The 1122849-nt window shown below is 39.6% G+C and overlaps 30 protein-coding genes, 3 long non-coding RNA genes and 1 pseudogene across 41 annotated transcripts; 20 read left to right on the top strand and 14 right to left on the bottom strand.

The window, feature by feature from the left end:
- Nucleotides 1-128: 128 nt before the first annotated feature.
- LOC124214334 (uncharacterized) lies at nt 129-2150 on the bottom strand. Its single transcript, XM_046616597.1, has one exon. It carries the CDS (start codon nt 2148-2150, stop codon nt 129-131), a length of 2022 nt encoding a protein of 673 aa, XP_046472553.1.
- A 24878-nt stretch (nt 2151-27028) lies between these two features.
- LOC138190594 (piggyBac transposable element-derived protein 3-like) lies at nt 27029-28022 on the top strand. Its single transcript, XM_069134341.1, has 2 exons — nt 27029-27332; nt 27529-28022. Exons 1-2 carry the CDS (start codon nt 27029-27031, stop codon nt 28020-28022), a joined length of 798 nt encoding a protein of 265 aa, XP_068990442.1.
- A 111-nt stretch (nt 28023-28133) lies between these two features.
- Nucleotides 28134-29993, top strand: LOC124214689 (uncharacterized). The gene is made up of 3 exons (XM_046617238.1): nt 28134-28511; nt 28587-28799; nt 28954-29993. Exons 1-3 carry the CDS (start codon nt 28204-28206, stop codon nt 29822-29824), a joined length of 1392 nt encoding a protein of 463 aa, XP_046473194.1. The 5' UTR covers nt 28134-28203; the 3' UTR covers nt 29825-29993.
- On the bottom strand, nt 29886-31733 carry LOC124214690 (uncharacterized). The gene is made up of 2 exons (XM_046617239.2): nt 31373-31733; nt 29886-31220 (listed from the first exon to the last, which is right to left on the bottom strand). Exon 2 carries the CDS (start codon nt 31021-31023, stop codon nt 29986-29988), a length of 1038 nt encoding a protein of 345 aa, XP_046473195.1. The 5' UTR covers nt 31024-31220; nt 31373-31733; the 3' UTR covers nt 29886-29985.
- Nucleotides 31734-44676: 12943 nt separating this feature from the next.
- LOC124214335 (uncharacterized) lies at nt 44677-46698 on the top strand. Its single transcript, XM_046616598.1, has one exon. It carries the CDS (start codon nt 44677-44679, stop codon nt 46696-46698), a length of 2022 nt encoding a protein of 673 aa, XP_046472554.1.
- Nucleotides 46699-49753: 3055 nt separating this feature from the next.
- LOC124214545 (transcription factor Adf-1-like) lies at nt 49754-52169 on the top strand. Of its 2 annotated transcripts, none has more exons than XM_046616911.2 (4): nt 49754-49989; nt 50230-50496; nt 50839-51001; nt 51100-52169. In XM_046616911.2, exons 2-4 carry the CDS (start codon nt 50247-50249, stop codon nt 51746-51748), a joined length of 1062 nt encoding a protein of 353 aa, XP_046472867.1. In that variant the 5' UTR covers nt 49754-49989; nt 50230-50246; the 3' UTR covers nt 51749-52169. The 2 variants fall into 2 exon arrangements, with proteins under 2 accessions (XP_046472867.1, XP_046472866.1); XM_046616910.2 differs by having other exon boundaries at nt 49755-49989; nt 50245-50496.
- LOC124214544 (uncharacterized) lies at nt 52152-54140 on the bottom strand. Of its 4 annotated transcripts, none has more exons than XM_046616907.2 (4): nt 53907-54140; nt 53790-53826; nt 53269-53578; nt 52152-53168 (listed from the first exon to the last, which is right to left on the bottom strand). In XM_046616907.2, exons 3-4 carry the CDS (start codon nt 53574-53576, stop codon nt 52286-52288), a joined length of 1191 nt encoding a protein of 396 aa, XP_046472863.1. In that variant the 5' UTR covers nt 53577-53578; nt 53790-53826; nt 53907-54140; the 3' UTR covers nt 52152-52285. The 4 variants fall into 4 exon arrangements, with proteins under 4 accessions (XP_046472863.1, XP_046472864.1, XP_046472862.1 ...); XM_046616908.2 differs by having other exon boundaries at nt 53269-53613; XM_046616906.2 differs by lacking the exon at nt 53790-53826.
- Nucleotides 54141-134166: 80026 nt separating this feature from the next.
- Nucleotides 134167-135298, top strand: LOC138190595 (uncharacterized). The gene is made up of 3 exons (XM_069134342.1): nt 134167-134239; nt 134467-134666; nt 134870-135298. Exons 1-3 carry the CDS (start codon nt 134167-134169, stop codon nt 135296-135298), a joined length of 702 nt encoding a protein of 233 aa, XP_068990443.1.
- A 46351-nt stretch (nt 135299-181649) lies between these two features.
- On the top strand, nt 181650-182956 carry LOC138190596 (uncharacterized; annotated as a pseudogene).
- A 63481-nt stretch (nt 182957-246437) lies between these two features.
- Nucleotides 246438-246863, bottom strand: LOC138190597 (uncharacterized). The gene has a single exon (XM_069134343.1). It carries the CDS (start codon nt 246861-246863, stop codon nt 246438-246440), a length of 426 nt encoding a protein of 141 aa, XP_068990444.1.
- Nucleotides 246864-249834: 2971 nt separating this feature from the next.
- On the top strand, nt 249835-250926 carry LOC124214337 (zinc finger MYM-type protein 5-like). The gene has a single exon (XM_046616601.1). It carries the CDS (start codon nt 249835-249837, stop codon nt 250924-250926), a length of 1092 nt encoding a protein of 363 aa, XP_046472557.1.
- On the top strand, nt 250927-251640 carry LOC138190598 (zinc finger MYM-type protein 1-like). Its single transcript, XM_069134344.1, has one exon. It carries the CDS (start codon nt 250927-250929, stop codon nt 251638-251640), a length of 714 nt encoding a protein of 237 aa, XP_068990445.1.
- Nucleotides 251641-251694: 54 nt separating this feature from the next.
- On the top strand, nt 251695-252378 carry LOC124214338 (uncharacterized). The gene has a single exon (XM_046616602.1). It carries the CDS (start codon nt 251695-251697, stop codon nt 252376-252378), a length of 684 nt encoding a protein of 227 aa, XP_046472558.1.
- Nucleotides 252379-274024: 21646 nt separating this feature from the next.
- LOC124214978 (L-threonine ammonia-lyase-like) lies at nt 274025-277340 on the bottom strand. The gene is made up of 6 exons (XM_046617805.2): nt 277210-277340; nt 276304-276423; nt 275840-276198; nt 275598-275760; nt 274981-275273; nt 274025-274433 (listed from the first exon to the last, which is right to left on the bottom strand). Exons 1-6 carry the CDS (start codon nt 277318-277320, stop codon nt 274067-274069), a joined length of 1413 nt encoding a protein of 470 aa, XP_046473761.1. The 5' UTR covers nt 277321-277340; the 3' UTR covers nt 274025-274066.
- Nucleotides 277341-290430: 13090 nt separating this feature from the next.
- LOC138190599 (uncharacterized) lies at nt 290431-294501 on the top strand. The gene is made up of 2 exons (XM_069134346.1): nt 290431-291069; nt 291781-294501. The coding sequence occupies exons 1-2, from the start codon at nt 290431-290433 to the stop codon at nt 294499-294501; spliced, it is 3360 nt and encodes a 1119-aa protein (XP_068990447.1).
- Nucleotides 294502-296209: 1708 nt separating this feature from the next.
- Nucleotides 296210-298417, top strand: LOC124214339 (jerky protein homolog-like). Its single transcript, XM_046616604.1, has 3 exons — nt 296210-296714; nt 297171-298121; nt 298248-298417. Exons 1-3 carry the CDS (start codon nt 296210-296212, stop codon nt 298415-298417), a joined length of 1626 nt encoding a protein of 541 aa, XP_046472560.1.
- Nucleotides 298418-335281: 36864 nt separating this feature from the next.
- Nucleotides 335282-336148, top strand: LOC124214340 (uncharacterized). Its single transcript, XM_046616605.1, has one exon. It carries the CDS (start codon nt 335282-335284, stop codon nt 336146-336148), a length of 867 nt encoding a protein of 288 aa, XP_046472561.1.
- Nucleotides 336149-383842: 47694 nt separating this feature from the next.
- Nucleotides 383843-403398, bottom strand: LOC124214975 (myosin heavy chain, clone 203-like). Of its 3 annotated transcripts, none has more exons than XM_046617796.2 (9): nt 403312-403398; nt 395784-395885; nt 395169-395391; nt 392374-392685; nt 391940-392136; nt 390093-390248; nt 386082-386370; nt 385843-385971; nt 383843-384184 (listed from the first exon to the last, which is right to left on the bottom strand). In XM_046617796.2, the coding sequence occupies exons 2-9, from the start codon at nt 395858-395860 to the stop codon at nt 383891-383893; spliced, it is 1677 nt and encodes a 558-aa protein (XP_046473752.1). In that variant the 5' UTR covers nt 395861-395885; nt 403312-403398; the 3' UTR covers nt 383843-383890. The 3 variants fall into 3 exon arrangements, with proteins under 3 accessions (XP_046473752.1, XP_046473754.1, XP_046473753.1); XM_046617798.2 differs by lacking the exon at nt 403312-403398 and adding an exon at nt 396523-396730; XM_046617797.2 differs by lacking the exon at nt 403312-403398 and adding an exon at nt 396367-396385.
- A 9639-nt stretch (nt 403399-413037) lies between these two features.
- LOC124214341 (uncharacterized) lies at nt 413038-413742 on the bottom strand. Its single transcript, XM_046616606.1, has one exon. It carries the CDS (start codon nt 413740-413742, stop codon nt 413038-413040), a length of 705 nt encoding a protein of 234 aa, XP_046472562.1.
- A 17823-nt stretch (nt 413743-431565) lies between these two features.
- Nucleotides 431566-906288, top strand: LOC124214342 (uncharacterized). Its single transcript, XM_069134347.1, has 9 exons — nt 431566-431758; nt 431871-431919; nt 434092-434308; nt 436029-436357; nt 437839-437982; nt 470271-470354; nt 501790-501854; nt 786148-786509; nt 905981-906288. Exons 4-9 carry the CDS (start codon nt 436034-436036, stop codon nt 906286-906288), a joined length of 1287 nt encoding a protein of 428 aa, XP_068990448.1. The 5' UTR covers nt 431566-431758; nt 431871-431919; nt 434092-434308; nt 436029-436033.
- On the bottom strand, nt 610018-617010 carry LOC124214982 (uncharacterized). Of its 2 annotated transcripts, none has more exons than XM_069134206.1 (8): nt 616644-617010; nt 615316-615489; nt 614269-614883; nt 613956-614209; nt 612748-612907; nt 612544-612652; nt 612298-612405; nt 610018-611549 (listed from the first exon to the last, which is right to left on the bottom strand). In XM_069134206.1, coding segments are annotated over exons 3-8 (1101 nt in total). In that variant the 5' UTR covers nt 614738-614883; nt 615316-615489; nt 616644-617010; the 3' UTR covers nt 610018-611548. The 2 variants fall into 2 exon arrangements, with proteins under 2 accessions (XP_068990307.1, XP_046473766.2); XM_046617810.2 differs by having other exon boundaries at nt 615316-615538.
- LOC124214983 (uncharacterized) lies at nt 632588-639319 on the bottom strand. Its single transcript, XM_046617811.2, has 3 exons — nt 639227-639319; nt 635579-635827; nt 632588-633773 (listed from the first exon to the last, which is right to left on the bottom strand). The coding sequence occupies exons 1-3, from the start codon at nt 639317-639319 to the stop codon at nt 632769-632771; spliced, it is 1347 nt and encodes a 448-aa protein (XP_046473767.2). The 3' UTR covers nt 632588-632768.
- LOC124214979 (uncharacterized) lies at nt 672351-673905 on the top strand. The gene is made up of 2 exons (XM_046617807.2): nt 672351-672659; nt 672762-673905. The coding sequence occupies exons 1-2, from the start codon at nt 672463-672465 to the stop codon at nt 673867-673869; spliced, it is 1305 nt and encodes a 434-aa protein (XP_046473763.1). The 5' UTR covers nt 672351-672462; the 3' UTR covers nt 673870-673905.
- LOC124214981 (uncharacterized) lies at nt 675141-676451 on the bottom strand. The gene is made up of 3 exons (XM_046617809.2): nt 676172-676451; nt 675958-676080; nt 675141-675888 (listed from the first exon to the last, which is right to left on the bottom strand). Exons 1-3 carry the CDS (start codon nt 676439-676441, stop codon nt 675295-675297), a joined length of 987 nt encoding a protein of 328 aa, XP_046473765.2. The 5' UTR covers nt 676442-676451; the 3' UTR covers nt 675141-675294.
- Nucleotides 716784-719529, top strand: LOC124214984 (putative nuclease HARBI1). Its single transcript, XM_069134211.1, has 6 exons — nt 716784-716883; nt 717840-718076; nt 718198-718527; nt 718747-718891; nt 718983-719145; nt 719235-719529. The coding sequence occupies exons 2-5, from the start codon at nt 717840-717842 to the stop codon at nt 719096-719098; spliced, it is 828 nt and encodes a 275-aa protein (XP_068990312.1). The 5' UTR covers nt 716784-716883; the 3' UTR covers nt 719099-719145; nt 719235-719529.
- On the bottom strand, nt 741399-741928 carry LOC138190728 (uncharacterized). Its single transcript, XR_011176811.1, has 3 exons — nt 741799-741928; nt 741529-741673; nt 741399-741455 (listed from the first exon to the last, which is right to left on the bottom strand). It is a non-coding gene; the product is annotated as an uncharacterized lncRNA (long non-coding RNA).
- Nucleotides 906289-912572: 6284 nt separating the features above from the next.
- On the top strand, nt 912573-914790 carry LOC124214986 (myb/SANT-like DNA-binding domain-containing protein 3). Of its 2 annotated transcripts, none has more exons than XM_069134266.1 (6): nt 912573-912898; nt 913026-913248; nt 913349-913462; nt 913550-913912; nt 913970-914390; nt 914478-914790. In XM_069134266.1, the coding sequence occupies exons 1-4, from the start codon at nt 912710-912712 to the stop codon at nt 913888-913890; spliced, it is 867 nt and encodes a 288-aa protein (XP_068990367.1). In that variant the 5' UTR covers nt 912573-912709; the 3' UTR covers nt 913891-913912; nt 913970-914390; nt 914478-914790. The 2 variants fall into 2 exon arrangements, with proteins under 2 accessions (XP_068990367.1, XP_068990366.1); XM_069134265.1 differs by having other exon boundaries at nt 912574-912898; nt 913991-914390.
- On the bottom strand, nt 914728-916745 carry LOC124214980 (putative nuclease HARBI1). The gene is made up of 4 exons (XM_046617808.2): nt 915995-916745; nt 915586-915882; nt 915256-915464; nt 914728-915157 (listed from the first exon to the last, which is right to left on the bottom strand). Exons 1-4 carry the CDS (start codon nt 916334-916336, stop codon nt 914863-914865), a joined length of 1143 nt encoding a protein of 380 aa, XP_046473764.1. The 5' UTR covers nt 916337-916745; the 3' UTR covers nt 914728-914862.
- A 79629-nt stretch (nt 916746-996374) lies between these two features.
- LOC138190683 (uncharacterized) lies at nt 996375-1005546 on the bottom strand. The gene is made up of 2 exons (XM_069134626.1): nt 1005055-1005546; nt 996375-998685 (listed from the first exon to the last, which is right to left on the bottom strand). The coding sequence occupies exons 1-2, from the start codon at nt 1005084-1005086 to the stop codon at nt 997293-997295; spliced, it is 1425 nt and encodes a 474-aa protein (XP_068990727.1). The 5' UTR covers nt 1005087-1005546; the 3' UTR covers nt 996375-997292.
- Nucleotides 1005547-1058262: 52716 nt separating this feature from the next.
- Nucleotides 1058263-1060515, top strand: LOC124214344 (piggyBac transposable element-derived protein 3-like). Its single transcript, XM_046616609.1, has 3 exons — nt 1058263-1058566; nt 1058762-1059057; nt 1060501-1060515. Exons 1-3 carry the CDS (start codon nt 1058263-1058265, stop codon nt 1060513-1060515), a joined length of 615 nt encoding a protein of 204 aa, XP_046472565.1.
- Nucleotides 1060516-1067224: 6709 nt separating this feature from the next.
- Nucleotides 1067225-1069235, top strand: LOC138190600 (titin-like). Its single transcript, XM_069134348.1, has 4 exons — nt 1067225-1067228; nt 1067656-1068612; nt 1068751-1068995; nt 1069170-1069235. Exons 1-4 carry the CDS (start codon nt 1067225-1067227, stop codon nt 1069233-1069235), a joined length of 1272 nt encoding a protein of 423 aa, XP_068990449.1.
- Nucleotides 1069236-1089833: 20598 nt separating this feature from the next.
- On the top strand, nt 1089834-1090396 carry LOC124214147 (uncharacterized). Its single transcript, XR_006882088.2, has 2 exons — nt 1089834-1089943; nt 1090301-1090396. It is a non-coding gene; the product is annotated as an uncharacterized lncRNA (long non-coding RNA).
- Nucleotides 1090397-1092142: 1746 nt separating this feature from the next.
- On the top strand, nt 1092143-1092886 carry LOC138190601 (arginine/serine-rich coiled-coil protein 2-like). Its single transcript, XM_069134349.1, has one exon. It carries the CDS (start codon nt 1092143-1092145, stop codon nt 1092884-1092886), a length of 744 nt encoding a protein of 247 aa, XP_068990450.1.
- Nucleotides 1092887-1096549: 3663 nt separating this feature from the next.
- On the bottom strand, nt 1096550-1099768 carry LOC124213824 (uncharacterized). The gene is made up of 3 exons (XR_011176608.1): nt 1097039-1099768; nt 1096735-1096899; nt 1096550-1096643 (listed from the first exon to the last, which is right to left on the bottom strand). It is a non-coding gene; the product is annotated as an uncharacterized lncRNA (long non-coding RNA).
- Between the last annotated feature and the right edge of the window lie 23081 nt (nt 1099769-1122849).

Consider the following 1122849-nt stretch of genomic DNA (forward strand, 5'->3'; position numbering starts at 1 on the left):
CGAGGTTAACTTCAAAATAACAAACGTATATTCAACATAAAATATTTTTCTCTTTGATAAAACATAACGTTAAATATTATATATATTAATAATAACGCGTTTTTTCGACAGTATTTTTCTTTTTTTCACTAGACTGAGCTTTGGTTGGTTTCTAGAAATACGAGAATCTTTTCCAAGATTTTTTTGTCTTTCGTGACACGAGGTTTTTTGTCTGTGTGGTTGGTTGACAATAATCGTACTATACCGTCTCTTCCACTTTCTGCATATACTTTTTGTATTTCACTATTGTCAATTCCAGCACTTGCTATTTTTTTAATCATTCCTGGAGAAATAACACCCTTAAAAACATTCAGAGATCGTTCGAGTACCGCTGCTTTTTTCAAACGAGCTTCGTGAACAAAACATTGCGTGAAAGATTTGCTATTCGCAATTAATTTTTCTTTCGGAATAGTGGAAGCAATTTTTTCGAGAATATCGACGTCGTATGATGCTTCGTGAAATTTTTCGTTTGGTTCAACGTGAAGTAGATCTTCAGCGAGCCTGGAAAGTTTGAACATCCCGGGACCTTTTCTTTCAGGATGAAGCTTCTTTAGAATGACGAGAGTGTCGGCGAATGCAACGATGACTTTTTTTAGATCGACTATCATAGAATTTTTTTTGAAAGCTTGCAGTAACCGCGGAGTGTCAAATTTAGCATTGTGCGCCACAAGAATGCATGGTTGAAAAAAGACTAACCATTCTTGGAATTTCCGTAGCACTTCGTGAATGGGAATCGACGGTAGTCTTTTATCATAGAGAAATAATTCTCCAGCGACATTTCTCAAGCCCGTGATTGCCGTTGCGCTGGGTGTAATTGGTTGAGAAGGATTGGCATATTCCGAAAAAGTAGACTCACCGCACTTAGCAGCAATTTGGAGAATGTCTGCTGATTTGTGAAGGCCCGAAGTTTCCAAGTCGAAGAATATGAAGTTTGAATCCACTGGCAATGCGTTCTCCATATTGTTGTTGTCCATGTCTTCAGCAATATTATTCCACAGATCGTCGGTTTCCATGTCAAAGCCACAGTTTGATTGATACTGAATTCCTTCCACCTGCTCTGCCTTCTTTCGCAAAGCCTGTCTTTGATCAGCCAGTACATTTCTGCGGCTTTTTGTGCTGGGCAACTTTGCTTTTGACGCTCTTTCCGAACGTTTCACTTGGTTTTTCTCTACAAATGTTGCAGTATTTTTCCCGGGTGAAACTCGAACTTTTTCCGAAACAGCAAGTAAATAACTATCACCCTCATTTTTATTACAGACAGCACTTGAAAATCGAAAATCAGCCGATTCGCTAAGGCTATAGCACCGATTTTTCGGAGCTTTATGGGACATTATATTGTTCAGGCTTTCGTTGGCTTGGCTTGACGCTGCGACCGAGAATTTCGCAGCGTTATTGGCGTATTTGGTGAAAATTCCGTTCAGTTTCTCGTACAGCCCTGGATCTTGAAACACAACTTTTTGAACGCCTGAACTATCACAGCGACGAAGGCACCAATGTCCACAGTTGTCGTGTCGATTGAAAAAATGGTCAGGTATGCTACGAAGGCAGTTGGCTAGTTCCACAGATTTTCCTTTGTTTTGCGCTACTGCGTATCCGAAGCACTTTTTGAGATGAGGGATAGCTTCTTTTTTTTTCATCTCTTTGTAAGTTTTTTGTAGTTCATACAATTCACTGACGAAGTGTTTTCGGAGGTGATTCGTGTCGGCTAACTTAAAAATTTGTTGCGAATTTCCTCGACGTACTGCCGCGATGGTAGAACTATCTTCATCTCCGATTAAAACTCGAACATTGAGTCCTGCATCTTTCAGAACAGTGCTTCGATTCACCAACTCAGCCCCAACATCAGGTTCCATGGCTTTAGCGCTTCCTTGGAAGTTCAACCGACAATCGTGATCTTCTTTGGATCGACCCGCATCACAGAATTTACATTTCCTATTCCGAGTTGCAAAATCGAGAACCTTGCCACTGAAAAATCCTATTATCGCACCGTAACCATTGAGGCTGTCGTAACTCCTTCCGTTGCCTCGCTTACTCCATCCCATATCGTAAGAAACGATAATATTGACGATGTTACCCAATGCTTCATCAAATTTTTCCGTCGCTTTCAGCATTGAAGGGTTTTCGTTGAGGATTTCATGGTTATCGGAGTTCGTTGCAGGTTCAAGGTCATGCAGATGAGGATAGATCGCGTCGACTATTTCAGATGGCCTGATACAAACAAACAGTCGTAGAAAATGAAATAATCAAACTCACAGAATATTTTACCGTTTTATTAATATTTTATTTAAGAAAAAAATGATCGATTCTCTCAATATAATACAGATTGGGTTTGTACGAAATGAGTAAACGTTAGGGTGGTCCTTATTTGGGGTGTTGATGAATTTCGACAAGTGCGCCCCCTAGACACGTTTGAAATAAATGAACAAAAAATGTGTGCGAAAACGGAGCGCTGTAGTCCAATTAGAAGACGTGCCTCTAAGCTCGTTTTGTTTTTCATTTGAATAACATGGGATTTTTAGACTACTTCAATCATTATGTTTTAAAAAATTCTTTTTTCACATAAATCTGTTGTTCATGGGTACAACTACGCGTATATTTTTCCACAAGTCGTTATCACAACCTTTACGCCCCCCATCCCCCTGATATTATACACGACGGCAAATTGATCAACGTGAGAATACCTCTTTTTAGCCGCTTGGTGCTTGACAGTATTTCACCAATTAAAAGGCAGTCTTATTCACGTCATAAGTTTGTAAAAAAAAATAATTGTACATGTGGGTAAAAATATGTATTTCAATAGTGTATTTAAAAACACATCGTTTATACTTTATACTTTTTTAAAAAGTAATAATTAAAATTAAAATGTTTTGATCGCCGTCTGTTTTTCTGGATCGGAAAAGATTTTACGATATTCCGAGATCCATGAACAACAGATTTATGTGAAAAAAGAATTTTTTGCGTTCATGGGGACAACTCAAAAACATAATGACTGAAGTAGTCTGAAAATCCCATGTTATTCAAATGAAAAACAAAACGAGCTTATAGGCACGTCTTCTAATTGGACTACAGCGCTCCGTTTTCGCACACATTTTTTTAAATTTATTTCAAACGTGTCTAGGGGGCGCACTTATCGGAATTCGTCAACACCCCAAATAAGGACCACCCTAGTAAACGTAGAAAAAAATCTTCATCGTATTCCAGTTTAGTATTTCTTCATTTTTCTACCGGCGCTTAGTCTTCACTATAAACAATTTTTTTATTGATCCTTCACATGATCGTTGTGAACAATCCATGATGTACAAATTATGACGGACTGTAATAACTATCCCTAGAAATATATTCCCATACAAAATTACAGAAAAGTTTGCATCCACACACATAATATATATATATAAAGTCTGAAAAATGATTCTTGAAAAAACTGCATTTTATCAATTTACCCGATTCAACCCGACTGGTGTGAGATTTGGGTTATATTTTGGAATTATTCCCAATTTGTTTTGTTCAATTTGATTTTTTTAACAGCAACGAAGTGACATAATTACATCTGTTGAGGAATGACTCTGAAGTTTGCAACGTTGAGATTCAACGAAAAACATTGTTTCCATTAATTATTTATTGAATTTTGAAAATCGTGGCCATTTTGTGTCTTGATTGAGTTTTTGGGACTCGAGAGACGATCGTTTTATTATCCGGGCCAAATATTGATTAATAATTATGAGCTCTGCTGAAGAAAAAACAGAATTTTGTTGCATTCCAACGATGCAAACTTTCAACATCATGTCGAACAATCATTTTGCAACTGAAGTGATTGAAGTAACAATTTTTCTGAGTCTACGTAGCCTCACATTTCATCACACAACTTCTGGACATTCTCAATTACTAGTTTGCGCTCCTCCTCGGCAGCTCTCTGACAACTTTCTTTCGCATATTCTTCAATCGCTGGTCCAAGTTCTCGTTCGTACCGCTTGAACAAATTGTCAGTTATGGGAGGTACGTTCAAACAAGCTAAGAGCTTGGTCAAAGCGGTGGAACCAATGCCAGCGTGAACAGCTCCTGTTTATGACAATAAGAAAGTTTTATTAAAAATAAAAAATCTAAAAAAAATATATGGAATTCAATTATGAAATTAATACACTTACCGAGGACAATTTTCGTGTTCACGTCTGACAATTTGCTATTATTTTTCGAAGTGTGCATTTTCCCCGTTAAAACGGATGTATTCACACAACAAATTTCGCAAGAGACCGTCAAACAAGAGTTGAGCCCGAGACGTGTTTCCTTCACTATATTTTCCAATGAAAGAACTTTGGAACATTTGCAGCACCAAAGATTCTTGCCGAGTTCTATCAGCTCGACAATACGTCTCCCATGACACGGGATAACCTCCAAATTTTCCCGATCGGTTCGTGGTTGTGGTGTTCGCGCTTGTAACGAAGCCGCTAGGGCTTTCATTTTTTTTGCCAGCACTTTTTTTTTAATGAACCTCCCCCTTTGTCGCGTCCGATCTGACATTTTTCTTATAATCTCCTCGTTTATCTCTCGAAAGATTCAACTTCGGCACGTGAATATCCGTAGGTGTATATGAATATGACAGCTGACGCGCAACGTTGCCACGATCGTCGTTCTAACACGCACACATAAGAATGCGTCGTCCGTATAGGCGACCTTTTCTGTGTGTTGGGGCATAGCTCGGATAGTTCCGTCAAAAAGTTTACTCGCAATGTCAGATCGAAAATACTTTTAGAATAAATTTTACGAAAGCAAATGATATCTGTACTATGTATACTGGCACCGAGTACGTATATATGAGCTTTGCAAAGTTGTTGATTACGATCCGAACGAATTATCAACCTTTTTAATATGCAAACGGTCGGTAACTTTTGGTTGGGGCTGTCGCAGGGGATCGACCTTAACACTTGTAACGCGGCATTTCGGTTAGGCATGCCCGTTACAAAGTACTCCCGAAACCTTGGGCGGAGTACAGGGATAAGGGTTTCGGAAATCGGGTCACGAAATAATAATGGAGAGCGCCAGAACTGGAGTCACCCATCCGAGCTTCGAAAGGGACGCAATAGCGAATTACGACTAAGATATTGCAGGCTTTTGTTTTTTATTTTTTTTTCGAGTACACCGGCCACAAGCCAGCGACCAATTCCGACGCCGAAGATATTTCGAGGCGAGGCGAAACCGCGGAGATCTCGAGTGAAGGATGCCGAGGCTGCGGAGGGGGAGACAACGCAGATCTATGCAGCGCGGGAATCCAAGGCGGACGCGATTCCCGCTGGCGGCTGGCGCACCGCGGCCTCCCCGATCATCCCGCCTACACCTGACCAAGGCAACCGCGAGAGACCAGCTAGCGACGAGGAAGCATCACCCCACCCAACCCCAGGACACCGTAGAGCTGCGCGGAAACCAACATCGCGATCTAGCGTTAAGTTCTGCGCCGCGTAGCGACGACAGATGCGCGGCAAGTTGCGCAATCTCCGACATCGATGACAGATCGATTTTTGCGCATTCGTAGGGTGATGACGTCACGAAGGATTAGCGTGACGAGTCGGCTTTGCGACCGGTCGGCCATCTGAGATCACTCTAGTTCTGGCGAGTGACTAAGGCGGTGTTACATTTTGAAATTAGCGCTCAAGTTGAGCTTCGTGTTCTATTTTTTTTGTTGCCGAGAGAAATTTCGAGTGCCGTGGCGAGAAGCTACTCAATGTTACGTTTTCTTCCTTTTGCGTTGCGTGGAGGAAGTTCATTGTATTGCGAAGAACTATGATTAGCAACCGTCACGAGGGAGTCGGGAGCTTCGTGAACTGGATGTGGAGCGGTAAGGGTTGCTGACGTTCTTGCAATCGGATTTCGAGGATAATTGAGCGAGGGCTGGTCAGAAAGAGGACAGCCATTTTGTAATTTGCGTGTCGAAAAATACCCGAAATCCGTTTGCCGATTATTTCGTTTGGTGACCGTAGCCTGAGTTGCGCAGACTAACGTAGAGCCAATTTTGAGTGACCGTGGAGGTCGAGTCGAATCTCGGGTTGGAGCTGCTGCAAGACGACTGCGAATTAAGAGTAACCAAATTCCGTTACCCTGGGTCACGTCGAATTAGGTACGATAAAGTGCAACTTCGCGTGTAGGTCGCAAATCGTCAAAGGGGGAGCGTTCGCACTCGCGACCTGCGTTCAGACGTCGCTAAGAAAGTCGAGTTTGGATGCGTTTAGATAACAGCCAGGCGATCCCCGTGGTGACCGGCTCCATTAAAAATAACGGCTGGAGGTGCGAATAGCGCGTTGAGTCCCATTCTCTATTGTTTAAGTATTGAATTATTGTTTATTAGTAAAGTGGCTATTAGCGCCCGTAGGCTTAACGAATTTTCTAGATTTAGTACCGATCGCGGTTAGCGCGTCGATTACGATTTCAATTTAGTTTGACCTAGTGGTTTATTGTTAAGTGGCAATTAGCGCCGTAGTTAGTAGAGGCCGGTCGCGACTAGCGCGTCGAGTCAAATTTTGTCTTTAGCTTTGAGTTATTGTTTATTTTTCAGACAGTGACTAGCGCGAGTAGGCATAAGAAGTCGTTTAGATTTAGTCACATTTTCTTTCTTCCTTTCTATTATATAATTTTTTTCTGGTCAGCTGAACCAAGTACTTGAGTACGACTTGTGAATCGCGCGTTTTCAATTATTATTTTTTGTTTTATAAATTTTGAGTCGCAATGAGCGACGTTTAAATAGTTATTTTTTTTTTGTATATTTTTTTGTATTATCGTATAGCTCTGACAGCAGGTATACAGCTTATTGACTTCTATCGTTCCGGTTCATTATTCTGTTTCGAGAATATTTTATTTAATAAAGATAGGTAAGTAAAGCCACAAAGACACATTTTATACATGTATGTATACTGTACACTGTACAATATTTTGAAACGAGAGACGAGCGTCAGTTTGTCGTTGTACGTTCGATCGTGCGCTCATGATTTCTTCTCAAAACTACTTTTTCAAAGTCCGTGTTCACTGGCATTCGAAAACTACTTGACAGATTCATTTCAAACTTGCTACACATTTTCTACATATAAAATACCACCCCCCACACCGAGTAGAAAAATTTTTTTTTACATCAAGGGGGTTTCCCACCCACAAAATGCCGGAATTTTTCGTGGAAAATAGCAGTTTACACTTTAGATGGCCACCAAAAATTTTTAAATGAAAAAAAAATAATCAAAGAACGTTGGAGGCAGGATTTGATGATACTTTCACTAAATTCCAATGGTTTTTGATATCAGATAATATTCGACTGAGACATAGTCAACACCGCAAATTGTTTTTTTTTCTGAGACGTTCTGGGGCAAGCTCTGTCACCGGCTTGTTTTTCAATATTTTCGCATGAAAAAATTACAAAATACTATTAAAAGTATGCTTAATAATGTACAAAAGGTTTGATTAAATTTGCTCAATCCATAGATTTAAAAAAAATCACAAAAAAAGTGTCTTTTTTACGCTAACCCCCCCCCTTGATAAGGAGCGAACAATCCAAGAAACGCAGATACAATTGAATGTTCTAAGACATTTAAAGTACAGCCAGAGCAAAGTTGAGCGCGAGAAATGACAAATAAATAGGGCGTAGATATGATAAGCGAGAGGCACGCTTATGTTCGCGATACTATTAACCGAGGTACCAATCAATAAGGTTTTACAACAATCAATCAGAATAGAGTAGCATGCAATCCACAATCTCAGATACTTGAATTAAGCATTAGTAATGCAAGCCGTAAAATATGAGAAGCGAGACGACAAGTGAAAAGCACCAAAGTGATGTGAAATTATACGAACGGCGAGAATCATAAGAAATGTACGAAGTATAGAAATTGTAAAAGGTATCACATTACCAGAATTATCAGAAATATAACAAGTGTAAGAACTGTACGAATTACGAGAAATTCGAGGAAAAAGGCCAGGAAAATTATTATTTAAACTACAGCGGAAAGAGATCTGCCAATATACCTAATCAAGTAATCAGGTAGAGAATCATTGTGGTAGAAATTATAAGGAATACGCAGTCTCTAGTTTGCGGTATGTGCGATACGAAGAGTGATAATAAACAGAGCAGCGAGACATATTCTTATTATTGAGAGAAGAAATATTCAAGACAATTCATACGCAGTATACTACAAACCAGGGAGACTACGGACAACTACGATCACCGGTATGAGCTAAGAAAATAATGAAAAAGGTGTTATTCAATACAGCGCAATACTCCAAAGTCAAAAGAATGACGGGTGATGCCGCGCAGCGATATAACATCGCGCACGCGGTACACTCACTAAAATTAATTAATCAGAAAGAATCGATAAAAAAACAGTCTTTAGCTAGCCGGAAGAATTGCAAAGAAATGGTAATCTCAGTAACTACCGTGAGAATCTATAAATTAGCAGATATTGGTTACTACACCAAATAAGAAATAATTAAACCCAAAATAAGCTAAGCGGTATCAAGCGGTCAAATATTTATTTTTTCAATCAAGTGTAAGCCAAACGATAGTACGATGCTGTTATACAGCGGTATTAAATATTCAGAGCATTCAAGAAAACAGAGATAATTAAATAAAGCAATAGTCACTACAAGCGGCGTAAGTAAGAGCTAACCAGTCGCGAAGTGACTTGCAATATGAAATATAAGAGAATAAGATACGAGCCCTCGTGCGAGACAAAGCAACTGCGACAGAGAGAGAGACAGAAAAGATATATTGCAAGTAATTTCGTGACTTCATAGGATAGGAAAATAAACCTCACGTGAAAGAAAGATAGAAATTGGCGCAGCCTACTAAGTGATGCGATAAGGTTGAAGGAAAACTTGGATAGCGGAAACCGTCTGCGTAGCTCGAAAACTGAACGTAGAGTGTCGAGACGGGCGGTGATCCTGGCGACTTTCGTCGTGCTGCTGTCGTGTCATTCTTCCTCGAATTTTCCTTATTCTAATTGGGCTAGCAGGTCGCGTAGGTCGGGTCAACACGTAAGGCGGCGATAATCCCTTGTCGCTTGCCTTTTTCTCCTTCGCTGATAGGTATCGAGGTATAGATACGTCGGGCGGTAGCCGGAGGGGTTTCCATCAGCTACGTCGTGTTGCTGGCGAAAGGGAAGTCGTACCCCTCGTGTGTCGCGCTTTCGATGCGTGTGGGAAGATTGCCTTACCGATGTTTTTGACTTGCGGTAGATTACGCTTTACTTCTTACTTCTCTAGTACTCTCCGTTGTGACTATTTCGTTGACGCTGCATTGCGGCACTCGCTCATCGGAGCCCTCATGCCGGAACGGTCTGGTGGTGATGGTCCTCATCCGGGATCTCCACACTGCATCCACCAGATTCACGTGGTCCGCGTAGTCGAGCGTGACACCCGCCAGAGCCCTTCGATAAGACGGTTCCTCACGATACAACCGTCCTTGTTTTATAGACAACGGATAAGTAGGTGTTGTGGTCGGTTCAGCTCCGGGCTGATAAGAATCGTCGACGGGAGGCTTCCTTGTGTTGTTGACGCACAGCCCTGTACGGCTTCGGCGATGCATCCGAGTGGTAGTAGCGTTATTACATGGTTCGGCTCCTGGCCGATAAGTCTAGGTAGTTGTAGATCCTGGTTGTGTATCACGCACGACCCTTTTCGCAAAATAGGTAGGCATCCATCTGGAGTTATTTCAGCGATATTTGGTAGTCAATAGTTGGTGGTGGCCTGCTGTTGACCCGTTACGTGACCCCTGCCTTGCAGTGTCCAGGTACCTCGAAGCGAAAGTTCTATAGTCGGTTCTCGTAATGTTACAAAATTAGAAAATATACCAGAATTAGCTTAGCAAGTAAATTTCACTTAAATCTAATTTGTCGTTCTTTTTGGAGTAATAGTCTCAGACGGGTTTTCGTTGTTTTGAGTGATATTCTGTAAGCAAGGAAGTGCGATATTCAAACCATTTGACGGGCTAGGAAATACCACGTCACAGCGCCAAGCTACGCTCGTCCGCATTCACTCACGACCGAACATTGGTGTAGCTAGGAGGGGGCAGGGGTGGGCACGACCCCCCCCCCAGAATGCTAATATTACTTATTCGTAAGTTCATTACAAGAAATAAACATTCAACATATTTTAATTATAAAAAAACAAAAATAAACAGAAGCGTTGGTTGGGAATCGAACCGCGGACTCGGTCCGTGCAGCAAAAAATAGCGTATGCTTTTACCAGAGAGAAACCTGCGAGGACCCACGGAGCGAAAAACCTGGGACCACGGTCTTACATACAGGTCTGGTAACTCCGGCACTTTTGAGTGGTAGGGGGTGTCACCGTTAGTGAGTCACACGGTCTTGTTTCCTATCTATCCGCTAGAGGCGCCATTGGCCCGGGGTATGATAGATATAGATATTGTAACGTGGCGTTTCAGAGTCGCCCGTCACAAGGGCACACAACCGCTATTATTTTTAGTTTACGCGTCCTCAGCAGGGTACTCCAACCGAACTCGATACAAAATAGGCGATAACTACTTTTAACTAATTCTTTTTTGTAAATTTTTTATTTCGCGCTTCGGCGCAAGCTAACAAGGTACTTGGACGACAACGATCCCGACCAATAAGGGACCACTAGCTACCGTTTGCAGCTCTCGACGACTTCGCCTACTGACGGTCTCATCAGACTACACTGGCTACCTTGGTGCACCTTTATATACACCTGGGGTAGCATCCACCCGAACCTTCCGTATCGCCTCGACTGCCGGTGAACAGGGAGATAAAAATCCTCCCGGCGGCCGAGGGCACCGTTTCTTGAAGAGAAACCAGCCGCCAGCTCTATCGGATGCCGTAAGGATGGCGTGAAGGGCAGACCGTAGCCTGCCATCCTCCGACTTACCGGCCTGGTGCCGGACCGACCCCAAACCACTACGTTCAGGTTGATAATGCCATCGTTCTGAGGATCAACGCTGCCTTCCTATCGGCAGGGACCAATTGTGTGGGTCGTGGTCCACGGTTTGGCCAACCGTCTGACTGCACGACCTCAGGTACAGGCAGCTAGCTACTGCCTGTACAAAAACCGGTGAAGGTGAACAATGAGGCGTCACTCTCCACCCGGTAACTTTGACCGAGAGGCATCCTGTGTATGCCTCTGTCAAAGAAGTCCCCGATGATAGGCAGCCTGGACTGTAACCGAAGCAGCTACAAAATCGTACGAGTTGGTGTCAACGACGAAATCGCGAGCAGCACATTACGCCACATCTAGCGGTAATTTTGAAAAACGGATGACCACGCAGTAACCAATATTCGCCACAGGGGGATGGCCTATTTGCGGTGGGGGTCAACCGACCAATCAAAGAAGAAGAATCACCTCACGACAACCGCGAGATCGGCGAGCTGAACTACGACCTGCTATTCTAAGCTTGACCTGCTGAGGGACAGCTTCGCTTTCGCATTCTTCCGATTACTCTCCCGATTTAAGCTACCGATACCTTTCCTTCTACCGCTATCGTTCTATCGTTTATCCTACCGAAAACTTTATCCTTCTAAACTCTTTTCATTCTTTTTCCCTTTCTTCTCAGTTTTGCTAATATAACGTATAATTTAAATTAGAGTCAGTTTGTGTGCCTGAAGTCAACCGCCAAGGTAAGGCTTCTGCCTTTGAATAGTATCGTTACGAAGTTGCTCATAATTTCTATTCTTTCTTATGGTATCTATCGACTTTGTGTGAATCATGGTCCACGGTTTAAAGTTGCAGTAAGCCGCCGTGTGGCTGCATGATTTCGGTCATTAATATTATATTTACTGTTTCTTGATTGCATCGTGTGATGCCAATTTTGTGTGAATCATGGTCCACGGCCTAGAGTTGCAGTAAGCCGCCGTGTGACTGCATGATTTCAGTAACTTATTATTTTCGTATCTGAGCGACCTCGTAACTGCCAAATAATTATTTCTCTGTATTTATGATCTTTCTGATCATTTGTGAATCTCTATTAGCCTGCTTCTGTACCTTCTATCGTATTTTGAGCCCTATTGGCTCTATATTCCATTCCATACTCTTTTTGTAATAGTAGTGTACTTTATATTTTATTTCTGTTATTGCTTATTATATTTTTATTTATTTTTGTGCCTATTGTATCATATATCGAGTTCCTTGGAGTACAAGCGAGCGTAGAATCACCCCTAGATATTACCGCACTTTTCTTTATTGCCATTGGCAATTTTATATTATTTCTGCCTGTTATTTATTTCTCTGTATTTTGTTAAATTAAGTTCTGTGAATTATTCTTTTGTATTGCGGTGTATTTTAGTATATTTCTCTATTTTGTAAACTCTCCGAAATTCTCACTTTCTCATAATTTTGTATTTTGGTATTCTCTCAAAAGTTATGTTTAGGAATTCACTATTTAATTCCTCAAGTATGTAATAATTATAAATTATCGAATCTACCGTTTAGGAATAATTCTACCGAAGGCTATCTAGTCGATCGTTTGCCGACTTGGTAAATTGTTACTGAATGTCAATCTCTCATACTGGTTATCATTTATGGTAAATTTGTCGTATCATCTACCGAACTATCGTTACGTTGTTTTCTACCGATCGCAGTAAAGTTCTCTCGTTCCAATTAACAGAATAATAATTTTCGTAGCGTCATTTGCAAATTGGGTAAGATCACGTCGCCCAGTGACGTGTAGTTTTAAGTCAACTCTTGCATTATATCGCATCTCTCGACCTACGTTCATTTTTCTCTGTTAACTACCGTCTCTCGTTCTAAAGCTACCGTTTACTGCTATTCTACCGAACTTTTTGTGAACAACGATTATTTATTTTATTAACTACCGCTGTCGATACCATCTTATTTGCCTGTCTCACTCATGTAACCTTCTCGACAATATATGATCGATTGACCTGTTCATTTTCCCTTTTGACTGGAGTTTATTCTTTATTTTGTTATTTTCTTTAATTCTGGAATTACTGTTAGCTGCCTTGAATTCCGCCACTCTACCGGGATGTACGCGATCGTACCTGTGCCTAGCCAGCCATACAACGGGTTCTCTATTCATCTCTTTTGTACGGTTTTGTATTGACTTTATTGATTTGCATTATTGTTTGAAAATCGACGCTAACGCGTCTGGCGCCCAACGTAATTATTTTGTTATAGTTTGATATTGCGGATAAGTAGAGAATCGCGCCAAAGTGTCAACGGTAAGTCCTCATCCGAGGGTAACAGAATTTAGCGTTATAATATATACCGATAAGATAACCTGTTCATCGAAGTTTTTGACAGTTCATAACTCAGTGTAAAGTGTGTAAACGGTGGATCATCTACACAAGATCTCAAACTGTCTCAAAAGTTGTGAGCCCTCGCTTGATGTTTATGGATTTTATTGACTTAAACATTTGAGGATTACGTTGAAATAAAACAATTATCACGCCCGCCATGGAATGCTAGTAAACATCTCAATCATTTTTTATTCGCATCTTTCTTCATTTTTGAGTGTTATTCAGGATTGTTGATTCCGAAAAATCAGCTGTTCGGATCTGATTTATGATTGGCTCACCCCGAGGGGGCAGCGCTGCAGACGGCGAAGACGAGAACCACGGTTTTGCCTCATTATCTGAGTCATTCTCCACCTTACTAGTTTCCGGACCTGTATGTAAGACCATGCCTGGGACAGACTGGTAAAGCTCGGTTCCGTCGAATCTGTGTGTCCGTTCCGTGAACTAAATTCTCGGCGGGTAAGCGATGAACGCAGATAACGAAGTATGCTCTGTATTATCTACTCCATCGCTGAGCTCTGTTTTGCTAACCCATACATGTAACATCACACGTACGCGTATTACGAGTGAAACCGCGGTATCCCTCGGCCACTCTGCCGCTTTTTTCAAAGATTTAGTTGCCTAATATTACAGAAATGCAATTTCGGATCTTGCTTCGTAAACGGATCCAATACTCTACATGTGATACTTATTCAATTAATTATTATAGTACTACAAACAAATCCAGTATTATAAAAATAAATAAATATCAGTATTATAAATAAATAATGAACATATCATTAATTACTCTCTTTCTCCCCTCTCCCTTTCCCTTACAAATGAAACAAAAATTTCCTCATTTATATTTTTATAGAAAATTAATTTAGCGAGCAGGTCAGCAATTATGTACGATGAAACATGTTGAGCGTGGCAAACGTATCAAACGAGTCGAACCGAATTAAAAGAATTTTTTTCTTTTTATCACTCACGATAATCTTATTTCTTGACCACCTGCTTTTATACAATTATAAGTTACGGATATACACATCTTCAATTATTGCTAGAATAAATGTAGTTATAAATAAAAGTTGGCCAATTCATTCGTCCATTCGTTGAAATTGTGTGTGTGGAAATCTGTTTAATATATTCGACTTTTTTTCAATTATTTTTCAAGCAACACAATGTTTGTTAACCATACAGTTAAAGAACGCATTTATGTAGCTATTATTCGCGCTCGATCTTTGGAGTTTTTTCACAAATTCTTGACAACAGACAGACAATGCTGTTTCACTCGCTCTCATTCATTATCACACCCGCTTTTTCGTCTCTACACGCCCTCCCAATGTTTCATTTGGCATATGCAGCTCTCTTTCATCTATCATTGAATCACCATTTTTTTCTCTGCACCTCTATTTTTTGGTATTATGGTATTTAACATAATCCATGGCAACTCACCATCATATTTCAAAGAGTTATTTTCTCCCCAAAATCAAACGAACCATACTTCCCGACAACAAAAAACTCACTATTTCCACTTACCTCTACACCGCACGTCTACCTATCGCGATTCATTTCTTCTTTCTGCCACGTATTGTTGGCACTCCCTCCCTGCTGAATTAGCAACTTCTCCCTCACTTCCAATTCTAAGGGTTCGACTGCGCAAGTACCTCTTTGCTATAGATAGGGTTACGGTTTAGCTATTTTTAATCAAAATTTTAACGTTTTGGCTATTTTAATTTTAATTTTAATTTTAATTTTAACTATCATCAGATTGTATCTATCCACAATCCTTTGATCTTGATTTATCTTTATTTTAATTGCAACCTTATTTTTATTTTTATTTTTATCTTTATTTTTATTTTTATTTTCGGCACATTATTTCATACTCTTTATTTCGTGTCCTCTTGTAGATGTCTATTACTATCAAGGGGAGGTTCTGTTAGAATTAATATCAAAATAATGTATTTACTGTACACGTTCTATTAGGTTATGGGCCCAGACCCATTTTTGCTAAATTTAAAGTTTTTTTCTCGTGCAAAAGTAACTATGTCGACGTCGGGGTACTTAGTGAATGTGCCGAAACTCAAGGGACGCGAAAATTACGACGATTGGGCGTTTGCAACAAGTAATTTCTTGTTACTTGAAGGCATTGACATTGAAAATATGCCAGCAACTATCAGTGAATCTGAGAATAAAAAAGCTAAAGCAAAACTCGTTATGACTATTGACTGTTCATTATATGTGCATATAAAAAGTGAAACTACAGTGGACGGTGTGTGGAAGAAATTAAAACAGTTATTTGATGACACGGGGTATCAACGAAAAATAAGTTTGCTTCGTACATTGATTTCAATACGCCTCGATAACTGCGAATCCATGACATCCTATGTATCTCAAGTGGTTGAGACAGCACATAAATTGAAAGGGACAGGTTTCGAAATCACAGACGAGTGGATTGGGTCATTACTTTTGGCGGGACTTCCAGATAAGTATTCACCGATGATAATGGCAATAGAGCACTCTGGAATAGCCGTTAGCGCTGACGTCATTAAAACAAAGTTACTTGACATGTGTTCGGAGGTTGGCACTACTGGAATCGATTCTGCTTTTTGGTCAAAACAGCGAAATAAAAATGGCAGCACTGACAAGCAAATGTCAAAGTCAACCAGCAGTAAACAAATAAAGTGTTATAATTGCAAGAAGATCGGCCACTACAAAAATAAGTGTCCTGAATTAAAAGCAAATAAACAATTGAATGCTTTTAGCGCAGCGTTTTTCAATGGTTATTATAACACAGAAGACTGGTACATCGACTCAGGCGCAAGCGCGCATATGACGTCAAACCAAAAATGTTTACTCCGAACTCGACCAGTACACGAAACTAAAGAGATCGTAGTGGCAAATCAAATGACGGTGCCTGTAGTTAGTGTTGGTGAAACACAGATAACGACATGCGTGAACAGTTCTCAGTATGAAGTGATTGTGAAGGACGTATTGTATATACCGAATCTCACGGCAAACTTACTATCCGTAAGCCAATTTATAGCTAAAGGAAATAAAGTTGTATTCAAAAAGGATACCTGTTTTATATAGAACCAAGTGAATGAGCTTATTGGTACAGCTAATTTGATAAATGGAGTGTACAAGTTAAACACAAAAAAATTCGAGAACTCGTTATCGGCAATGTCAACATGGCATAGAAGGTTAGGACATATAAATAGTAAGTCCTTACAAAAAATGAAAGAAGGAGCAGTAGAAGGAGTTTCCTTTCACGAGAAAGCTGACATACAGATACAGAATTGTGAAGTGTGCTGTGAGGGAAAACAATCACGTTTACCCTTCCCATCAGCAAACCATAGAAGCGGAAAACTACTGGATGTAGTACACTCAGATTTATGCGGGCAGATGGAGACCAAGTCAATTGGTCAGGCGAAGTACTTTCTTCTGTTTGTGGATGATGCCAGCAGAATGACTTTTGTCTACTTCTTGAAGGAAAAGAACCAGGTGTTCTAGCAGTTCAAAGAATTTCGAAGTTTAGTTGAGAATCAAACTGGAAACAAAATAAAAATACTGAGAACCGACAATGGAGGTGAATTTTGTTCACGTGAAATGGAAAATTACTTAAAACAAGTAGGTATTGTCCATCAGAAGACCAATCCTAACACTCCAGAGCAGAATGGACTCTCAGAGAGGTTCAACAGAACTGTAGTTGAACGGGCAAGATGTTTATTGTTTGAAGCAGGTCTCGACAAAAGTTTTTGGGCTGAAGCAGTTAATACTGCAGTTTACCTAAAGAACAGAACACCAGCCGCCAGTTTAGGCATGATGACACCATTTGAGAGGTGGACAGGTGAGAAACCAGACCTCAGCCACGTTAGAATTTTTGGCAGTAAAGTAATGGTGCATGTTCCCAAAGTACAACGACAAAAATGGGATAAGAAGGCTGACAGATTAATTTTAGTAGGGTATCCAGATAATGTGAAAGGATACAGATTATATAACCCAAGAACTAAAAAAATTACTACGAGCAGAGATGTCATCATTATGGAAAAAATGGAGTTGGACGAAGCTCAGATTGTAGTAAACGATTGTGAAAATAAGTCAAAGAAAGATAAAAACTTAGAAGAAGATGAAAACTTAATAGAAAATCCAGGTTCAGATCCAAATGATTCAACATATATTTGTGAATCATCGTCTTCCCAAGATGACTCATATCAATCTGTTACTAAAGAAGAGTCTTTTGCAGAGAATCAAGTTCAAATTGAAGCCAAGCGTAAGAGAAAGCCAGTAGAAAGATATGGGATGACCAATCTCTGTCTTCTGGATAATCTGGAGTCATGTGATGAAGAACTCAGTTATGAAGCTGCAATAAATGGACCAGACAAGGAACAGTGGAGAAAAGCGATGGAAGATGAACTGAAAGCTTTCGACGATAATCAAGCATGGACGTTTGTAGATAGGAAAGAAGCTGATAGAGTGGTACAGTGCAAGTGGGTATTCAAGAAAAAGTACGAAAGTGACAATAGTGTGCGATATAGAGCAAGACTGGTGGCAAAAGGTTTTACCCAAAAAGAGGGCGTGGATTACGCTGACACATACTCACCAGTGCTTCGTTACTCTACACTAAGGTTTCTATTTGCTTTAAGTGTCAAACTTAACTTTGAAATTACTCACTTAGATGTAACTACTGCATTCCTAAATGGTTACTTAAATGAAAATGTGTATATGCAAGTTCCCCCTAATTTAGATTGTAAAGAAAATAGTGTTCTTAAATTAAATCGTGCAATTTATGGTCTAAAACAATCAGCCAGGGCTTGGAACGAAAGAGTAAATGATTCTTTATTAAAATTAAATTTTGTTAAGTCAAAGTTAGAACCATGTCTGTATATAAAAAATTGTGAAAAGGAACAGATCATAATAGCAATCTTTGTTGATGATTTTTTCATTTTTTCAAACAGTAGTAATATGGTTAATGAGTGAAAAACAAATTTAATGTCAAAATTTAAAATTAAGGATTTGGGCCAATTAAAACAATGTTTGGGTATGAGAGTTAAAATGTATCAGAATGGCAATATTTCCTTAGATCAAGAAAAGTTTGTAGATCATATTTTAAGTAAATTTAATATGACAAACTGTAAAGTTGTTGGTACTCCTATTGAGAAAAATTTAAAACTAGAGAAAAGTGTAGATGTTTATAAACAATATCCATTCCAACAACTAATAGGAAGCCTAATGTACTTAAGTGTTTTGACTCGCCCAGATATTTCCTATAGTGTGAGTTATTTGAGCCAATTTAATAATTCATATTCCTATACTCATTGGAAGCATGCGAAACGCATCCTAAGATACTTATGTAAAACTAAATCTTATGGCCTAATGTTTATCAAAGATAATTGTAAATTAGAGGGTTTCGTTGATGCAGATTGGGCTTCAAATACACTAGATAGGAGATCCTATACAGGTTTCTATTTTAAACTTTCTGGAACTGTTATTTCATATGAATGTAAAAAACAACGTACTATAGCCTTATCAAGTACAGAGGCAGAATATATGGCGATTGCTGAAGCCTGTAAAGAGGCTATTTATTTAAAAAACTTGTTTTCTGAAATTATAAACAGTTGTGATTACGTAATTATATTGTATAATGACAATCAAGGTGCTCAGAAGCTGTCTGAAAATCCTTTATTTCATAAAAGAACGAAGCACATAGATGTGCGTCATCATTTTGTTAGAGAAGCAGTTGCTAACAATCTTATAAAGATAGTCTACATGCCAACATCTGAAATGCCAGCAGACTTGCTGACCAAGGGCTTAGATAGTTAAACATGACTATTTTGTAAAAAAGTTAGGTATTCAAAACATTGTTTAATAGGTGACTATCTGTAAATTAATAGCATTTTTTTTTGTTTGTCAAAAATAGTTTATATGTTACAAAGTTCAGATTATTTTGATAAGTGGAGATGTTAGAATTAATATCAAAATAATGTATTGACTGTACACGTTCTATTAGGTTCTAGTCAAAATCGACCAAAAAAACTTATTTTTTTGTATTGCTTTATTTTCATCCTTAAGGTCTTAAGGGCAAAAGGATATTTCCCTATCTAATTGATTTTACGAGTTATAGCGTATAGACGAGAGAGCGCGTTTTTCGTTTCGGATCACTTGGCAGGGCTGTAGAGTGCCCCGCGCACACTGTCCACCGCCGCGCACGACCGTCGTCAGTGAGGGCTGGAGCTGCCATTTTGTATTATTTTTACTCGAAAAAATTTTGTAAACTTTTTAAAATATAGACAAATAATACCACAAAATTTTTTTAAAAAAAATACGTATGTACTCTCAAAAAAAATCATGAAATTACGCACATTTTCAGGCCTCTGGACTAGAACCTCCCCTTAAGAAATTCTGTTACCATTATATCAACTTTATTACTATTATTAAATATTTTTTATATTTCTTTTTTATACTTATACCAACTATTGTTATTTCAATATGCTTGAAAAACTTATTTATGATTTACATTGAATAATTTTATGTAATTTCATAATTCGCTTCATGGTACTACCAAGGCATAATAAAGGTTCAATCAATCAATCAATCAATCTCTCTCTCTCTCTCTCTCTTTCTCTCTTTCTCTCTTATGCTTTTTCCTTCATAGATCAAAAAAGCTGATGAATACGGTACAATAATTGTATTTAACGAACAAATGCGTAAGAAAATTCGTACGTAACATGCCGAACAGATCATGATTTTGTTGCCGCAGAACGGAATGACCTGTTGGCAGAGAAACAAAATAAGGAAGAAAATAATGAAAACGGGTTATTCATTTTCCGTTACTCGTAATTTAATATTCCAATTCGTTTGATAATAGCGATACGGGTAACGCGCGGTATGCGACGACAGAGAGACGGGCCAAGCCTCGAGCGCGAGAGCTGCGATTGGACTCGTGCATATATTCGGTGACTCGTTACAGCGCCGTATTCGGTCGTTACACAAGTTTTCTCACAAGCTTTTCAAATTTTTCAGCTTTTGGCTGAGGTTGTGTCGTTTATCGTCGAGGGCTTGTTGATTCCTGAGTCTGGCGAGTGCGTACATTCTCACTTTCAGAAGATATTTCAGTGCATAAATGTGATGTTCCCGACACAGGTGCTCGGAATCAAACCATTAAGGCAGTTTTTGATCCGTCATAAGCACGCAACCGTGCATCGTTTTTTTGAGAACATCCTCTTGTGTCCAGTAGTTTCCAATCGTATTATGAAAATACTGGAGTTGCACGAAGACGACTTTTTTCAGAATATCTTGTGGTCGCGTCAGTTTTGTAATTAATGGTTCATCTTCGTTCGGATTCTCATACTCTCTCGCTGCCAGATAGAATTCGTCATCGGTGATTTGCTCAATAGGCGTCTTTGCAAGAACATCGCGACACTGAGTGCAATTGAACTTAGTGATTGTGCGGAACGCTACAAAGCCACTCAAATTTGCTAAAGCGTTCTGGTCGTAGCCCTTGAACACGTTGAAGTCGAATTGAGCATCCTGGGTAATGCTTCGAATATCTTCTTCCATCTGCTCGATATATGTTGCAATTTCAGAATCTTGTTCCGGCGTTATAAAATCGACAATATCGACCTCAGACTCTTGTGTCTCAATCAACGGAGCATGGAGAAGTTGAGGAGCTTCAGGATATTGCGAATTACCTTTCTCCAGAGCATAGATGTCTTTGCTGGATATTATATGCTTCAGCGAGATGCGTGCCGTCCAAGCTGTTGGATTTGCATTAAGGGGTAAGGCCACTGTAAATTTTTTGAAAAATCCATTTTTTTTTATTGGCTTCAAAAATAGTTTAAACCCTCTAGAATAAGGAAAAAAAGGTCCCGTGCGAGAAAAATTTTTGTTTGGCCCCCAAATCATCTTCAAGCGGAAAAACTGTCCTAGATATCGCGACGGATATCGCTGTTTGCACATTCAAAGGCGGCCTTACCAACGTCTTGCAAATATTCAAGATGTTGGAGGTGGAAATTGGTGTACAGTTATATAATTTCTGCATCGAAGCCGACGCCAAACGCATTACGCACGCGGAGACATCTCTGAGCGACGCGGCAAAAAATGCGCGCGCGCTCCAAAAATCCACCAGGAAAGACGAAGAAGACGAAAATTTGGCCATCGAAGGACAAATGTATGGTGCTGGGATTGCAGACTAACGGTAAAATTTTTTTTTACCTTCTTTTTTTTATTTTTTCCAATAAAAAACTATTCGCAAAACTTTAAACGCGTTTTTCTCGAAACACGGTTTTTCAAAATGGCACGCAGCATCACTTGAACAATTTTCATTTTTTTTTCTTGAAATTTTGACTAGATATGAACATTAACATTATCTTGAGAATGTCGATCGGGATTTTCAACAACTTTATTTATTGATTTTTTATTAACAAAAAACCAGCCATTTTTTTCGTCAAAAATCAATTTTTTTTTTCAAACGCACGCCAAATCCACAAAAAGTGATACTTTTTAAAATCCGATCGACATTCTCTAGTTATAATCCTCTAGGTTGATGGTTTTTTTTTTTTTTTTGTTCTAGATTCAAAAGTGCACCAGTGGTGCTGCGTGCCGCGGAGCCCTGCAAGCAGAACATGCCCCGGGAAGATACCTGTGGAACCGCCATTTTGTTTTTTTTTTGCTGTAAAAAAATGTTATAATAAAGTTTAATGTATGCGCGATAACACCCTTAAAAGTTTTTTTTCAATTACCTTCAATTTTGGAGGCAAAAAATTCGTGAAAAAACCTTTTTTTTGGACCGTTACAGTGGCCTTACCCCTTAAATCCCCCACGTTGCCGCAACTTAGAAAAAATTTGTTCATCCGAGTATTGATTGCATAATCCCGTTGCAAGTTCGAATCCGCGAAATTCGTCTTTGAGATAATTGCAGAGTGAGAGTAAGGCTGTCACTGTTTGCCGAAGGCCTCGTATCAATTGCAGTTGCTTGCTTTTTGCAATTCGGGATAGTACTTCACGATTCACACTCATTGATGAATTCTTGGAACAACTTTGCAGTATCGGGATTCATATCCGATAAAACTCGTTTTTTCCCCACAGTGATTTTCAAGCTGTACGAGTTGCACGTATCAATGGCATCATTTATCTTCTTCGCAAAATTTGATGAAGCTTTCCACATGTCACTTTTCAGTTGGCCGCTCGTTCCCGCTGTTTTTATTGCGCACGAGAAACGGTTGCTGAACAACTGAAATGCTCGTTCCACATTCATCGATTCGAAAGTCTTCGGTTTTATGTGTCTGTCAGTGATGTGAGACAACAGGTTTGACCCAGCTTCCGTGGCACAATCGATTCTCCACGTGTTGACGAAATAACTCCAAGCTACGATAACTTCAACATTTTGATAAAGTTTCTTGGAGTCATCTTTGCCCTCTCTGAAGAACGCCGCAAGCCTTTTAATCAAATGTGGAAAGTCGCTTACTGCATAATACAGCCTGCCCTTGTGCGTGAAATATGGCTGCTCAGGTGTCATCTTAAGCTCGGTACTGTACAGCTTCTGGTTTGGCCCACCTTGATCGCAGCAGCATGTCATGCGGACATCAGGTCCAACGGCAGTGACTTTTTCCAAACACATCGTGACCAACTCACGCAGATGTGTTGCAGATACCGCCGAGTGCGACAACACGTAGGCTATCGGTTGGCGGTACGGTTTTTGAGCGTTCATACTTTCAATTGAAAATACCAAAATATCTGTCGCTCGCTGATCTCGTCGTCAAAGAGGGCCAAAAGATCGACTAATCCTTCGACTTGGTCAATTGTTTCAGAGTACTCCTCCATACTCTTTATTTTCGTTTCGTCGAAAATCAAAGAAAGAAGTCGTTGCTTGGGAGGTAAATTCAACAGTTTCTCCCCCAGGGCCTTGAAAATCAACTCAGTAAACCCAGGTTTTATGTCGTAATCCATAGCCCAACGTTTCATTGTAGATGAGCTAGGAAAATTGCATCCTGCTTGTCGAAGTCGACTCATGCCAACTAGAGAGTAATAGTGCAATAGTTTTGCCAAATTTTTCTTTTCCTCCGAGAAGGGTGCATTTTCAGTATGCAGTTGCAAACATACCATCGCTTTTGCACCTGCCGATAAGTCTGAGAGTGACAAAACTATTTCACGTGTACTTTTCCCGGTGAACGTGTGAGCTTTTGTTTTTACTCAATTCTCGCGTTCGTTGATATTTATGAACTTCTTTTTTAAGGCGCGCAATTCTTTCCGAAGGTCATGATTTTCTTTTTCCAGTAACTTCACCCTCTTCAGGAGATTATCCATCGGAGCTTCAGTTATGCGAGGTTGATCGTGTTCCATGGGTTCTTCGGCAAATGAATGCAATTCAACCGCGAAATCCTCCAAGACTGATCGTGCTCCATGATTTCCGGAGAGTTATTCAGGGCCGATGTGTTATGATCGACAGGAACAGCGGTGCTTTTTAAACGATCAGGCGTCACTAAATCATCCTTCGCAAAATGTGATACACAAACGCCAGACTTGACGAGCGATGTTAAACTTCTTTTTACTAAATCAGAGTTGCCTGTAAAAACATAGAAAAGTAAGCACTGCTGATCTTAATGAAAGTTGTACAGAAACTTCAGAAATAAACAAATCATAATTTATAGATGTACAGAATAAAAGTTAGGGCCTTACGTATACCGTGGGCGCCTCGATTTTCGAACATTTTTTTTTTATGAAGGAAGGGGAAATCTTTTTTTTTATTTTCCTGGATTGTTTATCAACTATTTAATTCTATTAAAAAAAAATTTTATTTTCATTTTTCATTTTTCAATGGACAAAAATTTTATTAGATCAGAATTATTGTACTTCGTGATTCAATAAAAATCTGAAAAACTTTAGCAACAATTGGCATACTATGAACTACAGTAACCAACATTAATATCACTCGAAAGATATTAACTAATTGTTTAAACAATTAATTATTTAAAAACATAATGGTGACCCCTTGTTTTTTTTTTTTTACGCATCAAATTTTTAATCGTGCTGATCGCTTACGAATTTTTTCAAAATTTTGTACAGATTTTGAAATTTCTTTTTAAAATATATAGAATGGCCCTATACATGCCTAGTGCCTTTGAAACTTTGCAAGTCTAATGTTAAACCTGTCCTCAAAAACATATCCAAAATTCACATTTCTTAGTTTATATTTTGTTATTTTTTTTCAAAATATTTCAAAAATGAAAAAAATTGGAAAAATAATTATATTTGTTTACATCTATTTCGATCGTCGTTTTGTTTACATTTGGTCCGAACGAACCAATTATGGGGTAGATCTGAGATGGTCGAAAAAAATGTGGCCGAGTTGACGGAGAATCTTTCTTTTTCGGGTTAAATTCCGAAAATATCGATTTTTGGAAAAAAAGGTAGAAACCGAAGTTGTTCAGAATTTGATTCTCAACAAGTTTGTTGCTTTCACTTATGCTATTAAGTTGAAAATAAACGAGATAATGGAAATATTTCGAATTTGTTGCTGTTTTCAGGTTTTATTCCAAAAATCTTGATCCTAGAAGAAAAACTGTAAGACTAAACTTGTAGAGAATCAAAATTGATACAACTTTTGTTCCCACGGTTTTTCTATAAAATCAAAACCGGCCGACTTAGTCAAGAAAAACCATTTTTCGAATATACGCATAAGCATGATTTGGTCGCCATTTTGAATTTACACTCCCAGTGACCCCCCCCCCCGAGACAGCTGTGAAAAAAAATTCACTAAATAATTATTCGTGGGTTCGATCGGTTTTTTGCCTATAATGACTGGACCAATATGAAAATACAAATTTTTTCAGATTTTTCTTCTACACAGTTATCGAGTAATTGAACATTGAAGTTCACGTGTATAAGCATAGCGTTTCCATACGTTTATTCAAAACAGAGAATTACGTTATAATTTATAACAACAATAGTGAGTGCGGGCGTTAACGCTATATTATACTTATGTATAAGCAAAATTGGGCGTGAATTACGCCGGGAAGCAGTATTGAGGCTGATTAGGTACCCGGCCTCTCGCCGGGCTCAGCGACATTGCATATAAAGTGCATATAATCGCGTAATTTGAGCACTGCTGCCGATAAGGAAGCCAAGGCGGGCTATGCTGCACGATGAATTTCGCACTCATTTAACCCATTAACGCCTGAAATACAGGTTTCCTATATTGCAAGTTCAATTATGTGCCACTTAACAGGAATGAAAAATAAACTTATTCGAGATGCATATTGGGGTATTTTTGAGGTCCCTCTTTCGTTTGGCACCAATAGAAATACATAATAACCTTAAAAATTCATTGATTTTGTTGTTTTAATTTAAAAAATCGCATTTTTTTGGACTGTTTTTTTCTTTTTACGGTGATTTTCACTGTGGAATACCTTTTCTTTTCATGTAAAACCTATTTAAATGGTGTAATTGAAACTTGAACTAAAAAGATACATACATAGAAAAATTAATTTCAACATGGCGGATCCAATATGGCGCCTGAAATAATCTATGGCCAAGCTCAAGTTTCATGATTTTTTTACACCGAAATGGTCAACTTTAAGAAAAAATTTTATGGAAGCAAAAGTGCTGGAAATAACTCAAGCAATACCCCTGATTTTTTTGAGAATTTTTAGAGACATTTTTGGATTTTTTCAAAAATGACTTCATGCAAAAAAATGAAAAAAATCTCCGAATAATCTGAAAAAATTCACAAGTACTGTTTGAGTGATTCGAAACACTTTTTTTCTTTCAAATTTTTTAAGTTTAAGCATAGAAGTATATTCCTGCGGTTCCAAAATATTGCTCAGGATAATCGGTCCCTGCAAAGTTGATTTTGAAATAGCCGCGAAATATAATCCATAGAATCTTCTGATCACCAATAGGTGGCGACAGATCTCACAAAAGAAGTGGAGCGCGTAACTCATAAGTTCCAAACAACTTTACTGGGCGTATGATAAGTACTCTGTTCTGACCTGCTGAATAGTTTGACTACTTTTATTATATATTATTTCACCTCAACATCTATCATGTCAAAAAAGCGTATGAAAACTTTCTCGACCGAGATCTCAAGTTTGGATACTCCAAAAAAATCACGCAGGAATCGTTATACAGAGGTAGAAGAGAGAGATGATTATTTTTCGGTTTCTCTTATTCCGAATGCTGATAATTCGGGAGAATCTGATTCTTGTAATTCGGATGATAGTATATCTGAGAATGAAAGCAGCACTGAAAATAGCGACAATGATTCTGATTTGACAGAAATAACTTTTCCCACGCATTCATATACCACAGTTTTAGAAAATTATAACTCAAATCAGAAAAAACTAGAACCAGAACATATATACAACTGGGTCGAAGGAGAAAAAGTATATGATGATAGATTAGATAATGAAATATTACTATCGCTTGTAGCAAAGAAAAAAATTCTTTCTAGCTCCTTCATCGAATTATTTGAATTATTTTTTTCAGATGAATTGAAAAGTTATATAATTGAAGCAACCGCTGCAAATAATTGTACCATATCAAAGGAAGAATTCGAAACATTTGTTGGCATAATAATTTTTTCATCATACAATAAGAGGCATTCTCAAAGAGATTACTGGTCCAAAAATGTGCATTTGTCTGCTAAACCGGTGACCTCTGCAATGTCCCGAGATAAATTCGAAACAATAAAAAAAAATATTAAGTACAGCAAACAAGAAGATCGAGATGATAATGATAAGATTTGGAGAGTCCGAAAAATGTTGGACATATTCAGGAAAAATGCAATGCAATTTGGAATGTTCACTTCAGCACTTTCAATAGATGAGATGATGATAAAATATTTTGGGAGATTGTCGATAAAACAATTCATAAAAACGAAACCAATCAGATTTGGCGTAAAAATGTGGGGCATTTGCAGTCCTGAAGGATTTTTATATGATTTGGATGTATATTGTGGTAAGACTGCTGATAGAGGAGTTTTAAGCAATGTGGCTCAGGGCAGTCAAGTGGTGTTGCAGATGCTGAAGGGATTACTTCTGTCTACGTCTCCTAGAAATCTGGGTAAGTACCACATATATTTTGACAATCTATTTTGTAGTCCAGATTTATTAGTACACTTAAAAAAAAATAGGTGTCCGAGCTACTGGTACCGTAAGAAAAGATAGGATAAAAGAAACTAACGAAATTGATTCCAAAGCTCCGAGAGGTACTTTCCGCTCAAAATATGATAAATCAAGTGGAACAAATTTTATAACAGTACGGGATTCAAAGAATGTTTCGATTCTCTCAACCGCTGTGGGAGTGTATCCACTTCAGCCAGTCAAGAGGTACAGTAAAATTGAGAAGAAGAAAGCTGAAGTGCAGTTTCCTAATGCATTTCGTGCTTATAACAGGTTTATGGGTGGTGTGGACCTTCACGACCAACATTGCAACAAACTTCTACCCTCAATAAGATCCAAGAAATGGACTTGGGTTATCCTGATGAGAGTAATTCAAGCCTCTATCACAAATGCAACTGTCCTCTATAACTTGGCTAAAGGAGATGGAAAGAAGGTTGGCACTAAGGAATTTGCGTTGAAAATAAGTGAAGATTACCTGCAGAAATTGAATGAAAACGCGGAGAAAAGAAAACATTTTATAAAAGTAGGATTAAACAAAGCCTGTGGTGGAAAATGTGGAAAGAGGACAACACGATTCTGTCCAATTTGCAATTTGAACTTCTGTTGTGAATGTACTACAAGATTTCACTGAATTTATTATAACTAGAATATAAAATGAATGATGGCCATGTATATGGACGTATTGGGATCTGACATGGAGGCGTGGCCTAATTCAATATGGCGCATACCGGGGTGCAGTCGCCTGTCAAAACCGTGTAGTAGTAGGCTTACCGTGTAAATATAATATAAGTTACAAATATGAATGGCCGGCAATGGTAGTTATAACTATTCAGGATATTTGTCAATGGTCTGGTTCAACTCCTAGTCATCGAAACTTTCGAGAGGGTGAACGCTTAGTGGCTGCGAAACATTTACTAAATTGCGGTATCGTAAAAGAGGATAGTGACGTTTTCGAGATATCGGCGTCGTGTATTCAAACGTCAAATGTGCGTGGATCTCCTCATGAAATACACGGAATTTTGGGGAAAAATGGAGAAGTTAAGTCAATTACGTGTTCGTGTAAAGCTGGACTTGGCGAAAAATGTAAACATATTATGGCTGCACTACTGTTCTGTTCCAGGTACGTTCATAACCTCAAATTGTGCTCAAAAACAAAGCTTCCTTCGAAATTACCCTGTTGTGTTTTTTTTTCTAGAAATGAAATTTCAGTACTTTCTTGCACTGATATTAAATGTCAGTGGAAGCAAAAGTATAAAGACACGCTACAGAATTACGTGGCTCGCCCTTTGGAGGAACACGAATGTCTGAAATCCACGAACAACAATAATCCCCTGAGCGAAGATGTGGAAATGGCAATAAAATCGATACTGTTGCAAAATTTGCCAAATTCTGCTTTTTCGAAACATGTGTAAGTAAATATGTTGTCGATTCAAGTTGTTATTTGAATTTTGGTATGCTCTCAATATTATTCACTGTCACTTTGATTTTCATTTATATTTTTTTGTCTTTCTGTATATAATATTCGTATTAATAATATATCCGATTTCTTTTCGATCTTGCAGGTCTGGAAGACACAATCCTGTAATATTAAAGTCAGTTGAGGATAACGCAGGCGGTACAAGTATCGGTGAAACTTTGGACGAGGCAATCGAAGTCTTGTTTGCGCTTCAAAGGAGTGAATTCATGGATGCTATCAAGAATGTTTCCGTAACAGTCAAGCGAAGCTGTTGCGAGGAAACAATTCAAAAAATGAAGGACGATTTCGCAACGATATGCAAAAGAAGCAAGGAATCATATTCCGAATGGCAAAAGCAGCGACGGTATCGGGTTACAGGTTCCAGATGCTACGCATTGTACGCTACGAGAAGGACTAATGCGGACTGGAACAAAAAATGCGACCAGTATTTCAATCCGAAAAGTTTCGCAAGTATGTACACGGAGTACGGGAAAAAAACAGAAAGTGAGGCTCTCGAAGTATTCAAGACTACCTTTAATTTAACAATAATTCAAGTTGGCCTAGTCATATCGAGTCAAAATCCGTGGCTCGCTTATTCACCCGATGGAATAATTTATGAAAAAAACGTTCCTACGAAACTAGTTGAAATCAAATGTCCTTTTAAAGGCAAGTCGAAGACTGTAATGGAAGCTATACAATTTGAGTTCAAAAAAGGGCTGGCGATTGAAAATGAAAATATTAGTTTAAAGGAAAAGCACGCCCACTATGCTCAAATTCAACTGGGAATGGCAGTTTTGAATTTAAAAAGTGCTTTCTTCGTCATATATGCTTCTTTTGATAAGAGCATACTAGTGATTGATGTTCCGTTTAATGAAATGTATACCTTTAATATGTTGAGTGTCTTGAAGAAAACGTATTACGATAAAATGGTACATTTCATATGTCCCAACGATGAAAACAGTAATAAAGAGCGTTAGGCTATTACCTAAACGTAGAAAAGATAATGACAATAAGAAGGTTGTGATTAAATAACAAGTCTGTGATTGTACTGCAATTATTATTTATAATTATGTCACAATATGATATAAGAAAGATAAATGTCACGATAAACAGAAGATACGTTACAATAAAGAGAAATTTAAACAACTTGAACATTCATGAATTTATCGTCTTTTATGGTAGGTGAGGATAAATTCACTGTGGCACATATAACTATAAAAATATCTTCTACTCGTGGGATAAGATTCACTGGCATCGTAGCACCGACAATTTTGAATATTTTGATACGTTGATTAGAGCGTTCAATATGTACCCTTGCTTTCGCGATTTTAGCAGTGCGTAAGGCCTCGTCTCTCGAAAATTGTGTTTTTTCTTTCAAATATGGTGGTCTTATACATTTAAAATGATTCCGTTCGCAAAGCTCATCAATTTTACGGAATCCTCGATCCACCATTACACCATCACCCGGTTCCAATAAACTTAAAATATTGCTTTGTTCAAATATATCATCGTCCGTTGCTCGACCACCATACGCTTTGCTGACAAAAGAAATATTTCCAGCCGGTGTTACACCAGTCATTATCTTGCACGTATTAGAACCTTTGTAGCGAGAATACGTCAAAACTTGACAACAAAGCTTTGTAGGATGCTGGATAAAAATTTCAGTGCAATCGAGGACCACCCGAACATTTTCAAAATCTTCAAAGCATTTTGGCAAATTTCTCGAGATTTCTTCTTTAGTTGGCCAACCAATCGCAAATTTTAAACACTGACTCAACAACGATATCATTTCATCGAATATTCGCTGGCAGTGCTTCGCGGTGTAGCAATTGAACATTAACGCCAAAAAAGTATATGAGATATTTTGTTTCAACTTTATGTATGTCATGATAATTCGCTCGCGTAGACTCATTCTCGCATTCGAATATGTGGAATTATTTTCAGTGACTTTTCTAGCAATTTCAACAATAGTGTCCAGAATTTTTATTGATTCGATCCCCGTAGCAGTACTTAACGCTTCGTCGGTCTGAACAAACATTTCGAAACTGAGTCTCACGTCGTCACATTTCACTTGCACTCCGATATCTGCAAATGATTTTATCTCCACTTGAATTTCAGGCTCATTCTCTGTCATTACATCTTCGATGCAGCAATGATTCCCTTCGGCGTGCTCCATATTTTCCAAAATTGTGTCAGTCTTCAGATGCTAAAGCTCCATTCCCTTTGAACTTTCTTTCTGATCATTCCTGTTTATTAATCTTCTTTCACGTTCGCTCTCTCCTTTTTTTTTTCTCCTTGGTTCTACTGAACTGCGAGGCAGGTTGCGTGATGGGATCGCAGTCTTCTTTAAATATTTTACGTGGGATGGAATATCTGTAAAATATCAATTCGTTTCATAAATAATCATAAGAAAACTTGTTTATTTTGGTATTTATCCAGTTTTATTTTTTCTTAGTGTAACATTCATATCTTGTAGAAGATGCTACTTGACTCATGCATAACCTCAAAAAAAGAATTTTACTCACCCGGTAAAATGTAGTCTTCTTGTTGAAAATGCAATGAACACACTTTCATGTGAGCATTTATTTTACAGTCAATCCTCAAAGCGTTCTTCCATGCTTTTAGTTGCTCCACTTTTTCCATTTTACCGAAAAAAATTTTCTGGTATACCCAACGTGCATTTTTTTGAGGGAACTTATGAAATGTCAATTCACGGTTTTTTTGGAAAGAACTTCCACAACCATGTACGGAACATGCAATTCTTCTTTTAGATGGTTTGCGAGACGTAAACACACCTTCTTCGTTCATTATTTCTTTAATTTATCAAAACCTCCTATGTTAAACATTACGTTGCGACGAGCGATACACCCCGGTTTTAGTTTTGAAATGTACCACCAGATGTCTCATTGATTTTGTCAGTTCCCAATACATTTTTGTAACTCATAAAGAAAATACAAAAAAAATGGGCAATAGGAAGAAAAATTAGAAGAAAAAAAGCAAAATCGAAAAAAAAATAAAAAAATATAACAAAACATTACAAAAATTATAAAAAATTTTTAAAAAATACAAAAAAACAAAAAACACAAAGATTCTCTTCATGTCAACCTCCACGCGGTGAGAATCGGGAAACAGAGTATTTCTCTTATTCTGGCTAAGGACATGACTTGCTCCTGGAAGTCAAAATCTCATATTCATACTGCTCATTTTTGTGGAATTGTACCAGGATAATTTCACACACACACAAACAATCGCGCGCGCGCGCATACACACATACACACACACTACGCACATATACACAAAACAAACTCACGTAGACTTACACATACACAGACACTACGCACACACACACAAAACAAACTCACATAGGCCTACACACACGCATACACATACACCAAGTATAGCCGTATGCATACAAACTCATACACTAGTCTGTATGTACTGTAACGTGGCAGTTCGGTTAGGCCTGCCCGTTACAAGAGACTCCCTGAACCCTGGGCGAGATCCCGGGATAAGGGTCTAGAAAATCGAGTCGCGGAATAATATCAGAGAGCGCCAGAACTGGAGTCACGCACCCGAGCTTCGACAGGGACGAAATAGAGCATTGCGAACAAGATATTTCGGGTTTTTGTTTTTTTTTATTTTTTTTGAGTGCACCGGCTACCCTCCAGTGACCAACTCCGACACCGAACATCTTCCGAGGCAAGGCGAAATCACGACGATCTCGCGGGAAGGATACCGAGGCTGCGGAGGGGGAGGCAACGCAGATCCCTGCAGCGCGGGAATCCAAGGCGGACGCGATTCCCGCTGGCGGCCGGCGCGCCGCAGCCTCCCCGCTCACCCCGCTTACGCCCAACCAAGGCACCCACGAGGTACCAGCTGGCGACGAGGGAGCACCACCCCGCCCAACCCCAGGACTACGTAGAGCTGCGCAGGAGACGACATCGCGATCTAGCCTGAAGTTCTGCGCCGCGTAGAGACGAGAGGTGCGCGGCAAGTTGCGCGATCGACGAAATCGATGACGGATCGATTATTGCGTATTCTTGGGGTGATGACGTTACGAAAAATTAGCGCGACGAGATCGGCGTTGCGACCATCCGAGATCACTCTAGTTCTGGCGAGTGGACCAGGTGGTCGATTTGTTTTCGAGATAGCGGTTGCGGTGGTTTTGCGCTGGGAAAAACTGGTTTCGTTGCGAGGACGAGGGAGATGAATCGTCACGAGGGTGTAGGGGAGTTCGTCCACTGGATGTGGAGCGGTAAGCGTTGTTAACATTCTCGCGATCGAATTTCGAGGGTAATTGAGTAAAGGCTGATCAGATAAAGGATAGCCGTTTTGTAGTTTGCGTGTCGAAAGGTACTCGAAATTCGTTTGCCGATTCTTCTGCTTGGTGACCGTAGCCTGAGTTGCGCGCAAGGGAGTAGCGTTAATTTCGGGGGATCCAGAAAATCGAGTCGAGCCACGGGTTGAGCCGAGACGTTATTGTCTCGAGTTTGAGTGTGACCGAAGTCCGTTACACGGGGTCATTTCACGTCATCCGGCACATCCTCCATTCTCGTGTAGGTCGCGAGCAGTCACGGGGAGCATTCGAATTCGCGACTGCGTCCCGCCGTCGCCGAGGAAGTGAAGCTCGGGTGCGTGCTGATAAGAGTATGCGTTTTTAGAGGAGGATCGCGGGCGTCGCGACGAGCCTCGCCTCAATTTAGTTATTATTTTTTTTTCTTTTTTTTGTCTGCATTATCAGTTAGTATTAAGTTGGCGATCCGCGCCATTTTGTAAAGGACGTTCGCGGGCAGCGCATCGAGTCCGATTTTGCTTTTGGTTTTTATGAAGTAGGGTATTGTTAAGACGGCGACTAGCGCACGTAGGCCGTAGAGTTCTCCTAGAATTATTCACCTTTTTTATTGTTATTTTTTTTATTATTATTTGGTGTGTTTCTCCCTTTCTGATTTCGTTTAGATTAAATTTAACCTTGTATTTGGAACCGCGAAGGACGACTTGCGTAGTCGTATTATTATTATTATTTTTATTTTTATTTTTATTTCTTTTGTTTTGTAATATCGCTGATGAGAAATATACCATGGTAATTTTATAGTAATTTAGCCACATCACGCGTTGGCTTACTTGTGTTGCTATTCTCTCTACCCAAAAATTACCCCTCCCCTCTCCGCGGTACTGAGCTACCGAGCATATGGTCGCGGTGTGTCGTATTATCGATTTCGAGGCGTGTTGATCACGCCAGGCGCCCAACAAACTTCGCGATATTGTTTCAGATCCAGGATACTTCGCCGGACGCCAAATTATTGTGCACGCGGTAAGTTCCCGGTTATTTGCTCCGAGTAACCGAGGTGCAGAAAAATCCACGTCACAATATATATATATATATATATATATATATATATATATATATATATATATATATATATCGCGTGACTAATGCCAAAAGGGCGTATAAAAATTGTACGCCCTTTTGGCTTTTCAAAACCAAAAGGGCGTATAATTTTTTTTTTTGTGCCAATCGTTTTGTCAATATATTCTAAGCCTAAAAATGAAGAAAAAATTTTCCAAGCCAAAAGGGCGTATATCTCAAGTTATAAAGCCAAAAGGGCGTATTATTTTTTTTACACTAATTGTCTTTTAATTACATTCTAAGTTGAAAAATAAAATTCAAGAGTTCACATTGAAAGTATTTTTATTATTGAATTACACAAACTAGAAACAAATGACATGTAATTTAACTTTTTATTATTTAAAACATATTATAAGAAAATTTATTTATTGTTATAAAAAACAAATTTTAAAATTAGGGTGGTTAATTAAGGTACAATTCCCATACCTTCTATATCTTCATCTTCTACATTTTATTCTGAAAAGAAAAGAACAAATTTATAGATTCCATTAACTCTTCAGTATACGAAAAAAATTTCAATTCAATACCATAATCTAAGTTTTCGTAAAACCGGTGATATTTATTTGGGATCGCTCCTGTAGAACAAAAGTATTGCAAATCGTCGTATTTTTTCCTTGAAATTGGCAACTTAGTATCATAAAGATTATCCAAAATTTGATTTTTTTTAAAGGAATGTTTCAAAATCACGGTTTTAAAAAAACTCCAATACTCATTTTTGATTAATAAACATCTAAAATAAAATTCATAGAGATGAGAATGGAATTAAAAATGAAAAGTTTAGCAATATACAAAAAATACGATACCGAGGACTTTTTCGAGTAACTTGAAACCATTTACCAGACTTCCATGTGACTTTAGTACCGTCGGTAAACCGCAAATTCGAAGGAAATAACTAAAAGAAAATCATCGGATTATTACAAAAATTGCATTGAAATACACAGCACAAAAATCGCAAAACAAATAACGATAAGTTAATCGTAATTTAGGATCAAACTTCACCCTTTACATGCATAATTTTTCATTAAAAAATTTCCAATATTTACACAAACTTACCCTGTTTTTGAGTTCTTTGTAATTGTTAAATGCGTCTGAATGCATTCCATGAACATAATATTGTTTACCGGTTTTTTTGGCCTGTCTAATGATTCTCACCCAATCACAAGGCGCATATATGGGTGTGTTTCGTGCTGCACGTTCAATTACTGAATGCATTGTATCACACTCCATATATGTGTGTCCAGACTCTAAAAATTTCAAATTAATCTCTTTAAGAGTTGGATGTTCATGAATAGAAACACCCAACATCGCCAGCACAATTGAATTTTTATTTTGACCTAAAAAATATGATGATAAAGATTTAAAATTAATTAGTGATTGACGTCAGATTTTTAGAGTTTTTTGGCTACTAACGTATGAAAGTATAATAATAAGTATTGAATAATTAATAACTGGATTATATATTCATTGATTAAAATAGCAAATAAAAATTTTCAATTCAATTACCTGCACAGTTGTCAGCGAAAAAATTCAATGTTTCTACTCCATTTGGAACCTCTTCATTAATGAATTTTGCGAGGCATGTAGAAATTTCTTGAGACCCTTTTTTTCCTTCACGCTCAGACCAAATGTAGCAATATCCTTTATGAAAAAATAATGAATAATTTTCGATTATTAAAATATACACAGAGAATAAAAATTCTATTAAGAAAATTTTTTTACTTCAAGATTTTACAAATTGAATAAAACTTAGTTAACGTACCATCATTTGTTCCTAAATTAAAAATAGTGAAATTGTGGGTGGCTAATTTTCGGCGATAAAACAATTCTTTTGATTTGAAAAATGGAGAATATAAGACAGCCTCAAGGTCAAAAACAGCTGTCGTGACAATATTTGAATTGCGACAAGCTGCTGTGTCGAGATTTTTTTGTTCTCGAGCAGCATCTTTTCGCCGAATATGGAGGTCATATTCTGCTTGTTTCTCAGCTTTTTCTTCGTCCGGCAACTTGGAGAAACGAGCACACCAGCACTGATCCTTTCTTGGTTTATGGAAACCAATATTCAGTTCTTCCAATTCAGCAAAATATCGAGTATCGCTAATCTGCCGAAAATTATTGTCAGTTGCATAATCCACATACAACTTGTAAACTTCCTGCTTGGTCCTAATGCCTTCCAAATAAACTTTGGAGCTGTCTCGTCGACACCAATGAGCCGGAACTTTAGGCAATAAAGACAAATGATGTCGAATCTGATTCATATCTTCCTCAGATAGCTTATTTACTGGTTCATGATGCCCACGCTGATCAGGAGATAACGATCCAGAAGTGCTCCGTTTTTCTTTAGACAGCATGGTTCTGACTTTTTTTTCAGAAATATTCAACGTCTTTAAGAAAAATTTTTGACAAACTCGGACGTAAGCATCATTCACTTTGAATCGGTACGTTAATTTGTTCCTGAAAAAAAAAGCGAAAATTAATTTTTAAAATAAACCTGATTCAAAATTTTAGGCTTTTTTGAACTTGAAAACTTTAACAACTTGGTTTAGATTTTTTTTAAACTTATTTAACTTTTTGAGACTTCCAAGAATTGAATTAGACTTACTTAGGCTTAAAATCCTAGTTAATAATTCTAGTTCAATGTTCAATCCTTAAAAGTCTTAAAAAGTTCAATAAGTTTAAAAAAAAACTAAACCAAGTTGTCAAATTCACAATAGAAGAAATCATTTTTATCATGTTTTGTTTAATTAGATGAAATATGTACTTACTTGCGTCGTCTATTATTATTTATATCAACTTCTACAACAATAAGTTTGCTGATTAATTCTCGCTGTCGATTTATGTCTCCTAATTTCCAAAATTCATTAAAAATAACTTCTCTGTCAGCTTCAGTGACACTAAATTCGCAATTCATGCGACACCCGCAGGAAGATCTCATTTTTTTTGCCGGTTGTATCTCACCTTTAACTTTGGTGTACTCGAGTCCTAGATTGCGGTTACATTTTCGTTTATTTTTCACCCATTGATGAGGTTGAGGCCTTTTATTTCGAGTACGACGTTGAGTCTCAATGTCTTCGTCGTTGGTGTTCGATGAATGATGATTTTCTGGCTGCTCAGGGTCTGGTATTTCGGAGTCAACATCTTCAATTTCGTCGAGTTCTTGCTGATCTAGTCCAGTAGAATTAGGAAAAAGGGTGGTTGTGATTGGTGGGAAGCCAATTTTTTGTGGAATGGGTTCCTTTTACATATAGAAACATATTCTGAAGTTGCGCCATCTCAAGCTTTTCCGCACAATTATTTAGAGACGTTTAAATATTCCAATTTCGGGATTTTCTCCCTTTTTAGACCATTTTTCCTCTATTACTCGTAAAGTATCGACCCTACGAGAAAAATGTATAGAAGCAAACTTGTTCAAAATCAAATTTTACACACGGATACGTTGTTTAAAAAAATTTAAAAAAATTTTTTCATCGCCAAATTAACGATTTTCGATGATTTTTTATCGAAAAAAGTACTTTTTTCACACGTATTTTGCAAACAATTGAAATCGAACAATCTTTCTCTGGAGGGTCAGAAAGAGTACATCAAACCTTCATGAAAAAGCATGCGCAGCCCGATCGCTGTGCGCTTGATAGTTTTTTCCGAATATCATTGTTAATTAAGCCCGATTCGAGAGTTGCGTTATCGTAATTGTTAACGTGAGCCAAAATGAGGCCTTCTGAGTTGCTGCCGATTTTTTTACAGATACCTGGGACCTCCCCCTAACGTGTCCAACAAGTTTTACCATCCTATTGCAATTATTATGAACTAGGGAATTTTCCGAAAAATGACTCAAATTTGACCTTAGCAACAAATGCTAATAAGTTCGTCAATTATTGTCGGAATCGAATTCGGGAAAGTGGAACAGTTAGAGCAAAAGAAGACGCAACTTTTGAAACAAGACTCACGGTAGTCGGACAGTTTGTTTGTTAACTAGAACACTTCAAAGTCGAAGTGACTTTGTTAATTAACAAATTACGATTTCGACATTTTACGAACGCTATTGTCTTCTTTAATATCAGTACTTGATATGCCAAACAATGTTTTTCAAGCTTCTAACTGATTTCATATCGAAAATCAAGTGAACAACTTAGCTTGTTGAGGCAAAAAGTGCGCGGCAGACCGTCGGGCGCCGTGGTGGGGGGAGAGACTCGCCGCAGCCGGCAGGCGCAAAAATCGAATTCACTGTTTCAATAACGTGCGCGCGTTTTTTTTCGACAATATCTTGGGTTCTAATTGACGTATTTTGATGATTTTTTTTTTAAATCGATATGCCGAGTCGTGAGTAACACGAATATCGAATCACATTCAACAAATTCTTTTATTTAAACACTCAAAATCGGACGGAAGTATAAATCTCGATTTTTTTCGTTGCTAATCATTAGTTTATTCATGAAAATTTAGATTTCCATGCTGAGTATTCGTTCACTTTATTATTCATCATTATGATAAAATGAACAAAATACTCCCAAATTTAAAAAATTTAATAATATTATTGTTGAGTTTGTAATATGTTGCAAAAATCAGTATTATAATAAGTGAATTATTATTAATTAATCAAATACAATATTATTCATTATTTCGGCCGAAATAATGAACAATATTGTATTTGATTAATTAATAATAATTCACTTATTATAATACTGATTTCGGCCGAAATAATGAACAATATTGTATTTGATTAATTAATAATAATTCACTTATTATAATACTGATTTCGGCCGAAATAATGAACAATATTGTATTTGATTAATTAATAATAATTCACTTATTATAATACTGATTTCGGCCGAAATAATGAACAATATTGTATTTGATTAATTAATAATAATTCACTTATTATAATACTGATTTCGGCCGAAATAATGAACAATGTTGTATTTGATTAATTAATAATAATTCACTTATTATAATACTGATTTCGGCCGAAATAATGAACAATATTGTATTTGATTAATTAATAATAATTCACTTATTATAATACTGATTTTTGCAACATATTACAAACTCAACAATAATATTATTAAATTTTTTAAATTTGGGAGTATTTTGTTCATTTTATCATAATGATGAATAATAAAGTGAACGAATACTCAGCATGGAAATCTAAATTTTCATGAATAAACTAATGATTAGCAACGAAAAAAATCGAGATTTATACTTCCGTCCGATTTTGAGTGTTTAAATAAAAGAATTTGTTGAATGTGATTCGATATTCGTGTTACTCACGACTCGGCATATCGATTTAAAAAAAAATCATCAAAATACGTCAATTAGAACCCAAGATATTGTCGAAAAAAAACGCGCGCACGTTATTGAAACAGTGAATTCGATTTTTGCGCCTGCCGGCTGCGGCGAGTCTCTCCCCCCACCACGGCGCCCGACGGTCTGCCGCGCACTTTTTGCCTCAACAAGCTAAGTTGTTCACTTGATTTTCGATATGAAATCAGTTAGAAGCTTGAAAAACATTGTTTGGCATATCAAGTACTGATATTAAAGAAGACAATAGCGTTCGTAAAATGTCGAAATCGTAATTTGTTAATTAACAAAGTCACTTCGACTTTGAAGTGTTCTAGTTAACAAACAAACTGTCCGACTACCGTGAGTCTTGTTTCAAAAGTTGCGTCTTCTTTTGCTCTAACTGTTCCACTTTCCCGAATTCGATTCCGACAATAATTGACGAACTTATTAGCATTTGTTGCTAAGGTCAAATTTGAGTCATTTTTCGGAAAATTCCCTAGTTCATAATAATTGCAATAGGATGGTAAAACTTGTTGGACACGTTAGGGGGAGGTCCCAGGTATCTGTAAAAAAATCGGCAGCAACTCAGAAGGCCTCATTTTGGCTCACGTTAACAATTACGATAACGCAACTCTCGAATCGGGCTTAATTAACAATGATATTCGGAAAAAACTATCAAGCGCACAGCGATCGGGCTGCGCATGCTTTTTCATGAAGGTTTGATGTACTCTTTCTGACCCTCCAGAGAAAGATTGTTCGATTTCAATTGTTTGCAAAATACGTGTGAAAAAAGTACTTTTTTCGATAAAAAATCATCGAAAATCGTTAATTTGGCGATGAAAAAATTTTTTTTAATTCTTTTAAACAACGTATCCGTGTGTAAAATTTGATTTTGAACAAGTTTGCTTCTATACATTTTTCTCGTAGGGTCGATACTTTACGAGTAATAGAGGAAAAATGGTCTAAAAAAGGAGAAAATCCCGAAATTGGAATATTTAAGCGTCTCTAAATAATTGTGCGGAAAAGCTTGAGATGGCGCAACTTCAGAATATGTTTCTATATGTAAAAGGAACCCATTCCACAAAAAATTGGCTTCCCACCAATCACAACCACGATCTGCCACTTTTTGACCTAATTCTACTGGACTAATCATGCTGGTCACTTGATGGAGTAAGCACGTGTCCCCGACGTTCAGTAGAGGTAGCAAGAGAACTATCATCCTCGATCTCAAAGTCTTCTGTTTCACTGTCTTCTGTTTCACTGTCTGAGAGTATGCGGTTAAATTGAGTCTTCCTCGATCTGGATGTAGAAGGAAGAGATATATCTTCTAGATCTGATTCCTCTTCATCAGTTTCAGGAATGATGTGGTCGAATTGATTTTGTATCTGCTCAGGATCAAAAGTTAATGATGTTCGATCTTCCTGCTCACCGGGTCCACGTAAGCTTAACCTTGATGCCTGACGACTCAACTCCTCACAACCTTCAAATATGTCTGGACTTTCTTGCTCATTGTTATCATCACTTACACAAGACTTATCCATTGTAATATGTATCATGTAAATAATAATATTTTAAATTTTATCAAGTCACAGTATTCAATGACAACAAGTATTAAGTATAATTTAAAAAACTCTAACACAATTGTCTAGCAGAGCACTTTCACTGTTGTAGGGGGCGCCAGCGATAAAGTTTCGATTATCATATGGTAGCTAAGGCGCGAGATTGAGAAATATTCAAAAGCAGATCAGTTTAACTGTTGTAGGGGGCGCCAGTGGTAAGGCCTAGCTCAACATATGGTAGCTGAGACGCGAGATTGGGGAATATTTAAATATTGCCTGTTACTGTCTTATTCAATAACTTTTTTTTTCCGATAAACTGAAATTGAAGTGCGCGCGTAATTTTCTTTTTGATAATAATTTCTAATTTATTCCTTACTCAATAATATGCAATTTTTATTCAAAATTTTGAAAAATCTTGATTTTTTTTATACGCCCTTTTGGCTTTAGGCCGGCAATTTCCTAAAGCCAAAAGGGCGTATATCTTGAGATACGCCCTTTTGGCGTTAGTACATCGAAAAATTTTTTTTTGCAGATCTTTACGTTTCGAGTGATTTCAAGTCGAATGGCAAAAAAAAATTTTTTTATACGCCCTTTTGGCATGGATCCCTATCTAACTGCTGTAGTACGCCCTTTTGGCATTAGTCACGCGATATATGCAGGGGGTATACTTCGGGGACAAAATTTCAAGCGAATGCATTTATTGAGGACTTTTGTATATTTTGGGGACTGGTCTCAAAGTATTATATATGTAAAGCATGATTTGGGAACTTTTGCGATATATGTGTTAAGGTCGATCCCCTGCGACAGCCCCAACCAAAAGTTACCGACCGTTTGCATATTAAAAAGGTTGATAATTCGTTCGGATCGTAATCAACAACTTTGCAAAGCTCATATATACGTACTCGGTGCCAGTATACATAGTACAGATATCATTTGCTTTCGTAAAATTTATTCTAAAAGTATTTTCGATCTGACATTGCGAGTAAACTTTTTGACGGAACTATCCGAGCTATGCCCCAACACACAGAAAAGGTCGCCTATACGGACGACGCATTCTTATGTGTGCGTGTTAGAACGACGATCGTGGCAACGTTGCGCGTCAGCTGTCATATTCATATACACCTACGGATATTCACGTGCCGAAGTTGAATCTTTCGAGAGATAAACGAGGAGATTATAAGAAAAATGTCAGATCGGACGCGACAAAGGGGGAGGTTCATTAAAAAAAAAGTGCTGGCAAAAAAAATGAAAGCCCTAGCGGCTTCGTTACAAGCGCGAACACCACAACCACGAACCGATCGGGAAAATTTGGAGGTTATCCCGTGTCATGGGAGACGTATTGTCGAGCTGATAGAACTCGGCAAGAATCTTTGGTGCTGCAAATGTTCCAAAGTTCTTTCATTGGAAAATATAGTGAAGGAAACACGTCTCGGGCTCAACTCTTGTTTGACGGTCTCTTGCGAAATTTGTTGTGTGAATACATCCGTTTTAACGGGGAAAATGCACACTTCGAAAAATAATAGCAAATTGTCAGACGTGAACACGAAAATTGTCCTCGGTAAGTGTATTAATTTCATAATTGAATTCCATATATTTTTTTTAGATTTTTTATTTTTAATAAAACTTTCTCATTGTCATAAACAGGAGCTGTTCACGCTGGCATTGGTTCCACCGCTTTGACCAAGCTCTTAGCTTGTTTGAACGTACCTCCCATAACTGACAATTTGTTCAAGCGGTACGAACGAGAACTTGGACCAGCGATTGAAGAATATGCGAAAGAAAGTTGTCAGAGAGCTGCCGAGGAGGAGCGCAAACTAGTAATTGAGAATGTCCAGAAGTTGTGTGATGAAATGTGAGGCTACGTAGACTCAGAAAAATTGTTACTTCGATCACTTCAGTTGCAAAATGATTGTTCGACATGATGTTGAAAGTTTGCATCGTTGGAATGCAACAAAATTCTGTTTTTTCTTCAGCAGAGCTCATAATTATTAATCAATATTTGGCCCGGATAATAAAACGATCGTCTCTCGAGTCCCAAAAACTCAATCAAGACACAAAATGGCCACGATTTTCAAAATTCAATAAATAATTAATGGAAACAATGTTTTTCGTTGAATCTCAACGTTGCAAACTTCAGAGTCATTCCTCAACAGATGTAATTATGTCACTTCGTTGCTGTTAAAAAAATCAAATTGAACAAAACAAATTGGGAATAATTCCAAAATATAACCCAAATCTCACACCAGTCGGGTTGAATCGGGTAAATTGATAAAATGCAGTTTTTTCAAGAATCATTTTTCAGACTTTATATATATATATTATGTGTGTGGATGCAAACTTTTCTGTAATTTTGTATGGGAATATATTTCTAGGGATAGTTATTACAGTCCGTCATAATTTGTACATCATGGATTGTTCACAACGATCATGTGAAGGATCAATAAAAAAATTGTTTATAGTGAAGACTAAGCGCCGGTAGAAAAATGAAGAAATACTAAACTGGAATACGATGAAGATTTTTTTCTACGTTTACTAGGGTGGTCCTTATTTGGGGTGTTGACGAATTCCGATAAGTGCGCCCCCTAGACACGTTTGAAATAAATTTAAAAAAATGTGTGCGAAAACGGAGCGCTGTAGTCCAATTAGAAGACGTGCCTATAAGCTCGTTTTGTTTTTCATTTGAATAACATGGGATTTTCAGACTACTTCAGTCATTATGTTTTTGAGTTGTCCCCATGAACGCAAAAAATTCTTTTTTCACATAAATCTGTTGTTCATGGATCTCGGAATATCGTAAAATCTTTTCCGATCCAGAAAAACAGACGGCGATCAAAACATTTTAATTTTAATTATTACTTTTTAAAAAAGTATAAAGTATAAACGATGTGTTTTTAAATACACTATTGAAATACATATTTTTACCCACATGTACAATTATTTTTTTTTACAAACTTATGACGTGAATAAGACTGCCTTTTAATTGGTGAAATACTGTCAAGCACCAAGCGGCTAAAAAGAGGTATTCTCACGTTGATCAATTTGCCGTCGTGTATAATATCAGGGGGATGGGGGGCGTAAAGGTTGTGATAACGACTTGTGGAAAAATATACGCGTAGTTGTACCCATGAACAACAGATTTATGTGAAAAAAGAATTTTTTAAAACATAATGATTGAAGTAGTCTAAAAATCCCATGTTATTCAAATGAAAAACAAAACGAGCTTAGAGGCACGTCTTCTAATTGGACTACAGCGCTCCGTTTTCGCACACATTTTTTGTTCATTTATTTCAAACGTGTCTAGGGGGCGCACTTGTCGAAATTCATCAACACCCCAAATAAGGACCACCCTAACGTTTACTCATTTCGTACAAACCCAATCTGTATTATATTGAGAGAATCGATCATTTTTTTCTTAAATAAAATATTAATAAAACGGTAAAATATTCTGTGAGTTTGATTATTTCATTTTCTACGACTGTTTGTTTGTATCAGGCCATCTGAAATAGTCGACGCGATCTATCCTCATCTGCATGACCTTGAACCTGCAACGAACTCCGATAACCATGAAATCCTCAACGAAAACCCTTCAATGCTGAAAGCGACGGAAAAATTTGATGAAGCATTGGGTAACATCGTCAATATTATCGTTTCTTACGATATGGGATGGAGTAAGCGAGGCAACGGAAGGAGTTACGACAGCCTCAATGGTTACGGTGCGATAATAGGATTTTTCAGTGGCAAGGTTCTCGATTTTGCAACTCGGAATAGGAAATGTAAATTCTGTGATGCGGGTCGATCCAAAGAAGATCACGATTGTCGGTTGAACTTCCAAGGAAGCGCTAAAGCCATGGAACCTGATGTTGGGGCTGAGTTGGTGAATCGAAGCACTGTTCTGAAAGATGCAGGACTCAATGTTCGAGTTTTAATCGGAGATGAAGATAGTTCTACCATCGCGGCAGTACGTCGAGGAAATTCGCAACAAATTTTTAAGTTAGCCGACACGAATCACCTCCGAAAACACTTCGTCAGTGAATTGTATGAACTACAAAAAACTTACAAAGAGATGAAAAAAAAAGAAGCTATCCCTCATCTCAAAAAGTGCTTCGGATACGCAGTAGCGCAAAACAAAGGAAAATCTGTGGAACTAGCCAACTGCCTTCGTAGCATACCTGACCATTTTTTCAATCGACACGACAACTGTGGACATTGGTGCCTTCGTCGCTGTGATAGTTCAGGCGTTCAAAAAGTTGTGTTTCAAGATCCAGGGCTGTACGAGAAACTGAACGGAATTTTCACCAAATACGCCAATAACGCTGCGAAATTCTCGGTCGCAGCGTCAAGCCAAGCCAACGAAAGCCTGAACAATATAATGTCCCATAAAGCTCCGAAAAATCGGTGCTATAGCCTTAGCGAATCGGCTGATTTTCGATTTTCAAGTGCTGTCTGTAATAAAAATGAGGGTGATAGTTATTTACTTGCTGTTTCGGAAAAAGTTCGAGTTTCACCCGGGAAAAATACTGCAACATTTGTAGAGAAAAACCAAGTGAAACGTTCGGAAAGAGCGTCAAAAGCAAAGTTGCCCAGCACAAAAAGCCGCAGAAATGTACTGGCTGATCAAAGACAGGCTTTGCGAAAGAAGGCAGAGCAGGTGGAAGGAATTCAGTATCAATCAAACTGTGGCTTTGACATGGAAACCGACGATCTGTGGAATAATATTGCTGAAGACATGGACAACAACAATATGGAGAACGCATTGCCAGTGGATTCAAACTTCATATTCTTCGACTTGGAAACTTCGGGCCTTCACAAATCAGCAGACATTCTCCAAATTGCTGCTAAGTGCGGTGAGTCTACTTTTTCGGAATATGCCAATCCTTCTCAACCAATTACACCCAGCGCAACGGCAATCACGGGCTTGAGAAATGTCGCTGGAGAATTATTTCTCTATGATAAAAGACTACCGTCGATTCCCATTCACGAAGTGCTACGGAAATTCCAAGAATGGTTAGTCTTTTTTCAACCATGCATTCTTGTGGCGCACAATGCTAAATTTGACACTCCGCGGTTACTGCAAGCTTTCAAAAAAAATTCTATGATAGTCGATCTAAAAAAAGTCATCGTTGCATTCGCCGACACTCTCGTCATTCTAAAGAAGCTTCATCCTGAAAGAAAAGGTCCCGGGATGTTCAAACTTTCCAGGCTCGCTGAAGATCTACTTCACGTTGAACCAAACGAAAAATTTCACGAAGCATCATACGACGTCGATATTCTCGAAAAAATTGCTTCCACTATTCCGAAAGAAAAATTAATTGCGAATAGCAAATCTTTCACGCAATGTTTTGTTCACGAAGCTCGTTTGAAAAAAGCAGCGGTACTCGAACGATCTCTGAATGTTTTTAAGGGTGTTATTTCTCCAGGAATGATTAAAAAAATAGCAAGTGCTGGAATTGACAATAGTGAAATACAAAAAGTATATGCAGAAAGTGGAAGAGACGGTATAGTACGATTATTGTCAACCAACCACACAGACAAAAAACCTCGTGTCACGAAAGACAAAAAAATCTTGGAAAAGATTCTCGTATTTCTAGAAACCAACCAAAGCTCAGTCTAGTGAAAAAAAGAAAAATACTGTCGAAAAAACGCGTTATTATTAATATATATAATATTTAACGTTATGTTTTATCAAAGAGAAAAATATTTTATGTTGAATATACGTTTGTTATTTTGAAGTTAACCTCGAATTTATGTATCCTCGAATACAACACATTGTTAATATTAAGAGATTTATTTATAATAAAAATGCTCTGAAGTGTTTCGTCAATTTTTCCAAATACCATGTTTTCACTAGGAGACCGATATGTGAGCTGTTCAAACTGAGCGCCTGGCCGTGCGTACACTGTTGCCGTCTCTCCGTTCCGTTCCCCACCATTCGCTCGTTCGCTTGCAAAATATATAGTATGCAGCCTAAACCTTAGTACTTCTCGAGATTATATCTGTCAAACTAGATGGTCAAACACCTTGATTTTTTTTCACAATATCTGTGATATCCTGCTCTAGCTCCTCCTTGTTTTTCACAAACTTCTTAATTTTAGTACGAATGGTAGAATTAATAATGTGCCGTTTGCCTATCATGGTCCGCATGTTACGTGTTAATTGAGTGAACTTCAATTACAAATATCTCGGGTTCGGGATAGTGAAACTTGTTAAAATTTTGTAGAGTTGTTGTTCATATATTAAACAATACGTATGCCAAATTTGAACAATTTCCTAATTCAACTGTCTTGTGGGGGAACCACCTTAAGCATGTTTTCAGACTTCACTTAGTTCCTGCTCTGCCGCCAATAGATGGCGCCACGATTGAGTTATCAGACTAATGGACCACCTAAACAAAATTCCCAAGTATATCATCTCTAAAGTGGCAGTGTCACGTCAAAAACGATAAGTTATCACGTTCTTCAGAATTTGCAAGGAAATGATGAAATGAAAATTTGTAAAATATAAATATGATGTTTCGAGTAATCATACACCTTCAAAGCATGCACACCGTACATGACATGAAAATAATATATCGGTCTGCCCGTGAATCCGACCACTTTTCTGAGCTTGCCACTTCCGGTTTTTTCCATTGCTGGTAGCTATTGTATCAAGTGGAGAAACTTTTTTTTCAATATTTCACAAAGCAACTGATTTCTAAATGCATCGAGTTGGAAATTAGTCGTTTTTGTTCACATTCAATTTCGGAATGTCGAACCACCGATCAACTAGTGTTGAATATCAAGCTATACCAAGAAATCAACCGTATTTCCTCTGATCACAAGAGATCATCATTCCCGATGTATAGTTGTTACACGGGTTTCAAAGTATGCGTTGGACTGTCGTGAGTCACCTAGTTCGTACATACATTGGGAACTTTGCTATGTGCAAAATAGTACACGGTAGAATTACCTCGTTGCGCTGATCTTTAGACATAGGTTGAGAGCCAGTGACTGCAGGACGAAAATTACAGTATGAAGCTTTGGATTTTTTATTACGTGTGTACTAGAGTAGTTCAAAGAAGCACCTTTTTTATATTTCGCTTTTCTCCAAGATTCTCGTACTTTTTTAAGAGAAAATAATTTACCCGAAAAGACTGGGACAAAAAAAAATTTTCTTATTAGCTCAACGATGTTGAAATTTTGAAAAAAGGCTATTTTCGGCAATTTCAAAATCGACATGTCAAAAAGTTTTTCGGTGGGTATCTTTTGAATAACGACACAAACCTTCGATTGAAACCTGACAGCTGTGTCGTTTTTTCTACGACTAACAAGGGGAATCCACCAACTTCCCCTCACCGATTCATATCATATTTGTCAGGCGCGGAGGTCATGGCTAGCAATCTAACAGGTGCAAGTAGTAGGACGCGCTTCTCACTTATTTCGAAAAATCAGATTTCTAAATATTTCAGTACCTTCATACGAGTATACCTCCTAGGTTTCCGATATTCCGAAGAAAGCGTAGCGCAGCGGGTAAGCGCTCTGCTTCACAACCGCGAAATTGCTGGATCAAATCGCGCTACATGCTACACTTTTTTTTTGTTTTTTTTTTCATCCTTTACATTGTCATGAAATTAGATGTATTACAATTGTGCCAATTATCTATATTCAATTATTGAATTTTTGTTGACAGAAAAATTAGTTTATTTTTATCACGTCTCATGTGGAAAATTGAACTTCCTACGAAAATATACAATACTTTATTCTTGTACAATGTCAATAATTTTTAATATTTTATTCACAGTTGATTATCATCATTCTAAACATAACAGAGAATAACGCGGAATTGGGAATATTATGTTTTTTTTTTTCTCAGGAAATTGGGAATGAAGAAAGTATACACGAAAATTTGTGCGAAATCAATATTTCTATTTATTTTATACTATTATTGAAAAAACATCATAATATTTCCAATTCTGCGTTATTCTCTGTTATGTGTAGAATAATGATAATCAACTGTGAACAAAATATCAAATTATTGACATTGTACAAGAAGAAAGTATTGTATATTTTCGTGGGAAGTTCGATTTTCCACATGAAACGTGACAAAAATAAACTAAATTTTTGTCGATAAAAATTGAATAATTATGAATTGATGATTATAATTGGCACAATCGTGATCCGTCTGATTGTAGAATGACGCTAAGCATAGAGAAATAAACAAAAAGACAAAAAAAAATTACATGTGGTAGTTCTGGAGTTTTTATCAAATCTTAGGAATCGCCTGAAATTTTAGTATAGTGTCGACACAACCTTCGTGAACCGATTCCTAAAGTTTTTATTCGATCCACTACTTAGTTTGTGAGATAAATGCAATTAAAAATCGGTCTCTTTGTACGCGATGCCTATACCTAACACGTGAACGGATAGGACTTTGCTCACGTTTTTCATTACAGACGCTAAACGGATCTCAGGATTTTCAAATAAAACCACTCGTGTATGCAGTACTATTCTGTGATTATCATTTAAAAAAATGGCAATTTTCGACTACTTAGTTTCGGAGATATCGACTTGCGAAGAATATTAATTCTATTCGACACGGAACGAAAACACAATCAGCTGTGGCGAAATGGCAACAGTGTACGCTGCGGCGAACTGATGGACGCGCGGTAAACACTGACACTTAAGGTCGAAGCACATAAAATTACAGAGGCCATGGGCAGAATGCAGAAGCCGTAGCGCATGCGCAATTGCGAAAGTCCAGTAGAGCCATATGGCTTCTGCATTCTGCCCATGGCTTATGGATTTTCAATCTACATAAAAATCCATAAGCCATATTCCATGGCATAACAAACACAGAAGCGTGCGTGATTGTACCACTGTTGATTACCTGCAACTCAAAAGAATAGGATATACATTTTAACAGACAGGTAGGCACTTTTATTGTTCAATAATTAATGTAGGTAAAATTACATACTGGACATGGGTGTCAATATTTCGTCTTTTGTAAATACAACTTTGAATCCTGGGCAGTGTAACATTTTGAGGTTAGGCGGATTTACGTGCATGATTTCTCCAACTCAAATTTACCACATGAATAATTTATTATCTAATTATTACAATACATCGGTTGTATGATGATTTTCTTTATATTCCATATGAATATTCAGATCTTGCCGTTATAGACATGGACAACGATCATACGGATTACTGTCGACGAAGCAATAATTCAAGGAATTTCGAAGACTGTGGAATGCAAGAAAATTTGGATCCTCAAGTGGTACTGCAAAATCAAGAAGAGCGAGGTTTTGATGAAATCTTGATAGATGCGGTTAAAAGCTATCCGCATCTGTACGATACAAGCTGCAAAGACTACCGCGATGCCATTAAAAAAGAGAACTCCTGGGTGGAGATAGCCGGAGTTTTGAATGCGACTCGTCAGTATTATTTTTGTTTGCCAATGAAGTATTCTTATATGAGCAACCTTGCTCACTCTAAATTAAGGTCGATGATTGAATTCGAATGACAGATTTCTCTTGCAGACATTTGCAATGTGATTTGCATCTCTATCACTTTCTTTGTAATATATAATTCTTATCAATGTGTACTACACTCACATCACTTCATGAACTTCCACAAAAGCACACAATTCATCATTTTTAAGTTGATCCTTTATCAAAAATAACTCGATGTGTAAAAAATAGATCAAATACTGAAAAACTGCTATGCTATTGTGCAATAAATGTTTTTAAACAAATTTCTCATAAATTCAATTACAGCTCAAATTTGCTCCACTCGTTGGACTCGATTAAGGGAATCTTACTCGAAAGAAAAAAAAAAAAAAAATACTGAGAATAAGAGCGGAAGTGGAGCGGCTCAACGGCGAGGATTCGTACACTTCGAAGCCATGCGATTTATAGATAAATTCGTAAAAACTCGATCGTGAGATTTCTCATTTTTATATTTTGCAGACTCTTACATCATATTAGTAAAAAATTGTACTCTTGTGGATCTACAAATTGAATTAAATATCTCCTCAGATCGGTCAGCAATGTCAAGATGACACAACCATTCAGTTCAACTCATCAGCAAAGCGAGAGTCGAAATCAGGCAATCTCAAAATGGGTGCAGCAGCAAGGCGATTTCACTTCGGAAATCCACAGCAGTTCATCGCAACAAGATATCATCAATGTATCGGAATCAACAAATCGACCGACTCCATGCACGACACCCGAAGTGATGAATTTTGAGGAAGCGTCATCATCATCGTCTTTTTCAACAGATTTCACTGTGAACGAGTTTGAAAATCGATCAGCGTCCACGTCGAATGAATCATCATATCAGTCTCCACTAGCGTCACCCACAATACATGAAACTCCCAACACTTTCAAGAAACCACCATCATATACGAAGGGCAGATTTAATCCATATATAACGATAAAAAAAGACTTTAAAAAAAAAGAAGCAGAGAATAATGAATTTGAAGCATCTTTCATTAATTTTAATAAGGTAGTTACAGCGCATTTGGTAAATAAGAAAAAACCTGAACAAACATGTAACGATCACGACCATTCTTTCGGCAATTTAATTGTGACAGAATTGAATAGAATGAAGGAGGATGAAAAAATCAATAAAAAACGAGAAATCCTGAAAATTTTATGGCAGAATAGTAGCCCCAAAAAAGATTAGATAGTTTTTCTCCAATATATTTTTTTGCTATGGAGAAAGAACTTTTGGATGAGTTTGTCTACAAAGTGGTCAGGTGGAATTAAACGTTGTTTAATTGGCTGTGTGAGTGACTATTAGATTATAAAAACATTAAAAACTGAAAATTATCATGTCTAGTCAAAGGCATTATCATGTTAAGTCATATCATATAAATATAATATTTTTCTTCATTAATTCATTATCATATAAAGGCGAGACCTGTTGAAAATTTCTCATTACGGTAATTTCTACATATGTATAAGAGATTCTATTCTTAATTTTATATTTTTATTTAAGTCAGTTAACCACCAAACTTACCTGCAGTGTTCAAACTTAAAAAAAAACAGTGATTTTATGAATAGTGGAAATAACTTACAAACTGATGTAAGAATAATCCTTTTAATAAGATTAAGTATCGCATAATATGTTATTGTTGATGGTATATATTATTAGTGAAACGGGACCAGCAATAAATATTACAATATAATATACAAGTGAGTCGTACGTCGATTAATTTTTTTAGTCTAGATTTTGCCCCCTAGTCACATAATCGTACTGCCAATTTACCATTCCCGGTGGTGTTAAGAAATAATTGCTCAAAGTTTCTCTTACGTTTACTGCATATGCAATCCCATTTTCGATATTCTCGATAACTTCATCGTTGTTTTGAAACTGAATATTGTCACCTTCTTGGTGGCGGATGTAATTGTGTAAACACACAGTTGTTAAAATATATTTATTTATATTTTCTGGGATCGCAACAATGGGTCGATTGTAAATTGCCCATTTTTTAGCTAAAATCCCAAACGAATTTTCTATTATACGCCGTGCTCGAGACAGTCGATAATTGAAGATATTTTTACGTTCGCCAAGATAATTTCCTGTGAAAGGCCTCATCAAATGTTTACCGATAGGAAATGCTTCGTCTCCGATGAAAAAATAAGGCATTTGAATGTCGCTTCCGCTCAATTTGCTGGCTCCTTCAGGGATATTTAGCTGCCGGTTTTCAGGATTCAAGTCGCTAATTGCGAAAATTCCACCATCACTGTTCTTACCAGCGGAGCCGATATCAACTAGTGTGAATTTGTAATTATGATCACATACAGCCATCAGTACTACGCTGTATCTCTTATGATAATTGAAGTACAGAGTGCCAGAGTTGGGCGGACATTGTGCATCGACATGTTTACCATCGATCGCCCCCAAGCAATGTGGAAAATTCCATAGTTGCCAAAAGCCTTCAGCAATTTGTAAATATTCTTCTTTCGAAGGCGCTTGAAGATATCTGTGGCCAAGAACTCTCCCCAATGCGTCGCTGGTCTCTTTGATTATCTTATGCACTGTTGACAGACCAACACGATAAGCAAACGCTATGGCAGGAACTTTGTCTCTACTTAAAAATCTGAAAGGTAAAAATACATATGACGATATTGAATGGATACGTATTGTATTATACTTATTTATCTACGTAGAATTACATCTTGACTTATACAAATTAATACCGTAGCGTCAAAGCGAGTCGTTGTTCAGGATTAATAGCACGTGGACTTCTTTTTAACAAACTTGGATTTGCAATATCCAATAAGTTCTGGAATGATGGAAGTGTCATACGAGCATGTTTCCAGAACATCTGCGGATCAGTTTTCAACTCTTGAAAGAGATTGTGGAAAGCACCCTGCTGCCGTCTGCGCATGTTAATTGGTCGGACCCACAAACGTCTGCGCCGCCGACGTATTCTCTCTCTTCGGCGATTTACCAAAATTGCTCCCAGATAAACCGAGGAAATTAACAATAAATCAGAGTCATCCATTCCTATAATAAAAATTCATTATGATTCGAAATTCAATCTAAACAAAAAATATAATTATATTAAAAATTTGAATTGTAAAAATCACTTAAACTGTAGAATGTCCAAGATAAAATACTGAGATTAATATATCGAACAAAACATTAACGAAGATATTGTTCTTAATAATTGACCAAAAAATGAATTGGAGAAATCATGTGCGTAAATCCGCCTAACCTTAAAATGTTACACTGCCCAGGATTCAAAGTTGTATCTACAAAAGACGAAATATTGACACCCATGTCCAGTATGTAATTTTACCTACATTAATTATTGAACAATAAAAGAGCCTACCTGTCTGTTAAAATGTATATCCTATTCTTTTGAGTTGCAGGTAATCAACAGTGGTACAATCACGCACGCTTCTGTGTTTGTTATGCCATGGAATATGGCTTATGGATTTTTATGTAGATTAAAAATCCATAAGCCATGGGCAGAATGCAGAAGCCATATGGCTCTACTGGACTTTCGCAATTGCGCATGCGCTACGGCTTCTGCATTCTGCCCATGGCCTCTGTAATTTTATGTGCTTCGACCTTTACACTCGTACTTGCGACACAGGAGATTTGCGCTGTTGCCACGATTACTGCTCGTCGTGATCTAAATCATCTACTCCGTAACAGTGCGGTGTGTAAGAAATTTTTTGTTTTTCGTTTTGAAATAATTTCAAATTTTTTGTGGTATCAAAATATCTATTTGGAAATTCTTAAAATCTAATTTTTTTTCATTCTCAGCTGTACTTTCAAATTTTTTCAATCAATCTTCAATTAACATAGATTTTTTAAGACCAAACGTGATATGAAAATATTTGAATGTTGAAAAAATTACTTCCTACAAATTTCAGAATAGATTCTTCGATATTACAAGAAATAAAAATATTCAGAGTGAAAACAATTGTTTTTACGGATTTCAACATATATTATTTGGTTGTAAAAGAAATCGCACGTTTCTGAGGTTAGAATGGAAGGTTTGTATCGTCATCCACAACATACCCACTCAAAGATTTTTTCATGTATCAATTTTGAAATTCCCGAAAATAGCCTTTTTCAAAATTTCAACGACGTTGAGGTAGCAGCAAAAAAATTTTTTTCCGCCCAGTACGTTTGCCCGAGCTATTTTTCAGTAATAAGGTACAGAAAGTTCAGAGAACAACGACATTCTAGAAAGCAAGAATCCTATTTTCTCGACGGTGGTGCTGAAGATACGTCAAGGTCAACTCCACTTTTTCAAATAAAACCATGTATTTTGTTTTCTATGACATTTTAACTGATTGAGACGAATTCAGTGACCTGGAATAATAACTTTCAAAAGATTCACTAGTTTAGGCCCTTGCTCGGATTTGTGGCTCACTTCAAGTAATGAAATTTTGTCAAAATTTGTGGTATTTTTAAATAATATGTGATAAAATTGAAACAATTGAGTGATTTTATTGATGTAATATTAAAGGGACAGATTCACGGAAGATTCCTTAAAAATATTCCGCAAAATTATTTAACTTCTGGATTTTTTTCTATCAAGAAATCATCAAAAAAGTTTGACCCCCAATTTTTGCAGGTAGACCCAAAGTATAAGTTGAGTGAATCCCTTAGAAGTGATTATTATTATTATTTGATTGCATTTTTTAACTCTTTTTACACTTGACGTGACTAGAATGACTTCGTATTGTAAGTCACTGACAATGAATTCGTCGCAGTGAAAAATAATGTTGAAAAAAATACATGGTTCTGTTTGAAAAAGTGAAGTCCCTTGACGTAGTTTCAGCGCCTCCACCCGAGGAAAACAATCGTGTGCGGTGGGAGGACCCCTGTCAGGAACGCAGTTCCCTATGCTTCTTCTTTAACTCCGAATGTGATTGGATATGGAGATTTAGACTATTTATATTAGTATATTTTCGTCACGTCAAGAAAAAGCAGAATACTCCCTTCATCCGACTTTCTCTCTCTCTATACTTATATATTTATAAAATTATAAATTATAAAATTTCGAAATTGTACTCTTCAGCTAGCAAATTTTTCTCGCTATAAATATGATATGTTGTATTTCATATCAGCAAAAATGAACGGCCCGCCGTTCAAAATGGCTAAATTAATGTAATTCACATTAATAGCCACATACAGACGTCACATGTGTGCACATGTCAACAAGCTTCACACACAAAGTCAAAATATGTGCTATCGCGACGAACTTTAAAGAAAGGTATACTTATATACTGTAACGTGTACGATTTTCGCCAAGAGCTCATCCATCTCGTAGACAGAATCGAAGCGTTATTGTGAGTATCTTTACCACTTGAACAAGTTGAAAAGATGAAATTTAATTAAGTTGTGGCTTCCCTTTATTGTAGGAGAAAAGTATGGATCGATCTCGTCGACCTGAAACACCCTATTCTGATTTCTGATCTATAGATCAACTTAGATTTTTGACGTCAAAGCGATTCCAGTTTACTTAATCGGAGATATGGTGGTATTGACCGGATCCTGACAACCCACTGTGAATCTCAAAAAGGTCCAAAGCGGCCGTCGTTATCCCTAGTCTCAACAACCGTCCTCGCCGATCGAAGCAGCAGGTGTTTTACGCCAGCTCTTCTCTGAAGTTATGCTATGCTAAAATCAACAGCTACCGACAAACCAGGATTTTTTACGTCGTGGTTGTTCATCAGATTTGGGATCCCCAAAAGTGTTCGCGGCCTCACATTTGTTACGTCAGAGCCGATCTCTCTTTGGGTCCACTCAGTGGTGTTTTATCCTGATCGAAGCAAGAAAACCTGACCTTGGCGGTTAAAAAAAAAAACAGAACCCTGTGTGATTTTGAACATCAGGTTTAATCAATGAAAACAATAGCTCAAGCGAAAGCACAGAAATAATTCGAGGAATCAATACAATGGAAAACAAAAATCATGCAAAGAACTTAAAATAAAAAATAGAAAATAAGTAAAATAATGCATGTATTCTTAGGTACGGCTCCTGAATTATTTGTCGTAAGCGCTATGCTTATACAACTTCTAACATTTGAATCTGCTTTCGCAAGATCTGGTCGCTATGTCAAAATTTTACTGTAAGTTTAAATTATAATATCCCTGAAGTGGCGTTATGCCATCCTACAAGTTAGTTGAAATGAAATGATTCCAAATTAGAGAACAGCCTCAAGACGAGACTGCCTCTTTACAATAACGTGTATGACTGCAGCGAGTGCTATGCTACATCTGAGTGCCGAGGGCACGTGAGACACCTGTATTTATACAATTCGTACTGTTCGAGGGCGGCGATATCTCAGTCGTCGGTCAGGTTGAAGCCTGAGTTTCACGTCGAAATCGTCCGTCCTCGTCTCGTCGTGTCTCGCGCTCGGATTTCCGCTCGCTAATCTTTGTTGATATTTTGTTCTGCTGCGCTGCCCGTCATGTATACCGCTCAGCTGACCGTGTGTGCGTGTGAGTGCAGCTGGTCGTTATAATTTTGTCATTGAATATTAGGTTATTTCGTTTATAAGCATGGACGATTGGAGCATTCCAAGTGAAATCTAGGAGTCATTGGCCTCATGTCATCGGATTTTTGCATAACTTTTTTTTCGCATTGATTCGACTTCAAAAGAAGCCTCATTTTTTGAGGATTTTCTCGCTATTCCTTCAAGTGGCATGACGATCGTTTTTGTGTAAAAAAGGGATAACTAAAAAAACGCTATTTTTTAAATTCTGAAATTTTTTCCGTAGATTCTGAGTCAAAAATAAGTAATATCTATTATAATACGAAAGTGGGCTGCAACTGATTTATATTTTTTTTTCTACATTTTTTTCAAGTTGCGAAAATAGAAAAAAAAATTAAATAAATCAAATTCTAATGGTTTTTATCGGAGTGGAAAATAAAAAATTAAAAATGTCTTAGAAAATGTTGATATTTTGCATATTTTCCAAAACAAATGAGAAAAATCTTTTTATACCTTACCAAACGTTAAAGGTTTTTCTCATTTATTTTGGAAAATTCGCAAAATATAAAAATTTTTGTTATTTATATATATGTTCTATTCTTCTTCTTTCTTTTCCATTCCTGTAAGGACCATTAGGATTTGACTTTTATATTTTTTTTTTATTTTCGAAACTTGAAGAAAATGTAAAAAAAAAATGTAAGGCAGCCGCAGCCCACTTTTATATTATGACAGAGATTACTTATTTTTTACATAGATCCTGTGGCGAAAATTTCAGAATTTTAAAAATGGTTCTTTCAGTTATCCCTTTTTTTTACACAAAAACGATCTTCGCGGCACCTGAAGGAGTAGCAAAAAATTCTTTTAAAAAATTAGGCTTTCTTAGGAGTGGAATCAATGCAAGATAAATAGTTATGGAAGGATCTGATGACATGAGGCAAATGACTCCTCGATCTCACTTGAAATGCCCCATATATATATGTCAAATAAAGGTCAACGCGCTCTAGACGGAAGCGAAGCGCGGCAAAGCAAAGAAAACAGTGGCTATCACCCAAAGCATCAACAAAGTATTGTTGTAATTATGTTTCCTGAAAAAACAATTGATGACAGCCACTACTTTGTTCGCTTCGCCGTGCTTCGCTTCCGTCTAGTGCGCGTTGACCTTAATTTTATTTCTCTCAACCCCAATGATGCGAGAATAGCTGCGATGACAGGACGGATTTACAACAGAACCACGTTGCAGCGACCAAATTTTGCTAAATGCTGCAAACGAATATATTAGGGACAACTACGAATTAATTGCCTGCAATCACTTGGGCTTGCAAAAAATGGGATTATTTCACATATATATCTGCTCGCTTATAAACCAGCTAAAATTATGTTCAATGACAAAATCCTACCGTCACTGAAATACCCTAAGTAAATTTGTTTTCATTTATATAAATGAACGTTTGACCAACAAACGTCGGATACGCACTATCAAACACCTACAATCGACCTACAAACGATTACGCATTGAAAAAAAATGAAAATTTGAGATACATAAAAATGCACTAAAATCAGTCATGGAGAAATTCCCTACTAATTCACTGCCGACTGTGACGTCATGCAGTCGATAGCCAACCGCGTGCCGTTTTACACTATCTCCGAACGCGGTTGCCAGTACTGCAAGTATATTTCGGAACACATCCTACATTACTGTGGGTCAGTGGTGAAAAATTCAAATCTGCACACGTGACTATGCAGCGTGGTGAGCGCCTCGCCGAGGAACAACGCTTAGAAAATTCAATTTTTACCAGCACTATTTAATATAAGTTCCAGAATCCTTTTCAGTATGTTTTCGCTCGTCCAATTTGATAACCTCGAGTACTACGTCACGCCGTCGAAGAAAGTCAAAGTTGTACAAGACGATATATGTCTTGTGAAATACAAACGTGGATCAAAATATGAAGCACATCTCATAGCTGTGGACGGTAAGAAATTTCTGAAAATATGAACATCATAAACAACATTTTCTTTCATTCTGAGTCAGAAATGTTCGATTTCGATTGTTAATTAAGGTCAGTTAACAGACAATCGAGTCGTAAGATATTCACGCCAGTTCATAGCACAGGTTAATTTTTAGACTATCTACTAACGAAAATACACGTACTGATCGAATATAGTATGTATGTATGAATACATATATGAAGCATTACACCTCAAATTGAACCGTGTGTAACTTCTAACAATTTATAGATTTGGTCCACAATTTTTCATGTTGTTCCAACTCTTAAGGACACTCAAAGTTTTGTAAATGATAGTATTCACTAATATAAAGATGTTAACAAATTCTAGACAATATTGTATCAGATATGAAAATTATGAAGCCTAAATCCAGGGTGCGCCAACCGTTACTTTTATTTTTTTTTTTGTTTTTTAGTTTTTTTTTCCAGAAGTAAAAATTAGAAATAATCGGCCACAGCAGTTGAGTCTAGTGTAGGCTGCTGCTTAAACAATTTTATATACAACCCAGCATCTATAATGAGAATTTTTCGGGGTTTGTCAACAGCATTTTTATTTTCATTATGTGTCTAAAAATCATGTTCTAGTTGTGAGTAATAAAATGCCTGATTTCTTTTTTTGCAGTGCATTTTTAAAAAGCTGGTTTATAAAAGATTCTATTCGAAAGAAATAAAATAAAATTAGGGCTTTTAGTTACTTACAAGTCAAAGTTGATTCTTTATCTAAGGCAAAAGTGGTTTCGTAGAATCGTAAGAAATTCATAAATATCCTGTGTTAAAAAATATTCGAACAATAGAATACAATAGACTGCAGACAGCTGCTATTAATTTCTTCAATTCTTGCTCCTCGCATTTTGCTCAGTAATAAATAGACGCCAACGTCCAGCTCTTTCTAGGTCTAGACTTCAAAATTCAGATATCTGACACAAAATTTTTGAGATCCTTCAACTACAGTGAATGATGTATTCATTTGCGAAAACGATAAGTAAAAGAAATGAACTCAAGAGAATCTTTGAAATTATCTTACTGCCATTGAAAGTTGAAACAACAATATGTTACATCGTAGACCAAATTTAAGAGGTTGTGGATTAGACTCAAGTCGATTTGACGTGAATTGATCTCAACGTGGAATTGTATTGTCATGAAATTTTTCTGAAGTTAAATATTCCATATGTGTAATAAGGTGTCCCATATTTAGGGTGTTCACAAATTTCTTAATGGGTACCCCTTAAATCTTTTGCACACTCTCGGAATAAAAAAAAAGTCGGAATTTCAAGGTGTGCGATTCGTTGAGATAGCACGGTGTGATGATGTGAATTTTTTCTCAGATAGTAGCAGTAATGAACATTGAAATATCGCAGAATTTTTCTTGGCCCAAGTGGTAATATAAAATAAATAAAGCTTGGTGGGTTTAGACGGTCATGACAGTTTATTTGGTGCTGACGTTTCGGTCGATGCAAAAAGGTCGACTTTCATCAAAGCCTAGTTAACAAAGTAAACAATAAAGATAAAAAATACACATGCTATCATCTACGTGAGAGTGATATTCTAATTTTAAACGGAGATCACATTTTGTAAGCTAATATTCACATGATTAATTCCCATATTTTATGAATAAGTGATAAATTGAATAACATTCAAATTATGCATAGTTTACATGTTGGATTTTCATTTTCAATATATAAAAATGTTCACCTTGGTTAATACAGAACCTGGTAACTTCAACATGTTGGTCTATTTATCAAATTTGAACATTCTTATCATAATTAACTAAGATTGTATATTACGTTAAGTAGCTTGGTGTACCTCATTAACAAATTACTTTCTAATCAATGTTATAAAGTTTAAACCAGAGAAAATTGTTTTGAGCTCAAGAATCAACTCGCACGTAGATGATACCATGTGTATTGTCTATTTTTATTGTTTATTTGGTGAACTAGGCTTTGAAGAAGGTCGACCTTTTTGCATCGATCCCCAAGCGTCAGCACCAAATAAACTATCATGACCGTTTACACCTACAAAGCTTTATTTATTTTGAAATATCGCAGTTGGAGATTTTTTTCAACATTATCACTTTAATAGTAAAATATTTACTGGGAACATGTCTGTAACACATGTATTTCAATTTAGGAAACCCACTCTGTGTTCGGCACAGGTTAGAGTTGGGATAAAAATATGAAATATTAAGCAATTGTTCTTGAATTATCTGAAGAATATTTGGGGGGTATGTGTTGAAAAATTTGTCAACACCCCAACTGTGGGACACCATAATGTATAATGCTAATTGTATAAAATTTGTTTTCGAAATACTAGAAAAAAAAAATTCTTATTTTTTGACGGCAAGAGATTCATACTGGCAAACACAGAATTCATCAGGATTTTTTCAAAAAGATCAAAATGGGTTGTGATTTTACTGTCATAAAATTTCGAGCTCAGAAGGACTGAATACATGTATTTCGTTGTGGAATGATATGTTAATACACAAGTCTGCGAAGAAATATTTTATTTCAGGCGCATGGCATGTTTTTGGTAAATATTGTATTTTTGAGTTTGCTGAATCCAAAAATGACTTCTATTTTTCTCCATCACGTAAAGTATTTTTGCAAAAAAAAGGTGTGTGCATGAGAAAAGCATAACAATGATGAAAAACTACCATTTAATCACAATGAATTGAACATTTTGTATGAAATTAAACAAACAATTTTCTCATGGAATGTACTGAGTATTCCGTGTTGATTCTTTTTGTCTATAAATATTTTCTTCTCCCCTTTCATACTTTTCCGAACACGCTTCTGCTTTCGACTTTGAATTTCCCTGTTCTTATCTATTCTTGAGTCACTCCTCATACATATTTGATGTCATCAGAAATTATTTTTGCATGGAATTTTTAGAATCAAGAATATTTGATCAGATTTTGAGTCTAATGATAAATTTGATGTTATTGAAGTTTTATTTTAATAAAACCAAAAACACGAGTTCAAGAACATACCTGACGTGATGGAATTTTTAGAGTATTTCTTCCGCTTTCAATGAGTAAAAATTTATAAGAATTACTATGAAAAACCTGTGCAATTTTCAATTTACAAACCTGTGTCATTGACTTAACATTTGAACTCATAATGCAAGATGATGTGTAGTGCAAAATTGTACATAGTTTATTTTGAAAAAGCGCTCTCATTTCTTTCTTTCAGACACAGAACATGAATTAAAAAAATTACAGAAAGAGCTCGAACACGCAGGTAGCTCAACTGTCGATACAGCTCTGTCTGAAGCATGTGAAGACCACATTCTGCCCCCGATGAACAATTGTACTTCCCAAGAGACATCAGACAAATCTGCTGTATTAGTTGACATTCAGCAAGGCGTCGGTCGCACTAACAACTGTCAGTCGCAATCGCTGCAAATGACTTCTGGGTGTTCAACAGCAAGCAACAAAAAAATATTACCAAATTCAGATGTAGCAACTGTCTACAAAGTAAGTAGTGTGAATATTGAGGTAAATGAGAATCACATTCCGCCTCCAACGAATAAGGAGAATCTCGAACAGGCCCCGGATGAATCTGCCATGTTGATGGAAAATCAGAGAAGCGTCACACGGGCTGTCACACGCGATCAGTCACGATTAATGAAAGGAACTTCTGGATGTTCAACACCTAGCGATAAAATAATTCCACCACCTTTTGGACATGACATTTCGCTTCCAGTGCTTGGCAGAGATATGTCATGCACTACTACGGATTTCAATAACTCAGCAGAAAGTAGTGAACCACCCAGTGGTGCCACGGATGTAATGAACCTTCTGGGTAATGACTGGATGAACGATTCTGACAAAAACGAAAACAACGGAAATAATATTGAAGACCCTGATGTATTGAAAGGCAATTATAATTACGAGAGTGATGATGCTGCTGACTTTGATTATAATAACAATATTGAAGAGTCGAGCAGCGATGAGGAAGACAATGCTGATGATGAAGAAGAAATGATCGACAAGGAAGATAATATTAACGACGACAATGAAGAAGCAGATTCAGATTACGTACAAGATTCCAGTTTGGTTACCAAGGCTTCACAAAGCACTAAAAATAATACGTCAATAGGTTCTTCTGTCGACGCAAGCTTCGACATTTCATTGTTCAAAAACGTGCCACCTGTTGATGATCGCAACCTGACCTTACCTCCATCTAAGGAAAATGACAACAGGACAGTAAAAAAATATTTTTGTCCGTACTGCAAAAAGCTGCAAACTAAATTTGCCAGACACATCGAAACAAAACACAAATTGGAACCTGAAGTCAAGAAATTCATACATCTGCCAAAGGGTAATCGTGAGCGCGCCAAGATTATCGAAACAATTAGAAAACAAGGAAATTATCTGCATAACACGCAACGTGAGTTAAACACAGGCACGTTGATACTTTGCAGACAACGTCAACCGAAATTTCAAAAATATTCCAATGATTATTCGTGCTGTGATTCATGCAAAGGATTTTTTTCAAAACAAACACTGCGACTACACTACCCTAAATGTAAGCCTAAACATGAAAAAGGAGTACGTGAGATGACTGTCATGAGTAGACGCATCACAGGATATATCCATGAGTGCGCAAATGATGTTCTTCGTCGCATTATCTTCCCTGTATTAAGAGATGACGAGGTGACAAGATCGATCAAGTATGACAAGCTAATAATTCTTTATGGTAATAAGCTATGTAATAAATACACACATCCTCATCAACATGACATGATACGTGCTCAGTTGAGACTTCTCGGCCGCTTTAAGTGCGCTGTCAAAAAGATTGACAATAAGATTGACGATTTTGCCTCGATTTTTGACCCTCAATTTTATGATGCTGCACTAAAAGCAGTGCAAGACTGTGCCGGCTATAATCCAGACAACATGCTCTTCAAGGCCCCAGCTGTTGCTACCTCACTTGGTACATTACTAAAAAAGTGCGGACGGCAGTGCACTGCAGAATGCATCAAAAGTAAAAATATTGATGGAATAAAGTCTGCTCAAGATTTTCTAACATTATTTGACGATGACTTTCCGACTACAATAAATAAGAAAGTCATAGAGGAACAGACTCAAGCGAGACGAGAGAAGAGGGTGATTCTACCATCAAAGCAAGACATTCAACGATTACACAACTACTTAAAAACAAATTGCGAAGACGCCATGAAAATTTTAGAAAAAGGCTTCAAACTTTCAGCATGGGACACTTTGATCAAGTCAACCCTGATTCTTGTACAAATGTTCAATCAGAAATTGAGAGACTTTTAATCACAGACTACCAAAACCAGGAGACAATTGATACAAACATTAATCGTGATATGTACGAAAGACTGTCTGAGGCGTCTCGTGAGTTTGCCAAAAAATATGTCAGGCTTACAATTCGTGGAAAACTAGGTAGAACTGTGCCTGTCCTTCTCCATACAACCCTTCTCAGGTGGATTAATACAATCCTTAAATATCGAAGTCACGCTGGAGTAAAATCTAGCAATGAGTATGTCTTTGGTATACCACGTGCAAGCTCTTTGAGGAAAAAGTACCTTAGAGCTTGTCCATTGATGCGAAAATTCGCAGAAGAGAGCAATGCATTGGTTCCTTCTACCTTAAGAGGGACAACTCTTCGTAAGCATATCGCAACGTTTACTGCGATGCTTGGTATAGATGAAAACCAAGTGTCAGACCTCGCTGCTAATTTCATGGGCCATGACAAACAAATCCATAAGGATGTATATAGAGTACCTATTCCCATGAGAGACGTGACAGATGTCTCTCGTTTGCTACAGGCTGCAATGGGTGATGAAGACGATTCAGACGAGAGCAGAGAAGAGAGTAGCAATGAAGAGAATGATAACGACGAGCACAACCCCAACAATATTGTTGAAGAGAGACCTCATAGACAAACTCATCTGCAATGCTCCAGCACTACCAATGACGATAGTATTTGTGAAAGCTCTGCTGTTAATTCCTCTACTAAACGTCGCAGCAATAAGTTATACGAGAATTTTTTATTATTCCACACGTGGTTTCATAATAAATAAATACTCTGATCGCTCAAATAGTGCAAAACGTTGGTACTACAAAATGGAATGATATATTCTCATTTCAAGGAACTTGATAACTCAATAACAGAAACAAATTTAGTAATTCATATGAACGAAAGTGGTTAAGGGTACTGAATTGACTGTAAAAAAAATGATAGATTATTGGCTGAATGGCTAAACGTACGACATTTCTTTGAGTACATAATGCATTGCATCATTCAATTCAATATATGATTGTTGTATTTCTTTTTACTTCAGCGTCACCATATGGAAAAACGAAACGCATAAGGTGGAGCGAAGAAGAGAAGCAAGCAGTCAGAAAATGTTTTGGGGACCTTTCGAAATTAACCCATCTACCAACTCTCAAAGAATGTCAAGATGCAATCAATAAGTGCCAAGGTTTGACTAAAAGACGACCAGAGCAACTAAAAACGTGGATTGACAATCAACGTAAAGCCAAGTTTCGTCAAATGACATACGCACGGCGGTGTTCCTAAAGTAACGTAAGAACTGATACTAGAGATCCAAAGTCTTGTGTTCGTAATCAATCAGCTTTTATGCATTATTTTCTCACTCCTTGGAAAAAATATAGTACTAAATTTTATTCAACTTGAAACAGCAATGTACGTGTTAAGGCTTGATCTTTCATATTCATTGAACCGAAAATATAATTTTGGATTCAATTTCACATTACTCAACATAAAGATATCTGCTCAGATCTTTACGAATAGTTTGAAAACAGAATTTGAAATGAGATTTGCTATCTGATAATTTTAGGATACCCAACTAATGATCTCGAAAACTTTATTCAATGTATTCGGTTCATGTATCGATGAAAAATTCAGGAATCTCTCATATAATAACGAATACTTTTTGAAAAAAGCTCCCATTTCATACACGTATTTAATGTCATGAATGGATCACGGATTTGAGAAAAACTTAGAGCCCCCTCCCCCCTGAGTTTTCCTAAATTCCTTGATTCATTCATCTCATAAAATAAGTGTATCCTGTAAACACATAAGAAATTGTGATAAACGGATGCTTACTAAACTTTCTCGAGGTTCTCAAGTTTAACAATTACTATATTGATTTAGATTAGATTTAGAACAGAATTTTTATGGAAGGGCGCAGAGGTGCTCAGTACCTGTCGATTAGAGTCAAACTTGTGGACATTCGTGTCAAAATTGAACTGCAATTCTTGGAGAATCTAACTTGTCTGAGATCAAATATGTTTAACATAATTTTACGCATCGCACTTTCTATTATTCTAAACAAAACGCTTTAACGGGCAGACTGATTATGATGATAATTTATGTTTAATATGAAAAACGATTTCGTTTCACCGAAGTGATATATTTATACATAATAGGGTGTTTCGAATGAAAAAAAATTTTTTTTTCATCCACGTTCCTGCTGAAAAGTATCTTTAAATATTGAAATAATAATTACTCTGGAAGAATTAGCTAAAAAAAATCCTACGTAGTGCCGCATTGAACTTAAATTTTGAATTTGTAGAAAAAATCAGGGTAAGACTTCAGATCAAGGTTGACAATTGAAAATATTCAATTCTCATATAATTTGATGCCCTGACCATGAATTTCATATTTATAAACGTCGCTCGTGATTTCTTGACCTTTATTTCAAGGTCAAATACCTAAAAAATCCGTTTTTAAGAAGAAAAAATGTTTTTCAAATGTTTATTTTGATGTTGTTATTTTCCAATTCTTATCCAACTAATTAATTAACGTTGTAAACATTTTTTCTTCTTGAAAACGCATTGTTTAGGTATTTGCCCTTGGAATAAAGGTCAAGGAATCGCGAGCGACGTTTACAAATATGAAATTCGTGATCAGGGCATCAGAATATATAAGAATTGGGTATTTTTAATTGTTAACCTTGATCTGAAGTTTTACCTTGATTTATTCCATAAATTTAAAATTCAAGTTCAATGCGGCACTATATAGGTTTTCTTTCAGCCAATTCTTCCTGGGTGATTATTATTTGGATATAACGTCACTTTTGAGCAGGAATGCGGATGAAAAAAAATGACTTCATTTGAAAGCCCTCATACATACATATATGATTTTTTGTGGTAGTACTAAGAATTAGTCATGTACAGGTGTATATTTTATAAAAAGTTGAATAAGGATTAAAATTGTTTGTATGTAAGTAATCTTGATGAAAAAAAAGATACTTGGTGGAATGCTGTCACAGCACAGGAAATCAGTGTTATCAATTTCTAAAACGATAACGGCGCTTTCACTTATGTAGTACTTGGATCATTCACTTTGTTTGACATTACGGATTGAGAAAATTTTTATATCATTTTGTATTATTAATTTCATAGTTGTAAGGGCATGCTATCTCATTTGATGCTCTTGATATATATTTTTTATTTCCACGTAGAACTTGAGCATGTACTCATTTTTACCTTTACTGTCTTCGTACCAAAGTAAATAATTTTGGCATGATATGTTTGTAACATCTAGAAATCGTTTTAGGTTCTTGACATTACTTGTACGGATATTTGCGGGTTACTGTATACTTTATCATAGCTTTTACTATTGTCAAACAGGACAAATTATTCAGACGTGCATTACGTTTAGAAATTTATGTTACTTGTTTGTGATATTAGTCGTTCATATATCTTATATCCTTGTAATTAGTACAAAAAAAAAAATGTATATTTTTGATTCCATAGTGTATTCAAAATAGTTTAACGTGTTTATAATTCTTGAAGAGTTTATTATATACCGGTAAAGTACAAATAGTAATTATTATAGGATTTGAATGCTGGACATCTTAAGAGTTTGTAGACACTTTGTACTTTTATTACAGAAACATGTTTCGGAAAATGGCAGAACTTGGAATTATTCAATAAAATAAGGATTTAATCATTTTTTCTCATCAAAGTATCACTTTTAATGCTCATATTCCTTACTCGCCGTCCGAGCTTTCAACAACAACAGCTGACTGAACTACAATGAGCAGTAAGTCACTCAATCAATCGATACGTGCGTGTGTTGATTTGAACATTGGAATAGCAGAATATTGTTCAAATTATATTCATCTTTCGAGTCACTAGATATTATAAATTTGATTTGTAAAATATTATAAATTCACTACACGTCTCTGGGTTTTAAAAAAAGTTAAATTCAGGCTGAGATAGTACATCTTCGTAAAAAATGTGGGCCTCATTATGTGGACTCATTATTCACCTGCAATGAGTAATCTCCATTTGAGCACAAAACAAATTACTTGATAATTTTATAAGGTTGTGTTCATAATAAAACCAGTCGAATCCGTTTCAGCCTTTTCCATATTTTTGTTTCTACCCCAGATCACTTCTTATAAAATCGTCAATCCATTTGACTGCCCTTCTAGGCTGATTCCATTTCAAATAATAGCTTTTCGCGAGGAATTCAAGATGTCTCGAACTATCTATTACACATAACGAAGTCCTCAATGTATGCTCGCAGCACGTGGCACACGACACTCCAACGCATACTTTGGAGCCACACATCATGCGTATGGGTTATTTCATAGCATCTCGACCAAGGTCCACCCCCGTCGTCACAGATTCGATTCACAGTCTTCGGTATTATTGTTCGTAACCTTCATAAACATTCAGATTTGAGGTGAGAAATAATAATTGAAGTGCTGCAACACGTTTTTTTTTTATAAATTGAAAAACATTTTGAAAAAAATTGCAAAATTAAATGTCCGTGATCTTCCACACAACTCAAAACGCCAATTTTTTTTTTTACAGAATCTAATTTTTAATCCGGACAAACTCATCAGAAGTTGCCACTTTGGAAAATCGAAAATTAATTTTCTCTGAAACAACCATATATATGGAGCTTTGCACGCGAAACCGGCCACTGCTGAACCTTTGCATTTTCAAATTTGATAATTTTTTTTTCTCATGTTAACCCCATAATAAGAAACTCGCCCGATTTTTTAAAAATTTTTATCTCAAAAAATGCACCCAGTAGGATTTTTCGACAAATTTTCCATTGTTTTTTTCGTTCATCTTTATAAATAACTTCCTGAAAATTCGACTAATTCAAAAAAATGAGTGGTCAAAATTTTTTTTTGAAATACTCTTTTGTTTAAGATTATTTTGAAAGTCATTCACGTTTTAATTCAATAATTTATTTCAGAAGAAGTCATTTACCGACCACTCTAATGTGGGGGGGGGGGGCACGAAACGGGGTAGGCGGGTAAAATGGGATACCTCCAAAATTTTACATTTTTTTTTTTCTTAAATCTTTTTCAAAAATTCAAAAATCACTTCTATAAATATAATTGAGCATCATTTAAGAAAATTGTCACTGTTGTTGAAAAATTTTGATTTTATAAAAAAAAATTTGAAATCCACTTGACTTTATTTTATTAATGTACAATCAAAGAACTCTCAGTATCACATCACTTTACATATTTCAATAATCGGTTTAAAAATAATTACAATTTTCTAATCTTGACATTTAATTAACTTTTAATCATTTTTATTTTATTACTCTGAACAACATATAACATTTCTTTTTATGGCAGCTGAAAATTTTTTATTCAATTTTTTTGAATTTATAGAATAAAAACGTGTTGCAGCACTCTAATTATCATTTCTCATCGGAAATCTAAATGGTTGTGAAGGTTACAAATAATGGCATCTTTATAATATCTTGTGACTCAAGTTTAATCACTTTGAACAATTCTGCTATTCGAATGTGCAATTCAACACACGCATGCATCGATAAGTCAAGTGACTGACCCGTCATTGTAGTTAAATGGGCTGTTGTTATTAAAAGCTAAAACTGTATGTCAGAAATGGGAACATCAAAAGTAATGCTGTGATAAAAAAAAAAATATTAAATCCTTCTTTCATTGAATATTCCAAGTTTCGCTATTTTACGAAACATGGTTCAACAAAAAGAGTAGAAGTGTCTAGGAACTTTTGAAGTGCCCAGCATCAAATCCTATGAAATTACTATTTGTACTCTACCGGTATACAATAGACCATTCAAGTATAAAAAAAGAACAAACTTTTTTGAATACACCATGAGAAACGAGCGTTTTTTTTTTTTTTTTGTACCTTTCGAATGAATATAAATATAAACTATGTAGTGACACAACATACGTGTTTGACTAATATCACAAAAATCAGATAGGGTAAACTTCTCAATGTAATGTACGTCTGGATAATTCGCGTTCGACTGAAGATCGTAGAAGCTATGGTAAGAAATACGGTCACCCGCGAATATCCGTGTGAGTGATGTCAAGAACATAAAATAATTTCTAGATGTTCGAAATATGTCACATGCCAAAATTGTTGACATAAGTACGAACGTACGACGGAAGCAAAGGTAAAAACGTGAACATGCTTAATATCTATGTCTAAATGAAACAACAAGAACATAAGATGTGGTAACATGCTCTTATAAGTATGAAATTAATAATATGTAATAAAATAACTTCCTTAATACGTAATGTGAAACAAAGTGAATGTTCCAAGTACTACATACGTGGAAACACCGTTATTTTTTCATAAAATACTGATTTTCTGTGCCATAACAGCATTCCAACAAGTACTTTTTTTTATTTTTTTTTATCAAGTTTAATGAGTATACAAACACTTCTAAACCTCATTTGATTTTGTGTAAAATATACACTTGTACATGACTTATACTTAGTACTACTACAAAAAAATTATATATGACGCATTCCACCCCAAACCGACCTACGTCTGACCCTGAACTCTTCCGATCAGAGTCATGATTTTTGATGTTGGTCGACCTTAAAAAAACACTCTGGACTTTAAAAAATTTTTTTTAAACTCATCTCATATACCTACGATTTTTGAAAATGACCAAATCGATAGCCCCAATTGGAAAATCTGAAAAAATTCTGAAGAATCTCGCTTCATTTACCAAAATTTTTAAGTCCTCATCCAAAATGGACAGACGTTTGAATCTCATATTATTCAATGTTGTTCTTGAAGAAAACTCGAAAATACTAGAGACGAATGTCTGCTCACTCTGGGCCAAAGCTTAAAAACTTTGGTAAATAAGGCAGGATTTTTCAGAATTTTCTCAGATTTTTCGATTGTAATATTCCAAAGATTTTAAAGGTTCCAAAATTCAAAAATTTTTTTTCGGAAAATCTGAAAAACATCCAGATGGTTTTTTCTCTTAAGGTGGAACATGAAAAATCATTACTCTAATCGGAACAGGTCAAGGTCAGCCGTAGGTGGGTTTGGGGTGGAATGCCTCACATGTATGTAGAATATATGACTTTGGTAGAACGAAATCATTTTCCGTATTAAATGTAAATACTCATAATAATTACTCTGCCCATGAAGGCGTTTTGTGTTTATTATTAGAAAATGCGATGCGTACAATTATGGTGAACGCCGAGGTGAACGCATTTGACCAAAGACAAGGTAGATTTTCCTATACTATTACTTCAGTTTGGATACGAATGTACACAAGTAACTCGGAATGACAGGTATTGAACACATCCCCAGCCTTCCAAAAAATTCTGTTCTCAATTCGAATTTAAATCAATATAGTAATTTTCGAATTGGACCTATTCGTATGCATGTGTCACCCACGAATATTCCATTTCGACGTGAGTATCCGTATAAAGAAAGTAAATTCGTTAAGTTCAAACACCTTTTCTTTGAAGTACTATGCCGAGTATACCAATGTGACATTCTTTCTAAATTGTATCTGGAGGGTAAAATTTTATAAATTGTCCCTTCAGCATGTATGAAATTTTTAGAATGGGTGCCGAAAATTGGAACAGCAAATCCTAATTCTGTGAAAATAAGGACTCCTTCAACAAGTTCGTTAGTCTTTCAACTGCTCCAAATATTTAACTTCTCTGCTAGATTCTGGGAAAGTTTCGTGATTCGAATTTTACTGCATCACTGTATGAGGTGCAAGAGAAATCTAAACAATCAAATTGTTTTTCCCACCATGTTTTATCAAAGCTTGATGACACCTCGTTCGACAACTGCGCAAGACGTCAAAAAAACAATAAATAAAATCCATTGCGAGCAAAAGGCAAGGTTGAGATTCAACAAACCTTTTTTGTAATGCGTTCAATTCCCTACAAGAATATGTTTCAGTCATTCGGATTCGGTCATTGGTTCTGAAAATATGAAATTCTGAATTTGAAAAATAATTTTTCCCGTGTTATTCTTATGGAAAATATTCAAATGCAATGCGCCGTTCGAAATAATTTACAATTAGTGTTGACCTTTCCTTTTAGGATTCTTCTTTTTTTACCTTAATTCACCTTTTTTTGGTGGATGCAACCGAAAAAAAAATATCGATTTTTTTCCGCACACCCTAATATATATTCACGAAAATGACAACATAATATCCAAAAAAATTACTGATCATTTTTGAATAAACAAGAATATTTGGAAGGAATAGTGAGCATTCGTTTAACAAAATTTTATGTGTGTTTCAAATTGGATCCAATTTAGTAGAGTTTTTCCCTTGAGGAGTGTAAAAATATTGTGTAAAAGCTAGATGATTACATACACAAGATTTTGGATCTCGGGTCTCACATGACTTTAGGGAAATCGCCGTGAGTATGTCATCTGAGGGGACTTGGCTTTGCGTTGATCATCAATTCACGTTTTAGTTACCTTGGTCGTTTTTTAGTTGAAGTTTCGTACTCATTGATTGCGTCTTGAAATTCTTTGAGACTTGGTAGACGGGTTATTTTCGAAAAGTCCCTAAAGTACTTTTCGACTGCCTGTTTTTCTTCTTTGCTCCACCTTACGCCTTTCTGTTGGGCTCATGTTCATCGTGATTTTTCTCTTCCCTGGTAGTAAACGGAGACATCTGTCACATCTCTTATGGGAATGGGTACTCTGTATACTAGGGTGGTTCACTTTGAAATTTTTCTTTCTTTATTTACTCTCACCTGAAAACTTTGTGCCAAATTCAGAAGAAAAAAAATCTCCTTGAAGCGCAGAGCAAAAAAAAAATATTTCGAGGTCGCTACCGAATTTAAAGCAGAATGTAAAAAAATATTTTTAAATCTACTAATTTTTAATTTTTCTTATGTTTTCTTTCAAGAAAATTGTATTGTTTTCCTCGAACCACCGGAAAAACTTCAGGATATTCTCAATTGAATGTTCCCCGAAAACAGCAGTCTATGAAAAACATAAAACGGCCGCTACCAATATTTAAATGACTTAAAAATACATATTTTCAATTTCTTTAAATATTGTTACCGACCGTTTTATATGTTTTTAATCGAAAATACATATTTTAAGTTTATTTAAATATTAGTAGCGGCCGTTGTATATGTTTTTCATAGACTGCTGTTTCGATGTAACATTTAATTGATAATATCCCGAAGTTTTTCCGGTAGTGCGAGCAAAAATACAATTTTCTCGAAAGAAAACAGAAGGAAAATTAGAAATTAGTAGATTTAAAAATATTTTTCTACATTCTGCTATTAAATTCGGTAGCGACCTCTAAATATTTTTTTTTTTTTGCTCTGCGCTTCAGGGTGAATTTTTTTTCTGAATTTGGCACAAGGTTTTCAGGTGCGAGTGAAAAACAATAAAAAAAAAATTTCGAAGTGAACTACCCTACTGTATGCATTAGGGTGTCGGGATTTTTTTTTCACTTGCCATTGACTAAAAACATTAGTTTCGATGGAATAAAAGATTCCTTATTTTAGCTCGATGCGATAATATTTAGAACTGCCTCAATCGACATATATGTAGGCTGGAGGCGGAGGGTGGTCCTCATTTGGAGTGTTGACGATGTTTTTGCAGGCTGCCTCTCAAATCAACTTTAAATCATTCAAAACTAATTCCCTAATTTTTTTCAGATACTTATCAAAATTCTAACCGCGTTTTCCCTCCATGGGCAAGTAAGTATCGAAACTTAGAAGTGTACCTAATGTCTACGCTCGAAATGAGCAATATGTCGTTAAATTTACACAGCAGAAAAATGGCCTACTTGATACAGCCATTTAAAAAAAAAACACGTGTTACTTCAGAGGAACTGAGGATGCATTCGTAACGTCTTCTCCTTCTAGCGATAAGAGCGTACGTAAGCTCGTGAATGATGACGTCATGAACGAAGCTCGTAAAGTTTTGTCTGTGGCCGATAAGGGGAGATGGACTTAAAAAAAAAATCGAAACTTAGCAATTTTTAGGTGTGAATCCGAAAACTTGATCGAACAAGGAGACCGCCAAACACGCGGGACAAAAGTGACAATTTCTTAACCTCTGGGAAAAAAACTGGCAAATGAACTTTCCAGCCGGAAAAAAACCTCTGTCGACAGGGAAAAAAAACGCTGTCGACGGGGAAAAAACTCTCGTACAGTAAAATAAACTTAAATCGTAATTCGTAATTTCAAACTTGCGTTGTCACTCGTTTTTAATGCATGTGTGGTAAAAAACTCGTCTTCAGTCTCGGGCGCCTTCAGCGCCCTCGAATTACGACTCGTTCTGTAAACATCGGCGCTCGACCAAAAATATGTAGTTCCTTCTCTAGCTGCATAATATACTATTTTAACAACATGAAAATAATTCTTATTCAAACAATATGTAACGAAAAACCGCGACACATGAACAAATTTTAAATGGTTATCTTATTATTTGTAACTTTGAGATTTTCACCCCCTCCCTCTTCCCCCCATCATGTAAATAGTTTGATGTTTCTACCTTCTTTTTTAAGATACGAATATGAACGTAGGATACCTTTTGACCTTATTTCTCTCGTCCCCGTCAACTTTTGTTTGAAACGACATTTGGTGAAGTTATAAGGTTCCGAATTTAATCGTTTAACCCTTTTCTTTTAATGATCTCTGGGGTTGATGACAAAATTACCAGCATCATTTCATGCAGCAATATCAAATTATTCTCAGATTAAGTTTCGGGATTCTTCCATAAAAAGTACGATCTCTTATGCTTATCAACTAGACCAATTCGAGTCGTTATCCCTATCCAAAGAGTCGCACGTTAAGGTGTCTCGAACTATCTGTTACACCTAGCAAAGTCTCCAATGTATGCACAAAGTACGTGGCACAAGACGATCTATTGCATACTTTCGGGTCTGCGGAAGAATTGTCAGGCGTTTGTGGGATATTCATGGCATCTCGACAAAGGTCTGAACCTGATTATGCCAGATTTGATTAATTTTTTCCTAAATTCAGAACATTAATTAATTCATAGGAAATAGTTATGACAGCTGGCCTAAGAATCGCGATTTGGCAGTTTAAAATAATAGCAATAAATGAGGAATCGGTTGCATGAAACACCGTTGCAAAGGAACAGTTTTACCATACTCACACGTGAAAAATATATTTTATGAATCATTAATGAAATGTTCGCGATGCTATCCTCATGCAATCATTCGCACATGTACAGATGTCTCGAACTATCTATTACACATAACAAAGTCCCCAATGTATGCCCGCAGTACGTGGCACAAGTCATCCCAACGCATAGTTTAAAGCCCTGGGAAGACGTCGTGCTTACAGGTTATTTTATAGCATTTCAACCAAGGTCGACCCACGTCGTCACATATTCGATTTATGGTCTTTGGTGTCAATTGTTCGTAACCTTTGAAACCACTCAGACTAACGGTGGATTACTTTCTCAATTCGTTTCATTCCATAAAGTTAAAGAGCTTTATTGTTGGTTGAATTCCCTCACGTTTTACTTCTGATGTGACAAATACCAATATTCTTAGCGAAACGGGACATCATTTTACATCACATCCGAAAAGTTTTGGAATCTGAAAACTAATCTTAAGTGTGACTGTTTTATTTGATGCTTTGTGCACCGAGTGGTCTGAAACTATCTATTATATATCCGGTATCTGATTCCAATGCATACAGCACGTATATAAAGAACCTAAAAATTTAACGCATGCTTTCGGAACAGTAAGCAGAATTGCCGTTAACCGTGTTTAATAGTGAATTCGAGGTCATGTCCCGAAAACATCCCTTGCACATGAGCCAGTCTTAAAGAATGCGATGCATACCAAAATTAATATATTTCTATAAATAGTCACGTATAAAAAAAATCCTTGAAGTTGTTTATTCTAAAGCTCCTTCTGCATCTTTTTACACTGTCAAATAACAGTGGCTCAAAGTATGCCCCCTACATATATATATATATATATATATATATATATATATATGTATATATTAGGGTGGCATATATATATTGTGACGTGGTATTTTGTACCCCGTCACTTTGTTTAATTATCGCATTTCCCTAGGTGCAGATATCGCTAAAAATAACGAAAGCACGTCTGAGGCCAATACTCTAAAAATGAACGACTAATTATCTTTAAGTTGAATTCTCTTTACTAAGCTAATTGTATGCTATTTTCTAATTCTGTAATGCTCTACGAGAACCATCTGCGAGACCTTCGCGTCAAGATACCAGGACACTGCCTGACAGGGGTCACGTACCAGCTCAACATCGACCACCACCGACTACAGACGAACGAATACCGCTGAAACCACTCCCGATGGATGCCTTCTAGTTGTCGAACAGGGTCGTGCGTGATGCACAAACAGCACCTCCAACTATTCGAGACTTATCGGCCAGGAGCCGAACCACGAATGAATGCTTCTACCGCTCGGATGCATCGTTAGGCGGCGTACAGGGCTGTGCGTCAAAAACACAACGAAGCCTCCCGTCGACGATACTTATCAGCCTGGAGCTGAACCGACCCTAACATCTACCAAGTCGTTGACTATCCAATAGAAGACGGTTTTCTCTTCACGAACCGTCTTATCGAAGGACTGCGGCGTGGAATAGGCTGATGATATGCTGACCACGTGGATCTGGTGGATCTAGTGTGGGGATCCGGGTTGAGGGCCATCACCACCAGATCGTTCTGGCATGAGGGCTTCAATGAGCGAGGGCCGGGATGCAGCGCCGACGAAATAGCTACAACGGGGAGTACCAGTAAAGCAAGGAGTGAGTTACAGCCGGTCGCAAGTCCAAAGGACCGGTGACGTAATATTGCCGCACACCTCAATATCGCAACACATGAGCAGTACGACCCCCCCCTCTCACCAACGATACCGCATAGCTGAAGGAAAACATCTCTAACCACCTTCCGACGTCCCGATACCTCGATACCTGTCGTCGAGGGAAAAGAAAAACAAGCGGCGAGGGATTATCGCCGCCTACCCGTGGACCAGGCCACGCGACCTGCTGGTCCAATTAAAATACCGCAAATTTGAGGAAGAATCACGTGACAGCAGCTCGACGAAAATCAGGATCATCGCTCATCTCGTCACTCTACGTTCAGTTTTCGCAGTAAACAGACGTGTTCTCGTTAGAAAGTTTCTCGTATCATTATCGCATCTATATCGTATTTTATACCAGTTTCTATCTTCTTTCACGTAAGTGAGGTTCCTTTTCTATTTTGTGAAGCCACGAGATTACTTGCAATATATCGTACCTTTACCTTTATCTCTTTCTCTCTTTACCTTGCAGTTGGTCTGCTTGAGCCAATTGGGCTCGTATCTTTTCTCTTTATCTTGCAGTTGGTCTGCTTGAGCCACCTGGGCTCGTACCTTATTCTCTCTTATCTCTTATCTTGTCCCTTTCTCTGTCTTATTGCAAGTAACTTCGCGACTAGTTGACTATTACTTACGCATTGTAGTGACTATTGCTTTATTTTATTATCTTTCTCTTATGGAAAATTTGAATGTCTAATATCGCTGTCTAGCAGCGCGTTCCGTTGAAGGATCAATTTTTATCTTAGCTACTGAGCATTGCTATTTTGTTGTATTTTCTCTGATTAGTTTCTATCTGTCTCTTTACCTATTACCGCTGATTATCGTATCTTAGTGAGTGTACCGCGGGAGCGATCTTACATCGCTGCGCGGTCCCGCTCGTCGTTCATTTGACATTGGAGTATTGTGCCGTATCGCATAACATCTTTTTCACTATTTTCTTCGCTGATATCGCTGATCGTAGTTGTCCGTAGTCTATTTGGTTTGCCGTACGTTGCATATTAATTATCTTGAATATTGTTTGCCTTATCTTGAATTACCTTTTATCGTACCGAATATTATCTCTCTTTCTCTCGCACTTACCGCAAACTAGAGACTACGTATTATCTGTTATTCTCTATATCTTATAATAATTTTCTATTTGACCTGTCGCTTGAATTTACCTTGTAATTCATAATTCCCTGTCTGCCTATTTCTGATCATTCTGGTAATGTGATAACTATCACAATTGTTGTATTTCGCATGTGTTTATAATCGCTTCTCATATTTTATGATTTATTTGCTTACCGCTTAATTTAAGTACAGTATATCTTTTTCTGTTCTGCCTATCTATCATAAAACCGTGTTAATCGTTACCTTTAGTATCGCGAGCTTGCGCATATTTCCCGCTTATTCGGAAAACGTTCCGTTATTTGTTAACTCTCTCGCTTAACCTTTCTCTGGCTGTAAATATTGTTAATTATCGCACTTATCGTAATTGTATCTCAATCTCTTCAGCTGCTTGCTTGTCATTAAACTTATCGCTTCTTGCTTAATATATTTGACATTATTCCTGCTTCACCTGTTTCTTATTTTATCTATTGGATTCGACTCCGCCCCTCTACCATCATCTTGTCTCTCTGAGCGAACTGTGCAAAACCGTCGTAGAACCTGACCTTACCTTTATCTATTACCTTTACCTTTACCTTTGTCTTTTTCTCTAATTATCTATTTTTGACGCATGTGCGTCTGGCGCCCAACAATCGTATCTTTCTCCCTTAGTATCTCTCTCTCTATCTAATTATTCAGGTTAGTGACTGCGCCGTAGGGTAACCAATTATTGTTCTATCGTTTTACCCTCAACTTTATATAAGAAAATATTGGTTACAATATATATATATATTAGGGTGGCATATATATATATATACATTCTCTTCTAAGAGCACGCGAGGATTGATCAGCCGACACATGATTGCGAGAGAGATAGCTGAAATTTTTTTCATCCGGGTTGCCAAATAACGAAACGGAAAAAAAAAATAGAAAAAAATCTACACACTCTTGGAATTGTTTTTTTTTCATTCTTTTTTCTCTTCTCGGTTATCAAAAACACAAAAAAGAAAGCGGGATTAAGTAAGAATATCAAATAAAAAAAAATGCAAGGAAAAAAAAAGTCGGTCCACTCTCACTTTCATTTATTTTCTCTCTTCTGAGTTACCCGTAATAAAAAAGGGGCGGGTATCAAGTAAAAAAAAGAGGCGCCAAAAACGGGGAACAAATCGATTCACTCTCGGTATCTTATTGTTTCAATTATTTGTTCTCTTCTGAAAGAAAAAAATAAATAAATAAAAAACAAAATAAAAAAATGAAAAGCGACCCGGGATCGAACCCGTGTCCCGCAATACTCCATCCTCATGTGGTATCCACTCAGCTGCGCTACAGCTACGTCCGTGTACGCGCGTTTGCTCGATATGTTTACGGAGCTTGGTCGGAATTCGCTGATGATTCATTGGAAGATTCAGTTCGAGAAAAAAATAATTTCCCCCAACCACTTGCCCATTGCACATTTTGCATAAATGTTATCGAGCTGGCTTCGTATATTTTTCCATAGACTGCGTGTACAAATATTCGAGAACACCAGGCGTCACATATTTTCATATCAATAAAAAAATAATATTTATTGAAAAAAAAAATAAGTATTCGGGCTGGGAATGGTTAATTATTTTGGTTCAGCGTCCGCTAATTGAATCCAAAATTTGTCAAATCTGGAGATACTTTTATTCACTGACATTCATAATTGAAACAAGAAAAATCCCAATTCTTGCATTCCTGGAAACATCTGTGTGAGCGGGGCCATGGATGCGATTGGCAACCACTTGCTCGAGCGACCGAGTATATCTATATATGCACGATTGTGGGCCACCTTCGGTGCATGGCCGCCTAGGTGTCAGGTAGGAAATGGGCCACCTTCGGTGCGTGGCCGCCTAGGTGTCACGTCGACGCTCCAATCTAGCTGGTATCACGAAAAGCCGAGCGTTGGAGATCTCCCTACTCATCTCTGGCTCAACCGCCGCGTTTCAATAACAACACCCCAAATACGCTCGCCTCATACGAGGTTATGCGAAAATGGAATTTAAAATTTGCAGGAACGCGTAATGAAGATTCGAAGGCCTTCTTAACGCAAATAGAGGAGGGTAGAACCTTATTTAATTTACGCGATACTGACATCCTTAACAGTCTCCCATTTTTTCTTTCTGGAGTAGCTTTGTACTGGTTCCGAAGCAAACGACCTCAATGGCACAGTTTCTCCGATTTCGAACACGCTTGGCGTTATAGGTTCGGTGATCCAAATTCACAGTTCACATTGCGTGAAGAGATCCGTAAACGTACGCAGGGCGAAAACGAGCCAGTCGCCGATTACCTCACATATATGCGTGCGTATTTTGATCGATTAAGTCCCCGATTCTCCCACGACGAGGAGATGGACTATGCCTATCGAAACCTGCTACCGCGTTTTTAAGTGTTAATAAGACGGAGAGATCTTGAAGATCTCGATGATTTAGAGGATACCGCCCGACAATTGGAGATGGGTTTTGCGGCAAATAATAAATATCAATTACCACCGACTCCCGACAACTCACTGCTACTGGAACTAGCATATCGCGGAACTCGCGCTAACTCCCGTCGATCGCGATCCGCGTTGGCCAATCTAAATCTAGAGGATGAACCAACGGATAACGTTGATGCTGCGTATCAAACGTCTAATAGAGAACCCTCGAATCCTAGACCTGACACCCGTAATAACCAACGACCACCTAGGAATAATGTCAGCAACCGGAATAACTACCGCCAGAATGAAAACCCGAGTAACGTTAACTCGCCCGTAACTTCTACTGCTTCATCTACCGTCCCGTCTACCGATTCCAATCCATTTCTACCGACCACGGGACAAACAACTGCACACGCACGTCCCGGATTTGCATGTTACAATTGCCAGCAATCTGGACATCATCAGCGACAGTGCACCGCGCCGCGCACGGAATTTTGCTTCACGTGCGGATCGACCGGATACACCCGAGCTACATGTACCCGGTGTGCGGAAAACTATCACGGGAACCGCGTGCAAGGGCAACCTCGAAACCCAGACCCACAATAGAGCCCGAAACCTAGCTCGAACAAATTATCAGACCTTGTTCTTTAACTAACGAAATTATTAAAACTACCGAACTTATTGGTATTTCCGAAATTAATACTACCACCGGTCCACCTACTGAGCAAATTGACTTCTGCAGTCCAGTCTACCCACTTCACCGGAAACCACTGCTATTTCTGATTCTTAAAATATGCGACTTACGTGTAACGGCTTTATTTGACTGCGGTTCATCACGAACCTTTGTAAACTTGGGGGTATTCAAGTCTAGAAACATGAAATTTAGGTAATTTTTGAAGTCTCGTAAAAAAAAGGCAATTAATATTTTTACTGCCCATTTTTTTTATCAGTTATTTATTAACATTATAAGAATACAGAAAAAAATAAAAAAATAAAAAAAGTTAAAAATTACAAAAATCAGGAGTTGATGAAGTGGGGGGTCGGAAAAAATTGGCTCGTCACCATGGCCAAGATTTCAACCCTCCTAATAATCTGAAATCAAAAAACAAAAAAGATTATCAATCTAGAATGATGTCGCAATCTCCGGAACTACGGAAAAGTTGAAAAAAATTTTTTTCACAAAATGGCAACTGCCTGAATAAAAAGACAATTTTTTTCCCGTTTTTTTTTACAATTTCGAATTTTTTAAAAATAGTAAAAATTGAAATTCGGGGATGGGGGTAGTTCCAGATATAAATAAGACTGTAAAGAAGACTCTGTAAAAATTTCAGGTAAATCGGTCGAGTAGAACCTGAAAAATCTTGGCCATCGTTTTGAAAAAGACAGATTCGAGAAAAACGCGTTTAAAGTTTCGCGTAAAGTTTTTCATAGTCTAAGGCATGAAATGATATTTTAGACTTACATTCATTCAATCTGCTATTCCTGCTTCATACATTGGACCTTCCTCTACTTCAAAAAAACTATTTTGCGCGTTTCTCTCTTCATATCGAGTAGTTCTGGCCTCTTTTGATGCAACGGATGCTCGTATGTCGGAGCGGTCAATCCGGGCGTTGTCTCGTTTCACAGCAAATGAATGAGCTTCCGGGCCAATCTTCATTCCCATAAGCTCCATCATTTTTAAAATAGGAATAAAGTCTTCATTAAAAATACAAACAGCAATAAATGTCGCTATCTCAATTATCTGAGGTCCGGAATAAATATGTTTTGGAGCGAAAGTCCAAATCAAAGAATTCAGAGACTCATTATTATTTTGAGTTTCTGATCCTAAACATCGAGTCAATAATTCCTCGGATGATAAACTCTCGTAAATTGGCTTCAAAACTTTCAAAACTTCATCACGCAGAGGAGGATTTTCGTGGTCAAACTCCTGTAATGTACCTTCAGATGCAGCTTTTTGCCACTTACACCAACTCTCCGCACCAGGTGGACAATACATATGTTGCGGATTTTCATTCGTAGAACTGTTATGGAAGTAAGAAGCCCAAACTGTATTTTTCATGTCCTCAACAGAATCAGGGTGCCGGCGAATCGCTAAGCCATAATATAAAGACAATTTATTAATGACTTTATCAGTTAATTTGCCTTTACCTTTTCCACCAATCCTTTTATTTTCTCTTTTCGCTTTTCGTAGCCTTGCACCCATTCTTTTTTGGACGTGTCCCACGCACTCTTTTTTTTGGACCAATGGGTCACCATCGTAAGGATCTATATCGAGTATACCCTTGAATGTCTTCGTGTCACCATCTACAATATATTTTACATATTTCACTCCGTGTTTTTCACCCGATCTACAAAACATTTCGACAACAACATCAACTTCCATCTTGCCAGCACTTCCTTTATGGTTAATTGTACACACTTCTTCATGATCTTCATACCAATCGTTATACGCAGAAATATCAGAATTTTTTGTATTTTTCCAAACATTACAGCCTTGACAAAAACTGGATTTGACAACAGTATCAACAACCTTCTTGCAATTTTTTGCTACAAGTGTAGTTACTCCAAATAGAGAATTAAAACCTCTTTTTTTCCATGTCCCATCGCCAGAAACAGTAAAATCGGTTGGACAAGCATCAGGATCACTACCTGAAATTAAATCTTTTTCTTCTTTTACAGCTTTGGAAATAATGAGATCATAAACTGTAGATGCGGCTAAATATATGTTTCTGACACAAGCGTAGTAAGTACCGATTGATAATCCTTGACAAATATCCAACATACTGCAGAAGATATTTATTCCTTCCCTGCCAACTCCCAACAGCCGCATAGCAAATATAATTCTCCGGTTTACTTCAAACGATTTGTTGACGAATGGACATGATGGTATATATTGTACACTATCGCAACCGCATTGTAATGCAATTTTAAAACCTAGTCCGCGATGAGACGTTCGTGAAAATGTAATCTCTTTCTTGCATGTAGTACACAAAACTAAAGAAGAAATCACTGAAAAAACCGTGAAAAACTCCAAAACACAGTAGCCGTAATTATTTTCAATGATCACCTCTTCATCACCGGATTTACTTAATTTCGCTGCTGATGCACTCGTAAAACCGGTGTCTTCCTCTACCGTGAATCTATTGCCGTGGAAACGCCTTTTTTTTGTCGATCTGGACGCGTAGTCTTTAGCGCTGAGGATTTTTTATCCATTTTATTTAAAAAATGATTGTTCCACAATATTATTATTTCGCTCACAGAAATGCGTCCACGTGGTTTATAGTTTAGAATCCAACTGTAAGCAGCTGGATATGAACACTAAACATAAAAGACACAAGTCAACTTGGGTTCTCGTATTACAATACACGGAGATATATATATTAAAGAATATACACATACACACCTATATATATATATATTGTAACGTTCTTGACGTTACGTTAATAAAATATGGATCCGCGAGTTCAATTATCAAGCCAAAATCAAAGGCGGAAATAAAATGTTGTGAAAATGCTTCAATGCAAGATATGTGTTTCTCGTTTAAAGTCTGAAACAAGACTGTTTTTTACAATAATGTTGGTTGACGCAGCAACCTTATTCTTTTTAAAGACATAAGAGGTTTATAAACGTCTTTTATCTATGATGACTGCTAGATCATTAAAAAGGGAGCAAAATGGGTGATTTCACCCTTTGTAACACTACTCCCCCCCGAGGAAAAGAGTCGTCCCGACTCGGGAAAGATAAAACAATTATAAAAGTGATCTAGCAGTCAGTGCTCAAAGGTGAGTTGGAGCTGTGGCCCTAAAAATTTGAAGACTCCCTTTTTTTACTATCTGGCATTTGCCCACAGTCTCAAGGTAAACCACAGAAAACCTTGAGCAGATAGTTGAGCGTTAAATAATTTCAAAAATTTATGTGCCTTGTTTTATAAAGGTAAGTGTTATTGAGTGTTATGTAGATTCATGAATTCGAAGTTATCAGCAACGGCCCAGATTGATGTCGGAAAGAAATTCAATCTTCTTCATGAAGGATCCCTCCGAAACAGGTTCGGATGAAAACATCGAAGCGGGAACCGACAATTCCAGGACCAAATAAAATAAAAACAGACTTCTCTTCATAGGAAATAAGGAAATAGTGGGGTGACTGATCCTAATCTTCTTTAGAAATAGTTCACCCTAGAGTTTTGGAAGGACAAATGTGAGTGATGGTATAACAATTCAAATTCACTAAGTGAATTTGGGAGAATACTCGAATAAAATAAATTGAATATGTATTCAAAAGAAAAGAAACGATCTTATCTGATTCATTTCTGCGTCCTTCTTCAAAATTAGGCCATCAGTCATCCTCAGGAATCGGGAAGGTCGGAAGGAAAAGGCTGTTTGGCTAATAACCTGAAATAGTGCTCACAAAAACTGACACTTAAGGTTAATAAAATGTGAAAATCAAGCAATCGCTCAACGACCTTGAAAAATAATCGTGGCTCTATTCACATTGACAAACCAAAGCCTATCCGACACAAAATCCGATTCAAAAGAAGAAGTTTCTAGAAAGAAACAATCGAAGAAAACAAATTTCAAATTGATTAGCAACTCAGAAATAACAACCCATTATCAAGCTTCCGTAGTAAGAAGAACCATGTCGAAAATTCACAACTTAATAAACGCGGGGATATTAGCCCAAACCTTTGACTTTGCTAATTTTAAAAACTTGTCAGAAGAACAATTAGAAAGCAAATTCCAGAATTCATGGAAAAAGTTTTCTTGTGGGTTTTTCGATTTTTGAATCGAAGAAGGAAAAATTGGTCCTCTCTGCACGTCATGCTGCACCCGCAGGTAAATGAAAAACAAACACAAGAAACATCCCCTTATTTGAATAGAAATTGAAATTGAATTTTTTTAAAAAAATTCCAGTCCTGAACATCTGCGAGGTAAAGTTGACCTCCACGCAACTCTTCTGAAGGACAATACTTCCTGCACAGTTTGCAAAGATAGCCTTATCCTTATTGAAAAACCGACGAAAGGCTGCTCCGAATGTGAGGCCGTAAAGATTGAATTGAAAACCATCATTAAAACCGCATACCACTTCCAAATTATTTGGTTTTTTTTTACTGTTCAAATATTCTTGAAAATGCAAATAAAATAAAATTAAATTGAAAGGTTTAACTTTATCTGTGTGTCATTGCAAAACAGAAGCTAGAATAAACTTGATCGGCTGTAGATTCTGCATTAATAACCAAAACAGGAGCCGATAAAGAAGAAAAGGTTTGTTTTACTAGCCAATCTTCATGAACTTCATGAATAGTTCTGAGTAGCTCTAAAGAAATGCTCGATTCCTCCTCACGAGAACGGGAACTAACTCGAGCAAAAGAGGTTTCTGGGGAAACTCGCAAATAAACAATCAAATCTACTCTGAGTTCAGACGAGCGAATGAGAAGATCGAAATTTTCCATCAATAAATGAGATTTGACGTCGCGAAAATTACTAAACCTTCGACGAGCTTCTACAAAACAATTGCTACTGAATATCGATCTTTCCATCACCTTGACAGGCAATGAAGTCGTCTGAAGATGTCTATCTAACATAACCATTTGAGCGAAATGCTGAAAATAATAGCAATAACGATCTGGGTCCTGATACATCAGATCTAAAAGATTAATTCCAGCTACGTCTCGATATTCCTCAAGAGGTTCCAAAAGTGTACAGACCTGACGATCTGCTAAAAACCTCTTGGTGAAAGTTGTTTTTCCGCATCCGATATTCCCTTCTATAATGATCGTAAGCGGTCGAATTTTATTTAAACAAATTCCAAAAGGCAGATTCTTCTCCCAATCGATGACCGACTGTAAAGAAGGTCAAGTCGATCACAGTCGTCAAGGGTGTTCGTTTGAAGATCTAACCTTGAAGGATGTTCCTGGTCTTGAAGACACTGTTCCAGGTTGATCTTCTTCAAATGGAGCAAGACGATCCAAGTGTACCACTTTCTGACGTGAATGAGGAGATCTTCGGATTCTATAAACAACATCATTTATCCGGTTAACCACTAAGTAAGGGCCTTCCCAATTTCTTTGAAGTTTTGGACATCGTCCTTTCTGCCTTCGGGGTTGAAAGAGCCAGACGGAATCTCCAGGATTAAATTTTAAATCTCTGGCTCGAATATCATAGCGAGTTTTTAACTTATCTGAAGCCATAGAAATTCTACTCCTAGCAAAGTGATGAATTTCTTCTAAACGTTGTTGTAATAAAAAGGCATAATCTGTTTGATGCTGTCTTTGCACAGGAACAGGGCCTTTCTCTAAATCTGACGGAAGTCGAAGATTTCTTCCTGTAAACATGAGGGCCGGCGTCTGCTTCGTCGTCTCATGAATCGCAGATCTATAGGATAAGAGGAAGAAAGGGATCCAGGAGTCCCAATCTCTCTGATTCTGCTCTACGAAGGACGACAAATATTGCAGCAAAGTTCGATTCGGACGCTCTATCATGCTGTCAGATTGAGGATGCAGAGGAGTCGTTCGAGTTTTTCTAACCACTAAAATCTGAGTAACTTCTTTCATTAAGGTTGACTCAAAATTTCGGCCTTGATCAGTATGAAGTTCTAGAGGAACTCCGTGTCTGCAGATAAACTCTTCAACGAATGCCTGTGCTACAGTGGAGGCTTCTTGATTGGCGAGAGGGATCACTTCAGGCCACTTAGTAAAATAATCAGCAATAACCAGAGCATATTTATTTCCAGAATGGGTTAACGGGAGAGGTCCGAGAATATCCATCGCTATCCTTTCAAATGGAGCTCCCACGTTGTAAATTTGAAGAGAGCTTTGTCCTTTCGCTCGAGGTCCTTTTTTTGCCGTGCAGATTCGGCATCTTCGGCACCATTCCTCAACGTCCGTCCGGCAACGGGGCCAAAAGTAGAAGTTGCGAATTCTGCCCAGAGTTTTATTTGAGGCGAAGTGTCCGCCTGCAGGAGAATCATGATGAAGAGCAAGAATCTCCGGAACTCGTGTCCTGGGAACCAAAAGTTGCCACCTGATTTCTTTCAAGTCTGCAGATTCCCATTTTCGATATAAAATTCCATCAATTAAAAGGATAGAGTCCCATTGTGCCCAATAATCTTTCAAATCTGGCTCGGCTAAAGATATATCCTGCCAGTCCGGGCGGGTTTCTGCTTCCTTCCAAGACTTCACTTGAGTCAAAGTGTCGTCCTCTTGTTGTGATTTTCTCCATTCTTCCAGATTATTTTCGAGAGAAATCTTCCGTATTAAAAGCGAGGGGTCACGGTTTTTCTCTAATCGTGCACACTGCTTACACTCTGGCATTTCTTTACAGGGTCTTAGAGAGAGAGCATCGGCGTTTCCATGATGAATTCCTGCTCGATGACGAATGTCAAAATCGTACTGACCGAGCCTTTCTAACCATCTAGCTACCTGACCTTCGGGAGATTTGAACGAAAGTAGCCACCTGAGAGAAGCATGATCTGTACGTATCAAAAATCTCCTACCGTACAGATAATGGTGAAAATGTACTACGGTTTTAACAACAGCTCAAAGTTTTCGACGAGTGACACAATAATTCCTCTCAGTTTTGGTCAAAACTCTGCTGAAATAGCTTATCACTCTCTCTTGACCTCCCTGAATTTGTGACAGAACCCCGCCTATTCCTGAAATAGAGGCATCAGTATCTAAAATAAAAGGAAGTTCGACCTCTGGATAAGCTAAAATCGGCGAAGAAATAAGATTTTCTTTTAATTTCTTGAAAGCCTCTTCGCATTCCGGGGTCCAGTCAAAAGGAATCTTGATTCCGGTCAAATGATGGAGAGGTTTAGCTATACTAGCGAAACCTTTTACAAATCTTCGGTCATACGTACAAAGGCCTGAAAAGCTCTGAATTTGTTCTTTATTCTTAGGTGTCGGCCAAGAAGAAACCTTTTCGATCTTGGATGGGTCAGTCTTCACACCTTGTGCTGAGACGATATGTCCGAGGAAGCCAACTTCTTTCTGGAACAAATGGCATTTTTTCGGGCTCATTTTTAGGCCTGCTTGCTTCAGCCTGGCGAAAACTTGTTTAAGATTTTGAACTTCTTCTTCAAAATTTTTGCCAAAGACGATTATATCGTCTAAATAAACCAGGCATATTTTGCCAGTGAGCCCATGGAGAACAGCCTCCATCATTCGTTCAAAGGTAGCCGGGGCATTACTTAAACCAAACGGCATAACCTTGAACTGCCATAATCCTCCTAAACCCGTAACGAAAGCTGTTTTTTCTTCATCTAAAGGATCCATTTCGACCTGCCAGTATTCGCTCTGAAGATCTATAGTGCTGAACCAAGTTGCACCAGCTATCAGGTCGAGTGTCTCGTCGATTCTGGGTAGAGGGTAAGAATCCTTCTTCGTTATATCGTTCAGCTTCCTGTAATCGATACAAAATCGTTTGGATCCGTCCTTTTTGTTGACAAGGACGATTGGTGAAGCCCAGGGACTAGACGATGGCTCAATCACATCGTTCGCTAACATGTCTTCCACAAGCTTCTTCACCTCTTCTCGGGCGTTGAGGGCGAGTCTTCGAAGAGCTTGTTTAATTGGTGAACTCTCTCCGACGTCGATTTTGTGCTTCACAGAAGTACATCGGCCCTTATCACCACTATCTTTGGCGAAAGAATCTATAAATTCTAGCAAAAGAGATTTAAACAATTCTACCTGAGCTGGATTCAACGAAATCGAAGATTTCTCAAAAAGGCTCTGTAAATGTGCAGGAAAATATCGTTGAGAATCATCCTCTGAAAGTTCTATTTCACGAATTCTAGGAGGAGTCCAATAAATTCCATTTCTATTCGTACAAAGAGCTATTTCGCGATTGTTTGAAGCTAGTGAATTTCTCTTGGTCGAGATAACACAGTTATGAGCTGTAAGAAAGTCTATCCCCAAAATTCCTTCATCCTCTATATGTGCTATAAAAACCTTATGTGGAGAGTCGATACACCCAAAAAGGTTAATTTGGACAGTAACCTGTCTCAAAACCGGGGTCGTCTCTCCAGTGGCTGTTCGCAGGGATAAAGAGGGAACAATCTGGTCATCGGATTTAAAGAGATCCGATCGAACTACGGTTACTTCCGCACCGGTATCTATCACCCAAAGACAATCGATGCCATTTACAGTACCGCGCGCGTAAAGACCGGACTGTCGTAGACTTCTAATTAAAAACTGTTCTCTAAGAGGGCTTTCACTCTTAACAATCCGCGATGATTTTCGCCCCGACAAATCATCCGAAATTAGTTTTTTGGACGAGTCCCTGCTGAAGAGCTCGTCTGAGGACTTGCTTCCCCAATCTCTTTATCTTTCTTACGCCAGTTATAAGAGTTTGGATTCGAACTTTGCATCGGCTGCCCGTTAATCTTATTAATCAGGAAACAATGGTTGGCGTCATGTCCTATTTTTTTACAAAATATACAAGTCAAGCTGGTTTGATTTGACATGGCCGCGTTTTTAATTTCACGTTTGTTTTTCTGGTCTTGAAAAGAACCACGATTTCTTTGTTTAAAATTATTATTGTTATATTTATTTCTAAAATTTTGAGGTTTTGGCTCCTCCGAGTATTCAAAACCTCGTCTTTCCGAGGTGTTTTCGGACACCTCAATCCGACGAAGCTTGCTCGTCCCAAAATATTGTTTCCGCATTGCCTCCACCTCAAGGGCTTTGGCCGTTGCCTCTCGCAGAGAAGTGAGACCCGATGTCCCAACGGCCATTTTGATTTCTGGATCACTAATTGCGTTTAAAAAGGCTTGAGTCGCTAATAAATAACGAGACGGCTCGTGATCTGGCAATGCTACACGTGAAAGCCGTTCTATATCCTGGCCAAGTGACGCGAGGTCTTCGTCTCGTCCTTGTCTTCTAGTCTGTAATTGAGCTGTGTACAATGTTGTCAGATGGTCATTTCCGTATCTCAATTTGAGCGCGGAGCTAAGTTTTTCGTAATCGGAAATTTCTTCTTCAGACAATGCCGTTAAAACATTCAGAGCCGGCGTCCGAAGACAAGAGGCAAGGCTGTGGGCCCTCATGGCGGAGTCCCGATTATGATTATGCTTTGCAATAGTGTTAAATTGACGTTCATACTCTGCCCATGGAATCTTTCCATCAAAAATTGGCGGTTTCAAAGGACAAAAGGGTTTCTCATAAATCTGAGAAGTAACCCCAGGAAGTCTCGAATTATTCAATTGACTCGAATGAGAGTATTGAGGCTGAACCTGAGACAGAGGCTCGGAAAAATCAACCTCATTATTTACTCAGTTTTTACAAACTGGGGATTCAACTACTCCCCTAATAAAAGGCACAGACCTTGAGTCTCGAACATGCTGGATTCGTCCTGGATGTCGGATCTCTTGAACAACGGGAACAGGAACAGGCGAGGGAACAGGAGAGGGAACAGGAGTAGCGACTCTAGAACCTCGTGGTGTAACAGCCGGTCCTCCAGTGCCACTCATTTGATGAACGGATTGAAGGGCCGCCACAGTCGTCCGAAGAAGGTCTTGAAGATTAGTTCCTGAACGCTCTCGAGCCTCCCCTTCTCGCCTCCGTTGTTCCTGTTGCTCTTGAAGCAGCTGGATTAGTTGTTGCTGTTGTCGAGCAGCAGCTTCTTGTTGTTGTCTTGCCGCTTCTTGTTGTTGTCTTGCCGCTTCTTGTTGTTGTGACAAGATCTTCAGCAGATCAAGCTGAGAGACCGCCGAAGGAGTTAAAAGAGGGTCCACTGAAGGTGATGAAATTTCTTCTGGAACCCTCGGATTTTCCATGAGAAAAGATTCTTCTCCGCCACTTTCCCTTCGACGTGAGCGTGTCATACGACTATTGCTCATGGTTAAAGTTCGCGCACTGAATTGACTCGATTAATAAGAACTCAAGATCCCACTTCTGACACCAGTGTAACGTTCTTGACGTGACGTTAATAAAATATGGATCCGCGAGTTCAATTATCAAGCCAAAATCAAAGGCGGAAATAAAATGTTGTGAAAATGCTTTAATGCAAGATATGTGTTTCTCGTTTAAAGTCTGAAACAAGACTGTTTTTTACAATAATGTTGGTTGACGCAGCAACCTTATTCTTTTTAAAGACATAAGAGGTTTATAAACGTCTTTTATCTATGATGACTACTAGATCATTAAAAACGGAGCAAAACGGGTGATTTCACCTTTTGTAACAATATATATATATATATATATATATATATATATATATATATATATATATATATATATATATATATATATATGTCGGAGAAGAATAAAGAGGATGCATCATCAAGTGAATTGGAAACTTGAACTTTGAATGAGTCCGCCGTATCAAGCGTCAAGCGTTATTCAACATGCTTTGAATATAGAACAAACAAATGAATTGTTTATAACAACGCTTGGATGAAATCGACAGTCACGGAAAAGCAAGCGAATTGACCGGACGTGTTGAGATCATCGCGCTTTCTATAATGAACAATCCACAAATTGGAAATCCTACATCCTCTCCGCCTTTCCGAGGCTTCACCCCGACATCAGAAGTGGGATCAGAATCTGCTTCTCACCGACCAGAATCTGCTTCTCGCTGATCAGAATCTGCTTCTCACCGAGAAGAGAGACGTGACGACGCAAAATGGCAAATGCTTTTGCAACAGCAGCAAAATAATTTCATGCAGATTATTGAGGCAATGAAGAAACCTTCTCAGACGAAAATCGAGTTACCTGACTTTGACCCAGAAAAAGTGAGCGATACTCGAGCTTGGATTCGTACGGCAGACATGTGTATGTCGGAGCATCCGTTAGAAGGAGCGTCGCTCATGAACGCTTTGAGCCGTGCGATGAAAGGAGAGGCATTATTCTGGCTGACCCAAAACGTATTTGCCGGAATAAATTGGAATGAATTTAAAGAAATATTTTCTCTACGATTTGAATGTCCGGAAACCCTCGCTGCTTTCTTAATGAATATCAATCAAGGAAGGCCAAAGGAAGGAGAATGTATCGCCGCTTATTCAGCCACTGTGATAACCTCGTTGATGAACCGATGGAAGAATCTCTATGGAACAGATTGCTGTGTCCTTCGTCCTCAGTCACATTTCTCAATTTGAACCACGACTTCAACGCCTTGCTTTCACGGAAGAAATTGAGACACGGAATAAATTACAAAAAGAATTGAAGGCGGTATATTACTTGAAGAGGAAAAACTCGGAACTTCACACTGAACAACGTCACAGCGAAGCAAAAAGATTTAAAGAAAAATCGTCTACCAGCCTTCTGAAATGTTTCTCCTGTGGAAAGATCGGGCATAAATCGTCTGTGTGCTATCAAAGAAAAGAGAAAAATGCAGCATCAAATGTGTGGCAGAGAGATGCATCTACAAGCAGTGACACGAGGAAGCCTATAACCTGTTTCAAGTGCAAGGAACCTGGGCATTATTTTTCGCAATGTCCTGGAATGAATAAGAAGCCATCGTCAGGACGCTTCAACGGATCCAATATCGAACGACGAGTGGATATTTGTGAAGTGAATTCGCCTTCTGGCATTTTGAGGCATGCAGGTGAGCAGTTTTCATTTAATTTTGATTCTGGAGCCGAATGTTCTTTAATAAAAGAATCAGTGTCGTCAAGGTTCTCCGGGAAAAGACTTGATAATATCGTCACTATGACTGGAATTGGACAAACAAGTGTCCATAGTACTTTGCAAATTCTTACCAAAGTAAACATTGACGACATTGCCCTAGAAATTCTTTTTCATGTTCTGCCAAGTCATTATTTGAGGAGTGATATTTCGATTGGTCGTGAAATTTTGAGTCAGGGTTTGACTGTGCTTGTATCTTCTAACGAATTGAAATTAATGCGTGAAATCCGTGTCGATGCTTGCAAAATTGGAGAATCAATCGAAGTAAATTTTGACAAAATTGAGACTGACATTTCTTTTGAGTCAAAAGAACGGTTGCTCTCAATTTTACAAGAATTTAGAGAGCATTTTATAACCGGTACACCAAAGCAACCTGCTAAAACGGACCCAATGCAAATTCGCCTGAAAGATCCAAATAAGACGGTATATAGACGTCCATATAGATTGAGCCACGATGAACAAAAAATAGTTCAAAATAAAATCAAAGAGTTACTTGCTGCAAACGTAATTCGCCCAAGCTCATCTCCATTCGCTAGCCCTATCCTTCTCGTGAAGAAAAAGGACGGGTCAGACAGAATGTGTGTAGATTATCGAGAACTAAACGATAATACTGTACCTGACAGATTCCCATTGCCACTAATTTCTGACCAAGTAAATAGGTTACATGGGGCGAAATACTTTTCTAGCTTAGATATGGCATCTGGATTCCATCAGATCCCTATCCATGAAAATTCAATCGAATATACAGCTTTCATTACTCACAATGGACAGTATGAATATCTGTCCATGCCATTCGGGCTTCGAAATGCACCATCTGTTTTCCAGAGGGCCGTTTACAAGGCTTTGGGAGAATTGGCGAATAGTTTTGTCATTATTTATATGGATGATATTCTTATTGTTGCATCCAATGAGGACGAAGCCCTGGAGAGGTTGAAGCTTGTATTAAAAGTTTTGATAGATTTCGGCTTTACTTTCAACATCAAAAAATGCTCTTTCTTAAAACAAAAAGTAGAGTATCTCGGTTATGAAGTTTGCAACGGAGAAATCCGACCGAATAAGAAGAAAATTTTAGCTTTAATATCTTTACCCTCTCCTAAAACGGTAACACAATTACGGCAATTCATTGGTTTGGCATCTTACTTCCGTCAATTCATTCCAGGGTTCTCTCAAATTGCGGCTCCTTTATACGCGCTAACTTCCGCAACAAAAGGAAACATTGAATGGAAAGAATTACATGAGAATATTAGAACACAAATAATTTCAGTACTTACCAATGAGCCAGTACTGACAATATTTGACCCGAATTGTCTTACTGAATTACATACTGATGCAAGTTCGATGGGCTATGGGGCAATTCTAATGCAAAAAAAAGAAAATATATTGCGCGTGATTGCTTATTTTAGTAAACGTACTTCACCAGCTGAATCGAAATATCATTCGTACGAGTTGGAAACACTTGCTGTTGTTAACGCGGTTAAACATTTTCGACACTTTTTATACGGACGCAAATTTCTTGTCGTCACAGATTGCAACTCTCTGCAATCTTCGAGAAAAAAAAAAGATCTTACTCCGAGAGTGCATAGATGGTGGGCTTTTCTTCAAGCTTTCGATTTCGATATAGTATACCGAAATGGAAAGAAAATGAGTCATGCGGACTTCTTTTCGAGAAATCCGTTACCAGATTCAATAAAAGAAAATTATAATAAACCCGAGCACAAAGAGGTCAATTTAACTAATCTCTCAAATACATGGCTTTTTGCTGAACAGCAACGTGATGAAGAAATTTCAAAATTAATTAAAAATTTAACTGAAAAAAAGTTGAATGACGAATTAGCAAATACTTACGAATTACGCTCTGGAATCCTTTTTCGTAAAATACAAAGACACGGGAAAACGCGATCTCTACCTATTTTGCCACGAGCGTACAGATGGTCAGTTATTAACGCTACCCATGAAGCATTGGTACATTTAGGATGGGAAAAGACCCTTGAGAAAATTTATGATTCATTCTGGTTTGACGGAATGTCAAGATATGTTCGAAAATTCGTTGAAAATTGTTTGACATGTAAAATTTCCAAAACAAATTCGGGAAAAATTCAGGCTGAATTGCATCCCATTCCTAAAGTCGCAATTCCTTGGAATACCATTCACATTGACGCTACTGGCAAATTAAGTGGTAAAAATGATAAGAAAGAGTACGTTTTCGTTTTAATTGATTCTTTCACCAAATTTGTTCTTCTTCGTCATACATTGCATATTGATACTAGCAATAGCGTTAAAGCATTGAAATCTGGTATTTCTCTATTTGGCTCTCCCACTCGCGTAATTGCGGACCAGGGTCGTTGTTTCGCAAATAGTGATTTTCGAGAATTTTGTTTGGCTCACAATATTAAGTTGCACTTGATTGCAACTGGAAGCTCGCGCGCAAATGGTCAGGTGGAGCGAGTAATGAGCACTCTAAAGAACATGCTAACTACCGTAGAAATAACCGGCGACCGGTCTTGGCAGGATGCATTGCCTGATGTACAATTAGCACTAAATTGCACGATCAACCGAGTCACAAAATCTAGTCCTCTCGAATTAATGTTAGGAAAAGTCGCCAGACCTCTTGAGCTCATGTTTGTTTCTGAGGAGGAGTATGTGGAGGACTTATCTGAAATTAGAACACTTGCAATCGAGAATATTAACAAAAATGCAGAATATGAGAAGGAAAGGTTTGACCGAACAAAGGCAAAAGTAATCAAATTTTCTTTAAACGAATTTGTTCTTTTAAAGAATGAAGAGAGAAATCGAACAAAATTAGATGCAAAATACAAAGGCCCGTATAAAATTATTGAAGTGTTAGAGTGCAACAGATATCTTTTGAAAGCTTTGAATTCCAATCGTACATTTAAATACGCACATGACCGGATGCGAAAAATGCCAGAGGGTAACATTCCGAAAGAATTGGAAATGAGTAAAGAAAATTTTGAATAATGAAATATTTAAGTGTGTGAATATTTGAAGTGTAAACTAAATACATGATTACTTTTGGAAAAATTGTTTACATGAAAGTTTGTAGCCGTAGCTCGGTCGAAATCGGAATTTCTTCAATGAAACCGTGAGTGTGCGGTGGGCAGCTTCATGTAACAGTTGTGTCAGAAAAATCACTCAAGGGAAGTGATTAGACATTGACCACTCAAGGGAAGTGGTCAAGAACATTTGTCACTCAAGGGAAGTGATAGAAAAGTTGGTCACTCAAGGGAAGTGAACTAAATGTAAAAAAATGTATTTAGTCTTTAAAATTATCCATATGTATCGAAATTAATTGCTTTGTCAATAAATGTGGGATTGGAACTGAAATTTAAGTTTTCTGTTCAATATAAATGATTAAAGTAAGATTGAATTCATTTAAAACGAACTTTTACTGCTGGAGAATTGAATTTCTTGCAGATCACTTCACATGGGGACATGTGATTTGTAAGGATGGCCGTGTCGGAGAAGAATAAAGAGGATGCATCATCAAGTGAATTGGAAACTTGAACTTTGAATGAGTCCGCCGTATCAAGCGTCAAGCGTTATTCAACATGCTTTGAATATAGAACAAACAAATGAATTGTTTATAACAACGCTTGGATGAAATCGACAGTCACGGAAAAGCAAGCGAATTGACCGGACGTGTTGAGATCATCGCGCTTTCTATAATGAACAATCCACAAATTGGAAATCCTACATCCTCTCCGCCTTTCCGAGGCTTCACCCCGACATATATATATATATATATATATATATACACAAAGGAACAAAAGGTTTTACTGAGAAATATGAATTCAGGTAGACGGAGAATCCCTAATGTCTTTTGTTCGATTAGATCCGGCCGAACCAGTTTGGACGCTGGGTCAGCAAAATAGCTATATCTCCGAAAATAATTCGAATTTTGAAAAATCCTCTCGTAGACATATTCTTGGATAGTTAAACTTTGAAAATATAAAAAAAAAAAAATCGATTTTTTCAAATTTCTAGACTAGAATACCCCCTTAAAAACTTCGGTAGTGATCGAATCGAGAGGTTTCCTAATTCAAAAATCTCATAGCGGAGCAGTCGTAACGGCCGCCGGCCGAAAAGACTGAAGTCACGGGTGAAGTAATCGTGCCGATAGAATTGGAAGGGACTATCTGCGATATTCACGTTTGCGTTATACCTTCCCTTGGCTTTGATTGTATAATAGGTTTAGACTTTATTCACACATTTGATATAATAGTAGATTTTACAGAACCTAACTGGTCATTCAAATATAATTCTCCCATAACTTATAAATTTCAAACGCACTCCCGATTTACTCCCGATACACAATGTAACGGAATTGTAGCTCTGAACGACGAGCAAACCGTCAAATTACGGTACTTACTAAAAGCAGAGGTAGCCCCAGCGTCCGACAAAATAGGTACGACTAATTTGGCTACCCACCACATAGACGTGTAGGTGACCGTCCCGCGATTAGGCAACGAGCGTATCGAGTATCGCCGAAAATACAAGAAGCTATCGATGAGGAGGTTGATGAAATGCTCGCTAACGGAGTTATCGAACCCTCACACAGCGAATGGGCAAGCCCGATTGTAATGGTTAAAAAACCAAATGGCTCCTACCGTTTTTGTATTGACTTCCGGCAAATAAATCAGGCATCCAAAAAGGACGCGTATCCGCTACCGCGTATGGACAGCATTCTGGACAAACTCCGATCCGCCCAATATATTTCAATTATCGACCTTAGTCAGGCGTATTTCCAGATTCCTTTAACTCAAGCGAGTCGCGAAGTGACCGCTTTTATTGTTCCCGGTAAAGGACTTTTTCATTTCACGCGAATGCCGTACGGATTAACCGGAGCACCGGCTACGTTTCAACGGTTGTTAGATCGCTTAATTGGACCAGTATGGACCCATACGCTTTTGCCTATTTGGATGATATTATCATCGCCACAAAAACATTTGACGAACACCTCGAGTGGTTACGACGCGTTTTACGAACTATCCGACACGCGAACCTCACGGTCAACCCTGATAAATGCGAATTTTGTTGCTCTGAAGTTGAACATCTCGGCTTTCTAGTTAACGAATATGGATTACAAATAGATCCAGACAAAATAGCTCCTGTTGTAAATTATCCGGTTCCATGTACACTGAAACAACTACGTCGATTTTTAGGAATGGCTTCTTGGTACCGAAGGTTTATTCCAAATCTCGCCTTGATAACCGAACCACTGACGCGGCTCTTGCGAAAAACTTGGGCTGAATCGCAATCTTTCGCTTGCGCTAAAGTGACCCAAACTGCCCCCGCGGGTTTAATGGGAAGGCGCGTCGTAGAACAACCTTGGATCGTCGTATTAGCCGACATAATGGAACCATTTCCCCCGAGTAAATATGGCTTTGCGTACGTACTGGTAATGCAAGATCTCTTTGCAAAATGGATTGAATGCGCTCCCCTTAGAAAAGCTACCGGACAAAAGATTAGCGAAACTTTCAGACTTATTACTATCGAGGTGGGAAACTCCCCAAATATTACTCACAGATAATGGGACCGAATTTAATAACCGTAAAATCAAGGAACTTACGGAGGCCCATGGCATAAAACATACCACGACACCACCGTATCATCCACAAGCCAACCCGGTCGAAAGGGTTAACCGCGTTCTAAAGACCATGATAGTTACCTTTTTGAACGACGATCACCGAGAATGGGACCGACACCTCTCAGACTTCCGATTCGCGTATAACACCGCGCACCGTACCTCACTCAATACGAGTCCCGCTTTCCTAAACCTCGGCCGCGTACCCGAACCGATCAATTCCTACAGACGATCGGCTACCGATAAAATCGAAATAGAACCCACACCTCCGAAATTATAAGCAGAGCGAATGACACATATCCAACTACTTCGGGACTGGGTCACGGAACACCTTGACGACGCCTTCGCTAAGCAAGCGCGATACTATGACCTCCAACGGCGAGACCAAGCTTTCACTGTGAACGACCTTGTGTTGAAACGACAGCACACGCTGTCATCTGCTACTCAACATGTTGCTACCAAACTGGCACCAAAATTTAGTGGACCCTACCGAATCTCCCGTTTTCTCTCTCCGGTGGTGGTTGAACTACAACAGGTAGATGGGAATTATGTAGTGGGAAAAGTGCATGTAAAAGACTTAAAGACCTATAGAATTTAGCCTTCGTAACTTGACATACTAGATCATGCATGGGAGACGAGGTTCTACCGCCTGCTTATGTCCTGCGCGGCTGGCGCCGACTGGAACGGTTCGCCGAGTTCATTGAGCTCCTGCCGATGTGGTACCCCGACCTCGCTCGCGAGATCCGTCTCGCCTACATCGAGGCCGATGAAGATTACCGGGCGTTCCAATCGGCCCAAGCGGCCCGGGGAACCGTGCGGGAGATGCCGGAGGGCGTGGACCAGGCCGTCCAAACAACACCACCGGCTGAGACGGTTGCCTGTCCGCCGTGCTGCTGCCGCCGTCGCGATCCCGCTACCGAACCGGCCGTCACCATACCGCTTGTCTCACCTCTGTCCACCTTCTCTCCCATTCCTACTTCCTCTACCGAGTCTAACTCTTCTACCGTTTCTACCGCCTACCCCGACTCCACCCGTTCTACCGATCTTTTCAACTCTACCGTCCCCCTTCACTCCTCATCCTCCTTCCGAGGCCTCCTCTATCGAAGTGATCGACGAGCTGGAAAGTCTATCGGACGAGACGCTACGGGGATCACCCTCTCCTGAAGCGACCGCGCCTATCGTGAAACCTAGACGAACGGTGACGTTCGGTAAAGCTACCACCGTGGACGAGCCCACGTCCAGCTCAGCGCCACCCCGCTCACTGTCACCGGACTTTGGGTTTGTACCTAGAGTTCCCCCGTCGGACCGAAGAGCGGCTGCTCCGCAACGGCCCGGATCATTAACACCGGCACCAGCACTAGTCCCGGCAGTACGCGACCCCCGGGCGTGCTGTAACTGCGATGAGGTGGGGCACCTGGCCAGGCAGTGCACGAAGCCGAGGCGAAAATTTCGCGACAGCTGCAAACAGCCCGGCTTCACCAAGGCCGAATGTCCTCGATGCCGCGCCGGTTGGGCGCTTGATTTTATGGAACGCCAATAGGTTCGGCCCCGCAAGGCGGACAACAAACACCTAACCGGCCCATATCAGCGCCGTGACCTTAAGGACCCGCCACCCTAAGCGTCCCCATGGTTAAAGATTTTTCTAAATTCTATTTCGGCCTATCTAATTCAAAATTCTATTTCGACCGTCCAGTTTTTGCTAAATCCATTTAAATTCATTTTTCACTACCGATTTTTCTTATCTACCGTTTGTTAACATTTCCTACCGTTTTTAGCTATCGTTTATCTACCGTTCATGTAACTTCTCTACCGTCTTCAGCTACCGTCAACCTACCGTAAAGATCTAACTTCATTTTCCGCAACACTAAGCTACCGGAAAACTTGACTCTACCTTCGCCGTTCGAGTCATGGTCTGAATTCTACCTTACCTCTACCGTCTTCAGCTACCGTCAACCTACCGTACAGGTCTAACTTCATTTCCGCAAAGCTAAGCTATCGGAAAATTTGACTCTACCTTCACCGTTCGAGTCGTTGTCTAAACTCCACCTTATTTCTACCGTCTGATTTATCCTCAAATACGTAACTTCATTTCTACCGTTTTAAGCTATCGTCAAAACTTAACTCCAGTTCTACCGTTCCGAGCTGTCGTGGAAACTTAACGTCCTTCCTACCGATTTGAGCTACCGTGAAAAAACTCCGATTCCGACTTATTCTGTCAACGTTACCTGTCTCGTGATCACTCTAAACAACCCTCTATATCAACTGATTTTTCGCAAAAACCGTCACTGACTAAGGTAAGGGTAAAAACTCCTGAACCAAAAACAAAAACTTACAATCAACGCTCGGATGTGCAAGCCTAAATTACCTGACTCGCCTTTTGTGTGATCTTTTACCATACTTTTCATATTTTATTAACTAGCGCACACTATCACACGTCAGAAACTACCGAAGCTTACGCGTTTTCCGTTTCTACCGTTTCTTACGTAATTTCCGTTAATTTTTTTTTGGCTAGTGTTGTCAATGGACAACGAAACCACTTATTCGTCAGTTTACGGGTCAGCCTCCATAATTCTGATAAGAGCCTTCGTGACATTACCTAGGTAGAAGACCTGCCCGGTCTCCCCCTTGGGGGACGGAGTTGTAACGTGGCGTTTCAGAGTCGCCCGTTACAAGAGCACACAACCCTTATTATTTCTAGTCTACGCGTCCTCAGCAGGGTACTCCAACCGAACTCGATACAAAATAGGCAATAACTACTTGCAACTAATTTTTTTTTTCAATTCTTTATTTCGCGCTTCGGCGCAAGCTAATAAGGTACTTGGACGACAACGATCCCGACCAACGAGGGACCAATAGCTACCGTTTCCAGCTCTCGACGATTTCGCCTACCGACGGTCTAATCAGACTATACTGGCTACCTTGGTGCACCTTTATATACACCTGGGGTAGCATCCAGCTGAACCTTCCGTATCGCCTCGACTGCCGGTGAACAGAAAAATAAAAATCCTCCCGGCGGCCGAGGGCACCGTTTCTCGAAGAGGAACCAGCCGCCAGCTCTATCGGATGCCGTAAGGATGGCGTGAAGGGCAGACCGTAGCCTGCCATCTTCCGACTTACCGGCCTGGTGCCGGACCGACCCCAAATCACTACGTCCAGGTTGATAAAGCCATCGTTCCGAGGATCGACGCTGCCTTCCCATCGGCAAGGACTAATTGTGTGGGTCGTGGTCCACGGTTTGGCCAACCGTCTGACTGCACGACCTCAAGTACAGGCAGCTAGCTACTGTCTGTGCAAAAGCCGGTGGAGGTGAACAATGAGGCGTCACTCTCCACTTGGTAACTTTGGCCGAGAGGCACCCTGTGTATGCCTCTGTCAAAGAAGTCCCCGATGATAGGCAACTTGGACCGTAAACCGAAGCAGCTACAAAATCTTACGAGTTGGTGTCAATGACGAAATCGCGAGCAGCACATTACGCATGACCTAGCGGTAATTTTGGAAAACGTATGACCACGCCGTAATCAATATTCGCCACAGGGGGAGGGCCTATTTGCGGTGGGGGTCAACCCAACCAATCAAAGGGAAGAAGAATCACCTCGCGACAACCGCGAGATCGGCGAGCCGAACTCCGACCTCCTTCTATTCTACGCTTGACCTGCTCGGTGACAGCATTATATTTCTTCATCCTCCCGATCTAAGCTACCGATACCTTTCCTTCTACCGCTATCGTTTTCTACCGTTGATCGTCCCGCTACCGTTCTATCGTTTATTCTACCGTAAAATTTACCCTATAAACTCGTTTCATTCTTTTTCCCTTCCTTCTCAGTTTTGCTAATATTTAGTATAATCAAAAGTACAGTCAGTATGTGTGCCTGAAGTCACCAACCGAGGTAAGGCTTCTGCCTCTGTATTGTATCGTTACGAAGTTGCTCATAATTTCTATTCTTTCTGATGGTATTTATCGACTTTGTGTAAATCATGGTCCACGGCCTCAAGTTGCAGTAAGCCGCCGTGTGGCTGCATGATTTCGGTCATTAATATTATATTTATTGTTTCTTGGTTGCATCGTGTGATGCCAGTTTTGTGTGAATCATGGTCCACGGCTTAGAGTTGCAGTAAGCCGCCGTGACTGCATGATTTCAGTAATTTATCATTTCATTGTCTGAGCGACCTCGTAACTGCCGAATAATTATTTCTTCTGTATTTATGATTTTCCTGATTATTTGTGAATTACTATTAGCCTGCTTCTGTACTTCCTACGTATTTTGAGCCCGATTGGCTTTTACATTTCATTTCGTACTCTTTTGTAATAGTAGTGTGCTTTATATTTTATTTCTGTTATTGTTTATTATATTTTTATTTATTTTTGTGCCTATTGTATCATATATCGAATTCCTTGGAGTACAACCGAGCGTAGAATCAGCCCCTAAATATTACCGCACGTTTTCTTTATTGCTATTGACAATTTTATATTATTTTTTCCTGTTATTCTTTTCTCTGTATCTTGTTAAATTAAGTTCTGCGAATTATTCTTTTGTACTGCGGTGTATTTAGTGTATTTCTTCATTTTGTAAACTCTTCGAAATTCTCACTCTCTCATAATTTTGTATTCAGTATCTCTCAAAATTTATATTTAGGAATTCATTGTTCAATTCCTAAGGTGCGTAATAATTATAATTCATTGATTCTATCGTTTGTGAATAATTCTACCGAAAGCTATCTAGTCGATCGTTTGCCGACTTTGTAAATTGTTGATGAATGTCAATCTCTCGTACTGGTTATACTTTATGGTAAATTCGTCGTATTATCTACCGAACTATCGTTACGTTGTTTCCTACCGATTGCAGTGAAGTTCTCTCGTTCCTAATTGACAGAATAATAATTTTCGTAGCGTCATTTGCATCTTGGGTAAGATCACGTCGCCCAGTGACGTGTAGTTTCAAGTAATTTCTTGCATTATATCGCATCTTCCGACCTACGTTCATTTTTCTCTATTATTATAACTACCGTCTCTCGTTTTAAAGCTACCGTTTACTGCTGTTCTACCGGAATTATTGTGAATGACGATCGCTTATTTTATTAACTACCGCTGACGATACCATTTTATTTGCCTGTCTCAACCATGTAAACTTCTCGACAATATATGATCGATTGACCTGTTCATTATCCTTTTGACTTGAGTTTATCCTTTATTTTGTTATTTCCTTTAATTCTGTAATTACTGTTAGCTGCCTTGAATACCGCCACTCTACCGGGATGTACGTGTACGTACCTGAGCCTAGCCAGCCATACAACGGGTTTTCTATTTATTTCTTGTACGGTTTTGTGTTATTTTTATTGATTTGTATTATTGTTTGAAAATCGACGCTAACGCGTCTGGCGCCCAACGTAATTGATTTTGTTATAGTTTGATATTTTGAATAAGTAGAGAATCGCTCCAAAGTGTCAACGGTAAGTCCTCATCCGAGGGGAACAGAATTTAGCGTTACAATGCATACTGTACACTGTACAATATTTTGAAACGAGAGACGAGCTTCAGTTTGTCGTTTTACGTTCGATCGTGCGCTCATGATTTCTTCTCAAAACTACTTTTTCAAAGTCCGTGTTCACTGCCATTCGAAAACTACTTGACAGATTCATTTCAAACTTGCTTCACATTTTCTACATATAAAATACCACCCCCAACATCGAGTTGAAAAATTTTTTTTTACATCAGGGGGTTTCCCACCCATAAAATGGCGGAATTTTTCGTGGAAAATAGCAGTTTACACTTTAGATGGCCACCAAAAATTTTTAAATTAAAAAAAAATAATCAAAGAACGTTGGAGGCAGGATTTGATGAAACTTCCACTAAATTTCAATGGTTTTTGATATCACATAATATTCGACTGGGATACAGTCAACACAGCAAATTGTTTTTTTTCTGAGACGTTCTGGGTCAAGCTCTGTCACCGGCTTGTTTTTCAATATTTTCGCACGAAAAAATTACAGAATACTATTAAAAGTATGCTTAATAATGTACAAAAGGTTTGATTAAATTTGCTCAATCCATAGATTCGAAAAAAATCACAAAAAAAGTGTCTATTTTACGCTGAACCACCCTCCCCCCCCCCCCCCCCCCCCCCCCAATAACGAGCGAACAATCCAAGAAACGCAGATACGATTGAAAGTCTAAGACATATAAAGTACAGCCAGAGCAAAGTTGAGCGCGAGAAATGACAAATAAATAGGGCGTAGATATGATAAGCGGGAGGCACGCTTATGTTCGCGATACTATTAACCGAGGTACCAATCAATAAGGTTCTACAACAATCAATCAGAATAGAGTAGCATGCAATCCACAACCTCAGATTCTTGAATTAAGCATTAGTAATGCAAGCCGTAAAATATGAGAAGCGAGACGACAAGTGAAAAGCACCAAAGTGATGTGAAATTATACGAACGGCGAGAATCATAAGAAATGTACGAAGTATAGAAAGTGTAAAAGGTATCACATTACCAGAATCATTAGTAATATAACAAGTGTAAGAACTGTACAAATTATGAGAAATTCGAGGAAAAAGGCCAGGAAAATTTTTATTCAAACTACAGCGGAAAGAGATCTGCCAATATACCTAATCAAGTAATCAGGTAGAGAATCATTGTGGTAGAAATTATAAGGAATACGCAGTCTCTAATTTGCGGTATGTGCGATACGAAGAGTGATGATAAACAGAGCAGCGAGAGATATTCTTATTATTGAGAAAAGAAATATTCAAGAAAATTCATACGCAGTATACTACAGTAGTGTATATATGACAGTTTTAAATCAAAGATGGCGGCGCTCCCCAGTAGCTCCCCCCCCCCCCCCACGACGCGCGGCGCTCGCTCTCTCACGCACCACCCCCCTTCCCCCCCGGTCATTTTCGGTGGCTATTTTCACAGGATTTGACACACGCACGCGCGCACACACACACAAAATAATTCCTGTCGAGACTTGTCCAATGGAAAAATTGTAGTGGGGGTGGGTGCTATATAAAGCGTACGTCTATCGTGATCGTCATTCTGTTCTCATCGTATTCTCATTGTGAACTGTTCTCGCTCGTGAAATAACCTCGAAACGCGATTGGTCTAGCAAAAGTTAATCATGTCAGCCGCCTGGAGAATCTGCCAACCAAGAAGATGTCGGAACTCGAAATTGGGGGAGTGTATGACGTCATCGGGTTACAACTGGTCAAAACAAAATTCGGGGTACGTGTTCTGGCGACGATCGATGGAGAATACAACGTCTTCTTACCACTGAATAGAATCTCAAGAGTAGAATCGCAAGAGTTCTACAAGAAGATTCCAGTCAGCTGACTGAAATGTGTAGCATGGCCGGGGAAAATCGTCTGCAAATGAAATACCTTGGTGGAGAATTCAACAAGTTCGAATTTTCATGCAGTTATGCGCCTTAAATGAAATATGCGATCCCCCTCTACTTCCACAAAATTCATCCACGAGGGGGTAAAAGCGGGTGTGCTGGAGATGGAATAGTCAGTCTTCCACATACCATCCGTCAGTATATAATCGAGCGTAACATTATCACTCCTCAACATGGCGATGATCCTAGACGTGCAATGTTTTATCGGTCATAACATGAAGTTTGTACCCAAGGAAGTCGCAGTCGTGAATGTAAACGGGTCGGGTCTGGATTACATCATTTTCAAGCCGCCCTATGATTTGGCAAGCTTACCACTTGAATGTGGAGCTACCAATGTATGGTTGACGCACAATCACCACGGAATATCATGGAACGCGGGCAACAAATCTCACGACGATGTGACGAAGATTGTGAGAAAAATGGTTGAAAATGCGTGTTACGTATACGTCAAAGAGGCGGGGAAGCATGGCTGACGGAGATCGTCGATGGTACAACGAGGGTTATTAATATGGAAGATTTGCATATCATACCCCCTGAAATGGAAAAATTGAGGTATATGGAAGCGGCATCGTGGCACGACGCGAACCATGGATACCCTCCAGCGAATAACCTCCAGCAAGCAGCAGCGCCAGGCTCAATTTGGTATGATGACAACTCTGAATACATCCCGGCATACAATCGCGCCTTTGATAATGTGCAGCGATTAAGGATTTGGTATTCGAAGGAGTGTACCAGCTCCCTCGAGAAATCCTTCCGTCTGTACAAAAAATTGGACGGTTTAAGGGGAATGATGTCCGAGGATATAGCTTTTTTACCAAAAGAATTTATCTGCACGTTCGCATCAAACTCCATCAATGATGCGTGGGATAAACTACCAGAGAATATGAAAATGGACTACGTCATCGCAAGGTTCCGCAGATGTAGCATACATTACACACCAGGACCCGATGGCGATATCGTGAATGGGCCGAATCTTCTAATTAAAGACTGTTTAGCTTGCAATCGCGTGTATAGATAATATGGACAATATTTACCAAAATAACAATAGAATTTATTACGATATATACAATTATATTCGCGTTTATATGTAGAATATTCGATAGAATTATTCTCAATTATATCATAGCTTATACATGGAATTAAAAAAATTTACTATTCGATAAAATTATAATCTAGAAATAGGATACATTACAAATATATATCTTTATAACTTTTACCCATTCTTGTCATACAAAATGTAAATGTTATGAATTTTTACTTGTGAAAAATATATAATCAATAATTATGAATTTAGCGTGGTTTATTCCCCGAAATAATCCATAAGATCATTATCGCTATCCTGTTCGTTAACATTATCATCATCATCGCTATTTTCGACATCTATAATTATTACGATAGTTGCATTCGCCCATTTTTCTACAATTATTTGCATACATATATCACCGTTATTTATATAATATTGGCTGTTTGGTCTCACTCGAGCAGCTCGCGCATCCTCAACGAGATCCCGAAGCTCCTCCAACGAGAACTCGCGTGTTGCTTCGGAAAAGCCTACGATTATCTCTTCCTCAGCCTCCTCATCCTCGCCCCAATCAACGCTCGACCACTCATCGTCGTCATCACTCGAATGAGATGGCATTTTTTTTCTTTCCAAAATTGATTCGCGATGAAAAATCTGTAAAAAGAGCAAGCCGAAATAGAAAAGTTGATGCTGCTGCACTCATCATTTATATGCATGATAAATCTCCAATTCAAAAAAGTTTCCACCTATTCAAAATGAGTGATACGGAGAAGGTGTGGAAGATACTAGAATTTTATTTTAATGTAGTGCTACACACCAATCCTCGTCCGAATAATAACTATAATCGTCAGCTCTATCTATGTCTCCCAGCATTTGACGGATTTGATCAATCTGATCCAGAAGTAAACCGAATTCGATGCGTACGTCATTACCATCACCGCCATTCCAAACACCCTTCACCTCCGATTCCTCCTCCTCCTCCTCCTCCTCCTCCTCCTCCTCCTCCTCCTCCTCCTCCTCCTCCTCCCCCTCCTCCTTCTCCTCCTCCTCCTCCTCCTCCTCATCCTCCACATCACTCGATGATGATGATGATTCGAGATGATGCTCGCGAGCCAAATTATGTTCAAACTCGCGATGATCATCACCAACACTATCGTCAATACATCGCTCGGGGTCGATAATGAGCGTATCAGCATCACTATCAGTCAATTCATCCTCATCATCCTCCTCATAATAAGCCGCCCCTCTGCACACCCGCTAATATGTCGGCGATCGTGGTGATGAATGGGGTGGGGAGTTTGATGGCCCCCTTTTCTGTCCGTTCATATTTTTTTCGATATGATTCTAAAATTTTCCCAGAATTTGTATGGATACGATGATAAGGAATACAGAAAAGTTAAAACAAATCGAAAAAAACTTTTGTTAACATACTAATCAAATGCGATGATCATTACGGAATTCAAATCAACATTCACAGTATCGTAAGAAGATTGGCGTAGCACCATATACATATACATGTGTATTCTATAAAGTACTCACAAAAAATATAAAATCGTTGAAGTCTTGAGATTTTTCAAATAAGCACCGATTTTTTTTTCTTTCTCGCAGCTCACTTTACCAAAAACGCCTGTTTTGACACGAAGGATTTTCCAAAATTACCAGAGAAGTTTTCAAACCGCTGTTCGAAATAATACTAAAGGACTCGCACCCACCCCCCACCGAGCAAAACCCAGCTGGCCAATCATTCGTAGAGCACGCACCACGTGACATACAGACAAAAGAGTGACGCGGGGGAGGCGGTATAAGCTAGGAGAAAATTTTCTTAAGAGCTCGCCAGCTTTCCGTTGCATACCCCACGCTAATATGGTTGGGGATGTGCAGGCTCGGACTTGTTCTAGTCTAGTCGAGAAGTGAGTTTTCTGCGAAAATTAGTTACAGGTCTCGTAAAAATATGAGCGATAGCTCATTCGATCCGGAATCACAACCCGAAAAAGGAGTTTTTTGGATTTTTTCTGCCGATCAAAATTACGATTGTTATTAACAAAAAACTAAAAAAAAAAAACGCCCTTTCGTTTTTTGGCTATAACTCAAAAATTATAAGTGATGGCGAAATTTAAAAAAAAGATCCTAAAAGAGGAGGAAATTTCCGATGAAAAACTCCGTACTCCCGGAATTCTAGCTCCATTATTTATAATTTTAATTTAACGCTGAAAGTAGGCTTCCGCGCGGCAGTTTCAGCATGCGCGCGCCGCCACTATAGAGAGTACTGCACATATAATAATTTTTTTATGTCATTTAATGTTTTTTTAAAAATTTGAACAAATTCAGGGGTCATCTAGAGACTTCAAAGAATACGGTCCCGTTGGAATTTTATGTCTATCTCAATTTCTCAAAAAGTTATGCAATTGTTAAGTAACTAACTTTTTCCGGGTTTCCGTTATTAAAGAACCCGGTATAAAAGTTTAAATAATAAACCTAAAAATATTTTGCTTCTTGGAGCCTTTTTTTATAAGCATGCTGAATAAGATGACGTCATAAAACTTTTATAAAATTTTTTATTTTGTTAATTATGAATTTTCACAGTAACGAAAAATGGAAAATTCAAAATATTGTTGTTGAAAAAATTTTTTTTTCAATATGTTAAGCTATCACTGATTTCAACTCTACTTTAGACATCAATCAATACCAGTTTTAATTTTTTTATGTCATTTGTTTATAAATTTTTTATAAACAAACTTATAAATTTACAATTTTTCAAAATTTTTTTTTACCATATGGTTGTAATGTAGAAATAATGATTTTTAAAAAAAAAATTTTTTCTTAAAAACATTATCTTATTGTTGTTAATCGTTTGTCTCATTTTTTCATTACTTTAATAAGTTATTAAGAAATCGTTTTTTTTCTAAAAATCATCATTAACATTTCTCAATAGAATAGCAAAAAAAATTTTTTTTTTAATCAACAATTTGTTCATTTATTTATTCAACAATTTATTATAAACTATTTTTTTTATTTGTTATAATTTTTTTCTAGAAGATCAAAAAATCACAAAAACAGCTACCTGCAACAATATGGCAAAAAAAATTTTTTTCTATTTTTAAAAAATTATCTTGTTTTTTTAACACGGCTAAGTCCAACGCTGACTCGATTTGTCAACTAACAACTTGCTGTAACTTTGCAACTATTGCAGATACAGTTTTCGACCTTCAAGTCATTTTTGTGCAGCATGAGTTGAGCTTCCTAATAAAATTTTAAACTAACGTTTATCAATTATAGTTTACTAATTACACGCTTTTATTTACAAAAGTTTACATTGTCTATTCCTTACAACCCTTATATCTCATAAACAATTAATGTTACGACAAATATGCTTTAAGGCATTCTTATCACCCGATTATTAAACTATTCGAATATATTTTTTTTATATTTTTAATCTTATTTGTTTATGAGATTTTGGAATTTTTCTTCAATTATAACATATTTTATGGTCTTCTTTAAGATTTCGAAAGTATATAGTAATTGAAATTACACATTTTTTTTGTTTATTGTATCGTTAAATTCAATCTTACCATTTCTATAATTATTATTTATATTGAGAATATGTAAATTTGAACAACTGGTGAATTTGAAAAATTAACGACGGAGCCAGGAATCGAACCTGGAATCTAGCGATGCTTTACCGGAGACTTACTCCACTAGACCACCTAGCCGCCCTGACTCTGTTGTCTTTAATTTCTCTCATAACCAGTGAGTTCAAATTTGTTTTCATGTGCCCGATTTGTCCTTTGCTTCCGATGAGAAGCCCGTAAGACGGCAATGCCGTCTAATAAATGAGATTGGGTGAAACAAAACAAAACTTTCAACAAAATTCTCTCGTAGATTAATGATTTGCACACCCGCATCTCATTTATTAGACGGCATTGCCGTCTTACGGGCTTCCCATCGGAAGCAAAGGATTGAAAGGGTAAACATAACATCTACACACTACAGTCTCCTTACATCGTGCATACAGAGAAGAAATTCTTACTCATACAAATCGGGCACATGAAAACAAATTTGAACTCACTGGTTATGAGAGAAATTAAAGACAACAGAGTCAGGGCGGCTAGGTGGTCTAGTGGAGTAAGTCTCCGGTAAAGCATCGCTAGATTCCAGGTTCGATTCCTGGCTCCGTCGTTAATTTTTCAAATTCACCAGTTGTTCAAATTTACATATTCTCAATATAAATAATAATTAAAGAAATGGTAAGATTGAATTTAACGATACAATAAACAAAAAAAATGTGTAATTTCAATTACTATATACTTTCGAAATCTTAAAGAAGACCATAAAATATGTTATAATTGAAGAAAAATTCCAAAATCTCATAAACAAATAAGATTAAAAATATAAAAAAAATATATTCGAATAGTTTAATAATCGGGTGATAAGAATGCCTTAAAGCATATTTGTCGTAACATTAATTGTTTATGAGATATAAGGGTTGTAAGGAATAGACAATGTAAACTTTTGTAAATAAAAGCGTGTAATTAGTAAACTATAATTGATAAACGTTAGTTTAAAATTTTATTAGGAAGCTCAACTCATGCTGCACAAAAATGACTTGAAGGTCGAAAACTGTATCTGCAATAGTTGCAAAGTTACAGCAAGTTGTTAGTTGACAAATCGAGTCAGCGTTGGACTTAGCCGTGTTAAAAAAACAAGATAATTTTTTAAAAATAGAAAAAAATTTTTTTTGCCATATTGTTGCAGGTAGCTGTTTTTGTGATTTTTTGATCTTCTAGAAAAAAATTATAACAAATAAAAAAAATAGTTTATAATAAATTGTTGAATAAATAAATGAACAAATTGTTGATTAAAAAAAAAATTTTTTTTGCTATTCTATTGAGAAATGTTAATGATGATTTTTAGAAAAAAAACGATTTCTTAATAACTTATTAAAGTAATGAAAAAATGAGACAAACGATTAACAACAATAAGATAATGTTTTTAAGAAAAAATTTTTTTTTTAAAAATCATTATTTCTACATTACAACCATATGGTAAAAAAAAAATTTTGAAAAATTGTAAATTTATAAGTTTGTTTATAAAAAATTTATAAACAAATGACATAAAAAAATTAAAACTGGTATTGATTGATGTCTAAAGTAGAGTTGAAATCAGTGATAGCTTAACATATTGAAAAAAAAATTTTTTCAACAACAATATTTTGAATTTTCCATTTTTCGTTACTGTGAAAATTCATAATTAACAAAATAAAAAATTTTATAAAAGTTTTATGACGTCATCTTATTCAGCATGCTTATAAAAAAAGGCTCCAAGAAGCAAAATATTTTTAGGTTTATTATTTAAACTTTTATACCGGGTTCTTTAATAACGGAAACCCGGAAAAAGTTAGTTACTTAACAATTGCATAACTTTTTGAGAAATTGAGATAGACATAAAATTCCAACGGGACCGTATTCTTTGAAGTCTCTAGATGACCCCTGAATTTGTTCAAATTTTTAAAAAAACATTAAATGACATAAAAAAATTATTATATGTGCAGTACTCTCTATAGTGGCGGCGCGCGCATGCTGAAACTGCCGCGCGGAAGCCTACTTTCAGCGTTAAATTAAAATTATAAATAATGGAGCTAGAATTCCGGGAGTACGGAGTTTTTCATCGGAAATTTCCTCCTCTTTTAGGATCTTTTTTTTAAATTTCGCCATCACTTATAATTTTTGAGTTATAGCCAAAAAACGAAAGGGCGTTTTTTTTTTTTAGTTTTTTGTTAATAACAATCGTAATTTTGATCGGCAGAAAAAATCCAAAAAACTCCTTTTTCGGGTTGTGATTCCGGATCGAATGAGCTATCGCTCATATTTTTACGAGACCTGTAACTAATTTTCGCAGAAAACTCACTTCTCGACTAGACTATTCGCTATGAAGAGTCGTAAAACCCAAAACTGTGTGTACACTGTAACGTGGCAGTTCGGTTAGGCCTGCCCGTTACAAGAGACTCCCTGAACCCTGGGCGAGATCCCGGAATAAGGGTCTAGAAAATCGAGTCGCGGAATAATCTTAGAGAGCGCCAGAACTGGAGTCACGCACCCGAGCTTCGACAAGGACGAAATAGAGCATTGCGACCCAGATATTTCAGGTTTTTGTTTTTATTTTTTCTTCGAGTGCACCGGCTACCCTACAGCGACCGACTCCGACGCTGAACATCTTTCGAGGCAGGGCGAAACCACGGAGATCTCGCGGAAAGGACACCGAGGCTGCGGAGGGGGAGGCAACGCAGATCGCTGCAGCGCGGGAATCCAAGGCGGACGCGATTCCCGCTGGCGGCCGGCGCGCCGCAGCCTCCCCGCTCGCCCCGCTTACGCCCAACCAAGGCACCCGCGAGGTACCAGCTAGCGACGAGGGAGCACCACCCCGCCCAACCCCAGGACTACGTAGAGCTGCGCGGAAACGACATCGCGATCTAGCCTTAAGTTCTGCGCCGCGTAGAGACGACAGGTGCGCGGCAAGTTGCGCAATCCCCTAAATCGATGACCGATCGATTGTTGCGCATTCTTAGGGTGATGACGTCACGAAAAATTAGCGCAAAGAGATCGGCGTTGCGACCATCCGAGATCACTCGAGTTTTGGCGTTCCTAGCGAGTGGGTAATAGCGGGCGCATCAGTGCGTTTTTTTTTTGGTGTTCATCGCGACGGCTTTGCGAGAGATGTCAGGGCCCAATCACGAGGGTGTGGGTGCCTTCGTACACTGGATGTGGAGCGGTAAGCGCTGCTGATATTCTTGCGATTGAATTTCGAGAGTAATTGAGTAAAGGCTTATCAGATAAAGGATAGCCGTTTTGGAGGTTGCGTGTCGAAAAGTACTCGAAATTCGTTTGCCGATTCTTTTGCAGGGTGACCGTAGCCTGAGTTGCGCGCAAGGGAGTAGCGTTAATTTCGGGGGATCCGGGAAATCGAGTCGAGCCACGGGTTGAGCCGAGACGTTATTGTCTCGAGTTTGAGTGTGACCGAAGTCCGTTACACGGGGTCATTTCACTTCGTCCGGTACATCCTCCATTCTCGTGTAGGTCGCGAGCAGTCACGGGGAGCATTCGAATTCGCGACTGCGTCCCGCCGTCGCCGAGAAAGTGAAGCTCGGGTGCGCGCTGATAAAAATATGCGGTTTTAGAGGAGGATCGCGGGTGTCGCGACGAGCCTCGCCTCAGTTTAGTTTTTTTGTTTGCATTATCAGTTAGTATTAAGTTGGCGATCAGCGCCATTTTGTAAAGGACGTTCGCGAGCAGCGCATCGAGTCCGATTTTGTTTTTGGTTTTTAGGAATTAGGGTATCATTAAGACGGCGACTAGCGCACGTAGGCCGTAGAGGTCTCCTAGATTTATTCACCTTTTTTTTCATTTTTTTTATTTGGTGTGTTTCTCCCTTTCTTATTTAGTTTAGATAAAATTTAAAATTGTATTTGGAATCGCGAAGGACGACTTGCGTAGTCGTATTATCATTATTTTTATTTTTATTTTTATTTTTATTTCTTTTGGTTTTTGTAATATCGCTGATGAGAAATATATCATTGTAATTTTATAGTGAATTGGCCACCTCACGCGTTGGCTTACTTGTGTTACATCTCTCTCTACCCAAAAATTACCCCTCCCCTCTCCGCGGTACTGAGCTATCGAGTATATGGTTGCGGTATTTCGCATTACCGATTTCGAGGCGTGTTAATCACGCCAGGCGCCCAACACATTCGCGATATTGTTCTAGGTCCAGGATACCTCACGGACGCCAAATTATTGTGCACGCGGTAAGTTCCCGGTCATTTTCTCCGAGTGACCGAGGTGCGGAAAAATCCACGTCACAAATTGGCGCCCAACGTGGGGCCTTCGCGAAATTTCCGCTGTAAATTTCCGAGAGAGAAAGTAGCGTTGCGCGCTTCGGAAATTTTGACTTAGTAACGGATAGCGCTCGCGTAACCAAAACAACAGCGGTCGGAGAATTGGGGCGAGAGAGGTCGCGGGACGCTTCGGTCAAGCGTGTTGACGTTTGGAGTACAGCGAGACAATTTGGAGTACATAGCGAGAAAAGAAAATTGTATACAAAGGGTGGCGAATAACACCGAACCTTGCGATTTACGACTCAGGCTACGAGTGGACGAATATACCGGGTGACGAAAAAGTACACCACGTATATCCGCTCCCGTTATTACGAATAATAGGAATAAGATTGCCGGCTCTTCTCGCTAATCTCGTGCTTGTGTCATTTCTATTTTTTTTTCTTTTCTCTCTTTTGTTTGCTGCTATTGATTTCTGACTTCTTTTTGTTTTTCTTGTGTTTTCCGCGGTTTCGAAAATTTTTTTTTTGTGTTGTCTTGTTGCTGGTGCGACAACAATTTTTTTTTCTCTTTCAGCCCGTCTCTTGTTTTTTTTTGTGTTCTCTTTGTTTTGTTTTATTTTGTTTACGGTATTTCTTTTGTTGGCGCTTTTATTCGCAATCTTGATATCGCTAAGGTAATAGAGGTGATTACACCAATACGAGGAAACATCTCTCTCACGTTCTGTTGGTGCTGGTGGAAAATAGCGAATTAATTTAACAAGTTACGCGGGAGTATCCATACTGGGTACCATTGCTTGCGCTCAGACTCTGCCTACGGCTTTTGTCTTTCAGTGCGAATAGTGGGGTTTTGCGTGCTCTTGCTTTCATCACTTCTTTTTTTTTTAACGTGCTTTTACTTTAATCACGGTTCTTCGTTTTTGCGGGCAAACCCAACATGGCGGAGGTAACCGTTGGCGCGTGGTTGTACGACATGACGAGCGATGAGCTCGAGTTGGCATGAGCGACCGCGAGGGTAAATCCACCGGTAACCTACTGGTGCGTCGTGACCGGTACGTACGACACCTCTTGCGTGAGCGCGAAGATTTGACGGTCACCTGGGAACCAGAGGACGAGGATGTCTTCGCGGGGTTGGCCGAATTAGCGACCATTACGGAACCGGTGCGGGAACAGCCCCGAAGGGCTAGCGATTCGCGGCTATTAGAACCCGTGAATATTACCATCGCGACCCGGCTAACCACGGTGGCGATGACGAGTACGGTGGTGAGCGTAGCCGTCGCCTCGGCGGCTATCACCACCTCGGCGGTGTATGGTAGCGCCTCGCGACCGACCGCGTACCAGGTTCCGACGCAAATACCCTTCCACGCGATTCCGTTCTCAATGGCGAGCGGAGCCCAGGGGCACTGGGGAGAGGCCTCCCCAATCCAGGGGCACCGACACGGGCTCGAGGAACCCATCGTGGATTCTACCCGGCTAGTGGCGGGGGCACCAGCTTCGCGGGTCGAGTTCCGGTCGCTACCGGTCGATCCCGCCACAATTCCTCGCGATATGGCGACCGCTGCCCGGCCGACCTGGGCTCGGGATTCAAATATCGAATCGCGTACCCGGGAAACAATTCGTGACATCCCGAGGGCTCTGCGAGGGTGGAACCTCAAGTTCTCTGGGATTGGCGAGCCGAGTGTCGAGGATTTCTTGACGCGATTGGAGGAGTGGCGCAGTTTGTCGGAATTGAGCGAGAACGAGGTGTTGAGTTCGCTCACCATGATCTTCTCGGGCGTGGCCTTGGAATGGTTGCGTTGCGAACGAGATAGCTGGGTCGCGTACGACGAGTTTCGCGCGGCATTACGTTTGTGGTTCGGGGACGGGACAGTCGGAAGTCGCGTGGAGAATCAGGCTAGGTCGCGAACTCAGGGGCCAGTAGAGTCAGTGACGGAATATCTTTCCTGCGTTCGAGGGTTGTTGAGACGGATGCCGCGTCCGTACACTATGGAACAGCAACTAGACCTGGCCTTTAAGAACCTGCGTCCCGAAATTCGCGAAGTCCTCCGTCGGAGGGAAATTCGTACGTGGAGCGAATTGATCTATCTCGCCACGGAGCGGGAACGAAACCTCGCGTTATCTTGCGAATACCGCCCCCCGCCCACGCCGAAAGAGTCCTTTATTAGTGAGTTAGCGTGCCGAACCAAAACCGCGGCGGCTCGAGGCGAACCTGGATTAGCCGCAATTACCGAAGCAGGGATCGAGCCAACAGTAGCGCAGACCATGGAGAAGCTGCTCGCGGCCCAGGTGAAAGGGCTCAAGGAGAAATTGTTGAAGGCGATGGCAGTGGCGACCCAGAGGGGTAAATCGAGCGGCGCACAGCCAGGTGGCGGAAGCCCGGCTCCAACGAGGCCGACCTCGCCGAAGCTACCCGCGCGAGGACCAAGGAGGGGAGCGGCCCCCTCGGTTAACCAGCCGGCCACGCGCGTGTCCCGGTCTGCACAATTTCGTGGCGACAAGGTGTGGGACGAGAAGTTATGTATGAATTGTCATCGTCCCGGTTACCGATTCAGCCGCTGTCCGGACCCCTTGCGAATCTTTTGCTACCATTGCGGGTACGACGACGTCTATTCGACGGATTGTCCGCGGTGTTCGGGAAACCAGGGAGGGCAGCCTCGCTAAGTGTCGGCGCGGCGCCCCGAGTGGAAGACACCACGGCATTGCGTGGCGTCGAGGGGGAAATCGCGACGTGCTTTCCAATGCAGACCATGGAGTTCGGTCAACGCTGGTTTTTGCGGGTGTGTATCGGGGGCACATGGGTCAGTGCGTTGTTAGACACCGGCTCATCGCGAACATTTCTCGGTACGATCGGACACCAGATCGCGTTAGAGTACGGGCGACCGGTAAGATCACCCAGCTGTTCGAGTGTCGTATTGGCGAATGGATCGGTAGAGTCGATAACCGGAGAGGTAGAGCTGCCGATAACGTTGCTGGGTGTCACGCATAAGTTTTCGTTGCGGATTATCCCCACCTTAGTTGGAGATTGCGTCCTGGGCATGGATTTCGTGCGAAAGTTTGGCCTTTCGATTGACGGCGCGCGCGAACCATGGAGAATCGCGAATATTCCGGAATACGAGGGAAAATTTGAGGAGGGTCGCCCGATCCCCATTACCGAGGTGTCAAGTTGTAGCGGTATCGTAGAGCTAGGGGATACCGAGAATCGCGAATTACAAGAATTCTTAGCGAAGGAATTACCGAAAGTCTCGGGAGACTTGGGTCTCACTCATCTCGCGGAGCACGAAATAGACGTGCAGGGAAGCGCCCCAATCAAGCAGCGGTACTATCTCGTATCCCCGAAAGTGCAGGAGGCTATTAACGAGGAGGTAGACCGAATGCTCGCGGATGGAGTGATCGAACCCTCCCAAAGTTCGTGGTCGACGCCAATCGTGATGGTCAAGAGGCCAAACGGGAAATATCGGTTCTGTTTGGATTTTAGAAAAGTAAATAGCGTTTCGAAAAAGGATGCGTACCCGATCCCGTTTATGAACGGTATATCGGATAAATTGCGGTCGGCCAAGTACATCTCGACTATAGACTTGAGTCAAGCTTACCACCAGATTCCCTTGACACGCGAGAGTCGCGAAATAACGGCGTTTACGGTCCCAGGTCGCGGATTATTCCAGTTTGTGCGGATGCCATACGGGCTTACCGGAGCCCCGGCCACCTTTCAGCGGTTAATCGACAAATTAATTACTTCCGAGATGGAGCCGCATGCCTTCGCGTATCTCGACGACATTATTGTAGTGACCACTGATATTCGTTCGCACTTAAAATGGCTATCTCGCGTTATCGAGCGGATAGTGTTGGCCGGGCTTACTATCAACCCGGAAAAGTGTGAGTTTTGTGGTAGCGAAGTCCGGTACCTCGGGTTCGAAGTGAACCAGGACGGCCTACAAGTCGATGCCGACAAGGTGGAACCTATCCTAGCGTATCCCGCACCGAAAAACCTACGGCAATTGAGGCGATTTTTGGGTATGGCGTCGTGGTATCGAAAATTCATCCCCGAGTTCGCGAGTGTGGCGGAACCCCTTACCCGGCTATTGCGTAAGGATAAGAGATGGGACTGGGGTAGCGAACAGGAAGCGGCGTTCAAACGCATAAAAGCCGCGTTAACGTCGGCTCCGGTTCTAACGTGTCCCGATTTTGAGCACGAGTTCGTAGTGCAGACCGATGCGAGTAGCTTTGGCATTGGCGCAGTCTTAACACAGACTATTGGCGGAATTGAGCGTGTGATCGCGTACGCGAGTCGGACCATGTCGGACGCGGAACGGAAGTATTCCACAACCGAACAGGAATGTCTCGCGGTGATTTGGGCCGTTAAAAAGTTTGAAGCATACCTAGAATGATATCACTTCACGGTGATAACCGACCACGCGAGTTTAACGTGGTTGCGGGAATTGCGGAATCCGACGGGTCGGTTAGCTAGGTGGGCGCTCGACTTACTCGAGTATGATTGCGAGATTAAACATCGAAAGGGGGCGATCCACCATGTGCCCGATGCACTATCGCGGATGTACGAGGGCGAAAACGAGGGGACGGAGCAGCTAGCCGCCCTCGACGTGGCTGGGGACGGTAGACCAGGGGCGGAGCGTAAGGCCGTCTGGGAAGTCGTCGTCGATCCCTGGTACCAGCATCGCGTAAAGGACGTCCTGGACTACCCACACAAGTTCCGAACTTGGTCGGTAGTCGATGGGCGTCTATACCATTTCCGGGCGGACCCCTTAGTCGAGCCAATACTAGCGGACTTGGCGCCGTGGAAATTGGTGCTCCCGAGGGAGCAGCGATCGCGGATTTTTGCGGAAGTCCACGAGGACTTCCAGGCAGGGCATCTTGGCGTCGAAAAGACCTACGCGCGAGCGAGGGCCGACTACTACTGGCCCGGAATGTATCGCGATATAGTTTTGATGGTCCGAGCGTGCGAGCGTTGCCAGGAGTGCAAGGTACAGCAGGTGCCACCAGCGGGCCTTATGGGTCGACGGGTCGTCGACACGCCCTGGACTGTGGTTGCGGCGGACGTCATGGGTCCCTTTCCCCGAAGTCGCGCCGGGTTCGAATATTTGTTGGTTTTTGAAGATTTATTTACCCGGTGGGTGGAGGTAGCGCCGTTGCGGAAGTCAAACGCGAAAAACATTCTTGCCGCGCTGGAAGATCTCGTGCTGTCCCGATGGGGTACCCCGGAGGTGCTCCTGACGGATAACGGCACGGAATTCGCGAATAAGGCCGTCGACGAACTGTGCGCTGCGTACCATATTACCCACGCGAAAGTACCGCCGTACCACGCGCAAGCTAACCCCGTGGAGAGGGTGAATCGCGTATTAAAAACCATGATCGTGGCCTACATCGAGGCAGATCACCGGGATTGGGATGTGCACCGTCACGAATTTCGATTCGCGTATAATACCGCTGTGCATAGCTCACTAAGAGTCAGTCCCGCGTTTTTAAACTTGGGTCGCGATCCCAAACCACGGATGCAGTTGCGACGACTCGTGGAAGGTCCCGCGGAAATCCCCGTTCCCCGTCCCGAAGTATGGGAGGACCGAATGGCGAAATTAGGTGAGCTGCGTGACTTAGTGACTAAACATCTCGAGGAAGCCCACGAGCGACAGGCACGCTATTATAACCAAGGGCACCGGGATATCCGTTTCGAAGTAGGGGAGTGGGTATGGAAGCGAAACCGAGTTCTGTCCTCGGCTACCCAACAGGTCGCTGCGAAGCTAGCCCCCAAGTTTGCCGGTCCATCTCGCGTTGCACAGGTAGTCTCGCCCGTCGTCTACGAATTGGAGGATAGCGCAGGAGGGGGTCGCGGTAGGCACCACATAAAGGATTTGAAGCGGTACGTGGAGTCTGAGGCAAGTGCGCATAGAAACGGGGAGGAACCGTGAGGGGGAAATAGGCTTCTCGGGGAGAGGAAAGGAGTAACCGCCGATAACTACGATCCTGACTGACTCTTCCCCTTAGTTGGCGGAGGGATCGCGAGGGAGGAAGACGACGTCCGGGCGATTCGGGACCTTCTGGTCCTAGCGAAGGTCCCTCTCCCCCCGGCGACCATCAGCTGGGGGAAAGCAGCCCCAGCGGGCCCCGAGTGGCGAGAGCAGCTGCCAGCGGGCGGCTGCTGGAACTGTTGGTGGTGGTACCATTTGTACCACGACTGCCCTCGGGTACTCGGGCTATTCTGCCGACGGTGCGGATGGCCCGGGTACCCGAAGACGAAGTGCCCCGCCTGCCACGACCAGGCGAGCCGAACCAGTAGGGGGGGCGTTCGCGAGGGGACCGGGCCAGCGGCCAACGTTCCCCCCTTAATGGCGAGGGAGATTTCCATCTTCCCGGGGTATTCACCAACGACAGCCCCTACTCCCCAGATGGCGAGGGAAGCCGCCCCAAATATCCCCGTTGCGAGGTAAGTCGTCCCCAACCCCCCAGCCGCGAGAGGAGCCCTCCAGGACCCCCCCGTTGCGAGGGGCGAAGAAAACGTAAACAGGGAGGTCAAGATGCTCCGCCGGCGGATCGTGGCGTCCGCGACCGGCCGGGGCCGGGATCGAGGCCGGCCGGGGCGGCGCGGCTAGGCCGACAACAACCAGAATATATTTTTTTTTTTCTTTCTTTTCGTCTTTCTTTCTTTTTTCATGATATTATAATAAATTCTTAACCTCGACCATAAATGGCGTCCGCTTTCTTTCGTAGATCCCAGGTGGCGGGTTTTGAGAAAAATTTCAGGTCCAGTGGCGAAGTAGAAAGCTCCCCTGGACAACCATGGCGTGAGGAAGGGGATCAGTTGAGCTCGCGAAGAATCCCAGAGGACACGGGAGTGGGCATCTGGCCACACGGGAGGAAATTTTTTTTGTTGTTTTTTTTGTTGTTTTATCGTCCTCTTGGGAGGGGAATCTCGGTGAGTACCGCGCAATAGCGTGTGAGTACTTCGAGCTTGCGGTCACCTCGCGAAGTTCGGCTCGCGGGATGCAGCGCTGGCGCTCTGGCACCCCACGATCCGTCTAGGGGGGGGGGGGTTGTAACGTGGCAGTTCGGTTAGGCCTGCCCGTTACAAGAGACTCCCTGAACCCTGGGCGAGATCCCGGAATCAGGGTCTAGAAAATCGAGTCGCGGAATAATCTTAGAGAGCGCCAGAACCTGAAGTCACGCACCCGAGCTTCGACAGGGACGAAATAGAGCATTGCGACCCAGATATTTCAGGTTTTTGTTTTCATTTTTTTTTCGAGTGCACCGGCTACCCTACAGCGACCGACTCCGACGCTGAACATCTTTCGAGGCAAGGCGAAACCACGGACATCTCGCGGGAAGGACACCGAGGCTGCGGAGGGGGAGGCAGCGCAGATCCCTGCAGCGCGGGAATCCAAGGCGGACGCGATTCCCACTGGCGGCCGGCGCGCCGCAGCCTCCCCGCTCGCCCCGCTTACGCCCAACCAAGGCGCCCGCGAGGTACCAGCTAGCGACGAGGGAGCACCACCCCGCCCAACCCTAGGACTACGTAGAGCTGCGCGGGAGACGACATCGCGATCTAGCCTCAAGTTCTGCGCCGCGTAGAGACGACAGGTGCGCGGCAAGTTGCGCAATCCCCTAAATCGATGACCGATCGATTGTTGCGCATTCTTAGGGTGATGAAGTCACGAAAATTTAGTGCGACGAGATCGGCGTTGCGACCATCCAAGATCACTCGAGTTTTGGCGTTCCTAGCGAGTGGGTAATAGCGGGCGCATCGGTGCGTTTTTTTTTGGTGTTCATTGCGACGGCTTTGCGAGAGATGTCAGGGACCAATCACGAGGGTGTGGGTGCCTTCGTACACTGGATGTGGAGCGGTAAGCGCTGCTGATATTCTTGCGATTGAATTTCGAGAGTTATTGAGTAAAGGCTCATCAGATAAAGGATAGCCGTTTTGGAGGTTGCGTGTCGAAAAGTACTCGAAATTCGTTTGCCGATTCTTTCGCTGGGTGACCGTAGCCTGAGTTGCGCGCAAGGGAGTAGCGTTAATTTCAGGGGATCCGGGAAATCGAGTCGAGCCACGGGTTGAGCCGAGACGTTATTGTCTCGAGTTTGAGTGTGACCGAAGTCCGTTACACGGGGTCATTTCACTTCGTCCGGTACATCCTCCATTCTCGTGTAGGTCGCGAGCAGTCACGGGGAGCATTCGAATTCGCGACTGCGTCCCGCCGTCGCCGAGAAAGTGAAGCTCGGGTGCGCGCTGATAAAAATATGCGGTTTCAGAGGAGGATCGCGGGTGTCGCGACGAGCCTTGCCTCAGTTTAGTTTTTTTGTTTGCATCATCAGTTAGTATTAAGTTGGCGATTAGCGCCATTTTGTAAAGGACGTTCGCGAGCAGCGCATCGAGTCCGATTTTGTTTTTGGTTTTTAGGAATTAGGGTATCATTAAGACGGCGACTAGCGCACGTAGGCCGTAGAGGTCTCCTAGATTTATTCACCTTTTTTTTCATTTTTTTTATTTGGTGTGTTTCTCCCTTTCTTATTTAGTTTAGATAAAATTTAACATTGTATTTGGAATCGCGAAGGACGACTTGCGTAGTCGTATTATCATTATTTTTATTTTTGAATTTATTTCTTTTGGTTTTTGTAATATCGCTGATGAGAAATATATCATTGTAATTTTATAGTGAATTGGCCACCTCACGCGTTGGCTTACTTGTGTTACATCTCTCTCTACCCAAAAATTACCCCTCCTCTCTCCGCGGTACTGAGCTATCGAGTATATGGTTGCGGTATTTCGCATTACCGATTTCGAGGCGTGTTAATCACGCCAGGCGCCCAACACATTCGCGATATTGTTTTAGGTCCAGGATACCTCACGGACGCCAAATTATTGTGCACGCGGTAAGTTCCCGGTCATTTTCTCCGAGTGACCGAGGTGCAGAAAAATCCACGTCACAACACATACCAGCCGGTCAGGAGCGGGCAAGACAAGATTTTTCTTACACCAAACACTGTTCGCTACCTGCTTTTCGTTGACCGATTTTTCCCACCACATGGCCCACGCTGCTTAACGACTCATAAAACCCAAAAACTACATTAGGCTGTGGTGGGTTCGAGGAGAGTGGGAGGGGGAGGGGGTGAAAACCTGTTCCAACACGCTTTTAGGCAAGATGCAGCTACGGAACCGGGTGACTTCAAACGAGCAATAAACTGCAAAAATTTAGGGATGGTGGGGGCGGGGGCTGCGGACCTCAGCCGTCTTTAGCGTCATTCTTTACATGAATTTCATCATCTCTGCAGAGCCGGGAGAGCAATAAAACCCAAAAATTTAGGGATGGCGGGTCGGATGAAGGGCGGACCCAGTCGTCTCTGACGTCATTTTTCCCTCCGAGATGCGCAGAACGCAGTGCGCACCACATCTCTAACGTCATTTTTCCCTCCGATATGCGCAGAACGCAGTGCGCACCGTTTCCAAATTCTTAAGATCTATCGGCCTACATACATATAAGCTCAACGGATCCGATGCAGACTCGTCAGTCTTACACGATACGTGCAAGTCAAAAAAGTTATACAAAGTTCAGCTTATATCAACGTCGAAGTCATGGCAGTCGAAGCGTATATGGGACTTGCGGAGCAGATGGAGAGGACGTACAATTTGCTGAGAGAGCAACCACCCGGAGAAGAGAATGACGCCGTCATCAATCATTGGGTTGATATTGGAATTGCGAATATCCAAGTTCTGCGCGATATTTCCATGCAACGAGGAACAACCGTTGGTGCGAAAATACGGATTCAACATACGATCGCACTCCTGCAATCTTGGGTGACGAAGATCAAGCAGTTGCAGGAGCGCACAGTGGTGACGGGTGGAAATATCGGTACTCCTGCGGGTGTACAATGGGACGACGTGGATAGCGCTTTCGCCAGCCAAATCAGAACGGGGGTTGTCACAAATCTCCGTCATAAAAATTTGGACGCCTTTCTGGACGATGTGCAGCGCGTCGTCACCAAGAAGTTGGAGCTGATACTGCGCGAGGAGGGAAATGTGAAGGTTAACCTCATATTATCGTGCAAATTCGAAAATGCCAAGCACGAAGAGATCTCCGCCGAAGTCAAGAGTTTCAACACCTCCAACGTGACGATTCTTCTTCCATCGAGCGATATAAATGGTTGGTTTACACGTGCACGGGGTGATCTGCTATCAGAGGTGGAAGATTTCGAGCAACGTGATTTCGGCTGGAGTATGATTGAGATCCTCAACATCGCTGTAAATATCAATCGCTACCAGCTTCTCGCCGCGGGGGCTCCAACATTCATCGACATTCAACGGAAAAAGGCTGTGGTGAACGTGAGGAACGAGGACGAAAGAAGCCTTCTCTGGTCCGTCATAGCAGCCCTCCATCCCGTCAAGATCAACACTAATAGGACTCACAACTATCGTTGCTATATTTCCGAGTTGGACTGTACAGGTATCAAATTCCCTGCTACTCTACATGATGTGCAAAAGCTTCAGAGATTGAATAATTTGCGCATCAATGTATACGGTATAGAATCTCAAACTTTTCCGCATCTTGTAAAATCAAATAAAAGCGTCATCGTGCCAATTTATTTGAGTAAAACTTTGCATAGCGTAAACATTGACACGATTCATCTTCTAATGGTTGAGAGTAATCCGGAAGACGATATGACAGGTGAGTTTGCACCGAGATTCCACTTTGCTTGGATTAAAGATCTTTCCCGATTGGTGAGCAAACAATTGTCTGATCATGATGGTCGACTGTTTTTGTGTGACTATTGTTTGTGCCACTTTAGCGTGAAACACGCCTACGACAATCATCGGCAAGATTGTATTATGCTAAATAAAGTACGCATGGAATTTCCTAAGTGTAAAGATTTAGTATTTTCCAATTTTCACAACAAAGGCACTGTTCCATTTGTCGTATACGCCGATCTGGAATGTATATTAATCCCTGAACCTGCGGATGAATTTTAAACTCGTAAGACTTGTGAAATTCAAAAGCATATCCCGAACAGTGTAGCGTACTATGTACATTGCGCGTACGATGAGACTTTACCGGGGTTCCACGGTAAACGCGGTGTCGATTGCATAGATTGGTTTATGCAACAGCTTAAAGATTTATCAATTCAAGTAGAGTCACGCATCAAAAACATAATTCCGATGAGGTCTTGTACCCAAGTGCAACGCGATCGTCACATGCGCGCAAAGAATTGTTATATTTGCGAAAAGCCGTTTACCCCTGAGGAGAAAAAGTGTTACGATCACTGTCACTTCACGGGTAAATATCGTGGTCCTGCTCATAATCGGTGTAATTTGAATTTCAGAGAGTCGAACACAATTCCAATAGTTTTCCACAATTTGTCCGGTTACGATTCTCACTTTTTAATAAAATCCCTCGCGTCAACTTCTCCCGGTAAAATTACACTGCTACCCATAAAAAAGGAAAAATATATATCCTTCACAAAACGCGTCGATGGAACAATGATGCACTTGAGATTCACCGATTCGTTTCGATTTATGGCTAGCAGCATCGATAAACTTTCCAAATATTTGACCGATACGGATAAACGCATAACACGTAAATTGTATAATAACCCGACTCAGTTCAGTTTGATGACCCGCAAAGGCGTTTTTCCCTATGAATACGTCGATTGTTGGGGGAAACTCGATGAACCGCGATTACCTGCAAAGACGCATTTCTACTCGCACCTCGGCGATGCAAATATTTCAGACACCGATTACGAGCACGCGAAAACTGTTTGGGAGGAATTCCATTGAGAGTCATTGGGAGGCTATTCAGATTTATATTTAAAGACCGATGTTCTTTTGCTTGCCGACATTTTCAAAAATTTCCGCGCTAGCTGCTTCACAACATACGATTTAGATCCGTTGCACTACTACACTGCACCGTGACTTGCTTTTGACGCGATGCTCAAGCATACTAATGTAAATTTGCAACTTTTAGACAACCCTGAAATGCTGTTATTTATTGAAAGAGCCATTCGAGGCGGCGTAGCGCAATATCCTAATTGACACGCTCGGGCCGATAATAGATTCATGGAAAAAGATTTTGATCCAAAGAAAGCGGAATCGTATCTCATGTATTTTGACGTGAATAACCTGTACGGTGCAGCCATGAGCGTGCATTTACCAATCGGTTCGTTCGAGTGGGAGTAGCAGCACATCGATATAACGAACCATCCGGACGATTCGCCGTTCGGCTACTTTCTGGAGGTAGATTTGGACTACCCTGTGGAACTCCACGAGGATCACGAAGACTTACCTCTTTGTCCCGAACATTCTACTCCTCCAGGCAGTAAAAATGCCAAACTCGCGACCACCCTTCACCCCAAAACAAAGTATATATTGCACTATAGAAATTTGAAACAGTGTTTGAGTTTAGAATCAAAAATAACGGAAGTGCAGAGTTTTGAAGTTTGCACAATCTCTATGGCTCGAGCCGTACATCACGCTCAATACAGACATGCGTGAGCAATCTAGGAATGAATTTGAGAAAAACTTTTACAAACTCATGAATAACGCCGTGTTCGGCAAGACTATGGAGAATGTGCAAAATCATAAAGATGTCAAATTGGTCACAAAATGGGAGGAAAGAGGTGGTGCGAGAACGCTTATTGCCCGAGCAAACTTTCACAGCTGCACCATATTTGGCACTGATGTGGTTATCATTGAAATGAATCGTGTCAAAGTTCACTTCGCCAAACCTATTCACGTCAGCACATTAATTCTAGATCTGTTAAAAATCTTTCTCTACAAATTTCACTATAGTTATATTAAAACCAACTTTTCGAATAAACAGGCTAAATTGATGTATATTGACACAGACAGCCTTATTTATCAATTCAATGTGCCTTATATCTACGATATCATCAAACGTGATGTAGATACCATGTTTGATACCTTTGACTATCCGCCCGACAATGTGTATGGTATTCTCCTTAGAAACAAAAAACAACTAGGGCTAATGAAGGATGAAAATAATGGTAAAATTATGACAGAGTTTGTGGGACTGCGAGCAAAGCTGTACACATTTACTGCGATGGGTGAGGATGGGGAAAAATATGACAGTGGCGTAAAAGTAAGTAAGCGCGCCAAGGGTGTAAGAAATTCATCGATAAATAGCATCACGTTTGATGATTATAAGCGCTGTCTGACGGCTTACCGAGAGTTGACTCTTCCACGGTGTTTAATACGCAGCAAAAAAACACGAAGTAAGCACGATCGTACGAAGAAAATTTGGCTCTGAGTTGGCAGGATGACAAGCGGCAATTGATACCTGGACAGACCGACACCGTACCTTGGGGGTTCGTCCCAGCCCCCCAATAGCTATAGGATAAACTATAGACATAGAATTGATGTAAATATTTGATGTTTGACGCCTCGAACGATCCACCATCGGGCGGAAACGTTTCATGATCAATGCGATATTTAATGGATTTGAAGTTTCAAAATGCGAATTCATATACTCAACAATTGTTTATTCATTTATTATTAATATATCAAGCAATTATTTATATTGATTTGTTTACCACGAGAAAAGTTATCAGAAAATGAAAAAAAGTTTTCCAAAAAATAAAATGTGTAATAATCGTATGGCAAAATTGCATATTATCATTATTATTATCACTATTATTATTATTATTATTATTATTATTATTATTATTATTATTATTATTATTATTATTATTATTATTATTATTATTATTATTATTATTATTATTATTATTATTATTATTATTATTATTATTATTATTATTATTATTATTATTATTATTATTGAATTCGTAGTACAGAGTATGGCACATGTGCGTACAAAGGAGATAAAATGTGGAAATATTTGTATATTCAAAATCTTTTACTGTCATCCGGAAAATACATGCAAATTATGTTACATGTCTGTTTTATTTATCCAACTATTGTGCGAACTATCAAAACCCAACCACTCCACATAGAACAGATTCCCCCGTTTGCGTAATACTTTCTCCACAAGGTAGCCGTCGGGATATTTCACTTTGGCGAGCTCTTTCTCGTAGAAGCCCCCCTCGATGGGATGATCTTGATAATCGGTAAGTTTGTAGGTGGGTGGATTGGTATTTTTCACCTCACCCACGGTGAATATTTCAGTCGTCCAATTGGGTGTATAGCCTTTTTCGAATACATTCTTGTACTTGCTGATTCGAACTCGATCGCCTACACTGAATTTCCGCGCTCGATCACTTCGTTTGATTTGCCGAGGCTTGTACACGCTACGATACAGCTGTTTTTCATTCTCCGTGCTAACATTCACCGGTTTCATCCGAATCGTGCGATGTTTGGTGTTGTTGTAGGACTTCATTAAATCGTCCAAAATATTAATCCACTCGTACGATCCTTAGAGAGTAAACCGCTTCCACATTTCATTCTTTAATGTTCGATTGAAACGTTCGCATATCCGACGCCTTTAAGTTGCTAAATGTCGAATACATGTTGATATTGTGATGCTTCACGAGGGCTTTGAATTCGCTGTTGTAAAATTCTTCGCCTCGATCAACGTGCAGATGTGTAGGTATACGACTCTGGATCAGTACAGATTTCATGGCAGCGGCAACATCTTTCCCACTCTTGGACTTTATCGGCGCCGCCCACGCGTACTTGGAAAATATATCGATGATTGTTAGTAGGTATTTGTATCCCTTGTTGCACGAGCTGTATGCGGTCATATCGACGAGATCAGCTTGCCAGGTCTCATCCAGTCCGCGTACATCTACGAATCGGCGCGGATAGTTGCGTCGAGCCTATCTGTGAAGTTCGGCAGTCATTGCAGTCTTCATTGTTCCCAACTCTTCACCTATCAATTCTTCGAATTGCTGTCCAACCACTCTGGTTTCTCAATCGATACTAATTTCCTGCCGGTCTGTCCCAACGTTGGTGTTGCCTGCTCCCCAATATGTTTGATGCGATTCAACGTATTTTCAATGATTTTGTTATTTATGCGTAGCTGTTTCAACCGCTCGTTGTGATTATGCGCGAAACTCTCAAAATTTGATTGAAAAGTATCCACAAAATCCACAGCCATAGACTGTGAAGCGGTATTGAGAACTTCTAAGGAAACGGCGTCGGTGGAGTGCTGCGGATCAGCTATGTTACACAATCGTTTACCGTCCAAATCATACTGATTGTCGCTGGTGGTTTTGAATCCAACACCCGGAGGCCCTCGAATAAATTCTTTACCCCCACCACGCTCCGAGTGTCGCCCGAATGTGTCTCTGCTTATCACTGGACGGTCACTGAACCAATGATGATTTTATGTTTACACGCCGCTAATGAACGATTCCAGTCTCGCGCAACTCCTCAATAATAGAGACTATTTCGTTGGAATGGCTGGTATTGCCTGCAGCCTGTGACGCCATAAGCAGCCGGAGACGATCTACAATTTCATTTGGATCATCCCAGTAGACGTAATCGACATCTTGCCCCTCCTTTCGCGCAATCTTATAGTCGAGTAAGCCTTCACCTGATTTTTTCGGCAAGCCGACGTGTTGTGCAATAAAATTTCTATACTTTGCGCTTTTTAAATCATCTCGAAGGCTTCCATCGGCTTGGTAACGTTTTCGATGCGCATTTTTCGTCGTTACAATTTTTATATAATTATTCTTGTCCGCGTCATTTACAACCGATGCATCGGGTGATTTTTTAAACAGTAATCCGAGTAATCCAGGTGTTCTCTCATAACTTTTATCCCCCAGATTGACCAGATTATCAGTGAAATTGATCGGTGTATCGCCAATCATCATACCGCTTGTCAACTTTCGAACACCGTATGTAGTATCCAAATCCCTCTTTTTACTTGAGCTGAACATTTTCAAATATTGTGCTGTAGAATCCGTTGTTTTCTTCACCGGTGTACTTGTAGTAGAAATTTCACCAAACTTCAGTGTTTTATCATTTGGATCCATAAAATTCCCCTCATCCTCCTCATCATCATCATCCCCGGCACTCTCGTCATCTTTTTCTTCTTCTTTTTTCATTGTCACATCCGGTAGTTCCGTTTTAATTTCACGTTTAATATGCTGCTGCTGCTGTTTTGAGGTGTCAACCAATTTTTGCAACGGTGTTACTAAAGGCTTGAATACCTATCCCACAACCTGTTCGGTCGTGTCCTTGTCCAACTTAAGCATCTTATGCTTCCGCCGTATGACATCGGATGCTTTTGATATTTTACTCAATGTATCGCTATGCTTGCGAATCTTGGCACTCTCCATGTTGCCGGCTCGATTGTTGCAACGAAACTGTGCAAGTTTATGTATGTTTATGCTTATAAAGCAGTCAAACCCCTCCCTAATATCGCCCCCCATTGATTTCGCTATCCGTGTCAATTACGGTAAAGCTGTAATTGTCATCATTCCAGCATGCCGAGCACAAGTCTTTAAATTGCTGATACGTCATGTCCGTGTTCACAAGATCGTTGTAGATATGTTTCAGATTCATATCATCCTGCCGAAATAGCACCAATAAGTTGGCATTGTCACGCACTAGGTGTTTTGGAATGCGCGCGTACGTTTGACTTAGATAAAAGCTATCGATATCGCAATGCCTGCCCATGCTGAAGTATGCTCTGATATTATCCTGCTTTTCACAAGCCACATCGTCGAAAATCATAATAGAGTTGGGGCGAGCATCTTCCGGTTTTACAACCTCATCGTTCTCGTGAAACGGGAAATAACCCACTCCCTGCACAGGTTTTAGTAACTTTTGCAAAAATTGATACTTTGGTTGGATGAGAGATTTCGAATAGACGTAGACATTTTCGAATCGCAATCCATTGCCGTGGGTGATGAGTGCGAGTAGAGCGTTAGTTTTACCGCAATTGGATGGCCCGAACAAAATTGCTCTCACGGTATTCGGCAGCAATTTTGCATGTCGTTTTCCTATCTTCCTCTTACCACGTCGAACCATTTTATCGAAATTTGCGATAGGTAGTTTATCGGGCTGATCTTGAAATCTCATGATGCTTCGTTAGCATGACAACGAAAACTGAGATGACGGTATATAAATTCCGCCTTTTATAGAAGTCGCGTTAGTTGTTGCCCGACTATGAGGATGTGCACACGGAAGAAACGTGGTGGTGGTTTGTTAAATAAAATCATCAATCATCTCCCAGTTGAATTGCATGTGCCAGGGTATCAGTACTGCGGACCTGGAACGAAATTGGCCAAGAGGTTGTCTCGTGGAGATTTGGGGATCAATCCGCTGGATGCCGCGTGTAAAGACCACGACATTGCATACGCAAGGAATCGCGATGTCGCAGCGAGAAATCTTGCCGACAAAGCGCTCGCTGAGAAGGCGTGGAATTGCGTCTTGGTCAAGGACGCTAGTGTGGGTGAAAAGGCTGTAGCCTGGGGAGTCATCAACACCATGAAAGCTAAATCTAAACTCGGAATGGGCTTAGCTGCAAAACGGTCGAAACTTGGAGTGGCTGCGAAAAAGAAATCTGGAACTGACGGGAAGAGTAAACAGCGGAAGAGAACTGTGAATCTTAAATCCATCATCACAGCAGCAAAGGACGAAATGCGACCGGGTTATAAAGCCGTCGAGTCGGCGTTGACGGGTGCTCGTGCGGCCGCGCGTGGGACTGGGAAAAATTTTCGTATGCCCCGCGTTATACCTGTGCCTGATAAAATTGGCGGCATCCTGCCGTTTCTCATTCCAATTCTGGCCGGTCGAAGCGCTACTGAGGCTCTTGCGGGTGGTGCTGCGGGTAAAGCTAAAGCTGTCAACGAAGCTAGTGTCAACAAACATCAGTTGAAAGAGGCCAAACGGCACAATGCAACAATGGAGGCGATTGCTTTGGGCAAGGGATTATACCTGCGACCCTACCGCAGCGGAATGGGCCTGTACTTACGTCCGGCAAAAAACTAGTAAAGCTGTCACACCGAGCTCTCACTAACATTGATTTACGCAACTATGCTAAAAATATGAAAATTTCACATTTTCGTGGCGTTTTCATGTGGAATAACCGGCCGAAATCAGGACCAAAAATGCGAAAATCCGCAATTATTAATCTTGACGATAAAAACGGTCCAGGGACACAATGGGTTGCATACAAGAAAAATGGTGACCATGTTGTGTATTTCAATAGTTTCGGTGATTTGAAACCGCCTAAGGACTTGATGAGGTATCTCGGTGTTGGTAGCGTTGAATACAATCATAAGAGGTATCAAGAATATAATACTGTGATTTGCGGCCACTTGTGTCTCAAATTTCTCAGCGAACAACTATAAAAAGACAGGTGTTACATGAGCAAGCTTAAGTCATGCCGGAATCGTTGACGTTAACACTGTCAGGCACATCCTCCGTGCTCGAGGCTCAATATTTCCCCCCAATCGAGTTATCACCAGAGAAGAACTACGTTCTCGGACTCGTCGAGTTCCTGACATTCAATTCAATACCCATTATTCATGAGAGGTGTAATAAATTATACCTGAAACGAGCGGACAACAGCAGAGAGAGCATCGCGATACCCACGGGATGCTATGAAATTGAGGATATTGAAAATTTTCTACATAAGGAGTTACCCTCCGACATCACCCTCAGTCTGACAGCTAACAACAACGAGCTGAACAGTGAAGTCACATGCAATCATGTGGTAGACTTTAAGCCCAAAGATTCGATCGGCCGATTATTGGGATTTAAGGCGGTTGAGCTATCACGAAACGTTACTCATAAATCTGAATTACCCGTAGCTATACTGAAGGTTAATACTTTACGCGTTGAGTGTAGCATAACCACAGGGGCGTACATAAACGGGCGTCGAGCTCACACGATTCACGAATTTTTCCCAACCGTTCCATCCGGATACAAGATTGTCGAAGTGCCTACCAACGTCATTTACCTGCCAATCGCCGTACAGTCGGTACATCATTTACAGCTCAGAATAGTCGATCAAGACGACGAGCTGATTAATTTTCGCGGCGAAACGATTACTGTACGTTTACACTTGAAATCACTCAAATAATGGGAATCGTGTTTGAGACGAGAAAGTTGGGCCAAAGTTATAAAAGTCAAACGTCATGGACAAAAATCATCAGTCGCCCGACACCTCTGACAACGTTTACACCGCCTACGAGACTGACACCTCTGAACGTTCGGTTTCTCCAGAGCCTAGGTCTTCGATTACGTGGAAATTTTGGAAAATAAAAATTCGTGTTCGCTGCATCCTGTGTGTGTTACCATGGAAGAAATAATAAGAATACAGAAACTTGTGGTATTCGACGAATCGATCGCGCACTCTGAGATTCATGCTCATCAACCGTTTGCATCATCCACCTTCCAGAACAACGATGAAATCCATATTGTTGTTCAACATCAAGACTTGTGTCTACTGCCCAGTAAAAGCTCTCTACACATTCACGAAAAAATCACAAAGGATGATGTTGTGGCTGTGGTGACGGTTACGAAATTGATCAATATGGCCGTTTGTCATTTGTTTGAGGAAGTTCGCTACGAGTTGAACGGTGTAGAGATTGATCGGAATAAAAATGTTGGCATCACCAGCACTATGAAGGGTTACGTATCCTTGACTCCAGGCCAGCAATATAGTCTGGAGAATACCGGGTAATTGAGTGGGGATGAGGAACTAACCGATGCAGCTGAAAATTTCAATGTTGTTTTGCCGTTAAATTATGTGCTAAGCTTCGCCGAAGATTATCGTCGAGTCATCGTCAACGCTAAACACGAGTTAATTCTCACACTGATTTGAATGCCGTGATTCAGACCTCGGCGACGGAAAACTTTAAAATCACCCTGAATAAAATCGAGTGGTTGTTGCCCTACATCAAACTGGCAGATAAACCGAAAATCCAGCTACTCAACTACATCGTCAGGGATCCGGCCATATCCATGAGTTTTCGTTCTCGGGAAACGTACGTGTATCCGATGCTCCCATCAACAACGCGACATATATGGTCAGTCAAGACATCGACGCAGCTTGAGAAGCCGAGATATGTCGTTCTAGGATTTCAAACTGCAAAGAGAAACGAGCCGCCGAAAAATGCTGGCGTATTTGATCATTGTCGGATCAGAGATGTAAAACTCTTCCTCAACTCACAGTGCTATCCCTACGGAAATATAAATATTGATATTGTAGCGTGGCATTTTTACTGCGCGTTCCACACGGCTCCTCGAACTCTAGACAAACCATAAACTTAGGGAGCACGCGAAGCAGACCGCGGCTCATTTCGAAAAAGAGCGCCAGGACATCAGTCACGCATCCGAGACTCTCAGAGGGGACCATCGTCGGTCTAGCGAATAAGACGTTTGAGGATTTCTGTTTATTTTTTTTTTGGGTGACGAGTAAATGCGGCCTCAGACAGGGGATCGACAGCAAATTCAAACGACGTTACTGAATGGCAATCGCGGCGGATCGCGACAAAAGGAGGGCCTCACACGAGGCTACGAAGAGAGCGTCAACGAAGAGCTCTGCCGCGAGGGAATGCAAGGCGGACGAGATTCCCGTTGGTGGCCAGCGAGCCGTAGCCCCCCCCGCCGTCGACCAACTGACAACAGGTACCCTCGCGAAGTCGTCACCACGCCACTGCCAAGCTACGGGGTACCAGAGACTGGCCAGCCAATCAACACCCCGCGACAGCGGAATTCAACGATAGCGATACGCTAGATTGTAAGAATTTCGTAACGAGAACCCCAATTAGATCGTTGGAATTTTGACTACGGATAGCGCCTATGTTCGGGGCATGTTCGAATTGCGGCTCCGATTTGCAGGACTCGTCACTTGAGTCCTGGCGACATCGCGTAGTGGGTGGATCGAGCGTAGTGAGCAAAGTAAAAGAAAAGAGAAAAATCGCGTGCCATTGCTGCAACGGGAGTCGGGGAATTCCTCGGGTGGCTACGAAGTGGTAAGCGCTGGTAATTCTTTGCGGGCATATTTCGAGCGCAAGTTAGATTGGCTCACTGATACACGGTAGGCCCACTTAATCTTGGAGTTAGAGTAGCGCTCGAAATCTGTTCGCCGATCTCCTTGATGATGACCGTAGCCCGAGTTTTCGCGATAGGGCGTACAGTCAAGTGGGTTCCTGTGAAGTCTCGCGTAGAGTCACGGTTTCGAGTGGGTAACAATTTCGGTTCGAAATTGAGTGCGTCCAAATTCCGCTGCACGGGGTCTCGTCGAGTCTGCGTACGTAAAAAGGGTCACCTCTCGGGGGGAGCCGCGTGTTACTGTGCGTAGATGCTCGGTTTAGCGGGAAGGGTTGCGAACTTTGTGGAATTGGTGACTACGACTGGAGCTCGGATGCGTCATAATACGCTGCACACCCGCACGATCAGTAAGCTTCCTAGAGTTATTGATTCGGTCGCGATTAGCGCGTCGAGTCACGTCTTTTTGGTTTAGTTTACGAGTTCTTGTGCATCAGTGAGGTGGCGGCTAGCGCCCGTAGAAATAAGACATCGCCTAGAGTTAATCACGATTGCGATCAGCGCGTCGATTATGACCTAGATCACGTTTTTGTTCAACGGTTTATAATTAAGTGACGAATAGCGTCGTAGTCAAGGACGATCGCGGGCAGCGCATCGAGTCCAAATCTGGTTTTTGGTTTTTGGCGAGTTAGGGTATTATTAAGTTGGCAACTAGCGCCCGTAGGCATAAGAAATTTCATCTCTTTTACGTTTGATCAATTTATTGCCGATCGCGGACCGCGTCGGCCAGTCGCGGGTGACGCGACGAGCCTCGTTTCCGTTTAGTTTTTTTTTTGCATAATCCGTCAGTATTAAGTTGGCGATTAGCGCCATTCTGGAGAGGACGATCGCGAGCAGAGCGTCGGCTCCTATTTTGCTTTTGGTTTTCGTATTGACTGTTTTGGTCATTATTATTATTATTATTATTGTTATTATTTTTTTGTGAAATTTCGACTTTGGCGATAATTATTCGACGGTTTGGAAGTGAAAAAAGAACTTTTTAGGTTTGGCAAGTAAGAAAAAACATTTCAGAAATACGGTTTCAAACGAAATTCAGTTAGGGCGGGATGTAGGTACTTTGTTGTTGTCTCGGTTGAACTGGAATACCGCATATACATTCACTCAAAAAAATATTGAAACAAACAGTTATTGAACCGACCTGTACAATAAGGTTGATTGAAATTCCCCGCTGAAGTCTATTTTGAACTGAAAATACTTTATCGGAAAAAATATTTTACCGGACCGATTAGATTCAGAATTTAATCATTTATGACTTATAAAAAAGTGCGTGTTATATGAATTACTCAAAGACTACTCAACTGAACAAATCCGGAACCTGATCACTTCTAAGTTGAAGCGAGAGGAAAAGCTCTGAAAACTGAATTTTCATTTTTCAGACTAAATAGATTTATTCCGAATTACGCTACGAGCTCCTAATTTGGAGTTTCAAAAATTTTATAGGAGTCGACGTAGACAGGTTTGAACGGCATTTTTTTTCCGAACTGTGCGATTCGACTAATTCCGGAAGTTTTGGCGCCTGACAAACTTGAAAATCAGCATCAAACAATCGGTTAATTTGGATGACTTTAACGATAGAATAGTTGGATAAAATATTATCTAGTGATGAGAAAATTTTGGTCTACAATCAAATGGTAAATGATGTGTTGAAGATAATCATTTCTCGGTCTGGATTTCTCTTACCATTTATCGATCCAGTTTCAATCGGAAGTGATCTCAAAAGCAGTCTAATGTTAGTGAATAATGTTTCAATAGTTTTCATTTCATTCTTGTTTTTTGATTAAATTCGTTATTTTATCGGCTTTGTTTGTCTATCTATCGTTTCATTTTCGCGAGTTTATTTTTTGGGGGGCTTATTTTTTATCGATATCTGAATCAATCGTCGGATTCGTCTCCGAGTCAGTGCGTGGATTTGTTTGCTCGGGAGTTATTTCGCGTGTTTTTTCACAGTGGTAGAACACATAACGTGGGATGTATTGAACGTCCGCTGTTGTCTTTGCACGGTCAATGCGAAATGGGGTGTAATATCACCCCGCTGAAAAATTAACTACGTCTAGGGTTCTGTGACGTTGTCCGAGGCTTGGATGTAGCATCTGGTCTACGTTCCGTTACACGGCTTTATTTTATTAGGCTGGAGATATCGAATCGCGCGATGAAAATAAATATCTGCGTATATTGATGCGCGAAATGGCAATTAAAAGATTGGTATATGTATATATTATTAATGGCTGCAGTGCGTTCCGAATTTGTTACAAAATACGGGCAATTGATTTCTACGATTGTACAATTTCAAGGTATCATGTATACGTCGCTAAAATTTCATGGAAAGATACCGAGTTCATATTTTAGATCGTCGATAAAATACAATTTACACTACTGCGGTTTTGAATAATTGCCAATACAGTTTTAATTTGAGTCTGCAGCAGTAAGTAAGCGCGAAAAATATTTAGGTGAACTTAATGTGTCGAATAAATCTACTGTGAGTTATACTTACACTTGTATGATCTTTATTGTTAGTCATAAGACTCGGTAACCGAGTTCTCTATTTGAGGTTTTTTTTTTTATAAGAAAATGTAATATTTCTAAAATCGAATATTTTAATCTCGACCCGAAGTTCACTGACAACAAAGTGAAAGAGAAAACGTTATTGCATGCTTGTTCAGTATAATTACTGATATAATATTCGGGGAAGAGTTTTTTTCAAATATTTCAAGTGAGAAATTCACTTGCATTTTGATGACTTACTGGTAAAATTTTACAATTTAGATTATAGATTTAGTCTGCAAGGATAATTTTATAAAATCAACGAAAATATCCTGATTTGCAATTTCTAATCTGGCCGTTTTCAAAACGATTAATAAAGTGAAATAATAGTATCGGAAATACAGATTTTAGTATTAGACATTTATTTGTCAATTCAATCATTTACAATGACAACAGAGCGTTACAAATTAAATATGCGAGTTCTTATCATTACATACATACATCATTGTATGAATTACGTTATAATCGGTTCAAAATTATCATCACATTCTAATGAATGCATGATAAATTTCATAGAAATATAACATTACATTTTTTAAACCTATATGTTACACCTATTCTTGTAACAGAAATACTTGGAATAAATTTTTTTTTTTTCTTTTCATATTTGAAATTTTTTTTTTTTCTATTCTACTATATCGCTAGTATTATTATCAAATCGTTCACGTTACTTTGACGGCCTTCAAAATTTATTGTCAATCGAAAGAATTGCTAGTTGCCGTCAAAGAAAAATGAAAAAACTTTGAAATATGTCTAAGGATTAAGAAATTTACAAAAATTGAGAAACTGAAAAATGCTCAAGAATTAAGATATCGATACAAGCATAAGTCTTAGTCAATAACTGGCGTACCATTTGTCGTAAGATGAGATAAGCTCCTTTGAAAGAGACGCTTAAGTCATGTCAAAAACTTACACAAGTGTCGTGCGCTGCATGTGGCGATCGGATGTGTCCGGTGCGTCATTCAGATTTCCTCCGTTTCCTAATATGTTGTAAGTCCTGTTTTCGGTGCACGTGGTATCTTTGTTATGCAAGGATAACCCGTTCAGTAATGAACTCACACAGGGAACGGCTCGCGAACCTTCACAGAATCCTGAATCGACCACCAGTGGGTCGTGGAACCTGACCTTCTTGGGACTGGCTTTCCTGTTTCGATCGAAGGTCCTTCCCCAGCCGTCTTACCCGTCAGCCTGCGGCGAACGGATGCAACTTCCGCCTCGCTTTTGACCATTCTTCTTCTTGTCTTTTGGTACCGATATCCAGATCGCACCGTCTTCCACGGTGCAGGTCGTAAACGTTATCTCTCCGTTTCTGTCCCTCCCTTGCACTACGTAGCTGTAGGATGAACGTTTGGTTCTCGAACCCGACGCCTTGTGGAAGCTACAAGAGGGACGTGGTTTGCTCGAACACAGAGCCTTTGAACAGAAACTGCTGCCCGAACTCTTGGCGGGGATCGAGATGGGCCGATTCTCTATTTCGTCGTCCTCCTTGCGTTCCAGTGCCTCCACCAGCTTCTTCACGAAGTTCGCAGAAGTCGAAGATAAGTAGCTTGACATTGCCTTCTCCGGATCACGACATTTCGCGTTCAGTTCCTCGATTATTTCTTCTACGAAACTTCTGGTCGGCGATCGTTGCTTGTGTCTTTGTATAATCTTTTCCATCACAGTCGACTTCCTTGACTACACGAAGAAGCGGTTGTGGTCCTCCGCGTCCAATTCGTCTTCGCGAAAATTGTCCCTCTTTTCTGTCTCTTAGGATTTCATTTCGGTATCGGTCAGGATCTCCTCAATATCACTCAGCCACCTTTCGCCCTGCGTTTTCACCGGGCAATTAAATTTTTTCGGAGTCGATGTGGCGAATGGTAGTATTTGCTTAATGTTTTCGAGGCTCGAAATTTCCGACGACGAGACTTAGTTACAGTCCATGTTATCCTCGGGCGGTTCCTGGTCTTCCGAACTCGACTTCTTCGCCGGAGCGAATTCCTCGACGCGAATTACGCTGTCGGTGCTAACGACCATCTCGTCTTCCTCCAGGTTGTCCAGTTTCTCCGTAGGAACAGGCGGAAGGACCAGGTTCAAGTTCTCTACCTTCGGTGACCCTGACATTTTCGGCAATGTCTTACTCACGTGCATCTTCGAGTAAGCCGCTGACAGTTTCATGATCTCCCCACGCATGTCTAATTCCGGACGTGAAGACCATTGTGCGGTCCTTGTCAAAATCGACATCTCACCGGCTGTAAAAACAACATGATACAATTTTAAATAAGACACCGTTTGTCAGCCGCCAAGAAATTGATTTTTCTAAAGAAACGAGACGTTAAATTCAATTTATTTCCCGAATTTGAGAATCAAGTTTTTCGAAAATCATGAGGTTAAAATTTCTAATTTTTCTTTTACCTTTATTTTTCAGACAAAGGTACGTTCGTTGCAAATATTTCAATACCCGGAACATAGATCCTTGAGACGATGAGTATGGAGCATTCAATTGAAGATTTGAACCGCGTATCTAACTGTCGTTTAACTTGGTTCGTTTACACCGCTTTTTTGTAATGACACATCGATTCTTACCTTCCATTGCCGCCATGTGCTTTTTGCAGAGTTCGATCAAGTGTGCCTTAGTCGATTGAAAGCTCTTCCTAGTGGATGGGCGGCTCAGGATCGGTCGTGGGGCAGTCATCCTACCTCTACGCCTATTCTTAAAGCAATCGGGCATCGTCAGCCGCTCGAATGATTTCTTCGCCCTCATTTCGATTTCGCTCGGTCGACGTGGCTTCTGAAAAAAGTAGGAAAGAAACATGGTTATAATCGTGTCATTTATTCGGAAAAAGACGAACACTCGAAAGTTCTCAAAACAACCATTACGTCTATCAATATCGTTGAAACATCAACGTCTCTGTCAAATTAGCAAAAGACTAAATAAAAAAAGTTCAAAACTTTTCAACTTACGTCTTCTTCGTCGTTTTGGCAAGTTGTGTTGCTGGAACAGCAGGGAACAGACATCGAATCCATCGTAGTCGATTTTTTTTTTCCTACTCAACAACTAGACAAATCAAACTTTAAATCCAACTGGACTTGAACAGATTCCGTTCGAAACTTTAACTCGGGATACCTTGCAACGTCAAGGACTAGCTCAGACTCTACAGGTGTTACTACCTCTGCGATTGACTGAGGAATAATGCTCATCGGGTCAAGACGTGCGATATTTATACTCTACGCTAGAAATACCGTTATCACCGCCAGTTTCAGGCTGGCCAATCAGGTGCCGCCCTGATGAGCAAAGGGACTACCTGGCCGGCCGAAGGGTGTTTGTGATTCGACGGTCCGCCCGAACCTCTGCTGCACTTGCCTTGCAGCAGACTTTTCGAAAATGTCGGGAGGGGGGCGGTGCGGTATTCGATTTTAACATTTTTCGATCTGGGTAAAAAATTAGAAATATCGAAAAATTGAAGGGTCGCAATATCAAATATCCAAAAACGTGAAAGCGTAACTCTTACATTTAAATAATGTAAAAAGTCGAAGTGTGGAATAAGTCGAAGTGTGGAATAAGGCGAAGCACAAGATATGGATTTGAATCATGACGATTGTATGTTCCGGTCTTAATCATTACGAGGACTTTATATTTTGGCATTTCTACATTTTTAAATTCTATGAAATAGATTTCCGCGGTTTAGAAAATTCTATGCTGTGAAGCTTCACCATTTTTATCCTTCAACCGAAAAATTTGCGTACATCTTCTATCCAGGGAAAAGAAGAGATTTTGTGCCATTCTTATCATGGTTATCGGACGAAAATATTTCTCAAGTCTGTCGGAAATGAATTCCGACGAATCCCGTTCTCGTACGTATTGAGCGGTAATGCTTTTTTATTCATTTAACTTATTGTGTTTGTTATTGTTCAGGCTTCTAATTATTGACTGGAGCATTTTCTTTCACACGATTGTCCCAAGTTTAAAACAAGTTTATCATTTTTCTTGGATTTGTTTTTCTACAACGATTATACTTGTTTATGTATCGTTGTACGAAGCTAAAAAAATGCCGATTTTGAACACGTTGAAGAGATTTTCCACATTCTTTGTCGGCAAACGATCATTTCGAGCAATCGTCCAATCGCGAATTATTTTTATTTCTATTTACACGCTTCTGATTCCGAAAAATGTTCTTCTATTCGTTTTTTGAAATACGGACGAATTGAAAATGAATAATACTCTTGAAAAAAGGTACACTGAGAAAAAAATGTTATCGGATTTAATAAATAATAATTGATCCGAATAATCCATGCGTTTGTAAAGTCGTGAGACCACATTTATTCAAAGCGACAATTTATGTAGTTTTTAAATTACGTCCGAACACGTAATGTACTACTCTAGGGCATATAAATGTTGTGTAAATTTGCTGGGCTACATAATTTAAGATTTTTTTTTCAATACGTTATGCTATTGTTATTGATTGCCACCGAACAAGTGTAGCAGCGTCACTCCAAAATAGTTTTTGGAAAACATGGCTGGATCAAAACTATAACCCAACATATCGCTTCGGATACCCTCACGAAAAAAAACCCTCAATATGGGGGTGAATTCGTACCCTCAATTCTTTACTTATGGGAATTCAGCAATACCTATAAATTAGGGGTACGAATTGACACCCAAGTTGAGGGTTTTTTCCGTGAAGGTATCGTTGGTAGATTCGTATGAATCTAGATTAATTTAATGCGAAGGATTCGGGTACACAAGCATTTTTGAAGCTTCTTTTCAATCGAGGAAGCTTGCCGTCTACAAGTGATTGAAATTGGTACTACTTCAAATCAATCATTATTTCGATTGAAAAATGTGAAACATGCACGTCAACGTCGTGGTGACCACTAGTCAGGGAATTCTGGAAAACCTGGAAAACCTGGAAATGTCATGGAATTCTGCAATTCCCGCATAGTCAGGGAACCGTTTACTATATACTTTTTTCATACAAATACGTCCCGAAGTTTTTTTAAGCTTTAGATAAATTAGATCGAATACCAATTTTCTTACCATCACCGCAAGGTTCGCTTCAAACTTTGATTATTCCTGAATATTACATTACAAACGACTGCGCATCGGCTAGCTGTGACAGTGTAACTGAGTTACAGTTCGTACTTTTGTTTTATAAGAAGAAGAAATTGTATGGAAAATACGTATATGTTTTGACGAACATATTCAAATGTTTCAAGGAAAATGATGAGATTTTTGTCTGGAAAACCTGGAAAAGTTGAGGAATATCGTGATGGATATTCACTGGCTACGCTGCAGCTTAGTCAGACCGAGTGAAGTACGATCGTACTTTCGAAATTGGTTTCATAAGAGATATCTTTTAGTGAGGATTCCTTCCGGCTGTATGTGAAAAGAGTTTTACAAGTGAAAGCCCAAGAAAAATTTCGCTCCGAAACCTGGAAACACACCAGTGTGAGTCATCGGTATAGGTATACCTAAGCGTCGGTCGTTCAATAAACCGAATATCAACCCCCCGATGTTTAATGGGCTCGCGTTTTGGATTTGGCATTAGTCAGTTTTCAGTCATTTGGAGTTGTTCACAGTCAAAGGGCTCGATACAAGGGTATAAATGACTTACCTGAGCCGTACGAGAGACAAAATGCATTCCCGAATCAGTGGGAGGTGTAAGCTTGAGCAAACGTTCGAGGAAGGAAGGGTAAAGATATCGGTTCAAAATCGGTTTTATTTCTCCACACTGCCATGCGAAGTCCTCGAGCCGTCCCAGATTTCGGGGCGACATTTTCGCAACGGCTTAAATACGCGCTAAAAATTCGTGAATAAAGTTTTGAAACTTGTTTGACTGTTATACAACCGTTTTGATTAAATAAAGTAAAGGCGTTTATATCGATCAATTGTTTATTCGATCAGCGAGAATATGAAGTAAAATTTTCTACGTGGAAACGCAGCTTATAGATATTTTACGCTGGTTCAATCCACTTATGCCAATTGCCGAATAAGCGCGATAGCTGGCTTCAAACTTTGCACAAGCCGTAGAGCGGCTCGTGAAAAAGCGACACCGCGCATACGAGACTTGTGTGAAACCGAATGTCGAAATTTATCGCGAACGAAAAAATCTGAGGCCGATTATCTCGTTCTTCGTCAAGGTATACGAACTTTATGTAATAATTGTGATAGCATTTCAGTTAAAAAAAAAGGCTGAAACCGTCGTAAGCGCTGTGTTCAAAAATTCGACTTTCAAAAATTTTGTTTTCTCAGTTGTAGCCGGTGATCTGGTCCAACATTCAACGAAGAGACTCACTTCGTTCCTTTCAACAAGCAAAATCCTTTCTGGTCTCAATTACAGCTAAGGATTATGGATTGACCAAAAAGCCATCATGACTCCATTTTCCCAGAAGTGTGCAGCGGTGGCCTTTATTTGACAACCTTACAGCAATATTTGACTGGAATTTAGTGCCCTCGCAGCTAATTATTTTGATACTCCGCCAATTTGTCCTTCTTCAAATAGACGAGCCCGGGCAAAGTCCATAATCCAAATCCGACAATCAAGGATGCAGGTATAAGTCTCGAATGTCAACGGAAATGCGGTTATTAACCCGACAATATCGAGCGGCTTACAATTCCCCAACATGATTTTCGCTTTTCCTGACCGGGGTAGGTGGTGGATTTTTAATTGCACTAGGCAGGAATCGCACTCAAGAAAGAGTCACCCCGGGGGTACGAGTCACGCTGCCAGACGTCCAGTTTACCTGACCCCCAATAAAGCGACGCCGATGAACTTCGGAACATTATTTGCGAACGGAGTCGACCACACAAGTTCCAGGAACAATGTTAAAGCGAGAATAATCGAAAGACCCAAATAAGTTCCGGCAATGTATTGACTCGACGAGTCATACTTGGAATTCATGTAAACCATTTTACCACTATATCCAAGAGTGTACGATCATACTTTACTCGGTCTGACTAAGCTGCAGCGTAGCCAGTGAATATCCATCACGATATTCCTCAACTTTTCCAGGTTTTCCAGACAAAAATCTCATCATTTTCCTTGAAACATTTGAATATGTTCGTCAAAACATATACGTATTTTCCATACAATTTCTTCTTCTTATAAAACAAAAGTACGAACTGTAACTCAGTTACACTGTCACAGCTAGCCGATGCGCAGTCGTTTGTAATGTAATATTCAGGAATAATCAAAGTTTGAAGCGAACCTTGCGGTGATGGTAAGAAAATTGGTATTCGATCTAATTTATCTAAAGCTTAAAAAAACTTCGGGACGTATTTGTATGAAAAAAGTATATAGTAAACGGTTCCCTGACTATGCGGGAATTGCAGAATTCCATGACATTTCCAGGTTTTCCAGGTTTTCCAGAATTCCCTGACTAGTGGTCACCACGACGTTGACGTGCATGTTTCACATTTTTCAATCGAAATAATGATTGATTTGAAGTAGTACCAATTTCAATCACTTGTAGACGGCAAGCTTCCTCGATTGAAAAGAAGCTTCAAAAATGCTTGTGTACCCGAATCCTTCGCATTAAATTATTCTAGATTCATACGAATCTACCAACGATACCTTCACGGAAAAAACCCTCAACTTGGGTGTCAATTCGTACCCCTAATTTATAGGTATTGCTGAATTCCCATAAGTAAAGAATTGAGGGTACGAATTCACCCCCATATTGAGGGTTTTTTTTCGTGAGGGTATCCGAAGCGATATGTTGGGTTATAGTTTTGATCCAGCCATGTTTTCCAAAAACTATTTTGGAGTGACGCTGCTACACTTGTTCGGTGGCAATCAATAACAATAGCATAACGTATTGAAAAAAAAATCTTAAATTATGTAGCCCAGCAAATTTACACAACATTTATATGCCCTAGAGTAGTACATTACGTGTTCGGACGTAATTTAAAAACTTTATAAATTGTCGCTTTGAATAAATGTGGTCTCACGACTTTACAAACGCATGGATTATTCGGATCAATTAATATTTATTAAATCCGATAACATTTTTTTCTCAGAGTACCTTTTTTCAAGAGTATTATTTATTTTCAATTCGTCCGTATTTCGAAAAACTAATAGAAGAACATTTTTTGGAATCAGAAGCGTGTAAATAGAAATAAAAATAATTCGCGATTGGACGATTGCTCGAAATGATCGTTTGCCGACAAAGAATGTGGAAAATCTCTTCAACGTGTTCAAAATCGGCATCTTTTTAGCTTCGTACAACGATACATAAACGAGTATAATCGTTGTAGAAAAACAAATCCAAGAAAAATGATAAACTTGTTTTAAACTTGGGACAATCGTGTGAAAGAAAATGCTCCAGTCAATAATTAGAAGCCTGAACAATAACAAACACAATAAGTTAAATGAATAAAAAAGCATCACCGCTCAATACGTACGAGAACGGGATTCGTCGGAATTCATTTCCGATAGACTTGAGAAATATTTTCGTCCGATAACCATGATAAGAATGGCACAAAATCTCTTCTTTTCCCTGGATAGAAGATGTACGCAAATTTTTCGGTTGAAGGATAAAAATGGTGAAGCTTCACAGCATAGAATTTTCTAAACCGCGAAAATCTATTTCATAGAATTTAAAAATGTAGAAATGCCAAAATATAAAGTCCTCGGAATGATTAAGACCGGAACATACAATCGTCATGATTCAAATCCATATCTTGTGCTTCGCCTTATTCCACACTTCGACTTATTCCACACTTCGACTTTTTACATTATTTAAATGTAAGAGTTACGCTTTCACGTTTTTGGATATTTGATATTGCGACCCTTCAATTTTTCGATATTTCTAATTTTTTACCCAGATCGAAAAATGTTAAAATCGAATACCGCACCGCCCCCCTCCCGACATTTTCGAAAAGTCTGCTGCAAGGCAAGTGCAGCAGAGGTTCGGGCGGACCGTCGAATCACAAACACCCTTCGGCCGGCCAGGTAGTCCCTTTGCTCATCAGGGCGGCACCTGATTGGCCAGCCTGAAACTGGCGGTGATAACGGTATTTCTAGCGTAGAGTATAAATATCGCACGTCTTGACCCGATGAGCATTATTCCTCAGTCAATCGCAGAGGTAGTAACACCTGTAGAGTCTGAGCTAGTCCTTGACGTTGCAAGGTATCCCGAGTTAAAGTTTCGAACGGAATCTGTTCAAGTCCAGTTGGATTTAAAGTTTGATTTGTCTAGTTGTTGAGTAGGAAAAAAAAAATCGACTACGATGGATTCGATGTCTGTTCCCTGCTGTTCCAGCAACACAACTTGCCAAAACGACGAAGAAGACGTAAGTTGAAAAGTTTTGAACTTTTTTTATTTAGTCTTTTGCTAATTTGACAGAGACGTTGATGTTTCAACGATATTGATAGACGTAATGGTTGTTTTGAGAACTTTCGAGTGTTCGTCTTTTTCCGAATAAATGACACGATTATAACCATGTTTCTTTCCTACTTTTTTCAGAAGCCACGTCGACCGAGCGAAATCGAAATGAGGGCGAAGAAATCATTCGAGCGGCTGACGATGCCCGATTGCTTTAAGAATAGGCGTAGAGGTAGGATGACTGCCCCACGACCGATCCTGAGCCGCCCATCCACTAGGAAGAGCTTTCAATCGACTAAGGCACACTTGATCGAACTCTGCAAAAAGCACATGGCGGCAATGGAAGGTAAGAATCGATGTGTCATTACAAAAAAGCGGTGTAAACGAACCAAGTTAAACGACAGTTAGATACGCGGTTCAAATCTTCAATTGAATGCTCCATACTCATCGTCTCAAGGATCTATGTTCCGGGTATTGAAATATTTGCAACGAACGTACCTTTGTATGAGAAATAAAGGTAAAAGAAAAATTAGAAATTTTAACCTCATGATTTTCGAAAAACTTGATTCTCAAATTCGGGAAATAAATTGAATTTAACGTCTCGTTTCTTTAGAAAAATCAATTTCTTGGCGGCTGACAAACGGTGTCTTATTTAAAATTGTATCATGTTGTTTTTACAGCCGGTGAGATGTCGATTTTGACAAGGACCGCACAATGGTCTTCACGTCCGGAATTAGACATGCGTGGGGAGATCATGAAACTGTCAGCGGCTTACTCGAAGATGCACGTGAGTAAGACATTGCCGAAAATGTCAGGGTCACCGAAGGTAGAGAACTTGAACCTGGTCCTTCCGCCTGTTCCTACGGAGAAACTGGACAACCTGGAGGAAGACGAGATGGTCGTTAGCACCGACAGCGTAATTCGCGTCGAGGAATTCGCTCCGGCGAAGAAGTCGAGTTCGGAAGACCAGGAACCGCCCGAGGATAACATGGACTGTAACTAAGTCTCGTCGTCGGAAATTTCGAGCCTCGAAAACATTAAGCAAATACTACCATTCGCCACATCGACTCCGAAAAAATTTAATTGCCCGGTGAAAACGCAGGGCGAAAGGTGGCTGAGTGATATTGAGGAGATCCTGACCGATACCGAAATGAAATCCTAAGAGACAGAAAAGAGGGACAATTTTCGCGAAGACGAATTGGACGCGGAGGACCACAACCGCTTCTTCGTGTAGTCAAGGAAGTCGACTGTGATGGAAAAGATTATACAAAGACACAAGCAACGATCGCCGACCAGAAGTTTCGTAGAAGAAATAATCGAGGAACTGAACGCGAAATGTCGTGATCCGGAGAAGGCAATGTCAAGCTACTTATCTTCGACTTCTGCGAACTTCGTGAAGAAGCTGGTGGAGGCACTGGAACGCAAGGAGGACGACGAAATAGAGAATCGGCCCATCTCGATCCCCGCCAAGAGTTCGGGCAGCAGTTTCTGTTCAAAGGCTCTGTGTTCGAGCAAACCACGTCCCTCTTGTAGCTTCCACAAGGCGTCGGGTTCGAGAACCAAACGTTCATCCTACAGCTACGTAGTGCAAGGGAGGGACAGAAACGGAGAGATAACGTTTACGACCTGCACCGTGGAAGACGGTGCGATCTGGATATCGGTACCAAAAGACAAGAAGAAGAATGGTCAAAAGCGAGGCGAAAGTTGCATCCGTTCGCCGCAGGCTGACGGGCAAGACGGCTGGGGAAGGACCTTCGATCGAAACAGGAAAGCCAGTCCCAAGAAGGTCAGGTTCCACGACCCACTGGTGGTCGATTCAGGATTCTGTGAAGGTTCGCGAGCCGTTCCCTGTGTGAGTTCATTACTGAACGGGTTATCCTTGCATAACAAAGATACCACGTGCACCGAAAACAGGACTTACAACATATTAGGAAACGGAGGAAATTTGAATGACGCACCGGACACATCCGATCGCCACATGCAGCGCACGACACTTGTGTAAGTTCTTGACATGACTTAAGCGTCTCTTTCAAAGGAGCTTATCTCATCTTACGACAAATGGTACGCCAGTTATTGACTAAGACTTATGCTTGTATCGATATCTTAATTCTTGAGCATTTTTCAGTTTCTCAATTTTTGTAAATTTCTTAATCCTTAGACATATTTCAAAGTTTTTTCATTTTTCTTTGACGGCAACTAGCAATTCTCTCGATTGACAATGAATTTTGAAGGCCGTCAAAGTAACGTGAACGATTTGATAATAATACTAGCGATATAGTAGGATAGAAAAAAAAAAAATTTCAAATATGAAAAGAAAAAAAAAAAATTTCTTCCAAGTATTTCTGTTACAAGAATAGGTGTAACATATAGGTTTAAAAAATGTAATGTTATATTTCTATGAAATTTATCATGCATTCATTAGAATGTGATGATAATTTTGAACCGATTATAACGTAATTCATACAATGATGTATGTATGTAATGATAAGAACTCGCATATTTAATTTGTAACGCTCTGTTGTCATTGTAAATGATTGAATTGACAAATAAATGTCTAATACTAAAATCTGTATTTCCGATACTATTATTTCACTTTATTAATCGTTTTGAAAACGGCCAGATTAGAAATTGCAAATCAGGATATTTTCGTTGATTTTATAAAATTATCCTTGCAGACTAAATCTATAATCTAAATTGTAAAATTTTACCAGTAAGTCATCAAAATGCAAGTGAATTTCTCACTTGAAATATTTGAAAAAAACTCTTCCCCGAATATTATATCAGTAATTATACTGAACAAGCATGCAATAACGTTTTCTCTTTCACTTTGTTGTCAGTGAACTTCGGGTCGAGATTAAAATATTCGATTTTAGAAATATTACATTTTCTTATAAAAAAAAAAACCTCAAATAGAGAACTCGGTTACCGAGTCTTATGACTAACAATAAAGATCATACAAGTGTAAGTATAACTCACAGTAGATTTATTCGACACATTAAGTTCACCTAAATATTTTTCGCGCTTACTTACTGCTGCAGACTCAAATTAAAACTGTATTGGCAATTATTCAAAACCGCAGTAGTGTAAATTGTATTTTATCGACGATCTAAAATATGAACTCGGTATCTTTCCATGAAATTTTAGCGACGTATACATGATACCTTGAAATTGTACAATCGTAGAAATCAATTGCCCGTATTTTGTAACAAATTCGGAACGCACTGCAGCCATTAATAATATATACATATACCAATCTTTTAATTGCCATTTCGCGCATCAATATACGCAGATATTTATTTTCATCGCGCGATTCGATATCTCCAGCCTAATAAAATAAAGCCGTGTAACGGAACGTAGACCAGATGCTACATCCAAGCCTCGGACAACGTCACAGAACCCTAGACGTAGTTAATTTTTCAGCGGGGTGATATTACACCCCATTTCGCATTGACCGTGCAAAGACAACAGCGGACGTTCAATACATCCCACGTTATGTGTTCTACCACTGTGAAAAAACACGCGAAATAACTCCCGAGCAAACAAATCCACGCACTGACTCGGAGACGAATCCGACGATTGATTCAGATATCGATAAAAAATAAGCCCCCCAAAAAATAAACTCGCGAAAATGAAACGATAGATAGACAAACAAAGCCGATAAAATAACGAATTTAATCAAAAAACAAGAATGAAATGAAAACTATTGAAACATTATTCACTAACATTAGACTGCTTTTGAGATCACTTCCGATTGAAACTGGATCGATAAATGGTAAGAGAAATCCAGACCGAGAAATGATTATCTTCAACACATCATTTACCATTTGATTGTAGACCAAAATTTTCTCATCACTAGATAATATTTTATCCAACTATTCTATCGTTAAAGTCATCCAAATTAACCGATTGTTTGATGCTGATTTTCAAGTTTGTCAGGCGCCAAAACTTCCGGAATTAGTCGAATCGCACAGTTCGGAAAAAAAATGCCGTTCAAACCTGTCTACGTCGACTCCTATAAAATTTTTGAAACTCCAAATTAGGAGCTCGTAGCGTAATTCGGAATAAATCTATTTAGTCTGAAAAATGAAAATTCAGTTTTCAGAGCTTTTCCTCTCGCTTCAACTTAGAAGTGATCAGGTTCCGGATTTGTTCAGTTGAGTAGTCTTTGAGTAATTCATATAACACGCACTTTTTTATAAGTCATAAATGATTAAATTCTGAATCTAATCGGTCCGGTAAAATATTTTTTCCGATAAAGTATTTTCAGTTCAAAATAGACTTCAGCGGGGAATTTCAATCAACCTTATTGTACAGGTCGGTTCAATAACTGTTTGTTTCAATATTTTTTTGAGTGAATGTATATGCGGTATTCCAGTTCAACCGAGACAACAACAAAGTACCTACATCCCGCCCTAACTGAATTTCGTTTGAAACCGTATTTCTGAAATGTTTTTTCTTACTTGCCAAACCTAAAAAGTTCTTTTTTCACTTCCAAACCGTCGAATAATTATCGCCAAAGTCGAAATTTCACAAAAAAATAATAACAATAATAATAATGATGATGATGATGATGATGATGATGATGATAATAATAATAATAATAATAATAATAATAATGATAATGATGATAATGAACAAAACAGTAAATACGGAAAGCCCGAGTTGAGCTTTGGTAAAAAATGCAAAAAAGAAGTTCGAGAACAGCCCAAGTGGTCTTTGAATTTTTGCAATCTCAGATTCGCAAGGGGTAGAGGAAAAATTTAAAAAAATTAGGTCTTTCGTTAACACGAGGAGTCAGGTTTTCCACTATGGAAATCCATAATCAGCGACAGCGAGGGAAACAGTTGTCTCAGTTGAGCTGGAATATTCCATATTATTCGAAAATCGATTTGTTTCTAAATTTCGTGCATTGATGCCCATTCCGACGATTCAAAACGACTCGCCTCGTCTGATGTACAGGTTATATGTATAGGCAAAAGCAGACGACATCGGTGGCCTTGAGACGGTTACTATCCACAGCGGGAGGTGCGCACAAAAATTCCAGCCTCACGATAGTCTCGGTCTAGATACATAGTAGAACCAAGTTTCGCAGTAGGGGGTATCAATGCTTGGGCAGCCAAGTATACGGCTTGCTCTTCTTAGCGGTTTTCACACCGTCGCCGCGTCAACATTGTCAGACATATTCTCACATTCCCTACAGACTTCTTTTGGCAGCCTTATCCAGACGAGCATTTTTTTTCAATTTTTCTTAATTTCAATTTAATTTTAAAAAAAATTAATTCGTCTTGACTAACAGCTGGAACTGAACTATCAAAATAATTCACCCTAGATTCGAAAGCTCATTCTTACGAAACTTTAGCTAATCGAACATATGACACGGTGATTTTTCAACGCGATAGTGAACTTCTGAGCAGAAACGTAAGTGAGATATTCGTTACGCACGGACTTTACCGTAATTCGGCTTTTTAACCTTATCCCCTATAGAACGATCACCCTCGTTGCCGGTTTTGGACTTCGAGTCAAAGTGCCTCTCTTACTTTGAATACCCAATTTAGTATAGCGATCGCGTGAACAGAAAATACGGGACACTTTTCTTTCAGGCGAAATTTCATTGGCGCCTGGTAGCCCTTTCAACATTCCACCCTTACGACGCAAAAGTATCCGCACATGGTATAGATTTTCAATGCATACCACTAAAGCATTCTCACATGTAGTTGTGTAGCAGGATTTCCCTGAATTTCGTTAACTTTTTGCTTTTGGTAATCGCCGAGACGTATTTTAAAGGGAAACAAGACCATGCAGTGGCGAATAATTCATGTTTTGATTTGGAGGTGGGTTCGAAACAATTGGATTTCACGCGCGATAAGCGGCTCTGAAGAACTTGACTCATCCTTTTCACCGAGTATATGTATATAGACATCGTGCAAGGCTCGGAGCAACGAATAAAACAATTTAGGGCAAACCGGGAGCTCAACGAGAGTTTTAGTGCTTTTTCTCAGAAATGAAGGCATCAAGCATTCTCTGGTAGAAACCCGAACGCGCGATTTCACTAAAACGAGGGGTAGCCAGCCTGTAGGGCAAATCTTGACGCAGAGTGTGCTGGAAACTCAAAGAGCAGGATTCGAGCCGGTCTCCTTAGCGCCGTCGCATTGATTCTTCTCCCAGCCCTCCGTATCCTTGCCCAAGGACGTCGTAGATACCGCAAGAGGGAAGCAAATCTGCGTCATAGACGAAGCGTAGGTTGTCGGGTCGTGCGATACGCGAAACGAAACGGTCAATGGGAAGCCGGAGAAGCGAAAAAACGGCTATATGACCGAACATTTCGTGCGGGTGCAATACGCGAAATTCCCATATCGGGTGTTCGTCCGATTGATTTGCCATGCAGAAAAAATTGGCTACCAGATTCTATAGGACGGGAATATTGAACTCGGACGGAAAGCTCAAACCGAAATGAAGCTTGAACCGAAGCATTTAAAAATGAGAGACGCCCAAGTGTGAAACATTTTTATCTGTCAATGTGGCTGAACCAACTTCAAATGCGTATTTCTTGTACGAGGATGATCTTGTTGTCCAAATTTTAAGCACTTTAAAACCAGTAACTGCGTAGATGCAACAAATAATGCTACTAAAAATGGGATAATTGAAAATCCTCCTTGTAGGTTACAAACAATTTTCAGGGATCATGTTGAAACTGCAGAATACTTTTTCTCGCGCAAAAGTGCGTTACTTTATTTATGCAAGTCAGTTCAAATGTGATTATGAATGAATGTAATTTCTCAATTTTCGGTTTCTGGTATTCTCAAACGAAAGAATATCACCTGTGCAACAAAGTGTGTTATCGCGGCAAAAATGGGTCGTTACAGAAGTCTCGAAAGATAAATCATGAGTACAAAATGAAAACTGAAACGGAACGCAATGAAATGAGAAATTAATATTTACCGATATTTTCCGATTACTCCATCGTTTTGTCGTAATTCAGCGCCCGTGATTATCGTGGCATTTAGAAGGCGTGCGAAACGCCTGCTTAGTCCGCAAAGGTCGTAAGTTTCCGAATCAGCTCCGCGAGCTTAACAGAATCCCGTTTATAATGAATCTTTTTCCTGAAGTACGAAAAATTACTCACTAGCAGCGCTAGTGGTTCGGTAGGGACAAACACTGTCTAACCCCCATATAAACACACAGTAAAGTGCACTAAAAAAAAATGTTTTCAACAGAAGACGACGTTCCTGGAGCAAAACTAAAATTTGCAACCGTAAAAGACAACAATTTAATAACACTAAAACGTTGGCTTGCGTGCCGTAATTTAAAAGTTACCGGAAAAAAAACGAATTAATTGACAGGTTTGTATACAGACTCTAGTGAAAAAATAGCGGGAGATTCAAACTGTAATAAGAGAAATTGAAACTAATAATAAATTTCGGATTTATTTCAGATTTATTTCAGAGTGAAATATGAATCAAATATAGATGGTAATGAAAAAAAATTAAATAAATGAATATGATTCAGTAACAGATAGAGGTTATACGTCATTCTAGTCAATGGTTATTAATAATGAAAAAATTAACTATTCATTTTTTATTCATTCAATTTATTTTTCTAATAATTCCGAAATCATATATAAATGATGACTCTCAGTGATGAGTTCATCAGTTAGTTAGAATTTAATAATTTAATAATCTTTTATTGGTACGCATTAGGGTCAACGATTGTATAAATAACGGAAGAGAAGGAGTTATTTTTGAAGGTGTCGACAAAGGAATATGGTTAGTGAAGAAGAAACAACGCTTGCAAGCATCTCTAATAGTCTCATTGGCATCTACATCTGGATCAACAGTGACATCAGATTCTTCTACAACATTACCCATCCATACTACTTTCTATCCTAATGATAATTGGCAAACATTTCCATCTAAACAGGTTCCTCGTTCATTTTGTTACGGTATTATACATGAGTACATTACACAAGGTAAAAATTCACAGGAAAGCGATGACGATGATCAAGAAATGGACGACGATTTAATGCCTGTCTCTGGTAATTCTAAAGCTATTCAAAGAGGTAGATTGTACTGTATTAGTGATCGTATAAAAGATTTACAAGATAATAGTTGTAACAATATTTATTATCTAAGGGCAAAAATCCAATCATCCTTCAAAACTACGATTTACGATGTGGTAATAGGTCTTGATGACGATGGAAACGTAATAAATGCTGCATGTCAATGTCCAGCGTCTGAATCTTTAAATTGCTCACATATTGTAGCATTACTTTTTAAACTAGAAGAATATACGCTTCAACATGGTTTTGAACCGCTAACTTGTACTTCTAAAATAAAAGAATGGAATCAAGGTCGCAAAACTGGAAACGATACATCAAGTATCATCACTGCTGAGTATAAAAAAGTTGAATCAACGAAAAATTCAAGTGAAAAGCCTAAAAAAAAAAATTGGTATGAAGCTAATACAAGAAAAGTAATTGATTTTAGTGCGCAGTCGAACCTAAGCAGTTCTGTGAGTGCTGATATAATGACAACTGATTTTATTTAACGCTTACAACACAAAAATGAAAAATCAATGTGGATCGACTTACTGCAAATACACTATGATGATTATGATTTGGACTGTGATCAAAAGTTAATATTAAAATTAAAAATTGCAGAGTTTCAAACTAATTAAGGCTCATCAACGCTTGGTCCATTTGAGCTTCAGGTTGAACAAAATAGTCCGGCATGGCTCAGTGCACGAAGATACCGAATTACTGCATCAGATTGTAAGTCATTTTATACAAGCAAAGATTCAACAAATTTAATAAATACAAAGTTATGGCAAGAAACAAAAGATATTAGTCACTTACCTGCGATTGCTTACGGTCGAGAAAATGAATCAACTGCAATCCAAGATTACCTTACGTCTATTAATAGGACTCAGATTAAAAAACCAGGATTGATTGTTAATAATCGGTTCCCAGGACTTGGTTGCAGCCCAGATGGCTTAATTGTGGAAACCAATGAACTGCTCTACTGTATTGAAGTAAAGTGTCCTTACAAATTAAAAAATTGCTCACCTCTTAATTTAGCTGAAATCAAAGATCAAAGTAATCTGTGCTATACAGTTAAAAATGATCAGATTACTTTGAAAAGAAATCATGCTTATTACTACCAAATTCAGCTGACATTAGCTATTTTGGAATTACAATATTGTGACTTTATAGTGTGGTCGCCTAAGAATGGTTTTGTAGTCGAGAAGATTTCTCGAGAAGATTTCTCGAGATGAAAATTTTATAAACGCTCTAACAACTAAATTATGCAAAGTCCATAATGTCTTAGCTATGGAATTTTTTGAGATGAGACTACCCCGAAAGTTACCACTACTTGTGATGGACATATGAGTGCAATAAAAACTACAGTTAACTTATTTTTAATAATAGCATGAGATATGTGTATGTTATTACTATAGATGTTTTATGATTGTTTTTTGTTAAAAAATATTTTAAATCTTATGACTAATAATACTCTACTTACTGAACTAATCAGATACAACAAAATAGTAATAGTGTTATAATTATTTTCATAAATTTTATTGAAATATTTAAGTAACAAGTGGCTCTTGAAAATTTACTAACATTGCAATTACAAACACAATTTGTGATACAATAGGCAATAAAGTTTTGGGTATAATTCTTTGCATTATTCTAAACTGTTTCATTTGACCAATGAATCGTTCCACGTGTATTCGAGCCGAAGCAATTTCTCTTGCTCTTTTAACTTCATTTTCTGTAAATTTTTTTCTTGATTTCAGAAACGATGGCATTAATACTGTGCATTTATACTTATTACATAAATCTTCTATGTTAAAACCACGATCTGCTAATATTAAGTCACCTTTCTCCAAATATTTAAGAAATCCACTTTTCTCGGTGATACTTCTATCAGTTATGCGTCCTTCGAAACCTTCTGAAAGAAAGCAACACCCTCCAGTAGGTATAATTCCAATCAAAAACTTCACTGTGTTATGAGATTTGTAAGTCGAATACGTATTTCCTTGTTGACTAAAATTTTTTGGATTTTCCATGTTCCATTCAAAACAATCAATAATTACTCGTACATTTTTAAATTTCTTAAAGGCTTGAGGTAAGTTTTTATTGATATCTTTAGCTGATGGAAAATTATTTAGTTGTTTAAATTTACAATGCATTAGTTGTATCCAGGTTGTTGTTAGTTTAAAAATATATCCCATACTGACACCAAACCGGCAACTCAAATCATACAATAAAAAACCACATCGTAATCTCACAAGAGTTAAAAATAATTGATTTTTTAACGATAATGCTTTAAATTGTTTTATCGTTATGCGTTTATTAGTATCAGATCGTGAATGCCAGATCATCAGTGATGATTCAGTTGGCGGACCTAAGAAATTCCACAGAATATCAAAATCTTCTGGCATTAAGCCTGTATAAAACTTAAACCTTTTACGATCATTCATGCATGATTCATAATTAACAGTAGATGTACTTAACTTTTTCGTAAGTTTTTGAATCTCGTTTTGTAATTTTATTACAAAAATACTTTCAACTTCCATACAAGTTTGACTTTCTGCATGAGCTACAGATTCATTGATGTGCTCTTCGTTACTTAGTGATAATTCAGTGAATTGAGGAGTTGAATAGTTATCTAATGGAATATCTTGAGTATCGTTTTGCTGAATTCGATTTGAAAACTCTGAGTTAACATCTTTCCCTTTTTTCGATTTTTGGAGCGGACTGCACAAAGAGTCGATCGTTGATGTTGAAGGACGTTTGCTTCGTGCTTTTGGGATCTATAAAAATTATAAGTTTATGACTAAGAAAAATTTTTTAAACAGGTAATAAAATTATTCATTTACCCATAACTTTAGTAATAAATTTGTCAATTAGTTATGACTTTGACGCTAGCAGACATTAATTAATTTTCTCCAGTAGCAAATCAGTCTATAAAATGGCTAAAACTTTAAAATAAAAAAATTCACATGTAGAAAATTACTAGATCAGTATGTGTACTTTTTATAAATAGTATTTTTCAGCTTTTTTTTACTCAAGGTCAATTTCTTCACGTCTACTACGTCTATAATAATTAATATTTCAATACCAATTTTTTTTAATCCAATCGCTAACATAATTAGTTTAAAAAAAATGTATTATTGCTTACTTTACTAATCGTTGCAGAAACAGGATCTGGATTTTCCTCAGTAGGACTTTTTCCACCAGTAAAATGTTTAGAGCACACATATGAATATTTATTTATTTTTTCTACTGTTAAATCCACTCTCCTTGATGCATGTATCCATTTATTACATGTAACCCCATCAATATGAGGTTTTATGAATGGTATAAAAAACACGTTTTCCTCCGGATAGCGGTTATCCGACGAACACTTCGCAAAACTGCAACGCTTTGTTGGCATTGTAATTGTTAAAAAAAAATGTTTGTGTTCGATTTATATTTTCAAATCATAAATTTATATCACGTAAATAACACTGCGTTAAATGTAAATATTTCATGTTTGTCCCTACTACTAGTGCTGCCTCTCGTGACACGTTCGCTGTACTATTCTCAGGAAAAAGGCTAATTCATACGGAATGTTTAGACATCGCTGTGGGTATACAAGTTCAATCACGAAGTGCTCGCGCTTGGTTAAAGCCTTCAACTTGAAGGGTTCCCCGACTTGCTCAAATTACGGGAATATACCAAGTCACAACGTTAATCCAGCCCACCCCGTATCCTTACTGGGGGGTAATAAATTTTCACGATCGATAAAATTCAACCCCAGAACTAATTAACTTCCGATTCTATCGCCATTTTAGCGAACTAGTCAAATTTCAACCTGCAGCCGACGCTCTGCCGGGCGGATTGTTTATTTAACGATCATTATTCCCTGATTAGCGACCCCTAGCACTGAAATTCACGCCTCGATGATCAGCGGAGGAAAAATGTTTTTCAACTCCAGCATTCCAGAATTTGATATTTTTTCAAAGTCGCTCTGGGATCGAGAAAATTTCCGACTGTATAAACGGACCGGACAGTTTTGCGCAGACGATTAATTACAGATTACCCTTCTCCGACCCTGCTGCAGAAACTGCGAACTGCAGACTCGTCGTTTTTGCGTGTCATATAATATTCCGTGGGCGGATATCACAATTTAAACCCAGAATTTATCACGTAAGCCAAGTATTCGTACGGCTAGCATCTCGCGTGGATCGAAGAACGCGGATGTGACGAGTGCTGATGATTTCTTATTTCTATTATAAACCTATCGTTTGTAGAAATTCATCAAGATGAAAGACGCAGGTATTTTTGTAACGATATTGCTCGATGTCGAACAAGCGGTTTCTTATTGAGGCGTTGAATGAAATTTTTCACACTGTGCGCGAACCCTTATTGCCTTCTTGTTTCAGCATCCAGTAAACCATTAGCGAATTCCGATCTTCGAACATGTACAAGCGTGCAGCGCAGTCTACTCAATTCACACCATTTCACAAGGCTGCATCATCGAGGCACCGCTTCAATACCTGGACACCTGGTACGAAGGGTTAACAATGTCAGCAACCAAAGGAGCGACAAGTAGTTGGTGTCAATATTTTCATGTTGACAATAAATCTGGCAATGCTAAATGTAAATATTGCCCTAAAATTTTAAAAACGTGTGGTAATACAACCAATTCAAAGCAACACATGGAAAGGCAACACATGGAAAGGCAACACTCTGGTATCATGAGAGTAGTATTGAAAATAAAGAGGTAAGTACCTACTATTTTCTGCTTTGAACCATCCAAATGATGAATCAGGGCACTATTTAAGATGCCCGGGCAATATGAATACACATTTTTATATGAATAAACAATTGGCAGGAAGAATCGATTGCAGCTTTGTCTGCTAATTGTAAGCCATCGACATCTACATATTCTGAAGACTCTATGATTATGATGCCGACCACTTCCGCATCTCAAATTGAAGATCCGGTAGGGCCTTCATCTCCTAATCGACATAAAATGGGCACAGAAGCATCATTCTCAATACTATTAGAATTTGGATCAGAGGGTTCAAAAAAACAAACAGATCCAGACGCTACAGCGCTATTGACGTATTGCGATAATTATTCCTTTCAGCGTGGTCGAAGGACGAGGGTTTGCAAGATGGATTGACTTGCTTGCACCATCAACAATTTGATTCATACCGAACAATTATATTCATACCGAACAATTATATTCATACCATGCATAAATTATACGACGGAGTCTCTTGGATGGACAGAGTCGATTATCATTTTCACACAGTATAGATACTCATCAGTCTACGAAGATCACAGTCCCAAACTTACCCGCGGATCGGTGTGCGGAATGACCTTCCGCAGCTCGCCCGGTTCCGCCACTGGGTGCAGTGGCAAATATACCTGGCCGGCGTCGCTGGAGTTGCGAGAGACGCGCGCCCCTAGCGCGCGCGTGCGGTACTTGGACAGTGCTCGGGGTACCGCGCGGCGACAACATAGCGGCAGCGAAGGTCTGACCCTGAGACGTGAGGTGTTTTGGAGTGAGTTCCGAGTCGCTTCGATCTTTCTCTCGATAGTTCCGGGATAATCAAACACAGCACAGGCCAGAAATATACTGAGAGAATACGCCTCTTGGATAACTCTAGTGGCGCGGCTCGGTGGCAGATTCAAACAACACATGGACTTGCGAGTGCGGTCAGCTGTGCGATTTATGTATTAATTCAATTAAAACGTACTCTCCGGAATAAACAAAAAATCGGTGATACGAGGCACCATTGTGTTGTGGATTGCAAAAATACCCAATCAAAAAATCCAGAGTTAACTTTTCATTCGTTTCCGAGACGAAATTGGGAAATCAGCAAGAGAAATGAGTTGATCAAGACTGTCAGAAGAATGTCAATAATATTATAACAATTTGATACAAGGAATTAACGTATTGAAAATATGCAAACGTCAGATTTTCTGTAATCTTTTATTTTTATAGTACACCAGTAGTCCGGTCAAATTAGACCAAAAAATAGGGGAGAGGTTACAAAAATTCACACTCGGCTGAAAATTGATAGGATTGTTCGAAACACTATTATACATGAAATATGAAAAGTCCTCATCGATCCGACGCCTGGAAAAGAATTTACTCGGGTTCAAAGGTCACAAAATCGGGTTTTTCGCGATTTTCAGCAAAAGGGTAAGTTTCATCATAAAATTAGCCCAGACAAAAATTGTAGGTCAGATAATTATCTGTAAAGAATGTCAAAATACTTGTTTCCTAAGAGCCACTGTTTTAGAGATATAACGATTCAAAAAGTTGGGGGAGTTGCATCGTTATAATATGTATAAGTACACCACGTATATACATCACTGAAACTGTAATGCAAGTAAAAATATCGTTCTATCGGTCAGTGTAACTTACACATAAAATATTATAAATATGAGAATTTCGGGCAAAAAGAATCCCAGTCCCTCATTTTATACGCCAGTGTAACCTTGAGCAACATCTGTCTCCCATTCAACTTGTGAGGGATTTTTTATGGTCAACATCAGTTATGAAAATATTAGTGAGAGAACATTTTTATTTATTGGCGTTTTGACACAGAAACCGGCAAAATGGGTTCACAAGGTGACTAAAAAATAAGAAACAAGAAACCATTCAGACATCAATCACACCAAAAAACTGAAAATACGCCTATCAGCCTGTGGTTTTCCAAATTAGAAAGGCAAAAATAAGTTTAAACTTGTGACTAAATACAAAAGGCAAATGATTCTAAGTTAAATGAAATATGGGTACAGGAAAAGATACTGAAAGGCTAGAAAAAGGAAAGTAGAAAATGACGTTATGTGTGACTCGATATAATGTTAAAAACTTATCTTGTTGGTGGTCTAATGGCCTGAGTAACGAACTGTGACACAAGACGACTACTAATTCGTTACTATCGACGTTGGCTCTCGCTTCGTTCCACGTGGCGACGATCGGAGAATGATAACGAATATTATGGTGTTCTGGTCAGATAACATTCCATCAGGATTCGACGTGCTCACTGGACAGTGTGCTAGCAGTTACATTTATACGATTTGATTTGACGAAGGAATTTAAATTAAAAAACAAAGAAAAATGAAGGCGGTCTACGAGGTATTAGGTGTGCGACTCATTGCCGTGGCGTCTTCTCGCAGAGTCTCTTTGCCGCGAACGGATATCCCGTGAGTTTGACTAGTATTGCTATATTTGGGAAGTATTAGTGACCAGGAGGTAGATTGAAGAATAAGGAAGGTTCAGTCGAAATCCGGTCAGGTAAATAGATATATTTAATTGTTGAGCAAACAAACATGTTTGCGTTTGCGACGTTTCAGCCGGGCCCTGCCGACCGTCGTCAGCCTATAATAATTATAAAATGTTCCAGAAGACAATTCTAATTAAAACAGAAATTCTATTTTTTAAATGTTGTGACGTCTGTCCAATATAACTTTTGCTACAGTCTCCACATGGTATTTTATACACACAATTGATTTTATCTAAATTAGGAGTTACAGATCGTAAGTGAAAAAAAAGAGGATATTTAGTAGTATTATTAATTCTAAACGTAATTTCGATGCCTTCAATTTTCAAAACTTTTTTAATTTGGCTAGATACATCTTCAATATAGGGTATAGAGATGGTGTTCTTAAATTTTTCATGATCATTAGGTTGATTGTTATAGTCTATATTTCAATCAATAGAATTGTACATTTTTTCAACTCTATACTTTTTAATATCATTGATGAAATGTAAAGGATAGCCATTTGAAATGAGAGTTGTTTCCACGAGTTTTAAGTTTTTTTTTTCTTTGAGAAATTGAGGGTTTGAAATTTTAAGACAACGATCGAACAAAGCTATGGCGACAGATTTTTTATGTTTCATAGAATGATTTGAACGATAATGAATGTATCTACCATATATCCATAAAAATCCACTTGAATCTTACTGTCAAATAACTTCCAAAGTAAGTCAAACAAAAGAATTTTTAAAACATCATAATCACTTAATCGTCACTGATGCTGACAAAGGCAATATAACAGTCGTCATGGACAAGATGGATTTTAAACAAAAATGCCAACATATTCTTAATGATTCCAACACATACACTCTTATCTCTCGTGATCCCACCAATAAGATACAAAAACAAGTCAATGATATGATGAACCTGTGGCACCAGAAAAAATTTATAGATTTAAACTCGGCAAAAAATCTCAAAACCTACAACTCTCTGCCTCCTAAGACATATTTTCTACCAAAAATACACAATATCAATGTACCTCTCAGACCAATTGTATGCAACATCAATTCACCTACGTACAAAATCTCCAGATTCTGCTCTAGTGTACTCTCTAACATCACAGGTAAATCCAACTATCACATCAAGGACACTTGGTCCTTTGTAAATAAAATCAGAAATACACCAATCACTAGAGAACACCTATTGATCTGCTTAGATGTCAAATCACTGTTTACTAATATTCCAACAAATTTAGCAATTTCTTTAATCAGTAAAAATTGGCCCAAATTAAAAGCACACACTAACATCAACAAAAAAGAATTTCTTGCAGCTACAAAACTTTGTTTTAACTATTGCTACTTCGCCTACCAAGAAAAATTTTACCAACAAATTTTTGGTGTAGCCATAGGCTCACCAATTAGCCCAGTGGTAGCAAATTTAGTACGTGAACATTTTGAACAAACAATTATCTCACAGCTCCCCTTTAGTCTCCCTTTCTACTACCGTTATGTAGACGATATTATAACTTGTGTAAAAAAAGAAAACTTACAATTCCGTCTGAATAAATTTATCAATTTTCACTCTCACATACAGTTTACAATTGAGTTGGAAAAAGATGGTGAAATCAGTTTTCTTGACACCTTGGTGATTAATCAAAATGATACTGTAATCCAAGATTGGCATCACAAACAAACTTGGTCTGGTAGATACATTTATTATCATTCAGATCATCCTGTGGAATATAAAGAATCTGTCGCCATAGCTTTGTTCGATCGTTGTCTTAAAATTTAAAACCCTCAATTTCTCAAAAAAAAACTTGAAACTCGTGGAAACAACTCTTATTTCGAATAGCTCACCTTTAAAATTCATCAATGATATTAAAAAGTATAGAGTTGAAAAAATGTACAATTCTATTGATTGAAATATAGACTCTAACAATCAACCTAATGATAATGACAAATTTAAGAACACCATCTCTATACCCTATATTGAAAATCTATCTAGCCAAATTAAAAAAGTTTTGAAAATTGAAGGCATCGAAATTACGTTTAGAATTAATAATACTACTAAATATCCTCTTTTTTCTCACTTAAGATCTGCAACTCCTAATTTAGATAAAATCAATTGCGTGTATAAAATACTATGTCGGGACTGTAGCGAAAGTTATATTGGACAGACGTCACAACATTTAAAAAATAGAATTTCTGGCCATCGCTCAAATATTAAATGCCATGAAACTGACAGATGCGCTCTAGCAGAACACACCTTGAGTCTTGGACATCATTTCGATTTTAATAACTCCATAACCTTAGCTACAGAACCTACTTGGTATAAACGTAATATTAAGAAAATGATCCATATCTTTAAGAACAAAAGTAACTCTGTCAACAAGCGCACAGATATCCAACATCTCAGCCATCTATACTCTAACATTCTCTAGTTTTCAAAATTGGCGCCCTTATTACGTTGTATCAGTCTCAAATCCATTTTGCTCCAACATAGATCAATATCACACCTCATTACCATAGATTTTTAATCGATATCCGCTAATTTCCACTTCCGTCCAAAATGCTGAACTAAAAACACCCAAGCAGGCACAGGTCGTCAAATTTTGTGAGTAATCCGTCCGTATCTTGTTTGATCTCTTTTTATTTCAATTCTTACACAATTATTAACCTCTTTAATCGTCAAACTTCATTCATGTAACCTATATTTTATACTATCGTTGCTAACCGCAATTTTCACACTTGACCTAAAAAATCGTCACTTAAACATGTGACAATATATATTATGTAATTAAGTTGAAATAACAGCAACTATTTTGTTTTTGAACAATGGTTCCATCAGAGCGGAGTTGGTGCAGACCAATTGACGAATTCTCAAAAGGCTGAAAATGTACTGGAAGGAAAAATTAAACACCTGATACGCTATGTTTCAACACGGTGGAATTCTTAATTGCACATGCTTGAAAGGTTTTTAGCTGTAAGAGGGACAGTGGGTGGCATTTTGTTGAATCACCCTAATACTCCGCCTATGATTCAAGCTAGTGAAATAGCTGATCTTCAATATGGAGCCATCCAGAGCTCCATATAAAGAACAAATGAAGAAACTTAGCGACGAAACGATTGAAGGTAAATCAACTCGCAATAAACTCAAAGATGCATACGTGGTAACGCCCAATAACAGGCAACCAACAAACATAAGAAAAACGTTCTAGAAGCTTACAAGCCGATTTACATTAATATGAGAATTAATAATTACAAAAGAGAATTATATACGAAAGCACACATGTAAATCTGCTCTAAAACTGCTAATGATCAAATTTTCAAATACCCTAAATCTGTTAAAATAGTTATAACACACACACCCAAGAATATTCGCAGCAGCGCGATCCTAATAATGTTAGGCAAATAGCAACTTATGTCTCACAAACAATCGCTATTGTACTTCAGGTGAATAACGACAGTAATCAATTATAATACATATGCAATTTTACATATTTAGACGCTATAAAACTAACAAACGACGAGTAACCGATATGACAATCTTAATATATATACTTTGTAACGAACAGGATAGTAAGAATATTTAAGAAGTAAACTACGACTAGAATTCAGCGCATCGTGACACCGAAAATGCACACGGCACTAACATACACCACGAAAGATGGGTCACCTCTAGCGCATACGCACTGCGATTACCATATTAGGAAATAGCTGCTAAAATCGGCCCGGGTCCTAACGCCCACAGGGGGCAAGAAGCACGGTAGCCGGGGGGCCAAGGTGGGCTTGCTGCCCCAACACCAAAGCCCACGCCAGATGGAAAATTACAGAGCAACGACCCCACACCTACACCACCGCACCAACACAGCGTCATACCATGTGTGAAAGCTTGCAATATAGTAATAGCTAAAGAACTAAAATCACAGGCGTGCATGCGGCAAAGATGTCGTGCCCTAATTCTAATTCCTAGGAAAAGGGGGAAGGTTCGCAAAAGTTGACAAAATCTAAAGAAGGGGATCGTTCTGCGCAACGATCGACACCTATAAAAACGGCGACCGATCATCTGATCGTCCTCTTGGTTTCTACCACCAGATTCGTCAATCTTGTTCCGGTGCAGTCTCACGGTAAAATCCTTTTGCCTTTTGCATTTAAACGTTTCGTACGACGTTACTCTGCCCAAAAGTCTGGCGAGCTTTCAGCTCCATTTTGTCATATTGATTTAAGATTTTACACTAAGTAACTCCGTTGTTTGTGACTCGAAATATTGAACTTATAAAATAAATCCAAGTTAATCAAAGTATCCAAATACATTAAAATCACTCATTCCGTTAAATTCTCTCACCAATCTACGCTGTAAGTCATCATATCCAGATTATTCTCAAAAGGTAAGCCAATTAATTAAATCTTTTATCCAACAATTACTCCTTCCTCGGTTCGTTCGATTAGAGCGACAGAATGCCCGTTGTCCGGTGTATTTCAATACTTTATCGGTAATTGGTGACCCAAACTACTGATGTGAGTCTAACTGTAGCTGTGTGAACGATTCCGGTGTCTAACATCTGGAAATTTCCACCAGGTACCGTTCCGACGTCACACCGGTTTCACGTTACTAGTTCTATGGCTCACATAGGGTATGTTCCGATATGCACTGCGAGCACTGCACAGTGCTCTCACTGTAGAAAAATTCGTTCCGATATGGACTGCAGTATACGGCCGCAGTACCCTAGGGAAATATATGTACGTCATGAATAACCACCATATTTCTACTGCGAACACTGGAGGTTTCGAGGTAAGGTACTCGCAGTGCTTTGATCACGTGATTAGTCAAAACCACGTGCCCAACGGTTAATAAACAGTGCTACAGTTTGATACCAAAATATAGTTTGAAAATATAGAAGTGTTAATAATTTTTCAAGTTTTTATAAATTTGTTGGAACAATTAAAAAAAAATGGAGAAGTTAGTACGATTAGAATTATTAGATTGCATACACAATCTTTTGTACGTGGTTAAAGTTACAAAAGAAATTTTTGATCTTGCGACAGAAGGTAAATTTATCATTGTATTTATTTATTTCCATATTCCAAAAGTAGATACATAACCTTATTTTGCTTTTACAATAATTTATCGTTATTTTTCAGATACGACGTTCGCGACTAAGCTTTTGAATCGGTGTATTAAGGAAGGTAAAAATATAATAATGATCATTATATGATAAATTTTTAATATTTCAATTAATTCTTACATATAGAATGTTATGTCTTTGATGGTCCTCTGGAGACTTATGATTCGTCAGAAATTGAGGATGAAAATCAATTTCCGCCAGATACCGGCGAGTCAGAAGCTGACCCAAGTTTTGCGAAACCCTCAACATCTTTTGAAGAAAATTCGGCTGGAACATCCTTTAAACCATCGAAGGCGAAGAAATTACTGGGCAAAAGTAAAACCAGTAAAGATCATAACAAAAGTACTGGTAAGTCATGGTGGAAGCCAAAAAATTCATATAATTCTTACTTATCACTTTATTATGTATTTGCATTAAATCAATTTTAACAATGTGATCATCAAATTAAAGATGTCAAAAACTGGAGCAGAAATGAGACTTTACTTCTGATTGCGGCGTATAAGGAACATCAACTTGACTTTCTGGACTCAAATGTCTCAAAGGATGACACTTGGACCAAAATTGCCAACGAAGTCAACGAATCCCTAGCTCTCCAGGATTTGCCGCCTATCGGTGAGGACAAGTGCCGAACAAAATGGGACACTCTCAAACGTCATTACGAACGTTTGAAAGATACTAGTAAAAAATCGGGAAGTGCACCAATAACCTGGGCTTACTATGACGTAATAATCTAAATCAAATAACTTTCTCATACTCAAAAATTACCCATCAAAATTTTAATTAAATTAATGAATAGGAAATGGAGGAAGTATTTGGTGAGCAACCATGAGTTAAACCTGTCTGTACTGCCGGCTCAAATACTGCCAACAAAATGGGTACTTATATTGTTAACTAGTTTTTACTGTTATGTGAAATTTAGAAAAAATTAAATTCAATCTTCGTATATTTCATAAATTCGCAACAGAATCGATAAATATGAATTTTTTTGGTATTTTTTAGATCCTGAAATGATCGAGCCACCGCGAAAGCGTCAAAAAAATTTGTCGAACTACTGTGAAGAATTACTTGCAGCTAAAAAAGAAAATTGTGAAACTCGCAAACAGCATCATCGCGAGAAAATTGAATCTATAGCTCAATTATCTGGTACTCTTAGCAAGCTTGTGGATTTCATAACAGAAGGACATGGAAATGTATGATTTTTAGTAGTGTAGTTTTGGTTTTTTTATATTCTTAATTTAATATGCTATACAAAACGCTGAAAACAGTACTTATTTCTTTTATATTTCAAAGTATATATGCTATTAGTAAGAATTTCTTCTCTGCATGCACGATGTAAGGAGACTGTAGTGTGTAGATGTTTATGTTTACCCTTTTCAATCCTTTGCTTCCGATGAGAATCCCGTAAAACGGCAATGCCGTCTAATAAATGAGATGCGGGTGTGCAAATCATTAATCTACGAGAGAATTTTGTTGAGAATATGTAAATTTGAACAACTGGTGAATTTGAAAAATTAACGACGGAGCCAGGAATCGAACCTGGAATCTAGCGATGCTTTACCGGAGACTTACTCCACTAGACCACCTAGCCGCCCTGACTCTGTTGTCATTAATTTCTCTCATAACCAGTGAGTTCAAATTTGTTTTCATGTGCCCGATTTGTATGAGTAAGAATTTCTTCTCTGCATGCACGATGTAAGGAGACTGTAGTGTGTAGATGTTTATGTTTACCCTTTTCATATATATATATGCTATTACTTATGTTAAAAAAAAAAATTAGAGAGTATTTTATCGAATTTTTTTTCTATTAAAGTTTCAATTATTAATATTTTAAAATTAGGTATGTCTTCATATTGTTTTTCATAAAGTTATATCTATGTCGATGTTATAGTTAACCAAAGGAAAAGTGCAAACATAATGAAGAGGCTTACTTTTTTATTTTCAAAGATTTATTTTAAAAATAACATAAGGTATTTTGTTATAAAAAATGATACATCAAAATAAATTATAAGCTAAAATATATGAATATAATAAATTTTACAAAAATTTTATCATTTTTTCCTATTGATTTTTTTCCTAAAACTAACAGAATAGGCTTTTTTGTAACGTAATTTTGGAAAAACACTGATTCACAAAAAAATTTACAATTTTCATTCAATATACAATTTTCTTTTTTACAAATAAGTAGATTAAAAAATCTATTGCTTCTGTATATTTTCTTAGATTCTAATTTTCAGATAATTAGTATGCATGAATAAATAACAAAAGTTTGCATGTTACAAATTATTATTAATAAAATCTTTCAACCTTTCTCTTTTCTCCACTCCAGCTACTTTCACGGCATTGTTAATTTCAATATCTACATCAATTTCTGGAATTTGATGATTCACAAGAATTGGAATATCGATCAAATCATCTCTCATAATGCAAATGTTGTGCAAAATACAACAAGCAATAACGTAATATGGTATTAAGTCCGTTCTTTTGAATGGCAATTTGTCCAACAAGCTACGAAATCTTCCTTTTAATGAAGCATTTGCTCGTTCTATCATCATACGAGCGCTCGAATGTATCTTGTTGTATCGCAACGATTCTCGATTAAAGTTACCATTATTTCGAAACGGTACCATGATACAAGGTTGAATACCGTAAGCCTTGTCTCCTAACAAATGGGTAGCATCAGGAAAAAATTCAGGTGTACAATAATTTTGTAAATTTGACAGCCGGAAAACACGAGCATCATGAACAGAGCCTGCTTGACCACAGTAAGCATGAATAAATTCTGACTTGTGATCACACACTAGCTGAAATCGTAAAATTAAGTTTATTTCAACATGCTGGGTGAACATATATAGCTTATCAATATAAATTTAATTTCTTTAAATACCTGAGTTTGGATAGAATGAAATCCCTTGCGATTTATATAGCTGACATGGTGTTCTTTGGGCTGAGCAATTCTTATGTGTGTTCCATCGACCGCTCCCAATACATTCGGAAATCCGTACTTTCGATATATATGATTTGATGTTATCCTCGCTTCTTCATGAGTAGGCCATTTTATGTAAACCGGTAAATAATTATAAATTGATTTGACAACTTTCCGAACAGTTCTCCAAGCTGTTGCTTTTCCGACATCAAAACGATCACACACTGACCTGCAAAATTAGAAAAATTGTAAGCTATTTCATTCAACATCGTTTTAATTTTCAGTTACTGAAGATCTTAATAAGATAAAAGGAATGTGAATAATCTACCTGTAAGAATCTGGTGTTGCCATGGTCCAAATACTCAGAAGAAGCTGTTTTGAGATAGAAATCGGGTGTCTACCGAAGTGAACAGATTGCTTTTGCAAGTCGGGTCCGAGTAAATTAATGAGAAATTCAAAAGTATCTCGTCGCATACTACAATTGATTTACAAAAAGTATACAATGAATGGAAATTAATAATAATTTAAGTAATTGTTGTTGGTAATGTGAAAAGAATGATTATCACTTCATTGGGTAAAACGCATGCCTTACCGGAAATGACTTTTGAAAGTCGTATCGGTCATTCGAAAAACCGTAGTTTCCACATAATTTTGAGTTCTTGGAATGATATCCTGTTCGGCTCGATTTCCAAAACAATAGATGAGATCTTCATCATCACTAGAACCATCTTCGTCTGAAGAGTCCAATAAATTTTGAACAGCACCAACAAGTACTATTCCAATTACTACGTAATCCATTAGCTGTAAATTTTTTTTTGATTTATAGTAATCAATAATTATTTTTTGTATAAAAAATTCCAACTCTTACTTTACATAACCTCTATACAATAACTGATATATATAGTTAATATATGTTTAGTAATAAAAAAAAAAATTTTTTTAATGAAAAACTACTTACTTTTATTATAGTAGAAATTCAATTGACAATTGATATCAATATCAATTTTTTTAATTTAACAATATTCCAACAATAGTTCTCCTCATTGATTATTAAACTATAATAATACACTCATTTATAAGCTGCGTCAAAAATGGGGCCGACAGTATACTGGACTGCGTTCCGTTTTGAATAGTAACCAGTGTAAGTCCAGTATAACTGACTGTAAAGGAACGATTTCCCAGTATACTAAATTCACGTTACACTGTACAGTGGTCGCAGTGTATATCGGAACATACCCATAGGCGTGATAGCGCGCAGCGCGGTCGAGCGGTAACCAATCAAAATGCCGGAAATATAGTGTACACTAGATTTCAAGGGTTTGTGACGTCGTACGGTACCTCGTGGAAATTTCCAGATGCTAGACACTGGAATCGATCACACAGTTACAGTTAGACTCACATCAGTAAAGAGATATTTATCGATTATCCGATGACCGCCATTTGTCTCAGTTGTCATGGGCACACAATAAATAATCATGCATATTTGCCACTACTTCTTGGTTCGTCATTATAGATAGCTCAGATGAAGAAGTGTTCGAATACAATAGAGATTCGTTGAAATTAAGAAGTCATTCTCCGATCTAAACTAACGTTTTTCTTATAATTTGTTGGCTCTCTAGTATCAGACAAGCATGCTTTTATAAAAATATCAATTTCCCCACAACCCTTAATAGACACCCTCAAAATCTTGTTTTTCATCAGACACCTTGAGGTCCTTCTGCGTCCGATGCGGATTTGAAAGTGTTATTGTTTGTTCATGGATTTAAAAAAAAAAATAGATTATACATATGGGTAACTCCACCAATTAACGACAAATGAATGGGACGTCAGAAATTCGATCAAAAATTTCGGTCTTTCATAACTCGTACTCAGATTCGATAGTCCACCGAGTTTCAGCCCTTTGCAACTCACCGGTGGCGATGGATCAGACATAGTCCGTATGCTAGGGGTCGAAAGGTATACAATATATTCGGTGCGCGAATTTAAACCGGGAACTGGTCGGGTACCGGTCAGTTCTCCAGGTTTCAAACCGGGCGCTGAGCAGCTTTTCCGGCCAGCTCCCGGACAGTAATGTTGTAACAGTTTGAATACGCCCGCCAAAAACAAAGACAACTTGACTCATTAATAGGTAAGCCCGTAGGAGAAGCCTTGACCAGGGCGGTTATTGGGATGATAGATTCTCCAGATCTCAAGGGATTCCTTGGACGACGATTGAACGATCGAGATTTATTCGAGCGCGCTCTTCAAGAACGAAAATCCAGAAATAGATAAAAATTTAACAAAATAAAGTTCACGCGTATTGATTAAACTTGTGGTTACAAAGAAAGGAAACTATCAGCGACCAAATTTTGAAGGATCAGCAAAAATAAATCGCACCAGAACATGACGGACGATGGGAGTTCTATTGGCCAGGCCAAGAATTAGTGAGTTCAACAGAGGAAATGGAAGCCGGAACATGGAAAAATATCCAAAAAGAAACGATTATGATAAGTTATAATTTGACATGTTATTTCAGTAATTTTATTGGTATACATTTTATTGAACTATTATCGTGATAGATGTTCGTCGTACCAATTTTAGTTGTACAATTTCTTTACATCGTCTTTTTAAATATTTATTCGTCTCTTTCATTCGGTTTTCGGTTTAATAGTCATGTAATTGGTTTTTACCGAATGCCCTAAATTCCGTTCCAATCATTTGAAACATTAAGTAAGTCTCGTTTTAATCTGTGTCCTGTAAGGCAAATAGATAACAAAAAAATGATAACGCATAATTTTGTTATTTGCGAGAGGCTCCTCAATTACCTTTAAATCTTTGTCGGAACAAACCGTGATAAGAAAAGTCCGTTACAATGTTAAGCTCGGCTAGACAGCCTAAGCCCAGTTGCGCTGTACGGTAACTATCCAGGATTTGCCGTTATAAAAAAGAATATTAAAAAAATTGTTGATGTTAATATTTTTTGTGAGCACAAATAGCATTTAAACAACTTATTAGCAAATAACATTCATCATAACGCATTTTACATTTATTAGAAAACGTAACGCAGTATTTTGTGCTAATCGGGGCTCGAACCCCGTCGATTGCAGTGTTCAAGTTTACTATTCGGGTATCCCACCTACTACGCCAAACTACTTTGTAGGATTCATGACTTTATGTTATTGCTAATACAATGCACGGTCTACAGACAGGTATGACAGATAATGCAGTCACTGAAAACTCATCAATAAGATTATAATTTCAGAATTCGTACTCACAATACAATTTTCTATGAATTTACAAAAGCATTCTCTTTTCAAATTTAGTGAATTGTTAGATAGTCCGTAAATTTACAGTGTGATTATCTGAAATTGAAAAATTACTCACACCAAAATTAACGTGGTAATTCTTTGGGCTTTGCTGAGATCTGATACTGTTAAGTATTTTGTGTAAAGTTTATACGCGCACAACTTGACTAGATTCACAAGAAAATTCCGTGAGTTTCCAAAATCTATTGAGAAACCATCGGAGAAAACTTGTGATACATTACGCGTGACATACTGTCGACTAAAACTAAAATTCTCCAGGGTGATTTCAGAATTAAGATTTGGGAAATTCGAAATCTGACTAAGGAACTTAACTCCTTCTGCTGCGATACATTTTTCATTTCAACAGACTGTAATCAAATTTATTTGTACATTTATTGCGTGAATTCTAGCAGAATGTTTAGTAAATTCCAAATGCTGTATAGCAAATGTACAGTAAATGTACAAGTATAATATATTGAGTTACATTTTTGCACAGTACATGTGTAGTAAATTGACCGTTTTGAACAGTGTCAATATATTTATATATGATATATGTGTGGTAAAAATGAAATAAATTTTATTTCAAAATATACTCTTTCATTTCCAATTCATAAGTATTCAAAATCAAAAATAGTCTTCACGAAATCGGCATTATACCCAGACAATAAAAAAAAATATTTTCACATAAAATAATCCGTTGTTTATGACTTGTCGTTCTAAAACTCACATTTCCGTACATTTCCATAAAAATGAAGTAATTACTTACGTAACATTTATTATTCGCAAGAATAGCGGAAAGAGAAGAATCCTTATAAACCATAACCACTTACACCAAAGTAACGCGGGTTGCCCTATTTTCATACTTGTGAATTTCCGCATCGGTTGTGTGTTCACACTAGATGGCGGCGATACGCGGTGACGCGCGGCGCACAGCCGAAATATTCCCAACCTGGAACTCACAAAAAATCGCCGCGGTGCGCCGCCGTCTAATATGAACATCTGTCTGGATAACTGTATGAGCGAAAATTTCGGCGTCGTCCACCGCCGTCCGCCGCGGTCCAGTCGGCGTCAGCCTTGACTGTTAACCTTACAAGCCACAAGCATTGAACATTTGCCGTAAGAAATAAAATATAATTATGTGGTCGTATTTTTCATGCCAAATCGAAATAATAGATTATTGAGAATTCGACGAAGATTGCGGAATGCCTCAAATTCATTCATGATCCCAGAAAATGAACTTCGAAGTCTTTACAGGCGAACAAAAGAACTAAATACTTCTAGCTTCTAGGTTTATAGATGTATTCATTTATTGTCAATATTCACAATAAGAACCAAAAATAATGATTAATTAAACAATGGAAGTGTATGTATTGTACATACGTCCCAAGCCACTCCAGACACGTGAAAATGTGGCATCAGTCACACGAATGTATACAAATTAATTGATATGGCGTTTCCACGATGTCGGCATCGTTCAATACCTAATTCGGAAAGCGCCTGAGGTTGCATCGAATTATTATCGACAGATATATATTATTATTGAGAATCAATTTTTCCATTTGCTTACCAATACCATACACCTAATTCACTTTGACGACTCCGGCTGCTGCATGGAAATCGCTTTCATCCTAAGGGTTAGAAGCAATCAAAACGGGTCTTATTGTGCGTCATGCACTATGAAAAACACTAGACAGACATGGTTAATCTCTCCGCTTTTACAATTTCTGCGAAGTTGCATTCATTGTACTTTTATGGTCACTAGACTAAGGAGGTCACTGAGGCGGAAAGTCCTACGGGTGTAATAAAATGGCAGATTCTTGCAGCTTTCCGTCCCGATTAACTCCGGATTAGAGATATTTAATGGTACTCTTTGTGTATTCCATACCTGCGACGCCTTGCAGTTGAAATAAACTGAGGTTTGAATTTGATTTGATTGCTTTTCTATTTTAATTGCATCAAGCATACATTTTACAATATTTTCGAATTTTTTCCACCAGTCGTCACGGCTGAAGATTTCAGTTTCTTGCCCCTCTGCCATTCTGTCCTACCAAGAGGATTACAGTATATGCAATTGGCAATTTTTTCCACAAGTCGTCATACGTGGAATATTATACAAGATTTGAAAAATGATATCATATGCTGCAATTTAATGGGAAAACATTCCAGAGTACATAACCTACAAAAGATGTACATTTCCGCATGTACATCGAAATGATTAATTGGATAATTAACAAATATATTATACTTATTCGAAAAAATATTATATAACGATAATAATTTCACAATATCTGCACAATGCTTTAAAGACTTGAGTACATAACCATACGCGCGCCTGTTTTTTTTTTAAATTATCGCTCACAAATATGTGTATCAAGCGTCACTAAACACTGTCAAGACCTCCGAGATCCCTCGATAAATAAAACTTGCGATACTTTTTGCGAAGTAGCGCTACACTTCAGCGATAAACATCGCTATCTTCTACCTACAGAATCGTTCGCAGCAACGCTCGTCGATAATTGCGGTTAACGATATCGTTAGCTACCGAATCTCGTCTACAGAATATCGCTACGGAGGAATAGTTCAAAAGTTACGAAATCGGCCCCAACGCGACATTGAGGTCACGAAGGCAGGTGAAGACACCACTGATATATATATACACTGGATTGGATATTACCGTATACTCTGCGTGTAAGCTCGTGCGTCCAATTGAACAATTGAATTTCCGCCATCTTGTACAGAAAGTTGTCACAAAATGCTCGCTAGATTTGAACTGCGTAATATATGCTATTTAGATCTAACGATATATTCGTCACACAAAAAAGTTTTTGACGAGTAAAATAATGTTTGATACATTAAATGAAGAACAAATCATTTTTTCGAAAGTATATTACTATTTATCATTATATGATGTAAGAGGTCATCTGCTGATATGACGAAAAACTTTTATTAAAGCATGATTTTTTTTGATGCTCGGAAGAAGTCTTCAATTCTGAGAAGTCGCCGTCCATTATCCTTTACCTAATAGTGTGCTGAGTTTCATATGGATTATTCAGAAATTTGTATAACACCAAGCCAACCGTTATGGAATCAGCATCCATTGACCATCAAAGTGGAGCTCAAGACATGTGTATAACGTTTTGAATCGAATCATATCAAATTATAATTTAATAACTGTATCAGTGATACCTCAGTTTTCAATTTCAACTATAATAAGATTGGGTTATAATTCAAATATTGTGATTTTTTACTCACACGATTCGTACGCTATAATACTCGTAAAATATAATTAGTGAATACTTTGTATGCTGAGATGACCTCTACAAGTTATCATTTGCAGAACGCTTCAGCGTTGTATACACACTTGTGAAATGATCGCCCACAATATTTTGATTGCTTTGTTTTGCAAAAAACGCAGGTACTCATTGTTACCTCAATAATTGTTACTGTAATTTTCCATCGCAATCGATTATATACACATACATATATCACGTACATATATATATATATATATATATATATATGTATAAATATATATATACATATCTGAAGTGACAAGAATCTGTACAAAATGGCTACCGTTCAATTGGCGTGACGGGACCACGCTTAATCCAATCCAGTGTATATATATATCAGTGGAAGACACTACTAGCTAGGGACGGGCGACATCAGTTCGATATTACATATATCGATATCGTTAATTCGATATACCGAAATATCGAATCGAATTATAGGTCATGGTCTATCAGCGTATATCGATATTTTTTCTTCGATATTTGCTTCGATATCAGTTTTTTTTTTTTTATAGTACGCAAAACGGATGGAGAGATAATACAGGAGAAAAAGGAGAACGGTGTGCCTCGTGGTCGGTTCGTCGGTCGGAGTCGCCATTGCGTGAGAGACACTTCACTCTCTCCGCAACGCAACAAAACTCATTTCACGAAAAGCTTCCCTCCGTAATGATTTTATAGTAAGATCATTTTAAATATAAAAAAATATACTTAGATATATAAATCGCTGGAGAGAACCAAGACGAAGGATAAGGACAACATAACCTCAAAAAATTAGAGCACGTTATACTGTTTTGCGCCGAATGCGCGCATAAGCGAGATTCGGTACACGGTCTTAATTTTATTCCACCAAGGCGTTTTCGAGAAAAATACGTGAAAATTTCTTCGGAGTTTTGTTCACCCGGCTAAACCCTCTGTATCGGTCTTGTACGAACCGCATTGCATCAGCTCTCCCGCACTCTAGCTTTTTATCGTCCGTAGTGAGCCTCGCCTTGATGAAAAAATGTTTTGTTTTGATCTCAAGGAGAAGTGATCCAGGATGGCCCTTTTGAAATTTAAAGTTCGGCGTCATTTCACAAAAGATGGCAAAGTGGCACAGCGTCAACACTGTCTGCAAGTCATTGTTTCGAACAGTTGCACAACAAGTATGTGGAGAAATTATGTGGAAAAAATATACGGTCGAGAGAAATCTCGCCAATGAATAGACTGAGCAATTATTCGATAAAAAAAATTACGATCTATTCATATTTTAAACTATAGCAGTATAAATTGCAAACCAATTTGATTGACATTGTGAGAATATGTCTTAAGGCAGTTCTATCGGTATACATATGAGCCAAAAGTTTTGTCCGTTCCGTACAGTTACATCCTATTTCTAGAATCAGCTGTAGGGCAAAAATTTTTAACAGAGACTGTACGTCGATACACAGAACAGTCATATACAAATGGCCACTCACACATAGACGCATAGCGACGCTGAACGCGGCAACAGCGCGATTCCCAACTTTTATAAACAGTTCAACAGTTTTATAAAATTTGAAAGAAATGTCATATAGAGTACGGCTAAAGGGTCGTTTCATTAGGCAAAAAGTGCGTGACAAACAAGTGAAAGCCGTGGCGGCTATGCGTCAAGTGCATCTGTCTAAAAACGCACCAGGTTCCCCGCCTAAGGGGGCGTCCATAAATTACGAGAGGTGATTAAGGGGGTGAGGGGGTCGAGTCAAATCTCATCTAATCTTACGTCGGAGAGAGGTGGGGTCCCGGCAAATATCACGCAATTTTTATTCTGATTGAAACAAAAAAAAATTATACTATTTTGGTCCATTTAATCCAGATTGTACATGCTTAAGATTCATTCTTAAGCGTAATCGTAATACGATTAAGATCATTCACTAATTCGTTCGAAAGAAAATAATTTCATTCATACTTCGACGCTATACATCTACTAACTGTCAAACCACCATATTTGTTTTATACCAAATAGCTCAATTTAATCCGAATTTACGGTACAGTGTAGCCCGTCCTTTGTTTTCGCGCCACTGTCAGCCGAACGCGCGACTCGATGAACGAGAGCGTACGAGCTGAGTGGCAGTGACACACGGACAGGTTCCAACCTGCCTTGTTTATTCCTGTAAATGTTTTGCTCGACTCAGTGCATGCTATTACTTATTTAAAATGTGTTATCAAGATTTTTATAACGCATACGTCAAAAGATACGTCTATAAGACCAAGAAGTCCTGTCAAGACGATGTGATAAAATTATGGAATACAGCGAAGCAAAAATTCCCGAAGAAAGAAGAGTTAATACATCACATTCAACATGAGATTGAACGGCTTCTCAGGGAAGCCACTGAGTGAAAAGTTCGGTCTACCTTAGCATTCCTTCAAAAGGTAGGTTAAATATATTTTTTTTAACAAAATACTTTTTTTATATAAACTTTATTGTTACAATTAATAGCATAAAAAAAAACTGAAGCAGTGAAATTCTTTTGATGAAATATGCTAAAATCATAACTACAAAATATTAGCGCGGTCACTTCCTTTACTGTTTTCACACAATTCAATACTTCTTAATTTTGTGTTAATCTATCTTTTTATTTTATTAGATTCATTTTTCTATTATGATGCTTTGATTTCAGACTAACACTAAGATCTCTAACAGTTCTTTGATTCAGGCTGGGACAAGCACTGCGAGTGTTCCAAACATGGAATGTGCAGGTCAGGTTCAGATCAACGATCATAATATTCAACACGCGGAATCTGCGATTAAGGATGAGATTAATGACCAGCAGTCAAGAGATCAAAATTTGGACGTTGGTCTTCAACCGGCAGGTTAGTATTCGTCTTTCTTTCTATAGGTGACGTTTTCTTCATTTTGTCCTATTTTAAAAAAAAGTTTGCTGCATTTCACAGGCGCTTCGAAACGGAAAAATCAGCCTCTTGTGATCAGCGATGATGAGGATGAAGCTATGTCGAACACTACACCATCCAACGTACGTCCCACTCCAGCACAAGATACTATGAAGCAAAATATTGCTAAGCTGCATATGGAGCTTGACTTAACGGAAAGGCGCAAAAGGTCTCTTGTAGCTGACGGCACTGAATTCGATAAAGCATGTAATTTGCGGCGAGAAATTGACATTTGTGAGAAGAAGCTCAAGCTTAAAGAAAAACAGAGTGTACTCTATAACGCACAGACAAAATCAAAAACAAAAAATAATTGAATTATGTTCAAAGAATCCCAATGCAGCTAAGTCGTTGACGCCTCGTGCTGGCCCTGGGCGCCCACGTTTAGAAGAAGAACAGTCTGAATTGCTAAAAACAATAAGTGATTTAGCCCTGTTTGGTGCTTCTGCTGAAGAGCGACGTCGTCGTGAGATAGTTCGAACGGTCCATACGCTTTCAGAACTTACAAATAAACTAAGCGAGTTGGGATTTAATATTTCACGAAGTGCTACTTATATTCGACTATTGCCTAGACGAGTAAATACACGAGGAGCTAAGCGCCATGTAGTGACTGTGCCGGTGAAGCTGAGTCGTCCTGAAGCTGACCATCATAACGCACACCAAGACCAATGCTTTTCTGTGGCCTCCATAAGGTCGCTGGAAACGATAGCCTCAGTTCTTGGTCCTGACTCCGTAATTTTTTTATCTCAGGATGACAAAGCCCGCGTCCCCATCGGCCTGACAGCGGCGAACAAGCAGGCGCCATTATTAATGCACGTTGATTATAAAGTGTCGTTACCAGATCACGACTTTGTGATTGCTTCGAGGCCGAAGGCACAAATTAATTCCAAGCGTATATGCTTCATGTGAAGTGAAACCCAATGAGATGGGACGACCAGAAGCTATTTCATATAGTGGACAAACTTACATAGCAATACGAAGTGGCAAGCACTCTTCGTCAACTGCAACTAGTCACGCTCAAGATTTGGACACTCTTTTAACAATTGAGACTTTTTCCAAATTTATAAAGAATATAGACAGCAAAGTTAAACCTGTTCTTATAATTTCAAGTGACGGTGGGCCTGACGAGAATCCGCGATATCGCAAAGTGATCGCACACGCCATAGAGCATTTTAAACAATATGATTTAGACGCAGTATTTATTGTGACTAATGCCCCTGGCAGGAGCGCATTCAACAGAGTAGAGAGACGCATTGCTCCATTCAGTCGAGAACTAACAGGCGTTGTTCTTCCCCATAATTTTTTTGGGACACATCTTGACTCCAGCGGCAGAACATTAGACGAAAGTCTCGAAAAGGATAATTTCAAGAAGGCAGGGGATATTTTGGCTGAAATATGGTCTGCAGTGTGCATTGACGGACACGAAGTAGTCGCTAAATATATAGACCCGAATAATGACACTTCTAGCGTTCCAGACCTGCCAGCCGAAGAATGGTACACCGAGCACGTTAGAGAGAGCCAATATTTACTCCAGGTACATTGCAGTTGGTTCATATCAAATTTTTATGCGTGCCTATTTTATTTTTTTTTCAATTTTTTAACGAGCACGAATATCAACAAATTTTTATTAAGATTTACTGAGGGAAATTGTTTTTAATTTTTTCTCAGGTTGTGAAATGCGATGACCAAAAGTGCTGCAACCCACGCCGGAGTGATCTGCATATGATTCTTCACGACCGTTTTCTGCCACCTCCATACCCTATCACTCAAGTTGATGGACATTTGACAATTCCGGACTTTAAAGAGTATGACGGAAAGTCATTTGCTCCATTTCTGATACACCACTGCCTACCGATTCAACCGCTGAATGCCGTCATCAGCACGCCTTATGATCTCTATCGCCCAAGTGTCCGAGATGATTTAGAGAAAAGATGCTGCAGTACATGCGGTATTTACTTTGCATCTAGCACAAGAGCTGCAGAGCACAGGCGAGCAGCCCACATTGCACCAGCTAAGCAAGCGCGTATGTTCCGAAAAGTACGACCCTCACGGATTGTCACAAGACGAGCTAATGAGTTACTGTGCGCAAGCGCCAACGGCTTAGAGTGGTGAGATTATAACGAAGTTGAAGGAGCAGATGATTTTACTGAAAATCATACGAGTATAGACATGTTGGTTCCAATAGTCTCTCTTGAGACCGCGCATGATTCTCCATGGACTGAATTAGAGTAGATATTCCTTTTTTAATCACAGTAGTTACGATTTAAGTATTCTATTGTTAAATTTTTATTACACTTATGATTAAACGCTCAGCAATATTGATTACTAGTCTTAACTAGTCGTAAATAGAAGCACAAGGCAAATTTTGTTTTCTTTTTACAATAACAATCTAACGTGTTTACGTAAGAAACCCACATTTTGAAAAATCTCACGTGAGATTGGGGGAAGGGGGAGGGGATTAAGTCAAATCTCACGACATCTCACCAGGGGGGGAGGGAGGGAAAAAAAATAAAAAAAAAACACCTTACGTAATTTCTGGATGCCCCCTAACCTCAAATTTACGTTTGACGGTAGGCGTATTGTTGACCTACAATATCTTACGGACCATCTGAAATGCATCAAATGCAAAAAAGATATTTTCTTGAGGAATACGGTAGAGGAATCGCGAATGGGTCTGAACGGTATATTAAATATTTGCTGCGAAGAGTGTTCAACGGTGACACAAGTGCACACCGGAAAAGTGCATGGTACAGGAGAAAATAAAAATCGAGCCGACGTCAATACGAAAGCTGTGTTGGGTAAGTAAATTATTCTTATAAATTATAGGATGCTATTTGATAATCCAAAATGAGTTAAGTAGAACCGGTAGAACCTAAATATCTCAAATATTTTTTTAGGCGCTGTTCACTCCGGCATTGGGGAAACCGCTTTGAACAAGCTATTGGCCTGTTCGAATGTTCCTCCGATATCAGCAAACCTGTACAAGAGATATGAACGGGAAATCGGGCCAGCTATAGAAGCTGCTGCAAAAGACTCATGTCGGAAAGCTGCGGAGGAAGAAAAACAATTAGTGATAGCTAATGTCGACAAGTTATGTCAGGAGATGTAAGTTTCATATTTTTTTCCTCAGCGTAGTAAAGCTTTTTAACAAAAGCATTGGCTACGGTGAGTAAAAAATATTGAGAAGACATTCTTCGCAGAATGAGTGATAATCATGAGACTAGATACTGGGGGAGATAAGAAATTACAAAATTTTCTGCTGCGGTTAGATGGCCGTAGATAGTTTACTCTGTATTCACAACAATTTTTTTAAAAAAATTCTGAAATAGGAAATGTTTGTATTCAAAAAGAAACTCGACGGTGGATCAAAGTTAATTATCTCCCACAACGCTATAGTACATTTTTTAATTTCCCTCGCAGTGCAAAATTTCGCTATCATTACTCTTGACTATGATTTCTTCTAATTTGGGGAACTATAGAGTACTTTGACACCAATTATTGGAAAGCCAGAGCTGCAACAATAGGATTTATTGTATAAATTAATTATTAGATTTTTATAGCATTTTACAGCTATTTTTATGGGAATTTTGTATGTGAATAATTGTATAATACGATTTTTCTCTGGTTTTTCACCTACAGACGTTTTTCACCAAATACTTGTATTTTTATCAATTGTAGTGGATGTTGACAAATAAACGGGAACATTTGACAATTTTTGAGTTTTATAGTTTTTCAAGCATCCTACAGATTTTCTCTTTTTTTTTTTTTCTCTACCGTAATCAGGCCAAAAGACGTAGTCCAAGAGATCTTCCCTTTCATGGAGTCTCTGAGAGCTTCAACTAGTGTTGACGTTCAGCACCCTGAAGGTACAGAGGACGCCTTGGAGAAAAGAAAAACATTTCATGCAGGCGTTGGGAATATCGTCAACATCATCGTGTCATATGATATGGGTAGGAGCAAACGCGGCAACGGACGGAGCTATAATAGCTTAAATGGTTATGGTACCATAATCGGATTCCTAAGTGGCAAAGTTCTAGATGTTGCAGCGCGTAATAGGAAATGCAGACGTTGCACCGCTGGTCATGATAAATCCGACCATGATTGCCGACAAAACTTTTCTGGTAGTGCTAAGGCGATGGAGCCTGATGTAGGAGCAACTCTGGTCAATGACAGTACGATCCTCAAAGAAACTGGATTAAACGTCAGAGTGCTTATCGGTGAAGAAGACAGTTCAACAATCGCTGCAGTACGACAAGGCAATCCTCAGTCAGTTCATAAATTAACAGATGCAAATCATCTGAGGAAAAATTTTATGAGCACATTATACGATTTGAGAAAAAATTTCAAAGAAATGAGGGATAAGGAAGTTATCCCCCATTTGAAGAAATGTTTCTCTTACGCTTTGGTTCAGAATAAAGGGGACAGCGCCAACTTAGCCAAAAGTCTTTGCAATATTCCCGAGCATTTCTTCGGTCGCCATGAAAATTGTGGAACGTGGTGCAAAGAGCCGCACAAAACAGTGCTACGAAACGTACAACTGTACGCAAAATTATCGGAAATATTCGAGAAATATGCGGGCAACGCTGCTAAATTTTCGGTTGTCGCTTCAAGTCAGCCGAACGAAAGTTTTAACAACACGATGGCTCACAAAACGCCGAAATACTGTTGTTATAGTCTGAGCGAAGCAGCGGATTATAGATTAGCCAGTACCGTGTGCACGAAAAACGAAGGAGAAATGTATATTTTGAACGTCAATTCAAAATATTTGAATCTTTCTCCTGGAAAATACACCAAATCTTTCAGTAAGAAGTTGGACCAAAAGAAAAAAAAGAGGGCGGTAAAGGCAAAATTGGCTCCAAGTAAAGCACGTCGAAATGTACTCGCTCAAAAGACAGAAACTTGTAGAAAATCAATGGAGAAGTCTGAAGGGACACGATACGAGAGAAATTGTGGTATGGATATCGACGTTCAAAATTCTACAAGTATTAATGTACCACTGAGAAAAACTGCTGAAAATTTACCCGATGTTTTTTTATCTAAGAATGACTGCAACATCATCTATTTCGATCTCGAAACATCTGGGTTGTCGAAAAATTCAGAAATTTTACAAATTGCAGCACAATTTAAGGATCGAAAGTTCAGTGTGTATGTCAATCCATCAAAAGCTATTGATTCTACTGCGTCCAGAATTACAGGACTGAAGTTCATAAAGGGACATCTGTTTTTTAACGGAAAACGAGTCCCGTCGATGTCACCGCGGGATGCTTTAGAATCATTTCAAGAATTTATCGACTTCTCGTCCAAACCTTGCATTTTTGTAGCCCATAATTTTTCGTTCGATTCCGGTCATTTGCTTCGGTATATTATCGAAAATGGAATGATTGCTAATTTTCAAAAGATCGCGGGATTTTCAGACAGCTTGGCGATTTTGCGAAAAGTTTAACCTGAAAGAAAAAAAGAAAATAGAATGTTTAAGCTGGAGACGTTGGCGCGTGATTTATTAAAATTAAAAATAAGTGACGAATTTCACGAAGCATTATTTGATGTTGAAATATAAGAGCAGTTGTGCCATCTGCTTATCAAGAAAGAAAATTTTTGTTTGCACTGTAAACCATATAAAAACTCAGTGTTGATGAAAATTTGTGCACCATCATTGCAAAATTTGAAAGGCGTAGTTTCGGACGAAATAATAAAAAAAATAGCAAGCGCTGGGTTCGATTTCGGAATTCTGACAAAAGTTCACTCTACAGGCGGAGAAGCTGCAATTCGAAAATTATTGGCCAAAGAAACGACTGCAAAAAAACCACGCGTCACCAAAATGAAAAAAATTATTGATAAGATCATAGCGCGCCTGCGACGCAGGTCTTAACTCAAAACTGTTAAGTATATCGAAAAATATTGAGTTTTCGTTATTTAATGTATAATCTTCGTTAATACTTTGTTCTTCTATAATAAAAGTTTATGTCTCATTATTTCATTACAATCTCAATAAATCTTTGTCAATCGTTTAGGAACAAACGAACATTCTTTCCCTCATCTTGCCTAAAACAGAAAACTTGGGCTCTATCGATTTAAATTTCGCGCGCATCTTGCCCGCTGCCGCCTTACATCGTTGCCACATCGTCACAATCACTCTCCTCCACGTTCAGTGTCGGTTGCAAATTATTACTTGCGAAAGACGACTAATCCGAAACAAGATAATCAAACATTTTCATTTTTTGTTTTAAATGATCTTTATATATTTGAGAACATCGTGTTCACTTTTCGAACAAATGGTAATATCCGTTCTCTAGTTATAATTACTTATGTAAATGAAGTCAGAGTCTCTCACGGATTGAGTATAGAAAACGTGCCCCAGAAAAATGATTTTTGATAGCGTTTATTTAACAAACTAGACGGTGAATCAAATTTAGAGAAAAAGAAATCTAATATCTTCCCCATGTTATTTTAAACAGGGAAAACTTTGAATTCTCAGAGCGACATTTCGAAATTGGTTGTATAAGAGATATCTTTTAGTGAGGATTCCTTACGGCTGTATGTGAAAAGAGTTTTACAAGTGAAAGCCCAAGAAAAATTTCTGTGAGTTATACTTAGACTTGTATGTTCTTTATTTTTAGTTACAAGACTCGGTAACCGAGTTCTCTATTTGAGGTGTTTTTTTTTTTTTTAAAAAATGTAATATTTCTAAAATCGAATATTTTAATCCCGACCCGAAGTTCACTGACAACAAAGTGAAGAAGAATACGTTATTGCATGCTTGTTCAATATAATTACTGATGTAATATTCGGGAAAAAGATTTTTTCAAATATTTCAAGTGAGAAATTCACTTGCATTTTGATGACTTACTGATGAAATTTTACAATTTAGATTATAGATTCAGTCTGCAAGAATAATTTTATGAAATCAACGAAAATATCCTGATTTGCAATTTCTAATCTGGCCGTCTTTAAAACGATTAACGAAGTGAAATAATAGTATCGGAAATACAGATTTTAGTATTAGACATTTATTTGTCAATTCAATCATTTACAATGACAACAGAGCGTTACAAATTAAATATGCGAGTTCTTATCATTACATACATACATCATTATATGAATTACGTTATAATCGGTTCAAAATTATCATCACATTCTAATGAATGCATGATAAATTTCATAGAAATATAACATTACATGTTTTAAACCTATATGTTACACCTATCCTTGTAACATAAACACTTGGAAGAAATTTTTTTTTTTCTTTTCATAATTAAAATTTTTTTTTTTCTATTCTACTATATCGCTAGTATTATTATCAAATCGTTCACGTGACTTTGACGGCCTTCAAAATTTATTGTCAATCGAAAGAATTGCTAGTTGCCGTCAAAGAAAAATGAAAGAACTTTGAAATATGTCTAAGGATTAAGAAATTTACAAAAATGGAGAAACTGAAAAATGCTTAAGAATTAAGATATCGATACAAGCATAAGTCTTAGTCAATAACTGGCGTACCATTTGTCGTAAGATGAAATAAGCTCCTTCGAAAGAGACGCTTAAGTCATGTCAAAAACTTACACAAGTGTCGTGCGCTGCATGTGGCGATCGGATGTGTCCGGTGCGTCATTCAAATTTCCTCCGTTTCCTGATATGTTGTCAGTCTCGTTTTCGGTGCACGGGGTATCTTTTTTATACAAGGATAACCCGTTCAGTAATGAACTCACACAGGGAACGGCTCGCGAACCTTCACAGAATCCTGAATCGACCACCAGTGGGTCGCGGAACCTGACCTTCTTGGGACTGGCTTTCCTGTTTCGATCGAAGGTCCTTCCCCAGCCGTCTTGCCCGTCAGCCTGCGGTGAACGGATGCAACTTCCGCCTCGCTTTTGACCATTCTTCTTCTTGTCTTTTGGTACCGATATCCAGATCGCACCGTCTTCCACGGTGCAGGTCGTAAACGTTATCTCTCCGTTTCTGTCCCTCCCTTGCACTACGTAGCTGTAGGATGAACGTTTGGTTCTCGAACCCGACGCCTTGTGGAAGCTACAAGAGGGACGTGGTTTGCTCGAACACAGAGCCTTTGAACAGAAACTGCTGCCCGAACTCTTGGCGGGGATCGAGATGGGCCGATTCTCTATTTCGTCGTCCTCCTTGCGTTCCAGTGCCTCCACCAGCTTCTTCACGAAGTTCGCAGAAGTCGAAGATAAGTAGCTTGACATTGCCTTCTCCGGATCACGACATTTCGCGTTCAGTTCCTCGATTATTTCTTCTACGAAACTTCTGGTCGGCGATCGTTGCTTGTGTCTTTGTATAATCTTTTCCATCACAGTCGACTTCCTTGACTACACGAAGAAGCGGTTGTGGTCCTCCGCGTCCAATTCGTCTTCGCGAAAATTGTCCCTCTTTTCTGTCTCTTAGGATTTCATTTCGGTATCGGTCAGGATCTCCTCAATATCACTCAGCCACCTTTCGCCCTGCGTTTTCACCGGGCAATTAAATTTTTTCGGGGTCGATGTGGCGAATGGTAGTATTTGCTTAATGTTTTCGAGGCTCGAAATTTCCGACGACGAGACTTAGTTACAGTCCATGTTATCCTCGGGCGGTTCCTGGTCTTCCGAACTCGACTTCTTCGCCGGAGCGAATTCCTCGACGCGAATTACGCTGTCGGTGCTAACGACCATCTCGTCTTCCTCCAGGTTGTCCAGTTTCTCCGTAGGAACAGGCGGAAGGACCAGGTTCAAGTTCTCTACCTTCGGTGACCCTGACATTTTCGGCAATGTCTTACTCACGTGCATCTTCGAGTAAGCCGCTGACAGTTTCATGATCTCCCCACGCATGTCTAATTCCGGACGTGAAGACCATTGTGCGGTCCTTGTCAAAATCGACATCTCACCGGCTGTAAAAACAACATGATACAATTTCAAATAAGACACCGTTTGTCAGCCGCCAAGAAATTGATTTTTCTAAAGAAACGAGACGTTAAATTCAATTTATTTCCCGAATTTGAGAATCAAGTTTTTCGAAAATCATGAGGTTAAAATTTCTAATTTTTCTTTTACCTTTATTTTTCATACAAAGGTACGTTCGTTGCAATTATTTCAATACCCGGAACATAGATCCTTGAGACGATTAGTATGGAGCATTCAATTGAAGATTTGAACCGCGTATCTAACTGTCGTTTAACTTGGTTCGTTTACACCGCTTTTTTGTAATGACACATCGATTCTTACCTTCCATTGCCGCCATGTGCTTTTTGCAGAGTTCGATCAAGTGTGCCTTAGTCGATTGAAAGCTCTTCCTAGTGGATGGGCGGCTCAGGATCGGTCGTGGGGCAGTCATCCTACCTCTACGCCTATTCTTAAAGCAATCGGGCATCGTCAGCCGCTCGAATGATTTCTTCGCCCTCATTTCGATTTCGCTCGGTCGACGTGGCTTCTGAAAAAAGTAGGAAAGAAACATGGTTATAATCGTGTCATTTATTCGGAAAAAGACGAACACTCGAAAGTTCTCAAAACAACCATTACGTCTATCAATATCGTTGAAACATCAACGTCTCTGTCAAATTAGCAAAAGAATAAATAAAAAAAGTTCAAAACTTTTCAACTTACGTCTTCTTCGTCGTTTTGGCAAGTTGTGTTGCTGGAACAGCAGGGAACAGACATCGAATCCATCGTAGTCGATTTTTTTTTTCCTACTCAACAACTAGACAAATCAAACTTTAAATCCAACTGGACTTGAACAGATTCCGTTCGAAACTTTAACTCGGGATACCTTGCAACGTCAAGGACTAGCTCAGACTCTACAGGTGTTACTACCTCTGCGATTGACTGAGGAATAATGCTCATCGGGTCAAGACGTGCGATATTTATACTCTACGCTAGAAATACCGTTATCACCGCCAGTTTCAGGCTGGCCAATCAGGTGCCGCCCTGATGAGCAAAGGGACTACCTGGCCGGCCGAAGGGTGTTTGTGATTCGACGGTCCGCCCGAACCTCTGCTGCACTTGCCTTGCAGCAGACTTTTCGAAAATGTCGGGAGGGGGGCGGTGCGGTATTCGATTTTAACATTTTTCGATCTGGGTAAAAAATTAGAAATATCGAAAAATTGAAGGGTCGCAATATCAAATATCCAAAAACGTGAAAGCGTAACTCTTACATTTAAATAATGTAAAAAGTCGAAGTGTGGAATAAGGCGAAGCACAAGATATGGATTTGAATCATGACGATTGTATGTTCCGGTCTTAATCATTACGAGGACTTTATATTTTGGCATTTCTACATTTTTAAATTCTATGAAATAGATTTCCGCGGTTTAGAAAATTCTATGCTGTGAAGCTTCACCATTTTTATCCTTCAACCGAAAAATTTGCGTACATCTTCTATCCAGGGAAAAGAAGAGATTTTGTGCCATTCTTATCATGGTTATCGGACGAAAATATTTCTCAAGTCTATCGGAAATGAATTCCGACGAATCCCGTTCTCGTACGTATTGAGCGGTGATGCTTTTTTATTCATTTAACTTATTGTGTTTGTTATTGTTCAGGCTTCTAATTATTGACTGGAGCATTTTCTTTCACACGATTGTCCCAAGTTTAAAACAAGTTTATCATTTTTCTTGGATTTGTTTTTCTACAACGATTATACTCGTTTATGTATCGTTGTACGAAGCTAAAAAAATGCCGATTTTGAACACGTTGAAGAGATTTTCCACATTCTTTGTCGGCAAACGATCATTTCGAGCAATCGTCCAATCGCGAATTATTTTTATTCCTATTTACACGCTTCTGATTCCGAAAAATGTTCTTCTATTCGTTTTTCGAAATACGGACGAATTGAAAATGAATAATACTCTTGAAAAAAGGTACACTGAGAAAAAAATGTTATCGGATTTAATAAATATTAATTGATCCGAATAATCCATGCGTTTGTAAAGTCGTGAGACCACATTTATTCAAAGCGACAATTTATAAAGTTTTTAAATTACGTCCGAACACGTAATGTACTACTCTAGGGCATATAAATGTTGTGTAAATTTGTTGGGCTACATAATTTAAGATTTTTTTTTCAATACGTTTTGCTATTGTTATTGATTGCCACCGAACAAGTGTAGCAGCGTCACTCCAAAATAGTTTTTGGAAAACATGGCTGGATCAAAACTATAACCCAACATATCGCTTCGGATACCCTCACGAAAAAAAACCCTCAATATGGGGGTGAATTCGTACCCTCAATTCTTTACTTATGGGAATTCAGCAATACCTATAAATTAGGGGTACGAATTGACACCCAAGTTGAGGGTTTTTTCCGTGAAGGTATCGTTGGTAGATTCGTATGAATCTAGATTATTTTAATGCGAAGGATTCGGGTACACAAGCATTTTTGAAGCTACTTTTCAATCGAGGAAGCTTGCCGTCTACAAGTGATTGAAATTGGTACTACTTCAAATCAATCATTATTTCGATTGAAAAATGTGAAACATGCACGTCAACGTCGTGGTGACCACTAGTCAGGGAATTCTGGAAAACCTGGAAAACCTGGAAATGTCATGGAATTCTGCAATTCCCGCATAGTCAGGGAACCGTTTACTATATACTTTTTTCATACAAATACGTCCCGAAGTTTTTTTAAGCTTTAGATAAATTAGATCGAATACCAATTTTCTTACCATCACCGCAAGGTTCGCTTCAAACTTTGATTATTCCTGAATATTACATTACAAACGACTGCGCATCGGCTAGCTGTGACAGTGTAACTGAGTTACAGTTCGTACTTTCGTTTAAAATAAGAAGAAGAAATTGTATGGAAAATACGTATATGTTTTGACGAACATATTCAAATGTTTCGAGGAAAATGATGAGATTTTTGTCTGGAAAACCTGGAAAAGTTGAGGAATATCGTGATGGATATTCACTGGCTACGCTGCAGCTTAGTCAGACCGAGTAAAGTATAATCGTACACTCTTGGATATAGTGGTAAAATGGTTTACATGAATTCCAAGTATGACTCGTCGAGTCAATACATTGCCGGAACTTATTCGGGTCTTTCGATTATTCTCGCTTTAACATTGTTCCTGGAACTTGTGTGGTCGACTCCGTTCGCAAATAATGTTCCGAAGTTCATCGGCGTCGCTTTATTGGGGGTCAGGTAAACTGGACGTCTGGCAGCGTGACTCGTACCCCCGGGGTGACTCTTTCTTGAGTGCGATTCCTGCCCAGTGCAATTAATAATTCACCACCTACCCCGGTCAGGAAAAGCGAAAATCATGTTGGGGAATTGTAAGCCGCTCGATATTGTCGGGTTAATAACCGCATTTCCGTTGACATTCGAGACTTATACCTGCATCCTTGATTGTCGGATTTGGATTATGGACTTTGCCCGGGCTCGTCTATTTGAAGAAGGACAAACTGGCGGAGTATCGAAATAATTAGCTGCGAGGGCACTAAATTCCAGTCAAATATTGCTGTAAGGTTGTCAAATAAAGGCCACCGCTGCACACTTCTGGGAAAATGGAGTCATGATGGCTTTTTGGTCAATCCATAATCCTTAGCTGTAATTGAGACCAGAAAGGATTTTGCTTGTTGAAAGGAACGAAGTGAGTCTCTTCGTTGAATGTCGGACCAGATCACCGGCTACAACTGAGAAAACAAAATTTTTGAAAGTCGAATTTTTGAACACAGCGCTCACGACGGTTTCAGCCTTTTTTTTTTACTGAAATGCTATCACAATTATTACATAAAATTCGTATACCTTGACGAAGAACGAGATAATCGGCCTCAGTTTTTTTCGTTCGCGATAAATTTCGACATTTGGTTTCACACAAGTCTCGTATTCGCGGTGTCGCTTTTTCACGAGCCGCTCTACGGCTTGTGCAAAGTTTGAAGCCAGCTATCGCGCTTATTCGGCAATTGGCATAAGTGGATTGAACCAGCGTAAAATATCTATAAGCTGCGTTTCCACGTAGAAAATTTTACTTCATATTCTCGCTGATCGAATAAACAATTGATCGATATAAACGCCTTTACTTTATTTAATCAAAACGGTTGTATAACAGTCAAACAAGTTACAAAACTTCATTCACGAATTTTTAGCGCGTATTTAAGCCGTTGCGAAAATGTCGCCCCGAAATCTGGGACGGCTCGAGGACTTCGCATGGCAGTGTGGAGAAATAAAACCGATTTTGAACCGATATCTTTACCCTTCCTTCCTCGAACGTTTGCTCAAGCTTACACCTCCCACTGATTCGGGAATGCATTTTGTCTCTCGTACGGCTCAGGTAAGTCATTTATACCCTTGTATCGAGCCCTTTGACTGTGAACAACTCCAAATGACTGAAAACTGACTAATGCCAAATCCAAAACGCGGGCCCATTAAACATCGGGGGGTTGATATTCGGTTTATTGAACGACCGACGCTTAGGTATACCTATACCGATGACTCACACTGGTGTGTTTCCAGGTTTCGGAGCGAAATTTTTCTTGGGCTTTCACTTGTAAAACTCTTTTCACATACAGCCGGAAGGAATCCTCACTAAAAAATATCTTTTATGAAACCAATTTCGAAAGTACGATCGTACTTTACTCGGTCTGACTAAGCTGCAGCGTAGCCAGTGAATATCCATCACGATATTCCTCAACTTCTCCAGGTTTTCCAGACAAAAATCTCATCATTTTCCTTGAAACATTTGAATATGTTCGTCAAAACATATACGTATTTTCCATACAATTTCTTCTTCTTATTTTAAACGAAAGTACGAACTGTAACTCAGTTACACTGTCACAGCTAGCCGATGCGCAGTCGTTTGTAATGTAATATTCAGGAATAATCAAAGTTTGAAGCGAACCTTGCGGTGATGGTAAGAAAATTGGTATTCGATCTAATTTATCTAAAGCTTAAAAAAACTTCGGGACGTATTTGTATGAAAAAAGTATATAGTAAACGGTTCCCTGACTATGCGGGAATTGCAGAATTCCATGACATTTCCAGGTTTTCCAGGTTTTCCAGAATTCCCTGACTAGTGGTCACCACGACGTTGACGTGCATGTTTCACATTTTTCAATCGAAATAATGATTGATTTGAAGTAGTACCAATTTCAATCACTTGTAGACGGCAAGCTTCCTCGATTGAAAAGTAGCTTCAAAAATGCTTGTGTACCCGAATCCTTCGCATTAAAATAATCTAGATTCATACGAATCTACCAACGATACCTTCACGGAAAAAACCCTCAACTTGGGTGTCAATTCGTACCCCTAATTTATAGGTATTGCTGAATTCCCATAAGTAAAGAATTGAGGGTACGAATTCACCCCCATATTGAGGGTTTTTTTTCGTGAGGGTATCCGAAGCGATATGTTGGGTTATAGTTTTGATCCAGCCATGTTTTCCAAAAACTATTTTGGAGTGACGCTGCTACACTTGTTCGGTGGCAATCAATAACAATAGCAAAACGTATTGAAAAAAAAATCTTAAATTATGTAGCCCAACAAATTTACACAACATTTATATGCCCTAGAGTAGTACATTACGTGTTCGGACGTAATTTAAAAACTTTATAAATTGTCGCTTTGAATAAATGTGGTCTCACGACTTTACAAACGCATGGATTATTCGGATCAATTAATATTTATTAAATCCGATAACATTTTTTTCTCAGTGTACCTTTTTTCAAGAGTATTATTCATTTTCAATTCGTCCGTATTTCGAAAAACGAATAGAAGAACATTTTTCGGAATCAGAAGCGTGTAAATAGGAATAAAAATAATTCGCGATTGGACGATTGCTCGAAATGATCGTTTGCCGACAAAGAATGTGGAAAATCTCTTCAACGTGTTCAAAATCGGCATTTTTTTAGCTTCGTACAACGATACATAAACGAGTATAATCGTTGTAGAAAAACAAATCCAAGAAAAATGATAAACTTGTTTTAAACTTGGGACAATCGTGTGAAAGAAAATGCTCCAGTCAATAATTAGAAGCCTGAACAATAACAAACACAATAAGTTAAATGAATAAAAAAGCATCACCGCTCAATACGTACGAGAACGGGATTCGTCGGAATTCATTTCCGATAGACTTGAGAAATATTTTCGTCCGATAACCATGATAAGAATGGCACAAAATCTCTTCTTTTCCCTGGATAGAAGATGTACGCAAATTTTTCGGTTGAAGGATAAAAATGGTGAAGCTTCACAGCATAGAATTTTCTAAACCGCGGAAATCTATTTCATAGAATTTAAAAATGTAGAAATGCCAAAATATAAAGTCCTCGTAATGATTAAGACCGGAACATACAATCGTCATGATTCAAATCCATATCTTGTGCTTCGCCTTATTCCACACTTCGACTTTTTACATTATTTAAATGTAAGAGTTACGCTTTCACGTTTTTGGATATTTGATATTGCGACCCTTCAATTTTTCGATATTTCTAATTTTTTACCCAGATCGAAAAATGTTAAAATCGAATACCGCACCGCCCCCCTCCCGACATTTTCGAAAAGTCTGCTGCAAGGCAAGTGCAGCAGAGGTTCGGGCGGACCGTCGAATCACAAACACCCTTCGGCCGGCCAGGTAGTCCCTTTGCTCATCAGGGCGGCACCTGATTGGCCAGCCTGAAACTGGCGGTGATAACGGTATTTCTAGCGTAGAGTATAAATATCGCACGTCTTGACCCGATGAGCATTATTCCTCAGTCAATCGCAGAGGTAGTAACACCTGTAGAGTCTGAGCTAGTCCTTGACGTTGCAAGGTATCCCGAGTTAAAGTTTCGAACGGAATCTGTTCAAGTCCAGTTGGATTTAAAGTTTGATTTGTCTAGTTGTTGAGTAGGAAAAAAAAAATCGACTACGATGGATTCGATGTCTGTTCCCTGCTGTTCCAGCAACACAACTTGCCAAAACGACGAAGAAGACGTAAGTTGAAAAGTTTTGAACTTTTTTTATTTATTCTTTTGCTAATTTGACAGAGACGTTGATGTTTCAACGATATTGATAGACGTAATGGTTGTTTTGAGAACTTTCGAGTGTTCGTCTTTTTCCGAATAAATGACACGATTATAACCATGTTTCTTTCCTACTTTTTTCAGAAGCCACGTCGACCGAGCGAAATCGAAATGAGGGCGAAGAAATCATTCGAGCGGCTGACGATGCCCGATTGCTTTAAGAATAGGCGTAGAGGTAGGATGACTGCCCCACGACCGATCCTGAGCCGCCCATCCACTAGGAAGAGCTTTCAATCGACTAAGGCACACTTGATCGAACTCTGCAAAAAGCACATGGCGGCAATGGAAGGTAAGAATCGATGTGTCATTACAAAAAAGCGGTGTAAACGAACCAAGTTAAACGACAGTTAGATACGCGGTTCAAATCTTCAATTGAATGCTCCATACTAATCGTCTCAAGGATCTATGTTCCGGGTATTGAAATAATTGCAACGAACGTACCTTTGTATGAAAAATAAAGGTAAAAGAAAAATTAGAAATTTTAACCTCATGATTTTCGAAAAACTTGATTCTCAAATTCGGGAAATAAATTGAATTTAACGTCTCGTTTCTTTAGAAAAATCAATTTCTTGGCGGCTGACAAACGGTGTCTTATTTAAAATTGTATCATGTTGTTTTTACAGCCGGTGAGATGTCGATTTTGACAAGGACCGCACAATGGTCTTCACGTCCGGAATTAGACATGCGTGGGGAGATCATGAAACTGTCAGCGGCTTACTCGAAGATGCACGTGAGTAAGACATTGCCGAAAATGTCAGGGTCACCGAAGGTAGAGAACTTGAACCTGGTCCTTCCGCCTGTTCCTACGGAGAAACTGGACAACCTGGAGGAAGACGAGATGGTCGTTAGCACCGACAGCGTAATTCGCGTCGAGGAATTCGCTCCGGCGAAGAAGTCGAGTTCGGAAGACCAGGAACCGCCCGAGGATAACATGGACTGTAACTAAGTCTCGTCGTCGGAAATTTCGAGCCTCGAAAACATTAAGCAAATACTACCATTCGCCACATCGACTCCGAAAAAATTTAATTGCCCGGTGAAAACGCAGGGCGAAAGGTGGCTGAGTGATATTGAGGAGATCCTGACCGATACCGAAATGAAATCCTAAGAGACAGAAAAGAGGGACAATTTTCGCGAAGACGAATTGGACGCGGAGGACCACAACCGCTTCTTCGTGTAGTCAAGGAAGTCGACTGTGATGGAAAAGATTATACAAAGACACAAGCAACGATCGCCGACCAGAAGTTTCGTAGAAGAAATAATCGAGGAACTGAACGCGAAATGTCGTGATCCGGAGAAGGCAATGTCAAGCTACTTATCTTCGACTTCTGCGAACTTCGTGAAGAAGCTGGTGGAGGCACTGGAACGCAAGGAGGACGACGAAATAGAGAATCGGCCCATCTCGATCCCCGCCAAGAGTTCGGGCAGCAGTTTCTGTTCAAAGGCTCTGTGTTCGAGCAAACCACGTCCCTCTTGTAGCTTCCACAAGGCGTCGGGTTCGAGAACCAAACGTTCATCCTACAGCTACGTAGTGCAAGGGAGGGACAGAAACGGAGAGATAACGTTTACGACCTGCACCGTGGAAGACGGTGCGATCTGGATATCGGTACCAAAAGACAAGAAGAAGAATGGTCAAAAGCGAGGCGGAAGTTGCATCCGTTCGCCGCAGGCTGACGGGCAAGACGGCTGGGGAAGGACCTTCGATCGAAACAGGAAAGCCAGTCCCAAGAAGGTCAGGTTCCGCGACCCACTGGTGGTCGATTCAGGATTCTGTGAAGGTTCGCGAGCCGTTCCCTGTGTGAGTTCATTACTGAACGGGTTATCCTTGTATAAAAAAGATACCACGTGCACCGAAAACGAGACTGACAACATATCAGGAAACGGAGGAAATTTGAATGACGCACCGGACACATCCGATCGCCACATGCAGCGCACGACACTTGTGTAAGTTTTTGACATGACTTAAGCGTCTCTTTCGAAGGAGCTTATTTCATCTTACGACAAATGGTACGCCAGTTATTGACTAAGACTTATGCTTGTATCGATATCTTAATTCTTAAGCATTTTTCAGTTTCTCCATTTTTGTAAATTTCTTAATCCTTAGACATATTTCAAAGTTTTTTCATTTTTCTTTGACGGCAACTAGCAATTCTTTCGATTGACAATAAATTTTGAAGGCCGTCAAAGTAACGTGAACGATTTGATAATAATACTAGCGATATAGTAGAATAGAAAAAAAAAACTTTTAAATATGAAAAGAAAAAAAAAAATTTCTTCCAAGTGTTTATGTTACAAGGATAGGTGTAACATATAGGTTTAAAACATGTAATGTTATATTTCTATGAAATTCATCATGCATTCATTAGAATGTGATGATAATTTTGAACCGATTATAACGTAATTCATATAATGATGTATGTATGTAATGATAAGAACTCGCATATTTAATTTGTAACGCTCTGTTGTCATTGTAAATGATTGAACTGAAAAATAAATGTCTAATACTAAAATCTGTATTTCCGATACTATTATTTCACTTCGTTCATCGTTTTAAAGACGGCCGGATTAGAAATTGCAAATTAGGATATTTTCGTTGATTTTATAAAATTATCCTTGCAGACTAAATCTATAATCTAAATTGTAAAATTTTACCAGTAAGTCATCAAAATGCAAGTGAATTTCTCACTTGAAATATTTGAAAAAAACTCTTCCCCGAATATTATATCAGTAATTATACTGAACAATAGGGTGTCCGGTATTTCCCAAATCGATTTTTTTGTAGCTATCGCCCACTGAAGTTTTAGTTTCTGACCAAAAAAAAATTATCCACCCGAAATCAGCTCTTAATTTTCAAATTAAACCGTGCCGAAATCATGTTACTTTTCCCATTTAAATAACATGGGATTTTTAGAATTTTTGTTTGTAATTTTTTTTCTCAGAAACAACTGAGAATAAAAATCTAACCAAAGCATATTCTGGTGTAAAATTAAACGCTCTACAAAAAGTATCTCCTATGAATTTTTGATTAAATCCCTCCTTCAACAGTTATTTATGGTTAAACGTGTGTTTAATTACAATTTTTTAATAATTTCCATTTTATTCTCATTTTTACCTTTATTGACTGCGAAATCTTTAAAATAAAAAATTAAAATTGTGCTAAATAGAGCGCCGATGTTTATTCATGTCGATTTTATGGCCTAAACTGAAAATTAAACAAAAAAAATCGTTTTTTGAGAAATAAATGAAACAACATAACTCTAAATTTGCAATAAATGTGAAATTCAATTTATACACGATGGATTTTAGTATTTAAATTTGTATCTTGTATTCAATTAGTGAATTTCATGCCAGTCAATTGAAGAAAATAAAAGAAATTGCAATTTCAATTCAAATTTTCACTATTTCGCCTAATGCCATCTATGAGAAATTTATAAAAACGTAAAGAAGTTATTTTCATTGAGTTGATTTATCGATCGATCCATCAGTAGAAGTCAAGAGAAAGAAAGAAGAGTAGAAAATAAACTCGTGCAGTGTTTTTCGTTTGTTGTTTACAAATTCTAATGTAAGTTGAGATTGAAACAAAAAAAAACCTTATTCATTTAATCCATGAACAAAGTTAATGAATTTAGTTGAAGATTTATTTTCTTCATTGATGATCAAAATCTAACCTCTTAGAGTACACAAACTATTTACTTCATCAAATTCCTAATTGTCATTGCTGTCATAATGAATATATCTATGAATTTACGAAATCCCATGGTTTTTTTGGGTGAAATAACTGACTCAATCAGTGGTAATAAACTACCGACAAATAAACAAGTGCTGAAGTTATTATTTCATTATACTAGAGAATCTAAAAAAGCACTCGAAGAAAGTTTAAAAATAGTCATAGATGAGGTGTCAAAATTTTGGAACAGGGCTGGAATTCCACAGCAATATAATGCAAGATGTGTAGCAAAATTAGATGAACTTTACAAAACTTACAGAAGTGCACAAAAAAGTTTGAATGCGGAGCTCAAGCAAGAGTTTTCAGAATATTTAGACGAGCTATTTGATATTGCACATGGTGATGTTAAAAATAAAGTCGACAGTGACGTTTTGAAATTTTTAGATGACCAAAGAACAGTAAGAAAATATCATTTGCACATTTATGAACGAGACAAAGATTCTAGCAAGTCAGTTGGTAAGTTGCAATTAAATTATAAATTGTAGTTAACAAACAATGAATAGGACTTAATAAAAAATATTGTAATTGATCAGTGAGAGATTTCTTGATTCATTTGTCATGTAATTAATTCTAGAAAACTCAATTTTTAAAGAAGACGACGATATCACGGTGGTCCAATCTGTCAATCAAGACGAAATTAGTGTCGACGGTGTTGATTCAAAAGAAAACGATGATCGCTCAATGTCAGGTAATTTATCAAAATATTTGTTTAAACAAAATTTATCTACCAAATATGAGTAATGTAGTAATAACTTTTTTTTATTTACATCTTAGATCTGACGTGACCATCTAGTTCAAAAAGTATAAGCGAGCAGATTATGAGTGGCGAAACAACATCTACGTCTCAGCAAAGCACATCGTCAACATTCGAATCACAAGGGCGAAATTATGAACCAAAACATGAGAGAGGAACAATAAATATTCTCACTGAAGATGTCGTTGCGACGTTAGATAGTTGCGGAATTTCTTACAGGAATTCTGTACGAGTGGTATCATCAATTGCGACAGCTCTAGGGTTTGATACCAATGATTTAATTCTTAATAAGACTTCCTTTAATGAATATAGATCAAAAGTCCGAAAGACTGCTGCTGAAAAAATTAAAATGATATTTGGTGACATTGATGTTGGTGCAGTGGTTATCCATTGGGATGGAAAATTAATACCTGATAGCTTAACGTGTAAAAAGGTTGACCGAGTTCCGATAATAATGAGAAGTAACACAATTGAAAAAATTTTAGATGTGCCAGCATTACCAGATGGAAAAGGATTGACTCAGGCAGAAGCAATTTTTACAGCGGTCCAAGATTGGGGAATTACTGAAAACATTAAAGCGATCTGTTGTGACACTACGGCTTCAAATCTTGGTTGTCGGAATGGAGCGGCGATACACATCGAACAAATGCTCCAAACTGAGCTTTTATATTTACCATGCAGGCACCACATCTACGAGTTGGTATTATCTTGTGTTTTTACAACTAAAATACCAGGCACAGAGGGACCAAATGTTAAACTATTTAAGAGCTTTCAAGAAAGTTGGAGTACAGCTGATCAAACAAAGTACAAAAATGGATTAGTAGGTAATAAAATTCCTCGAAAATTATTAGGCAAGGTAGTAGAAATAAATCGTAAAATTGAACATTTTCTGGGTACGATTTTGCCTCGTGATGACTATAAGGAACTCTTAGAGTTATGTAAAATATTCCTTGGAACCATGGATACCGAAAAAGTAAAATTTTACAAGCCAGGAGCGTTTCACCACGCCCGCTGGATGTCTAAAGCGATTTATTCACTCAAAATATATATTTTTCGAGATATTTTTGAATTAGATGATGAGACGAAAAGAAATCTTTTGGATATTTGCTTATTTGTCGTCTTTATTTATGTGCCGTTTTGGTTTGAAGCACCTCTTGCAGCATTAGCTCCGAATCAAGATTTGAAGTTCTTGAAAGCTGTGTATCAATATAAGACAATTGACAAAGACATATCCGAAGCTGTCTTACATAAATTTAAAAACCACCTATGGTATTTGAATAGTGAAACAGCTGCTCTTTCATTTTTTGATCATAACATATCTATTTTGATCAAACGGAACATGGTAAAGGCTTTAAAAAAAATGAAAGTGAGGATTTTGATTCTCCCAAACGCTATGGGATAAATACGATTAGTGAAATTGCAAGCTTACAAAAAAAAATATTGATTTTTTTATTGATTCAAATTCCTTGAAATTTTTTGATAGATTTAACATTGATAAAAATTTTTTGGAATTGGATGTTAATGAGTGGGCTAGCAATCATGACTATTTGGAGGGCTTACAAATTGTTAAAAATATCCAAGTTGTTAACGATGTCGCCGAAAGAGCAGTTAAATTAACCCAAGAGTATATTAACATTTTAACAACACGAGAAGACCAAAAACAGTATTTGATACAAGTTGTGAGTGGGTATAAATCAAAATATCCTAATGCGACCAAAGCTTGCTGAACGAAAAAATTGTAAAAACAGCAAAAACTATAATAAACCTCATTATCACATGATTAACAAAGAAATTTTCGACGTTTTTATCTCACCAATGTCCATTTATCCATTTTAAAGTCCGTCTGTGGAAGGAAAAGTATGTTGTTTCATTCATTTCTCAAAAAACAATTTTTTTTGTTTCAAATTTTCAGTTTAAGCCATAAAATCGACATGAATAAACATCAGCGCTCTACTTAGCACAATTTTTATTTTCTATTTTAAAGATTTCGGAGTCAAAAAAGGAAAAAATGAAAACAAAATTGAAAAAAATTAAAAATTAAAATTAAACACCAGTTTAACCTTAAATAACTTCTGAAGGAGTGATTTAATCAAAAATTCATAAGAGATACTTTTTGTAGAGCGTTCAATTTTACACCGGAATATGCTTTGGTTAGGTTTTTATTCTCAGTTGTTTCTGAGAAAAAAAATTAAAAATAAAAAGTCTAAAAATCCCATGTTATTTAAATGGGAAAAGTAACATGATTTCGGCACGGTTTAATTTGAAAATTAAGAGCTGATTTCGGGTGGATAATTTTTTTTAGGTCTGAAACTAAAACTTCAGTGGGCGATAGCTACAAAAAAATCGATTTGGGAAATAACGGACACCCTACTGAACAAGCATGCAATAACGTATTCTCTTTCACTTTGTTGTCAGTGAACTTCGGGTCGAGATTAAAATATTCGATTTTAGATATATTACATTTTCTTATAAAAAAACAAAACCTCAAATAGAGAACTCGGTTACCGAGTCTTATAACTAACAATAAAGATCATACTAGTGTAAGTATAACTCACAGTAGATTTATTCGACACATTAAGTTCACCTAAATATTTTTCGCGCTTACTTACTGCTGCAGACTTAAATTAAAACTGTATTGGCAATTATTTAAAACCGCAGTAGTGTAAATTGTATTTTATCGACGATCTAAAATATGAACTCGGTATCTTTCCATGAAATTTTAGCGACGTATACATGATACCTTGAAATTGTACAATCGTAGAAATCAATTGCCCGTATTTTGTAACGAATTCGGAACGCACTGCAGCCATTAATAATATATTGTTACAACGGGGGGGAAATTACGAAAGATCTAAGAGAATCAAAGAGTTCTCTGTGCGATTTAAGCGAACGCCGAGCCAAAGAAGTCTCACGAACAAGGAATATTAGACAGAAAATGGATGTATTTTAACACAAGCTCTCTTTTTAAAGTCTAGAGACTGACTGTTTTTACAATAATATCGGTTGACGCAGCAACCTTATTCTTTTTAAAGACATAAGAGGTTTATAAACGTCTTTTATCTATGATGACTACTAGATCATTTAATAGGGGACAAAACGGGTGATTTCACCCTTTGTAACATTACTCCCCCTCGAGGAAAAGAGTCGACCCGACTCGGAAAAGATAAACAATTACAAAAAAAATGTGATCTAGCAGTCAGTGCTCGAAGGTGAGTTGGAGCTGTATCTCTAAAAATTTAAGAACTCCCTTTTTTACTATCTGGCATTTGCCCACAGTCTCAAGGTAAACCACAGAAAACCTTGAGCAGATAGTTGAGCATTAAATAATCTCAAAAATTTATGTGCCATGTTTTATAAAGGTTAGTGTTATTGAGTGTTATGTGGCTTCATGAATTCGAAGTTAACAGCAACGGTCGAGATCGATGTCGAAAAGAAATCCAATCCTCTTCATGAAGGATTGTCCAAACGAAACAGGTTCGGGTGAAAACATCGAGGCGAGAACCAAAAATTCCAGGACCAAACAGGATAGAAACAGACTCCTTTTCACAGGAAATAGGGGAATAGATGGGTGACTGATCCTAATCTTCTTAAGAAACAGCTCACCCTAGAGTTTTGGAAGGACAAATGTGAGTGATGGTATGACAATTCAAATTCACTAAGTGAATTCGGGAGAATACACGAATAAAATAAATGAAATATGTATTCAAAAGAAAAGAAACGATCTTATCTGAATCATTTCTGCATCCTTCTTCAAAATAAGACCACCAGTCATCTTCAGGAATCGGGAAAAGATTGGATGGGAAAAGGCTGTGTCAAGTAACCTGAAAAGTACTCACAAAAACTGACATATGGATTAGAAAAAATAAGAGAGGATCGACCAAACGTTCACTACTTCATTCAAGCGCAGAACCGAAACACTCTTCAAGCCAAAGAAATCGATGTATCAAAATTTCTCGAATCGAACAACATCGAACTAACCTTAACCTGTCAACGAACTTTCTAACCTTCAGAGAGCTACTGAAACGATGCTCTTGACTGATAAGGAGCTAAACGATCCAGATGAACGACTTTAGATTTCGAACGAGGGGAACGTCTAATTCTAAAAACAACGTCGTTAATCCGGTCAACAATAAAATAAGGACCTTCCCAATTGCTTTGGAGTTTGGGACAACGCCCTTGTTGCCGACGAGGTTGAAATAACCAAACTGAATCTCCCTTCTCAAATTTTAAATTTCTAGCTCTAATATCATAACGATCCTTAGTCTTATCGGAGACCATACGAATTCTTTCCCTAGCAAATTCATGAACCTCGTCCAATTTTTGACGGAAAACGGAATTAAAATACACCTGGGACGAAGCCACGGAAGGATTGACACCCTTTTCTAAATCTGACGGAAGTCGAAGATCCCGACCTGTCAACATCATAGCTGGAGAAAAACCGGTAGTGTCGTGAATTGCAGAGCGATACGATAAAAGAAATAAGGGAATCCACTCATCCCAATCTTTCTGATCCCGATCAACGAAAGAAGAAAGATAACGAAGAAGCGTCCTATTCAATCTTTCTACCATTCCATTAGACTGCGGATGCAAAGCGGTGGTACGAGTTTTTCTAATCCCTAAAATTTGAAGGAACTCCTTCATCAAATTCGACTCAAAATTTCGACCCTGATCTGTGTGTAATTCAAGAGGAGCTCCGTAACGACAGACGAATTCTCGAACGAAAGCTCGAGCAACGGTGCTAGCTTCTTGATTCGGAATTGGGACTACTTCTAACCACTTTGTAAAATAATCTGCTATCACCAGGGCATACCGATTTCCTGACCTAGAAAGAGGAAGAGGGCCTAGGATATCGATTGCGACTCTTTCAAATGGAGCTCCTACGTTATATATTTGAAGAGAGCTCTTTCCTTTTTCACGAGGTCCCTTCTTGGCTAAACAAACCGTGCAAGTTCTACACCAATTTTCAACGTCAGCTCGGCAGTGAGCCCAAAAATACCTTTCTCTGATCCTACCTAAAGTCTTATTAGAAGCGAAATGGCCACCGACAGGTGAATCATGAAAGCTTGACAAAATCTCGGTTATCTTTTCTCTAGGAACCAGAAGCTGCCAACGAACCGACCTGGAGTCAGGTGATTCCCATTTCCTATAAAGCAACTGATCAAGGAGAAACAAGGAGTCCCACTGCGCCCAGTAAATTTTCAAAGACTGACTCATAGAAGATATTTCTTCCCACTGAGGCCTGACTCCTGTGGATTTCCAATTCCGAACTAGGAGGAGATCTGAATCTTTCCCCTGGGCGATGATCCAGTCTTCTTTATTTTCAACGAGAAAAATTTGACGAACGTTAAGCGAGGAATCTAGCTGTTTATTTAAACGAGAGCACTGTTTGCAATCGTCCCCGCACGGACGACGAGAAAGTGCATCAGCATTACCATGCAGAACTCCGGGACGGTGTTTAATTTCGAAGTCATATTGACCTAACCTCTCCAACCATCGAGCTACTTGGCCTTCAGGTGATTTGAACGAAAGAAGCTAAGTTGAGGAAGCATTATCTGTTCGAATCAAAAATTTCCTTCCATAAAGATAATGATGGAAATGGCAAATAGATTTTACCATCGCCAATAATTCTCTACGGGTAACACAATAATTGCGTTCCGGTTTAGACAAGACCCGACTGAAATAACTAATAACGCGCTCTTGGTTATCCTGAATTTGAGATAAAACCCCACCTATACCACAGAGAGAAGCGTCAGAATCTACGATGAATTGAGAATCGGTGATGGGATAAGCTAATATCGGTGACGAAGTTAATAATTTTTTAAGAAGAACAAAGGCTCCTTCGCATTCGGGAGTCCAATCGAAAACAACTTTAATTCCTGTAAGAGCATGGAGAGGTCTCGCTATAGAAGCAAAATCCTTAACGAAACGTCTGTAATAAGTACAAAGTCCTAAGAAACTTTGAACCTTTGCTTTTGAATCGGGACGAGGCCAATTCAAGACCTTTTCTATTTTAGAAGGATCTGTCTTAACACCTTCCGCTGAAACGACGTGTCCGAGAAAAGATACTTCCTTTTTGAAAAAATGACATTTTTTGGGACTCATTTTTAGACCAGCTTGGAATAAACGACTAAAAACCTGCTTAAGATTTTCCAATTCCTCATCAAAAGTCTTACCAAACACAATGATGTCATCGAGATAAACTAAACAAATCTTGCCAGTCAGACCTTGAAGGGCGAATTCCATCGCTCTTTCGAAGGTAGCTGGTGCATTACAAAGGCCAAAAGGCATAACTTTAAATTGCCAAAGTCCACCTAACCCTGTGACAAAAGCTGTTTTCGCTTTGTCTAACGGATTCATTTCGACTTGCCAATAACCACTCTGTAAATCAATCGTAGAGAACCAACGGGCACCAGAAATTAAATCAAGGGTATCTCCTATCTGAGGAAGCGGATATGCATCTTTCTTGGTGATCTCGTTCAACTTCCTATAATCTATACAAAACCTCTTGGAACCATCTTTTTTATTGACTAAGACAATGGGAGAAGCCCACGGACTAGAAGACGGCTCAATAACATCTGCTGTTCTCATATCCTCTACTAATTTTTCAACTTCCCTGCGACCATTTAAAGGAAGCCGTCTAGCTGCCTGTTTAATCGGAGCGTTATTCCCTACATCTATCGAATGCTTAGCTATGGTACATCTCCCGATGTCGGCAGAGTCTTTAGCAAAAGTCTCTTTAAAATCGTTAAAAAGGCAAACGAGACTGTTAGTCTGAGCGATATCTAAATCTTTAGAAGACCTAGTAAAGAGTTCCGTGAGATAAGAAGGAACGACTAAAGAGTCCGACACATGTTCTAAAACGCGCAAAGACGAGAGGGTTTCTTTCTGTTCAGAAGAGTTAATAAACCTAGACGTTTCGAGGTTGATTTTACGGTAACCAGAACAGAGAGTCGAATCCCCGGTAGAAATGACGCAGTTGTGAGCGGAAAGAAAATCTACGCCTAAAATGCCTTCATCTTCTATATCAGCTACTAGAACTTCATGTGGGGATTGAACACAATCTGCTACTGTTACCTGCACGACCATCTTACCTACTACAGGGGTAGTTGCTCCGGTAGCAGTGCGAATAGACACAGAAGGAATAATTGAAGCAAGAGACGAAATCATATCAGGACGAACAACGGAAATTTCGGCTCCAGTATCTATCACCCACAAACAACTTAGTCCGTTAACGGAACCTTTAGCATATAGGCCGGTACGACGCAGGCCTCTAACCACGAACTGTGAAGCGATAGGGCTAAGGAACTTGGAAGAAACCGATGATATCCGCCCTTTCGAAACATCGGTAGCTAGTTTCCCGAATTCTGAGGAACAGAAGGTTGTGCTGCCCAAACCGGATTAGAGGGAGCCCTCTTGGAGACATTTTTGCGCCACGAATCTTCCGCAGTCTTCAACTGACGGTCGAGTTTAAAACAATTCTTCGCGATATGTCCTCTTGCGCCGCAAAACTGGCACTCTGAGACAGGCCGATTGGAGTTTGATCTATTGTAACGAGAGAAACCACTATTTTTCCTTCCTGGAAGAGAATCTGAGCTAGGCTGATTGACTGAAGGACTGGACGAAGAATTTTCTGAAGGTTCAGCTTGGCTCAAACGATGAAGTTGACGCGAACCTAAATCCGCCTCGTTTATGGCTTCTAATTCTAAGCCTTTAATAATTGCTTCATGTAGAGAAGTTGGAGCTGCGAGCCTCAGATGATACCGAAGCTCCGGATTCCGAATCGCATTAATGAATTTCGCCCGAGCTATCTGATCTCTAGCTTTTTCTGCACAATCAGTAAGAGAATGTCGAGCGAGACGTTCGATGTCATTTCCGAGAGAGGCTAAATCTTCCTTGGGCCCTTGACGTCTATTTTCAAACTGAGTAAAATAAAGTTTGGAAAGATGTTCTTCGCCAAACCGGAGCTTAAGAGCCGCACAAATGCTGTCGAAATTTTCAGAATCCGAATCTGAAAGCGATCCAAGAACTACCAAAGCCGGACCGGACAAAGAGGCTGTCAAATTAGCTGCTTTCTGGGACGGATTCCAACCATTAACCTTACTAATCATGTTAAACTGACGTTCGTATAGACTCCAAGCAGACGAACCGTCATACGAACCGGGCTTCAAATTCGATTGTTTCGAGGGCAACTCTACAATACTCGCGGGAGGAACAGAGACCTGATTGAGTCCGAACGAGCTCTGAGTCTGCGGAGGGAGAACATTGACAGTTCCGCGCGATTTTAAAAAGGCCAGGAACTCTGCCTGAATATCTACGCTAGGATGAGACGACGCGACAGGAGGCTCAACTACTTCCGAAATATCACGTGACGGAACATCGTGGCATCGCGGAAAAGAGCTAACCTGAGCTTGTCGCGAGACATGAACAGGTGGAAAATTTTTAGCAACAGGGGGAATTTCGCCTCCCCCATAAATAGCGTCAGACCTTGATTGATCCGGAATTGAATGAATGGAGGTCCTCCCTGCCGGGACCGGGACTGAAGGAAGAGAAGTCCTTCTACCTGGGGATGGAACTGGGCGTATCGGGAATTCCTGCGGCCGCTCCTGAAGCTTCTGCAAACCTTGCAGGATCCCGATCAGCGCCTGAGACACGATTTCTTGTTGTTGACGCTGTTGCGAGAGGAGTTCGTGCAGAAGATTCTGCTGTTCTTGTTGCTGCTGTTGTAGCAGTTGTTGATGTTGTTGTTGCTGTTGTTGATGTTGTTGTTGCTGTTGTTGATGTTGTTCTTGCTGCTGAATCTGACGCATCAGCAAATCTTGGTTTCCCTGGATGAGCTCTGCCAAGAGAGCTAATTGGGGCTGGGGCTGAACCTCAGCTTCCGAACGACGAGAAATGGGTGGAAACGCTGGTTCAGGAGAACGCTGGCACGATGAAACGCGTCCGGCAGCTCGTCGCTCCGCGCGTGATGCTCTCGACGTAGGAGTTTGTTGCATTATTGTTTTGTATACTTCTTTACACTCAAAATCCACTCAAATGGCACAGAAGAGATCCCGCTTCTGACACCAATGTTACAACGGGGGGAAAATTACGAAAGATCTAAGAGAATCAAAGAGTTCTCTGTGCGATTTAAGCGAACGCCGAGCCAAAGAAGTCTCACGAACAAGGAATATTAGACAGAAAATGGATGTATTTTAACACAAGCTCTCTTTTTAAAGTCTAGAGACTGACTGTTTTTACAATAATATCGGTTGACGCAGCAACCTTATTCTTTTTAAAGACATAAGAGGTTTATAAACGTCTTTTATCTATGATGACTACTAGATCATTTAATAGGGGACAAAACGGGTGATTTCACCCTTTGTAACAATATACATATACCAATCTTTTAATTGCCATTTCGCGCATCAATATACGCAGATATTTATTTTCATCGCGCGATTCGATATCTCCAGCCTAATAAAATAAAGCCGTGTAACGGAACGTAGACCAGATGCTACATCCAAGCCTCGGACAACGTCACAGAACCCTAGACGTAGTTAATTTTTTAGCGGGGTGATATTACACCCCATTTCGCATTGACCGTGCAAAGACAACAGCGGACGTTCAATACATCCCACGTTATGTGTTCTACCACTGTGAAAAAACACGCGAAATAACTCCCGAGCAAACAAATCCACGCACTGACTCGGAGACGAATCAGACGATTGATTCAGATATCGATAAAAAATAAGCCCCCCAAAAAATAAACTCGCGAAAATGAAACGATAGATAGACAAACAAAGCCGATAAAATAACGAATTTAATCAAAAAACAAGAATGAAATGAAAACTATTGAAACATTAGTTACTAACATGAGACTGCTTTTTAGATCACTTCCGATTGAAACTGGATCGATAAATGGTAAGAGAAATCCAGACCGAGAAATGATTATCTTCAACACATCATCTACCATTTGATTGTAGACCAAAATTTTCTCATCACTAGATAATATTTTATTCAACTATTCTATCGTTGAAGTCATCCAAATTAACCGATTGTTTGATGCTGATTTTCAAGTTCGTCAGGCGCCAAAACTTCCGGAATTAGTCGAATCGCACAGTTCGGAAAAAAAATGCCGTTCAAACCTGTCTACGTCGACTCCTATAAAATTTTTGAAACTCCAAATTAGGAGCTCGTAGCGTAATTCGGAATAAATCTATTTAGTCTGAAAAATGAAAATTCAGTTTTCAGAGCTTTTCCTCTCGCTTTAACTTAGAAGTGATCAGGTTCCGGATTTGTTCAGTTGAGTAGTCTTTGAGTAATTCATATAACACGCACTTTTTTATAAGTCATAAATGATTAAATTCTGAATCTAATCGGTCCGGTAAAATATTTTTTCCGATAAAGTATTTTCAGTTCAAAATAGACTTCAGCGGGGAATTTCAATCAACCTTATTGTACAGGTCGGTTCAATAACTGTTTGTTTCAATATTTTTTTGAGTGAATGTATATGCGGTATTCCAGTTCAACCGAGACAACAACAAAGTACCTACATCCCGCCCTAACTGAATTTCGTTTGAAACCGTATTTCTGAAATGTTTTTTCGTACTTGCCAAACCTAAAAAGTTCTCTTTTCACTTCCAAACCGTCGAATAATTATCGCCAAAGTCGAAATTTCACAAAAAAAAAAAAAAAAAAAAAAATAATAATAATAATAATAATAATGAACAAAACAGTAAATACGGAAAGCCCGAGTTGAGCTTTGGTAAAAAATGCAAAAAAGAAGTTTAAAAACAGCCCAAGTGGTCTTTGAATTTTTGCAATCTCAGATTCGCAAGGGGAAGAGGAAAAATTTGAAAAAATTAGGTCTTTTGTTAACACGAGGAGTCAGGTTTTCCACTATGGAAATCTATAATCAGCGACAGTGAGGGAAACAGTTGTCTCAGTTGAGCTGGAATATTCCATATTATTCGAAAATCGATTTGTTTCTAAATTTTGTGCATTGATGCCCATTCCGACGATTCAAAACGACTCGCCTCGTCTGATGTACAGGTTATATGTATGGGCAAAAGCAGACGACATCGGTGGCCTTGAGACGGTTACTATCCACAGCGGGAGGTGCGCACAAAAATTCCAGCCACACGATAATCTCGGTCTAGATACATAGTAGAACCAAGTTTCGCAGTAGGGGGTATCAATGCTTGGGCAGCCAAGTATACGGCTTGCTCTTCTTAGCGGTTTTCACACCGTCGCCGCGTCAACATTGTCAGACATATTCTCACATTCCCTACAGACTTCTTTTGGCAGCCTTATCCAGACGAGCATTTTTTTTCAATTTTTCTAAATTTCAATTTAATTTAAAAAAAAATTAATTCGTCTTGACCAACAGCTGGAACTGAACTATCAAAATAATTCATCCTAGATTCGAAAGCTCATTCTTACGAAACTTTAGCTAACCGAACATATGACACGGTGATTTTTCAACGCGATAGTGAACTTCTAAGCAGAAACGTAAGTGAGATATTCGTTACGCATGGACTTCACCGTAATTCGGCTTCTTAACCTTATCCCCTATAGAACGATCACCCTCGTTCCCGGTTTTGGACTTTGAGTCAAAGTGCCTCTCTTACTTTGAATACCCAATTCAGTATAGCGATCGCGTGAACAGAAAATACGGGACACTTTTCTTTCAGGCGGAATTTCATTGGCACCTGGTAGCCCTTTCAACATTCCACCCTTACGACGCAAAAGTATCCGCACATGGCATGGATTTTCAATGCATACCACTAAAGCATTTTTACATGTAGTTGTGTAGCAGGATTTCCCTGAATTTGGTTAACTTTTTGCTTTTGGTAATCGCCGAGACGTATTTTAAAAGGAAACAAGACCATGCAGTGGCGAATAATTCATGTTTTGATTTGGAAGTGGGTTCGAAACAATTGAATTTCACGCGCGATAAGTGGCTCTGAAGATCTTGACTCATCCTTTTCACCGAGTATATGTATTGGAACGTGGCATTTTTACTGCGCGTTCCACACGGCTCCCCGAACTCTGGACGGACCATAGACTTAGGGAGCACGCGGAGCAGACCGCGGCTCATTTCGAAAAAGAGCGCCAGGACAACAGTCACGCATCCGAGACTCTAAGAGGGGACCATCGCCGGTTTAGCGAATAAGACTTTTCAAGATTTTTGTTTATTTTTTTGGGTGGCGAGTAAATGCGGCTTCAGACAAGGGATCGGCAGCAAATCCGAACGACGTTACTGGATGGCAATCGCGGCGGATCGCGACGAAAGGAGGGCCTCGCACGAGGCTACGGAGAGAGCGTCAACGGAGAGCTCTGCCGCGAGGGAATCCAAGGCGGACGAGATTCCCGTTGGTGGCCGGCGAGCCGTAGCCCCCCCCCTTCGTCGCCCAACTGACGACAGGTACCCTCGCGAAGTCATCACCACGCCACTGCCAAGCTACGGGGTACCCGAGACTGGCCAGCCAATCAACACCCCGCGACAGCGGAATTCAACGATAGCGATACGCTAGATTGTACGAATTGCGTAACGAGAACCCCAATTCGATCGGGAAAATATTGACTATGGATGGCGCCTATGTTCGGGGCATGTTCGAATTGCGGCTCCGATTTGCAGGACTCGTCACTTGAGTCCTGGCGACAGTTCGCGACAGTTGAGTAGAGTAAAAATTCAAAAACAAAAAAAAACCCTATCTGAAGTGTGTGTGCCATGGCCGAGACAGGAGTTGGCGCGTTCTTGGTGTGGTTGCGAAGCGGTAAGCGCTATTAATTCTTTGCGAACGCATTTCGAGTGCACGTAGATCGGCGCACCGGCACCCGGTTGGCCTAGCCCTTGTTGAGTTAGAGTAGTACTCGAAATTCGTTTACCGATCTCCTTGATGATGACCGTAGCCTGAGTTTTCGCGATAACGCGTAGAGTCAAGAGGATCCCGGTCAAGTCTCGCGTCGAGTCACGGTTTCGAGTGGAGAACAATTTCGGAGTGAAATTAAGTGTGGCCAAATTCCGCTGCACGGGGTCTCGTCGAGTCTGCGTACGTAAAAAGGGTTGTGAACTTTGGGGAAATAGGGACTACGACTGGAGCTCGGATGCGTCATAATACGCTATACACTCGCACGATCAGAAAAGCTTCCTAGAGTGATTAATTTGGTCGCGATTAGCGCGTCGAGGCACGTCTTTTTGATTTAGTTTATGAATTCTTGTGCATCAGTAGGGTGGCGACTAGCGCCCGTAGAAATAAGATATCAGCTAGATTTAATCACGATTGCGATTAGCGCGTCGAGTATGATCTAGATTACGTTTTTGTTTAGCGGTTTATAATTAAGTGACGAGTAGCGTCGTAGTTGAGGCCGATCGCGGGCAGCGCATCGAGTCCGATTTTGTTTTTGGTTTTTGCGAGTTAGGGTATTATTAGGACGGCGACTAGCGCACGTAGGCCGTAGAGGTCTCCTAGATTTATTCACTTTTTGTTATTATTTGGTTTGTTTCTCCCTTTTTTATTTCTTTTGGATTAAATTTAAACCTTTGTATTTGGAATCGCGAAGGACGACTTGCGCAGTCGTATGGTTATTTTTATTTTTTTTGTAATATCGCTGACGAGAAATATATTATTGGAATTTTATAGTGATTTGGCCAAACCACGCGTTGGCTTACTTGTGTTACCTCTCTCTCTACCCAAAAATTACCCCTCCCCTCTCCGCGGTACTGAGCTATCGAGTATATGGTCGCGGTATTTCGCATTACCGATTTCGAGGCGTGTTAATCACGCCAGGCGCCCAACAAATTTCGCGATATTGTTTTAGGTCCAGGGTACATCGTGGACGCCGATTTATTGTGTACGAAGTAAGTTCTCGGTCATTTTCTCCGAGTGACCGAAGAGCGGTAAAAATCCACGTCACAGTATATTGGCATCGTGCAAGGCTCGGAGCAACGAATAAAACAATTTAGGGCAAACCGGGAGCTCAACGAGAGTTTTAGTGCTTTTTCTCAGAAATGAAGGCATCAAGCATTCTCTGGTAGAAACCCGAACGCGCGATTTCACTAAAACGAGGGGTAGCCAGCCTGTAGGGCAAATCTTGACGCAGAATGTGCTGGAAACTCAAAGAGCAGGATTCGAGCCAGTCACCTTGGCGCCGTCCCATTGATTCTTCTCCCAGCCCTCCGTATCCTTGCCCAAGGACGTCGTAGATACCGCAAGAGGGAAGCAAATCTGCGTCATAGACGAAGCGTAGGTTGTCGGGTCGTGCGATACGCGAAACGAAACGGTCAATGGGAAGCCGGAGAAGCGAAAAAACGGCTATATGACCGAACATTTCGTGCGGGTGCAATACGCGGAATTCCCATATCGGGTGTTCGTCCGATTGATTTGCCATGCAGAAAAAATTGGCTACCAGATTCTATAGGACGGGAATATTGATCTCGGACGGAAAGCTCAAACCAAAATGAAGCTTGAACCGAAGTATTTAAAAATGGGAGACGCCCAAGTGTGAAACATTTTTATCTGTCAATGTGGCTGAACCAACTTCAAATGCGTATTTCTTGTACGAGGATGATCTTGTTGTCCAAATTTTAAGCACTTTAAAACCAGTAACTGCGTAGATGCAACAAATAATGCTACTAAAAATGGGATAATTGAAAATCCTCCTTGTAGGTTACAAACAATTTTCAGAGATTATGTTGAAACTGCAGAATACTTTTTCTCGCGCAAAAGTGCGTTACTTTATTTATGCAAGTCAGTTCAAATGTGATTATGAATGAATGTAATTTCTCAATTTTCGGTTCCTGGTATTCTCAAACGAAAGAATATCACCTGTGCAACAAAGTGTGTTATCGCGGCAAAAATGGGTCGTTACAGAAGTCTCGAAAGATAAATCATGAGTACAAAATGAAAACTGAAACGGAACGCAATGAAATGAGAAATTAATATTCACCGATATTTTCCAATTACTCCATCGTTTTGTCGTAATTCAGCGCCCATGATTATCGTGGCATTTAGAAGGCGTGCGAAACGCCTGCTTCGTCCGCAAAGGTCGTAGGTTTCCGAATCAGCTCCGCGAGCTTACCGGAATCCCGTTTATAATTCATACGGAATGTTTAGACATCGCTGTGGGTATACAAGTTTAATCACGAAGTGCTCGCACTTGGTTAAAGCCTTTAACTTGAAGGGTTCCCCGACTTGCTCAAATTACGGGAATATACCAAGTCACAACGTTAATCCAGCCCACCCCGTATCCTTACTGGGGGGTGATAAATTTTTACGATCGATAAAATTCAACCCCAAAACTAATTAACTTCCGATTCTATCGCCATTTTTGCGACCTAGTCAAATTTCAACCTGCAGCCGACGCTCTGCCGGGCGGATTGTTCATTTAACGATCATTATTCCCTGATTAGCGACCCCTAGCACTGAAATTCACGCCTCGATGATCAGCGGAGGAAAAATGTTTTTCAACTCCAGCATTCCAGGATTTTATATTTTTTTAAAGTCGCTCTGGGATCGAGAAAATTTCCGACTGTATAAACGAACCGGACAGTTTTGCGCAGGCGATTAATTACAGATTACCCTTCTCCGACCCTGCTGCAGGAACTGTGAACTGCAGACTCGTCGTTTTTGCGTGTCATATAATATTCCGTGGGCGGATATCAGAATTCAAACCCAGGATTTATCACGTAAGCCAAGTATTCCTACGGCTAGCATCTCGCGTGGATCGAAGAACGCGGATGTGACGAGTGCTGATGATTTCTTATCTATACCAAACTGATATTTTCACGACGATTTTTATGAATTCTGATACCGATTCGAGGCATCTACGTGACTTGAGATTCCGTTGGAAGAGAGAGCGAGACTCGATACGAAATTCAAAAGCTACGCCCGCACATTACTCTGAAATTTGTGTTTTGCTCGACTGGTTTGAATAAGAATTAGTTTTGGATAATTGGGGAATGGGTGAAGCATGCAACAAGGGCGACGTTAGTGGGCGTCAAAGCCGTGGCTTCCACCTCGCAATTTCGGGCGCGCTTTGAATAAACCGAAGCAAGGCAGCTAAGAGAGAGAGAGAGAGAGAGAGAGATAAATATCTGCTGAGAGAGAAAATCCGCGAGGACGTTGGGACTTAGGCTGCATGGACAAGACACGAAGGAGAGAGGAAAAAGGGGTGAAAAAAATTCACAGCAGCGCGCACTTTGAGCACGCGATGAGGTTAAATTAATGAACCCCGTTGTTCTTGTACGTTACCAACCGGCAACCGCAATCACAATGAACGTATAAATCGGTACAATGTTGGTGATTTCTCCTTCACGCGCAAAGGCTGTGTAGGCATATTTTGTTTTGTTATTGTTTGTTTTTTTTCTACCGTTCCTTGAAAGAGCTGAAAATCTTTACTAAGGACAGTTAACAGAACACTGAAAAACACATGATTTCTTGATTGAGATTTGATTAAATTTCTAAATCGCATCTGATAGAAAATATGTAGAAATTTTGAAAAATCGAAACCTGTAAGTTTACAAAACCAGTAATATGAAGGATGGAAAGTGGGTGTGAAACAGAAAAAAGTTACGCTCGTTGATCACGCTTTTACAAATATTTTAACGCGACGATTGTCACTATATATTAGGATAGAACAAAGAATAGCTTGTGAAATAGTAAGTGAGTATAAGTTTCCGGTGAAATGGTGAGGAAAATGAACAATTGCTGTGTGACAAAGTGTATCGGCAGCGAAGATCAAATTTAAGGGATAAACAGCCAAGAGAAAATTTTCTTAACCGAAAAGTTCATCGTGTTTTCGTCGGCGAATCGCGGGCTACGTTAATGAGTTTGTTGCATGTCGAGTCTCCGTTTTCCGCTCGGCCGAGTCACCGGATTACAGCTTTTAATTATCGCTCAATTAGACACGAAATAAAGACGAGGTACGAACAAGAAGAATAAGTGGGAAGAGATAGGACGAGGAAAACACAATTTTCGACACTAATCCATCAGCAGCGTCTCGCTTATACGGCACCCATGGACCATTCCATTTGTATCCGCCATAAACAAGAAAAGCAAACGACCTACAAGAAAAGCAAACGATCTTTCCCGAAATTGACGAGCCTCGAGAATAAATCCTTCGAAATCTCGACGCCCATTATATCAATTTTCCGTGCCCCGCACTTTTCTCGAATACACCTTATGTGAAAAGAAAAAAATAAACCATGATCTGTGAACCTGACGACATGATCCTATAAAGAGGTTCTTCCGGAAATCTAGTTTCAGGATTTCTTGATACAACATCTCATCGCACATGGAAAACTGGGTTCTAAAATCATCTTATTTTTTCTTTTTTTTTTTTTTCTTCTTCACTAATGTGCAGGGTTCGCAATCTGACTCAAAATTTGTAATGTCGACAAGCCGCCGCACTTCGGACGATATATGTATATATTGTATATAAATATACCGCATAGCGTAGAGCACCTAAGAAAAGTCGGATGAGGGTGTTGACAAACGAGAGATTTGCACTCGGGGGGAAATCAGATTTTCCTACCGGGTCACGCGCTTTGCGAAATCGCATTCGTACCTTGCAGTCTGATATTTCATACCGTCTGATATTTCATACCTCATCCCAACCGGATTCTCCCTCAGCTGTCGCTCTCCAGCTGCGGTAAGATCTGATTTTTCCCCCCCTTTTTTTCGCAGGAGATTTATTGATAAGATTCGCTGGGCTCTTCGCAAACCGGCTAACCACGGTAGCAACGACGAGTACGGTGGTGAGCGTAGCCGTCGCCTCGGCGGCTATCACCACCTCGGCGGTGTATGGTAGGGCTTCGCGGCCGACAGCGTATCAAGTTCCGACACGGATACCCTTCCATTCGATACCGTTTTCAATGGCGAGCGGAGCCCAGGAGCACTGGGGAGAGGCCTCCCCAATCCAAGGGCAGCGACAGGGGCATGAACAGCCCATAGTGGATTCCACCCAACTGATAGCAGGGACGTCAGCTCCGCGGGTCGAGTTCCGGTCGCTACCGGCCGACCCCGCAACAATTCCTCGCGACATGGCGACCGCTGCCCTGCCGGCTTGGGCCCGGGATCGAATTGTGGAATCGCGTACCCGGAAAACGATTCGTGACATCCCGAGGGCCTTGCGAGGTTGGAACCTCAAGTTCTCGGGAATTGGCGAGCCGAGTGTCGAGGATTTCCTGACGCGATTGGAGGAATGGCGAAGTCTGTCGGAATTAAGCGAAAATGAAGTGTTGAGTTCGCTTACGATAATCTTCTCGGGCGTAGCCTTGGAATGGTTGCGTTGCGAGAGAGATAGCTGGGTCACGTACGACGAGTTTCGCGCGGCGTTGCGTTTGTGGTTCGGGGACGGGACAGTAGGAAGCCGCGTGGAGGATTAGGCTAGGTCGTGAACTCAGGGACCGGTCGAGTCGGGGACGGAATATTTATCCTGCGTTCGGGGGTTGTTGAGGCGGATGCCGCGTCCGCATACGATGGAGCAGCAATTGGATTTGGCCTTCAAGAACTTGCGTCCCGAAATTCGCGAAGTCCTCCGTAGAAGGAAAATTCGGACGTGGAGCGAATTGATTTATCTCGCCGCGGAGCGGGAAAGAAATCTGGCGCTATCTCGCGAATACCGCCCCCCGTCCCCGCCGAAGGAATCGTTCATTAGCGAGTTAGCGTGCCGGACCAAGACCGCGGCGACTCGGGGCGAGTCCGGGTTAGCCGCGATCGCGGAGCCGGGGGTCGAGGTAACCGTAGCGCGGACAATAGAGAAGCTGCTAGCGGCCCAGGTGAAGGGGCTCGTGGAGAAATTGTTGAAGGCACTGGCAATAGCGACCCAGAGGAACAGATCGAGCGGCGCACAGCTAAGTGGCGGAAGCCCGGCTTCGACGAGGCCGACCTCGCCGAAGCGACCCGCGCGAAGAACGAGCAGGGGAGCGGCCCCCTCGGCCAACCAGCCAGCCACGCGCATGCCCCGGGCCGTACAATTTCGTAGCGACAAGGTGTGGGACGCTAACTTGCGCATGAATAGCCATCGTCCCGGTCACCGGTTTAATTGCTGTCCGGACCCTTTGCGGATCTTTTGCTATCATTGCGGATACGACGACGTGTATTCGACCGATTGTCCGCGGTGTTCGGGAAACCAGGACGGGCAGCCTCGTTCAGTGTCGACGCGGCGCCCCGAGTGGAAGGCACCACGGCATTGCGTGGCGTCGAGAGGGAAATCGCGACGTGCTTTCCGATGCAGACCATGGAGTTCGGCCAACGCTGGTTTTTGCGGATATGTATCGGGGGTAGATGGGTCTGTGCGTTGTTAGACACCGGCTCATCGCGAATATTTCTCGGAACGGTCGGACACCAGATCGCGTTAGAGTACGGACGACAAGTAAAATCACCGGGCGGTCCTAGTGTCGTATTGGCGAATGGATCGGTAGAGGCAATAACCGGAGAGGTAGAGCTTCCGATAACGTTGCTGGGTGTCGCGCTTGAGTTTTCGTTGCGGATTATCCCCACCTTAGTTGGAGATTGCGTCCTCGGCATGGATTTTGTACAAAAATTTGGCTTTCTGATTGACGGTGCGCGCGAATCATGGAGGATTGCGAATGTTCCGGAACACGAGGGAAAATTTGAGGAGGGTCGATGCGTCAGGTTGTATCGGCATCGTAGAGCTAGCGGATAGCGAGAATCGAGAATTACAAGAATTCTTAGCGAAGGAATTACCGAAAGTCTCGGGAGACTTGGGCCTCACCCATCTCGCGAAGCACGAAATAGACGTGCAGGGAAGCGCACCTATCAAGCAGCGGTACTATCTCGTATCTCCGAAAGTGCAGGAGGCTATTAACGAGGAGGTAGATCGCATGCTCGCGGATGGAGTAATCGAACCCTCCCAAAGTTCGTGGTCGACGCCAATCGTGATGGTCAAGAAGCCAAACGGGAAATATCGGTTCTGCTTGGACTTCAGAAAAGTAAATAGCGTTTCAAAGAAGGATGCGTACCCGATACTGTTCATGAACGGCATATTGGATAAATTGCGGTCAGCCCAATACATCTCGACTATAGACTTGAGTCAAGCTTACCACCAGATTTCCTTGACACGCGAGAGTCGCGAAATAACGGCGTTCACGGTCCCAGGTCGCGGATTATTCCAGTTCGTGCGAATGCCATACGGACTTACCGGAGCCCCAGCCACCTTCCAGCGGTTAATTGACGAATTATTTACTCCAGAGATGGAGCCACATGCCTTCGCGTATCTCGACGATATTATTGTAGTGACCACCGATTTTCGTTCGCACTTAAAATGGCTATCTCGCGTTATCGAACGGATAGTGTTGGCTGGGCTTACCGTCAACCCGGAAAAGTGCGAGTTTTGTCGTAGCGAAGTCCGGTATCTAGGGTTCAAGGTGAACCAGAACGGCCTACAGGTCGATGCCGACAAGGTGGAACCTATTCTAGAGTATACCGCGCCGAAAAATCTACGGCAATTGAGGCGATTTTTGGGTATGGCTTCGTGGTATCGGAACTTCATCCCCGAGTTCGCGAGTGTGGCGGAGCCCCTTACCCGGTTGTTGCGGAAAGATAAAAAATGGGGCTGGGGTAGCGAGCAGGAAACGGCGTTCAAACGCATAAAAGCCGCGTTGACGTCGGCTCCGGTTCTAACGTGTCCCGACTTTGTGCATGAGTTCGTCGTGCAGACCGACGCGAGTAGTTTTGGTATTGGCACCGTCTTGACACAGACTATTGGCAGAATTGAGCGTGTGATCGCGTACGCGAGTCGGACCATGTCGGACGCGGAACGTAAGTATTCCACAACCGAACAGGAGTGCCTCGCGGTGATTTGGGCCGTCAAGAAGTTTCGAGCGTACTTGGAAGGGTATCACTTCACCGTGATAACCGACCACGCGAGTCTAAAGTGGTTGCGGGAAATACGGAATCCGACGGGTCGGCTGGCTAGGTGGGCGCTCGACTTGCTCGAATATGATTGCCAAATTAAACATCGAAAAGGAGCGATGCACCATGTGACAGATGCCTTATCGCGGATGTACGAGGGCGAAGACGGGGGGACGGAGACGCTGGCCGCCCTCGATGTCGCTGGGAACGACAGGCCAGGGACGGAGCGTAAGGCCGCCTGAGAAGCCGTCGTCGATCCCTGGTACCAACATCGAGTCAAGGACGTCCTGGACTACCCACGCAAGTTCCGGACTTGGTCGGTGGTCGAGGGGCGGATATACTATCTGCGGGCGGACCCCTTAGTCGAACCAATACTAGCGGACTTGGCGCCGTGGAAATTAGTGCTCCCGAGGGAGCAGCGGTCGCGAATTTTCACAAAAGTCCACGAAGACCCCCAGGCAGGGCATTTTGGCGTCGAAAAAACCTACGCGCGAGCGAAAGCCGACTACTTCTGGCCCGGAATGTATCGCGATATCGTTTTGATGGTCCGGGCTTGCGAGCGCTGCCAAGAGTGCAAGGTGCAACAGGCGCCACCGGCGGGCCTTATGGGTCGACGGGTCGGCGACACGCCCTGGACCGTAGTTGCGGCGGACGTCATGGGTCCATTCTCCAGAAGTCGTGCCGGTTTCGAATACCTTTTAGTTTTCGAAGATCAGTATACCCGATGGGTGGAGTTAGCGCCTTTGCGAAAATCAAACGCGAAGAATATTCTTGCCGCACTGGAAGATCTCGTGCTGTTCCGATGGGGTACTCCGGAGGTGCTCCTGACGGACAACGGCACGGAATTCGCGAATAAGGCTGTCGACGAGCTATGCGTCGCGTACAATATTACTCACGCCAAGGTACCACCGTATCACGCGCAAGCCAATCTCGTGGAAAGGGTGAATCGCGTCATAATGACGATGATCGTAGCATATATCAAGGCCGATCATCGAGACTGGGAGGCACACCTTCACGAGTTCCGATTTGCGGACAATACCGCCGTGCATAGCTCACTGAGAGTCAGTCCCACGTTTTTAAACTTGGGTCGTGATCCTAAACCACGGACGCAGTTGCGTCGGCTCGTGGAAGGTCCCGCGGAAATCCCCGTTCCCCATCCCGAAGTGTGGGGGGACCGAATGGCGAAGCTAGATGAATTGCGTGACCTGGTGACCAAACACCTTGAAGAGGCTCACGAGCGACAGGCCCAGTATTATAACCAAGGGCACCGGGATATCCGTTTCGCAGTTGGGGATAGGGTGTGGAAGCGAAACCGAGTTCTATCGTCTGCCGCCCAACAGGTAGCTGCAAAATTAGCCCCCAAATTCGCCGGTCTGTTTCGCGTGGCGAGGGTTATCTCGCCCGTCGTGTACGAATTAGAGAATAGCGAAGGACGGGGCCTCGGTAGGCACCACGTCAAGGATTTAAAGCGGTACGTGGAGTCTGAGGCACTTGCGCATAGGAACGGGGAGGAACAGTGAGGGGGAAACAGGCTTCTCGGCGAGAGGAAGGGGGTGACAGGCGAGAGCTACGATCCTGACTGACTCTTTCCCATAGTTGGAGGCGGGATAGAACCGGCCGAAGACGACGTCCGTGCGGTCCGGGACCTACTGCAGTGGGCCGGGATCCCGCGCCCACCAGCCAGAGGCGACCACAAGGGGGACCGCCTCGCGCCCCCGAACTGGCGGCAGTGGCTGCCCCCGGCGGGTGCTGGAACTGCTGGTGGCGGGCGCACGACTACCGAGATTGCGAGGAGGAGTTGGGGCTTTTTTGCCGCTGGTGCGGGTGGCCGGGCTGTGCCAAGCCCTCCTGCCCGAGCTGCCACGATCAACCGAGCCGACCGTCAGGGGCTCCTTTCCCTCGCCGCCAGCCATCCATGCAATCCCCACCCTGATGACGCTGGTAGTCCCGCCAGTCCCCGTCGCGAAGAAGACGCCTGTCCCACCAGCCTCAGTGGTGAGGGAGACGCCGGTCCCGCGATCCCCTATAGCGAGGGAGGATGCCCCGCCGAACCCCCCCCCCCCCCCCCCCACTCGCGAGGGCCGACGAGTTCGTCGGGGAAGCGGAGACCCTACGACGGCGGATTGTAGCGTCCGCGACCGGCCGGGGCCGGGATCGAGGCCGGCCGGGACGACGCGGCTAGGCCACGCGAAACTTTTTTTGACCTTTTACAATAAGAATAAAGATTGATTTATCGCATATAAATGGCGTCCGCTTTCTTTCCTAGACCTCAGGTGGCGGGCTTTGAGAAAAATTTCAGGTCCGGTAGCGAAGTAGAGGGCTCCCCTAGACAACCTTGGCGTAAGGAAGGGGACCAGTTGAGCTCGCGAAGAATCCCGGAGGGCAGGCGAGTGGGCGTCTGGCCATACAAAAGAGAAAAGTTTTTTTTTTGTGTTTTTTTTGTTGTTTTATCGTCCTCTTGGGAGAGGGTTCTCGGTGAGTACCGCGCAATAGCGTGTGATTACTTCGAGCTTGCGGTCACCTCGCGAAGTTCGGCTCGCGGGATGCAGCGCTGGCGCTCTGGCACCCCACGTTCCGTCTGGGGGGGGGGAGTTGTAACGTGGCAGTTCGGTTAGGCCTGCCCGTTACAAGAGACTCCCCGAACCCTGGGCGAGATCCCGCAATCAGGGTTTCGAAAATCGAGTCGCGAAATAATCCTAGAGAGCGCCAGAACTGGAGTCACGCACCCGAGCATCGACAGGGACGAAATAGCGCATTGCTACCAAGATATTACAGGCTTTTGTTTTTTTTATTTCTTTGTTTGTTCCTCCCTTCCTTGTTTCTTTCGGATTAAATTGAGGCATTTGTATTTGGAATCGCGAAGAACGACTTTCGCAGTAGTTCTATTATTTTTTTTTTAATTCTTTTTTTGTATTATCGCTGACGAGAAATACATTACTGGAATTTTATAGTGATTTTGCCAAACCACGCGTTGGCTTACTTGTGTTGCATCTCTCTCCACCCAGAAATTACCCCTCCCCTCTCCGCGGTACTGAGCTATCGAGTATATGGTCGCGGTATTTCGCATTACCGATTTTGAGGCGTGTTAATCACGCCAGGTGTCCAACAAATTTCGCGATATTGTTTTAGGTCCAGGGTACATCGTGGACGCCGATTTATTGTGCACGAGGTAAGTTCTCGGTCATTTTCCCCGAGTGACCGAAGAGCGGGAAAAATCCACGTCACAATTTATATATATATATATACCGGGACAATCTCTTGAAACTATACATATAACGCGCATGCGCTAAATAATTTAATCTCATTGGTCGGTGAAATCGCGCCGCGTTGATGTTTTCATCTGCTGAGCAAGGCGCCAACGTACACAAAATGAAACAAAAGCTGTAATTCTCTCGCGCGTAAAGCCGTGGATTGAGGTTATGCTGCCGTTTATTTTTACGTAGCGTGAATTGTCTAAGAAGAATAGTATCGTTTAGCAATACCGTGGTTGATTTCGGAAGATATTCAACCGACGCAATAAAGAATTTAACGGAAAAGCAAATATCAAATGATACAGAAATTGGGTGTTATTTATTGAAAGAAGAAATCTGAAATTCAACGTGAAATGTCATTAACAAGTGGGAGTCTGGACAAACAGAAGTAGGTGAGTAAAAACAATGTTTATTGAGAACAGATTCTTCATTTACATAAAATTAAAAATAAATGAATGGTTGAGACCCAGTAGAAGGTATTTCCAGAGTAGATTCGTTACGGTGCAGTGCTCCAGAAGTCAGTAATTAGTGCCGATGAACATGAAATAAATAAAAGTAATGAGAAACCAGGAATAAAGAAATTATTCATCTTAAACACGAAGCTTAGGAGGACAAAGAGTAGCAATTAACAGAAAACGTACCCGACGCAATACTCACAAAAACCCTCGCCGAGATCATTGATTAGTTGACAAAGTTTTTGCAGCTCCATTGTACAACAATCAATGTTCCGTTAACAAAGAGGGTTCACCAGATATCCAAGAATAAAAAGAGAAAAAGAACAACAGTTAATATTACAGTGTAAATCATGCTATTAATGAAAAATTAGAAAACAAAACAATAACTTACAAGACAATCGTCCGATAACACTGGGAGACCAATTTCCACTCTTCTGATCACCTCTCGTCTGACCATTGGTTGCCTTTCAAAACGTGCTGCATTTTTTTTTGCCTTCGAAAATACCGAAAGATCCTGTTTGATAATAATAGCTTCTAATATTTTCAGGTACGAAATAATTCATTGTCAAAGCGGGACTAAATTTGTCAGGCATGGAAGCATGTAAGTAAATTTCCAATTACGTGATCTTTGACAATGACAATATTTTAACATGGATTCAATGATAAAATTCGATTTTTTTTCAGCAGGCTCGAAGTTTAAACTTTAATTACCACGAGGAAAATTATGCCTTACCTGATGGTCAAAACGTTTAGGTGGCATGGATCCTGGTTTCTCGAGCGGTGCAATCATTAGAACCATCGAACCTGGTTGTTTCGTCAGACATCAGGTGCCAGAGTGAATTTTATCAGGCCATCTCCACCTTCTGAACATCAGTTGAGGCAAAATTGAAGCGCAGGATATAATACAGATCATAATGGCTGAATATCCCATCATTTTACTTTGATCGAGCCAATAGCGATAAGTTTGTTACTTAACCGTCGCTGCCAATTCATTCTACCGAGGAATCATTCTGTGCACCATTGTAATTCAAGCATTATTATTGACCAGCATTGTTTTTCAAACTTTATACCATTTGATTTGGTGTCTTATTTTGAAGCTTACTTTTACTCTCTTTGGCATTGAATTCAGATAAATAGTTTTTCAAGTCCGCAATTAGATTGTAGGATTGAATTTTGCTAGGCAAACTGAATTAATCTAAATCTAGAACTGTTAAATAAGTTCAGTTAAAAATGTCTTTAAATTTAATCTTAGTTGACGGTGTCATCTGGCTAGCTAGTTGCACGATAACTTGAAACCAAATTCAATTTTACACTCTTTATAGGGTCCTACGCTAAGACTGAAAGCTTGTGAATCTCCATGTACCGCAATTATTTCTGCATTTCATGTTAGCATTATCTGGAGCAAAAAAAAATCCCATTTTGAGATTGAAAATGGAACCTGAAACACAGAGTTATTCAATAGCACGAATTGAAAACCAAGAATTTTATAATGATTTCTGCAACAAAGGGACTCTTTCCAAATATCCTTGTTAGAAGGTGATGTTCGGAGGACTATGAACAAGATATTGTATCGGATTACATTATTTGGAAAAAAATCTTTGTAAACTTCGTTAAAAATTAGATATTCATTTATTTTGATGGAACAAGGGACACAATCTTTACATTACTTTAAAATTGACATTCCTCTAAAACATGATTGTCCTTGAAGCTAATTGTGACATTGAGGCGCATTTTGAGAAACTTGATTTTCAACTTGTGTCACAGGATAATTTACATTCCGGAGTTCTACGCTTTCGATTAGATTTTCTTTGTTTCGAACCGCACTAACATGAAATACAGAAATCATTTTAATAAATCTAATATTACTTGAATTTTGAATTTGAGTATTAGGTTCCCTTCATTTATTTAATCGAACATCATTGAAAATTTGCGAAATGAATTCTTATAATCATTCGGAAATTTGAAATTGTAGTAGCAATAATTTGTTAATCGGAAAAAATACATTGACTATCGACTATTCGTAAATTTTGTTGAACTATTTTCAAGAAAAAAAAGATTCACAGTTCCGTTACAGATAGTGAGATATTTAAATTTCTTGAACGCTCGGTTTAATGTCTCATTTTCGAAAGTGATAAAATTCAATATTACCGCCTGAAATCACAAAAGAGTGAGAAAGTTGCTTAGTTCCTTGAAAGTAGCGATGATCTTTGTACGTCTGACAAATTGAATGGGCAGATAACAGTGAATATCAGAGATGTAATTATTTTAGCCGTATCACCTGTTGATAGATAAGAATTCCATTGTTATTTCTAATGTACGAAATAATAAAAATGATTAAATAATGTGTTCGCACCTACCTGCTGCGTTTCTTCCAAGCACCCAACATTTAAACAGACTTCTCATTTTAGTCGAATAAAGCCAATTTTCAAAGAGCATTAGCATCAACTTTCCGAGTCACTACCTCGACTGTTTAAGATTGTAACCTCAAAAATTCGTATGAACTACAACGCCGCCAGAAACAGAGTTTGACAGCTGAAACTCGGAGTGGCCAACCTGCCCGAGCAGCCGATAAAACTCGCGCATGCGCATTATATGTATAGTTTCAAGAGATTGTCCCGGTATATATATTGTTACAAAGGGTGAAATCACCCGTTTTGCCCCCTTTTTAATGATCTAGTAGTCAGCATAGATAAAAGACGTTTATAAACCTCTTATGTCTTTCAAAAGAGTAAGGTTGCTGCGTCAACTAACATTATTGCAAAAACAGTCTTGTTTTAGACTTTAAACGAGAAACACATATCTTGCATTAAAGCATTTTTCACAACATTTTATTCACGCTCTTGATTTCTTTTGACTTGATAATTAAACTCGCGGATCCATATTTATTTTCCGTAACGTCAAAGTACGTTACAATATATATATGTAGCATCCAGGACTGTGCAAATATGAATCTGTATATTCCATGTAAATGTATGTGATGTGTTTTAAATTCATACATTTAAATATAAACTTGAAAGTACAAATAAATATGTTCGTATAAACTATATCTAGTAACTGATTTTTATGCCCTGCCTTATTCTGTAGATGAAAACTGTTCTGCAATCCGACTACTTCATCAAACCATACAATTTGATCGAATATGCTACACGCGTACAATGTACAAGTGGCGACAGTAATTAGAATCGTGTGTTGGCCATACTATAGTGCGGTCAAATGAACAGCAGGTAGAAGAGCGATGCGTAATAATCCGCATTTTTAATTTGTAAGTGCAAATGTCCGATGGAATCCATTTGGTTCGTTCCAATTTTCGATGGGGTCGTATAGGAATCCTGCAAATCCACAGGATTTGGAACGGATTCGGATGAATTTTGTGGATTTATTACAGAAACTTTTAACAGGGACAACGTGAATTCTCTACACCCGTAAATATTTCAAAATGTCACACCATAGATTATTTTGACCTGTTTATGGATGATAATTTATTAGAAGTCATTGTCCGAGAAACAAATCTCCATTAGTCCCAAAATCCTGAACCGGCCCGCCAAAAAATGAAAGCTTGGGAAGATTTAGGAACAGACAAGTTGAAAAAAATTTCGGGCTCAACTATTTTGATGGAGCACGTCAAAAAAGTTGCCCTCGACGATTACTGGAGCCGCAATCCGTTGTTGGTTACTCCTATATTCCACCAAAGAATGCCTCGAAATCAGTTCGAACAAATTCTACGATTTTTACATTTCCAGAATAATGTAACCCTCTTGAATCACCCACCGAAAAAATCAAAACCATCATTGATAATCTGAATACAAAATTTGCAAACTTTCTGCGGCGAGGGAGAAACTTGTGTATAGATGAAAGCCTCCTCTTATGGAAAGGGAGATTGCGTTTCAAGCAGCTTCTACCGTTGAAGAGAAGTCGCTTCGAAATAAAAATTTTCGAAATAGTGGACTGCCAGAGTGGTTTCGTATTGGGTTTTATAGTCTCTACCGGGGCAGACACAGACTATGACAAATTTGGCTTGGGCATTTTTTCAGGGGATGTCGTTGCCCATTTTTTGAGACCCTATTCTGGTAAGGGTCATATTGTTTTTGTGGACAACTGGTACTCTTCCCCTGCACTAGCTGAATTTTTACACGAAAAAGATACAGGTCTATGTGGCACAGTGAGAAAAAATAGATCTGGACTACCGAAATTCACAGAAAAATTACAGAAAGGGGAAACTCGAGTAGGACACAATATGATTTGGTTGGCATCGAAATGGCAAGAGAAAAAAGAGGTCCAGATTATTAGAAGGGTATCCCGATTGAAATACGCTTCCAGCGGCAAGCAAGATTTTGTAACTGGTGAAGAAATAAAACCTAGTTGCATCATTGATTATATTAAGAATATGGGAGTTGATAATGTTGATCGGCAGTTAGCGATAACTGCGTCAATTACGAAATCTCTCAAATGGTATAGGAAATTATTTTTCCATCTCATTGATCTCATATTGATAATACCCATGCTTTGTACAAATTGCAAGGAGCAATTTCGTTCGCCGATTTTTGAATCAAAGTCATATTTGCTAGGTGTTGATAGCACAGTCCAAGCAGAACTTAAACCCCCTCCTTCCCGACTTACAGGTCGACATTTTCCGACTCAATCAAAGTCTACAAAAGAATGTGCAATGTGCCGTGCATCAAAAGTAAGGAGACGAACAAAATATTGTTGTGGTAAGTGTCAAGTTGCATTGTGTGCACTCCCTTGCTTTGAACAGTATCACACGCAAAGAGGTGTTCACTGCTAAAAATAGAGCATCCTGAGGGTAAAAAAATATAGGAAATAAAAAAAATTAAAAAATGTGAAAAAAAATGGAGCTGTTACGTCCGTGAGTAGAGTTTACTCCTGAGCGGAAGAAGTAACCTGGTTGGCTTCGCTTTTACGTTTCAGGTCAACCGGAAATCAGGATGAGGATTGAATAAACTTGAGTATGTTTGATGTATAAATTATATGTTTATTGCGTAGAACTTGAGATACCGGTAGGAATCAATTGTGTGGTACGAAAAGATATATAAGAAGTCTAGATGTGGAGTTGTCGAGAGTCAGAATAGGAGTGTCCCTCGAGACGTGAAACGTACGGGCGCAGAAAAGGTGCGACAATGCTAGAAGTAGGGAATGGAATTTGATGAGTAAGCGCGATAGTGAATAGCGTGAGACTGCGTAGAGATAAGAGGACAGGACAGAGACCATGAGATTAATGTAAGAACTGTGGGAGAGTTAGCGAGTAGGAAAAATAGAGAGAAGTGGTTTGCTGGACGTAACAGGGCTAAAAATCTTCCCACGTCCACGTCGTCAGCCCTGGGTGACGCTAAGAGAAAGTCTTCGTAGTCACGCTAGGAACAAATTTCATCTCAGCAGTCCTATTTGGGAGCAATTTTCCAATGCGCATGCGCAGTACAGGGCCATCTTGGAATTTTGAAATTCTGACAACAGATTCGTGATCAGCGACCCCAAAAACCCCCAGGAATGAGCGTCAACGCAGGAATCCCATTTGGGACCAATTTTCCAACTGCGCATGCGCAGTACAGGGCCGCCATCTTGGAATTTTGGAATTCTGACAACGGATTCGTAATCAGTGACCCCAAAAACCCTTTCAGGGAAGGATTTCAGGGACATCAGGGAATATAAGCATTTTGAACCACTAAAGTAGTGATGCCGGCCGTCTAGAGGTTAAAAAAAAATTGAATTTACTGTAAAAAAAAGTTTAATTCACTACGTGTAGCTTTTATATCACAGCGATTGTAATAGTTGGTTCAACTTTCAAACCTGTACCCGTAATCGTGTCACGAAATCAGCTGAACGATTATGTCCACGTAGATACAATTATACAAAAAAGTTGAATTGAGTTTAAAAAAAAATCGAATATACTGTGTGTAGCTCTTATACCAACCCACTTATAGTAGCTGCTATAATTATTTCAAATAGTTGTTACGAACATTCTTGCTGTATAAAGACATCACATAACATATGGCGAAAGTAACTATCCTGCGGAATTAACGCGCCAATTCAAAATAGTTCGTACTACTAATCACGATGCTACAGGTAATTATTATAATATCTGAAACAATTATACATTATCGTAAATGCAACCATACGATGCAGTTCCAAAAACTGCAAAATGTTGTTGTGGAAGCGTTTTTTCAAATTTGAGTGTACTATCAAATGAGGATGATACTGACATTAGACTGGAGTTACGGTAACTTCACGAAGTCGTTGAATTTACGTTATCATGTATTTGGTAACACGAATTTTATCGGTTGGCACAGCAATCATTAAAAGTCAGTGCAACTGTTTGGTCTAATGCGAGCAACTATACACCCTAATGGTCAAAACCGCACGATACTGTCATGAGCACAATAAAAAATGGTCATACATGCTAATCTGTCCATTTGTTCATGTCGCACAACAATGGTACGTTGAACCTAATTTTTTTAGTTGCCAAGGTTATAGTACTCCTTACTATCTCGAAATAGTTGAGCAAATAGTGATATGAACTAGAAATTTTAGTTGCATCAACTCTTCTTTAGTGAGGTTACGTATACTATAATTCGGTTCAAGTCCGTTTAATTACTACTTTTTATAGTAGAAAAATAGTTGACACAACTATATTTTTCTCTCAGTATATGTTCCTCGATAAGCTGCTCGTTTGCGTTCCGATTTTCAGTGCACTAGCGTAGGAGGATGGGGCTCTGTCCCTTGTTCTTAGCATCTCTTCGGGCTCTCTCACTTTGTCGATCAGCGACTTGTTCTTGCTTTCCATTTCTCTTACTAGTTTCCGCAGGAGGACGTTTTCCCTCCATACTGGGCTTTTTCCGTCCACTTTGCCATCCTCGCCTATAATAACACTCTCATTCGGCTCGTACATAACCTCTTTTTCCGCGCAGCACTGTAATTTGCTCTTATCTCCCGCGGTTCTCGCTCTTTTTACGCAACTGTTGTAAAACGGAGTTCCATATTCTTCACATTCTAAATACTTCGTTTTTACTTCACCCTCACAGTAACCACAAACTTGTCTGTCACCACCCCCAGGGTCCGGGACTCCTCCGCTCGCGGCCATATTGTATATTTTATATCTACGTAATTATTTTCGACCTTGGCAATAAATAGGTGGAAGTAGCGTTGCTTACGCAAAAAGCTCAGCGCGTCTTCGTGAATCTTTACAACAGGAGTTGAAACCTTTTCACTCAATAGATTATAAAACACCTCCAGCGGCCGATGGAATCTTACCGAAGAATGTGGTACGTGATTAAATAGTTCGAAATGACGAAACTTGGGACAGCATCTATTTGTCGTCATTTCAAATAATATTTTTCAATTGAATTTTGAAATAAAAAATATTACATTTTTTCTTTTACGCTTCAAGGCATACTATCAGCGATTGCCTGATATAGGTAACAGAATATTTGTAACAATAACTGTGTGGTTGACGAGATATGTGAAATAGTTTTCTAGCCTTGATAGTACGTATATACCACTTGATCACTCGAAAATCACTCACGTCGTGTTAGAGCACCATACAGACTGATATTGTTGTGTATTTTCAAGTTATATAGTATAGTATATATTTCATATCATTATTCAAAGTTGAATAAATATATATGTTCCGTGTTGACGTCAATGAATAAAAACATATGACGCATAAGTGACCAATTACTTGGATTTTCATATATCCACACCATTTTCCGCAGTTAATCTCATTTATATGTAATACGACTGCCTGGAGTCATTTTTTGGGACGTACTCATTTTTTCTTGTATACAGAAGTTGGTAATCCGATAATCGCTGAATTAGAAAAACGACTGTTGAAACATTTGGTTCGTTCAGTAAACAAGGATCAATAAGATGATCAACTTCAAAGACAAGCGCGGAGTTGCCAATACCTGAAACCTTGAATATAACCCCAAAGGATGGATCCAGTCCGACTGGTCTCGAGGAGGAACGGAGCATGAAGACTGCTTTAGCCGGGGCTAAAGCAGCCCCTAGCGTTCAGTATCTTCTAATGATTCAAATATGACCGCGCAATGAACACGGTACGATCGGATCAGGTTAGACCCAGGGAGTGGAGCACCTGTTCACAAATTTAAGAAGAAAGGTTGCTTGGTCTACGTCTCTCCAGAAGGAAGGAGGTGCGGAGGTTTCTTTCTCTGAAACCAAGTCGTAACCGATCGAAAATCGACAAACTAATAATAATAAAGTAAATCTTAGCCACGAGGACGAACATTTCAAATTAATAATTAAACGCTCCAAAAGCCGAACAAAATTTTAAAGAGAGACGATATAAAACGAAGAAACAATAAAAGTGAAATCAAAAAATATAGTGCCTTGACGAAAGACAGTTATTTAAAATTATTTATAATTTCAACAATATCCACCAGTTTTAACAATATACACTGTTTTAACAATATACACTATTTTGAACAATATACACCTGGAATGAATGAATTGTGGAATCGATGAATGAATGAATTTTGGACCTGATGACAGCTTATGTCTTAATATCTTTATAAATAAATTAAAATATCACTCCGCTATTCGTACTTTATAAAGATACTTAATATTGATTTGGCCTAATTTTCAATTTTCAAAATAGTCTTAAAATCTTTTTCTAAATTCTTGACAAAACATCCAATCGTTCCAATTGCAAATTATGATTTTTTAATTATGCATCGAATTCAGGAAGTCCTTTCATTTTTTTGCAGCAATCCAATAATTTCTCTATTGTAGCATACAAACTATAAATTAAAATGAAACCAGTATTCGAAACAATTCGCAAAATCGTAGAAACATCCTTGCCTCCAAACAATAAATATTCAATGATTTTTAAACGTCATAATGTTAGAATCATTGTACGTTTCTTTCAATAGACCAATTTGAACATAGGTGCAATTGTCATTGTTGAAGAGGATAAATTTTTTTTCGACTCAAAATAATAATTTTTGTTTTGACAGAAATATTTATTCGGATTGAAGGTCATTTTACTCCATATCGGAAAATACTTCGTTTCATTCTAATAATGTACAACTTTATTTAAAACATGTAGTTTTAGATTGATAACATATTTTGTCATCTTGAAAGAATGTGGCCTTTTCAGACATGAGTAACATATTTCATTGTTTATACGCTTTGTCGGTTTGAATAAGCGATCGCTTCATGTAAATTCATTTCATTATATACTAGGGTACTTCGTTTGAGACGACTATTTTTTTTTCTTCACTCCATAGATGAAATATCACTATAAACATATAAAAAAAAATTCCCACCAAAGCCTAGCTCTTAATTTTAATTTCAAGTACTCGATAAATGAATTTGAAATTTTCCCATTTAATTAACACGTAGAAATAATTTTTTTTTTTTCAATTATCTATAGCATCGCGAGTTTTCATACTATTTAATTGATCATGGCCGGAAGTTTTAGAGGGATCCTTCCTCTTTAAAAGTTCCCACAGCTAATTTAGAATGTATGAAGTATCTCGCCAGTAAAAAATTGTAAAGTTGATTATTGCTAGAAAATTATGGTTTTTTTTTTATTTTTCTCCTAAACTACTAACTTTGCAGCAAAATTGTAAAGAACCTTTTTTGTAGAGAATTTAATTTCCTACAAAAAAGTTTCATCAGCTGAAACTGTAGAACTGATAGTTTCCAATATGAAATTAAATAATCATGAGAAAACTATAAACATCACTATTTTGTCCGCGTATTTGACAATTTTTATACCCAAATTTTTATAAATGTAATAAAATAGACGTAATTGTGATGTATCTTAATCTTCAAATGTCTTCGCCCGATCATTCTGAAGTCTTCGCCAATTACTGCTACTCTCAACCACAGAACATAGGTTTGTGCTCCAACTGTTTTATGTTATTTACATCAACATTCAATGATTTTAATATTCTCGATAAGAATTTTCCAATCTAGCTATTTAATGGAATTGATCAATTAAAAAAAAAAAAAATAGTCGTCTCAAACGAAGCACCCTATTATATACATTGCCGTATCGTCTCCGATCAAAAAATATCCCATTACACCTTATAAATATTGTTTGAGTAAACAGTTTGTCTAGAATAAAGCATGTAGCGTTTGGATGAAAATATTGTTACAAAGGGTGAAATCACCCGTTTTGCCCCCTTTTTAATGAACTAGTAGTCATCATAGATAAAAGACGTTTATAAACCTCTTACGTCTTTCAAAAGAATAAGGTTGCTGCGTCAACCAACATTATTGTAAAAACAGTCTTGTTTCAGACTTGAAACGAGAAACACATATTTCGCAATTAATGCTTTTTCACAACATTTTATTCACGCTTTTGATTTTGACTTGATAATCAAACTCGCGGATCCATATTTATTTTCGTAACGTCCAAGAACGTTACAATATCATACTATAAGCGCAACTCAGTAAAGTTTGTAGCTTAATATTTATTTAATTCACCCAAATTATTTTTTATTCGTTTCAAGTACGGAATTGTTTGATCAAAAACTACATAAATTGTCGTTCCGAGTAAATGTGCTTTCAGTACTATCCAAATGCATGGATTATTTGGATCAATTAATATTTACTAAATCCAATAACTTATTTTTCTCCGTGTACATTAAATTTGTGTGACGCGATTTTTAATCTCCAATATAGCTACCGGTTTCAATTAAAACTAAAAAGTAAAAATATGGACTGATCTTCTGAAGATCAATCTTTTGTATCCGACTTTTTTGATTTTCCAAAATCAATTCGAATCGATTGTCAGAATCGATCTTTCGCTTGAGATCGCCCATCCCTAATAGTCCAGCAAAATGTGCCGAAAGTGAAAAATTTTTTGCGTAGAATCTGCACTTTTTACTGAAGCTAGGTGGTTGGATAATAAAAGTGACCACAATGAAATTTTGTTCCTGAACCCGCCCTTACTCCCCGAAAAAAGGGTTGAAAACTTGAAAATCGCTATATCTCAAAAATTAATGGCTCGATCGAAAAACATTTCAAATAAAAGTTGTTCAGGATAATAAAATACATATAAAGTTATGTGACGTCAAATTCCCTATCTTTGATAATAAGGGCAGAAAGCCGAATTGAAGATGCTGGTTCAACTGAACATGTCTGCCTGAGCACCTCTGGCACGAGTGAGACGGAGCGATACTCTGTTCGCGCTTGGCGGCGTGCGTAGTGCGCGGGCGCGCGCTACCCGTCCTTTTTTTTCCATCTCTGAAATGCTCACGCGTTCTTTACCTCACAGTTTCAACATTCGCTGTGAGCCTCGCTCGTGCCGCCACCTAGCGGTTCCAAAAGCTAAACAGCCAGCGTGTTAATTTACACTAGAGGCATACTGATAAATATCAAAATAAGCAAAATATTATCAAATAAGTGATATTTCCATTGTAACAGTGAAGTGAAAAGTTGAAAATAATAACGAGATGGAACTCGAGTAGAAAATATGTAAGTATTGTAACGTGGTATTTCGGTTAGGCCTGCCCGTTACAAGGTACTCCCTGAATACTGGGTGGAATCCAGGAATAAGGGTTTCGGAAATCGAGTCGCGAAATTATCATAGAGAGCAACAGAACTGGAGTCACGCACCCGGGCTTCGACAGGGACGAAATAGCGAATTACGAACAAGATATTGCAGGCTTTTGTTTTTATTTTTTTTTTTGAGTACACCGGATACCAGCCAGCGACCAACTCCGGCGCCGAAGATATTTCGAGGCAAGGAGAAACCGCGGAGATCTCGCGGGAAGGATCGAGGCTGCGGAGGGGGAGACAACGCAGATCCCTGCAGCGCGGGAATCCAAGGCGGACGCGATTCCCGCTGGCGGCCGGCACGCCGCAGCCTCCCCGCTCACCCCGCCTACGCCCAACCGAGGCAACCGCGAGAGACCAGCTAGCGACGAGGGCGCACCACCCCCGCCCAACCCCAGGACCCCGTAGAGCTGCGCGGAAGACGACATCGCGATCTAGCCCTAAGTTCTGCGCCGCGTAGCGACGACAGTAGTGATGCCGTCGAGCGAGACGAGACGAGAATTTCGGATTTCTCGTCTCGAAAAAATTTCGAGAAATATTTCTCGTCTCGAATTTCGAGAAATATTTCTCGTCCCGAATTTCGAGAAAAATTTCTCGTCTCGAATTTCGAGACTTTCGAAATTCTTGATAATCTCGGCGCCCTTGGGCTTGGGTATGGACTGGGCTGCAATAATTTAAATACAAATAAAACGCTTTCAAATGCACTTTTATTGTTCGGACGGGTTAAGATTTTTTTGAATCGCTGATTTGAGGCTGCACGTCAGCCATCCGTTTAAACACAGCAGACTTCTCGCTGATTCATTGGACATATTATTTCGGTATTTCCTTAGGATCAAACCGGCCTTCGAAAACAAACGTTTAGCCGGGACGCTTGTCGCCGGGATGCTTAAGAAATCTCGCGCCATTTTTGCCAAATTCGGAAATGAATTCGAATTGTTTCGCCACCACTCCAAAATATTTTCGTTCCGACTCGCCCGTTCGAGTTTGCAATAGCGCTCGAATTCTCGCTGTGGTTCACTACAGTCTTCGTGAAAAATCTGCGTGGAGGCCTCATAAAGTTCATATAAATCGAAGGATCCCTGGCTTCCTTGATCCGATAAACTTTTACCCTGAGATGCTATCATCTCGACGGTGGAATTTGCCCAATATTGTTCGCGAAAAATTTTTTGAAACTTAGCCATTGATGCCTTTTCTATGTCACGACCCCAAGATGTGAGTTGAAACGTTTCAACTTTGTGCCGAGGATCGAGGATGAGAACAACTCCATATATCCAATTCGTTTTCTTGTAGTGTTTGAGCATCTTATCTCTTCCAGCTTGGAAAGCTTCGATAAATTCCTCGTCGACGCAACTTCGCGATGGCTTCGCATCAAGTTGGTGAGTTACCGTCTCGATTTTGTCAAGAAGCATATTGAACCCCACAATTACCAACGGCAACGTAATGTACGTTTGACCACCGAGAACCGTCGACAGATGATCGAATGGTTTTAAATACGCGCACACAGCCTCGATGATTTCCCATTCTTCAGGGTTGATTATCATCTCGCCAAGTTCTCCATAGCTGTGCATCAGTGCGTTAAGAGCCGACTTGACACTCAGTGCTGTTCGCAACATTACGTAAGTCAAATTACATCGAGTTGACACGTCCATCGTTATCGCTATTTTTTTTTCGTTGGCGGCGTCACAATATGCGTGCAATTTACTCATCCACTGCTCGGACCTTTTCAGTTTTGCAAGAAGTTATTGTGTATGCGAGGAAGAGGTAAATAAAGACGACTACACTTTGTTACGGTTCAGGACCGAATACCTTTATTGCCTGCCTTCTCACATTCTATACTATCGTTATAGATACACACATTCGTACACATTCGTACATCACATATCTTACACCCTTCCCCGTTTTATTCAGTTATCAAAGTTGATAGACATAATACCTTTACAAATAATGCGTAGCATCGTATGGTGTTACATTTCGCTTTAATCTAGTTGATTTTCTTAAAACTATCGCCGAATTTTCGCTGCTTACATTATCTCGCACATTAGTACTAACATCTATTTTACTTTGATCATTTTCGCTTTCCCGCCAATGTCGTATTTGATCGAAATGTCTTTTGTGCTCTTTCTCTCCTCCTTCCTTAAATTTTACTATACAGTTTCTTGGAGGTGATTTCCTAACAATTTTGGCTTCCGACATTTTCGGGTGATGTTTTCGAAAATCCTTTGCCATTATTACGTCGCCTTCTTCAAAGTTTTCTTTTCTACTAGCTTTGAAGTGCTTTTTTTGCATATATTGCTTTGATTCAACGTGATGTCTCGTTTCTGGCCGTAATAATAACAAAGCAGTTTTCAGTTCTCTTTTAAACAACAAGTTGGCCGGAGTTTCATTCGTTGTTGCATGTTTTGTTGTTCTGTATGAGAATAAAAACATTTGTATAGCAGTTCTCACATTTACTTTCGAGCTTTGTACAATCGCTTTGAGTTTACTCTTAAATGTTTTTACAAGATTTTCCGCAGCTCCATTTGTCACTGGGTGTTTCGGCGCTGAAAAATCTTGTTTTATTCCTAATTGCTTGAGAAACTTTTTGTATTCGTCGCTCGTAAACTGCGTTCCTGAATCAGTTACAATATGGTTCGGTAGCCCATGCGTTGTAAACATTTCTCGGAATTTTTCTATCGTTGCTTCTGCTGATATATTTTTCATAATGAAAATTTCAGGCCACTTAGAATAGGCATCGATGACTAAAAGGTAAGTTTGCCCCAAATATGGCCCCGCAAAGTCTGCATGAAGTCTTTGCCACGGTTGGCTTGGCCATGGCCATGGAGTTAATTCCATTCTAATTGGATTGTCTTTAGATTCAACACACCATTTGCAATATTTAGATTTATCTTCTAAATTTTTATCTATATTAGGCCACCAAACCACCGACCTTGCCAAACTCTTCATTTTAACTATCCCAAAGTGACTTTCGTGCAATTTTTCGATTACCTTTTCTCTTAATTTAGGTGGGACGATAACTCTCTGTCCCCACATTAAACATTCTTTTTCGACGTGAATTTCGTCTTTACGCAGTGCATATGGTTGCAACTCATTAGGCCAACTTTTAAGACTACAGTCAGGCCATCCTTCTATTACCATCCGCTTCACGATGGATAGAGTCTCGTTTTTAGCAGTTTCGCGTGCTACTGCTTTGAAATTTAAACATGTTATGTTTGTTGAATATACATAGTGTAAATACGTAAATCGGCCTTCAATTTCTAAAACATCATTATTTTCTACATAATTTATCGGTAATCTCGATAAAGTATCAGCCACAATATTATCTCTTGTACTAATGTACTCTATTTCATAATCAAATGCCGATAGAAAGTAACTCCAATTTTGCAATCTACTCGTAGCCATTTTTGGTATACTCTTTTCAGGAGAAAAGATCCTAGATAACGGTTTATTATCCGTTTTTAAAAGAAATTTACGTCCGAATAAATAATCATAAAACTTAGTTACTCCAAATATTATCGCAGCTGCTTCTTTATCAATTTGCGAGTAATTTTCTTGCGCGGCTGTCAACCTCGTTGATGCAAACGCTACCGGTCTATCGCCGTCTTCATAAGACTGGCTGATATACGCACCCAGCCCTTTTGGGGACGCATCACATGTTAATTTTAATGGTAAAGATGGATTGTAGTTTACAAGCACGCTTTTTAATTCTATTTTCGCTCTTTTAAACGCTTCTTTGCAATTTTGATCCCACTCAAAAATTCTCGAATTACTGCAATTATATAATGGTGCTAGAATTTTAGCACGATCTTTAAATAACCTGCCATAATAATTGATTTTACCTAATAATAACTGTAATTCTTTGTGATTTTCCGGTTCTTTCATATCAACTATTGCTCTATACTTTTCTTCATTTACTGTAATAGTGTCATCCCGTAACTTATATCCTAAATGATTAACTTCATCTTTGAAAAATTCGCATTTCTTTACTCGTCCTTTCAAACCGCATTCTTATAAACTCGTTAATACTATATCTAAATTTCGCAAATGTTCCTCATCATCACTTCCCGTTACCACTACGTCGTCTGCTACCACCGCGACTCCGTTTATATTTTTCAAAACTTCCTCCATTTGCTTTTGAAAATACCCAGGTCCCGATGATATACCGTACATCATATACAAGCATTTAAACAAGCCCTTATGAGTATTGATAGTTAATAAGTTTTGCGAATTTTCCTCAACGGGAACTTGTGAAAAAGCTTCTTTTAGGTCAATTTTCGAATACTGCTTCTTATTTTTATTATTAATATTTTTTGTTATTAATCGAGCCATAGCGTGATCGAAGTTCGGTGGTGCATAGCGCATTGTTTTTAATAAAGGGTTAATAGTTACATTGAAAGCTCCACAAAGTCGAACATCTCCATTCGGTTTTAGTATCGGCACGATCGGGGTAGCCCATTCGCTCATTTCTACTGGTTCCAATATTTTCTCTTTTACCAATCTATCTAATTCTTTCTCTATTTTATCCTTTAAAGCGAAAGGTACAGATCGCGCTAACTCATATATCGGTTTAGCATCCTCCTTTAATTCTAACCTGATCTTGGCCCTATTGAACGATCCTTTAGAATTTTCAAAAAATTTAGCATGTTTTTCTAAGATTTTATTTAGCCTGTCATTACCATCAATTTTATTTTTAACTATATGCAGATCTAGGTCTTTAACTAATGGCCATAATCCGAGTAGTCCGGGAGCCAGTGACACTTTTCAGCGACCAATTTGAAAGTGGATGGGCCTTTCAGAAATACTTAAGGTAGGTGTATAAAAAAGAATTATAAGCATTGTTAGCCGCACCAACGATGCAAAAGGTTTCCGCGCGCCCGGAAAAGTCGGAAAAATAGAAAATAGATTTAGTGATGTGAAAGTGGATGGGCCTTTGTCAGATGTTAGTTTATATAATATAATTAAGAAAGAAACACTTCAGCGCGATGTGGGACAATGCAAAACCCTTCCGCGCGCCCGGAAAAGTCGGAAAAATAGAAAATAGATTTAGTGATGTGAAAGTGGATGGGCCTTTGTCAGATGTTAGTTTATATAAGATAATTAAGGAAGAAACACTTCAGCGCGATGTGGGACAATGCAAAACCCCTCAGCTCAAGCATAGAAAGGTGTAAAATTAAATGTAGCGGAGCGCGCGGTTGTCTTAAATAAAAGACATCAGCCGAAGGATTTTGCATTGCCATACAACCAGCTGAAGTTTTTTTTTCTTTTTATATTATATAAATTTACATTTTACCAAGTTTCAGCCACTTTCAAATGACAAATTATAATTTTATATTAAATAAATCACATATTACGCTTGCAAAAGGAGAGCAGGTCGTAAATTTTGTTTGAATGTTGAAAAAGATAATCCGAAAATTTTTATTTAATAGGAAAAATTATTATGTCATCATAGTTATTCGCACTAAATTTTACTTCCACCCTATTTTAATATACCACGCAAATGTATAAATATATGCTCAAGTATACATACATGTATACCGTATGATTTCGAGCAAAGCGCACAGAGGACAAAGATGTTCACTCAGCACTCAGTGCACTTCTTACTGAACATTGAGGTGAAGCGGTACACTACAACATATATTTATATAAACTTATCGAAATATTAATAAAAAAACAATTATTTAGAAATTAATAAAAAAAAAGATAATTTTTTATTTTATAATAAAATAAATATTATTATTAGCATAGTATTTTAAATATATATGAACTTATAAAAATGTACATGTAAAGTATATTTAATTTTCATCTTCAGTTTCATCACTGTCCATTTCTTTTTCAGATTCGCTCTCACTTGAAGATTCATCATCAGTTTCTTCTTCAGAATTGTAATTGTCGATGACATTATTAATATCGCTATCGTCGTCTGAAAAAAAATCGATTCAATATTAATGAATATTTAAACACTACTAATTTACATATTGATTAAAAGTAATTTCTACCTTCGGCATCCAATTCATCCGGTCGTAAACTGATTTCAGTAATAGATTGTGGTAGCTGGCAGCCATCGAACCAGTAAAAGCCATATCTATAGCCATCAATTTCTTCCCATCCAAAATCTATTGGAGTTTCAGCTGTAGGAATTTTAAGATGAGCGTTTGTCCAAATTTGTGCAATAAAACAGCTTCTTAAAAATTGTGGATGTAATTCGTGTTTACACGGTGGTAAAGCCGAGCCATCGATACTTTTTGTCGGTAATTTAAAAAGATCATCATTACTGCTGAATTTATATGTTTTATTAAACAAGAGATATCTTGCCTCATTAACACTTGTCGTATTCTTGAAACCGTACATGTGACAGACGAATTTTTCAATTTGTGAAAAAAGTTCATCGGTTGGATTTGACTTCGACATATCAATGAAGGTTTTTATAAATTCGTTTGAGCCACTCATAATCTTGTAAGGACGTTTCTTTCCCTTGCGGAAAAAAGAAGGGTTGAAGTCGCATCCGGTTAGTGCATGAAAGGCTGGAAGGGCAGAGCTGATGTCATGTCCTAAGTTTTCACATAATTTATTAATATTGATAAATCTATAAAACTTCCCAGTGCCAATTTCCATGTATATATTTATACCTTCTTTCACGTGCTTTACGTTAGCCAACATTATTACTAATACATCAGTATCCGACCAACGAATCCTTACATTTGCAGGAAAATCGATTTGACAAGCGTGAAATACCATCTTTGTGTCAGCTTCTTCGTGAGCAGGGCAACTAAGACTATTTTCAACTGTTCTTATAACTTTGCCATCGCTGACGATGTACTTGAAGCACATATCAAAATTTACATAAACAATTTTATTTCCAATGAAAGGTGCCATGTAATCGTTTTCCCAATTTTGTATGAAAAATTTAACAAGCGATTCTTTGAAATTAACATTTTTCATTCCCAGTTCGAAATCCTTCTTGCGTGTTTGATCAGGGCCATCAATCTGGTAATTAATTTGCTCCATACCTCGAAGATAATGTTCGGTATCTTTAATTGATGGAAAAACATACCTATCAAAAGCAATAATAATTGTACGTGCAGTTGTATTGCATATTGACATGAGCAATTTTTTAGAAATATTTCCAAAGGTAACCGGTACATCTTTCATCTGGTGTAAAATAAAGAAACCGTCATAAATCATAACATCAGCATTTGGCGGTTCTTCACTTGTAATCTTTTTTTCTAAGATTTTCATAAGGACAGATTTAGTATTTTTGCAAATAGTTCCATCCGTATGGCACATTGACAAAGGTACTGGCGTCAATGGAAATGAAAGAACTTTTTTCAAATCAATTTCTTTTTTCATTGAAATAATAAGTAGTTGTCCAAAAATGTCTCGTTCCATACGCAGTTCAACTTCCTTGCCAACGAGCTTTATTAGTATAGATCTTCACACGTGCGCTTTGCTCGAAATCATACGGTATACATGTATGTATACTTGAGCATATATTTATACATTTGCGTGGTATATTAAAATAGGGTGGAAGTAAAATTTAGTGCGAATAACTATGATGACATAATAATTTTTCCTATTAAATAAAAATTTTCGGATTATCTTTTTCAACATTCAAACAAAATTTACGACCTGCTCTCCTTTTGCAAGCGTAATATGTGATTTATTTAATATAAAATTATAATTTGTCATTTGAAAGTGGCTGAAACTTGGTAAAATGTAAATTTATACAATATAAAAAGAAAAAAAAACTTCAGCTGGTTGTATGGCAATGCAAAATCCTTCGGCTGATGTCTTTTATTTAAGACAACCGCGCGCTCCGCTACATTTAATTTTACACCTTTCTATGCTTGAGCTGAGGGATTTTGCATTGTCCCACATCGTGCTGAAGTGTTTCTTCCTTAATTATCTTATATAAACTAACATCTGACAAAGGCCCATCCACTTTCACATCACTAAATCTATTTTCTATTTTTCCGACTTTTCCGGGCGCGCGGAAGGGTTTTGCATTGTCCCACATCGCGCTGAAGTGTTTCTTTCTTAATCATATTATATAAACTAACATCTGACAAAGGCCCATCCACTTTCACATCACTGAATCTATTTTCTATTTTTCCGACTTTTCCGGGCGCGCGGAAGGGTTTTGCATTGTCCCACATCGCGCTGAAGTGTTTCTTTCCTAATCATATTATATAAACTAACATCTGACAAAGGCCCATCCACTTTCACATCACTAAATCTATTTTCTATTTTTCCGACTTTTCCGGGCGCGCGGAAACCTTTTGCATCGTTGGTGCGGCTAACAATGCTTATAATTCTTTTTTATACACCTACCTTAAGTATTTCTGAAAGGCCCATCCACTTTCAAATGATCAACCTAAAAATGTCATTGGCTCCCGGACTATAGTGCTTTGAGCCACGCTCTGCCTATTATCGGCGGCCCGGACGATTCAGTTACATATAAATCAGCTCTAATTATCTTATTGTTCAGACTCACAGTTACACCTTTGAACATTCCTGCAGGCTTATTGACGGTATTATCATGGTTCCTAAATTCTATATCTGGCTCATACATTGTTTCTTTCGGAAAACATTTCTTTATAATTTCTTTTGGAATTATAGCTGGTTCCGCGCCCGAATCTATTTCCATTTTAATTTTAGATTTATTTATTTCGACCGTTACATATTGAGGCTCGACTCTAGTTTTTCCGGGTACATACAGACTGTACAGACTTCTTTTATTATCAATATACATGTGGCTCAACTCTCGCGACATTTCACCATCGGAGCTACTACTACTACCGCATTCACTTACGTACTCGCGGCTTTTGTTCTGCATCTTTTTTTCGGCTCTATGCGTACAAACTCTAGTAGTGTGACCTTTATCACCGCACGTATGGCATACTACATTTTCCCTATACATACAATCATTCACGAAGTGTCTTGAATACCCGCAACGGTAACAAGCAGAGCCTCCCGGTATTTGTTGTGCTCGCGCCGTTCCTCGAGCCCGGCCGAATGTTCTTCCCCTTCTAGTCCATGTACGTTGTCCCTGTCTACGATCTCCCTCATGTTGCTTTCGCCAAAACTTTCCACGACTTAGCATGTGTACCTCTTGAATTTCCGCATTTGTTTCTTGCAATTTTTCTGCGCCTTTACTAGCTAGAGTAGAGGCAGCTTACTTTTTAAGCCACAAATCATTTGATCGAGTACTTGCTCGTCTTCGTTCGTAAATTTACATTTGTCTGTCATAACCTTCAGCGCTGTGACGTATTCTTTTATACCCTCGCCGTCTGATTGCTTCCTGAGTCTGAATTCATATCTATATACAAGGTATGATGCTGGCGGTTTCAAATAATCTTTGACCTTTGTTATAATTTCTTCATAGGTTTTGTCCTTAGGCTTAACGGGCTTACATATTTTTGCGATCTCTTCGTACGTCTCTGCATTCACTTTACTCAACAAAATTGCTCTTTTTTCTTCAGCATTTGTTATTTTGTTTGCAATGAAATACTGCTCTAGTCGATCACAAAACATTTCCCAATCATTTTTGGTAATATCAAAATCCAAATTTGCACTACGTTCCATTATGCTTTTGTTTAATTGTTCATTTATACTATCTGGATCAACTATTTCGAACGTTTTTTTATCCACTATATCTGCTATCCGTATTAATTTTTGCTGGCCACACTCAGTCTTTTCTTTCACAAATTCTCGAAATTTTCTTCGTAACTCATTAATATTATCGTCTTCACCATCAATATTATTTAATTCACACAACTTTTGCAATTGGACTTTTGTTAAATTCTGGATCCATGCAGTCCCTTTTACTTCAATCAGCATTCCAACACTTTAACTTGGTTTTATTTCGTCATATGCCGACGAAGTTTCTAGAACAATGCTTTTATCCTCGTCGCCAGTTATTGTGTATGCGAGGAAGAGGTAAATAAAGACGACTACACTCTGTTACGGTTCAGGACCGAATACCTTTATTTCCTGCCTTCTCACATTCTATACTATCGTTATAGATACACACATTCGTACACATTCGTACATCACATATCTTACAGAAGTTTTCTCAATTCATTAATGACATTCGTTTCTTTCGATTGTTCCCATACAGATAATACGGTCTCTTCGTCAGAGCTGCCAATATCGGTATACAACTCGAAATCTGGGTGTTCCGGATTCAGAGCGTTCAATGTATCTTGTACTCCCAAATTCAAAATGTGAGCGAAAAAACGGAAGTGTGAATCACTCGCGTCGAATTCGATGCCTTCCCGACATAAGAGATCGGAGAGTTCGGCTATGAACGATGTATTTGCAGCCGCATTGTCGAGAGTGATGCCTTGAATTTTTGATTTAATCTTGAACTCCTCTAACACATCGAGCACGAGATTAGCCATATCCCTGCCTGTGTGAGCTCCATTCGATGGAATAAAATCCAGCGGTAGAGATTGCAATTTCCAGTCATTATCGATGTAATGTATCGTTATGCCGTAATACGATCGATTAGCAATCGATGTCCATCCATCGACTGTCAAAGAAAATTTTGAATCAACTTTCTTCACTGCTTTAAAAACAGCTCCTCTCATGATCACGAAGTGATTGATGACTTTTTCTTGTAAACTCGTCCGTTTCGGATATGCAAAGTTTCCATTAAGGAAAGTGATAAAGTCTTGAGTGGTATCGTCATCGAAAAACGAAAACGGTAAATACTTAATTGCCATCCATTCGACAATTCTTTGCTCGAATGTCCTTGTATCTTTGTGCCGAGTAGCAGATGGTGTGCTGGGATCGACAAAGTTTTTCACTGATGAATCGCCATCATGTGCATTTCGCAAATGTCTTTGAAGCCCAAAAGTATTCGAATCCTTTATTTTAGTTCGACGATCAATTCCGGACTTAAGACACAGTAAGCACTTTCCATATTTTTCTTTATCGACCGAGCACACTTCAAAAAATGCAGAGTATTTTTGCTGTGTTTTGGACGTTGTCTGTACAATACAATTATCTTTATTCGATGAAGTAGACGGTAAATTTTGAGTCACTATGATTTCCAGCTGCCCGACGTCGCCAGAATTTTTTTCAAGTTCACCGGTCGTCAAATCATCTTCTTCACTTTCATTGGATCTGATTGAAGCGTGTTGGCGTTTGTTTTTCTTTTTGCCGTGGCTAGAAATCTCCACTATGTTGGAACGCTTCATTTTCCACGAGAGTCCACCACTTTATAGTCAGATCTATAATGATAATCGTTAATTTTAAAAACCTGTTAGCAATAATTTAAAAAAAAAACACACACACACACACACACCCGGACATATTTTTAGACATGATTTTTCGACGTTTTAGGACATTTTAAACATATTGGCGTTGGCAACTGGAAAAAACTATTTTCACCGTCACATAGCTTCCCCTATGAGGAAGCAAAAAGTGTTAAAATAAAATCCGAGTATCCAAAAAATACTATGCAGTAACAAAAATGGGTATTCGTAATGATTTGTGAAAAAAAAAATCATTTTCAAAAATCGAAAAAATAGTAATTATGGAAATCCCACGATCAGACGGTCCAGCAATCGTTTCAAAATGGACTTAAAAGATCAAAGAAAACAACAATAAACAATTTAACAGCGATAATTTAATACGTGATGACAAAGAGGGAACACTGGGTGAGCGAGCCTCGCGGCCGAGCGAACCACGCGGACGTTCGAATCGGGTTTCCCCGGCGAGACCCGATTGATCGAACCAGCGCCGGCGCTAGGTATGGGCTAACCGGGCAACCGCCCGGGGCCCTGTTCCCGAGGGGGCCCAAAGACTGAAGAAAATAAGAATTTTTTTCGGAATAAGGTTAACTGCGATAATACATTATCCTGTGTGTGAACATCGAGATGATAGGTGTAAGAAAAAAAATATGAAAAAAAATTATAAAATGAGGTTGAACGATTGGGCCCTTGTAGAAACATTGTACGGCTCACGCTGCTGTACTAGGTCACCGGCGAGCACGGATCGCGCGGGGTGTTGGCTGGACCGACGGCCCCCACCACAATTTGTTCGGCTGCAGCGCATGCGCCAGTTTATAGCTCAAACGTCAAGCTACGTCGTGCGGCGCGGCGTGCCCAGAGACTACTATCAGACCACGCTGCTTGTAACTTGTATGGACTGTGGAATCACTGCTACGCTCTGTCTAGCTGAACCGCTGTATTCGCATATTCCATAGGAACTCTTTCAACAACGTGAACATTTCTTGAAAATTTTCTCGCTACCTATTGTTGTTTCTTATTTTTTATTCTCGATGCTCTTTTGAAATTACTAGTAATTTGCAAACTCTCGGATATCGACGAGACATTTATTCAGAAGCTGCCGACGTTCCGGTCAGGCAGCGGCCGATCACGTTTAGGGCACAATCTTTAATATAGGCATTTCTACGGATATTCATATTACTTAACATTAATCAACCGCGTTCAACTTGACTTACATTGCATAAATTACGATTTGATTGAATTTTTCTGAATTTATTTTTGTAATTGTTGGATTGCACAAGTCATAGTCGATAGTCATTATGAACAAGCCCAAAGACTTATCAGGGTCCCAAAAGCGGAAATTAAAAAAAGCTCGATGTGAAGCGGACAAAAAAAGTGCTGTTTTTTTTCAAGGCTATGTTAAGCGGTTGAGGTCTGATAATGAGGATGGTGAATGTAGCCAAACCACGGATGATTTAGACCCCGCTTGTCCACCTTCCAAGGACGCCGTAGATTCTGATGGAAATTTGGACGCTCAGTCAGTGAATACCGGAGATATGACGATAGCTACAGATAGAAACAACTTGGCAGAAAAAGTTATAGAAAAAGATTCTACAGTATCAAATATTGATTGGCAAGATCCTGCTAAGTGGCCGAATAACATCAGCGACAGTTCACGTGTAGCATTGGTAAAGCTAGGGCCTACAAAAATAGATCGGAATACAATTTTTCCTTTTGATACAGATCGCCGGCGCTTCACCATAGAAAATTGTTATCAAACCCTGAAGAATGGCGAAAAAATGGAGAGATCCTGGTTAATTTATTCAGAGACTAAGGATTCCGTTTATTGTTTTTGCTGCAAATTGTTTGGCCTCCGCAACATTCCAACCCAATTGCAATCGACCGGATTTAGATCCTGGCGGCACTTGCAAGACAGTTTGAGCTCGCATGAAAAATCCAAAATGCACATTGAATGCATGAAAGACTGGAAAGAACTCAAAGTCTGTTTAGATTGTAGAAAAACCATCGATGATGAGAATCAAAATTTAATCCAAAGAGAGGAAACCTATTGGAAACAAGTACTTGAAAGACTCGTTGAAATAATTAAGCATTTAGCTAAGCGGATTATGGCATTTCGAGGTACTGTCGATCGATTATACGAGCCGAATAACGGTAATTTCTTGAGCCAAGTTGAACTGATGGCGAAATTCGATCCTATTTTAAGCGAACATGTACGTCGAGTTCAAAGTGGGGACCTCCAGCGCGTTCACTATTTGGGAAAGGAAACTCAGAACGAATTCATTAACATACTGGGTAATGCAATTTTCAAAGAAATTAGCAGGCGAGTGGTAGCCGCGAAATATTACTCCATAATTTTAGACTGCACCTCCGATATTAGTCATGAAGAATAAATGACTGCCGTTGTTCGATTTGTCACTGTGTCTAAAAACACCGTGGAAATTTGCGAGCATTTCATTGGCTTCGTTGTTGTAGACGATACAACTGGTAAGGGATTGTATGAAACGTTGTTAGATATCTTGAAATCAAACAATCTTGAATTGAATAACTGTCGGGGTCAAGGGTATGACAATGGCAGTAATATGAAAGGTAAAAATAGTGGTGTTCAGGCCAGAATTTTGAAGGATAATAAAAGAGCGTTTTTCGTTTCCTGCAGTTGTCACAACCTCAACCTAGTAGTTTCAGATGCCGGACATTCGTCCGTCACAGCTGAACTATTCTTTGGTGTTCTTCAAAGGCTATTCGCAGTCTTCGCTGCTTCAACCCAGAGGTGGCAAATATTGAAGGAGCACGTTAATATCAGTGTGAAATCATTGCATGAAACTCGCTGGGAAGGGAAAATAAATGCTGTAAAAGCTGTGAGGTTCCAAATAGCAGAAATCAGAGATGCGTTGCAGGAACTTTGTCGAATGTCGCAAGGTAAAGATGCAAAGCTGAGATCGGAACTGAGAGGCCTATGTTTCGAAATTGAGTCATTGTCTTTTCTGATTAGATTGGTAGTATGGTATGATGTACTGCAAGTGATCAACAAAATCAGTAAAGCTTTACAATGTCCGAAAGTTGATTTGCATACTGCGATGAACATGATTGATGGTGCTCTTCTTTAATTACAAACCTTTCGAGAATCCGGTTTCGAAACTTGCATAGCCACCGCTAAAAAAATGGCTGAGAAGTTAGATATTTCACAAACTTTACCCGAATCACGTACCCCAGGAACAAGACGATTCTTTGATTATGAGTCTCAGCACGACGAACGACCTAGCGATCCGATGAAAAGGTTAGAAATTGAATTTTTCAACAAATTATGCGATATAGCGATATCAAGCCTACGCGAACGTTTCGAAATGACCCAAAACGTTTGTGAACCATTTAGTATCATCCGAAACTCGGATAACTTTATGAGATTGGACAGAACCCAAATTTTGACTAAGTCCAAAGCTTTAGAAAATTATCTGACTGGTGAAGACGAGAACAGTGACATTGATGGTCGGGAGCTTGCCGAAGAACTGGAATCTTTAAAAGCTTACTTCGTAGCCGCTGGAATGACCGACTTGAGTGCACTCGTTATGATATCGCACATTATTGATAAAGGTCTGGATGAGATACATCCAAATTTCACTGTGACCTTAAGAATTTTCTTAACATTACCAGTAACCTCCGCGTCGGGTGAAAGGACCTTCTCAAAGCTAAAGCTCATCAAAACTTACCTGCGATCCACTATGTGCCAAGATCGACTGAATGGTTTAGCTGCGATGTCAATTGAGCATGGAATTTGCAACGAGTTGAATTTCAGCGATATTATAGCATCTTTTGCGAACAAAAAATCTCGCAACGTCCCACTTTAAGACTTCAGTGGTCCAAAAATTTCTGATAAGGGGCCCGATTTTCAAGGCTCGCCCGGGACCAGCCGTGGGCTAGCGCCGGCACTGGATCGAACGAAACAAAGTTCTCGCTCGCCAGCATCGCAAAACACACAAAAACCGGGGCAATTTCGATATGGAAAGAGACACAGGGCTGTTAATCGACGACAGGGCTCAACAAAAACACTAAGAAAGGGGTTGAAACTATGATCTAATGGCTCGATAACTTATCGGCTCCAAAACAAGGGGGTTCTCAATTCTCAAAAAAAAGAGCTCAATGACTTCGAAGGGATTTTTGGGGAAACGACTCGCGGCTCAACACTCGTCACGTCGAATTGACCGACGAAAAACTCTTTCTCGAATGATTAATTCGAGAAGAGACAGAAAACGGGGATTTCTTGATCAGTGGGACGAAAAGGGAATAATTGGCTTGGTAATGGCGTCGCACGCCCGGTGAAAAACGAAGGACTCACTTGATCGCTTTTTCAGTGTTCAACAACACGAAAAGAAGGTGCCGACGAGGTCCAGAAACATCCAAAAGTCGTTCTTCACGGAGCCGGTTCGACGTAAAAACTTTGATTGCGAAAATCGTCAGAAATATCCTCGAAAACGATGAAAATTTGTCGCTAGCTCGCGGCTTCGCGGAGCCTCGCGAAGTCCTGCAACCTGATTAATTAAGAACGCTCGCGGGCCTCGCGAGGCAAGGCCTCGCCTAGTTACTATTTATTTTTCTCATTCGGTGCCCCAAAACTCAAACGTAGACTGAGAGATTCCAGGAATCTCGAAATTGACAAGAAATCTCGAGAAATCTCGAGAAATCCGAGAAATCTCGAGAAATCTGAGAAATCTCGAAAAATCCGAGAAATCTCGAGAAATTCGAGAAGTCTCGAGATGTCGAGAATCTCGATCGAGAATCTCGTCAGTCGAGAAAAATTTCTCGTCTCGTCTCGAGACTTCGAGACGAGAGTTTTTCGAGGCGAAACAAGAAATTTCTCGATCTCGTCTCGTCTCGCCGAGAAATGTCTCGTCTCGACGGCATCACTAGACGACAGGTGCGCGCCGAGCTGCGCAATCTCCAAAATCGATGACAGATCGATTGTTGCGCATTCTTAGGATGATGACGTCACTAAGGATTAGCGTGACGAGATCAGCGTTGCGGCCGATCGGCCATCTGAGATCACTCTAGTTCTGGCAATCGAGCAGGGAGTTGGCGTTGCGCTTGAATAAGTTAGGAATTTCAGAGGTTTTAAAAAAGAAAAAAAAAGTTCGTTGGGTTGCGAGGCATGATGGACGGGCACCGACATGAGGGAGTTGAGAGCTTCGTCTTCTGGATGTGGAGCGGTAAGCGTTGCTAACATTCTCGCGATCGAATTCCAAGAGTAATTGAGCGAGGGCTTGTCCGAGAAAGAGTAGCCGTTTGTGATTTGCGTGTAGAAAATTCCTCGAAATTCGTTTGCCGATTATTTCGGTTGGTGACTGTTCAGAACAACCTTGTGAAGTCAACTTGTCGGTCGAGCGCCTTACAACTCACGCACCGCAACAAACGTTTCACGTTTTCCAGTCGCGCGCCACAGAAGAAAGCGTTACGTCACACGCGCCGCTCACGCCACCCACGCAGCCGAGCGCGTCCCGCAATCAGCCAACGTGGTCTCCCGCTGTTGAAGACCAACCGAGGCTGCGATAAGAGACCACCGATCTCACCGATCGGCAGGATGACTTCGGTCTCGCCGTAATTGACCAGTTATACTACCTACACTGCTACGCTACGCTACAGTCACAGACCAGCACGCAGACTTTTTAGACAACTGCATGACGGACTCTTTTCAACTGGCAACAGCCAGCCCAACAAAAAGGGCAAGTTCCCTCAACCCACCAGCTCCTTGGGTGCTTCGACCTGTGGTCCTCCGACGCCAGTGTTGCCAGTCCAAAATTTCATTTCGGATTGGACGGTGGCGAGAAAACGTACTAAAACGTAACGAACGAGAAGAGAGGGAAAGATGCACGAAATGTTTACGTCGTATGTATAGTTGTGAGTCGATAAGTTATCGGTAAACTTCATTTTTATCCACTCCCCCGAAGTATTAAATTGTTTTTGTAGGGATTGGTCTTATTTTCTGATGTTTATTTCTCTGACGGTGTTGCCAGACGGACACGGTCATCACCCCCTAAACCCTAAACGTCTCTCGGTCACCCCTGAAAATCCTTCAAATACCACCCATTCTGCAAATCAAATGAAAAATACTTAAATACAGTTTTTCACAACGCAGTGTTGATGTATCAAACAGCCCTGATAAGTCAGTACCATTTTCTACCATTGCTCTTCCCAATGCGCTCGTGGCCGAATGGCGCAAGGCCTCACTCACAACGCGAAGGTTCAGTGTTCGAACCTCTCAATTAACTTCTTTTCTTTTATCCATGGGTGAATATAAGTTGGTGATATGAGAAATGCGAACGGTTACAACTCTTTAATTGCCAAAAAAATAATAATTCATTTATATTCAGCATTGTATTTAAAAAAAAGGAAAAAGGGCAAAACTCGGAAGCGACCACTGATTACTGAACTTTCGTTTTTAGAACCAGAAAAAGCTATATCACGTACATATTTATGATCATGCGGTTTGGCGATCAATTTTTTGACAAATAAATAACAAATATTAACAAAACGTAGTTTTTATTACTACATTTTTTCACATACTTTATTGTCAGTGTCTGTAATGGAAACGTAATGCTTGATGAGACCGAACAGAGCTGGAAAGTTGAAAAACAAGTATTAACATGAAAGAGCTAAAAACGTTTCACCCCAAGTGATAGAAATAAAAACGGGAACAATTATTTTAATTTTGATATCAGTGAGGATTGAGGCTTCCACGTGTAACACAAATTATTGCTCAACGCCTCTTTAGCATGGAGAATGCTTTCGCACGTGCCGACATGAAGGCGATTTCGTATTTCACTCTTTATCAAGTCAAGTTGTGAAGAAACTCTTTCAGCTGCCGCCGAAGAATGTGGCAAACAGAGTATCCCCTTAACTAATTTTGTCAAGTTTAGGAACATTGGAATGTCCAATCGAGAGTTCAACTTGAAAATATTAGTCCAAAAATCTTCGATGGGAGAATTTTTTTTTGGCTTCCATTTCTTCCAAATCCGACAAAAGTCGCCACTCACTATTCAATTTTTCTATGTCATCCACGAGGTGTGGGAAAAACTTGAGTGCTTGTGTGGCAATACTGCTAATCTCTCCAGACAACACTATGCGCGGATTGAAATAGCTTACAAAAGATAAAACCGGGTCATCGAAATTAAACCTTCGTTTGATCTGTTCCGCGAGCATCACATAAAACCCCAAAGGATGCACTCTGAAGTTGTGCAACTCGTTTCGATCGATATTTTCGTTTGACATTAATATTTCAGCTTTTGCTCCGAAATATATTTTCTCCAATGCAATGAAATTTCGTGGATCAGTGACTTCAATGTTTTTAATCGGAACACGATCCAGATATTACTTTTTCACGTAATTCCTCAAAATGTTTCGGGACAAATCGGAAACTCTTTTCAAAAGAAGATGTAGTTGCGGTTTCTCCGCTTAAAACTCTCGATTCAATCGATTTACACTTTCGAGAATGTAAGAGAGAAAAGTATAATATACTGAGAAAATGGGATTTTTTAATTGATTCAAAATCGCTTGCGTTGCAGGCAAGTCATCTTCGAAGCACTAGTGCGTGAAAAAAAGGATCAAAGCTTCCCAATTCTGTAACACCCGATCAACAGCAGCCTAGATTGAGGAAAAAAATGCCAAGTTTGAGGTTGAGAAAGTACAGAAGTAAACAAATAAGCAGTCGAGACAATGCAAAATTACATGCACACTCCTGAACACAACCGATGTAACGCACTTACTTGAAGAGACAACCACCGCGTTGCACTCGGGTGCAACAGTTTGCGAGGTTTCAGTTCTACGAATATCTGAAACTCTTGTAATCTTCCAGATCGATTGCTGCAGTGCGAGAAGTAAGAATAGACTGCTCGTATCAAATCTTCCAAACTTCTTGGCAACTTTTTAGCTGCAGCTGAAGAGCCCAGATGAAATGAATGACAAACGCATCCAAGGACGAACAGATGTGGTATTATTGCTTTGAAGCGGGCTTGTACTCCGTTGATATTTCCCATCATTACAGATGCGTTGTCAGCCGCCAATCCGATCATATATGTCACCGGAATGATCTTCTCTTTGAAAAAATTGCAGATTGCGGTAAAGATATCATTCGCAGTGCAGGATTGTACTTTTATCAGCCCCAAAAATCTATCCTTGCATTCGTCATTATCGTAAAATCTCACTACGATAGCAAGTGATTTTTCTGTGTTGATATCCGGTAGTTTCGTCGATAATTATCGAAAAAACACAATTTTTTAACTTTTCCGAAATGACTGATATCTGTTCCTTGGCGATCACGTCTTTTGTTAAGTTCGTAGCTTTTGTTCGGCAGCATTTTACCGCTTTTGCTATTTTCGAATCCGGGCATACAGACGCAACCAGCTTCGGCAAATGATCCATTAAGAGGAACGGCAAATTGTGTTCGTGCAAAAACATCGTGAGCTTCAATTCAGCCGATTTAACCAGTTTCTCCTGTTGTTTTTTTACGTCGTTAAAATGCTCACTAATCTTGACCGTCCTCTCAGCTTTTCTCATATTTTCTATATGAAAATCAGTAACCTCATGTCGTTTTAAGTTAGTGAACCCACCATTAATCGTTTTGAGACACGCCGTGCAGAACGATTTGTCCGACTTTTTTTCCAACCATGGAAAACCGTGTTGCCAGTTGTCCTTGAATCTTTGTTGGTACGATTTACGTCTTTCCTTGAAGGGTTCTTCGACATAATGATCTGATGCATAGGAATCTTCAGCTAGACCAGTTGTAGTGTCAGTATCAGTTGTCGTACTTTCTGAACAATCAGAATTCTTTTCGGCATCGGCATACCTGCTAAAATCATCATCGATAAGTTTTGGATCGAAACAGAAGTATTTTTGTAGGGCGAATAGGACACATTTTTGTAAGCGAATAGGACACACAAAACGGTCATAATGGATTGAGCAAAATTTTCATGATACTTTTTATTTTATGATGACAATATATTTCTATAGAAAAAAAATCAAGTCATACATACTTATTTACTGGCACAACAGATAGCTGATTAATCGATATCGGAGGATTCAAAGCACCAGCCTTCTCAATTTCCGATGAATCAACATCGTCTATCTTTCGTCGAGGAACGAGGAATCTGGGAAAAATGTTGACGGGTATTTTTTTTATAAAAACGAGCAGAAAATCAAGTCAAATATTCTATATGGGCTATTCCGCGTCAACCGGATCAGTCATCTCTCAGATATTTTTTTAATTTGGCATGTGGATTGTGTGGGACGAGTTAGATTTTTGTGCCAAAGCGCGAATCTCATAATGCAAAATTCGATTTTTTATTAACAATAACAAATTAGACTCCCATTTTTTTCAAAAATTCATAACTTCGGCAAAAAATTAGATACAATATATTTTTTTTTTTCAAATTACGCGGAAAGCTCCATAGAATTTAAAAAAAAATACGAAATGGTAAAAACAAGTTGTTATCAATTGTTTATTTAACAATTAATTTTTCAAAGATTTTCAAAACAGTGACTGACACGATCAAAAAATTTTTTTAAAATTCTGACATGTTCCTTGAACTGTACTACAACCTGTGAATTAATTCCAGAGGGGTGTTTTTCTTCGTTTTCGAGTAAAAAATCATTAAAGGTGTCGATGCGCATGAAATTGCGGCCCGCCGAGTCTCTACGTCATGGCGGGCGGCCGGTTGCCGTCCACCGCTACACCGCGGTGGCGTCGCAGCGTTATTTTAGAGTCATTTTCACGATGTAGGACATGATTGAAGAATCTGAAAAAAATACTGTACCTTCACAAGGCCTGCTCAAAGCGATAAGTGAAGTTTCAGGAATGTGTTTTTCACCGTTTTTTTATTACAGAGATTCAAAATAACGGTTACACACCATGAGAGTGCACATAAATGATAATAATTACATCACTTGCTACTTATTTTAAAATAAAAACACATTCTTGAAACTTCACTTATCGCTTTGAGCAGGCCTTGTGAAGGTACGGTATTTTTTTCAGATTCTTCAATCATGTCCTACATCGTGAAAATGACTCTAAAATAACGCTGCGACGCCACCGCGGTGTAGCGGTGGACGGCAACCGGCCGCCCGCCATTACGTAGAGACTCGGCGGGCCGCAATTTCATGCGCATCGACACCTTTAATGATTTTTTACTCGAAAACGAAGAAAAACACCCCTCTGGAATTAATTCACAGGTTGTAGTACAGTTCAAGGAACATGTCAGAATTTTAAAAAAATTTTTTGATCGTGTCAGTCACTGTTTTGAAAATCTTTGAAAAATTAATTGTTAAATAAACAATTGATAACAACTTGTTTTTACCATTTCGTATTTTTTTTTAAATTCTATGGAGCTTTCCGCGTAATTTGAAAAAAAAAAATATATTGTATCTAATTTTTTGCCGAAGTTATGAATTTTTGAAAAAAATGGGAGTCTAATTTGTTATTGTTAATAAAAAATCGAATTTTGCATTATGAGATTCGCGCTTTGGCACAAAAATCTAACTCGTCCCACACAATCCACATGCCAAATTAAAAAAATATCTGAGAGATGACTGATCCGGTTGACGCGGAATAGCCCATATACTAATGAAAAAGGTTACTTTCCGTCTCATCTGTGGACATTCGTTTAATACCGACTCGGATGAGAGTTTGTTTCCGCATTCGCTACCCTCACAGTCATAGTCCTCACACTTTGACCAGTCATATCGAAGATCTCGATATTAGTTCTAGCATTCGCAAAAACAACAAAGAATAAAAGTCAATTGTCACTTTGTCGTTCGTTTGTCGTTTGTCGTCGGCGCCGTCGGCGGCTCGGCTCGGCGCACTCACTATTTACGAGTGAGGATTGGTCAATCGTTGCCAAAGAAGCGCTCATGTGCCTGCACGGCAAAAAAGTAAGCTCAAGATGAATTTTGCCATCAGCGCCATCTACTGGCGCGATCTACTTTTTCAAACGTAAGGGGGGGGGGTACACCATGCAAGCAAAAAAAAATACTGCAACTTTGCGATTTTTTTTTGAAAAAACGGATTTATTTATGAACATGCGGTCTTGAATACATTAATATATAAGTCTTTGAGAACTTTAAAAAATTTTTTTATTGTCGAAAAATTTCAAAATGGCGTCGTGACAGTTGGATCCCCAAAGCCGCTCGGAAAAATGGGGTGCGAGATTTGGTGGAGTCGTGGATAGTCCTAGAACACACAAATTACAAAAAATTAGTTGTATATTATGTTTTCTTGTCCACTACGTACCACTTTTTTGATATCTAGTCTGAAAAATTTTTTTTGACCGTTTGAAGTCGCAAAAACGTGGTCGAAAAATTGAAAAAAAAAAAAATCGTCACTTAAACAATCATAAAAAATTTTTGAGACTAGATATCAAAAAAGTGGTACGTAGTGGACTGCTTGAAGGTATTACGAATCAAAAAAAATTTGTTTCATAAGGATCGGATAAAAATTCGAGAAATGCATCTCGCACGCGTTTGAAAACGTGGTTTCGAGAAAAACGCGTTTAAAGTTTTTTTCTCGTTTTTCGTTAAAATAAGTGAAAAAAAAAGTAGTTTACCTTTAGTCATCGATTCCAGCTCCATACTGTGGTCCTTCCTCTTCCACAAGAGCATCCTCAGCTGCTTTTTTTTCAATTTTGGATCTCCTACGAGCATTTTTTGCCCCTTCACTCATGCTAGTTTCGGCATAGTGGATTCGCTCGTCATCAACGTTCGTGCAGTACGTGTAGCAATTCTCGCCAATTTTGAGTCCTAAAGCAGTCATAATTCTCATTACACTTTTAAATCCATCATTAAAAGTGCAGACTGCGATACTGGTGGCAATATCAACTACAGTTTTTCCATTAGAAAAGTGTTTTGGTGCGAAAGACCATACAACGCTGTTGAAACTCTCGTTGCTATTTTGCGTATAGCCTCCTAAGCAACGCTCAAGCAAATCTCCTTTGAGTAAATCTTCGTACACAGGTTTGACAGCGTCGTAAACTTCCTGCAACATTGGTGCTTTATCATGCTTGAAGTTCTCCAGTTGGTTTGTGGCTTTTGCCCTTTGCCATTTGCACCATGAGTCTACACCTGGCATGCAATCCTCATGTTGCGGTTTCTCGTCGGTGGAAATTTTGTGATACAAAGTCGCCCAAATTTCTTTTTCCATTTTTTCTACTGAATTAGGATTTCTCCTAATCGCTAATCCAAAGTATAAAGATAATTCATCGATTAATTTATTTGTCAGTTTACCTCTGCCTCCAAGACCTTTGTTAGCTTTCTTCAAATTTCGCAGCCGCGCACCTACACGTTTTTGTACGTGATCAATGCATTCTTTTTTTTTTACTTCCAAATTCTTGTAAGGTTTACTCTCTGCAATTCCTTTTTTTAGTTTTCGTATCTCCGTCTCCAATGTAATATTCATATTGAACATCGTACAACTTTTCTGATCGAGCAAACAGTTCAACCGCTGCGTCCACTTCCATTTTTCCGCTACTGCCTTCGTGATTATTCAAACACTCATCTTCGTGGTTCTCTAACCATTCTTCATACGCTTCGGTTCCTTTCCTTTTCTCCCAAATTTTACATGCTTGACAAAACTTTGATTTTACAAGAAGATCTATTACCTGACCGGTGGACCAGCCTATGAGAGACACAAAGCCGAACAGTGAGGTGAAACCTTTTTTTTGCCAGCTGCCATCGCCTGAAACCGTCAATCCCTTTTCCCCTCTTGCTTTCGACGCTGCTTTTTCTTTTTCAGCTGCTCTTCTCATAGATGCATCTGCTATAGATCTCGCTGCTGTAGAGATAATACCCAATACTTTGGCGTAAAATGATTGAAACACCGGAAGTGGCAATTCCATGATTGCACAGAACTTCTCTATTGCACCTAGTCCTAGACCAACTAATCGAAAGGCCAATATAATGCGGCGATTAATGTCATATGCCTTGTTATTAATTAGTGGACAAGAATTAATTAATTTTTCTCCACACTTAGTACACTTCACAACAATTTTAAAACCAAGACCACGACACGAACTTTCCGAAAATGAAACGTCACCATGGCACACTTTACAACACAAAAAACTAGACAGCAACGTAAAAACACCAAGAAAATCAATAATACGGTACGCAAATCCGCGCTCATAACTGAATTCCGTTTCGTCATCTTCTGTTCGTAGTTTATTTGCAGACGCACTTACGAATTCTTCATCGCAAGCTTCTAATTCAAACCTATTAGAAGGACGCCGTCTTTTATGCGGATAACACTTTCGATTAGGTTTTGTCGATCACCTTTTTCTTTTGTATATAACTTTTTATTTTCTTTTTTCTTTGTCATTTTGAACTTTGGCGACGAAAAAATAAAGTTTTCATAACAAGAACGACTATATTTCACGTGTGCTCCACGCCGACTAAGCAACGGCGTCCTTCTCAAAGTGGCATTTTTAAAACGTCCTCTAACGTGTAAAATATGAAATAATACAGAAAAGAAGTCTATTACCTTCAGCTAAATCGATTCTCACTATATGGTAAGGAAGCTGAACGTATTTATTACCTGAATCGCTTTACCGCGCTCGACCGCATGTTTCAGAGTACTCCGACGCGCTCTCGAAAAATGAGTAAAAAGTGGGGAAAAAAATTTTTTTTCGCTATAAAACCAACTGGACATTATTTTTATGACAATTATCTATCATTTAAGCCAAAAAAAAAAATCGATTTTTTCAATCTTGCATGGTGTACCCCCCCCCTTAATAGATCGACTATCGGCGTACTAGCGTACTAAATCCTATACAAAGGTAACAGATCTGTTACAATTGTAATAGAGTGGCAACACTGTCCGACACCGCCTAGTTCTCCAGAGAGCCGCTACACGCCGCCACCGAGGACCACACCGATTCGTCGCCAAACCTCATCGCTGAAGCCTCCACCGCGGTGCAACAAAACCCAGACAATTCCTTCACTAGCGTGGCAACCAAATTACTGATCACTTTGTATATATGTAAATAAAAATATGAATAAATAGGGTGTACATACAACATAAACAAATAACTCATCTTTGAAACCACAGCGATCTACTCCTCCCACGCGGCTCGGTCATGTAGCTAACAACAAATAGCGAACAGTGACCGTAGCCTGAGTTGCGCGTAATAAAGTAGAGCCAACTCCGATTGATCGTGAAGATCGAGTCGAACCACGTTTTGAGCCGAGGCACTATTGTCTCGAATTTGAGTGTAACCAAATTCCGTTACACGGGGTCACATCAAATCAGTACGATAAATTATCCTTTCTCGTGTAGGTCGCGAGTCGTCGAAAGGGGAGCGTTCAAATTCGCGAATCAGGGGGTCCGCACTCGAGTGTGGAGAGCTGAGATAGAATAGTTCCCAGCTGAGGGAGCTTAGCCATGATGGCTTTGTATGCGCGCTCGGCAATAAGTATAGTTTAGGCCTATCAGAATATACGTGAATATACATTGTATTAAAAAAAAGTTCCTGTAATGTCTAAATATTTAAAATAAATAAATAAAAAATGTCATTGTCTTATTTTTGTGTTTAAATAATTAATTTAAGTAGTAATTAATTATAATAAGTAATAATAAATAATTATTACACCCAATAATCGTAATAACGGTTCGTGAAATTCCCCAAACGCAGTTTATATACACAATCTCGCCATGCCCTTGCGTACTCGTTCCAGCCGTATGGACAGAGCGCGAGACTTTTGACTCTACGTACGTCGGTTCGAATCTCTCTTGCTGATATTTTTTTTTCTTTTTTTTTTTACTTATTGATTGATTAAATTATTTGCAGCAAAATATTAGTGATGACATATAATTTTCGTTTTAGGAAATCTATCTATATTTTTTTTGCAATGACTGTAATTCTAAAACAAAACATCTATCATTTTTTTCAAGAAAAGGAAAGAAAATGGATTATTAATAAGCCGAAAAAGAAAATGCACATTCAGAAAATTGAATAATGTTCATGTGCATTTTTGTAATTTTAAGTTTGTGAATTATCAATCCATTTATTCGTGATTTAAAAGTTATTTTTATATTTTCTGTAATCACATTCGTGTATTTTAAATGGTTTCTGTTTAGAAATTTTTTTAATGCCTCAATAATCAATAAATATCTGAATGTAATAAATTATTAAATCCTTACTATCACTATTGTCTTTGACAAAGAAATTTTACTATTCTTTGTTTCATCCAGTTTACCTGCAAGTACCCGTAATTACTCGTGATTATATATACATACTCACATTATAATGCGTAAACATATTAATATACACAAACATACATGCATATATATACATATAGACATACATATATAGCTACATTTATATTTACATGTATACATGTAAACATATATTACATATGTACACGAGTATGATATCGACCGCGCTGCTCTCGATCGTTACTTGTTCGCAACTACTAAACAACAATAGATTTGCTGGTTGAAACTGCGGTTACGTGATTCATTGTTTTTTGCTAATTACTTTAACGCTTTTTTCAATTACTGTTTTTGCTGATTATACGACATAATTGGATGAGGAAAAATGACGTATAAATGCGCTGTTTTGGGGTGTCGCTCGGGAAAAAGTGATCCAGGTCATCGTTTCCCCAGAGATGGTATTCTCGCATTGACATGGAGGGATATGATTTATTGTGTATCCTGGGTCTACAATATTTCTTGTAATGATCTTCGTAAGTACCGAATTTGCCATAGACATTTTTCAGATGATATGGTAAAATTGACGGGAACACGAAGGTGCTTGACAAACGGTGCACATCCAGACATCAATGTTGAACTTCGGCGGGCTGTTGCCACAAATCCTCGAAGTGTCATAAACAATTCTGCTTTGTGTGATATTAATGGTAATCCGACGCATAGTGTTGGTGATGTTAATGTTGGTGATGTAAGTGTTGTGCAAAATATGTCGATAGAATCTACAAACAATGACGAGTGTTCGGATGTGGCAATCTGTGATCTGAGCGCAAATGTCATACACGACATGTCAGTAGATTCTATCAACAACAATGATCGTGCTGATGACATTTGTGGTGCTGTTGGTGTTCAAAACATTTCTGTGACTAATAACAATAGTGCAGTGAACATCAACAGCAAAAACCAAGACAATAGAAATGCTCATCAAGCTGAAATAAATAAACTGAAGAAAGCTCTTTCTAAACATAAAAGGCTAATGAAAACCTGAATTGTAGATATAAGAAAAAGTGCCAAGAAGTTGCGCAATTAAAAAAGGCACAAGCAAGTTTCTCAAACCCGTCCTTGACAGAAGTTCAAGAAATTTTCATTCAAATGCAATTTGAGCATACGGGAAAAAATCCACAGGTAAAATTTTGTTGTATAAAATATTTTGTATAAAATTTTTTGAATCGAGAGATAAATATCTCAATAGCTCACTACCAAATTTTCAGATCGATTTACCTCGTCGTTTCTGACTAATTAATTATTGAAATTGTGTTTTTTACACGTAGAGGTACAGAGAGATGATAAAGATAGTATGAAATCTTCTGTACCGCTCGAGTGATGCAAGTAGATTTCATACTAACTTTATCATTTCGCTACATCTCTACATGTAAAAAATGCAATTTCAAGAATTAATTACTCAGAAACAATGACGTGAATCGATCTGAAATTTTGGTAGTGAGCTATTGATGTATTTATCTCTCGGTGAAAAAAATTTCATAATTTTGGTAATATATAAATTTATCATTAATTTCAATCTTTTCATTACTTTAGGCACGACGTTTTTCAACACCGCAAAAGCTGCTATCTCTTATCATTTTTGAACGGTCTCCAACGGCATATGGACTGCTGTCAAAACTTTTTGTCGTCCCTGCTCCTGGAACTCTAAAAAAAGTTTTGGAGAAGATGAATTTTGACACTGGAATAGCTCCGGTCATTTCACGTCATTTGAAGAGTGAAGGGCAACGCTTATCATCATCGTTGGATAAATATGTCACAGTCATTTGGGATAAAGCAGCAACGACGCCTCATTTGGATTACGATTCCTCAAAAGATAAGATTTGGGGATTCGAGGATTTCAAATATAAGCGTACAATTAAGTTTGCTGATCATGTCATTGTGGTCGCTGTACATTCTGCGAATCGTGCTGATTGGTTTGTGCCGGTTTTTCACGGCTTTGGCGAGGGTCAAACTGATCCAGCTGATTTAACAAGAATTGTTAAATTAGTATTTGATAAAGTTATCGATAGTGGATTAGTTCCTGTGGCCACGGTTTGTGATCAAGGCACAAATAATGTAGAAGTCGTGAAAAACTTAATTTTGCAATCAAACACGACGCGGTATAAGCTAGGACTGAATTCAGGTAAGAAATTTATTGCTATTTTTCTCAAAATTTATCTACATTCTTCTAAATTTCGCATTATTTTTTAGCTAATACGATTCTTTGGCGTAATTGTGAAATCGTCCCATTGTTCGACAGCCCACATCTCACCAAGGGTTCTCGGAACAATTAATTGACGAAAAAATTGGAATATATTCACAAAGCTGAATCGAAACGGGATTATTCCGATTTATTCGAATATATAGATCCAAACGTTTCGACTACTCATCATGCGACATGGGATGACCTCGAGAAAGCCTACAGGATCGACAAAAACCGCACAGTTGGTTCAAGGCTGACAAAATTAACCGATGAACATATTTACTGTTCAAAAATAACAAAAATGATAGTCCGTCCTGCTGCCCAAGTTCTCAGTCGAAGTACAGCAAACTTGATGAAAAGTCTTGTTGAATCTCCAGGTAAATTATCATTTGTGATCACCATTAATGGAAGTAGTTTCCGTTTCTTTCTTTTAAAAAGATTATGGTCCAATATAAAGTACTAGAGTTTATTCTCTTCGTGCTATTTAAATGTTTCAATTATTCAAAGAACGAACGCGCGAAAGTCATCCCTACAATCTTTCAAATCTTCCAATCTAATACCTATAACTTGACTTCTTATTTCTTTAGCGCATGCGCTCTCATGGTAAGCATGTTCGCGCATGATACTTTTATTTAAATACCTGAAACACGTTGGCACATAGTTCTGAATGATCGCACTTTCATAGTTTCGTTTAAATCTTTATTAATGTAATTACAATTACAGTTCCGATTTCAGCTACTGAAGGGTCGTTGCAGTTGGACAAAAACTCGTTGTTCACAGCTGAAATTTTGAACTTCTTCAACAACTTGTTCGATTCAATGAATGGTTCGCCTTTGCACGTCAAGGATACTGCACCATATCGTACGAACGTCACCTGCAACAGTCCTCACCATCAACTTTGGGCGAGAATTAAATACTTCCTGAGTCAGTTGCGATTCCTCGACCCAAAAAACAGTCAGCGTAAAGCTACATTCCCAACTCTGGAGAACTGGAAACTGAATGTGGAGGGGTTTGAGAAGCTATGGTCCATTTTGTCTTCGTATGGATTTGAAGAATTCTCTCCAAGAGATTTTAACCAGGACGACCTTGAAAGTATGTTCGGACGGTTAAGGCAACGGAGCTGTAATAGGAAACCTTCTTGTAGGTTGATCACCTCGCACTTAAGAAGTTTCTTAATCGACAAAATCGGAAGATTCAAAGTACGTCACGGAAATACCAAAAACCGTTCTTTACATGATGATTCCGAGAATGTCGATTTTTCTGACATAATTTCTACATTCAAAAACTTTTTAGTTGACCTTGATTGTGTTGATGATGATGGTCGTGAAATTGATTCTGAGAATGGAGATGATTCTATTGTTTCATCACCTATAGAATCCAGTATTCATTCTGAAACTGAATCGACAATAATCAGACCAAAAATCATTCAGCACTTATCTCAAAATAACAAGATTAGCCAGCAAATGATAAAAGTGGTTGAATGTATAAATTGTAAAACTTCTTTCGTGCGAAATCAAGAAGTTAACCGTACGTCAGACTCAGTATTTGACCAGATGTACTTTCAAGTGTTGACAGCCATCAATAATGTTATGGTATCTATGTGCTACAAGACGGAAATAAGCAAGAGATTGAAATTGAGGGTTGATGAACTGATGAAGAGTAAGGTTATTAACGAACAATGGTCTTCTTGTTCAGAACATCAGCCCCAATTAAATGACTTGATTATTGACGTCATAGTACGGAGATTCCTGGCAGATTGGTGTGCTGCAGTCAATGATCTCTTGGAGGGCAAAATGGACCATTTGAAAAACGAAAATTTCGTTTTCAACCGGGCTTGGATGAAATTTCAAAAAACAAAATCCGGGGCAAAACGATCCACGTAGTTTTTATGCTTGATTTCTGGACTAATTTTGTATATATTGGTAAATATGTATGTAAATAATGTATATATGTATTACGCCCCGACGTACCGCCTTGGCGTACCTTTTTCAAAATTCCATTTCATTTCATTTCTTTAATTTCTTCAATGCACAGATATCATTTCATCAAAATCTCATATTCTAATAACGGCGAGTTCCACCCCTCCTGGCAAAAGTCACGTAGAGACCAACGATGATCCCTAGTATAAGGTTCAACTTTCTTCTATTTAACTGGTACCAAGAACTGAGATAGGAGACTGCTGAATTAGCATCAGTAGTGCTCAGCCTGGAAATATCCCTCTTTTTAAGTTAAAACTATAATCAATAACTAGGGTAAACCACTACCTTTAGAACCACCAAATTAAAATAGATTACTTATTGGAATGTATGAATGAATGTGTGAACATTGCATGTAAATATCTTTTGTTCATATCTTCAATGTGTCACCGACGAGATTGAGAATCGTCGGAACACCATCGAAGAGCGAGAAGTAACGCTGACCATGTGGATTTGGGCACCAGGAGGTCGCCCTCGCACCTCATTGGCTAATTACCGTTGTAACTAATTACAACTACAGCTCCTTGGACTCTCGGGCCCAAGAAGCCGCGTCTTTCGTCTGTCAAGTCGCAAAGTGCGTGGACGTCTACCCGGATTAGCCCTCTCGAGCAAGAGTAGCGTTTGGAAAATCTTAGTTGTGACCGACCTAAAGTCTCGCGCTAATTCGTCAAAACCGAGCATTCAGTTATTCTGTTAGCTGCAAGAGACTCACTATGTTCTACGTTTCCACCTTTTCTGTGCTTTACTAAATCTCATCATTTCGCGAATAGATATTTTTATGCCATTCCATTTTCCATAATCAAATTGAGTTCGGCCCTGATTCAACCGAATCAGGTAATTTTAAGTGATAATAATAATAATTACACTATCGTTTTTAATAAATAAATCGTTGCAATCATTTTTAACATACATCAAAATCAGAAAATAGACACTTTCAAGCTTTCGATAATAAGATATTCCAAATCTACAAAGACTGAGTGACCGACGTTCAACATCCTTCGATTGATCAACTCTTCCAAACTTGAGGTGAGGCCCTGGTCCAGAATTCTACCCACGCAGACCGACACGATCCGACGGCTCTCAATCTCGTCGACCGATTCACCTAAAGCTAAGTCAATCCGAGTGTTAATCTTCGAAATTGAACGAATTTTTGTTTCACCTTTTTAATCAAAATTTACTTCAGTAATAGCAAGTCTAGAATTGGTGGCTAGCTTCACTACTCTCAATTAAATCGTACTCATTGTTTCCAAGAATTAACCAATAAGACTTAACAATAGTATATATAATTGATTTAAGATAATCTAAAAAGAGAGATACTATATCGAATAATCACGACCAGCTAGTTAACCACCGTTCAGAGTAGATGTTCCTGGTACCAAATAATAATATCCTTTAGAATAGTATAACACACGATTTGTATAAACTTGAACACTTTATAAATTGTTACTTTCGGCTCATATATCATTATCACCATTGATTGTTACCAGACATTTCAATCACCAAATCGAAACAGAATATATTTCATCTTTTACCAGTTAAATCATATTAAACATTTATTTTGAACCACCTTTTTCCCATTTTTATTATTATAAAATTGCCTCAACAATTTAAACAAACCTCACAGACCTGTACAGGACTATAGCAACACGATCCTACAAATTACCGGCTTATCGAAAGGTAGGTCTTTTCTTAGTTTTAATAATTATTCATTGTCGTTACGTGGGAGCTTGATTATTCAATTAATCATCAACTACCACCGCTCAGTACACCCTCACCCCCACGTAACATGTGTATATAAACGTGTAATATTTGTGAATATGTATGTAATATTGTTGAATATGTATGTAAATAATGTATATATACACAAACAGAAGCTACAAATCAAATCATACAGTACTCAATATTCATTACTGCGTTAACGATGTGAGATGTTTTTAAGTAATGTATACGCAGTAAAACCAGCATAAATAAAAATCGAAACAAATATGCTAAATTTTAATCATGTTTAATTTAAAATCTCGCATCAACATTTTTAGAGAATCACGTGCAAGTTATCTTTCATTTCATTGTTTTTCATCTATAAATATTATTAGTTCAAAATTTCATGCTTATCCTTAAAGATGAAATAGTCTCCACCAATAATATATTATTAGTTTCACATTCTATACCCATTCTTAATAATGAAAGAAAATCTGTCATTTGTTAATGTTGCTTCAAACCGAAATAAAAAATGTAGTTCTCTAAATCTAATTTCAATGACCAATATAATTAATCCTTTATTATTTATATTTTTTTGATAAGGAGATACATCTCCATTTTCCATTTCTGTTTTGCACGTATAGACGCAAAGTTCCTGAAAATACATTTTTTTACATTATTATTGAACTATTCATTCATCTCATAATTAATACATACCTCTGATTTCAATTCGTACGGCGGATTATGTACTTTCGTCTGTGGTATTACTTTCCCACGGACGATTCGTTCTCCACTAGCTTCATCATGAATTTCAACGACCTCCTGAACATGATGGCTTTGGAATAGTTTATACCCTAGAAATGTTTAATTAATTGATCATCGTATTGTTAGTACTACGATAATCCTAAAAACAAATACGTAGTAAAAATTAAAATGAATTTGAAAGAATATCTCATATGTTTCGTGCATTTACTTACCTTTCGACAAATTTTCCGCAAAAGAATTCTGCATGGATATTCTGAAATCTACATTTGATGAGAGTGTGGCTCATAATGTCACTTTTAATTTTGTATTGCACTAAATAAAACAATAATTTGAAACGTGCCGTGATTGTACACTTGTACGCTTTGTATCCCACCGCACGCAATACATTTATCACCGAAGATTTTGAAATTCCTATCTCTTGAGCGATACGGCTTGCAGGTTTCATCGGATCTTCTTCGGCACACAAACGTATCGCTAATTTTGTCTCATAACTTGTATTTCTGTTCGGCTGCGATACCTTTACTGTTCTTCCATCGACACTTCCTTTTTGTTCGAACCGTATTACAATTTTACGTATCGTATTATGCGATGGAATCGGGCGATTTGGGTACGATGCCGCGAAATGGAACGAAATGAGTCGATAACTCGCTGCCTCGTAACGTTGTCTCAAAATCGCCACTTTTTCTTCAACACTGAATTTACAATTCGGAATTTTTGACAGTACTAAATTGGAAAGCAGATTCAATTATTGCATACCGAAGTAAACAACGCTTCAATCGCGAATAGACGCCGTAATAATGCAAAACCATCTGTTGATTTGTGGTTGCTGTATGGTAACGACGAACAAATGAATATAGCGTTCAATCTGGACGAGTTATTGACATGTAATCGTTGCATCTTTCCGCAAATCAATCGCGAACAATACTAAATAAAAATTTTACTTTATGAAGAACAGGGTTGTACATTTTTTTATTGAAAAAGTAAATGATAAATTTATTGCGTGCGGCGGGATACAAAGCGTACAAGCTGCAGAAACACCAAGAGCTTCTGCCTGGCGATGCAGGACGACGCCTCATATTTTGCGAACAGACGATGAACATTTATGATCAAAATACGGGGCTCAGAGTGTGCTTCAGTGACGAGAGCACGGTGTTTTTAGTGGGAATGCCGAATAGGCAGAATACAAGAGCGTGGTCCCAACATAATCCCTATGTTTTCCTTGGAAATCGAACACAGTACCCTGTCAAGGTCAACATTTGGGTGGATGTTGTCGACGGTCACATTATCGGGCCGTTTTTCATCGACGGAAATCTTAATGGGGAAAGATATTTGCAGCTACTCAGGGAGCAGATTACACCTGCAATCAGAGCGATTGACGGGAACGTAAGTACAATTTATTCAAGTTATACCTAGGTAGATTATAAATAATACTATTAATGATGATGATGATAACAGTAATGAAGTTAATGATAATAATGTAAGATCGTGGTCCCCCATGTTGACTGAGAAGTTTATGAAAATCACGATGGCCAAAGTAATTATAAAATGGGCTCAATATGATTTTGCAAGGCAATTGTAGACTGCGATCTTAATTCTTTCAATTATAAATTACAATTGTAATTCGTAAATCAAATCCTATCGATTAGGCCCAACACTGGTTGCAGAGCAGTTGACAGGAAATCGAGAGGACCTGGGATCAAATCTCAGTGCAGTTACCCGAAGCTTCGGTTTTCCAAGATTCTGACAGTAATATTAACAGTAAAATCATCATCATGATTTAATTCATCGTCGATTGAATTATTTCAACAATTACTCATTACAATTAAAAAATAAGAATTTAAAATGATAATACGAACATCGTTCATAATAATATGAATATTATTCTTTGACTGTATTTTTCAGGGTCCAAGAGTATGGTTCCAATAGGATGGGGCGCCACCACATTTTACGAAACGAGTAAGGGAATACCTCGACCAAGAATTCCCTGATCGCTGGATCGGCAGGGGAAGTCCTACCATACAGTGGCCCGCGCGGTCCCATGACCTCTCACCACTGGATTACGGCCTACGGCCTTATTTAAGTCCTAGCTCAACCTAGAAAATAGTCGCTGCTTTTGCTCCTTGGGTCGACAGTGAGAGTTTGATGAACGCGGTGATTCGATCGATGTTCATTATTGTGAACAACCGAATTAAATTACATATTCATAAGATATTGCTAAAAAAAGTATCACTATTCGATTTGTGATTTCAAATTATTTGCACACCCTCAGCTTTTTTCTTCACACTTTTGATGTCCTGATTTATTCTTGGTCGCTCAGTTTTTAGTCTACCATAACATGTTACAAAAGAAAAGAAAAAAAAAACGATTCAGAGGGACTGACCTGGGATCCTTGTTAATGTAGGAAGTAAAAAATTCAGAGCTTGACTGCCAGTTGTTCCGCCAAGCTGCGTTTCGGTATAACGACGAATTAAGCTGGCGAGATACGCGACGAGTTTGTCGGCAGCGGTATCGGGGCACAATCGAGCAAGCACTAATCCCAGCTTGTCACGGGCATCAGGATTTAATACATCCAATTATGATACAAAGTTCGTTCGACGTTAAATGTAGCGTGTCAGAGGATGTGCGGGTTGTTCCAAGTCGGAGCGACGAGCGCTGGCTGCGCAGCACCCAGAAGGCTTGACGTGACCGAAATCACCAAGGTTCTGGTTTCCCCGCTCCGCAGGTTGCCCCTCAGGAAATGTAACTGGTAGCTGAAACTCGTTTAATTCAATGTCCCGACCAAAAGTCGCCATGACATTTATTACGACTCAGCCAATTCTCCCCCGCCTTACTCGGGGACCCCGATCATCGTCTTCGACTTATTAAACGATCCAAGGTTGGATGGTAGCCAGCATTAATTTTCTTGCTTACCATCCACAATATCCTCTTTAAAAATCTCCCCTGAAAAAATCCCCCATTGAAAAAATTCTCACTGCAGAAATTTATATTTTCCTCGTCAATTTAATTTAATCTGTTTTTTTATTTTTTTATTTTTTTTTTTCTTGGTTTTTTTTGTCATAGGTGATTTTATCCTGCGGGGATTTTTATCGGAGAGATTTTCTCTAGCCACCATTCTCTTGGATCTAGGATTAAACTCAGACCCCCTGCCGAGGTTTTTTACCACAGAAAGAAACCCCCTTTTCACATTCTCAGGGAGTATAGGCTATCAATTTTTAAGTATAAAACCGCAATACTAATCAAACATTCTTTATTAACAAAACTTTTACCCAGATACCCCATGTATAATACCCAGAATTATTGATTAACAATTTTATCTTTCGTTACAGCTATGCGAACTATAGGTAGGTGTATAATATATACAGAAACGTTTGGCCCATAACCACAAGATCAGAAATAGGAATAAATAAAAGTTACACATTACAATGTACACAACTGAACGAGTTGCCTTCTTTTATCCACGATCAGTTAAAGTAAGCGTTGAAAATATCATCTAGAGTCAACGTCGAGAGAAATAATTCAGTAGCAACGCTAAGTCATTTTTCGATAATACACGTCCTCAATGTCGTTTCAGTCTAAGGCGATTCAAAAACTATCAATGGTTAATCTTGATTTCGTTTTGAACGCGGATTAAACGCATTTAATCTAATACGGTAGCGTCATAACTGGTTTACAATCTAGCATCCTGTGAAGGATTGATCGTCACCGTTTGAAAATTCGGAACTGTTGCCAAAAACAACCCTCCTGTAGTTCTTGTAGAGCATTTCCTGTAGCTGTCGGGCGTGATGGGCGTCCCTGGTCTCGCATACGACCTTGACCTCGACGCTGAATATGTCCGACATGATCCAGGCCCGCTCGTGCATGATGTCTTTTATGGACACCCCGATGTCGGCGACCATCTTGCAGAGCTCGGAGATCCCTCCTGGACGGTCGGACACCGTCACTGTGAACTTGAGGAGGCGACCCTCGGCGACAAGTCCGCGCTCCAGGCACCTACCCAGGATCGTCGTATCTATGTTGCCACCGCAGAGGGGGAGGACCACTCTAAAACAGATTTTGAACGATGTAGGTGAGGCGGCAACGCCCTCGAAGAGGTGCGGGCTAAGGGATGGCCCGTTTAATGGTTAATTAACTTTCACGATTATACTTCGTTTCGGGTCGTTACGTAACGACGCCCGGAAACGACGACGGAATGACGCGCGAACTCTGGATGGAACGACTGACGAAGAACCACCACCCCCATGCTTCGTTGTTTCTCAAGGATCGCTACTCCTTGCCGTGTACCTACCATCTTCCTGCGGGATCGCGTATCAGAAAACGGGTAAACCGGAGTCCCAGGAAAAAAGGTCTTACAGGTACTGTCAGGAACATTATGCATTCGAACTACAAGAAATCACATTCCAAGAGCTCGTAAAATTGTACAAAATTGTTTTATGAGTTACGAAACTACTAAGTTGGTGTGGCATTTGAAACGATGGCGATCGGAACATCGTTCAGCTCTTCGTTGGAGGAACTGAGCCGTTTCTTTCCTAATGAGCTGCTTGAGAGATGTTGGAATCTTTGGTTGCGAACTCAAATGGTGTCACCTCACCTTTTTCCTTTTAGTTCGTCGAGCTGTCCTGCGAGAATGGCGGCCAATCCCATAGCTCCGGCACCCTCGACTATGCACTTCTCATTTTCGACCAACTTCAAGATCGCTATGGCGATCCACTCCTCCTTGACGACGACTAGCTTGTCAATCAGCGGATCGGCAGTAACGAAGGCGTTGTAGCCAACCATAGGAACGGCCAGACCATCGGCTAGAGTCGATTCGATTGGTGTGTAAGTTGGACGACCGGCTGCCCGGGCTGCCGTGAAACTTGCGCACCTGTGGGACTCGACGCCCTGGGAAAAATCGGTGAAAAGTGAAAAAACGGTTCTGAGAGGCCTTTTGGAGAAAAAGAATAATACAGTTTCGTTACTTTTTAACTTTTTTTCTCTTTTTAACGTGTCACTCGAAAAATTTGCCGTAAAACCCAGAGAAATTAGGAAAATATTTAGAAGTCACAATATTTTCCTACTTCCACCAGTTTCTTTTAGTATTTATCACATATATTTCGAGTGGCTCATTATAAAAAAAAAAAAAAAATTGTCAAATAAGGAACTGCTCTGTTATACAGTATTTTAGGATACGTTGGAATTCATGCTTCTGATTCTTCCGATTCTTACTATAACTTTCACATGCGGATGCAGGGTTTTTATCGCCAGTGCAACACCGGCGATGAGACCTCCTCCTCCGACAGGAACGACAACGGCATCGATATCTGGAACCTGCTCCACGACCTCCAATCCCAATGTTCCTTGACCGGCCATGATGTGCGGATGATCGTAGCTGGAGGAGGGAAAGACCGCATATCACACTTGTGACAGTGGACATAGACGCCAAACTGAGTCGGGAATATTGTTCCTACCCGTTGACGTAGACGAGGCCCTTTTCCTTGCCGATCTGCATGGCGTTCTGCTTGGCCTCACCCATGTCCGAACCCTGGACGACGACCGTTGCGCCGTGCTGTTTGCACGCTGCGATTTTCATGATCGGCGCCACAGCCGGCATCACGACTGTCACCGGTATTCCAAGTTTTGCCCCATGGTAGCAAAGTGCCAAGGCATGGTTGCCCAGGGAGGCCGATATCACTCCGTTGCGTTTCTGCTCGTCGGAGAGCATCAGCAAAGCGTAGCGAGCGCCTCGCTCCTTGAAGCTTCCCGTGATTTGCAGGAAGTCCTTCTTCAGGTACAGCTCCATGCCCATGGAGTCCGACAGCCGGGATCTCTGTTCGACGGAGGTTTCGGGTGAGTGTCATGAAAAATGATGTTTGTGCAATTGGAAGCGAATCGAAGACTTCCGATTGCTCGATATACAGTGATATTTACATACCGCACATGGTGTGTTGATTATCCCCGACTTGATTTTGAACGCGGCTGAGGTCACGTCTTCGCAGGTGATTTTTTGCGGATTTCCCTCGACGCAGTAAGGGTCAAAGACTGACTCATCTCCCTGTAAAATCAAATCGTTGTACGTATATGCGGGCGTAAAACCATTGAGCTACTGCGATAAGGCCAAGCAATATTCAGGTAGTAATTCTTCGGTTCCTTGATTTTACATAAATACTCCTGCTGTGCCATATCTCCCTATTATGATAGAATATGGAACGTCGATAGTCTTTTGTCACCGCACATATTGACTCAATGACTCAACGCTCATTACTGATAACGCGCGTATATTGGGTCAAAGGTTCATGCTGAGTCAAAAAACCGTTAATCGGTACTTACACCCGTCTCTCTTTGCTTAAAGTCTACGATTCACGTTGTTGGTCTTCAAGATCAACTCTGTGATAAATGTTGCTATGATAAATTCGCAGAATCGGTTAATGTTGTCAACCTTGGAATATGGATGTGAATCACAAAAAGTATCGAATGCCTGAACGTTAGTCATTGAAACTGTGACAGGACTGTCGTTATTATTCAATGTGATTTCATTTTTTTTTTGTTTACAATACTTTGTGAAATATGAATCTCAGTGTTATACTTTTCAACTGTGTTACACTTTCGTGAAACCGATAAATCGAAAACCCATTATTGGTAATGTTAATTCGCGTTCGAAGATGTGACAACCGATCAAAGTGCATTGTTCAAAACGAGTGCGTGATGGATGAAATTATTTACTTCAATTTCTCACAAGGTACGGAACTTGAACATAAAATTCAATCCTAAATTATCCCGTGTAACACCCCCGCCCTACAGTAGAGTTTGATGAAGATTATAAGGGAATTAGATAACTTACCGTAGAAATCGAGGAGACGGAGATGTTGCTAGTGCTCGAGTAACTCTTGTTAACTCCATTTGAAGCAAACAAGTTAAGAGGCTGACTTGGAAGCTTATTCAAATCCCTCATCTCGCACCTTGTTTTCAATCTTCGTAGGTGAACTTCAATTACGTTATTGAACAACTAATAACCTGAACTTCAAACGAGATACTGCGCGGGATACGTGTTTTATGGAAAATTGCCTCCGACGAATGTAATCGCGAACCTTGTGACCTTAAGCTCGAGTCTCCTCTTGTCGAGAAACTTTACTACTGCTGCACTTACGGATGGGGGTGGGTTACTTGCTCCACTCGGCAACAGCACGTGCTGTGTCACGTGGCGGTCACTAATCGTCGTCGGCTGTTTCTCGGACGGAACATTTTCATTATATATTGTAACGTGGCAGTTCGGTTAGGCCTGCCCGTCGCAAGAGACTCCCTGAACCCTGGGCGAGATCCCGGAATCAGGGTTTAGAAAATCGAGTCGCGAAATAATCCTAGAGAGCGCCAGAACTGGAGTCACGCACCCGAGCTTCGACAGGGACGAAATAGCGCATTGCGACTAAGATATTTCAGGCTTTTGTTTTTCTTATTTTTTTTGAGTGCACCGGCTACCCTCCAGCGACCAACTCCGACGCTGAACATCTTTCGAGGCAAGGCGAAACCACGGAGATGTCGCGGGAAGGACACCGAGGCTGCGGAGGGGAAGGCAACGCAGATCCCTGCAGCGCGGGAATCCAAGGCGGACGCGATTCCCGCTGGGGGCCGGCGCGCCGCAGCCTCCCCGCTCACCCCGCCTACGCCCAACCAAGGCAACCGCGAGATACCAGCTAGCGACGAGGGAGCACCACCCCGCCCAACCCCAGGACTATGTAGAGCTGCGCGGGAGACGACATCGCGATCTAGCCTTAAGTTCTGCGCCGCGTAGAGACGACAGGTGCGCGGCAAGTTGCGCAATCCCCAAAATCGATGACCGATCGATTGTTGCGCATTCTTAGGGTGATGACGTCACGAAAAATTAGCGCGACGAGATCGGCGTTGCGACCATCCGAGATCACTCTAGTTCTGGCGATTGAGCAAGGTGGTTGAGTAGTTTCGAGGTCGAGTTGAAGTCGTTTTGCGCCGGTGAAGGAAATTGTTTCGTTGCGAGGACGATGGCTGGGAACCGTCACGAGGGTGTTGGTGAATTCGTTCACTGGATGTGGAGCGGTAAGCGCTGTTAACCTTCTTGCGAGAGAATCTCGAGAGATCATTAGTAAAGGCTTGCCGAGGACGAATAGCCAGTGAGGATTGGCGTTAACAACTGTACTCGAGATTCTCTAGCCGATACATTTGCTTGGTGACCGTAGCCTGAGTTGCGCGTAAGAGAGTAGCGTTAATTTCGGGGGATACAGGAAATCGAGTCGAGTCACGGGTTGAGCCGAGACATTATTGCCTCGAGTTTGAGTGTAACCGAAATCCGTTACACGGGGTCATTTTACTTCGTCCGATACACCCTCCGTTCTCGTGTAGGTCGCGAGCAGTCTCAAGAGGAGCATTCGAATTCGCGACTGCGTCCCGCCATCGCAGAGAAAGTGAAGCTCGGGTGCGCGTTAATAAAAATACGCGTTCCTAGAGGAGGGTCGTGGGTGCCGCGACGAGCCTCGCCTCAGTTTAGTTTTTTTCTTTTGGCATAACCAGTTAGTATTAAGTTGGCGATTAGCGCCGTTTTGTAGAAAATGATCGCGAGCAGCGCGTCGCGTCCGATTTTGCTTTTGGTTTCTTTTAGTGTGTGAATTAGCGGTCACGAGTAGTATAGTGACTAGCGCACGTAGGCCGTAGAGGTCTTCGGGATCCCTTCATATTTTTGTTTTCTCCTTTTTTCCCTTCTTGATTGATTATTTTGTTTGCTCGTTCTTCTTTTTTTTTTGTAAGCTAAGCGCTTGCGTTTGGGATCGCGAGGACAAGCGTCCGCAGTATTGTTATTATTTTTAATTTTTTTTTTGTATTATCACTATTTTGAAATATACTGTTTAACTTTCTTGCTGCTTTGTGAAATAACTTGTCAACGTACGTGTGGCGTATCTCTCTCTACCCAAAGATTACCCCTCCCCTCTCCGCGGTACTGAGCTACCGAGCATATGGTCGCGGTATATCGTATTACCGATTTCGAGGCGTGTTGACCACGCCAGGCGCCCAACAAATTTCGCAGTCTTATTGCAGGTGCTCTATTAACTTGGAACCCGCCGATGACCAAATGAGATCAAAATTTGCTCAACATATTGTGCTCGTTTTGTGCTGTTTTGTACCGCAAAAAAAAAGTTTTGTACTATTAGTATTCTCAAAATATGCAAGAAATTAGGAGCGGGTTCCAACTTAATGTTGAGTTAGAACCCGCAAGGTTGGAAGACACTCAACATTATGTACTTGTTTTGTGCTATTTTGTGCCACCCAAATAACGTTTTGTACCCTCGTCATTACCGAGATATATGCCTCCGACGAGGTATGCAAACGGCCCAACGAGTTCGGGTGGTACGGAACTTGAAGCATTCGTTTTGTGCTATTTTGTGCCACCCAAATGACGTTTTGTACCCTCGTCATTAACGAGATATATGCCTCCGACGAGGTATGCAAACGGCCCAACGAGTTCGGGTGGTACGTAACTTGAGGCATTTGTTTTGTGCTACTTTGTGCCTCCCAAATAACGTTTTGTACCCTCGTCATTACCGAGATATATGCCTCCGACGAGGTATGCAAACGGCCCAACGAGTTCGGGTGGTACGGAACTTGAGGCATTCGTTTTGTTCTACTTTGTGCCACCCAAATAACGCTTTGTATCCTCGTCATTAGCGAGACATATGATGTAATTACTTCACGCCAATGCATAAACGGAGCCCGCAGACCTGTACGAATTGTTTCATTTTTCTTCGGGTATGTGTCGCAAAGATCAAGCTTTGTGCTAAAAAAGGCGGAAAAAGACGAAAAGAGGCGAGATGTCAACCCCCAGAATCGAACTGTCACAACTCAGAAAGACCTCGTTTCTTCAAAACTGCCATAAATATATCCACCATCAAATGAAACCGACCAATGAATACCGCAGATTGATCATGACAATGTCTGTTGATGGTAACAGTATAATGATGAATGTTGCCAACCATATTTTGTTCACTCGATAAATCTGAGTTTAGGCCTCTACACCGATGGCAAGGTAATGGTTATCGTAGAGGTTTTTTTTTGTTTTTACTTAATTTTTTTTTGTTTTTTTTCGTTTTTTTTGCAATTTAAAATTTTTTTTAATTTTTTTTATGTATTTTTTCAATTTGTTTTTCATCATTTTTTTATTATTATTTTCTCTGATCATTTTTTATTATTGTTTTTTTTCTAATCTGTTTTTCAATCTTTTTTCTTATTTATTTTAATTATAATTTTTTTTTTTCAGTTCCGAATTTTCCCATAATTATATTCATTTTTTTTTTACGGTATCGTAATTTTTTTAAGATATTTTTTTTTCTTGCAACAAAAATGTACTTTCAGTTTGTGTCCTTTAGAAAATATATTTTTAGTATTCTATATGTAATATAATGTGGAAGATGATACGTACTTTACCTGATCAATTCAGTCGGTACATGTATATGTATGTATAATGTTGAATACGAGGTCGAATACTGATAATATTACTATAGTTGAAATAATAATAATATTAAAATACAGTGAATCTGTTACCTTTTATGGTGTTGAGTTTTTTGCAGTTCGATTTCTCTCGAACTCTTACATCTATTACTTTATGCTCACCATCGGGTCTGTGTGCATTTTTCATGTTATTGTTTGTACGTTGTCGCATTTATTTCGGTACGTTGTATTGTGCATAACATATTTATTGACTCATAACTCATATATATCGTAGACGTTTTTTTTCATTTTAATTTTATTTTATTACTTTTTTGCAGTTTCTTCAATATTTGAGAAAATTATTATAAATAAATATGCATATAAGAATAAAAATTATAACCGATCACAAAAATACAAATTCCAATTCCGACATGAAAAAACTAAAAAAGTGCGAAAAAAATAGTAAATATAGAGATCCCATTATCGTGTGGTGCTCAAAAATCATGTTTCAAGTCGTAGAATTGGTGTGAATTTTTTCAGATTTTTGAAAATGGCATTTTCGAAATAGGTTTTTCGATTTTTTTTCAATTTCACTGGTGGTTGGAAAAATCTGAAAATAATTCTAAGACCGTTTTTGGTCGGTAACAACGTCATACTAAAAAATGATCAAAATCGAAGGGGTGAGGTACATGGAGTGCAAAGTTGACGTGGAATGTCCCACATATAAGTTACTGAAATTGAATAAAATGTATGTTTGAATTAAATATTCTTGTTAAATGACCGTTTTATTCATCGAAATGTTGTTTAAATCAATGATTTATGTCTATTGTCGTTCGGAAATTGGCAAATTCTCAATTGTTAGTAATATGCATTATTTATATGTCATAATCCCTCCCTTATTTGGGTAGTTCAATAATCATTTAATTCGAAAAAGTATGTTTTTAATCATTTCCTGTAGATATTTTTAGGATAGATAGTATTTCTTGGCGCTTTGAATATTTCGAAGTCGAAGGTGTTTATATTATTTTGTAGATAAAGGCTGCTGGGCTAGGCGTTCGACCGTAGGGGTATGCCTTTTTCTCCGTGCAGTTTTCTAACACATGGCCTCCAGAACATTCCTGTAACCACTCGAAAAGCAATAAAATTTTTGAAACTGTAGCAGTTTTTTCAGAGAAAAGAACTCTATTATTCTCCAAAGAATATTATTCGTATCTTCAAACCTTATTATTAGGGCTAGCGTATATTCGAAGCGATATAATTATTCAAGCTTATACTTCAAAAAATTGTTGTAGGTAACCATATCAAATATATGAAAGCAATTACTACTGTATTTACTTCGAACATTCGCTTAAAAATGCGACGTAACACGTACATACATTGTAACAGCTGATCCTCTCTCTCTCTCTCTCTCTCTCGACTTTATCGCCTTTGCTGACCACGCGTGGCGCTACGGTTGTACTCGAGTATTATTAGTTCGTATCTAGCTGCTTGGCGGAGGCGCCCCACTGCGCATACGTGTGAGTCAGTTCGTCCGCACGTTTCTCTTCGTAAGGTGTCGTAGCCCGAGCAGTAGAGGTATTCGGCGAATGATATTTGCTGTCACGAGTATCTCTGTGTCCAATACGCAGCGATCTTTTTGTGCAATGCTTTCGGGTTTGATAGCCCACAGGGTTCTCAGAAAAAACAGATTACAGTTTCACGAGACGGATCTACGCGTATATGTATATGTATAACTATATAATCATATACATATATAAGTGAAAACAATACAAATATTTATTCTTATTAAACTCACAAAAGTTTTGATTGCTATACTAGCTTTATTCTTATTATACTTACAAAAGTTTTGGTTTCTGTAGTATGCGCTGGCGTATTTTCACTATCAGTAATTATAATACATTGAAATATATATTGAATACAAAGTTTGTTTTTATACGAGGCGTATTTTTTATTTCGGTTATATACATGTATCATCTTTTCTTCCTTACGTTCTACCTTATGCTTTCTAGAATGAAATCGGATTTTTAAACTTTTCTCCCTTTCATTTCGAACCAAAATCTATATGCGCACGGCTCTTTATTGAAATCACCCTCGATTATCTTCTTCACTTCCATTTCCAGACTCATAACCGGATTTCGTTCTTTTTGCAGCTCATCTATCCAGATTTTCCTTCCCTGCCTCGTCACTCCCTCAGCTGATGACAATTCCATACATGGTACAGGTTTCCTTCACTTTCTGCATATACCGTACATATTTACCACCTTCCCTACCTTCATTGTTACGATATACCATCCTTTACCTACATTGCCATATCTAAGTCCCGCGTATTGTTCTGTGGTATATTCGTATTCGGATAAACAAAACGAAACCTTTTTCGTACGATCAAGTCTGCAGAAATTCCATAGATTTCTAGGCATATTCGCACTAAGTATTGTGAACTACCTTATATCTATGGTGAAACTATGCCGAGGCCGCGCACATTTCCCGATGACGAGTTTCGTTCTTTACTCGCTAACGAAATCGATGCGGTATATTTAGGCAACGGTAGTGTAGCAGGAAAGAGTTCTGAAGTATGGAAGCGATTGAGCGAAGGAATGAAAACAAAAAACGTTTCTCCTGTTTACTGCTATACCATCGTGAAGGAGAACCGATACGGCTTGCGAGAATATTTTAAGCTCAATAAGTTGCCTACAACGGTGATAGAAGAAGAAGAAGAAGAAGATGTATCGTTGAATAATACAGCGAATACTACTGATGCGAGCACGAATATGCCTAACACTACCATAAGTACTTCAAGAGATACTAGCTCATCGTCAGATGCACCTTACAGTGAAAGTTTAAAGGAGCAACACGACCCGCAAACAACATCTAAAGATTACCAAGAAAGAAAATTCACCATCAAATTTTCGTCAAAGGCGTGGAAAGGTATTGCTCCCGAAGTAGTCACTTATAGAGACATCCGCAGGAATGGTTTCCGAAAATACAGTGTCTTAAAACGTCGGAAGTGGACGCATATTGTAACCAACCGACTTTGGAAACAATTGAAATTGCCGTGCAAGATTAGCTTCAAAGGGGGCAAGGCAAATAAATCCTCGAAAAGTAAATACTTGTCGATAAATGGTACTTGTACTTTTTGCAAAGCGAAATTCGTAGCATACGTGGATCACAAGCCCAACTCAAACGACAAAGTCCTCATGAAATGTACTTATAAAGGAGTATTCACAAGAGCCCATCCCGCGAACTTAAAAAGGAAATTAGCTGGTGCCGCAAGGAAGACAGCGGTGAAGAAAATGACGTGCGAGAATGTGGCAGCGAGTGCATTGCAAAAGCAACTCGCGAATGATCTTATGACATTTGGAGACCCGGTACCAAGTCACTTACCTTCGACCAACATACTCAGAGTCGCTAAGTGTCAAGCTTTGAAGAAATCGCGCTTGCATGCTGATCCGATAATAGCGATAGCCAAAGCAATGTACATTGCACCATATCAGGGAGTTATCCGAGATGTCGCGTATGATAAATTTTACGTACGGTACCACAGTACAGCGCAATTGCATGTATACCGCAATTATTGTAAAACCACTCCAATTCATAGGCTAATGATCGATGCGACTGGTGGAGTGGTTAAGAGGCTTGTAAGACCTGATGGCACAAAGTCCGGAAATATTTTTTTATACAGTGCCGTCGTGCGAGACGCCACATCGCGCAAAATTTACCCCGTGTGTTCCATGCTCTCAGAGCGACATGATACAGAATCTATCCGGCACTGGTTGTCTATGTGGCAACGTGACGGGGTTCCGACACCTCGTGAGATCGTAGTCGACATGTCTAAAGCTTTGATGTCAGCTTGTATTCAAGCGTTCACAACATTTCCATCGCTGAATGCTTATTTACACGAATGTGCTAAAATCCTTCGTCGCGAGGATTGTATGGCTCCTAATCTACCAGCGTGTTTTCTTAGAAATGATGTAGCTCACGTTGTTAAAATGATGACAATGTGGTCAAGTTTGCGTGGGCAGCTCCGACGAACCCGACAATTTTACTTGAGAAGTTTGGGTCAAGTTATACAATCGGAAGACGTTAATGACCTTTTTAGAATATTGTCAGATATTATTACTGTTGCTTGCAATGCTACCGAGGGAGATGACGAAAACACAGGTCTGCCCACACCTTGCGAAGTTAGCAAGAATGCCCTTCTTAAAAGGATAGGTGGGATTAATTCGGCAGATAATGAGAATTTTACAGAAGAAGAAACTCAAATCTGTGATATCTCGGACATTGAAATGTGCCCGGGGAATCCATTCACCGCTCGGGTACAGGAAATCGTCAGAAATGTTAAGAGTAAAAGTGACACTGGGACAAGGGGGAACCAACAAGCATTACCCAAACTTGTTGACGATATTTTGCAAGTAGCACATTTGATTCCCGTATTTACTGCCATTATGGTACCCTATTATGGTTACGGAAACCCAACGGCCTCCAGCGCTTCGGTAGAATCGAATTTCAACGATATCAAAAACAGAGTTTTCCAACATATGACTCTGCCCTTACGCGTTGATGATTTCATGCTTCATCATATCAAATCAATCGAAGGCTCCATGAAACTTGCTGCAGCAAATTTCGTGCAGGAAGAGGACGACGCACCACGATATGGCACAGATGTTGAAGAAGATTCTATTCGCAATGAGGAATATACAAATTCCGACATCGAAATAGATGCAACTTCAACGCTTAAGTCCAATGATGAGTTCGATAATACAGACGATTTTCCTCCGTGTGATAAATCGGTTGAAATCTCTCCTCTCGTAAACGGTACGGTTGTAGCGTCAAAACTTATTCGAAACGAGCTAGACCCGTTAGTTGATCGTAGATTAGAGATGTCCGAAATTGAAAACTGGCGCAATTTAGGCGAAGAAAAGACAAAGCGAAAGCGTAAATCGTATCTCGAGCCGAATTCTGAATGGCTTCACGTCGATCTCTCTCAAGTTAAACCCGTTGTTCCAATTGGAATTTTGAAAATTGGCCACGACCGTACTCTGCAGCCAGTTATGCGGGGCGGGAAGAAAACTCTGTTATCAAATACATGTTCATTCGATTCATCCACACAGATCTTTTGTACCGCGTATTGTGACAGTGATCCGTACAAAAAATACGTCGATAGCGCAACGAACTATGCCATTGGAAAACTTGCCGCTGATATCGTACAAAAAGGTATATCTGCTACTACGTACAAGCTTCGAGCGGAAATACTATTCCCGCTTTGTCGTTCCGTTAGGCTACCAAGTGGACTGATGCAAATGAAGTGCGATATGCCAGTGTCAAAATTGTTGTCACATGTAATGAAAGGTCATTCTAGCGCCAAGGAAACAAACCAGTGCTCTGACACAGAATGTCCCAATGCGGTTAGAGTGTACGAAAGACCTATCATCACAGTCTCTGCCAAGGATGGATCCATCGATGAACTTCAGAGATTAATATCGGAACAGATCGCTGATAGATGTACCAGCTGCGGTTTGAGGGGCACCGAAAATAGGTCAGTCTGTGATGGTTTCCGAACAAGTAAAACTGTCATTAACGGCAAACATTTGTTTGCAGAGATTTTAACGTCCGATCCAAAGAAAAAACATCTACTTGTAGAAGGCGTGCTGCAATTGTCTAGCATACCGCATCACATAGAAATTCAAAGTACGTTATTCTTTTTGAGAGGTGTAATACAGTTTCTACCAGGCCATCAATACGAAGATGAGGCTTCTATGCCTCTCGGGGCTGTCGGGCATTACATCGCCCTTTGCAGACGTCATGACGGTACTTGGGAAAGATACAACGACCTGGAGACTAAAAAATCTTCTTGTAATCAAAATGCAAACGTCCTTTGTCATGCAATCGTCTACACCATATGAGGAGCTAAAATCTACACTGAGCTGTTATATCAAAAGCGAAACGAGACAGTGAAAAAAAATGGAGATTTAAATTCAACACTGAAGGAATGCCTAAAGTGATTGAACTAAAAATCTGATGAATACGAGTGTGAGGACACATCCAAGACACGTAAAATCTTCACACCACACGAGGCCTTGAACAATGTTTATGAGTCAATAAATATGTTATGCACAATACAACGTACCGAAATAAATGCGACAACGTACAAACAATAACATGAAAAATGCACACAGACCCGATGGTGAGCATAAAGTAATAGATGTAAGAGTTCGAGAGAAATCGAACTGCAAAAAACTCAACACCATAAAAGGTAACAGATTCACTGTATTTTAATATTATTATTATTTCAACTATATTAATATTATCAGTATTCGACTTCGTATTCAACATTATACATACATATACATGTACCGACTGAATTGATCAGGTAAAGTACGTATCATCTTCCACATTATATTACATACAGAATACTAAAAAAATATTTTCTAAAGGACACAAACTGAAAGTACATTTTTGTTGCAAGAAAAAAAAATATCTTAAAAAAATTACGATACCGTAAAAAAAAAACGAATATAATTTTGGGAAAATTCGGAACTTAAAAAAAAAAATTATAATTAAAATAAATAAGAAAAAAGATTGAAAAACAGATTAGAAAAAAAAACAATAATAAAAAATGATCAGAGAAAATAATAATAAAAAAATGATGAAAAACAAATTGAAAAAATACATAAAAAAAATAAAAAAAAATTTTAAATTGCAAAAAAAAACAAAAAAAAAACAAAAAAAATTCAAGTAAAAACAAAAAAAAACCTCTACGATAACCATTACCTTGCCGTCGGTGTAGAGGCCTAAACTCAGATTTATCGAGTGAACAAAATATGGTTGGCAACATTGATCATTATACATTATATCATCATATTACCATCAACAGACATTGTCATGATCAATCTGCGGTATTCATTGGTCGGTTTCATTTGATGGTGGATATATTTATGGCAGTTTTGAAGAAACGAGGTCTTTCTGAGTTGTGACAGTTCGATTCTGGGGGTTGACATCTCGCCTCTTTTCGTCTTTTTCCGCCTTTTTTAGCACAAAGCTTGATCTTTGCGACACATACCCGAAGAAAAATGAAACAATTCATACAGGTCTGCGGGCTCCGTTTATGCATTGGCGTGAAGTAATTACATCATATGTCTCGCTAATGACGAGGATACAAAGCGTTATTTGGGTGGCACAAAGTAGAACAAAACGAATGCCTCAAGTTCCGTACCACCCGAACTCGTTGGGCCGTTTGCATACCTCGTCGGAGGCATATATCTCGGTAATGACGAGGGTACAAAACGTTATTTGGGAGGCACAAAGTAGCACAAAACAAATGCCTCAAGTTACGTACCACCCGAACTCGTTGGGCCGTTTGCATACCTCGTCGGAGGCATATATCTCGTTAATGACGAGGGTACAAAACGTCATTTGGGTGGCACAAAATAGCACAAAACGAATGCTTCAAGTTCCGTACCACCCGAACTCGTTGGGCCGTTTGCATACCTCGTCGGAGGCATATATCTCGGTAATGACGAGGGTACAAAACGTTATTTGGGTGGCACAAAATAGCACAAAACAAGTACATAATGTTGAGTGTCTTCCAACCTTGCGGGTTCTAACTCAACATTAAGTTGGAACCCGCTCCTAATTTCTTGCATATTTTGAGAATACTAATAGTACAAAACTTTTTTTTTGCGGTACAAAACAGCACAAAACGAGCACAATATGTTGAGCAAATTTTGATCTCATTTGGTCATCGGCGGGTTCCAAGTTAATAGAGCAATCGAGAGATTGTGTTAGTACGGCACCTATCCCTGTTCCGCTAGCGTCTGTTTGTAGTGTGAATGTTTGTGTGTAGTCTGGGCATGCGAGTGTGGGTGGTGATGTGAGTGCGTGTTTGATTGTGTTCATTGCGTTTTCTTGTTCTTCTCCCCAGTGCCATTTCTGGTCTTTTTTCAGTAGTCGTGTTAGTGGTTCTGTAATGTGTGCGAAGTTAGGTATGAAGCGTCTATACCATGATGCTATGCCAATCAGTCTCCGTAATTGTTTTATTGTTTTTGGGCTTGGGTAGCTTTCTATGGGTTGTGTTTTGTCGGGGTCTATGTGTAGTCCGTGTCTGTCTACGATGTATCCGAGATATTTTACTTGTGCGTATCCGAATTCGCACTTCTCTGGGTTGATTGTTAGTCCCGCGTCTGTAATTCTTTTGAGTATTTGTTCTAGTCTTTGTAAGTGTTCGTCAAATGTTTGTGTTACTATTATTATGTCGTCTAAGTATGCGAATGCATATGGTTCGAATTCTGGGCCTATGAATCTGTCTAGTAGTCTTTGGAATGTCGCCGGTGCGCCTGTCAGTTCGTATGGCATTCTTTTAAATTGAAATAAGCCCATTTCCGGGACTGTAAAGGCTGTTATGTGTTTGCTGTCTTCGTCAAGTGGTATTTGGAAGTATGCTTGGCTTAAGTCGATTTTTGATATGTACTGTGCTGTCCGTAGTTTGTCTAATATTGCTGTCATGTATGGTAGTGGGTATGCGTCTTTTTTTGATACTGAGTTTACTTTTCTGAAGTCTAAACAGAAGCGATATGTGTTATTTGGTGTTGAATCCGCGCTGTAAATTAGCGGCATTCTTTTTCACGTTTTACAGTCTTTAATCCTAATCTCTGCGTGGACATTTTAGTCACGTTTTAAGGTCATAAACTATTCAACTGCTGGAAGTTCCCATCCCTTATGGACGAATTGCGTCGACTGATTTGCAAAAAAGGATACTCCTTACGCCGGTCTGCCACATCCGGCAGCCAGTCTTGCAATCTCGACAAATTCTCCACTTTCTACTCGTAAATACCTTTGCCTACCTACCAATCCTCTAATCTTCACTTTTCGTTCCTTGTTTTTTTTTTATGACATGTATCCTAAAACGCCCGCACGTGCATCGCACATTGGGAATGTACGTTCCTGCTTCTGGCTCACGTGCTCACTCCCACTCCCAAGCAAAATTCATCCCTTCTCTCAAGGGACAATCCTACCCCTTCCAGTAGTTTTTTGGCCATCGGAACTTAGCTAATTTTTAAAACCTACCTTTAAGATCAGATTCGTTTCGACCAACGCGAAGAGAAGACCAACTTACTCTACTGCCACAACTTCTTCTCACTACCCCGCGTGAATCTTATACAACCGAACTCAACAGTGTAAACAAATTATTTCAAGTCTGTTAATAAATCTATTTGTTGACTAAACCTTACAACATTGAATCATCTTTGAGTCAAACCCGATTGTCTCAAGGAAGCCAGTGCATCGAAAATCTTTCCCGATTGGTTTGACGAGGATTTACAACCCTCGTTGGTAAAAAATTTCTTACCGCCATCGATGCCGAGCGCAAACATTTTGGTCCTTCGAGCCGGATAACTACAGAAACTAACGACTTTTTCAACGAAGTATCATTGTTATCCAAGAACTATTGCCATAAAAAAGTCCACGTCGGAAAATCACCCACAACAACGGTAATTCATCGTCACTCAACGTAGCAGCCACGCAAACCTCAACAATCGGTAAGCTCGTTAATTTATCAAATCACCAATCGTCTCCCTTTTCTTCCTAAATTACCACGCAACTGTCAAATACTCCGTACAAAATGCCAGAAACGCAAGGCTCTAGTGGAGATCGAGCAAGTGAACTCGTAGAATTGCATCAATCGCGAGGTCTAATGAAACGTCGACTTACGCACTTTGAAGAAATGCTCGTCGAAGAAACAGGAACAAGTGAATCGGATCGCGTGTATCTCAATAAACAATTCCAAACTCTTCAAGAACGTTGGAACAAATTTGTACCCATACAAGAAAAAATAGAAGGAATTAATCCTACAGATGTAGAACAGGATGAAGGTTTACACATGGAAGATAGATATTATCACATCATCGCGAAGGTTAGCAATATATTGCCGAACTTGCAACGCGACACCTCGTCTACCACGACGGTATCAGATCCTCAAGCAAGCATCTCAGTACCCAGTTCTTCAAATATTCCGGTGAGGTTACCACAAATCCAACTAAGCAACTTCGACGAAAATCATGAAGACTGGGCGCCCTTTTACGACATGTTTACCGCGCTCATTCACGAGAACAAAGATCTAACTCTAGTTCAAAAATTTCAATATTTACGATCTGCACTTAAAGGAAGAGCTCTCAAAACCATAGAATCATTAGAAACAACCGGACGAAATTACGAGGATGCCCTAACAATGCTGAACAAAAAATATGATCGGAAACGGCAGGTAATTGAAAGACACTGGAATGCTCTTAGCGAATTTCCACGTGTCGCAAAGGAATCATCCGGATCGTTAGAAGAATTAGTGGATGCCTTTCGACAACATCTCCGAGCAATCGAAAATAAGGGTCAATCCGTAAAGACGTGGAGCATCCCCATAATTCATCTCATTCGGTCAAAAATCAACGTATCGTTAATGACAAAATGGGAGCTATCGATAAAAACTAACGAAGTTCAATCACACACCGATTTACTCGATTTCCTTGAAGCGCGAGCGAATTGTTCAGAACATACTTGGACCGCGCCAAAGACCACAACCTCGAACCCAAGGGCCATAAACTCGCGAAACTCTAAGCCAGGTACGGCGTATCGCGAACGACAGGGAACGCACCTCCGCGGTCAAAGTTTTGTTACAACGACGAACGCTTCTTTAACTAACCCAACGTGCCCCATATGCAACCAATCTCATAAAGTTTATGGTTGCGAGAACTTTCAAAAAATGACAACTCAAGAGCGGATCCAAGCTGTATCGAAGGCGGAACTCTGCATGAATTGTCTAGGAAGGCAACATTCGGCAAAAACCTGTTTGTCAGCGCGAAATTGCCAAACTTGTAACAAGAGACATCACTCTTTGTTACATGAAACTAAGCCAGCTACGAAATCTAACGAAACATCAGCATGACTAGCTTCAGAAACCGAAGTATCACGAACTCCGCAGCCCAGCTCTGCATCATCATCTAACACAGTCGCCGATCAATTGATTGCAACTGCGAAAATTCTTGTGTTAGATAACTCTGAACGACTCATATCGTGTAGAGCCGTTCTCGACACAGCTTCGTCGATTAATCTCATCACTGAAACCTTAGCAAACGAACTCAACTTGCCGAAAGGGACATGCTCCGTTCCCATCGGCGCTGTAGATGGTATGTCAACTATTTCTCACTACGTATTCCAAGCCACAATCCAATCTCGGATTACCGGATACAAGAAGAAACTCGACTTCTTCATTGTTCCCCAAATTAGCTCACTCACGCCTCCAGAACATGTCGATTGCTCCTCTATAGTGATCCCAAAAAACATTCGGATGGCTGATCCTGATTTTGACAAACCAGCTCCACTACAGATCTTGTTGAGCGCAGGTCCCTCTATGGCCACGCTCTCAATCGGGACAATCCGTCTCTTATCAACTCAGGACCCAGATCTGTATCTACAAAAAACCTTACTTGGTTGGGTCATCGTGGGTAATATCTCTTCCCATACAATAATCGATCAGCAAACAAGCAGCGCTACTTGCAACACGTTGAAACTACAGGAGGATATGAGCAGGTTCTGGGAGCTGGAAGAAGGCCCCACCACCAAATATCTCTCAGCAGAAGAACAATCGTGTGAAGATCATTTCACAAAACATGTATCTCGCAATCCTAGCGGACGTTACGTCGTAGCCCTACCTTTCAACGAAAAGAAAAACCAGCTCGGATTATCCAAAGATCTCGCTCTTCGACGTCTCCAAACTCTCGAACGACGCTTCGCTAAGGACGCTCATTTCAAACAGCAATATACCGAGGTCATTGAAGAGTATATAAATCTCGGACACATGACAAGGGTACCATCTAACGACGAAGAAGGATTTTATCTCCCACACCACGCTGTCATCAAGGAAACCAGTCAAACCACGAAGGTACGAGTAGTGTTTGACGGTTCCGCTAAATCAACCACAGGGATATCGCTGAACGAATGTCTCATGACTGGACCAACTATTCAAGACGATCTTCTTACCTTAATCCTACGTTTTCGACTTCACAATTACGTCTTAACAGGAGACATCGAGAAAATGTATAGGCAATGTCTTGTTCGACCGGAGGATAGGAAATATCTACGAATTCTATGGAAGGAAAACGACGGTTCAATCGCTACGTTCGAGCACAACACTGTGACGTTCGGACTCACGTCAGCCCCATTTCTCGCGATAAGAACCATAGCTCAACTAGTTGAAGACGAAGGTCAGGACTTTCCAGCAGCATCCCAGGCCTTAAAAAATGCTCTGTATGTCGATGATCTGCTAACAGGTGCACCAACAATCGAAGAAACTATTAACTTCAGGAACGAAGTTGTCGCTCTACTGAAACGAGGAGGCTTCAACTTACGCCAATGCGCTTCGAAGGACATACGTGTGTTAGAAGGCTTGCCCGCAACCAAAGTAAATCTACAACTTCTAGCCGGTGATGATCCGAATCTCAAAACTCTGGGCGTATATTGGAACTCCGAAACAGATAATTTGATATACACTGTCAAACCTATAAACCTTTCATCGCGCTTTACAAAAAGGACAATCTTCTCCGAAACTGCGCGAATCTTCGATCCCTTAGGATTGGTAAATCCAGTCATTGTTCATGCTAAGCTGATAATGCAAGAACTTTGGCGAATGAAACTCGATTGGGACGAATCCATTCCTACATGGCTTCATACCAAATGGACCGAGTTCGCAGGGCAACTCAACCTGCTTAACCAATTATCATTTCATCGAAACCTTCTTCATAAAAATGCGAAGGATATCCAAGTACATGGTTTTTGTGACGCTTCAGAAAAGGCTTATGGAGCCTGTATTTATCTCCGATCAGACAATGGTAACACCCAGGTATCCTTGTTCTGTGCCAAATCAAAAGTGGCCCCCATAAAAACGGTACAAACTATACCAAGACTCGAATTATGCGCAGCGCAATTACTCGTAGATTTGTACGAGAATATCAAATCAACTTTCTCGGTACCGATCAGTAAAACAATATTCTGGTCAGACTCGTCAATTACGTTGAACTGGTTAAATACATCTCCACATGTATTAAAAACCTTCGTGGCAAATCGAGTTGCAAGCATCCAATCACGAGCGAAGTCGGTAGAATGGAGACACGTCCGAACAAAGGACAATCCCGCCGATGCTTTATCTTGCGGACAATTACCGACCGAATTTACAAAAAACAGTCTTTGGATGCACGGTCCAGCCTGGCTGACAGAGGACGAAACCCAATGGCCGTCGATTACACTGAACGTAGCACAGGAAATTCCAGAATTACGTAATGCAACCTGCCTTATCACCGCCGGAGGAGACTCGATGCTTGAACGATACAGTACATTTACTGAACTACAAAGAGTCACCGCTTATTGTCTGCGATTTAAAAACCGAAGAACAGGTCCGCTCATAGTAGAAGAACTAAGAACAGCTACTTTACGGATTATCGCATGGATCCAAAGAATCTGCTTCGCATCTGAGCTACACGATCTGCAACGAGGTCGTCCAATTAATTCAAGGAGTTGTCTAACACCTTTAGACCCTGGGATTGATGAAGACGGAGTCATAAGAGTCGGCGGTCGTTTAAATCATTCATCTCTTTCGTATAATCAGAAGCATCCCATAATTTTACCAAAAAACCACAAGATCACATAACTCATCATCCGGAAGGAACACATCTCGGGCCTCCATGCAGGTACTCAGGCTACCCTGTACAACCTCCGAAAAAACTACTGGATCATCGATGGACGACGACAAATAAGCAACGTAATCCAACACTGTGTGACCTGTGCCAAACTGAATCCTCGTCCAATTAATTACAAAATGGGTCAACTGCCAAACGTCCGGGTATCAGAAGCTAGACCATTTATTCATTCAGGCGTAGATTATTGCGGTCCATTCTTCATCAAAGAAAAACGTGTACGCAATCAAAACAAGGTCAAGGCCTACATAGCTGTCTTCACGTGTTTAGCCACAAAGGCAGTTCACATAGAATTAGTGAGCGATCTTACCACCGATGCCTTTATTGCCGCACTACGACGTTTTACTGCCAGACGCGGCCGCTGTAATTCTATGTACTCAGACAATGGCACAAACTTTGTTGGGGCTAAAAACGAAATCCAGGAAATACAGACCCTAATACGTTCATCGGAGCATAACGAAAAGGTGCAAAAACATTTGGCTTTTTTATCATGACAATTGGGCTCGACCATTCACTTTCTGATGGTTCTATCACGTCTTCTCTCAGCATTTTGTCTATTTCTGTGTGGATGGCTTCTCTAATTTTTGGTGATACCATATAATATCTTTGTTTTATGGGTGCGTGTCCTTGTGTGTCTATTTTGTGTTTGATTAGGTGTGTTAGGTCGAGTTGGCCTGGTAGTGTTGAGATTTTCTGCTGTATTGTCGTCTGTAGTTGTGTGTGTTGTGATTGTGTGAGTTCTTGTATTCCTGCGCATATCTGTGGTTCGGTTTCTTTGTCGGTTTGTGTGTCGTCTGTTTGTGCGTTTGTGGGTATGATTTTTTGATTTGTGATTTGTGTGTTCTGTGGGTTGTCTTTTGGGGGGGTGTTTTCCGGTGGTGTCTTTGTGCTGGGTAGTGTTGGGGTTAGTGGTTTTTGTTTTATGGTTGTTTTTTCTGTGTTTTCGTGTCTTTCTGTTGTTTTCGGTTTCGTTTGTTGTTTCGTTGCTTCTAATTTTTCTGCTGCTTTTGCTTGTTTTGTGTGTGTTTGTGTTGATTGGTGTCGTGTTTCTCGTGTTTGATGTATTTGTATGTATTCTTTGAGTGGTGTTGGTAGTTCTTGTGGTCTAGCTTGCATGTGGTAGTGTGTCTGTGGGTCGTCTATAAGTGACCATGTGTTTTTTCCATAATTTATTTGTATTCCAAATCTCATTAAGCCGCTGTTCCCAATGATACATTGCGAGCCTAAGTTTGATATTAATCCGAAATTAATTTTTTTTGTTATGTTGCCGAGGCGTATTGGGAGTGTTACTGCTCCTTCTATCGTCCCCTGTGTTCCGTTTCCCATTGTAGCTGTTCTGTCAGGCGTGTCGTCTATTGGTGTGTCTGTGTTGTGTAGTATTTGTATTACAGTCCAACCTCCCAATAAGAAACCAAAAGCCCCCAAGGGGAAGAGTTTTTCGTATATATCGCCTACCCCCACCTGGCGCCCGCTCCGCGCTCAGTGTCACTGTCCGTCTCTCTCACTCTTTTCCGCATGCGATCCTCTTAATAGGAAACACGCTCGAGCAAGTTCCTACTTGTTATTCCCATCGCTCATGCAAAAATTTTTTTGACTGCGCGTGGACATTTATCTAGCGAATCTTTGTTTCACGTCTGAATTTCGATCATATACTGTCTTAAAATGACCGAAACGCTGAAAAAGCGTAAGAGATCAGACTGCAGTGTACGAGTCGAAGAGAATGTTACGGAATCTCCGCCACAAAGTGATATCAATTTAAACAAAGAGGTTGCTGTGACCAAACGTAATCGATATACGTTTGAAGAAAAGAAGAAAATTTTGGAAGAGTGTAAAACCCTGAACTCTCGAGAACTCTGTGCGAAATACGGCTTGAATAAAAGTGTTCTCAGCAAATGGAGATCCAATGAGGAGATAATAAAGAATGCCGCCAAAACGAGCCATTCGAAAACATTGAAAAAAGTTTCAGAAAAAAATGAACTTGATGCCGAATTATTCACGTGGCTTTCTGATTGTCGTTGCAAAGGCATTGCAGTTTCTGGACCAATGCTATGCCGACAAGCTCTCGTGATAAACTCTCGAATCGGCGGACCAGAAAATTTCAAAGCAATCCACGGGTGGCTAGAGAAATGGAAGAGACGAACCCACATTAAAAATTTACAAATCACCGGTAAGTATTATCACAGGTCACAGGTGATTGGAAATATAGGGGAGGAAAAAGATCGGAGCACCTAACAAAATATGTATAGTTTTGTGTTAGTAAAAACACTCTTTTGCCTTATTTCCTCCGTTTTCCTCGTAATTAAGGGATATCTTTGTGTTTTACTCGAAATGTATCGCAAAAAATTGCGACTCTTGTATTTAGATTAGAAACCTGGCCTTTGTGAGGTTCATATGTTTCATTTTATGATTGTTTTTCGGGTTATTCAAAATGGAATTTTCATTATTCTACTTTTTACTTAATTTAGCTTTTTACTTGATTCTGAACTTTCTTTTACTCTCTTTGCTCCGGCTTCCGTTGTAAACAAAAATAGAATTATTTTTTAAATAAATGATCAAAAAAACTAGTAAATAGTTAAATAAAATTGTCCAATAAATGATGATATTTGTCTTATGGACTTTTAAGGGGAGAAACTATCAGCCGATGTGGAAGCAGCTAATATGTATAAAGCAGAATTTGCTGAAATGGTGGCTAGAAAAAAACTTGAAAGGTCCCAAGTTTTCAATATGGACGAGAGTGGGCTAGTGTATAAAAGTACCCCCAAGAGGACATTTGTTGCAGCTGATCAGGCACAAGCTGCTGGTGGGAAAAAACAGTTGGAACGGGTTACTATAGCCACGTGTTCTAATGCCGATGGCTCTTTCATGTTGCCTCTAATCTTGATTGGAAAATCAAAAAATCCACGCTGTCTGAGGAACGTGAATAAGGATGAATTGCCAGTTTGGTACTGCAGTCAGACAAACGCGTGGATAAATAAAGAGATTTTTGAGGAATGGTTCACAGATGTTTTTGTTCCAAAAGTTGAAAGTTTTCTCAACTCCAAGAACTTACCAAAGACGGCAGTACTTCTCGTCGACAATTGTCGATCTCATCGATACGTAAAAATTAACGACATCGAAGTAAATTTTTTTCCGCCAAATGTCACCTCTCTGATTCAGCCTATGGACCAAGGCATTATCCAAACCGTCAAATTACATTACGAGATTAACCTCGTTAATGCAATCGTTGAGGCTCAAAATGAAAACGTGACGCTGATCGAGTTTTTGAAGACAATTGACGTGCACAAAGTGATTTTCTGGATTGCTGATGCATGGAAAAAGGTCAAACCCACAACGATCCAGAAATGCTGGAAAAACTTATGGCCCAAAGAAATCAGAGATGCGTCGACTCAAACGGACGAGGACTCTTTTATTATCGATAATCTCGATATGTCTGTGGGCACTGACGTCACCGTTAAATCGCTAACTGCAGACGATCGAGACGTAATCGAGCTATTGAATCTCATGAAAAAAGTCGACGGATATGAAGACGTAGACGCAACAACGGTATCAAATTGGATTCAAAAAACCGAAAAACGTAACGTATTATTTTTTTTTGTTTCTTCTTTAAAATTGGCCATGAGCTATGCTCGTTATGCCATCGTCTAGTGAGTATAAAATTTTTATTTTATGTCCATATTATTTTATCTCATTAATCTAAAAGAAGAAACAGTCGATATTTCTGAGGGTTCATCTTCGATGGAAGAGTTCGACTGCCTCGAAAATATTCGACCGTCAGCTGAGTGCGTTGTGGAACAAAATGATACTCAACAGGACGAAAACGATTCTCATTACGTCTCGGAATCTTTTGCTGTTTTATATGAAAATCTTTAAATGCCCTACTCTCTGTTTTTATGTTCCATGAAATCTTGTCAACGCCCACATATCTGTCAAATAAATACAAAAAGATTCAAATAAACTTTTAAATTTTGTGTTACATTCACACACGCACACACACATACTCACGTACGCATCCACACATCAATTGACACCACAGCGTTCACTCTATTTCGCCAAAATATTCCCTTTCGGGCTGGTTTCTTAACCAGAGGTTTCGCGCACAAAAATCTCGAGCTCGGAGTTCAAGTCGGAGTGGGGGAAGCGCTCGAGTGAGGAACTGGGGAAAGTTTCTTATTGCCGGGTTTCTTATTTGGAGGTCGGACTGTACTTCTGCGCCTAGGTATGAGTGTGTCGCGCCTGTGTCTATTAATGCGTTTAATTCGTGACCGTGTATTTCGATTCTGATGTGAAATCTACTTTCCGTTCTGTTGTTATCTGTTGTAGGTGCTACTGTCTCGGGTGTGTTTGTGTTGTTTGTGGGGCTGCCCTCCACCCTTGCTGGGTCAACCCTTACTCGTTTCCCTGGTTCTGTACCTGTGTGCATTGCCATCTGAAGTGTCCGGGTTGCAAACCGGGGTGTTTGTGTTTGTTGCGGAGTGTAGTGTGGTGAGTTATACGTGATTGCGGGGTATCGAGTCTGTTGCGTGTTTTGGTTTGTTTGGTTTCGTCGTATGTTGTCTGTGAGTGCCGGTGGTATATTTGGTGTTGCGAGTAATGCTGGGCGGGGTTGTGTTTGTGCGTACTTGTATGGGATGTATTGTGTGTGGTGTGTTTGGTGTGTGTAGGTTTCTCGTGGGTGTGTGTAGTTATTTAATATTGTTTGTCTTGTGTTTTCCCATTCGATGTTTGCTTCCCATTCTTTCGCGGCTATTTCCAGTTGGTCGAAGTTCGCGAAGTCGTATGGTTTTATGTATGCCTTGTATTCTATTTTCATGTTTCTGTATGCCAAGTCTAATTGTGTTTGTGGGTGGTATGGTGGTTTTAGTTGTGATAGTAGTGTTCTAAATTGTATTAGGAATTGTGTAATTTCTTGTGTTGGTCCTTGTACGTAGTTTTTGATTTTTTGTTCCAGTCTGTCCCTATGTAGTATGTCTTGAAATGCGTGTGTAATGTCTCTTTCGAATTCTTCCAGTGTTCGCCATTTGCCTCTATTTAATCTGTACCAGTTTTTTGCGTCACCTTCGAGTATCGGGCTGAGGTTGTTGATTAATTGTGTATCGTGTATTTCATAACCCGTTTGGTAGTCGCGGAGATTTTGTAAAAATTCGTCTATGTCTTCGTTTGTGTTTCCTGAGTATTTTATGTTCCATGTTTGTATTGTTTTCATTGCCATTGCTGGCTGATTCCAGTATGTACTGTTCGGGTTTGCTGTGTGGTTTAGGTGTGTCGTGTTTTGGTCGTTTGTGGGGTGTATTGACTGTGTGCTGTATATGTGTGGGTCTTCGTATTCGTTTCTGTCGCTTGGTAGTGCTTCGAGGTCTATCAGGTTTTGTATAAGTCGTGTGTTACGTGTGTTGGTGGCTAAAAATGTGTCTGTTCCCGTGAAGTGTCGGTTCGTTTGACTGGTTGTTACCGTGTTAGTTTGCGTGTGTGTAGGTGTTGGGATTGTATTGTATGTTTGTGTGGGATTTGTTGGTTCTGGGCTTTCTTGGTGTTGGATTTGTGTACTATGTAAGTTGTGTGTATTCTCTATGATAGCTGCATCGATTATATTTATTGCGTTTGGTGAATTTATCGTGTGTCGTCTATTTATTTCCTGTGTTTGGGTCGGCGTTTGTTGGTCTCGTGTCGCGCGCGGCTCGCTCTGTGTCGAGTTGTTTTAGTTGCGTTCGGGTGTGTGTATGTCCATGTGTTCGCGCGCTAGGCCTTGCGGTTCTCTGTGTCCTTGGTCTGCCATTGTGTGTATCGTGTTTGGTAGTGTGTGTGTTCAACTGTCTTTATTCGAATTTTCGTGACTGTGTAGCTTTCTTTCGTGAGCCTATGTGTACTTTGTTAGCGTTTATTCTTATGTTTTGTCTCTTAATTGTTCGGATTTGGGGTAAAAATGTGGGTAATTTACGTTGGGCGCCAATTTGTGACGGGTTTTGAGTCCGCACTAATACTGTGGAAGGTGGGGAACAATTAGAGACGGGGCGAGAAAGTCGGGGCCGATAGAATAGGTAAAACTTGGTGTGTATATTTGTGAAGGGGGGGGGGGGGGGGGTACATGTGTTGCGATCGGGGGGGAGGTGAGGTAGAAAGGGTTGGTATTGCGAGGGGAGGAGCAGATCGGCTGTAGAATGCAGGCTAACCTGGTGTCGTCGGCGTGTGCGGGTAATGGTGTACGTGTAACTGTGTGAGTGTCGGTGTCTCTCTCGTTTTCTTTCTCTCTCGCTCTCTCTCTCTCTCTCTCTCTCGCCCTCTTCGCTTCTCGTGGATTTCTTTCCTTTTTACTTGTTGCTGCTTCGCAGGCCGTGGTCGTACTGCTCGCTGGCGCTCGGCTCAGCCGAGCGTCGGTGGGCTTCGGTTACCTTCGGGTGTTTCCCGATGGGACGGGACTCACCCGTTCGGCTCTTCCCCGCGGGTTTGGGGTTTGTTGTGAATTGCACTCTAGGTGCAACGTCACATCAATTTTTAAAACTTATGGTATGACGAAACCTTGGAGCTTTTGGGAAAGTTCCTTTCTTGAAACATTCGGGGAAAAATCGTGGTCAGAGGTCGAATACGCTTACTCTTTTCGTTGGATAAGTGGACCATATTTAGATTTTGCATTAAAAAAGAGTAACCTATTAATAGATGCAGATCCAGAATTAGGCGTCAGTTCACAAATAAATTTTATCGTTATTGCCCTGCCAAAATTTGTTCGATCACACCTTCATGAATGTACATTGAAAACAATAGAAAATTTAATGTCTAGTCTGAGTCAACTTCAACCAATATCAAACAATAACAGCTCACGTATAGAAGTAAATAAGCAAAATCGAAAGTTCAATCCATGTCGCATTTGCGAGAAAGCCGGTTATAAGAATAGATTCCATCCAGAGGAAATTTGCAGAAATGCAAGATCAGCGATTATCAAATCTGCCGAATCAAAAAACCAGATAGCATCCCACTCATAAGACTACATGTTACCGTAAATTGTAATAAAAAGGCAGTTGCTCTTTACGATTCAGGAGCCAATGTGTCCCTGATTAATTATACATTTTACAAAAAATTAAAAATGAATATCCCTATGAGTGGGGGCTCAACAATAAGAACAATGGGCGGCGTAGCAAGTACGAATGGAAGGGTATTTTTGAAATTAAAGATATTTGAAATAGAAAAAGTAGCGCCATTCCTAATAATGAAGAATGATTTATTTGAAGAAGATTTGTTGCTTGGATTGGATAGTATAAAATCATTCCGATTGCGTCAAAACGAAAATCTTTAAATTTCTCAAAATATAAGTTCGAACCAAAGTTTTGATTGCGTTAAAATAAACTATGCTTTGAACAATAACGATAATAACGAAGATAGTCTGAATGGTGTGTTAAATAAATACGATTCAGTCTTCGCCAAGGAAAAGTTCGATATAGGTACAGTCAGAAACTTCGAAGCAAGAATAAAATTAACGGAAAATAAGTAGATATCGAGAAAACCATATAAGTGCTCTATTCCCGATAAATTAGAAATAGAATTTCAAATAAAGAAATTATTGGAATTAGGATTGATCGAGGAGTCGTATAGTCCATATGCCTCACCAGTGACCTTAGTACACAAGAAAGATGAAGACAAAAAATCGCGACTATGTATTGATTATCGCGAACTAAATAAACTCATAGTACCAGAAGGTTACCCCTTTCCTAGAATTGATGATCTGATTGCTCGTGTTGGGAGGTGTGTTTACTTCTCGAAGTTAGATATCAACTCAGCCTTCTGGTCAATACCATTACGTGCGAAAGATAAATATAAAACGGCTTTCGTCACACACCACGGTCACTGGCAATGGGCGTGCCTTCCTTTTGGTTTACAATCGGCTCCAGCAATATTCCAACGAATACTTTCAACCATAATTAGAAACAACAATTTAGACACCTTTGCAATTAATTATATCGATGATATTCTGATATTTTCGAAAAATTACGATGAACACGTACAACATATTAAACAAACATTGGAAGTTTTACATGAGCAAGGCTTGAAATTAAACACGAATAAATGCAGTTTTGCTAAAAAAGAAGTTACGTATCTAGGACACACAATATCAAACAATAGTGTAAAACCGATTAATGACAATTTAATAGCGATCAAAAACTTTCCGATTCCGAAAACAAAAAAACAAGTTAGACAATTCCTGGGGAAAGTAAATTTTCATCTGAAATATATTCCTAGATCCTCAATTATCTTGGATCCATTGCACAATCTCTTGCGAAAAAATGTGCAGTTCGATTGGTCCGCTAGATGTCAAAACAGTTTTGATAAGGTTGAGGGCTGTTCATGTGAAGCACCAATTCTTGCAATATTCGACCCCACCAAACCAATTTTCATATATACAGATGCTAGTTTAGAAGGCGTGGGTGCAATACTAAAACAACCTCAAGAAGATAACACACTTAAACCGGTCTCCTATTTTTCGCGAAAGTTGTCAGAATCTCAAAAAATAAAAAGAGCTATTGTTCGCTATTTGATAGCTAGTAGTTCGACCGAACCGCGTGGAAGGTGTGGGTCGCTGAAGTCAAAGATGAGTTTGTTTTTATTTTTGAGTTTATTTTACATCTTATTTATTTTATTTACATGTGTACAAAGTTAGAGTAATGGTTGCCACGTGATAGAAGGAGAGGTCTTTGTCTTCTTGAATTGTGGTGGAGGCTGCAGCGAGGATGTCGGGCGTCGAGGGGGGTCGGTTGGCTCTTGGTGGTGGCGTGTACCGGCTCTCTGGAGAGCTTGGTGGTGTCGGGGGACGGCGGTTCTCAGTCGTCTTTACTGGAGACTCCCACTCACTCTCTGACTGGGTCGTCTGGGTGGCAGTCGACACGAATGAGCGCTGCGGCTCGGGAAACGGGGAAACTGGAGCCGGGATGCGTCTGCAGTAGCTAGGTGATGTTAGTCGAGCTCTCCGTACATCCCACAAGGAAAGTAGTACAGCTGGGGGTCTGGTGAGAGGCCGCGACGGAATATCGATAGGGTGCAATACCCAAGGAGCTGGAGGGTTCGAAGCTGCTGTGTTTGGATGTGGGCTGGCCGCAGCCAGATAAACAGGATCCGTCATGCAATCAGTCTGCTGTCCGGTCTGTCTTAGAACGTGGCGTCGTAGCGTCAGTAAAACGTCGTAGTGGCGTAACGTCGGCGTGGCGTTGAAGCGTAGGCAAGGCGTGGCGTTGTAGCGTCAGCGTCAGTAGAGTCGGTCAAGACGAGGTGAACCCGAAGTGTCCTGCCGATCGGTCTGATCGGTCGTCTCTTATTGCAGCCTCGGTTGGTCTTTGGCAGCGGGAGACCACGTTGGCTGATTACGCAACGCGCTCGGCTGCGTGGGTGGCGTGAGCGGCGCGCGTGACGTCACACTTTCTTCTGGGTCGCGTGACTAGAAAGTGTGAAAGGCTGGTTGCCTCGCGTGGGTTGGAAGGCGTGCGACCAACGAGTTGCGTTCACAATGTTGTTGTGAACAGCTATATTTATTCAATGTTTAGCAATCAAAGAGCCGATTCTATATTGGCAATATCACTTAATAGGACAAAAATTTAAAATATTCACAGATCATGAACCTTTACGTAATTTCAACATAAAAAATTGCAAAGATACAGAACTTTTACACATATTAAATTACATTTCACAATTTACATTTGATATCGAATATAATCCCGGCATAAATAACTCAGAGGCTGATTGCTTATCAAGAAACCCGGTTCTATCAGAAAACAAAAATGATGAAGGTTCTAAAATACAAATCGTCAACTTCATAACTATGCAAAACATCTTACAGAACCAAAAAGAATTAAAGTAGGACAAACATCGTAGTAAAGAAAATGATATTATATACAAAACCTTGAACAAAAGGAAAAAGGTCTGGTTAACAGAAGAATATGGTATTGCAGCCCTTGAAAACTTACATAGGTCACAAGGTCACATTGGAACTAAACAGATGACACTTACGATTACACCAATATTTTATTTTAAAAATATGCACAAACATATTAAAATGATCTGCAGATCATGCGAAACTTGTATCAAAAATAAAACAAGATTTGGAAACTTTAAGGCGCCATTGTCGCAGTTGGGTCCTGCGTCCAAGCCGTTAGAAATAGTTTCATTAGATACAATAGGCGGTTTCACGGGAAATAAATCTCAAAAAAAGTACATGCACTTAATGGTAGATCAATTAACTCGATATGCATTTATGTCCACTTCAAAAACACAAATAGCAAAAGATTTTATAAACCTAGTCCAAATAATAGAAAAAAGAGGTAAAATTCAAACAGTTCTGACAGACCAATATCCTGGGATAAATTCCAAAGAATTCAAGAAATATTTGAAAGAAAAAAATATAACACTGAGTTTCACAGCGGTAGATTGTCCGTTTTCCAATGGACAAAACGAGCGTACAAATCAACCATTAGTAAACAGAATTCGCTGTAAACTTTACGAAAACCAAAATAAATCATGGACAACAATTGCCGAACAATGCATAAGTGAATATAACAATACAGTACATAGCTCTACAGGTTTTTCACCAAACTATTTGCTCTCGGGAATGGATAGGTCAATCATTCCAAAGAAATTAAATGAAAACACAAAAGAAAATTTAGATGTCAATAGAGCAAAAGCATTAGAAAATTCCATAAAATCGCATAACAGGAATGAATTATACTACGACACTCACACAAATGCAATAGAATATAACGAAAATGATTTAGTGTATATGCAAAATGGGAATAAATTAAATAGAAAAAAAATTAGATCCCGTCCGAACTGGACCATTCAAAATTACAAAAAAATATCTAAATCCATTTATGAAATTGATATCGGTACAAGAAAAAAAGATGTAAATATTTTTCACAAAAGCAAAATGGTCCCATATTCACAACCCGTCCCAGATCCTAACCAATCCTCTCCGGGAAGGGGGGATGTAAGTTTGTGGCCTGTTTACCCAAACTTATCCATGAAAAACAACAAACGCGCTGAACGGGTTACGGAAAGGATAACCAAGAGTGACCATCGCGGAGTCATCGCCTCGGGAGAGAGGGGAGTGATTGACAGGCGCTCGAGACATCCACTAGCGTCATAGTGAATGCTCTGTAAAATATATTGTAAATTATTCTTTTTCATCACTGTTAACTAAGCCTACATTCCCGATCGTCAAAACCGACATTGTTGTTGATTTAGGTGACTATAAGTGTTATAATTATTTTTGTTATTATTTATGTAATTATTTGTGATTGGTGTTAATATAATGTTTTAGTATCGTTTCTACATCAACCCAAGTCGTTGAGACTCAGGAATTATTATTTCCGCAACCCTTTTAAGTTATAAGAGTCACGCTTATAACTTAAACATACATCATATAACCGCTTAGGTGAAGGCCCCCCCCTGCGGTCCTACCTATTACTGAGTCCCGTAGTCACTGCTTTGGCGGCTTATTCAACTATTACAATTCCCCCCCTGATTTTGATATGGCGTTTTAACTCTTTACAATGACAATCAAAATCTTGCGGCGTATAAATAAAAGTCTGAAAATTACATCTACCACTGTGCATTCACCCACTGAGTCATTTCTTAAATTAACTTCACATCTTGTCAAATCCGGTCTTCTTGCTGTACATCGAGTCCTTATCACTAACATAACATTATTCCCAATGTCGACAAGCTTTATTTCCTATTTATTCTACTTCTTTCAACCAATCAGAGAAAGAATATGTCGTCAAAATTTGCTAATTTCGTAACTACCAACAAGTAAGTTTGACCTTATCAAACTTAATCTCCCAGTCGAGTACATGACAGAACTGTTATGTACACGACTGAAGGAGACGTCGAGTGGAGGACACAGTGGGAGCAAGAGAGTCGCTCGCTAGCGGGCATACGGCATAGTCCTGTACAGAAAACTTAGAAATATAGAATCACTACGAGATACCGACAATTGTGTTGATTCAGGTGCGGTACTAAAGTTAATGTAATATTATTTAATTGTAAACGTCAACTTATATTTTGTGTGTTTTAATTACAGTTATTTTACTGCAACTTCACGTGTCGTAATTTCTCCACCTTTCCTCGAAATTACCAAGTCTCTGATTTCGAAACCTACACACAGTCAAGCTTATTTACTAAATTCACAAATATAAAAAAAAAAAATGGAAGGAGAGTCTAGAACAATTGTCTGTCTTTCCAATCCCCCCCTATTCACCAATTTCAATAATTACGTAGGCAGATGATATTTTCTTAAATTTTATCGATTTTAGTTACCTAAAATTTTATCTTTATCATTTATGTCAGTAAGTTGGTAGGCATTTTCTCCTAACTTCTTATGAATTCTATAAGGTCAATAGAAAATATGAAAAAATCTACTTGTCATTTTATCCAAAGCACTAGATTGATGTGGGATTCTTAACAAGACTAAATCATCAATGTTCAGCACGATTCTTGATTTTGTTCTTTGCTGTTTTTTTCGGATGTTAAAATTTTTTGTCAGAGCTTCATTTGCTAACATTATTTTTACGTTACTTGGTTTCTCTTCACCTGTTGGAAATTTTACCATCTGTTCGATTTTATCGCTCGGTTTTTTGTTGAAGTGTAATTCTAGTGGAGTGAAACCTGTACTATGATGGGTAGTAATGTTAAAAAGCGCTTCTATTTGCCTAATATGAACAGCTCACTTTGTATGCCTATCTGCACAGAAGGTTCGAAATAAACGGCCTAATTCTTTCATAACCCGTTTTGTGGGATTTAATTGCGGATGTCTGATTGAAGAAAAACTTATATGAACTCCTTCTTTTTCTAGCATAGTTTTCCATTTAGCATATGTAAATTTGCTTCCGTGATCTGTTAAAATTCTCTCTGGCTTTCCTACCTCGATAAAATAATTTTTTGTTAATTTATTTATTATGCTCAATGTTGTGGCCTTTTTTAGCGTATATAATTTAACATATTTTGAAAATGAAACAATCGTCACTAATATAAATTGAACACCACCCACTGATTCAAGTAACGGCCCATTATAATCCAGTGTCAATAGTTCATCGGGTTTTCTTGCGGATACTCGGCCATATTCTCCTTCCATACTATACGTCAATGGCTTTACTCGCTGACATAGATCACATGACGTCACAAACTTTTTTAGATAGTGCCTCATATTTTTCCAATAGTAAAATTGCGTAAGATAGCTATACGTCTTGAATGCCCCTACATGGCCTAATTTATCATGCATTGTATTTACTAATAGCCAAATCAATTCTGCAGGTATTATTATTTTCCAATTTTGTTGATTAAATTTTTTATGAAATAGTATGTCTTTGTGTATTTTATATTTATCCGCATTAATTTCGTCCACTACTTTCTGCCTAACTAGTTTTAACTGAGTAAGTAGTACAGCAAGGCCGGTTCTGAGTACAAACACCTTCTTTACCGACCGAGCCGCTCCGCGCAGCCCACCGAGGCGCTCCGCGCAGCCCAGACTCAAACCCTTTACCGCTCCGCGTAGCCCAGACTCAAACCCTTTTCCGCGATGACGTCACAGTCTGCCGTACCGAAGGTCAAAACCGTGCAACCTTACCGACAGTTGTATCGGTCGAAGGTCAAAATCCCGCGATGACGTCACAGTCTGCCGTACCGAAGGTCTGTAGTGCTCGCCTGCCGACGGTAGAGGGCGCAACGAGGGGCGAGAACTTTTTTACCGTCCGCATTCTTTTCCCACGATATGACTGCTGATGTGTAACATTAACCACTCCGAATTCCATTCCCACGGTAGGACTGCTGATGTGTAATATCAACCACCCCACATTCCTTTCCCACCTTATCAGCCCCGTGACATTCCAAAATTAATAGTTCCGAGAATTGTTTGTCCCAAATTCAACGTCGCACCGAAATCCTTCGACCGCGTGCCGCTCACCGTCAAGTCGAAACTTGTCGAAAGCATTGTTTTGTCTAAAATCCTTTGACCGCATGCCGCTCACCGTCGAAACTCGTCGGACGATTCCGAGAATTGTTTTTCACTTACTCGGATGTCGGTTTGATATCCAAGGTCGACCGATAGTCGCGGTACATTCAAAGTCATGGATCTGCGGTGTTGGGTTACCATCGCTGTTGGAATGCCAAAAGGTGCGCGCGCATCCGTACAGCTGCCCTATAAAAAGGACGCTCATCACTGCAAACGATCATTACGTCACAACCAGTCAAGTATACGTGAGGAAAGAGCTCAAGATGGAATCCGCGAAGTGTTTGAGATTGATCGTTATTATGGAATCGGCGTTCGAGATTTTATTGGAAAAATCGTCGCCGGCAGAGACTGCAAAATGGATTCGACTCGGAACCCAAAATATCAGGCTTTTGAATAGAATCTTACGCAACAACGCCTCAACGATCGGGGAGAAGACAAGAATTTTGACTACAATCGGAATTCTGAAATCGTTGACAGTCAAATTTCAACAATTGCAGAAAGTGGGTGACGGATTACGAAGCCGACGAAAAAGCGATCGAGTACGGTGGGAAGATTTGGAATCAGCTTTCGAGAGGAGAATTCGAACTGGATCCATCGTCAATTTGAAGCATAAAGATGTGGAGAGATTTCTAGAAGACGCAAAGGTACTAGCTGTGACGAGACTGAAAAACGCTCTGAAGAAAGACAGGAGCTTGAAAGCCAACGTTATCCTGGCTTGTAAAGTTGAACTTAGAAAAGATGATCGCATGGTGAAAGAGATCAAATTTTTTAATACAAGAAATGAAATCATCCTCCAGACAACGGATATCAACGAATGGTTCATCGAAAACGCGACGGAGCGTTTGTTGAAAAAGGTGGAAGATTTCCAGGAAAAGGATTCAGGCTGGTCGCTGACTGAAATAATCAATTTGACTGTGAATATCAACAAGTACGTGCCACTACGAGGCGGTGTCTTCACATACACACCACTACCCAAAGATATTCAAGATAAGAAGGCTGTCGTCAACATCCGTAACAGCGACTCTTACTGCTTCCTCTGGTCGGTCACCGCAGCTCTGTTCCCAGTCGACAACAACAATCCCAGTAAAATTACTTCGTATTCACATTTCAGCTCAGTGCTACAATACGACGGTATGAAGTTTCCTATGTCTCTAGACAAAAACACCATTTCAAAATTTGAGAAGCTTAACGGTCTTTCAATTAACGTTTATGGTATAGACCAAGGTGATCGGAAAAAAAGTGAAATAGTACCGATTCACCTGAGTCAGAATGAGTCTGACAAACCTATGATTCATCTTTTGGCGATAGAAACTGAAACCACTGACGATGACGACGATAGTATGGAAAATTATGAAAAAAATAAAATCTTTCATTTTACTTGTATTCGAAATCTGTCTCGATTAACAAGTTCTCAAATTTCCAAACGCTCACATCAGACGTAGTTGTGCGATAGGTGACTGTCTCATTTTAATTTCGAAAGATGTTTGTTGAAGCATCGAGCTGATTGCATGAATTTAAACAAAACCAAAGTTATTCTACCTACAGATGAGGAAAAAATACTGAAATTCAAAAATTTCAAGCACAAAGAAACCGTTCCATTCTGCATTTACGCGGATCTCGAATGTTTACTGCAACCCACACATGAAAGTTTTGGGGAAAATAGAACAATTTATCAGAAGCATCTTCCGCATAGTATAGCTTACTATCTGCATTGTGCGTTTGACGATTCGCTTTCGAATTTCAAAATTAATCGCGGAGAGACTTGCGTTCAATGGTTTGTGAACGAGTTAGCGGAATTGGCACATTCGTTAGAGGGATACTACAAGACTGTTGTACCGATGGAACCGCTCAATTTCAATCAAATCAACGAATTTCACTCAACAACAGTGTGTCACATTTGTGAAAAACCGTTTACACTTGCAGACGTGAAACATCGTGATCACTGCCATTTCACGGGAAAGTACCGTGGTGCTGCTCACCGAGGTTGCAATCTAAATTACCAAAATTCGCACATTATCCCAGTGATATTCCACAATCTGTCGGGTTACGATTCACATTTTCTGATCAAAGCACTGGCTACATCGTTCGAGGGCACAACTGAGCTTCTACCCGTAAACAAAGAAAAGTACATTTCATTTACAAAATATGTCCAGGGAACGGATATAAAGTTTAGATTCGTAGATTCGTACCGTTTCATGCCCAGTAGTCTTGAGAAATTAGCAACGTATCTCGGTGATGATCAAAAAACGATAACAAGTAAATTTTATCATAGCTCAGATAAATTTCAGTTATTGACCAGAAAAGGAGTGTTCCCGTACGAATATATAGACAGTTGGGAGAAGCTCGAGGACACACGGTTACCATCCAAACAACAATTTTACTTAAAATTAAATGATCGGGATATATCAGACGACGACTATGCACATGCATGTAAAGTTTGGCAAACTTTCAACGTTCAAACTTTGGGAGAGTATTCGGACTTGTATTTACAGACGGACGTGTTTTTGCTGGCCGACGTTTTTCAAAACTTTCGACAGAGCTGTTGGACGACGTACAAACTGGACCCGTTACATTACTACACAGCGCCCGGTCTGTCGTTTGATGCAATGTTAAAATGTACAGGCATCGAACTCGAGCTTCTCACCGACATAGACATGGTTATGTTTATCGAAAAGGGTATTCGTGGTGGTGTGTCACAGTGTTCGAACAGATACGCAAAGGCCAACAATAGATATATGGGAGAGGAATTCGATCCTGAGGTCGAAGAATCTTATCTCATGTACTTTGACGTTAATAATTTGTATGGTGCTGCTATGAGCTTTGCTCTGCCATACAGTTCCTTCGAATGGTTATCAGACTTCGGACAATGCGACGTTCTTACCATCTCGGACGATGCGGAGTTTGGTTACATACTGGAGGTTGATTTGGAATATCCTGAGGAACTGCATGAAATTCATAAGGATTTACCACTGTGTCCGGAGCACTACATACCTCCGATCTCGAATAGTAAGCAACCGAAATTGACGCCCACGCTATTTTCCAAGAAAAACTACGTTGTTCACTACCGCGTTTTGAAACAATGCTTACAATTAGGCTTAAAATTACTCAAAATTCATAGAGTTCTCAAATTCAGGCAAACCCGGTGGCTCAAAAAATATATAGATTTAAATACCGATTTGCGAAAAAAATCTGACAACGAATTTGAGAAAAATTTTTACAAGCTAATGAACAACGCAGTTTTTGGCAAAACTATGGAAAATGTTAGGAAGTATAGAGATGTCAGGCTGATCACGAAATGAGATGGAAGATACGGTGCTAGAGCTACCATAGCCAAACCCAATTTTCACAGCTGCACCGTTTTCGACAAAGATATAATTATCGTTGAAATGAGTAAGACGAAAGTCAAGTTGAATAAACCATTGTACGCAGGTTTTTCCATCATGGATCTGGCTAGAACATATATCTACGATTTTCATTACAATTACATTGAGCAGAAATTCGGCAACCGAGCAAAATTAATGTACACGGATACCGACAGTTTGATTTACAATTCTACCGTCCCCGACATATACGAACACATTAAGGAGGACTTGCACAAATTCGATACTTCTGATTATCCGCTTGACAACGTTTACGGAATACCTCGAGCAAACAAAAAAGTTCTCAGCTTGATGAAAGACGAGAATAACGGGAAAATCATGCTCGAATTTGTAGGATTAAGAGCTAAGTTGTACGCATTCCGAGTCTTGGGAGATGAGAAAGACAATAAACGTGCCAAAGGTGTCAAAGGATCAGCGTTGAGAAAAATAACTTTCAACGATTATTTGGAATGTGTTCTGAACCGTGAAAATCTATCCTCAAATCAGCATTTGATCATGAGTCGAAAGCACGAGGTATACACCGTAGAACAGCAGAAAGTAGCACTGAGCTAGAATGACGACAAGCGGATCGTGTTACAAAATACAACCGACACGCTTCCGTGGGGCTACAAGCCTACACCTTAGCTTTGTAATTTATAACTGTACCATGTCTGTCGATTGTCTAAAAAATAAAGACGCATACTTGTTGTGTGTCGGATATAAAATAAAGAGGGACATACGTTTTTACAAAAAATTCATTCATTCAAAAGTTACATGTCCGATTCGTTGATCCAACTGTTGTGTGTATTGTCAAAACCTAACAAGTAAACGTATATTTTTCTTCCACGCTTCTTGAGCACCTTCTCCACCAGATAGATATCCGGATGCTTAACCTTGAGGAGCTCTTGTTCGTAGAAACCACCAGCGATGGGTTGATCTCGGTAGTCTTTGAGCTTGTACGTCACAGGATGAGTATTTTCCACCCGACTTATCGTGAATATTTCAGTCGTCCAATTGGGAGTGTAACCTTTCTCGAAGACATTTTTGAATTTGCTGATTCGAACTTTGTCGCCTGATTTGAACTTTGCCGATACGGTAGGTATCGCTCGAAGCCCTCCGTACGCCTGACGTAATAACAGCCTCTTGTTTGCAACGGTGACATCCGACGGTTTCATTCTTATGGTTCGGTGTTTGACGTTGTTGTAAGCCGAAACCAAATCGGATAAAATATCGAGCCACTTGTAGCTTCCTTGCATGCTGAACCGTGTCCACATTTTACCTTTCAGCGTGCGATTAAAACGTTCACTGATCGAAGCCTTCAAATTACTGTACGTGGAGTAAAGTTTGATTTCGTAGCGTGTCATAAGCGATTCGAATTTCGAGTTGTAAAATTCCGTTCCTCTGTCGACGTGTAAATTTTTCGGTACCCGTCCTTGGACAAGCACAGATTCCATTGCCTTCGTAACATCATCTCCAGACTTGCTCTTTATCGGTACAGCCCACGCATACTTTGAAAAGATATGAATGACTGTGAGCATGTACTTGTAACCTTTGTTTTGTCCAGCGTACGACGTCATATCAACAAGATTCGCCTGCCAGGTCTCGTCGATGCCGCGCACGTCTACACGTCGACGCGGGTAATTCCGGCGTGCAGGCTTATGCAGTTCCGTCACCAGTGCTTGCTTTTCCTCGTTCATATTCCAACGCTATTAGTCTGGTGTCCAATTTGGAAATGATTTCCGCGTTTCGAATCGACAAGTCTCTGTCTGTTTTAAAGTCTGTCTAGAAGGTATCCAAGGCTTTCTCCGTGGTGATCTCCAAAGCTTTGATCATTTGATCGAGGTTGTCGATTTGTTTTTGTAGCACGCTGAATTTTCGTCTCAAGGTTTTTAAAGTTACAGCATTGTTCGGCTCTGCGGGATCTGCGACGTTGCACAGTCTCTTGTTCCGTATATCGTAATGCCCGTCCGCTGTTATTTGAAACCCGACACCCGGAGGACCGCGAGTGCTCGCGGTCGTGTTTTTATTCAGCTGACGTCCAAACACGTCGACGCTCATCTCGGTAATGAATGCAAAAATGACGGGAGCTGCTTAATAAATGATTCCTGCTTCGCGTAGCTCTTCGATAATGGAGATTATTTCGTTATTGTGACTTGGATTTCCCGCTGCCTGAGATGCCAGGAGTAAACGAAGACGCTCCACCAACTCGTTTGGATCATCCCAGAAGACGTATTCCGTTTCAACACCTTGTCTAGTGATCGTAGCTTGCGGAAGTAGACCTTTACCCTTTCGGCGAGGTGATGGGGAATAATCCATTAATTTGGCAATGACATTCCTAAATTTGTAACTGTTATCGTTTCGAACAGCCCCATCGGATGAGTAATACTTCTTATGCGCGTTCGTTGCGAGGATTATGTTTTTAAAATTTTCCCGATCTCCGGCGCTCACAGAAGAACCGTCAGGCTTCTTTTTGAACAAAAATTCCAGCAAACCCTTCGTTTTCGGGTAACGCGTGTCGCCAATACGAACGTAGTCACTCTCAAAAGATATCAACGAATCACCAATCATTAGTCCGTTTGAGAGGTTGCGTACACCGTACACGTTGTCCAATTCGCCTTTTGTCTTCGCATCTCTCATCAGTGCAAAATACTCGTCCTCGACCGGTGTTTCTACGACTGTTTCATCCCCCGCCGAAGCAAAGGAATCGTCCATGTCCGAGACAGTTTCATTTTTCGTTTCATTTTTCATCTCCTTTATTTCTTCTTTAATTTCTTCCACCTCTTGTTTGACAGGTTTGGTATCTTTTGTAACATTCACCAGTTCTTGCAACGGAGTCACTACTGGTTTGAAAACGTCACTCAATTTCTGAGTCGTGGATTCCCTGCCCGACTTGAGCAATCTGTGTTTCCGACGGATCGCAGCACTTGCTTGAGCGATCTGATGTAGGACATCTTTTTGCTTGGAAATTTCAGAGCTCTGCATGTTGACGCAACTGAGTCTGCAACGCTACTGCGTCTCTCGCTCGAAAACGCTAGATTTTCTTCCTTTTCCAGGCTAACAAAAGAATCGAATCCCCTCCTGTATCGTCCTTCGTTGAGCTCACTGTCTTTGTCGATCACCAGAAACCCGTACTTCTCACCGTTCCAGCATGCAGAGCACACACTTTCAAACTCTGTGTAAGACATATCGGTGTTCACATGGTCGTTGTATACGTGTCTCAGGTTCATATCGTCTTGTTTGAATAACACGAGTAAGTTTACGTTGTCGCGCATGAGATGTTTGGGAATACGCGCGTACGTCTGACAGAGATAGAAACAGTCAACGTCGTGATGTCTACGCATGCTAAAGTAGGCTCTAATATTGTCCTGCTTCTCGCACGCTACATCCTCAAATATGATTATTGAGTTGGGCCGTGCTCTAGCGGTGGAATCACTTGCTCACGCTCGGTAAACGCAAAATACTCCGTATTCTCAACATGGTCCAGCAATTGCTTCAACATTTGGTATTTAGGTTGGTTGAGAGATTTCGAGTAGATGTAGATATTTTCAAATCTAAGTCCGTTGGGATGGGTTATCAGTGTGAGCAACGCATCAGTTTCACCACAATTCGACGGTCCACAGAATATCGCACGTACACTGTTCGGGAGTAATTCACCGTGCCGTTTGTGCTTTTCGACATTTTGCTCCGAAAGTTTGTCAAAATTCATCACGGGAAGCTTGGTAGGTTGTTTCTCAAACCGCATCTCGGACATGACTGATCGGATTTGCTATAAATACCCCGTTTTAAAGCACTTTTCTTCAGTCAACGCACAAACATGATCGCGTACAGAGGTAAACGAAGCAGCAGCAGGCGGCAACATCGTGGCAAGGGTCTGGTGAATAGAATCATCAACAAACTTCCGATCGAGTTGCATGTTCCCGGTTACTAATACTGCGGTCCCGGTACGAAGTTGACGAAAAGACTCGCGAGAGGCGATTCCGGTATCAACCCTCTCGATGCAGCGTTTAAGGAACACGATATAGCATATTCGAAAAATCGTGAGAACCTTGAGGTTAGAAACGAGGCTGATAGGGTGTTGGCTGAGAAAGCTTGGTAACGGGTTCTCGCAAAGGACGCAAATTTGGGTGAGAAGGCAGCCGCTTGGGCAGTAGTTAATACAATGAAAGTAAAATCAAAACTCGGAATGGGAATGCGAAAGTCAAAAAATGAGACCTTGAGAAAAATTGTAAATGCTGCAAAACGTTCTATGGTTCCAAGCAACGATGCAAAAGTAGCTATCGAATCTGCGCTGAAGGGAGCCGAGAACGCCGTTAAAAAAGCGGGTGGTAAAGTGCGAACACCTCGCGTCCTACCGGTACCTTCGAAAGTCGGTGGTTTTCTACCGTTTCTGATTCCTATTTTTGCCGGTCTCAGCGCTACGGGTGCGTTAGCCGGTGGTGCGGCAGGTATAGCAAAAGCTGTAAACGATGCGAGCGCGGCTAAACGAGAATTGGAGGAAAGCAAACGACACAACAAAACTATGGAAGTAATCGCGTTGGGCAAAGGGCTTCATATGAAACCGTACAAAACAGGTCTTGGTCTCTATCTTTCAAAAAACTAGATGCGATGCTACCACGTCGAGCGTTGACTGATTGGGACTTGTTGAAATATGCAAAAATCTTGAGGGTTCCGCATTTCCACGGTGTTTTAATGCGAAACGAAATGCCCGAAAACGGTCCACGAAAAAACAAGTCAGCTATAATCAACCTTGACGACAAAGACGGTCCGGGAACACATTGGGTTGCATACAAGAAACGCGACAATAATATCGATTACTTTGACAGTTTCGGCAACCTTCAACCACCCTCAGACCTCATAAAATACCTCGGCGTTGGTAGCGTCAAATACAATCATGAGAGGTACCAGGATTATGATACATTTGAATGCGGACACTTGTGTCTGAGTGGTGAGCTATATAAACATGGTGCGTGATTCGTCAAAGTCAGTCTACCACTCGCAGTCATGGATGATTCGTTAACGTTAACGATTTCGGGAACCTTTTCGATACTCGAGGCACAATATTTCCCACCGATCGAACTTGCTCGTGATAAAAGTTATGCTCTTGGCTTGGTAGAATTGTTAACCTTTAATTCGATTCCCAACGTTGATGTCGGTCACAATAAAATTCACGTAGCTGACAAAGTGATCACCATACCTACCGGCAGCTACGAGATCGAGGACATAGAGAAGTATCTTCAAAACGTGCTAAGAAATACAGATATCAGGCTCGCCATCAAACCCAACAATAATACATTACGCAGCGAAATCACATGCAACCACACGATTAACTTTGAGCCGAATGATTCCATTGCTCAACTTTCGGGATTTACACCACGTGTATTGAAGGTTGATAAAACTCACGAATCAGACGTGCCTGTAACTATACTCAAGGTCAACGCGTTGCGAGTCGAGTGTAGCATTACAACGGGCGCCTACGTCAATGGACACAAAGTACACACTATTCACGAGTTTTTCCCGACTGTCCCACCAGGATATAAGATCGTGGAAGTACCGTCGCACGTCATTCACCTTCCGATCACCATCAAGACCATAGATCACGTTCAGCTCCGGTTAGTGGATCAAGACGGAGACCTGGTTAATTTTCGTGGAGAAGTTATTACTGTGAGACTACACATCAAATCGCAATAAACGATGGGAATTGTATATAACAGACTGTCAAAGAGTAGGTATATCAGTAAGTCGACATGCCCCGATCAAGTCAGTCGTCGATCGATTCCCGAACCGCTAACACCTCAAAACGTGGAGTTCCTGATAGCTCTGGGTCTGAAACTGACACCTTTTGGAAGAGGAATTTCCGACAAATAAAAATCCGATTTTGCTTTTTTATCATCTGCTACGTGCCATGGAGGAGGAAATCTTGAGCATTCAAACACCAGTCGTCTTTGACGAATTCGTTGCGCATTACGAGATTCACGCTCACAAACCTTACGCCTCGTCAACTTTCAACAACAGCGATGAAATTCGAATCACCGTTCAGCATCAGGATTTATACATATTACCCAGCAAAAGTTCGGTACATATCCACGGACGACTCCTCAAACCTGATGGTACAGCTACTGTGAACACACAGCTCGTAAACAACGCCATCTGTCATCTGTTTGAAGAAATTCGCTACGAAATTAACGCAGTTGAGGTTGATAGAAGCAAGAACGTTGGCTTGACAAGTCTCATGAAGGGTTACGCTTCCCTGCACCCTGGTCAGACTTGGCTGATGGAGAACGCTGGATGGCTCGATGTAGAAGAGAAGAAAAAATTAACCGATGCCGATGGTAACTTTGACGTACTGATACCGCTCAGCATGATATTGGGTTTCGCTGAAGACTACCGCAAGATCGTTGTCAACGCTAAACATGAGTTAATTTTGACGAGATCAAAAACTGACGTCAACGCAATCATGCAGACTCAGGAGGAGGAATTCAAAATCACGATCAATGCAGTGGAATGGCTAATACCGTATTTGAAACTCGCGGATCAGCAAAAAGTTGACCTACTAAATTTCATTCAGAGAGATCCGCCTGTTTCGATGAGCTTCCGCAGTTGGGAATTGTACGAATATCCCTTACTTCCCACAACATCGAAACACGTTTGGACTGTGAAAACTTCCACTCAGCTTGAAAAACCTCGGTACGTCATTTTGAGTTTCCAAACAAGTAGAAAGAACAAGACCGGCAAGAACGCAAGTCATTTCGATCATTGCAATATCACGGACGTCAAGCTATTTTTAAACTCTCAATCTTATCCGTACGGTAACCTGAACCTCAACATGAGTCGTAATCTGTACGCGCTCCTGTACGAGATGTACGCAAACTTCCAAGCTACCTACTACGACAAGAACCCCGAGCCGTTGCTGACAAAGAGTGAATTCCTTCGAGACGTCCCCTTATTCGTTATCGACTGTTCGAAACAAAACGAATCTTTGAAGTACGGACCTGTCGACATCCGTCTTGAATTTGAAGCTGAAGCCAACTTTCCCGCTGAAAGATCGGCGTACTGCTTGATCGTTCACGATCGTATTGTCGAATACAACCCGCTCAGTGGTGGGGTGAAAAAGTTGGTATAAAAGCTGACCCGTTTCCACCATCTCGCACAGTTCAAAGATGGAGCTTATCGTTGACATACAAGGCTTTCGTAGACCTTTCAACAATACCTTCACATTAAAAGAATTGGCTATAATTTCAATCTACTCGGAAGCATCTCCATCAGTGTTTTCCTTCGAGCCACCTTACAAATGGAATTTACTGGACGTCAAATACAAAAGCCAAAATTCTTGGTTAGAACGCGATTTTCACGGTTTACCTTGGAGCTGTGGAACCATACCTTTTGAGGAAGTTGAGCGGACCATTGAAGACAGGCTGTGCATAGCTCAAACCGTGCACGTAAAAGGAGAAGAAAAACGAGATTGGTTGCTCAAAATCGTTCCGAAAGTTCAAATCATCGATATGCTGGACTTTGACTGCCCGTCGCTTGAAACCCTGCAAAAAACTCCAGCTGTGTCTCTGAGATGCGGCCTTCACACAATACCCAACGCAATCTGTGCAGCACAAAACGTTTGCATACTTCAGAATTGGCTACAAAATCTCCGTACTGTCCGGATGGCGAGGCTGTACGATTCGTGTTACTGCGCAGAAGCGTCTACAAGAACGGTCCCGCATTCCTGGCGAATATATCACCCTGGTCATGATACTGTTGAATAAAATTATTGTATTTTTTTTGTGAAGTAATTGTCAACCGTACTCTAAAAATTGTACTCAATAAAACTGTTTTTTTTTCAAAGAATATTCATGAAATAATTTTATACCTTCACCTTAGCTCTTAAGAGAGAGAATTTTTTTCAATACGAAGCTTATGTAAGATTCGACCTTGCTCTCCATCCTTGACCGAGCTGTACTCAAACCGAGTTATGTTTTGCATTTCTAGAGCGATAGTAACCCAACACCGCAGATCCTTGGCTCTGTACCGCGGCTATCGGCCGACCTTGCACTCCGGTCCGAACCCGTCCAAATACTCATCGTAGAGTTCACATTACATGACGCAGCTCGAAACCCTCCATCGTTGCTTAGTAGTGTTCGGAGTAGCATTTTCTTAGATTTCAAGACTTAATTCTAGATACAATTACAAGGTACAAAACGTACGTAGGATCAAAGGTATACAAGATGGATAAATGAAAAAATATTCATAACTTAAATCTTTTTTTTGTTTATTGATCGTAAGACTTACACAGACCATTGGATATTTAAATGCGATACTCAGATTATACGTATACAAATTCAAGTTGACCGTACGGTCCGCCAAGATAGCGTAGATGCAACCGTATCTCCTTACTGGCTGTCGTCACCTTCTGGAACAAATCTTCATTTTCGTGGAGGGCCTTGGTCAGTCGGTTGGGCAGAAAAATCGTGAAAGAGTCATCCAAGTCCAGAACGATTTTGTCTCCAAATTTCGTTTTAACCCGACGAACGCCACTGACCCGGTATTCGAAGTAGACTTCGAGGTCCGAGAGCTTTTTCAACGGCAGAAATGTCTCCAGGCGAGCGACTTCGTTCAATTTTGAAAAGTCCATGGTCGTTACTGTCCAGTTGTATGTGCTCGAAATCTCTTGTGAGTTGATTGAGGTCGGATCTGATTTTCAGCAGATGTTTTACTTCTCCAATATTCTTGAGGAGCAGTTCTAGTCGTTTCTTAAATTCACGTTGTTCCAGAGCACTTCTCATTCGCAAGAAGAACAGCTTCAGACTGGCGATGAAGTTTTCACTTTTCGCTTATATAACGTTCCCCCACCACATAATTTGATGGAGGGTAAGGAATGTCACGGGGCTGATATCAAATACGTATGTTTGTGTATGCGCGCGCACCTTTTGGCATTCCCAGGACGAATCAAACCGACATCCGAGTAAGTGAAAAACAATTCTCGGAACCATTAATTTTGGAATGTCACGTGGTTGATAAGGTGGGAAAGGAATGTGGGGTGGTTGATGTTACACATCAGCGATATCCGAGTGGATAAAAAACAATTCTCGGAACTATTAATTTTGGAATGTCGCGTGGTTGATAAGGTGGGAAAGGAATGTGGTTGATATTACACATCAGCAGTCCTACCGTGGGAAAGGAATTCGGAGTGGTTAATGTTACATATCAGCAGTCATATCGTGGGAAAAGAATGTGGACGGTAAAAAAGTTCTCGCCCCTCGTTGCGCCCTCTACCGTCGGCAGGCGAGCACTACAGACCTTCGGTACGGCAGACTGTGACGTCATCGCGGAAAAGGGTTTGAGTCTGGGCTAAGCGGAGCGGAAAAGGGTTTGAGTCTGGGCTGCGCGGAGCGCCTCGGTGGGCTGCGCGGAGCGGCTCGGTCGGTAAAGAAGGTGTTTGTACTCAGAACCGGCCTTGCTGTACCACTTGAGTATCTTCCATCTGTAAGTTTGCTAGGTTTTTTAATCTTGTCTTTAACTCCGGTTCTAAATTTAGTGCCACTACTTCAAAAAACTGTCTAGATTTTTATTATTTTCTATTTCACTAAGCCTATAATACTATTAGTTCTCTTTGTTTTTTTTGGTACCGAAAAACCATTTATGTTACGGCTGAAAAAGTCTGCTACAATGTTATCCTTGCCTTTGCAGTATTTGATTGTATATGTTGTAACGTGGCATTTCGGTTAGGCCTGCCCATTACAAAGTACTCCTTGAACCCTGGGCGGAATCCAGGAATAAGGGTTTCGGAAATCGAGTCGCGAGATAATCATAGAGAGCGCCAGAACTGGAGTCACGCATCCAGGCTTCGACAGGGACGAAATAGAGAATTACGAATAAGACATCGCAGGCTTTTGTTTTTATTTTTTTTCGAGTACACCGGCCACAAGCCAGCGACCAACTCCGACGCCGAAGATATTTCGAGGCAAGGCGAAACCGCGGAGATCTCGCGAGAAGGATACCGAGGCTGCGGAGGAGGAGACAACGCAGATCCCTGCAGCGCGGGAATCCAAGGCGGACGCGATTCCCGCTGGCGGCCGGCGCGCCGCAGCCTCCCCGCTCACCCCGCCTACGCCCAACCGAGGCAACCGTGAGAGACCAGCTAGCGACGAGGGAGCACCACCCCGCCCAACCCCCGGACACCATGGAGCTGCGCGGAGGACGAGATTGCGATCTAGCGTTAAGTTCTGCGCCGCGTAGCGACGACAGGTGCGCTTCAGGTTGCGCAATCTCCAAAATCGATGATAGATCGGTTGTTGCGCATTCTTAGGGTAATGACGTCATGAAGGACGAGACCGGCGTTGCGGCCGATCAACCATGAGCGATAACTCTAGTTCTGGCGACGGATCCGAGAGGTACCGTGGAGTTTGTTAGTTGCGGGTTTTTGAGAGTTGCGGAAAAGAGAAGTTCCGAAATATTGCGAAGACGATGGCCGTTGCGAATCACGAGGAGGTTGGTGACTTCCTCTTCTGGATGTGGAGCGGTAATCGTTGCTGAGATCCTCGCGATCGAATTTTGAGAGCAATTAAGCGAGGGCTTGTCCGAGAAAGGATAGCCGTTTGTAATTTGCTGGTCGAAAAATCCTCGAACTTCGTTTGCCGATTCCTTCGTTTGGTGACCGTAGCCTGAGTTGCGCGTAATAAAGTAGAGCCAATTTCAAGTGATCGAGAAGGTCGAGTCGAGCCACGTGTTTGAGCCGAGGCACTATTGTCTCGAATTTGAGTGTAACCAAATTCCGTTACACGGGGTCACGTCGAATCAGTCTGATAAAATATCATTTCTCGTGTAGGTCGCGAGCCGTCGAAAGGGGAGCGTTCGAGTTCGCGAATCGCGTCCCGACGTCACCGAGAAAGTCGAGTTCGGATGCGTTTAAATAACAGCCAGGCGATCCCAGTGGTGACCGGCGCTATTAAAAATACCGACTGGAGATGTGACTCGCGCATCGAGTTGCATTCTGTTGTTGTTTCAGTATCGAATAATTGTTTATTGTTAAGTGGCGATTAGCGCCGTCGTTAGTAGAAGACGGTCGCGGCTAACGCGCCGAGTAAAACTTTTTTTTTGTGTTTTGAAGGTAGCGTTTATTATTAAGGCAGCGACTAGCGCACGTAGGCAGTAGAGGTCTTCTAGATCTATAAAATTTTTTTTTTGTCGTTTTCTTCCCTTTTTTTTGTTGTTGAACCTAAGTATTTAATTTTGAATCGCGCATAGCGACTTACGGATTATTATTTCTCTGGCTTTGTAATTGGAATCGCGAAGAGCGGCTTTGGCAGTATTATTATTTTTATTTTGTATTATCGCTGGCCAGAAATATATTATTGGAATGTTATATTAACTTTGCCAAATAACGTGTTGGCGTACGTGTTTCGTATCTCTCTATACCCAAAAATTACCCCTCCCCTCTCCGCGGTACTGAGCTGCCGAATATCTGGTCGCGGTATATCGCATTACCGATTTAGAGGCGTGTTGATCACGCCAGGCGCCCAACAAATTTCGCGGTCTCGTTTTAGGTCCAGGATACCTCGCGGACGCCGAATTATTGTGCACGCGGAAAGTTCTCGGTCATCTTCTCCGAGTGACCAAGGAGCGGGAAAAATCCACGTCACAATGTGTATTGTTGCAAGTATAAACTCCATCGCATGAGTCTATCGTTTTTAAATTCAGTTTCTTGAATGAATATTAAAGCCTTATGATCCGTGATTATTTTAAATTCTGCACCAATTAAGTACGTTCTAAATTTTCTTATAGAGTGTAAAATCGCAAGTATTTGCTTTTCAGTCCTGAAATATTTTTGTTCAGTTTTTGTTAGACTGATCTACTCGCTACCGATATTATTTTCTTATCTCCGTTTTCGTCAATCTGAAAAAGCACGCCGCTTATTCCTATGTCACTAGCATCAGTTTGAAGTTTAAAGGAAACGTTAGGTATATAATGATGTAAAGTTACGCAGTTTAAAAAATTATTTTTCAATTGTTGATATGCTATTGAATGTTCTAGTTTCCAATTCCATGTCTCTTTACTACTTAATAAATCACGAAATGGATTGACAAAGTTTGCATGTTTAATTACGAATTGTCTATAATAATTGCAAATCCCAAAAAATTGTTGTAATTGTGTTACATTTTACGGTTCAGGAAACTCCTGTATTACTTTGAGCTTATCTGGATTAGGTGTTATTCCGTTGGGTGATAAAACAAATCCTAGGAAAGAAACTGATTCTTGGCAAAATACCGACTTGCTGAGTTACAGTGTAAAACCATGAACCATTAACCGATGAAATACCATTTGCAGATGATTGAGATGTTCATCGAACGATTTTGAAGTTATTAGAAGATCATCTATATAAGTTGTCAAAAATTCAGAACAGTTTTCCCCAATTGCTGAATTTAACGCTCTCATAAACCCACTTCCGGCAGTTTTCAATCCAAAGGGAATTCTCGTAAATTGATACAACGATGTATTATGTAAGAAAGCTGTATATTTCCGCGATTCCGCAGCTAACGGTATCTGCCGAGAACTCTGCCTTGAATCGGTTGTAGTTATAAATTTGATACCGTGATGTTTATCTATTAACTCATGTATCGGAGGTGAAGTTTCGTTATCCGTGTCAATAACTTTATTTAGGAATCGAGCGTCGAGACAAATTCTAATACTATTATCTGATTTGTGTACAATTCTTAACGGATTACAATAAGGGCTATTGGACCTTTCAATAATTCCTGCCTCCAACATTAAATTAATTTCTGCAACTACTGGATTTCTAAATTTCAAAAGGACTGGATAAGATCTTTTTATATGAGGTTTACTATGCTTTAGCTTTATACTATGTTCATAGATATTAACGCATCCTACTTCGTTTGAGAATAACTTTTCATATTTCGACAGTACATTAACTAGAGCCTGCCGTTGTTTGTCGTCAATCATCCTAATTGAATCCGCGATCGTTTGGACATCCTCCAAAAAGCCGCTTGTCCTATCTAATTCATTAAAGCTTACTAAGTTCAAATTAACTAAAACTTCGTCAAAAAAGTTGTGGTCTTCTCCCTCCGTCTCTATTCTAGCATTTTCTTTTTCAACTATTGTTACCAAATCATTTTCAGGTTGATCATCAAGCGTCTGACCATCTAAATTATGATTTTTTTTGCAAAAATTTTCATCAACAGAATTTCTCTCTAATCTAAGATCCTTATCATTATTATCAATTCTACAATTATTACTTAACGTTTCTTGCAACGCAATTTCAATATCACTATTATCAATTTCATCATTATCAATCAAGGGTTCTACCACAGCAAATTCAATATCATTATGATCAAATTCATTATTATTATTAAGTAAAGGTTCTTCCACAACAAATTCAATATCATTACGATCAATTTCATTATTATTATTAAGTAAAGGTTCTTCCCCAACAATTTCAATATTATGATTATCAATTTTATTATTATCACCTAGTCTAACAATATTATTTATATCAATTTCTTTTTCAACGAGTATAGATTTTCTACTAATTACTAAATTATTTGCCAAATTATCATCCGAAATTTAAGTTTCAGATTAATTGAATTCATTTACGCCGCTATTTGTAACAATTGTCGAACTCCCATAGTTCTCATTTCTCTCTGCTTCAATGACTTTAGTTTTTTCACTTGCTACCTCCTCTACCTCTACGTTTAAAATCCTTATACATATTTCATTACAAATTAAATAAGAGAGCAATCTTTCAGAAGAGGTCCACCCGTACGATACCAACGACGCACTAAGCAAACTCCCATTAATTACTATCGTCTTTTTGTTATAGTCTAATATCGCTGTATTGATCGAAAGCCAATCATTGCCAAATATCACTTTATTCGCTAATCCTGGTATCACAAGAAATGAACATCTACTCAACATATCACCTATTTTAACCTCGATTAGTATCTGCTTCTTTATTGGAGTTGCCTTTTTCCCAATTGCAGGTAACACTAGGATATTACTAACCGGTAAAATGTCAAATTTTTTCACACTTTCTAGACGTCTAAATAATTTTTCGGATATACAAGAAATTTGACTTCCCGTATCTACTAAAATAGAGACAGAAACACGTTCAATATTACCAAAAATAAACGAACATTTATATGACTGGTTAAATTGTTGTGCGTTCCCATTAAATTCTAACTCTACATCTGAAATTAGATCCTGTTCTATATCTTGAAAAGATAATGTGCAACCCGATGTTGGACCTAGCTGTACCGCGTTGCACATTAGTTTAAATGCTGCCTGCTTGGATTTGCATTTGTTGTATTTATATTGTTGTTACCTAAGCTATTCCTATGAGCATCTATAATTACAGGTGGAGGATACTGAGTGTTTGGAAATACCATATTTGGATTATAATGCGGATAATTATTTGGTGGATTATTTTGCCATTTGCTGTTAACGGTTGATGATAAGTTTGACGAGAAAAAGTTGAATGTCCAACTGGTAAATATTGATTATCACCACCGTGACTCTGAATACTTTGTACGTTTGGATTAGCCACGTTGTTTTGGATTTTGTTCGCGTCACTCTTATAACTTTGATTACCCTGATTCAAATTTGAGTAAGTGTTTACTTGACTCGAACTACTAGTATACTTTTTCTATCTCTCTGATCATCTCTTCGTCTAGCTTCATAACCAGCATCTAATATCGATAAAGTTTGTACTATTTCACTTTCTTTATTGAAATCAGCTAATGCAAGTGCATCTCTGACTCGCACAGGCATTTGTTGTACTATTGTAAAATTAAGTTTATACGTGTTTAAATTCGAAAGGCAAAATTAGATTGTTTCACTTGTTGGTAAAAGTAATTTTGTAAAGTACCGTCTTGTGAACTATATCGACAAGATCGCCAATGTTCTTCGGCTTTTATTTGCAATGGATTGGAAAAAAAATTTTTCAAAAACTCATCTTTAAACTCTTTCAAATCCAAGAATCGTCCTCGACAAGATTCTATCCATATCTTGGCTCGACCTTTGAGCATACTTTCTACAACGAATAAATGACACTCATTTGAGATATGTTTAAATTTTAAGTAATTTCTCACATCTTCCAGGAATTCTCTCGGATTAACTCCTTCTTCCTCTGAAAATTCTGGGGGTTTTAAATCAACTCTTAGTTGTTGCAAGTTCTCTACCAGCCCACTGATTAAACTACTTTCATTACTAGATTGTTGACTAGGTACTTCTACTTTGTTTAATTTTTTCTAATTCTATACGCTGCAATTCATTCTGCTTACGTAATTCTTGTATCTCTTCAGAAATCTTCGGATTCTGCTGTTACTGAGCGTATAAGGCATCCACCATTTTTTGCAGATCTTTCATTGTATCGACCTTCTCACGCAACTGTTTTAGTTCATCCTCCATTTTTTCTTGTTTGTTCGTCTGTTTCGTAGTTTGTTGTTGTTGTGAATTCGAACTATTCAGCGATGTTAACCTTTTGTCTCGAGATCTAGTTACAACAGGTGAATGCTTAAGAGACATATAACAAAATTAGGATTATACACAAATATACGTCTAATCGTCCTTACGTTAATCTTTTGCTTAATTCTGTTCGGGCGCCAATTTTGTAACGGTCTTTTTCGTTATCGCGGTTTGCTCCGACCAGGATTCAACTCCAACTGAGGAGCCTCTCGCAATTGACAAAAATCATCCGCTATCAATATACTTTTTATTTTATTTTTTTTTTTTCAGTTAGAACGGAATTTCGGATGTTCGGTGTGACCTAATGGCATGCATCTATAAACTAAAACCGAATAAAAGAAGCGTATACATATAAAAGAAAATGATAAATAAATTGTATGAATAAAATGGGCACGGCGGACATCTATGACAATTACAATTCCACAAACGGTATACTCGTAAAATTACAAATAAAAATAGAACAGGTTAGAATATAAAAACTTATCATAAGTGTTTCTTTTTTTGTGATTTGCTTCACATTCCAGTTTCCATTTTCCATGTTGCAATCGCTAATTCCGTGCACGGTCAACTGGACTCCCCTCGTCCGTCATATTTAGGTGGTTTTCCTTTATCGGGAATCCGTAAAAAGACGGGTCGCTGCTAATTTTCCTTCGTTATCGCAAATGTTATCCGTATGCGTTTTATTTCATTCCGTCAACTTTATCAATTCGTTCGATATGATTTCTTTTTTAGAGCGCACTCTGATAACGATCGACCGCTCATCCGTCGTCTATAGCTTACACTTCTCGATTGAATGACCGTACATATATCATATAACCGCTTAGGTGAAGGCCCCCGCCTACGGTCCTACCGATTACTGAGTCCGGTAGTCACTGCTTTGGCGGCTTATTCAACTGTTACATGTCTTTCTTCAAAGCGTTTTTTAGTCTTTTCACAGCTAGTACCTTTGCTTCTTCTAGAAATCTCTCCACATCTTTATACTTCAAATTGACTATGGATCCAGTTCGAATTCCCCCCTCGAAAGCTGATTCCAAATTCTCCCAGTGAACTCGATCGCTTCTTCTTACTTTCCGCGTACCTCCACCCGTTTTCTGAAGACGTTTGAATTTTTCCGCGAGCCCTTTCAAGAGTCCAATCGTTGTGATGATTCTCATCTTTCCTTCAATCGATGAAGCCTTTCGGAAAATTTTGTTGAGAAGCTGAATATTTTGACTTTCGAATTTCATCCATTCCTGAATCGCTGCTGTTGATGATGATTTGTCTAAGATTTTGTAAGCCGATTCCATAATATCGATCAATCTCAAACACTTCGTCGATTTTATCTCGAGCTTTTTCCTCACGTGTACTTAACAAGTTGATACTGAATGATCGTTTGCAGTTATCAGCGTCCTTTTTATAGGGCAGCTGTACGTGTGTTTGTGTGCGCGCGCGCTGTGTTTTGCATTCTTGGAGCGATAGTGACCCAACACCGCAGATCCTTGGCTCTGAATATATACTACCGCAGCTATCGGTCGACCTAGCACTCTGACCTTGACTAAACCAGTTCATAATTCATCGTAAAGTTCACAGTACAGTTACAAGCCAAAAAGATTGTCATGTGGTTGATATCAAACCGGCATCCGAGTGAGTGAAAGACAATTCTTAGAACCATTAATTTTGGAATGTCGCGTGGTTGATAATGTGTGAAAGGACTGTGAGGTGGTTGATGTTACACATCAGCGATATCCGAGTGAATAAAAAACAATTCTCAGAACCATTAATTTTGCAATGTCGCTGTCAGCAATTTCCGAGTTGATAAAAAACAATTCTCAGAACCATTGATTTTAGAATGTCGCGTGTTTTATAACGTGGAAAAGGAATGTGGGGTGCTTGATGTTACACATCAGCAGTCCTACCATGGGAAAGGAATGCGGGACGGTAAAAAAGTTCTCGCCCCCGCTGCACCCTCTACCGTTGGCAGACGAGCACTAAATAAAGACTTTGACCTTCGGTCGGTGAGATTGTCGGTAAAACAACACGATTTTGACCTCTGACCGATAAGAATTGTTGGTAAAGCAGTGCGATTCTCACCGTCGACCGATACAACTGTCGGTAAGGTTGCACGTTTTTGACCTCAGGTTGGTACGGCAGAGCACGTTTTATCTTATGAGAGTGGGGGTAACCTTCAAGGGTTTGTGTCTGGGATGCGATAGGCGGCTTGGTCCGCAAAGAAGGTGTTTGTACTCAGAACCCGCCTTGCTGTACTACTATCTTCAACCAATATCATCCTGGACTACAATTTACCATGGAAATAGAAGTGAATAACTCTATCAATTTTCTCGATTTATTGCTGATACACAACAACTCTAACGTCAAAACAGACTGGTTTCACAAAAAAACGTGGTCTCAAAGATATTTGAATTTCAATTCCCACCATCCGATGTCCTACAAGATAGATACTATTTTTAATCTGGTTGACCGGGCCATAAAATTATCATATATCGAATTCCATGAAAAAAATTTGTCGCTAATATACAATATTTTAAGATGGAATGACTATCCACATGACCTTTCGTGCAAATAGATAAATAAGAGACGCATCCATATCAATAATTTTCTTGACAACAATGTTGATTCTGCTTCCGTAGATGACAACAACAGACCTGCCACCACATTTACCTTTATCCCATATATATCTGGTCTCTTTGAGTCTTTGAACAGGTTGTTTACAAAATATAATGTCAAGTTTGCGGGAAAAAATTCATAGGATTTACAACTGGTCTTTGATTCTGGAAAGGATAGGATCCCTGTGGGCAAACGATCGAATGTTGTCTATAAAATATGTTGCAAAGACTGCAATCAAGTCTATATTGGACAAACTGGCCGCCATTTCGATACAAGGTTTAAAGAACACCAACGTAATGTACAGAAGAATGATGATCGACATACGGCACTACTAAAACATGTGATCAACAACGCACATTCTTTCAATTACGATAATGTAAATATCCTCTTTGAAGAACCTAATTATTATAAACGTTCATTATTAGAAATATGTAATATTGTAGGGCATTCAAATTCTGTTGACGTTAGACAATATGTCGAACACCTTAGCAATCTTTGCAAACGCTTATTACTGACCACATGTCACACATTGTCTAACCTTGACAATAAGTGGTACATAATTTGATGTTCCCACTCAGCTATTATTTTTACTTTTTGCTATACTTGCTTGCCTTCACTCTGGGTCACAGGTGATTCGCCCAGGAGTCATTTTTTACTAGTTGAGTTAAACCATTGAGTAAATTGTTTCTGATAGGGAAAACTGAGAGATAATGATACCGATATTAATGTGTCGGCATCGTTGTAACTATGTTAACTCTCTTAACCCCTTTTTTTCACTTTTTTAATTTTATGAATGGTGCTTTGTGAATATCTCATTGTTAATTTATATACTAAGAGTCAAATATTATACACTGTGACGTGGATTTTTTCCGCTCCTCGGTCACTCGGAGAAAATGACCGAGAACTTACCGCGTGCACAATAATTTGGCGTCCACGACGTACCCTGGATCTAAAACAATATCGCAAAGTTTTGTTGGGCGCCTGGCGTGATAAACACGCCTTGAAATCATTAATACGCTATTCCTCGTCCGATAGCTCACTACCGCGGAGAGGGGAGGGGTAATTTTTGGAGAAAGAGAGAGACACTCGAAGCACACACGCTATTTAACAAAAGTAGAATAAAATCTTATATTTCACAATAGCGGTGATACAAAACAAAAAAAAAACATAATCCAAAAATCGATCATCGCAAGTCTAAAACTAAACAGAAAATTACACGTAACCTACTCTATTTCTTACTCTAATGAGCTCGCGGCTCCCTAACTAAAACGTCACTCAACGATCACAAAATCCTCATACGCAATTCTCAATTTGCAAGTTCGCCATTTGTTCTCCATGGCGATTATTGCTCGAAACGAAACTAAAACTAATTATTCGACGGTGCGCCGTCGGGCTACCGAACAGACGGCGTCCTCAATCTCACCCGAGATCTCACTCGACTCGGAGCTTCGACGCTACCGCGAGTGGCCTAAGTCTAAACGAATCCGCAAACGTTACTATATTTTAAACGCAACCAAAACTCAATGCTCAAACTTCTCGTCTCAACTGCTGCTCAACGCAACGGCCATTTCGACTATACATCACCTCAACTCGACCAAACACTATCTTAACTAAACGTAAACTTAACTAAGCGCAAGCACCACTACATTTAACTTCCACTCAACACAAGCTCAAGGTAACGCAACTCAATCTACATTATCTTGAATAACGGGTACGGAACTCAATGCCGGCGCAACTAAACGTAACCTAAACTATACGCAATCGCAACGCATCCGAAATCTAATCTTTTCAAAATCCTCCAAAACGTTACCCGCTAATCCGAGCACTCCAATTCGGCACTTCTCGACCTACTCGAGAGGTGACACTAAAAAAAAACGATAACGCGGCTCGACCCGGTACGGCGAAATTCGGCTATACTTGATTTCACTAATGAGAAAGACTCAACTAAAACCCGTGACTTTACTCAACTTTCTCAGGAACTCAAAATTTACTCTACTCTAACACGCGGACTCAGGCTACGGTCATCAAGCAAAAGAATTTCGAGTACTTCTCTACAACGCAAATCCAAAACGGCTATCCGTTACTCGGTAAGCCTTTTCGCAATTATGCTCGAAATTCAATCGCGGGGATAGAAGCAGCGCTTACCTTCTACATCCTTGCAACCCCCTTTCCATTCCCCTCGCGATTTTTGGGCGACTCCATTGCTTCGCGAAACTCCCCCAAAACGTGACTACTGGTGCTCCCTCGTCGCTAGTCGGTCCGTCGCAAGTTCGCTGGTCAATTGTTGGCGGGGTGAAGGGGGAGAGGCTGCGGCGCGCCGGCCGCCAGCGGGAATCGCGTCTACCTTGGATTCCCGCGATGCGGGGATCTGCGTCGGCTCCCCCTCCGCAGCCTCGACATCCTTCCTTCGCAATTGTCGCTAGTCCGCCACTTCGCAATTTCCTCGAATTCGGTGTCGACTTCTTGCCTGATGCCGTTGTAGCTCGAAAAATAAAAAAAAACAACAAAAAAACCTGAAATATCTTACGTTTTTCGCTAAGGTGTCCCCTCTCGTAGTTTCGGATGCGTGACTTCAGTTCTGGCGCTCTTTTGCAAAAACTTCGCGACTCAATTTCGGAAATTCCTAAATTTTGGTTTCGCCCAGGGTTCAAGGAGCCCCTTGTAACGAGCATCAAAAATGCCACGTTACAACACCGACATTGTTTAATGATTGGAGAAGATGAAAATGGCCTTTTGTCATCTTAGCTGAAGAACCATCTCTCTCCTGTTTGAATTTTATGATATTGACCAGTGTTTTAATCTCTTCTTATACAAGGTAAATTATCCCTTAAGTGTTCGTATATATTTTTAATTTTAACAGATATATTTAATGTTTTCTCCAATGACAGATATCATAAAAACAGATCGGCTAATCATTGTGCTACGGATACATGCTGTGAATATCTTGTTTTCAGACTAAATAAAATAATAAATAATACTGACTATCCTGTTAAACCATTAATACCGAACTCAGTGGGTAAACTAGGAAACAGATCTAATCCAAATAGTCAATAATATATTACGATGGGTGATAGCGACGATCTACTGATTGAAGATTTGTTTGCTGATTTGCACAGTTCAAATAAATCACTGAGTTCTGATAATATTTTAGTTCTGCATGTAAATGTTAGAGGCCTAAATAGCAATTTTAATAAATTAGAACTTTTTATAGAAAATTTATTAGTTAAACCTGATGTAATTATATGTTCAGAAACCTGGGCTCTAACTTGTTTTACATTCTTTGAACTGAAATATTATGATATCCACTATAATTATAGTAATGTTAATAAAGCTGATGGTGTGGTTATATATGTTAAAAAATCCTTAAAATATTGTATTCCATTAGATGTTTTTGGTGATCTAAAAATAATTTCTACGTCAATAAAGTTAAACGACAACAAATCTGTAAAAATTTCTGGTATTTATCGGTGTCATGATTTAAATAAGGAAAATTTCGTAAATTCAATCATTAACTTTATTGACGGTAAAAAACATGAAAACATTCATATGATCGTAGGTGATTTTAACATAAATTTATTAAGCTCTGACAGTATTACTAATGAATTCTTGAGTAAACTCCTTGATCGCAGTTTTTTACCATATTTTAATGGCGTCACTAGACCAAATGACCACGGAGGCACATGTATTGATAACTTTTTTGTTAAAACGAACAATGTTAATACCAAATCATTTACGTATACGAATGTTTTTACTGATCACTACCCTATTTTTGTCACACTAGGCACAAACACTGTTAAATTTCAATCAAAAAGACCTCATGTTATCAACTACAAACGTATTGCTGAATGTAGCAGCCACACTGACTGGTCTGCTTTGCTTAATATATCTGATCCGGATATATTTTTTAACACACTTATTGATAATATAAAATCTCTAATCAGAGATTGCATGTCTAAATATCCTATGACTAAGCATAAAAACAATAATAAACCACGTAGTAGTTGGATAACAAAAGGTCTTATGATATCTTGTAAAACTAAAGAAACTCTGTATAATTTATGGAATCTGGATAGGAGTAATAACACACTGAAACAGGAATATAATACATATTGCTAATTATTAAATAAGTTAATATCACTAGCAAAAAATAAATACGAGAATGAGATGGTAAAAAACATATATAAAGATAGTAAAGATAGGAAGCTATGGAATTATGTTAATGGTAAACTGGGAAAGAATAAAAATGTCTCTACTGAAATAGATTATATAATACGTAACGAAGAGATAGTCACTGATAACAGGGATATTGCGGATAACTTCGTAGACTTCTTTAGTAATATTGGTAATGAACTAGCTAAAAAAATTGATAAACTACAAGTAAACATAGAAAAAAATGTGAAACATAATTCAAATAGTATTTTTCTCACTCCAACTGATAGCTTTGAAATTGAAAAAACAATACTTGATCTGAAAGACAAATCAGGAGGCGTTGATGGTATTAGTAGTAGAGTTCTAAAGATTATTGCAAATGATATCAGTGTTCCCCTAGAGTATATTTTTAACATGCGTATTAATCGTGCAATATAGCCTTCTGCCTTAAAAAAAGCGGATATTATTCCAATTTTTAAATCAAGCAATAAGCATCTAACTACCGACTATATGTGGCGCCTGCCACATACACGCACTCGGTCTAGTATTAGAGCGAGGCAATGCTCGGCGTTTATCGCCCAATTTCGGAAATAATCCTCAGCGCGCTTTCCTCACTCCAGCGGGCAAAAACGAGAGCGAAGATCCTTCGCATCACCTCGCAGATAGTCAAAATCAACACACGCTAGAGTACCGTTATTGTAACCGCGCTATAACCGGATCTCCGTATCCACGCACCTGTAAAACCTAATAAACATCCTTTTATATTTCACCCATCGCACGCTTTAATACGTAGGATCCCAGTAATCCAGATCCCACATTGGTGACCCCGACGTGATATAGAAACGTTTTGCACTCGCGTGAATATTTCTGCCGGTTTCTCGCGATTCTTTTCCCGCGCCCGCGCGCCACGCCGAGTGTGCCCTTAGCGCGCTGAGAAATCGACTCCAAAACTTTTCGCCGCGCTTATTATTCGCTCCCACCGCAAAGGCGGAGACTCCAAGTGGTAGTGCGCGCATAAAATTTATTGCTGCTTTTCACGAGTGTCCGCGTGTTTTCCTCCCCGCTCGCGCAAGGCTGAGCACCCAGAGACGTTGTGCTGCGTGAGTGAATTCATAGACACCTTGAGTGCTTAATCAGTGAGTGAAACCCCTCTCGTGCTGCAGTGCGAAGCACACGCGAATGATATACCAGGACGCTCTGGAAGACTCAGGAACAGGACCGGGAGAAGACCAAGAACCGAGCCAAGGAGAGTCAACGCTAAACGAAATGCTGGGTGATCAACCGCCGGCCCTGACGCTGAACCCCGTAAGGCTCAGGGTGCCGCCATTTTGCCCCGAACGACCAGCGCTCTGGTTCGCGCAACAGGAAGCGCAATTTCGAACGCAGGGTATTGTAACGGAAATCGGCCGATACTACCACACGATATCGAACATACCAACGCGTTACGCCGCGGAGGTAGAAAATCTTATCGTCACGCCCCCGGTAACCCTTCCGTACCAAGCGCTAAAAATAGCATTGATCGCGCGTTTTTCTCAATCGAGAGAAGCAAAAATTTTACAGCTCCTCGACCGCGAAAGCCTTGGTGACCGCACACCATCAGCGCATTTACGCCATCTGCGTAGCCTCGTCCCTGACATAGACGAGGAAATTCTTAAAGCGCGCTGGCTATCACATCTCCCCGAAAATATTAGAATTTGCCTCGTGGCACAAAACAAATTAACGCTCACCGAGCTAAGCGAGACAGCCGATCGCGTACACGAGCAAGTAAACAAAGGCAATAATGTTTCGGCGGTATCAAGCCTCGAAGCTCAAATAGCCGCACTCACACGTCAAGTCGAACAGCTATCAAACCAAGGCCGCCGCAATCAAAACAAAACGAGCAAGAAAAAAGAACGCTCGCGTAGCCGTTCACGCAGCAAGTCGAGTACACGCGGACTCTCACCAACATCGAACATATGTTGGTACCACAAGAAATTCGGCAATTCCGCGAAGAAGTGCTTCCCAGCGGGATGTAAATTTCCGGGAAACGCCAGCGGGAGTCGTTAATGGCTGAAACCGATTCCCTCGCGCAACCCAGCCGCCTTTTCGTAAAAGACAGACCCACTGGAACGCAATTTTTGGTGGACACAGGATCTGATCTCTCGGTAATCCCCCCCGGAGGAGCCCCCGCGCGGAAAGCAAGGACAGGTTATCAATTACGCGCCGCAAACGGCTCGCCTATTGACACCTTCGGCTGGACCACAATGACACTCGACCTCAGTTTACGCAGAGACCTGTCATGGCGTTTCGTCGTGGCAGACGTCACGCGTCCCTTAATCGGCGCAGATTTCCTGAGCCACTTCGGGATTGCGGTAGATTTAAAAGGCCGCCGCCTTATCGACACCACGACAACGCTCACATCGCTAGGCTCGATCGCGCACATCGATCACGCCTCGGTCAAGGTCATCTCTTGCGACAACTCGCCGCAATTCGAAAAAATAATCGCCGAGTTCCCCGATATCGTTAAACCAGACGGAGCCGTCCGTGACGTTAAACACAACACGTATCATTACATAAAAACGACGGACGGACCTCCAGTCTCGAGTAAAGCACGTCGTCTCGCGTCGGATCGTTTGAAAATCGCGAAAGAGGAGTTCGAGAGATTAATTAAGCTGGGCATCGCGCGCCGCTCCGACAGCCCCTGGTCGTCTCCTCTCCACCTCGTGCCCAAGAAATCCGGCGAATGGCGCCCGTGCGGTGACTACCGTCGTCTCAACGCTCGCACGACGCCCGATAGCTACCCCGTACGTTATCTGGAAGATTTTTGCACGAACTGTCACGGTTGCCAAATATTTTCCGTCATCGATCTCGTGCGCGCATTCAACCAAATACCCGTCGCGCCCGAAGACGTCCCGAAGACAGCGATCATCACTCCGTTTGGTCTCTTCGAATTCCCGTTCATGACATTCGGACTTCGAAATGCCGCGCAAACCTTCCAACGGTTCATGGACGACGTCACCCGCGATCTCCCATTCGTGTTCGTGTACATCGACGACATTTTCGTCGCCTCGCGAGACGCGCAACAACACCGAGAACATCTCCGCATCGTGTTCGAACGCCTCCGACGGTACGGACTCGTCATAAACGCCGCGAAATCGTGTCTCGGTCAAACAGAAGTAAAATTCCTCGGTCACGCAGTCAACGCGCAAGGCATTAAACCGCTACCTGAACGCGTCGACGCGATCACCAACCTCAAGAAGCCTGAAAACATTAAGGGCCTGCGCAATTTTCTCGGTACGATAAATTTCTACCGAAAATTCATCAAACACGCGGCGGAAACACTCGCGCCTCTCAACCGCCTCCTGGAAGGATCCGAGGTCAAGGGCAAGACAAAAATCGCGTGGAACACCGAGCTCGAAGACGCGTTCGAAAAATCGAAACGAGCCCTCGCCGACGCAACACTCCTCGTGCATCCAGACACGAACGCCGAGTGGGCAATCTTCGCAGATGCATCGGAACGAGCCATCGGAGCCGCCCTCCAACAGCACCGCCAAGGTCAATGGGAGCCGCTCGCGTTCTTCAGCAAGAAACTATCACCCTCCGCGCAAAAGATGTCGACGTACGATCGCGAACTCGAGGCAATCTACGAAGCCGTCAGACGCTTCCGACACCTTTTCGAAGGTCGGCACATCGCCATCTACACGGACCTATATCGCTTATATCTAACTTAGCAATAATATTTGAAAAAATAATTTTTAATAGATTATATTCTTTTTGCATTTCCAACAATTTAATCTCTAACAATCAATTTGGTTTTCTAAAAAATAGGGGTACAAGTGATGCCCTTGCTATCACATCTAATTTTATATATAATAATATTGACAACAACCTGCCAACTGTACTTGTTTTCCTAGATCTTGCAAAGGCATTTGACACTGTTAACCACAAGATACTATTAGATAAACTATGGAGACGTGGAATAAGAGGTATTCCACATCAACTATTAACGAATTATTCAACTAATAGAGAACAATGTGTTAAGATTAATAACTGCACAAGTGAAACTAAGATGGTGAAAGTTGGTGTCCCTCAAGGTACGATACTGGGTCCCCTGTTGTTTATCATGTACATAGATGATATTTTTGATGTTTTACCTCCAAATGCTCTTGTAGCATACGCGGATGACACTGCAGTATTATGTTCAGGTAGAAATTGGACTGAACTGAACGTAACTCTAAATAACTGGTTAAATAAACTGGACATTTGGTTAAAAGTTAATCAACTTTCCTTGAACATTGACAAGACAACTTATATCACCTTTGGAAGCTATAGTGATAGTGTACCCAAAAACTATCATCTATACATAAACGACAGAGAGCTCAGTAGAGTTGAAAATTGTAAATACCTGGGGATGTTCTTTGATTCAAATATGAAATGGAATATACATGTAAATGAACAAACTAAAAAAATAAGGTATTTGTCTTTTCTGTTCTTTAAACTAAGCAAAAGTCTAAAGCCTGTAATATTAAAAACTATATATCATGGATTATTTGAGAGTATAATTAATTATGGATTAATAGCGTGGGGAGGTGCGTACAACAATGCTGTAAAACCGTTACTTAAAAAAAAGGAAAAACAAAAGGTATGATAACTTTAAAAGTAAAAATTTACAATATTGAGAAAACTATGAAAGTGTTTATCGTAGACAGTGACAACTTTAATTATGATTTTTTGATTGGCTTAGACTGTATTGAAAACTTTAAGTTGACCCAGACTGAAGATCTAAGGATCTTGCAAAAAAAAGATTTCCAAACACAGAAAAATGAAATTAACTTAAATAAAGAGGTTGACAATAACACAAATGTCAGTATTCCTGTGTTATCAGGTGACATAGAAGTAAAAACAAACAATCTTAGGAAACATGAAGTAAATTTCAACGAACATCTAAACACTGATGAATTTAAAATGATAGTAAATCATTTAGATGTGTATAAACAGTCTGAAATCGACAAATTATTGAAGAAATACAAGTCAGTATTTGCTAAAGACAAATATGATATCGGTACTGTTAAAGAATATGAAGCTCACATAGATCTAATGGAAGAAAAATACTGTTATAAACGTCCTTACAGATGCACATTCGAAGATAGAAAAGAAATAGAGAATCAAGTGGTAAAATTACTGGAAAAGGGGCTTATTGAAGAATCATACAGCCCTTTTGCTGCTCCAGTTACTCTGGCATTTAAGAAAGAAGAAAATAAAAAAACCAGAATGTGTATAGACTTCAGAGATATAAATAAAATTATTACTCCTCAGTCACAGCCATTTCCACTTATAGAGGATTTGATAGTAAAAAGTGTAAACTGTGAGTACTTTACAACATTAGATATAAATTCTGCATTTTGGTCAATTCCCCTAAGGATTCAAGATAGACCTAAAACAGCATTTGTAACACAAGAGGGCCATTTTCAGTGGTCCTGTCTCCCTTTTGGATTAAAAACAGCACCAGCAATTTTCCAACGAATATTGAATAATATAATAAGAAAATACAAACTTAATGATTTTGTAGTATCTTTCATAGATGATGTATTAGTTTTTTCACAAGATTTTAGTCAGCATATACAGCATCTATCAAGACTATTAGAAGCAATTCACAATGAGGGATTTAGACTAAAATTTTCAAAATGCTCATTTGCTAAAAATTATGCAAAATACTTGGGTCATATTATTGAAAAGAACTCAGTAAGACCACTGAAAGATTACCTAATCGCAGTGAAAAATTTTCCAGTTCCGGAAACAAGGAAAAATATAAGACAATTTCTTGGGAAAATCAACTATCACCATAAATTTATACCAAGCTTGGCACAAATCTCAGACCCATTACACAATCTACTGAGGAAAAATGTAAGTTTTGTTTGGTCAAAAGATTGTCAAGAATCATTTGAGAAAATTAAAACATTACTTTGTTCGGAACCAGTACTAAAAATTTTTGACCCCAATATTCCAATCAAAATTTATACTGATGCTTGTATCAATGGAATTGGAGCTGTACTGAAGCAAGAAGATGAAAATAAGAATTATAAACCAGTAGCATATTTTTCAAGAAAACTGAATGACGCTCAAAAAAAGAAAAAAGCAATATATCTTGAATGCTTAGCAATTAAAGAAGCAGTGAAATATTGGCAACACTGGTTATTTGGAAAACAATTCACTGTATACACAGACCACAAACCTTTGGAAAACTTAAATGTAAAATCTAGAACAGATGAAGAATTGGGGGATTTAACATATTACCTATCACAATATGATTTCAAAATAAAATACAATCCGGGAATATCGAATCAGGAAGCTGACTGCCTAAGCAGAAATCCAGTTTTAGAATTTGATGATAATACAGATGACATTCTGAAAGTCATAAATCTAGTAAGTCTGGAAGACATAAAAAATGACCAAAACCAGAACATGGAATTACAGGAAAAGAAAAGAAAATTTATATTAAAAAATGACATTTATTATAAAAAATTAAAAAGTAGAAATAAAATAGTATTGTCTGAAAATCTAAGTAAAATATTAATAAAAGATATACATGAGACTTACTGTCACTTGGGAAGATCGCAAATGATTAACAAGATAACCCCATTTTATTCTGCGAGAAATATGATAATGAATATAAAAAAAGAGTGTGATAATTGTTCTATATGTAAGAAAAACAAGTCGAGAAATAAAACAAAATATGGGCATCTATCACATCTAGGTCCAGCCACTTACCCATTTCAAATCATGTCCATTGATACCATTGGAGGATTTGGAGGATCGCGATCAACGAAAAAGTATTTGCATCTATTAGTTGATCACTTTACAAGATATGCTTACATACTAACGTCAAAAAACCAAAACGCCACTGACTTCATAAAACTAGTTACAAAAATCACAGAAAGTAATGATGCAGACACAATATTATCAGACCAATATCCTGGCATTAATTCTAAACAATTTAAAAATTTTCTAGAGGAGAACAAAATAAAGTTGATTTTTACTGCAGTAGATGCCCCATTTTCGAATGGCCTCAATGAAAGACTAAACCAGACTCTGGTAAATAAAATAAGATGCAAAGTAAATGAGAACAACAAAAAAAAAGCATGGACAGCCATCGCTCAAGAATGTGTGAGAAGATACAATGAAACAGAACACACCGTCACTGGCTTCACTCCCAAGTACTTGATGGAGGGCGAAAGTGTCGATATTTTGCCACCAGAATTAAAGACAAAGGGTACAAAGGAAGACCTAGAAAGAGATCGAAAATTAGCTTTACAGAACACCAAGAAGTCCCATGATCAAAATGCAGAACGATACAACAGACACAGGCAAGAAATTATATTAAATACTGGAGATTTAGTGTATGTGGAAAATGGGAACCGCCTCAATAGGAAAAAGCTGGATGAAATAAGAATCGGACCGTACAAAATCATAAAAAGAAAATCTAACTCAATCTATGAAGTCGATACAGGACACAAGAAGAAAGAATCCAACCTTTTCCATATAACAAAATTAATCCCAGCAGCGGATGATAGACTGACGAACAGTCACATCGTTTCCTTGTGATTGTTCTCCTCCAAGGGGGGGAGATATAAAGAAAATGACATCTCTCACTTACTTCAATTTGAATCTGCCGCCATTACCACCAGTGTTATAGAGGGAGTTGCCTATCGTCATCATACATAATAACATACTCTGTGATTAGGGATTCTATGGGCTCTGTGATATTGAAAATTCTAACCTAATAAGTACGTGAATTTACGACTACAATAATTGTGCATTTTATTAAGGATATTATTAAAACTTGAACAAACTACTGTACATTACCTGGAGTAAAAACTTTTAATGTTGTTTTCTGTTTTTATTTCAGGTAAGTAACATTGTATTGATATCTTAGCTAACTGTAGAAGTTGTGATTGTAATACTAAAATAAACTGTTTTTATTTCAGAATCCAACTTGAGTTTTTATTTTAAAAGTGGAGTAGAAGTACAATTATCGAGATTATTACATACAAAAAAGATTAATAAATTTCCTAGTGTCGTGCAAAGATGTCTCTGCTCCCCTTAATATTAACGAATCCTTTATTGTTAGTGCAATAATGTATTATTATAATGAATGCAAAAATCTACTATTTAATAGTCAATTACAGATGAAAACGAGATCTAATCTCCTAACTCTACCTAAGATTAATAAGACAATTAGCACTAAAAATGCATACTATGTCGCAATCAAGTATTATAATCTATTACCTAGCTACCTAAAGTCATTAGAGTGTAAGCAAAAAACCTTGAGGAAGAAACTGAAATGTTGGATTATTTCCTCAAATTACTAGTCCTTACTTTAATAACTATGTACTTTTATGTGTAATTCTGGTTCCTATCACTTTGTTAAGCAGTATAGACAATAAGTAATAATTTTTTTTGTATTTTCATAATGTTCATTTTCTAAACTAGATGTACTTCTGGTTCTATGTACAGATGCTTCTGCATCTCTATAGAATTTTTTTGTACCAGACATAAAATAAAATAAAAAAAAAAAAATGTACAATAGATAATAATTCTCAATAGTATGGTATCCATTGATGTTATTCTCTTACCGATGGAATCTATGTTCTTGACAGTTAAATAAAAAAATTGATCGTTCTGAGGAGGGCCCCTACTCGGGCCGAAACGTTAACGAAAATATTCGTGACATATTTAATGACCGCTCACCGACATTTACCACTACATTACCTTGTCTATACTGAGCAAGCTGTGTGAAACTGTCGTAGAAACTGATCTTGTCTTCAGCTATATTTTTTTTTTTAATTATCTATTTTCTGGCGCCCAACAATCATATCTTTCTCTTCAATGATCTCAATAACCAATTATTCAGGCCAGTACCTGCGCCGTAGGGTAACCGTATTTTCGCCCTCACAATTACTCTATCTGAAATAAATTGTCAGCAATAGTTACAGCGCATATTTCGTAAGTTGCCTTACCCTCAATTGGTCGCCCTGTGTTGGGTCCACTCTCGATTATGGGCTCGTCTCTCAGAGCTACTAGCCAATTGTTCGACTAGCTCATCAAGCTAGTCAGGGAGCATCAGCTGGATGACTCACATGATGTGCTCGTGGGCAGGTGATCTTAAAATCGCCGCCAGGTCACACCCCTTTTGCGACCTTGAGTCCATCATCCTACAATGTGGAAGAGGCCTCGGCTGGGGTCGCATTGCTGGCTCAGATGGGGTGTGCTTTCCACAATTCTATGGATTGGTTCAAGTCTTCTTTCGCCTACTTTCAAGACCGTTCTCCTACGATAATTAGATTCAAATAAGAGAGCTCTCTCAGATAGCGATAATTAAGCTAAGAATTAAGGTTGACCTCTGGAGGTCCTCATCTTTATGTTATTCCAAAATAAATGTACATTGATAAAATGCTAGACTAACTACACGACGCTAACACCTATAAAATTGTAAAACACGATTTGTCGAACACCGTGCAGAAGGAAATTAGCAAAATTACAACAGTTTGGGTTAACAACGATTATACCACAAAACGAAATAGATATTCCATTTCCAATAATGATAGTGTGGCACCTAGTGTTGTATGTATGTTGAATGGTTAGTACAACACGTATAGTATGAGCCTTAGAGGGCACACACTGACTTGGAGAATGGCTTCAGCCCTTGTAGCGTATTGACGCATCAACATTATCCTATCATTTATTATTAATAAATCTCACTTTTATTTACATAGTCTTGTTCATTTATTTATAAAGAACCTAAACATAACACCTAGAGCCTATGGACTTCCTAAGATCGACAAAGAAAATATCCCTGTACGTGTTATTTTTTCGTTTATTGATAGTTCGACCTATCAATTTTTCTAGTATTTTAAATAATTGGATTTCTAAAAACATTACTTCTCCACGCTCAAGAATCAAAGACAGTTTTGGATTTGTTGATGTCATCAAAAATATTAGGTTACCAATTAACTACGTACTAATTTCATTAGATGTCGTTTCCTCATTTATCAATACCTCTCAAGATCTGGTTATAGGAGCTATCAACAAACATTGGCCTGAGTTACAACCTTATATTCCCATTCCAAAAAGAGAGTTGATCAAAGCTCTGAATATTTGTTTTAAAGCCTCTATTTTTAAGTTCATTAAAACTATTTTTGCCCGATGCTTTGGTCTCCCGATGGGATCACCTTTGTCACCTGTTTTGGCTGATCTAGTGATGTATAATTTAGAGTAAACTTGTATTGAAAAGTTCGATTTTGAACCACCTTTCTATTACCGTTATGTTGATAACATTCTTACTACATCTCCCACCGATAAGGTTAATAACATCCGCGAGCTTTTCAACACATATCACCAAAGATTACAATTTACAATTGAAGTGGAATTTGAACATGAGATTAGCTTCTTAGATGTCTTATATATAGTTATCAATGATAACTTAAATCTAAAAACGGACTGGTATCACAAAAAAATTTAGTCGCAAGATTTCTTAAACTATAATTCACATCAACCCAAGTCCTAAAAAATTAGCACAATCAACAACCTAGTCGAACGTGCTATCAAGCTGTCTAACCCTGAATTCCATGAAAAAAATTTAAATCTTATATTTCAAGTGTTAAGTTTCAATGATTATCCTTCTCACGTATTAACAAAATATATAAAATCTAAGCGTGAATTACTTGCAACAATTGATTCCAACTCTAGCCATTCTGTATCAAATATTGTTAAGGGCGTTGCCTAGCTAGAAAGCGCGGGCTACTCCGCTTCCCGCGTTAACCGTGGCGAGAGAGAGAGAGAGTTAAGAAACAAGTGAAACGGAGCAGCCGAGCTGTCGCCGGAGTGGGGCGGGTGACGCGGCTAGCCTCTTCCACACCTCACGAGCATTCGGTTTCAAATGCTTTTAAACAGCCCAGTGTATCGCACTCGGCACGACGCAGCACCTGATGAATAATAGAGAAAAAAAAGTAGACTCCTTTGAGAGTCCACTTGAAAAATTTACTAGAAATACAGAATTTAATAAGGAACCCGAAACTATTTTTTTTATAATTCGAAAACTTGTCATTAATGAGGTAAAAATCGTCAAACATTTGAATTGTTTATAAAAATTAGGATTGTCAATAATGTTCAACACTGCATTTTTTTTATGAAAGCTTATTCGTTCACCTTCCGAATGCACTGTAAATGATGTCTTTACGTCGAATAGAACCGGATATATGCGAGCTCCTTTTGGATCAAAATTGAATGATTGTCTTGTAACTTTCGAAAACAAACATGATTCGGACGAACACCAAAATGCGTATCGATTCTTTTTATCTTTATTTCATGTGAAAAAAAGTATGAATAGATTGAAAAAATACGAGGTCATTTTTTGATTGACGTTACGTAGAATTCCTTATACGTATATTGATATAGATATACATTCTTAATATTTCAACGAAAATTATATTCACCGGCGTCCGTATTTCTATGCAATGCGATCACGTGACTGGTAATAGTCTAATAGCCGGTATTCATAGTCAGGTTCGATTTGCAGGACTGTCTTGAGTCAGCTCAAAGCATAGCTTGATCGGCTAAGAGCTGTTCCTAATACAGTCTGGAAAATAATACGTAACTATTTACGACTACCGGCCAGACGTCGTCACAGGTCATTTTAAATTGAAAATGGAACGAATAGCTGTGAGCAAATTCATGATATAACAACGAAAATATCATCAATCTCCCAGGTCTCATCACGTGGAGGTCCCTATCAAACAAAGACCCGCCTAACCCGTCCCTACCTCCCACCCATGATCGGGTTTGCACTAAACAAATGCAAAATGATAGAAACTAATATAAAATGATAAAAGTGAAATTAAACTCGTTTAAACTTAATAAACATAATCACGAAATCTGTATGAAAAGGATCTCATAGAAATTAAATTGAAACAGTATAAGTGAAACATGACAGTCATCTTGATAGAGAAAATTGATATAACAAGGCATCGAGCATTGTATACATTATATGGCTAAATAAATTCTATAGAAAGCGCAAACTATGGAAAGTAGTACGTCACGAGTGCAGGTCACAGATAGTAATGAAAAAATAGGCTATACAATATTTACATAATATATAGGCATACACGCAGTTTGGTAAGACTACAGAAAGTATTCCTGGAATGAATAATCAGATACATAATTATAATGATATGACTAGCAAATTTTTAGCACAGTAATACATATAACTAACTAAACATAAATCACAGAAATATTGCACGTAAGGTATATACAAAGCTATTATATTTATGTACATATGTACATATATTTTGTGACGTGGATTTTCCCGCTCCTCGGTCACTCGGAGAAGATGACCGAGAACTTACCGCGTGCGCAATAAATCGGCGTCCGCGAGGTATCCTGGATCTAAAACAATATCACAAAATTTGTTGGGCGCCTGGCGTGGTCAACACGCCTCGAAGTCGGTAATGCGATATACCGCGACCATATACTCGGCAGCTCAGTACCGCGGAGAGGGGAGGGGTAATTTTTGGGTAGAGAGAGATACGACACACGTACGCCAACACGTTATTTTACAAAGCAATAATAAAATTCCAATAATATATTTCCAGCCAGCGACAGTACAAAAATAAAAATAATAATGCGGCAAAAGTCGTTCTTCGCGATTACAATTACAAATACAGAGAAAAAATAACCCGTAAGTCGCCAGGCGCGATTCAAAATTAAAGACTTAGGTTTAACGAAAAAAAAGAAAGAACAAACCAAAAAGAAATTTTAATAGATCTAGAAGACCTCAACGGCCTACGTGCGCTAGTCGCTGTCTTAATAATAACCGCTAATTTACAAAAACCAAAAACAAAATAGGACCCGTCACGCTGCCCGCGATCGTCTTCTACGGAATGGCGCTAATCGCCAACTTAATAATAAACTCCTCGACGGAAACGGAACCGAATCCCCGGCCGACACTGTCCGCGATCGGTAATAAATCAAACAAAAAAAAAACAAAGAAATAAAATTGCTCATGCCTACGGGCGCTAATCGCCACCTTATCACTAACCACTGAGGCAAAAGTCTAAACGGAAAAAAGGCTCGTCGCGTCACCCGCGACTATCCTCTACAAAAGAAAATTCTTATTAACGCGCACCCGAGCTCAACTTTCTCCGCGACGTCGAGACGCGGTTCGCGAATTCGAACGCTCCCCTTTCGACGACTCGCGACCTACACGAGAAATTACACGTTATCGTAGTTGATTCGACGTGACCCAGTGTAACGGAATTTGGTTACACTCAAATTACAGTAGTCTTGCCGCGACTCAAACCCGGGGCTCTACTCGACCTTCTCGGTCACTCAACTGTGGCTCTACGTCAGTACGCGCAACTCAGGCTACGGTCACCAAGCAGATTTATCGGCTAAAGAATTTCGAGTACTTTCGTTAACGCAAATCCTCGATGGCTATCCGTTCCTCGGCAAGCCTTTATTTAATATTTCTCGAAATTCTCTCGCAAGAATATTAGCAGCGCTTACCGCTCCACATCCAGAATGCGAAGCTGCCTACTCCCTCGTGACGGTGGACCCCCATTATGATCCGCAACCTCAACGTTATTAACAACACTCAACGAACTTAATTCAGCGCGACAAACAAGTTACTACCGTTTCCGCTCGTCGCCAGAACTAGAGTGATCTCAGATGGCCGATCGGCCGCAATGCCGATCTCGTCACGCTAATCCTTAGTGACGTCATCACCCTAAGAATGCGCAACAATCGATCTGTCATCGATTTTGGAGATTGCGCAACTCGGCGCGCACCTGTCGTCGCTACGCGGCGCAGAACTTAAGGCTAGATCGCGATGTCGTCTTCCGCGCAGCTCTACGGGGTCCTGGGATTGGGCGGGGTGGTGCGCCCTCGTCGCTAGCTGGTCTCTCGCGGTTGTCTCGGTTGGGCGTAGGCGGGGTGAGCGGCGAGGCTGCGGCGCGCCGGCCGCCAGCGGGAATCGCGTCCGCCTTGGATTCCCGCGCTGCAGGGATCTGCGTTGTCTCCCCCCTCCGCAGCCTCGGTATCCTTCCCACGAGATCTCCGCGGTTTCTCCTTGCCTCGAAATATCTTCGGCGTCGGAGTTGGTCGCTGGCTGGTAGCCGGTGTACTCGAAAAAGAAATAAAAATAAAAGCCTGCAATATCTTGTTCGTAATTCGCTATTTCGTCACTGTCGAAGCCCGGGTGCGTGACTCCAGTTCTGGCGCTTTCTATGATTATTTCGCGACTCGATTTCTGAAACCCTTATTCCTGGATTCCGCCCAGGGTTCAGGGAGTCCCTTGTAACAGGCAGGCCTAACCGAAATGCCACGTTACAATTTATATTACAGTTATTTGTCGTCTGTCGGTTGTGAATTTACTGTTTCTTACGCGCCGCCTTATCTGGGCTTCGATGATTTGAGGGGGTTCGCGGATTAAGAGTTGTCGGGCGCGTCTAGAATCTACGATCTCGGGTAACAAACAAAAGTAAAAGAAATCTGCTAATTTATTCTCCATTTTTTCGGTCCAGAATTTATCGTCACGTTTTATTTTATCAAAAATCAATCCCTTTGGCGTCCAAACTATAAAATAGCACCATTTCCTATTCGTAATGTGTAGAAGACCTTGGACCTGATACATGTAATTATGAGAAAGCTCTAACTTGGCTTTTCCACCGATTATTTTCGTCTCAAATATTAATTCTGTATGAAGACGATTTTTTCTTGACCTTAGTGACTTGTTGACTAATATTATTCTTGGATATGAAGGTCGAGACATCAAAACACTTTTTTTATTATGTTTACGTTTCAGCCCTGATGGGGCACGAACACGAACATGAACACGAGGGTAATTATACTGCACTGACGAGGCATGCCATCGATTTCGACCATTCATTTAATTATTCTCAAGCCAGCATTATTGACGTTGAACCAATGTATTACAATTGGTTATTGTTAGAAATGTGCAATATTGTTGCACATCCCAATTCTGTCAACCGAAGACCAGATATTGAACATCTGAGTACTATTTACACCTCTGTGATACACCCATCGTAATTATCCATTACCGACTGAGCTTGCTCTCGATTTTACCTTCTTAACAAATTCTGGTTTCCTTTTAACCCGTTGACTTTGCGTATGCTCTGATAACGATCGATATCGATCTCCCCCCACTACACACTGGACGTTCCATATGTGCAAAAGTACTCCTGATTCATACCTATAACGGCCGTCGTGTGTTTTATTTTATTAAATTAACAATAAGGATAAAGGCTTGGGAGTTACGTATCGCGATCGCAGTGTGTTTTGGTTTTTTTGTTTTTTTTTGTTCTTATTCTATTATCTAACACGCATTCACCACTTAATAGTGGTCCCTTCTTCTGGAATTGAAAGTGTCAATCCACACCAGGTAATTCCTCTTACTTATAGTGCAAAAACATCCTGGTTTATTATCCAAACTATTCATGTTATTTTGTTATAATTGAGTTGTACATTATTTTATTATTTCTGTTCGTGACAGTTGGTTTAAATAAATTTGTTCTGAGGAGGGCCCCCATCAGGGCTGAAACGTAAACACAATAAAAAAGTGTTTTGATGTCTCGACCTTCATATCCAAGAATAATATTAGTCAACAAGTCACTAAGGTCAAAAAAAAATCGTCTTCATCATACTAACGGGATAAAACGTGGGAACCATGGGGTTTTTTCATGATATCTCTCTTGCATATGGGAAGACTTTGGCGGGGAAGCTGCGACGTTGGGCCACTATATCCGAGTCTCTGTTGAAGCTAAAAAACCACCGCATCTTTCTTTTAATCTGCAAGAAACGATCGATTTTACCAACCCATTTAAAATTCCCTAAGCTCATCTCGAACGGTGTTAGTTTTAAAATGTCTAAGTCACGAACTGCTTACCAACATAATGTACACAAATTTCAAAAGTCGTTACTTAATCTCGAGATTAGTGACGCTCATGCGGTCATCATTAAATATCAAAATATTTTGCTGGCGCTTGAGAACGATATTTTAATAGAATTACCTGTTGAATTGTCAAAAAAATTTTTCGACACACAACACCTGAAATTGGAACCGGCTTTCAATGCTCACAAGGCGTCTAACATCAACAAGTTAGCTAATCTTATTAATAACAAAAAAAAGTCCCACTTCTAATCTAATTGACTCGACCTTTGAAAATTGGATTGTGAACCTCAGCAATACGGAAATGCCTGTCAATGTTAATGACGTTCTAAAAATGGGACCCAAATATGGCATTCCTTTTAAGCCCCACCGCATCCCAACCAACAAACGTATTTCTGATTTCGAATCAAAGATTTCTTCTATTCCCTCTAACCGCCGCAATATGGCTCGCCAAGATTTTACAAACGCCTTAAAAAAGTTCATCAACACCCCTTCTTTCGTTCACGTTGACAAGAATATCCTTCATAAAATTAATGAAACTAAGATCTTTCAAAACAATAACCAGGATTTACTTTTCTTGAAGGCAGACAAGGGAAACACGACTGTTGTGATGAACAAACAAATGTATGAGGACAAAATTTTGCAACAACTCTCTAACAACAACTCCTACAAAGTTGTTAGATATGATCTTACCTGTACCCTGCAACACGAAGTTAAAAAATTAACAATGGATTGGTCCAAAAGTAAACTCATCTCAGATCAACTTAGACGTCAAATCGCAAAAACTGATTGTTTACCACCTAGAGCCTACGGGCTACTTAAAATTCATAAGCCTGATAAACCGGTAAGAATTATAGTGTCGTTCACAGATAGTCCGACTATCAATCTAGCTCGCTTCCTCAGTCAATGGATTGGTAGCAACATCGTCCCTCCCTTGTCACGTGTAAGAGATAGTTTTGCTCTGGTTAATTCTATCAGGAACTTTCGTCTCCCACCTGATCATGTATTAGTTTCGCTGGATGTTGTGTCATTGTTTACCAATGTTCCACGTGATCTAGCAATCAACGCGGTGAAACAGCGTTGGCATCAGTTGGTGGATAAAATTCCTGTCCCACTTAATGAACTCATAAAAGCATTACACATCTGCTTTAAGGCTGCCATATTCAAATTTAATCAGAACATATATGCTCAAACTTATGGTTTACCGATGAGCTCGCCTCTCTCTCCAATTTTGTCGGATTTGGTTTTGGATGATCTTGAACAATATTGTCTCAACAAACTGGACTTCAAGCCTTCTTTCTATTTCAGATATGTAGATGACATAATCACAGCTGTCCCTTCGGATAAAGTTGCAGAAATGCTATCTGTCTTCAACCAATTCCATCCGAGATTACAATTCACCTCTGAAATAGAGTTTAATCATCGAATTAGCTTTTTAGATGTTTTGATCATTAATGATAACCAGCTCATCAAAACAGATTGGTTCCATAAGGCTACCTGGTCACAAAGGTATTTAAATTTTCATTCTCACCATCCCACATCTTACAAAATTGGAACTATTCATTGTTTGGTTGATAGAGCGATTCGACTCTCAAGTATGGAATTTCATAACAAAAATGTGTCCTTGATTCAGGTTCAATTTCAATTTTGATTTCAATTTTTTTTTCGTCATCATTAGTTATAGTATATCAAAATCATCATTAGTTTCCAAATAAATTATACTTGGCGGTAGTATCTGATTTGATGACAGTTTTGTAGGTGGCTGTTTGGTAGGTAATGTATGCATTAGGGTGGGCCAAAAAAATCGACTTTTTTTTCACTTGGTACTCCGAAAACTTGGTTGGTAGAGACCTCAAAAACATTCTCTCCAAGTATGAGCTCTTAATTTTAATAGGAAGGTCCTCCGCCACGCAGTTTTCTATTTTTTTCTTATGGTGAGGAAGAAAAATACATATCTCAGTATCTACTATTTATAGAAAAAAAAATGTGTATCATGTTTTCGTAGGAAATTGAATTCTCTATAAAAAAAGGTCTCTTACAATTTTTTTGTATACCTCACTGTTCAAAAGATATTCACTGTCAAACTTCAATGCACACTATTTTTAACAGTTATTTGTTAATAATTCAAACAATTTCAATTTAATTTGTGAGTTTCGGGAAAATTTGTACAAATTTCAGTTTCTGTCGTCGAAGTAACTACTATAGAAGTTCTCTGTTTCAAAAACTTTTCGTAATTTATAATTTTTTTTAGTATTTTTACAAATTTTTTTTTTAATATTTTGAAATCCCAATCATGCTCTTAATTATTTTTATGGCATTTGTTCAGAGAACATTTTAGAACTTTTTTTCACAAATTATGCATAAAATGTTTTGCTCGAGAGCATTTTTGTTTTAAATCCTATCGCTTCGTCTGTTTGTCTTGCGCAACTAACGCCACTGTTAAAAATAGTGTGCATTGAAGTTTGACGGTGAAGATCTTCTGAACAGTGAGGTATACAAAAAAATTATAAGAGACCTTTTTTATAGAGAATTCAATTTCCTACGAAAACATGATATACATTTTTTTTCTATAAATAGTAGATACTGAGATATGTATTTTTCTTCCTCACCATAAGAAAAAAATAGAAAACTGCGTGGCGGAGGACCTTCCTATTAAAATTAAGAGCTGTTCTTGGAGAAAATGTTTTTGAGGTCTCTACCAACCAAGTTTTCGGAGTACCAAGAGAAAAAAAAAAATAGTCGATTTTTTTGGCCCACCCTAGTATGCATGTATGATTACCCCAGAATTACGTCAAGTTTATTTCTAAAATCAAAACGCGCGTATTTTAGTGGCCTAATACGCACGCGCCGTATTTACTTCGTATGGGAAATTCTACCAGATACCTTGTAATTTTACCTTGGATACTTAGGTAGTCACAATAAGTGATGAGAATATTCCTTATGATCGACAAAGTGTAAACACTAATGTAAATTGCCGAATAGTGATTTCGATCATTTAACCTGAACACGTAACAAATTGATGACATATTTTAGCGACTAATGCAAACTGGGCTAGTACCACACGTCGCAATGCATTCTAGTTTATATTTTCGTATGTACAAAAAACTTGAGAATGAATTTATACTGCTATTATGAACAGCAATATCGGCTCTTGAAAGTACCTTCTTAGATTAAAGCCCTGCGATTGTTCGTACTCAAGTGATTGAATCTCGAAGTCGGAGAGAATGCGACATCAATCATATAAATAATTCGATTTACCTAATTTTTTCCTGAAATTTGCCAAAATCTTTATGCCGGGTCGTTTCTCCTTCTTCAAAGACAGGCTCCTTCTCTTCTTAGCCATCGCGGGAATAAATACTGCCTCGAAATAATAAAAAACACGGTAGAAAAACACAAGCAAAAATAAAAGCGCGGAACACTATTCACGTGCCGAGCGACGAGGATTCGAACGAGGGGAATTGTAGTGGGAGGGTTTGAGTCTACTCTCCTCGCCTGTAATTCGCATGGTCGCCGGCCAACGCGTCGTGGCGCTAGCAGCCGCCCGCCTTTAGCGCGAAAAATTTGTTGTTTTATACTTCGTGATTTTCCTTCTCATTTCCTCATTTTTGAAGATAATTAAGTTCTTAGGGAGTCATTTTGAAGATAAAAAATAGATCTGTGTGGCCTTTTTCGCCGAATTTCGAAAAAAAATTCACTGTCCGCTGTGTCTCACTTCAAAGATAACGTACTTTCAAGTACGTTTTTCGCAAATCTGAAAGCGAAATCGAAAATTCGGTAAAAGAGGCGACACAGATCTATTCTTTATCTTCAAAATGACCCCCTAATAACCTAATTACCTTCAAAAATGAGGAAATGAGAAGGAAAATCGTGAGTCTGTGTTCGCGCGCGCTCGTCGAGGCATAGGCAACGCCCTTAACAAAAAAAAATATGTAGCTTTACCTTATATTCATGTCGTTTTGAACCTCTCAACCGCACTTTCAACAAATATGAAATTTCGTTTGTTGTTACCACCAATAATAATCTCAACTATCTTTTTGATACTAGCGAAGATGTACTCCAGAAGGATAAGCGTTCAAATGTTGTCTATAAAATTCCATGTAAAGATTGTAACAAGGTTTATATCCTTCAGTCGAGCAGACAAATCTATACGAGAATCAACGAACATAAAAAGGATATACAAGACAACGAACAACATGACACTGCCTTGACGAAGCATATGATCACTGCAGACCATAATTTCGATTACGATATGACTAGTATTTTCGAAACAGAACCGTTGTATACCGTAGAATTTACTGAGAAATGTGCAACATCTTATGCCATTCAAATAGCGTTAATTTGCGCCAAGTATAGAATACCTAAGTAACGTATATACCTCTATCATTAGACGGTAACAACCTATTTCTTCTTACCGACCGTGCATTCTATCGATAAATTTCAATGAGCCTTCTTGTCTTCTATATTGTTTTCGGTTATGGAGTTGTTGACTCTTGATTCTATCTTAATACACTGCTTCTTCCTCAGTTGCTGCACGGCAGTTAACAGTTATAATTCTGTTTTGACAATTCATTTATTTTAATTGTTTGATCTCTTCAACAAAGTATGTCTTTGAACATGAGCTGTTGGATTTTACGTATATCCATTTATCTAACAAAAATGGCCTTAGCAGCCAAAATAATCTTTTGAAAAATTTAAATTCCATTCATCTTCATGTTCTTTTTACTCTTTTTTTAATTCTGTCGCGAATAACTTTTTTTCGTTAAACATTTAAACTGTATGTGATACAAATACAATAAGTGCACATGACTCGATACACTGCACTTGAGGTAATTATACTCATGTTAAATTTTTGGTTACCTTATTTTTTAAGTTTATTTTTATTATGATTTCTATATATAATGTTTGTAATATAACTGTTATTTGTATTTGTTTCAAGATTGTAATTTTATTTGGTGTATTGATTGAACAGATCCAATTATACATTTCGTCTTGAGGACGGCCCTCACCTTGGGTCGAAACGTCAACAAGTTTTTCTACGTTATTATTATGACCTTCATTTCCGAAAACTTACCCCCATTTATGTAATTGGGTCTGATGTTACTTCAGTCAATAAACCTGCTTGCACTATCCGATTTGCTCGAGCTTTTCCCTCTACGCTGGGAGGGTTTTTACGCCCGAGCAAGTTGTAAATCACTAAATTAGCCGCGAAACGACTGTGTTATCATTCACAAACCCGATTATCCAATCCTCCTCGAATTCTCCCTTTGTGACACAAATCAAGCAAACACTTACTTTGCAGGAGATTTTAACAAAACCCGGATGTTGCCCCCTTACCGATCAAGGCTGTGATCGCCCACCGTGCGATGAAGTTTGCGATCTGATTGCGAAACTCATGCTCGAACAAGGATCACTGATAACTCCGAAACATGTGCATACTATCGTCAATAACAACCGTAATAGTTTTAAAGAGTTTGTTTTGAAAACTTTTAATATAAAACAGGGTGAATTAAGCATTTGTATTGATGAGGCGGATTTCTCCATCAATTTAATTCGGTCTGTAAATGATACGAACTTGGAAATTTCGGATACATCTGTGACTATTTATATCAATGTCGTGATATCGTCTGAAAAATTCCATTCTACACGTCCCATGAAGAAATCTTACGACAATCGCGTTTATTTTCGTTTAAAAACCACACCGTACATCAAAGTGCCATCGCTCAAAAACACTCCTCCTTTTTCGGGTACTGCATCGAATATAACGCCACCATCAGTGGTAGCCTGCTAAAAGAAACATCCAAAGAAGTTGATGTAGTACTGAAATGTCACATTGAGGTCATCAAGGCTCGCTACCATTAAAAAAAAAAAGACGAAAACACCTGGGAGGAGACCGTCCGCGTCGTTGCACAATGGCTAATTCTATGATAAATAGGCCCAAAGACGCACTCATTTTGCAACGTCAGGAGGCTCGTCGCAGGAAAGAATCCACCGACCTTGCCAAGTACCGCCATGTTACGTAAAGCAAAAGAAGAGCGTCTTTTGGCAAAATACGGAGTGAAATTTTCGAATTCGGCGTTGAATTTGTTAAACGGTTCTAAGTATGGTAGTATGTTGGTTGTATACATTTCATATCTTTACTCAAATTCAGTTGCATCTATTGGAGACTAGACAACTTCAAATATACTCAGCACGCTGCCGGAAGAACCCGAACGCAAGGCTTGCTCTCGATGCTACGGGCGGCATAGCCAAATGAGATGTAGGGAACGAGCCGTATATATTTCTGTATCAATGCATGCTCGTGTTAAGCGAAGGTAGCGTTCCCACATTTCAAATGGTGACGGCTGATCACCGAGCGCTGAATGTTGCCCATTTTTTGCGCCTTATCCTGACCGTAAACGTACCAATTCCGCCAATTGTTATTACAGACTTTGGATGGGCACTTTTAATAGAAGTCGCCGAAATATTTGGAAAATGTTTAAGCTTTAGCGATTATCTCCAAAAGGGCTATGATGCCGTCGTCCACAAATCGACTTTGCTACCATCGTCGTACGTTCGAATGGATGTAAGCCATCTCGTAGCGATGGTATTACGCTGGAACTGCCTGAAAGGAAAAGATAAATGCCTTGTGCGACAATTTCACTTGAGTTGCGTTTCAAAAATGTACCAAACCTCGAACATGGGGGAATTGTCTAACTTGGTAGAGTCTATTCTCTGTGTCGCACTCAGTCAGGTTGTTTAGAGAGATGGCAAAAAGATATGGATCATCGACGTGGGATCCGCGAATTAATGATGAGAACGAGTGTGAATGAAACGAAAGTGATGTTGAGATGGAGAGAGATAATGAATGCCGATAAACTAGATTTTTGTTGGTTTTGATGAGGCGATACAAACCGTATCGCAAGAGAACGTTACAGAGAGTGAAGATTTTACAGAGCGAGAGAACACATAGATTATACACATACATGATTTCGAGATAGTAGACAATACATGAGATACAGCTGATGGGTTTTGAGTCGCGACACGGGCAAGCGGCGAGATTTGACGCAGAGACGGCAAGTAAACATTGCACGCGAGTGTGCGTAAATGTACGAGGACGATTTTGAGTGTCGCGAGACACACATTTAACTATTCGATACCTTGCCGAAACACAGGTCATTGGCCATACTTGCTCTGACGAAATTCCGCCTTCCGAAGAACGTATGAGCTTCTTAACGTTTTTAGGACGGGACTGGTTGATATTTCGATCACTCAAGTATCATAATGATTTCGAGTTGTTTTGGGGATAATATTATGTGTTGAATATAGGAAAAATAGTGCAACCATTCTAGGAAGCATATTTGACCTTGAAATAGTGATTTCAAGGTCAAATTTTTTATTCAGTATTTCGACCTGAAAATTGGTATACCCACGTATTTTGGTGCACTGAATTCGAAAAAAATAGTATTGCATATGGTAAAACGCATCTTCAAGGTGAATATAAAGTCGAAATATTTGATCACCGTTAGTTTCTACTGGCAGATCAGCACATTGTTTTTTCTTGCGGAGGATTTCTTATCATTTTCGGGTTAAAATAGAAGAAACAATAAATTTGACCTTGAAATGTAATTTTCAAGATCAAGGATGTGTTCTGGACATCTTTCACTATTTTTTTCGTATTCAGCGTACCCAATTACATAGGAAAGCCCTCCTAACTCGCCAAATCAAATTTTGACCATTGGACTTTACGTTGCAGACGGGAGTGGTCAAAATTTCGACCACTGGGTTGGTCGGACACTCCACGTGAGAAATTCATTGATATTATACACAAATTTCGTGTAAAATAAAAGGTCGATTTCAACGTAAAAATTCCCGTCCTGAAAAGGTTAAATGATAAAACGAAAGGTATGTCGATGAAAGAAGCAGACGACGACAACTCGGATTCTGATGAACATCCGGATGCAGAAAATAGAGAAACAGAGGCACATCCCGATGTCAACGAAAGCGACAATTCCTGCTGGAAAGCATGCAGCGACGATCTTTATGATGCAGCGAGAGATATTGCGACTAATCCTGATTCATTAGTTGGCGATACGATAAATGCCTGTTATAATGAAGAATTTGCTAACAATAAGAGGTTCAAGCAGTACAATTCCCTTACGTGCCATGATGTACTGCAAAATCAGCTGCTATTAAATCGGACTTCTGCAATGTTAAATGCCGTGGTTTTGAGGCAGAATTACCTACGAGGATAGACAAGTTCGTACTGCAGCATGTAGGGAATATTGATGATAAAATTACGCTGGCATCGAATGACACGGATGTTTTCTCGTTTGATCAGGCTGACAAAGTTAGGGAGATCATGGATGGTCAAAGCTCTTTACTACCACCGATAGAATTGTTATCGAAAACAGAGGTTTATTTTGCCTCTGGACATAAACATGCGTCCAGCACTCTAAACAAAACTGATAAAGATATATTGAGCAGCTGTGTATCGAATTAGTCATCACGCAGAATCAATTTGACAAGTGATGGCAAAGAATTTATTGGATCGAATGACAATGAGGGAGATAGTTCTGCTGGAAACAGATGAAATTCGACTGCCATATATTCAATCCTCGATATTCGAGAAAGTGTTCTCGACTTATCAATCGCAGAAATCGCACCGTGCGATAAAAATCGAGGCGATATGGACGAAAATATCCAAGCCGATAAGAAATGGGTTGTTTGCGAAACGTAGGGCGGTTTTGAAAAAAATATAAAAACAATCGAGAGCATTAAGTCCCCAAAACCAAAACGCTTGAAGCCATCCTACTTGGATGATTGTCGGGAATGGGATTTTATTGAAAACGCGAGAATCGGACGTATCCCGATTCTTAAAAATGGAAATATAACGGGTACCGTTAAAATGGACAGCTGGAACTTGAACGTGAAAAATGCGTGTACTTTCGATTCAATGCTTCAGGTCGTGATAAGCGCAATCTTGGGTAACAGAACTTATCGAGAAGAGACTTATTCGACAGATTATTCCCTCGTTGAACTGGCCCATCGCGTTTTCTGGGAAAAAAAGTAATTGCAGAATATTGTAAGCAAAAATCGCAGACTTTTTTAAAAAACAGCACTAGTAGTATACCAAGGGGGGTTCTGAGTACAAACACCTTCCTTACCGACCGAGCCGCTCCGCGCAGCCCAGACGCAAACCCTTTTCCGCGATGACGTCACAGTCCGCCGTACTGGCTTGCGACATTCTCCCCAGACTCAAACCTTTTTCCGCGATGACGTCACAGTCTGCCGTACCGGCTTGAGGGCGCAGCAGGGGCGAGAACTTTTTTACCGTCCCGCATTCTTTTCCCATGGTAGGATTGCTGATGTGTAACATCAACAACCCCCACATTCCTTTCCCACGTTATCAACCACGCGACATTCCAAAATTAATAGTTCCGAGAATTGTTTTTTATCCACTCGGATATCGCTGATGTGTAACATCAACCACCCCCACATTCCTTTCCCACGTTATCAACCACGCGACATTCCAAAATTAATGGTTCTGAGAATTGTTTTTCACTTATTCAGATGTCGGTTTGATATCAACCACGTGACATTTCTTGGCTTGTAACTGCCGTGTGAACTCAACGATGAATTTTGAACGGGTTCAGTCAAGACCAGAGTGCAAGGTCGACCGATAGCCGCGGTACATTCAAAGCCATGGATCTGCGGTGTTGGGTTACTATCGCTCTGGGAATGCCAAAAGGTGCGCGCGCATACACGAACATACGTACAACTGCCCTATAAAAAGGACGCTCATCACTGCAAACGATCATTAAGTCACAACTTGTCAAGTATACGTGAGGAAAAAGCTCAAGATGGAATCCGCGAAGTGTTTGAGATTAATCGATATTATGGAAACGGCATTCAAGATTTTATCTGAAAAATCGTCGCCGGCAGAAATTGCAAAATGGATTCGATTCAGAACCCAAAATATCAGGCTTTTGAATAAAATCTTACGCAACAACGCCTCAACGATCATCGGGGAGAAGACAAGAATTTTGACTGCAATTGGAATTCTGAAATCGTTGACAGTCAAATTTCAACAATTTCAAAAAGTGGGTGACGGATTACGAAGCCGACAAAGAAGCGATCGAGTACGGTGGGAAGATTTGGAATCAGCTTTCGAGAGGAGAATTCGAACTCGATCCATCGTCAATTTGAAGCATGAAGATGTGGAGAGATTTCTAGAAGACGCAAAGGTACTAGGTGTAACGAGACTAAAAAACGCTCTGAAGAAAGACAGGAGCTTGAAACCCAACGTTATCCTGGCTTGTAAATTTGAAGTTAGAAAAGATGATCGCACGGTGGAAGAGATCAAATTTTTTAATACGAGAAATGAAATCATCCTCCAGACAACGGATATCAACGAATGGTTCATCGAAAACGCGACGGAGCGTTTGTTGAAAAAGGTGGAAGATTTCCAGGAAAAGGATTCAGGCTGGTCGCTGACTGAAATAATCAATTTGACTGTGAATATCAACAAGTACGTGCCACTACGAGGCGGTGTCTTCACATACACACCACTACCCAAAGATATTCAAGATAAGAAGGCTGTCGTCAACATACGTAACAACCACTCTTACTGCTTTCTTTGGTCGGTCACCGCAGCTCTGTTCCCAGCCGACAACAATAATCCCAGTAAAATTACTTCACATCCGCATTTCAGCTCAGTGCTACAATACGACGGTTTGCATTTTCCAATGTCTTTAGACCAGATTCCAAAATTTGAGAAACTTAACAAACTTTCAATCAACGTTTATGGTATAAATAGTACGGAAAAACAAAAGCGCAGTGAAATCGTACCCATTTATTTGAGCCGAAACAAGTCTGACAAACCTGTAATTCATCTTTTAGCGATAGAAATTGAAATCACTGACGATGACGACGATGATGTCGATATGGAAAATTATGAAAAAAATAAAATCTTTCATTTTACTTGTATTCGAAATCTGTCTCGATTAACAAGATCTCAAATTTCTAAGCATAAATGTCGTACTTGATTGTGCGATAGGTGTCTGTCTCATTTTAATTTCGAAAGATGTTTGTTGAAGCACCGAGTTGATTGCATGAATTTAAACAAAACCAAAGTTATTCTACCTACAGATGAGGAAAAAATACTGAAATTCAAAAATTTCAAGCACAAAGAAACCGTTCCATTCTGCATTTACGCGGATCTCGAATGTTTACTGGAACCTACGATCAAAAAGATGGGTACAAGAACAATTTATCAGAAGCATCTTCCGTATAGTATAGCTTACTATCTACATTGTGCGTTTGACGATTCGCTTTCGAATTTCAAAATTAATCGTGGAGAGACTTGCGTTCAATGGTTTGTGAATGAGTAAGCGGAATTGGCACATTCGTTAGAAGTTTATTTCAAAACTGTTGTACCGATGGAACCGCTCAATTTCAATCAAATCAACGAATTTCATTTAACAACAGTGTGTCACATTTGTGACAAACCGTTTATACTCACAGACGTGAAACATCGTGATCACTGCCATTTCACGGGAAAGTACCGTGGTGCTGCTCACCGAGGTTGCAATCTAAATTACCAAAATTCGCACACTATCCCAGTGATATTCCACAATCTGCCGGGTTACGATTCACATTTTCTGATCAAAGCACTGGCTACATCGTTCGAGGGCACAACTAAGCTTCTACCCGTAAACAAAGAAAAGTACATTTCATTTACAAAATTCGTTAAGGGAACGGATATAAAGTTTAGATTCGTAGATTCGTACCGTTTCATGCCCAGTAGTCTTGAGAAATTAGCAACGTATCTCGGTGATGATCAGAAATCAATTACACGAAAATTTTATCATAGCTCAGATAAATTTCAGTTATTGACCAGAAAAGGAGTGTTCCCGTACGAATACATAGACAGTTGGGAGAAGCTCGAGGACACACGGCTACCATCCAAACAACAATTCTACTCAAAATTAAATGATCGGGATATATCAGACGACGACTATGCACATGCATGTAAAGTTTGGCAAACTTTTAACGTTCAAACTTTGGGAGAGTATTCGGACTTGTATTTACAGACGGACGTGTTTTTACTAGCCGACGTTTTTCAAAACTTTCGACAGAGCTGTTGGACAACGTACAAACTGGACCCGTTACATTACTACACAGCGCCCGGTCTGTCGTTTGATGCAATGTTAAAATGTACAGACATCGAACTCGAGCTTCTCACCGACATAGACATGGTTATGTTTATCGAAAAGGGTATTTGAGGTGGTGTGTCACAGTGTTCGAACAGATACGCAAAGGCCAACAATAGATATATGGGAGAGGAATTCGATCCTGAGGTCGAAGAATCTTATCTCATGAACTTTGACGTTAATAATTTGTACGGTGCAGCTATGAGCTTTGCTCTGCCATACAGTTCCTTCGAATGGTTATCAGACTTCAGACAATGCGACGTTCTTACCATCTCGGACGATGCGGAGTTTGGTTACATACTAGAGGTGGATTTGGAATATCCTGAGGAACTGCATGAAATTCATAAGGATTTACCACTGTGTCCGGAGCACTACATACCTCCGATCTCGAATAGCAAGCAACCGAAATTGACGCCCACGCTACTTTCCAAGAAAAACTACGTTGTTCATTATAGCGTTTTGAAACAATGCTTACAATTAGGCTTAAAATTACTCAAAATTCACAGAGTTCTCAAATTCAGACAAACCCCGTGGCTCAAAAAATACATAGATTTGAATACCGATTTGCGCGAAAAATCTCACAACGAATTTGAGAAAAATTTTTACAAACTGATGAACAACGCAGTTTTTGGCAAAACAATGGAAAATGTTAGGAAGTATAGAGATGTCAGACTGATCACGAAATGGGATGGACGGTACGGTGCGAGAGCTACCATAGCCAAACCCAATTTTCACAGCTGCACCGTTTTCGACAAAGGTATAATTATCGTTGAAATGAGTAAGACGAAGGTCAAATTGAATAAACCATTGTATGCAGGTTTCTCCATCCTGGATCTGTCTAAAACATATATCTATGATTTTCATTATAATTATATTAAGCAGAAATTTGGCAACCGAGCAAAATTAATGTACACGAATACCGACAGTTTGATTTACAATTTTATCGTCCCCGACATATACGAACATATAAAGGAGGACTTGCACAAATTCGACACGTCGGATTATCCGCTTGACAACGTCTACGGAATACCTCGAGCAAACAAAAAAGTTCTCGGTGTTACGTCCGTGGGTAGAGTTTACTCCTGAGCGGAAGGAGTAACCTGGTTGGCTTCGCTTTTACGTTACAGGTCAACCGGAAATCAGGATGGGATTGAATAAACTGGAGTATGTTGATATGTCGTTTATAAGTTTATTCCGTAGAACATGAGATAGCGGTCGGAATGAGTTGTGTGTTGCGAAAAGATATATATGAAGGCGAGATGTGGAATTGTCGAGTGTCAGAATAGGAGTGTCCCTCGAGACGTGAAACGGACGGGTGCAGAAAAGGTGTCACAAAGCTAGGAGTAGGGAATGGAATTTGAAGAGTAAGCGTGATAGTGAATAGCGTGAGACTACGTAGAGATAAGAGGACAGGACAGAGACCATGAGATTAATGTAAGAACTGTGGGAGAGTTAGCGAGTAGGAAAAATAGAGAGAAGTGGTATGCTGGACGTAACACCCCCCCCGTCAGAGGGAGCATATGTCCCGAATATGGGAAGCAAGAAGGTGGAAATGTGAAACATGATTTTAAAGTATGTGCTTAAAATTAGTTTTACAATTTATCTTATTATAGGTAGTGTATGGTTTATATTCTGGATCACGAATGAGCGTAAGGCATATAGTTATAATACTATGGTTACATAATGTTGTTTAAAGCTAGGCGCCTAGGGTTAATGCGCATGGAAGCGGGTTAGTACACTTAAGACTAAACAACAATGATTTCTCTGATTAGCTGGGTACTAAGTAATACTATATTTTTTTTTTCTTGATATATCGAGATACAGAGTTTGACCTATTCGTACAATGATATCGGTTATGAGTGTAGATATATTTTGGGCTAATTGTAAACTAAGGGTATAAGATCGTCATTACAATCATTTTAGTGCAGTAGTGTACACAAGTATTTACTTTACTTGTGTCTGTTTGACAGCGCAACAGCAGATCTTGGTAGCAATATAGTAGTTGCTATTGAAGGGGTTAATGTGGGATTTTACTATGTATGTGCGATTTTCAGTTTATTGAGATGAACTATTTTAGTTTTGTTTAGAGTAAGGTATATTTCGGCGTTAACGTCATCTATTATTCGTTTGATTACATACGGGCCTTTATAATGATCTTGGAATTTTGACCTTGTTTCGTTCAATAGGTAGACAGTTTGTCCTACTTCAAATCGTTGTGGGTTAATCGTTCTGTCGTAGTGTTCTTTACTTTTCTGTTTAGCTTGTTTCAGGTTCAACGCGGCGCGTTTACGGATGTCTGTGAGATTCGCTATTAGATCGAGGAGGAATGTATCGTATGTATGCGTGGATGTGTTGCTTAGTATCGCGTCTGTCGGTAGTTTAGCTTCCGAGCCGAAGATCAGCTGGTGAGGTGAATAATGTGTACTGTCGTGTTTTGCTGTATTATAGCAGAAAATGGCGAAACGTATGAATTCATCCCAGTCTTTACCCTCGTTGGTGTAATGTTTGATGTATTCGGTAATTACAAGGTGACTTCTTTCTAATGAGCCGTTTGATTGCGGTCTATAGGCGGTTGTTCGTAGTTGTTTAATTTTGAAGAGTTTACAAAGTTGTTTGATGACTGTGCTCATAAAATTCTGTCCTTGGTCTGTAAGTATTGCTCGAGGAGCACCGTAACGTGTAATGTATTCTTTTGCGAATGCTGCGCCTATAGTTTTGGCGGTGGCATCAGGTAAAGGGATGGCGTCCAGGAATTTTGTCAAATTGCATTGTATTGTCAAGAGATATTTGTTGTTCGATTTAGTAAGGGGTAGAGGTCCAACAATATCTAATGCCACTTTGTCAAAGGCCTCTGCGGGCGTGTCAGTGATTGCCATGGGTAATTTTGTTTTGATCCTGACTAGTTTTTTCCTCTGGCAACTGCCGCAAGATCTGATGATATTTTGAATTTGCTTTTTCATATTTGGCCAAAAATATTTTTCTCTTATTTTATTAAAAATTTTTGTAACGCCTTGGTGTCCTCCGATCAGTGACTCGTGGTACTCTTTGATCATGTCTTCGCGTAATCGTTCGTCTGGTATAATTGTAGTATTTCTACAAAGTGTTACTCGAATGTCTGAATCCGCAAAAATGTGATAAATCAGTTTTTTAAAGATAGATCGTAGAATATCATCAACTCCTGGTCCTGACATGGGGAATGATATGGACCGAATGTCTAGTCCGGACAAGATAATCCTCAAGTTAACTAACGTGTAGAAAATGTCGTCAAGTCTGCCCGGGTCTGATTGACGTGGTTTCACTACGAGGGTAAATATGTATTTGTTGTTTTTCAACCGAGTTTTAATTACGTCAGATATTTCTGGATTCTGGTTTTGAAAGGATTCCATGCTTACTAGATTTCCGTCTATCAACTGTTTTTCTAGTCCTTCTGTCCAACCACAATTAGCTGATACGAAATGAGCGTAATTGTCGCACAACATGAGAAGTCCGTCATTAGTTTCGGTTACGTTGGGTGTTGGTAATATGTCATTTTGATTTTGTATGAAGTAATCTAAGCAACAAAAGTTGTCATTGTCAATATGGGGGCGGTCCGGTTTTCGCTCTTCGGGATTCTCGCGACGTTGTGAGCCTAAAGGTGGTAGCGTTGCCGTAGGTACAACGGAGGCATCGCTATCCGTGTCTTCAACAGCTGACTCCGGATCATGTATCACGGAGTCACTCTCCGAGATATCAGTTGGGTAGCGCGAGGGAGTAGAAACCGGAGCATGTCTTGGAGCTGACCTAGTGCCGGTCCGACGCATTGGCCGACGAGTTACAGGGGGAGCAGGGATTCTGGGTGTTGATGCGTCTGCTTCAGATTCAGAAGATGTCGAGTCATAAGTCGGGTTTTGATAATTACAAATGGTGATCTTTATGTCGGAGTCTTTAAATATGTAATGGATCATCCGATTAACAAGGTTCCAGTCTAACTTATCTAAGCCGCAGCCTAGTCTTGGAATCGAGAGCGATTTGACTTTGTCTTGTTCTAAGCAATTCTTTAGATTTACTAGGGCGTTGAACAGTGTTTCTTCAGTTGGTTTCTGGTAGTGGTATTTTTTGGTTACTAGATTGTAAATGAGGCGGTTACCATGTGGCAGTGTCAATACGTTCGTTACTTCAGGGTCTAGTTGTTGTAGTTGATCTCGGGTGATTATTTTCCTATTGATTAGTTGTCCCGCGACTCCTCGTGATGTCTTGCAGTCTGCCGAGATGCAGTGGGCTAGGTTATCTTGTCTGTCGAGGAGATTGGCGCGTATCTCTTGAATAAATTTACTATGCGTTAATGGTAGGCGGTTAAGATCTGTTACGAATTCCGTGAATCGAGGGGCGTAATTTCGTCCTTTACTGGTAGTGGCTTCGGGTGTCGGCTTATTCAGTGTGTCGGACTGTTCTTCACGTATTTTAACACTACGACCCTGGGGCTTACCGGAGTTTTGGTGTGATTTACATGAGGTGAGTGGTTGAACTCGTTCCGTAGTTTGCTTGATCGTTTTATCGACCACGATCGGTACCTCCGTTGCGCTGCTATTGTCAGTCATACTGGCACTTGAGTCAGAGGTAACAGTAGAAGTCGAAGTGTCTTGTAATGCTTTGTTTCGTCTTCGTGGGGAAGGGCTGGTGGATTCATGTGCAGATCCATGCGCTTGTATTGGGTGTTGGTCTACATGTTTCATTCGTTTGTGAGCGCCGGTAGATGAAGATAGCGTATCCGGTTCGCGAGCACGTGTTGGGTGTTGGTGAGCTATTTTGGTGCGTTTGTGAGCGCTGGTAGACGAAGATAGCGTATCTGGTTCGCGAGCACGCGTTGGGTGTTGGTGAGCTACTTTGGCGCACTTGTGGGCGTCAGTAGATGAGCATTCTGTATCGGGTCGTGGCCGTTTTGAGGTAATAGGTAGAATTCGGAAAGAGTCGCTAGGTGGATTTCTGGATAGCGCGTCCGCGTTAGAGTTCGCTATTCCTTTTTTATGTTTTGTGACGTACGAATATTCTTCCAACTTCAGTCTCCAGTGCATTAAACGAGAAGTCGGGTCCCGTACGTTTTTGATCCACTTTAGTGGTTCGTGGTCTGTTACCAGAGTGAAGGTTCTACCGTAAAGATAAGGACGAAAATGTTTGACGGCATAAACGACTGCTAAGAATTCTTTTTCGGACACCGAGTAATTGATTTCGGCCTTTTGTAACACCCTCGATGCATACGCGATTGGTAAATCCTCGCCATCTTTGTCTTGACTAAGTATTGCTCCTATTGCATACTTTGAAGCGTCGGTTGTTAGGACGAAGGGTTTTTCGAAATCTGGATACTGCAGTATTGGTTCTCGACACAGACTATCGCGTAGTGTTTCGAACGCAAATTGATGTTCTGCTGTCCATAGGAAAGGGCTATTCTTCTTTAGCAAATTATTAATAGGTCTAGCAATTTTTGAAAGGTTAGGAATGAATCTTCGGTAGTAGCCTATCAAGCCTAAAAATTGTTTGATCTGTTTAGGATTCTTGGGAACTGGGTAGTTTTTTATTGCTGATATCTTCTCCGGATTAGGTTTCAATCCATTTTGAGTGATGACGTGACCTAGGTATGCTACTTCTTTACGCAGAAATTCACATTTATCTGGCTGCAGGGTTAGTCCTGCATCAGACAATCTCTTCATGAGTTTCCGAAATTTGGTTTCGTGCTCCTCCAAGGATCGGGAGTAAATGACTATATCATCCAAATAGACAAACATATCTGTACCCTGTAATCCCGATAGAACCTGATCTATTAGACGTTGAAAGGTGGATGGGGCATTTTTTAAGCCAAATGGCATTCTAGTATATTCGAAATGGCCGTGAGGAGTCGAAAAAGCGGTCTTTGCGCTGTGATCGGGATCCATTGGGATTTGATGGAACCCGGAAGCCAGGTCGAACGTTGAGAAATATTTTGCGGAGCCTAGCTGATCTAGGATATCGACGATGTTTGGTAGCGGGTAAGCGTCGCCAATGGTTTTTTCATTCAGTTTCCTGAAGTCAATGACCATTCGCCACTTCTTTTCGCCGCTAGCATCTGATTTCTTGGGGATGATCCAGACCGGAGAATTGTAAGGAGATGAAGAATGTGTGATAATGTTCTGATCAAGGAGTTTGGTCACTTGTTTTTGTATTTCGTCCTTGTGTACTCTTGGGTGTCTGTATTGTTTGGTATGAATTGGTGCGTCATTGGTAGTAGGGATCGTGTGGCTGACTAAGTTTGTATGTCCCAGGGTGTCACCCGGGAGGAAAAATAAATGGTTGAATTCGATAGCAAGATTAACTATCAATTGTTTTTCTTCGTCGTTCAAATGATCCAATCGTAAGTTTTCTTTCAAAATCTCAAGGCGTTTCGAATCGTAATTTGGGGATGTGGGAAGAACGCGATTCTCGATCCTTTTTTGTTTTTCGTGTAAGACCTGTGCTAGTAAGACCTGTCCGCTGCTTGCAGTACTTGTATGCGTTAGGTGTGTTTTTGCACTGAGCGTGGCGGTGCTCGCGAGTTCATCGACTTCTTCTAGTGTTACGACTGGTCTTCTTATTTCCACAGCTGATTCGTTGGAATTTATTGCATAAACGTAAGCAAACCCTTGTTGGTTGGTAACCAGGGCCTGTCCCAGGAATATGTTAGCGCCTACTTCCAACTGTTCTATGAATCCCGTTTTTACAGAGGGATTCGAAATTTTTAGTGCAATCACTTGAGCCGTTCGTGGTGGTATCAATATGTAGTCTTCGTTTAGGAGTTTGAATGGTTTGCTAGTATTGTTCGGTATTATTTTTTCTGTATCGAAAGATATCGTTGCATTTTCGTTCCGTAAAAATATCGATCCTAAGATTCCGTCTTCTTGTATCGGAAACAGATCGTCGACTATATGGAATATATGAAGGTTGTCACCGATTCGAATGCTAGTTGTTCCTATTACTTTTATTGGCTCATGTATAGCACTGGTAACGTGGATCTGACCTTCGAGTAATTTACACGGAACATGCGGATGTATTGCTCCGAGTTTAATTATGTTTACATCAGCACCGGTGTCAACTATAAATGTGCTGGGTTGTCGTATGAGTTCACCGGTGGTTATTCGAACCTTCGGTGTTTGTGTGACAGATGTTATGAGGATACGCGGTGGTGTTTTTGTGTTGGTTGTATGCCTGTTAAAGGGAATAACGCCGGTTTCGCGAGAGATAAGGTAGTTGTTTTTGAAACAGATAGTCGCCTTTTCCGAACGTAAAAAGTCTGCACTTAGTATACCGTCCTCGATGATAGGGAAGGAGTTATCGACAAGATGGAATTCGTGGCGTGTATTAGCTAACTCGATGTAGAGACTTCCTATTGTTCTGATGGATTCTTCCGTTATCCCTGAAATCTGCCTAATGTCCGTCTTTGTGACGTGGACTCTTGGGTCGATTTTATCGATTTTTAACAGATTAATATTAGCGCCAGTATCTATTATTAGTGTCACGTACCCATTCAAAGACTGCGGGCATTGTGTTCGAATCTGTGGAGGGCCAGATTCTAATTGTACGGAGCTGACATTTGGTTTGGACGCTGCTCCGGTTTGAGGGAGGTCGATGCGTCCGCGCGGCCGTCCCTGAACTCGTTTAAATGGCTCGCGTTGCCTGAATATTCGCGATGTTGCTTTGCTTCGTATGAAACTTCCGGGTGGATGCCCGTATCGCAATTCTCGTTCGAGTAGTCTTGTGTTACGAAATTAACCCTGAAGTTCGATCGTGAAGGATTTGGTGTGTTATACTGTTGTGAGCGTTGACTGTCATTTCGCGTCTGGTCTAAAGGTTGGTTTGTCGGGTCTCTTGCTCGATATTGGGTATTGGGATTGTTTTGTTGTTGACGATTAGTGTTACTTTGGAAAACTCTTGAATTTTGGTAGAATTTTGGATTCTGGTGATATTGGGAACGATTTGAGCGGCAATTATCGTTTGAGTGGCCTTTGCCACCACACTGCGTGCAAGTTGTGTTGTTGCGCTGCCTCGTTCTGCACTCTTCTATACTATGACCTGCCTTCTTGCAGTATCTGCACACTACTAATAGGGAAGGTTGTTCAGGACAATATTTATCGATGTGATCGGTTAATTTACATATACTACATTTTATATGGTTTTGTGTTTCGTAGTTAGTATCACGGTATGAGGCTAGTTTAAGTCTATCTGATAATAGTTTTTCAGTCTTGGTGGCCGTGTCTATAGCCATTTGTAGGGTTTGTGGATTCTCATGAGCTACTCTTATTTCTAATTCGTCTAGTAATCCTTTGATAAATCTTAGTCTTGCGGTCTCTTTGATATTTTTCTTTAGCACTTGAGCATCACTGATAGATTCTGAGGCATCTATTGATTCGCACGCTTGTCTTAACAGATGTTTTATTCTAGCACCGTAATCTAGAACACTCTCGTTTCGCCTCTGTGCCGATTGTGCGAGGTCTAGCTGGATATCTGGGAGGTGTTGTTTAGACGCGTAGGCCTGTTTTAGGCAGTATAGCAAATCTCGAAGAGAATCCGGATTATCTGACTCTATATATTTACTCGCGTCGCCTTCGATTTTCGTGCGAATGAGTGTGGAGAATAAATTCAGTTCTCTGGCTAAGACAGCTTGTTTTGCGCATTCTACTTTAGTTATGAATTCGGATACGGGCATATTAGTGCCATTGAACGTGGGAATCAGAGCTAATGCATCTTTAAGAGGCAGGTGCGGAAAAGTGCCTTCGGTAGCCATGTTGTAAATTTTAATCTAGGATTTGTCGACTTACAAAGTGAAGATGAAGAGGAGGAACGGAATAAAATGTTGCATTCTTCCGTGAGGATGTTGGTCCAGCGATTTCGTGTCTGTAGTCGGTGATGACGTCGGTGTGCGTTGTGTCGTACTAGAAGTCGTGAAGAATGAAGATGTCGTCGTAGTAGCAGCAGGAGATAGTCTTTCAGCAATATCGATTTGGAGATACGGATTTGTCTGTGACGTTCGTGTGAATCAGAGATCGTTGATTGCGTTAACGTAGAATATGGCTTTCAGAGTGTCTTCAACACTATCACACAGTGGTATTACTTTTTTATTAACATCACTGAGCTTGCACACTTCAGAACCGGTCTATCAGATGGCACTTCATGCGTAGCACACACGTAAAATTGTATCACTGAATTTCCGGAAAGCGAAGGCCACCGCTGCCACCAATGTTACGTCCGTGGGTAGAGTTTACTCCTGAGCGGAAGGAGTAACCTGGTTGGCTTCGCTTTTACGTTACAGGTCAACCGGAAATCAGGATGGGATTGAATAAACTGGAGTATGTTGATATGTCGTTTATAAGTTTATTCCGTAGAACATGAGATAGCGGTCGGAATGAGTTGTGTGTTGCGAAAAGATATATATGAAGGCGAGATGTGGAATTGTCGAGTGTCAGAATAGGAGTGTCCCTCGAGACGTGAAACGGACGGGTGCAGAAAAGGTGTCACAAAGCTAGGAGTAGGGAATGGAATTTGAAGAGTAAGCGTGATAGTGAATAGCGTGAGACTACGTAGAGATAAGAGGACAGGACAGAGACCATGAGATTAATGTAAGAACTGTGGGAGAGTTAGCGAGTAGGAAAAATAGAGAGAAGTGGTATGCTGGACGTAACATCGGCTTGATGAAAGACGAGAATAACGGGAAAATCATGTTGGAATTTGTAGGATTACGAGCTAAATTGTACGAATTCCGAGTCTTGGGAGATGAAGAAGACAATAAACGTGCCAAAGGTGTTAGACGATCAGCGTTGAGAAAAATAACTTTCAACGATCATTTGGACTGTGCGTTGAAACGTAAAAATCTATCCTCAAATCAGCATTCGATATTGAGTTGAAAGCATGAGGTATACACCGTAGACCAGCAGAAAGTAGCACTGAGCTGGAATGACGACAAGCGGATCGTGTCTCAAAATACAACCGACACGCTTCCGTGGGGTTACAAGCCTGCACCGTAGCTTTGTAATTACCGTATCGTAATCTATGTAGGACTTAATTTATAACTGTACCATGATGTATAAAGTATTATTATTATGTAGGGCTTAATTTTTTTTACAAATATACCATGATGTATAAAATATCATTATTATGTAGGATGGTTAATAAGAACGCTCCGAAGTATAAAAAAATTGTACAACGATGCATATGTCTGTCGATTGTCTAAAAAATAAAGATGCATACTTGTTATGTGTCGGGTATAAAATAAAGAGACACATACGTTTTTTACAAAAAAATTCATTTATTCAAATGTTACATGTCCGATTTGTTTATCCAACTGTTGTGTGTATTGTCAAAACCTAACCATTTAACGTATATTTTTCTTCCACGCTTCTTGAGCACCTTCTCCACCAGATAGATATCCGGATGCTTAACCTTGAGGAGCTCTTGTTCGTAGAAACCACCAGCGATGGGTTGATCTCGGTAGTCTTTGAGCTTGTACGTCACAGGATGAGTATTTTCCACCCGACTTATCGTGAATATTTCAGTCGTCCAATTGGGAGTGTAACCTTTCTCGAAGACATTTTTGAATTTGCTGATTCGAACTTTGTCGCCTGATTTGAACTTTGCCGATACGGTAGGTATCGCTCGAAGCCCTCCGTACGCCTGACGTAATAACAGCCTCTTGTTTGCAACGGTGACATCCGACGGTTTCATTCTTATGGTTCGGTGTTTGACGTTGTTGTAAGCCGAAACCAAATCGGATAAAATATCGAGCCACTTGTAGCTTCCTTGCATGCTGAACCGTTTCCACATTTTACCTTTCAGCGTCCGATTGAAACGTTCACAGATCGAAGCCTTCAAATTACTGTACGTGGAGTAAAGTTTGATTCCGTAACGTGTCATAAGCGATTCAAATTTCGAGTTGTAAAATTCCGTTCCTCTGTCGACGTGTAAATTTTTCGGCACCCGTCCTTGAACAAGCACAGATTCCATTGCCTTCGTAACATCATCTCCAGGCTTGCTCTTTATCGGTACAGCCCACGCATACTTTGAAAAAAATATCAATGACTGTGAGCATGTACTTGTAACCTTTGTTTTGTCCAGCGTATGACGTCATATCAACAAGATCCGCCTGCCAGGTCTCGTCGATGCCGCGCACGTCTACACGACGACGCGGGTAATTCCGGCGTGCAGAGGCTTATGCAGTTCCGTCACCAGTGCTTGCTTTTCCTCGTTCATATTCCAACGCTCTTAGTCGAGTGTCCAATTGAGAAATGTTATCAGCGTTTCGAATCGACAGGTCTCTGCCTGTTTTAAAGTCTGTGTAAAAGGTATCCACGGCTTTCTCCATGGTGAGCTCTAAAGCTTTGATCATTTGATCGAGGCTGTCGATTTGTTTTTGCAGCACGTTGAATTTTCGTCCCAAGATTTTCAAAGTTACAGCATTGTTCGGCTCTGCGGGATCTGCGACATCGCACAGTCTCTTGTTCCGTATATTACGCTTCGACTGCCATGACTTTGACGTTGATATAAGCTGAACTTTGTATAACTTTTTTGACTTGCACGTATCGTGTAAGACTGACGAGTCTGCATCGGATGCATTGAGCTTATACATATATGTATATATATAGGTCGATAGATCGCAAGAATTTGGAAACGGTGCGCACTGCGTTCTGCGCATCTCGGAGGGAAAAATGACGTCAGAGACGACTGGGTCCACCCTTTATCCGACCCGCCATCCCTAAATTTTTGGGTTTTATTGCTCTCCCGCCGTGTGCGTCCGTGGATGTGCGGCCGGCAGCGTGTGCCGCGGCAACAATACCGAGATCAGCGCCCGAGAAGGGGTACAACAGGGCGAGAGGGGAGGTGCTGATATTTAATTCGTAAACGAATAATAATAATTCACCCAGACGCCACAGTGGTCCAAAAGCCCGAATCCCTGGTCAAAACTAATAACTCAAATAATTCTCAGTGAAAATTGCTAGTATTACTATACCTATAGTTTTTTGGCTGGCTGATTTTGAAAACGAATGCAAAAATGCGAAATTCAAAATGGTGGACCGAAAATGGCGGGAATATTTCGTGTAAAATGGTACAACTTTGTTAAAAGTGATATTTTGTAAATTAATTTTTTTAATTCATACAGATTTTTTTCTTATAAAACAAAATAACATAATTTTCAAAGATACATATTAATCGCTATCTGAATTCTTATCATCGACGTCGTTTTGATGAATGACGTTGTCTGCGTCGCCTTCTTCAAAACTAAATTTTTCATACCTTAGAAGCGCGATCACTTCAGGAAACAAACTTTTTCTCATTTTGGGAGGTGCCTTTCGCAAACTCGAAATAAGCGGGTCTGAAGAAGCTAGAAGTCGGAGGAATATATCTTTAATATTTTTTTCTCTCGAGCATTTTCGTGAGTAATGTTCGCGGTAATTCCGTACGTCTTTATTTCGCGACTCCTGAGCTTCTTCAGAGAGCTGTCCTATTTCCAAAATGGCTAATTCGACAATCCGTGGGCCATGCATAAGTACCTTATGTACGGTTGTGGACATACAATACCATGGGTATAATTCAGGGAATCGATCAGCAGTCTCGTTGCGATATTTTCCAAACGAATCCACTTTGACGTTAAACCCGCATGAAATAATTTGCAAAATTACGTGAAATCTTTTCACTAACTCAGCATCGACCCCAAGAATGCGAGCAGACGTTTCAGTGTTTTCAAAAAAACGCCGAGCCGTATTGCCGTCATTTCAGAAAACGATCCTTAATGCGGCAAGCATTTCGCCATTTCATTTTGAAATTGCAAATGACTTTTTTCAACGCCTGTCACGAACGATCTTCGATGCGAAGGAAATGTGATGCTTTATTGAGCAGTTTAACGCCCAAATTTTCGATAAGGGTATCGAGATTTTCGTCCCATTCCTCATGCACGGCATCAAACAGTTGCTGTCGTGTCCACTGCACAACCTCCGTCTTGGATCCTACCATTGAAAATGCAAATATTTTAGTTACTTCTTATAATTTATAAATTAGAATTATTCACTTTCATGATAATATTCAGTAGTGCGAGTCTAATGAAATTCAAATTGGACACCATGTATATAACATCAGATACATTTCTAACGGTCCCCAGGTATATGTCAACAAAAGAAAAGGTCTGCATCGCCCCGCTACACTAATCCCACGAGGCGGGCCACGAGGCTCCGACCGAGTCGACAAAACAATGCTTCAAAGAATGCGTATTTTTGACCAATGGAGCAAAAAAGAGTACGCGATGCCAACGGTTTCACATTCTCTATACTTTTTCACACTAGGAATCGTTGAGATCTCCGCAGGAACTCCGGGGATCATAACTAATTCTCTACAGATAGTAATGCAATTCAATGAAATAGGTTATTTTGCAGCACTCGTATTGCATCATTAATATCATCGCCATAAATTCCGAAACTTGGTTCATTCACGAAATTTATTTAATTCACTTACCTTGAGGAATAATATCCATTTTGGTTCACTCGATTTTGATGAAAATTGAAAAAACTACAGCCTTTTTTTTCGCGCGCTCGAAAGCGTTCCGCGCGAGTCTCGACAATGATCACTTTCGAGGGTTTACCACAGGCCATGGAATGAATATGAACATCTGCCCTTCTGGATTTCAAAGCTCTAATGCTATCTATTCAAAAATATGTGAAGCTTTACCTCGGATGATAACTTTCGGTTTTGGGGGTTTTGGCCGAGAATTCGGGCTTTCGGACCACTGTGAGACGAACAAAACAGCAATTTCCGTGACGGTAAATCCAGATGAAATGGTGCACTCTGATTGGCCCAGCGCTATCGCTTATAAATCAAAAACTATGCATCGGACGAGTTTCCGGTAAAGAAATTCTCGGTTGCATTTCAGTCAGGTATCACTCTGGCTGGTCCGTGTCCCCCAATTTAGGGACACTACTTCCTCGTACAAAATTGAGTGTCCATGCGGATATTCCAACAGCAATAAGTATTGAATAATATTATTCTTGGATATGAAGGTCGTGAACATTAAAACACTTTTTTTGTGTTAATGTTTCAGCCCTGATGGGGGCCCTCCTCAGAACAATTTATTTAAAACATCTGTCGCGAACAGAAATAATAAAATAATGTACAACTCCGTTATAACAAAATTAAATATGAAAGGTTTAGGTAATAAGCAGGGATGTTTATGCAAATATAAACGAGAGGGATTACCTGGTGTGAACTGACACTTTCAATTACCGAAGAAAAGGAACCACTAGTATGTAGTGAATGCGTGTTAGAATAATCGAATGAAACACAAATGTTCATAAAAAAAAAAAAAAAAAACACTACGACAGCGATACGAAACTCCCAAGCATTCATCCTTATTGTTAATTTAATAAAAACACACAGCGACCGTTTTAGGTTTTGAGTCTGGAGCACTTTTGAACATGTGGAACGTCCAGTGTGTAGTGGGGGGAGACCGATATCAGTCATTATCAGAGCAAGCACAGATTCAACGAGTTAAATAGAAACCAGAATTTGTTAAGAAGGTAAAATCGAGCGCAAGCTCAGTCGGTAATAGATAGTTACGATGAGTGTATCTCAGAGGTGTAAATAGTACTCAGATGTTCAATATCTTGTCTTCGATTGACAGAATTGGGATGTGCAACAATATAGCACATTTCTAACAATGACCTATCGTAATACAATGATTCAACGTCAATAATGCTGGCTTGAGAATAATTGAATGAATGGTCGAAATCGATGGCATGCCTCGTCAGTGCAGTATAATTATCCTCATGTTCATGGATATTGCGTTTATGTTCAGTTATCCTGGTGTGTAGTTGCCTACTTGTTTGACCTATGTAGGACATGTTGCATTGGTTGCAGGGAGTTTTGTAGACTACATAAGAACGCATACACGGGGGTAAAGGGTCCTTATCAGAATCAAACATAGAGGATAGATCATGTGCACTTTTATCCACAAATTGGATTTTATACTTAGAGAATATTCTGTTGAATGACTCAAACAACCCCGTAACGTATGGGATGGAAACAAAGTTTTTTTGATTAACTTGTGCACCAGATGCATCATTATTATTGTTGGAACTGATCGATGACAGTGAGCTGAAACGTTAACACAAAAAAAGTGTTTTGATGTTCACGACCTTCATATCCAAGAATAATATTATTCAACAATTCACCAAGATCAAGAAAAATCGTCTTCAGCAATAAGTATCCTTTGTTGAGTGTCAAAGTCGATATCATGTTATGTGGTGGACTTCATCTAATGCAAGAAGCGATCGACGATACTTTATAAGTCGATAGATCTTGTTTCGGGTGCAAAAAATCAGTCGAAAATGGCACAGATTATAGGGTTCACTTGATTATTGATTCGAGTATTGTGACAGGCGATGGCTACGAAAATAAGGACAAACTCGCTGTTCATACATTAGGCTCCATATCAAAAACTGTAAAGGTATGAGACAAGGTGTATATGTTAATGAGAGTAGTCGATTATATTCTGGAAAGTGAGCACTATATCGCGTACGCGCTAGCAGGAATATACTGGTATCGCTATAACGATCTTATGACAAATCGAGAATAGTAAGTCCTCAAACCCAGATAAAGCCGCATTTCATTATGTAGGTACGCGATATGCAACGATACCAAATAAACACGCACCAATCTTAGGACCCATCAATATCCGCGTAATTGATGTAATTGTGTTTTAAACTTTAATCAATGTTCAAATACCTTCTATAAAACTCGATCGTAGAGGCAACAATACGAGGTCTCTTTATGAAAATTCAATCATTACTTTTAATAAAATTTTCAATTTCAGGGGGTTGAAAAAAAAGATTCAACAAGCGATTCTATACTTCTACAGTTTTACTCAGAAAGATATAATGAAAAAGAAACGGGATGAATCATTACTGGAACAATTAAAAATAATGAAAGGGAGCTGGTGAAAGTGCGGCGCGGGATCGAATGGATTACATTCAACGAATAAAATATTACAAAGTTTTGTGGTTAAGCCCTATTTAGATTTTCACTTAGAATATAGAGTTTGATGAGTTGATATTTCGAAGAAAAAACGCATGAACGCGGTAAAAAAAAAATGATTAAAAAAAAAAAACAAGATAAAAACCTAAGCTAAAAAAAAACCAAAGAAACAAGAAATGTTGAATAAAATATTACAAAGTTTTTACTCAGTTTATACAGTTTGATGAGTTAATATTTTAACGAAAATAAAGCAAAAAAGCAAAAAAAAAGTAAATAAATAAACAATAAGAAGATAAAAACAAAAAAAAAAAATTTTTCAAATAAATGTAGTGAAAATAAATGTTGAAAGGGAGCCAGTTCTCAATACGTCCACGTCATTGGCTTCGGGTTATGCTGAGATTGAGAAAACTTCGGAAGATTGTTCGGCAACACAAATACTGCAACGTAAAAAATTATCAAAGCCTAAAACTCCCGTAGAAGCTTCAACATATCTTGATCGTACATTTAAAATCTGATTATTAAATTTTTTAATTAAAAAAAAAGGTTCCACGGTTTTTCTAACAGAACTCCTTGAGTTTTGTTTATAGAACTATAGAACTCACCGAAAACTAAAAAATCCAACTAAAGTAAGTAGTTGAACAGTAATATGCTACGCGAAGTTAGCGAACAATTTTTTCAATTTTCGTTTTTTTGTATCAAATGACCAGAACTATTGTTGAAAACTATCAGGAACTATAGAACTCAGTTAGATGCAAATAGAACTCCATCTAATTTTCGATGTGTTGAGAAATGATATGCTAAGTTCTCACATATGAAAGGTGGAAGATATTCCAATCTATTGATGCAACCAGTTTCACTTAACCATCATAAGCAATTCACAACAAAATCTGAGGCCTACAGACGATACGTGATGCCTATCTGAACCATTGAACCCCGGGTCAGCGATTCCTCGCTCAGTCTGCCCTCGATGCATTAGACTTAGAAATTGCTTGCACTTCTTCACACAAGAATACTTTAGAGACAATCTTGAACATGGAAACGCCTATTCTTCAAATGACTCCCCGTCCTCTTGTATTGAAAGAATCTCTATTTCACGGAACCGAAACAAATACTCCCAAAGCACTTACATTAAATGACGTCAGTTACGAAACATTGGATATGTTTGAAACAGAATTTGGAAAGGAGGTCGCCCGAGATGCTCTTAGAAGTGAAATGTTTTCCCCGAGGAAGCTTGATCCCTTTTCGGACATCAGACATAAAAGAGGAATATTGAACTTTTTAGGAACAGTCCAAAAGACGATCTGTGGAATATGTCGACGTAGATGATTTAGAAATAATTAATGTAAATCTAGCCTCACTAAAAACTGCGACGGACACTCTAAATCTTGTGGCAAAATTCTTGCATATTAATCAGGTCCAAATTAACACCTTGAATGCAAACCAGGTCAAACTCAAACAGTCACTAGAAAACATATAGGGACGATTAAAATTATTAAAAATAGAAAGAAATGTAATGCTTATGTATCATGAGTACACGGAAGCCGTAACTCTAACTCTATTCAAAATTAAGGAATTGCAACGTTTATGTGATTTAGTGATGACTGCTATCCAACTAGGGAAATATGGCATTTGTTTGGAGAGATAACGATAGAGACTGGATCGTTGATGTAGGATCCGCGAATTAGTGATGAATGACTGTATAGCGAGGAACCGGGATGAGGATTGAAATAGATTGTGTTTAATTATCAATGAAGGATATTTTATTCGAGAAAGATACAAAGCGATATGATTTGTATCGCAAGAGAACGGAACGACAACTGAGGATTTACAAGGCGATAATACAAATAGATGATACACAGACATGATTTCGCAACAGTGGAGAATAGGACATAAGATGAAGAGCTGATTTGTTTTGAGTCGTGACACAGGCAAGCGGCTAGATTTGAGGTGAAGAGGACAGGTAAACATTGCACGCGAGTGTGAGTACCTATGTGAGGATGATTTCAAATAGCGAGTGAAATGAGAATGTGATGAGTGCGAAATACTTTTGTTCAAAATTGTACATCGCTACTTTGCCAAAACAGTGTTATTGATAATACTCTTTTCACTCCATAGGAAGTAATGACGGCTCTTCGAGCTTTCGACGCTCATAACAAAAAGATGCTAATATCCATTAAATGGAAAAATTACGAGCAATTTATTAGAATAAGCGATGTAATGATAACTACTGATAGAGGCAAACTTATTTATATACTCACTTTGCCTGACTCAGACAAGGAACCGTGGATAATGATCGAGAATACCCCGGTACTAGTAAAAATGAATAATAGTTATGTAACACCTAGCCCAACGTATGCTTTAAAATTAACACCAAACGATTATTTAAGAGAAGTCACTTTTCCTGAATTAAAACAAATAACCGATTATTTTATTGCTAGTTACCATGGTGTGGCACATCGTGACGATACGATAGAACTCTGCGAAAAATTAACCAATCCCATACCAAGTGAATGTACCTTCAGTCGCTTTCTCCTAATAGATATCGCTAAAAAGCAAATGCAAGGTACACAAATGATTTTACCCTCGAAGCCAATTGACGTAACCGTAACATGTTCCCCAAAGCAAAGTTTTACCATCCAAATTGCCAAGCCGTCTCTTATAACCACGAACCGAAGCTGTGAACTTCACACTTCAGATACACGAGTCAAGTTGAACATAGAATACATGACTTCTCAATTAATTGAACTACATACCGATGCGATTTCCCCGTTGGATAAATTTGTAACAGGCTGGGAAGTTGTACTGAACTATACATATATATAATATACAGGCCAAACATAAGAGAATCGTGCCGCTTGAAAATTCGCCTGAAAATCTATCTCAAAAGTATTCACGAGACTCCTGACTTGAAAGTAATTATTTCGATTCAATTTGATTTTTCGACTATTTTCATACTTTGCGTGCTTACAATGACCTTGTGTTGTAGGTTGTTAAATTTGTCTTAAAGTCAGTAATAATATCGTGGAAAAAAATACATAGTTCCATTTAAAAAAGTGGAGTTGACCTTGACGTAGCTTCAGTGCCTCCACCGAAAAAATAATAGGATGTCGGCCTTTTCAAACAATATAACTTTCGTATGAAACTTTTTTCAGTATCACCAACAGTTTGAGTGCTATTGCTCTGTCACACTTTAAATGCCCCACCCTGTATATGTATGAGCCTTATATGAGTACTGCGAGATCAATGGACTGCATATAAATGTGGATAACACTAAAATAGTACTCTTCCAGAAAGAAGGGCATGGACACGGAAGAAAGAATGAGAAATTTCAGTTAGTTGATAGGTTTATAGAATTTTTGGCCGTTTTCAGACAAGTAATGAAACGAATTATAAAGGTAATTGGGATAAGAGAAGAAAGGTAAACATCTTTCAAACCCATCGTAAAGTTACTTACTCGTGGAAATAAGCCTCGCGGTTTTTTTCAAAACTTAGGTAGGAGAAGGTTAACTAATTGGTTACTGAGGATGTATTTCACCCCAAAAATTTTTTCTCGTAGCGCCCCTGAATTGCTGTAATTTTGACTAGGAAAATTGAGAGAGCTTTTTTCGCGATCCTTGAACAATACCTAGATATTTCTTTTTATATTCTTGGAATTCATTGTTGAACCAGGATATCACTTTTTTGGAGCTGGGGTGATTTCACCCCGTCCAACCGTTATGCGATTCTAATGATGCGTAACCAATTACAGTTAAAGTTGGCAAAAGGAAGAAAGTTCTTTTAATTTTAATAATAATTCGACTGGATCATACCGATAAAAAATATATTCTTTGCGCCGATAGGTAGTTTGGATTTAAGGGAAAATGTAACTCAAGAAAGTTTGGTTGGTAATGAACAGGTATTATTAAAGAAGTATGCAAAATACCTTCTTCGGCTTGATGAAGAAAAAGGAATACTCACTTCCTCACTTATTTTTTATGGCCACTTGAACTTGAGTGATCAGGTCCAGAATTATTTGAAGTTACCTGGAACGGATCAAGCTAATATATGGATGTATAGGCACATGGTCACGGGCTATCTCCTCTTATTCATTGTATACGCAGGCTGTTGCCAAGCTTATAATACCATTTATATTTAGATTTAGACGATACACGTTCGGAGTCAGACTGAGCAATACAACTTGTTAGTTTTTATATATCCGTACTTATATGTATCGTTCTAATCCACACATCATAATTATTGGTTCATGCCACTCATCTACCTCGAAAGGGGTAAGTTCACTTTGATATATCTTCTGTACAATTTGGATTATTTTTGACAGCTGTTTCTTCTGTTTCATTACAATTAGCGTTCCGCTTGTTTCACTCACTTCGCCTCCGTATGATTGGGCATTTTGGGGATGAGGATTTTTGTACCGCACTCCGCTTTCTAATGTTGTTCCACGAAGCAGAACAATTATCGTAAATAACATCTTGCTACATGTTTTAACGATATTGTCGTACAATATTGTATATTCAATCTATGAAGCACCTGTTATTTATTGTAATCCTTTTCGATGTAGATTAAGGCCATGTAAATTATCACGAACAAATTTTTATGGAGTTGTAAGATAAATTGTACTGATGTAAATCTTATCATGTCGGCTATTCTTTGTTATTGCTATTAGTCATTATGAACGAAAGTTCTACGAAATTATGAGCTAGATTGCCCTGCTACTGTACCTTTTATCATATCGCATATTTCTTTGTTAATGGTTTCTAATTGTTGTTCTTTCGTCTTTATACAATTTTAAAGGCATTCCTTCTTTATTTTCCAAATTATGTACCGAACTATTTCGCAACATCATTATCCCAATGGTCTGTAATAATTTAATATTAATGTACTATTTGCGCATATATGAATATCTTGATCCTAAGGAAATGATAAATCTTACACATTCGCATCTTCTATTGATTATTCCAGCCCGGAGAGCTCTTGTCTATAATAAATTCTGCATTGTTTTACTCAATCGTGTATATAACTATAATTATAGAATATAACCTGTCGCAATAAACAAATAAATATTACACACCTTTACCGCTCAAGATTCTAAAAATACGATGTTAAATTCGGCTCTCAAGTGTGCACAATACAAGAGTTATATTACACTCAATGTACTACAAAATTGTGGATGGTAAATATTGTAATTATTGCAACGAGTTAAATTATTTAGGGCACCTGCTTATGTTGTATACAAAGGTAGAGGGCAAGTACATTGAACTTGAACTACTGATTATATATATAATTTCTTCGATTTTTTTGCCACTTTTGAGCGGCCCTACAATCAGGTTATCAAAAAAGTTATTAAACTGATTTTTCAAGCGAAATAATAGTCAATAAGAAATATTTGTAACAATAATAGCATGAAATCCTTTGTAATTCAAATTGAAGTGATACAATAAAATTATATTCGAAGTATGAATAATTTCTCGCATTAATTCTTCAATTTTTTATGTTTCCGTTTAAATTGCAATAACGTTATTGTCGTTTCAAATAAATCGATTATCTCTTAATGATCACTATAAATGACGATTTATGCGGGAAAATCATCCTTCTTTCGCTCATCACAGAATGGCAATATTCAAAATTATTTATCAATTTATTATGCATAAAGTTACATACGCAAGCTCAGTTAGGTTTGACGTCTGAGATTGGTATTCTTGTGTTTAGATTAATGTTAACTTTTGAAGTATCAGGGTTCACTTCCGGCTCGTCATAGTCGTCCGGAATAGGATGTGGTACTACACCAGTAATATTTTTTTCCTTCTGTTGTATTTCTTTAAACGAAGCTTTAATATTATCCAGTGCTGTTTCAAGTGCGATTTTGATTTCACCGAATTCGTCGGACACCATGCCGATGCGGTTCATTAAAACGTTCAAATTTTCGTGAACTTGATATGTACGTTTCGACATATCTGTCACCTGTAAAAGAAGAATTGAATACAATTTCGCAATATCTTATTTACAAAACTATTTCAGAATTTTTATAAAAATGATCCATTTGAAAAACTGCAGATTATTGGCGCACAGATGAGATACTATTTATATCGTGAGTGATATGTCTTTGAAAACTGAATTAACTGGGGGGTTGTTTCTTTAGTTTTCACTAATCCCTGTGAAAAGGGACCATTTCGAAGCAGCGTGATAAATTCGTAAAATATACTAGTGCAGACGATATTTTTTTTGGGCTTGTGGTTGGTTAAACTTTGAATCATTTACTGTATGTTTTATTCTTAACTGGAGCTCACTATGAATGCGTCGAATAAATAGGGTTTCCCATATGGATCCCATACTATTTTTTGAGACGTACCTTTTGGGTCTATATAGCAAAGTTAAATATAAATTTCATTTCGTGTTATGAAGCAAAGAAAATCTACGGACGGTATCTCAACAGTTTTCTGAGATGCAAGATTCGGCTGCACCTCGGAATTCTGTTGCAGAACAACAAAACTTTTGTAGATACTAATTGTAAATGGATCTTTTCATTATACTGAATTTTATTTAAATACACAGATTGATATCGGAAAAAGACTCCTGAACCAAAAAAGCACCTTGAAAGTTGACAATCAAATCTCTACTTTTTGCCATGTCCTGAATATCTCGGAAAATTATACAACTTATGTAAGAACTGAGATTCGAGGAATTTTTTTAAGAATTTTATTTTTTTCGATGCGTAAAATCAGCAGTGATGCATGTGCAAATTTCGTGTCCTCAATTGTTTTCCGGTGCGGTTTTACAGTACCATGAAAATCCTTTAATTTAATTCGTGTCACAGATCATGATGAGGCTAACATTTCACCAGGCTTGCACGAATGGTTCGGAAATATTTGCTTAAAAGTACAGGCTGGTGATAATAATCGCGACAAAACATTAAATTTAAATCGATGATGTATACATATGAACACGGATTCTGAAACAGCTAATTTTTTCCTTATTCAGCGTTTGAACTTTTGTAATTCGAATAGTGGTAAAATCGATAATTATGAATATAAAGTTGGAGTTGAAAATTTATAGAGTTATAGAAAATAATAAAGCTGTAAATACACGCAAACCCAGTTTTTCTAATAATTTTAAAAATTGGGAAGAATTTTCAACTCGGAACTGACGAGAATAAAGGATCATATCATACGTTTTCGATCCCACTTTAATTCCGTGAAATCATATTTGGTTACGAGATCAAGATTTAATTCTCAGACAAGGAAATATCAGTTCCACGTTCAGCCGACGTTGGCTTAACAACCGGGCCAGCATGGTGTTATCATTGGCAATGCTGGGCCAACGTTAACAATTTGAATTACTCGACGTTTGGATGCAACTGTTGAGCCAATTATGGTTTAACGAAAACATTCGCTGGCCCATAGTTGCAAGGATGGTGATAATTGACGGTTGGGTGAAACTAGTGGGCCAACGAAAGCCCGATTATAAAGCGTTGGCACTGCACGCTGGGAATACAATATGGTTATGGTTGTTTTGTCATCACACGACGGCCGCCAAAACCCATGGGTTAAGAAGACGGACGATGAATTGTGCTGGTTAAAGTTTTGGTTTTGTTTCTCAATTACATTGAAGAAATTACAAACCTGGGTTTCTATTCCGTCTATGGTCGAAGTTGTATCATTGACGTACACTTCGTTCTTCTGATGAAGTTTCTCTAGTATTGCAGCATTTTGAGACATCGTTTGATACATCGCATGTATTTCTCTCCAAACCTGGAATTATTATATATGTCATTAAATTTATTGAGGCTGGCTAGTTATAAACACACGATTCCAAAAACGTTATACTTCAAATCGAAAGATATGTTACGAGAAAAACTTACCGTAAGAATTTCATTTTCGACTTTAGTCGTCAAGTTTGCCAGAGCCTTACTTTGATTTCCGATGATATTGTTTGAAACTGCGCTAATTTTCTCGTCAAAGTTATCATTAAATACTGTATTTTGGTCTTTGATCAATGTCTTAACACCCGTAATAATCTGGTGGATTCCAATTTCCACCTTCGTTCCTGTATCTATTACGTTGTCTACCGTAGACTCCATCACGGCTTGACCCTGAGTAAGGAGTGCTAATTCCTTATTCACACTCTCTGAATTCATGGCGAAATCTGACCTGTCGTAAGTAAAGAGTAATAAATATGATTTTACAAATCTTTTGCCAGATACATTCGACTTTGAGACTGCAATACGTAACATTACCAATTGTCGAACCTTGGGTTGTACACAACTCACAATTATTTCGTGTAATCGATGTTATAGCAATCATTACTAAGAGTTGCAAGAACATATTCTCCGGCGAATTATCCTGGCGTAAAATGAACAATATTCGCATATTTGTGTTTAGCATCGTATATAAAAATTGGATATTTAATATTTTTGTGTACGAATGACACGTACAAGGTCTTGTTAATAACCAAAATAAGTGATACCAAATTCAAGTAGTTACTAAACTGACCATAGCCAAATACGATTCAAACATAACCAATATGTGAAAAGTCTCTGCTATGAAATCGAAAAATGACGTCAAATGATCTGTGATCATTTATTCCCTCTGTAAATAGCACTCAATTGAATTTTTTCCATGCCACAACTAGCGTGGACTAGTACTCAGAACTTATTTGTGATTTTATTGTTTCATATTCGCCACGTTTGAATCGTATTTCGTGGTAGTTAGTTTTCACTGGCCATGTCAAATTAAAGCAACTAATTTTCACAATTATCGAAACCTTATACGCATCATTTACGCCGAACAGTCGCAGATAGCGGAATTATACAGGTAATGCTCATGTACGAAAACATCAACAAATTACTTATCTTACGGTACAATAACGCCAACCAATATAATAAAAGGTCAGTTGTACAAAATTATTGTGAGATGAAAGAGATATGAGTTTCGGCAACCCAAGAGTTTTGCTCATGATAAGAACCGTGGTACGTAACTGATTGTGAGTTTGGGCAAAACTTTATAAGCCCATACTCTGAGAGCGCATAATTTACTCTTAAAAATAGAGTGACCAATTTTCCGACATTCCTGAAATTACGGGATGGAACGACTGACAGTCGTGTACAGTTAGGTCCCTCACCAAAAGTATTTTTTCAAATTTTCAGAACCAATTGAGGAGGAAGGGGTGGGCAGCTAGCCCAACATCCTTCGATCAGGATATGAGAGGTGGCAAAGGGTGTAAATCTCCATCCGGCAGGAACCGAGCTTCCTTGATTTCGCGATTTTAACGACTTCCCCGCTGCAATTTATTAAAGGGAGGAAAATTAAGTTTTTTCGAAATGGAGATGACGATGGTTGCCTTAGATTTTTACAGATAACGGAACAGTTGCATTTATTTTTATATTTTGCAAATTATCTTTACTATCTTTACTATCATGTGAACTGCATTAATTGTTATTTCATGTTGTATTATATGGAGTGTTGAAGTTTTAGAAAACGTTAATAGTAAGACCTTTATAAACGATTTTGGCAATTGAAATTAAGAGCTGTTGTTTCTTGGGCGTTTGTTAGCAAACTATTTTGTTTTCCAGTACTACGGGTTTATGTCTAGGGGGACAGGCTGCTTGGTGTGGGTACTTCAGCTCTCTAGCTTGAGAAAGCATGCTGCGTCGCTTTCAAGTGATTTTTACGGAAAATTACCATAGATTTTTGTGATGCAACAATTTCTTTGTCGGATACTATGGATGTACAATACATTGATTAACATCTTCCATCCTGCGGTAGGCATTGCTTTCATTCTCCAACGAACAATAAGTTCAAACACTTAAAACCTTGGACCTTGGTTAAGTACTTATAATTAGTATCTGGAAGGCATACAAATCTCACGATAATTGATCAGTATGGTGTGTTAAAATGTAAAGTTTCACAGAACTGAGGATCGTTCACGCTCTAAGATTTGGCGTTGTCAACGCGGTTTCGCAAACAAACTCTGAGCTTAGAGGATAGCAAACAAATTAGATTTTTGAGTATTAGAAAGCAGGGATATTCCTTACTGTAAGGGATGAGCAACTACCAATAAATCGTTGATGGTAGTCTGAGGCATTTTTGATTCCTACTGCATAGATGGGAAGTCATACTTGTAACAAGAATGCGTATCATAAATCCGGAAGTAAATGCAGTCTCTGCTAGCTCACGAAGTCACAATTTACAACGAGATTCCAAATAATTCAAAGAACGGGTCGATACAAGCGAAATACCGAACGCAACTATAACAACATTAAAGTAGTACGCCGTTCGTATTATGCAGTCTAACCGAAAAATACTTATACAAAGTTATTTCTACAACCATTAAATAGAACTAAGTATCTTTGTAAGCTAGAATAATAAAAATCAAATCTTTAATTGATTAGAATAAATGTAATAAACTATAATCAGGGAGAAACAGTTTGTCCGTTCGGTTTCGTCGCACCCTGCGTCCCAGAAAGTGATGTAATGCCGAAAAGAAATTCGTACCCAAGAACATCGGGTTTGGTAATTAACCCTCCAACAGCCACGTAGTTTTTTACTCACGTTGCCGGCCAACGTGGGCGATTTTGTCCTGGGCTCTCTTTTCCTCACTTAGGGCTTTTCAAAAATTTCCCAACAATTCAGGTCATCAGTTTTAGGTGCCTACTTTATATTCCGATCATTGGGTTTACCAAATTTTCAATTAGTTGACTAGTGGAAATTGTTACACATGAAAAATTTCCGAGACACTGATAAGTAGAAAGTCACGGCGGACAAGAAAAAAAAAGCTGGTCAATCTTCAAATTGAAGATCAACTCGAACTTGAACAGAGTTGAGAGTGAGACTTTATCCCTGATGTTGAGTCTTATTCTAGTCCAGTCATTTGAGGATTTCAAATTGTATAAATTTGGAACAACAATTTTCATTCACGAGTCGCCGGGGGGGGGGGGGTAGTCCAAATCCAGATTTTCGAGAATCCACTCTTCGTCGTTCGGTCACCATATCGAATTTAAGGGTGAATTTTCTTATTTGTTACATTAGTCGTTTATTTTCAACTTCACAGTAAAAATGCCAAAACCAAATCTGAAGTACATATTATTTTCTACAATTTTAGACACTACTATTTTTTCTCTGTGATCGATAATTTTTCAGTTTGACCCGAAGGGAGGGAGGGCGAGGGATTTGATTATTGCATTATCTCGTTTGTTGTTGACTTTTACATAAAAATGATATTGGACAAACTTGCAGGAAATGAATTTCCTACAATTTTTATTTCTATTATTTTTTCTCCGAGGCCGATATTTTTAGATTTAAACCTGAGAGAGGGGGTCTAAAATTTAATTATTGAAATATCTCATTTGCTTCACCATGTACTTCGATTTTGAAGGTAAAAGGTAAAAAAAAAAAAAAAAACTCTGCTGAGCAAGTAACTATAATTCGCCACAAAGGCAACCGTGGATAACTCACGAGCCATCACTAACTCATTATAAATCAGATATGGTGTCATTTCGGTGATGTTTGTATCGTAAAAACCATGCAGCTAGAGATGGCTATCTTGCTGCAATGGAGACTTCTCAACGGCCAAGATTATCCGAATGCTAATGAACATTTTGGTGGGAATATGAATTTTCACCATAGTTAATCTTGAGACAGATTACTTGACACATTCGGAATATCATGACAACATTAAGTGACGATACTTCGATTATCATCATATTAAATTTTCATGTTGTGCTAGTCGCGGTTATGTAATTTTTATCAAGATTCGATCCAGTTACTCAAATAAAAACATTTCACATAATACCTACAGTCTTGTTTGTGGGACGCTTGAAGTAAGGAATATTATCAAATTTCTGTAATAAGCACAGTAACTCTTCTTGTCTCACCTTAGGTCTGCAACACTGTTTTTGATTTTTTCTTCACTTTCACAGACTTGATTCCTTAATCCGTCAATTTCATTGGTAAGTGAACCTGCCAACGTATGCTGAGTTCCTTTTACTGCCTCCTTTATTTCGAGATGACGAGCTTCAACCTCAGATACCCTTCAAATAAAACACTAATTATTCTTGGATAACATTTCCTTTGATTCCACTCATGTGCATCGCTTCGCGTATTTACAAGTCTCAAACAATCTCTTCAGCGCTATTATACTACTTCGAGTAGTTCGTAAAGCGAAAACATTTTATAGTTTTTCTGATTTTGTAATGGGGTAATTCAAAATTGTTAAGTCAGTGATACAAGGTCATCAATACTACCCTCCACGATATTTCAATCTCAAGTTTGAAAAAAGTACACATACTAAATACTTCAGATCGTACGAGCTTCGAAAAAAGTAACTGAAGCCGAAAGATGGCATAGGGGTGGATACATTTTTTCGAAAAATCCGGTCCTTTGAATATAATGTGAAACAGTTAGTAACAATGAAAAGCGTGTGAGCAAATGAATCCGAAACACTCCGAGTAAAGTCGATTTGCTTCATTGTAAGGATCGGAGTTAGGGACATTCAAAGATAAAAATGCGTGAGCTAAAGTTGTAAATTTAACCCTTGAAAATTTGATAATCATTTGTATAAATGTAAAAAAAATCCACTACAAACTTCAATCCAGCTGGGCTATAGATTAACCGAATTCGAGTTCGATCTGAGAAATTTTTTTTTGGGTCGAGTCCATTAAGAAATAATACCAAATGGTGATTTATGCCGACATATGACCTTTGTTCTTACGTTAATTGGAAATTTTTATTTTTAAAAACTTTCAATTTGTTAATTTGTTAAGCGCAAGTGGTTCATCGCTTTTGACTGCATATTCAATTGAAATCGTTTTAAACACAGAAAGACATATATCATACAGAGCCAATTACATTACCCACTACTGATTAATACTCAATAACAGCCTAAAACAATCATGGTTTTTTTATGTTGTTGCGTTCAAAATCGTAACCTACTGCGACGTATAAATCTCGTCATTACTAAGAAATTATGTCGTTCCAAAGCCCGCTATTGTTGAATTTGACGATCCATAAACATATGCAAGATCAATATCAAAAGACCGCATACTAAACTTCATGAAAATGCATTCAGGATGCCATCCCAAGAGTGAACAAATTCTGAAAAGTGTGTAGCTGCCACTTTATAACCAGATATCACGGGCGATTGAACAGTTGTTGTCACCCCGTCACCGAATACTCAATTTTTCACGAAAATAGCCACCCGATCAATTAGACATTATACTGATTCTGGACACATCGCTTGTTGTAATTAAAATTAGAAATCTTCTTAATATTATCACATACATAATGAAAAGGCTGAAAACTATAACCGATGAATTGCGCTTTGAAGTTAAAGATAAATTTTTTGATCGACGTGACACGTTTTGTAATGAAAAGTCTATAAGATATTTCGTAATCGAGTCTTCAATCTCAAAATATGACAAGGTGGGGAAATTCTTCTGCAAGTATTAAGTATTGCTGTAAAAATTGTTAAATTACGGATTGAAGGAACACACGAGCTCTCTTAGAATTTGTAACGTAGAACATTCTATGTTGATCAAGCTGTCGGCAACATAAAATGTAGACAGGGGAAATAGCTGTGGTATAATACATCTTTAAATTACTGTTGATCGTTGAAATTGATTCTTAGCTCGTTTACTCTTGAAATTCTTGAAAAACATCAAATATTTTGAACTAACTGCTACTGCGTACTGCAATAGAATAAAAGGGATAGAAACTATCTTACGTTGGTAAAACTTGGACACGGTTCGCAATGCCTTCCAAATGTTCGGTAACTGTTCCAAGTGTTTCATTCTGCTGTTGCAGAATTAATCCGACGTTAACCATTTGCTCCATAGTTTCGTTTTTGTCCTTTTCGGAGATCTCGTGATCTTTTTCGAGAGATGTTTCGATGTCTGTAATTCTACCGCTTATGTTTTGTACCTGTGTAAAATTCATACAATGGTGAAATTGCCTGATAAAAAGTTCACTGACAGGATCCTGTACTTGCATGATATGTAAAATAATCGTTTGTATATTTTTATAATTTTGATAATATCAAAGTCATTTTTTGTTCAAGACAGGATTCAACTGTTGTTAAGTCATCAACAGACTGTCAATCTAATTACCAACTGGAAATTAAATGATTTGGAAAAAGCATATAAGTCAAAAAAGCTTTACTTCGTCAATTACGGTCTGTAGTCTCTCATATTGAACAGCAATGTTATCGTCACTTTTATTGGCCATCCTGCTAACGCCAAATTCAATCCTTGCAACTTGTTCTATTAAATGTTCTTCTGTATCGTTTATCTTGGATATTATATCTAACATCAATGTGGATTCAGGAGTTGTCGATGGTGTAGTTAGTTCAGTACGTTCACTCATTTCGGACATTTTAGTTTTCATTTCCTTGAACTGTGTTTCCAGAAATTTCTCCAACTTTTCTACCAAATCCACGGTTTTCTGCAACTGGATTCTTTCTCTTTCGTCTTTCTAGATTAGGACAACACAAAGGAGAAAATATTCTTATGAAAACGTATGATAAAATATCTTTTGTCAAGGCTAAATAGTTCCTCAGAATCAAATACATATACATACTTTAGACTATCCAGTATATTGAAATTTACTTATTTCGTGGCTACTTCGAGTTCAAAATTTAACTGTTATCTCAACCTAATAGTATTTTATCTGTAAATCCTGACTATTAACATTATATTATTATACACGAATGTATCTGATGATTGTACTGACTTGAAAATTGGAATGTACTCTCAATGTGCATGCGGTTAAATATTCTTTGTTTAATTCAGACTAATCATAAGTCTCTTAGAATCAGACAGTGCAAATAACAATTCCGCGCTTGTCAAAATTTATAAAAATTCGGCCAAACGTTGCAAAAATGTATAGTCATACGATGCATCAGCTAAGTCGACCTGGGTATCGAGTGTATGGGAATATTGTAGTGCATTTTAGGACGAGTTAACATTACTAACATTGATATAGGGATGCGATTCTCAAAAACATTATTTCACAGCTTTAAGATTGTCTGCAAGATTCGGTAAGCGATGCAGAACGTACTCATATTTGCAAACTCAGCGCCTATACAAAGTCATTTAATAGGCGTGAAATTGTGATTTTTCTTTCAGTATTTCGTTACGTTAACGTTAGCAATTACAATCTCGGAATTTGAGAGCCTTCACTGACTAAAACTAATGTCACTATTAGTCCAAACAGCATTGATAGTCTCCAAGGATATAAGCTATGTATTCTCTTTTATTTTATCGGTCTCACTTTTTAGAGTTTTACTAAGATAGCGCAATAGATGATTTCATGTCAATTTGAATACGATCATCAATCCGTTGAAATTTTACTGTTCAGTTTACTATAGACGGAAATCGATAATTTTACGATGATATTATTATTATTATCTCAATGTACTGCCGTTATTATATAATAGATAGAGTTAAAATAACTTTTCAACGTATTTTCAGAAAAAAACATCACAGTTTCCCACCCTCCCCATCACTGATATTATATATAACCATCCTTCTACTCCCCCCCACCCCCCTGGCGGCTCTCTGGGTCAGTGATTTCTAACTACAATACTGTCTGTTCATGCGATGGAATATGTGCCACACTTCATAGCAGCGAGGTCAACGAACGGAACGTGTTCATATAACGATGACTTCTATGAAAGAAAAATGTTTCGTTGGTAAACTTGAAGACCATGTGGAGTTTCATTTAATTATAATCTTTGACAGACTTACTAAATTTTTGATATTCAGCTTCAATAGCTTACGAATATTGCGATTCCACTTTCAGAAATCTATTACATTCCGAACACTTCACCTGTACAGTCAGACTTACTACTTATGTAAACTAGATCGTGTTAACATTTAAAGAGAAGAAATCAACGGTGAAAAAAAGTAAGATTCGGTGACAATACTTTGATCCACAATGTATAAATATAGGTTTATTGGATGAAATCGGGCTCAACATATTTTCCGACACCGGTATAAGTATAAACGTGACTATGATATCAACTAAAAGTAAATTAGGGTTCATGGCTGATATTTGCATTTATTTAGGCTATATAATGTTGGGAGAGTAAACAAAAGGCCACCTTTTTTGACGATAATATTTTATTCAATAGGCCTTGAGTGCCGACTTATTATGAGTGCAGGGAATTTCAAACAGTTTCGTCCAGCGTTGAACGGTCACTATTCAACAGTTTTCTCAATTTCAGTACACAATATAAGTACTTTTAACCAGAATCATAAGTCTTTTTCTATGTATATTTCCCACCGTTTCGAAGTTAAAAATCATTAGACTTAAGATTTTCCGAGCAAATGTTGAATAGATGTGTAAAAATTACATCAAACTCTACACCAAATGACAAACATTATAAAACCGTACAGGAAGTGGTTTCTTCGTTGGTTTAGATATAAATTATTTAATACTGCTACAACTCAATTACTGTTCTAGATTTTTGGGGGCCAGTTTATAAACAAATGTGCAGAAAATTACATCAAATTCTACACAATATGGCTATAATTTCGAAGAATAAAGAAACTTCTTTTGCCTGAAATATTTTCAATTTCCCCTACAATATTCTGTAATTCTTTTCCAGATTTGTCAGAGCTCCGGAAAAATCTCGAACAATAAATTGAATGGTAACCGTGATGAATAATTTATAAATTATCGACGAATTACGAACTTTTAGCAGGCTTAAAAATTTTGCAATTCTGCATAGAATTTTCTGTAGTTCTTGCAGCTTATAATAAATGACCAGAAGATTAGAAGTTTGACAGCTTTTGGCTTTGGAACGGTGAGGGATATCGAAAATAAAATTACGGGTGGTCGTATTTGAGAGGACTACACTATACGCTGAGGTCGTAACAAAATCAGGAATCGTGACCGCCCGATGCCAGGTGAAACCGTATAGAATTTCTCAGAGAGAACCACCTCTTACTTACCTGCGAAATGAGCTGCTCAATTCCAGATATCCGATCCTCGATTTTCGTGAAATGTGTCGTGATCGTGTCAAGAACGGACGCTTTTTGAACTAAAGTTCCCACAGCCTCGTTCATATGTTCTGTTGCTTGACGGTCACGAAGTTCATGTCGTTCTAATTTCTGACTATTAATCCGCATTGCGTGTGCTAATTTGAGTATAGCATCTTTAATCACGCTATCGGGGCTAGAAAAAAGTAATTAATTTTTGATTCCGTCGGAATATAATTGCGACAATTGTCTCCGATTCTGGAAAATATTGTTGATTACAATACTGTAACGAAGTGCAATGACTTTCGACCAGCTAAAAATATCAATTACGTTCTACCGATAAAAGCCGTTCAGTTATTAAATTGCAATTGAACATCGAAGTGTTAATCAAAAAAACTACGATCAATATAAGTACAAATACCACCATATGATATGATCTGCTATATAAATAAATTCCTTGTTTGCGTATTTAAAACTGATTGCATGAAACACTTCAAAATGGACACGAAACTAGGCTTATTGAGAAAAATATTTCATATTCGTATCAGGTAAGATACTTTTTGTAATTACTATTGAAACTGTACGTACCATACTTCTTTCGCAATTGCAGCGTTGACGTAAAGGCATAGCACCATCACCCCTGCTACCGAAACCCGCATCTTCATTTGCGTACTTCAGTCAAGATGAAGTCTAAAAGCGAAACCGAATGAAATAATTCCATTATGATTACCGTTTCAGTAAATTCACCAGGAGATATCAGTCTATTTATTGCAGTATTTCACTGATATCTTTAGAACTTAAAAGCAGATTGTCGTATTATGATGGATTTGTTTAAATACAAGCTTCGCGCCACGGCTGCGATTCCTGGTAATACCTACATTGAAATGTTATCACATGTCATAATCATTGAACACACGCGAATATTACTAAAATTGTGTGGGTCCTGACATTTTCTCTCTGCGTTTCGCAGGTTCAAGATTACTGCAAGTTACGTACGTTCATCTGTATCAACGGCATTGGAAAATGTCCTCATGACGTCAGAGCCTTGTTGTCAGTGCTATTTAATCACCTGATAGCCTAAGTTTTCAATTTTAATGACGGCAAATTGTAATTCTCGAGGTTTCAAATTACTCATGTGACAGAAATTAAAGAAACGCAATCAATAATATACCTGTTCTACTATCCGTGCGCGAAAAAACACTGTCAATGTTTAGCTGTCACCTGGGCTATATTGGTTTGACTTTTTCCATCAGATTACGCAGTGCACAGTGACAATCCCAATATTCGGATAGTTATGACATGCAATGATCAAATTTTTGTTCATTACCACAAAACACAATCAGCGTACACGTTTCAATATTTGCACAAGAGTGAGCGTAAATTTTTGATCGAATCCGCACAAAGATCACGCAAATAAATTGCTCATTCACTGCAAAACTTTCCATATTTATCATGACAATTTTGATACGTCGTGATATGGTGCACAACTATGGGGTACTCGCTAATTAATATCAGATACTGAAAATAATTTCCGCCACATCCATACTACAACTGGTAATATGTTTTGACGTAGTTATTTTGCATGTGGTGCTATCTGGGTTGTGTTTAGATAAGAGTAGACTCGGTCACTAGAAATGACCTTTAGAGTGCGGCTGGAGCATTATCATTTTCTTGGAAATTCCACTACAAACACTTTTACTTCAGTGCTATAGAGTAAGAAAACACCGTATACATACGCATAGAAAAGATAATAGTACATTTTTTTGTATGTGCTAAAAGTTTAAAAGTACTTCGCGACTAACCTTCTGACGGGTACCTAAGTAACGGAGACCGGGAAAAAATAATCCTCCTAAAGAAAAATCCACTAGATTGATAAAATACGGTTACATCTCATGTCAATTCCACCACCTTTTGGCTATAATTTTTAATTTTCAGAGATTTTATAAGATGCTACTATTGCTGTAATTAGCAAAACAGCGCTCCGATGCAAAATGATCGTTTACCTCGTGCCGCGGGGCAAAATAGTCACCACGAGATGTTTATTTTTTCATGTCGTGATATTGATACATATTCACGTTTCGAAATAAATTAATTATCCATTGCCGGCAGCTTTTATTACAGCGCAGGGGTTTTATTTTGTGAAGACATGGGTTTTTACCGTAACGTTTCATTTGTTACAAGCATGTTTTGTACCACTTCGATTGTTGGTTCGCGTAATCAACGGTTTTGGAATGTAAGCTCTGTACAATCGGAATTGGGGGGTTAGGCCACTGTAGAAATATCAAAAAATTGTTTTTCGTTAAATTTTTTTAAAAAATGCTTTGATACCTTAAAAATGACATACTCGAAAGATTAAGGTGGGAAAAATATGAAAGGAATCGTAGATGCTAAGCCGTATGAGAATTTTACAGTGCTCAAGAAAGAATACCTTGACCACGTGCAAAAAAGGATGAGCACCCGATTGCGTACTTTAAAAAAAAAAGTGAAAGGCCTTGGCGGAAAAGGAAAGTTAACCGGAAAGCTAATGGCTTGTTTAACTATTTATTACGGATTAGCAATCCAAAGAAATACTGAATCATTTTTCCGTACCGAAAACTTTAAACGCGTTTTTCTTGAAACTACACTTTTCAAGTCGTCCGCACTCATAACTCGAGCACAAACAACAAAAGAGAACAAATCTTGACCGATGGTCTTGAAATTTTAACTGTATATTCACAATTACATTCTGCACAGAAGTACCAAGGATTTTCCCGATGTATTACATGTTTTTTTTTTTTGAACATTTTCTGGACGATTTTTATTTTTGGTACTTTAAACTTATATTTAAAAAATGCGCCGTTTTTTTCAAAAATTCAAATATCAAAAAAAAAAAAAAAAAAAACCTACGCAGTTCTGTAGCTATTATGTGTATAATCGAGAAAAAAATTTTGACTGACTGTAAATTAAAAATTGCAGCTACAGTTGGCCCGACCGCGCGCCTTTGAAAAAGAAGGCTTCGTCGAAGAAAAGCTTTGCAGCCGCCATGTTCATTTATACTACTTTGAAAAAAATTATTTATCCAGTTTACGATATGCACAATGAAGGACCCTTTTCAGAAATTTGATTTGTTCGATTGTCCCGCTGAAAAAAAATCCCAAAATATGCTGACTTTTTCCCGCGCTATAGTGGCCTTACCCCTTAATGGCGGCACGGGTATTGTAAGCCCATCCCGAAAACGTACTGATTAAGAACCCAATGGTGAACGGTCGCCGGTTATGTTTCATTTGAGTTACCTATGTTCGTTTTGGCCCGGCCCATGAATAACCATTTTGCTCCAAACGCAAAGTATAATTCAACCCCACGTACTGTGCCATCATCGACACGAAAAATGTATGCACACAATGTGACCCATATGTATGCTCATCTATATAATACGGTTATTGTTCGGATCCTGATAAGGGAAAGATTTGCGTGACACAAATAATAGAACACTTGCATTACAAGAGTATGCGATTGAAGTAAGCCCAGTTATCTCTCATCTGCAGTAACACGCACGGCTGCTTTGTTGTACTTACATCATTTATTTACGTTGGTCGCGACACGTACACTGTGCATAATTGAAATTATGATCTGATAGCGGATTGGCTTAAACTTTGATACGATCGTTTTGCCCTACGGAATCATTTTGCCTCGTTTTACCCTAGATATTCTTCAAGTTTCAAGTAGAGAGATACTGATTTGCTTTGCATTTTGGTAGATGAAAACTTCTGCGGAAAAATCAGAAAATGAAAATTAGGCCCTCGTGGATTTGCCCAACTACTGAGAATAAGAATAAAATATATTCGGTTGTTGTGAATAAAGCTTGCGTTCATACACGTGTACAAGAAGTAGAAAAGTAGATTGAAAATATATTGTTAGAAAGTATTGAAATCGAAAACATGAGAGTTCTGTATCAATGATTTATTGGACATAAACAAAAATCGAAAGTATTTAACGAAAAATAATTGAGCCATAATGATAAGAATTTTAAATACAAATTCATTCGCAAAAATCCATGTGAACATTTTTTTTTAGACAGAAGGATGGTGATCACGTAGAAGTAAGGACACAAAAAATGACAAATCTATATCTAAAGGTTAAATAAAAAAAATAATTTGGGAAATCAATGACATCTACACATTAGACAGATAACCTACAGATTCAAAGAAATTCTGACTCAGTGAAAATTAAAATTTCATCAGCTGGGTACAAAATTTAGATTTTTAGCTATAGTTCTCAGACTTTAACGTGATCTAATTTCCAAGAATCGCACACAACAATATCAATTTAGCTGCACTTTGTAGCTCTGTTTATTTTCTATAAGTTCAACCGCCTATCAAAATATCGTCAGTATCACATAAAATATGAAGAAAAGTCCTCGCCGGTAGCAAGGATTTCGAGAATATACGACATTTATACAAATAATATATTTCATGTGTGTTTACAAGCGAACTGTATAAATTTTGCACAATTTCAGTTTTAAAGAACGCTAGTTATTGTTTGCAATTAACAAATTGTTGTTAATAAGGTTGTAAACATTTTATCAGTGCATAGCATTCAATAAAGCCTTACAAATTCAGACATGGCATCGTTAACTCGAAAAATTTGAAAAAAGAATACATTTATTTTATGCATAATCGCTTTTATTCCAATAAAAATTGTTTAACTCCGAATGAATTCAAGAAATTTATACATTTTTGAATGGTTTTTAGCGCTACACGATGGTACATTTTTGAAAATTGCAGTTTAATTGTGTTCTTCTGACTACTTTTAATTGACATATTGTTGCAACATAACATAACCAGTATTCAACGCCATTAATTACAATCATCGCTTAATTCAAATGTTTATGTTATATGCTCCATACCGTGAAGTGGGAGGAAGGGCAATCAAAATTTTTTATGGAAAAACGGTTGATTCAAAACGTGTCCACAGTGTCGGTGACTTCGATGAGGGACTTTATATTATGCACTTGTAAATCGATTGTGTTAAATTTAATAATGGTGAAGTTTTGCGATCATAGACAAACAAAGGGTACGTTCAAATGAATAATAAAAATTTCGCCAATAATTATTTCTCAAAAAAATAACACTAAATCATTATGATAAGAAGAAAAATATTGTTTGAAGTTCAATGCAGTTAGTAATTGTTGTAAAGTACAATTACAATATGTTTTGTTTTTATGAATCCAGGGTTCAAGACGAAAAAAAAATAAGTCTCGACTTTTCCGGCATTTCCAAAAGAATAATATTTTTTTTCTTAATGAAGAAAATTGAAAATTTGAACTTCAAAGCACATTCGATTTAAAAAATAATTCCCCATTTACCGAAATAAAGACGGACGTAATCTCGGACTCTTGAAATTATGTCGATCCTACGAATTATACCTGTAGTATTTGTAATTCAAATTCCTATCGCATATTTGCCAGATCGAGTCGAATTTATGTACAATTTATTCTATGCGTTGCAAAATGAATGTTTGGGAATCGATTAACATTCGAAGAGTGTACGGTTAATCAATTATGGAAATCATCTAGATACCAGGGTGTGACTGACCAAAAAATTCACAAATGTGTAGTAGAGTGGTCTTTAGAGAGGTAGTTTTTGAATTGCGACTGTCCTACCTCTTAAACCTGCTCCAAATGATTCAAAAGTAATTCCCTAATGTTTTTAGATCTTGACCTCAACTCTAACTGCTCCACCCAACAGGATGGATTTCCGCATTTCAAATACACAATCTTATTGAACATTATTGCTTCATTGATAAAATATACCCTGAAAATGTGTCCGAAACACGTGTGTTTTACATGGGGAAATCCATCCGATTGGCGGGAGGGGTTAGCGTTGAGATAAACCTGTGAAAAAATTAGAGAGTCATTTTCTAATTGTTTGGAGCTAATTTGGGGGGTAGGACAGTCGAAATTCAAAAATGACCTTTTTAAGGACACCCTAATGTGTAGCCGTGATGGTAGTTGATCGTTCGATTTTACCTTGAATTTTTGGGGAATACGGGGGATTTTTCTTTCAACGAGGTATCTACTTCCGGCTGTAGTATCGGGCGAATGAGGTCATGATCATATAAAATAGGGACGATTTTTATATATGATATCCAAGAAAACGTCACTTTATACTTAATACTAGCACGAAGGAGATAAAATGTAACATTAAGTAGGAATTTTAAAATGAAATTACAAAATCAGTTTAATGGAACAAAAATAAAATTCATTATATTACTCCTTTACATATCGTTGTGAAAGTCGTTCCATCGTTGCGGGAAAAAAATGTAACACGAAGTAAGAATTTTAAAATGAAATTGTAAAACCATTCATTTTGACTGGTCTGGCAGTTCTAATGTTAACAAATCTTACTGAAATTTGCGTATTGCTTTACTTGTGCCCCGAAAGTAAGGTCGAAGACGGAAAGAGAGTCCGTGAGTTTACGTTTCATAATTTAAATCTCCGAAATAGGAAAAATAAATTTCAATACATTAATCATTTTCAAGTTCTGATAAGAAAGCCACGCACCTTACTGGCGAGTCATAATATACTAGACATTAAAATGTACGATCGATTTCGATATCTTAGTGAAATTTGCGAATCGAGAATTGGCGAATTACCCAACAAAGCAGGTATAATTTTTTCATACCCTTACGCGAGTTCCATTGCAGACAACATTTTTGGATGTATGTCTTTGTACTCAAATAATTTTTTTACGCTAGATTTTATTTTTAAGACACTCTGTTTTATGAAATTTGATCTAACATAAGTGGTATTTTGCATACACACGGTTTAAATTGCGCATACCATGATCACAATACATATACGTTATATATACCAAAACTTTTGATTTCGGAAGTATTGTGAATATTTAAATTATTGAAAAAACCATAAAAAAAAATCAGCATCTGTTAAACGTGCTAGAATGCAATAATAATTTGTCTGAAGTACGAGTATACTTAAAATTACACTGTACAGGTACTTTCCATCGGAAAAAAGGGTTTACGTATGATATGTAGAATCGAGCAGATTGAAAAAAATACAACTAACAGCGCAACTTGCGGACAATCGTCAAAGATTACAGTCGATAAACTTTGGAAAAATATGTATAAACAACCATTGCCTTTTCTACCAGTTATATAAGAAATAAACAAGATCAGAGTCTATCTATTTTTCATCTGTCGTAGCTTGCGTAATTGATGCCGATTTTTTATGGAGTTATTCTTCTTTGTCAAGCGGCACAGTAGCATTAAACGTCAAGTACATTCCACTGTATTCCGTGACGGAACATATTTTTGATGTGTTCCCGAAGACTCTCGTGGGAAACGGGACGAAATATTTTTTACATTTCGGATGATTTAACCATTCATATACCTTAAAAAATTATAATTATGAACATCGATACAACGTGTTGTCAGATACGTTTAAAAGAATTTATCAAGTTTCAGTCTTCGGTAAATTTTATTTTTAGTATGAATTAGTTCAGTAACTGTTGTCACTACTGTTTTGTCAATCCTATGATTTGACGATATTTACACTTGCTTTCTATTTTCATTATACGGAGTCCAGCGTAACAATGACATGACACATGTTTGTACGACCATTGGCGGTAGAATACCAACGGCAGTCAGTCTACTGGGCTTTCCTGTGATAGACGCAAAGGGGGTGAGGAAGATGGTGAACCCAGGCCCACCCAAGCGCATTAAGGTGTCACAAAAAATTACCCGGGGTCGACCTTCTTTACTCACTTTTTTATAAACGGTGCGACTGAAGTTGTGCGATACATTTTTATACAATATAAATTTGAATTCTTTATAAACGGAGAATTTTCACGATGCTGATATTATACTAATTAACTGATTAGCAGTCATCACAGTTTCTTTTTTTATTAACAAAAGATTTTAACGGAGTAATAACGCCTTTGATCAATAATGACACTATAAATAGCATGTCTACAATGCCGGTTATTAAATTAATGTAGACAGCTGGTGTTTGGAAAAATTATGATTTCGGAAGTAATTCACTTGGTTTAAATGGTTGATATGAAAATTTAAATATTCGAAACTTTGTACTTAGTACTGCGAAACACTGGTGAGTACTTACTTTTATATTGTAGTATTCAACTGGAGACTGCGTTCTTCTTAAAACTGAGACGTTACCAGAGCGTCTGCAGGCTTCAGCTCTGCAGGATGAACTGGACTCGGTGCCATTAGATAACCGCTTGTTCGGCTATCTAAAAAATGGTACAGAAAAAAGTGTGTGTGTAGCACCATCTGGTATTCGGTACAAGAAGTCAGGCAACTGTCACTGTTATCACTGATCGTGAGTGTGCTCGTTTATGCATTTCTAGTGGCAGCCTGGGAACTCATTGGTAGTTTCCACTTTATTCTCGAACGCGATTGGCTTGAAACAGTAGACTTATGGTTCTGCACAAAGGAATTTACTCACTGGCTACAGCACTCTATATACTGCGATCATTTGCTTAATCACAACCGAGAGATCGGAAGATGCATAATCTCCACGCGGCGTTTAAAAACACTTCAGGAGTAGAGTACATTTATATTGAATAATTCATTTGTATTTTCGCTTGACTAAAGTTACAATCGGGTGAAAATTCAGGCTTGAGGATGATTCGCTTAGGCTGTGTGTGTGTTAACCCATTCGCTTTTTTGTATACGACAGTGTACGATCTTGATTTTTGTTTTATACGATTTTCTCGCGACATACTGCACATTAAATTATTGTCAAGTAAATGAAATAAGGGTAAATTTTTTGGACAAATCGATTGCTGCTTCATTTTGTAGAACTATTGTTGCATTGAGAGAAAAACATAAATTTTGAAAATAACTCTCAATTTCTGAAACATGTCCAAAAAATCTCAAAATCGTCCAGAAAGTGTTTCTTTAATGGAATAAAGGCGTTTCGAGTTATTATTTTAGTTTTAAAATGAACGGGTCAAGGTTCCTCTTATAGAGACGAAACACAATGAAGAAATATTTAGCTCCAAAATTAGCCTGTTACAAATGTTGTGAATAATTGTTAGCAACATGCTGATATTTGAACGCATGCGCTCATCGACCCCAATACTAATCGTAAGTTGCGTCTTCAATGTTGGAAGTGATATGCGTTCATGCGTTAGCGGCACGCAGTCACACAAGCAAATGACAAAGTGTAAGAAACCTCATCGTAGTTATGTTGCTTGTCTTCGGTTAGATTTTCAATTCAAATATTACACATTCAATTGATATTTATATTTGTATTGTGTGATGAAAAAATATTTAATTACAAACTACTTTTGTAATGGGCAATTTACAAAAATTCAATTACTAATTAATTACTTCTGTGCTTAATATGTATACGAGGTATTCCATGCCAACTGAGAGGAAATTTTCCCTGACCCCCGCCAATTTGCTTCATTATTTTTTATATGATTCTACAACCTAAAAAAAGCACTCACCATTTTTTTCAAATTTTCGTCCCAACCATTCCTTTTTAAAAAATGTTACAAACATAACATATGTTTTGTATACGTACACTCAGAGAAAATTGTGGTTATCTTTACCATAAAAAATAGTGTGCTCAGGGGACAATACGAATTTATGGTTAATAGAACTTATTGCATTATGTTGTTCCGAACTATGAATTTATGGTTACATCTGACAAAAGTTGCATAGTTAACGGTACGATACGAAGACCTGACCATATGTGTATAGACGGTGAAACTATGTTCGTATGATCTTGTCTAACGAATTATTGTATCAGCATTAACCATATTTAAGTCTAGTTACACTATCTATAAAATTCTAAAAAACTATAATATTGGGTCGCACACACCATTAAATGTGTTGTTCCAATCATGATGTAGATTCGTTGCAAAATATTGTATGCCAGTATAACTATAGTAATTGTATTGGCTGACTGTGAAATTTAGTTATTGATACAATATCTTATAGTTGATCATGTGCGCATCAATGGTGAAACTGACTAAAAAGAACGGCCGCATTGAGTATGTCTTTCTTTTTTTTTTAACGAATTATAGTATCAACACAACTTTAATACTTATATACTTGAAGGGGTGACTCCAGTGAAGTTTTGACAGAAACGATTCATTCATTTTTAAAATGACTTAAAAAAATCAAATCGGTAATTCCGTCCATCGAAATTCAGATAATCTTATTATGTGTATTGAAAATAAATGTGAATGTGTTGCAATGAAAGTTTGTGCGCAGGGAACCTGTCGCAAAATATTTTCAGCGTACCACGGCCAAAGGGTTTTTTGCGCATGGACTTTCGTAACACAACGTTCATATTGGCGTTCAACGCACGTACCGACATTACCTGAGTTTTGCTGGAAATGATTTTTAATTAGATTGTTTCAAATCATTCCAAAAACGGAAACAATAAATGGTTCTTGTCAAAAGTTCAGTTGGTCCCCTTTTAACAAACTCAACCGTATATCCACATTAGCGTGGTTCTTTTTGAAATTTTTTATACTTTTTTTTTTCTAACATTCCACTCGAAAGGTTATTATGTAGCCTCAAACGAAGCCTCGTGAAACCAAAAGTCGGTAGTAAAATTCTAAGCGGCTCTTCATCCCGATTTTCTATTTCCTACTTGAATAACATGAGAAATTTGTTTTTTTGAATTTTGGAAATTCACAACTCGTTAACGCATTAGCATACTCATAAGACCAACGTATTTTTGTAGGGAATTGAACGCTCCACAAAAAAGATCTCATATATTTTCTTGATAAATCCAATCTTTCGAAATGTATTTAAGGACCTTAAATAACTTTTGAAAGAGCGGATTTATCAAAAAAGGATAAGAAACCTTTTTTGTACAGCATTCACTTCCTCACAAAATACGTTCTGGTTTTATTAGTACACTAATGCGTTGACGAGTATTAGATTCGAGAGTTTAAAAAAAAATTCCCCATGTTATTCGAATGAGAAATAGGAAATCGCGATAAGGCACCTCTTAAAATTTTGCTACCGACTTCTGGTTTCACGAGACTTCGTTCAAGGCTAAAAACTAACGTTTCACAGAGTACGTAAAAAAAAAGTTAAAAGAAAAACCCACTCTAATCTACATATTGCATAAATTATATATTATATTCTTACATGGAAAGTTTTGAACAAAAATATTTTCTGAATTGTTGAATTATGATAATGAGGTCAATAGTCAATAAACATGTTCTAATATCTACGCTTAGCGCATATTCACAACATATGCAGTAGTTACAATACAAATAAAATATGCAGTGACAAATACTTACATCTAAAAGGTTTCGTTTAACACGTGAAATGACAGAATCACAAATTCAGAACGCGAAGTAGTTCACGTTGAAAAAAAAAAATGATTTAGTCTGATAACTTGTCAAGTAAATGTCATATAGCTATAACGCAGTTTACTTTGTTTCATACTCGTTGCGTAGTGACTTTTCTAAATTAAAATAATCATTTGTGGAAAACTGCAGTGTTCACATGTATACGTATGTTATACGCATATACGTTTGCATAAGTTATATATCTATGAATATATATCATTTATCAAAATCATCAGTCAGTTGCCTTCGGTTGAGGCAATGAGACTAGACATAATAGAACTAAAGAACTATACAGTACTGTTTAGCTCTTGTATCTTCACTTTACTAAACAAACGAAATAAAATAATATAAAGTATTTTAGAAACATTCCTTTTCTTTGGATTATATTTAAGTATGTATCACATATAGATATCTTCAGGGAATTAATAACCTGCTTCGGTTACCTCAAAATTGTATGTACGATGTTCCGCAAGGCATCGTTATAACATTATAAAATCACACCCTTCAAAGCATTTACAACATTTTGTATCCGAGTTCCATCTTCACCTGCAATCAAAATGTCATCAACATAAAGTATAAGATACAGACGTAAATTTTCCGGTTTTGCTGTATAAAAACAGTGGTCTCGTTCTGATTTTTTAAGTCCCAGCTTCAGAATAAATTCGTTAAACCTGGTATTCGAAGCCCTTGGAGCTTGTTTGAGTCCATACAAGGAGCGTTTTAATTTACATACAAAACCCTCAGTGTTTGCAATCCCTTGTGGTTGTTTCATACAAATTTCTTCGCTGATAGTTCCATGTATAAATGCATTTCTGACGTCTAATTGTCTGAGTTTTAACCTTTGTTCATTGGCGATCGACTAAAGAGCCCGTACCGTAGTAAGACGTGCAACTGGTGCGTACGTTTCCTCATAGTCCAGTCCTCTTCTTTGCGAACATCCTTTGACCACCAAACGAGCCTTATTTTTATTTATATTTCCATCATCATCCTTCTTTACTTTGAAAACCCATTTGTTGTCAATGACTCTACTTCCAGGAGGCAATGGTACCAAGTTCCAAGTTTTATTTTCGATGAGCGATGTAATCTCCTCTTTTACAGCCGTTAACCATTGTTTTTCATCATCCCGTCCATGTATGGCTTGGAATTCTTGAGGGACATCTTCGACAAAGAATTCTGCACTTAAAGCTAAAACATTATATTAGACTGACCGTTAAAAAAAAATTTGTGCTCCCAGTTGAAAGACCTAAACTTAACCTTGAAAAAAGAAGATCCTCCAAATTTCAATGCTCTATCTTAATATTAAGGTGTGCCGATAATTTCTTCAATTTTTTTTTTTTTTTTAATGAAATTTCAATTTGTTTCAGATCTTGATATTTTTCAATATTAAAATGATTTAAAAAAATGAAACGGTAGAAAAAAAAATCTGGGATTGAAAATACTTTTCACTCAAACATTTTCAATTTTTCATGATGGAATATTCAACATGGCATCCAAAAAAATATATCCTAGAAATTATTCTCTAAAAAATTGTAAGGAAGCCTAGAATAAAAAATTAATATATCAAAATAGTAACGAATAATAAATCATGTAACCGCAGGGCTGAGTTCAGAAACCTTACCCGAGTGAACTCGGATATCATACTGTCTCTGTCTAACACATGAGATTAAACAAAGACACAACGATACTCGAGTCACTCGAGTAAGGTTTCTGAAATCAGCCCAGGTGTACTTCTCAGTGTACGTTTTTTACCCTTTTTTCAATACTTTTGCCCGACACGACATCTGCCGCCTTCCACTGAAAGCTACGCCAACGACTACCATTTAGACTACCGTTCTCTGTCTATCTTGCGTACTCAAAGAGAGTGCCACAGATCGCCGCAAGAGGACGACCTAATACAGGGCTAAAAAAAATGTCCATACTCGCGGTATGTAGCTCGTATACTCGGTTTCTCTGTATCTGTGCTCTGTATTTTCACCCGAATTGGATCAGTCTGACCTCAAAAGTGGAAACTACAGTATATTTTCAAAAGAACGGTCTTTTCTGTATTTAATTTAAGCTAATTAATATGCGATTCAGTGACAATGTCTTCTTCAGCAACTATTCTTGAAAATAGTTTGTTAATTGGTCCCACTGACACTCAAATTCGTGGTAATAAATTACTTTCAAGAATCCAGGTGTTGAAAGTTTTGTTGTTCAATATAAGACAAGTGGAATTACCAATACATGAAAGTGCAAGGCTTTTGATAAAAGAAGTGGAGGTATTTTGGCAAAAAGCTCGAATACCAACTCATAGACAAGATCATTGTATCACGAAGTTGGAAACTTTGTCTGAAGATTGGAGAATTTTGCAAAAAACTGCCGGCAGATCATGCAACTTGGAAAAAGAAAAAAATTCACTTCTGAATTTTATAACCTATTTGATATTGCTCATGCACAAGTGGATGATATGATCAATGACGAGCAGAAAGCATTTTTGTCGAAACAACGATAAAAAGGGCGGATAGGTTATATTGGGAATATTTGTACCGTTCGTGATGGTACATACTGAGGAACTTGCTCGAAATCACGACGGTGGAGTTGATTCTCCGAGGCCACATAAAAGAAGAAAACAGGAGGAAAGTAAGTATTTTCTAAAGTTATTTCTCCACGTAAAGTACGACTATGAGAAATTATATACAATACATTTCCCATTTATCGTCATCTGTCATTTTTTGTTTCAATTTTTTTTTGTTGAGCAATAAAATATTCAGCCAAACGCAAATAATTATGTAATGTCCTTGCATAAACTTAGGACTACTAAAAAAGTTTGTCACACGTGGCAGCTGATTTTCCCATAAAAACAACTCATTTACTCTGTTTTAGGCCCATTTACTCAAGCGAAGCAAAGTCCTGCTATTTTATCTTTGGCTTCGAGCCAAGAAAGTGCTTTGTCCCATGAATCAGCGACAACGTCCGATTTTTCATACGTGCCCAGTGAAGAAGAACCATCTGAATCGAGGACATCACGGGGATCTATAAGCGTCATGACGAAAAGTTGGTTGCGGTTTTGGATAAATGCAAAGTCGGTGACAGAAATGGCGTTCATTTAATAATCTCAATAGCGCAAGCATTGAACATTGATGTCAATACATTGATTATTAACAAAACATCCATTCGCAAATGTCGAGAAAAATTGCGTGAATCGAGAGCCGCAACTGTGAAAGAAATATTCAAGAACACAGAATTGAACGCAGCTGTATTACATTGGGATGGGAAATTGACGCGTAACTTGTTAGAGCACAAAGTAACTGATAGATTACCTGTTCTTATATCGGATGGAAATATTGAATAGTTGTTAGGAGTGCCTGAGCTGGAAAATAGTAAGGGTTTATCTCAAGCAACAGCTATTTTTGAATTACTGGAGGTGTAATGAGTTGGATGATTGAGGGTGCCGGGATGCAAGGTGTTGAATTAAATACTCGCACAGTTGTTCGTAAAATGATCGTATAGGGGAAAGGGGGGCAGCCCCGGCCAGCGGGTAGCCCCGGCCATATTTAAAATCTATGCTCGCTTTGTCTTTATTTCGATTGTTTCCATTGTTCTGTGTTATTTCGCGTCCCACCAGTAACGCGCGAGCAGTAGAGCTCACCTCGGCTTTGTGTCCGGTCGTGAAAACGTAAACATCGATTTCTGTGAAACACGATCACGTTATACTCAAAGTAAAAAAGTGTGCTCCATTGAAAAAACGTAAGTAATTACATTTTTTACCTGGCCAACATTTATTATAATCACTAAATCTTACATGTAATTTTTGGTTTGGAAAAATTAATATTTATTTTAGTGCTGAAGCCGTAATTCTGCTAAAAATCGAATCGGGTAGCTCCGGCCACTACTTTGGAGGGTAGTTCCGGCCATTTATTCAAAGGCCTATTTCTTACCGAAATTTGATAAAAAAAGGTTTACTGCAATTACATGTCGTTTGTTTTCGTAGGTGAGCGTCAAAATGGCTAAGTTCAAAGGAAGAACTACGAACCGAGGAAATTGAAGTGGCGAATATATGAGAAGAGCCATAAAAGCAGTTCTTGAAAGTAAGTCTTCTGAAAGAGTTGCTGCAAAACGTTATGAGATTCCTCGCACCACACTACACGACCATATTAAGGCCATAAAACAAGGTTCTTTGATTAATCTTGAGCCAAAACTCGGGCGGTTCGAGCAAACGTTCACTGCTGAATACGAAAAACAGCTTTGTAAGCACATTAAAGATCTGGATAATCGTCTCATGCCTGTGACGAGAAAAGAATTTTCACGTTTTGGCTTTCGATTTAGCAGAAAAGCTCAAAATTCCTCACCGATTCAATCAGGAAAAACAGATGGCTGGGAAAGGTTTTTTCAGTAATTTCAAGAAAAGAAATCCAGATTCAGCTCTGAGAACGCCCGAGCCGACAAGCTTGAGCCGAGCGACTGGTTTTAATAAGGCACAAGTCAATCGATTTTATGACCTTCTTCTAAAACTTCAAGAACAGTTCAGTTTTCAAGCTTCACAAGTGTACAATGCTGATGAAACAGGAGTCACCACCGTCCACAAAAATGACAAAGTATTGTCAGTAAAAGGGAAAAAACAAGTTGGGAAGCTCACGTCAGCAGAACGAGGTCGTAATATTACCACCGTGTTTGCTATGAATGCAGTGGGTCACTTTGTACCGCCCATGTTCATTTTCCCAAGGGCAAAAATGGAGAAAATTGGTTGTCTGATGGTGGTGCTCCTCCAGAAAGTATTGGCGTCGCGGCTAAAAGTGGCTGGATGAATGGAGAGTTGTTTCTTCAGTGGCTTCAACATTTCGAGCGACATGTTCATTCTTCTGAAGCTGATCCGATTCTCTTGATCTTGGATGGACATTCTAGCCACAAAGAGCTGAGTTTTATTGAATATGCTCGAGATCACCATATTCACATGCTAAGCACTCCTCCACACACAACACATCGACTGCAGCCCCTCGACTGTGCATTTTTCAAGCCTTTCAAACAGGCTTATGGATCGGCAGGTGCAACGTGGATGCGTCGAAATCCTGGAGCTTGACTGATGGATTATGATAATGCTGGACTTGTTAACGTAGCGTTCACTAAAGTGGCCAAATTGGAAACGGCCCAAAGTGCCTTTCGCTGCACAGGCATCGTGCCCTTCGATCGGGAAATTTTCTCAGACTTGGATTTTTTGTGTTCTGCTTTGACAGATATTGCACTACCCGGAGATCGCGATAAACACCCAAGAACATCGACATGTCCGTCCACATCTACCCGCCAGACGAAGAATTCGATTAATCGCACGTCCAACATCGTTGAAATAATTAGCGATGTTTTGAATACCTTGTTGCCTCTACCAGACGCCTCAGAGAAGAGACTGTCCGTTCGAAAAAGAAGAACTCAAAGAAGTGAAATTTTGACGTCATCTCCTTATCAAAATCAGCTGATTGAGAAATCAGCAGTTCCGAAAAAAAAGCAAAAGATCGCGGTGAAAAAAAGGAACGTCACAAAAAGAAAAGCTGAATCGAAATCGCGTGCCAAAAAAAAAGACACCGAGTGCATAATTTGTGGCGATACATTTGACGAGGACTGGATCCAATGCCACAAATGTCAAGACTGGGCTCACGAGGAATGCGATGATATAAATCCAGGCGATTTATACTACGCGTGTGACGTTTGTGTAGCCAAAGAACGATTTTGGAATTAAATATCGCAGTGGCCGGAGCTACCCGCCAGTTTTTTTCGGAAGATGAATTTAAGCCAAAAATTAACATTTTTTTTTTAAGTTGTTGATAATTTATAATTTTTTTTTGTTCGATATTCTGTTGAAATATATCTTTGTTGAAATATTCATGCGATTCCAATTAATTATTGAACCTTAATTTGTGGCATACACATAGAAATAGAAAACTGGCCGGGGCTACTCCCCTTTCCCCTATTGTTCTAAATTCACTGATGTACGAATAATTAATGATGAGCTTCACTAAGTAACCAGTTAAGCTTTAAGTAGTCGTGTTATGTAATGCGTGAAGCGCGTGTACTCTCTCTCTCGCGGACTTTCGAGAACTGAACTTCTCGCATCGACACCTCGTATTTGTCGTTGGGTGTATGTGTGCGTGAGAGACCGAGTGTAACGTATGTATGTGTTGTAAATAAGAATAAGTGTAGCGATGATTCCGGAACATGCCCCCCTCCTTTCGTCAGTCCTGATGAAGAGATAAGTTCTCCACGGGTAAAACGCTGATCTTGACAATCGGTCGAGTAAAAGTCGATGAGGCAGTACGAAGCTTCACAACAAGTACCAAGCCATCGGTTCCCTTGAAGACTTCAATTACTCGCGCCATGGGCCACTTGCAAGGCGGAAATTGTTCTGAGCGAATAACGCACAAGTCTCCTATATTAACGGAAGGCTTTTTAGATCGCCATTTTGGGCGCTGCTGCAACTCATGTAAGTAGTCAGACGATCAACGACGCCAGAAATGTTCGAACATTTTTCTTACATGTTACCAGCGCGCAAGTCGGTTGTCAGGAATGGAAAATACAGATGGCTCGGGCACAAGCTTGAATGGTTCTCCAATCAAAAAGTGAGCTGGTGTGAGCAAAGAGTGATTAGAGACGTCATCATTTAGGGGGCACAGAGGCCTGGAGTTCAAGCAAGCTTCTACCTGTACGAGTAAGGCCGACATCTCCTCGAAAGTAAGAGTAGACTCTCCGATGACCCGCTTGAGATGATATTTTACAGACTTTACTGCCGCTTCCCAGAGGCCTCCAAAGTGTGGAGCCGAAGGCGGACTCAATCTGCATTCGGTGCCGTCTCTTGCAAGGAGTCGAGCGATGTCGCTGCTGCTGCTTCCTGCTTCTAAGAAGAGCTTTTTAAGCTCGCAACTTGCACCTACGAAATTTGTGTCGCAATCACCATAAAGTGTTGCGCAAATTCCTCGCCGCCCAACAAAACGACGATAAACGTCTATAAACTCCCTGGTAGAGTAGTCCGAAGTGGCTTCGAGGTGAACAGCACGTGTGGCGAAGCATACGAAGACGCAAATGTAACCCTTTCGAGGCTTGGCACCTCGACCAGCGGAAAATCGAATGTTTATTGATCCGGCGTATCCACTCCAGCATGTAAGAACGGCCGGCAGGGTCTTACTCGAGCGGCGGAAAGATCTCCCATCAGTTGAGTTGTCGGACGAGTACATAAGCGCCAACATTTAAGGCACTTAAAGATCAGGGTTCTGACTAGTTGACGCCCTCGGACTATCCAAACCCGTTGGCGTAAAAAATTTAAGGTAAGTTGGGTTCCGCCAAGTAAAGTTCTCTCATGAGCGTCGAGAACGATGAGACTTGCAAGTTGAGCTTGACGCGGCAATATAAGCGAATGTTTTTCATCGTCTTCGAGCAACGAGTGCATGAGTCGCCCTCGTACTCGCAGCATGTTGTGTGCGTCGATTTCCGGATTCAGCCTGATTAACGAACTCCTTCTCGGTAGCATAGAGTTGCGAGAAAGGACTCGAATTTCTTCTGAAAAATATGTTTTTTGAGCGTGCGAAACCCAAAAATAAAATGCTGCCTAGATTTGAGAGGGTGTTAAAACCAGGGCATTCGGCAGGGCTGCACGTAGACTCAACTGTTCCAGTTGCTGACCTTGGTGCTTCAACGCGATGCGATTTTTGACCCTTTCAATAAATAATTGGCACCAGGCTGTAACGGAGAGCAGTTCGGTGAGTGAAGAATAGCGGTGTACAAGATCCCATTCTTCCGGATTTACCTTGACGACATGATTGGTGACCTTGAGTTCATCTGTGCACGTCGAATCTGGATAAATTCAGAAGCTGGCCATGGGGTCGTTAATGCGCAGAGAAAGGTTGGGCCATGAAACCACAGTGAAGATTGACTCAATTCTCGTGGAGTAGTACCTCGAGAGACGAAATCGGCAGGGTTTTCTGGCGTATTAACGTAGTGCCATGCTGCATTCGGAAGAGATGATTGAATTTCCGCTACACGGTTGGCCACGTACGGTTTCCATCGAGTTGATTGTCCCTTGATCCAAGAGAACGCAACCATAGAGTCTAGCCAGAGGTGGCAGGCTAGATTTTCTACAGCTAAAGCGGTAGCACCGTGAATCATAGTCTGATGTTTTCCACGACACGTACCGCAGGTTCCAGAAGAGCGACAATCTCGAAGCAGGTGAGTACCTAGGCAATTAAAGCACAGGCGACTAGATACAGCGAAGGCGTTTCGATCGTCAACATTTATTTCACGAAATTTGTCACATCACGCTATGTAGTGTAACTGCTTGCAAAAGGAGCAGCATGACGACTTGACTTTAACAGTCGCCAATGTGTGTACTTTGGGTTGAGAAGCGGGCTGCCTTTTCGAAGCGTTTGTCGGCTTGTCAGCTGGAAAATTGGACAGGGTAGACAGAGTAGACTGCTCTACGTGTTCCAAAGCCTGAATACGACCTTGAAGAAAGTCGTCCAACTCTTCGTAAGTGCTCGGGCGAGTTGAAGCTCCCAGGTGTGTCTCCCAGTCTCGTCGAGTTGTCGGGTCAAATCGTGAAACTGTCAAGTAAACGAGGAGGTCGTCCCACTTATCCACAGGACGTTTGAGAGCTGCCAGAGTTTCGACGGATTCCGTCGTGCCATCTCGGAGTGCCTTGAGCGCAGAGAAAGATTCTGAAGAAATCTTGTTTAGTTGAAACAAATTATTAAGGCACGACGTGATAATTGCGCATTGATTGTCATAGCGCGAAAGGAGCCTTTGCCAGGCACGATCGTAATTATCGTTACACACTGAAATGCTTCCAATACATTTTTTAGCTTCACCCGTTAAGCAGGCATTGAGATAATGCAACTTGTTAACTGGCTGCAAGCTTGCGTCTTTTTCAATAAGACTCGAAAATTTATCCTTGAAAGAAGCCCACTCGGTGTACTTTCCTGAGAATGAGGGGAGAGAAATCGGAGGTAGCTTTCGGTGAGACGACGGCGCTGTATGGTGTCTGTGATGTATGTGAGTAAGGTAGTACGGCATACGCTATTGTGCGTATGCGAGTTTGCGCGAGTATGCACGTATGTTGGTATGTGTGATTATACTCTGCGTGTGACTCCGGTGCGCGGGCCAAGCACTCGGTCTTGGGCGCTCGTGTGAATGCCATGCCGGCTTCCACGCTTCCTATTGTACTCACTGGTATATATCATTTGTGTCCTTATAATCATACTTATAAATAAACTTACTACGTTTAATCTTATTTCCTGTGTATATTGATTGTTATATCAACATATAAATATACCACAGTTGGCGACGAGGATGGGATTGGTGTACGCGTGTGAAAAGTAAAGTAGGAGAACACGTGTTCGAAAGAGGTTAGGAAGTGAAAATACGTAAGCGCCAAGACGTTAAAAATCATAAGAGTCCGCGTAAGTACAGATTAGAAGTGCGGTACGCGTATTTCGTCGAAAATCGATATATTTTCGCGAAAGAAGTGTGAAATTTTCGATTGTAAAAAGACGCGATCGAATGGAAAAGCAAACGTATAAGAGACGATTGCTTACTGAAACCGTTACTAATGAGTGGTAGTGACGACGAAAAAAAGGGGTCAACGGTAGGATGGGTGTACAAACTCGATACGAAGAGTGTAGTTGAAGAGTTTCAAAAACGTAGCATTACCGTTGACATATCTAAAACGCTTGCAACCTTAAGTAAAGAATTAAAAGAAGTCGTAAGGCAAGAGATAGAAGCACGAGAAGCCGCGAAAACTGAAAAGAAAACCGACGCGAGTGGGGTGTTAGAAAAAGACAATTCGGAACTAAACGCGAGTAACGAGTCGTTCGAGTCCGCGGAAGGCACCGAAAGTACGAAAAACGAAACGGAAAAGGTGCTCCGAAACGTGTCCGCCGACGACACAAAGAAAGGAAGTGACATAGGTGCTCCGAACGCCGAGTCCGACGACGACGACAACATGGCGGGAGACAACAATAAGCTGGAATTCTGTTTGGGAAAAGACGATTGGGACCTGTTCGTTGAGAGATTGGAATTGCTGTTTGCGATGAAGGATATTGCGGAAAATAAGCAACACATTTGGTTGCTAACAAGGTTGGACGAAGAGGCGTACAAGCTGGCAAAGAGCTTGTGTGCTCCAATCTTGCCGAAAGACAAAAAGTATGCCGATTTAAAAACGCTAATGCAAGGGCACCTAAAGCCGAAGCCATCGGAAGTGATGGAACGGTGTACCTTCGCGCAGGCAAAGCAGCGGCAGAACGAGTCAGTCGCCGAATTTGAAGCGAGGTTAAGGAGGCTTGCTTTAAACTGTAATTTCACAAGTTTAGATACGGCACTAAGAGATCAATTTGTAGTAGGGATTTGAGATGAAGAGACTCGTATCTCACTTTTTAGAGACCCCAAATTAACGTTCGCGAATGCGTTAAAAGAAGCAGTCGCACGGGAGTCTGCTGTGAAAAACGCCACAGATGCAACGTGCGCGTTAGACAAGAAAAATACGCAAAGAGAGGTGTTTGCTTTTCGTGGTAATCCAAAAGGCGGGAAGCAAAGGTCGAAGCAGCACCAGCAACGGAGAGAAAAGCCGAGCAACGCGCAGCGCGACCGAAGAGAGAAAAATACAAACAGTGGGTGTTTCTGCTGCGGAAAAGCGAACCACGTTCGCGCCGAGTGCCGACACAGGGATAAGAGGTGCAACTTCTGCAAAACAATTGGTCATCTAGAGGGCGTCTGCTATAAGAAGAAGGAGCAGCAGCCGGAAGGGAGCAGCGTACACAAGCTGGACGAAAGCAGCCGCTCCGAAGAAGAAGAACAGCGCAGCCACGAGGACGAGTTCTACAGTATCGACGTAGTCAACAACGGGCATGAGTATGTGTATGCGAACGCGTGTGTGAGTGAGAGCGGCGCGCGCGCGGAGCCGATGAATGTTGACTTGTGTGTAAACGGAAAGAATGTTAGCATGGAATTGGATACTGGCACGTTCGCAACGGTAATTTCCGAGTCAGAGAAAAATAAGTTTTTCAAAAATGAAAAAATAATTAAAACGGATGTCAAACTGCGCACGTATGATGACAAGGTTTTGCGTCCGCTCGGTAAACTAGTAGACTTACAAGTTAAATTCAATGGTAAAGAGCGCACGCTGAACTGTTTTGTATTACCAGGTGACGGGCCGATGCTCATTGGTAGGCAATGGTTAGCAGCACACGGGTGCTGGCCATTGACGTTAGAAAAAGATAATGGAAAAGGTCATTTTTTAAATAAAATTAACTTAGAAAAAATTAAAGAGTATTTTTTTGAGAAGTATAAATTGTTATATCAACATATAAATATACCACAGTGTCCATCGCTGCCGGCGGCTGCAGTGGGTTGGTCTTCGAGCTCCAACTTCGCGTCGAGAAAGAAAGATGTTTGCTCGAAATAAGTTTCTTCCGCTTGGGTGTATGTGTGCGTGAGAGACCGAGTGTAACGTATGTATGTGTTGTAAATAAGAATAAGTTTAGCGATGATTCCGGAACAGGAGGATTGGGGGTGTCGCATAAAATCAAGGCATTGTGTTGTGACACAACTCCGTATAATTTAGGTATTCTCAATGGTGCTGCAATAAACTTGGAACAATTATTAGAAAGCGAAATTTTATATCTTCAGTGCCGGCATCATATTTACGAGTTGATTATAAAAAGTGTGTTTGATAAAAAAATGCCTCAGACTTGCGGTCCAAATGCTGAGATTTTCAAAAGATTCCAAAATACATGGAAAGGTTTGGATACAACCAACTACTTGAGTGGATTAGCCGACGAAACGGTAAAGAATGCATTGGAAAGCCATGTTAAAAACATTCTGTTATTTGTGGATGAAATGCTGAAGGTAAATCATCCACGTAATGATTATAAAAAACTGTTGGAACTGACAAGAGTGTTTTGCGGTGTTATTCCGCTTCATGAGGTCAAGTTCAAACATCCAGGGGCATTTCACCATGCTCGCTGGATGTCAAAGGCGATATATTACCTAAAAATTTTTTTGTTTCGTTCACAATTTCGGTTGACAGCGAAAGAAAAGAAAGCTCTTTTAGAAATATGCATTTTCATTGTGATAATATATGTAAGAGCGTGGTTTACAGCGCCTCTAGCGCCTCAAGCGCCGAACCGTGATTTACAGTTTTTAAAAAAATTACACAATTACAAATCTATTGATTTCAAAGTGTCTCAAATAACACTTAGAAAATTTGGTCATCACTTGTGGTATCTCACTCCAGAGGCAGTTGCAATGTCTTTTTTTGATGCAGAATTGTCGAATGATATGAAGAAAAAGATGGTAACAAAAATGAAAATTAGTGAAGATGAAGAATGGTGTGAAAATAATTGGAAAAAAATCGTTATCATTCTGAAGATATTGAAAAGTTATATGATAGAGAAATTGATGATTTGATTAGTTCGGAGTCACTAAAATTTTTCGAGAGGTTTGAAATTAACACTGATTTTCTGCAGAAAGATCCTGAAATTTGGGTTCAAGACGAAAATTTTCAGACAGGTCTCAAAATTGTCAAAGGATTAAAAATTATCAACGATACAGCAGAAAGAGCTGTAAGTTTGGTATAAGGCTATGTAAATATCTTATCAAGGGACGAAGAACAAAAGCTTTTTTTAATGCGAGTATTGTCAGACTTTAAAAAAAAAATTCCTGACTGTACAAAACGAATAGTTATGAGAGAATTTGTATAAAAATTCGAAGTGATTGTATCTGTAAGTATATAATGATGGTTTGTTCATTTTAGTAATAAAGAAATTTTATTTATAACTGTATTTTTTACTATCTATTCTAATATATTTAGGGGGGGGGGTAAGGGTTTCAGCGTAAAAAAAAAAACACTTTTCCTGTGAGTTTTTTTAAAAGTATGCATTGAGCAAATTAAGTCAAACCTTTTGTACATTATTAAGTATACTTTTAACAATATTCTGTAATTTTTTATGCGGAAATATTGAAGAACAAGCCGGTGACAGAGCTTGCCCCAGAACGTCTTAGAAAAAAATAATTTGCGGTGTTCACTATATCTCGGTCGGAAATTATCTGAAATCAAATACCATTAAAATTTAATCAGAGTATCATTAAATCCTCCCCCCAACGTTCTATGATTTTTTTTTTTCATTCAAAAATTTTTGGTGGCCATCTAAAGTGTAAACTGCTATTTTCCACGAAAAATTCCGCCATTTTGTGGGTAGGAAATCCTCTTAATGTAAAAAAAAATTTTTGACTCAACGTTGGGGGAAGGTATTTTATATGTAGAAAATGTGTACCAAGTTTGAAATGAATCGGTAAAGTAGTTTTTAAATGGCACTGAACACGGACTTTGAAAAAGTAGTTTTGAGAAAAAATCCCAAGCGCACGATCGAACGTGCAACGACAAACTGACGCTCGTCTCTCGTTTTAAAATATTGTACAGTGTATAGTATACATACAAATATAAAATATGTATTTATGGCGTTACTTACCTGTCTGTACTAAATAAAATATTCTCGAAACAGGATAATGTACCAGAACGATAGAAGTGAATAAGCTGTGTACCTGCTGTCAGAGCTATAGTGTTAAACGGCAGGAGACTAACTAGACAATAACTTCAAGAGTTTTGCTCAGATCGACTCAAAATTTTGGGAATATATTCTTGAAATATTTAACAGTAAGATAAGACAAAAAAACAAAATTCGATTTTTCGAAAATGCAAACCCTTATTCCCTCCTTAAGAATTACATAAATACTCCTATTCGATACTATACGATTGATTTTACTATTTCTGGTATCTATTATTGTAAGAATAGGTTACTTATCTCGAATGAGTCAAGAAAACAATAAATAAAAATTTGGCCGATTTAATCGCAACGCTATGTCAATTGCGTAATTTTTATATAAGGCTACGATTTGTATGTGGCGCGCAGACACTTTCTCCAAGATGGCTGCAATGGCTAATTCCCCTTTCGTCTTTCACCGCACGCCTCCACGGTGTAAAAATGAGAGGTGGTCCGAGTGCCCTATACTCCCTGTGTTGAGCTCTGTGACTATTATGTCTTAATACGGCGAAAATTCGCCAGGGACCTCATGCGTCAGTGAGGATGAGGTAAACAATAATGGCAGCGATCTAGCAGCACAAAGTCCCTAGATTATACATTATACACGCGTGTGCCAGTTTTTCTCACTATAACGTGCGCAAAAATATTCTATGCGCGTTCGCCCAAAAAATATCAAACTTACATTACCGCATTAACCAGTTTTGACCAATCTTGCTCAATTTTTTGAGGTTAAGCATTAACGAGGTGCGCCCTTAATGTCCTGACGTTCACGAAATAAATAGAAGCACGTATATTTTTGAGGTTAATCATTGTGACAGGTCAGGAATCGGAACCACACCGGATGATTTCCATTTAGAGCACAGTGTGACACAGTGTACAAATTTCTATTGTAAGCGGCCAATCCGGGCAAAGGAATAGACCAGAAATGTTTACACCGTGTCATATTGTGCTCTAAATGGAAAGCATCCATTGTCATACGAAACTTTTTGCGCTTTCTCACTAATTTTTTTGCCCACGCGTGTCTGTATAATTTAGGGATCTTGTTCTAGCAGACAGTATTCACGAAAGTTTGACGTTCGCATGTGGAAAATCCAATCTGCTGCTAAGATTACATGGGTACATTAATATTTGACAAAAGACAATAATCGTATGATGAATGTAATATAAAAAATAAAATAATAAATAATATAAAATGCAATAAAATACATATACTGTTACAAAGGGTGAACTTACCTGTTTTGCTCTCTTCTTAATGATCTATTAGTCATCATAGATAAAAGACGTTTATAAACCTCTTATGTCTTTCAAAAGAATAAGGTTGCTACATCGACCAACATTATTGTAAAAACAGTTTTTTTTCAGAGTTAAAACCAGAAACACGTACCCTGCAATTAAAGCTTTTTCTCAACATTTTATTTACGCCTTTGATTTTGGCTTGATAATCAAACTCACGAATCCATATTTATTTCCGTAACATCCAAGAACGTAACACTGGTGTCAGAAGTGGGATTAGGAGTTTCAATCGAGTCAATTCGGTGCGTGAAATTTTAATAATTATGAGCAATAGTCGTATGACACGCTCTCAGCGACGGGAAAGTGGCGGAGAAGAAATTACAGAAAATCCGCGAGTCCCTGAAGCAGGATCGACACCTTCAGTGGACCCTCTTCCCGTGCCTTCGGTGGCCTCATTCTCTCAAATCGATCTCCTAAGATTAATGAATCAACAACAAGAAGCCGCCGAACGACATCAACGACAGCTTCTGAATACAGCTAAACAACAACAAGAAGCCGCTGTACGACAACAACAACAACTTGTCCAGTTGCTTCAAGAGCAACAAGAATAGCGAGAACGTTCGGAAACGAGTCTACATGACCTGCTCCGGACGACTGTGGCGGCCCTTCAATCCGTACATCAAATGAACGGCTGTGGAGAACCGGCCGTCACTTCTCGGGGTTCCAGAGTAGCTACTCCGCTTCCCTCTCTTATTCCCTTTCCCACTGTTCGGGAAGTCCAACATCCAGATCGATCCCAGGATGTTCACGACACAAGGTCTGTGCTTCTTATTGGGGAGATAGACAATTCCCCAATTTGTAGATCAAGGGTAGAAAACGAGGTTGGCTTTTCCGAGCCTCGGTCTCATGTTCAGCTACGTTATTCTCGTTTGAATCAATTAAATAATTCCAGAATTCCTGGGGTTTCTTCTCGAATATTCGGGAAACCTTTTTGTTCTCTAAAACCGCCTGTTTTTGATGGAAAAATTCCATGGGCTGAGTATGACAGACAATTCAATACAATAGCAAAATATAACCAGTGGGACTCCGCCATGAAGGCTCACAGCCTTGCCTCTTGCCTTCGAGCTCCCGCTTTAAATGTATTGACAGCATTGTCAGAGGAAGAAATTTTCGATTATGATGAACTTAGCTCCGCGCTTAGATTGAGATACGGAAATGACCATCTGACGAAACTGTACACAGCTCAATTACAGACCAGGAGAGAAGGACGAGACGAAGACCTCGCGTCACTTAGCCAAGATATTGAACGGCTTTCTCGTGTAGCTTTACCAGATCACGAGCCGTCTCGTAATTTATTAGCGACTCAAGCTTTTCTAAACGCAATTAGCAATCCGGAAATCAAAATGGCTGTTGGAACATCAGGTTAAACTTCCCTGCGAGAGGCAACGGCCAAAGCTCTCGAGGTGGAGGCCATGGGAAAGCAATATTTCGGGTCAGGCAAACTTCGTCAAATTGAGGTGACCAAAGATACCTCAGAAAGACGAAAACAAGGGCGCTCGGAAAAGACCAAACCACAGAATTATAGAAATAAAAATAGTAATGATAATTTTGAACGAGGAAATCGTGGTTTTCTTCAAAATCAGAATAACAGACACGAAATTAAGAGCGTAATTGCGTCCGATCAAACTGTATTGTCTCGCTTATTTTGTAAAAAAATTGGTCATGATGTGACCATTGTTTTTTTGTTTAAGAAAATTACTAGAGAAGCGATGCAAAATTGAAATCCCAACTCCTATAATTGGCGGAAAAAAGATATAGAAATTAGGGAATGAAATCCTCAATCGAGCTCTTCAGCAGAAACTCGAGCAAAAAACTAATCTCGCATGATTTGTTAGGGCGAAAATCCTCGCGGATTGTTGAAAGTAAAAGCCCTCTTAAAGTAAAGTTTTTAATTAGAAGTTTACGACAGTCTGGTCTTTATGCGCGTGGTACTGTAAATGGCTTCGATTGTCTTTGGGTAATAGACACCGGCGCGGAAGTAACCGTAGTTCGATCGGATTTCTTTAAATCCGATGATCAGATTGTTCCCTCTTTATCCCATCAAACAGCCACTAGAGAGACGACCCCGGTTTTAAGACAGGTTACTGTCCAAATTAACCTTTTTGGATGTATCGACTCTCCACATAAGGTTTTTATAGCAGATATGGGGGATGAAGGTATTTTGGGAATAGACTTTCTTACAGCACATAACTGTGTTATCTCGACTAAGAGAACCTCATTAGCTTCAAACAATCGCGAAGTAGCTCTTTGTACAAATAGAAATGGAATTTATTGGACGCCTCCTAGAATTCGAGAAATAAAACTTTCTGAAGACGATTTTCAACATCAGTTTCCTTTACATTCACAGAGCCTTGTAGAGAAATCTCCGATTTCGTTGAAACCAGCTCAGTTAGAATCGTTTAGATCTCTTTTGTTAGAGCTTGTAGATTCTTTTGCCAAGAATAGTGGTGATAAGGGCCGATGTACTTCCGTCAAGCACAAGATCGACGTCGGAGAGAGTTCACCAATCAAACAAGCTCCTCGAAGACTCGCTCTTAACGCCCGAGAAAAGGTGAAGCAGCTCGTAGAAGACATGCTAACGAACGATGTGATCGAACTATCGTCTAGCCCCTGGGCCTCACCAATCGCCCTTGTCAACAAGAAGGATGGATCCAAACGATTTTGTATCGATTACAGGAAGCTGAATGACGTAACGAAGAAAGATTCTTACCCTCTACCCAGAATCGACAAGACACTCGACCCGATAGCTGGTGCAACCTGGTTCAGCACCATAGATCTTCAGAGTGGATACTGGCAGGTCGAAATGGATCCTCTAGACAAAGAAAAAACAGCTTTTGTCACGGGCTTAGGAGGATTATGGCAGTTCAAGGTCATGCCTCTCGGCTTAAGTAATGCCCCGGCTACCTTTGAACGAATGATGGAGGCTGTTCTCACTGGCAAATGGGCTCACTGGCAAAATATGCCTCGTTTATTTAGACGGCATAATCGTCTTTGGCAAGAACTTTGAAGCAGAAGTTCAAAATCTCAGACGAGTTTTCGCCAGGCTGAAGCAAGTAGGCCTAAAAATGAGCCCGAAGAAATGCCGTTAATCCCAGAAAGAAGTAGGCTTCCTCGGACACATCGTCTCAGCTCAAGGTGTGAAGACCGACCCATCCAAAATCGAGAAGGTTTCTTCTTGGACGACACCTATAAATAAAGAACAAGGACAAAGCTTTTTAGGTCTCTGTACTTATTACAGAATATTTGTAAAGGGTTTCGCTAGTATAGCTAAACCTCTCCATCACTTAACCGGAATCAAGATTCCTTTTGACTGGACCCCGGAATGCGAAGAAGCTTTCAAGAAATTAAAAGAAAATCTTATTTCTTCGCCGATTTTAGCTTATCCAGAGGTCGAACTTCCATTTATTTTGGATACGGATGCCTCTCTTTCAGGAGTAGGTGGGGTTCTGTCACAAATTCAGGGAGGTCAGGAGAGAGTGATAAGTTATTTCAGTAGAGTTCTGAGTAAAACCGAGTGAAATTATTGTGTCACTCGTAGAGAACTTTTAGCTGTTGTTAAGACCGTGGTTCATTTTCATCATTATCTGTACGGTAGGAGATTTTTTATACGAACAGATCATGCTTCTCTTAGGTGGTTACTTTCATTAAAATCCCCCGAAGGTCAGGTAGCTAGATGGTTAGAAAGGCTCGGTCAGTATGATTCTGACATTCGTCATCGAGCAGGAATTCATCATGGAATCGCCGATGCTCTCTCTCGAAGACCCTGCGAAGAAATGCCAGAGTGTAAACAGTGTGCACGATTGGAGAAAAACCGAAACCCCCCTCATTTATTACGGAAGGTTTCTCTCAAAAAAGACCTGGAGGAATGGAGAAAATCTCAACAGGAGGACATCACTTTAACTCAAGTTAAGTCCTGGCAGGAAACAGAGACTCGCCCAGACTGGCAGGATATATCTTCAGTCGGGCCGATTTGAAAATTTATTGGGCTCAATGGGACTGTATCCTTTTAATTAACGGAATTTTATACCGAAAATGGGAATCTGCAGCCTTGAAGGAAATCAGGTGGCAACTAGAACACGAGTTCCAGAGATTCCTGCTTTTCATCATGATTCTCCTACAGGCGGACACTTCGCCTCAAATAAACTTCTAGGCAGAATACGCAAATTCTACTTCTGGCCTCGTTGCCCGTCGGACGTTGAAGATTGGTGCTGAAGATGTCGAATCTACACGGCAAAGAAAGGACCTCGAGCTAAAGGACATAGCTCTCTTCAAGTTTACAACGTGGGAGCTTCTCTTGAGAGAATAGCGATGGATATTCTTCGACCTCTCCCTACAACCTATTCTGGAAATAAATATGCTCTGATTATTGCAGATTATTTTAGCAAGTGGCCCGAAGTGGTTCCACTTGCCAATCAAGAAGCGTCTACTGTAGCTCAAGCGTTCGTTAGAGAGTTTATCTGCAGACCCGGAGTTCCTCTGGAACTTCATACTGATCAAGGCCGAAATTTTGAGTCAACCTTGATGAAAGAGGTTACTCAGATTTTAGGGGTTAGAAAGACTCGTATGACTCCTTTGCATCCACAATCTGACGGCATGATTGAGCGTCTGAATCGAACTTCAATATTTGTCGTCCTTCGTAGAGCAGAATCAAAGAGACTGGCACTCCTGGATCCCTTTCTTCCTCTGATTTTACAGATCTGCGATTGATGAGACGACGAAACAGACGTCAGCCCTCATGCTTACTAGAAGAAATCTTCGACTTCCGTCAGATTTATAAAAAGGCGCTGTTCCCGAGCAAAGACATCATCAAACAGATTATGCCTCTCTTTTACAACAACGATTAGAAGAATTCATAACTTTGCTAGAACTAGAATTTCTATGGCTTCAGACAAATTGAAAACTCGTTATGATATTCGAGCTAGAGATTTCAAATTTAATCCCGGAGATTCTGTCTGGCTCTTTCAACCTCGACGACAGAAAGGACGATGTCCAAAACTACGAAGAAATCGGGGAGGCCCTCACCTTGTGGTTAACCGGATCTATGATGTCGTTTACAGGATCCGAAAAAACCTTTACTCCAAGGCAAAAGTGGTACACCTGGACCGTCTTGCTCCATTTGAAGAAGATCAACCCGAAACAGACTTTCCAAGACCTGGAACATCCTTCGAGGTTAGATCTTCAGACGTACATCCTTGTCAACTATCATCGACTTAACCTTCTTTACAGTTAGTCGTCGATGGGAAAAAGAATCTTCCTTTTGGAATTCATTTGAGTAAAACTTGACCGCTTACGATCATTATTGAAGGGAATATCGGATGCGGAAAAACAACTTTCACCAAGAGGTTTTTAGCAGATCGCCAGGTCTGTACGCTTTTAGAACCTCTTGAAGAATATCGAGACGTCGCTGGAATTAATCTTTTAAATTTAATGTATCAAGACCCAGATCGATATTGTTATCATTTTCAGTATTTTTCTCAGATGGTTATGTTAGAACGGCATCTTCAGACGACTTCATTACCCGTAAAGGTGATGGAAAGATCGATATTCAGTAGCAATTGTTTGGTAGAAGCTCGTCGAAGGTTAGGTAATTTTCGCGACTTCGAATCTCTTTTATTGAGAAAAAATTTTGATCTTCTCATTCGCTCGTCTGAACTCAGAGTGGATTTAATTGTTTATTTGCGAGTTTCCCCAGAAACTTCTTTTGCTCGAGTAAGTTCCCGTTCTCGTGAGGAGGAATCGAGCATTTCTTCAGAGCTACTCAGAACTATTCATGAGGTTCATGAGGATTGGCTAGTGAATCAAACCCTTTCTTCTTTATCGGCTCCTGTTTTGGTTATAAATGCAGAAGCTACAGCCGACCAAGTTTATTCTAATCTCTGTTTTGCAATGTCACGAGAACAGGGTTAAGTTTTTGAATTCAATACTAAACATTTCTATTGAAGATTGGTTTTTAAAGGAATTTCTTAGAATAGATATTCAAATCATAAATTAGACAATTGGAAAATAAAAAACGGTTTTGATAATTGATTCAAGTTCCGTTTTGACGGACTCGCATTCGTTGCATCCTTCGGTCGGTTTCTCGATAAAAATGATGCTGTCTTTGCAGCCTGTGCAAAAAGTCTTGTCCTTATAAAAAGTTACAAGAAGATCCAGCTCGCATCGCAGTTGTTCGGGACTGGAACTTTCCAAGAATAGGAAAATTAACAAAAGGTCAATGAAGAGAATTCGTTTCTTATGTTTACTTTTCCACTTACTCAAAGCATGATGGACATAAAAACCCGGGTCTTCCTTTTTCAACTTTTCCGTTGAAATATCCATAATAGAACTCCTTCCCTTTTTGTTCAAATTCAATTTCCATTTCTTCTTCAGAAAGGTTTTTAAAATTTCAGAAGTCAAAGGTTTGGGCTAATATCCCGGCGTTTATCAAATTGTGGATTTTAGACATGTTTCTTCTTATTACGAAATCTTGATAATGGTTTGTTATTTCTGAGTTGCTAATCAACTCGAAATTTGTTTTCTTTGGTTGTTTCTTTCTAGAAACTTTTCCTTTGGAATCGAGTTTTGTGTCGGATAGGCTTTGGTTTCTTTTATAATGTGAATAGAGCCACGATTATTTTTCAAGGTCGATGAGCGATTGCTTGATTTTCACATTTTATTAACCTCAAGTATCAGTTTTTGTAAGCACTTTTCAGGTTATTTGCCGACCAGCCTTTTCCTTTCGACCTTTCCCGATTCATGAGGATGACTGGTGGCCTTCGTTTTGAAGATTCTCGGAGGAAATCAGCCTTTTCCTTGCCTAGTGGGTCCTAGTTTTCCCGGTTACGGTTTCCCGCCTCGACGTATTTGCCGGAGGAATGGATTTCCTTTCCGATGTCGATCCAGATGATTTTGATTTCTTCAAACTCATGAGGAGACATAACACTAAACAACACTTACCTTTTTAAAACAAGGCACATAAATTTCTGAAATTCAATTTAATGCTCAACTATCTGCTCAAGGTTTTTTGTGGTTTACCTTGAGACTGTGGGCAAATGCTAGATAGTAAAAAAGGGCGTCTCTAAATTTTTAGAGCCACAGCTTCAACTCACCTTCGAGCACTGACTGGTAGATCACTTTTACAATTGTTTTATCTTTTCCGAGTCGGGACAACTCTTTTCCTCGGGGGGGGGAGTAGTGTTACAAAGGGCGAAATCACCCGTTTTGCCCTCTTTTTAATGATCTAGTAGTCATCATAGATAAAAGACGTTTATAAACCTCTTATGTCTTTCATAAGAATAAGGTTGCTGCGTCAACCAACATTATTGTAAAAACAGTCTTGTTTCAGACTTAAAACCAGAAACACGTACCCTGCAATTAAAGCTTTTTCTCAACATTTTATTTACACCTTTGATTTTGGCTTGATAATCAAACTCACGAATCCATATTCATTTCCGTAACGTCCAAAAAGAATAATGAAAATGAAATGCATGATGAATCGAAATACCAAAGATCAAATAAAATTCTATCGGTACGCTTTCTTGATAAAAAGAATACGGTAATTACACTGAATCAATTTCAAATCAAAATCAAATGCAAAGGATGCACAATAATAAATGTTTGGGGTAATAATAAAATAATTACGTATTATTTATAATATTATTATTCTTATATTAAAATATTTCAAAAATTTAACGTGATTTTTTTTTACGTAGAGTATAGTTTTGCTTGCTTCTTTTTTACCCCACTAGTCTTTACCATTTCCCGACTTTTTGTTTTAATTGATTGACGCATTCTCATGACTGTATAGTGATGTAGACAGTATGCAATGATTTCTTCCTTATGCAAATCACATGGAAACGAGAACTTACAATTTATTAGAGCATCATCAACTGTCTCCTGATATAAATTACGTACGTCATAGTTGAAGTGCTTTTCGCAAATAAAATGAATGAATTTAAGATCGACGCCAAATTTTTTCACATCACTGGACCACTTTTGAAATATAATGGGACCCTTGGGAGCACGAAACAAGGAGATTGTTTCGTCAGCTCCTAGACATCCGTTCCGACAATCGGGCAAACAATTCACCATTTTCTTGTCTTTTGAGTAAACGACAGAGACCCAAACGTCGATCCCGGATTGCCCGTCAACTTTCGTAAATACTGTGTAGTTAAATTACCGCCATTATTGTTTACCTCATCCGTAACGACGCATGAGGCCCCTGGCGAATTCCCACCGTACTAAGGCAAAATAATCACAGCGACCGAGGGCCAGTCGGACCACCTCTTATTTTTACACCGTGCACGTCGCGCAAGGGAATGAACCGTCCATAAGTCCGTGGTTTCGAGCGACGCGCAAACCACGTGAGCGATTTAAAGTGATTGAAACGCATTATTTCAGCTATTTACCACATTAGTTACGGTCTATCCGGCTGGAATTTGGCACGTACAGAATTGAACCGCTCTCTGCGCATGCGCAGTAATTTATTCTGGTGGCTAACACTGTCAGTTAGAAAAAATAATTATTTTACTGATAATTTTGATACTTTCTGCCTACTTACTTCGCGGTGTTGGTTACGCAAACGATCTGTAAACGATTGACACGACAATGTATCCGAAATTCTATGATTCTTTCGCATAATACCATTTTCAAAAATCACCCTAACTTTATTCGCATTTTTCTCAGAAAACGAGTGAACGCGCAAACGAGGACGAGTGATATTCTTCAAGCACCGCGCAAACGATTTAAACTACTTTCAATCGATTACCTATATCGACTTCGGGTGCTAACGTTATGAACTTGAATCAAATCTCCTACTGCATTTCAACGCTTAATTTGTATTTGGCGACCCACACTACTGCCTGTGAATCTAGGTGCATTCTTCTGAATGGATTCTAGTATCTAGCTTCTGGAATTATCTAAAACTCCCGCTCTGATTACACATACGTTTCGAACGCACTCTGGGGAACTGTCTCAACCACTCTGTGTACGATTTTATTTTTAAATTATTGTAACATCTGACTGGAACGTCCGTATGTTTTATTGACTATTATTATTGCATGTCACTTTCGTCAACTAACCAAACTCGAAGTACGAGAATCTTGTAAACATAAGGTATTAAAACAACCATCTAACTATTTGAAATATCCCTAGATGCAAATAACTATGAAATTCATTAACTAGATCCTAAAACCATGTTACGAGATCTTCGGACTACAAAGAGCTATAATATTATACAATATTATATATTATTATTATATTCACATCATAATTAACTATTGTTATTAAAAAAATGTTACAAACCCTTTTATGGTTCTAAAAAAACGCCATTTTTTATTTTTTTCAAAAATTCACATAATTTCTGGGTCCCAAAACAAACATTTTGAGCCATAGTTTAGAGTGGAGAATTGATTTTTTGTATTTTTTAAATATTTTTTTAGAGGAATAATTTTTCTTATTTTGTATGTATACAAATTGTAAATTTGCTTAATTATTTTTTATATGATTCTACAACCTAAAAAAAGCACTCACCATTTTTTTTAGATCTTTTGTCCCAACCATTCTTTTTTAATAAATGTTACAAACATAACATATGTTTTGTATACGTACAACAAAAGAAAACTTATTCCTCCAAAAAAATATTTACAAAATACAAAAGATCAATTCTCCAGTCTCAACTATGGCTTCAAATGTTTGTTTAGGGACCTGGAAATTATGTTAATTTTTGTAAAAAAATAAAAAATGGCGTTTTTTTTAGTACCATAAAAGGGTTTATAACATTTTTTTTTAAATAGGGGTTGGGACGAAAAATCTGAAAAAAATTGTGAGTGCTTTTTTTAGGTTGTAGAATCATATAAAAAATAATGAAGCAAATTGACGGGGGTCAGGGAAAATGTCCTCTCAGTTGGCATGGAATACTTCATATATAACTGATATAATGTAAAGATAGATGCACTGCTGTAATAATCCATAAAACCAGTGACAGCAAAACCTTCAAAACCGTTAGAGCGATAGAATGGCCGTTGTCCGGTATATTTTAATACTTTATCGGTAATTGGTGATCCAATGACGCGAGTCTAACTGTCGCTGTGTGATCGATTCCAGTGTCTAGCAACCGGAAATTTCCATGAGCTACCGTACCGACGTCACAGTACGTCATATACTCCATGACCGAAGCTAGATGCAACCAATTCCAACCCCATGCCGCAACCACAGCACCGGTAATACTTGTGGCCGGTACGGTGATGTGGACAGTTTAGTAAAATTTGTAATTATAATGCAATTGCAATATTTTCGGTTGTGTCTTCTTTATACACTGGTTGTCAAGAAAAAGAACTTTACGATTAGAGCAAAAGTGATCTTTATTCCCACCGAGGCGTAATGAATAGCATTTGTGAAAAATGTGAGTTCACTTAAATGTTTACATTCTATACCTTATCAATGTAATATCGACATGTGTATTCCGGTACGTATTTCAGACACTTTTGAACGCTTACCGAACCTTACTTTTGCAGAGTTTCAGATGAATTTTTTGGTCTATAGCTGTGGATGCAAATATCGCTGGTAAGTTGTTTCAGATTTTTCTAACCTATGGTTGAGGAAGAAAGGAGTTTTTTTTAATCAAATATCTCTGTTTTGAATAGTTTCCGTTCATGATTCGCACTACATATGAGCATGAGAATTAGACAAAATATTATGTACAGCACACAGTGTGAATTGATCATTTTTCCATGTATTTGATCAATGAGAACCTCAAATGCCTTCTGAAAGGTAGAACTGAATCGGATAAATGAGTTGCATCTTGAAGTTGGTAACATCAACAAAATGAAGTATTTTTTTGAATCTTAGATCTTAGTTGGAAAGTTGAGGAGTCTTCAGAATTTATTAATTTATGATTCATGGCTGAAATCTAGAAAAGTATATTCATCTTGCAATTATGAACCCTGTGATGTTTCGGTTACCTTTGGGTCTGTTCTCGTAGCTGCGCTCGAGTGAGGGAATGGAGGAAGGAGTTAGAACTGATATAAGTAAAGTTTATGATTGAATGTATAAATGCTTTATTGAAATAGTGATAAATTCAAATTTGTAGTTAAACAAAGTGGATTGTTTGAATATTGAAATTGGAGTTGATTGTTTCTTATTGGAATGATGGAATGGATATTGACCTGTTGGATATAGATTCAAAATATTCTTGATGAGATATGGATTAGACATGTATTTGATGGAAAATAGAATAAAAGTCGCTTGGAAGAAAGAATACGAGTGCAGAAATCGTGTGAGAAAGCAGAATAGTAGGGAATAGAATCAGCGGAGTAAGGGTGGTAATGAGTGTCGTAAGGCTAGATGGAAATAGGACGACAGGATAAAGACTTTAACGGTACTCTACGGAACATAGAAGAGTTGGCAAGTAGAGGCATTTCATGGTCGGAAAAAATGGGAGGGACGTGTGGCGCTACGCCAGACGTAACAATCATAAAACTCATTTTATTTATAAAATCAACTTTTTGAAACATAATTTGTATTTTATTCTTCATTTGTATTTTCGGTTTTCTTGGCTAGTTCGTATTGTCAGATTAAATTTTTAGGCTAGCTTAATCGATTTACTAGTTAATTAATCTACACATTGACCTCTAGCTAATCAACTAATCGCAAAAAAACTGTCTGAATTGGTTAAGTCAGTCAGAATAATGATACAGCACTATTTATAATAGCTTCTCTTTATTTCTCACTTCTGCAAACTTTAAGATTTGTGTATTTTGATGTCAAATTTCAGGTAGGAATTTAAAAAAAATCAGTAATAGCCATTTTTTGCAATTGTCATGTTTCATCAATCTAATAGAATATCCAACTCTTAAATTATAGGGAATTTACTGCCGTTTCAGCATATCTTTTACATCTTATGTTTTCTGTAACTCCTTTGTCTATCCAATGTTCAGATCATGTATTAAATCTTTTTAAAATACCCGCAAGAAATTATAAAAGTTATAAAATGAATAATTATATTCAAGCTTAGGGGTAAAATGTGAAAAGTTAATCTAAAAATTAATAAGAGTTCAGGGTCAGTGAATGTTTTTCAAATTTTTGAATATCTCATAGGGATGAGTATGTGATGGAAAACAGTAATAGTATTCCTCCAAACTGAATATCGTTTTATAAACGTCCAATTTCAAAGAATAATATGACGTGGATTTTATTAGGTGTCAATACAATTTTTCCATGCTGCCTTAGGTTTTTTTTCTACCTTGCAAATTAGTTTTTATAATGATCTGCATTACCTAATTTTAATGGCTGTATGCAATGTGCAATACCCGGATAACAACATGCATGGGAATTTTGGAGCAAAAAGACAGCTCTGGTTGCAAAGTATTGCCAGCAATATTAGAACAAGGTGTGTCTTCAATTGCTATCAAAAGCCAAGCAAATCATTCTGTGCAAAAGCTGTCAAAAGCTATCAAAAGAACAAACAATTATTACTGTAAATTTGCTGCACAAAAATTATTCCGCGAAAATTTGAGGTAAAAACTCAACGACAATCTAAGCAAGCATAGCAGACTTTTTGCACAGACATGCTTCGTTATCCAGTGAAGTTTCCATTGATTAGTTTCTGTAAAGTAAACGAATTTTAGTTGGCAGTTTCAGAGTAAAAAATGGTAAAATTGCAGTTGAATATTGTACTGATCTCTCCATTTGCTGTTGGAATTATTTTCAATTAAGTTGGGATAATCAAAATTTCAGAAATTATTTGCAGAGGAATGAACTGAGTAGAGTCGTAATACTCACAAAAAGAAGGTGCAAATACTGCAATTGGTACATGAACTGAAAGTTTTTTGTAGTCATCTAAATACCACAACACGCAAGGATCTACTAGCAATGCTGCTGATGTCAATGACCATTAGAGGGCTATTCTCACGGATATTCACTGACTTTGGTTGATCTCCGAAAAATCGCTCAGGTGCTTCCAAGTTATTTATTATTACTCTTGAATGCAAGTAACTAATATCCTTTCTCTTTGTTCAATAGTTTCAAGATGCATTCAGATGTGATTTCTAACCATGACTTCCAAGCGTGGCTTTAGTATTGTTCCATTTGAATCGTACGTGTGCAAATAGTTACAGTCTGTTCAAATCTCCTGCAATCATTATTTTGCATTCAGAAAAACCGATGAAGAAAACTTCCCTATGTTTATTTATCAAAATCGAAATAAACTTTAAGCCAAATTTTCGACCCCATGGACGAATTGATTTTTCGATTTCAATGTATTTATCTTATTTTGATATAATTTAGTTTACAGAAATACTACTGCTAAAAGAATGGCACAAGCGTTTTATTACAATGTTTTCATCAGTACATTTTGATATTATTAACTCTTCAGAGTTCTGCTTACATATAAGGTTTGATCAAATATTAACCCTTCAAATACATTATCTTTGGTATTCTTAGGTGTATACGCAGATAAGAATTTACATCATGAAACTTTTACGGTTTATAACTTCACATTCATTAGAACGATATCGACTTCTTTTTTTTTTTTAATTATTTGAATTCAAAAGGGTAAGAAATCTCGTGGAATGTTGCATAGCACTGAAAAATATCATTTTATCGGTGAAAACTGCCTTAGAATTAATCCCTTCTTTAAAAAAAATCACTTTATTTTCAATTAGACTGGTATGAATTTGCACCTGTACGTGATTAAGGTTTAAAAATAGAAATGCACATGAGCAGTTATATTCATGATCACCCTTTGGTTCTCAGAGTCATTGGTGTGGTATGTGCCAAGTTTATAATTTACAAATATTATACTCTATTTTAATACATCATTGCGTATTTTTTGAAACTGTTGGGTATGAAGTCATCGTTATGTTTTGAAGGAAAAGACAATTTATTTATTGTTACACATAAAAAACACCCAAAGGATCCCTGGGGAATGATGGTTTTACTGATAATTTTCATGGAGTTAGTGCGTAATAATTTCACCAGAGATTAAGCTAGACAGTGATTCATTTTAATTGAAAATATATAGTTGGCACTTGGTAGAAAAATAACTCTCTCATTAGTTACACTCACAAAACATAACTTTGGTGACAAGTCATAACCAATAAACATGATGTATTAACAATCAGTCGTATTGACACTATGGATTAAGATGGTATTGTTCTGGAATACATAATCAGCCCATGTTACCTATTGCACCAGTACTGACTCATTTTCATGCTTTTAGAAGAATAATACATAAGTCCGATGACAAGATACCGTTCTTATATTGTCAGGCATCAACAGCATTTTATTTTATTTTTTATGTTTCATACGAAAGTCGTACATGACGTCGGTTCCAGAAAATGTTTCAGATTTTGATATTTGAAAATATGAAGTACTATTTTGGCGTGTATAGCGTAGGGTGGCTTAATTATAACAGGCAAGAGGAATAAAATGCAGGCGTCAAGCAAAAACAAATGATTGTCAACAGGATTCGAAAAAATCTATTTTCTACGACCATTTCAAAATATTCTTCGTTAACGTATTCTAGAGAAAATACCTTAGAACTCACATCAATTATTGGCAAATAACCATATTACAGTCAAAATGATAATTTCTGGAGGCTTAGTGACATAATTTATCATTACTCAATATATAAGATAATTACTTACAACCAATTTGGAATTTTTTTTGTACAGGTAGAATGGAGATTGGTCACCTAGAAATGGTGGCTAAATTTGAGGATCCAACAATAATAATTCAGAACGCGACTGATGTCGTAGGACACAACAGTAATCAAGGTGGCAAATACTTTGTTGTAACTGAGGTTTCAGAAAATCCTGAAAAACTAGCAGTTAGTGCTGGGATGGAGGTACTTGACGCTACCGCTGTAATTGATCAACGTAAATCATGGGGTGAAATCTGTAGGATATGCGCTAATACCAATGATTATTTGATCCCAATTTTTGAAGGCGAAGGCCTTGAACAGGACCTTCACAATAAGATACACCGATATTTGCCAATTCAGGTAAATTGAACATCATCCACATTCGTTAATACTTCCTATAATAATCGTTGAGTAATGATCATGTAATATCATTTTCATGTTCGATGTTCGCTAATAGTACTAGAGCCCATGACGAACATTTCTGTCTCATTGCACCACACATAAAACCATGTAGAATCAATAGTTTAGATGAATCTGAGCCCAAAATTACCTTTTCTGAAATTTTGCGTTTTGCATCTGACTTGAGCGCATTTTAAAAAATGTCATGAATAAGTAAATTTGGTTTAATTGATACAAAATAATCAATTTTCCGATAAGACTATTTGCCATACATTTTGGGAGCATTTAAAAAATGTAATAAATTTTTACCAGTTGATATTATTGCAAAATGTGTGAAAACTATTCAACATGATAAAATAAGTTGCCCCGATGCAGAATAAACCGATATAAAACAATTTGAGTCTGGCCCTATTAGACAATTTTTACGATGGTAAAAAAAAAAAAAAATCTTATCTATCCATATTAACATCTCCGCAATAAGTTGCACCTCTCAAATTCTTAGATGTTGATTAAAGAAAAGGTTACCCGAAACCATCGAACTGAAATTGAAGGACTTTTGAAATAAATATTACAAAATAAAACAGGGGTGAAGGGTGAGTAAAACATGTTTATTGAAAATAACAGTTTCGTGACTGCTTTTAGTCACTGTCAGACTCATTTTCATTGTTGCAATCATCAATACGTCCCAAAATATTTTTATCGCTTTTAACATTATAGGCAAGATTCTAAATGATTGAAAACAGTATTTTGGAAATCTCGGTAGCTATACAAAAGATTTAAAACAAATTTGAAGTTAATTGCAATGATATGAGTCGGCTAAATTTTCTGACGTTTTTAGAAATGTGCTCAAGGCAGATGCAATGTTTGAAAACAGTATTTATAGTAATAAAATAACAAACCCTATGTACACTTGGGGACAATAAATCTGAGACGACTAATTTTTTATACTAGACATGTTGGCTACGCAGGGAAACCTACAGCACCACAGTCGGCCGAGTGCGAAACAAACTCAATCTCAATAAACGTAACATAACCCATGACCGTAGGATCTAACCTCAGAATACCACGGGGATAAAGACGTGTTAGATTGACTCATATTCTATTCTAATATGGCTGACTGTGGCGCTGTAGGTTTCTCTGTGTTACCAACATAACTGTCCTGTGTAAAAAATGTGCCGTCTCAGATTCATTGTCTCCAAGTGTACATCTTCAATGTCAGACATATCGTGATATGATCTGGCTTTTTTTTTACATAGCAGAAATCGTCCCTGTGACCTTGCAAGATTTTTGAAGATTACTACCCCCCAAGTGGGGTCTAGGGTCAACTAAACTATTGATTGTTTATAATTTTGTTCTTGGTGCAATGAGACATGGTTTTGGTCCTGGGCTCTTGCACTATAAAACTGTGTCACAGAATGGTACTATGAAATTGTGGATTCTAGGTGTCTGAAGAAGACAATCTGCCTCTACGTCTATGTTACCATTGTGCCGGTATACTTCTGGCATGGCATGAATTAGTCGAGGATTGTTTGGAAGCTGAACGGACTCTTCTGCAAATGGAAAGTGAATTGAAACAAAAAAATCAGGTTAGTAGGTTTTGTTAAGGCGTCTGGCCACCCTGGCGGACTAAAAAATGCACTTTTTTTTTTAATTCATAAATTCAAATCTATGGGCCGGAATATTTTTATCTTTCAACTTAATATCATAAAGGGTTTCAAGAATAACATTGTGAATTTTTATTTGCAAATATTAAAAAAATGGCGCCGTGATGTTGGTTGTCGCGGAGGTCCTCCACACGATACGCGTGGTCCTTGTCCCACCTGGTACTCGGTTATGGTACATCTGAGAAAAAAAACAAAAAATTTAAGTCATTCTTAAGTAGTGTGACTACAATGTAGCGTAGCCTTTTTTTTTTGGACCATTAGCAAAATTATGGTGAGCCGAAACAAAAAATTTTCAAAAAAAATCCTACGTAACATTGTAGATAATGTATCTAAGAATATTCAGTTAAAATTTGAAAGCAATCGGACGGATAGTTTCCAAGATCTCGAAGGCCCCAGGTCAAAAAATGTAGTTTCGAGATAATCACCAAAGAAAGTAACCGTGCAGTTATTCAGCTGACGGCGCGATTTTGGTGAGTCCTACCTTCAATCAGCGATCCCTGGACCATAGACGACTCCCTCGGCAGCTGATCAAGAGTCTTGGGCCCTTTTTTGACTATCCCTTCGTGCTATTCTTGCTTCCTTAGAATCATTTTGAGCGCGAATGTCTGCTGTAGCGCAGCGCTCATCGTCTACTGTAGTGCAATAACTGTAGCTGCGATCTCGGACGGTTAGGTTTAGAACATTCATTATCGGAAGAATACTCTTATACCCATCGTTGAAAGTACTGGTAGCAATGTACGTGGCAATTTGGACGATATTTGCACTGCTGGAATTCGTTTTTGGAGCCATTGACCAGATGACGGAGTTGACGCTTTTATTATTATTCTGCGTGAAGCCTCCTTCGCACCGTTCTAACAAATCATCTGCAGTGAGGTCCTCATAAATAGGTCGAATGGTATCTTGGACTATTTGAGCTAGTGCATTCTTATGCTCATATTCGTCTAAAGTACCCATCAATTTCCGGAGGACAATTGTCATGCTGCAAATTTTCATTGGTCGAGATTTTATGCATGAATGTCGCCCGAATCGTATTCTTCATTTCGTCTTTCGAATGGGAGAATCTTCGAATAGCGAGACCGTAATATACTGTTGGCTCGTTGATTAACTTGTCGGTTAGCTTTCCTTTGCCACCAAGACCGCTTTTTTCTTTTTTACTTTACGAAGGCGTGTGTCAATTCTTTTCTGCACATGACCTATGCATTCTTTTTTCATCACTTTTTCTTTGTATGGATTGGCATTAACGATTCCTTTATACGTTTTTGAATCTCCGTCTCTATTTCTCCATCGACCTCGAAAATATTTCCACTATGCTCGCGACTTCCATTTTTCCAGCGGACCCTTCATGATTGGCGGCAAATTCTTCATTATGATCTTCTTTCCACAGCTCGAATTCAATGGTGCCAAGATTTTTACTTCAATACTCACAAGCTTTGCAGTAAGAAGATTGAATTATTACATTGATCGCTTTCCCTGAGTAGTATCCAATAATCATCGATACGCCATAGTGCGAAGAGAAACCACGTTTGCGCCGAGTTCCATCGCCAGAAACAGTCAACCCTGGACCTTTTTCCATCTCTGCTGTTAATTTTTGTTTTTCTCTCACAGCATTTTCCATCGATATTTTGCACACATTTTCTGCAGCGGTGAGAATTTGTTTGACAACGGTGTCGCAAACCGAGTGATATACGGCTTTTGGTAAATCCATGATGCCACAAAATTTATTGATTCCTTTCTGACCAATTTGCAATAATCTAAACGCGAATACGATTCGTCAATTTATGTCGTACGCCCTGTCATTAATGAGAGGACTTGAATTGACTATGGTTGGTTCACACAAGTCACACGACACCACTAACTTGAAACCGAGTCCACGAATACTCATTTCCGAAAACGTTATGTCACCGTCGCACTTCTTGCACTTCACAATGTTACTAAGCGCAGAAAAAACGGTCACAAATTTGATGATACGGTATCAGAAATTCCCACTAACCAGTACGTCGGTTTCTTCATCGGACTTTAATTTTTTTGCCAATTGACTCGTACTCGCCTTTTCCGGCTCGATTTCGTATCGATTAGCCGGGTGGTGATGACTTTTAACACTGCTCGATCGACTTCTTCGACTCCTCGAACCCTTTTCGTCCACATAATGTCGAGATGCTTGGTTTTCTAACATTTTTAGTTATATTTTTGTTAGAATATTTTCACGTGCTTCTGCGTTGCACGTCGAATATTAATTGACGCTAGTGAAACTAGAAATACTGGACCTAAATTCCGAAAAGTGTTCTCACACTACTTCAGGTAACACAATAAATCACAATAAACACAATGATTTGTCACATAAAAGGACACGATACGATAGCTGCATGAGCTGTTTGACCGCCCGCAGAGGCTCAACCTTCTAACCTCAACCAATTAAAAAAAAAATTCCAGAGTGACTAGACGCCTTAAGAGTGAACCACTGTGGCCGCTATCTTTGTAGTCGACGGCAGAGTTGACTGGTGGTCAACATAGGAACTTCGTCGGTCAGGAGCGTCCATATATGCAAATTTTTTCATTTATGGTGTCTGGGGTCCCAAATTGCTGAAATTTTTTTGACAAGAACATGTACAGAACATTAATTCTTTGGTATCAAAGACTGATTTATTTGTAACGATGTAGTTTTATTTCTGTGTTGTATTCCGGAACAGAAACCTATTTCACGTCTAATCAGAGCATGTAATAGTATGATCAATTCCAAATAATAAATCAATTACAAACTTGTTAATCATCCATAGTAATATTTGCTTACGCAGAGATGTCATTATTTGATATAATAACGTAGCTTTAGAATGGTCTTTAAAAAGAATAGGATTACCAAATAGATCAGTCAATATTTTGAAATACAACACAAGTACGCATTTATGTTACTATCGACGTATACAGGATAATTACTTGTCAACTTTTTTATTCCACTTCCTATCAGTTACAAAAATTTGCAAAAAATGTTTTCAGAAATAGTTCAACAAAAATATCATATATAATTAGAGTGGTCCTTAAAAAGTTTATCTGGAAATGATCCCCAGATCGGCTGCAAAAAAAATTAGAAAATTTTTTCGAATATTGGAGATAAACTAAAATATTCTGCGATGATGATCGATCGCTAACTTCAAGTAATGAATGATGAGTGTAGATTGGGAACAACGACTGATCGATTTGTAATTAAATTATAAATGATTCAACTTTTTTTTTTATCTTCAATATTCAAAGAATATTTCTGCCAAAGTTTGAATTGTTTCAGGAGTGTCAACGTACAAAGCTATGATATTTTCCTCATTTCCCCACTACGATGGAAATACTGTTTAAACTGCTGATGTAATAATTCATTATTTGCATAGATTTTTCATCGTCAGTGATTATTAGCGGTTCCTGCTCAAATTCGAAACTCAAAATGAATTTATGCTCACAGGCATCCTTTCTAGTTCAACTAGCTTGCTGACATTTAAAAAAAAAATTTTTAATTATTTTCAACCGATCCAGGTGCAAGCTTGTTCAGATACAAAATTGAATCTTTTAAGGATCACTAATGATTATATTAAACAATGTTACATGCGTTGCTTCGTGTACTGTCAAGCTGATGGCCCTCTCAAAGTCAAGCGTGTACCCGACGCATCAATCAACCTTTAGCGTCAGAGTTCCTGTGAAATAAGAGACGATTATTTCGAAAATTGCTTTCCAATATCTCGTATGAGTTGTAATTTGAGAAAATGAGATTCAGAAAATCATGTGCAAGTTACGTAGTATGTCGAGCTATGTCTACTTATCATCCAGAATGATCACGACGATCCGTATACTGACTCCATATCATCTTCGTCATATTTCCATACGTGCAGAGTATCACCTTCAGGGTTTTAGTCTTTCCACATCACACCATTTTCGAGGTGTTACCGTATACATTCTGGACTTCTTCAAAATTGTCTTGCAGTATTTGCTTCGTACAATTTTGTACATTTTCAAGCTATCAAGCGAATAAGCTGCAAGGTACCTCATCTAAAAAATTAAAAACAAATCTTCATTTCGCTTCCGAGGAAGCAGGGCTGTTATGCGCTATAGTGTAATATTACGTAGTGCATACAATTTTTTAGTCAAAACATATAATGTATGCAAATAAACTGTAAGCTAAGCTGTTTTGGTTTTATAGTGTTACTTCAATTCTTATCATAATTAGAATGGTTAAAAAAATTGCTTGTAGTTGAAATTCGGTAGTTGGATTCTTTTCCATCGCAGCACTCAACTTTGAGTACGACTATGGTGTGTTGAATTGTATAACAGCCCCAGCGCTGTAAGAATTTCCGCTTCGGCAATGAATACGCTTCTCTTCTTTGAACTATCTGACAATAACATTGTAGCTTTCGACAGTGTTACTGATTGTACAGCAAACTCTCGGCATGTCATCTAAGTTGTGTAATCGCTTTAAAGATCTTGTCATACGATCCTAGCACAATCCCAACCGGCATAATTTTTTCTGGCTACTTTCGGAATACTACTTTACAATTAATGTTGATTAGATTATTTGTATTTCTAAAATCAAATGTTCTGATTAGATTTATAAACTGTTAAAGTTTCTTGTTTTCTTTATTTTCTTCTTTTTATTTCAGGATAAATATATATTTTACTATTACAATTACGAAGATAAATAATAGACTGGTTAGTGACTATTCCACTCACTCAGTGTTGCCAGTCCAAAATTTTATTTCGTATTGGACGGTGGCGAGAAAACGTACTAAAACGTAACGAACGAGAAGAGAGGGAAAGATGCACGAAATGTTTACGTATATGTATATAGTTGTGAGTCGATAAGTTATCGGTAAACTTCATTTTTATCCACTCCCCCGAAGTATTAAATTGTTTTTGTAGCGATTGGTCTTATTTTTTGATGTTTATTTCTCTGACGGTGTTGCCAGACGGACACGGTCATCACCCCCTAAACCCTAAACGTCTCTTGGTCACCCCTGAAAATCCTTCAAATACCACCCATTCTGCAAATCAAATAAAAAATACTTGAATACAATTTTTCACAACGCAGTGTTGATATATCAAACAGCCCTGATATAATATATAACACTATGCGCGGATTGAAATAGCTTACAAAAGATAAAACCGGGTCATCGAAATTAAACCTTCGTTTGATCTGTTCCGCGAGCATCACATAAAACCCCAAAGGATGCACTCTGAAGTTGTGCAACTCGTTTCGATCGATATTTTCGTTTGACATTAATATTTCAGCTTTTGCTCCGAAATATATTTTCTCCAATGCAATGAAATTTCGTGGATCAGTGACTTCAATGTTTTTAATCGGAACACGATCCAGATATTACTTTTTCACGTAATTCCTCAAAATGTTTCGGGACAAATCGGAAACTCTTTTCAAAAGAAGATGTAGTTGCGGTTTCTCCGCTTAAAACTCTCGATTCAATCGATTTACACTTTCGAGAATGTAAGAGAGAAAAGTATAATATACTGAGAAAATGGGATTTTTTAATTGATTCAAAATCGCTTGCGTTGCAGGCAAGTCATCTTCGAAGCACTAGTGCGTGAAAAAAAGGATCAAAGCTTCCCAATTCTGTAACACCTGATCAACAGCAGCCTAGATTGAGGAAAAAAATGCCAAGTTTGAGGTTGAGAAAGTACAGAAGTAAACAAATAAGCAGTCGAGACAATGTAAAATTACATGCACACTCCTGAACACAACCGATGTAACGCACTTACTTGAAGAGACAACCACCGCGTTGCACTCGGGTGCAACAGTTTGCGAGGTTTCAGTTCTACGAATATCTGAAACTCTTGTAATCTTCCAGATCGATTGCTGCAGTGCGAGAAGTAAGAATAGACTGCTCGTATCAAATCTTCCAAACTTCTTGGCAACTTTTTAGCTGCAGCTGAAGAGCCCAGATGAAATGAATGACAAACGCATCCAAGGACGAACAGATGTGGTATTATTGCTTTGAAGCGGGCTTGTACTCCGTTGATATTTCCCATCATTACAGATGCGTTGTCAGCCGCCAAACCGATCATATATGTCACCGGAATGTTCTTCTCTTTGAAAAAATTGCAGATTGCGGTAAAGATATCATTCGCAGTGCAGGATTGTACTTTTATCAGCCCCAAAAATCTATCCTTGCATTCGTCATTATCGTAAAATCTCACTACGATAGCAAGTGATTTTTCTGTGTTGATATCCGGTAGTTTCGTCGATAATTATCGAAAAAACACAATTTTTTAACTTTTCCGAAATGACTGATATCTGTTCCTTGGCGATCACGTCTTTTGTTAAGTTCGTAGCTTTTGTTCGGCAGCATTTTATCGCTTTTGCTATTTTCGAATCCGGGCATACAGACGCAACCAGCTTCGGCATTATGATGATATATATATGATATATATCAGCTATAATGATCCATTAAGAGGAACGGCAAATTGTGTTCGTGCAAAAACATCGTGAGCTTCAATTCAGCCGATTTAACCAGTTTCTCCTGTTGTTTTTTTTCGTCGTTAAAATGCTCACTAATCTTGACCGTCCTCTCAGCTTTTCTCATATTTTCTACATGAAAATCAGTAACCTCGTGTCGTTTTAAGTGAGTGAACCCACCATTAATCGTTTTGAGACACGCCGTGCAGAACGATTTGTCCGACTTTTTTTCCAACCATGGAAAACCGTGTTGCCAGCTGTCCTTGAATCTTTGTTGGTACGATTTACGTCTTTTCTTGGAGGGTTCTTTGACATAATGATCTGATGCATAGGAATCTTCAGCTAGACCAGTTGTAGTGTCAGTATCAGTTGTCGTACTTTCTGAACAATCAGAATTCTTTTCGGCATCGGCATACCTGCTAAAATCATCATCGATAAGTTTTGGATCGAAACAGCAGTATTTTTGTAGTGCGAATAGGACACATTTTTGTAAGCGAATAAGACACACAAAACGGTCATAATGGATTAAGCAAAATTTTCATGATACTTTTTATTTTATGATGACAATATATTTCTATAGAAAAAAAATCAAGTCATACATACTTATTTACTGGCACAACAGACAGCTGATTAATTGACGATATCGGAGGATTCGAAGGACCAGCCTTCTCAATATCCGATGAATCAACATCGTCTATCTTTCGTCGAGGAACGAGAAATCTGGGAAAAATGTTGACGGGTATTTTTTTTATAAAAACGAGTAGAAAATCAAGTCAAATATTCTATATAGTAATGAAAAATGTTACTTACCGTCTCATCTTTGGACATTCGTTTAATACCGACTCGGATGAGACTTTGTTTCCGCAGTCGCTACCCTCACAGTCACAGTCCTCACACTTTGACCAAAGTCATATCGAAGATCTCGATATTAGTTCTAGCATTCGCAAAAACACAACAAAGAATAAAAGTCAATTATCACTTTGTCATTCGTTTGTCGTTTGTCGTCGGCGGCTCGGCGGTAAAGCCCCGTGTTCACTCCTCACACTTTGACCAAAGTCATATCGAAGATCTCGATATTAGTTCTAGCATTCGCAAAAACACAACAAAGAATAAAAGTCAATTGTCACTTTGTCTTTCGTTTGTCGTTTGTCGTCGGCGGCTCGGCGGTAAAGCCCCGAGCTCACTCCTCACACTTTGACCATCTCGAATAATCTCAATGCGCCGATCGCGAAAATCTCGACATTAGCTGATTAGTTTTAATTTTGAATTGGTTTTAATATTCAGGAAAACACACCAAAGAATAAGTCACTTGTATCAATTCGTCGTTCGTTTGTCGTTTGTCGTCCGCGCCGTCGGCGGCTCGGCTCGGCGCACTCACTGTTTACGAGCGAGGATTGGTCAATCGTTGCTAAAGAAGCGCTCATGTGCCTGCACGGCAGAAAAAGTAAGCTCAAGATGAATTTTGCCATCAGCGCCATCTACTGACGCGATCTACTTTTTCAAACCTAATAGATCGACTATCGGCGTACTAGCGTACTAAATCCTATTCAAAGGTAATAGATCTGTTACAATTGTAATAGAGTGGCAACACTGATTCGACTACGCGACCAGTGCTGCCAGAAAGCGAGTAAAAAGTACCCCTTCCCTAGCAGCTTGCGCGCATCTCACACAACGTCAGCGGTGCACGTCGGTGTGTCGGGATGGCGACGGAAGCCGAACGATGCCGAGTCAGCTGACAAATCGAGGGGAAATGTTCCCCTACCAAGCAATGAAGAGAGCGCACACACACAACACAGCTGTGTGACGTTGTGTGAAATCATGCGCGGGATCTGTGGAAGGGGTACTTTTTACTCGCTTTCTGGCAGCACTGTACGCGACTCAATCGTCGCCTAACGACGGCCATTAACTACCGTACGCTTTACACTTTTCCGCCGCGGCCATTAACTGCCGTACGCATTTCACTCGACTACGTCTCTACTCTCTTCCGCTATCTGTTCGCAACTGCCCAACCGCTTCTCATCATGGCTGCGCCCGCTCCACACTTGCTTCCCTATCAACGTCGCATTCGCTCGACGCGCCATCTATATATATACATATATATATCTCACTTTTCCGGCAAGGCTCAATATGTCTCTAACCAAACTATAACTGCAGTAACCGTAACCAGTTTTCCTTCTACTAGGTAACATATTTCATGATTCAAACTTTGTTTTCGTAATATTGGAGTTAAAATATATATCCCCAACATCTGGCGGCAAGTCTTAAAATAACATTCTATCTAAAGTCAAAAGCAGAATAATGAATAATGTACTTCAGAAAAATTTGTCAATGGATCTCATTATCTCTTTTTAATTATACGACGGTAGAGACATTTTCGTCACAAGTGAACAATGATAAGTTTTAGGTTATACACGCAAATTACGTATGGTTACCTTCACGAGTTATTCAAAATTGATAAGCATTTCATATGGACACTACGACGATCTAGCAAATTATAATAAATCTAAATAGTTTCATATGTTTTGTTCAAATACTTACCTGTATATTTCAGCGTCAATTTATCATATCGGTTAAAATGCAGCGGACGGGGCCCACGGGATTTGGGTTCGGCCGTGGCAAGGCCTCGCCGGCTCAGCGCCGAGCCGAAAAATTAATGGTGGCGCTATCTTATATCAATGAATTTTCGCGTTGTAAAATATTGGTAAATAGAGTTTAATCAACAACGGAGTTGCGATTAACCTATTCGGGCTGCTGCTTTCTTGTGGGTAAAATATATTCCAGTGGTATGTACATCGACATATAGTATGTCAATGGGTATGTCAGTAAGTGCCGTGAATCGTTAAACAACTGAATGCTATATGCTAGGAACGTATTTTTTTTTTTTTATCAAGTTCTCTCAACTGAGAGATAAAAAGAAAATACATAAGGTTTGGGTACTAGCCCATACAACCATTTTTACACTTGATATTACAGTTTTCTATTATTTCATATTTTGATTGAATTACAATTATTTGAAAATTTTATGTTACAAATTATTTGAACATTTTATAGATTATTTTAACATAAAATATATCATTATATTAGAAATTAATTTTTAAAGATGCGATCTTTGGCGCGGAGCGGCAGCGCCATCTCTCGGAATTTTATTTAAATGGTGGGGTGACAGAAACTAATATCCCGTAGAGAAATACGTATGATCATATGGGACAACTTGTTTTATTAAATAACGTTTTCAGCTTTAATATTCGTATGTAATCTACATATAATGGTCAGTAGTGTATATACGAGAGTTCTAACTCAGGATGGCGGCGTACCGACTCCTTCCTACCTTACCGACAGTCGGTATTTTACCACCGCGATGATGAGCCTTACCTACGATATTGTTACCGACTGTAGCGTTACCATAGGTAGCGCCACCGGTATTTTTGTCCGATTTTACCGACAGATAGTTTGACAATGAATTATTTGCTTATTCAGATGAGTAGCCATTTTGATTTTTGCTTTGTCAGATGAGCAGTTATTTTGATTATTTGCTTAGTCGGATGAGCAGCCATTTTGATTTGTTTATCGTCAGACAGTTTGATAATGGGATTTTTTGCTTAGCCGGATGAGCTCCCATTTTGATTTTTTCATCGTCGGATGAGCAAACATTTCGAATTTTTTATTTTTTTTTATTGTTAGATGGTAAACATTCTACCGATGAAATTGTTATCCCCAATTTTACCGACAGTTGGTGTTACCGGGTGTTACCGCAGGTTCGTGGTATGTCGCGCCCCCACCATCGCATCATCGATCAATCGATATTCCATCGATTGACTCTGCGCGATGTTTCCAATGCTTGCACCAAGATGGCAAATTTTTTATTCATTCATCGTATGGTTGGGGGTGAACGTTTCAAAAAATAACGGTCCGATGCTTTGAATATTTGTTTATTTTATTTATTAACAATGACATTCTATTTTCAACTTATACATAATAATGGAAATAGATCATCATATTTCAAATTGAGCAAATAACCTTACACATATTTTCATTATTCGCACAATAATAATAATAATAATAATTAAACATCCCATCTCAAAATTGACTTATACCAATTTCTTAACCGTGCCGCTAATCGGGTTGTACTCGACAATACGATTGTGCAAGATCATGCAATAGGCTGCGGTGTTTGCGGGAAATTCCACGCTAGCGTCAAATTCCAATCGAAGATCCACCGGTCTGGTTTTCAATGATTCATTCTGTATCGAGCAATCGATAACGATGAGGGGAGCTTGGTTTATAAATTCACGCTTCGATAACAAAGATTCGGCCTCTTTGTTGTAGTAGACGGTTTGAATTGAGAATGGCGTACTGATTGTTGGATATCTCGAGATTCAAATTTCTATAGGGATAACACTGCGAGTTGAGGAAGACTTTTACATCGCTGATTCGACAATGACAAATTCACTGGCATTTTTCTGGGGATCGTTTCTTCTTGCAGTTTGGAATCCTAGAACGACATATCTCGGCTTCTCCAACTGCATCGATGTCTTGACCGCCCATACATGTCGCGTCGTTGACGGGAGTACCAGATACACGTACGTTTCCCAAGAACGAAAACTCATGGATATGGCCGGATTCTTGGCAATGTAGTTGAGTAACTGGATTTTCGGTTTATCGGCTAGTTTGATGTAGGGTAGCAACCACTCGATTTTATTAAGGGTAATTTTAAGGTTTTCCGTGGGCGGGGTCTGAATCACCGCATTCAAATCGGTGTTGGAACGTGTGAGAATCAACTCGTGTTTGCCATTGACGATGACTCGACGATAACCTTCGGCGAAGTCCAGCATATAATTCAATGGTAGAACAACGTCAAATCTCCGGAAGAATTGGTTAGTTTGGTATCACCGCTCAACCAACCGGTATTCTCCAGACTATATTGCTGACCCGGGCTTAGGGATAAGTGCCCCTTCATGACGCTGGTGATACCAATATTTTTATTCCGATCAATCTCCACACCGTTCAACTCGTAGCGAACTTCCTCAAACAAATGGCAAACAGCCATATTGATCAATTTCGTGCTCGTCACAGGATTTACACCATCGTCCTTTGTAATTTTTCCGTGAATGTGGAGAAAGCTTTTACTGGGCAGTAGACACAAGTCTTGATGTTGAACAGCAATATGGATGTCATCGTTGTTCTGGAAGATGGATGATGCAAACGGCTGATGAGCATGAATCTCAGAGTGCGCAATCGATTCCTCGAATATCACGGGTTTCTGTGTTCTCATTATTTCCTCCATGGCAACATACACAGGATGCAGCGAACACGAATTCTTATTTTCCAAAATTTCCACGTAGTCGAAGACCCAGGCTCTGGAGAAACCGAACGTTCAGAGGTGTCAGTCTCGTAGGCGGTGTAAACGTTGTCAGAGGTGTCGGGCGACTGATGATTCTTGACCATGACGTTTGACTTTTATAACTTTTGCTCAACTTTCTCGTCTTAAACACGATTCCCATTATTTGAGTGATTTCACGTGTAAACGCACAGTAATCGTTTCGCCGCGAAAATTGATCAGCTCGTCGTCTTGATCGACTATTCTCAGCTGTAAATGATGTATTGACTGTACGGCGATTGGCAGGTAAATGACGCTGGCAGGCACTTCGACAATCTTATATCCCGATGGGACGGTTGGGAAAAATTCGTGAATCGTGTGAGCTAGACGTTTGTTTATGTAAGCCCCTGTGGTTATGCTACACTCAACGCGTAAAGTATTAACCTTCAGTATGGCTACTGGTAATTCAGATTTATGAGTAACGTTTCGTGCTAGCTCAACCGCCTTAAATCCCAATAATCGGCCGATGGAATCTTTGGGCTTAAAGTCTACCACATGATTGCACGTGACATCACTGTTCAGCTCGTTGTCGTTAGCTCCCAGACTAAGGGTGATGTTGGAGGGTAGCTCCTTACGCAGAAAATTTTCAATATCCTCAATTTCATAGCTTCCCGTGGGTATCGTGCGGCTCTCTCTGCTGTTGTCCGCTCGTTTCAGGTCAAATTTATTACACGTCTCATGAATATTGGGTATTGAATTGAATGTCAGGCACTCGACGAGTTCGAGAACATAGTTCTTCTCTGGTGATAACTTGATTGGGGGGAAATATTGAGCCTCCAGCACGGAGGATGTGCCTGACAGTGTTAACGTCAACGATTCCGACATGACTAATGCTTGCTCATGTAACACTTGTCTTTTTATAGTTGTTCGCTGAGAAATTTGAGGCACAAGTGGCTGCAAATCACAGTATCATATTCCTGATACCTCTTATGATTGTATTCAACGCTAAAAACACCGAGATACCTCATCAAGTCCTTAGGCGGTTTCAAATCACCGAAACTATTGAAATACACAACATGGTCACCATTTTTCTTGTATGCAACCCATTGTGTCCCTGGACCGTTTTTATCGTCAAGATTAATAATTACGGATTCTCGCATTTTTGGACCTGATTTCGTCAGATTATTCTACATGAAAACGCCACGAAAATGTGAAATTTTCATATTTTTAGCATAGTTGCGTAAATCAATGTTGGTGAGAGCTTGGTGTGGTAGCTTTATTAGTTTTTTGCCGTACATAAGTACAGACCCATTCCGCTGCGGTAGGGTCGCAGGTATAATCTCTTGCCCAAAGCAATCGCCTCCATTGTTGTATTGTACCGTTTGGTCTCGTTCAACCGATATTTGTTGACACTAGCTTCGTTGACAGCTTTAGCTATACCCGCAGCACCACCCGCAAAAGCCCCAGGAGGGACCGTGCGTGATGACTTCAGCGCTGCCTGGTGGCGATAAGCGAAGACCTAGTGATGTAAGTGATCGGGCTTATTTACGTCAGTGATCATTTTCGTGTTTTAATTAAACCAAAATAGACTTTTTTTTTGATAATGTCCACATCGCGAGTAACGTGCTGCATCCAAGGGTGTTCAAATACACCACGCTGAGGCCAAAGCAATGGAGTAAAAATTACATTTTATCGCATCCCGGAGAGTGCGATTAATTCTCCATGTGTGACAGCGAAGCGTGAGAAACGGATAAGTGCTTTAAAAAAACACGTGTGAGTATAAATTCAAACAAAAGTGAATTAATTAGTACATTGCGATATTCTGTGTTCGATATAAAATTATTTTGTGTTTATAAGAATTAAATTTAACTCAAGAATAATGTTTAAGAAACAATGCTGAATATACATTTATTTCACAACATAATCTCTCCATATTTTTCAAATAATTTTAGCAAAAAGCCCGTGGATTGGCAACCAATGAAGAATACGAGGATTTGTAGCTGTCATTTCATCCAGAACCAACAATCGGAAAATCCTCAGCACCCTTCGTACATTCCGACCATCTTTCCTGGCAAAGAAAATTTGAGATAATGCACTCAATCACTGCAGCGATATAAGCGATTCCAACAACGTCAATCAAAGACAACAGTGAAAGCGATGGCATCAACAAGCAGCACTAAAATGGAGCAAGACAATTACACTGAAGCAGAGACGCAGCATCGCATGGAGACCGATACTTCAAATATTACTCCTATAATTGCGTGTCGCAGTATAACTTGCCAAACTGATGAAGTTAGTAGTAATATTCCGAATGAGCCAACGTATTTTCTTTGTAATTTGAGGTGCGATAACGGTGTGTGTACTGCAGAATTACAAGTGCATATCCATGAGAAAAAATCCGTTGACAAGATCTGTGAAGTTGATTTACCAGTCTTAAAGAAAACTGTTAAAGAATTCAGTTGTGATCCGATTGATCAAGAGGAAAGACATTTACTATGTCAGGGCTTTCATGGAATGACTTCGATTACAACTGATGAGTCTTTGAGCAGTTTAGCTGGTGTTTCTTTTGCGACATATTCATATATTCTGGGCAAACTCCCAGATTATAAAACCACGAAAATGGATTAAGGAACAAGATTATTACTCACGTTGATGAAATTAAAAACGGGACTCACTTTCACTGCACTATCTGTATTGTTCAGTATACATCGTACTACCGCGCAACGAATTTTTATAGATATTTTACAGCAATTAAATATTTTGCTGGAAAAGTTTATATTTTGGCCTTCTAAAAATAGTGTAAGAGCAACTCTCCCGGAAGCGTTCGAAAAAAACTACCCTGAGACACGTGTCGTACTCGATTGTACTGAAATTAATACTGAATTACCGCCGGAGGTGACAGAAAGAGTCTTAATGTACTCAGAGTACAAGCATCACCACACAGTTAAGTTTGAGGTAGGATGTACACTGAGTGGATTCATCAGCTTCGTTTCGAAATGTTATGGCGGTCGAGCTGGTGACTGTTTTATTACAAATGACTGTGGGATTGTAGATTTATTAGAACCAGGCGATGTTGTTCTAGCGGATAAAGGTTTTCCACAGATAAGAACTGAAGTAAAGAAAAAAAATGCAATCCTTGTTATGCCTCCATTTTCTCATGGTGATCAATTTAATTCTGAAGAAGTTGAAGAGACATATAATATTGCATCAGTAAGAATCCATATTGAGCGAGTAAATCAAAGGACTAAAGAATTTAATATTTTAAACAAAATACCGGTAGCATTATTTCCTCATATTGATGAAATTGTTTTCGTTATTTGCGCTCTGGTCAATTTGGGTAAACCTATAATCAAATAATAATTGTATAATATTCTAAACTATTCTGTATGCTCTGAAATAAATAACATATGTTACGATTGTAATGTAAATTATGGGATTGAATAAATCTTTAAATTTGATTCACGATGCTTTTATGATTATTATTCTTTTGATTGGAAAATAATGCACTTCGAATGTGTTTCGAATCTGACATTTTTGGAACGAAGTTCCTTATCGCTCGTTCACCGTAGGGGCTAGGCGGAAAAAAACGACACCAAAAAACCGACACTTTTTGGCTATAGTGCTCGTTTGCTATAGTGCGCGCGATCTCCCTCTCTCTCTCTCTCTCTATTCCAGCGTGTGCGCGCGCTCTCTCTCTCTGTCTCAGCGCTTGGGGTGGGAGACGGCAGCAGCGGTCTCTCTCACTCACAGCGCACGACTATACTTCGCCCCTCTTTCTCTCTCCTACAGCGTACAACTATACTTTGGGCCGCAGCGCGCTCTCTCACAGCGTACGTCTATACTTTGCCTCTCTTTCTTTTTATATCTTTCAAAAACACATTCGTACGATTTTATTACCATTCCTTCATATATTTGATTTTTCATTTAATTATTCTTCAATTAAACGTTCTTAATTTATTCAATGAGCAGTAATATAGCGTAAGGAACTTCGTTCGTACCGGCTGTCCCATGACAGCTCTCATGTTTTTTAAAAACTTAAATAACAGTGAAGATCAATAGTACGATATTTTTCTTTGGCATATCACAATCTTACGAATGATACATAACTTTATATTAATCACTTTGTATTAAATCTAACGTTTTCATAAACTCTTGTAACAGTGATGAATAACAGTGCGATATATTTCTTTGGCAGATCACAATGTTACGAATGATGCATCACTCATGAATACGTTTCTAATAATCTTTGAATGTAATCGTTGAAATAGAATTTTTGTAATCGAGGGACTAGATTACTCAAAAGTACGTCGTCTCTCTTTACTTGGATGAGAAGACTTGCTTTTGGAGAATAAATGAATAAATCACAGAGCGCGATATTCATCACATACATTTGTATTTGTACTTGGATGTAAATCGAATGGCTTTTGCTGAGTTGTATGCCATTTTCACCCAATTTCAAGTACTTGACATTCAATTCAACTTTCTCTTGATCGAAGATCGGTTTATTCCGACACGTAAAGGGGCATTTTATCTCAATGGCTTTTTATCCCAAATATTCCGTCCGTAGGCCAGAATAGCATCTGGTGAACAGCACAACCATGGTTGCTGGATGCAAACGATGAGCCCAACTTTAACCACCTCGCATCCTAGACTTAATAACTTTTTGTACTCCTGGAGCGCACGATCTTCGTTTTTTTATCCGTACGACATCGATGCGGTCTCGACATTCCCAGGTTTTAAGAAACTTCCAATTACTTTGGCCTTATCGAACTTGTTCCCTTTTAATCTGTGTGCACTGCTTGCCCTAATTCTCAATTTTCGTTCCTTGAACCATTCTGGGTTTTTCGATTGAGTGATCGTTTGGACGCTCATCGTCAATGCAGCATTAATGTCACAGCATACGTTCTTTGAATAAAAATCAAATAATTCCTTCGCGATAATGATTTCAGGATTATATCAAATGTTTGCGTACTAAAGCATTAATATTTCTGAAGTTATTTGCTTTGCTCTTTCCTCACAGATACTCTTTTCGGTAGCTTGCATTATTTCTACCAACGACGCGGCTGTAAGTATTTCTTTTTCATTTTTTTCTTCAACCTTCAGCATGGTGAACAGTGGTGTTTTGGCTAAAGAATCTCCCACCTCAGACGTAGAAATTTCCAACGGTGCAAGTTTTTTTCTTGTTTCTGAAAATAAAGACGGTGTTGGAAACAAGCTGGACATCTTCGCATCTTTATCATAGCCAAGTAGCTGACGATGGGATGGTTTTCCCCATCCTTGCGGCTGGTTGGTTTTCGATGCTGAAGACTCTGGTGAATTTATAAAATGCACTAAAGCGCATCCATGCTCACATTTTTTGGAAAGACCGGCTTTGCATGTGCATGTGGCATAGGTAACGTGCCTATTGTGGTCAAGCTGAAAGATTATTTTCCTAAAATTAACCATAATTTTTATGATAATTCATATACATGATTCTTAAATACATACTATTAGTTTCACTGTGTAAACATTCGAAACTTTGGTCTGCGCTACAACCGTGCAGGTTATTGTACCCGGTTGATTTGAATCTACGGTTTCGACAACGTTTCTAACGTGTCCGGATCTGAATAATTTTTCGCCTTTTCTTTCATTCTGGCCTCGAATGAAATTATAAACGATGGGAACAAACCCAAATGTTATAATTTTTTTCATTTTTGATAACTGACAGGCTGCATCACAAAAGTTTGGTTACTTGACACAAGAGCGCGGTGGCGTCAGCGACGGTGCTGCCTCTACAGTTTATGCACGGTCCCTGTAGCGCTTAGACCAGCCAGAATTCGAATGAGAAATGGCAGGATGCCGCTAATTTTATCAGGCACAGGTATAACGCGAGGCATACGAACATTCTTCCCAGTCCCACGCGCAACTGCACGAGCACCCGCCAACGCCGACTCGACGGCTTTATAACCCAGTCGCATGGCGACCTTTATTGCTGTGATGACGGATTTAAGATTCACAGTTCTCTTCTGCTGTACCGCTGTATCCTCTTTGTACGCACATGTGTCATACGCGTTACTATAAATACGATAATAACGACGACGACGACGACGACGACAATACACAATTTTTCCATACGATTAATGTACATTGTATATTTTGGAAAACTTTTTTTCATTTTCGAAAGAGTTTCGAATTTGTTTTTCTGTGCCCAGTTTATGTGTGAATAACAAGTTTCTTCTCTTCAAGCACTTGTGTATATGGAGAACTATAATGTCTGGATGTTGTGTTTACCCTTTTGAATCCTTGCTTCCGATAAGAAGCCACGTAAGATATATATTTTACCTTATTTATGGATAGCAGTGTAATTTTGCCGGAAAAAGTTGACGCGAGGGATTTTATTAAAAAGTGCTAATCGTAACCGGACAAATTGTGAAAAACTATTGGAATTGTATGCGTCTCTCTGAAATTCAAATTACACCGATTATGAGCAGGACCACGATATTTACCCGTGAAGTGACAGTGATCGTGACACTTTTTCTCGTCAGGGCTAAACGGCTTTTCGCAAATATAACAATTCTTTGCGCGCATGTGACGATCGCGTTGCACTTGGGTAAGAGACTCCATCGGAATTATGTTTTTGATGCGTGACTCTACTTGAGTCGATAAATCTTTAAGCTGCTGCATGAACCAATCTATGCAATCGACACCGCGTTTACTGTGGAACTCCGATAAAGTCTCATCGTACGCGCAACGCACATAGTATGCTACACTGTGCGGGATATGATTTTGAAATTCACATGTTTTACGGCTTGAAACGTGATTTTGGAATTGATCAACTGGTACAGACTCTAATATACATTCGAGGTCGGCGTAAACGACAATCGGGACGGTGCCTTTGTTTTGAAAATTTGAAAATGTTAAATCTTTAAACTCGGGAAATTCCATGCGTACTTTATTTAGCATAATGCAATCTTGTCGGTGGTTGTCGTAGGCATGTTTCACACTAAAGTGACACAAACATCTGTCACATAAAAACAGTTGACCATTATGATCAGACAATTGTTTGCTCACCAATCGTGAAAGATCTTTAATCCAAGCAAAGTGGAATCTTGGTGTTAACTCGCGAGCCATATCATTTTCTGGGTTACTCTCAACCATCAAAAGATGAATCGTGTCAAAGTTCGCGGTACTCAAATGATCGCTCAAATAAATTGGCACGATGACGCTTTCATTCGATTTTGCATTTCGCGAAAAATTTTGAGATTCTATCCCATAAACGTTGATTCGCAAATTATTCAATCTGTCAAACTTTTTCACATTATGTAGAGTAGCAGGGAATTTGATACCCGTACAGTCCAACTCAGAAATATAGCGGCGATAATGGCTAGTCCTATCGGTGTTGATGTTGACCGGGTGGAGGGCTGCTGTGACGGACCAGAGAAGGCATTTTTCATCTTTGTTTTTCACTTTCACCACCGCTCTCCTCCGCTGAATATCCTTGGGCAGCTCAACGAATGTCGAAAGCCCCGCGGCAAGCGGCTGGTACCGGTTGATGTTTACGACAGTATTGAAGATCTCGATCATGCTCCACCCAGAATCGCGTCGTTCAAAATCTTCAACCTTTACAAGTAGATCGTTCCTTGCCTGTGTGAACTAACCGTCTATACCGTTCGAGAGGAGGATCGCGGTGTTGGAGGTTTTGAAGCTTTTAACTTCTTCCGCAATCCCCTCGTGCTTTATGTTTTCAAATTTGCACGATAATGTGAGGTTAACCTTCACATTTCCCTCCTCGCGTAGTATCAGCCTCGATCGCTCAACAACGATTCGCTGCGCGTCGTCCAAAAAGGCTTCCAAATTCTTATGCCCGAGATTTGTGACAACTCCCGTTCGGATTCGGTTGGCAAAAGCACTATCGACGTCGTCCCACTGTACGCTTGCAGGACTGCCGATATTAGCACCCATCACTACGGCGTGCTGCTGCTGCCGCTGCTGCTGTCCCTGCCGCAGTTGTTGCCGAATCTTTGCTATCCAGGACTGTACGAGCGTGATTGTATGCTGGATTTGCAGTTTCATCCCTATTCTCGTTTTCGGATGCTTGGAAACATCACGCAGCAATTGAAGATTATCCATTCCAACGCCAATTCAGTGCTTGAAGATGTTGTCATTCTCCTGCTCGGGATGCATCTCGCCCAACAAATCGTGTGCGTTCTCCATCATTTTGACGAGATCTGAGTATATTTCAGCGGCCGTGACTTCAACGTTGATATAAGCAGAACTTTGTATAACTTTTGACTCGCACGTATCGTGTAAGACTGATAAGTCTGCATCGGATGCGTTGAGCTTATATATAGGCCGATAGATCGCAAGAATTTAAGTGTGATGGTGAGGGGTCCAAGCTTTGTACCATCCCCGCCATCAAAGAATCAAGAATTTTTATGATAAACAGGTCTGAGCCTGCACACACCAACCCTAATCAGCGTGGGACATGTGATGGGAAAAATCGGTGAACGAAAAGCAGGTAGCGAGCAGTGTTTGGAGAGTGCAATGACTAGGAGGAGAAGGAGGAGGAGGAGGAGGAGGAGGGGGAGGAGGAGGGGGAGGAGGAGGGGGAGGAGGAGGAGGAGGAGGAGGAGGAGGAGGAGGAGGAGGAGGAGGAGGAGGAGGAGGAGGAGGAGGAGGAGGAGGAGGAGGAGGAGGAGGAGGAGGAGGAGGAGGAGGAGGAGGAGGAGGAGGAAGCGGAGGTGGAGGGTGTTTGGAATGGCGGTGATGGTGATGACGAGTGGGTAGAGGTGAATGTACGGGAAGTGGGCATTGAGTTTGATAATGATTTTGACGGTTGTGAAGACATACACATCAGATTCGGTTTGCTTCTGGATGAGATCGATCAAATCCATCAACTGCTGGGAGACCTCGACAGAGCTGACGATGATGGTTATTATTCGAACGAGGATTGGTGTGTAACACCACATTAAAATAAAATTCTAGTATCTTCCATACTTTCGTCGTATCACTCATTTTGAATATGTGGAAACTTTTTTGGGTTTGAGATTTATCATGCATATAAATGACGAGTGCAGCAGTATCAACTTTTCTATTTCGGTTTGCTCTTTTTACAGATTTTTCATCACGAATCAATTTTGAAAAAAATGACATCTCATCCCCATTGCGAGTATGATTCGAGTGATGATTATGATGACGATTGGGCAATCGTTGATTGGGGTGAGGATGAGGAGGCTGAGGACGAGATAATTATAGGCTTTTCCGGAGCAACTCCTGAGTTCTCGCTGGAGGAGCTTCGGGACCTCATTGAGGACGTGCGAGCTGCTCGATTGAGGCCAAACAGCTAAAATTATATAAATTATGGTGATACACGTATGGACGTTATTATAGAAAAATGGGGAGAGGAAACTATAGCTATAATTATAGATGCCGAAAATACCGATGATGATGATGATGATGATGATGATAATGATGATGATAATGTTAGCGAACAGGATAACGATAATGATCTTATGGATTATTTTGAGGAATAAACCACGCTAAATTCGCAATTATTGATTATATATTTTTCACAAGTAAAAATTCATAACATTTACATTTGTATGACAAGAATGGGTGAAAGTTATAAAGATATATATTTGTAATGTATCCTATTTCTAGATTATAATTTTATCGAATAGTAAATTTTTTTAATTCTATGTATCAGCTATAATATAATTGAGATTAATTCTATTGAATATTCTACATATAAACTCGAATATAATTGTATATATTGTAATAAATTCTATTGCTATTTTGGTAAATATTGTCCATATTATATATACACACGATTGCAACCTAGACAGTCTTTAATTAGAGGATTCAGTCCATCCACTATATCGCCATTAGGTCTTGGTGTATAATGTGTGCTACATCTGCGGAAACTTGCGATGACGTAGTCGATTTTCATATTCTCTGGTAGTTTATCCCACGCATCATTGATGGAGTTTGATGCGAACGTGTAGACGAATTCTTTTGGCAAACACGCTATATCCTCGGGTCTCATCGCTCTCAAGTCGCCCAATTCTTTGAAGAGGTAGAAAGATTTCTCGAGAGAAGCTGTACATTCCTTAGAATACCATTGCTGCAGACGTTGAACGTTTTCCAGCGCACAATCATACGTCGGGATGTATTTACAATTAAGATTTACCCCAATCGAGCCTTCTTTCATATACTTCTGGAACTTTGCGTTTGGGCAGTTTCCATGATTGAAGTCATGCCGGGGTACTGCCTCCATAAACTTCAGTTTTTCCAGTGTAGGGGGTACAACGTGCAAATCTTCCATATTAATAACTTGCGGCGTACCGTTGAGAATCTCCGTCAACCATGTTTTCTTCTCTACTCCTTTGACGTACACGTAGCACGCATTTTCAAACATTTTTCTCACAATCTGAGTCACATCCTCGTGAGTTTTGTCGCCAGCATTCCATGATATTCCGTGTTGATTGTCAATCAGGCATTAGTAGCTCTACATTCATGTGGAAAAAATTGTTTGTATATGAACCTATTAACCGTTTCTTTATGCGCACGTATTTTATTTATCTGAATTATTTTATTTGACATCAATAAATATGCACTTGCTGAACATTAAAGTTAAGCAATTGAATCAAAGAAACATCAAATAAATCTTGTTATTTTTTTTACAGAAAGAATTCGTTTCTTCAATCTAAATGTTTATTCTATCACTTTTAACAAAATCGTTACTTGATTACGATACATTTTTTAGTCAGACGGAATTTGTACCTCGTTAGTTCAGATAAAATCGTTACTTGATTCAGCGAAATTCTTTGATTTGTTGGAATACGTATTACTTTAATTCGAATAATATAGTTACTTGAAGACGCTAAATTTTTTGATCGGTCGGAATACGTATTACTTTGATTCAAATAAAATAGTTACCAGAATAAGATAAATTTTTTAGTTGGACGGAATTTGTAGCTCGTTAGTTCAGACCAGACAGTTACTCAATTCAAATAAATTGTTTGATCAGTCGGAATACTTACTTTTTCAATTCGAAATAATCACATGAATAAGATAAATATTTTAGTCGGACGGAATTTGTGGCTCCTTGTTCAGATAAAAGTTACTTAATTCAAATAAATTTTGTGATCAGTCGGAATATGTACTTCTTTAATTCGAACAAAATAATTACTTGAATGAGATAAATTTTTTAGTCGGATGGAATATGAACTCGTTGGTCCAAATAAAATAGTTACTTGGGTGAAATAAATTTTTCGATTCGGATCGAATATACAGCATTACCTGAAATAAAGTAACGAATTGTTTGAAATACACTTTTGATTCAGATCAAATAAAAAAAGTGTTTTGTGCTAGCGCCTGATATACGTATGCACGATATGTGTGTAGAAAAGGGAAAATGCATGTGAAACTGTGGCCCTATGGACAAGGAAAACTTTGAGCGTAGGGCTACGGCGTCAATCCTCACAGTCTCCGGCACCTCCTATTTGACTCCGCTGCGATACAAAACAAAGATTTTTTTTCGCTGTAGGCCTGTGGCAGCATCAGTCTTCGTATTCTCCTGTCAATGTGGTGTCGTCCACAGTGTTGCAGGAATTGGAAACTGTGACCGCCCTAATATTGAAAGAATCCAGAGAAAACTTTGTTTCTAATAATCTCACCATTTAAATGAATAAATCTTATCTTCAAGTCACCTTAGTGGAACTTATTTCATTTAAAAAATTGATCTCTCAAAATGTTCAACTGATTAATAGTAAGCAGTAAAATAAAATGGAGAAGAAAAATTTCGTGCAGTCAAATAAGATTTAGTTATTTAAAATAAAGCTCGATAAAAATGTGTCAGTAGTTGAATAAAAAACTCAGTCATGAATATTATTTGGCTGAATTGAAATTTCATAATAATAACTATACATTCACTTCGCGATATCCTAGTATAAGTTTGTTAATAGAAAATACTCTTTTCTCAGTGTATATTCTCTGAATGCAGATACAAATGTAGTTTGCATGTTTCTATGTACTTTCAAGCTGCGTATAAAGGGGATTAACATGAAATGGCGGCAACTTCGCATGTTTATTATACCTACATAAGAAGCTATTTTCATTCGATTAATAAATGCGTAGTTGCTTGAAGAAAAATATCTTTCTATTCAAGCAAAATTTATTTAATGTGGTAGAAATTTCGGTAAAACGAATCAATATATCATTGCCCCAAATTAAATTCTATTTGGGTAGATTTTTAGTTGAATCCGTGTAAATTGAGCCGAAGTAAATTTGTGAAAACCTATTCCAAAAAAATCGTAAGACAATAGCGGCAATATCCAGTTTGTTTAATGAATCTACAGCCCCAGCTACGTTTCATATCCGCGTGCGTCTGAATCGAATATACAAGCTGGAAGTGAGCATTATGAATACGATATATAAAATGTACTAACCTTGAAATATTGGGATATATTCTGTCAATCCTCGGCCGGTTAGCACTGTTCGGGTTTCTTCGTCCATTGTTCTCACGGAATTTTGTGTAGAAGACCGTGGCTTTTTCTATATTCTATTTGAGACACGTGTCCACAATTGGTTGATGCGTAGCTCGGTCTCCGACACGAACCTCATCCCGCCACGGACGAAACAGGAAAGAAAGACATTTCCGGATTACCGAGTCACGCGCGCTGCCGAGCATGCGCATTCGTTGCTAGGCGCCTTGCGTCGACACATCGCGCAGGGTTCGCTCACTGAACTCTGTGTTATCCGCCGAAAATAAGGGTGGCGCTAGAGTAGCGAAGGATAAATTCTAAAGGAAGCGCCAAAAGTAATAGAGAAATTGACAAGCAGCGACGAATTTCCGCTTTGCTTTGGCGCACTTTTTAAATAACGTAAAGTCGGAAAGTACCTTGATGATATGTAATGAATGTATCTTTTACAAGCCATGTTGAAACACTTTCTTTGCATTAAATAGTAAAAGTAATATAAAATGAAAATAGAAGGCAGATTCGTTTACAGCGATCAAATTAACAAATGTGTAAAGAAATGAGTGTGAACTTAGCAGATATTACTGACATTTTTAAATTATTAAAAAAGCAAATAAAAAGGTAATAAGTGGAAAAGAAAAAAATGCATGTTTAGAAAATTAAAAATTTAGTATGTGCATTTTTTTTAATTTCAATTTTGTAATTATTTCCTCAGTTTATTTATTTTTTTGAAATTGTTTTGTCTGCCAAATTCACACTCATGTAGATGAAATGATTATTTTTTGAAAATACATTTCTGACAATTGAGAAATCATTATGTGAAAAATTAGAAGGAACTATAGCAAAATATGTAAGTTTTATACCACAATAAAATCACAGATATGTTTCACAGAAGTACACAAAGTGAAGGAATAATGAATAATTATAGGATTTAGATAATATAACAATAATATTTTAATGACGCACAAATAGCTGTAGAGGCAGCCCAGGAAAATATAGACTTACTGCGAACAAATAACTGACCCACGGAATAATGAAACAAAAAAATTAAAATAGAGAGAATTTTTTTTATTTTACACCAATAATTGACTCTATTTGGAAGAAAATAACAGTTTCTCGAATCAAATGAATCAATCTCTGGCTCGAATAAACATATATGTGATCGAGGAATCTGTCTCGAAGAATTATTTATTTTTCAGAAACGAGTTTTTTATTTAACGCCAATAATTGACACTACTTGAGGGAAAATAACATAATCTTGATTAGAATTAGTCATTAACTGGCTTGACTAAACCTATATGTGATCAAGGGATCCGTTTCAAAGAATTATTCATTTTTCGGAAAGAAGATTTTATTCGACGCCATTAAGTGACACTATTTGGGAAGAAACAACATTTTTTTGACAAGAGGAAAAATTAATTCAGTCCGAATAGAAGGATTTCAAGTAAAGAGTTTTATTTGTTAACACTAAATTATTATTTGAATAGAGTTTTTGAGTTGGCGTAAATAGATGCTTCTATTTGTTGTAAAAGGTCTTTCACTTGATCAGAAAAGAAAATTCCTTCATTCAAGTAAATGTTTTTCGAACAGAGGGTTTCATTTGAAAATGACAAACCATTTTTCTGGGTGTAGAATGAACTACATGAAAGTGAGATGAAACTAGTTCCTTTCATGTTTTTTTTTTTTTTTGTTTTATTTTTATATTTTTTTTCCTGTTTTATTTATGATTTTTGATTTTTGACCTTATTATTCAATTTTGAATATTTTCTAAGCTATTTTGTTACTTTATTGTGCTTCATGGTACTTTTGATAATAATTATCAACTTTTTCAATGCATGAAAAAAACATTGCATATCTTGCAATAATATCTTGTTCGCTTATCATGATTTTTCGTACTGCAATAGTCGCATTTTCTAAAACTGTCCCTTAAACCTGGAAGATGTTGCCTCTGAGCCTTTCCAACTGTATCAAATACTTTCGGCTTGTAATTCTTCGATGAAGTAATTTTTTTAGGTCTTCCTCGTTTTGGGTGCTCCGGGAACCCTACTTAATGTTCAAGTACTGCTAATCGAAATTTTTTGAGTGACACGTCTTTGTCTAGAATAAGCATTTTGAGTAAAATAAATGCGTTTACTAAGTACAGTTACATCAATGAAATGAAAAAAAAAATACGAAACCACCACTTTTCAGTCTTGCGGTTGATTTCATAATATGATTTAAGCATGTCCGCTCTATCAACACATTCCATGTCGGTGTTGTAGTCTTTTGCCATTTTTGGACAAGTAACAGTTTTCAAAGTACCACCCCTTTGTCTCCTGTTTGTTGTAGATACAACGGAAGGGTTATGAAAATTTGATAAAAAAAATACTGACTTCTTATCAATCCACTTCAACCATCAAACACCCTTGTACGAAGTTCGGAGTTCACTATCCCCTGGTGACATTTCTTGAGAATATTTTTGAAGCTTTGGTAAATCCGTCCGATCTTTTCCCAATTTTCCAGACACTAGAATTTCATCTACTAATAAACGTGTCATTAAATCTACAGAATTAAAGTAATTATCAAAATAAATGTGATAATTTTTGTGTACCAAAGCACAATCCAAATCCTTGACTAATCTTTTCCCTAAAAGTTTTTCTGATTTACCGTTTATTTTTCCAGTGTAGATTTGAAATTCACAAACAAATCCATAAGCATCAGCTCTCACCCAAAGTTTCGCAGGTAGAATTTATAGCTTTCTTTAATGGTCTGAATACAGATCGATCTAGAGGCTAGAGCTTATGAGAACAATGGGGAGGGAACGAAAGCAAAACTATTCCGTTTTATTTGCAAAAAGCCAATACACTTATGTGAATGTGCGATGGGTGGTTATCCAGCAGAAGTTCTAGAGAAGACTTCTCAGAAATACTACTCTATGCGAATTAGAAGTTAGTTATTTTTTGAAAGTGTTTTAGTAATACAATGAATATTTCGTTTTGCATCCAGTCTGATGGATTACCTGCTTAAACCGAGCAAGTTTTCATAAACCGGCCTCGAGGGAATACGCAAAGGTTTACTGCAGACGGCAGTGCCCTGACTTATCGTGTGCCACATCTCGGTACTATTTTATCTGACTTCTAAACCGTAGTAACGCCCGTTTCGTCAACGTTATCTATGTTCTGTGGCTGAAAGTGATGACAATTCGGAACCCAAAAGAAAAGTTAAATTCCATATTCTATAAAGTCTAATGATTGACTGGTGGCAGGGTATGGACGTTAGCGTAAGCTGACGATATAGTGCTACTAGCGGAGCGTGAAGAGGAGATGGAGGTAATGATTAGGAAGTTAGAAAGGTATATGGATAGAAAAAGGCTGACGGTAAATGTAGGGAAATCAAGGATCATGAGATTTAGGAAAGGAGGTGGTAGAAAGAAAAACATGGATTGGAGATGGAAAGGGAAAAAGATAGAGGAGGTTAAAGAGTTTAGCTACTTGGGGTATATAGTAAAGTGTAATGGGGGACAGGAAGCACACGTGAAAGAGAGAGTACGGAAGGCAGGGGTAGTAATGAGGCAGGTATGGGGGATAGGAAGAAGAAGGTTTGGGAGGGATTGGGAAAAAAGGATTTGGTTATTTGACAGGCTAGTTTGGACGGTAATAGAGTACGCATCGGAGATATGGGGGTGGAGGGAGTGGAGGGCGGTTGAGGCGGTACAGGATAGATTTTTGAGATGGATGTTAGGAGTGGATGGGCGAACACCGGGATATTTAGTAAGGGAGGAGCTACAGAGAGAGAAGCTAGGGATTAGGGCAGGGAGAACGGCATGGAATTTTGAAAGGAGGATGGAAAGAGGGGAGGGTAGCGAGTTAGCTAGGAGATGCTGGGAAGAGATAAGGGAAAAGGTAGAAGTTAGGAGGCAGGGATCGAGATGGGAAAGAGAAAGGGAAAGTTTCTTTACGGAAAGGGGAGCAGAGAGTAGAGCGGTAGTCGCGAGAAGGGAGAGGGGTGAGATGGAGTTTAGGGAAATAGAGGAAAGAGAGAGGGAAGAACAGAGAAAAGAGAGGTGGGAGAAAATAAGGGAATCGAGGTACAACAGATGGTACAGGCTAGTGAAAGGAGAAGGGATACCAGGTTATCTGGGAAAGGGCTGGGGGGAAAGCAGGTGGACAAGGGTGGCAAGATTTAGATTACGAAGCGAGATGAAGGAGGCAAGGTACTGGGAAGAAGAGGAAAAGAGAAGGTGTAGGTTGTGCGGGGGGGAGGAGGAACATGGGAGCACGTATGGGAAAGGTGCGTGGGCTGGGATAAAAGGGGGGAAAGCTGGCAGGAGGTGGTGAGGGAGATGTTAGGTGAGGAGGGGGCGGGAGAAGTCTGGATGAGAGAACTGGAAAGGATCAGGGATGTACGAGAGAATGAAAAAGTGAGAGATGAATGGGAAACGGAAGTCGATTAGGATAAGGACGAATAGGGAATAGAATAAGGTTAAGTAAAGATAAGGATAAAGAATAAGGAAAGGGTAAGAGGGAAAGTAAGGGAATGGCAAGGCAACGGCACAGGGCACAGGCAATCAGAGAATAAGTAAGGATAAGGTAGGATGTAAGAATAGGATAAGAATAGGTGATGAAAACATGTAGAACCATTGTAAAGGGAGAGGAAAATGGGAGTCTTTGTAAATCCAAGGGGAACAATAAATGTTACATACATACATACATATAAAGTCTACTGATCAAGCAGAAAAACACTTAGTATCCTATTTTCAATATTACTTTGTTCCGATCACGCACAATAGCGCCCCTTGTACGTGATTGTAGTATGCCGTAACTGGCGTAACATTGATGAATACGTTCGGACACGTAAACTGCTCCCCTCCCCCCCCCCCCCCGCCCTAATTCGCGAGATATTCACTTTGCTTCAACCGTACCCTATTACAACTGTACCCCCCTATCATGAATAGAATTTAGCGATTGCTCTAATTTAAAGGCATTCAACATATTAAAAGCATTAAGATTTTGTAAACAAGTACAAAAATATTTGGACAAATCATTGATATGTGGTTGTTGAGTCAAATAAACTTGCCATGTGTTTACATCGCCCCAGGCCACACCTGACAAAAGAAAACATAATTTAATTAATATTTTATACAGATGTTTTAATATATTCTCGTGGAATAATGAAATTAACTTACTTAATTTCATGATATTTGAATTGTTTCAGTTGACACCTCATTCCAAGCAGCAGCTATTCAATTCATTGCTTCTTTTAAAGTAATATTTTTAATTTTTCGAAATAAAGATCCTTTTTTTATCAATCGAGTCAGCTGTATATTCCATTAAATGGTGTTTGTATAACAACTTCAAAGGCTGCAAACATCCTTGATTGATTAGCTGAATCGAGGAAATTGTATTAGGTAGAAGGAACTTAACAGTTATACCTTCCGTGCGTACTGCTGTATTATGAGACGAACAATCATCAATTACTAATAGAGCTTTGAAGGGTAGTCCAACATTTTGTGTAGACTTTTCGACAGCAGGCAAAAATTCATTTTCGAACATAGATTTAAACACGACACCAGTCATCCAGGCTATCTTCTGACTCTTATAAGATACAGGCAACGACTTCTCTTTTTTTTTTCTTAACGCTCGTGGATTCCCTGATTTATCAATTATGAAAAGAGGTAATTTACAAGTACCAGAGGCACTAGAATCCGTCATGACAGTTACGGCTTCTTGACATCCTTTCATGCCAGTTGGCGATCATTTTTCTTTTAATACATTGTTATTTTAGGTAATAGTTTATGATAAAAAAAAGTCGACCTTTATCCTCATTAATTATTTGATCAGGTTTCAGTTTTTTTTTTCAACGTAATCTAAAAAATTTTGTTTGAAAGGATCGATTAGTTCGGTACCAGCGGATAACTTTTCGCCACAAATAGTGTTTGATGAGATTGAAAAATTATTCTTCTAACTCCTCAACCAGCCATTGCTAGCAGTAATCGTTATAAGAATTTATTAATATATAAATTTATTCAATTAATTAACGAATAAACATTACACATATTTCATAAAGTACGACGAACATAGCACTATTTCTTTTGTTCTTTTCTTTATCGATATCTAAAACACGAGCCATCATTAAGTTTAAAATTCATTCGTTCATCCATTCCATGTGTAAATTCTTTAAAATGGTGTACATTGGTAAAATTGTAAATAATTTTTCTTCCGTCGATGCACTTTACGTTTGGATTTCACTTTGTTTATTTTGTTGCCTCCTTTTAATTAGTCTCTCTTTAATTTTTATGTGGTTTTTGAAGTTTTTACTTTTTAGTTTCGAAATGTCTATCTTTATTGTAAATTTGCCTTCATTACATATTCGTCGACCTTTGGCATCTGATGTTCGATTACCAAGTCGGGAACCTCCGTACTTCGGTCCTCCAAGAAAGTCTTTGACCAAGAGCCGCTTCATATGAATATATTCGAAATTGGTGAAGAAACACCACGTGTCCCACATCATGGATCAAACTCTCATCCGCTCTCGTTGTGTCCATTTAGCGGGTATATTCGAATCATTACAGCGTGTCTGGCGTGTTAAAAAGTAAACTAAATTTGAATGCTTCGGTCATCATGCTTCATCATGGGTCCAGTAATAGGTACTTCATCGTTGATGAAATACCTTGTTCTAACTCATTTTAATAAATACTGGGACCTCATTGTCTACTCTTTTTTGCAACTTATCTTTCAGTTTTTTTCTACTCAACATCATACAATGTCACGCCATTATTAATAACAGTGAATTAAAGATTATTCATTAAAAGAAGTCCTATTCAACTACAGTAAACAAAACGCATTCAAGGTTATTTTCTATTTTTTACTGTTAAAACTCACTTTGTCGCGGTCTGCGCATACTCTACGCATTGCGCAGTAAAGTAGACGCATTGTCACGAAGAAAGGAGTGGGAAAAGCAATTTCTCCTCCAAAGAAAGGGAAGTTGAATTTAAGTGGTTCGAATATATAGGAGTTCTACTGTAGTAAAGCATACGCGTTATGTGTTTCAGGTAGAGTATATTTCAATGGTCAAGCCGTATGTCAATGAATCACAAAAAAGTATTACATATCATATGGCCGCTATCTTCAAACAATATATAACGTACACATGTAGAAATGGAATTTAATAATTGAAAGACTAATTAAAGTGGTTCTTCCACTAACCAACTGGTTTATGGAGTGTCTCATTCTCTGATAACTCGATCACAAAATACAGTAGTCCATGTATATGAAGTTTCGGAGTCAATTATCGGGAACATAGGCGATATAAAACTATCTTAAAAAATGATAAAGTCTCATCTTCAGACACGGAAAATAAACGCGGTATATTTACTTCTGTATATCAAAATTTTGTACATAACAAAAAATATATATAGGCCATCGCAACTTCTGAAGAAATATTAAATAAAAAAGTGAATAAAAACTTTACAAAACGCATTTGGTCGTGAGCGCTCTAAGGCCTGTAATCAATGTCGTGCTAGATTTGAAATTAGTGATGTAAATAGCACCTATATCTTCCTTCAATTTATCATGTGTTACAACAGCAGATAACAGAAAATCAGTATACTACGTAGATAACGAACGGTCTGATGATGAGAAGGTGAAAGAAGGTGGCGATGCTGATACAATTGTCGTTTTCTAGGGTGATAAAAATTCGCAAGTCATGATAAAACTTGTTACAATTTTTGTAAATTCATTGGTAAACAGCACAATCTTTGTCGTATCAAATTTATGATTCATATCAATTTTGTTTGAGTGACAATTATATGTTTATTTGCAATTTCACATACGTTCTAAGTTGGAACCCACTTTATACGCTCCTCAGCGAAAGAACCACCCTCATAAATAATTTTAAATTCAATTAATTAACATGCGTTTGGTATTACCTTCCCGTGTTAGTAGCCCTCTGACCGAATACTGGTAATTAGAATTTGTAATCATCCTGTATCAATAATTCTACGTTTATTTTATAGCTTACCAGTTTGGAGAATTCACTGGATGAAGAATGTCCTGGATCGACAGTACTGGACACTCGTATATCATTCAAACGTCAATTGGTAAGTGAGCTAAATTCTACATCCATAGGAGTTCGATTTTAAGACAGGAGACTGCATATTCTCGTTCCATAATTCGTCGTATAATCTACTCTTACGTGCATTAAAGCGTGCCTTCCAACTTTGTACACATAATATTGGTTGAAAAATCGGTCATCCATTCAGCGCCGGATTTACCTATAAGCCGCAGAGGCCTAGGCCTAGAGGGGCGTTATCTTCGCGGAAAAATTTGTTCTGTGAATGCATTTCTTCTTCGTTAATCAAAAAATAATTTGTTTGCATTATTTGTGAAAAAAACTCTGTTTATCGTAGGAATAGGTGTTTATTAGTCTGGCTCACTTAAATGAGACATTTTGTAAAAGTTATACATGAAATAAAAATGTTATTGATTAATAATAATAATAACGACGACGACAATAGTAATTATATAATATTGGCAGTAATAATAGGTTTAATAAATTATTCAATCTAACAAACTATCATATCCAATTTTTCCTCTTCAACTCTGCGATAAAGAGGCAGAGGAATAGCCTTTTATTACCAATGAACGTGCAAACTAAACAAATTGATCAATCAATGACATCTGTGACGCCGGATTTTTCCTGTGATACGGTCACCTGGAGAAGTTACCGAGAACTTATCGTATTCATAACAAAATTGGCACCCGCGATAATAACTGCAACAAACTTTACAAAAGACATCGCAAAATTTTGTTGTGTGGCTGGCGTGGTTCACACGCCTCGCAATCTTTATTTTCGATAAGCGTCGGATAACATACTCGGTAGCTCAGTGCGGTTGAGAGGCAAGGGGTCATTTTGAAGAGAGAGATAGATAGATAAATATGTGTTCTTTATGCCTTAGCCTAACAAGGCCTTGAGGCAAGACAAATTATAAAGAAGTAATAAATGGATACAAACATTTTACATGCATAAGGCAGTAACAGTATGGTGTAGTTAAATTAGGTTACAATTAGGGTACAGTAAATGCGAATAGACTTAAACACTAAATCATTGCAATGTGTGATTTTCATACGGGTGTAGCCCACTGGGGAATGCATTTCAACATAGCAAGGGAATTTAACTGAAAATGACTGAATACATAACAAAGAATGCTATAAATGGATAGTACATGGTACAATAATAAGAGTAAGGACAATGTGAACAAAATAGGAACACTTACGTGAAATTTGCAGTCATGACCTGGATCTGGTTTCCGTGTGGGAGCTGGCCTCCACTGTTAAAAGATAATCATATATCTGAGACTTAAAATCATCAATAGACGGGGCATTTTTTATAAATAACGGCAGACTGTTCCAGAAATGAATCGCGAACACGGCGAAGGAGTTTTGATACATGGCCGTTCCAGCAGGAGGAATGACTAGCGGCGGGCCCCGATCTGTGGCTGCCAGCCTATAAGACCGGCGGCTATCGGAGGTCACTTCAGGGAATAGTTCCCGCAGATATGAGGGCGAGGACGATTCAATGAGTTGATTTAAGACTGAGCCGAGAAAGTATAGCCGACGATCAACAACTGATAGCCACCGTAATCTAGTTCCATAAGACATAATGTGCACATCCCTTCTTCGGTTGAAAACGAACATGACTCCGCAATTGACTAGGCGCTGAAGTTTGAGATTCAGATAATTTGTGGCATCATGGTATGCTAAGCTACAGCAGTCAACGTGGGGTAAAATTAATGCTCGGACAAGCATGGATTCTCATGAGAAGAAAGAACATCGCTGCGCTACTTGAGCCTGTGCAGTGTTGCATAAATTTTTCTAGCCACTTGCGCCACATGCCGATTCCACGTAAGATCAGATGTCATGTGCATCCCTAAGTTGCGAACCGAGTCAACATAGGGTACAGGCTGTTGATTATTAAGAATGGGTGGAAGGTTTTGTCGCTTTAATTGTTCAGTGTACAGAAAACTTCCCAGGATTATCGCTTTAGTCTTTCCAACATTTAATTTCAGGCCGTTTCTCAGGGCCCAATCACCAACGACCTGAGCGTCGCAATTAATTTTAGCAATTGCCTGAAGGATACCACTGGGCGGGGCATGCCGATATATTTGCAAGTCATCTGCAAAAATGACATGCATGGTGTGCCTCAATCCCGAGCCAAAATCATTGAGAAATATGAGAAAAAGTAGGGGTTCGAGAACAGAGCCTTGAGGCACTCCAGAAAAGTTGGTTAGGAAACTGGAGGGCTCGCCTGAAATACCCTGCAATGCCTGTATTATATCAGTTAAGTACGAATGGAACCATGTGATCGCATCGTTTGAAAAGCCATAACCTTTGAGCTTAGACAGGAGTAACCTATGGTGTATACTATCGAACACCTTACTGAAATCAAATAACAATAGAATGGTAATGCTCTTGTCAGCGATGGCTTTTCTGCCATCCTCGAACACTTTAAGCACAGCTGTCTGCGTATTATGGTGCTTGCGGAAGCCAGCCTGAGCTGAATCCAGGATATTGGCATTCTCAAGGTAATCGGTGAGCTGATTCGATACTAGCCTTTCAAAGACTTTGGCAAGATGACAGAGATTAGCTATTGGTCTAGTATCAGATTCAGTGGCAGGTGGATAGGACGTGCTGAGTGGGACAACGTACGCAGTTTTCTACATAGTGGGAAAGGAGCTGGCTTGTAAAGAGGTGTTGAAAAGGGCAGTGATATGCAGTGACAATACAGGTAACAATTTCCTGATGTAGACGAGTTTGATACCATCAGGGCTTTATTCACGCGACTTCGCCATTTGAGATAGAAGTACCTCGGAAACTTGATCATCAGAAACTTGAGAAAAGAGGAATTGAGAATCAACGTTAGACTGTTGAACTTCAAGAATGTGAGGCAGTTCAGCTAAGGAGCAGCTGGGATGAGTACTTGTCACTGAACAATAATATCGATTCAGCTGGTCAGCAGAGAAATGATGGAGGGGAGATGTGGATTTACTCTCGCCACCAACAAGGCCAAGGCGTTTAAGTTCAGACCAGATACTAGAAGGGTTTGAAAGATTAGCTAAGCGGTCCTTAATGTACGCATTTTTTGCACCTTTTATCTCGGACTTTATAGCACTACGTAAGGCCCGATAGCAGGCAAAAAGTACACTGGAACTTAGGCGTTTTGCCGACGCATACAAGTTATTTCGAGCCCGAATACGGGATTTGATTTCAAGCGTAAACCAACCAGTGGTTGGCTTACCTACTTGCCTAGTGACTAATGGCGCCCGTGTGTCTAGCGCACACAAAATCGAGCGAGACTTAGAGAGCGAGAGAGAGAGTGAGACAATGAATGAGTGATCTTTATTTATTTAGCTATTTGCTATTTTGCCCATTTACGCTACATTATTTCTCTTTATACTTCTATCCTTAACATTATTTTATTATCTAATTAAACATATCATTCTCCTTTAAATTCTCTACTACCTTATACTATACTTTACTTCACATTCTCCCGCGTTTTATTTATTTATTTATTTATTCATTTATTTATTATTGATCATTGAGATAATTCCCCTTTCGATCAGAAATCCCAAAAAAAATTTTTTTTATTACAAAAGTTGTTATATTTATAACATAATACAAGTAATAGTAATAATACAAATGATAATAATCATAAACATAATGCTAATTAAAATATAATAGCTATAACTATGACTTTAACTGTAATTTCAAACATTAAGCAATCTCAGACATTTTTTTCTCGCAATTAATATCTTATCATAATCAAACACTTCAGATCGTACTGACTTTTTCTATTTCTAATAAATGCAAGTGACATTTACAACGAAAGTTATCTAAAGTCACAGCTGACGTAACAGTGACTAGCACGCCATTCCAAAAATTACAACCCGTAACGATGAATGATTTATGATAACCAGCTGTACGTGCAAAAGGCACTTGCAATGAATTTGTTTTACTTAAATCACGACGTTCTGCAGCATTTGCTTTAAACAATAACTGATGACTAAAAAGACTTGGGCACATTAGACAAAGCGCCTTATAAAACTCACTAGCTATTAATTGCAATCTACTATTCTGCGGCTTAATTAAGCCATCCAAGCGCCTGCCGATGCTCCGATATATGCTCCACTCGTCGAATTCGCAAAACAAAACGCACACAGTTGTTCAGAGAAATTAGTAGCGATCTTTCGAGATCAAATGATAAATTCGTTAGCACACAAGCACAATAATCATAAATTGGTAAAACCATTCCTGTAATAAGCTTTCTATTAAGTGCCACACTCAGCTGTGCATCATTCATTCGTATTCTATATAACGCTCCTGCCGCTCGTTTCCTAATATTAGCAATATGCGCGTGCCAATTAAGAGCATTATCAAAAACTACGCCCAAATACTTGTAACTTATGACATATTCAATCAAATTATTATCTAAATTCAACCAGGACTCCGTAACAGCAATTATATCATATCTATTTCTGTGAAAAAAGTCTCTAAATTCATCAATATGAGTAGCAGACACCAGGAATTGAGCATTAAAACAGCGCAGATTAATAGCAGATAATCTAGATGACCCAGTCGAATTTAATTCCTTTTCAAACGCTGACCCTGATGATGGCTATAAATTAATATTATCTAAATCCGTAGCCCGCAATATTTCAATTGCCTTCGACGAACGATCCTTACGCATAAAGACGGCACCTTTCGCAATCAAAATAAACTTGCAATCAACATTCGGGAACTTCTTATAAACCACTTCTCGCAATCTTAGCAACTCTTGAGGAATCTGTATATTAATGCCTACTTTATTAGCTGAAAGAGTAGCATCAATATATGAAGCCAGAGAATTTGGCAATTCTTTCCTCTCTTTTACCATTAAATTACATTTCGCCACCGACGATAGCTCCAATAAAATTGAACGCGATCTGCTGGGACTTCCATCCGGCAAGTTATCAAGCCTACGGCCCATACGCTGTACTCGTATAACTTCTGATTCAACCAGAGGAACATTCAACACATTATCCAATGCTAGAACAAACTCTAACCGTAATCGCTGAGGGTCAATAGTACCCTTCGTCTCAGGTACTCCTGTCACAGCAAGTTGATTTGCAGCGCTCAAACATGCCACGCGTAGCATAGCAGTACTATAAGCCACAGACGTTGAATCCAAAGATCTCCCTTTAATTTTCTCTCCTACAACTTTAATCCGTGAATCACACTCAGCAATTTTAGTGACATTTTGTTGCGCACCATCAGAAGCTGCAGCACTCTTGCCCTTACACTCCGTCAGATCATCACGCAACGTTGCCTGCTCAGTTTTGAGAATTGCAACATCCTTAAAAACACCATTAATAGTTTCTTTCATAACTCCCAACGTTTCAAGTCTCTTGTCGATCTTGTCGAACAAGTCACTCACACGTTTCTCAAAAGAACAGCAAGGACACTTTCTTTTAACAATATCCACAACAAGACCGGGATCTGCCGCATACTTAACAGTTACACAATCCAAGTGAAAAGAATGTAAACAACTCAACTGAGTGGAAACCATATGCGACTCCCTAGTAAGATAACAAAGAGCACGCTTGGACTTTGACATGTTGCTAGAAATCTCTCCGCTGAGTAGTGTCAATTCACAGCACAATGGCGCAACGATCGCCCAAACCGAAGATAGTTTAGGAAACTATATTACCACAAGTCTATACCACAATTCAGCAGCACATGGACCACAGTAGTCGTCATACATATAAATGTGAAGCAGGCTTTTTTTAACAACACATATATACCTTTCTTGAGCTAATTTTACTCTCTTGAAAGCCTTTCACCCGCGCGGCTTGGGTCAGAGCTGCCGGGGCTCAAGAATCGTTCAATAATAAATTTCATTAATTATAACAATCCTCGGAATGTTTGGGCACCAGTTGTTTCAACGTTTAACAACAACGATCAATTAAATCTTAGGGAGTGAAAGTGAGTTGGAAGACTCAGTGTAGAGAGGCAATGAAGATGGAAAACTCAATAGATAGGATCAAATAATTCTTACTTACAGTTTCGTTGTACTTGTATGTTTCTCGTACTTTTATTCTCAGTCCGGGCTTCTCGGGGATCGACTCTTTCAATATTCTTCGTTGTATAATATTAATAATCGATGTTACAATACCAATTGGACGCAGCACAAATGTTCTTAGACAGAACGTTATACAATTACAAATATCATTTTATAATATTAATAATCGATGTTACGATGCTAATTGGACGCGGCACAAATGTTCTTAGACAGAACGTTATACAATTACAAATATCGGCTTATCTGCCGTTAAAACTAAACCTCTTCCTTCGAGGGTTCGGCGCAGAATGCCCGAGCCTACCTCCACGCTTTTCGCGTGGGTCACCGATACGCATATTCGATACGTTTCCGATTAGTCTAATTATTCTCCCAACTCAAATTCGGGCGCTTAAGTATGAATTTATAATCGATCCCTACTTCCTAAGATTCCCGAGGAGCCCCGGGTAATGTGCTCCGACGGTAAGGCCAATAATCGACATCTCTTGTCACAAATGTGAAACGTGAAAAATGCGAATGAATAAATGATCTTTATTTATTTCTATCCTTAACATTATTTTTACTATATTATACCATATTTTACTTCATACTCTCCCGCGTTTTACATATTCGGCAAGTTTTCGTTTGAGTTCTTGTGTCGTTTTTGCCTCTTTCATATTTTTGGGGAGCTCATTATACAGTTTCAGTCCGTCGTACATCACACTTCTTTGTCCTATCAATCTTTTCGTGAAATTAATATTCAAATTTCCGGCTTGTCTTGTTCGCATCCCTCCCCTTATCCCCACGTATCTTAATGTTCTCTGTTCTTGATCTTTTCGTTTTTCCTCCAATATCATTTTATGCACGAATACTAAAACATTCAATTCCATCCGCTCTTTTATGTTTAAAAAGCATAGTGCCTGTAGCATATCTTTCATCCTTGCTTCTTTGTTATACTATAGTATCACTCTCGTCGCTCGATTTTGTTGTTTTTGTATGGTCTCTATATCAGTTTTCGTCATACTTATCATTATGGTATTGCAGTACTCAAAGTGCGGTGCTATTATTGACTTATATACGGTTACGGTTTCCCCCTTCGAATATGCATGTATTCATTTAATTAATCAGAATGAAGATCTGATGTTCCCGGACAACGATCGCCTCTTGATATCAATAAGGACTTTTCTGGATCATTCCTTAAACGGACTTTAAACGACATACGTTTCCTTGTATTTTTGTCCTAAATAAATCGCCCCAGTCTCTTTGAATTCTCCTGATTATTTATTTCGCCCTCTTACGTAACATTGGTGTTAAAAGTAGAAAGGAAAAAATAAGTGCTCAAAATTAAGGATTGAAAGTGACGTTTGTGCATATTTAAAAAAAAAAAAAATGTCGCGAAAAATGCATAGTAGTATAACAAGGCGGGTTCTGCGTAGAAACACCTTCTTTACCGACCAAGCCGACCAATCCGCCTATCCGTGCTTTCCAGACGCAAACCCTTGAAGGTTACCCCCACTCTCGTAAGATAAAACGTGCTCTGCCGTGCGCTCGTCGGTAAGAAAATCTCCCAAATGACCATGATCGTCGGTAAAAAATCCTCCAAATGACCATGATTGTCGGTAAAAAATCCTTCAAATGACCATGATCGTCGGCAAAAAATGCCTGAAATTGCCGTGGTAATACTCCATGTGGGATGAATTGTGCTCTTTGTCGGTAAAGAAAATCACACCATCGAGCGGGATCGATAACTGCGTTACCGAGCGCATTCCGTGAATTCCTCAGGCGTTCGAGCGGACCCCGTTGATCCTCGAACGTTCGACCGAAAATCCTGGCATGTGTCAGGTTTTGAGAGCTTCCAGAAGGCTCGAGAAGATTCACACGGCCTTGAACGAATCTAGACTGACAAACAATTCGTCCGACGTGTTTCGACTCGACGGTGAGCGGCATGCGGTCAAAGGATTTCGATGCGACGTTGAATTCTGAAAGACCCGCTCTGGCCTTGAACGAATTTCAGACAAACAATTCTCGGAATCGTCCGACGACAACAATACTCGGAATCGTCCGACGTGTTTCGACTCGACGGTGAGCGGCATGCAGACAGAAGATTTCGGTGCGACGTCGAATTCTGGAAGTTTCTGGAATTTGTATGCGGCTGCTTCGACCCTAAACGAATGTAGGCTGACAAACAATGCGTTCGACAAGTTTCGACTTGACGGCGAGCAGTCCGGGACCGTGAGAAAGAGCTTCTTTGACCCTGAAAGATTCTCGCAATCGTTAGACGAAAACAATACTCGGAATCGTCCGACGAGTTTCAACTTGACGGCGAACGGCCTGCGGACAACGGATTGCGGTGCAACGTTGAGTTCATGAGCCGTGTGAAGAAGCCGCCTCGACGTGTGAGTCGCGTCGTTGTTTACCAATAAAAGGGACCGTGTCAGCTTAGAGCGATCATTCTAGAGCAAGCTTTGCAACTCTATCTTTGTCAAGTGCATGATCGAAAGAAGAAGAAAAATGGATTCCGAAAAGTGTTTGAAATTAATACAAATCATGGAAACGGCGTTCAAGATTTTATCTAAAAAATCGTCACCGGCAGAGATTGCAGAATAGATTCGATTCGGAACCCAAAATACCAGGCTTTTGAATAAAATCTTACGCAACAACGCCTCAACGATCGGGGAGAAGACAAGAATTTTGACTACAATTGGAATTCTCAAATCGTTGACAGTCAAATTTCAACAATTTTAAAAAGTGAGTGACGGATTACGAAACCGACGAAAAAGCGATCGAGTTCGGTGGGAAGATTTGGAGACAGCTTTCGAGAGCCGAATTCGAACGGGAGCCATTATCAATCTGCGGCATAAAGATTTGAACAGGTTTTTGGAAGATGCGAAACACCTCGTCGTTGCAAGACTGAAAAAAATGCTACGAAAAGTGGGAAGTTTAAAAGCAAACTGTGTCTTGTGTTGTAAATTCAATATAACGAAAAACGCCGAACTTGTTGAAGAGATGAAATATTTTAACACCAGAAACCAGATCACCCTCCAGCCAGCTGACATACACGGGTGGTTCGAAGAGAACGTAAAGCAAAAAGTGTTGACCAAGGCGAAAGATTTTCAAGAGAGAGACTCTGGTTGGTCGCTGACTGAAATAATCAATTTGACCGTGAATCTCAACAAGTACGTGCCACTACGAGGCGGTGGGTTCACATACACACCACTAGCCAAAGATATTCAAGATAAGAAGGCTGCCGTCACATCCGTAACAGCGACTCGTATTGCTTTCTATGGTCAGTCACCGCAGCCCTCTTTCCAGCCAACAACAATCCTAGCGAAATCACTTCATATCCACATTTCAGCTCAGAGCTACAGTACGACGGTTTGCATTTTCCAATGTCTTTAGACCAGATTCCAAAATATGAGAAACTACACAAACTTTCAATTAACGTTTATGGTATAGATAGTACGGAAAAACAAAAGCGCAGTGAAATCGTACCCACTTATTTAAGCCGAAACAAGTCTGATAAACCTACAATCCATCTTTTAATAATAGAGACTGTAAACGATGATGACGATGATGATGATGAGCAGCTCAACTTTTAACTCGTCTTCACGATAAAGCTCAAATAATTTTTGAAAAGCTTTCGGGAAATGATTTAAAAAATTATCAAAAAATCACGAACGCTCTAAATGAAAGATTCGACGATCAACATTTATCTCGAATGTATTTCAACGAATTACAAGCGAGAAACAAACGAAAGATGAAGATTTCATTAAATTCGCTGAAGACATTGAACGTCTTGTCAGACTCGCGTATCTCGATCTCCCCAAAGAACATAAAGATCGAATCGCTTTCCTTTCTTTTATTAATGGAATCGAGAACCCAAAAATCGAGTTTACTTTTCGTTCTGAACGTCTCGAATCTTTACAAAAAGCGATCGAAAGAGCTACTGAATCAAAATCGATCTCGTCTCTCTTAAACAGTAAACGTCAAATCTCACAGTCTTACAATAACCGTTTTCTCAACAATGGATGATAAAATTCACACAACATTTATCCCAAACCTCATCACTGTCATTCCAATCTGCATGTTGAACGTATGGCACCCTCTGAGGAGGAACACCCTGAACCTTAATTCTTCAACTTATTTGAAATTAGCTTCTTTATCGCAACTAATTTTCTGTGATTCAAAACAAAATCTTTTTCGTTATTGTTTATTTCTTTTAGCCACCTATCACAAACTCGTGGTATTAACAAATTGTTCTGCGGATTCAACAAAACTGCTTTCAAAAATGTTCGTGGATTCAACGAACTATTCCGTGGATTTAACGCAATCTAGCCACAAAAAAATGATTATTTGTGGATACAACGAACTGTTCTGTGGATTTAACAGAACTGGCAAAAAAAAAAAAAAAAAATTATTCGTGGATTCAACGAATTGTTCTGTGGATTTAACAGAACAAGCTAAAAAAAGTTAATTGTTGTTCGTGGGTTTAACGAACTGTTCCGTGGATTAACGGAATGTAACATTTATTCATCCGTGGATTTGACGGAGTCTAGCTATTTTAAAAGTATTCATGGATATATCGAATCATTCTGTGGATTTAACAGAATTAACCTGAGTATAAAAGTTCATAAACATTTGTTTGAAAGCAGTAAACCAAAGATTTTGTTTAAACCAGAAAAATAGTAAATTTTGGAAATGTAATTGCCTTGTAGAAATTATTGAATGTCTTCTGTTTCCTTTCTCTATTTCGAGGAATTTTTGTGTTTTATTGTTTGCAGATTTTGTTCCCTTGCCAGAGGAAAATGTCCAATCAACATTTGTCTTTTATTGGAGTCTCATCTCACAAACTCTAACAACAACGATTTGTATGAATGGAGATTAACACATGACTCAGTTTTTGATTATTAAAACATTTTAAATCCCTGTATTACACGTTCCCTCTAAAATTGCTTATTTATATAGAATCAAACACGTGTGAATGTTCCGGGATTGTTCTTCAATGGTGATTTCTGGGAGGTTTTAGTTGAAGAACAAACAAGGGCCCTCCTTATGTGAGACCTTCCAATTTTCAAATTTCTCTTTTTTTTTAATAGTTGTTATTTCATTTTCAATTATTGAGAATTTGAACGTTGCAATACCTCAAATAGTCCCTAGTCTGATTGCCGGGGCGGCATTCTTTTCACGGCGGGGAGTAGTGTTACGGTTTCCCCCTTCAAATATGCATGTATTCATTTAATTAATCAAAATGATTGAAATCAATGAGGATCTTTCTGGATAATCCCTTGAACAAACTTTAAACGACACACGTCTCCATGTACTTTTGTCCTAAATAAACTGCCCCAATCTTTTTGAATTCTCCTAATTATTTATTTCGCCCTCTTACGTAACAATACTATACATCGTGTCATCGGAGATAAAAATTTTCCTAGCCTATTTAAGAAACTTATTATTTTTTCCCGTTTGTTTTACTACAAAATCTTTTTGCGCATTAAAATTCAGTCGTGAGTCAATCGTAACTCCTAATTGTCTTATTTCCGACACTTTCTCTAACTCCTCCTCGTCTCTTGTTTTGATTGTTAAGCTATCTGCCTTGGTCCTCTTATTATCATAAATTTCGTTCTTTTCGCGTTCATTTTTAATATGTTTTTGCATAGCCTGGTTTCTATTTTTTTCAGCTGTTCGTTCAATTTAGTCTCTATATCCTCTGATCCTATTCCCTTCGTATAAATTATCATGTCATCCGCAAATAAAGTTATATCACAGTCATTTGAGAGTTCGTTCACCATGCCATTAATATATAATGTTACAAAGGGTGAAATCACCCGTTTTGCCCCCTTTTAATGATCTAGTAGTTATCATAGATGAAAGACGTTTATAAACCTCTTATGTCTTTCAAAAGAATAAGGTTGCTGCGTCAACCAACATTATTGTAAAAACAGTCTTGTTTCAGACTTTAAACGAGAAACACATATTACGCAATTAAAGCTTTTTCACAACATTTTATTCACACTCTTGATTTTGACTTGATAATTAAACTCGCGAATCCATATTTTATTTCCGTAACGTCAAAGAACGTTACAATATTAATAAACTTTTCCAGGAATCAACGAGAAGAGATATCAAAAATTGAAGAAACATATAACGTATTATCAAGTGGATAATTCAAAACACGATAAAACAGTTGGGTGTCAGGCTTTGAAAGCTGAAAAGACGATATCCGGTAAACAAATAATCTCGAAAAAGAAAAAAGAAGGCGAATAGCTGCTCTCAGCCGTTAACTTTGACCTTTCGATCTGCTCAGCTGTCAGGTTTGCAGAGGGGAACGTGGCGGCGATGAGTGAAACATAACATATGCATGTAAGTTTGTGGCCTGTTTACCCAAACTTATCCATGAAAAACAACAAACACGCTGAACGGGTTACGGAAAGGATAACCAAGAGTGACCATCGCGGAGTCATCGCCTCGGGCGAGAGGGGAGTGATTGACAGGCGCTCGAGACATCCACTAGCGTCATAGTGAATGCTCTGTAAAATATATTGTAAATTATTCTTTTTCATCACTGTTAACTAAGCCTACAATCCCGATCGTCAAAACCGATATTGTTGTTGATTTAGGTGACTATAAGTGTTATAATTATTTTTGTTATTATTTATGTAATTATTTGTGATTGGTGTTTATATAATGTTTTAGTATCGTTTCTACATCAATCCAAGTCGTTGAGACTCAGGAATTATTATTTCCGCAACCCTTTTAAGTTATAAGAGTCACGCTTATAACTTAAATGCATACGATAGAAGAGGTTAGAGGTAAAACAGAAATTTTATTGGAGAAGGGTAAGGCAAATCTCGAACACTACCTTTTATATGCACTTCATCCGGTCGACAATACAAAATATAGTCGAGTCCCCGGGACGCGTCGCGGAAGGCCAAGTTGGGGGGGGGCAAACTCAGCACATGCACAGATATATAAAATTTCACAAATATACCATGAACATAAAAATAACACTTTTCGTTTAACAATAACTGTGATTCACGGTATGTTATACCATAAACGGCATGCTTTGAATATCTCGAAAGAGGCAAAATAAACAAACCAGCCCGAACTGAATTCAGTTTAATTAAGCAATATTCAAGAAAACTGTAATACATAAAACGATAAGGAATGCTTTGCATTCGCTGATATTAGGCGAATAATAACACGTTAAAGAATTAGCGGATAATAATGTACATCATTAAATTACGAATGATTTATAATAGAACAATCTTATTTGTAGTCGGGCCTCGTTAGAATATAGTACAGTAGTATCCGTGGGTTTCAGATATGGGTGAAATGCGGAAATACGTTACTCACACCAACACACATTACGCACACACGCGCGCACACAAAGGGAGTGATGTAGGCGATATACAAGAAGACGGAATGATTTTCATGGAATTACAAAAAGAAGTAGAGTCACACACCAGAATAATAACGAGAGAAAAGGATATTTTTAATTGAAGGTAATAATACACGAAAACCTGAGCGAAGATGCAACAGGTCGAGAGATCGACAATGGCGACTTCGACTGGTGGCATCGTATTTGAACGAAATAATTTCAATAGATAGAATTCAAGACAATAACTCGGGGAGTCGTCCGGGAATGAAAGCTTATGATAAAATATAGATTCAATATCCGTGCAGAGGTAATAAACGGAAGAAAAAACCAACGAATACAATAGTTTTTAGCTCGGGAGAAATACAAACAAGAAACACCAGGAAAAAATTTGCGTATGCGTTAAGTCAAGACGAGAGCAGCACGAGAAGTGACGCTATCATTGCGTTCTTCCACTCTTTTTCGGAAGCTTCGTCAAAAGACAAACAGAAGACAGTCGGGAGATGGCATTGTTGCGTGGATTTTAGGAAAGCTCGTCGATAGATGTCTAGGCAGGGTTCGCGGCACTCAGTTTTTTCTCCGGGTCTCCGGCGTGAGTCGAGAGGCCGCGAACCGTCAGGTTTAGTGAGATCAGACAAAGGTAGTTACGGGCACTGCCGGTAGTTGGGGCTGTTCCCAGTCCTCCGTAGAAGGGTTTGTGCCCGCTCACGGTAGATGGGACTGCAATGCGAGAGTACGGGAGTTCGTAGTTTGATGCTTCGACGATAGGTTCCGCCCCAGGTAGCGATCTCGGTACAGGTATGACCCGACTTTACGGCGTTTTGACCCAGTTTGATCCGTCCCATCAGCTAGTTGACACAGTCTCGGTGATTGACGGTATGGACAATAGTTTTGCTGATATTTCGGTACTTATGTAACCTGTGACCCAGGTATTCTGGCTGAGGCGTTGAATCGCCCGTGAGGGGTGATGATAGGAAGGTAGTCCAGCGTATTCCTAGTAGTGTCGGCCTTTTTCTGGCGAGTGTATTATCTCGGGCCGCTTGCCCGTGGGAAGGGATGGGAGGTGCGGGACATAGGAACAGATATTTACAAACAAAAGGGATACGGATATATTCTAAATAATTATAATCTCGCCCCTGTGGTGTGCCAAGACTTCTCGTCGCTACCGATCTTTAGGATAAATTGAGGTGAAGGTGGCGGTTCATAACATGCAATATAACAATTGCAACGTATGTATATGTATATATTCTGTGAAACAGCGATGTAAAAAAAAAAGAAACAAAATAATCTGAAATCTGCTCTTCGCAATTCATGATCAAAATAACAGACATTCGTCGTAAATAAACTATACTCAACTTAATTCGTCGAGCTCTACCGCTCGCTAACTAAAATCAATCTCGAATCAAATTTCTCATAAGCTCTGATCTCAATTCTAAATTTAACACTACTCAAAAAGCGACAATCACTTTAAAACCAGAATTATCCTAAATTCTCGATGGCATGCCGACCCGGCTAGCGAACAGACGGCATTCACCTTTATTATGCGACTCGGAGCTTTGGTACAACCGTAAGATAGCTTGAAACTAACCTCAATCTTCTAAATTCTCACAACACGACTTCATTCTAAATTCTAAACCTGAGTTCAACCGAAAAGCGATAGTCGCTATCACACAGAAACTATCCTATTTCTCGACGGCATGCCGACCCGGATACGGTACAAACTAAACTCAACTTTCGACATCCTGAAGACGCAACCAAACTCTAAAGTTTAAATCTAATCTTAATTAAAAAGCGATCATTGCTGCAAAATAACACTGTAACTAATTTCTCGACGGCGTACCGACCCGGCTACCACACAGACGGCGTTCTCGGTATCACCCGACTCTGAGCTTCGATGCGACCGCGAGATTATTTAACAAACTAAACTAATAACTAGACCGAAGCTAAACCTTAACTTTAACTGAACCTAACTGAACTAAATCTAACAAAACTCAACATCGCACGAAACTCAACTCAATGTAACGAAATTTCGACTAAATTACTAGTAACTTCAACTTTATCTTAGTTCAAATGAAATAAAATCGAACAGTACTCGACTCAGGACGACATAACATAATTTTAAATACAAAACGTAATCGCAATTCAAAAATATAAAATTCGCATCGCAACCGTTAATGAAACCGACTTAACGAAATTTAAATCTTACGAGGAGAACCAGCCAACTGTAACCCACGGATTTGCACAAGACTTAGTAGAATGGCATAGTAATAAAAATAAAAGAACACGTATTTTGGCTTATTCATAAACACTCGACCGTTTCCGAGAAAACAACGGTTGAAGTTTCAACTCTGCTACGTGAGTCCACTCGCGCGTGCCGTGCTCAGGCGGATCAGTCGCACAGTACCTAGCGTTACAGCTTCAAGTATTTGGGCCTCTTGCTACAGCGTATTAGGTTTAAAAATAATTGCAAATAATAAATGTATAATAGCGAGTAGCTTGATTTTTGTGTTTATTGTTACATTATTACAATTCAAGAGGATCCGTTGCATTCCTCGAGGTGAGACCTATCATAAAAACATTCGAAACATAAAAATTCTGTACACCACGAGTAATGCACGAAGGTACTTTTCACGCATTCACATTTCTCGGTGTGAATGTTTCCTGGAAAAGAATTCAGACTATTCCAAATTTTGCGATCCGGTGATAATTTTGCGACAAACCATGCATACCGAATCATTTTGTCAAATGCAGGCGCGTGCAACTGATTACAAATCAAGGCGTGTATTTGAATAACGTCATTTCTACTTGTATTATAATAAAACATTCACACTGAGATATGAGACTGCTGCAAAAGTAGCTTCCTGCGCTGCTCGTTGTGTGCAGAATTATTATACTCCAAATGTTTTTATGATAACTATCATCCCGAGGAATGCGCCGGATCCTCTTGAATTGTAGTAATGTAATAATATACACAAAAATCAAGCTACCCGCATTAAACATTTGTTAGTGCCAATTATTTTTAAACCTAATACCCTGTAGCATATTTCGAAATGACGGACAATTTCTTTGGAATGATAAATTGTAATTTAAATATTGTACTCTTGTATCAATCAATAAAATAAGAATAATTCGTGCAGCATACTTTGACGAAGAAATGAGAAAAAATAATTCATAGGGACTTCAACATCACGCGCAAAAACTCGAAGCTGTAACGCTAGTCTCTATGCCACCGATCCACTTGAGCATGCTGCGCGGACTCAAGAAGCGGTGTTGAAACTTCAACCGTTATTTTCTCGGAAAAAGTCAAGTGTTTATGGATAAGCCGAAATACGTGTGAGTTTATTTTTATTAATCTTTTATTCCAGGAAGTCTCATACAAATCCGTGGGTTTCAGTTGGCGACTTCTCTTCGTTAATCGTAAATTTAATCCGAAATTACAAATGCAATCGAAACTCATCCAGACTCACAACTTCCTCAAAATTCTCCAACACTCCATTCGCTAATTCGAACACTCAATTTCAACAATTCGCGACCCACACGAAAGGTGACACTGCAAAATTAGGATGTACGCAAATTACAGACGTAATTCGGAACCATGACTCGATCGACATGCTCAACAAACTCAAAATGTACTCTTCTCAAAATCGTGAAACTCAGGCGACAGTAACCAAGCAAGAAGATCAGCAAACAAATTTTGAGCACATGTCGGCAATGCAAGTCCAAAATGGCTGTCCGTCATTTGGCAAGGCTTTACTCAATTCCTTGCAAAATTTGATTGCAAGAATATAAGCAGCGCTTACCGTTCCACATTCAGAATGAAAATGCGCCAACATCCGCAAAATTTCACGGCAAAATCTTCGCAATCCTCTCCATTGAGAAAAATTCGCCATCATCCATTTGGTAGATTGCGCAACTCGACGCCCACCTATTGGAATATCGCGACGCAGAACATGACGTTAGATTGCAATTTCGTCCTCCGTGCAGCTCTGTGATGGTGCGGCAGATGATCCCTCGTAGCTAGTCGGTTCCTCGGAACTAGGCATGTCGATTCATTCTAAAAAAAATCGATCTTCGATTCGATTCGAATCGAACGTATTATAATCGATTCTCGATTGAATCGAGCATTAAAAGATCGATTCTCGATTAGTGGAATCATAAGTAGATTTTTAACTTTTCGCTAAGAAAATTGATTATTCAAAAATTTTTAATTGAATTGAAAGCGATCCATTCTTCTTCTTTACTACAAATGTTTTAAAAGTGACTTGAGCACACCCAACGTTCTCCATGTTACCCGCCAGATTCGTGTTAGTCAAATCTGGAGGCGCTTAGATGGTTCCCAACAATCGGGAAAGAATAGAAACGGAACGATTAGCAGAATTATGAATCCCATTTCTTTAAGTTTCCGAATTAAGGATGAGTTATTCCAATGAGACACTGTTCGTTTTAATCTATTTATTCGTTTCTATTCGATTTTATCTGTTATTTCCTATCCCGTCATATTCGCGACAATGCCACCTCTAATACCTTGTTCGTTTCAATTATTTATTTAGGATAAGGGATGGCAATTATTAATACGATTCAATTCTTTCTATCCGAATTAATTTTTTTCAAAGAATACGAAACATCCGTTTGGATAAAGAAATCGGAATAGATCGTATTGAAATTCTCAATCCATTCCTATTTTTTCCGATTGTTGGGTTACGCAGCAGCATTTCTCTGATTTTTTTGACAGTGCTGACAAGGTACAAAAAATATTGCCTTCAGTGCAATCGTACAAACTTACAATAAAAAAACGAAACAATAGATAAATTATATTTTTTTACTGAATCAAGTAATTGAATTATTACATTTCCGAATATTTTAAGTCAAGTGATTTAAAAAAAATCAATTTATTCAATCGTTTTGGATCTAGATGACTTCTTTCGTTAGTCGTAATATTTCCTGCAACGGAGAAAAGTTGCTCACAAGCAACGGATGTTCCGACAATACACAAATATTTATCGGCAATCGGTTTTATTGAGCTATACAACAAATTTTTTTGATGATACCAGTGAGCGATAGGATTTGTTATTTTGAGGTCAACGATGCGCTGTGTCAAATAATGCTTCAATTCATCTTGTAAACCTTCCTCTGGAGTTTCTTGTCGAATTGATTGAAGCTGATCTTGTACTAGTTTATGATGAAATTCCCAAATATTGGGTTCTTCTCCCTCCCTAATCTGCCGTCTCGAATCATTTTCTGAATTCAAGACTTGAATTATTTTCCAGTTGTTTCTTCTGAAGAAAAAATCATAGTGTTTAATAGTTTATTTTATCACTAGCTCTGGAGCATGCTATTCTACCGGAAAAGTTAATTTTCTTGCACTTTGGATCCAGTAATATGATAGCTAGCATGTGAACTTGTTCCACCATTCCAAATCTCTTCTTTAAGCCGTCTGATATTACATTTTTTTGTTGCTATCCCAATATCTGTTTCCGTTTTCATTATACTGTATGTTTCTAAAATGTAAGATACTTATGTCACACCAAACCTGCGCAAGGTGAATTTATTAGTATTATTTTCGTCCTTGTAGAGTCACCTTAGTTAATTGTCATATAATGGTCAGAAGACCAGTTAATTTCGCGTTAGTCACTTGTGCACAGTGATAATCATTTGTTTATACTTGCTTCACCGCTATTGTCGTGTGTTTAGTCTGTAAATGCACAGTTGGAACGTAAAAATATATATGTCAGGTATACGAAGATTAATAAAGAGAATTACTCAGTTTATTTCATTGAAAACCGCAGTGACACGGAAAAATACAACTTTATTCAAATTGTCTCGAAATAATTCTGAAAAGAAGTAACTAAGTTAAACAAGAACAAAACAAATCAAACCAAAACAAGTCCCATCAACGGCATACAACCGGTGATCAAAATGTAACAAGGACACAATATGGTGATGCGACACGGCCATACTGACTAGCACGCGTCTCGAGTGCCAGTTTTTCATTCTTCTAATTTCTTTCTGAAACAAAGAAAGACATCGAAGAAACCTTCATTAAATCTCGTTCGGCTTTCCTGATCATACAAGCCTGGCATCTTTGCTCAGTCAAATCCCTTGTTATCTCTACATCATGTGTGCAACCGTGTGCTTTGCTTTATTTGTTTCATGAGTTCTCTCAAATTCCTTATCCAAGGCACCAATAGCTCTGCAGTCATGCCTTATGCATCCGTATACGTTCTAACTATTGCCTTCATCCACAATAGCTCTGCAGGCATGCCTTACGCATCCGTACATGTTCTAACTATTGTGACTTACTGAATCATTCTCAAGTTACATCAAGGCTTTGGGTTCAAGGATTCTGGGTGATCAAGTCCAGCGAGCCTCGAAAACCAAAGTCGCACTCTCGAAATGAAACAGCGATAGCCAACAGAGTCTTATGCTCTCTTCGGATTTCTTCAAATAAATCCGGCTAAATCAATTAACAGACTCCCATGCTCTCTTCGGATTTCTACTTCTCAATCCGGCTCAACCAGAACCATGCTTCTGCTAATTATCGCTACATTTGTTCTCAACAACCGATTGTATTAACCCACAAGGGTTCATGGTTCATCTCAGCAAAACATGTTTGCACTCATGACTTTGTGCACTACAACAATTTTTCTCTTTAAAACAAACAAGTCACTTCGGAACTTTGTTCTTACCTTCTTCACTTCCTGCGACACAGATGTCCTGACACGCACCATGTCCAGAAGCTGCGATCAGTTTATCGTGAGACACCTTAATGCTATTACGACCTCTAAATCCGGAAGAGCCTATTTTTTTAACTAAATACCTATCATTCGGAAGCTCCATGACAACTTCCAAAGGATCGCGATATTTCGCATCTAACTTTGTCTTAATTCTATCGATGTTTCTAACCATAACAAAATCCCCAATTTTAAATGGTTTAGCTGGTTTGTTCTTTCTATCAAACCGTTCTTTGTCTTTCATGGCTTTTGCTGTAATGCTACTTGTAGCCTCTAACCTGAGCTGAGTTAAATTTACATTGTCAGTCTTTACGCACCTATGCTTCACACGTCCTATATCTATTGAATTTATTTTTGTGCCAAACAAAATTTCAGCGGGACTTTTTCCTAACGTTTTCTGAACAGTTGAATTTATTGCAAGCTGTACTTTACCTAACTCGGACTGCCATTGTTTCCCCTGAGCTTTGCATACTAACAACATATTCCTGATGGTTGACATAACTCTTTCAACTCGACCGTTAGCTCTAGGCGTTCCTGAAGCTATGAAGTGAACCACAATATTCTTTTCATCGCAGTATTTCTTAAGCCGTGCATTTGTAAATCCTGAACCTTGGTCACAAATGATTCGTCTCGGAACTCCAAAAATAAACGAGTGTTTTGCCAACTGATTGATTGCTGTTTCTGTATCCAAACAACTTATCAAATTTAGCGTTACAAATTTCGTCAATCCATCTATAATTACAATAACATACTCTTTCTTGTCAGAAGGACCTGATAATTTTCCGGATATATCTATGTGGATCGTATACCACGGAATATCTTGTTTTCCTATAGAGTGCAGCTGAGCTTGTGTCGATCTTGACACCGATTTACAAGTTTGGCACAAAATACAATTTTCAACGAATCTCTTAACACGCTTTGGCATTTGAGGAAACCAATACAGCTCGTACAACTTATCTAAAGTCTTTTCCCAGCCCAAATGGCAGATATTCTCATGTACGCGATGTATCAGTGACCATACATACCATCAGTCTCGGCACTACAGGTAACGTTATCTGTTTCGATTTTCTGTTTATCGTCCGCATTAAAATTTTATCTCTAATTGAATATGTTTTTGCTCTCTCTGATCCTTCTATTACCTCACGATACAAAGTTTTTATTTCGTCACCTTTCCGCGAAGCTACCATCAACCTGCAGTCATCAGCTAATTCAATTATTTTATTCAAATCTTTCTTAAGTATTTTGAGTACACTTTTTTTTGTAACTGGATTTCTTGACAAAAAGTCCGCATGCTTCATTCGTTCACCCGCGCGATATTCTATTTCAAATTCAAATGACTGCAAATATGCCCACCAGCGATAAACTCGTGGAGTAAGATCTTTTTTGAGGCTTGCGGCTTTAAGCGAATTACAGTCAGTCACAACTAAAAATTTACGTCCTACTAAATATTTTCTAAAATTGATTGCGTTAACAACTGCAAGAGTCTCAAGTTCGTAAGAATGGTAACGAGTTTCAGCGTCTATGGTACGTTTGCTATAATAAGCGACGGGATGTTTTTCTCTTTCAACACATTGTAACAATACGGCACAATACCCGAGTACACTAGCATCGGTATGTAGTTCGATTGGAAGATTAGGGTCAAAAATTCTGAATAACGGTTCTGATGTTAAATAACTGACAAGCTTGGCCCTGGCGTCAGTGTGTTCGTCTGTCCATGTGATCGTTTTGGTACTACCTGCAGTAAGTTTGTATAAAGGAGCAGCCACTTGTGAAAATCTCGGTATAAATCTACGAAAATAGGATGCTAACCCTAACAATTGCGTTACCTGGGTCCGTGTCCGAGGAATAGGTGATTGCACCAGGGCTTCGATTTTTCGAAGGTTGGGCCTCAATTCTCCATGTGACACAGTATACTCCAGATGATCAATTGTTGTTTTCAAAAATTTACATTTTTTTAAATTGAATGAAAATCCTTTCTCCGCAAGTTTTGCCATCACGACTGCCAACCTATCCGAAGCTTCCTGTGCAGTTCTACCGGGTATAAGAACATCATCCAAATAAACAATCACAAAAGAATATCTCAATTCACCCAAAGCGTTATTGATTGCTCTCTGATATACGGCAGTTGCATTTATTAGCCCGAATGGCATTGTTAAATATTCAAACTGTCCGTCCGGTGTAATCAAAGCAAGCTTTTCTATTGAATTCTCTTTTACAGATATCTGATGAAAGCCTGCCGTCATATCTAATGACGAGAAATAGTACGCACCGCACAATCGATCTAATTCATCTTGAATCAACGGTAGCGGATAACGATCTGCTACTGTGTTGGCGTTTAACTACCGAAAATCAACACACAACCTATCTGATCCATCCTTTTTCTTAACTAAGATAATTGGACTAGAAAACGGACTCCTGCTTTCTCGAACGATTCATGCCTCGAGCATTTTATTTACCATATGTTTAACACTCTCTCGCTCTAAAATTTCTAGCTTATAAGGTCTTCGCTGTACAGTTTTATTTTCATCTTTCAGTCTAATCTCAAAGCTGCCAGATGTTACACGAATCTTAGGAGTATCAACACTCATATGTCCCGCGTACAGTTTCAACAATTTTATAAGTGATTCTTTCATCTCATCCACATCGCAATCTACAGTGTCAAAATTAGTTGTTACAACACACGCACCAACAAATTTGTCTAATTTTGCAAATTTAACTATGGTTCCATTTAAAGTGACTGAGATACCATTAGCTAGCAATTCTTTACCCAGAATTATTTTTGTGGACAAACTTTCGTCCGGTACTACATATAAATCAATTTCAACATTGATGCTATTCAACTCTGCACACACTGAGATCATCTCACGGCAATCCACATACCCATTTCCTAAGCCCCTCAAACGCATGCAAACGACTTGTCTTTTACCAGGCAACCTCTCTGCCAAACTCTCTGTTATAAGAGAACAGTCCGAACCAGAGTTAAAAATGAACGTCAACACCTTACCGTCAGCAAGCTTCAGAGTATTCTCAGTGGAGGTAGAATTACAAAGCCTCACTACCTTCTCGTTCTTCTTAGGACAACTCGGGGCAATGTGTCCCTCTTCCTTACAGTTGTAGCATGTTATTGGCTTCTTTGACCCCAAACCTCTACTGTCCAGTTCCTTGGTGACCCGTGAGTAGCTGCCACGCTGTGTCTGCAGATCTGATCGACATTCGGCCTTCCGATGTCCTTTTCTTCCACAATTGTCGCACTCGATGTCAAAACGGTGCGACTTACCATCTCGCGGTGCCAAAGTCTTAGTATGTGGACCAGGGGCTCTGGAAGATGCACGCGGTTGATGGAAGTCGTTCGTTCGTCCATCAAGTTACGCCATCGCTTCTTGCAGACTTTTAGGTGATTCACGCACAAAGATGTTGCGAACGAATCTGTTTCGCGCCGAATAGGATAGTCCCGTAAGTTGAGCTGCAGTCTCGTCCACCGTTTTTCTCTCGTTGAGCCACGCTTTTAATTTTCTCCCTTTCTTCATAAAATTTTCAAGTGTAAACTCTGCGTCTTCCATCCAAATCGTGTGCAGCTCCGACGCAACGTTCTTATTTTTTGCATACGCACTTAAAAACTCAGATCGTATTTCTACCCAGCTTTTTCCTGAGGGAACCATACCTGTGAACCACTGTGCCGCTTCGTCCTTAAATGCTTTAGCCAAGTGCTGGACAATTTCATATTCATCAGGATTATAACGGCGAATCCACTCGTCAACCATTTTCACCTAACCAGTCGCGTCAGTCGTTTTCGGATCAAATTTGATGAGATCCATCGGAACACGTTCTCGTCTGGAAAGCAGTGCAAGCAGTCGCAGATTTTCTTCCTCCAATCTTGCCTGACGTTTACTGTGCCAACTTCTTCCGTGCTTCCTTCTTCGCAAATCATCAAAATGTTCAGATACCGATGTCGTCGGGGATCGGTGATTTCTTTTTCGTTTTCGAGAAGTTTCTACTCTGCCTGTGCCACTCTTTGCACTTCTCCTCACACTTTCTTCTACATCTTCTGCCACACTAAAATCTTCCTCGTTTCGTTCCATCTCTATCTCGAAAATTTACTCAGTTTTCACTTCTACACGCTTAAACGTTCTTTATCCCACTTCTGATGTGAGATATACGAAGATTAATAAAGAGAATTACTCCATTTATTTCATTGAAAACCGCAGTGACACGGAAAAATACAACTTTATTCAAATCGTCTCGAAATAATTCTAAAAAGAAGTAACTAAGTTAAACAAGAACAAAACAAATCAAACCAAAACAAGTTCCATCAACGTGATACAACTGGTGATCAAAATGTAACGATGACACAATATGGTGATGCGACATATATATGTAAAATGGGTAAACAACGAGAAAATATAAGTCATCAAACGCAAAAGACTGACCTGTCACATATGGTGACTAAAAAGTGTCGTCCGCTATATAGGGTGGCGTCAAAGACTGACCTGTCACATAGGGTGACAAAAAAGCGTCGTCCGCCATATAGGGTGGAGGCAAAGTCTGGCCTGTCACATAGGGTGACCAAAAAGGGTCGTCCGCCATATAGGGTGGCCGCAAAGTCTGGCCTGTCACATAGGGTGATCAAAGGGGGTCGTCAGCCATATAGGGTGGCGGCAATTTGATCTGTTACATAAGGTGGTAAAAAAGAGTAAGAGACCATACAGATGATGATAACATGGGCCCGCGGCATGAGGCGGCTGTGTGAAGAGGTTTAACGTGTCGAGACATCGGCTGGTTGTAAAGGCAGAAAGTTGAGCGCCTACGCCGACGATAGTCGAACGCTTCTAGAACTAAAGGAGATGGGAGAAGATTCTGAGGCCAGCCGCGGCAGACTTTTGCATGGAGAGTTAATCGCCAATCGAATGTATTACGAAGCACACCTGAAAATAAAATCTCTGGCCTAGAAGTATTCGCCTCGTTGCTTTCTCCTTCCCGCGCTTTCTCCCTCGATTCCGCCTGGGCGGGTTGGGAAAATAACCATACTATTGGTATAATTTTGCTTGAAATTACAGATTTTTTGCAGACACTTCTTTCGTCACAGCTTCCACAGGTTTTACAATATTTACAAGATCTTAAACAGCATCTAGTTGACTTACTGTCAACATAGATGGAGCTTTCGGGTGGTTGAGTAAAATTGCAGCAATTAGCTCCGATAATTTTACAAACCATAGTAGTTGATAGTAAATCGAGTTCCATCTCGTACAGGCTCACTGAATCAGCTCGAATGGTACTGCTGTATTATTTTGCACGTTACGAATAGCTTGAGCAGCATTTACGTTCTGTTTCTAGTATCTAGTTATATCCTTCACAATATTTAGCAGTTGTTTGGCACCTTCAATACCATTTTTTTCTTTAAAAGGTTTTTGAGCAACTAAAGGGTCTAGCCGGATAAGAATGGTGAATCTGCCCCCACCGAATTTTGTGGTACCGATTTTTTCTCAAGTTCCTAACCTAAAAAAAAAAATTTGAGCAAAATTACAGCTTTCCACATCAATTCCGAGGGGTTTTTCTGACGAAAAAACGTGTTTTTTCGATTTTTGCAGTTATTAAATACTAAGAGGCGACCGAAAAATTTGAAAAAATTCTGAAAAATCAGACACATGTTAAAATTTATGGAAAAAACATTTGCAACTTTTTTTCATGCTAAAGCCTATTATTAATCATCGAATCTTCCTTTAAAAAATATTCGACTACCTCGACTGTTTGAGATTCTAACCTGAAAAATTCGTATGAACTACATCGCCGCCAGAAACAGAGTTTGGCAGCTGAAACTCAGAGTGGCCAGTCTGCCCGAGCAGCCGATAAAACTCGCGCATGCGCATGGTATGCATAGTTTCAAGAGATTATCCCGGTATATATTTACTAAGAAAAGGGTTCATAGATTAGATACACACTCCAGTTTAGTTTTCAGTTAACAATGCTTGCCTACACATATTTATTATAAAATTTTTCTTTTAAATGACTAAAACCTTAAAATTTACTCAACACAGTGTTTTTTTTTTTTTTTTCAATTTCTATTTAGTTTTAGTACCGCTATTGTAACGCCATCTCGCATCGCTCTCTGTGTACCATTTTTGGGTGCGCTCAATTTAAAACTATCCTCAATAATTAACCATTAGAGGATGTTAAAAAATCTGGAAAAATAAATTGTATTTTGTACTTACTATTTTTAAAAAGAAAGGCGTTTTGTGATTATTTAAATACTTGTCATACATAACTTAAATGAGTCATATTGTCAATTACTACTTTTTTATGTGAATCGGACGGATTCCAGAGGTTCATGAATCGATTCACTGAATCGATCCAGTGCTTCTGATGGATCCAAAAAATCGATTTTACATCAACTTGCCTACTCGAAACTCGGCGGTCAGCCGTTGGCGGGCAACAAGGAAGAGGCTGTGGCGCGCCGGCCACTAGCGGGAATCGCGTTCACTTTGGATTTCCGCGATACATCTATCTTCCGCAATTCAGCAATTTCCTTAAAATTGTTACTGACTGCATGCTTGATGCTGTTGAAACTCGAAAAATAGAAAAAACAAAAAGCCTGAAACGTCGTATTCGCTATTCTTTATAGCATCCCCTCTTGAAATCCAGGATGTGTGAATCTAGTTCTGGCGCTCTTTTTCAAATATTTCGCTACTTGGCACTGTAAGATCTATAATTTTGGTCCCTCTTAGGGTTCAGGGAGCCTTTTGTAACGGTCATCAAAAATGCTAGGTTACACATTTTAATAACTTTACAGAATGTCTCACCTGAGTCAGTCAGACTAATAGTATTGTATTCTATGTTTTGTAATACCTATTCTCTGCGTGCACGACCTTGAACCAGCGAGCCGCATGACTACCAGCGCGCGCAGTGGCGAAATTGTGCATTTTTCAGTAGATGGTTTAGCAGTTGTGTACTACAGTTGTGCAGTCAAATCCAGCCAAATGTGTGATGATGTGTTAGTTTCACGTGTATCTTGTTGAAAGTAGTAACGAAAAAGTGAAAATAATTGTGGGAATATTTTGTGGAATGCATTCGGAGACGTGTGTACAAATGTCGACATCAGGAAAATCACGTAAGGGTAATACACACTGCTGTGTTGTAAACTGTCATAATACCTTTCGTAATACACCTCCTGGGACTCATTTTTACACGTTGCCTGTCTCTAAGTACAAACTGAAACGTCGTAAGCGATGGATAATTGCCGTCAAAAGAAACAAGTAAGTATCTGGGGATATTACAGCTTTATAACCTAACCTGGATCTTATTGCGATGTCTGTGCGTATTGATTTGCATATAATTCAATTATTTCTAGTCCGGACAAATCATTGTGGGAGCCAAACATACATTCCCGTAAATGCTGTCACCACTTTGTTGGAAATGCAAAATTAGAAGGTCCTCCAAGCCCTTCATACAATGCAACCATTTTTCCTGAAGTTTATCACAAACAGGCTGCACATACGGACTCTGCTGTGAAAAGGCGAGAACATTGGTTCCATCAGTTACACATTAACTTTTCTTCAATAGCACAGAAGCTGCAGTTATTAAAATTATATGAATAATTCAATCATTGTCACATTTACAGGTATAAATGTCATCTAAAACGAAAAGCTCGTGTAACTGATGACGAGGCCTTGCAACTAATGGGTACGTGTCAACAAAATGAAGCAGACAACAATATGTTGCCTGAGAAATTTAAGGCGGAGACACAAGTGTATTTTCAAACAGAAACATTTAAGTTGGGTGACACTACGGTATTTATGTGTGATCGATTAGTCGAAAATGATATTTGAAGTGCTGGAACTCAAATGTACCTTCCTGACGAACATAGGGGAATTGGTGTACTGAAAAAAAATCACAGCAGAGAAGAGTTGTGGCTAAAACATTGTGTATGTTGAACGAGCTGTCGGGCTAGATTGCGAAGATATAGATTCCAAAAATTCTTTGACATGTAAGTCTGGATGTCATGGCGTATCCAACATAAAAACAGTTCAAGAAATGCTTGACCTTGCTGGTGTCACCCTTTGCACTTTCAGACTATTTCTCAAAATTCGGTCCACTGCTAAACGAACAGAGATCTCGAAAGAAAACAGATTAATTATTTTTCTAATTAAAATGAAGTGCGGTTTAACATATTCTGCGCTAAGAGTGCTCTTTGATATCCATCGAACAACCGTATCATGAATTTTTATTTCTACTCCGTAGTACCTCGCAGCTGCAACTAAAGATTTTGTTACATGGCCATCGAAAGAGATTATTCAAGCTACAATGCCTACCGAGTTTACCTATTCTTACAAAGATTGTAGAGTCATTATCGACTGCACTGAAATTCTCGTAGAACAGCCTCCTACTGTGGAGCAACGTGTGCGACTGTATTCTCATTATAAGAACAGGTTTACAGTGAAGGTTCTTGTTGGATGCACTCCGGGGGAGCTTGTTTCTTTCTTATCGAGATGCTATGGTGGACGGACGCGACTCTCTGATAATCAACCGTTCTGGATTTCTCGAATTGCTACAACGTGGAGACTTGATTCTTGCTGACAAAGGTTTTCCAAGAATAAAGTCAACAATTGATGAAAATGGTATGGGTGTCATAATTGTAATGCCACCATTCTTGCATAACTACATTTTCTTTGCAGAAGAAGTAGAAGGAACTCATAAAGTTGCCAGTATCAGAATACACATTGAGCGAAGCAGCGATTAAAAACATATCACATACTTACCAAATTCACTTTGAACAAGATACCTTTTGAAGATGACATAATATTTACGTGCGGTGTATTAGTAAATTTACAACCGCCAATTATTATGGATAGCGACTCTGATCAATTTGAAAATACATAGTTCTGTAGATCCGAATATATGGTTGAAATGAAATGTATTTATTCTGTTGAAAAAAAGAAAGTCGCACAATTCACCTTATTATATCTTCGTATAATTCTATTTGTGCATTATTATGGCTTTGTATCATTTTTGACAGTTTCCTTTAAAGGATCTGTTTGGTGATAAAGACAAATCTGTACAAAATTATCAACGTTCTATTATAATAAAATATTATGAGGATAAAGTTAGTAACATTACTATAACGATGCATAGTTAAGAAGAATCGTTACTTCAAATCTTTAAGCATATCTGAAATTTAGTAAACCATGATAAACAGAAAATATACTTATTTTGAAAAACCGACTTCTTGAGAATCATTCTAAAATTGTGCAATGATTACACAGGCCCACAAAAAAAGTGGTCTATACATCTGAACAGACCCACCTATCTTCATCTATTTTGACGCGCTGAATCCGAATCTGAGGTTCGTTTGGTCCGTACACCCTCAAAATTTTGAGAAAGTGCAAAAAACCGTAAAAAATGGAAAAAACTGCAGTGTTGGTGATAAAAAACATGTCTTAATTAAATCAAATAAGTTTTACATGTGATTCGATCCGCTGAGTATAAATCTGAAGTTTATTTTGCCTGTAGGCCCTTAAAAATATTAATAAATTGCAAAAAAAAATCCCTAAAAAGTGTTATAAATTGTATTTACATTAATAAAAAAATTGATTTAACACGATTAAATATATTTCTCACATATTGTGATGCACTAAATCCAAATAAAAAATCTGTTCATGTGAATCAGTCAGAAATTTACTAAAAATTTCAAAAATTACTTTCTAGTCTTGATGTGATAACGTTATTAAGAACGGCACGTAAGATGTACCTTACAATGGACTCTCCTTCTGCCTTAGTAAATTCTCTAAGATACGTGCGTAAAGCACATGGCTCAGAGAGTTCAGACAATTGAAGGCGGTATGGAAGAACTTGTGGTTCTTGTTGTTTAACTTTAGTTTTGAAAACGTCAGTAAATAGGATACCTTTTGCATATAAGTCTTTTGCTATTTGTGCATCAGAAGGGCTTTCCCATTCTTGTGTGATACTTGTTTTGCTTGAACTTCTATCCGTGTGCTTACACTTTTCTCCTGCCTGTGCGACACATATGCATGAGACTGAAGTTATGTGGCGATTTGAATCAAGCTGTAACGATTTGAAGGAATCATAAGTAATTTAGAAACATAATAGTAATGTATATACTCCGGGAGGTTTTCCATTCACTTGGGAGTGTAGATTTTTGAAATGTATCTCTAACACAACTTTATAAGGAGTTGAGGTTACTGCTGTTTGCCGAATTACGCTGCATCTAAATACATTCAGGTTTTCCACTACTTCGAAGTTTTTCAACTCTGACTATATGAGTAACTGTGAAAGCTTTGCCCTTTATTATCGCGTCCAGGTTAAACCTAATGGAATGCGTGACTGCTTCAAATCCAGTTTTAATGATAAGATCCATTTTTCATGTATAAAGACTGTTATTCTCATGTACGTAGTTATTTTTAAAAGTGACCAAATCCTATCACAAATCAAATTCATAAGAATATTCATTCCAAACCTGAGATCTACGTTTATACGTATTTGTATATCAGTATGACAACGTATTATATTTATGAATAATTATGAATTACTGTATTAAAGAATATAGGGGCATTCATTTAGACAGGTATCACTGTCACCGGATTACAGCGGTTATACGCTGTCAAATTGTGAGAAATTTATACTTACAACGAGTTAAAGACAATCTTCCAGGAATTTCTGCATGATTCACGCAAATTATTTTTCGAAATGCCACAGTCTGTTGAAAATAATACAGCAAAAAGAATACTTTAGCACGTATTTACACTAGAAAATTCACATCGCGTCCATTGATAACTTCAGCTGGTCGTCGCGCGTGGCGCTAGTTGTTTTGGCGCATCGAGAGAATAATGGGAAGATCGACACCGCGCATCAAAATCAAAGAGGGTGCGCGTGGCGGCCAGTTCCCCAACAATTCCCAAACTGTTGGGTTATGTCGTAAAACTGTTAGCTAATGTCGAAAACAGTTAGGCAATGAGTATTACCTAACAGAAACCTGTATCGTAATGAACATTACCTAACAGTTTTCAATATTATCGAACAGTTTGCGCAGTTTAGACGAATCGAACGTCTCGCATGTACTTTTTAGTGCGCGAAGTTCAACTTCCCATGCAGGTGTTACAAAAACACCTATTTCTACTAAAAACAAAATTTATATTACAAAAATTGAGTATCATTTTTTGATTTAGGAAAAAAATATGTATTCACAGACTAAATTTCGTACCGTCTTTAGAAAATGTTGTCAGTTTATGTTTTTGTCGGGCCGCTCCGGCCCATAGGTAAATCTGGTGCTGCATCCATTAAATTTTAGTTTTGTAACTATTCTACTAATATTTCGTGTTTATTTCTAGCCAGAAGAGCAGCTTGCGGTCAGAGGAGATTGCAATGAAGCGGTGACTACAATTGATGCCAGGAGGTAATTTACTTAGAAATTATTTTGAAATCAACTTATGGAATCAGTATTACGGCGGGAATAGTTGTGATCACGGCGATTGGCTGTCGATGACCGCATCCACGCCCAGCCATGATGTTATTGCGGCATATTTTGTGTTCACAACCCGTCGACTATGCGTACGTACGAAGGATAAGGGGAAATGAGAGGAACTTATATTGAGGAGTTGAATAATTGAGTACACAATTGTTTTATTGTAAAAGATGAAGATAGTACAATGAGAAGATGTGGAGAGCAAAAAAAGGAAGAGAGATAAATTTGGATGTTGCCCGAATGAAAAATGGCTCGAGAGTGAATATATGGGAGGAAGGATGTACGGGACTGGCTAGTTATAGTTTAGGAATTGAAAGAGCATTTTGCTGATGCGGTATGGGAAGCAAGGTAGCGAGGTGATGACAACAAGAGGATTCAAAGTATAAGATAGTTGTAAGAGTGTGGGAAAAGAATCTAAGGTCTGGAGAACATAACATTAACATCAAAATATGTCGGACTAATTGTATTGAACTCGAATTTTACAAATTTAATGACCGAGTAGTGTCGTAAAACAAAAAAATTTTTACTCTCCCAACTTCGTATTTTTTGTACTCCATGCCACAGAATAGATACGGAATTAGTCAAACCATTTCTACACCCATAAAAACATATGCTTGAAAGACACACGATATGAGTGATTGTGAGTCACCGCAACTTTTGCCCAAAAAATGAACTTTGAATATACCATTACATTTAGTTGAAAAATTATAGTTGAATCGTGAATAAAATATTCACATTTGACGGATCAATCGTGTATTTCTCAATGAGTAATTATCATTTATTCATAAAAATGATATCATGTTATTGAGGAATGGATGGTAGGATCGCCAATATTTTATGGAAATTATATAGAAATGAATTTTTATTACTGTTTATCAGAAACTGCAAATCGATCAGCGACTCACTGGTTAGGATGGTAAAAAAAAAGATGTTTAGGTTGCGTTCAAGAATTGATATTTACGTCACTTCATGTCACTTCATTTTAATAATATTGTGCGTAAGGCATTGGATAAGATTTCACAGTGTGAAGTTGAACAAAGTAAAGTTAATTAATAACAACTTTCCGCACATGTACGCTGAGAAAGTTACAAAATCACGGCTAGAAGACGTCGAGCACTCTTGATCACGCACGCACTCGACTCAAGTTCTCGCTCATCTACTCCCACCAAGGATGGTGCGGTGTGCTAATGCTGTCGCATAGCCTGGAGTTTTACCCTTTGCTTACTTGACTATCCTACTACTTATGCGCCCAATTCTGAATCCTTAACATATTTCAACCAGAATTTGTTTACAGCTTATATATTTTTTTCAGAATTATCTAATCAATACAAAGATACCTGAATTATTCATATGTTTGGATAATAAAGGATACTGAGCGAGACATGTATCAGATTGAATCTTAGATCTAAACCAACGATTTTCTATATCTGGCAACGATCTCATATTTTTTAAATAATGGTTTTGACATTCGTTATGCACAAATATTTTTCATTGATACTTTTGTTTGTTTTCTTTTTCTCAAATGTCACCTTCAATTTGAAATTACTACGGACACCGTATCTTTTGAAGATCATTAAAAATGCAGGTAAAACTCAAATACAATTATCTTACTCATAAATTATCGTATCAAATGATTTCCTTCATGCGACTCATATAAATTCGAATTATCTGTACTTTTCTATTTTACCGTCTTGGTATTTTTAAAAGTATAATTTGTGCCTGATTTGTGCATAACTTATTCTTATATGACGGATTATCAAACTCGAACCAGAAATAAAATTGAAAACGTATCAGTCATAATATGCCTAATTCAAGAATTTGGACTTTAGGCATAAAAATTTGCTCATTTCAGCAACACTTCTCTGGGTTTATTTTATTAAACTTTCGTAATTATCTCCTGCTGTTGAGAGTATGTATAAGATAGCGTTTTCGAACCAACACCATTCTTATTCGTTCATAGTTCAAAGGCTTGGCTTTTTCATGATCTTCATGATTCTAATCGCTCAAATGGTATGCTCTAAGTTATGTTACATTGGCAAGCGATTTAATATATTCACAGCTGTGAACCGTAAAGGAGAGGAGAGCGCGTCACAATGAAAATTAATACTTCGGGAGATCAGTATGACGTGCGCTTAATGTCGTATTTACGTGAATCAGTGTAAGGACTGGATGCTAAAGGCAAATTTCTAACTTGGGTTAGGCAGGGTCGGATTACGGTCTGGGGCGCCCCTAAGCGAATCTCATTTTTTGCCGCCCCCTCCGCAATTACTCGTCATCCAATCCAAGTATAGTAATCACAGTGAAGTACAAATTTGAAAATATAATATAATGTCATATAAAATTATGTTATTTATATATTATATTACACATATATTTATATATATTACATTAGGGTGTTTCAAAAAAATGGACTTTTTTAATTTTTTCAAATGGTCAGCGAATTCTTCCAGAGAATGACAAAATAAAGACCTCGTCAAAATATGAGTTCTTAATTTGAAGATTTAGAAGTCGCGGATCGTAATTTTCTATTTCCCATTTAAATGACATAGGAAAAGAATTTTTTTTACTTTAGAATCTTATATCTCTGTATTGAATCAACTTATGGTGATGATCATCACGGTTTATTATACAAAACTTAACGCTCTACAAAAAAGGTCTCCTATCATTTTTCCATAAATTGTTTCCTTCCCGAGTTATTCGAAGTCAAAATTTGATTTCCATCAAATTTTCGGGTTTTTTTTGAGGTATTTCATTATACGAGTAAAAAAAAATCGTATATTTATATTTGAGACATAGGAAGTGTTGTAAAAAAAACTAAAACATATACTTCAACAACAAATTATATGTTATATATGTACTAAAAAGCTGTAAAAATTGAACGTTATTTATTGCTTTACTATTATAGTAAAGCTGTTTTATTACAATTAGAATACACCTCTCTATGTTTTTTTATAACTTGTAACAAATACTGAAAATCTTCTTCATTTCAGTCAGAGTTTTATTATACTCAGTTATTAAAGATATACCACGTTCTGCTGTATCATTCGTTACTCGGATTTCACTTGAAAATAAGACAGCTTTCTGGTAATTCTCATTAGCTGGCCATAATGAAACATCACTATTGAGAAAATTATACAGTAAATTAAATGTTCTTAACAAAAACAGAGATCGTTCTGAGACAAAGTTACATAAATCACTTGTTGATAGTGACTTTACATTTTCTTTTATCACAAGTCGCTTAAAATTTGTTGGATTACCTTTCGAAGTTTTAATATTTACAACCATTTTTTTTTTCATATTGTTTCGGCAAAGTATCGAATAGTTAAATGTGTGTCTCGCGACACTCAAAATCGTCCTCGCACATGTACGCACACTCGCGTGCAATGTTTACTTGCCGTCTCTGCGTCAAATCTCGCCGCTTGCCCGTGTCGTGACTCAAAACCTATCAGCTGTATCTCATGTATTGTCTACTGTCTCGAAATCATGTATGTGTGTAAGTCTATGTGTTCTCTCGCTCTGTAAAATCATCACTCTCTGTAACGTTCTCTTGCGATACGGTATGTCTCGCCTCATCGAAACCAATAAAAGTCTCGTTTATCGGTATTCATTATCTCTCTCCTTCTCAACATCATTTTCGTTTCATTTACACTCGTTCTCATCACTAATTCGCGGATCCCACGTCGATGATCCATATCCTTTTGCCACCTCTCTAAACACATATCCACTGAAACATTTACAGTGCTCCCCCCCTAAGATATCCCTCTGTAAGATATTACTTCCCCTCATTTTACTATCAATTCCCCGCAATTCGGCTTCCCCACTATACTCAGTGTTGTTTACTTGCGCATGCGCGTAAGCCGCTACTATAAGTCAGCTGTCTACATATACACCCCACCTTTTAAGAGTAGAGGGGATACCTCTCTAAGATATTTTTCCTGGAACCAGAGCCCCGAGTCTGAAATCTTAGGGGGGGAGCACTGTACATCGAATAAAGCTAAAACAACTAATTCCTCAGACAGATACCATAAGTGATCGGACATTTTGTCAGCAGCAATTTCAGCGAAAGAAGGATTGTTTTGGCTGTATAGTAATAAGTCTTTCATTAAAGTTAAATCACTATGCGTTGTTGATATGCCAGATGAAGCCTGAAACCACGCTGGTATATAAAATCTTAGAACAAAAATGCAAATTTGTCGTATTCCTGTTATTTCTCTAAAGTCAAGGTTAAATTGGTTGAGGAACATAAATATTTTTAAAGAATAGATCGCTTTCGCCATTCAACGTTCGTGGTGCATAGCTCCAGGTCGTGTAAAAGAAATTTGTGTAGTTGAAGTGTTATGAGCTGGGTCGGCTGAAGACCAAACCACTCGATACGTATAACGCTTAGTTGAGACTAAATTTTCCGGATATATTATTTGAATTTGTTGACACCGTTCCCCCCTTAATTAAACTGGCTTTGATGTAAAAATGGTCACTTACCTTTGTTGTTAGCAGTTGATTTTCGGGCTCTGTGGGGCGGCTCTGCGTGCTCGGCGAGGAGGTATACGGTATTAAATGACTGGTTTACACTCGATATGGGTTTAATTACAATTATACGTTTATTCGATAAAAATGAGGTTAGTTATGTACTATGGTAGAAAGGAAGTTTGTGTTTGAGTAAAATAACGCGGAGTTCGCTCAGCGCTTGACGTGATTGGATTTTGTAATAAAAAACTGAGAGAAAGACTTCTTCTTAAAAGCTGACTGACTACTTGATCGACTACTGTTTGACTACTCATTGACTACTCATTGACTACTCTCTTTTAAAAGATTCGGGTGGTCTTGTCTGAACTACTTCCTGATTGGTTACCAGTATCCTTAAGGGATGCTGGACCAATCAGGAGGGCCTGATAAAATTTTGAGTTTTTCTATTCGTCAAGACTACCCCCGCCCATCGGGTACGGTGTAGCATGAGAATTTATCATTAACTATCCCTCCTTTACCACACGTGCGGGTAGGAATTTCCGTTTTATGTTTGTATATAATAAAGATATCCTTATTTTAATGTTCGGGCCAATATTGCCCAGACACTTGAGATAGACCCATACGGATCTATCCGTTGCACGTGTTCATTTCCAGAAGTTATAAAAAGGTGATAAAGAGAGCCGTATGCATGCAATGCATACGGAGACGCAAAAATAAAAGTAAAAGATAAAAATATAAAATATAAATGTATTAAATTAAGAGGTAATAAAAAAGATAAAACTAGTGGGTAGGGGCAGAGGAGATCGAGGATGTAACACCTCCCCCCTCCGTTTCAAATGTTAAACGTGTGTTTAACATTTGACGTTCACGTAGATGATCTTCAAGCACACTGGTGGGAATAACTTTTATTGCTTGCGAATGAGGTACGACCGGTGGGTTTTCCATGTCTTGTTCCTTTGTCGAAGTTTCTTCGTTGTTCTTGTTGTGCGATTGGGGTTTTCCCAAATGCGTTAGCAGGGTCGTTAATGAACTGAGTAGTGCCCCCAGCAAAAGTATGCTCCAGCCATAAATGGTGTGCAGGGTATATCCATGGATTCCGACGTTGATTATAGTTTTTATTAATTGAATTATGAAATAAACTCCTATTACTCCAGAACTAGCGGTACCCAACATCATGAACCCGTTCCATACTTTTCGGGATGTAGATTCTGCGATTTTGTTCAAAGAATTTTCGTCCAGTAGGCCGGATAAAGAGATTTTCGTATCAGATACAGAATGTCCAGTTGCACCCCTTGCAACTGCGTTTAGAACGGCTGGCTTCTCGATCGGGAACATCACTCTGTCGCGGTAGCTTTCTAAGTCCTCTTCCGTGTAGATTCCACTGACAGAGAGAGGTGGCGGTTTGGTATACTGCCAAGATAATCTGGTCATCAGTGTAAGTTTCTTCGGTGCTTCTATGATAACCTTGGGTAGCGGTGAAAATGTAATCCATGTTCCATCGATATTGAATGTACTTGGTTGCAATTCGCTGCATTCTCGTTCACTTGATTTTCTCACTATAATACGTGATTTCGGCGTTAAAAAGAGCGACTGATTTTGAAACGTTATTGGAATTTCTTGATGACATGTCTCTGATTTTCTGACGGTTACTGTCACAGGTACACATTTGATTAGTTGCACAACTTCTCCTGCTCGTATAGCCATGTAACCTGGTCCCTTCATGACGTTGTATGCGAATTCATCTGGTGTGTGAATTGCAAGTGTAAGGGTGTTGCGTAAAACTTGTTCTTCCAGGGTACATTTTTGTTTAATAAGATCCTTATAAACTTGAGTTATTTGTTTACTAAGGTGTTTTTCCAAATATACGATTTTTGAGTTCATGTATGAAAGGATGTCAACATTCTCGGCGTCAATTTTACTTTCAGCTTTAATTGGGTTTGCAGGGTCAATTTCCACAATGAATAATTTGGGATGTTCTGTTCGTGAGATTTTATAACCGCAGATTTTGAATTCGGTGGTCTTCATTAAGGCAAAAGTCGTCTTTTCACTTGAGTAAGTGTAAACATCTGGTGTAAATCCTTCTTCTTGGGGTTCCTTAATTTTCGTCGCTGGTCCGGTATACAAGGCATTATAACGATCAAGTTTACAATCGTTCGATGGCGAGTTTGTCCAATAGGCATACGATCCATCATTCCCAAAGCAATCAGTATTAGACAACGTACACCTGGTCCCATCCTTCAAAAAGAGCTTATTTTCATCGAATTTGACCGTCGCTGAATATTTTTCGACTGTTACTTTTGCTATCCCCTGAGCGATGACATCTTCCCATTGACCATAGCCATCGTCGTAACTAGCGCCAACACAGCTTCCGGTGTCGGTTATTTTTCCCGCGAAAATTGCGTCTCGGATGTTGGTTCTATTTTGAAGAAGTCCCGATAAGACGACGTTATTTCCCAGTCTTATGATTCCGAAATTATAAAGACCCATACATGCTTCTCTGTTAACTTCGTGTATGTAAACGCGTCGTCCCTTTCTCACCACAGAATTGTGTGAATGCATACCACAATGGTAAACCGTTCTGTCTATCTCAATTTTACATTGAATGATGTCTATGTGATGAAATTCGGCTAATTGAAGTAGTTGGACGTGAATATTTTCAGAACTGGGTTCCCTCTCCGGTATGTCGCATTTTCCGATACTGGCCGTATCGATGATTGATGTGTTTCTTGATGTTCCTCCACAGTCGTATCCCACCAGTGCCCAAGTTACGGCGGGCAACCATAACATGATCATAAGAATGATTTTACTCATTGTTCCCCTTTGCTAGAACAAAGTGTTCCGTTCATTTAATAATGAGGAAATATTTGCTTATATTAATAGTCTTTTCATTATTTGAAATGAAATCGAGTTATACTCATTTACGTTTAAATGTGTGTGTTATAGAATTTATTTATATCTAGTCCTGCGCTTTCATTAGGCTATTTCTATTTAGTTATAATTAGTTATAATAATGAATTATCCTTTTAGCATTTTCAGTTTATTCATATGAACTATTTTAATCTTATTTCCAACTTGAATTTTGACATCTTGGTTCTCTAATAATTCCTGTATCTCATACGGTCCTGAATATTGATTAGAAAATTTCCCTTTTTTTGGTTCTTTTAGAAGAAAAACTAGGTCTCCTTTCACCAAGTTTAACGAATTTAATTTTTTATCATAATAATATTTGGATTTTTCTTTTGAATGTATCAGATTTTCTTTAGCCTGATTTTGAATATTTTTAATCTTGGTGAAAAGTTCGATTAGGTATTCTTCGTAAGTTCGATCATTCAATTCCTCTATTATTTCATGCTCAGATGGTAATCTTGCTAATTTGCCGAAAACTAGTTCATAAGGTGTATGTTTTGTTCTCTCATGGACACTTGTATTATAAGAGAACATTGCAAGATCTAACCATTTATCCCAATTATTATTTTTTGTAACATATTGCTTTAAATATTCGGCTAGGACGTGATGTGATCTTTCTATAGACCCATTTGATTGGGGATGAAAAGCGGTTGTTTTACATTGTTTGATTTTAAATTTCTTTGCTATTGTTTTCATTAATGAACTTGTAAGATTAGCACCTTGATCAGTAAGAATTTGCTTAGGAGCTCCAAATTTACAAATAAAGTTATTGATTAGAGCTTCTGCCACATCAATTGAGGTTGTTGAATTTAGGGGTACTGCTACAGAATATTTCGTTAATTGATCTTGAATTGTTAAAATATATTCATTGTTTGAAGGAGTGATAGGTAAAGGACCTACAATGTCCATAGATATTTTGTCAAAGCTTGAACCTGGTGTATCGGTTAATACCATAGGTTGCTTAGTTTTTACTCTAGTTAGTTTTTTGAGTTGACATTCCATACATCCTGTAACATATTGTTGGATTTGTGATTTCATATTTGGCCAAAAGAAATTCTGTCTGATTCTGTTGTATGTCTTTGTAACTCCCTTATGTCCTCCTATTGGCAGTGCATGATATTCTCGAATTATCTCTGTACGTTCATTAAGCGATGGGACTCTAATTAAATTTTTGCAGATTGTTATTTTACATTCATTATCATTAAAGATGGATTCCAACAAAATTTGAATTTCCTTCCAATCCATCTCATCTATTTTCCTAGTTTTTGCAATTGATAAACTATTCAAATTTAATTCTCGAACGACATCCAATAGAGATTTCAGTGATTCTATAAAAATATCACGGTCTAAAGGTGTATTTACTGATTCTTTGATTGGTAGCGCAATACACTTTTTGCTTCCTATTGGAGTTACTCGTGCCCTTCCCAACATAGCTTCGGTGATTTTTGGTAATTTATTTGTATTTTGTAAATCTCTAGATCCCTCATCTAACGGGATCCCTCGAGTAGTTACAAAAATGACACAATTATCGCTACGCATGGAAAGTCTGTCCCTAGTCTCAATAAATTTTAGGTTATTTTGTGGTTCTTCCTGATCTGATTCAAGTTCTACCATTTCTATTTCGCTGTCTGCGGATGATCCTGTATCCTTATCAGATTCACCATCAGAATATTCAATAGGGCTATTCATGATTTCCGCCCTTTCGTTTTCGATAGATTTGTGAACTTTTGCGTCTTGTATATTATTATTCATATTGATAGTTTCTAGGATTTCATCATTTATTGTACTTTTAGATTGCTCTTGGTTTTCATTGTAAAAAAGATTAAAATCGTTTAAAATATCTTCTGCATTGATATGTGTTTTAGTTCTTAGTTTGCGCGTTTTAAAATTGTCTGTGTATCTGTCTGGTGCTCTTATGGTCTGTCTGTCTCGAAGTTTACGACCTGCATTTTCTGTATTCTGAATACTTGGGTCTTCTGATTTTCTATCCTTTTCTACGCCTGGGCCAGCTGTTACACTATCTTCTCGCGATGGACTGCCCTCGTGGTATGATTTATTACCTGAAGGTCCTTGACCCTGTAGCCTATATATTTTGGATGTTTCAGTTTTCTTATTGGCATATATAAGTACTTCAAATGGTTCTGCGAAAAGGATATCGATTTTTTCTTTTATCTTTTCCCATGGCAATTTATCTAAACCACTGCCTATCTTAGGCATAGCGATTTTATAACAGTTCAAATTTTCACATAAACTTCTTAGTGATATCAGACTTCGTTCTAATGATTTTAATGTTGGTTTTTCGTTACTTTCCTTTTTCGTTATTAAATAAAATATGTATCTATTACCATCTTTTAGAAAAGCTACGTCACCAACAGATTTTTTCTGAGACTTCAAATGACCAATATTTCCGAAACGTGTTTTGAATTCGCGAGCTATACCTGCGTTCATACAAAGATCTTCTGCTACGCAATGAACTAACGAGTAACTTTCATCTACTGTAAATAAATCCCCTGAAATTAGTTTAGTGTTCTCCCTCGGCTTTTGCATCTTATCCACGAGCTGTTGTTTGATTGCTAATACTTGTGTCTCGCTTAGCACTGGATTTCTAGATAATGCGTCGGCATTCGCGTTTATTTTTCCAGGTTTGTATTCCCAGCTATATTCATATTCCGCGAGTTTTAATCTCCACCGTACGAGTCTCGACATTGGATCTTTGACTGAGTGCAACCAAATTAAAGGTCTATGATCTGTGACCAATTTGAATTTCTTTCCATATAAATATGGTTCGAAATAATTTACCGCGTGGACTATTGCCAATAATTCTTTTTCAATCGTTGAGTAATTTCTTTCTGCTTGGTTTAATAATCTAGATGTATAAGCTATCGGCAAATCTTTTCCGACTGTTCCTTGACTTAATACACCTCCTATTGCGAATCCTGATGCATCTGTTGTTACTATAAAGTGTTTGGTAAAATCAGGATATTGAAGTATTGGATTTTCGCACAGTTTATCTCGTAATTGATTGAAGGCGTTTTGTTGTGTGTCCTTCCAGAGAAATTCAACATCTTTTTTCAAAAGTTCCGTCAAAGGTTTTGCTATTTTAGAGAAATTCGGTACAAAGCGTCGATAGTAACCAATTAGACCTAAGAATTGTTTTATATTCTTTGCGTTCTTGGGTTTTGGGAATTCTTTTACTGCTATGATTTTCTTTGGGTCGGGTTTAATACCGTCCTCACTGATTATGTGCCCTAAATAAACTACTTCTTTCTTTAAAAATTCACATTTATCTGGTTGAAGTTTTAAATTCGCATTTCTTAATTTGATCATTAATGAATTGAATTTATTCTCGTGTTCCTTGAGAGAGCTTGAGTATATTACTATGTCATCGAGGTAAACAAATAGTTCTATACCCTGTAAACCTCGTAAAACATGATCCATCAACCTTTGAAACGTTGCTGGAGCGTTCTTCAGACCAAACGGCATTCTTTGAAACTCGAAATGACCATACGGCGTTGAAAATGCTGTTTTAGTTGCATCGATTTCTTTCATTTTGATTTGGTGAAAACCCGAGGCCAAATCGAATATTGAAAAGTATTTTGCACTGCCCAATTGATCTAAAATTTCTGTTATATTCGGTAGCGGGTAGGCGTCTCCTACTGTCTTCTCATTTAAATTTCGGTAATCTATAACCATTCTCCAGCGTTTATTACCCTTGGAATCGTCCTTCTTCGGTACAATCCATAATGGAGAATTATATGGAGATAATGACGGTTTAATAATGTCATTATTTAATAAATCTTTTACCTGCCTATTTATTTCATCTTTATGAATTGGCAGGAATCTATATTGTTTAATATTTATTGGTTGTTCGTCAATTGTATTTATTTCGTGTTCTATAACATTTGTGGCTCCTAATAGCTCACCGGGAATATGAAACCTGTCTTGGTTTTCATATATTAAACGATGTATACTTTCTTTTTCTTCATCGTTCAAGTGTTCGAGTCTTAATAACGCTAATATTTCGTTATAACGTGTTTTTACGTCGATTTTATTAATTTTTCGAATTCTTTGAAAGTTTTGAATGCAATGATCATTTTGGATGCTCTTATTATTTTGAATGCGATGATCATTTTGGATGCTCTTATTATTTCGGTTATTTCTTTTTGAAATTAATTCTGGATTTGAAAACAAACCTTGTTGACCTATTCTATCGTCATTTCCCTGCCCTAAGGAAAGGTTTGATTCAGAAATTCCATTTCTCACTAGAGGATTTGCTAAATCACTCACGCAATTTTCCTGCAAGTCAAGCCCTAAGGTTGAATCGTGCAGCGGTATCGCGCCCTCGCTAGGTAGCAAACTTATGGTCGGTACAAGCAATTCTATCTCCTCATCCGTAGAATTAATTATTCGAATATGCGCTTTTCCGTTATCGTTTCTAACTAACGCTTCTCCTAAGAATACTCCCTCTTTTACAGTAAATCTTGGTACGTAACCTTCGTTTACGTCCTTATTTTTTATTTTTATATAGAATGGAGCATTTGAACGCGCGGGAATTGTAACTACCTCTCGCGTAATGAAATAAAATACTAAGTCGTTTATTTCGACTAATTCCTGAGCATAATTAATTGTTGCTTTTTGGGATTGAAAGAAATTTGTTCCCAGTATGCCGGCTTGAGGAATTGGGAAATTATTACTGACGACATGAAAGTAAACGGGCATTCCAGATATTTCAATTTTGACACATCCTAAGGTGTGAACGTAATTATCTGTTATTCCTCTCAATTGCAACACATTATTCATATCAATATTATTCAATGATGAAAGATTTCCTACTTTTAAAAGATTCGGCTCCGATCCCGTATCTATCATTACGTTTATTTCGTCTATCAAGTCCTTAGATTTTATTTTTATTGTAGGTACTTGATCAGTGATTTTTAATTTTATTGTTGCGACGCGGACTCTTGTACCTCCTGAGTAATCATGGCTGTTTGGGTTTGGTTGACCCCCCGGGGTCCGCTTTGTGTTACCGAGGGTCCCTGGCCGTTTCCCGAGTTTTGATTACTGGTATTTCCCTCAACATTTCGGCGATACTGCAGTTTACGACATACTTCTATTGTATGACCTGTTCTTTTACAGTACCTGCAAGATGGTAAGCTCCCATTAGTGGAGTTGCTTTCCCGTTCATTGTTCTGGCTATTTTGAGGTAGGTTTTGTATCGGAATTTCACGCCTATTTTCAAATCTATTATTGTCATTGTCAAATCTCTGGGTATTTCGAGGCTGATTTTGTATCGGGACTTCGCGCCTGTTGTCGAATCTGTTGTTGCCATTGTTTCCGTTATTCTCCCTTTCGTTTAGGGGTTGGTTTTCCCGTTTAAAACGACAATTTATTGTGTTATGATTATTTCGCCCACATATACGGCATTTCAGTGATGCTAGAAAGTTAGTTTGTAGCGCGCTTTCTCTTATTTTTTCCATATCGAATCGTTTACCCAAATCTATAGCTCCGTCAAATGCTTCGGGAAGGGAAGTGTATCCCTTCAAATATAGCCCTGTGCTAAATTCTGTTGGCAGACCCTCTATGAAGCCTTTTAATGTTTCAGATTCTATGGATTTCTCTGTTTCCTCATCTATGCTACCGTTTGCACGTCGTTCACATTCGAGAATTGAAGTTTTGAGATCTTTAATTCGGCCAATGTATTCAATGATATGTTCACTCGGTCCCTTGAATATTCTAGCTAGTTCTCCGCGGTAGAAATTTACTGATTGAGAAGGTGTGAAAACTGACGATAATTTGTCTAGGAATGATTCGAGCGTGTCAAAGGTTTGATCCTCTACTACAATGTACGCTTTATCTTTTAGCTTTGCTTTAATGTTCCTAACCAACTGTTTTTCTAACCTGGGTGCAATCACACCTTTTGCTCGTCTACATGCTCGGACAAACAGTGAGAAAGCTACATTTTCTCCGTCAAAAGATGGTACTCCTGCCAAAATTGCACCCATCGGAATTGATTGTTCTGCCGTAATAGGTTCTATATAATTTTGCGGATGTTCCATTGCACCCGTATTGACTGTTTTTAATATTTCCTTTAAATTTGCCAATTCTTCCTTTATACTGACATCTGAATTTGGAACGCTTTCCTTGGGTTTTATTGATTTTACTTCTAATTTCGCAATTTCGCGTTCTTCCTCCTTTTGTAAATCTTCTAATAATTTTTGCATTTCTGTTTTCTTCCTTTGGTATTCCTTTTTCCGCTCAGCTAATAGCAACATTTGAGGATTCATAGTTTTCCGTTTTAATTTTCTGTCTTTAAGTTCTTCGATTTGTTTCTGAATTTCAGCCTGTTCTCTTAAAAATTCTTTTTCGCATTTTTCTAATAATATCTGAGGATCTTCAACTGTTTCCAAATCTTGAATAGGATTGCTACAATGCGAACTATCGTTTACGTCTATTTGCATATTTGTTGTTTCTTCTCTTGATTCGGGAGTTTGAGATAATGTTTTATTAGTATTTATGACCGTCTGTTCGGTTTTTTCGGACACTGTCTCTATCCTAATTTCTGATTCAGTTTGTTTATCTAATGATTTTTGATTTGACCGCGCTTCCTCTAATTGTCTCTGTGCTTGAACGCGTTCTTCGCGTTCCTTATCTAAATGTTTTTGTATTTCTAATTGTTTGACTAAAAATTCCCGTTCTAATTTTTCTTGCAGCTCATTCTCTCGTTTCTTAATTTGTTCTTCTTGTTTTTTAGCTAAATCTGCTGACCGTAATTCTACCACTTCTTCAGCTTTTCGTAACCTATTTTGCAAGGCGTTAATTTGATCATTGTATGCAGCTTCTGTTGCCTTAAACTGTTGTGATGTACTAGCAATTTTTTCACGATCTAAATCTAATAGCCGTTTTTCTTTATTCACTTGTTCCGTGTAAGCTAATAATTCTGTTTCCGTAAGTGGAGTAGGCTTTCCGGTTTCATTGTCCTTACTTCGCGTTATCGGCATGATTTTAAAATAAATAGGCTTTGCTGTCACCAATGAGTTTCAATACTCATGAAAAGAAAAATTGAAATCGTAATAATAAAAAAAAAAATTCCGATTTTTAGCTAAATTCGATCCGCACCGCTGTTACCACTGTTATGAGCTGGGTTGGCTGAAGACCAAACCACTCGATACGTATAACGCTTAGTTGAGACTAAATTTTCCGGATATATTATTTGAATTTGTTGACACCGTTCCCCCCTTAATTAAACTGGCTTTGATGTAAAAATGGTCACTTACCTTTGTTGTTAGCAGTTGATTTTCGTGCTCTGTGGGGCGGCTCTGCGTGCTCGGCGAGGAGGTATACGGTATTAAATGACTGGTTTACACTCGATATGGGTTTAATTACAATTATACGTTTATTCGATAAAAATGAGGTTAGTTATGTACTATGGTAGAAAGGAAGTTTGTGTTTGAGTAAAATAACGCGGAGTTCGCTCAGCGCTTGACGTGATTGGATTTTGTAATAAAACTGAGAGAAAGACTTCTTCTTAAAAGCTGACTGACTACTGATCGACTACTGTTTGACTACTCATTGACTACTCATTGACTACTCTCTTTTAAAAGATTCGGGTGGTCTTGTCTGAACTACTTCCTGATTGGTTACCAGTATCCTTAAGGGATGCTGGACCAATCAGGAGGGCCTGATAAAATTTTGAGTTTTTCTATTCGTCAAGACTACCCCCGCCCGTCGGGTACGGTGTAGCATGAGAATTTATCATTAACTATCCCGCCTTTACCACACGTGCGGGTAGGAATTTCCGTTTTATGTTTGTATATAATAAAGATATCCTTATTTTAATGTTCGGGCCAATATTGCCCAAACAGACACTTGAGATAGACCCATACGGATCTATCCGTTGCACGTGTTCATTTCCAGAAGTTATAAAAAGGTGATAAAGAGAGCCGTATGCATGCAATGCATACGGAGACGCAAAAATAAAAGTAAAAGATAAAAATATAAAATATAAATGTATTAAATTAAGAGGTAATAAAAAAGATAAAACTAGTGGGTAGGGGCAGAGGAGATCGAGGATGTAACAATAGATCCGCTGTATTGTTTGAGCGTAGATTCGGCTAGGGATGCGATCATAATTTCCGTTGTCTTTTCCGGTGTCCCTTTCAGTCTGAAAGCCTCCCTGATAATACGCTTACAATTAGCGACAGTTTGCGCGCCAGTGGACGCTGCATCGACCTACAAGGAGAAAGTAACATTTGTGCATGTGGTTCAATGATGAGTGAATCTCCGATTTGCATTGATTTAAATATGGGGTACCATGGCTGGGTTGGCCAATACGGCGCAACTACAATACCCGTTGCTTTATCTACCCGAATTTTTTGTAAAACTCATAAAATGAGTGTAAACGGAGGGAACGCGTAAAACCGTAGATTTTTCCACGATAGGGTGAAAGCGTCGATAGCGTACGCTTCAGGGTCGGCGTGCCAGGAAACGTAAAGCTTACATTTTGAGTTTAATCTTGACGCGAAAAGATCTATGGAGGGACACCCGAATTTGCACGTGACGGAAGCGTATACGTTTTGAGATAATTCCCATTCAGTATCAATATTTGTTATTCTGGAGAGTTTATCAGCCTCGCTGTTTTCTTGCGATGGTATATACGACGCAAATAGCCACAATTTTCTGTTTTCGCTCCATTTTGTTTATATATGAAACTGCTGTTGAATTGTCGATTCTCAATAGAATTTCACAGTTGCGACATTCTGTTGCAAAACATTTCAGTCCAAAAAACACGGCAAGGAGCTCTAGATAATTTATATGGTATTTTCGTTCAGTATCGGACCAAAAACCCTGAGCTTCACGTCCGTTGCAAACCGCACCCCAACCTGTCCGTGAAGTATCTGTGAAAATTTCTTTTTCGAATTGAAATTTTCTTATTGGGTTATATCCATCAGGTAATTTTTTGATCCACCATTCTAAATCCTCTTTTAGATAAGTTGGAATATTCACATAACAATCGTCATCCCCTCTTGATCTTAGCAATGCTTGATATTTTTCTTTTTCTAATTTTTTCGTGTGCATCCACCCATACTCTATTGCCGGGCATGCGGCCACTAAGGAGCCGATTACTTGTGCAAAGTCTCGAATTCTTATTTGTGATTTTTTGTTGAGCGTTGAAGCTAATTCAATGAGTTTTTCTGCCTTTTCGTTTGGTGTTTTCAATTTAAATTTGCTCGAATTTAAGATGAAACCGAGATATTTGCAGGCAGTTTTCGGTTCGTAGCTGCATTTATCTTTATTTATTATGAAACCAAGCGAAACTAATAATTGCGAGGTTGTGCGAGCGTTATTTCTACACAGTTCTCTAGACGTTCCGAAAATTAGGAAATCATCCAAGTATGCGGTGGATACGTAACCCTTTTCCCTGAGCGTACCAATAATTGGTTTAATTATCTTTGTGAACACATAGGGGCACGAGAAAAGTCCGAAAGGCATACAAGTAAATTGGAAAAATTTTCCCTCAAAGCAAAATCTCAGGTATTTTCTACTTTCGTAGTGGATAGGTATGAGAAAATATGCGTCCTGTAGATCTATGCTACACATAAAACATTGAGGAGTTAATAATTTGACCGCAGTTCTTATATTTTCGATTTTGAAATGGCTCGTTTCCACGAATTCATTGAACTTCTTCAAGTTCAGGATAAAACGCTCTTTCCCATTAGGTTTATCGACTGGAAAATACTTTGAAATAAATTGTCCTTCTACTGGTTTGCATGGCTCAATAGCCCCTTTCGAAATTAGCTCTTCAACGGCAATTTCCATCTCCATTTTTTCCCTTGGCGATCTATTTGTCTCCGATGGCATTACTGTTTGATAAACCGCTGATTTTAAGGGAATATTATATCCTCTTACTGCCTGGAGGATAAACTCATCTTTCGTGATAGTTTTCCAGTTCGTTATGAATTTTGGTAACCTTCCTGCTATTTTCTGTACCTCTAACGACGGTGACGGTACGGCTGAGATGAAGAACTCCGATTCCTCGTTGGACTTAGGTTCCTCCTGGGGTATGTCGGCGTTTTGTAGCTGAACGACGAAGTCCTGGCCTGGTGGGGGTATCGTGTTTAATACTTTCGAGGCCCACTCTGCACCGTTTGGTTTGTCACTTTCGCAGGTGGGCCATTTCGGTTTAAAGAAATTATGCTTCGGATGGAAGGTTTTTTAACATTCTCTTGCGGTCTTATATTTTGTCCAATTTTTTCGATGGATTGGCTTTCTTTTATGCGTTCAGACAGTTTTTCTCCGTAAAGGAGAGAAGCGCACGCTGTTTCCTTATTATATGCGATTATCTTATTTGGTCTCGTCGCGACACGTCGCGGATGCGGGCGTGGCCGACCGCGTGCTAGGTTATGTTTGCTAGGTTATGTTTCGCCTCGTGTGCGAACTCGAACCAAGACTTTTCATCAACTATGTCTAACCTCGCGTGTTAGCTCAGTCGTGTTTTGTATATTTTACTCACCCTGAGGTTCAATTTCAGCAACAATTTCTTGTATTTCCTCGTTTTCCGACGGCGAAAAGCTGTCGGGGGATCGCTGTCGCATCTTTTTTTCGTGTATTTTTTGAAGTTTCCTGAGTAGCCTCTCTTCTTCTTCTTCGTAACTGCGTGCTCTCTTTCTTTTTGAAGATTTTCCCATCTTGCTGTATTTATTTATACGATATAATGTGAATTTACTGTTTTTATATGAGAGGTTTTCTAGAAACCAGTGGCGTTCTACGCACTAGAAAATGCTATGAAGCATCGAGATAGAAGGCATAAGAGTGGAGACAAAAAGCTTCTCTCTCTCTAAAGACTAGTGGCGACAACGTGCAGACTTGCGTACTACTTAGTAATCACGAAGAACGAGGCACGAAATATAACTATGATTTTCTTTTACTATAAGCCATACGTCGGCTCTCAGACTTACGCTGATTGTCGATCCATGTTTTTAATTGCTGTGGACCCTGTCTTTGGAGCACTTTGTATTTTTTAATCGCATCTTTACATTGTTGTAGTGTTGGCAAACGTTTCAAGTTTTTTAATTTTCCAAAGTGTTTCGTAACTACTCGTTTTTCTTCGTCAGTCCACCTGACGCGTTTCGTCTTTCCAAAAGGTGAAGCTGTAATTGAATAATTTTCTTTGTAAAGAAATTTTTTTATAACATCCCTACTACCATGAGAGTATCGGCATTCTTGATCATGGATATGGGACTGTTTCAGATGATTTTTCGCTCGAAACTCAAAGTCCGAAGTTGATCGGACTTCCAGTCTCAATCCGAAAAATCACCTGCAATACTCCTCTTCAAGTCTGTGACCCAGAAGCCTGATACTTTCCTTTTGCGAAATAACGTGGAATACCTACTGCTTCGAGACTTTCGTTTAGTTGGATTGTTGACTGAAAGTGACAGATCGGAATCAGAGTCATTTTCAGGACTTGCTGCATTTCGAGAACAAGGCTGAATCGGAGATAAATTACTATTATTGTTCTGATCATCAGCATCATTATCCACGCTGCTGTCACTATTTTCAGCCTCACTTTCATCTTCGTAACGTTCGTCCCCATCCATTGCTGCGACTAAAAGTCGGGATACGTCAGTCATTTCTGCCACGGGCACTGGCATTCTGTATATATTCCTATGGATATCTTTATGATGGCCCATGAAATTTGCAAGTCGGTCGACTTGTGTATCTTGCACGTCTAACGTAGCTGTGAATGTAGCGATATGTTTGCGAAGCGTCATACCGCGAAGTGCGCTAGGAATATCTGCACCACATTCGTTCGAAAATCGTTTCATCAATGGACAAGCTCTTATATATTTTTTTTTTAGGTGATTCGTATTCGGCACAGCAAAAACGTAATTATTATCAGCTTTGATTCCAGCATTCTTGCGATAGTTGATAAGAGTTTCTATATAGTTCATCATAAAAGGACTCAAGAGTACAGAAACGGTTCGATCCAACTTACCACGTAAAGTAAGACGGACATATTGCTGGGCACATTTTCTAGTTTCCTCAGACAAATTTTTACAGAGGTCCTCATTTAGATTGTCATGCAGTTTTTGTTTATTCTCATAATCTGACAATTTCAATCGTTCTATTTCACCAGCTCTTCGTCGATTGAAAATTTGTATCAATATTAACGTGCACTCGTTTAGTAATTTCCACGCATCTAAACGGAAAGCTTCTTGAAGAATTTCATATGCAATGTTAGCTTTCTTTTTGAGATACTCATACAGTAATTTGATGTCATGTTTCGATGGAAGCGTAACTTTCTTTTGTCTCTTTTGTAAAATCTGGTCCTCTTGAGCCTTCTTATTAATTAGAGCAAGGACTTCTTCATTCCATAATAAGAGAAAATCCTCCGCATCAGTTTTCTGAGAGTAGTTTTGAACTTTAATGCATTCAGATATCAACTTTTGGCCTAAATTTTTGATCAAAGTTGTCACGTTATTGGCCACTGCCGGTGTTTTGAACCACATAGCTTGGGGATCCCAATGAGCAACATGGCGTAAAGCTAGTACTGCAGCATCGAAGCGTTGAGGTTTAAATATCGAGGCGAAATCCGAAACTTCTTTATCAATTTCAATTATGGCCAATTTGTAACGTCCCAATAATCTTAAATAAGCCCGAATCATATTATGTTGATGCTCCAATGTATACTTATCACAAAGTTTGTTGCCGTATAGAATAATTAACCTATCATATTTAATGTACCTTGTTATATTGTCATCTCTGAGTACTGGAAAAACGATTCGTCGAAGGACTTCATTGGCTTCGTTATGAATGTAACCGGTTAGTCTTCTACCAGCGGCAGTAATTTCACGGACCCCTTTTTTATGATTTTTGTCACATTTAGAATAATGAATGCGAAGAGTTGCCTTGGAGAAAAATCCTTTACATTTCTTGCAACAAATATAGTCCTCAGCACACTTTTTGAATTTTACCTGACGTTGTCTACATAAGATGAGGATTCCTGTATTTAACTCAGATTTCGTATTGTGAAGATAATCACCTCTTCTCCTGATTGCTTCGATTATTTTTTTCCTTTCAGGACATTGCGGAGGAAGATAGATGAATGTCTATACGTCTGCCTGGTCTTTATGCTTTAACGTCAGATGACGAGCAATCTTTGTTTGCAATGTATTACAGTATAAACAAAAATGTTTTTTCGTACCTATTTTTTTATGCTTTCTTGATGAAGGAATTTTCTACTCACGTACGTCAACAGCGGGTGCTTCGTCCAATAACGACGATTTTTCCAGTTCAGAAATGTTTGTTGAAGTTTGAGGTGTTTCATTAATAAAAATAGTAGACTGATCGGGCCGGTACTCAGAATCTTCGTTGAGATCATCATTTACAAAATCATTATCGTTGCTGCTCAATGATTCACGAGTATTTTTTTCTTCGGCATGTTCCCTCGTGGCGACATGCTCATTTTGACCTTCATCGGACTGCTCAGAAACACCCAACCAACTATCGCCGATTGCATTTTCAATTTCAGTAATGCCAGTTGGTGCATCACTAGACATGGAGGCATGTATCGATGAATTATCCAGGATATTCAACAATTCCATCTCTTTAAAAAAGCAATTTGACTTTGACTGTATAACATTTTCCGGTGTTGATGAATTGTTCGAAAATGACTGTTCATTAGATACGAATATCGAATTTATAATATTCAAATCAACAATGGATGACAATGGCGATGTTGATTTTTGATTCTTATCGTACTGAATATTATTCGGTGATGTTTATTCTCGATTGTTATTATTGTGTTGAATATTTTTTTGTGACATGGCCTCAAGATTATTATGATTCTGCTGAATAGTGTCCGGTAAGTTTGACTCTCGATTCTTATTATTCGGCTGAATATTTTCCGGTAATATCAGATGTTCATAATGACCATCGTCCTGCTCAATATTTTTTGGTGATATCAATTGTCGATTATCGTCATTCCGCTGAATTTTCACCAAAAATTCGATTAACTGCTCTTCAGTCTCTGCAACAAGACCAGCATTTACGACGATCAACTAAAATTATCAAGAATCAAAATAAGAGCGCACGACGAACCGGCGCACGCCTCTAAAAAACTTGTCGGTTCAATTTTTTATTTTTTTTCGTGGTATCGTGTTCAGAAAGAGCTGAATATAAAAATTCCTGCTGAAAACCTGATGAGTTATTTTTTAGATTCAATAAATTAAGAAACAAGTTTAGGAGTTAAAAAAAATATATCGATCTGTTTATGTAGATGTTATTACCTGAAGTTCACAGAAGGTATGAAAAATTTTAATAATCGAAAAACCTCCTCTTTCATTTCACTCGCCAGGGGTTAAAGACAGGCTGATTTATGTTTGTTGAAATTTTTAAAAATTCAACTTTTGACTTTACAAAAAATTTCATGATAATTCTTTTTGGAAATTGAATGAGTATTATGGAATAAACAAAGTAATTTGATATGAAAACAATTTTTTCCAATCATTCACGAAATTTTAATAAAAAAATACCCAACCACGTTATCGGCCGGCAATATGAACTTTCATATTATCAGTTTCTTCTAAACAAGGTCAAGAAAAAGAAAATTCGCCTTGCACTACAAAAAGAGCACAAAGAAATTACGTGATTAAAGAAATAAGGCGATTGAACAAATGATTATCTTCTGCTTTTTGTTATAAGTTCATTACTTTACTGTCGGAAAAAAATATAACACCTGCTGTGTCCAGGAGAGATGCGTGGTATTTCGCTCCATTTTTATATTTAACTATGCATTCCGCGTCTTGTACAACTTTGACACGCTCGGAGGAGATGACTTCATACTGTTCGTCGTCAAATTTGACAAGAGAAAACATATTTCCTGGAACAAACATATTGCATTAAATATTGCTTAATATTTATGTTATGTACTGAAATCTGAATTTCAATTGTACTGAAACAATGTAAGATTATGATTAAGTGCATGCTATAGTCAGTCTGTACCAACCAAGGTATACTCTTCTGGCATCCGGGATTCCGCGAACGTCTCCGAAACTGCGATATTGAGGCAGCGCATCAGTTAAATCGAGAAGGGGCAGCTTCACGCCTGTAATATGAGTCCTATTGAATTTGCCTTTCACATATTGACGGGTCTTATGGAAACAGACGTAATTCGGTGGACCTTCTAGAACGAACGTATTTAGGCGAGAAATTTAGAACGGACGTATTTCATCGAGCGGCTAGAACGGACGTATCCCACAATCAATCGACTCTACTAGATGTGTGTAGAACTTTGTATATACTAACTATAGCGTCCGTTCTAGCCGCTCGACGAAATACGTCCGTTCTAAATTTCTCGCCTAAATACATCTGTTTCCATCGGCCCCGTTGATATGTATTCGTTTGATGTTGAAATGAGTGGAATGTATTCGTTTCAGAAATGGTAAGAGTCGGCGAAGAATGACTTTATTTCGACACTTTATTTACGCATAAAGCCAGTATCGGCACGCTGAACAAGAGCCAGGCGACAGTGTATTCTTTATTATATCATGTGTCCACTCAGCGCATCAGCGGCGTCGGTTGTGTATTTAAACAAAAAACGTGAGTTACGCTCGTCATGCTAATCACAACTACACAGAAAAATAACAACAACCATTGGTGAAGCATCGATACATTTATATTTCTTTACTAAGGTGAATCTGATCAAATTCGAACCTCCCCAATCCAAAAACATTTAAAATTTGAAACTAAACCCATTCACCTTCAGAAAACTGCTAAAATAATTCGAAAAAAAATATAACGGTAATTCAAAATCAGCCAAGAATATTGTTGATCTCTAGAATTCAAAGTTGCAAAAACCTCACCTCGATAATTCAAGAAAACTGTTTGGATTTTGAAATATGTCACAATGAGCATAATAAAGTGAGTTAATAGTGGTCTTGACCGAAAAGCGACAATTGTAGTACACTACGATATTCCATAAAGTACTTTGTCGATAACTTCAAAGTGAAATTGAACCTGATCATCTTTAGAGCCTTGAAGGAAAATTAGTAAATCTCAGTAATTCTATTAGTCTTGACCTACACAATTCGAAAACATCTAAGATACGATGTATGAGTAACACACAAGCACGTTACAAGTGTGAGTCATGGGTGTATGTATTATACGCTCCGTAGCGCCATCTATTTGGGGTTTCGAAATCCTACTGAGGTGGAATTACGTTCATGTATACAAAGATACAAGCACGGTCAAACGTGTGCTGCATATTACGCAGATCGTCATACGTTAATCATAAACTACAACAGAGTGACAATTAAACGGATTTATCAATCGTGTATCTATTTTTATAGGATAAAAGAATGTGTACTTACCAGTTCAAAGACATTCAGAAGACGATAATTCTAGGAAATTCAAGGTGTTCACTCTCCGCCGCTTCAAATCGAACTGAAGCAGGAGTAAACTGTTCAGCTCATCAACTCCCACTCTACCGCGTGAGCAGCGCATGTGAGCTCTACCGAATGCATACATGCAGCGTAGAGAAAGGGTCCCAGAGTATGCGTGAGTTTCATGAGGCAACTTTTTTGCGCATGAAAGTCATGAGTCGGTTCAAACAGAAATTTGAAATAAAATAATTTTTGACCGAAGCCGAGACCCGTGTAGAAATTTTATCTGGGCGCTAATAGGGGCCAAGTTAATTTTCCTCGTTATTATGTAGGCCCAAGTTTGGGCGTTTGTATTGGGCCAATGTCGATTTGTCCCGCTTTTTTCATTTGGCCCCATACGCGCCTTTAAACTTGGGCCAATAGTGGCTCCAATATTGGCCCAAGCTTGACAGCGTATATGGGATCAAAAGAAGAATCCGGGACAAATCGACATTGGTCCAATACGGGCAACCAGAGTTGGGCCTACATATTAAAACCAATATTGGCCCAAGTTTAACAGCATGTATCAGGCCAAATGTAATAAACGGGACAGTAATCGACATTGGCCTAATACAGGCGATCAGATTTGGGCCTACATAATATAATATGGGCTGTCCAACTTGGATATTAAGATCGGGCCGATATTGGCTGCCAGCCTTGGGCCAAATTATAAGCCAATTTCAAGCCTAATTTAGCCCTAGAAAACCCCCGCCAGGCCCACGAATGCCCTCATATTCATGCTGAAATAAATCTGAATAGTAATGTTCATTTAATAATGTTTTATTGGTTATTGCACACACACAATGCACAGTTTTGTACTACAGTATATACGATAGTACAATACTTTGAATTTAAGTTTTATCACGTTTGTACTTTAATGCAGTATATCACAAATAATAAACAATATACATCTTTGATGTAGGTAGTAACAGTAATATATAAAATGTAATATATAATATAAAAATTTTTTTTGGTACTTAGAATAATACTTAATAATAGCTTTTTGTTTAAAAATACCGTATTGGACCAAATATGAGTCAAAATTGTTGGTTTTCGATATTGATCATATTTAGGAATTTATATCATCCTGGGCCTTCAAAACTATGTCAGAAATTTGAAAATAGGTTATATGACAACTCTATTATTTTCACTTGTTTTCAAGTACAGTTACATGGTGTATTAATGATGTAAAAAGGAGTAATTAGAAAATATCAATTATTTTCTGTGCCAGGTTTGATCCCGAGGTGTATTTTCGATCAGTGTGAACGTTATACATGATTTCGGATAAATGTCTTATGTGGAACAAATGATCAATATGTTTTCTACTTGTGAGTTATTTTTATGTCACATACGGAAATTTGAAGAGTTCAAATTTTGAAATAATGACGATGAATTATTAAAAAGTAGTAGCAGTTTGCGTGATTATTTTTGACTCATCACCATTACCTCAATTGTACAAATTTTCAAATTATCGTACATCATTGAAAAATACTTGAATAAGAAGTAGAAAGCATATTGTTTGCTGATTTTAAATAACTCGTTTGCCCGGAATCATACTGCTCATCGAAAATGCAGCATATAACAGGATGGAACTTGCCACAGTTAAGTATTAATATTTTTGATTCGATATTTTTCTTGAATCATTAATATTGAATAACCAAATTTAAGTGAATTTTTTTTCGAAGAAACAATTCATTCGAGGTGAAAATTTCTAAATAAGGATCATTTTTTCGAACCCCAAAGTGGCCTAACCTATTGATGAGTATGTACATCGGAACGGGCTAGGTAGTTATACATGGAGAGAATTTTATGAGAAGCGCTGTCATACTGGTATAGGTTGGTTGACTTATCACAGACTTCTGAGACCTGGTACTATAAGTATGGTAACCGGTGTCACAATTGAGGTAATTGTTACCAAACTACGAGGCCATAATACGAGGCCTCAGAAGTCTGAGATTAGTCGACTTATATCAGTAAGACAACGCTTTCTATAAAATTCTCTCCGTGTAGTATTGCAGGAAATGATTTTATGCAGTATCCACCGTATAATGCGCATAAAGTTTTGTAACATAATTATCTGTATATTGACGTATGTTCGACGCAACACGGTATTCTACTACTTAGGAACTTTTGATTTCAGTACGTTCAATGAGATTAGTTTATATTCTTTGGAGTATATATTTTGTGAGTAACTTGAGTCTTGATTCAAGTGGTTCGTATACCTATTTACCGAGATATTTACGTTCATTTCGGAGTCAATACTTTACTGTTTGGGAACTGCTGCAGCCGGAGGTTGTAGCGGGCGTCGTTTTCGATTGCCATCCCAATACTTGAAATTGGTCAAGCAAGATGATAGTGTGTGATAGAACTCCTTTTCAGTCACAACCCCGCCAGATGGTCCCTTGTGAAATCGAGTCACAAAGTCTAAAAGTTAGTAACAAATTGTGTATTTTTTCGGGAAAAGAAAAATTATTTGTGAGTGAGAAAATATGCATTCATACCAAAAAGCAAGTCATAGAACAGAGTGCCTTTAAGTAGAAATTTGTCTTTCGACTTTCGAAAAGCAGTACACTGCATAGCGAGATCTCGATGAAACAATTTTTTAATAGTTCCTGTGATCGTTCGTTGTACATCTGAATCCAGCAAGCATTCCATCGCAATTTTCTACAAAAATCATTATTAACTGATAAGTTAGGACTATTGCACCATAATTTCATTCAACAATCTCACCAAATCCTTCACATATTCAGCATCAATCTCCAATCGTTCATTGAAGGCTTCGTATTCGGCTACAGTTGACAGCTTTTCGAAATTGTACTTTTGTAAGAAGGTGACTATAGAGACTTGGTCCACTTTGGTTTTCAAGATTCGTTCAACAGAATTACGCAGTGCTTGTAATTCTTCTACAACGGTATTGACTGTTGTCGTCAGCTTTTTTATGGCCATGTAAATGAACACAGTCTCTGTAACAAATTCGTAATAGGTGAATGTACGATATTTTTTCATAAATTTTGTTTTATACTAATCACTCACTCAATCATTTGAAATTTACTAAAATCTATTTCAATTTCATTATCAATAATCCACTTTACTTGTAGAGCTAAAAATCAGGTGTTTCATTTCTTGACAATAATGATCCTAGATGAAGAAGCTACTAAACAAAAATATGAACCTGCACTACCTGAAGGAAACTTTTTTATCGTGTCCTCCAACGCAGCTGGCTCGTCAAGCAAATGCTGTATTTCTGCTTGATTTTCTTCAGGCACCAAGCTCAGATTTGTCGCTATAAAAATAGTTAATTGCCTTTTTATTTTGCAAGTACAAAATAAATATAATTTTCCAAAAAAAAAAAAAAGGAACCTTACTACCTTGTTGTTTAATCGTCTCTAATATACGTTTAGACATACTGCGGATATTCGAAGGATCGCCTTTGTCTTGCGGCGTATGATTACATGTTGAAGATGTTCCTACACATTCTGATGATTTTTCACTGTCAGTAGAAGTTATTCCTTTAGCTCCAGTATGAAGTGAACTTGCATGCTTTGATTGGCTTAGATTTTTTAAACCACGCACACCCTTCGATACAGTAAGTTTTTTAATCTTTCGTGAATTATTTTTCATCTCTTTGATAGCTGCAGACACCTCGTCTGAGCTAGAGCCCTCAATGTAGTGTGCTAAAAACAGTAAGTAAGTAAATCAAGTGAAAATATTGTATTGATCTTTGCTTAAAATCAATTAACTGAAGGATCACATTAACCATCGTCGGAATCATCTTCATGTTCTGACAAAGTTGACTGCTCACTGTTCGACAAGATTTCCTCAAGTGTTTTGGAGGTACGTGCGTTACTTTGATTTTTGTAAATGTTCGTCATCGTATCGGCTTTTTCTTTCGCATGTGCTTCTGAGTCAGTTGTGTATGCGTATGGCCTTTTTTCTAATACCTTTAGCCTTCGCATGCTTGCCGCATCAGTTTCTGAGAAACGAGATAAACTCATGAGGTTTCTGTGACAATTGAAAAGAGTGCAAAATTTTTCACAGATATCAGAACTTACCTGCGTGACCCCTCAGTTCAATAGGATACCACGGCCAGTCCGCAGGTGCTCCAGCTTGTAGACTAACAAGATCCTGCAATAATTTTTTTTTTCTGCCGTGTAAGGAGGACCCGGGTAATGGACAACGCATGAACACAGTTCATCGTCGTATCTGACCCAAGAACTAGGTACACAATCCACTTCTTTTAAGCCTTCTGGTGAAAGTTCCCCGGTAAATGATAATAATGAAAATTTTTTCAGCTGTACTGTTTTATCAGCTGCTGCAATAGGCACTAGAAGATGAAAAGTTGTGAGTCATTGTACAGCAAAAAATAGTACATTGTACAACGGAGGGGGGGGGGGGGGGGCTATTCCCAATGAGGGTCCCATGATGGTCCACAAGTTGGAGTCGAGTGCACCATCATCTTACCCGAGCTAGAAATTACCCTCCCTCTGCACAGAATGGTTTTTTCAAAAAGTGCATGTATAAGTTCTTTTGAATATTTATATATTTATATAATAAGGAATAAGAATCAGGGTGGCCACATGCCTGGAAAACCTGGAAATGTCAGGAAATTAAAAACGGGTTGTGGAAAACCTGGAAATGTCATAGAATTTTTTCCCCAAAAATTTGTGGCCACCCTGCACTAGAAATGCGCAATTTTCCATCCACTTTACATGAAAGGGCCTATTTCATGGACGTGTTGAACAAAATACTTTACATATTCGCATAGAGGAAATGACAACCAAACCGGCAGTAAGGTGAAAAAAATTTTGTCTTTCTAGAAACGATTTTTACAGATTCCCAATGTTCTTTAAACAAGAATAGTGCAGAAAAGCAGGCTCTTATCAGAGAAAAAAATTCTTCATAAAACTGTTCGTGAAAAAAAATGTGGAAAAAAATTTTCAACTTTTTTTCGGCACTTTCCCGTGTAGAAATTCTTTTCTGGCACTAGTAGGGGCCAAGTTAATTTTCTTCAATAATATGTAGGCCCAAGTTTGGTCACCCGTGTTGGGCCAATATCGGTTTGTCACGCTTTGTTGATTTGGCCCTATATGGGTTATCAAACTGGGGCCTACATTGGGCGTCGAATTGGGGCCTCTAGATTGTATGTGAAATTGGAGCCAAAATTGGGTGTGAAATTAGGGCCGACAATGGGTGTGAAATTGGGGCCGACATTGGGTGTGAAATTGGGGCCGATATTGGGTGTGAAATCGGGGCCGACGTTGGGTGTCAAATTGGGGCCGACATTGGATATCGAACTTGGGCCTACATTGGGTATCAAACTTGGGCCCAAATGCAAGCCGAAGCCCCTCCTATGTGTTGGAATAAAGAATAAAAGTAGCAGTTATTCAATAATAATTTATTGCTGAGCAATGCATACATAATGCGTTTTGTATGGGAGGCCGGGGCTGGAAGTAACTGGAGTAAGAAGTAACGGTGCGTTTGTTACGTCAAGTAAGAGATGAATTAATGGTTCCAATGCTGAACAAACGTCGAGCCTGTAGTCATTCTAGCGTTGGAACCATTTCTATATACCATACCATATCTATTTCATCTACTTGACTGTGGGGCATTTTATACGAAACCGACCAATCCGTGACCCCGACCATTTTTGATTTTGTTGAAAATTTTCTATTTTTTTGTACCTACTGAACGCAGTCTTTCGGAATTTTTTTAGATTTTTGTCTCAACTCGTCCAAACACAATACATTTTTCAAAATTTCGCACAATTTTTTTTTTAAATGCTCATACCTTTTTCAAAAACAGAGATATCAAAATAAAATACTAGGTTTTTTTTTCGTTTCGAGTTGTAGTTCCACAAAGAAAATACGAAAAAAATCGAAATTTATTTTCATATGTTTTTTTCAGTTTTAAACCCAAAATATTTTTTTTTCAAAACTTGGACCATTTCGATTTTTTTGAAAAAATTCACCACTTTTCAAGAGGCATTTTTATAAGTACCGAAAAATTCGGAGCTTTTGATATTCATAAATTGTGGGGCATTCCATGTCAACTCGACCAATGATTTTCGCCCAATATTTTTTATTTGCTTCACAATTTTTTGTACGATTCTCCGATCTCAAAAAAGGACTCATGAATTTTTTCAGATTTTCTTCTCCAACCGTTAATTTTTCATGATTATCCAAACCCAACTAAAAATCAGCATTTTTTAAAAATGTACAAAAATTCTGAAAAATTTCATTTTTTATTCCGATCATTTTGGTACCATTCCCATGATGAGACTGACTTTTTTTCTAGACTTTTAGCACTTTAAACAACTTGACTCGAGAAAAAACCATGTTTCGACGGTTGAAAATTCTCAAAAATTTTATTCTCCGGTTAGATTAATTTTTCCTGCTATTTTGGCGAGTCAAAAGCCCTAGATAACTGCTGTGTCTGTAACAAATTTGTATTCAGTAAATGCATGTTATTATGGATATTTTACTGAATTATACATATGTGCAATATACACATTAATGTATAACAGAACTATGAACTAGTAGGTATGTACCTTTGGAAAGGTCTCCAAGCTGAAGCAGCTCCTCTAACGCAGGAAACTTCTCAACTGTACTTTGTATTACAAGATTTTCCTCCAATTCAACAACGTTTTTGCCAGGCACAAATTTGGGATTGTTTTCTACAACAATAAATTTTATAGCATTTTTAGTTTAAACTGTATAGTCATTTTTTAGATTAGCTTTTCATTTGACAACTTGAAAATAGCCCTATTTGTACAAAATAAGGGACAATACCTTGCTGTTTGAATGCATTCAAGGTACTTTTTGAAGTACTGTCATTCTTTTGACCGTTATCTTTTTGCAGCTTGGATGTTGGAGTTGTGGGTATAACTGGCTGTTTTTTCTGTTGCTCTGCTACAAATCTATCTCTATCGCCTTCTGAATTTTTTTTCTTGGTTTTGCCTCGGGTTTTGACAACTGTTAACACATCGTCTGATGATAAGTTAGAATCTTCAGTAGCGTATGCTGAAAAATAAGTAAATTAGGTAAAAATCATATCATATATCATATTATATGTAATGGCGCAGGTTTCAAATTATGATATTTAGATTTTGTTTATGGAAGTATTCAGATGATGAAAATTCACGCTGTATATCATGATTCCATGGATGTTAGGATATTAATTATAATTAGGTTTGAGATAGAATAATCAAAAAGATAATGATACTCGAGTGAGCACATATTGAACGAGAACAATCAACGGACAGTATTGTATGAAAATCGTCCATAAAACCAATCAAGTAAGGGAACAGCCTTACATGTACTGCTAGGTGTATCAACCTCTGACGAACTTGATTCTTCGCTTTCTGCCAAAATTTCCCCAACAGTGACAGACTTGGGAATTGTATCTTTGTGGATTTTTGTCATTCTAACAGCTTGTTCTTTGCCATGTGTCTCGGAGTCAGTTGAATACGCATACGGTTTCTTTTTTAGCACCCGCAGCCTTTGGATCCTTTCTTTATAGTTTGCTGTAAAAAATGATGAAAACATAGTATGTCGCAATGAAAATCGATGAGACTGCAAAAAATGTCATGAAAACCAGAACTTGCCTGCATGGCCCCGTAGTTCAATCGGGTACCACGACCAATCTGCTGGGGTTTCTCCTTGGGTTTTAATAAGATCGGTTAATAATCTTTCAGTTTCTGTGTTGTAAGGAAGACCCATATAATGAACCACGCATGAACATAGCGCCTCGTCATATTTTATCCACGCACTAGGTACACATTCTATCTTCTTCAGGCCTGTCTCTGTACGCTCATCAGTAAATGACAGCAATGAATAAGCTTTTAGAGATTTTTTCTTAGCAGCCACTGAAAAGTAAAAAATCAAAACTTTGATTGTAAAGTACATAAGAGATTTGAAATATATTAGCATCAGACGATGCCTCTTAACAAAGCAGCTTATCCCAGCGGTTGTGTATTAGAAACAGTTTATCTCAGCATTTTAATTTATAGCAAAGACATGAGCTATTCCTAAAAGAAATACTACGATATGCTATAATATAGCTACAAGAACGTAAGTGGGAAATTTTCCAAAAATTATATTTCCAAAACGAAAGTAGAAAACTCGGTGAAAATTGAAATTGTTTTCTCTTATAGGGTGGCCACAAATTTTTGCGAAAAAAATTCCATGACATTTCCAGGTTTTCCAGGACCTAAATCCCAGTTTTTCCCAGACATTTTCCCAGTTCTAGTGAGTGACTGAAATCCTAAATCGGTCAGCTCTGGTGATCTGCGAGATGGAGAGTCCAGTACTTGGATGCAGCCTTCTTATAAGTCGAGTACTTGGACTTATAAGAAGGCTGTGGACATAATCCGGGCAACGCAATGATATTGGTAAAGAAAAACGACAATGAATAAGAGACGACAGCTAGATGGGAGCACTCACTGCTATCATGTACAAAAAGTCAGTTTAAGACAATTTTTTTCTCTACGAAAAAAAAAATAAATTCGTCACTTAAAAAAATAATTTCGTATCCCAATTTAAGAAAACTGATATTTTCATATTTTTCCATGACCAAAATAAAAATTCCCTGACAATTCCAGGTTTTCCACGACCCGTTTTTAATTCCCTGACATTTCCAGGTTTTCCAGGTTTTCCAAGTATGTGGCCACCCTGTCTTATAGTACTGTGGGATAAAATAAAATCAGGAGTCCGAGTCAAATCGACGAAGCTCATGATAAAGGTGGTTGATCGTGAGTAGAAAAAAAATGCTGTAGGTATGAATCAAGACGCAATGCAGCGAGTGAGGTTATGTTTCTTCGCCCAAACAAAATACGTATTCGGTGCGTTATGGCAGGAAATTTTTATACATCAAAAGTGAAATAAACAGCGGTGAAGTACTTCTACTTACTTATGGTACACTTCGTTGTTGTATTTTTTCGGGGAGTAACTGTAATGAACTGTTGCCGGCACTTTCATGCGATACCACAATGAACGCGAACAAGATAGCCTCGTTGCTGTATCCGGTTCACCACCGCGTGGCGTCATGCCATGCAGCGCGGGAACATATTACCGTGCATATTACTTTTTGGCGGGAACAGCGGTGATATGCAGCGCGCGCAGTCAACGGTATTTCCAACCTATCTTTTCGAAATGAAAATCGTACAAAAACTGTCGATTTTCTGTGAAAACTTGCAATCGAATTCTCAGAGAAAGCATGTGCCCGCAATCGGCAGCGTAAATACCGGGCGCTCAAAAAAGCATGTAACAAAGATTTGGATGAAGTGCTGGAAAACATGCGTACGGATGGTATTAAGGAAAATAAAGATGTCACGGGTAAATTAAATAAAATATATTTCATAACCGCAAAAATTGTTACTATACCATAATGTTATACTATAATAAAATATTTACTATAGGTGATAACAATTTACGAAACTCTCATCGAGATATCGAAGAGCATGGCATCGAACTAGGTGGGGCGTGTGAACCAGAAATGGAACAAGAGATTCTGGACTTTGAAAATCCCGTTAATTTTCGAGAGGAATTATTGCGAGCTGATCTGCAGAATGGCCTACAAGACGCTGATTCACAAAATATAACAGAAGCAGGAAATACAGAAATCGAAGACATACGAACTTGGGCCATTGAGTCCAATCTTAGCTGTTCCGCTTTGGACAAACTGTTGAAGATCTTGCGAAAAAGATTACTTCCGGACCTGCCAAAATCTTCGAAAACATTTCTCAAGACAACTTTGGTTGAATATAACATCGTTGAAATGCAAGATTCCTCTCCCGATGGAGTTCCTGGAGACTTTGTATACTTGGGAATTGCAACAGGTTTGGAGTCTTGCATAAATACCAGTTTTCACAAAAAAGCCATTGAATTAATTATAAACATATATGGGTTGCCTTTAACAAAGTCAGGTGGGAAGTGTTTCTGGCCAATTTTATGCAAGGTGCATTATATACCCGATGTCTATAAGCCCTTTATAGTGGCTATTTACTGCGGTGATAGCAAACCGAAGGATCTTTCACTTTATCATGAGGATTTCATAATTGAATTAAACCACTTACAAAAACACGGAATTATAATATGTGAAACAAAATACACAGTTCAATTAAAGTGCCTGGTTGCAGACACACCGGCGCGATCGTACTTAAAGTGTACGAAAGGTCATGGAGGATACTGTGCATGTGAGAGATGCACTGTGTATGGGGTGCGAATCAAAGTCGGAAAAGGCTCATCTACCGTTTATCCCGGTTCTAACTTTCCAGAAAGAACGAACACTTCCTTCCGTAATCATGATGACCCTGAACACCACACTGGGTTTTCCCCATTAGAAAAAATTTGTCCCGAAATAGATATGCCGAAGATTAGTCTTTCAGATTTTATGCACTTGGGATCGGGTGTAATAAAAAAATTGTTAGAGATGCTAATGTTTGGTCCGTTGTCAGTTAGATTGAGTAGAAGACAAAAAATGGAAATCTCGAGAAGGCTTCTGTGCTTAAGATTGCAATTGCCTTCAGAATTTCAAAGGAAAACGAGATCCATTTTTCATGTTCGACAGTGGAAGGCGACAGAGTTCAGGTTCTTTCTTTTATGCGCCGGTCCAATTGTCTTGAAAAATGTTATTCCTGAGAAGTTATACAGACATTTTTTGCTATTGCACGTCGCATTCCGAATTTTATGTAGCGACCAGTCTGCAGTATCTTCCAATGCACTTGCTAAAAGGTATTTGCAAAAATTCGTTCTAGCCCTGCCCCTCTTATATGGCACCGCAGCGCTAGTGATGAATATGCATAATCTTCTCCATATAGCTGATGATGTTGTAACTCTTTTTTTTTTTTTCTTTCGAAGGGAAAATGCCTCATGCACACCCTGCGTTTCTTGCGTGAGTGTGGGACCCGCCCCCACTAAAAACCCACCGGCCACCCTGGTACGGGATGGGAGACTCCCCGGAACCACCGAAGCATAACTTCGGGGGGTCACCCGGCACCTCAGCGCGCGTGCGCTCACTCCTAGCTTGGGAGTTGCGTCTCCCCTCCCTCCCAATCCGCTCGGTTCACGATGCTTGGCTCGCGTCATACCTAGGGACCAGCTCCGGTTTCTCGCTGTTGACTGACGCTCTATCGCTGGAGCCGCTCAGCGTGCGGACGCTGCCTCCCTGCGCCAGCGGCTTGGTTTCTGCCCCCTCCGCTGGCAGCCCATCCCCTCGGGCGCCGGGGAACAGAAGCACCAGCAAAGCCGTCCTTCTCCACCCCCGTATAGGCATGAACCGCGGAGAGGGGAACAAGGAAGGGGAAAAGCAGAGGGGAAAGGGGAGGAGACGAAGCACGGGCGTCCGTGACGATACCTCTGATCTGTCACCTGCTACCCTATCATCAACGACGCCACGAGCGCCCCCGCCCGTCCCCACCCCCACAACTTCCGAGATCGACACCCCCGCCCCGCACACACCGCAGCCCCACCGCAGAGGGCGGAGGGGAGGCCCGCCGGCACCCGGTAGGGATGGGCAAATGAGGAAAAAATATCGATATATATCGTATCGATGTTTTTCAAATATATCGATAAGTATTGACTAAATATATCGATATGTTGATATATCGATATTGTCTGTGCAATAAGCGATTATCTATAAAAATTGCCGAAATATTCGAAATTTTAAAGCAAATACACATCTGGTGGTTTTGACATCAGTTTTATTATTTGAAAATATAGAAAAGCCAAGAAAAATCAACATCATCAACACAACAAAAATACATTATTCGTTCATACCAATATTTGTCTGATATTGACATCAGGAGCACTCTTTGTTTGATGTGCTCCCCTGTTAATCTGCTCCTTTCATTCGGTACAGCCAAATTCACCACTGAAGCAACCCTTTCAGATGACACTGAAGAAGCTTGGCAAGTCATATATTTTAGAGCGATATCCGAGAGAACCGGCGTGAAATGACGACAATTTATCCAGAACTTTATTGGATCAGATTTTCTTTCTAAAAGTGGTTGGTCCAAATACTGCTTCAGCTCATTGGGGACACAGCCACTGCTTGGAACCTCTGACGTAGCTATGTTCAGATTTAATAATTTCTCATGTCTTAACCAGATAGAGGACCCACTAGCTTGTTCTAATGCTGCTTGATCAGGATTTTTATCCGGAGAACGTTGTCCTCTACGGCGATATTCTGCACGAATCTCAGCACTAATTTTGGATATAGCATTTGACACGACAACTGGCGAGGTAAAGTGGATACGCTTGAACCGAGGATCCAAAATGGTAGCTACTGAAAGAAAAGGATTTTGTTCTAAAGGAGCCAGTTTGTCTTCAACTTTTTTGAGTAAAGCCTTTTTTACAATCAGCCCTAAAGAGGTCGATGGAGTTGCTTGATCTGTTACTTGGGTAACTAGAGTTGTAAGAGGAATGGCTAAGCTGGACGTTACATAATTCGCACCACTTATTTCCTCAGTAGCTTCTTTGGAAGGGCCAAGAAGAGCAATAAAATCCCGTATTACATTAAGTTGCGACGATGGAACCATATCTGGTGTATTCTTGCTAGTTTGGCTTTTTGTGGCTAAAATTTTAGCTACTAGTGCAGACAGTTTGACGAATCTCTCTAGCATGTCAAAGCAAGAGTTCCATCTAGTGCTGACAGCTTGTATCAATGTCAACACCTCACCTTCTTTTTTACCAGATGATTCTTGTTCGGCTCGTAATTGGTCCATAGCGTTGACTGACTGCTTAAAGAACGTCACAATGGTTTTGACCTGGTCGGTGAGTGCTGAGTTCTTTAATTTCTTTCAATACTCCATCGACTACAAGGTTTAAGACGTGAGCCATACAGGAAATCCGATGATTATTACCTAAAAACAATCGTACCGCTGACACTATATTTGCGCCGCCATCAGTAGTAATAGATACTATTTTAGTTGTGTCAATTTCAAACTCTTCACATATTTCTCTCCAACATTCTTGTATGTACTGTCCTGAATGACCCTACAATAAGTTTATTATATTTGTACACTGTATAAAATGTAATAATTGCAAATCAAAATAATTTAGAGGTGGGGTTAAAATTTATAAAGTACATCAAATATACCTGAGAAAGTTTCTGGGCGCATAGGTTTAAGCTCTGGAGGACAGGTGATCCGTTTACAATGTCAACAAAGTGAACCGTCAATACTAAGAAACTTCTTGTAGAATTAGTAATTGTAAGTATGTCACTTGTGAAACATAAAAAAGTTATCTCTTTTAATCTTTTTATTATGACCTCCTTTGTAGTATTGTATCTGTTTTCTACTAGGCGAGTTACCTGAAAGTAAAAAGTATCAGTTATTTCACTGCAATTTAATATTAAAAATATAAATTGGAACAAAAGTAATTTAAAGACAACCTTTTTTCTTGAAGGCAGTTTATAGAGAGGGCAAACAGTGCGAATAAATTTTTGTAGTCCCTTTTTTTCAACGCACGATAGTGGCAAGTTGTCCTTACATATCATGTAAATTAATGCTTGTGTAATTTCACAATGCTTTTGTCCACCTTCTGAAATATATAAATTATTTTAAGTAATATAATTGATAATTACTCACTTAAAAAAAAATGTTTGAAACACAAATATAAATAAAGTCAAGCCTAAACTATATATTAGGGTGGTCGTTAAAAATTAAAATCTTTGCGGCGCCCGAAAAAATCCTTCCTTCTGATGAGAAACTACGGGGAAAATTTTGCTTTTGCGATTTAAACAAAAATAACACGTGCCGACGGCCAATTGAAGTTAATTTTTCGACAAAATTATGGTTTTTTTTTTTAATTTGTCTCAGTAGTTAAGTTTGGGTAAAAATCATCAAAAACGGCTTGTAGAAAATTAAATTCTCTACAAAATTTTTTTTTTATCACCATATTTAGAGCTAAAAATTCTGTTTTTCCTAAAATATGAACAATTTTCTAACTTCTATTCGCAATTATTGATTTAAATAGATTTAGTTAATGATTACCAAGTTATATTTGATATTATTTATTTATTTAAAGAACGAAAAAGTACAATATCATTTTCTATGGATTAATTTATCAATCCCAAGGTTTAATTAAGCTTTCTTTTGTATTTTTTATGTTTCGAGCTCTGTAATCATCCAAAATTTGAATTATAAACTGCTTCTGATCTTCATCTTTTGTAAATAAATCGTTATATTCTTGCATTAACTTTACACCACGTTCAGCAACATCGTTTACAACTGATAAATTGTTTACAACTTTCAAACAGCTCTGGTAATTTTCATTTTCTTGCCATTTTTCGCAATCTTCTTTTAACCAACTTGTGTTCAAACCCAGCTTAAGAAAGAAATTAATTGAAGAAGGGTTAATAAACTGTTCCAATCCTTGTTCGAAGAATGTTGGTACATCTTTTTCAGCAATAACTAATTTCTTCGGATTGTAGATTTGACTTTCATCTAAAGAATCATGTGTTTTATTTGAAGTATCGAACAAATTTTGAACCATTTTTTTTTTCGTTCCTTTGTCAACGTCGTCATCAAACAATGCCATTAAACAGTTTTCTGGAGCTAGGTACCATAAATGATTTAAAATTTTTTTCAAAGCAGCAGAGGACGTTTTTTTGTCAATTAATTGGAAATTGTAAATCGATTGTATCAATTTAAAATCAGTATTGGGAGCTTTGACCGATGATGATGCGATAAACCATATTTTTATATAAATTTTTACAATGAAAACGCAAATTATACCCAGGCTTTTTTTTTCATTTGAATTCAGCTTAAACGTAGATCTTAAAAGATAAATTTTCAGAGAGTAAATAGCCTTTGCCATCCATCTTGCTTGATGCATAGCTCCAGGAACATGAAACGTAAAATTATCGGGTACTACTCCTATGAATATCAATGTCAACTTTAGAAATTCTAAATAATCGTCTCTATTATGATTCAAAGTTAATTGAATCTCTACAAACTCACGAATGCCGAGAATATCATTTTGCAACATATCAAAAATCATTGGATCATTTATTCCAAATTCAAATTTTGTAAGGTCTAATTTATCCCATTCTTTCTTGAATCTTACAAATAAAGGTACGTTCGGCCCAGATGAATTGAAAATTTGACAATCGAATACAGCTTTCAGTATTACTTCAAATATATGGTGTCGACATGGTAATAGAATGAGATTTCGTTCCAATGATTGTTCAATCAACACTGCTGCACCGTTGAATTGTCCCGTGTTTGAAGCTGTCGTATCACAACACAAACCAACTACGAATTCACTAATTCCGTATTCTTGCAATGCATCGAAAACTGCAACGGCCATTGCACGACCGGTGGAATTGTCAAGTTTGGGTATCGATAATATTTTAGTTTCTTTTTCTGCTGAAATTATAATAGGAAGACGCTCTACGAAATTTCTACTAGTAATGTCAGGTAAATGTTTGCCGTCCCAATGAATAATTAATCTGCTGAGTTCTGAATTTTTAAATCTCTGCTGAATTTCTGCAGCTCTTCTTTCCCGAAACTTTTCACGCTTCTGTTTTATTGAAGTTCTATTAACAACGTATTGGCTAGCATCGAGATCAACAGCTTGAAGAAAACTTATCATTAAACCAGTCGCATTACGATCGCTGATTTTACATTTATCCAACATTGTGCATAATTTTGGAGTGAAAATATCGATTGTTCCTCGGGATTTCTTCAATGGTGGTGATTCATCTAATTCTATTACAAAACTTGGATCTCTCTGAAGACTTCGTTGACTGAAAGAACTTGTTTCTGATGACACGATTTGTGAACTAGGTTCAGAACTCTCTAAAGTGAAAATAAAAAAAATTGTAATTTCTAAATATAATCCATAGAATACATCAATTATTTCAATATTTACCAGAAATTGAATCTTCGACCTCTTCGATAAACCCAACACGACAAGGCTTACGTTGATTTAATAAAAAAATTTTAGTCTTATCATCAACCATCGTCAAAGCATCATTATGAGCAATGTCAAATAAGTTGTTAAGGTGTGATGAAAAAGGTTCCTCGTTTCTTTTTTGGGCAATTCCTTTCAATGAAGAGCTTTTTTGCAAATTGCGCCACTCATTATATAATTTGTCAATTTTTGTAATGCATCGAGATTTTTGCTGTGTTGGTATTTTCACTTTTTGCCAAAAGGTAATCGCACTTGTTCGTAAACTAAATTCTTACTATCAATTAAAGTATGCTTTAATACTCGAAGGTTATGAAATAAAAATTGTAAAACTTGTAAATTAGATGGTAATTGATTTCCGTCAATCTGAGAAAGTGTGTCCCCAATTAAAAATATATTTTCTTTTACGTCTTGCAACGCCATGGTGGTTTTAAAGAGAAAAACAAATATTTATCTTATCGATTATATTAAAATATATAAATGATCAAATTAATGAAAAAAATTTTAATGTTTGATGTGCAACTTTTATAACAGATGATCAGCAGATTTTAATCGAATTGTTGAACTTTAGTTCAGTTTATAACCTCACGAATGCAAATGACGTTACACTGCAGCAATCACATTTTACAATGTATTCATTATGATAGATACAATCCGATAATTCAATACCTCGATTAAGGGCTTAAATTTGAAATACAGAAATAAATTACACGTCACCACATTAAAGTCAATGATGTGATGAGTACAGTCACAATAAATGAATCACGCAACGTCTACTGTAAACAGTTTTTTAGAAGTGTCGATAACATAGAAAAATATCGATATCGACGTCATTACAGATTAATCATAGATAACTTACCGATAGAGGTTCCTTTTGAAAATCATTTACACATAACGAAATATCTAAAATTCAAGATAGTTTTAGAACATTATTTATATTTTAGCAAAAACAAAATTTTCAGCAGTGATTTTGATAATAAGTTAGAATTTATAAATTTGATATTGAGATTATTGCGATGGATATGAACGTTATCAGAAACTTAAAGGAACATTTTTATAGAGAATTTAATTTTCTATTAGCCGTATTTAATGATTTTTACCCAAACTTGAATACTGTGACGAATTTAAAAAAAAAAACTATAATTTGATCGAAAAATTAACTTCAACTGGCGGTCGGCACGTGTTATTTTTGTTTAAATCGCAAAAGCAAAATTTTTCCCGTAGTTTCTCATCAGAAGGAAGGATTTTTTCGGGCGCCGCAAAGATTTTAATTTTTAACGACCACCCTACTATGTATATTTGCAAATCGATTGAGGAACATCACTAAAATGTCGTGAATCACTCTAATTTGTTTATCGGAATGTATGAATGAATGTTATTATTATCAAAACTAAGATAAAAATGTTTTTTTTTTAAACCATGGCACTAACTTACCCTCAAAGCTTGAACTTCTCTCTAAACAGCTTGCTGATGTAGGTTGCATAAGTTGCATTTCTTGCATTGGCTTTTTTTTTACGGCTTGATTGGAGAATTGGTTTTTTGGAGAATGTGCAGAATTTTCTCTAATCTCTTGTATTTGGAAATCGTCATTAGATGTATTCGTATCCGTACTTGGTCTTGGAAGAGTAACCTAACAATAATCAACAGAACAAAAATAATTTCATAACCTATATTCAAAGTTGACTAACTATTGCAATTTTAATTTGGATCTTTTGAGACTTACATCAACACTGGTGTCATCAAAGTTTACCGACGCAACATCTATAGTATCATTCCTAAACTTTTCGGTTTTCGATGAATTTTGTATGTTTACCATTTGCAAATAAGCATAATGGTGCTTCACTTTTAAATGTGTTGCCAAATTTGTTGTGTTTCCACAAGTTTTATACGTTTTGCCGCACAAGTTGCAAGAAACAGGTTCGTTGTTCCCTTTTTTTTTAAAGAACTTCCATACAGCAGACATGACTTTTTATCATTAACAGATTAACACAATTCCCACAAAAAATAACAATGAGCTACGCTAAGCTTACTCGCAGCACAATAAACAACGTACGTACCAACACACACACACGCAGTAAGCGCAGTGATACCAACCAAACCAACAAGCAGTGTCATTGTCATAGACAAGCAGGTCATAGACTGTAATTTTTATTTGTGTTTTACTGCACTGCCCATTTACTCTTTTTCTAAATTTAAGACATCAGATTTGTAAAAAGTCAAATACATGATGTGACGCAAAAGCAGACAGCAGAACTTTGAAAAATATATCGATTTTGATATCTAAAAATAAATATCGAAAGTCGATATATCGCGGGAAAAAAATATCGCTGATTTATATCGATTATTTTCTGATAAAATATCGATATTTTGATATATCGATATTTTTTACCCAAGCCTAGCACCCGGCCCCGCCAGCTCTTCCGGGCCCCTGCCCGTAGTTACCGGGATCTGCTTGCGCCCCCCCTCATCCCGTTTCCCATTTCCGAGATGCCCCCCTCCTTTATCCCCCCGAGCCCGTGTCGCTGGAGGCTCTTTCCACCGCGCGCGCCCGGCCCCGCTGGCGCATCCGCTCGGCTTGCTCCTTCTCTGTCATGATGGCGCTCGCGAACCTCGTGACCGCTGCTCACCCTTCCCTGCTCCTCCTCATAGCTTTGACCAACGCCGGTAGCGTCAGGTCCGCCCAGTGACTCCGCGTAGTTGTTCTCGCTTCGTCTCCCAGGCCGGGCACACCTCCACCGTGTGTTCCACTGTGTCCACGGCCCCCCCGCATTGCTTGCATACTGGTTCCGCGGCTCTGCCTATCTTGTGCAGGTAGCTCTCAAAGCATCCATGACCCGTCGCGATTTGTGTCAGGTGGAAAGTTACCCCTCCGTGTTCCGCGCTGAACCACTCCTCCCAATTCGCCAGTATGGCACCTCTGAGGCGCCCGCTAGGGAGGTTGGGCCTGCTCAGGTCCGCCCTCCATTCCCTTGCTACCGCTGCCCGTTTCAACGCCGCCAAGGCGCGCGTGCTTGCTGCGTCGGTCCTTCCCGCGCGTTGTTGTTCCCGGACGCTTTGGAACGTACGGGCTCGCGCCCTCGCTACCAGGTCCAGCGGCGGAGATCGCGTCAGCATGGATGCTGCTACCAGCGATACGGTACGGTACGCCGATGCGACTCTTATTTGTACCGTGCGTATCATCCTCTACGGAGCTCCAGCGTGGAGCGATGCGACGTCCGACCGCGCCGTTAAGCGACGGCTACAAAGGATGCCGCAGGTTTGGCATCAGCCTAAATAACGCACGAGTCGATTTGGCCACCTTGCTCTCCACTCGCACGAAGTGCTCTCGGAAGTTAAGCTGGGCGTCTAGCGTAATTCCCAGATACTGCATATGGGCACTTATCGCTACTGCCTCCCCCCCTACCCTGAGGCATGGGCTCTGCGTTGCCCAGTATCGCCGTTCCCGGCCCTTGGTGAACGCAACCGCCTGGGTTTTGGTGGCCGACACCGTCAGCCCCAGGCGGTTGATCCGCCTCACGACCGTTACCACCTGGACCTCAGCTAAGACGATCGCGTTCGCCATGTCCCCCGCCGAGCTGAGAACCAGCGTATCGTCCGCGTAGCACAAGACGTCGCACCCCTCTTCCCTGCGTACCCGAAGGACCCCGTCGAAGCAGAGGTTCCACAGGAGTGGGCCCAATACCGACCCCTGCGGGACCCCTGCGCGCACGAGATAGCGTCCCGTTGTTCCCCCCGGTGCGGAGAAGACGACCTCCCGATCGCTCAGGTACGACCCCGTCACCCTTCGGAGGTACCTCGGCACCTCTCTGTCCCTTAGGGCCGTCAGTATGGGCCCCCACGGTACGCTGTTAAAGGCGTTAGCTACGTCTAGGGAGACCGCGATGGCCACCCCCCCCCCCTCCCTTGACCACGCGCCCTCCACAAATCCGCGCACCCTCAACAGCGCGTCGCACGTTGCCCTGCCTTCCCGGAAACCGTACTGACCCTCCGCGAAATCCGCCGCGGGGTTTTCCGCCATCCACCCTTTCAGCCGCTCGCCTACCACTCGCTCGAAGCCCTTGCTGATTTCGCTCAGCAGGCATATGGGCCTGAACTTTGGCAGCGGGTCTCCCGCCGAGCTCCCCCCTTTGGAGATAAGCACCAGTCGTGCCGTCTTCCACTCCCGGGGAACCTCCCCCTCCTGCAGGCACTTCGAGTAGCACTTGGCTAGGAGGGCCACCGTGTCATCTGGGACGATAGCCCAGATCTTCCCCTTCACCCCGTCCAGCCCCGGTGCCGTGTTCCTTTGCCCCCCCCTTTTTGAGGGCCGTGCGGACCTCTTCCGGGCTCACTGCCCACTCGTCTCGCCATCCCTCTTCTCCGTGTGCCTCCGCCTCCTCCTCCCGTTGGTCTTCGCCGCGCGGAGCCCGATGCGGGAATAAGGAGGACAGCAGCCGCTCGGTGATGACCGGGTCCAAGGTCTCCGTCAATCCCGGTGAGGACCCCCGCAGCCTGTTAAATACCATTCTGTACGGCAGTCCCCAGGAGTCCGTCTCCACTGCACTGATCAGGTCCTGCCAGGCCCGAGCCTTGGCTGCCCTGATACCTTCTCGCAGTCTGCGTTTGGCTTCTTTGTGTTCCGCCTCCCACAGCGAGCCCGCCCGCAGGGTGTGGTCACACCTTGTCATCCGTCGCCTAGTTCGGATGCAGGCTCTGCGCAGCTCGGCTACTTCGTCCGTCCACCAGTGCACGGATTTCCTGTGCGGAGGTGGGCGGGACCTGGGCGCCGCCGCGTCGCAGGCTTCTGTCATCGCCTGCCCGATCCACCTGGCAAGCCCATTTGCCGTCGTGCGGTCCGGTCCGGTCGGTCCCCGCGCCAGCTGTAGCGCTAAGGACTCGTGGAACCTCTCTTCTTTGAACTTGTTCAAGTTCCATCGGCGGCCAGTCGTTCCTCTGTTCGGCGGGGGTTCACCGGCGCGAGGACGGTCCGCCACCTCGAAGGCGATGTATCGGTGGTCCGAGAGGTTCTCGATCCCCGCGAGAACTCTCCATCCCCTTACCCTTACGGCTAGGCCCGGCGTGGCCCAGGTGGTGTCCACGACTGAACACCCCTGGGGTCTGACGCAGGTCGCCGTTGCACCGGTGTTGAGTAGGCAGAGCCCGAGGGATGCTGCCCAGCTCTCCAGGATCTCTCCTCTGTGGTTCGCGCCTGTGGGGTCCCACGCTGGTGAGCGGGCATTGAAGTCCCCGCCCACTATTACCCCCTGAGTACGGTCCGCTGATCGAACGGCCTCCCCTAGGTTATCGAGGCGTGCGGAGAAATCCTCCAGGGTGATGTTTGGGGAGATGTATACGGAAATGACCGTTATCTGGCGGCAGATAACGGAAACGTACCCCTCTCCTCTGCTACCTAACCGGCAACCTTGCCGAAAGTCCCCTGACCCCCAGGTTACTGCGGCCCGTCCATCCCTGCTGCTGATCCAGCGCGGCGAGTCCGAGGCGGTGGGTGGCTCCGAGATGAGGCACACATCCGTCCCCGTCTCTGCCGTATGTTGTGCCAGCAGGTTCCGGGCCGGCCAACTACGGTTGAGGTTGCACTGCAACACTCGTAGTGCTTGGGGCATCCTGGCCATTTCGGTTTGTCACCGCCGCGGGCCTCCGACCCCGCTTCTCTACTGCCGGACATTGTCCGGAGCCCATTCTGTGCGCGCTGTTACCACCCTTCTCTGCGCAGATGGCGCATCTGGGGGCCGCCGTGCACGTTCGCGCCTGGTGCCCTTCGCCGCCGCACCTGTAGCACGCTGCTCCGCGTGCTTTGGGTGCCTTGCAGGTCGCCCCGATGTGTCCGAATTCCCAGCACCGAAAGCATTGCCGCGGTCGGGCCTCGAGGAGGTTGACTCGACATCTTCCTCAGTTCCTTCCAGACTTCGCCGATGGAAGTCAGCTGCCGTTCAAGAGCTGTCTCCCTTTCTCTAAGGCTGGCCGGGAGTAGCCCAAGTTCGGCCTCCGGTAGTCGCAGCCCGGAATCCGGGGCGCTACCAGGCGTCGGCGTTTCCGCTGCTGGGTCGAGGCATTCGTGTCTGCTTTTAGCAGCCTTTATGTTAAGCGGGGTGAGCGCTCGGCCCTGTCCCATTCTGTCGGCTCGTGAGGTGGTTCTCGCCCCTCCTCCTGCCCCCCCGTCTCTGGTCACGAGGGCGTAGGTCGTCACGCTACGGTCGACCGCCTGTTCCTTGGCTCTCTCCAGTTCCCGTTTTACCTCCGCGAGTTCCCGCTGTGCCTTTTCCTTCTCCCTTTCAGCCTTGCGGAGCTGGGCTGAGAGCTCTGTATTTCGCGCCCTCAGCGGTGCCGGGTCATAGGCCGATACTGCCTTCCCTGTGAGGGTTAGCAGTACCTCCTTCGCCCAGCTTAGCCGCTTCTTCATGTCGCCACTCAGCCTTCCCGAGATGGACCGACACTTGACCCGGATGGCATCCGTCTCTTCCAGCCATTCCCGTATCTGGGTCCCTAGGTCCGCCGCTGACATGATCCGGTATTTCACTGGGCCTACTCCCTCTGGGGAGCCCTCCAGCAAACTTGCGACCGTTCTCCTCTGCGGTTTTGGTTGCCGCGACGTTGTCGGTGCTGGCGGGGCGGGCCCCGTCGTCGGCCTCGTGCTCGGACCTGGTTCGTCCCACTCCGGTCCCTCATTCGCCGTCCCCGCGGGCCCCTCGCTGGGCTTTGCCTTAGGTGTGGCCTTGCGCCTCTTTTTGCCCTTGGGGCGCAGGCCCCTCTGCACCCTTCCCTCTTCCTCCTGTTCCGAGGAGGCCCCCTCGCCTATCTCCTCCTCTGTTGTGGAGAGTTCTGATTGCCGGGGAGCCCCATCCCACTGTGCACACCCTGCCTTTCCCCCTAGCTGCCTTGGTTGGAACAGCTCTTCATCCGAGCCCGGGCGTCCGTCCGGTGGTGTCAGCTCCTCTCCCTTCCGCTTGTTCCTTTGCGGAAGCGGTGTGGCATCCGATGCCGTGAAGAGCGGTTCCTCTCCACCTCCTGGTTCCGGCGTATCGTTGCCGCGGAGGGTGCTCGGGCCCTCCCCGCTTATCGGCCTTCTCGGTGCGTTGTCTCGGGCCCCCGCGCTCTCCGCCTCCTGTCCTGCGTCCCCTATCCTTTGTTTGTTTACCTGTGTTTGGTGTCTGAAAGAATCCATATTTGGTTATTAAGATCTTACGACGGTTCGGCCATCATGGCAGCCACACCGCGGTGTGGCGTCTATCCTCGCCGGAATGTACCTACCCCCCTCGCACGGAAGCCGCTATCGACTTGGAGGGTGGTCTGCCCTATCCGCGCGAACCCCCCATCCCTACATCTTTAGCGTCGCCAGGCCGGGGATTCCCCTGTCAATCCGAAACAGGGTAGGTGCCGACCCAGTAAGACGTTGCCGGATTTAACCTCCTACTGGACGTCGGGTATGAGGAAATATTGACCAGATAATCCTCCACGCATGCGCCCGGGGCACCAGGCTTGACTCCCAGATTGGCTCCAGATGGCCGCAGGGAGCGGTTCGCCCACTTTGGGCATGTGGTTTCCTGGGACCTTCGCCAGGGAACCGAGGTTCCGTGGCCTTACGTTTACCCGTAGTACGCCACAGAGGTCCGGTAAAGGTACTGACTTCACCCGCAGCCCCGGTCGGTCGGCTACTACTCCTTCCTTGATTAGTCTCTGGGAAATCGCCCCAGGGGCCCCAGCCGCATCCCATGTACAAATCGCCCATTCATACCGCCATTCATACACCCAGCCCCGGGGGGGCTGGACCGGCTGTTCTTAGTGGACACTCGTCTAGAGTCACTCCCGCCCCAGGATTTTAGAGTCCCAAGGCGTCGGGTCCTCAAGATTCATCGCGGCCATCAAGCCCCCACACCACGACAAGGTGACAACCGACGTGGGGGATGTTATAACTCTTGGTTGTTCGCCGAGTCGAATAAATTGTTTTCCATTCGAAAGCGCTTTAGGCGCAATCAAACGTAGGCTTCAAACTGCTGTGAAACCATTGGCTCAAGTCTGTCGCAGAGAGCATGAGCGCAAAATGCTCCAGAGTGAAAACGTCACTTTGCCGAAAGAATTCACAATTCATAAAAGCGATATCGTAAACGGTAACCTAATAATAAAGAAATTGACTACAAATTACGCTACATTTCTAACGACCAAAGCACCTAACAATATGGTTCTTTTAAAAAATGGATACATCATGAGAATTGAAAAAAATTTTGGACATGATACTACATTATCATCTATTTCGATTACAGGAAATATTTGGAAGACAAAAAATGACGCGTATTCCTATCCACGAAAATCTGACCGTTTCGAAACTTGGGTGATTATCGTAAATTCTTCGCGCACCATTATCTCTTATCCTCTAAGTTATGTCCAACGAAAGTTAATTGCTATGCAACTTTCAATGAAACCAGAGGGGAGAAATCGATTATACGTCATGTCACTACTTCATACATAAACAATATATTATCCAAAACGCGGTTATAATGATGATTTTCTGTATATATCCATAAGTAGTGCGAGTATTCATACAGTTGTTATCATTGGGTCCTTTTCTGACATAAAAAACACAATCAGAATAAGAAAATAGCTGAAACATACACAGCCCATAAATATTTTAACGAAAGGTAGTCTTCTGCAACGCTTACTATAATGATTACCCAAATAAGCACACTACGCACACATATTCTCCTCATGGGCAAGTGAATTGCTAGAGGTGGGATTAGTCTACGCCAAAAATCAAGATTGCTTAAATAATGTTGAATAACAGTTTTTATCTTTCTCGTCTCTTAGCATATTGCTAGCAAAAGTTTTCTTTCTGAAACGAAATTTTTGGTGAATATTTTTTTGAAGTAAAGTTCTAGTGTGAAACTGAAGCATTGGTGCTTCCAATATGTACTCATTTTGATGCGAATGGAATTTGTTGTTAAATAGAGATTATATTTGGAGTCGTATTGCACATTGAATATTGCACAATTTTACGTATTAATGTAGTACGTTTGGGTATGATAATTTCTCTACATTTCTTTCAGCGTGTTTTTATTTTCCTAATATTGTGATTCTTTAATTAACTTTAATTATAATAAATTTACAGAATTTTAACCAATAGAAAAATATGAAGGTAATATTGGTAAATGTAAAACGAAAAGAAGATGAAGGAAAAATTGAATAATTAATTGAGATGAAGGACAGTGTAACTATATCGTTGTATCATATGTTATTATTATAATTGAATATGACGAAAAAGTATTAAAAAATAGTTACAAATATAATAAACGGTTTTGTTTTCCATGGTTAATTTTCCGGAAGCCCAAATAAAATTACCTGTACATATATATATATATATATATATATATATATATATTAGGGTGATTCAAAAAAAAACAAAAAAATTTTTTTTTTCTCGCAAACAGGCTTAAAAGTTTCCTTTTGGCGTAAAAAAGTGCCAGTTAAAATTTGAGCCCTTAATATTAATATTAAAGTTGTCCGCATCGCGCTTTTCTATTTCCCATAAGAATAACATGGGAAAAATTTTTTTTGCACCTTCTGATTTTTGTTGCTAGCCTATCGTGTGTCATAAAAAAAAAACCATCACTTAATCTTGTAGAAAATTGAACACTCTACAAAAAAGGTCTCTTATGATTTGTTGCGGAAACTAATAGTTCAAAAGTTATTCGAGGTCAAAATCCAAGTTATCGCAAATTTTACCGTTTTTAATGCATTACAGCGAATTTCATGGTTTGATTAAAAAAATTTATCAGAAAATTTGTGTTTATCTTGAACTTAGTCTTAAGGAAAAATAAGTTTGTCAATAGTTTTTTGGTATAGTGAGGCCAGTGATACTCGTTAAGAAAATTTTTAGCGTCAGTGAGCCTTAAAATCATAGTTTGTTTCCTTTTTGTTTGATCTAAGGGCAATAAATTTTCTTTCAGTCATTTAAAATACTTACATGAGGTATAAATTTAGTGACGATTGGTTTTGTTAAGAAAAGAAATTTATTTATTTTACTTGTACTTATAAATTATTGCAAAAAAACTTATTCATAAATCTGATCTAAATTATTATTATTGAAGATTTTTTTTTAAACAGTCTGGATAACGTTGCCGATGCTCTCGAACTACTTGTAATAAATACTGTAGTTGCTCTTCATCTTTAGTGAGGTAATTATTATATTCCTCAATCAACGCGATCCCTCTTTCAGCTACGTCATTTGTTACTTTTAATGTTTTAAAAAATTCAGCACATTCAATGTAACTATCATCATTAGACCAAGTTGAAATGTCTTTTTCTAAAAAATCGCTCGGCAAATCAAATTTTTGGAACAATTCCAATGATTTTTTTGATACAAAATCACCTAAATCTTTTTGCAATAACAATTCTAACTCATTTCCGAGTACTTCATACCGCTGATTTGTCGTTTTAGAAGCTGATAGATAAATTTTTTTAATCAAACCATGAAATTCGCTGTAATGCATTAAAAACGGTAAAATTTGCGATAACTTGAACTTTGACCTCGAATAACTTTTGAACTATTAGTTTCCGCAACAAATCATAAGAGACCTTTTTTGTAGAGCGTTCAATTCTCTATAAGATTGAGCAATAGTTTTTTTTTATGACACACGATAGGCAAGCAATAAAAATCAGAAGGTGCAAAAAAAATTTATCCCATGTTATTCTTATGGGAAATAGAAAAGTGCGATGCGGACAACCTGAATATTAATATTAAGGGCTCAAATTTTAACTGGCACTTTTTTACGCCAAAAGGAAACTTTTAAGCCTGTTTGCGAGAAAAAAAAAATTTTTGTTTTTTTTTGAATCACCCTAATATATATGTATGTATATATTTACACCCACGAATTGTCCTCTACTTCTATATATATATATATATATATATATATGTTATTTATCAATTTCGGTGACACAGTTGAATATACCGGGCTCAGAGGAAGTCTTCGATTACCGGGGACGCGTTTCATTGGGAAAAAAATTGAAAAAAATTTTCGTTAGGATTTTCGAAAAAGTAAATGTCCCCGAAAACCGCAATCGCAAAATCACGCATCGCACATTTCGCTGACTAGGGATCCAGGTGCCCGCCATGTCGACCTACTACACATTTCTCTCTAAGTTTCTTTATCGACTCGTCAACGTCCCAGACTCGAAATTGCGTTATTTCAAAAAAAAATTTATATATATTTAAGTTATAAGCGTGACTCTTATAACTTAAAAGGGTTGCGGAAATAATAATTTCTGAGTCTCAACGACTTGGGTTGATGTAGAAACGATACTAAAACATTATATTAACACCAATCACAAATAATTACATAAATAATAACAAAAATAATTATAACACTTATAGTCACCTATATGGGATGACTCTCCCGTTTGCACACTAGGCACTTTGCTGACGTGCCTATCGCTAACGTACGCGCGCCATTTTCTCCGCGTCGTGTCTTGACTCCGCTTTGATCTTTATTATTCGGAAGCGGTCGTTTGTGATTGGTCTCTGGTTTGGAACGCGATACATCTTGTTCGAGCGTACATAAACGAAACGCGGTCTCGGAGACGAATTTGTAAATTTGCTCGAGCGTTGGCGAGGTGTCGAGATTGAGCGTCTCTTCCAACTTGACCCGAATATTGTTGGGTAACGCGCGTTCGATTATCCGGACTAACAAGTGTTCATCTGGTATCACGTTCAATGACGCGAGCATGTTCACGTGTTGGCGCATGTCGTCGACGAGTCGCGCTAAATCTTTATGCGTCGCCTTTTTTACCGCGGGCAACTCGAGGATCGCGTCGAGATGTTTTACGATCAAAATTCGAATCTTGTCATACGAATCTAGAAGTAACTTCCATGTCGTCCCGTAATTTTCTTCGCTCACGTTATAAATGAGAATTTTATTTAACCCGTCACCCTCTAGGCAATTTTTTAGATATAAGAATTTTTGTAATTTCGTTATGTCTTCGCGAGAATCGATCATTGTCAGAAATGTATTTTTAAACGATAGCCACATTTCGATGTTGCCGTCGAACCTTGGGAGGTCGGCGACCGGCAATTTAAGTCGTCGCGTGCCGTCGATTGGCAGCGACCACGGTCTTACATACAGGTCTTGCGACTCTGAGTTTCGACGTGGGCCTCTTAACGTGTCAAGCCGCTAGCGTCGCTGCGATCGAGGGATGCCCGGTGCGACAAGGATGACGATAGTCGCGCTCGCGCGTCACATGGGCGTGGAATCCTAACCCATAAATTTTATTTACATATTATTATTTCTATAAATTTAGATTGTGCCGATAAAAAAAAATGTCTGGCGACTAATCAATGCAAAAAATGCAAAATCAATGCGTATTATATTACTTAAAATTAAAAAAATTAAATTGATATTCAAAAATCTCTCTAAAAATCAAGTGGCCCTGATGAGTGTGTACGAATTTTCAAGCCTATTTTCCAGGTACCTGTTGGTGTAGCGTGATAAAGCATGGAATTCAATCTGATCGCGATGGGATCAAATTCCGAACGATTTTTTTTTTTTTTACTTTTTCCTTTATTATCATTTCAATATTAACTTTTTCCTTTATTATCATTTCAATATTATAAAACTATAATGGAATTCATGAAATTTTCTATTTGAAAAAACCCACCTGGCTATATAACAATATATAAATGCATCGTTTCCATATTTTTATTTACGTTTTAAACGTTTGAACTTTTTATTCGTGTATAAACATTTTTTCATCGTTATTGCGAATGAACATTTTGGTGGATTGATAGTGTTGCTAGAGATACAGCGGACGAGAAAAAAATGATATTAATAGAGCAGGGAAAATAAAAGGAAAACCAATTACATTGGAAAGAAATGAGGCTTTATTCGTTGGTCAGCTTAGACAATTTTTTTTCAACAACAAACTTTTTTGTTACCTTCAGGTTCTCTTGATGTATGAACTGTCGCATTCTTAACCGTATATAATACACAATGGCGAAGGATAAAATGTCAGAGCTGTGATTTAGACAGGGAAAAGAAAAATTATATGTCGCCATCACCTCTTCAACTGTTAAGTCGAAAACATGGGAGGAAGAAGCATGCTTTGCAAAACATGTTTCGACATGCTGGATGAGGTGGAAAAATCTTGGATTTGGATGGATCAAGCCGCCTCGAGATTTCATGTCGACAAATTGAGCGACGGTAGATCCACCGACACAATTTGATCCGACACCTTCTCGGCAGGTGTGACAAGAACCATACCGTTTTAACAGCTGCTTGCATAAATATCCTGAAAGTATATACGATATAAAATTATGGGACAACATCCAAATGCAACCCGTTGTCATCCCGAAGTAAGAAAATATGCATGCGAACCTGGAAAACCGGGTAATTCTCAATTATTTTCCAGGATAAAGAATATGAGAGATATTCAAGAAGATTAAATAGTCATTAGATTCGCACAACACCGAGAAAACAGTTTTTTTCTGCTTTCACCCAACATTCTTTATGCTGGGATATTAATTATTCAACTAACTAGAGAGACTGTACAAAAAGAAGGGTTAGGATATTCTACAACTACCGGTGTCGAGTTAGTGAAAGATAAAATTGTTTGGAAATAGCTTAATCAAAATAAAGAACCTGTCACGTAATAAATTATACAGTCTATAGTCGGAGACAGGGTATAATCGTGATCAGGATTCCACTCGATGAGCTCATCAGCCTCCCATGACTCGTTAGTCAAAGCCGCGTCCAATTTTTGACGAATTTCCTCCCTACATTTCGCCATTTTCGACTGCGATTTCTCGCCATCCTCTCCGCTTAAACTTTTGAGATCACTCAGCGATACTGATATTTTTGGCTCCGATTCTTCTTGGACTGTGCAATTACCGTACTTCGGAGGCTTTATGACACTGTAGACGGACAGTAATTTATACAGTTGCAAGAAAGTAGGACAGCTGGGATGATCATTACAACCTGCCGCCTGTCGGATTGTGCCAAAAAATTTCTGAAACAGATAAGTTGTAAATATTTCTTAGAAGAAATTTTGATAACATGACGTTCATAAAATTGTAAATATCTTTTTGCAAATTGAAATTTATATAATTTGTAAATATTGTAAATGTTTAATTACAAGTATTTAATTCAATAACTATTATGAATTTTATTTACCTCCAGATTATCTTGGTTCACTTTGCCAGTCAGCAAATATTGGAAGTTGAACTTGCCGATTAGATAGACGCACATGTCTATGGTTGATCGCAATGTCAATCTCAATCCTGTCGACGTGTCTTGCGTCAGGAATTCTTCGGGACTAAGTTTTCCAGCAAGAACAGCTGATTGCCAGTCATTCAGCCACTGCAAAGTATCTTCGAGCACCTGGAGAAGAGGCGCACAAATCTATAGATAAATTTTTGCCACTTTTTCTCTTTGCTTATTAACAACGAATTGCTCTTAGGAATAGGAACCAGAAGGTAAATCGGAGCCTCTTCTTTGCCTGTTTCATCTGGCCAAGGACAACTGGAGTAAGGATCGAAGACAAGGGCTGAAAGGAAGGTCAGGAACTGGGGCTTCGAAGATGCAATAAGGTATGTAAAAAAAAAACGTTTCTATTTTTAGACCACGATCGAATAAATTGTTTTTCAGTAATAAAAAAAAAGAATCATTCGGTTACCTTGAAATCTGGAGACTTAGGTGTAAGACCTTCGTTTGGTGTTTTACGATTCAGGGCATCGAAGGTATCATTCAAACGTTTGCAAAAAGCAATTGTTTCTTCGCAGTCAGCGAGTGCTCCACATTTTTGCGACGCGTAGAACGCTAATCCTTGAGCCACAGAATTACTGAAGATCTATAATGAAACCAAAGAATATTACAGAATGAATAAAAAATCAGATGAGTCATTTTCATACAAAAAAAACAGAGATTCAAAATACCTGAGTCGCTAGACGGACACGCATCTTGGACGTGTTATCCAATTGGATGTGACGCTTGGTTATCTTTGGACATGCTCTAGCGTTTCCGACGTGCTGCGTATCGACATCAAATAGGGTTTCATAGCATAGGTCTGTGAATTATAACGAGGTTGTTCACCAACTAAATGCATAGTTCCAAGGTAAAACTCGGAGTCATTCAAATGCTCTGGTGACCAAAAGTTATGTACAGTACCAGTTAAATGAGAATCTGTATACAAGATGGGGTTGGCCTGAACGAGATCGGTACAACGGATATTCTCAACTTTGTTTAATACAAGTTGTGTTTGAAGTCCGTTAGCGTCATAGTCTATACCTCCGACGTGTACATATTTAGGGTACTTCCTGCCTATGAGTTCCGTAGAATCCATTAAGATATTAAGGTCCTCATGTAAATTATGCAGGTTATAATCAGGTGGCATGATCTCATCCGGATTAAGCAACAGCGGAAATTGCTCATCAACGGCGGGACCACCTTCAATAGCTCTCTTGCGAGGAGGACAATTCCATATCGCATTAGGGAGAGGACTATGATCATAAAAGTACTGCCTAATTAGCTGTGGTGTCGCTTGATGCGATATAGCAGTCACGTAGTTACGGAGATTTGAGAATGTGACTTGCGTTGGATCCCATGTAATAATATTATTACGAGATGGCAAATTTGCGAATCTAGGGATGTACTGTGTACCAAAAGCCTTCAATACACCTACAGATGAAATGAGGTTGACTATTGGTGTATATTGAGCACCCAGCTCACCAACGCGTCGTACGAAATCAATCTCGATCTCAAGATTTCTAAAATCATGATGACCAATGTTCCTAGAAAATTGATTGCCCATAACCCTCATTGTCTTAATTTCCAATTGTAATAAAGATATTCGATAGAGAGAAGAACAAAGGTTATGAAAATTTAAATTCCTTATTGCCAGACGAGCAAACTTGGATATGATGAAGCGAACGGCAAAGCCGATGCCTCTAGTGGACAAGCTCAGGATGATGGAGCGAGGTACGGTCACTATCTGCATAGCATTGCGAGCCTCTGCTTCGGTCCTAAAGCCAAAGAACAGGCGTTCGGTCAAGGCGCGTATTTCGGAAGAAGTGTTCGCGTCAGACTTCACAGCTCTGAACTTATCCATGCGTTTGTTTGAACGCTTAGATTTAAAATTCCTTTTCTGGGACGAACGATCTGTTGGTGCTGAAGCACCTGCATTTTGGCACCACAATTCTCCAAATAAACAACCGCCTTTACGAGTAGTTTAGTCAATTCGTCGCCTTTAACTGAATTTTTCGACGCGAATACAGCAATCGGTTGGGTGTGTTTGTCGGCCAATGATTGGAACATCATAACGAGGCCATGCGTTGCCTGTTCCTCCACGTTCAAAGATTGTGGTCCATCGTCGCCGAGGTCCGTTAAGCCAACATACGTGAGATTTTTCGAACAAACAGCAACAGATTTCCTTAGATTGATTTCATCTATGAGGAGTACGCCGTGTCGTTGCATGGAAGTTTTTTCGTCGAAGTGCCTTTTCAAGAGATGGCTAAATTGTTCGTCAAATCCGCATTTTGTACTTATTAATGAAAAATAAGACCGGATCGTTCGTTTCGATGGCAGCGGCATCACATTGTTTTTTCTCAAAAACTCATAATACGCAGGCGACCTGATGTTCATCAACATACACAGCATGATCCAATCTTCGGAGTACCGTCTTCCTTTCGCATTTCTTGCGGATGCAGCTGCGATGATTTCTTTCATAACTGTTTTCTGAGCCGCTGGGACCAACAACTTGGAGCATCTTTGTTCCAGTGATCCTTCTTGAATCGCAGCGATTTCCAGCTGTTGAGCTTTGAAAGAATTTCGCAGGATTGAAAGCCGGGACTTGGCTCGAGTTCTTCCGCGTCTCTCACATTTCATTCTTTTTTTAATGATTTTCAGTTTTTGGTTGTCGACAGGGTTTGATAGGCCAGAGATTCGATTAAAGGAATACAGACTTTCCGTTCTCTTTACTTTTTGCAGAACACGTTTCCGGAGCTTGCAACAATTCTCGCATCTACGTTTTTTCCATAGTAAAGAGCATTTTTTGTGGTGCCATCCATCTGTATAATCTTTGAAGCTTTCCTCAGCTGGCAAGAAATTAACATTTACTTCTCCTATACCGCAACACATTTTCAAGTCTGCGAATTTGATTAAAATATTGGGAAGATCGGTCAGAGAGTCCAATTTTCCTTGAAGATTTACTTGATCACCGTCAACGAGATTGCCATGGACGAAGTAACGCACGTTTTTCTCCTTGTCAACTGTTACAGTCTTGGCCGTTATAGGAAATCCGATGCCACGTTTTTTTATGATTTCTGGATACAGAAATACAAGACTCTGATCTGGCCATGAGGATAGTTGACCCGCAACCCAAGGCACTGATAGACTTGCGACAGAATGAGCACCGTCGTCGAGATGTGCACTTGACGCATCTGCAATATCCCCAAGAATTCCTGCGTAAATATTTTTTGGCTTGAAAGCAACGAGTGCTAAGCAAAGGCTTACTTCTGGTCGGGTGGAAAAAGAATGCGGATTGTGCAAAAAAAAATATCAGCATCACTATTGTGAGAATGCTTGGCTACAAAGAACCAATGACTCCGAGAAGCAGCGACGTGCGAGCCGAATAGGATAATCAAGAGTAAGAATACATCATTACAAGGTAAGTTACCGAGGACCGTGTTAAGCAGATTTTACTCTTTCTATTTTAGTTAAGTTTTAATTTTTAGTATTATGTTCATTCAATCTCAAATTACAATAATTTTGCCCTTATAAAATTAAGTTCTATTAGAGTGAAATATTTCTCGACAAATCAACAGTCGCTGCTGCAACCGAGGATTAGAAAGAGGAGCTACGACGGACCAAACTCCACTTCGTAACATTATAATCTTATTATATAAGATCAAAATTTCTATATATTTGAAAATAATTATTTTCAATCTTCAAGGTACTGCAAACAATGAAGATTCAACAAAAAACTTACTTCGGCTAATGGCGACTGGTGAAATGTCCAATTTCATGTCTGCGACAACCTGGTGAGATGGAAATAAGGCATTGCTCGGTCCATTTATCATTTGGACCTCGGTTGCATGTATTCCAATGTCATCAGTGCTACTGGAATAATGAGTCCATGCTGTTTCTGAAAAAAGAACAATATTTTTGCATTTATTAAATGAATTCGGAGCATAGCAAAACACTTCGATTCATCAACGATCGTGGCAACAGTTCAGCGCCAAAGATCGGAGAAAGAAACCATCCCAAACCCTGCTCCACTTTTATACTCGAGTAAACAGTATCAAATATTATATGAATATATTACCTGGTGTATTCTTCATTGGGATGTCGGTTGCATGTATCGACGATTCCTCATTACCCGAGCTGGAACTTTGAATCGACGCTGTTTCTGAAGAAATAACAAAATTAAATACACCGATAGAAAATAGACAAAAAATAAAGCGTCATATATTGTACACACCTTTTATAAGGACATCCAACGGTGCATCATTGGAATTCGTTACTGCGTCGATATCCATTGCCTCATCAAATATAGTCGGGATTGCTGATTCTTTGAGGCGAGGATGCTTGTACAAAACCTGTGAACAAAAAAACCAGGAAACACACCAGGGTTTATTAGAACAAAACATTTAGCAATGTCATTTTCTCTTCATTCATAATTACATAGACAGCAGTGGTGAAGTTTACTAATCTCTTTTCTACTTACTTCCTCTACATGATAGAAAGAAATCAGAACTCACCTCTGCAATAACTTTTCCATCTGCATCATGCTTGATGTACTTGCGCAAAATACATTGATCTTCGAAATTTCTTTCACATACATAATGCGAAGAAGTCAAAACTTTTTTGGGAATAGCACTTCGCCACTTTTTGAGTCTTTCACTATTCGATGGCACTTTGAAGACCGAAAGTTTTGTTTTTACACTTCTTGACCCAGTCTTACACTGAGGTACGATACAGGGCTTCGTCATGTCTCAAATAGTCTTTATCTCACGATTTGATCCACATAAATTCTTCACAACTCACTAATAAGTTTGGACTTCGAAATTGTGAACGAAACACGATACGGAACACGCTCGTCAGTCGTCAAAGGCTTATTCAAACATTGTAGGTTATGTTGATGCATCCCTCGATCGCAGCTCCATCTGGATTTTTCTTCAACAGAGGAGCCACTCTCTACCATTGGAATTCTATTGAGTCGCAAGACCTGTATGTGAGACCGTGGCAGCGACGTTACGTTTGCTATACCGGGATGTTGTGGCGTTGTCGATAATAAATCTGTCTCGATTTTAGTTACGATCGCGTAGAATCGATCCTGCAACTCGTCGAACTCATCGACGTTGTCACCGTCTCCGTCGGTTAATAATGCGAGTTCATCGTGTAATTCCTCGTATGTCCGAAATTGTTTTTTTACACGATCCGCCCGCATTTTTATGTTCGTGGGTTCAAAATCCGCGTCCTCCGTGAATCGCTCGAGTTTTGTAATGTTCGCCTTTAAAGTCGCACGCTTTTGATTAATAAACTTTACGCGGGCAGCCATTTTACTGAGCTTGTGCGGACAAAATATTTACGAGATCTTCGAGAAAAACAGGCGAATCGACGCCTCGAGATACGACGTCTATGCGTTCGATGTCGAAGCTCGACTGATTCTCAAGGGTCGGCTCTAAGCCTCTCCCCGTACAGCGCGTATCTTTTCGAAAACGCGCACGAACTCGTCCGTCCACCGACAAAGATCAAGAGACCGAGCGCGGCCCGCGTCAAGTGTAAACAAACCCCCCCGTGCGGCGGTTACGATTCAACGCCTATATATCGAAACTCTCATAACAAAACGAGACCTATGTTTTATACACGTGATTGTCGTTCTTCACACAAAGCGTGCGTTGGACCGAAATGTGTTTTCGACCACGTCGAACGTTATGAACTATAGAAAGACGTATAACGCCAAAGAAAGTGTATAATACGATATTAAGAATCGTGAACCGTTTGTATACTTATATTTTTGTAGATGATGATCGTTTTCCACCGATGGCGAACTGGGTGGTGACGAGTTTGGAGACGATGGCTGGCTAGTCGAAGAGTGTCACGATTTATTGAATACGATGCACGTTTGCACCTTTTTCTTCTTGTCCTCTATGTGGGCGTGGGTTCGTATCCCGCTTCTGACACCATTTTTTATAGTCGAAGTTCCTTTATTTTCAAAGTTGCCTCGTGATTCTGTATATTTAATTTTTTTTTGATTTTTTCTTTTGAAGGATGAAGGTTGAAGGTTTTGGTTTCGAAATAAAGTACACTCGCGATTTGAGCCATCGGATTTTTGTCGTTTATTGGCTCTTGTGGGAAAAGCCTTGCGGCATAAAAACCCACGACGTTTTATGTTGTTTACGTTTTTTCCTTTGTCAAGAAGCCAGTTTGGTCCGTGCCATTCCAATCCTCGGTTTGCGTTTGATTTTTTGATCGGAGAATCGAGGATCGTATGGCTGTTCACCCGCGTTCGGAGAATCTGGAACCATACGACCGTTCACCCGATCGCTTCGATTATCGAATTATCTCCCTTCTTTTGGGAAGTCGTATGTGAGAGAGCACAGGACTCTCTCGCCTTGGTGTCGTTACGCGACGGACGACCGCGTCTTACTGACTATTTTTACGTGTATTGCACGCTCGCCTCCTCGCTCATTGGAGATTTGGCATCCCTGTTGACGCGAGTTGGTCGAACGCGCTAACAACCGAAAATCGTCATGGCCCCGGACGCAAAAGACTCGTAGGCACTGAGCACCATCTTCATCACCTTGTCTGCTGCTTGAAACTCCTCCTTTCTCCATTGTCATCGTAAATCCTGGCTGTCCTTTTGACTGTTTGGTGATATATTTAGATTTACTATTATTTGATTGTTACTTTTCATACTTATTACTCACTATCTGAATTTTATTTTGGTTCTACAAGACATCAAAGTGTCCACTGTCTCCGTCGCCGGTGAAGAGTGGCGAGAATTGTGTTTCATTTTGTGATCCGATCCGGTGTGGATGAATTTGTTCTTCGCGATACACGATTAAACATATCTTAAAAATGTCCGCAGCTGCAGCTAATTCTGCTTCTCGCCCGTATATTCCATTTTTATTCATATGTGATTTGTAATCACCAGGTGACCTAATCACAGCACCGTTTGACTCATTACCTGTAGTAAAACCCGCAAATGTAGACCAATTATCCACTATATTTGAAACGATACTCAGTCTCACCTCTGCGTGTCGATCTTGAGTGCCGTATACACAATACGCCAACGCGCGAAAAAGACAATCCCCGTCGGGAATCATCTTGATAATTTTCGTTTGCATGTTCATTTTTTGCGCGTCAGAAACAGATACCTATAAAGATATTTGTCAAAGGCTGTCATAAACAGCCGATGACAGCTGTCAAAGGGTTTGCTAGAAGCTTTTTGTTTTGTTTTCGGGATCTCACCCCACCGCCAACTTCATGCGTATACTACTGTTCCTATAATCTTTTTTATACTATTGTTATTACAGTCTTTTTTTACTATTGTTATTATAATCTTTTTCTACCTGTTCATTTGTTTGAAACTTTTTTATTAGATAGAGAGATAAAACTCGTGACTCCCAAGTACAGATAATTTATTTGTACCATTACTCAACCGAAATAACCTCTGCAAGACTTCGCACGCGCGAATTCTGTAACAAGGTTGTCAAATTGGGTATTCTTTGTAATTTCTGATTCGATACACAAGATGGCAAGAGCATTAAGACGCTCTTGTGATATAGTCGATCTTAAATAGTTTTTAACTTGGCGTAATACCGAAAATCAGCGCTCAGCCGAACAGTTAGTTGCTGGCATACTCAATAATATTCGAAGAGCAATGTTGACGTTTGGATATACTGGACCCAAGTTTCTCTCGAGCAGCATTGTGCACAATTAACTTGCTGAAATTGATTGAATTTTTAAGGTTTTCAAATGTGCACCAAGATGTTGACATTCAATTTCAATCGACTCTTCTAAATCTCCGGAATAGAGGGATTACAGATCACGTGTTCTCGATCTGATTTCATTGTGGTCCATCTCTCCAAGTCGTGTAAAAAAATTGAATTTTTTTCACAACGTCACGTACGATTTTGAGCGAGAAGTTAACTCACTGATAAGTTTGTCTATTATAAAGTAGAAGGTGTTGACCTTGAGATTCTCTCTGCCGGAAAAATATTCTCGTTCTCGCAATTTTCTTGAAACCTCGTTACACACCTACGCGGTCGCGACGTATCTTGTACATACTCGTTGATACCAGACTTCTCTTGAGCTTTGCGTTCGTAGACATCGAATTGATCTCGAAACCCTTTCATAAACTCGATGAGAGAGTTGTATAACTCTATGACAATGGGTAACTCGATATCCATTGGGATCCAACACAGGGAGACATGACATCTGGTGGTCGAAAGCGGAAACAGAAAAAGGAGGAATAGTAGTTAGTCAGTTCACGTGTTTTTATGTGGATTTTTATCGATTGCAAAACATTGCAATTGAAATAATGCACCCCGCAAAATATTCGTCACGTGCACCACCAGGGAAAAAAAATTTTCACTGTGTTGTACAAGGGTGTGAAAGTTCATCAAAAAAAAACATAGACTTAAGTTTTCACGCCTTTCCAAAAATTGGTGCGCGCTCTGTCTATGTCAAAAATCATTTCGACACTGTTGAAACGATTGACCGTTTTAAAGCATGGACAAAGGCTTTAAAAATTAAGACAGTGACGGGTCAAATGAGAGTGTGTGCATTACACTTTACAAAGGAGGATTATTTATTGCCTGGTAAGTAAGAAATCTTAGCATAACATAACCTAGAAATTATGAAACTTCAGTGACTGACTTTTTCATGGCGCAATTAATTCTTACAGATGTTGCAGCAAAAAAGCGTTTTTTAAAGAAAAACGCTATCCCTTCTATTAATTTGCCATCTAGCAGCGGTCTCATGCAATCTGCGAAAAAAAAAAAAATTGATCGTCAACGATTTGAGAGACGTTTAAGACGAAATAACGTCGAGAGGCTCGATGCAATTGCACCTCAAGAAGAGACCATTCGACTCGAGAAGTGCGAATCCAGTTTTCACGAAGAGATGGGAGAAGAATTCAAGGTGACAAAGAGTGATGTCTCAGCGCAGCGGTTACCGGCGCTATCCTTTGATGATTCGCTACATCGGTCGCTTGGATACTCAATTGACAATGATATTTCAATTAATGATGTCTTAACGCATTGTAACAAGTCAATTACTCCTGAGTTGACTAAAGATATCGGAGTTCAAGTAAAAACGAGAGATATCATGCCTAATTTTTTGGATTTGTTCCCCAATGACAGTGCTTTGAGCACTGCCACAGGAATAGAATCATATGCGATTTTAGACTGTATTGTTAATCTTGTCGGCATAACGTTACAAAAACATCCAGATCAATATAATTCAAGAATGAGTTTAAGAAACAAAGTGGTCATGACGTATGTAAAGTTGAAACAAAATAAAACATACAGCTTTTTGGCCGGCTTGTTTCAATATTACACAGCACAGTACTGTCAAAGAGTCTTCCTAGAAATGATCCAATTGTTGAGTGAGAGCTTAAAAGTAGCAATAGAGTGGCCTTCAAAAGACGAAATATCGCGAAATTTGCCACAATGTTTTGAGGGATTTGAAAATACTCGAGCAGTTATCGACTGTACTGAAATTTTTATTCAAAGACCGTCAAAGCTCTGCTGTCAAGTGATTTGTTATTCTCATTACAAAAAGTCTGAGACATTTAAAGTTATGACTGCAGTTACACCCGCAGGAAATATTTCGTACATCTCAAACCCTTATGGCGGCAGAGTCTCTGACACCGATATTTTTGAGCAATGCGATTTAAAAGACTTGTTGGAGCCGGGGGATGGCGTTATGGTTGATCGTGGTTTTTTAATTGATAAAATGTGTGCCGAACGTGGTTGGAAGCTGATTAGACCACCGTTTTTAAAGAAAAAAAAACAATTTTCTAAATCTGAATCTTTACTGACATGCAATATTGCGAAAGCTAGAGTTCATGTTGAAAGATCGAATCAGAGAATAAAAACTTTTAGTATTTTAGGAGTTACAATGCCTGTCAGTCTCCTCCCATTCGCTAGAGAAATATTTACAACCATATGTGCCACAATCAATCTCAGTTCTCCTATCTTGGCAAATGATAAATTCATGAAAGATCAATGAAAACACTCATTCAATTACTTGTCAACATATTGATATTGTAAACGTACAAAATGAAATTTTAAATAAAATAAATATTTTGTAAACAGGGAAAAAATCATGTGTGAACAATAAAAGTATTTCAAAACGTAGAAAAATTTATTTTCTTTCTTTGGCTTACAAATAATTTGGTAGTCGTATCACATACAATTAAATTCTTGTATCACAGGAAGCTAACTTTCAGTCATTGCATTATAATTAGACTAATCGCCTAATAGAAGTTACCTACCACTGAAGTTGTTGTTCGTATCAATATTCTCATTATTGATATCGATATCAGCTGACTTCGCACAAATTTTGTGCACCATAATATTATAATAGACTTTTTTCAGCGTTGTCAACATTTTCAACGTAAATATTTTATCAAAATTGACGGTCAAACTGATAAAACTCTTATCGTAATCTGCATAAATAATAAACAGACATTTTTCAATATTCAGCACAGCCATTCCCAATTGTACTTGGCCATAAGAACAATGCTTTTTCTTCAAGCTCATTTCTCCTTTGTCATTTCGTGACAAACACTTGCCAAATTGCGATTTCATCGCCTCGTCGATTGGCATCGATTTGCCTGCAAACGGGCATTTAATTTCTACCAATGTATTTGGCTTTCCCTTTTCGAAAATTACACCATCAGGGGAGCATGCTAGCCAAAAATTTTGTTGTGAAACAACGAGCCCAGTTTCCACAACTTTTTAATTCGTCACTTCTTCAAATTGACAACGTGCTTTGGCTTCAGTGACTTTACCATACTCGGTGTACTCGGTTTTGAAATCTTTCGGTTCAAAGAATGTAGAGCACTTTTTATCCCAATTAGGTTGTTTGTTGCTGGAGTAAGTAAACAAACTGTAGCAAGTAGTGCCGGTGATGCGATATTTTCGCTCGTCTAGCCATTTGCCGTACGACAATTTCGTCTCTCTACAGACTTGACGACAATCTGTTTCTAACAACTGCAATGTTTGTTTACAGCAATCCTTTAACAGCTGTACAGTTGTTTTTTTAATTATTTCCATGAATTCACTTGACTGATTGTCAAAGATTGACTCGATGCTTTTGAGCTCAGTTTCTGTTAAAACTTTGGCATCGTTTGACACCGGAAAAATGGGCTCATGACGGCCTTTCCTGAAAACAATATTTCTTTGGTTACAATTATTGGACCGTACACTCAGTAGAAATTAGTCAAAATTCATAAAGTACTTTTGGTCTTACTTATGTTGCACATACGCCGAGTTGGGGAAATTTTCCATAATTATTTTTTTGCGGGCGTCATCCAAGCTCTCATTATTCTGGTATTTCTTTTCTGGAGGCTGAAGGCACTGATGTTTGTTTAAAGGAACTGGTTCGTACGATTTCAGTGCAGCATCTTGCAAGTTTCTCCATTTGCACGGTTTGTCGGTGCAAGAGATAGTGCCAATTTTATCTAGGTCATTTCTGAAATCAAATTAGTAAAATTTGAATGGAATTTCTTCTTCAAATTCACTATTTTTTATGCATATTAAACGTATATTTGAGTTGAAGACAAATCTCATGCTGTTGGCGTAAAATTTTTTAAGGCTGTCACATTTTTAGGTTAGCTTATATCTTACCGGTAGTAATAGAGGAGAGTTGCAATGATGTGCTTGCACTTTTCACTTTGCCCTGCTTTGCACGAACACTTCACCGATATTATTTTGCCGTTTTTTTGTACTTTGCCATTTATTTCATGCGGTGGACCACGGATACAAGATGTTTGTAAACACAAAGCTGTGAAACATATCTCGTCACTCGATGCACCTTCGTAGCTCAAACCACATTTTAATATGTGATTCGCAGCTAATACCCGTTCTCCTTCTACAAAATTACGTTGAGCAGGATTTGTACCTGCCCAATCGCAAATATTTTCTAAATTAAGCAACATTTAGACAACAAAACTCATGCCACACATACCGTCTGTCATGTGACAGCGGAACTTTTCTGCGCCATTTTGGATAGGCCCCGCCCACATGTTGGATCCCAATAGCTTCACGGAGAAAAATCCCGGGTTCAGAATACCGTAATGAATATAACTTTTACTGAAGTCGCTGGCGCGTATATGGACAGAATGCCTGTACGGTAATTCCTATTTTATTTGTCTGGTAAGGCTCGAAACTCAAATTTTGGTTCTAAAAACCAATCCCGAGCATCAGAATTACAAAAACGCATATTATATTTACTCTGTCCAGACAGCTTATTTATTAGTCGATGCTGTAAGTGTTACGACAAAACAACGATAAATCTATTAGTGAATGCTTCAATTGGTACGACAAAACAACGATAAATTTACAAGACCATAAAGTTGAAATTACTGCCCCAATGTGGTTCATTGAGCCAGCTGGTATTGTTGGAATAACCAAACTGTACGGTATCCTTATCAAGCTGAAGGAATAATCCATGCACTGGTTACCAGTGTCTATAGTTGAGAGTACCGATCGGTGCAATTGTAGCTAAAATATTGTTCTGTTTGTTGTACTAAAGTTTTTGGTAAAATTAACAGTACAGGCATTCTATCCATATACGGACTTGCCAGTCTGGTGAAATTTACCAGAAGTTAAGTAAATTCAACATGCAAGGTATAGTTATAGAAATAATAAGTCTGTAATAACAATGTTTGTCAGTTTATTCAACATTCCTTCAATTTACATGAAACATGAACATTGATCAGGTACATATAACAATTGCAAGAAATTACAAGGCGTAACGTGAAGTTACGTAAGTCTTAGACTGTTTTATAAGTAACAAAGTATACGGACGTGAGTCTGGTAACATTTTAAAAGAAATGAGACTTGGATGTATATCCATACCTGGATTTTCAATTATTTCGTAGCCCCAAAAATGACGATCGAATCTACAAGATGGCAAAATATTAACTAAAAAGTAGGGGTTGTGTCCGACCATAAAAATATCTGTTACTTTACCAAAAATCGGATAAACTGTGGTTTTTTCCAGAATCAATATCGAACCCACTAAATATCTCTGGCTGTTTTATTTCATGAAAATTTAAGATTTCTGCATTCATAGGGGGGTCGCCATGTGAAGTAGTGTTGGGTTGATGTGGGACGATATACTGATCTATATATCGGAAAATTGTATATATATATATATATATATCTTATAATATATATATATATTGTGACGTGGATTTTTCTGCACCTCGGTCACTCGGAGAAAATAACCGAGAACTTACCGCGTACACAATAATTTGGCGTCCGAGAGGTATCCTGAATCTGAAACAATATCGCGAAATTTGTTGGGCGCCTGGCGTGGTCAACACGCCTCGAAATCGGTAATACGATATACCGCGACCATATGCTCGGTAGCTCAGTACCGCGGAGAGGGGAGGGGTAATTTTTGGGTAGAGAGAATTGCAACACAAGTAAGCCAACGCGTGATGTGGCTAAATTACTATAAAATTCCAATGGTATATTTCTCATCAGCGATATTACAAAAACAAAAAGAAATAAAAATAAAAATAAAAAGAATGATAATACGACCACGCAAGTCGTCCTTCGCGATTCCAAATACAATGTTAACTTTTATCTAAACTAAATAAGAGAGGGAGAAATACCAAAAAAAAAATAAAAAAAATAACACAAAAAGGTGAATAAATCTAGGAGACCTCTACGGCCTACGTGCGCTAGTCGCCGTCTTAATAATACCCTAATTCGTAAAAACCAAAAACAAAATCGGACTCGATGCGCTGCTCGCGACCGTCCTTTACAAAATGGCGCTGATCGCCAACTTAATACTAACTGGTACTGCAAACAAAAAGGAAAAAGAAAAAAAATAACTAAACTGAGGCGAGGCTCGTCGCAACACCCGCGATCCTCTTCTAAAAACGCATAGTTTTATCAGCGCGCACCTGAGCTTCACTTTCTCGGCGACGGCGGGACGCAGTCGCGAATTCGAATGCTCCCCGTGACTGCTCGCGACCTACACGAGAATGGAGGATGTACCGGACGAAGTGAAATGACCCCGTGTAACGGACTTCGGTCACACTCAAACTCGAGACAATAACGTCTCGGCTCAACCCGTGGCTCGACTCGATTTTCTGGATCCCCCGAAATTAACGCTACTCCCTTACGCGCAACTCAGGCTACGGTCACCAAGCAAAAGAATCGGCAAACGAATTTCGAGTATTTTTCGACACGCAAATTCCACAACGGCGGTCCTTTATCTGATCAGCCTTTACTCAATTACGCTCGAAATTCGATCGCGAGAATATCAACAGCGCTTACCGCTCCACATCCAGTGGACGAACTCCCCTACACCCTCGTGACGATTCATCTCTCTCCTCCTCGCAACGAAACAATTTCTCACGGACACAAAACTGCCGCAAACTCTAACTCAAAAAAAAAACAACTCGACTGCCTTGTTCCCTCGCCAGAACTAGAGTGATCTCGGATGGTCGCAACGCCGATCTCGTCGCGCTAATTTTTCGTGACGTCATCACCCTAAGAATGCGCAACAATCGATCGGTCATCGATTTTGGGGATTGCACAACTTGCCGCGCACCTGTCGTCTCTACGCGGCGCAGAACTTAAGGCTAGATCGCGATGTCGTCTCTCGCGCAGCTCTACGTAGTCCTGGGGTTGGGCGGGGTGGTGCTCCCTCGTCGCTAGCTGGTGCCTCGCGGTTGCCTTGGTTGGGCGTAAGCGGGTTGAGCGGGGAGGCTGCGGCGCGCCGGCCGCCAGCGGGAATCGCGTCCGCCTTGGATTCCCGCGCTGCAGGGATCTGCGTTGCCTCCCCCTCCGCAGCCTCAGTGTCCTTCCCGCGAGATCTTCGTGGTTTCGCCTTGCCTCGAAAGATGTTCGGTGTCGGAGTTGGTCACTGGAGGGTAGCCGGTGCACTCAAAAAAAAATAAAAAAAACAAAAACCTGAAATATCTTGGTCGCAATGCTCTATTTCGTCCCTGTCGAAGCTCGGGTGCGTGACTCCAGTTCTGGCGCTCTCTAAGATTATTCCGCGACTCGATTTTCTAGACCCTGATTCCGGGATCTCGCCCAGGGTTCAGGGAGTCTCTTGTAACGGGCAGGCCTAACCGAACTGCCACGTTACAATATATATATATATATACACATATATATATTATAAGATTATTTGAAAATTACAAATTAGGCTAAATCAATATTAAAAATCTTTTACAAACTATGAGTACTGGAGTGAAAATTTTAATTTATTTATAAATATATCCACACATGAGCCGTCATTAGGTTTAAAATTCATTCATTCATCCATTCCACAATTCATTCATTCCAGGTGTATATGGTTAAAACAGTGTATATGGTTAAAATTGGTGGATATTGTTGAAATTATCAATTATTGTTAATCACGGTTTTTCGTCGAGGCACTATATTTTCTGATTTCACTTTTAATGTTCTTCGTTTTATCGTCTCTTTTTAAATTTGGCTTGGCTTTTCGAGTGTTTAATGATTATTTTGAACGGTTTGTCCTCGTAGTTTAAATTTACTTTTTATTCTCAGTTAGTCGACTTTCGATCAGTTACGATTTCGTTTCAGAGAGGAACACCTCCGCACCTCCTTCCTCCTGGAGAGACGTAGACAAAAACCCTTAATTTTCTCCTCAAATTCGCGACCAGGTGCCCCACTCCCTGGGTCTAACCTCATCCGATCGTGCCGTGTACATTGCGCGGTTATATATATATATAAATATATATATATATATATATATAAATATATATATATATATATATATATATACTTTCCGTTCGTCATATCCATTCTTCTCATGAAATAAGATAGAATGATGATAGTCATCAACACCATTTTCTTCAGAGTATAGAATTTTAAAACTCTGAGTTGTCTTCATTTTAATTGGGAACTTTTGTTTGCCCAAGAAGCTTTTAGAGTTAGGAAAACTCATTTTTATGGCAGTAGAAATCTGACCGGATTTGTGTTCATCATAGATGTCCTGTGCATCTTCTTCAATTTCTCTTTGATCCTGAAGCTGTTGTTCATATTCTTCAACAAACTGTTGTGCTTCTAAATCTTCTTCTGAAGTAGGATCTTCGGTTCCAGTATCCTGTTTGGCTCCGCTTTGATTTATCTTCTCCTCTTCAATATAAAGTGAGGAAACAGTCTGTTGTAGTAACGACTTTTCAGATAAAGCGGCGATTACACTTGCAGTATATTTTAAAGATTCAAGATACCCTGATTCGAGATACTCATTGTACACTTTTAACAAATTCTTTGAGAAAGCTGATGTAATGTTGTGTTCATGAGCGTATCCACACTTTGACATTTCAAGATACATGTCGTTTAGAACTTGGCCTTCTAGATTCTTGAGTTTCTGATACTCTTGTTGTCTGGCACGGTTCTTTTCAGCTGATTTTGCTGAGCGTGGCTTTATCTTTCGATGGGTACATTTTATGCAAGATGAACTGTGTAATTCTGGTTTTGCCAAAGGATTTTCTTGGCTTTCAAGAAGCCTTTTCTTCACAGATTCATATTCTGTGTTATCCATAGTGGTTTGTTGAAATATTCAACGGTAAGATAACCTTTTTCAAGGCGGGTCTGAAATCAAGAACCCGAAAATATATATATATATATATATAGAAACTGAGGCCAATAAACAAAAACACTGATTATATACGAGTAAAAGTGAATGAACAAAAGTACTTACCATTTCCCAGCTCTAACAATGAAGAAAGGGAAGAAAAGTAGCCTGGTACTAAGTTTTGGTCTTGATCCAAGCTTTGGAAAGACAGATTATTCCTATTTGCTGAACACTGCACGCCACTAACATAATGAGCCATGATGCCTCAAGTTTAACCCGCTTTTTTACGACTGATAGAGGGTTACAAACATAACTGTGCTAGAAACTAAATTTACCGTTTACCGATCCACGCACTTCGGTAATTTTCCCTCCAAAACACGTCTTACAAGCAGGGACTAGTAAATACCACCGTAGCGGCATGAAAAATCCAACTGGTCTTCTAGTCTTTCTACGACAGAGCCGGTAAAATTCACCTCGCGCTTCGGTTATTTTCCCTCCAAACGTGTTACGAGCATAGACTAGTAAACTTCACCAGAGTGACGTGTAATGCATACCGCTTCTATGGTGCTTTCACCGACGAGGCTGGTACACAATTCGCTACGCTGTGTGATAGAACTTACCAACTAATCGGTGAATCATGCGTTCGTCTGTATCTAGTTAACTCGATTATGCGAAATGTATATAGTACTAGAATAATGGTACACTCTACCATTATGACATCAGTAAAAATCACCGTAACTTTGTAGCAGTTTTTACATTCACGCATGTACTTTAAAATGTACACATTTATAAGTGTGAAAAAATCTTTAGTACTCAGTACCATAAAATTTTTACCTGTGAAGTACGGTAATCTGGACAGAGAGATTTTTCTCCGTGTTGGAAAGCCTTACTTACGGCGTGAAACCTGTTCAGTATTTCGTTCCATACGACGGCAATAAAACAATTTTCTAATGTATTTAGAGAATTCAGTAACCCTGTTGCTGTTGCACGCGTCTCAGTTTTTTCATCAACATTCTCACAAATTTCAGTGAGTGCATCGAGAATTTCATCCCACGATTGACATAGGTTCTTACAGGCATCCGAATGAGCAGACCATCGAGTTCGAGAGGGACTTTTTACTACAGAGCGCGGGCCGTCAATGACGTTAAGGTTCAGGTGTTTTAATAGAATCTCCCACCTATGAGTTGATACCGAAAAAAATGTATACAAGTTCTGTAAAACCGCGAAGAATCGAACCGCTGTAGAACCTGACTCGACCGCGCATTTTCCGACGAGGTTCAATGAATGAGCTGCGCATGGTACGTAGTGAACTAAGCGATTGATCTCTTTAATTCTTACTTGAAGACCGCTGTATACTCCGGACATATTACTCGCGTTATCGTATGACTGACCACGACAGTTTTGGATATCCAGATCGTATTCTTCGAGCGTTGATAAAATGTGAGAGATCTTTTTTTCCGCTTTGTGACCGGTGTTAGGAAGGAATTTGATGAAGTGTTCTTCGGGATATCCCTTTTCGCTTACGTAACGTATGATAAACATTAACTGATCAACGTGAGAAATATCTGGGGTCGAGTCGATGCGAATCGAAAAGTATTTAGCAGATTTGGCTTGCGATATAATTTTCATGGTAACGTGCTTTCCCATCAGATTTATCAGTTCATCACAGATAGTTGACGATAGATATGATGTAGATCCTCTACCCATATTCCCACGCAATCGTATGTGTTCCGGCAAAAACGGATCAAACCCTGCAATCAATTGAAGCGCTGCAATGTAATTTCCACCGGATTCGGAGTGGAAATGCGCGATTGAACCTCTAAAGGCTAAGTCAGACGTTGCCAACGATTTTATAACCGCAACAACACGTGCGAGAACACTCCGCCAATAAATTAATTCCCTCCCAATTTGGGCAACTAAAGCTTCGTCAATTCTTCCATTTATTCGACAGCATTCAAGCAACAAAATTATGGTCAAAAGAATTTTCGTGTTCTCTGAGGCGCTGATAAACATTTTTCCAATCATTGTACCCGACCGTTGCAAGCGTAGACGTTTTCGAAAAAAGTTTACAGGGTGCACAGAACACAGCTAATTTACTGACCGAATAAACTAACTATGAACGCAATTGACTTTCACCATTTATGAGAGTTCGAGTAAAGAGAGATTTCGATATAAATCTCGTTTGGTCTGGGTAATCACGCTTCGTACGAGAACAATCCGCATCTGAGTTTGATTTTATACCACGTTTGAGTATAATATCGCGGGTTGTATCATTGACGATCCACTCAGCGGGATCATTGGTAATTATTGTAGCGATTGTAAGCTTTAGTCGGTCAATCTGGCCTAAATCGTTATGACCCATCGTGGTTGTCCTTGACGCTTTATCAAATTTCTCCCGGTGAACTTCAAAAGAATTTTCGCATGCGTGTTGGCTCTCTAGCGAATCTTCTTCATTTTTAGGAGTATAAGGATTTTCTGCAGAGTCATTCTCGAGAGAAGGATTGCCGGGAATTCCGGGTACGTCGTAATCAGCTGTAATTTATATATATAGATATGAAGATATAAATCGTGAACATGAACAATTTTCGATAGCCCACGAGGTGTAGCATTGAAACATAATATTTTTACCATCAGAATACACTGGCAAGACACCTAATTGTCCTTGTTCTTGCTGCCCAGTGTTTTCAATCGCTGTTGATTTTTCTTTTTTCCGAAAAAATTGTCGAGTTTTGGAATTTTTTGAAGAATTTCTGACTCATTTTTTAACCTCTCATGTCCTCTTTTCTTGTACTCAGCACCACTCAATTTTTTTCGGGCGTTATTCATCGCAACAATGATATTGATTTGATTCTAACAATGAATACGAATAAATGAATATAATAATAGAAGGAATTAGATTCATCACAATGAATACCACCATCAACAATCTTGTACACTCTCAGAAACTCGGGACTCCCAGGTTTTCTAATCTGACATCTGACGTTCTTGCCCTACCATTAGAACTCCCAACGCTATTGTAGCTCCTCCACTGGACCGTCTGATGGCGCTGAGTAGCAAATCTCAAATGAAATTTTAAGAACGCTTTATTCAAATAAAATAAAATAAATAAGCACATTCAGCATTAGACAAAAAATAGTCAAAACAAATTTAACAGAGTCAATTTGCGCTTTTGGTAAAACTGAAGAAAAAAGAGTAGCACAGGTTTTTGCTAGAAAAGGAAAAAAAATCGGAAAAAAATCGTAGAATCTGCCGCCCCCCCAAATTGTGCTGCCTTAGGCTATAGCCCAGGTTAGCCAAGGCGGTAATGCGTCACTTGGGTTAGGGTTCTCGCAAGTGTTGGGAGGGCACAAGAGATTGTGTCACATGCGGAGCGGTCTCGCACGCGACGACTTAACCCTCTAGGTATCTGTAGAGGTTTATATTTATTTTTTTTTACGTGGGTCAGGACGTGATCGTCCTCTACAGAGCGATCCCGGGAATAAGGTTCGAGGATTCAATATTAAATTTACGAATGTTTTCTATGGAACCAAAATGCTTAATGAAAAAGATAGCAAGATAAATGGGAGACGGGGAAGCTTACAATGTTCTTTATCTTAATGTTTACTCTCTCTCTCTCTCGCACTTACTCTTCGGTGGTTCGGCTTCGAATTCGCAGAACAGCTCACACCTTCACACTCACATTCAATTAAGACTACACAACTTGATTAAGTTCGTGGCACAACTTTCTACTCTCATAGTCTAGCTTCGAAAGGCTGACGTCGCGACGCGAGACGCTTTGAACACCGCGTGTAGAATTAGAGGAATTCACTCTCTATTCGTCGGTGACTCTAAGACTGATAACTCTATACTCGACAGCTTTGAAGGAGCCTGTTTCCGTAGATGTTGATTTTATTCTGTCTCTAACGGGACTGACTTCGCTCGCTCGTCCGGCACCCCTTGGAGCGTCGGACAGCGAGCAAGGTTTCTGCTGATTTCACAATTTAGAACAAAGGCTCGCCTCGCGACGATCATTCCTGAAGCGCGTGATCTCGCGCTCGCCTCATCCCGGTGTTGATTACACCCGGGATCTGGCGGGCGCGGAGACGCTGACGTTGCTGACAATCAACTACGCCGTTGCGCTTTGGTCGTGCTACGAACTGTTTTAAAAAATGAATAATTATGAATTTACTAATGAATTTAAAGGTATGCTTCCTCGTCTCTAAAGCGATATTAATAGTTATTGACATGGTTATAATGATATATTCGGGTATGAATATGCGGCGTTCGTGACACGCGCTAGCCTGAATTTTAATGTCTGTACCCTATTCGTCTCGAGTTAATACGGCGTAACGGCGCGTAATATTTAAATGATTTTAAGTGACTCGGAAGCTATTTATTAATTATGTATAACCTTATAATTAATAGATCAAACGAACTTACCAAGTGATGTTCGATCTAAATTATATGAAGGGCCTCGTTCGAGATGATTACTAAGTAGTACGCAAGTCTGTACGTTGTCGCCACTAGTCTTTAGAGAGAGAGAAACTTTTTGTCTCCACTCTTATGCCTTCTATCTCGATGCTTCATATTTTTAAAGCGGTCAAAAAATTTTGAGATGATTACGGGAATTTATATTTGGGCACTAGCGAAAAGAAAAGGCTGGTTTTTTTGGAAGGGAGGTAATCATCTCGAACGAGGCCCTTCATATAATTGCTCGATCAAATGAACTTACCTAAGTGAAGTTTGATCGAGATTATGACGAGAGTCTCGTTCGAAACGATTACAAGGTAGTACCGCTACTTCTCGCACGATGTCGCCACAATCTTCAGAATATAAAATTCACAACCCATTCTCCCTTCTTCCTCCCGCTCTCCCGCTCATGCTTCATTATGTTTAAAGTATAGCATTTATATATACAATAAAAAATGTCAGGGTAGGGTAAAAACAAATTTTCACTGCCGGAAAATTAGCACACTGGGAGGGTTGTAATCATTTCGAACGAGACTCTCATCATAATCTCGATCGAACTTCACTCAGCTAAGTTCATTCGATCGAGCAATTATACCGAGAGTCTCGTTCTCCAGATTACAAGGTAGATGTTTAGAGAATCTTACATTTTATTTTATTTTATATATAAAGCCTCTGGAGGACCTTCAACTCTTAGAATTTTCACATATGTGGATAATTATCAACAATTTTTAATGGTAACATAAATATGGAGGAATATACTATGTGCCTATTATTGTAAGAAGGAAGCAAAACCATTTTTAAGACTAGCAATAGGTCTGTTGTAATATTTGGCAAACACCTGGGATTCTTTAGACCATCCCGCGGCCGACTTGATTATATTAATATCGATACCCTTCTTTAAGGCTGCAGAAGTGGATGCGTGTCTAGTACTATGCGCGGAATATTCCTCTCCAATCCCACTCCGAGCTAGCATGCTCCTGATCCACCTGCTAATATTTTGCGACGAAGCCGCTCTGTACGGTTTTTTACTTGTAATTAGTAGAGTATTGCTATTGCCTCTTAGGGGCTTAGTCCTTTCGATATACCGCTCTAGTACACTTGCTATACATAGTTTAGGCTGCTGCTCAAAGCGGGGCAACAACAGAAGAGGTTGACTAGACCCAGGTTTTGAAGTCTTTAAAATATCCGTAACCTTGACTTCGAATCCGTCACGAGTTTCTTTAATATTGCTAAGTTTAATAGAAGCCAGAGTCTGTACCCGTTGCGCAGTTACCAAGGCTAACAGCGTGACTAGCCTGACAGTAAGATCTTGTAGACCCAATTTTTCTAAAGGAAACATTTCTGAAATCTTGTTTAATACTGGGGTTATATCCCAGGTTCTATCGTACTTGGGTTTACAAGGTCTTGTTTTGAAAACACCCTTGAAAAATCTGCCAATTGTCAGGCTTTTTCCTATATTCTCGTTAGATATTAGTGAAATCGCTGCTCTGCAGGAATTGAGGGTACCATATGAAGCACCTGCTTCATAGCGTTCCGTCAAAAATTCCAATACTTGGTTTTCATGACCCGTAAATGGATCAATTTTGAATTTTCCACAAAATTGTATCCGAGTCTTTTATGGACCACTATATTGCTTAATAGTGTTATCTGCCAGAGAAGCGATGAGGAGATCTATCGTTGCATCTGCAACATTTTTTCGTTTGTAGGCCTCGCCGATAACTTTCCTATAACTAAAGCCAGCGTCCTGGCTAGAGGATGCAACTGGGACCTACAAGGAGATGACAGAAAATTAGCCGATGGCTTCAAAATAATCGGTTCATTGACCAAAATGGACCTAAACAGACGGTACCAAGGCTGCGTCGGCCAATATGGGACGACAACTTTACCCTCCGCCTCATCTTGAATTAATTTTCTTAATACCCTCAGAATAAGAGCAAATGGAGGGAATGCATAAAAACGCCATTGGGACCAATTTAAAGTAAACGCGTCGATACCCTGTGCCTCTGGATCCCTCTGCTAAGCACAAAATTTGATGCATTTTGTATTACTTCTAGAAGCAAACAGGTCGATTTCTGGTACTCCAAAAGACCTTTCAATCATACCAAAAGCGTAATCTGCCAGCTCCTATTCAGTATCAATATTTTTAATCCTTGAACTTCTGTCCGCCTCTACATTCTCCTTAGATGGAATATACGTTGCAAAAAGCCATATATTTCTCTTTTCACACCAACGCCAGATATCTTTAGAAACCTTATTTAAGCCTGGGTATTGCACTCCCCCCATTCTTTTAACATAAGAAATTGCCGTAGTATTATCGATCCGGAGTAGGAGTTCACAATTGCTCAAATCCTTAGCAGAGCACTTTAAGGCCATAAAAGCCGCTATGAGTTCTAAACAGTTGATATGTAAGTTTATCTCAGAGCTCTTCCAAAACTCGTGAGCTGTATTCCCATCGCAAAACGCACCCCATCCGGTAGTAGATGCGTCTGAAAAAAATTCTTTTTGAAATTTGAACTTTCTAACTGGATTAACCGCAAGTGTTATATTAACCTTCCACCAAGCAAAATCCTCTTGCAGCCATTCGGGAAGAAGCATTTGAGCCTCGTAATTTCCTTCATTTACCAATAGAGATAAGTATTTGGCTCGTTCAAAATTTTTTGAGTAAAGCCAGCCATATTTGATAGCCGGACAACAAGAAGTTATAATGCCGATGAAGTGAGCGAAATCACGGATTTTGCACACTTTCTTTGAACTAAAAAGCACGATAAGTTTTCGGGTTCTATCTCGTTTCTCCTGAGGTAGTTCCAGTGTTAGATTTTCTGAGTTTAAGATAAATCCTAGGAATTTACACTGGGTGCTGGGTGTGAGATTACTCTTTCTGTTATTAACGATAAATCCCAAAGACTCAGATATATCTAATGTGCTCTTCACATTGTCCAAACAGGATTTATAATTATCACCGATGCATAGGATGTTATCTAAGTAGGCAACTGATAAGAACCCCCTGCTACGCAGCCAATTAAGCACAGGCTTAAGGACCTTAGTGAAGACTCTAGGTGCTGAGGAAAGTCGAAACGGCAGGCAAGTGAATTCATATAATTGCCCTTCGAACGAAAATCTCAAGAATTTTCTACATTTCTTACCAACGGGAATTAAAAAGTATGCATCCTGCAGGTCTAAATTGGCCATAAAAGCTCCCAAAGAAATCAAGCGCGTGGCCGAACGTATATCCTCCATCTTAAAACGTTCGGTGTCAATAAAGGTATTCAACTTTCTCAAGTTTAATACGAATCTGTCAGAACCGTTTGGTTTCGGGGCTAAAAAATAAGTAAAAATAAATTGGCCTGGGCAGTAAGAGCACCTTTCAACCGCTCCTAGCATTAGAAGATGGTTGATCTGTTCCTTATGCTTAAGAAATTCTTCAGGATTAAACGAGGGTTCTAAAGGAATATATGCTTGATTAGGGGGTCTACTGAACTTTAGCTCGTACCCCCGTACACAAGCCAAAACAAATTTGTCTGACGTAATATTCTTCCAGATTTTAAAGAAGTTAGATAGCTGCCCAGCTATCTTTCTTACCGCTATGGTTTCTGTCGAAGACTGGGTTGTCTTCTAAAATGACTTCTGAATTATTCTTGTGTGACGAGGCACGGGCAAATTCTAAATCTAAAGCGTCCAGGTCGGACTGGGCGAGGGATCGCTGACCAGGATTCCAGTGGTCCAGATAGATATCCCGTATCGTCTGGAGGCCTCCGAGTTTGTTGTGGATGTCGAGTAATGGTTTGGTGAACCCACTTGCGTCAATGGATTGGAATATCTTCCACCTTTCCCACTTGTACGGGTTCGTGCTTCTATAGCTAGAAATGATTGTAGACAAACGCTGCACTTTATAATGACGCTACCAACTAACCAATGTTTATTTATTATTTTGATATCACAAGTTTTGTTAATATTAAAGCAAGAGAAACAGCCATTGCCGTGATCGAGAGGGGAGAGATCTGCTCGTTACTTTTCGACCTCTCGAAGCATCGAGAAAATTTTCCGTGGTTGCAATTCTTGTTTTCGTCTCTGCCGCTTGTCGCTGTCGTCGCGCTGGGAAGCATTCCCTAGCGAGAAAGGTGGCTCGACCGCCACATCTACTCCCCCTCCAGTGAGCGAGACTTTAGTGTCGGGGAACGAAACTTTTTTTTCATATGTTTTTATAGGTTTGTCCATCATCGATCCCCACTGGTGCGGTTGGATGTCGTCTTCTTCGGGTTGTGTTGCTGTTTCTTCCTTCGCCGTGTAAGCCGGCTTTAATCGTTCCACCGAAACTGTTTTTTCTTGGCCATCCACGTTGATGACAAATCTTCGATCGTCGAGTCGTCGTATGACTTTGTAGGGGCCCGCGTAGGGCGGTTCCAGAACTGGTTTGACGGCGTCGACTCGCAGGTACACGTGTGAGCATCGATACAGGTCCTTCAGGACGAATAATCGTGCTTTGTTGTGGTGAGCCGTAGGCGTAGGTCGAATCCCTCGTATCAATTCCCGATATCTCTCGATGAAGATTTGGGGGTCGGCCGGAAGATCTTGGTTGATGAAAAATTCTCCAGATACTCGTAGTGTGGTGCCGTAAAGCATCGTACGTACGGTTTAGTGTTATTCAGATAGGTCTTCCAATAAGGGGCCGTTCAAGTATTACGTAAGCAGATTTATTGCAATTATTTACCCCCCCATCCCCCTTGTCAGCAAAAGTAAGCAAAGCTCTTACCCCCTCCCCCCATGCTTACGTAAACATTTGTCAATTAATGTATTGTTTTTTTAATTTTATAATGTTATAATTATAATTTGAAAAATAAGAAAATAGATTTAGGATAGAGATTATATTTTACTGAAACGGTATTCAACATAGAGTAAAGGACAAAAATATTATATCTTACTAACATAACAAACTTATCTTAAATTTTTGGTACATATATTAAATTCAAATTAACAGTCTTCAGTCCATGAAACCCGAATCCATGATTCTAAGTTTTCGATGACATTGGATTGCTTCGATTGCTGCTCAGTGTTGTGAGTCTGCTCGCTTTCATCCGATTTTGGAATGTCTACGTCATTCTCATCGAGCCATTCAACATCATGGTGCTCTAAATTTTGAATAATGCACATCAGTTCATTAGCACGACGAGCAGCGACTCTTACAGGTCTAACTTTCCTATCAGTGTGCGTGTTTACTTTCTTATGGATCTTTTCGATGTGACGATTTAGTGACTTGACGGAAGCATGATAAAGACCACACGTTTTGCATGTTCGACTTGATAGCCTCAATTGTACCGTCGGACAAAAATAATCGTATGGCATTTGCAGGAAATCTTTGAGTGAAGCACTTAAGCGTAGAGCTAAATTGACCGGAAGATTAAGAAATTGCCCTCCTTCATCTAAAACCAAGTCATCAACTGTTTGTTTTACTTTTACAGGTGGTGGAAGAAACCTGTTGTCTAGTAATCTAAATAGTCCACTTCTTGGACGACAGCATTCTGTATTTCTACATTTTACAATTTGGAGCAAGTATTGGCTTTCACGCACATGTTCTGAATACCATTTAATGTCTGGAAAATCAGGAAGATCTTGTTCACCTGCCCCAACATATTTTGCATTAACATTATAGCCATCAATTTCCATTGAACTCCATACTTCAGCTAATACTTTTCCTGCAAATTCGAAATTAGATCTTTCTAAATGTTCATCAATTGTAACGCCACGTTCATCCAAATGAGACCCAAAATGGTCATGAGGCAATATTAAACCAGCCAGTTCCCGACTAAGAGGAGCCATTCTGCGCTCTACTCTGTTATACGCACTTCTTCCGGGAGCATTGGTAGCTAAAAACAATGCATCGAGATCATGTCGCTTAAAGTGTTGTATAGCAAACCCTATGACTTTTTGATAACGCGGATTTTCATCTGGCCCTCCATCAACCGTCATGATTACCACTGGTTTTACTAGTCCATGGTCAGTTTTAGCTAATGGTCGAAACTCTTCAAGTTCGAGAAGCGTCTCGAAATCCTGAGCATGAGTATTAGCAGTAGATGAACTATGCTTTCCACTTCGAATAGCGATGTATGTTGGTCCAGAATATTCAACGGCTTGCGGTTGTCCTAGCATATTGGAAGTGATTTTGATACCAGCATAAACAGATGGTATTAATTTATGACGCTCAGCGATTACCCAATCGTGATCAGGCAATTTGATTCTATATTCCATGTGCATTAGAAGAGGTGCTTGCTTATTTGCCGCAGTTACGCCAATAGGGACTCGAGCTTTATCATCTTGAGATATGAAAAATACTTGATCTGGTCCTAGTATGGATGCTATGTTCTCTAAATAATGGATTGATGTTTCAGCGAACTTGTTATCTAAGTGGCTCTTGTGGTGATCAGTTTGAGCCCGAATGAGCTTAACAGGGACTGTCGATACATGTCTTCGTCCCTCTGCAGAATTAGATTTTCTGGGAATCAAACGAAGATATGTCCCACTGCGACTAATGTCAAATCCCATTTTACGTAATTCTTGTGTGAGTTCATCAAGAGTTTTTACGCTGCGAATTGATTCCGTTCGTCTTCTATCATCTGCTGCACTCCCAAATAAAGCTATATCCGCGATTGTTTTCAATAGTAAAGGTTGATTGCTTTCAAGATTAGGACGTCCCACTGAATCCCTCAGAGATAGTCTTTTTTTCATTTCTGGATTTTCATGACAAATATCTTCTAACTTTCTTTTCATACCATCCCTGTGTTTCTTCTGGGCAACTGCGTTTTGAACCTTCCTGTTTAAAGACTGTTTTGCTGTTTTTATTTCCTCGCGCAACTTAATGATCTGTTTATCAACTTCAGCACGGATTGACATAGTATCTCTGGCAGAATACAAAGCATTCAAATTTTTTTCGAGTAGAGCAATCTTATTTTTCATAGCTTCCTGAGAAGGTTTTGGTCTCTGTTTATCTGTATTTTTATTAATTTCGCATTGCTGTTGTGATTCATTACCGGTTTTTATTTTATCTTCTTCCTGTTTTTTAATATTTGAAGCTGGCTGTGTAATTTGTGTTTTTTCTGCAGGTTTACAGGTTGCCTAAAAATAAAAACTTTCTATGGGTTCTGCTAAAGATTCTCTTATTAAGCTACATAAATACAAAGTATGGCAATAAATATGGTAAATACAAAACCCTATGGCTTTAAATCTAATATTTATAAACGAGCAAATCGTTCCGGTCACAAAATACAGGGTGTTATAGTCTATTCAAGTAGGTATTTAAAAGAATATAAACAATCTTGATATGTCTTTTTATTGAAATATGCAATTATAAAATCAGATATCTGTAAAGGTGCGTACAGACATCGCGAGGCTTGCGCCGCGAATGGTTCGTCTCGCATACATCAACCTGAGGCATGCTACGGCACATGTATACGTGCGAACCATTCGCGGCGCACGCCTCACGATGTTTGCACGCACCTTTATGTACTTACAGAAAAGCAATTTTTTAATATTGGTTGAGTTTTTAAATGAATCACAACAGATTTTACACAGTTTACAATTTTAAACCACATATTTCAATAAAAAGACATATAAAGATTGTTCACATTCTGTTAAATACCTATTTGAATAGAGTATAGTTTTCTGTAGGTATATATATATATATATATGTATAAAACTGACATCCTGTATTTTGTGACCAATTGACGGAATCAATTATAAGAAATAAATCTATATAATGAATATTACCTCTATACTTTAAGATAGGCCATAATATTTTCTAATTAGCAAAGAGAAACTTTTTGGCGATTTCTAATATTTCTAGTAGGTACACATAGGTACCTAAAATGATTTCGTCACTCACCTTAGAAAAAAAATGTAGTAAATTGGATTTATTCTTAGTCGCTGCTTGCAATTCTTCTTCGATTCTCTTAGATACAATAATATCTAGTTCCTTGTCGGATTTTGCTTGTAATTTATAATTTCGCCACACTTCGTTAACTAACTTTTGTACATTTTGTACTTTCGTACTTGTATGAGATTTTTTAAAACTTTCAAACAATTTTTGGTATAACTTGGATTTGTCTATTTGAAATGACATCTTATTTAAACATTAAACTTTGGATAATGGAATGAATGGTAACACAAATGTTAACTTGCTTTACTATGCTTACAATACGTCTACTCGCTATAGCAGCCAAACGAAACAATACACTGATAGAGGAAATTTAGACAAGTGAACAGCGCGCGGTAATTCCCTTACTCGGTTCTAAAGCGAGTAGGGGAATTACCGCGCACTGTTCACTAAATGTATGTATTACTTGCGGGAATCCCCGAGAATGCTTTTCGTTTTCAAGCAAAGACAATGTGTGGGTTGCCATTCGTGTAAAAAAGAAAATAACTACCGATGACGTAATCATCATCTAGACTCCCCTACCCCCCATGTCATCCAAAATAAGCAAAGCAAAGACCCCCCCGCCCCCCCATAGTGCTTACGTAATAATTGAACGGCCCCTAAGATGCTGTGGAATCATCCGTGGTTTTCTTGTAAGTTATATTTCCTTTTTGTTCATCGATCCCGACGACGACGAATGGTCCATTCCAAATCCTTCCCAAGGCGTTCTGTCGTGTATGGTTCTTGATCATAACTTTATCTCCCACTTGATATGAAGGAGTTTGTCGTCGTGTTCCTTGGTCCACTTGTTTTTGGTTTTTCTGTCTGGATTTGGTAAGCCAGACCATGGCTTTCTCGAACCGTTCCTCCCATTTTCGTCTCCACAACATTTTCTTATTAATCACGGTTTCCAATCGGTTTTCGCGGAAACCGTCAGGATTTTTGGCTTCATGACAAAACATGAGGTTGTGAGGCGTTTCACCTGTTGATTGATGAACGGAAGTGTTATAGGCACGTGCCATTTCTGTTAAAACCTTGTCCCAAGTGTGTACTCTCTCTTTGCAGGCAGTTCGAATATAGTCTTTCAAGACACTATGCATCCGTTCTATGGAGCCGTTCGACTGCGGGTGATATGTTTGATATTATAGTGTTCGAAAAAGGAATCGGTCAGCTCGTTACGAAATTCCTTTCCCATGTCCGTCAGAATTACTTTGGGGCACCCGAAGTTACCTATCCAGTACTCCGATAGAGCTTTGATAACTTCTGTCGCGGTTTTGTTCGAAAGTGGGGCACATTTAATGAATTTAGTTATTGAATCCTGCATGTGAGGATATATCGGTGTTTATTCCAAGATTCGACCAGAGGTCCGACGATATTCTATTGAAATTTGATCATTAGGTTTTTCAGCAAAGGTTTCAAAAATAATAGCGGGTGATTTCATTTGTATCCTTTCTTTTTTATACATCTGACACGTGGGGAATGCCTGGATAAAGGTATTGATATCATTCTCCACACGTGACCATACGGCCGTTTCTTTTATTCGGTCAATCGTTTTTGCTGGGCCGAAATGTCCATTGATGTCGTTGTGAGCGCTGGCCATGATTTCTCTCTGTTGCTGTTTGTTAGGCACATCCTTTCCTGTCGAGTAAAATGATATGTGTGCACCTGAGTCCTGAAGTATCCTCTTGAGATCTTCGATGATCGAATTGGTTTCTTCTTTGGTGATTTTCTTAGGGTCAATCTAGAAATATATCTTTTCGTGCCTTTTCGGATGAATGTAGTTTTTGAGTTTCTCATGTCTATCAGTCTGATTCTTTGGTATAATCAGGGTGTTGTCAGGGCATCCTTTTCTTCAAAGGTAATCTTTACGCATCTGCCGTCCTCCCCTTTTCGATTTCGGTCGGGAACGAGTTTGATGTGAGATTTCGTTCTGCCTGTTGTCAGTGACAATCTCTCGATGTCAATGTGGCGTGCGGCAATATGGTGGACGCACTTGGGATTCCTATCAATGGATGTGACTTCGTATAGTCCCTTTTCCAATTCGGTGAGTTTTCGAAAAATCTCTTTCTTTGTGCAAAAGACTCCAGATAACTCATCCGCTACTACGTTACTTTTTCCCGAAACACGTTCTATCAGGAATGAGTATTCCTCCAACCTTAATCTCCAACGCAACAGGCGTTGACTGGCGTCTACGCAATTTTTCAGCCATACGAGTGCACGATGATCGGTGCGGATGATGAAGGGTTTATCCGGTGTATTGAGCAAATATACTCTTAGTCTCTTGACGGCCCATACAACAGCAAGCATCTCCTTCTCTGTCGTGCTGTAATTCTCTTCCGCATCATTCAAGGTTCGAGATAAGAAATATATAGGGTGCAATCCATCCACTGCTATCAATCATCTTGATGGCTTGAAACGCGGGTAGGAAATCTTTGATCGCGTAGGTCTCGTCCGCTGGGCGATTTGGTTCTCCGGGGTATCTTCCGGCCGCATCGGGGCGTAGGCTGACATCGTTCAAGCAAGCTTCCGTTCATGCATACGGGCCTGGGTCTCTAGTATTCCGAGGGGGAAGCACGTTTCGGGGTGTCGCAGTTGCCGGTAGTTGAATTCTCGTTTGATTTCTTCGAGCGAGTTCCTCAATGTTCCTCATGATCTCCTGCTGATGGCGTAAAGCTTCGGGATCATTCAGCAACCGGGTCATACTGAACGTTACAGTGTCCGGACGACGATGTGGTAAAGCAGCAGACATTTCCAAGGCTCTTCGAAGTTCGTCCTCTTCTTGCTGTTCTAGACGACGACGCGGGACGTTCCCACGGATATTGCTACCAGTACCTCGTGGGATTTCGTAATCCGTCAGACCAATAGGCCACTGTGGACTGGGCCTTGGTGTAAGGCGTACGTTCGGCATCCGTGATGAACGTCGGCTTTCCTCGAGAACGCGTTGCGGTGTCGAATCCGTATCCGACAAGATATCATGGTTTACATTGGCTCACGCGGTACAGGCATCGTATTTATACCTTGATGGTCCGAGACTGAATTGGCTGGGGAGCCCACCTCATTGATGCGCGGTGTCGGTGGCAGCAATCGGTTTTGAGCGAGCCCGTATAATGCCGAGTAACGTGGTGGGTTCGTTATGGTTAAAGGAGCTATCTGAATAGGACCTTCCACTTTCGATTCTACGAGACGCGCGGTATCTACTTGAATTCGCGGTATCGCTCCGGTATGGTTTCCGGGCGGTCTCAAAATATTAGAAACATTCGGATCATCGTTAATTGTTTAGCGATAATAGTTATTGATTGCTTCTCGATTGGTATTACTATTCGTAAGAGCTTCCTCTCGACGATTTTCTTCGGTTAATTGGTTATTTGGTTGTTGCATTTCCTGAAACATTTGGTTGGTGGTGTTTTCAAGCGTGTCTTCGGGACGCGGAACTGTCTCAGTTTCGATTTATTTCTACATTATTGCGACGAATGAAGTCGCGTTCACGGCGTTCTTGATTTCTCAATTGAATAAAACGGGTAGCCTCTTTTTAGGCAAATCTTCACGGCGAGCAAGTTGACGCGCAGTTAACCTCTCTCCGTTTAATTGCTATAGACCAAGACGGTATCTGCCCATTGCAGTTAAATCATTACGTTCGGTGGCTTCTTGTAGCCTATTCGTAAGCTGGGTCATTTGGTTTGTCAAATCCCAAAATCTCTCTTCAAACCGGGATTCAGAAGTGACGGACTGTCCATATTCTGCAGTCTCAACAATAGTAGGAGGTACTGCCGATCTCCGGTCGGTGTTTACGTTCACGTCCATTGTGCATTTATTTTTAAATTTACCTTGAGTCAAGCTTTGACTTCATTTATATGAATGATTCAAGTTTGACCATCAAATTCTTAGTTTCGATCACGATTTTTCTTCGATACGTTTATGGTGACTCGAGTAAAGAACAAAATGCTTGTACTTACGCTAGGAGTAGCCAAATTGACGTGTGCAGCATCACACTCGAAGATCGTCGTAGCCGTCGGTACGCGGCTTCGATGTCCTGGAGTCTCTGACAGGCACCGGGGACAAGAATATAAGAGCGGTTCGAGTCTGGGTGTTCTTATTCTGACTTTAATTCACTTAGATGGTTTAAACGCGAAGTTTATTGTATCTAAGGAGTGCAGAATTTTATACTTGCTTCCTTTTCAATAAATACATAAGTTCACTATGGGAATTGTCCAGTGTAGAATCAGGCGGTCTACACTCAGTCCCTGATTATCAAGCGGTCTACACGCAATCCTTGATTGTCTACTAGACGCAAGGCGGCCTTTCACTCTATTCCTTGCTAGGTGCAATTCGTAATAATTACTTATAAACGCGTAGTCGAAGGTTCGCGCGTGAATTTATTGGGCTTATGCACTTACTTCCAAAGTTCGTCACTATGATCCGACCGTTTAATACGCGCGCCGCGTTCGTTGGTTTAAACCGGAACCTGGCAGGATCGCCAAATTTGTCATGTGAAAATTACGCAACGATTATATATATTCATACGTTTATTCAAAATAGAGAATTACGTTATCATTGATAACAACAATAATAAGTGCGGGCGTTAACGCTATATTAAATTTATTTATAAGCAAAATTAGGCGTGCGTTACGCCGGGAAGCAGTATTGAGACTGACTACCCGGCCTCTCGCCGGGCTCAGCGACAGTGCATATAAAGTGCATATAATCCCGTAAGTGGAGCACTGGTGCCGATAAGAAAGACAAGCGCACAAGGCGGGCTATGCTGCACGATGAATTTCGCACTCATTCAAATGATCCCCGGCATGTTCCTACGAGAGGATATAGAACTGTTACATTTTATGACAAATGTTCCAGCTCTATCACACAATATTTTTTACCCTCTTCGCCTCGTACACTCAGTTCTACGTATAAATCACCAGAGTAATTGTTTTTCACCGCGACCTCAATATCCGCTCCGTGACGCGGCAGGATGATAGTCTCCTCCGCTGCCCTCAGAATCAACTTGCGTGGTGATAAGTGTTCTATTTCCGGCAGTGTGGCCAGCGACGCGTCGAATAGCCGCAGATTACCGTCTCTCTGGACGGCAGAGATACCAGGTAAACCCAGAAAGGGCTGTCCCACGATAAGCGTAACCCCCTCAATCTCATCTGAGACGACGAGTACATCAACTCGCTCCTCCACCAGGTTAATCTTCATATTCGTCTTGGTAATGCCATACGGGCGAACCTCCCCGCCACCGTACGCTCGAAGGATCACATCCGTCTGTTGCAGGTGTAGTTGCATCTTGTCCGCTTCACTCTTTTTCAGAGTGCCGACATTCACTCCCACCATCGACGTACGCTCGTAAAAAGGTATCATTAAGGATCGCGTCGTGCAGCCGTATATCCCCACCCTTTTGTCCAACACCGATACTCCGCACATTTTTCACAGTTTCCTTTTCTTTCATTTTCGGACACTGCCGTGACATATGCCCCACCTCGTTACAGCGAAAACACCGCATAGTTACCAGATTTTCCGAAGGACCTCCTGACGATCCACTTGGTTCTCGTTTTTCCCTTTGGTTGTATCGCGGGACCCCTTTGAGCTTCCACTTGTTATGACCTCCGAGTCTTGCCGTCCACGGTCATTATCCCTTCTACCAGCGTATATGTCGACAAACTTCTCTGTCGAAGTATCTGTTTTGCTCAGGAAGATACGTAGTGCCTCGGGTGTTCCAAAATCGTTTTGCTTGATGGTATTTTTCAAAGACTGATCGGAGATTCTCTGCGAAATACAATTTGCCGCGTCTTTGCCCTCGAACCCACATGCTCTTACGAGCGCTGCTTTCTCGAAGAATACGGTTGTCAATACGTCGTACCACGTTTTCGCCACGCGTCGTAGATTTTTCAGCGCGAAAATGCTGACAGCGATGTCATCCCAATCGTGGATTTTCTTTCATTCTTCTACCTTTTGAATCCAGACCTCGATCGTCTGTGTGGTGCTGTAGGGAGGTCAGTAAACGGATGACGCCAGAGATTGTGGTTGATAGTCATATGGCATTAACAAACTGTTTATTATGAGAGAAATCGAGTTACAAGAATTGGATGGTATAATAGAAATGCGAAAGCAGGGAAAAAGATGAAGCTAGTTAGTAGATGTGTATGCTCGAAGAGCACGGCGAAGACTGGTTACAGATGAGCAAAAAGTGCAGGCTCGCCCCCGAGTCAGGGCCAAGGGTCGCGTCGCGCCATAAATGCCACATGTAAGGAAATTCCCGGCGCGGTCAAATCCTTGGCTCTCGGCTAGCGCGGCGAGGCCTGGACACTCGAAAGTTACCCAATAAACACACAGTGGTTGAAATGATATATAATAAACGTGTCAAGACACGTTGAGAGAACGTTGAAACGGCCCTATACAAGTTTATTCTACCCAGAATACACGTGTTAAATACTATGTATTTTCAGGTACGATGTCCGCCTGGTATACGGAATTCTTGTAGTTCATGAAATTTGTACAATTCGCGTGAATTATACGCCTATTCCACGTCTAATGACAGGTATATTTTTTATCTTAAATACGTGTATTTCGCGTAACTCACTATTTTTTACCCAAATGTGAATTGTGGTTTTTAGCCTGTATAATACGGGCAATAAACGTATAATCAATTTTCCGTTGCCGTCAGCAATCGATCTTACAGTGATATGAACTCGAAACAGCTTTGAACAACATAAATAAGAAAATGTATTCATATGATCTCATTAAAAGTGGAATTGCGCATTGCTTCCCTCAATATGCTGAAATACTTATGCTTATTGGGAGGAATTAACGAGAGACAGCAATTACAATACTTAATCTTCTTTATTTATATGGAGTATGGACGTACATTCTTCGGTCTTTTATATCATCGTTATAATAACGCTCTTACTTTAAATAAAATTCCTTAAAATACTAATTATACGTAAACCTTATTAATTTGAACTTGTATTATAAAGTTGAATATCTGCTACTTTGGTTTCCTCTGTTCCTTAGGTTGATGACATATTTATTTTTTGGACGATTATATAAGTCAAATACTTCTTTCAAGTAACAAGCTAAAATCTCGAAAACAGTAACTTAACATTCAATATAATAATCGCATTTTTTGGCTGATAAACACACTTAAAACACTAATTATACGTAAAACTTATTGATTTGAACTTGTATTATAAAGGCGAACATCTACTACTTTGATTTCCTCTGTTCCTTAGGTTAATGACATGATATCAATTTTTTGGACGGTTATATAAGTCAAATACTTCTTTCAAGTAACAAACTAAAACCTCGAAAACAATAATTCAACATCAAATATAATAATTGCATCTTTTGCCTGATAAACACACTTAAAACACTAATTAAACGTAAAACTTATTGATTTGAACTTGTATTATAAAGGCGAACATCTACTACTTTGGTTTCCTCTGTTCCTTAGGTTGATGACATGATATTAATTTTTTTGGAAGGTTATATAAGTCAAATACTTCTATCAAGAAACAAACTAAAATCTCGAAAACAATAACTCGACATCAAATATAATAATCGCATCTCTTGGCTGATAAACGCACACTATCGTAGTCTCACAAATGTATGATCAACGACATTCCTTAAAACACTAATTATACGTAAAACTTATAAATTTGAACTTGTATTTCAAAGTCGATCATTATATTAGGATTTGCGCAGATCCCGTCTTCGCTTCGACTGCTTCAACCAATCTTTAATCGCGTCTTCTATAGCTCTGTCTGTAGCTCCTTCTTTTATCTTGAAGACCAAACGAATTGCTTCTGAAATTGATAAAATATGCGTAAGCGCATTATGAACATCCGTATTCACTTTTTAAGCAAATGATAGTTTTTTAATTCAACACTTTGTAAAATTAGAATGTTGAGTGATACACAGATCAAAGTCTGTGTTTGGAATTGTACTGAAAGATTTCTAATTATTTGAGGATGAAAACAAGCGGTTCAAAAAACTGGATAAGAAATTGCTGTAAACGAGCGTCACTGGCACGAAAAATTTACCCTTTCTATACCGAAAAGCAAGGTCTACCAGAATAATATTACGAAGGAATTTACGACAATATCTGGACAGATATCGTTTTGGTTTTTATGGAGTGGATCTAATTGTCTATAAACATGACAAATGTGGTTCGAGATTATATTTTTGTCTGTCTTACAAAATGTTGACATCTCATTGACGAAAGGCTATTCAAATAACACAGCCACACAAAAAAAAGGTGTAGAACTTTTTTGGAGACCATTGTATCCCTATGTATTTTGAGGTGCTGAATCCGAATTTGAGGTCAAAATAGCATCTTATCCGATTCAGTTTGGAGATAACATTGAAAAACCTATTTTTCGAGTATATGATGGAAAAACATGATGTTATTATGGATTTCAAGCCACTGAATTCGATAATAAGGTCAGATCAGTTATATTACTATCGTTGTTCCATTACCTTAATATACGATTGGGTTGGCACTACAAGTATTGACAGCCAACCACGTGCTGAAAGTATTTTGACCTCAAATTCGGATTGAGCGCCTCAAAATACATAGGAAGAGAATGGTCTCTAAAAAAGTTCTACACTTTTTTTTTGTGTGGCTGTGTAATCGTATGTACGAGCACTTCTTATTCATACTATTGGTTGAGGGAAGACCCTAGGGAATCTTGGATGAAAATCAGCTGTTGCAGCACTAAATGACTATAAAAGGCGAGATCCTAAATGACATACCTTAATATTTGAGTAGTGTCAGTAGCATGTGAGAGAAAAAAAATTCAAACCCCTGCGCTCAAAGTTGAAAATGTTTCTCTTGTCACATAGTAGCATGATATGAAAATAATGTTATCCGTTCTAGGATTATTCATGGTCATGGAAAGCATAAAAGACCGATTTTTGATTCTCTATATGGTCTTCTATTTCAAGTACTCTTCCTTCTATCGTCATATCAGATAAAAAGTGAATTTATATGGGTTAATTTAGGAGCCTGCTCTGTAATTTTTTTCACATAATCCATTTCGTATAGAATATGAACTAGATTACAAGAATAGTCTTCTCACCCAAAATGCATGTGACTGTATTTTTTTTTGTAGAAGGGTTCCTTCTCGTTGTGTCCAAGCCAGTTATATTCCATTCCAACTTTATCCGCAATGAGGAAGCGCATCATATTCATAGCTGCCTTTCTTGGATTCAAGCCACCCAATGCAGCAAGTCTCTTTATCTGTATGAGCATTTATTAGTTACACTGGTTGATGAATGAGGAATACGTGAGTATTTAGTTACTTCTTTGAACGGCCTTATATGTTAATGAAAAAAATGTATTGAATAGTCTCGAATTTACACTGGACAACATTTTTCGTGGAAAATTCAAATTATAAAAGCACAAAGCTTTGGCAACAATGCAAGAATATTGAGATTCATGTACTACTGATAATTTAACTAACGTCCTAAGGAAACAAAGGTAAAGGGGAGAGCGGGGCAAAGGGGGCTCCTCAGAAAAAAAAATTGTGCTAAAATTTTAGGTTTTTTTTCAATTAATAATCTTTTCGAATGTTACGGGGTAGATTGCGTAGGCTCCGATGAGTGGTAATCGGAGCTTACTCCACGCCCATCCGAGGTGTTATTTGGCTATTGTAGGGTCCGTTCACGTCGACTATGCACTCGCGTGCTACTACTCCCAATGCAGGAAGGGAATGGAATAGAAAGGGATCGGTATTAAGGGAAGGTAAACGATTTAAAGTATATGATTGTTTATTAGTGGTCAATGCAACGGAGTCGGTCAAGGGAAAAAGGGTATGGTCTTGGTTTGGAGGGATAGGTGTCTTGCTTGAGTGCTGGGATGGATCTGCCTGCTTCTGCCGGATGTAGCAGGCAAGCTAGCCGCGAGTTACAGGAGAACCTGCTGACTCGCTAACGATAAGGGTAGACTACAGAGCGTAAGGTAACTAAGAGCGTGGAAAAGGAATATGAAGTCTGGAGGACGTAACACGCCCCCCCTTGGGGAAGAACATTCGGTGAGGGTACGAAATAGAATGTTCGGAAGGAAGCGGAAGGCCATGAAACGTAGTGACTCACTTACAGAATATTACAAAGAAAGGTCTTAAAATCTAGCGCCTAGATGTTAGTGCGCGTTTAAGTGGGTTAGTGTACATTTGAATAAAAAAAAAATTTTATAAATGACATCTTATCGTACTGAATCACTTACGGAATATTACAAAGAAGGGTCTTAAAATATAGCGCCTAGATATTAGTGCGCGTTTAAGTGGGTTAGTGTACATTTGAATAAAAAAAATTTAGTCAGCAGGTTCTCCTGTAACTCGCGGCTAGCTTGCCTGCTACATCCGGCAGAAGCAGGCAGATCCATCCCAGCACTCAAGCAAGACACCTATCCCTCCAAACCAAGACCATACCCTTTTTCCCTTGACCGACTCCGTTGCATTGACCACTAATAAACAATCATATACTTTAAATCGTTTACCTTCCCTTAATACCGATCCCTTTCTATTCCATTCCCTTCCTGCATTGGGAGTAGTAGCACGCGAGTGCATAGTCGACGTGAACGGACCCTACAATAGCCAAATAACACCTTGGCTGGGCGTGGAGTAAGCTCCGATTACCGCTCATCGGAGCCTACGCAATCTACCCCGTAACATTTTGGTGGCAGCGGTTTTGCCCGTCGACCTATCCGTCAGTGCAGTGCTGCATGTTTGCTACGAAAGTGTTCAGTGCTCAAAATTTCTAACGCCGTATCAATCAGTGATAGCCGCGTTACGAACGAACTCCGGCCCACGAGGTACTGTGACAGGCACGCAGAACCTATTCAACTCGCCACGGACACAGGCTCTGCAAACAGTCCCCAATTTCAATAACTCCGTCACATTTTGGTACTATTGAAATTCATCGATACGTACGACGTCGAATAACTGTGTAGCGAGTGGAAATTCAGTGCGATAGCCAAGTTAAGCCGCACACCGCATCTGAACACATCACCCTTCTAACCGACAAATATTGAATGGACCCTTCCCGCTCATTCGGACTCCTGCAACCCTGTTAAGACGAGAACCTGGACCCGAAAGTGACATCGCCCTAAGACCTGGATTACCACACTTATTTATCAACACGCCACGGAGCACCTCATCTATACCCTCCTCGTGCCGACGTATGACGTGTATCGCCTCTTCAAGTTTCACCTGCGTCCAGCTGCCTAGAACCATGCTGTACTCTGTTTTTGCGTTTACCTTCGCCCTGTAAGTCTATTCTAAGTCTTAGTATTAAGTTGATATTTTTATTCCTGTACTTGCAATACTCTGCTTCAATCAACATGGCACCAACTAACGAAACCGGTTCAAATTTTTGGTCAGTAAAGGATGTCTTGCCGACAATCTCCCCTTTCGACGGCCACAACATGCCCTTTGACTCATTTGTAGAACAATTACGTCACGTAGAGACTCTCATAAAAGCTTCGGATAAAATGACTTTCGCCAAATTTGCGCAATCAAAGGTTACAGGCCCCGCATCTCAATATTTAATAGGCATTAACTGTAATGACGTCGAGGACCTCATAACTGCCCTTAGCCGAGCATACCGCCCGGATATCCCCATACGCCAGTTATCCGCTCAATTAGATAGAATTACACAACAACCATATGAGCGCATCATAGATTACTCGTGCAGAATAAGAGCAATATCAAAAGAAATAAGCACAGCGATCATAGCCAAACACCCACCAGACTTAGCAACGCTTCTACTGAACGATCTAAAGAAGGATACCTCTAGATCGTTTATTAGAGGGCTTCGGCCAGAATTGGAGTGGAGAATCGCTACTATCAGACCATTACCAACCTTCGAAACTGCCGTCAGCATCGCCGAAGGTGAAGAAGCCGAGCTAATTAACCGTCAGATGCAATTCTCTACACATTATTTTACCCCCTCTACACCCATGTGTCTGCCGTTACCCCCCCATACTGCTCCTCCGTCTCAGGTGCCCACCGCGGCCTCCTCTATCCCCCCCCCTGATGTCATTGCCCACATGTGGTTACGTTTATCAACCAGCGCCTCGTACCGAACCCGGAACCTACGCCCAAGCGCTCCATCCGAACAACAGTTCTGCTGACCACGTTAATGCTCTGCCCAGCACTTGTCAATTTTGTAACCACCAGGGTCACTCCATCACGGAATGTCACCGTTTGCAAAGTGAAAGATATTGTACCAAATGTCGCAGAATGGGCCACTTCCACAATGAATGCAACGTAAACCAAGAACTGCACTGCGACAATTGTAATCGCAGAGGCCACACAGTAGACCGATGTAGATCCTTTCCGCGTAATAACCAAGGCAATGCAGGCTCAAATAAACATTTAAACGGGAACATCGCCCGCGGCGAGAACGCGCCCGCGAGCAATGCAAACAACTAGCGTTCCGATCTTCAAGTCATATCCTCATAACAGCTTCAGCTGACCCTCCACCAATTTCGATCGACACCCCCGAGCTAATAAAAATATCTACACTTATTATTGACACCAGTGCAGACGTCAACTTGGTCAAAGAAAGTTCCGTTAGGCCCCTCGTACGACGAACAACCGACGAACGTTTGACGCTGACTGGTATAACAGACAAAAAGACGCAAACTATCGCAAAAACGGAAATACGATTTAATAATAAATCCCATACCTTTCACTTGGTCCCTGACTCGTTTCCGATTCCGCACGATGGCATCTTAGGCCAGCCCTTCTTACGAAAAGAGAAAGCAACTATTTCTTTCAACTCAAACTCGGTGATGCTTGGATCCTCATTGCCAGTCCACTTTAGTAAATTCGATGAACCCTCGTCCGCGCCCGAAAAAACGCGCGTCATTACAATACAGGCCCGTACCGTGAAAGCCATCCCACTAATAGTTGCGAACTCAGACACTAAAGTAGGTTACCTTAAACGCATCGATTTAGGCAACAATGTTCTATGTGGTGAAGCGTTAGTTGAAAACCAGAACGGCATCGCTTACTCGTACGCGTTCAATTGTAACGAATCTGCCGTAGAGATAAGACCCCCAACAGTAACCCTAGACGAGTTCGACGAGCCACTGAGTACAGTCATGCCCAACGCTACGCCCACTGCATCGAGTAACCACCACAGCGATGCCCGCGCCGAAACCCTCGTTTCGCACCCAGGCCCTCTCCATAGCAACTCATTAATTGTTTCTGCCGCCAAGCGTACATCGCGACCGACTAATAATCCCACCGCTGCCACCAAAATGTTACGGGGTAGATTGCGTAGGCTCCGATGAGCGGTAATCGGAGCTTACTCCACGCCCAGCCAAGGTGTTATTTGGCTATTGTAGGGTCCGTTTACGTCGACTATGCACTCGCGTGCTACTACTCCCGATGCAGGAAGGGAATGGAATAGAAAGGGATCGGTATTAAGGGAAGGTAAACGATTTAAAGTATATGATTGTTTATTAGTGGTCAATGCAACGGAGTCGGTCAAGGGAAAAAGGGTATGGTCTTGGTTTAGAGGGATAGGTGTCTTGCTTGAGTGCTGGGATGGATCTGCCTGCTTCTGCCGGATGTAGCAGGCAAGCTAGCCGCGAGTTACAGGAGAACCTGCTGACTCGCGAACGATAAGGGTAGACTACAGAGCGTAAGGTAACTAAGAGCGTGGGAAAGGAATATGAAGTCTGGAGGACGTGACAATATTTTGAATCGAAAAAAGAAATATAAAATTTTCGGATTTTTTTTTTTTTTTTCTTTGCCGACGTGCCCCTTCTGCCCCGCTGCTCTCTTTGTTCTGCTCTCCCCTACAAGAACAAAATCACCTTATGACAAAAATCAATAATATATTTGATTGGTGCCAATGACCAGTTTATTTTCTCAATGACGAAGTATGACTTTTACGGGATTCTTTTTGGTATGAAAGTTAGAAAAAACCACGGGTTTATTATGAGGTCCGTAGAAAAAAAAGTGCGATCGTAACATATGTACATTGAGAATGTGCAAATGCAGTAACTGAATCTCTGAAGGTGAAGGTGTGATCAAATTCTTACTTACGAGGTACAAACGATGAGTCTCTCTACTTCCTAAACGCCGATCGTATTTCTTGAATTCGTGGACAGTTTCAAAAGGAAATATCGGTGTATCAGCTGGCTTTTCTGCTACTTCGAATGCTTTTAACTGTCCTCTTGATATTTCACCGAGTAGGATCTGATTTTGCTCGCACATGGATCCAACATTCTTTAATATGTTTAAAAGTTGCTGCTGGAATGACATCGGTGGGTCCATACGAATGCCAGACGTAACGTTCGTTCCTCCACTCAACACACCTCGGGAAGTGCTACGAAAAGCAGACATTTCAGCGGCCTGAACTGGTGTTGAGGTTAGCAATCTCATCGAACCATGGCCGACCGATATGTCATCTGACATGTGTTCTGACATAGCATTAGGCGTATTGTGTATCTTTTGAGAATCGGGGCTTCGAGAAATACTGCGTATGGGGCTTCGAGAAATGCTGCGTGTGGGGCTTCGATGAATGCTAGGTTCATGAGATTCATTGTCAGAAGTGCTAGGCATCGGGCTTCGAAGGGTACTAGGTTTGCCAGACCTAGAAGCACTTGATTTAGAGCTTTGAGAAGTACTGGGTGTCGGGCTTCGAGAGGTACTAGGTTTGCGAGACTTAGAAGTGCTTGATTTAGAGCTCCGAGAAGTGCGTATGTGGCTTTCAGAAGTACTGGATTCGAGATCCTCAGAAGTGCTAGGTACAGAGCTTCGAGAGGTACTGGGCTCGCAGGAGTTAGACGTGCACGCCTTAGGGCTTCGAGAAATGCTGGAAGTTTCGTACCTGTCATGCTTCTTAGCTTTTTTTGTAGATTTTTTAGATTTGTGTTTATGTTTTCCATGCCTGCGCTTTTTTTTATTATTCTCATTTCTTGAAAACGTTTCATCTTCGCATCCAGTAACGTCTGCATGATCTGCATTGCCTCCGCTATCAGATGTCCCATGCGCAATAAAGTTAACATTTTTCTCCGTTGCTTTTTTGTAATCATCTAGGAAAATATAAGGGAAATTATAGTATTTCCTATATTTGTAATTAATGGATGAGGGGGTTATAGATTTTCTTTTCGGTTTTTGTTTAGCACTTACATATTTTGGCTCAACAAAAAAACCATGTTTTAACGTTTGAAAATCCTCAACACCTCCTGGTGTTTTTGTGATTAAAATGTTTCGGGTGCACAAGAAGTAGTCGAAAATGGTTCGATCATGGGGTGGGTGTCAAAATAATCAGGATAAAAAACAACATTTTTTGAGAATTTTTTAAGAATTTTTTGAGGATTTTCAAACGTTGAAACATGGTTTTTTTGCTGAGTCAAAATGTTTAAGGTGTTAAAAAAAATATAAAGAAAAATCGGCCCATCATAGTGTTACGTCCTCCAGACTCCATATTCCTTTCCCACGCTCTTAGTTACCTTACGCTCTGTAGTCTACCCTTATCGTTCGCGAGTCAGCAGGTTCTCCTGTAACTTGCGGCTAGCTTGCCTGCTACATCCGGCAAAACCAGGCAGATCCATCCCAGCGCTCAAGCAAGACACCTATCCCTCTAAACCAAGACCATACCCTTTTTTCCCTTCACCGACTCCGTTGCATTGACCACTAATAAACAACCATATACTACAAATCGTTTACCTTCCCTTAATACCGATCCCTTTCTATTCCATTCACTTCCTGCATTGGGAGTAGTAGCACGCAAGTGCATAGTCGACGTGAACGGACCCTACAATAGCCAAATAACACCTTGGCTGGGCGTGGAGTAAGCTCCGATTACCGCTCATCGGAGCCTACGCAATCTACCCCGTAACAATAGGACAGGTGTTAAAATGATCGGAATGAAAAATTAGATTTTTGAGAATTTCTTGACATTTTTTTAAAAAATCCAATTTTTAGTTGGGTTTGAATAATCATACAAACTAACGGTCGGAGAAAAACTAACCGAAAAAATTCAGGAGTTCTTTTATAAGATCGGAAAATCGTATAAAAAATCGTGAAGCGAATCAAAAATGGTGAGGGAAAATCATTGGTCGAGTTAACATGGAATGCCCCATAGATAGGTATATTGTATACACATATAGAATATATGTGAAATAGATTGTATACATATACACAATACATGAAGTATAAATTACATAGAATAATAATCATATTGCAAATTTATATCACCTCCTGTAAATACGATCCTGTTTACGTCATATGTTGGCCAATTTTGATCGTATGGTGCGCATGATTCAACGAGACTGACGAAAGCAGCTTCAGTTTTGGTTTTAGGCCAAAAACAGGTCTTATTTTTGTTAGTCAACCAGATAGTTGGTACTACAGCGCATTCTTTCTTCCGCCCTTTCAAAAACTCAACCACAGCGTACATGGCTACAACAGTATAGTGATATCTACGTTACATTTCTCCAACTCATATTTCGCAATATAAACGTTATTCCACTTTCATTCTTAGTGAAAATACATGTATGTATATAATTAGTAGGTAAGGTTATCTTGAACGTGTGTCTCAATAGTAGAATAAAACTATTGGGTTTGCGGTAATTATATTTATTAAAAAATATATTTGTGTGTATGTAAATAAAAATAATAATATACCAACGAAAGTATGAAAGTGGACTTCTAGACTACTGTACTGTTAGTGATGTAGGATGCTTATTTTCAGTGTTACAACGCTAAACATTATCGCTCTGATGCAAGATTGGAAAGATTGCAAAGCCATCTTTGAATGGGAATCGTAAGCATTTATACGAGACTTCATCTAAAAAAAAGGTACAGGAGTGATGAAACTTTTTTACAAAATATATTCCCATTTCGGAAGATGGGATAGGTTTTCGATAGAGATTATACACATACTTGTATGGTTTTCCTATAATCTTATACTGGCCGTTGATGAAAGATATTGTGTGGATCTCGTAAATTTTTCGTCCTACTGCCACAACATTATTTGGACTCTTCGCAGATAATTTAAATTTATCAGTTGTCAAAGATTCGCATTGGAAAGATGTGTCTGTTTTTTTCGTTACTCGATGTGGTTTATAATCATCTACACAGTGCACTACGTCACTTTGCTGGATATTTAAACAATTGATTTCAGCAAGCCTGTTAGCAACTTGCTGGAGAGGAAGTCGTTTCGCACGTACAAATCGTCTTAAGGTACTCATGTAATTCCCAAACGGAAAGCTACTTAAAATCGTCCAATGGTCCATATAATCTTACATCCGCGGATAAGTGTCGCAAAGAATGTACGTTATATACGACGAAATCCGGTCCATATATCGACGCACATTGTGATACAAACTGTTCTAGTAAATCCTCGGCTACGCGGAGATATACTGCGAGTAACGTTCTACTTGATAAAATGGTAATAGCGACGTGTAATAACAGAAAGTGCTGATATTTATCGTGGCTCAAGATATTAAACATCACAATTGGTCCGTAATACAATAAAAACATTCTAAATTCGGTTGCTTTCCACCGTTTGATTTCAGACATCGACCGAGGTTTTCGCGGAAATTCGTACGTCATGTTTGGTCTAATTACACATTGTATTTTGTTATTTATAATACGTAACAGTTTTTGCGAAATTTTAGATTTTCTACGCTCTTTTCGTCCTTCAATCCAATATAATACAAGCAATCTTCTCATCACACCCAGGAAAATTAGATGCAAAGGATCGAGTGGAAATCGCGAAACGAGTTTGATATTTATTTTAAGCAATGGAGACTTTCCCCGTATGTGTTTATTGGTAGTAGTGTCTTCGTCTGTGAAATCACTATCTTTTCGATTTCGCGCAATATCATTTCTTGGATAATATAATTTATGGTTCGCGGAATGTGCCTTACAAAAACATTTTTCACATCCGAAAGAACTCGTATGTCCACATACAATTTTTAACATTGCTCGAGCGGGAGCATCGCAAATAAAACAACGTATTTCAATTTGGAAAAGCTTATTTTTGTACTCGATTCCGTTTTGTACTAGAAATTGCAATTCTGTTATGAATTTTTTCAAATAGACATGTAATGGCTTCGGCTTCTCAGTTCCGCTGAATAACGCAACCACAAACGGAGTTTGATCTTTCAATGAAAGACTCCGACATAGCACAGGCCACAACAATTCTGAACTACTTTTGAACAGGGGCAATCCATCAACATTGAAATCCAATTTTAACACGTTCGAGTCATGTGAAACCCTTCCACGTTTTAATTTTTCGTGTAATCCTTTTTGTAAACCAAAATAATATAGGTGGCCGTTATCCATTGGAATAACTTCTACTTGTCTTGGGGTAGACAATAAAGTTCTTGCATCCTTTGGCAAGTCAGGTATTCGCGTTTGTAACACTTCTAAAAGTTGACTAAGCGCACTGTGTGTAATGTTATTATCGCACGCCCATTTTCGCAAATCTAATTTCATATCTAATATTTCTGTAGATGCCCTGGTGTGATCAGAAACATCATCACTACTATCGGTATCGCTACTAGATTTCTGAATATGCGCTACTGATCAGACTTCACGGTGATAATTATCGTAATTATTAGTGTTATCGAGAAGCTCATTCGTGAAGTTATTTTCTCTCTCACAAGATCCATCGTTCGGCACAAAAGTACATTGGGATATTGGGAATGAGACAGACGTAGATTGTGAAAAGTCATTAAAAATATCCGTGAACGGCAAATCTTCTTGTATAACTTGCAAGATTTCATTTACGGTAAGTTTCCTTTTGCGGCGTTCATGTCGTTTACTAAACGACTTCCGTTCTAGGGACTTTTCCATTGCAATTAGTATGAACCTAAAACGGACTTTTTAATTAGAATACTTTGCTTAGTACATCATTACAGTACAGTGTTTGAATACTACTAGTTAAAATCGAGCCTTGAGATTGCGGGTCAGAATGTCGGGATGCCAGAAGCTAGAATAGAATCATTAAATACACAAATTAAACGGTTAAATTTCAATTACGCGGTACTATTAAATTGTATCTAATAAAGAACCAGTGTACAACGCGCCCAAACCAGATTATTATACCGACATGAGCATTACATTTTTCGAATTATGTGCCTAAATCTATGTACAAGAAGATTTTCGACGTAAAAGTAGGGCGTAATAACGAAAGAAAATAGTATATTGTGCACATAGAGAACAAAGGACGATTTCGCTCCCGAACGAAATCTCCATGCGATCGTGTAGTGGTGCACACGATATTTTTCCCCACAAATGAACGGGAGGACCGATTTCCCTACCTGCGGGGGAGCACATAGAGTTTTGCCGACTGGCACCCACCTTAGAGCATAAGGCACCTACCGAACGAGTATGCTTAAATGGGCGTGCCGGGAGAAAAGACTTTCCGAGAGAAAAAACTTTCAGGGAGAAAAGACTCGCCGGGAAAAAAACTCACCAAGAAGCAAAACTCTAGTTTCGTGTCAAATCTAGTTTCCTCATAGTTTGAAACAATTCCATACAATGACAAATTAATTTATAAACAAATAATTAACCAAGAATAGAATTATAGTACGTGTTCTCGGATAGATGTAAGGAAACGTTTTGAAAACGAATATTTCACGTATAATACAACAGTTATTATACGTGCATCTCGCATATACAATAATTATTACACGTATATTATACGTTTATTATACGTATGTACTTCTTCCACAACTATATTTCGCAGATAATTTGTCCGTATGCTATTTTACATAGCATCGAATTAATATCATCGTAAGAGTAGATAAATGGTACCACAAAGGCAAAATTCATTCTGATAAACAAACATAACCGAACAATCAGATAATTTCGTTTTTTGTAGCATCGAGAATCTACAATACATTACACAAACTCTCACGGTGTACAATCCTTTGTATTAACAATAATGAAAATTCCTTACCTTTCGTCTATGTTGCCTTCTGGTACTTGTTTTTTTGTGTATATACACACACACAATAATGCACAAGCTTGCAAGCGTAACGTGCAGTGCCCAACTCGGTCCGGGGATAAATGTTGGCTCGCAGGTCGCAAGAAGCCTGCAGGAGCCGAACACAAGCGGACAAAGCCGAGGGGTCTCGAATTCGCACGCTACCACTACGCCGGGGTCGCCGGAGAGTCCCGTCGTGTTCTTACTTCCCTACTTCCTCCTGTTTCACCCCTCGCGATTCTAACGAGCTATCTCTCTTTCCCCATTTGCGCGCTTGCTAGCTGGCTCGTACCCGCTGCGCTGGCGAGACTTGAGTTTAGAGCGATGACACACACAGCGGTTTGTGCTGACTCGGCGGCCGATTCGGCTGCCGCTTGACAATGACATTTAGTCATCGAACTGACGATTTTACTTACCTAATTTTATTTCATTCTAACGGATCTGTACGAACGTACATTAACAATAATAATAAACATATATTTGTTATAATTCAAGGAGAACTAACCAAAAGAAATTAGACAAAAAAAAAAATAAATGAAGCAATTGTATATTTTGCTAATTACTCTGTTTTATTGATATTTAAAAGAACTCGTCAGCAATGAATATTCGAATTGGTCACAAAGTTATTTCAGGCACACAAATGATTCGTTCTCACGCACACGTTTTAAAATACGCCAGTATTTCATTTCACAATGGTGATATTGCTGAATTGAATAGCTAATTAATAGTTTTGATTTTAGGAGCAGGAAGTCAAGTTTATGTTATGTAAAGAGCGAAGTTAAGTTAATTAAAGATGAAAAAGTACCAAATAATATAATACGAGAAATAACTTATCCATTTAATTAAGATTCGGCAACAGCCATCGTAGAGTGAACATTTCGTAGTCAAGATGATGTTGAGATGGCGATGTGAAGAGATGTTGATCCGGATTAATTGGATTCCGTAGAGCCTCGTGGAGGACGTTGAAAAAGTTTGCTGATCTTCGATGATACGATGTTTTGTAGTCGACTGCGTGACTTTTGATGATAATAGAGCAATAACGTTGATTATTAAAACCCTTTTAGTGCCGGGCGAAATGGAGGTGCCTATGCGAGAAAAACCGGCCGAATTTCACAGTTTTACAAGGGTTCGGGAAAATGCTTATAAAAACCAAACGAGAAACGATATTTACATGATTCAAAAAGCTGCGTATTATCGATGAAATACAGAACGAAACAATGACACTAGTTTTTTTGTACTCATTTGAGAATTATAGAAAAAACAAAGGTATATATGAAGTAAAAGTTGAGTTCTCTCGTACAAAACGTGTTTGCACATACAAACAGCCATCTTTTCACCACAATTTTATATGGGTCAATTATAATGAAGCATATACTTTGTATTTCCAATATATTTTGTAACAAGATAAACAATATTACATAACAAAAATAAAACATAACTTGAAGGTACACGGTAGGCGCCAGGCGGATTATCTCTTTCGAAATATGTAATTGTTATCGGTAATATAACATTGCTGAAACAAAATTATGTTGTCATAAATATTTATATATATATATTGCAAATGTGTAAAATTTTGTTATTGCAACTCACACAAATAATTTATTTAGCATTCGTGGCTACTAATGCACACTCCATGCAATCCTTTGTTGCACTTATTGCAAACTGTGCGTGATTTTCTCTTTGGGCCACCATCCTTTTTGCTGCACACCACGCAAACCCTTTCCAGTTTTCCAGGCAGTTTCCGTACACCTATGCGGGGCACATTTGTTGAAGTTTCCGCTAATGGTGTGTCGTGTGCTATCCTCTTTAGTGCCAACCATTCAGTGGTTATCGACTGGATAACATCAGTAATGAATTCCAGTCTTGTTTTGGTTTTGCCGTCTGTATTGTGCCGATATAATATGTAGGCATTCAACACCATTCGGGAGAAAATGGAGAAAACTACTTTTTTCCAATATTTGATGGCTCTTCTTTCATCTAAGTATGAATATAGCATCATGTCTGACGTGTCTACGCCTTCCATGTGTTTGTTATATTCAGCTACGATTGCTGGTTTTTCGACCTGTATTTGTGCATTCCTTTTCCTGATTGTAGTCGTTTTGTTCTGAGCCTTCTCAAATGTGGACATCAGTAAAACATTTTTCTTCTGCGACTTTTTTTCCCGGTACGCTAATAGTAAGACTTCATTATTTCGGGCGTACTTAGATGAGCCCTCTTGCAATTTAGTCTTCATAAATGATGGAATATATTTCCTGTTGCTACGGATTGTGCCAGTCAGATATGTCCCTTTTTCAAACAGTGCTCTTGCTAAGGGAATGCTTGTAAAAAAGTTGTCTGCTACCACGTGATAGCCTTTCATAAAATAATTGCCCATATTCAATAATTTATGAATCACGACGTGGCCAAGACCATTCTTCTTTATTTCTTCTTTATCGGTTTGATCCCTAGCTCCTCTATAGCAGAAGAACGATAAGCAGTAATGGGTAACTGCATCAGTCAACATCCAAAACTTGATACCCCACCTGTGATGCTTTTTATTTGGCAGATATTGAATCAACGACGTTCTACACTTCGTGCCGACTAATGATTCGTCAATACTCAGATGTTGGTTAGGCGAATAATGAAATTTGAACTTATTGTTTGCATGGATAACGACTGGTTGAAATTTCGCTGTAGGGTCATATTCTGGATTATCACGTGCTGGTAATTTTTCATTGTCTACTACGTGGAAAAACCTACAAACTAATTGAAATCTGTTGCGACTGAACATTTGGCCAAACCATGGGATTTGTCTGTGGTTTGTTGACCAATAACTGAAAAGTGTCGGTCTACGTGTTATACCCATTTCCAAGAGCACAGCAATAAAAGCCCTTACTTCTGAAACTGTGGTTGCCTTCCACTCTGTTGTTCTGGATCCTGAGGGAACATTGATTCTATTGAGGAACTGCCTGGCATATCGATTCGTCTCATTTCTCAATAAGCTCAAAAATTCTTCCGTAAAAAAAAGATCAAAATACGCTCTCGGCATGGAATTTCTTGCTGGCATATGTTTAGGCCCAGCAATCTCCATAAATTGTGGGCGAGGATTATATTCGCTGTCGTTGGCCACGGTAACTTCACGGAAATCTCTCAGCTCTTCCTCGGTATCGTTTCCCTCTAATTCTGATTCGCTATCATCGCTCGCTTCACTATCACTGTAGATCCTACGTGGATGCCGACTTCTTGGTGCCACGATTTCTTCCTCGTCACTATGTGCTAGATCCAACTGGTCAACCATTCGGACTATTTCCGCGTCATCCATGACGGGTTTTTTTATAAAACGGTTGATGGTAAAATTTTCCTCAAAAGCAACAATGTTTGACACAAGCGAAAAACAACGGTAATAACACAAAACACGCTTTCAAACTGTAAATGGGACGAAATATACTGTTCACATCAACGATCGTGGAGAAACTAACTGATCCTACGTTTCGCTGCGGCAATGCGATGTTATTTTGTGTTATATAAAACACTGTCGACAAGTACCGATAAGGGTCCAAATCCACAGCGATTTACGCCGCAGATCGAATATCGCCTGAGTGGCGACCATCGGTGTTTATGTTAGACTTCGGTACCTCCAAGCGATAGGAAAAGGTCGTCGTCCACAAAGAGTTAAAACGAAAAACTATTTTTCTTAATTCTCTCATAGTGAAATTAGATCATTTATAACGTATTACAAATTTATTTTGAGATAGAGTTCTCCCGCAATGCGAATAGTAAAGCGCTACGAGGCGCGGGCCGATATATCGGCTCTGGCACTTCTCGCGAGTGTAGCAGGAGCCGATATATCGGCTCCCGGCACTCAAAGGGTTAAAATGTTGATGGATAAGTTGTAACTTAACTTTGGAACTTTGAAGAATTATTTTATGTAATCAGTTGAAATTTATGACATGAACGAGGAATTTGACCAACTGGCCTGGCGTCTTTCCGTAGAGTGTCGTGTTCTTCTTCCTCTTCCGCTCTCTGACCATTCGTCACGTGTCCGGTACTGAGGTGATCATCGTTAGATCTATTTAACTAACTGGTGTCTGGCGCGGGTATTTTACCTCGTATCGTGACATTATGATCCAAGCTCAGATCGCTGTGATAACTAGAAAGCTCTGTAATTTTTTCCCAGCACTGTTTTCTTTTTAATCTATCACTGTAATCTTTTTGGGTCATGTCCCATATAATGCTGAACTATCCTGTACTTCGCTTATTAATTTCTCTACATCGAGTTTCGCCGCTATGACCTGCAACGTTTGTTTCGAAGTCATTTTTGTACTGTGTACTAATTGCGACGCTGCAAACCGACGACTGTTTCTTCGAGTAGACGACGTGTCGAGACGGCTCTTGAGCTGCTAGGCAGTGCCCACATAGCACAAGTACATCCTTAGGATATCTCGTGGGCATCAGACTGGGATATTCTGGATATCCAGGGATCATCCCACGATATCCCACAATATCCCGTGGATGTCCTAGGGATATAAAAATGTCCGATCCCACAATATCTTCAGGATGTCCACGGTGGATAACTCACGACCTCCTGACAATATCTATAGGACGTCATAGGGATATCCTTTTAATGACCTTCCCGGAGCATCTGGGATTGGTTTGATTTGATATTTTCGGTAATAATTGTTACATCCTTTTTTCACTGGTATCTTTCTGGTGTAAAAAAGCCATGTAAAAAAGCAATGAAATTAAGCTCTGGTAGAAATTATGTTTCGACCCAGAAGCGGTCTCTTGTTAATATATAGGGACGAGGATAGCTAAAATTATTATTCATTGGTTTCAGCAAAAATAACAGAATACGATCATGTAATAAATGTATTATTTTTCGCATGTATCACTGTTATTCTTGCTGAAACCAATAGATAACAATTTCAGCTTTCAGAGCACCCTTCAGGGCCGAGACGTAACTACATGTACTGAAGTATAATTTCGATTATTGTGGCAGTTTCACACAAAACGAATATCAGCACATTTTCGGTATCACATATAACAATGTCTTCACAGAAAAATTTGATCAGACTTTCCAATTTTGGGCCTTCGTCAAGTCAATTTTTGACGTCATGGGTTTTTCGACACATGCAATGTTTCAAATATTATAGCATTTTGCGGTAAACGCGTGAATACTTATTTTGAATTGGTTGAGAAGCCAGGCTTCTTATTCGAATTGTTTTCGCAAACAATGATAATTTTTCAGGGTGAGTATTTTATGTGAAATGAAAGACAAGTTAATTATATAAATGTAATTATATTTACTATTTATTCAAACAGCCTAATAAGAGTTCTGTACTGAAGCATTTATTGCACATATGAATCACTAATTGCTACTGTCATTAAAATTAATTGGCAATTGGTTTAAGAGCAAACAAACTTCACGTGGTAGGTGCATAAATATACATATATTCAGTCAAGTTGCATAAATTTGACAAATGTGATTCCATATAGATCCTTTTTGTAACAAGATGAAGTACAGCAAATGACTTCATTAAACTATTTTAATCATAATCTTTTTTTATGACACGATATTTGGAATTTGAAACATTTTATAAAAATGTCAATTCATTTTTTTTATAAAACTCCAGCTATAAATAGTTGTCATTACGGTAAAAATATGAAATCGATGACGCCATGAACCTCCTTAAAAGAAGACTCTGCTGAAACTTGGTTGAAAATGGCAAAAAAATTAATTTCATTACCAAAAAGTATCGAATCTCGAAATCGATCCCTAAAAATATAGTCGTGGACATTATGTATAATGGATATGTACTTTTTAGAGATAAAATTAATTTTTAGCCGTTGATAATCAAGTTTAAGAAGGGTCTTCTTTTAACATCAACCAAAGATGTTCTCATTTGTCAGATCATCGCCCGCTGGAAAGTAATTCAAAATAAATTACCAATAGTCATATAAGAGACGTAAGCAAACTATGAGCGACATTCAATGTATTCTCGGTCTAACCTATTGATACTACATTCCAGTTGATAGACATCATTGCACAGGTTCTTGCATTGTACCTTCCATGCCTTTCATTTCAATACCAGTAAAATTAATTTTCAAATTAATTCATTAATTTGTAATGCTTCACATCAAATCTGACTTTTTACATCGACTTTTACAATGCAATATTGCTACACCCGATAGGATTTAAGTGGAATGAAACAATAGAAATACTACATAGGACATCGGAATATATAAAAACGTACGATAATAAATAAAAAGCTACGAATGATACGGTTAACAATATCATTGTAGAACGATCATTAATCTAATAATCAAAGCACGGTGGAATGTAGTGCACAGAGCATTTCCAACCTACTTTCAACGATAAATAGTGAAACAAAATTGAATACTAGTAACATAATGAGAATGCAGCCAATACCTAATAACTATACCAAAAAAATACTAACACATTACCAAAATAAAAACATACTATCTTGTTTAATCAACACAGAAATATGGGAAATAGTACGGAATCGTCCATAAGGAACTTCAATAATATACTTACGATTAGTTTGGCTACATCATGTAGTACGTAGAGTCAGTCATTATCTCATAGTATTATTTGAAACATAAAACTTGCTTTGCTTGCAATGTATTGCAATAAATAATATAGTATTTGAACCGCTGTTTAAAGCGCTGTCGAACTTAAAGGATAATAATACTTAAAAGGCATTAGCTTTATTTCCATCCAACCAGCAGACGGATAGAAATGTGCCACTTAATTTTATAATCACAGTCGCAGAAGCATCAGATATTTTCATCATGTAATGCCAATTTAGGCAGTCATTTGGTATGTGCGTGTATTTCTGAAAAAAACATAGTGATGCATTATCGTTATAATTGTATTATGCTGTACATGAAGTCGCTAAAAAAAAAAAAATGTTGCCGCCTATTTAATTTTTTCAACAGATAGATTCTATTCAATTCTTAGTACCGATTGGTTCAAAATTTTTGAAATATGAAAGATTTGAAAGATTTTTTCTCATTTAGAAGTACTGTGTAATGATGTAGCTGTACAATACATTTATAATGTGATAAGATTATAAGGGTGAACAATGTATACATTGAGCGTAGAACGATACATAGTCAAAAGCTCTGCTTGGTAGAGCCAATATGTGTATAGGACTTAGGACTAGATTGATTCTTTAAAATGGGTTTATCCAAATCAATGGCTTCTAATAAGAAACAATTATCTCATGCATTAGGATAAAAGAACACGTATCATCTGCGTAAAAGGATAAGAAATACGTGGTATCTTATCGGTAGGTCCGAAGTACGTGTTTCTTATTAGCACACATTGCAATAATGTCCTAGTTACTGAAAGTACAAAATCCAATGTTTTAAAATAAAAGACGAATAACCTACGTTAACGTTCCCCTTCTGAACAACCGAACTTTTGTATAAACGGGTCCGTTGTTGATTCTCAAGCTGGTAAGAGAAGCTAAGACAACACAAGGACTCTGATTAATATCTGAATCATTCCCTACTAAAACATCTCACTATAGGCAAGTTTTGAGAAAATAATAATTTTGTAGTAAGAACAAGAAAACGTACTAGTTGGAATAATCAGTCCCTTCAGCTACTCCAGGAACGTTAAGTTCTACTTCGGCATCTGGTTCTCTGGCGGAGTTTTCTTCTGCATCTGTGTGCAAAGATAGGGGCCTGAAAGTGTATACATTATGAGATTTACAATTCAATTTGGAACAGATATTTCTGAGAACATTCTGCTCGACATAATGCAATTATTTGTTTGTTTCATATTGATAGAAACAAACATGACTAAATAAATCTAATATTCACGGTTTCTCTCGTGACAATCGTTCCTTCGCGTGCCGTAACCAATCTTTAATGACTTTCGCAATCATATCTTCTGTGACCAAATTTGTGGTCGATGCTTTCCCGACAACATCTACAATAACGTTAGAATGTAAATAAGTTATGGACATTTTACCAACGTGCATGATAAATGTTACAATTAATTTAATATGGTATGAATCAGTTTACCTAGAATAACACGACACAAATGAAGTGTTGAAAAAATTCTTTTTCCTTTTGACCCGACCCAGCTAAATTTCTCAGCTACATAATTGCTGAAAAGCCGTTCCATCAATCTAGTGGTAGTGTTTTTGTAATCACTTCCACCGATTTTTAGTAATGCTGTCATCTGGAAAATGTTCAATACAATTGATCAAATTAAAATGAATAATACCAAATTTTCCACTAAATGAAAACTCACAATTCACAATATTTTTGAATTAACGTTTTCAGTCACAAGTCATTTGTCTTTACTGTTATAGGGATCTGGTATAACTGATTTTTCAATAACAAATGAGAAAAATGAGTAGACTCGAGAAGAATGTGAGTGTAAACGTAATGTTACTAAAAAGGAAACAGAAGAGCTGAGAAGTCAACAAAGAGAAAGTGATCAGAAAGCAATAACCTGCAAGTTGTCATTTCAAAAAAAGGTATTTGAACGGTTATTTTGGTATCTCGAAATTCTTTGAACTGCAAAAGATTATTTAGCAGCTTTAAATGTACATAATCATATCCTTTGGAATTGATTGTGAAAGGTCTATTTCAAAATGATTGAACTACTCCATCGCTTGTGCATGAAACTTGATTCCACTTTAGAAAATTCTGTGCTCAATAGTGTAAATACTAATGAAGTGTCCTCTACAGAAATGCTCAAACGAACCTCCTCAGCTAATAGTTTACATCGGAGGTGCCTTTGTGCTTCACCTGTTATACTTCGGGACATGTATGAAACAGATATAGTAAGGGGAGACCTCACTTAATGTCAATATTAATCTTTTTTACAATATTCTTGCGTAAATATTTCATCTTTGACTACTTGTGTGGAACTTTTGAAGTCAATATGTGTGTAAATTTCAGATCATCTGGTTAAGGCAATGCTATGCTTGATTAAATTACTATTACTGCAGGTTATTGGGTTACTCTTGAATAGAGCAATAAAATAGAATTTTTATTTACCATCTAACACCTTGGTTGTTACAGAATGGTGCTTGCTGTATGAATTCATGAAAATCTGCCAAAAAAATTGCTTTTTTTTACCATGTTACCAACAAAACAAGCAATTTCTTTCAAATTTCAATTGCTTTCTATAGCAAACGCCATTACAATAGTTGTAAATTGTTGAATGCCAGAAGGAAAATCTATTTTGGTATATTTGGAATAAAAAACTATATACTCACCAATTTTTGTTTCATCGCATTGTTCGTTAATTCTTTTTCTACTCTTTGCAACATTTTTACATGGCAAATTGGGAAAAGATTCATGACTTCAAGTTCGGGGTTATCAGCTTCTTGATTCGCATCCGGAATATTATCAGTACATTTTATACCATCTAGCTTCTTACTCATCACCTCCACAACATCAATAACATTATTGATTTTGGCTTTCAGCATAGTGAAAGAGCGTATGACAAAGCGTTGATAAGTTCTGAAATCTGGAAAAAAAAGTTGATGTCTCAAGATATGGAATTACTTAACGTATTTCATTTTTTACCTTCATTGTCAAGAGATATAGTAGGTTCATTCATATTTGTCTTCCGCATACAGCTTTCCAAATCTGGATCAACATTTTTGGGTTGTATTACTTTCTTGGCTGGCATTTCCCTATGTGCGTGTGTAACTTGTGGATTACTGTTATGTTGTTTAGGATTGATTGACGCTGTATTGTTAGTATGTGGAAGAGTTGCCGTTGCAAGTGTGTTTGTAGCAAGTGAACATTCTGATTCAGCATCGTCTTCTGAGTGCTCTTGGATATTAAGATATTTGCCAGTCTGCTTGGGGCAATGGATTTCCGCATCCTCGAAATCTGAGTTGTTATTGTTCAATGGCTCGTGACATCCCATTTTCCTTGAAGTAACAGCTGATGCTTTGCTGTTTTTTATCGGTTTTTGCGGTGGAATGAATGGTTCACTCACATAGGGCTTAGGAAGAGGAGGAATTTTGGATCGACTGTTATTTTCCATACCCGACTACTCATCATCGCTATCAGAATATACTAAGCGAGCATGTGTTCTTCGTCTCAATTTTAGACATGTATCATCAACATCCGAATTGAGATCGGAAAATATTTCCGCATCTTTTAAAATTTTTATTCCTTTCTCATAGTTATCTAAAATTTTGTAAATATATTTGAGGTAAAAAAATTCATCATTGGCAATTACTGAATTACATTACAATTCTTTTTCACAATACACGACTTAAATACAGCTTGTTCATTCAGTTAAGGAAGATGGCTACGTGAGAGAAAGTGACGTCATATCAGAAATGGATCCAAAGCTCAAAATATTAATGTCTAGAATAGCAGTCTAGTAACGAAAGCGGTCAAACAAATGTTTATAATATGATATTGAGGATTTCAGATTACTCATAATTTCTCGTAACCTTATTGGTTAATGTCCACCTAAACCGAACGGACAAACTATAATGTTTTATCTGTACCCAACTCGTTCAAAAAGAAAACGATGGTAGACTGAATACTAATTCTGGTCATCGTAGTACATAGTTGAGCCTATACCACGGGTGTAAAGAAAAATTAACTTACAAGTTTTGGCCAGTATACGTTTTACTTTGAACAACTTCCACGAATCTTTAATCGGTTCCAATACTTGCACAGCCTTGTAATATCGATTCATCGTTGTAAAATTAGGCCAGTAAGCTTCCATGGTCTCTTCAATTAGCCAATTACTCGCTATCAATTGAATTCCATCCTCAAACTCTACAATGACATAATTTTTGGATTGCGCCATGACTTTGCTTAAATTACACTGTAAAGAAATACTCTAGGTAATCAACATTTTCAAATAATAGTTACAGTTTTTCAACAAGATAATTTCAGCACTGTAAGCAAATCCTGATCATGATTTTTGTAACAAATATAGAACCACCTACACAACTATACTAATATGGGTGTATTGAAACGTGCATACGTCTTCAATGCTGAATATACACATTCAATAAAGCTTTTCGATTTTAAATTCTGCAAGTGGTTTGCTACTTTGCCAATAACTGGAAATAAAAAATGATACTTCGTTCTGCCAGCAATGCTTGAGTCTGAAATGGGAGTTCTCACAAGTTCTCAAATTTATCTACGCGAATACTATACAAACCAGTGAACAAAGAACTTTAAGAAGAGAAACAGGCAACACAACAATCTGTAGAACATTATAAAATCTCGAAACCTCTGAAATGACTATGAATTGAGAAAAAATAATAATTTTTTTCATAAAAAGTAATAAAACTGGGTTAAAACATGACTTTTTAGCTTCAAGAAGTGTCTCTACGTTTTACCCGAAAGAATGCATACTTTTTGAGGTATATGAATTTGAAAATTGCTTGGAGTTATTTTGATCTCGTGTGCACTTTATGTAATTCTACGAAGGTGTGCCCTCGAGGGGTCAAAAAGACACAGAATAATGCGGAACACAATTCGCAACACCTCGTATCAAGTTTTTTTCGTATAGGTACTTCAATTCTTCGAAACAAAACTACTATTCACACGGTTCGACACTCTATTCGAGTTACGCAAAAATTTCCCGTGACTTGGCACTCACGCGTGCGCGAAGTAGAAACCAGGCTATCGGTGTTACTTACTCTTAATGAGCCAAACTATGGCTATGACCGTAATACCTCGTAAATTTTCACGTGAGATTTAGCGTGATTCTACCTCGGCTACCTGCCCGTTTATGTTAGCCAAATATGGTTACGGAATCGTCTTAATAGCCCGAAATATGAGACATCTAGATGTTTTGCACTGATGCGTCGCCATATTCCATTTTCGTTAATGTGATTTTTCTGTGTATATCAAGAATATCGCACAAATCGTGTAGCTTACAAGAAGAAAAATAGGAGTTAGAATGTTATTGCACTTACCCTGCATAGGTAGAAACAGCCCACGTGTCTTCTCGTTCACAAAACAGTTTGAATCGCTCGTCAACACCGTGACTGTTACAACGTGCCGAGCACGTGCCGAGTTTCGTTAGCTCTTGCACCAGTTACAGGTTAATACCGGCCGGCTAACTGCCACGCATGATTTTTGCGCATATGAGGGGGGGCCGTGTTGCGCTCACGATGACGCGCTAGGGCCGTATGCGATGATAATGTGTACAAGGTCCCTCAGCGCAGGTATGTACCTAACGTGGGTACATCCATTTTATATTCCATTTTATTTTATTATTCATTATTAACATATTGATTGATGATTTCCTTCTTCTAATTCTTCTTCTTTTTCTTCTTTTGATTATCATTATCATTATCATTATCATAATTATCATTATTTTTTGTTCTCAAATTAATTAAGTTCTACATGTAGCATCGGAAAAACCGCGAAGTTGTTGGATCCATATGGCAATCTCACGTACTTTTGGCGAACATCTTCTAAAGGCCATGTTTTCAACTCTGACAGTTTTCCAACTGACCATATGTCAAGTGACGAAGAGTCGCATGGTTCAGTGTAAAAATTGTTTTTTTCCTCATACTCATTTCCTGTTAAAACAAGTATGCCTTTACGTGAGTCATACACAACATTTTTCACCAAAACTATTTCCCCGTTCACTAAACCGCAACAGTTGTCCGCCAAGCTGTCCACTTTTAATTTAAAGTCTGAATAGTTAACAATCTTATATTGTGGATTCTCACAGCCGTCTGGCAATGGCCCATCGTAATGAGACGACTGTGTGAGTACTTCGAATTTACAACTTCGTTTTTTTGATGTAGTACTTTCTGAGCTGTTTTCTATTTCAACATAGCGCCTAAAAATTTGTTGCAACGGTTTATCACTTTTCCTTAGTAGTCTCTTTAAAGTTTGCATATAATTCTCAAACTTGAAGGCACTGAAGCTATCCAAAATACCCAAATTCTTAACATCTTGTACAATGTAGATGAGGCCGTGAATATTGTGACTTGCGCTGTGCCTTCCATAAAGTATCATAAATGATGTAACGAAATGTTTGAGTAGGTCGTGAGCATAGTTGAAAAGTGAAGTTGTATTGGTGCTGCACAAAATTCTTATTGCAACGTGAAGTGTCAAAAAATTCATGTAAACATCATATGGCAATACATCTTTCAGAACAATTGGACCAGTATATAACAAGAGCTGTCTATATTCTGTGGCTTTCCACTGTTTCACAAAATCAAGAGACCGTGGCTTCCGTGCAAATTCTAAAGGGATAAACCCCTTGAGTTTTTCTAAAGCATTTGAAATTGAAAAAACATTGCAATGTGGCAAACGGTATTTTAGGTCCCCAAATAACCACAAGTAAAGAAGCTTTCGCACAACTCCCAAGCAGACTAGATGCATATAGTCCAATGGTACATTTTTGATGATGTCAAAACGTGGAATTTCTTCAAGGCAACAATCTCCTGCATGATAATCATCGTCCGTTTTGTTTCTAAAATCTGTATCGGTTCTTTCCCGTGCAGTTAATTCTGGAAAGCAGATGCGTCCATTGGCAGAGGTACCTTCAATTGTACATTTTGTGCAACTAGAATACCCAGTACATCCTTTGACATTCAAAACAAACGACTTCGCTGGAGCATCGCATACAAAGAATTTTATACTGCACGTGTACAACGTATCCTGAAACGATAATCCATTTTCACATAGGTCTTTAGCTTCTTGTATAAAATCTCGCATGAAGTCGCCGGCGACACCAGGCTTTTCATTGCCATAATATGCTCCAATCATAAATACATCATTAAACCCAACGATTGATCCCAGAATCGGCCATAGAGAACCCCTGGACGACTTTGATATGGGGAGACCATCAATACCAATGGCTAACTCAATATCGGTATCTATTTCACTTGAATACTTGACAAGTAATTGATTCAATCCACGAGCAAGGCCTAGATGAATATATTTTCCTGGGTGAACATCCGTTGTAATCGTAGACCTTGGTGTTTTTAGTAGAGTTCTGGGATCAGATGGTAAGTGCGAATGACATGGATGCTGCCTTAGCTTCTTCAATAACGACGATATAGCCACATGTGGAATTCTGTTGCATACCGCCCACTGAGCAAGAAAAGATTGCAGGTTGTAATCCTCAGACGTAGGTACAGGAGGCTTTTCAACATATACTGACTCATTGTCAGCAGTAGCTAACTCGCTGCTCTCCGATGAGTCAGATGAATACCAAACTTCTGGTTCGTTATATGGCTCTTCAGCCACAATGGATTCATCTGGATGTGTGGCGTTTTCATGATTTTTATCAGAGATATAACAAGATTCTCTTACATTTTCACTGAATATATTCTTCTCAGCGCAGCTTGCAAAATCTGATGTTTCTGACAACACGGAAGCATTATTATCAGAAGTAGATATCAGTCGCATTTCATCCATATTCGCATCATTACATTGGAAAATGTTTAGGTACTCTAGTGAACTTTCCTCATTGACCTGCCGCCGGAGTTGACGCTCAGATATTTTCCGGACAGGCTTCAAAGTTTTTTCTTTGGGCATGTTTTTAGAGATATTGTATCGACTGGAAACGGAGCACAAAATTCGCGACGATTATGCCAATCTTTTCTCAAATTGTTAGTGTAACGGAACACGTAACCGCTATTCATGAAGTTCAAGTTTTTATTTCAAATTCTGGATCACTATTCACTTTACTGGTAAACGTTATTATATGAAATTTGTTGAAGATTTTGATATTTTTTTCAAAATTCTCTTCGAGAATTCGGAAAACTTATGTGCCTGAAGTTCTGAAATTTCATGTCAACGTAAACTGTTCTGTGCCTTCTATGCTGTGAGATTCCCGGTTTTTCCGTGGAAAAGTTCCCACAAATGGAACCTCGAATATAGCAACATTAAGGATTGGTTGTTATAATCAAATTCAAATTTGGGGAACTTTTGTTGAACAACTAATCATATTATAATATGAAAGCCTGTTGACATTTTCGATCAAATTCAGAACTTGAAGCACATGAAAAATTTTGAGATCTGAGAATTTTTTATATTATTTGGAAAAAAAACATACCAAACCACAGCTATATAAATGCTGGAATGAAATTTCAGCAGTAAGTAGGGAGTTTAGAAAAATTTAATATGATAGTAAATTTTTTGTTTGAGAGAAACACGAAATTTGTCTGAGAATTTCAGAACTTAAATTCACCTTGAATTTTTTTTTATACTTTATATTATCGTTATTATATTATTGTCACTATTACTATTGATGTTACTGCTGTTTATTGTTATATATTATATTATATATTATATATTATATGTAATTTATAGATCTTTGATGTTATGCGATCAAATTATTAGTTGCACGTAAAGACTGATGTGAAAACGGAATATAGGTTAGGTCGGATCTGCTACAACGGTGTTGCGCACATATTCGGCGCATCCTGTATATATTTAATATTACGAGACAGCAAAGCGCGCAACATGTGATGTGCCTCAACCAAAATACCATTGCGGTCGATAATTTTCAAAGTTTTTCCGGCTTTATAAATGAGATACTCCCACATTATTTTCTCGTAGTAGTCTGATGCAACATAATTCACTACAAAGATATCGTCAGAAGATATCATCAGGATATTCTAAGGATGTCCTATTTGTGTCAAAAAACTAACCAACTCATGAAATCTTGTGAGATATCCCTGGGAGCTCCAGAGGACGTCCAAGACATTCCCGGAATATTCGGGACCTCCTGAGGATATCCGGGATATCTTAAGGACATTTGGGATATGTTTGGGATATCCCGTGGACGTCCTGTGTTATGTGGGTGCTTGCCGCAGTGTGTGTTTTGAATCATTTGAAAACACAGGAATATGTGCCAACTCGGCCGCCGAGTCGGCACAAACCGCTGTGTGTCATCGCTCTAAATGATGCAAAAAGCCGTGTCGATGCATCGTCTACTCGAAGAAACGCGTGCGGTTTTATTGTAGGCGCGGCGCTTGTTTACATTGTCTTGTATGAGCGCTGACACACTCTTCGGTTTATCCCGTGTTTCTTCACAAATGCAGCTTCGCAATTAGTACATTTTCATTACTAAAAATCACTTCGAAACAAACCTTGCAGGTCATAGAGGCGAAACTCGATGTAGAGAAATTACACTGCCGAAATTTCAACCAATTCCATTCATTAGTTTATTCATTCTGACAAAAAATAAGAAATAACTGACTCGGTCGATAAAAAAAGACTACCACACGCCGTCAATAAGAAAAGTACAGTATCGTTCACATCGAGTAAAATTAAAAAATTTTTCTTCATCTTTTCGTACTTCAGCAAATAGAGTATTAAAACGTCCTTAATTGCTTGGGCGGTCATTTACAATTGGATGCATCCACATTCGTCGATTTTTCTTACGTTTTCTTTTTCAATGCAAATATAGCAAGCCTCAAAGTATCAAATATTCTAAATTTTCGATCACTGTGTCACTTGGGTGGAGACACTCGTTCTGCTGCAATTGTGCTTTTTTCACGGCCGCTTGGCTGCTGAGCCGACAAAATTCGCTGTATGTATCAACATCAAGCGGCAGCCGAGTCGGCACAAGCCGCTGCGTGTGTCATCGCTCTTACTTTGTCGAGAAATTATAGGCTAAGCAAAATAGCGAAGTAACTTGCCGTTTCATCGATCTAGAAATTTTTTGTTGCAATGGTTGAATAAATGCGTATTTAACCCTGAGCCCAATTCTCATTATTCAAAACCACTTGTATTGTTTAAAATTAATTTATAAAAATGGATGTTGGCCGTTCGATCCTTTTTTCTGTAAAATAGTTGTCAAACGGCAATATGTCTGTGTATATGTATATAGTGTCAGCGATACAGTTCTAATACCCGCAAAAGCAAAGCGATTGATACCAATATCGACTCAGAGCTTCACCCGTCATCGAGTAATCCATGTTTCAGAAAACTTCATCCTGATTTATTGTTTACAGCGGCCATGTTGTACTCGGTTACCTCCGGCTTTCACGCGCTCGCTCGAGTGGGAGACAACATGGTCGCCGTGAATAATAAATCACAATAAAATTTTCTCAAACATGAATTACTCGAAAACGGGTGAAGCTACAGAGTCGATATTGGTCTGAATCGCTTTGTTTTTGCGAGTATTAAAACTTTCTCCCTGACACTATACACACACATATTGCCATTCGACAGCTATTTCACAGAAAAGGGGATCAAACGGCCAACATCCATTTTTATAAATTTAATATAAACAACGCAAGTGGTTTTGAACGAAGAAAATTGGGCTTACAATTTAATACGCATTCACTTACCCATTGCAAAAAGAATTTTCCAGATCCATGAAATTGCAAGCTTTCTCGCTGTTTTGCCAGAATCTCCAGTCTGACGATATTTCAGCAAGAAACAATATGTCATGCTTCAATTATCTTTTAAAGTTCAACAGGCAACAGGCAACACTGAAGTGAATAATTATTTTAACCTGATCACTGAAAGTCATTTTTTTACATCTTAACGAAAAGGGGGGGTCGAATCGACCCCATGCTTGAAAAGACTCGAAAACATCTTCCTAAAAATCTGAAACAATTCATACTTCATGCTTAAGGCTTCTACTTTATGATAAAATTTTGAGATATGGGATTTGCCAAATTTTTTAAGTGGGAATTAAGGTCCCGCCCCTGCTTGGTTTCAAAATAGGGCAAGTTTGAAATTTCGGCTCGGGTCGAATATACTATACATAAATATACTATACATAAATACACAGTCGTATATAATTAGTAACTTTCAACGGTAAAACATACCTATATCGATCGCCAGATAACAATCTTTGAATCGGTGAGAGTTATAGACACGTGAATTATATGTATTATAAAAGCTCGAAATCCACGTATCTTAGGCGGATTTCGGACCAGAAAATATACCACGGATAACACGTATAATCAACAATTACTCTACGGTACAAAAATTGTTGAATATACCGGCGTATATTCACGTGTTTTCTACGTATGTGCAGATACGTTTATTTAGTGATGTGTGGAACACGAATAATTTATCGACGTTCACCTCAGTTCCACAGCGGTAACGTTTCTTAAACGGCTATTCAACGTACGTGTGTTTATTGGGTATAGAGATGTCAGGCTGATCACGAAATGGGATGGAAGATACGGTGCTAAAGCTGCTATAGCCGAACCCAATTTTCACAGCTGCACCGTTTTCGACAAAGATATAATTATCGTCGAAATGAGTAAGACGAAAGTCAAATTGAATAAACCATTGTATGTAGGTTTCTCCATCATGGGTCTGGCTAAAACATATATCTACGATTTTCATTATAATTATTTGAAACGGAAATTCGACAACCGAGCAAAATTAATGTATACGGATACCGATAGTTTGATTTACAACTTTACCGTCCCCAACATATACGAACACATGAAGGAGGACTTACATAAATTCGATACGTCTAATTATCCGCTTGACAACGTTTATGGAATGCCGCTAACGAACAAAAAAGTTCTCGGCTTGATGAAAGACGAGATTAACAGGAAAATAATGTTGGAATTTGTAGGATTAGGAGCTAAATTGTACGCATTCCGAGTCTTGAGGGATGAGAAAGACAATAAAGGTGCCAAAGGTGTTAGAGGATCAGCGTTGAGAAAAATAACTTTCAACGATTATTTGGAATGTGCGTTGAAACGTGAAAATTTGTCCACAAATCAGCATTTGATATCAAGTCGAAAGCACGAGGTGTACACCGTAGAACAGCAGAAAGTGGCACTGAGCTGGAATGACGACAAGCGGATCATGTTTCAAAATACAACCGATACGCTTCCGTGGGGCTGCAAGCCTGCACCTTAGCTTTGTAATTACCGTATCGTAATCTGTGTAGGACTTAATTTATAACTGTACGATGATGTATAAGATGTTATTATGTAGGATGGTGAATAAGAACGCTCCGATATATGGAAAATTGTACAACGATGCATATGTCTGTCGATTGTCTAAAAAATAAAGAAGCATGCTTGTTATGTGTCGGGTATAAAATAAAGAGGCACATACGTTTTTACAATAAATTCATTCATTCAAATGTTACATATCCGATTCGTTTATCGAACTGTTGTGTGTATTGTCAAAACCTAACCATTTAACGTATATTTTTCTTCCACGCTTCTTGAGCACCTTCTCCACCAGATAGATATCCGGATGTTTAACCTTGAGGAGCTCTTGTTCGTAGAAACCACCAGCGATGGGTTGATATCGGTAGTCTTTGAGCTTGTACGTCACAGGATAAGTATTTTCCACACGACGTATCGTGAATATTTCAGTCGTCCAATTGGGGGTGTAACCTTTCTCGAAGACATTTTTGAATTTGCTGATTCGAACTTTGTCGCCAGATTTGAATTTTGCCGATATGGTAGGTATCGCTCGAAGCCCTCCGTACGCCTGACGTAGTAACAGCCTCTCGTTTGCAACGGTGACATCCGACGGTTTCATTCTTATGGTTCGGTGTTTGGTGTTGTTGTGAGCCGAAACCGAATCAGATAGGATACCGAGCCACTTGTAGCTTCCTTGCATGCTGAACTGTGTCCACATTTTACCGTTCAGCGTGCGATTGAAACGTTCACAGATCGAAGCCTTTAAATTACAGTACGTGGAGTAAAGTTTGATTCCGTAGCGTGTCATAAGCGATTTTTCGGTACCCGTCCTTGGACGAGCACAGATTCCATTGCCTTCGTAACATCATCTCCAGACTTGCTCTTTATCGGTACAGCCCACGCATACTTTGAAAAAATATCAATGACTGTGAGCATGTACTTGTAGCCTTTGTTTTGTCCAGCGTATAACGTTATATCCACAAGATCCGCCTGCCAGGTCTCGTCGATGCCGCACACGTCTACACGTCGACGCGGGTAATTCCGGCGTGCAGGCTTATGCAGTTCCGTCACCAGTGCTTGCTTTTCCTCGTTCATATTCCAACGCTCTTAGTCTGATGTCCAATTTAGGAATGAATTCAGCGTTTCGAATCGACAGGTCTCTGCCTGTTTTAAAGTCTGTGTAAAAGGTATCCAAGGCTTTCTCCGTAGTGAGCTATGAAGCGTTGATCATTTGATCGAGGTTGTCGATTTGTTTTTGCAGCACGTTGAATTTTCGTCTCAAGATTTTTAAAGTTACAGCATTGTTCGGCTCTGCGGGATCTGCGACATTGCACAGTCTCTTGTTTCGTTTATCGTATTGCCCGTCCGCTGTTATTTGAAATCCTACACCCGGAGGACCGCGAGTGCTCGCGGCCGTGTTTTTATCCAGATGCCGTACAAACACGTCGACCCTCATCTCGGTAATGAATGCAAAAACGATGGGAGCTGCCTGATAAATGATTCCTGCATCGCGTAGCTCTTCGATAATGGAGATTATTTCGTTATTGTGACTCGGATTTCCCGCTGCCTGAGATGCCAGGAGTAAACGAAGACGCTCCACTAACTCGTTTGGATCATCCCAGAAAACGTATTCCGTTTCAACACCTTGTCGAGTGATCATAGCTTGCGGAAGTAGACTCTTACCCTTTCGGCGAGGTGATGGGGAATAATCCATCAATTTGGCAATGACATTTTTAAATTTGTAACTGTTATCGTTTCGAACAGCCGCATCGGATGAGTAATACTTTTTATGCGCGTTCGTTGCGAGGTTTATGTTTTGAAAATTTTCCCGATCACCGGCGCTCGCAGAAGAACCGTCAGGCTTCTTTTTAAACAAAAGTTCCAGCAAATCCTTCGTTTTCGGGTAACGCGTATCGCCAATACGAATGTAGTCACTCTCAAAAGATATCAACGAATCACCAATCATTAGTCCGTTTGAGAGGTTGCGTACACCGTACACGTTGTCCAATTCGCCTTTTGTCTTCGCATCTCTCATCAGTGCAAAATACTCATCCTCGATTTTCTCGACCGGTGTTTCTACGATTGTTTCATCTCCTGCCGAAGCAAAGAAATCGTCCATTTCCGAGACAGTTTCATTGTTCGTTTCATTTTTCATCTGCTTTATTTCTTCTCTGATTTCTTCCACCTTTTGTTTCACAGGTTTAGTATCTTTTGTAACATTCATCAGTTCTTGCAACGGAGTCACTACTGGTTTGAAAATGTCACTCAATTTCTGAGTCGTAGATTCCTTGTCCGACTTGAGCAATCTGTGTTTTCGACGGATCGCAGCACTTGCTTGAGCGATCTGATGTGGGTCATCTTTTTGCTTGAAAACTTCAGAGCTCTGCATGTTGACGCAACTGAGTCTGCAACGCTACTGCGTCTCTCGCTCGAAAACGTTAGGTTCTATTTCTTTTCCAGGCTAACAAAAGAATTAAATCCCCTCCAGTATCGTTCTTCGTTGAGCTCACTGTCTTTGTCGATCACCAGAAACCCGTACTTCTCACCATTCCAGCATGCAGAGCACACACTTTTAAACTCTGTGTAACACATGGTCGTTGTATACGTGTCTCAGGTTCATATCGTCTCGTTTGAATAACACGAGTAAGTTTACGTTGTCGCGCACGAGGTTTTTGGGAATACACGCGTACGTCTGACAGAGATAGAAACAGTCAACGTCGTGATGTCTACCCATGCAAAAGTAGGCTCTAATATTGTCCTTCTTCCCGCACGCTACATTGTCAAATATGATTATTGAATTGGGTTGTGCTTCTTCCGGTGTAATCACTCGCTCACGCTCGGTAAACGCTAAATACTCCGTATTTTCAACATGGTCCATCAATCGCTTCAACAGTTGGTAGTTAGGTTGGTTGAGAGATTTCGAGTAGATGTAGATATTTTCAAATCTGAGTCCGTTGAGATGGGTTATAAGTGTGAGCAACGCATTAGTTTTACCACAATTCGACGGTCCACAGAATGTTGCACGTACACTATTCGGGAGTAATTCACCGTGCCGTCTGTGCCTTTTGACATTTTGCTCTGAAAGTTTGTCAAAATTCATCACGGGAAGCTTAATAGGTTGTTTCTCAAACCGCATCTTGGACATGACCGATCAGATTTGATATAAATATCCCTTTTCAAAGCACTTTTCTCCAGTCAACGCACGAACATGATCGCGGACAGAGGTGAACAAAGCAGAAGGCGGCAAGATCGTAGCAAGGGTCTGCTGAATAAAATCATCAACAGCCTTCCAGTCGAATTGCATGTACCTGGTTATCAGTACTGTGGGCCTGGTACAAAATTAACAAAGAGACTCGCGCGGGGTGATCCGGGAATCAATTTTCTCGACGCAGCTTGCAAGGACCACGACATTGCTTACTCGCAGAATCGTGAAAATCTTGAAGTTAGAAACGAGGCTGATAGGGTGTTGGCTGAGGAAGCTTGGAAACGGGTTCTCGCAAAGGACGCAAATTTGGGTGAGAAGGCAGCCGCTTGAGCAATAGCTAATACCATGAAAGTGAAATCAAAACTCGGAATGGGAATCCGAAAGTCAAAAAATGTGACCTTGAGAAAAATTATAAATGCTGCAAAACGGTCTATGGTTCTAAGCAACGATGCAAAAGTAGCTATCGAATCTGCGCTGAAGGGAGCTGAGAACGCCGTTAAAAGAGCGGGTGGTGAATGTAAAGTGCGAACACCTCGCGTCCTACCGGTACCTTCAAAATTCGGTGGTTTTCTACCGTTTCTGATTCCTATTTTCGCTAGAGTTGGTGCTACAGGCGCGTTAGCCGGTGGTGCGGCAGGTAGAGCAAAAGCTGTGAACGATGCAAGTGCTGCTAGACGAGAACTGGGAGAGAGCAAACGACACAACAAAACTATAGAAGCTATCGCGTTGGGCAAAGGGCTTCATATGGAACCGTACAAAACAGTTCTTGGTCTCCATCTTTCAAAAAACTAGATGTGATGCTACCACGTCGAGCGTGAACTGATTGGGACTTGTTGTACTATGCAAAAATCTTTAAGGTTCCGCATTTCCGCGGTGTTTTACTGCGAAACGAAAAGCCCAAAAGCGGTCCACGAAAAAACGAGTCAGCTATAATCAACCTTGACGACAAAGACAGTCCGGGAACACACTGGGTTGCATACAAGAAACGCGACAATAATATCGATTACTTTGACAGTTCTGGCAACCTACAACCACCCTTAGACCTCATAAAATACCTCGGCGTTGGTAGTGTTAAATACAATGAGTAAGAAGTTTTTTCTCTGCATGCACGATGTATAAGGAGACTGTAGTGTGTAGATGTTATGTTTACCTTTTTTGAATCCTTGCTTCCGATGAAAAGCCCGTAAGACCAGCAATGCCATCTAATAAATGAGATGCGGATGTGCAGATCATTAATCTACGAGAGAATTTTGTTAAAAGAATGTAAATTTGAAAACTGGCGAATTCGAAAAATTAACGACGGAGCCAGGAATCGAACCTGGAACCTGGAACACTACAGCCTCCTCATAGATCGTGCATGCAGAGAAGAAACTTCTTAGTCATACATAAATCGGGCACAGGAAAACAAATTTGAACTCACTGGTGATGAGAGAAATTAACGACAACAGAGTCAGGGCGGCTAGGTGGTCTCTTTTTTTTTTTTTTTCTCGTTATCGCTGGAAAAATGCCTTATGCACACCCCGAGGCTCTGCGCAAGGACCCTCGGGGTAGTGTGGGACTCGCACCCACCAAAAAACCAGCGGCCACCCTGGTGCGGATAGGGGACTCCCCGGAACCACTCGGGGCATATCTTCAGGGAACCCCCGGGCAATAATACGCGGCTGCGTGTCCTGCCTGTTGGAGCTTGCGCTTTTCCTTCCCCCCTCCCACTAGCTGTCATGGCTCTCATCCTCGTGGGTAACCTCCTCCTAACCGCGCTGTGGCTGGCGCTTTGTGAGGCGAAGCTGCCCAGTGCCGAGGGCGATTTCCACTCTGCGTCCACTAGAACCAGGACTACCCTCGCGGAAGTCGGGGCAAGACGGCGCGGCGTCGCGCTCCAGTCGCCGTCCCAGGGGGTTGGGGCCGATGATGAAGAGGAGGTATTGAGCGGAGAGGCCCTAGCCCTAACCGAGAGCCTACTACACGGAAAGAATGAGATGGATATGAGCGCCATCTCGGATTGTACCCAGACCCATCTGTAAAAAAATAATATTCAGATGGTAGCTACGACTATGTGAATTGTACTGGGTACAGTCTGCGTTTAACTCACTACTACCCGAGATTGTACCCAGACCCATCTTACATTGTTAGCTAGAGATAGTCGTGGATACTATGCGCATGTCTCTAGGACCCATGTCACACGGCAGCAGCGCCCACTTCGCATTGTACTGAAACCTATCGGTAGATAGTACCTATTCCTACGTTACCATTTACTCTGTATCCATCTTACATTTGCGTGGAGACCGTAAGCGATTGTACACACAACTATCTCAGATTGGTCTGAGATCCATCTGACCGAAATAGTTGAATTCCTTAATGTAACTTATCAAGAGTCGTTGTATAAAAAACCGAAAAACAGCAATTTCAAATTGTTATAGTATGATATAACAAATTAAATAAAAATAAAAATGAACAGAAATGTATTAAGGTGGAGTAATGATTTCTAATGTGTATACATGAGTTAATAAATATAAAAACCAATTAGAACAATAAACAAAAATTTACAGAAAATTAATTTTTTTAGAAATTAAAAAAATTACTTTTGCGATGGTAAAAAACACAATATTTGTTTAAGAAAATGTGGCGTACAAAGTATTTATCACAATTCACTCTTGGAAACAGTAGTGTATTTTATATTTATAAAAATTTTTTCATTATTCTGATGATGAGAAATTATGACAGATGATAAAAAATTATTTGTGTTCCTGATGATCTGAACGTTGTCGCAATCATTTTTTATACATTTTTTTATATCGATAGCCACAGAAAATTTTTTTGAAAGGATTCCGACGGTCGGAGGATCTTGTGTATTTTTGGAAGTCTCCTGAGTATTTTAAAATTAAAATCAGCACGGTCAAAGAACATGTACAATTATTTATTTTTTACGATTGAACGTTCGAATCTTCAAGTCCATAATAATTTAAATTGTCAGTCTTAATTCAAGAAAGAAATTACGTAATTTATTTATTCATTAGTGTTATCGAATCATAAAAAATCAAAAATCACTAGTTTGAATGAATAAAATAGTAACAAAATGCACAAAATTAAAACAACTCAGGTACAGTCAAAATGATAGTTGTTTTGAATGTTTCATGTGATTTGTTTCATGTCGGTGCCATGGGAGGTAGAAGGCTAATGGTTAAATAATATTCCAATCAATTAAAATTTATTAATAAAAAGAATGCAAATTTATTTAAGACATTTTTAATACATGAATGAAACTATTTAATATGAAATTAAAGATAAAGGTTTTAAACCCAGCGTTTAACAATATATTTATGCCCATTACCACTGAACGTAAAATGAGTTATACTGCACTGTTCCAAATCTTCAAGATTATATCGCATCCAATCAGAAGTATCGAGGAAAGCATTTTCATAAATCCGATATGCATGGAAGTGCTCGTCATAAAATGCATACATAGTTATATCTTTCGTAATGACAGACAAATTATTCTGATAATCTTCAAATAAAGTATGCACCAAGAAAAATTGAGGACCTGTTTTTGATGCTAACATTAATATACTATTATTTTTTATTGTACGGGACTTATATTTAATAAAAGTTAATTCAATAACCTGGTTTTCAATATGTTTTGGCAAGCAACTTGCGAAAGATTGAAATTCAGGTAAATCATTAATTAATAGTTTGGTAAACGCACTACGTTCATAACTGAATTGACTTGTGTGTGCATTTAGCAGAAATCTATAGCTGAGATGTAGTTGGTGTTTGATTGCTATAGTTTTTATAATATTTTTTCGATTAACAGCTGCACGTGCGGCAATTTTTGATTCCTTATTTTTACTCTCACTTCTCATTGTATTTAAATTCCAGAGAGGACCCATAAGCAACATTATTCTGGCATAATGTATGAGAAAGTGATGTTTAGGTTTTAGAGATCCAGGAAACAATAAAACTAACAGCTTCAGGTGTTCGCATATTAAATTATCTAAATAATCACACAAGTCGGAATGAATTACTGGTGATGTTACTATGTCGATTATACCTTTTAACATTATGCATAATTTCCAGTGTGGGTCATTTTCCGGTATCAAATGTCCAATTAATACTCCGATGTTTCTGATAAAGCAGAGTGATTCCGCAGCAGACATTTTGACATATTTATCTGTTATTTGAGACTTCTTTAAAGTTCTTGGTTTGTTTCGGACTTCGTCTCCATAAAATAAACTCTCAATCCTATCATTAATCGTTTCAAGAGTAAAAAATTTAGCAGTAAAAATAAAATAATTTAAAGTTAAACCCAAGTCATATTCACAGACACCCTCCAGAATATCATGCATAACGTCAACTGTTAAAAGATCAATGGTTTTTGATGATTCAATACTATTGAGCACTGATTGTCTAGCGATTCCGGTTACAGAAGGTGTATTTTTGATCAGATCTGCTTCGTAGCTTTCTTGTGTACGCAAATTACACCTTGACTCACTGAATGTGGTATTAATTTCTTCACGGTCAATTGTACAAAATCTACACGGGTGATGTGATGAAAAACTGCCAATGAATCCCAGTAGCAAATGAATGGCAAGATTATCTCCGATGACTCCGGCTAATGAAAAATATAATTGTTTTGGACCTGATGAAGTATTAATAGTAACCCCAGTAGACTCAAGATATTTTATTTCTTCTATTGCATGATGCAGTGCAGTCTCTAAAGGAACATATTTTAAATTTTCAGCTTTATACAAAGCTAATAAAAAAATATTTTCAACTTTGGATTGCAAATGCGGTGGCAGACATGGAATGATGATGTAGACTGTTCCGAGTTTTCCCAAACCTTTGTGACTACCTAACGCATTGTTTGTTTCATAGTCATCTTGATACAAAAAAACCGGAAGAACTAATTTATTAGCAAAAGTAGATAATTTTTTTTTCCATATAGTACATTGTGTAACATTCGTTATTAATTTAGTTTGTTTTTGTAATTTACTTAAGTAAGCGAGCGTATCTTCAAAGATATTGGGCAAATGGAAAAATTTGGTAAAAACATCTCTTAATGGCACAACTTGTACATATAAATTTTGGGTGCCTATCACAGTACTGTCATTTTCAGATTTAAATATAAATTTTTCTCCAATTATTATTTCAGAAGGTGGTATGTAGGTATGACGATTTTTAAAATATTCAAAACATTGATTTTCAGTGCTTATTGATTGAAATGGATTTCGTAACGTGTTTAGCATTGTGGTATAGGCAGAAATATTACTTGATAATTCGCCTAAATGTTGTAATCTATTGAGAAGCTGATTGAATAATAATTTTATAGGTGGTTGTTGGAGAATATGAGTTATATCTTTCGTTATTTCACTGACCCGATTTCTAGGTGAATCCGATAGATCGTATAGTTTAGCTACAAAAAGTGCCGCAGACTCTTGCATTTGTTCGGCAAATTTTTTCGGATCCATTTTTTATAACTTAGTCGGTCAATTTAATATTTAATTTTTCTTCTATAAAACTCAATGCTTTTTGAACCATCAAGCGAGGCCGCCGAAGGCGGCCGAAGCTCGATGATAATTATACGAATGTCTCGCCCGAGAGATTACAATGTAGTATAGCTACTTGTTGCCTTCAAACCACACGTTCAGAGTCTAAAAGAAATTTTAAATTCCCGCCTGGTTGCTCCTGGCGCCACCAGGTGTTCGCTTTCGTCATTACGTTTAGAGTGTTATCCTCTTGTGGAAAAAATAAAAAATTTTTAATACTTTACCGAGAGATTGGGTTGGGAAAAATAAGCTCGATTTGTACATTTCTGATTTTATTGTCTTTTAATTGACCTCAAATGGTTCACAACCTTTATTGGGTGGGTAATCTCTCGGGCGAGACATTCGTATAATTATCATCGAGCTTCGGCCGCCTTCGGCGGCCTCGCTTGATGGTTCAATTATACTTCATGTCTCGCCCTTTGAGATTACAATGTGGACTTTTAGAGTCTATTAAAAATTTTTTGTTTTTTATGTCAACATGACCCTCTTCGCGAAGTCGTCGTCTTGGATCTTGATCGGGAGGTTGTAGAAATCCGCGAAGACCTTCGATTTCTGGGACCATCCCGCGATTCTTTTTATTTCGTCTATGTTGACACCTTTCTCGGCCGCCTTCGACGTCGCAGCATGTCGTGTACTGTGGGCAGTATATCGCTCGTCTACTCCGAGTTCTCTAAGCGTACTTTTTATCCATCGCCCAATGGTGTCTCTTGAGACTTTTGCATGTGGTTTTTGGAAAGATATCAGCAAGTAGTCTTCTTTTCCTCTTAAGTCTTTAGTTATTGTTAAGTAATGTAGCAAAGTTCTTGCGATGCATAGTCCAGGTTTGTGTTCGAAGAACGGTAGTTTTAGCAGGGGCTGAACGGCTCCTGCCCTGGATGTTTTTATGTGTTCCGGAATCTTTATTTCCAGACCTTTTTGAGTCTCTATTATGTTACTTATTTTTATAGCGGCTAGCGTCTGAATACGATGTGCTGTTCCTAGTGCTAAGAGTAGTACTAGTTTTTTGGTGACCTTTTTTAGTTTGAGAGGTTCGAGGGGATACCACTCCGCAAGTTTATCCAGCACTGGGTCTACATCCCAGATTGTGTCGTACCTAGGTCGGCCAGGTCTCTTCTTGTATACGCCTCGCATAAACCTGTTGATGAGATCGGAGTTAGCGATTTCCTCTCTCGCTATCAGTGCTAGCGCCGCTTTTCCAGAGTTGATGGTTCCGTAGCTGGCACCATCTTGGAATCTTTTCGTCAAGAAAGATAGCCCTTTTTTGGCTGTGATGCTGAAAGGGTCAGACTGGGTCTCTTGATTAAATTCCCACCAAAGTTTATACGAAGATTCATATTGCTTGAGAGTTGAGTTTTCCACTGACGCGATCATGATTTCAGCGGATTCCTCCGATGTGTTCTTATTTAACAGCGCCTGCCGGATAATTTCGCGGCCACCAGGGTAAGGTTTTTGTTCAGTGGATGTGCCGTGCCGCTGGAAGAAAATAATAGTTTATTGTTAGGTTTAAATGTCATCCAATCGCCTACTACCATCTTTTTGAAGGCTGGGAACCAGTTCTGGCTGGGCCAAAAAGGCATTATGAGGATTCCTACTGCCTTGTCGGCTTTAATTTTTTGAATTGCTTTGGCGATTGTCGCGAACGGTGGGAACGCGTAAAAGAACCATGGGTTCCAGTTAACTGTAAAGGCGTCTATCGCGAGAGCTTTTGGATCTCTGTCCCATGAACAGTAGATAGCACACTTTTTATTTTCGTTGGATGCGAATAAGTCGATTTCAGGGACACCGAATTTTCGAGTTACGCTTTTGAATGCGTAATTTGCTAGTTGCCATTCCGTATCTCGGTTTGATAGTCGTGATAACGAGTCTGCTTCAACATTGTCTTTTGATGCGATGTAGGATGCGTGTACCCAGAGGTCCCTCTGTTCGCACCAGTCCCATAATTTTCTCGCTAAGTCATGCAGATCTTCGGACCTTGTCCCGCCTAATTTATTTATGTATGCTATTGCAGTCGTGTTATCTATTCTCAGTAGGATCTCCGCGGAAACCAGGTCTTTCGCGAATAGTTTTAGAGCTAAAAAGGCTGCTTTGATCTCTAAGTGATTGATATGCAAAGCTTTTTCGGCTTGAGACTATATTCCATGGGCTCCCTCGCCGCCGCAGAAAGCGCCCCAACCCGACAAACTCGCGTCCGAAAAAATTTCCATTTGGAATTGGAAATTTCTGATTTTCCTGACTGCTGTCGGTAATTTGTTATGCCACCATTTTAAGTCGTCTGCTATATAGCCTGGAATGTCCATACGCGCATCATAATTCATCCTACTATGTTCAAGAGCTTCTAGTTTTGCTTTTTCTAGCAGCTTACAGTGTAACATCCCATAATCAACCCCTGGGCAGCTAGCTACCAGCGTACCTATTATTTGTGCAAATTTTCTTATTTTGCACGTCTTTTTATTTCTTAGCGATCCGACCTGTGCAATAAGAGAGTTTCTTTTTTCCCTCGGCAGTTCTACTAGCATATCTCTAGAGTTTAATATGAACCCGAGATATTTACAGTGTTGACTAGGCGAAAGGTTTGATTTTTTCCTGTTAGCTATGAAACCAAGTTTTTCAAGTAAGCTAATAGTACTTTGTAGGGATTTTTCACATTCCTTTATCGAGTTTTCTAGGCATAGAATGTCATCCAGGTAAATTACTGATAAAAAACCCTTCTGCCTGAGATATGACATCACTGGTTTCATGAGTTTCGTAAATACGTACGGGCTCTCACAGAGACCGAAAGGTAAGCACGTAAACTCATATACTTGGCCCTGAAATTTGAATCTCAGATATTTCCTTCTGCTTTTATGAATCGGTATTGCAAAGTACGCGTCTTTAATATCTACTGACCCCATGTACATGTATCGATCTAGTAACCTGCACGCGGATCTGAGATCCTCTAATTTGAAATGCTCGGTATTAATGAAAAGATTTAGCTCTTGTAGATTTAGGATAAATCTTTTTGAGCCATCTGGTTTCTCTCTCAGAAAATAGCTGGATAGAAACTGATCAGCCGTGTCCCAGCACTTCTCAATCGCTCCGATTGACAGGAGTCTGTCTATTTCCTTTTGGATGTCTGAGGTTTCTTGGGAAGACCAGATTTTTTCTCCCGGAGGGGATACCTGATGTGGTGTTTCTTTAAAATTAATTTTATAGCCCGTCACGCATTGCTTAATAAATTTATCAGGTGTAATCTGTTCCCATGCCTTCAGAAATTTACTTAACCTGCCTGCTAACTTTACCTGTATTTGCTGGTCACTCAATGAGTCCTCGATCTGCTGCTGGTGCTGCTGCTGTTGTACGAGTGCCGACGACGATAAGCCTGATTCTGGATCTGGCTCGTTTTGCTCTGGTTGGACTGTCTCGATGGTATCCTCTGGGCTACTGCCGACTTCTGAAATTTGAATCTCTGGCCCGTCAAGGTGGTCGGTCTTCGAATTGCTGACGGGCCGCTCCAGTTTCCCGAACTGGCTGGGACAGGTTTCTTCGCACTTTGGATTTTTAAGTCTCGTCCTAGTTTGTCCATGCTCTTTATTTCTTTAATCTTGTCTCCCAGTTTTTCCCCAAACAAATATGTGTCGACTTGCCTTTCCTCCAGCGAGGACGCTACCTGTTTTGTGAGACTTGGTAAAATGTACGCTCGGCGAGCTACGGATTGTGAATGATGAAGCTCTGCCAGAATTTTTGCTGCATCCCAGATGTTAGTCAGAATTGTCTTCGAGTCAACTATCAAACCTATCGGTAGATAGTACCTATTCCTACGTTACCATTTACTCTGTATCCATCTTACATTTGCGTGGAGACCGTAAGCGATTGTACACACAACTATCTCAGATTGGTCTGAGATCCATCTGACCGAAATAGTTGAATTCCTTAATGTAACTTATCAAGAGTCGTTGTATAAAAAACCGAAAAACAGCAATTTCAAATTGTTATAGTATGATATAACAAATTAAATAAAAATAAAAATGAACAGAAATGTATTAAGGTGGAGTAATGATTTCTAATGTGTATACATGAGTTAATAAATATAAAAACCAATTAGAACAATAAACAAAAATTTACAGAAAATTAATTTTTTTAGAAATTAAAAAAATTACTTTTGCGATGGTAAAAAACACAATATTTGTTTAAGAAAATGTGGCGTACAAAGTATTTATCACAATTCACTCTTGGAAACAGTAGTGTATTTTATATTTATAAAAATTTTTTCATTATTCTGATGATGAGAAATTATGACAGATGATAAAAAATTATTTGTGTTCCTGATGATCTGAACGTTGTCGCAATCATTTTTTATACATTTTTTTATATCGATAGCCACAGAAAATTTTTTTGAAAGGATTCCGACGGTCGGAGGATCTTGTGTATTTTTGGAAGTCTCCTGAGTATTTTAAAATTAAAATCAGCACGGTCAAAGAACATGTACAATTATTTATTTTTTACGATTGAACGTTCGAATCTTCAAGTCCATAATAATTTAAATTGTCAGTCTTAATTCAAGAAAGAAATTACGTAATTTATTTATTCATTAGTGTTATCGAATCATAAAAAATCAAAAATCACTAGTTTGAATGAATAAAATAGTAACAAAATGCACAAAATTAAAACAACTCAGGTACAGTCAAAATGATAGTTGTTTTGAATGTTTCATGTGATTTGTTTCATGTCGGTGCCATGGGAGGTAGAAGGCTAATGGTTAAATAATATTCCAATCAATTAAAATTTATTAATAAAAAGAATGCAAATTTATTTAAGACATTTTTAATACATGAATGAAACTATTTAATATGAAATTAAAGATAAAGGTTTTAAACCCAGCGTTTAACAATATATTTATGCCCATTACCACTGAACGTAAAATGAGTTATACTGCACTGTTCCAAATCTTCAAGATTATATCGCATCCAATCAGAAGTATCGAGGAAAGCATTTTCATAAATCCGATATGCATGGAAGTGCTCGTCATAAAATGCATACATAGTTATATCTTTCGTAATGACAGACAAATTATTCTGATAATCTTCAAATAAAGTATGCACCAAGAAAAATTGAGGACCTGTTTTTGATGCTAACATTAATATACTATTATTTTTTATTGTACGGGACTTATATTTAATAAAAGTTAATTCAATAACCTGGTTTTCAATATGTTTTGGCAAGCAACTTGCGAAAGATTGAAATTCAGGTAAATCATTAATTAATAGTTTGGTAAACGCACTACGTTCATAACTGAATTGACTTGTGTGTGCATTTAGCAGAAATCTATAGCTGAGATGTAGTTGGTGTTTGATTGCTATAGTTTTTATAATATTTTTTCGATTAACAGCTGCACGTGCGGCAATTTTTGATTCCTTATTTTTACTCTCACTTCTCATTGTATTTAAATTCCAGAGAGGACCCATAAGCAACATTATTCTGGCATAATGTATGAGAAAGTGATGTTTAGGTTTTAGAGATCCAGGAAACAATAAAACTAACAGCTTCAGGTGTTCGCATATTAAATTATCTAAATAATCACACAAGTCGGAATGAATTACTGGTGATGTTACTATGTCGATTATACCTTTTAACATTATGCATAATTTCCAGTGTGGGTCATTTTCCGGTATCAAATGTCCAATTAATACTCCGATGTTTCTGATAAAGCAGAGTGATTCCGCAGCAGACATTTTGACATATTTATCTGTTATTTGAGACTTCTTTAAAGTTCTTGGTTTGTTTCGGACTTCGTCTCCATAAAATAAACTCTCAATCCTATCATTAATCGTTTCAAGAGTAAAAAATTTAGCAGTAAAAATAAAATAATTTAAAGTTAAACCCAAGTCATATTCACAGACACCCTCCAGAATATCATGCATAACGTCAACTGTTAAAAGATCAATGGTTTTTGATGATTCAATACTATTGAGCACTGATTGTCTAGCGATTCCGGTTACAGAAGGTGTATTTTTGATCAGATCTGCTTCGTAGCTTTCTTGTGTACGCAAATTACACCTTGACTCACTGAATGTGGTATTAATTTCTTCACGGTCAATTGTACAAAATCTACACGGGTGATGTGATGAAAAACTGCCAATGAATCCCAGTAGCAAATGAATGGCAAGATTATCTCCGATGACTCCGGCTAATGAAAAATATAATTGTTTTGGACCTGATGAAGTATTAATAGTAACCCCAGTAGACTCAAGATATTTTATTTCTTCTATTGCATGATGCAGTGCAGTCTCTAAAGGAACATATTTTAAATTTTCAGCTTTATACAAAGCTAATAAAAAAATATTTTCAACTTTGGATTGCAAATGCGGTGGCAGACATGGAATGATGATGTAGACTGTTCCGAGTTTTCCCAAACCTTTGTGACTACCTAACGCATTGTTTGTTTCATAGTCATCTTGATACAAAAAAACCGGAAGAACTAATTTATTAGCAAAAGTAGATAATTTTTTTTTCCATATAGTACATTGTGTAACATTCGTTATTAATTTAGTTTGTTTTTGTAATTTACTTAAGTAAGCGAGCGTATCTTCAAAGATATTGGGCAAATGGAAAAATTTGGTAAAAACATCTCTTAATGGCACAACTTGTACATATAAATTTTGGGTGCCTATCACAGTACTGTCATTTTCAGATTTAAATATAAATTTTTCTCCAATTATTATTTCAGAAGGTGGTATGTAGGTATGACGATTTTTAAAATATTCAAAACATTGATTTTCAGTGCTTATTGATTGAAATGGATTTCGTAACGTGTTTAGCATTGTGGTATAGGCAGAAATATTACTTGATAATTCGCCTAAATGTTGTAATCTATTGAGAAGCTGATTGAATAATAATTTTATAGGTGGTTGTTGGAGAATATGAGTTATATCTTTCGTTATTTCACTGACCCGATTTCTAGGTGAATCCGATAGATCGTATAGTTTAGCTACAAAAAGTGCCGCAGACTCTTGCATTTGTTCGGCAAATTTTTTCGGATCCATTTTTTATAACTTAGTCGGTCAATTTAATATTTAATTTTTCTTCTATAAAACTCAATGCTTTTTGAACCATCAAGCGAGGCCGCCGAAGGCGGCCGAAGCTCGATGATAATTATACGAATGTCTCGCCCGAGAGATTACAATGTAGTATAGCTACTTGTTGCCTTCAAACCACACGTTCAGAGTCTAAAAGAAATTTTAAATTCCCGCCTGGTTGCTCCTGGCGCCACCAGGTGTTCGCTTTCGTCATTACGTTTAGAGTGTTATCCTCTTGTGGAAAAAATAAAAAATTTTTAATACTTTACCGAGAGATTGGGTTGGGAAAAATAAGCTCGATTTGTACATTTCTGATTTTATTGTCTTTTAATTGACCTCAAATGGTTCACAACCTTTATTGGGTGGGTAATCTCTCGGGCGAGACATTCGTATAATTATCATCGAGCTTCGGCCGCCTTCGGCGGCCTCGCTTGATGGTTCAATTATACTTCATGTCTCGCCCTTTGAGATTACAATGTGGACTTTTAGAGTCTATTAAAAATTTTTTGTTTTTTATGTCAACATGACCCTCTTCGCGAAGTCGTCGTCTTGGATCTTGATCGGGAGGTTGTAGAAATCCGCGAAGACCTTCGATTTCTGGGACCATCCCGCGATTCTTTTTATTTCGTCTATGTTGACACCTTTCTCGGCCGCCTTCGACGTCGCAGCATGTCGTGTACTGTGGGCAGTATATCGCTCGTCTACTCCGAGTTCTCTAAGCGTACTTTTTATCCATCGCCCAATGGTGTCTCTTGAGACTTTTGCATGTGGTTTTTGGAAAGATATCAGCAAGTAGTCTTCTTTTCCTCTTAAGTCTTTAGTTATTGTGAAGTAATGTAGCAAAGTTCTTGCGATGCATAGTCCAGGTTTGTGTTCGAAGAACGGTAGTTTTAGCAGGGGCTGAACGGCTCCTGCCCTGGATGTTTTTATGTGTTCCGGAATCTTTATTTCCAGACCTTTTTGAGTCTCTATTATGTTACTTATTTTTATAGCGGCTAGCGTCTGAATACGATGTGCTGTTCCTAGTGCTAAGAGTAGTACTAGTTTTTTGGTGACCTTTTTTAGTTTGAGAGGTTCGAGGGGATACCACTCCGCAAGTTTATCCAGCACTGGGTCTACATCCCAGATTGTGTCGTACCTAGGTCGGCCAGGTCTCTTCTTGTATACGCCTCGCATAAACCTGTTGATGAGATCGGAGTTAGCGATTTCCTCTCTCGCTATCAGTGCTAGCGCCGCTTTTCCAGAGTTGATGGTTCCGTAGCTGGCACCATCTTGGAATCTTTTCGTCAAGAAAGATAGCCCTTTTTTGGCTGTGATGCTGAAAGGGTCAGACTGGGTCTCTTGATTAAATTCCCACCAAAGTTTATACGAAGATTCATATTGCTTGAGAGTTGAGTTTTCCACTGACGCGATCATGATTTCAGCGGATTCCTCCGATGTGTTCTTATTTAACAGCGCCTGCCGGATAATTTCGCGGCCACCAGGGTAAGGTTTTTGTTCAGTGGATGTGCCGTGCCGCTGGAAGAAAATAATAGTTTATTGTTAGGTTTAAATGTCATCCAATCGCCTACTACCATCTTTTTGAAGGCTGGGAACCAGTTCTGGCTGGGCCAAAAAGGCATTATGAGGATTCCTACTGCCTTGTCGGCTTTAATTTTTTGAATTGCTTTGGCGATTGTCGCGAACGGTGGGAACGCGTAAAAGAACCATGGGTTCCAGTTAACTGTAAAGGCGTCTATCGCGAGAGCTTTTGGATCTCTGTCCCATGAACAGTAGATAGCACACTTTTTATTTTCGTTGGATGCGAATAAGTCGATTTCAGGGACACCGAATTTTCGAGTTACGCTTTTGAATGCGTAATTTGCTAGTTGCCATTCCGTATCTCGGTTTGATAGTCGTGATAACGAGTCTGCTTCAACATTGTCTTTTGATGCGATGTAGGATGCGTGTACCCAGAGGTCCCTCTGTTCGCACCAGTCCCATAATTTTCTCGCTAAGTCATGCAGATCTTCGGACCTTGTCCCGCCTAATTTATTTATGTATGCTATTGCAGTCGTGTTATCTATTCTCAGTAGGATCTCCGCGGAAACCAGGTCTTTCGCGAATAGTTTTAGAGCTAAAAAGGCTGCTTTGATCTCTAAGTGATTGATATGCAAAGCTTTTTCGGCTTGAGACTATATTCCATGGGCTCCCTCGCCGCCGCAGAAAGCGCCCCAACCCGACAAACTCGCGTCCGAAAAAATTTCCATTTGGAATTGGAAATTTCTGATTTTCCTGACTGCTGTCGGTAATTTGTTATGCCACCATTTTAAGTCGTCTGCTATATAGCCTGGAATGTCCATACGCGCATCATAATTCATCCTACTATGTTCAAGAGCTTCTAGTTTTGCTTTTTCTAGCAGCTTACAGTGTAACATCCCATAATCAACCCCTGGGCAGCTAGCTACCAGCGTACCTATTATTTGTGCAAATTTTCTTATTTTGCACGTCTTTTTATTTCTTAGCGATCCGACCTGTGCAATAAGAGAGTTTCTTTTTTCCCTCGGCAGTTCTACTAGCATATCTCTAGAGTTTAATATGAACCCGAGATATTTACAGTGTTGACTAGGCGAAAGGTTTGATTTTTTCCTGTTAGCTATGAAACCAAGTTTTTCAAGTAAGCTAATAGTACTTTGTAGGGATTTTTCACATTCCTTTATCGAGTTTTCTAGGCATAGAATGTCATCCAGGTAAATTACTGATAAAAAACCCTTCTGCCTGAGATATGACATCACTGGTTTCATGAGTTTCGTAAATACGTACGGGCTCTCACAGAGACCGAAAGGTAAGCACGTAAACTCATATACTTGGCCCTGAAATTTGAATCTCAGATATTTCCTTCTGCTTTTATGAATCGGTATTGCAAAGTACGCGTCTTTAATATCTACTGACCCCATGTACATGTATCGATCTAGTAACCTGCACGCGGATCTGAGATCCTCTAATTTGAAATGCTCGGTATTAATGAAAAGATTTAGCTCTTGTAGATTTAGGATAAATCTTTTTGAGCCATCTGGTTTCTCTCTCAGAAAATAGCTGGATAGAAACTGATCAGCCGTGTCCCAGCACTTCTCAATCGCTCCGATTGACAGGAGTCTGTCTATTTCCTTTTGGATGTCTGAGGTTTCTTGGGAAGACCAGATTTTTTCTCCCGGAGGGGATACCTGATGTGGTGTTTCTTTAAAATTAATTTTATAGCCCGTCACGCATTGCTTAATAAATTTATCAGGTGTAATCTGTTCCCATGCCTTCAGAAATTTACTTAACCTGCCTGCTAACTTTACCTGTATTTGCTGGTCACTCAATGAGTCCTCGATCTGCTGCTGGTGCTGCTGCTGTTGTACGAGTGCCGACGACGATAAGCCTGATTCTGGATCTGGCTCGTTTTGCTCTGGTTGGACTGTCTCGATGGTATCCTCTGGGCTACTGCCGACTTCTGAAATTTGAATCTCTGGCCCGTCAAGGTGGTCGGTCTTCGAATTGCTGACGGGCCGCTCCAGTTTCCCGAACTGGCTGGGACAGGTTTCTTCGCACTTTGGATTTTTAAGTCTCGTCCTAGTTTGTCCATGCTCTTTATTTCTTTAATCTTGTCTCCCAGTTTTTCCCCAAACAAATATGTGTCGACTTGCCTTTCCTCCAGCGAGGACGCTACCTGTTTTGTGAGACTTGGTAAAATGTACGCTCGGCGAGCTACGGATTGTGAATGATGAAGCTCTGCCAGAATTTTTGCTGCATCCCAGATGTTAGTCAGAATTGTCTTCGAGTCAACTGTTTCATTCTCCAAGAGCAGGGTAATAGCCGGCGCCAGGGCTGAAAGGCTGGATCCTGCTAGTTTCTGGGTAGCACAGAAATACTTGTCTCGCTTCGGCGCCGATTCGTTTAAGGTGGATGCTATTTCCGGGTTCAGGATTGGCGCTTCTAAGAGACAGGATCCTCCTCGAGGATAATTTTTCAACAGTTCGTCCTTTTCTTCTTTCTTTAGTCCGGATTTCAGCCACGCATTCCACCGGACTGAGACGTCCGGATGAATTTTTTGACAAGCCTCCTCCGTTTCCGGCGGTTTGCCAATTATTTTTATAACTTCTTCATTTAGGCTTGGGGCTCCTTCGGGCTCTTTATTCTTCTGACTAACGGATTCCGTGGGAGTTTTGGTCCCAGTTGTTGTATCCTCCTGCTGAGCCGGTGCAGCCTGAGAAGTTGTTTCTGGCGCGCTGCCTGTGTCACCAGGCCGGTCTGGTGATCCATTTTTAGCCCCTGTCTCAGGGGTCTGTGGCGCTTCTGGGTCCCTTGCATCTTCTCGTATATCCTGACTGTCCACATCGCTTGGGGGATCTTCTGTAATAAAATAGATTCCGAAAAATTTTAAGGTTAGCTCACTTGGTAGAAATTTTTTAAAACGATCATGTGTCACCTCTCGTGTGATTTTTCATGATCTCCCACTTTCCAGTATTACTGATAGGGATTATTATTCTTGTATTTTTAAATCACCTCTCGTGTGATTATTATTTATTTAATTTAATTTTTTTTTTTTTTTTTTTAATCACCTCTCGTGTGATCTCGTGTCATTACCAAAATTTTTGTGCTTTGTATTTTTTAATTTTTAGGTCTTAATCCTGCCTCTCGTGCAGGCTTGACCCGAGACTTAGGATATGACTCGTCTCCCGTACGAGCTCTCCTAGTTTTTAAGTGTTAATTCTCGCCCGATAATATTTAATTGGTTTTTACCTTCGCTGATACTGTCATCACTGTCGTAGGCGTCCCTGTTGGACGCATCATCTCTGGATTTCGCTGCCAGACACTGCATCACCAAATCTTTCAGGTCTCTCAATTCACGCCGTAATTTCTTCGTTTCCTCCTTCCTGTCTTCGCTGCGTGTACGTTTTTTATGTTTTCCCATCTTTCTGCAATTTTTTCTCTCTCAAAATAATGAAGAATAACGAGTAGATTTTTTCTGACGTGTTGTCTGTTTGGCACACAAATAACTAATGACGAAAGCGAACACCTGGTGGCGCCAGGAGCAACCAGGCGGGAATTTAAAATTTCTTTTAGACTCTGAACGTGTGGTTTGAAGGCAACAAGTAGCTATACTACATTGTAATCTCAAAGGGCGAGACATGAAGTATAATTGGAGAAGAACTGATGACTTATCCTGAGATACTATTCGGTAAACAACTTTTTTAATAAACACCCACACAAACCAAGAAGTTTTTGGGAATGAACACGTAGTAGTTGTGTAAACTTGGAAAGCTAGATGTAATGCAGCAACAGCCGAGTCACAAGAATATTTAACTTTGTTAACAACAACGTGAAAATTAGTTGGCGAAGAAAAAGGTCCAACAAAAACCATGAACGGATAAACGGGTTCTTTGCTGGCAATTATAAAATCTCTTCTTCTATCAATTTCCGTATCCAAATCATCAGCGCTCTGTAAAAAAAAAATTTTATCAAACATTTTTATAGCAATGAACAGCGTACTTTTTTCTAAGTTTATGTCTCAAAATTATAAAATTTACCTCTACATTTAAAACAAATGATTCTGTGATGCCCTTTTTTTTTTCATCAATGGGTTGATCGTCGTCTACTTTACGACGCTTCGTAGAACTTGGTGTCGTAGACTTTATTGCGTCGAGTAACAATGCAAGAATAATTGCATCTGTGTCAGCTGCAATTAAAAAATGTAATATTACTTTTATTGTTATATGATAAGTTTTTTTTTAAGTATCAAGCCGAAACAAACCATTAGTCAATTCAAAAAGTTGTTCTATGGTACTGCTATGCTTAAAGTTGTCTATTCTCTTAGACAAGATAAAGTCTTCTAATGTAGATTGAACTACTTTCCATGAATCACTGAAAGGCTTTAAATTTTTGTAGACTCTATTGAAGTCGTCATTAATCTGGAGAACAAAATTATATTTTAATACCTATAACAGCAATTATTACTAGGTATTTTTATGTATTAATTATTTTATCTTACCAAGCTTAAAGCATTATTACAATTTAAACAAGGGAAAAGACTAAATTCGATGAGTTTGTCTTTTTTATCCGATCGTAATTGCTGTCTACAGGTATATGCTTCTGTCCAAGCTACTTTGATTGCGTCCCAATCGCTGAAATCTTTTCTACTAAGCACTTTAAGATGAGCCTCGGAACTTGGAGTGGCTGTTTAAAAAATATTGTTCATATAAATCAAGAAAATTAATAATAATAATAATATATATATATAATACGGATGAATTTACTTTTTAATCCTGCCACCGCTAGTGAATTCTTTCGATGTGAAGTAATTAATGATCCTGAATCAGCTAGTTGTTTCCGTACATGACTAAGTTGATTCTGTAGTTTGCCCGCTGGATTTATTTTATCATTTCCGTCACTTAGTCCTGGTGAATAATAAATTCCGGCTCTACCACCGAAACGGCCGCTCAGTTCTTTTGCTAGATCTTTCAGTAAGGTTGTGGAAAATCTAAAAAATGTTATTTTAAGAACAATCAAAAAGTTTTACTTCGCTAAGTATGAAACGTGCATGGAAAAATAATAATAATTGGAACACATGAATACCGAAAGAATGTACAAAAAGAATGCAGTGTAGGTTTATGAAAAGAAGAGCTTTTTTATTATGATAACTATTATGAGTATGAGGAAAGATTGTATTAAAAAATTCAATTTTAAAATACTGATAATTATAGGGTAGAAGTATTCTGTTAGACGCACTCAAATTCAAGTTAATGTAGAGAAATTCATTGTGTTCATTTCAATTAATCAAATTGTTTATACCGTAATTTGGGCAGAAAGTGGCTAAAACGGATATATTGACTACAAACAATACTTCTGCCCTATAAATTACGAATATTAAATGTTAATGATAAAAGCTTTACAATGGTAGTAGTAATTTCTTACTCCAGTGTCGACAAAGGTGTTTCTGGGGTAACGTTCTTGTTTCTTATTAGTTTTTGAATTTCTCGATGAATTACTATTTCCGCTAGGTTATTAGCTAAACTATCTGATAAATTCTTGTGAATATTATGATAACTTAAAATTAATTGTCCTGTCAATGTGGCTCTTAACAATGTTACTAAATCAGTATTTTCAGAGACGTAGGTGACCGAATTTGAATCGACTAGACTACTACATTTTTTGCAAACAATATTGAAGGAACTTGGAGAAATTATGTTTTCAAAATTTTCTATTGATATCTCAGTCCCTTGTGGTTCTTTATGGGAGCTCTCCGACATGTTGAGATGAAATGTAGAACTACAGTTATTTGTCATTCACACCTACAAAATATGAAATTTCAAGCAGTGAAAATAAAGTAATTATAAAATTAAAACTCGGTGAAAGAAAATTCATGAAAATTACATCGTGCATGATAACTGCGTTTAAAACAATGGAATTTTTTTAAAACAGAGAAGCAGATAACAAGTAATCAAATTCATCAATAATTTTTTTAAGTAAAAAACAACCCTGAATAATTTTCATAATTTTTGAGGTTAAGATTCTGTACTTTTAATAACTTACCTTTTAGTTTTATATTTTTCAAATTATTATTGAAAATAATATTCTGTCAGAAATAAACATTCAAGTGACAAATATCTCTTTGTAGCAATATCAATTTGCTGACGGAGTCAAAGAAAATGTTATGCACTTCACTTTATTTGTAACTATATGACGTGTTTCGCAAGATGAATGAGTCTAAGCGCTGTGACGTGGATTTTTCTGCACCTCGGTTACTCGGAGCAAATAACCGGGAACTTACCGCGTGCACAATAACTTGGCGTCCACGATGTACCCTGGATCTAAAACAATATCGCGAAATTTGTTGGGCGCCTGGCGTGGTCAACACGCCTCGAAATCGGTCATACGATATACCGCGACCATATGCTCGGTAGCTCAGTACCGCGGAGAGGGGAGGGGTGATTTTCGGGTAGAGAGAATTGCAACCAGTAAGCCAGCACGTGCTGTGGCCAAATTACTATAAAATTCCGATGGTATATTTTTCATCAGCGATAGTACAAAATAAAAAGAAAGAAAAATAATAAAGAAAAAAAAAAGAATGATAATACGACCACGCAAGTCGTCTTTCGCGATTCCAAACACAATGTTACTATTATCTAAACTAAATAAGAAAGGTAGAAATACTCCAAATAAAAATAAAAATAGAAAAATAATAACAACACAAAAAAAAGGAATAAATCTAGGAGGCCTCTACGGCCTACGTGCGCTAGTCGCCGTCTTAACACTATCCTACTTCCTAAAAGCCAAAAACAAAATCGGTCGCGGTGCGCTGCCCGCGAACGTCCTCTACACAATGGCGCTGGTCGCCAACTTAATACTAACTGATAATGCACACAAAAATGAAGAGAAGAAAAAAAAAGGAATATTAAATAACTAAAAAGAATATTAAATAACTAAAATGATGCGAGGCTCGTCGCGACACCCGCGATCCTCCTCTAAAAACGCATACGCTTATCAGCACGCACCCGAGCTTTACTTCCTCGGCGACGGCGGGACGCAGTCGCGAATTCGAATGCTCCCCGTGATTGCTCGCGACCTATACGATAATCGAAGATGTGTCGGATGACGTGAAATGACCCCGTGTAACGGACTTCGGTCACACTCAAGCTCGAGACAATAACGTCTCGGCTCAACCCGTGGCTCGACTCGATTTTCTGGATTCCCCGAAGTTATCGTCACTCTCTTACGCGCAACTCAGGCTACGGTCACCAAGCAAAAGAATCGGCAAACGAATTTCGAGTACTTTTCGACACGCAAACTAACAAAAGAAAACGGCTACCCTTTTTCGGATCAGCCTTGATTCAATTACCCTCGAAATTCGATCGCGAGAATGTTAACAACGCTTACCGCTCCACATCCACGCGACGAAGGGTCCAACTCCCTCGTGACGATGGCTGTCCATCATTCCTCGCGATCACCACTTCTATATAATAACGCAAACCCAAAGAAAAGCCTGACCTAACGCAACTTCGCCACGTGACTACTGTCTTAGTTGGTCGCCAGAACTCGAGTGATCTCGGATGGTCGCAACGCCGATCTCGTCGCGCTAATTTTTTTTGTGACGTCATCACCCTAAGAATGCGCAACAATCGATCGGTCATCGATTTTTGGGGATTGCGCAACTTGCCGCGCACCTGTCGTCTCTACGCGGCGCAGAACTTAAGGCTAGATCGCGATGTCGTCTCCCGCGCAGCTCTACGTAGTCTTGGGGTTGGGCGGGGTGGTGCTCCCTCGTCGCTCGCTGGTGCCTCGCGGTTGCCTTGGTTGGGCGTAAGCGGGGTGAGCGGGGAGGCTGCGGCGCGCCGGCCGCCAGCGGGAATCGCGTCCGCCTTGGATTCCCTCGCTGCAGGGATCTGCGTTGCCTCCCCCTCCGCAGCCTCGGTGTCCTTCCCGCAAGATCGTCGTGATTTCGCCTTGCCTCGAAAGATGTTCGGTATTGGAGTTGGTCACTGGAGGGTAGCCGGTGCACTCGAAAAAAAAATTAAAAACAAAAGCCTGAAATATCTGGGTCGCAATGCTCTATTTCGTCCCTGTCGAAGCTCGGGTGCGTGACTCCAGTTCTGGCGCTCTCTGATATTATTCCGCGACTCGATTTTCTAGACCCTTATTCCGGGATCTCGCCCAGGGTTCAGGGAGTCTTTTGTAACGGCCAGGCCTAACCGAACTGCCACGTTACAGCGCATAAAATAATGAGATGGGTCTCAGACCAATCTGAGATAGTTGTGTGTACAATCGCTTACGGTCTCCACGCAAATGTAAGATGGATACAGAGTAAATGGTAACGTAGGAATAGGTACTATCTACCGATAGGTTTCAGTACAATGCGAAGTGGGCGCTGCTGCCGTGTGACATGGGTCCTAGAGACATGCGCATAGTATCCACGACTATCTCTAGCTAACAATGTAAGATGGGTCTGGGTACAATCTCGGGTAGTAGTGAGTTAAACGCAGACTGTACCCAGTACAATTCACATAGTCGTAGCTACCATCTGAATATTATTTTTTTACAGATGGGTCTGGGTACAATCCGAGATGGCGCTCATATCTATCTCATTCTTTCCGTGTAGAAAGGTGTAAAATTAAATGTAGCGGAGCGCGCGGTTGTCTTAAATAAAAGACATCAGCCGAAGGATTTTGCATTGCCATACAACCAGCTGAAGTTTTTTTTTCTTTTTATATTGTATAAATTTACATTTTACCAAGTTTCAGCCACTTTCAAATGACAAATTATAATTTTATATTAAATAAATCACATATTACGCTTGCAAAAGGAGAGCAGGTCGTAAATTTTGTTTGAATGTTGAAAAAGATAATCCGAAAATTTTTATTTAATAGGAAAAATTATTATGTCATCATAGTTATTCGCACTAAATTTTACTTCCACCCTATTTTAATATACCACGCAAATGTATAAATATATGCTCAAGTATACATACATGTATACCGTATGATTTCGAGCAAAGCGCACAGAGGACAAAGATGTTCACTCAGCACTCAGTGCACTTCTTACTAAACATTGAGGTGAAGCGGTACACTACAACATATATTTATATAAACTTATCGAAATATTAATAAAAAAACAATTATTTAGAAATTAATAAAAAAAAAGATAATTTTTTATTTTATAATAAAATAAATATTATTATTAGCATAGTATTTTAAATATATATGAACTTATAAAAATGTACATGTAAAGTATATTTAATTTTCATCTTCAGTTTCATCACTGTCCATTTCTTTTTCAGATTCGCTCTCACTTGAAGATTCATCATCAGTTTCTTCTTCAGAATTGTAATTGTCGATGACATTATTAATATCGCTATCGTCGTCTAAAAAAAAATCAATTCAATATTAATGAATATTTAAACACTACTAATTTACATATTGATTAAAAGTAATTTCTACCTTCGGCATCCAATTCATCCGGTCGTAAACTGATTTCAGTAATAGATTGTGGTAGCTGGCAGCCATCGAACCAGTAAAAGCCATATCTATAGCCATCAATTTCTTCCCATCCAAAATCTATTGGAGTTTCAGCTGTAGGAATTTTATGATGAGCGTTTGTCCAAATTTGTGCAATAAAACAGCTTCTTAAAAATTGTGGATGTAATTCGTGTTTACACGGTGGTAAAGCCGAGCCATCGATACTTTTTGTCGGTAATTTAAAAAGATCATCATTACTGCTGAATTTATATGTTTTATTAAACAAGAGATATCTTGCCTCATTAACACTTGTCGTATTCTTGAAACCGTACATGTGACAGACGAATTTTTCAATTTGTGAAAAAAGTTCATCGGTTGGATTTGACTTCGACATATCAATGAAGGTTTTTATAAATTCGTTTGAGCCACTCATAATCTTGTAAGGACGTTTCTTTCCCTTGCGGAAAAAAGAAGGGTTAAAGTCGCATCCGGTTAGTGCATGAAAGGCTGGAAGGGCAGAGCTGATGTCATGTCCTAAGTTTTCACATAATTTATTAATATTGATAAATCTATAAAACTTCCCAGTGCCAATTTCCATGTATATATTTATACCTTCTTTCACGTGCTTTACGTTAGCCAACATTATTACTAATACATCAGTATCCGAACAACGAATCCTTACATTTGCAGGAAAATCGATTTGACAAGCGTGAAATACCATCTTTGTGTCAGCTTCTTCGTGAGCAGGGCAACTAAGACTATTTTCAACTGTTCTTATAACTTTGCCATCGCTGACGATGTACTTGAAGCACATATCAAAATTTACATAAACAATTTTATTTCCAATGAAAGGTGCCATGTAATCGTTTTCCCAATTTTGTATGAAAAATTTAACAAGCGATTCTTTGAAATTAACATTTTTCATTTCCAGTTCGAAATCCTTCTTGCGTGTTTGATCAGGGCCATCAATCTGGTAATTAATTTGCTCCATACCTCGAAGATAATGTTCGGTATCTTTAATTGATGGAAAAACATACCTATCAAAAGCAATAATAATTGTACGTGCAGTTGTATTGCATATTGACATGAGCAATTTTTTAGAAATATTTCCAAAGGTAACCGGTACATCTTTCATCTGGTGTAAAATAAAGAAACCGTCATAAATCATAACATCAGCATTTGGCGGTTCTTCACTTGTAATCTTTTTTTCTAAGATTTTCATAAGGACAGATTTAGTATTTTTGCAAATAGTTCCATCCGTATGGCACATTGACAAAGGTACTGGCGTCAATGGAAATGAAAGAACTTTTTTCAAATCAATTTCTTTTTTCATTGAAATAATAAGTAGTTGTCCAAAAATGTCTCGTTCCATACGCAGTTCAACTTCCTTGCCAACGAGCTTTATTAGTATAGATCTTCACACGTGCGCTTTGCTCGAAATCATACGGTATACATGTATGTATACTTGAGCATATATTTATACATTTGCGTGGTATATTAAAATAGGGTGGAAGTAAAATTTAGTGCGAATAACTATGATGACATAATAATTTTTCCTATTAAATAAAAATTTTCGGATTATCTTTTTCAACATTCAAACAAAATTTACGACCTGCTCTCCTTTTGCAAGCGTAATATGTGATTTATTTAATATAAAATTATAATTTGTCATTTGAAAGTGGCTGAAACTTGGTAAAATGTAAATTTATACAATATAAAAAGAAAAAAAAACTTCAGCTGGTTGTATGGCAATGCAAAATCCTTCGGCTGATGTCTTTTATTTAAGACAACCGCGCGCTCCGCTACATTTAATTTTACACCTTTCTATGCTTGAGCTGAGGGGTTTTGCATTGTCCCACATCGCGCTGAAGTGTTTTTTCCTTAATTATATTATATAAACTAACATCTGACAAAGGCCCATCCACTTTCACATCACTAAATCTATTTTCTATTTTTCCGACTTTTCCGGGCGCGCGGAAGGGTTTTGCATTGTCCCACATCGCGCTGAAGTGTTTCTTTCTTAATTATATTATATAAACTAACATCTGACAAAGGCCCATCCACTTTCACATCACTAAATCTATTTTCTATTTTTCCGACTTTTCCGGGCGCGCGGAAACCTTTTGCATCGTTGGTGCGGCTAACAATGCTTATAATTCTTTTTTATACACCTACCTTAAGTATTTCTGAAAGGCCCATCCACTTTCAAATGATCAACCTAAAAATGTCATTGGCTCCCGGACTATTGGTTTTTTGGAGAATGTGCAGAATTTTCTCTAATCTCTTGTATTTGGAAATCGTCATTAGATGTATTCGTATCCGTACTTGGTCTTGGAAGAGTAACCTAACAATAATCAACAGAACAAAAATAATTTCATAATCTATATTCAAAGTTGACTAACTATTGCAATTTTAATTTGGATCTTTTGAGACTTACATCAACACTGGTGTCATCAAAGTTTACCGACGCAACATCTATAGTATCATTCCTAAACTTTTCGGTTTTCGATGAATTTTGTATGTTTACCATTTGCAAATAAGCATAATGGTGCTTCACTTTTAAATGTGTTGCCAAATTTGTTGTGTTTCCACAAGTTTTATACGTTTTGCCGCACAAGTTGCAAGAAACAGGTTCGTTGTTCCCTTTTTTTTTAAAGAACTTTCATACAGCAGACATGACTTTTTATCATTAACAGATTAATACAATTCCCACAAAAAATAACAATGAGCTACGCTAAGCTTACTCGCAGCACAATAAACAACGTACGTACCAACACACACACGCAGTAAGCGCAGTGATACCAACCAAACCAACAAGCAGTGTCATTGTCATAGACAAGCAGGTCATAGACTGTAATTTTTATTTGTGTTTTACTGCACTGCCTATTTACTCTTTTTCTAAATTTAAGACATCAGATTTGTAAAAAGTCGAATACATGATGTGACGCAAAAGCAGACAGCAGAACTTTAAAAAATATATCGATTTTGATATCTAAAAATAAATATCGAAAGTCGATATATCGCGGGAAAAAAATATCGCTGATTTATATCGATTATTTTCTGATAAAATATCGATATTTTGATATATCGATATTTTCTACCCAAGCCCAGTATGCTCGGTGATAGGCACCAGCCACCAGGTGTAGCGGCGTCGTTCGGGCCAGCATTGTGACAGACACAAAGGACGCCGTCCGGTATGCCGCGACCACCCTCGTGCAAATCCTCCTCTGGTGCTTTTCCATGGCACATTGTATGGGCTTTGACGTTTGCACCACGTCCCCCCATACCGTGGTCCTCCTATAGCTCTTGGTTCGAGCTCTGGGAGCGGCCGCGTCGCAGGCCTGCGTCATGGTCCTCTCCACCCATGCGGCGAGGCCGGCCGACGTAGTCTGGTCCTCGCCCGTTGGTCCCCATGCCAGACAAGTGCCTAGGGATTCCCCGAAGCGTTCTACATTGAATCTGCGCCAGTTCCACCGAGCGTGTCCACCCCCGTCCCCAGATTTCACGCGTCGGAGGCCCTTTATCTCATACGTTATATAGAGGTGGTCCGAGAGTGTCTCCCTCTCCGTGAGGACCCGCCATTGCTGCACCGTCGGCGTCAGGCTCGGTGCCGACCACGTCAGGTCAACAACTGGTGAGCCCTGCGCCCTGACACACGTTGCCGTACTCCCATCGTTGTGCAGGCTCACTCCGCACGACGCCGCCCATCTCTCCAAGAGCTCCCCCCTGCGGTTGCTCCCCGCTGGGTCCCATGTCGGCGAGCGGGCATTGAAGTTGCCGTCCACCAATACCCCCCTGCCGCCGTCGCCTCTTGACCGGACCACCCGCGACAGGTCGTCAATAAATGCCTCGAACGCTTGCATGGGGACGTTGGGGGATATGTAGCCAGACACGACTGCTCTGTTTCCGCATCTGGCCGCTACATACCCCCTTCCCCTCTCCAGTAGGGAGCACCGTGGTGCATCGCCCTCCGTCTTCCAGCATATGGCCGCCAGGCCGTCCTCGCTGCCTAGCCAGCTGTCTGCGCCCGGGATGGAGTATGGCTCGGATATGAGACACACATCCACCCCCTCTTCTAAGGCAAACTGGCTCAGCAAGTCCTGACCCCCCCGGCTATGGTTTAGGTTGCTCTGCAGGAAGAACCTGGCCATCTACGGTGTTCCTGGCTACGGGCCCCCGACCCCGTTCTCTGACCGATGTGCAGTTTCCTGATCCCATCCTGTGGGCGCTGTTCTCTCCTTTGCTGTCGCACACCGCGCATTTCGGGGGGGATGTGCAGCTTCTCGCCTGGTGTCCCTCGCTGCCACACCTGAAACACGCACGCCCGCGCGCTGCCGGTGCGTTTCACGCGGTGCCTATGTGTCCAAAGCCCCAGCACCTGTAGCATTGACGGGGCTGCGCCTCCAGTAGCTCGACCCTGGCTATGGTCCAGCCTATTTTAATCCTACCCCTTGCCGCCACGGTTGTGGCTGCCCTTAGAGGGCACTGCACCCAAGCGCTGAAGAGCCCGCCAGCCGTTTTCCAAGGAGGGCCTACTCGGATCTCCTATGAACCGCATCCTTCCTGCTCCGCTAGGGTGCGGGCCAGCTCCTCTGTCGTCACCGAGTCGTCCAGCCCTTGTACCCTCAGCTCACCCTTGGTTGACGGTCGCGTCACCTGGACCGCGTCGCCGTATTTTTCCCCGATTACATCGGAGAGTCGCTCCGCCAGGGCGTCCGCCTTCTTCGCGTTGTCGGGTCCGGGTATTTCTATGAGCACCCCGCCATTGGCTGCTCGCCGAACCCTGGTCCCCCCTATGTCTAGCTCTTCCAGCTGGATCTTGCCGCGGGCAAATTGCAGGATTTCTGCGTAGGGGGCGCTCTCCCCTCTGCATTTGATCGCGACCGCCGCGGTTCTCGGGGCCTTGCGGGTGGCTCCGGGCGGTTTATTCGCACCTGGTTGCGCCTGGGTCGACGGTAGGACCCTTGGCCTGGCCTCCGTTGCCAACCTGCTGTAATTTGCCCCTCCTGGGGGGTTCCCCTTGGTCAGTCTATCCTCCTTCTTCTTCTTTCCCTTCGCCGTCGCGCCACTTCTTCCCACTTCGACCCAGGCGTCGTCGCCTAACTCCATTGGGGAGCCTGCCGCGCCTGGGGCTTTTTCTATGGGTTCTGCGGTATCTCGGGCCGCGCTAGGTACCGCGTGCGCCCTGTTGGGCGGTCCAAGGCCCGCACCTCTTTCCTTTACGGCATCCGGGGTAGCCGCGGTGTGGCTTGGATTTGCCCCGTTTCTTGTGCTGCGCAGCATGCGGGAGATCCGGCTGGCCTCCTCTCGCACTCGCCTGAGGGTCGCGGCTTGCCTGGCCAGCTCTTCATTCCTGGCCTGTCCTCGTCCGGGACCAGGTATAGTTCGGAGTCCGTGAGTCGGAACCAGAGTTCCGAGCCGCCGGTCGACGTCGCTGTCGGCTGACCCTCACTGGTTTCCCCCGCCGTGTTTACCGCCGCCGCCTGGATGTCGAGTGACAGCGCTGTTGGGGGTATCCCCCTGGTGACCCTCGCGTAGGTGTCCCCTGCGGGGGTTTTGGCCCCCGCCTGGGCTCTCCCTAGGGCCGCCCGGTACTCCTCGAGCTTCTTCTGGAGCTTCTCCCTCTCCCTTAGTCCATCCCGGATCTGGGTCTCCAGCTTCCTTTTCTCCTCCCGTAGCTCTGCGGGACCGGCTGCCATTTCTGCTTTGCCGGTAAGGGTGAGCAGAGCTTCTTTCGCCCAGCCCACTCTCCTTTTTATTTCGCCGCTCAGTCTGCCGTTTATTGACTTGCATTTCATCCTGATGCCGTCAATTTCTTCCATCCACTCCCTGATCTGGGCTCCCAGATCTGCCGCGGTCATGTACCTGTACTCGACGGGGCCTATCCCCTTCGAAGCATCTTCTGGAGAGCTCGTCACCACACCAGTGGCCTTTTATTCTGGCCTTCGTGGTAGTAGGGGGGGCTTTTGCCATCCCCGGACGTTGGCTCTGGGTACTTTCCTCGGATCCCGTGTCATCGGTATCTGAGCCCCTTTTTGCGTAGGCCCCCTTATTGAGGACAACGCGCCTCTTCTTGTCCTTAGGGCGTGTACCTGTGTTCTTCTTCTTTTGCTGGCCCTCTCCACTCTCTTTGGCTGGAAGCACGGCTCTCGCCTCTCCAGTCCCGCTTTCTGTGGCTCCCGCTCTGCCCCCCCGCGTGCTTCCCGGCCTGTGCGGCAGGGTAGGCTCCTCTTCGTCCGAGGAACTCGCGACTCCTGGTGGGGTGAGCTCACTTCCCTTTCTCTTGCTTCCCTGCTGGCACTGCGGCTGCGGGGGTTGCTTATCAGCACGCGCCATTGGCGTGATCTCCTCCTTCTCTACCTTCCCGGTGGCCTTGATCGCAGGTGCCTCTGCCGCTGGGTCTGTTCCCGTCCTTGCCGTAAGGGGAGGCCAGCTGATTCCCCTTACGATGGGACGTCCCCGTGTCTCCCTGTCCTCAACTCCTTATTTTGATTTGGGTGGTGTTGTGAAATCCATGCTAGAACAAATAATATATATAGACGGTTCGGCCATCATGGCAGCCACACCGCAGTGTGGCATCTCTCCCCGCCGGAAAGGATCCTACCCGCTTGCACGGAAGCCGCTGTCGGTTTGTCGGGTGGTCTGCCCTATTCGCTCGAACCCCCCGTCCCTACATCTTTAGCGTCGCCAGGCCGGGGATTCCCCTGTCAATCCGAAACAGGGTAGGCCCCGACCCAGTAAGACGTTGCCGGATTTGACCTACCGGACGTCGGGTATGAGGAAATACTGACCGGGTAATCCTTCACACATGCGCCTGGGATCCCAGGTTTGACTCCCAGATTGGCTCCAGTCAGCTGCAGGGAGCGGTTCTCCCACGTTGAACATGTGGTTTCCTGGGACCTTCGCCAGGGAACCGAGGTTCCGTGGACTAACATTTACCCGTAGTACGCCACAGAGGTCCGGTAAAGGTACTGACTTCACCCGCAGCCCCGGTCGGTCGGCAACTACTCCTACCTTGGTTAGTCTCTGAGAAATCGTCCCAGGGGCCCCAACCGCATCCCATGTACACATCGCCCATTCAAACCACCATTCATACACCCAGCCCGAAGAGGCTGAGCCGACTGTTCTTAGTGGACACTTGTCTAGAGTCACTTCCGCCACGAGGTTTTGAAGCCCCGTGGCGTCGGATCCTCGAGATTCATCGCGGCCATCAAGCCCCTACACCGCGACAAGGTGACAGCCGACGTAGGGGGGCTAGGTGGTCTAGTGGAGTTAGGCTCCGGTCAAGCATCTCTAGATACCAGGTTCGATTCCTGGCTCGGTCGTTAATTTTTCAAATTCACCAGTTTTCAAATTTACATTCTTTCGTTGAGTACAATCATGGAAGGTACCAGGATTATGATACATTTGAATGCGGACTCTTGTGGCTGAAATCTCTGAGTGGTGAGTTATATAAACATGGTGCGTGATTTATCAAAGTCGGTCTATCACTCGTAGTCCTGGATGATTCGTTAACGTTAACGATTTCGGGAACCTGTTCGATTCTCGAGGCACAATATTTTGCACCGATCGAACTCGCTCGTGATGAAAGTTATGCTCTTGGCTTGGTAGAATTGTTAACCTGTAATTCGATTCCCAACGTTGATGTTGGTCACAATAAAATTTACGTAGCTGATAAACTGATCACCATACCTACCGGCAGCTACGAGATCGAGGACATAGAGAAGTATCTTCAAAACGCGCTACGAAATGCAGATATCAGGCTCAGCATCAAACCCAACAATAATACATTACGCAGCGAAATCACATGCAACCACAAGATTAACTTTGAGCCGATTACATTGCTTAACTTTTGGGATTCACACCACGTGTATTGAAGGTTGATGAAACTCACGAATCAGACGTGCCTGTAACTATACTCAAGGTCAACGCGTTCCGAATCGAGTTTAGCATTACAACGGGCGCCTACGTCAATAGACACAAAGTACACTATTCACGAGTTTTTCCCGACTGTCCCACCATCATATAAGATCGTGGAAGTACCGTCGCACGTCATTCACCTTCCGATCACCGTCAGGACCATAGATCACGTTCAGCTCCGGTTAGTGGATCAAGACGGAGACCTGGTTAATTTTCGTGGAGAAGTTATTACTGTGAGACTACATATCAAATCGCGATAAACGATGGAAATTGTATATAACAGACTGTCAAAGAGTAGGTGTATCAGTAAGTCGGCATGCCCTGATCAAGTCAGTCATCGATCGATTCTCGAACCGTTAACACCTCGATACGTGTAGTTCCTGATAGCTCTGGGTCTGAAACTGACCACTTTTGGAAGAGGAATTTCCGACAACAAAAAATCCGATTTTGCTGTTTTATCATCTGCTACGTACCATGAAGAAAGAGATCTTAAACATTCAAACACGAGTCGTCTTTGACGAATCCGTTGCGCATTACGAGATTCACTCTCACAAACCTCACGCCTCGTCAACTTTCAACAACAGCGATGAGATTCAAATCACAGTTGAGCATCACGATCTATGCACATTACCCAGCAAAAGTTCGGTACATATCCATGGACGACTCCTCAAACCTGATGGTACAGCTACTGTGAACACACAGCTCGTAAACAACGCGATCTGTCATCTGTTCAAAGAAATTCGCTACGAAATTAATGCAGTTAAGATTGATAGAAGCAAGAACGTTGGCTTGAAAAGTCTCATGAAGGGTTACGCTTCCCTGCACCCTGGTCAGACTTGGCTCATGGAGAACGCTGGATGGCTTGATGTAGAAGAAAAGAAGAAAAAATAAACCAATCCCGAGGGTACTTTTGACGTATTGATACCGCTCAGCATGATATTGGGTTTCGCTGAAGAGTACCGCAAGATCGTTGTCAACGCGAAACATGATTTAATTTTGACGAGATCAAAAACCGACGTCAACGCAATCATGCACACTCAAGAGGAGGAATTCAAAATGACGATCAATGCAGTGGAATGGCTAATACCGTATTTGAAACTCGCGGATCAGAAAAAAGTTGACCTATCCAATTTCATTTGGAGAGATCCGCCTATTTCGATGAACTTCCGCAGTTGGGAATTGTAAGAATATCCTTTACTTCCCACAACATCGAAACACGTTTGGACTGTGAAAACTTCCACTCAACTTGAAAAACCTCGGTACGTCATTTTGGGTTTCCAAACAAGTAGAAAGAACAAGACCGGCAAGAACGCAAGTCATTTCGATCATTGCAATATCACGGACGCAAGCTATTTTTAAACTCTCAATCTTATCCGTACGGTAACCTGAACCTCAACATGAGTCGTAATCTGTACGCGCTCCTGTGCGAGATGTACGCAAACTTCCAAGATACCTACTACGACAAGAACCCCGAGCCGTTGCTGACAAAGAGTGAATTCCTTCGAGACGTCCCCTTATTCGTTATCGACTGTTCAAAACAAAACGAATCTTTGAAGTACGGACCTGTCGATATTCGTCTTGAATTTGAAGCTCAAGCCAACCTTCCCGCTGAAATATCGGCGTACTGTTTGATTGTTCACGATCGTATTGTCGAATACAACCCGCTCAGTAGTGGGGTGAAAAAGTTGGTATAAAAGCTGACCCGTTTCCACTATCTCGCACAGTTTAAAGATAGAGCTTATCGTTGACATGCAAGGCTCTCGTAGACCCTTCCACAATACCTTGACATTGAAAGAATTGGCTATAATTCCAATCTACTCGGAAGCATCTCCATTAATGTTTTTCTTCAAGCCACCTTACGAATAGGATTTACTGGACGTCAAATACAAAAGCCAAAATTCTTGATTAGAACGCGATTTTCACGGTTTACCTTGGAGCTGTGGAACCATACCGTTTGAGGAAGTTGAGTGGACCATGGAAGACAGACTGTGCAAAGCTGAAACCGCGTTCGTAAAAGGAAAAGAAAAACGAGATTGGTTGCCTCAAATTTTCTCGAAAGTTCAAATCATTGATATGCTGGACTTTGACTGTCCGTCGCTTCAAACCTTGCAAAAAACTTCAGCTGTGTCTCTAAGATGTGACGTGCATGCAATACCAAACGCAATCTGTGCAGCACAAAACGTTTTGATACTTCAAAATTGGCTACAAAATCATCATATTGTTCGGATGGCGAGGGTGTACGATTTGTGTTACTGCGCAGAAGCGTCTACAAGAACGGTCCCGCATTCCTGGCGAATATATCATCCTGGTTATGATAGTGTTGAATAGAATTATTGTACTATCGTTGTGAAGTAATTGTCAACTGCACCCTAAAAATTTTACTCAATAAAACTGTTTTTTAAAGAACATTCATGAAATAATCTTACACCTTCACCTTCACCTTAGCTCTCAAGAGAGAATTTTTTCAATACAAAGCTTATGTCAGATTCAACCTTGCTCTCCATACTTGACCGAGCTGTACCCAAACCGAGTTATGTTTTGCATTCCTAGAGCGATAGTAACCCAACACCGCAAATCCTTGGCTCTGAATGTATACTACCGCAGCTATCGGTCGACCTTGCACTCTGGTCTTGATTGAACGCGTTCAGAATTTATCGTAGAGTTCTCATCACAGTTACAAGACGCAAACGCAGCTCGAAACCCTCTATCGTTGCTTAGTGGTGTTTGAAGTAGCATTTTCTTAGATTTTAAGACTTAATTGTAGTTGCAATCAGAAGGTACAAAACGTACGTTCGAATAACAGGAGGATTAAGTAGGTATACAAAATGGTTTAACGATAGATGGAAAAATATTCATAATTTCAATCTTTTTTATTTGTTTATTGAACGTAAGACTTCCACAAGACACTGGATATTTGAATGTGATACTCAGATTATACGTATGCGAATTCAAGTTGGCCGTACGGTCCGCCAAGATAGTGTAGATGCAACCGTATCTCCTTACTGGCTGTCGTCACCTTCTGGAACAAATCTTCATATTTTTGGAGGGCCTTGGTCAGTCGGTTCTGTAGAAAAATCGTGAAAGAGTCTACCAAGTCCAGAATGATTTTATCACCAAATTTGGTTCTAACCCGACGAACGCCGCTGACTCGGTTTTCGAAGTACACTTCGAGGTCCGAAAGCTTTTTCAAGGGCAAAAGTGTCTCCAGGTGAGCGACTTCGTTCAATTTTGAAAAGTCCATGATCGTTACTGTCGAGTTGTATGTGCTCAAAATCTCTAGTGAGTTGATTGAGGTCAGATCTGATTTTCAGCAGATGTTTTACTTCTCCAATATTCTTGATGAGCAGTTCTAGTCGTTTCTTCAATTCAAGTTGTTGTTCCAGAGCACTTCTCATTTGCAAGAAGAACAGCTTCAGACTGGCGATGAAGTTTTCACTTTCGACTCATATAACGTTTCCCCACCACATTATTTGAAATTTGGTGGGGGTTAAAGAATGTCAAGTGGTTGATATCAAATACGTATGTTTGTGTATTCGCGCGCACCTTTTAGCATTCTTAGAGCGATAGTAACCCAATACCGCAGATCCATGGCTCCGAATGTACCGCGGCTATCGGTCGACCTTGCACTCTGGTCTTGACTGAACCCGTTCAAAAATTCATCGTTGAGTTCACATGGCAGTTACAAGCCAAAAAGAATGTCACGTGGTTGATATTAAACCAGCATCCGTGTAAGTGAAAAACAATTCTCAGAACCATTAATTTTGGAATGTCGCGTGGTTGATAACGTGGAAAAGGAATGCGGGGTGTTCGATGTTACACATCAGCAGTCCTACCGTGGGAAAAGCATGTGGGGTGGTTGACGTTACACATCAGCAATCCTACCGTGGGAAAAGAATTTGAAGCGGTTGATGTTACACATCAGCAGTCCTATCGTGGGAAAAGAATGCGGGACGGTAAAAAAGTTCTCGTCCCTGCTGCACCCTCTACCGTTGGCAGACGAGCACTAAATAAAGACTTTGACCTTTGGTCGGTAAGATTGTCGGTAAAACAGCACGATTTTGACCTTCGACCGATAAGAATTGTTGGTAAAGCAGTGCGATATCTACCGTTGACCGATACAACTGTCGGTAAGGTCGCATGGTTTTGACCTCTAGTCGGTACGGCAGACTGTGACGTCATCGCGGAAAAGGGTTGAGTCTGGGGATAATGCCGGTAAGTGTCGGTAACAGGAATCTGTAAGTAGAACCCGCCTTGCTGTGCTACCCGCGCTCGTTGTTATATTGCACTCAATGCGTAAGGCATTGATTATGCGTATAGCCACGGGTAATTTGGATTCATGATCCATGCCACCCCCGAGAAGATTCGGCTTGAAACCAAACAATCGACCAATGGAATCCCGTGGTCTAAAGTCCACCATTTAGTTACACCTAATTTTGCTATGCAGCTTATTGATATTAGCCTTTAAACTGATCGCAATATCTTTAGGTAGAGTCTTCTACAGAGAATTTTTAATATCCTCAAGTTCATAGCTTCCCGTGAGTATTGTAAAAACATCATTATCGTCTTTATTCGCTCCTTTTATGTAAAACTTATTGCAACCCGCGTCAATATTGGAGATTGAATTGAACGCCAAGAGCTTGACAAGCCCGAGAACTTGTGACGTTTTCGAATGAATGCTCACAGAGCACTCCAGGAGCGAGTTCTGTGTTCGAGTGGAAACCGAGCAGGTTGAGTGTAGTGACCGCATGTTCGAGTGACGGTTGAGATACTAAATTTTGATTGGTCTATGAACAAAAATCTGCCAAGACAGCAGGGGTCAGAGCGGTTTGAGCAAAACAAGTATGGCAGAGCCATTTCATGAAGTACGAATAATCGAGGAGTTAAACTCGTCACAGAATTCCGATGACGAAGAAGATATTTTATTATTGCGGAATATCGCCAATAGAAGACGCAAAATTCCGCGCATCCAAAATTACATCGCTGACGTTGTTAGCCACTATAACGATAAACAAGTACGTGCTTAACTTCTACTAAAAGAGCACCCTTGAAAATAGTCGGGTACCAATTTTTATCAAAATCTTATTATCCTAGCGTTGTTGGCAATAGGTCAAACATGACTATACGAAAAGTGTCATTTCGGACGTTAATCGGTTAAGTGGCAGCACCTGAGCCTGAAGGAGAGTTTATTATAAACGATGAAGCTTGGCGTTTAGGTGTATTAAAACGTAATTTTCTGGCCAGGCAATACATGTAAATGAGGAGCTGAATTTCAAATGGGTATCTTTTTTTTTTAGTTTTTATTTCAATTCAAGTAAAAAACTGTCTACTCTAGGCTATAATTTTTTTATTATTTTTTTTTTGATTCACGTGCATAGTGCTTGTGGTAATAGAAGCCGTGAGTTAATTTTTACCAAAAAATCTTTTTAACTCTTAGTGTAATTAATATTTAAAATTAGAAAAAGTGCCCTTTTGATCCGAGTTTATAAAAAGATACCCTTGTGATCTGAAGTCATAGAAAAAAAGCACCCTTTTGATCCGAGGTGATCAAATAAAGTACCCTTTTGATTTAAAGTGACAAAAAATATACCCTTTGATCAAAAGTTATCAAAGAATGTATCTTTTTATTTCGGGTGATTTAAAAAAAATTTTTTTCTTTATCTAAAATAATTAAAGATGTTTCTGGATTACTTGATTAAAATAATCATCGAAAAATATTTTCTTGCCCAAAAGAAACAAAAATTTTTCAACAAATTATTTATTTCTGGAAATAATAACATATTTTATAAAACCACTATGAAAAATTAACTATTGAAAATTAGAACAATTGACTATATAAAATACTGAATTAGAAACAATGAGTTATAATTTTTGAATTATAATTAACAAATAATTTAATGAAAAAATTGTAAAACTATTTAAAAGGAATAACAAAACATAAAACACCGACGATGGATCATTAATTTTCCCTGCCTTCCGCATTTTCTACTACGCTATCTGAACTGTGTAACCCGATTTTTCTGGCAATAAACAACTTGTAAACCATATTCTCTGGCGTCATACAGTAACTAACCTCCTGACAGCACCACAGTGCACGTATTACACGCATCTGATGCTGGAGAGGAAAATCCAATATTGAATCTTTTTAAAAACACATCACGAAACGTGGATTCTTTGACTTTTAAACTTTCATCTTCAGTTGTGTTATTGTACATCATCCAAAGTTTTGTTATGTTTAATCTACATGATAAATAAATTCGTTTTGATTTGTTTCTTGAGTAATGACTTTTTGTTGCTGGCAATAATCTAATGAATTTAGCAACATTTTCCCGTTTTCTCAAATTTTTAGGAGATTTTGGATCTCCACCTCTATTCTTTTTTGGTACTTTGCCACGAAAAATTGTTTTACCGACAGTTGTCATTCTTTTTGCACTTACAGAGAAAACTGCTTGAAAGAGTTTTTTGCAAACGCTTATCACACGTTTATTTTTTTTATATAAATAAAAATGATTGCTAAATAATCGAGGCTTGGATTTATTTGAAGTAGCTGCATAGTTGATTTGAGTTGGCTTATTTGGACCCATAAGCCTGGTTAAAAAAATATCTTGCGCAACTTTAGTTTTCTGATTATAAAAAAGTGTTCGACTTTGTAAAATTTCATCAATTGTCAAACTGGAGCATTTCAATTTACTTTTTGCAGGATGATGACATGGTGATTCAAAATCATGTCCTATTCGGTTCTTGTCAGCGTGATTAATAAAACAAAAAATCAATTATCGATTTCGATTTTCGTCAAAATAAATTGTATTGAAAAATATCATTTAATAAGAGTAAATACTTAGCATGTTGAGTCGATGCTGATTGCGGTCTAGCCCGTGTTTTTTTTCTTACTCCATTGTTAATTAATGACTCATTTACCTCATTTATTTTTTGTTTTGAGTCAACTTTTATCAGCTTCAATTAAATTATCACAATATAAATAAATTAAATCATATTAATAAGCAGAATGTTCCAAGAAGTAGACGTCACGATATAAATTCAAACTGAAGTGGATAAAAATAGGTTATGCAGTTTGTAGACAGGAAAACCGAGACTACGTGAAAACTTGTACTATTGAAGACAGCCGTGAGGGGCGCTTGTGAGGTGCGCAAAAGTAGAAGTTCAAATTTTTGAATTTTTACTTTAGAAAATTGATATTAATGATAGAAAGATTAATATTAATATTAATATTGATAATAATTTTTTATTTTAAATTAATGCAAAAACATAAAAATAATAAAAAATATATAAACTGTAAGAAATGCCGAAATATTTATCAGCGTAAGTAAGTTATATTTGATAATCAGTGCAAAATTACGTAGAGTCGTAAGCAACAAGTAATAATGAGCTCAAGATGACGATGTTGTTCGTTTGGAACTCTATCGAGAAGTGATCGTCGCCTCGCTGGTCAAAGCGTCGATCCCTTAGCAATTCGTGGGGCTCACTAGCCCTTTTGTCCTAGCCACTTATCGCCTCAGATGAGCAGCTCGGGTGACCGTCGCCGAAAGCGAGACGTTGGTCTCAAGTGGGCCCCTTTCGTCAACACGAGCATCGAGAGAAACTGTTGCGATCGTTGCGTTCAGTCGTCCATCCTGACGTACTCGCGTCCTCGCGAAGGTAGTATCTCGGGTCTTACGATGTTGCACTCGGTTGACCCGCACCCGTGGGAGACCGTGTGGATGTTCATGCCCCCCCGCGTGGCCATACTTCGGGTTACTCTGCGCTCGTCTGAGGACATAAAACAACATTGAATAGCTTGCAGCGTTACCCCCCTTTTTCACCACTTAGCATGCTTTATTTCACGTGCAGTTTGTGTGCATAATCCAAGCTGGGCCCAATTAATCGCTTAATGCTCATTAAACGACTCATGCAACGATCATATTGATCCAACGATTCGATCATTTGGTCACCTCGTCATTCCGGATCCGTGACCATCCGATCGTCCCCGACGACTGCGCATCAACACATATAATGCCAATCGTCACCCGGTCACCCCGTCATTCCGGATCCGTGACCGTCCAACCATCTCTCACGATTGCGCATTAACACATATAATGCCAATCGCCGCCCGGTCACCCCGTCATTCCGGATCCGTGACCGTCCAACTTCCTCCAACGATCGCGCATTAACACATATAATGCTGATCGTCTCCCGGTCACCCCGTCATTCCGGATCCGTGACCGTTCAACTATCTCCAATGATCGTGCATTAGCTCGTATAATGCCGATCACCTCCCGGTCACCCAGTCATTCCGGATCCGTGACCGGTCGATAATTTATCATCCCCTGAGGACGAAACCTGGACGGGCTGCAAGGGCTCACCTTCCACGTTGCGCGTCTCAGCAGGGCCTGGGACCTGAAGCTCTTCCTCGCTATCATCCGACTCGGTGTCACTGACTCCTGTATTCCAAAGCTTTAGTTTTTCGCCCGGAACCACGCCACAGTACGGCTTCTGCGTGCGCTGAGCACCCTTGACGTCCTCGATGACGTACCTATCACGGTCTATCACCCTAGTGATTTGATACGGCCCAGCGTACTTTGGCAACAACTTTTTACTCGCACCATCGTTCGTACAGACAATACGTCTGGCTACAACAATGTCTCCGCAATAAAATTTTCTGGGAGGAGCTCTCTTTTTATTGAACCTTGCCTCTTGCTCGCTTTGATTCCGCCGCATAACTTTACCGGCTGCCTCTCGAGTTTCTTCTCGGTTGTCATCGTACCGAGGTTCTCCTATGCTATTAAGGATTTGTGACTCGACCGCATTGCGAGGTCTAAAACCCAGCAATAATTCCGGAGGGCATTTTCCCGTTGCCTTATTGACCGTGTTATTTAAACCCCAGAGTACTCGCGGCAAATCCTGATCCCATCTCTTTTCTTCACTCGAGCTAGCCGCTAACGTGCTAAGGATCGTCCTGTTATATCGCTCGAACTGGCCGTTCGCCCTTGGAGTGGCTACTGCGGTTGCTATGTGTTTGATACCTCTTTCCTTACAAAATTCTTTAAATTTTTTACTAGTGAACGCACTTCCTCGATCACTAATAATACGTTGCGGAAACCCGAATGTTTCACCAATGCTGGTTAACAGTCGTTCAATAAACATTGTCTTGGTGTTCTTAACCGCTCTCGCAAATACAAATTTCGTGAATGATTCTACCACTACGAGTAAGTATGAATTATTGGTTGTATTCTACGAACGGTCCCAAGTGGTCTATGTGTACCGTGTGCATAGGCATAGAGACTTTTTCTATCGGGTTCAAATAACCTGGCCGCTTTCCGGCCGGTTCTTTGTTATAAAGGCACTCCAAACATGTGGCGACGTAACGTCTCACATAACGCCGCATCTAACCAAACCAATAGTCCGCCTGCAATTTCTCAAGCGTCTTTGTCACCCCGAAATGACCCATTTCGTCGTGGCAAAGTCTCACAATCTTTTGTCTTGCTGCTTTCGGCACAGCCCACTTGAGGCCGTCCGGCGTTTTTCTAAACACCCGGTTCTCCTTGAGCGCGTAATCCGATTTGATTTGTTTTTCCTAAGCATCTTTCGCTTCTCTGTTTAACACTCCGTGCACGTATCTTAATCGCGGATCTTGCATCAACGCAATTAACAACCAATCTCCGAGTTCGGTATATAATAACCCTACGTCCTCTATCTTTTTCCATTTATTATCGGTCCCGTCTTGGTTGCGGCTGAGTGCGTCGACATATGGCATTTTCCTTCCAGCCCTATATTCAATGGAACAGTCGAATTCCTGCAATTGGATCCACCACCGCGCCACGCGTGGTAATAGATCCCGTTTAACAAAAATCGCGGGCAACGCACTACAGTCGCTTACGATTTTAAACCGGACTCCTAATAAATAAACACGAAATCTCTGCAAACTGTTTACGACCGCGAGCATTTCGAGTTCATACGAATGATATTTTTATTCCTCTTTAGTGGTCTGTCGGCTAAAGTAAGCAATTGGCTTTAAATCATTCTCGATTTGTTGTTGCAACAAGACACCGCCCAACCCTAGCTGACTCGCGTCCGTGTGTAATTCGATCTCTGCACTCTGCTTATATATCGCTAGGATAGGCCTCGAAATCAGTTTTTGTTTTAACATATCGAAGGCACGCTGTTGCTCATCACCCCAACACCAAGCTACAGTCTTCTTTGTCAACGTAGTAAGGGGTCAAGCAATAACGGCGAAGTCTCGAATAAATTTTCGGAAATAGCTCGCAAGGCCGATGAACTGTCTCACACCATGCACGTTCGAAGGCACTTGAAAATTTTTTACGGCGTCGATTTTATGACTACCCGGCCGTATCCCTTGCTGGGTCACTTCGTACCCGAGGTAGTCGACCTTCGTTTCGAGGAATGTGCATTCACCCATATTTAGTTTTAGTTGTGCCTCTCGTAATGCCTGCAATACTAACTCCAGTGCATGCAAACCCGATGTGACGTCTTTAGATGGATAAAAATGTCGTCCATATACGCTAGGACAGAAATCTGACCCTTGAGCGGGTTTACTACTCTGTTTATCAAACGTTGAAAGACTGCGGGCGCATTTGCCAACCCAAAAGGCATTCGAAGAAATTTATACTGCCCGTCCGGTGTTACAAAAGATGTTTTCTCTATTGATTTCTCTGCAAATGGTATATGATAATACCCCGAGGCCAAATAAATTCGTGAAACAGGCGCTGCCCTGCAGACTGTTTAACTGATCTTCGATCAGCGGTAGTGGGTATCTATCTTTCTTCGTAATTGCATTCAACGCGCGGTAATCGACACACATCCTAATGTCCCCGTTCTTCTTGCGTTCTAGCAAAATGGGACTTGAAAACGGAGAATTCGAATCTCGCACGATATTATTCTCCTTTAACTCGTCTATAATCTTAATAAACTTTTCCCACTCTGAATAAGAGAGTCGATAAGGTCGACAAGTTACAACTGAATCGCTCTTCAATTCTATTTGAATTTCCGCGGCTTGAGTGGCCCCTAATTCCGAAATGTTCAGTGCAAAGCAGTCGTGGTACGAGTCAAGTAATTCGAATAGGCTTTTCTTTGTATCCTCTGATACACTAGGGTCGACTTTAACTTGATCTCTTGGAAGACCTTCTTTCCCTGCACTTTTAATTTTACAAACAACTCGAAATTTACTTTCGGCAAGCGACTCTGGTCTTGCTAACTCTGCCCTAGCGATAATTATTTCTTTGTGAATTGTCAACGATTGATCCGACAAATTAATAACTGGCAGTGTTCCCGACTTAGTACTAATAAGGCATCTTGGGATGCGGTATTCTCTGCCCTCTTCGACTCGTACGCTCAGCTCTATGTATAAATCACCAGAATAATTATTTTGCACTGCTACCTTAATGTCTGCTCCATGACGCGGGGGAATGATAGTCTCCTCCGCTGCCCTCAGAGTCACCTTTCGAGGTGGCAACTGCTCCATTTCCGGCAATGTAGCCAGCGACACGTCGAACAGCCGCAAGCTGCCATCTCTCTGGACCGTGGTGACAACAGGTAACCCCAAAAAGGGTTGTCCCACGATGAGCGGTACCCCTTGGATCTCGTCTGGCACGACAAGTACGTCCACTTGCCCCTCTGCCAGGTCAATCCTCATGTTCGCCTTGGTAGTGCCATACGGGCAACCTCCCCTCCACCGTACCCTCGGAGGACCACGTCCGTTGGTTGCAGGTGTAGCTGCATCTTGTCCGCTTCGCGTTTCTTCAGAGTGACACATTCGCTCCCGCCATCGATGTACGCTCGTAAAAGTGTACCGTCGAGAATCGCGTCATGCAGCCGCATATCCCTACTCTTTTGTTCAACACCGATACTCCGCACATTTTTCACTGTTTCCTCCTTCACCTTCGGACACTGCCGTGACATGTGTCCCACCTCGTTACAGCGAAAGCACCGCATAGTTGCCAGCTTGTTCGAAGGGCCCCCTGATGATCCACTTGGCCCTCGCTTTTCCCTTTCGTCGTTTCGCGGGACCCACTTGGGCTTCCACTTGTTATGGCCGCCCGAGTCTTGCCGTCCACGGTCGTTGTCCTTTCTGCCAGCACATGTGTCGACACGCTTTTCCGTTGAAGTATCTGTTTTGCTCAAAAAGATACGTAGTGCTGTCACGTGCGGAGCGGTCTCGCACGCGACGGCTTCAACCCTCTAGATCTCACAGAGGTTTATATTTAATTTTTAGGTGGGTTGGTAGGTGAACGTCCTCTACAGGGCGTTCCCTGGGAAAAGGTTTGGAGGATTTCAATTGTGTTGCACCAATATTTTGAAGGAAGCAGAGTAAAAGTGTTTAATGAATCAAAAACTAAAGCAGAAAAGGTTCTAAACAAGGAAGCTTACAATATTTTGGTCTAATTCTACTCACGTTCTCTCTCTCTCGCACTTACTCTTCGGTGGTTCAGCTCCGAATTCGCAGAACGGCTCACGCTTTCACACTCACATTCAATTAAGACTACACAACTTGATTAAGTTCGTGGCACAGCTTCCTACACTTAAAGTCTAACTTCGAAGGCTAACGTCGCGACGCGAGACGCTTGGATCACCGCGTGTAGATTTAAAGGAATGCTCTCTCTAATCGTCGGAGACCCAAGACTTATAACTCTATACTCGACAGCTTTGAAGGAGCCTGTTTCCGTTGACGTTGGTTTGATCCTGTCTCTAACGGGACTGCCTTCGCTCGCTCGTCCGACACCCCTTGGAACGTCGGGCGGCGAGCGAGTTTCCGCTGAATTTACAATTCGATGTTTTCGCTAAATACACAGTTCCAGACAAAGGCTCGCCTCGCGACAGTCATCCTCGAAGCGCGTGATTTCGCGCTCGCCTCATCCCGGTGTTGATTACACCCGGGATCTGGCGGGCGCGAAGACGCTGACGTGGCTGGCTGTCCAACTACGCCGTTGCGCTTGGCTACTCCACGAACTGGTTATAATAAAATATTTTGTATAGACTAACTAAAACTATGCTTCCTTGTTTCTAGAAATAATAATATATAAAATAATAATCGATATAATCGGTAATATATTACAGTTTTGAGTAAATATGCGGCGCTCGTGACAGTGCCTCGGGTGTTTGGAAATCGTTTTGCTTGATTGCGTTTTTCAAGGACTGATCGAAGGTTCCTTGCGCAATATAATCTGCAGCGTCTTTTCCTTCGAACCCACATGCTCTTACAAGGGCTGCTTTTTCGAAAAAGTATCGCATCATGCTCTCGTTCTTTGTCTTCGTCCGTGCCAACATTACAGCAAGCTTATCGGGTAGCGATGTGTAGTCGGTGAATGCCTCGAGTAACTTCTCCTTCCACTCGGTCCAACTGAAGTCGACGGTTGTCAATCCGTCGTACCACGTCTTCGCCACACCTCGTAGATTCTGCAGCGCGAAGCTACTAACGGCGATGTCATCCCATTCGTGGATCTTTTTCAACTCCTCCACCTTCTGGATCCACACTTCGATCGTCTGACTCTTCTGTCTAGGGTCAAACAATGGAATTGAGCGCTTGCCCTCCGTTGTCTTTCGCGGTCCGTGCTTCTCCGCGACGATTGTCACTGTCTCGATCAACTTTTGAAAGGCTCCCTGCCAGCCCGAAGAACGATCGTCACTAGGTGTGCATAGATCGATCGGTGTACGCCGCCGATAATGTCTGCTGCGAGATTGTCCCCGAGAGCGCTCGCGGCGAATCTCCGATGATCTCTCCTTTTCTTCGCGTCGTCTACGGCTCGATCGCGGAGGCGGTGTATATCGAGAGGTTGTCTTACGACAATTAGATCTCGATCGAGATCTACGAGATCTGCCGTTCGAGCGACCCATCGTATAATAGTTTAACACGTTCACGATCACTCGTACACTTTACACCGTCCTCACAGTAGTTGTCACACTATTACACGCACACCACAAAAGATGAAAACAAGTTCTTTATCCCACTTCTGAACTGTAAGAAATGCCGAAATATTTATCAGCGTAAGTAAGTTAAGCCCCCCGCACACGACGCTTGTTTTGCTGCTAGATTGCTTGCTAAATTTTGCCGCTGGGTTCCAAGTTGGCTGTGGCGCTGGGTGCAACGATGGCGCCCTCGTTGGGTTGGCTTCACACGATGCTTGTCGCTAGGCGTGCTGGCGTGCAGGGAGCCTAGAGAGAAAGTATAGGCGAATACGTAGTCCCAGCATTTCTAACCTCAACAGTACTATGGACGCTCGAGTGCAACAAACTATTGCGGCTGAAATAATTCGACGTAGGAAAGCAATTATCGTGTCAGCTGTAGTAACTGCTTTTAAACGTAGATATCTACTGAAACAACGAAAACGTAAATTGTGGAGTCGCGAGTGGCTGTTACGGCGTGATAGAGGACAGAATGTTCTAAATATGGTATTTCGTGAGCTCGGGTATGTAACCATATGATTTTCATTTTATTTATTATTACTTTTTTGGATTTTCAATTTTATACTTGACTTTTCAATGCATATTTATACTAAATTTTTGTTTAGCCCTGAAGATCCAGCCAGTTTCACCAATTATACTCGAATGATGGAAGATGACTGGAATGAGTTGTTGACACTTCTGATTCCGGCCATAAAAAAACAGGATACCGTTATGCGTCAAGCTATATCACCGAGGGACAGACTCACTGTGACTCTCCGATATTTAGCAACGGGCAATACGTTTCAAGATTTGAGCTACTCCACTCGCATAGCCGCGAACACAATTTCAAAAGTGATTGACGAAACTTTAAGAGCAATAGTAGAAGTAGTCGACTCAAAAGTATGGAATTTCCCATCATCGCCGGAGGAATGGCAGGTTATCGCTCACAAATTCGATACTTTATGGAATTTTCCTCATTGCATCGGTGCGCTGGATGGGAAACACATCAATTTTCGTCCCCCTCGAAGTGACGGATCGATTTACCGTAATTATAAGGAAAAAGACAGCATTGTGCTTCTGGGTCTTGTCGATGCTGAATACAGATTTTTGTTCGTTGACGTCGGAAGAAATGGACGTATGCACGATTCTGCTGTTTTGCGTGAGAGCCCATTATGGACTAAGATCAACGATGGAACGTTGAACTTACCTGCTCCATGTGAAATTACAGGCTTTTGTTACAAATTACCGTACGTGATTGTCGGTGACGACGCATTTGCCTTGAAATCTAATTTGTTAAAGCCGTATCCGGATAGAAACTTGACGCTTGACAAAAGAATATTCAACTACAGATTGAGCCGTGCTCGCAGAACTGTTGAAAACGCTTTTGGCATACTGGCAAACAGATGGCGAGTTTTACTTTCTACGATATCTCTCTCCGTTCAAAAAGTAGAGACAATAACTTACGCGTGTGTGCTTTTACATAATTATTTACTCAATAAATCTAACAATGATTCCAGTCAATGGTACGTGCCGCATAATTACAGAATCTCAACCCGCGTTGATAGTAATTGTAATGCAGTACAATTATCCGAAGGGCAGAATGCCTCCCTATATCTGAGAAATAACCGAAGCAGTAATGAAGCTCTAGAGATACGAGATAAATTTTGTGAATACTTTAATACTACAGGCATAGTGCCATTTCAATATACCGCTATTGAACGAGGTAACTATTAGTCGTTGCTCTACGAGCAAGTTCATAGTATTTATTCATTTATTGATTTATTTAATAGCACTGTGGCCGCGGCTTGTATTTGTATTTGACAGTATTTGTACTATGTTTATACAGAAATAAATAAATACCATTACTGGTTTTACATTATTCGAATTTTGTTTGTGTACGAAAGACTTTTGAAAATATCTCTTTGACTAAGCAGCATCGACAATTGAAAAAAGAATCCCTCCAAAATTACACAGATTCTCGAGTTTTTGGATATTCGCCGAGGACTTCTGAGAAATTTCGAGAAATTCCGGAGAGTGTGAATGGCCAGAGTGTCGTCCGAAGTGCAAGCGACGAAGGGAACGATTATATTTTTTTACGACTTTTTCTCAACAATTATCGAAGCTGGTGTCAGAGAGAAAAGTTCGACCGAGAAAAATCCATAGTTCCTGAGAACTGTGAACTGTAGCTAATTTTTGTTCCTTCATCGATCTCGCCGCTTCGCGTTGACCTTAATTTTAGCAATTGGAGTAATTTTTAATGCTTACAATTATACATAAAGAATGACGTGAAATATTAAACATAAATAACGAAATGAAAAAACAAACAGGAGACTTATGGAATGGAATTTTTATAAAAGAAAATGAAAATCAAGATTTTTTGGTTGTCGGTGATGTCGAAACAGGTTGGTGTACTCTTTTTCTTTCACTTTCTAACCCGAATTTATTCCCCCTCGATCGAACAAGATTTTACAACGAAGAAATTGTCATGATTGTTGTTTTTCGATTTTTGAATTTTGAAAATTTAAGGAAAACGTGGAAAACAAGAATTTCCTTCGTTCATCATTTTTTTCTGGTTTGTTTGTCGATTTTTGAAATTTGAAAATTTAAGGAACACATGAAAAATGGAAATTTCTCATTTATCATTCCCTTCAGGCTTCTTAAAAGTTTTTTTTGCTTTTCTACGGAGATAAAGGCACGATAGGGTGTTTTTTTCGATTCTACAGATTCTGAAAATTTGACTTAAACGGAAAAAATAAAATTTTCTCTTGATTATCGTTTTCGTCAAAAAATGTTTCACTTTCCCACAGAGATAGAGGAACGATAGGGTGTTTTTTTCGACTTTTGAATTTTGAAAAGGAACACGTGGAAAATAAAAATTTCTCGTTCGTCGTTTTTTTATCAGGTTTTTAAAAATAGTATTTTGCTTTTCTACAGAGGTAGAGACACGATACATCGATATTCATAGCAAAATACAGTGGCTTATATTCGTAGTGCTACACATCAACCAGAATAAAATTCATATTTTTTGTTGTTTTTTTTTTTATACATCAAGATCAATCACGTACAGGTATAAATTCGGATTTTTAGTTTCTTTTTCTCTCAATTTTTAACATCGATGTCCGTACATTGCTTAAGGCTTCAAGAGCTGAGGTATTTTTTTTAATTTTTTGATCGTTGGTAGTCGGTAGTTTTGGCATTGATAATTAATTGGGTAACTTCATTCATTACCTCCAGCTTCAATTGTTCATCTCGAAACTGTCGCAGTAAGCTCCCCATGAATGTTAAAAATCCATCTACGCAGTCCGGAGTTGAATTTGTCGGAGGCGTGTTGATGGTGATAGGCGCATTTATTGAATCTGTTAAATTTTTTATGACGGTGGAAAATTCGTCACTGTCGTCCAATCGCGGATTCTTTCTTTTACGTTTTGCCGAAGAGCCTACTCCAGACGTCGAAGAGCTGGATTGCGAGGAACTATGAGGACGTGGAAATGTATTTTCTTGCAGGTTGTTGGCCGTTACTGATGAAAGGGATGATGAGCGACTCCTATGTGGAGATGGTGATGAATGTTTATGGATCTGCAGCAAAGTACTATTCGTATCCGACACTTGTATTGTCGAAGAAGATCCACAGAGATTCTCCTGCGCTCGAATCATCCCGTCAAGCTCTGTGATAAAAACATCTTCCACGTACTCAACGTTCTCGTAACAAGCTCCGTCTTCGGAGTTCTCTTCCATCATGTGTGTTGCTGTACCCTACAAACAAAAAGGCATGAGTTTTGCATTCACAAAGGTTTTTTCATGTTTTATCATTTTTAGCATTACCTGACTCAGCGGCATATCGGACAGCGAAACCTGACTATCAAGAGAAGTCCTGTTTCTACGCGGGATCACGTAGGAATCGAGGAACAAAAGTTTTTCGTAGTACCACAGGCTCGGTTTATAAATCTGGAAATGTTCACATAAATGTTTATTATTGGTTATATTTTTTATTTAAGGTTAGTTTAGATTTTTTAGTTGAATAGTAAAGAATACTTACGTCATCGGTGCCAGTCCCGCTTTTTAAAGAGGATTTAACCTTTGAGTGCTCGATATTGAATTGATTTCGCAAATTATGGAATTTATTTGAGCACTCTTTTGTCGTCGACGCTGGCCTTAACCTCAACACTGCGTTGTTCACTCGATTAAGAGCCATGGTTCGAAGGTTTTTATTATGATAGTTCGGCGTATTGGTTGCATACAAACACGGCTCCTCTTTGTATGCATCAATTAAAACTGTTATTTGCTCCGCGGACCACCTTTGCGCCATTTTTTAATGTGGATCTCAGTCGAAAAAAGTGAGAACAATGAAAACCATCACGAAAAATAGCACACGTTCTATCACCGAAATCCAGCACGTGACCACGCTTCAGAGCCATCAGAGGCGCCACTTTCTAGCAGCGCTCCCAGCAGAGCAGCCATCCTAGTACCCCGCATACGATCTATCAGCAAAACAAGCGCCGTGTGCAGCGGGGTTAAGTATGAAATTATGCGTTTCACTGCTGCCCAGTGGCTCTTGTTATGATTATTTAAAAATTTACTGGCAGCGTTGACCGAGTACGCGAGATCTGGAGGCGTCGCTACTGCGAGGAACATTAAGGACCCGATCGCCTCGCGATAAGGTACAGCTTGTTTTTCGCTTTCGTCTTCGACTGGATATAGCACCGAGTGTGGATCCGCCGGCACGGATACCCCTTTTGCCTGGCTCATCCCGAACCGTTCAATGACTTTTCGCGCATATGCCGATTGATGTATAAACATAGTTTTGTTTGTTCGATCACGACAAATTTGCATCCCAACAAATGAGCTACAGTCCCCGAGCGTTATCTCGAACGCTTCCCGCAGAGCTCCGATTATTTTCTTGATTGTTTCCAACGATTTTGACGCGACAATCCCGTCATCAACAAACAACGCGAGATACTCTTCGCGCCCCTCATAAACACCGAAAAATACGCACTTGTCCGCGTCTGTCTCCTCCAAGTTAAAACGTCTCAAAAAGTTCGCGAATTTTAGGTTCCAGCAACGCGGTGCTTGTTTCAGCCTGTATAGCGATTTTCGGAGCAGACACACTGCATTTTCTTGACGTTTTTCTTTCTTGATGCCGTGAAGTCCCACTGGAATCTCATCCGTATTTCTTCGTCTAGGTCTCCATGCAGGAAAGCTGTGCGTACGTCGAATTGCACAGTCTCCATGTCCGCATGTGTGACGATGGCCAGGAGCACTCTGAGCGAGTCATATTGCATCACTGGTGAGAACGTTTCTGTGTAGTCCACGCCTTCCCGCTGCATAAACACGCGAGCGCACAGGCGGGCTTTGTACCTTGCCACGTTGCCTTCGGTGTCCCTCATGATTTTCAACACCCACTTGGAATCGATGGTTTTCCCCCCTGGGATTCTCGGAACGATCTCCCAAGTCTTGTTCTTCTCGAGTGACTTCAGCTCGTCTTCGATTGCTTCCGCCCAATTCGCAGCCTCCGGACTCGACATCGCCTCTTCATACGTTGTGGGAGCGTTGTGTTCGACAAAGCACAGCGCGTACCTTGTCGGTGGACGCAGAGTCCGGCGGTCGCGCAACGACCTTGTTGCTGCTGCGCCATCTTGCTGAATATCTTGAGCCTAGTTTTCGGCCTCGACAACGTCCTCCGCTGCTTGAACTTATCCTACATCGCCGACAGCTGCGTCGTCCACACCGGCACCGTTTTCGTTTTCATCGTCGCCGTTATCCTCGTCTTCGCTTTCGTCTGACCCTGACAGAGTGAACTCGATTTGCGTTGTGGACGATTCTGGACTCGTCCCGACTCTTTGCTCGTTGAACACCACGTGCCTTGAAACAGATACTTTATGCGACACAGGTTCATACAACCTGTAGTTTGTTGATTCGCTGTCATAGCCCACCATTGTGGCTTTCTTAGCCCGAGGTTCGAGCTTCGTCGTCATCTGCTTTGGCACTCGAACATAGGCGTCTGAGCCGAACACTCTCATGTGCCCGAGACTCGGTTTTCTTCCGTTCCATTGCTCGTACGGGGTGCAGCTTCCGCCCACTCTCGACTGTCCGGTCCTGTTGAGCGTGTAAACTGCAGTTGCTGTCGCCTCTGCCCACAGAGTCGCTGGGAGTTTCTTCGCCTGGAGCATCGTTCTCGCCGACTCGACAATCGTTCGGTTGTCCCGTTCCGACTTGCCGTTCTGCTCTGGTGTATATGGCGCCGTTGTCTCCAGTGTGATTCCTCTCTGCTTCATGTAGCTCTTCATTTTCTCGTTGCGGAACTCTGTGCCGTTATCGGTGCGCAACGTCTTCATGGCGCGCCCGAATTTGTTGTTCAGCAACCACTCGAATTCTATAAAACGATCGTACACGTCAGATTTGTGACTGATGAAGAATACGAACCGGAAGCTTGTGGCTTCGTCTTTGAACAGCACGTAGTAACGTGCTCCTCCTAGTGATTTGACTGGCAACGGGCCACACACGTCGCTGTGTATCAGCTCCCCTGGTTTGCTGGCGACTTTCCTGGTTTCTTTTCGAAAAGGGAGTTTGTGGAGCTTGCCGTACTAACATGTTTCATAGAAAAACTTCTCCGTATTTTTCACGCTTACTCCTTCCACCAGGTCTCGGCGCACCAGTTCGAAAGCGCCCGCTTGTGTAGGTGATCGAGTCGTTCGTGCCACGTTTCAGCCTGGGTCTCCGGAAAAACATTCGACACAAGCCATTTGCTTGTTTTATCCCTGTCGCCTCGACCGAACCACCGCGAAGCACCTCGACGATCCCGTTCTGAAAATTTACTCGAAAACCCTTGTCCATACAGACGCCAACCGAGAGCAGATTTCTTTTTACCCGAGAAACTAGTAACACGTTCTCGATAATTCCGTTCTCCCACTTGACGTCGACAAACCTTTCGATTCGAACGTTACCGACGCCCGCTATCTCGCACTCGCCGTCAACCCCAAGTACAACAGTCTCTCCCGTTACCGACCGCAGATTCTCAACCCAGTCGCGCCATGAGGTCACATTAGAGATGTGCAATTACCGGTATTTTCAATTTATGTGACGTGACCGTTACAAATACCGTTTTCTGACGGTTAGTGACGTCACAAATTTTTTTTCAGTAGGTCTGTTGTGTAAATGACGGTCACAAGGTCGGTCACAATTGTTACCGTCAAATACAACTAGATAGACGTTCCGTGACGGTTTTTTTTTTTTTTTAAATTAATTACTTACCTAATTGACAACAATTTCATTGTCGATGCTGTGTAGAGTTCAGAAATAGGAATGTTTGCTGATTTAATTGGAAAAAACAAATTAGTGTACAAATTAAATGAAATGTTTCATTAAAAAATATAATTTTTTGCATAAATAAATAGAATTTCAAGACTGGAATTGGCTCAATTTACTTACGATCGCATAAAAAAATTTAAATTATGTCAACTATTATTTTATTATTTAAAGATTCATTTTACATTACGACTTACATCTCATTAAAACATATAATTATTTTTTTTTTCTTTGGATATTTTTAACATCATTTGAATATTTTAATAATCTGTTTTCAATAAAAAAATAATTTTTATTATATTATTTACTTATAATATATCAATCTTTTTTTTTAAATATATCAATTTTTACCATAAAATACTTAAATCCTGTGAGATCAGTAATATTAGTGACTAATTCATGACTAGTCAAGTTTTTTTATTATTAAATATTATTTAAGACACTTCTACCTCATTAATTGTTTCTATCTTGTCTCATTATCATCTGACGTTTCATCATAAGATTCATCATCATCATCATCTGCATCGCCTTGAATTTTTTTTGTTTTTTTATTATCCAAAAGTCTGACATTGTGTGCAATGTAAGTGACTTTGCCAGCTCGTTCAACTGTCAAGCGATTCCTTTTTGAAGAATGTATCCACCCATGTGTACTAAAAGAACGTTCTGTAGCAGATGAAGTTGGTGGTAATCCTAGAATAGCAACACTTATCTTGCTGAGTTGAGTTTTACCACACCAAACTTGCCACCATTTTAAAGGAGAAATCACTGTAATGGCTTGTTTAATATGATCTTTACTCCAAATGCCATCATTGCCTACGTAGTCTGAATATTCAGCCATAACACGATTGTAATCGAGATCTAATTTTTTAGATACTTTTGAGATTAAATCATAACCTTCAGCTTCTTGGTCAATAGTTAAGTTAGCCCCTTTATAGTTGGGATCCAATAAGTTAGCTGCGTAATGAATCGGTGTTAAAGCCATTACTCGTCTATTACGAAAATTCGTAAGAAAATTATTAATATCAGTTGAATTCAAAACTCTTAGATTTGAATTTTCCAATTCGTTAATAAAGTGTTGACTTAGCTCACCAAACGCTTCAGTTACTTGACTTATTTTAGGATCATCTCCTTCTAAATAAAAAATCCATTGCCCGATAGGTTTAATTAACTCATTGATTTTTGTCACTCGAATCCAGTACTCATTATTAAGAATATTATTCCTCGTCGCTATGCTCAAATATTTTTGAGCATCTGGCATAACAGCCAATAATTCTAAATTATTTTTATTTTTCAAAAGACTCTCCAAGCAGTGAAGCAAATAGCCGAACCTAGTTTTAATTGGTAGTTTTAAAGTACATTTCTCGTTGTTCGAGTTTTGATTTTGAGCTTGGACGAAGAGAGCGCTGAGAACATGACTTTTTTTAATTTCTTTAATAATAGAAGTTGAATTCTGCACGCATTCGCTGACCGAAGGTATATTAGCTATGTTTTTGACTAATCAGTTAAGAATGTGAGCAGTACAACCGTAAAATGAAATACTCTGTTCCTCATATTGCTCATCTAAAATTTCCCAAGTGCATCTCATGACTGGCTCATTGTCCGTGCAAATACCCATAATTTTTTGTGGACCAATTGCTTCAATTACTTCCATCATCTTCCTCGAACAATTAATTGCTGACTTAGATGCGCTGGATGTAGTCAAAGTTTTAAAGAATACGGGTGTTGGTGTTGTAACAATAAAATTCATAATGCACTCATTTCGTATGTTTGACCATGAATCACATTGCATACCGACAGTTCGAGCAGATATTATTTTTTCATCAACTTGACCTTTAACTTTTTCATAAGTAGAATCAAGTAAAATATTGGAAATTTTACGTCTTGGTGGCAATTTAAAAGATGGACGAATAGCATTAAAAAATTTTTGCCAATAAGTGTTTTCAGTTATACTGAATGGCGTACCTGATGAGTAAATAGCTAGTGCCAATAAATTATTGAGATTCTTTTCTTCTTTTTCAGTCATAGAATCATAAAATTTACTCATAGAATTGGACGAACACTTGGGTGATTTAGGCGTACTTGAGATCTGATCAGAACGATTTGGATTCTCCGTCGAATCATCAGGAGTTGAAGGAATACTGCTACTATTAACATCAACTTCTTCGACCACGAAAGAGTTGTCTGTTGATCCATGGTCAGATGATTGATTTAGTTCCTCTGTTAGTAGCATACATGGAGTTTAATTGGTCAATCACCTTTTTTGGACAGGTCCTACATTCTTTGCGTAGATGTTTAGCCATTCTTGTGACGTTGATTGCGTACTTTTTATTACAATGATTACACTTGTATTGTTTCATCTTTTGGTTTGGATGAAAATTAATTCCAGCAAAGTTTCGAATAATGATTTTTTTTAAATGAGCCCTCGTCATAATTCTGAAATTTCAAATAAATAAATTTATATAAATTATTTAAAGTAACCTAACTTTTAGGAAAAAAAAACGTCATCATTTGATTTATTGACAGAAACAGATTAGTAACTATGCATGAAATTTAGAATAAATAGTATATTTTAAATCATAAACATACTCACACATTCAAGTGAATACAAAAAAAAAATTATTAAATAATTAATAATCGAAACAGATTGACGATATGACCACGTGCATATTACTGAAATAGAAAAGGACAAATACACTCCAGGTCCGATGATTTCCCGCTAAAATACGTTATCGCTTGTAATTGAAATATATTCCGCTAGATGGCAGTCATTTGTGACTGTCTCATCACAACTCTATTGGTCACAAAACCGTTTTCTGACGGTCGAAAGTGCGTAAAATTACTCGTCACGTGACCGGTGTACATCTCTAGGTCACATGTTCCCACGCTCCGCTGTCGGTTATCCAGACCTCGGTTTTATCGGCATCCTGCAACTGTCGTATCTGCTCGACCGACGGTAGTTTCCCCCCTGTGTCTATTGTCAGCACTTCACTGTTTTTCACTTTCGAGTCAACCACGAACGCACACTTGTTTCTCGACTGACTTTTGTCGGAATTATTGTTCGCTTCCGTTTTCTTGTTTTTCGGATACTTGTTCGCATAATGTCCCTTGTCTTGATACCTGTAACACTCTATTTCCCTTTTTTGCTTTTTCTTGATCCAGTTTTTCTGTCTCGTGTTATTCTTTGCCCCGCTCTTTGACGTCACCGACAACGCACTCGTTGATTCACCGTCACCCGCGAGGTTTGAGTCTTCCTCGATGAGACGCTCCAATAAGTATGCCACGGTTTGCCGTTCTGGATTTACGCTTGCCCACGTGGTCTTTGAACACGCTGTATTTCGCCGTTAGGCTCGAGAGAATTTTTGCGTTGATCGCTGTTTGGGTCTTCGGCTCTCCGAGATCCTTTAATCTGCTCGCCATTTTCTGGACTGCGCTCACGTGTTGAACTACGGTGTCCGTTAACCCCATTTTGTACGAGTAGAAGCGTTCTTCGAGTGTTCCGGCGTTCGATGCCGATTTTTGCTCGTGCATCGTTCCGAGCAAATCCCACACCTCTTTGACGGTGGCACACACTAGCACACAGTCTACTTGATCGTCTTCCATTGTCGGCGTAATGACTGCCGTCGCCTTCGCGTCGTCTTTGAGCCACTGTTTCATTCTACCTGCGTTCGCACCTTCTTCATTTTCAGGTTTCACTCTCGTTCCACAGACGACGTCGAAGATTTCCTTGGCTTTTAGCACGGCGGTGACCTTGTACTTCCAGGCTTGAAAGTTCTTGCCGTCGAACCGTTTGACTGACCTCACTAGACCTTCGTCGGACATTCTGTTTCTTTTTTTTCTTCGCACAAGAGAGAAAGAAATATAAGTTTACACTCGACCACGTTCGTGATGCTCCGCGAAACTCAACGATGTGTTAATCACCACGCTCGCACCCGCGATGCCCGTGATTTTTTTCAATTTAATTTTCAAATATCACCCGCAGGGCCGGATTTCGAGGTCGAGAGGCTTCGGGGTAACAAAGGAGTGGAGGCCCCCTGGCCCCAAATTATTTTCCAAACAAAGTGGACAATTTTTTTTCCGTCGAGCTTTTCAATGAATAATTTGTTGTGGAACCAAGGATAGATTATTTTATTATTTAACAAACATATAAATATAATCGGAAACGAGAATTATCTGAAATTAAATTCTAGCGTTAACGAACGGAATCTTCCGAGCTTTTTTTGCCGAAAAATCGTTGATGATTTCGCTGAAATCCAGTTCCCGGAGTAGATCACTTTCAATACTCAGGAGAGAAAGCTTTGATAGACGATTTTGTCCCATCGTGGTTCGAAGCCTATTTTTTATAATTTTCATTTTTGAAAATGAGCGCTCTCCCGTGCAATTTGATACCATCAAAACCAAATACATTCTCAGTGCAATTTCAAAGTTTGGGAATGTAGCTCTGAAATTTTGATCTTCGAGAATTTGGTAGTAAAATAGTTCCGGAGATTGGTCTTTTCCATAGTCCTTTTTGTATGAGTCGATCAAAGATACAAATTGAACCAACTCATTACCAAGACTAGGTTCTAAATCATCCTGATAAACTTTCACCAATGCCTCTGCTGCAGCGTGCAGATTTTCAGCATCCATCTTGTCGATGTGATTAATAAATCCAAATCTCGAACGTACAGTTTCATAAGCATGCAATCTTTCGGTAAGCGAAACGCATAGCTGGTCGACCACTGGGATAAAAGCGGGTACTTTGTATTTCTCCTTCGGTGACAGATTTGCGTCTTGTGCTTTCCCGTAATCAAGCGGATTCAACCTCACGTTTCTCGTTCTGGTCCTGGTGCGTGATTGTACGTATTCGTCAGTCTGAGATATTTTTTTGGCAGCTTCCTCGTATTTATCGAAATCATTCCTTTTAGATTCCACGAATGATTTCAATGATTCTAATGCACGCATTGCCGATTCAAGAATCATTTGCGGGTCTTGCAACATCTTGTTTGTAGCGTTGAATCGCTCCAAAATGTCGTTCCAAAAGATTGCGAATAAAGCGGTTTCGAGACTATTCATCTTCTGTAGAAGGTGCGCTGCTTCATTCCTCGCGATGTCTTTTTGCTCTTTATCGGAAGATATGCTGGTTAGAGCTTCTTCGATTTCTGAATAGCCGTCGACTATGGCTTTCATAGCTTCAGCTCGACAGGACCAACGAGTGTCACTTAGCTTTTTCAAGACGTAAAACTGTCCGCTTTCTTTCTTCGACAATTTCTCGATCAGAATTCCGTTTTCTGTTTCATTCTGTACTTGCTGTGAAAAACGTGTATAAATTCTGGACGAAATCAAAGAATTGAACAGCTGATGGACAAGAGTTGGCAGCTGCCTTTCCAACTAAATTAAGGGAATGACCACAACATGGTACAAACGCCGATAAATGGTTTTTCTCCAAAATAAGAGCCTGCATCCCTTTGTATTTGTCACTCATGTTTGCAGCGTTGTCGTACGATTGGCCGCGGCAATCCATTATGTCTATTTGATGGTCACCTAAAAATGTGAGTAGAGCGTTTGCTGTGGCTTTGCCACTATGACCGCAGTTTAGTAAAAAAGTAAGAAATCTTTCCTTTGGCGTTGATCCTTCCATATATCGAACAACTGTAGTTAGCTGATCGATGTGAGATTCACCGGGAGTAGAGTCCACTGATACCGAATAATATTTGGATTTTTTTTATCCTGGATACTATTTCAGTTAGGACTTTATCTCCCATGCAACTGATCAGTTCTTCGCAAATCGTGGACGAAAGGTAATTGACATGACCACTCCCTTTGTTTGCATGCCTTTTTAAATGGGTAGCCAGGATTGGTTCATACTCGGCTAACAATTCCAAAATTCCCAGGAAATTTCCATTTCTCGGTGAGCCAACAATTTCATTGTCACCTCGAAAGGCCAATCCGCGTTCAGCAATGAATTTGATCGTACTAACGATAATTTTGAGATTTTTTCGCCAATACTCGATTTGTTGTGCCTCTTGCATGGCTAGCTCTTGGTCGATGCGTCCTGTGACTCTTCCCCGTTGCAGTAAACTCATTACTGATTCCAAATGAGTCTTCGAAATCTCATGTTCACACAGACGATCAGATGCATGCTTCCAGTCACTGAAGCCTTCTCCACTGAATTTCGTATTTTGAATGGACATCAATTTACACGCGTAACAATATATTTTCCCCGTAGTTGGAGAAAAGCAAAGCCAGAATCGATTGACGGTCTCTTGATTTTTATTGCGGCGTGTAAACATGTTCTTTGTACATTTCCGAACAAAGTTGGAAGTGTCTCGAGGTTGATCTTGAGGAACTGAATTCTGCAACGATACTTGATCGCAATTTTGAAGTTCCGTGGAACCTTTTTTCGCCCAATAATCGATCATTTCCTTTGTTATATTAACAGGCCAAAGACCTATGTCATTTTTGAGACCGCTTAATTCCTCGATCAACTCTGCTTTTTTTTGGGTTTGAGATTCGGTTATAGAAAATTGTGTGGTGTCGCCTGATGAAACTTCAGCCTCTGGGCCCTCAGGATTATCTTGGATATTATCGACATCTCTATTTACTGTTGAATCTCCTATTGTTTTTTTAGGATCTTGAGGGATTTCTTCTTTATTCAACGACGTAAAAAAACTGGTCAATTTGGGTGTTTTAGCTAAAGATTCTTCGGATTTCTTGACCCGTTCTGCTTGCAATTTCCTCTTCTGAGAGCCACTGGCAAAAACTCGAGGAGTTTTGTGACAATCACTCATGATTCCACTATAAAAGAAATGTTAAGAAAACATACGCCTGAAAAAGCCCTTAACCAATAGGAAAATAGTTCTGGAGATGATAGTCGAGCAAACAAAAATATTAGCAGAAACACAAAAAAGAGTTACGAGCAGTGCACATGGAAAATGGAAAGAATAGAGAAGCTGCGAGCTATGTATCGAAACCTGACCAGTTATGTGCATGCCCTCAAAAATAAGAGACAAAAACAGGAGTGAATTGAGAAAAAGTATTTCAAAATTGAATGAGCAAGCGTTAATTTACCTTTTAAATATTGGCATTTGATCATGATATTCCAGTCGCCTAAACGATTAAATAATTAACTTACGCAGAACCAAACAAACGCATGATAAACAATAAATCATAACCTCTCCGTAACCGTTTCTTATGTTCTTGTTCTTTGCATATATTTCGTATATTTAAATGTTGAGAAAAACAACTTTTCTTTTCGTATTGCACAATCAACTATCACATTCAGTTTGTATTGTAGATTACAAGATAAAGATGAAAATACTTACGTCTGTCCGTACAAATTCGAAAGAATTTACATTTGTTGGACAATTTTCGCAAGTTCGTAGCTTCTTGGACACACGTGAATGTATAAAACTCCGGGATTCCCTGCTACAAGCACGCCACTCAGCGAACATTTGTCGAGGCTACGACGGATCGTACAGACAAAAAACGGGGGAAACGGGTATCGCTGTATCGACACGCAAATACGGGGAATAGACTGCCAAAATCCGCAGAATATACTCTATCAATTCCTTATCGAATTGGCAACTTTTATTCTATTCTAGATAGCCACGAACAGACAAAGGGCTTTTGAAGATTACAATAAAAAGAAACAAAACTCACACTTGCCACTTGCAAGGTAAAACAGTGAAAGAAAAATTTCTAAAAGCGAAAACAGCGTAAAAAAATGTTTACTAGTGTTTATATACTAGTTGGAATTTGAAAATTTTTTTTTCGAAGTCTCAATTGTGGGGGCCACTCTTTCGTGGAGGCCCCGGGGCTGTAGCCCCGGTTGCCCCCCCCCCCCCTCCCCTAAATCCGGCCCTGATCGCCCGAGACGAGAAAAATATACATTCGAACACGTTTGCAAAACTCCGCGAAACTCAACGATGTATTTATCACCACGCTCGCACCCGCGATGCCCGTGATTTTTCTTGATTTTCACTTTACTGGTATCGCTACGCGCTCTGGCGCGTGCTCTGTAATGGCCGACTCGATCAAGCCGTTCCGCCCGCTTCCACACGTTTTTCCTAACCTTTTTCCGAGCGCGTAACCTGGGCCCATAACCTGTTAAGGCTTAGTGGGTAGGAATAAGGTACGCAAACAGTTTGTTGTAGAGAAATGTTTAACAAATGCTTTTTTTATTCGAATTATTACAAAAGAACTTTTGGCAATATCGCTTTGGAGTGTGGAATGCTTTGGCTTTGCGCAACGGGTGTTCTCACACGACTAACTTTGACTAGTTACGCGCTCGCAGCATGGCCACCCCACTCTCTTGCCCTCGGTGGGCTCCGACTACGTGAATCAAATGGGAGGACAATCCTCAACAGTGCTGTATGTGTAATGTTCAACTGTCATAAACTCACCATTCTAGCAGAGTCTTCCCGAGTGGACTTGTATCGCCGACATACGGTGACATAAATCAAATGGAAAGCACTTTAGGCGACAAAAGTCGACACAAGTAAATGGAAAGCACCTACTGAGGTTTAACGACAGTCTACCAGTTTAAGCCTAGCGGGAAGAAAGACAACTAGCAGGAAGAAAGACAACCCGGGACTCTTGGGAGAAACCAAATAGTTTCAGTCTGTTCGTCAAGCAACGCGGATCCAATTCGTTAGACGCGGCTGCTGTAACTAACATTCTTTCGCATACTGAATAAAATAACTCAAATCATATCGTGTGAGCTGCCTAAATTACTACCACCACCACAATCTTTACATTGATATGAAGTTTTGCGAATCGTGCATAGTACATAATAGATATTTTCGGATCATTCTGAAGGGTAAGTTTTCATAAATGAAGCTTAGTCGCTATTTGTTATCGACAGTTGGTTGTATTGAATACCTACCTTTGTTTTTCCAAGGCAAAAATTATACGCGAGCACAGTGAGCACTACTTCTGCGTAATCGTACATCAAAATAGATTAGGTACATGTCGGCACTTCTCTCAGACTTCGTCGTGACCTGCTTCATGTCGACTAAGGGGCTTATGTAAATTAGGCCTAGTATAAATTCAAATTTTCTATATTTAATGTGTACCAGAATTGCGTTAATAAATGTAAATAGAGTGTTTACCCCGTAAGTTTCATTATCATAATTAATGACGAGTCTACCTTTTGCTTTGCCTTTTACAACATGCTTTACACCTGGACAATCTGAGACCTCAATATTCGGAATCGCAAGTTCTATCTTAGGTGTGTTAACGCACCAGGTTTTACATACTATTACGATGCTTGCATCACCTATCTCAGACTACAAATCATGTACGCCTTGCAAGCCTTGAGTTACAGAAAGTGAGGTTTATCTTGCCCGTCCCTTTTTCCGTCCCATTCCTTTCCGCGACTCAGTATTTAGCGTTTGAGATACATACGTGTTTGAGAATTACTTGAGCGGTTCAGGAATTTAGTGAAGATGGTAGATAATAAATGAAACACAATGATTCTAAAATGTATTAATGCACTGAGCAAGTTTTTATTATGTTGAAATGAACACTGAGATTGACCATGATGACTGGGGATTGTATTAATTATCCAGCTTACAATTTTGACGAGTAGTCCAATGAACTGTCCCTATTATTATTGATCCGGTGAGCGTCCGAATTAACTTACGTATGATTTTTCGTGGTGATGTACTTGTGAACTGAGGGTGTACTTGATGTTTTATCCTGATAATTGAGACGTTAGTATATTGATATCAAAACTTGAAATTATCTTCATTTTAAATTAGATAACATGCTTGTAACATAGATAACCTATAATATAGTTAGACACTAAAAAGTAACATGCCCATCTATGTAACACACAGTCATGACATTATATTATAAAATATCTAGCAGATACGTTACGCATCATTAATTAATAAAGTATTATTATAAGCAGCTTATCATTGTTAATCGAGAATCTTATCCGCGTTACATGTCAGAAGTGACTAACAATCGTGAAAAAGAGCAAGCTATAGAAAGAAAAGAAGTCAAAGTAAACATGAATTAAAGATGCCACACCAAAACACGAGCAAAGCCAACCCTGCAAATGGCAAAGAAATTGTGCCAGTTCAAGGAAATTGACCACCCAAGCAATTAGTTTTCTCCAACGATATGTAGACAATCTGGAAAAATTTAAGTAAAAAAATTCGAGTCGTATGTAATAGCTAGCTAGCTAGGAAAAAAAGCGAAGGGGGTACAAGCAGCTACACTTATGCCAACAATAGGGCCAAACGCGATACAGGTATTCAACAACTTTAATCTTACTCAGGTAGAACAAACAGACATTAGAAATAATCAAAAATAGATTCAAAAACTACTTCATGCCAAAAATTAATGAATCGTTCGAGAGATACAATTTCTTCAAGATTACACAATAACAAGGAGAAACGTTAGACGATTTTTTAAGAAAAGTAAAAACACAGGCAAAAATCTGTGAATTCGGAAACCTACACGATAGTCTACTAAAAGAAAAATTGTTAACTGAAGAAAACCTGACGTTAGATAAAGCTATTGTATTATGTCGAACAAGTGAATAAGCTACTAAACAATTGCAAGAAATCACTCACACCGATTCTCAAAAAATAAATTTGGTAGAAAAGGAACAAAAATCGACTGCTAGCAGCCAAACAGAAGAATTTGATTGCAAAAGATGTGGTACGAGAGACCGTCAGACAAAACCGACAAAACTGCCCAGCATTTAAAAATAAATGTGAAAAATGCCAAGGACTGGGTCACTTCGCAAAAATATGCTGGTCTAAAACTGATAAACACCAAAGTAATAGAAACAAAAAAGTCAACGTAGCAGAAGCCGAAGAAGAAAATGAAAATGACGAACAGTAACATAACAGTCTACAGAAGTAAGCTAAAAGCCAAGAAATCAGGAGGTTGGCAGGAGACAATACTTGCTAATAAAATAAACTTTGTAGCCAAGTTAGACCCAGGTGCTCAATTCAACACAAAATACTAGAAGCAAACATGAAACCTTCAAACACAAAAAGGCTAATTAGTTTCACCGAGCATAAAATCTCGGCCATAGACGAAATCAAAATAATATGCGAGGTTAAAAATAAGGAGACTCAAATTTTATTTAGAGTTGTAGGTGAAAGAGTTCCGTCGTTACGGGGAAGAGAATCGTGCGAGAAGTTGGAGCTGATTTCAAGAGTCAACGAAATTAACTTGGAACCCGATGGTGAGGAACTATTCAAAGGATTAGACTGTCTAAAAAATTTCGAATATCATATAGACCCAATAGACGATCCTAAATTCGAAATCATCCATTCAAGAAGAGCCCCACACTCGATTTGAGAAGCAGTCAAATCAGAACTAGACCAAAATGGTAAAACTAGAAGTCATCAAGCCGACGGTAGAACCTACTCCGACAGTAAGCCTCATCGTTATTGTCATGAAGAACAATAAAATTAGAATATGCATAGACCCAACCGAAGTCAACAAAAATATTTTAAGAAGAAACCCGGTGAAGACAATGGAAGAAATTAGTGCACAGCTAAGTGGATCAAATTATTTTACGTTACTAGACTGCAAAAGAGGATTTTCGTAAATCAAGGTCAGTGAAAGGACACAAAAATATGTAACCCTTTCCATACCGTGGGGCAGATATAGCTGCACCCGATTACCGTTTGGTTTATCATCGGCACCTGAAATCTTTCAGCAAGCCATTAATGCTATCATTCAAGTCTTACCAAATGTTGAATGTTCAATGGATGACAACTCGATTCACGCTGCATCGATATATGAACTAAAAAGCAATACACAGAAAGTTCTAAAAGTCATCAAAGAAGCTTGACTAAAACTAAACAAAGATAAATGTATATTTCAAGCAACCAGAATTAAATTTCTAGGTCATATAATATTAAAAAAAAGCCTTGAAATCAACCCGGAAAATTTGAGGCCATAAAACGTTTAATCAAACCAGAAAACAAAACTCAAATTCAACGACTATTGGGTATGGTTACGCTCCTCAACAAATTCATACAAAATATGTCTGAATTAACGGAATCTGTAAGGCACTTACCGAAGGAAGAAGTCGCTTGGAGATGGGAACAGGAACATACCGAAGCATTTAACCAGACCAGGACAACTCTATCTACAGCACCAGTCCTCAAATTCTACTGGTACAACATCCCAGCAAAATTATCCGCAAATTGAAAAAGAAGATTTAGCAATCAAGTTTTTATGCACCAAGTTTCATGAATACGTTTATGACAAGAAACTTACGGTTGAAACAGACCACAAACCCGTAGAAATAATTTTCAAGAAACCAATTCAAAACGCACTTTCGAGATTACAAAGAATATTATCGATGTACGGCAATATCCGCCAACAGTAATTTATAAAAAAGGAACAGAGATCCCAATAGCAGATGCGCTCAGCAGGGATTGCAAACAAACAGACAGTGATCTCGTGGAAGAAAAATTAGAAATACAAATAATACTCGCAGGATCGAAAGAAGCAAAAATAAAATGAACGGAAGCAATGAAAGAAGATGAAGAGTTATAAACACTTCTACACTTCGTTCAAAACGGATTTGCAGACGACAAATTAAAACTACCAAATACTATTGAACACTACTCCAACTTTTGTATTGAACTATCACAATACAACGGACTCATCTTTAAGGGTGAAAAGCTGGTTGTAACAGTCGAATAAGCCCACCTAAATCACAACAAGATTTTAATGTAGATGTAAAGGCTAGACCGTCGTAGCCTATAAATTTTATCCTCACCGTCTCTCGCTCTCACTCCCTCGACGGCCACCAAACGAATAACATGGGTCAACACATAAATAGATACACTTATCAAAATGGAGTGAACTTGTAAATGAAAAACTAATTGTGTATTTGAAAATTCACTAAATTTTATAGTTGAATATTCACTTAAATTACGCATAAAGACAAAAAAAGGAAAAATATATATCTTTAAAGGAACATACGGAAACACAACACAGCGCAGTCGAATAAATTAACGGACGAAACTGGACCAAAAACGAGGATAAAATCAGACGTGGATTGCTGTTGATAAGTTTAACATACATCTATTTATATTCCTTTTCCTCACATTCTATCATTTTTATACAAATAACGACAGTTTTATTATATACACCAAATTATTTATTCTTTTAATTTATTTATTCCATTGTGATGGAAAACGGGCATTCCGTTACATGGTAGTACCGAAGTACAAATACCGAAAATGTTAAAAAACATACACACAGGACACTCAGAAATACAACGCTGCCTACGAAGAGCCCGACAACTACTATACTGGAAATGCCAATATAAGGATATCGAAGATTATGTTGCAAGATGGAAAATATGCCAAGAAAACACAAAAATCAAACGATAAACAACCAGTTGTCATAAAAGAAATGCCAACGCTGCCGTGACAAAGGCACAATCAACCTGTTTGTTTTTCAAGGAAAGGAATATATATAGTCATTTGTAATAGCTACTCAGGGTTCATTGATTTTAAACTACTCAAATCACACACCTCAGATGAAATTATCAACCACCTCAAGAATTGGTTCGCTACTTATGGCATTCCCGAAGGCTTAGAGTTAGACAACAGACCACAATATGCATCAAGAGAATTCCAAGAATTTGGAACAACCTGGTGTTTTCAGCATAGTACATCGAGTCCTTATCACCCCAGAGGTAATGGATTAGCAGAAAGAGGAGTCCTAACAGAGAAAAACATTCTTAGTAAGTATACGATGAATCACTCCGATATCGTATTAGTGGTACTCAACTAAAGAAATACACCGAGAAATGACCAAATACGTTCCCCGAACCAACAACTCATTAATCGAATAACCAGGACAACTCTACCAATATCCAAAGAAAAATTAAAATCAGAAATAGTTGAAGAAGCTACCGAGAAACTAAAACAACTACGCTCAAAACGAAGAAGCTATGCAAACAGAACAGCAAAAGAATCCAAAGAACTAGATACACGAGATAAAATCAGTATTCAGATGTCACATCAAAACTGGAAAACTTGAAAAGTAATAGAAAAAACCCCTAATCGAAGATAAAAAATTAATAAAATCGAAGGTGGAAAGACGTTCCGAAGAAATACTAGCCAATTACATAAAACGAGGGCTACTACCAATGAAACACATACTGTAGTCCGATCAGAATCTACTCAAGCCAATGAAGAAGTAAGTCATAACGGAACGATTAATTGACCCGATGAGAGACAAAATTCATCAACTAAGACGATGGAAGGACACCCAGGAAAACGAAACGTGATACCTGAAAAAGTACAAGAACAGGCACTGCCAATACCAACAAAGGAACGTCAAAAAATTACCAGATCAGGAAGAATAACCAAACCAGTCCAACCAATGAATCTCCAAAAAAAATGAGGGAGATGTAACATATATAACCTATAATATAGTTAGACAATAAAAATTAACATGCCTTTCTATGTAATACCAGTTCATGACATTATATTATGAAATATATAGCAGATACGTTGCGCATCATTAATTAATTAAGTGTTATAAACAGCTTATCATTGTTAATCGAAAATCCGATCTACGTTACAATGCTTTGATTAAGATTCAAAACAATGCAGTAAAACGAGTTATTTGAAATTGTAAAAACAATTCTAAATAATTGTAATTCAAACTTTGAAAGTTTTGCTTATTTCATTTACAGATGAATTTCACATCTACATATGCACATTTATGAAATATGATGTTGATGTTTTTTAGTCGTAAGTAGATACTCACCCATTGATATCATATTGATCAATTCAGTCATCGGTTTTATGTAATATTGCATAAAAATCCTCAATATTAGAAATACTGATATCGGGATCCTTTTCTTCATTCGACTGAATTATAATGAATATTGAAGTAATGGGAAAAAAAATTTCGCTAGATGATGGCCTCAAAAATTTGAAAAAAATCGTAGCTTCTTACTTTCAGTGATACTACAATATAAAAAATCAAGGTAGTAATCGAAAAGGGTGAAAGTTAAACTTTGTCGAAACGGCCTGAAGCACCTCACTTGCAAACAGAAGTTAACAATAAGTTTTGTTACAAGGATTCGTATTTTGTAAGTAATACCTTCTGCTGAGTTTTTTGATGTTATCCTCAGAAATGAAATAGTGTTTCAATGTCGTCTAATCTTTCCGAAAGGCTTCATTTTGATTGGAGATAAAAGTTACTGAAATCTATACTTGTGAAGAAAGGTGGGGCGTATTTTGCGAAAACATTTTTTTGGTCTCTTCGAGTTCTGAATAGGTTGAAATACCGTTATTTGACCAAACATACTTGATTTTTAGACGATGAAAAGTTTTCAAACTGTTTTTTGAATGGGTTTCATTGAAGTTTGAACTTTTTGATTTCAAATGGATCGAGCTTTATCAAAATTAGTACTAGTACATGCACTAGCTATCCCTAGTAAGGATTTTATTTAAACTGTTATTGTTCATCAAACTTATTTCCCAGAAGGTAGCATGTAAAAGTTTGATCTAACTGTAAATAAAATTCGATGCATACTTTATTGTGAAGCAATACTCCTAAACATTTGAGAATAAGTAAAAATTATCCATCATTCAATATTAAACATGTGTAAACAGATAAATTGAAAAAAATTGCTTTATTGCCTGGTGAAAATGATGTTTCCGCCAAACTACGATGAATTGCAGTTCATTGAAAATTAGTAGGAATTCGTCAGAAAGTGTAGAACATTGTGGAAAATCGTTGAAAATTATACTATTTTCCATAAAAAATACAATTTTTTATAAAAGGTAATTATCCTTTCAGACCCAGATTACATACATTTTTTTTCGTAGCATTTTCACAATTTTATTGACAAGTACAACTCTCCATGAACTCCATAAATTCTCATTAAAAAGTATAAATTTCTGCGAAAAATTGTGACGATCGACAAGTTTAGAATATAATATAGATCGATAAGACTACGAATATCTACGAGAAAGTATGGAATACTATTTTTGAATCACCGCTAGATGTCGAATCTCCCTCATAAGGGAAACTTATTGCAAACAACTTACGTACCTACCAAAATTTGGTTCTAAATTCAAAGACCGAATTTCTCATCTTTTAAGTGTGATCTAAACGGATTTAGCGAATTGTCTTATATTTTTAAACTTACCTTTTCTCAATAGATGAGTCTTATAAGTAAACTAAAATTTGTTCAACTGTACGAAATTCTATAAAAAATTTAGTTATTTAGATTTAGTTATTCATTTAATTAGTAATAAATGTGGTGCTCTTGTACATCAAGGCAGAGATAGTAACTGTATAATGAGCATTAGTATGAAGGTTTGAGTTAGAAAACATGTATTTAGCAATATGAAGTAATATTTTATTATGCAAATAATAACTTGGCACGCAGTCGTTTGTCCTGGTAGTTAGACTCACTTAATCAACGTTCAACAGAGAGGGAGGCAAGACAAAACAGAGCAGGAACCGACAGGGGGAAAGGGAGAGGTGCAAGAAGGCATTGCATGCTGGTAATATTCACTAGTGAATACTAGACTAGAACTTGTGAAGAGCAGGAAAAAGTCCCTAGCCTACTACTTTATTGTCTATTTATCTTCACACGCCTCCTCAATAAAGTCCTGATCCCCTTCTTTCTTATAACACAAAAAAGAAAATTATAAATGTTTATGGTGGCGCCCCCTTGTTGTGAGCGCACGTGACGTATTATTTTAAATTAAACAAGATTCAATTCTGTAGCAAATTTTTCGAATTTTTGCCTTGGTAAAGGTTTGGTAAATAGGGCAGCCATTTGCTCCTCTGTTTTGACATGCTTCAACGTTATGAAACCTTCCTCAATTTTTTGTTTAGTGAAATGTAACTTAATATCTACGTGTTTTACTCGTTTATTATTTTCTGCGTTATTTCCTAAGCCGCTAGCCGCTTGGTTATCTACCAAGATTGAAATTGGATTTTCCATAGTTACGTGAAAGTCTTTTAATAGTTTTGATAGCCAGCAAGCTTCGAAAACATCTGAGCCTAAAGCTGTGATGACCAGGCTATTGTACAACCAAACAACTTTTACATATATTGTGACGTAGATTTTTCCGCACCTCGGTCACTCGGGGCAAATGACCGAGAACTTACCGCGTGCACAATAATTCGGCGTCCACGATGTATCCTGGACCTAAAAACAATTTCGGGAAGTTTGTTGGGCGCCTGGCGTGATCAACACGCCTCGAAATAGGTGATGCGCTATGTCGCAACAAGATGCTCGGTAGCTCAGTACCGCGGAGAGGGGAGGGGTAATTGTTGGGTATAGAGAGAGCGAGAAACGCAACACCAACACGTTATGTCACCAAATTAATATGAAATCAAAATAATATATTTCAGTCAACGATAATACAAAAGAAAAAAAATGGAGAAAATAATAATTCAAACTTCGCTCTTCGCGATTCAAACGGCAAAACCAGAGAAATACCAATTCATAATTCGCTATTCGCGATTGACACTCAAATACTTAGATTTAACAAAAAAAAAATAAAATAAAATAACAGAATAGCAGAAAAGAAAAGGTGATTAACTCTGGACGGCTTCTAAGGCCTGCGTGCGCTAGTCGCTGCTTGAACGATAAACAATAACTCAAAACTAAAAACAAAATTTGACTCGACGCGCTAACCGCGACCGTCCTCTACTAACTACAGCGCTAATCGCCAACTTGAAAATAAACCACTCGACAAAAACTAAACCGAAATCACAATCGACGCGCTAACCGCGATCGTTAATAAATCTCGAAAATTCCTTATGCCTACGGGCGCTAATCGCCACTTTACTGATAAACATTAATTCAAAAACCCAAAACGAAGAATGTGACTCGACGCGCTAACCGCGACCGTCTTCTACTGAATAACTTATTATCACGCACCCGAGCTCAACTTTCTTCGCGACGTCGGAACACGGTTCGCGAGTTCGAACGCTTCCCCTTTGACGACTCGCGACCTACACGAGAAATTACACTTTATCGTACTGATTCGACGTGACCCAGTGTAACGGAATTTGGTTACACTCAAATTACAGTAGTCTTGCCGCGACTCAAACCCGGGACTCTACTCGACCCTCTCGGTCACCCAACAGTGGCTCTACGTTAGTACGCCCAACTCAGGCTACGGTCGCCAAGCAGATTTATCAGCTAAAGAATTTCGAGTACGTTCGTTAACGCAAATCCTCGATGGCTATCCGTTCTTCGGCAAGCCTTTAGTTAATGTGTCTCGAAATTCTCTCGCAAAAATATTAGCAGCGCTTACCGCTCCACATCCAAGCGACGAACTCGCCTACTTCCTCGTGATACGTCTGGGTCATCGTAACTCGTAACCACACTAATTCTCCGAAACCAACGAAACAAAACGCAACTGTCACAGTGTGCCAGCGCCTCAGTTAACCGCCAGGACTAGAGTGATCTCAGATGGCCGATCGGCCGCAACGCCGATATCGTTACGCGGATTCTTCGTGACGTCATTAACCTAAGAATGCGCAACAATCGATTTGTCATCGATTTCGGAGATTGCGCAACTTGACGCGCACCTGTCGTCGCTTCGCGGTGCAGAACTTAACGCTAAATCGCGATGTCGTCTTCCGCGCAGCTCTACGGTGTCCCGGGATTGGGCGGGGTGGTGCTCCCTCGTCGCTAGCCGGTCTCTCACGGTTGCCATGGTCAGGTGTAGGCGGGGTGAGCGGAGAGGCTGCGGCGCGCCAGCCGCCAGCGGGAAGCGCGTCCGCCTTGGATTTCCGCGCTGCAGGGATCTGCGTTGTCTCCCCTTCCGCAGCATTGGCATCCTTCACGCAAGATCTCCGCGGTATCGCCTCGCCTCGAAATATCCTCGGCCTGTTGCTTCAAATCATGAAACAACAACAAGAAGCCGCCGAGCGTCACCAACAACAACTTCTCCAGCTGCTTCTAGAACAACAAGAGCAGCGGAAAAGAGAAGTCGCAGATCAACAAGAACAGCGAAAACAAGAACTCGTCAATCAACAGGAACAGTGGAGATTGGATCGTGAGGCACAGGAACGTTCGGAGACCAGTCTACACGACCTGTTCCGAACAACTGTAGCGGCTCTTCAGGCTGTCCATCAGGTGAACGGCTCTGAAGAACCGGCCGTCACTCCTCGGGGTTCCAGAGCAGCTGCTCCGCTTCCCTCTCCTATTCCCTCTCCCGCTGTTCAGGAGGTCCAACATCCAGGACGATCCCAGGATGTTCGCGACTCAAGGTCCGTTCCTTTTACTAGGGAAGTAGATGAATCCCCAATTTGTAGAGTCAGAGTATAAAACGACGTTGGCTTTTCCGAGCCTCCGTCTCATGTCCAGCCACGTTATTCACATTTGAGTCAATTGAATAATTCGAGGTTTCTTGGGGTTGCTTCTCAGATTTACGAGAAACCCATTTGTTCTTTAAAACCACCTGTTTTTGATAGAAAAATTCCATGGGCTGAATATGAAAGGCAATTCAACACAATAGCAAAACATAATCAGTGGGACTCCACCATGAAGGCTCATAGCCTTGCCTCTTGCCTTCGAACTCCCGCTTTCAATGTATTGACAGCATTGTCAGAAGAAGAAATTTCTAATTATGAAAAACTTAGCTCCGCGCTTGAATTAAGATACGGAAATGACCATCTTACAAAATTATATACAGCTCAATTACAGACCAGAAGACAAAGACGAGACGAAGACCTCGCGTCACTTAGCCAAGATATTGAACGGCTTTCTCGTGTAGCTTTGCCAGACCACGAGCCGTCTCGTAACTTATCAGCGACCCAAGCTTTTCTAAACGCAATTAGTGATCCGGAAATCAAAATGGCCGTTGGGACATCGGGTCTCAGTTCTCTGCGAGAGGCAACGGCCAAAGCCCTCGAGGTGGAGGCTATGCGTAAGCAATATTTTGGGACAAATTGGGGGACAATAAAAAACTATGGAAATTCATCAATGCAAAAATAAATGGTAGTAAGAAACGAAAGAATAATATTGATTTTTTGAATGTAAATGGGGTAAAAGTAGGGTCAGAAAAAGAAATGGCAAATAGTTTCAACAATTTTTTCAGTACGGTGGGAACATCCCTTGCAAAAAAAATAGTAGCACCAGAAAATCAGATCAGAATGCCTAAATACAACTCGAAAACAGCGTATATAAAACCCACAAGTTGTGGAGAAATTTTCAACACCATCCATGCCCTGAAGCCTAAGGCAGGGGGCGTAGATTGCATAAAAATTACTGTTTTGCAACACATATCCTGGTTCATAAGCCAACCGCTAGAGCACATTTTTAACTTGTGTATCCTGCATTCTGTCTGGCCGAAAGCACTCAAAAAAGCTGAAATCATCCCCATACATAAGGCTGGGGATAAACATCTTGTGCAAAACTATAGACCAATCTCACTTCTGTCTAATATTGCCAAGGTTTTCGAAAAGTTGTTGCACAAAAGACTTTCCAACTTCATCAAGGAAAATGAATTGATCGCCAGCATGCAATACGGTTTTAGACAAGGCAAGGGCACAAAAGATGCGCTGGCTTTCGTCACTAATACACTCTATCAAAATATGGACAAAACGAATGCCACCATTGTCACTTTCCTGGATTTGGCAAAGGCTTTCGACACCGTAAACTTTGAAATTTTGTTCAGGAAATTATACAGATACGGTATTAGGGGAAAGGCATTAGACATTATCAAAAGCTATCTGACAGATAGAACGCAAGTTGTAAATTTAAATAGCACCAAAAGCAAAGAAACAAAGGTTGAAATGGGAGTGCCGCAAGGTTCAATTTTAGGGCCACTGCTTTTTGTTATATACATAAATGATATTTTCGATGAATTGCCACAAGGATGTATTGTTTCTTTTGCTGATGATACTTCGATAATTAGCACCGACTCAACTTGGGAGCAAGCAAGACTCAAAATGGTAAATTATTTAGATAAAATTGGAGACTGGCTCAAACATAACAAATTAACTTTAAATGTAGAAAAAACTGTGTTCATCCCTTTTGGGGCTTATCAAGTCAGCATTCCGACAGAGTTCACAATTACCATTAACGGTATGGAAATAAAGAGAGTACAGAGTACAAAGTACTTAGGGGTTATCTTTGATAGTCATCTCAGGTGGAATTTTCAAATAGAGCTCATTATTAAAAAAACCAGATATTTGCTCTATGTTTTCTGGAGACTATCGCATTTCGCTCATAAAAAAATTCTGGTAACGATGTACCATGCACTTTTTGGAAGTGTAGCTCACTACGGTATAATAGCATGGGGTGGAGCATACGGAAATGTAATGGACTCTCTTGAGAGGGTTCAGCACAGACTATGGAAGATAATTGCACGAAATAATGCTGATTTGACGGAACCTCTAAACATCCGCGAGACTTACACATTGGAGTCACTGCTATATCATTATGACGACTTGAAAACCAAATACACCCAATCGGGGAGCAATACTAGAAACAAAACCATTGCTATACCAAAGACCTCCAAAACCATAGGCTTTAAAAATCATGTGATTCAGGGAATAAAGAGCTGTAACAGACTCACGCATGAGCTGAAAATATTAGAATGTAGTAAAAAAAATATAAAGAGGCAAATAAAAAGCTACCAAATATCACAAAGAAACTACTCAAGCACCGAAAAACTACAACAAAAATGATCATTTTATTTTATATTAACATTATATTTTATTATATTATTATTATTATTATTGATAAACCTCTTAGTTATATCTTACATAACTATTTTGTTATTTTTTTCTTTATCTACTTTCGCCAGTCCTGCGCACAGACATGCTAAATGTCTCTGCAGGGTATATATTATTGTCTTTGGGACTATTAGTCTTAAGTCAAGTATGTATACGATGTAAATTGCTGGTTTAGATATACTAAATATACTAAATAAGCTTCGCCAGATTGAGGTGTCCAAAAACACCTCAGAAAGACGGGATTTTGAGCACTCGGAAAAGACAAAGCCTGAAAATTACAGAAATAAAAATAATAATAATTATTATAATCGTGAAATTGTGGTTCTTTTCAGAATCAGAGTAACAAACACGAAATTAGAGGCGCAGTTACGACAGATCAAACCGTAGTAACTTGTTTATTTTGTAATAAAATTGGACATGATGCCAATCATTGCTTTTTACTTAAAAGGAATAGTAGAGAAATGATACAAAACTCGCATTCAGATTCCTACAATTGGCGAAGAAGAGATATAGAGGTTGGGGAAGGAAATCCTCAATCCTCAATCTAACTCTTCGTCTGAGGCTGGTTTCAGGAACTAGTTTCAGACGTTTTTATATAAAATCATTATTTGAGTTAACCTCTTTCTTTGAAATATTTTGGTTATGCGTGACGGGCATTCCCAGCCTATTTTATTGCCTGTCAGGGAAATGAAGACGTCGATGATTAGCTTTTGTTTCTGTCGATATCTGTTTCCTTCTCTGTTTTTTTCTAGAAACTTCTTCTCTGGAATCGAGTTTTGTGTCGGATAGGCTTTGGTTTCTTTTAAAATGTAAATAGAGCCACGATTATTTTTCGAGATCGATGAGCGTTTGCTTGATTTTCACATTTTATTAACCTCAAGTGTCAGATTTTGTAAGCACTTTTCAGGTTATTTGCCGAACAGCCGTTTTCCTTTCGACCTTTCCCGATTCCTAAGGATGACTGGTGGCGTTCATTTTGAAGAATGACACAAAATAAATGAGATAAGATCGTTTCTTTTCTTTTCAATAAATATTCAATTCGTCTTATTCGTGCGTTCTCCCAAATTCACTTAGAGCACGAACTCCGAACCAGTTTCCACCGCTAATTTTTTACAGTGTAGAGGCATAAACTCGGTACTCTCTTTATTTTTTGTCTATAAAAAAAAAAACAGTCTTAGAAAATAATAATATACACTAGGGTAATTGATCAAATGTAATTAAAATATAGTATTATCGTTTCCACACCACTAGTAGAAGTAGATAATTCTGTGCATTTTTTTTTTTTATTGATATCCCCAGTAGGCTTAATCCACTATTTTTAAAATGTTAGAGGATATATTATTTACACACAGACGCACAGACACACACACACACACAAGCGCGCGCGGAACTTCTTTTTTTTCACTGAGGCTGGTAATATTCAAATTAAATGCTAAATACTTATTTATACTTATACATACTAGAAAATATTTATAATATTTACACTGTTTCTACTCTAAAATATATACATATAGATATATATATACGAGACGCGACGATTTTGAGGCGCCAGATACCCTACCCCCCTAGGTTTTTTTGACCTGAGCTCTTAAATAGCCCCAGGTAATTTGGCTTCGAAACCCCAGGGTAGGGTATCTGTTTCACCATCCTGCAACTGTCTTTTGTCGTCGCGCCAACTTAAAGCTAACTTATTTCGCACAATCGTACTGACAGCATGCCTCCTACTTCTAATGAGATGCTGAGGCTTTTTAACGTCTACATGTCGAAGCAGGCATTCCTTATAATCATCAAACGTGATTGTTCTTAGGGTTGAACCTTTGACTCCCTTTGCTCGTTTCTTGTCACTATCCCCCATAGTTCGAAATGCATACAGTTTTGCGCGTAGACTGACGAATTCAGTCATAATTTTACCAATATTTTCATCCTTCACCAAACCCAAACGCTACTTGTTCACCCGGGGATGTCATATGCACTGTCGAGGGGATAGTCTGAGGTATCAAAATGCTCATCCACATCAGGTTTGACGATTTCGTAGATGTTGAACACGTTGAACTGGTATATAAGGCTGTCAGTATCGGTATATAATAACTTAGCCTGATTATGAAACTTACTTCTAATGTAATTGCAATGAAAACTGTATAGTACGATTTTGGATAGGTCCAGAATGGCGGCGCCGATGAAAATAGGTTCGTTGAAATAGACCCTCAACCTTTTCATCTCAATGATAACCATGTTCTCATCGAACACTGTGCAGCTATGGAAGTTCGGATTCGCAATCAGACTCCTCGCCCCACCCTTACCCTCCCGTATCTGTACTAATTTTAGATTTTTATGCTTTCGCACATTTTCCATGGATTTGCCGAAAACCACATTGTTCATTAGTTGGTAAAAATTTTTCGCAAACTCGTTACTAGATTTTACCGCATTTCGGTATTTAGATCAATGTAGGGTTTCAACCATGGGGATTGTACAGACTTCAAAACCCTGTGCACTTGAACCACACTCATGCCCAAAGCTAAGTACTGTTTCAAATTACGATAGTGTAAGATGTATTTATTTTTGTGTAGAAGTGTGGTTGCAAGTTTTGCCGATTTGCCACCCGGAGGTGTAAAATGTTCAGGGCAGAGTGGTAGATCTTTATGCATCTCGTGCAATTTCACCGGGTAATCCAAGTCGACCTCGAGAATGTATCCAACTGGCGAATCATCGGGAATGGACGATACCTGAATCTCTTTGTTGTCACACCACGCAAAAGAATGACGGGGTAAATACTCATAGCCACACCGTACAAGTTGTTCACATCGATATACATTAAGTATATGATTCCTCTTTGCTAGGATCGAAATTGACGCTCATAAACCGATTATTCGTTTGGGCGTAGCAATTGGAACACTGAGCCACACCATTTCGTACGCTTCTCTCGATAAACAACACCATTTCGGGGTCATCGAAGAGTTGAAGATTGACCCCGGTTGCTTTAGCATAGCATCGAATACAAGCCCGGATGCGGTGTAGTAATGTAGGGAATCTAACTCTTACGTTTTCATACAACTAGCGCGGAAATTTTCAAATATATCGGCAAGCAAAAGGACGTCTGTTTTTAAATATAAATCCGAGTATTCGCCCAACGTATACAGATTGAATTTCCGCCAAACGTTTTTCGCGTGCTGATAATCGTCCTCCATTATGTGCGAATTGCTGAGGGCTGAATAGAAATCTTCTCTTCACGGTAATTCTAATTCATCCAGTTTCAATATGTAAATAAAACGAAGTTTATGGTAATTTATGACCCGCGGAAAATGCATACGAATGATTGTTGTAACATGAAACTAAAAGGAAAGAAGATAGAGGAGGTACAAGAGATAAAATATTTAGTGTGGTGTAGTAATTTCCAAATATTTAAGATTTGACAAGTTGGCAATGTTCATCGTTAAAAAAGTAGCAAAAAAGGTGAATTTCATGTATAGGCTTAATAAATATATCTCAGTCCCAACTCTACTCATCATATACAAAACAGTCGTTGCACCTCATTTTGAATATTGTAATACGTTAATGCTAAACATAAATAAATGTTGGATGGACATAATACAAAAAACACAAAATCGAGCGATGCGAGCAATACTGAGATGTGACAGGTATAAAAGAGTGAGGCATATGCTCGACGCGCTGTGTTTCCTCGATATACGACAGAGAATGAAATATAATGTTTGTTTGTTTTTACATAGAATAAAAATGGCTCTAGCGCCCAACTATCTACGAGAGCAAATGACGCTGGTAGGAGAAACTCATGATTATAACACACGACAACGAGGAAACATAAATATACAGCACTGTAAAACAAATGCAGGGCAAAAAAAGTATAACTTACACAGGCTTCGACTACTACAACAAATTACCACAAGCAATAAATGAAGTGAGGAATATTGATATGTTTAAGCGACTGCTAAAAGAATATGTAAAGAGTGAAAGAAGAATGTAAGTGGAAGTGTAATAATGAATGAAGTAAAGCATAGATAAATAAAGCATAGAATGTAAGAAATGTAAAAATATAACCTCCATGTGAGAAATAGTGGCTTCGAGCTAAATGAAGCATATTCAATCAATCAAGCAGAAGGGATACTACTTTGTTTTCAATTTTTTCATCTTTAAATTTATCTTGCAAATTCAATAGTACTTGTTCATTAATCCCGGCTCTAATAGAAAAAAAGCTCTGATACGTTCGAAGGGTTCTGCTTGTCCGTAATATTACAAATGATCTTAAAAATTTGTATGCTTTTGATGAATGATAATATATAGAAAGAGCTATGTCTTTTAAACTATTATAACTATACTTTGACTCAAAGTGTATGTTACATACACGAAAATCTCGCCGGTTCGGATTCTTGGCTTGAATGAACTCAAGCCATTTTTTACGCCTGTATTATGAAAAATCACGATGTACATTTTTTTCATAATATACGAAGATACGTGAGGACCCAAAACATTCCCGTTAAAGTGAGGTTATATATTCATATTTACTCACAGTTGCTCTTTTTTTGGTAACGCGAAAAACGTCATTGTCCATTATCTATGCTTTGATTTTTGACATATTTGTTATTGTAACATAATTTGACGTTACAATAAATTGGCATCTTTGGAAAAATGTTTGTTTATAACCCAATGTTTACCCGAAGATTAGGGCGACGCGTCATCACACCGACTATACTAACTCAATCACATCTTCACTGACGCTACACATACGCGTTATATTTTTCCTCTGAGTCGCTAGGGGCACTGGAATAGGGCGATACGGGTACCTTCCACTCTATCATTTATACTCTTTGGTGAAGAGCAGGAAAAACTCTCTAGCCAACTACTTTATTGTCTATTCATCTTCACAGTAACAAAAATGAGTTACTACTAATATTACAAGTGTCTTATTTTATCCTTATTTCAAACATTTAAGAATAAAAAATACATAATTTTGGTCTGAAATGACATTAATACTACTGTCTGTTGCGATAAAGTGATTCACCCAAAATGTTGTTTCAATTACAATTGACTCTCAAACCCAATTTTTTAAATTTAACGCTGTCTGCCATACATCACCCTGTTCGCTACTCAAATAGTTGGGGCAGCGTCACTCAACCGCCTAGTAGTTCAAGCGATAGTTGTAACAGGTGCGATATACAGGAGAACTCTTGGTATACTATCTTTTCAAAATCAGACTCACCATTCTCATTCGTGTTCACAAGAGTTGGATTCCCTTGTAGCGGTGTACTAATTGCGCCCGACTTATGTGGAGCATCAACTACGTTTTCTGAAGCTAAGCTCTTTGAAGGGATGTTAGAGGTGCCTATGAGTGGTAATGCTGTTTCACAACTAAGTAAGTTCTCTTTGTTAATGCCAGGATAGAACATGTTTGTAAAATCACCTGACGTTTCCGTTCCTGAGATATGTGTTGTTTCATTTCCGGTGGAAATGTTGATTATCTCATCTGATATTATCCTCAACTTTTTTGCGCGCTGTACATTACTGTTCTTTGTATTTATCTCAGGTACTTCAACGAAAAACCTGTTCAAGTTTCATTGCTCAGCTATACTTTGGTTGCTACAACGAATATCATTAAAAAATCCATTAAGATTCACACTGGTTGAAAAATTCACAGAATATGACGATTGATGAGTGTTTGGGGATGTTATATTGCAAATGTCGCTTGTACCATCGAGTGAGAGAAATTCTGCAGATTGTTGTTCTCCAAACATTGTGAATGTACCATTTACATTAGCGCCACAAGATTTGTCATAGGCAGTAATATTGGGAGCATCGTTGAGTTCAGAGGAAGTAAGCAAAACTATTTTATTATAGTTGGAATTATTCCAATCATCTGGAAAAAGCTTTCTACATACAGTCAATTCTTGTTTGTTTTGTTTTGAAGAGTGAGTTTCAACTCCATTGTTATCTAGCATATCTTTATTATCCGCTGAATGGATTGGATTTTTCGGTTCGTTGTTGTTAGTAGTATCGGTTTGAACTCCGTCATTATCAAGAATTTTCTTTGCTTTGTGACGATATTTTAAATTCAAAAGTGCCCGCGAAATCTTACCTAGCACAGCCATCACGATTTCGGCGTCAGGCGGGCGAAACGGCTGAGTATTTCAAAGAGTCTGCGGAAAGACACCAACCTGAATAGTCCTCCGATGGAATACTCCGCAGCAGTCAAAATTTCAGTCTTGTCTTAACTTCGATACCTATTTCAATTATTCACAACACGAATTTCACCAAATACGAGGAATCTATGTGATCTTCGCTACTGTTATTACAAATTTAACGTGTGCAGTCTACGAAACCTGTCGGTCCCTCAATACTGAGATAAGAAGGGAAAACTTTCAAAAAGCCGTGAACGTGAACCTCATCGAAGAAGTCCCAACATAATCTAATTAATCACACAACGGAGCTGCTGCCGAGGACTAAATTAAGGGATGAGTGATTTTTAACATATTTATGACTTATCAACTTTTTTTTAATTATCATCATAGAAAATTTTTGTATCCCAGTGTGTATTAATTCCGGCGTATTTTATTTTAATTTATTTGTGACTGTTTGAATGAAGGTGTAATTTTAATTATTTTGACGATGGACAGGATTTAAAGAGTTATTATATGTTATTTATATTTCATTTACATTTTATTTATATTTAATTTATTCAATTGATAGTCAAAGTCGTATTTATTATCGTTCTCGTCATTTATTTTTTTTTTCTAAGCCTGTCCATTGATTTCATCTTTTTCTTTTATGTCAACAAGAGATTCAAATTCTTTACCGTTCCCTTATTTATATTATTTATATCCCCGTATTGACATATGTTATTTTCCTCCCACATTAATAAGAACAGGCAAAAATGAAAACAATTATTTACAGCTTTATAAATTTGAGTTTCTGGTTTCTCTTTGTTAAATAACCGTGGATAGGTATTTCATTATTAGATGTTTATTGATTAGAATAATACATTGAGACAAAAGCAACTCACTCCCTTGTATTTGTTTAATAATTTATCAAGATTATTAACAATTTATACTGAACTATATTTTATTTTGAATTGCTTCTACTCGACGCGGCCTGGGTCAAGTGCTGTCGAGGCTCAGACAATTTTATTATATTATGTTGGGCGCCAGTTAATTATCAAAATTAACGAAAACGAAATAACGGCTAAGCTCAGTTGGCTAACAAATAACAATAATAGTTTTATTTATAGACTCTATTCGCAAGGGAGTTCATTTGGGGACTCGAGGAAGGGAGAATCCAAATTTCCAAGAGCATAGATAAAGAATTGGACAGAATATACAAGTTTATTTGTACTTACAAATTGTTGTCGAAATCCGACTCTCGCAATTACGATGGGATTGATTCCACAGTCAAATTACAAGACAATACTACGTACTAGTTGACACAAGAGTCAAACTGTACGGAATTAACACAATAGTCAAGTCACAAAATATACTGCACTAACAATAAGGTTGACACAAGAATAAACTATGTAATTGTCACGTACAAAGGTCGACACAAAAGTCGAATTATAAAATCGTGTAATAGGTTGACACAAGAGTCAAACCACGCCAACGCTACCCACTGAAGCTGACATAGAAGTGTGTCGGCTCCTGCCGCACGTGGCTTGGATCGATAATTCGCTCGACAATTTGACGCCTGCGCGCTAGCCTGAATTTGAATGTCTGTACCCTATTCGTCTCGAGTCAATATGGCGTAACGGCGCGTAATATTTAAATGACTTTAAGTGACTCGGCAGTTATTTATTAATCGTGGGTACCTTATCATTAGGAATTTCGACTCTGACGTTGAGTTAGATACGATTATCCTATATTCCTATTACAACATAGTGCGACTGCTTCTTTCTTATTACCCTTCTTCTTATTACACGCTTCCTTACATTCAGTATTTTACCTCTAGTTATATCTAACAGTTTTCTTTTCTTTCGGTTATATAATATTTAACATATTGCGGCATCTTACAAACTACGTTTGCATAGACTTTTAGTAAATATATCGGCAATATTGTCCTCAGACTTAATCTTAATAACGTCCATAATACCTTGTTCACAGTTTTCATTTACATAGTGATATTGTACCTCGATACGTTTGGAATTTTTCGTAAAATTTCCATACTTCGCAATGGTTATTGTCCCTGAATTGTCTTCATATAGTTTTACAGGATATTTGGTTTCAAAATCAAAAATCTCTCGTATCATATTACATACAAAAGTTACATCGGTTACTGCCTCGGATAAGGCTACATATTCTGCGGCTGTTGAAGACTTGGTTACAGTATTTTGTTTATGAGATTTCCAATAGATAACGTTGTTGAATAATCGGATAACATATCCTGTTGTAGACTTTCTGTCAGTATTATCTCCGGCCCAGTCTGCATCTACCATACAGTCTAGTACATCAGTCTTATTGGTTTTAGTGTAGGTTAATTTTAGTTGTTTGGTTAGATATAGATACTTCAAAACTCTTAATGCGTATTTAAAATGTGTCTCGTTGTAGCAGTTTTGGTATCTACTTAAGTAGTTTACACAATAAGAAATATCTGGCCTAGTGCCTGTGCTCACATATAGAAGTTCGCCAATCAGATTCTTATATTTAATTGTGACATCGATATCACTGGCTGGTTCTAGTTTTAAATTAGTTTCCATGGGCGTATTGTATAGTTTTGCATTCTCTAAGTTATATTTCTTAGCTAGGGAGTCAATGTATTTTTCCTGGCTTAAAAACATAGTATTTTTGTCCATATTGTAGTCAATGTTAATACCTATATAATTCTTAATTTTACCTAAGTCTTTCATACAAAAGCGGTCTGACAATTTTCCTTTTATATTATCAATACTGTTTTGGTTTGTACTGCATATGAGCAAGTCGTCTACAAATAGTAGTACATAAATTGGTTGCTGGTCTTGGTTATTTGTATACAGACAATAGTCATGATCGCTTCGTTCAAACTTTCGCTTAGTCATGAAATCATTGAAGCATTCATACCATAAGCGTGGGCTTTCTCTTAATCCATATAAAGACTTTAGTAGTTTATAGACCTTACCATTTCCTACTCTATACCCTTCAGGTTGATTTACATAAACCTCAGAGATAATATTACCATTTAAGAAAGCAGTTTCAACGTCCATTTGGTCTATTAGTAGATTGTTTTGGCAACAATAGGATAGTAGTATTTTTAGCGTCTGTGGTTTTGCAACTGTGGAGTAAACATTTTCTAACTGATCCTTTTGTTGGTAGCCCCTGACGACTAATCTTGCTTTATATCTATTTTCATCTCTCTTCTTATATAGCCATTTCACATCAATCACATTCTTATTTTTTGGCTTATCGACTAACTTCCATGTTTTATTTTTGTTTAGACTTGCAATTTCAAAATCCATAGCTGTTTTCCAGTCTTTTGAGTTGGGAGACTCAATCGCCTCCTCAAACGTATTCAGTGCATCCGCGTCACAGTAGTTTACATAAATGCAGTTACTTACAAAATCATTGTTAAAGTACTTTATATTACTTTGTGTTTTTCGTGAGGAACGTCTTACTTCAGGTTGTTTGTCTATAGTTTTGGTTTTTTGTTCATTATTATTTTCCACCTCTTTTGTTTCTGTCAATATTTCTTCTGACTGGTCTGACTCTATAGTTTGGTAACTTTCATTTTCGGTTTCTGCTTGGCTAAGCTCACTCTCGTTATCAGTCTCATTATCCTCTGTTGATCCTATGCACTTTTCTCCTTCCTCTATCACATCTACATGCCTGGCGTTGGATACTCTATTATTAATTAGCATTCTGTAGCCCGTTCCAGTGTAACCTAACAGTACTCCCAGTTTCGCTTTGTCATCCCACTTTGATTTTCTCAACTCTTCTGGGATGTTTCGTGGAGCGCGTCCTCTTTAATAAAAACGAGGCCACGTATTTTTTAATTTGGTCACGATTTCCAACTCTAGAAAACAAGGATCTAGGGGATAGGAATAAATGAAATAAACATACATTTTGAGCCATCAGTTCTATGTTTTATTATGGCTCAGAGAGGAAAATCTTTGAGGTATGAACCTCAGAGAAAAAAAACCCCTCGCAAATGTTGAATTTACAATGTGTATAGGATATTTATCATATCAAATGTATTTCACACAATGAATTATTTCGGAGGTGAAATCTACGATTAGGAGACATTATATATATATATATATATGTGGTTGTATTGATTGCTGGTTCCGTTTGAAACATCCGAATTGAATCTATATTTATATATAATTGCGCTGGGCGTCTTGACTGTTTCGTGCAGTGTAATCGTGGTAAATAAAGTCGCTGGCGACTTCGTATAAGCATTGCGCTAGTGCTCAGGTATCACCGCTTGATTCGGTGTACCTGAAGGATTACCTTGTGTGAATCCAAGTATGTACAAGTAATCGGTAGATTACTTGCGTCAAGCATTACGCTTGCTCATTGGTACAACCGGGCTGTGCCGGTCTGCCTGGCGGGACGTACTGCGCTTGTTTTAGTGTACTTCCGAAGTTATTCCGGCTCTCCTGCATGCAACAATCAGGAAAGATTTGAAGATACAAGACACCACAAAATCCAAGTATCAATCGAATTGCAGTCAAACCCTTTAGATTCATCCATCTCTCCGGAAACGCACACAGAAAAGAAAAAGGCAAGAGGAATGAACCGACTGACCCCGAGTCGCTCGAGTACTTGACTGACGCGGACCTGGCCCGCGCTATCTCCTCCACCTTCATGCTCGTCTAAATAAAACACACGCAAAGACAAAACAGAGAGAGTCGGCCGCGCGACGCATGTGTTCGTATACACGCGTGAGCGACCGTTCGTGCCTGGACACCTCCGACTATTCGTTCGACCGAACAGACTTCCCCCGTTGCGAGGAGAGCAAGCAACATGTTTTTCTTTTTTATAATCATATATTCTGCAAATATGTAAATGGTTATGTAATGATACAATTGATATTGTTTAAAGTTTGTCTGGTAATAAACACAGTCGAGTACAGTTTCGTTTGTATTCTCTTTGCATCGTCTTGACGGTTGCGACTCTAACGACTCCGTCGTCGCCAGGATGAACCTTGCGGATTATTCCCAACGGCCACCGCGTACACGGCTGGTTCTTCTCGATCAGAATCACCACAGCCCCTGGATGAAGTTGGCCTGTGGTTTTCTGCTATTTTTGCCGCTTCTGGAACTCGCTCAAGTACTCGAGGTACCATCGGCGCCAAAAATCCTGACGTGCCTTGGTAATAAAATTCCAGACCTTTAACCGATTGTTTGGAACTTCGGACATATCGGCCTCTGGCAACCTTATGAGGGGACGTCCTATGAGGATCTGAGCTGGCGTGAGGGCCACTGGATCATTTGGATCAGAGGAGAGAGAGCAGAGAGGTCGGGAATTTAAAATCGCTTCGATCTCTATCGCCATTGTGCTGAACTCCTCGATGGTGAAGGCCTGATCTCGTACGACCCGTATGAAGTGGTGTTTGAAGGACTTCACCGCGGCCTCCCACAAACCTCCGAAATACGGCGACAAGGGAGGGTTGAATCGCCATATGATGTTGCGCTGAGTCGCGTATGTGGCAACGGTCCGTTGCAGCTCTTCGGTCTCGAGCAACGCATAGAGTTCGCGCAGCTGTTTGTTTGCTCCGACGAAATTTGTCCCGTTGTCCGAGAATACGTGGCTGGGGACCCCACGACGACCGATGAAACGGCGAAACGCCGCGAGAAACGCGTCAGTACTGAGATCGCTCACAATCTCACGGTGGACGGTCTTTGTGGCCATGCAGACGAAAACGCAACCGTACGATTTGTGGTGCTATCGGGAGGTTAGGAAACGGATGACGCCAGAGATTGTGGTTGATAGTGATATGGTATTGACAAACTGTTTATTATTAGAGATATCGAGTTACAAGAATGGGATGGTATAATAGAAATGTGAAAACAGGAGAAAAAGACGAAGCTAGTTGGTAGATGCGTATGCGCAAAGAGCACGGCTGGTTACAGATGAGGGAAAAATGCAGGCTCGCCCCCGAGTAGAGGCCAAGGGTCGCATCGCGCCATAAATGCCACATGTCGGGAAATTCCCGGCGGGGTCAAACCCTTGGCCCTCGGCTAGCGAGGCGAGGCCTGGACACTCGAAGGTTAGTTGTAAAGAACTATGGAAAAAGATACACGTGGAGAAATGGAAATATTTTTATGGTCTTCCGCCGGCTTGCCGGTGGCGGGTGTCCGCCACATCACCCCCCTGCTAGTGATGGAGTCACGAAAAGCCGCCTTGCAGGCGATCCGGAAATCGGACGCGTCTGCCCGATCGCGTGGTGTTCCGTGGATTGGGGTTGTCTCTGGCTGGCTCGTGCCGAGCCAGGTCTATGTCGTCGTCTTCGGCTGTTCCCTCTGTTGGCCTCTCATCCGGGGAGATTACGTACGACGGTTTTACTCGGTCGATTGAAACCGTGACGTGCTTCCCCCGGACTTCGACCACGCAGGTCTTGTGTCCGGCGCCCCTGCTGACCACTCGGAAAGGCCCCTCGTACGGTTGCTGCAGGGAACCTTTTTGGGTGTCCACTCGTACGGACACATGGCTGGCCGTCGCTAGGTCCTTCGAAACGAGAGTTCGCCTTTCGCCATGTCGTGTTCCCGGTATGGGGCGCAGCTCTGCGAAGTGTTGCCTGAGCTCCTTGATGTAGTCGGCAGCGTCCTCGCAGCTTGAAGAACGACGTGATACGAGGAATTCGCCGGTTAAATGCAATGGTTCGCCGTACACTAATTCCGCTGCTGTCGCCCCAAGGTCCTCGCGCCATGCAGACCTGATTCCCAACTAGATCGTAGGCAGGATCTCCGTCCATCCCTCTGTCGTGTGGCATCTAATTGCTGCTTTCAGCTGGCGGTGGAAACGTTCCACGAGTCCGTTGGCTGCTGGGTGATACGCCGTTGTCCTCAGGTGGGTCGCGCCTGCCAAAACTGCTAGTTGTTTGAACAGCTGCGACTCGAATTGCCGTCCCTGATCAGTCGTCACCCTCAGCGGGGTGCCAAACCGCGCAATCCAACCCGCGAAAAGGGTACAAGCGACGGTGGCAGCATTGATGTCTTCGACCGGAAATACCTCAGGCCAGCGCGTAAAACGGTCCACGCAGGTGAGACAGTACCTGAACCCTTGCGACATCGGCAGAGGACCTACCAGATCGATGTGGATGTGCTCGAATCTCGTAGATGGTGGAGAAAATTCCCGATCGGAGCGGACGTGTGTCGTAAAACCTTTGCTCGTTGGCATTCTACGCAGCCGCGTGCCCAATGCCGGCAATCCGCCTTAATCGACGGCCAGACGTAGCGTTGCGTCACGAGCTTGACCGTCGCTTTGATTCCAGGGTGCGAGAGGTGATGTACGGCGTTGAAAGATGCTCTTCGGAAAGGCGTTGTCACAAATGGACGCGCCGTTTGAGTGGAAACGTCATAGTAGACGGCTACGTCGGTTCCCGGAATCTGCACCTGCCTGAGCTGGAAGGCAGACTCTCCACGTAGGTACGTTCGCAGTTCGTCGTCTCCTTCCTGCGATCGCGCTGAAGCGTTATAGTCGATCGGTGCTGCTACTTCGTCGATCCTCGACAAAGCATCGGCTACAACGTTGTCCTGCCCCGAAATATGTCGAATGTCCGTGGTGAACTGCCCAATGAAATCCAGGTGTCTGAATTGGCGTGGTGAGCACTTATCGGACTTTTGTCGGAACGCGAATGTGATCGGCTTATGGTCGGTGAAAATCACAAATTCTCTGCCTTCGACCATATGCCGGAAGTTCTTCACAGCTAAATAGATGGCTAATAATTCTCGGTCGTACGCTCCGTACTTCTGTTCGGCTGTGCTGAGCTTCTTCGAAAAGAAACCCAATGGTTGCCAATCTCCCTCTACGCGTTGCTGTAGTGCTGCTCCCACGGTGAAATCTGAAGCGTCGCAGACGATTGCGAGTTCGGCGTCGCTTGCGGGATGAGCTAGCAACGTAGCTTGCGCTAGGCTTTCCTTTGACGCTTCAAAAGCCTGTTCAGCCTCCGTGGTCCACTTTACCGGGGTTCGTCCCTTAGCGTTTCCCTGAAGAAGATCATTCAGGGGTGCCTGCAGGTATGCAGCCTTGGATATGAAACGACTATAGAAGTTTACCATACCCAAGAATTGTCGTAGCTGTTTTGTAGTTACGGGCTTTGGATAGGTGCGGATGGTTTCAACCTTTTCCGCCAGCGGCCGAGTGCCCTCGCCGGACACGCTATAGCTCAGGAATTTTACTTTTACTGCCCCGAAAATGCATTTTGCTGGATTTACCAGCACTCCGTAGCTTTTCAAGCGCCTGAAAAGTTCCCCCAGATGTTGCAGATGCTTCTCTTCTGTCCGTGAGGCTACGAGGATATCGTCGATGTAGACGTAGCAAAATTCCAAGCCGCGGAGTACCTCGTCCATGAAACGTTGAAACGTCTGTGCTGCGTTGCGTAAGCCGAACGACATGAATGTGAATTCGTACAGGTCGAATGAAGTCGTGATAGCTGTTTTCGGAACGTCTTCTTGTGCTACGGGGATTTGGTTATACGCTTTCACCAGATCTATTGTGGAGAATATGTTGTTCCCCTGGAGGCTCTGGGGGAAATCCTCGATACGCGGAACCGGGTAGCGATCCGGAACGGTCCGATCGTTGAGAGCACGGTAATCTCCGCAAGGTCGCCACTCGTCTCCTTTCTTGGGTACCATGTGCAGCGGTGATGCCCAACTGCACTCCGAAGGGCGAGCGACTCCCAGTTGCAGAAGATTTCTAAATTTTCTCTTCGCGAGCTGTAGTTTTTCGGGTGCCAAACGGCGTGGTCTACTGGTCGCTGGAGGTCCGGGCGTCGTGCGGATGTGGTGGCAGGTTGAGTGCTTAGGCTCAACGTGTGCCCCCGCTGGTCGCGTAATCTCCGGAAACGTAGCGAGGAGTGCGTGGTATTGCGATTCTCCGGAAATGGCTTCAATACTAGGGCTATCTTCTGCGATCTTGCCGGGTGTCTTAAAAGAAGTGACCCCGTCTACGAGCCGTTGATTGCGAATGTCGACGAGTAGCCTGAAATGGCTGAGAAAATCCGCGTCCATAATCGGCTTCGTGACGTCAGCGACGACGAAACGCCAAGTGAGCTCCCGACGGAGTCCGAAGTTCAGGTTGAGCGTAACGAATCCGCATGTTGCGATCGTTGTATCGTTTGCCGCGTAAAGTTCGTAGGATGTTTTGGCGCGCGGGCCGCGCACCTGAGTTCGCGGAAACACGCACAAATCGGCCCCGGTATCTACAAGAAATCGCGTTTTCGTTGCCCGATCCATTACGTATAAGCTGCGTGATTTTGGGCAGGGGTCGTTTACCGCTTCTAACGCCCCCCCGTCGCGTTTTCCGACAGGTAGGTGCACGGTGTTGTGCACTTTGTAGCGTTGGCTCCGAACCGTGCGTGGTACCAACACTCACCGTTGCAACTTCGGTCACGCTGACGATCCCTGGGGGTCGATTCTGTACTAGGCACAATCGAATAGCGTCCGACGCAAAGTCGACATAGCGTCGGAAGCGTTATATATTGCGTACGACGCGATTCTGTATCATCTCAAATTGGCGCAGTAACTGCGTCAGTGACGATATTCAGCGTCAGAATATTGTGCAGGCTGTCGATCCCGTGCAATCAGGATTGCGTCTTTCATTGCGTTGTAAGGTGAGGTAAAATGTAACATGTGACGTATCTTATTATTGAATTACTTGTGGAAAGTGTGTTATAGTGAGGTTAGAGTCCCGTACTTTCGTGTTTCGCGCTACATTATCTTTTGTATTGTTAAATACTTGTGAACGGAGTGTTAAAATGTAAGTACACTGCACATACGATTTACGCAATATACTTTAAGAACTAAGCAAACCAAAAATTTTATTAAATAAAAGATGCGCATCATATACATATATGTGTGTAAATCATACAACAAGGACGATGTTAAAAGAAATTACGATACACTTGTAAATGAGTAATTAGCTCAAGAACACAGGGGGAAACGATTACAGCGAGGCGTCAGTACGACATAACCTCAAACTAATACTAACAGATTTTTCTGAAAGATCGTTTGATGGATTGGAAACTAAAATTGTTGGGCTGTTTGTCTAATTGCTAGATGCAGAAGCCTTCACTATTTTAAATGCTTCTAGTCATTCATTTAAGGGAAAAATATGTTATGAATTTTTTGCTCCATTTCCCTCGCGCTAATCGCTGCGAAAAGGCAGAGAAGGGACTTAATTGGACCTCTTCTTGAGAGTATGTGAAACACCGTCGGCCGATATCAAAAAATATTTAAAAATTTTTTTATGGGTGCTCTAATATTTTGGAAAAAAGCAAAATATTACGGACTACGTTTATAAATTTTACGCAAGCCAATATTTTTCTTATTCCCAAAAACTCATCACTCTTTTGAAAAAATCTGCATCTAAGATTTGAGGAGGGGATAGGGTTTCACATTCCCTTAAAGTGTCTGGCTTTAGTACACATATAATATTTGAATGATGTCGAGTGTACGGCAATTAATATAAGGTGCTGTGAATTCTGCATTAATAGTGGTATGCTTAACAGCAGTGAAGTGCTGTTTCTATTTCTTTCCATAGATCATGTATCAAATATTGAATTTTTAGATGGCTATGGTAATGTTACTCGTCGATATAGCAGATTTTGAAGAAGAGGACGAAGAATTATTACAGTTACGAATCACCCGCAAGAGGTTGAGCGATGAGCTGAATGTATTCAATTTACCAGATATTCAGTTCAAAAATTTGTTCAGAGTTTCAAAAGATTTAGTGAGGGACCTCGTGACAGAACTGAGACCACATCTGCAACGTGAACGCCCAAATGGTCTTTCAGTGGAAACTCAAGTAAGTATATAATCTGAAAGTATGTCGATTGAGTTACAAGCAAATGTTATCATACGCGCATTCTGTGCGCTTATCACAAAAGAATTTCACAATTAATGATCCTTTCTTTATCTTCCTACAGGTTCTTTGCGCCATTCGGTTTTATGCAGTTGGTTCTTATCAAAGAGCAATAGGACAGGATTTTGCATTGGCTTTGAGTCAGACTGCAGTCAGCCGGTGTATCAGATCAGTGTCCGTTGCTATCAACGACCATATGCTTTGCCGATGGATTAAATTCCCTGCCACTCCGGAGCAAAGAGAGGCAGCTAAAATAAAATTTGCTAATGCTCCACAACCATTTCCTGGAGCAATTGGCGCAATAGACTGCACTCATGTCGGAATTGTTGCTCCTAAAGAGAATGAGGAAGCTTTTGTGAATCACCATGGTTATCATTCTATGAATGTTCAAATGGTTAGCTGAAATTGAAGTACAAGTGTAATGCATGATAGAATTAATGTAGGTATATTATCATACATAACGCATGAGTTCACTACCAGGTAATCACTCGAATTTGTAAATAAATGGGTGCTTTTGATTATCATTATTTTCTTGATACTATCGATGAACAATAATGCAAAATACATTTCACTGTCGATAATGAATCCATTGAAATGAAAATGCTGTTTTTAGATTTGTGATCCAGAACTCCGTATTTTAAATGTGAGCGCCAGATTCCCAGGATCTCGTCATGATGCTGCAATTTGGATGCAGTCACCTGTGCGCAATCTTATGGAGCTGTGTCACAGGCAAGGCGAGAGGCAAACATGGTTGTTGGGTTAGTAATTCCGGAATCGGAATGTCAATTTTATTCTTTCCTTCTCACTAGTTATATATTCCCAATTTCATCTACCTATCTTACTACTTAGATGATTCAGGCTATCCTTTGGAACCATGGCTCTTGACACCAATACCGAATGCTCCAAATGGATCACCTGAGTATATATATATACCGCTGCACATTGTAGTGCCCGCTCAGTTATAGAGCGATGTTTTGGTGCACTCAAATCGGTATGGAGATGCTTGTCACATGTGAGTTTGTGGTCAGAATAGTCAACAATTATAAACTCAATTTAGAGCGAATTATTCTCATTGTCATTTTATATTTTTTTCTACTTCAGCAACGTTTATTAATGTACGAGCCTGATATGGCGGGAAGAATAATCAATGCTTGTGCCATGTTGCATAATATGCGTTTGCATTATCGAATACCATTTGAAGAGATCGCCGAGGAAGATGTCGCACAGGCTAATGCTATGCCAGCACCCGGACCTTATATTGCTGAACCTCTTGAAGGAAGAGCACGCCTTGCTGAGGGACGCCGTGTACAACAGCAACTTATCCGAGACAACTTTATGCACTTGTAGTTGGCGGTGTATATGTGACTTCGTGAAAAATCCGGAAAATCATATGAAATACAGTTGTTATGTTTAAGTTCTTTATAAATAAATGAACAAGACTATGTAAATAAAAGTAAGATTTATTAATAATGAGTGATAGGACAATGTTGATGCGTCAATACGCTACAAGGGCTGAAGCCATTCCTAAGTCAGTGTGTGCGCCCTCTAAGGCTCATACTGTCCGTGTTGTACTAACCATTCAACATACATACAACATCCTTCCTCTTTCAAAATAGACAAGATTGATAATTATTATGTTTGGTAATCGTTTAAGTACGCTGGTCTTTTTACCGTGCGTCCTGATCTAGTTTGGATTAATTTATCATTACTTTGGTTTTGATTATTGATCAATGAACTCTCTTGCACGCTTAAACTATTATTATTTTGTTGAGACAGATTCAAAGAATGCTCATTACACCCGTTTTCACTATTTACTTCTATACTATCATAGTTATTATTATCTTCATTGAATTTACCGCCATGAATAAGCATTCTTCGGTTCCTTCTCATCATTTCTCCATTCTCTTTTTTAATCATGTATGATCTTTCTCCATCTGAAGGTCCTAAAACTATCGCACTTTCGTTAGGTGTCTTTTTGTTTTCATCTCTTATTTTAACAATTTCACCCTCTTTTAATTGATTTAAACTTTTAGAACCTTTGTCATAATACAATTTTTGTTTAGCTTGTTTCGCAATTAATTCTTTATGTCTTTTTTCATTAACTTTGTCAATTATTTTTCTTTTTTCTCCTTCTGGTATAAAATTACGTACTTTTCTGTTATACAATAGTTCCGCAGGTGTTTGGCCTTCATTATTTATTGGAGTATTTCTCATTTGCATTAACGCTATACAAGGATCTCTACCGTCTTCTTTGACTTTTTTTAATATTCTTTTTACAGTTTTAATATGTCTTTCTGCTAGCCCATTAGCCTGATGGTGTTGTGGACTAGTTACTTTATGGTTAATACCCCAACTCTTACATAATTCTTTACATTTCAGTGCTGTAAATTGAGTACCTGAGTCCGAATACATTTCTTCAGGTATTCCATGACGTGCGAATATTACTTTTAACATATTAATTGTCGTTTCCGCATACATATCTTTTAACATCTCAATTTCTACAAACTTACTGTACATATCAACCACTAGTAAATATCGTTTGTCATCTAAATAAAAAATATCAACAGCCACTGATTGCCATGGAAGCTTTGGTACAGTTTTGCTTATCATTGGCTCTTTTGCATTATTATTTTGATATCTCTTACATATGTCGCAATTTTGTATTAAGTCTTCTATTTGTTTAGACATCATTGGCCAAAATAATGTTTTTCTCGCTAGCATTTTACATTTCTCTATACCTAAGTGTGCATAATGTATTTTTTCTAACATTTCACTCTGCATTTTTGATGGAATTACAATTTTGTTAGCCTTATAAACAATTCCATTATACACACTTAATTCATCTCTATATGTGAAAAACGATTTTGCTTTTTCGCTTACTTCATTTTTGTTATTTGGCCAACCTTCTTTTATGTATTTAATTACTTCAATTAACTCATCATCACTCTTTGTTTTCTCTTTTATTTCTGTTAACTTCATATCTGTTATATTATAACTACTATTTATCATAGCTACGTGAGCTTCTATATCAATTTGACTTGATTCTTCACTTTCATCTAAATATGACCTACTCAAGTGATCAGCCACTAACAACTCTTTACCAGCCTTATAAACTAATTTAAAATCATATGGCTGTAGACTTAACATAATACGTTGTAAACGCGCTGGACATTTGTTTAGCGGTTTATTAATAATAGATACTAACGGTTTATGATCCGTTTCTACTGTAAATTGTTGAGCACACAAATATTGATGAAATTTTATACAGCCATGCCATATTGCTAGAGCTTCTTTCTCTATTTGACTATAGTTCTGCTCAGTTTCTGTGAGTGCTCGTGAACCGTACGCTACTGGTTTATTCTTTTGTAAAAGTACTGCGCCTAAGCCTTGTTTTGAAGCATCTACACTTAGTGTTATTGGCTCATTTACATCAAAATATGCTAAAACTGGTGGTTCACAAAGTTTTTTCTTTAAGGTTTCAAAAGCAATTTGTTGTGTTTTACCCCATACAAACGGTATTTCTTTTTTTGTTAACATTCTAAGGCTTGCTGTTATTTCTGATACATTAGGTATAAATTTTGAAACATAATTAATCATACCTAAAAATCTCATTAACTCTTTTTTATCACAAGGCTCTTTCATTTCAACAATGGCTCTTACTTTCTCAGTGTCTACTCTAACACCTTCTTCAGATAATATATGTCCTAAATATTTAACTTGCTTTTGCTTAAATTGACATTTTCTTAAGTTAAATTTAACACCGCGTTCTTGAGCTCTCTCACATACTTTTTCTAAAATTTTATCATGTTCTTCCTCTGTTTCTGCTCTTATTATAATATCATCACCATATATATCAACACCATCTATACCTTTAAATATTTCAGAAAATACTTTATAAAATACTTCCGGAGCCGAACATAATCCAAACGGTAATCTATTATACCTATATCTGCCAAACGGTGTGTTAAACGTGGTTAATTCACGTGATTCTTCTTCGAGCTCTATCATCCAAAAGCCTTTATACGCATCTAATGTAGTAAATATTTTAGCTTTAGGTTTATTAGCGTTTATCTCTTCTACAGTAGGTATTTGTAGGTGTTCTCTCTGTATTTGTTTATTTAAATGTTGAGGATCTAAACATGTTCTTATTTCAGCATTTGATCTTGTCGTTACTACTAGAGAATTAACAAACTCTGTTGGCTTGTCAATTTTACTTATTATTTTCTCATTTTCCATTTTATCTAAATTTTCTTTTAACTTAGGTTTTAATTTAAATGGCACATGTCGACAAGGTTCAATTTTTTCTACAGCATCTTTCTTTAATTTTATTTGGTATTTATAACCTTTAATTTTTCCAACTTTACCATCAAATAAATTTTTAAATTTTTTAACTATAGGTAAGTTTTCTTTGTCCTCAATGCTTTCAACTTTACTTTTTGCTCTTTTCAATAATCCTAGCTTATCAATACTTGGTAAACCTAATACAGAAGCATTATTTTCTTTAGTTACTTCAAATCTTGAGGAGCTTATTTTACCATTAATCTTACATTTTTTATGAATAAAGCCAACTGTATCAATTTCTTTGCCATCATAATTAATTAACTGCACGTTACTTTTTTCTACCTTATCAATTCCAATTTGTTTACATGTTTGCATTGATATTACATTACTTTGTGCGCCTGAGTCAAGTTTACACCTAATACTTTTATCATTTTCAACAAAATGCACTTGCTCATACCAACCATTATTTACGCTTCCTACAGTGTTAACATTAATCACTTGTATAAGTAATTCTCCTAAATTACTAGTTACATCATCATACTCATTGGCTATCGTTTGTACCTTTTTAACATTTTTACATAACTTACCGAAATGACCTTTTCTCTTGCACGCATTACATATCTTGTTATACGCCGGGCAGTTGTTTCTCTGATGTTGATATCCACACCTTTGACACGTCTTCTTTTGTTCTTCTTGCGTCGATCTGTTCGTTGACTGCCTCTGTCCTTGTCCTCTCGAAGCTTCTCGATGTTGATCACGTGATCCGTGTGCTCCTCTCCCGGCTCCTCTCCCGCGCGTGCCTTGTGTTCTCTTCGACTGTATTGCAGCTATCTCCGTTTTATGATTCAATTTCTTCACTTGTTCGTTTGCTAATTCTGCCGCTTTACATATTTGCATTGTTTTTTGAAGCGTTAATCCACTTTCTCTCAATAGTCTGTCTTTTAATTTTTTTTCATGTATTCCAGCTACTATTCTATCTTTAATCATTCTATCTTTCATGTTACCAAAATCACAATCTAAACTTAATTTTTTCAGATCCGTGACGTATGAGTCAAACGTTTCACCTGGTTGTTGATCTCTTGTGAAAAACATGTGTGCACAGACACTTTCATTTTTCGTTGGTATAAAATATTCTCTGAACTTTTTTAACACTTCATCATATTTATCTTTGTCTGCTTCGTTCGTAAATACAAGTGTTTCAAATATGTCTTGACACGCTTCACCCATGCAATGTAGCAATAAATTCACTTGCACATCTTCACTTTTCTTGTGTGCACCTGACGCTTTTCTGTATCTCTCGAATCTTTTCTCCCATCTTTTAAATTCTTTTGCCGTTAAGTTTTGTAGGTTATCCGGGGGTCTTAAGCCCGTAATACCTTCTTCTACTTGATTCACCGTCACTGTCGGTTGAGGCTGTTCGGGAGGCGCCATTTTTCTTTGTTTCTTTGTTATACGTTGACGTTCACACCAATTCACTCTGTACTTTTATTTAGTCTTTTCTTCTTCTTTAATTCACTAATTTATGCTACTTTTTCACTTTAGCCGCAGCGCCATGTTATGTTTAAGTTCTTTATAAATAAATGAACAAGACTATGTAAATAAAAGTAAGATTTATTAATAATGAGTGGTAGGACAATGTTGATGCGTCAATACGCTACAAGGGCTGAAGCCATTCCTAAGTCAGTGTGTGCGCCCTCTAAGGCTCATATTGTCCGTGTTGTACTAACCATTCAACATACATACAACAACAGCAGCGCCCAAAAGTATTTTGACAAACATAGTAATTGAGTTAATCACATGCAAGAATAAACTACAAAAATCAATAATATTATTTGTTGAAACAAATTCGATGTTCTATATAGTTGTTAAAAATGATCTCTCGATTACTCGAAAATAAAGTTGAAATAAAGAAAAGTAAGAGAAACGATCGATCAAAGTGATGACGAATTTTATATTCTCAAAATACTTTGGAGCATTACTGTATGTTTCTGGTGAGACATGATAGATATATATCTTATACCATATCTCTAGCGTTGAGATGTCCTGTACGTGACGAAAATTGTATTTAATTTGAATTTTTTTGAATGAGAAAGAGCGCGTGAGTTTAAATTTGTATTGCTTCCTTAAAGTCTACTGTCTTTCATCGATTTTTCGCTATGAAAAGTAACTTTTGTGATTTACTCTGCTGCTGACTATGTTTTAAGGTTTCCATGGCAATCCTACGGAATTTAAGAGAAAACGAACAAAAAAATGTGCATAACCTGCCAAAAAAGATGGGCGTTCAAAAAAATTAAAAACTTTATTTAACCTGAACTCATTCGGCGTTTTTATTTTACATCTCAATTTCTGAGCATGTCACTGGCACAAAATTGTTAAGAACAAAACCACGTCCGTGTGTAAGAAATCATACATAAAGTTTCGTATTATGAAAAAAAAAATTTTAATAAGAATATGATGGAGATTAATGGAATCCTGTCATCGCTACCGCTATTGAATTGAGAGCCTGGCATATCTGCCTCTTCACTTCTAATTTATCTTTCTCCAGCTCCAGTCGTTTGGCTTCGTTATTTGCAGACATTAGCATCGCCTGTGACATTCTCTAAAACATATAAGTACAAATATTTGCACAATTCCACTGGCATAATAATTTGCAGATTGATTTATTCATATACAGTTTAAACAGAAATACCTCAAGTATTTCGTTCTGCTTTTGTTGCATTTCTACAACCGTCTTAAAGACATCATCTCTTCTTTTGTTTTTCTTCTTGCGCAAGGCTCTGACAGGGTGTGTGGCTGTTTTTATCTTTGGGGTTGTCTGCTGCAATGATGGGTGTGCCAGTGTGTGCGATGATGATGCTATGCCATCATCACTGCAGACAACTTCTACCAATGTTTTGGGTTCTGAAAGGTGCTTTAATTCATCAGCTTCTTGTATGGTGTGTTCCTCCTCCTGTCCTATTGCCGTGTCTGATTCTACGAATAAAACACGTTGCCACAACATCATATCATACATCATTATTGTTAGTAATACACGTGGCTGCTCGGAACATACGCTTACCAATTGTGGTGTTTGTCGAAACTATGTTGTATTCTTCGAATACTGATATATGAGTAGGTATCTCGTTTAACACCGACTCGTCTGCTTCCCGCAGTTGTGTGATTGCAGACTGAAATATGTACATGAATAAACATGTTTGGCTTTTCAATCATTTAAATGGAAGGGATTAATTTGTATACCATTCATGGGGGCTGAGCTAGAGCAGTTGATCCGACATAAATGAGTTCCTTTGTTCAGCCTAAATTTAACTTACTTTAATACTATCAGTTATTATCGTTCATTCACGCATATTTTTCAAATTATTTGCCGCAATTTTGATCTCGTCTTGTACTCGGTAAATAATCTATCTCAAAGAATATTTTCTGTAAGCAGTTTTTGTATTTAATGTTCTCATTACATATCATCTCTTCAGGCATCGAATCAGGGACCCTGCACCCTTCTGTTAGAGCAGGTCCTATCAATCCGAGGATCATTAAATCTTCCTCCGATAGCGTATTACTATCCACAGGAAAATTGCCAGTTTTAATGCGGGCATTTTCAAGGCTGACAGCTTTGGCTCTGACTCGAGTTTTTATATCCTTCCAAACCTAAAAAATGCCATAAGAACTGTTCTTCAAAAACAGAGTTTCCACCGTCACGAAACTTTCAGTCTCGTTTTAAAACTTTTATTTCAGTTCTGGTAGAAACTTGGTGAATGAGAATAAAAAAATTTACCTATTATGGTTTCATCTATAAGTAAATTACACTAACTGCAAATAAACAGTGTTAAAAAAATCAACGTTTTTATAAGGAATAAAGGTTTTCGAAGTTTACTCACTTTCTGCCACTGAATTTGAGTTTTCTCAAACCCTAAGGAGTTCAATTCCCTTGTCAGTGCCTTCCATAATTCGTCTCCTTTTTCTTTTCCTCGAGCACCTATAAGCCGTCCTGCTGCAAACTCTCTATGGTTATACATATATTCAATCAAATATTTCCTTTGCTTACTGTTGTGCTTGTGGGAACGTTTTGCTGCTTCAGTAGGACTGTAACAAATCCATGTTCATATTAATGTGACATCATAAAACCTGCCATTATCATCTTATAAATATGCCTAGTCTTATAACGTCTTATAACAGATTTTTTAAATAGCAATTTTGTGAATAAATGTAGCTAACAGAAGTAACACACAGAACAATGAAACAAAACTTTTCTAGAGATCATAATTAAGGTTATGATCTCTTATACATATATTAATATAAATGTATTATTTCATTACTTATGGATTAATTTCATATAAATATTAATCTCATACATTATTTCCTTACTTACTTCATTTTGTACGTTGATTCTTCACAAATTTCGAAATCACAAAAATTTTGATGGTTTATTTATGCAATACAATGCAACAAAACTGCAAATACAATGTAACATGAAAAAATTGTTATATCGCCGCCTGACAAGTCTAGGCTCACGGCTTCCTTTAGAACGGGAGGTTCAAACCACGGTTTGAACGCAACCATTGCGCCGGCGAAACCGCTTGCTTGTAACGCCTGACGCAAAATAGCACCTGGTACAGAATCGCTTTTTATAATAGCGTCGCTTTCGCAAGCGACCTTTCGTGTTGCGTCGCTTCATAGCGACCCTTCATTGCGTCTAGTACAGAATCGACCTCCTGGTCAGCGAACGCTGCCGCGAACGTGTGCGTGATCGGCTCGGCTGGTCGTCCACCTTCCGCTGGATTGCCGCGATGTCCTGCTGGTGCTGTTTCTGCATGGCCACGGCGGTAGCCAGGCTTGCCGTTACTTGCTCGACCAAGGCTTCGAGACTACCCGCACTCCCCGCGTACTCAGCGACCTGGTGGCGCGGAGTTGCGTCGGCGATGGCATCGCCTAACTCGGCAACCGTATTGAGGTTCGCGGTCGTTTGCGTAGCGAGGATAGCCTGCATCGACGAGGGTAGCCTGCCGAGCCACAGCGAGCGCACGAGGCTCTCCGGTACAACGACGCCTGCTAGCGCCTGACGATGCCGTAGAAATTGCGAGGGCTTGCGGTCACCCATCTCCTCGTGCTCGAGTAATCGCCGCGTCTTCTGTTCCTGCGACGCGCTGAGACGACGGATTAGTTCCGTTTTTAATTTTTCATACTTGCCGCTCGCAGGCGGCCGCGTAAGAATGTCCCGCACTTCCGCGGCGTACTTCGCGTCTATATTGCTTGCGACGTAGCTAAATTTTGTTTCGTCCCCCACCACCCCCGCTAACGCGAACTGGCTCTCGACTTGTGTGAACCACATCTCCGGGTCTGCGGGCCAAAACGGTGGAATATGCGCAGCGACTCGGTCTAGCGCAGCTCGCACGTCGGTTACAGCGTCTGCCGGCATCTTACACGATCTGGTGGCTATATCCGGTCACCAATAGAGTCATGTGGGGCAAGAGTGCGCATTTTTTTTTCAATTATTATAAAATTATAATTTTCGTATGAAATAAATTAAAAAAAAGTTATTCATTTAAAGGCTTTATTGATTTAACAATTACATAACATGAAATCAAATTTACTTAATGGTAATTTTAGAAAAATAATAAAATAAAACTTAGTCAGAATGCGTACACTTACCCCAATATCGGGGTATATGTGCGCAGCACTGCGGGTAAGTGTACGCACTTATAATAACTTAAACGGTAGCTTGTTAAATATAGTTAAACTATATTTAATGTCATAAATATCATTTTTTATCAACATTTATCATTATTCATTTTATTTTTAATATTTATATATTAAATATATACTCTCATAAATACTGTTTATCTCAATTTATATCGAAAATAAGGCTTAAAGTAATTAACATTTTTGTATCGAGATAAATTAAAACGAGATCATTTTCAACGAATTATAATAAAATCTTAGTCATCAGTTATACATATATCACATATAAAAGTACCTGTTTGATAATGAGTGCACTGTTCATGCCACCAGCTATGACATGAGCTACATTGAATCCAATCTTCTGTAGGTGGATCAACGTATTTTTCGCCACACAACGCGCAAAAATAATCATTTTCCTTAGATTCTACTTTTTTTTTGACTAGCCTTAATTTTAACAGTCTTATTTTTAGTAGTATCAATCTTATTTTTTTTTTTTTTAGAATTTTTGGCAGTTTTATTTGCACAAGATTTGTCTTGTTTTAGTTCTAAACGTCGCTTTTTTTTAGCTATTTTTTCTTCTTCTTCTTGACTTTTCTTTTCTAACTCTGATTTAAAAGGACTATCAGTAGCAATTACTGATTTTTTGCCTTTTCTTCGTCTAGTTTGTACTTTTGCTTTTGGAAACGGTTGTATTGATGAGAGTGGAGTAAATTCATTAGAATGTGGATCGACAGCTGATGGAGAACCTAATGGTGTAGTCACGACAGCTAAAGCCGAATCTGTTCCAGTTCTCGAGTGTGATGAAGTTGGTAGCGTACATAATTTTGAAGACGTACTCGGTTGAGGTTCTGGTAACATTGAAGCATTAGAAGTACTTGGCAAAGACTCTGATACGGAAAGTGCTGTCGATATAGTAGTTATGATATTCTGTGAGATATTTTGTTCTGATGACGTAGATGGAAGGTTAATATCAGTCACAGACGCTGCCGTGAAATCTTCTTCTGAAAAAATCTCCCTATCGATAGGCCATATCCCAGAAGTTTTAAAACCTGAAGTAGCATTACTAACTGTCGCGACTTTCTTAAAAGCCTCATTAACTAGTTGGGCCACCTCTGTTTGCCCAATGGCACGCCCTGGGTTGCTACTTAACCATTTGTCACACTCGTAAGCAAATTTAATTTTTAATGGTCCAAAAAATCCACGATCTAAGGGTTGCATTTTGTGGCTACTGTATGGTGGAAGCGTAAGTAAGTGGAAACCATTCTCACCACAAAAGTTGACAGCAGCCAAAGAAAGGTGACTACTGTGGTTATCTAATATTAACAGCACTGGATTCTCTTTAGTCGGCTGTACGTTTTCTTTGAAATGGTGAAGATATTCCAAGAACAGATTGGTAATTATAAATCCAGAATCAGAAACCATTCCAATACTTCCTGAAGGTGCATTATTCAGTAAATAACCCTTCATTCTCTTACGAGGAAATATAAAAGCTGGTGGAACATAACTCCCCGTAGCACTCATGGCACAAACCAATGTAATTGTCTGACCTGTCTCAGCTGAAACTATTTTACCTACTAATTTTTTACCTTTAATTGAAATAACTTTAGGAATCTTCTTTGGTACAGTATTGATACCACTCTCATCCATATTATAAATTCGAGAAGGTTTAAACTTATATTTATCTTGAAGACTCTGTAAGTTGTCGTAAAACTGATTAACTTGAATACGATTAAATCCCATTGCTCTAGCTATGCTAGTTTGCGTGGGTTGTTGTAGATTTAAGTCAGGGTGTCTTTTTAAAAAACCATATACCCAATCACGTCCAGCCATCTTTGAATTCTTATTGAAACCATGAGAAATATGATTTAATTCAGCATACTCGTAGATCAGTGTTCTTAGAGTGGTCATATTAAGGCCATAATAGAGATCATCACATCTTTTCAAATAGTTATAAATCTCATTCTCTTGCTCAATAGTAAATGTTGGAGTAAATCTTCCTAATTTAGCTGCAGTTGAGTCAGATTTCAAACGTTTCCTCAGAGTACTCTCCTTCATTCCAACTTGTTCAGCTGCTTTTCTTTTACTTAAGCCTTCAGCAATTAATCGCTTAGCAGCATCAAATTGATCACTTGAAACGACGGATCTATGTGGAGCCTTCCGCTTATAATTTAGAGGCATTGTCGATTTTTTTTATAAAATATATAAGTATAACCTGAAACAAATAAAAAGAAATGTCAATACACAAACAACTGTGACTATCGGGGTAAAAGTACGCATTGAAATATGCGTACTCTTACCCCACAACCTTCTGCGCACACTTAACCCAAACCGCCTGTACAAAATTAGGTTAAATTTAAACACTGTTGCGTCATTCTACCAAGTTTTGATATGTAATTAGTAAAACTAGATATATAAACGAGTATACTTGGATACAACAAATACTGATTACCGTAATATGAATATAAAAGTATTTCGATCACAACTTGAGAAAAATCGTAAGAATTATAACCAAAATTTTTACTTACCAATATTACTAAAACTACGTAACCTTGTCAGACAAGACTCCAGTCTTTTGTCCAACGTCGTAGTGACTACTAAAGGCAGTCAGTTCCCCTACTCTACTGTCAACAGTTTTATAAAAAATGAGCCTGCGCACACTTACCCGCTGCGCACACTTGCCCCACATGACTCTACCACTCAAAGTTTGCAGCTAAAATGCAAGTTCACTAACCCTAGCACTCACAATAAAAATTTAACACAGCCTGACACGAGAAAGAGTATGGATCGCGCCAAATCACGTCGGGGTCATCAATTTGTGGTGCTATCGGGAGGTTAGGAAACGGATGACGCCAGAGATTGTGGTTGATAGTGATGTGGTATTGACAAACTGTTTATTATTAGAGATATCGAGTTACAAGAATGGGATGGTATAATAGAAATGTGAAAACAGGGAAAAAGACGAAGCTAGTTGGTAGATGCGTATGCGCAAAGAGCACGGCGAAGACTGGTTACAGATGAGGGAAAAATGCAGGCTCGCCCCCGAGTCGAGGCCAAGGGTCGCGTCGCGCCATAAATGCCACATGTCGGGAAATTCCCGGCGCGGTCAAACCCTTGGCCCTCGGCTAGTGCGGCGAGGCCCGGACACGCGAAAGTTAACTGAAAAGGGCAATGGTTGTTAAAAGACAGAAATGGAGAAAAGGAAATATTTTAATGATTTTTCGCCGGCTTGCCGGTGGCGGGTGTCCGCCACACGATTTGATAAATTTTTGGTTCAGGAATTTCTCTTCCTTTAGCAACACTGGCCCAAAGTAATCCACGCCCACACGCAAAAATGCCGCCGTCCCGTTCACACGTGCCTGAGGTAGATCAGCCATTTGGCTCTCCAGCGGAACCGGCCGGTGTCTGAGACATCGGACGCATTTCCGGATGATGTTCTGTACCTGGTTTTTCCCATCGAGCAGCCACAGCCCTCTCTGTCTTATGGTGCACAGTGTGCTCTGAATGCCGGCATGATATGCACGTTCGTGCGTTTCCTTGATAATCATGACGGTAACGGGATGATGTGTCGGCAAGAAGATCGGGTGTTTTTGCTCATGGGGAATCTCAGCCCTTTTCAGACGTCCTCCGACGCGAAGAAGCCCATGCTCGTCGACGAACGGATTCAGCGAGGCAAGTTTGTAGTCTTTGACAGTTTCCTTGTTCATGATCCTGTCGATGTCTTTCGAGAATTGGTTTCTCTGGATTAGTTGCAAAATTTTATTTTCGGCGGCCATCTTTTCTCTTGTCTCAATTTCTCGTTTTGTATACTTCTTAGGTATTCGTATACGCAAACAGTATGCAACTACCCTCGTTAATTCCAAATAAGAAGAAAATCGGGTAAACAGGTCGTAACTCTCCGGTTGTGAAACGAAGCATAGATTCTTCTTGAAACCGAGGAAGTCGGTGACGGTGATTTCGGTGTTCTCTGGCCATTCCTCTTTAGATTTGATCAGCCAACTCGGCCCTGCAAACCACGAGTTGTTCCGCAAAAAATCCTTGGGAAGTTGACCGCGCGATAACCCGTCCGCGGGATTTTGCTCGCCCTTCACATGACGCCACTTCACGTCGTTGTCGAGAGTCTGAATTTCGGCGATGCGGTTCGATTCGAAGACCTTTAGAACCTCCGGGGGTTTTTTGAGCCAGTTAAGTACGATGCTCGAGTCTGACCACAAGACAACGCGATATACCTTGAAATCGAAAACCGATCGTACCTCTTTGTATAACCGAGCTAAAATCAACGCACCACTCAATTCGAGACGAGGGATGGTATGTATCTCTTTTTCTTTCTGCTCCGTCGGAATTCCTTTTCGCGCTATACGTCTTGATTTCAACGGAGCGACACGAGATTTGGCGCAGGTCAGGGCCGTAGAAATTTGGTCGTTCGGGTCAACCGATCGCACATAAATGCAGGCTCCATATCCATCCTTACTAGCGTCGCAGAATCCATGTATCTCGGTGGATTTTGAATCTTTTAATAACACGTGACGTTTCACCGACACTTCGCACAAAAATCCGAGCTGGTTTAAAAACGCGATCCAGTCCGCGTGCAAATTCTGTGGCAAGGATTCATCCCAATTAACCTCCGCTCGCCTACATTTTTGAAGGATGATCTTTGCGAACATGATCGTCGGACCAAGTAAACCCAATGGATCAAAAATTTTCGCAATTTCGGATAACACGTTTCGCTTCGTTATCGTTCCTGGGCACCCGATCGGTTTGACTGTAAACCCGTATTCGTCGCGTAGGGAGTCCCAAACGACGCCGAGTGTTTTCATGACGGGGTTCGGCCCGATTGTCCGGTCGAGATCATGAAATCTTTCCTCCAAATTATCGAGTACGTGTCGATGATTTGACTCCCATTGCCGGATATTGAACCCTCCACGCCTTAACAGTTCGATGGCCTCGTCGCGTATTCGCAAAATTTCCTCGAGCGAGTCTGCGCCCGTTAAAAGATCATCGACACACATGCCGCGCTTTAAAACCTCCGACGCGCGGGGGAAGTTTTCGTTCTCGTCATCCGCGAGTCGGTGAATTGTGCGTATCGCGAGATAAGGTGCAGCCGAGACTCCGAAGGTCACGGTATTCAATTCATACGTTGTAATCTCATTGCCGTGGTACCAAAAAATTCGCTGAAATTTCCGGTCGTTGGGATGCATGAGCACCTGCCGGTACATTTTCTCAATATCGGCCGTAACGACGTACGTATGAATTCGGAAACGTAGTAGATGCCCGAATAGCTTATTTTGTATGACCGGACCGACCATCAACGCGTCGTTCAACGAAAAACCCTTGCTGGATTTCGCGGAAGCGTCGAACACCACGCGGACCTTGGTCGTGCTGCTGCAGGCCTTTACTACCGCGTGATGTGGCATGTAGTATCCGTTGGTCGAGTCGTCATGACATACAGACATGTGTCAGAGATCCGTGTATTCCTTCATGACGATGGCGTACTCTTCCTTGAGGATCGGATCCGAGTTCAGTCTCCTCTGAAGAGAATAAAATCGTCGCAGTGCTTGAGACCGTGAATCACCGAAGTCCGTGTCTGCGTGTCGAAATGGTAAACGCACGATGTACCGTCCCGCGTCGTCACGCGTCGTGTTTTCGACGTAATGTTCCTCGCACAACGAGTCCTCGGATGAAAAAGATGCCTTGGCGTTGATCTCTTCGATTTCCCAAAACTTGTTGATTAACTTCGACAGGTTGGTCAGGTTGCAGGAGATCCCCCGACCCTTCCGTTCTCTCTTCACCCCTACGGCGATTGCCCATCCCAGGCGCGTTTTCTGTAGAATCAAATCGAGTCCGTTTCTTGACAAATTTATCTGTCCGACTGATAACATGGACAACGTGGCACCGAAACCGATGAGAATATCCACTGGTCGAGGTAAGTGGAATTGTGGGTCCGCCAACCGTAAATTTGTCGGGATCTTAATCAATTCACGTGGAAACACCGAGTCCGGCACTGAACTTGCGATTTCATCGATTGTTAGACAATTTACGGATTTTGTAAATCTGCTGTCCTTTAACTGAAATTGTATCTTGACCCAACTTTTCGTTTGCGTCTGTGTCCCGTTAATCGCGTTGACCGGTATTATGTACGAGCGCGCGGGAAGTCGCAATTTTCGCGCAAAATCTTCCGTAATAAAATGTGCGGTCGAACAAGTGTCCAACAAGGCTCGGGCCTCGAATAATTTGTTGTCGACGTCGCGAATGTTTATAATGGCACTCATCAGCAATTGTGCGCTGGGCGTGTGTGGGGTCGCGCTAAATACGTCCACGCCTAGTCATGTCGATGACACCTTGGCTTGCGTCGATTTGTTGTTATCTGAACCCCTCGGCGTGACCCGTGAGGCCGATGATTTGGATGTCTCTGAGTGAAAGAGAGTGTGATGATAACTTCGGCATTTTTTGCAACGTCCAGCGGTGGGGCACTCTCCGGCGTGAGTGCCCAAGCAGTTCGGACAGAGGTGCTTGGCCTTCACGAAGTCCCAACGCTGTTGTGTCGTCATTTTCTCTAATGTCGGACATTTGTAAATGATGTGCTTGCCGTTGCACTGCACACAGTTCGCAAGTGGGGTTGTCACAAACGTGCGCGGCCCGTTGGCGCTCTTCCGCATTTTTGCCGTCTGCGATTCTCTTTTGTTCGGCCGCTTCTCCCCCTTCGAGCGCGCATTATCCTGTTCCAGGGCCGAGAGTCGGTGGGACGTCTCATTGATGAATTTGCAGAATGAATCGAATCTCGGTAGTGAATCCAGATCAAGAGACTGTTCCCATCTCTCTCTTACGCCCCCTGGAAGAGCCCTTTCGAGGATTGTCACGATAACCCGCTCGTCGGGCGTCACGTCTAAGGATTTTAGCATGCTAAGATGTTGGCGAACCTCGTCGATCATTTTCGCCAACCCCTTCGACGCTCCCTTCTTCAACGGCTCGATGTCAAGAATCGCGTCTAGATGTCGAGAAACGAGAAGGCGCTTTCTCTCGTACGCGTCGGTAAGTAAGACCCACGCAGTTCTGTAGCCTTCTGCGCTAGCGTCGAACAAAGAAAGCTTATTTGCTGCCTCCCTCTCGAGTGAGTTCCTCAGGTAGAGGAATTTTGTTCAATCATCGATGTCCGATCTTCTGTCGACCATGCTCATACAGGTGTTTTTAAACGTCAGCCACTTACTGTGGTCTCCATCAAATTTTGGCAACTCTGCGACCGGAAGCTTGAGCAAACGCTGTCTTTCAATCATGGTGGTCTCACCGGTTGCCTCTACCGGCCTAGTCGCGCCTAAAATGTTCTCTACTACTGCGGCGAGCTCATAGTAGTCGTCTTGGACCTCGGTTAATTGCCCCAACCCATCGTTCGTCGAATCTAAGACGGCAAGCTCGTCGTGCAGCTCCTCGTACGCGTGAAACAAACCGGTCACTCGCGCCATGCGTAGCTTCATATTCGTCTTGTCGATTTTTCGTTGAGCGACGGCATTGCGCAGTGTCGTTATTTGCGTTTTCAGCGTCGTTTGCTTCTGCGAGATTTGTGTGATACGCGTCGCCATATTGTGAAGACGTTAGAATTGTCCTTGTATCTTACGAACAAGTCTACCTCTTCCCCCCTGGCTTACGGTGTAGAGTCTTCCGAATAAAAGAAGAAGAGATAAAAACCCGAAAATCCAGGGCGAGTGTCTCTTAGCACTCTACCTTCGTTGCGGCGGGTGTACGGCTACGCCCGTGACGTCACACGAACGAGAGCCCACGGAGAGAAAGAGAGAGAACTAGATAGATACAACCCAAAACACAGAACGGCACACAGTTTCTCCTCCCCCTTTTTTGTCACCCGAACGCGTAATGTTTATTCTGTTTTATTTTTGAGATTAACTCTAGGATTGTTCACGTGAACGCTCAAATAGTTTCGTGTAGCACCCAAAAACAGTAGAGAAAATTTTCATCGAAAAAGAACGCTGGGAAAACTTGAACGGAACGACTATACAGCACGACGGACGCGAACAGCACTGCCAGTGTCTGCCAGGCCGACGCGGCGTCGGTGACGCCGTAAGTGTTATTGCTGAAGATAAGCAAGTGAAAACATTCGGGACCGTTGACGCACGGCCCCGGTCTGCTCCTCGAAAACTTCTCTCCTCCCGCGTAATCGGTTTTCCCCTCTACACGTCCCATTCCAACGATCCTTATGAGTTATTTGCATGCATCATAGGACCACCGAATGAAAAAATGAAATGCAGTAGCAAGAGGAAAATCCAATGCGGAATTCACCTTATATCATGCAAGAGAGAGGAAAAGAGAAAAAAAAAACATATACAGAGGGTATCACGTAGATTTCACCTCACAGGAGGCACCATGTTTCGTGGAGCGCGTCCTCTTTAATAAAAACGAGGCCGCGTATTTTTTAATTTGGTCACGATTTCCAACTCTAGAAAACAAGGATCTAGGGGATAGGAATAAATGAAATAAACATACATTTTGAGCCATCAGTTCTATGTTTTATTATGGCTCAGAGAGGAAAATCTTTGAGGTATGAACCTCAGAGAAAAAAATCCCTCGCAAATGTTGAATTTACAATGTGTATAGGATATTTATCATATCAAATATATTTCGCACAATGAATTATTTCGGAGGTGAAATCTACGATTAGGAGACGGTTTGAAAAAATCCGAATTGAATCTATATTTATATATAATTGCGCTGGGCGTCTTGACTGTTTCGTGCAGTGTAATCGTGGTAAATAAAGTCGCTGGCGACTTCGTATAAGCATTGCGCTTGTGCTCAGGTATCACCGCTTGATCCGGTGTACCTGAAGGATTACCTTGTGTGAATCCAAGTATGTACAAGTAATCGGTAGATTACTTGCGTCAAGCATTGCGCTTGCTCATTGGTACAACCGGGCTGCGCCGGTGTGCCTGGCGGGACGTACTGCGCTTGTGTTTGTGTACTTCCGAAGTTATTCCGGCTCCCCTGCATGCAACAATCAGGAAAGATTTGAAGATACAAGACACCACAAAATCCAAGTATCAATCGAATTGCAGTCAAACCCTTTAGATTCATCCATCTCTCCGGAAACGCACACAGAAAAGAAAAAGGCAAGAGGAATGAACCGACTGACCCCGAGTCGCTCGAGTACTTGACTGACGCGGACCTGGCCCGCGCTATCTCCTCCACCTTCATGCTCGTCTAAATAAAACACATGCAAAGACAAAACAGAGAGAGTCGGCCGCGCGACGCATGTGTTCGTATACACGCGTGAGCGACCGTTCGTGCCTGGACACCTCTGACTATTCGTTCGACCGAACATGGGATTTTAACAAATATTCTACTCCCATAGATTTTCAAGTATTTCACATCTGGTTTTGCATTAAAAAATATTTCGTAGGGTGTTTTTTTTTCTAACGTGTTGGCAAGCGTTCTGTTTTTCAGGTAAGCTGCTGCTTTTACTATTTCTGGCCAAAACATTCTATTAACCTTGGCTTCTTTCAAAAGACATCGTCCTATATACATTAATGATCGGTTATACCTCTCCGCTACCCCGTTTAGCTCGTGAACATACGGTGGGCACGGGATCATTTTTATATCCTTTTCTCTGACGAATCTATGAACTTCTGCGTTTAGGTACTCCTTTCCGTTATTATATACCAAATTTTTGACCTTTTCCCTGCAATGTTTTCAACTAAGTTCACGTAGTCGACAAAGCAATTGTATGTATCGGACTTGGCTCTGATACAGTAGACTTTTGCTAATTTACTGTATTCATCTATAAAGCTTAAAAAATATTTTTCCCCGGCATTTCCGTTGGGTGAGGCCCATTAAGATCCGTATGAATAACTTCCGGAATTTCTCCCGCTCTACTTCTATTATTTTCAAACGGTTTTTTGGTAATTTTACTTTCTATAAATATCGCGCATTTTATGAATTCTGGCTCTAGTTTTTCTGGTAGCCCTATCAACAATTTGTTTTGCATAGTTTGTCCAAATAATTGAAATTAACATCGCCTAATTTTCTATGCCACTTTTCTTTGAGGGTTGTGTTTTCTCTTTTTGCTGAACTGGCACTAAGTTCTTTATTTTGATTATTTATGATTCGACTTTGCATGTGGTACAAGTTTCCTTCTTTCTTAGCAATAGCTATTAGCTCCCCAAATTTGTTATAGGTTTTTGCGACGTTACCATAGGAAACTATCTTATTTTTATCTGTTAGTTTCGAATAGCTTATTACGTTTTGTTTCATGTTTTGGACGTAAAAAACGTTGTACAGTGTTATAACGCTCTCGTTTCTATAGATTTCAAATATTGCATCTACTTTGCCTATTTTAGTAGCTTGCAGAGCTCGTCCGTCTGGTAATTTCACATCAATTGGTTTCTTAAGTACTACATATTCACTAAATACGGAATCGTCCTTTACAATGTGATCGGTACACCCACTATCTAAAATCCAGTCTATTTGATTTCCGTTGTCTGTGCTATTCTGACTATTTTTATGCTTATTGTTTACCTATGAGGAATTTATTTCAGTGACGAACGCATTCGCTTGGGTGTTTTCTTGGTTAGGTTAACTCCACGTGGTATTTGATTGGGCACCTCTGTTACCTCCTCTTCCTCGACTGGTTTGTCCGCGATACTCGCCTCTGCTCTGTGCTGTTTGGAAGTAGTTTCCTCTTCCTCGGGTTTGCTTCATCTATTGATTTAAGTTTGAGATTTTGCTGAGCGGAGCGCAGATTACTATGAATGTCAATACACTGGGACTTTTGGGTCCGGCCGTTCTTTATAGACTCAAGATATGTTTACGTACCGCAGTGGAGGTGGCACAAATCAGGGGTGGTTTTATGTTTTTGTTTTTGGCAAACTCCGTACCACTGACTTGGCTGACGCGGCGCGTAGGCTATACTCAAGTATACGGGTGTATGGGCCTGCTAGCTGTTTAGGGATAGCGGTACCTTGGGCAAAGGGATGGGTAGTTCTTGCTTGGTTCGCGTCCGTGAAACCAAGGGATATCACAATGTAATACGACATAATATTAAATTTGGTTCACCGAATTTTAAATAAATTGTAAAATCTGAATAATAATGTACGTATTTATTATTATTATAAAATTATAATGTGTATTTGAATTTCTTATACATTACTTATTGGTTGAACATTTTAATATTATAAATACTAAATTTTCTTGGGAACTTGGACAGAGTTGATAAGATTCAACTTATCAAAATTTGCAACGTTTCGTTGGTTTCATTTATTTTCCAACTTCATCAGGCAAGCTGTAACAGATGTACATAAACTTTAAAATTAAGTTGCATAAAACAATAGACATGATACATGTGTCACGTGCGGAGCGGTCTCGCACGCGACGACTTCACCCTCTTTGTTCTTATTGAGGTTTATATTTAATTTTTGGTGGATTCGGAGGCGAACGTCCTCTACAGGGCGTTCCGTGGGAAATGGTTTGGAGGATTTCAATTATGTTGTACCAATTTTGAAGGAAGCAAGTAGAAATATTTATAAAAGCAGCAAGGTTCTAGACAAGGAAGCTTACACTATTTTCTTATTCTACTCCCGTTCTCTCTCTCTCGCACTTACTCTTCGGTGGTTCAGCTCCGAATTCGCAGAACGGCTCACGCTTTCACTCTCACATTCAATTAAGACTACACAACTTGATTAAGTTCGTGGCACAGCTTTCTACACTTAAAATCTAACTTCGAAGACTAACGTCGCGACGCGAGACGCTTGGATGACCGCGTGTAGATTTAAAGGAGTTATCTCTCTAATCGTCGGAGACCCAAGACTTATAACTCTATACTCGACAGCTCTGAAGGAGCCTGACTCCGTTGATGTTGGTTTGAACCTGTCTCTAACGGGACTGTCTTCGCTCGCTCGTCCGACACCCCTTGGAACGTCGGGCGGCGAGCGAGCTTTTCGCTGACGTTTGCAATTTCGAACAAAGACTCGCCTCGCAACGGTCATCCTCGAAGCGCGTGATTTCGCGCTCGCCTCATCCCGGTGTTGATTACACCCGGGATCCGGCGGGCGCGAAGACGCTGACGTTGCTGGCTGTCCAACTACGCCGTTGCGCTTGGCTGTTCCACGAACTGGTTATAATAAAATATTTTGTATAGACTAACTGAACTATGCTTCCCTGTCTCTAAAGATAATAATATGAAAAATGATAATTGTTGTAATCGGTAATATGTTATAATTTCGGGTAAATATGCGGCGCTCGTGACACATGTAAGTTACAAATTCAGAAATAATAAACTAAACAAAATTACAAAATATTTACTTTTCAAGTTAAATCCTCGTTAAAATCCTTTGGTCCATAACATCAAGTCCATAACATCAATTTTAATATTATATTTGTATATTGCAAGACGAGTACATATATCTGTATTTTCACTATATTACTTATCGGTTTAACATTTTAATATTATATTTGTATATCATAAAACGAGTACATAATGTCTATATTTTGACTATAATACGTTTTGGCATATTGAATTTAAATAATACTTATTGATATAAACTTTGGTCCATGTTCAATAGTTTGTTGTTTACGATGAAGTCCTATACTACACTACACTACACTATACTGTACTATTATTGGTAAGTTGGTAAAATCTGTGATAGTACTTCTACTAGCTGAGACATGACTTCGATTCTCGTTTTTTTATTGTTAGCGTTTTGCACAGCTGCATCAGCTTGCTGTTCCATCGCTTCTACCAATCGACCCATAGCATCGGCATGACGCTTTGTCCCTTCTGCCTGTAATTTTGCAGCTTCAGCTAGCATCTGCGAAAATAGTTCATGTAAATGAAAATTATCCTATATCATATAGTAAATAGATAGCAGTTTTACTGAAATTACAATCTAACCATCATTGATTGGGCATGTGACTCAGCAATTGCTGCAAACTGGTCCCGTGTAGAAGATAATTGTTTAGATTGTGTTCCTTGAAACAGAATAGCATAATTGTTAGTACATAGTCTATATTCGATATCGTATCAGTGTTCTTTAAAATTCATAAATGATAATATTGTACACATGTAACATTCATGACAGAATCACGTACAACATTCTAAGTTCAATGCAAATTGAGAATGTATACGTTTTCTTGGTCGTGTAGTTGGGGCACTGTCGGTTGTGTAAGGTTTTTTTTTTTGTGAATCTTTGAAGTATCGGCGGCTCTTGGCTTTGACTGCTGCCGATTTGTTTTGTACGTCCAATGTTTCTATTAGTGCGTGTTTTTCTATATTTTCTTTTATATTTTTGACTTGCACTTTACTTTCTGAAATGCCTTCTTCAGTGTTGCTCAATTCCATATATTCCCAGTCAATGAGGTCAACATTGGGGTTTTCTATCGGTATTAAAAATAATAATGTTCGAAATGGAACAACGATTCAGAATACTTCATAATAACAAAGTCATACCGTTATCTCCATAGTTATTGGCAATGTCTGATTCAAAAACATCAGTGCATGTTGATGTACTCGCTATGTGGTCAAAGATGCTAACTACACGTGGAGGTTTTAATAATGGTGAGGAGTCGCCTGCAGCAAGCTGTTGTTGTAACTCCTATTTCAAGTCAATGAAACAAAAATTCAATGGTACAATGGGAGTATCAATAGTGCTACAAATCATGTATTCAACTACTTCAATGTCAACTTAAATGTAATTTCCACAAACTATATAATAAATACCTCTTCTTCAGGAACGCTATCAGGACAGTCAGAGCTACCTTCAACGTAGTTTTTGCCAATGATTCCAATGACTCTTAGCTCTAATGGTGTCAATGGAACTTCGTCAATTTCTTTATTGCCTGTTGCATTACGCTGATTACTAATATTACGTGCTTTCTGTGATGTTCGACTTTTCATATCTCTCCAAGTCTGTGTACATGAAATTTGATCGTTCAAGTTATTTATATTGCAACTGGTAGAATATAATTAAAAATATTATGTCTTGGATTATACGTACTACTTGCCATTGATCTGTGGTTTTGGTTGCACCTTTGGTCATATTCAAAGCATTTGCCAATTGATCCCATTTTTACGGAGTTCTTACTTTCAATTCATAATTAGGAATTTCCCTTTCGCAATCCCTTTGTGTGTTTCGAAAAACTGCACCATTGCCGCTAATTGTGCATCCGTCGCCCGTCCGCTTCTAATTCTTTTTCTACGAAGCGTTTAGATATACGTTTATGAATTATGTCGTACTGATATTCAATATCATCAGATTATAAAATGATGTATAATGGACGGATCAAGCGAGCCCGCCGAAGGCGGGCGAAGCTTGATCACGATTATGCCGAGAGTTCCGTTCGAAAGATCACTAGGTAGTATCGCTAGAGTACGCAGATGCCGCCACAAGTTTCAGCGTCTAAAACTTTTCCAATCAGCTAGCCGGCTCATGCTCCCGCTCGCGCTCGTCATGAGTTCAGAGTTTTGTTGCCTGCATGCCTTGTTGTTGCTAAAATTTATCTTGGGTGGGGGAAAAAACTGATATGAGGTTTTTCGATATATGCAAATACTTTTCATATGCGTTTAAGGGTGGGAGTGATCTTTCGAACGAGACTCTCGGCATAATCGTGATCAAGCTTCGCCCTCGCCTTCGGCGGACTCGCTTGATCCGTCCATTATGCCTCGTGTCTCGTTCTCCGATCACTAGGTAGATGTTTAGAGCTGGTTCCTACATTTAAAAGATCTTTTTTTTTTTTGGAACCTGAATACATTCTTCTGAACAATATGAACTTTTCATACAAAATTACAAAATACAAACTAACAATTTGTTATTGATTCTCTCCTTAACACTACTGCCTCTGCAAATTCGCTTCTATCTGGGACAATAGGTCTGTTATAAAAACGGTTAAAGACATTAGACCTATTAGACCATCCGGCTAAACTCTTAATTACACTTAAATCTACTCCTTTTTTCAAAGCTGCTGACGTAGCAGCATGACGTAAACTATGCGGAGCAAACTTCTTGCCTATTCCGCATTTAACTAAAAATGCTCTTATCCATCTACTTATGGTATCTTTGGATGCCTCCCTGTGAGGCTTTCTTGCCGTAATGATTAACTTATCGCTCTCTTTACGCAAATCTTTTGTTACCTCTAAATATCGATTTAGAGTCTGAACAATACATAACTCGGGTTTCTCTGTAAACTCCGGTAAAAGCAGTAATGGTTGAAACGTTCCTGATTTGGAATTTTTTACTCTCTGAGGAATCTCTATTTCATATCCTCTAGCTTTTCTGATTATATTTTTTATTGAGATCAAGGAGATTGTTTGTTTTCTGTGTGCAGTGATTAATGCTAATAAGACTACTAATTTATCAGTCAACTCTGGTAGACTCAATCTCTCCAGAGGATATAGTTTCTCTAACTCTGATAATACAGGATCTAGATCATATATTCTATCATATTTTGGCTTTGCTGGTCTATTGTTATAAATACCCTTAAGTAACCTACTTATCGTAGGGTCTTTACTTATTCTATCACCTAAAATTAAAGATAAAGCAGCTCTACAAGTATTAATTGTACTAAACGCCGCACCGCCTGAATATTTATTGCATAGCCAGGAAGCTACGATCTCTGGATTGTACGAGTACATGTCGTAATTGAGATCTCCGCAAAAACTAGCCCACTCCATGAGCGGTTTCGAATACTGTTTCAATGTTGATTCCGAAATAGATTGGACTATTATCGTAATTGCTTCGTCTTCAAACCCTTGTCTCCGGTAAGCCTCCCAGATAATACCCCTGCCATTAATTGCATCTTTGACGCCAAGGGGTGTTGAATCGTCCTGCATGGAGATAATAATAAATTATTATCCGGTGGAAATATTATTGGCTTTCCCAGTAACATGGTATTCCATAGTGGATACCATGGTTGTGAGGGCCAGAAAGGAACAACTAGTATACCCTGTGCCTGGTCATTTTTTATTTTTTGAATAGTTTTCAAGATAAGTGCTACAGGAGGAAATGCAAAAAATGCTAACTCCTTCCAGTCTACTGTAAATGCGTCCACGCAAAATGCCTCCGGGTCCGGATGCCATGAACAATACCGCTCGCATTTTTTGTTCCCGCTAGACGCAAATAAATCTATCTCTATGTTGCCAAATTTCTTTGTAATACAATTGAATGCCCATTGCGCCAATTCCCATTCCGTATCAACGTTGTTCGCTCGCGATGCGAAATCTGCATGGACGTTTTCTTTTGACGCGATGTACGATGCAAACACCCAAATGTTTCGCAGTTCGCAAAATTGCCAAATTTGTCTAGCTATTTGGTTTAATGTTGGGTACTGAATACCGCCCATCCTGTTTATATACGAAATTGCGGTAGTATTATCAATCCGAAGTAGCAACTCACAATTACGTCTGTCTCTACAAAAAATCTGCAATCCAATGAATGCAGCCAATAATTCGAGATAATTAATATGACTTTTAAGTTCCTCCTCATTCCATGCACCGAAACCAACTTCTCCGTTGCAAGCAATACCCCAACCTGAGCCTGAGGCATCAGAGAATATCTCTAGTTCGAATTTATTCTGGCGAATTTTATTGTTACTAAAAGAAATTTTTTCTTCCCACCAATCCATATCCGCTGATAAGGAATGTGGTATAACCATCGTGGCTGAATAGTCTAAATCGTTTTTTAGTAATCTGAGATACTTTATTCTCTCTAACCCTTTAGAATAGAGCCACCCATACTGTATGGCTGGGCACGCCGCGACAATGCAACCGACTAGCCCTGCAAACTCTCTTATAGTACAAGTTCCCCTACCTCTTAATTCCTTTATTAAATTGACAATTTGTTGTCTTTTTGACTCTGGTAGTTCAATTGTCATATTTATTGAATCTAAAATCAAGCCTAAAAACTGACACCTATTCTGTGGAATTAAACTACTTTTCTGCCTATTAATGATAAAACCCAAAGGACTCTAACGTCTGTATAGTTAAATTTAAGTTTCGTAAACAATCATTATATGTATCTCCAAAACATAACCAATCGTCTAAATACACTACCGATAACAAATTCTTGCTCCTCAGAAAATTTACTACTGGTTTCATAATTTTCGTATATAACCAGGGGGCTACATTCAGTTCGAATGGGATACAATTCCATTCGTACCTCACATTATTCCATTCAAAACATACATATTTTTGACTTGCTTTATGCAACGGAATTAAGAAGTAAGCATCTTTTAGATCTACCGAACCCATAAAACATCCCTCTGAAACTAATTTCGAAGCTGTCCTAAAATCCTCCATTTTAAAATGATTCTTAGGAATGAACCTATTTAATTTCTTCAAATTTAATACAAATCGCATCTTCTTATTTGCTTTCGGCACTAAAAAATAAGATGAAACAAATTGTTTACTTGATTTCGAAACTTTCTTAATCGCTCCCAAATTTAATAAATTTGCTATAGCTTCTCCCAAAAGGTGTTCGTCTTTTTTGTTTAAACAATTACGTCTCGGAGCTTTCTTTTGAAATGGTTTAGAACTAAACTCTATTTTATACCCTCTTAGGCATTGCAAAATAAACGAATCACTCGTTATATCGGACCAGGCATTTAAAAACTGTTTCAAACGTCCCGCTATACGACCTACCGCTTCTACTTCTTGAAGTTCGCGCTGGTCGGGTTCTGTTGCGTCTGGTTGTTCTGTTGACGGTTCGGCTGGCAGGCGAATCCTTGCGATCCGTACTGGCCGGAGTTTCTCTGGAAGCGCCTGAAACCCGCCTTGCCTCGGCCTCGTGCAGACGGGCCTCGCCAGTTTAAAGATGACGACGCTTGGAATGTCGGCTTTTTCTCTGCCGTTGGTTGCTTTAATGACAAGCCCAACTTTTCTACCGCCTTGGCAATCTTAATCTTCTGTGATAAATCGGGACCGAATAAGAATTCTCCATGCTGTGTCTTATCTAAGATCTGTCGAGCTTTCTTGTCGACGCATGGATAGAGAAAGGCTTTTCTTGCCTTTATTAATTGATTGTGCAACTCGCACATTAATTTGCCTGACTCAATTAGTCTCGTCAACAATTCCTTGGTATCGATTTCTTGTGTCGAGCCATTGAATATCATGGAGATTCCAGATCCCAAAGCTGATAGACTAGAGCCACACAGGTCCAAATCAGCCGCAAAAAATTTATCTCTTTTTAGGCTGGCTTCCTTAATACTCGCTTCAATCTCAACATTGAGCTTAGGCGTCTGGAAGGGGCAATTTCCCGTTCTCGGGTATCTGTCCAGCAGTGCCATCTTTTTCTCTTTCTTTAATCCTTCCGACAAAATTTTCTGCCAAGTACTGGCTAACTTAGGATGCAAACTAAATTTCTTGCCTTTGTCCGACTCCTCGTCGTCACTCAAGAGCTGCAGCGTCTCGCTGTCTAATTCCGCGAATTCTTCAGTCGGCGGTTCGTCTGTGCCCGCTTGATTAGTCGAGTCATCGTTCTCTTTGTCCTCCTCTAGATCGTCCGACGCTTCTCTGTCGTCTTCTTGCGAATCTAGAAGGGCAAGATTTCTAGGTTATACATTTTCGACACCGAGGTCTTTGCATAAACCTAGTAGAAATGTCCGACATGTCTCACTTTCTGCGTGAGCTCATCGGCAAAAACGTACGACATGTCTCACCTCTCGTGTGAGCTCGTCGTCCATATGTGCGATCTGTTTTACCTCTCGTGTAAACTCATCGCTTTTCCGAGCAACCATGCCTCTAAACAAACGTGCCTCTGACCACCTGACCTACCTGCTGAATCTGTCTCAACGTCCTCCTTTCTCGGCGGCGGAGACGGCGGTGTAGCCTCGAGTAATTCGTTGATTAAATCCGCATTTTTATTCACACTGTCGTCGGGCTGTAGCCCATCTTCCTTTAACTTTCTAGCAATATGCTCTTGGACCTCTTTCAACTGAGCGTTCAACCTCTTCAACGAAGGTGAACGATTCCTCTTTCTTCCCATTGTTAACCTCAAAATACTTCCCACGTGCTGAGCTGTGGCCTCTCGCTTCGCGCACAAAAAGCGTTATGACGAGCGCGAGCGGGAGCATGAGCCGGCTAGCTGATTGGAAAAGTTTTAGACGCTGAAGCTTGTGGCGGCATCTGCGTACTCTAGCGGTACTACCTAGTGATCGGAGAACGAGACACGAGGCATAATTTATCTTTCTCCAGCTCCAGTCGTTTGGCTTCGTTATTTGCAGACATTAGCATCGCCTGTGACATTCTCTAAAACATATAAGTACAAATATTTGCACAATTCCACTGGCATAATAATTTGCAGATTGATTTATTCATATACAGTTTAAACAGAAATACCTCAAGTATTTCGTTCTGCTTTTGTTGCATTTCTACAACCGTCTTAAAGACATCATCTCTTCTTTTGTTTTTCTTCTTGCGCAAGGCTCTGACAGGGTGTGTGGCTGTTTTTATCTTTGGGGTTGTCTGCTGCAATGATGGGTGTGCCAGTGTGTGCGATGATGATGCTATGCCATCATCACTGCAGACAACTTCTACCAATGTTTTGGGTTCTGAAAGGTGCTTTAATTCATCAGCTTCTTGTATGGTGTGTTCCTCCTCCTGTCCTATTGCCGTGTCTGATTCTACGAATAAAACACGTTGCCACAACATCATATCATACATCATTATTGTTAGTAATACACGTGGCTGCTCGGAACATACGCTTACCAATTGTGGTGTTTGTCGAAACTATGTTGTATTCTTCGAATACTGATATATGAGTAGGTATCTCGTTTAACACCGACTCGTCTGCCTCCCGCAGTTGTGTGATTGCAGACTGAAATATGTACATGAATAAACATGTTTGGCTTTTCAATCATTTAAATGGAAGGGATTAATTTGTATACCATTCATGGGGGCTGAGCTAGAGCAGTTGATCCGACATAAATGAGTTCCTTTGTTCAGCGTTAAATTTAACTTACTTTAATACTATCAGTTATTATCGTTCATTCACGCATATTTTTCAAATTATTTGCCGCAATTTTGATCTCGTCTTGTACTCGGTAAATAATCTATCTCAAAGAATATCTTCTGTAAGCAGTTTTTGTATTTAATGTTCTCATTACATATCATCTCTTCAGGCATCGAATCAGGGACCCTGCACCCTTCTGTTAGAGCAGGTCCTATCAATCCGAGGATCATTAAATCTTCCTCCGATAGCGTATTACTATCCACAGGAAAATTGCCAGTTTTAATGCGGGCATTTTCAAGGCTGACAGCTTTGGCTCTGACTCGAGTTTTTATATCCTTCCAAACCTAAAAAATGCCATAAGAACTGTTCTTCAAAAACAGAGTTTCCACCGTCACGAAACTTTCAGTCTCGTTTTAAAACTTTTATTTCAGTTCTGGTAGAAACTTGGTGAATGAGAATAAAAAAATTTACCTATTATGGTTTCATCTATAAGTAAATTACACTAACTGCAAATAAACAGTGTTAAAAAAATCAACGTTTTTATAAGGAATAAAGGTTTTCGAAGTTTACTCACTTTCTGCCACTGAATTTGAGTTTTCTCAAACCCTAAGGAGTTCAATTCCCTTGTCAGTGCCTTCCACAATTCGTCTCCTTTTTCTTTTCCTCGAGCACCTATAAGCCGTCCTGCTGCAAACTCTCTATGGTTATACATATATTCAATCAAATATTTCCTTTGCTTACTGTTGTGCTTGTGGGAACGTTTTGCTGCTTCAGTAGGACTGTAACAAATCCATGTTCATATTAATGTGACATCATAAAACCTGCCATTATCATCTTATAAATATGCCTAGTCTTATAACGTCTTATAACAGATTTTTTAAATAGCAATTTTGTGAATAAATGTAGCTAACAGAAGTAACACACAGAACAATGAAACAAAACTTTTCTAGAGATCATAATTAAGGTTATGATCTCTTATATATTAATATAAATGCATTATTTCATTACTTATGGATTAATTTCATATAAATATTAATCTCATATATTATTTCCTTACTTACTTCATTTTGTACGTTGATTCTTCACAAATTTCGAAATCACAAAAATTTTGATGGTTTATTTATGCAATACAATGCAACAAAACTGCAAATACAATGTAACATGAAAAAATTGTTATATCGCCGCCTGACAAGTCTAGGCTCACGGCTTCCTTTAGAACGGGAGGTTCAAACCACGGTTTGAACGCAACCATTGCGCCGGCGAAACCGCTTGCTTGTAACGCCTGACGCAAAATAGCACCTGGTACAGAATCGCTTTTTATAATAGCGTCGCTTTCGCAAGCGACCTTTCGTGTTGCGTCGCTTCATAGCGACCCTTCATTGCGTCTAGTACAGAATCGACCTCCTGGTCAGCGAACGCTGCCGCGAACGTGTGCGTGATCGGCTCGGCTGGTCGTCCACCTTCCGCTGGATTGCCGCGATGTCCTGCTGGTGCTGTTTCTGCATGGCCACGGCGGTAGCCAGGCTTGCCGTTACTTGCTCGACCAAGGCTTCGAGACTACCCGCACTCCCCGCGTACTCAGCGACCTGGTGGCGCGGAGTTGCGTCGGCGATGGCATTGCCTAACTCGGCAACCAGATCGAGCACGGAGGCTAGATAGAAGGAGGACGCTCGCCAAGTGTTGCAAGCGCACGAGAGTTGAAGGAGACATCATCTTTCGCACTCTCTCGCTAGAGCGCGTGAGTGTTGGTAATGTGCTAATGTCAGGTTTTTAAAATTTTCACCGCGGAATGTAGTGATAGTATTTGTATGTTAATTGATAAAAAAATTAAAAATTTTAAAATCAATTTTTAGAATAATAATAATAATTATTATTATTATTATTTTTATTACAATTTCAATAGAAAGTTAAATTTAAAAAAAACTACAAAACATATTAACTGTGCTACAATAAAATACTATAAGAAATGAATATTTATTGTTTATTAATGCACAATAAACAATAAATAAATATTAATAGTATAATAATAAATACAATATTTTATCTTACCGTATCCGGCCGTATTTAAGGAAAAGTAGAATATTAAAAAAGAAAATAATCCAATTAATATTGAAAAATAATTAAATATTAGCTTAGTGATTCTAATTTTAAAAGACTAGGAACAGTAAAAAGTTTTTATTTTAATACATTATGATTTAAGATAATTTAGAATTTTTACGGTGTTTTTTTGTCATGCTACGTCGCTCATTCAGAGTTCGATTAATTAAATTTACTAAGAAATTTCCACGCATCACTATAAAATTATTTAAAATCTTAGCCATAAGTTCTTTTTTGTGAGTATCACAGCCTAAAATAGGTAGATACTTAGCTTTAGCTACTCTTTCTAACACTTTATGCATAGTATCTATATTCACTGTCTTAGTACCGACCACAGTTAGAACAATTTTTTCAAGTTTCTTTATCAGTTTAAAGAGATTATCACTAGGAAATATTAATTCACCGTTGCTCATTAACTCAATCACTTCATCACGTTTCGAAGGATTATCAGAACGTAAGGTATCGATGCAATCACAACACGGGGAGAATCGTTGAAATTTTCTTGCCATATATCCAGCGATGTAAGCTGCCACACCATCACTTGTGGAAACAACATCATAATCATGATGATAATGTGGATCATCGCGAAAATCAGGATCTTCTTCTTCTTCGTCTTGACTATGGTCAGTGTTTTCTTGGTACTCATTATCTACAGAGTTATCATTTTCTGTGTCCAACACATCATTAAACGGACAATAATAATCCTGGTGTGAATGTACATCTTCATGAATATTATCATCATCATCATCACTATCTTCATCTAGAATACTATCAAATGGTTTTCTAATGAAAGAACAACCATTGTCCACAGCTTCTTCATCACTGTCTTCGTCAAGCACACTCTCAAAAGGTTTCTTAGCAACAGAAAGATTTTGAAGAACAGCATTATTGTTAATATCTCTGTGAGATGAATTTGCATTGTTAAGAATCCCATTTTCAATAATAGCATCAATATCTGCGAGCCAATTTTTCTTCAACGCAGTTGCTGCAGCCAAAGATTCTTTCGTCTGCATCAATGATTGAAGAAGCTCACCAGCGGTGACGTTTGACCCTTTCGGCGGGGTGACCAATGAGTAGGAACATAATAGGCGGAAAACTTGGCCGAAAAGAATGGTATCAGGATGATCATTACAGCGACAAACACTTCGCATTATGCCGAAAAATTTCTGAAAAAGAATTCAAGTTAAAATATTAAAATATCCACAAAATAGTAAATTATTAGTATCTTTGGTTAAATACATACTTCTAACTGGTCCTGGTTTAGGCGTGACGTCATTAAATAATCAAATTTGCACTCTCCTAGCAAAAATTCACTTAACTCAAGAGTAGCTTGCAACGTTATTTTCAATCCATTCAGAGTACTCGGAGTAATGGCGAAGAAAAATTTTTCATTTTCTTCACTTGCAACATTTTCTATTTGCTTCTTCTTTTTCTTCTTCTTTTTACTGAGTTCTTTCTCCTCATTTGCTTTATCTTCCCAAATTTTTAAATAACTCAAAAAGTCACTTATTGCCTAGCAAAAACAAAGTTTTTTATTATTTTGTTTGTTAATTTTTTTGTGGTGACAATTGTAAAAGAATATACAACAAGAAGTATTTGAATTATAGTTATAATAAAAATATTCAAATTTGGAAGAGATTAGGATAAATGGTAGAAGTACATCTTACTTACAATAAGTCCCAAGCATTTTTAAATGAGTAAATTCAAGTTAGTTGAATTCGTCTATCCCACTGAGTATTGGTTTATGATAGTGATGGATAAAATAAATTTTCGAGATCGATTATGAATTGACCATTAATAGGAGAAATGTCATGATTAGTTTGTAGTGTTTTTGAGCTATTCAAGTTTTTTTCTACTTACACAAACTTTATGAATTGTTTCAGTTTTCATTCCAGTATTTAAGTTCACAAATATTGAATTTTTAATGTTGATAATGAGTATCCATTTAAAATTTCAATTTTCGCTCTATTACTGCAAAAAATTATTACAAGCTTTGATAATATATTAAATGTTACCCTTTTTGGAGGACACTCTGGATCGGAACGCAGAGCATCTGATGGAGTACGTGAACTCATTGCTAGAATTAAGTTATTAACTTTTTCCATGAAAGCAATCGTAGAATCACAATCTCTGAGTTCTTCCGTTCTATTTTTATATACTTTCATGGCAACTTGAATCTCTTTGGAAAATAACTAAAAACAAAAGATATCATTTATAATCATTAAAATTTCAGAGAATAATTATAAACATTAGTATTGAAACAATAAAAGAAATAAGTTTATATTTTCATTATTACCTGATAGGCCAAAGGAACATTCATTTTTTGGTATCCTTCAGGATTCAAATGTTGTGGAGTTAATTTATAAGCTATTGTTACATTAGCTTTAAGATAATTCTCATGAATTAACAAAGTTTCCCAGTGACTTTTTCTTACAAAACCATCTGGTGTCTACATGAAAAGAACAATAGCATCAAGTATCAAGAAAGACAATTATTTTGCTGATTACATAGTCATCGTAAAAATTGATCATACATTAAATATTATAGCGTACCCAAAAAAACAACTTCTCCAAAATTTTGTTCCTAAAACATTTAATCAAAGGTGGGAAGTCCGAAACAAACCATAGTCTTCGGTCGGAGTTGCATGGATGTTCGCAGCTACACTGGCCATCTTTTATGCCAAAAAGTGTCCATGCTCCTCGATTCCATTGTGCACCATCTGAGGTAACAACATCCACAAAAAACCCAGCATTTTCCAACAGTATAATGCATTCTATAAGCAATTTGTGGAGAATAGCACTAGTGACAGAATTCCTACTGAGGAAACTGCCAACAACTTGCACCCAATCACCTTGGAAAGGCTGGAACATGAACACTAGGGCGTGATCAGCCCGCGTGTTTTGAAGATTTTGCGGTGTATGTGTTCCCAAATTGACAAAACCATCTAGCTGCATGGTTTTACGATTTAACTTGATGGCTTCGCTTAAAGCAACTTCGTCGATTAAAAGTGTACCTATTAAAAGTCAATTATCGATAATTAGAATATAATGCTAAAATTGATATATAACACTAATCATAACTACTTTTGATAAAGCTTGACAGAAAGTTATTCTACAATACTAGAAGAAATGTACTTTTTTAAGCACAAATTTTCTACGCATGGGTTGGTTAATAAAAGCATGGTCTAAATCTAAGTCAACTTGTTAGGAATAGTTATAGGAAGCTTATCTTATGAGAATAGTTCTCGTGTCGATAGGTTGTGTTAGGCGAATTGTAAGTTTGATACACTACTGAAAATGTTTTATCGAAGATTCGCAGTAGAAGTACAGCTTTAATTGTAAGTCAATACCCCGTTTCTCGTATACTTCCATAGTTCTACTTTCTATACGTAGAGTATCAAATACAGCTTTAGGGAAGCCAAAAGCACTGTCCAACTTCTGTATGTATCTGTTAAGAGTGTCTTTACAAGGAAGAGGTAAGATTTCTCGTTCTCTTAATCTATCATACACGGATGCACTTTTAACGCGAAGCAAGAGACATTCATACACCCACTGCACCGTATATCTTCTTTGCCTCGGATCTGAAACTTTTACAGCGTTGAAACAAGCACGTATTGCTTGTTGTTGAATAGGAGGTAAAATTGAAATTTCAGCTCTTAAAGCTTCATCTTTAATAGCTAAGCAATAGGCTTTTTGTATATTAATTGTTTCTTTGAGTATCTTATTCTGTAAACATTAAAAAATTTTTGAGGCATTTTTCATGTAATGAAACACCAGTAATCATGAAGTTTTAAATACCAAAAATTGTGTTAATTTTAAAACCTGTTTAATAATTTATGTTGCAATTTGAGATGGTAAAGAATTTAATATAAAAATAAAAAGAAATTTATTATGGCGCGACGTTTTATGTCTGCATTGCGCATTTTTAAGGGCTTTATAAAGAGGTAAAAAGTTCAAGAAAATTTAACAGACAATGTTTAGATTTATCGTTTAATGTTTTAGGGTTTTAAAATAACGTATTTATATAGAAACGCAAATAATTAAAGGCATAACAATAAAAATTCGTATTACAGTACGTCGAGATAAATAATATGTTGACGACCAAGCTTTGTAGTTTCCTGATACAACAATAAAACAGAAAATTGTTATTACTTACTCTGCGTTTGAGACGTTGAATTTGTTTATTGTTAAGACTTTCCTGGTACTTCAATTTATCATAACGCTCTTTATAATCAGGCTTAGTTTTGTATGATTGATTTTGTAATTTGAGTCTTGCTTTTCGACAAGCTACACAACGAAAAATATTCAATTGCTTTTTATACTTCTCATAAGACAATGCCACACCAGTGCAATCCGAAGAACATCTATAATTTCATAAAAAAAAGTCGAATTTAAAAATTAATTTCCGGATAAAAAAATATCAAGAGTCATAACTCTTACTTTTCTTGATCAAATCCAGTTCCATCACATAACGGGTAATTCTCCAATTCTTTTCAAAAATTCCAGTAGTCGGATATATCGGAAAAACTTTTGTTAACGTCAATTACCTTTTCAGTTTTAATGTTGGTCAGCTAATAAAAAAAATTTTAAAATTAGATTTTTTATTTTAAAATAACACATAATTTGTAGATGGACATAAAAAATAAAAATCCACTCCCTCAGCTTGTCGTAATTTAATTAACTATATTTTTCAAAAGAAAAAAATACAAGTCAAGCATTTTTTAAGCTAATTAAAAAAAAAATATAATTATCTGCTTATGTTTATCATTGCCTTACTTAATTAAAATATTTTTATTAATAGTAAATCATAAATGCAAAAATTTAGGTTACCTGTGGCACAGTAAATAAGGACGTATTTCTCGTTCCCAATTTGGCATGCTTATTACGATCATTTGCACTGCCACTTGTGCAGCCATTAACTACACAACGATTAACCATTTTTTATTGATCAGCACAACATTTAATTATTTTATAACTATTAAACTTTCAAAACTTATTTATTGTCATGCTACTAAACAATAACAAATAGACGCCATTTCCCTGATATTACCGAACGCAGCGTCGCCCTAGCGGCATATTTACGAAAATGAGGTATCCTCACTTTACCGGACCCACTATCTGCGGAAAACCCAATCCTTCTATCTAGCCTCCGTGGCACGAACTCTCACACGAGGTACAATATCCAAGATGGCCGTCCGCCGGTTACACCACGTGACTTTCAAACCGGGATTGCTTACCGGTACGCTTCCCGCGTTTTTACACCGCGTTTTACGCTTCTCGCGTAGCGAAACCGCTCTTTTCGCGACACTCCGAGAACCGCTTTTCTACCAATCTAGATCCCTTCTCGCAGTCAGCGTGACTGGGCCCATAACCTATTGGATTTTTTTTGGATAGAAAAGAAAAACTCAATAAGTTCAAAGAGAAGGGATAATTGGATGACTGGTAGAAGGGGTTGCAATAAAATTGTTACACTTGAAAATTACAATAATAATTACGACAGTAAACTTTATTAGAATGATAGCGAAAATTAGTTAACAGGTTAAGCTCGGAATGACTTTGTCTGTAAGTGCTCCTTCACAGAGCTGGAGACGAACTGAAAAAGAATAAAAACATGAGAGCTGTCATGGGACAGCCGGTACGAACGAAGTTCCTTACGCTATATTACTGCTCATTGAATAAATTAAGAACGTTTAATTGAAGAATAATTAAATGAAAAATCAAATATATGAAGGAATGGTAATAAAATCGTACGAATGTGTTTTTGAAAGATATAAATATACTGATGCCGCTTGTTTTCTTTCCGAGCGCTGTGTGAGAGAGAGAGAGAGAAAGTGGGAAAGCTATGAGAAAGAAAGAGAGGCAAAGTATAGACGTACGCTGTGAGAGAGCGCGCTGCGGCCCAAAGTATAGTTGTACGCTGTAGGAGAGAGAAAGAGGGGCGAAGTATAGTCGTGCGCTGTGAGTGAGAGAGACCGCTGCTGCCGTCTCCCACCCCAAGCGCTGAGACAGAGAGAGAGAGAGCGCGCGCACACGCTGGAATAGAGAGAGAGAGAGAGAGGGAGATCGCGCGCACTATAGCAAACGAGCACTATAGCCAAAAAGTGTCGGTTTTTTGGTGTCGTTTTTTTCCGCCTAGCCCCTACGGTGAACGAGCGATAAGGAACTTCGTTCCAATACGAATGCTTTCTCTCTCTGTACTTTGGTACGACGCCTCTCGCGTCGTTTACCGGTAGCTCGAGAGTCGAGGTACTGGTATTGGTAAGCGGGAGTTGCAATCACGCCAACTGGTGACTATATTTTGAACTAGAGAAAACGGGTCGGCTGATTAATGTCATATGTAAACTGTATGTAAACAAATCCGTTTCTTAAATTTTATTAATAATAAACATTAAAAAAGGACATTACCCTAAGTTCTATTAATAATAAAAAAAATGTTTTTATCAATGTGCAAAGTATTGGATTATTTGGAGTCTACAACGAGAAGCCGAAATTTTATTGAAGGCGAGCAAGTTGTCAATGCGAATCATTTAATTTATACGGGAATTTTGAGTGAAAATGAAGAGCAGTATGAATTATTATCATATTGTATACAATCATCCAATACTCGGGGAGATCCTCACGAAATAACAACAGTTATTAGTAAAACTGATAAGGTTATTTCCTCAGTGTGCAGCTGTACAGCTGGGAACAGTGGAACATGTAAACATAGTGCTGGTGTTTTGGTGTTTTGCACAGGGTAAGTTTAAACAGTGGGATATATTTTTTCAATGTTTCTTGGTATGTAATTTTTACTACCAAGCCAAATTAATTATATTTTGATTATTTTTTTTTAGTAATGATTTGGCTGGCTTCAAAACGGTTTCATCAACAGACAGGAAATGTCTTTGGAGTGCACCTCGCAATGCTTGTTTGGAACAATATAATCCAAAGCCTTTGAGTGAACACGGCTGCTTCAATATAAAGAAAAATCACAAGGAACTAAGTGATGATGTCAAGAAGTCAATCAAGGAAAAACTTTTTTCGAAGAATTTAAAATCAGCTTTGTCAGAGCATGCGTACGAGCGTGAATGATTAATTTATTTATGATTGATTTTTTTTTTAATGAAAATTTTGTTGAAGTAAATTTTCATGAAAACAATTTTATGATTCACTGTTTATATAAACAATTGTTGTTTTTAATTTAATCAATTTTGTATATATTTGCCGATGAATTTAAACTTTTTTACTATTTCGATGGAATAATTTAATCAATTCTAATCATGACTTGTATGTAACATTTACTTCATCAAAATTTATGACTCTCCAATCATGTTGTGTTTAATTTTTATTTTCACACGTTTTTGAATGTATTTATCACAGAACTGGAAGGCATGCTCCACTGCAACAACCTACTATTGAAACTGTACCTCCTGAGAACTTACAACTTATCCAACGTTTGATTTCACACTCATTCTCGTCATCAATCCTACTCAATCTTTCTGAAAAACCCTTCCGACCACTGAGAGAATGTTGCCAGAAACTTTTAGAGCAATTAATTGGGAATCCTTATAATATTTGTTTAGAAACTCAAAAATTTTATAGTGTTTGGCAGAAAGAACGTCAATTTCGAATAACTGGCTCGCGATGTTACGAGTTATACACTTATCGAAAAAATTTAAAACCCAATTGGAAAAATAAGTCTATGAAATATTTCTATCCGACAAATATTAGCACTCCAGCAATGAAACATGGTCTAAAATTTGAACCTGTTGCTCGAGAAACATATCAAGAATTAAATCCATCTACCAATGTATTTCAATGCGGACTAATAATTTCTAGAGACAATCCGTGGTTAGGATATTCTCCTGACGGTATTATTTTCGATAAGGATAAACCAATTAAATTGTTAGAGATTAAATGTCCATATGAGGGTAAATCTTTACCTGTAAATGAAGTTATTTCTAAACTCAATTTCATTAAAACAAATCCAAAAGATGAAAGTATTTTGAGTTTAAAAAAAAATCATAAGTATTATGGCCAAATTCAGTTCGGAATGGGTATTTTAAATATTCAAAAAACTGATTTTATTATATTTTCTTCGTTTGATAAAAGTATGAAAGTTTTAACAGTAGATTTTGATAAACAATTCGTAAACGATTTATTCACATCTTTAAAATTAATATATTTCAATGAAATGTTACACTATGCATGCACAGATGAACATAAACAAAATTAAATGTTGATTATTTGTGAATAACCGTTCTTTAAAAATATTTTTAAATTTAAATAAATACCTGCAACATATTCAATTGTGTTTTCATTTATTATTAACATTCTAGGTGAATTACATAGTTTTAATGTAATATTACGAATAATAGATTTAATTTATAATAAAGTTATTCCTTTTCAGACAAAAATTTATCATCTTTCAAAATCGGAGAGCTTAAATTGACAACTGCACCAATTATTGTTAAAATTTCTTTGCCTTTCTTCACTAAACCAATTGGCATTCGCGAACCTAAAACTTTAAAGACTTTGAGTCGTTGATTAGAACGTTCCACGTGTACACGAGCTCTCGCTATTTTAGCGTTCAATCGTGATTCTTCTCTGGTAAATTGAAGCTGCTCTTTCTTAAATGGAGGCCTTATAAGCTTAATATCTTTTTCCTTGCATAATTTATCAACTCGAAACCCTTTATCAACCATTATTGCTTCACCTTTTTCTAGATAATTTAATATTTTGGATTGTTCAAATATCGCATCATCTGAAACTCTTCCTCCGTACATTTCACTAATAAATGATATTATTCCTCCAGGAGTTACTCCAGTCATAAATTTTATTGTGTAAGTACTTTTGTACCGAGAATAACTTGCTTGTTGACAGCATAGATTTTTTGGTCTTTGGATAAATATTTCAGTGCAATCTAGAACGATTCTCACATTTCTAAAATCATCAAAACATACTGGGAGATTCTTAGAAATTTCATCTTTATCCGGAAAAGGAATGCCTTCTTTCAAACAAACATAAAGCATATCGATTATCTTAAGGACTACTCTTCGACACTGTGATAAAGATGAATACTTAAACAAAACTGCCAAGATTGCATATGATAAATTATGCTTCAATTTTATGAATGTCATTATTATTTTACTTCGAAGGTTCATCGTTTCAAATCTATATTTAGGAAAGCCATCCTTTACCACGTCAATAATAGTTTTTAAGATATCAAAATTAATAATACCAGTTAGTGTGTTGAGCTCTTTTTCAGTTTTTAAAATATCACAAAAATCTGTGATTAAATCCCCGCTTTTAATCTGAACACCAATATCAACCAGGCGTTTTGTAGCCAAAATTTGGTCATTTTCTGTAAGCAGAGGTGTATCTTGAACTAAACTGATGGAACTACTTTCTCCTTGGTCATCCGGTTCCTCTGTCAAATTATTAGTATCTAAGTTATTAGTATCTAACACATCCTGATCTTGACAACTAAGCTGACTAGCTGGCAATACTTCATTCCTACTCTTATCTCTTCGTAATCTTCTTGTCTCTCTGTCAGTATTTTTGTTGGTGATTAATCTTGGTGTCTTGTCTGTAGAAGGTAAATTACATGAAGGAACTGCATTTTGTTTTAATCTTCGTTTGCCTTTGGAGCTTAAATCTACATAAGAAAGTAATGCCCTTAGTTAATATTGCAAATAAAAAAGTTATTAAGATAATTAAAAAACAAATATAATATAATATAATCACCTGGTGAAAAATAATCGGACTGTTTAAAATGCAAAGAACAAACTTGCATGTTATCGGTAACATTTTTACCAATTTTTAACACAATTTGCCACATTTTTCGGCAGTCTACTTTTTCTTCTTCACCGAACGTATTTATAATTTTTATGAAATTGTTTTTTTTAGGAAAAAGATGAAATCTGACATCTGAATCCCTACAAGCTTTACTCTTACATCCATACACACTGCAAAAAGCTTTACTTTTTGTTTCCCTCGGAGAAAAACGTACACCCGAATCATCAACAACACTTTCCATTTTAATTTTAGTTTGTTTCTTAGCTAACAATAAAAAAAACTCAATAATTGTAAATTAAAGTTTACATTATCAATATGTTGAGCAATATCCATATGACAGCTGACCCGTTTTCGCTAGTTTAAATTTTGAACACCAGGCGACAGTACTTGTACTTACCACTTACCAATAGTCGGACCCCGCTCGAACCAAGTCAACAAGTATGCGATTGAATGTTCGCGAGTTGTCGCAAACTTTTTAATTCATCTGATACCGCTGTTAGATTGACTAGTTCTGCGTTGCATGGTGTAAATTGATTCCTAGTAAATCTTGTGTTTATCATACCGTCAGCATTCCCTAACTTATACAATCTTGTGTCATCTACGTCAATACTAACCATTAAAGTATTTTGAAAGTCACTTCGTCCTCTATCGACGCCAGGTATCGGTACTCTGACAGTGTCACCAATTTTACAAATTGGAAGTTGTGAATTTGATTGTGTTTTCATTTTTTTAGCTTGTGACATTAAACATTCCTTAGCATTTATTCTGGTGTTAGTAATATCAGCCTCCTTTTTACAAATTTCACATATTCCGTTTTCCGTTTCCGAGGCGTTACAATATTCACATAGACTTTTTGTCTGCGTGCCTACTGCATCTTGTCTAGAATCGCATTCTTGTTCAGAGATGTCGTCAGCGAATTGGTTAATCTCTAGCTCCGTTGCAATCGCGCTATTGTGTTCCATTATTTCCTGTAATTCCTTTTCGGTACGAACGGTTAAGTAAACCTCTTTCGGTAGGGCTGTTGTGGATAACCCTAATTTTGCATTTCAACCAAACATCGCTTGAAACGGAGATCGTTGTATACCAGCATGATGTGCTCTTACAAAATTAAAAAAAGGTTAATAACTGAATAAATTGAATTGAAAAAATATATTCTTATGTTACAAACAACAACCTGTTTTTCATAAATTCAACAAAACGTAGTCCCTCTGACCATTGATTGCTATCTTCATTTGTCATCCAAGTCATAAGCATGTTTTCTATGTCTTGATTCGCCCTTTCTACGCTGCCTTGCGACCGACTATGCCTAGGCTTTCCACGAACAATCTGTAGTCCAGGCCACATCGTGCACAATTCTTGTATAATACAATTAACGAATTCTCGCCCATTATCAGATTGTAAAATATTTGGTGCTCCAAAAATACAAAAAATGTCAAGTAGGTTTTTGGCCACTTCTACCACTCTTTTAGAAGTCAATTGTCGTAATTGAATGAATTTCGTTAAATGGTCTTGGTGCACCATAATAAAGTATGGTCCATCTGCACTTGATTGCAGATCTATAAGATCAACTTGACATCTACTATTCATCTCTGAAAAAATCATAAGTCTTACGACCAGGCCTTTTTTCGTTGATTTTTGTTTCTTTTGACACGAAACACAAAATTTCAAAAACAACAGTATGATTTCTTGTGTGCAGTTCTTATATTTTTTACTCAATTCAGAGATTGTTCGATGTTTTCTGCCATGCCCTACAGAAATATGGGCTTCATATAAGACATCGAACATTTCGTCATTTTTAACATAATATTTTATGCTTGTTCCTCCTGTAAAATTATGAAATTGTCACGTGCGGAGCGGTCTCGCACGCGACGACTTAACCCTCCAAGTTATCCGCAGAAGTTTATATTTATTTTTGCGTGGGTTGGTAGGTGATCGTCTTCTACAGGGCGATCCTTGGGAAATGGATGGAGGATTGATTATTAAAGTTTTAGAAATGTTTACGATGGAGGACAAGCTTTTTAATGATCAAATGAAATTGGAAAGCAAGATAATTGGTGACGAGGAAGCTTACATGAAACGTTCTTAACCTAATGTTTCATTCATTCGTCTACTCACTCTTGGGTGGTTTCTACTCACTCTCTCACTTGATTATGATCACACTTATCACTACACGGCTCGACTGAGTTCGTGGCAGAGTTTCAAACACTTATTCTAACTTCAAGGACTAACGCCGCGACGCGAGACGCTTTTGAATACCGCTTGTGAAATTGGAGGGGTTCCCTCTCTAATTGTCGGTGATTCTAAGTCTGATACTCTTTACACAACAGCCTTGGAGGAGCCGGGTTCCGTAGATGCCGTTCTTAGCTGTCTCTAACGGGACTAACTTCGCTCGCTCGTCCGACACCCCTTGGAGCGTCGGACAGCGAGCGAGGTTTTTGTGAATTTACAATTTTGAACAAAGGCTCGCCTCGCGATGCCCATCCTTGAAGCGCGTGATCTCGCGCTCGCCCCATCCCGATGTTGATTACACCCGGGATCTGGCGGGCGCGGGAACGCTGACGTTGCACGGGCAAACGCGCCGTTGCGCTTTCGTCGTGCCACGAACTGAATTATAAGATGGTTAACTCATATGTATTTAATAGTGAAATTAAGGCTATGCTTCCTCGTCTACGTTAAGCAAATATTAATAAGTAATGACATATTCGTGTAATGATAAATTTATGTGTATGTACATGCGGCGTTCGTGACAAAATTCAATACATTTTGGATAGATTACAAAAATTTACTTCTCAATATGTTTAAACAATTACCTTCTTTCAAAGGAACAATTAATTTTTCTACACTTCTGACGAGAAAAATATCAAATCGGTGCAATCGTCTACGCTGTAACATTGTCAAACTTTTGGCTTCTTTCGCACTTTTAATGTCGTGTAAATACGTTTTGTATTGCTCTTCGTCCATGTAAAAATTGTTCGAATCTTTATGTTTCAATAGTTCAGCAAATTCTTCATTAAACTTTTTTTTAAAGCTTTCTTTTGGATTAGCACACATTTTCACACACAGAAACTGAAACGACAGGCTCCTTCGAGAACATTTACTACACTGATGAACGAAAGTATCAACCGATAATTTTAATCGATGATAATAATAACGACTCGAGAAGAAAAAGTAACACCAACACGAGACAGTATAAGACTAACCGCCAAGAAGTATGAATCATTGTTTACATTTCCAAATGATATAGAACAAATCTCAACTTTATCCAGCGGTGTTTGGCTAATACTATCATTAGCTGGCTAAAGCCCAAAATTCGTTATTTTTGTCAGCATTATCCAGCTGTTTTGGGTATAACTAAGTTTAGCCGACTGAACCTAGTTTTAGCTAATATCAGACTTTAGCCGTAACATATATATAGATATAGGAGCAGGCTCGGCGCATAGACTTATATAGACTGAGCGCTCTTATGAGCCGCTTGAAGCAAACATTTAAAGGACAGAAATATGCCGGGAGTACTCCTTTCTCTCTCTGACGATATTTGTGGCGGGGATGGAGGCGGTAGAGGAGAATGAGGCGAAATTATGCGCCTATATCTATAGCTGTTCCACTTCCACTGCTCCGTTGTCTCCCACCATGACGCCGATTGAAAAGAGAGAGCAGTACTCCCGGTATATCTCTGTCCTTTATATGTAATTGTCAGTGCCTCTTATAGGAGCGCTCAGTCTATCTTTATAAGTCTCCTCCACGCGCCGCCACATATACCTCCTATCCTCAGCCGAATAATCGTTCGTGAAAGTAGCGAGCATGTATTGGTAAAACGTCTTCTTTCACAACTAATTGTATACCCCTAATGTAATTGTATACCCCTATTGGCTGAATAAATATAATGTACTAAGCCAAGCAACAGAGCAGAAAAACAGCCGAAATTTGAAGTGAATACTACTTGACAACTGACTGTGCAATTATGTTTAAGACAGTTAGTAGATGAAAACTGCATAGTTTCCAGCTCGAGATTATTTTGTTAATTTGTTATTAACAAATTTCAATGCGTTTTATAGAAAAACCGAAATAGACGTTTTGTTGCTGATGACAGCTAGTTTCGAAATCCATATTTCACATTTAAATCCCACGACCTCAGGAGCAAACAGCCCTCCGCGAAAATATCGCAAAGAAAAAATTCAAATGGCAATTGTTCAAAAACTATTCATCCGACCGAGTCTAGGTTTCGCATACATAAAGTACATGTAAATAGTTACTACTGAGCCAAGTAACAGCTGTTAATATTAAAAATGTCGAGGTTGTGAATTTTTTATGAAAACGCAAAAATTTTACGGGTTTTCCGACTTTTATCCGTTTCTAATCGTCCGATCGGGTCGATCGACCCCGAATTTTCTTCGTAATTCAGTTATCTACAATTCTCTCATTCACATCGTTAAGATTGCTTGATTAGTTTCGGTTTTATACGCAAAAAATGTATGTCCTGTAAAAATGCTATAATGCTTGGCCTTCATAGATATAATATTAGACCTGTCCTTAAGAAGGGCAAAATCGAATTTCAATGGTCTTACCCCCCCAAATTGATTCGTTATAATTTTAAAAAATGTCGGAATTTTTTAAAACTTTTTCCTCCATATGTACCCACCGCTAGGAAGTCTTACTATGTCCGATAAGAAAAGCATTGATTTTTCGTGATTTTTAATCTTTTTTTTACCGCTGCCCTAATTATCAGCCAAAAAATCGTAAATTCTCAGAAAATGTTCACAGTTATGTTACTTTTTTTATAAATAATATTTATAAATAATATTTATAAACTAGAAGTTCTGCTCTATTATTCTATAATAATAATGAAATCTGTGAAGACTTAACCGATTTTAACTTCTCTACTTAGACCTCTGAAAGATACTTTTCAATATTTTTATATTTTCACCGATTTCTGAGAATTTACCATCTTCAGCGAAAAGTTTTCTATTTTTTGTAACCTCTGCCATTTTATTCCTCCTATTTTTAGCTCTCGAAACGACGTTCTTCGACATTTTTTGCTTTTTTCCGCGTTTTTTGCAACATACAGAGAATAAAGATGTGATTGATCTAGCCCAGAAATGCTTGTAACAAATTCCAAAAAATTCGACAAAAAGGTAACATAACTGTCAACATTTTCTGAGAATTACGATTATTTAGCTGATGATTAGGGCAGCGGTAAAAAAAAGATTAACAATCACGAAAAATCAATGCTTTTCTTATGGGAAAAAGTAAGGCTTCCTAGAAGTGGGTAAATATGGAGGGAAAATTTTTTCTAAATTCTGATATTTTTTTTGAATTATGACGAACCAATTTGGGGGGTTAGACCATTAAAATTCGATTTTGGCCTTCTTAAGGACAGGTCTAGTGCACGTGCATACATTTTTCACGACCAAAGTTTTCGTTCTGGACTTGAGATGTCGCAACTAGTATGCATGTATTAGTGTGAACAGTCCCTATTGTGTCTTATTTAGAAATCAATTAATATTATAGAATGTCTAGACACATTACTATAACAAAGAAATTAAAATGTTAACTCACCTGTATAGATCTGTTTCTGTGTTCCAAGATTCAAAAACGATGTCGTTAATATTAAATTGTAGTGTTATGAAATAAAAAAAAACAATAGATAATTCATTCGTCCTAGGTAGCCCGTAGTCAACTCATCTGGTTAGGTTCGCACGCGTCCGCCGCATGTGCCGCGTTCCGAACCAGTCCGATCAGTGTTGCCAAATGTTTATCGCGGCCACGGTCTGACATACAGGTCTTGCAAGCAACTGAAATTTGAGTGGTGGGAGTAGCCGCGTTATTGTCCAGATTTTTTTTTTTTGCCACTACTGGCCACTGCGCGGCGCCATGGAGCCTAGAGTAAAGGAGCCCGAACGCCTATAGGAAAAGTATTGGGAAATCTGCCGGGGGCGTGGCTTCTCCTTGCGGCAGAAGCAGTAACTATTCTGAAACGCATTTTTAAATCAGATGTCGTGTTCTTATGTGAAAGCGTGTATTTATTTACAGTTATTAAACTCGAATTTTCAAAAAAAATTCAATAAAATATGAAAATTTCAATACAAGAAATTTGTGAGTTTGCAAATACTCAGTCTAGTCATAAAAATTTTATTGGTGGTGAAGATATACTTGATGCGGGACATCTAATGAAATGTGGCCTACAGCAATCAGATACTAGTTGTGATAATGAGTATAAAATAATTGCATTCTGTCTCCAAACTTCTCGTTTAAAAGATCCACCGCATGAAATTGTGGGTGCAATATCGCAAAGTGGGAAAATAATGGGAATGTCATGTTCGTGCAAGGCTGGTCTAAGTGAAAGCTGTAAGCATGTAGTAGCTACACTTCTCTACTGCAACAGGTTAGTTTTTTGCTTATAAATAAATTTAACAAGCATAGTAAAATTTAATTCTATAAAATGACTCTACTGTTAATATTGTATCTCAATTTTTTTAGAAATGCTGTTGAAAAATTGCAGCTTATCACTTGCACTGACAAAAAATGCACGTGGAGTACTCCACAAAAGGCTGCGCTTGAAAAGTATGAACCTAAACCATTGGAAGAACACGACTGTTTTCAATTAAAGCTACAGAAAAATTTGGAGGCTCCAGGTAAAAAACATAAAAAAAAATCAAGACCCACCGGTTTGTGTGGAACCAATAAAGCTGACTGAAGAAGAAAATGACGAACTGCTAAGTATTATGTTAGAAAATTTACCCTGCAGTGCATTGAAGGAACACATGTAACGAAATATATATAACTAAATAATTTGTATATTTTTTTTCTTCTTTTTTTTTTGTAGAATTACTGGTTTCTATGTCATACAATTATTAATTTTGCACATTTGTTAACTATTCAATTCTTTGTTTTATTTAGAACTGGAAGACACGACGTTCTTGAGATTATTAATAATAATTCTACGTGTGATCTATCTAGAATCCAAGCACTCTTCAAAAATCAACTTTCTTCTAATTTTTTAAGTCAGCTAGAGCAAGTTAAAGTAAAACCTATCAAAGAATGCTGCCAAAAAATAGTATCTGGGTTGAATGGAAATGTTGTTGATATCTGTGTAAAAACAATGGAGTTTCATTCAACTTGGCTGGAAGAAAGACAGTTTAGAATAACTGGTAGTGATTCTTATCAATTATTTACCTATCGCAATAATAAAAAACCTGATTGGCGTCAAAAATCAAAAAAATATTTTTATCCAGAATCGATAACTAATGCTTACACACAACACGGTTTAAATAATGAGCCTTTAGCTCGAAACCTGTACGATGAATCTGAACCTTCTATCACGGTAGCTGAATGTGGTCTTGTTGTCTCTGAAAAAAACCCATGGTTAGCATATTCACCAGACGGTGTGGTTTTTGACAAAAATAATAATCCTGTAAAATTGGTTGAGATAAAATGTCCTTATGAGGGTAAAAAGCGAAAACTAGAAGAAGTATTACAATTATCAACATGGTTAGTTTTTGAAAATGGAACTTGAAGCTTAAAAAAAAAACACTCCTATTACGCTCAAGTTCAAATAGGTATGGCTGTTTTAAACATGTCAGTCACTGATTTTATTATTTATACATCTTTTGATAACAAATTAGCTGTATTAACTGTTAATTTTGATAAATTGTATGCAAAAGAATTGCTGCATTCTTTGAAAGGTATTTACTTTAATAAAATGATTCATTACATCTGCATCGCTCAAACTGCAAATGATCCTAACAATAATAATTGAACAAATTTTATTTTTTATCATTGTAATTGACAATATTTATGTTTTAAAAAAATTTAACTACTTTTTTACCATCCAAAAATATTTCTTCATTAACCTTTTTAATAATTATATCTTTAACAACTGTTTGTTTGATTAAATAACATTCTTACTTGTTTAATAATTAGTTGTGTAATTTATTACTGTAGTTATAAAAGCACAACTATAATTACTATTTTTTATTGTATTTTAAAAATGTTTGGACTTAAAAAATTCACAGATTATAATTAATATTTTTTTGTGAATAAAAAAATATTTATATTTATATGGAAATATTATAAATAAACATCGATTTATAAAATTTAATTACTTGAGAATTTTTTCAAACCAAAAAAAATAATAAATCTATTTTTTCAGCTATAAAATTCATCTTTCTTTAAAATCGGCGCACTCATATTTACCACACCACAAATAATCGTGAAAATTTCTTTAACTTTACTCATAAGACATGCAGGCATAGTTGTGCCTAAAACGTCAAAAGCTTTCAAGCGTTGATTACTTCTTTCAATATGTACCCGAGCTTTAGCAACTGAAAATTGCTGTTTGTCTCTGAGAAAAATAGGTGTACACAGCGTGACGTCATGTTTTCTGTAAAACTCATTCATGGTGAATCCTTTATCTGCCAGTACAATGTCTTTTTTATCCATCATAGTAATAATATTGCTTTGTTCAAATATGGCATTATCTGACACACGTCCACCATACGGAAGGCTTACGAAAGAAATGAGCCCTGCTGATGTAACACCAGTCATAAACTTAATCGTATATGTAGATTTATAGTAAGAGTAGGCTTGTAGTTGACAGCACAGTTTGGAAGGTTTCTGAATCTTAATTTCAGTACAGTCAACAACTACTCGAACTTGTTCAAAATCTTTGAAGCACAAAGGAATATTCTTTAAAATATTTTCTTTGCTAGGCCATCGAATACTGGGTTTTAAAACAACGTATAAAATGTCGATCATTTTTTTCCAAATCAATTCTTTGCAAGCTTGACTGGATACTTCAAAGAAAATAGCTAGAGTTGCATATGACATGTTTTGCTTCAATTTCATAAAAGTCATTATAATTAACTCTCGTAAATTAAATGTAATACAAGCGATTGAGATACGACGCATTGATTGTGCTTTAATGATTAACTTCTCGATAGTAAATAAAATTTGAAAATTAGATAATCCAGTTAACGTACTAAGCTGTTTATCAGTTTTTATTTTACTCGATAATTTGGGAGTCAGATAATCACTCTTGACTTGAATCGCAACATCACGATGTATAATAGGCAAACTATTTTCGGATCTTGTCACGTTATCAACAGATACCGTGTTAGACAACAGCAGCAAGTCTTCAGTCGTGACTTCAACATTAGATTGATCTCCACTACACGGATCTACATTACACGGATTATCTCGTGTCTGGTCTAAGGGGTTATCTCGAGTAGCTGTGGAAATACCTTCAAACGTATCAGTGATAATAGATGATTTTTTCTTCAATGATCTTTGACGTTGTTTTTCGTTTCTGCTTTGGATTTGACTCACATTTGGTTTATCAAATGATGTTAATGATGTTTGAGGAAGGTTGCATGACGGAACGCTTGTTTTTTTCAAATGAGAACGAAGAGGATTGACATTGGCTGCAATGAAAAATAAAATTTAATGTTTATTGTTTTTTATTTTTTCTGACAAATATTACACTACAAAAAATTTCATTTCATATTGATGATAAACAAATAATTATGAAATGAAATTGTATAGGTAATTACTTACATGTTGGTATGAAGTCATTTTTGGTGAAATGTAATGAACACACTTTTTTTGACTGTGTAATCTCATTCCCAATTTTCAATGCTTTTATCCAAGCTAATCGACGATCAATTACTTCATCTTCACCAAATTTATTTTTGATTACTACAAAACCAGAATTTGCCGAAGGAAAAGTGTAAAATCGAACTGTATTGTTCTTACTAGACTTGCTATTACACCCATACACGCAGCAGAAAGTTTTATTTTTATTTTCTCGTGGTGGAAACTCCATGATTAAATTTTTTGATCAAATATTGAAATTTGAGATGTTTTTAAGTAATAACTAAGCTTATAGATAATAATTGATTACTTAATATTTAAAAAAAAGTTTAACACTTTTAAACTACATTTCTCACATATTATATATTATAGATTCTTGGTGATCGGTCAATTAAGAAAACGTAATTTTAGTTAACGTTTCGACCCGGATATGGGCCCTCCTCAGAACGATTTATTTTAAAAAACTGTCAAAAATAACAAAAAAAGAATTTTATAGTGTAAATCATGGTACTAGAAGTAATCGGACCTAATTATTGTAGATGTAATACTCTTAGAGCTATTAAATATTTAAACAATAAACCTTAACTATTTTTATTTTTATTTTTTTTTTTTTTAAATTATCTCGTCTCCATTTACAGTCCTTTCTACATAACTTTTCTTACAAAATATTTATTGTTTTTTTTTTGTATAATTGTTTATAATAGGTTCACCTTCACTCTGGATTATATTGTTTTCTCCCATCAGTCGTTATTCACCTGTTGATCCAATTGGTTCAACCAACAATCTTTCGTTAGACATGTAGAACTTAATTATAATGAGCCTACCTCCACTTAATTGACACCTGTGAATTAATTTCATCGCTAAAACGACCTTCTTTAATTACCTTTTAACACTATGACATACTGACTGTGAAGAAACATACTTCTTTAATCTTTTTAATTAATGACTACCAACTTTTAACTCTCACATATAAAATAACTTGAAGATTGACATTGTCTACCGTCACTCAAAAGAACACTGTTTCCACCAATTGTAATTGTGAATTCGACTACATCTTATTACACTTACTTAATTCAAAAGGTAAATAACACCAAAAAACATCCTTATCTCATTCAATCATAAGGTCTTACTATCAACAATATTTAATAGCTCTAAGAGTATTACATCTACAATAATTAGGTCCGATTACTTCTAGTACCATGATTTATACTATAAAATTCTTTTTTTGTTATTTTTGACAGTTTTTTAAAATAAATCGTTCTGAGGAGGGCCCATATCCGGGTCGAAACGTTAACTAAAATTACGTTTTCTTAATTGACCGATCACCAAGAATCTATAATATATTACATACGAGGTCGAGAATTCTTATTCATCTCACATATTATATTTGATATCAGCAGTTTAAGCTTGACCTGCATAGAGTAGTTTATATTTGATCCGTCAGGTAGCGTATCTGAGTGGATGATTTCCCAATTATAAACGTGAACCTTGAAAGGGGTGAAAATTTGGGTTTGAAATGCAGCCACGGGAAGCGATAGTGCTGCGAAGATAGGAGGTGGAGATTTACACGTCATTCTTGGCTTTTCGTCTTTGTACGTTTTCCAAAAATTTTTTTATTGTGATAAAAATCAGCGTCGTAAGGTGTACTGATTGATTGCCCTACATTATATCTAAGCAGGTTTGGAAAATGGTATTTTTTAAATACATATGCTATTTTCAATACTTTATTAAATTGTAATTTACGGATTGAATAAAACGAGCATGAACGTGAAGTTAAAATTCATATATTGTCATGTGTAAGGGTTAATAAAAATCAGAATTAAATAAATTAGGCAGGGCAGAGATGGCTTGTTGGGTTTCTAATATTATTTTATTTCGAGTGGTATTTAACAAATATCTCGTGTCGTCAATAGAGCACGGGGTTTCGCGTCGAACGGTCGACACACAGTAAACAACCCATACACCCTGACGCGATTACGAGGCGAGCATCGTAACACTTATCCCGACGCTCACAGTTCGGCCTTTCCTAATAAAAGTCCGTCTCGAACGATATTGAAATTCCTCTTTTCGATAACACAAGGATATATACATTTTTTTTTTTTTTTTAGTACAATAGTATTCGTCAGCATACAGCAATATTTTACATCCTTCAAAATTTGTGTACAACTTATCTTTCACGCAGTGCACGTCAAACTATAAACATAATTTTTTATTTATTCGCACTCTCATCTTTGCTAGTACTCGGAACCTTGCGAGAACACCAGGACCTCATATTCATTGCTTCCTAGGTACCACAATATGGTAGTTGCGAAACCTGATGGTTTTCCACATCCGCGACAACATAACGATCATTTCGCAATACCCTAATTACTCGATATGGACCCTTGAATTTGGGAATTATTTTGTGAGCTGCCGCTGCTGTGCTGTCAAAGTTTTTTATCATTACGTAGTCATCTACCTCATATTTATGCACTCCTTTACGTTTTTTATCGAAATTCTTCTTGTTATAATCCTGAGATTTTTCTATTCTCTCAGCCGCTTTCGCTCGCATTATTTCTAAACCGCGCGTTTCATTTACAACGGTAGACTCGACATAGTTTTTCATTTCGTCAGGAATTTTTCCCCGCTTATTAATACCAAATAAAAGCTTTGAGGGCGTTTCACCCGTGGATTTATCAATCGAGTTATTTAAGGTGAACTCGACGTCGTCTAGAACTTTGTAACAATATTGACCAGATACATTGTCAATTAATTTTCCAAGCATGGTACCTAATACTCGGTTAACCCGTTCGACTTGGCCATTGGCCTTGGGTGAAGCCGTCGCAATTTACACATGTCTAATATTATTTTTGCAACATCTGCATGGAAAGTCCATTTTTATGCACCATTTACAAGCACCGAAAGTAGTCTTTTATACACATGTGCGGGAAAAACTTTCGTGCATTGCTAGGGGTGTGAGAAAAAAACCTTCGCACATTGCCGGCAGTATAAGATAAACCTTCGCACATTGATAGCGGTGTGCGAAAAAGACGGTCGCGCTTTTATCCACAGTTGCGCATTTCGCAAACAGCTGCACTAGTGCCACCGATGGCATAGTTTGTCACTCTTTGCCGTGTTCGACATCGTCACTGAACAGACATCGTGCCGTGGTTTCGTCTAAAAATAATCGTGTATGTCGGACTTTCCATTACAGTTGTAGCAAAAAATAGAGTTCGATACACGTACGAAAGTTGGTAATGCCTATCTCGCGTGAATGCGCCACACTCGCCCTTCAACTCGTCTCCGGGCTCGTGCTGCGCCTTCACGCTTGTGGGGGCATTGCCACCTTCACGCACTAGTATCAAAAAACACTATTTCCTTGAGAAATTCGTTAAATTCGCACGATATGAAACTCGTACCTCGGTCGGAGACAATGCATTTCGGCCTCCTATAATTTACAAAAAAACGCTTCAAGCAATCGATCGCCTCACTCGACGATGTAGTTTTAGTCGCATACAGTTGGTAAATTTTGTGAAGGAATCATTCACGACGAGAATGTGACGTTTTGCCAGTCGCTCTTTTTCTATCGGACCATAATGGTCGATGTGTACCGTTGCAAATGGCACGTTACCCTTCGGGAGACTGTGTAAGAAACCCTCAACTTTTCCCGTGATTAGCTTAAAAGCGATACACTTTAAACAATCTTGAACATAGGTTTTTACTATCTCTTTCATATTTGGAAACCAATAGGTGGACTTTATCGCTCCACACGTCTTCTCGACCGACAAATGCGCCATCTCATCGTGAGGTTTCCGTATTACGTGAGTGACCATACCCTGCGGTACATAAAACAATAAATCCGTTCCGTCTTTTCGGTACACAAGACCGTTTCTCATTTCAAACAAACGATGTTCGGATTTTCCGAAACGTTCTCGTAGATCTTTGATTACGGGATCACGGCTCTGACTTACCGCGAGATTAACCCCAAACGGGTTATCCTCGACGACTCACACGTTTTTCACACGACTGAGCGCATCGACATGCTGCATCCTATTTCCCGCTCGAGGTTCGACCTCATAATCAAAATTTTCAAGCTCTAACACCCATCTTGCTATTCTTTGATTGATTTCTTTCTTATTCAAGGTCATTTTCAAGGAATTGCAGTCCGTCACAACTTTGAACCAGATTCCATGCAAATGGACTCGAAATCTTCGCAAGGCGTAGATAATTGCCAGAGTTTCCAATTCAAAACTGTGGTATCTACTTTCTGTTGCGCTCGTGAGTTTAGAAAAATAGAATATAGGGTGAAATCTGCGATCAGCCTTTCGCTGGAGCAGCACGCTACCATACTCTTGTGCACTACCATCGCGATGCAGCTCAGTTTTGTCCTTCGTATTATAAATCGCCAATATCGGTGCTTCAACAAGTTTTCTTTCCAATGATTCGAATGCTTTTATCTCGACTTCACCGAATTGAAACACCGCATCTTTTTTGCACAATTCATGTAGCGGTTTCGCGATTACTGAAAACCCTTCAACGAATTTCCGAAAGTACGAGCTCATTTCGAGAAAACTCCTAACACCTCGTACATCTTGGGGTGGGGGATATCGTGTTATTGCCACGATTCCATCTTCTGTTGGACTAATTCCCTCTTGAGAGACTTGATATCCCAAATATTCGATTTTTGTAAACAAGAATTTACATTTGTCAACACGGAGCGCTAATTTACTGTTTACAAGCGTCGTGAGAACAGCCTCGAGTATGTAAAGACTTCGTTCGATGGACTTTGTAGCGACCAAGAAATCATCGTGGTACGCGATCACGTCACCGCGAACGATAAATTCTTTCAAAACTTGATTAATCCATCTTTGGAACTTCGGTGGCGCCCCTTTAAGCCCAAACGGCATTATTACGTATTCGAACTACCCGACAGGTGTAACAAACGCCGTATATTTAATCGAGTCTTCGGCTACTGAAATATGGTGAAACCCGTCTTTTAAGTCGAGCACCGTGAAATACTGTTTACCTTGCAATACATCGAGTTGATCCTCAATGAGAGGGAGGGGATAATTATCCCGAAGAGTCAATTCATTCAGAGTTCGATAATCAACACACATTCGCGTCTCTCCATTTTTCTTTTTAACCAATACAATCGGTGAAGCGTACTCTGACTCGCTCGACCTAATGATCCCCTTTTGCAACAATCTATCCGTTATCTCACACACTTACTCTTTCTCGCCGTACGACAATCTTCTAGGCGCGAAATGGAAAGGCTGCTCGTTAGTTAATGTTAATTTTAATTCCGCTTTTACTTTTGGTTCTTCCGGGCGAGCGGGTTTCCGAATATTTTTCCCGAAAAATCTGTTGAACCTGCTTTTGTGTTTCGATCGGTATCGTGTGATTTATAGTCAGCGTATCGGCTTCGTCCTCTCTCGGTAAGGAAACATCAATATTTGCTATATTCATGACCTCGATCTTGTACTCGTTTGTTGTCAACTCTCTTAGACCTAGACCTAATTGTTTCATGATATCACGACCCAAAATTACACACGATACCATCGTAAAATCCGGGACAACCATCAAACACGAATTTCTTATCTGTTTTCCGTCTACTTGGATATCGAGATAAACTATACTGAGAATTACCAAACTACTGCTATTAATTCCCCGGAATTTGTGAGAATAATCATCGGTATTTTCGATCGCATTGCTCGGAACGTAGCGCAATTTAATAAAACTAATCGGACTTCCAGTATCAAACAAAGTCAATAATTCAAAATTTTTTTTCTGTTCGTCTGAGTACATTGTATACAAAACATTTCTACAATACTCGTCGTCTTCGACGGGTGCTGGATACACGTTGTTGACGGGAGCTGGCTTATTCGGACACTCCCTCGCATAATGCCCCGATTTGTTGCAGATGAAACAAGTTACTTCCTACTTCGAGAGTTCAGGGCACTGCAGTTTTATATGCCCGTCCTTACCACAGTTGAAACATTTCCGTGTTGCGCGATGTATCTACTGCGATCCTTACTCCCCTCAGTTCTGAACGGCGCGGCGGAGTGAAATTTTCTCGAAAGCTGCCAAGCGTTATCGTTGAATCCTTGCATTCGAGCTTGATCCTGTAGTCGCATATCTGGGATTCCTTCAATGATGTATTCAACGATTTCATCTTCCGGTACACCAATCCGATTGGCCAATATTATTTGTTCGTAATGATAAACATGGAATGTCTTCCCACTTTTCCACTGCCTGTTCTCAAACTGTCAGCGAAGAGTAACTCTGTTTGAACGATGGTCGAACATCGTTCGCATTTCTGCCAGTAATCTTTCAAGATCCATCTCGATATGTTCAGGTTTTGAATAAAACCAGTCGGGTGCTTTCGCTTTCAGTTTTGAACCCACTAGTATTCGATTCGAGTGGTCGTCTGAATCGTATGAGCTCTTTAATAGATTCAGTTGTTTCTCCCAATTCGAGAACGTATTCGGAGCTCCGGAAAAATCGCTCAATAAGTCCTTGGGCTGCCTCTCACCCACTGCTGGACCAGCACCTGCACAAACTAGCTCAAGTTCTCTCTGAGTGTTCGTGAATGTTGATGGGTCGATCCGAGAAGTATAATGAAGGAATTCGTGCACTTTATATTGATAATAATAACTTTAATAAGAAAATAATGGTAACAATAAGATCGCGCGTGATGTACTCGACGCCATGTTTTTTCTTTTCTATCAGTCGTCGGTTTTTGCTTCGCCGCGAGTGGAGCTCACGGGGAAAAACGATGCCCGCGAAGTTCGGTGCTCGAACATCCCGCCGGCCTTGACAATACGTACTTGTCAACAAGTAAAAATAAAACAAAAGAGAAACAAACATAGAATAATCGTGCTTACAACTAATACATGTCAAATCCTATGTCTAATCGTAAGCAGGGAGAACACATATTTTTGGCAGACTGCGTTGGGTAATTCCGTTGGAGGTTTTTCACTGACTACACAGACGCGTCCGTCTCGCCCTGGATGACACTCGATGACGCGTCCTATCTTCCACTGAAGTGGAGGCAGTTTGTCGTCTTTTAACAGAACGAGACTATCGATTTGTAGCTCGCTATTCGCGTTACGGTCCCTCCACTTCGATCGTGTTTGAAGTTGAGTCAAGTATTCGCGGCTCCAACGCGCCCAAAAATGTTGTTGTAACTTGATCAAAAGTTGATATCGCGTGAGCCGATTGGAAGAAATTTCTTGTAAATCGACTTGCGGTATCGCGGTTAAAGGCGCACCAATTAAAAAATGCCCGGGCGTGAGTGCTGACAGATCGGAAGGATCGCTCGACATCGGCACTAGCGGTCGCGAATTTAGAATCACTTCGATTTCCGTGAACAACGTATATAACTCTTCGAACGTCGATAACGCTTCGCCGAGAACTCTCTTCAAGTGCGTTTTTGCAGATTTAATTCCGGCCTCCCATATTCCACCCATGTGTGGAGAATACGGCGGAATAAAATGCTATTGAATTGAGTTGTCCGCAGCGAAATCGATAACATTTCTCTTATGAGCTTCGGTTTGGAGTAATTTCGCTAGTTCTTTGAGTTCATTGTTAGCTCCTGTAAAATTGGTTCCATTATCGGAGTACACGTGGGCGCACTTGCCACGTCGTGCTATGAATCGCTTAAGAGAATTAAGGAACGCTACAGTTGTTAAGCCGGAGACCAATTCCAAGTGAATTGCGCGCGTTGCGAGACATACGAAGAGACATAAATATGCCTTGTCTGTCTTATTCCTCGAGAATTTGATTCGGAACGGACCGCCGTAGTCAACCCCTACATTCAAAAATGCTCGAGACGGGTTGACCCGAACGGAAGGAAGGTTGCCCATGATTTGCTGCAATGCTTTGGGTCGAAATCTGAAGCACGTAACGCATTTGCTTAAAACTTGTTTAACTGTGGATCTCGCCGAAAGTATCCAAAAGGTTTCGTTAAGAGTACCTAAGAGTGCTTGCAACCCCGCGTGTAAATTTCTGAGATGAGCATCGCGAATTATAAGACGTGTCAACGCGCTGCTAGGCGCAAGAACGATGGGAAATCCTTGTGCGTAGGGCAATTCTGTTTCTTGTAGTCTTCCTCCAACTCTTATGAGTCCGTCGACGTCGATGAATGGGAGTAACGATGCGAGCTTGCTGTTTGTGGGTACCGGAAGTTCCTCACGTAGGTTGTGGATTTCTCGTGGGAATTGTTCCGATTGGCTGATCGCTATGACGGTTTTCTCGGCTGATTTGAGTTCGTCGACCGAAAGAGAACCATTTCTGCGTTCTGTCACGTGTCGTAAGTTGTATGCAAACCGTGGACAGTAGGCGACAACACGTTTTAATTTGCGTAACGAGGAAAATCTGCCTAGTAAATCAAAGTCGTTGACGATGGCAGTGAGAGACGAAAGACCTTGTTTTGCTTCGAGCAATGTAGTATCGATGACGTCTTCATTTTGGATTTCCGTACTTGAACCATGATAATCTTCCACGGGTCCCAGCAACCACGCTGGGCCGATCCACCACAGCTCGTGTGTTCGCAGCTGATCGGGCGTAGTTCCACGGGAAATCACGTCGGCCGGGTTTTCTTCTGAGCGTACATGTTGCCAGCGTGCTTTGTCTGTTAACTCGTGAATCTCTGCCACCCTGTTGGCGACAAATGTCTTCCACTGACACGCCTCGCCTGCGATCCAGCTGAGCGCGATTTTTGAGTCTGACCGGTAATATTTCGTGTCGACTTGGAGCGTAAACGCTTGTGTTATTTTTTGCGCAATTCGCGCGAGCAGAACAGCGCCGCAAAGTTCAAGTCTTGGGAGACTGACGTTCTTGAGTGGAGCTACTCGTGATTTCGCACAGAGTAAGGGTGTCGTATATTGATTGCCTTGTGAACAAAATCGAACGTAGATACAAGCTCCATAGGCTGCTTCCGAGGCATCGCAGAACCCGTGCAGTTCGATTTTCGTGGGCTCTTGGCACACGACTGCACGAGGAATCGAGATTTCGTTAATAGCCGTTAAATGCGTGTGATACCTTTTCCATGCTTCGTGTAAGTCATTTGGCAGCGACTCATCCCATCCTATTTTTAGCTTCCAAAGCTGCTGCAAAATAATCTTTGCTGAGATGTACGCTGGACCGATCAAACTTAGTGGATCATAGATTTGAGAAATCGTTGAGAGAATATTCCTTTTCGTGGGTCGCGAGCTGATGTCTCCGAGTTTTGTACGATACCGAAAAGTGTCATCTCGGGGATTCCAAATCAGTCCGAGTGTCGTTACTTCTTCACCGATGGGGCGCTCGGTGTTCCCATCGTCCTCGGGTGATGCGTTCACGATCGATGGCACATTTGAAACCGATTTGGACAGTGAAAATCCACCGGACAGCAGGACCCGCTTAAGCTTTTGCTTCGTCATCTTGAGGTTAGTCACGTCGTCACAGCCTGTCAGCAGGTCATCTACATAAAAATCCCGCAAAATGATATCGCTGAGTTCGGGAAATTCTTCTTTGCAATCGTAGGCCAGCTGGTGCAGACTGCGTATGGCGAGAAATGGCGCGGTAGCTGTGCCGTACGTCACAGTGTTAAGTTTGTACTCTTTGATAGTTTGTTGGGAGTCGGCACGCCAAACAATTCGTTGGAAATCTCGATGGTCCTCACAAATTTTTATTTGACGATACATCTTTTGAATATCTGCGCTCAACACGTACTGATGCTGTCTAAAACGTGCGAGAATTGCGAACAGATCTTGCTGGATCGTGGGTCCAACTCTGAGAATCTCATTGAGTGATTTCCCGGACGTTGTTTTACATGATGCATCGAAAACCACCCGCAATTTTGTGGTCGTGCTCGACTCCTTCGCTACACAATGATGAGGGATGTAGCAATGAGGTTTGTCTATCGTTTTTTCCGTGTCAGAAATCTCCGTCATGTGTCTGAGAGCAATGTATTCGTCCAAAAAAGCTTCATATTGTTTTTTCAACTCGGGCTGTTTTTCGAGTTTGCGATTCAGAGCGCGTAGGCGTTTGATCGCGATGTCCTTCGACTCACCGAGTTGCTCCGGACTCTCGCGGAATGACAGTGCGACTGTGAAACGCCCATGTTCGTCTCTGTGGTGCGCTGCTACGAAATCTTCCTCGCAACGTAATTCTTCTTCAGAAAAATGTTTCGTTGGCTGGTACTCTTCAATGCTCCAAAAACGCTCGATTTGCTTGTGCAGTGTTGTTTCGGTTGTGAAACAGCAAATCGCCGATCGCGCGTTTTCCGACTGCGTTTTTGGAGCCGCCATTAAGCCTCCGACGATCCATCCAAGTTTGGTTTTGTGTAGACGCGGTTGATTTCGACTGACAATGTGTTGCCCTACACACAAGAGATCCCAAAACACGCCGACACCCAGCAGCACGTCAATTTCACCTGGAATGTTGAATGAAGGGTCAGTGAGCGTTATGTTATCCGGAATTCGGAATTCTTGAGTGCGTATCATTATCGTGGGTAACGGTTGCGTAATATTATCGATGACGAGAAACGGTAATTCAATTCTGAACGCGTTTACTCGAGATTTAATCGTTGCATTGACCGATTGCTTCGTGTGAGCCTGACTCAAATTTACGCCTGAGATTGACACGTTTTCGGAACGTTCTGGCGGCTGCAATCGGCTAAGTAACGCCTTAGTGAGAAAATTTGATTGGGAGCCGCAGTCCAACACCGCTCTGCATACATGAGGCTCGCCAAATCTATCTTTTACAAGTATTAATGCCGTTGACAACATCGCACTTGTCTTGTTCGTTTGCACGCTTGACAATGTTACATTATTCGAGAGCTCGCCGCTGTTCGACGGTCCTCCCGACCCGGTAGTCGATTGATCACTGTTCGAGTTGTTCTTGGGATGAAACTCCTCAATGTGAAGAGCCGTGTTGTGTCTTTTTCCACAATGTTTGCAATTACTCGATCGACATGAATCTGCAGTATGATTTTCGCGTAAACAGTTAAAGTAAATCTTTATACGTTTGACTTCGCTCCACTTTGCTTGCGTATTGAGTCCCTTAAACTTCGTACAGTGATAAATCGAGTGTTCACCTCCGCAACTCGGACACGTTTTTGTATCGTTCGAACGTTGCTCGCCTTTACTGCTAATACATGCAATTGACTCCTCGGCTTTCTTTGACGCGTTCGAGGGTTTTACTGGTTTACCGGAAGTTGATTTTGCGGGGTGAAGAGTCTCCAACATTGAACAATGCTGCGTTAAGAAATCAGTGAGCGAGTTTCGCGTTGGAACTGTTTCGTTATTGATACCCGCTTCCCATTTTCGACGCGTGACAGGATCGAGCTTCGTGGTAATCATGTAAATAATTAAGCTGTCCCAACTATCAACCGGCTGACCGAGGATCTTGAGAGCACGGAGATGCTTTAACGCGTTGTCCACAAGCCTGCGCAATTGAGTTGCCGATTCTTTCTGATTTGACTCGAGACCGAACAATGCCTGATCGTGATAATGAATTAACAAACGTTTGTTTTCGAATCTGTCTTTGAGCAATGCCCACGCTTCTCTGTAATTTCCCGCGCTAATCTCTAACGACTGAATGACTTGACTCGCAGTTTCCTGCAGAGAAGACCGCAAATAATAAAATTTCTGAATATCCGTTAGATTTCTGTTTTTGTCAATTAATGCGTTGAACGTGTCACGGAATGGAAGCCACTGAACGTACGCTCCATCGAATTTGGGAAGACTGAGCGTCGGAAGCTTTATATTTGATACGGTACCGAGCTCGTCGTCGTCATGCTCGACTGACGGTGTACGTTGCCTACTAGTGCTCGCCGTCGGAGGCGGAGCGTGAAACCTTTTGCCCATTGCGACCGTCTTGTAATACGCGTTTTCAAATTGCTCGCGCTTCTCGATTTGAGCCTCCGTTTCATCGATTTCTTCCATACTTGACTGCGTGATATTAAACGTCTCCTACAGATCGTAGACTTTCTGAAGTCTCGCTTCCACCTCTGTCGGGTCTGCTTCACCTAACCTTAAACCCGAAAAAGTAGTCTGAGTGCGCGTTAGCTGACTTTTAATAGTCGCTATGCTTTTTTTTAATTGAGTTAATGACGCCGAAAGAGTTCGTGGTCTTATTTTTCTCCTTGGCGGGTGGTGACCTCAGAGTCATTTGAGACGACTCGTCGTCGATGCTGATTGTCGACTACGAAGTATCGTTGATTGCTGTCGTGTCGTTGATTCAGCTTCTCTCCTGAGCTGCGAAATATCCCGCTTGGTGACTGTGATGTCAGTGCTGGCTCACACTGGCAGCATCCACCGAAGTTGACTGCGTTGTTCAGAGTTGAGGCTGTACGACCGTGTGTCGTTAACCTCGAAACTCGACGTTCTGCGTTGACCGCGTTGTTGAGCGTTGAGGCTGTACGACCGTGTGCGTAACCTCAAAATCCTCGATGTATTTCGTTGACTGCCCAGCACGCGAAGCGATGTCAGTCGCGCGTACGCCCTCGGCGGTAGCCGGGCCGAGCGAACGACGGTTTGACGGCCGGCCTGCGTCGTGATGATGACGCAAGACTCGTCTTTGATGATTTGCGTCTCAATTTTAAAAATTTCACTGTACTCACTCTCGCAAGATCCCATGTCCAACTTTTTTCGTGGAATGAGAATTGCGAGCACTGCAAAAAAGTTCGTTCTTCGTAAAAAACGTGCTCGTCGTGAAGTGCTCTACACGAGCCGAGCCCCGAACCTTCTCGAAATTTCTGCCACGGTTTTCATTCTAGCACTAACTCTCACAAAACTTCGAAGGACCAAATTATGTTCGTAAATGTTGATGGGTCGATCCGAGAAGGATAATGAAGGAATTCGTGCACTTTATATTGATAATAATAACTTTAATAAGAAAATAATGGTAACAAAAAGATCGCGCGTGCTGAACTCGATGCCATGTTTTCTTTTTCTATCGGTCGTCGGTCTTTGCTTCGCCGCGAGAGGCGCTCATGGGGAAAACGATGCCCGCGAAGTTCGGTGCTCGAACAAGTACCGATCGAATTGCAGGGAGACCCCTTAGATTTATCCATCTCTCCGAAAACGCACAGAGAAAATAAACCCAGAAAGAATGAACGACTGACCCCGAGTCACCCGACTACTTGACTGACGCGGCCTGGCCCGCGCTATCTCCTCCACCTTCATGCTCGTCTAAATAAAACACATGCAAGGACTAAACAGAGAGAGTCGGCCGCGCGACGCATGTGTTCGTATACACGCGCGAGCGACCGTTCGTGCCTGGGCACCTCTGACTATTCGTTCGACCGAACACAATCCAAAAACATTTAGGAAACGAATATGAAAGATTGTTATTCGTAAATTCATGCATTTCTGCACGTGAAAACATAATGTGAAACCACGTTGTATCCGTGCAAAATTTCGAATGGGCTGTAACTAAAAAATGAAATTTTGACAAGCAGGATATTTATATGTGAGGATTGATTTGTAATACAAAAAATGAAAAAATGGCCTGCACACAAAAAAAAAAATTCTTGAATCAAGTGATGTATATTGTCCATTCAAGAATATGTGATATTTTTGATTAAAAAAATAGCATATTCTTGCTTTAAGAAATGAAATATTCTTGAACCAAGAATAGTTTTTTTTGTATAACATTATTGTGAAATAGTTATAAATGAAAGAAAAAATATACAAATATGTACAGTAAGGGGGGCCAAAAAAATCGACTGTTTTTTTTTTTCACTTTGTACTCTGAAAAGTTGGTTGGTAGAGACCTCAAAAACATTCTCTCCAAGTATGAGCTCTTAATTTTAATAGGAAGGTCCTCCGCCTCGCAGTTTTCTATTTTTTTCTCATGGTGAGGAAGAAAAATACATATCTCGGTATCTACTATTTATAAAAAAAATGTGTACGACATTTTCGTAGGAAATTGAATTCTCTACAAAAAAGGTCTCCTACAATTTTTTTGTATACCTCACTGTTCAGAAGATATTCACCGTCAAACTTCAATGCACACTATTTTTAACAGTTTTTTTGTTAATAATTCAAACAATTTCAATTTAATTCATGAGTTTCGGGAAAATTTGTACAAATTGCAGTTTCTGTCGTCGAGCAAGTCTGCAGTCTACTATTTCTGGCAAAAGGCAGAAATGAAAAAAGTCGGCCAATTTATTTTCTATTTTCAATGTCCAAAAATTGCCGTCTCGAATAATTTTATCAAAGATCAGTCCTTTTGGTGTCCAAACTACGAAATCGCACCATTTCCTTTTCGTAATGTGGAGAGGACCCTGAACCTGTTGAAAATAATTATGCGATGTGATCAACTTGACTTCACCATTCGTAATGGACATAAATTTGATTTTTTTTTTTTGACTCCAAGCCCTCCATTGGAGTCAGCCCTTTGGCAGAAGCCGGACATTTCACTTCGGTAACTGCGTCCTCGTCCACTAATCCGTCAGGTGACGCCGCGAGGAACGGTAACTCCTTGTCCATCATCAGACCACAGGATTCCACCATAACTCCATGTTCCGAAGCAAACTGACTGATCGCCAAAGGCTCCTTTTCGATACCCTACCTTGTACTCGTGTTACCATTGAAATCGGTATAGCGAATTCTTTCAACTAATTTTGTGCAAGATATTTGTGACCGTCGTTTGCAAATTTCACCACACATCGAGGTAGTTAACCGCTTTTTACATTCATCGTACCATTCGTCAAACATGCTTTGTCCTCTAGTTTGCCGTTCGATTACCAGTGTATACACCGAATACAAGGCTTGCAGGAAATCCTTCTTAGCGGCAGCCAATTTCTCTTCGAGCATGTCTGGTTGCGACGGACATGCAGCGTCCGGGCCGTAGTCGGTGTCAGCGGACTGGACAACGAAAGATGTCGATTTGGATTTGAAAGCCGGCTTTCAAGAGTAAAGAGCTCTCGATTCAGTTGTGCAGTACTTGGCGGTGAATTTCCTCGGCCCACCCATACCGAATTTTTTACTGACTAACGCATGGAACTGTTCACCGACATTCATCCTCACTACGCCAGATTCGCATCTTGCTTGATATGATACGCGAAGGATAAAATTGATACGCTTGCCCCCTATAGCCTTAGCAACATGTGCGTTTTACAACTGGGCCACATTGTTGTTGACGTCTCGTATCAGGCTAGATACATGCTCAGTAAATCGATTCATCGCCGCAAGCATCTCGCGGAAGATACCAGTCACTTTCATATCCTGCACAAGGTTTATTTCACCCGGCTTCGGATTACCGTCGCAGAAATAACCGCGGTCTTTATACAACCGATGTTCCCCGAAAGCATGATTCGGACCGTGTTTTATATCTTTACGCAAGTCCTCGATCCGAACGTATCGCGGGTTATTCATTTCTGTTCTTCGTTGACGAATAGCAGAAGTTACTGCACAACACAGGCGTTTCAATTTTTTGCGCAAAGAATTTTGGAGAATCACTGTACCGACCATACGGCTGACACAGATATCTCGCAGTCGAGTACCATAATTTCGGAGCACATGGTTGCGGCATTCGATTTTTACGACTAGTGCCTCCGGTCCATACGGCATTGCATCGATAAGCTTCCGGTGGACGCTACTATCTCCATCTCCTATCAATTTATTATATTTTAGGCCGCGCATTTCTAAGCTACATTTGAATCCCTCTACTATTATGTTAGATTCCATCGCGGTACTAGAACCCCCCCAGTTTTTGGCGCACTTATGATCCACTACTGATTTTGACTCCCTTTGTTTCGACCTATTACAAATGGAACAACACTTGTTTTGAACCCCGATGAACAAAACTTTTCCGCCCTATACCCTACTATTGCTGCTACACCCGAAAGAGGATCATATTTTGTACGGTAGTGAGGACTTGATTCGATCTTGGATTGATCCACTATCCTTTCTAATTGCAACTCATGGTCTGCTACCACATTACTGTCGGTTGTTGGCGAAACACTTACGGATGTGCTTGTAGCTATAACTGTCGTCTCCTTATTGGCTGCCGTTATAGAAATCGGAGAGTTGAGTATTACTTCTGAGCAAAACAGATCGACTTCGAAGAATTCTGTCGGGGATCTTACCTCGTCAAACTCGATAACATTATCTCTTATCGTGTCTTCGGTTGGCATGTCTTCCGCGACCAATTCTTCGTCGATCAAAGTCTGATTTGATATAATGCGCGTGTGCGTGAGTGTGTTTGCGTGTGTGTGCGTGCGCATGTGTGTTTATGTAAAATTGTAAAACGTTTGGTGTACATAAAGCGCTCAGAAAACTTCGAAGTCCATTTTCTCGAGAATTTCCGAACATGGCGTTGAACTGCTTTGGGAAATTAGTATTAGAATTCTCAGCTTCACGTACCATGAGTACGAAAACTTAAAAAAATTCAACTGCCGTACCTTCCCCTTGTGAGTACAGAAAATGGTATGAAAATGATAGCTGAATTGAAATCATTTGAGCAGTCAGTATCAAGTGAATTGGGTGTCTTTATATCTAGTTCACAGCCATATTCAAATGTCTTCCAACTCTTGTGCTAATCAGTAAAAATTCGTCAATTCAGTAAATACAAATCTATACAAAAAAATGACAGATGTAAGTCACTTGTTTGTTAATCTAATGTGTTACACTCACCTTGCTGCCACACTGCCTAATACTCGGAATGTGAAGTCAAGTTTTTATTATCTTGCAGGTCCCGTAGAATCCAGATGCCATTCAAAGTATTCCTAGAAGGGCAAAATATGTTTTGGAAGCCATACGAAAAATCAAACCACAAAGCTAATAAGAAAGCTGTTAGTGAAGACGATACGGAATCAATATGGATTGCAGTAACAGAGTCTGCCGTTGAACAACCCCAAAAAGCATCTGATCCATTGCAATTTGGTGATACCTCATTACAAGATAGTCACCTTCTTCATAATACGGAATCGACTCGGAAATGTCTAAAATCAGATGTCAGAGAAACAATAATGGAAAACAGAGGAGCTGATAATAATTGCGTGAAAACTATGATCCATTCGAAACAGTCAACAGATCACCTCAACATTCAGAAAGGTATACCTGATATCCAAGGATCGTATCAATGTAGCGAATGTAGAAAACATTTCAAGTTGAAAGACTCATATCAAAGGCATATTCGAATTCATACGAACGAGCGACCTTTCACTTGTCACGTTTGTGCAAAGCAGTTTCGCGATTCAGGCGGCTTATCTAGGCATTTGAAAGACGTTCACGCTAAGCTCAAAAACTTTCCCTGCGATATGTGTGGAAAATCGTTCGCATCCAAGGCCACCAGAGAAGACCACCGACGCACACACACGGGCGAAAGACCATACATTTGCGAGTCGTGTGGATCCACATTCAAGTCCAAAGCGTCGCTTTATATACACAGCAAACTCCATACCAATGAGTTTCCACATCCATGTTCTTATTGCCACAAAAAGTTTCGACGCAAACAAGAAATGTTAGCACATATAACAACGCATACTGGAGAAAAAAACCATGCTTGCGAAGTGTGCTCAAAGAGGTTCAGAGTAAAATCAGAGCTTGTGAGGCATCAACTGGTTCACTCTGAAGAAAAACCGTTTATTTGTAGCAAATGTAGTCTAGCTTTCCGGCAGAAACGGTATTTGAACAATCACATTAAAAGCAGGCATATTGATACTTCATAAAACTTCTAGCACGGACAACTCTCTTACTTTCTATTTAACGTCAATAGTGCAGTCCGAGACGAGTTATTCAAACGTCCCTGCGTTTATAATGCTCTCAGATTCGGCTTCAAAAGAATGAAATTCTCAGTGGCATTTTTTTATGCAGCTGAAGAGACACACCCAGAAATTCTTTCCAGCATTCCAAATCTGATAATGACTTTAAAAAAATATGGGGAAATACGTTCCTTCTAAAATTTTCTGAAAAATGTTTAAAATTGAAGGTTCATAACTGTCAGGTCTGCACAATCTTATTATAGCCATACAGAATATTCGTTTGAACTACCAATGAATTTTCATTATTGAAATTTATTATAAACGCCAGATCGGATAATAATGACAATACATAAGAGAAGTAAAAAAAAACAATGCTGAAATTTTATCTTGGTGTATACCGCAATACAAAGCGAGCAGAGAAAAAATATCACCTCTGACCAACACGATTATGGAATGTTTATTTTACAGTTATTATGGCGAGGAGTATGCACTGAACGTGTTATAAAAATGTGAAGTGGTAATTATAGTCCAGAAAATAAAGCCAAAAAAAGGTCTGTTTATGACACAAATTCAAAACGGATGGGACCTATATATTTTTATAGAGCTGATGGTCGTGATGAAGGCCTATGTGTTTCCGACCACGATTGTGTTGGCAACAGAAAAAATGCGGACCGTCCAAAGCTGGTGAAACGAAGTTACTGAGCGATAGCGAGGAAACTATTGATCTGAGAGAAAAAAGTTTCATAAAAATTTATAGGTATTAAAAAAACGAACAATTTGGCTGGTCACAAATTGAAAATGATTGATTCGTTTTCTTGCAAGGTGATAAAAACCTGTTAAAACGGTCATTTCTACAATAACGAATAATTTATCCAATAATGCATGTACATCTTTGAAAGTCTCGTGATATATATCTCTTGGTATACTAAAAAATGGTGCAAAACCGGAGCTCTATCGGATTAATACTTTTTGAGAAAGGCTTTTTGTTATTAAAAAACCGACTTTTTTGGCACGGAATTTCCGGGCTGCAATATTATCGAAGAGCAATAAAATTGGCAAAATATTAATTCCGAAGAGTCGCATTATCTTGTAAACTATAAGGCAAAACGATTTTTTACAATTAAGTGGGTGAAAAATGACTCCAAAAAAAGGGTACGTTTTTTACTCGCAAACAAATAGAATTACTCGGCCGATTTTGATGTTACAGAATCGGGATTAGTATTATTGAATAGCTGTTATTTCTACACAAATTTAGAAAGAAATGAAATTGATCAAAGTTAAAGCTAAAATTTGGGTACAATACAGACCAAGACTCTTACCAACTGGCATACAATTTTAGAATACATTACTCATGACATTTACCTCAGAACGTAACAACCCGTGCTCCGGAAACAATATATTTTTCATTGAGTCGATTTTTTTTCGGTAAAGTCATTGAGGAACTTCACATAGATGAAAGGCAATTCACATTAAATCTGAAAATTGATTAAATATAAGTAAAAAAAATTAATATTCGAATTTCGAACTGAAAAAATAGTTTTCTTGAAATGTTGATAGCAAATTCACGATCAGCGGAAAAAGTTAGCCGGGATTTAACTAAAAAACATTTCGATACGTTTATTTCTTCAAGGGAAGAGCAATAGGCGGAATGCTGTCAGGGGTAAGAAAGGAGATAGTAAGTGGGGAGGGAGGGAGGGAAGAGGTAAAAGAGGGCATGATGATGACGAAAATAAGTGTAGGGGGGGAAAAATGGGTAGTAATAGGAATATACGTAAATGGGGATCTAAAAGAGAAGATAGGGGAATTGAAGGAGCGGGCAGAAGGGTTAGAGGGAGGTGCAAAAGTGCTAGTGGGGGGTGATTTTAATGCCAGGACAGGGCAGGAGGGGGGAGGATGTTGGGGGGAAGGAGAGGAGGAGAGTAGGAGTAGGAAATCAAAGGACAGGAAAATAAACTCGGAAGGTAGGCAGCTAGTGCAATTTTTAGAAGAGACAGGATGGGCAATAATGAACGGGAACATAGAAGGGGATGAGGAGGGAGAATTTACGTATGTAGGAGGGGCGGGGGTGACGGTGATAGACTACGCTATAGGAGACAGCGAGGTAAGGGATAGGGTCAAAAGGATAGAGATTGGGGATAGGGTTGACTCGGATCACCACCCGGTAATAGTGTGGATGAGGGGGGCAGTGACTAGGACAAGGAAGGGAAAAAGAGTAGGGGGAACTAGTAGAGGAGACTGGACGGAGGAGGGTAGGATGAGGTTTAGAACAGAAGTAAAATGGGAGGGGATAGGAGAAGCGTATGTAGGCAAAGAGATAAAGAAAAGAATAAGGGAGTTTAGACTAGCCTTAGATGTAGGAGGGAGGGGGAGGGAAGCGAAAAAGGGATGGTGGGATGAGGAATGTAGGCGAAAAAAAGCGGAAGTTAGGCAGAGTCTTAGGAAATGGAGAAAGGGGGAGGGGGAAGGGGACGCGTATAGAAAGGAAAGAAGGGAATATAATAGGCTATGCGAGGAGAGGAGAAAGAAAGAAAATGAGGGTTTCATAAAAGAAGCAGCGGAAGCAAGGACAGAAAGCAAGGTATGGGAGATAGTGAACAGGGAAAGAAAGAAGTGGAAGAGGGTGAATGAAGAAATAGGAGATCAGGAGTGGAGGGAGTATTTCATGGAATTATTAGGCGGAGTAGAAAGCAAGGTAACAGAAGGCGGGGAGACGGTAAATAGGAAGGGGGACGGGGAAGGGGAGCTGCAGAGGGAAGAGATTAAAAATGTGATAGGGAAGCTGAGGGATGGAAAGGCACCAGGGGGGGATGGAATAGTTAGCGAGATATGGAGATATGGGGGGGAAGAAATGGAGCAGTGGATATGGAAAACATGTAACAGAGTTTGGGTGGGAGAGGGCTGGCCAGAGGATTGGAGAGAGGGATTGATAGCGCCGATAGTTAAGAAGGGGGAGGGGAAAAGGGTAGAAGAGTATAGGAGGGTGACGTTGATGCCAACTCTATGTATATAAGGTGTATGCGATGGCATTAGTGGATAGGCTAGAAAGAGAGGTAGAGGAAAAGGGCTTGATACCGCAAAATCAAACGGGTTTCAGAAAAGGCATGGGTACAATTGATAATGTATATGTACTTAATTATTTAATCAATAGGCAGGTGGGAAAGGATAAGGGAAAGATGGTGGCGTTCTTTGTGGACTTGAAAGCGGCGATCGATTCAGTGAACAGGAAGGTGCTGTGGGAGACTATGGAAAGGAGAGGGGTGAGGGAAGGGCTAAGGGTAAGGATAGAGGAAATTTACAAGGAAACAAAGAGTCGTGTGAGGAGCGGGGGAAAGGTAGGAGAGGCGTTCTGGACGGCGAGGGGGGTAAGGTAGGGATGCCCGCTCAGTCCGCATGTGTTCAACCTGCTGCTGGCGGATTTAGAAGAGGAAATGGGGAGAGGGAGAAGGGTTGGGGGGGTGGAGTTGGCCGGCGGCAGGGTATGTACGTTAGCTTATGCGGATGATATAGTGCCACTAGCGGAAAGTGAAGAGGAAATGGAGGTAATGATTAGGAAGTTAGAAAGGTATATGGATAGGAAAAGGCTAACGGTAAATGTAGGGAAATCAAAGATTATGAGATTTAGGAAAGGTGGCGGTAGAAGGAAAAACATAGATTGGAGATGAAAAGGGAAAAGATAGAGGAGGTGAAAGAGTTCAGCTATCTAGGGTATAGAGTCAAGTGCAATGGGTGACCGGAAGCACAGGTGAAAGAGAGAGTACGGAAGGCAGGGGTAGTAATGAGGCAGGTATGGGGAATAGGAAAAAGAAGGTTTGGGAGGGATTGGGAAAAAAGGATTTGGTTATTTGACAGGCTAGTATGAACGGTAATAGAGTATGCATCGGAGATATGGGGGTGGAGGGAGTGGAGGGCGGTCGAGGCGGTACAGGATAGATTTTTGAGATGGACATTAGGAGTGGATGGGCGAACACCGGGATATCTAGTAAGGGAGGAACTACAGAGGGAGAAGCTAAGGATTAGGGCAGGGAGAAGGGCATGGAATTTTGAAAGGAAGCTGGAGAGAGGGGATGGTAGCGAGTTAGCTAGGAGATGCTGGGAAGAGATAAGGGAAAAGGCAGAAGCTGGGAGGCAGGGATCGAGGTGGGAAAGAGAAAGGGAAAGTTTCTTTGCGGAAAGGGGAGCAGAGAGTAGAGAGGTAGTCGCGAGAAGGGAGAGGGGCGAGATGGAGTTTAGGGAAATAGAGGAGAGAGAGAGAGGGAAGAACAGAGAAAAGAGAGGTGGGAGAAAATAAGGGAATCGAGGTACAACAGATGGTACAGGCTAGTGAAAGGAGAAGGGATACCAGGGTATCTGGGAAAGGGATGGAGGGAAAGCAGGTGGACAAGGTTGGCAAGATTTAGATTAGGAAGCGAGATGAAGGAGGCAAGGTACTGGGAAAAAAAGGAAAAGAGAAGGTGTAGGGTGTGCGGGGGGAAGGAGGAAACATGGGAGCACGTATGGGAAAGGTGCGTGGGCTGGGATAGAAGGGGGGAAAGCTGGCAGGAGGTGGTGAGGGAGATGCTAGGTGAGGAGGGGGTAGGAGAAGTCTGGATGAGAGAACTGGAAAGGATCAGGGATGTACGAGAGAATGAAAGAGTGAGAGATGAATGGGAAATGGAAGTCGATTAGGATAAGGACGAATTAGGGAATAGAATAAGGTAAAATAGGATAAGGTTAAGTAAAGATAAGGATAAAGAATAAGAAAAGGATAAGAGGGAAAGTAAGGGAATGGCAAGGCAACGGCACAGGGCACAGGCAATTAGAAATTAAGTAAGGATAAGGCAGGAAGTAAGAATAGGGTAAGAATATGTTAAGAAAACATGTAAAAAAAAAACATTGTAAAGGAAGAGGAAAAGGGAAGTCCTTGCAACCCCAAGGGGATCAATAAATATTACATACATACATACGTTTATTTCTTCAAGAGCTTTTCGAAGTTCGTGGAATTTCAACCCGCGAATCCACTTTCAGCGCAAGCGCCTCCCAGGCGGAGATGGATTTCCCCCACTCCGTCGCCATACGCGGGCACACATCTTGTCCGCCAATTGACCGCAAAAATGAACAGTCCATTCATGAGTAATGTCTTCGAAAATTATATGCCGGTTAGTAAGAGTCTTGGTCTGTATTGTACCCAAATTTTAGCTCTTTATGTTTAAAAGAGCAGCTGCGATAATTCTTGAAAAAAAAATTATTTCCCCCCCTAATTAACGTTGATCAATTTCATTTCTTTCTAAATTCGTGTAGAAATATCAGCTATTCAGTAATACTAATCCCGATTCTGTAACATCAAAATTGGCCGAGTAATTCTATTTGTTTGCGAGTAAAAAACATACCCTTTTTTTAGAGTCATTTTTCACCCACTTAATTGTAGAAAATCGTTTTGCCTTACACATAGTTTACATGATAGTGCGACTCTTCGGAATTAATATTTTGCCAATTTTATTGCTCTTCGATAATATTACAGCCCGGAAATTCCGTGCCAAAAAAGTCGGTTTTTTAATAACAAAAAGCTTTTATCAAAAAGTATTAATCCGATAGAGCTCCGGTTTTGCACCCTTTTTTAGTATACCAAGAGACATATATTACGAGACTTTCAAAGATGTACATGCAACTTTTTTTCTCTCCGATCAATAGATTCTGAGCGATCACCAACTTTGGACGCTCCGCATTTTTTTTTATTTTCCAACAGAATTGTGGTCGGAAACACATAGGCCTTCATCACGACCATCAGCTCTATAAGAATATAGAGGACGGTCTCATCCGTTCTGAATTTGTGTCATGCAAAAATGGATTATTTCCTGGACTATTAGGACATTTTTTTGCAAAGACGAGTACGTGTACAGTAAAAATACAGATCAACTATATATGAGGGTGCATATAAGGGAGATATAATACCACCAGTTAGCTACAATTGTACACAGGTACTTGCTTTGTTAATGAACCTTTCCCCTGTAATCACCGCCATATAAAATTTTGCAGTAAACCTAATATAATACTTTACGTATCAATTCACACCACAGGAAACTTTAGTGCTATTTGGCGACTCTGGATTCTCACTATGTGATGATATAATAAAGATAGACTACACGTAATAAACTTAAAACATCTACTTTTTATATCGGCAATGTCAGTCTTGCATATCGTAGTTGTACAATATTACCACACATTAGTTAATGAGATATTCAGGTTAACAAACGTAACAGATACAATTACTGACGTCAAATCGTTAGTTACAACCAATCAAATTTTATATGATATTATACCTGATTATATTTTAAACTTTGACAATGAAAAATATTGATTCATTCATGGTTGTGTGTGAAATCATAATATCAAAAATGGGTGGAAAAATATAAATATTATACATACATAGTTACATGTTTTGCATAAAAATATGTACAATATCTCCATATTTTTTTCGCTTGTAATTCCTAAAAGTTGTCATGATGTTTTGTATAATTTTTGATGTCACTTAATTTTCATTTTATCCTTGTATCATATCACTCGTATACTGTATTTTTCAATAAATTTTGATGTAATTGACAATACGTAACTGTTGAGGAAATTCTCTCCAAACATGAAACCTTTGGTTAAAAAATATCGTAAGTACTACAGATTTTTATTCCCACATGATTTTATTTCTGTCTTGTAATTCTTGTACTTGGCAATAATTATAATCGTAGTATTTATTTGACCTTTGCATATTCAGCATCAGCTGAGTTTTCGTGATACATTTAATTCCATTATCTTTGCTTGCGTTGTACAGTTTTCGTTGTTAGTATCGTGAATACATTAATATGTTTATGGTCCTTATTGACTTCAGACTACCCTTTCGTCTGCTAGTATCCACTAGTTTTTTTTTACGTATGGCACAATCTGCATAGCTTTTCTTTTTTCTTCCCCCAATATAGTCCGGGAGCTGGTGAACTTTTTTTCGAATTTATTTTTTACGCCCATGTTAATTGCAGTTTTGGGTCAATTGATGTTTTTCAACAAATCGACAGTCTGGTTTCTGATTTCCAATGGAATTTATGAATGAAAATTGCAAACTCATCCTACTTATTTTTGCAATGATGAAATTTGTTGTACTAATTACTAATACCCTAAAGCTTCATTAAAAACGCAGTCTGGCTGGTTTCCGGAGTTGGAAAGTTAGTCTGGCAGGTTCTGTTTTATTTACAAAAATCGGGCTTTCTTCTCGATTCCCAGTACTTATTTTGGCATAGACGAAACTCGTACTAGTTAGCATCATAATGAAAATTATTAAAAAATCAGTCTGGGGGTTTTTGGAGTTGGGAAATGAGTCTGGCATGAACTTATTTTCGTATTTTCGAAAATTTGTCAGATGGCTTAATGCGTTGTACAATTATCAAAAAGTGCAGTCTGGCTATCATTTGAGGTCACTCAAGCCGCGCCAGATTGACCGAAAGATGCGTAACCTGGTAACTGAAACGACCAACTGTTAGTTGCACTCAACCTTTATTTTGATGCGCCATTCTTCAAATCTGATAGTAAAAGTTATAAGTTACATACTCAGACCTTTGGTTTACTGATAGGTTTACCGCTTTCACCGATATTAGCAGATCTTATTATAGACGACTTGGAGTCTCATTGCATCAACGAACTTCCATTTGATTTGTCTTTTCACTTTCGATACGTTGATGACATTTTAACGACAATTCCTCGGTCACACATTGATGTGTTAATTAATTGCTTTAACGAATACCACCAGCGGTTACAATTCACGTATGAAATTGAAACTCAGGTCGTATTAGTTTTCGAGATGTATGGATTATCAACTCCCAGTGAACACAATTATGTCAAACTGATGTCAGAATGACGTCATGTCACGTCATGATTTACGTAAGATGTGAGTCATATATGAGTCACATATGACTCATAATTTCCCACTTCCTGACGTAAGATTCTTACGTAAGATAAATGACGTAAATATGACCTCCAATTGACATCATTATGACTTAACTGACGTCAAAATGACATAACTCTGATGTCATAAAGAAGTAAAGTCGGTACCGGAATCTTACAAAAATATGACGTCCAGCTGACGTACTTGTTATTTAGCTGACGTCAAGATGACTTAAATTTGAGGTAAAATAGTGATGTAAAGTTGCTTACAAAATTGTGACGTCTGGCTGACATGATTATAACTTACCTGACGTCTCGATGACATAACTCTGATGTCATAGTGATAAAAAGTATTTAAGAATGCTTATAATAATATAACTGTTACAACAGAACTTGTAAAGTCAAAATGTTTATATTTTTCATTTATAAATAGTGATTATTTTGTTACTGTACCTCTATTACAATATAATAATTAATTTTGAAATTAGTTTATATATTTTATTTATGACAATATCCTAATATTTTCAATGTTAAAAATATATTTAATGTTTGCATTTAAAGAGAATTTGCGGTAAGTTAAATTTGGACACTAAATATAAAAGTAAAAATTAAGAAATGTCATATGAAATTCCACTTATGAATTATTAAATCAATACATGATACAACATAGAACATAAATAGAAAAGTATCGTTGAACGTTTTTTTTTATACCGTCGTGACATTAGTATTATGTCACTCGTATGTAAAAGAATGACCGGAAGCTGATGCTTAAGTATGACGTTCATCCAACATCAATTTTACGTAAAAGTATGAGTTGTTTCTTACGTAAGAATATGACGGTATTATGATATCCTTTTGACGTCAGAATATGACTTGTAATTTATGTAATTGTATGATTTATTTCTTACGTAAATAATATATAAATTTATGACTTTGATGCGACGTCACACATGTGATAGGGATAAGACGTAATATTTACGTAATATTTAAGTCACAATCATGACGTCATATAAAAGTCAAATTTTATATCAGCACTATGTCATAATGATGTCATACTACATGACATCATATCAGAGTCATCAATAAAGTCATTTTTATGTCATATCTATGTAAAAAGTCGATGATCTCTATGTGACCTATCTATGACGTCATATGGAGGTCATGTGTTCACTGGGCTGTGATTCGACTATTTTGATGGATTGGTACCAAGAGCCGACATGGTTTAAACGCTATTTAAATTTTGACTCACATCACCCGAGAGCATACGAAATTGGCACTATAAACAATTTAGTGGGTAGAGGAATTAAACTGGCAAATCAATGCTTCCGGGAAAAAAATCTATCTACAATTAAAGAGCGTTGTTAAACAATGGTTACCCTTTAGTAGTCTTAAACCAAACCATTAATGTGCGTTTGGATACTTTGTCTACGCATGAGAACAATAACAACACAGGGTCCTTGCTACCAATCGAAAAAGGGAAAACATTTGTGGCCATCACATATGTCGCAGGCCCTTTAGAATCTCTAAATCGATCTTTCAATAACTATGATATTCAATTCGTGGGTAAAAATATGAATGACTTACATTCTGTGTTTGATTCCGGATAGACTACCGAAAGAGAAAAAGTCGAATTTGGTACACAAAATTGACTGAAGAAATGATAAAAAACCTTATTTAGGACAAACCAGTAGATATCTTTCAGTTAAAAGTAATATGGGATTAATTTCTGTTCCTGGTGTTATTGGAACATACGCGCGGGTAATGACGAATTCATGGGGGTTGATGAAAAAAGAGGAAAATACTTTATTGAATTGAACAAAGAATCTTACGATGCTAATTTCGCGACGTCGACTTTACTCTTCGACTGCCTCGTGTCAACTGCCTCGTGGCTCTCGCGCGCTCTCTGGCGGCGATCTTTTCAAACACGCACTCTCGCACACACACACAAATCATTCGCACTCGCTCGTGGCGCTGTCGCCGTTTTTCCAAAATCCTACAGTAATAAACATAAAAATAATATTAAGGATAACGAAGATCATTATACAGTTTTAACCAAACACATCACAAGTTTCACTACGAAAATGTTAGTGTTTTACACCAAGAATCAAACTACTTTAAACGTATTTGATTGGAGATGTGTGACATTCTAAAACACCAGGATTCTGTAAACCTTAGACAGGATGTGGAAAAGCTTAGTGATATCTATATTCATTTGATTACCGAACGGATCTAGGGATAATTTATCGATCGGGTCATCAGACCAATAGCATAGCCCATCTAATCTTCAATTTACATAATTAGGGTTCTTTTTGGGTCTCTTTCTGCCTATACTGGTTGAAAAGCACGCACGTGTTCTTTGTTCTTCTGTTCAATTTAGTAGTTTGAAATTCAATTTGGACGTATGGAGGCATGGAAATGATGGAAAAAGAGGAAAGTTATTTAGCGAGCTTGTCTCCATGGCTTGATACTGGTTTCTCTCTTCATGTAATTTAAAGATTTGTTTTAAGGTTAGTCGTTACTCTATCTCATACCTAATTTTTTTCGAATCAAATTCAGCGGTTTCTTTCACGATTGAGTCTTATCGTTTTTCTACAGTCATCCACAAAAAAGATTCACCGCTTGAAAGTATGCGGTTACAGTTACGGAGTACGAATAAAATCTTTGTTTTTTTAATTTAATGTCGTTTTTTTGGTTTTTGTTTTACTACTTTAGATAGTTGGTCGCAAAGTAAGACCATTTGTTCACACAGATATCATGGGAAATGGTCTATGTTTAAACTAATTATTATGGACATGAAGGACCTCAATCTTTTTTACCATGTATTATAACCAAATTAAAACTGTCTGAAGACGAACTCCACAGCGATAAGTAATATAAGTCTGCGCCTAACTCTTAATGGTAAGTATATAACAAGGTTGTTCTTTCATCTTTAATCACTGTGCGATTGTACAATACAATTTTTTGATTTTTTATGACTGAATAGAATAAAATTGTTTCCCTGAGGAGGGCTCACAGAACGAGCCGAAACGTTGGAAAAAATTGGAGTCTGTATTTCGACATTTCCTAACCTACATTTCCAAGAAATTCTCCACCCAACTATATTATTGAGGTCAAGATTTTTCTTAATATTTTTTAAACAATGTTTTGTTCAAACAGTTAATTGATAAATCTTGGACCTTACTATCATTTAAATTAAATTTTCTCATTGTCTTTATCGAGGTTGATTTTTTTCGATTTATTTCTCAGCATAAAGTATTCAATATTGTCGACGAAACCTTTAAAAGAATTTTTTGATCATAGAGCCCGTTTAACTTCCATTTTCGAATTTTCACTGTTTCTTTCGAATTGAAGTGGGAACACGATGATATATTTTCAAAATTCTAAGTTGATGAGTTGATGAAAAATGCTAATGAAATTTATAAACAAATTAGTAATGATTTATTAATGTCAAACACAAGTTTGAAATATACCAGTACACAAAATGTGGCAAGATCTTGAAAATCGACCTCATGCATATTTTTATACGACTAATGAGTTCGACAATAGTCGTCTGAATATTCGTATGCGCGACGTTTTTGTGATTTCTTGCAACTTTCAACCGTCCATATCTTCTTACAAAAACTCACAAATTTCTTTCGAGAAAGACGTGTATCATTATTTCATATATAGAACACGTCTGCAAAATTAAAGTAAAGTCGGAATTATTGATTATAAATTTTAACGAAAAACGTTTGGTTTGGCGTGGAATGAGCAATATGGGATATTCACTGAAACAAATACTAAAACCGTCTCGATGTTTACGTTCGACGTATCGCCACTCGTATATTTCTCTTGCTCACTAACTCTCCCACATTTCTTTTATTAATATCACAGTCTCTGTCCTGTCTTCTTACCTCTATCTAGCTTCACGCTACTCCACTATCGCCCTTAGCTAATTCCATTCCCTTCCGTCTATATTCTCATATCTTTCTTGCACACATACGCTTTGTTTCTAGGGACACTCCCATTCTAACTCTCAAGAATGTCACATCTAGACTTCTTATATACCTTTCGCACTGCACACTTCGTTCTTACCGTTGTCTCAACTTCTTCACAATAAACATATAATTGATATTTCAAACAAACACAAGGTTATTCCACTTAAATCCTAACTTCCGGTTGTCCTAGTACGTAAAAGCGAAGCCAAACCAGTCAATTCCTACCGCTCGAGAGTAATCCCCCGTCACGGACGTAACATTGGTGGCTAGCGGTGGTCTTCGCTTTTCGGAAATTCAACGCTACAATTCTTCACGTGTGTGCTACGTATGAAGTGTTTTCCAACAGACTGATTCCAAATAGTACAAGCTCAATCATGTTAATATAAAAGTGACACTATTGTGTCATAGTGTTGAGGACACACCGAAGAAAATTACATTCTATGTCTAACGCGATAATCAAAGATCTCTGATTCATACAAACGCCAAAAACAAATCTGCATCTCCAAATGTATATTTCTGCCAAACTATTTTCTGCTGCTACTACGACGAAATCTTCATTCTTCACGACGTCTAAGACAACATAACGCACGTCGACGTCATGATTACCTACAGACATGACGTCGCTATACGACTATCTTTATGGAAGAATGTAGCATCTACTTGCATTCCTTCTCTTCATCTCCACTTTGTAAGTCCACAACTCCCAAGTTAAAACTTATAATATGGATACTGAAACCACTTTTTTGCACCTGCCTTTTAAAGATGCATTTGCTCTGATTCTCACGTTTAATGGAACTAATATGCCCGTATCCGAATTTATAACTAAAGTAGAATGCACAAAGCCGGCTGTCTTAGCCAGAGATCTGAATTTATTTTCCACACTCATTCGCACGGAAATCGAAGGCAACGCGAGTAAGTATGTCGAGTCAGATAACCCAGATTCTCTTCGAGATTTGCTAAACTGTCTAAGACAGGCCTACTCATCTAAACAACACCTCCCAAATATCTAGTTAGACCTCGCATAATCGGCACAGAAGTGAGACGAAAGTGTTTTAAATTATGGTGCTAGAATAAAACACCTGTGAGGACAATCGTGCGAATCAATAGAAGGCTCAGAGTCTATCAGTGATGCTCAGATGCTAAAGAAAAATATCAAAGAAACCGCAAAACTAGATTTAAAAAGATTTATGAAAGGTTTACTAGACGAATCAGAAATAAGACTGGCTCACGAGGATCCACAAACTCTACAAGTGGCTATAGATACGGTCACTAAGCAGAAAAACTATTATCAGATAGACTTAAAATACTTAAACTTCTGAACAAGGCACCGCAATAATACACCTTGCACGCTTTGTGGTCGCAGAGGCTACTCAAGCGATAAGTGCCGTTCAAATCGTTCCCAATATCTCCAGAATCCAAATGTCCACCAAGCGCCAAGTTTTCCAAAACAACACTAATCGTCAAAAATAGGACAATACAAACACTCAATATCGCGCAGGAGACCCAGCAAACCAGTCTTAGACCAGACGCGAAATAACAGCCAACGCCCACAACTGTATAATATACCAAATCCTTCGCAATCGAATATTAGGGTTAATTGTGTTGGAGGTCTTCTGGTTATCGAGATTAAAACACGAAATATTTAAGATTAATACGATTCAGAATGCTCTTTTATATAGCATAACTTTTACAGGGTGTAGATATCACTGACAAGGAAACTGCCTGAGGTGTCCTCGCTCGATATCGTCCACTTAAGGATATGATATTCTTTATCAAAATCTAAGTGACACGTATTTTTTTTTATCGAGGGATAAACGGCTTAAACGGGTGAAATTACCCCCCAAAGTTGTGCATCCCCAGTGGTAGTTTCATAGTTTCGCGTACTTCCAATTGAGATATTTGAATAAAACTAATTGGAAAATAATTCTTATGGCGAATAATGAAAAATGCATTCTGACCGGCTACGACGGGGTTGAATAGTCGAAAATTATAGGGGTTGAAAGTTAAAAAAAATTTGTAACTAAAAAACCGTTGTTCGGATTTCAATGAAATTAATTGAATTTAAAACAGCAGAAAAAAGTAGGGGATACGTGTTTATGCGTTTTTCAAAATACCGTCAGTTAAGGGGGGAACGACCCTTATACACTGCAGCCGAATTCCCAATAAAATGGCACTGTTTGGTGACTGAAGGTCGTTGGATATCGCGCCATCATAGTTTCTCTAGATCGCCGCGCTCTATCTATCAAAACTAGTTCAGTGTCTATTTGCTGCGTGCTTTTTTTTTTATTCTGGTCTTAGTATATATTTATTCCAGTTATACAGTGTGGTCCATTTAAGTTGACACAGCAGAATATCTCGAGAACCAGCCATTTTAGAGAAAGATGTTTGAAATAAAAGTTTGATGGTTCAAAGGGGGAAAAACGCTGTGTCATCGTGCATTTGATTTGGTGGCGGTTTACAAGGTCATTTGGAGGTCAACATTGTTTTTTTAAATACGAAGATGTAGTTTTTTCATACGTTTGCATTTTACACATAAAAATAAAGAACTTTCATCAAAAATTTTTTATACGACATTAAAGAAAAAGTCTACAGCACTTGTTTTGGTGTGGTTAAGAAATTAAAACCCTTGCTGTACTAATTTGCTGTAAATACTTTAATGAAACGAGGACGCGTAATTTCTTGGCGCTCGCTCGTCGCCATGTTTTTGTTACTTCTAAACTTTGGTTGAGGCGGCGCCTCGATCTCTTTATTTCCACGGTTGCCAAGTCTTACAATGAAAATACCCTATCACATGAACAAGCACCATACCAACCACTCCAGAAAATATTAAGGAACGAATTGGAAATGCTTGCAAGGGCATCGATAGAGGAACTTTATTACGCTGTCTCGCATCTTTTATAAAACGTATTGAGAAATGTATTAAAGTTGACAGGCATAATTTTGAGCATAGATCGAAATGGCTATTTTTTTTTTATGTTGTAATTTACTGTTTATTTGCACAATATCAAATACCTTGAAAAATTGATGTCGCATGAAAAAAAGTTTGGGCTAAAAGTTTTTCATTTTTATGTGTAAGATGCAAATGTGTGGAAAAAAATCCATGTTTCTATTTAAAAAAATAATGTCGACCTCCAAATGACCTTGTAAACATTCACCAAATCGAAAGTATGATGGCACAGTGTTTTTCCCTCTTTAAACCATCAAACTTTTATTTTAAACATCTTTCTCTAAAATGGCTGGTTCTTGAGATATTCTGTTGTGTCAACTTAAATGAACCACCCTGTATATTCGCCATGTGTAATTTATCTGATATTTCTTTAGTTTCAATTTCCTGTATGGCCTCGATTGGTTTTGTTTTTGTTTGAGATGTTCTAAGAGAAATACTGGTGATGAGGTAGGTAGGTTAGGATTCATTGCTAGAGAATTTTGACACCGAGACGACACTAGATTATTATAAAGATATTAATTTTTTATTTTTGTTATCACGATTAAATATTTACACTATTTACAAACAAACTCGTTGAGACGACGAAATGTTGCTAATTACGACAAAACTTAATGAAGTAATTGAGAACGTGGCTTGCACGTGTTCGTTAACACGTTGAACTGAGTTGAGACGAAGACGAGAGGTTCTAGCAAACTGTTAAACAAAATAATTGTTGCAGAAAACTCAGAATAATGTTGAGCTTCAATATTTAAGTGAAAACTATGAGATTTGCTTGAGATGGTACTACAAAATTGAGATTACTATTTGGGAATACACGTAGTAATTTGATAACAAGAGAATGGCGTCCGCACTGTTAGGTAGCTTCTTCCGGAAGAATTGAGAACACGTTGTGTTGTCCGTTGGAGACGACTAAATTGCGCATGACTGGAATTTTCTACCATTTAGAAAATTCCGCGATGAGACGACGAGAAATTTCACCAAAAGAAAAATTACACGAGTTGTGGCGTGATATTTGACCAATGAGAAAATTCGAGAGGTGCACGTGGTTTTGATAAGTTAATTGCGCAGGCGCAAGTATTTGAATTGGTAATTTTCCCATTGGTCAGCTTTTCGCGGGCAATCTGAAATTGAGACGTCGGATGGCGCGTCAGTTGCCTCTCTCGAGAGGTGCTACCGCCATACGGACATGGCGCGGTTTTCGAACAGTTTTTATATTCACAATTTTAAACATTCGATGTTTGTTAGCGATTAGAGCTTAGGTTAGATAGTTGGCATTCTCTTATTTATTTCTCTTTTTCTTTCTTGCAAACCCACGTCATACGTGCACAGCTCATGTAAAGAGCAGAGTTCTTTTTTCAGACAATAAATAAAGTGTCACGCTTGTCACAAAATATTCTTTAAAATAAAAATAAAATTCGTTATACCCTCAAATTGCGGAACGGTTTCTGGCAGTTTCTTTTCCGATCGTGAAATCTTCCGGAGCCCGATATTTTAGTAGTTTGTGAGTTTATAATTTTGGAATCAACATGGCTAATGCTGTCAATATTTAGAACTTTGGTTATTCGTTTTTCCATAAAATTGAAAGAAATCAGAAAGTTAACATGGAACGGCTTGTACACCATCGAATAAATAAAGGTTATCTTGTGACGCAGAAGCACCAAAACAATTACATTTTATTTCGGCGAAGTTCTAATTTTATCTGCCTGTTCCGACGTATCATGCGAAACATACGATAAAAATAAATTAGTTTCTCTGGTCAAATGGAACGTAAAAAACTTGGAGCTCAAAAAATGAAATAGCCTGTCCCCTCCTTTTTCACGGCTGTTTAAATTCTCACTGCAAGTTCGGGCGGCCAGTTCAATAACTGCAGTCATTGTGTGCTGCCAGTTTTTAGTCCATATTCTTAAGGTAGTACTACCGTTACCACAGGTGTCAAATTAGTGCTATGTGTAATTTGACTTGTGCAGTATTTTAACTTGGCAACGCTGCGTAAAAGTAAAAGAGACAGAAGTATATTTTCTGTTTCACTTTGAATATGAGATGCGCAAACGTCTATTGCGTAAACACTTATTTATTTTTACAAATTCTTAGTTTATCCATGTCTATTTATTAAAATGTCCGATATAAATTTATTAAATCACACTAAAAAAATATTTCATTGGAAAGGTAAAAGAGTTAACGTAGCAAAGTATAAAAAAAATCTGAAACAGGTGGCATTGGCTAAAAAGTTAAATGAAAAACATGGCAAGTTTACGTCACCTAACCCTACTGTCAACGAAAATACTACTGCCAATGAAAATACTACTGTCATTGAAAATACAACTCTCAACGAAAATACTACCGACAACGAAGATACTACTGTCAACAAAAATACTACGGACAACGTAAATGAAATTAACGTAAATACTGAGGAGGAATCAGACTATGATTATGGTCGTCGAATAGTCCACTTAAAAACCTTAGGTAAAAATATGTTTTGTAGTCATTGTGACTTTTTATTATCGCTGACAGATTTGGTTTCTGAAAAGAGTATTGGATTAGCATCAATTTTATACCTAAAATGCAGGATGTGTAATAGAGTAACTGGTGCGTCTACTGACATTCAACATATAGTGTCGAATGGTAATAGTCATTATGATTCGAATACTCAACTCGTACTAGGTAGGTGTCAATAAAAAAGTTTTAATTAAAATAATTTTCTCAGTGTTAAATATGTATAGGAATTAATTTAATCAAAATTAATAAAATCTAAATTATTATATTATCAATTTTAGGTTCTATGAACAGTGGAGTAGGAAACACGCACACAAATAAAGTTTTGACCGCAATGGATATCCCAGAAGTGAATTGGAAGAGTTTTAAAACCCATGAAAATGAGGTAATTATAGGTGTTGAATGCATGGCCCAGGAGAGTTGTCTTGCTGCTGCTAAAGAAGAACGACGATTGACAATCGAAAATTTTGAAAAATTAAAACCTATGTTGTAAGTAATGGTCTCATATTGAAGTGTATAATTATAGAAATATTCAGAACAGTATTGAAATTTTTACAAGTTTTTAGAGATAAAATTTACCAGATTGAAAAATATTAAACATACAACGATTATTGTTCAGATGTTTTTTAAAACGAAATTGTACAAAATATTAATTCAAATTGGAACTGTTAATTTCCAAAAAATACAATTATAAATATTTTTTTTTAATTTTAATTCGTCTGTCGAAGGTTTAATTATTATACAATTTTTTGCATCCATTGTAAATATTAATAAATCATAAAATATTTTGAAATATGCTGCTATTGGTTGTTTCTTTTATTTTCAGATCTCCTAACTGTCAAGAAGATTTCCTTTTTCCTTCCTCGAGTAAAACTGACATTCAAAACAACAATATTCCTGATCATCATGTCGTACGCGTTGCAGTGTCTTTTGACATGGGATGGTTTACTAGAGGCACTGGAAAGACATATGATAGCTTATCAGGGACAGCAGCTTTGATAGGATACTTTACAAAAAAAGTTATTGCATATGTAACATTAAACCGTAAATGCGGAAAATGTGATCGTGGTCATTCACCCAGTGACCACGATTGTCGTATGAATTTCGTGGGCAGTGCTAAAGCCATGGAGCGTCATGCGGCTGTGCTTTTGACTAAAGATAATGCAATTTTAAAAGCCTGTAATATTGAAGTTGGCATATTTATCGCTGACAACGATAGCAGCTCAATTTGTGCTGTCAGAGCTGCAAGTGACCACGATGTCTTGAAACAGTCGGATAAAAACCACACGTGTAAAGGTGTTGTGGGAGAATTATTTAAAATTAGCAAAAATTTTAAAGAACTTACAAGCACTACTATTCAATACTTCAAAAAATGCTTTAACTACTGTATTTCACAAAATGAAGGACATGTAATTAATATGACAAAAGCCATAAAAAATATACCTTATCATGCTTTTAATCATCATAATGACTGTGGGGACTGGTGTAGTTACAAATCAAATCCAGAAACTTATCAACACACAAATATTGGTAATGGTTTCAAAGATGGCAACTTATTCGAGGCCTTAAAAAAAATATTTGATAATCTAGCTAATAAATCTAGTCAGTATGTGAGCGGAGCATCCAGTAATCCTAATGAGAGTTTGAATGCAATGATTGTTAGTAAACCTCCAAAAAGTCGGCTCTATAGTAAATCTGCTGCAGGAGATGGAAGAGTTGCTTGTGCAATAAATAAAAAAAATGTTGGAGAAAAGTATGTTAATGATTTAATAAGTAATTTAAATATGCCATCAGGGATACATCGTGACAAATTTTGTAAATACGTTGACTACTTCAATAAAAAAAAATACGACAATTCTGTGACGCGAGCTGCCAAGTCTAAAAGACTTGCATTAAAGGAAAGTAAAACAGCTTTGAAAAATAAAAATGAAGCCAAAGAAGGTACGACGTACGAAAGCAATATTGGACTACGTGATTTCATTCATGAAAGTATTCCTATTGTAACAATACAAGATTGCACGGATCCAATTTTTGTATTTTTTGATCTCGAGACAGGTAGTTTCTCAAAAAATTCAGATATTCTTCAAATTGCTGCGAAGCATGAGCAGTTCGAGTTTTCTGTTTATGTAAAGTCAACTCAAAAAATTTCTGAAGAAGCTAGTAAAGTCCACGGATTACGGTTAATTCAGGGTAAACTTGAACTTCATGGTAAACCTGTTATACCATTGAGTTTGCCTGAAGCATTAGCTAGTTTTTATCAATTTTAACCTCGTTTGGTCGGAAGTGCATTTTAACAGCTCACAATTGTACATTTGACTATCCTCGTTTGATGAATGCTCTAGACAAATGTTTTTTTAAACATCATTTCCAAAGTATTGTTTCAGGGTACTGTGATTCATTGCCTGTGATTAAAAAAAAAACTGGTAAAACTAAGAAAGGTGAAAATAAATTAGAAAATCTTGCCAAAGAATTGGAGATAAATAATGAAAAAGCGCATGATGCTCTTTACGATGTTGTGATGCTGGATGCAGTTATAAAAAAATTAGGTATTACTTCAAATGATTTAATTGCCAGTTTCTTTAATTGGCATGATGCATGCAATAAAATATCATTTTCTGAAAATTTGCCTGAAGCTTTGAAACATCTTGAATTATTGAGAGATTGTGTATCAGCAGGTATGAGGAAAAAAATGGTTGCTGCAAATGTGACTTACGAACTGCTTGAAGATGCTTACAAAATAAATAAATATGCTGGTCTAGTACAAATTTTAGGTAAAGATGAAAATGGTGCAGTAAAAGTTACCAAAGCTAAAAAAATTTTGGATAAAATTTTTAATTACTTTGAAAGTAAAAAAAATTAAATTAAGAAATGTTTTATTTGGAAGTTAACTATCATTATACTATGTATTTTATAAGATGTTTATTTATTCAATTATTTAACTGCGTTAACAATAAAGACTTACGTATGTTTTGTATTAAAAAATGTCTATAACACTGATATTCCCACATACCGTATTTGTTTGTGTTTGAATTTCGCGCGCGTCATAACCTTTTGGCGGCGTTGCTACATGTAAATTTTTTTTTAATTATTTATTAATTACTCTTATTACAAGCTCTAAAGTTATGGTTTTATTAATACACAATATTCCATTAATTTTTTTCTTTCTATTGATACCAATTTCATAAAAATCTGAACGTCCAATTTTGTGAAATAAAATAAAATCTGTGATTTCCCATAAGGATCAATGATTAAGGCAAAAATTTTTAAATATTTTTATCTTTTTTTCAGTTCTCTGTAGGCTTCCAAAAATTCAACTGTTTAATCATGATATTTTAATGCACCAATATGCCAAGTTTCATTAAATTCTGAACGTTAATTCTAAAACCGGTAGTACTACCTTAAGTCGGCAGTGGTGTATTTGCGTGAGTTGTTTGTGGCGTATATGTAATTAAGGATTTGAAAGTGGGGTACCTGAATAATCGTGCAGAACCAACAAATAAAGAACAGTTGCAAAGATTTTTAGGTGCATGTAATTTTTACCACCAATTCAGTACTAAACACGCGTATTACTTCGAAGCCTTACGAATGTTATTAAAAAATAACATACCTTATGAATGGACAAAAGAATTAGCCAAAGCATATCAAGATTTAAAGGAGAATTTCGTAAAAAATGTACACGGTTAGAAAAAAAATGTGAAATTCAAAATGTTTTAATAATGATTTGCATGTCCTAGAAGGTCCACTACGAAATTCATGTTAATTCAACATACATCGTTAATGTCGAGTGTTGACTATTGTTCGCTATTTGTTGTTAGCTATTCGACCGAGCCGCGTTAAAGGAGTAGATCGCTGTAATTTCAAAGATAAGTTATTTGATTTATTGTTGTATGTACACCTTATTTATTTACAGTCTTTAATACATATATACAAGGCAGTTAATTCATTGGTTGACACGCGAGGGAAGGAGTAGTCCTAGTCCTGTTGCACCGCGGTGGAGGCTGCAGCGATGAAGTGCAGCGATGAATTGGTGCGGTCCTTGGTGGCGGCGTATATCGGCTCTCCGGAGAGCTAGGCGGTGTTGGAGGGCGGCGATTCTCCGGCTTGGTCGCTTGTTGTGGAGACTCCCACTCGTTGTCAGACGGTGTCGTCTGAGTGGCCGTTGGCACGTAGGTGGGTTGAGACTCTGCAAACGGAGAGACCGCTGCCGGGATGCTGCGGTAGTAACTTGGAGACGTTACTCTCGCTCTTCTGACGTCCCACAGTGAAAGCAGGATCGCTGGTGGCCTAGTCAGAGGCCTTGATGGGAGGTCCACACGGTGAAGCACCCACGGAGCTGGTGGGTTGTAAGAACTTGTCCTTTTGGTTGGGCTGGTTGTTGCCAGTTGAACAGAGTCCGTCATGCAGTTGTCAAAAGTCTGCGTGCTGGTCTGTAATCGTAGCGTAGCGTGGCGTTGCGTGGCGTGGCGTAGCGTGGTGTAGCGTAGCGTAGCGTAGCGTAGCGTAGCGTAGCGTAGCGTAGCAGTGCAGTTCGTTCGTCTTGGTCAGTTCCGGCGAGACCGAAGTGTCTTGCCGATCGGTGAGATCGGTGGTCTCTTATCGCAGCCTCGGTTGATCTTCAGCAGCGGGAAACCACGTTGGCTGATTGCGCGACGCGCTCGGCTGCGTGGGTGGTGTGAGCGGCGCGTGTGAAGCAATACTTTCTTCTGTGTCGCGCGACTAGAAAGCCTGAAACGCTTGTTGCGGTGCGTGAGTTGTAAGGCGCGCGACCGACTAGTTGACTTCACAAGGTTGTTGTGAACATTCCGCCCGCCTTACTATGTGAGCATAGTGCTGTTGTTGATCGTCATTCTTCTGCAGCAATTGGGAGGAGAACGATCTTGGTGATTGGTCTGGTCAGCGTGGTTGCGGCGGTTTTTATGACGGCAACTCTGATCAGACCATCGTTTCCTGGTAGCGTTTCGATGATTCGTCCCAGCGGCCATTTTGATAGAGGAGTGTTTTCGTTGCGGAGGAGGCAGAGACGACCCCTTTTAATGTTGTCTGTTGCTTGGAGCCATTTGTTTCTTGGGATGAGGCTTTGGATGTGTTCGCGGGACCATCTTGTCCAAAAGTGATCTCGCATCTGGGTGAGTTGTTGCCAGCGAGACAATCGTGATGTTGGTGTGTCCTCAAGCGTTGGTTCAGGAACTGCGTTGAGGGGTGCACCGATGAGAAAATGACCAGGGGTAAGGCCATTACGTCGCCAGGATCATCAGTCAGTGCGCTGAGAGGTCGAGAGTTTAAGCACGCTTCGATTTGTGAGAGGACGGTGCTCATTTCTTCGTATGTAAGCGAAGCTTCTCCGATGACTCGGCGAAGATGAAACTTCGTAGATTTCACGGCAGCTTCCCAGAGCCCGCCAAAGTGTGGAGCTGCTGGTGGGTTGAACCGCCAAGTGATGCCCAGTTGAGCGACCCCCTTTGCGAAAGAGTTGTGTTCGCTTGTTGCAGTTTTGGTCAGCTTTTGCAGCTCGGCGTTTGCGCCTACAAAGTTGGTACCCCGGTCGCTGTAGAGCTTGGTGCAGAGGCCTCTTCTTGATATGAATCGCTTCAAGGCTGCTGTGAAGGCTTGCATGGAGTAGTCGGTAGCTATGTCTAAGTGCGCTGCTTTGGTCACCATGCACACGAAGATGACGAAGAAGGCCTTGGTGGTCTTGTGCCCTCGTCCTGGTGAAGTTTTTAAGGCGATCCTGCGTAGTCTACTCCAGTGAATTGGAACGCTCTTGCTGAAGTTACTCGTGAGCGCGGTAAATTTCCCATGAGTTGTTGCGGTGGTTCCGCCCGCCATCGCGTACATGTGACACATTGGCGTATGCGTGATTTGATGAGGTTTCGTCCTCGGGGGATCCAATACCGCTGGCGTAATGTTCCTAGGACAAGTTGAACCCCGCCATGTAGTGTCTTCGTTTGCAGGTGATCTATCAACAAGGATGAGAATTTTGAATCGTGTGGCAAGATTATTGGGTGTTTCTCGTCGAGGGAGAGTGATGAATGTTTGAGTCTTCCTCCGACTCATAAAATGCCCTTGTCATCTAGGTAGGGAGTTAGGGATATTATTGAACTTCCCTTTTTGATGCCGCTGGTTGCAAGGTGTCTGAGCTCTTCCTTCCAATGGCGTTGTTGCACGAGTTTTAACCACCAGATCTCGGCTTGGATGATCTCGGCTGGGGACACGAGATTTCCGTGATTGCAGTTTTGGAGAAGCCAACGTCTACACCAAGCAGTGATCCTGAGCAGCTTGCTGTAGCTGGAAAACAGACTGAGCATCTCGGGTTCAGTTGGTGGTTCTCTGGCTGTTGCTGCATGGGCTGTTGACCTCCCTTCTGGAAGGTTGTCAAGATCTGTCTGGAGATTACTCCGTGGAGGTTTCTCGTCATTGGAGAGAAACTCTGGTCCCTTCCACCAAAGTTGGTGTGTGAGCAGGTCCCGTGGTGAGAGCCCTCGTGAGGCGCAATCCGTGGGGTTGTGCTGACCTGGGATGTGGTTCCATTAGGCTTCTGGAAGCAGCGTTTGGATCTCAGCGACTCTGTTTGCGACGTATGTCTTCCATCTCTGTGGAGGCGCCTGGATCCAGCCCAGCGTGACAGTGGAGTCTATCCACAAGTATGTTGTAATATTATTCCAGTTGGTCAGCCTGAGGGTGTGGTGAGCCAACTTAGTGAAGAGATGTGCCGCACAAAGTTTCAGTCGAGGGAGTGACACCTGTTTTAGTGGTGCGACTTTACTCTTTGTGGCTATTAAGGTAGTTCTGTATGTACAGTGCTTTTTTTTCGAATATTTTTTTTTTTTTCGGTCCCATCGTGAAATTTTGTTGGAAACACCTAAAAAAAAATTCCCTGAAAGTTTTAACCCTTAATATCAATTTTAAATGCTCGGCCTGGTCATGCAAAGATTTCTCGTCTAAAATACACGTAAACTTGGATTTTTTTTCTTAAAAATTCTATAGTTCAGAGGCATTTTATGGCATAATTATGGCGATTAATAGGTTCTCTTCAGAATTGAACGCTCTACAAAAGTGCCCATTGCGGCAAAGCCATAACTCATACTGACGAGGTAGTACGGGCCACTAAACCTATTTTTTCTATGAAATTCGCGTTTTTTCGCCTCTATCTCATTACTAACATGAGTTACATGAAAAATGTAAATAAAAAACTTGAAGGAAATTTAATTTCCTACAAAAAAGTCTTTGGCGCTATCTCGCTAACATCAATACTTCTCGAGATATTTCAATTTTAAGTTTATGAAGTTTTAAATTTACATAAAATATCACGTCAAATTATTAAAAAATATAATTTCTCTATTATTTATCACTAAGTTTTTAACAAACTACTTTTTTTTTGAAGATGAAAGGGTAAGAAAATGTTAATAATCGAAAATATGTCAGTGGAAATTTTTGTGGCTTATAAAATTTTAGCTAAAGTTAAAATGCGTAACGACAAAAAGAAAGAGGTAAAATGTACGTGTGTATTTTAGCGCCGATTATTTCTTGTTAACTCAGATCCCCCACTCCTCTCCGCGTAACAATCAGATTTTGGCTTGACCTTGAATTAACTCACTGAATTTTCCGCTTAATTACAGCGCTTTCTTTCTTCCCTACCACTTATTACTAGTGTCGCGGGGGTAATAAACAAAGATTCGTGTACGCTAACCTTAAAGTGTCTATTGTTTGCGATTAACGTTGCGTTACGTATTTTTTTCTTTAAAAATATAATTATTAACAATGTGTGAAAAAATTGGTGACAAAATCCATAATTATTTAATCGGGTTTGAAATAAAAACAGTCAATAACAATAAATTACCTTCATATCGCAATGTTTTGAGCTTGTTTATGTACAAGCATCATTCTTTAAAACAAACTGTTGGGAATAGTGCATCGAATGTTATTAATGAGATTAATGCTGTTTGGGCTGGCTTTTTGATCCCAACTATTCGTCCTCAGCACAGTAAGCAAAAGCTACAAAAGTTTTATGACGAATATATTAACATTAAAAAACACCGTAAAAAAGTAAAAAAATCAAAAGTTTAACAAAGCAATGTAAACAAGTTTTCGGAAAAACTTGATCAATTGTTTGATATTTCCAATGGCGCTGCAATTAAAAACTTGCCAGAAGAACTTAGAAACTTTTTATTTGAGTGTCAAGGGAAGAATGGTAATAAACGTTTGCCAGTAACCTATGTTTCACCAGAAATGATTTCTGATAATCAATCAGCTATGGAACACGACGTAGATAATGAAGCTAATGACAACATTGAAGAAGAAATAGGTTAGTTTTTAAATATTCACTCAATGGTTACAATAAATAAAATATTAAATACTTAACAAAGTTGGTAATTGTTCAGAGTCGTGGCTGTTTTTATTTTCAAATATTCAATTTCTGATGAAATTTAAGAAAAAAAATAAATAATTGGTTAAAGAAAATTAATTTCATGCTCCGAAAATGGTGAGGCCGCGATTATAAACAATTACCAAAAAAATTTGTATTTTTAAAGATTTTTTTTTCACTTCTTTATAACTATTAAGTTTAATTATTAAACACTAAAAATGTTCCATTCTAGGTCTTAGATTATCTCAACAAACAACCTTAACCAGTTTCTCCAGTAACGTATCGAGTTCTAGCGAATTAAAACGACCTTCCTCCGATTATGAAAATGAAATTCCTGCACCGAAAATAAAAAAGTTCAACATTTTGACTTCTGAACTCGTATCAGCACTTGATCGTACTGAAACTTCCGATAGAAATGCGATGTTTATTATAGCAGCTGTAATAAAAAGCCTGGGCCTTGATATCGATAAATATAATTTAAGTTACTCCTCAATTCGTAACGCACGTATTGCAAAACGTGAAGAAATTGTTGATAAAATAAAGAAGAGGAAAGAAGACGACGATTCTTTTGTAGTTCACTGGGATGGTAAGAAGCTTCCTACAGAACAGGGTACACTGAAAGCAGAACGACTGGCGATACATATTTCTGGAACAAATACTTCAAGAATTCTAGAAGCTCCATTTCTTTCTGATGGCACTGGATCGAGTCAAGCTTCAGCCATATTCAACACTTTAACTGAATGGGATCTTTGTGATCAAATTAAAGCGATGTGTTTCGACACAACTAGCTCAAATACTGGTAAATTTTCATTTTGTTCAAGTAATAAATTATTTATACTTTAATTTCAAAAAAGTAAGTAGTTAAGTCAAGTCTCCCAAAATAATTTACAAAGCTTTAATTAGTTTTTTTAACTTCCCGCTAAGAAAATCCAAGATTTTAGAAAAATCGGGAAGTTATTGGTTTTACCCCGTTTTGCAAAAATCGAGTTTTCAACAGATCTCGATGTTTTGAGGCCCTAGGAATCTTCCCTGACTCCTCCTGAGAGGTTATCACTGTGTCTGTATGTGTGTGTGTGACCGGCAGATTTTGAAAAAACTCAAAAAAACTAAGAAAAAAAATTTTTTGAAATGTGGTTTTTGCGGAATAACTTTTGAACGGCTTGACCGATCAATTCCAAAAACTAATCAGCTCTCAAGCTTGAAAAACAACGTCGATCGCGCTCAAGCGATTGAAAATCGGTTGATTTGTTCGTGAGATATCGTGAACGAAAAAAATCGAAAAAAGTGTTTTTTTGCAATAACTCCGAAATTTTTCATATGATCGATTAGTGGTCTTAATTCTTTTATAATACTCAAAAAACTACATCGATCATCGCCAACCAGGTGAAAATCGGTTAACTCATTCAAAAGTTATGGCAGCTGGAAAATTAAAAAATTGTGTTTTATTAAATTTCCATTAAATTTTTGAGCTCAAAAGCATAGAACAGCTATCTTTTTAAGCTCGGTGAGCTTAATCTATTGGAGAACTAATTTTTTTGAGCTTGAAGAGCTCAAAAACAGCAGAAACAATACATTTTTGAGCTCGAAGAGCTCGAAAACATCATATACATAAACGCTTGGTGCTAAAAATTAGCGGGAAGTTGCAGGGATGGCCTTTAGGGTCGACCGTTTTCCAGATTTTTTTTATTGATGTAATATTTAAAATCCATACGGCGAATTGAAGCAACAAAGAATTATAACAACGAAAGTTTTTATGAATAAACATGTTGAAAAATTCAATTTTAGATTTCATAATTATAGTAAATTTAAATTCTAAAATACAATAAACTTTTTCAGGTGATGTGAATGGCGCTTGTACTATTTTCGAAAAAATGATTGGTCGTGAGTTGCTGTACCTTGCTTGTCGTCATCATATATCGGAATTAATGTTGAGAAATGTGGCAGAAGTGGCTTGGCCAGTTACGAATGGTCCAACTGTGCCAATTTTCAAAAGATTTCGAGACTATTGGCCAAAGATTGATACATCAGTGTATGAAATTGGCATAAAAGATGAGCTTATAGCAGATATTTTAAACGATAAAAAACAAGATATACTGGATTTTATCGAAGATCAGTTAAAGGTATGCTTTCAAATAATTGTTTAATTTCATACTTTCAATTCCATTACTTTCATACTTTCTTTTGAACAGAAATAATTTTACGATTTTTCAAAAGATCAATTTTTTTACTGTATATTTATTTTAGATTATTTATTCTTTTATCTCATTAGACTCATCATCCAAGAGATGACTACAAAGAGTTTTTGATGATGAGTCGTATATTTTTGGATGGTGTAGAAAGTCATGAAGTCAAATTTACAGCGCCAGGAGCTTGTCATCATGCAAGATGGCTTTCAAAAGCTCTCTACTGCTTAAAAATATATATGTTCCGCAGTCAGTTCAAAATTTCAATCAAAGAAGTGAATGTTTTACGTAAAATATGTGTTTTTATCGTATTATTCTATGTTAAAATATGGTTCACGGCTCCAAATGCGATAAAAGCACCGAATTCAGATTTGGAATTAGTGAAAAGTCTCATACAATATCGAGACATTCATCCTGATATTGCAAATGCAGCTCTGGATAAATTATGCAGGCATTTGTGGTATTTACATGAGCAGCTAGCTGGCTTGGCACTTTTTGATAAAACTGTTTCACTAGAAGAAAAATTAAAAATTGTAGAGAAAATTAATACTACAGTAGTCCCTAAAAAGTCTAGTAAACGTTATGCAGTAGCCTATAGTGCAATATCTTCGATGACAGATCAAAATATAAGTGATTTTGTGACGAACAATTCATTATTTATCGTTAAACAATTTAATCTTCCTTGTGGATTTTTGAATTCAGAACCAAATACATGGGAAACTAATCAAGAGTATCAGCAATGTCTTAAAACATTCAACAATTTGAAGGTAGTGAATGATATTGCCGAGCGAGGAGTAGCACTAGCTGAAAAATTCAATCAAGCTTTGACAAATAATGAAGAGGTGAGGCAAAAAGTTTTTCTGACTGTTCAAAACCATCGCTCAGAGCACCCATCGTGTACAAAATCACTATACAGTCAAAGAAAAGATAAATAAAGAATTTTTTGTTATTATGTTTATATATAAAATTTTTATGTCTGACATATTTTCGATTATTAACATTTTCTTACCCTTTCATCTTCAAAAAAAAAAGTAGTTTGTTAAAAACTTAGTGATAAATAATAGAGAAATTATATTTTTTAATAATTTGACGTGTTATTTTATGTAAATTTAAAACTTCATAAACTTAAAATTGAAATATCTCGAGAAGTATTGATGTCAGCGAGATAGCACCAAAGACTTTTTTGTAGGAAATTAAATTTCCTTTACGTTTTTCATTTACATTTTTCATGTAACTCATGTTAGTAATGAGATAGAGGCGAAAAAACGCGAATTTCATAGAAAAAATAGGTTTAGTGGCCCGTACTACCTCGTCAGTATGAGTTATGGCTTTGCCGCAATGGGCACTTTTGTAGAGCGTTCAATTCTGAAGAGAACCTATTAATCGCCATAATTATGCCATAAAATGCCTCTGAACTATAGAATTTTTAAGAAAAAAAATCCAAGTTTACGTGTATTTTAGACGAGAAATCTTTGCATGACCAGGGCGAGCACTTAAAATTAATATTAAGGGTTAAAACTTTCAGGAAATTTTTTTTTAGGTGTTTCCAACAAAATTTCACGATGGGACCGAAAAAAAAAAATGTTCGAAAAAAAAGCACTCTAATGTACACGTATCAGCCAAAAGTTTCGACCGCAGTGTACAGTAAGATCTCATACGTACGTGGCGCTGCCTGTCTCGAACTTTTGGCGATGCTGTACACTCTTCATGTCCTACACAATCACACCTTATGCATGGATAGGGCCCCTACACATATAGAGAGTGCCTCTGTAAACTTGGCAACATCGCAATTTTTCAGTATATAGTAGCGTCCAACGTGAAAGTGTCAGAGTTCTGTAAAGTTATATTTGTTTTGTGAAAAAAAAATCTTGATAATGGCAACCCAAACGCGATTCAAGGGTCAGTTTGTGAAGAAAAAAGTGCTCGATAAAAAACTAAAAGCAGTTTCCGCCATGTGTCCAGCGAATGCCGCTAAACGAGAGGACAGTGGACATAGCCTCCATGATCGGCAACAAGAATTTGCTGTCGAAGGGCGCCGAATCGTCGATTTAGAATATCTGGCCCAACAATTGAAGTGTATTCGCTGCAAAAAAGATATTTTATTGAGGAAAGCGGTGAAAGAAACGCGAATGGGATTGAACTCAATTCTGCACATTGCCTGCGACGAGTGTTGTTCTATAACCCAAGTACGCACAGGCAAAACACACGTAACGTTGGAAAATAAGACGCACGCTGATGTGAATACGAAAGCTGTATTGGGTGAGTTATTTTTTCAATTGTGCAAAATATAGAAATTAATTCGAAGAACGGATTAACCTGCCAAGGATATGCCTAATATCAAAATGCATTTTACAGGTGCAGTTCATTCTGGCATTGGAGAAACGGCGTTGAACAAATTATTGAATTGTTTAAACATCCCAACCATCGGGTCCCATGTTTTTAAAAAATATGAAAGAGAAATTGGACCAGCATTGGAAGCTGCTGCGAAAGATTCCTGCCGTAGAGCTGCTGAAGAGGAAAAGAAATTAGTTATAGAGAATATGGAAAGATTATGCCTGGAATTGTAAGTTTTCACAACAATCTAATATTTCTATAATAATCTTACATCCCAGTGGATAAGACTGAGACGGCGCAAGAGCTCTCACTAGCATCTGAGTTCATTCGCAGTGTCACCTTTGCATACTGGAATGCAGGATTGCTATAGATTTTTTCCAGCGCCTCGACACCAAGTATTAACTTGCGGTCAAGCTGCTATTGTGACTTCAGTGTTTATTGTTGAGAAAAAAAAACGTACGTGTAATTTTTGCAAATGTGACTTATCTCAATAACTTACTCCACGGTATCTGTTATCGTAACGAAAATAGTTATCATGGCATACAACACCGTAAGAAATTTTGTGAAATAAATTTTGCTGCGTCAGGAATCTAGATTTTGTATCATCGCAGTTAACATTCAATGCAGCGAAATGATAAATTCTCACTGCGGTGACAGATATTGTAGAGGAAATAGTTATGGTATAAAACACTGTAAGAAATTTTGTAAAATCAGTTTTACTGCTGCGTCAGGTGAAATGATATAGATTTAGTGTCATCGCAGTCAATATTCATTGCAGTGAAATGATAAATTCTCACTGCGTTGAGCATAACATTTTATCAGCGTGGCACTCCATCTCCCTTTTTATGAATCCCTTATTGTAATTATATTAAATTTGTATATAGCGGTGAGAATCAAATCCATCTGTAAATTGATATTTTTTTAAATAGCAAATATGGTTATACTTGATATTTTAAAGAATTTGTAACTTAGAGTACGGCTACAAGGTGGAAAATTTTATATAACTTTTCGCTGTTGAAACTATTGCAACAGTGACGTAATGGCATATGTAATAGATATATGTATATATGGTGATGATAAAAAACAATAAATTGGAATAAAATGCTTATCGTTCTTTTCGTTATCAGGCCACTAGATATAGTCGACGAAGTTTATCCATTCGCGCGGACCCTCGGCTCTCTCACTAACCCTAACCTTCATCCTCAAACAATCGACGATGATGTAAGGAGAAGAGAGGAATTTGACACAGCAATAGGGAACATCGTGAATATCATCGTTTCCTATGATATGGGCTGGAGCAAGCGGGGCAATGGTCGAAGCTACAATAGTTTAAATGGCTATGGTACGATTGTCGGTTTTCTGAGTGGAAAAGTGCTGGACTTTGCAGTGCGAAATCGGAAATGTAGAATGTGTACCAACGGCCACAGCAAATCCGATCACGAGTGTAGGCAAAATTTTTGCGGCAGTGCGAAGGCGATGGAGTCTGACGTAGGCGCCGCTCTAGTCAACGAGAGTTCGATTCTCAAAGATATCGGGCTGAACGTGAGAGTTCTGATAGGGGACGAGGATAGTTCAACTATCGCAGCAGTACGACAGGGAAATCTTCAAACAGTCTTCAAACTCGCAGACAGCAATCATTTGAAGAAAAATTTTGCCAATGCTTTGTATGAACTACGAAAAGGTTACAGTGAAATGAGAAACAAGAAAGTTATTCCTCATTTGAAAAAATGTTTTTCTTACGCACTCGTGCAAAATAAAGGACATAGTGCCGAGTTAGGGAAAACTATTCGCAATATCCCTGAGCATGTTTTTGGCCAGTATGAAAATTGTGGAGTTTGGTGTAAAGGTACACATAAAATTGAACTGAAAAATCAGCAATTATACACCAAGCTTTCAGAGCTATTTGGCAAATATGCTGGAAATGCTGCAAAATTTTCTGTTGCTGCCTCCAGTCAAGCGAATGAAAGTATTAACAATATAATGGCTCACAAAGTACCTAAAAATTGCTGCTACAGCCTGAGCGAATCAGGGGACTACCGATTAGCTAGCACTGTATGCACAAAAAACGAAGGCGAAAAACACATCATGGACGTCAACTCCAAATTGAATGTATCACCGGGGAAGCACACTGCATCTTTCGCGAAGGTGTTGGACACAAAAAGAAAAAAACGAGCGATGAAGGCAAAATTACCAACAACTAAAGCTCGAAGAAATTTATTGGCACGAAAAAAAGAAGCCTCCAGGAAGTCGATGGAGCAATCTGAAGGGATTCAATATGAAACTAACTGCGGCATCAACTCTTGTTCAGAGAGCAGGGGAACTGTTGATTTTCGACTTCTCTTAGATATTTTGCCAACCATCGCAGTATCGGTAGACAGCTGCAATATAATATATTTCGATTTGGAGACGTGTGGGTTCTCGAAGGACTCAGAAATTTTACAAATCGCAGCAAAATTTGAGAATTCAACATTCAGCGTCTATCTCCATCCGTCCAAGTCGATTGATGCTGATGCTTCCCGGGTTACGGGGTTGAAATACGTTGGAGGAAAACTGTATTTCCACAGCAAAGAAGTAGCCACAATTACGCCTCGTGAAGCTCTAATTTCATTTCAACAGTTTCTCGAATTTTCATCGAAGCCATGTGTTTTGGTTGCTCATAATGCATCGTTCGACTCCTCTCATTTACTGCGATATATAATAGATTACGGTATGATCGAGAGTTTAAAAATATCGCAGGGTTTTCAGACAGTTTGACTGTGATGAAAAAAGTTTTGCCTGAACGAAAAGCCGAAAAAAAAAGTTTCAATTTACCAATTTTAGCCCGCGACTTATTGAATTTCGGAACATCCGATAAATTTCATGAAGCCCTATTCGATGTTGAAACTCTCGAGAAACTATGTGATACTTTTGCCAAAAAGGAAATGTTTCTTGAAGTTTGTAAGCTTTATAAAGAAGTGATAATGGTGAAACTCCTGTCACCAAGTCTAAAATATTTGAAAGGCGTGATATCAAATCAAATGATTCTGAAAATAGCAGGAGCCGGAATTCATTATGAAATTTTAAAAGAGGTGTACGCGAAAGATGGCGACATCGGAATAAAATCTTTATTATCGGAGAAAACGATCTCAAATAAACCACGGGTTACAAAAGCGAAAAAAATAATCGAGACGCTAGTTGAACACCTGAGAAACAAGGGTTAATTTTTGTTTATCAGTAATTGACATTTATATTTAAAAGTTTTCATCTGAAAAAAAATGTTATTATTGTTATCAATGTTGAAAAAAAATGTATGCATTGAATTTATTTTTTACTTTGTCCGCAATATTTGTTTTTATATACGTATATTCGACACGCATGATCATAATATATATGACACAATATACATGAAACTAACGCTTTACAAAAGTCAAAAAAAATAATCAAGACCGTTGTTGAACACCTGAGAAACAAGCGTTATTTTTTGTTCATCATTAATTGATATTTCTATTTGAAAGTTTTTATTTGACAAAAACTTTATTATCGTTATCAGAATTTAAAAAAAAAAGTTATTCATTGAATTTATTTTTACTTTGTCCGCAATTTTTGTTTTTATATATATATATATATATATATATATATATTCTATTCATTTGTATATTCACACACACGACCATAGTATATATGACACAATATACATGAATAGTACACAATATATACGAATAAATAAACGAAATTTAATTGATTAAAAGAACAAATTTATTTTCCATCCTTGTCGTAATTATTGAAACCTACGAAAAATTTTACCATCGCGGCTTTTACGACGCGCGCATCTGTTCCCTGCCGCCGTACACTGTTGCCGTTTCGTCACAGCTGATCGTATCTCCGTTCCCCGTCGCGTAAGATTATTCATTTTCATTAATCGATATCTTCGAAACTAAACGGTGAAAAATATGTATATTTTTTTTAAATTAATCCTACAGTAGTGCTCAACACGCGAGTGATTTTTCAATGAAGTCGTAAGATCCGTTCGGGAGCTATCATAAAAAATGTAGACAAAGTCCGTCAATTTGCGTGTTAGGTATAGGCCGCGCGTGCAAAAAGATCGATTTTTAATTGCAAATATCTTCCAAACGGGACGGTAAATCGGTTTCAAATTTTGTGAGTCGGTCCATGGAGGTTGTTTTTACACCATAATAAAATTTCAGGCCGTTCCTAAGATTTGGACAAAACTACAGAACTACCTTAATGATGTTTCGCTACGGCCATTTTCCTGGAGAGCTGTTAAGTAAAGTACATCTGCGTAGGCTTGTTCGGAGGCGTCTGAGAACCCATGGAGTTCGATTCTGTTGGTCCTAATTAGCCAGCGGGGGATGCGAATGTTGGAGAGTGTTGTCCATTGAGTGTGAAACTCCCTCCAGTCTTGTAAGATGTGTTGAGGAAGAGGATCGTCCCACTTGGCGTTGATCAACCATGTTGACTGGATGGTGATTTTTGCTCGAGTTGTTACGGGTGTGAGCCATCCTAACGGATCGAAGAGTTGAGCAGCCTGCGATAAAATAATCGCTTCGTAGTAGCTTTGGTGGTGGTTGGTCGAACGGTGAATGGGAAGGTGTCCGATTGCTGGCTCCATTGAAGCCCTAGAGTGGAGTGAGTTTCCTCTGTTGGAGCCCAAGACATGTTGCCCTTTACCAAACGATCTGACTCTGGAATGTGTGTGAGCAGAGTGGAGTCGTTTGACATCCATTTCTTGAGTGGGAATCAGCCCGCCATGCATATCTCCCAAAGTTCCTTTTGAAGACTGAGGAGTTGCGTTTGATTATCTGCCCCAGTGAGGATGTCATCAACGTAGATGTCTCGTTGAAGAGTAGATGCTCCAAGTGGGAAATTTGCCTGCTCATCATGAGCCAGTTGTTGGATGGTTCTGATGGCTAGAAAGGGAGCACAAGCGAGACAGTACGTCACGGTGTTGAATCGGTATTCGCGTGGGTCTTGATCTTGCTCGGTTTTCCACAGTATTCTTTGGAGGTCTCTGTCGTCTGGATGTACGAGAATCTGCCTGTACATCTTCTCGATGTCAGCAGCGATGACGAAGCGATGGGTTCTCCATCTGAGCAAGAGGTCAGATAGAGCTGGCAGCAAATTCTCCCCCTTTAGCAGGAAATGGTTGAGGGAGATTCCTTGTTGAGTTAGGCAGGATCCGTTGAACACTACTCGAAGTGATGTAGTGGTGCTGGACTCTCGCCATACTCCGTGATGAGGAAGTTAGCAGACGTTGCTAGTTGGCTTGGGTCGTTCGACCACTTCCATGTGTTTCATGGCTTCGTAGGTGGACACGAACTTCTGGTACTGTTGTTCAAGCCCCTTGTTGTGTCTAAAGCGCTTGAAGGTGTAATTGAAACTTCTTTGGGCGGCTCTCCGGGTGTCCGACAAGTCCATTGTTCTTGATGACGTTGATAGTCGCACGATGTAGCGACCTTCGGGTGTTCGTGAGTGTCCGGTGGCGTATGTGTCCTCACAAATTCGCTCGTCGGATGTCAAGGAAGGAGGAGCGTGGAGTAGTTCCTCCTGTTCCCAGAACTGTCGAACTATGGATGATAGTGAGTCCCTCGTTGAACAGTGGTGGCTCACTGTGGTATTGGTGGATGCGTTTGACGCATTGGTGGTGCCTGATAGAATCCATCCGAAGATTGTTTTCTAGGCGATGGGTTGATTTTTGCCTCCCTTCCGGGAACCGGTGTCCATGATTTGAGCGTAGATGTCGGCCCCGAGGAGGACGTCGATGGGATCGGAGGCTTCGAAGTCTGGATCTGCTAGATCGAAACCTTTGATGTGACTCCACTCCCGCCTAGATGCTTCTACATTGTTGCGGTAGAGTGTCAGTTTGGGGAGGATCAGTGCTGTCGTTCCGATGGTGGTGTCCTTGTGACGAGCAGTAACCTTCAGCTCGACTTTCCCCTTTGCTGTTGCGGTTTGGACTCCACCTACTCCGAAAATGGCGATTGATGTTTTTGCTCGAGTGATATGGAGGCATTGTGCTAGCCTCTCGGTGATCATACTTATGTCGGAACCTTGATCGATGAGCGCTCGTGTGTGGTGTAGGTTGCCGAAGCGATCTGCTACCCGGATACGGGCTGTGGCTAGCAGAACGGATACTGTTGTCGCTGGGCGCTGCTTGGCAATGAGTCAATTGGCTGAGGTTGCTGGCTTCGGAGCGGCCAAGGCATCGTGCAGCGTGGTGTGATGTCCCTCCGAGTAAGTTCGGCACGTCTTCTTGGATGGACATTCGTGATGATTGTGCTTGCCCAGGCAGTTGGTGCAACGGTTGTGTTGCAAAATTGTGTCCAACCGTTCCCTGGCTGGTTTGCCCTTGTAGGTTGGGCAGAACATGATGTAGTGTGCCTGGTTACAGATGATGCAGCTTTCCGTGGGTGCACTGCGCCTCTGCTCTTGGTCGGACTCGCTTGCTTTCTTCTTTCCAATGTTGTTCTTGGCTTGATGTGCATTTTTCCATTATGGTGATGGCTCGGGAGGTTTCTGTTCTCCTTTTGGTTGCTGGATTGCCTCAAGCGTCTGAATTCGGCGTTCGAGGAAGTTCCTGAGGTGTTTGTAGGTAGGAGGCTCCGTTGTCTCGGCGATAGAGGTCTCCCAATCTCGACGTGTTTTGTTGTCGAATAGTTCGACCACCAGGAATACATACAAGTCCTCGTGCTGCCCGATGGGTCTTCCAATGGCGTCAAGTGAGCTGCTGGTTGAGATCATGCCATGGAAGATCCTTTGAAGTTCGCTTGCTGATTCCGCCTTTGCCTTTGGGATGGATGTGAATTTGGTGAGGCATGATCTGATCAATGCCCTTTTGTTTTCGTATAGGCCGCTCAACGCGTTCCAGGCTTGTTTGTAGTTTTCTGCAGTGATGCTGAGAGTTTTTACCAATAAGTTGGCCTCCCCCTTCAGGCTCGCCTTGAGGTAGTGGAGTTTCTCGACTTCGCTGATCGATGCATCCTGGTCGATTAAAGATTTGAACAGGTCTCTGAAGGATGGCCAGTCTTCGTAATTGCTCGAGAACATTGGCAGCTGGATGCGAGGTAGTGAAACTCGGCTGTTGTTCTGCTGTGGTTGGGTGTTTGCAGAAGAATTCCTTGGTTCTCCTTTTAGCCTTGTAGCAAAGTCGATGAGCGTACCGCGTTGAGACTTGTACTCTTCTTCCACCATTGATGAGAACGTTGTATAATCGTGCTTCTTTAACTCATCTTTGAATTTGTTGAGAAGAACTTCGTGTTGACTCTCGAATTTCTCCCAGTATTTGTCGAGATTGAAGATGCGTGCTTGGACGGCTCCGGCGCTGATGTTTGCTTGGCCGGTCTTCCCGAGGTTCTCAACCATCCTTGTGATCCTTCCATGTAGCTCCGTCTGGCTCCGGATCAGCTCTTCGAATGAACGATCCATGACTGCGTTGGGTGGTTATATACGAAGACGAAGGTGCTGCGGTGCTCTCTGGTTGTTGAAGCGTTGACCTTGTCCTCTGTATCCGGTTCGAAGGAGCACACCAATTCATCGCTGCACTTCATCGCTGCAGCCTCCACCGCGGTGCAACAGGACTATGACTACTTCTTCCCTCGCGTGGCAACCAATGAATTAACTGCCTTGTATACATGTATTAAAGACTGTAAATAAATAAGGTGTATATACAACAATAAATCAAATAACTCATCTTTGAAACTACAGCGATCTACTCCTTTCACGCGGCTCAGTCGAATAGCTAACAACAAATAGCGAACATTTATTCGTGAAACGCTTGTTGCGGTGCGTGAGTTGTAGGCGCGCGACCGACGAGTTGACTTCACAAGGTTGTTGTGAACAACTATGGTAGTATGTTAAAAAAATGAACATCAAAACAACATTTGGTTTCCGTAATATAAACACATGATATGATTATTTCAGCATCAGAATGACGTTCTAAAAAACGAACGCATACGTTAACAGGAATGCAATCTAATGTCGATGCAACAAATTGATACCGTTGAAGCTTGTTACCCACAACCCTCAGCCCGACGCTCACGTGCCATAGCCGGCCCGAAAAGCGCGAACGGACCCGGCGCGGGCAAATTTGCACATATTCTTATGGAAAACACGCACAGCCGTATACACGGCGCAAATGCCCCCGCAGCCGCTCCGCGCAGTCATTCGGCTGGCCAGCCTCTCTCCATGGTCCGCGCCGGTCTATAAGCCTGAGGCTACCGGCCGGGAGAGAACACAACTCTCTGGCACGCCCCGGCAACCACACCACTGCATCCCGCTTTCGGCTCCAGCCAAGAATAAAAGAAGCAATATAACGAACCAACAGTCCTTCTAAGGATTCTTTTCTTTCCTCTCACATCTTCCTCTCCCTATCCACCTTCCTCTCTTCCTGGCTCGCCGCCCCTCTCCAACCCAGCTCTCTCTACCCCCCCCCCCCCCTCCGCCTCTGTTCATTTTTTTTCTTTTCTTCCCTTTCCTTTTTTTTTCTTCACCGCCACCTCCCCCCCCTTCTCGTCACATTGAGCATATAGCAAGCTACAGATTCGTAATCTCAAGATCTACATAAATAAGGTGCATTATTTACTCCAAACTTAATGTTCTCGAGAGTGGTACCAACATTATAATAATGTATTCGGAAATACAAGTTCTATAGTTATTCTGACATCGTGGGACAGTACTGAAGAATACACGCAACCGTTTAAAGGAATGTCATTGTATGTAGATTAAAACGTCGATCCTGTCAATCCTACAGATTGGTAATGTCATATTTTACATACATAAATAAGATGCAATATCAACTCAAAATGTAATATAGTCGAGGATTGTACCAACAGTGAAATTATGGAATAAAGAATAAACGTAGAAGTTACAAAAAACTAAATTAAATGTCAATTAAACGACCAATACTGTTGAATCCACAAACTCGTACTGTCAAGTTTCACTCAAATAAAATGTAATGTTGACGAGAAATTTCATATACCAGTATTAAGCAACATCTAGTTAAAGTTGATGTGACATTGTGAACATTTTCGAGTTTACTGACACCATCAGTTGTTCTAACATAACTTGAAATGTCGAACTGACTTTCATCCGTCGGTTGATCATATCCGGATTTAAAGGCAAGTAAAGTAATGAAAATATCGAATTTTTTCAAAAAATTATTTCATTATCAAATTTCATAACTTAAAACATACGTAAATTATATTCATAGAAACATTTTATAGGGATTCCAGTCTTCTCGTAATACATTTTGTTATATAAGATGCTTATAGAGAATTATATTCATACACCTTTTATTATAAACTTCTCAAATATCGTACCGCATATGGTTTAGATTTTTTTATAAATACTTTTCAACCTATTTTGAATCTTTTCATCACACTTTATATTATTTTGACAGAATTATATTTATACATATGTTAAGAGCGAGTTACATTTTGTTTAAAGGTTAAAGTCAGGAGAATGGCAGGAACTACGAGTAGAAGTTCTATAACTCGAAAACTGGTAATTAATAACATATTTTACCGCAGAGATATTCGGCGTACTTGCCGTCTCAAGACAATTAGATTTAACAAGAACACATAACATTACACAGAATGCGCTCAATAGCAACTTTAACATAGAGACAGCTAAAAAAATACCAAATTATAAGAATTCGGAGCAAGGGTTTTGCGTACGTGAACATGCGCAGACCCGTATGTCTGACAATCCTGAACATACTGATACTTTTCTTATTCTCTAATTATAGGCACTCTTAATCCTATCACTCATACGTACGTACGTACCTACATGCGTATACGGAATAGTTCGTTCTCAGTCATATCGCATTCGCTTTCATTCTCGCGCTCATACTAAGTATATAGTAAAGCTCGCCGTTAACACAGTGACGTGGTATTTCGAAGCCCGTCACATAGTTTAATTATCGCACTTCCCTACGTACGAATATCGCTAAAAATAACGAAAGCACGTCTGAGGCCAATACTCCAAAACGAACGACTAGTTATCTTTAAGTGAAATTCTCTTTATTAAGCTAATTCTATTCTATTTTCTAATTTTGTAACGCTCTACGAGAACCATCTACGAGACTTCCGCTTCAAGATACCAGGATACTGCCTGACAGGGGTCACCTACCAGCTCAACACCGACCACCACCGACTACAGACGAACGAATACCGCTGAAACCACTCCCGATGGATGCCTATCTAAGTTGTGAATAGGGTCGTGCGTGATGCACAAATAGCACCTCCAACTATTTGAGACTTATCGGCCAGGAGCCGAATCACGAATCAATGCTTCTACCGCTCGGATGCATCGCCAGACGGCGTACAGGGCTATGCGTCAAAAACACAACAAAGCCTCCCGTCGACGATACTTATCAGCCTGGAGCTGAACCGACCACGACATCTACTAAGTCGTTGTCTATCACATAGAGGACGGTTTTCTCTCAATGAACCGTCCTATCGAAGGGCTGTGGCGTGGAATAGGCTAGACTATGCTGCCTACGTTGATCTGGTGGATATAGTGTGGGGATCCGGGTCGAGGGCCATCACCACCAGATCGTTCCGGCATGAGGGCTCCGATGAGCGAGGGCCGGGATGCAGCGCCAACGAAATAGCTACAACGGGGAGTACCAGTAGAGCAAGAAGTGAAGTACAATCGGTCGCAAGTCCAAGAGATCGGTGACGCAATATTATCGCACACCTCAATATCGGAACACATGAGCGGTACGACCTCCCCTCTCATCAACGATACAGCACAGCTGAGGGTAAACATCTCCGACCACCTTCCGACGCCCCGATACCTCAATACCTGCCAGCGAGAAAGACGAAAAACAAGCGGCGAGGGATTATCGCCGCCTACCTGTAGACCAGACCTACGCGACCTGCTGGCCCAATTAGAATAACGCAAATTTGAGGAAGAATCACGTGACAGCAGCACGACGAAAATCAGGATCATCGCTCGTCTCGACACTCTACGTTCAGTTTTCAACAATAACAGACGTGTTCTTGCTATCGCTATCAAAGTTCTTCGTACCGTTATCGTATCGCATTCTCTAGTACATGTTATCTCTCTCTCTTTCTCTCTCTCTCTCTCTCCCCCTCTCCCCCTCTCCCCCTCTCTCCCTCTCTCCCTCTTTCCCTCTCTCCCTCTCTCCCTCTCTCCCTCTCTCCCCTGTCGTTCGAATTCGCTCTGCCGTGGATCTTGAATCGGCTGCCCTTGACTGACGCCGACCATCCCTGCGACCATCCGTGGACCATCACCTGCACTCTCCAAAGCCTGCTGGACATATGCAATATTCTTGCAATCAACATCTGCGGATATGTCATGTTAATGCCAATTCCGTACGAGGTCACATCGACTTACTACGATATCACTTTGCCTCCTGCTCTACCCATATCATCGCTATCAGTGAATCGTGGCTACACTCATTGATTCCTGACTCTATGGTGTCACTGCCGGGCTATGGTATTCTACGTAATGATCGTGCCGGCAAAATAGGAGGTGGGGTCGCATTGTATGTGCATGCCTCGCTTCGTGCGAAAGTGCTGGCTGTCTCACCGTCGCAGTATACGCATAGTCCGGAATTTCTTATTGCGGAAATCAACTCTCCATCTAGCCCGCCTTTTCTTGTTGCTGTGGTTTACCGCCCGCCTAAGGCAGCCAACCTTGCTGCATTTGAATCTGCCTCCGACGCTACATCTGTTGCCTATAGTCTTTCGGTAGTGTTGGGTGACTTCAATGCTAATCAGCTAAGCCAGTCCTATGATGCGGATAACGTGCGTGATTTTTGCGCCTCTCGGGCTCTTTATCTTGTACCCTTCCGGGCCACTTGCCATACCCATACATCGGATACCCTCCTTGACTTGTGCCTGGTTAGTGATCAGAATACTGTGCTCTCGTTTTGCCAGTCCTCCGCACCCTTCATTGCTGGGCATGACTTAATTTCGGTGGAACTGCATACTCCTGCTCCGCCACCTGGTCGCAGATCCTTCAGAGCACTTTCTTTCGGCAGCCTTGACCTTGATGCGTTCCTGGGTCACTTAGCGTCCGCCGACTGGTCATCTTTTGAGGCTCAGAATCCGGTCAATAGTTTATTGCGTTGCCTACAGGACAATGTCACTCTGGCCCTAGATCGGCACGCTCCTTACCGCGTTTGCACTGTCAAGCGTAGTATGCCCCCATGGATCTCTCCGGTCCTCACTGCTCTCACACGGGCGAGGGACTCATTGTATCGTTCTTACAAGCGCCTTCGTACGGAAATTTCCCTTGCTCGGTATCGAGAGGCTAGGGATGAGCTTCATAGGCTTATTTCCGCGGCTCGCTCCGATTTCTTTGCATCTCGTCTTCTGGCCATCACTAAACCTCGTGCGCTTTGGAACGAGCTCAGGGATCTACGCATTGCCCCTGCACAAGGGAATGACATTGGTGACTTTTCGGTGGATGAGCTTAATTCTCACTTTGCCGCAGTTTCTCAGCGACTGGGATCCTCATCGGAAGTACGTGCGTTCTTCGCGGACCTTCCTCCCGCGTGCTATAGTGATGAGCAGTTTTACTTCAAGGACACTTAGCCTATTGTGCTCCAATCTGCGATTCGTCATTTCTCTTCGCAATCGCGTGGAGTTGATGACTTGTTGCTCTCCAACATTCAGCTTGCGCTTCCAGTTATCTTTCCTTACCTTCTTTCTCTGCTTAACTACTCGCTCAGCACCTCTGTTTTTCCGGAGTTCTGGAAGCAAGCTCGGATCCGTCCAATAGGGAAAGTGAAGTCTCCAACCTCACTCGATCAGGTTCGTCCCATCTCAAACCTCTGCTTGCTGTCCAAAATCTCTGAGCGAATCGTCCTAGAGCAGATAACCGATTACCTTGAGGAGCGGAACCTACTAGATCCTCGCCAAACTGTCTTTCGACCGGGCCATAACACCCAATCTGCTTTGCTTCGGCTTACTGAAGATGTCCGTAGAGGTGTTCATGATCGGAAGGTGACTATTTTGGTACTTTTCGATTATAGCAAGGCTTTTGACACGCTCTCCCATGCTATTTTACTAACTGAGCTTCTTGGTCTTGGATTCTCGCAGCACGTGTTGAAGTGGATAGCATCTTACCTCCAGGATAGGGCTCAAGCGGTCTCAATTAATGGCACGAGTCTGTCCTCGTGGGCTCCTCTGGATCTCGGACTTCCGCAAGGCTCGATACTGGGTCCTTTGGTTTTCTCGCTTTTCGTCAATGATTTGTCCAAGGTGCTTCGCCATACTGATCACCTGTTGTATGCCGATGACCTGCAAATTTACCTGCAGTGTGCACCCAATGATCTTCCTGAAGCAATAGCTCATCTAAACCAGGATATTGAAGCGGTGTCTGCTTGGTCGAGGGAATCCTCTCTGCGTCTGAATACGAAAAAGACTCATGCTCTGTTAATCGGCAGCGGTTCCTTCGTCTCAAAAATAGATCTCTTGGGGTTGCCTAGAGTGATGCTGGATGGACAATGCATTTCCTTTATTGAGTCGGCCCGCAACTTGGGACTTATCATTGACAATAAGCTGGCCTGGACAGCTCATATTAATTACATCTCTTGCCGTGTACATGGCACTCTTCGTCAGCTTTCTGCCTCCCGGCGCCTCCTTTCGAAGCCGTTACGTAAGATGCTAGTTACAACGGTAATCTTCCCGATCTTTGATTACTGTTGCGTTGTGTACAATGATGTGTCTGGGATTCTAAATACAAAGCTGCAACGTCTTCTCAATACATGCGTACGCTTTGTACGTGGTGTAGCACGTGATGAACACATCACTCCGTTTCGGCGGGAACTAGGATGGCTGACGATTAGGGATAGGAGACTATTCTTTCTTCTGTCGGTTTTCTTTACTGCGGTTCGCACTGGCCGCCCCTCTTACCTACGTGAGCTTCTTGTTGATCGCGACGCACCTGTGCACCGCTCGCAGCGACTTGTGCGCTCCCAGTTTATCGTCCCAACCCCGCGCACAGAGTTCTTTAAGAGCTCCTTCGCTGTTGCGGGGGTCCATCACTGGGATTCTTTGCCTGCCGACATTAAGTCTGCGCTCTCACTCCAGTCGTTCAAGCGTCGCTTGCATGTTTTTCTTTTCAGCACGGAAGATGCTCGGTGATGGCAGGGCGTCTCGCTTCACTGCGCATCCTTTTCGCATCCTTTGCGCACCTCTCCCTGCTTTCTCTTACCTACGCGTAGACCTACTTACTTGTATACTTAGATTTAGCCTACCTTAACTAGTCTTAAGTTCTTTCTGTACCTTGCTGTTATCTTTGTCCAACATTGCTACGGATAATAATAAACCATATTCTATTTTATTCTATTCTCTCCCTCCCTCTCTCTCTCTCTCTCTCTCTCTCTCTCTCTCTCTCTCTCTCTCTCTCTCTCTCTCTCTCTCTCTCTCTCTCTCTCTCTCTCTCTCTCTCTGCGGTTTGACGTATGTCACGTCGACCTGTGTAAACCCGTTCAATTTACTCGAGAAGGAGGGATCAGTTTTTTATTTTCTATGGCTCATCAGATGCCTAATTCAATAATTTATCAGTAGCCGTAATTTCTGACTCGCGAGTGCATTTTTCGGTCTGTTATCAAGTTTTTCCACTTTCATGTTTCAATCTCGCGATAAACGGTTTCGACAGTGCCTTGCGCCGATTTACTGCGCAGACGTCTTTATTGTGTAACGATCAGCACGACACATTCAAAGGGTTTGAATTGACAATCATTTCGGGGCTCTGGGTATCTGATAGTGGCAATCAACACGGGGTGCTACGGAACTTCGGTCACTTCATGATACTGAGTTGTCGAACCACTGATGAAAAATGAATGATAAGAACAAAGAAGAATACATTTGGGCATATCACCCAGCCTGTGTAAAATATCACAAAGCAAAGAACGAAAAGGGCGAAATGGTGGATTGCGAAAACAACTTTGTGACCATTCAAATAAAACAGAAAAAAAAGAGACAACAACTCCAATGGAATGCGACGGGACTCATACGGGGTCAAACAGCGATGATGGCACATGCGGGCAGACCGAGCAGAAGAAACAAGACGGCAACCGAAACAAGAGAACGAGACGAGAGGTGGGGATTGAAGACTCATGGATAGACAGCAGCGACGCCGGTGACGAGGAGGTACTAAGGCGGCCAATTCTAAACGCAATTAGGGCCGAGGTACGTCCACTATCGGATAAAATTGACGAGCTGCAAAGCGAAATTGTTAGCTTGAAATAAACTGTAAATAAATTAACAAATGAAAATGTAAAATTGCAAAATATTAATGATAACGTTCAAGCTAATAGTAATGGTGTTGCGTCGTATGCTAATGTCGTTCAAAATAAAAGGAAAGACGTAGTGATCGTTGTAAAGCCTGTAAAGGTCGACACTGCCGCCAGAGACGGTGTCAAAAAAAACGAGAATTTGAACAACGTGAAAGGTAATATTAATGTTAAAGATCTTGGAGTCGGAGTCAAAAATATTAAAGAGAAAAAGAACGGAACGGTTGTTGTCACATTTAAAAATGTTAATGACAAAGAACAATTACAAAAGGATTTTGAAGAAAAAATCGGAGAAGAGTTTAAAGTTCAAGCTCTTAAAGCTCAAAAGAAATTTGTTAAAATTCTTTACATTGAGGACGAAGAAGCGACGTTGGAAAATGAACAATTAATCAATGACATTGTCAAACAAAATAAATTGAACGAGTACTGCCAGAAAGTAGAGATGAAAATTGTCAAGCGAATTGGCTATACCAAGAAAGACGAGTTCAGCGTAATTGTTGAGGTAAATCCCGAGTTGCAAAAAGTTTTACTATTTTTGGAAAAAGTTTCCATTGAATGGAAATAGTGCAAAGTGATTGAGCACATTAACGTAATTCGTTGTTTTAAATGTTGCGGGTTTAACCATTACGCGAATGATTGTAAGAGAGAGGTCACTTGTGGCAAATGTAAAGGTGCACACTGCAGCAAAACATGCCAATCAACTGCGTTAAAATGCACTAATTGTGCGCATAAAAATATGATAAAGAATAATGATAGTATTTAAGATGACAAGCACAATGCTTTTGACAAAAGTTGTCCTATTTATATTAGAATTGCTGAGAGCTATAAGAAAAGAGCAGAAGAGAATAATTAGAAATTACAGCCACATGAATTGTTACTACATCTCAATGCACAAAGTTATTTAGCACATAAAGACGAAATCGAACAATTAATGATTGACAAGAAACCTCTAATCGTTCGCTTAACAGAAGCCAGAATAACTGACGATATAAATGACTCAGAATTAATTATGGATAATTATAATTTTATAAGAGTAAACTCAGAAAATAAATTTACGGGCGGCATTCTTGTTTACTTTAGAAATGACTCGCAATTTAAAATAATTAATAATAAAAACTATTCCTCTAACACGTGGAACTTAACGTTTTCTGTTCAATTATTGAATGAGATAACTATTTCAGTAGTGTATCACTCACCAAGTACGAGTGATGCACTCTTTATAGATATTTTACAAGAAATTATAAATGATTTTACTGAAAATAAACAATTTATCTTACTGGGAGATCTAAATATTGACATTAGTAAAAATAGTTACTATTCAACTAAGCTTCAATCAATAATGAGTAAAATGGGACTAAAGAACTATGTCCCTACGTTCACACGCGTTACTAACAATTCACAAACAATGATTGATTTAGCCTTTTCAAATGAATTTTTAAATTGTGACGTTTGGGATTCCCCAAAAATAACTGACCATGACATCCTAAGTATTAAATTACCCAAAAATCAACATAATTTAAGTAAACAAAACTATTTCATTGGCAGAAATTTTAAAAAACTTGATAATGTTAAATTTGTAAAAATTTTAAATGAGATGATTAATAGGATAGATAAATCTGATGACAACAATGTAAACAGTATGGCCAATAATATGATCGGATCAATTGAACAGACGTTAAACAAAGTTGTTCCATTGACTAAACTTAAAGTAATTAATAAGTGGAAGAGTAAAGAATGGTTCGACGACGAAATAAAAGCTTTGAAACATAAGAAAAATGAATTATATAAAAGTGCCAAAGAAACTAATCATGAAACTGATTGGAAGAACTTTAAGAAAATTAGAAATGAAGTAACTAAATTAATTAAGCAAAAGAAAAGAGAGTATAATGATACGGTAATTGATAAAAACAAAAAAGATGGTAAAAAGTTGTGGAAACATTTGAAACAAATTGTAAGTAAAAAATCAAAAAGTAGCGTAAGTAAAGTAAAATTTAATGATAAAATCTGTGATAATGATGAAGAATGAAGATATTGCTGATAATTTTAACAAATTTTTTATCAACAGTATAAATGAAATTAACCATGCAATATTAAATTCTAATCAAAATAATAATAATAATAACTGTGATAATGTACCAACTAATGATAGTAATAATGACAGATGGTCTAACTTTAGTAAAGTTACGATAAAAGAATTGACAGAAAGTGTAAATAAACTGGAAAACAAAGCGTGTACCGAAGACGGAATAAATGCGGAAATAATTAAAAAAGCGTGAACTTATATTGATGATCAATTTGTTAATCTAGTAAATGTTTCATTGCAAATGGGTGAATTTCCATCTGATTGGAAAAATTCACTAATTACACCTATTCAAAAAGTACAAAATACAATAAATGCGAGTGAATTCAGACCAATAAATGTACTTCCGACCTTTGAGAAAATACTAGAGACTGTAGTTCGTAAGCAATTAGTTAAATATTTAGATAATAAAAATATTCTAGTACCAGAGCAATCTGGCTTCCGCGAAAGTCATTCCTGCGAAACTGCCTTGCAAAATGTATTAAACGAATGGAAAATTAACTGTGATAATCGATTAAAAACTGGTGTTGCGTTTCTGGACTTTAAAAGAGCGTTTGAAACAATTGACAGAAATATATTAATAAAAAAATTAAACAAATGCGGTATTAACAATAATGTGCTAAAATGGTTCAAAAGTTACTTGACTGAGCGCACTCAGCAAGTAAAGTTTAACAATGTGATTTCCACAAAGAGAAAGACGAAATATGGTGTTCCACAAGGCTCAATATTGGGCCCACTTCTCTTTTTGATTTATATTAATGATTTAAAAGGAGAATTAAAATATTGTAAATGTAAAATGTTTGCGGACGACACAATAATATATTATAGTAGCTCTGATTTCATTGACATTGAAAATAAGATTAACTATGATTTAATTAAGGTATCTACTTGGCTAAACAGAAACATGATAAGTTTAAATGTTGCTAAAACTAAATTCATGTTGGTAAGAGGAGTGCGAACCTCTGGTTACAATTTTAAATGTAATGTAAAAATTGAAAATAACTTAATTGAAAATGTAGACGAAATTAAATACCTTGGTATAATTATTGACAAGCATTTAAACTTTAAAGAACACGTAAAGTATACAATTAAAAAAATTGCTAAAAAAGTAAATTTTTTGTTCCGAATTGGAGACTCTGTGTCGCCGCTAACGAGGACTATTATTTATAAAAGTCTGATTGCCCCGCACTTTGACTATTGTTCTACGATTTTCTTAAGCATTGGCGAAACTGAACTTGATTCATTGCAAAAAGTGCAAAATCGAGCGATGCGAGCGATAATTAGATGTAGTAAATTTACACCGATCAAACAAATGTTAAATGCATTACATTTCTTTAATGTTAAACAGCGAATTACTCTAAATACGCTTATATTTGTGCATAAAATTAAATTAAAGATATGTCCATCTTACCTTGCGGAAAGTGTAACTCTAGTTGGCGAAATACATAGTTATAACACACGACAGCGAAATAATATACACATCACAAAGCGTAATCAAACAACATCACAAAACACACTAATATATAGCGGATTTAAAATTTATAATGACTTACCAAACGGTATAAAATCAATTGACAATGTGAACACATTTAGACGTAAAGCGAAAGAATATATCAAAGAGATGTATGTATGAGAAAGTTGTGTGAACAATGAACCGTTATGTGACTGTTAAGACGAGGTCTGATTGGGTTTTTCTTGGGTTTCCCTAATCCGTGCAGATATGCACGCGGTACTTTAATGCCGGGACCTAAAATAAGTCTCCCAAGTGACAGTCATATTTGTACCTCTGTAAAATGTACCATTGAAGTAGCCATGGGCTAAATAAACGACATCAATCAATCCCTCTCCCTCTCCCTCTCCCTCTCCCTCTCCCTCTCCCTCTCCCTCTCCCTCTCTCTCTCTCTCTCTCTCTCTGCGAATCCGCGCTAGCCGCACGGGCCACTGAACCCGTCCAGCGAGTCCACCAGCCTGTCACAAGGTAACGAAGCCATTCTTTTGCGTATGTTATGTCGCGACATGGCTACACAGCTCGTGGTTTCTGGTGTACCTGAGGCCTCCGATGGAGTAGAAGACCCCCATCGCCTTGCACTCAAACTAGCTGAAGTACTGGATGTGCCCCTGTCTGTCGCAGATATTGTTACGGTGGAGCGCATGGGCAAGAAGCGGACTCAAGATCCAGGCGCTAATCCAGCTATTGCCAGTACTCGTACCATTCTTCTTGAGCTTACAACTAAGGCGAAGTGCGAACAGCTCATTGAAGGGAAAAGATCGGTACCTGACTTACGGGCCGGCAGGCTCAACGCTAAATTTGGTGATCGCAAGGTCTACGTGAACCATCGCCAGCCTGCTCAGCTACATCGACTGCGCGCTCGGATTCTCCAGCAGTGCCCCTCTCTCCTGCCTAAACAAGTATGGATCACAGATGCGTCCGTTTTTATTCGCAAAGATCCCTCCTCAAAACCTATCAGACTTCTCCCTTCCACCGATCTGACTCAACTCTCTGATTGACCATCTGACTCAAAGAACTCTCGCGCGCCCCCACCTTTTACCACCTGTGATCCGGTACTCAACGCTTGCTGCCTAAACGCGCAGTCTCTTCCGGCGCACATCGACGAGTTTCGCGAATTTTTCAGACTCAATCCGTATCACCTCATCGCCGTCACAGAAACATGGCTGAATGATCGCATCAAGGATGACCAGATTGCACTTGCCTCATATTCCATCCTCCGGATAGACCGCAGAGGGCGACATGGTGGTGGCGTTGGCCTTTTTCTGCGCAAAGAACTCAGCGCGAAGATTGTCGCCTCCTCAGCTTTGATGGCGCGAGACGGAGTACCCGAATTTCTTATCGCTGAAGTGTGGGCTGTCGGCCGCCCTAAGATCTTGTTGTCCGTAGTCTACAGACCGCCAAAGGTCGGATTCCTGAATCTGTTCAAAGCGGAACTGGTAGCACTCGCTCCCCGCTACAAATTAGTTTGTATCTTCGGGGACTTCAACACCGATCTACTGTCATCATCCTACGACTCTACTCATCTCAACGATTTCTTCTCATCACAAGGCCTCCGCATCGTTCCCTTATCGCCAACACACCACACACAGTCATCGCATACATGGCTGGACGTCTGCGCTGTCAGTGTACATAGCTCCCTGGCCACCTGGGGCCAATCTGCGCAGCCATTTCTCTCAGGCCACGACCTTATATATGTGTCCATTAGGTATGCGGTGCCGCGGCTCGTGCCGAGGTCTTTTCGTTATAGGTGCTGGGATGCAGCCGATCTCGATGGCGCTGCTGGTATAGTCTCTGCACTAGATTTGACGCTTCTAGAACATCAGCCAAACATTAACTGCAAATTATCTGTATTTAACTCTCTCATGAATAGCCTTATTGAACACTTTGTGCCGATAAAAGAAGTTGTCGCAAAGCGCCCAGCAGCGCCCTGGATCTCTAAGGACTTACGATGCTTAATGCGTAATAGAAACGCATGTTTTAGGGCTTTTAAGCAATCTTGCTCACCACTACTACATGAGAGATATGTCTTGCTGCGCCGGAACGTTAAAAAAGAACTATGTATAGCTAGGTCGGCCTTCATTCAATCGAAATTCGTTGCTTCCGGAAATACTCGTTCTTTCTGGCGGGTAATAGATCGGCTAGAGATAACCAACCGTAAATCTGCAGACCGTGTGCTTCCGTCTCACCTTTCCGTATCGTCACTGAATGAATACTTTACGTCAGTATCCCCTCCTGATGTCTTTCCCAGCGTTCTACATGCCGCCGTCTCTCGAAGTCTCACTGGGGTGAACGGGCAATTTTCTTTCTCTCGTATAAATGAACAGTGTGTTGGTGATGCTATGGCTAGAGTTGTTACGCGCGCGCACGGCCCCGATGATCTGCCTATCCAAGCCTATAAGTCGTTTAGTCAGCTAATTATGCCTTTCATCGTGTCTCTCTTTCACACCTCGCTTCGTGACGGTATATACCCCTCCCTTTGGAAGTTCTCGTACGTGACACCTCTCCCTAAAGTGCGTAGTGCACAAGTATACACTGATTTTAGGCCTATCTCACTACTTTGCGCTATCTCAAAGGTTTTAGAGCGTGTAGTTTTTGACCAGGAAACGCGGTATCTCGTGGTAAATAACTTACTCGACCCGCGTCAGACGGGTTTCCGGAAAGGTATGGGGACTCGGACCGCTGTGCTGCGACTAGTGGATGACATCCGGCAAGGTATAGACGACCGTATGGTCACTATCGCTGTGTTTTTCGACCTTAGCAAGGCCTTTGATATGGTTGACCACTCATTACTGCTCCAAAAGCTTCGAGGCTTGCAATTCTCGGAGACTTCGATCTCATGGTTCTGTTCGTATCTAAGCGGCCGCCTCCAAGCGGTTCGCGACGGTGAGAATGGTCTCTCTGATTGGCTCTTTATTCGGTCAGGTGTTCCGCAGGGCAGCGTTCTGGGTCCTCTCCTGTTCTCGCTCTTTCTAAACGACCTACCCTCATGTCTTCGTCACTGCTCGCACCTACTTTATGCTGACGACCTGGTGATCTACCTTCGTTGTCTGCCTGCACAGTTCGCCGAAGGTATGCATTTGTTAAATGAGGATGTTGAGTCTATCGTATCTTGGTGTCTCGAAAACCATCTGCGCTTGAACGCGGGTAAGACCAGGGCAATGATTTTTGGTAGCTTTAAGTTTATCAACGACTTTGACTTTTCATCACTACCGACACCTTCACTGCATGGGGAGTCTATTGACTTTGTGCCAGTGTTTCGCTACCTCGGGGTCATGCTTGACAGTACCCTGTCGTGGACTCGGCATGTGGCACAGGTGTGCAGTAAGGCTGCATGTGCCCTCTATCGCGTTCGAATGAACGATAATCATCTTACTCTAGAGTTAAGGCGTCGCCTGGTTGTTGCCCTGGTCCTCCCCCATTTCGACTACTGCGTGGCTGCGCTCACCAATCTGTCAGAAGGGCTGGAACTCAAACTTCAGGTCTCACTCAACAACTGTGTTCGATTCCTACTAAGGGTGCCTCGTCACGAGCACATTTCAGCTTACCGGCGAGGTCTCGGCTGGCTCAGACCATTTAACCGTCGAAGGCTTCTTATTGGCTGTTTATTTTTTAGAACGCTGTGTCTGGGTGAGCCGGGACTCCTCGGTGACCAGCTTCAACTTAGGTCTGACCTGGTGAGACGCCGTGATTTAACCCGGACGGACACGCTTTATGTCCCCTCTGCCCGGACGGTTACATTCCAGAAATCTTTTCTGGTTACTGGAATCCAATTCTGGAACTCCTTGCCGCCAGATATCACTTGTGCTTCCACACTTTTAACTTTTCGCCATCTTGTTTTTAAGTATCTGCTATCCGAGGAGGAGCGCGAGGCTGGGATGTCCGGGTGATTGACCGGAGTGTAATCTACTTTTAATCTCTATTGTAACCTTAGTTTGAAGTTTAATTCATTTTTTATATTTTAATATTTTTATATATTTATATTTTACAATTTTGTATATTTTTATGTACATTTATTATTTTTATATTTATACTATCTATATGATTGCATTTTATTTTATTTTATTTTATGATATACATGTATTCTTTGCAATTTGCCTGTGGCCCTTAGGGAGCATTGCTCCAGAGTCATATAAATGTTCTCTCTCTCTCTCTCTCTCTCTCTCTCTCTCTCTTTTTTTTTTATTAAATTAAATTTAATTTTTTGTTTTTTTCATAGAGAGCTGTACATGTTCAGCGCATTTGTGTTGTCCTTAGGGGGCACATTGCTCCAGGACATTTTTAATAAACGCTTTTCTCTCTCTCTCTCTCTCTCTCTCTCTCTCTCTCTCTCTCTCTCTCTCTCTCTCTCTCTCTCTCTCTCTCTCTCTCTGGCGTAAGTAGTGCCTGCACGCTTTCATTTCGCACCTCCTTTACCGAGCTTTTTCTGCCTCTTTCTGCCTTCGGGCCCTTTTAGTTGCAGACCCTTTGCACGCGCTTTTTTTGCAAGCCACCTCTGGCTTGCTTATCTCCACGTCCAGCTGCCTCTCTCACGCCCTTGCTGCACTTTTCTGGTTTGGACTTTTGGGCTACCTGGGCCTACCTAACCTGCACCTGCCACCGGCTTCCTTTCTGCGCATGCCTGGGTCTGCTTACTTCTCCATCTCCGTCTGGCTGGGTCTCTCTCGATAGCGTGACTGTGGCAGTTGTGGCTCCATCCGCCGGTTCTATCGGCACCGTCGCTTTCTCTTGCCTCGCCGCCGCTTGCTCGTCCAGCTGATAAGGTAGGGAACTTCCACTCCTCGGCAGCCGGCCCAGCTGTCATGTGTCCTGCCAGACTCTGCGCTGGCTGTAACAAGCCGATCCTTGACGCCGTCCACTGCGCCCAATGCAACTCAAACTACCATCGAAGTTGTCTAAAGATTAAGGCAACCCGCACTGGCACCCTTCGTTGCTGCCGTGATACTCACTTGCAGCAGGTGCGAAATATGGAGATCTCTCAACTACCACCGTCCTCGCCTTCCGCTCCCGTGCTCGGCTCTAGCTCTGTCTTAGGCTCGCAGCCTCCGCTTTCGGCTGCTCCTACTGCCTCCGGATCTCTCCTTACCCCGGCCGTTACGTCTCACACTACGCTTCTCGAAGAAATGATGCGCCGGATCGACAGCAGATTCGACGACATTGGAGGTCGCATCGATGGCATTGATGATCTTCTTGGCCCATTGACTGCTATGCAAGAGCAAATTGACAGAAATGCAGCCCGCATACAAGATCTCGAGTACCAAAACCGTACCCTCGCTGAGAGACTCGATGAGTTGCGGACAGCCTTCGCTGACCTTCATCGTCACCAGGCTGCTGGTCAACAGGAACTGCGGCACGCCTCTGCCCGGCTCTGTGAGGCGGAGCTCATTATTTCAGGGGTTCCTTGCCCATCCCCTGGCGGCACTCGCGCAGTCATTCTGCAGGTTGCAGCCTCCCTTGGCGTTACTCTGGGAGACGAGGACGTCCTATCCTCGCGCTTCCTAGTCCCACGATCCCGTGCCCGCCGGGATACCTCCCAGGGTGATGCTCCGCTGCCAGTTATCGCTCTCGAGACTTGTGTCTCCGGCTCATTGCTGCCAAGAAGGCACACGGGATTCTCCGCACCTCCGACCTTCTCCCCCGGCGCACCACTCCTCCGCTTGTCATAAATGTGAACGAGGCTCTCCCAGGGGATGTCTACAAACTTCTTGTCACAACCCGTACTGTGGCCAAAGCTAGAGGATTTAAATATGTCTGGCATAGCGATGGCGTTGTTTTGCTGAAGTCCAGGGACGGCGAGCGTACTCGGCGTATACGCACAGTTCAGGACCTCGAAGCACTTGAGGTCGAGTCTCCCTCCGCCTCTCCTGGCGGTGGCTCTGATGCCTCTCCGTCCCGTCCGGGTCCCTATGGCCGTCAACCTAAGCCCGGTTCCGTGCGTGGCCGTACTTTGCAACCACCGTTCTATCGTGGCTCGCGTGGTTCCACCCGCGATACACCAAGGGGTGCCGTCGTCTCGCGTCCGCCTCCTTTAGCTGAATGTGAGGTGACACAGGAGGCGCGCACCAGCCCCTCCTCTGCCCACTCATCGCCGGGCTGGCCTCCTCCCAGATTAGCGACTGCGCCGGGTTCTCTCTAAAAGAACTAAATATCTATTTCGCCTTATCTTACTAACCTTATCTCGCCTGACATCTTCTCCGTCCCTGGTATAGCTGGTTCTGGTGTCCTCGTCTCGTCCTCCTGTAGCTTAAGTTAGGTTAGGTTTCCTAGATTTAAGCACTCTGTATCTTTTTCTTTCCACATCTAATTGTGTAACTATCTCTCTATCTTTTCTGTTCACACTCTGTCTTCGTCTAGTCTACCTGCATGTTTTCACTGTAAATGCAGGTAGTCTTGTTCTTGTCCGAAATTGTCAAATAAACACATCTCTCTCTCTCTTTCTCTCTCTCTCTCTCTCTGTCCCTGTCCCTCCCTCCCTCTTGGATTGGTGAGTACCTGTCTAGTTGACTTTCTGTTACCCTCCTGTTCTGCCCATTTTCTGCTGTTTCCTGCCCGTTTTCGGGCTCTGCTTCCAGGTTTTTTTCCTCCCCCATCGCTCTCGCAAAAATTTGAGCTAAAATCGTCGTTGCTCTCTCTTTTGAGCTATGGGACGAGGCAATAAACTGAAGACTGGTATTCTATAACCTATAATTCTTGACTGGAACGACTTGGCAGTTGACGGACGATTTCGCTGTTTACAACTCCTACGCTACCTTTCCTCTTCCCATTGGACGACCGCTACGGAATTTTTCTGAAATAATACTCTGAAGCTGGAATTATTCTTTAAGTACCTGTTTACGTCAATGCTTGGTTCCTGTGTGCTTCAGCGTGTGCGTGTCTACTGTGAGTGCGATTTATGCGGTGTGTTAGTATCTACACGACCTTTTACCATATCTCTGTGACATTTCTCTCAGCTGGTATTTTTGTTACTTCTCATTACACCAAATCGGTTGCATGTCTGATACTTGCTTTAAGTGCAAACGGCTTGTAGCCGGTGAAAAACTCAGGTGTGTAGACTGCTCAAAAAGTTTTCATCCAGGGTGTTACAGATACTATACGAGTAGTAGAAACTCTAGTCCTTGTTGCTATAAAAATCTTGGTAACACGCCATCGAGTAGTTCTCAAAATATCAGAGAGCAGTTAACTTGTATTGTTGATACACCTGTCATGTCTCAATCGGGCAAAACTCTAGACTCGATAGCAGCCCTTCTGAATAAAAATGTTGAAACACTCAATGCTTTCATTAACTGTCAGAATACATTTAATTCTAATATGGCATCTAAACTTAATACCATCGAAAATATTGTCAAAACAGTGAGTAATCAAGGTGATAGAATAGCACAATTAGAGGCCAGCAACGTGTTACTTACTAGGGAAATTGATTCTTCACGAGATTCATTAGCCAATACACCTGTCAACTCCTCTGCCCAGATCACCATTGCTGGTATACCATTTACAGTTACCGATAATCCGTTAGAAGTTGTTACTAAAGTTCTGACTGTGCCTGGTGTCCCTGAACTTGCTTTTGACATACTCGACATTCGCTCAATCACCCGCAGAGCTCCGTCGAGCCAAAATCCTGAGCGGGATAACACTAGAGAGGCAACAAAATCATTTATCGTCTTCTTTAAATCCTCTCAGATCAGCGGCCATATTGTTCGCTATTTGATAGCTAGTAGTTCGACCGAACCGCGTGGAAGGTGTGGGTCGCTGAAGTCAAAGATGAGTTTTTATTTTTGAGTTTATTTTACATCTTATTTATTTTATTTACATATGTACAAGTTAGAGTAATGGTTGCCACGTGATAATAGGAGAGGTTTTTGTCTTCTTGAATTGTGGTGGAGGCTGTAGCGAGGATGCCGGGCGTCGAGGGGGGTCGGTCTCGGTCCTTGGTGGTGGCGTGTACCGGCTCTCTGGAGAGCTTGGTGGTGTCGGGGGACGGCGGTTCTCAGTCGTCTTTACTGGAGACTCCCACTCACTGTCGGTCGTCTGGGTGGCAGTCGACACGAATGAGCGCTGCGACTCGGGAAACGGGGAAACTGGAGCCGGGATGCGTCTGTAGTAGCTAGGTGATGTTAATCGAGCTCTCCGTACATCCCACAAGGAAAGTAATACAGCTGGAGGTCTGGTGAGAGGCCGTGACGGGATATCGATAGGGTGCAGTACCCAAGGAGCTGGAGGGTTCGAAGCTGCTGAGTTTGTATGTGGGCTGGCCGCAGCCAGATAAACAGGATCCGTCATGCAATCAGTCTGCTGTCCGGTCTGTCTTAGAACGTGTCGTCGTAGCGTTAGTCAAACGTCGTAGTGGCGTAACGTCGGCGTAGCGTTGAAGCGTAGGTAAGGCGTGGCGTTGTAGCGTCAGCGTCAGTAGTGTTGGTCTAGACGAGGTGAACCCGAAGTGTCCTGCCGATCGGTCTGATCGGTCGTCTCTTATTGCAGCCTCGGTTGGTCTTTGGCAGCGGGAGACCACGTTGGCTGATTACGCAACGCGCTCGGCTGCGTGAGTGGCGCGAGCGGCGCGCGTAACGTCACACTTTCTTCTGGGTCGCGTGACTAGAAAGTATGAAAGGCTGGTTGCCTTGCGTGGGTTGGAAGGCGCGCGACCAACGAGTTGCGTTCACAATGTTGTTGTGAATACATATTATAAGGAAAAAGCGTTCGCACGGCGCATTAGCGGTTAGAGATGTTTTTGCGTGTGATAAACTCGGTAATATTTTTGTCAACGAGTTTCGTCACCCAAACACGTATAATTTGTTGCGCAAAACTAAGAAGATCGCGTCTGACAGAAATTGGAAATATGTATGGTCTAGGGAGGGTCAGATCTACGCACGTAAGCAAGATGGATCTCAGCTTATTCGTATTACCTCTGAGGCTGATCTCGACAAGTTAGGTTGACTTAACCATGTACAGAACTCTCGAAAAGCAGTGACATTGCACGATAGTTCTATGTACTTGAAAATCTGTCAATTTAATGCAAACTCGTTATTGGGCCACATAGATTACATCAAATCATATCTTAGCGAACAATTTTATTATGTTATTTCTATATCTGAAACATGGCTCAAGCCTGAAATTTCTAATGATCTTGTCAAGATTCCGAACTATTTTATTATTCGTCATGATAGAATAGGAAAGGGATGTGGAGGTGTTGCGTGTTATATTCATGAGTCACTGAAAGCCACTATTAGCAGCTTCACCTTGTTTGTATTCTAATCAACCTGAGTTTCTCCTGCTTGACACACATTATCCTAACCAGGACTCCATATTATTCACGTCTATGTACAGGCCACCCGATCAGTAGATTAAAAGTAGATTATTCACTGACTATGTTAACACTTTCTGTGAGTTTAGTCATTCCTTCAAAAATGTCATAATTGCTGGTGATCTGAATTGTGATCTTTTGTCTAACTCTGTTGAATCTAGATATCTTAGTGAGATGGTTTCTTCCCTATCATTATACCTGGTTGAATCCCAAGCGACGCATCATACATCCACGTCTGATACGCTTATTGATGTCAGTAGATATGCAAGGCCGGTTCTGAGTACAAACACCTTCTTTACCGACCGAGCCGCTCCCCGCAGCCCACAAGCCGCTCCGCGCAGCTCAGACTCAAACCCTTTTCCGCTCCGCGCAGCCCAGACTCAAACCCTTTTCCGCGATGACGTCACAGTCTGCCGTACCGAAGGTCAAAACACTCCGAATTCCTTTCCCGGGGTAGGACTGCTGATGTGTAACATCAACCACCCCCACATTCCTTTCCCACCTTATCAACCACGTGACATTCCAAAATTAATAGTTCCGAGAATCGTGTTTCACTTATTCGGATGTCGGTTTGATATCGACCACGTGACATTTTTTGGCTTGTAACTGCCGTGTGAACTCTACGATGAGTATTTGGACGGGTTCAGACAAGACCGGAGTGCAAGGTCGGCCGATAGCTGCGGTACATTCAGAGCCAAGGATCTGCGGTGTTGGGTTACTATCGCCCTGGGAATGCCAAAAGGTGCGCGCGCATACACAAACGTAAATCTGTAACATCTGACCAGGTCCACCGTTCGTATAAAATAAGTTAGCACGTGAAACTTGTACATTAGTCAGACTGCTATGCTTGTGAGGCGAAAACCTTAAAATCATCATGATACGTAATAACGAAGAAGTAATTATCGGATTCAGCAACGCGACGTCAGAGTTCTCGCTACAAGATCTTCGGTGGCTCGTTGAGTCTGTCCGGAGAGCTCGTGTGCAACCGCACAGACTACACAGGATATATTTTCAGGACAAAACGTTGATCCTGACTTTTCAAAAATGGCAAAACGAAGTAATTGCAGTATTATCGGACATTGAACCGGATGACGATGAAGGCGAAGCCGATTTCATCGAGTGTCGTCAGATCAACGAGGAGTAAGAAACAAACCGAACCGTACACATCTAATGTTACCCACACAAACAAACAAACACACACACACACACACACACACACACACATTCGACGAGTCGAAACGAGCTTCGGACAGCGCTTTGTCACAGACCTGAACACCGAATTCAGCGTGTTCTTACCGGCACGGATTGTGTGACTGCTGAACGAGGACGAGACCCAATATCAGAAATTGATGCAGACGATTGAGGAGCGGTTGTTCTTGCAGTATATGGACGGTCAGTACGGTCAAATTGAATTCAAAGATGCGTCGACTCTCGCTTAATTTGTACACATCGTACCTGGACAACGTGTGCAGCGTCTCCAATTATTCTACGTTGCATAACCTTTATGAAAATTGTATACATTGTTTGACGAAGCTTCTTTATTTTATATCATTTTATTTTATACCATTTAATGGTACGACGTTCTGTATTGAAATATATGTATTTATCACTCAACGCAAAACCATCCTGTCCACCTTAAACTCGACAAATTGTTGGTAACAACAATTCGACTTTTACAATCTCAGAAAGTGTCAATTTGAACACCGATGAGCAAAGACGAAGGTTTTCTAAGCTACGTTTTGAACCTCGTAACTGTAACGTGAACAGTACGATGAGATTTCAGCGGACTCAGTCAAGGACAGAGTGCAAGGTCGACCAACATCTGAGTTAGCGTACGTTTAAAGCCGCAGGTCCTACGGAGTTGGGTTACTATCGCTCTTGGAATGCAAAACATGCCGACGTTGGTGTACAGATTAGTCGAGAATGAGATGCAAGGTTGAGGTGCAGTTTAGATTTCGTTTGACAAGTTTTTTATAAAAAAGTATTAAATATAGTATATACAAGTTTTTATTAATTTTATAAAAAAGTATTAAATATAATATATATATACATTCGGTTTCTCAACAAAAATTTTGCGAAAGGCTTCAACGATTGGAGAAAAGATGAGAATTATCACAACGATCGGACTCTTGAAAGCGCTCGCGGAAAAATTCTAACGTCTTCAGAAAACGGATGGAGGTACGCGGTCGATGAAAATAATACTTGGAATCTGTTCTATGCGACGTTGAATTCTGGAAGTTTCTGAAATAAACTCTTAACTAACAGGATAGAGGTTCTGAATTAAAAACGGATCGTGAAACTATGACTATAAGATCTGGTATTTATTTAACGAAATTAAAAATCTGTTCAGTAACTTAAATGTATTAAAATATTGTCGAAGATCTAAAGAAATTAAAATATTGTCGAAGATAAAAAAGGTTTGTACATTGTGTGACTATAATGATCTGGTACTTATCTAAAGAAATTAAAAATCTGTTTATAAAGAAATTAAAAAATCTGTTTCGTAACTTCTTATCTTTATCTTCCCGGTATAATATAACAATACTCATTACCTTGTACATACAAAATAATGCACACGTCGACGCGGGTAGTTCCGGCGTGCAGACCTTTTTTTTGTCTTCCATTAAAAATCAGTCTCGTGGAGCCATATATCTCCAGATTCGTCGTAAGTCAAGTGTATTAAAATATAATCAAAGACGAAAAAGGTCTGCACGCCGTGAACTGCAGCATCCAATCGTGAAACTACGACTATGAGATCGTGGAGTTGTTCCTCCTGGAGCTGCGTCTCGATCTGACGGTGTATATATATATATGCGATATATGTTTGGTAGATCCGGTTCCGGAAACATCACATCCTGTGGAGCCGGCTCCGGACTTGGTGGCAAGTTGAATACATTGGGAACCATGATCTGAGGAAGAAAAAGGGTATATTCAGAAAATTTGAAGATGTTTCAGTAGTTGAAAAATGTTCAGGTGAGAAACAAATTCGAAAGCTATTAAGCTGAGTTTGGAGATTTATGAGTAGTTGAATATGTTTTCAAAAATCACTTGAAGTTTCCTCAATACTTTGAAATATATAGCTAATTTTTTTGAACAAAAGAAGTGAATGAGTGTAATAAATTGAAAAAAATTTTACATTAGGTAGCAATTTGTATAAGGACTTACCGTTTCTTTTCTGACAAAGTATATAGTCGAAGACGTAAGACACTTTACACCACTTGAGTTTGACTGCCAATGAGCTGATCCAGGACTGAAAATTTGAAGATGTTTCAGTAGTTGAAAATGTTCAGGTGAGAAACAAATTCGAAAGCTATTAAGCTGAGTTTGGAGATTTATGAGTAGTTGAATATGTTTTTAAAATCACTTGAAGTTTCCTCAATACTTTGAAATATATATATATAGCTAATTTTTTTTGAACAAAAGAAGTGAATGAGTGTAATAAATTGAAAAAAATTTTACGTTAGGTAGCAATTTGTATAAGGACTTACCGTTTCTTTTCTGACAAAGTATATAGTTGAAGGCGCAAGACACTTGAGTTTGACTGCCAATGAGCTGGTCCAGAACCGAAAATTTGAAGATGTTTCAGTAGTTGAAAAATGTTCAGGTGAGAAACAAATTCGAAAGCTATTAAGCTGAGTTTGGAGATTTATGAGTAGTTGAATATGTTTTCAAAAATCACTTGAAGTTTCCTCAATACTTTGAAATATATAGCTAATTTTTTTGAACAAAAGAAGTGAATGAGTGTAATAAATTGAAAAAAATTTTACATTAGGTAGCAATTTGTATAAGGACTTACCGTTTCTTTTCTGACAAAGTATATAGTCGAAGACGTAAGACACTTTACACCACTTGAGTTTGACTGCCAATGAGCTGATCCAGGACTGAAAATTTGAAGATGTTTCAGTAGTTGAAAATGTTCAGGTGAGAAACAAATTCGAAAGCTATTAAGCTGAGTTTGGAGATTTATGAGTAGTTGAATATGTTTTTAAAATCACTTGAAGTTTCCTCAATACTTTGAAATATATATATATAGCTAATTTTTTTTGAACAAAAGAAGTGAATGAGTGTAATAAATTGAAAAAAAAAAATTTTACGTTAGGTAGCAATTTGTATAAGGACTTACCGTTTCTTTTCTGACAAAGCATATATTCGAAGACGCAAGACACTTTACAACACTTGAGTTTGACTGCCAATGAGCTGGTCCAGGACTCGCAGTCTGATATAACGAACCCTTGTGTTTATGTTTTGCAAACGTAAAAATGTGATATCGTAGGGTGGTCCCATGTTCACCGAATGTCGTTATCTCGATTCATGTAATTGTTCTGGTGCGTACCGCTCCACGCATCCGAACAGTCTCGCTCGTTGGACAAATCATCGTTATTAACAGTAGAAATTCAAAAATGGATAAAAGTCTGAAGTCAAAATATACCGCTTCTTAACAGAATTTTCCGGAACGGTCGTACTTGGTTATATCATAGATGTTTGACTCACTTTCAGATCAGAACTCACATACTTTTTCCGATACTGCATAATCTGTCAGGTTACGATTCGCATTTTCTGACTAAAGCATTGGAACCTAAATTGACAGGCAAATCACTTACCAAGCAATACTATGTTGTTCACTATAGGGTTTTGAAACAATGCTTACAATTAGGCTTAAAATTACTCAAAATTCATAGAGTTCTCAAATTCAGACAAACCCCGTGGCTCAAAAAATATATATAGATTTGAATACCGATTTGCGGAAAAAATCTGACAACGAATTTGAGAAAAATTTTTACAAGCTAATGAACAACGCAGTTTTTGGCAAAACTATGGAAAACGTGCGAAAGTATAGAGATGTCAGACTGATCACGAAATGGGACGGAAGATACGGTGCTAGAGCTACCATAGCCAAACCCAATTTTCACAGCTGCACCGTTTTCGATAAAGATATAATTGTCGTTGAAATGAGTAAGACGAAAGTCAAATTGAATAAACCATTGTATGCAGGTTTCTCATCATGGATCTTTCAAAATCCTTTATTCACAATTTTCCTTATAATTACGTTGAAACGATATTTGAACATCAGACAAAATTAATGTATACCGACGCGGTTGGTTTAATGTACCACTTCACCGCCCCCGATGTTTGAGAATTTTGATCTAGAGATATAGGAAACTTTAAACCATCATACCGTAGCACTGAGCTGATATGCGGGTACGAGCTGATCGCGTTAGGATGGTTGTTGTCGGTTGGGAACAGAGCTGCGGTGACCGACCAAAGAAAGCAGTAAGAGTCGTTGTTTCTGATGTTTACTACATCTTCTTATTTTGAATATCTTTGGGTAGTGGTGTGTATGTGAAGACACCGCCTCGTAGTGGTACGTACTTGTTAATATTCACAGTCAAATTGATTATTTCGATCAACGGTCAACCAGAGTCTTTTTTCGTGGAAATTTACCACTTTGAACAATACTTCTGGTATTTTGAGTTCCAAATCGAATCCATTTTTTTGAATTTCTGTCGGTGAAGATTTCTCAGATGAAATTTTGGGTGTCGTCTCTATGATTTTTATTAATTTTCAGAATCCTTATTTGTTTTTCTTCTTTCAATCGCACATACTTGACTAAGCTATCGTTGTAAGAATTGCGTTAGAAGAACTGTTCCATGCTGACACGGTCACTTTTGTGGGCAAGCAACAACAGTCTGACTCACGCATTATCGAAAATTCGTGGACAACCGTATGCAATATTCTTTGATAGAAATTTCTAGATATTTCTCGAACGAACCTGCAGCGCGTGTAAGATGGCGAGACAGTTCTTGGAACTTGGCGAAAAAGTTTCGCACGCCTCATGTACGAGAGAGCTGTGAGAGTGAACTAATCGCTGGAGTTATATTTATGAGTAGTTGAATATGTTTTTAAAATCACTTGAAGTTTCCTCAATACTTTGAAATATATAGCTAATTTTTTTGAACAAAAGAAGTGAATGAGTGTACAACCTGAGCCAATCGTTAAAGAAGTTTAACATATTGCATGATAGTTGCTTTGGCACAAGACGTTGCTTATAATTTCGATAATGATAGAGAATCGAGATCAAGATTACACCGGGTTTTTATAATTTTTTTCACAATTTAAACGGAGATCGAGGACATAGAAAAGTATTTTCAAAACGTGCTAAGAAATACAGATATCAGGCTCGCCATCAAACCCAACAATAATACACCGAACAATGCTGTAACTTTAAAAACCTTGAGACGAAAATTCAGCGTGCTGCAAAAACAAATCGACAAGTCTCTGTCTGTTTTAAAGTCTGTGTAGAAGGTATCCAAGGCTTTCTTCGCGGTGATCTCCAAAGCTTTGATCATTTGATCGATGTTGTCGATTTGTTTTTGCAGCACGCTGAATTTTCGTCTCAAGGTTTTTAAAGTTACAGCATTGTTCGGTGTATTATTGTTGGGTTTGATGGCGAGCCTGATATCTGTATTTCTTAGCACGTTTTGAAAATACTTTTCTATGTCCTCGATCTCCGTTTAAATTGTGAAAAAAATTATAAAAACCCGGTGTAATCTTGATCTCGATTCTCTATCATTATCGAAATTATAAGCAACGTCTTGTGCCAAAGCAACTATCATGCAATATGTTAAACTTCTTTAACGATTGGCTCAGGTTGTACACTCATTCACTTCTTTTGTTCAAAAAAATTAGCTATATATTTCAAAGTATTGAGGAAACTTCAAGTGATTTTAAAAACATATTCAACTACTCATAAATATAACTCCAGCGATTAGTTCACTCTCACAGCTCTCTCGTACATGAGGCGTGCGAAACTTTTTCGCCAAGTTCCAAGAACTGTCTCGCCATCTTACACGCGCTGCAGGTTCGTTCGAGAAATATCTAGAAATTTCTATCAAAGAATATTGCATACGGTTGTCCACGAATTTTCGATAATGCGTGAGTCAGACTGTTGTTGCTTGCCCACAAAAGTGACCGTGTCAGCATGGAACAGTTCTTCTAACGCAATTCTTACAACGATAGCTTAGTCAAGTATGTGCGATTGAAAGAAGAAAAACAAATAAGGATTCTGAAAATTAATAAAAATCATAGAGACGACACCCAAAATTTCATCTGAGAAATCTTCACCGACAGAAATTCAAAAAAATGGATTCGATTTGGAACTCAAAATACCAGAAGTATTGTTCAAAGTGGTAAATTTCCACGAAAAAAGACTCTGGTTGACCGTTGATCGAAATAATCAATTTGACTGTGAATATTAACAAGTACGTACCACTACGAGGCGGTGTCTTCACATACACACCACTACCCAAAGATATTCAAAATAAGAAGATGTAGTAAACATCAGAAACAACGACTCTTACTGCTTTCTTTGGTCGGTCACCGCAGCTCTGTTCCCAACCGACAACAACCATCCTAACGCGATCAGCTCGTACCCGCATATCAGCTCAGTGCTACGGTATGATGGTTTAAAGTTTCCTATATCTCTAGATCAAAATTCTCAAACATCGGGGGCGGTGAAGTGGTACATTAAACCAACCGCGTCGGTATACATTAATTTTGTCTGATGTTCAAATATCGTTTCAACGTAATTATAAGGAAAATTGTGAATAAAGGATTTTGAAAGATCCATGATGAGAAACCTGCATACAATGGTTTATTCAATTTGACTTTCGTCTTACTCATTTCAACGACAATTATATCTTTATCGAAAACGGTGCAGCTGTGAAAATTGGGTTTGGCTATGGTAGCTCTAGCACCGTATCTTCCGTCCCATTTCGTGATCAGTCTGACATCTCTATACTTTCGCACGTTTTCCATAGTTTTGCCAAAAACTGCGTTGTTCATTAGCTTGTAAAAATTTTTCTCAAATTCGTTGTCAGATTTTTTCCGCAAATCGGTATTCAAATCTATATATATTTTTTGAGCCACGGGGTTTGTCTGAATTTGAGAACTCTATGAATTTTGAGTAATTTTAAGCCTAATTGTAAGCATTGTTTCAAAACCCTATAGTGAACAACATAGTATTGCTTGGTAAGTGATTTGCCTGTCAATTTAGGTTCCAATGCTTTAGTCAGAAAATGCGAATCGTAACCTGACAGATTATGCAGTATCGGAAAAAGTATGTGAGTTCTGATCTGAAAGTGAGTCAAACATCTATGATATAACCAAGTACGACCGTTCCGGAAAATTCTGTTAAGAAGCGGTATATTTTGACTTCAGACTTTTATCCATTTTTGAATTTCTACTGTTAATAACGATGATTTGTCCAACGAGCGAGACTGTTCGGATGCGTGGAGCGGTACGCACCAGAACAATTACATGAATCGAGATAACGACATTCGGTGAACATGGGACCACCCTACGATATCACATTTTTACGTTTGCAAAACATAAACACAAGGGTTCGTTATATCAGACTGCGAGTCCTGGACCAGCTCATTGGCAGTCAAACTCAAGTGTTGTAAAGTGTCTTGCGTCTTCGAATATATGCTTTGTCAGAAAAGAAACGGTAAGTCCTTATACAAATTGCTACCTAACGTAAAATTTTTTTTTTTCAATTTATTACACTCATTCACTTCTTTTGTTCAAAAAAAATTAGCTATATATATATATTTCAAAGTATTGAGGAAACTTCAAGTGATTTTAAAAACATATTCAACTACTCATAAATCTCCAAACTCAGCTTAATAGCTTTCGAATTTGTTTCTCACCTGAACATTTTCAACTACTGAAACATCTTCAAATTTTCAGTCCTGGATCAGCTCATTGGCAGTCAAACTCAAGTGGTGTAAAGTGTCTTACGTCTTCGACTATATACTTTGTCAGAAAAGAAACGGTAAGTCCTTATACAAATTGCTACCTAATGTAAAATTTTTTTCAATTTATTACACTCATTCACTTCTTTTGTTCAAAAAAATTAGCTATATATTTCAAAGTATTGAGGAAACTTCAAGTGATTTTTGAAAACATATTCAACTACTCATAAATCTCCAAACTCAGCTTAATAGCTTTCGAATTTGTTTCTCACCTGAACATTTTTCAACTACTGAAACATCTTCAAATTTTCTGAATATACCCTTTTTCTTCCTCAGATCATGGTTCCCAATGTATTCAACTTGCCACCAAGTCCGGAGCCGGCTCCACAGGATGTGATGTTTCCGGAACCGGATCTACCAAACATATATCGCATATATATATATACACCGTCAGATCGAGACGCAGCTCCAGGAGGAACAACTCCACGATCTCATAGTCGTAGTTTCACGATTGGATGCTGCAGTTCACGGCGTGCAGACCTTTTTCGTCTTTGATTATATTTTAATACACTTGACTTACGACGAATCTGGAGATATATGGCTCCACGAGACTGATTTTTAATGGAAGACAAAAAAAAGGTCTGCACGCCGGAACTACCCGCGTCGACGTGTGCATTATTTTGTATGTACAAGGTAATGAGTATTGTTATATTATACCGGGAAGATAAAGATAAGAAGTTACGAAACAGATTTTTTAATTTCTTTATAAACAGATTTTTAATTTCTTTAGATAAGTACCAGATCATTATAGTCACACAATGTACAAACCTTTTTTATCTTCGACAATATTTTAATTTCTTTAGATCTTCGACAATATTTTAATACATTTAAGTTACTGAACAGATTTTTAATTTCGTTAAATAAATACCAGATCTTATAGTCATAGTTTCACGATCCGTTTTTAATTCAGAACCTCTATCCTGTTAGTTAAGAGTTTATTTCAGAAACTTCCAGAATTCAACGTCGCATAGAACAGATTCCAAGTATTATTTTCATCGACCGCGTACCTCCATCCGTTTTCTGAAGACGTTAGAATTTTTCCGCGAGCGCTTTCAAGAGTCCGATCGTTGTGATAATTCTCATCTTTTCTCCAATCGTTGAAGCCTTTCGCAAAATTTTTGTTGAGAAACCGAATGTATATATATATTATATTTAATACTTTTTTATAAAATTAATAAAAACTTGTATATACTATATTTAATACTTTTTTATAAAAAACTTGTCAAACGAAATCTAAACTGCACCTCAACCTTGCATCTCATTCTCGACTAATCTGTACACCAACGTCGGCATGTTTTGCATTCCAAGAGCGATAGTAACCCAACTCCGTAGGACCTGCGGCTTTAAACGTACGCTAACTCAGATGTTGGTCGACCTTGCACTCTGTCCTTGACTGAGTCCGCTGAAATCTCATCGTACTGTTCACGTTACAGTTACGAGGTTCAAAACGTAGCTTAGAAAACCTTCGTCTTTGCTCATCGGTGTTCAAATTGACACTTTCTGAGATTGTAAAAGTCGAATTGTTGTTACCAACAATTTGTCGAGTTTAAGGTGGACAGGATGGTTTTGCGTTGAGTGATAAATACATATATTTCAATACAGAACGTCGTACCATTAAATGGTATAAAATAAAATGATATAAAATAAAGAAGCTTCGTCAAACAATGTATACAATTTTCATAAAGGTTATGCAACGTAGAATAATTGGAGACGCTGCACACGTTGTCCAGGTACGATGTGTACAAATTAAGCGAGAGTCGACGCATCTTTGAATTCAATTTGACCGTACTGACCGTCCATATACTGCAAGAACAACCGCTCCTCAATCGTCTGCATCAATTTCTGATATTGGGTCTCGTCCTCGTTCAGCAGTCACACAATCCGTGCCGGTAAGAACACGCTGAATTCGGTGTTCAGGTCTGTGACAAAGCGCTGTCCGAAGCTCGTTTCGACTCGTCGAATGTGTGTGTGTGTGTGTGTGTGTGTGTGTGTTTGTTTGTTTGTGTGGGTAACATTAGATGTGTACGGTTCGGTTTGTTTCTTACTCCTCGTTGATCTGACGACACTCGATGAAATCGGCTTCGCCTTCATCGTCATCCGGTTCAATGTCCGATAATACTGCAATTACTTCGTTTTGCCATTTTTGAAAAGTCAGGATCAACGTTTTGTCCTGAAAATATATCCTGTGTAGTCTGTGCGGTTGCACACGAGCTCTCCGGACAGACTCAACGAGCCACCGAAGATCTTGTAGCGAGAACTCTGACGTCGCGTTGCTGAATCCGATAATTACTTCTTCGTTATTACGTATCATGATGATTTTAAGGTTTTCGCCTCACAAGCATAGCAGTCTGACTAATGTACAAGTTTCACGTGCTAACTTATTTTATACGAACGGTGGACCTGGTCAGATGTTACAGATTTACGTTTGTGTATGCGCGCGCACCTTTTGGCATTCCCAGGGCGATAGTAACCCAACACCGCAGATCCTTGGCTCTGAATGTACCGCAGCTATCGGCCGACCTTGCACTCCGGTCTTGTCTGAACCCGTCCAAATACTCATCGTAGAGTTCACACGGCAGTTACAAGCCAAAAAATGTCACGTGGTCGATATCAAACCGACATCCGAATAAGTGAAACACGATTCTCGGAACTATTAATTTTGGAATGTCACGTGGTTGATAAGGTGGGAAAGGAATGTGGGGGTGGTTGATGTTACACATCAGCAGTCCTACCCCGGGAAAGGAATTCGGAGTGTTTTGACCTTCGGTACGGTAGACTGTGACGTCATCGCGGAAAAGGGTTTGAGTCTGGGCTGCGCGGAGCGGAAAAGGGTTTGAGTCTGAGCTGCGCGGAGCGGCTTGTGGGCTGCGGGGAGCGGCTCGGTCGGTAAAGAAGGTGTTTGTACTCAGAACCGGCCTTGCATATCTACTGATGTCATAATTATTGATAGTAGTGACAAAAACATTGCCTTCACAAAGTCTAAAACACCATTTATTGCGGGGCACGACCTTCTTGAACTCTCGTATGCCTTAATTACACCGCAAAATCCTGACCAGATGATAGTTCGCCGCAACTTCAAGAATTTTTACGTTTGTGCATTCAATACAACTGTTGTTAAGATAGTAGAGCTTGTACCCACAAATTCCTCAATCTCTGATGATATTAACGTGTTTCTTGAGGCTGTCACGAGCGCCGCATATTTACACTGTATACATCACAGATTATGTCAGTTATTATTATCTTTAGATACAAGGAAGCATAGCGTAAATATATTAGTTAATCTATATAAAATATTTCATTATAAACAGTTCGTGGAACAACCGAGCGCAACGGCGTAGTTGAACGGCCAGCAACGTCAGCGTCTTCGCGCCCGCCAGATCCCGAGTGTAATTAACACCGAGATGAGGCGAGCGCGAGATCACGCGCTTCGAGGATGACCGTCGCGAGGCGAGCCTTTGTTCCAAAATTGCAAATTCAGCAAAAAAACCTCGCTCGCCGCCCGACGTTTCAAGGGGTGTCGGACGAGCGAGCGAGGTTAGTCCCGTTTGAGACCGCTTGAGTAACGACATCAACGGAACCCGACTCCTTCTAAGCTACCGCGTGTAGAGCTATAAGCCCTTTTTCCGACACCGACGATTAGATTGTAGTACTCTAATCCTACACACGGCCGGAAAGGCTTCTCGCGTCGCGATATAAGTCTTGCGAAGCTAGTAATAAGTGCAGAACGTTAAGCCACGAACTCCTTAGAGCAGTGTAGTTTGTAAGCAAGTGTGAGTGTGAAGGTGTGAGCTGTTCAGCGAGTTCGAAGCCGAACCAGCGAAGAGTAAGTGAGAGAGAGAGAGAGTAGCATTAAGTTAAAGATAATTGTAAGCTTCCTTGTCTCAAAATTCTCTGCTTTTATTTCATTTGATTTTATCAAACATTTTCATTTGGCTTTCCATCATAACATTTTGGTGCGATAAATTGAAATCCTCCAACCTTATTCCCCGGGAACGCCCTGTAGAGGACGTTCACCTCCTAACCCACATAAAAAAATAAATATAAACCTCTACCTAGATACCTAGAGGGTTGAGTCGTCGCGTGCGAGACCGCTCCGCACGTGACAAGGCCTTAGAAGGTATTTTACTTTTAGCTCTTGACATTCATGCTCCTTTCAAGAATTTTATTGTACCCAAGCCTATTGCACCATGGCTCACACCAGAATTAAAATTGCGTATTAGAAAACGCAACGTCTTTTATAAACAAGCAAAAAGGGCTAATAGCCCATTAGGGTATGCAATTTATCGAAAATTCAGAGATGAGTTGACGTCTGAGTTGAAACGTGTGAAAAGTGAGTACAACTTCACCAGACTAGCCAATGTTAACAATGTTAACAAACTGTGGAAGGAGCTTGCGACCCTTGGGCTAGTAAAAACATCGTCAACCTCCCCTCTTAATTTTTTCACGCCTGATCAATTGAACTCTTATTATTCCTCAATCTCTAGTTCCTTACCAGCTTGTTCTAAAGGTGAATTGCAGTCAATTAAAAGTTATGTTGATACCTCGAATCATCTGTTTTAGTTCCAGCATGTAACGGAGAATGATGTGCTCCGGTTAATTATGTCTTATATCTCTAATTCTCATTCGACTGGACCTGACGGTATTTCGTCTTTCATTATTAAAAAAGCAGCTCCATTGCTGGTTCCTTTCTTACAGAAATTGTTCAATTCCTGCTTTGATAACTCGTTCTTTCCGGCGAGTTGGAAACGATCATTCATTAGACCTTTGTCAAAACAAAATACACCTTTGTCTCCTTCGGATACTCGACCAATTGCGAACTTGTCGAACTCTCCAAAATCTATGAAAAGATTGCTCATAACCAGATCATTAAATATCTTACTGACTATAATATTTTGGATTCTCGCCAATCAGGATATCGCACAGCTCACAGTACACAGACAGCCTTGCTTCGCCTTTGCCACGACATTAGAAAGTCTGCTGATGGTGGACGTGTCACTATTTCAGTTCTCTTTGATTTCAGCAAAGCCTTTGACACGGTCTCTCATTCCATTCTGCTGAAGAAGCTCCGTGACATTGGTTTTTCTGAATCGTCTCTGAGCTGGGTTTACTTCTATCTCACTGGTAGAATTCAGACTGTCATAGATAAGACTAATATTTCGGACTGGCTTCCTATTACATCGGGTGTTCCGCAAGGCTCTGTATGAGGACCCTTATTGTTTTCTATCTTTATCAACGACATAGGAGCTTCTCTCAAGTATTCCGACCACATAGTGTTTGCTGATGATACTCAAATCTACTTGAGCTGTCACCTGTCAGAGCTCAAGGTAAGATTAGCTAAGGTACTGTATGATATCAACCAGATATCTGAGTATTCGAATGAAAATAGCCTTAAATTAAATTTAGCGAAGTCTTCTGTAATGATCTGTGGTAGTGGAGCAAACGTTCAGTCCATTGAATTTAAACTATTGCCGGTCATGGCAATAAATCAGACCTCTATACCTTATGTACTAGAGACTCGTAATCTGGGAGTTATATTGCAAGCAAATCTTTCTTGGGCTAGTCATGTAACAACAATATCCCGCAAAGTGAATTTCACCCTTCATAGATTAAAATATCATAAGAACTCACTATCAACTGAACTTTGCATAAAATTAGTCTCTACTCTAATTTCTCCTTTACTTGACTATTGTTGTGTTGTTTATAATGATTTGTCAAACGAGCTTGACTTAAAATTTCAGCGACTGGTAAACAGTGCGATACGATTCATTTTTGATCTACGTGGTGATGTACATATCACCCCGCATCGATTACGGTTGAAGTGGCTGTCAGTGTCAAACAGGAGGAAGTACTTTGTAGTTATAGTTACTTATAATATTCTGCATAACAATGCCCCGTCGTACTTACTTGAACTATTGCCCCTACATCATGATTCTGCTCGTCATTCGTCACGTCTGGGCATGGCTGATACTTTTCATATTCCGCTACATAGAACTTGCATTTACCGCAACTCCTTCCATCTCACTGCTGTTTACCTATGGCATTCTCTTCCTCCTGACATTACTTCCTCGTCCTCATGTGCTCTCTCTCCCTCTCCCTCTCCCTCTCCCTCTCCCTCTCCCTCTCCCTCTCCCTCTCCCTCTCCCTCTCCCTCTCCCTCTCCCTCTCCCTCTCCCTCTCCCTCTCCCTCTCTCTCTCTCTCTCTCTCTCTCTCTCTCTCTGTTTAACCCCTTCGTTGAGTTGACGTGCTCTGTTTCGCTCCGTGTTCTTATCACTTTATTAACGGAATATTCTGTCATAAAAAGTTCTAGCATAGTTTAATGGAAGTGCAGAACATATACCTTTCAACTACCGGAATTTTGTGACCTTTTTTCCAGTTTTACTCCAAATTCTATTCGTAAAAACTTTCTTATCGATTGTGCGTGAACCGTTATCGTTGTCTTTCGCCATGGTAAATTGCGTATTATCATCTGCGTGTGTATCATATGTGTGTCACTGTGTACTGACAGTTGCATAATACACTCACCAGCTGACTGTGTATGCGCAATTTTGAAATTGCTTTCGTTTAAATCACAAACTGTCAAAGTTCTTCAAAAATATTAACGACCACTCTGATAGCGTGACGTTTGAATTGGTCGGAGCACCTTGAACTCTGTGTACTGTGTATGTGCGTGTCCAAAACAGCTGATCTGTGTGTATGATCCTAGCTCTACTTATTGTCGAGACCCTCGTGGTGTGTGCTCTGATTTAAGTATATGTGCAAATGTGAGTGTGAGGATTGGACCTTGACATTCGGATTTTCAGTGGATCATGTTGTTATTTGTATGAGGACTGTGTGTGTTGCTTCAGTAAGCTAGTGTTACATTGTATACAGTCGGAGCTGTCATCCAAGCTAACATCAGCTGTTTACACGAGAAAATCGCATCCAAGTTGACAGCTTACAATGTCTGAGGAAAGCACTTCGCAAAATCAGCCCCAGTCGGCCCAATTCCTTAAAACCTGCGAAAGATGCAAGAAGGAGGTGAAGAACGCTGTCTGTTGCCATTTCTGCCGTAATCACTATCATCCAGCGTGTACTAAAATGACAAGGATTATGTATGAAAGCAAGTCGGTTGCCAGGTGCAGACCTTGTTCATCCGCAGCGAGTGCATCTGAACGTTCGGAGTTTAACATGAGGCGTATGCAGTCTACTCCCTCAAATTGCGCCACTGTATCCTCTCCGGCACATCAACCCAGCTTGGAGACTGTTCTTGCGGCGATTGAAGCGAATGCGGAAATGCTTAGGGAGTCTCAGCGAAAACAAGCTGATTTAGAGTCAAAAATTGATGGGCTCTTGGCCCTACCAGCTAGGATGAACGAACTGTCATTGAAAGTTGATGCACTCTCGCGATCAACTGCCGACCTGAACGCTGAGCTAGCTGCTCAAAAAGAAGCCGCAGCTACAGAAAATCGAGCGCACGCAGCTCGCCTAGATGAACTTGAGAATGTCCAACAAAGTCACCATGTGGATGTCCGGCAGGTTGTAGAGTCTAACGCAGAACTTCGTGATCGCCTGAAAAATCTAGAATTGAAAAATCTAATGTGTGATTTGTTAGTATCTGGAGTCCCGGAGCTGGAGTCCGAAAACCTCCAAGATGTTTTTAGGTCCTTGCTTAGGCAACTTGAAATCATACCTACTCGCAATGACCTCATTGAAGCCACTCGTATCAGGAGCACCAAAGTCACAAATAAGCCCAGAATGATCCTCTTCCGTCTACGGACTGTACAATGCCGGAACGAGATTCTGTCAGCCAAGCGAGCGAAAGGTGCCATCCATGCTGATGAGATCAGTCTTGCCGGAAACCACCCGCATACACCAGTTTTCATCAATGAACATCTTCCCCCCTCATTAGTGAGATTCTTAGCGACAGTCAAGACTCGGGCAAAGGAATGTGGCTATCGCTTTGTGTGGATACAGAATGGAACTGTCCATGTGAAAAAGAGCGCAGGGCAGATAAACTTATTATCAACTCGGAGGCGGACCTAGACTTGTTAGTTCGTGTTCCGAGAGATTGACGCCACCCAGAGGATTTGCCGACAGAGGAGACTATTGCGGGGTCTACAGGAGCTGCTTCTGATGGTGCAAACTCTTCGGGCGGTTCAGCTGGCCGAAACCATCACAACATGAGGATTGCCAGCTTCAATGCGAACTCCTTACCGGCCCACATCGATCTGATAAGATCTCACTTCTCCAAGAAATCCTTCCATGTAATTTCTGTCACTGAAACATGGCTACACACGGACATTGCTAGTGATGTGGTGACCATTAGCGATTATTGCTTCTTGCGGAATGACAGACTCGGTAAAATAGGAGGAGGAGTGGGCGTGTATGTCCACAAATCCATAAAATGCAAGACGTTGAATTCATCTCCATCTCTGTTTACAAATTCTCCAGAATTCCTAATACTTGAGCTGACAGTTCAGAATGATAAAATATTATTTGTCCTCATCTATCGTAGGCCAAAGAGCGTTTTATTAGATGCCTTTCTAGTGGAGTTCGACAAATTCTCTCATAACTATACTAATGTCATAATCACTGGAGATTTAAATTGTGATCTAAACAGACAGAACTTTGAGGCAGATTATCTGCGAGATCTTATTTATAGTCAGTCGCTCTTTCTTGTTTCCCGTGAAAGTTCACATCATACGGCCCACTCGGACTCATGGCTGGATGTCGTCATATTGGACCCAGCTGAGAAACTAATTTCACATGATAAGTCCTCATCTCCGTTTAGAGCGGGTCACAAACTACTCGAGCTAGAATATAGGTTGCAAATCAAGACCTTCGCCAAGAGTGTCAAAATATATCGCAATTTTCGAGGGTGTGATGTCAATGCCCTTCGGAATAGCGTTCTCTCAACTCTAAACAATGCACTAGAGCATATAAGTGCAAACCCAGATCTCGATCTCTATACAGAGATGCTGTGTCGCTCTATCGTGACTGCGCTTGATAATCAGGCTCCACTAATCGCACGTGAAGTAGGTAAACCTCCTGCTGGCTGGCTTACACCAGAGCTCAAATGTAGCATCAAACTGCGGAATGAAACCTACGCAGCTGCCAAGCGTCTTAACTCCAATGAACTCTTCAGTCAGTTTCTAGTCATTCGGAGACAGGTCAAGCATAATATAAAAAGTGCGAAAAATCTGTATAAAATCTATTTAAAATCTATATACACTATAAGGAGCGGTTAGCTAAACTTACCAGTCCAAATAGCATCTGGGCGGAACTATGACGTCAGGGTCTCATTGCCATAAATACGGAATCGTCATCTCCGCTCCACCATTTTTCGGCAGATCAATTGAACACTTATTATTCTTCGGTGACAAGTGCCCACTCTCCTTGCTCAGCGTCAGAACTAGCACTTATCTTGACTCAGCAACCAAGTGTAAATTCTAATTTTGCGTTTTCTCATGTCACGGACCAGCAGGTATCGAAAATCTTGAAATCCTTTCTCACAAGTTCGCGTGGTCAAAGCCCTGACGGCATCAAGCTGATCCATATAAGGGATCTTTTGTCAATACTAGTACCGCGCCTCACTGACATTTTCAATGCATCGATGTCCTCCTGTTTGTTCCCGACCATTTGGAAAACTGTTTACATCATTCCTCTGAGCAAATCTTACCCACCCAGGTCTGAGTCGGACACAAGGCCTGTAGCGAATCTCAGTCATCTGGCCAAAGTACTTGAAAGATTAGTGTCAGAGCAAGTTACTAACTTCTTAGACCAAAATAACATTCTGGACCCGGTACAGACCGGCTTTCGAAAGCACCATAGCACCCGGACTGCTATCCTCAAGGTGCCTGATGATGCACGGAAAGCTGTTGATGATAGGTATGTTACCGTTCTCTTATTGTTTGATTTCAGTAAAGCGTTCGATAGTATTAATCATAGACTGCTCCTGACCAAGCTCAAGGATTATGGCTTTTCCAATGAGGCGATAAAGTAGTTTCATTCCTACCTTACAGGTAGAACCCAGTCCGTGCAAGATCTTAGCGGCCACCACTCTACTTTTCTGCCCAACAGCTCCGGGGTGCCGCAGGGTTCTGTTCTTGGGCCGCTGCTTTTTCTGGTATTAATAAATGATGTTGGACTCGGGTTGAGGTATACCAAGCATGTAATCTTCGCCGATGATCTTCAGATCTATCTGCATGCCTCATCCAGTTGTATTACAGAGGCTATAACCAAATTGAATCTGGACGCGAAATCAGTCGCGGATTGGGCCCGGACAAATGGCCTAAAGTTGAACGTCAGCAAAACTAAGGCAATTATTTTAGGTAGTTCTGCCTATGTTGAGCAATTAAAACACCAATCAAAACCACCGATTATCATCGATGGTAAATCAGTGCCTTTCGTTGACACAGTCCGAAATCGCGGTGTTCATATATCTGCGGACCTATCCTGGAATGGACACGTAGCGCAAGTGTCGAGAAAAGTCTATGCCTCGCTTTATGGGCTCAAACACAGGGGCGATATGCTCTCTCCTCAGGTGAAGGCCATGCTAGTCCATGCGCTCATCATGCCTCACATTGATTACTGTAGTTTAGTCTACCATGATGCCACAGAGTACTTAAATCTCAAGTTACAAAGACTAGTAAATAGTGGCATTAGATATATCCTTAACCTGCGGAGAGACATCCATATAACCCCTCATCGTGTCAAGCTCCAATGGCTCTCTGTCGTGAACCGTAGGCTTTATTTTACTCTATGTCTCTTCTATCAAGTGCTCGTAATGTCTAGGCCATCTTATCTAAATAAGTTAATCCCTGAGGATGATCGTAGTGTCACGAGCGCCGCATATTTACTCAGACTATTACCGATTATATCAATTATTATTATCTCTAGAAACAAGGAAGCATAGTTTTAGTTAGTCTATATAAAATATTTTATTATAACCAGTTCGTGGAGTAACCAAGCGCAACGGCGTAGTTGGACGGCCAGCAACGTCAGCGTCTTCGCGCCCGCCAGATCCCGGGTGTAATCAACACCGGGATGAGGCGAGCGCGAAATCACGCGCTTCGAGGATGACTGTCGCGAGGCGAGCCTTTGTTCCGGAATTGTGTATTTAGCGAAAACGCCGAATTGTAAATTCAGCGGAAACTCGCTCGCCGCCCGACGTTCCAAGGGGTGTCTGACGAGCGAGCGAAGTCAGTCCCGTCTTGAGACCGTCTGAATAACGACATCAACGGAACCCGGCTCCTTCGAAGCGACCACGTATAGAGATATAAATCCTTTTTCCAAAACCGAAGATTAGAGCGTAATTGCCTAATCTACCCACGGCCGTAAAAGGTTACTCGCGTCGCGGTGTCAGTCTTACGAAGCTAAAATAAGTGCAAGCGTTAAGCCACGAACTCTATAGAGCAGTGTAGCCTGTAAGTGAGTGTGTGAAGGCGTGTATACTTCGGCACCTTCGAGGCCGAAGCTGCAAGCGAGAGAGAGAGAGAACGTGAGTAGTATAAGACCAAAATAATTGTAAGCTTCCTTGTTTAGAACCTTTTCTGCTTTTTAGTTTTTGATCCATTAAACATTTTTTCTTGGCTTTCCATCAAACCATGGGTACAATAAATTGAAATCTTCCAACCCTATTCCCAGGGAACGCCCTGTAGAGGACGTTCACCTACCAACCCACCTAAAAATTAAATATAAACCTCTGTGAGATCTTAGAGGGTTGAAGCCGTCGCGTGCGAGACCGCCCCGCACGTGACAGTAGTACGCGACGATCATCCAGATTAGCGGCCTCTTCTCAGGGCATGATGCTGCCTATTCCGTTGGCCAGGACAACGGTCTACCAAAACTCATTTCTCTTATCTGCCATGCGGTTTTGGAACAGCCTTCCATCGTCCCTAAAAAACTCCCCGTCGCTTGAAGTTTTCAAACCTAAGCTCCACCACTATCTCCTAGCAGCAGAATCGGGCTCTTCCGTGACCCAAATAAGATCTAGGCTATGATTAGCAGCGGCCGTAGAGTAGGAAAATTCACAGCCTGGACAAACTATAAATTATCTGGTTTTCGTCTATCCACTGTTGTTCTATTTCTCAATCTATTTCTATTTCCGTTTTGTTATGTTTTACGTTTATTCTCATTGTTATTCTTAATTTTATTACTATTCATAATTTATTTTATATATTTTCTTGTACTACCTATTCTTATCCTGTATCTATCTAATTGTGCACTATTATTTTATTCCTACCGTCGGTTCTTTAAATTATAAACCATCATCATTTTCAACGATTATCAACTCTAAATTGTATATCTATTATTAGTTAGCTATCTATTTACTTTATCTTTCTGGTTCGATAGTTAGTAATATATCCTTTTTATTGTGTTATACTTCTGTTATGTTACACTACTATCATTGGATCTATTGTACAATCCGGATCTTGTATCTTATGTTTCTCTCTCTCTCTCTCTCTCTCTCTCTCTCTCTCTCTCTCTCTCTCTCTCTCTCTCTCTCTGATAAATTAGAAATTAAGAAATTAAGAAATTAAGCGGCGTATAAGCGCTAGAAATTACTTATATACCTCGGCGAAACGTCTGAAATCAGCTGATTTGGTGTCTCAATATCGCGCTCTACGCCGCCCTATCAAAGTCGAGATTAAAAGAGCAAAAAACGTATATTTTAATGATCGCTTATCGAATCTCCCCAATGTATCGAGCGTCTGGCGCGAACTTGGCCGCCTTGGGCTTATTGTATCAAAGGGTCCGCTGGCCTCCCCCTTACATCACTTCGGGGCTGACCAACTAAATGTTTTTTATACTTCCATCACAAATGCCCATCCTCCCTGCTCAACTCATGAGTTAGATCAGCTGCTAGAAGACGTTTTACCTTTGGTTAAATCTCAGTTTTCGTTTTCACCTGTCCTTGAATCCGAAGTCCTGCGCCTACTCTCATCCTGTCTTACTAAATCGCGCGGTCAGAGCCCTGACGATATCCAATTATTATACCTCCGGGATCACCTAAACGTGATCGCACCTCTTCTGACAAACCTCTTCAATTGCTCCCTTCGTCATACTTCATTTCCTGAGATCTGGAAACGGGCTTATGTCATCCCGTTGAACAAATGTGAATCACCTGCCTCCGAATCAGATACTCGACCTGTGGCCAATCTAGCTCATCTTTCGAAAGTCTTTGAGAAGCTAGTAGCAATTCAACTTATGGCCACCTCGAGCAGAATGCCATACTAGATCCGTATCAATCGGGTTTTCGTAAATTCTACAGTACCCAGTCGGCCCTGCTCAAGTTACTGGACGATGCGAGAGAAGCGATTGATAATAGATGCGTTACTATTTTAGTCCTTTTCGATTTCTCGAAGGCGTTCGATAGTATAAATCATCGTTTACTACTGGCTAAGCTCATTCGTTACGGGCTGACTGCCGATGCAGTTAGGTGGTTCTACTCTTACCTTTCAAACCGATCCCAGGCCGTCCAAACTCTCTTCGGCACACATTCTAGTTTCTTAACAAACCATTCAGGAGTTCCTCAGGGCTCGGTACTGGGTCCGATTCTCTTTCTTATCTTCATTAACGATATTGGCCATGTACTAACCCACACGAAGCATATTGTACTTGCCGACGATCTCCAGATATATCTGCATACCTCCCTGACCGACATTGCTTCGGCTCTCGGCCGGGTCAGTATTGATGCAGGGGCGGTGTCGGATTGGGCGCCCGAAAACGGCTTGAAGCTCAATGTTGCGAAAACCAAAGCTATTATCCTTGGTAGCTCTTCCTATCTTACTCAACTATGTCACGACAATCTTCCACGAGTCACTATAAATGGACAGTGTATCCCATACGTTAACTCAGTTCGAAATCTTGGCGTCTTTATTTCTGCCGATTTATCTTGGAACGCTCACGTAGCTCAGATCTCTCGCAGAGTCCATGGGACTTTTCATAAATTAGAACAACATAGAAATATTCTATCACCGGAAGTCAAAACGCTGCTCGTTCATGCGCTAGTTCTCCCTCATCTTGACTACTGTCGCCTCGTCTATTGCGACCTTACTGATTATCTAAATCTTAAACTAATGAGGCTCGTAAACTGTGGCATCCGATTTATCTACAACTGTCGTAGGGACACTCATATTACACCTTACCGTCTTCAGTTGAAATGGCTGTCGGTAGCAAATCGTCGCCTGTACTTTTTAGGCTCTTTTCTGTATCAGCTTCTATTGACGTCTATACCGACTTATTTACGAAATTCTTTTGTCGAAACAGATCCCGACGTACGTCACTCTTTGAGGCTTGCAACTACAGATTACCCATCATCATTTCATATCCCCGCTCATCGCACGACTTGCTACCGAAATTCATTTCTCCTGTCGGCTATTTATTTCTGGCACAGTCTACCCCTATCACTCCGGCAATCCTCCTCTCTGGCGGTCTTCGAGGCTAAACTCTTCGATCGGCTTTTCGCATTGGAGTTAGCAGCCGTCAATCTAGCACCGTCGCCGAGGCTCTGATTACTAAGTTTCGTTCACTCCCTTTTAGGTTAAGTCTATTCCCTACCTCATTATCGTAATTATAGGTGTTATTTTGTTATCTTGTTACATTGCCCTTGATAATCTAACAAATGTACTTCTCTATTTTCTTTTTCTATTTATATCTATATAGCATTGTATCTATTTAGTATTATAAGTTTGCTGTTGCTCTTCCTGTTTATGTCATGTCTATTTCTAGTTATATTATTAAGATACTCTATTATTTTCTCTGTCTCTGTTAAACTTGCCCATTGGCTCCTACAGGCCACGGCATAAAATCAAAATAAATCTAATCTAAATCTCTCTCTCTCTCTCCCTCTCCCTCTCTTTCTCAGACGTTATTAAATAGCGGATAGACGTGTTATTAAATCGCTCCGTTAACTTGAAGTTTTTCTCTATTAAACGAGGCGTTGTGTACATTGCCGCCTTGCTGGCAGCTTTGCCTTGGGCGTATGCAGTAACAGCGGGGGGGGGGCGGGTGCAGCATATTATACTGTAAAGTACTGAACTCGGCGATTTTTGGTAATAGTTTCGTGCCTTTTTCCTTGGTTTCGGATTCGCCATCACTCAAAGGTGACACTAGATTGTGTACCGTGAGCAAGTGTGCGTGTGGTTTTATTTTAGTGCTGTTCTTAGACTAAATACAAACAAACAAACAGAGATCTTTCGGTGTGCGTGGGCGGTCACGGTCTGTTTATCGCCTGTCCGTCTAGTTGCGAGGATGTTTCCCTCGACTGGCGGTGTGTAAGCGAGTGGGGACTGTATGTGAGGTGAAGGTTGACGGTTGACGGTTGACACTCAAGTGATAGTGGGGAGCGGGTCGCTCTCTTGGCTGGCTGGGGCGTACACGGCACTGTGGGCAGCCTAATCTTTGAACTTCTCTCTCTCTTTCTCTCTTACTCCTATGGCGGGTTCCGGGTCGTCGCCTCTCACTCCACGGCAAGACTGCGATAAGACGGAGAATGAGTCGGACTTCGAGTCCGTTGAAGATGTTGACGCGAAGTCACCGGAGTCAGTAGTCAGGATGACGCCTAAACACCTCGCTGGGCTCGCTGGGCTTATGCGAGATATTCCTTACTCACATGCAGACGTCACTAAAATGCTAAATTCGATGACTAACTCGAGAGAAGTTATAGCCTCTGTATTACTGACAAGTAAGGAATCGGTGGATAGGCGCAAGCGGGTAAATGGGGCCTTGAACCACTATCATGACTCTCTTCACGCCATAAGCTCCGCGTATCTTCAACTGCTCACTAGTCTTGAAACTATCGTCGCGTGTGATAGGCTGTTTAAGGCAAATCAAGCCAAAGAACCCTTGGGCGATGGTGCTACGCACGGGATCGGGGCCCCTGCTACGCGTTCTTTTGCTGAAGCCGTTGCTGGGCACGGTGAAACGGTGTACCTTGCACGTGGCTCCTCGTTTATGGTGCCAAAAGCCGCTAAGAACCGCGTTATTATCGAACCTAAGGCGTCTGAAGCAGCCCGCTTCACGTCTGTCAAGGTCACTAGGCAAGCGCTCCATGGATCGGTAGACCCGGCGGCCCTGGGTATTAAAATATCGCGAGACTCAAGTGTGCGCAATCATGGCGTGCGCTTGCAGGCTAGGAAAGGAGACCTCACGAGATTAAAAGGACTTGCTAGTCTGGAAGCGGCCGGTCTCGTAGTCAAGGAGGACGTAAGACTCAACCCTCGAATGATCCTGCACAATGTCCCGCCTGCAATGAGTCGCGATGCAATTTTGGCAAACCTTCTCGCGCTAAAGCTTGTCGGGAGTAAAGCAGAAGACACAAAACTCGTATATATGTATCCACCTCGGGGGCATCGTTTTACTCGTTGCGTTGTTGAGACCACGGCGGAAAATCGGAAGCGTCTTCTTGTGCTACCTGAGATCTCGCTGGGCTGGAATTCGTCTCGTGTCGCGGATCACATTCGTGTGCTCCAGTGCTTTGATTGCCTTAATTTCGGACACTTGGCCAAGGATTGTAACAAAGAGGTTCACTGTGGCCACTGTGCTGGCAATCACCGCTCTAACACCTGTGTCTTTGAAGACGTTCCTGTGGTGTGTCACGACTGTACAGTTGCAAAGCTACCTGATCGCGGACATTCGGCCTTGGAAAGTGTTCATTGTCCCATCCTACGGAGGAGGATTGAGGCCAAAGCGTGCCTAATTAACTATGGATAGATCCCTATCTTCTACTAGGCCCCGGCATCTCTCCTTCTGCCATGTAAATTGCCAGTCGCTGCTGCCTCATATCGATGAGTTTCGCCTGCACTTCATGTCCAAAACTTACCATGTAATCTGCCTGACGGAGACCTGGCTTAAGCCCGAGATTTTGGACAAGATGGTAGAGCTACCGGGTTATAAGTTACTGCGCCGAGACAGGGTGGGCAAACTTGGAGGAGGGGTGGGAATATTTGTGGCTGACAGTCTTCAAGTCTCTGTCTTCTCGGCGCCGCCTGAACTTTACTGCCGCTTGCCTGAATTTCTTATTGTGGAACTCAGGCTTCCCAATGCTCCGGCGCTTTTGCTAGCGGTAGTGTACCGCCCCCCTCATCTGGGCCATCTCTCTGTGTTCGAGGATCGGTTCACTGAGATTATTCCGGACTACTCTCACGGTATTGTGTTTGGAGACTTCAACGCGGACTTAAACGCGGCCTCGTTCGATACTGTGCACCTCCGCGATTTCTGTACGGCAAATGGACTGCATATTGTCCCTCATGGGGCCACGCATCACACTGCGACGTCAAGTACCCGCCTGGATCTTTGCATTGTCAATGACGCATCTAAGGTTCGATCTTTTGGCCAATATCCTGTGCCATTCCTATCAGCACATGACCTTATTTTCGTGGTGTACGATGCTATCGTGCCGGCGCGCGAGCCTATCTCATTTACTTGCCGCGGGCTCAGGAGGGTGAACGCGGAGGCTCTTCTCCAAGACCTCTCGGCCCTGGACTGGGAGCCCCTGTACCAACTTCAATCCGTCGACGAGAAGGTAGACTTTCTAAACGCAGCTATCTTGGGAGTTTTTGACATTCATGCGCCAAAAAAGCAGGTCTATATGAAGCGGCGTCCCGCCCCGTGGCTCACCGCTGAATTGCGAGAGTGGATTCGTCGCAGGGATCGGCTCCGTCGAGCCTTCGTGAAAACGAGCCTGCCTCATCTGCATGTTCGATTTATAGCATTGCGTAATGAGGTTAAGGCAATGCTCAGGGCTGCACGTGACAGCTACTTCCTTGACTGCTTCCAAGCTGAAACGGACGATGCGGCGAAGATCTGGTCCAGGCTCCGGGACTTGGGACTACTTACATCAGGAAAGGCCAAGACTGCTCCGGTTTTTCCCCTCGAAGCGCTGAATGCGCAATTCTCGTCCGCCAGCCTTGGTGTGCCTGCACAGGATTTCCAAGTGTCTTCAGTGGGTGCGGTGGATGCCTTTCGACTTCAACCAGCCTCGCGAGAGAGTCTCGAGGCGGCCTTGCGTGCTACGGCTTCAGATGCACTGGGTATTGACGGGATATCGGCAACAATGCTTCGACTGGCATTCCCTGTCATCCGCGAACATATATTGCACCTGCTGAATTTCTCCTTCTGCTCATCTGAGTTTCCTTTGGCCTGGAAACACGCGCTTGTTTGTCCTATTCCCAAGGTGGCTACACCGACCTCAACTTCGGATTATCGACCTATCTCGCTACTCTGCACGTTGTCCAAGGTTTTTGAGCGTATTGTGGCACAGCAAGTCAAGGCTTATCTCGACTCACGTAATCTCCGCGATCCATTTCACTCAGCTTACAGGAAGTATCATAGTACGCAATCAGCCCTACTACGTATTGTCGACGATGCTCGTATGGCCATCGACAACCGGAATGTGTCTATTCTGCTCTTTTTTGATTTCTCAAAAGCGTTTGACTGTGTACGTCACGACCTACTGCTTGTCACTCTTGCCGAACTTAATTTCTCGGTTTCTGCAGTGAGCTGGTTCGCGTCCTACCTCGGTGGTCGTCGTATGGCTGTGTATGATCATGATGGAAATCGTTCCTCGTGGGGGCTCGCTTAGTTCCGGGGTTCCTCAAGGTTCGGTCCTTGGCCCTTTATTATTTGCGCTATATTTGGACGGTTTCAGGGATGCTCTCTCTAATTGTGATTATAGTTTCTACGCCGATGACCTACAGATCTATCTGTCGTGTCCTCCTGCAGCAATAGAAGAGGGCATTGCCCGTATGAATCAGGATGTTAGAGCCATCTGTGAGTGGGCTGAGTCTCGTGGCTTACGGCTTAACCCTGCAAAAACAAAAGCGATCATCATTGGATACGCGCGCTATGTAAGTGCCCTTCAGGAGTCAGTGCTTCCGCCCATCTGTGTGAAGGACGTGATTGTCCCGCTATCAAGCTCGGTGTCGTGCTTGGGTGTTATCATCGGGAACACTTTGTCGTGGCGTGAGCATTTTCTGCGGACCTCGCGTCGAATTAACAGCATCGTGTACCGTCTGCGTACTTGTCGTTGTAGACTGCCCCGTGATGTTCGCAAAATGCTGGTGAGGTCTCTAGTGCTACCTCATATTGATTATTGTTATCTGCTATTTACGGATATTACGCTCGAGTTGGACCTTCTCTTGCAGAGGGCATTGAATCGCGCCGTGCGGTTTATATTTGAGGTGCGCCGGGATCAGCATATAACGCCTTACTTTCAGGCCTTGGGTTGGTAAAAGGTGGCGGAAAGACGTCGCTACCTCCTGGGGTCCTTTGTGTTTGCAACTCGGTTTTTTGGAGCACCGCGTTACTTGCTCGACATTATTGCGCGTCCTGTTCCCGTCGCTTTGCATGGCACTCGACGTGTGCGCTCTGATCTAGACTGTATGATCCCACCATTCCGTACGGAGTGTTTCCGCAAGTCGTTCGCGGTTTCAGCCTGCACACTCTGGAACTCTCTACCAATAGACCTCAGGAGGAGAGCCTCTTTGCAAGGTTTTAAGACGGCCTTTCGTGCGTTATTGCTTGCAGGTGGTGATGCTTAGTCCCCAATGTATGTAAGCTTGTAGAGTCAGCATAATTTAATTTAATTTAATTATTAATGTACAACTATATCTTATTTCATTTTTATTTTATTTTATTTTATTTTATCTTCATTTATCTTTATTTCTAGTTTCCATCTAGAGTAAGTGCGTCTTGTGCGCTCTCTCGTACAACTTTTCATATATGTGAAAATTTATTTTCCTTCTTATTCTTTAATACTTATATTTACTGTTTCACTGTTTACTTTTAAGTTTTAAGCTTCCATGATTGCCTGTAACCTTTCTACTAAATTCTCCTGTATCGTTTTTTTTTGCACGGTGCTCTTAGGGGACCTTAGTCCCAGAGCACGAAATAAACAGCTCTCTCTCTCTCTCTCTCTCTCTCTCTCTCCCTCTCCCTCTCCCTCTCCCTCTCCCTCTCCCTCTCCCTTTCCCTCTCTCTCTCTCTGCCGGTGACGCGGTGACGGATAGACGTGTTTGAAGTTGCTCTGTCAGGAAAGTGAATAAGTGTACATTTTGCTGCGTAAAGTACAAGCTATAATAGTATAGATCTTCAGTTAATCACTGGTTGTTATTAAGGTGCTTCTCCATTTTTTCTGGGAAGTGGTACTCTTCGGAGATATTAAACAATTATCTCTTCGACCAGTGAAACGGCTGTGATGGAGCTGGAACATTTCTAATGAAATGTAACAGTTTATATCCTCTCGTAGGAACATGCCGGGGATTATTTAGATGAATACAAAATTTATCATGCAGCGTAGCCCGCCTTATGCGCTTGGCTTTCTTATCGGCAGCAGTGCTCAAATTACGCGATTATGCACTTCATATGCACTGTCGCCGAGCCCGGCGAGAGGCCGTGTGAGCAGTCTCAATACTGCTTCCAGGCGTAACGCACGTCTAATTTAATATAATATAACGTTAACACTTCCTTTTACCATTTTTGTTATCAATCATCATTCAATTCTCTGTTTGAATAAACATATAAATACCTATATAATCGTTGCGCAATATTTGCATGACAAATTTGGCGATCCTGCCAGGATCCGGTTTAAACCAACGAACGCGGCGCGCGTATCAAACGGCCGGATCATAGTGACGAATTTTGGAAGTGAGTGCGTAAGCCCAATAAATTCACGCGCGAACCTTCGGCTACGCGTTTATAAGTAATTATTACGAATTGTACCTAGCAAGGGATAGAGTGAAAGGCCGCCTTGCGTAGACAATCAAGGACTGCGTGTAGACCGCTTGATAACCAGGGACTGAGTGTAGACCGCCTGATTCTACACTGGACAATTCCCATAGTGAACTTGTGTATTTATTGGAAAGGAAGCAAGTATAAAATTCTGCACTCCTTAGATACAATAAACTTCGCGTTTAAACCATCTAAGTGAAGTGAAGTGAGAATAAGGACATCGAGACTCGAACCGCTCTTATATTCTTGCCCCCGGTGCCTGTCAGAGACTCCAGGACATCGAAGCCTCGTACCGACGGCTACCACGATCTTCGAGTGTGATGCTTCACACCTCAATTTGGCTACTCCTAGCGTAAGTACAAGCATTTTGTTACTTACTCGAGTCACCATAAACTTATCGAAGGACAAATCGTGATCGAAACTAAGAATTTGATGGTCAAACTTGAATCATTCAAATAAATAAAGTCAAAGCTTGACTCAAGGTAAATAAAAAAAAAATAAATTCACAATGGACGTGAACGAAAACAATGACCCGAGATCGGCAGTACCTCCCACTATTGTTGAGACTGCAGAAGATGGACGATCCGTCACTTCTGAATCCCGGTTTGAAGAGAGATTTTGGGATTTGACGAACCAAATGACTCAGCTTGTGAATAGGCTACAAGAAGCCACCGAACGTAATGATTTAACTGCAATGGGCAGATACCGTCTTGGTCTAGAGCAATTAAACGGAGAGAGGTTAACTGCGCGTCAACTTGCTCGCCGCGAAGATTTGCCTATAGAAGAGGTTACCCGTTTTATTCAATTGAGAAATCAAGAACGCCGTGAACACGACTTCATTCGTCGCAATAATGTAGAAATAAATCGAAACTCTGAAACAGTTCCGCGTCCCGAAGACACGCTTGAAAGCGTCACCAACCAAATGTTTCAGGAAATGCAACAACCGAATAACCAATTAACCGAAGAAAACCGTCAAGAGGAAGCTCTTACAAATAGTAATACCAATCGAGAAGCAATCAATAACTATTATCGCTTAACAACTAGCGATGATCCGAATGTTTCTAATATTTTGAGACCGCCCGGAAACCATACCGGAGCGATACCGCGAATTCAACTAGATACCGCGCGTCTCGTTGAATCAGAGGTGGAAGGTCCTACTCAGATAGCTCCCTCAATCGTAACAAACCCACCACGTTACTCGGCATTATACGGGCTCGCTAAAAACCGATTGCTGCCACCGACGCCGCGCATCAATGAGGTGGGCTCCCCAGCCAATTCAGACTCGGACCATCAAGGTATAAATGCGATGCCAATACCGACCCTTCACCAAAATCGCTCATTAGAAAACGACCGATTCTCCACCGCGCGAGCCAATGTAAACCATGATATCTTGTCGGATACGGATTCGACACTGCAACGCGTTCTCGAGGAAAGCCGACGTTTATCACGGATGCCGAACGTACGCCTTACACCAAGGCCTAGTCCACAGTGGCCTAATGGTCCGACGGATTACGAAATCCCACGAGGTACTGGTAGCAATACCCGTAACAACGTCCCGCGTCGTCGTCTAGAACAGCAAGAAGAGGATGAACTTTGAAGAGCCTTGGAAATGTCTGCTACTTTACCACATCGTCGTCCGGACACTGTGACGTTCAGTATGTCCCAGTTGCTGAGTGATCCCGAAGCTTAACGCCAACAGCAAGAGATAATGAGAAACATTGAGGAACTTGCGCGAAGAAACCAAACAAGAATTCAACTACCGGCAACTGCGCCACCCCGAGACGTGTTTCCCCCTCGGAATCCAAGAGACCCAGGCCCGTATGCACGAACGGAAGCTTACTTGAATGATGTCAGCCTACGCCCCGATGCTGCCGGAAGATACCCCGGAGAACCAAATCGCACAGCGGACGAGCCCTATGCGATCCAAGATTTCCTACCCGCGTTTCAAGCCATCAAGATGATTGATTGCAGACTGGAAGGAAAAGCAGGCGAAGACGTACACGCTTGGATCATGCAAGTAAAAGCCGCCGATATGGTAGTTATGCCAACCCAACGTTTCCCATTTTTTGAGCATGGTAATCAGCTTGAAGACAGGAGGGGCTCTTCAGAAGACCATCAACCAGAGGAGACCTCGTACAATCCCAACTTTACTCGAAGTCATAAGATCAGCCGTTATTGTCGAGAAAAGTGCCACCACATTGGAAATGGAGCTTGGCAGAACAGGCCAAAAGGGCGACACTGTGGACGCCTACAATCTCAAATTCAATCAGATCTACCAAGACCTCGTAGCTGCCTTCTCGAATCAACAACTACGAGCGAACATCGATCCTAATCTTCAAGACCTCGAAAATAGAGTGTGCCAGTACTATCTATATGGACTTAATCCGAGGATATTCCATCAAGTCAAAAACCGTCAGTACTTCAAGTTACTAGAAGCCCAGAAGGCCGCGAAAGAAGCCGAAGGCGAGGAATTGAATTTCCGAATGCATCAACAACAGCTGATGAACAGTAACGACACAGCCTCGAAACCCACGTTTTGGAACAAGTCCCAAATTTACGGGCCAGGCAGCGCATCAGATACGCGAAGATTCCAGGTACAACAAAGAACCTCGACGAACTCGCCAAGGTCAACTCCTCGACCACCAGCGTCTGTCCACCACCACGATGAAGCGGAACAAGATGAAGATAAAGAACTCCAGAGATGTGAATGCCACACCTGTAACACACATCGGACCGCCCATGAACAACAAGCGGTATGTCATAATTGCGGAACCAGAGGACACTACAGCCGGAACTGCTACGCTCCGCGCCGACCACAGAACGACCAACGCCCTAATACTAACGGCAATAAGCGAGACGCAAATTTTCAAAACGCCAGCCTCAAAGACAAACCGCCCAACGACCAAGTCAATTGCACGTCAGAGGAACTCCAGTCAGAGGAAGAGGAAATAAAGGGACAGGAGGACGAACTAGAGGACGAGTGCCAACAGGAGCCCGTGTATGTTCAGTTTCACAGGGGTTACTACAGTGTGCTGTAATAAAATTTGGAGAAACAAAGAAAGGAGTAGCCCTTATGGTCGATACAGGTGCATCAATAAACCTCATAAAACGGAAGGTTATTTATCCATCGGATAAACAAATTTGTCCAATTATCAAACGCAAAATTTCCTTTAAGACTGGCAAAGCGCTAAATTCCGCGAATGAAATTGCTGTACTAACTCACATGGGGCTAAAGGACGAATTCGTCATTATACCAGACGATTATCTGCCTGACGAAGAAGATGGAATCATGGGAAACCCGTTTATGAGGAGGCGAGATTTCCAGTTGAATGGCTCGACGCTCACCCTAAAGAATAAGATACACCACCTTAGTAGCGACCGAAAAATTCGATTTAAACCAAATTCGGTGAACAAAATTGCCATCGATACCGACGAAAAGAATCTCGATCTCATGTTACGCATGGTCTATAAAGACGAAATGCCTATGGAAAATATCCCGGTGCAGATTGTACACACGAACAATCATGGTACGGCTTATGGAATCATCATCACCGCTGAAGACGAAGATATCGAGCTCGGACTGGAGAACGTCCAAGTCCACCGAGTGAAGAGTATGTCAACCCCGGGTGTATGGCAACAACCACGTGATGAAAGAGAGCAGGCGCTCCAACATACTGTCGACTTGAAACACCTACCGGAAGAGTACCAGAAAGAAATTTGGAGTATTCTTCAGGATTTCAGCGATATCTTTGCCTTACAGGAGGAAGACATGGTCAATGGAACTTCAATGACTGAACATCGCATCGAGTTGTCAGACCCCCAACGCATTGTAAATGTGAAAAGTTTCCGTGCTCCACAGCTGCACCAGCAGGTTGTAAAAGAGGGAGTAGAGAAAATGTTGAAACAAGGAATAATAACGGAATCCGAGTCGCCATACAACTCGCCAGTTTGGGTTGTACCCAAAAAACCGGGCCCCGACGAAAAGCCCGAGTATAGAATTGTGATCGATTTCAGGAAGATTAATGAACTCACCGTTCAGGATTCTTATCCGATACCAATAATCGAGGATTTACTCGATCACATGGGAAGGGCCAAGTTCTTTACTACTGTCGACATGGCCGCAGGATTCCACCAGATCAACATGGCTACTGACTCCAAGAAATACACTGCCTTCTCAACCCCCGACGGGCATTTCGAATACCAACGAATGCCTTTCGGATTACAGAACGCTCCTGCGACCTTCCAACGCATGATGAACGATGCGCTGAGAGGATTGAATCAGAAGATCTGTTGCGTCTACATTGATGACGTAATAATTTTTGGTAAAACGGAGGAAGAACACCATCGAAATGTAAGAACCGTATTTCAGCGTTCAAGACAATGTAACTTGAAACTCCAGCCAGAGAAGTGCGCCTTCATGAAAACTGAAGTGAGATACCTCGGATATGTCATCACTGACGAAGGAAGCAAACCAGATCCGGAAAAGACCAGAGCGATACAACAATTACCCGTTCCAGTCAACGTTAAGACGATTCGATCCTTCCTTGGTTTGACAGGGTATTACCGAAAGTTCATACAAAACTATTCAATGTTAGCGAAACCATTAACAAGGTTAACAAGAAAGGACACCCCATGGGATTGGTCAGCAGCCTGCGAAGAAGCCTTTGAAACCCTGAAAGAAAAGTTGGTCACACCACCGATACTTGTGAGATCAGACCCAGCTAAACAATACGTCGTAACCACCGACGCGTCAAACGATGGAATTGGAGCGGTACTATCTCAAGACGGCCACCCCATATATTTCTTATCTCGAACCCTGAATGATGCGGAAAGGAATTACAGCACGACAGAGAAGGAGATGCTTGCTGTTGTATGGGCCGTCAAGAGACTAAGAGTATATTTGCTCAATACACCGGATAAACCCTTCATCATCCGCACCGATCATCGTGCACTCGTATGGCTGAAAAATTGCGTAGACCCCAGTCAACGCCTGCTGCGTTGGAGACTAAGATTGGAGGAATACTCATTCCTGATAGAACATGTTTCGGGAAAAAGTAACGTAGTAGCGGATGAGTTATCTAGAGTCTTTCGCACAAAGGAAGAGATCTTCGGAAAACTCACCGAATTGGAAAAGGGACTATACGAAATCACACCCATTGACAGGAATCCCAAGTGGGTCCACCATATTGCCGCACGCCACATTGACATCGAGAGATTGTCACTCACAACAGGCAGGACAGAATCTCACGTCAAACTCGTTCCCAACCGAAATCGAAAAGGGGAGGACGGCAAATGGGTGAAGATTACCCTAGAAGAAAAGGATGCCTCTGACAACACCCTGATTATACCAAAGAATCAGACTGATAGACGTGAGAAACTCAGAAACTACATTCATCCGAAAAGGTACGAAAAGATATACTTCTGGATTGACCCTAAGAAAACCACCAAAGAGGAAACCAATTCGATCATTGAAGATCTCAAGAGGATACGTCAGGACTCAGGTGCAGACATATCATTTTGCTTGACAGGAAAGGATGTGCCTAACAAACAGCAACAGAAAGAAATCATGGCCAGCGCTCACAACGACATCAATGGACACTTCGGCCTAGCAAAAACAATTGACCGAGTAAAAGAAACGGCCGTATGGTCACGTATGGAGAATGATATCAATTCCTTTATCCAGGCATGCCCCACGTGTCAGATGTATAAAAAGGAAAGGATACAAATGAAATCACCCGCTATTCTTTTCGAAACCTTTGCTGAAAAACCTAACGATCAAATTTCAATAGATATCGTCGGACCTCTGGTCGAATCTTGGAATAAACACCGATATATCCTCACGATGCAGGATTCAATAACTAAATTCATTAAATGTGCCCCACTTACGAACAAAACCGCGACAGAAGTTATCAAGGCTCTATCAGAGTACTGGATAGGTAACTTCGGGTGCCCCAAAGTAATCTTGACGGACATGGGAAAGGAGTTTTGTAACGAGCTGACCGATTCCTTTCTCGAACACTATAATATCAAACATATCACCACAACTGCATATCACCCGCAGTCGAACGGCTCTATAGAACGAATGCATGGTGTCTTGAAAGACTATATTCGAACTGCCTGCAAAGAGAGAATACACACTTGGGACAAGGTTTTAATAGAAATGGCACGTGCCTATAACACTTCCGTTCATCAATCAACAGGTGAAACGCCTCACAACCTCATGTTCTGTCACGAAGCCAACAATCCTGACGGTTTCCGCGAAAACCGATTGGAAACCGTGATTAGTAAGAAAATGTTGTGGATACGAAAATGGGAGGAACGGTTCGAGAAAGCTCTGGTCTGGCTTACCAAATCCAGAGAGAAAAACCAAAAACAAGTGGACCAAGGAACACGACGACAAACTCCTTTATATCAAGTGGGAGATAAAGTAATGATCAAGAACCATACGCGACAGAACGCCTTGGAAAGGATTTGGAATGGACCATTTGTCGTCGTCGAGATCAACGAACAAAAAGGAAATATCACTTACAAGAAAACCGCGGATGATTCCACAGCGTCTTATTGGAAGACCCATCTGAATAATACCAAACCGTACTACGAATACGACACCGGACCAAGGGAAAACGATCCAATCCCTAGAATTAAACTCAAACGGGTTCAGGGTAACGATTGAATCTCCACGGAATAGAGTCTAAGTTTCTTTTGTTATAGGTGTAGCAGTCTGTCCCTAGCCTACTTCGATGTCTCAGTTATCAATGGGACTTCACTCCAGGAGGAAGTGGGCAAAGTATACATGTACCAGGAAAGATGGAAGATATTCCAATCCATTGACGCAAGTGGGTTCACCAAACCATTACTCGACATTCACGACAAACTCGGAGGCCTCCAGACGATACGGGATACCTATCTGGACCATTGGAACCCTGGTCAGCGATCCCTCGCCCAGTCCGCCCTGGACGCTTTCGATTTAGAATTTGCCCGTGCCTCGTCACACAAGAATATTTTGGAAGTCATTTTAGACTTGGGTGCGCCTATTCTTCAAATGACGCGCCGCCCCTCTAAATTAAGGGAATCTCAATCCCACGGAACCAAAACAAGTACTCCGAAAGCGCTCGCGTCGAGCGATGTTACTTACGAAGCCTCGCGCGAAGCTGAGGCGGTATTTGGAAAACACGTCCTTCTGACGGGTCTGGCAAATGAAATGTATCCCCTAAGGAAATCTTATCTCACGCCAAACATCAGACCGAAAAGAGGAATGTTTAACTTTTTAGGAACAATCCAAAAATCAATCTATGGAACTGCTGACGCGGATGATTTGGAAATAATTAATGGGAATCTAGCCTCACTAAAAAATGTAACGGACACTCTAAATCTTGTGGTAACCAAGTCCTTGCACATCAATCAAGTCCAAATTAATATCTTGAATACAAATCAGCTCAAACTTAAACACTCTTTGGAAACTGTATGGGGACAATTAGAATCATTAAAAATAAAAGGTAACGAAACGCTTGCTTATCAGGAATACATGGAAGCTATAACTCTAAGTTTATTTGAAATTAAGGAACTGCAAAGACTGATCGACCTGGTAATGACTGCCGTGCAATTAGGAAGGCATGGTATCATCGATAACACCCTTTTTACTCCAAAGGAGCTTATGACAGCTCTTCAAGCTTTCGACGCCAATGACAAAAAGACACTAATACCTATTAAAGAGGAAAATTACGAGAAGTTTATTAAAATAAGTGATTTAACTATAACCACAGATAAAGGCAAACTTATCTATATACTCACAGTGCCTTACTTAGAAAAGGAACCTTGGGTAATAATTCAGAATACCCCGGTACCCGTAAGAATAAATCACACTTATGTAACGCTTAACCCAACATATGCTTTGAAATTAGTACGTAAGAATTTTATAAGAGAAGTCACATTTTCTCAACTGAAACAGATAACCGATTATTTCATTGGTGATTACCGCGATGTGGGACATCGCAACGATACTATTGAACTTTGTGAGAAAATAACTGATCCCATACCACGAGGATGCACTCTGAGTCGTTTTCTCGTCACAGATATTGCTTACATAAGAACGCAGGGATCGCAAATAATCTTACCTTCGAAGCCAATTGAGGTAACCATAACATGCGCTTCAATGCAGACTTTTATTATTCAAATCACCAAGCCATCCCTGATAACCACGAATCAGAGCTGCGAACTTCAAACTTTGAAAACGCGAGTCAAATTAATCGTAGAACATATGACTTCTCAATTAACAGAAATACATACAGATACCATTTCCCCGCTAAACAAATTTGTAACAGGCCGGGAAATTGTATTGCATCACGTGATTAACTTGGATACCCTCAAGGATCAAGGACAAGCCATTTTAGACCTTGAGAGTGTCCTCGCGAATAACGAAGCGACCCTTCGGGTCAACAATACATGGGCTAACTTCAAAGGTATAGGGATCCCATCAATAGCTGCCGTTTCTGGAACGATATCCGTCTTGTCTATTCTACTCTTGCTGTGGAAATTTAATATACCAACCTATATCTCGGCGTTCGCCGGATATTGTTGCCAAAGGAATCCCTCTGCTTTGGAGGTAGTAGAACGAAGGAAATTAAAACGCAGGATTGAGACACAGGCTAAAAGTAACGAAAGAATCCTACGAGAAATCAGAAGCCGCAGAGACGCGCCTTTGTCTTCGTCGGGGGATGTGATGGAGCTGGAACATTTCTAATGAAATGTAACAGTTTATATCCTCTCGTAGGAACATGCCGGGGATTATTTAGATGAATACAAAATTTATCATGCAGCGTAGCCCGCCTTATGCGCTTGGCTTTCTTATCGGCAGCAGTGCTCAAATTACGCGATTATGCACTTCATATGCACTGTCGCCGAGCCCGGCGAGAGGCCGTGTGAGCAGTCTCAATACTGCTTCCAGGCGTAACGCACGTCTAATTTAATATAATATAACGTTAACACTTCCTTTTACCATTTTTGTTATCAATCATCATTCAATTCTCTGTTTGAATAAACATATAAATACCTATATAATCGTTGCGCAATATTTGCATGACACGGCGTGCATCTTCTGGGCTCACTGACAGTTTCATAGTTCAGCTCCTTAATTCGATCATTGTGGGTCTTCGGTCCTTTATGGATGTTGAGTGCCTGAGTCTAATACATGTGGCTAAATTTTTTTTTTTTATCAACTGCAAGTGGCGAGGAAGTGGTACTCTCTTCAACACTTTCTCTTACAAGTTAGACAATTTAGCAGGATCGCTCGTTGCGGTTAACGTGTAACGGCTGACAGTTTGACTTCGGTCAGCTGACCACAGTGACAGCTGATTTGCTATCAGCTGACTCAATATCATTGGCGCCTAATATACTGTGCTTGGACTGTTGTGTTGTGTTGACCTTCCCTCTCTTACTGTGGGTGTAATACAGACTAGTTATCTCTCTGTGTGCTGGTGAATAATACACTTCACACCACTCATTGCTGCTCGACCGTTATGAGTCTTGATCAAAATCGGTGTCCTATTTGTGAAAAGTTTACTTCACCGTCTGGCTCCTGCACTTCTTGCCAGAATAGAAGCCGAATGCCTGGCTCACTCTCTACGCGTAAATCTACGATGGCTGGCACTAACAGCGGAGGATCGGACAGTGGGGCCAACTCGAATTTCAACCTTCGCTAGCGGATATCATGAAGGCTATTCAGGCGAATACGGCGGCACTGCATGAGTACAAGGACAGTCAAAATCGATAAACGGCGGAGATAATAAAATCATTAGAAGCCTGCCATGAAACTGCTCAGGCTAATTCTAATAAAATCGCTGGATTGGAAGCCAGGTTGGCGGAATATGATGCGCAAGGTGAATCCACTCGGGGTTCTCTGTCGCAACTCAAATTGCAGATGGATGCGCTGGAAGTCGAGAACAATAGGCTCCACCAAAAACTGGCTCTCAACTCGGTTGAAATTAGAGGAATTCCGGTAAAATCTAATGAGAACCTCTACAGTATCCTCCATTCAATTGGCAATGTACTTGGATCAACTCTAGATACTGCAGATGTCAGCTCAATTTATCGGCTACCATCCAAAGATCCGACTCGTCCATCTCCAATCACAGCCGTTCTCACGCGCCGTGATACAGCGGTGAATCTAGTAACCTGCATCCGGAAGCGAAGGGGTAAACTGACAACGCGGGACCTGCAATGGAAGGACAACGAGGTTCATGATATATTTGTCAGCGAAAGCTTAACTCCGTTATCGCGTAAACTCTTTGCTGCGGCAAGGGCAGCCAGGCGGGCGAAAACTGTCATGTATGCCTGGACAAAGAATGGCAACGTCTACGTGAGAGAAAGGGATGGGGCACCACTTATACACGTCGTCAAGATTACAGATATACCTACTATATCTTCATAGCAAATAGTCCTACTTACTCCTGTTTCTGCCAACTTATTCGCTTACCTGATTGTATTAGGAAATTGGCTTCACCTGTTAAACTTGCTTTTTGTCTTATATTTAAATTACTTACTGTTCAGTGCCTGAGCGTCGTTTTGTGCCCGTGTCATTGCGATCTCGAGTGCGAGCCGCGCTCGAGCGATTCGTCTCTGCAGGGATGCCAAATCTCGCGTAGATGAGGAGGCGAGCGCGCATCACGCATTTTTTAAAACAGTCGAGTTAAGTCGTCCGTCTAGTGACGATCGTGAGTGACGCCGTGCGTTCTCTCGTACCACAACCAAAAGACGAGAGGCCCAAATATACTCTCGTATACGTTCGCTCTACGGAGTAAGGTAGATGAGTACGGCCCGAGTGTCTCTCATTCTACACGGGACCGAGTGCCCATACACGCATACCAAGGGTCTTGCACCCTTTCATCATACAACGAGCCCGAGCGCTCTTGGTGTAGTACCAACACCAATCATACTCTCATACACGTTCGCTCCTCGGAGTAAGGCAAACGCAAATCATACGAAATTCGACCGAATCGAATAAAACAAAAATCGCAATACGAAACGCACTCGAGATCGCGGTGGCACGAGCCAAACGGGCTGTAATCGGCATATACACATTCATATACACAATCGACACATACTTTTATACGTTTACAAATACACGTTCATACTTCGTGGGTTTTTATGCCGCAAGGCTTTTCCCACAAGAGCCAATAAACATTCATAATTCGATGGCTCAAACGCGAGAGTTTTTTATTCAAGAAAACCTCAACCTCTATCCTTCACCCTAATAAAAAGGGTTCAATTCAAAACTACGAGGCAACTTCGCCTATGAAGAAGCTTCGACTATACACTTACGTTGCGCGTTAATCCTTTTAGGCCTTTTGGCTTCCGTCTTTAACCTCTATATATGTATGATCACTGTGTATACTTATGCCAGTCTGTCTAGCTGTGCTAGGTTGGGCCATGTCTCATCGATTTGTTTTGTTTTTCTTGCTAAGTATTATATTCTCAATGGCTATGTGTAAGTATATTGATGTCTGTCACGTGAACGCCCAATCGTTGGTATCTCATGTTGATGAGTTTCGGGGTTATTTCTCCTCAAAACAATATCACATCATTGCCGTATCGGAATCCTGGCTGAAACCTCATATAGCTGATCAGGCTGTTCACTTGCCGGATTACAATATTCTTCGTTGCGATCGCACTGGCATTGGCGGAGGAGGTGTAGCGTTATATGTACTGTAACGTGGCAGTTCGGCTAGGCTTGCCCGTTACACGAGACTCCCTGAACCCTGGGCGAGATCCCGGAATTAGGGTCTAGGAACTCGAGTCGCGGAATGATCTCAGAGAGCGCCAGAACTGGAGTCACGCACCCGAGCTTCGACAGGGACGAAATAGAGCATTGCGACCCAGATATTTCAGGCTTTTGTTTTTATTTTTTTTTCGAGTGCACCGGCTACCCTCCAGTGACCAACTCCGACACCGAACATCTTTCGAGGCAAGGCGAAACCACGACGATCTCGCGGGAAGGACACCGAGGCTGCGGAGGGGGAGGCAACGCAGATCCCTGCAGCGAGGGAATCCAAGGCGGACGCGATTCCCGCTGGCGTCCGGCGCGCCGCAGCCTCCCCGCTTACCCCGCTTACGCCCAACCAAGGCAACCGCGAGACACCAGCTAGCGACGAGGGAGCACCACCCCGCCCAACCCCAGGACTACGTACAGCTGCGCGGGAGACGACATCGCGATCTAGCCTTAAGTTCTGCGCCGCGTAGAGACGACAGGTGCGCGGCAAGTGGCGCAATCCCCAAAATCGATGACCGATCGATTGTTGCGCATTCTTAGGGTGATGACGTCACGAAAAATTAGCGCGACGAGATCGGCGTTGCGACCATCCTAGATCACTCTAGTTCTGGCGAGGAGACGAGACAGGTGTTCTTAGTTTGCGTTAGTACTGGGTGCCCGTTTAGAGAAATTTTTTTTTGTGTGGTTAGTTACGAGGAAGAATGAGCCGTCACGAGGGAGTCGGCCACTTCGTACAGTGGATGTGGAGCGGTAAGCGTTGTTAACATTCTCGCGATCGAATTTCGAGGGTAATTGAGTAAAGGCTGATTCGATACCGGGTAGCCGTTTTCTTTTTTTTTAGTTTGCGTGTCGAAAAGTACTCGAAATTCGTTTGCCGATTCTTTTGCTTGGTGACCGTAGCCTGAGTTGCGCGTAAGAGAGTAACGTTAATTTCGGGGGATCCAGAAAATCGAGTCGAGCCACGGGTTGAGCCGAGACGTTATTGTCTCGAGCTTGAGTGTGATCGAAGTCCGTTACACGGGGTCATTTCACGTCATCCGGCACATCCTCGATTCTCGTATAGGTCGCGAGCAATCAAGGGGAGCATTCGAATTCGCGACCGCGTCCCGCCGTCGCCGAGGAAGTGAAGCTCGGGTGCGTGCTGATAAGAGTATGCGTTTTTAGAGGAGGATCGCGGGTGTCGCGACGAGCCTCGCATCACTTTAGTTATTTAATATTCTTTTTTGTCTCTTTCTTCTTTTTTTTTGTTGTTTGCATTATCAGTTAGTATTAAGTTGGCGATCAGCGCCATTTTGTAAAGGACGTTCGCGGGCAGCGCCTCGAGTCCGATTTGGTTTTTGTTTTTTTTTTATGAAGTAGGGTATTGTTAAGACGGCGACTAGCGCCCGTAGGCCGTAGAGGTCTCCTAGATTTATTCACCTTTTTTTTTGTTTGTTATTATTTTTTTTTATTTTTATTTTATTTGGAGTATTTCTACCTTTCTTATTTAGTTTAGATCAAAGTAACGTTGTATTTGGAATCGTGAAGGACGACTTGCGTGGTCGTATTATCATTCCTTTTTATTTTTTTTTTTATTTCTTTTGTTTTTGTATTATCGCTGAGGAGAAATATACCATTGGAATTTTATAGTAATTTAGCCACATCACGCGTTGGCGTACCTGTGTTGCAATTCTCTCGACCCAAAATTTACCCCTCCCCTCTCCGCGGTACTGAGCTACCGAGCATATGGTCGCGGTGTGTCGTATTATCGATTTCGAGGCGTGTTGATCACGCCAGGCGCCCAACAAACTTCGCGACATTGTTTCAGATCAAGGATACCTCGCCGGACGCCAAATTATTGTGCACGCGGTAAGTTCCCGGTTATTTGCTCCGAGTAACCGAGGTGCAGAAAAATCCACGTCACAGTACATAGATCATTGAAGGCGAAAGTTCTTGTATGCTCCTTTTCTGCCTATTCTGCAAGGCCGGAGTTTTTAATTGCTGAAATTTCCAGCGCATGTAGGTCTAAGTTGGCCTTCAGCGTAGTGTATCGTCCGCCTAAGATTGGTTACATGTCACACTTTGAGGAAGCTTTCCTGCAGTACAGTCAAGCCTATAAAAGTATTATTGTCATGGGTGACTTTAATGCAGACTTGTGTTCGAATAGCTTTGATGCTAATAATCTTAAGTCATTTTTTTCAAGTGTGAGTATGGATATTGTTCCTTACTGCCCGACGCATCACACTGCTACAAGCAGTACATGGCTTGACGTCTGCGCGGTTAATGACCTCTCCAAAGTCTCGGGTTATTCACAATTACCTGTTGCCTTTTTATCAAGTCATGACCTGATTAGTGTCAGTTTTCTGTTTATTTCTGATAAGATTGAACCACGCGAAATCATATATAGAGGCTTCAAGCTCCTTAACTCCCAAGCCTTTAAACTTGACATTGAAGCCTGCGACTGGTCGCAGGTATTTACTGCTACCTCGATTGACGCCAAAGTTGACCTACTAAATACTTTCGTACTAGAGACAATAAATAAACATGCTCCAGTTCGTAAAGCCCAGCTAAGGCGTCCTCCAGCTCCTTGGCTGGATAACAATATTAAGACGCTCATGAGTGAGCGGGACGCTCTCTACAAAGCATTCCGGAGAACTAGATCACTTGTCGTCAGAGATAAATACCGAGTCCTGCGTGGTCGTGTCAAAGCCATGATTTTAGCTGCAAAAAGCAAACACTACATGTCGAAGTTTAGAGGACTCAAAGATCAGAAGTCAATATGGCGCGAACTTCGGAGTATTGGAATAGCCAAATCGAATGAAGACAATGTGCCTGGGAATATATCTCTAGAAGACCTGAACAACTTTTTCGCTGAACCTTTTGAACGCGACAGGCATGCCAGCACTGTGGATAAACTAGCTACAATGACGTCGCGCCTTGTACCCTTCAGAGACGGTAACTTTTATTTCAAGTCAGTAACTACGGAATGTCTTATGCGTAATTTGTTCAAGTCAAAATCTAATGCTAAGGGCATTGATGCTATTCCACTTGCCTTTCTGAAACTATGCATGCCTGCTATACTCCTTCCTATACTTGATATATTTAACTTCTCGTTGACAAACAGTGTCTATCCCACACTCTGGAAAAGCTCGCTTGTTCGGCCTGTTCCGAAGATTAAACACCCTGGTAGTAAGCAGGACTTTCGGCCTATATCCATTGGCTGCTCACTTTCCAAATCGCTCGAACGAATAGTCTTCGACCAAGTTTCTGATTATCTTGACCTTTATGGTCATCGTGATCCGTACCAATCGGGATTCAGGAAGGGGTATAGTGCGCAGTCTGCACTTATTAGGGTCACTGACGATATAAGGCGTGCCATCGATGATAGGAAATGCACAGTGCTTGTCCTCTTCGATTTAAGAAAAGCTTTCGATATGGTAAACCATCCACTCCTTGTCACTAAGCTTGCGGACCTTGGATTATCTAGCTCGGCCTTGAATTGGTTTCTCTCTTATCTATGCGACAGAAAACAGGCTACTGTAGGACATGACGGCAATCTCTGTTCATGGCAAGATGTCTCATGCGGTGTACCTCAGGGTACTGTTCTAGGGCCTCTCCTCTTCTCTATTTTTATTAAGGATATGCCCCTCGCGCTGAAACACTGTAAGCATATGATGTATGCGGATGACTTACAGATATACTTACATTGTTATCCTGATGAGCTTCCTCAGGCTGTGGAGAGAGTTACCGAGGACGTCTCTAAAACGAAAGCACTCATAATTAGCAGTGCTCGGTACCGCAGCTCAATTGAATCATCGTATGTTCCTCCTATCCGGGTTAAAGATGAGGTTATCCCGTACGTTGTCCAGGCCAAGAATCTGGGTGTTATCATTAACAATACTCTGACTTGGTCGGAACACGTGCTGTTTATCTCGCGGAGAGTGCATAATACTCTTTGGCAATTAAAATCCAATAAAGAACTTCTGCCAACTCGCCTGCGGTCCTCGTTGGTAAACTCGCTAATTTTACCTATCTTCGACTACTGTGCATTAGTTTATTGCGATTTAACAGCTGGTCTGGAGCTTAAGCTAAAGCGCGCCCTCAATTCTTGCGTGCGATTCGTATTTGATGTGCACAAATCTGAGCATATCAGCCCATACTACCGTATGCTTGGATGGCTTGATTTGGCTGATAGGCGCAAGTACCTGTTGGGAACTTTTCTGTTCAATACTATGAGTCTCGGGTCACCTAGTTATATCTCTGATGAGTTGGTTTTCTTGTCAGCAATACGTCACCGATTAAGTAGAGGTGACCCAAAGGATCTGTTTGTTCCTTTACACCGAACAACTGTATACCAAAGATCGTTTCTTGTATCGGCTTGTGTCCTCTGGAACACATTGCCTACCTCAATTCTCTCCGTAAATGTCTTCAGGCTAAAACTTAGGGAATATTTGGCCAGTAATACTGTTTAATTCTATTGAATAAGCGCAAATTTGATTTAAATATTTTCTATATTGTGTTGTCCTTAGGGTACTCTCTCTGTGAGTACAGCCTGTTGTGTGTCTCTTCGGCTCGTCTTTCAAGCTCAAATTCTGCCGCTTTTTGCCTCCAGGCTTTTTGGTTACAGATTGTATGGCATGCTCTTTTTCTGCCTTTTTCAAACTGCACTCTTGAAATTGGCATTTTTTCTTCCTCTGCACGGCGCTTTTCGATTTTGGATTCAACGGTTTTCCTAACCTCAATCTTTGGGTTGCTCGTTGGCGGGCTTTTTTGCTCATCTGTCAATCTCGCCTTTTCTCCATTGTGGACTGGTGGCGCCATCTGTCGGGATCCTTCTATCACTTGGGCCACACTGAGTGAGACCGTGACGTCATCTGCTGGGATTCATTTTACGAGCAATTATCGATAACGAGCTCTGTCGGTTATCGGATGTTTCTCTTATCATCTGGCACTACAAGAATTCAAATCACCTACTTGCGAACACTTTTATCGATCGCTGATTGATCGATTGAGTATTTTTCTCATTTCACATTACCATGGCTCCTAATTGTGCGATCTGCAATGGCGCTATCAAACGCAAAGAGCCTTCTGCTTCTTGTACGGGTGTTTGTTCGCGCGACTTTCACCTTTCATGCGTTAAATCTGCATACAAATTCGACCCCTCGGAATTCAAATGCGAACAATGCATACGACGTCGGTCGACCACACTCGAGCGTTCGCCCCCATTATCACCTGACCGTTTGAATCTGGAGCTTCCCACTTTGATGCAAGCGGCTGCAGCGCCAACTACTGCAACTGCAATGGCCACCACTGCGACTGCAGCGTCTACTGCTGCACGTCGCTTTACGATCGACGATGTGATGTGCCAGCTACAGGCTAATGCTGTGGCCCTTGACTCCAAACTCGATAAAAAAATCGATAAACTTAAAATTGACCTTACAATTGCCTTCGATGCTAAACTTGAGCAAAAAATTGAGACCTTGAAACTCGACATGATGCAGCAGTATGGGGATATTCGAGGCACGGTCGCCGAAGTTGTTCAAACAATGTCCACCATTCGTGAGGATGTTGCTGGCTTGTCTGCTGGTCAGAGTAATATCTTGTCGAGAGTTGCGGGTATTGAATGCCAAGCTCTCGAGTCGGCCGAAGAGATCACTTCGATGAAACAACGACACGTCGAAGAAATATCCGCAGTCACACAGGAGATGGCCTCCTTCATTGGCTCGACTTCATCCTTGTCTCGGTCATCTGCTGCACCAGCTTTATCTACGACAACGGAATTTGTTGTTCGCGGTCTACCATTGGAGCTCTCCCTATCCGACTCTGAGATTGTGAGTGCTATCTTTTCCTTTCTGGGCGTCTCTCAGCTCTTAGGCGATGTTCTGGATTCACGCGTTATGAAACCGAAAACGGGCCAGCCCAACAATCCTCACGTTCGTGATTCCACTTCGAGCACTGTGTCCAAGAGATCGCTGGTGGTTCGCCTGAAATCATCGGCCGCTCGCGACTTCGTCCTCGAAATAGTTTCAGCTAGAAGGGTCCTTACCGTCCGTGACATCTTCTCTCTGAACTGTGATGACCGTATCTATATTAATGAATTGCTTCCAACAAATATCCATAAGCTCTTGCTGTTAGCTAAATCTAGAGCTCATGAACTCAACCTAAGCTATGTTTGGGCTAATCGGGGTGTTGTCAAGGTTCGGAGAGAAGGCTGTCCTGAGATTATAATTCTCCAGTCCGAGTCGGATCTAAAATTAAGCATAGAAATTCGCTTTATAATCGAGCTAGGCGTACGGGTGATTTGCTGTCCATGGCCGTCTACCGTCAATATCGCAATGCCCTTTGTAGTGAATTACGTATCGCTAAAGATAATTTCTACTGCTAACGCATCTCGTCGATCTCTGATCCGTCTGGAATTTAGAGGGAGCTGTCGTCTCTTGGTCTCACTGGAGCTAGGGGATCTTCCCCTTTTTCCTTTTTTTCTCCTGATAGCCTTAATCAGTTTTATTCCGCTGTCTCAACCTCTGATTTTCCCCATCGAGATTCTCTATCTTCCCTATGTCTCCGCCCACTGTCTCCCTCTCAACCTGTGTTCGAGTTTGTCGAGATAACCGCTGAGTCACTGTCGTCAGTTTTGTTTGTTCCCCACTCTTCCTCATTATCCCAGGGCCCTGACTTACTTTCCAATTATGCGATTAATAAAGCTGTCCCGCTTCTTTTTAACAGCCTTCTGGACATGTTCATTGCTAGTCTCCGTCTGTCACATTTCCCGTCTTTATGGAAATGTGCCTTCATTCGTCCGATCCTTAAAACTGTTCCTCCGTCGTCCCCATCTGACACTAGACCAGTCGCGAACCTCTGCGAGCTCTCTAAGGCCCTGGAGCGAATTGTTTTCGGTCAGGTTACTGACTTTCTTCAGGTTAATGATCTTACCAATCCCTTTCAGTCGGGCTTCAGGAAGGGTTACAGCACGTTGACTACTCTGCTTAAGCTTAACCAAGACATCAGACAGGCAGTTGATGACAGAAAACTAACGGTGCTTGTTCTCTTTGATTTTAGCAAGGCGTTTGACATGGTTCCACATCACCTACTTCTACGTAAACTTCGTCTCTTGGGTTGCTCGGATGGAGTGCTTGCCTGGTTCTTCTCATATTTATCTAAGCGATCGCAAGCAGTTGTTGATGACAGGGGAACTGTTTCCTCCTGGTTCTCCACCAATATGGGTGTTCCACAGGGATCGGTTCTTGGTCCTCTTCTTTTTTCAATCTTCATCCGTGATATTGGAATTGGTCTGAACTATACCCAATACCTCACTTATGCGGATGATACACAGATTTATCTTACCTGCTACCCCAGTGACCTGGCTCGTGCTCTATCCGATCTGACTCTCGACGTGAATTATATCTTCGATTATGCTGTGGTGAATGAACTCATGTTAAACCTTGCGAAGTCGAAGGTTATGATTTTGGGTACTGGTGCTTACAATAATCAAATTGATTTTACGACTCTCCCTCGCATTCGAGTCAGGGGGAATGAGCTTCCCTATGTCTCGCACGCACGCAACCTGGGCATCATTATGCAATTCAACCTCTCGTGGCACAAGCACATTTTGCACATTTCGTCCAAGGTGAACTTCACTCTCTTTCGCCTGAAATATAATAAGAATCTTCTATCGAAGAAATTGCGCATCATGCTTATAACTGCACTTGTTTTTCCTCTTATTGATTATTGTTGCCTCGCCTATATCGATTTAACGGGTGAACAGAACCTGATATTGGAATGATTAATCAATAACTGTATTCGCTTCATTGTCAACGTACGTCGTGACATCTATATATCCCCATATCGCAATAGCTTATCTTGGCTTACGGTTTCTAATCGCAGAAAGTACTTTATGGGCATCCTTATTTTCAAGCTTCTCAAATTAAATGTCCCTTCCTACATCTACGACCTCTTCTCTTTTGCTCCCACATCAACTCGTCCAACTCGTCTCCACTCTACACCAACATTTTCCATCCCCTTGCATCGTACCTCCACATTACGCAATTCCTTCGTTCTCTCTGCATCTTATTTCTGGCATTCCCTTCCTCCTAGCATCACAACTCTGCAGTGTCTCTCCACCTTCAAGAGAGATCTGCGGACGCATTTGTTGGCTTCGCAACTTTAATATATTCGGTTGCACTCATTGCGTGCGGTGAATCGGCTTGCTGGCCACTCTCCTTTTCTTTTCTTTTCTTTCCTTTTATTCTTTTTCTTCTTCTTTGCACTATTTCTATGTTTTATTTACACTTTTGTGCTCGCGGTTTCTCCGCATCTTGATTCTGCACGCTTTTTCTTAGTTTTCTTAGTTTTCTTAGTTTTAAGCTCTTAGGTTAAGTTTTATTACATTATATTTCATTAGATTATATTTGCTCTATTTTCATGTACGCATTGCCCACGGAGTCTTTTCTCCAGGGCATGATAAAACTTATTCATTCATTCATTCATTCATTCATTCTCTCTCTCTCTCTCTCTCTCTCTCTCTCTCTCTCTCTCTCTCTCTCTCTCTCTCTCTCTCTCTCTCTCTCTCTCTCTCTCTCTCTCTCTCTCTCTCTCTCTCTCTCTCTCTCTCTCTCTCTCTCTCTCTCTCTCTCTCTCTCTCTCTCTCTCTCTCTCTCTCTCTCTCTCTCTCTCTCTCTCTCTCTCTCTCTCTCTCTCTCTCTCTCTCTCTCTCTCTCTTGCAGTTGGTCTGCGTGAGCCACCTGGGCTCGTACCTCATTCTCTACTATTTCTTATCTTATCACTTTCTATTTCTTATTGCAAGTAACTTCGAGGCTGGTTGACTCTTACTTACGCATTGTTAGTGACTATTGCGTTATTTTACTATCTCTCTCTTCGAGAATACCTAAATATCTAATATCGCTGTATAGCAGCGTGTTCTGTTAAATTGTCAATTCTTATCTTGGCTATTGAGCATTACTATTTCATTATACTTCTTCTGATTAATTCATAACTGTTTCTTTACTTATTATCTTTGATTAATTTATCTTAGTGAGTGTACCGCGTGAGCGATCTTATGTCACGAGCGCCGCATATTTACTCAAAACTGTAATATATTACCGATTATATCGATTATTATTTTATATATTATTATTATCTTTAGAAACAAGGAAGCATAGTTTTAGTTAGTCCATACAAAATATTTTATTATAACCAGTTCGTGGAGTAGCCAAGCGCAACGGCGTAGTTGGACAGCCAGCAACGTCAGCGTCTTCGCGCCCGCCAGATCCCGGGTGTAACCAACACCGGGATGAGGCGAGCGCGAAATCACGCGCTTCGAGAATGACTGTTGCGAGGCGAGCCTTTGTTCGAAATTGTGAATTCAGCGGAAACTCGCTCGCCGCCCGACGTTCCAAGGGGTGTTGGACGAGCGAGCGAAGTCAGTCCCGCTAGAGACAGGATCAAACCAACGTCAACGGAAACAGGCTCCTTCAAAGCTGTCGAGTATAGAGTTATAAGTCTTGGGTCTCCGACGATTAGAGAGAGCATTCCTTTAAATCTACACGCGGTGATCCAAGCGTCTCGCGTCGCGACGTTAGCCTTCGAAGTTAGACTTTAAGTGTAGGAAGCTGTGCCACGAACTGAATCAAGTTGTGTAGTCTTAATTGAATGTGAGTGTGAAAGCGTGAGCCGTTCTGCGAATTCGGAGCTGAACCACCGAAGACTAAGTGCGAGAGAGAGAGAACGTGAGTAGTATAAGAACATAGTGTAAGCTTCCTTGTCTAGAACCTTGCTGCTTTTAGTTGATTCATTAAACATTTCTACTTGCTTCCTTCAAAATATTGGTGCAATATAATTGAAATCCTCCAAACCATTTCCCACGGAACGCCCTGTAGAGGACGTTCACCTACCAACCCACCTAAAAATTAAATATAAACCTCGGTAAGAACAAAGAGGGTGAAGTCGTCGCGTGCGAGACCGCTCCGCACGTGGCACTTACATCGCCGCGCGGTCCCGCTCGCCGTTCTTTTGACTTTGGAGTATTGCGCCGTATCGAATAACATCTTTTTCATTATTTTCTTCGCTAATACCGCTGATCGTAGTTGTCCTTAGTGCATAAAAAACCCAAATTTATTAATATTTCAACTCAAGAACAAAGGTTAGATGAAATCAATTAAATATCGAAGAGGTATGAATATTTAATAACGTGTGAATGATTAAGTGTGGGAATTGGGAGGAGACCGCTCGACTCCACGAGGAAAGTCAGGAGGAGAAAATGCTCGACTCCTACGGACGGGCTCGTCAGCCCGTCGCGTTATATTGTGAGAGACAAGCTCGATCGTATGATTCAGTTGAGAGACAGCGCATAATATGTTAACATAATATGTAAACATAATATTTTCCGTAGGAAGAGTAGAAACATAAATATATATGTATATCAGCACATATATACACGGTGACGTGGTATTTTGTACCCCGTCACTTTGTTTAATTATCGCATTTCCCTAGGTGCAGATATCGCTAAAAATAACGAAAGCACGTCTGAGGCCAATACTCCAAAAAGGAACGACTAATTATCTTTAAGTTGAATTCTCTTTACTAAGCTAATTGTATGCTATTTTCTAATTCTGTAATGCTCTACGAGAACCATCCGCGAGACCTTCGCGTCAGGATACCAGGACACTGCCTGACAGGGGTCACGTACCAGCTCAACATCGACCACCACCGACTACAGACGAACGAATACCGCTGAAACCACTCCCGATGGATGCCTATCTAGTTGTCGAACAGGGTCGTGCGTGATGCACAAACAGCACCTCCAACCATTTGAGACTTATCGGCCAGGAGCCGAACAACGAACGAATGCTTCTACCGCTCGGATGCATCGTCAGGCGGCGTACAGGGCTGTGCGTCAAAAACACAACAAAGCCTCCCGTCGACGATACTTATCAGCCTGGAGCTGAACCGACCCTAACATCTACTAAGTCGTTGACTATCCAATAGAGGACCGTTTTCTCTTCACGAACCGTCCTATCGAAGGACTGCGGCGTGGAATAGGCTAATGATATGCTGACCACGTGGATCTGGTGGATCTAGTGTGGGGATCCGGGTTGAGGGCCATCACCACCAGATCCTTCCGGCATGAGGGCTTCAATGAGCGAGGGCCGGGATGCAGCACCGACGAAATAGCTACAACGGGGAGTACCAGTAAAGCAAGGAGTGAGTTACAGTCGATCGCAAGTCCAAAGGACCGGTGACGTAATATTGCCGCACACCTCAATATCGCAACACATGAGCGGTACGACCCCCCCCCCCCCCCCCCTCTCACCAACGATACCGCATAGCTGAAGGAAAACATCTCTAACCACCTTCCGACGTCCCGATACCTCGATACCTGTCGTCGAGGGAAAAGAAAAACAAGCGGCGAGGGATTATCGCCGCCTATCCGTGGACCAGGCCACGCGACCTGCTGGTCCAATTAGAATACCGCAAATTTTAGGAAGAATCACGTGACAGCAGCTCGACGAAAATCAGGATCATCGCTCATCTCGTCACTCTACGTTCAGTTTTCGCAGTAAACAGACGTGTTCTCGTTAGAAAGTTTCTCGTATCATTATCGCATCTATATCGTATTCTATACCAGTTTCTACCTTCTTTCATGTAAGTGAGGTTCCTTTTCTATTTTGTGAAGCCACGAGATTACTTGCAATATATCGTACCTTTATCTTTATCTCTTTCTCTCTTTACCTTGCAGTTGGTCTGCTTGAGCCAATTGGGCTCGTATCTTTTCTCTTTATCTTGCAGTTGGTCTGCTTGAGCCACCTGGGCTCGTACCTTATTCTCTCTTATCTCTTATCTTGTCCCTTTCTCTGTCTTATTGCAAGTAACTTCGCGACTAGTTGACTATTACTTACGCATTGTAGTGACTATTGCTTATTTTATTATCTTTCTCTTCTGGAATATTTGAATGTCTAAAATCGCTGTCTAGCAGCGCGTTCCGTTGAAGGATCAATTTTTATCTTAGCTATTGAGCATTGCTATTTTGTTATATTTTCTCTGATTAGTTATATCTGTCTCTTTACCTATTACCGTTGATTATCGTATCTTAGTGAGTGTACCGCGGGAGCGATCTTACATCGCTGCGCGGTCCCGCTCGTCGTTCATTTGACATTGGAGTATTGTGCCGTATCGCATAACATCTTTTTCACTATTTTTTTCGCTAATATCGCTGATCGTAGTTGTCCGTAGTCTATTTGGTTTGCCGTACGTTGCATATTAATTATCTTGAATATTGTTTGCCTTATCTTGAATTACCTTTTATCGTACCGAATATTATCTCTCTTTCTCTCGCACTTACCGCAAACTAGAGACTACGTATTATCTGTTATTCTCTATATCTTATAATAATTTTCTATTTGACCTGTCGCTTGAATTTACCTTGTAATTCATAATTCCCTGCCTGCCTATTTCTGATCATTCTGGTAATGTGATAACTATTACAATTGTTGTATTTCGCATGTGTTTATAATCGCTTCTCATATTTTATGAATTATTTGCTTACCGCTTAATTTAAGTACAGTATATCTTTTTCTGTTCTGCCCATCTATCATAAAACCGTGTTAATCATTACCTTTAGTATCGTGAGCTTGCGCATATTTCCCGCTTATTCGAAAAACGTTCCGTTATTTGTTAACTCTCTCGCTTAACCTTTCTCTGGCTGTAAATATTGTTAATTATCGCATTTATCGTAATTGTATCTCAATCTCTTCAGCTGCTTGCTTGTCATTAAACTTATCGCTTCTTGCTTAATATATTTGACATTATTCCTGCTTCACCTGTTTCTTATTTTATCTATTGGATTCGACTCCGCCCCTCTACCATTATCTTGTCTCTCTGAGCGAACTGTGCAAAACCGTCGTAGAACCTGACCTTACCTTTATCTATTACCTTTACCTTTACCTCTGTCTTTTTCTCTAATTATCTATTTTTGACGCATGTGCGTCTGGCGCCCAACAATCGTATCTTTCTCCCTTAGTATCTCTCTCTCTATCTAATTATTCAGGTTAGTGACTGCGCCGTAGGGTAACCAATTATCGTTCTATCGTTCTACCCTCAACGTTATAAAAATATTGGTTACAACGCACACATAAACAAATAACATCTGCTAGCTCGCGAGAGTCTTCTTTCAAAAAAAGGACTCTTGTTGTAGCAACTGAAGTTTCAGTTATCGCGAAACCTTTTTATCGTACGCACGGAGTCCCGGAGCAAAAAACATATAAACCCATATAAAATCGAATACACCTTCTTAAAGCAATTGCCTTTGGCAAACGAATTATACGATCGAGCGCTGTCTCTCAACTAAATCATACGAACGAGCGCTGTCTCTCAACTGAATCATACGATCGAGCTTGTCTCATCGAATTTGTGGCAGTACATCCTGTGAAGCTCGGTCAGCATTTCCCATTGGATTATAATTCTGCTTTGTCAACGTTTTGGACTACATTATCACGATACAACAGCCGCCCAGTCTCCACCAGCAGCATTCACCACGGATAACTTCGATCAAAAAAGATAAGTGAACACAATTGGACACTCCTTGTGATAACAAGTTTGAAGATTATCGTTACGCGCTTCATACCTCGTTGAAAGAATACGTTCAGTTTTTCCTTGTTACATTTTTACCAGTTTCATTTAATTTGATTGTAATATTATATTTTCCTTGATAAAAAATGAGTCGAGACGCGAAAAAGGTTGCCCTTATCGTTCAAAAAGGCAAAGGCCTTAACGAACAATTGAATATATTGACCAACGGGCTCGAATAAGCGGAGATTGATTACGTAAATGCAAAACTTCGCTTAGAAAGAATTACTGTTTTATTTCACGCGTATGAAGAACACCATGACGAACTCGCTATTCTCGATGCCGATAGCGTACAAATACAAGAGATTGACAGTCTCAGAGACAAATATTACCGGGTCGCGAGCCGAATTCAAACGATGCAAGTAGCTAACGCCGAAAATAATATTACCGCGCCTATCGGAAATTCAACGTTCATGGAGAGACAGAGATTGTTGAAATTACCAGCGGCCGAAATTCCGAAATTCGATAGAAATCACGACAAGTGGCTATCGTTCAAGAATACTTTCAAGTCTATGGTAGAGTCGCGTACTGACATAGATAACGTCATAAAGTTCACTTACTTGAGAAACGCGTTACAAGGAGAAGCTCTCAACAAATTATGAATCTACGATCTTAGCGCGGAACATTACGAGAACGCGTGGAAACTTTTGACCGATTCTTATGACCGCAAACGTGTGCTCGTATCCAAGCATCTCGATGCCATATTAAACATTTTGACTATTGACAACGCCACTTCGACTAATTTGTCAAAGTTAATTGACGACATGAGACAACACATGAGCATGTTACAATCTTTGCAAGTAGAGCCAGACGAGAGAGTCATCATCAGAATATTAGAAAGGGCATTGCCAGTGCATATTCATAGAAAATGGGAAGAGTCTTTGAGCCTGGACGAGCTACCGGAATTAAACAAATTTTATCAGTTCATTAATGAGACGATATTTAGACTTCGCACCTTTGAACGAGATGAGTCGCGGCGGGGAGGAAGTATCGCTATAAAACGGGGCGGACATCAAATTTCGAGCGGAAACAAATATCGACGACACGAGTCGGGCGTTCGCGCTTTCATCACGGGTACCTCAGACTCTTGCCCCAAATGCAAAGAATCTCACCCGTTGTTCAAGTGTCCAATTTTCGAAAAATTACCGATCAATCTAAGATCGAACGTAATTAAAACAGCAAGACTTTGCCGCAATTGTCTTCGCGCTCATCCCGGGCGTTGTACCGCCACCCATTGCAAGCGATGTAACGTTTATCACCATACGCTCTTACACGGAGAATCTGCGACGAAATTGGGACAGTTGTCCTACCAGAAAAAAGATCAAGACACGAATAATCCTCAAAAACAAGCATGACTAGCCAACATTGCTTTGAGTACCGCTGCACACACTTTTCAACCACAATTGATAATGAGTGCGATTGTTCGTGTAAGAAACGCGAACGGGACATTTATTCAAGCAAGAGTGTTACTCGATACATGCGCAACAGCACATTTTGTCACAACAAAACTCGCGCGGTCATTAAATTTACCTATACGCAAATGTGAGATATCCATCAGTGCGATCGACGAGATGGAAACGAAATCAAACGGGTGTATTGATATTAGCTTCCGATCGTTGCACAGCGATTATCAAAAATCGTTGAATTTTCTAATGATTCCGAAAATCGCAGAATTCTCACCGAACAAAATCTTCCCGCGAAAACACTTCAACATTCCCCCTGATTTACCACTAGCCGATCCGCAATTCAATATACCCCGTCCAATAGATATGTTGATAGGTTCGGGTGCTACAATATCATTGTTGTCTATCGGTCAGATTAATTTATCCCAAGGAAATTTCGACCTTTACGCCCAAAAGACTTTGCTTGGCTGGGCAATCGTGGGAGGAAATAATTCTCAAGATGCAAAGAATCGTGTGACGTGCAATTATAGCGAGTTAACGTCACAAATGAACAAGTTCTGGGTAATCGAAGAGCCTTATACGAAAAACAAAAGATTCCCAAGAATCGTTGTGTGAGTCACATTATAGGAAAAATACAACGCGCAATACGGCTGGACGATACATAGTGCGCTTGCCATTCCGAGAAGAGAATATCGAACTAGGCAATTCTCGATCTTCAGCTTTGCGTCGTTTTTATTGTCTCGAACGTCGATTCAAAACGGATTCAAATCTTTTTGCGGAATATAGCAAAGTAATGCAAGAGTATATAACTCTTGGGCATACGTCATTAATAGAAAATGCAATTGAAGAAGGATATTATATGCCTCATCATCCTGTGATTAAAGAATCAAGCTCAACGACAAAACTACGGGTAGTGTATAACGCGTCCGCGAAAACTAAAAGGGGCATTTCTTTAAATGACGCGTTGATGGTCGGCCCGACCATACGGAATAAATTGTTTGAGCATATACTCCGATTTCGCATGTACGAGTACGTGCTCACAGCTGATATCGCAAAGATGTACCGACAAGTTCTCGTTGACGCTCGCGATAGAAAATACCAGCGTATTTTCTGGTACCACGAAAATAAAATAAAAGCGTATGAGCTGAACACTGTGTAACAGTTGAATTTAGCCGCCAGAGAGACTACGGAACTCAGTGATAGGTAGGTCCGTAGGGAGGGGGGCTTTCACCTAAGCGGTGATACGACGGTAGAGAATCGATCGAGAAGTGGAAGAGAGAGGACGGTTGAGAATCGATCGAGCGGGAAGCGGGAGACGACGGATGAGAGGATCGTCAGCAGAGTGCGCTCGCAATAAAGAATCATCACGAAAGAAGAAAGACAACCGACGAAACAAAAAACGCATTCGGATTCCCGATCGAGGAAAGCCCACCAAGAATGACGGACGAGGGAATTCGAATTGGCCGGACACGGAATTAAGGATCTGAAGAATATCCTCAATAACGCTGATGATAAGTTTTATCTACGTTCTGACCTGTCCTATTTTATTAATAATTTTATGAGTATGACTTTTATGAAATTGTTGTCGTCCTAGATGTCCGCCGTCCCTATTTTATTTATACATTTATTTATTCTTTTTGTTGATATTTATTCGCTTCTCGTATTCGATTCTAATTTTATCCATACATGTCATTGAGTCATACCAACGTCCGAAATTTCGTTTAAAATAAAAACAATAAAACACCATAAAAGAAAATTGTTACGGAAGATTTTCGTTAATTGCGAGGGGCTCCGCAATTGGAGTGGATCCGAGTCTACAAAAACCGCGAAAACGAAAAGACCGTTACAACTGTGACGTTTGGTGTTGCGTCCGCACCGTATTTAGCTATTCGGACAATTCAACAGCTCGCGGATGATGAAGGAGCGACTTTTCCCCTGGCGCAGAAGGTACTAAAACGCGACTTTTACGTCGACGATTTTCTTACGGGAGGGAATTCTATCGAAGAAGTGTTACAAGTACGTGATCAAGTCATCGAGTTGTTGAAACGCGGCGGATTTATTATACGTCAGTGGATGTCAAATCATACACACGCTCTCGACAACATTAATGAGAAAATTTTCGGAGTTGATTGCGCGGTGGAGCAAAATACCGTGTTGAGAACGTTGGGAGTAACTTCGAACTCGCAACGTGACACTTTTGTCTACAGTGCAAAGCCCATTGATTTAACAACAAAAATTACGAAACGGATCATTTTATCGGAAATCGCTAAAATTTTCGACCCTCTCGGTTTGTTAGGCCCAATAATCTTAACTGCAAAATCCATCATGCAAAAATGTTGGAACGCGAAAATCGATTGGGACGAATCAGTCACACAGGACTTGTTTACTATTTGGTCCTCTTTCGCGAGCCAAATGAATCTCATACGCGATGTATCCGTAGAACGACGGCTTTTAATCAAAGATCCAACGCGAATTGAGCTTCATGGTTTTTGTGACGCAAGTAAGATAGGCTATGGAGCATGCTTATATATGCTTTCTACGAATCAAAATAACGAAACGATCGTACGACTAGCTTGCGCAAAATCTCGTGTCTCTCCCTTAAAGGGAAATGAAGATGGGACTACTATTCCTCGGTTGGAACTTTGCGGCGCTCTAACTCTTTCGCGACTTTTCATTGAAGTTCGGTCGACCTTCGAATTTCATCTCGATAAAATCATTTTTTGGTCAGATTCGACGACCGTATTACAATGGCTTCAAAAATCTCCACAGACCTTGAAAGTTTTCGAAAGAAATCGTGTTTCCGAAATTCAATCTCTTCGAGATCAGGTCGAGTGGAGACACGTGCGTACAAAGGATAACCCAGCGGATGCACTTTCGCGAGGACAACTTCCTCTGAATTTCTAAAAAACACGACGTGGTTCAAGGGACCATCGTGGCTTTCAAAACCAAAAAATCAATGGCCAGAGAACTTAGAAATTGTGATTTCAAGGTCAAAAGACACCTGTTGCTTAGTCGAATTGCCCAACGAACTGTTTCTTCGTATGAAACAATGTTACATGTGCTAGCATTTTGTCTTCGTGTACGTCGAAACAATACATATGTTCAAAAAAATATCTGCGTGCAAGAAAAAATCGAATTAGAGCGCCGAATTCTGCAAATTATTCAACAAGAACAATTTCAAGACGAAATAAAATATATAAAAAAGACCGGTAGCGCAAAAGGCTCACGACTCTCCTCTCTCAATCCGTTTCTAGACGAGTATGGATTACTTCGTGTAGGTGGACGCTTACGACATGCTGAAGTAACGGACGATTATCGGTGCCCTATTCTGTTGCCCCCTCAGCATCATGTAACCGAATTAATTATCAAAAAGATTCACCATGAGAACTTTCACGCCGGAATTCAAGGTACCTTGAGCGCGATACGTCATCGGTTTTGGATAACAGACGGGAAAAATCAAGTTCGAAAGATTGTACGACGATGCGTGCGCTGCATTCGACATAGACCGAGTTTACTCCATGCTCGAATGGGAGATCTTCCGGAGTCGCGTGTCAAGGCTACGGGAGCTTTTACCCATGTAGGGGTCGATTTCTTCGGTCCCATTTACATAAAAGAAAAGAAACTTCCAAATCGCAATCGGGTAAAAGCGTACGGGTGCATTTTCATATGTATGTCAATTAAGGCCATTCATATTGAAATAACGAGTGACTTGACAACAGATGGCTTTTTAGGCGCGCTTAAACGTTTTATCGGACGAAGGGGAATACCTCAACACGTTTATTCCGACAACGGTACAAATATCGTCTGTGCAAATAACAAATTACGCGAATTGTACGCTCTTTTAAACTCAGAAGATTTCAAGAAGAATCTGAATACATTTGCCATCCGAAAGAATATAATTTGGCACTTTTCCCCTCCTATATCTCCTCATTTTGGGGGTATTTGGGAAGCAGCCGTCAAGTCTTTCAAACACCATTTCTACCGAACAATAGGCAACCAATTATTGACTTTTGAAGTATTCAACACCTTGACAATCGAAATAGAGGCCATATTGAATTCGCGACCTATCTGCTCTATTTCTACAGACCCAAACGATCCCCTTGCACTTACGGCGGCTCACTTTTTGATTGGTCGTCCTATGACTATGTTAGTCGAAAATGATTTTTCATCTGTTCCAGAAAATCGTCTCTCGAGTTGGCACTTGATCACGAAGGCTCGCCAAGATTTTTGGAAAAGATGGTATCAAGAATACCTTCATGAATTACAAAGGCGACAAAAATGGCATAAGTCAAAGGGTGAAATCAAAGTCGACACAATCGTCATCATCATCGACAAGAATATCCCGTGCATGCAGTGGAGACTGGGTATGGTGGTCGAAGTGCACCCAGGAAAAGACGGTATCATTCGAGTAGCTACTATAAAGACGGCAAACGGAACGTACAAAAGAAACATTACGCAGCTTTGTCCGCTCCCAACCGAGAATTAAATATTAAACGTTTCACAAACCTTTACACAAAAATTGACACAATATTCCTCGTTTCCCTCGCAACGGGTAGGAAGAGTAAAAACATAAATATATATGTATATCAGCACATATATACACACACATAAGCAAATAACATTTGCTAGCTCGCGAGAGTCTTCTTTCAAAAAAAAGGACTCTTGTTGTAGCAACTGAAGTTTCAGTTATCGCGAAACCTTTTTATCGTACGCACGGAGTCCCGGAGCAAAAAACATATAAACCCATATAAAATCGAATACACCTTCTTAAAGCAATTGCCTTTGGCAAACGAATTATACGATCGAGCGCTGTCTCTCAACTAAATCATACGATCGAGCGCTGTCTCTCAACTAAATCATACGATCGAGCGCTGTCTCTCAACTGAATCATACGATCGAGCTTGTCCCTCACAATATAACGCGACGGGCTGACGAGCCCGTCCGTAGGAGTCGAGCATTTTCTCCTCCTGACTTTCCTCGTGGAGTCGAGCGGTCTCCTCCCAATTCCCACACTTAATCATTCACACGTTATTAAATATTCATACCTCTTCGATATTTAATTGATTTCATCTAACCTTTGTTCTTGTGTTGAAATATAAATAAATTTGGGTTTTTTATGCCTTACGGCTTTTTCCCAACTAAATTCCCTGGTCCAAGTTATTTTCACATAGAATAAGTGTCTTCGTAAGTTTCCTCGTTCATGAATAAACAGTAGTCTCTTTGGTTTGTTGTATGTTGCATATTAGCTCTCTTGAGTATTATTTGTCTTAATCCCGAAATTATCTTTTACCGTACCGAAGATTATCTCTCTTTCTTCTCGCACTTATCGCAAACTAGAGACTACGTATTATCTGTTAGTTTCTATATTTTATAATAATTCTCTACTTGACCTGTTTCCTTGAATTTACCTCGTAATTAATAATTCCCTGCCTCTGTTATATCTCTGATAATTCTGGTAATGTGATAACTATTACAATTTTTGTGTTTCGCATGTTTCTTATAATCGCTTCTCGTATTTTATGGTTTTCTTGATCAATGCTTAATTTAAGTACCGAATATCTTTTTCTGTTCTGCCTATTGATTATAAAACCGTGTTAATTATTACCTCGAATCATACTATCGCGAGCCTACGCATGTCTCTCGTTTATTCTGAAAACGTTCTGTTATTTGTTAAATCTCTCGCTTAACTTTGCTCTAGCTGTAAATTAATTATCTCACCTATCTTAATTGTATCTCAATCTCTTCAGTCGTTTGCTTGTTATTAAGATTCATCGCTTCCTAGCCAATATATTCGATACTATTTCTGCTTCACCTGTTTCTTATTTTATCTATTGGATTCAACCCCTCCCCTTTACCATTATCTTGTCTATACTGAGCAAGCTGTGCAAAACCGTCGTAGAACCTGATCTTGTCTTTATCTTTATCTTTCTCTTTAATTATCTATTTTCTGACGCATGTGCGTTTGGCGCCCAACAATCATGTCTTTCTTTTTTATTATCTCTTAATATCTAATTATTCAAGTTAGTAACTGCACCGTAGGGTAACCAATCTCATCTCACTTATTCTTTAACTCTCACACACAAAAATAATATTGTTTATAACACATATGTATATCAAACAATACAGTGTTCAATATTTTTTCATCCTGACCTTATTGCACGTGAGTTATTCTGCAGTACGTGTAGTTGACTTTCTTCTATAACTAAGTTTTTCAATATTTTTTATTTTCTACCTGGTCATACGTTATATCATGTATATTGATAGAAAATTATATGTATGTATACATGTATGCTGGCGCGAATCCAGACTTCTGATTTGGGGGGGGTCACGGTCGTATCGGAGTACAGGTGAACCGAATTAGTCCAACGTTTTCAAGAACTCAGATATAGTTTAATTAATATCAAACATATAATAGTATAATGGATATTTTTAGTGAGCTCGGGTACATACAATAATCAAAACTCATAGCTCATATATTTCATCGCTATTCTTCTAATCCATGGGTATACTTGGATTCGCCAAAGAATGCCTACAGTTACAGAACGAATTCAAGACATCTTTTGGTGCACTTAGCAAATTTTGTAATGACAGCGTCGATATCGAGGTCAATGTCTCGATGGATATACGGTAAAGCGAGCCCAGTGAGCCGCTGCTCTTCCATAGTTGCCTGAGCCAAGTCTTGACACGGCGGAGAGTTGAAAACGTACGCTCCGTAGTCGATACACTAACTGGCAATGTAGCTAGAATTCTAAGAAATGTGTTGATGGAAGGGTATAGATCTATGTCTTAGGATTCTACAATCTGTATCAAATCATTGTGAATCGCAACACCGCTCCCGACTTCGCGTTTCTATTTGGCAATCCACAGTTGAAACTCCGTCAAGACAGAGGAGACAGGAGCATCTAGGAGTGGTTTGTATTGTAACGTGGCATTTCGGTTAGGCCTGCCCGTTACAAGAGACTCCCTGAACCCTGGGCAGGATCCAGGAATCAGGGTTTCGAAAATCGAGTCGCGAAATAATCCTAGAGAGCGCCAGAACTGGAGTCACGCACCCGGGCTTCGACAGGGACGAAATAGCGCATTACGAACAAGATATTACAGGCTTTTGTTTTTTTTTATTTTTTTTTTTCGAGTACACCGGCTACCAGCCCGCGACCAACTCCGAAGCCGAGGATATTTCGAGGCAAGGCGAAACCGCGGAGATCTCGCGGGAAGGATACCAAGGCTGCGGAGGGGGAGACAACACAGATCCCTGCAACGCGGGAATCCAAGGCGGACGCGATTCCTGCTGGCGGCCGGCGCGCCGCAGCCTCCCCGCTCACCCCGCCTACGCCCAACCGAGACAACCGCGAGAGACCAGCTAGCGACGAGGGAACACCACCCCGCCCAACCCCAGGACCCCGTAGAGCTGCGCGGGTAGACGACGTCGCGATCTAGCCTCAAGTTCTGCGCCGCGTAGCGACGACAGGTGCGCGGTAAGTTGCGCAATTCCCAAAATCGATGACAGATCAATTGTTGCGCATTCTTAGGGGGATGACGTCACGGAGGATTAGCGTGACGAGTTCGGCGTTGCGGCCGATCGGCCATTAGAGATCACTCGAGTTCTGGCGGTTAACTGCAACGGTTATCCCGTTGACTTGGTGCTTGAGTTCCGTTTATTTTTTTGAGTCAAAGGGTGAAGTGTTGTTGCGAGGCCCGATGGACGGACACGGTCACGAGGGAGTTGGAGAATTTGTGGCGTGGATGTGGATCGGTAAGCGCTGCTAATATTCTTGCGAGAGAATTTCGAGGAATAATAAATAAAGGCTTGCCGAGGAACGGATAGCCATTGAGGATTTGCGTTCACGAAATTACTCGAAAATCTTTAGCCGATAAATCTGCTTGGTGACCGTAGCCTGAGTTGCGCGTACTAACGTAGAGCCACAGTTTAGCGACCGAGAAGGTCAAATAGAGTCCCGGGTTTGAGTCGCGGCAAGACTACTGTAATTTGAGTGCAACCAAATTCCGTTGCACGGAGTCACGTCAAATCAGTACGATACATTCTCATTTCTCGTGTAGGTCGCGAGCTGTCGAAAGGGAAGCGTTCGAACTCGCGAACCGCGTCCCGACGTCGCGGAGAAAGTTGAGCTCGGGTGCATGTTAGTGAGAGTATTCTTTTGTAGAGGATAGTCGCGGGGGACGCGACGAGCCTCTCTTCCGTTTGGACTTTGGTATTATTAGTTAGTATCAAGGTGGCGATCAGCGCCCGTAGTCATAAGCAATTCTATTTCTTTCGCTTGATTTATTATCGATCGCGGACAGCGTCGGCTGAGGAGTCGGTTCCGTTTCCGTCGAGGAGTTCATTATTAAGTTGGTGATTAGCGCCATTCTGTAGAGGACGATCGCGGGCAGCGCGTCGGGTCCTATTTTGTTTTTGGATTTTTTTTTTTTTTGTAAATTAGCGGTTATGATTAGAACAGCGACTAGCGCACGTAGGCCGTAGAGGTCTTTTAGATCTATTCATTTTTTTTATTATTATTTTTTTTGCTCTTTCTTTTTTTTTGGTTAAAGCTAAGCGTTTGTGTTTGGAATCGCGAGGAAAAACTTTCGCAGTATTGTTATTATTTTTATTTTTTTTGTATTACCGCTATCTGGAAATATATTGTCTAATTTCTTTATTGCTTTGTGAAATAACTTGTTGGCGTACGTGTGACGTATCTCTCTCTACCCAAAAATTACCCCTCCCCTCTCCGCGGTACTGAGCTACCGAGTATATGGTCGCGGTATATCGTATTACCGATTTTGAGGCGTGTTGATCACGCCAGGCGCCCAACAAATTTCGCGGTATTTTGTCAGGTTCAGGGTACATCGTGGACGCCGATTTATTGTGCACGCGGTAAGTTCTCGGTCATTTTCTCCGAGTGACCGAGGAGCGGGAAAAATCCACGTCACAGTATATATTCGCGGCTTTGCGCACAGCTATGAGATCTTCTTCCGCATACGTTGTACGAGGCAAGAAAACTTTCAGGTTGAAAAGATTCATTACATCAGGGGTGTCAAGGATGGGATTTCAAATTAATGGTTTGAGTCCACTCTTGGTTTATTTTCTCATTTTAATATATTTTATTTCAATACATATCTGGTTAACAAAAGAGGAATAGAAATAAGGCGTGTGTTTCGTCGCTTTCGTGCTTCGCAACTGCTCGCTCTTGCCCCAGTTTACCTCTCCCCACCTTTGTCCTTGTTTTCGTCCGCGAGAGCGCTCTCTCGACAATACGGCTGGTCGATAAATTACGATTGGCGCGCTACACTTGAAATATACGAAATAATATAAACTGCGCGCAAACAAGGGGAGAGCCTTTCTCTTAGATCGGAGATGATATTGTCTAGGAGAGGGACGTATGTTGCTCTCTGGAAATACTCCTCAGTGGACTGACCTGGCTGATGATTCTCTCGATATATCTGCCGTGAAACAGTACGCGGTGCCTTCAGCTCTATATCCAATTGTGCAGCAAGCTCTTGCGCTTCGGAAAACAGTTGCCTGAAAACAGATTCAGCTTCCTGTCTCTTCTGCTCTAAGACGCTCACGGTATCTTTCATGGCATCTGTTGCTCTTTTCAAGTCTATAGACGATGTTTGAACAAAGCGGCTGAATGACACAGTTGTCCCTGAAACGTGATGGATAAAAGTAAGTGAAAATAAAGCTCTGAATAGTGCTAAGCGCTGTTACTGCGGAAGGAACTAAAAAATAACTCTCACCCAATACGTCACTCAGGCAAATAGAAGAGATAATGAACTCCGGACTGCGCAAAGCTTGTTGAAGGCATTGAGCATCAGATGCAGTTTTACTATCTTTCCACAATGAAATTTGGTCGACAGCATCACATATTTTCACTAATGTGTCACTCCGAAACTGTAGGTGCCCGTCGTGCCTTTCAACCCAACGCGTCTCGCAGATCCCCTGAAGTGCAGTTCCGCCAAGTGCTTCTTGAAAGACTTTATGTCTCCTTGCCAAGACGTTAGCAAACGCAACGATTTTCTTCATTGTTGCCGATGTATTGCGACAGAGCACGTCCTTAGAAGAAATTGCTAGTGAATTGTTCAGGTTATGGTTGCTACAAGGACAACGTTTCGCGTGAATGGCTGTCTTCGTGAGTTCTTGAACGGCACCTTTCGTTTCAGAAGCCATAACTGAGCAACTGTCAGTGCCGATTCCAACGCACTTCGTCAGATCCACGTTGAATCTCTTGCAAAGATCTTCAACTATGTGTGGCAGGGCAACGCCAGTGAGACGAAGTTCTTCAGATGCATCTTCGGGACGAATAATCTCATACGCATTACAGAATGTGATAAAATCCTCTCTATGGCCCGTATTCATAGTCAGGTCTCAAGGCGGTGCTTAAGACCGTCTTGGTGAAGATCGTCTTATTCGTTCAAGACCGTCTTGAGATGCTATGTATTCATAGTCGGAAAACAAGACGGTCTTCGTCAAGAATTTGGTCTCAAGCGCTAGCTTATTTCATTCAAGACCGTCTTGGCGAAGACTAAGCTTGAGACGGTCTTATTCGACGTTCGGTTATGTTCGGAATATTTCCGATGTATCCCCCAATAAGATGCTTGGATTTTATTTCTCAGCCTGTGCAAGATATTCGTATAGGCATGCAGCTCTTGAGTATTTTTATAGTTTATGAACACAACAACGTTAGCGCCACGTAGAGGAACTAAAAAACGGGAACAAATCGCGTACAATTTTTTGTAGTGGGGGTATAGCTATAAAACGAAGAAGAAGAAGAAGAATTTTATAGTACACGAGCAGCAGTACTGACGAGCAGTGGTGAGTGTCAGGGGTAGTTGTCCGTATACTTTTCTAACCTTGTTTCAAAAACTTGAAGTTTACGGTGTGTGGAGTTTGAGGTTTGTAATACTCCATGGCTCCGAAAGGCAAAAGCGGCAAGCATTACACTGCGGTTGATAAAAAAATATTTTTAGAAATTTTGAAAAAATATAAAAATATTGTTGAGCAAAAAAAGAGTGACGGAGGATCTCTCCGTGAGAAAGAGTCAGCATGGAATGAAATTGCTGACAAATTCAATGGTGTACTACAAATCAGTGAGACGGTGAGTTATTCAATTCACTTATTGGCCATATTTTTTGTACGTTTGATCACTCAAATATGATAATAAATTTTTCGACGCTTCATTAAAGTCTACAGAATTTTCTAATATTTTATGTTCATTCTTTTAGAGAACAGTGCCACAACTTAAAAAGCTGTGGTCTAACATGAAACAGAGCCAGCGGGATACTTTGACCCAGGAAAAGCAAGCACGTATGGCTACTGGGGGTGGTCCGGAGATTCCAGAGGCACAGGTAGACCCTGACATTGCAGCAATTGTGCCGCATTTAATGACTCTTGCCCCGACCGAGTTCAGTTCCAATATTATTCCGGGGGAGCAAGCAATAGCCATGGGTGATTACAACTTTTATTATATTACCAAATTATCTATCATATTAATACAAAATGGTTTTTTTGAAAAAACTACATTTCAATAATGTTTTTCATATTCCAGGTAGCGTTCTGGAGAATGACGATGATTCACTTTTTGAATTTCAAGATGTCGAATACTTGTTAGATGCGTCAATTGGTAGACCACCGACAGAGCCTATTCCAAGCTGTTCATCAGGTAAAAATCTCACATATTTTAACATATATCATTATGTAAACCCCTATACCAGTTATTGATAAATAAATTGTATTGATATGTTAAAAGGAATCCCGGTGCAGACTTGCAAAAAAATGCGTGCGGCGGCAAAGCGAAGTCGGTCAGAATCATCGAGCCATTTTTCAGCGTCAAAATCTATAGCTCAGAAGGCGATGGAGGAAGCTGTGACTCAGAGACTAGACGCTCTCTCAGCTGAGGACAGAGAGCTCTTTCAGATGAAGAAAGACCGTGAGCAAAGAATGTCAAAATTAATGGAAGATAACGAAAACGAAATTCATCTGCTGAAAGTTCAACACCTTTTACGAATTCAAGAACTTGAAATCAGGAAAGCCACAGCAGAAGCAGAGTTGGCTGAATTCAAACTTGCGCGTGAAAGGGACAACCTTTGATCTGGAAGGTCCAAATCGATCGGTAGAGCGACGTTATTGTTTTCTTCAGCAAACAACATTAATGGTTTTTCTTCTATAGTCATTGGATATCCTTTTCCAGGTGTGGATTCCTTTATCAAGTTCAAAAGCAGGATCTCACCCAGTAGTAGTATCTGGGAAAATGGTGCCACTTCAGTCTGTTCTTGAATATGAGTTTGCAGGGCAATAAGCTTCTCCGCAGGATGAAGGAACACTTTTATCAAGCTCGCTTTATGGACGTTAAATATATGTATAGGTTTTCTACAAAGCGTAGAAAACTTTTATTATATTACCAAATTATCTATCATATTAATACAAAATTGTTTTTTTGAAAAAACTATATTTCAATAATGTTTTCCATATTCCAGGTAGCGTTCTGTAGAATGACGATGATTCACTTTTTGAATTTCAAGATGTCGAATACTTGTTAGATGCGTCAATTGATAGACCACCGACAGAGCCTACTCCAAGCTGTTCATCAGGTAAAAATCTCACATATTTTAACCTATATCATTATGTAAACCTCTATACCGGTTATTGATAAATAAATTGTATTGATATGTTAAAAGGAATCCCGGTGCAGACTTGCAAAAAAATGCACGTGAAAGGGACAACCTTTGATCTTCAAAGTTCAAAAGAGCAACTTTAGTTCTATTTACTGGCTGTATTTATAATGTATTGAATATTTTTACGTAGACAAATTTTCATAAGTATTATCGTAACTATAAGACTGACGCTTAGTACAATTACGTACATATCAGTATTTTCATTTCATGAGTTAGTGAGGGGTTTAAAAATAAAATGAGAACCAATGATAAGTTATGAGTAAAATATGTATTCTAATGTTAACTGTTTGTACAAATTAAATTCAATTTTATTAAATATTTGGAGTATATTCATTCTAAAATCAATTAGTCTTTACAATTAAATTAACTTGATATACATATATTTTGATTAAATGAATAACCGTTCGATTAGAGCTTCGCGTATTGCAAAACCCTCTCCAGGCTGCCAATGCGGTGCTTGAGGTGGCAATTCATCCGCTTCTTCTTCTTCGATGCGATTATCTTCCGGAAGAGCATTATCCAATGTTAGTGATAAATTGTGTAGTACGGCACAAGCTACAACAATTGTGGTAGAGCACAACAATTTGGTTCCCAAACCTCGGGATAGGCAAGGAAAACGTCGCTTCCAAACTCCAAATGTTCTTTCAACAATTTGCCTTGTTCTGCTTTGTACGTTGTTATACCTATCAAGATACCGACTTGGTTAATTCACACATGTGTACTTTGTCAATTTTATGACTACTTATCGAAATCTAAAGTAATGCGATAATCTTTATCTTACCTTTGTTGAGCATCTGTAATTGGATTTGCCAGTGGAGTCAGCAGAAATGGCAAGCACGGATAGCCGGCATCTCCAACCAGGGTTCCAGTAAGTTGTCTCTCATGATACCGCATGTAAATTCGTGAATTTTGGAATATTCGACTGTCATGGTTACTTCCAGGCCATTCCGGAACCACATCCAAGAATTCCATATTGGGTCCGACAACTGCCTGTGGTATCATTTAAATTAAAAGTACCGATTTTCATAGAATAGTATTGTTTATTTGTATCCTAGATAAAATTAATTGCAACTTATGGTATTTGTAAACGGTTATCGCCAACGCGACATACCTGTACATTGAGGGAAAAATATCCCTTACGATTCCTATAAACCTCCTGCAGGTCTGCAAATTTCGTATGACATAATCGAATGTGAGTGCAGTCGATAGCGCCATCAACGCCAGGTAAACCGATACCCTCCCTGCGTGCACCAAGTTGTCTGAATAGATCTCTGTTTGCGATCATAGCAGCTTCCGTACTAGGAATTTTGATAATTGCGTGAATCAATGATGCAATTTGAGCCGATACTCTGTGTATTATCCTCGATACTGTAGACTGCGATATAGTCATCAGATCTCCGTTGACGAGCTGTACAGTACAAAATGTATTAGCAATCATTTATTCCATGATCACAGGAAGCAATGAAATCACTTTATATTTTCAGTAGAATGTCAGGAATTATAATCACAATGATCCTTACTTGAAAGCTCGCGGTAGCGTAAAATCGTAGACATATTAATAATTGCATGACAGGTGGAATTGGTAGACCACGATTATTGGCACTGACTAAGGCAGCTTCAATTCTAGGTAGTATTCCGTACATAATACCATCCTTTGAAAATCGGAATCGCCGTTTGAACTCCTGCTCGGAATAAAACTCGAACGGGTTTTGACCATCTCTGATGTATCTCTTCGGAGCTCGCTGTACTTCACCCTCGTCTTCGTCATTCGGCCCAACGTTGACCATTGCAACCACCTCAATCATATTATTCATTTCTTCGATCTGATCGTAGAAATTAAACATATCTTGCATATTCGCCATGTCAATAGAATTTCACTATTCACTTCACTTCACAAATTTTTCAAAGCGAATGCTCTCATAACCTCTATTTCAATTGCAAGTTTCCGTTGCCACCCTTTTACAGTAAATAATCCCGTCCCAGCTGCACTTTCCCAAACATTCCTTCACAATCTATTCCTGTTAATTTATATTGTTCGAATATAATATTTTCCAAACAATTCGTAATTATCAATTTCGTACGCATCAGAACAATTGAGTAATATTTAGGCAACAAGCATTTGCTTAAGTGCAGTCCGAACTCGACTTGATCAAGATACGTAAATAAGACTGCGTTAATTGACTATGAAACGTTGCGTGCTCAAGACCATGCTTATTTCAAATAAGACTGGACTATGCAACCTTGTAAGCACGCTTCGAATAAGACCGACTTGATGAGGACCGTCTTATTTGCCGCGTCTCAAGACCGTCTTGTTTGACGTCTATGGAACCAAACGCCATTTTAAGGCCTAGTATAAGACCGTCTTATTCGAGTCCGGTCTTAAGCACTGACTATGAATACCGGCCTAAGAGCTCCATCGTGAAGGTAGCGAAATGATAGATTGAGTTGCTCGATGTGAGATATATCACTTGTTTCGTCAAACATAATGGAAAAGAATTTTGCTTCTTTAACTCTGTCCAAAATGAATTCTTGGATCTCTCCTTTGCGTACGTCGATGAGCTAGTTCTGTATAGTTTTGCTTATGTTCGTTGCATTGGAAGAAGCGGTTTCTAGATGATGGCGCAGGTTTAAGTCACCAGAATCAACTCTGAAGCGCAACAAAGCTCTGAAGTAGCCATCATTAGCGACAGGGCTCTCCTCTTCATGATCATCAGTACTGGAATGGTACAACGAACCATCATCCCTGTGACCATGCGAAGGAATATTTTGACAACCACAGAATATAATGCTGTTGATAATTGGTCACAAACGCTTTCGATTTTCCTTAACCCTTACCGGCACACATTTTTCCTCACTTACTATCGACTTGAAATTTTGTACTCGAGAGCTTTTGGAATCGCTGATTACGAACCTGCACTCAAAATTTGAAAATTCAAGATGGCGGCTTTAATATGGAGGACCAAACGTGCAAAAACTCGTTTGACGAGAGCCAAAATCGGTACTCAGGGGTTTTCAGGGTCGCTGATTACGAATCCACACTCAAAAGTTATAAATTTAAGATGGCAGATCCAATATGGCGGACCAAAACGCAAAAAGTCGTTTGACAAGAGCGAAAGTTCGTACTCAGGGGTTTTCGAGGTCGCTGATTATGAATCCACACTCAAAAGTTGAAAATTCAAGATGGCGGATCCAATATGGCGGACCAGAACGCAGAACAGGGTTTGTACGCTTTTTGGAATCTGAAATTCCCTGACTTTTCCAGGTATTCCAGCCTGAAAATACAATTTTTCCAGTAACCTTTCACGAAATATGCCGCTGATTAATGACAATTTTTTTACACAATAATACTCAATATTACCTAGTAAATATATTTCTGTCTGACCATCTATTTACAAGCGACAAACTGCGATTTTCTGTAAGCGAAAAGATGAAAGAAGGTTGAATTAATATATTTGTTCAAAATAATATTACAACTTTACAGCTCTATTTGTTTCGCAAGAAATAATAAAAAACTGAAATAGGTAACGACCTTACATTCAAATGTTCGACTAGTAACTGCAGGTACTTCATGAATTAAAAGACTAGCATAAAATATTTCGATATCACAGAATTAAAGGAATACAACTTATGAGAAATTAAAATAGACGCAACACAATAAATTAAATTTTAGAAATGGCACGGATTTGGTCATCCAATATCTCGGCTTCTTTGTGTGCTTCTGCCATTACTTTTCGTTTCTTTGATTGTAATTCTTTTACTATCTGGTTGATCTCTTTCTCTCGTTCTCTTGACGTTTTTTTTCTGTTGCACCTTTTTTCTGATTCTCAAGATCTTCATGATATCTAGCACGAGAATTTCTCGCATAGTGGTTCATGTGCTTAGTGATAGATACTTTGTCAACTCCTCCTGCACTTCGAATAGCTTCCCATATAAGTCTCTGGGCAACTAATGATTTTTCCGATTGATTCTCAACCAGACACTCACGTTCACTGAAAATCCTCTTTCGACAGACGCGTTTCCGTGTGACATGACAAAGAGCTTTTTGACGAATGACATAAACTCTGAGGAAAGATTGTTGCTTACAGCCATGTTTTTCCAAAAATGGTCCAAGCGCTCGTCTCTTGTGAACTCCTTTAGCTGTTCGATTATCGCTGGCTTTGCGCTTAACGCTATAAATTCTCGTTCGATTCTATCTGCTGAGATGCCACTGATCCACTTATGAGAAACGAACTCAGTCAAGGCGGCCGAAAGTCGTTTTGAGGCGATGTTTCGAGATTCTAGGATAATTCTAGGATCACAGACAGAAAGAGCTTTCGTCAGACGATATGTGATAGGGAATCTGTCTTGCAGTTTTCGGCAAAACATTAGTAGAGACGGTAGGCAATCTTGCCTCAAAAGAAGTTCCTCTTTTGTATTAAAACCGTCCATTGCCCGGAACGCTGAACGAGTGTCATGTCCGATGTTGATATTTTTTGCTTTTTTTAGATTTTCCGCTTTTGAAACTTCCACGTCACACACTGACGTGGACTGTTCCAATGCTTCTTCTTTAACAAATCGGCCCATGATTGAAATAATTATTTCATTCAGATCAGTGTAAAGATATGGCACCATCGGTTGTTCAGTTTGATAGGCAGTCAAAAATGGCTCTACTTCAGCAGCAATAGTCTGGAAAAATGCGAGCTTAGCCTTCATAAACTTGTCCTTCGTGGCCTTTTTCATCAACTCGTAACAATCGGATTTTGGTTTTTTCGTCTCGTTTTGAACTCCAGAAATGTATTTCTCTAAGTTCTGCAATATCAAGCCGGCTCGTTTAGCAACAGCACCATTTTGCAGCCACCTTACTGCGCAAAATTTCATAGGAAATTGCCGGGACCCGGAGAATCGAATGTAATCCGCTCTGCGAGCGGGTACATATGCAAAAAAATTGTAAATAGCGCGTAGTAATTGTACGATGTTCCAACCCGTTGCTTTCACGGCAGCTTTAAACGCATTATGTAGATTATGAAGCCCACAGCTTCCAATATCTAAAAGAACTGAAGTATCAGGACCATCATTTAGTTCGCTCTTTAGGTCACGTAGAAACTTGAGGTTTACGTTAGGCCCATCCATAGATACCTGAAGGAGATTCTTCATATTCAGTGAGGACAATTCCTTTTTAAAAGCAGTCAAGAGATCGGCCGACGTAGTATGACCTAGGAAAGCAGATCCAAAATATCTACTAACGGTCTCGTCTTTGGTTTTGCTCCAGTACCGTAAAACAAAATCCATCTGTTCTAATTGGCATACTTTGTTTAAGCTTTCGTCAAACAATACGACAAAGCACTCGTTTTGCGGTATATCATTTAGTAACTCATTTTTAAAGAACGGGGCGAGGCCTTGCAAAATTGTATAACCCATTTTGTCGGAGCCCAGTGTCATTGCTTTAGCTGTCCCATTTTCATCAAACATTGGTTTGAAAATTTCTGTGCATTTCCCTGCGGCAGCAAGGGCAGCAGAATACAGTATGAAGACACCAGATTATCTCTACTCGCGTAACTTTCTCCTTTTCAATGAAACGATCCATTCCCCGCTACTTTGGTAGTATGTGCGAGAGGGGCGTTGATTCTAGTTGTGTTGAGGTGCTTGGTTGCGAAATCGTTCTCGTCTTCTCAGTTTCTTGTACTTCGGCTATTTTTTCAACATTTGCAATCAAACTTCCATCTGAAATGAAACACCATTCATGAGATGCAACGTTTGGGTTCCACGATCGAGCACGCCGATCATAACAGGGCGTCACACGCAAAATTCGATAAAACTATTGTCCACAGGCAAAAAGCGGGATGAAAAAAAAGGTGTCAAATAAAAAAATACCATCAACTAAACCTGGCAAACGGCGACATGTTTTGCCGATATCATTTATAAATTTTCACCGCTCCCAAATTCGACGTTTTCAAAACTCAACTCGCTGGTTCTAGCTCAATAACTGGTGAGCTGATTTGAAATTTTTACAGTATGTTCAGAATACATACATCACACCTCCAACGTCGATCAAACACATAAAAATTGTTTTCAGACAGGTGAGGAAATTAATATTTAATATAAATAAATGTCACGAGCGCCGCATATTTACTCAAGACTATATTACCGATTATATCAATTATTATTATCTCTAGAAACAAGGAAGCATAGTTTTAGTTAGTCTATATAAAATATTTTATTATAACCAGTTCGTGGAGTAACCGAGCGCAACGGCGTAGTTGGACGGCCAGCAACGTCAGCGTCTTCGCGCCCGCCAGATCCCGGGTGTAATCAACACCGGGATGAGGCGAGCGCGAAATCACGCGCTTCGAGGATGACTGTCGCGAGGCGAGCCTTTGTTCCGGAATTGTGTATTTAGCGAAAACGCCGAATTGTAAATTCAGCGGAAACTCGCTCGCCGCCCGACGTTCCAAGGGGTGTCGGACGAGCGAGCGAAGTCAGTCCCGTCTTGAGACCGTCTGAATAACGACATCAACGGAACCCGGCTCCTTCGAAGCGACCGCGTATAGAGATATAAATCCTTTTTCCAAAACCGAAGATTAGAGCGTAATTGCCTAATCTACCCACGGCCGTAAAAGGTTACTCGCGTCGCGGTGTCAGTTTTATGAAGCTAAAATAAGTGCAAGCGTTAAGCCACGAACTCTATAGAGCAGTGTAGCCTGTAAGTGAGTGTGTGAAGGCGTGTATACTTCGGCACCTTCGAGGCCGAAGCTGCAAGCGAGAGAGAGAGAGAACGTGAGTAGTATAAGACCAAAATAATTGTAAGCTTCCTTGTTTAGAACCTTTTCTGCTTTTTAGTTTTGATCCATTAAACATTTTTACTTTGCTTTCCATCAAACCATTGGTACAATAAATTGAAATCTTCCAAACCTATTCCCAGGGAACGCCCTGTAGAGGACGTTCACCTCCCAACTCACCTAAAAATTAAACATAAACCTCTGAGAGATCTTAGAGGGTTGAAGCCGTCGCGTGCGAGACCGCTCCGCACGTGACATAAAATCAAAAAACTAGTGATGAGAAAAATGGTGCGTGAGTAAGATTAACGATATAAATATTCTAAATAATGAAATAGCAATAAATCTTGCAATGTACCATTGCAGTGTTAAAAAAATTTGCGAGAAACGCATAATGTTCCGTTACCGCACGTAGCGCCCAAACGCTGAACGAGCTGCTCGCGCCGATCGTTGTTTAGAAAATCATCCATAGTTACAATATTTATGACCCGATTACACTGAAATTTTTGGAAAGTTTTTTTCAAACGTCATGGGAAAACGGCTCGCTGGAAGTTTTCTCAAAGTTGAAGTTCTTCGCATACTGTTTTCCGCCAATAATTGTCCGAAATCCGTTTACCGATACCCCGCCACTTGTTATTGAATATAAGTAAACAAATGCAGTTTTTATGTGTTTTATCGACTTTGGAGGTGTAACGTATGTATTCTGAACATGCAGTAAAAATTTCAAATCATTTCACTAGTCATTGAGCTAGAATCGGCGAGCTGAGTTTTGATAACATCGAATTTGGTCGCGGTGAAAAATGAAATTTTTATTAATTATTACTTCAACTAATAATCGGATTTATAAATGATATCAGCAATAAATGTTGACTTTCGGCAGGTTTAGTTATTAGTATCTTTTATTTTCTTTTATTTGACACCTATTTTTTCATTCCGCTTTCTGCCTGTGCACAATACTTTTGCCGAATTTCGCGCGGAGACGCCCTTTTGTGATCGGCGTGCTCAATTTTTAACCGTGGCTGGAGACGCTGAGCAATTTGGATTTCGCTGAAGACTGGAAGAATCTCACAGATAGTCGACCGAAAAAAAATTTCGAACGTTCAGCAGCCTACTCACCAAGTCTAAGTGTAGTAGATTTTGGGACGTCTATTGTTTTCGGTGATACAAATACTCCGATTCCAAAAGTATTATTTTGACTCCTCGCAGCGTGTTCGTGTTTACGTCCTTTCATGTGACTAGTTAAAGCCTGTCGGCCCATGTTGCTCAGTAGCACGGTTTTCTTACACATGATGCAATAAAATGCAAACTTGTCATTTTTGCATTCTTTCAGCCATGGCGAAAACTGATCTTCGTTAAGCCGTTGAATATTGAACGTGGATCTCCTTGATTTAGAAAAAGGCATTGATCTGAGAAAAAAGGATAGCATACGTAAAATTTCATCATTTCGATCAAGACCGCACTGCATTGACCTCCATTGAAATGTTATTTTAGAATACTTATGACATACAAAGTTTATTCCTCATTAGTCATTCCAATGCAGAACTCATACAATGTAATCTCATAACATATTTTACTGCAGTTATTTGGCCATACAATGATCACAAGTGATATGGCAATCAATTTCCAAAAATAACATTATATAATCACATCGACTGCATTTCACATGAATTCGTATTTCAAAATTTTAAGCGTAGACTAGGCTTTATAAGTTAGCAATTTTTTCAATGCATAGTTATCTTTAAAACCCTTCGACTGACTTTATCGTTTCTATATTAAATGTGTAAGGATTAATCTGCGTGTTATTACGTCAATTACAACTTTTTCACTTCCGAGAGATAAGTCATCGAAAAGCGCGGGTAAACAATGGTGATCATACTTGACATGTTGAACAAAATACATGCACTTTACGTATATTGTATAACCTATCGCGACATAATGATGATCTACAGTCCAACCTCCCAATAAGAAACCAAAAGCCCCCAAGGGGAAGAGTTTTTCGTATATATCGCATACCCCCACCTGGCGCGCGCTCCGCGCTCAGTGACACTGTCCGTCTCTCTCACTCTTTTTCGCATGCGATCCTCTCAATAGGAAACACGCTCGAACAAGTTCCTACTTGTTATTCCCATCGCTCATGCAAAAATTTTTTTGACTGCGCGTGGACATTTATCTAGCGAATCTTTGTTTCACGTCTGAATTTCGATCATATAACTGTCTTAAAATGACCGAAACGTTGAAAAAGCGTAAGAGATCAGACTGCAGTGTACAAGTCGAAGAGAATGTTACGGAATCTCCGCCACAAAGTGATATTAATTTAAACAAACAGGTTGCTGTGACCAAACGTAATCGATATACGTTTGAAGAAAAGAAGAAAATTTTGGAAGAGTGTAAAACCCTGAACTCTCGAGAACTCTGTGCGAAATACGGCTTGAATAAAAGTGTTCTTAGCAAATGGAGATCCAATGAGGAGATAATAAAGAATGCCGTCAAAACGAGCCATTCGAAAACATTGAAAAAAGTTTCAGAAACAAATGAACGTGACGCCAAATTATTCATGTGGCTTTCTGATTGTCGTTGCAAAGGCATTGCAGTTTCTGGACCAATGCTATGCCGACAAGCTCTCGTGATAAACTCTCGAATCGGCGGACCAGAAAATTTTAAAGCAAGCCACGGGTGGCTAGAAAAATGGAAGAGACGAACTCACATTAAAAATTTAAAAATCACCGGTAAGTATTATCACAGGTCACAGGTGATTGGAAATATAGGGGAGGAAAAAGATCGGAGCACCTAACAAAATATGTATAGTTTTGTGTTAGTAAAAACACTCTTTTACCTTATTTCCTCCTTTTTCCTCGTAATTAAGGAATATCTTTGTGTTTTACTCGAAATGTATTGCGAAAAATTGCGACTCTTGCATTTAGATTAGAAACCTGGCCTTTGTGAGGTTTATATGTTTCATTCTATGATTGTTTTTCGGGTTATTCAAAATAGAATTTTCACTATTCTACTTTTCACTTAATTTAGCTTTTTACTTGATTCTGAACTTTCTTTTACTCTCTTTGTTACTCTCTGTTTTTATGTTCCATGAAATCTTGTCAACGTCCACATATATCTGTCAAATAAATACAAAAAGATTCAAATAAACTTTTAAATTTTGTGTTACATTCACAAACGCACACACACATACTCACGTACGCATCCACACATCAATTGACACCACACCGTTCACTCGATTTCGCCAAAATATTCCCTTTCGAGCTGGTTTCTTAACCAGAGGTTTCGCGCACAAAAATCTCGAGCTCGGAGTTCAAGTCGGAGTGGGGGAAGCGCTCGAGTGAGGAACTGGGGAAAGTTTCTTATTGCCGGGTTTCTTATTTGGAGGTCGGACTGTACTTACGTTATATTAATTTTCGTTTTTCTTTTTGATTCGCCAATTTCCTTATACGTTGACGCGTTGGTGGCAAATACTATTTTCACGATTTACATATGTATGAGTTTCACAAACGCTACGCACACAGGCAAGCTAGACCGTGACGTATTCCGGTGACGAGTTTCTACTGGCATGAGGCGTTGAACGAGTGGCGTTGATCCGAGCGAGGCCGACGTTGCCCGAAGTCTTTATAGCGTTGCGACTTTACGCGCCAAACATATGTAGGTTTCGAAATCAGAGACTTGGTAATTTCTAGGAAAGGTGGAGAAATTACGACACGTGAAGTTGCAGTAAAATAACTGTAATTAAAACACACAAAATATAAGTTGACGTTTACAATTAAATAATATTACATTAACTTTAGTACCGCACCTGAATCAACACAATTGTCGGTATCTCGTAGTGATTCTATATTTCTAAGTTTTCTGTACAGGACTATGCCGTATGCCCGCTAGCGAGCGACTCTCTTGCTCCCACTGTGTCCTCCACTCGACGTCTCCTTCAGTCGTGTACATAACAGTTCTGTCATGTACTCGACTGGGAGATTAAGTTTGATAAGGTCAAACTTACACATATAAAATATATGAAGTGGTGTGACGAAACGGAATTTTAAGGGCAATTTTTTCCCCTTAAGATCAATAGTACTTTGTACAGAAAAAGAGTTTATTTCTTTGACAGACATAAAATTCCACTGTTATTTTCGAAATTACCTGACTTTTCCCTGACTTTTCCCTGCTGTAAGAAATTCCTTGACTTTTCCCGGTTTTCCAGGTTTTCCGGGTGCGTACGAACCCTGCAGAAGTCGTTTGACGAGAGCGACAGTTGGTACTCAGGGGTTGTTGAGGTCGCTGATTATGAATCCGGACTCAAAAGTAAAAAATTCAAGATGGCTGATCCAATATGACGGATCTAAACGCAGAAGTCATTTGACGAGAGCGACAGTTGGTACTCGGGGGTTGTTGAAGTCGCTGATTATGAATCCGCACTCAAAAGTTAAAAATTCAAGATGTCGGATCCAATATGGCGGATCAAAACGCAGAAGTCGTTTGACGAGAGCGAAAATTGGTACTCGGGCGTTGTTGAGATCGCTGATTATGAACCCGCACTCAAAAAGTTAAAAATTCAAGATGGCGGATTCAAGATGGCGGATCCAATATGGCAAATCACATCAGTGACCCTCAATCAGCCCCCTGATACTCACCACTGCTCGTATACTAAAAAATTGTAGGCGTCTTGTCTCCGTTTTTTAGTTCCTCTGCGTGGCGCTAGTAGACTTCTACACGCTCGCTGCCCTCGCTGACCGCGCGCAAGCTCGTCAGGTAACTACTAACGCCACTAGTGGTGAAAATTGGCGGCAGAATCGAGGGACATTTTGCGAACCACTTTTAGCAGCGTGTGTCAGGGGGCTGCTCTCACTTCTCTTGTATTAGAATCACAATGGGGAGGACACGTAAGAGGATTGTCACTGACATCCCTAGTGATTCTGAATCTGTTGATGGGCTAGGTGATTCAGGAACTGAAGATACGGAACCACCATCTCATGTGGTTGGTAGAAGACGTATCGTTGGAAACGTAAGGGATTTGGATAAAATTTGGCATCAAATCTTATAGAAGATGATGATGATGGAGATGACGATACAGATAATGAAGAAGAATCAAACAACCTAGCCATTCAAAAATGGAAGAAAGCCACGAAAACTAAGGATGACCTTCCATTCACGGAGGAGTTCGGGCCTAAACTCCCAGATGATATTAAAACACCACTGCAGATATTTTTATGCTTATTTCCGGATGAGCTTTTAGATATAATAGTAGCTCAGACCAATCTCTATGCAGTACAAATTAAGCGAAAAGCCGACCCGATAACGAAAGATGAATTGCTGATCTTCTTGCGTCTAAATATTCTAATGGGAGTAAAAAAACTACCCTCGTATCGAGATTATTGGTCTTCTAACCCTGAACTACATGATGATTACGTACCCTCAAAAATGACAATCACTCGATTTGGGTTTTTCCTTGGGAATCTACATATGGCTGACAATAATAAGGAACCAACGAGAACTGATCCCAATTTTGATAGATTATATAAAATAAGGCCCATGTTGAATAAATTGAATGATACTTATAAAATGCACTGGGGGCCAAGTAAGTATCAATCTGTAGATGAATCAATGATTAAATTCAAAGGTCGGAGCAGTCTCAAACAATATATGCCAGCGAAGCCAATATAACGAGGGTATAAATGTTGGGTGCGTGCAGATGAATCGGGTTATATTTGCGAATTCGAAATATATATAGGTTAAAAAGAACGTGTTGAAAATCGACTAGGACCAAGAGTTGTAACAGACCTTACCCGTGACTTAGTTGGGAAAAATCACCACGTATATTTTGATAATTATTTCACCAGCGTTGGTCTTATGATCGAACTAAAGAAAGATAATATCTTCGCGTGTGGTACTGTCCGTAAAGATTGCGTGAGACTACCAAAGAGTGAAATACCTGCGAAAATATGGGACATGGGGAATAGGAATGGAAGACTTCAAATACAGGAATTCGGTGGGTCAAATGGATGGATAAGAAACCAGTCCAGTTCCTATCAAATTATCATGACCCTTCCGAAACGACAACCGTTAATCGCAGAGAAAAAGATGGCTCATTGAAGGAAGTAAGCTCCCCAGTAATATGTTCCGATTATAACCGTTACATGGGATTCGTTGATAAATCAGACCAATTAATATCAACGTATAAGATAGGTCGTAAGTCCAAGAAGTGGTGGCACCGAATATTCTGGCACTTTATAGATGCTACCTTCGTAAATGCTTTTATTATTTACAAGCAAACGGGTCTCAACCGAGACATGAGTTCAAAAACATTTCGTCTGAAGCTAGTAGAAGAAATAGTTGGACATAAAGTACTGACAAAAAAAGGCAGGAAACGTTCTGTAACAGAGAACAATTTTTCCAAACCTCAGGTATCGAGCGAGAAAAGGCGGAGTCAATCGGCTCACTCACCTATCTATATAGACTGTCGAAGCCGTTGTACTCATTGCAGTACAAAAGCCTATACGAATCGGACTATTTGGAAATGCAGCACTTGTGATGTACCATTATGTGTCAAACCGGACAGTAACTGTTTCTTATCTTTCCATACTTGAATGGAATCTTATCATGAATTACAAATGAAGAGGGAAAAATAGTTCCGAAATACAAGAACAACATAAAAATCCGAAATTATAAAAATAATACAAAAAAATACAAAAAAAACTAAAAAAATATTATAAAACACAAAAAAAAACTAAAAAATATTAAAAAATACAAAAAAAAACTAAAAAAGAAGATGGAGACAATCATCACCACGTCCCCGTTCGTGTCTCTGGGTCCGGCTGAGTGTGGTAATAATCTGAGAGGGACATTTTCTGACTGCAGAGTCGTTATCAATGACCACAGGAACCTTCGAGTAACGAGATTCGGACAGAATGTTCCAATTTTTATAGATTGTGTGTCCTTTGCACCGGTTCCGCAATTTGGATTCACAAATGTTCGAGATCTGGTACCGGATTTATGGCTAGGATCGACAAAAACCCACAAGCACCACGCTTCCAGGTGACCCGTCGAATCCTCAACCGTTTTCCTCCTGCGCATGTGCCGTATGGTGGCGCCATCTGCAAATTTTCCAAATCTGGCCTGGGATTCGTGATCAGCGACTTCAAAAACCCTCGAGTACCAAATTTGAATGTAAACCTGTGGATTCTCAATCAATTCCTTCCTGCGCATGTGCGGTACAGGCGCGCCATCTGCAAAGTTTGAAAATCTGACCTCGGATTCGTGCTCAGGGACCACGAAAGCTCCCGGGTGGATTGCCAGAGATCAAATAAATAAATTTTACAAAAAATTGACCAAAAATCGTCCACTCTATTGTATCGTCGCCATCTTGAATATGGACATTTCCTATTTCTGACCCCAAATTCGTGGTCTCTGTGGCGGACACCCGCCACCGGCAAGCCGGCGAAAAACCATTAAAATATTTCCGTTTCTCCATGTGTATCTTTTTCTATAGTTCTTTACAACTAACCTTCGAGTGTCCAGGCCTTGCCTCGCTAGCCAAGGGCTAAGGGTTTGACCGCGCCGGAAATTTCCCTACATGTCGCATTTATGGCGCGACGCGACCCTTGGCCTCGACTCGGGGGCGAGCCTGGACTTTTTCTTCATCTCTACCCAGTCTTCGCCACGCTCTTGGCACATACGTATCTATCAACTCGTTTCGCTTATTTTCCCTGCCTTCCGCAATTTCTACTACGCCATCCGACTGTGTAACCCGATTTTTCTGGCAATAGACAACTTGTAAACCATATGACCTGGCGTCATATAGTAACTAACCTCCCGACAGCAGCACAGTCTCCAACACTGAACCTGTCCCTGTACCAAATTTGGCACAAACACGGTGAAGGATGTCATCAATAATGAATTGTTTCGAAAAAAAACACGTTTTTTGGACTTTGTTGGCCGATTTTGGGAAATTGGCCACTGGCAATGTCCGGGGATACATTAACATGTGTTCTCCAACATCTTACAAACCTGAAAAAGTAAAAAACCGAAAGAAAAACGATCAGTTGCACCCCAAAATACTTCAAAAACTCACTCGATCTAGGTGGACCGTATACGGTCCCCTGTGCCGTAAAGGGTTAACCTGTGGTTCACGCTGTGCAGAGACTTGATATAGGTTGTGGAAGTAAAATGAAAAATGTACACAGGATATTTTATTTATTTATACTGCAGTTTATTTTAATTAATACCCGGATCTTTACTAATATTATTTTAAGTACAAATGTTGGCTATCCAGCAAACGCTGCGTTCAGAGCTAACTCGCAATACGCACTGAGCCGATTTACCTGCCGGTACGCTACTGCTCAGCCTACACAGATACACACACATACGTACTATACCTACTCTTACCTATGGACATAAACAGAATATATATACAACTAATATCGACGTTCAATTTATATTTCAACACTTGCCCCTAAATTGAACTCTACTTACAAGAACAAATACATATATATATATGTATATATATATATATATATATATATATATATTACAAAAAAATGTATTTACATGAAAAGTTAAAAAAAATATTTTTTTTTTTTTTAACATAAACCTGTATGGGTGGTGAAAAAATTTAATTTATTAATTCTTACAGCTTTTGTTATCGCATCAGCTACCATTTCGTTCGTTGGGACAAAATCTAATGTGATAGTTTTTTGAAGTACATGATCTCTGACAAAAGACATTCTTACATTTATGTGTTTAGTTTTACAACTATAATTCGCGTTTTTGATATGATCAATCGCTGGTCGACAATCAGATTTTAAATGGATAGGACTATTTGATATGATGTTTAATTCAATGGTCAATTCTCTCAACCAAATGATTTCTTGGGTTGCATCTGACATTGCTACAAATTCTGCTTCTTCCGACGAAATACTGGTTAAAGTTTTTCTTGTGGAACGCCAGCTGACTGCGCCTCCTTGCATAATAAAAACATAAGCCACGACTGGTCTCGGATCTTGCAGACTTTGATTATAGCTAGCATCGCTATAGCCAAACAAATCCTGATTCCCTGATCTAAGCTTATCCAACCGTTTTCTTTATCGCGACTTATATTTACTCCTAAGAATCTCTTCGCTTCACCTAAATTCCTCATGGGATATTTCTTAGATAAATTATCAAAAAGAATTTTTACGCAATGTATACTATTTGTGAACATAAGAATGTCGTCGACATAAATAACTGTAATTAAAATGACATTTTCATCGATATAAAAATATACGCATGGATCTTGCCTGGACTGCGTCATATTCATCAATTTTAAATCACCATTTATCTTTTTATTCCATGCTCGGCCACTTTGTTTTAAACCGTAGAGTGCCTTTTTTAATAGATAGAATTTTCCCTCAATACCCTGTTGTTCATAGCCTTCCGGCTGAGTTAAATAAATCTCTTCATCCAACTCACCGTGAAGATATGCAGATTCCACATCGAAATGAAAAGTATCCAAACGTTTTCTAGCTGCATAGGGGAACAACACGCGTAGAGTCGTATAGCGCACTACTGGCGAATACGTTTCGCTGTAGTCTATTCCTGGAACTTGGTCGAAACCGCGAGCGACGAGTCTCGCTTTACAGAAAGCATTACCCCTTTCATCAACCTTTTTCTTATAGACCCACTTGCAAGTTATTGGTTCTCGATCGATAGGCAAGCCTACAAGTGTCCAAGTATTATTTTTATTTATCGAGCTCATCTCCTTGTAACGAACAATGTTGATCGCGAGGATCAACATCGAGTATCCCGCATCGATTTCTCGAAGTAAGTTCGTCGAATCGATATTTCGACACGCCAATCCTCACCCTCCAAATTATTAGCGAGATCGACACGTGAGACCGGAGCTCTGCCTCTTTCGTTCCGGGGTCGTCAACTGAGGAGGATCAAATCAACAGCGTGTTCGGGGGTCATCCGGGAGGTCTCAACTCGTCTTGGCCAGGCAAATTCAGAGACCCGAATCTCCTCCTTGTTCAAGGGCAAGGAACGTGACGAAATCGCCCAACCCGCCGATCAGCAGACCTCGGAACAAGGGAAAGAGCCAACGTGGGAAAGGCCGCCGATATCAGATAAGCGATCCTCATTATTGGCCTGTATGAACGAAACTGTCCCTGAGTGTTTGAATGCGAACGGGAAGGTTCACTTATCTCCTGTATAAAAATCTTCGGTGTGTGAAGGAGTGTGTATGACGTGAGGGAATGCAGGCGTGAATATCCTTATTATTGGCCTGTATCAACGAAACTGTCCCTGAGTGTTTGAATGCGAACGGGAAGGTTCACTTATATCACGTATAGAAATCTTCGGTGTGTGAAGGAGTGTATATGACGTGAGGGAATGCATGCGTAAATGGTTTGTGTGTAAAAAAGATCTATGTTACTCATTCCAAAATAAATATGAAAAACTTATAGTTTGGCGCCCAACAGAGAGGCTCGTGGTCAACGCAAGAGATACGTGAGTCTAAAGATTTCAAGAGCTAAAATCTCAAGCTCGTTTGTATTTTCCTCTTTTTCAAAAATATGAAATGAAATAAAAGCAAATATAAGAAATTCAAAATTATAATCAAATGCTGACAAAATAAGAATAAATGTGACTAATTTTGCTTGTATATTTATCGTTAAATTAAAAGGAAAATAGGTTAAATAATAAATAGTCACAATTATATGGCTAATGACGAAAATAGTACTTATATAACTAAATCACGTAGAGTTTCGAAACAGAAATTTAAATTGTATATTTCTCCAAACAGACGACAAACAAAAAAAATGCCTGCTATACCTCGAGACGACGGAATCATGGCAACAAGCGGTTCGTCGCAAATCGGGGACATGGACGCTGAGTGGGAGAGATTAAGAACGGAACGTAGGGAACTTGAGCAAATGCGAGCCGCGTTTGAAGCAGAAAAAAATCGGGATCAGCGGCGGATTAATCGAGACGAGGTCGGACAAGGCCAAACAGATGAACACAACGTGGTAGAGCAAGTAGCAGCGGTTATGAGTAACGTACAACAACTTCATATTGATATAAAGATCCCGAAATTTCTAGACGAGACAGAAAAACACCCAATGGAATTCATAAATGAGTTAGAAAAATATATAAAAACTAAAAACGTGAAAGAGAATAGAAAGATGTCGGTAGTAGAGCATGCCCTCGAAGGAAAAGCCAGTCTTTGGTTCAATTTGAAGGAAAATCTTACAGATTACGAAAATTTCAAAAAAGAGTTTCTAGAGGAATTTTATTCGATACCTATACGTGTTCGTTTTAAACAAAATTGGATGGAGAGTCGTTATGAGGCCCAAAAAGAGTCGTTACAGAATTATTTTTATAAACAGTTGGGGAAGGCTAGATATTTTATTCCCCGTCTTTTGGAATTTGAAGCGAACTATAATATCGTACAACAATATCCAAATTGGGTTCAGCAAACGTTATCAACCGTAAATTTTACAGATACAAATTCCATTGCGCAAACGTTAGGCAATTTAGACGTTGTCAGAAAAGAAAAAACATGGGAGAACAGAGCTAATAATCCTCACTTCGAAAACAAACATAACGCTCCGAGAATACGCGGAATGAGGATACAGGGGGGAGGACAACAAAGTCAAGGCAGAAGGAATTGGAATAATAATCAAAATAATAACAGAAACAATCGAAGACGAAACTACGGGAATTATCGCGGTTATTACAACTCAAATGAGAATTTCGACCAAGCCAAATCAGATTTCCGAATGCCAGATACTCGTTTTCCTCCTCCTCAAGAAACAAAGAATAACGGATTCTCCAACCCTAACGGAAATAACAATTGGAGATCTAACGAAAATCATTTAAACTAAGTAGTGACGCGCTTTACAGCGCTCCGAAAGCGCGTCCCGATCACTTTGATTTCGTCGACGACCTAGCGGTTGGTGTCGAACGCGGAGCGATAACAACACCACAAAGAAACGACAACGTTATAGCTCAGAGCCCGCACGTACGTTTGAAGGGCACATTTATTGATGTTATGGCTTTGATAGATACGGGGAGCCAGATCACTGCGATTTCAGAAAAAAAAAATATAAACAGATTATCGCGCATACCCGAGTGGATATATTGTCGGTGTCCAACCTCTCGGTGACGACGGCTATAGAGAAAAAATCGACAGCGGTTAAACGCCAAATAAGACTCGTTATAGAATTAGACGGTAGAATTATCGATAGTGTGTTTTACGTGATACCCCATTTAACGTCTGAAATAATTCTGGGACACGATTGGATGGTGAAGAATAATGTAATAATTGATTATAGTCGAATGAAGATAATAGTTGAGGGAGTTGCTCTCTCTCCCTCGAATGTGGTGTTCGAGCGGGGTTCGACGGAGACGTTGATTTGTTCGCAAAGGAATAACGAAATGCAAATTTTCATTGTCAATATCGCCAAGTTAAAACAAATTGTCGGTTTTGAGGAAAAGAATACAACTCCAGAACCGACGGCTAAAGTGAAAAGTGATTCAGGATCTATGGAATATAATCACGATGTTGAAAATAAAAATGGAGGCAAAATAACGGGAATCACCGACGATCCCGAATGTGGACGCGGTTTCATGAATGAAAATAATCGTATATTGGATTCAAAAACAATCGCCGTATAAAATAGAGTGGTCAATATTATTAATGACATGAATGAAAATAAGTTCACGCAAATTTGCGAAATAAGTGTCGCGAACAAGAGTAGCGCCCCCGTCGATCCCCGAGCGGTCGCGAGTAATCTTTCACTATTAGGAGAGGAAGAGAGACGATCCTTTGCGAGTTTATTGCAGGAGTTTAGTAAGCTTTTTTCAAACAAACCCGGTTGTGCCATAGGGTATGAACACAATATTAATTTAACAACAAAAAACCCATCGATAAAACACACGTATCCAGTTCCGTTCCATCTCCGTCCAGCAACGTCTCAAGCTATTAAAGAAATGCTGAATAATGGCGTTATCGAGAGAACCGCGAGTAATTTTTGCAATCCCCTACGAATCGTCAAAAAGGACGATGGATCGGTACGCATTTGTTTAGACGCAAGATTTTTGAATAAGGTCATCGAGGATGATCATGAATCTCCACCCTTAATCAGTGAACTTCAACAAAAATTTGACAAAGCTGCTTGGTTCTCGAAGTTAGATTTGACACACGGTTATTGGCAGGTTCCGCTAAACCGGGAATCGAGGCCTTACACCGCATTTCTTTATGACTCCAATATGTATCATTTTTGTCGCATCCCTTTTGGCTTGAAGACCGCTGGCAGCGGATTTATTCGCTCATTAAGTTTCGCGTTAAGAAAGGATTTTGACAAGTACACTGCCTGTTATATTGACGATGTGCTCATTGCCACAGAGACGATCGAGCAACATTTCGATATATTGCGTCAAATCTTCGAAAGACTGACGTCCTATAATTTTACCCTCAAGTTATCTAAATGCGTATTTTTCGAAAAAAACGTTTCGTTTCTGGGATTCTCGGTATCGCGGCACGGAATCAGTCCAGCCCCCGATAAATTACAAGTTATTAGTCAATTCGCGGCACCGAAAAATAAAAGGGAATTGCAGCAGTTCCTCGGTGTCTGCAACTATTATCGACAATTCAATGTTAACCATAGCAAATCGGTGGATTCGCTCCGGGAATTATTACAAAAAGACGCCATTTGGGCATGGGAGGCTAGACACAGCCAGGCATTTGAACAATTAAAGAAAGATTTTCAAAATTGCATTCAATTGAAACACATTTTACCCGGAAAACCATATAGGGTTCAAACGGATGCCAGCGACAACGGTATCAGCGGGATATTGTACCAGGTCGATGGTGACGGGGTTGTCAGAGTGGTCAGTATCGTTTCTCGATGTTTAACTACATGCGAGAAGCGTTATACTACCACGGAGAAGGAGCTCCTCGCTATCGTCTACGCTATCACGAAATTCCGAGTCTATTTAATTGGGGTTAGTTTTGAAGTAATTACTGATCATCACTGCCTTACTTTCTTGCAATCAGCCGCTTTCCGAAATGCACGGATGCATCGATGGTCCTTACTACTGCAGCAGTATTCGTTCTCAGTCACGCATTGTCGGGGTATTGACAATACAGTTGCCGATTTTTTCAGTCGGAACCCTGATGGTCATTTTCACGATGAAAAAAGTAAAAGCCTCATTGTTTCGGCCATGCTCCAATATTTTTTGCCGAATGATTGTGTCGAGGATTCGTCGTTAGTTTTGATAGCCATGCTTAACTACGATGTTAGTTTGTCTCGAAAATTGAAAGAATTGAGCAAATGGCAGCTCAAAGATGAATTTATTGGTAAGCAAGTGGAGGAATGGTTGGTGAATAATGCACCTTCAAATTTCATGATTCAAAATAATATTTTATTTCATCGAGAAAATGATTCGGCCCACTGGCAAGTCGTCGTTCCCCGGGATCTTTGTCAAACGATCGTCGAAGAAGTTCACTCGAAATTGGGGCATCCTGGTGTGTTCAAAACTCTTGAATACTTAAGGCGATTTTATTGGTGGAAAGGAATGCGAGCACAAGCAAAAAAATATATCCTGTGCTGTGATCTGTGTCAAAGAGTGGAACATCTTACCTTTTCGATGGAAGGAGAATTTCAATATATTCCATTGAAAGGCCCTAATGATCTGATAACTGTCGATTACTATGGCCCCCTACCAACTGCACGTGGTGGAATGCAATACATTTTTGTGGTGCTCGACTCCTTCTCGAAATATGTCACGTTGTATCCAATGAGAAAAGCTACCGTTCGAATGACGTTAAGAAAGATTATTGATAAATATATCCCGAAATTTGGAACGCCCAAGCGTATCTTATCCGACCATGGGACACAATTTACTTCGCATCTATGGCGACAGGAATTAAAAGCTGCGGGTATAAAAGTTCTTTTTAGCTCTATTCGCCACCCCCAATCAAACCCCACAGAGAGAGTAATGAGAGTTAGGTCGATTATTCCGAACGCTGTGTACCGACAAGCACACCAAATGGGTAGAATTTGTTCCTGAAATTGAAGAATTACTCAATGTGAGTACTCACCAGAGTACTGGTTTTGCTCCAATCGAACTACACTTTGGCCGGCCGATTAACGATTCGATCCAAAAATGGATAAAATTTCCTGAATGTCGTGGACAAGCTCATGAACGAATTTTTACCCTCGCTTACGATAACATGCGTAACAGTTTTGAGCGTCGACAAAAACAACACAAGAGAATTTCTACTGTCAAACTTGAAATAGGAGATTTAGTTCTGCTGAGGGTGCGATATCTTTCAAATGCTCTCGATCAGGTGATAAAAAAATTCTTCCATTTATTTGAGGGTCCATATCGAATTGTGGAAAAAAAGGGAGAAAATGCCTTCGTCCTTACTGACCTCAACAACGCTGAGAAAACGCTCGGCACATATAATCGCTGCAACTTGCGAAAATATAATTCTAAGGGACTCGATTAATCGGGATGTTGATCTCGATTACGATTATGTTTCATTGCGAATATTATTTACCGGCCCAAGCGTAACATGCTCCCGTTGCGATGGAGATTCTTGTGGCCATGTCGAGATTATAAAAAAAAAAAAAAAACTAGAGTCTCTATTTTGTAAGGAAAAATGACATGATTGTTATCACGAATCGACGCATATTACAATCTATGTATCTTTATTGTATGCGAGCGCGGATGAGAGTGTGAATGCGTGTATCGATATTATTTGTTCCTTTAAGAGTATGTCTATCAGCGAAGCGGAAAATGAGAAGGAAATGACGGGGAATGAAATCCAATAGTTAAGAATCTCGATCCACCGCTCTTATATTCTTTGTGCCGTTCATCTATTAGCGAACACACAAAGAAAGGGGGTATTTTGTAACGAACAATGTTGATCGCGAGGATCAACATCGAGTATCCCGCATCGATTTCTCGAAGTAAGTTCGTCGAATCGATATTTCGACAAGCCAATCCCCACCCTCCAAATTATTAGCGAGATCGACACGTGAGACCGGAGCTCTGCCTCTTTCGTTCCGGGGTCGTCAACTGAGCAGGATCAAATCAACAGCGTGTTCGGGGGTCATCCGGGAGGTCCCAACTCGTCCTGGCCAGGCAAATTCAGAGACCCGAATCTCCTCCTTGTTCAAGGGCAAGGAACGTGACGAAATCGCCCAACCCGCCGATCAGCAGGCCTCGGAACAAGGGAAAGAGCCAACGTGGGAAAGGCCGCCGATATCAGATAAGCGATCCTCATTATTGGCCTGTATGAACGAAACTGTCCCTGAGTGTTTGAATGCGAACGGGAAGGTTCACTTATCTCCTGTATAAAAATCTTCGGTGTGTGAAGGAGTGTGTATGACGTGAGGAAATGCAGGCGTGAATGTCCTTATTATTGGCCTGTATGAACGAAACTGTCCCTGAGTGTTTGAATGCGAACGGGAAGGTTCACTTATATCATGTATAGAAATCTTCGGTGTGTGAAGGAGTGTATGTGACGTGAGGGAATGCATGCGTGAATGGTTTGTGTGTAAAAAAGATCTATGTTACTCATTCCAAAATAAATATGAAAAACTTATATCCTTATTCATCGCTTGGATCCAGGAGGATTTTTCAGGACTCTCGATCGCTTCTCGGTATGTTGCAGGAGTGGAACCGATTTGGACCATTTGATAATCATCAAAAGAATTATTACTATCAATTGATTGATTTGTTTTTAAAGTACTATTCGCTGAAAATGGATTTGAACTAGACGTCGACGAAAAATTTGTAACGTAATCTTGTAAATATGCTGGACGTTTTTTATCTCTAGTAGATGTTCTTCCACTTACAGGTTCAGTCGGTTGTTTAGCCTGTTCATCGGCACCCATCTCGTCCACGTTATCGCGATTTCGATTTCGTTCGAGATTCGGTTGATCAATCGTTTCTGACTTTTCTTGAATAGGTAGTAAAGCGATATTTTTAGAATTATTTTGAACATTATCAACAGAACATTTAGAATTTACAGATTTTTCAACAAATATTACATCCCTACTTACTAAAATTTTTTTATTTACAATATCCCAAAGTCTAAAACCTCTTTGACTCGGGCAATAACCTATAAATTTGCATTCTACAGATTGAGGATCTAATTTTGTTCTTTTCTCCGACGGCACTCGAGCGAACGCTTTACAACCAAAAATTTCAACGCTCGTTAAGTCCGGAAGTTTACAACTCCAAAGTTCTTCGGGAGTTTTCCATTCAAGTGCCGCGTGAGGGGACCTATTATATAAATAAGCGGCCGTCGCTACGGCATCTTTCCAAAATTTACTTGACAAATTCGCATCTATCAACATGCAACGAGCTTTATCTAGTAACGTACGATGTAGCCTTTCCGCTCGGCCGTTTTGCTGAGGATTACCTGGAATCGTTGTTTGAATATTTATTCCTGCTTTAATACAAATATCCTTAAATTGTTTATTTAAATACTCAGTACCGTTATCTAACCTTAGATTAATAATTTTACTACTCGTTTCATTTTCAACTAAAGATTTAAATTGCAAAAACATATTAGTAACTTGATCTTTGGATTTAAGGAAATAAATTACTGATTTTCGACTGTAATCATCTATAAAAGTTAAAAAATATTTGTATCCATCGTAAGACAAAGTTGGAACTTAGCAAACGTCTGAATGGATTAACTCTAATTTTTTACTGGCTCTATTAAAACTGGATTTAAAATAATGTCTTGGATGCTTGGCCATTGGACAAATTTCACAGAAAATTTTTTTATCATTTACTACTTGAATATCTACATAATTGCTTAACAATTTTTTCAAAGCATCAACATTTAAATGAGCCATTCTCCGATGCCATAATTCCAAACTTTCTCCTTTACTTTGAACCTTCTTCACTACTGCAGGGCAACTGAAAATAGATTTAGAGCTATTTATTTTATCATTCTTAATATCTAAGACATACACACCGTTTTTACTTTTATTTCCGACAATAACAATATCTGAACGCTTATTAAAAATCTTACAATCTTTCTCTTTGAAATCAATATTCCAACCCGATTTTGTCATTACACCTACGGATAATAAATTCGAAGCCAACTCTGATGAATACAAAACATTCTTTAATTTAATTAATACTCTCTTATTATTATGGTGCGTATACAGATTTACATCGCCCTCTCCGCATACCTTGAGCTTCTGTTTATTTGCTACTATTATTATTTTGATTTTCGAATCACGCATATTCTCGAACAGACCTCTATTATTACACATATGCCTCGAAGCAGCTGAGTCTATCATCCATGAGTCGCTACTACATGTGCCCATCGCTATCAGCGACACACTCGCATACTCAATCTCGGCGCTCTCGTACTCGTCTTCTTCATCACCGCCTTGAGCTGCCATGGCACCAGACCCATCTCTCCTGTTGTTACCGCTGTTGTTATTGTTTTGACTCCCGTTGCTGCTATTACCACTAACTCGACGACAATTCCTTGCGTAATGTCCAGGACGGTTACATCTATAGCAAATTAATGATGATCTGCCTCTCTGAACGCCTCTTCTACCTCTGTTTTGTTTGTATCCAGCGTTTGCGCGCGAAAAGAATGCCAAGTCACTGTTTTGTTCCGTTGAAAACCACTTAACGTCTTGTAAAATCTTCGTCTTCACCAAGTCTGTCGTTAGATCGACCTTGGAACTTTCCAGAGCCATGACCATGGGTTTGTATATTTCAGGAAGACCATTCAACAGAATTGCTCCTATTACTTTGTCCGGAAACTCCAAGCCGATGCTCTTCAACTGGTGAGACGCCGATACAATTGTATCAATATAATTTTCTTCGGACGAACAATTTTCGAGCTTCGTGTCTGTAACCAACTTTATCAGTTGCAGACCCCTGGTCACTCCTGTATCTGCATAGGTTTTCTTTAGAGCCAACCACACATCACGGGCCGTATTCAAATCTCTTACGTATCCATATACCTGCCGCTCGACCGCAAGAATGATTTTGGCGCGAGTTTTCTTATCTTTCTGGGGGTCGGTAGGAACTGCCGCTGCATTGTCGGGATTAATAAAATCCCACAAATCTTCGTGAGTCAAGTAAGCTTCCATTGCCACTGCCCAATCATCGTAATTTTCGCGGCCTTTCAACTTTTCAATTGTCTGAAGCCCGCTCAACGACGTACTGGCTGCCATATTGGTTTTTCACTTTTGAATAAGGCGTCGATGAGCTAATCACTGACTTTTCGCGTTAAACCTTCGTAACTGGGCCCATAACCTGATATAGTTTGTGGAAGTAAAATGAAAAATGTACACATGATATTTTATTTATTTATACTGCAGTTTATTTTAATTAAGACCCGGATCTTTACTAATATTATTTTAAGTACAAATGTTGGCTATCCAGCAAACGCTGCGTTCAGAGCTAACTCGCAATACGCACTGAGCCGATCTACCTGCCGGTACGCTACTGCTCAGCCTACACACACACACATACGTACTATACCTACTCTTACCTATAGACATAAACAGAATATACAAGATGTCCCTAAATTGGGGGACACGGACCAGCCAGCGTGATACCTGACTCAAATCTAACCGAGAATTTCTTTGCCGGAAGCTCGTCCGACGCATAGTTTTTGAATTATCAGCGATAGCGTTAGGCCAATAGAGTGCACCATTTCATCTGGATTTGCCGCCACGGAAATAGCTGTTTTGTTCGTCTGGGTGAATTATTATTATTCGTTTACGAATTAAATATCGGCACCTCCCCTCTCTCCCTGTTGTACCACTTCTCGAGCGCTGACCTCGGTATTGTTGCCGTGGCACACGCTGCCGGCCGCACACCCACGGACGCACACTCGTGTGTGTGAAAATAAGCGAATGCCCAGCTACACAATACTACGAAACACATCTACGAGTGAAAATAAAAATAAATCTCCAAATAAATCAGCGGATTTAAGATTTAATGTTATAAAACACTTCCAATCATCGATGTATGCATAAAACTGGAGATTTTAGATGATTGATATGCCGTTAGGGTTCATAATTAGTCATTCAATCAATCTGAATTATGCTTTCCGAACATTTTTTGTGTCTTTGCAACATAATTTTTCCACTAGTTTGAAATTCATCATTGACATCCGATTTTTCAATAATGCGAGGGAAAAATAACTCGCTGAGTTGACGTGTCAATAGGTTTGTAAATCAATTACGATTCACCTGAGTTAACACAAAATAACTGAATAAATGAGAATTCACTGAATCACTAAAAATGATAACTGAAATCATGAGAATTATTTGAGATATAACTGAATTAGGAAGAGTTGTAATAAGTCAAGTTACTTTGAATCACTTTAGATTCGTGCAAAAATTTTATGTTTGGAGAGAAAAATAATTAAATTCAAATAAAAAAGTAATTTTAAATCAAGAACAAGGAAATTCCCAATTACCTCAATTCAAATGAAGCAATTTCAATATAATAAATCTATCTGAATTTGAGGAAAAATAATCATTATTATTCGGAATAGAAAAATGAAGTCGAATTACATGAATAAATTCAATTAATTCAACTCAAAAAAATATGGTGTCATTCAAATTCCCAGTTATTTCCTCGTCGATTCAATGTGGGTCTGGAGCTGCTTGTTTACTCACACGAACGATGTAATACAGTATCGATGTATGTGATTTAAGTATCAATTACTCAAAATTTATCAAACTTAAAAATATTTTGAATAAGACTATGAATTATCAAAATATCTCTTCTGATATTAAGACTACACGCAGAAATTTACCAAAATGATTAATTTTTACCAATTCAATCGAGCCGTGTCCGATTATTTTGTTGAAATCGATTAATCGATACATCGATTATTCTCAGATAAGCGGCCATCACTAGCATTGATCTCAACAATCTTAACGTTACTTGCCACTCCAGACCCACATTGAATCGACGAGGAAATAACTGGGAATTTGAATGACACCATATTTTTTTGAGTTGAATTAATTGAATTTATTCATGTAATTCGACTTCATTTTTCTATTCCGAATAATAATAATTATTTTTCCTCAAATTCAGATAGATTTATTATATTGAAATTGCTTCATTTGAATTGAGGTAATTGGGAATTTCCTTGTTCTTGATTTAAAATTACTTTTTTATTTGAATTTAATTATTTTTCTCTCCAAACATAAAATTTTTGCACGAATCTAAAGTGATTCAAAGTAACTTGACTTATTACAACTCTTCCTAATTCAGTTATATCTCAAATAATTCTCATGATTTCAGTTATCATTTTTAGTGATTCAGTGAATTCTCATTTATTCAGTTATTTTGTGTTAACTCAGGTGAATCGTAATTGATTTACAAACCTATTGACACGTCAATTCAGCGAGTTATTTTTCCCTCGCATTATTGAAAAATCGGATGTCAATGATGAATTTCAAACTAGTGGAAAAATTATGTTGCAAAGACACAAAAAATGTTCGGAAAGCATAATTCAGATTGATTGAATGACTAATTATGAACCCTAACGGCATATCAATCATCTAAAATCTCCAGTTTTATGCATACATCGATGATTGGAAGTGTTTTATAACATTAAATCTTAAATCCGCTGATTTATTTGGAGATTTATTTTTATTTTCACTCGTAGATGTGTTTCGTAGTATTGTGTAGCTGGGCATTCGCTTATTTTCACACACACGAGTGTGCGTCCGTGGGTGTGCGGCCGGCAGCGTGTGCCGCGGCAACAATACCGAGGTCAGCGCTCGAGAAGGGGTACAACAGGGAGAGAGGGGAGGTGCCGATATTTAATTCGTAAACGAATAATAATAATTCACCCAGACGAACAAAACAGCAATTTCCGTGGCGGCAAATCCAGATGAAATGGTGCACTCTGATTGGCCTAACGCGATCGCTTATAATTCAAAAACTATGCGTCGGACGAGCTTCCGGCAATGAAATTCTCGGTTGGATTTGAGTCAGGTATCACGCTGGCTGGTCCGTGTCCCCCAATTTAGGGACATCCTGTATATACAACTAATATCGACGTTCAATTTATATTTCAACAAGACTCGATTAGCGACATCAAGGGCAGGTTGGTGATAAGTTAAAAGAAAGTCCTTTCCAGCTCCAACAGCCCGTTGATGGTACTGGTTTCGCTAATGAGTTAAAAGTGCTCCTTTTTCGCCAAGCAGGTCGTCGAAAGCTTTCAAGGGTCCTTTAACTAAACGATGTGTAGGAGTATTTATGTCTCATGACCCAAAAGACCACCACCCGAAGATCTAGCGAAAAGAACACAGTATTTACAATAAGGTCCCCGATCATTGTGAGACAGCACAAGCCAGTGAAATTTTTCCAGATGCGATCTCTGGGCATACTTCTTTGTCTCTTTCCCTTTCTTGGAACGACACAGTAAGGAAAATGATAATTTGGAGGCGGTGTCCAGTGTCGCTCGAGTAGCATAGCTTTAATAAAATCATCTATAACGTTAGTATGTCCTATGTAGCAACTGATATCTGATGAAAACTGAAACTGAGCCCGGGGTTCGTCTTCCTTTTCGACAGCAGAGTCAGACGATCCGCAACCAATACTAACAAGTCCGGCATCAGCATCAATGGGTGCGTGACTATCCTGTTCCGAAGAAATAGAAGGCATCGAAGAAGATGACCCAGCTAGTTCCTCAGATACTGATTTTGACTTTTTAGTGAAAAAGCTGTCAATTGTACCATATCTAACAGATCCATGGCGCTTTAATCTTCCACTTCCACTTCCTCTCTTCAAGAAATCACCCTTCACCAAGGAAAAAAAGAGAAGAGACCAGAGATGGTCGTTACGCGGGGGAAAAGTTACATCTCAGTTTTTCAGTCATATGCTTTTTTGCAATAAGCTGTAAGAATCTGGACATCACACGTATAAGTTAACACATATACGTGTGGTGTCGATAATCGCGAGGCTGCGAGAATGGTCAATCGGTCAGTATCCATCAAATCATCAACATCTGTCATAAATGTAAAGACCGTATCAAGACAGAATTTTAATTATTTATTTATTTTTTTTTTCTTTTGTAATATTCGCGAACCCTGTTGGGAAAGTGACAAAATTCTGACACCAATGATCAGATTGATGACAATAAACATTATATAAGGACTGACGAATCAATAGAACGGAAAAACATTTATTTTTATCATACGACGCCTCCAAAAGATAAGCTTCATTTTTAAGTATTTATTATTATTGTATTTTATTTCATCTTCCATCACGATTCCTAGCCAATTTTTATCTGTCTAACCATTCATATCATTATAAGATCTCCTTCCCCATGATGCGTTTATAGCACTTGGCTTGGCAAAACAAGAAATTCGTTACAAAATTGGCGCCCGAACGAAAGTCCTTTTATCTTTTTCAGATATTTGTAAATTTTGTTTTATGATAATTATACAGCATGAAGAGCAATAAGGTCATGTAAAATAGATGTAATATATATTGATGGCTAACCGTTCAACTATTCAAACTAGATCCAAAATTGTACATTCACCAATAACAACAAAGAAAGAGACAAAGTCAAGTACACAAAAACGCACAATAAATATGAACATGGAAGAACAGTTGGAATGTCTTAAGGAAGAGTTAGCGAGTCTATCTAGTATAAAGGAATGTGTGGCACAGTTACAAAATCAACAAACACGAAATGATGAATTAGCCCGAGAAATTCAAATATTGAAGACTCAAAATCAAGAACAGCGGGAAATGCTCGAAACGATTCGTCCTCGACAGGCGCAAACAGTGAATAATGATGATACGTTGGTGAGTGGATTGGTAGCTAGTTTGCAAAGGACACATATAGATTTAAATATTCCGGAATTTTTTGACGAAGAGACTTCAAATCCAATAGAATTCTTAGGTAACATGGAAAGCTATTTTAATTTAAAAAATATTGTTGGTCAATAGAAATTAGGAATTATAGAGAATAAATTGAAAGGCAGAGCTAAGTTATGGTGGAGTTCGATCAAACAGCAGATTGAAAGTTATGATGCGTTTAAACGAACATTTCTGGAAAAATTTTACTCTATTCCCATAAAATATGATATGTTGTATTTCATATCAACAATTGTTCACAACAACATTGTGAACGCAACTCGTTGGTCGCGCGCCTTCCAACCCACGCGAGGCAACAAGCCTTTCACACTTTCTAGTCACGCGACCCAGAAGAAAGTGTGACGTCACGCGCGCCGCTCACGCCACCCACGCAGCCGAGCGCGTTGCGTAATCAGCCAAAGTGGTCTCCCGCTGCCAAAGACCAACCGAGGCTGCGATAAGAGACGACCGATCAGACCGATCGGCAGGACACTTCGGGTTCACCTCGACTTGACCGACTCTACTGACGCTGACGCTACAATGCCACGCCTTGCCTACGCTTCAACGCCACGCTGACGTTACGCCACTACGACGTTTTACTGACGCTACGACGCCACGTTCCAAGACAGACCGGACAGCAGTCTCTTTGCATGACGGATCCTGTTTATCTGGCTGCGGCCAGCCCACATCCAAACACAGCAGCTTCGAACCCTCCAGCTCCTTGGGTATTGCACCCGATAGATATCCCGTCGCGGCCTCTCACCAGACCCCCGGCTGTACTACTTTCCTTGTGGGACGTAAGGAGAGCTCGTCCAACATCACCTAGCTACTGCAGACGCATCCCGGCTCCAGTTTCCCAGTTTCCCGAGCCGCAGTGCTCATTCGTATCGACTGCCACCCAGACGACCCAGTCGGAGAGTGAGTAGGAGTCTCCAATAAAGACGATCGAGAACCGCCGTCCCCCGACACCACCGAGCTCTCCAGAAAGCCGGTATACGCCACCACCAAGGACCGAGACCGACCCCCCTCGACGCCCAACATCCTCTCTACAGCCTCCACCACAATTCAAGAAGACAAAGACCTCTCCTTCTCTCACGTGGCAACCATTACTCTAACTTTGTATATATGTAAATAAAATAACTAATAAATAAGATGTAAAATAAACTCAAGAAAAACAAACTCATCTTTGACTTCAGCGACCCACACCTTCCACGCGGTTCGGTCGAACTACTAGCTATCAAATAGCGAACAACAATAATAAAACGGCAGGGCCGTTCAAGTGGTAAGTGAATTAAATTTAATCCACATAAATATCCACGTATAGCACATGTGTACGCATGCCAACAAGCTTTACACACATGTCAAAATTGTGTCTCCTCGCGACGAATCTCAAATCTCTGATATGTAAACATATTCAATGGCACACGAAAACAACAATCCTCGAAATACAGGTGATGAGAGAAATTAACGACACTGTAGTCAGAGCGGCTAGGTGGTCTAGTGGAGTAAGTCTCCGGTAAAGCATCTCTAGATACCAGGTTCGATTCCTGGCTCTGTCGTTAATTTTTCAACTCACCTGAAAATTTCGAAATTCTACTCTTATCAATTCCCATACAAGTTAAGACAAAAAATAGGTGGAGTCCTCGAAAATTCAAATCACAAGATGGATCGTTACAAATGTATTTTTCAAGCAAATTGTCGAAGCCAAATATTTTACTCCGAAATTAGATGTTTTTGAAGTTAATTACACTATTATTCAACAATTGCCAAACAGAATGCGTGATATATTAACAACAGTAAACTGTTCTGATACCAAACAAATACAACAGACATTATCACAATTGGACAGCACATATCAAGAGCGAGAGAATGAAAAACGTGAAAATAGCAGTAATCCGATGACTCAATCTCAAAATTTTAGAAATACAACGTATAAATATAATGATAGTCAATATATAAATTATCAACCCGCTAATAACCAAATTGGTCCACAATTTCAGTGCAATTATCAGAATTATAGCCATAACAGTTCGCAAGTTGCAAATACAGGCAATGTGATGTCAAATGGGCAAAATCCGAATAATTTTTCAGCGTCTACAAATAATCATACAATATTACCTAATCTAAGATATCCACCACCTCCATCATTAAGTACACATCATCAAGTCGTAGGAAAACAAGGCGTTGATAACGTGATAAATAGAAATTTAAACTAAATAACAACGCGCTGCGATTGGGTCCCGCATCGTGTTGTGACTACGTAAATTTAGCTAAGGACCTTGTAGGTGATATTGACAATAATCCGTATGTATCAAAAACTCATGATACAGAACACCACTTATTCAAGGAGCCACACGTACATATTGTTATTTTGGAAAATCAAGTTTCAGCTTTGGTAGATACTGGAAGTCAAATAACTTGCATGTCGGAAAAATTTTATAAACAGCTGAAAAATAAACATGATTTGAATGAACTTCCTGTAAGTAATGTTTTAGTATTATCGGCTATAGGACAAAAAACTACTGCAGTCAGGCGACAAATACTTGTAGATGTAAGTATAGGGAACAAAGTTATGCGTACAGTTTTTTGAATCGTACCGCATTTAGTAAATCATGTTATTTTTGGCAACGATTGGTTGTTTATAAACAAAGTCGTATTAGATTATGGATGTAAAACTATTGGATTAAATGTGGTGCTTGTTGCACCATCGTTTTACTCGTACGGTCGGAAATCTTCAGAACAGCTAAAATCATTTGCGTGGAATCAAAAAACGTATATACAAGTGGTTAAAATGAGTAATAATGCAATTAAATTAGATTATAGAAAAGAATCTAATATTGATAATAAAGTCATTTTGAAGTCATGTGAAAATGATAATTTAGCAATAAGCAATAATGTGATGAATAATGTCAAACAATCTGAAAACGTAGAAAAAAATATTTGTGTAAAAGGTAACAATAATATAGACTTTGTGAGTATTAATGATGTAATCAAAAGTATAGATAAAGAGAAAGAAGCTGACGAAAATCTGCAAATAGAAATAGAAAGAAGTAGTGAAATAGAAAATGTTACTATTAATTGTGATGAAATTGATGAATGTGATAGATTGATAATTAATAATGAAAAACAAATGATAGGAAAAATCAAAATCCAAAAGAAGATTATAACTTGTGTGAACATAATAATGTAATAGAAGAATCTTTAAATTGCTTCAGTAGAACAATTAGAAGTACGAAAAATGATCAAAGTTTTTTTGAAGATGTCCGAGCGATCGTGACAAGTCTTATGGGTTTGAGCGAGGAGCAAAGAGTCACTCTTGAAAATTGCTGTGTCAGTATGAGCACCTGTTTTCTGATAAAGTAGGCTGTACTAAAATTTATGAACATTCAATCAAACTTGCAACTAATAGACCATTCGTAAAACGACCGTATCCCATACCATTAAAATATAGAGAAGCTGTAGATTTAGAGCTGTAAAATATGTTACGAGATCGTATAATAGAACGTTCTAATAGCCCTTTTTGTAATCCACTTTTAATCGTACCTCAAAACAAAGGTGGAGTGCGAATTTATCTAGATGCGCGTCATTTAAATAATATTATTGAATCAGATAACGAGTCACCGCCATTGATTGAAGAACTGATGAGAAAACATCATGGTGTAAAAGTTATGACGACAACAGATTTAACACACGGGTATTGGCAAATTCCTCTTGAGAAAAATTCTCGTAAGTTTACTGCTTTTGTATATAGAGGTACGGTATACCAATTTTGCAGGATACCTTTCGGTCTTGAAACGGCAGGAAGCGGGTTCATTCGTGCGCTTAACTTAGCAATTGTTAATGAATATTCTGCTTTTCTGACCTGTTATGTAAATGATTTACTTATCGCATCACCTGATTTTGATTCTCATATGCACCATTTAAACTTGGTATTTGGTCGTTTCATGCAACATAATTTCACTATCCGCTTAAAGAAAACATTACTGTGCAGAGAATCTGTTCCGTTTCTAGGTTTTATAATTACACCCGCTGGTGTACATCCAAATCCAGATAAGTTAGCAGTAATTCAGAAATTTCCAGTACCTACCAATAAAAAACAACTTCAACAATTTCTAGGCGTATGTAATTACATATTATAGGCAATTCAGTATCAAATATGCAAGTCAAGTAACACCCCTGCGTAACCTTTTGAAAGATAATGTGAATTAGGAGTGGAAAAGCGATCATACGAAAGCCTTTAACAAGCTAAAAGAAATGTTTTTGAAGTATGTTACCTTAAATCATTATATTCCAAATACTGAATTCCGAGTACAAACTGATGCCAGTAATCTTGGTATAAGTGGTATTTTGTATCAAATAGATTCTGCGGGAAATCATAGAATAATATCTTTAGTAAGTAGATGTCTGAAGAAAGCTGAACTTAATTATAATACAACCGAAAAAGAATTACTTCCCATAGTATACCACAGGCAAAGATAATTTAGTAGCTGATTTTTTCAGAAGAAACATAGATGGTAAACAAGCTGAGTCTGAAAATAATAAAATATTGATCGCAAATATGAATGAAATTCTAATCAACAGAATAGACGTCCGTTTGGAAGTATTAAAGTCGGAGGCTATAGAAATTGATGCACATTTACTTAAGGGCGTTGCCTATGCCTCGAAGAGCGCGCACGAACAGACACTCACGATTTTCCTTCTCATTTCCTCATTTTTGAAGATAATTAGGTTCCTAGGGGGCAATTTTGAAGATAAAGAATAGATCTGTGTCACCTGTTTTGCCGAATTTTCGATTTCGCTTTCAGATTTGCGAAAAACGTACTTAATCTTTGTACGTTATCTTTGAAGTGAGACACAGCGGACAGTGAATTTTTTTTTTGAAATTCGGCAAAACAGACGACACAGATCTATTCTTTATCTTCAAAATGACTCCCTCAGAACCTAGTTATCTTCAAAAATGAGGAAATGAGAAGGAAAATCACGAAGCATAAAACAGCAAATTTTTCGCGCAAAAGGCGGGCGCCTGCTAGCGCCACGACCGCGTTGGCCGGCGACCATGCAAATTGCAGGCGAGGAGAGTAGACTCAAACCCCCCACTACAATTCCCCTCGTTCGAATCCTCGTCACTCGGCACGTGGATATTGTTCCGCGCTTTTATTTTTGCTTGTGTTTTTCTACCGTGTTTTTTATTCTTTCGAGCCAGTATTTATTCCCGCGATGGCTAAGAAGAGAAGGAACCTGTCTTTGAAGAAGAAGAAACAACCGGGCATAAAGATTTTGGCTAAATTTCAGGAAAAAATTAGGTAAATCGAATTATTTATATGATTGATGTCGCATTCTCTCCGACTTCGAGATTCAAACACTTGAGTGCGAACAATCTCAGGGCTTTAACCTAATTGTAAAAAGGTACTTTCAAGAGCCGATATTGCTGTTCATAATAGCAGTATAAATTCATTCTCAAGTCTTTTATACGTACGAAAATATAAACTAGAATGCATTGTGACGTGTGGTACTAGCCCTGTTTGCATTAGTCGCTAAAATATGTCATCAATTTGTTACGTGTTCAGGTTAAATGATCGAAATCACTATTCGGCAATTTGCATTAGTGTTTACACTTTGTCGATCATAAGGAATATTTTTATCACTTATTGTGACTACCTAAGTATCCAAGGTAAAGTTACAAGGTATCTGGAAAAATTTACCATACAAAGTAAATAGGGCGCGTACGTATTAGGCCACTCAAATACGCGCGTTTTGTTTTTGGAAATAAACTTGACGTAATTCTGGGGTAATCATACATGCACACATTACTTACAAATCAGCCACCTACAAAACTGTCATCAAATCAGATACTACTGCCAAGTATAATTTATTCAGAAACTCATGATGATTTTGATATACTATAACTAATGATGACAAAAAAAAAAATTGAAATCACAATTGAAAATGCAAAAAAAAAAAAAAATTGGAGTACGTGGTACTTGGCGGGCCCATGTTTATATTGCCATTACAACATTGATATAGCTCGTCTTGTATTTTCTCGTGCTTGTTTTAAAAAGGCCCGCCAAGTACCACTACCTCCAATTTTTTTTTTTTTCAATAAAATTTATTGTTTTTTTCAATTTAAATTTTGATTTCAATTTTTTTTTTTTTTTTGTCATCATTAGCTATAGTATATCAAAATCATAATTAGTTTCTAAATAAATTATACTTGGCAGTAGTATCTGATGTGATGGCAGTTTTGTAGGTGGCTGTTTTGTGGGTAGCTGTCACATTAATATACTTGGCGAAAGGTTTTTGCACCAGAGGTGCTTTTTGGGGATATCAGTACTTTTTGTGGGATTTCGCTTGAACATTAAAAACTTTTGCTCACTCGCTACGCTCGCTCGATAGATTTTTGAGATACAGAATAAATATTTGAGACGAAAATAATCGGTGGAAAAGCCAAGTTAGAGCTTTCTCATAATTACATGTATCAGGTCCAAGGTCTTCTACACATTACGAATAGGGAGTGGTGATATTTTATAGTTTAGACGCCAAAGGGATTGATTTTTGATAAAATAAAACGTGACGATCAATTCTGGACCGGAAAAATGGAGAATAAATTAGCAGATTTGTTTCACTTTTGTTTGTTACCCGAGATCGTAGATTCTAGACGCGCCCGACAACTCTCAATCCGCGAACCCCCCCTCAAATCATCGAAGCCCAGAAGGCCGCGCGTAAGAAACAGTAAATTCACGACCGACAGACGACAAAAAACTGTAATATAAATATATGTACATATGTACATAAATACAATAGCTTTGTATATAGCTTACGTGTAATACTTCTGTGATTTATGTTTAGTTAGTTATATGTATTACTATGCCAAAAATTTGCTAGTCATATTGTTATAATTATATATCTGATTGTTCATTCCAGGAATACTTTCTGCAGTCTGACCGAACTGCGTGTATAGGGTGATTCAGAAAAAAAAAATTTTTTTTTTTCCTTTCCAAACAGGTTCAAAAATTTAATTCAGGTATACAAAGTCACTAGTTAAAATTTAGGATTTTAATATTAATATTAAGGGGTGGCGCATAGCACTTTTCGATTTTCCATAGGAATAACATAGGATAAATGTTGTTTGCTTCTTCTAGTTTTTATAACTAGCTAACGAAGCGTCGTAAAAAAATCTAAAGACAGATTGTTCGCTATTTGTTGATAGCTTTTCGACCGAGCCGCGTGGAAGGAGTTGATCGCTGTGGTGTGAAAGATGAGAATTTGATGTTGTTGTATTTACACCTTATTTATTCATATATATATATACAAAGGTAGTTAGTTATTTGGTTGCCACGCGAGGGAAGGGATAGTCGTGGTCTTATTGCACCGCGGTGGAGGCTGCAGCGATGATGTGCGGCGATGAATCGATGCGGTGCTCAGTGGCGGCGTGTAATGGCTCTCTGGTGAGCTAGGCGGCGTTGGAGGACGGCGATTCTCCGGTCCGGTCGTTGGTAGTGACGATTCCCACTCACTGTCCGATGGTGTTGCTGCGTGGCCGTTGACACGTATGTGGGTGGTGATTCCACAAATGGAGAGACCGCTGCCGGGATGCTGCGGTTGTATCTCGGCGATGTGACCCTGGCTCGTCGGACGTCCCACAGCGACAGCAGAATGCTGGGTGGCCTTGTCAAAGGCCTTGATGAGAGGTCCACCGGTCGGAGCACCCAAGGAGCTGGGGGGTTGAGGAAGCCTGCCCTTTTTGTTGGACTGGCTGGTGGCAGGTTGTAAGAGTCAGTCATGCAGTTGTCCAAAAAAGCCTGCGTGCTGTTCTGTAACTGTAGCGTACTGGTGACGTAGCGTAACAGTGGTGGTCGTATTGTCTGGTCAATTCCGGCGAGACCGAAGTTGTCCTGCCGATCGGTGAGATCGGTGGTCTCTTATCTCAGCCTCGGTTCCACTTCAGCAGCGGGAGACCACGTTAGCTAATTGCGGGACGCGCTCGGCTGCGTGGGTGGCGTGAGCGGCGCGTGTGACGTAGAGTGCTTTCTTCTGTGGCGCGCGACTGGAAAGCGTGAAACGCTTGTTGCGGTGCGTGAATTGTACGGCGCGTGACCGACAAGTTGGTTTCACAAGGTTGTTGTGAACACAGATTTTTGTAGGAAATTGAATGCTCTACAAAAAAGGAAGCGTACATTTTACTTTAAATAGATGATAACTAATAATTAATTTTTGCAACAATGACGTACTACTTTCCATAGTTTGCGCTTTCTATAGAATTTATTTAGCCATATAATGTATACAATGCTCGATGCCTTGTTATGATATCAAGTTTCTCGATCAAGATTACTGTCATGTTTCACTTATACTGTTTCAATTTAATTTCTATGAGATCCTTTTCATACAGATTTCGTGATTATGTTTATTAAGTTTAAAGGAGTTTAATTTTACTTTTATCATTTTATATTATTTTTTATCATTTTGTATTTGTTTGGTGCAAACCCGATCATGGTTGGGAGGTAGGGACGGGTTAGGTGGGTCTCTGTTTGATAGCAATCTCCACGTGGTGAGACCTAGGAGATTGATGATATTTTCGTTGTTATATCATGAATTTGCTAACAGCTATTCGTTGCAATTTTCAATTTGAAACGACCTGTGACGACGTCTGGCCGGCATTCATAAATAGTTACGTATTATTTTTGAGACTGTATTAGGAACAGCTCTCAGCCGATCAAGCTATGCTTTGAGCTGACTCAAGACAGTCCTGCAAATCGAGCCTGACTATGAATACCGGCTATTAGACTATTACCAGTCACGTGATCGCATTGCGTAGAAATACGGACGCCGGTGAATATAATTTTCGTTGAAATATTAAGAATGTATATCTATATCAACATACGTATGGGGAATTCTACGTCACGTCAATCAAAAAGTGACCTCGTATTTTTTCAATCTATTCATACTCTTTTTCATATGAAACAAAGGTAAAAACAATCGATACGCATTTTGGTGTTCGTCCGAATTATGTTTGTTTTCGAAAGATGCAAGACAATCATTCAATTTTGATGCAAAAAGAGCGCGCATATATCCGGTTCTATTCGACGTGAAGACATCGTTTACAGTGCATTCGGAAGGTGAACGAATAAGCTTTCATAAAAAAAATTTGATGTTAAACATTATTTAAAACCCCAATTCTTATAAACAATTCAAATGTTTGACGATTTTTACCTCATTAATGACAAGTTTTGAAATTATAAAAAAAATAGTTTCGGGTTCCTTATTAAATTCTGTATTACTAGTAAATTTTTCAAGTGGAATCTGAAAGGAGTCTATTTTTTTTTCTATTATTCATCAGGTGCTGCGTCGTGCCGAGCGCGGCACACTGGGCTGGTTAGAAGGATTTGAATCCGAATGCCCGTGAGGGGTGGAAGAGGCTAGCCGCGTTACCCGCCCCACTCCGGCGACAGCTCGATTGCTCCATCTCACTTGTTTCTTACTCTCTCTCTCGCCACGGTTAACGCGGGAAGCGGAGTAGCCCGCGCTTTCTAGCTAGGCAACGCCCTCAAGGGGACCCGGTGGTCTAGAGCACGAAAATTTTACCTAGTTTCACGATTTTTTTTGCCATTAAAAATTTCAAAAACGATGTTTCAACTTTTCGAGCGTATTACTACGTTTATTGAGTTTACAAAAAAATTTTTTTTTCATATTTTAAAAACAATATTTATTATTACAAAAATGCCGCTGAAGATGACCCTTTCGAAAAATCGGACCCGGACGGCGTAGGTGATTTCGAGACTTCTACTTATCTGAAACACAAAATTCAAGAAGATTCTTAATCAGAAAGAGTGCAGTTATGGTCGGAACTTGAACAAATCGAAAAAATTAAAAATTGACAAAATGGCGCGCGTTTGAAAAAAAAGATCGTAAGATCGGGTCTTTTTCACTAGTTTTTTAGTGTAAACAATAGAAAATTATTTAAATAAAATTATGATTCTAGTTCCGACGATAGCCATACATGTTGTGTACAACATATCCAAATTTCAAGTGATTCGGTTGAACAGTTTTTTTGTTTTCACCCCCGCTGTACCGAAAAAAGTAGTTTCGAGATAAACGCGTTTAAAATTTCAAATAAGTATTTTCTCAAAAAAATTAGATTTCAACGTGTACTTACATTAATCTGAAATGCCCGCACTATACAATATCCCTTCAGTCTTCTCATACTCTTCTCTCACATTTTCACTACAACTCAGGTAGACAACTCAGGTAGCAGCTGCTTTTCTACGAACAATAGAACTGTCACGAGCGCCGCATATTTACTCAAAACTGTAATATATTACCGATTATATCGATTATTATTTTATATATCATTATTATCTCTAGAATCAAGGAAGCATAGTTTTAGTTAGTCTATACAAAATATTTTATTATAATCAGTTCGTGGAATAGCCAAGCGCAACGGCGTAGTTGGACAGCCAGCAACGTCAGCGTCTTCGCGCCCGCCAGATCCCGGGTGTAATCAACACCGGGATGAGGCGAGCGCGAAATCACGCGCTTCGAGGATGACTGTTGCGAGGCGAGCCTTTGTTCGAAATTGTAAACTCAGCGGAAACTCGCTCGCCGCCCGACGTTCCAAGGGGTGTCGGACGAGCGAGCGAAGTCAGTCCCGTTAGAGACAGGATCAAACCAACGTCAACGGAAACAGGCTCCTTCAAAGCTGTCGAGTATAGAGTTATAAGTCTTGGGTCTCCGACGATTAGAGAGAGCATTCCTTTAAATCTACACGCGGTGATCCAAACGTCTCGCGTCGCGACGTTAGTCTTCGAAGTTAGACTTTAAGTGTAGGAAGCTGTGCCACGAACTTAATCAAGTTGTGTAGTCTTAATTGAATGTGAGAGTGAAAGCGTGAGCCGTTCTGCGAATTCGGAGCTGAACCACCGAAGAGTAAGTGCGAGAGAGAGAGAACGTGAGTAGTATAAGAACATAATGTAAGCTTCCTTGTCTAGAACCTTGCCGCATTTAGTTGATTCATTAAACATTTCTACTTGCTTCCTTCAAAATATTGGTGCAATACAATTGAAATCCTCCAAACCATTTCCCACGGAACGCCCTGTAGAGGACGTTCACCTCCGAATCCACCTAAAAATTAAACATAAACCTCAGTAAGAACAAAGAGGGTGAAGTCGTCGCGTGCGAGACCGCTCCGCACGTGACAGAACTACTCACTGAGCGGACCGACCCTTCTACTTACTTTCGCGCCGACCTTCAATGGGTTGTAAAACTTGAAATACTGTGAATATCATTATCAAATTTTCACAGTATATTCTCAAGATACTATGCTTTCGAAATATTGAAAAAAAAATCGATTTTTCGTAAGTACTAGACCACCGGGTCCCGTTAATTGTTTTTCTATTTTAATTACATCAGGTATACATTTTATAATGGTTTTGGATTTCTTCCACCAGCCGTCACGATTAAGGTATTTCAGATTCTTACCCCTCTGCCATTCTGCACTATCAAGAGGATTACAGTATATACAATCGGAATTTTTTAAATAAGTCATCACATGCGGAATATTATACAAGATTTCAAAAATGATATCATATGCTGCAATTGAATAATAAAACACTTCAGAGTACATAACCTATGAAAGATGCACTTTTCCACGTCTATATCGGAATAATTAATTCGATAATTAACAAAAATTACTTGGAAATACTTACTTGAATAAATATTATATGTACTGATAATTTCACAATATCAGAACAATGCGTTTGAGACTTGATTACATAACCCCACACGGGCCTGTTTTTTTAAATCGTTCTACACGTATATAATATGCTTATCGAGCGTTGCTAAACATTATCGAGACCTCCGAGATCCCTCGAAAAATTTACGATGCTTTTCGCGAAGTAGCGGTACACTCTAGTGATAAGCATTGCTATCTTCTACCTACAGAATGGTTCGTGGCGACGCTCGTTGTTAATTGCAGTTAACGATATCGTTAGCTAACGAATCTCGTCCACAGAATCTCGCTACAGACGAATAGTTCAAAAGTTACAAAATCAGCCCCAACGTGACATTGACGTCACGAGGGTCAGGAGAAGACACCGCTAGCTGACGGTCCGAGCGAGAGCGGGGCCTACGTGGTCCCCAGCAACCAAAAGTGAGGGGAACTGGACATGCGAATCGGGATCCTTTCCCTCCGAAGCGAGACGGTTAACCGCAGCGGACCAAGACCAAGGAAGATGGGATAGAGAACCAGCCACCATAAAGTGCCAATGTTAAGCTTCGGACAGAGTTTTGTAGCACCTCTGTTGAGTCAGGGCGGAACTAAGAACCTCCCATCACTGCAATACATATGGATTTTGAATCTCATGTTAATGAAAGCAAACATGACCGCTTAATTTGAAACTCATCATATTATACGGACGTACTTTAACGTTGGAGAATTGTTTTAAGCAGTCATGCCTCGTAGGTGAGAAAAGTTAAAAGCTGCAATAGAGGTATTATTTATTGTATTAGGGTGATATTCATTGGCATGAAATAAAAACATAACACTTTTTGCATGTGACAAAAGTATCCATACATTCATTTTTATTTTTTTCCGTTTTTGTAGCATATAACAAACATTATTAGTAAAATATCACAATAATCTTATTTTTTAGGTAAATAATGCTTAATATTATTAATTAAATGTTTGAATCCTCACAGTCTTTGTCATTTTTCATTTTTTTGTCTTTTTCTACTTCGCTTCGTATACTGTGCATTATAATGCTTCGAATCGACATGTTTATTATTAAGCCCTCCTACTTTTACACCACATTAGTGAAGAAAAATACCATGCGGTTATCCCACGTACATACAGACTGATGTAGATTTTGAAAGGTGAAGATAGAGAAAGATAAAGAAAGAGAAATAATAAGATAAATACAATATTTATAATATGTACTATGACGTAGCTCCATCGAGTCTAATAACTACAGAAATTCCTCGAGAAATTCTAAAACGAATTTAACGCTCAAATCTGGAGTACTTATCTACCATTTTCTTCGGGCCGGACGCTATCCTATCAAAGCGAGCTTCCTAGTAGCATTTGATACTTATGTACGATCTCATAAATATTTCAGTGTGTTTTGGAGAACACAATTGCAATACAGATTCCGTGGTGAGAATCCCATAAAGTAGTTGCGACACGTTATTAATATGCATATGGTTTTTCATAAAAACGTTGAATGATCTTTCCCATACTTTTATAGACTCGAAAACGGCATGAATCAATGACAAGAGGGACCACTTCTTCAAAGCTTTGCACTTGTGCATTCTTCTGTCTGGATACTTCAGCCTGGATACCGCCTAATTGCAAAGCAACAATATTGTCGTCGGTATTACAATTTGCTCTTTCCGACAATTCAGAAACTTGTAAAATGATGGTTTGTCGAAATCCGGAAGTGAATTGACTTGGAGAGGGTTTTGTATCTGAACCATGCTGTTGTAAGATTGCGTAAAAATTGTCCAACGGATCCTGACATAAATGTCTAGTTTTCAGTCGGTCAATGTGGTATTTAGAGTTGAGATGTTCACACAATAGAAGAATACTGTTAATTGTAAGGATCCATCCATCAACACAGGGAGATCTTTTTCGTCCGCTAACAAATCTACAGGCTTGTAATTTAATTTTGATTTGCTCTAAGAAGGCTTGATGCTTCGATGTGACACATATGGCATAATTGTATTTTTCAGAAATCGTTTCTTCAGCAAGTAATCTATTAGCAGTATCAAATAAATTTTCCATTCTTTCACGAAAGCAGTCGTGCCTTCAGTAGGCCAATGGTGGAACTCTTCTGGAAACGTCATGTTATAGCAAGTAATTGCGATGTGCATCGAATGACTAAATATCTGAGCAGCGTAGGATACTTTCATTTTTGTAAAAGATCTAGATAAAGTAAAGTGTTCGTCCTTAATTTTGAGAATGATATTCAATAGAGATTTTTGACTGAGTTGGTAAACTTGAAGTATTACTCGCCAAGAAACTATTTTGCCGTCATAGATGAGATCTCTATCGCTAAGGTTGTTTCGCTCTGATTTAAGCAAGTGCGGCGGATCAAAAATAACAAATATTTTTTGCTCATTGAGTAAGAAAAAAGATTTTTCTCCAGTTACATTGCGCCGTTTGACAAAGCTAAGATTGAGGGGTCCTTGGTCGCTGATTATACATTTAACCTCTAGACCCGTTTCGCAAGTTTTTTGCATGCAATCCGCAATGATAATGTCAATTCGCTCCTGGTTTCCTTTGGAAGCCAAGAACCAAAACCCCAAAACCTGCTTTCTCTTGCAGCTGATCCAAGTTATCATGCACACGAGTGCGCTAGTAGCTTTCTTAAATTGTAGGGTAATCCCGTCGTCTGCAAAACCAACGAACTTATCTAGCCTCGAATCATAGTGGATTTCAGAAGTCAAATGAATTTCGTCGAATAATAAGTTCCCTAGTTTTTTGTCTGACGTTAATGACGAAGTTCTTTTCAATGCTGATAATACCACTTCATTTAAACCCGGATTTACAGGGATCTCGTTCTGGTAAGACTTCAGCATATTGATGGATGGAAGGAATAGGAATGTTTTGAGGTATCTGTATGTTCGTGGGGAATGATAATATATTGTAACGATTTGGGCGTTACGTTAATAAAATATGGATCCGCGAGTTTACTTATTATCAAATCAAAGGCGTGAACAAAAATATCGTGATAAATGCTTTTAATGCAATATACGTGATTCTTGTTTAAAGTCTGAAACAAGACTGTTTTTACAATAATATCGGTTGGCGCAGCAACCTTATTCTTTTTAAAGACATAAGAGGTTTATAAACGTCTTTTATCTATGCTGACTACTAGATCATTAAAGAGGGGGCAAAAGGGGTGATTTCACCCTTTGTAACACTACTCCCCCCCGAGGAAAAGAGTCGTCCCGACTCGGGAAAGTTAAAACAATTATAAAGGTGATCCAGTAGTCAGTGCTCAAAGGTGAGTTGGAGCTGTGGCTCTAAAAATTTAAAAACTCCCTTTTTTACTATCTGGCATTTGCCCACAGTCTCAAGGTAAACCACAGAAAACCTTGAGCAGATAGTTGAGCGTTAAATAATCTCCAAAATTTATGTGCCATGTTTTATGAGGGTTAGTGTTATTAAGTGTTATGTGGCTTCATGAATTCAAAGTTATCCGCAACGGCCCAGATTGATGTCGGGAAGAAATTCAATCTTCTTCATGAAGGATCCCTCCGAAACAAGTTCGGATGAAAACATCGAACAGGGAACCGACAATTCCAGGACCAAATAAGACGAAAACAGATTTCTCTTCATATGAAATAAGGAAATCGTGGGGTGACTTCTTTAGAAATAGTTCACCCTAGAGTTTTGGAAGGACAAATGTGAGTGATGGTAAAACAATTCAAATTCACTAAGTGAATTTGGGAGAATACTTCAATAAAATAAATTGAATATGTATTCAAAAGAAAAGAAACGATCTTCTCTGAATTATTTCTGCGTCCTTCTTCAAAATAAAACCACCAGTCATCCTCAGGAATCGGGGAAGATTGGAAGGAAAGGGCTGTGTCAAATAACCTGAAAAAGTGCTCACAAAAACTGACACTTAAGGTTAATAAAATGTGAAAATCAAGCAATCGCTCATCGACCTCGAAAAATAATCGTGGCTCATTTCACATTATTCCTTAAACCAAAGCCTATCCGACACAAAACTCGATTCCAGAGAAGAAGTTTCTAGAAAGAAACAATCGAAGAAAACAAATTTCAAATTGATTAGCAACGCAGAAATAACAAATCATTATAAGAAAAGTAGTCGTTAAAGACAGACAAGACATGGATGCAAAAGAACATACTTCGACGAATGCAGCTATGCTGCTAAAAGTATTTTCTCTCGAAAATTCGGACGACCTTAGTGAAATGGAAAGGTCTAACTATTTTAACTCTCTTTGGAGGGAGATGTCTTGCGGCCAGCTGAATGCCGTTTCCGTAAAAGGAAGAAGCGGCTTGCTCTGCCTAAGCTGCTTTGAGTCACAGTGAGTACATCATCTCAAATAACATAAATAAATTATAAGAAAATAATTTTTTTTTTTTTTTTTTTGTTTCAATCATTTCTTTTTAGTTCTAGACCCGAATTTCTCCTTCAAGAGGTCTCTCTCCATGTGACCTTTTTGAAAGAAAAAGTGCTTTGTCACTCTTGTAAACAGAGTCTATTCGATATAGTAAAGAAAACGGAAGGGTGCGAGGGATGCGAAAATGTCAAAGAAGAAATTAAGAAGATTTTAAACATTTCTCGCCTTTTCCCCTTAATATAGTTTAATGTAAATTTTTTAAGAATAAAATTTTTCCAATATTAAATTCAAAGGTTTAACTTTGTCCGTGTATCATTGCAAGACAAAAATTAGAATAAACTTGGTCGGCTGTGGATTCTGCATTGATAACCAAAACAGGAGCCGATAAAGAAGAAAAGGTTTGTTTCACTAGCCAATCTTCATGAACCTCATGGATAGTTCTGAGTAGTTCTAAAGAAATACTCGATTCTTCCTCACGAGAACGGGAACTAACTCGAGCAAAAGAAGTTTCTGGGGAAACTCGCAAATAAACAATCAAATCTACTCTGAGCTCAGACGAGCGAATGAGAAGATCAAAATTTTTTGTCAATAAATGAGATTCGAAGTCGCGAAAATTACCTAACCTTCGACGAGCTTCTACAAAACAATTGCTACTGTATATCGATCTTTCCATCACCTTTACAGGCAATGAAGTCGTCTGCAGATGTCTATCTAACATAACCATTTGAGCGAAATGCTGAAAATAATAGCAATAACGATCTGGGTTCTGATACATCAAATCTAAAAGATTAATTCCAGCTACATTTCGATATTCTTCAAGAGGTTCTAAAAGTGTACAGACCTGGCGATCTGCTAAAAACCTCTTGTTGAAAGTTGTTTTTCCGCATCCGATATTTCCTTCTATAATAATCGTAAGCGGTCGAGTTTTACTCAAATGAATTCCGAAAGGTAAATTCTTCTCCCAATCGATAATCGACTGTAAAGAAGGTCAAGTCGATCACAGTCGTCAAGGGTGTTCGGTTGAAGATCTAACCTCGGAGGATGTCCCTGGTCTTGGAGAGACTGTTCCAGGTTGATCCTCTTCAAAAGGAGCAAGACGATCCAAGTGAACCACTTTTTGACGCGAATGAGGAGATCTTCGGATTCTATAAACAACATCATTTATCCGGTTAACCACTAAGTAAGGGCCTTCCCAATTTCTTTGTAGCTTTGGACATCGTCCTTTCTGTCTTCGTGGTTGAAAAAGCCAAACAGAATCTCCAGGATTAAATTTTAAATCTCTGGCTCGAATATCATAGCGAGTTTTTAATTTATCTGAAGCCATAGAAATTCTATTCCTAGCAAAGTGATGAATTTCTTCTAAACGTTGTTGTAATAAAAAGGCATAATCTGTTTGATGCTGTCTTTGCACAGGAACAGGGCCTTTCTCTAAATCTGACGGAAGTCGAAGATTTCTTCCAGTAAGCATGAGGGCTGGCGTCTGTTTCGTCGTCTCATGAATCGCAGATCTGTAAGGTAAAAGGAAGAACGGGATCCAGGAGTCCCAGTCTCTCTGATTCTGTTCTACGAAGGACGACAAATATTGTAGCAAAGTCCGATTCAGACGCTCTATCATGCCGTCAGACTGCGGATGCAAAGGAGTTGTACGAGTTTTTCTAACCCCTAAAATCTGAGTAACCTCTTTCATTGAGGTCGACTCAAAATTTCGGCCTTGATCAGTATGAAGTTCTAGAGGAACTCCGTGTCTACAAATAAATTCTTTAACGAATGCCTGCGCTACAGTAGAGGCTTCTTGATCAGCGAGAGGGACCACTTCTGGCCACTTAGTAAAATAATCAGCAATAACCAAAGCATATTTATTTCCAGAATGGGTTATCGGGAGAGGTCCAAGAATATCCATTGCTATCCTTTCAAATGGAGCTCCCACGTTATAAATCTGAAGAGAGCTTTGTCCCTTCGCTCGAGGTCCTTTCTTTGCCGTGCAGACTCGACATCTTCGACACCAATCTTCAACGTCCATCCGGCAACGAGGCCAAAAGTAGAAGTTGCGAATTCTGCCTAGAGTTTTATTTGAAGCGAAGTGTCCGCCTGCAGGAGAATCATGATAAAGAGCAAGAATCTCCGGAACTCGTGACCTGGGAACCAAAAGTTGCCACCTGATTTCTTTCAAGTCTGCAGATTCCCATTTTCGGTATAAAATTCCATCAATTAAAAGAATAAAGTCCCATTGAGCCCAATAAATTTTCAAATCTGGCTCGGCTAAAGATATATCCTGCCAGTCTGGGCGAATTTCTGCTTCTTTCCAAGACTTCACTTGATTCAAAGTGTCGTCTTCTTGTTGCGATTTTCTCCATTCCCCCTGGTCATTTTTAAAAGGAATCTTCCGTATTATAAGAGAGGGGTCACGATTTTTCTCTAATCGTGCACACTGTTTACACTCTGGCATTTCCTCGCAGGGTCTTCGAGAGAGAGCATCGGCGTTTCCATGATGAATTCCTGCTCGATGACGAATATCAAAATCGTACTGACCGAGCCTTTCCAACCATCTAGCTACCTGACCTTCGGGAGATTTAAACGAAAGTAGCCACCTGAGAGAAGCATGATCTGTACGTATCAAAAATCTCCTGCCGTACAAATAATGATGAAAATGTACTACGGTCTCAACAACAGCTAAAAGCTCTCTACGAGTGACACAATAATTCCTCTCGGTTTTACTCAAAACTCTGCTGAAATAGCTTATCACTCCCTCTTGACCTCCCTGAATTTGTGACAGAACCCCGCCTATTCCTGAAAGAGATGCATCCGTATCTAGAATAAAAGGAATTCCGACCTCTGGATAAGCTAAAATCGGCGAAGAAATAAGATTTTCTTTTAATTTCTTAAAAGCCTCTTCGCATTCCGGGGTCCAGTCAAAAGGAATCTTGATTCCGGTCAAGTGATGGAGAGGTTTAGCTATACTAGCGAAACCTTTTACAAATCTTCTGTAATACGTACAAAGGCCTAAAAAGCTTTGAACTTGTTCTTTATTCTTAGGTGTCGGCCAAGAAGAAACCTTCTCTATTTTGGATGGGTCGGTTTTCACACCTTGTGCTGAAACGATATGTCCGAGGAAGCCTACTTCTTTCTGGAACAGATGACATTTTTTCGGGCTCATTTTCAGACCTGCTTGCTTCAGCCTAGCGAAAACTTGTCTGAGATTTTGAACTTCTTCTTCAAAGTTCTTGCCAAAAACGATTATATCGTCTAAATAAACGAGGCATATTTTGCCCGTGAGCCCATGGAGAACAGCCTCCATCATTCGTTCAAAGGTAGCCGGGGCATTACTCAAACCAAACGGCATAACCTTGAACTGCCATAATCCTCCTAAACCCGTAACAAAAGCTGTTTTTTCTTTATCTAGAGGATCCATTTCGACCTGCCAGTATCCGCTCTGAAGATCTACGGTGCTGAACCAAGTTGCACCAGCTATCAGGTCGAGTGTCTCGTCGATTCTGGGTAGAGGGTAAGAATCTTTCTTCGTTATATCGTTCAGCTTCCTGTAATCGATACAAAATCGTTTGGATCCGTCCTTTTTGTTAACAAGGACGATTGGTGAAGCCCAGGGACTAGACGATGGCTCAATCACATCGTTCGCTAGCATGTCTTCCACAAGCTTCTTCACCTCTTCTCGGGCGTTGAGAGCGAGTCTTCGAGGAGCTTGTTTAATTGGTGAACTCTCTCCGACGTCGATCTTGTGCTTGACATAAGTACATCGGCCCTTATCACCACTATCTTTGGCAAAAGAATCTTTAAATTCTAGCAAAAGAGATTTAAACGATTCTTCCTGAGCTGAATTTAACGAAATCGAAGATTTCTCAACAAGGCTCCGTAAATGAAGAGGAAAATGTTGTTGCAAATCATCTTCCGACAGTTCTATTTCTCGAATTCTAGGAGGAGTCCAATAAATTCCATTCTTATTTGTACAAAGAGTTATTTCGCGATTGTTTGAAGCTAGTGAATTTCTCTTAGTCGAGATAACACAGTTATGAGCTGTAAGAAAGTCTATTCCCAAAATACCTTTATCCTCTATATCTGCTATAAAAACCTTATGTGGTGAGTCGATACACCCAAAAAGGTTAATTTGGACAGTAGCCTGTCTCAAAACCGGGGTCGTCTCTCCAGTGGCTGTTCGCAGAGAAAAAGAGGGAACAATCTGGTCATCGGATTTAAAGAGATCCGATCGAACTACGGTTACTTCCGCGCCCGTGTCTATTACCCACAGACAATCGACGCCATTAACAGTACCACGCGCGTAAAGACCAGACTGTCGCAGACTTCTAATTAAAAACTGTTCTCTAAGAGGGCTTTCACTACCAACAATCTGCGATGATTTCCGCCCTGACAAATCATCTGAAACTAGTTTTTTGAGTGAGTTCCTGTTGAAGAACTCGATTGAGGATCTGCTTCCCCTTTTTCTATATTTTTCTTACGCCAATTATAAGAATTTGGATTCGAGCCTTGCATGGGCTTTCCACTAATTTTTTTAATTAAAAAACAATGATTGGCGTCGTGGCCTGTTTTTTTACAAAATATACAAGTCAAGCTAGTTTGACTTGTCACAACCACGTTTTTATTTATACGCTCGTTTCGACGGTTTTGAAAAGAACCTCGATTTCTTGATTTAAAATTGTTACCGTTATTTCTATTTTTATAATTTTGAGGTTTTGGCTCCTCCGAGTATTCAAAACTCTGTCTTCCTGAGGTGTTTTCAGACACCTCAATCCGACGAAGTTTGCTTAACCCAAAATATTGCTTTCTCATTGCCTCCACCTCGAGGGCTTTGGCTGTTGCCTCCCGCAGAGAAGTGAGGCCCGACGTTCCAACGGCCATTTTAATCTCTGGATCATTAATCGCATTCAAAAAAGCTTGCGTTGCTAATAAATTACGAGACGGCTCGTGATCCGGCAAAGCTATACGAGAAAGCCGTTCAATGTCCTGACTAAGAGACGCGAGGTCTTCGTCTCGTCCTTGTCTTCTTGTCTGTAACTGTGCCGTGTACAGTTTTGTTAAGTGGTCATTTCCATACCTCAACTTTAATGCAGAACTAAGTTTTTCATAATCAGAGATTTCTTCCTCAGACAACGCCGTTAAAACGTTCAAAGCCGGCGTTCGAAGACAGGAGGCAAGACTGTGGGCCCTCATGGCGGAGTCCCACTGATTATGTTTAGCAATTGTATTAAACTGGCGTTCGTAATCTGCCCATGGAACTTTTCCGTCAAAAATTGGCGGTTTTAAAGGATAAAGAGGCTTCTCATTAATCTGAGAAGCAACCTCAGGAAATCCTGAATTATTTAATTGATTAAAATGAGAATATTGAGGTAGAACTTGAGGCAAAGACTCGGAAAAACCAACCTCATTATTAACCGTTACTCTACCAATTGGGGATTCAACTACTCCCCTAATAAAAGGCACAGACCTTAAGTCTCGTACATCCTGGAACTGTCCTGGATGTCGGACCTGTCGAACAGCGGGAACGGGAACAGGAGAAGGAACAGGAGAGGGAAGCGGCGTAATGACTCCGGAACCTCGTGGAGTGACAGCCGGTTCTCCTGAGCCATTCACCTGATGAACAGCCTGAAGAGCTGCCACAGTCGTCCGGAACAGTTCGTGTAGACTAGTTTCGGATCGTTCTTGTGCCTCTCGATCAAGCCTGCGCTGTTCCAGCTGTTGTTCCTGTTCTCTTCTTCGCTGTTCCAACTGTTGTTCTTGTTCTCTTTTTCGCTGTTCCAACTGTTGTTCTTGTTCTCTTTTTCGCTGTTCCAACTGTTGTTCTTGTTCTCTTTTTCGCTGCTCTTGTTGATCAAGAAGCAGCTGAAGAAGTTGCTGTTGTTGGCGCTCAGCAGCCTCTTGCTGTTGAGATATGATCTTCAGCAGATCAATTTGAGAGATTGTCGAAGGAATTGGAAGAGGGTCCACTGAAGGCGATGGAATTGTTTCAGGGACCCGCGGATTCTCCATAACAAAAGGTTCTTCTCCGCTACTTTCTCTTCTTCGTGAGCGCGTCAAACGACTGCTACTCATAATTAAAGTTCGCGCACTGAGTTGATTCAATCAATAAGAACTCAAGATCCCGCTTCTGACACCAATTGTAACGATTTAGGCGTTACGTTAATAAAATATGGATCCGCGAGTTTACTTATTATCAAATCAAAGGCGTGAACAAAAATATCGTGATAAATGCTTTTAATGCAATATACGTGTTTCTTGTTTAAAGTCTGAAACAAGACTGTTTTTACAATAATATCGGTTGGTGCAGCAACCTTATTCTTTTTAAAGACATAAGAGGTTTATAAACGTCTTTTATCTATGCTGACTACTAGATCATTAAAGAGGGGGCAAAAGGGGTGATTTCACCCTTTGTAACAATATATTCATAGCTAACTCTTTCACCTTATCAGAGTACCTGCGATGGAATTTATTCTGTTTTGTTACTCTGATCTGGAACATAAATAACGCTTGAGCTTTTTTACTAAGACTAAATTTATACTCATTAATAGTGCTCGGTTTATTTGCTTTCTTACGTTGAGATCTTAACCTAAGGTGTCTGTTACGCCACATGTTCCTAGACATATTTAATCGGTTAATGAGTTGTAAGGTTTTAGGTGACCTATAAGTCTTTGTTCTTCCTGACGTAGATGAAGTGATAATGTGTTTGTGCTGTAACTCACAAAAGTTGTATACTTTTCCGTTGCATTTGTTTGATCTAAATTAAAATGCAACTCAAATGATTAAACTCAAGAATTATAATCCGCATGACAATGGAATATCTGTCATTATTTACAATTCATCGGAAACTTTTTGCACAGTGGGACTGAGTTTGCAACGTTGATCGTTAATTAATACAATATTATCAGAATTAAGGATGCTAAATACTTGATCTGATTGAATAGATATTTTTAAATAAACGAAAATAGATTTCTGTATGTACAAATTGTAACCTTCAGTGGCTATAAAAATTCATGATTTTTTTAGAAGTTATTATTACTACTGTTTTACAATCTTACCTAAACTACTGCCACTTGCCAAATTCTGCGGAACGGCTTCATTTTCCTGTGGCACATCTGTAAATTTACAACAGGTTAACACCGAGAATTTATTTAAAAAAATGTCAAATTATGGTTAACAGTCGGTCCTGAAATCTTGTCTTCGATGCTGGACGAATTCGAAGCCGATCCGTTTTTTGGGCCGTACAATGATGGCACAGCATCGCGGGTCAAAAGAGGACGAGGTTTCAGTTTACAAATTTTGTCTGGCGGAAAATGTTTGCTGCAGATACGAAAATCTTTCCGGTTGATGGTTTTCTCTCGTTCTGAAAATTCTATCCATTCCGTCGCACTGAAAAAATAGATATCTTCATAGCTAGCACAAAATTCACGTAATTCGAATACGCTACGTTACTATTTAAATGCGCGAATGAGAGAATATACGTATCGGTCTTCGTTCTTCAGCAACGTGAAGAAATGAAAGTCTTCCTCCGAACGATTTCGACAATTAACCACGTCACATTTATGCGGCATTATTAATCGCTACCGTTATATTTTTTATGTACGACTACGTTGAACTCCTACTTGCGTTGAACAGTACTACGGACACCGTGGGGATGCCGACGCGAAAGAGCTTAATAGCAAGTTAATAGGTTACTACGCCGCTTAGCTGGGTGCAACGTGAAATCGCTTATTTTTCGAATCTCGAATATATCAGATAGTTCCTCCCTGACGCAACAGATGGCGCTGATAAAAATCTGTACGGTTGGCTGGTTCTTTATCCCATCCTCCTTGATCAAGACGTCACTTTGTATTCAGTATTTGAACTGAACAGTCGCATTGGTTTCACTACTTGAGCAGTAGAATTCCTATGTAGAAATATTATAATATCTCAAAATCAAAAGGCTGGTTCATCCATATTCGAGTTAAAACTCATAAACTATATTCATAAGATTGTAATAATCTTTAGTATTTAAACTGTCTATAAGTTAAAAGACATTAGATTGTAACAATATACGGGATTAACACAAGATCCGAAAAGTAATTTATCGTGTGCAATTTTCTTTGCAAAATAAGTTAAAGTGAACTCAGTGCACTCCTCTCACTTACCCATCATCCATTCCTTGGTAAAAATGCCAAAACGCAATACTAAATCCACTCGACGTCGCCAATTCATCAGTATAAGACGCCGTCGCAACCGATAGGCAACGAAATCCGCTCGCATCCGAGGCATCAAGAATCAGCTAGAGATTTACATTCCGAGTCCTCGAGCATATTCATTACTTCCAGAACATGAGGTCGAAGGATGGATCATCCGAAAGAGCAGTCCAGAGCCCGGGGTAGAAACGAGCACCGTGGATTAAAAGGTACGCGCAAACTATATATCATAAAAATTACTCAGCTGCGGTTATCCCTCCGATCGTATCAGTCCGTAGCGGGGGCCCGAGTCCCCTACCAAAAACAGGGTTTCGGTGATAGTTTGTAGATTTTTCGATGTAAGCGATCTGCAAAAACAAATTGATTTAGTTTTTTTGTTGATTAATTATTCCGGGACGTCACAAGTGGTGTATGAATACTATTCCAGCTCTAATCTCCAGTATAGTAGTCAGGATGTCGGGTCCGCAACGTTCTTGATCCATCGTACGGGTTTGTGATCACTGATTATTGTGAATGTCCTTTCATATAAACGAGGTCGCGAATGTTTATGGACCAGACGACGGCTATAAATTCTTCATCAAATAGGAGTACTTAACTTTCGCACTTTTCAGAATTCTGTATGCGTATGCCACCGGAAGGTCATTCCCGTCTTTGTTAAGGTCAAGTATAGAACCATTTGCATATTTCGAAGTGTCGATCGTCAGTACAAAAGATTCCAAAGTCAATCGCCGTTCGTATATGAGATAAAAACAATCACCCTTCATCCATAATTGAAACAACCATCTTCCATCCATAAATAAAACAGCCATCTTTAATCCATCATTAAAACAGTCATCTTTCATCGATAATAAATAGTCAGCGGGTTATATGAATTCAAAGATTTTGAATGAACTGCGAATAGGCGCGAGTGAAAATTGATTGTGAAAATCAATTTAAGATAATTATTATGTGACAAAAAGTCATCTGTAATTTTTTGAAGAACGTAAGATCCATCTTTCAACCATTCTTTGTGGAGTAGACCCACTGGGGATACAACGTACAAAAAACACGCTGAGTGCTCTACCGCTTACGGTGGTGTGGAGACGAGCTTAAGTAAAATTACTATCACTGGTTAAATACTAACATATTGTGGTTTCTCAAATGACAATTCCATACTTCCGTGAATTTGATTCATTGTCAATAAGACTCATGTTTCGATAATGTGTAACACATGTGGAATCGTAATACCTTCGGATTTCTCTAGTTTTCCTATTATCGTACGCAAAGTTCGATTTTGCGCATGCATTTGCGTTCGCAAAGTACCACTTTCCCACACGTTGACAAGAGCGTGCGGGAATACAACTGAGCGAACGGGGATGTAGCTGAGCGTGCGGGAATGTGGTGAGCGTGCGGGAATGTATAAGAGTATGCGAGCGATTCCAAGGTATATACGCGCGCGCCATCTCTGCGGCACTCTTTTCGCATTAAAAAGTGAGAGCGATACTTTGACGTTCGTCAAAATATACCGTTTCATTTTGTAAATTGTCACGTTACGATAAATATTAATAATAATTGAAAATAATAAATAAATCAGATTTTTCTGTATTTAATAAATTTATAATAGTTCTATAATTTGTTTATTTTTGCGCGGGGGAGCTTTGCCCCCCCGAACCCCCTCCCGTCCCAGCGCCGTAACGCCGTCGTTCTATACGTTTCAATTATTAAAAATAATTGTAGTGGTCGAACTTTGCGCAACTTAATAGGAGAAATACTACTATCGAATTCTGCCTACAATGAATTGTTGTCGTTTCATTCACGCTCCGATCGGCTGTGCAGGAAACTCGAAGACCGTTCGCGTCTGAAATGAGCCGTTCGTCAGAGCTGGTGGCTGTCAGTTTCGTGTGACCTAGAGAGGTGTCGATGTTTAAAACGTGAGTAAGCGAATCGTAATTTTGAAATAGATAGTCAACTATAGTTAGCCATATGTAGCACCATAAGACAGATGCTATCCGCTAGGCAACAGTCCCATCTATAATGTATATATTCCTAGACTACTGTAAACTCACTAATCTGAATGAACGTTTATGTTATTACTTAAAATATATTCTTGGTTATCATAAAACTACTAAACTACGTTACAGTATTATACGTGACAAATATGTAGAATATCCAGTTCCCTTTCGTAATCAATCACATAAACTGTAGCTGAAACTGTTCAAAACATAAGTAATCGATTTCTCATTTATAGGGTGAATATTAATTTGCTGTGACCGGATTTTGCCATATACAAGTCCACTGTTTCGCACCAAATTTCGAACGTTGATCAAGTCTCCAAAACGTGAGTAATACCGTTTTTTCAGTCATACGCAATCTCTTGCATAAATAAATCAATAATAAATCTGCAATTGATATACACTTTTTATTCCATCGTCAGCTTTCAAATTTAACATACATAATTTGATGCACAGTTTGACTATTGAACAGCGGATCGAGCATTCGGAATTTAAATCAAATGTTTCTTCGTATTTGCTGTGACTGGACTTTGCCATATTAGGTCCACTGTATCATCACACGAAAGTTCAAACATTGATCAAGTGTCCAAAACGTAAGTAATACAGTTTTTTCAATCATACGTAGCATATGCTGTGACGTGGATTTTTCTTGCGCCTCGGTCACTCAGAGAAAATGACCGAGAACTTACCGCGGGCACAATAATTCGGCGTCCGCGATGTATCCTGGACCTAGAACAATATCGCGAAATTGAGGTGTGTTCAAAAAGTAAGGTGACTTTTCTAATTTCGCGGGCTATGTCCGTTCGATCTTCGATTTTTTTTTATGTTATGTTGGTACACTTGTCCCGAACATCTGTACACAGTTTCAAGTGTATAGCATGTTTAGTTTGTTTTTGACAGATACAAAGGTGAGACGTATTTTGGTGTGCTCGGCGATTTTTTGCTATCAAGAAAAATGGATCAAAGAATTTGCATCAAATTTTGTGTAAAAAATGGAATTAAGTGCTCCAAAACACTTGAAATGTTGACAGTGGCATACGGTGAGTCTACTCTTAGTAAAAAAAACGTTTATAAGTGGTACAAGCTCTTCCAAGATGGCCGAGAAGATGACAATGACGAACCTCGCTCTGGACGCCCCAGCACGTCAACAACAGATGAAAATGTTGAAGCAGTGAAGAAAATTGTTTTTGAAAATCGTCGAATCACTATCAGAGAAGTTGCTGAGGATGTTGGCATATCGGTTGGCTCGTGCCATGAAATTTTTTCGGATGTTTTGGGTATGAGACGTGTGTCAGCGAAGTTTGTTCCGAAACTGCTTAATTTTGACCAGAAGAATCGTCGCATGAGCATCGCTCAGGAGCTGTTGAATGACGTCAATGATGATCCTGATTTACTCAAAAGGGTCATAACTGGTGACGAATCATGGGTATATGGTTATGACATCGAAACCAAAGTCCAATCGTCCCAGTGGAAGAGCCCAGGAGAGCCAAGACCGAAAAAAGCACGCCAAGTTCGATCAAATGTCAAGGTTTTGCTCACTGTTTTCTTCGATTACCGTGGCGTAGTGTATCAGGAGTTCTTACCAAAAGGTCGTACGGTCAATAAAGAGTATTACCTTGAAGTTATGCGCCGTTTGCGAGAAGCAATACGAAGGAAACGTCCGGAATTGTGAAAAAACAATTCGTGGCTTTTGCATCACGATAATGCACCTGCTCACTCATCGTTGCTTGTGAGAGGTTTTTTGACCAAAAACAACACCACAATCATGCCTCAGCCACCATATTCACCGGATTTGGCCCCATGCGACTTTTTCCTGTTCCCAAAACTGAAGAGACCTATGAAAGGACGGAGATTTGCAACGATTGAGGAGATAAAGACTGCATCGCTGGAAGAGCTCAAAGCTATACCAGAAAGTGCTTATCAGAAGTGCTTTGAGGATTGGAAAAAGCGTTGGCACAAGTGTATTATATCTGAGGGGGATTACTTTGAAGGGGACAACATAAATATTGATGAATAAATAAATAGTTTTTCATAAAAATATAAAGTCACCTTACTTTTTGAACACACCTCTATAAGTTCAACGCATCCGATGCAGACTCGTCAGTCTTACATGATACATGCAAGTCAAAAAAGTTATACAAAGTTCAGCTCATATCAACGTCAAAGTCATGGCAGTCGAAGCGTAATATACGGAACAAGAGACTGTGCAATGTCGCAGATCCCGCAGAGCCGAACAATGCTGTAACTTTAAAAATCTTGAGACGAAAATTCAACGTGCTGCAAAAACAAATCGACAACCTCGATCAAATGATCAAAGCTTTAGAGCTCACCACGGGGAAAGCCTTGGATACCTTTTACACAGACTTTAAAACAGGCAGAGACCTGTCGATTCGAAACGCTGATAACATTTCTCAATTGGACACCCGACTAAGAGCGTTGGAATATGAACGAGGAAAAGCAAGCACTGGGGACGGAACTGCATAAGCCTGCACGACGGAATTACCCGCGTCGACGTGTAGACGTGCGCGGCATCGACGAAACCTGGCAGGCGGATCTTGTTGATATGACGTCATACGCTGGACAAAACAAAGGTTACAAGTACATGCTCACAGTCATTGATATTTTTTCAAAGTATGCGTGGGCTGTACCGATAAAGAGCAAGTCTGGAGAGATGTTACAAAGGCAATGGAATCTGTGCTTGTTCAAGGACGGGTGCCGAAAAATTTACACGTCGACAGAGGAACGGAATTTTACAACTCGAAATTTGAATCGCTTGTGACACGTTACGGAATCAAACTTTACTCCACGTACAGTAATTGGAAGGCTTCGATCTGTGAACGTTTCAATCGCACGCTGAAAGGTAAAATGTGGACACGGTTCAGCATGCAAGGAAGCTACAAGTGGCTCGATATCTTATCCGATTTGGTTTCGGCTTACAACAACACCAAACACCGAACCATAAGAATGAAACCGTCGGATGTCACCGTTGCAAACGAGAGGCTGTTATTACGTCAGGCGTACGGAGGGCTTCGAGCGATACCTAACATATCGGCAAAATTCAAATCTGACGACAAAGTTCGAATCAGCAAATTCAAAAATGTCTTCGAGAAAGGTTACACTCCCAATTGGACGACTGAAATATTCACGATAAGTCGAGTGGAAAATACTCATCCTGTGACGTACAAGCTCAGAGACTACCGAGATCAACCCATCGCTGGTGGTTTCTACGAACAAGAGCTCCTCAAGGTTGAGCATCCGGATACCTATCTGGTGGAGAAGGTGCTCAAGAAGCGCGGAAGAAAAATATACGTTAAATGGTTAGGTTTTGACAATACACACAACAGTTGGATAAACGAATCGGATATGTAACATTTGAATAAATGAATTTTTTTGTAAAAACGTATGGCCCTCTTGATTTTATATCCGACGCTCAACAAGTATGCGTCTTTATTTTTTAGACAATCGACAGACATATGCATCGTTGTATAATTTCTTATATTTCGGAGCGTTCTTATTCACTATCCTACATAATAATATTTTATACATCATGGTACAGTTGTAAATTACAAAGCTAAGGTGTAGGCTTGTAGCCCCACGGAAGCGTGTCGGTTGTATTTTGAAACACGATCCGCTTGTCGTCATTCCAGCTCAGTGCTACTTTCTGCTGTTCTACGGTGTATACCTCGTGCTTTCGACTCAATATCAAATGCTGATTTGAGGATAGATTTTCACGGTTCAAAACACATTCCAAATAATCGTTGAAAGTTATTTTTCTCAACGCTGATCCTTTGACACCTTTGGCACGTTTATTGTCTTTCTCATCTCCCAAGACTCGGAATGCGTACAGTTTAGCTCTTAATCCTACAAATTCCAGCATTATTTTTTCATTATTCTCATTTTTCATCAAACCGAGAACTTTTTTGTTTGCTCGAGGTATTCCGTAAACGTTGTCAAGCGGATAATCAGACGTATCGAATTTGTGCAAGTCCTCCTTAATGTGTTCGTATATGTCGGGGACGGTAAAATTGTAAATCAAACTGTCGGTATCCGTGTACATTAATTTTGCTCGGTTGCCGAATTTCTGCTCAATGTAATTGTAATGAAAATCGTAGATATATGTTTCAGCCAGATCCATGATGGAGAAACCTGCATACAATGGTTTATTCAACTTGACTTTCGTCTTACTCATTTCAACGATAATTATATCTTTGCCGAAAACGGTGCAGCTGTGAAAATTGGGTTTGGCTATGGTAGCTCTAGCACCGTATCTTCCATCCCATTTCGTGATCAGTCTGACATCTCTATACTTCCTAACATTTTCCATTGTTTTGCCAAAAACTGCGTTGTTCATCAGTTTGTAAAAATTTTTCTCGAATTCGTTCTGAGATTTGTTGCGCAAATCGGTATTCAAATTTATGTATTTTTTGAGCCACGGGGTTTGTCTGAATTTGAGAACTCTGTGTATTTTGAGTAATTTTAAGCCTAATTGTAAGCATTGTTTCAAAACCCTATAGTGAACAACGTAGTTTTTCTTGGAAAGTAGCGTGGGCGTCAATTTCGGTTGCTTACTATTCGAGATCGGAGGTATGTAGTGCTCCGGACACAGTGGTAAATCCTTATGAATTTCATGCAGTTCCTCAGGATGTTCCAAATCTACCTCCAGTATGTAACCAAACTCCGCATCGTCCGAGATGGTAAGAACGTCGCATTGTCCGAAGTCTGATAACCATTCGAAGGAACTGTATGGCAGAGCAAAGCTCATAGCAGCACCGTACAAATTATTAACGTCAAAGTACATGAGATAAGATTCTTCGACCTCAGGATCGAATTCCTCTCCCATATATCTATTGTTGGCCTTTGCGTATCTGTTCGAACACTGTGATACACCACCTCGAATACCCTTTTCGATAAACATAACCATGTCTATGTCGGTGAGAAGCTCGAGTTCGATGCCTGTACATTTTAACATTGCATCAAACGACAGACCGGGCGCTGTGTAGTAATGTAACGGGTCCAGTTTGTACGTCGTCCAACAGCTCTGTCGAAAGTTTTGAAAAATGTCGGCTAGTAAAAACACATCCGTCTGTAAATACAAGTCCGAATACTCTCCCAAAGTTTGAACGTTAAAAGTTTGCCAAACTTTACATGCATGTGCATAGTCGTCGTCTGATATATCCCGATCATTTAATTTTGAGTAAAATTATTGTTTGGATGGTAGCCGTGTGTCCACGAGCTTCTCCCAACTGTCTATGTATTCGTACGGGAACACTCCTTTTCTGGTCAATAACTGAAATTTATCTGAGCTACGATAAAATTTTCGTGTGATTGATTTCTGATCATCACCGAGATACGTTGCTAATTTCTCAAGACTACTGGGCATGAAACGGTACGAATCTACGAATCTAAACTTTACCTATATCTGTCCCCTCGACATATTTTGTAAAAGAAATGTACTTCTCTTTGTTTACGGGTAGAAGCTCAATTGTGCCCTCGAACGATGTAGCCAGTGCTCTGATCAGAAAATGTGAATCGTAACCCGACAGATTGTGGAATATCACTGGAATAATGTGCGAATTTTGGTAATTTAGATTGCAACCTCGGTGAGCAACACCACGGTACTTTCCCGTGAAATGGCAGTGATCACGATGTTTCACGTCTGCGAGTGTAAACGGTTTTTCACAAATGTGACACACTGTTGTTGAGTGAAATTCGTTGATTTGATTGAAATTTAGTGGTTCCATCGGTACAACAGTCTTGTAGTATCCCTCTAACGAATGTGCCAATTCCGTTAACTCGTTCACAAACCATTGAACGCAAGTCTCTCCGCGATTAATTTTGAATTTTGAAAGCGAATCGTCAAACGCACAATGTAGATAGTAAGCTATACTATACGGGAGATGCTTCTGATAAATTGTTCTTGTACCCATCTTTTTGAGCGTAGCTTCCAGTAAACATTCGAGATCCGCGTAAATGCAGAATGGAACTGTTTCTTTGTGCTTGAAATTTTTGAATTTCAGTATTTTTTCCTCCTCTGTAGGTAGAATAACTTTGGTTTTGTTTAAATTCATGCAATCTACATTGTGCTTTGTTAAACACTCTTCCGATTGAAAGCGTGATAGACACCTATCACATAACCAAGTACGACGTTTATGTTGAGAAATTTGAGAACTTGTTAATCAAGACAGATTTCGAATCCATGCAAAATGACGTGTTACATTCTTTTCAATATTTTCCATACTATCATCGTCATCGTCATCGTCAGTGATTTCAGTTTCTATCACCAAAAGATGAATTACAGGTTTATCAGACTTGTTTCGACTCAAATAAATGGGTACGATTTTACTGCGCTTTTGTTTTTCCGCACTATCCATACCATAAACGTTAATTGAAAGTTTGTTGAGTTTCTCAAATTTTGGAATCTGGTCTAAAGGCATTGGAAAATGCAAACCGTCGTATTGTAGCACTGAGCTGAAATGTGGATACGAAGTAATTTTGCTGGAATTGTTGTTGTCGGCTGGGAACAGAGCTGCGGTGACCGACCAGAGGAAGCAATACGAGTCGCTGTTACGGATGTTGACGACAGCCTTCTCATCTTGAATATCTTTGGGTAGTGGTGTGTATGTTAAGACACCGCCTCGTAGTGGTACGTACTTGTTGATATTCGCAGTCAAATTGATTATTTCAGTCAGCGACCAGCCTGAATCCTTTTCCTGGAAATCTTTCACCTTTTTTAACAAACGCTCCGTCGCGTTTTCGATGAACCATTCGTTGATATCCGTTGTCTGGAGGATGATTTCATTTTTCGTATTAAAAAATTTGATCTCTTCCACCGTGCGATCGTCTTTTCTAACTTCAAATTTACAAGCCAGGATAACGTTGGCTTTCAAGCTCCTGTCTTTCTTCAGAGCGTTTTTCAGTCTCGTCACAGCTAGTACCTTTGCGTCTTCTAGAAATCTCTCCACATCTTTATGCTTCAAATTGACGATGGATCCAGTTCCAATTCTCTCCTCGAAAGCTGATTCCAAATCTTCCCAGTGAACTCGATCGCTTCTTCTTACTTTCCGCGTACCTCCACCCGTTTTCTGAAGACGTTTGAATTTTTCCGTGAGCGCTTTCAAGAGTCCGATCGTTGTGATAATTCTCATCTTTTCTCCAATCGATGAAGCCTTTCGCAAAATTTTGTTCAGAAGCCGAATATTTTGACTTTCAAATTTTAACCATTTTGCAATTTCTGCCAGCGACGAGTTTTCAGATAAAATCTTGAACGCCGTTTCCATAACATCGATCAATCTCAAACACTTCGCGGATTCCATCTTGAGTTTTTTCCTCACGTATACTTGACAAGTTGTGACGTAATGATCGTTTGCAGTGATGAGCGTCCTTTTTATAGGGCAGTTGTACGTATGTTTGTGTATGCGCGCGCACCTTTTAGCATTCCCAGGGCGATAGTAACCCAACACCGCAGATCCATGACTTTGAATGTACCGCGGCTATCGGTCGACCTTGCACGCTGGTTTTGACTGAACCCGTTCAAAATTCATCGTTGAGTTCACACGGCAGTTACAAGCCAAAAAATGTCACGTGGTTGATATCAAACCGACATCCGAATAAGTGAAACACGATTCTCGGAACCATTAATTTTGGAATGTCACGTGGTTGATAACGTGGGAAGGAATGTTGGGGTGGTTGATGTTACACATCAGTGATATTGGGAAAGGAATTCGGAGTGGTTAATGTTACACATCAGCAGTCATATTGTGGGAAAAGAATGCGGGACGGTAAAAAAGTTCTCGCCCCCCGCTGCGCCCTCTACCGTCGGCAGGCGAGCACTACAGACCTTCGGTACGGCAGACTGTGACGTCATCGCGGGATTTTGACCTTCGATCGAATAACTGTCGGTAAGGTTGCACGGTTTTGACCTTTGGTACGGCAGACTGTGACGTCATTGCGAAAAAGGGTTCGAGTCTGGGCTACGCGGAGCGGAAAAGGGTTCGAGTCTGGGCTGCGCGGAGCGCCTCGGTGGGCTGCGCGGAGCGGCTCGGTCGGTAAAGAAGGTGTTTGTACTCAGAACCCGCCTTGCTATACTACTGCCGAAAGAATCGTTTATTAGTGAATTAGCGTGCCGGACCAAAACCGCGGCGACTCGTAGCGAGCCTGGGTTAGCCGCGCTGCCGGAACTGGGGGTCGAGCCAACGGTAGCGCAGACCATAGAGACGATGCTAGCGGCCCAGGTGAAGGGGCTCGAGGAGAAATTGTTGAAGGCAATGGCGGTAGCGACCCAGAAGGAGAAGGCGAGCGGCGCACGGACAAGTGGCGGAATCCCGGCTCCGTGGAGGCCAACCTCGCCGAGGCGACCCGCGCGAGGAACAAGAAGGGGAGCGGCTACCTCTGCTGACCAGCCAGCAACGCGGGTGCCCCGGGCCGTACAATTTCGTCGCGACAAGGTGTGGGACAAGAACTTGTGCATGAATTGCCATCGTCCCGGTCACCGGTTTAATAGCTGTCCGGACCCTTTGCGGATCTTTTGCTATCATTGCGGATACGACGACGTGTATTCGACAGATTGTCCGCGGTGTTCGGGGAACCAGGACGGGCAGCCTCGTTAGGCGGCGCCCCGAGTGGAAGGCACCACGACATTGCGTGGCGTCGAGAGGGAAATCGCGACGTGCTTTCCGATGCAGACCATGGAGTTCGGCCAACGCTGGTTTTTGCGGGTATGTATCGAGGGCAAATGGGTCAGTGCGTTGTTAGACACCGGCTCATCGCGAACATTTCTCGGGACAGTCGGACATCAGATCGTGTTAGAGTACGGACGACAAGTAAGATCACCAGCTGTTCGAGTGTCGTATCGGCGAATGGATCGGTAGAAGCAATAACCGGAGAGGTAGAGCTTCTGATAACGTTGCTGGGTGTCGCGCATGAGTTTTCGTTGCGGATTATCCCCACCTTAAGGGGGGGGGGGGGGGGGGTAAGGTATTAAATTTTTTTTTTTTTCCATTTTTTTTTTTATTTTTCTAATTGATTGCACAATATGTCAAGAATATTGTGTTAAAATTTCAAGTCGATTGAAGCAAAATTGACGAAGTTATGAGTAAGCGTCCGTTGCCCCGGGATGAGGTTTTATACCTGACCGACAGCTGCGCAACGCGCTCACCCGGCCCAAACAAAACCAAACGGGTCTGTTCAGGTAGAGTCAAGAATATTCGAGGCATGGTATATACATCAGTTAAACACTGTATGCCGCGCTGAGCAGTAACAAGTGACGCTAAAATTTTGACTCTGTTTTCCTTCAATTCGTACATCGAAAGTGTTACTTCGTTCTCGTTCGTGTTCGCACCTCGAAAAATCTTCGTGTTCATACCTCGAAAGTTTGACTTTGTTATCGTTCGTGTTCGTACATCGAAAAATGCCCCGAAAAATTAGCAGAGAAGATCGTAGGAACACTAATGAGAGGTTATACCGACCTAAAAAAAAACTGCCTCCACAAAAGCGTGGAAGCGACGAAGTGGAAGCTACTAGCGCGTCAGCGAAAAAAATTAAAAATAATCCTGTAGTAGAAGTAGAAGAAGATGTCCAAAAACATTACAGAATCGTAGATTTTGTTCTTGTTTTTTCGACTATTGCTACTTTGGTCAAATGTGTAAAGTGTGATGGAAAAATCACATTCCAAACGTGCAAAAAAGAGGGTCTTGTTTTCAAAATCAAGGTCACATGTGAAAAGTGTAAACAGCCGAATTACATTCCATCTAGTGAAAGAATTAATGCTGGTGCTTACGATGTCAATTATCGATTCGCTTTCGTAATGCGAGTGTTAGGCTTAGGTTTATCCGGATGCAATAAGTTTTGCGGACTAATGGATTTGGCTAGTACTTTCTTATCGAGACCAACCTATCATTCATATATTGACAAAAATTGTGAATCGATAAAAAATTTTGCCAAGAAGTTCCTCGCATCGGCTGTACGAGAAGAGAAAGAAGCAATGTGTGAAGCGAATGATGCAGAAAAACCGTCAGAATTGACCGTGTCTGGCGATGGCACATGGAAAAAAAGAGGGTTCTCTTCGTTGTTTGGCGTTACTTCGCTAATTGAATATTATACTGGAAAGGTATTAGACATTCTTGTGAAAAGCAGTTACTGCCACGATTGTAAGACTTGGACAAACAAATTGGATTCTGCCGAATACGAAGCGTGATACGAAGAGCATGTTGATAGTGGCAATTGCAAAGCCAACCACGACGGACCCGCTGGAAACATGGAGGTATCAGCAGTTATAGAACTGTTCCAACGATCGGTGGAAAATCTTGGAGTGAAGTTTCGTAACTACATCGGAGACGGTGACTCAAAGACGTACAGCGGCGTTGTTAATGCGAAACCTTACGGTGAAGATCTTTTAATAAACAAAAAAGAATGCATAGGGCATGTCTAAAAGAGGATGGGAACACGCCTGCGTGAACTAGTAAAAAAACACGTAGTTGAAACAAAAACCAAGGCTGGAAAGACTGTGAAAAGCCTTTCTGGCAGAGGAAAGCTTACTGCTAAAATGATCGACAAATTGACTGTTTACTATGGACTGGCTATTCGACGTAATCATGATTCAGTTGAGAAGATGAAAAATGCCATATGGGCAACTTATCATCACTACAGTTCAACCGACGAGAACCCTTAGCACGAGAAATGCCCGAGCGGCGAAGACTCCTGGTGCGAATGGCAGAGAGCTCCAGCTGCAGATGCTCTAGGATCATTCAAACACAGCTACACAGCTCTTCCTACTGACATTCTGGAAGCCATCAGGCCCATTTGTCACGACTTGAGCAAGGACGAACTGTTGCAGCGATGTCTTGGAGGTTTTACGCAAAATAATAATGAGAGTCTCAATCAGCTCATTTGGAAAATCTCTCCAAAGTCTGTCAGTGGCACCGCTACAATCGTTGAAATTGCAGCTCATGTAGCTGCATGTACTTTCAATGAAGGTTCTTTTGCCTTGCTGGCCTTTATGCAAGAGATGCACATCCCGACAGGGCCAAGTTCTCACGAATGGGCACGACAAGCTGACGAGTTGCGAATTAGTAGAGCAGAGGAGCAAGCAGCGCGTGACAGTAAAGAAGAAAGAGTTTTGCGTAGGCAAATGCAAAAAGATGCTCCAGACCATCTTGATGGAAGCCTTTTGCTCTACGGACCTGGCATCGACGACTCTGTGTGAGTATAAAAAAATTATCGAATTTTATGTTGAATTTTTCAGTACGCAAGACTTTGAAGCGTTTTTCTGAGACTTGTCATTTTTGGAGTCCGTGCCCACCATAACTAAAAATCTACTGGACCAATCGTTTTGAAATTTTGCACAGTGTTTTTTCACATTATTCACCAGGTATTGTAGAGAGCTTTTTTTTTTCAATAATTATCAATTTTACAACAACAAATTAGACATTTTTTTAGCGAAAATCTGGTTTTTGGCTTCTAAGTGCTACGAAAAATCTAAAAATCGAAAAAAAAAATCCTCTCGTGAATACCTCGACAAACATCTCCTTTAACAAATGCATTTTGATTTTTTCGTTTCAGATGATTTGGTTGCGAGTTATGATGGGCACCGCAAAACAACTTTTTCTCGAGGCGCCTCCGGAGATTCACCGTCAGTCGCTCAATTTTTGATATTTTGCAATGAAAATTTAGGGAAATATTGTTCAAATGTTACATTATCATGTATGGATTGCCTGAATAAACTAACACCATCTGTATTGCCAAAAAAAATCTTAAAAACATGCTTTTTTTTCACCGAATTAACCTTACCCCCCCCCCCCCCCCCCCCTACCCCCCCCTTAATTGGAGATTGCGTCCGCGGCATGGATTTTGTACGGAAATTCGGCTTTTCGATAGACGGTGCGCGCGAATCATGGAGGATCGCGAATGTTCCGGAATACATGGGAAAATTTGAGGAGGGTCGGCCGATCCAAGTTACCGATGTGTCAGGTTGTAGCGGTATCGTAGAGCTAGCGGATGGCAAGAATCGAGAATTACAAGAATTCTTAGCGAAGGAGTTACCGAAAGTCTCGGGAGACTTGGGCCTCACTCATCTCGCGGAGCACGAAATAGACGTGCAGACTAGCGCACCTATCAAGCAGCGGTACTATCTCGTATCTCCGAAAGTACAAGAGGCAATCAACGAGGAGGTAGATCGCATGCTCGCGGAGGGAGTAATCGAACCTTCCCAAAGCTCGTGGTCGACGCCAATCGTGATGTTCAAGAAGCCAAACGGAAAATATCGGTTCTGCTTGGACTTCAGGAAAGTAAATAGCGTTTCAAAGAAGGATGCGTACCCGATACCGTTTATGAACGGCATCTTAGATAAATTGCGGTCGACCAAATACATCTCGACTATAGACTTGAGTCAGGCGTACCACCAGATTCCCTTGACACGCGAGAGTCGCGAAATAACGGCGTTCACGGTCCCGGGTCGCGGATTATTCCAGTTCGTGCGAATGCCATACGGGCTTACCGGAGCCCCGGCCACCTTCCAGCGGTTAATTGACAAATTAATTACTCCAGAGATGGAGCCGCATGCCTTCGCGTATCTCGACGACATAATTGTAGTGACCACCGATTTTCGTTCGCACTTAAAATGGCTATCCCGCGTTATCGAACGGATAGTGTTGGCTGGGCTTACCATCAACCCGGAAAAGTGCGAGTTTGGTCGTAGCGAAGTTCGGTATATAGGGTTCAAGGTGAACCAGGACGGCCTACAGGTCGATGCCGACAAGGTGGAACCGATTCTCGAATATCCCGCGCCGAAAAACCTGCGGCAATTGAGGCGATTTTTGGGTAAGGCTTCGTGGTATCGGAAATTCATTCCCGAGTTCGCGAGTGTGACGGAGCCTCTTACCCGATTGTTGCGGAAAGATAGGAAATGGGGCTGGAGTAGCGAGCAGAAAACGGCGTTCAAACGCATAAAAGCCGCGTTGACGTCGGCTCCGGTTCTAACGTGTCCCGACTTCGAGCATGAGTTCGTCGTGCAGACCGACGCGAGTAGCTTTGGTATTGGCGCCGTCTTGACACAGACTATTAGCGGAATTGAGCGTGTGATCGCGTACGCGAGTCGGACCATGTCAGACGCGGAACGTAAGTATTCCACTACCGAACAGGAATGCCTCGCGGTGATTTGGGCCGTCAAGAAGTTTAGAGCATACCTGGAAGGATATCACTTCACGGTGATAACCGACCACGTGAGCCTAAAATGGTTGCGGGAATTGCGGAATCCGACGGGTCGGTTAGCTAGGTGGGCGCTCGATTTGCTCGAGTACGATTGCGAAATCAAACATCGAAAGGGAGCGATGCACCATGTGCCGGATACGTTATCGCGGATTTACGAAGGCGGAGACGAGGGGACGGACACGCTGGCCGCCCTCGACGTCGCTGGGAACGGCAGACCAGGCGCGGAGCGTAAGGCCGCCTGGGAAGCCGTCGTCGATCCCTGGTACCAACATCGCGTCAAGGACGTCCTGGACTACCCACACAAGTTCCGAACTTGGTCGGTAGTCGAGGGGCGTCTATACCATTTCCGGGCGGACCCCTTAGTCGAGCCAATACTGGCGGACTTGGCGCCGTGGAAATTGGTGCTCCCGAGGGAGCAGCGATCGCGGATTTTTGCGGAAGTCCACGAGGACCCCCAGGCAGGGCATCTTGGCGTCGAAAAGACCTACGCGCGAGCGAGAGCCGACTACTACTGACCTGGAATGTATCGCGATATAGTTTTGATGGTCCGAGCGTGCGAGCGTTGCCAGGAGTGCAAGGTACAGCAGGTGCCACCAGCGGGCCTTATGGGTCGACGGGTCGTCGACACGCCCTGGACTGTGGTTGCAGCCGACGTCATGGGTCCATTTCCCCGAAGTCGCGCCGGGTTCGAGTATTTATTGGTTTTCGAAGATCTATTTACCCGGTGGGTGGAGGTAGCGCCGTTGCGAAAATCAAACGCGAAAAACATTCTTGCCGCGCTGGAAGATCTCGTGCTGTCCCGATGGGGTACCCCGGAGGTGCTCCTGACGGATAACGGCACGGAATTCGCGAATAAGGCTGTCGACGAACTATGCGTCGCGTACAATATTACCCACGCCAAGGTACCACCGTATCACGCGCAAGCCAATCCCGTGGAAAGGGTAAATCGCGTAATAAAGACGATGATCGTAGCGTACATCGAGGCAGCTCATCGGGACTGGGACGTGCACCTTCACGAGTTTCGATTTGCGTACAATACCGCTGTGCACAGCTCGCTGAGAGTCAGTCCCGCGTTTTTAAACTTGGGTCGCGATCCCAAACCACGGATGCAGTTGCGACGGCTCGTAGAAGGTCCCGCGGAAATCCCCGTTCCCCGTCCCGAAGTATGGGGGGACCGAATGGCGAAATTATGTGAGCTGCGTGACTTAGTGACAAAACATCTCGAGGAGGCCCACGAGCGACAGGCGCGCTATTATAACCAAGGGCACCGGGATATCCGTTTCGAAGTAGGGGAGTGGGTGTGGAAGCGGAACCGAGTTCTGTCCTCGGCCGCCCAACAGGTCGCTGCGAAGCTAGCCCCCAAGTTTGCCGGTCCATTTCGCGTTGCGCAGGTAATCTCGGCCGTCGTCTACGAATTAGAGGATAGCGAAGGAGGGGGTCTCGGTAGACACCACATAAAGGTTTTGAAGCGGTACGTGGAGTCTGAGGCAATTGCGCATAGAAACGGGGAGGAACCGTGAGGGGGAAATAGGCTCCCCGGGGGGGGGGGGGGGGGGGGGGGGGGGAAGGAGGAACCGACGATAGCCACGATCCTAACTGACTCTTGTCCTTAGTTGGCGGAGACGTGGCGAGGGAAGAGGAGGACGTGAGGGCCATCCGGGACCTGCTGGCGTGGGAGAGGATCCCGCGCCCACCCGCCTCCACCGGGTGTCACCCAGGGCGGCCTGCACCGGCGACCTGGCGGCAGTGGCTGCCGCAGGGGGGTTGCTGGAACTGTTGGTGGCAGTTCCACGATTACCGGGACTGCGCGGAAGAGCTGGGGGTCTTCTGCCGCCGATGCGGATGGCCGGGGTACATCAAAACCACCTGCCCCGACTGCTACAACCAGCCCAGCAGGCCCGGCAGGGGACCCCCTCGCTGGTCACCAGCAGAAACCCCAGCAACCCCCGTAGCGAGGGAGGTTGCAGCGATCCCTTCCTTGCTCGCGGGGTGGGTACCACCACCCCCCGGATTCGCGTGGGAAGTCATCCCGCCGCACCCCGAAATTGCGAGGAAAGCCCCCGCGAACCCCCCTATTGCGAGGGAAGCCGCCCAGTCACCCCCCACCGTTGCGAGGGAGGCGGAACTATGCGTGGAGGTCGAGATGCTCCGCCTACGGATCGTGGCGTCCACGACCAGCCGGGGCCGGGATCGAGGCCGGCCGGGGCGGCGCGGCTAGGCCGAAACAGCGAGAATTTTTTTTTTTTTCTTTTTTTTTTTTTGTTATTATAATAACAATTTTCTTTTCTTTCTCTTTCTTTTCTATCTTTTCTTTGTTTGTATGTATAATAAACTCTTAGTTACCGACTATAAATGGCGTCCGCTTTCTTTCTTAGACCCCAGATGGCGGGCTTTGAGAAAAATTTCAGGTCCAGTGGCGAAGTAGAGAGCTCCCCTAGACAACCATGGCGTGAGGAAGGGGATCAGTTGAGCTCGCGAAGAATCCCGGAGGACATGCGAGTGGGCATCTGGCCACACGGGAGAAAATTTTTTTTTGTTTTTTTTTGTTGTTTTATCGTCCTCTTGGGAGGGGATTCTCGGTGAGTACCGCGCAATAGCGTGTGGGTACTTCGAGCTTGCGGTCACCTCGCGAAGTTCGGCTCGCGGGATGCAGCGCTGGCGCTCTGGCACCCCACGATCCGTCTAGGGGGGCGGGGGGTTGTAACGTGGCAGTTCGGTTAGGCCTGCCCGTTACAAGAGACTCCCTGAACCCTGGGCGAGATCCCGGAATCAGGGTTTAGAAAATCGAGTCGCGAAATAATCCTAGAGAGCGCCAGAACTGGGGTCACGCACCCTAGCTTCGACAGGGACGAAATAGCGCATTGCGACCAAGATATTTCAGGCTTTTGTTTTTCTTATTTTTTTTTTTAATGCACCGGCTACCCTCCAGCGACCAACTCCGACGCTGAACATCTTTCGAGGCAAAGCGAAACCACGGAGATCTCGCGAGAAGGACACCGAGGCTGCGGAGGGGGAGGCAACGCAGATCCCTGCAGCGCGGGAATCCAAGGCGGACGCGATTCCCGCTGGCGGCCGGCGCGCCGCAGCCTCCACGCTCACCCCGCCTACGCCCAACCAAGGCAACCGCGAGATACCAGCTAGCGACGAGGGAGCACCACCCCGCCCAACCCCAGGACTAGGGGAGACCTAGGAGGGTTGTGACAGAGGTGAGTTGTGACAAGGACGATTTCTCCCAACCTATTATAGGTAGCGAGCTGGCAAAGCCGCATGCATGACGCTTTCGATACGCGCTACTCGACTCAGCACATGCCGGCGACGCACGAGGCGCTGCTGCGTAAATACGACGGTTGTGTACAAAAAAATGCGAAAAGTAAGTTTTTCTTTAAAATTTTATTTGAATTTATATCATTCCTTATTATATGTGCTTTGCTTTCTTATTTTTTCTTGAGTTGTATGGTTATTCAACTCTCAAAACGTTGCAATAATCTTTTGTGTGCGCATCGTGTTTATAAAATATGAATTATAATTCAGATCAAGTCGTCATTTGAAACACCTAGGCGAGTTGTGACAGCCTGTCACAACTCTCCTATATTATTCCATTTTCAACCGTGGCTAATTCCTTAATGTTTTTTATTAATTTTAGATGTTTGTTTATGTCTTAGTAGGTAGGTACATAATGTATATAATGGCATACTGCATGCTGAATGGCTCTTGTTTCAGAATGTCTAATAAATATACACGAAAGACTGATAGAGGAACCGCTAGTGTCGAAATTTACGACCTGGCTTTTGAAGAAGTTAAGTTAAAAGGTAAAAGTTTAAGAGATGCTGCGGCCTCTTACAATCTAAACTACATGTCTTTATCAAGATATATTAGTCTAGTCGAGAAGTGAGTTTTCTGCGAAAATTAGTTACAGGTCTCGTAAAAATATGAGCGATAGCCCATTCGATCCGGAATCACAACCCGAAAAAGGAGTTTTTTGGATTTTTTCTGCCGATCAAAATTACGATTGTTATTAACAAAAAACTAAAAAAAAAAAACGCCCTTTCGTTTTTTGGCTATAACTCAAAAATTATAAGTGATAGCGAAATTTAAAAAAAAGATCCTAAAAGAGGAGGAAATTTCCGATGAAAAGCTCCGTACTCCCGGAATTCTAGCTCCATTATTTATAATTTTATTTTAACGATGAAAGTAGGCTTCCGCGCGGCAGTTTCAGCATGCGCGCGCCGCCACTATAGAGAGTACTGCACATATAATAATTTTTTTATGTCATTTAATGTTTTTTTAAGAATTTGAAAAAATTCAGGGGTCATCTAGAGACTTCAAAGAATACGGTCCCGTTGGAATTTTATGTCTATCTCAATTTTTCAAAAAGTTATGCAATTGTTAAGTAACTAACTTTTTCCGGGTTTCCGTTATTAAAGAACCCGGTATAAAAGTTTAAATAATAAACCTAAAAATATTTTGCTTCTTGGAGCCTTTTTTTATAAGCATGCTGAATAAGATGACGTCATAAAACTTTTATAAAATTTTTTATTTTGTTAATTATGAATTTTCACAGTAACAAAAAATGGAAAATTCAAAATATTGTTGTTAAAAAAATTTTTTTTTCAATATGTTAAGCTATCACTGATTTCAACTCTACTTTAGACATCAATCAATACCAGTTTTAATTTTTTTATGTCATTTGTTTATAAATTGTTTATAAACAAACTTATAAATTTACAATTTTTCAAAATTTTTTTCTACCATATGGTTGTAATGTAGAAATAATGATTTTTAAAAAAAAAAATTTTTCTTAAAAACATTATCTTATTGTTGTTAATCGTTTGTCTCATTTTTTCATTACTTAAATAAATTATTAAGAAATCGTTTTTTTTCTAAAAATCATCATTAACATTTCTCAATAAAAAAGCAAAAAAAATTTTTTTTTTAATCAACAATTTGTTCATTTATTTATTTAACAATTTATTATAAACTATTTTTTTTATTTGTTATAATTTTTTTCTAGAAGATCAAAAAATTAAAAAAACAGCTACCTGCAACAATATGGCAAAAAAAATTTTCTTCTATTTTTAAAAAATTATCTTGTTTTTTTAACACGGCTAAGTCCAGCGCTGACTCGATTTGTTAACTAACAACTTGCTGTAACTTTGCAACTATTGCAGATACAGTCTTCGACCTTCAAGTCATTTTTGTGCAGCATGAGTTAAGCTTCCTAATAAAATTTTAACCTAACGTTTATCAATTATAGTTTACTAATTACACGCTTTTATTTACAAAAGTTTACATTGTCTATTCCTTACAACCCTTATATCTCATAAACAATTAATGTTGCGACAAATATGCTTCAAGGCATTCTTATCACCCGATTATTAAACTATTCGAATATATTTTTTTATATTTTTAATCTCATTTCTTTATGAGATTTTGGAATTTTTCTTCAATTATAACATATATTATGGTCTTTTTTAAGATTTCGAAAGTATATAGTAATTGAAATTACACATTTTTATTGTTTGAAAAATTCCAAAATCTCATGAAGAAATAGGATTAAAAATATAAAAAAATATATTCGAATAGTTTAATAATCGGGTGATAAGAATGCCTTGAAGCATATTTGTCGCAACATTAATTGTTTATGAGATATAAGGGTTGTAAGGAATAGACAATGTAAACTTTTGTAAATAAAAGCGTGTAATTAGTAAACTATAATTGATAAACGTTAGGTTAAAATTTTATTAGGAAGCTTAACTCATGCTGCACAAAAATGACTTGAAGGTCGAAGACTGTATCTGCAATAGTTGCAAAGTTACAGCAAGTTGTTAGTTAACAAATCGAGTCAGCGCTGGACTTAGCCGTGTTAAAAAAACAAGATAATTTTTTAAAAATAGAAGAAAATTTTTTTTGCCATATTGTTGCAGGTAGCTGTTTTTTTAATTTTTTGATCTTCTAGAAAAAAATTATAACAAATAAAAAAAATAGTTTATAATAAATTGTTAAATAAATAAATGAACAAATTGTTGATTAAAAAAAAAATTTTTTTTGCTTTTTTATTGAGAAATGTTAATGATGATTTTTAGAAAAAAAACGATTTCTTAATAATTTATTTAAGTAATGAAAAAATGAGACAAACGATTAACAACAATAAGATAATGTTTTTAAGAAAAATTTTTTTTTTTAAAAATCATTATTTCTACATTACAACCATATGGTAGAAAAAAATTTTGAAAAATTGTAAATTTATAAGTTTGTTTATAAACAATTTATAAACAAATGACATAAAAAAATTAAAACTGGTATTGATTGATGTCTAAAGTAGAGTTGAAATCAGTGATAGCTTAACATATTGAAAAAAAAATTTTTTTAACAACAATATTTTGAATTTTCCATTTTTTGTTACTGTGAAAATTCATAATTAACAAAATAAAAAATTTTATAAAAGTTTTATGACGTCATCTTATTCAGCATGCTTATAAAAAAAGGCTCCAAGAAGCAAAATATTTTTAGGTTTATTATTTAAACTTTTATACCGGGTTCTTTAATAACGGAAACCCGGAAAAAGTTAGTTACTTAACAATTGCATAACTTTTTGAAAAATTGAGATAGACATAAAATTCCAACGGGACCGTATTCTTTGAAGTCTCTAGATGACCCCTGAATTTTTTCAAATTCTTAAAAAAACATTAAATGACATAAAAAAATTATTATATGTGCAGTACTCTCTATAGTGGCGGCGCGCGCATGCTGAAACTGCCGCGCGGAAGCCTACTTTCATCGTTAAATTAAAATTATAAATAATGGAGCTAGAATTCCGGGAGTACGGAGCTTTTCATCGGAAATTTCCTCCTCTTTTAGGATCTTTTTTTTAAATTTCGCTATCACTTATAATTTTTGAGTTATAGCCAAAAAACGAAAGGGCGTTTTTTTTTTTTAGTTTTTTGTTAATAACAATCGTAATTTTGATCGGCAGAAAAAATCCAAAAAACTCCTTTTTCGGGTTGTGATTCCGGATCGAATGGGCTATCGCTCATATTTTTACGAGACCTGTAACTAATTTTCGCAGAAAACTCACTTCTCGACTAGACTATATTAAGAAGAAAGAGGCTTTTCAAGCAAACCCAGAAGGCGAAGCTCCGTGTATGGGTTATACCATTCCGACTATTTTTACAAAAGAGGAGGAGAATATATTAAGCGACTATTTGCTAACATGTGCAGCATCTAATTATGGGCTGACAACGAAAGAAACTAGAGTCATTGCATATAAGTTAGCCAAAAAATATAAAAAAAAAGTTCCAGAGTCATGGGACAAAAATGAAAAAGCAGGAGATGTGTGGCTCAAGCTATTTATGCAACGACACTTTTACGACGAGTACTTTTTCCTAAAAAAAAATGTTTGATTTATTAATATTAAGTGTAATGATATTTTTTATACCTAATATAATGCTGTCACAACTTACCTCGGTACCGGTCACAACTTACCTCGGTAGTAGGAGAGTTGTGACAGAGGGAGTGGTCTTTAATTTTATCGATTTTCTCAGAAACCATAATACTTAAATTAATTTTGGTGATTGTTTTGAAAACAGGAGGAATGCCGCTAAATTAATCACATGGGTCATAACTGTGGAATGTTTCTTGAGCGAAATATGGCCCCTAAAGTAAAAACTGTCACAACCCTCCTAGGTCTCCCCTACGTAGAGCTGCGCGGGAGACGACATCGCGATCTAGCATTAAGTTCTGCGCCGAGTAGAGACGACAGGTGCGCGGCAAGTTGCGCAATCCCCAAAATCGATGACCGATCGATTGTTGCGCATTCTTAGGGTGATGACGTCACGAAAAATTAGCGTGACGAGATCGGCGTTGCGACCATCCGAGATCACTCAAGTTCTGGCGTTTGTAGAGAGCGGGTGAGCTAGTCGAGTATACGTTGGTTCTTTTCTCTGTGGTAGCGAGTTTGCGAGAAATGGCAACCAGGGATCACGAGGGAGTGGGCCCGTTCGTGTCTTGGATGTGGAGCGGTAAGCGCTGTTAACCTTCTTGCGAGAGAATTTCGAGAGATCATTAGTAAAGGCTTGCCGAGGACGGATAGCCAGTGAGGATTGGCGTTAACAACTGTACTCGAGATTCTTTAGCCGATACATTTGCTTGGTGACCGTAGCCTGAGTTGCGCGTAAGGGAGTAGCGTTAATTTCGGGGGATCCAGGAAATCGAGTCGAGTCACGGGTTGAGCCGAGACATTATTGCCTCGAGTTTGAGTGTAACCGAAGTCCGCTACACGGGGTCATTTTACTTCGTCCGGTACACCCTCCATTCTCGTGTAGGTCGCGAGCAGTCTCACGGGGAGCATTCGAATTCGCGACTGCGTCCCGCCGTCGTAGAGAAAGTGAAGCTCGGGTGCGCGCTGACAAAAATATGCGTTCTTAGAGAAGGGTCGTGGGTGTCGCGACGAGCCTCGCCTCAGTTTAGTTTTTTTTTGGCATAATCAGTTAGTATTAAGTTGGCGATCAGCGCCGTTTTGTAAAGGACGTTCGCGAGCAGCGCGTCGTGTCCGATTTTGCTATTGGTTTCTTTTAGTGTGTCAATTAGCGGTCACTAGTAGTATAGTGACTAGCGCACGTAGGCCGTAGAGGTCTTCGGGATCCCTTCATATTTTTGTTTTCTTTTTTTTTTTTTTTCTTCTTGATTGATTATTTTGTTTGCTCGTTCTTCTTTTTTATGTAAGCTAAGCGCTTGCGTTTGGGATCGCGAGGACAAGCTTCCGCAGTATTGTTATTATTTTTAATTTTTTTTTTGTATTATCGCTATTTTGAAATATATTGTTTAATTTTCTCGCTGCTTTGTGAAATAACTTGTCAACGTACGTGTGGCGTATCTCTCTATACCCAAAAATTACCCCTCCCCTCTCCGCGGTACTGAGCTATCGAGTATATGGTCGCGGTATATCGTATTACCGATTTCGAGGCGTGTTGACCACGCCAGGCGCCCAACAAATTTCGCGGTCTTATTGCAGGTTCAGGGGACATCGTGGACGCCAAATTATTGTGCACGCGGTAAGTTCTCGGTTATTTGCTCCGAGTGACCGAGGAGCGGGAAAAATCCACGTCACAATATATATATTTCAACATTTATTTTTTTGCGCACATATATTTTGTATATGTGACATATATGTCAGATATATTTTCCACATGTATGAAAAAAAATAATAATAATGAAAAATAATAAATAAATAATAATAATAATAATATATATTTTTCCATGCGGGTATCACTTAATTTATTCATAATTTTCCGTTTTATTTATGATACTGAAATAAGAAGACATCTGACAATTTTTGCGACTTCTTTTAATACATCTTTTATTGTTAAACAATTTATAAACAGAGTTTCACGTGTAAAAATTAAAAAAAGCTATAAATGCAATTCTTAAAAAAATATTCCTTCAGAAATAATTTAATTTTTCTATTAAACTAAAAAATTTCTAATGTGTGCTGATTTCTTTTATTTATGATACTAAAATACTAATACATCTAAAAATTTTCAAGACTTTTCTTAATAAATAATTTATCATTGACAAATTTTTATATTTATTTTTATATTCGTTTTTAATCATTACTTCTTTAAATCATTGTCGTTTTCCCGCTATATCTTACGATCACCAGAGGGCGATAATAAAACTTCAACGCAATACCAACATACTATCCGCTAAAAGTAAATATTCGTCAGGTTTTTGTATTTAGTTCCGGAAAGTTGCGGGAATGCCTTCCCAGAGTGGACGAAATTCGTCCCTGTCCCAAAGCATTGAGTGTCGTACCCCTGGTCTATTCTACGCCTGACCTGCTGAGTGACAGCCACGAATTTCCGAATCCTCCCGATATAAGCTCTCGATACTTCTTCCTCTACCGCTACCGTTTCTATCGTACTACCGTCTTTCATCCCGCAACCGTTTCAGTATTACTTTCGTTTTGCTCTACCGTTAGATTCTTCCTTTAAATTCAAGTCCTTTCTGTCCTTCCTGTTTCACTTGTTCAATATAATAAGTTTTATTTAAATAAGACTCAGTGTTGTGTGCCTGAGATCGTCTGTTAAGGTAAGGCTTTTGCCTCTGTATTGTATCGTTACGAAGTTGCTCATAGTTTCTATCCTTTCTTATGGTATTCATCGACTTTGTGTGAATCATGGTCCACGGATTAGAGTTGCAGTAAGCCGCTGTGTGACTGCATGATTTCAGTAATTAATTATTTTCGTGTCTGAGCGACCTCGTAACTGCCGAATAATTAATTCTTTTGTATTTCCGACTTTCCTGATTATTTATGAATTTCTATTAGTCTGCTTCTGTAGTTTCTATCGTATTTTGAGCCCTAGTGGCTTGACCTTTCGTTTCATAATTATTTGTGATAGTAGTGTGCCTTATATTTTATTTCTGTTACTGCTTATTATATTTCTATTTATTTTCGTGCCTATTGTATCGTATATCGAGTTCCTTGGAGTTTAACCGAGCGTAGAATCAGCCTCTAAAGATTACCGCACCTTTTTCTATTGCTGTTGGCAATTTTATATTATTTTTGCCTGTTATTCTTTTCTCTGTATGTTGTCAAGTTAAGTTCTGCGTATTATTCTTGATTCTTTTGTACTGCGGTGTGTTTAGTGTATTTCTTTATTTTGTAAACTCTCCGAAATTCTCACTCTCTCATGATTTCGTATTTTGTATTCTCTCGAAAGTTACGTTTAGGATTTGATTGTTTAATTTCTCCGATCCGTAATTATTGTAAATTATCGATTCTATCGTTTATGAATAACTCTACCGAAAATTATCTAGTTGATCGTTTACGCTACCGATTTTGTAAATTGTCTATAAATGTCAATCTTTCGTACTGGTTATAATCTATGGTAAATTCGTCGTATTATCTACCGAGCTATCGTTACTTTGTTTTATACCGATTACAGTAAAGTTCTCACTATCGTTTTCAATTGACAGAATAATAATTTTCGTAGCGTCATTTGCAACTTGGGTAAGATCACGTCGCCCAGTGACGTGTAGTTTTGAGTAAATTCTTGCATTATATCGCTTCTCCCGACCTACGTTCATTTTTCTCTGTTAACTACCCTCTCTTGTTTCCAAGCTACCGTTTAATTCTATTCTACCGAGGTTTTTTTGAACCGCGATTGCTCATTTTTTTAACTACCACTGTTGATACCATTTCATTTGCCTGTTTCAACCATGTAACCTTCCCGACAATATATGATCGATTGGCCTGTTTATTTTTCCCTGACTTGAGTCTATTCTTTATTTCATTATTTTCTTTAAATCTGTAATTATTGTTAGCTTCCTTGAATACCGCCACTCTACCAGTTCGTGTGAGTACCTGAGCCTAGCCAGCCATACAACGGGTTTTCTATTTATTTTTCGTACGGTTTCGTGTTATTTTTATTGATTCGTATTATTGTTTGAAAATCGACGCTAAAGCGTCTGGCGCCCAACCTAATTGATTTTGTTATGGTTTAATGTTCTGAATAAGTGGAGAATCGCGCCAAAGTGTCAACGGTGAGTCCTCATCCGAGGGTAGCAGAATTTAGGGTGACAACATTTACATTTGGTTATACATTGTCAACACTGTTGATCCTACTACACGTTAAGACCTAATCATATATCACATACCTGCTCAAAATATAATACAGTCAAGAATATGCTAACTATAATCTCTATTATGTTGTTCTCCATATAAATTTCCAAGTAGGCAGATAATTTGAATTTTCAGTATCATAATCCATTGTCATGCAAATATTGCGCAACGATTATATATGTATTTATATGTTTATTCAAACAGAGAAATTGAATGGTAATTGATAACAACAAATGGTAAAAGGAAGCGTTAACGTTATATTATATTAAATTAGACGTGCGTTACGCCTGGAAGCAGTATTGAGACTGCTCACACGGCCTCTCGCCGGGCTCGGCGACAGTGCATATGAAGTGCATAATCGCGTAATTTGAGCACTGCTGCCGATAAGAAAGCCAAGCGCATAAGGCGGGCTACGCTGCATGATAAATTTTGTACTCATCTAAATGATCCCCGGCATGTTCCTACGAGAGGATATAAACTGTTACATTTCATTAGAAATGTTCCAGCTCCATCACATCCCCCGACGAAGACAAAGGCGCGTCTCTGCGGCTTCTAATTTCTCGTAGGATTCTTTCGTTACGTTTAGCCTGTGTCTCAATCCTGCGTTTTAATTTCCTTCGTTCTACTACTTCCAAAGCAGAGGGATTCCTTTGGCAACAATATCCGGCGAACGCCGAAATATAGGTTGGTATATTAAATTTCCACAGCAAGAGTAGAATAGACAAGACGGATATCGTTCCAGAAACGACAGCTATTGATGGGATCCCTATACCTTTGAAGTTAGCCCATGTATTGTTGACCCGAAGGGTCGCTTCGTTATTCGCGAGGACACTCTCAAGGTCTAAAATGGCTTGTCCTTGATCCTTGAGGGTATCCAAGTTGATCACGTGATGCAATACAATTTCCCGGCCTGTTACAAATTTGTTTAGCGGGGAAATGGTATCTGCATGTATTTCTGTTAATTGAGAAGTCATATGTTCTACGATTAATTTGACTCGCGTTTTCAAAGTTTGAAGTTCGCAGCTCTGATTCGTGGTTATCAGGGATGGCTTGGTGATTTGAATAATAAAAGTCTGCATTGAAGCGCATGTTATGGTTACCTCAATTGGCTTCGAAGGTAAGATTATTTACGATCCCTGCGTTCTTATGTAAGCAATATCTGTGACGAGAAAACGACTCAGAGTGCATCCTCGTGGTATGGGATCAGATATTTTCTCACAAAGTTCAATAGTATCGTTGCGATGTCCCACATCGCGGTAATCACCAATGAAATAATCGGTTATCTGTTTCAGTTGAGAAAATGTGACTTCTCTTATAAAATTCTTACGTACTAATTTCAAAGCATATGTTGGGTTAAGCGTTACATAAGTGTGATTTATTCTTACGGGTACCGGGGTATTCTGAATTATTACCCAAGGTTCCTTTTCTAAGTAAGGCACTGTGAGTATATAGATAAGTTTGCCTTTATCTGTGGTTATAGTTAAATCACTTATTTTAATAAACTTCTCGTAATTTTCCTCTTTAATAGGTATTAGTGTCTTTTTGTCATTGGCGTCGAAAGCTTGAAGAGCTGTCATAAGCTCCTTTGGAGTAAAAAGGGTGTTATCGATGATACCATGCCTTCCTAATTGCACGGCAGTCATTACCAGGTCGATTAGTCGTTGCAGTTCCTTAATTTCAAATAAACTTAGAGTTATAGCTTCCATGTATTCCTGATAAGCAAGCGTTTCGTTACCTTTTATTTTTAATGATTCTAATTGTCCCCATACAGTTTCCAAAGAGTGTTTAAGTTTGAGCTGATTTGTATTCAAGATATTAATTTGGACTTGATTGATGTGCAAGGACTTGGTTACAACAAGATTTAGAGTGTCCGTTACATTTTTTAGTGAGGCTAGATTCCCATTAATTATTTCCAAATCATCCGCGTCAGCAGTTCCATCGATTGATTTTTGGATTGTTCCTAAAAAGTTAAACATTCCTCTTTTCGGTCTGATATTTGGCGTGAGATAAGATTTCCTTAGGGGATACATTTCATTTGCAAGGCCCGTCAGGAGGACATGTTTTCCAAATACCGCCTCAGCTTCGCGCGAGGCTTCGTAAGTAACATCGCCCGACGCGAGCGCTTTCGGAGTACTTGTTTTGGTTCCGTGGGATTGAGATTCCCTTAATTTAGAGGGGCGGCGCGTCATTTGAAGAATAGGCGCACCCAAGTCTAAAATGACTTCCAAAATATTCTTGTGTGACGAGGCGCGGGCAAATTCTAAATCTAAAGCGTCCAGGGCGGACTGGGCGAGGGATCGCTGACCAGGGTTCCAATGGTCCAGATAGGTATCCCGTATCGTCTGGAGGCCTCCGAGTTTGTCGTGAATGTCGAGTAATGGTTTGGTGAACCCACTTGCGTCAATGGATTGGAATATCTTCCATCTTTCCTGGTACATGTATACTTTGCCCACTTCCTCCTGGAGTAAAGTCCCATTGATAACTGAGACATCGAAGTAGGCTAGGGACAGACTGCTACACCTATAACAAAAGAAACTAAGACTCTATTCCGTGGAGATCCAATCGTTACCCTGAACCCGTTTTAGTTTAATTCTAGGGACTGGATCGTTTTCCCTTGGTCCGGTGTCGTATTCGTAGTACGGTTTGGTATTATTCAGATGGGTCTTCCAATAAGACGCTGTGGAATCATCCGCGGATTTCTTGTAATTGATATTTCCTTTTTGTTCGTTGATCTCGACGACGACGAATGGTCCATTCCAAATCCTTTCCAAGGCGTTCTGTCGCGTATGGTTCTTGATCATTACTTTATCTCCCACTTGATATAAAGAAGTTTGTCGTCGTGTTCCTTGGTCCACTTGTTTTTGGTTTTTCTCTCTGGATTTGGTAAGCCAGACCAGAGCTTTCTCGAACCGTTCCTCCCATTTTCGTATCCACAACATTTTCTTACTAATCACGGTTTCCAATCGGTTTTCGCGGAAACCGTCAGGATTGTTGGCTTCGTGACAGAACATGAGGTTGTGAGGCGTTTCACCTGTTGATTGGTGAACGGAAGTGTTATAGGCACGTGCCATTTCTATTAAAACCTTGTCCCAAGTGTGTATTCTCTCTTTGCAGGCAGTTCGAATATAGTCTTTCAAGACACTATGCATTCGTTCTATAGAGCCGTTCGACTGCGGGTGATATGCAGTTGTGGTGATATGTTTGATATTACAGTGTTCGAGAAAGGAATCGGTCAGCTCGTTACAAAACTCCTTTCCCATGTCCGTCAGGATTACTTTGGGGCACCCGAAGTTACCTATCCAGTACTCTGATAGAGCCTTGATAACTTCTGTCGCGGTTTTGTTCGTAAGTGGGGCACATTTAATGAATTTAGTTATTGAATCCTGCATCGTGAGGATATATCGGTGTTTATTCCAAGATTCGACCAGAGGTCCGACGATATCTATTGAAATTTGATCGTTAGGTTTTTCAGCAAAGGTTTCGAAAAGAATAGCGGGTGATTTCATTTGTATCCTTTCCTTTTTATACATCTGACACGTGGGGCATGCCTGGATAAAGGAATTGATATCATTCTCCATACGTGACCATACGGCCGTTTCTTTTACTCGGTCAATTGTTTTTGCTAGGCCGAAGTGTCCATTGATGTCGTTGTGAGCGCTGGCCATGATTTCTTTCTGTTGCTGTTTGTTAGGCACATCCTTTCCTGTCAAGCAAAATGATATGTCTGCACCTGAGTCCTGACGTATCCTCTTGAGATCTTCGATGATCGAATTGGTTTCTTCTTTGGTGGTTTTCTTAGGGTCAATCCAGAAGTATATCTTTTCGTACCTTTTCGGATGAATGTAGTTTCTGAGTTTCTCACGTCTATCCGTCTGATTCTTTGGTATAATCAGGGTGTTGTCAGAGGCATCCTTTTCTTCTAGGGTAATCTTCACCCATTTGCCGTCCTCCCCTTTTCGATTTCGGTTGGGAACGAGTTTGACGTGAGATTCTGTTCTGCCTGTTGTGAGTGACAATCTCTCGATGTCAATGTGGCGTGCGGCAATATGGTGGACCCACTTGGGATTCCTGTCAATGGGTGTGATTTCGTATAGTCCCTTTTCCAATTCGGTGAGTTTTCCGAAGATCTCTTCCTTTGTGCGAAAGACTCTAGATAACTCATCCGCTACTACGTTACTTTTTCCCGAAACATGTTCTATCAGGAATGAGTATTCCTCCAATCTTAGTCTCCAACGCAGCAGGCGTTGACTGGGGTCTACGCAATTTTTCAGCCATACGAGTGCACGATGATCGGTGCGGATGATGAAGGGTTTATCCGGTGTATTGAGCAAATATACTCTTAGTCTCTTGACGGCCCATACAACAGCAAGCATCTCCTTCTCCGTCGTGCTGTAATTTCTTTCCGCATCATTCAGGGTTCGAGATAAGAAATATATGGGGTGGCCGTCTTGAGATAGTACCGCTCCAATTCCATCGTTTGACGCGTCGGTGGTTACGACGTATTGTTTAGCTGGGTCTGATCTCACAAGTATCGGTGGTGTGACCAACTTTTCTTTCAGGGTTTCGAAGGCTTCTTGGCAGGCTGCTGACCAATCCCATGGGATGTCCTTTCTTGTTAACCTTGTTAATGGTTTCGCTAACATTGAATAGTTTTGTATGAACTTTCGGTAATACCCCGTCAAACCAAGGAAGGATCGAATCGTCTTAACGTTGACTGGAACGGGTAATTGTTGTATCGCCCTGGTCTTTTCCGGATCTGGTTTGCTTCCTTCGTCAGTGATGACATATCCGAGGTATCTCACTTCAGTTTTCATGAAGGCGCACTTCTCTGGCTGGAGTTTCAAGTTACATTGTCTTAAACGCTGAAATACGGTTCTTACATTTCGATGGTGTTCTTCCTCCGTTTCACCAAAAATTATTACGTCATCAATGTAGACGCAACAGATCTTCTGATTCAATCCTCTCAGCGCATCGTTCATCATGCGTTGGAAGGTCGCAGGAGCGTTCTGTAATCCGAAAGGCATTCGTTGGTATTCGAAATGCCCGTCGGGGGTTGAGAAGGCAGTGTATTTCTTGGAGTCAGTAGCCATGTTGATCTGGTGGAATCCTGCGGCCATGTCGACAGTAGTAAAGAACTTGGCCCTTCCCATGTGATCGAGTAAATCTTCGATTATTGGTATCGGATAAGAATCCTGAACGGTAAGTTCATTAATCTTCCTGAAATCGATCACAATTCTATACTTGGGCTTTCCGTCGGGGCCCGGTTTTTTGGGTACGACCCAAACTGGCGAGTTGTATGGCGACTCGGATTCCGTTATTATTCCTTGTTTCAACATTTTCTCTACTCCCTCTTTTACAACCTGCTGGTGCAGCTGTGGAGCACGGAAACTTTTCACATTTACAATGCGTTGAGGATCTGACAACTCGATGCGATGTTCAGTCATTGAAGTTCCATTGACCATGTCTTCCTCCTGTAAGGCAAAGATATCGCTGAAATCCTGAAGAATACTCCAAATTTCTTTCTGGTACTCCTCCGGTAGGTGTTTCAAGTCGACAGTATTTTGGAGCGCCTGCTGTCTTCCATCACGTGGTTGTTGCCATACACCCGGGGTTGACATACTCTTTACTCGGTGGACTTGGACGTTCTCCAGTCCGAGCTCGATATCTTCGTCTTCAGCGGTGGTGATGATTCCATAAGCCGTACCATGATTGTTCGTGTGTACAATCTGCACCGGGATATTTTCCATAGGCATTCCGTCTTTATAGACCATGCGTAACATGAGATCGAGATTCTTTTCGTCGGTATCGATGGCAATTTTGTTCACCGAATTTGGTTTAAATCGAATTTTTCGGTCGCTACTAAGGTGGTGTATCTTATTCTTCAGGGTGAGCGTCGAGGCATTCAACTGGAAATCTCGCCTCCTCATAAACGGGTTTCCCATGATTCCATCTTCTTCGTCAGGCAGATAATCGTCTGGTATAATGACGAATTCGTCCTTTAGCCCCATGTGAGTTAGTACAGCAATTTCATTCGCGGAATTTAGCGCTTTGCCAGTCTTAAAGGAAATTTTGCGTTTGATAATTGGACAAATTTGTTTATCCGATGGATGAATAACCTTCCGTTTTATGAGGTTTATTGATGCACCTGTATCGACCATAAGGGCTACTCCTTGCTTTGTTTCTCCAAATTTTATTACAGCACACTGTAGTAACCCCTGTGAAACTGAACATACACGGGCTCCTATTGGCACTCGTCCTCTAGTTCGTCCTCCTGTCCCTTTATTTCCTCTTCCTCTGACTGGAGTTCCTCTGACGTGCAATTGACTTGGTCGTTGGGCGGTTTGTCTTTGAGGCTGGCGTTTTGAAAATTTGCGTCTCGCTTATTGCCGTTAGTATTAGGGCGTTGGTCGTTCTGTGGTCGGCGCGGAGCGTAGCAGTTCCGGCTGTAGTGTCCTCTGGTTCCGCAATTATGACATACTGCTTGTTGTTCATGGGCGGTCCGATGTGTGTTACAGGTGTGGCATTCACATCTCTGGAGTTCTTTATCATCTTGTTCCGTTTCATCGTGGTGGTGGACAGACGCTGGTGGTCGAGGAGTTGACCTTGGCGAGTTCGTCGAGGTTCTTTGTTGTACCTGGAATCTTCGCGTATCTGATGCGTTGCCTGGCCCGTAAATTTGGGACTTGTTCCAAAACGTGGGTTTCGATGCCGTGTCGTTACTGTTCATCAGCTGTTGTTGATGCATTCGGAAATTCAATTCCTCGCCTTCGGCTTCTTTCGCGGCCTTCTGGGCTTCTAGTAACTTGAAGTACTGACGGTTTTTGACTTGATGGAATATCCTCGGATTAAGTCCGTATAGATAGTACTGGCACACTCTATTTTCGAGGTCTTGAAGATTAGGATCGATGTTCGCTCGTAGTTGTTGATTCGAGAAGGCAGCTACGAGGTCTTGGTAGATCTGATTGAATTTGAGATTGTAGGCGTCCACAGTGTCGCCCTTTTGGCCTGTTCTGCCAAGCTCCATTTCCAATGTGGTGGCACTTTTCTCGACAATAACGGCTGATCTTATGACTTCGAGTAAAGTTGGGATTGTACGAGGTCTCCTCTGGTTGATGGTCTTCTGAAGAGCTCCTCCTGTCTTCAAGCTGATTACCATGCTCAAAAACGGGAAACGTTGGGTTGGCATAACTACCATATCGGCGGCTTTTACTTGCATGATCCAAGCGTGTACGTCTTCGCCTGCTTTTCCTTCCAGTCTGCAATCAATCATCTTGATGGCTTGAAACGCGGGTAGGAAATCTTGGATCGCATAGGGCTCGTCCGCTGGGCGATTTGGTTCTCCGGGGTATCTTCCGGCAGCATCGGGGCGTAGGCTGACATCATTCAAGTAAGCTTCCGTTCGTGCATACGGGCCTGGGTCTCTTGGATTCCGAGGGGGAAGCACGTCTCGGGGTGGCGCAGTTGCCGGTAGTTGAATTCTTGTTTGGTTTCTTCGCGCAAGTTCCTCAATGTTTCTCATTATCTCTTGCTGTTGGCGTAAAGCTTCGGGATCACTCAGCAACTGGGACATACTGAACGTCACAGTGTCCGGACGACGATGTGGTAAAGTAGCAGACATTTCCAAGGCTCTTCGAAGTTCATCCTCTTCTTGCTGTTCTAGACGACGACGCGGGACGTTGTTACGGGTATTGCTACCAGTACCTCGTGGGATTTCGTAATCCGTCGGACCATTAGGCCACTGTGGACTAGGCCTTGGTGTAAGGCGTACGTTCGGCATCCGTGATAAACGTCGGCTTTCCTCGAGAACGCGTTGCAGTGTCGAATCCGTATCCGACAAGATATCATGGTTTACATTGGCTCGCGCGGTGGAGAATCGGTCGTTTTCTAATGAGCGATTTTGGTGAAGGATCGGTACTGCCATCGCATTTATACCTTGATGGTCCGAGTCTGAATTGGCTGGGGAGCCCACCTCATTGATGCGCGGCGTCGGTGGCAGCAATCGGTTTTGAGCGAGCCCGTATAATGCCGAGTAACGTGGTGGGTTTGTTACGATTGAGGGAGCTATCTGAGAAGGACCTTCCACCTCTGATTCAACGAGACGCGCGGTATCTAGTTGAATTCGCGGTATCGCTCCGGTATGGTTTCCGGGCGGTCTCAAAATATTAGAAACATTCGGATCATCGCTAGTTGTTAAGCGATAATAGTTATTGATTGCTTCTCGATTGGTATTACTATTTGTAAGAGCTTCCTCTTGACGGTTTTCTTCGGTTAATTGGTTATTTGGTTGTTGCATTTCCTGAAACATTTGGTTGGTGACGCTTTCAAGCGTGTCTTCGGGACGCGGAACTGTTTCAGAGTTTCGATTTATTTCTACATTATTGCGACGAATGAAGTCGTGTTCACGGCGTTCTTGATTTCTCAATTGAATAAAACGGGTAACCTCTTCTATAGGCAAATCTTCGCGGCGAACAAGTTGACGCGCAGTTAACCTCTCTCCGTTTAATTGCTCTAGACCAAGACGGTATCTACCCATTGCAGTTAAATCATTACGTTCGGTGGCTTCTTGTAGCCTATTCACAAGCTGAGTCATTTGGTTCGTCAAATCCCAAAATCTCTCTTCAAACCGGGATTCAGAAGTGACGGATTGTCCATCTTCTGCAGTCTCAACAATAGTGGGAGGTACTGCCGATCTCCGGTCATTGTTTTCGTTCACGTCCATTGTGAATTTATTTTTTTTTTTTTTTTTTTTTTAAATTTACCTTGAGTCAAGCTTTGACTTTATTTATTTGAATGATTCAAGTTTGACCATCAAATTCTTAGTTTCGATCACGATTTGTCCTTCGATAAGTTTATGGTGACTCGAGTAAGTAACAAAATGCTTGTACTTACGCTAGGAGTAGCCAAATTGAGGTGTGAAGCATCACACTCGAAGATCGTGGTAGCCGTCGGTACGAGGCTTCGATGTCCTGGAGTCTCTGACAGGCACCGGGGGCAAGAATATAAGAGCGGTTCGAGTCTCGATGTCCTTATTCTCACTTCACTTCACTTAGATGGTTTAAACGCGAAGTTTATTGTATCTAAGGAGTGCAGAATTTTATACTTGCTTCCTTTCCAATAAATACACAAGTTCACTATAGGAATTGTCCAGTGTAGAATCAGGCGGTCTACACTCAGTCCCTGGTTATCAAGCGGTCTACACGCAGTCCTTGATTGTCTACGCAAGGCGGCCTTTCACTCTATCCCTTGCTAGGTACAATTCGTAATAATTACTTATAAACGCGTAGCCGAAGGTTCGCGCGTGAATTTATTGGGCTTACGCACTCACTTCCAAAATTCGTCACTATGATCCGGCCGTTTGATACGCGCGCCGCGTTCGTTGGTTTAAACCGGATCCTGGCAGGATCGCCAAATTTGTCATGCAAATATTGCGCAACGATTATATAGGTATTTATATGTTTATTCAAACAGAGAATTGAATGATGATTGATAACAAAAATGGTAAAAGGAAGTGTTAACGTTATATTATATTAAATTAGACGTGCGTTACGCCTGGAAGCAGTATTGAGACTGCTCACACGGCCTCTCGCCGGGCTCGGCGACAGTGCATATGAAGTGCATAATCGCGTAATTTGAGCACTGCTGCCGATAAGAAAGCCAAGCGCATAAGGCGGGCTACGCTGCATGATAAATTTTGTACTCATCTAAATGACCCCCGGCATGTTCCTACGAGAGGATATAAACTGTTACATTTCATTAGAAATGTTCCAGCTCCATCACAGTTACAAGACAATCATTCAATTTTGATCCAAAAGGAGCTCGGATATATCCGGTTCTATTCGACGTAAAGACATCATTTTACAGTGCATTCGGAAGGTGAACGAATAAGCTTTCATAAAAAAAATGCAATGTTGAACATTATTGAAAATCCCAATTTTTATAAACAATTCAAATGTTTGACGATTTTTACCTCATTAATGACAAGTTTTCGAATTATAAAAAAAATAGTTTCGGGTTCCTTATTAAATTCTGTATTACTAGTAAATTTTTCAAGTGGAATCTGAAAGGAGTCTACTTTTTTTTCTATTATTCATCAGGTGCTGCGTCGTGCCGAGCGCGATACACTGGGCTGTTTAAAAGTATTTGAAACCGAATGCCGTGAGGGGTGGAAGAGGCTAGCCGCGTCACCCGCCCCACTCCGGCGACAGCTCGGTTGCTCCGTCTCACTTGTTTCTTTACCCTCTCTCTCGCCACGGTTAACGCGGGAAGCGGAGTAGCCCGCGCTTTCTAGCTAGGCAACGCCCTTAAGAAAAACACAAAGTACAAAAAGAACACCAAAGTTCCTACAAAATAGTATAAGAATAGTATAAGTTAGTACAAGAGAAAAATCATAATTTTGATAAATACATACAGGAGACCACGTAGAATAGGGTGGATTAAAACACAAACAAAAATAGGCTAAGTAGGACAGAGTAGGGTATAAATAAAACCAACACAACCACTAAAAGCAAGTACAAAACATAGAATAAGTAGATATAAGACAACCAACAACCCCAACACACAACACACACCCCCGCAAATACAACCCGACTCAAATCCCTCAACCCCGACAGATCGGAGCAAACAGCAACCCGGACAACGGCAAAAGGATACGACAGCGCACAGAAACGACGGAAAATACCAAATGGAGAAAACCAACCCCAAAGGAAAAACACAGACGAAATGACCACAAAACCCATCACAAATTGACAAAAACATCATGAAGCCGGCTCACCCTATAGGCCTCACCCCGCGTGGGGAGGGGGGAGTTGTGACGCTGCACCTAGAGCAGTGCTGCCAGAAAGCGAGTAAAAAGTACCCCTTCCACAGATCCCGCGCATGATTTCACACAACGTCAGCGGTGTACGTCGGTGTGTCGGGATGGCGACGGAAGCCGAACGATGCCGAGTTAGCTGACAAATCGAGGGGAAATGTTCCCCTACCAAGCAATGAAGAGAGCGCACACACACAACGACAGCTGTGTGTACGTGCGAATTCCACGAAAGCGAGCGAAGCCGAATGCCAAATTTTAAACCAGGAGCGCGGGCAAAATCCTGCATTTAAAATTTATCTTTTTGTCAATTAAATTAATTATTATACTTATTAAATTGTTAATTATTATACTCGTTAAATTAAATATTATAATATTAAATTTATATCAAAGTTATACATTTATATTAAATTAAAAAAGCATGAAAACATTTTTTATTGAACTAACCTTACTAATAATAACAATAAAAGTAATGGCAAATATAATTAACGATAATGGATTCTGGTTACTGGTTACTGTCTACTGGAAATACCCAAACACAGCTTTTATATAAGTCATCAGCTCAACATCTCAACTCCACTGTGGGCCAATGGGTTACGAGTCAGCCTGGCAAGCGGGGATTGTGTTCGCATCCGCGGCATACTATTTTTTTTTTTTTTTTTGCTAAAATGCATTAGATTATTTATATTTTATATAAACAATTAAAACAGCTTTTGAGGAAAAAGTTTCATCTAGTTGTATGACTTCTGATGCTCTCCAATCGTACTGGTCGTGAGACTTTACCTGGTTACCGACAACTCGCGCGCCTGAAACATCAACTAAGACAATTTTTCTCGTGTTTTATTGTCAACCATTAATGATGCCTTCTGATTGTACTATTTAATTTATTAATAATTAATTCACCTGCCTAGAAAAATGAAAATCTTTTTCAATGTCATATCAACAAATAGAAAAGTCTCACGCTCAAGTCCCGCGGTTTTTCAGCGCGGGAGTGCTCGACGTCGCGTAGACGACGCTTCCACAGCACGATGTTTTTGTTTCTCCGGTAAACATGCTCGGGCCGTGGTGTAGTCGTAGTTCACTTCTTTGTGAATACTAAGCTAGTGCGTGTCACTCAAAGAGCCATTGGAATACATCGGATGTTTTTAGTGATTTTCCTGCAACTGTTGAAGGTATTTAAGTAAAGATTTTATTCTTTTGTCATTAATTAATTAATTTTAATGATTATGAGTCATTTTATTTATTATTAATATAATTTTTACGTCCATTTCAGCGTGATTGGTTATATTTTACTTGTCTTTGCTGACATTTCACGGTTGTTCGCATTCTCATCTTTCCTCGACAATTTTCTGAACTTTTTGAAAGTATCATTGCGTCTGTGCTTTTAATCTTCATTTTATCATGAGTGTGCCAGATGAGCCCCTAGCTCAAAAAGTGAGAAGCCCCAAAAGCTTTAATCATAAATGGTACGACGATTATCCTTGTTGGAAGAGATGGGTTGAAGAATGTTCGTTTGATTCAAAAAAATATATTTATGTTGCGTGTAATAAAACTTTGACTTGTGGAGTTTCAGAAATAAAAAAATATTCCCTATGTGAGCCGCATAAAAAGAACATGCGTTTGAAGGGTTTCGATGATGCAGTATCTGCTAGCGTGATTCCTCCAGTAGTTAATCCTTCTTCAAGTTGCTCTCGAGAAGAGGTTGGTTCATCTTCACCTGAACTGACCTTTTCTGAACGAGTACAAGAAGCTGAAATACGGTATGCGTCATTCAGCGCTGAAAATAATATACCTTTAGCGATGGCACCTGAAATTTTAAAGTTGTTTAAGTTCATTGGTAGAGAATCTGCTGTCTTGCAGGCTATGAAAATGGGCAAAACCAAAACAACCGAAATCATCAACAAAGTTGTCAGTGTCCACGAATCACAACGTATTGTCGAAAATTTGCAAAAAGCAAAGTTTTCTACATATGTTGACGAGACTTCTGACTGAATTACCGCAGTTAATTCACATCAACGCAGCTGATTGTTCTGCGCAGGCTCTGTTCAAAGAGTTCACAGATGCATTAGCAGAAAATAAAATTCCCATGGACCAAATCATCAGCTTTGCATGTGACAATGCATCAGTGATGGTTGGAGAGAATAACTCTTTCATGACTCGTATGGTCCGAAGTCTTCCGAACATCTTCACGCTGCCGTGTATATGCCATTCTTTAGCTCTAATCTGTAAAGATGCATGTTCTGCTATTCCACTAAATATCCATCGTTTCATTGCAGGGATTCCTACCTTCATCAATGGAAGCCCTAAAAGATTAGCCCTGTTTCGTGACTTTCAGCTTACTTTCGACGATCATCCTTCCAAAGTTTTGAAGTATGCTCCAACAAGATGGCTGTCTCGTCAAATAGTTATTGGTCGGATTTTGGATAATTGGTCGTCAATTCATACTTTTTTAACGGATCAGGCTCATGAGAAAATTGTAACTGCCATTGACTTGCTCGACGTCATGAACGACCCCATGACGAAAGCGTATCTGGTCTTCTTGAGATTTGCACTTGCTTCTTTTAACAAGATTAATGCTCATTTCCAAGGCAGTGGTACATTAGTTCAGCAGTTGCAACCTTCCTCAATGAGATTGCTTCGTGGAGTGCTCCAGAGGTTTTTGAAGCCGCTGCTGTTGGATCCTGTAATATTCAACAAAGAGGCTCGAAATATTGATTTCCAAAAAATTGGTAATCAGTACGATTTGTCTGAGATTGATATTGGAGACGATTGTAGAAATTATTTGCTCGCTCAACAGGGTTCTCCGGATGTCAAACAGTCAGACATCGACCAGGTTCGTACTCGTTGTTTAGATTTTTATGTGAAAGCTTCGCAACAAATTCGCGAAAGGCTCCCGTTTGACGATGAGTTTTTCTTTCAGATTTGACTATTCTGGAGCCAGAATCAGCTCTTCGTGATTCTGACAGAGAAACCTCGTTTTGTCGATTAAAAAACATCTGCCGTACACTTGGTATTCCGGAAGAGGAATCTCTGGAAGAGGAATGGCGTTCCTTATTCTGTGCGGATTTTGAACTGATAAAACGATGGAGCGAATTATCATTTGACCAGATGTGGCTTGAAATTTGCACTTTCGTTGATTCAGATGGGATCATTCAGTTTCCAGCTTTACGCACGTTGTTGAGTATGGTAAGAACACTCCCCCATTCAAATGCTGCTGCTGAGAGGGCGTTTTCTCTCATACCTGACATTAAAATAAAAAAGAGGAACAGTCTTAGTCCAGTAACCTTAAATTCGATTTGTGTTATAAAAACTTCAGCCAAATCGCGGAATCAAGATGCGACGGAGATGACGGTTGATAAGAGTTACATTGATTTGATGTCTTCTTGTTGTTTGTACCCGAGAAAGAGGAAGCCCGAGTCGAAGAAAGCGAGTTTGCTAGCGTATGATGATGGTGATGATTGGGAAATGGTTGAACAGTAGAACCAACGCGTATATCTATAAAACTAATACTTTTTTTACAGTGAATGATTTTTCGTTTCATTACTCGTTTCATTATTCGTTTCCTCTGGAAAAATAACAGTATTATGAATGGTGCAATACTGTCTTGTGCTAATTAATGAATTCAGTATTAATTGATAGTTTTTTTATTTTTTAGATAGGACTTTCCTCCATAGAAGCTGCTGATTATTATTATTTTTTTTTTTATTTTTTTTTCAAGCGTATGAGCTTGTACAAGTTCCAGCCTTTCATATTCGTTTCGCACTGCAGGTGTAGGGTTAGCATTTAACTCTTCCATGCTGACGCTCCACGATCGATTCCCGGCGAAGCTATTTTTTTTTTTTTATTAAATTAACCCAATTAATGTTATTAATTATTGAATTTTCTTTTCTTCATTTGCTCATGAATTTTTGAAATTTTGAAATGTTGTAGACAATTATGAATATAAAAGATAAACTATTCACCCACATAAAGTATTGTTAATTTTACCTAGGTTTACTTAACTAGCTATAGCTCCGATTTTCTTTGATAGGCTGTTTTTGGATATCCCATAAGATAATATAAAATTATAGAAAAACCTAAGCGCGCTTTCAATTAGTTTATAAAAAAAATAGGCCGTTTTAAAAAACTGCACTGGCATAATTTTTTGTCTGAAACTTTAACTCGTACATTTTCAATGTTCATAGAACAACTGTAGAGCTTCATAAAAGCTATAATTTGCTTTTTAGTAGATTCCCGTCTGACCAATAGATCAAAAGTTATAAATAATCGAAATTTAGACATGTTTATAAACGAATGATGTGGCTCGGTGAAAAATTAACGAATCGCTTCGAAATTTTAACAGTAAATCCTGGCTTCAAAAACATTTTTGAATCCTGGACTAATGTCATTATCTAATTATCCTATCGGACTCTTGAAAAACTTGAAATGTCAGGAAAATAGTTGTTTACAAATCAGCTATCTCAAAAAAATTTATTTTTCAACCCACACCAAATGACTGCCAGTTGAATGCGACCGTAATTTTGATTCAGCGTGAAGCTCGTTCAACTGGCAGTCACTTGGTGTGGGTTGGAAAATAAATTTTTTTGAGATAGCCGATTTGTAAACTACTTTTTTCCAGACACTTTAAGTAAAATTGTTTTAATTATTATTGTAAAATTAAATATAAATAATTTAATAAATTTTAGAAAAAAAAAAAAAATAGTATGCCGCGGACGCGAACACAAGACTCCCCGCTTGCCAGGCTGACTCGTAGCCCATTGGCCCACAGTGGAGTTGAGATGTTGAGCTGATTACTTATATAAAAGCTGTGTTTGGGTATTTCCAGTAACCAGTAGCCAGTAACCAGTAACCAGTAACCAGTAACCAGTAACCAGAATCCATTATCGTTAATTATATTTGCCATTACTTTTATTGTTATTATTAGTAAGGTTAGTTCAATAAAAAATGTTTTCATGCTTTTTTAATTTAATATAAATGTATAACTTTGATATAAATTTAATATTATAATATTTAATTTAACGAGTATAATAATTAACAATTTAATAAGTATAATAATTAATTTAATTGACAAAAAGATAAATTTTAAATGCAGGATTTTGCCCGCGCTCCTGGTTTAAAATTTGGCATTCGGCTTCGCTCGCTTTCGTGGAATTCGCACGTACACACAGCTGTCGTTGTGTGTGTGCGCTCTCTTCATTGCTTGGTAGGGGAACATTTCCCCTCGATTTGTCAGCTAACTCGGCATCGTTCGGCTTCCGTCGCCATCCCGACACACCGACGTACACCGCTGACGTTGTGTGAAATCATGCGCGGGATCTGTGGAAGGGGTACTTCTTACTCGCTTTCTGGCAGCACTGACCTAGAGTGCAAGTTACAACAAACCCCAAACCCGCGGGGAAGAGCCGAACGGGTGAGTCCCGGCCCGGAGAGAGAGAGAGAGAGAGAGAGAGAGAGAGAGAGAGAGAGAGAGAGAGAGTATCTTACGAGTCAAACCAGTTTGTCTTGTGACTGATTGTGAGTTAGAGTCCAACCATGTCTAAGCGACAGCCAAGAAGTCTTAATGACTTCACAGCAGAGGAGCTGTGGGCAGAATTAGCAGCTTGTCAAGCAGAAGAAGCTGATGAACGTGTGATAGACAAATCCTTCATCAGAACTAAAATTGTACAGTTACAGAATGAGTTAAAAGTGAGAGGAATGGAGATCAGTGAGTTCACTGATTCATCCACTCCAGAGGACTCAGAAAGGGGTTCATCAGACAGCCCAAATCAAGTATCCCCAAGATCTCCAAGGCAGCAGTCTCAGAGAAGCCCTCAAGGTTCTCCTACTAGACAAACTGTTTCAGGTAGGGGATCCCCAACTAGACTTGGTGTTTCAGGAAGAGGTTCTCCCATCTTGCAAGAAACCAGAGGCAGGGAGGCACCCTCTGTTTCTACAGGAGCCAGGCCCAAACAACCTAGACCAGTCTCTCCCAGGAGAAACCCAGAAGCTGGAGCTATGAGCCAGGCTGAACTGAAAGACATCTGCATTAGGCATGCTCATAGAAGTCATATGCCAGCTTCATTTGGAGAGCATATATTCAAATTATTTGTGATGACGAACATCAAACCAGAAGACATTGGAGACTGGATTACTTCTCAAATGCCTATACACTATAGGGATGAAACCAATTTCTGGGCTAAAATGATCGAGTGTGGGAAGTATGAAGGCTTCAACCCGATTTTGGTCATAACCATGATGAACAACTCTCGTAAAGCCAGGGCTAAGTCAATAAGGGACAAGGAAAGAGCATTACAAACTATGACTCTGACAGTCACAATGAATGATAAGACTACTAGCATTGATTACACAGATAACGAACCTTTATCCAAGGATGTTAAATTGATATGTATGATCTTCGCAACTAGAGGGTCCTCCTTTGCTAAGATCTCTTCCAAGAGTAACAAAGAATTTGCTTCCCTCATGAACATGATTAAGGAGAAGTACAATCTAAATACGTCGAAACGGGCCACCGGGGAGACATTACCTGCCAATGCCATAACCATACCTAGAGTAGCAGCATCATTCCCTGCTCTGACAACTGGGTTTTACTATGAACAACAGGCCAGGTTGTTGGTTCAACCAGAGATTCTATTCCCGGACTTTGCAATTCCTTACACCCTCTTTTCTCCTCTCCTCCCTGCTTGTACTCCCCGCAGCCTTAAATTAGAAGGAGTAGGGGTGAACATCCATCCACAGCTGATGCTGATCTCTATCTCTGTGGATGATGTCATTAACACCCCAGCTAAACGTACACCCTTGCAACAAATGTGGCAATTCTATCTAGCATCATATCAATCCCAGATGGTTCCTGAAGAAGTGAGGATTTCCTACTTTGGGAAGTGGGAACTACTAGAAGCTAAATGCTTCAATGCAGAGATACGATCTGCACGAGATCATGCAATCCGATCCATCTCCACACTGAGATCTAATGACCCCTCTCTGCCCATGATTTTGGCAGCAATGCGAACCACTTTTTAAATGTAGATATAGTTATGCTTTCGTTGTGTTAAATTTAAGTATATAATCTCATTCATTATTTAGTCTAGTTTAAGTTAGAGAGAGAGAGAGAGAGAGAGAGAGAGAGAGAGAGAGAGAGAGAGAGAGAGAGAGAGAGAGAGAGAGAGCTACAGCCGATCTGCACCTCCTCCCATTCCTCCCCCCCGCAATACCGACCCTTCCGACTCCCCGCCGACTGCCGCCCAACACCGTCCCCCCCCCCCCCCCCCGCGCGTACCTTTAAGTAAGAATTAAGTGACGCTAAGGGCTGAGGCGTGATCAGTCACCGCTAACGTCTACAACCACTACAGATCTTTTGTAGTTTTAAGTCAACTTCCCCCCCCCCCCCCCCCCCCGATCTCAATACGTTTACACTCCTCAAAAATACATACACAAAGTTTTACCCATTCACTCAGTCTTAACTTTCTCGCCCCGTCTCTAATTGTTCCTCCCTTCCACATATTTAGTGCGGACTCAAAACCCGTCACAACATGGCTTTACGTTTTTATAATCGACTCCCTGGATAAGATTACTTTTTTTACAAAATCTGATTCACCGTTTACAGCAGGACATGACTTAATTGTGATACATTATGAGTTTGAAGTGATGCCACTTATTGATCGCATTACAACTCGCCGGAATTTTAAGCGATTTAATGACCTTGTCTATTGTAATTCCCTTGTATCCATACTACGTGGCAGGACCTCGCCTGTTCATGTAAAGTGCGCATCTACCTTAGATATTGAAAATCTCACGAATTCAGTAAGTATAATGATGGTCTCACTGCTCGACATGCATGCCCAGTGGGTTTCAGAAGACATTATACAGCGCATTAAAAAAAGGAATCGGTTGCAAAAGCATGCCAAACGCTCACGTAGTTTACTTGATCTAGCAATTTACAGGCTATATAGAGATGAGCTTACTGTAATTATTAGGCAAGCTAGAAATGAATATTATCTAAACAAGCTATCTCAAATAACGAAACCGTCGGAATTGTGGAGAGAATTGTCAAAATTGGGACTAGTAAAACCACATCAACACTCTCCTTTAAACTTTTTCACAGTCGACGAACTCAATTCATATTATGTGACTATATCTAATACTTTACCAGAGTGCAATGTACATCTGTGCGATATTATTACTGAGTGGCCTCAAACTGATCCGCTTTTTGCATTTACTACGATCTCTTCTGATTATGTAAAGTCTCTTATAACTTCGACCACATCACCATCTCATGCTGCAGGTCCTGATGGTTTATCTCTGTTTGCACTGCACAAGTCGTTACCACAATTGTCAAAGCATCTCGCAGCACTTTTCAATTATTGTTTGGAATTTTCTCACTTTCCTCAGCCTTGGAAGCGAGCTTATATAAGACCGCTCTTAAAACTGAGTTCTCCTAGATCCCCGTCTGATACGCGACCGATTGCAAATTTATGTTATGAACGGATTATCCATAAGCAGATTGTAACTTTCTTAAGGGATCGTCTCAGTGTGAAATTTTCAAAAAATTGTTTTTTTTTTTTTGCATTATCGTATAGTATACACTGTTCTAAACATTCTCTCAAATTTTTAAATCGAAATTCAAATTATTACGGTCGCTACAGCGTTTCTTGTAGAAAGGGAACGGGTTTTCTACCTGCGCGAGTACTAAGGTGCTTAGGTTCTATAACCTTGCAGAATAAACTGTCCAAGCATTTCAGTTCGTTTTTGACATCCACCACGGATAGATGTACGAGAGAAACCCCCAAGAAAAAAATCAAGACCTGGCATCGCCGATTGATCGTAAGTAAACGATTTATATAAACTTTTCCAACTTCAATCTTTAAACGCGTTTTTCTCAGAATGGTGTTTTTCAAAACGGTTTCCACTCTCAAAGGAAGAGTTTTAAAGATATCTAGTTCCAATTTCGGGAGAACATTTTAAACGTCATTCTTTATCGCGCTATGGAAGCTTTTTTTTTTTTTTTGAAAACTTCCTATTTTTTTTACGAAAAACTGTCGAAAAAAAGGGCCACATTCGACACTTTTTGTTCAAACCGCCGCCATTTTGTCAAATTTGAAAAAAAAAAAAACCCTCCATAGCGCGATAGCGACTTTCCTACAGATCAATAATCTTTTTGAAATTTTTTTTTCAGATCAAAATTGCGGCCGTCATCGTGGAAACCGTGCAGCACCTTTTTTTTCACGTGAAAATACAATAATTTATACAACAATGATGCACTCAATGAATAAACTTTAAAAAAATCATTTTGTATTCTTCATAAACGTATTTATTTATGAAAAAAAAACCGGACCGATTAGTTTATGTGAACATTAAAAAAAAAATTCGCGAAAATCAGTGATTTTTCGGAGTGTCACACTGAGACGATCCCTTAAATCTAAACAATATACTGAATCCGCGTCAATCTGGCTATATATGTGGCTTTAGCACACAGACAGCGTTACTGCGAATTTGTCATGATGTCAGGAGAGGAGTAGATGAGAGGTGCCTCACTATTTTAGTGTTATTCGATTTTAGCAAAGCTTTTGACATGCCGCCACATATCAATCTGCTTATTAAACTTCGCAAATGGGATTTTCCGATAGTGCTCTAACTTGAATGTTTTCATATCTAACTAGTAGGATTCAGGCTGTCAGCGATAATAATGGGAATTGCTCGACTTGGTTACCTACAACAACTGGAGTACCTCAAGCATTTGTACTTGGCCCTCTTTTATTCTCGTTATATATTAATGACACAAAGGAGTAAATTTAAAATACTCACAGCATATGATCTTTTCTGATGATACCCAAATATATATGAGTTGCCCGTTAGCGGAACTGAATGATGGTATTGACAAAATAACGCACGATGTCAACGTTATCGCTGATTATGCAAATGTGAATGGTCTTAAGATTAACCTAGGTAAATCCAAAGTGTTAATCCAGGGTAGTAATGAGTATGATAATCGTGTAACACTTGACGAGCTTGCCCCGATAACAGTCAATGGTACTAAGCTCCCATATGGCAATGAAGTGCGAAATTTGGGAGTTATAATGGCATCCAATTTATCGTGGAGAAGCCATGTTATGTCTATTTCTAAAAAAGTGAATTTCTTCCTTTATAAATTGAAGTACAACAAGAATGCTCTCTCTTTTGATCTAAAAGTTACACTGGTTATTTCACTCATATTTCCACTACTCGATTATTGTTGCTTGGCATACAATGATGTAACGGGTGAGCTGAACACAAATCTTGAGCAATTAATAAACTGTGGTATTAGGTTCATATTTAATTCACGCAGAGATGAGCATATCACGCCATATCGGAGACAGCTCCGTTGGTTGACTGTGCGATCTAGGAGGCTGTATTTCTTAGGCACAACTGTATTTAATATTTTACATAATGATGCCCCAGCTTATTTGTCTGATATTTTCACCTTATCACAACCACCAAACCGTTTGTTGCGCCAGCAAGCTGCTCGGACATTCCACATACCTCATCATCGTACTTCTACATATCGTCATTCCTTCCATCTCGCATCTATTTATTTCTGGCACTCCCTGCCAACTGATATCACTCTTGCGCCTACTGTGAAAATTCTTAAAACGCGCCTTTTTGATTACCTTTTCACACGTGATGTTAATCCTACATAATCAACAGTTAGAAAGTATAATATGTATCTCATTGTATATCATTACATATTTTTTACGTTTATTATTATAAATTTTCCTATAATCAACCATAACTGTTTATTGTTGGCATACCCAATGGTACAGTCATTACTATTATAATTCAAGTTAAAACTCTTATTTTAGTTCTACTTCATATTTGATTCTGCTTTATCTATGACTGTTCAGATTTATGTTTTCACATTTTATAATTCGTTGCCTGAAGTTACAACCAAGGCATAATAAAAATCAATCAATCTCTGTAAATACGAATTGACGTCTTTCACATCGCTCTTGTCATTTTGGCTCGTTACTGCTGCGTACTGCCTGTGGGCGTTGTTGTTTCAGGATACGAGCCTGCTAAATTCTGCTTCTCACCAATTGACCTAACATTCCAGTGGCGATAAAATCATCAAAAAGTTTAAAATCGACAAATTGTTGGCCGATTCTCTCCGTCACTTTCTGGATCATCTTTCTCACCGAGCCGTTACGAAATCCTCATCTACTACGCATGCGCTACATGTCACAAACCTCACATACAGATCGCAGACACCAAGCTACTTACCTCACACACTGGTTACTGTGTATCCACAGTCGATTTTTTTTAATTCTAATTCCTTTGTGCAAACAAAGATGGAGCAAGAACGCCGGATGGCGAACCAAGTACAGGGCGGAAAACCCCCTATGAATAGGAGCCAAAGAAGGATGCAGGCGTTCAATGCTGCAAAGTACGCGCAGTCCCCTTCTCCCTCCAGTTGGGCAGACGATTGGGATCCCGCATGGGGGCCTAAAAATCAGAACCCTTCTAGAGAAGTCAAGCCCAAACCCAAACAGATGGAGAGGGCAAAGAAGTGGAGAGACAAGAAAAATTCGTCTCAAACCACAAAGAGGGAAATTTCCGACGCCTCGGAGACTACGGGAGTGACAAAAGCTACAAAGGAGACTCTGCAAGATGAGCCCCTCTGGGCAGACGGTCCATTCTCCGGAACTCATTCATTGGCATGGATCTACGCCCAAAACCTGGATATGTCAACCTTTCCGCTCTTATGTGAAAGGACCTTTTCAGACCTTGAGGCTGAAAACCCCAAACTGAGACGCGAAATGCCGTTCTGTGCATTTCAGCACGTGATGACAGGCATATTAAATGCCACGTTAATAGATCACGTTCGCACCATCAACGCGGAGGACAGGTACGCCGATGAGGAATCCCCCATCAACTTGATCCCAGAACCAATAGCCGACTTTTGTCGAGCTATAAATAACGCTGTGACACCCGCAGGTGATTTGGTGAGAACCAATATCCCGAACGCTGGAATTCCGCAACCGAGTGTCCCAGCCCAAGACGACTTGCCAGCCCAACCCTCAGGAGGGTTCGGAGTCTGTGGAGCAGCCAACCACAACAGCTACGAATGCTACGTCTCTCCACTGGTAACATCCCGCTTCGTTGAAGCGACGATAGACCAAAACGCCAATCGGGCGTTTGAAGCCTGACAACCTCTACCCGATCACATGCATCCCCCAAATGCAGTTCCGAACATGAACCTGCTCGGATATAGGCCACAGGTAGAGAGACTAAGTAATGGATGACTTCCGCCATCTCGCTCTGTTGTTCTCTGAACCTGACGTTACTGCGTGCGCGTGAGTACTGAGCTTGTGCTTGTATTGATTGTTCAATACTCGCACTGTTTCTCATTACAAGTTTCTAGTCGAACTATTCGATCAATGTTGACATGTCTTACAGCTGTCTTCTGGCGTGCTAAGCGTGTACATCTTAAGTCTCTCTTCATGAGCTTCTGTTTACGTGAACCCCCACAGGTTTCTTGTCATCTCTACTCTCGTATCGACTGTTAATTGTTTATCATGTGGACTAAGCTTACTGCTTTATTGCTGTCAAGGATCGTTGTCGATTTTATCTTTCAATGAATTTTTATTTTACAGACGATTGATTATCGATAATATCTTTTCCAAATTATTATCTTGTACTCTTATCTGCGAAGCTCGTTCTTTCTCGGCACAAAGATGTCGACACGGTGCACTATTTGTACTCGCTTACTAAAAAAATTGTAGGTGGGGTAAGAGGTGGAGATATTATCGCTTGTCAGGGCGAATGTGGCGAGAGTTTCCACGCGAAATGTGCAACTGAAAAATTTCCTTTTGACCTTTCTGGTTTGAGTATGGTATCATCCTTCCGTTGCGATTCTTGCGCTATGCAGCGCTCCTTTATTACACCACGCTCACCAGAAAATCTGTCTTCTACTCATCTTGAATCTAATACTGAGGCGCTGAAACTGGTGACCCTCAAAGACTTGATGTCACAACTACAGCGTTCAAGCGCTTCAACAGACAATAAGCTTGAGCTTATACGGAATACGCTTGCAGGCGTAGAGCAAAATGTTGCAGAAATACGAGCCGATGTCTCAGACCTCTCTGCTTCCCATGGGGGCAATGACGAACGAAATTAAGACGCTCGAAGCAAATGTCGATGAGGTACGTGCGGAAACTGTTGCCTTATAAGAATAAGACAGAGAGATTAAAGATCAAATTATTAATCTAGCGAATCGCCTATTGAAAATTGAAACACAAAATACTTATGCTAAAATTTTCTTAACTGGAATTCCGACCACCGTTGCTGATGCACCAAAAGAGATAGTTCAAAAAAATTTTAATGGCTTAAGTGTACCGGAATTGCTTAGTGAGGTGCTTGATATTCGGAATTTAATTAAGAAACCGAACAATGTAATAGGTGATAGTCAGGGACCTTTGAGCGCGACCCCTCCTTCCCGTAAATCCCTCGTTGTTACGCTCAAGTCTCCATTAGTGCGTGACCACATTATAACTAAAAGGCGTGAGAAAAAGAAGTTGACTATTGCCGAGGGATTCTCAATAGATACGAGAGGCAATATCTTTATCAATGAGTTTTTACCGGCACCACTCTATAATCTGCTACGACGCACTAAGACCAAAGCGGCAGAATGTGGATATAAGTATGTTTGGCAAAGGTCTGGCGAGATTAAGGTTCGGAAACATGATGGTGCTCCTGTCTTGAGCATTAGATCGGAGGCAGATTTCGCTAACTTCACCTGACTCTCGCCCGGGCCTACACTGTCTACTGATATTGCACCTACGGTTTCTCGTGATGGTGCCACTTTCATTAATATTGCGCAATTCAATGCGAATTCTTTATTGAGCCATATCGATCTTGTTGAAGTGCATCTAACTTCTCATTTTTATCACATTATATCGATATCTGAGACGTGACTTCATTCAGGGATTTCTGATGATTTAGTACGACTTGATGGTTATTTACTACTACGAAGTGATAGAGTAGGAAAACGTGGAGGGGGTGTTGCGTGCTATATTCACGAATCCCTTAGAGGTAAGATACTTGCGTCGTCACCAAGTGAGTTTTCAAATTCGCCGGAATTCATCATGCTAGAAATAGTAGGTCCGAATGCTGAATCACTATTATTTACTTCTATATACAGAAGATCAAAAGGGCTTTTTTTTAATGATTTTTTTTTGATATATTTGATAATTACTCCTTAGCTTACAAAAATATTATTACTAGTGGTGATCTGAACTGCAATTTACTGAGCTCTAATTTCGAAGCTAGGTTTCTTAGCGATATTGTCTCTTCGCGAGCTCTTCATGTAGTGCAATCAGAAGCAACATACTATTCTTCTTCAGCTGATACCTGGTTAGATGTTTTTACTATTGATTCCTCTGAAATAAAGTTTGGCTTTTCGAAATCACATGCTCCGTTCATTGCAGCCCATGACCTCATAGAGTTACGGTATGAGTTTGATGTACCAACCATTAGTGATGAGATCATCACTCGTCGCAATTATAAACATTTTGATGTAGCTGCTTATCTAGATTCACTCACTTTGAATGTTCAATCTCACCAGTTAACGACAATCCGCGAATGCACTTCGATAGTGAATCTAGATTGTTTTACCGATCGCCTTTGTGATTCGATTCTGCTAGCGTTGAACCATGCGCCTGTTCAATCTTTCACTGTTAACAAGCCGTACACACCCTGGCTCTCTGCTGATCTAAAACTACATATCAAAAAACGTAATTGTCTTTACAAGAGTGCGAGGCGTTCAGATAGTGTGTTGGAGTTAGCTGTTTTCAGGCTGTTCAGAGATGAGTTGACACAGGACTCAAAGCGCGCTAAGAATAACTATCTCCTGCAAAAACTTAATAGTATAACCGATGCATCGAAATTGTGGAAGGAGTTGGCTAATCTGGGATTTGTCAAACCCAATCAGTCATCTCCGCTTAATTTTTTCACACCAAATGAGTTGAATTCCTTTTTTGCGGGCATTTCCGAAGCCGCACCTACACGTGACTGGGACGAGTTCATTTCTGCCTCTATGCATATTCCAGCGGCTCGGGTTGTTTTGAGTTTTCGTCAGTTACTTCTGAGTATGTCTTTACATTGATCACGTCCACCACTTCTATTTCCTATGTGGCTGGCCCGGATCGAATTTGTCTTTTCTCAGTTCACATATCTCTACCGCTACTTGGAAATCTGTTTACATCTCTTTTCAACCACTCTTTATCACTTGCTTACTTGCCTTCATCTTGGAAGCATACATTTATACGTCCTTTACTGAAGTTTAACCCACCTCTCTCTGAGTCTGACACTTGACAGATCGCAAATTTATGTCAGCTCTGTAAGATCCGTGAAAAAATAGTACATAACCAAATTACTCTATTCCTCGAACAAAACAATTCATTCGACCAGCTTCAATCAGGTTACAGAAGGGGCTTTAGCACGCAAACAGCGTTGCTTCGCATTTGTGAAGATGTCAGGCGAGGAGTCGATGAACGGCGATTAACCATTCTCCTCTTGTTCGACTTCAGTGAGGCGTTTGATACGGTATCTCATCTTCATTTACATATAAAGCTTCGAAAATTGGGGTTCTCATCCAGCGTGCTCAGACGGCTCTTTTCGTATTTAACTGGAAGGACCCAATACGTGATTGATAATAATGGTAGCTGCTCTGACTGGCTGAGTACTTCAACGGGAGTGCCTCAAGTTTGGGTACCGCTCTACCGCTGGACCGCTCTTGTTTTCCCTCTTCATTAATGATATTGGCAGCGATCTAAAATATTCACAATATTAAATATTTGCTGACGACACCCAGATTTACCTGAGCTGCTCGCCTTCCGAGATTAATACTGGGATTGCCAAGATTACACGTGATGTTGAAGTAATAGCACAATATGCAAACTGTAATGGCCTTAAACTCAACCTTAAAAAATCTGAAGTGCTTATTCAGGGCAGTAGTGCATACATCGGCCAGCTTGATTTGCATAGTTTGGCACCCATCACCGTAGATGGGATAACAATTCCCTATGTAAACGAGGTGCGCAATCTTGGTGTAATCATGACTTCTAACCTCTCGTGGCGCAATCATGTTCTGTCAATCTCGAAGCGAGTCCATTTTTCGCTCCATAAACTCAAATTTCACAGAAACGCTCTCTCACGTGAACTCAGAACCACCTTAGTCGTCTCGCTCATATTTCCGATTTTGGACTACTGCTGCTTGGTTTATAACGATGTGACGGGAGAACAGAATACGACACTACAGATTCTCATAAATTTCAGTATTAGGTTCATTTTCAACGTGAGGCGGGATGAATACGTATCTCCTGTGACGTGGTATTTCGTACCCCGTAACTTTGTTTAATTATCGCATTCCCCTAGGTGCAGATATCGCTAAAAATAACGAAAACACGTCTGAGGCCAATACTCCAAAAATGAACGACTAATTATCTTTAAGTTGAATTCTCTTTACTAAGCTAATTGTATGCTATTTTCTAATTCTGTAACGCTCTACGAGAACCATTTACGAGACCTTCGCGTCAAGATACCAGGACACTGCCTGACAGGGGTCACGTACCAGCTCAACATCGACCACCACCGACTACAGACGAACGAATACCGCTGAAACAACTTCCGATGGATGCCTATCTAGTTGTCGAACAGGGTCGTGCGTGATGCACAAACAGTACCTCCGACTATTTAAGACTTATCGGCCAGGAGCCGAACCACGAATGAATGCTTCTACCGCCCGGATGCATCGTCAGGCGGCGTACAGGGCTGTGCGTCAAAAACACAACGAAGCCTCCCGTCGACGGTACTTATCAGCCTGGAGCTGAACCGACCCTAACATCTACTAAGTCGTTGACTATCAAATAGAGGACGGTTTTCTTTTCACGAACCGTCCTATCGAAGGACTGCGGCGTGGAATAGGCTAATGATATGCTGACCACGTGGATCTGGTGGATCTAGTGTGGGGATCCGGGTTGAGGGCCATCACCACCAGATCGTTCCGGCATGAGGGCTCCGATGAGCGAGGGCCGGGATGCAGCGCCGACGAAATAGCTACAACGGGGAGTACCAGTAAAGCAAGGAGTGAGTTACAGTCTGTCGCAAGTCCAGGTGACCGTTGACGTCATATTACCGCACACCTCAATATCGCAACACATGAGCAGTACGACCTCCCCTCTCACCAACGATACCGCACAGCTGAGGGAAAACATCTCTGACCACCTTCCGACGTCCCGATACCTCGATACCTGTCAGCGATGAAGAAGAAAACAAGCGGCGAGGGGTTATCGCCGTCTACCTGTAGACCCGACCTACGCGACCTGCTGGCCGAATCAGAATAACGCAAATTTGAGGAAGAATCACGTGACAGCAGCACGACGAAAATCAGGATCATCGCTCGTCTCGACACTCTACGCTCAGTTTTCACTCTAAAAAGACGTGCTATTCATATATCGTACAGCTATTACTATCTATTTCTTGTATCTCTTGTATCGTAAATTCAGTTTCTCGCTTTTGTTACCGCATCTTCGATGCCTGTTATATCTTCTGTTTTGTGAAACTAAGGAATTACTTGCAATATATCGTATCTCTCTCTCTCTCTCTCTCTCTCTCTCTCTCTCTCTCTCTCTCTCTCTCTCTCTCTCTCTCTCTCTCTCGGATTGGTGAGTACCTGTCTGGTTAACTTTCTGTTGCTCTCCCGTTCTGCCCATTTTCTGCTGTTCCCTGCCCGTTTTTCGGGCTCTGCCTCCAGGTTTTTTTCCTTCCCCGTCGCTCACGGAAAAATTTGAGCTGAAAATCGTCGTTGCTCTCTCTTTTGAGCTACGGGATGAGGCAATAAACTGAAGACTGGTATCCTATAACCTAAAATTCTTGACTGGAACGACTTGGCAGTTGACGGACGGACGATTTCGCTGTTTACAACTCCTACGCTACCTTCCGGAATTCCCTCTTCCTATTGGACGACCGCTAGGGAAACTCTCGGAAACAATACTCTGAAACTGGAATCAATCTTCAAGTACCTATCTACGTCAATGCTGGGTTCCTGTGTGCTTCAGCGCGTGCATATCTACTATTATATGGCATACTCTTTTTCTGCCTTTTTCAAACTGCTCTCTTGAAACTGGCCTTTTTTCTTCCTCTGCACGGCACGTTTTGGTTTTGGATTTGACGGTTTTCCTAACCTCAATCTTTGGGTTACTCATTGGCGCGCTTTCTGCTCACCTGTCAATCCCGCCTTTTTTCCATTGTGGACTGGTGGCGCCATCTGTCGGGATTCTACTTTCACTTGCGCCACACGGAGTGAGACCATGACGTCATCTGCTGGAATTCATTTTTCATTTCATGAGCAATTATCGATAACGAGCTCTGTCGATCATCGGATCATTCACTTATCATCTGGGACTACACGGATTCAAATTATCTACTTGTGAACACGCTGATCGATCGATCAAGTATTTCTCCTTTACATCACCATGGCTCCAACCTGTGCGATCTGCAATGTCGCTGTCAAACGCAAAGAGCCTTTTGCCTCCTGTACGGGTGTTTGTTCGCGCGACTTTCACCTTTCATGCGTTGAATCTGCATACAAATTCGACCCCTCGGAATTCAAATGCGAACAATGCATGCGACGTCGGTCGACCATACTCGAGCATTCGCCTACATCATCACTCGACCATCTGAATTTGGAGCTTCCCACCTCGATGCAAGCGACTGCAGCGCCAACTACTGCAACTGCAATGGCCACCACTGTGACTGCAGCGTCTACTGCTGCACCTCGCTTCACAATCGACGATGTGATGTACTAGCTACATGTTAATGCTGTGGCCCGAGACTCTAAACTCGATAAAAAAATCGATTAACTCAAAATGGACCTCACTATTGCCTTTGATGCCAAACTCGATAAAAAAATTGAGACCTTGAAACTCGACATGATGCAGCAGTATGAAGATATTCAAGGCACAGTGGCCGGAGTTATCCAAACAATTTCCACCATTCGTGAGGATGTTGCTGGCCTATCTGCTGGTCAGAGTACTATCTTGTCGAGAGTTGCTGGTGTTGAATGCCAAGCTCTCGTGTCGGCTGAGGAGATCACTTCGATAAAACAACGACATGTCGAAGAAACATCCGCAATTAAGCAAGATTTGGCCTCCTTTATTGCCTCGACTTCATCCTTGTCTCGGGAATCTGTTGCACCAGCTTTATCTACGACAACGGAATTTGTTGTTCGCGGTCTACCATTGGAGCTCTCCCTATCCGACTCTGAGATTGTGAGTGCCATCTTCTCCACTCTGGGTGTCTCTCAGCTCTTAGGCGACGTTCTGGATTCACGCGTCATGAAACCGAAAACGGGCCAGCCCAATGATCCTCACGTTCGTAATTCCACTTCGAGCGCTGTGTCCAAGAGATCGCTGGTGGTTCGCCTGAAATCATCGGCAACTCGTGACTTTGTCCTTAAAAAAGTGTCAGCTAGAAGGGTCCTTACCGTCCGTGACATCTTCTCTATGAACTGTGATGACCGCATCTACATTAGTGAATTGCTTCTATCAAATATCCATAAGCTTTCACTGTTAGCCAAATCTAGAGCTCGTGAACTCAACCTAAGCCATGTGTGGGCTAATCGGGGTGTTCTCAAGGTTCGGAGAGAATGCTGTCCTGATATTATAATTCTCCAGTCCGAGTCGAATCTGAATCGATTTGCCTGACTACCGCGACGTACTAAGCCGACTTTGCCGAATATGATAATGCAACCATCTATGTCACCTCTCAAGGTCGCGTCCTTTAATGCTAATTCGCTCCTTGGCCATTTTCCGTTCTTCACTGCGCATGTTGCTCTTAACTTTTATCACATCATCTCTATTTCGGAAACGTGGCTTCATGACAATATTTCAGACGATCTCGTACAACTGCCAGACTACTTTCTCTTACGCAATGATCGAGTTGGCAAGAGAGGTGGTGGGGTTGCCTGCTGCATTCACAAATGATGACGCTTTAAATTATTGGCGCTCTCAACGCCTGATTTCTCCAATGCTCCAGAATATCTGATCTTCGAGACTCGCAATGCCCAGGACCGCTCAGTTCTGTTTGCCACTATATATCGACGCCCAAAAGGCTTTTTATTTCACAATTTTGAGCACATATTCTCTTCTATTGCCATAAACTACCAAAACATTATCCTAACTGGCGACTTTAACTGTAAACTACTACAGAATAATTTCGAATCAAACTCACTTCGTGAATTTGCCAGAACACATGCTCTTCATATTGTTGAGGCTGGAGCGACCTTTCACACAATTACCTCCCACTCTCTACTTGATCTTTTCCTAGTTGATTCTTCCTCTAAGGTCCTTTCTTCCAATAAATCCTCGGCTCCTTTCATCGCTGGTCACGATTTGCTCGAGCTCACTTACAATTTTCAACCCGATCCTCGCCCAGCCCACATGATTGCCCGCAGAGATCTTAAACACTTTGTTGTGACAGAATATCTGGCATCGCTGTCATCTTCTCTGTCCCGACTAAATGCTCCGTCCTTCTCTACTCTTTCCTCATCTGATAACTTTGATAATATGGTCCGTGGTGTTTCGTCTGCCATCGCTCAGGCTTTTGATACCCACGCTCCGCTGAAGCAATGGACCACAATCAGAAGGATGGCGCCACGGCTAACCGATTCACTACGATTGAAAATTAAGTACAGAAATTCGCTTTATACCCGAGCTAGGCGTACGGGTGATTTGCTATCCATGGCCGTCTAGCGTCAATATCGCAATGCCCTTCGTAGTGAATTACGTATCGCTAGAGATAATTTCTACTGCTCCCGCATCTCGTCGATCTCTGATCCGTCTGGAATTTGGAGGGAGCTGTCGTCTCTTGGTCTCACTAAAGCTAGGGGATCTTCTCCTTTTTCCTGTTTTTCTCCTGATAGCCTAAATCAGTTTTATTCCGCTGTCTCAACCTCTGATATTCCCTATCCAGACTCTCTATCTTCCCTATGTCTACCCCTACTGTCTCCCTCTCAACCTGTGTTCGAGTTTGCCGAGATAACCGCTAAGTCATTGTCGTCAGTTTTGAGTGTTCCCCACTCTTCCTTATTATCCCAGGGCCCCGACTTACTCTCCAAGTATGCGATTAGTAAAGCTGTCCCGCTTCTGTTCAACAGACTTCTGGATTTGTTCAATGCAAGCCTCCGTCTGTCACATTTCCCGTCTTTATGGAAACGTGCCTTCATTCGCCCGATACTCAAAACTGTTCCTCCGTCGTCTCCATCTGACACAAGACCAGTCGCAAACCTCTGTGAGCTCTCTAAGGCCCTGGAGCGAATTGTTTTCGGTCAGGTTGCTGACTTTCTCCAGGCCAATGATCTTACCAATCCCTTTCAGTCGGGCTTCAGGAAGGGTTACAGCACGTTGACTACTCTGCTTAAGCTTAACCAAGATATCAGACAGGTAGTTGATGACAGAAAACTAACGGTGCTTGTTCTCTTTGATTTTAGCAAGGCGTTTGACATGGTTCCACATCACCTACTTCTACGTAAACTTCGTCTCTTGGGTTGCTCGGATGGAGTGCTTGCCTGGTTCTTCTCATATTTATCTAAGCGATCGCAAGCAGTTGTTGATGACAGGGAAACTGTTTCCTCCTGGTGCTCCACCAATATGGGTGTTCCACAGGGATCGGTTCTTGGTCCTCTTCTTTTTTCAATCTTCATCCGGGTTTTGGCATTGGTCTGAACTATACCCAATACCTCACTTATGCGGATGATACACAGATTTATCTCACCTGCTACCCCAGTGACCTGGCTCGTGCTCTATCCGATCTGACTCTCGACGTGAATTATATCTTCGATTATGCTGTGGTGAATGGACTCAAGTTAAACCTTGCGAAGTCAAAGGTTATGATTTTGGGCAGTGGTGCTTACATTAATCAAATTGATTTTTCGACTCTCCCTCGCATTCGAGTCAGGGAAAATGAGCTTCCCTATGTCTCGCACGCACGCAACCTGGGCATCATTATGCAATCTAATCTTTCGTGGCACAAGCACATTATGCACATTTCGTCCAAGGTGAACTTCACTCTCTTTCGCCTAAAATATAACAAGAACCTTCTATCGAAGAAATGGCGCATCATGCTTATAACTTCACTTGTTTTTCCTCTTATTGATTATTGTTGCCTCGCCTATATCGATTTAACCGGTGAACAGAACCTGATATTGGAACGATCAATCAATAACTGTATTCGCTTCATTTTCAACGTACGTCGTGACATCCAGATCTCCCCATATCGCAATAGCTTATCTTGGCTTACGGTTTCTAATCGCAGAAATTACTTTATGGGCATTCTTATTTTCAAGCTCCTCAAATTAGATTTCCCTTCCTACATCCACGACCTCTTCTCTCTTGCTCCCACATCAACTCGTCCAACTCGTCTCCACTCTGCACCAACATTTTCCATCCCCCTACATCGTACCTCCACATTACGCAATTCCTCTGTTCTCTCTGCATTCTATTTCTGGCATTCCCTTCCTCCCAGCATCACAACTCTGCAGTGTCTCTCCACCTTCAAGAGAGATCTGCGGACACATTTGCTGGCTTCCCAACTTTAATATATTTGGTTGCTCTCATTGCGTGCGGTTAATCGGCTTGCTTGCCACTCTCCTTTTCTTTTCTTTCCTTTTATTTTTTCTTTTTCTTTTTCTTTGCACTATTTCTATGCTTTATTTGTGCTATATTTATGCTTTATTTGTGTTTATATGCGCTCGCGGTTTCTCTGCGTCTTGACTCTGTACTCTGTATGCTTCTTCTTAGTTTTCTTAGTTTTCTTAGTTTTCTTAGTTTTAAGCTCTTAGGTTAAGCTTTATTACACTATATTTTATTACATTATTGTTATTCTATTTTCATGTACTCATTTTCACTAATACCGCTGATTTTAGTTGTCCGTGGTCTCTTTGGTTTGTCGTATGTTGCGTATTAATGCTCTTGAGTATTATTTACCTTGTAACGTGGCATTTCCGATGCGCGTTCCAAACGGCTCCCCGAACCCTGGACGGGTCACGAAATTAGGGAACCCGCGGATCAGACCGCGACTTATTTCGAAAAAGAGCGCCAGGACAACGGTCACGCATCCGAGACTCTGAGAGGGGACCATTGTCGGTCTAGCGAATACGACTTTTCAGGATTTTTGTTAATTTTTTTTGTTGCGAGTAAATGCGGCATCATGCAGGGGATCGGCGGCGAATTCGAACGACGTTACCGGATGGCAGTCGCGGCGGATCGCGACGAAAGGAGGGCTCCACACGAGGCTACGGAGAGAGCGTCAACGGAGAGCTCTGCCGGGAGGGAACCCAAGGCGGACGAGATTCCCGTTGGTGGCCGGCGAGCCGTAGCCTCCCCTCACCACGCTGACGTCAGGCAACCTCGCGAAGTCGTCACCACGCCACTGTCAAACTACGAGATAGCGGAGACTGGACAGCCAATCATCACCCCGCCACAGCGAGCGCCAAATATAGCGATAAGTTAGGCCATAAGCATTTCGGAAAGAAAACACCAATGAGAGCAGGAGAGTTCTTCACGACGAATAGCGCCTATGTTCGAGGCATGTTTGAATTGCGACTCCGATTAGCGGAGCTCGACACTCTAGTCCTGGCGACGCTTCACGACGGTCAAGCTTTCAAAAAAAAAAAAAAGAATTTAATTTTGTGTGAGTGAGATGGCTGAGACTGGCGTAGGCGAGTTCTTGGTGTGGCTACGAAGCGCTAAGCGTTTTTAATTCCTTGCGGATGCATTTCGAGTGTAAGTGGATCGGCACACCGGCACCCGGTTGGCCAAGCCCTGGTTGAGTTAGAATAGTACTCGAAATTCGTTTGCCGATCTCCTTGTTGGTGACCGTAGCCTGAGTTTCGCGATAACGCATGGAGTCAATCCGGTTCCTGTAGGGTCTCGTGTAAAGTCAAGGTTGTGCTTGGAGCCAATTTCGGTTCGAAATTGAATGTAGCCAAATTCCGCTGCACAGGGTCTCGTCGAGTCTGCGTAGATAAAACGTGTCACCTCTCGTGTAGGTCGCGTATCATCGTGCGTAGACACTCAGATTCGCGGGACGGTTTGCAAATTTTTTTTGAAGTAGCAACTACGACTGGAGCTCGGATGCGTAATAATACGCTATAAGCAAGCACGAAAAGAAAAGCTTCCTAGTATTACTAATTTGGTCGCGATTAGCGCGTCGAGTCACCTCCCTTGTTTTGTTTTTTTTTCTTTTGAATTAGTGTTTGGCAGTAAGGTGGCGATTAGCGCCCGTAGAAATGAGGGTTCATCCCGATTTAGTCATTTAATTTTCTTTCTTCTTTTCTGTTATATTATTTTCTTTTCTTTTGTTTGTTAGATCTACGTAGTGGAGTATGAGTCGCGAATAGCAAATTACGAATTATAACTTCTCGTGGTATTTTGAGTCGCAGTGAGCGACGTTTGAATAATTATTTTTTTTTGTATATTATTTTTTGTTAGTATTATCATTCGAAGAAAATATATTTGTCGATTTCATCAGTGCTTTGTAAAATAACGTGTTGGCGTACGTATTTCGTATCTCTCTCTACCCAAAAATTACTCTTCGCGGTACTGAGCTGCCGAGTATATGGTCGCGGTATATCGCATCACCGCTTTCGAGGCGTGTTGATCACGCCAGGCGCCCAACAAATTTCCCGATATTGTGTTCGGTCCAGGATACCTCGCGGACGCCGATTTATTGTGCACGCGGTAATAGAGTGAGAGCCTGCGACGCCCAGACCTTCGTTATATTATAAAAGCTGGAAATTCTTCTATATATGTCCCCTATACAGGTATAAGCAAACCCAGCCTGTACAACCTGGGTCGCGGTGGCTCTGGCAGGTAACAGGTAGTAAAGGTGCGTAAAATTGTGTTTCAAATTTGTGATAGTATAAAACTTAGTTTTCATATATTTTAACTTACCATCATATTAGAAACCGCCTTGTCTATTGGCGGACACTTAGGACGGTAACAACCCCTTTCCAGCCACCCTCACAGTCTAATTATTTATAAATCCACTTTCGTCATAGTACAAAATCTGACTTTTATATATGTTATTCAGAAAATTATACGAATAATGTTTCCACAATCCCCAGTCACTTTCGATGGTTCCCCTATCTTCCCAGACACATTGAAGTCTACTCCAGGCGTGCGCGCGATGAATATACATATACGTGAATAAGTGGTCCAGTTGTGGTAAAGTGTTATAATGGAAACAGAAGAAACGGATGAAAACAAATTAAGTTGTTTCATTTGTGAGAAAAGTGAGGGAAAATTAATTTTGCTTTCTGAAGAGACATTAAAGAAGTGTCAAACTGTTTTGAAAGTTAGAAAAAAACATAACCTTAAATATGCGAACATTATTTTACCTGATGAATATACAGATGGAGGTTATCACCGGGAATGTCATAAAACATTCACATGCGTTAATAAACAATACTACAATTCTGAGCCTGCAGATTTAAAAAAGAAAAACAGAGTAAACAAAAAGTCGTTCAGTGTAGACAACCCATCCACAGAATGGATGTAACCGATTCAGAAAGTAACCGATCGGCGAATCGTCCGGATGGTTTGTTATATCGATGTGCTGTTGAAAGTGGTGAGAAAATGCCGAAAATTTTATTAATTAACAAATTCGGTCATACCGATCCAAGCAAATGACATGTACGAATGTAATGTGAAGGTGTTGTGTGTTGTTGGTGTGGCAGGCGCTTCGGAACGAAGTGTGCTGGCTGCGGGAAGGGCTTGGCACCATCCCAGGTTGTACGCAGAGCACAAGAACTTGTGTACCACCTCACCTGCTTCTCATGCGCCCTTTGCTCGCGGCAACTGGACACCGGTGACGAGTTCTATCTCATGGAGGATAGGAAATTGGTCTGCAAACCCGACTACGAACAGGCCAAGGCCAAAGGTCAGTAATACCCAACTTTTATCCTTCAAGAATGAACCTTTTATACCTGCAAGAATTTTGCATGCAAAGCTGAAAAAAAAATTTCCAATCATTTGATTTCAAGTACTCATTGAATGTTGAATATTGATGTAAGGTTTACTGAAAATTTCAGTATAAATTTCACACAGACATTGAAGATCTGCGTATAAAGCCGAATTAGCAAAGAAAAGTCGCATGAGTATAATATTGTCAATTATTTCGAGTTTCAGAATCAATTTTTGTATTTTCCGAAGAACCTCACGATTTTTCTGCAGTTCTCCAAAAGTCTGTAATTTTTAAAATCTTCCACTCGTGATATTCACACATTTTAGGAAATTATAGACAAAAACTAAAATAACGTGAAAGTTTTCTGAATAAAATTATGCAAAAAAAGGGGGAACGTGTAAAGATTTTGCGAAAGTGCAAAAATGAACACGGTATAACTTTATCATGGCGAATTTTTTCTGGAATTTATCATGAAAAACCGTCATGAAGATGAAAACCAGTGAAATCATTTATCTAATATTAAGGTCACATGTTACTGTAGCAGTATACACATCATCAGAAATTTACATCAACTGAAATGGAATTTCAGAGTTGGCTGACGACAGTAGCATAGACGGCGATCAGCCAAACAAGCGGCCAAGGACGACGATAACAGCGAAGCAATTGGAAACGCTGAAATTGGCGTACAACAGTCCAAAACCTGCGCGGCACGTGAGAGAACAGCTTTCGCAAGACACAGGGCTGGACATGCGCGTCGTTCAAGTCTGGTTCCAGAACAGGTTGGTTTCAGAGACTGCTTTAAATTGCATTTGATGTGTGATGTGACGTTGCACCTAGAGTGCAAGTCACAACAAACCCCAAACCCGCGGGGAAGAGCCGAACGGGTGAGTTCCGTCCCGTCGGGAAACACCCGAAGGTAACCGAAGCCCACCGACGCTCGGCGGAGCCGAGCGCCAGCGAGCAGTACGACCACGGCCTGCGAGGCAGTAACTAGTCTAAAGGAGAGAAACCCACGAGAAGCGAAGAGGACGAGCGAGAGAGAGAGAGAGAGAGAGAGAGAGAGAGAGAGAGAGAGAGAGAAAACGAGAGAGATACCGGCACACACACCGTTACCCACACACACCGTTACCCACACACGCCGACGACACCAGGTCAGCCTGCATTCTACAGCCGATCTGCTCCTCCCCTCGCAATACCAACCCTTTCTACCTCACACTCCCCGTCACACTACACCACCCGGGCCCCCCCGCAATACCGACCCTTCCTACCTCACACTCCCCGTCGCCCTACACACTCCCCCCCCCTCCGCGCGCGTATCTGTAAGTTAGGATTAAGTGACGCTAAGGGCTGAGGCGTGATCAGCCCCCGTTGATGTCTACAACCCTTTTGTACCTTTCGTAGTTTAAGTCAACTCACCCCCCGCCCCGATCGCAACACATGTACCCCCCCCCCCCTCACAAATATACACACCAAGTTTTGCCTATTCTATCGGCCCCGACTTTCTCGCCCCGTCTCTAATTGTTCCCCCCCTTCCACATTATTAGTGCGGACTCAAAACCCGTCACAGTGAAATGGGAAATACCTTAAAAAATGTCTACATGGAAACAAGTGTCGTGTTCTAAGAACAGTTTTTCAATAGCCATAAATTGGAGTTTTGAATATCCAGTCTTCCTTGGAACGCTTCGAAAGAAAATTCTTACAGTCTTTACGCACAATTGAGTCAATATGAATATCAAGTCACCGCTTCATCCGAAGATGCTAGAATTGATCCATTGCTAAATAATTACCCTCTTTAAGCTGAAAATGAAGTAAAGTCCCGGGAAGTCGGATCTAAAATTTCAAAACGTCATAAAATGCCTTTGGATTCAATTTTGTGTTTTAAATACGTAATTAAAACAAAACCATTTTAAATATCATTCAGCCATGAATTGATAGACCACTTTAATCGACACGGGTGAAAATTTTCGCTGTGTAAATAGTGCTTTGGACTCGTAGCCTCACTCGTTAATATCGCTTCTGAACTTGATGGTATTCGGTCGGTCCAAAGGGGTTCACCACCAACTGCCAAAGGCTTCCGAAGCCCCGCGGCTTGGATGAGGGTCCAGATACTCCAGCTCCAGGCACCGACGTGCCACAGATGAACGATCAAAATCTATTTTCACCGCAATTTATACCCCGAGTAATCATAAGCCAGATTTCAGGTCTGAAGCGGCTTTAAAACTCGCAAAATGTGGCCACACCTCAGTACGTGCGATTTTGTTTAGACATTGGAGTTTCTCGAAGCTTTTTCGGGCATTGAACCTCGGACGAAATTTTTCTTCGACAATTTGACTGAAAATTCTGAATTATCCAAGTTTGCAGAGGTTCTAAGAATATTTACGATCGGAGAACATTTTTAAAATGCTCAACACATAGTGTCTTTTATGCCTGCATCACCATTTACAATTTCCCTCGAAAAACATCATTTTTTTTTTTTTTTACTATCGTATCAATATTTATTGATATTCTATTCCACTATTCTGGGACTTCCTAATTTTTTCTTGCGATAATAACTCAAGGAACTCCGAATTCATCGAACTTTCTGAAGAATTAGGAAGCAAATTTTAGAGTAAACTTTGAATCGATATCCCAAATTTTAGAAAATTTTTTTTTATTTAGTTAGTTGAAATGGTTGATTTGAAAATCTGTTCAACACGACGTTATTTTTAAATTGTGCGATATTACCGATTACTGTAATTTCTTGGAATTTTAAAGTCAGATGCTGAAAAAAATGTAGATTTCTCAGATATCAAACGATCGAAAGCAATATTATATTACCTACGGTACAGTATTGAACGTAAGAAAAAAAATTTTGGCGCTTTCACGAAAATTTCAAAATGAAACTTGAGATATTCTTCTTTGTTGCTCCACGTCGCAGAAGTTATTTGTTTACGTGAATATCAACAATAATTTGACATTCCATGTAAAATTTCCATCCAAAGTTCCAGTGCCTGAATTTGTCAGGTTATCCAACTTATCTGCATAACTTGTCTGCATCTCAAAGATCGTAATGAATATGCGCGTTAAAAAATGTTTACATTTCCTCAAAATCTAAACTGAAATTTTCTTTCCGCTGTCGCAGAAGAGCGAAGGAGAAGAGATTAAAAAAGGACGCGGGAAGGACTCGATGGTCGCAGTATTTCCGGGGCATGAAGGGCGGCAGCGGAGGCGAACACTCGCCTCGGCACGAAAAGCTCTTGGACAAAGACGAGCTGAAAGTGGATCTGGACTCGAGTTTAAGTCACCACGGTGAGTTGCGCATGTCCGTTTCAGTTAATGAGAAGAATAATGGCAAGGGTGAAGAATGGACAGGTTTCAAAGTTCAAGGGCATTAGCTGTAAAAATCGGGAAGTTCGTCACACGTCACGGAATTAAGGAACCAACCCCTGCACAGCAGCTGATATCTTTCGCGGATACACAAGCTGATAAAATATTTAAGAAACGACTACCGCTAACTGCCGGCAATGTGAGCCCCTGATTTCAGGCCGGAGATTAGGTAACACGCGATTCTGCTGATATTTTACCTGCGCCGTTACGCCGGGCGGAAGTGCCATTTCGCAGCACGTGCCGTATTCTTCCCTATTAATTATTCCCGGATTATTTTTGCACTCGCCGCCGCGCTGGTTCGGGATTCCATCTGATATCAACATCCTACACTGAGAGAAATTTTTAGTTTCGGTTACAGCTCAGTACTTAACTATTTCCATTTTTTACCACAATCGAAAAATATAGTTGAAGGTACAAAATGAAAATTAGTTTTCTAGCTGTTACCGGAAAGTCTAGTATCCGTTATTACTATTCTTTCTCATTATCATCGCTGTTTCTCTATTTTCTTGTAACTGTCTATAATATAATCCCAACTACATTCAAACAGTTTTTTTAACGATACCTGTTTTACTGAATTGTTTACTGAAATTTTTCTCAGTGTAAGAGAATTCTCGAAGCAGACTATAATCCATGTGAATTGATTGAGATATTTTCAGAATTTTGTGCTATATTTTGCCAACTTTTTTTTCACTTTAAATGGTCAAGTAGTTATGAAAATGTGAGATTATGTGTCACGGTTATAAAAATAGGCATACTTGGTTTTGTTATTCGGTGAAATATTTCAGCGCAAAATAAGAATCTGATTTTTAGTAACACGGCTTTTCGAAACGAGTGAAAAATCTTGTCTCGTGAACAACAATGTCAAGCTTTTTCTAGAGTCGAGTAATATACATGTATTAGAAATAAGCATAATTAGATAAGCCTGCGTAGAATTTTGACAAAAATTAAGCGTCACCGAAGAAAAAGAAACTAAATAAGAATTTCAAATCGCAGAATAGAAAAAAATGTTGAAAAAATCTAACTGAAAACCGCCAACTTGAATAGTGCAAAAAGTTCATCCGTTCGTTCGGTTTAACTAAATATACCAGCGCATTTCGTTCCGAATGAATTTTCGAAAGAAAAACGAGCACAAAAAATATTTCCCCACAGAAAGCTGTTATAAAATTTTTATCTCACAATTAGTTATTAATAGTAAGAATTATTATAATTCAAGTTCATAATAAGCTGTCTGAACAAAACGATTTGATAATACTTGGAGTTTAATTTTTTTACGAACTTTTGTTCGTGATCTATTTATATCGCCACAAGTTTTTCCCCCTGTCATCGTCACCCTGCCATCAAGATAGAAGCACGTTGCGGGTCGGCGTGCAAAGTCGTTCTAGTGTGACTCCTCTCGACATATGGAGGGCATTATATAGCATAACCGGACGAAGAGGTGATCCAGGTCATTATCGGCAGGGGGTTGGAGTCTCCTGTCCTGTTATACGTGCCAAGCGTTACACGAAAACTGTGTTATTTATTACTACTGACAAGCAGTAATGTACGATTCTGTGTTATCTCGTATTTTTTCTTATAGCTAATAACTGTGCCTATAACTGCACTTGTTCATAGACCTTTTTCCGCCTAAAACCCTGCCGCACAAGCCTACGCTGACTATTCATCCTCGTGAAAAATTTTACGCACGCGATGATGATCGATAACGAGCTGTTACAAAGGGCGTCAACGTATCGCTGTCACGCCCCTTGTGGAAAAAAAAAAAAAAAAAAACTAATTTTCGGCCAGTTTTTCACGGTCGCAACTTTGATCTGACTAAAATCTGGTCACGATATAGAATACATTGCGACATAAAATTTTCACATTTTTAGGTCTTTTGGTCTCACCGTTTTCGACAAACGCATTGATCGATTTCATCATGTTTTCAAATTGAACATTTGTCTTCTCACTTCCTTTTGTCAGAAAAAATATGACGTACCATGTCTTTTATTTAAAAAAAAAGACTGATCTTTCCGAATGTGAAATTCATTTTGAAGCTGATGTTAAGAAACTGTGAAAATCAACATTTTCGACTTTTTCAGTCTTGTATATTTTCAATTAATGGTTTTTGGTTTACCGTGTGAAAAATTTCCTTGGATCTCGAATTTTCCATGTATGTGTTATACCCCTGGAATATCAGTAGCGATTTAATTATAATCTTATTTTCATAATGGCACTCGGAAAATTACGGAATATACTTGAAAATGTTTTATTTTTCACGTAAAAAGTGACAAGTACAGTATATTGTGAATATCGGATCGGTTGTTCGATTACTAATTTTTTTTGCCTGAAATTAAGCGTGTTCTTCAACATCGCATTTTAGTTCGACATAGAATATTTCGATGATTGCGTCTTTTTCAACTATTTTTTACCAAAACTCTGAAGCGTTCCAGCGTATTAGAAAACTTGACTGATAAGATCAAAAGACAGATAGATAGTGAAAGCGAGGGTCGGAGATGCGATGTGGACTAAATGGTAATTATTCGGGGAGGCTCGGGGCTTCGATCTACCCTCGATCGGAGTCGGTACAGTCAGTATATCTACCCCACGATCGGGGCAGATGATTGTGACGTGAGCTAACTCGTATTTTATATCTGCAGCGTAACGTGTGGCGACTACCCCCAATATGCCTATAACAGATACATCTATGGGGGGTAGGGCTGGAAATAAAAGTATGGAAAAAAAACCGTAGAAAAAACAGATGATTAATTATGAATTATTACAGGCTCCCGCCTGAGCATGTCGACCGACATAATGCGGAACATATATAATTTTTGAACTACTGGTAAATTCGAAAAATTAACGACGGAGCCAGGAATCGAACCTGGTATCTAGCGATGCTTTACCGGAGCCTTACTCCACTAGACCACCTAGCCGCCCTGACTCTGATGTCGTTAATTCCTCTCATCACCAGTAAGTTCAAATTTGTTTTCTTGTGCTGTAATAGTATGTGTTGTGACGTTGCACCTAGAGTGCAAGTCACAACAAACCCCAAACCCGCGGGGAAGAGCCGAACGGGTGAGCCCTGTCCCGTCGGAAAAGACCCGAACATCATCGAAGCCCCCCGACGCTCGGCAGAGCCGAGCGCGAGATTCAGTACGAGCACGGCCGTAGCAGCAGCCACACCGGCGTAGACGAAACCCAAGAGCGAAAGCGAGAGAGAGAGAGAGAGAAAGAAAGAGAGAGAGTCACCGACACACACACACACACCGAACACCCAGCTACCCTCCACCGCACCTCAAGACCTCCACACACACACGTCGACGTAACCAGGTTAGCCTGCCTTCTATCGCCGATCTGCTCCTCCCCTCGCAATACCAACCCTGTCTACCACACACTCCCCGTCACTCTACACCACCCTCCCCTCGCCATATCAACCCTTCCGACCCCACATTCCCCGTCACCTCCCACACTCCTTCCCCCCCCCCCCCCCCCCTGCGCGCGTATCTGTAAGTTAGTATTAAGCAACGCTAAGGGCTGAGGCGTGATCAGCCACCGCTTACGTCTACAACCCTTTTGTAAATCTTAATTTAAGTCGAGCCCTGGGGCAAAAGAAAACAAAAAATACACACACTAAGTTTTACCGATCATATCCGCCCCGTCTCTAATTGTCTTCCCCACCCATATTATTCGTGCGGACTCAAAATCCGTCACAGTGTGAATATAGAAAGTGTTCTTCCTCTTCGAGACACAAATTTGTAAGAATGTCTGTAAGTGTTTACATTTTGGAATCTTACGCTTCTTGGTGCGAAGCTCGTAAGACGGTCAATGACCGTCTAATATTGAAATGCGGATATGCATCATCAATATTAATATTAATCACGAGGCAATTTTCATTTTGTGAAACGTATATAATTTTCGAACTACTGGTAAATTCGAAAAATTAACGACGGAGCCAGGAATCGAACCTGGTATCTAGCGATGCTTTACCGGAGCCTTACTCCACTAGACCACCTAGCCGCCCTGACTCTGATGTCGTTAATTCCTCTCATCACCAGTAAGTTCAAATTTGTTTTCTTGTGCTGTAATAGTATGTGTGAATATAGAAAGTGTTCTTCCTCTTCGAGACACAAATTTGTAAGAATGTCTGTAAGTGTTTACATTTTGGAATCTTACGCTTCTTGGTGCGAAGCTCGTAAGACGGTCAATGACCGTCTAATATTGAAATGCGGATATGCATCATCAATATTAATATTAATCACGAGGCAATTTTCATTTTGTGAAACGTATATAATTTTTGAACTACTGGTAAATTCGAAAAATTAACGACGGAGCCAGGAATCGAACCTGGTATCTAGCGATGCTTTACCGGAGCCTTACTCCACTAGACCACCTAGCCGCCCTGACTCTGATGTCGTTAATTCCTCTCATCACCAGTAAGTTCAAATTTGTTTTCTTGTGCTGTAATAAATAGTATGTGTGAATATAGAAAGTGTTCTTCCTCTGTTCGATTCCTGGCTCCGTCGTTAATTTTTCGAATTTACCAGTAGTTCAAAAATTATATACGTTTCACAAAATGAAAATTGCCTCGTGATTAATATTAATATTGATGATGCATATCCGCATTTCAATATTAGACGGTCATTGACCGTCTTACGAGCTTCGCACCAAGAAGCGTAAGATTCCAAAATGTAAACACTTACAGACATTCTTACAAATTTGTGTCTCGAAGAGGAAGAACACTTTCTATATTCACATAATGCGGAACACGCGTTTACAAATGGTATATAAATAAACTTATAATCAAGCACATAGACCTCAAGCACGGCTCATCGATGTGTAATATTGCAGATGTAATTATACTCGTTATACTTTTATCAAAATCAGAAATACCTATTAAACGATTTTATCTGCAGGTAACCGTGGTTTTCGGACAAAAATTCGATTTAGTTGGCTATAGTTTTTTTTTTTTTACATTCTTCTCTTCGTGTTTTCGAGGTTCGTAGTTCCTTGAAACAAAACGCTCACAACTGTTGGATAATTAGTAGATGAATGTATTCCACTGTAAATCGATGCTTACACTTTTCCTTCTTAATTTTTTCGACAGATTTGAGCAACGACAGCTACGGAACAGTCGTCAACATGGGTATGGACGGTGAGGGTGCGAGTCCAGGGGGTGGTGGGGGTGGAGGAGGCGGCGGACCACCTCGAGGATACCTTGGCGGCACGACACCGTCGTACCTCTCGGCATCGAGATCACCCTCGTTGCCACCACAGTTTCCTTATCCACCCGACTCGGGGTTGTCCGTCTACACCACCCTCGGTAATTATCGTGATACCGGTTACGTTATATTACACTCATTGGACTCTTTCAAATTAGCAGAAAATTTATCGTTCTTTTCTTTTATGAAACCATGGTTGAAAAGTAGTTTATACCGTCAGAAGTGTTTCCCAAAGTGAGATTTTTAGTTTATATTTGCATCGCAGAGGTGCGAGTAGAAATGTTTCTTTGCAGGTAATCGCGGTTCATCGAGTTTCCCCCAACAATCGACGTATCCATAGGGAAAAACGCCTTTGCGGGTCATCAAACTGAACTGAGTCGGATTATTATAAAATTTACGTGTTATGGGCTTGTCTGCATCATTCAAATATTTGGAAAGTTTATCGATGCTGCTAGTCATAAATCGAAACGAATCGATGAATCTCAAGTGCATCATCGTCCCATCAACGCGTTTCGTGAAGGATATATATTTTTCCTTATTTATGGGTAGCAGGGTAATTTCACCGGGAAAAGTTGACGCGAGGGATTTTATTAAAAAGTGAGAATCGTAACCGGACAAATTGTGGAAAACTATTGGAATTGTGCGCGTCTCTCTGAAATTCAAATTACACCGATTATGAGCAGGACCACGATATTTACCCGTGAAGTGACAGTGGTCGTGGCACTTTTTCTCCTCAGGGGTAAACGGCTTTTCGCAAATGGAGCAATTCTTTGCGCGCATGTGACGATCGTGTTGCACTTGGGTAAGGTAAGAATTTGGGAGAGTGATAGTGAAAGCAAACCATTAGCGTGAGTGACAGTTTACGGATTGTCATCAACATTCCCTGACCTATCTAATTGTGGTGAACATTCCCGGCCTATCTAATTGCGATGTCGCCAACCGGTCGATTAACACACAAGAATGTATTCGAAGTACGTGGAAAATATTATTTTTCGCCCGGGGCAAACTATTAGCGCGAAAGTTTACGGGTAACGGAGAAAAATCAAGGGGGTAAACTGTTAGCGTGGAAGTTTACGGGTAACGGTGAAAAATCAAAATGGTATATCGAAAATATTATTTTCGCCCTGGGGGCAAACTGTTAGCGTGAAAGTTTAGTGATCGTCAACAACATCCCCAGCCTATCTAATTGCGATGTCACCATCCGGTCGATTAACGCAAAAGAATGTATTCGAAGTACGTGGAAAATATTATTCATCCGACCGAGAAATAAATCACATTATCAAACTGGCTGACGATAAAAATCAAAATGGCTGCCCATCCGACTAAGCAAAAATTTTTTAATGCTTTAGAATTGATCGACAGAACGTTAAAAGATATAATGGAAGACGCATCACCGTTTGGTGGGAAGACTATAATACTAGGTGGAGACTTCAGACAAGTTTTACCAATTGTGAGACGAGGAGATAAACAACAAATAATAGAGGAAACAATTAAATACTCTACACTTTGGAGTATATTCGAAAAATTAAGCTTGAAAAAAAATATGCGAGCAAAGGAGGATGCCGCAGTTTCTTGAGTGGTTACTTAATTGTATAGGTAATGGAGAAGTGGAGTTGTTTGTACCAGAGAAAGAAATACAAAGCAACAATTTAATAGACGATTTATATCCAAGAAATCTGCCACTTGATGAATTAACAAACAGAGCCATCTTAGCTCCATTGGATGTCGAAAATCAGTTAAATACAGAGATACTACGCAGAATGGATGGCAATATATTCGAATCAAGACGCATAGATTACGCAACATTACAAGGAATTGATACTGCGGATGCAGCACTTGACGAAGAAGCTACTCTGCGATAACCGATAGAGTATGTAAATGGATTAACGCCATCAAGTTTACCACCACACAATCTACAGCTGAAAGTCGGAGGAATTGTGATGTCATTGCGAAATTTATCAATAACAGATGGTTTATGCAATGGAACACGGTTATTTGTAAGAGAAATTCACTCTATATTTTAGATTGGTGAACTTCTAACCGGAGAGCGAAAAGGGCAAATAGTAGAAATACCAAGAATTAAATTAGATACGCGGGGAGACACAGATATGCCATTTATCCTCCATAGGCGACAGTTTCCAGTCAGGTTGGTATTGGCAATAACTATAAATAAATCACAAGGACAAAGTTTTGACTACGTGGGACTATTTATTGATCGACCAATCTTTGGATATGGTGAACTCTACGTTGCATTGTCACGATGCACGTCGAAGAAAGGTATAAAAATTCAACAGAAAAAAAATGAAAATGCAATAAAGAACATTGTGTACAAGGAAATTATTGAATGAATACTGCATAATGTATGTACATCAAGGCCACAAACGAACAAATAAACATAGATGAACTTAAAAGAAAAATGCACAGGAGGTGATAGGAGTTCGAGAGGCCGAGGGGTTGACCCCCTCTACTGACTCCACCGGAACCTCATACGAAGAAGGAAAAAAAAGTACTGTATAAAGGAGAAAAAAAGCGAAATTAAAAGAAAAAGGAGGAGAGAATACAAATGAAAGGAAAACAGAATCAGCAACGAAAGGAAAACCAGCAAGAATATAAAAATCACTGAAAACATGGACAATAGAGAAAAGAGAAAGAAAAGCCAAGAGAAGCAAGAAGATGCAAAAATAGGTAGCAGTATCAAACGATAAAGAGGAAATAAAGCACAACGTATGGAAATTTAAACAATCGTGATTTGTAATTGGATGTTCAAATCCATAAAACACTTCCACTAAGTATTTTCCTATTTTGTGATTATTCAGATGTAAATTCACACGTGTCGCTCATTTGCTGAAAAAACCGAAACGCATGCAATGAAATAGAAACTTGTGAGAAAATAAAAGTTAGCCTATGAAATTAGGAAACAAATAGTAAAATTAGAAAAAAGATATAAGCATGTATTGACTGAGTTGAAGATGAGAAAAAATTGTAAATTATGAGAAATAAAAAAATGGTAAAAGTGCAAATTTGTTAATGTAAAATTTCAAATATTTCTACGATATTCATACCAGTGTTACGTCCAGCATACCACTTCTCTCTATTTTTCCTACTCGCTAATTCTCCCACAGTTCTTACATTAATCTCATTGTCTCTGTCCTGTCCTCTTATCTCTACGTAGTCTCACGCTATTCACTATCGCGCTTACTCATCAAATTCCATCCCTTACTCCCAGCATTGTCACACCTTTTCTGCACCCGTACGTTTCACGTCTCGAGGCACACTCCTATTATAACTCTCAACAACGTCACATCTAGACTTCTTACACAGCTTCATACAGCAAACTTCGTTTTTACCGCCATCTGAGCTTCCTCGAAATAAATATATAAGTAATATCTCTAACAAACCCTACGTTATTCAATCCTCATCCTGATTTCCGGTTGTCCTGGAACTTAAAAGCGAAGCCAACCAGTTTACTCTTACCGCTCAGGAGTAACTCTACTCACGGACGTAACACCACATTAAATTTTTAGATAAATAAAAGAAATATATAAGTACATATCTATTATACCTATACATGCAAAAACAAAATTAATTACAAATAATTATATTCCGACATTTGACAGTTCAAATGAAACACCGTAGCTAATAAAAAGAAGCAAAGAAGCAAAAAAATAAGAATAGGTGAACGCTGCCCAGTTTGGTGATATTTTGTTTTGTAAACGGATAAATTAAATCAAACATGCCGAACAAAGTAAGTATACCATTGGAAATATGAATGAATAAATAGCAAAGTAAGCAGTATGATAAAATTAATGAACATTCTCGAAACAGGACAGCGATGAGGTTTTGCAGCGGTCGGGCGAGGCAATACCAGGTAAAGCATATCGATATAATATAATTGTATGTAAATCCAAATTCAACGCGGCAAACCAAAGAGCCGGACTCTTTTTGAGAATCATTACCAGTGAATTCTACATCTAGCCATAAAAAATGGAAACATAATTACTTTTATACAATCATTTGTCAAAAAAAGAAAAAAATATCGACATTTGAAAATATAGTCAAACACGTATGAATACCTAAGCAAATAATTTAACGCCTCACCAAAACAAGATGACGGATTAGATGATCTGCTGTGCGCAGCAGCAGAAGCAGCAGAGGAGGAGCTGTTGCTTGAGACGGACGACGAAGAGCGGTCCGTCTACGTATGGTAAATGAAAATTATACAAGGTAATGTAAAGAAAATGATAAAAAAATTTATCCTCCCACAGCGAAAACATCCCTAAGTCCCAAAAACAAAAGAGGTCAACTTCGAACTAAATTTAAAGTAAAACATGTAAAATAAATTTATTTGATAAAAAAAAGGATTGATCAATTATTTGTACATTATAAACCAGACACAGTAGACTCTATATCTCTATATGTAGATATACGTAAAAAAATCGACCTCGAACAATGATGTTGGCTCCATTCACATTATAAAAGAAAGCAAAGCCTATCAGACACAAAACTCGATTCAAGAGAAGAAGTTTCTAGAAAGAAACAAAACTCATGGAAAAGCAAAAGACCAATACAAAACAAACTACTTCGAATATTGAAGACATCAGTTCGTTGTTGTTCTCCGGCCGGCACGCACGCCGGCCGGGGCCTATCCTATACTCCATAACTCCTCAACTCCTCAACTCCACAATTGCACAACTCCTCAATTCCCCCAAGAGCCCTTCCAAATATTGGTCGATAATGTGTCGAACAACCCTACACCGTTCAAAAAAAAATGGTGACCGGCTGAGAGCCCGAAGTAGGTACGTGACCAGGGCTCCGTATTCACGGCTCAACATCGGTCCACACAATGGGATTTCAACGGTCCAAGGAGCTGCGTCCGCATCTTGCTCCGCCTTGATGGCAACGAATGTAAGCTCTTTGAGAAGTTTGTTAATTAATGAGAAATAATTCAATTCTATTTTGAAAGATCCGTAAAAGAACAAGCCAACAACCCTACGCCGTTTAAAGAAAAACGGTAACCGACTGAGAGCCCGAAGAAAATATGTGACCAGGGCTCCACATTCACGGCTCAACATCGGTCCGCGCAATGGGATCTCAACGTTCCAAGGAGCTGCGCCCATCTTGCTCCGCCTTGATGGCAACGAATTTAAGCTCTTTAAAAAGTTTATTAACTAATGAGGAATAATTCAATTCTATTTTGAAAGACCCGTAAAAGAACAAGAGATTCTGTTTCAAAATTTGCTTTCCTGCAATCATTATTTTGTGCAACTGGTCTCCATTTTGTAGTTTCCAGGCGGGGTGACGCTTTATTAGTCGAAATCGGGTTTCGATCAGTTTGATTTTCTGCGTTGTACCTAACGCTTAGTCGGAATCGGGTTTCGGTCAACTTGATTTTCTGCGTTGTACCCAATAATCGCCCCGAGCGTTGCTCTGTAATTAAGAGAGAATGATTTTTAAGATAGGCTTGTTCTTTTACGGGTCTTTCGAAATAGAATTGAATTATTTCTCATTAATTAATAAACTTTTTAAAGAGCTTACATTCGTTGCCATTAAGGCGAAGCAAGATGGGTGAAGCTCCTTGGACCGTTAAGATCCCATTGCGCGGATCGAAGAAGGTACGTATTCACGGCTCAACATCGGTCCGCGCAATGGGATCTTAACGGTCCAAGGAGCTGTGCCCGCATCTTGCTCCGCCTTGATGACAACGAATGTAAGCTCTTTGAAAAGTTTGTTAATTAATGAGAAATAATTCAATTCTAATTCCGTAAAAAATCAAGCCTATCTTAAAATCATTCTCTCTTAATTACAGAGCAACGCTCGGGGCGATTGTTAGGTACAACACAGAAAATGAAGTTGACCGAAACCCGATTCCGACTAAGCGTTAGGTACAACGCAGAAAATCAAACTGACCGAAACCCGATTTCGACTAATAAAGCGTCACCCCACCTCGAACCTACAAAATGGAGACCAGCTGCACAAAATAATGATTGCAGGAAAGCAAATTTTGAAACACTATTTCATGCAATCTTTGTGTTATTCCAATATATAAAATCTATTTTACTTTTTTTTGTCTTTCACTTAATTAGGTTTATTCCATAATAAAGCTAGTACAGATTAACCTACGCATGTCAAGGAAGTACAAAAATCTTTAAAAACTTGATCAGCCGTAGCTTCTGCATTAAGGGGGTCATCCCATGTGATGGGCTCAAAAAATCGATTTTTTTTTTTTTTTCATAAATTTCTTTCTTAACATGTCTAGAATACGGTAGTAAAGTGATTTTTAAAAATTCGATGTCGTTTTAAAGATACAGCAGGTAGTAGAAGCAGCTGTTCGAAGCGCTGAGTTGGCAGTCGGAGTCCGGGCCTATTGTGTACGGTCGGCTTTATACCTGGCACCCTTTATATAGATACGTTTATACGTGTTTCTACAGGCTTAAACAGGAATTTCTATAATTATTAAATATTTTACTACAGTTATTTCAGTCTTGGTTGAATTTCGAAGAGTGCAACAACTACAAAATATTACTTTTAATAATGAGTGGACGGAAAGGAAGTACGAGTGGAAATGTTTATCCTGGTCGTAATAAAAAAAGAACGTTTTCTGGAAACCGTTTTACCACCCAAAATAAAACGGAATTTACATCAGCTTCGGCGAAAAAACTCAAAAATAGCATGAATATGGAGGTTCCCATTGTTTCGAATTTCGCGTATTGCATTTTGGAGTTTGTTTCTGTATTCGCTGCAATTTCTGAAAAAGTAATATGCAAAACTTGTAAAAGTGATGTGTCTATTTCGCAATCAAGTTTCCGAGGGTTAGGTTTTAAAATAATTTTATCATGTGAGTGTGAAAAACAGATAGTTATAAACTCGGTCCCGTTGATCGAGAATGCATTTGAAGTTAATCGCCGGTTTGCATTTGTGATGCGATTATTAGGAATTGGTCACGAAGGAATAAATCTTTTCTGCAGCTTAATGGACATATGTTCGGGTATTGGAAATTCAATTTATACTGCACTACTGAAAAACATTCATATTGCCACATCGTCACTGTGTGAAACTTTATTATCATTCGCAGTCACGCAAGAAAAAGCTTCGAATGAAGTAGCAGGAAAACCACAAGATGAATTAATCGTGTCTGGTGACGGTACTTGGAAGAAAAGAGGCTTTTCATCTCTATTCGGAGCTTCTACATTGATTGGAAAGTACACCGGAAAAGTTTTAGATGTCATGGTTATGAGTAGTTTTTGTGGTGGATGTAATCAGTGGAAAAGTAAGAAAGAAACGGATCCTTTAGGGTACGACATGTGGAATGAAGCGCATAAAGATGAATGCACCATAAACCATACCGGAAGTTCCGGTAAAATGGAGATAAGTGCCATCACGCAAATGTTTTTGAGGTCTATGGAAAGATATGGCGTAAAGTATCTTACATACATTGGCGATGGTGACAGTAAAACTTTCAAAGGGATCCTAGATGCTAAACCGTATGGAGATACTGTAGTAACAAAAAAAGAATGTGTGGGCCACGTAGAAAAGAGAATGGGAACACGACTTCGGGCTGTTAAAAAAGATAAAACTAATCAAGGAATCGGTGGAAAAGGACCAGGTAAACTTACTGATAAAGTTATTCAAGAAATAACAAAATTCTACGGATTAGCGATTCGACGTCATCCAGATTCGCTAGAAGATATGAAGGAGGAAGTTTGGGCAACGTATTATCACAAATGTTCTTCAGATGAAAATCCTCAACATCAATTTTGTCCTGAAGGCGAAGACAGTTGGTGTAAATGGCGGAAGGCAGAAGCTAAGAACGAGCTCGACCAATTTCATCACGATAAACCACCTCTTATACCAAATGTACAAACAGTTATCAAACCTGTTTTCGAAGATTTGTCAAAAGATGAATTATTAATTCGTTGTTTAGGAGCAGAGACACAAAACAATAACGAATCTTTGAATTCGTTGATTTGGACTTTTGCTCCTAAGCATCTCCATTCTGGTCCCAAGATAGTTGAAATTGCTAGTTACTTATCAGTTATCATCTTTAATGAAGGTTTTGAAGGTGTTTTAAAAGTAATGTCGGTTATGGGATGCCCTATTGGCCGCGAATCCCATACTTATGTTGAGAAACGTGATGAAAAGCGAATCTCACGTTCTGAGCGGCGCGTAAGTGATGCCGTTAAACAAGCCAGGATTGACTCAAGAGCTGAACAATCTGCTTTGAAAGAGTTTCAAGAAGAAGAGGAAGGAATGCTCTATGGACCGGGCATCGCCGATTGAGGGTAAGTTGAGATTTTCATAGTTAAAAGCGAACTTGAAACTTTAAACGCGTTTTTCTAAAAACTCTGTTTTTCAAACTTTCCTCCATCGTATCTTAAAAACGGCTTGACCGAATAACTTGAATCTTGAAGCGTTGGATTCAGCACATTCAAACGCATGGAATGATCTAAGGACAATCAAAAATTCTCAAAATTTCGATTTTTTTATAGCAAAAAACAAACAAAAAAAACCCAAAATTCACGATTTTTTTTTCAAATGTCAATCAAAACTCCAATTTTTGGTATATTCATTTGATGATAGATCATTCCGTGCATTTAGGCTCACAGATTAAAACGCCGCCTACTTTTTTTGTTTCACATAAGCCAATCAGCTGAAATCGTGGAGAAAGTGCGAGTCCATTTTTTCGAGACGGGGCTGTTCAGACCCCTGTAACTCATGTTCTACATTATATTTTTAGCTCAAATTTTATACTGATACTGCCAAAATATATGTTAATGAATTATAATAAACAATAAAGCTCTATCTATTTACTGGTCGTAGAAAAAAAATGCTAAAAAATCCCTAAAATACAGGCCGTCACATGGGATGACCCCCTTAATAATAAAGATGAGAGCTGATAAAGAAGAAGAGGTTTGTTTTATCAACCAATCCTCACGAACCTCATGAATAGTTCTGAGGAGCACTGAAGAAATGTTCGATTCTTCCTCACGAGAACGGGAACTGACTCGGACGAAAGAAGTTTCTGGGGAAACTCGCAAATAAACAATTGAATCTACTCTGAGCTCAGACAAGCGAAGGAGAAGATCGAAATTTTTCATCAATCAGTGAAAAATGTTAAATAAATTTATTTGAAAGAAAAAGGATTGCTATCAATTATTTGTACTTATAAACCAGACGCAGTAGACTCTATATCTCTATACGTAGATATCCGCAAAAAATCTGAAAATAATAACTATAGCAAAATAAGTCGCCGAATGCAATTGGGATTGCATGGCATCGGGAGTTTTGTACATGTGAGTGGATTTGTTTACGAAAATAATCTGAGCAGACCTGCATAGGGAACCAATAGCAACGTCGGGTTGATCGGAAACAACCGATCAACAGTTGCAGACCTGTCATCAAATCAACATAAATGAATTCACCTGTCTAATAGACAATGCATAAAGAAATAGTGAGGCGCGAAGCGCCGAGACCTCGGCGGCGAGCAAAGCGAGCGCCGAGGTGGGGCTGGCGCGCGAAGCGCGCAGGGGCGAAGCCCCTAGTTAAATAATAATAACAGAAAAACCCAGGGATAATACGATACGACGTAAACATTCTGACTCTATAAACTACTGAGTCCAGTGTATGGCAGGAGTAATCCCCTGTTGTGATTAAACTTGTTATCGATTCTCTAGATCGCTGTGTTTTGATTTCTTCAACAAGGTTACTGTATTGACTTTCTTGGGCGCCAAAATTTATTGTTAAACTATCGGCTTGGGTAGGCTAGTATAATCTCCCGTGGTTTATATCGCAGTTTCCGGCTTTATAGGGTCACGCTAGCTTAACCGATTCAATAATCCGTCAATAGCGAAATTTCTTTTTCTTTGGGTCACATATCGGTGGTAATTGTTTCTTATGTCAAACCACACGTCCACCACGGCGTGGGTAGACTCCTTGACGGACGCCGAATTGAACACTGAATTGGAAGGACGCTCATTGTCAATAGCGGGTATATTGCTAGTCCGTCGTCAACGGCTTATGAACTATTGTAAACAATACGGCCTAGGCATGGACGACCTCCCTACTCTCGACGACGCTAATATGACTACACCGACAGACGACAGCGATAACATGACGTTATCTACACAGACACAACCGGTTAATCCCGTGACTTACACCGACGACGAAATTCGTGACGTGACACGGCCTTCGAACAGTAACCCCGATACTTCAGTAACCGGCGCGGTTCGGAAACAACCACCGGAACCGCAACCTAGCCGAATTAGCCCGCGAAATATATCGCCAGAATTCCTTCCCAGCAATAACGCACCGACTAAACCGGCGCTCGTTCAGCAACCATCGTTAGAGCCACGGGAGTATCACCCGGCAAATCCGCAACCGTTCGACTACCGCACAGGGAGTTCCCCACGTTATGAATATCGCGACGCACCGCCGCTGCAGAGACCTGCCTTCCGCAATCAATGTTTCGAAGACAGCCAGTATAACTTCCCGCGACCGAGCGTGAATAGCAACTCAGCATCACCGTCTAGGCCGACAGCTCTAGCAGCATACGAAGTCATGAGGAAATGAAACCTCAAGTTTTCAGGAGCGCGTAACGAGGACACCGAAGCATTTCTCGCACGTATAGACGAGGGGCGATCACTCATTAACAATCACGACGAGGATATCTTGAATAGCATCCCCTTCTTTTTGTCAGGTGTCGCAATTTACTGGTTCCGCAACAAACGTGAAACGTGGCATTCTTTCGCAGAGTTCAAAGCCGCGTGGCGTCGTAGGTTTGTCAATCCCGAGTTACAGTTCGCATCAAGGGAGGAAATTCGTAGACGAACCCAGGGTGAATTCGAGTCAGTTTCCGATTATTTAACATACATGAGGGCGTATTTCAATAGATTAAGACCCGCGTGGGAGGAAGATGAACAATTAGATTACACATATCGCAATTTACTACCGCGATTACAAATTTTAATTCGACGAGACGAACTACAGGACCTGTATGAATTAGAAGACCTTGCGAGTCGAATAGAAATCAGCTTCCGGGTTGCAAGTAATTACCATGCACCGCCAACACCGGAACGATCGGTACTACCCGAATTAGCCTACCGCGGGCAAAGAAACCCAAGGCCTTCTCGCAATAATTTCGCAGCACTCAACTTTTTCGAGGAAGACCCGAAACCCGAGACGGAACTAGCCAACGCGACCCAATCTGCTCAATCGACACCTAATCGTGGCACACAGGGTAATAGACCCAACGTTCGAAGTGCGCAACCACGTAGTAAAGCACCGCGATCCAGTAGTCGAAACGACACCAGTGTGCCAACCACTCCTACCGCTACCACGGCTCAGACGGATACCGCGGACATCGCGAATAACTCTCCTGAGATCGCTGGCAACCCATTTCTGCCAAGTCCGAGACGTACGCTAATCTGTTACCAGTGTAGAAAACCCGGTCACAGATATACGAATTGTCCCGGAACCGCGACTGGTTTATACTGTTTCCGGTGTGTGACAGTCGGATACACTTAAGGTGACGTGCCCGAAACAGTGTGCGGGAAACCAGTGACGGAGCCGCACGAACGGGGAACTGCGGAAACCCCTCCGTCTCCCGAATCGTTAGATTTTTGTAATCCGATCCAAGCGAACGCTAGGATTCCGTTATTGTTTCTTAACTTCGAAATTTTATCGCAACCAGTAGCAGTGTCACGTGCGGAGCGGTCTCGCACGCGATGGCTTCAACCCTCTAAGATCTCACAAAGGTTTATATTTAATTTTTAGGTGGGTTGGTAGGTGAACGTCCTCTACAGGGCGTTCCCTGGGAATAGGTTTGGAAGATTTCAATTATATTGCACCAATGCAACTAGTTGCTACTCCAGATTTTGTAGACATTTTTCATTTCTCAGATTAATCCTCGAGCCGGAAAACAAGAGAAAACGTGGCATCCCTCGTGAAAAAGAGACTCTGGCAAAAATCGGAAGAGGAGGAAGCGCGTGCGAAACGACATAAGAAGCGCTTGGAAATGGATGAAAAAATGCTTGCGTTACTTTCTAAATTAGTTAATAAGAAGTAACTAGTTTTATCGATTAAGTTTAGTTTTTTACGTGTTAAGAGATATTATATAAGTGTTATTGAAGAATTAAAAATATTGAATTCGAAGTTATCAGCATCGGTCCAGATCGATGTCGAAAAGAAATCCAATCCTCTTTCCGAAGGATTGCCGAAACGAAACAGGTTCGGGTGAAAACATCGAGGCGGGAACCGAAAATTCCAGGTCCAAACAGGATAGAAACAGACTCCTTTTCACAGGAAATAGGGAAATAGATGGGTGACTGATCCTAATCTTCTTAAGAAACAGCTCACCCTAGAGTTTTGGAAGGACAAATGTGAGTGATGGTATAACAATTCAAATTCACTAAGTGAATTTGGGAGAATACACGAATAAAATAAATTAAATATGTATTCAAAAGAACAGAAACGATCTTATCTGAATCATTTCTGCGTCCTTCTTCAAAATAAGACCACCAGTCATCTTCAGGAATCGGGGAAAGATTGGATGGGAAAAGGCTGTGTCAAATAACCTGAAAAAGTACTCACAAAAACTGACATTTAAGGTTAATAAAATGTGAAAATCAAGCAATCGCTCATCGACCTCGAAAAATAATCGTGGCCCTATTCACATCATAAAAGAAACCAAAGCCTATCCGACACAAAATCCGATTCAAAAGAAGTTTCTAGAAAGAAACAATCGAAGAAAACAAATTTCGAGTTTATTAACAACCCAGAAATAACAAATCATTATCGAGTTATCTTTATTAAAAGAAACATGTCACAAATCCATAATTTAATCAATGCCGGAATTCTGGCTCAAACTTTCAATTTTACGAACTTCAAAAACCTATCAGAAGAAGAATTGGAAAGTAAATGTCAAGACACATGGAAAAAGTTTTCCTGCGGTTTTTTTGAGGGAAAAATCAAAAAAGGGAAACTTGGTTTCCTCTGTTCGTCATGCTTCACCCACAGGTAAATGAAAAAATAAACACAAGAAACAACCCCTTCCTATTAATTAATTAATTTTTTTTTAATCGATTGAAAATCTTTGAAAATTTCAGTCCCGAACATCTGCGTGGTGAAGCAGACTTTCATGCAACCTTTCTCAAGAATAATACCTCCTATGAAGCCCGTAAAGAAAGTCTAATCTTCATTGAAAAACCAACCGAAGGCTGTCCATAATGCGAGGCCGTAAAAACTGAATTAAAAACTATTATCAAAACTGCCTATTATTTCCAAATTATTTAGTTTTTACTGTTTAAATATTTATGAGAATGTAAATATTTGATTTAATAATTTTTTTTTTTTTTGAATAAAAATTAAATTTACAGGTTTAACCTTGTCCGTGTGTCATTGCAAGACAGATACTAGAATATACTTGATCGGCTGTGGATTCTGCATTGATAACCAAAACAGGAGCCGATAAAGAAGAAAAGGTTTGTTTTACTAGCCAATCTTCATGAACCTCATGAATAGTTCTGAGTAGCTCTGAAGAAATGCTCGATTCCTCCTCACGGGAACGGGAACTAACTCGAGCAAAAGAAGTTTCTGGGGAAACTCGCAAATAAACAATCAAATCTACTCTGAGCTCAGACGAGCGAATGAGAAGATCGAAATTTTTCATCACTAAGTGAGATTCGAAGTCGCAAAAATTACCTAACCTTCGACGAGCTTCTACGGAACAATTGCTACTGAATATCGATCTTTCCATCACCTTTACATGTAATGGAGTCGTCTGAAGATGTCTATCTAACAGAACCATTTGAGCGAAATGCTGATAATAATAGCAATAACGATCTGGCTTCTGATACATCAAATCTAAAAGATTAATTCCAGGTACGTCTCGATATTCCTCAAGAGGTTCTGAAAGTGTACAGACCTGGCGATCTGCTAAAAACCTCATGGTGAAAGTTGTTTTTCCACATACGATATATTTCCTTCAATAATGATCGTAAGCGGTCGAGTTTCACTCAAATGAATTCCAAAAGGCAAATTCTTCTCCCAATCGATGACCGACTGTAAAGAAGAAGAGGGGTTGTGAAAAATCTTACGATTCCTTACAGGGGGGAGGAGAGGGGTCGAAAATTGGATAAAAATGTCTCACGTAATTCATGAATGGCCCCTATCCAAGATTGTCGGAATTTATAGCAAATACGCTTCACTTACCGTAACTTATTGCGTCTCTGATTCCTTGCCCATAATATCCTTTACATTACCTTATCGTAATCTATCATGACCTACCGAAATTTTCAACCAAGGTACACGTTTTGCAATTTATTTGAATGTGGCAATAAAATCCATTTCCACATGTGCAATACCGAAAAAGGTACAGAGGAGTTTCACTAAACAGCTTACACTGTGTCTTATAAATTCATTAGCTTCAAGTCAATTTAAAAAAAATTGTTGTTTGGGTGTGGAAACTGCCATTGCATATATGACAAAATAAATCTGACGGTACTTCCCAGGATTCTGCCTGTAAAAGTTGTATCCAGAACTTAAGACACCAGGGGAAATTTTCGATGGGACATAATCGATTTCGATTGAATATTTTAGGGATTCGTGGCAAACACGACAGACTCATCATGTTTTATTGTGTGTTCGACTTCATTCCCACAATATCTTTGAATTCCTTATCGTAGCCTCTCATGTTTTATTGAACTTCTCAACTATGGCAGGTACTTTGCATTTTATCCAATACTAGAAATAAAATCCTTTGTCACACATATAAGTATAAAAAAGATACAAAGTTGCTCATATTCAATACTTTAAATTGTTTCTCACAAGTTACCATTAAATGTATCACAAAAATACATTCAACGGTGCTTTTCAGGACTCGGGTTATGAAGGTTTTTTCCAAACCTCACTTCTCCGATGCGCAAAGATGAATAATGTTCTACTAGTAGCCGAATTATACTCTCATAATTGTTCGTTTGTGTGGAATATAATGAAATAAATGTGGAAACAACCTCTGCATGAGAATTCACTTTTCCTTTATCACTATGTATTGATTTCACATATATATTGTTCAATCGACAACGCGATATCTAGGAAAAAGTGAATGAATAGTACAAAGACTACTCTTCAAACTATTTTTTGTACTTTAACCCATTAACGCCTGAAATACAGATTTCCTATATTGCAAGTTCAATTATGTGCCACTTAACAGGAATGAAAAATAAACTTATTCGAGATGCATATTGGGGTATTTTTGAGGTCCCTCTTTCGTTTGGCACCAATAGAAATACATAATAACCTTAAAAATTCATTGATTTTGTTGTTTTAATTTAAAAAATCGCATTTTTTTGGACTGTTTTTTTCTTTTTACGGTGATTTTCACTGTGGAATACCTTTTCTTTTCATGTAAAACCTATTTAAATGGTGTAATTGAAACTTGAACTAAAAAGATACATACATAGAAAAAATCAATTTCAACATGGTGGATCCAATATGGCGCCTGAAATAATCTATGGCCAAGCTCAAGTTTCATGATTTTTTTACACCGAAATGGTCAACTTTAAGAAAAAATTTTATGGAAGCAAAAGTGCTGGAAATAACTCAAGCAATACCCCTGATTTTTTTGAGAATTTTTAGAGACATTTTTGGATTTTTTCAAAAATGACTTCATGCAAAAAAATGAAAAAAATCTCCGAATAATCTGAAAAAATTCACAAGTACTGTTTGAGTGATTCGAAACACTTTTTTTCTATCAAATTTTTTAAGTTCAAGCATAGAAGTATATTCCTGCGGTTCCAAAATATTGCTCAGGATAATCGGTCCCTGCAAAGTTGATTTTGAAATAGCCGCGAAATATAATCCATAGAATCTTCTGATCACCAATAGGTGGCGACAGATCTCACAAAAGAAGTGGAGCGCGTAACTCATAAGTTCCAAACAACTTTACTGGGCGTATGATAAGTACTCTGTTCTGACCTGCTGAATAGTTTGACTACTTTTATTATATATTATTTCACCTCAACATCTATCATGTCAAAAAAGCGTATGAAAACTTTCTCGACCGAGATCTCAAGTTTGGATACTCCAAAAAAATCACGCAGGAATCGTTATACAGAGGTAGAAGAGAGAGATGATTATTTTTCGGTTTCTCTTATTCCGAATGCTGATAATTCGGGAGAATCTGATTCTTGTAATTCGGATGATAGTATATCTGAGAATGAAAGCAGCACTGAAAATAGCGACAATGATTCTGATTTGACAGAAATAACTTTTCCCACGCATTCATATACCACAGTTTTAGAAAATTATAACTCAAATCAGGAAAAACTAGAACCAGAACATATATACAACTGGGTCGAAGGAGAAAAAGTATATGATGATAGATTAGATAATGAAATATTACTATCGCTTGTAGCAAAGAAAAAAATTCTTTCTAGCTCCTTCATCGAATTATTTGAATTATTTTTTTCAGATGAATTGAAAAGTTATATAATTGAAGCAACCGCTGCGAATAATTGTACCATATCAAAGGAAGAATTCGAAACATTTGTTGGCATAATAATTTTTTCATCATACAATAAGAGGCATTCTCAAAGAGATTACTAGTCCAAAAATGTGCATTTGTCTGCTAAACCGGTGACCTCTGCAATGTCCCGAGATAAATTCGAAACAATAAAAAAAAATATTAAGTACAGCAAACAAGAAGACCGAGATGATAATGATAAGATTTGGAGAGTCCGAAAAATGTTGGACATATTCAGGAAAAATGCAATGCAATTTGGAATGTTCACTTCAGCACTTTCAATAGATGAGATGATGATAAAATATTTTGGGAGATTGTCGATAAAACAATTCATAAAAACGAAACCAATCAGATTTGGCGTAAAAATGTGGGGCATTTGCAGTCCTGAAGGATTTTTATATGATTTGGATGTATATTGTGGTAAGACTGCTGATAGAGGAGTTTTAAGCAATGTGGCTCAGGGCAGTCAAGTGGTGTTGCAGATGCTGAAGGGATTACTTTTGTCTACGTCTCCTCGAAATCTGGGTAAGTACCACATATATTTTGACAATCTATTTTGTAGTCCAGATTTATTAGTACACTTAAAAAAAATAGGTGTCCGAGCTACTGGTACCGTAAGGAAAGATAGGATAAAAGAAACTAACGAAATTGATTCCAAAGCTCCGAGAGGTACTTTCCGCTCAAAATATGATAAATCAAGTGGAACAAATTTTATAACAGTACGGGATTCAAAGAATGTTTCGATTCTCTCAACCGCTGTGGGAGTGTATCCACTTCAGCCAGTCAAGAGGTACAGTAAAATTGAGAAGAAGAAAGCTGAAGTGCAGTTTCCTAATGCATTTCGTGCTTATAACAGGTTTATGGGTGGTGTGGACCTTCACGACCAACATTGCAACAAACTTCTACCCTCAATAAGATCCAAGAAATGGACTTGGGTTATCCTGATGAGAGTAATTCAAGCCTCTATCACAAATGCAACTGTCCTCTATAACTTGGCTAAAGGAGATGGAAAGAAGGTTGGCACTAAGGAATTTGCGTTAAAAATAAGTGAAGATTACCTGCAGAAATTGAATGAAAACGCGGAGAAAAGAAAACATTTTATAAAAGTAGGATTAAACAAAGCCTGTGGTGGAAAATGTGGAAAGAGGACAACACGATTCTGTCCAATTTGCAATTTGAACTTATGTTGTGAATGTACTACAAGATTTCACTGAATTTATTATAACTAGAATATAAAATGAATGATGGCCATGTATATGGACGTATACATTTTTGTAACTCATAAAGAAACTACAAAAAAAAATGGGCAATAGGAAGAAAAATTAGAAGAAAAAAAGCAAAATCGAAAAAAAAATAAAAAAATATAACAAAACATTACAAAAATTATAAAAAATTTTTAAAAAATACAAAAAAACAAAAAAAACAAAGATTCTCTTCATGTCAACCTCCACGCGGTGAGAATCGGGCAACAGAGTATTTCTCTTATTCTGGCTAAGGACATGACTTGCTCCTGGAAGTCAAAATCTCATATTCATACTGCTCATTTTTGTGGAATTGTACCAGGATAATTTCACACACACACAAACAATCGCGCGCGCGCGCATACACACATGCACACACACTACGCACATATACACAAAACAAACTCACGTAGACTTACACATACACAGACACTACGCACACACACACAAAACAAACTCACATAGGCCTACACACACGCATACACATACACCAAGTATAGCCGTATGCATACAAACTCATACACTAGTCTGTATGTACACACTCGCACAAATCAAGAAAGTGTGAGATTAACAAGAACAAAAATTTTCTTCAGTTTTTCCCTGAAAAAATGCAACTTAAAAAATTTGATAGAAAAAAAGTGTTTCGAATCACTCAAACAGTACTTGTGAATTTTTTCAGATTATTCGGAGATTTTTTTCATTTTTTTGCATGAAGTCATTTTTGAAAAAATCCAAAAATGTCTCTAAAAATTCTCAAAAAAATCAGGGGTATTGCTTGAGTTATTTCCAGCACTTTTGCTTCCATAAAATTTTTTCTTAAAGTTGACCATTTCGGTGTAAAAAAATCATGAAACTTGAGCTTGGCCATAGATTATTTCAGGCGCCATATTGGATCCGCCATGTTGAAATTAATTTTTCTATGTATGTATCTTTTTAGTTCAAGTTTCAATTACACCATTTAAATAGGTTTTACATGAAAAGAAAAGGTATTCCACAGTGAAAATCACCGTAAAAAGAAAAAAACAGTCCAAAAAAATGCGATTTTTTAAATTAAAACAACAAAATCAATGAATTTTTAAGGTTATTATGTATTTCTATTGGTGCCAAACGAAAGAGGGACCTCAAAAATACCCCAATATGCATCTCGAATAAGTTTATTTTTCATTCCTGTTAAGTGGCACATAATTGAACTTGCAATATAGGAAACCTGTATTTCAGGCGTTAATGGGTTAATGTCTGCCTGAAAAACAAAATTTGGAAATCAATAGACATGAAAATAAATTACTCAATAGGTCGTTAAAACAACCTTGACATGAAAAATAATTCCTCATCGATTAGTAAATAGCAGTGAAGTTCATTTGGATTAACAAGTATAATGCCCATAAGAAAGGAGAACACTCACAAGATTAATAAAAGGAAAAATATTTCAAGCAATTAAGGAACCTTTAGCCACTCTTTTTATTTTATACACAGGTATAGAAATAACAGTAAATATTAGCTTTTGTAAGCCTATTGGCCTGAAAATACTCAGTAAGACTATAGTGCTATGCAAATCCCTGAATACGTATCGATATTTGTAATTTGTACAGATTACAGTGTACATAATACGTAAGAAAAAAAATTGAAATATTTTATTTTTCCAAAAGCAAAAGTGAATCATAAAAGAAATAAGAAATACGTAGACTATCGTTGAAAACATAAAACAAATAAATTGACATTTCTTGAACTGTTTCTTTTACCTCTAAATTAAATAATGGCGTGAACATGGACATCGTTAAAGAAGAGAACTTGTGATGTCTTGTACATAACAATTGCAATACGAATCGATACATGCATACAATATTCCTGACAAATAACATCCAAGTTCTTCTAAGCAATGTTTACAAAAACGATCACATAAAATAGTAAAAAGATTATTCTCATATATAAAAAGATAGTTGTTGAAGAAAATTTTTTATCAAGTAATGCACCAAAAGATTGCTATAAATAGTACGTAGTGTGAACAGGAACTCTTATTATTATATCTAGTATTACAGTACGTTAAAATGAAGTTTTCGGTTATAGAAACAAAAACTAGACTTTGGTTTACAAACTTTGGAAACGACGTACATGTCTTTATCACGATATATCAGCTATCAAATCTGTTATCAGATATCATTGAAGTAAACAGTTTCCAATGTTATTAAAATGAGCATCACGTTTTAAAGGATAACTCGTGAAATATCATTGTTATTGGATAATTAGTCACTTACGAAAGTTCGATTAAAATTAGCAAACGAAATATGGCTTTCAAAAAAACTGAAAATGAAGATTTCCTTATGAAATGCGGTACATCATTTTTAAATAATAGATGTTTTGCCCAAACAGCTGCCCACTCGAAAAGGAATTCGATTTACAACGTTAAATCATTACAAGGATGTGACCTGATGTGTGGTCTCCTTCACTTCCTTCGGCCACTTTGTCTATCATTGGCTGTTCTTCTTCGGTTTTTTCGGATTCTATCATCAATCCAAGCCTTTACTGTTAGAGCGTTGCGATTTTGTAAACAATCGTATTTTTTAATTTCCTTCCGAATATGTGGTAAGGGTGGTACAATGTAATTTTCTATTGCTTCACCAAATGAAGCAAGAACGGCCTGGATTTCATCCGAACTCCATCTGCGGCGCTTTGCTTTCTCAAATGGTGATGCTGAAAATTCAAATCAAGATTGCCGAAACGATCATGGAATGACATCTGATGAATACATAACCAGTAATATCTCGTATAAAAATCACACGTGAAGCTTATCTAGTTTTCTACGAAAGGCAACCATAGACTCACTTGTACCTTTTTATTCTATCACTTCTTACAGTTAGTCGTTTTTGCTTAGAATCCCGCATTTTAAAATCAAAGCAATGGTACTATAAAATGCATTTAAGATACGAGACAATGAGATCTTGGAGTTGATGAAGTTGGTATAAAATGCTGTATACTCACTAGAGCGACGATTCGCTAGGTATCCGTGATCTTCAGTTTTTTTTTTCCTACACAAACTTTGATCTGTATCATCATTGAGGTCATCCAAATTATTAATGTTTTCGATGTTCTCCGAATCATCTGCAGCATTTCCTTCTGTCATGTCTGAAGAAAGTTGAAATGAAAATAGAAATAATATACCGATCAAAGAAAATAAATAATTGAGCAATATAATCGCAGTTTTTACGTTTGAAGTAGGTGATAATTATTTGTTTCTACATACCATGGTCACTCTCATTTTCGTCGCAAAAATTGTCGTTTTGGTGATGACTAGACCGTGCTTGTGCGTGTTCCAACATTTTTGATATATCGATGAGTTCGCGACTTGGTATTGGTTGTTGATATATAGTTTTGTGTATCTTTTCATGATGACCCATGTGTTCACATAGATTTTCCAGTGTGTTTTTTGATATGTTCATAGTGGCATATTCAGTAGCCATGTGCTTACTTAATTTTGTTCCTCTCAAAGCTTCAGCATCTTCTGCTCCACATTTGCTGGAAAATTCTCTTATGAGTTTGCATGCATCCAGGTACTTGTGAGCTTTCTTGTCCGAGCTTGTTCCGAACACAAATGGATTTTTATCGTTTAGGCCAACATTTGATCGTGCCGCTAATATGGTATTGAAATCTTGCAGTAATTCTACGTCCAAAATGACTGGTACCGTTCTATCAAGCTTTCCACGAATGAAAAATCGAACATGTCGTTCGGCGTATTCCTTGTCTGAAGCACATAAAGATTCGAACAAATCCTTATTTGTATCTTTATTCAAGCGAACGTTATTCTTGAAATCTTCAATTGTAATTCTTTCTATTTCACCAGCCCTACGATGGTTGAAAACTTGAGTTGTGAAGAGCGTTGCCTCCGCTGACATCCACGCGTCTCTGGTTACCTTTACTTCCAAAAGCTCTCTAGCAATTTCTCTTTGTCTTTTTAAACATATTTGTAACAGAGCAATATCATCTTTTTTTTGGTAAAACAACCTTTTTTTGCCTTTTTTGTTGGGACTGTGTCTCTACAACAGTTTTATTTGCACTGCAACCGTAATCTTCTTCGAGTAATATCAAAAAGTCTATAGTCAGCTGTTTCTTCTCAGCATCATGTCGTTTGATGCAGTCACTTTTTAGAATAGCCCCAATTTTCTTCAAGCATGTTCCAAGTGCCGCAGCTGGAGCTGGAGTTTCATAAGTACCGTCTTTATCGCGGAATTTAGCCACCTTATTCACTGCTTTCAGAGCTGTATCATAAAATTTAGGATCATATAGAGATTGCAAATCCGTAATTTCGGGATCTAGGTCTTTTAATGCTATCACAAACCGAGCAAGAAACCTCAATTGACTTCTTATCATTTTATCTTGATGTGGATGCTGGTATTTACGAGATAATTCGTCGCCAAATAATACAATTAGTCGATCATGTGTAGCAATATGTCATCTCTCAGTACGGGTAAAATTTTGTTGCTAATCTTGAAAGATGCTTCAAGGTGGTTACGTTTAACAAGTTTTCTCCCCTCTATCAATATCGTTCGAGTATTGCCGCTCTTTGGATTTGCACAACGTTGATAATGATGACGAATATTGCTTTTAGCACAAAAACCTTTACATTTCGAGCATGGTACAAAGTCCTTACCAGCCTTCTTCATTTTTGCCTGAGGTCTTCGACAGACAAGTAACTTTCCATTATTTATGGTGATATCTTTGTTATGTATCAAACTGCCTTTGTTTCGAAGCATAGTGATGAATTTTAGTCGCTCAGGGTTTTTTGCAGGTAAGTAACGGAATTTTTTCACTTCAGTTTCGTCACTGTGTACTCGTAGCAAATGTCGAGCAAATTTGGTTTGTTTTTTACCACAGAAAATGCAATAATACAATTTTCCAGCCCCTTTAGAGCCGTTTGATGGATCTACGTTGAGATGGGCATCGTCACATCCGATACTTGTACGGTTTGCAGATGAATTCAAGGAAGAATTTTGCGATGTATTATTTTCTTTAATTGCACTTCTATCATGAGAAGAGTTTGGTACTTCATTCTCGTTCGGTTCAGGTTCCTCCAGCTGTTCATCAGAGTCTGGTATTTCGTCAGTGTCGTATTCGCTGTCACCCATCGGGACATATTGCGAGCTGTCATTTTCATCCTCATCCTCACGGTCTTTCTCGCTTGTTTCATCTGGAGCAAAATAAGTAAGAAAAAATTATAAAGTCATAGTTCGGAAAGTGCCTACACATATATACATGTGTACAATCGAATTGAACTTAATCAGAATAGTATTCTTTTGATACAAACAAAACAGACTCTATAATTTGTGGATTCGTCTGCACTGGCAATAAGCTTCAGCCTCATGCAAAATGTTATCCGTTGAATAAATTCTAAGCCAAAAATATTCACATTTGAAATGGCATAACGTGTGTTGAAATAATGTATTTATACAACTGCTTTCAATATCATAAAAAATTTTCATTTAGTGCAAAGTTTACAGGTACCTCTTGGGCATTGACCAGTGATGGTCAATCAATTCATCCTACGACAGAGCTAACAAATTACCTAATCATGACTACAAAAGCTTCCTTATTCAATACAGTAGGTTCTTTCTGTTTCCACGAAGTTGGCAAGCCAAATATACCTCAAAAACACTTTTTTTATTTCAAACTGCAAGACCTTTATCAAATAATGGCTAGTAATCAATAGTATAGTATCACTTGACAAATAAGATATCCCACGAGTCTTACAAAAGGAATTTGAGTCTTGAATTTGTACATAAAATCTACACTTCGAACTTTTTACACAATTTCTGAAGCACCCAGTATAATAACCAAGGGAATAGTTTTCTAAATCTACGACTTGTAAGAAATTAAACAAAAGAAAATCACTGGTACACGGTCGCCACAGCAGAAAACAAATCAATAGCTGTTATGTGTAATTAGGAGATTAACTCAAAAACTGAAAACAAATTACTTGTTGGAATGATATTGAATTTGAATATTATATTGAATAATCTCTCTTCGAAAGTGAAACATCAAACTTGGGTAGATTTGCTATCTGGCTTGTAATAAGCGCTTCACCTAACTGGCTCGCTATCGTTATGAGGTTTGTACTCGGTGGAGTAATACTCCTCAAATTTGTTCTGGGAAGATTGGACGTGCTCAAAGATTGATTAGAGTATTATTTCTTGCGTTTGAACTCCCGGCCAACATGACAAAAATTGGTTTAACTTCAATCACTGAATTCTTTCCCTTAAGAAAAAAATTTCTAGCTTTATACAATGCAACCATGATGCAGAAGTTTTTTCATCCTCACCTGTGTTTCCTGATGCGTTGTCATTTTTTCCAATTTGTCTATGATCCATGTTATTCAACTCATTGACTTTTTTTATATCCCGAATGCAAATGGTAGGTAGTGTTGTTTCTTGGTCATGCGGTAACTGTTCACTTGCTAGTAAGACAGTATTACTCATATCCGAGAAAATCAAATTTTCGCCGGAAAAACTGCAAGTGTTCGAAGTCTGACTAAGTTTGGTTAGCATTTGAGGGGTATCTCCATTTTCTGAAACCAAATCGAAAGATGATTACATCGACTCTATAGCATCCATCGGTGTTTCACTGATCGTGAGGCACTGCTCTGTCTTGTACAGCATCGAAATTACTTAGATCTAATAAGTTCGACATATGTAAATGATTACCGTTTGGTGATTGCTGATGTGTTACTAAATCAGAATCATTATGTAATATCAAATCATCAAATTTCTGTACATCAATCGAGTCAATTGATTGTAATAGGTTTATGCCACGGCCATCCTCTAATTCTTGTCCTACATGTTCTTCAATCGCCAGAGTGCCCAAAATATCTGGTATCTGTACTGCTGCAATGGGCTTATTATCGGCCAATTCTTTCTCGACTGCTGCGTCGGGCTCATTGTTGGGTAAATCTTTTTCAATTGCTGCGTCGGGCTCATTGTTAGGCAAATCTGCTTCGGCTGCTGTGTCGGGCTCATCGTTGGGCAAATCTTCTTTGATTGCTGCGTCCAGCTCATCGTTGAAGAAATCTTTTTCTATTGTTGCGTCGGGCTCGTTGTTGAGCAAATCTTCTTCGATTGCTGTGTCCAGCTCATCGTTGGGCAAATCTTTTTCAATTGTTGCGTCGGGCTCATTGTTGGGTAAATCTTTTTCGATTGCTGCGTCAGGCTCATCGTTGGGCAAATCTTCATCGACTCCTACGTCGGGTTCATTGTTGGGCAATTTTTCATTGAATAATTCTTTTGTCTCAGTTTGGTCTTGTATTCTAGTAACTTGTTTTTTTGTTCTACGAATCGCATTGTAAATAGGTGTTTTGAGTTTTTCCACACTCCTGACTAATGGTTTCTTCGATTTCTTCATATTTTTAGATTCATTCTGTTCCTTTTGAAGGGAGGCGAATTCATCCACCTTGTCAACAGGTTCTGCATTTTCTAATTTTTCAGCCAACGCTAACAGATATTCCTTATCGTCTGTAACAAAAAAAAAAGAAATTCAGACCACTACTGAAATATATTAAAAAACAACTCCCGGTGACCAATACGGATCGATTTTCAGATTCAACACTTCTGACTAAGAAAATCAATTTTTAGCCATTTTTTAGCAAGCTTTACTGAGGCCTTTTTCACAAGGACACCTTTGTTCAAAAATTTTATCATAAAAAATCGTCAAAAAATCGCATGCGCCCGGTAGCGGCGACCGGCTGCAACAATTTTCTCCTAGTCTTTGGTTGAAGTTGCCCGCGATTCGGAGCGGGCAGCGATTCAAACTTAAGTCAGAAGCATGGCATTGGCATAACACGTAGTTGCACGCGTTCGAGCTTAGATTGGTCTTGTGACTGGAAATTAAAATCAAAATGTTGAGTTTACTCAAATATTCCGACCGCTCCCACGATGTCTGCCTTATGAAGAACATTCGTAGAATGGGTTCGTCGTGTACCGTGAAATATCGTTCGACAAGATATGCCGTAGAGTTTATTTCTCCAGGCGGTGAGTTCAACTGATCAATATTTCGTGTACGATAATTTGATAAATCGTTACAGATTTCCTTGCTAAGTAGAGTTAGTGATAATTTGACACAGCACGTATCTGTAATTAATCTATTGATAGCTGAAAATTGTAATATCGTAACCTGACTAAACCTCGCACCACGTTGACGATTTTTTATGATAAAATTTTTGAACAAAGGTTTACTTGTGAAAAAAGGCCCCAGTGAAGCTTGCTAACAAGTGGCTAAAAATTGATTTTCTTAGTCAGAAGTGTTGAATCTGAAAATCGATCCGTATTGGTCACCGGGAGTTATTTTTTAATATATTTCAGTAGTGGTCTGAATTTTTTTTTTTTTTTGTTACAGACGATAAGGAATATCTGTTAGCGTTGGCTGAAAAATTAGAAAATGCAGAACCTGTTGACAAGGTGGATGAATTTTCCTCCCTTCAAAAGGAACAAAATAAATCTAAAAATATGAAGAAATCGAAGAAACCATTAGTCAGGAGTGTGAAAAAACTCAAAACACCTGTTGTTTACAATGCGATTCGTAGAACAAAAAAACAAGTTACTAGAATACAAGACCAAACTGAGACAAAAGAATTATTCAATGAAAAATTGCCCAACAATGAACCCGACGTAGGAGTCGATGAAGATTTGCCCAACGATGAGCCCGACGCAGCAATCGAAAAAGATTTACCCAACAATGAACCCGATGCAACAATTGAAAAAGATTTGCCCAACGATGAGCTGGACACAGCAATCGAAGATTTTCCCAACAATGAGCCCAGCGCAGCAATTGAAAAAGATTTGCCCATTGATGAGCTGGACACAGCAATCGAAGATTTGCTTAAGAATGAGCCCAACGCAACAATAAAAAAAAATTTGCCCAACGATGAGCTGGACGCAACAATCAAAGAAGATTTGCTCACCGATGAGCCCGACGCAGCATTCGAAAAAGATTCACCTAACAATGAGCCCGACACAACAATTGAAAAAGATTTTCCCAACGATGAGCCCGACACAGCAGCTGAAGCAGATTTGCCTAACGATGAGCCCGACGCAGCAATTGAAAAAGATTTACCCAACGATGAGCCCGACGCAGCAGTCGAGAAAGAATTGGCCAATAATAAGTCCATTGCAGCAGTACAGATACCAGATATTTTGGGCACTCTGGCGATTGAAGAACATGTAGGACAAGAATTAGAGGATGGCCGTGGCATAAACCTATTACAATCAATTGACTCGATTGATGTACAGAAATTTGATGATTTGATATTACATAATGATTCTGATTTAGTAACACATCAGCAATCACCAAACGGTAATCATTTACATACGTCGAACTTATTAGATCTAAGTAATTTCGATGCTGTACAAGACACAGAGCAGTGCCTCACGATCAGTAAAACACCGGTGGATGCTATAGAGTCGATGTAATCATCTTTCGATTTGGTTTCAGAAAATGGAGATACCCCTCAAATGCTAACCAAACTTAGTCAGACTTCGAACACTTGCAGTTTTTCCGGTGAAAATTTGAGTTTCTCGGATATGAGTAATATTATCTTACTAGCAAGTGAACAGTTACCGCATGAACAAGAAACAGCACTACCTACCATTTGCATTCGGGATATAAAAAAAGTTAATGAGTTAAATAACATGGATCATAGACAAATTGGAAAAATGACAACGCATCAGGAAACACAGGTGAGGATAAAAAAAACTTCTGCATCATGGTTGCATTGTGTATAGCTAGAAATTTTTTTCTTAAAGGAAAGAATTCAGTCATTGAAGTTGAATCAATTTTTGTCATGTTGGCCGGGAGTTTAAACGCAAGAAATAATATTCTAATCAATGTTTGAGCACGTCCAATCTTCCCAGAATCAATTTGAGGAGTATTACTCCACCGAGTACAAACCTCATAACGATAGCCAGCCAGTTAGGTGAAGCGCTTATTACAAGCTAGATAGCAAATCTGCCCAAGTTTCATGTTTCACTTTTGAAGAGAGATTATTCAATATAATATTCAAATTCAATATCATTCCAACAAGTAATTTGTTTTCAGTTTTTGAGTTAATCTCCTAATTACACATAACAGCTATTGATTTGTTTTCTGCTGTGGCGACCGTGTACCAGTGATTTTCTTTTGTTTAATTTCTTACAAGTCGTAGATTTAGAAAACTATTCCCTTGGTTATTATACTGGGTGCTTCAGAAATTGTGTAAAAAGTTCGAAGTGTAGATTTTATGTACAAATTTGAGACTCAAATTCTTTTTGTAAGACTCTAGGGATATCTTATAAGAAGCACGTGTGTCGCGAAATAGTCCGTGTCCGAGTTTTGGTTTTTTTTTTTTTCTTGTCGCGCAGAAGAAGGTAGAAATTGCGAGGGGAATGGCAGCCAAGGGTCACGAGGGAGTTGGTCAATTCGTGGCCTGGATGTGGAGCGGTAAGCGTTGCTAACCTTCTTGCGAGAGAATCTCGAGAGATAATTAATAAAGGCTTGCCGAGGAACGGATAGCCAGTGAAGATTGGCGTTAACGACAGTACTCGAGATTCTTTAGCCGATACATCTGCTTGGTAACCGTAGCCTGAGTTGCGCGTAAGGAAGTAGCGTTAATTTCGGGTGATCGAGGAGGTCATGTCGAGTCACGGGTTGAGCCGAGACATTATTGTCTCGAGTTTGAGTGTAACCGAATTCCGTTACACGGGGTCACTTCAACTCAGTTCGATACAGCCTCAGTTCTCGTATAGGTCGCGAGCAGTCTAACGGGGAGCATTCGAATTCGCGACCGCGTCCCGCCGTCGCGGAGAAAGTTGAGCTCGGGTGCGTGCTAGTAAAAATATTCTTTTGTAGAGGATGGTCGCGGGTGACGCGACGAGCCTCGTTTCCGTTTGGTTTTTTAGTATAATCCGTTAGTAATAAGTTGGCGATCAGCACCCGTAGGCATAAGCAATTTTATTTCGTTTTCTTTTGTTTGATGTATTGCCTATCGCGGACAGCGTCGGCCGAGAATTCGGTTCCGTTTCCATCAAGGGGTTTAGTATTAAGTTGGCGATTAGCGCCATTCTGTAGAGGACGATCGCGGGCAGCGCGTCGGGTCCTATTTTGTTTTTGGTTTTTTTTGTGTAAATTAGCGGTTATGATTAGTACAGCGACTAGCGCAGGTAGGCCGTAGAGGTCTTCTGGATCCATTCATTTTTTTTATTTATTATTTTGTTTGCGTTTTCTTTTTTTCTTCTCAAGCTAAGCGTTTGCGTTTGGAATCGCGAGGAAAAACTTTCGCGATATGGTTATTATTTTTATTTTTTCTGTATTATCGCTATTTGGAAATATATTGTCTAATTTTATTATTGCTTTGTGAAATAACTTGTTGGCGTACGTGTGACGTATCTCTCTCTACCCAAAATTTATCCCTCCCCTCTCCGCGGCACTGAGCTACCGAGTACATGGTCGCGGTATATCGCATTACCGATTTCGAGGCGTGTTGATCACGCCAGGCGCCCAACAAATTTCGCGGTATTGTTTCAGGTTCAGGGTACATCGTGGACGCCGATTTATTGTGCACGCGGTAAGTTCTCGGTCATCTTCTCTGAGTGACCGAGGAGCAGCAAAAATCCACGTCACAGTACCCAATCACTCACTGTGTGCCCGCGAGCTACTCCTGAATTGTCAGATTCACCGATACAGAATCAATTAACCCCGCTCTCGCAAATTGGTTACAAAATAACGCCCAACAATTAAAACCCCACTCGAACTTAACATCATGACTTCTTCAAGATTGAAGAAATTAAAAACTACAGAAACCCACTCTCGGTAAGGTAAACGCCTAAATTCCACCTCGTCACCATCGCAATGCCTAGCCACTTAACGCAGTAACAACTTGAAGTCAAAACTCCTTTTTGTCGCAATTATCTTAGAAATAACGGTTAAAAATTCTTTGTCGCTTTATCCAAAATAACACCTTACATGAGGTCGACTTCAATTTCAGTATCGCTCTATATCGCATAAATTGTCTGAACTCCTCTGCAACGACACCCCCCCCCAACCAAACAAACGAATCAATCACCTTTCTATCTTCCCGCAAAAATTTAGCTCAACACTTCCCTTCCTTCACTCACAACCGATCAGGTCAATAGTAAAACTTTAAAAATCATACTTTCGCCAAGATTCAGTAAGTCGCACGCCAAAATCTCGCAGCCAAGTCAAGTATCGCATGGAATTTCAATCACATCCTACCTATCGCAACTATCTCTAACAGCTCTAACAGTCATCTAGTCACATGCAAAAGTAAGTAGTCAACATAGTGGTTTCCGAATGGCAAAGGACCTCCTCGGTCCCCCGTAAGGAGGGGGGAGTTGTGATGTGGTATTTCGTACCGCGTCACATGGTTTAATTATCGCGCTTCCCTACGTACGGAATATCGCTAAAAATAACGAAAGCACGTCTGAGGCCAATACTCCAAAACGAACGACTAGTTGTCTTCAAGTGAAACTCTCTTTATCAAGCTAATTCTATTCTATTTTCTAATTTTGTAACGCTCTATGAGAACCATCTACGAGACTTCCGCTCCAAGATACCAGAACACTGCCCGACAGGGGTCACGTACCAGCTCAACACCGACCACCACAGACTACAGACGAACGAATACCGCTGAAACCACTCCCGACGGATGCCTATCTATGTTGTCAACAGGGTCGTGCGTGATACACAAACAGCACCTCTAACTATTTGAGACTTATCGGCCAGGAGCCGAACCTCGAATCAATGCTTCTACCGCTCGGATGCATCGTTAGGCGGCGTACAGGGCTGTGCGTCAAAAACACAACGAAGCCTCCCGTCGACGATACTTATCAGCCTGGAGCTGAACCGACCCTAACATCTACTAAGTCGTTGACTATCCAATAGAAGACGGTTTTCTCTTCACGAACCGTCTTATCGAAGGACTGCGGCGTATAATAGGCTAATGATATGCTGACCACGTGAATCTGGTGGATCTAGTGTGGGGATCCGGGTTGAGGGCCATCACCACCAGATCGTTCCGGCATGAGGGCTCCGATGAGCGAGGGCCGGGATGCAGCGCCAACGAAATAGCTACAACGGGGAGTACCAGTAAAGCAAGGAGTGAAGTACAATCGGTCTCTAGTCCAAGAGATCGGTGACGTAATATTATCGCACACCTCAATATCGCAACACGTGAGCGGTACGACCTCCCCTCTCACCAACGATACAGCACGGCAGAGGGTAAACTTCTCCGACTACCTTCCGACGTCCCGATACCCCGATACCTGCCGTCGAGGAAGAAGCAAAACAAGCGGCGAGGGATTATCGCCGCCTACCTGTAGACCAGACCTACGCGACCTGCTGGCCCAATTAGAATAACGCAAAGGCCCCAGGGGTATAAGCATAGTGAATTTGCCCTTGAAAGATATGAGCACGATACTGAGAGGATTCTTAGGTACTAATAAGATAATAAGATCCTGAAAGTTTCAGATCTCTAACCCAATTGGTTATTGAGAAAAAGCAAAATGTATGAAAATCGGAAAAAATGAATATTCTCAGGAATACGTGAATCGATTGATTTGAATTTTTGATGTTTTGGGGGCTGATGGTAGCTTTGAGGAGAAAAAATATAAACTATATCGGTTAATAAGAACCTCAAAAATAATGGCACTTTTGTTTTAATTTTGATATTTCATTATGATGCCAATCTGGTACAATTACGAAACCATTTTCTTCGAATTCCTCATCCATTTTTCTACGAGTATACGAACTTTCAAGATCTTAAAAAAAGGTACGCCATATTACAAAAAAATAAAAATCATTTTTTATGCAAATATTTACTTTATCTGGTCAAAAAAAAGTACCACTGTGTAAACCATTTACGATTTGCATAACTGATAGATACATAGTTGATATGTTGGGACCGTATTATGCTAACCAAAATGATGCTACTATAATGCAGAATATTATAGATAATCCTGATGGCATATGTCATTTATTGAAACCTGGCGATGCATTTGTGGTTGATCGTGGATTCCGTGATGTTAAAGAATACTTAGAAAGTAAAAATTATAAAGTATTAATGCCAGCACTCAAGGGAAAACGAAATCAATTAACAACAGCTGAGTCCAACGCTTCAAGATACGTTACTAAAATTCGTTGGCCCGTAGAAGCAACTCATGGGATGTTAAAACAAAAATATCATTTACTCGATCAAAGAATTGACAACAAAATGCTTCCCAGAATTGGAAGTTTTTTCAAAATTGCCTCATTTCTACATAATACGTACAGTAAGCGTCTTACTTCCGACTCAGAGTTTTTGGATGAAGTCGTTGAGACAATGAAATCACTGAACAATGTAGAAATCACGTTAGCTAACCAAGTTCAACAAAATGGCTGGCAACGTAAAAAACTTCCGTTTCAAACGATTTCATCTGAAGTTCTAGAAGATTTTCCAGAAATGACTAAAAGAGATCTTCGAATTTTTTTTACCGGTTCCTACCAATTGAAGCAGGCTGTGTCGTATTTAGCAGAAATGCTTGATGAAACAGGTAATCTTACTATTCAATACGTAAAAGACCAGTCAAACATACTCAAAGCTCAAGTTCAATCCCGTCATATCAATAAGAAGGTTTATAGATGTTTTATTGAGTATAAAAAAAATGTTATTGGTCCCAAAAGTATATTGAGGCATAGTTGTGAGTGTGCAAATGGTCTTAGAACAATTGGATGTTGCTCTCACGTTGCTGCTATTGTTTATTATTTGTCTCACGGAAGATATTTGACAAAGATTCTGAGGCCTGCTGAAACACTAAGCAAATTATTTGATACAGACAATGTTTCACCTGTGATTGAAGATGATAGTGATGAAGACTGATAAAATAAGACATAACATTTTTTTTTGTATATTAAAGATATATCTTTCAAACGTTTGTTGTTATTTATTTATAATTTACGAACTCAAATCTGTTTCTTATGTTATAAGTGTGAAATGTTTATCATATTTTCGTTTATTTTCATTCATATTTAATGATTCAGGTCTTCATTTAGAAATGACAATTTCAAATGAATTACAAAAATATATGTTAGCGAGGAAAATAAAGATTCAAGCTTAAAATACATAAATAAAGTAAATATTTGCATAAAAAATTATTTTTTTTTTTTGTAATATGGCGTACCTTTATTTAAGATCTTGAAAGTTCGTATACTCGTAGAAAAATGGATGAGAAATTCGAAAAAAATGGTTTCGTAATTGTACCAGAATCGCATCATAATGAAAAATCAAAATTAAAACAAAAGTGTCATTATTTTTGAGGTTCTTATTAACCGATATAGTTTAATATTTTTTTTCCTCAAAGCTACCATCAGCCCCCAAAACACATCAAAAATTCAAATCAATCGATTCACGTATTCCTGAGAATATTCATTTTTTCCGATTTTCATACACTTTGCTTTTTCTCAATAACCAATTGGGTTAGAGATCTGAAACTTTCAGGAGCTTATTATCTTATTAGTACCTAAGAATCCTCTCAGTATCGTGCTCATATCTTTCAAGGGCAAATGCACTATGCTTATACCCCTAGGGCCTTTGAGGAAGAATCACGTGACAGCAGCACGACGAAAATCAGGATCATAGCTCGTCTCGACACTCGACGTTCAGTTTTCACTCTAAAAAGACGTGCTATCGATATATCGTACAGCTATTACTATCTCTTTTATCGTAAATTCAGTTTCTCGCTTTTGTTACCGCATCTTCTGTACCTGTTATATCTTCTTTTTACGTAAGTGAGGTTCCTTTCCTATTTTGTGAAGCCACGAAATTACTTGCCATACATACAGAGGGTGGTTTGGAGTGATTACGAGACAGTTAACGTTGACGGAATAAGTCAGAATCGGAGTTTTTTCACGGTAGCTTAAATCGGTAGGAAAGGACGTTAAATTTCCACGATAGCTCGGAACGATAGAACTGAAGTAAACTTTTGACGATAGCTTAGAACGGTAGAAATGAAGTTACGTGTTTGAGGATAAATCAGACGGTAGAAATAAGGTGGAATTTAGACAATGACTCGAAAGGTGAAGGTAGAGTCAAGTTTTTCGATAGCTTAGCGTTGCGAAAACGAAGTTAGATCTTTACGGTAGGTTGACGGTAGCTCAAGACGGTAGGTTGACGGTAGCTGAAGACGGTAGGGACGGCAGAGGCGGTAGAATCGGGAGAGGCGGTAGAATCAGGAGAGGCGGTAGAATCGGGAGAGGCGGTAGAATCGGGAGAGGCGGTAGAATCGGGAGAGGCGGTAGGATCGGGAGAGACGGTAGGATCGGTAGAGGCGGTAGAATCGATAGAGGCGGTAGAATCGATAGAGGCGGTAGAATCGATAGAGGCGGTAGAATCGATAGAGGCGGTAGAATCGATAGAGGCGGTAGAAACGGTAAAATCGGTAGTATTATTCATTTCGGTAGGTAAAGAACAAGGTCTGACAATTTGTTCGAGCGAGGTTTCGGGCTCTACTGTGGGTCTGGGTTCCGAGGTTGCCCTTGCGCGCGGTTCCCCTGATAGTTTTCCGCACACCGGGTACATGTGGCTCGGGTGTATCCTGTCAACCCGCGCGTGAAGCAAAATTTCGTGCGTGGCGCGGTGCACTGTCGCTGATGATGTCCGGGTTGCTGGCAATTGTAACATGCAAATCTAGGACGTGTGCGTGCAGTTATTTGTTCTGTAGTCGGTAGAAATGGATTGGAGTCGGCAGACGAAGCGGTAGAAGTTACAGGCGAGTTAACGTTACTCGGGTTTTCATTCCGGGGCTTTTCTATTAACGTTCGAGTTTGATCGGTTTTCTTGAATAGACGTTAGATACGCAGCATTAACGTTATCCTTTGGTTCATCCTCTAGATTTAGGTTGGCTAACGCGAATCGCGATTGACGGGAGTTAGCGCGTGTTCCGCGATATGCTAGATCCGGTAGCAGTGAGTTTTCGGGAGTCGGTGGTGCTTGGTATTTATTAGTTGCCGTAAAACTCATCTCCAATTGTCGGGCGGTATCCTATAAATCATCAAGATCTTCGAGATCTCTCCGTCTTATCAACACTTGAAAACGCGGTAGCAGGTTTCGATAGGCATTGTCCATCTCTTCGTCGTGGGAGAATCCGGGACTTAATCGATCAAAATACGCACGCATATATGTAAGGTAATCGGCGAATGGCTCATTTTCGCCCTGCGTACGGTTACGGATCTTTTCACGCAACGTAAACTGTAAATTTGGATCACCGAACCTATAAGGCCAAGCGTGTACGAAATCGGAGAAACTGTGCCATTGGGGTCGTTTGCTGCGGAACCAGTACAAAGCTACTCCAGAAAGAAGAAACGGGAGACTGTTAAGGATGTCATTATCGCGTAAATTAAATAAGGTTCTACCCTCCTCTATCCGCGTTAAGAAGGCTTCCGAATCTTCATTACGCGATCCTGCAAATTTTAAATTCCATTTTCGCATAACCTCGTATGCTGCGAGTGTATTTGGGGTGTTGTTATTGAAACGCGGCGGTTGAGCTGTCGGGAATGAGTCGAAAGGTTGTCGCGGCGTGTTATGATGGAACGGGGTAGCTTCGCGACGCGGGGTATAGCTAGGCGGTATCGGGAGGTGTTCTCGCGCAGTGTTTACAATATGCGTCCGGTGTTCCAGAGGACCTCTGATATCGATAGCCGGAGCGCTGTTTTGGTTCGACGATAAATCATGCGTATTACCGGGAGAAGTATTATTTAACGACAGATTATTTTCCGTGCTTATTCCGATTTCATGCGTCGATTGTGGGCTTTGTCTTTCGTCCGTCGGTATTTGTAAAGACGATGTGCCGGCTTCGGCATCAAGCGTCGTTGTATCGGGAGTAGCGGGATCGGTCATTTCTCCGCGAGAAATTCGGTAGAATCGGATTAAACGATCTCGTAAGGTCGGTAAAGTTTCTTCTGCAGATAATGCACGCTGTCTTAGCTCGTAACGTAATTCCGCTGCAGTGAATAAATATATCCACGAGTCCTTTACAGACGGCAACGAAGGCATGTATTATTGTTTGCGATTCACAATACTGCTTGTAGCGAACACGGTTGAGCGAGCGACATACACACGGCTGATCCTGGGTGTCAAAAAGCGGTCACGAGCAAGAAATACGGTCTCACTCGTGAGTTGTCAACAACTATAGCGGGCGATAGAAAAAATTGTTATGGGCCGCGCGCTGCTCTCCGCGAACAATGCGTCGCATCGGCTAGAAGTAATACTCGCGGGGGATTATTCCGTCGACGTAATAATATCTGTAATCCGGGATGTTCAGTCCGCTGAATATTTAAGTATTTTGGGTCGATTGGTCATTCAATATCAAGTGTTTTTCAAGTACTACTTGAATCTTTGTGTTAGTAAGTGACTGAGTAAAAGCGGGAAGAGGTTTCTTTTGTTAATAATAATTTCTCTCTTTCTCTCTCTCTCTCTCTCTCTCTCAAGTTCTTAACTGAATTATTAACTGGAATTTTTCTGTAACTGGCCTTTTGTGGCCCCACGTTGGGCGCCAATTTGTAACGCCTAATTCTGTTACCCTCGGATGAGGACTTACCGTTGACACTCTGGCGCGATTCTCCACTTATTCAAAATATCAAACTATAACAAAATCAATCATGTTGGGCGCCAGACGCGTTAGCGTCGATTTTCAAGCAATAATACGAATCAATAAAAATAACACAAAACCGTACAAAAAGAATAAATAGAGAACCCGTTGTATGGCTGGCTAGGCTCAGGTATGCACACGTACAACCCGGTAGAGTGGCGGTATTCAAGGTAGCTAACAGTAATTACAGAATTAAAGAAGATAACGAAATAAAGAATAAACTCACGTCAAAAGGAAAATGAACAGGTCAATCGGTCATATATTGTCGAGAAGTTCACATGGTTATACACATGGTTATATAACAAATATTTCATACTGCCGAAAATTATACAAAAATCTCATTCTGTACCTTAGTCGTGATCTAACGCGTCTCAATTCCAGAACCTGAATTCACTTCCAATTCCGTCAATGAAAAATTCTCGAAAAGTTTGTGAATAGAAAAATGACCTGCCAAATCCTGTGAATATCTATCATAAATAAATGATGAACGAATATGAAAAAAAGAAACAAGTAACACGTCCATACGTATATGTATATCCGTTTCGCAGGGTGACCGCAAAAAGTGAATTCAATTAATAAAGCCCCTGCAGATGTCAAGTGGTGGGAATTAGGTCAACCAAATCTATGCATCCGTACGTGAGGGGGGTCTGAAAAATCCCGATCACAGTTGTATCGTTCGAAACACCAAGGAGGGTGTCGTAAAGCACCCCTGGCAGTAAGTCGGTATCGCAGGGTATTTGGGATAGCCGGTTACCCGGCCTTCCGCAGAGGGGTGAATTAATAGTGGACAAAGGACACGAGGAATATCGTAGCGCCTACGGCAGGCCTCCACGAACGCCTCCCCAAGCCCTTGGAAACCCCACCCCGTACCCTCTGGAATAGAAGCGATTCGACAGAAGTGTGTCCTCGAAGGGCGGCGTCAGTCCCCCACCCCTGTTAAAATAAGAAGGGGGAAAATAGCAGCGGACTAGACGCCTCCGAACCTTGGGGTTTATATCTTCCCTGCATAGAATCGAGTCCTCGGTATCAACGAAAGTTTGGAAAAGACAATTAGTTAGTGAACAAGTGACTCGCGTCAAATCCAGTTGGACAGAATCGGCTCTTCGGTATCACCGAGTTTGGAAGAGCGCGATAGTTGGCGAAACATCGAATCGGTGCGATTCTTGTCGAGTGGCAACAAGATGGATGGAAACCCAAAAGTAGACCACATCTTCCGTCCGTGGGACGTAGAGTGTAAAACCGAGACGTCGCCGATCCAAGTGAACGTCAAGTGCGACCTGATAAATGGTAATCAAGTTCTCCCCTCGCCGTCAAGTTCTCCCCTCGCCGTCAAGTTCTCCCCTCGCCGTCAAGTTCTCCCCTCGCCGTCAAGTTCTCCCCTCGCCGTCAAGTTCTCCCCTCGCCGTCAAGTTCTCCCCTCGCTGTCAAGTTCTCCCCTCGCCGTCAAGTTCCGTTTCCGTTTCCGGGAGAAGTTCCAGTGCCACCGTCGAGAGCAATGGTTCCCAAGGTCGAGAGAACGACAATCTTACGAAGCTGTCGAGCCTCGTCGATCGGGCGATCTCAAGCACATCGACAACCGATGGTTCCGTTGACGCCAGCAGTGAAATCGTATATTTGCCAAACAGTTATTTCATCCACGATCACCCGTCAGCATCGTGCTCGGCTCTCGATCCAGCACATCCGGCCAATTACCCCTTCGGGATCCTTCCCGTTTCCCAGTGGCAATGGACCCTGCCTTGACCACCAGAAACTCATCGCTTGGCAGGAACATATCGCAGCATGCAAGCGGTTGGAGTATCAAAGACATTTAGCTATCGAAGAGGCAGCGAGGGCGCTACAAAATCACGAGACTCTTGTTAAACAGAGCAAGAAACTAAGGCCGAAGAAGTTTCCTTGCCCCCACTGCAACGTCGCATTCAGTAACAACGGTCAACTCAAAGGACACATCCGGATCCACACCGGTGAGTTTCGAAAGGCTTTTTTTCGATAGGTACCGTAACGATCGGTCAACTTTTTTCCAAGACTCTTACTTTCGACAGTTACGTACTTACTTTTCGCTTACAACATACACTTGTCAGCTGTATTCTGAACATGCTGACCGAGCCTTATCCTTTTGTGAAGTGTTCGGTAAACCAGAAGAGTCAAAGTCATGAAAGACCCTTGAATCCCGATTTAAATCCTAAAGAAATAAACTTTCGGTTCACCCATCGAGAACCTTAGTTGGTCAGACCTCGAGTAATCATAGAATTGAAAACAAAATGCAGAATCTATTGGTAGTGTTCGTTGATAGATTGAACGATTCGATCGCTGAGGTTTTTATATCTCCAATCTTGACCGTTCAGCACAAGTTTTAGTGTGCGAGTCAAACTTGATTGTCACATGGTTAAGACAGGCAAATAAAATGGTATCGACAGCGGTAGTTAATAAAATAAACAATCGTTGTTCACAATAATTTCGGTAGAATAGCAGTAAACGGTAGCTTTAAAACGAGAGACGGCAGTTAACAGAGAAAAATGAACGTAGGTCGGGAGATGCGATATAATGCAAGAATTTACTTAAAACCACACGTCACTGGGCGACGTGATCTTACCCAAGGTGCAAATGACGGTACGAAAATTATTATTCTGTCAATTAGAAACGAGAGAACTTTACTGCAATCGGTAGAAAACAACGTAACGATAGTTCGGTAGATAATACGACGAATTTACCATAGATTATAACCATTACGAGAGATTGACAGTCATTAACAATTTACGAAGTCGGCAAACGATCGACTAGATAGCTTTCGGTAGAATTATTCATAAACAATAGAATCAATAATTTATAATTATTACGGACCTGAGGAATTAAACAATGAATTCCTGAACATAACTTTTGAGAGAATACAAAATACAAAATTATGAGAGAGTGAGAATTTCGGAGAGTTTACAAAATAAAGAAATATACTAAATACACCGCAGTACAAAAGAATAATTTGCAGAACTTAATTTAACAAGGTACAGAGAAATGAATAACATGCAAAAATAATATAAAATTGCCAATAGCAATAAAAAAGGTGCGGTATTATCTAGGGGCTGATTCTACGCTCGGTTGTACTCCAAGGAACTCGATACATGATACAATAAGCACAGAAATAAATAAAAATATAATAAGCAATAACAGAAAAAAAATATGAAGCACACTACTATTACAAAAGAGTACGAAATGAAATGTAAATCCAATAGGGCTTAAAATACGATAGAAAGTACAGAAGCAGGCTAATAGTAATTCACGAATAATCAGAAAAATCATAAATACAAAGAAATAATTATTCGGCAGGTCGCTCAGACACAAAAATAGGTAATTACTGAAATCATGCAATCGCACGGCGGCTTACTGCAACTCTAAGCCGTGGACCATGATTCACACAAAGTCGATGAATACCGTAAGGGGACCCGGTGGTCTAGAAATTTCAAAAAATCGATTTTTTTTTTTCGATGTTTCGAAAGTATAGTATCTTAAGAATATACTGTGAAATTTTCATGCGGAAATTCCCAATATTATAGCTTCTACAGCCCATTTCAGGTAGAGAGCGGTCCGCGCGCTCCTAACGGGTTCAGCACTCGGAGCGCGGCAGCTGTCCCGACCCTTCTCCGCATTTTACCTTTTCATTTGTAACCGAATACAATATAATCCCTTCGGAATACAAACGTTCGGCAGGGCCCGGCCGAAACGTCGATTATCATGTTCACGTTTTACAAATTATTAAACGTCTTCTCCTGACCGGAATTTCGACTAATTTCATCTTCAATCTACCTCCTGGTCACGAACTTCTTTCATAAATTCACTGCATCGAAACGGCTTCGTGGACGTCCCGTACCACCGTGATTCTACTTTATACCGCACATTTAATCTGAGATCACCTTCCTCTACAAATCACTCACAAACAAAGAAGATCTGGAACTACCGGAAGAAACTAGCACATATCAAAAACCGTAAAGTTTTCCTTCTTAAATGCCGTCAATTTGGTATTATTCCAAACTTTTACAATTTAAAATCAAAAACCTACAACATTCAACAAAGGAAAAAACCTTCATCAAAGCATTACGCTTCTTACAACACAAGTGTCTATCGCTCGAAATTAAAACCTGTTATCGACATGAAAGGCTTCTAATCCAAGAACTAAATCATAATATCAACATTTTCTTTTCGAACCAATCGTTTAGTTAATGCCATTAAGACTGATAATATTAAAAAATTGAGCAAACTTAAGTCTATACAGACTCCTAAGGAATTTCACACTAACAATTGGTTAGTTAACTTATCTAAGACAGAGTTACCTTCTGAAATCAAGGATACCTTATCACTCGGTCCGAATCATGGTTTACCATATAATAATATAAAGTTACCTATTGATGATATTGTAAGTAGCGTAGAATTAGCTCTCATCAACAAAAGTGGAATCACCAAAGATAAAGTAAGATCAAATATTAGCCAACTCATTGGCAACAGACTTGGCAAACATCCTCCCAAATCTCACGTTCAAATAACTTCCAAAGTAAAACAAACCAAAGAATTTTTAAAACAAAATAACCACCTAGTAGTCACCGATGCCGACAAAGGCAACATTACAGTCGTCATGGATAAGATGGAGTTTGAACAAAAATGCCAAGATATTCTTAATGACTCTAGTACTTATACTCTTATCTCTCGTGATCCCAACATTAAAATACAAAAACAAGTCAATGATATGATAAGCCTATGGCAACAGAAAAAATTTATAGATTCCAATTCTGCTAAAAACCTCAAAACTTACAACTCTCTTCCTCCCAAAATATATTTTCTACCTAAAATTCATAAAGAAAATGTACCTCTCAGACCAATTGTTTGTAACATCAATTCTCCCACCTACAAAATTTCACGATTTTGCTCTTGTGTTCTATCTAACATAACAGGTACATCCAACTATCACATTAAGGACACTTGGTCTTTTGTAAACAAAATCAGGAAGACACCAATCCCTCCTGAACACCTGTTAGTATCCTTAGATGTCAAATCACTGTTTACCAACATTCCAACCAATTTAGCAATATCTATAATCAGTAGAAACTGGCCGAACTTGAAATCTCACACCAACATTAATAAAAAAGAATTCCTCGCAGCCACTAAACTTTGTTTAGATTCATGCTATTTCGCTTACAATGATAAATTCTACCAACAAATTTTTGGCGTAGCAATGGGCTCACCAATCAGCCCAGTAGTAGCGAATTTAGTACTTGAACATTTTGAAAAAAAAATCATTTCACATCTTCCTTTTAGCCTCCCTTTTTACTATCGATACGTAGACGATATTATAACGTGTGTCAAGAAGGAAAACCTACAACTCCTTCTGACTAAGTTTAACAATTTTCACCCACGTATACAGTTCACCTTTGAGTTGGAAAAAGATGGTAAAATCAGTTTTCTTGACACTATGGTTATCAACCATAATGACACTATAATTTTAGATTGGCATCACAAACCAACCTGGTCTGGGAGATACATTCACTTTAATTCATATCATCCCATTAAACATAAAAAATCTGTCGCCATATCCTTATTCGATCGCTGCCTTAGAATTTCAAACCCTCAATTTCTTAAAAAAAATTTTAAACTTGTCGAAACAACTCTCATATCTAATGGCTACCCTTTGAAATTCATTAATGATATCAAAAAGTATAGAGTGGATAAAATGTACAACTCGATTGATTGGAATTTAGACTCCAACAATCAAACTAATGTTAAGGACAAATTTAAAAACTATATCTCTATACCGTACATTGAAAATCTGTCTAGCCAAATCAAAAGAATTCTGAATGACGAGGGTATTGAAATTACTTTTAGAATATCTAATAGTACCAAACTTTCTCTGTTTTCTCATCTTAAATCTGTAACTCCTAGTTTAGAGAAAATTAACTGTGTATACAAAATACCATGTCGAGACTGTAGCAAGAGTTATATTGGACAAACGTCACAACATCTAAAAAATAGAGTTTCTGGCCATCGCTCTAATATTAAATGCCATGTCACTGATAGATGCGCTTTAGCAGAACACTCCTTAAGTCTGGGGCACAATTTCGATTTCAACAACTCTACAACCCTAGCTACAGAACCGAACTGGTATAAACGTATCATTAAGGAAATGATTCATATCTTCAAGAACAAAAGGAACTCTGTTAACAAACGTACTGATATTGAACATCTTAGCCACTTATACTCTAACATTCTCTAGTTTTCATAATCTAGTTTTCAAATTTTGGCGCCCTTTGCTCCGATTGGTCATCTGCCTTTAAAATCCATGACATTCGAACATAGATCAATATCACACGTGATCAACATAGATTTACGGATCGATTCCCGCTAACCTTCACTTCCGTCCGAAATGCTGAACTATTAGTAACACCTAAGCATGTTCTGGTCGTCAATTTTTAAATTTTTCCTGAGGATGGTCGGCAGGGCCCGGCCGAAACGTCGATTATTATGTTCACGTTTTACAAATTATTAAACGTCTTCTCCTGACCGGAATTTCGACTAATTTCATCTTCTAAAACATTATATTAACACCAATCACAAATAATTACATAAATAATAACAAAAATAATTATAACACTTATAGTCACCTAAATCAACAACAATGTCGGTTTTGACGATCGGGAATGTACGCTTAGTTAACAGTGATGAAAAAGAATAATTTACAATATATTTTACAGAGCATTCACTATGACGTTAGTGGATGTCTCGAGCGCCTGTCAATCACTCCCCTCTCTCCCGAGGCGATGATTCCGCGATGGTCACTCTTGGTTATCCTTTCCGTAACCCGTTCAGCGTGTTTGTTGTTTTTCATAGATAAGTTTGGGTAAACAGGCCACAAACTTACATCTGTACCTCAAACTTGAAACTCATTTATCTCGAAACGACTTTTTTCGGCACGGCGGGGGTGAAAATAAAAAAACTATCCAACCGAATGACTTGAAATTTGGATATGTTGTTCACAACATGTATGGCTATCGTCGGAACTAGAATCCTAATTTTACTTAAATAATTTCCTATCGTTTACACTAAAAAACTAGTGAAAAAAAACCCGATTTTACGAACTTTTTTTTTCAACGCCCGCCATTTTGTCAATTTTTCATTTTTTTGATTTGTTCTAGTTCCGACCATAACTGCACTCTTTCTGATTAAGCATGTCTGAATTTTTTGTTTCAGACGAGTAGAAGTCTCGAAATCACCTCCGCGGTCCGGATCCGATTTTTCGAGAGGGTCATCTTTAGCGGCATTTTTATGATAATAAATATTGTTTTTAAAAGGAAAGAAAAATTTTTTTGTATGATTAATAAACGTAGTAATAAGCTCGAAAAGTTAGAACATCGTTTTTTTTATTTTTAATAGCAAAAAAATCATAACATTTTATCCACTAGTGACTAAAAAATTTCAGTCGTGTGTCCACGATTAAGGCACTTAATAGTATTTTTGTAAAAATAAATTGTTGTGCTGACAATATCAGCGGTGTACGTACATTATGGGTGGGTGTATGTAAGCCTTGGACTCGCCGAACGTTGAAAGTTTGTTGTTTTGAAATTACTTTGAAATAATTACTGTGTTCGCTCTGTTTCTCTTCGCGGTGTATCGCAAAGCGTGTTTACTGCTCAACTGTTGCTCGAGTTCTTCCTCTCACGGCTTTGTTGAAGACTCTATAGTTACTACAGTATTGTGTATAGATGTCTGTCCGCTGTGGTCTTTGCGGTCGTATGACTCGAGTAGCAGACAAAATTAAATGTACTGGTGATTGCGGCCTATCGTTTCATACTTCCTGTGCGATTGAGAAATTTGGATTTGACAGCACTCGCAATTGTACAACAAATTTCCGCTGCGACACCTGCACGATGAATCGTTGTACCACCTTACAACGCACGCCTCCAACGACAGCTAAGGCAACTACTCTAGACGATGTCATACACCAGCTACAATCGTCAAGCTCGTCAACCAACAAAAAACTCGAATCAATCCAGAGTTACCTTCTTGGTGTGGAACAAAATATTACCGAACTACAGAGTGATGTCTCTGATCTCAAGGCTACACAGGAAACCTTGTTAAATCGCATCTCCATTCTGGAGGAATATTCTAAGAACGCTAAGGTGGAATCCGCTGATCATCGAAATGAGAACCACTTGGTAAAGGCTCAAATTAATGAACTGTCGAGTCGTGTATCAACAATGGGCCTTCAATCTAGTAATCTTCTCTCTGCCGTCTCACCTGGTTCTTTGTATTCTTCCATAGAGATTACACTATCAGGTGTTCCTCTAACAGTCAACGATTCTGCTCAGGTGATCGTGGAAAGTTTTTCTGGCTTTAGGTGTTCCGAATCTCCTCCATGACGTTCTCAAGATACGTAGTTTTAACAAAAATAACAATAAACGTAGCTCAGTCTTAGGTCAGAATAACCATGAACCTTCGACTTTCACTTCAACATCTACAACGAGCCATAACATAAATAGATCGTTCATTATTACTTTAAAATCCTATCAAGTCAGAGAGCATATAATCAATAAAAAACGAGCAAAAAAAGAGCTGTCTCTCAAGGAAGTTTTTGGACTTATCATCCGGGGATTGAATATTTAAACGAGTTTCTTCCACCGGCACTTTATAATCTCCTGCGTCTCACAAAATCACGTGCAGCTGAGCGAGGATACAGATACGTTTGGCACTGTTCGGAATCCATTTGTGTTCGAAAGAATGATGAGCACGAATCCATCACCATTGTTACTGCAGCTGATCTTGATAAACTGATTTAACTTTCGCCGACAAAACTGACTCGTTCATCCCCCTCATCATATTCAAGGATTGCCCAACTCAAAGCAAAATCTGTAACGCGGTCATATGGATATTATTCAGTCTACTTTTGCGAGTGGCGAATTCCATATTATTTCTGTGTGCGAAACGTGGCTCCACTCGTACGTCTCTGATAACTTGGTGCGTATGGACGGATATTTTCTCATTCATAATGAGCGAGAGGGCAAAGAAGGAGGAGTGGCCTGTTACATTCATAACTCCTTAAAGGCCCGAGTCTTAGCGTCCTCATCAAATAGATTCTCTAATTCTCCTGAATATTTAATCATTGAAATTACTGGGCGCAACTCAGACAAGCTACTCTTCGCATCAGTCTACAGGCAGCCGAAGGGACGGATGTTAGGAGACTTCATTCAAGCCTTAACCAATGTTTCACATGCTTATAATAATATTATTATCGTAGATCTTAACTGTGATTTAGCTGTCAATAATTTTGAATCGATTTATCTTCGTCAATTAGCCTCTTCCCATTCACTTCATATAGTCGATTCTACCTCAGCCCATCATACTGCTACATCCGATTCGTGGATTGATATATTTATTATTGATAATACGGATAAATTGAAATCTTATGTAAAGTCTAATACGCCGTTCATTGCAGGTCACGATCTCTTAGATCTTTGTTATGGTTTTGATACAGAAGTATCAATGGATCGCACTATCCGGCGTCAAGCGTACCGTAACTTTAATGAGACGAGTTTTTGTGACTCGTTATTGAGTAATTTGAATCTTTCCTCGCAATTTTAATCCTAGGTTTAGTTTGAATTCTAGTTTTAATTCTGATGTACTATCAGAAGATGTTAATTCAGCCGTTGATGAATTCTCATCTATGTTCCTTGAATCTTTAAACGATCATGCACCATTGCAATCACTTAGCGTACGTCGGCCGCTTGTACCACGGCTTACTGAAGACTTGAGAAATTGTATAAAGCAGCGAAACTATCTGTACACTCGTGCGCGAAGGTCAAGAAGATTGTTAGATTCAGAAATTTTCAGGGAGTATAGAGACGAGCTTAAAAATGATCTATCACGAGCTTGAAAATTATCTATCACGAGCCAAAAATGAGTATTTTGTTCAAAGATTGTCCAGTATCACAGAGCCTGATAAACCGTGGAAGGAATTAGCTACTCTAGGACTGGTTAAGTCCTCCTTTTCATCACCGCTTCATTTCTTCGGGTCTGACGAGCTCAATGCTTTCTATTCAGCTATATCAAGCCAATTACCTCCCTGTCCATATCTAGAATTCCGAAAGTTAGGTTCGGCTGTTCAGTCAGATCGTCAGTCATTTCGCTTTGCTGAAATCTTGCCTACTCAAGTATGCGCACTGATTTCTCTCAACCGTGGTTCAGCATCGTCTTCAGCCGGTCCTGACGGTATTTTGCTTTTCTCCGTAGTCAAGTCCCTCCGAGTTTCTTGCTCGCTGTTGACAAAAATTTTCAATCTTTCCCTGCAGACATCGACGTATCTGCAAAGTTGGGAAAAAGCCTATCTCCATCCACTATCTAAAATTAAATCACCTTTGTCACCATCAGACACGCGACCGACAGCTAATTTAAGCGAATTATCAAAAGTACTAGAACGTCTTGTGCACAAACAAATCGTAAATTGGCTTGATAATAACGGAGTTCTTGACCAACGTCAATCCGGATATCGAAGTGGGCACGCCACTCAGTCAGTGCTACTGCGCTTATGCGATAATACAGACGCAATATTGATGAAAGGCGGATAACTAGTTTAATTTTATTCGATTTCAGTAAGGCGTTTGACACGGTACCTCATTTGCAACTACTTCTGAAACTCAGGAAAATAGGATTTTTGAATTCAGCACTTGATTGGATATTTTCTTACTTAACTGACAGAACACAAGCAGTTGTTGACGATCACGGTAATTTCTCTACCTGGTTACCCACAACATCGGGAGTCCCTTAAGGTTCTGTTCTGGGTCCTCTCCTTTTTTCACTCTTTATTAACGACATTGGAACAGTTCTTCGCCACTCGCTACACATAATATTTGCAGATGATACACAAATTTATCTTAGCTGTCTTCCATCGCAACTGAATGAAGGTCTTAGGCTGATAATTGAAGATGTCTATGCTATTTCCAACTTTGCAGTTACCAATGGGCTAAAACTCAATATTAGCAAATCCAAGATTCTTATACTTGGTAGTAATTCCTATACGCGTAAACTCAACTTTTTGTAATTACTTCCAATCTTCCTCAATGGAGTAAATGTACCGTTTGTCAGTGAAGCAAGAAACTTAGGGTAATTATGCAAAGCGATCTGTCGTGGAGAATGCATGTTCAACAAATCTCGCAAAAGGTCCATTTTGCCATTTTTAAACTGAAATTTCACCGTAACGTGCTCTCTCGTGAATTACGGTCACTTCTAACTACGTCTCTTATTTTTACACTCCTAGATTATTGTTGTCCGGTCTATCACGATCTGACTGCAGAGCTGAACACGAAGCTTGAGCGCCTTATTAATTATTGTTTACGTTTTATCTACGATTCGCGACGTGACACTCATATCACACCATACCGCCGTGAACTTGGTGGGCTCAGAGTTAAAACGCAACACCTCTATTTTTTAGATATTGCAATGTTCAATATTATTAGTCGTAGAGCACTGCAATAAATCCTCAATCTTTTCAGACCAGGAGATGATGTAGTAGAGCGTCCTGAGAGGAGACCAAGATCTGTGTTTGCGATACCAAGACATGGTACTACTGCCTACCGAGAGGCGTTCTCTCTTTCCGTTATCTATTTCTGGAACACTTTACCACTCTGTGTTACTTCTTCCCAAAATCTCGAAACTTTTAAAGTAGTAGCCCGGTGTGACGGGTTCAAAAAATCGATTTTTTTTTTTACATTTTTCGGAAGAAAAACATCTTAAAAATATGCTATAAAAATTTCAGACATAAATTTTAATTATTCTTAAAGTTATAGCTAAAATAAGAGAGCGCGCCGTAGTGTGTATGAAAGCGTGTGTATGAAAGCGTCGCTGTCAAATCTGTTGTTAATATTGTGCTTAAAAAGCCAACTCCAAAGAAGCCAGAACTTTACGTAGAGCTCTAAAAGCTGCTGAAAATGACAACTTTGAGGAAACGGAAGGACTGCTCTATGCACCAGGCATAGCTGATTAATGTAAGTATAATTTTATTGAAAAAAATCTGTTGTCAAAACTTTAAAAGCGTTTTTCTCAAAACCATGTTTTCGAAAGTTCGGGGAATCACTGACTCAAAACTATTCAACCGATTTAGCTAAAAATTCAACCCGTTATTCTAGACACACATATCTAGATGCCGAACCTTTAAAACATTAAATTTTTTAATTATAAACTATTTTATTTTAACAATTTATGAAGAAAAAAAATTAGATTTTGAGAACTTTTTTCACAAGTCCGCTATTTTGTTTTTGTTTTTTTATTTTTATGTATATTTAAGGTTCGGGACCTAAAATGAAGTCTACAGAATAATAATCTCTTTGAATTTTTTATTTCAGATGACTTTGGAAGGCTGTGTGTTTCCCCGAACCAACTCATCTTTTCTTTGAGGACTCCATATTGACGTCAAAAATTTTAAACAAATTAATGTAAAATTAACTTTTAAAAAAATTTTTTTATATACTTCAAAACACCAATAAAAACATGTAAAAACTTTAAAACGATAGCATTTTATTTACTTTTTAAAAAAAAATCATGAAAAAACGTCTAAATTTCGGTCGTCACACCGGACTACTACCTTAAGACTCGTCTTTATACGCACCTCTTTAATTATGTCGATTCGAGTCACTAACAGTTGTAACTAAATCAAGTTACTAACAAGTAGTCACCAAATCGCCTGCGTTTCTCTACTATCTTCTATTGGTAATCGCAAAGTAATGTATTTGATTATATTTTATCTTCATTTTTGATTTACTTTATATTATTTGTTATCAAGTTATGTACAATTTTGCCAGAGGTATACCATGGCATAATATATTTATTAATCAATCAATGAATCTCTCCCTCTCTCCCTCTCTCCCTCCCGCCCTTTCTCTCTCCTTCCCTTTCTCTCTCCTTCCCTTTCTCTCTCCTTCCCTTTCTCTCTCCTTCCCTTTCTCTCTCCTTCCCTTTCTCTCTCCTTCCCTTTCTCTCTCCTTCCCTTTCTCTCTCCTTCCCTTTCTCTCTCCTTCCTTCCCTCCCTATCCATCCCTCGCTCTCTCCCTCTCTCTCTGATTGGCACGAACACCGGGGTGCAACAGGGCTTCATTCTGGATCCGCTTCTTTTTATGCTTGTTCCTGGCTGACATTGAGTTCTATATTCGCTATGCGCAGCGGCTTGTATATGCTGATGATTTGCAAGTTTATCTTTCGTGTGTGCCTGGGGATTTGCACGGTTGCATTCAGCAACTTAACTGTGATATTTCGTCGATTTTTGAATGATCCCAGGTGAATGAGCTTAGCCACAATCCGGGTAAGACCAAGGCAATGATACTTGGCAGCAGGTGCTTCGTGAATGACATTGACTTTGACTCCTTACCGCGTCTGGGCACAGATTACAGGCAAATTGAGTTCGTTGACTCGGCTCGAAACCTTGGCGTTACCATTGACTCGAAATTGTCCTTCTGTCAGCATGTAACGGGTGTGGTCTCCAGGTATTTTTCTTTACTCAGTATTTTTCCAGCTACACAAAATTCGAGGATTCTCTGATGAGGCTCTGAGGAGGCACCTGGTCAGTACTCTCATCTTTCCGTATATCAGCTACGGTGCGACCGTGCTCACTGGTGCAGGCGTGGCGCAGGACACCAGACTGCAGAGACTGATAAATAGGTGTACTCGCTATGTCTATGGAATCCCACGTGATCAGTCGGTGCCTGCGCACATCGCACGACTTGGATGGCTCTCGGTATGTGCATGGCGGAGGTATGCGCTCGGCAACATCGTATACCGCGTGCTAAACAATGGTGGCTTGCCGAACTACCTTGCGAATTTGATCTCGATGAGGGTTGCCGCTCGGTGTACGCGAGCTCCCCAAGACCAGCTCACTGTCCCGCTGCACCGAACTGATGCATATGGATATGCTTTCGCAGTAGCAGCCCCACAACTGTGGAATTATGCTACATCGTCTTGTCCTCTAGATCAATGGTAGTAACGTCAGTTGCTCGATCCGTCACAGATTTTTAAATTAAACCAAAAATTCGCACCTACGCCTCTAGATGGCGGTGCCACTCTCCCCAGAAGCCCCTGCGCCTTATGCCCCGACACCATTACGTTTTTCTGTGCGATCCGTGACAGTCACGTTTGAATACGAGTTGGAAAATTTTCAGTTGTGCGTTTTAAAAAGTTTTCTTTTATTGCAAAAAATGAGTTCGCGGTCAGAGTCATATTCGGGGAGCTCTACGAGATATAGAAATTCGTCGAGGGACCTACTTATGAAAAAATTACGATGCCTGGAAGAAGAGATCAGGCGATCGCATTCACGCTATAGGCGTTCAAGATCGCGTCATCGGGACAAGCGTTCAAGACCGCGTCACCAGGACGAGCGATCAAGTTCAGGGCGATATTCAAGAAGATTCGAGTCATGGGGCTCTGACAAAGAAAATGGCGAGCGTATCGCTGTTGAAAACAGACGATCGTCACATTCGCGGCATGAGCGTTCGTATCCAGGAAGCAGTTCGAGGTCCATAAACTATGATTCCGACGGAAAGAGTGGTGAGCGCCATCTGCGAGATGCGTCACACTCCAGTCGTGAACGGTCCGTAGCGGCAGTACAAGGTTTAGACAAAGAGGGCGGTGAGCGCAATCCGCGAGATTCGTCACGTCCTAGTCCCCACACGGAAATGTCGGTAAAACAGGCCGAGGATCAAGAAAAGCAGTTATCGACAGAACTCGCCGAAGCGACACTGGGGCTTTTGGGAGACGACCCATCTAAATACAATCAACGGGGTCCCGACATCCATGTGGCAGTAGCAGAGCGCTGGACAAAGATTTTGCAAGATGGACTGCCGATAGACCAAAAGCGCGTTCTCCTGGGAAAATATCCAACAATAGGAAACTGTCCTCTTACCAAAGCGCCGAAAGTTCAACCAGAAATAAAATCGGCCTAGACACAGTTGGCGATTAAGAAAGACGCGTATCAGTACGCCGCTCAAGATCAACTCGGAGCTGGCATCAACGTTATTCGCTGTGAGCCTCGCTCGTGCCGCCGCCTAGCGGTTTCAAAAGCTAAACAGCCGGCGTGTTATTTAACATTAGAGACATACGGATAATTATCCAAATCAGCACAATATTATCAAATAAGTGATATTTCCATTGCAATAGTGAAGTGAAAAGTTAAAAGTAATAACGAGTTGAAACTCCAGTACAAAATATGTAAGTATATAGTTATGAAGTAATTAAAACTAAGTTTTCAGTGATAATTTGTAGGTCAAGAAGTTCAAAATAAGTATATTTTGACATAGATAGATAGACAACATTGATACTTAAAAACCTGTCATGCATACTATTAATATATAATAAATAATTTTTTCATAGAAAAATCCGTAGTCATGGATGTTATAATAAGGACAGGATTTGAAAAAATTACACATAAAATAAGCTTTCAACCTGCAACGGAACTAAAAGGCATAAAATTATTGAAAGCCGATCATGTTCGGAGTGTGCAAGAATACAGACATAATGGAGAAAGTTTGTTAATTCAAGCCGAAGTTGTTCGACAAGCATCCGTATCTTCGGAGCCATATAAAGTACAGTTACACGTAAGTAATCATTATTTTCGTTGATTACGATGTTACTGAATAATATGCTTCATAAAACAGCTTCAATTTTTTTCTAGATTGACCCTACTCGAGTGGTAACAACCGTTTCTTGCACTTGTGTTTATAATCAAAGTGGACGCTGCAAGCACGTTGCTGCTTTAATAAACTACATTAATAATTATGAAAGCTTGTCAAAGACCAATTTCGAACAACAATGGGGTCGACCTACATCGAAACAATTTGCGAAGCAAAAGTACTCCAAAGGTTCAAATTTTATAGATATGTTCACGTCGATGCCTCTTTTGAACATGGAACTGCGCTTGCCTGCCCCAGATGAGCTGGAATTTGAATCATCTTTAAAAATCATGTTAAGTGCAGAAGCTTCCATTGACCAGACCAAAGATGAAATTGATAGCTCAATGTCTTCATTATTAGATTTAGTAGAACAAAATTGGAAACAAGAAGACTGTGAGATTTGTTTACTGAACATTCATAATTTTATTGAAGAGTATGCTGTATATACAGCAAAACATTCTCTTTGTGATAATACCAAATTATTCTTTAAGACGCATATTGAACTGTCAAGTGAAGAAATTATCACTCTATGTACTGAAACCATAGATCAAGCCATGTGTTCCAAGTGGCGGTCAGCAAGAAGTTTGAGATTTTCTGCAAGTTCGACCATTCATAAAATAAAAATCAGGAAATCGAAAACCATACATTCTTTGCTAACAGAATTGATTTGTCCAAATGAAGTCAATACTTTTTCAATGCAGTATGGAAAAGATAATGAAAGTGATGCTAGAAAATTGTATGAAAAAATGTCACATAAACAAGTAAAAGAAGTAGGAGTTATTGTTAGTAAATACCAACCGTGGCTATGCGCAAGTCCAGATGGAATTGTAATCGAAGATGAAAGTATTACTGGGTTAGTAGAAATAAAATGTCCAAGTAGTTGTGAAAAATTACCTATTGTTGATTTTAAAAACAGAGAATGCAATGTTAAGTTTTTAAATATTATAGGAGATGAAATAAGGTTAAAAGAGAGTCATATCTATTATACTCAGTGCCAAGTTCAGATGTACGTATGTGGTTTGAGCGTATGTGATTTGTTCGTGTACTCTCCACTTGAAAACGGCAGTTGTATAATACCAGTGTATCGTGACGAGTTGTTTATAGAAAGTGTTGTTCTTAAATCTGAGAATTTTTACTTCAAATACTTTTTGCCAACTCTTTATACTAAAATAACCGAAGAAAATGGAAAAATTAATATCAATCAAATAACAAAGCAACCACGAGTCTTTAGTGGAAAAAATATTCAAAATACTATATAAAATATTGCATAATATTAAAATGAGTATCTTTGATGATTATAATATTAGGGCTTGATTATAAGAAATGTACGTACTCAAGCTTCATTTCATTTTTTTTTCTTGAAATCTGGATTACATACATAATATAAAAACTGATATCAATTTCAAATAGATTACATTAGTTTTCGATAACTAAGAATTAAAATATTACTACTATATAAAACGATACTATCAACACTTCCGCAGTAATAATAAGTATACAGAACTGAATTAATGTTTCCAAAGAATAGAATTTATACATTTTATAGCGATGTGATATTTAAATAATTATAGTGATACAGCTGTGATGAATGTAAATTCAGATATTTGTAAAACTTATATCTTAAAAACTTGAAGTTTTATAGTCATTAGTATGTAGCAATATAATATTAATAAATACTCAATGAAAACCACTACCTTTTACGAATAAAGGTTTTTATTATTTTACTTGATAGTTTTTGTTTTATTAGAAAAAATTGGTGGCTGTAAATTTACTAAGACGCAGATAACATGAATAATATTATCGATGCAAAAGAACAAATGTTCCGGAATTTTATACAAAATTTGATAAGTTTTAAGTCGTTGCATAATTCTTTCTACATGAATTCGAACTCTTGCGATGTTGTAAGTCAGATCTGTTTCTTCTTTCGAAAATTCTGATTTTTTTTCCAAAAATGGTGGCATAATAAGAAATACTCGTTTACCACTTGCATCAATGATAGATTTGATTTCAGGAAAACCTTTATCTGCTAAGACCACATCACCATCTTCCAATGAATCTACCAAATTCGATTCAATAGTTAATTGGGAATCACCTTTTCTACCGCCAGCAACTTTCGATTTGAAACAGATGAACCCAGATGGTGTGATTCCAACCAGTACTTTTGCTGTAAAACCTTTCTTATAATGAGAGTAACAGTAAATACGGTCGTCAACACTTGACGGAACATCTATCTTGAATTCAGTGCAGTCTATGATAACCCGAGTATTAGAGTACTGAGGTTTAAAACATTCCGGCATAGTTTTCTGTACGGCAGCTCTACTTGGCCAAAACACTAAATTTGCAGTTGACGAACTCAAATATTGTAAAGTTGAAAAGAATATCTTGGAGATCGTTGACCGATGTAAACCAAAGAAAATTGCTATGGCTGAAAATGTCAGTCGTTTTTATTTTCACTAAAAAAATTAAAAGCCTCTGTTCTCTTGTTATTGTAGATCTTTCCGATGGGTTTTCAGTTTTAGATAATAAAAAATTAAAGTTCTGGAAGTTCACTCCAGCAATATCTAATAAATCTTCATCGGCCTGAATAGATGGAAAACCACAGAAACTACGCTGTTTGCTATTTTGTTTAACTACAGCCTCGTTAAAACCAACCGACTTATCTACTCTATCTGTTAACGATGTGCCACATTATACCTCTCCATCTTTCATTTTTTTCCTATTCACAATAGTTTTGAGAGTGGCAATTTCCGGTATTTCAGTTTGAACTTCAGCATCGCAGTAGTTAGTCATGTAAATATATCTGTTACACGTGAAAGTTTGTGTTTGTTCGATACCAGCAGAACTTACAAAATCTACTTGACACTCTTCATCACTTTTTAAAATTACTTCGACACTGCTTATATCCATAGGTTCACGTCCACTATCATCAACAACATTGTTGGAGTCGTCATTAACTTGATTTCCAGCATCACAATTCACTCCGATGTTATGCTTGTGAAGAGTCTTTCTTCGGTTCATGAGTCGATTGTACCTATAATTAATAAATACATATGTTATTATATAAATATCGATGTATATACTATTCAATTTTATAATTATTTTTTTACTTCTCATACATTTACCTGCTCAAAACAGCTTTTTCATTTACTTGCTTTGCATGATAAACTGGAGGGAATAGAGTTGGCGCGTAGCTTGGACTCGCAGGATCATCTGATTTTTTCTTGCCAATGAAATGAGCATTACATATTACATGATGAGTTTTTGGAGTCCACTTTGAACCATCAGGGCTGTAAAAAACAATAATACTTATGTATTTATACAATAGTGTTTCATGCAGATAGCATAACAGTTCACCTATTGATATAGTTGGCTTGATTTTAAAAATATAGAAAACTAAGGCATCGAAAGTAAGGCTATGTTACTTACTTTTTTCTTTTCACAGCAGCAATCCATTTTTGCCTTTGAACTATTTTATGTGATGCAGTTGGAAACTTGTAAAATATACAATCACTAGTTTTACCGTTATTTTTGCAGTTAACAACACAACAAGTGTAATTCCACATACCGTCTATTGTTTCTCATACAAAATGCCACAAAATGCTATCGCAACACACGCTGGCTCAACTCACTACTCGCCACCCCGCGCACTGCGATCGTTTCGCAGCTCCCCTCCAAGCGGCGGCTCACAGCGAATACTGCTAGCCAACTTTACAGAATGTTCTCGACACCGGAAAATAATTTATATTTGACTTTCCTTAGTTCAACGCTGAAAGGTATTATGGGGCTGAACAGATTGTTTCAATCTGATTCCGTCGACCCGTTGAAGTTGTTCAAAGATTTGAATGATTGTATTTGTTCTCTTCTTCAAACACTCGTTGTTCCGTCGCAGCTGAACAAAATATTACATTACGATATTGCAGAATGCGATTTTAAACGCTACTGCATGTCTCTCGAGTGCATAAATTTCGGATACGAGTTTAACGTTCTGGCTGCCAACGTTCATCCAGATTCGATGAATCAGGTCAAAGGCCGGTGTGAAGATTTCACGATAGTTTTGATTTCGCAACTGGAAAAAAGAGTTCCGGAAAATATCAAAGTTCTTGATCAGATATCGAAATTTTCGCCCCAGATCGCATCATCACAGGTCAAAGCTGATATCACGAACATTGCAGTGAAATTCAAAAACACTCTGTGCAATGATATCAGCTCAACTATCCACGAATGGAATATACTTCACAGGGCCAAAGTGATTGATGTTTCCAGCACTGAAAGTTTCTGGGCTCGCGTCGATGAAATAAAGGACGCAGGAGGAAATAAAAAATACGGAAACATTGCATACCTCGGTCCCGGACTGCTCAGTCTACCCTTTTCAAATGCCGCGGTTAAGCGTGCATTTTCCATCGTCAATATTGTCTAAGACAAATTACGCAACAAAATGTCAGTTGGAATGGTGCAGGCCATACTACATGTTCGTTGTACACTCGACGTTGAATTCTGCAAATTTACACCGACAGCAGCAAACGCTTCATTTCTGAAACTGTATACGGGATGATCAACGAGAACGATATCGAAATACTCGATACGTTATTTAGCGAATGAGACGAGAAGAGAACAGGCCCACTGCAGCCAGTGATGAGCGCTGAGACCCATTATCGTTCACGACGTATATACTTTTTTTTACTGAATTTTTGCGAAACGGGAGAACTCTCGAGTATTCGGAACGAATCCCAATGAGTCATGACTGACGCTAAAACATTCTTTAAGGTAACTAATGCGCGGCAACTTGGTTAAATGAGTATTGAATTTTCAAAATGGTTTATACAAAGCTGAGAAAAATAATTAAGAGTGGTGGAGGTCGATTTGTGGTACAGCATGTGGCCTCAACCTAGAGAAATATTAATAACGATGGGTTTGCTAAAACATTAACTGATAAATGCAAATCTCCATGAGCGTACATTTTCGTTGAGTTTTTTCAAAGAATAATTCGTAATTTTTTATCTACTTTAATGCACCACGGTTCATTAACTTTCCAAACATTGTTTTACGAATTCACCGCGTAGATTTTTTGTAAGATTGACCTTTAACCTTCAGACCGTAATATGAATCTTTTAGAGCATAAGCCAAATATTAAAATCGTATATAGTCCATGCATATTACGGACGGAGGGTTAATAATTATAGTAGTTGGTTAACCGGCGAAAAAATTCTTCCATGAACAAACAGCTGTATAATCGTTAAACGGTCAACATTACAAGAAATCTACGTGGTGAATTCGTGAAGCAAATTTTGAGAGACAAAATGTGCTATGATGCATTAAAATCGGATAAAAATACGGGTTACTCCTGGAAAAAATTCAAGGATAATGTAACATGATGGAAATTCTCTTTTATAAATTAATGTTTTTGCATGTCCATCGTTATTGTTATTTCCCTACGTAGAGGACACATGTGTAATACAAGTTGGCCTCTACTACTCTTAATTAAAGCGAAAAACTTTGCGTAGACTTCAGCACCCATTGTGAGAATTTAGCACTCATTTGACTAGTATGCCGCGCAGTAGTTGTCTTAAGGATTATAGCAGTAAATAGAACTGCCAAATACTCATTGCTTCGGAGACATCTGTGGATATTATGTGAGAAGAGATGATAAAAAGAGGAAAAAAAGAATGATACGTTTTGCGTGTCAAAACATTAATTTTTACGTCGTTACGTGTTACGATATCTTTCACATTTAATAAACGATTTAATAAATATTATTGACTATAAAAAAAACTCGGTCATCTCTGTATCCGAAAAAACACTGTGTGCTAACTATAATCTACTCTTTCACGTGCAAAGGCAGAAGAAGCAGGGCTGGGCTGATCCGCCTGAAGATTAATATGGGTAGGCGCGTAACTTGCCCATTTAATGAAATCGCCCGAGTCACTGCGCACATTTTGGCGCATGGCGTTGCCAGCGACCCGATAGTTTAGATAGGTTACGCTGCTCCACGAGACCATCCGAAATTTCCATTTTCATATTCACGAACGCCCCTGGATAGGTTTCCCTAAAATATACTCTTTTTACAATTTTCCCCCTATTTGCCCCGTGAACCGACCGAATGAACCATGCATCTGGGGGAAATCCCCCGAACTGCGATCAGTGATGCACACTATGTATTCTCACGCCACGCCCGGGTGTACTAGACGGCGAAACGGGCGCCTGGATAACTACCTCGGTGTTTCACCGTATCACTGAGAGCCATAACGACACTAGACCGTCTATCGGTGGATGTCTTCACTAGTCCCGGCATCAGTCGTTGATTTGTAACGTGTGAGTATTTGTCCGTGCGTCGCCACGCTTTGGTATTGTCACGGTCGTCGTTGTTCCAGCGCATGCCAGTGTTCGTAGATTTGCTATTGTGTGAGGGTTTGTAGGTGACTTCGCACAGCGGCGCTCAGGCGGCGGCTTCTAACCAGTGATGCTCACGGTGCGCGGTGTGTTGCGGCTGATCGGCTTGTCACATGCGCTGCCAAACCTTTGACGGTTTGTAGACTGCGTTGGTTCGCCGGTTACGTTACAGTGTACAACTTAATAACTTATTCATAAAATTCAGACATTATCATAAACCGACCAACATTACTGACACTTCCTCCACAATGCTTTTATAATAAGAAACACGTAGAATTAAAAAGCTTAGATAGTTGTAAAATGAAGCTTTTATCATAAACTGAAGGATGTAGCAATAGACTTATATTAATAACTCTTCATTTCCAATACTGTTGTAGTTCAGGAAGATTGTTAAAGAAAATAAGGAACACACAAAACTAATAATCTCTATTGAATTAAACTACAGCTTGTAGCAATTTATTTCACATCGACGATTTACTATTGAAAACATAAAATTGAAAGTCCATCCAAAGTAGCTATAAATTGTAATAAAATAAATAAACAAACAAATCGTCAGATTAAAGTAAATTGTCACCGACATAAAGACACGATCTTTCATATTGATAAATAAATAAATAAGGGGCGAGTAATTGTAGAAATAAAAATTGTAAATGTAAATAATTTTTTCGTCTATCCTTTTATAACGTGTGTGAACCTAGCATCTCATGTGCTGGCATTTCATAAAAACATGGTTGTTCCTGTAGCATTCCTGAGAGTTCTATAGTTCCTAATAGTTTTTATCAATAGTTCTAGTGAATTAATACTCAAAAACTTAAGTTAAAATAACGATTTCTATATACCACAAACGAAATGAAACAAATTTTACGAGAGTTCTTGACCATTTTCGAATGATTGGTAAATACGTCTTACATTTCCCACTGCTTTAAGCGATGTTTTACAATGAATAAACCAAACCAGACCCAAAAAAGTGACATACTGGCGCATATTCCAATCCAAAAGGTAAGCACAAAAGATATTATGGTGGCATTTGCTTTTTCCAACTACGAGGCGAAGAGTTCCGACCTCCCGAATTATTTATCTCAATTGTTTACAGCAAATAAACCGAAGAAGTCCCAAAAAAATGACATACTGGCGCATATTCCAATCCAAAAGGTGAGCACGGAAGATATTATGGTGGCATTTGCTTTTTCCAACTACGAGGCGAAGAGTTCCGACCTCCCGAATTATTTATGTCAATTGTTTACAACAAATAAACCGAAGAAGACCCGAATGTGAAATGCTGGTTCGTATTTCAACTCAAGAAGAAAGAACGGACGATATCATCGTAGTACTCGCTTTTTCCAACTACGAGGCGAAGAGTTCCGGCCTCCCGAATTATTTATCTCAATTGTTTACAACAAATAAACCGAAGAAGACCCGAAAAAGTGAAATACTGGCTCATATTCCAACCCAAGAGGTAAGCAGGGACGATATTATCGTAGCATGGAGACTATGCCAAAGTTGTCTGGTCGTCAAGTTTCGGAGATATTAATATTTATTCAATTTTTTATTTTAACACTAGAAGATCCGGGTGGGTCATCTAGACCCATTTCCTACTTTGCTCTTGGCCCCAGGGCGTGAAAATAACCAAAGGAAAAAATCGTTCCGTGACTTTTAATCGTTTATCAATGCAAACAAGTAGTCGTAAAAAAATTTTTTTTTGACAATTTTTGCTCGAAATACGCGTCCTTTTACCTGTAAGTACTGTACGGGTCAAAACGACTCACGGCTAGTTTTATGTATTCGGTGCCTATTTTCACGGCTTTTTTCGATGGGATTGGTATATTACTTGGCAACTTAGTGACATTATGTCACTTGCAGCTCATTTGGCCTCACATGAAGATTAGGTGAGGTCAAAGGAATAAGATTATTTGAAAATTAAAAATTATTCGAAATCAATATTAAAAATCTTTTACATACTATGAGTAGTAGAGTGAAAATTTTAATTTATTTATAAATATAACCGCACATGAGCCGTCATTATTTTCAAAATTCATTCATTCATCCATTCCACAATTTATTCATTCCAGGTGTATATGGTTAAAAACAGTGTATATTGTTAAAATTTATGGATATTTTTGAAATTATCAATTATTGTCAATAACGGTTTTTCATCGAGGCACTATATTTTCTGATTTCACTTTTAATGTTCTTCGTTTTATACAGTCTCTCCTCAAAATTGGGCTTGGGTTTGGAGTGTTTAATTTTTTATTTTAATAGGTATGTCCTCGTAGCTTAGATTTACTTTTTATTCTCAGTTAGTCGACTTTCGATCAGTTACGATTTCGTTTCAGAGAGGAACACCTCCGCACCTCCTTCCTCCTGGAGAGACGTAGACCAAGCCCACCTAATTTCAAATTTGTGACCAGGTTCCCCACTCCCTGGGTCTAGCCTAATCCACTCGTGCCGTGTTCATTGCGCGGTTATATTTGAATCATTATAAAGGGTACTACATTTGGTACCCTTTTCTCCTCATACATGGGTATTTTGTGGACGCAGGTATTCAGTCTGAGTGAGGCAGTCAAGACGGATAAAAGCGTGGGCGCTTCGAAACGCTGCGGTCAAGGGAATACTCTTACCTTAAATACATTAGGAATATCCCAAACATCAGAAATACCAGCCTTAAAACAGTCAGAAACAATGAAAAACGACCGTGGGTCAAAATGACCCACGCGGTACTTCTGGGTATATAGCCAACGCCGGGGCTTCTAATGTTAAAAATTCGGTTATCCATTTTTATTTGTTATTACGTTGTTATCAATCCTGTTACGCAGACGAATTCATCTGCAGATAATAATGTTACGCCGGGTGAAACGCCCTTTATGTATTATTGAATACATTTAATTTTCTTCGATTCATCCACTATAATTATATATTCTGTTCACTTTATTTCTTTCGAGAATCTACAGTTAATTAACTTATTCACATCGCAAACATGTTTTACAACAGTAATTCAAAATGATGAAGTAAATAAAATAAAATATCAATCAGTAAAAATAAACGGTCGCAGTAGAGCGACAGCGCACGTCGCACATACGGGGAAGTTGTGCTCCGAGCAATAGCTAAAAAAAGGGAGAGTTTCTTCGTTCTGCGCGCTCTCTGCCTAATTCTTATTTCTGAATTCTTATATTTTAAGTGTGCATCGTCTCTCTGCGTCCCTCTGTCACTGAGCTCCGGCCGCTGTCCCCACCCCGCCGCCGCCGCTAAAGTTTCGTGAACCACACTGCGCGGCAGTCACTCATCTCACTCAACTGCTCATCATCCGTCGCAATTTGCACACTTTCTTGTAGTGGCAGGTTTTAAGCGCGTGCACGCAAAACATACCCTTCGCTTACTACTTCTCACGATCGGTTATACGCCGTTATTTTTACATTTTTCAGGTGTATTCTTCTCTCAATCCATTTCTTCTTATTTTTTGCTTTCGTAACAACGCATTGCCATTGTTGTTGTAGGTGATATGTCATGGTATAGAGTCAATAAAAATTGTCTTCTAAACCAACTTTGGATGGATCTATAGGTATTGCATAAATAATCCAATATTGATCGCGATCCTACAGAAAAAAATGTATGACAAGGATATCCTACGTAAAATATTATTAGAAACCGACTGTCCAGCGATTGACGATACCGGTCTCCCATACAAACCTGCACATAATGTTTATGCAATTATTTCTCAACGCATGAACGATCGCGGTTCAAAGATTAAACCAAAGCATGTTTACTAGGGTGGGCAAAAAAAATGAGTATTTTTTTTTTTACTTTATACTCTGAAAATCGGTTGCTAGATACCTCTAAAGAATTCTCACCAAATATGAGCTCTTAATTTTGATAACAAGGTCCTCCGCTTTACAATTTTGCATTTTTTCCTGAGTATTAGAAACAAAAATTCATATCTCTTTGACAACTGTTCGTTGAAAAATATCTCTCGTCACATTCTTGTAGGAAATCGAACGCTCTACAAAAAAGGTCTCTTACAATTTTTTCGTAAACCTTACCGTTTAAAAGATATCAAAGCTTAAAGTTTGATTATTTTAAGAGAAATTTCTGTTTTGCTTATGAATTTTTTAACTCGCTTACAAAAAATTTTCATGAATTGCACAACTCATAGTTTTGTAGGAAATTAACTGCTCTACAAAAATGGTGTCTTATGATTTGTCGATTAAGTTAAGCGTTTAAAAGATATTCATCGTCAAACTTCAATGCATACTAATTTTAACAGTTTTTGATGAATAATTCGAAAAATTTCAATTTAATTTATAAGTTTCATGAAAGTTTATTCCAATGTGAGTTCCTAAGAAAAGAGAAATATTTTAAACTATTTTTCTTTTATTTTTTTAGTTCTATATATGTTTGGTTATATTAAAAAACATTAGTGCATTATTTCTAACCAAGAGGCAATGATTTATTAAATTTCCAAAAAAATAACGTTTTTGTTATAAATTTAATATGAAAAGTATTGATCTTGAAGAAAAAAAACGTTCAATTTGTTATTAAAAAGTTTCTTTATTTAATTATCAACTGATATAAAATTTTTAACATTTATAATATAATCGCACACTTTTACTGTAAAAAGTTTTCTTTATTGCAGTTCAAGTATTTTTTGCGATGTTCTTTTATTACTTGCAATAAATATTGAAATTGGTCTTCATTTTTCGTCAAGCATTGGTTATAGTCACTGACTAATGCGACAGCCCGCTCAGCCGAATCATTAACAACTTTCAATTGATCAAAGTATTCTTTATTTTCAATATAACTGTCATTAGTAGGCCACAATTCAATGTCAATATCGAGAAAATCATACGGCAGATCAAAGATTTTAAAGAGATTTAAAGACTTTTCAGAAACAAAGTCACTGAGATTTTTTTGCGTGAATGAATTCAAGTCTTCTTTATCAATTATAAGTCTTCTAGCCTTAGAATCTGTACCTTCACCAGTTTTCGCAGCTTCAGCAATATTTTTTTTTATCTCCAATGGAACAGTATTGTCAAATAATGATAAAATAGCAAGTTCGTCACTTAAGTACCATAAATGCAAAATCATTTTATCACAAGTAGCTGAAGAAATTAAAGGATTGATACGTTCGTACTCAATTAAATTTTTTAAAAACTGTAAGTCATGATTAGCAGCAGTAGTCGCAGAAGTTGATGAAAACCAAGCTTTCAAATACAGTACAACTATAAAAATACAAAATTGTCGAAGACCATGCAATTCTTTTTCAGAAAGTTTAAATTCATCTCTAAATACAAACATTTTTAAACTGTAAATTGCCTTTGCCATCCACCTCGCATGGTGAACTGCACCAGGGCGTTTAAAAGAAACTTTTTCTTGAGGCATTTCTCCAAGGAAAATTAACGACAATTCCAATAATTCCTTATAGTCATCTCGGGGTTGCAGTAACTATCAAAAAGAATTGAATATTTGTCAGTAACAAGAAAAATTTTATTCTCAAAACTGCAGTTAAGTCATACCTGTAAGGATTGAGTGATAAAACTAGATATTTGATTTTTTTGATTCGACACAATATCAGAAACAACAGTATCTTCGATACCAGATTTATAATTAGTTTTATCTAATTGGTCCCATGATTTCTTAAATCTTCCAAACATTGGTACATTTGGCCCGGATGACGCTGGCCAATATACTTCAAATGCAGTCTTTAATATGATCTCAAATATGTGGTGGCGGCATGGTAACCAAATTAAATCTTTTCCCAAACTCTTTTCGATTGACTTACATGTACCGTTGTGAATCCCTGTATAATAAAAATCGATTATTATAGATCAATTTAACATTTAAGAAAAATTGTAGTAATTTATATCTAAGATCTAAACGAATAATGAGTCCTCATCAATTAGTTGATTTGAAAAATGTAATTTAGCAAGTAAAAAAAAAATAAACTAGAATGATAACAATCGAATATTTTCTTAATTAGATCATCATTGATTAGTTACCCGTATTAACGGCTGTTGTGTCAAAACACATCGCCTTGACGTAATGAATGATACCCCATTCATTTAATGTCGATAAAATAGCTGATGTTTGATTGCCTGCCGTAGCAGAATTCATTTTTGGAACCCCAAGTAACTGTTCGGTACCAAACGCAGTTAAAAGAACTGGTAGCCGTTCCACAGATTGTGATCCAACAAGATCATTCAGCATTTTTCCGTCCCAATGCACAACGTATTTATCGTGTAATTTAAAACTATCCTTTAGGCCTTTAGCAATGTCTTTTCTTAAAAGCATGCGAGCTCGTTGAATTGATTTATAACTGAGAGTTGTATCTTTAATTTTTATACCAAGAGCTAATAAAACAGGAGCAATAATAAACATCGCATTTCTACTGCTGACATTAGCTCTATCGAGTGCAGAAATTATATCAGGAGTTAAAACATCTAATTTCGTTGCTCGTTGTATCGGTATTTGAGGTTGATACTCTAAATCAGATCCAGAATTTGTAATTCCACTTAAGGTATACGTTGAGAATGATTCTGATTTTTCACTTGGTACAGTTTCATGACTGGTGGATGGTTGATCTAAATCTGAAATAAAAGTTTTTTTTCAAGAATGAGAGAGAAGATGCATAAAATTTATTTATTTTGATGATAAATATTTAAGAATGATCAAGAATTGTTAACTCAAAAACCATCTATGAATATATTATAGACACTTACTGTTTTCATCTATTTCCATCATATTTACAGTTGAGTTCGGCGCTGGTTCATTATTAGAAAGAACTTCTTTTCGAGTACCAAATTTTTGATTCATATACAACTTTTTAACATTATCATCAACCACTTTCAAAGACTTGTTATCTACAATATCAAATAACTTTTCAAGTTCAGTCTGAAATTTCTTTTTATTTTGATTTTGTGCTGATTTTTTCTTTTTAAAATTTTTTTGTAATTTTAACCATTGATTATGATATCGAAGAATTTTGTTAACAGCATTATGAGGTCTACTAGTTGGAATCTGATTTTTTTTCCACAGTTCAATAACTTGATCAACTGAATTTTTAGCACTTTGTTTGATTGAACACTTTAAAACTTCCAGTTGATAGAAAAACACTCTCATAACCTCTTTTATTGTTGGTAAATTACGTTCCAAAACTTTTTGCATAGGTACACCGATCAAAGGAATTTGTTTATCCATTACAGCTTAACTATTGATAAATATTTTTATGTGATAATTATAAAAATTATTTGTAATAAAGTTTTTAATCAAGTATGCAAGATGATGAGGTTTAGAGACACTGAAAATGTAGTATAAAACGGGTAAATACTAAAGATAAATTGAGAATAGAAATCATAGATGGCGTTAGTTTCAAAAAACAAACCGAAGAAGCGGAACAGAAGAAGCGGTGGAATTGAAAACGAAAATTCTCTCGAACAAAAAAATTTCATGTATATTTGGTGGAATGAAGTTTTGAGATATGCTCTGTACAAACTTCCATATAAACGCCATAGAGATAATTAACAATATAATCGAGATTATTGAATTATTAAACATAGAATGTATGTAGGTTTCGAAATCAGAGACTTGGTAATTTCGAGGAAAGGTGGAGAAATTACGACACGTGAAGTTGCAGTAAAATAACTGTAATTAAAACACACAAAATATAAGTTGACGTTTACAATTAAATAATATTACATTAACTTTAGTACCGCACCTGAATCAACACAATTGTCGGTATCTCGTAGTGATTCTATATTTCTAAGTTTTCTGTACAGGACTATGCCGTATGCCCGCTAGCGAGCGACTCTCTTGCTCCCACTGTGTCCTCCACTCGACGTCTCCTTCAGTCGTGTACATAACAGTTCTGTCATGTACTCGACTGGGAGATTAAGTTTGATAAGGTCAAACTTACATCCCCCCCCTTCGTGCCGAAGGTTTGGGAGATAAGTGGTAGGGAATTAGTTTGCTCGCATGGAAAATCTGGGATTCATTTTTTTGTCCCCTGTCTATCATATATATTAAGTTAGATATTTTTTTTTTTATTTTATAAGGACCTGTTCTAATCGGGTCTAATTTGTTTCTGTTTAACTTGTTACTATTTTGTATATATACTAAGTCTCCTACGTTGTACTCGATATTAACCTTATTTTTATCATAGTAGGTTTTATTCTGTTCGTGAATCTTTTTTGAATTTTGATACGCTATTAATCTGTTATCCTTCAGTTTATCTTCGTTATTGTGATTGAGTTCGCTTGGTAAGATTGACTTATCTCTTTCAGTTAGTAAATAATTCGGTGTAAATCCTGTTGAACTGTGGATAGTGTTATTGTATTCTTCCACACATTCTTCTGCTATGGTGGACCATGGACGATTTTTGTTCTCAAATATTTTGCATCTTATCCTATTGACAAGCGTTTGATTGGTTCTTTCATTGAGACCATTAGAGAAAGCACAATCTACTGCGGTGAAGACTAAGTTTATCTTTCTAGTTTTTAAGTGTTGTTTAAACTCTCTTGAATTAATCCCTGCGTATTGATCTGTAAGTAAAGTCTGTATTTCGTTCTTATTTTTTATTTGGTCTACTAATTTTATAAAGTCTTTTGCGGTTTGCGTTTTTGACGTCGAAATAAAAGCATATCTCGTGAAATGATCAATCAGCAAGTGTAGATATCTTTTTGTGCTTTTATTGCCTGCAAAGCCTCCTATTGTGTCTAATGCCACGATTTCGAATGGTTCGGAGGCTGGGCCCAGTTGTGATAGTGGAGCTTCGAAGTGACCGATTCTAGTTTTATTCTTTATACAAGTTTCACAGGAGCGACATATCGTTTTTATGTGTTTATGCATATTTTTGAAATAGATTTTGTGGGTAATTGTTAATGTTAATTGTTTTGTTCCTACATGTCCTTGTTTGTTATGTATATGTTTGATCAATTCAATGCCAAATTCCTCAGTTAACCAAATTTTTCTTCTATTATTCATTGTTTTATAAATTATATTATCTTCAATTTCGTATTTATTATCAAGCTTTAATTGTTTTTGATTGTCAATGATTTCATCTAGTTTTAGAGAGTTTACTATTTTTATTCTTGATGTTTCATCTTCTCTAGTGTCTATTTCTAATACTGGGTTACGTGATAAACAATCTGCCTCTAAGTTATTTTTTCCCGGGTTATATTGTATTTCAAAGTCGAATTGAGACAGGTAATTTAAAATTTGTCTCAATTCTGGATCATTACATTTTTTTATATTGAAGTTTTCCAGTGGTTTGTGGTCTGTGAAAACCGTAAATTTCTGTCCTATCAGATAGTATTGCCAATATAAAATTGCCTCTTTTATAGCAAGACACTCAATATAGATTGCTCTTTTTGTCTTTTGTGATTCTGTTAATTTGCGTGAGAAGAAAAATACTGGTTTTATCTGTCCATCTGGTTGGTTTTGTTTTAATATTGCCCCGACTCCTTGTAGGCAGGCATCGGTATACATCTTTATTGGGATGGCTGGGTCAAATATTGCCAGAATCGGGTCTGAGCATAAATAATCTTTTATTTTTTTGAAACTCTCTTGGCAACATTCTGACCATTTAAATTCTATGTTTTTCCTCAATAGATTATGGAGTGGCTCCAGAAGTATTGTTGATCTGGGAATATATTCCAGGTAAAAATTTATTTTCCCCAGGAATTGTCTAATGTGTTTCCTTGTCTGTGGTGTTGGAAAATTCTTAATAGCAATTACATTATCGTTTAACGGTCTTATATAATTATTTCCTATTTCGTGACCCAAATATGTTATTTTGTTTTGTGTAAACACACACTTTTCTAGGTTTAATTTGACTCCCTGTTCTTGTAGGGCTTTCAATGTCAGTTCAATATGTCTCATATGATCCCTGTAGTCTTTTGAATAAATCAAGATATCATCAATGTAATTTACGGCGAAGGCCTCTAACTGATTTTTCCTTATTATGCTTGACATGATTCGTTGGAAAATTGCCGGTGATGATTTTAACCCGAATGGTAAACAACACCATTGCCAGTGCCCATGATGGGTTACGAATGCTGTTTTGTACCTGTCTTTGATACGTAACGGAATCGACCAAAACGCCGAGTTCACGTCTAGCTTTGTGAAATATTTACAGTTTCTTGCTCGTAACGTTAAGTCCTCGATTCTCGGAAAAGGTTGACTTTCTGGGACCACTATTTTGTTCAGCTCTCTGTAGTCGATACATAAGCGAGATTTTCTTGCTTCTTCCTTCTTATATACTAATGTAACTGGTGCGGCGTATGGGCTACATGATTCCTCTATCAATCCCGTCTTCAATAATTGTTTAATTTGGCTTTCTATTTCAATTTTATCTTGAATTGAGCATTTATATGGTTTTTTTGCTATATATTTATTTTCCGTTAGTTTTATCGTTGCTTCGTAGTTTTTTACTGTCCCAATATCGAATTTCTCTTTTGCGAAAATTTTTTTGTGTTTCGTCATTAGATTTTCCAAACTATTATGCTCCGAGTTGATGCTATTTATTACATTTTTATTCGCTCTGGAATCTTCTTTTTTCTTTTGTTTTTCTTCTCCATCATTTTTTTGCCATATTCTCAGGTTTTCATCTTGACAAAGTTTGAAATATTTTATACAATCTAAACCTAGCAGTACATCATCTCTGAATGAATTGCTTTTAATTATAAAAAATGTAAATTGTTTCGTAGTGTTAAATATCGTTACTGGCAGGGTAATCACACCTTCTGCTTTTGACATGCCTGAAATCGTCTCTATATTTCTATCCCCGCTTATATTTTTATTCAAATTCTGTTTTTTCCAAAACTTATGGTTCATCAGAGATATATTTGCTCCCGAATCATACAGACCGATGGTTGGTTCATTATTTATCAGAATTTTTAGTTTTATAAGTGGGGTCACTATTCGTTTTTTGCTTCTTTCGTACAAGCAATCGCATCCTGAATTTCTATATTGTTTGCTACTTTAATTTTTCCGTTTTTATTTATTTTTTGGTGTGTTATTTTCGTGCGGCACAATTGCTCTGGATGAAATCTATTTGGGAAACCTACACTTTCGCAGTACGAGCATGGATTGTGTTTGTTTTGAGTCTTATGATTATCTTCGTTTCTCTCACTCGAGTTGTTATTATATTTACTTTTCATAGGGTCTATTTGCCTAAGTGTCGACATTAAATCCTCCATGTTCGTTAAATTTTTTTTATTTAACCGTGTTCTAATAAAGTTAGGTAACGTTATCACTATCAGGTTTATTTGAGAACTGATAGTTAAATTCGGATCCACGTCTAGTAACATGTTTCTTTTTTTTAATGCAAATTCCAAAAATGAACCGTTTAAATATTTAAATGTGTAAGCGTACGCGATTTCGGACCATGACTTTTGTCCGAACGTGTCTACGAATGAATGATTCCAGAGTTCCCAGGCGTGTGACAATGAGTTTGTTTTTAGGAATATTGCAAACCATTCCAAAGCTGGACCCTCTAAGAATAGCCTCAAAACTTCTGGGAATCTGTTTTCCTTTATATCGAGCCTTTTGCATTCTGTCTCAAACATATCTACCCATGATTCAGCATTGAAATTCTTCCCATTAAATTTTTCTAATATCATGTTTTTCGCAACTGAATGGATTGGTTTTTCAGTAGTAGGATTTTGCGCTGCGGTCGGTGAGTTATCCTGGGATTCTTCTAGATAATAACCGTTGAAAACAACATTACCTTCGTCGTCTAAATAAGTTTCTTTCAGTCTACCTTCTACCAGGGTTATGACCACTTTTCGGAACTTGTTGCGTGTCCTCAAACTTTTGACGACTCCTTTTGTCACTGCGTTTTCAAAAAGTTGTGGGTGTTGTTCACTCGTTTGCAGCTCTCGAGGAAATTGAAAAATTTCTGGTTGGCCCACCAATTGGATCGTCTTGACTTTAACTACAGTCGTTTTGGTATCTGCCGCCTCAGATGCGAAGTGGAATATCGCCTTTATATCACCCATTGTGTTGATTTGTAGGTTTCGAAATCAGAGACTTGGTAATTTCGAGGAAAGGTGGAGAAATTACGACACGTGAAGTTGCAGTAAAATAACTGTAATTAAAACACACAAAATATAAGTTGACGTTTACAATTAAATAATATTACATTAACTTTAGTACCGCACCTGAATCAACACAATTGTCGGTATCTCGTAGTGATTCTATATTTCTAAGTTTTCTGTACAGGACTATGCCGTATGCCCGCTAGCGAGCGACTCTCTTGCTCCCACTGTGTCCTCTACTCGACGTCTCCTTCAGTCGTGTACATAACAGTTCTGTCATGTACTCGACTGGGAGATTAAGTTTGATAAGGTCAAACTTACATGTATAAAAATATCCCGGAATAAACAACATAATTAGAAATAATTTAACTCCCATAAGGTGCAGTACTTAAAATTCTGAAATTTGAATCATTTTAAATGATTTTTAGACCCTTTAAATCATTTTGTTCAGTCAGGGATTATAAAATTAATAAATTTTAAATGAATTTTCAAACAAAAATCTTTCACAGTAGTTACTTTCATGACAGAAACTAAAATTTTCATGAAACTTATAAATTAAATTGAAATTTTTCGAATTATTCATCAAAAACTGTTAAAATTAGTATGCATTGAAGTTTGACGATGAATATCTTTTAAACGCTTAACTTAATCGACAAATCATAAGACACCATTTTTGTAGAGCAGTTAATTTCCTACAAAACTATGAGTTGTGCAATTCATGAAAATTTTTTGTAAGCGAGTTAAAAAATTCATAAGCAAAACAGAAATTTCTCTTAAAATAATCAAACTTTAAGCTTTGATATCTTTTAAACGGTAAGGTTTACGAAAAAATTGTAAGAGACCTTTTTTGTAGAGCGTTCGATTTCCTACAAGAATGTGACGAGAGATATTTTTCAACGAACAGTTGTCAAAGAGATATGAATTTTTGTTTCTAATACTCAGGAAAAAATGCAAAATTGTAAAGCGGAGGACCTTGTTATCAAAATTAAGAGCTCATATTTGGTGAGAATTCTTTAGAGGTATCTAGCAACCGATTTTCAGAGTATAAAGTAAAAAAAAATACTCATTTTTTTTGCCCACCCTAATGTTTACTGTATTTTAAAAGAGGATCGCAACGGGTTTCGTAGCTTTATCCAGAAAGCATATAATTTATCAAATAAGACCACTGAAATCCCTAAAACCAACGACAGTTCACTAAGTACTGATATGAGTCTAGGCAACTTGACTAATACATTTGACATCACGTATTCAAAGGAAATCAAAATCGTCGTATCATCTGAAAAATATCAGCTAATGAAACCTGTTCAAAAGCTGTATTCTGGCCGCATATTTTGGAAATTTAGGGAGGGTTGGACCGATATAATCGCTGAACGAATATGGCAACAACACAAGACAGATTGTGTTATTTCGTTCAAAAATAATATCGTTCACCCTAGTGCGAATGCCAAAGCTTATGCAAAGTTTGATGGCAAATGTTTAGAATGCCAATCCACCATCCACGGTATCTTACGTAACGAACCGGCCAAGGATGTCGATGTGGTATTTGAAGTCGAGATAAAAGATATTTCTCCAAAGCACCATTCAGGTGAAAAGAAACGACAACTACGAGGGGACAGACGTGAAAAAATAGCTACCCGTTTGATAGAGCAACGCAAAGCAGCGGTTACGTATCGCTACGAAGAAGCGAAGCGTTTAAAAAAATTTGGCGATACGGATCCCCAATACTCCCAAGTAGAGAATTCTTACGTAAGGCGAAAGAGCAGCAATTGCTGAAGATTCATGGCTTATGTTTTGGTAATCCGGCTTTGAACTTATACCATCATTCCAAAAATGGGAAACATGCAGGCTGTAACGATATTTTGAATTCAAAGTGCCCGCGAGGTTTTGCTTGACACAGCCATCTCGATCCAGGCGTCAGGCGGGAGAAACGGCTGAACATTTTGAAGAGTCTACGGGAAGATGCCAAGGCAAACAGTCTAAAATTCCCTGTAGAATGTGCGTAGTCAATTATCAACGCATTCAAAAGTGAATTAACACCTCGGCATTGCTCATTAATCTCCGTCATTACAACAACCTGTGATTTGATCACAACGATAAAGCCTGAAAGAAGTCACGAAATTAACCGAAAAACCAATTTTAAAACTGTCGTGCATCGCTGGGTCAGCAGGAGGGAAACTTTCAAAAGGCCGTACACTTGAACCCCGTCGAAGAAGTCCCAATGATTTTTAACATATTTATGACTTATCAACTTTTTTAATTACCATCATAGACAATTTTATATCCCAGTGTGTGTTAATTCTGGCGTATTTTATTTTAATTTATTTGTGAATGTTTGAATAAATGTGTAATTTTTAATTATTTTGACTATGGACAGGTTTTAAAGAGGTATTACATGTTATTTATATATTTAGTTATATTTAATCTCCATTTTATTTATATCTTATTTATATTCCCTTTAGATTTTATTGATCTTTTATTTATTTTTCACTCACGTTTTATTTACATGTTATTTATATTTCATTTATATTTTATTTATATTTCATTTATATTTTATTTATATTTAATTTATTCAATGGAGAGTCAATGTCATATTTATCATCGTTCTCGTCATATTGTTTTGTAAACCTGTCCATCGAATTCACCTCTTTTTTTCTTTTATTTTAACAAAAAAAAAACAAGTATTTACATTTGACGCCCAACGTTCAGGCAAGAATTTGAGTCGCGTTAAGCCTTTAGGAATAACAACTTAGACATAGAATGACAAACATTGTTGATGGGTAAAAGTAACGCTAATATAATCGTTACTAGGTCGAGAGCAAAAACGCTTAGCCTGCACACTACCACCACACCGTTGACTATTGATAGACGTAGGAAGACGACTCACTCTATTCCGTTAGACAGGGTCATGGAGGAACAACTCAAAAAGTTACGATTGGAGAAGGAGAAATTGGAAAGACTGAAAGATGATCTTAAAAAACAACAGGAGGATCTCCATTCTCCTAGTGAGTTAGCAAAACAAGTCAGCTTGTTGCAAAAAGAAAAAGAAAGTCAAGCGCGAGTTTTAAATGAGCTACGCAGAGGTTCATCAAGTCAACAGGTAGATACAACAACTCAATTGATAGGTGGATTGATGAATCATTTTCAATGTTCACAACTTGAGATTAAAGCCCCTAAATTCAGTGACGAAGAGAATCAAAACCGTTTAGAATTTTTAGCTGATTTAGAAAATTATTTTAATGTAAATAACGTATCGAATGTACAGAAAGTATGGGTATTCAATAATTCGTTGATAGGTAGAGGCAAAGTATGGTTAGATTTAAATAAAGATGTGTGCGACACCTATGAAAATTTCAAAAAATATTTTAAATCGGAATTCTATTCCATGCAGTATCAAGTTAAAGCAAAAAGTAAATGGGCTGCACGTAGATATAAATCACAAGAAGGTACGTTAAAAAGTTATTTTACAAAGCAAATTAAGGAAGCTAAATATTTTGAGCCAAGGTTGTCGACATATGAAGTAAATTACGCGATAATACAACAAATGCCTTTTAGAATAAGAGACGTTTTAGCCACTGTAGATTTTGCTGATACCCAAGTCCTTTTACAAACCTTAGCCAATTTGGATAGTACACACGACGAAAAAGAAAGTTCAAATAGATATCAAAATCAGAGTCACAAATTTAGTAACAATAGTGGTTAAATACGGAATTTGAGTTATCAAGGAGGTAGGAATTATAAGCGACAAAAGATTGATAATCAACAACAGCAGTATCATCAAGCCATACCAAGAGCAAATTTTAATAATCAAATGGCATCACATAATTTTATATTACCAAACACTCAATTGCCACTACCAATAGCTAGTACTTCACGACATCCAGGCCAACGAACGTCTTACAATAATAAAGGTCAAACTTATCATCATTTAAACTAATCACTGATGCGATGAGCAGAGGTCCTACATCGTATCATGGTTATTATGACTTAGTAGAAGACCTAACAGGGAATATTGCAAATAAACCAAAACAACAACAAAAAAATGACAGTTTAAAATGTCCTCACTTATTAGTATCTATCGGTGGACATACAGTACAAGCCCTAATAGATTCGGGTAGTCAACTAACTTGCATATCGGAAAATTTTTATAAACAATTGTCGAGTCATTTGAAATTGACGGAACTACCAGTGTCAAATTTAAAAATATTTTCCGCATTTGGCAAAACTAGCGTAGGAATCAAAAGACAAATGCTTATTGGTATGTATGTTGAGCATCGAAGAATGACTTATGCATTTTTAGTCGTACCTAGGTTATCTGTCCATGTTATATTGGGAGACGATTGGTTAACATTGAATCAAGTTATTTTAGATTATAACACCGTAACTATTGATATTAATGGACTTCGAGATGATAGTAGTATTGTATCGTACAGTCGTGTTTCTTCGGAGAAATTTGGGTCTTCATGTGAAGATAATATTACACATATCCAATCGGTAAATCAAAATCAGTACACGAAGAATCGAGAGGATTACAGTAATTATCACGTGAATCAATTGTCTGAGGAAAGGAATCATGAAGTTAATTTCAATTCTCTAGAGACTCATAACTTACCGAATTTATTCGAAAATGATAATATTGAGTTAAATGTGTGTGAAAAAATTTGTAATGAAAATGTAATGTGTAATGGGAATCTGCCTATTGTAGAGGAGGTTACTCCCGAAATTGTTATAGAAGACTTGCCTATTGAGGAAGTTACTTCGCATATTGCTATAGAGAACCTGCCTATTATAGAGGAGGTTACTTCTGAAATTCTTATTAGAAACTTGCCTGTTGAAGAGGAAGTTACTTCACAATGTTTTGCTATTGATAATTTGTTTAATGTGCCACGTAATGCTAATGATAATATAATTGTTTGTGATTTAAATGCTTGTGAAAGAAATTCCGACGATGACACAGTTGATCAGTATGAAAATGCTGATGATGAGCTGTGGACTGTCGAGGATTCAGGGGGGTTTTCACGAAAACAGTTAGCAATTAGAACTCGTTCAGTGGAAATTCCAGTACAGTGTAATTTGAATGTAAGTCCGGAAGACCATAATTTCTTTGAGGATTTATGAATGATCGCGTTTCAACTAACGTTACAAGAGGATTGTCAAAAAGAAGCCGTAATCAATTTAATTTTACACCATAAAGAACTTTTTTCTGAAAAACCAGGATGCACCAATATATATGAGTATAAGATAAGACTAATTAATGATAAGCCATTTATTCGTAGGTCATATCCCGTACCAATAGCATTGAAATCCGCCGTTGATTTAGAAATGCGAGAAATGTTGAGATCTGGAATTATCGAGCGATCGATAAGCCCATTTTGTAATCCCCTTTGTATCGTACAGAAGAAAGACAATCGTGTACGTATCTGTTTAGATGCTCGTTATTTAAATAATATAATAGAATCTGATAACGAATCACCACCTTTGATTGCAGAAATTTTGCAAAAATATTTGGGAGTTGAATATTTTTCTAGTGTCGATCTAACACATGGATATTGGCAAATTCCACTGGAAAGAGAATCAAGACCGTATACCGCATTCTTGCATGGATCAACTCTGTATCAATTCTGTAGAATACCTTTCGGCTTAAAAACTGCTGGGTCAGGCTTTATTCGAGCGTTGAATATAGCATTTAATAACGATTTTACTACATTTTTAACACCATACGTAGATGATTTACTGGTAGCTTCGAATAATTCCAAACAACATTTAGAACATTTAGATTTAATATTCACTCGACTGAAACAATATAATTTCACTCTTCGATTACGAAAATCAATATTCTTTAGTAATACCCTACCGTTTCTTGGATTTATTTTATCAACCGAAGGCGTATCTCCTGATCCCGAAAGACTTAAGATCATTAGAGACTTTGCACAACCTGAAAACAAAAAACAACTACAAAAATTTTTTGGCGTATGCAACTACTACCGACAATTTACTGTTCGATGTGCAACTTATGTGGAACCATTTAGAAACTTATTGAGAGATGATACCGCATGGAATTGGACTGAAGAACATTCCCCAGCTTATACCGAAGTTAGAAATAATTTTATCAACACCGTGATCCTAAAACATTTTAATCCTAATAATCCGATAAAATTACAAACCGATGCTAGCGATAAAGGAATTTCAGGCATTCTTTACCAAACAAATGATCACGATGAACAAAATTTGATAGGTTTGGTTAGCAGATTTTTATCTAGTTGGGAAATCCACTATACTACTGCCGAAAAAGAATTGCTAGCTATCGTTTATTCAGTTATTAAATTTAGATATTATCTAATTGGTCGAGAATTTGAAATAATAACTGATCATAAAGGACTCACATTTTTGAAGCAAACACCTTTTCTAAATGCCAGATTGATTAGATGGAGTCTCTTACTTCAACAATATTGTTTTAAGGTGAAATATTGCAAAGAAGAGGACAATATAGTCGCAGATTTCTTTAGTCGTAACCCAGATTGTAAATTTTATGAAGAGACATCTAATGACAAGATAATCGCAGTGTTAACTTTATTTTTATCCCCAGAACTTTTAAATAATGACCAGTCGTCAAATCCACTAATACAATCAGTAACGATAGATATTGGATTACCAAATCAATTTAGACAAATTGAAAAATTACAGCGGGAGGATCCATTTAAAAAAAATAAGTTTAACTCGAGCGATCAAAATAACACTAATACTGCTTATGAAATTTATAATGACGTGTTGTTTATTAGCAATAAGAATAATACCAAATGGAGAATCTGCATTCCTCATATTTTGACAAAAGAATTGGTTAGCTTGGTACATAATAGATTAGGACACATTGATCTATACAGACGCTTTATTATTTAAAAGAATTTTATTATTGGCAAAAGATGGCAAAAGAGGTAAAAAAATTCGAGACGACTTGTGTTTTGTGTCAGCGTACAAAACATTTGAACTTTGCTATGGAAGGGGAATATCAATTTGTTAGATCTCATAAGCCTGGAGATTTGGTTACAGTTGATTTTTATGGTCCCTTACCCCGATCAATTGGTGGAGTACAATATATTTTAGTTGCCCTTGATGCTTTTTCAAAATATGTCACATTATATCCTATGAAAAAAGCCACTGCACAAATGAGCCTAAAGAAAATTATTGATTGCTATATTCCCAAATTTGGAAAACCAAACCGTATACTCTCGGACAACGGAACACAATTTACATCTGGAAAGTGGAAAAATGGATTGGAACAACTAAATATCAAAGTTTGTTATTCGTCCATACGATATCCTTAGTCGAATCCTACCGAACGAGTTATGCGTGAACTTGGAAAATTTTTTAGAATCTATTGTGCAGAACAACACACTAAATGGGCAAAACATATACCGACGACCGAAAGAATTTTGAATGTGACAATTCACCAAAGTACCGGATTTACCCCATATCAACTCCAGTATAATAAGAGCCATACCGACAAGATCCAGCAATTGATTAAATTTCCTGATTCACAACCAACTAACGCAAATTTACAATTAGAATTAGCTAAAGAAAGATTAGTCAAAAATTTTCATAGACGTCGTTCACAACAGAAAAATAAATCGAAAGTAGAACTTAAAATCAATGACTTGGTACTTATTAGAGTTCCCATGCAATCTAGTGCAATCGATAAAGTTACGCAGAAGTTTTTCCATCTTTTTCAAGGTCCTTATAAGATATCAAAAATTGTAGGTGTGAATGCGTATATTCTCGTCGACACTGACGATGAAAATAAGGTAAAGGGTACATACAATCGAACTATGTTACGTCGATATTATCAATCTACCTCACAAATGACGAATTGTTCTACAATAAGGTAAATGCGAACCAACGTACTGTTTGATTGTTCCTTCATTGCTGCAGAAGATTTAGATGTAAGAGAACCTGACGAAATCTAAGATGAATATAGATTAAGAAATTTGTAAATAATTTTATGGTATGTTGTATGCAGTGTGAGTGGCCTAGTTTGTAAGAATAAATGTGACGAAAGTGAGTGTTTTTCACGAGTGATAACCCATCTCATGAAAAAAAGGGGGTAAATGTAACGATATTTTAAATTCAAAGTGCCCGCGAGGTTTTGCTTGACACAGCCATCTCGATCCAGGCGTCAGGCGGGAGAAACGGCTGAACATTTTGAAGAGTCTACGGGAAGATGCCAAGGCAAACAGTCTAAAATTCCCTGTAGAATGTGCGTAGTCAATTATCAACGCATTCAAAAGTGAATTAATACCTCGGCATTGCTCATTAATCTCCGTCATTACAACAACCTGTGATTTGATCACAACGATAAAGCCTAAAAGAAGTCACGAAATTAACCGAAAAATCAATTTTAAAACTGTCGTGCATCGCTGGGTCAGCAGGAGGGAAACTTTCAAAAAGCCGTACACTTGAACCCCGTCGAAGAAGTCCCAACATCACTTAACAATCACATGAAGGAGCTGTTGACAAGTCTAAAGCAAAGGGATGAGTGATTTTTAACATATTTATGACTTATCAACTGTTTTAATTACCATCATAGACAATTTAATATCCCAGTGCGTGTTAATTCTGGCGTATTTTATTTTAATTTATTTGTGAATGTCTCGATTTTGATATTCTTTGCATAAGCGAAACCTGGGCCACTAACTCTATAATTCTACCAAGTAACTGGGACAACTACCAAGCTTTTTGCGCCAACGCTATCAAAGAAAAAAGCACTGGGCATGCCAGTGGTGGGCTGGCGATTATCCTTAAAAAACAATTTCAAGCCCAAGCAGTCGAATCAACAGATAGCTGGATATTCTTACATGTCAAATCATTTCATTATGAAGCAATTATTGCCTGCATATATTTCAGACCATCCAGGAACATCAACACGCTTCTCGAGCTCTTCCAAAGCACGCTAGATGAGATCCTGTGCTCATTTGGACACCTGCCTATACTACTGACCGGTGATTTCAACGCGAGACTTGGCAACCTTAATTCTCTGCCAGAAGAGGTAACACTCGGATCCAATTTAAGCCCCGATAGAGTTTCTTTAGACACAGTCACCAACTACAGAGGCCAAAAGCTAGTTGAATGCCTGGAGAATAATAGCCTGATCTTATTAAACGGAAGAACATTAAGCGACACTCCTGCGCAATTTACTTGCACTCATATTGGTCACAGTATAGTTGACTTTGGCTGGATCAGCGATAACGGGCTAAAGGATATTAAAGACCTTGAGGTCATTCAAGAACACAACCCGTCGGACCACTTCCCAGTTCTGATCAGTCTTACAGCCGAAAGAGACGAACTGCCGGATGCTTTGGAAAAGAAAGCAAGAAGAGTGCGCCTCAAGTGGAAGCCGGAAAAGAAGGAAGAGTATAAAGACTATTTAAGACACTCGAATAGCATCGCAGCCGATTTCGAGGCAGAAGATGTTGAAATAATTGCCGCAAAGCTCTCGGGCGCTATCGCGGGCGCTGCACACGCTGCTCAAATGTCCTCGACTTCATACACGGGCCACCACAAAATCAAGAAACGGAAACAGGATTGGTTTGACTCGGAGTGTTCCTCTGCCCATGAACTAGTTAAAAAAAGCTTTGCTGATTGTAAATCTGCGTCCTTCAATAACGCCCAACTTGAGATATATAGACGAGCTAAAAGAGACTACTTTAAGCTGACCAAAAAGAAGAACAGGAAGCTACAAATAAAAAAGCTAGATGCTCTCGCGAACACAAAAAACGCCGCAGAATTCTGGAAAACAATAAAAGAGGTCAGACGAACTCAATCTTTGCCTAATCCAATTCCGCTCAGAGATTGGGAAGACTTCTACGACAAGATCACCCAACAAATTGCTCCAGACTCTACGACATTCGTTGGGGTAGAACATCCTGAGCTGGATAAAGAATTCACAATGGAAGAACTGGATAAAGCTTTCGCTAGCAGTAAAAATAATAAGTCGCCAGGCCCAGATGACATCCAAAATGAATTCTTGAAGAACATGCCATATAATTGGAAGCTTTACACGTTATGTCTAATCAACAAAATCCTGAGGGAAGAAACTACACCAGAACATTGGTTTACGGCTCTTATTTCTCTAATCCATAAAAAAGGTGACAAACTAGATTCCTTAAATTACCGAGGCATCGCCTTGATAAATCACATTGCCAAATTGCTGACGAATATGATAAATAAACGACTGACGAAATGGGCAGAAAAATGCAAAATACTACCTGAATCACAAGCCGGATTCAGAGCTGGAAGAGGCTGCAATGACAACTTATTTACTCTGCTCGCTGCACTTAACTGTCGACTGAGACAACGCATGGCATCTCAATTCCTGCTATTTGTGGACTTTAGAAGAGCATTTGACTCGGTGCAGCACAAACTGCTCTGGATAAAACTCTTCGAAGCCGGCTGCAGTGCCAAACTGGTCAGACTTCTACGCAATATCTACAATTCTGCCAACTTCAAGTTGAAAGTTAATGGCGAGATCTCGCGTGAATTCGAGATAAGTGAAGGAGTTCTGCAAGGTGAATTGCTCAGCCCTCTCCTTTTCCTGATCTTCATTGCTGATTTAGAAAAATTCCTGAGAAAGCAAGGCTGTGCTGGAACTAACATCGACGGTGTACTGGATATTCTCTTGCTTCTATATGCAGATGACCTGGTCATCTTAGCCTCATCGCCAAAGGACCTGCAGAAGAAAATTAATCATCTCAAACGTTACTGTGACAACAACCTGTTAAATGTCAACATTGACAAAACAAAAATTGTTGTTTGCAGAAGGGGTGGTAGGCCAGC

Source organism: Neodiprion pinetum, chromosome 3, assembly GCF_021155775.2.
Source record: "Neodiprion pinetum isolate iyNeoPine1 chromosome 3, iyNeoPine1.2, whole genome shotgun sequence".
NCBI classification, from domain to species: Eukaryota; Metazoa; Arthropoda; class Insecta; order Hymenoptera; family Diprionidae; genus Neodiprion; species Neodiprion pinetum.

Excerpts from the sequence above, each read along its gene's own strand:
- LOC138190595 (XM_069134342.1), top strand. The coding sequence starts at position 134,167 with ATGGACAAAAATCATCAGTCGCCCGACACCTCTGACAACGTTTACACC. Across the intron at positions 134,240-134,466 it reads CGAGACTGACACCTCTGAAC|ACTTGTGTCTACTGCCCAGT; the intron begins GTTCGGTTTCTC and ends TTCAACATCAAG. Across the intron at positions 134,667-134,869 it reads CCAGCACTATGAAGGGTTAC|ACCTCGGCGACGGAAAACTT; the intron begins GTATCCTTGACT and ends GCCGTGATTCAG.
- LOC138190601 (XM_069134349.1), top strand. The coding sequence starts at position 1,092,143 with ATGAGTTCGCGGTCAGAGTCATATTCGGGGAGCTCTACGAGATATAGA.
- LOC138190683 (XM_069134626.1), bottom strand. The coding sequence starts at position 1,005,086 with ATGCTTCACACCTCAATTTGGCTACTCCTAGC. Across the intron at positions 998,686-1,005,054 it reads TCAATTTGGCTACTCCTAGC|GTGTAGCAGTCTGTCCCTAG; the intron begins GTAAGTACAAGC and ends CTTTTGTTATAG.
- LOC124214984 (XM_069134211.1), top strand. The coding sequence starts at position 717,840 with ATGGCTATGGTAATGTTACTCGTCGATATAGCAGATTTTGAAGAAGAG. Across the intron at positions 718,077-718,197 it reads GTCTTTCAGTGGAAACTCAA|GTTCTTTGCGCCATTCGGTT; the intron begins GTAAGTATATAA and ends ATCTTCCTACAG. Across the intron at positions 718,892-718,982 it reads GAGGCAAACATGGTTGTTGG|ATGATTCAGGCTATCCTTTG; the intron begins GTTAGTAATTCC and ends CTTACTACTTAG.
- LOC138190598 (XM_069134344.1), top strand. The coding sequence starts at position 250,927 with ATGACTGCCGTTGTTCGATTTGTCACTGTGTCTAAAAACACCGTGGAA.
- LOC138190599 (XM_069134346.1), top strand. The coding sequence starts at position 290,431 with ATGCCAGAAACGCAAGGCTCTAGTGGAGATCGAGCAAGTGAACTCGTA. Across the intron at positions 291,070-291,780 it reads AATATGATCGGAAACGGCAG|CCCAGCTCTGCATCATCATC; the intron begins GTAATTGAAAGA and ends CGAACTCCGCAG.
- LOC124214978 (XM_046617805.2), bottom strand. The coding sequence starts at position 277,320 with ATGAGGGATTTGAATAAGCTTCCAAGTCAGCCTCTTAACTTGTTTGCT. Across the intron at positions 275,761-275,839 it reads GGCCTCGTCTACGTCAACGG|CTACGATCATCCGCACATCA; the intron begins GTAGGAACAATA and ends TCCCTCCTCCAG. Across the intron at positions 274,434-274,980 it reads GACGAACTAAAAGGAAAAAG|AGTGGTCCTCCCCCTCTGCG; the intron begins GTGAGGTGACAC and ends AATCTGTTTTAG.
- LOC124214544 (XM_046616906.2), bottom strand. The coding sequence starts at position 53,576 with ATGGATGACTCTGATTTATTGTTAATTTCCTCGGTTTATCTGGGAGCA. Across the intron at positions 53,169-53,268 it reads CGACTCGCTTTGACGCTACG|ATTTTTAAGTAGAGACAAAG; the intron begins GTATTAATTTGT and ends TTTACCTTTCAG.
- LOC138190597 (XM_069134343.1), bottom strand. The coding sequence starts at position 246,863 with ATGGAACGTAGTGCAAATTTGGATTTTGATATTACCAAAAATGATTGG.
- LOC124214334 (XM_046616597.1), bottom strand. The coding sequence starts at position 2,150 with ATGCTGAAAGCGACGGAAAAATTTGATGAAGCATTGGGTAACATCGTC.
- LOC124214980 (XM_046617808.2), bottom strand. The coding sequence starts at position 916,336 with ATGGCGAATATGCAAGATATGTTTAATTTCTACGATCAGATCGAAGAA. Across the intron at positions 915,465-915,585 it reads ATTTTTCCCTCAATGTACAG|GCAGTTGTCGGACCCAATAT; the intron begins GTATGTCGCGTT and ends ATGATACCACAG. Across the intron at positions 915,158-915,255 it reads ATTACAGATGCTCAACAAAG|GTATAACAACGTACAAAGCA; the intron begins GTAAGATAAAGA and ends GTATCTTGATAG.
- LOC124214975 (XM_046617796.2), bottom strand. The coding sequence starts at position 395,860 with ATGAAGATGCGGGTTTCGGTAGCAGGGGTGATGGTGCTATGCCTTTAC. Across the intron at positions 395,392-395,783 it reads GCAATTGCGAAAGAAGTATG|CCCCGATAGCGTGATTAAAG; the intron begins GTACGTACAGTT and ends ACTTTTTTCTAG. Across the intron at positions 386,371-390,092 it reads AACAGTGTTGCAGACCTAAG|GTCAGATTTCGCCATGAATT; the intron begins GTGAGACAAGAA and ends TACTTACGACAG.
- LOC124214342 (XM_069134347.1), top strand. The coding sequence starts at position 436,034 with ATGGAGATTGGTCACCTAGAAATGGTGGCTAAATTTGAGGATCCAACA. Across the intron at positions 501,855-786,147 it reads ACTACAATTGATGCCAGGAG|GTCCCGTAGAATCCAGATGC; the intron begins GTAATTTACTTA and ends ATTATCTTGCAG. Across the intron at positions 786,510-905,980 it reads TCACCTCAACATTCAGAAAG|AAAATCGTCTCTCGAGTTGG; the intron begins GTATACCTGATA and ends CATCTGTTCCAG.
- LOC124214979 (XM_046617807.2), top strand. The coding sequence starts at position 672,463 with ATGGACGCTCGAGTGCAACAAACTATTGCGGCTGAAATAATTCGACGT. Across the intron at positions 672,660-672,761 it reads ATGGTATTTCGTGAGCTCGG|CCCTGAAGATCCAGCCAGTT; the intron begins GTATGTAACCAT and ends ATTTTTGTTTAG.
- LOC124214335 (XM_046616598.1), top strand. The coding sequence starts at position 44,677 with ATGCTGAAAGCGACGGAAAAATTTGATGAAGCATTGGGTAACATCGTC.
- LOC124214689 (XM_046617238.1), top strand. The coding sequence starts at position 28,204 with ATGGTAGTTATAACTATTCAGGATATTTGTCAATGGTCTGGTTCAACT. Across the intron at positions 28,512-28,586 it reads GCACTACTGTTCTGTTCCAG|AAATGAAATTTCAGTACTTT; the intron begins GTACGTTCATAA and ends TTTTTTTTCTAG. Across the intron at positions 28,800-28,953 it reads TCTGCTTTTTCGAAACATGT|GTCTGGAAGACACAATCCTG; the intron begins GTAAGTAAATAT and ends TCGATCTTGCAG.
- LOC124214344 (XM_046616609.1), top strand. The coding sequence starts at position 1,058,263 with ATGTTGGACATATTCAGGAAAAATGCAATGCAATTTGGAATGTTCACT. Across the intron at positions 1,058,567-1,058,761 it reads TACGTCTCCTCGAAATCTGG|TACGGGATTCAAAGAATGTT; the intron begins GTAAGTACCACA and ends ATTTTATAACAG.
- LOC124214340 (XM_046616605.1), top strand. The coding sequence starts at position 335,282 with ATGATATACCAGGACGCTCTGGAAGACTCAGGAACAGGACCGGGAGAA.
- LOC124214981 (XM_046617809.2), bottom strand. The coding sequence starts at position 676,441 with ATGGCGCAAAGGTGGTCCGCGGAGCAAATAACAGTTTTAATTGATGCA. Across the intron at positions 676,081-676,171 it reads GCGGGACTGGCACCGATGAC|ATTTATAAACCGAGCCTGTG; the intron begins GTAAGTATTCTT and ends GAACATTTCCAG. Across the intron at positions 675,889-675,957 it reads CCGATATGCCGCTGAGTCAG|GGTACAGCAACACACATGAT; the intron begins GTAATGCTAAAA and ends TTTTGTTTGTAG.
- LOC138190600 (XM_069134348.1), top strand. Across the intron at positions 1,068,613-1,068,750 it reads ACATCAGCAATCACCAAACG|AAAATGGAGATACCCCTCAA; the intron begins GTAATCATTTAC and ends ATTTGGTTTCAG. Across the intron at positions 1,068,996-1,069,169 it reads CAACGCATCAGGAAACACAG|AATCAATTTGAGGAGTATTA; the intron begins GTGAGGATAAAA and ends CAATCTTCCCAG.
- LOC124214341 (XM_046616606.1), bottom strand. The coding sequence starts at position 413,742 with ATGTTGGCGCTTATGTACTCGTCCGACAACTCAACTGATGGGAGATCT.
- LOC124214983 (XM_046617811.2), bottom strand. The coding sequence starts at position 639,319 with ATGGATCCGAAAAAATTTGCCGAACAAATGCAAGAGTCTGCGGCACTT. Across the intron at positions 635,828-639,226 it reads CGGATTCACCTAGAAATCGG|TGCGAAGAAACCTGTCCCAG; the intron begins GTCAGTGAAATA and ends AAAAATCCAAAG. Across the intron at positions 633,774-635,578 it reads TGAGTGACCAGCAAATACAG|CGGCACGGCACATCCACTGA; the intron begins GTAAAGTTAGCA and ends ATTTTCTTCCAG.
- LOC124214982 (XM_069134206.1), bottom strand. The coding sequence starts at position 614,737 with ATGGAAAATAACAGTCGATCCAAAATTCCTCCTCTTCCTAAGCCCTAT. Across the intron at positions 614,210-614,268 it reads TATATCTCTTGACAATGAAG|ATTTCAGAACTTATCAACGC; the intron begins GTAAAAAATGAA and ends TTTTTTTTCCAG. Across the intron at positions 612,406-612,543 it reads CGATTGTCACGAGAGAAACC|GCCCCTATCTTTGCACACAG; the intron begins GTGAATATTAGA and ends ATACACTTTCAG.
- LOC138190594 (XM_069134341.1), top strand. The coding sequence starts at position 27,029 with ATGTTGGACATATTCAGGAAAAATGCAATGCAATTTGGAATGTTCACT. Across the intron at positions 27,333-27,528 it reads TACGTCTCCTAGAAATCTGG|TACGGGATTCAAAGAATGTT; the intron begins GTAAGTACCACA and ends ATTTTATAACAG.
- LOC124214986 (XM_069134266.1), top strand. The coding sequence starts at position 912,710 with ATGGCTCCGAAAGGCAAAAGCGGCAAGCATTACACTGCGGTTGATAAA. Across the intron at positions 912,899-913,025 it reads TACTACAAATCAGTGAGACG|AGAACAGTGCCACAACTTAA; the intron begins GTGAGTTATTCA and ends TCATTCTTTTAG. Across the intron at positions 913,249-913,348 it reads GGAGCAAGCAATAGCCATGG|GTAGCGTTCTGGAGAATGAC; the intron begins GTGATTACAACT and ends TTCATATTCCAG.
- LOC124214339 (XM_046616604.1), top strand. The coding sequence starts at position 296,210 with ATGACCGAAACGCTGAAAAAGCGTAAGAGATCAGACTGCAGTGTACGA. Across the intron at positions 296,715-297,170 it reads TAAAAATTTACAAATCACCG|GGGAGAAACTATCAGCCGAT; the intron begins GTAAGTATTATC and ends TGGACTTTTAAG. Across the intron at positions 298,122-298,247 it reads GATTCAAAAAACCGAAAAAC|AAGAAACAGTCGATATTTCT; the intron begins GTAACGTATTAT and ends TTAATCTAAAAG.
- LOC124214337 (XM_046616601.1), top strand. The coding sequence starts at position 249,835 with ATGAACAAGCCCAAAGACTTATCAGGGTCCCAAAAGCGGAAATTAAAA.
- LOC124214690 (XM_046617239.2), bottom strand. The coding sequence starts at position 31,023 with ATGGAGCACGCCGAAGGGAATCATTGCTGCATCGAAGATGTAATGACA.
- LOC124214545 (XM_046616911.2), top strand. The coding sequence starts at position 50,247 with ATGGACAACGATCATACGGATTACTGTCGACGAAGCAATAATTCAAGG. Across the intron at positions 50,497-50,838 it reads CGGAGTTTTGAATGCGACTC|CTCAAATTTGCTCCACTCGT; the intron begins GTCAGTATTATT and ends ATTCAATTACAG. Across the intron at positions 51,002-51,099 it reads AAATTCGTAAAAACTCGATC|ATCGGTCAGCAATGTCAAGA; the intron begins GTGAGATTTCTC and ends ATATCTCCTCAG.
- LOC124214338 (XM_046616602.1), top strand. The coding sequence starts at position 251,695 with ATGGCTGAGAAGTTAGATATTTCACAAACTTTACCCGAATCACGTACC.